The sequence below is a fragment of the Polypterus senegalus genome, chromosome 17, assembly GCF_016835505.1.
Source record: "Polypterus senegalus isolate Bchr_013 chromosome 17, ASM1683550v1, whole genome shotgun sequence".
Classification (NCBI taxonomy): Eukaryota; Metazoa; Chordata; class Cladistia; order Polypteriformes; family Polypteridae; genus Polypterus; species Polypterus senegalus.
This window is the reverse complement of record NC_053170.1, coordinates 91,788,371-92,941,803: the sequence shown is the minus strand read 5'-3', so window position 1 is coordinate 92,941,803 and position 1,153,433 is coordinate 91,788,371. Positions and strand designations below refer to the sequence as shown.

The 1,153,433-nt window shown below is 42.7% G+C and overlaps 11 protein-coding genes across 23 annotated transcripts in view; 4 read left to right on the top strand and 7 right to left on the bottom strand.

The window, feature by feature from the left end:
* The window catches only part of cacna1g (calcium channel, voltage-dependent, T type, alpha 1G subunit), a 435,684-nt gene extending 150,448 nt beyond the window's left edge, over positions 1–285,236 (bottom strand). The window contains exons 1-9 of the mRNA XM_039739383.1: positions 284,622–285,236; positions 283,553–283,864; positions 82,845–82,956; positions 71,682–71,815; positions 44,357–44,454; positions 27,730–27,889; positions 21,697–21,988; positions 15,849–15,941; positions 1,610–2,408 (exon numbers count right to left, since the gene is read on the bottom strand). Of these exons, the coding sequence (XP_039595317.1) occupies positions 1,610–2,408; positions 15,849–15,941; positions 21,697–21,988; positions 27,730–27,889; positions 44,357–44,454; positions 71,682–71,815; positions 82,845–82,956; positions 283,553–283,857 (1,993 nt within the window). The 5' untranslated portion in view covers positions 283,858–283,864; positions 284,622–285,236. The remainder of the gene's footprint in view (positions 1–1,609; positions 2,409–15,848; positions 15,942–21,696; positions 21,989–27,729; positions 27,890–44,356; positions 44,455–71,681; positions 71,816–82,844; positions 82,957–283,552; positions 283,865–284,621) is intronic.
* A 307,552-nt stretch (positions 285,237–592,788) lies between these two features.
* Positions 592,789–719,006, bottom strand: pkd1b (polycystic kidney disease 1b). 5 transcript variants are annotated; one of them, XM_039739716.1, is made up of 47 exons: positions 718,243–719,006; positions 690,708–690,779; positions 686,978–687,049; positions 685,392–685,546; positions 683,480–683,769; positions 682,946–683,327; positions 672,310–672,493; positions 670,449–670,657; positions 668,382–668,503; positions 668,004–668,151; positions 667,415–667,689; positions 666,562–667,326; positions 665,998–666,129; positions 665,731–665,906; positions 665,268–665,404; positions 660,971–664,641; positions 655,836–655,988; positions 654,733–654,870; positions 653,921–654,203; positions 653,337–653,559; positions 652,240–652,399; positions 651,589–651,723; positions 651,278–651,422; positions 649,446–650,015; positions 646,484–646,625; positions 645,360–645,612; positions 642,008–642,203; positions 640,068–640,235; positions 638,745–638,888; positions 637,882–638,092; positions 637,519–637,642; positions 636,381–636,530; positions 634,151–634,215; positions 631,754–631,974; positions 630,476–630,593; positions 625,429–625,598; positions 625,123–625,325; positions 622,121–622,315; positions 618,906–619,060; positions 615,233–615,345; positions 612,542–612,656; positions 611,321–611,446; positions 606,732–606,906; positions 605,520–605,807; positions 603,665–603,799; positions 599,588–599,902; positions 592,789–594,119 (listed from the first exon to the last, which is right to left on the bottom strand). In XM_039739716.1, exons 1-47 carry the CDS (start codon positions 718,860–718,862, stop codon positions 593,355–593,357), a joined length of 13,764 nt encoding a protein of 4,587 aa, XP_039595650.1. In that variant the 5' UTR covers positions 718,863–719,006; the 3' UTR covers positions 592,789–593,354. The 5 variants fall into 5 exon arrangements, with proteins under 5 accessions (XP_039595650.1, XP_039595651.1, XP_039595652.1 ...); XM_039739717.1 differs by having other exon boundaries at positions 655,836–655,985; XM_039739718.1 differs by lacking the exons at positions 686,978–687,049; positions 690,708–690,779.
* A 9,022-nt stretch (positions 719,007–728,028) lies between these two features.
* fam20a (FAM20A golgi associated secretory pathway pseudokinase) lies at positions 728,029–764,918 on the bottom strand. The gene is made up of 11 exons (XM_039739723.1): positions 764,348–764,918; positions 751,189–751,373; positions 749,654–749,704; positions 745,050–745,128; positions 740,964–741,056; positions 740,503–740,618; positions 738,516–738,696; positions 735,875–735,984; positions 730,369–730,450; positions 730,231–730,290; positions 728,029–729,810 (listed from the first exon to the last, which is right to left on the bottom strand). Exons 1-11 carry the CDS (start codon positions 764,734–764,736, stop codon positions 729,555–729,557), a joined length of 1,602 nt encoding a protein of 533 aa, XP_039595657.1. The 5' UTR covers positions 764,737–764,918; the 3' UTR covers positions 728,029–729,554.
* An 8,778-nt stretch (positions 764,919–773,696) lies between these two features.
* Positions 773,697–870,661, bottom strand: LOC120517406 (WD repeat-containing protein on Y chromosome). Of its 2 annotated transcripts, XM_039739721.1 has the most exons (23): positions 845,957–846,428; positions 845,755–845,879; positions 842,979–843,037; positions 830,596–830,851; positions 830,289–830,435; positions 826,346–826,468; positions 826,087–826,258; positions 821,651–821,697; positions 818,942–819,079; positions 810,616–810,804; positions 805,453–805,644; positions 800,788–801,048; positions 796,661–796,825; positions 795,594–795,743; positions 791,787–791,971; positions 785,180–785,272; positions 783,505–783,644; positions 782,766–782,911; positions 781,685–781,902; positions 779,978–780,132; positions 778,200–778,309; positions 776,777–776,923; positions 773,697–774,398 (listed from the first exon to the last, which is right to left on the bottom strand). In XM_039739721.1, exons 1-23 carry the CDS (start codon positions 846,204–846,206, stop codon positions 774,198–774,200), a joined length of 3,669 nt encoding a protein of 1,222 aa, XP_039595655.1. In that variant the 5' UTR covers positions 846,207–846,428; the 3' UTR covers positions 773,697–774,197. The 2 variants fall into 2 exon arrangements, with proteins under 2 accessions (XP_039595655.1, XP_039595656.1); XM_039739722.1 differs by lacking the exons at positions 845,755–845,879; positions 845,957–846,428 and adding an exon at positions 869,364–870,661.
* Positions 851,246–893,523, top strand: LOC120517410. Of its 3 annotated transcripts, none has more exons than XM_039739727.1 (7): positions 851,246–852,029; positions 854,742–854,857; positions 854,940–855,000; positions 857,411–857,508; positions 863,832–863,892; positions 863,969–864,510; positions 892,473–893,523. In XM_039739727.1, the coding sequence occupies exons 1-6, from the start codon at positions 851,574–851,576 to the stop codon at positions 864,269–864,271; spliced, it is 1,095 nt and encodes a 364-aa protein (XP_039595661.1). In that variant the 5' UTR covers positions 851,246–851,573; the 3' UTR covers positions 864,272–864,510; positions 892,473–893,523. The 3 variants fall into 3 exon arrangements, with proteins under 3 accessions (XP_039595661.1, XP_039595662.1, XP_039595660.1); XM_039739728.1 differs by lacking the exon at positions 892,473–893,523 and adding an exon at positions 869,390–869,476 and having other exon boundaries at positions 851,246–851,453; XM_039739726.1 differs by lacking the exon at positions 892,473–893,523 and adding an exon at positions 869,390–869,476.
* narf (nuclear prelamin A recognition factor) lies at positions 870,801–897,156 on the bottom strand. Its single transcript, XM_039739724.1, has 11 exons — positions 896,897–897,156; positions 886,507–886,590; positions 883,248–883,391; positions 882,017–882,149; positions 881,267–881,401; positions 880,583–880,701; positions 879,896–880,025; positions 878,453–878,525; positions 877,635–877,772; positions 874,901–875,058; positions 870,801–873,178 (listed from the first exon to the last, which is right to left on the bottom strand). The coding sequence occupies exons 1-11, from the start codon at positions 896,921–896,923 to the stop codon at positions 872,937–872,939; spliced, it is 1,383 nt and encodes a 460-aa protein (XP_039595658.1). The 5' UTR covers positions 896,924–897,156; the 3' UTR covers positions 870,801–872,936.
* Positions 897,157–897,319: 163 nt separating this feature from the next.
* Positions 897,320–919,801, top strand: LOC120517411 (cytochrome b-245 chaperone 1 homolog). Of its 3 annotated transcripts, none has more exons than XM_039739729.1 (7): positions 897,320–897,890; positions 905,708–905,797; positions 907,878–907,919; positions 910,533–910,606; positions 914,131–914,227; positions 915,937–916,081; positions 917,514–919,801. In XM_039739729.1, exons 1-7 carry the CDS (start codon positions 897,782–897,784, stop codon positions 917,632–917,634), a joined length of 678 nt encoding a protein of 225 aa, XP_039595663.1. In that variant the 5' UTR covers positions 897,320–897,781; the 3' UTR covers positions 917,635–919,801. The 3 variants fall into 3 exon arrangements, with proteins under 3 accessions (XP_039595663.1, XP_039595664.1, XP_039595665.1); XM_039739730.1 differs by lacking the exon at positions 897,320–897,890 and adding an exon at positions 904,693–904,798; XM_039739731.1 differs by lacking the exon at positions 897,320–897,890 and adding an exon at positions 904,702–904,802.
* A 1,642-nt stretch (positions 919,802–921,443) lies between these two features.
* hexdc (hexosaminidase (glycosyl hydrolase family 20, catalytic domain) containing) lies at positions 921,444–943,884 on the bottom strand. 3 transcript variants are annotated; one of them, XM_039740742.1, is made up of 13 exons: positions 943,800–943,884; positions 941,943–942,086; positions 939,867–939,976; positions 939,700–939,787; positions 938,173–938,337; positions 937,339–937,522; positions 933,297–933,368; positions 931,882–932,083; positions 930,654–930,736; positions 929,299–929,377; positions 928,994–929,095; positions 925,164–925,253; positions 921,444–922,447 (listed from the first exon to the last, which is right to left on the bottom strand). In XM_039740742.1, exons 2-13 carry the CDS (start codon positions 942,036–942,038, stop codon positions 922,279–922,281), a joined length of 1,440 nt encoding a protein of 479 aa, XP_039596676.1. In that variant the 5' UTR covers positions 942,039–942,086; positions 943,800–943,884; the 3' UTR covers positions 921,444–922,278. The 3 variants fall into 3 exon arrangements, with proteins under 3 accessions (XP_039596676.1, XP_039596675.1, XP_039596678.1); XM_039740741.1 differs by having other exon boundaries at positions 943,795–943,881; XM_039740744.1 differs by lacking the exon at positions 943,800–943,884 and adding an exon at positions 943,673–943,788.
* Positions 943,885–943,954: 70 nt separating this feature from the next.
* Positions 943,955–1,043,186, top strand: uts2r2 (urotensin-2 receptor 2). Its single transcript, XM_039740746.1, has 9 exons — positions 943,955–944,128; positions 947,684–947,901; positions 973,248–973,323; positions 973,545–973,587; positions 977,133–977,197; positions 984,953–985,009; positions 992,008–992,161; positions 1,001,975–1,002,098; positions 1,042,824–1,043,186. Exons 1-9 carry the CDS (start codon positions 944,061–944,063, stop codon positions 1,042,958–1,042,960), a joined length of 942 nt encoding a protein of 313 aa, XP_039596680.1. The 5' UTR covers positions 943,955–944,060; the 3' UTR covers positions 1,042,961–1,043,186.
* On the bottom strand, positions 1,042,908–1,069,582 carry LOC120518135 (urotensin-2 receptor). Its single transcript, XM_039740745.1, has 2 exons — positions 1,068,431–1,069,582; positions 1,042,908–1,042,988 (listed from the first exon to the last, which is right to left on the bottom strand). Exon 1 carries the CDS (start codon positions 1,069,522–1,069,524, stop codon positions 1,068,457–1,068,459), a length of 1,068 nt encoding a protein of 355 aa, XP_039596679.1. The 5' UTR covers positions 1,069,525–1,069,582; the 3' UTR covers positions 1,042,908–1,042,988; positions 1,068,431–1,068,456.
* Positions 1,069,039–1,111,937, top strand: zgc:161969 (uncharacterized protein LOC569044 homolog). Of its 2 annotated transcripts, none has more exons than XM_039740740.1 (2): positions 1,069,039–1,069,066; positions 1,110,534–1,111,937. In XM_039740740.1, the coding sequence occupies exons 1-2, from the start codon at positions 1,069,058–1,069,060 to the stop codon at positions 1,111,836–1,111,838; spliced, it is 1,314 nt and encodes a 437-aa protein (XP_039596674.1). In that variant the 5' UTR covers positions 1,069,039–1,069,057; the 3' UTR covers positions 1,111,839–1,111,937. The 2 variants fall into 2 exon arrangements, with proteins under 2 accessions (XP_039596674.1, XP_039596673.1); XM_039740739.1 differs by lacking the exon at positions 1,069,039–1,069,066 and adding an exon at positions 1,109,207–1,109,749.
* Positions 1,111,938–1,153,433: the final 41,496 nt, after the last annotated feature.

Genomic DNA, 1,153,433 nt, shown 5'->3' with positions numbered 1-1,153,433 from the left:
GCACACGTGTACTTGTGTGTTGGAGGTCCACAATTTTATACTGCATGTTGGAACAAAATAATCAAACCATGAAGTCCAAGGAACTCTCTGTAGACCTCCACCATCAAATCGTGGTGAGACACAGAGCAGTGCAAGGGGATCGAACCATTTCTGAAGCTTTGAGTGTTCTTTGGGGGCATAGTGACTTTATTAATTATGAAATGGAAAACGTTTAAAACCATTAGGACTCTTCCTAGAGTTGGTCAACCAGCCAAACTGTGTAACCAGTCAAGAAGGGCCTTGATCTTGGAGGTGACCCAGTAAGCAATACCTACACTAACAGAACTTCAGAACTCCTTTGCTAAGAAGTGAGAACCTGTTGAAAGGTCAACCATCTCTGCAGCACTCCATCTATCAGGCTAGATGGTAGCCACTTCAATTAAAATCATGTGACTGACCACCTGGATTCTGAGAATATGAGGAAAAAGATTAACTGGTCTCATCAGATAAAAATTGAACTCTTTGGTCAGAGCTACAAGCACTTTGCCAGGAGAAGACCAGGCATTGCTCATCACCAACCCTAAGGTGTAGTATGGTGGTGGCAGCATCACGCTATGGGTGTGCAGTAATAATGTGGCAGGTCAGTACTGAGGGAAGGATGACTGCAGCCAAATAAAGAGAGGTCCTTAAAGAAGACCTGCTACAGAGTGGGGCAACAGTTAACCTTTCAGCATGACAATGACCTGAAGCACACAGCCAAGATAGCGCTGGAGTGGCTTCAGGACAAGTCTCGCGGGTGTTCTTGAGTGGGCCCAGCCAACGGCCAAACTTAAACCTCAGAGAACATGTGTGGAGAGACCTGAAGATGGCAGTTCACAGACACTTCTCATCCAATCTAATGGAGCTGGAAAGGATCTGCCAGGAAGAATGGGCTAAACTGCCCAAACCCAGGTGTGCAAAGGTTGAAGAGACTTCCCAAGAATACTTGAAACTGGAATTGCTGCCAAAGGGGCTTCTACAAAGTACATGAATTAAGGGTCTGAATTCTTGGTATAACAAAGTGAAAACATGTTTTCAGAAGGGTTTTCAAATCTCTCCTACATAGAAGAAGAATATGTCTATGAAGGAGAACTTTCAGTTCTTCATGTTTAATACATTTGATAACCTTTCTGCAAACATGTTTTCAGTGTGTCATTTGGGTTATTGAGGGTAGATTGGCAGGAAAAAATGGCAAATGTATCTAAAATGAAATGTATAACACAATAAAGTGTGCAGACAGTGAAGGGGTCTGAATCTGTATGCTGTGTTGTATCATTTTGTTAGCTTCTCGGTGTGGCCCAGTGACTATAAGCCCCATGGCTGCAGTTCGGTCCTCCCCGCTTCACTCATTTTGTAACCCTGAGCCAATCATATTATCTGCCTTTGCTGCACTTGTAAGAAACAATCCAAATGTACCGCCACTCTGGACTTGGCGTGTGGTGGTGGTGTTCAACACTGAAACGCGCTAACTGTGTCTGCAGAGGGCCATGAAAGGTTCAACTGCTTGGCGAGATGTTTATCTTGATTTCAGATGCATTGGCTTTTCATGCAGTAAACAAGCCTCAAACAGTGGGTTGCTATGGAAACTGACCTGCGCTCTGTGTTTCCAGAAGCCTGTGCATGGTGCTGAAGGGTCTGGGTGGGATGTTCAGGTTGGTTAAAGTGCCACCGCAGCCACTGTTGCCAGGGTCCACTGGCATTTTTTCCTTCTGGCTTTCCTGGACACAGGTTGGGTGCACAGTAGGGTAATTTTTGCTCCCCAGTGTACTCAGTGGTGGTGCAGTGCTTTTCTTCTTGCTCTCAGGTGAGGGGGCACAGTGGATTGGCTCAAAGTGGCAGTCGGCATGATAGACACTGTGCACTGATTCTGTGTTGCCCAGGGGAGGTGGCAGGAGGTTGATATTGGAGCCAGATGAAGGTGGCAGCATGAGACGACCAGAGGTATTGTGAACTGAGCCTGTCTCCGGGTCACCGAGCTCTGGGCTGGAGCGTGGTGCCCGCAGGCTGCCATTTCCCATGTGGTAGTGGTGGTGATGGTGGTGATGGTGATGGATAAGGTGGTGAACAGAGGCCCTCTGATGTTTCTTCCTTCTTCTCTTGTGAGCGGGCCGCTCAGCAGCTGAGCCTAGCCCCACCTGTATGCCTGCTTTGGTGGCCGCCATCCTGTACACCTGGGCCAGCTGTCTTTTCGCTTTGCGGACCACATGCACCAGGTACTTGAGCAGCTCATCGTAGCAGCTTCCAGGCTCAGAAAAGCTGGCCAGTGTGCTGGCGTTCGACATGAAGCGCACGCGCTGCTCCTTCATCAGCTGGCTCTCTCGCTGCTTGGTCTCGGAAAACTGGGTTGCTATGACAACTAGGCAGAGGTTGATCATGAAGAAGGAGCCCACCTAGATGAGGAGACAAGGAAGATAAGCCATTGTCAACGCTGGAAACACGGCTTCACCACCAAACTTGCTCTATATCCAACACAGGAATAAATCAAGAAGCTGCCTTGAATGCTGTGCTACACACTCCCATTGTCACAGCCACCATTTACACAATATGCAGCTTATATTAGATGACGGACGTTCTATGGACCACCAACAAGAAGCAAAAAACAGCCAAGGTTCCAATAGGGAGTGAGACAAGGCCTCTGTCCATTTACCCCTCTGTCCATTTAATCTTTGAACTCAGTATTTTCAATCCAGGGTGACAGAGCCAAAGTCTGTCCCTGTTATTAATGGGCGGGAGCATCATCAGGACTTAGGGTGCAGTGAAGCACGCACACACACACACATACACACTCACATGCACACACACACTCTGAGACTCGTACAGGGTCAAACTAGAAACACTAAACTCCTATTTTAGGAAGCAGAGGCCCAGACGAAAACCACATTAACATGGAGAGAACAAGCAAACTGCACACTGAAGACACCTCTGTGGGGAACTGAACAAGACCACTATGGTGTAATATATTATATTATATTATATTATATTATATTATATTATATTATATTATATTATATTATATTATATTATATTATTCTTGAATTTGTTTAATGTTTATTAGGATTGTAGGGGCTAAAGCCTGTCCTGGAAGCAGCCCTGGATGGGTGCCACTTCACTATGCAGGCCTTTCTCAAACAAACAGACACTCATTTCACCAGAGCACCCAGAAGAAAACCCCGATATGGGACCCAGTTCCAGTACACTGGTTATGTGATGCTGCAACAGCACTGATGGCTGAGCCAGTAAGGCCATCTTACAGTATATAATATTAAGCTAACAAGATACTTTATCAAACCTGCTTAGAAAATTAGCAAGATTTAGATGACAATAGGCCATTCAAGCCACTGCATGGTAACCAGAATAACACAAAATACTTCAAATGTGGCCTCATTAAGGCATTGTAGAGTTTGAGCTCATTGTCCTTTAACTTATACTCTTGGTCATTTCTTTCCGTGCATTCACTGGAGGGTGTCTCGAACGGGCATATGAGGCTCACCATCCAGACTCTGTTAAAGTGTCTGATATGATATGATATCCCATTTAAACGGGGACAATATAAATCTGAGACTTTCCCAGAATAGAGCTTCACATTTCAGGTTGAAGCCTCTACATGATGCAAATCCCTGTGACTGACCTGCTCAGACTAGCCCCTTCTGCCACCGAGCCTACTTGGCAAACATGGCACTTACAAAGCCTGATTTACGGCCCGAATGGCACCCCAACTTTTCTTGGGGACTCCAGTTGTCTTCTGCTTATCATAAGGGTTAGAATGTGGAATCAACATAAACTCCTAAATCCTGATCAGAGTCCACACCTCATATGTTTGTACAGCTTGTATGTTTTTTATTTGACCTGCACATGATCCTTCATTTACATCTCTGGTGACTTGCACTAAACTATTCAGTGCTTTCAGCAGCTACTGAGGGTGCAGGATGACCAAAGTAACTAGACAGCAGCAAGCAGCTGACAGCAGTTCATCAAGCACTTCTTCTGGGTCTTTCAACAGCAGAACATTAGAAAAATGTTGATGTCACCTGGCCATTCACCTCGACAATCCTAGCCACCTAATATCGCCAAAATAACAATCGCATTTTGAAGGTCCCTAAAACCCTACTGTCTATCACACTCCTTGGTCCCTAATTCCATGGGTCTGTGGTTCTCTTTGCAAAGAAAAACTTACCAGTGTTTGTGTGAAATTTACCCAGCCGTGCCCCCATGTTCTTGCTGAACTCATTTTAAAGTCATCTTCTCGATCCACTGGACTAATTCCTGTCATAAACACTTCAATCATTAAGTCTCTTCTTAATGCCCTTTCCTTAAACTCTGAAGGCTCAGCTCTTTTAATCTTCCCTTATAACTCGTCCCCTGTAGCCCTGAATCAGCATAGTTGGTCTTCTCTGGACCTTTTCTTGTGCTGTTATGTCCTTTTTATATCCTGGAGACCAAAACTACATCCAGTACTCCAGATGAGGCTTCACCAGTGTGTTATAAAGCTTGAGCAGAACCTTCTGTGACTTGTACTCCACGTGTCAAGGCACTATATAACCTAATATTCTGTTAGCCTTCCTAACGTTTTCTGAACACTGTCTGGAGGCTGATAGTCCATTACAACTCCTAAGTCCTTTTCATGAGGTGTACTTGTGATTTTCAGAGCTCCCGTTGTGTTTTTAAACCTCACAATTTTACTTCTTATGTGTAATGTGTCTCTGAGGCTAAGGATGTGCTCCAGTTTTTGCTTCAAATCCCATTACTGCCAGAAGAGATGCTACTCTGTTGGGCCCTTCAGCAAGACCCCTAACCTGAAAATTGTTCCAGGGGTACTCTGCAATGTCTGACCCTGTGCTCTGACCTCCAAAGGTCATGCGAAAAGATAATTTCGTCTCAGGGATTTAAAAAGTATATCAAATCAAATAAAAAAAAAAAAAACTTTACATTTACTTAGTAAATCAGGATTGTGGAGTAGACTAAATGATATTGTATTAACATATCATAACCTAAAATAACATTCTCAGACAGGCTCAATCGAATTCAAAGAATTTCTTCCCAAAAATGATACTTTTTAAATAAAGTTACTTACACCACTAAGTTTGTAATGACAGCTGAGAAAAATCTAATCTCATTTTGTCATGAAGAACAAAGATATAGAAAATTTATGATATATTACAAGCCAATGGTGACCAATGAGAAAAATGTCAATGAGGTTAAAAAAAAAAGAAACGTTAAAGCCAGGTCACGTCTTGTCTCGAATCTTAGCGAGTTGGTGGTGACTCATTCCAACTAGTCCACGACTTGCTCCTCAAACAGGTTTGATTTTGTCTTTAGTCATTGGGGTGGGCTCTGTGTGTGTGAGAGCTGACAACCAATGAGTGCTTACTGATCTGCACAAGCCGACATCCTTTGGTGAATTTTCAGCAGGTTTCAAGCCTTCTGCCCAAAGAAATTTCACTACGGTGCGCTGCACAAAAGTGCTACAATCCCACAGCGGAGCATCCATGTTCATTGGACCTTGGCTTCAACTAGACTAACGGCAGAGTGCTATGTGTTTAAATTACCCATATACCATCGGGAATGTGTTGTATTGCATCAGCTTATATCTGTTGTGGTTACCGTGTAATTTTCACATTGTCTTTACTTTTTAAATTACCATTATATTATATTATATTACATTATATTATATTATATTACGCCCTCCTCAGGGTTTGTTTCTGCCTTGTGCCCTATGCTGGCTGGGATTGGCTCCAGCAGACCCCCGTGACCCTGTGTTAGGATATAGCGGGTTGGATAATGGGTGGATGGATATATTACAGTATATTACTAGCCAACCCGCGATGTACCATACACCACATAATCAGGCCGTTTTTTTAATGATTTTTAAGCACAGGGAGAAAATTAACATTTGAAAAATCGGTAAGGTAATAAATCAGCAAGAAAAGCAACATTGTAACAATGCAAGGAACGAACCAACACACAATCGTCCGTGCGGCGCTCAGGCGCGGAGGGTGGAACGGGAGGAGTGCTAGTCTGCTGATTTCTCGTCCAGTATGCACTGCCTGCTCATGTGCCCACCTCCAAGTCGTCACTCGAGTCGTTGTCTTTGTACAGTCCAGATGCACCTGTGACTCACGTAGACTTTTCATTGCTCTGTGCGGTTTTGGCTGCCTTTCTATATATAATCAACCAAGACACCCGACCGCGGTAGTAGCTAGGTGGGAGGTTGGTGTGTACAAAGTGCAGGAGCATCTAAGAAGACGCATGTTTGTCACGGATGCGAATTGCTGTATGTTGCGTGTAAAACAGTTTGCTATGGTGCACGCGGTCATGTGTCGTAACCGAAAACTTGGTTTTTAAAGACTGCTTACTTCATTGTGTTTTAACCTCAGTTGTAAAGGAATGTTTTAAGGATCCCATGGGATACCCCTCGCAAACAGTTTTACACGCCGCATATGGCGATTCACTTCCGTGAGAAACATGTCTCTATGAACAGTCAGCGTGGCTCGGAGGTACATGTTGCCTCTACGACAGACGAATATAAATGACACCGTTTTTTCTGTGTCATCGTGTCCGAGTTGGTGGGCGTGGCTCTGCGAGTTGTCGTCGTATCCAATGGTCTTGGAGTTGGTGGCCGTGGCTCCTTCCTGCGTGCGCCATAGGTGTCTTACTTGTCGGCGGCTTAGTGTAGCCACGCCCCTTCCGGCGTGCTTTCCATGGGTGTCTTGCCTTAGTGAATTATATATATAGATATTATATCATATTATCTTTTTAATCCAAAATTTCCCCCCTGTTTGTTTTGCTCGCCATAACTAAGGAGATATGGACGGATCAGCTACTGGATTGCTGCTGCTGCTGCCGAGCTGTGTGTTCATTTAAAAGCCTGTACAGCAGCTGTCCTTTTGTCTCACTGCCTTGTCTCGAGGGACGTCAAGGTGTCTTCCGAGAAGATCACGTCTCGACCTGAGATTTCTTTATTATAATAGAGAGATGTGATCTGCTAGGAGTGGTGACAGCCACAGTCTACCTCAGAGCACCGGATGCAATGTAAGAAATGACTGTTTTGTAGGGAGTTAGACCGCTGAAAAGCCCACCTATCCACGCACACGCCTAATTAACACAATACACACATCTTTGCTGCGATGGACTGACCACCGTATCCAAGGTTTGCTCCTGCCTTGCACCCTATGCTGGCTGGGTTAAGGCTCCAGCACCCCACTGTGACCTTATTTAGGACTAAGTGGGTTAGAAAATGACTGAAAATGATGACACAAATCTTCAGGATGCGGAAAGAAAACACACGCAGGGAGCCATGCACACTGTGTGGCCAGGCCCAGGCGGCATCATTAAACACTGCACCATCAGGTGGCCTGCCATCGATTCTACTTGATTCTAATGGTGTCAAGAAATACATGCATGGAAAAGTACACATGAAAGAATTCTTCTTCACTCAGCAGCTTAAAGGCCTCAGGTTGGAGATGGGTCAGCCAAATAATGCTACACTAACAAAAGTGACCTACACCAGGATTACTTTTGCAGGTCTATCTAGAAAGGTGTTTCCACATGAATGAGAAAGGCGTTAGGGCGTAGCTTCAAGAAAGGAGTCTCGGGCAGGCTTGATTTGGAAGTCTCTTTCAAAGTTCATCCTAACAACAGGCGCACACTGCAGGAGTTCAATGCTATGCGGTAAGCAGCCACCCCACCCATCCGGCTTGTTTCAAAAGTATGAACAACTTTGTATTAGCTGGCGTGGACTACCATGGTGCTTGCCAACCAGTCAGCCTCGGCTCCAGACCAGAATGGTAAGGGGGCATGTGAAATATTTGGGGGACATGATGTAATAGATCTCCAATGATCCAACATGTAACATGATACATAATAGACTGGGGGTAGCTTGACATGATATTTGGGGGGGCGCTTAGCCTGTCTAAATGACTGCCTGGCACCAGGCCTGAGTGCATTGGCATTGCCAGGCCTATTTGCCCTCATTCTGGTGGTCCTGCTAATAGCTGCAGCTTTTCCACTATAGGCTTTATGGCAAATTTGGATGCCTAGCAAGAACACATGCTTGAAAACAAGAGACCACAAAAGATGGCTCTAGTTGAGACCCTGGGGACAGCCTCCAGCCTGCTTACTGGCAGATTGAAAATGTTTGGAAAATTGCTGAAGGGCATTTCACAGTGGATAGCAATAATAAAGTAGATGAAAAAAACAATGTGGAAAATAACATGGCACTCCCCATTGCTTATTCTCTCTAAGTGCCATCTGGGTAAGAAAATTCAATGTACTTAGGTGGGGCTGTCAAGAGACTTCCTTTGGCATGAAGAAGTCCAAACTGGGCACAGTGGGCACTTCTGTCATGTCTTCATGAGTGATAATAGGCCTTTAATATAGGTGGGAAATATGAAACCAAAATTTACATTGTACATGGCTTCATGTACAGCAGGAGACGGACCTTCAGCCTCATACTCACCTCCCTGAGCTAACATGGTAACAGACGACTTCACGCCTCAGATTAAACAACTGCCACTTATAGCTTCAATGCAGAGAAAAAGAAATGTCTTCCTGTAGTGATTTGCACAAGTTGGTGATATTAAAATATAATCAGGTGTTATGTTATTTAGTGCCTTTCACATTGACCACCAGAAGAAGCCATTCATCAAAAAAACACAGCTTTAGTTTGAGAGATTATTGGATATGCCGACTCCCGAGAGGTTCTGCGCCATTCATTAAGGCTTCATTTTCCTTTCCCTGTGTGATAATGGATGACAGCCCTGAATTGGACTAAGAAGGTTTCAGAATGTCATTTTACAGTGCATTCAGCGCATCTTCAGACCCTTCACTTGTATTACATGTTATGGTGTCGCATCCTTGTGCTAAAATCCTTTTATTTCTGATCAAGCAACACTCAAAGGCTCACAATGACAAAGTGAAAGCAGTACTTTAGATATTTGGGCAAATGTATTAAACCAAAAAAAGACACAAGTACAGTGGAACCTCGGTTCACGAACGTCTCGGTACACGTACAAATCGGATTTCGACCAAAAGGTTCGCCAAACTTTTGCCTCGGTTCACGACCACACACTCGGTATACGAACAAGCCAGTTTCCCTTTCGGTTTGTACATGTTCAGTCTCTCCCTGTGCAGCGAGCGAGCGAGAGAGAGCGACACACACACACACACACAGGCACGAGAGAGGCACACACACACACACAGGCGCGAGACACAGACACACAGGCACAAGACACACACATACAGGAGCGAGACACACACACACAGGCACGAGACACACACACACAGGCGCTCCAGGCTCGTGAAAGACACACGCACACACAAAAGAGAGAATGAGTGAGCAAGCGAGAGGAGGAGGGCTGGACGCATAAGGTAGAAAAGGCTGGTTTTTGTTTTTAGTTCTGTTTACAGCGATGGGTTCGTAGCGTGCATTGTTGCAATGTTACTTTTCTTGGTGGTTTATTAAATTACGGATTTTTCAAATGTTCATTTTTTCCCTGTGCTTAAAACTCATTAAAAAAAGTGTTTTTAGCGAGCGGGTCATAGCTCTGTAGCATGAACTCTTGCAGTGTTAGTTTTCTCTATTCAAGGGTTTCTTGGTGTTATTCAATGTTTTTACATTTAGTTTACTATTACACTGTGCATTCTATGGTATAATTAACTATATTTGTGCTTAAAAACTAAAAAATATATATATTTACATGCAGTTTGTACGGTCTGGAACGGATTAATTGTATTTACATACAATTCTATGGTGGAAATTGCTTCGGTTCACAACCAAATCGGTTTACGACCAGAGTTTTGTAACGAATTATGGTCTTGAACCGAGGTTCCACTGTACTTGGACCCTTTGCTTTGTCTCAGGTGCATTCCATTCTATTGTTCATCACTGAGGTGTTTCTACACCTTGTTTGGAGTCCACCTGTGGTCAATTCAATTGACTGGACCTGATTAGGAAAGTCCGACTGAAAATCCCACAATTGACAAGAACCAAGCCATCCGGTCATAGGAATTGCCTACAGAGCTTAGTGACAGGACTGTGTCGGGGTATAGATCTCTACAAAAAAAGCCAAAGAGCACAGTGGCCTCCATGATTATTAAATGGAAGACATCTGGAACAGCCAAGATTCTTCCCAGAGCTGGTCACATGGCCAAACTGAGCAATCATGGAAAAAAGGCCATATTAGGAGAGGTGACCAAGAACCCGATGGTCACTCTGGCTGAGCTCCAAAAAACCTCAGTGGTGATGAGAGAAACTTCCAGAAGGACAACCATCACTGCACCAAATGTGTGCCTGGTTAACTGAGGGAACTGTACTCGTTTTTTTGTATTTGTGCAAATGGCAAAAAAACTCTTTATTCTACTCTACTGTAATGTAGATTTATTTTTAATACTTTCATAATTGTTTGTGAATTATCATGTAAGAATGAATTAATGAGTTAAAGAGAAAAAAAGAAAGTCATTGTGAACTGACCAAAGTTTTAGGAATGCTGCTCTGGGGACCATAATTTGTGGTAGGAGCATTTATCAATCTACTTGCAGTCAGTTTTATAAGAACATTCTATGAGCCATTGCCCCGAGAAAGGACAAGTCAACCCCTGAAACTGACCAGCTAGCCTGAGATGACATGGCAACAAGGTTAGCCCTAGAGACGGAATGGGGTCATCCCAAAACAAGAACTGGCATGAAGTAGAGAGTCGGCTCATTCTATTGGTCCTTAGGCAACTGGGTTGTGGCTGATTAGGATTGGCCGCTGAATCAGGAGAGTCATTCTGTACCACGACGCCCCATATGGTCCATGACGTGTGGCAGCAAAACAAAGGACTGGCATAAGTGTGGCCTCTGTGCCTCTCTATCTATCTCTCCATCTGCCATTTTCCAATCCATGGAGGAAAAGACCAAGTCTCCCCCTCGGAGGCCATATGTTATGCAGATGATGAGCTGGCAAAGAAGAGAAATGAGTAAAAGTACAAGTTTATGTGCTGCTTGAATTTACACATCTAGGACTATCAGGCTGCACGGTGTGCATTGGCGCATTCTATTTACCTTATGTTTATAGGACTAGTTTTTAATATTAACAAGGAAAAATCTCATACATGAATAAATGTGTAAGTTTTTCTCCTTTCTGTTCTGGTTGCCTGAGGTCATCGATATAAAAGGTAGCGTAACATTTGAGGGTTACACCAGTTATTTGGGGTCATTTTGTTAGGGTCTACATAATAAAAGAGTATACTCGGCTCCACACCGCTGCACTCTGCACCAAATGAGATCTCGTCTCAGGCGTTAGGCCTGGTGCACATGCAGAATTACAAATAAAGGTAGGCACAGTAAACACAATACACACCTGCTGCATGAACATTGTTACAGATAATTAATGTGAAGTCTAATACAGCTGATGTGCGCAGGAATGGAAAGCCAGTTAAGAGGACTGCCAGAACCGGTCTGTTTCTTCTTTATGCTTGCCTTTGCTCTGAATGTGCTCAAGCAGCCTCGGCCATTCATGGTGAGATTTTATGAGGGCTTTACATAATCCAGCTGTGCACACGTGAGGCAGCATTGGGCTCAATTTGTCTTTGTTGAAAGACGACTTCTGGGTTGCTCTTTAATCAGCAATAATTTAGAACATTGAAGAAGGCAGCGCCAAAAGAGAGACATCACTGTCACTGTCACTCCCAAAGAGGGGAGGCTTTCTATCCCAACAGTAGCCACAGAGTGGGACCACATGATATTCTCAATGTAAGGCTGTTACTTAATGGTTTATATAACGTTTCATTAAAAATAAATCAGAAGATCTGAAGGGCCAGTATTGTGCTGTTAATTGCATTTCCAGCACTTGCAGAGGGTGCAGTGAAACCACAGTGAGAAGAGCGCAGCGGGGCGGCAAATTTTGTTCACGTTATACTGATGCATTGTGCATTTTGTGAGTTCCCCTTTCATTAATATTGATGTATGAGACATCTTTACCCTGCTGTAACCTGAAAATGTCACCCGGAATTCTACCAAAACTGTAAGATGCTTGGTGGGGGAGGTTAGAGTTGCCTCTGTACTTTTGAACTACACTGAAAAAAATTTGTACAGTTCTGGCTGCAATAGAAGAAAAAAAAAACTTCATATGGAAAATGTTCATAGCTTTACTTTGCTATACTGTAATATTTCATTAGTGCTCTCTAGATATGTCAGTGCGGTGTGGTGGTTAAGGTTTTGGACTTCAAACCCTGAGGCTGTGGGTTCAAACCCCACTACTGACCCTGAGCGAATCACTTCACCTGCCTGTGCTTCAACTGGAAAAACAAAAGAAATGCAACCAATTGCATCTTAAATGTTGTAAGCCACCTTGGATAAAGACGTCACTCAAATAATAAGTAATAATAAAAGGTCTAAAAGAGAAAAAAATTGTCAATGAGGATTTATTATAAACAACTGGAAGAAATGATACAAAGTACATTAGAGATGGTCTTAAGAAAAAGAAGACTTGGCCGATCTGGTGAGCGAGAGTTACTGTATGTGTATCAGTCTGTCTAATGTCAGACATGTGAGCCTTGGGACTGTCTGATGGCTTCTCACATGGGGAAATAAAGGGGCACAGGAGGTAACTACTCTCACGTTTCTGGCTTTAGAATAGTGGAACACCCACAGGAAGACATTGGATAACACCTCTGGGAGAACAGCCATGCTTCTCACTATTAACACTCAACAGATTAAACAGGGGAGAATCCCACAGACCTCTGTGCAATTTGATACTGAGAGAAAATGAATCTCCAGTAATCATTCATTCTGATTGTAGTGGATAAAGCCAACTGAGTTATAGTCTGGCATGTAGCTATGCCTCTCAAATTGTAATGGTGTTACATGAAGAGCTGTTAACCCTTAAATGATTTGGATTCTGGTGTCAGCCCATGTGGGTACCATTAGTGCTGGACAAAAGCCTTTGGATGGAGTTACAGATGGCCTTTCTTAAAATGCACTTTCCTTCATCTTAACCTATTCTTGATCAAGTCTACATAACGTTATATGGTACAAAGAGTCTCCTCTTTCTTTTTCTTTTGAATATCCGTGAATTTAAATGATCAGTAACCTGGTGCCTCAATTGTGATTGTGGGGCACTACTGGAAGTCACAAATCTCTTGCTTTGAAGACTTTAGATAATATTTTACATGTCTCACAAGCTTAAACTTCTCCAACCGGCATGACAACTTTGAAGTCAAGGGCAATCAGTTACAAATCTTCTTCTTCTTTCAGCTGCTCCTGTTAGGGTTTGCCACAGCAGATCATCTTCTTCCATACCTTTCTGTTCTCTGCATTTTGTTCTGTCACACCCATCACCTGCATGTCCACCCTCACCACATCCATAAACCTTCTCTTAGTCCTTCCTCTTCCCCTCTTAACTGGCAGCTCTATCCTTATCATCCTTCTCCTGATATACCCGGCATCTCTCCTCTGAACATGTCCAAACCAACGCCATCTCGCCTCTCTGACTTTGACTCCCAACCGTCCAACTTCAGCTGACCCTCTGATGTCCTCATTTCTAATCCTGTCCATCCTCGTCACACCAAAGTGTAAATCTTAGCATCTTTAACTCTGTCACCTCCAGCTCTGTCTCCTGTGCCACCGTCTCCAGCCCATTTAACACAGCTGGTCTCACTACCATCCTGTAGACCTTCCCTTTCACTCTTGCTGATACCCGTCTGTCACAGATCACTCCTGACACTCTTCTCCACCCACTCCACCATGCCTGCACTCTCTTCATCACCTCTCTTCCACAATCTCCATTCCTCTGTACTGTTGATCCCAAGTATTTAAACTCCTCCACCTTTGCCAACTCTACTCCCTGCATCCTCACCATTCCACTGACCTCCCTCTCATTTACACACATGTATTCTGTCTTGGTGGCCCTGCTGTCCGTCATTCCTCTCCTCTTATATCTCCACCTCTCCAGGTGCTCCTCAACCTGCTCCCTACTACTGTCATCAGCAAACATCACCGTCCATGGGGACTCCTGTCTAATCTTGTCTGTCAACCTGTCCATCACCATTGCAAATAAGAAAGGGCAATCAGTTACAAATGAGGGATAAAAAATGAGTGCACCTAGTCCTCCTTCGCCAGATAAACCACAATGACAACTCATCAAATCGTACTTTCATCTTTTCATTGAAGTTCATGAATCCATAGCCAACTGGAATATAGGAGCTGTCCAAGGTGCTGACAAACCCGTGCATGTAGTAGTTTACCTATTTTTAGTTGACTGCTCATGAACTACGCCCTGTTCTCCATAATTTGAACTGTTGAGTAACATTTTAAAAATCAACTCCCAAATCCTGAAAACAATAAAAAACAATAAATGACTTTACACATGACACCTCGTCCAAACATACAAACCAAAAATAAGATCTACATAAATCCTGCACGTGGATGTATTCTCAATCTCACTTAATCCACATCATGGTCATGAGGAGCTGAAGCCAATCCATCAGCACTTCTCACAAAGCCAGAATAAGCCCTGGATGGGCCGCCAGACCTTTGTAGTGCACATGCATTCTCTCACATTAGAGCAAAACATATTTGATAATTACGCCCATCAAAGCCCATTTGGTTAGATAACAGCTCACTTATCGTAAATATCTCATGCAGGTTTATCGGCAGAGCTCTTAAGGTCTCAGTCTAGCACTTGGCGTCACTAATTACTCCCAAATACCCTCATTCTTTTATGTGAAGAAGTGCATTTCTGCTTTCGGCTTTGAATGCACTTTCCCTCAGAATCCCAAAGCAGTAGAAGAATTCAAATTTATTGAGGATGACCTGGAAGTGTTTTCCACAACAGCCATATCTAAGACCTGAGAGGCCCAGTGCTCTCTTGTCCACACAGTGTAGGCCACGGCCTATCCTTTGTATTGTATGGTGACCAGAATAACACATTTGACAAATTTGGCATAATTAGGGCATAGTAGAGTTTGATCACATTGTACTTTAATTTAGAATAAATAGTTTTTACAGTATTCACTTAGGTCTTGGTTATTTTTTTTTCTGTGCATTCACTGGAAACGGGGGGACCAGGTATAAAAACTCTTATAATTTCTACCTGGTGTGACTGAAATGTCTGCAAATACTCCTAAATTAAAGCTGGCAATGCACATTTTAATCATGTCTGAATTGTTTGACTTGTAATTTTAAACTATGGAGCAGAGGGATAAATCAAGGAAAAATGTGTCTTTGTCCGAAACATTATGGAGAGCACCACATGTGTGGATCTTCAGAAGGAAGAATGGAAATAAAATAATCTATGTTTTAGGACAGGGTCACCCCAAAACTCTTCCCCACTAAAACACCTTCTTAATGGCTGCTGAGCACTGCCTGCAAGTTGATAGTGACAAGTCCACTAAGTCCTTCTCATAAGGTATACTTCCATTTTGCATTTGTAGCTCACATTTTTGCTTCCTACATGTCACACTTTACATTTACGTACATTAAGTCTCATCTGGCACAAATCTGCCCAAGCACATATGCTGTAAACGTCACCTCTGTGATGCTCCAATGGATTATGTGCCACTTGGTATCATCGGCAGACTTAACCAGCGTGTTGTTTATATTCCTGTTCAGGTCTTTTTGGTGTAATAAAAACAGCAGCAGCCCTAGTGGCCATCCTGCTGATACTGCAGTTTTGGTGCCTTACCCTGGACATCAGTAATGTGGGCAATGGTACTCACAGCGTGGACCAGAGAAATGAGCAATGGGATGCCGTGGCCATATGATATGCATATAAAGTCTTTGCAACTCTTCAAGAAGCCCAGTTTAATGCAGTATTACCCTAAACATCTCCATACCCCCCACATGTTACTTACTATAATGAGCAGAATGAAATAGATGAAGTTGTAGAAAGAATGGGCGTCCATGACGAAATACATGATATCCACCCAGCCCTCAAGAGTGATGACCTAAAAGGAATTGACAATGGAGAGACATGTTACTTCAGTATCAGATACATTTGGGATCAACAGTAAATGACAGTCATGCTGTTTGTTTTTTTTTTTTGTGGGAGTTGTGGGGGGCACACAGGGATGCCAGCCAGCCCAGCTCTCTATATCTTGTCTTGCTGTTGTAGGCCTGGTGGACCATTCAAGTGGCAGGTGGTCAATGAAAAGTAACACACTGACCCATGAATGAGAAAACAGGACTGGAAACAAAGAAAGCAAGAGAAGTATAAATATAATAATAATAAAAAAAAAAAATGTGCACTGCAAAGTATGGCTTTAGAGAGTCAGAAATAATGCAATGTGATGCTGTATGCTTGAGGCTCCTGGATCAGAATCTACTGTAGATGGAGGAAATCGTCATTACACAATCTTTGTAATCACAAACACATTTGCCTTTCTCGCTTACTTAGTACATGCAGAAGCATAAGTAATATCTTTTAAAATGTAACAGTTCAAGACAATTTTCAGTAAGTAATGTGTCCTTTAAACTCTGATTTAGGGCAAATGAAACCCTATGCCAAGTAGGACACTAGCTTGCTTTCCCCTTATTTAAAACACACAACATGAGTTCCTTAAAGATTTCACCAGAAAACTCACACTTTATAGCCAGCTGGGAGTTTTCATAATAAAAATCGAGAACAATAGATCCTTATATCGCACCCCTCCAAGAACATTAAGGTGCCCAAGAAAGTAAAAAGTCACTGTCATGAGAAGCAAGCCAAAAGATCTTCCTGCTGAAGGTCAGGATGCCCTCCCATCACTTGGGCAGCCTTGGCATTTTTCTAACACTAGCAGGTAACAATTTACTTTTCTGGATAAAAATGCCAGCTTGGTAGAGTGGGGTGACAGGGAAGAAACGTAAAGAACCTGCTCTACCTGATAAGGAGTGTAAGGAAGGCATTAGTGGCTGGTGCAGGAGACTGGTATGATAAGATATTTTCTTAACTCACCTATGTACTTTGGATCATTTCAAGGAGGTGGCACCCTTGCCATGAGCTTCTCCCACTTTTGGACTGAGAGGCAAACTCAGATCCAGTCCTTATACTCAACAGTGAAACGGAACCGGCTTACCAAGTCAAGCCTAAGGAGTTCACAAGTGAGCACTCGGAGCCTTTGTAGGCAGAAACCCACCTGAATGACACACAAGTCCACACGGCCGGGCTCATTTACACTGGAACAGTTTAGTATCTCTGCTGTGATTATCTAACATGGGGTTCCTTGATTGGTGAGACCAAAAACTGAGGGAAGTGTAAACTGCACATAGACAGTGGCCAGGCTGACAGTTAAAGCTGTGTCACGCATCAGTGAAACGGTGGATTAAACAGTTGGAATACATGACCATACGAGTCCTTATGTTCCTCCATTTTCACAGTCTGCTCACAGTAACCTTTGGGACAGTTTTATTCCTCTGGGCACTCTGGGTATCTCTTCACCTGCTTCTCACCAAGAAAACACACAGCAGCTCATTCGTAAGTTGATAAATATTTAATACAAAACTTTACATTAAGTGTTTAATATTATAGTATACTTAAAGTGCAGTTACTATGTTAATTACATACGTAAATAAAATCTAACTAGGCAACTTGTCGTTAATGTCATGTAACTCAGGTAATGGCACAGGTGTAAATATAGGTACACTAAGATGCCATTAATGCGAAGTAGTTACTGTGTAAAGTCAAGTAACCATACAGGACTGGACACATTTACAGTTAGGGTCTTGTAATATAGTTTACTATTTGGGTTCATAAAGGATTAAGAATGATTCATAATGACAAACTAACAAGAACTGTGACCAGAAGGTGCTCTAAATTATAAGTGTCTCCATGCTACATTAATTAAGAAAATATCTGGCTATTGTCAGGCCTGCACTTGTTATATCTCAGCCAGGGTTCAAGGTCTTGTTTTATGTCTTTTTCGTTGAGCTATGCTAATATTACTTTAGTTTACTGTCAGCTTTGTTTGTTCCAAATGTTTTGTGAGTGGGCCACCTGTCCATCACTGTCTGGATCTACCCTTCGCTATGTGAAAGATGGCTTTCTTACACGCTTGTCAACTTACCAGTTTAATGGCCAGTTTCTACAGTCATTTTTTGTGGTGAGCTCTATACTTGTCACATGCTCTGACACCACCTCTAACTGTTTCTTCCACGGCATCCCTTGTGGCCTGATCCTCTCCATCACCTTCTTGTTCCACCTCCTCACCCAAGTGTTCTGTGCCCTTTGCACAAACCAATTTAATCTGTTTCTCCTCTGCCTTCTTACCAAATCTTTCTTTGAACTTGGTGTTCATTTGAACATGCAAAAGGCACAATATAAATAAAATGTATTATTATTATTATGTTCCTCTTCCTCCATGACACTCCACACACCCAGCTGATCATTCCTATCTCTCTTCTTTCCAACTTTGCTTCTTTGGCCCTGCGTCACTCCCACACGGCAGGCTACTCCTCACACAGATTTCATAAACTTTTCTCTTTAAAGCCAGACAGGCTGCATTAAGTATTCCAACAAACTACAATGTAATAATTTCACATTTATACCTGAATGTTCAAACCTGAATTGAAAATGATTAATGCTTCCAGTCAGTTGCAAATTACTCTGGAGCAGGAATTTACAGATTGCCATTTTGTCTTCGCACATGTCTACTGTTTGGTTGGATAACTTCTATTCTATTGTCTGCTGTCGTTAATGACTTGGACTCTTTCTGTCCAATAAAAAGCAGACTTTCTGTTTTCATCATGGCTGCCCCTTCAGCTGGAAATGCCAGCAGGTATGACTCTCTTTTCTGTAGTCACGTGTATAAACTGCCGTAATCAACGAGAAGCACAAAAACACACACACTTCTCGCTATGTGAGGCTATGAAAACGTAGTGAAGGAAAACAATTACAGTAAACCTGCTGATTACATTTGTCTGAGACCTTCAAGGTTCAACTATGCCCACAAGTTTGCCTCTTCATAAAGTAGAACCCTGGAACTGACCTGCAATGAAGCTTGATGATCAAATGAAAAAAGGTTTAAAAAGCTTATTACAAGACATGGGGCATCATTCTTCCCCGATTGTTAATTAGCACAGAATATTTGTCAAAATTTGAGAATAGTCATACATTTTAGGTTGGATTAGATGAAATAAACTGTATTAATGCCATGGAGAAATTCACATTTTTGTGTGTTTAGCATACTGTAAGTGCAAATATTTGATGAACATACAAAAGTGTAGTTGATAATTGTGAAAATATTCCGATACTGACTCCTGAATGACCTTTACAGTAGGTCAGATTAGAATGCAGAGAAGTCTGAATATTTAACCTATATTCAAATATATTAAAATCAATATACAGTATCTGTTAAATATGAAGCAGTCTAACATCATCCATTGGTTAAGCTGACAAGAAAATGTAAGAGCTCATCTCACACGGCATCACCCAAAGTTAAATTTACTTGATTTACATGATGTGTGTGTTGTATTCTATAACTGAGTATACTCGGCCTTACTGTGGATACTGTTGAATCCAATTTTATTTACAAAATCTATAGTATCAACGGTATGGGTTTTTGGGGTGGTTGTGTGTGTCTACTGCTATGATCATGGGGCAAAAAAAAGAATACTGCTAATGGACCAGGAGCTTAGTCAAAGCAGGAAATGGTCAAAACTAGAAAAGGGGACGATAACTAAACTACAAAAGCTCAATACGATAACCAAAATTGGAGCCAAAAAACTTAGCATAAGTCAGTGCCAAGACCTTGAAAAAGACTCGTGCAAACTTAATTTTGGTTTTGTCCGTAATCTTGCAATTATAGTTACCAGTGAGCTGCTATCTTAAATAGTGACAACCTGATGGTGTTACACATGTTGCGGCTTCCATGACAGGAATTGGCATCATTGCTAACAACAATGAGCTCACAAAATGGCAGTGACAATTACTAACATTAAAATACAAAATGGTGGTAAACAAAAATACAAAAGTAAAAAATTCTAATAAGTCTAAAAGAGAAACAAAATCATAAAATAAAAGTCCTATGCCTTCAAAACCATAAACCACAGGAGTGTGATGGTGCAGGTAATGTTTTCTTTGCACACATTAGACCTCTTAATATCAACCTGAATGCCACAACATATCTAAGCACTGTTACTGACCATGTCTGGTAATTTATGGCCACATTCTATGCTTTTTCAAGCTGCTTAATGAACCATGTCACAAAGCACACTTCATCTCAAGATGGTTCCCACACACATGATGCTGGCTTCAGTTTACTGTTTATGGAATGCAAAATCTCCAGATTTCAAAACAGCACCTTAGAGATGAAGTGGAATGGGATGGTTAGCAGCATGAATTGGTGGCCAAGAAATCTGTAGGAACTGCAGGGATGGTATTGAGAAGGCATGGAATCAAAAACCCTGAAAGAAAGTTTCTGACACCATGTTGGATTGAGGCTTTGATGAATTTGGGCAACTCTGGAAGCAAAAGGGGGTCCTATTATGAATCCACAATCATAAGCCTGATCAACAACAATTAAAAAAGATTTTGGCTTCTCAGTCAAAGGTACAAAGATAACAATCTCTTATTTAGTGTCACTAGGACCAAGGAGCTGGTCAGAGATGTCAAGAAGCTGAAGGCAGTCCACACTGCTAACTACATCAGCAGAGGGACTGTGGACAGGATCAGCAGTTTAAATTTCTCAGAGTAAGGATAGCTGACAATCTGAAATGGACAACTGACAGGAAGGTTCACCAACGTCTTTACTTTCTGAGATGTCTGGATGTCCCCATCTATGTCAGCTTCAACAGGCGGACAGTTGCTGCATTAAATCTTTGTAGAGCTCCTGCTCAGCCCAGGGCCACTAACTACTACAGAGGGTGGTGAGATTTGGCTCAGATGATTACTCTAATGCAGCTGCCTTTAGTTCAGCACATAAGCAACACAACATGTTGCAATAGAAAGGCAAGGCGTATCAATGAAGATCTCAGATGTACTGCCGAGACACTTTCCTCCCTTCTCCAGTCACATCACTAGATTCAGGGACTGTTTCTACCCACAAGTCATAAGGCTACTCTATGGCCGCTAATTCGGACAACTGGATGTTTGACCCTGATGACCAACCTTCTATCTGTCTCGGATGTTGTGTTTAATGAAGGAGGTTTTATTGCCTGTTGCTGATAGGTTACTACTGTCACTACTGATACTTGACATGCGTCTAGAACTTGATTGGAGACACGTAAGTAAGGATCTTATTATGCTGTGTGCACATGACAGTCAATTTGAATTTAGGGGAGAAGCAGCACATTGCTTAGTTGGCTGGACGAGCCATAGAACTTTGTTTGGCACCCGTCTTATTCCATGACTTGGCACACAGCAGCTGGTACCTTCCACCATGAGAGTTTTACCCGGTAATAACAACACCCACATATACTTTGGTTCCGACCCTTTTTATTTAATCTTTTATACATAATAATTTCTTCTGTGTGTTTCATCTGGTCCATATGGCAATTTTTATATAGATTGGATGAAATTGGGTAAAATCTATAGATGTATATAAGCTGATAAGACCAACAGCTAGACTAAAACAGCACACATACCCTATAAGGCTTCAGAAGAGCAGTGTGAGCCCGATTCATTTCAAATTTTAGCTAAACCTTTCTGAGTGTATCTGTCAATTTTGAACATCATAAACTTAAAACATCCAGAAAAAATAATCAAGTAGGTGAAGACAGTCATACCTGAAAAATTGCAATCCAAGCATACCCTATGTTGTCAAAGTTAATGGCTCCTTTGAAGGGGTTGTGGTCGCCGGCTGAGCAGTTGGTGTAGTACTGGTTCCAGTTCACACAGGTGGTGTTGTCGGTGCTGTTGTATGAGTAGTAGTCCAGATTGCACTCCACCCCGTCTTCACGCAACATTGGGATGCTGCGACAGTAGCGCATGCCGTTTTCCCGAGGCTGTGAGCAGATAAAAGGGTTCTCGTCATCGTTTTCTGTATGGTAGTATTTGTCAAGGCCCAAAGATGGAGGTCTGAAAAATGAAAGAGATAGACAAAGGATGGCTAGTTACCATAAATAGAATCCAGTCCTTTGACACACTTCAGCCACATCTTGCTGATATTGAGGTCAGTCTTATTGGTAGATTGTCATAGGGTCCTGGGGTTACCCTGTTCCGTCCTTTTTCACTCTATATTACGTAGACCTGAACAAAATGCCCTAAATCCCTGCTATAGCCCTCATATGTTACAATTCCTTTTATATTTATGACCTCAGACAACAAGATAGAGTACCACAATTGGCAGGGGAAAAAGTAACACATTTACTCATCATGTATAATAGATAATATGCACAAAGTACAAACTGGAGTGTTGGTAAAATAATATGAATTAGTATGTCTTAGCATGTCAAGTGGTGTCTGGTCCGGCCTGGTCTTTGCTACCTGTTGGCCTCTGAGTAGAGTAAAAGAAACAGGCAGCATCATCTGTCTCAATGGGCTGTCCAACAAGCTCATTTTGGTGCCATGGTTAGGTGTCCACAAACTTTTGGCCATACTGTGCATTACTTTAGTATTGAGAGGCCCAAATTATCAAAGTACCCAATTCAAGTTAGTTAATTTTTCATATTACACTCCACGTAAGCTATGTACCTGGGGTTTGATCTCCAACCCTAATTGTCATCGTCAATCCTTAAACAGATCAGGCACCTTCATGTACATGTTTTGGGATTACCTCCGAGTGTTTAGTGCTTGGTCTGGTATGTCTAATAGTCTTGCATCCATTTTCTCTGTTAACTTCCTCATGTTTCCACTGCTAGAGCTTTCTTCACTCTGACTGCAAAAGTCACTTTTGCCAATTGCTGGAAATCTTGTGACAGTTGTTCTAACTCTGTTTGGAAGTCTTTCTTTTTTAATTCAACCCTTTGGAACTCTCAGCATTGGGAGATAACAGAACATCTGGTCCCTACATTGATAATTGGTCAGACAAGGTACATTTAGTCCATGTGCAGGTGCCTCTTGGTCTTTATCCCAATCCCGATCCTTAAACGTATGACCTCCATGACAAGGTTATGCAGTGCAGCTCCTCACTTGTCTGCCTAATCAGGTTTCTTTTTTGCTGTTATTTAGAATGTTGAGCTCTGCAAGGCTGGTTTGGGATTATGGGGGTAGCTCTGGGCACAGGGTTAGTATTTTATTGTACTCTATGTTTAAATTTTCGTTTCCTTTAATATGTTGGCTTTTGGGTGGCATAGTGGTACAGTGGTAGTGCTGCTACCCTGCAGTAAGGAAACCTGATTTCACGATCCGGGTCTTGTATGGAGTTGGCATGTTTTCCCTGTCTCTGCATGGGTTTCCTCCGGGTGGTCTGGTTTCCTTACACTGGTCAAAATTCAAAGAGTTAGGTGCCAAGCTAAAGAGCAGAACTGACAAGGTACTCTTCTCCGAAGTTCTGCCTGTGCCATGTGCCAGTCCAGGTAAGATTGAGGAGATTAGAAGGCTTAACGCGTGGCTCAAATCTTGGTGCAGGGTAGAAGGGTATAGGTTTATGGGGCATTGGGACTCCTTTTGGAACAGATGGGACCATCTGAACTGGAGGGTCACCAATATATTGGGGAGGCATATGTGTAGGCTAGTCGAGGATTTTTTAAATTAGGGAATAGGGGGGCAGGGAGTTTAGGACAGGCCAGGCATGGAAGAACAAACAATAGTTTAGAAATAAAAATGCATAGTAATGTAAATTCTAAGCAAACATTTCAATATAGAAGGAGTAGCACATTAAAAATAGCTTGCCTTAATGCTAGAAGTACCAAAAATAAGGTAAGTAAGTTGGAGTTGTATGTAGCAGAGCATAATTATGATATTATAGCAATAACGGAAACCTGGCTAAATAACAAAGATGGGGATGAGTGTAACATAGAGGGATACACATTAAGGGATAATAAGACAGAACAGAAAAGGAGGTGAGGTTGCTGTTCTTCAGTTGGACGATGAGCCCCATCTTAGTGAGGACATGTGGCTTCGCCTGGAAAATATTAGGGAAAGAGGTCTTATTTTAGGAATGTGTTATAGACCACCCAATTCAGTCAGTCATTTCAACACAGATCTTTTTAGTAATATCAAAAAGGCAGAGAGATATTATAGTCATGGGAGACTTTAATTATCCAAGTATTAACTGGGATAACCTTACAGATGGAGGAGCACAAGAGCAGGAGTTTTAGAAGTAATCAGCGACTGTTTTTAACACAGCATGTTAAAGCACCAACAGGGGTGAAGCCTGTCTGGATTTAGTATTCTGTAATAATCAGGATAGAATTGAGGGTGTAGAGGTGATTGAACCACTAGGGTCAAGTGACCATAATGTAATACAATTCTCAGTATTTTGTAAGAGTACAGATGCAAAGACTAAAATTGTTAAGTTGAACTTTGGTAGGGCTAATTTTGAGCAGATGCGACAAAGTCTAAGTAGGATAGACTGGGATAAGCTTTTAAATGTGGAGACAGTCGAGGAGCAGTGGAACAGGTTTAAAATGTTTTACATGTAATGCAGGACAGATACATACCTAAATTTGGAATTAATAGGAAACTAAAAAACTCCACGATGGATTAATAAAGATTTAAAAAGAAGTTGCAAAGGAAAAACTGCTTTATAAGGCATATAAGACTAATGACTGCAAAGAGAATCGAGCGTATGAGAACATGAGGGCAACCATTAAGAAGGATATCAGAGAGGCTAAAAGACAGTTGGAGAGGAATATAGCAGATAAGGCGAAAGAAGACCCCAAGAGATTCTTTCAGTATTTTAGTAGTAAAAGAACAGTTAAGGAGGAGGTCAAGTTCATCAGGAATAGTAAAGGGAATTAAAAGATACAGACAATGAAATAGCAGATGCCCTAAACTTACATTTTCTGAGGTGTTTACAAGTGAGCAAGTGGATAACCTCAGAGCAGTAACACAACTACTAAGGAGGTACTGAGGGATTTGGAAATTGTAGAGGGAGAAGTGCTGCTCAGATTAAATAAGATGAAATCAAACAAATCACCAGGCCCAGATAATATTTATCCTCGTGTTCTTAAGGAGGCTAGTGAGTACATATATAAACCCTTGACACATATTTTTAGGAAGTCACTGTGCACTGAGAGATTCCAAAGGACTGAAAATGGCAAATATCATCCCATTATATAAAAAGGGTGACAGGGCAGATCCAAGCAACTATAGGCCAGTAAGCTTAACATGCATCACAGGAAAATTAATGGAAGGAATTATTAAGGATAAGATTGAGCAACACATGGCAAGGACAGGAGTTATTCTGAACAGTCAGCATGGGTTCAGAAGAGGGAGGTCGTGTTTTACTAACATGTTGGAATTCTATGAGGAGGCAACAAAAGGATACGATCAAAGTGGAGCAGATGATATTATTTATCTGGACTTTCAGAAAGCATTTGATAAGATGCAAAAGAAGTGGGAGTTCAGGGTGATGTTTTTAGATGGGTGCAGAATTGGCTCAGACACAGGAAACAGAGGGTGATGGTGCGAGGAACCTCATCAGAACTGGCCGATGTTAAGAGTGGTGTTCCACAGGGGTCAGTGCTAGGGCAGCTGCTATTTTTAATATATATAAATGATTTAGATAGGAATATAAGTAACAAGCTGGTTAAGTTTGCAGATGATACCAAGATAGGTGGATTAGCAGATAATTTGGAATCTATTATATCATTACAGAAGGACTTGGATAGCATACAGGCTTGGGCAGATTTGTGGCAGATGAAATTTAATGTCAGTAAATGTAAAGTATTACACATAGGAAGTAAAAATGTTAGATTTGTATACACAATGTGCGGTTGGAAAATTGAAAGTCCACCTTATGAGAAGGATGTAGGAGTCATAGTAGACTCTAAGCTATCAACTTCCAGACAGTGTTCAGAAGCCATTAAGAAGGCTAACAGAATGTTAGGTTATATAGCACGATCTGTGGAGTACAAGTCCAAGGAGGTTCTGCTCAACCTTTATAATGCACTGGTGAGGCCTCATCTTGAGTACTGTGTGCAGTTTTGGTCTCCAGGCTACAAAAAGGACATAGCAGCACTAGAAAAGGTCCAGAGAAGAGCGACTAGGCTGATTCCAGGTCTACAGGGGTTGAATTATGAGGAAAGATTAAAAGAGCTGAGCCTTTACAGTTTAAGCAAAAGAAGATTAAGAGGTGACATGATTGAAGTGTTTAAAATTATGAAGGGAATTAGTACAGTGGATCGAGACTTGTATTTTAAAATGAGCTCATCAAGAACACGGGACACAGTTGGAAACTTGTTAAGGGTAAATTTCGCACAAACATTAGGAAGTTTTTCTTTACACAAAGAACGATAGACACTTGGAATAAGAGACCAAGTAGTGTAAGACAGTAAGACTTTAGGGAACTTTCAAAACTTGGCTTGATGTTTTTTTGGAAGAAATAAGTGGATAGGACTGGCAAGCTTTGTTGGGCTGAATGGCCTTTTTTGGTCTAGAGTGTTCTAATTTTCTAAAGTTCACTGTCTAAAGACATGCATGTTATGTGAATTGGCCTTAGTGGGTGTGTGCGTTTGTGTGTTTGCCCTGTGATGAGCTGGCGGCCAGAGTTTGTCCCTGCTTTGTGGCCTATGACAGTTAGCATAGACTCCTGTCCAAAGCAGCAATCACCTTCCACAACCCTGGTCTGGATTGAAAACTTCATGTTTAAATGAAAATGATTTTCATCCAGAGAAATATTTTTACATTGTTTCCAAAACTTTCCTGAAAACCTGTTTTCACTCTGTTATGGTGGGTTATTTAGTGTAGATTAATGGGCAAAAATGGCAAATTTATCCATTTAAAATTAAATCTACAACACAATAAAGTGTGCAGAAAGTGAAGAGGTCTGAATATTTTCTGAATCCACTGCACATCATTCGGAGATTGCAAAGTGTTTTGAGAAGATTCACCCCAACCTTCCCTAATCCTGAGAATTCACTGTGCGATGTTGACATGATCTTAAGCCCCATTTGAAGTTGCTGGCCTGGCCATCGTTCCATGTGCAAAATGAGATGGGATGCGATGCCCGATTTCATCTTACGTTTGGGCTGTCATACGATCTGAAGAAGTTCTGTCATGGCACAAATTTCAGATGGCTATTTTGCAGTGTGAGTAGCTTCACAACATGATTTTGTGACATCACTACAAAATGTTATTGTGCTTCAATTGAAGTTTACCATTTATTGGGTATTGCATTCATCATGCTCATTTTCAAATATTTCATTTAAAAAATCTAAATATCATATAATGAATACAACTAAATGGCCAATAATAAAAGCAATTTAGAAAACCTTTACTGAAAGAACCCAAAATAAACACTCACAGTGATAAATCACATAAGATGACGTATCTTTGATTCTCACTGCAAAATAGGCAGACCATATTGTCCGCACCTCAACCATTCAAGTTACGCTTTTTCTTTTCATTGCAGTTTTAGAGCACGGTATGGCAAGAGTCATGAACCCAGCTCTTTTCTTTGTTCACATTTTGGGAGGTCTGTGGCCATTGTGTTTTTTTCAGTCTGCTGGGACCATGTACACAAACACAGCCAGAACACCAACATCACAGTATGTTAATCAGACCAACCATGCTGATACAGATTGTGCACATACACGACTGGCCAGCGAATTCTAAAAATCGCACTGTGTATGCCCAGCGTAACCTAAATCTATCCCCTTCCTCTACCCTCTCCCATTCTCCATGTTTTTCAGTCCCTCAGGCGGTTTGCTCACGTTGTGAAATTTTCTGGGAAGAAGCATCGGTTTCGCAGAAGCCCCGCCCACAGCTGGACACCGACAATCCCGAAGATGAAGAAGACGAAGAAGCAGAGCAGCAGCACATTCCCTAGCATGGGGAGAGTATCAAGGAGCAGCGTCACCAAGATGCGCATACCTGTGAAGGAAAGAAGAAATGTCAAATCACACACCTACTGTCACACTCTACCCTGTGGCTCCTCTTTTGTACTTACTACATGACAAAGTGCTGTTGAACTGGACTTAGCTTGGGTTTGAAGAAAAATAATGGCGGCCATTGTAAAAAACAAAATGGTGATGAAAATGGGTCAAAATAATTCACAAACCTCATCTAGACGTTAAAGGATAAGTTTCGTATTTTTCAAGTCAAAATGATTTCTTCACAAACATAATATATATGCATTTCCCACACAAAATTTTGAACATCACATATCCTGTCCTTTATCTGTTATATAATGAACTTTATAGAGCATGGAAAATAAAAGCACAAAAACACACTGAATGTGTCCTTTTTCAGTTTTGATAAAAGAAAATATGCCTTTTGTGCTTCCGATGCATGTCTGTGACAACAAAAGGGATTTTTAAATAATAATTTTATCACATATTCCTGGTACAGTTTTTTTGTTTGTGGTGAGGATATGTTTTCTATTCGCAGTTGTGAGATCTCACATAAATACGGAAGTAAATCCAAACAAAACTAACCATGCGGCATAAACAGTTTACTGTGATTTTGTGTTTTGGGGGGGAACTGCACTCTGAGGGGTGAAAGGTTATTGCAGAAGAAGACAAGTCCTGAGGGAGTGCACACAGCTGGACTTCTTTCAAAATGGCTGAATCTCATATTTTTTTTTTTTTATTGTTCAAAAATTACATGAATAAACTCTTTTATAATGTGTGGGTAATCGTAAGATGTGGATCAACTGTCTTGGAAAGAAAAATGTACGTATTCAGAAAATTTTAATACTTTATACCTCATAGGGTTCAATGTAAAATGCCAGGACAGGGTATGTATTTTTAAAAATGTTTAGAAAACATTTAACTTTAGAACACAATTTTGAATGGCAAATGCATATATCCATTGTTTGTGAGAGAATAATTTCGACTTAAAAAATACCAATTCACAAATACTTTCATTAAACATGGATTACGTGACACCAAAACTCATTGATGAAAACACATCCATCCATCCAACCCGCTATATCCTAACTACAGGGTCATGGGAGTCTGCTGGAGCCCATCCCAGCCAATACAGGATGCAAGGCAGGAAACAAACCCAGGCAGGGCACACACTAGGGACAATTTAGGATCTAACCTGCATGTCTTTGGACTGTGGGAGGAAACTGGAGCACCAGAGGAAACCCACACAGACACGGGAAGAACATGCAAACTTCACGCAGGGAGGACCCGGGAAGGGAACCCAGGTCTCCTTACTGCGAGGCAGCAGTGCTACCACTGCGCCACGATGCCACCCTGATGAAAACACAATATAATTAAATCTATAAAAATAAACATGTAACAAATGTAACAGACAAGTCATTTCACAGCACCAGAGGCTCAGTGGTGTATGAGATCCCTCGTCTTGCTTCATTCAGTTTCAAAGTAGGTGTCTTCAGACTGTGTGAAGGCTGTGTGGGCTCCACCTCAGAGGTTATACACTCGTGTTTTATTGCACTGATATACTAAGGTTTTGCAGTCTGAGGGTCACTTTTGAGAGCCTGAGGTCACACTACAGACACAAGCTCTGATAAACTGATACAGAGTCGTGTAGACAAGCAGCTCATTTTCTCCCAAGGGTATAATACTTGAAGATTGCCAACTTTTGAAATACAATTTAGAGACGCAAACAATAATTATAAAGCTGCGAGCAGTGTTGATGGGGAGGCATGTAGCTCATTAATAATCGATTATCACTTTAGTACAGCTTACAGCATTACAAGATGCACAAAGGAAAGAAATTAAGAAATGTGTATTATTTAAAGCAGAGTTTAATTGGTGCCAAGCTCTTGTGGCGGTCTACAGAGGCATTCCAAAACACCTCTGGATGGCTGTGGACTCGCACCATGAAGCATCTCAGTTTGAAGAGGAGTGTAGCGGCAATGCTGCACAGAAAAGGAGAAGACTGACAGAGGGAAATTTCAGCTGACGTCAACAGAGAGTGCTTCGCTTGTGATTTTCACAGACAATCCCTGAGCGGCCGGCTAAAGGAGCCTTGCTATTAGCTCAAGCTGTAAGCAGACAGATGTCATGGCCACCGGCAGCTCACCACAGTACAGTCCACTGAAATGAGAGGCTTAATGGTGCGAGTCCATTGCAGTTCATTTGCCATTAAGGATGGCATTTGCACTGTGGATGGGTGGAGTGGGTGCTGAGAAAGAGAAAGCGTGAAGGGGAAACAAGCAACGTCACCAGGAAGTGCTCAGCTCTGCTCTAATAGTAGCTCTCCAATGAACTCAGCTGCAAGGACACCACTTCTGAGGTCAGACGTCACAGGTTCATGACTGGCTACCAGTAGCTCACCATAGTGCAAATCTTTAAACTCTGATGCTTTGTGGTGTGAGTGAACGGCAATATATACTCAGGCAAAATTTTTTCACCAATTCAGCTCAAAGTTTGGAGAATGAGAGCTTCCGGAAAAACACCCTTACATTCTCCTGTCATTTCAAGTGTGCACTTGAGCTTTCAGATCAGCAGCAAGAGGACCGTGTGGGAGAAACTTTGTAGCTAGCACAGGTTAGCCTGACTTTTCAAGCCAAGATATTTGTGGAGTATTGTACTGCCTTTGTTCTAGCATCCTAATGACACACACAGTTTATTTGCATGTTAAGGCTACTAGTGCTAAAGGTCTGTATGTCTGAGTATCACAGACAAGCCTCTAGCGATTGGAAAGGTGAGGCAGAGCACCAGAAGGCTTGGTGGCAGATGTCAGCTTCCCTTAAGTACGTGGCCGAGACACCCCACTCTGCTCCTGCTCCCTGTGCCTGCCGTGCTGGACTTGTTTGTTATGTTCAGGCTCTAGACGAACAGCACAGCTTTTTGTTAGTCAGATGAGAGTCGTTCTGCTCCAGCTATGCAGTGCCGAAGATTACAATAAATTACAATAAATTTATTGATTGATCTCCCCTAATATATTCTCACATATTCATATGTATTGTCACAAGTGAGTGGTGTGTCGCCAGCATAACAGGGGCTGATTTATGGGTTTATAGATTTACAGGGTCACATGTACAGAGTACAGGGAAATTCTTTCAAGCATGTGCTAGAGGGGATTTAATGTATTTAACACAAACAATGTTTATGAGAGAGGTACATGGAAGAATACAAAAAGAACAATAAATCAGCAAGCCACAGTGAACATCCATCCATCCATCCATTACCCAACCCGCTATATCCAAACTACAGGGTGACGGGAGTCTGCTGGAGCCAATACAGTGAACATGCATCCAATTAAATTTCCAAACTCTCCTCTTTAACTCTTCTTTATTTTCTGCTATACAATACTGGCTGTGCTCACTTCCTGACCCTAAACTCATCCTCCTTCTGATTACGGGACAGCTCGGCCACATTCCTCAAAAACACTTAGCGGCAGGAAGGAATGACCCCAGAAGGTCCTGTGGACATCTTTGCACACCTGAGCCCTATTATACTGTATCTGAAGGGACAGGCCATCTTTTCTCCTTTATTCCTGACTCTTTGACATCGGAAAGCAGAAACTGTCTGGGTTGAGAGGCAAGAGCCAAGGAAACTCTTCTGATGCCCTGCCTGATTGCCAGGACCATCCTATTGAATTTGTGCATCCACAATAATCATTTCCACGAAACCGAGGATGGATGGCTTGTTTTACTGGGCACCAGATTGTACTGTATATGAATGCCCTTGGCACCTCTTCATATTTCTACAACCCTCTAACAAGTGCTTAAAACCCTCAAGAATAAAGCTTCCTCCTGGGAAAGCTGAACCATACTTTCATTATCAAGCATCTTCCTCTGACACTTGTAAGTAGCTCATCTGAAATAACTGGCATTCAGTCAATATACAGATTGTGGTCTATGGCCGGCCAGTCATCACGGCCAATGCCCCCAGGCCGCCAGGTGGAGCCCTCCCTGCTGGATACCACAGGGGCTGCTAGAAGGCACTGCAGGGAGGAGCAGCGAGTATTTTCCCTACAACCCAGAAGTGCCTCCGAGTCACATGGACAAAGGGAATGACGTGCTTCCGGGTTGAAGAAGAGGAGTTTTGATCTGACCCGGAAGTGCTAAGAAGTCACATGGACAGGGGTTCAGGAGCACTTCCGGGCCATGGCCTGTTTTATAGGACTGTGGGAGATCCCAGGGTTGAGCTGAGCTGGGTGGAAGGGTGGCAACACGGCTGGGAGTTGGAGGAATTGATTATTGTGGAGTATTGTTTATTTATATGAGAATAGTGGAGTGTAGGGTGCTTTGTGCACTGTTATTAATAATAAAGTCAACTTATTGGACTTTTACCTGGTGTCTGACATATTGTCTGAGGGTTCAAGGGAGCGATAGGCCCTCTATCTGTCACAAGATATACACATACACGAGAGAGAGAGAGATACGTACATACATACAGATATACTGTGGCTGCTAGCAGGAGTCTTGGAACTCCAACTGATTCATACAACTTCAGCGCCTTCCTTTTTATGTAGACAGTAGAATCTTTACCGACATCTTCAAAGGAAGTGCACAAACACTCAAGAACACACACAATGCAACCATCCTCTATCTATCTATCTATCTATCTATCTATCTATCTATCTATCTATCTATCTATCTGTATTGCCTTTCATATCAATCTATCTATCTATCTACCTATCTATCTATCTTCTAGTATATAGTGCTTTTCATATCTGTTAATGTGTCAGACTATTCTGTTTGTGATTGCAATTCTTTCTTCTTTCTTTAACTAATTGTAAAGCACTTCAGGTGACACGTTTTCTATGACAATATTGTATAAAATGAAGCAAATGTAGTTGCTGTTGTTTGTACTCTCATTGGCCACTTTATTAGGCCCACCTGCTCTTTAATGTAAATACTCTGCTCCTCCAAACAGTCAATCATGTGGCACCAGCTCACTTTACGCAGTTTATGCAGACAAGTTTATGTCATATTAGATGACTTTTCCAGTGAGTTTTAGTCGTAGCCTTCAATGACTGTATTCTAAGCCAGTCGGAGGCAGCTGGCGGTGCGCTCACATGAAGCCGGTTGTCTATTATGACATACCCAACAACTCAGACCAAGTAGCCTGCACCCACTCCATGTTCAATCCAACTGTCCAACTTTGTGTTTTTGCCCAGAACATCTCATTCCACCATTGTTTTTAAAATCCTGAAGGAGATGTCTCCAACAATTCTTGAATTCATAACAATTCAAGCTGTTCAGCAGATGTAAGGGGGTCCGAACTCATGCTAGACAGGTGGACTTAATAAGGTGACTTGTAAGTGTATATTTAGACAAACTGTTTTTATTTACAGCATATACAGTACTTTATGTAGCGACATATTCAACAATACTTGGATCAAAATCACATTCATTTATTTAGCTGACGCCTTTATCCAAGGTGTCTTACACCATTTATGATACAATTGGCTCCATGTCTTGATCTAATCAGAGCACAGGCAGGTGAAGTGACTTCCTTGTGGTCACACAGTGTCAGTAGCAGGATGTGAACCCTCAACATCAGGGTTTGAAATCCAAATCCGGAGCCTTAACCATTATACCACACTGCCTGCCAATTAATTACAAAATTACAACACTAACAAAATTATCATAGACTTGTTATTTAATCACTGCATTAAACAAATAAAAATTATGCACTTGTGAGTCATGTCCTCATTTTGCATTTCATAGACATTGCTCCATTCTGGTAATTTTTCATTAAAATTCCATTTAGAATACATATGGAATAAATGCTCTGTGCATACTGTGTGTAAAATTATATTATTATTAAAAGACAATGAAAATCATTGAATGCATGCTGTTTGCATTTTATAATGCGCTTGTTTGTTGAAAATTTAAACATGAAGCCAAGGTCGGCTGTGTTTTTATACCATTTGCCATTAATGTCTAAACTGTCAACACTGCACATAAAGTTTACAGAGATAAATAGGGAACATCTTTTAGAATGTATTAGTAATAATTTAACATAATAAATCAAGCATCTGGATCATGTTCAATGCCGCTGGGGTAGTCTTTGACCCTCCCGTGACTTTAAATGGATTTAAGGGGCGTCTGAAAATGGGCGTATGTGTGAGGGGCACTTCATCCAGGGCTGCTTCTTTCCAGAATGTTGTCAGGCTTCTTTGGACTCTTGTATTTATTAAAAATTAGTACGGAATGGTCCTCAGAGTACTTCCACATAAATGTCACTGGCTTTACAGCTACTTATTTACACACCACTATGTTTTGGTCGAAGGCTCCGCCCCACTCATAAATATTGATGAATTAACTTAGTGCGGCAAAACAGATAGAAATACTTGTGATGTTTTGCAGTATAATGTCATTTTTTCCACTAGATGGCAGCAGAATACTGTCCTGGGCCTAATTTGAGGCTTAACACTGTGAAGTGGATCGTTAAACATCACCCCACCACTGACTCGGGTATAGCTGTGATTGCATAGGAGTCACACTTGGGGTTTGGGGCAAGAAGGTATTATATTATATTATAATATATTATATTATATGATATTTATTATGTACACACATGCTGTAAATGTAGAGTAAACTGAATGAAGTGAACAGCTTCAATAATATTCAATAATATTTAATCTGAAACTAAACACATTGGGTCAAATGAAGTAAATGAGCTGCTTTACAGATTTATTGAGGTCTGTCTGTATGTCTCTGTGTCTGTTCTCTTCTTTACCGTCACTATCTTCACGTACAGTATACATTTCTTTGAGAGAGAGTATGTGTGTTTGTGCCTGCATACAAGTAAACTTAAATTATGTAAAATTAAATAAATTATATTTAAGTGATCAATTGTTTATGTTATTTAACAAAGTAAGTCAGTATTTCAAAATGGGAAACAATCAACATGTGAAATAAACCTTCAAACTGTTTCCTACAGTACTGTTAGAAGTCGATGAACACTTTATAAATTCATCTGAGCCGATTCCGTCTAATTCTCCAGTCTGGTCTCCCACTTTCCGAGTGCACCCTGGACATCATGAAGTCTTTCAGACAAGTGGAAGTGACTCTGTGAAGACTCAAGCATTAGTCTGAGGCAGCGGTGATGCTGTATTCAATTTTAATCACGTGGCCCCACGGCACAACTCGGCTGCTGTCAGAGTTTGTCAAACCCCTGATCAGAAGGAGGAGGCTGCGAGGGCCGCTTGCTCGGCACGCTTTTATAATTCGTCTGCTTTTCAGATATTCCACTTTATACTTTAGGGCCTGTTCACTTTCTTCTATTTTTTTTTTTTTTGCTGTTGCTTTTGAATTTATTTCCAGTGGGAGTTAATGGCAGATGAAGAGGAAAGGGTTTTCAGTGTCTTGGAGCAGCACATTATGGGCAAACATTGTTGAGGCGACAAGAGCAAGAATTAAACAGCACTGCCATGCAATCACATTCAATGACAAGGGATGGGAAACAAAAGCAAAACTCAAACACTGACAAGAAAAAGCAGAAAAATATATATATATATGCACTGCCACAATCAATCAAAGTCATCCAAAGACTACAACAATTCAACAATAAAAGCCATTTTTTATCCTAATTCTATTCCACGCAATCACACTGACATTAAGATAGACGCACTGTCACTTACAATTAATGGCGATGTGACTGATGAACTGCTTGTGCATCCGTCTCCATTAGCGTCTGTCCTGACTCAGCGCGGTGCGCCGATGCCTGGCTGGCTGGCTTTCACGGTCTCTCTAAACAGCAACTCACGCGTCACCCTGTGGGCTCTGGCCTGTTTCACAGCTGACATTTTTCACTTGGCTAACATTAAGTAACTCACATGTTACACAAGAATGGTTTCCACATTTTTAATTTGGTAGCCACTGAAAGAGGATTGACCCGCTCCAAGTTCATGCTAGACAACTGGGACACAAAAAGTCGAGAACCCAAAGGCCAAACAAATTGTAAAATAGCAAAACCTGCTGCCTCTCTGGCCCTTGAACCACTGCCTACCAGGAGGGTGACGCATTTGCATGCCCACCACAATGCCACACCAGTCACTCCACAGACTATGTAATGAACTAGTGAGAACACACCTGGATTATTCTAGGACATTCTGGTCACCACACTACAAGAAAGACATAGCAGCACTTATGGAGGTGCAGAGGAGAGCAACCAAGTGCATCATGGGACTAAAGCACATGACCTACTGAGACAGGCTCAGAGAGATAAACCTGCTTGGTCTTGGGCAGATGAGACTGTGTGGGAGCTTAATGCAGGTCTTCAAAATTCTCAGACTGATTCTGGACTATGTGGTAGACCACCTGGACCCACTGCAGTTTGCTTCTTGGACAAAGATTGGCATGGAGGATGCAGTTATTTATCTTCTCGACAAGGCTGGACATATCTGGTCGCACTCTCAGGAAGATGTTTTTTGATTTCTTCAGTGCCGTCAATACCATCTAACAAGGGTTAAACTCAGAGATATGTAGGTGGATAAGCCTGTGGTGTTCTGGGTAATAGACTACCTTTCAGGCAGACTGCAGTTTGTGTGAGCAACACTGGAACACCACCAGGAACAGTCCTGTCAGATTTTTCTCTTCACTCCATACACCTCCAACTATAAATATAACACCAGATTGTGTCACTTGCAGAAATGCGTAGATGGGGGAGAATAGGGGGACATTTTTTTTTGTTAGTGCAGAAAGAATTGTCTGAAACATCAACAAAACCAAGGAACTGGTTATTGACTTTCAGCACACCACAGAGCCTCTGTGTTCGGTCACCATTCAGGGAGTGGATATACAGGTGGTGCGCTCCTATAAGTATTTGGAGGGGGGTCTACATCTATGACAAGTTGGACTGTTCTCCTAACACAGAGGAACTAGAATAGAAAGGGCACAGCAGGCTCTTTTTTCTTATGAGACTGTGTTCCTTTAATGTGGGAAGTGACATCCTTCACAAGTCTGTGATGGCCAGAGTGGGATGACCACCAGGTACTGTGTGTCTCCTCAGCCTATATAGGATTGAGGGCAGCCCCTTAACGGAGATGGACAGATGGCCTCGCCTCTTGGTAGACCACCCACAAAACACATAGAACATAATAGAACAACCATGGACATATAGAAATTAAAAAGACCCAAAAGTAACAAAAAAAAAAAAAAACACAGAGAATGCAAATAAATACCAAAAGTAATAATATTAAGAAAAGAATAGACAGATGAATCAAGAATGAACAAAAAAGGAGAGGAACCCCACCTAATCCATGACACACGTGTGCCATTCTAAATGATGTCCAGTCCAATCAATTTACCACGGGTGGACTCTAATCAAAGTTCTAGAATCATCTCAAGGAGAGTTAAAGTAAGCAGGAGGCACCTGACAACAATATGGACCACCACAGCAAAGGGTCACAATACTTCTGGGAATATAGGAGAGATTTCAGCTTTTGATATTGTATACATTTGCAAACCTTTCTGAAAACATCTTGTTTTGTCCTTTTGGGTTATTGAGTGTTGACTGATGGGAAATAAATGTAAAATTTTTTAATTTTACATAAAATCTACAAAATAATAAAGTGTGCAGAAAAGTGGAGGGACCTGAATACTGTCAGAGTCCACTGTGTGTTATGCATCCTATTTCAGGTCTTGTTTAATGGAATTGTAGGCTCACAGGTAACTAAATTTGATTATATTATATTATATTATATTATATTATATTATATTATATTATATTATATTATATTATATTATCCATCCATCCATTATCCAACCTGCTATATCCTAACTACAGGGTCATGGGGGTCGGCTGGAGCCAATCCCAGCCAACATAGGGCGCAAGACAGGAAACAAACCCCGGGCAGGGCGCCAGCCCACCACAGTGCACACACACACCCGGGACAATTTAGGATCGCCAATGTACCTAACCTGCATGTCTTTGGACTGTGGGAGGCAACCCACACAGACACGGGGAGAACATGCAAACTCCACGTAGGGAGGACCCGGGAAGTGAACCCAGGTCTCCTTACTGCGAGGCAGCAGCGCTATCACTGTGCCATAATTATATTATATTATATTATATTATATTATATTATATTATATTATATTATAACGTAACATAACATCATCATCAAGATAAAATGCTCAAATCCACTTAATCCAATTTGCAAATTCACAATAAATGAATTCATTACATTAAGCCATAAAGTCTCATGGGCAGGCAAGCCGAATGTAGCGGCTCAGGCCTCTCCCCCCCATTTTGATGCCAGTCGGTCGCCACACACACACACACACACACAGCAGCAGGCAGTTTTGTGGCACCACTTCGACTTACTGCACATCTGTGGATTGTAGCTGAAGCTGCCAGTGCTGCAAACCCTCACATTGAATGTGAGACCCTAGTGCCATGAGGCTGTGCCAGCTAAATTTATGTTATCTGCTCTAACTAATAATCAATCAACAATAGTAAAAAAAAAAATGCTTATCATCTTTATTGTCTTTGTTTATAAATGGCAGAATTATTGTTCACTAAGTGCATAAAGCTGGCGAGGGACGGGTCGGCAAGGCATTTATTGCTGCTGTAAATGAAAGGACAACATGGCTTTCTCCATTATGGTACGCTATTCGATTATTACTGTCCTAGGGGCTGGGAGATTAATTTTATTTATTAGAAACTTAATCAAGGAGGAATTAGTGTTTATGGAAATATGAAACTCAAGTGGGTAAGCATTATATAAATAGGCCTCCTTAATTATTGAGCATCAGCACTAGCACCATGTTAACAATTTTGACAATTTAGCCATCCCCGCAGGCCAGCAATTGGGTGACAAATGTCCAGAGGCCGGTGGTGCAGATGTGGGCCTCTTGAGAATGACTTTCTGTTGACAGCTCCCACTTTATTTGAATGTTTTAAAGATTCCTGACATTCAGAATGTTCCCATTTAAATGGAACCTACTAGGCAGACAACAGGGGAAAAACTGCAGATTTGTACATTTGTAAAACTAACTTCTCTAAGATGCTATCTGAGTGAGGAGTCAGTAGGAGGCCTGAGTGTACCACCACTTGGGGGCATTAGCTGATGCCCAGGCTCTTCACTAGTAGTTGTAATTGGTGTCATTTTCACCAAGTCCCACATAGGGGCAGTGTGTCATTGGAAGCCACTTGATGTAATTAGATCATTACAAACAGAATGACAAGAACAGGCCATTCAGCGCAACAAAGCTTACCAGACCTGTACACTTCACTCCACCAAAATAACATCAAGTCCAGTTTTGAAGGTCCCTAAAGTCCTCCTGCCTACCACACCACTTGGTCACTTATTGCATGTGTCTATGGTTCTCTGTGTGAAGGAAAACTTCTTAAAGTTGTGCTAAAGTTTTCAACTACAGTATATCTCCACGTTCTTGATGTACACAGTCTATTGATGAACAAGCCAAAGTCTTGATCCACTGGTCTAATTCCCTTCAGAAGTTTGAACACTTCAATCAGGTCTCCTCTTAATCTTCTTTTGCTTAAACTGTAAAGGCTCAGCTCTTTTAATCTTTCCTCATAACTCATCCTTGTAGCCCTGGAAAAATCCTAATCGCTCTTCTCTGGACCTTTTCTGGCATTGCAGTCTGCAGGCCACAACTGCACCCAGGACTCCAGATGAGGCCTCACCAGTGCGTTACAAAGCTTGAGCGGCACCTCCTGTGACTTGTACTCCACACATCAAGGCGCTATATAACCTGACATTATATTAGCCTTCTAAATGGATTCTGAACACTGTTGGGAAGTTGATAGCGTAGAGTTCACTAGGACTCCTAAATCCTTCTCATAAGGTGGACTTTTGATTTTCTGAGCTCCTGTTGTGTATTCAAACTACACATTTGTATGTTCTATGTGCAATACTTCACATTTACTTACATAAAATTTCTTCTACCTTAAATCTGCCTAAACTTGTGCGCTGCCCAAATCCCAACAGATTCTTGATTGTCTGCCAGTCCACCTAGTTTAGTATCATCTGCAAACTCAACGAGCTTGCTATTTATATTCCTACCTAAATCATTTAAGTGTATTAAAAATAACAGGGGCCCCAGCACTGACCCCTGCTGCACACTGCTATTAATGTCACCCAATTCCTGTGTTTTAGCCAATTCTGCACCCATCTACAACACAACACCCTGAACTCCCACCTCTTTGAGTTTGATGCCCAGCTTCTCATGTGGGATTTTGCTCAAAAGTCAAGATAAAACTACAGCCCTTTACAGTCAAAGAGAATCTAGAGATGGGCAGACGAGCTTTTTCTGCCTTATACCTGGTTCTGTTGGAATAACTTAACATAAGTTAAGATTTTCAGACTAATCTAGGGTCAGAGATGGCCATATCTTACACCAGCAACAATACGTGCAAGGAAGGAAACAGCCCCAGGCATGGTGCCGGTCCATCGCAGGCCTCTCTCATGCACACACTCACCCAGACAAGGTCATCTAGGAATCACCAATAAACCTAACCTGCAAAACTTTGGGAGAAAAACAGGAGTATCAGGAAGAAAACCCAGGCAGATCCTGTGCAAACTCCACATGGGCAACATCTGGGCATTGAATTTGAACCAAGGATGCTGGATCTGTGAAGCAACAACACAAACCACTGCACTACTACTGTAGGAAGTCGGTCCAGAAAATGTGTGGATGGGTGGATGATAGAGACAGCTTCATCTGAGCAGTGGCTGACTGAAACATCAGGAAGCAGCTTCAAGGAGTCACTTAGTGATGGATGAGCAATGAGAACCAAGAAGTGGACACAGACAAGTTTCTTTTTGTTGACAGCGCTGGGTGTATTGGAGGAACCTTGACTGCTTTGTGCTTTTTTAAAGCCTAACCCCACCAAATAATCAACAAAGCCACATTGCACCTTGCATGGTGACACATAGAGAGTGTGGCAGCCTCACATGTCCAGCATTCCGCTTGTGTTTATGTGGATTTGTCCCCAGGAAATTCAACTTTCCTCCAACATTTCCCCAAGACTTGTTGGGTGTGATGTCCTCACACCATTACACTTGATACCGTGTAACTTTTGTCGCTCTGATGGTACCTGTTGTCTCTACCAGCTACCATATGTATAGAGGCCTGCACAGGCCCAGATTTTCCAGAGGAAGAGTCAGCATCTTCTTACATGGGTTTCCTCCTACATTCTTCAAGTCGTGCAGGTCAGATTAATTAAGGACTGCAAACCAGCCCTGGGTGATTGTGGGTGTGTATGTGAGTGGGTCCTGCGACAGTTTCTGTCCAACACAGCCCTGAATAATAATTTGGCGAGTCTTACAATATATGCATACAAGTGTTACATTAATATGGAAAATCTGTTCTCAAATTCTTGCTGCCAGCAGATGGCACTGTGTTGCCCTGTTTCAGAGAAGACAGCATTCATTAATGTCGTATTGACTTTGACAGCCTAATAGAAATTTGGATCAAATGTAGTACTGAAATCTATAAACGACACCTGCTGTCACAAGTCTGCAAGTAAAACTATTTAACATGACCCTTTGGGGTTTAAATCAAAAGATGAAAATAATTAAAAATAACATCAAAGGTGTCATAAAATGATACAAGCCAGGTCTCCACTCAGCACCATTGTACACGGCATCGCCGTCCCTGTGTTCGTTCTGCATGACATTCACTTCATTCCACTTGCATGTCTCAAGCAACTAGGCCTTCTCTTAAGGCAGATCAGTCCCCCTCGAGTATACAAAGTGCCATTTATCAGTCCTACAGGAAAACGGACCTTTTAACACCATGGCTTTCTCTGCCTAGCTGGCAGGTTTGCCATTTCCTTTATGTGCATGTAAGTGCTGAGGTGTGGTTTAAAATAAGTAAAGTGCTAACCCTAATTCAGGCTCATAGAAGGGCCACATCCTATCCAACCAAACCAATTTGGGACACAGTGCCAGCCCACTATAGTGCCTTGTGCTTTGTGTTGAACTTCATTTCCACCTGTTCACTTTCATGGATGTCCACTGCTAAAGCTAAGGGCCTCAGTCCAGCTCTTATCATCATACCCCAATGGAACACCAGATAAGAAATCAGACTAGAAAATGACATCAAGAGAAGTTGTCACCCTGTTCAAGAAACATGTGTGCAACTGTCAATAAACCTGCTGGCTTTTTGAAGTCAAGTGATACAAGTACATTAGTGCAAGTTTGGGAACGGATTCTGAAAGTCTCTTTATATTTTCATTATGAATCCTAACACTTACCTCTGGACAGAAGCTTGTGTGACCGTAACAGTCAGGTCTCCAGTCACGCAAGGTTTAAAACAAAGATAAACCACACTGGAGGAGAAGCACACTGGCAGCAATGAGTTGTGAAGGGACCTCTTATCTATTTTTGAAATATTAACAGCATTTCAGTGAAGATGACCATGAGCAGCAGTAAATGTCAACTGGTGCAGCACATGCTGATCAGGTACAACCTTCACTAACTAATAATGAAACCACAATACTGTTTGAACTTATCCACAGCTGGTTCAGAAATTCTTTAATGAGACCCCTTCACTTTTTACATTTATTTTAGTAGTTTACATTTATTTTTTCCCTTATCAGGAAACACTCAATATCCCAGGATGAAAAAATAAAAAAGGAGTTGTTTGCAAAGCTATTAAAAATTAAGAAGTGAAACCTCACATTGATGCAAGTATTCAGAACCTTTGCTATGACCCTTGACAACTGGCTCATGTGCACCCCACTCTATTGACTATCGCTGAGATGTTTTCTACACCTTGTTTGGAGTTCACCTTTGACCAATTCAGTTGATTGGTCCACACCTGTCTGTAGAAAGTCCCACAGTCAAAGGAAATGCCAGCAGAGCACAGAGACAGGACTGTGTCAAGGTGCAGATCTGGGGAAAGTAACACAAAATATCTGCAACACTGAAGGTTTCCAAGAGCACAGTGTCCCCCAAAATTCTTAAATGGAAGAAATCTGGAACAACTATAACTCTTCCTAGAGCTGGCTACCAGGCCAAGCTGAGCAATCATTGTTAAGAGAGGTGACCAAGAAAACCTGATGATCACTCTGGTTGAAGTCTAGAGAACCTATGGGGTGATGGAAGAAACTTTGAGAAGGACAGCCATCACTGCAACACTCCACATAGTGGCCAGATAGAAGTGTCTCCACAGTGAAAGATGTAAGGATGCACACTTGGAATCTGTAAAATGGCACCTAAAGGATTCTCAGACTATGAGAAACAAGATTATCTGGTCTGATGAAATTGAGATTAACGACAGGTCTGGAGGAAACCAAGCACCACTCATCACATGGGCAATACCATTCCAATGCTGAAGCATGTTGGTAGCAGCATCAGGGAGTGGAAGATTAGACGCGATTGAAGGAAAGCGGAAAAGTACAAAGATATCCTTAATGCCGTGACATTTCTCCTTCTAACAGGACAAAGCAAAAGCAATACAGGACTGTCTTAGAGTCATCATGGAGAATGTCACTGAGTGTCCCAACCAGAGCCTGGACTTGAACCCAATTTAACGCCACTGGTGAGACCTGACAAAAGCTGTACATTTGGATATCAGCTATGGATCTACACAAGATGGATGCCCAAACGGCTTACCGATCTGCCTAAGCCAACATCCTTTGGCGAATTTCAGCAGGTTTCACTCACTTTGACCAAAGAATTCTCACTACATTGCGTTGTTCAATCAATCCTGCTGTGGAGCGTCCATGTTCATTTAACCTTGGCTTCAACTAGACTAAAGGCAGAGTGCTGCATGGTGTGTGTTTAAAACTACCCATGAGCCATCAGTAACGTGTTGTATTGCGTCAGGTTCTATCCATTGTGGCTACCACACAATTATCACATTGCCTTTACTTTTTGATTTACTCCGGTACTCCGCTACTTTAAAGCGTTATTGCTTATCATGGAACTAAAAAATGACAACGGGCTGAATTAGGGTTGGACACACAAGTACAAATCTCACTGTACTCAGTATACTGTATGGGACAATAATGCTATCACAGCTACCACTAGCACTACTGATCCCCACCCCCCCATTACCTGAATACCACCTGATTCATGTTGCATGGCAACAGACACAACTGAAGGTATTGGCTTCAGAATGAAACCATCCAAAACACCACTCCTAGTAAAAAGACACCATACTGAGGACATGGCCTGTTCACTCAGCATTTACATCTTCCACTACAGCTGCTTCATTAAAGAAATCCAATAATTTTCATCAACTTCCCCGTGACCTTGCCCTCAATAAGCGGGTTCAGAAAATGGATGGATGGATGGATGAAATTAATTTATAGAATTAATTCAAATGAACAACTAGAGAGTGGTGCCTAACCATGACCAACAAATCCCTTGACTTACTACCCAGTATTCAGTTACTGGATATTCAGTTCTGAGCACCCAACCGGGTCACCAAAGTGAAGATCTAATGATGGACAGAAGGAGGTGAGAGGAGGACGGAGAACTTACTGGGAACTCGGTTGATCGCTCGCAGAGGTCGCAGGACTCGGACAGTGCGGACCGCTGAGAAGCTGGCATTCTGTAGGTTGAGAGAGTACTCCAGCATCCTGGATGGAAAGAAAAGACAAAATGAGAGGAAGTCAAAGTTGCTGTAGGCCCACCAAACTCAACAATACCCCTCCTTATTAATTAGAAATTGAGCCACCACATGTGAGGACCACATACTACTGACCCTGAAAGTTGACATTAATGTTGAACACCTCTAGGTCTGTTTGCCCATATCACCTATTTTACAATGATTCAGGAATATTTAGACATATTTTATATTTTTAAAAACATAGTTTAAGTCTTACTTGTTGCATTAATGAAGATATCATTCATTTTGGCATTTCGTTGGTTTTTAAGGCTTGTGCACCAATTTGTAAGGTGGAAGTGCCCCTTTAAGAGTAAGGGGTTGCAAGTGCCTGGAACCTACGTCAAATTAAAGGGGACTCATTAAGATTTCTAAAGAAATGAATCACATTTAAGAATCTTAGGTTTTCCCTTTGCCAGTGGCCTCACTGATTCACCTACATTCACATGCTCTGCCTGGTTATATTCTCTGCACATCTGTGAGGTTCTCTGGGAGATACTTCAGTTTTCCTCCAAAATCACCCCACCATGTTAGGTTAACTGGTCACATTAACTCTTTCAGGGTGGATGTCGACTTTTGTCAAAAGGTGGGGTTGATGGTGGTAATCCACTGTAAATGGTGACAGAACCCAACATTATGTTTTAGTTGGACTCTCTTTGCTAGAAGGAAAGTTAGCTTCATTGGTCTGACCGAGATTCCCTGCACTTGCATGATTAGTGAGAAGCAAACAGTAGCAAAAATGGCATTGACATCTGGCAAGAGATCAAAGCAAATGTGTAAAGCAAAATACCCCCTGGACAATGTCTTCCATATTATCACTGAGTTGGACTCTGACTTGTCGGATTCTGATTTTGATACAAGTGTTCAAAAATGAATGTGAGTTACCAGCATTAGCTGACCAGTCCCCAGCTGATCATTGGTGCTGAACGTGTTTGTATAGGTGACATGCCTACGACAATGTTTGCCTTGGGGGGGACCACCACTATAGTGGCAAGAATTACAAACCAGATTTTGATGCACTGCTACCTCTCCAATGGTAAGATAGCCTGGTAGACAGCCTGCCACTAATTCTTGGTAAACTGGTGGCCACAGCATGCAGGAACAGGTGTTTTATGTTGATTATGTTGGTGTGAAACTATAGTTTTGTGTACTTTTCATAGGTTTTTAGAAAAAAAATAGCCCTCAATGAATTAAACTGGTATATCACCAATAACTTAAGATTATATACCTTCCTTCTCTCTGATGGTTCATGTTAGCATGGAAGCCACCTCCACAAAGTGGCTCCACCAGCTGCCATGGGCACAGATTATCCAGAAAAGGATTCAACCCCTTCTACTGTTCATATAATCCAGGATCATGCCTAGTGCAGCTGCATCAGGCACCAGACAGGAGCCAACCCTGGACAAGGATCCAGTCCAAAAAAGGGTCCACTCGTGCAGTCAACCCAACCTGCTCTCTGCTGAAGATGTGGGGGGAAAATCCACACAGATATGGGGGAATGTTGCCAACTCCACAAGACAAGGAGCAGGTATAGGTTTTAAAGGCAGGATGATGGATCCATGAGGCACCAGCTGCCCATCTACCCTCAGCTGCACTACTTGTCAAATTGCACATGAAAAAATATAAAAGGTTAAAGAAGCTGCTGATACGGGCAGCTGGCCCTCAACCTTCAAACTTGATCTCCAAAAAACAGAGAGCTAAGATTCACAAAAAGGTGCCAGAACTCTATGCTGAAATTGGAAGATGTGCCAGCCTACTTCAAAATCTATAAATCTAGACAGATAGATAGATAGATAGATAGATAGATAGATAGATAGATAGATAGATAGATAGATAGATAGATAGATAGATAGATAGATAGATAGATAGATATCACAATGGTCATTCAATATAATGCCTTATGGCTCAGTGGTGCCTCCCCCAAGACGGCGGCTGCAGGACTTCCTTGACTTTGACGCCTCACATTCTGCAGGTTTCTGACACTCCACAGTTTCCATTTTTTTTCTCCAGATTCTCATTTGTGACCAATCCAAATTGTCTGACAAATATGCAAATTGGCATTGCAAAAAAGAAAAATGGCGTTAAAATTAGCCGCATTTAAAAGTGAGTTACATCCCGGCACCCAATTGCAGCACTTCTGGCTGAGCCCTTCGGGTTCCTGTCGGCCTTGTCAGTGTGCAAGTCGAGTTAAAAGCCATTAAATCTATTTATTTGTCACATCTTCCCTTTCGCCGAAGCATTATGATAATAGTGGAGAGCGAGAGGCGTTTCGAAGCAAGGCTGACAATTAGCCCTAATTGCAGGCCGGCAGAGGCACAGGGTTATGGCGTCTGACACGAGGGCCTTGCCTCCTTGTAAACGGTTCCGTTTAACGCCGCTGTTGCTGCACTTACTTCATGTTTACACAAGTGAGGCGAGATGAAGAGCAACACAGTGGACGCATTTTTTAGCACTGCAGTGGTAATTACTGGTATTTTCACTTAAAAATATCTGCCTTTACTGTAAACTGTGTCGCCACAGCAATGAGTGCAACACAGGAAACTGCAGTGCTGGGGGCACTGAATTTAAAAAAGTGCAATTCAGGACAGCAAAGACGTAATGGCTATCATAAAAGACATGGGTGCACATCAGGAAGTTGCACTGTGGAGGCTCCAGTCTTAAACGTTTTGATTTAGGAGTTCAAGGGTCTTGATTCTATCTAAACGGCATTAGGAACAGAGCAGGATCTGCTCTACAGGGGGCTCCACTCCACAAAAGTTAATTTTAAGGAATTCTGATCTGGGCAGTCAAGTGTCCATAATTTACACTCACTAAGCAAATTCTTAGGACCGCCACACTTGCACCAGATAGGATCTCCTTTTCCTCTCAAAACTCTTCAAGGCATTGTTTCCACAAAATGTCAACTTCAACATCAGGAGCTTCAGATCAGTGGAGAAATAATATGATTATTTCTGTACATATGTAGAAGGGCGGCATCCAGGACTCTGGAAATAAAATGTGTATAAAGCTGAAAACACACACAAGGAAAATAAACAGTCTAACCTGACATAAATGGGTATAAAGCAGGACAATCTGGTGCCTGTGTGCCCTTATAGAGGGAATAACGCCACTTATATAAAAATTGGTGGGACGAGTCCTAGTAGCCAAAATCTGTGTAAGAAATTGGTGTTAATGCCTGCATTGGTCAATAAATGGTCCAGAAGTCTCTGCATTAACTGATTCAGGAGCTGCAGAGAATTTCATTAGTTCTGCCATAGTAAATACATTAAAAACACCCCCAGTTTCTTTTCAGGTCCAGTATGATGCCCATAAGAGTATTCACCTCCTTGGAAGTTGTCACATTTTCTTGTTATACAACATTAAATCACCAGGAACTAAATCTGACCTACAGAAAATGACTCTTTAATGTCCAAGTGAAAACAGATCTCTGCAAGGTGGTCTAAATTAATGATAAATATAAAACACCAAGTACCAACCTCATAAGTATTGACCTCTTTTAACATGACACCCCTAAGTCATCACTGATGCAGCCCTTAGAAGACCCAGAATTGATTCAATGGAGGTCACCTGTCTGGGATCTCACTTGATTGTACTCTAAATGAACCTGAATGTGGAGAATCAACTTGAGTGAGTCAGTATGGTGGGCTAGCCTACACAGTGACAAAGGCACATGCCAAGCAACTGCATGAAAAGCCAGTCAGGGCATGGAGACAAGAACATATCCAAGTGACTGAATATCCAATTCAATCAGTCATGAAGAAATGGAGAGGCAGAAGTCTGCTAGACCACACCTTCCACAAAAACTGAAGACAACGAGTGAGGGTGGCCACAAAGAGACCTCTGAGAAATAGGAAGGAGTCACAAGCTACAGTACCTAAGATTGGAGACTGTGCAGACAACTACAGTGCAAAGGGGCTTCACCAATCACAGCTTAATGAGAAGGCCATGACACATGACATCTTGGCTAGAATTTGCTAGAAGACACAAGGGGAACTCTGAAGTCTGCTGGAAGAAGGTTCTGCAATCTGATAAGACCAATGTTGAGCTTTGTGGCCATCAGACTAAATGCCATAGGTCACTCTGCACATTATCACAAAAACACCATCCCTCTTCTTTAGCAAGATGGTTGCAGCATCAGGTTGTGAAGATGCTTCTCTGCAGCAGGACCCAAAAGGCTTGTGAGGGTAAAATGACTGAAGAAAAATATGGGGACATCTTGGAGGAAAACCTGATGAAGTCTGTAAGAAACCTTCACTTTGTGGGAAGATTTGTTTTCCAGCAAGACCATGACCCCAAACATAATGCCAGAGCTACACAGAAATGGCTTCAGAACAACAATGTGTCTGTGTTAACAACAATGGCTTGCGGCAGAGAGTCTCTGGTCTTTTACCCTCTGATTCAGAACTGCAAGGGTCTACAGGATAAGCTGATAGAAGCTGTGCTCGCAAGAATGGTGACTATGAAGGAGGTTTCATTACAGGGTCCCAATCCATCAGAAGAAACACCCACATAGATATCAAGAAATGAGCCTGGTAGCAAATGTCTGGGGGGCAGAAGGAGGAAATCCACTCAAATGTACTGTAAGACCACCTGCTTACACGTTCTGCAGGTAGCCCAACCAGATGTAGTGGCAGCAGTCACACTGTCAAGTGTGCAGAGGACAGTGAAATTCTTACTTGCATGTTTGACTGACATTAAATGCCATGGCATGAGGGTTGTCAGGATGAAACTGCCCACGCTGTGCCATCATGCCATCATAAAGCATCACTGGTTATTGCAGGAAGAAAAAAAAAAGGCCCCGAAATTCAGCAATTCACCATCCCCAAATACAGGCGAGTCTTCAGAGATGAGTGTTGGCAGCGCCCCACTAGCCATGGGCCCCAAGTTCATGGGTGTCAATAGGAGGATGGGGACTGCACTAGGGTGATACCCAAAAAATACTTTTTTTGCAGTGCTTGGGGCTGAAACCACCAAGGGGGAACCTGCATGATAAAATGATGGAGTGTCTGCATGCTGCCATGTTTAAAAAATGATCAGCTCTCTGTCTAGGTTACACCAACATGAGTGGTGCCAGTACCCCAGTGGTCTCCTAACTTACTTATGCCAGGAAATTGCCCTGCCCACGCCAGCACCCTCTCCCTATCTGGCTCTCCCTTCAGCCAATTTTCTTTGCAAATTATGACAAACTCTAAATAAGCTCAGCACTGGCTTCATGGAGCACTCCCATTAGTTTTCCAAATGTTAAAATCAATCATGGTGTGCCCTAGATTTTTTTTTGACCTGCTTTAACAAGCACCTTCATTAAAAAGAAAAAAAAACAACAGAAAATGATATAAAAGTACAAAAAGAAGAAAAAAAAAGTGGACTAGGAAAAGAAGCAGAGCAGTACACACACCAGTGAGAGGCCAGGAGGCACCACCCTGCACTGCACAAAGAAACTGGAGCCTGGAAAGTGGACCTTTGGACAGCCAAAGCTCGCTTTCGTGTTTGCTCCTATTATTAAATATTCGTTGTCACGCATGTGTGCATCAGGATCACCTGGACGGCTCTGGGAAGTCGAAAGCTACCACCCTGAGGTGGGAGGGGGCATTGTGGCTGACGGTGTCTCCTGCTTTCTCCACAGTTCCCAGGAGTCGCCAGTAGAGGAGGTGTAGCCTCTCCCCAAAGGGCAGCGTCGGCCCCGCCCTCCAACGGCCTGCACCCCATAAAAGCTGAGGAACGAAGCCAGGTGGTCATCTTTTGACCTCCTGGCACAGGCACAGAGATGGAGTTCTCAGCAGTCAACAACTGGTTAAATTTGAGAATTGAGGCCATGGCACGGCTAGTCTGTGTGTCTTTTGGGTTTTTTCTTTATAAAATTACCAGTTAAATGGGGAACTGCTGGTTTGGCACCCCACCCTTTGCATCCGTATCTGGCAAATCTATCACAACATTTATTCTGTGACAGCAGGGTACCACTGTCATTGTCCATTGCACATGCATTAAACGAAAGAACTAAAGGGAGAACACAAAGTCTAAAGAGTATTTTTAAAACAACCAAGCTATAGTCTCACTCTGGGCCTGCTGAAGCCATGTGCCCAAATGTCCACTTTCTCCCTTTCTAACCTCCCATCTTTCTCATTTCCCCTCCAGACCCTGGCCTTCCCACAGTCTTCCTGCACTTAACTGGCCTCTGGTATGAGGGCGTTTTAGCTCCTCCAGTGGTCTATTTTGGAATCCCATGGGATCTTCCATTGGGTGCAGAGACACCATATCAGAGCTTCTACTAGTGGAGCCTTCTCTTTGTACTTCAAGTCCCAGGTGTCCAATGAGTCTATGGTGCTTTGCAGGAAAGGTAACAAGGAGAACAGACAGAATACTGGGAGATGGAGAACGAACAACAAAAATACGAGACGAGGCAGTGTGATATTTCCATGCTTGCCAATATGTTTGATGATTCAGGGCTCTGAACGTTCCAATCACTAAGATCTGAGTTCTCTAGTCCATTTTTTTCCTTTTTCTTTTATCTTCAAATTAGGCCTGTCCTTAAGTCTCACTGTTTTTGTTTTTCTTTTTCTTCTTTACTCTTTCTTCCTTTGCTTTCCTTTATTCAGTCTCTGTCCTCTAAAACAAAGCCTGTCTCTATGTTATTTACAACTTTGCAGAAAGCCGCTCTTAAAACATTACTTGTTACTTTGGTTTGGGAGAATGTGATCATCCCTCTCTTACTATTCTTGACTAGAATATAATTTTTAAGAATATTAACTTATTAACATCTAAGAACCCCAATTATCAACATACTCAATTTGAATTTGTGTATCTAACGCCCCGCAGATGCTTTGTTCTGTGTTTATCAGCTGACCCTCTGTGCTCCCTTTGCTCCTTCAAGTCCCTACGGTACATTCTACACACGTTCTGGTAGTGTCCCACAGTTAGGGTTCTTTGGGTTAAAGTGTCAAAATTTCTCTCATCCATTATCTCTGATAAAATTCCTTTAAAGCCTCAATTATTTCTTGTTCTGGACTTTTCTGCTGTCTCTCATTCTTCTCTCCAGCAAAGGTTATTCTCTCTAGGCACAATTACTGCAAAATTAGCCTGAGCCTCTTGCTGGAAATCTCTTAGATTATTATCTTTTGATTTATGGAAAACCACCTTTTTAAATCTTATTTTGCTTGAATTATCTGCGGGTTCATCTAGCACCTGTATTTTAAACTGGCCGTCAGTCTCGCAAGTCATATAGAGGGAAACTGCATACCAAGATTTACTTAGGTTATTAAATTATTTATTTATTGTGCCTTCCTCTCCAGGGCTATCTTTGTTCATATAAGGCCTGGGGTTGGTGGGGTCTTGGGTGAGGGGTGGGCGTTGTATTGGTATATTATAATGTACCTTTCTGTGAGCTGTTGCAATCGTTTACAATTTATGCTTTGTTAATAAAAAATGTATTATAAAAAAACAAAAATTATGAGACAAGAATTGGAGTTGAAAAAAATCAAAAACTTTGATTTGCAACAAATGACTCATTACTTCAGAACAATAATTCTTGCTCATTTGACGTCAGCATCATTAAGTGATTAAACACACTAACTCAACAAAAGTTTGTTTCATGTTTCTCCAAATTCCAACATCATGCAGTCAATATGAAATTACTGTATATTGTACTTATTTCAGCTTGAAGCTATCAGAATCAACAAATATTTTTCAGGGAGCAAATCTTTTGAAAAAATGTGCTGTCCCATGTCATTTGTCAGACTCGTTTAGGGATAAAATAGAAATTATAGTTAAATTAGAAGAAAATCCTAAACAGAAATCTTCCCCAAGTTTACATGTGTAGATTGCTCGGCCGCTAGTCTCTCATGAGGCATTTGATTAGCAAGTGAAGTTGAGGCACTGTGAGATGGTGATATTAATTTTTGGGTTAGGGATGTACATGACACCTGCAACAAAGCTATAAAGTGGTGGTGGCCAGAGAAACAAGCACACAAAATGGAGGCACTCATAGAAAACTAAACACACAAAATGATGAGGCAATGACGACATCACAACAACGGAAAAATAATAACACATGGAAATAAAAAAGAATAACTCATAAAAACAAAAGTAGTACACAATAAACACACTGATACTACTACTAGGGTTTCTTCTCTGTCTTATACTTAAATTCCTTTTTTTGTTTATTCTTCATTCTCCTATTACTATCGTGTATTTTAATATTTTTCCATTTTGTCTAATTATGTATTCTACATTTATATCTGTGAACAGATGTTCTCCTACATGCCTTGTATTGCCCTGGTGGATCCACAAGAGGCGGGGCAACAAATACATCAATGCTAGGGACCACCCCCCAGCCCCATAAAAGGCAGGCTGGGAAATGGAGTTCCCTGTGGTGCATTGAGTGCACTTTGGTGGAGTGTTGGTGTTTTTGTGACTATTGTGCACATTTGCTGTTATCTTCAATTTCTATTTTACTCTTGAGTCTCTTTTATTTAGGTTTTAGGATTTCAATTTACTATTCTGTTTGGGAATGTGTTTGTTTTCGGAGTACCTATTTGACAATTCATTTTGCATCTTTTTTGCTGTCTTGAGCATTTTGTTTTTTTGTTATCTATTTTTTGTTAATAGATTTCCTTTTATAAATATTCTGTTGTCAGCATCTCTAAACAAACAAATCTTCCTTTCCCTTGCTAGGGAATTTCGATTACACTTTGGGTCTTTATATATATTTTTTGTATATAAACATTTTTTAACTTTTGAAGCCAAAGCTCATTTGTCCTGCTGTAGGCTGAATCCAGCCAACGGAGTAGGCAGTCAGGCTGGCTGGGAGTGCGTCTTACTATCTGGGCAGGCCTGCAGGGAGTCTGGCTTGGTTTTTGGCTCTGATTTGGAGGTCTCACACCTTTCTTGCCATTCTTGTGAGAGTGAGTCATATACTCCTGACGCATTGTGCGAAGAAGGGTGGTATGGCACAGTGGCTGAGGCACACGATTTCAGACCCCAAAATTGCAAGTTTGATTCCTGATGATGTTATCTGCCTGAGCTCAACTCTACAAAAATGGGTGTAATCCAATTTGATCTTATAAATCACCGTGAATAAAAATGGCAGCCTCATGAATTCATAATAACAGTAAAAATATGAATAATAATCCTCTCATCCCACAGCTCAGCACAACAAATCTAATGGTAATTTACTGTTACATTCACCATTAAAAGCATCATAACTTATTCACTCACTAACTATCTTTTCTTTCTCTTTCTTTCTTTCTTTCTTTCTTTCTTTCTTTCTTTCTTTCTTTCTTTCTTTCTTTCTTTCTTTCTTTCTTTCTTTCTTTGTGTACTGCAAGTGTCTTTAGAGCTGCAAGACCCTTCTACCATAAATGGCTGATAAAGGGGACTTCTGAGTCCCAATTAAATAGAGTGTCTGTGTATGTGTGTGTCTATGTGAGTGTGTGCGGGGTCCACCATGCTGCTGCAGGTCTACCCACAGTGCCTCAGCGACAAACACCAGACACGTACAGCGGAAGGCAGATTGTTACAGGAAAGGTGCTAATGTGCACTCCACATCCATTAGCACCCCTTAATAACTTCGACTGAACATTCCTGTCAGACCGGAGGGACTGGCTTTCCAATGAAAGATCTGAACAAACTCTTTGAATGCCCGCTAAGTGAAGGCCCTGGGAGGATGGCCCTCATTTACTTGTTCTCTTCAGCCCTGGAAGGCGCTACAGAAATGTTTCACACTCCAGACTGGTCTCATTTAGTTTGTGTGACAGCGAGTTCACAAAGTGACGCTTCTGGCGAGGAGAGTAGAGCTCAGCTGAGCGTCAAGGTGTCCATGATAGCGCCTGCATGCTGGCACTGCTCGAATGTCTATGACGAAAACACGACTCCCAACCCCAGTGATACTATGGGAAAATTTATGCTGTAACTCTCCTGAACATGAAACTGACTTGAAGGGCTGCAACACAACTTCCTACAGAGGATTCAAGAAGTGTTTGGTCCCCTTCACTTTTTGGCACACCTTATTATGTTGTAGATTGCAACATCCCTGGCATTGGCGCAGAACGGCTCTATTCAGACAAGTTGGCTTCAGTGCACGCATAGACAACCTTTAAGTTAGAAAACATGCCGGTTAATGACAAGATTTGTTGATGTCAACACCTTTTCAGTCAAAACAAAGATGAGCCATAAAGGCATCCCGTTTTATAAAAAAGACACCAGTGCATATGGATACTGCACTTTAGAGATGAAACCTGCATGGCTGCCAACTCCCTGTCTCCACAAATGTGCCACATGCTGTCAAGTCACTCTTCTTCTGTCTTTGCTTACGTGTCTCAAGCACATGGCTTCCTCTAAAGTTAGTTCCTTGTCAGAAAATCTGCTTGCTGCAAGCGACTCCATACAAAACACATGACTTAATAACGAAGGTGCACTCAGCTGCCATTTCACAAGCATCACACAAAGTGAATGAAGCTGAGGAAGAAGAGTTGCTGGCATTGGGCGGTGCGCCCACGTTTTATTTACCCAGACGCTGGCCGCCGGCTCCAGCACGCACCAGCTGAAGGGGATGACTCTGGACGGCTCCAAGTTACCATGGTGACAGTGGCTCCTTTTTCCACTGCTCCTTTTTCAATACTTGTCTTCTCAGAACAGACGTTGACATAAATACATAAATATGGACTGTCTGATGGTTCAGTGAAACCGAATTAAACTCATGTGATCCTAATTAGCATCGTCGTTTGTATTTTCTTCACTTTAGATCATGGGAGTACCCCGTTGGAAGGTCACAGAGAGGGTGATCCAGGGTCTCTACTCCACCTTCTTCTTCTACCTTCACTGAAGGTCACAACTCCTTAAGACGGGTGGCATTCTGCTCTCCTCTGCTTTGCCCTCTCACCATCTTTTTGATTTCCTCTCTTTCGCCTCCCCATACGAAGCCAATCACTGCCATATACTCAATTGAGGAAAGCAGCCAAGTCAATGACGTCTCACACTCCCCTCCTTCATCCTCTAATATTATTTTTTAGAAATCTCACTGCCCTCCAGGAATCTTGGACATCAGCACATCTTACGCTTCACTTATCTCTTACATCCCATAAAAACTCTATACCACGTGTGACCATTTTGCCACTTTTACAGGAACCATTTTTTTTTTAATTTGGGGGATGAGTGGCAGTCTTTATGGCTGGGGAAAAAATGTAGGGACTTGTACAGCACCATCTACTGGCATGCAATGGAACTGCAAGGCACTTTTACTGAAATAACATGGAATCTAAAGGCAAATGTCGATGAAGGTTGTGCTGTGGTTTAACCAGGGTCCTCCCCTCGCTTATATTTAAATTTTTCTTTTGTCTTTTTCATTCATTTTTCAGTACTGTTCATTTGTTATGATAGTTGTTCCGTGCAATTATTATTTAGTACATACAGGCTGGCTAATTCAGTGGCTCATTGACATGTCTCACGATACAGGAAGCAAGAACGACAATGACAGAGACATGTACATTATGCCGACAAACGAAGAGATCGTCCAGTACTCACAACTTCATAAGCAAACTTTGCTTTTACATCCCTTTATTAATGTTTGGTTGAGGAGCACAACTCCCGAATGTCACATAAGCGATGTGCTCACTTACTTGGAGGCCATATTGTTTCGTGCTGCTCCTAATGGACTTGTTGAGCTTGCTCAATATGAGCCACCTTTAACGTAGGATTGGAGGTCCGCGTATTTCCTAATATACGTATTGTTATGGTGTATGAAATCTGTACATTTTGGTTTCCATTATATTTTGTTCAAGACAAGACAATAGATGAACTAAGACAAATCAAAGTAGGTTTTCTTCCCTTACACCTTACTTTTATAACAGTTGTTCAAAGCTTAGTGCAAATTTGGTATTACAGCCTGGGAAAGGATGCTGAGCTGATACCTCAGGCTATTGATTACTTTATAGATGGACATCTGGAACAACAATTTGGTTTACAGCCTGGGAAAGGAAGATCTACTGACACCTCAGAGACCAGTAAAGGTTTTGCTGTTTGGAAAAACGGACGGTGAATTAATTCATCAATCATTTTGACAGCCAGCCAATCAGGTGCATGTGTTGTGAAACCAAGGCATAACACTTCATAATAAATATGCTTTGGTTTGAAAGCAACGTAAAAGCAAAGAAAAGCAAAAGAAGAAGAAGGAGAAGAAGAAGAAGAAGAGGAACGGATGAAGACGGCACTGGTCGTCAGAAAGGCATCATGAACATCGATTGCTAAATCAAACGCCTCCCTGGGACATTCATCCATGTCATCTCTACCTTTTTTCGTAAGCTTTTTCTAAAGACTATATATATTCTATATATATTTTTTTTTGTTTGTTTTTTTTACTTTATTTTACCCTGTAGCACCTTGAGATCGTTTATATAAAGTGCAGTATAAATAAAATGTATTATTATTATTATTCAGACTTTCCTATCAGTACCCATTTTCTAGTATTCTTTGTTCCAGTGGTACTATTATTATTCTTGTAATAAATACCATACTGCTTTTAACTTTCTATGCTTTGTTTTAATGTCTAGAGTGATTGAAGTAATAAGTTAGATTTCTCTGAGCACCTGGTGTAGCCGGATTTTTGCCATTATTTCTGTGCTGCGAGGTTTATAAGGCTGAGAGTGAGGGCGCCATTCAATAGTTAGGGACAGTAGGTATTCTTGGCTGATAAATGGCCTATAGTCAAGAGTGCTGAGTCTTTGTATGTTTAAATGTATTCTTGTAGACCAAAAGTAATATTTAGGTCTGAGATATCACTAAAACATCGTATGTTGTTCGTGTCGATAATAAGTAAGTCTCTTGAAGTGCTGAGTGACAGGCTGTTGTGTGATTTAAAGTGCTAAGGGTGAATCAGCATGTGTGTGTGTCATTCATAGGGCACTGTTGTGGTTAGGGTCTGTGTGTGTGTGTGTTCATCTTAAAGTGCAACAGTAGACCAACCCAATAACGAACTTGATGAGAACATTCACCCTTGAGTTAAGAAAACAGGTAAAGGGTACGTAGAGGGAAATACTATGATAATACACGTATAAAACACATTAATTACTACACGTGGCACTTGACAGTACAGACTGATGGTTCAGTTTATTACATTGAAATCTAAGGATTCACTTGGTCAGTGCAAACAGGCAATGACCCTGCAAACTGCACTGCCTGCACATTTCTACAATTGGTCACATGTGTGTTAATCACACATGTAACAGCCTTCACCACTAGGGGGCCACACTGCCTACTGGCCTGTGTGCACAGTTTCTACTTTCAAAGCTGACAGCTCTTTTGTTTGGGATTGCCTGGTCGGCACAATGCCACTAATGTATACTTACAAGTGGCAGGCTTTACCAAACAAGGCAAATGGTGCAAATTATCTCTCTTTTTTTTGGTCATTTAAGGTTTTTTTTTTGGTTGTTGAAATGAATCAGGCAGTCAATGGCACAAGCATCAGAGGTTCAGCTTAGCTCAGATTTACGAGAAATGGTCTCCTGTTTCAGTTGAATGCTTTCCTTCTGCACGTCTTGTTTAACTCAATGGTCATATTTTTAGTCTGGGCAAAAAGCAAATCAGGACCGGTTAGCTCTAGATGCGTTTTAATAGATGCAGTAAATTCTCCTCATGCGAAATCTTTTAAAAATTTAATTGCTTCTACAGATGAGATCTAGCATGCGGCTGAAAAGGGAAAAAAAAAAAAAAACGGAGAGGAAGAAAAGTGAATGGGCAGTACCAGCAGTGTGGGAATCTGAAGTGAATGGCAGCCTAAGCTCCTCGCTAGGTCTGGGCAGTGTGGCCTGGAGACCTTGGATTGGGGCTGACACTTCAGTAAAGGAAAGAAAGCTCAAGTTTTTGGCTGTTTAAGGAAACCTTTGAGTATAACAAAGCTGAGACCAGTGGTGCCCCCTACTGGTGGAGCTGTTGAAGTATACACCATCCAGAAATGTGTTCAATCTTCACGATGGATAAATGAGTTGCCTAAACTGTCAGTGTGTCCACTTTCCAAAATATATCAAACCTATTATTAGTTTTCTTTGAACTTGAAACATATTTTTACGAGCTTCCTTTTAAAAGGCCACTATATAAGATTACATGGTACCCTGTTCCTCTCTCGCTCATATTTTTAGGAGTGGTAGTGCAGATGAGGAGGGTAAAGGCGGTACATACAACGCATTCACAAAGCCTTCAGACCCCTTCACTTTGTTCACATTTTGTTAACATGCATCTGTGTGCTAAAATGATTTAAATTCATTTTTCCTCACATCAAGAAACACTCAACACCACAGAGTGATGAAGCAAAAACAGGATTTTAGAGGTTTTTGAAAATGTGTTAAAAATACAAAGCCACATTATCCCTTGGACACAAGTATTCAGACTATGACATTTGACATTTGGCTCAGGTACAGTACATCCCATTCTACTGATCATCATCAGGATGCCTGGAGTCCACCTGGGGTGAATTCAGTTGATTGGACTGTCTACAGAAGGTCCCACAGTGGAGGTAACACCAAGCAATGAGTCTGAAGAATTGCCTGCAGATCTTAGAGAGAGGACTGCATGGAGGTACAGATCGAGGGAAGGCAGCAGAACTGAAGGTTCCCAGTTTGAAACAATCACAACTCGTCGTATAGCTGGTCACCTGGTCAAGCTGAGCAATTGGAGGAGAAGGGCCTTGATAAGAGAGGTGACCAAGAACCAAGTGGCCCCTCTGCCTGAGCGCCTGAGAACCTGTGTGGAGATGGGAGAAACTTACCCAGAAGGATAACCAGCACAGCAACACTAACTGTTCTGGGCTTTGTGGTGGAGCGGCCAGGTGGAAGCCCCTCTTCAGTAAATAACATACGGAAGGCCACATGGAGTTTGGAAAAATGTCACCTGAAGGACTGTCAAACTGTGAGAAACAAGATTCTCTGGTCTGAAGAAACTAAGATTAGTGTCAGGTCTGGAGGAAACCAGGCACTGCTCATCACCTGTGCAATGCCATTCCAACAGTGAAGCATGGCGGTGGTAGCATCAGGGATTTGGAGGCTAGTTAGCATTAAGTGAAAGCTGAACGGAGCAAAATACTGAGATATCCTGAATGAAAACCTGCTCCAGGGTGCTGTGCACCTCCGACAATGCAGGAGTGGCTTAGGGACAACTCTGGGAATGTTCTTGAATGTTCTTGAGTTGCCCAGCCAGAGCACAGACTTGAACCCAAATGCACATTTCTGGACATACCTGACAATAGCTGTCCACTGAAGGTCTCCCTCCAGCCGGAAACAGTTTGGCAGAATCTGCAGTGAAGAATGGCAGAAAAATCCCCAAGTCTGGGTGTGAGAAGTTTGTGGCATCAGGACCAAGACAACTGTAGGCTGGCATTGCTGCCAAGGGGGCTCAACGAGGCTCTGAATGCTTGTGTCAATGGGATATGGCAGTTTTTGATTTTTAACAAATTTTCACACCTCTCTTAAAACAAGTTTTCACTTTGTCATTATGGGGTATTGAGTGTAAACTGATGGACAAAAATGGTAAGTTTTATCACTTTAAAATGAAATCTACAACACAGTAAAATGTGCAGAAAGTGAAGGGGTCTCAATACCTTCTCAATCCACTGTAAATTGCAAAATGAGCAGTTCAAGGTGACCCATTAGTGTCACTGACTGAGTCACATCACCTGCCAGCGCTCACAGAACTGGGTCAATAAAACATTCAAAGTAGGAAAGGCACCACTTAAAAACCAGTGCTCTTTAGTTTTGGCTTTACTGGTCTCCTCCCATACCTCAAAGATGTACACTTTAAATCCCGTCTATCTAGCTAATCATCCAAAGACAGGCATCACATTCAGCATGGGTTACTGCCTTGTGCCCAGTGGTTCAAAACAATCTGTATTTAATGATTAGCATGCTGCCACGCAGCTTCAAGGACCCACATTCAACTTTTGGATCAGCTACTGTGACTCTGTGGAGGAAAACAGCATTTGGAAAATAAATGGGAGAGGCACAGGAATGAGTGACACAATGGGGCAGTGCCAAGACTGGAAACCTCCACTTTATTTACCACTTCTTGTGGGATGAGAGCTCCTGGAGGACCATAAACGGCACGCAATGAACCCGAGCAAGGCCGCCAGCCAACTTCCTGCCGGTCCAACAACTCGTCAGCCTTCATTTTGGCAGCTGCCACCTGAGCGGTGTGTGGTGTACTTGATGATATGTGGCTGGCAGGCGCCTACTCATCGGGTGCCAGTGCAGCAGGGCAGCCTGGAGGTCTTAAGGAGGCTCCAGAAGAGCCCTTTGTGGCCCCTGTGGGACGCCACTCACCAGTTTGCCTTTTGTTTTCCACTGCGCTGAGTTCACTACTGTTTTTTGTGGCTCAGGTCTCTCCCTGAACATCTGGCTCCCATCAGGCTCAATCACTACTGACAGGTCCTCCTCGGGAGACTTCAGAAACACTAAACCGGAACACGTCTGAAGGAAATTTTCAACACTCGTCCTTTATTTTGCTTTAACTCTTCAGTGGATGGCGGCTGCACAACTTTGGGGTCCGTCTCATTCTTTGGGCTTCAGCCAGTCCACCAGACTTTATTTTATACACAGTGGATTCAGAAAGTCTTCAGGCCCCTTCACTTTTTACACATTTTGTAATATTGCAGCCTTGTGCTAAAACCATTAAAAATCATTTTTCCCTCAGCAAGCAACACTAAACACCCCAGAATGACAAAGCAAAAACAGCATTTTAGAAATGTTTGCAAATTTATTAAAAACTACCCATGCTACCTCTTTAAAAGTAATCAACATAGACCTCAGTGTCAATACTTGCAGTGCTCCATCTGTTGGACTGTGTTTTGTAATACATGCAGTAATAAAATGCATCGCATTTGTCATTCCAACAGATGGCACATCAAACATTTTTAGTAATGAAATGCTCCATTGGCTGGAGTGACAAATGTAATGTATATGTCTCTTTTAGGTATGAGACTCGTAAAAGTTGCGTTAATGTTTGTGATGCGCCATCTGTTCGAATGACACAGACATAGCAACTGGGTGGACACAGAGATACACAGAAACTCTGACACTTCCCCTTTCATTAAGGTGGACTAGCTATGCTACTTGTCAAGGACAGGTTTAAATCTAAGTTGTCAACGTAGACCTCAGTGTTAATGGTTGCAGTGCACCATCTTTTGGAAGACACATAGCAACCAGATGGACACACACAAACTTATCCTTTGGCACAGGTGATGAGCAGTACCTGATTTTCTCCAGACACGATGACTAATGTTGGTTTCATTAGACAAGAGAATCAAGTTTCTCACAGTTTGACTGTTCTTCAGGTGAATTTTTTCAAACTCCTGGTGGGCTTCCATGTGCCTTATACTGATGAGAAGCTCATGTCTGGTAATAAAGTCCACATTGGTGGAGTGTTGCAGTGATGGTTGTCTTTCTGGAAGTTTCTCCCATCTCCACACAGGTTTTCCAGAGCTCAGTCAGAGTAACCATTGGGTTCTTGGTCACCTCTTTTACCAAGGTTCTTCCCATAAGATTGTTCAGTTTGGACAGGAGGACAGCTTTCGGAGGAGTTGTGGTTATTTCAAACATTTATCCCTTAAGATTTATGAGGCGTTTCCTCCGGGTGCTCCAGTTTCCTCCCACACTCCAAAGATAAAGTTAGGTGCACTGGCGATTCTAAATTGTCCCTAGTGTGTGCTTGGTGTGTGTGTGCCCTGTGGTGGGCTGGCGCCCTGCCCGGGATTTGCCCCTGCCTTGTGCTCTGTGTTGGCTGGGATTGGCTCCAGCAGACCCCTGTGACCCTGTGGTTGGGATAAGGCAGTTTGGATAATGGATGGATGGATTTATGAGGGTAACTGTGGTCTTCGGAACCTTCAATGGTGGAGACATTTTTTGTAACATCCCCCAAATCTGTGCACAGACAATCCTCTCTCTAATCTCTGCAGGCAATTTCTTTGACCCCATGGCTTGGTTTTTTGCTCACCTGTTGGGCCTTTTTTTGACAGATGTTAGCCTTTCTTAACCAATCCAGTCAACTGAACTGACCAGATGAGGGTTCCAAACATCTCAATGATGATCAATAAAATGGGAGGCACCTGTAGCAAAGCAAAGGGTCTGAATACTTGTGCCAATGTCATATCTCAGTTTTTATTTTTAATACATTTAGAAAAAAATCTATAGTACTGTTTTCACTTTGTCATTCCAGGGAGCTGAGTGTGGCTTGATGAAGGAAAAATAAACTTAAATGACTTAAGCAGAAATTGTAAAGAAGTGAAGAGTCTGAAGACTTTGTGAGGGTGCTGTAGCACCTTTTTGTAATGAGTAATACCGGAGCATTCAATTCCCTTGACTGCTATTGGAAGGGGCATGTAGAGAATGAAAGAAAAAAATCAATGTGGGTAATGCGAAGTGAACAGAGTGGGCAATGACAGGGAAAAAAAACTACAGAAAAACAAGAAAACGGGCATCGCAGATGAGTGGTGTGAGAGCAGAAGACCTTTAAGTGCTGCGAGATCCGAGAAGTCTGAAGGAAAGGTAAGGGGACCAGAGGTGCAATAACGGAACAGCTGCCTAACTGTGGGCTGCGGCTGTAAGAGCTTCACTCCCACTCCCACATTACTCTTCTATGGGGGTGACCCGACTCTTTGCAGGTAGAAGGAAATTCAGGAAATCCTAACCAAAGCTCCAGACACTTAGAGTAAGCTCTTTGTGAGTGTGGATGCATGCACGAGGGGGTCCTGACACGGGATTGTGTCATATCTAGGCTTGCACCCAGTTACACTGGGATAGGATCCAGCCTCCTAGGACCCTGAATGTTAGTAAGTGGGTTTGGGATAGTATGTATATTTACTAAAACTGAACTGCTGGTCATGCATACTGTACAGAGATGATGACCAAGTGTGAGATTTGAACCCAAGACACTTTGTCCCAGGACTGTGGAGATGTGGGGCAGCGTTGCTAGCAGCTACACCACCGTACCACCCCAACCACCTTCGTATAGACAAGGTGCATTGAAGTGGTCCATGAAGTAGACACATAGACCAGAAGAGGAGCTCCACAGGACGGAGGCGGCACGAAGGGGATTTTCCAGTAAAGACCACTGACTGTACGCAGCCCGTCAAAAGGACTCAAAAAAACAAACAGGAGACAAAAGATAATGAAGGCTGAAGATGTTTAGAAAGAAAGACTCCCAGCCTTCACGCGTGTAAATGAGCCTGGCATTTAGGTGATTGTCGCTGCCAACAGATGGTTAGATGAGTGACGTCAGCCCACCATTCAGAAGGCGCTATTCAGCTCTCATACAGTATCTACTTACGGCTGGCTAAACGGTAGCAGAGAAATGAGCTGAAATACGCAAAGAAAGGCATCTAAACGTGTGTAGGGGGAGATACCTAAGAAGACGCAGGATGTGAGATGCCTCACCACTGCCACAGCGGGGCGCTCTTAACGAAAATTGGAAAGAGCAAAGTAGTAAAAACTCCTGTACTGACAGATCTGCAGAGCATTATTTATAATTACTTATTTGGCTGACGCCTTTATCCAAGATGACTTACAACATTCATGACACAATTGGTTCATTTTCTTTTGGTTTTCTAACTGCAACACAGGCAGGTGAAGTGACTTTCTCGTGGTCACACAGTGTCGGTAGTTAGATTTGAACCCACAACCTCAGGGTTTGCAGTTCAAAGCCTTAATCGCTACCCTGCACTGCCTGCCGGTGGTCTGTCTCTGGGAGAAGAAGGTGAGACAGCACCCCGAACGACAACCCCACTGCCACCAGCCATGGAAGAAATGTCAATAAGAAGAGTGGCAATAGAAGAAAGCAAGGAACTCTCGGCTTACGTCAAAACTGGCTGTGCCATCCAGGTGGTTAATCAAAATCTACTCCACAATGTCATTTTATGCTGCAACTGTGTCTTGCCCAGTGTTGGTTTTCATCTTGTGCCCCGTGGTGCTAAGAGGGCACCTGCTCACCAGGACCCTGAACTGGATAAGCAAATTATAAAATGAAGAGACCATGAATTTCATAGGACAGTAAGAAAATGGACGGAATCGTCTGTTATAGTGGCATGATGGAGCAGTGGTAGGGTAGCTGCCTTGTAGTGAGGGGAATGAGGTTCAGGTTCAGGGTGCCCCATTTGTGGAGTCTGCATGTTCTCCCTGTGTTCGTGTGGGTTTCTTCCCACAGTCTAAGACATGTACAGGGTGGTCCAGATCTAATTATGCAGATCCAGATCGTCTGGATGACTTGGATTTATGTGGGGACGATTCCAGTTTGGCACAAAGATGATTCTTTATGTCGTCAGTTCGCACACTTCTTGATGGACCGGGATTTTTTGGGTGATTTTCTATGTAATAAACTTAATAAGTTATAGCGGAATGAAAATTGCATAATTAGATCTGGACCACCCTATAGGTGTTGTGAAATTGAGCATAGTGTGTGTGTGTGTGTGTGTGTTCACTCAGTGGTGAACTGGCTTCCTGCTCATATGTTGTCCCTGCCTTCTGCCCAATTGTTGCTGGATAACTGGGTTAGATGGATTGATGGATGGGTGGATGGATGGTCTGTTATGTAGATGTTCCATCAAGGGTTGATTTTGGATCGATGGACTTTATGTGGGGTCCTTTCCAGTGTCTTCCCTCACCCTGTGCTTGATTATTTCCATATTTCTACTGTGTGAGCACTGCCAGGTGAAGAAATGAACTCTCGTCTTCATCCGATAACTTTCTAATATTATACAGTGCCGCCCCAGGCACTTTACACGTATGACACACTTATTTTTCTAAATTTTCAGTTGGCACATTACCAGGTGTAGTGAGCGATTGGAATTTAGGATTCAGTTGTTATTCTTGTCATTTTATAAGGCGCCTTCGGACTGCAGCGCAAACACCATGCAATGACACTTTACAGGTATAGTACAAGTGTTTCCACAATGTTCCCCTTCATGTCTGGCCAGATGAAGAGACAAACTCAGTGTCACACTGCGTGAGTAACTGAGACTCAGTAGGCAATCTCGTCATTTCATATAGCGCTTTAGCACTACATACCTATAGTGGCACTTTCCAGAACTTTACAATTGGAGCACTGGCAGTAAAATAATAAAAAATAAAAACTGAATAAGTGGTTAAGGATTTAGTTGATAACCTTGTCATTTTATATAGTGCCTTAAAAGGCACATAAAGGTACAGCACAACTGTTTCTCCGTTTTTGTTGGTAATGGTGTCATTTTATATTTTGCCTTAGCACTGCAAACACTTAACAGATATAGTACATGTGTTTCTGTTATTTTACAGTTGGAGTCATACAAAAGACTTCCTGTCACACTGAGTAAGTGGTAGGGATTCAGTTGGTGATCTAGTGATTTTATATAGTGCCTTAGCACACTGCAAGCACCCGTTAAGACACTTAAAGGTACAACGCAACTGTTTCCATCGTTGTGCCCTTAGGATACAATGAGGTGGACTGACAAACCCAGAGTCACACAGAGTTAGTAACTGGGATTCAGTTGGCAATCCTGTCATTTCACAGAGCGTCTCAGCACTGAAAACACCCCGTAAACGTACTTTCAGGTGCAGCGCAATTGTAGCTTTGCCAGTTTAACTGACTCTGTGTTATATTGATTGAGTGTTTGGTAATCTTGTCAGTCTGTATAGCGCCTTTGCATTCTCAGGAGCTTTACAAGTGCAGCCCCATTGCTTCCACATGTCTAACGCTGAGCAGTGGGAGACGAAACAACTCGCTCGGGTTTCTACACTGAGTCATCAGCAGGATGGAAATGGCCAGTTTATGGGTTCAGGTCCAAGTCCTTGGCTGTTAGACCACAATGCCCGTGTGGGCAGCGCTACACTGAACAACATCAAGTTGGTGCAGACACATTTCCTGATAAAAGAGCCTTGCGTGTGCTTGACTTTCCATTTATCCCGTGCAGATGCTTCTTTAAATGGAGCTCCAAAAGGCACAATTCCATCCATGCTGCACCAGTCCCATCAAAAGGAGAGGGTGGGCGAGTGGGTAGGGGCAGACCGACATTCTGTAAATCAATCCTCCTGTTTTTTTTTTTTAAAAGAAATTCCACACTGCTTAATTTCAAAATCAAAGCACTGACCGATCCGGCTGCCAGTAAAACTCCAGACTCTGCGCTCCGTGCCAAGCAGGCTTTCCATCGAGGCGTGTCTCCCCAGGCTTTTACAATGCAGTGAGCACCGGCGGGGCCTTAATTTGAAGCAGGCGCTTCTAATCTCAGAATGGATACAAATTTCCAATTCCAGTTGCCCAGGAAGAATGCGGCCCGAGCGACTGACTGGTGTAGTTTACAGATTTCTTCTAAATTGTTCAAAATCCCCTTTTGTTTCTGAACAGAAGCAGGATGATGGATTTTTACATCTGCAGCACTTCTCAGCAGGATCAGCAGTAGGGCCCTTATACCACAGGGCTGTGGGGTCACCTCTCACCCTTATGTCCCTGACAATGATCTTCACAAGGCTAGCAGGTCACATAGAAGGTGTTCACCATAAAAGACACTGTATACAGTCCCACCAGCATCAGGCACAAAAAAAGTGCCAGTCCCGGATGGGGTACCAGTTCCTTGCAGGGCATACCAAGTGCCATCACTGGCACCCAAGACAACACTCCATGTCTAGAGAACAGAATAATAAGTTTTTTTCTACATAGCATCTATCACACCAACAACTAGGCAAGGAACACATTTTCAGAGCAAGGAACATATTAATATGAAATAACATTGTCGGAGCCTTCTGATCCAACCACGGGTAGTTGGGGATGGAGACGGGGTGCCAGTCCAATGCAGGGGCAACACCCACACCCGGCCAACTTACAGTTATGTGAAAATGAAAGGACTCCCCATGGGATCTTTATTCCTTTTATAACAAGTGTGGACATCTCAGAATGTATTGAAAGACGCACTGGTGAGACTGCATCTGGAGTACTGTGTGCGATTGTAGGCACCTCGCTACAAGAAAGACACAGCAGCACTTGAAGCTGTGCAGAGGAGAGCAACCGGGTGTATCCTAGGTCCTGACGACATGTCCTACTCTAATAGTCTCCAGCAGTTGGCCTAACCCAGGTCTTCAGAATTCACAATGGCACTGATCAGGTAAATCCACCAGAATTCATGTGAATCACACATTCAAGGACAGCAGTGGAAATTTATCAGAAGAGCATTTAGCACTAAAGCCAGGAGGCACTTCTTTACGTAAGGAGTTATGGAAATCTGTAAAACGCTACCGAGACATGGAGTGGAAGCAGAAACCTTGACAACCTTTAAGAAGGAACTGGATGAGATGTGGGGACAGCCGAACTATTATCTAAACAAACAAGTGACAAATGGACTGAGTGGTCTCCTCTCGTTCGTCAGATTTCCTATGTTCTTGTATCAAGATCTGATTTTACTTTAAACGGTGATGCACTTGAAAACAAACAATGGGAATTTGACTGTGTAGTCATTTTTTTTTAATGAAAAATGAACAGATAAGCCATTTCCATCTGTGGAAAAGTAAGTGCCTGCTAAGTAAACATTACCAATGCTAAAATGACTCAAATCCGATTTTTTTTTACTTAATGCGACACAAATCTGATGTTTTCAGGGCTGTGTGGACACAGAAATCCAATCTTTTCAAATTAGATTTGAGTCGCTTTCATATGTGCCCTTAGATTGGACACAGGGACTGAGCACTGTTGTCCAGCACCGGCAAAAACACAATGGAGAAGAGCTACAGCTGTGACAACAGTCACGGTCCCACCATCGATGGCTCCTTTCTCATTCCCATACATCTCGTGGTGCAGCAGTGCCAGCAGTAGCTGTGAAAGCAGCAAAAGCTAGCCGTCTGGCTTTTCTTAGACTTTTCTCCAGAGCAAAATGCCATACATACACTAGCTGCTAGTTCTGTACAGTTTCAACTACTCCTGTCGGTTTTAATGTTGCATTGCATTTACTTTGGAAGTCTGATGTCAGGGCTGGGAATGACATCACACCCAAGTTGACCATGTTCCAGTAAAACTTTCAGAAAAACAATATGGACGTCTGTGTTGTGCTTGCTCTTTTGGAACACAGACAACTACTGAACAACGCATTACGAGGTAACACTGTAGTAACACGTCCACAGATAGAGGTTGGATAGTCCCGTGTGTACGACTGATTTAATGAGACACAAATAAACAGGAATTCTAATAAAAAGTATAATACTAAAGTGTGCTGTGTAGGTTGCAATTCTGGATTGACGTCATAATCTGAAGTCAAACTCAACAAACCAGCCCAGAGTTTTTGTGTAGGGAATCTGACTTGTGGGGACGTTCCAGTTGAAAATTCTGACTAGGAACTCAGAAATTCTGACTTTCCAGCTCAAATGGGATGCAGCATAATACCACGAGTCATCTCACACAAATGTATTAATGTGCACACGCGTTCTGTTTCGGAGGCCTGATACAAGTCACTTGTACTTACAGATGTGATCCGTCAAGACTGGCAAATCTGATCTGAGCACAAAATCGTCACTCAGTAGTGAGGCTTGTGATTTGAACGTAGCGTGAAAGCTGCTGTTGCTCCCTGAAGTCCGCGTTTCCTCTACTTGTCTAGCAAACTTTGGCATCAACTGGGTGAAAGATTTTCCCACTCCTGCTCCATGCAGAATTCTGTCAGCTGTGTGGTGTTTGAGGGGTGTCTTGTGTACACAGCCTGTTTCAAATTCCCCCCACCCCACCACAGTATCTCATAGCTGGGCTTTGACTTGGCCATTCCACAACACTCCACTTCTTTCTTTTAAGCCATGGCACTGTCTGGGCACCAGCCTAAGCTTTGCCCAAGTTTCTTTTGCTGTGACGACTAGGAGAGAACTGGCCATACAGAAAGAGGGGGGAGAACGTGAAGACACACTTTCCTATCCTTTCAGCGGATTCCTAGAACAGCTCTATGCAAACTATTCAGTTACCAAATGGACCCTCATTGTGAAAAGTGAATAACACCTCCATTCACGGACGTCTCGTTCTGCCGAGGCTCCTTATTTTTTTTAATCAATTTTCTCGAATTCTTTTCAGGTAATTCTTTCCTACTCTGAAGTAGCCTTTCTCTTGGGCTATAGATTGCTGCGGTGCTTGAGGACTATTTTGTGCTGTGCCGCTAAGGTAATCACAGCTCTAATTCATTGCAATGCTGAATCCATAATAAACAATAATGGTGTTTTGTACCCTTCTGTTGAAATTGAAAGAGATGAGCCGAGAAGCCGGCAGAGACTATAGTCCCAAGAAATCTGCCATTCATGCCATTGTTTCAGATAATTACTCCACTTTCCCTGAGTTACGGAGAGGCAGAATTGGATTCTGAAAGCGGGTTTCATTCTGTTTGTGTGGTGAACTGCGCATGTAATGCAGACAGCGGAAAATCGGGAAAGTAGTTATCATGGAGCTTTCAGGGCAACATGGCACCCACTAACTGGCTTCTGTGACTTCAGTTGATAATGCCAGTTAACACTGGCGCAGAATTAATCTCATTACTTGTTAGTGTGAACATACGAAATCCACATTGAGGGTGATTGGGAGCTAGTTTGAGGTATGTGGCAGGAAGCCACCATGAACAAGACACTACTCTCATGGATGCTGTAAAGGAGTTTCTCTTCATTAAATAATCAGTTGAGGTGCTGGTTGACTTGAAGGCTCCTTTATTTTATGCCAGTGTGCCAAGGCAGCTGAGCACGGGTACCTTAAACAGGTTTCAGGTTGAACTGAAGCAGTATTGAAAGCATGGGCACTCTGTGTAGCTGGTCATAACTGTTAGAAAGGGCGCGTCTTTGGTCTATCAGTCTGCCCTGTGCAAATTAATTCTCCTAATCCTGCCAAATTCCAGAGAGTGATCGTTGTGCTGAAGAGCGTACAAATTAGACTTTATTAATGTAAAGCATTACTCCTTTAACACACACTCATAGTGCCTCACACTAGGCCAATTCAGAGAGAGGCATCCCTCTTGAAAACTCTTTGCACATTGAGCTGTATCAGATATACTGTATAAAATGCACTAAATAAATCAATTTATTATTATTTTTTTAATATTTTGCCTCCTTCACTATAGACCCACCATCCTTAAATGTTCATTAAAGCATTGGATTTGATGGGAAAGGCACTTCCACTGTGCAGTCAGTTTTATAGAGAATATTTTGGGTACGAATGGAAGCCATCATATGCCCTCCAGCTATGGCTTAGGATTTAAATGTCTGATACGATTCTGGAAGAGTAATAAATGTTCTGGTAATTTATTCGAATATTTTATTCTTGTTTGTCACATTATTATTTTTTTTATTTCTGTACTTGCTTGTTTTGGACGTCATCACATGCTATCACTTTTGAAAAAATTCCTATAATACTGTCAACAATTTTAATGGATGGGAAAGATAAATTCTGTCAATGGGTGTAGCATGCCTTATGGATATCTGTCATGTCCATACAATTATTTAGAGTAATTTAGCGAAATTATTTAGCAATAATTGCACAAATATTAACTAAATTAAGCAAACAAATGCTAAAATTAAATAGTTAAACACAGAATTTTGCTGCCAAGGACAAACAGAGAAACAAACCATTGATAACTTAAAACTGAAACTGATTGCAAAAGCAACAGGGGAAAATAACAAACACAATAATATCATGTATAAAGTATAAAACCAATAAACCCAAAGATTGAATCAAATGTCAAAATAATTAAACACAAAATTAATTCTCAATAAACAGAAAAGAAACAAAATACCAAAGGTCCTAAATGCAGAAAAATGGGTCAATGACCAAAGAATCTGCACGACACAAGTGTCGCTTGAGACAAACAGCATTAACATGAAACTTAAGGACACAGAAGTGAATGCGACCTAATGCTACAGTGACAAGAAGTCTTTTATAGACCTCTCAGGTGACTGCGGCACCGCCATGAAAAAGGAGAATTAATAGGAAAATGACCAGAGAGTTAAAAATTTAAAGATAAAGCAAACATACCAATATTTCTAAATTTCTCAATATTGTGCTTTTCTAAATACAGAATACAAGAAGAAAGAAAGACCAGCTAATTAAACAATGAGCTGAAAAGCTGAAACTGATGAGGCAAAAAATGGACCAGGACTGGACCACAGAAGCATTGCTTGCATCTCCGTTCCTTTACCAAGGCGGTCAAAGACATTCAGAGACAATAAGACAATAAGGTTGGGCACCCTCTACTTGCTCACTTACCCAGCTAGCACAATGAAGAAGTCCAACCAGTTCCACGTATCGCCGAGATAACATTTTTTTCCGAAAATTCCCAGAGCTATCATTTTGATCAGCATTTCCACAGCAAAGAAAGCGAAGATGAAGTCGTCAAATTTCTGCACAGGGAACAAAATACAAAACATAAGACATTTCATTCAGGGAAGAATTAACAGCTCGGTTACAATGATAGGCAGTTGGTTTCAAAACCATTATTAACTAGCAGACATACCAAAACTCGCACTATTCTATGTTATGTTACTTGACGGGGGATTGATACTCCACACTTTTGAAAACCGTTTTCTGCCACTCACACTTTACATAAAGAAAATGGTATCCTTAAAATGTACTTGTCTTGTGTCCTATTAAACTTATACCTCCAGTATTCCCAGGGGCACCCAATCCCCATCCAGGCTGTAAACTGTGGCATCTTAGTAAAAGGCACATGGCAGCCCGCCTGGAGTTTGCCAAAAGGCACCTGAAGGACTCTCAGACCATGAGAAACAAAATTTTCTGGTCTGATGAGACAAAGATTGAATTCTTTGATGTGAATGCCAGGCGTCACATTTGGAGGAAATCAGGCACCGCTCATCACCAGGCCAATACCATCCCTACAGTGAAGCATGGTGGTGGCAGCATCATGCTGTGGGGATGCTTTTCAGCGGCAGGAACTGGGAGACTAGTCAGGATAAAGGGAAAGATGACTGCAGCACTGTACAGAGACATCCTGGATGAAAACCTGCTCCAGAGCGCTCTTGACCTCAGACTGGGGCGACGGTTCATCTTTCAGCAGGACAACGACCCTAAGCACACAGCCAAGATATCAAAGGAGTGGCTTCAGGACAACTCTGTGAATGTCCTTGAGTGGCCCAGCCAGAGCCCAGACTTGAATCTGATTGAACATCTCTGGAGAGATCTTAAAATGGCTGTGCACTGATGCTTCCCATCCAACCTGATGGAGCTTGAGAGGTGCTACAAAGAGGAATGGGTGAAACTGGCCAAGGATAGGTGTGCCAAGCTTGTGGCATCATATTCAAAAAGACTTGAGGCTGGAATTGCTGCCAAAGGTGCATTGACAAAGTATTGAGCAAAGGCTGTGAATACTTATGGACATGTGATTTCTCATTTTTTTAATTTTTAATAAATTTGCAAAAACCTCAAGTAAACTTTTTTCACGTTGTCATTATGGGGTGTTGTGTGTAGAATTCTGAGGAAAAAAATGAATTGAATCCATTTTGGAATAAGGCTGTGACAAAATGTGGAAAAAGTGATGCGCTGTGAATACTTTCCAGAAGCACTGTATATCAGAGTTATACTGTATATCTAAGCCACTATATCAGAGAGGTAGATAGACAAGTGAATGTGAAAGGCATTGCATAACAGGTAGGTAGATAAATAGATAATGAAAGGCATTATATAATCAGAGACAGAGAGATAGTGAGTGCGTGAATGGCACATGTAATAAAAGATAGGTAGAGAGTGAGTGAGTTAATGCTGGTTCACCGACAAAAGCACAATAGACATATACGGCCCGACAAAACCGCGATGGACAAATGAGCGCCGACAAACCCGCTAATTGGTTTTCGACAAATGCGCGCCGACAAAATCGCGAGAGAGGCCAAGAGAGTGGGAGGTCCTTGCTGCAATTCTTCCTACATATGCAGGGCGTGATCTTAAGGACTATCTGCATGCTGTGCTGATGGCATGCCGCGTCTCATAATATTGACTTCTAAAATTAACATTATTTTATATATGCTTTAAACTAGCAATTCATATTTAATGAAACTTTCGCGATTTTGTCGGGGCGCATATGTATATCGCGCAAATGTCGGATCACAGTTAAGGCCAATACATAATAAATGTTAGATGGATAGGCACCATATATACTGAACTGAATGGCATTGTATCATAACCAGAGATGTAAGGCAGTACGTCAGATACAGTAGATAGATAGAACTGAAAATCACTGTACTGTTATAGACAGAATAAAAACATTAGGCAGAGCTAAATTTATCCTAGATATGCACTGTGTCTTATAGATAGATATGGAAACGCTGAATTAAAAAATCATTATGTTCTAGAATATCATGACCTATTTGAGGTGGGGCCATGTGTGTAAACAAAGAAGAAGTGGTCTTTGACTTTGATTAATCCAAGTCCATTACCCTGGCCCCTGTTGGTCTGGACAAGCCAAGTCTTCTTGCTGGCTGTTACAGCTGAGATTTAGCCTGTCCAAAGTGTCAGATGTGCTAATGAAGTATTCATATTTGTCTCACTAAGACAGTACACCCCTGTGGTTTTCTTGACATTATGGACTAACAACTCTAAATGATCGCTATGGCAAAATTATCTATCTATCTATCTATCTATCTATCTATCTATCTATCTATCTATCTATCTATCTATCCAATTAGGGTATCGACATTATTTAAAATTAAGTAGTCATGAAAAAAGAGACAGACAGGTGTACTTAAACCTCTGACCCACTGAAAATCTGACATATAAATAAAGGCTGAAATCAATCTGTTGTTAGTGATTATTGTGATATGACCACTTGTGGAAATAAAACAGACAACCTGAAACAGGTATGTTTTGTCTTGTAACATGAGATGTGTGCAGGTGTGAAACACGGAGTTTGAAAGTCTTTAGCCAAGGTGGGTGCAAACCGTTGGCCTCAACTGTACCTGTTGTGTGATTAGGGGTGGCTGGGCAGCTCCATAATCACACACTGAACATTGCTTGGTATCTAGTTACTTACTTAGGACAGAGATAGGATGTGTGAATAAAATGGTAGGGTAGGGTTGCCACCTCCACACCAATCCATTACTCTTTCTCTGCTGATTTTGGCAAGTTTATCAAAATTTAACCCATCACTCAAAATAAATGCAATTACATTTAGAAATCCTACCTTATAAAAGAACAACAAACATTTATTTACAGTATATAGCACACTTTCATACAAACAGTAGCTCAAAGTGCTTTACATAATAAAAGAATAGAAAAATAAAAAACACAATAAGAAAAACAAAATAAATCAACATTAATTAACATCGAATAAGAGTAAGGTCCAATGGCCAGGGGGGACAGAAAAAACAAAAAAAAAAACTCCAGACGGCTGGAGAAAAAAATAAAATCTGTAGGGATTCCAGAGCATGAGACCGCCCAGTCCCCTCTGGGCAAAATGATAAAATGATGGGCAGGGTGCTTCATAGACCCAGCACCCCTTGTCTGAGTTTCATGACTGACTGGGTGGAATTTCCTTTGGGTGCTCTGCCTTTCCAACCCAGAATTAACAGCATGCAAAAAGATGAACTTGAGGCAGGCATTGCTAAAGATTGACATGAAGGTTGGGAGGCTAAAACTGGAGAAAAGTCCCCTGGACTGCATTGTTTTGTTTTAAACACTAGAAGAGCGCAAAGACCACAAGATCAACCGAGCTCACTCACTTCAGACATTATGAACCACTGGAGAGCCCCCAAATTAAACAATTAGCAACTGCATCCTCTGCTAAAGAAGAGAACAGAAGTTCAAAAGGAGGGCCGAGTGAAGGACACATGGCAGTGGGAGCTCTGAGGATTGAGGAGGTGCAAGGTGGTTTTAGACCTGCACCATGGACTTTAGTGCCCTAGGCGGTTACTTGATTGCAAATCTGTTTTTTAGCAAAAAAGAATCTCAAGCTGTTTGTGAGAACTGGTTAGTTAACGATCAGTTATTAGGAAATTGAGTAACAATTGCAAAATGTTTATTGGGCTGGCAAGAAGCAGCCAGCCAAAGGATGGTTGAGATAACTGCAGTTGGAATGGTTGTGTCTGTTTCCTGCCAAAACAACAGTTTTAGTCTTTGTATTTCAGACACGTCTTCTGAGTGATCAATCAATCATTATATAGCATCTTTCATGGTGGACACCCTCACTGTTCTCTTTTTAGGCCAGCGCAACTGCAACGATTTTAATCAGGAATACGGGATGACTATAACAGCTCGACAGTGTTCACCTCTGACTGCCTACGAGTCTATGCCTGGCCTTTATGCTTTTCTATGCGTACACCAGAGCCAAGATTGGAAAAAATTGTCTTTTCCATTACAAAAGTCGCTACTATTTTCTGCTTTTCTAAAATGGGTAGATGTGAATGCTAGTAAAATTAGAAGAAAAGGGGCCTGCAGAAGTAATTAAAGCTTTCCAACTTGTTTATTGCTAGTCTTTTTAGAACAAATGCAGCTGTATGGAGAGAAAGAAAAAATAAATAAAACGGCAACATTTTATTATACTTTCCTTTGATAAAGTCCCCGGGGTCTATTCAGTGGCTCGAAACAATGCACAATGATGAAAAGACCTCCCCGCTGGCACAATCAGACAAAGCATGAAGCTTATGAAGTGCATCTCATGTGCCACTTCTGTCTGGATCGCCAGATAACATGCCCGGGAGGTTTTCATTCCACCAACAGGGAAGCCGTGATATTTAAAACCAGACCCCTTGGCTCCATTTGAAAATGGCGCTCTCCTGCAAGCCAGGATTTACTTTTGCAGTCTGAAGGCAAGGAAATTGTGGTGGCTTTGCTGTTGTGTGCTCACCAGTTGGCATCTCTCACCAGGTGTCCCAGTAACAGTTATGACGATGTGGATTCTGTCAAACTTATAACTAATAACTAATATCTTTCATCTGCTCTTGAGATCAATCCCAGTTTTATCTGCCCATTTGTCCACCAATCAATCGCTCTATCCATTTTCTAACCCTGTCACACAATTTCATATGATATCAATATCAATTTTAAATTTTAAACAGGACCTTGCATGTTCGGTTTAGGGCAACCCATTCAATTTTTAGCCCAATCATTAAATTCCATATTCTATGTAATGTCAATTTTAAACAGTGCCTTTTATATCCTTATCAATGTAATTTCAGTTAACGTAAATCCTAAGTCGATCCCTCCATCCATCCATCTATTTACTATTGTGATTTTGAGGTTTCAAATTCAAGCTATATTTAAATCACGTCTTTCATATTCTATCTGTGAATCCTCATTATTATCCATCCATCCATTCAGTTTCTAACTCATTTGTGAAATTTCATATTTGATTACATTTGCTTATTTGGCTGACGCCTTTTTCAACATTTATGTGCGACACTGAATGAATCTTTCAAAACATGCAACACAGGCAATTTTGGGAGGGTGGGAATGGGGGGTAGTTTTGTTAGGGGGATGAATTCGGCACAAGCCCGGCCCTGCCTGCCCCCTGACCCACGAAGCAGTGACGGACATGCCCAACTCTGCCCGCTCTTTCCTTGTCGCACTGTCGCAGCGCCACCTTCTTTTCGTATCGGAAGAACAAACACAGGTGTTAGATGAGTTTTGGCTTTGAAACAAAGTCGCCCTATTCTGCCCCCGGATCAGTTTCAGTCTGAATTCTCTCCGGACGGGATTCTTGATTTGGAAATGTTGTCGGATATTCGTAATACGTGCGGAAGCCGATTGAGACAATCTAAATGCTAATACCTGTCGGTCAGTCGGTGCGATACAATGCAGCTCCCTGTGTTTTCTTTCTTTTCCTTTTATTATCTTTAGCAGAACATGTCATCACTTTTTACCCTACCGTGCCTCGGTTTTTCATTAAAACACGATCTGAAATTCAATATGCATTTTGTAACGGGAAATCAAAGCCTTTCCGCTTCTACAAAACCTACGCGACGCTTCAATTCATCTCTATACAAGAGTTGCAAATTCCTCTGGTTTTATTAATTTCTGCAGTGTAAATAATGGATTATGTTGCAATTCCCAGTTTTTCTTTTTTCACTTCTGGCTGACATTTTCATTGGTGCTTATTAAAAAAACACTTGGCGCTCGCCTCAGTTGTGAAGCTCGGTTGCAGGTAGCCGCAAACCAAAGCGACACTCAAATCCCGATCAAAGCGAAGAAGCACCGACTGTACCACAATCTGAAGCATTTCCTTTCCTCTCCTGTCGTGTAAAGTCACAAGTAACACGCGACAGACATGGACACAAATGAGCGCGTGGCAGAGGTCGGGAGAGCGACGGCGCAAAATAAACGGTAAGAGTCGAGGCGGACAGCGCACGGTGAAATCACGACGGCAAAACACGACGTGTGTGTTAATACCACGCACGGACACAGAGAGGCGCACGTTAGGCGTTGAATGGCAATACAACAGCCCCCTGTCTCACATCTCATTCAATCCTAGAGTCAACCTGAGGCAGGCACTTGACTTGTCTATGCTGTTGTATTTTATCTGTAAAATGCCCACTGGTGAGACTCACAATTAAAGGTTCTATATACTGTACTGTACAGTTAGACTGCGGTGCGCTGGCGCCCTGCCCCGGGTTTGTTTCCTGCTTTGCGTCCTGTGTTGGCTGGGATTGGCTCCAGTAGACCCCTGTGACCCTGCAGTTAGGATCTAGCAGGTTGGATAATGGATATACAGTTAGAATACGCATTTCAAGTCCACCATTGGCTCCCTGAATGGCCCCGACTCTGTCACTGTAGTAGCAGTCATATCATTATGAGTACAGACTACAGTGAGATTCTCACTTGTATGTTCAGTGCCACACATTACCATTTTTTAAAGTGAAATCTCTGTATTATAAAAAAAAATCTTGGAAGGAGACGAGATGTGATTTTCTCGGAAAAGAAAGAAAGAGATTTTAACCACGCACGGGCCGGAAATAAAGGACAAAGAGTAGATGACAAAGTAGAACGTAGTAAAGAAGTCAGAAATGTTGGCGCAGTACACATGCAGAACAGGTTAGAGATAATGCAAGTACGACAATTCGAAGGTCTCAAGAAAAAGATAGGAAAAATCGGATTAGCGCAAACAAACGGAAATTATTACTCGGTGAAATAACGGAACAGAGAAAAGAGATCGAATTGTTCGGATTTAAACTTCAAGTTGGCGCGGTATGTCGCGAGATGGTGACTTTTAACATGAGATTCTTTCAAGTCACACCCTACTTACAACTTATTTCAAACAAGACCAGGGGCCTCATGCATAACGCCGTGCGTAGAATGCGCACTATAACATGACGTAAGCACAAAAGACGAATTGTGCTTACGCATAAAAAAATCCAGATGCATAAATCTGTGCGTTCGCCCCACAATCAGCTCTGTAATGGACGTTAAGCCATCTGTAAGCTTAGAACGCCGATTCTTCAAAACTTTTAAGGTACACTGAAATATCTTCGTAGTATATGTTTAATTATTCTATCCATCTATCCATCCAGTGTCGTGCCAGTCCCAGTAGGAATACAGCGCGAGGAAGGAATAATCTGTAAACAGAGCGCCAGCTCCTCGCTAGCACTGCGGCACCGTGTCCTAACATGTTTAATTATTAACAATATAGATTATTTAAATTAAGTTAAAGTTTTATCTGTATAATATAATAAACATATTTTGCTGCATTTCATCTTAAAAATGATATCGTCATCATATGTAAATACGCGCTTTATAAAGTGACTCAGGTTGTGCGATATTATAACTGTAGTGCAAGTTTACAGTGTGGTAATTGTATTTATAAGTACAAAGCGTTCTACAAGGAGCACTTGATGGACTGATGGAGTGCGTGTATAGATTTTGGGATGAAACAGTTTGTGAACCGCGAGGTCCGAACAGGAAGGGCTCTGAAGCGTTGGTCGGATGAGAGCAGTTCAAATAGCGAATGGCTGAGGCAGCGTGTGCTTGATGTTGTATCCCGATAATTCTCTTTCCGATCAGCTGCTGCTGTGATTCACACTCAGATACAGTGATATAAATACTCCGAGAGGTGCAGTGAGAATAATATGGAAAAAGATGATCCGATGTGGCAACCCCTAACGGGAGCAGCTGAATGAAGAAGGTGCAGTGAGAGTAAGAACGCTAAAGCTGCTATTGTATTTAGATAGATAGATAGATAGATAGATAGATAGATAGATAGATAGATAGATAGATAGATAGATAGATAGATATGCTGCCTCCCCAGCACACCACCGCGTAGAAGAGGGCACTTGCCACAACCGTCTGGTAGAACATCTGCAGCATCTTATTGCAGATGTTGAAGGACACCAGCTTTCTAAGGAAGTATAGTCGGCTCTGACCTTTCTTACACAGAGCATCAGTATTGGCAGTCCAGTCAAATTTATCATCCATCTGCACTCCCAGGTATTTATAGGTCTGCACCCTCTGCACAGTCACCTCTGATGATCACGGGGTCCATGAGGGGCCTGGGTTTCCTAAAATCCACCACCAGCTCCTTGGTCTTGCTGGTGTTTAGTTTTAGGTGGTTTGAGTCGCACCATTTAACAAAGTCTTGATTAGCTTCCTGTACTCCTCCTCCCGCCCACTCCTGATGCAGCCCACGATAGCAGTGTCATCAGCGAACTTTTGCACGTGGCAGGACTCCGAGTTGTATTGGAAGTCTGATGTATATAGATTGAACAGGACCGGAGAAAGTCCAGTCCCCTGCGGTGCTCCTGTATTGCTGACCACAATGTCAGACCTGCAGTTCACGAGACGCACATACTGAGGTCTGTCTGTAAGATAGTCCACGATCCGTGCCACCAGGTGTGAGTCTACTCACATCTCAGTCAGCTTGTCCCTAAGGAGCAGAGGTTGGATGTTGTTGGAGGCACTAGAGAAGTCCTAAAACCTAATTCTTACAGCACCACTGCCTCTGTCTGGGTGGGAGAGGGATCGGTGTAGCATATAGATGATGGCATCCTCCACCCCCATCTTCTCCTGGTATGCGAACTGCAGAGAGTCGAGGGTGTGGCGGACCTGTGGCCTCAGGTGGTGAAACTATTTAGAATAGTTTGACCATTTTGTGGGCCATTATATTGTGACAGGTTAATTAAAATCAGATGCACTAAACTAATAAACAATATGCAATTAATTTCAGTGTATTTATAAAGCCGCGTCAGGGATGTGAATCTGAAAAAGAAAGGGTAACCACACAGGAACAGTAGCACTGCTTTGAGTCTTGGTGCTGCCAGTCTGCAAAACCGAGTGTAGAACTTGCGTATGACAGGGTATGAGGTACCGTGGAAATGTGTGTGGCTTTACGCCAAGTTTAGGTTTTATACATCACGACTTGAACGTGGAAACAGGCTTACGCAACATTTCTGTGCATATGCACCGTTTACACATGAGGCCCCAGGTCATCTAACGTCTGTCACGTGAATCCTTTGTCAGACACATTTCCTGTGCTCTCAGCTCTTATAAATTTTATCACAACAATAATTTTATACATTGTAGGTGACACACCAACGACAAAGCGAAGAAGAAAGAGCATGGACGAACATTTGAAAAATTCATTTTATTTATCAGAGAGAAAGAAACGATATTCACTCACGTTGCATTGTCACGATGTTAGTCCAAACACGGAATCAAAACTCAATGCGATCTTGAAGAAAAGTTAATTCCAAATATTGTTTTTACTAAAGTTTAAAAGTAAAAGTGAAAATAATGCATATGTAACAATTCCCATAAAAATAACAATCTCTTTAAATTGTATATCCAGTTAACCAAACCTGGGGGTGGGCGAGCGAAGCGAGCAGGGGCCAGAGCCCTCTAGTTATGAATAAGAAAGTTTTAAAACACCCAACTTGAGATATAAGGGCAAATGCTCCCTGTTATACTTCATTCGGACAACAGAATGCAGTTAGGGCACTATATAGTAGACAGATAGATGTGAAGTGGGGGCACTGTGGCTAAAGATCTGCACTGGAATCTGGAAGGTTGCCGGTTCAAATCTCGTTACTGTCCGAGACCCTCTATCAATGCCCTTAACCTGAAAATACCTCCAGAGGTGCTGTACAGTGGCTGAGCCCCAAAGGTCATCCCTTGGGAATTAATAAAGTATATAAAAAAATAAAAAAGGCACTATAAATAGATGTGAAGGACAATATATAACAGACAGAGACAGATACTGAACACTGGTAGAAATATAAGTGAGATTTGAGCTTTTGTTTTTTAATAAATTTAATACACCTTTCAGAAAACATGCTGTCACTTTGTCATTATGAGTTTTTGAGTGTAGATCCACAAGCAAAAATGGAAAATGTATCAATTTGAAATTACATCTACAAAACAGTAAAGTATGTAGGAAGTGAAGGGTGTCAATGTTTTCTACATCCACTGTATACAAGGTGTGACAAATGCATTCCTGGAGTGAACTTGTATTTAAAAAGTGAACATCTGTGCACTGGCAGCTGCTGTCACCTCTGCAGCTATGCATTCAGTTAGACAACGCCACCATTGCTGGAAATACCCTCTGGACCTCTGTTTCTGGAATACCCTTGAGTTCCTTTGTCACATTACGCTGTATGTAAGATATCTGAATATCTTCATCATTTCATGGCAGTTTTTATTTTTGGGTAAAGTCAGAATTCACAAGTCCTGCAAACAGGTTGGAGGAGCCAGTTTGGTAATGGATTTGTTACCAGAAAGTCACAGACCTTGTGTCCAACTTGGCTTAGCCCATTGCCATGATGGATGATCCACTTCTGGCATCGTTGTTCACATTTTCTCACCCTTTCTAGAACCTCTTATGCCACTCAAAGACACTCGACTTTTTCATAGCATCCCCACCATAGGCTACTTTCTACAACTCCAATGTTTTAGTAGCACACTGTAGCACAAGTCACTTCAAGGTTGTTCTGGTAATTAAACTGCCACACCTCGTGTAGTGTGACTTCAGAACAATTATTTTAAAGTAATCCATGACAGAGAGACATATGCTTGTGGCACTTTGTTATATTTGATGCTTGAAAGTGCCTTCTCATGTGTGTTTTATAGTGCCTTTTGAGGAGAGAAGACATTTTGTAAAAAGGAAACCACATTTGTGGACCGCTGAAAGCACCTGCAGCAGTCAGGCCTGCACAGTGTCCCAGAAGGGGTCTGGCCTTCAAAAATCTAAGGTTTTGACTCAACAAATAGTGTAATGCAGTATAATCGGCACAGTTTAGTGGGACGTCTACAGAGTACTATGAAATTCCCATTTGCATGCTTGACCAACACACAACAAGTGAAACCGGCCACTGGTTCCTAACAAAATACAACAACACTAAAGTAGCCCAGGCCAGGTAGCTCCTACAGCCCCCATAAACATGCAGGGGTCCAGTGGAAAAGGTGACAGGTAGAGAAAGGAAGAGGCAGTGCAGTACTCACCTGTAAGATCTTGCAATGCTCCGAGGTACACTGGTTGTTCTCACAGGGTTGGTACATTCCCAAGGTGACACAGTTCAGCAGGATAACCAGCATGCTCGCCCTTTCAAACCAGGTGGAGGGGCTCAGTTAAGGAATCTGACATACTCAGGGCTAAACAACATCTTTATATTTCAAACATGCACATCAATCCATAACTATAAGCAAGAATGAAAAGGAACTCCACGAGTACGGTGAGGGCACCTAAGCTACAGACTGCAGCTACTGTATACACTGACATCAGCGTTCTCATCATCTCTGCTTCGGATGGCATCAGGCCCTGTAATAAGAAAACAAAAAAAGCAAAAGACATCAATTGCTGAAATAATGGAATTAATTAGTATTAGAAGTAGCTGCTAATCAGTAGAAGACCACTACTCAGCAGAGTTGCATTAGCAGTGTCATCGTGGTCACACTATATATCTTCATGCCAAATAACAAAAGAATGTGTTGCAAAATTGAAAAGCTCTGCTTGTTCTGGATGAGCCACCAGAAAATATATCCATAATTATACACAATATATATACTCAACAAAAAAAGAAACGTCCCTTTTTCAGGACTGTGTATTTCAACAATAATGTTTTAAAAATCCAAATAACTTTACAGATCTTCATTGTAAAGGGTTTAAACAATGTTTTCCATGCATGTTCAATTAACCATAATCAATTCATTAACATGCACCTGTGGAATGGTCGTTAAGACCTTAACAGCTTACAGAAAGTAGGCATTTAAGGTCACAGTTCTAAAAACGCAGGACACTAAAGAGACTTGTCTACCGACTGTGAAAGATGCCCAGGGTCCCTGCTCATCTGCGTGAATGTGCATTAGGCATGCTGCAGGGAGGCATGAGGACTGCTGATGTGGCTAGGGCAATAAATTGCCATGTCTGCACTGTGAGACGCCTAAGACAGCGCTACAGGGAGACAGGAAGGACAGCTGATCATCCGCGCAGTGGAAGACCACATGTAACAACACCTGCACAGGATCGGTACATCCGAATATCACACCTGCGTGACAGGTACAGGATGGCCACAACAACTGCCCGAGTCACACCAGGAACACACAATCCCTCCATCAATGCTCAGACTGTCCGCAATAGGCTGAGAGAGGCTGGACTGAGGGCTTGTAGGCCTGTTGTAAGGCAGGTCCTTACCAGACATCACCAGCAACAACGCCGCCTATGGGCACAAACCCACCTTCGCTGGACCAGACAGGAGTGGCAAAAAGTGCTCTTCACTGATGAGTCACGGTTTTGTCTCACCAGGGGTGATGGACGGATTTGTGTTTATCGTCGAAGGAATTGAGCACGTCTGGGACCTGTTGGATCGCAGGGTGAGGGCTAGGGCTATTCCCCCCAGAAATGTCCAGGAACTTGCAGGTGCCTTGGTGGAAGAGTGGGGTAACATCTCACAGCAAGAACTGACAAATCTGGTCCAGTCCATGAGGAGGAGATGCACTGCAGTACTTCAAGCAGCTGGTGGCCACACCAGATACTGACTGGTACTTTTGATTTTGAGCCTCCCTTCATTCAGGGACACATTGTGAAACATTTTTAGTTTATGTCTTATGGTGTTGACTCTTTTAGTGTTCATACAAATATTTACACATTAAGTTTACTGAAAGTAAAAACAGTTGAAAGTCAGAGGACGTTTCTTTTTTTGCTGAGTATATATTGTAGCCATGTACATGAATGACAGCTCCAGTAGTCAGAAAAAGTTTGGGGTGCCAAACCTGGCTAAACCATTTATTGTCTGGAGACAGAGTAAAATAAAAAGACAATGCTCTTTGGTCTAAGTCCTGCTATGTGGAAAAAATCAGGCAAATGCTCAAGTAATTGGGTTCGATAGCCAAGACGTATTCGCTAGTGGAGCTCCGTCCGGCCGGTCACTTGAGCCAGTAAATGACGTCTCCTTCTGGGATGCCTGGCGATTTATGGGTGGCTTCTCAGCAATGTGGAGAAAGAAGGAGATGACAGTGTTAGCAGCAGTGCTAACGTTTCTTCTTATATAATACGCTACCGTGGCTGTCCGTTTGTCTGTCCAGGATTTTAAATCACCTGTAGCTCGCAAACCGTTTGAACGATTACTACGTGATATCTACTATCCGATTTCGGGGTGATGATTTTTATTACAATTTTAATTTTATTTTACTGTAGAATCAACTTTCGGCAGCGGCCAGCAGGGTGGCCGTGCGGTGCATGCGTACTGCCGCCGTTCTCATCCCTACTACCTTCACCATCACTTCCCCTACCTCTTCATATTTTAAATCATTCTTCAGGCAGATTGAAGACTTAAGTGCCAGCTTAAGTGAAAAATTAAGTCAAACTTACTAAGTAATTGCAACACAAACACTGACTTAATCAGTTTTAATGAGAAAAGATGCAGATGGAAGAAGAGAAGAAGCGGGCCGCTAGAGTGGAGAAAAGAAGAGCTGCTCAGGAAGGAGCAAGTGCATCAACCTCTGAGCAAACCAATAGTAAATGTACAGAAAATTATAAACCAAGTGTATTCACTGCACTCCATTGTGCAGTATGCCATTACTGGTTATTATATAATAGCTGTCCCCCATGGCTCCTCCCACATAGTAGTGAAACAGGACAAACTTTAAAAATCAATAAATAAATAAAAGTAATTCTGGCCAAGTGGAAGGTATAGTTGGCACTATATCCGGTTGTGTTCAGGTCTGACGGGAGAGTGTCCCCCGCGTAGGGAGAAAAGCACATGGCCATGATATCTCTGCCAATCAGCAGCTACCCCCTAAAGCACACGTGGCTCTGATCTCTCTCTCAAAAATGTGAAACGTTACTCCTTAACAATCTAGAGATGATAATGTCTGTTGAACAAACAGGTATCGCTAGCTAAGTGGAGGCAGGGTTTGCTCCAACACATGACGTGAGGCAGACCCACTTGAACGGAGGCTGGCACATGACTGAGGAGGGCCCCGGCCCCCTCTGCTCGGCCTGCAGCGACTCTCTCAGATTCGCACAAATAAATTGGTACCGCAAGCAAACTATGATTCATAGCGCAATGAGAGAAGTCACAAAATCAACCAGAATGTTCAAGCAAATGATAGAAAAAAACCCAATCTAAATCCGTTAAGTAGTTCTCTAATGAAAAGCGGACAGACAGACAGACAGACATTAGATTATATATAGATGTACCTTGACTGAGCTTGTGAGGAGGTCCTCTGATGCACATGCACACGCGTGCACACATAAATATATATATATACACATATACACACACACACACACATATGCATAAAACCATTTAAAAATGTTCATGTTTTTAATAGAAACTGATACTTTATTATCAAAGTAACATTAAGTTGACATTACAAGTGTTATTATTGGTGATCAATGCTTGAAATGACGGATTTTTATTTTATTATTTGCATGTGACTGCAAAGCTTCTTTTTCATCAGACGTTCTTTTAGCGTTAAAAAGGTAAAATTCCCTTAGCTCCACCTTAATTAGCCAGGTTTAAATTGTAATTGGTTATTAGAGAAACCTTTGTGATGCTGTTAGCACAGCTGAAACCTGTTATTCTGTCCTATAAGGCCACTAAATTATCTTCCCCTGGCATTCCTAACGTTCACAAATGGCCACACAGCTCTCTCAACAAACAGAGTAATTGTGATTTTGTGAAATGAAGGTTGCTCCACGTGACAGATTGCTAAGAAATGGACTGTATTTCTTAAAGTATGTCCACAATTCTGTTGAGGAAAGAGGACCAACTGGATCTGACCAGGATAGAAAAGAAGCAGAAGTCCCAGATGCACAAATGCACAAGAGGATAAGGACTTGAGAGTGTGTCGCTTGAGAAACAAACATCCTACATGTCCTCAGTTGGCTGCTACCCTAAATGCACGTCAAACACCAACAACGTATGCAACAGAGAAAAGAAGAGACTAAAATGTGTAAATGAACGGACACATTGGGTAATGGATTTCTTGGTGATGCTAGACTTTTGCCCATTGTAATGTCTTCTGTTTATTTGCCAGTTTCACATACAGATTTTTCTTTGAAACTCTGCATCTGAGGCCAGCATCTTTTCAGCAGGGTCCAGTCCTATGGCTACTTTTGGCGCTTTTCCACTGCATAGTACGGCACGACACGGTTCAGTTCAGCTCACTTTTGGGGGGTTTTCCACTGGGAACAGTACCTGGTACCTGGTCCTTTTTTTAGTACCACCTCAGCCGAGGTTCCAAGCGTGCCGAACCGTTACCAAAACGTGATGTGTAAACTCTGCTGGTCACTGATTGGCCGGAAAAAATCTTCATTACTGCGTCACTGAACTTACGACACGAGACACAACAGACCCGCTAGATTTTTAGCACAGCCAGCGAAGGTTTGGACGCACCATTTTGTTTTAACCAAAAATGGCTGTTTCGTGGTCTATTGAGGAAGTACAGACGTTCCTCTTGTTGGTAGCCGAGGAGCGGATCCAGCGAGAGCTGGATGGGGTGACGCGGCGCAACTATAACGACACGTGAATAATCTCATCCACTCTAAAGCGGTACTAAACTGCAGTCGAAACGCAAACCGAGCCGAACCAAGGTGAGCTGTACTGAACCGTGCTGTGCCGTACTATGCAGTGGAAAAGCGCCTATACAGGCTGGAGATGATCGCCACTCCATGTTTATTTTTTACATGTTGAGAGAACAAGAAATGTAAATAATTTAAATAAAGTGTTCCTCTAGTCCAGTGTTTCCCAAACTCGGTCCTGTGGCCCCCCTGTGACTGCAGGTTTTTGTTCCCACCAGCTTCTGTTTTTAATTGAACTCCTGGACTAATTAAGTGATGTGTTATTTCCCAAGTTCTGTGTTTAAGGAACAATATAGAAATTAGAAAACTAAGTTTGCTAAAAAATATATATATATTAAAATGTACCAAGCAGTTATATAGGAATAATATATTTTTTTCTTTTTAACAGTATTTTTATCTTGATTTTCATTCTACTTTTCTAGGTGTTCTAACTGTTTAATTAATCCATTATTTACTAATTAGGGGGTCTGACGCTAAAGTAGCTGCAGCCTTTGATTATTCCGTGTTGTTTGCCTGGGTGTCTGCTCTGCTCGTTTTAAATTGTCATTAATAAGATACAACGAAGGGGAAAAACTTCACAGAGAAAGGGCAAAGTAGAATGAAATCATCAAAAGAGAGGTAAGCATTTAAATCAATAGCAAAAGCAAAAATATTTCTAAATGTCTTATAAATGTAAAAATCTCGCTGCTATGCTTTACTGAATGTCAAATAAAAGAAAGAAAAAAAAACAGCTAATTAAATGAGCTCAGGACTATCAGGTGTTGTCACTGATTAGGATGCTGGTGGGAACAAAAACCTGCAGCCACAGGGGGCCCACAGGAACGAATTTGGGAAACACTGGACTAGTAACATCTCAGTGGTCAGCTCAACTCAACAAAGGAAAACTGACACTTCGGCTCGACTTCTGTCTACAAGTACAGTATTTGATAAAAACAAAATGAGAGAGCTGCTATTTAACTTATTACATAGATACAGTGTGAGCCTGTCAATGGAATACTACAGTATGAACGCTCCTTGATGTTAGCAAAGCCGTTGTTTGCTGTAAAGGGGATGAAGAATCTATTGAACACTGTCATTGTTTATTTGTTACCTTTTTTGGATTAGATGTTTTTTGGGACATTTTTATTTGATATGAAAAGCGTCTGCTGTCATCATCACATCTGCTTGCCTGTCTGCATGAAACAACGACTCCCAATAGACTGATTTTGCAGAAATTTGGTACACTTATTCTTCAAAGAAACTTGTCGAGAAAGTTCAGTTTTTTCCTTAGAAATCTTAAACAGAGTGCACTGTACACATTTCTGAAATATGAAAACCTCCTATTGTGAAGTACTGGTGAATTACTAAACTTGTCTTAACTTAAAACAGAGCACTGTTCTCTGCAGTGCAACTTCAATGATTGATAAGTTTATACCTTGAGAGAGGTTGTGTCGATTTTGAGTTTGTTCCTCTTGTATGTCATATGACAGCTGAACAGTGAAACACCAACAGAAGTGGCTGCAGCTGCTTGAGCAAACCTCGGCCACATCAGCTCACTTCTCCTTCTACTGGTAATCCCTCCAGGGAAGTTACATGATTTTTTAGACTGTAAAAGTCAAAAAGGAAAGCTTTGAGCACAGTGAATAAACACACACACACACTTACTAACCTCTCCATCATGCACTTTTTCAAAAATTGTTATGTGCATGAAATTTAAACTGCAGTGCGCCGAAGACCTTCTGTAATCGACAGCTAACAACAGTACATCAGTTGATGAAATTGTTGACATCTCTTCTGCTTGATTTGTGTCTCAGAAAGCTGTCTGAGTCCTGAGAAGCCCACCTTGGCTGTGTGCCCAAACACATGATATTTAAAAACATGGCCTTTACAGAAGAGCGGCATGGTGGCAGAGTGGTAGCGCTGCTGCCTCGCAGTTAGGAGACCCGGATCGCTTCCCAGGTCCTCCCTGTGTGAAGTGTGCATGTTCTCCCCGTGTCTGCGTGGGTTTCCTCCCACAGTCCAAAGACATGCAGGTTAGGTGCACTGGTGATCCTAAATTGTCCCTGGTGTGTGTGCTTGATGTGTGTGTGTGCGCCCTCTGGTGGGTTGGCGCCCTGCCCAGGGTTTGTTTCCTGCCTTGCACCCTGTGTTGGCTGGGATTGGCTCCAGCAGACCCCCGTGACCCTGTGTTAAGATATAGCAGGTTGGATAAGGACTGACTGACCTTCACTACAGTTTACTACTATATGGCATTACGTCCTGTTCTCACCGTTATTTCTGAGTATGACGTGATACTATTTGATAAACAAAAGTGGACATTTCTGTCTCTTTGATGAAGTAAATACAAAAACTAAAAAAGCCCCAACTTTCACAAGTCTTATGCCATGAAGGCATTTTTGTAACTTCTTTGGACTTGAAGAAACGAATTAGTAAAAAAAAAAAAAAACTAAGAAATTATATATAATTGCATTTTTGATAACCCTTCATTTAGACCAAATAAACACTTTCTAACTAATTTAATTATAAAGGTAGCTACATTTTATATACATACAGATGAAATTTTTTAGACGGTTACCTTCTTATTTATCACTTTATTAAATTATACAACTACACTGACAAAATTACAATCTCAATGAAAAAAATGAAGCAAATCTATTGCTCTATTAATTCTTCTCAAGTTCATATCATTTTATTATTATGGGTGTTTTGGTTTCTTTATGTCTCCTTTTTTTTACTTTTCATCTTATCTTTTAAAAATGAAAATACTTCTAGACTCCATTTCAGTTGTATCTGTTTACATAAATACAGTACATGCCGTGAAATCAGAAAATATTCCATCCCCTTCATTTTATTCTATCATCACTTAATTTTGAGTGGGAAATTCTCCACTTTTGCCCAAATTGCTGGCAGTACCGCGACATGCTGTCATGCCAGGGCAAGAGATGGAATATCACAGGTGAGTCATACTCAGTGCCCACAGAGCCCAGGGTGTAGTCCTCCCTCCATGCATGCATCATTCACCCCCGAATTACAAAAATGGCGCCCCTTAGTGCCCACAGTGTGCGTTCAGCATTGTTAGACTTCAAGGCCCTTAGGATGAGGGTGGTCCCAGTGCCCGGACCACGCTCCCCTTGAGTTACCAAAACGGTGTCCCTTGATGTCTGTTGCATGGTCCTAGAAACTATTGAAATCGTCAGAAAAAAATTGAAACGTAGAGATGTCAGGTAATTGAAAGAAACTCCTCTGGCTGTCTCTCTCCTAGGAGGATTTGTTTTGCTGGTGTGCTCGCCTCACTTGTGCATTAGTGACAGGAGGAAAAGTAAAAGGGATACCGTTTTGCCAATGTTAGCGGCCAAGTGACTGTCTTTCTTTGGAGGTTTCATTTTTCTGACGTGCTGTGGCCTCGCTTGTGTTACCAGCGACTAAGTGAGTTTTCTGTTTCCTCAGAGGTGGAGCTCTTACCTCGCCTCCGCCTCTCACTTCTGGGCCAGACAGACACACACACTTCCACGCTTAGACGTTTACATATATATATATATATATATATATATATATATATATATATATATATATATATATATATATATATATATATATATATATATATATATATATATATATATATATATATATATATATATATATATATATATATACAGGTATATATATATATATATTTGTATAATTAAAAGACTAAACAAACAAACAAAGTAATGAAAGGTGTCTAAAGAAGAAAAAATGGTCATTGTCATGACAAGAATCCTCCTGTGTCTCAAGACTGTCATTTCACCTCCTGTCCTCTTTATGACTAACATAAATTATAAATGGGCCTCCACTACCCACTTGAAAACATCACTCGTATTCCTGTGAATACTTCCCGTCTTTCAAGGCCACTCTCAGTGTTCCTCCCAAGCCTTTCCTTGGTCTCCCTGTCTGTCAACCTCTCTTGTCCAGCACTTCCAGTCTTGATCTCACACACACACACACACAGACCATAGCATTTTATTATATAGTAGATAGACAGACATAAATAAGATTAGCATATATGCATTGCATATATAGTTTATGTTACATACATTATATTATTTTTTTGAGTTGTGTTTTTGACAGCCCACTTGAGGAGACATGCAGAAGAATGTCCTTGTACTGGGTACATCTGACCATGAACTTGACGTGACTTATTTATGAATCTGAATAGTCTGGACAAGCTGATGTGGCCGTCTCTCATTCACCACTGATGCCTTCTGTGAACTTTATGTGCTTTTTCTCTTTAAGTTTGACCACTAGGGGGCACAAGAGGTTATTGACCACTCAGATGTTTCGACTGGATAGATTCCACACCAACTCGATTCCTGCTTGATTTACTGTATATGAGATTCTGGACTTACCTAAATGAGCTGCGCTGTAAATGGGGAGTGATGCTTTCATTCAGGTCCTTCAGATTTGCCAGCAGGGAATGCTATAAGCTATCGAGCACACAAAAATGAACACTGGATACCCAGAACAACAGTGTGACTTTGGCCAGGGCTTGCTAGGGAGGGTCACTACTGACTCAACTGGACATCCTGACTGGTGTTACTATAATGTCCAGGTTCTCTTTGCCACTACTGACCAGTCAATGCAAGGAGATTCTAGTGAATGAAGGACATTCTAGATTTCTGTTGTCTCTATCAATGTCTGCTCAAACACCCTGACAGAAAAAGAAAAAGACCAAGGAAACAATAGAAATGCATTTTGTTTTGGACGGCAAGAAGTGTGTGAGTCATTCTCAAAATGGCTTGTTAAAAGAAATCAAGAAGCCAAGTTCTGAACGGACACTGTGGCACCCAAACTGAACAGCTTCCAGGTCTCACTGTTGCCAGCAGAGATCACTTGGCTGGCAGCCTCCATGCTTGTTGGTCACCTGCTGCCTGTGCCAAGAGTGACGGCGGTCAATAAATATCTGCTTACCGTGCAGCTGACCGGCGCTGCAGAGTCCAAAGTTAATGGAGTGGTATGTTAATGAGCCTCATAATTTGCATAACTGTAGCGCCTTGCCAGAAATGTCAGACTTTAAGTGGCTACCGCTGGGCATTTTAAAACTACAACCAAGGGAAAATTTTCCTTCTTGTTGCATTATTTTTTATTTAGCTTTCTTGTATTTATTACTCATTTTTACTTATTCTTATGATAACCCTACTTGGTCGAATTCGAATTAATAAGAAAATAAGCCATACACAGAAAGATAAAACAAATCAAATAACACAACAGTAGACCAAAGTCACTGTTGATAGAACAAAGCAAAGGAATTGTCACCAAGAAAGCTACACTAAGAAACGCACATTCTGCGGTACATCTTTTCAGAATCTACAACTTTGGATGCCGGTGACGTCATAGGCTGCCTTCTTTTGGCCGATTTTTATATTACCCTGCAGCAACCACACCACAAAATGATGGCAACCCATATAAAACAAAATGGTGTTGGAAAGAGATGCCAAATATTATTACCTACAGGAGAGTAAAAATGAAATCACAATCACATTCTAGCCACATTCAGCCTGCCAGTTGGGTAGGGGATAAGCTACCTGGGGTGAGACCACATCCAGAGCTCAGGCCCAAACTTAGGGAAGGACTGTCCTTTCTGTGACTTTTATTGAGGATACAAGCGCAGAATTACAATGCCCAGTGCTGCTGGGACCTGACCTGAATTAGGGTGGTTGGAAAATGTTATGTTAAAAGCAGAAAGGTGATTTCCTACAGTCTTCTTTCTGCCTCTTCAATTGATTTACTGCTGGTTTCATGTTAAGGATCACAACGCCCCTTCTCTTCGATGTCTGCATTTCACCTTTGTGATTTCGCAGCAGTCCATCAACGGAGAGGAAGCAGGTGGGGAGACAGATTGATTTGAACGAAGTTCATTTTTTTGCTGGAAGATAAGTAGATCAAAAAAAAAAATTCAGGAAAATGAAATTTTGATGTCAAGGATGACATGTAGTCGTGCATCTAATGGCAAGAAATGCATATGCAGATGTATGCAAATGGAAGCTGATTGGCAGGTGCCTGGAGAAGTGGAGCAGAGCCCAAATGAATATTTAAAAAATAAATAAACCATAATGAACAGCGAAAGAAGAGACAGGCTCCCGTGAAGCGATGAATGTGTAGAAGCGAGAACATGGGGCTGCCTTCAGCAGTCTGCCTGTCTGCTCCAAATGCCACTGCGGAGATGTGAGGTCTTCACGCTTTTCTGTGCATCTTTGAAGTGTGGGGAGTTGAGGGTTCATCAACGTTATCTCTTTTATAGTGCCTTTCAGGGCCAGCACCAGAGTGGGTAAAGCCAGAAAGCACTACTTGTTTACACAAAGAGCTGTGGGACTTTTGGAACAACCTACCGAGCCATGGAGTTGCAGCAGCAACATTAACAATCTCTCTTTTTTGCATCTTTTATTGAATTTATTAAAAGCATATAACATTCCATACAATCAAGTCAAACTTAACAAAACTAAACTCAAATCAACTTCCACCCATGAGAAAGAGAGGAAGGCCAACAGTCCAAGTCATGTCCTAGTGAGCTGAATGACTTCCGGCCTGTCGCCCTGATGTCACATGTGATGAAGACCATGGAGCGGCTGCTGCTTCATCACCTGAGGACACAGGTCCGCCACACCCTCGACCATCTGCAGTTCGCATACCAGGAGAAGGTGGGAGCGGAGGATGCCATCATCTATATGCTACACCAATCCCTCTCCCACTTGGACAGAGGCAGTGGTGCTGTAAAGATTATGTTTCTGGACTTCTCTAGCGCCTTCAGCACCATCCAACCTCTGCTCCTTAGAGACAAGCTGACTGAGATGGGAGTAGATTCACACCTGGTGGCACGGATTGTGGACTATCTTACAGACAGACCTCAATATGTGCGTCTCGGGAACTGCAGGTCTGACATTGTGGTCAGCAACACCGGAGCGCCAAAGGGGACTGGACTTTCTCCGGTCCTGTTCAGCCAACATACATCAGACTTCCAATATGACTCGGAGTCCTGCCACGTGCAAAAGTTCGCTGACGACACTGCTATCGTGGGCTGCATCAGGAGTGGGCAGGAGGAGGAGTATAGGAACCTAATCAAGGACTTTGTTAAATGGTGCGACTCAAACCACCTACAACTGAACACCAGCAAAACCAAGGAGCTGGTGGTGGATTTTAGGAGGACCAGGCCCCTCATGGACCCTGTGATCATCAGAGGTGACTGTGCAGAGGGTACAAACCAATAAATACCTGGGAGTGCAGCTGGATGACAAATTGGACTGGACTGATGCTCTGTGTAAGAGAGAAAATTGACGACTATACTTTCTTAGAAGGTTGGCGTCCTTCAACATCTGTAATAAGATGCTGCAGATGTTCTATCAGACGGTTGTGGCGAGTGCCCTCTTCTACGTGGTGGTGTGCTGGGGAGGCAGCATAAAGAAGAGGGACGCCTCACGCCTGGACAAACTGGTGAGGAAGGCAGACTCTATTGTAGGCACAGAGCTGGACAGTTTGACATCCGTGGAAGAGCGACGGGCGCTGAGCAGACTCCTGTCAATAATGGAGAATCCACTGAACAGGATCATCTCCAGACAGAGGAGCAGCTTCAGTGACAGACTGCTGTCACCATCCTGCTCCACTGACAGATTGAGGAGACCCCACACTATGTGACTCTTCAATTCCACCCGGGGGGTAAACGTTAACATGATACAAAGTTATTGTCTGTTTTACCTTCATTGTTATCGCTCTTTAATGTAATATTGTTTTTTATCAGTATGCTGCTGCTGGAGTATGGGAATTTCCCCTTGGGATTAATAAAGTATCTATCTATCTAAATTACTGAGAGTTGTAAAGAGAGAAAGGAGTCTTTCACCCCAATATAAATGCTTATTCTCAATTATTATTATTAATTATTGATGAGATCCTGCCAGGTTTTAAAAAAGTTTTGCACAGATCCTCTAAGTGAGAATTAGATTTTTTCCAATTTTGAATAGTACAGAAGGCGGCACGGTGGCGAAGTGGGTAGCGCTTCTGCCTCGCAGTTAGGAGACCTGGGTTTGCTTCCCAGGTGCTCCCTCCGTGGAGTTTGCATGTTCTCCCCGTGTTTGTGTGGGTTTCCTCCCACAGTCCAAAGACATGCAGGTTAGGTTCATTGGCGATCCTAAAATTGTCCCTAGTGTGGGTATGTTTGTGTGTGTGCGCCCTGCGGTGGGCTGGTGCCTCACCCGGGGTTTGTTTCCTGCCTTGTGCCCTGTGTTGGCTGGGACTGGCTCCCCGTGACCCTCTAGTTACGATATAGCGGGTTGGATAATGGATGGATGAATAGTATAGAACTTCATTTACTCGGCGACTTAAAAGAGGAGAGTTAGGATTCTTCCATCCGAGCAAGACAAGTATACGTGCTAATAGGGAAGCAAAGGCCATTACAGTTTGTTTGTCCCCCTCTGTGAACCCACCAAATACAGCTGTTAATGGATTAGCAGGGATTGTGACACCAAGGCTGTCTGATAGACATTTAGTTCAGAATGATGTTAAGTTGGTACAACAAGCCCAAAACATGTGGGTGAGTGAGGCTGGAGCTCGATTGCAACATTGGCAGATTGGATCTCGCCTTGGAAACTTTTTGGACAATTTTAAATAAGACACATGTACTCGATAAAAGAGTTTTAGTTGAGTAATTGAATGTTTTGCACATATGGCGCTCGAGTGAATTCTGTACGTGGCTGCCTTCCACCCTGTTTCTGAAATGTTGAGTAAGAGATCCTTTTCCCACTGTACAACCTTAACAATCTTTAAGAAGGATCTGGAAGAGATACGAGGAGAGCTGAGCTATTAGCTAAAGAAACAAGCAACAAATGGACTGAAAGGTGTCCTCTCATTCATCAAATTGTTTATGTTCTGTCATATTCTTACAGTTTCTATTCTTTAATTGGCAGACACCTTTGCTCAATGTGACCTACAGTTGCAAACTATTATATAAGGGATGAGTGAGACCCCTGGGTGGGGGTTTCTCATGGGACTCATGTATCTGCGGTGTATGCGGTGGTGGCAGGCAGTAGAGGTGAGCTGTGGACTGTGTGTACGAGACGAACTACAGATTTGAGAGACAAGGGAATCAGAAGATGGCATAGAGAAGTCAGAAAACACACAAGGCTCGTAACTGGGAAGTATGGCGAGTCGCATGAACATTTTAGAGACACGTCAAAAGAAAATGCAGTCCTCTTTTTGCGGTATCTAAAACTCGTTTCCAGACGTCTCAGCATGTGTCCCTTTACATTTGAAGACATCTGCAATACACTTGGTGTTATCGTAAACTGACCTTGCATTTATTTTAAGATATCGGAAATGTGCATTTGTGGTGCTAATTTGGGCATCTCACACTAATTTATTTATTTATTCAGTTCATGTTATTTCAAGTTAATGATTTTTGGTGGTTTATTTTTTTTATTTTGACTTCAATTGGACTCACTGCAGTTTGCCTATCAGACAAAGTCTGGAGTGGAGGATGCAATTATCCATCTTCTCCATAAAGCTGGACAAAGTTGGCCACACTGTGAGAATGATGGTTTCTGATTTCTCCAGGGCCTTCAGTACCCTCCGGCCATCCCTATTAAGGGGTGTGTAGATGGATGTGCCTGTGGTGTCCTGGGCAATGAACTGTTTATGAGACTCGAGGTCTCTGTGAGCAACGCTGGAGCACCAGCAGGAACAGACTTGTCTCCTTTGCTCTTCACTCTGCACACCTCAGTCTATAAATATGACATCAGCTCATGTCACCTGCTGAAGTTCTCAGAGGATTCCACACTTATGGGGTGTACTGGCAAGATGAAGGAGACAGAGGAGAGGAGTCAGGTGGAGAATTTGGGAGGACTGTTAACATCTGCAGAACCAAGGAACTGCTTATTGACTTGAGGAGCCTCAATGCCTGGTCACAATTCAGGGAGCGGGTGGTGCACTTCTACTGGTACTTGGGGGTTCACATCTATGATAAGTTGGACTGGTCTTGTAACACAGAGAAGCTATAGAAGAAATTGCTATGCCATGCAGAGTGTGCCACTGTTATGTGTATGGCAGTTGGCGGCGTTACAAGAGTCTAATTATAGTGTCTTTCCTCTGAGTTTTTGTCTGGCTCCACTATTTTGGCTCTTCACGTGCCAGTCAGACCCTTCCTTCTATTTATATGTCTCTGCCAACCTACATTCCTGCCAGTAGGTGGCCTTTGTTTCTGCCATGCAAAAGGCTGGCATCCTTTACCGTGTCCAGCTTTGCCTTGTGCGCACAAGTTGGCAGTAAACAGGTTCCAGAGAATCGCTGGATAAAAATGTTCTTTTTTAGTTTCCCATCATCTGTTCAGCCTGCTGTGCCAAATTCAAAGGACGCGGGCAGCTTGTCAAGGACAGCATGTGAGACAGGTGGTCTTGGCACATCACCCAGCAGCACTTTTTCATTTGACTTCACACTGCCCTCGGCTGGCAGAAACCTTTTAGGGTACGGTATGAAATTTCAGGTGCTGGTCAATTCACTGGGAGCTTTGATGATTCCCTGAAATCCTCCATTTGTCTCTCCTGCTTCGACATTTCAAGTGGTTCACCTGTTGGGCACTGCCAGGACCTGTCAGCCTAATGAGTGCACACAGGGAAGTGGAAGGGCTTGTGCAATAATGACATTTCATTACTTTGGCTCGGCCCCGGAGCGTTCACTAAGTAGTGAAACTGAATGGCAGTTATGCTAAGCGCTGACATGAACTGGGAGGGCTGCCAGGAGGCAAAGCAAAGCTGCATGAGGTGCAGGACGAGGCTGTCCAGTTAGGCCGAGCATTACTACAAGGGACAGAAAGGGGGAAAATGATTTGTCAAAGTGTCCATGTTAATTTGTAACTGCTGTCCTGGTTGGCATCAGCTGCTAGTTTTAACATTTTACACAGCGATCGGTCTAAAGTGTGACGCCTTGATAGATTTTGGAAGGGAGGGACAGTTTTAATTAGAACAAATAAAAAGGGCTGATTCCAGTAACAGCTCTTTATAACGGGGGTGTGCGGAAGGGCATCTCTGACCACACAGCGGCTGACACTTTCAAACACATGGACTATACCAGCAGAAGACCAAGTCACAGACTAAAGGCCAGTCTGGAATAGTTTGGGAGGCCATTAGATGTAACACAGTCAAAGTAAGGGACAAACAACCGGAAACCAGGAGGTCAAAATAAACCGAATAATGAAGCCAAAATGCCAAACAGAATCGCAATTGAAATAACACAGCACAAGAATCTCAAACCAGGAAACAAACACACATGCAAAGTCTGTTTAGAGATCCTCCATTCCAGGATAACCAGAAAGTGCATGGCGCTGACCTTTACAGTGTTAGGATGGTGACGTCACAATCTGCACACATCTGACTTGTTCTAAAGGCACTCCTGCACTGCCATGGCTGTATACTTTGGTTTATTGCTGTGCTGAGCCGTCACCCCAGTCAGAGGTGGTGTGCACTCTGGAGCAAGATTTGGCTACATTCATCCTTCCCTCAGTTCTGACCAGTCTCCCTGTCCCTGCAAGGCCCTATTGTGATGCTGCCACCACCATGGTATTAGTCGGGTGATAAGCAGGGCCTTGTTTTGCCAGACAAAGAGCTTTGACGTCTGTGCAAAGAGTTCAGTTTTTGTCTGATCAGACCAGAAAAGCTTTCAATTAAACTGTAATAAGTTTTTTTACTCAAGACTGGCTTCTGTCTAACTGGTCTACCATAAGCGCCTGATCGATGGAGTGCTGCAGAGGTAGTTGTCCAGCTGACATGTTCTTCAATCACAGCTGAGAATTTCTGAAGCTCTGTTAGAGTGACCTTTTAGTTCTTGGTCACCTCCCTGAGAAAGCCTTATCTTGCCCAGTTACTTGGTTTGATCGGATGGCCTACTCTAGGAAGAGTCCTGGAGGTGCTAACTCTCTTCCATTTGACAATTATTGAGGCCACTGTGCCCCTGGGAACACTCAGAGCTTTACAAATGGTTTTATCCTCTTGTCCTGATCTTTGCCTCAGCACAACTTGACTCTCAACAGAGATTTCCTTGGACATCATGGCTTGATTTTTGTCCTGACACGCAGTGTGAATTGTGGACCTTCCACACACAGGGATACGTGTGCCTTTCTAACTGATGCCCAGTCAATTCAGTTTGCCACAGGTGGACACCAATCAAGTTTGAGACACATCTCAAGGAAAATGACAGCAAACAGGAGGCACGTGAGCACAATCTGGAGTGCCACAGCAAAGGGTCTCTGTACTTAACAGAAATTCAGTTATTGATTTATAATAAATGTTCAAATCTTTCTGAAACATGTTCTCACTTTGTCATTATGGGATATCGCATGCAGACTGATGGAAAGAAATGGCTGAATTATCCATTTCACAGTAAATCTACAACCCAATAAAATGTGCAGACAGTGAAGGGCCCTGAAGACTTTCTTATTCCACTGTACACCCATTAGCCACATTTTTTTGGACTGGCATGTCCAGCTATGCAGTTGGGTGGTGGGTGTCAATCTTAGCAACTTCAACCACAATGTAGGAACCAACCCTGCCTAGGCATCACTGGGCAAACAACGATCAATTTATAAAGCGCCTTTCACTATTGGCATGTAGACTTGTCCTGCTCAGCTGAAAGAATCCTAACTCACCTCTTTTAAGTCTGCGGGTAACTGATTTTCTAAATTATCTGAAATTGGAAAAAAATCTAATTCTCACTTACAGGATCTGTACAAAGCTCTTTCAAAACCTGTCAGGATCTAATCAATGACATTTTAGAACCAGCATTTATTTCAGGAAGCAGATTATCTCCCCTCTTTTTTATCCTGTTTATTTTTATTTATTTATTAACTTATCTATTTACTTATTTTTACTAGTTTAAAGTTTTACTCTGCTGGCCTAGCTCTCTTTTTCATGGGTTGGGGCTTGATTTGTCTCAAACCTAGTTTTGTAAAACTTGACTGGTTTGTATGGAATGTTATGAGATTTTAATAAAATCAATAAAATGCAAAAATTAAAGCGCCTTTCACAAAGCCACCATCACAAGGCATTGCAGAAAGGAGCTGTGAAAGGTCAATGAGTCAACCTGACAGACTTAGCATGAAGACACTGAGGCCTCTCTGCGGGCTTCTGAGGTCCCAATTAAAAGCAACGCTGAGCACTCAAGCCAGGGGGTGACGGAGTAATGAAGTCAGGTAAAGGCCAGTGAAGGGTTTCGCCCGACTCCAAGTATGATGTTGGTTTTAGACCAGTAGCTTATAGCCTTATAATTTAGCAATCCTGTATTTTCCATGACAGACGCTCGCCTACGGTGTGCTTTCCACCCACAAGGAAGCTGGCAAGGTACAAATTACCGTTTAAGTAAACTAGCATTTTGTTTAGAGGGCTGATGATTTGTTAGTCTCTTTACCAAAATTTGTAGCTGGAGGAACATGATTTCTAAGCCGCATGCTGCAGAGCAATTTGTCACTTGAAAATAATTGGTGCTTGGTCAAATAAGCATGGTGAGCTCAATCAAAAATTCTTCCGGGGAAGGAGAACAAAAGCCGTGGATTCCACCATGCAATTTCACAGAAGACAGCCTTTGCAATATTCACATGGATAACAGACCTGGCTGCCCTGTGTCAATGTGTCGATTGGCGAGACCCTCAGATATCTCGAGGGTTAGGGTATCTTTATTTAACAAGCAATCATTGTCACACTAGATGTTTGACTGGAGCAACAAGCATGATGCCCACCACCTGTCTTAACACTGGGGAGGGCAAGGGGATGCACAACATGGGTGTAACCTTTAAGGGGCTGCTGTCCATGGTCCTGAAAAATGGCTCAGGTATGTAGAGAGGTACTTGTCAGTCAGGGCCATGTAGGTTTTGTTCAATTTTTGACATCATTATTATTTGTGTTGTTATTAGTTTTTATTATTGTTTCTTGTGATGTCATCACAATACCATGTCTTTGTTGGCAACGATATCCATTGCTGACACCTGAAGAGTTTCAGGTAATCAGAGGAACCGGGATGCGATTTGCTGCTTTGGTTCATTTTTATCTGGGCTTTATAATTTTTTATTAGTTTTAATCTCTGCTCAATCAAGGTTTTGAATGCCAGAGAATTGTTATAATTTGACTTTGTTATTTTTATCATTATTTACCAGCTACAATACTTTTTCCAAAGCCATCTTGTTTTCTCTTATGCACCACAAATTTCAGCAGTGATTCCTTTGGCTGTGTACTGATTCACTCACCCAAACTAATCAAAGTAGTGTGAGGCCTCCAGGAACAGCCAGGGAAGCAGGCCAGAATGTCCACATGCCTGCCCAGGGAGGAGGCACACAAAGGCAGCCTGAGCGCCCACTCTAGTGGCAGGCTTTGGCCAACATATTGCCATAATGTGCTTCACTTCAAAGTTCAAGAAATATACTTGATAGTTCCAAAATAACAATAAATAATCTTCACAAGAAGGAGAACCATGAACTTCTGGCTTGCAGAAACCGCATCCACCAGGAATTGGTATATAAAAATAGAGAATTTGTTTATTATTTAAATCGAAGAAGCAAAAAATAAGTAGGCAAAACCGATTTGTCAAAAAGTCAAACCTGTCTTAAAACACTAACCAAAAATCAGAATTCCCAAAATAGAATCAAAAGAGTTGAAAAGCCAGTGAATCCAAGAAAGAGCAACAGCAAAGAAAGGAAAGCTCACCAACCACCAAGCGCATACAATGTACTGTGGAGGAAATGCATTTCCCATGAGCATTTAGAGGGCTGGGAACAGTCCCTCAACAGAGATTGACAGGTGGTCCCACCTCTTGGACAACCTGGCAGAACAACATAGAAACCAAACAATAAACAAAACTGATAAAATGAACATAATTCTAATAGACAATAAACACATATAACAACATGAACACCTTCTATATAATAAAATCCTAAGGTCTGTGTTTATGGGCAACATGATTGGCTAGTTTAGCTTTGATGACGCATTCGAGAGAGGAAGTGACAGTGCGAGACTTTTGAGTAAAGTATTGAGGAAAGAGAAAAGAATGAAAGTCCCTTCTGTTAACACCTTATTTTGTCAATTGTTCTCAAAGGTTCTTTGCCTGGTCCCCTCTATTTCATATTTTGTGATAACAGCAATTGATTGCTCGGTATCCTTCAATAAGGGCGCGTAAATAAAGGTGAGCTTCAAAAGGGCGACCTTAATTGGGCGCAGCGAATAAAGGCAAACGCAACAAAATTATTACAGAAAATTTATTAGATAAAGGCAATGATTGAGCGTATAAAAAGGTGAAAGCAAGAAAATTAAAACATCCAATTAATTAATGCATGAACTTCTAACAAACTATTTCTAAAGTTCTCTATATTTCGTTGTTTTCTGCTCTTACTCATTGTTGTGTTACACTTGAAGCTGTAGATTATGTGCAATGCCACGTAGCTATTCGAGATGCGGTCTATTAGCATAATGAAGGACAATTGATTTAATTCTCTCCGAAGTGTCCGAATGTGTAGCCTTCGACTACGAGTAGATCTGCACCTTTGCTGCTCTTCACATATTCCAGAGCCATTTGAACTAAATTATCTACGAATGCCTTTATTCGCTGCGCCCAATTGAGGTCGCCCTTTTGAAGCTCGTCTATTTGTGTGCGCCCTTATTGAATAGAACCGATTGCTCTAGCTGTTTCCTTTCTAGATTTTAGTTTAAGGTTTAATTTGTTTTGTCATATTCTGTTTTGAAATTTTTATGCCATCATTTTGTTGTTTAGCAATTAGTGCCATTTTGTGTCAAGGTTGCTAAGGCTGCAGAGGTCACGAGCTGTGATGTCACACGTGTGACCGTGTAATGGTAGCTGTCATAGGATCTCCTGTTGTCTCAGAGTGTAAGGTGTGTGGCTTATGAAACTACCAAGTTGGGTTACGTTTTCCTGATTCTCAGTCTCTGGTTTGCGTTTAGGATTTGATGTTTTGTTTAGATCTGATATACTGACATTAAACCAGCCGGTTTCTGACAAATGTTTCCTTTCCTGGTTCTTTTATTTATCACCCTGGTAGCCTGCCATCCAGAATCTTCTTGGCAGAATAACTGGTGCTCTGCCAGGGTAAAGGAAAGCGACAAATGTTTGTTTTTTAAACAAGGTACCAGAAGATGAGACATGAGTCGAAATATAAGAAAAGGTCAAACCTATCTGTCATCAAGCCTAAACTCAAATCCCTAAGTTTGAGAGCTGAAAGTTGCTGCTCTTAATTCGAAAGCTGGAAAGCCTGTCACAAAGTAAAGTTCACTAAAGGCTCAAACCTAACTCTGTAAACTCTAACAATCTGGAAATGCCCAAAGCTGACCTTTCAACTTGTCACCCCAGGGACGTCACACACTGTACCATACCGAGTGTTAGGTAGTAATATGGTAAGAACTGCCGCAAAAATGGTGGTATCTACAAAAATAAAACCAAAATAATTTGGACTGCATATAACCTATCTCAGAAACAGAAACTGAAGTGAATTTTGAATTATTTGTATTACAAAACCTAAGATACGTATAGAAAATATTTATAAAACACAACAGAAATGTCAGAAAAAAGTAAAAACGATACCAAAACATGCAAGAAATCTAAAACCAGAGGAGACAAAACTAAACTGATGCCCCTGGAGTGGAGCAAAGCCAAAAAAAACAGAAGGCTTTAGTTCAGAAGTCCTCACACTATCTTTGGTTTCTTTTTTCCCGATTATCACTAACACAAAGTTTCTCTTAAGAAAGGATCCAATGCTTGACATAAGAAACTGTGTGTCGTCGTCTCGCTGCGTTCACGTGCGCTCTTTCTGTTCAGAGCTCTGACTTGTGACATTTCACCTTCCCACTTCAGTGTGTTCACATGGGTTTCCAAGTCAGACGTTTCCGAAAAATGAGACATCCCTGTTGATTTGTTACTCAGTCTGCCAACAAAATGGCTTTGTTTTTTGAAATAAAGTACAAAATAGGACTACTGGTTGCATATCAATTTGCTCCAAAATACATTCCAACCAAAAAATGTCATTTCGGGCTGACCAGGTTATATGTTTTGTTTTGAATAATTGACTGAGGTGAAAGGTTAGCATTACGTCACAACTCGGACAATTTGCCTAGCTCTGATTTGTCCAAGGTGTAGTTCAGAGTTCGTCAAACGTTCACGTGGTTTTTCCAACTGTCCATGTGCATCTGAACTCAGTATCTTACAGGCAATATATGATGATGCAATATGAGGGGGAGACCCAAAAATTCATGGAAATAAAAAAACAAAAAAAAAACAACAAACTTCATTTTGAAACTTTTAGTATTCTTGAAAAACGCTCTCCTTGAGATGTAACACACAAGTCACAGTGCTTCTGCCATTCCTCAAAAACATTTCTTGTACTCAACTTTTCTTACTGTGTCTACAGCCTCCTTTCCTGGATTTCTTCCATGGCAGCAAGTCTTCTTCCCCTCAGTCTCAGTTTAAATTGCAGGCACAAAAGGAAATCACAGGGAGTGACATCTGATGAAAATCATCGGTGCGAAGCAAAAACCACATTGATTTCGGTCAAAAGTTCTTTGACTGACAACTTGATGTGTGCAAAATGCAGATTTCGGTGCGCCAGTGCACTGGGTGTTTTTTCCCCAATGCTTTCCAAAAGACGCCTCAGCAGGTAAGTGTAATGTCACTGATGGACAGTCTGTCCGCATATATGAACAAGTCCGTTGTTGTCAAAAATGTGATTGTTGTTATCTCTTGAAAATCTGCTGCGGTAGTTTGAGAGAAAAAAGAGTTGCTCAGACACCTGCACAATTGCTGAATGAACGCCAGTGATACGCACTCAATCAACTCGGCTCAAACTCAAGAGGTGCAAAGCAACAAGCATATTGTTTTTGGTCAAAAACTCTTTGACTGGCACCTCAGTGTGTGCAGGCGTGCTGGCATGGTGTAAAATGCAGTTTTGTGTGCACCGCTGCAGTTTGTTTTCCTGATTCTTTCCAGCAGATGCCTCAGCAGTTCAATGTGATGTTGCTAAATAACAAACTCTTTATCGACGAGTACGTCAATGTTAAAAAACACAATCATTGTTGCCTTAATCATGATCTGTGCTCTCTTCAGCATGGAGAAAAAAAATCCTCAAAGTCGTGCTCGACTGTAGCATAGATGTCAGAAATACGCACTCGATCAAACAAGCATGATGCCACTTGGTGGACTGATTAACAAGATGTAGGCATACGATACCTAGTGCCCCTCAACCCCCCATATGTCACTTGTCCTGTGTATCACACGATCAGCAAAGAGTTTTTGTGATATCACAATGTTTACAATTAAATCTTTTAAGTTCTGTTTTTATTGTTACTTGCCATTATGCTTTTAATTTTTTTTTGAACTGCTGAATCAAACTTTTCCCTTTCTTTTTGTTTTTGAAGATTATTAAACATTTTTGCAGCTGTTTCAATTGCCATTTTGTTCATAACATGACACTGATTGCTACAGCTCGTACTCTGGGAAGTTATGCGGTTAATGTCATCACCGTAGTGCTATAAAGATTGGCATGTTAGATTTGTCATCATCCAAGTTTGCAGATATTCTGAGACAGACAATCTTTTGTGTGTTACTTAGTGTTCTTTAGAATTCCCAGATCCTGACTTTTACTTCTGAAAACTACACTATGATTTTATTGGGTTACAGTTTTGATTGACCTTTGGTTTTGATATTCTAGCTGGTTTCCTGTCATGGTCATCTCCATTAACTCCCTCACTGCTTCCCCCTGTGAAAGGTGTAATGACCCTGAATGACATGCCATTTGCCACAGAAGATAAAATGAAGAACAGACTTAAGTGGACCAGGAGATGAAAATGTTGTCAAAATAAACACAGACAAGGTCCATCCATCCATTATCCAACCTGCTATATCCTAACACAGGGTCACGGGGGTCTGCTGGAGCCAATCCCAGCCAACACAGGGCACAAGGTAGGAAACAAACCCCGGGCAGGGTGCCAGCCCACCACAGGGCGCACGCCCACACACACACCATGCACACACTAGGGACAATTTAGAATCGCCAATCCACCTATGTGGATATGTCTTTGGACTGTGGGAGGAAACCCATGCAGACATGGTTGAGAACATGCAAACTCCATGCAGGGGGGACCTGGGAAGCGAACCCAGGTCTCCTTACTGCGAGGCAGCAGTGCTAACCACTGTGCCACCATGCCACCCACAGACAAGGTCACAACTCAGAAATTGTTATGACTCAAAACATCAAAGCCCAATATATACTCAGCAAAAAAAGAAACGTCCCTTTTTCAGGACTGTGTATTTCAACAATAACGTTTTAAAAATCCAAATAACTTCAGATCTTCATTGTAAAGGGTTTAAACAATGTTTTCCATGCATGTTCAATTAACCATAATCAATTAATTAACATGCACCTGAGGAATGGTCATTAAGACCTTAACAGCTTACAGAAAGTAGGCATTTAAGGTCACAGTTCTAAAAACGCAGGACACTAAAGAGACTTGTCTACCGACTGTGAAAGATGCCCAGGGTCCCTGCTCATCTGCGTGAATGTGCATTAGGCATGCTGCAGGGAGGCATGAGGACTGCTGATGTGGCTAGGGCAATAAATTGCCATGTCCGCACTGTGAGACGCCTAAGACAGCGCTACAGGAAGGACAGCTGATCATCCTCGCAGTGGAAGACCACGTGTAACAACACCTGAACAGGATCGGTACATCCGAATATCACACCTACGTGACAGGTACAGGATGGCCACAACAACTGCCCGAGTCACACCAGTAACACACAATCCCTCCATCAGTGCTCAGGCTGTCCGCAATAGGCTGAGAGAGGCTGGACTGAGGGCTTGTAGGCCTGTTGTAAGGCAGGTCCTTACCAGACATCACCAGCAACAACGCCGCCTATGGGCACAAACCCACCTTCGCTGGACCAGACAGGAGTGGCAAAAAGTGCTCTTCACTGATGAGTCACGGTTTTGTCTCACCAGGGGTGATGGACGGATTCGTGTTTATCGTCGAAGGAATTGAGCACGTCTGGGACCTGTTGGATCGCAGGGTGAGGGCTAGGGTCAATCCCCCCAGAAATGTCCAGGAACTTGCAGGTGCCTTGGTGGAAGAGTGGGGTAACATCTCACAGCAAGAACTGACAAATCTGGTCCAGTCCATGAGGAGGAGATGCACTGCAGTACTTCAAGCAGCTGGTGCCCACACCACATACTGACTGGTGCTTTTGATTTTGAGCCTCCCTTCATTCAGGGACACATTGTGAAACATTTTTAGTTTATGTCTTATGGTGTTGACTCTTTTAGTGTTCATACAAATATTTACACATTAAGTTTACTGAAAGTAAAAACAGTTGATAGTCAGAGGACGTTTCTTTTTTTGCTGAGTATATAACCAAAACTAGTCAACACTGTAGGTCAAGACGACAGCAAGCAGCAAGAATCACACCAAAAGCCTTTTACAATTTATCCACAGTCTTGGACAGTGTTCTGCTCTATGGCATGACCCAAATACCGCTGCCATCAACACTCTGCGACTTCGGCCAGGCCCTCTCCCACCCCACTCGCAATGTGACCTTACATCATAGCAGTTGGCACCACAAAATGGCAAAGTAAAGCAAAGTAACTATTAATCCAGAATTGCTGATATTCGAAAATTCAGAGAAACACATTCTGTGCATTAGTGAAATATTATTACAAGAGTATGAACATTTTTAGAGTTTTCAAAATTTTACAAATATGGCAAAGGCCAAGCAAACGTTTTCCCAAAACGGCTGTGAACATCCAAAGACAGAACTCAAACTGGTGTGCTTACAGGGTAAAGGGTGAGGTCACCTTGGTGTCCAGAGGAAGGAATCCTAAATAAGGTGTTATGCCTGGTAAGCGAGCCAGCAGCTCTTAGGGAGGCGGGGGGCTAATTCATCTCCTCACTGCTACTGTCCACCTATTATGCTCTGAGGGCACATGATTTTAAAAGGTGTCTGGATGACAAATATGTAGACAGAAACAAAGCACGGGACAGAACCGGGAAATCAAAAATCCCAAAAACCGCAAGACAAAATTCAAGTCAAAGAGGATTTTTACAAGTTCAGTGCCAGACAATCAAAACATACGTAAAGAATTCAAAATGCTTGAAGGGTTTGGGAATCTGTGTAGTCAGATGAGGGGGTACACCTTTCAGTGGCTTTTGGCAGTGACCTCCTGTTGATGTTCATGACTGACAACAGGAAATAAAATGGGATGCCACTGGAAGAGACAAAATGGCAGTGATAAAACAGAAATTGAATGTCAAAGCCAAGCATACTTATAAAAATAATTCAAGCCAATAAATTCCTTGAGGTAAAAAAAACAACAAATGAGGCAAAAGTTCATAGAAAGAACCCTCAGAAGAGATGCAATAAATATTCAAAACAGCTGACCCTGACACCACCACTATAAACCCTACAATTAAACAAACAAAAGAGCACTAATCTCTTTTTCTGGAGTTCCTACTCAGCCCTGTCTTCTGGTATATCCTACTTTAACTGCTGAGGTTTATTTAGAATTACGTATATTTTGCTGAACTAAAGGAGGTACAAGTAAAGAATCAGTAACTTGCATGATGTTTATCCAAATCTTGGATATTTACGTATGCCTACCTTTATATGACTGTCCCAGTGATGTCAAACGCTGCACTTGTGCGAGTCACTGATTCTTTAGTTGTACTTTCTTTGGTTCAACAAAATATCCTTTTGGCTTAGCGACTTTGATTCTTATTAGCGATTTGGCATTGGCAAAAGCTAGTCTAGATTGTTTTGTTACTGAAATCTCTGACTGATTGATTTTTCCCTGTTATCATCTTCTGGTCCCCTCTCACCACCAGCTCAATGCTGGACCAGTGATGTCACCAATCCATTCTTTTGTGGCAATTTATATGAAAACAGCTGCTGCATTTCACACCATAAAGCTTCCATATAACAGAATATTTTTTACTATTAAAAGATACAAAACTGTGACTGTTCTCCTTTAAGATTTTAACAGGTTATTTAATACAATCAGAGGACATGGACTGGCTGGCCATTTCAAACTGGCCGAACTGGAAATAACAGTGTTTTAGACTCTAATCCCTACCAGTTACACCTCCTGTAGACCAAACAAGGCTGACCAGCTCAGACATGGCAGAGAAGAGGAGCAGAAGTGAGTTAGGCCAGCAAACCCAGCCAGCTCAGTGGAAACAGGAAATGCCGCAAGGCACCAGGCACTCAAGCAGAAGCGGATCTTTTCCTTTGTTTTGTCCATGGCTCGCCCTGCACCTCATAAAAGCGTCTTCTGCCTGAGAGAGACAAGTGCCAGAGGTGCAACTCTAGATTCGAAAGTAAACACTTGAACATTCAGGGGATGGCTTTAGCAAAGGCTTGAACTGCTCAGCACACCAGCTTTGTTCCTATTACCACAGGAATCCAGGACAGGCAACCGAAAGCACTTAGAAGCAATTTACAAAAATGCAGAGAGAACTGAAGAAGTAAAGTATGTGATTCCTTAGTCATACAAAGAAGAATGTTAATCATCCACTCACAAATCTCAAAAAGGGTGCAGGCCTCAAAAAACAAAAAAACACTCCAACACAGGTCTGAATCTAAAGGATTGGCCTCAACACTCCAAAACAACCTTGCCACAAACTCAAGATGCAGGCTCATGGCCTGCACAACGCCAATGATGGGGCAAAAAATCTTCAAAAGGGAGAGGAATAGCATAACCCTCTGGCTATTACAAACATGCAGAGTAACTGAGGATTGCTGTGACCAAAAAGTGAGTAGGAGACAATAAAATACTGCAATAGACATTGTTGAAAGGGGAAGCAAAGTTTGAAAAGCACAGGCACCTTAGGGGCATTCACACTTGGGCTGGATGACTTGCTCTTGGCAAACCTTTACTTACGATATTCTAAAATTGCAGTGTGGTGGTCATATTCCTGTGGGTCAGCCATTTAAAAGTCCTGGAAAAACAAAGACTTTCTAAAGTTATGCCACCTTCCTGTCACTGCTCTCAATGTAATTTTGTGTGCACCATAATATCAGTCCATTCCTCTTCCATATCCTTTTGGATATGGTATCAATATATCTATCTATTATATAGCTCATTTTCTATCTATTTATCTATCTATCTATCTATCTATCTATCTATCTATCTATCTATCTATCTATCTATCTATCTATCTATTTTATAGTGTCTCTCTTCTCCCCCTACATGTACTTGAAAGCAGCATGATCAGTCCATTCAGACTTTGGCTGGATGACAATATGACAAAATACAAGCATCTCTAGACATCAGGGTGACACCAACATATATCAGGGCATACAAATGCAATACAAATGATGTTAAATAGAAACAGTACTTAAACACAAGTATTCCAAACAGGTCAAAATATTCTAAACATGCCACAAAGACTTTACACAATTATACTTTTCGAACGGCCAGCCCCTTCAATGCAATCTGAAATGAAATTATGGAAGGTTGCGGTTCAGTTATGGCTGCCTAGGTGCAGAGTGTCCAGACTCTACTAGGTGGCAGTGTTCACTAGCCTATTCAGCCTGGTCTTCACTACAGTTGACACTGCAGTAACAAACATGTTAATTCTTCAGCTAATCTAACTTTTATAAAACCCAACAAACAGATGACATCAGGCAGGCTTCTAAGGTTATAGAGAAAAAGCAACAGTTTACTGGAGGGCCGACTGGGCTGAACGTTTGATTTTTGCAAGATATCTTTTTATTCTGATTAAACGTATTTGTCCACAACTTTCGGTCGCATTTAGGAGGCCATCTCAGCTCGGTGTTTTCCCGGAAGCCAAAATAATTAAAGCTGATGGTGTGTGACCTGCCATTAAAGTGAATGACACCGGTGATTGCTCACATTTCCGGGCCCCTGGGTGATCGTCTCTCTGCCCCTTGGTGGCACACCTGGAATTCATGCTTAAGTGCAAAATGGGCCCTGTCCTACAGGAGGTTGCTTAGCAACTGCTTATAAACTGAACTAAAGATGTGTGCAGGGTCTGAATGGAAGGGATATTCCAGAGGGTGAAACAGAGGGGAACAAAGTCACATTCATACCTGAAAAAAAGATGCTGTATAATATAAAAAGAAATCAAAAAGAAGAAAAGGTGGGAGAAGTGCAAAAAGGGTGGTGAGATACAGAAGATAAATTGTAGTACAATGACACAGGACAGTGATAAAGGACGGACTACAACTTCCATGAGTTGGTGCAGAAAATTGAAACAAGAGTTGCAGCTATGATATTTGGAAAGATGAAGGTCCAGTGCACACACTTAATTAATGTATTAATATCATATTGTTGACAGAGGGAACACAACATCCACAAAAGAAATGTTAGGGTGCCAACCGTGTCACGTCTTTTCATAAAAGCAAAAGTCCCAAATAGTAAACAGGTGCTCAATGCCACAAATATTTTCTAGAAAACAAAAGCACAATAGCCAGGTAAGGCTGAGGATGCTTCAAGGCTCTGTAGAGCAGTCAGTTTTCACAAAGGAGCTTCATCCTCTCCGGAATGAGCCAACACCTGCCGGGAGCGTCTCAGCTTTATAGTGGCTGGACCAGAAGGGGCGGAGTTAATTGCCCTAAATGGGAAGTCTTCTTTGGGGCTGTGGGTGAAAGATGACATAACCCCGCCAAGGGCCGGGCCCCCTCGTGTCTCGGAGTGGTAGTGCTGACCTCTGATGAGCCCAGAAAGTGAGCCTCAGGTGCACATGCCTGACAATTATTAATTTAATGATTTTTGTATAGGGAATGAAAGTGAATGAACTGGAATGAATGAGAGTGCATTGATTTTGACCTAATCAACTTTGTTCATGTTTTATTTTGTCTGCTATTCTATATTACTGTTGTTACCGTTATTTGTACACCCATAGCTGTTATATTAAAACTTATTATTAGGAGTCAGAAACACAGCATAAAGGGTGTATGAAGTCTCCAAAATGACAATAAAGCAGGCCGGGACCTTCACTGACCTGGCCTGAAGAGGCTCACCTTAAATCAGCCAGCATTTCTACTGCTAGCTGCAGGCTATTGAAAAATAAAAAGCTGGCTTTGAAAGTTTAAAAAATGTACAAAAATGCCTTACTAGAGAGAGAAACTGTGAAAATTCCATCTTGTAAAGACAATCCCAAACTCTAATCTTGGTAAATGTAGAGTTTATTTTACAAAAATAGAAGAAATAATAAAAATGCTTAAAATATCTAAAAAGGAGGTCCCTAAAAAAACAATCCACATGAACCAAACTCCAGAACACTATCCAAAAAACAGGGGAATAATCATGAAAAACCAGTAAATCTAAAGGAAACAGCAATAAACTCCTTTACAAACTCTATGATGTGCTGCCGGGATTCCCTCACTGGCTCAATATAAAGACAGAGGGCGCTCCCAGAAGCAGTGACATCAGGACGGCCCCGCCTCCTGTGGCTTCACCCACAAAACACACAGAACATTGAAGAGACATTTGTCAGGCATACAGGCATATGGAATGTTTTACAGGGCTGAAGAGACCATAAAGCCATAAAAAAAGATCGATAACTGAGAAGTCAACTGCACCAATACCAAAGCCAAAAAGCAAAACAAAAATGGAGGTTGGAAAAAATTCAGACAAAGAAGAAAGTTCTTGTGGGGTTTTGTTGCAAGAATGGAGTGTTTGATTGCTACCTTTTCAACACTTTGAGAGAAGCAATGGATATTTACGAGGAGATTGCTATCTGCTTAGCTGCTGGACACTTCCTATGGAGGTCTTTTTCACTTTTTACTTTTTAAAAAGGATATAAAATCAATAATTAAAGAACTGTCATCTGGGACTGAATAAAGAATGTATACATCTTTGCACTGGTTGTATTTGCTGCTATTGTTTATTATGCAAATAAATACAATTTTTATTGAAAGCTTAAACTCAATGTCTTTATCCGATTATTGATTTCTAGCATAGCCAAGTGCTGCTGTCCCTTAAGGGCACAAAGGATGCGTTATAAAATCTGCTGGTTGTAAACTGGGATGAAGCAAAGAAATGAAAATAAAGGAGAGCCCCAGTAAGTGAGCAGTCTGCCATTAGTGGTGCCCAGGGTTGAATACGTGGGGCACAATGTGGACAGTGAGACAGGTAAGAGGAAGAGGTTACTAGTAACAATCACATAGCTGCATTTGACATTACTTCCTATAAGAAAAGATCCTAAGTGGTGTCAGGGATGCCAGGGGCCATGACCCGGCCGGGACGACATGAGGGACCGGATGTGGGTCTGTGCCCACCATGGATCACGTGGGGGTCGCCTTCCTGGTTGCTTTGGGGGCCACGGGTACAAGGCATGGAAGCTCCACCCTGTAGGGGCCCGTGGTCACCGCCAGGAGGCGCCCCAATGCCTTGGGGACCTGTTACCCCAGCACTTCCGCCACACCAGGAAGTGCTGGGGAAGAATTAGGACGGCGCCCGGAGAGCTGCCGGAAGGACAGCCGGCACTTCCGCCAAGCTGGGGCGTGGCCGGAAGAGGAATGCCGGGAACACCTGGGGCTCATCCGGGGTCTGTATAAAAGGGGCCATCTCCCTTCACTCGGAGCTAGAGTCGGGTGGAAGAAGGACAAGGCAGAGAGGAGTGTGGAGGCGACCCAAAGAAAGGCATTGTGGCCAGGACTGTGACTTTGGGGTTTGTTTTGTGCACTAATTTGGGTCTTAGTGACCATTATTTGGGTCAGTGTGACCGTAGCAATTACTTGTAAATATTGTAAATAAACGTGTTTGTGGGTGACATGAACGAGTCTGCCTGTCTGTGTCCGGGCCAACTTCCACAGTGGTTATACTGGTACCTTTTGTGTTTGGCACACATTACAGGTGAAGTGATAACATGATACAATACCTGCTGTTAATGGGTGCTGAAAGAAAAAAAGACATTAAAAAGAGGCTAGAGTTGAGAAGTCATGAGATGTTTTCTTAGAAAAGAAGAACTACAGTGTCGTGTATTGTATTTGATTTGTGTATGTGTGTTTGTGTTGAGGGGCAGAGGGGTCTGGTGGGACCAGAGGCACCTAATCCAACCCTTGGCATGGTGGATATATTCGTTACTGCAACAAACAGTAGTCATTCAACCTTTAAGTGGCACACACTTGTCTCCTATTCATAATCTGCTGCAACCAGTGGTAGACATCTCATCACATGGTGCCCACTGCATCTCCAGACCCGTCCCTTGCCCAGCTGCTTATTTCAGTTTGTTCTCAGAAAAGTCTCACAGATGCAGAACACCCACCAGGATGGCCAGTGGAGGACAGCTATGTGGGTGACAGCCGACCCCCCGAGTTGATGGCGGCATAGGGTTATTGAGTATGGAATTGTCACCTGCAGTGCTCTGCACACATTGAGCTCACAGCCATCTATCATGTGCACAAAGCCTCTAGCACGCTAGTGTCAGAAAAAAGGAAGAAAAGGTCAAATTAGAAAGATTTAATTAGGTGACGTGCTATGGAATTGAGCACAACTGTCAAAAAATCATCAGGGGGCCTGCAGTTCATTCTGCTCAGACAAGGCGCTGTATTTACTCAGATATATTTACTATGCAAATTGCTGGGTAATGGAGTTCACTGTGGCGTGTGCTCAAAGCAATACGTCACAACGGCTTTATTGATGACACACACGTATTTGGATGAAGTGGAAGAAGAGAGAAATTTTTATTTAAATGAGTGTTTTAGGAGAAAATCATGCAGCTATCCATCCAGTTCCCATGCCTTGTGATGGAGGAGTCGTGGAAAGCTGCTATATAAAATAAACAGATTAACTGACAGCGGTGCAGGGTTTCCTCCCACCTTAAGCCCAATGGTGCAGGAATAGGCCCTGGTTCCCTGTGCCCCTGGACTGGATATGCCATCCAGGGAAGTCTGTTGGACCGCAGCATGGGCAACACCCGCCTGCTTTTTCAGTTCCAGATGACCCTCCTTAATTGCCTGCTGGCAAAATGAAAAGTCGCCACCAGCAGGGTCAGCGAACAGCAGACTGGGAAATACGTGTTTACTTGGGAGACTGTAGCAAGGTTTGATAATGGAAGTCGGAGAAACCGTCACTAAAACCAAAGCGTAAATACCGAAGACACGGCCGAAAGTCGGCTACCAAAGGTGTACAGTGGGTACGGAAAGTATTCAGACCCCCTTCAATGTTTCACTCTTTGTTATATTGCAGCCATTTGCTAAAATCATTTAAATTAATTTTTTTCCCTCATTAATGTACACACAGCACCCCATATTGACAGACAAAAAAAAAGAATTTTTGAAATTGTTGCAGATTTATTAAAAAAGAAGTACTGAAATATCACATGGTCCTAAGTATTCAGACCATTTGCTCAGTATTTAGTAGAAGCAGCCTTTTGAGCTAATACAGCCATGAGTGTTCTTGGGAAAGATGCAACAAGTTTTTCACACCTGGATTTGGGGATCCTCTGCCATTCCTCTTTGCAGATTCTCTCCAGTTCTGTCAGGTTGGATGGTAAACGTTGGTGGACAGCCATTTTTAGGTCTCTCCAGAGATGCTCAATTGGGTTTAAGTCAAGTGATGAGCAGTGCCTGGTTGTCTCCACACACTGAGGAGAGGCAAGACACATGACAGCCCACATGGTGTTTGCTAAAAGACACCTGAAGGACTCTGAGATGGTGAGAAATAAGATTCTCTGGTCTGATGAGACCAAGATAGAACTTTTTGGCCTTAATTCTAAGCGGTATGTGTGGAGACAACCAGGCACTGCTCATCACTTGTCCAATACTGTCCCCACAGTGAAGCATGGCGGTGGCAGCATCATGCTGTGGGGGTGTTTTTCAGCTGTAGGGACAGGACGACTGGTTGCAATCGAGGGAAAGATGAATGCGGCCAAGTACAGGAATATCCTGGACAAAACCTTCTCCAGAGTGCTAAGGACCTCAGACTGGGCCAAAGGTTTACCTTCCAACAAGACAATGACCCTAAGCACACAGCTAAAATAACAAAGGAGTGGCTTCACAACAACTCTGTGACTGTTCTTGAATGGCCCAGCCAGAGCCCTGACTTAAACCCAATTGAGCATCTCTGGAGAGACCTAAAAATGGCTGTCCACCAACGTTTGCCATCCAACCTGACAGAACTGGAGAGGATCTGCAAGGAGGAATGGCAGAGGATCCCCAAATCCAGGTGTGAAAAACTTGTTGCATCTTTCCCAAGAAGACTCATGGCTGTATTAGCTCAAAAGGGGGCTTCTACTAAATACTGAGCAAAGGGTCTGAATACTTAGGACCATGTGAGATTTCAGTTTTTCTTTTTTAATAAATCTGCAACAATTTCAAAAATTTTTTTTTTGTCTGTCAATATGGGGTGCTGTGTGTACATTAATGAGGAAAAAAAAATATTTAAATGATTTTAGCAAATGGCTGCAATATAACAAAGAGTGAAAAATTGAAGGGGGTCTGAATACTTTCCGTACCCACTGTACCGTCAAAAAACCTGAATACAAACCCAAAAACAAAGTCCAAAGGCAAGACGCCGTGAGTCAAAAATCAAAAGGTGTGTTGACACCAGAACTGTTAACGGAGTCAAGAGTTGCCACACAAATCTCGAGTTGAAACTGTACAATAACCTAAACACACAAGCGTTTAAAGCTTGCTGGTCAGACATGATTAATGAGGTAAGTTCTTCTGAACATTATAGAAGTTAACATACAGATAGGAAAACTTTGATATGGCCCCACCATAATTTTCTTACCAAAAACACCTTCGGCTGCAGGTTCATTGTCTCATTCCAGCGGGACTCATCGTGCCTTGGACAGCCACTCACTCCTGGGCGCCTCTTTCATTTCTGTTCACTCATTCATTCAGTTTATGAAACCATTTGCCAATACAGACTACTCCACCATTGCAGGAACTAACCAGCCTGGAAACAGATACCCGTCATCACGAAACACCCTGACTAATCCCTGCCATCAGTCAACCCAAGTTCACGTGTCTAAACTTTACATTTGCTCTACAGCAGCACAGCCACCGGCTGTTAATTCAGTTCACGTTAATATATTTTTTGTAGTGAGTTTCAGAGTAGGTTGGCTCAGATTGTTACATGGGGATTTTCACAGGAATTAAACAGAAACAAACTTGTAATGATGAAAGTCACAAGAAAGGCAGGAGGCAACAGAGACGATGAAAAGAAATGTGAAAATCTGCATGCCTGCTCATCTCACAGAAAGCCGCAACTGCAGGCCCACTGGCCCATCATTCTCCACCACTATGCTCTCTTCACTTGTCGCTAATTGATTTCAGCATCAGTGTCCTGCACTTTCTGTGAGGCATTCCCCGTCTCCTGAGGCTCCCATGCCGGCTGGCACAGCTCAGTGCCATCCGTGAGTCAGTCGGTCTCGTGTGTGTGAATCTAACAGCAGGCGGATATTTTTACTTCTGTGATACTCGCCGCATGTCATCTTTGGTGACAGGTATAGAATTTAGGAGGGACACATCTGCTGATGCCAGGCCGAGCTGATGGCATGCCAGGTGACACACTGTACTTTTCCAGCTGACATGGGCAGTCGGCTTGTCATTATACATTATGACACAGACGTATCCCCTATGCCACCTCATTTTTCATCCATCCTTCCACCTTTGACAGAGAGAGAGAATAACTCTCCCAGAACAGGATGCCCACCAATTTTGCTGCTGTTGATTCTACTCTCTTATGATGCCAGTCTCTCATTACCCATGCCAGTGGCTTTGCGTAATTGATCTGATTTCTTCATCAATAAACCTTTTCAGATGCCCTAATGTTGGCCATTAATTCATTTTTCTCCACTTCAGACTCTGGTGCCAAATCTAGCAGGAACAGACAAGGTGCCAAGGACAGGGTGCCAGGCCATCATAGGGTTACTCTCACTCATACTGATACAATTTAGAGATGAAAAATGAACTTGGTACATCATTTAGAATATGGAAAGCCACCAGAGTACTGACAGAAAATCCACATGGACGAACTCCACAAAGACAGTAATGGAGTCACAAATTGATGTTGGGCAGCCATAGTTACCACTGCACCAGTACATCGCTCTTCAGTGTGTGTATATAGACACATATACAGTATATATAGCGGATTCAGACCATTCACTTTTTCACATTTTGTTAGGTTTTCTTCATGGCACAATTCTCAAAACTCCAGAATGACAGATTTTTGCAAATGCGTTAAAGATAGCAAACTGAAATCTCACATGGACACAACTATTCAGACCCTTTGCATTGGCTAAGGTGCATCCCATTCATTTGATCATCGCTGAGAGTCCACCTGCAGTCAATGAGGAAACGCACCCAGCTGTCTATAGAAGGTCGCACAGATGAGCAAAAACCAAGTCATGAAACTGATGGAACTGCCTGCTTAGAGACAGGACTGCGTGAGGAAGATCTGGGGAAGGCTCCAATAAAATGTCAGGAGCACTGAAGGTTCCCAAAAGCTTCCATAATTCTTCTTAGAGCTGGCCATTTGGTCAAAGAGAGATGGCCGAGAACCTGTTGGTCACTCAGATTGAGCTTCGGAGAACTTGTTTGGAGATCAGTGTCATAAACTCTCAGAAGTACAACCATTACTGCAACACTCCACCAATATGAAATTTATGACAGAGTGACCAGACTGGAGCTTCCCCACAGTAAAAAGACACATGGAAGCTCACTTGGAGTTTACAAAAAGGCACCTAAAGGACTCTTAGACTATGAGAAACAAGAGTCTTTGGTCTAATCAAACCAACTAACTGTGCCACCAATCTAAGACAGGTGGAAATGTAAGAAATCAACGTAGACCTCAGCTGTAATGTTTGCAGTGCACATGTCTCTGTTATATGCTGTTTGGTATGAGCATATATTGGTTGACGTAAAATCTTTAGGAATGACAGAGACATAGCAACAGGCCCGACACACGGACAGGCATAAAAACACTTATCACTGAATTTCATACTCGGGCAAAACAGCCCACTAACCTTTATTTTAAAAAGTTCCTGTTCACAGTGAGAACCATTCTAAGTACAGAGATGCATTGCAACTGTTTACATCTGTTCATATGTAATACATATATTACATATATTCACTCTCAACAGCCAGGCCATGCCTCTTCAAAAGGTGGCTCATTACAGAGCAGAGGAACAGCAAAGATACAGGTAAAACTGTGACTGAGCAAGTTGAAAATTAAAACGTGAGTGAGCGCAAGTTTAAGCGTGGAAGGAGTCGTGAGTCTCATGGAGGAGGCTCTCTGATTTAAAAATACCTTCAGCTCCAGAGCTCTCTAGCCGGTCGGGAGTAGCACAGCCTGCAGCAGATCAAGTTCCACCACAGGCCGCCTTCTTTTATTGTTCATTGCTATCCAAAACTAAATTTCTATATTGCTATACTGTATTTACCATTTTGGACAAACACTATCTATCTATCTATCTATCTATCTATCTATCTATCTATCTATCTATCTATCTATCTATCTATCTATCTATCTATCTTATCCTGTCTATTATGCTAAAATTAAAATCTACTGTAAAAGAAGATCACAAAACAAGATAAAGTCCACCTTATGGAGGACTCAGTTTAATGTAATTCCAGCCAGGTCAAAAAGAAAGAAAAAATAATACATGAAAAAAGGGTGACTCTTATGGTCAGTGATTCTGTTTATAATCTCATCCAATCACAGATGTGAGTCCAAAACTGAATGGCAGCTTCCAGGTTTACATAATCTTATATATATTGTGGAGCACGGCCTGGACGACAGGCGGACACCGACAGTTCACCCAACACACGTTTATTACACATTCTATTATTTACAAAGATGACACATACAACCCCAGTACTTTCTCAAACTCCAGGCCTTCCTTCACACTGCGCTCCTCAGGTCTGCCTCCACTCCTCTCCTCCCGAGCTCCGTCTCTCTTCCTCCTGACTCCAGCTATCGACTGGAGGGAGGCGGCCCCTTTTATATCCACCTGGATGTGCTCCGGGTGCCTCCCAATGAGTGACTGCCGACACTCCCCGGTGTGGCGGAAGTGCCGGCTGTGCACCCGGAAGCACTCCGGGTGTCCCTGGTCGTCTTCCCCCCAGCGCTTCCTGGTGTGGCGGAAGTGCTGAGGACCAGGGCTCTCCAGTCACCGGGGCACCCCCTGGCGGTGACCATGGGCCCCTATAGGATTGAGCTTCTCAACTCTGTTCCTGTGGTCCCTAAAGACACAGGGCAGTCACCCCCTCATGGTCTAGATGAGGGCGCAAACCCTCATCTGGTCCTTCCGGGCATCCCGGCTGGGTGCCACCCCCAGCTGCTTGCCACAATATATATATATATATATATATATATATATATATATATATATATATATATATATATATATATATCATCTTTAGTAGAAGAGGCAGAACTTTGGAGAAGGAGACAGAAGCAACATCACACAACTTGGGAAAAAGAGAATAATGTATTACCAACAATGCCACCTTGCACCTCCACGAGTTTTCAGGCATGCTGAAATACAAATATTGCTTTGGAGAACCAGGATGACCCAAACACAAGATGCTGGTACAAAATTTAGCATAATGTTGGTATAATTTAATTTAAAAATGTGGTAGTTCAATACATTTTTAGTACCATTATACCATGCATAGACACACAAAAGTACAGTAAGGGGGCAGCTACAGGGCTATAATAAGGGCAATATCTCCACTGAGTGTGAGAGGGCGCTGTCAGCAACACTGTCTACCATTTTGCCTCCAGGACCAATCCTACCTAAGACTGAATAGGACGTTCCACCCCTCCCACCTCAGTTGGGATATAAAGAACATTGGCGGTTCATTTGTAGAATCTTCATCTGAATGGACACATCAGTACACCAGAGGTGACTTATATTGAATTGACAGAGACCTGCGTGGTCTGTTGTGCATTTTGTTCATCATTGCCACTCCATGTTTACTTCATTATAGGATGCATACCCTTGTGGTACCGCTTCCTGTATGTTGTGTTTTTTTTTTTTATTAGTGATACAAACCACTTCTTCTTCTTCTTATGATTATTATTATCCAACTAGCACTTTTCTGGACCTGTTTGTTCCATTAACTTGATTCATTGTGTACAGTAGGGGCTCATATTTAGGCTTATAAGGTCATCACTAACATGTGTACAGAGTCCAGTGAAATTTCTACTAGCACCATGATTACTGTGTAGAACTACCTGACCTTCTTTTTTCCTTACTTGAAAAGTCTCCAAGCAATATGTTGCTGCATACATGTGCCTGTTGCCTGGCTTTCAGTGTTACTTCTATAATACATTAACTGTAAATTACAAAAGCACACAACTGTTTTTTTTCATAGTATACACATAAGCACACCTGTTATGTGGTCCTAGGGAGCCATGATGAGAAACAAGGCAGGAACAAACTTTAGATGGGGTTCACCCATACCAAGAAAATTTAGAGGTGCCAGTTTGGGCGATCAGGGTACCATTCCTGTGAATCACCAAGGAATGTGACAGCCAGCACCCTTGAGTTCACCTAAAGCATGGCTGACACTACTGCAACTTCATTTTTTGTTTTTTGCATCGAGAGTATCAACAAACAAATGTTGCCTGTCAACAGCACTGAAACAGAGCAGGCGCCCGTGATGGCTGGGATCGTGCTTGAAGAATCTCTTTTGAAGGGTAAGAAAATAGCCGCGATGAATCAGCCTGTGCCTGCCAAGTAGTGGGTGGTAGAAACGAGGGGTGGGATGAAGACTTTGAGCCAATGTGCAGCCCATTAGGTGAAACACTAGAATCTACCGACCTGCTGTTTTGTTCATTACTCAGTTGCAAGTGTTGGCCGGCATCTCAGCTCTCCGTTGCAGCTGGCTGTGTCTTAGGTGGTCACCCATCTTGGAGGAAGGCGCACACCCCGAGACGGCCATAGACTCACTTTGCTTTTAACTCAGCTACTCGTGATGGCTCCTTGGCTGTGGCACAGCAGTGTTTGGCAGCATTAAAAAAAGAAGCTGCTCTATGGCTCACCATTCTAAGTGCCCGCACACACACACACACACACACACACACACACACACACACACACACACACACATGCTCACTCAGTCACGTGAACATTAGAGACATCTTAGTGTGCAGATTTGCTAAGGACCACTCAGTGTGAGATTTGACTGCCCCTCTATTGAATGGTAATGTAGGAAAAATGTGAGTGAAAGTGGAGTTGTGGACTAAAGGCAAGCTGAGAACTGAAGACCAGGGTGGGTCATGCGAAATACACTCTGCTGGATTTTGGTGGTTCTGTGAGGATTGAGTTTTATTTTGCTCTGTTTCTTAGGTTTATTCTTGTGGATGTTGTGATGGGACTCGTTTACTTTGGATGGCCTTGCAGGCAACTCCTTTTGGAATATCTGGATATTTTTGTTTACATTCTTGTGAAAAAAAATCCTGTATTTCTAAAGATTTTTTGTGGGACAGGAGTTTTATGTTTCTCCCTCTTGTGAAGCATATTTATTGTTATTTTGAGACTTTGAAGAATATTTTGAACTTTTGAGGCCCATTGCGTCCGGTGTAGGCTGAAGCCAGCCTATAGAGTGGGAGCTCAGGCTGCTTTCAAGTGTTGTCTATTCAGGGCAGGCTGATGAGGATACCTGCCTGCTTTCAGCTCAGTTTTGGAGGCCTCACACCTTTGTCCTTTGTGTGTTGATCCACTCAACAGTTATATTATTACTGTTTATAGGTTTTATAGGATTGCTATCGTTGCTCTTCTTGATTCCCTTCTAAAAGCAGGTGACCTGACCACAGGGGACCCCCTACGCGAAAGGGACCTCAGAATATGCTCAGGGTGTACCGACTCAGAGCAAGACAGTAAAGATTTTAATGATAAGGATCAGAAGACAAAACATAGCCAGGGAATGAGCCAAAAAATCAGAACCAAAAGACAAACCGATCAGTCAGCCATGTTTAAACTGCCAACCAAAAGTCAAGGATCCTAAAACATGAACAGAGTCCAAAAGTCATGAAGTTAAACACCACCAAAAGTATCGTACACCAACACAAAGATTACCTGCAAACTTGGATGAGACCTGGATGACAGTGTCGACTTTTACACCTGCCGTGTCAATGACGTCACATGCCGTGACCAGCCACCAGGAGCAGCGTCTTGGCAACAGGATTTACAAAACGGTAATGTCCAGATACAAAACAAAGGTATAAAATATCCTTGTAGGATTAATTCAGTGGTTCTTTGAGACCGCAGTGCAAACAGTGTGGTGTGCTGGTTAAATCTCTGGACTTCAGACCCTTAGGCTGTGGGTTCAAATCCCAGTACTAACACACCGTGTGGCCATGAGCAAGTCACTTCAACTGGAAAACTAAAAGACATGCAGCCAAAGGTATCTGATATGTTGTAAATGAGAGAGATAAAGTCACGTTGAGGTGAAAATCAATGGCCACTAATGTCAGCCCCCTGACACCTACACTAACCTCGGCTCCTGCGACTCCCTCACAGAGCAGATCAGCAGCGGTCATTAGAAGTTTCTCCCTCTGAGACCTTGAACTGATGAACTTGAAATGATGACTCGTGAGAATTCACACATTTGCATTTGAGAGGAGAATTTTATTTTTATCTCCCCTTGAATGATGTTCTTGACGCTGAGCAACCGAAGCAGATTCCCCATTAATTAACTCCGAAAAGGAACTTGGGATTAAATTGGGTCCAGTGTTGTGCACAAAGGAAGCAGCACTCTGTTACAATTTTCCTTACTTGTTGCATGCAGTTTAGAGTCTCAGTTTACAAAAGACAATGTCCTGAGCGAGCTGGCTGGACGATGACCTGCAGTGTCCTAATTAGCTGAATTAGGATAGGATGCTCTTATTTTTATGCCACAAGAGGCTGAGATTTCAAACGACTGTTAATTTTTCCAGGACTGGCTGGTGACAGCAAATTCAGCTAAAAAGCAGACTGTTTGATACCAAAAGAAGTCTCCAGGATCTCCAAAACTCCATTTGGTTCATTTAGGCAGATATGAACATGCCACCCCGTGTCTGTAGGAATGTGATCTGACACGGGACTGAGGTAACTACATGACAATACTGTGCATTGTGGGTGATGTGGTAGTCATGCTCAGGGAATCTCATTCAAAGCATAATGAGCTGAGGGTTAACAGGGAGTCTTAAAAAAAAGTAAAAATAAATACACATAAATGTAGCACAATTCACATAAAGCAACTCATCAGAGCAAGCCTGGCACCTCATTCAGGCTCTCGTGTGTGACTGAACAGCAAGGTGTAAATTCACTTGTGGGTGGGTCTATCAAAACACAGACGGAGGTGGCAAGAAACGAAGAGCAGTGCCATGTGAGACCGCCGATCAAACCCTCTCATCTTACAACACGAACTAGAATGTGTGCAGCGGGGCATCCTCTGAATGCAGTCAGATTTTTGTCTGTGAGGTGGATATGGAGGGACACCAACTTTGACACTTGTAGTAAATCTTAATCAAACCTTCCAAAATGAGGATTATTGACAAACATTTATGAGTCAGGACAGTCATGTGATTTGAGGTCAGCTAAACTGAGGTTATGTGCATATGGTGGCTACTGGGGAGTAGTATCATACAGTCAAATGACGAAACTCGGCTGCTTCGTCTTTGGGCATGAAACAGAAGCACATCAGTGTGTGCCCTCAGCAGAGCATGCCCCCTTTATCTACTGTTGTGCTTTGCAAGAGAAGAAGCCATGCCAGACAATGTTTTCTTGAAGCTGGAAAACTACTGTGCTTTATTCAACGCAATACACTTGTATTAGAACCTCTGACCTCGTCACCCTGCTCTCTCCCACAATGCAGTGTGTGTGAATTGTGTTCTTGCCATGGCGCAGCACCTCCAGCCACTACAGTAAACTCGCCAACTTCAAATGTGCCCTGTTCACCCCGTGTGTAATTGTGAATAACTTTTAAGTAGTCATCCAGTGTTTCTATAATAGCCATTTTCCTCATAGGACAGCTTGGTAAATAAACCAAGTGATTAAAAGGAAATGTGGAGGTGCACAAACACAACTTTTTCGACCTTCCTGGACAAACCTGGACTCAGAAACAAAGAAATAAGTCATCCCCTGATTCGGAAGAAAGCAAAAGTAACTAGGAGTGTGAAAACGCCTCAAAAGTGAAGTTTCCCAATTGAAATATCAACATCATCCTCAGCGTTTCAAGCCCTTCATCTAGATTGCTCCCTACAGAATACCTTTCTATACAGTGGAGAAAGAAGGACTGAAGACGCCATAATGAACACGGAATGCAAAACATGTGCTGTCTGGCCACCAACACAGAGCTTCCTATGCTGGTGAATGTAATAAAATGAATATGTTGTTACAGACAAGTAAAGGCATAGATCGGCAAATGTATAATTTAGAACCATTACCGATGACGTAAATCATAAAGCATAGCGTGGCCTGGTCCTGTCCTGTTTAATCAACGGAGAAGTCCAACTAAAAGGAAGTCCTCTTGGCGTTATGCTTCTAGCCCTTAGGCACAGTGCAAACAAAACTGATTCAGCTCTTAGTCGCAGAATTTGGGGTCAGTCACAGGAGCTCTGTCAGTGTGGGTCGCTCTGGTCGCAAGAGACGCCTCCTTCTGAGCAGCCGGGTTTCTTACAGCTGATGACCCAGAAGGGGCGGGGCTAACATCCCTCACTGGCGGCTTCACTGCAATGTGGGGAGAGAAGGAGAAGAAAATGCCTTGTGACAGCATCCCCTCTCGCCCCAGGTGGTCATCACGTACCTCGATGGAGCCCGTGAGGAGATCCTCCAATGCACATGCCTGACAATACCTCTCAATTATAAAAGGAAATCCTGAGACGAGACTATTTCAAAGAGATAATTTCAAGTCCCGCGAGACACGACTTTGGCCATGAGATTTTTTCAAGTCCTGCCCTCCTCTCAACCATATTCAACCACACACACGGTCCTCTCGCCTCTCATTGATGTGAATGCTTTTGTCACTCTCAGCTCTTATAAATTTTTATGTTTTCCCCACTTTAAGTTCCCAATAAAAGAAGACATATTATGTCCAAATCTTAATGAAGAATTATATCACAAAGGGTTATCAACAGAAGAAATGAGTACACGGGCAATCCTAGCACCGACAAACGAAGAAGTCAAGCAAATTAACGTGAAAATTGTCCATCGGTTACACAACAAGTAGGTTAAATGTGTATCAATAGACTCTACTGAAACAGCTGGTGGTGATGGTGCGCAAGATGAAAACATCAACTTACAATATCATGAAGAATATCTATAACCGTTAACACCGTCCGGTCTTCCACCGCTTTTGAAAGAAGGATGTATCCAAGAAAGGTAATGTAGTACATCTTCTGTGGATAACATCAGACACCAAAGGAGATCTTGATATGCCATTTGTATTAAAACGTTTACAGTTTCACGTTAGAATAGCTTTTGCTGTGACAATTAACAAATCATAGGGACAAATATTCAAAAAAGTTATTAGAGAGAAAGAAATGAAATTCAGTCACGGACAGTTATGTGTTGTGTTGTCACGATGAAAGTCCAAGCACGGAATCAAAATTCAAAGCGATATTGACAAAAATTCCATCCACCCATCCATTATCTAACCCACTGAATCCGAATACAGGGTCACAGGGGTCTGCTGGAGCCAACCCCAGCCAACACAGGGCACAAGGCAGGAACCAATCCTGGGCAGGGTGCCGACCCACCGCAGGACACACACAAACACACCCACACACCAAGCACACACTAGGGCCAATTTAGAATCGCCAATCCACCTAACCTGCATGTCTTTGGATTGTGGGAGGAAACCGGAGCGCCCGGAGGAAACCCACGCAGACACGGGAGAACATGCAAACTCCACGCAGGGAGGACCCGGGAAGCGAACCCGGGTCTCCTAACTGCGAGGCAGCAGTGCTACCACTGCGCCACCGTGCCGCCCTGACAAAAATTCAATTTAAAAAATAGTTTTTCCTGAAGTTTTACAGTAAAAGTGTAAGTTGAAAAAGTACTTGCGTGTTAATTTCAAATCCAAACAGAACAAAATCGTATAACGCAATGAATACCTCTAATGCAACATGAAACAAAATTTACTTTGAAATTATTACGTTTTACTATTTGTTACTATGGTTAATCACTCGCTGTAATGTAAAATAGTCAGGTCTATTATGTATATGTAACAATTCCCATGAAAATAACAATCTGTTTAAATTGTACATCCACTTGGCCATTCGCGAGCAGCTGATCCACAAAGTGTCTAGTGCGTAGTGCTGGCCCTGGGGTTGGCGATTGAAGTGAGCAGGGGGGCAGAGCCCCCTAGTCCATAATTAGGGCACTGATGAATCAACAGCAAACAGAGACAGAGGGAGCCACGTTTGCTGACTGGCAGATGTCAATAATGGCTGAGTAGCCAAGGTGTTGAAAGTAATAAATCCACAAATAAGTAGAGGACACACTCAGCAAAAAAGGTAGAAAAACAGACGTTATCTGAGCAGTTCTTTTGAGTCATAAGAGTTACATTTTAATTGTTGCATTTTGAACAAAACAACCTGCTTCCTTCTCTACTATTTACTATATAAAATACACCAGGTTTTGTATGGAAAATGTGTATACACAGCACATCAGCACCATCTTCAATCTTTAAGGTGCTTTGAGAACATTTCCAGATATATGGAGTATCAGTCAAAATTATTGCAGCATCAATTGAAGTCCATATCGCCCTTTGATGCTGGCGCACCGCCACAGGGGCCGCTGGCTTCCTCCAAAATAAAGACGTCAAAGCAGAATTCCACCAGATGATCTGTGACAGATGCCAGGGTGTATGAACATGTGGGGTTGGTGGGGGAGGCATTGCTGGAATGATGGCGACGTGCCCACCGGCAAAAAAACACAATGGTTTTGGGTCAAGGAGGATTGATGATCAGTGTTAAGGCTCAGTGGCTCCCCCTGGGGATGGCGATTAATGTGCCACCTATGACCCAGTGCTCAATATGAAGGGCAGCACTAGTTAGTCAGCATCAGCATCTTGTAAACCTGTAATTAGCAGCCAAGTGCATGATGCAGTGCCGCCTGGGTTGACTTGCTGAGACACGTGGTGATTGTGACAAAACAATTTTATTTGTTTTTCTCTTTGGCTAGTTAGTCAGCTGTGTACGGCTGTGACGAGACTGCTGCATTGTGGTGAGCGCTCATGCTGACTGTCTCTCTGCCTGCCACTTGGGAGCACATGGGATCATTCTGATGGGGAGATATCTAGGGTCTCATATCTGGGGTCTCACGAGGGGGAGCTGCAGCCATTGCATCCTGCACTATGGGGCCATAAAGCAGACTCTGATCCCCACTGTCCCAAAACTGTCCTGGTGGTCAGTTTCCTGAGGAAGCTCATTTTGTTTTCAGCCTCGCTGTATCAGGAGGTCAGTGGATCTGGAGTCTGAGTGACAGCGACGGCTTATGCATGCTGTACAGTACACACACATTATCATAACTCCACTCGTATATTTAATTACAAAAATCCATGAAACGCTCAATTAGCTCTGAAAGCAGCAAATGAACTGAGACATGTAGAGATGGCACAGAGAAGTGGATTCTGGCAGCTGCCAACGCGCCTGGGAACACCACAAGTAGTTTAGCCATCTGCCTGTTGGTCTGTTTTACAGAGCGGGTCACTTTGTGGACAGCATCTACTCAATCACACCAAGCTCACTTCTGCCTTGACTGGCAATGCCAAATATGCTATTGTTGGCTGTATGGCATTGGTGCCCCACAGTGTTGACTGATGCACTTGGTCCCATAATGGTGGCATTCTTCATGGCAAGGCCTGGCAAGAGCCAAAATGAAGAAGAGCAGCTGCAGTAGAGCCAGCTTCACTGCCACAGGTAATACTCAAGAACAGACGAGAAAAAATGAGAAAAGGGTGCAACGCATTAGGATATGACGCCAGCCTGACGATGGCACTCCCATCCCAGTAATGGCGCCGTCTACTTGGAAACTGATTGCTTCAAACACTGTTGCCACATGCTGGAACAGAATACGTTGAAGACTTACAAGTCATGCCCCCTGGTAGGATACACACCTGCACTGTCAATGCTGCCCCCTACTGAGCATACTGAGATACAGTCACATACCAGCTATCATGTTGTCTGCTTGCAAATAGCCATATTTTAACAATGGTGCCAACTACTGGATTAGAAGAGGTCCAAAACTCTGAAAGTGGCGCTGTACAGTAAGATGCATAGCCAGGCTGCCAATGGTGCCCCCTTCTGGGATACAGCCACTTTCCAACAATGGTGCCAGCTACCTGAATAGAATTCTTTAAAGAGTTAGAAGTGATGTCAGCCAACAGTATACATACTCAGGCTGTCAGTAGTGCCCCCTAATGGGCATACATTACCTTTCCAACAATGAGGATGCAGCCGAGTTCTGTCAAGGCACCATCTGGGACACTTGAACAGTCTTAGCGATGGTGCCACTGCTAGAATACTTCCATAATGCTACAGGGGCACTTACTAGAAAACCTGCCAGTGGCCTCTCATGTTGGCATAACTTAGCAACAGTGTGGCCGATGGACTATTATTACTAAATTCTGCAATGACCGCACATGGCCCAATACAATTGTAGCATAGCGCCACCTGTTGGAATACTTTGAAAATGCAGAAGCAGTGCCATCCACATCCTGACAATGGGATATTGCAATACTCTCACAGCAGTGCCACCAGTGTCTTTACCACATTCATGTCTTTACCAAGTGTACTGCCTGACTGGCTACATCCACCTCTGCTGGATTACCTTCAAAAACTGAAAAATTGTAGCCCTGCTCTTTGACCCCCAAAAGTCATGTGGAAAGACAATTTCCCCTCGAGGATTAATATAGTGTAGCAAATGCCAAAAACTTTGTAGCTGTGCCATTCACACTGGAACATTCTAAAGCTCTGTTATTGGCACCCCGAATCACATCCTGACAATGGCACTGCCATACTTACAATGTATACTATGGTGCTGACTGATCAAATACAGCAACATCAGCAGCACTGCCTACTCAGATAATGCCAAATCCCAATAATGGCACCTTCTGTTGCTGGGAAATGTCCAAAACTCAGAAGCAGCACCACCTACTTGGATACACCCACAACATATCCATGGTACCCCTGCTGGGGTGCCGCTACAACCCTACAACAGTGCCCACGGTTGGAATGCTTTCACAACTTGACAACAATGCCGGCCTTTAGAATACAAACAACACTTGTGATTGGCACCCCTCCTTTGCATACAGCAATGTCCAGGCAATGGGACCGCATGCTGGCATATAGCCACAACACAGCAACAGAACCACCTACTAGAATACATGTGCAATATGACAGTTGTACCATCTGATTGACTGCTGCCAAATCTCAGCAAAGGTGCCATCTTCTAGAATATTTCCAAAGCCTAGAAGCACAGCCACCCACTGGGTTAGATGCTTAAAATATACCACTGGCACCCCCTGTTGGGACACTGTCACATCCTGACAATAGTACCACCTATTGGGACTGAGTCAAAACTTAGCAGCAGTGCCCCCTGCTTGAAGAATCACACAATATAACAAGTGGACCTAGCAATAACCCAGAAATGGTGCCAACTGTCCAGGTACGTGCAAAATCTCAGGAAAGGCATCACCTGCTGTGAAAGCTGCCAATCTTGAATTCTCAGCACCAATGCCAATGAACTTGGCAAGAGGACCATTAGGTAGGCTTCTGGTATAAACAGGCAATGCCTTTACTTCTGGGACTGGCACATCATGCTGTCAAAGGCAGAACCCATGAGAATACGATGACGAGTGCACTCTGGCATACAGGTCTATCCTGGCAATGATGCCAACTGCTGGGATAGCTCAAGAATGCAAGCAATGAATGTGTAACTCAATGCAATCAGATGCAAGAGCAGCTGTGACATTCATTCACTCGCTCTGAGTTATATATAGCGCCTTTCATGGTAAATACTATACACACATTTTCCGATGTAACCTTAATTTGTGCATTCTCTGTGCATTCCCTTACTTTTTGCTATACACTATATAGCGCCTTTCAGGGTAAATATCACATGCAGCACAACTCTTCACATGTGTGGCACCTTCAAAGCTTTTTAAAGTAAGTTACACCTGCACATTTCTCTTTCTTTCATTCATTTTTCTTATAATATAGAGCACCTTTCACGGTAAGTTCTGCATTTGGCACACGTTTACATAAGAGTGGCATCTTAAGGTGATGCTTGTAGTTTTTAAGTACTGTGACCGGGTTATATCAACTCGTTTCATTCATTCATCTTTTCATATATACTGTACTAGCTGTCCCCTATGGCTTTGCCAGTGTAGAAGTGAAACAGAACATCGAGGACGGCCCTGCCTGGCTCCCTACTTCTGATGTCACGCTACCCCCTCGCCTCAGCCTGCAACCTCTGTCTCGGTTTAGCGTGAATATATTGCTCCTGCAAGCGAACTACGATACTTAGCACGATGAGAGAAAAATTGCAAAGTCAACTGGAATGTTCAAGCAAATTACAGAAAAAAAACCCGATGCAAATCCATTAAGTAGTTCTCTTGTTCGCTAGCTAAGCAGATGTAAGATACACCCCGAGGCTGGCGTGTGAGTGACCCCCTCGGCCTGCTGCTTCTCTCTCGGATTCACACAAATGAATCGGTACTGCATGTGAACTCTTAGCGCAAGGACAGGAGCCATAAAATCAACTGGAATGTTTAAGCAAATTATAGAAAAAAACCCAATCTAAATCCATTAAGTAGTTCTCTCATGAAAAGCTGACAGACAGACAGACAGACAGACAGAGGATTTTATATATATATATATATAGCACCTTTCCTGTTAAATACCAGTGATATTTGTTGTTTTGCCAGTAAGCTGCATGTCGTCATTCTCCATCCATCCATCCATCTTCTAACCCGCTGAATCCAAATACAGGGTCACGGGGGTCTGCTGGAGCCAATCCCAGGGCACAAGGCAGGAACCAATCCTGAGCAGGGTGCCAACCCACCGCAGGACACACACAAACACACCCACACACCAAGCACACACTAGGGCCGATTCAGAATCGCCAATCCACCTAACCTGCATGTCCTTGGATTGTGGGAGGAAACCGGAGTGCCTGGAGGAAACCCACGCAGACACGGGAGAACATGCAAACTCCACGCAGGGAGGACCCGGGAAGCGAACCCAGGTCTCCTAACTGCGAGGCAGCAGTGCTACCACTGTGCCACCGTGCCGCCCTGTCGTCATTCTCCTTTCACTCATTCATTTTTCTGAAATACGACGTCTTTCACCATAAATACCAAATGAAGCTCAAGTTTTTATTGAACTGACATTATAACTGGCACCTGTCATTTTTAATGTAATTGCATTTCTTCATTCACCTTTCATTTGCTCGTATTTTGATATATATATATAGCGCCTTTCATGGTAAATCCCACATGTGGCACAAGTCTTTATTGAACTCACATCATAAAAGCTGCCACCTGTGTTTTTTTTTCTTCTAATTAAAGTACATTTTTCATCATTTATATTTTTTGATATATATCACACCTTTCATGATAAATACCATATGTCATACTGGTATGTGTGCATGCCCGATGATACTGGGGACAGCAGACAGTATCTTTGTGAAATAACACAATAATGCCATCTTCATGAAAATGGGTGCTGACATACTGTGCAAGGAGCTAAATATAATAAAATGTGTGTGAATTAAAGATGGTTGTAGAACTGCAGTGTATTTGAAAATCTGCAGATGCCAACCTTTATGATGCCATCTTCGTGGCGATCTTTATTATGGAAGGCGCTATATATAGCAAAAAGGAAGTGAATGAAAGTTGAGTGTAGGATGCAGCGAGTACTTTGTGGGAATGGGCAGCCCATTTTGGCATCCCTCACCCTGTTGTGTTTTCCTATTAGACTTTACTGCTGAGACATGGCAGCCCCAGCTCTTACGAGGGAGCCCAAGCGAAGCGGGCGTTCAGAATTGAGAGAGCTATAGTGCATGTGCCAGACCAAAATATGGCCGAGTCCTGAGTGTGCCGGTTTTAGGGATGCGGACCTCACCTGAAAGTCGCCCCGCTGACCATTCAGGTTCTTAGCCGTGTTCTCCCGAGGTGACTGACCTGTGACTGAAGAGGGGGGGGGCCGTCCTCACATGTGCCTTTAGGCGAGCTGCCGGTCAGCTCCCTAAGCACACAGTTGGACGAGCAGAAGGTAATGGCTCTGACAGATCAGTGGCCTGCAAACCTGCCATGAGAACACGGCCAGGGATGTGGGCTGCCAGACTGCGACCATTGGCCAGCTGCTACAAGCGAGTTAAGCCCACCGAGCTGCTGTTATGTAAGACAACATAAAGCCGGAGCAGGGCCCTCTGAGGCATGGGGAATTCTGGCACGGTGTCAGAGGGATTACATCGAAATATCTGCCTTATTACGGGAAGATGCCAACTGTGATGACATGTCCCACTGGAGTAGCGGGGGCCTTCGGGGTCGACCTTTTGTTTGTTTATGGCATGGATGGAAGGGCAAGTGCAGTCACCCGTGGAGGCTTTGCTGCTTTTTCTTTCATTTTACTTCATTTGACATTTTTTTAACCAGGATGTCGGTTATGAAGGAATTACTGCAGATATCTGCTCAGGCGTCCTCCTCCATCAGGCGCCGCTTCTGCAGGCTGAAAGGAATTCGCGAGCTGTCAGGAGTCAAACCCCTCTCAGCAGCTGGCACAAGACGTGCAAATCAAAAATGAAATCAAGAAAAAGCTCCCCGTGCAGTGGGACCAGATCATGTGTATGGGTATAAAAGGCGCTATATACTGTATGATAAAATGGGAGGGAAGAAAGGAGAAGGATGAGATGCAGCTTACTTAAACAAAAAAAATAAAATAAAATAAGGCGCTATATATACAAACATGAGTGAATGGAATGAGAATGAAAAAATACAGTTTAATTAAAAATGACAGGTGTCAGCCTTTATGGTGTCATATAAATGAAAACTTGTGCTACCTGTGGAATTTACCATGAAAGATACTATATATATATCAAAATGAGGGAATAAATTAAGAAAAATGCAGTTTAATTAAAAAAACTACAAGTGTCAGCATTTATGTTGTCAGTTGCACTCCATATGGTATTTACCACGAAAGGCACTATATATATCAAAAAATGAGTGAAGAAAGGAAAACGAAGGCTCAATTTATTTTACAAAATCAGATGTCAGCCCCTTTGGGATTTCAATCTCAGGAAAATTTGTGATGCACATTGTGAGGTACCGTAAAATCTACTATATATCAAGATAATTCAACTCAACTTTAACTTTATCATTCCATAAATGCAAATGTATTTGGTTTGTGTAGCAGCAATAAACTTACACAGACATAGGTTTTGATATAATAAAACAAGATGAAAGAAATAAAATGTAAAAAGCCACATATATCTGAGCACCAACACGCATACATATATTAATCACACATACACACTTAGGAAAATGCATACACTAAAAAAACTTCATATTCATCGCAATAATTTTAAAATATGAACAAATGAAAAGAGAACGAGGAATCACAGTATAAATAAAAAAAAACAGCTTTTATGATGACATGTGGTGTTCACCATGAAAGGTACTAGATAGATAGATAGATAGATAGATAGATAGATAGATAGATAGATAGATAGATAGATAGATAGATAGATAGATAGATAGATAGATCAAAATATGAGTACATGAAAGAAGAATTTAGAAACACCAGTTAATTTAAAAAAACTACAGGTGACAGCTTTAATGATGCCAATGTTATTTAAAAAGGCGCAATATTATTTATATATGTGTAAATGAAAGGACAATGAATAAAAAAGCACTTGTCAGCTTTTATGGTGTCAGGTCAATAAAGGCCACGCCACACTTTGCCCAGCGCCATGAGCTGCCCCATGCCAGGGTCCTTGCCAATGGATCTCAGCAGTAATCGGCTTGCTTTAAGCTCCGCCCTCACGACGCCAGATGCCAACGCCGTGAACACACCTGCTTCTTACTCTCTATTACCTCTGCAGAACATCCCGCTACTTGAAACAAAAAGACTCGCTAAGAAGCCGGCGCGATTAATAGACGTTTCATTCAACAAGCCCCTCACGATATTAAATTCAGCTCATAATTAATGAGAACAGTCGGGACAATCAAGAAAAAGGAAGACTTTCAGGCAACTGACGTATATGGGGAAAGGAGATCAGAAAGCGATGCAAACTTTGAGGAGCGCAACTCCACCAACAGTCTCGGCACATTAAGAAAAAAAAAGTTTTATCAACAAAATTCTCACCTAGTCTTCACAAGACGAGCTTATCTGGGAACAGTTCAACGTTGGCGCACGTCGACATAAAAACTGAGTTAGAAGACTATATGACCGTAGGTCTTGTACTAAAAGACCTCCGTTAACGTGCGGGAATTGCAAAAGGCGGCCGAATTACCATACGTCTTGTGTTAAAAGACGTCTCTGTGCGATTATTCAATAGCAGTCTGTTACCTTGAGCCGTGTATTAAAACACCTCACCTAATGTGTGAGCATAGCAAAAAAAGTCATTAGCAGAAGCCTTGTATAAAGCACATCCATTCGACATACTTGTGCGGATATCGCAAAAGAAGGCCGCTATTGTACTGTCCGTCTTGAATCAAAAGACATCAATCTGCGGGTATTCGACAGAAGACTATATGGCCGTAAATCTTGTATTAAGGCACATCTGTTAGCATGTGAGTACTGAGCAGGCAGACTGTATTACTGTAAGTCTTGTATTATAGCGCGTCTTGTAACTGAACACATCCGTGTGCAAGTGTTCAATAGACTATGTTACCATAAGTCTTGTATTAAAACACCTCACTTAACGTGTGAGCATTACAGTGAACTATTTTACCATACATCTTACATTAAAGCACATCTGTTAGTGTGTGGGTAACAACAGAGACCCCCAAAATTTATATCTTCAGATGAAAAGTATCCCAAAAAATAAATGTCTGGAAAAGATGTCTTTATGTAAAGTTCCTTTATGTCCCTCTGAACCAGAAAAATAAATGCCATCCATCCTTAAGAATTAAAAGCCAGGGCATTTACTTTTACTTTGAACACAAAGGAATGGGTCCCACAAGGGAGAAGGCTAGCATTTCAAGCTAAGCGGGGCACTGGGAACGTTCTGAGGTGACGGGACAAAGCTGGGGATCATGACATTTTCTGTGGGTATGTTGCCTTGTAGAAAATTTGACTCCCAGTAAAGTTTCCCATTAACTTTTTTTTTTTTTTTTAATTCAGAATCTGCCACTGTGACTTCATAAGGACAAACAGTGCCAGAGCCCAAGGGCACCCAGTGTGTTATTTTAAAACATTCTCAAAAAGACTGAAAAAAAAAAAGTGCTGAAACGTTAAGAAAATGAGACGACCATTAAGCCCATCAAAGCTTATTTATTCCCAGGAAGCAATTCCTTGTGCCGTGTTAGTCTTTTTAATAGAAAGATCCCGAGCCGGCGGAGTGTCAAGTGGCAGAGCTTTTCATACACATAGGACAATGATTGCCAAATCGGCATGTTAATTCTCACTTTAATCAGCCTTCATTTGTGGCTTCTTATTCTTCTGAGCACAGTATTAAACGTTAAAATGAGTCCTTTGGAGGGACTTCATGGAAATTGCCTTTGTGGTTAAGCTCTTTATTTATTTAGTTCTTTATTTTTGGAAATCTGGCAGCCCAGCCTTAAAGTCAACTGAAGCCGTTGCGTGTTTCATTTCAGGTCATGGCTGTAAAGTGAGGGAAGGTCTCCCTCCATGTACCTGTACAGTGGTGCTACTCTACATGCCAGGTGCCGAGGTACAGAGATGGACTTGAAGGAACAGCTAAAGGAGTCACCAGCAGCCTGATAACCCCTAGAACTGAAATTCAGATAATGAACAAATATATAAGCACAATGGTACACTAAACCCACAATGAAAACTCACTGAGATTCACGAAAAAATCAATGTGGGGAACCAGGGAAGGAGCACCTGTGGCAGCCACAGCGTATACGGACGGCCAGCACAGTGAAAGCTGCTAAGCCCACCAAGTGCCCCATGTGTTTCTTTTTACCTCCGAGTGAGCACCAGCATCACATAAACACCGATTAATGCTTCTGGGTTCAAGGGTACGCCCTCTGACCCCGGCTTCACCAGATGAAGGTTGTACAGAAGCACGTTGGCATCCTTTTAAGCGACCCCATGACAAAAGCCACAAGTACTCACTCATCATTTTAGCCCCCCCGAGTGGCTTGTGGGTCATGGGAAACTACAAGGTCTGACGTCAGTACATCAGAGGGCACACTTAATGCATGCGCCCACAGTTAGTCATTCTGGACCAACTTACTAACCCAACAAGCATGTCTTTGGCATGCCCAGGCTGGGAGTTGAATCGAGACCCCTGGAGCTGGGAGACAGCAGTCTGAACCTCGGTGCCACCGTACAGTTGGAACAAAACAAATCTTGCATGCTTGTTAAGGTCTTCATTATTTATCTCATTAACCACCAGCCAATCAATAATGAGGTGCAAACAGCAAGGCATCCAAGAACGAACCAATTAACTAGGAGCTGTTTTGCATTTATGGTTTACTAATAAATCCCTGTTTGAATAAAATATTTACAAGGCAATAAGAAAGGAAAGAGACAATAATTGAGAGGTACTAATCCTCTGAGGTCCCAAGTCATTTTGTTCATTTTCTTAAATAAACTATCGACAGGAAGGGATTTCTGACAAAGTGGATAGGAGGCAGCAGAGCAGCCTTTAATGAAATGACACCTTCTTTTATGTGAGAGAACTGACTTGTAATTAAGAAATCTGCTGAAACTCAATTTTATCCTTAGGCCGGGGGGTTCACTCATTGCTCAAGTGTCTTATTTGCTTTACGTATTTTGACATTCTGCCTGCGTCTTCTTTACGCTTTCTCAAGGAATACTGCTGTGTTTATCTGTTACTTTTTATTTGTGTATTATATCAGCTATGTATGTTTTAGTTTTGTGTCACATTTCCTTTCTTATTCTGTGTACTGAGCCCCCCATGAAGGGGATGGGGTGGTTCCCCCTGATGTTGCAGCTGTAACACCACCTTTATAAGCCTGAGGCACTGATGCTCACACATAGTTGTTTGGATTTTTTACCTTTGGAGCTTCCTTAAGTGCAGCTAGTTGTAAAGTTGATGTCATGGACACCAAACCCTAACACCTGCACCTTTACACGTCTGTCCTTAAACCAGGCTGAACTCACGATGCCATTCACACTAAACCCTAAGATTAACTTCCATCCTAAAACTGCAGAGATGTCATGGCAAAACGATGATGCTGCTTCCCTGTGCCCCACTGCACCACCCACCTAAGTATTTAAGTCTCTTTTTTAACCTTGTAGCCAAAGAACTGCACCAGTGGTTGTGGTTGATTACCTTGAATGGGGTTGAGATTTTTATTGGTTGAGTGCGCACCGTGAGCAAATTATTAGGAACATCCGTACACCTGCTCATCCATGCAATTATCTAACCAGCCAATCACGTTGGAGCAGCGCAATGCATCAAATCATGCAGATTCAGGTCAGGAGCTTCAGTTAATGTTTACTACAAACACCAGAATGGGGAAAAATGTGGTCTCGGTGATTTGGATGTGGCGTGATTGTTGGTGTCAGATGGGCTGGTTTGAATATTTCTGTAACTGCTGATCTCCTGGGATTTTCACACACAACAGACTGGAGTTTATTCAGAATGGAGTAGAAAATGTAAAAACATCTGGTGAGCGGCCATTCTGTTGATGTGAGACGCCAAAGGAGAATGGCCAGACTGGTTCGAGCTGACAGAAAGGCAACTCTGATAACCACCCTGTACAACTGTAGTGAACAGAAGAACATCTCAGAATGCATAAAACGTTGAACTTTGAGCTGGATGGTCTACAGCAGCAGAAGACCACCTCGGGTTCCACTCCCGTCAAGCCATGAGCAGGAAGCTGAGGTGGACGAGGATACAGGCTCACGAAAAAATGGACAAATAGAGACTGGCGAAACGAGGCCTGGTCTGATGAATCTCGATTTCTGTGGAGACACACAGATGGTACGGTCAGAATGAATGAATCCTTGCACCCAAATTGCCTTTTGTCAACAGTCCAGGCTGGTGATGTAGGCGGTGTAGAGGTGCGTGGAATGTTTTCTTGGCATACTTTGGGCCCGTTAATACTAATCAAAAATCTCTGAAATACCACTGCCTATCTGAGTATTGCTGTTGAGCCCGTGCACCCCTACATGGCCACAATGTACTCATCTTCTAATGGCTACTTCCAGCATGATAATGCACCAAGTGACTGCAATTCCTAAGCATGACAAGGAGTTCAGTGTTCTTCAGTGGTCTTCATGGTCTCCAGGTCTGAACACCTTTGAGATGTGCTTAAATGAGAGGTGAAGGTGCAGCTGACAAATCTTTAGAAGTTGGGAGATGCAATCATGTCAATATGGACTGGAATCTCAAAGAAATGTTTTCAACATTTTGTGGAATTCATGGCACAAAGAATTAAGGTTATTTTGAGAACGAGAGGAGGCCCCCACCCAGCATTAGTACAGGGGTCCTATGAATTTGCTCAGTGAGGGTATTAAGATTCTAAGACTGTTAAGTTAAAGGTGGTGAGGTGGCCTGCATGTTAAAACCATAAGGAGACCCTGTGAGTTTACAGGCATTGAAAGCTGCCTGCTGTGGGGGCATTCAGGTTCTGTGGCTATCGGCCTGGAACTACCCCCCCCACCCACCACGACAAATCCAACTTTAATTAACCTGTACGGTAACTGGCAGGGTCTTCACGTGTTCAACCAGTGCACGGCTCAGTCAACTGTTTATCCACGGCTTGTCATTTATAAGCCCACTAAGTGTTTTGCCTGTCAAGGATAACAATTCCTTAAAAGGGCTAAGAAAATAAAAATCAAATTAATAGTTTCCCTTAAAACTGCCTTGTGTTTATCAAAGTTTTTAAAAGCCTTTCAGATTCCTGATGAAAGCACATTAGTCTCCATTTATGCAGCACAGCATACCTTCATGTCTAAGCAAATGACAGCTAAATTGTAGAAAAGACGCAGCAAGTAGCACACATATATCAGGATGGGATGGGGGCTAAGTCAGCCGAGCGGGGGTCACAATGTTGGCCTACAGTACGTCTGAACTTGATGTAAATGCCTGAATGGATGGATTGGCATCCCTACTGGGACGGAGAGTGAAATCTTACCCAACTGGGAGACCATAGTGAACGGACTACATAAGTGGAGGTGCAACCCGGCCGGGATAGCTCTAGATTCCTGTCCCAGTCAGGGCAATCAAATAATGGATGGACATACTACTTATCAGGGACAGGTTATCTCCCAGAGCAAAAGATGGCAGTGCTACTCTATTACAGTTCCTGTTTGAACTCCCACAGGGTTTCATGGGACCTGTATTTTAAAAGGGAAACCCTGTTGGGATTCCTCAGTGCCACCAGAGGGCACTGCCATGGAGAAATTTTCTCTACTTTGGAGAGCTTCCACATAACCTAGCAGTGCTATCGTCATGCTATGCTGTGAAGTTCTCCCGGGTTCAGCATAAAAGGTGCCATCTCGCCTCACTTAGGTGAGTCAGAGTCGGGAGGATAGGGGATGAAGCTCACCAGAGGAGTGGAAGGAGAGGAAGGAAACTTTAGACAATGGTGGTGATTAAACTTTGGACTGTGATTTGTCTGTTTAATGAAAGTACTGTGTAGATAAATAACCTTTATTTAAATCCATTACCGTGTTGGGTGTCTGTGGTTTGAGGCTTAGTGGCACCCACTTGTGGTCACATTGATCAACCATGTCCACTCTCTACTGGTCAGAGAGATTCCGGTGGGCTCAACCTGTGCATCCTTAACTACTACGGTTGACTCCCAGTGACCCCAGAAAGAACAGGACTGGAGAAACAATTCAAATTTGCTTGTGCACATCTGCCATCATTTTTAGCACTCTCTCTTCTTGGATTTTAGTTAGAAGCCATCTCGTAACACTTGACTTAATAATTAAAGCCAATACACCCATTGTCAAACCTCATTGTTCTTCAGTGGCCTTCCCAGTCACCGGAACTGAACCTGGCAGGACACCTTTGGGAGATGTTAGTATAGGGGGATCACAGCTTGACCATGCAGCTGGGAAATCCACAGAAATTTTCTTAGGCAAGCATGTCAACATGGACCTGAATCTCAAAAGAATGTTTCCAACATCTTGTGGAATCCAAGCCATGAAGAACTGGGGCTGTTTAGAGACCAAAAGGAGGTCCCACCCAGTATTAGTATAGTGTTTTCTGGAATTTGCTCAGTGAGTGTACTACATCAGGTTTCTTTTAGATGAGATGGTTTGGTTTAACTTTTATCCTGAGATATGTAAGGTGTGAACTTTGTGCACATGACAATCAACTTCAACTACAGGAATGCAGCACCCCAGGTTGAGATCTCACCCTGGTTGCTGTCTATATGAAGTCTTTGACCAACTTTTCCTCCTGTGTCCCTAAAAGTCAGGCTGATGGATGATTCCCAGAACGCCGTGTGATGCACTGTCATCTCACCCACGCTCCAGAAGAGCGCTAGCAAGCTTCCAGAGTGCCATCCCAGGTCACTCAAAATGGCACTTGGATTGGTGTCCTGCCTTGTTGGGAGACCCTGAGATAGATAGATAGATAGATAGATAGATAGATAGATAGATAGATAGATAGATAGATAGATAGATAGATACTTTATTCATCCCAAGGGGAAATTCACTTGACTACAGAGGTTCGAGGACATACTGTATGTACAGGCGCATGTCCAATCTGACTGACAGCGTGGTGTGAGGGATGTGTGGATGTTGCTGTGCCACATGGAGAGGGTTAATCTTCTTCTTGGTGGCTTGGCTCCTACATTCCACAGCTCTTCCCTTTTCTCTCACATGTACTTTGTAAAGTAAGCGAATGTCGGGGCCTGGCATTTCTCAAGCGAGACATTCAAAACGAGCTGCCATAACAAAGAGCGTGAGGGGCTCTGCAAAGAATGAAGAACTGGAATTCGTCTCTTGAGCCCCACAGACAGCTGGACCTTCCTGTCACTGAATGATTTGCGGCCATCGACCATGAAGACCTACTCAGGCTTCTCTTGTCTTATCTGGAACACCCCACCTAACTATACACCTCGGATGGAGCTTTGTAGAACTTTGGAGACCAATATCCTCCTGCAGGACATGAACAACAGAGGGAAACACACACACACGGGGTGGAGCATCCTCACACTCAGCTTACCAGGTCACCCATCATGGCCCACTGGATTCACAGAAGTAGACCTGATGTCAACCCAAAAACCTATCAAACCTTATCATCTTATTATGAGCTGACATGAGGGGTTCTTAAAAGGGCCTCCTTTTAATCCTTGCCCACCTGGATTTTCACTCCCTAGCCCTGCTAACAGTCCATACCCTGAGGGCATTATAGTTTGGCGGCCACAAGTGCAGTCAGCTACAGGAAAAACATTAACAGTATGGACATTAGATGGTCTCTCCATGTCTACAGGAACTCTGGTTTACCCCCTTCACATGCTTCTTAGCATATGAACTCATCTATGCCTTGTGCTCCGGTTCCCATTTCTTCCACAATATAGAAATGGAGGTTGAAGATGGAGATGAGCCCAAAAGATGCAATGGAACTCACCTTAACTTTTATATTTCTTCATGATTACTGAGTCTGAAGGTTTTCTGTAGGCTGGCACGGTGATGAAGTGGTTTATCCCGCTGACTAATAGGCCCAAGGATCTGGGTTTGACTCAGCCCGGTCTTTATTGGCATGGACTTTAGGTATTCTCCCTGTGTCTACAAACACTGTGGATTCTTCCCTCATCTTAAAGTGGTGTGCCCAAAAACAGACTGGCATCACATACAAGGATGGTACCAAGATAGGCTCCTTCTCTCCCTCTGTTCTGAAAAGCATGGCAAGGCAGAGATGGACACAAAATGACTGCTTGCTCTAACCTTTTGATTATGGGGTGGTGTTTGCATGTTCTCCCTGTGTCTCGATGTGCTTCTCCATAGGTGCTGTTGTTTTCCTTCCACATCTCAAAGAAGTGTGTACTAAATGAACTGTCAGCTGTAAACTGGCCCAATTTGAGTGAATGAGGGTGAATGCCAGTGTGCCCTGTCTAAGGTTTAGGGTGAATTTCCCCTTGGGATTAATAAAGTATCTATCTATCTATCTATCTATCTATCTATCTATCTATCTATCTATCTATCTATCTATCTAAGGTGAACTGCCAGTGCGACCATCTGAACCCTAAAGTGAGTTAGAAAATGGACAGCGGCTAGCGGCCGCCACATCACTTCTACATCAGGCAGCAGCCACAGATTATCAAATAAAGTCTCCCTTCATGCCAGCTGACCACCCCGGATCTTCTGCCCAAAACGCTTCCCTTCTGCTAGCGGCAGGCCTCCAGGCGGCTCTCACCCTGCCATCTTTGGACTTTGTTTTAAAAGAAGGCGAGCAAATGTTTCAGCCATGACATTTATTTTGAATCCACACACACTCTCCAATGTGTGCAACCCATCGTTTCATGGAGGGGACCGGGTTTTAGCATTTTCTGTCCACCGGAAAAGGTTAACAATTGACATTTAAAAATGATAAAACTGTTAAAAACAGCCAGCTCGCGTGTTATATATAATAATTACAATAATTTTTCCCATCGCATTTGGGTTCGGACTGCTGTTCTCATGGTGACATTTCATTCCATAAGTGAATGCCGCTGCTGCCAGTGACGATAACAAAGAAACGCGTGTGTGCTGCGAGGGATTAGCCGCCTCGATGCCGAATGTTAATCTTGCTGCCAATTACAGTGCAGGCAATTAAAGTGCAAATCTGACACTTGAGAGTGTAAATAATCTCCATGCATTCTAATAACTGGTCAATCAATCCAAATCTATATAGTGCCCTTTCATTTCTTACAACACGCCCTGTCAATAGGGGATGTAACTGACACGCTCGGATCACACAAGGGGAAAGGGGGGTGCCGTCAAAGCCCCAAATTCAGACCACTGCTGTTTTGGATGTGAAGATTCTGGAATTGTTCCTACATGTATAGACTTCTCACATGAACTTACCTAACTTAAAATGTCCATCCCCTAAATGCTAATCACTTATGAGACACGTAAGTTCATGCACTGTTCACGCCATAAAAATCAATCAAACAAAGGCATGCTGGTGTCAAGTCTGTCTTGACTGGCATTAAGTTGCTGTGATATCCTCTAAGATTGGTGACAAATGATGAAATACAGCCACAGAGATCTAAATGTAACAGTGAGAGCCTCAGAAAAATCAGTGGGCTAGGAGCTGAGTAAACGGCGTGAAGTGCCACGCAGTTTGAATGTTCTCTCTGTGTCACATGACACCAGACCGTGGAGAATGGCACATTCTACCGAATGAGTTACATTATGGTGGCACAGTGGCTTACCAGATGCCATGAGTGCCTCACAATTCCAGGGACCTGGCTGAATGTGTGCAGTTTGCAGTCCTCCGCCCTTGTATTTTTGTGAAGACATTTGAATTGCGCTGCGGCTCTTTTTGCTTGTTATGATATTTCTTGAGCTTCCGTAAAAAAAAAGAAAATTTCTACTTGTGACAAATAAAGTGCCATTGATCTGCTGTACACAGTGCTTTTCATATCTGTCTGTCCTGTAGTGTCTTTCAGGCCTATCAGTTTGTCTTATTGTGCCTTTCATATTTATCTATGTATCGTATATAGTGCCTTTCACATCAAATTTCAACTATAAAGACATAAAAACTAATTCTAGATGTAAAGACTCTACTCTTCTATTAATTATATATTTGTGTAATGTAACTGTTGATTATTTCTTCATTCTGTTATTACTGCTATAGAAGTAAATGTTGTTGTTCACATCTACAGTATCTATCTGCTATATAGTGCCTTTCTATCTATGCTGTACAGTGAATTTCATATTTTATTTATTTATTGCATATGTTTCCTTCCAATCTATGTGTTATTTAGCACCTTTCATATCTTTCTATCTGTCTGCCTTTTACATCTACAGTATCTACTCTACATATCTATTGTATATAGTGTCTTTTATTCCTATTTATCTGTTGTATAGTGCTGTTCATATGTATCTATCCATCTTTTATACAGTGCCTTTCATAGCCATCTCTTATATAATGGTTTTCATATCTATCTGTTATATAGTGCCCTTCATATTTAAGCATCCACCTCTTATATACTACATTTTATATTCATATATATATATATATATATATATATATATATATTGTATATCTATTGCATATGATGCCTTTCATACCCATCTATCCAAATGTTATATAGTGCCTTTCAAAGTTATCCATCTATCTGTTATGTCTCATTACGATTATCATTGCTGCCTCAGGTACCTGATTGACTTGGCGGAGGTTGGATATTCTCCCTATGTTCTCAGAAGCCCCTGCATGCAGAATTCAATGAATGCTGGGTCTCCATGGTGGAAGACCATTCCCAAGAACTCATGCTGAGCTATCTGCCCTGCTCTAAATCCTCCCAGACAGATATGGGTAGAACATGCAGACTCCACGTGGACAATGAGGGCAGCACTAACTACTGTGCCACCAAAGTATTGGCTTAGATTTCGATGATAAGCCAAGTAGAAATGCACATCCCTCCAAGGCACGCAGAGCTCAACTCCTTACTCAGCAGCCGCTGCGCCCGAGTCCCTTTGCTCCTCCCAGTGTGCCCAGTAAATGTGTGTGTGTGTGTTTGTGCTGTCATTTTCGTGTTCTGTAGATTTTTAAGTGAAGCGCGGCGTTTCCCTCCTCATCCCCGTGACTCACTCCGTGTTTATTCTCTCTCCCTCTCCGGGTTAATGGTTTATTTTCACAAAGCGCCTCTTCAAGTACTTTGAGGGCTTTTTTATCGTCTTCAATAAATGCTGAAACATAAAGGTTATTGATGCTTCTTTTATTGCGATTTTCAATTCACATAAAACAAACAAACGAGACTTTATGATTTCACGGCAGGATTCCAGCAGCTGACTATCGGCAGCCAGCACCACTCCGCTTGGCGTGTTCAGCCAGAGGGCAGAGGTGAAAAGTGAGCAGGGTAAAGCCAGCCAGTCTGGGCCCTGGCACGCTGGCACACTGACTAATAGCTGCAGTCCAGCAAGATACAGTGAACATGAGCCGTCAGCCCGGAGCAAAGCGCACTGGGTGACTCAGCGGGCAGAGACGTGCCAGCTGAGTGCTGTCCAAGAGAAGCACACACACCCGGGGCGGTCAGGTCTTACAGGGCCACAACTGGAGAGCCTGGAGAGGAAAGAGCGCGAGACGCAAACACGAGTTCAGGTCGGGAACTGCTCAGCTTACGTCCACACCTATGGTCAGCATAAACTGGACTAGTGGGGTCAGGCCACTGGTCACTTAGTTAGTCATCAAGACAAGGAGCTTTATATAGCACAAGAAGCAGCACATGGCTTCAAATCAGATAAAGGTACAACTGAAGTGACAGGCACACCACCATGGGGACACATAAGAATACAATTGAAAGAAATGCAAGGCGTGATTTCAGTTACAGCATTAGTGAGGTGCTCATTTACTAATAATGAGGCATTTACAAATCCTCCTGGAGCCAATTTAGATCAGCAAGTGCTAATATAGCACCTTTCACCAAGTACACTATATATAATAAGGCCCTTAGAAAATAACAAAAGAATACAGTACAAAGCTACCCAAGGGACAAGTGCAGATGAACAAGAGCTAGAGCACAAACTTTACACAGTGTACAGCTTTACTACCATCTTTATATACTCCTCTAGCGATAGCTTTATATAGCGTCTTTCACCAAGCACACCATAGGAGGCAATTTACACATATAAGAATACACTATAAAGCAACTCAAGGAAGCAATAAGGATAAACACGTGATTGAACTGCTCTAGCATTGTCTTTATATAGCGCCTTTCACCAAGCACACCATAATTAAAGCACTTTATAAATAAAAAAAGTACAAAGCAACTCAAGCAACCAGTTCAGAATACATTGTGATTTAAGTGCTAGAGCACTACCTTTATATTACGCCTTTCAATAAGCACAGGACTTTACAAAGCAGAATGAACAAGGTACAAAACAACCACCAAAGTCTTCATGTCACACCAATCCATGATTTAGCTGCAAGACGGAAAATTCACACACCAACCACTTTTATATAGTGCCTTTCACCAAGTACATCATTACAAAACACACAGTAAAAAAGAAACTCAACTGGTCATGTCATATTATCCCATACATTAGGTGGTACAATGAAAAGCTCTACTCCAAAAAATATTATATAGCACCTTTCACACAGCATAACATTACAAAGGGTTTTATGAGGCAGACAGGAATACAACTGAAAACAAAACATGAGGTGTGATGTCAAACTCCCTCATAATTTATGGGCTAAGAAGAAGTGCCCCATCAGATTTATAGCAGAGCATCACAAGGGGCTTTAAGAAGCGGACAAGAACACAGCTGACAGTCACACGTAATTTAAACTCAGACACACAACTCACAATGGCTAAATCAAGAAGAGTAAAGCGAGTCAGAATAGGCCATTGTGAGAGAGAGAGACAGAGAGACAGAGAGGGTGTCAAAGAGCTGAATGGACACTTCTCAAGGCTTTGCACCATGGACCTTTGCTTCTGCTCTGTGTGCCAGTGATTGTTGTTGCTTCTGCTGGTTTTCGCTTTTCAGTGCTCAAGTATTTGAGGTGTGAACTAAAGCACATGAAGATGCCAGTTCAGGGACCTGCTTGAGTTCCAATTGTTAAAAAAAAAACAAAAAAAAAACTACTGAACAATAACTGCACTTCTTAGGTACACTGCAAGGTACTTTATGACCTTGGACAGAAGCAAAAGGTGCTTCATAAATAAAAGACAGGTGTATAGAAATGCAGAACAAAATTGCAATATACTTTAAGTAGATAGGTGTGTACTGTAAGGTAGTAGATAAAACTGAAAGACACTATATATAATAGAGAGAACCAAAGACACTTTATGCAGTAGACAGATAGATAGATCTGAGAAGAACAATATAATACATAGAACTTAAATGCACTACACGCAATAGACAGATTTGAAAGGCACTATATACATTAGGTAGAATGATAAGTGCATAAGGCTCTGTGTAACAGATAGACAGAACAAAAAGAGAATCTATAAAATGAATAGGAACAAATCACAGACACTTACAAACAGTAGAGAGGTGTGTACAGCGCTATGTAACAGACAGAACTGAAAGGCACTATATACAGTAGATGGATGGAAGAAACAGAAATGTACTGTGTACAATATATGGATTGGGAGACACTATATACATTAAATAGAACTGATAGGCACTGCTATATACAAAAGAGAGAGAGGTCAAGGTGCTATATGGGTAGACAGACTCATACAGTACACACACACTTCACTGACCTCCATAAAACATCTTTACATTTTAAATCCATTCCTGCTTATCAGTTTACAGCGTTTAACAGACGGCGAGGCTTGCGGCACATGAGTGGACCCCATCACACGTCTGCTTGGGCCCCTGGCCAATGTGCACATACTGTAGTGTTTTGAAGCTTTTTGATCATCACCACAATAATACAAGCAGAATAAGCATCTCAGCTATTGGGGTATTTGGCTCTAGCAGACCACCCACCCTTTGATAGACCCTCTTTGTGTCCCTGTATTTGCCTGAGATTTTTTAGGTCTCTTTGGGTCCAACCAATACTCTGAACGTCCCAGGATCTCCCAGTGTGCCCTCATGTTGTCACCTGCCTGCATGGTACCCCAATTTCATGAATTAGCTCCTGAGAGGCCTCCCAAGCTCCCTTAGTAGTCTTCAGCCTATCTGCTGCAGGTGTCCCCGGCTGGGCCAGTTATGCCAAGACATGCATGACAGTATGACTGGTCACTTTCTCTTTGCCTCCCTTCATGCCCCCCCCCCATGTTGTTTCTCTCTTTGCTTTTGCTCTCTGCTGCTTTTCTGTTTAACATAATGTCACTTTGTTTCATTTTTTCTCTTCTGCTAGCAGTAGGCAATTCTGCCGTATTCTTTACAAACAATGAAATGTTAATTACAGTCATGTCTGACTATGTCTGACTGGTGGCTCTTCAGTTCCCTTCAACAGTGGCTTAGTAATGCTAATAATTACTCCAAGCCACTTAGGCTGCCTCATTACGCTTTGGAGACATGCTGCTGATGCTGCTGCTGCTACTTGTTTGTCAAAAGACACACTCTCTTCTCCTTTGCCACACATGAGCCTCAAGTGTCATGTGCCAAGAACTCATAGCGCTCACCTCAACGGCCATTAGACAGAGCCCCCTGTGGTGAGCACTGAGGCCCACTGCAGGCGGCACTCCTTAGATATCAGTGTGGTTGAGACACTGAGGTGAAACTGAAAAAGTTGAGCCTGCGTAGGTGCACCCTTAAGCAAAAGCATGGAGAGAAAACTGAGGGGTCCAAGGGTCGTCCAAAGCAACCAAGAACCAAGCTATCGGCACAAGCCACCGAGAAAACCTTCAAAGATTTTTCTAGAAAGTAGTTACATTGAACCTATGATGGAAAAATGCAATAAGGATGACTAATTCATTAAGACTTTAGACTTCAAACCCCTGAGGTTGTGGGTTCAAGTTCCACTGCAGACACTATGTGACCACAAGTAAGTCACTCCACCTGCTTGTGCTCAATTGAAAAAACAAATGAAATGAAAACAATTGTATCTTAAATAATATAAGTCACCCTGAATGAATGGTGTCAGTCAAATAACAATCTGAGTTTAATATAAATATTTTAAGAATACGTTCAAGTATTAAGGAAAGTTTACTACTTGTTTAATTTACGCATCACAATGCCATTTCCTTGGGGATTGGGAGTAGTCCCCACTTGCCCTTTATTGAGTGATGCCACTCTACGTTCAGATCAATTATACAGTGCCATTTTATCTATCTGTCCATATATTCCCACTTTTCTATCTATGAGTCTTTCCATTATCTAGTGCCTCCCTCGTCTATCATCATTTCCATATATCTATCCATTATATGTTGCATATCATTATATAGCACATTTATTGATCAATCTGCTTTCACCTGTGTCTTTTTCTTTCATTGTATTTGTTTTTTCTATATTTAAATGTTATGTATTTTATTTAATATCTTTTTGAAAGAGTGTATTTTTTAAAGTGTGAATAAACCTAGAGATGGCTAGTCACTCAGTGTGTTATATAAATGAAATCTCTCTATCTGTTATATAGTGCTGTTCAAATCAATCTGTTTGTTATATAGTGCCTTTCACGTCTACTGTATCTGTCTGTCTTGAATGAAGATGATCACACACTCACACACACACAAGCCCTGATCATGACCGATGGCTTCAGTAAAACTGGAAGTTTCTCTGAGCATCCAAGTCTGGTCATCCTGCTTTCCCCTAAGCCGCACTCTCCTAGGTGTTACTCCAGCTCATAAACAAAATGCCAAGAGGACTCTGAACATCCTAAAGATGAATTTCTATTGCAAGGATGTCCAAGAGATGGGTAAATAAAAGTAGAATGGATGGCAGCTAATCATCCATCTTTACATTTCTGTCTGATTGCCCGGTTGGCTGCCCCGCTTGCCCACCTTTCACTCACCACAGAGCAGCAGTCCCTGGCACATCCTCTTTAGCTTCTCTCTTTCTCTTAGTTCCTGCTCAGTCAAACCTTTGTGTAAAAGTGTACAAGAGTGGATTGAGAAAGCGTTCAGACCCTTTCACTTTCTGCACACTTTAATTGTGTTTTGGATTTAATTTTAAATGGACACATTTACTCATCAATTTATACTTGACAAACCATAATGATAAAGTGAAAACATTTTTCAGAAACTTTTGTAAATCTATCGAAAATCAAAACCTGAAATCTCTCCTTCCTAGAAGTATCCAGACCCTTAATTCAGTACAGTGGAACCTCGGTTCACGACCATAATTCGTTCCAAAACTCTGGTCGTAAACTGATTTGGTCATGAACCGAAGTAATTTCCCCCATAGGATTGTATGTAAATACAATTAATCCGTTCCAGACTGTACGAACTGTATGCAAATATATATTTTTGAAGATTTTTAAGCACAATTATACCATAGAATGCACAGCGTAATAGTAAACTAAATGTAAAAACATTGAATAACACTGAGAAAACCTTGAACAACAGAGAAAACTAACACTGCAAGAGTTTGCGCTATAGCGATAGGAACCGCTCACTTAAAACACTTTTTTTAATGAGTTTTAAGCACCGGGAAAAAAATGAACATTTGAAAAATCCGTAATTTAATAAACCAACTAGAAAAGTAGCATTGCAACAATGCACACTACGAACCGGTCGCTGTAAACAGAAGTGGAGGTTAAAATCCAATAGAAAAAAGTCTTCATTAAATACGAGGTTAAAACAATGCTCGGATCTGTCTCTTTAAAAACAAGCCTTATGCGTCCAGCCGTCTCTCTCTCTGTGTGTGTGTGTGTGTGTTTCTGTGTGTCTCTCTCTCGCTGCACAGGGAATGCACAGGGAGAGACTGAACACGTGCGGAAATCATCGGCACGCACCAACCGAAAGGGAAACTGGCTTGTTCGTATACCGAGTCTGTGGTCGTGAACAGATGCAAAAGTTTGGCGAACTTTTTGGTCGTAAACCAATTTGTACGTGTTCCAAGATGTTTGTGAACCGAGGTTCCACTGTACTTTTTAAAAGCCCCTTGGCAGCAATCCCAGGGTCAGGTCTTCTAGGTAAGTCTCTACAAGCTTTGTACACCTGGATTTGGGCAGTTTATCCCATGCTTCCTGGCAGACCTTCTCAAGCTTCATTAGGCTGAATGGTAAATGTCAATGAACTGTCACCTTTAGGTCTCTCCACTGATGCTCTATGGGGCTTAAGTCCGGGCTTTGGCTGGGCCACTCATGGACAGTCAGACTTGTCCTCAAGTCTCTCCTGCATTGTCTTTGCTGTATGCTTAAGGTCATTGTCATGCTGAAAAGTGAACTGTCTCCCCAGTCTGAGGTCCCATGAACTCTGGACCAGGTTTCCTTTAAGGACTTCCCTCTATTTGGCTGTATTAACCCTTCCTTCAATTCTGACCATTCTCCCTGTCTCTGCATCACCATGCTTCACTGTAGACACGGTACGAGGCAGATGATGAGCAGTGCCTAGTCTACACCAGACATGGTACTGAGAGTTCTATTCAAAGAGTTCAATTTTTGTCTCATCAGAACCACACAATCTTTTTCCTCTTGCTGTCAGAGTCCTTTAAATGTGGTCTGGCAAACTACAAGTGAAACTTATCCAGTCTACCATAAACACAGGACTGATGGAGTGCTGCTCAGACGGTTGTCTTTCAGACAGGTCTTTCCATCTCAGTAGAGGACTTCTGAAGCTATGTCAGAGTGACCATTGGGTTCTTGGTCACCTCCTTCACTGAGGTGCCAAGTTCCTCATGTTGGCCTGGATGATCAAATCTAGGAAGAGACTTGGTGATTTCAAACTTCTTTCATTTCACAATTATTGAGGCCACTGTGCTCCTGGGAACACTCAAAGCTTTACAAATGGTTTTATTCCCTTGACCTGCTCTATATCTCACCACAATTTGATCATGGAGGTCTGCAGGAAGCTCATTAGACTTCATGGTTTGGGTTTGTCCTGACGTGCAGTGTGAACTGTGGACCTTCTATGCCTTTCTAAATGATGTCCAGTCACAAGTGCGCTCCACTCAAGTTTTCAAAACATCTCAAGGTAAATTCAAGCAAACAGGAGGCACTTGATCACAATTTGGAGTGCCACAGTAAAGGGTCTGAGTATTTATAGGAATGAGAGATTTCAGGTTTTGATTTTTATTAAACCTGAAAAACCCTTTTAAAAACATGCTTTCACTTTGTCATTATGGGTTACAGAGTGTGGACTGATGAACAAAAATGGGAAATGAATCCACTTGAAATTAAATCTACAATACACTATAATGTGCAGAACATGAAAGGGGTCTGTTAACTTTCTCGGTCCACTGTAGCATTTCATTCCATCCACTTTGTCAAGCTGCTTTCTCCATTATGGGTGGGTCACAGGCTGTCCAGCTAATGCTGAGCGTACCCCAGATGACCTCCTGACAGAATGACACGCTTGTTCAGTTATTTAAGCCACTGGGAACACTGAATGGGCATGGTCCACCCACTCCTCACTGCCTCTTACTGGGACCCCAAGCCTCCGTTGCCTTTCTTACTAAATCGTAGATGAGATGAATGTGTAATGTGAAGGATGAGAGCAGTAATGAGTGTCCTGGTGGTCATGCAACTCTCCGCTCTAGGTGCGGCAGGTGGGAATCACCAATCAAAGCCTCACCTACACATGTGGTAAAAAGGCAGTAGGTAGATGGGACCCCGTAAGGCAGACAAGGCACGCTGTCCGATGACTGCACCATTGATCCCATGTTTATAATTATTTCAATGATTTCGGGCTCCATAATATTCTTGTCTTAGGTAGGTTGCCTTGGTTTCTGAAAACATCTTATCTATGGCTTCCTTCATCAAAAAATGCAGAGCTGTTAACAGCATTAATTCATACTTATGCAAATCACAGCACAAAGGTACATGAAGTCCCACATTCACAGACTTGTGAGCGGCAGCACGGGTCTGACAGGAAGGGCATTTTCATTTCCAAAGGTACAAAGCTTCCCTGATTAACTTGCAAGATGTTCTCACTGGATTTTTAAAAGTGTGAGTCAAAAAAGCTGAAACCCACAGCTTGGAAACTTCCTCTGGTTTACGTCAGCCAGTTTGTCATCTTTTCAAATGACACTCTGAGCTGAACTTCAGTTGCAGAAAAATAGTGAAAACAGCCCACTGCACCACAAGGGACAGTAAAGGGGAACATGTCAACAGCACTCTTCTGTAGTTCCTCACTGACTACTATGTCTTCATGGCTTTAGATACTTCACCGTGCCACAAGGTGGTGAAGATGGTGTGGTCATCCAGCTCCATTTGACCTTTCTGTCTGCTCTGATGCAATCCTCAGAGTCGCTAGCCGCCCCATGACCTGTCTAACAAACCATGTGGCGCCATGCACCAATAGTTTATTTCATGTCATTTCGCAGGGGACTTATGAGCAGAGAATTAAGTTCTCCAGCAACATGTGGCCTGTCTATCTGCCATGGGACAAGCCACAGTACCCCTAAGAAACTCTAGCACCACATGATCTAATTAATAGGTCCGAGGCATCCCATAATATCACAAAGGCTTATATAAGGCACATGTTTAGACAAGACAGTTCTCTAGCTCCACATTACCTAATGTATTTACCTGCCCTTTGACAATACAATACACCAGAAGTGAGCAGTAAAGAGTGATGTGCAGACAGTATACTGTAGTTCTATAACTCCACTTGGCCTTTTTAAATGCTTTGGGACAGCAGATCACCTCACCACTCCACAAGGCGGTGGTAAAGGGTCAATTGAAGACTGAAAACATAGTCTTAGATCTTCTTATGGTCTTTGTACCTGCCTTCAGACAGGGTCATGTGTGGGCAATGCAGATCTCTAACTTCAGGAGGATACTTAAAGCAACTACTCACTACTACTATAATAATAATAATAATAATACATTTCACTTATATAGCTGGAAGACCTCACTTGTAAGCAGCCCAATGGAAGGCCTTGGTTTGTAAAAAGTCTTCTGTTATAGTTCTGTGTCACAGTCCCTGTCAGCTTTACTGTCTATCTGGTTTAGTGTCTTTCAGCACTATGTATGTTAGACTCTCAGATCTATCTATCTATCTATCTATCTATCTATCTATCTATCTATCTATCTATCTATCTATCTATCTATCTATCTATCTATGCCTTTCAGTTATGTCTAATTCTGTCAGCACTGTAATGTGCCTTGCAATGGGTCATGCTGTAGCTACATAAGCTGCTATAGAAACTCAAGGCTGATTGATTGACTTCTGCCACTCTAAAGCCCCCTTCAAGTTATTTTTGGGTGACTCCCGCCTTGTTTTGCTTTGAGGAGTACAGCTAATGCTTAATTCATGGGCCTTCTGCCACGGTCCACGCCTCCCCAGCCGACGCCATGCATCCATAACACATGCTAATGTGCACTTCTTCTCCTACCTGACAGACGGAAGTTCTCCAAAGTGACACATGGAGAGTGACGGGGGCAATTTGGTGCACTCACCCCCTTCTGCTCTCACTACGGTGACGCTGCCAACTGGAAGGTAAATAAAACACCCAGCTTGGAGACGAACTGACCTAAATGATAAAGCGGGCACTTCTACCAGACAGATGACCCCCTCAAGGCAGCCGTTCAGTCAATCACCAACTGTGAGCTCATTTAGGTGTTCAGAGTGTGCCAAGGCTCATTGGAGGTGCCCACACCGTCTGTGGCACAGCAAACTGTTCAGTCACGGTAACAATGAGATGTCTGAAACAGTGGAACCAAGTGGCAGCGAGCAGTGCAGCGCTCAGAAGCATGCCTTAAGTCGAAGAGGCCACGTTTCTTGAATTTGGGTGCCAGTCCAAAGCTCATGGGCATAAGAAGAGTGAAGTGTTAAAAGCTAAACATTTATATGTTGCATATATCAAACATTTTCACCAGTGAAGAGAGACCATTGATGAACTGAGGTTGATATTTAAATGGTGTCGAGGCTGAGCCGTTGTGTCAGCATAGTGCGCTTCTTGTCTGATGAGATGCCACTCTGGCTTATGGTAGAGCTCCAACTCTTTGGATGTGGATATCACTTTATAGTAATAAGAAACCCGTCCATCAATTCAGTTTGACAACCCAACTCATCCAACATCCAGCAGCCACAGCACCTACACTTGAATCCTTATTTCATTTAGTGTCTTTTCATTTAGCAAGGAATAGAAAAAGTCACTTTGGAAAGTAAGGGGCTTGATGATATAACTTCACATTCTCAAAGCTATTCTCAGCCAGGAGCCATACCACCTGCACTTCGGAACTGGTCATCCTGGGCTCAGCTGGTACTTAACTGACAGACCATGAAGAGAAAGTTTCGGTTGCTGCTGAAAGAGGTGTTGGTGAGATCAGCAGGGGGTGCTTACCTTGTGGTCTGTGTGTGGACCCCAATCTACCAGTACAGTAATGAGGGCTCCGTACTGAAGAAAAGTGAGATGTAAAACCAAGGTCCTGACTTTCTGGGCTCCTAAAAGGTCCCTGGCCATCTTTTGAAAACAGTAGGGTGTCCTGGATAAATTTCCCACCATGACATTGTCCATTCTGGCCCCTTAATCATCCCCTGTCTCTAATTGACTAACTATTTCTCACTCCTTCACCACCTAACAGCTAATGTGTGCTGTCACATCACCCAGGTGGATGCTGCACGCTGGCAGAGGTTGAAGTGGCCCCTCACTGTGTATATACAGCACTTTGAGTAGCTAGAAAACACTATATAAATGTAATTAATTAATTATACTAATATGAGGATGCAGTGGGGCAGAGCTTGAGAACCCAACCCTGGGTGGGATGCCCTGTCAGCTCCATGACACGTTCACCCTGGGCCAGTTCACGTAACAGGCATGTCTTTAAAGACCACGGTGGGGAACATTGAACTCCACACAGCAAACTGAACCCATGTTATCAAACCCATGATGTGACTGTGCTGTTCCACTGTGCCACCCTAAACTGAAAACAGCATTGAAATTTGATTAAAAGTCAGGGAAGAACCCTCATTTATCCTTGAGATTACAGTCACCGTCCTGACTAAGTAAAAGAAAAGTCAGATTAAAGCATCAGCTTTCCTCCACGAATTTACTAATCTGCCGACCACAAACGGAATTCTGCAATGTCTTCAGAAGCCTCGCTGTCTTTTTTGTTTATTTATTTTTCACTTTACCATTTGGCAGCCTGGCACGACCCACTTTTCGGGGACCTTGGCAGCTTGTCTTTGTGATCCAGCTTGAGACACACAAAAGCAATTGGGTCAGCACAGCACGGTGGGCTGAATCTTGCAGTGAGCCGAGTGCCAGGGATTTAACTGGTGACCTCTCTATCTGAAGAGGGTTAGCCTCTTTGGAGGGGATTTAAATAAACTGTAAGGGGGCGGTGAACGCAGGGCAGCAGCCAAATGACACCGGAAAAGTGAAGCTTTTATCCTGCGTTGTTAAGATGTTCATGCTGCCTCTTTCTTTCTGTTAGTACTGTATTGTGTTGCCACATGGTGATGGATATGCCATAGCCTGTGAGCACAAGGTGTCAGAGGGCCCCAAAATCTGTCATGGCATCAGATGCCCATACAGGCCCAAATCCAAATCACCGGTCCATGAAAATGGAGAACACCTCATACAGACATGAGGAGAACGTGCAGACTCCATACAGATAACAACCACTGCGCTGCCTATCTGAGTAAAGGAGAGTATTTAAAAAGGCAAGGGGCGCGGCCTCTCCTATGTGCTGCCTGTGAAGCTCCACCCCTTTGTGTTTAATGTATTTAATAACTAACCTCCTGACGCACCGCCAAGAAAAAGACCAGTTGTGCATTTGAAGTTTCGAAACAATCAGACATTACTTTATTTACCAAAGAGAGAGTCGCAAAGCGGGTCACATGTTGTTTGAACTGACAGCCTTAAGCTGATTTCTAGTCAGAGGGGATTTCAAAGTTGACAACTTCTCGTGTCGCCGGAGAGTGCCAGATTACACGACGAGACATCGCTGGGTATGGCAAATTAGATGACAGTGTGATGACTTTTCCAGCACAGCCTCACATTTCAAAATTAACCCAAGATGTTCAAATGGTGACAGCCGATTAACGTGCCATTTGACAGAGCCGTTGTCTGGGGAGTTCAGCTGAAATCTCTGCCCTTTAAATTCCTTTTATTATTCTGTCGTGGTATTACAAATACGAAAAACCAGAGAGACAAGCCTCTCTTCTGGGTGTGCGGTGCCATCTTGCCTCAGGACCACATTCTATGCATTGACCTTCCAGTAGTGTGCCCATTGGTTGTCAGCTCTCATACACACAAATGTGCCCCACAGTTCAACAGGAGATCAGAGGCTGAGTCGCTAGGAATGTCAGACGACTCGACCAAGGGTACCAGGAGTGTGCTAAAACTGCGTCCAAGTTGCCTGTATGAAGGCTTTGCATTTATGTTGAGTCCAGCTGCAAAGCTGGAAAATTCAAAAAGGGGCTAGCTGCAGACCCTTGGAGCGCTGCGATGAACAGACAATCAGATTGCATGGTTGTGTCACATGATTTTCACAGTAAAAACTCACAGAAAGGTCTAATGTGATACTGAATAGTCATCATAGGAAGACAACTCTCCCACAGCCCTGATGTTAACAATAGCGGAGGGATGTCTTATGAGAACGACGTGAAAGGTATGCCTTGAAATATGCAGATTAGCGGGAGTGTCGTGTAACATGACTGACACATAGTGCAAAGGCAGCTGCATGTTACCAGTGGTGTGAAATCTGATTGGCTCATCAACAGAGCAGAGAGGGGAGGTCTGCAGCTGGTAACGTTGTGTAGTGTGATGGGCACTTAACCACTACACCACACTCATTTGTTTCATTGTGCAGCACCACACTGTATTATTGTGCTGAATAAAGTGGAAGGTCCATCAGTCTGTGCAAAACTGGGTGCAAGGGAAGGAACCAATCATGGTTGGCATGTCAGTTCAGCAAAGGAGGCATTTACATTGCACCAGCTTTGACGTACAGTAATTAGTATAAAATGTTTCATGTGGAGGACAATGCAGGAATACTAGGAAAAAAATGAATGGACACGGGACAGCATTCAACCCTCTCACAGACAAAGACCTGGTCAGGAATGGACTTCAGAGCTCCATATCAATGAGATATAAGGAGTAATGGATTTTTAACCAGTATTGGTCTGGCTCGATTTCTGCTCTATGTTGTGTTGAATTCTCACCCCTCGGTCCCTCGAGTAGTCCACCACAGAGTGCCACAAAGATACCCATTGTCAAACAAGCGCCCCCTGCAGACAGACAGTGAGCAGAAGCTGAGCACTGCTAACATTATACTGCTGTGTCATCTAAAACAAAGGCCGGATGAGGTGGGTGCAGGAAATGGATGGATGAGTGGAGGAGTAGATGGATAGATAATTGACTGCCAAGGGCGGATTGTAGCTAGCAGACCCCTCTAAATGGAAATGTGAGGCGTTTAGCCACAGTGCTTAGATGGACTCCCTAGGCGTCAGAAGCAGGGGGCTCACACAATCAGGTGTCACTCGTTTGCTCCTTTCACATGCCGTTGCCTCTTAATTGGTCTTTGCTCCTTGGAAACAAGATGCGGATTCTCTTGAGAACCCTACTGGTAAACAACGTCAGCGATAAGAGACAAAAAATGAGCTTGTTTTTAGGAAGATGGAAACAAATGCTGGTGTGAATCCCTCGGGATGCCCGCCTCCTCAATTAATGAGGCTAATCTGCCGCTGAGAGTCAAGGAAACAAGAGGAATCATCAGCTTGGAGCTCAAATCTTCAGCCTCCATTGAAACCCAGAGAGAGAGAGAGAGAGAGAAAGAGAGAGATGTGTGAAGAGGGGAAACAGAGTGACACGAAAACCACATCTATAGACCCCCCAAGAGGACCCTCATCTGAGAAAAAAAAATCCGTCAATGACCTTGTCCGTCACACTGATTGAACCGTTGGCTTTCTGAGGCGCGTCACAGCTGAGGAGACGATCCAGCATTCTCTTGACAGGAAGCATGAGAAACCGTGAATTAAAAAGCACACACAAAAGGAACTGGGAAGGCCCACCACATTCTGGCAGTTTCTGGACCCTGACAATGAACTGTCATATTCATTATGTCCTTCATTTTGAAAAGTTAGATAAATGGAAGAAAAAGATTGGAAAACAAATGGATGGATAGAAGGTGACAGGGTCAAGGAATGCATAAAATAATGGAAGAAAAGAGTGATTAAGGCATGAAAGGATATACGAATGGATGTATTGGTGGGCTTACAGTTCAAAGGACACGTGTATGGAATCAAATGACAGCAGGATGGGAAGGATTCACAAATTAATAGATGAATGGAAATAAAGATGGATAAATGGATGGATGGAAGGATGGAATGACTCAAAGATGAGTTCATAGATGGGTGGAGGATGGATGGATCAATGAATGGATTTACTGATAAACGGGTGGATGGACAGATGACTGGACTTATGAAATATGGAATAAAAGACTGATGGATGGAAAGGAAGAAAGACTGAAAAATAAAATAATGATTGATGGAAGGATCAATGAATTGATACATTACTCTAAAAAAAGTGGATGGATGAGCAGATAAGTGGACTTGGAGAGAGATGTATGCACAGCATATGTACACATCTGTAAACCTGCTTAACATCAGGTGGCTCCAGTGGTCCTAGAACTGCAGTATGCTGATGACTGTGCTCTTGTGGCTCACTCTCTGTCAGATCTTCAGGCCATCTTTGCTGCTGCTTATGCTTACAACAGGATGGGACTGTCTGAAACAGCAGCAAAACAGAGATGTTCCTCCAGTGGAGCTCAAGAGCACCACAGATATTATCAGTCTTTACCATCAATCTAATTACACCAGTTCTATCAAATTTCAATATCTAGGCAGCAACCTCACTGAGGACTGTGACTTTGACCATGAAATACAAAATCAGATCAGACAAGCACTGGCTGCCTTTGTGATATTTCGGTGATGGACCTTTCAAAACAAGAACCTCTACCTACACACCAACAAGATGGGACAAGATATCTGCATAACCAATCTACTCAACAGTTGTGAAGCCTGGGCCACCTATAGCTGTCACACCAAGTTACTTGAGCAGTTCTGTATAAGGTGCTCACATTACATCCTGGGTCTCATCTGCCGTGATTAGGTGCCTCATGCTGACATACGTGCAAAAGCCAACTGTAGAGCTATTGATACCACAATCATCCATCATCAGTTACGGTGGCTTGGCCATGTAATACAGATGCCCCAAAACCAGCTGCTCCACTGAGTATTGTATGGTCAACTACATCATGGTCATCACTCATGCGAGTAGGCAGAAGAAATGATTTAAAGACTGGATAAAGGTTTCCTTGAAAGAGTGAAGAATAAGACCTGATGAACTGAAGGACGGTGCTGATGACCATGACATCTGGTGGCAGTTCATTGTGGCTGGAACACATGCAGTGACAGAGAACAGAACAGCACAGAGACAGAAATGGGGATCCAGGAGGAAGACATCTAAGGAGGCTGCCATCAACACTACAATCTAAGCATGTCCCATCTGTAATAAAATCTGTATATATATGATGGGTGGATAGAAAAATAGACTTAGAGATGAAAGGTTGAGTGTGTGTGTATGTGTATATACACACATACAGGCATATATTTATACATATATACAGTGTCACACACGTGCGCATGGGAGGCAGCTAAAGGGCTTGAGTAAGGGCAGTTCCAAAGCATGCCGGGATGTGGCAGAGTGCACTGACTCGTTTTCTCCCTTTCCTGTAGACCATTCACGGGAGATCCCACCTGGCTCTCTTGACGTCACTTCTGGGACCGAGCCTATGGAAGAATACCTTGCCGGTCCCCGGCCCCTGTGATGTCACATCCAGACTCGAACCAATGGCTGAAGACCATGAGCCCGATCCCTATGATCTCACATTCCTGTCTTCCCCTTTAAAAACCTACACCTTTTCCCTAGTCCCTCAGTTCTGTTTTGGACTCGGTTATGTGCACAGCAGTGCTATATTCATTTGATCGACTTTGCAGCCAGGAACTCAATTATACGGGTGGCTGCCCCAAACCTTTTTCATGACTCATATGTCTCATTATTGTGACAGCAGTTAGGTCCATAAATATTCGGACAGAGACAACGTTTTTTCTAATTTTGGTTCTGTACATTACAACAATGAATTTTAAATGAAACATCTCAGATGCAGTTGAAGTGCAGACTTTCAGCTTTAATTCAGTGGGGTGAACATAACGATGGCATAAAAATGTGAGGCAACTAAAGCATTTTTTTAACACAATCCCTTTATTTCAGGGGCTCAAAAGTAATTGGACAATTGACTCAAAGGCTATTTCATGGGCAGGTGTGTTCAAGTCTGTCGTTATGTCTTATCAATTAACAGTTAAAAGGCCAGGAGTTGATTTGAGGTGTGGTGCTAGCATGTGGAAGATTCTGCTGTGAACAGACAACATGCGGTCAAAGGAGCTCTCCATGCAGGTGAAAGAAGCCATCCTTAAGCTGCAAAAACAGAAAAAACCTATCCAAGAAATTGCTACAATATTACGAGTGTCAAAATCTACAGTTTGTTACATCCTGAGAAAGAAAGCAAGCACTGGTGAACTCAGCAACGCAAAAAGACCTGGACGTCCACGGAAGACAACAGTGGTGGATGATCGCAGAATCATTTCCATGGTGAAGAGAAATCCCTTCACAACAGCCAACCAAGTGAACAGCACTCTCCAGGGGTCGGTGTATCGATATCCAAGACTACCATAAAGAGAAGACTGCATGAAAGTAAATCCAGAGGGTGCACTGCAAGGTGCCAGCCACTCATAAGCCTCAAGAATAGAAAGGCTAGATTGGACTTTGCTAAAGAACATCTAAAAAAGCCAGCACAGTTCTGGAAAAACATTCTTTGGACAGATGAAACCAAGATCAACCTCCACCAGAATGATGGCAAGAAAAAAGTATGGAGAAGGCTAAACTACTAAACTTTGGACAGAAAGGCCCACAAACAAACAGCAACTGAAAGCTGCTGTAGTAAAGGCCTGGCAGAGCATTAAAAAGGAGGAAACCCAGCATCTGGTGATGTCAATGAGTTCAAGACTTCAGGCTGTCATTGCCAGCAAAGGGTTTTCAACAAAGTATTAGAAATGAACATTTTATTTCCAGTTATTTCATTTGTCCAATTACTTTTGAGCCCCTGAAATAAAGGGATTGTGTTAAAAAATGCTTTAGTTGCCTCACATTTTTATGCCATCGTTATGTTCACCCCACTGAATTAAAGCTGAAAGTCTGCACTTCAACCGTATCTGAGTTGTTTCATTTAAAATTCATTGTGGTAACGTACAGAACCAAAATTAGAAAAAAGTTGTCTCTGTCCAAATATTTATGGACCTAACTGTATATTTATGTATACTCATTACAGACATAAAGGTGTATATTTCTACATATATATTTATATATACACATACTGTACATATACAGTACATTATACACATACACATATACCTCGTATATATGAAATGGATGGAAGAAAGATGTATACCTGTAAATGAGTGGAATGAAAGAGCCCTAGTTGGGTGTATGAGTTGCCTTAGAGACAAAATGATATATAGACAGATGAAAAGAATGAAAACTGAAGTGCAGTTGGACAAAAAAAACAGATATGTGGACGGATGGATAAACAGACAAACAGATGGATGATGGGAAGGCAAATGCACAGATAGAAGCTTCATGGAGTGCAGTGAATTACCAGTAATCTATCCTAGATGGGATGCCAGTCTATCAGACTAATTTAGTAATACAAGTGCAAGATTTAACTTTGCTATCACAGTGTTAGCCGTGGGGTTCCCCCAAAGATGGCAGACTCAAGTGATGGCTTGTACACCAGTGTAAGTCTGTTATGGGGGCAGTGGCGGCACCAGGAGCTCATACCCAGTCGTAAGAGACCTTCATCTCAGCCAAAAAGGTTGCTTGTTTAGCCTCTGGTGGTCAACACATTCCTGTTTTGCGATATTCTCCTGATTATTTTAACAGCTCTATGTATGCGATTAGTAGAGGCTGGAACATGACACAGAAAGAAGGGACTGATGTCGTTCCTTCGACCAGTGCATTAATAATTTGGCCAATTTCACTTAAGAAGCGCGTGTGATGCTGAAGTACCGCATGTGTTTTTTCGTCTTGCTGCCATGGTAACCATTCACATTTGGACCTTCACAGCAGCAATCCTGCCGTCTTTACCCACAGCAGTGCAGCATCGTTATTGGCTGGACCAAGCCCACGCTTTTCCTTGTAACCCACATGGTAGCTCACCACATCCTGCCCTGAATACTCAGGTGCTGACTGACACACGTGTATTACTCACGAGTCTGTGCTTCCAGTCAATGAATTTGTTTGTGCATTGATTTCTGCAAGCAGTTGGCTTTCATTGGCTACTGGCAAGAGCACTATATAAATCAGCAGGAGGAGAGGGCTGCACATATGGAGGCCCTAAATTATAAACATTAAAACAGTACACCATATCATATGTCACTTGCTTAAACAGTTATTGTAGATTAAATGTGCATCGCATTGGGGCACAAAGCAGGCAATTAGATTACTCAGTTGGCATATCATCATAGAAAGCAGTAAAGTAGTGACTGGGGCTGGAGGAGCTGGCCACTGATGGACACTGAGCTATTGTATAGTGACTTTCCTATCTACCTATATGTTGTATTATGCCATTTATTTCTCTCAAAGCTCTTGAGAGTAATCTCACCTGTTCTCTTTTATCAAGTCAATCTGCAGACTAATCTCCATACATACTGTCTACGAAGTTCCCTCTCAATCTGGACAACTCCATGGAAGTCCATCAAGCAAACAAACTCTGGAACAGCCAACTTGTTTGAACACACACACACTGTCTCTTCAAAACACATTCAACTCAGCCTAAGGGAAACACCTCATCCAATCCCCTTAGCCCTGACCTCGTAACCCGCAGGCAAGTACACTTTTGACATAACATGACTCTCACCGGAGTGGAATTCCTAAATCACACCATTGCCCACGTGCACACCCATGCTATCACAGCTATCCAGGCCCCTTCTTTACCTCTCTTATTGACGGCCATCTACACCACCCCATGCAGCGCGCCTCTGCTCCACTTTTTGGAACCCCATGTAACACCCCTGCTCATGTGGTAAGCGCACCACTCAACAATTTAAAGTCTTGTTCTGTGTTCTCTAAATGGCTAAACCCAAAACTAACCCGACACCACAGTGACACTCTGATGTTCTGTCACACACCCCTCTTGGCAAACACCTGCATCATTGATTCCCACTGTATCTGTCTGTAAGATTTTAAAGAGTATCTATCTATCTATCTATCTATCTATCTATCTATCTATCTATCTATCTATCTATCTATCTATCTATCTATCTATCCATTGTATAGCACCTTTCCTATCTACCTATCTGTTGTATTGTGCCATTTATTTCTCCCTTATAGTGTATGTATAATGTTGGTGTGCTCTGTGAAAGGTGCTATATAAAGCACTGAAAGCTGCTATGTAAAGATGATTACTATAACACCTACAGTGAATGAGGTGTTAATCTGGCTTTGCTTCTTGAGCTGCTTCGTATTGAATTCTTGTATTTTTATAAAAAGTGTAGTTATGGTGTAATTCAAGAAAAGTGCTAAATAAATTTGGCTGGGTTAGCGCCTTTTATTTGGCCATGTGAAATGTGCTGTAATCTGCAGGATTAATACAATACATGACATCTTTCATTCATGTTTATTAACCTTGTAGTTTATAGCATATTTATTCTTACAGTATAAAGTGAAATTTACTATGCATCCATCCATCTCATACAGTGCCTGTCATGCACATAGCCTGGCTCGGAACTTTCAAGACACAATCTATCTACCTATCTATCATATAGTGCCTTTCCTATCTATCTATCTATCTATCTATCTATCTATCTATCTATCTATCTATCTATCTATCTATCTATCATATAGTGCCTTTCCTATCTATCTATCTATCTATCTATCTATCTATCTATCTATCTATCTATCTAAAGGGGGCCTTATCACACCCTTGTTGGTTACCACCTTCATTATTAAATGAGGCTATATTTATTGGTCTGTCTGATTTTAAAAAGTGTCTATTATATTAGATATATTTCTCATCTATCTATCTGTTCTATAGTGCCTGCCACAAAATGGTTGAAGATTTGAAATGTGGGAAAATGGTGGGAGAAAAGGCAAGGAACTTTCGATGCCAGATAGTCTACTCTCTCTTTTCATTTCTGGCCTCCATGAAGGGTCCTGGAGGAGACCCAATGGCATCATGACCTGATTCAAGCCAGCAAGGTCAATTGCAATAAGTGGGATGCTGCATTTGGCCCAGTATAAAAGAGTGCCTTACCCAGGCATTGGCAATTCACTTCCTCCAGGTACAGGTGGAGAAACTTCACCATGAGAGTCAAAGGCATTATGGCAAGGAGGGACCCCATCCTGCATACACTGGGGGCGAGATGACAGTTGGATGCCTTTGTTTGTCTGTGCTTGGACAGTAAGGCTCTGGTACCGCCTGTAAAGCTGGTTATGTGTTTAACGTTTAGTTTATTAGAAGCATCCTACTGGTGAGGAGTGTTTTAATGCTACTAAAAGAACTTGTGTTTAAGTTGCTTGTGTGCCCCCAGCACTCCCAAAGACATGCATGTCAACTGGCCCTGTTAAGAGTGGCTCTCCATGTGAGGACATGAAATAAAGAAGGCCAGGGCCAGGTGCTCATTTCTCTAATTAGCCTAAATGTCCCTGAGATGTTTATAGCACTGCCTTCAAGGAGCTCTTAAATTCTCTGTCATTGTGTCTGTGTCTTTGTACTCTGTCTGTTATTGTTTACCTCATGTAGTGCTTTCCAGTAAAATGCATCTGAAGAGCTCAAGCCGTACAAGATTATGCCGTTACAGTTACAGCTAGTGGCCACTTGGGGCTCCTTTAGCTCTCGGTCCAAAGTGAAACAGCAGGCCTCTGAGACACAGGCCATGGAAACAAAGCGCCTCCACCTTCAGAGCGTCTCAGCCTGCTGGCCCCCATTTACTTGTCAGCTGGAGGATGGAAGTGATCAGATTGCCACCCCCGCAGACCAGCACGCGTACACTTCCCAACCTGCTGCCAAAGATTGAGCAGCTCTGCCACTAACTGCTGAGCAATTCAGCAACTGCTTCAGTAATTGCTGCCTTTTTGCTCGCTTTGTTCTTTTTCTTTTTTTCCCCTCTTACTTTCTAAGTACTTTGCTCTACTCCTTTGAAATGACCCCCCACTTCGTACTGTGAAAGACGTCTTTCTTTTGGAGCGGCTGTCCAATTTGCCTTCCTATTCCTGCCAAGCACCTGACAGCTTCACTGTGGTACCAGCAGGTGGCAGCACTGAAGTTTCCAGTAGACTTGCAGATGCACATGTAGTAGACTGTCCAGTCGTCCTCTCTCTCTGTCTTCTAATTATCTGTCATCATTTGAACACTAGGATAATGGCCGGAATGGACATTTGCTTGACATAACCCGGTATCCTCCATCAAGCCAAGACTGACCATCAAATTTGGAACAGGGTAACCACTTTTAGGAACCGCTGGATGAAAATCTCTTCTTAGAAGAGTGTCAAGCAAATACTGAACAATATTAATTATTAATGTCTACTCAAAACAACCATCTTTGACAGAAATCTGTAAGAGAACACCTTATCACCATATTGCATCTGGTCAAGAATCCTGATCGCTTTAGCTAAAGCGGATGTCTAAAACAGGGCAAAAAAGCTCAACATCAAGTGGAAGTGCAGGAGTTAGGAGACTCAGGTGACACCAGAAGCTTATTTGATAGCATCAAGGTGGTGCCCCCTGAGCTCCATCAATGGATTACAACTGCAGAAGGACAGCAAAGCAATAACAGGTCACGGGGAGAGCTCTTCCGAGAACCGACAGTAAACTGAGGTCATAAATCAACTAAACTCCCCAGTGGCACATTAGAGGTGACCTGTGTGAAACTCCTAGATTACCCAATGCGAAAAGGAGTCTGGGAAACAACAAGGCTGTGTATTACAGTTCAAATGCTGACGGAATGTTCATTAAGATTAGTGTATTGAAGAGCCACCCTCCGAGCTCAGAAATGCTGTCAGCAAAATGAGAAACGAGGCTGAATGTACAAACTACAGAGGCTTCTCTTGAATGACGCCCCCCTTAGGCCTCAAACAGTGCCCAAGGAAATGCTTCATGAATCACAGGGAGGCCTCCACATGCTCAGAGGTACCAAACATTATAATTGCAAGAAAAGTCACCTTCAAGGCATGGCCTTCGAAGATCTGCTTTAACAAAGCGAATCTCCATGCCTACTGGCAGAAACTTCAAATCTGCCCTCTTTAAAAGAGATACTTAGGCTCATGCATGACAAGATGGCTGAAGGAGTGCTTAGCAACATTGGCTCAGAACTTTCATTCTGAAGTCAAGGTGTATATAGCAGCCCACCACGACATGATTACACCATCGGCAACTTGTAGTCATAACCGAGCATCAGTGAAGGAAGGAGAGACACAGATCACAGCCGAGTGGTGCAAACAACACAACTTCTTCATTTTCTTCCATGCCATACACGTTAAAGAGTGTGCTCAGTGCAACAATCATTCAGTAGTCAGTAGTGGCACTACAAAGATAAAATAAAACAAAGGGAAATGACGTGAATGAGCACCAGACAAAATGTTAAAAAGTGCAGGTATAAAAGTTAAAAAAAAAACATAATCCACCAAGCCCCTCCATTTGTTTACTCCTTGGCTGCCATACCTTCAAAGCTCTTGAGATTAATCTCACCTGTTCTCTTTTGTCAAGTCAATCTGCAGACTAATCTCCATACATACTGTCTACGAAGTTCCCTCTCAATCTGGACGACTCCATGGAAGTCCATCAAGCAAACAAACTCTGGAACGGCCAACTTGGTTGAACACACACACACTGTCTCTTCAAAACACATTTAACCCTTTAAATCAGCCTACGGGAAACACCTCATCCAATCCCCTTAGCCCTGACCTCGTAACCCGCAGGCAAGTACACTTTTGACATAACATGACTCTCACCGGAGTGGAATTCCTAAATCACACCATTGCCCACGTGCACACCCATGCTATCACAGCTATCCAGGCCCCTTCTTTACCTCTCTTATTGACGGCCATCTACACCACCCCATGCAGCGTGCCTCTGCTCCACTTTTTGGAACCCCATGTAACACCCCTGCTCATGTGGTAAGCGCACCACTCAACAATTTAAAGTCTTGTTCTGTGTTCTCTAAATGGCTAAACCCAAAACTAACCCGACACCACAGTGACACTCTGATGTTCTGTCACACACCCCTCTTGGTAAACACCTGCATCATTGATTCCCACTGTATCTGTCTGTAATATTTTAAAGAGTATCTATCTATCTATCTATCTATCTATCTATCTATCTATCTATCTATCTATCTATCTATCTATCTATCTATCTATCTATCATATATACTGCATATGTATATCTATCTATATAGGCCTTTCACCCGTTTGTCTAGCTATTATATAGTGCCTTTCATATTTATGTATCTATCATCTTTCACATCTGTCAGAAATGTGGCATACATATGTATTCTTCATTTCATCTGTAGGTATTAACCTTAGGCACTATCGGGTGGGTTGCAACCCTAAATTGCCCCCAAGGGCATGATGTGCAGTTAAATGCTGTCCAGCTGATCCTGCTGGCTTAGGCCCTGCTTTTACAAACTGATAATTCTTGTTTTTTTTTTCTATTTTTAAATGCTGTCACCTAATCCTCCAATCCTTTCCAATAATCCGTGGGAAAAGCAATTTAGTGGATCAATGGAAGCAGAAAAACGGCTGCGGTTGCTCCCCTTTAGTTAGCCCTCTGCAGGCCTTGAAGAGCAGCACATTTGTGACTGACTAGGGATGACCTGACTTACTGAAGCTTTGAGTGGTCAAAAGGAATCCACTACATTTACATGTTTATTTTCTTTGTAATGTTCATTTTTCAATGCATGTTCTCTTTGCACTGTAGCCCCGCAGCATGTTCCTGTATTTACAGAGCATTTAGGGGGCAGTGATGCAACATTATGGATAGTAGGCCTACTGGGCAACTAAGGAAAGCAGCCCAAGAGTAAGGAAAACAGCCCAAGAGAGAAAAATCTAAAAGGAAATGACAAATGGGACTCTTCGATGTTTATTTACATTGTGCTGGGGCTCCTTGGTCACCACTTAATTGAAGGCTGGCTTTCAGTCAAGTGCCTTAAGTATCGCTCTAATTGTTTCCTCGATGAGGCAAACGCACAGGGGCATATGAGTACGATTCTGCAGCTGATCAGCTTCTTCAGCCTTCTGTGCGTTTTACTTTCTTATTGTGGTGGAAATGTATAGTCCAGTCAGATAAAATACGTGTTCAGGAGGAGATGTCTGAGTGAGTTCTGCATGTTGTAGCCAGTGGGCAGGACTTTCATTCTAACTGAAAGCTGATCACTCAATCAATTGATATTATATTGTGCCTTTCATATCTAAGTATTTACCCTACATAGCACCTTGCATATATATACGTAAATGTCCTATATAGATCCTTTCAAATTTATGGATCTATTACACTCCACTCTATTACAGTGTCTTCCATATCTATCTATCTATCTATCTATCTATCTATCTATCTATCTATCTATCTATCTATGGTAGTTTTCATTTTACTGAATGCAAGCCGTTCTATCTATTACACATATCTAGTTATCCACCCTATATAGTGCGTTTCATATCTGTTTACCTATTATATAACGTCTTTCACAACTATATATCCATCTATCTCGGGTGTGATTTTTATTTTAACTGGACAATGACAATTCTGTTATCTGTCTCTCTCTGTTTTGTAATGCATTTTGTTTTTATGGTTCCGGAGGATGCCAAAGGCGACTTTAACACGTGTCTGCGTTGGAGGGACAGGTGCTGTGCTGGCCTCCAAGGTCTATGGGATCACAAAAACACCAAGGGGGCCCAAGAAATGCAAAGAGGTCATTGCTGGAGAGAAGTAAGCTAAGGAGGCACTTTGGAGCAGGACATGAGCCTAAGAGGCCTTTATGTTCAGAGATGGAATGAGTGGCAGACAATTTTATGAGCACTTCTGAATGGAGGGTGAAGAACTCAGTTAGGAACATTTCATCTGGATGGTGCTATATTACCCTGAGAAATGCTCACTCAGCTCTTTGACGCCCCCTATCTGTGGGCTTCTTCTTAGCCCAGCTCAGAATTGCTGTTTCCTGTTCATTTCTTTATCCATTTTAAAGCTGTGTGACTTTCCCATGTTTTCTTGTCTACTCCATAAAGCTCATTGTAATGGTGTACTCTGTGGAAGGTGCAATATAAAACTGAATAGTATGGCACCTAAACCAGGTGTTAATCTGACTTTGTTTCTTGAGTTCGTTTGTATTGAATCTGAGTCTGCCTTGTGAAGTGTGAGTAATAAAAGGTGTTATATAAAGGCGACTGGTGTTCTAGAACCTGAAGAAAGTTGTACTCTACAGCATATTATAGTACATCACAACTTCAAGAAATGTTACATGTTGGACAGGCCCTGTACATGTGACAATATTGCTGCTGCTATTATCACTATAACAGAATGCCTTTTTAAGATGAAATATGTTTCACAATCTATCTATTGTGTATAGTGCCTTTTGTTATATTATATTATATTATAATGTGCCTTTCACAACTTATTATATATACTGTAGTGACTTTAATATCGATGTCTATCATTTATTATATAGTTTTTTTCACAATATATGGATCATATATTGTGTCTTTCATATTTATCTTTTATTATAAAGTGTCTTTCACAATTTTCATATCTATTTGTCTATTTATATACTGCCTTTCATATATACTGCATATATATACAGTATACAGTATATATAAATATTGTATATAGTACCTTTTAGAATGCCTCTATTGTGCAGTACAGATTGAATTCCATATCTATCAATTGTATATAGTCCCTTCATATTTATTGTATATAGTGCCTTTCACATCTATGTCACCATTTTATATCATCTTTCATATTTATCTATTGCTTGTACATATTGTATCTTTGATATCCGTCTACTTATTGTACACAGTGCCTTTCCTATCTAGCTATTGTATATAGCACCTTTCATGTATATTATATACAGTTCCTTTCACAGTCTATGCATTGTACATAGCACCATCCATACCACTCTCTGAACGTTTCCTTTTATTTCTCTTTATGCTTTGCCCCTTTTGCCAGGCACTGCTTCATCCCTCATTAACACCCAACACTTTGGTCTGCTTGGCACAGCCTGACGTACCAGTTCTGGACTTTTCCTTTCACCCCTTGGACACTCTCAGGTTCAGACCCCACCAATCCATCTAATCCATCACACTGTCACATCTAAGGTAAAGATAAATTGGACCTCTAAGTCTACAGATGGCATGCAATTGGCGTGTTTGGCTACTGACTGGCCAAGTCACTTTCCAAAAATTAAAAGCCCTACAGCTGTTAGTGGTCACCAATGAACATGCGGCCAGCAGAGCAGCGGCTCTCGACTTTCTGATCAGCATTTTACTTTTTGCACCGGTGGTCCTTCAATAGCTGTTTTCAGAGCAGACCTTTCTGCTGACATCTTTCAGCTGTCTGTTTCCCATTTTATGCAAAATGGAGAAAATATTTATGTGAGTCACTTTAGGGTTGCAAAAATATGCTAATTGCCAGAAAATGTCTTATTTTGATGCTTTAAAATGACAGTGCTGTTTGGATGTGCTATTGCGGAGGTCGCGCCTCCGGGGATGTGATTTCATACCCAATTTGCTTTGCAGCCGCGTAAGTTTATTTTATCAAAATGACATTTATGTATGGCTGTGCATTATTTAATTCAGTTAGTTTATTAAGGGGAGGAGCAAAAAACGGCACAATTATACATTCCAATCAAGCAATTCATAAACTAGCGAGCCAGTGAGAAAGTGCTAGCTAGAGTATGCATGTCCTGGAGAGCCGCAGTTGCCACAGGTTTTCATCCTAGTGATTTTCTTCATTAGCCGCCAGTGACTCACCCAAATTGAACAGACATCTTTGCTTTACAGGTGTCCAGAAGCTGTGGTCATGCATGTACATTTGGGGATATCCTGTAGGGCTCAGGTAAGCCCAATACTATTGAGGCAAAGATTGTGGTTCTAGCTCCAGTAGTTAGCGAGTATATAAATAAAAAAAAAATCAATAAAGACATGCCAACAAATATGCTGGTACCATTATTGTTTAACTAGTTTGGCAAGATAATCAGAACCCAGCAATACCTGCTCATTAATTATTTCCAGAACTACACAACTAAAATGGCCACCAAAACAAAAATGTCCTCACAAATATGGTGCCATGACATTAAATAAAAATAACAGTAACATTCTGTGACACCTTGAAAATGAAAAGATTATTGAAGAACAGATGCAAAAATGAATCTGCTCAGTTCAAAATCCCAGAATCCTAACATTGACGACAGGCAGAATTTGGTCCCTCCCCCTCTGCTCAGGCCCTAACTCCAGGCTCCACCCCTCTGCCAGGCTCCACCTTCTTCTCAAGTTCTTATTCTTAATGTGGGCTCATGCTTGATGCTACCAGGCTGTCACCACTGTGTTTAAGAAGTGTCTGCACTTTAGCTCCTCTTTTTGTCAATTGCCCGCTTCCACGAACTGAGCAAGATGCTGCCAGCGGTGTATTAATAAAACCACTGCTTGCCCAGTCCTGCCTTTTAATGATCTGTTTGCTTTCTAATTGCAATTCTTAGCAGCTTTGTTGCCACAAAACTCAAACTGTTTCCATCTCATTTAACCCATTAAGATTCACTTTAGCGCGTTTACATTGGCACAGCACTGTGAAAGGGGCACAATACGCCGCAGACGAGACCCTTAGATCTGAGGCAGGAGATCAGCACCCAGTAGGTTATAACCAGGTTTCCTAGTCCAGCTTGGGGTTCTTTTTGTTTGTTTGTTCTTTATTTGTGTTTGTCTGTTGATTATTCTGTAAATCTGTTTTTGTTTTCTCTTTTATGATTTTAATAAAAATGGTTCTGTTAGCTGATTAAATTGTATTTTTGTGCTTATTCTGTTTTTGAACCTTGTGGTTGGAACCTCGGTGGGTGCTCCCACCATTTCTTTAAGTCTGAGGGTCGGCCCCTTGTGTGATTATTATTGCATTTTGTATTTAATTGCGAATTTTGGTAGCGTTCCCTGTGTTTCTTTTTGTCTATTTCTCATTTACTTATTATATTTATCTCATTTATTTATTTATATTAAACTATAAAGAAGCTTAATTTGAAGCCTGAAGCTGGATTTTGGAGGCTCAGTCTTATGTTGAGTAGTTAACAGTGCCCCTATAGGTGAATTCCTACAGATAGCTGAGACCTCAGTGGGAACTGACAACAGAAGTGGAACATTTGTCATGGCAACAGCATAGCTTATGCATTCCCTCTTTAATGGCCACTCATTGGTCAGTGGTGGGATTTGAACCCATGACCTTGTGCTTTTTGGCTTCTTATTCATTTGAAGACCCCCGCACTTGTGCAGCTTTGCAAGATTTAAAATGGTTCTTATCACCACAGATCAGGGTGTTATGGTGCGTACAGGAGGCTGTATATCCATAAAACAAAATGTCATATACAACATAATATTATGTTTTCCACCTATCCATTGCTGATTTCTGAATTATGAACTCAGATTTCTTTTCTCCATGGTTGATATGACATAGACCACAGCCCAGTTGGTGGTTGTGAAGTGCCAGAGCCTATCTCAGCAGCAATGGGAGGAGGACATTCAAACCCCTAGGCCATTAAGCAGTCAACTTGTCTGCTTTATAACCGAGACCCATGGTAGTGCCAGTACTAAAGGGTACGTCATTGTGTATGACTGAAAGGTGCTATACAGTGTGACAGACAGCCAGGGACCCTGCCCCGCTGGGACGCCTGGAGGAAGGACGGACCGGGAGAGTGGCACTATTCTTCCCTGGGCGCATGGACGGTCCTTGAACCCTAGAGGACAGCACTTCCGCTACACCAGGAAGTGCTGCCAGACCAGGGATAGTGTACACCCGGAGTGCTTCTGGACGCAAGGGCAGCACTTCCGCCACACTGGGGAGTGCTGCCGGAAGTGTGTCATCGTGCACCTGGAGCACATCTGGGGCAAGATTATAGGGGCCGCCTCACTCCATTCGGGGAGCCGGAGTTGGGTGGAAGAGGATGGAGCTTGCGAGAGAGTAGTGAAGGCGGCTGAAAGGAACAAGGGCTGAGCCAAATCTATAAGTATTGTAAATAGTGTGAATAAAACGTGTGTGTGTTTGGACGTTCTGGTGTCATGTCTGTCTTTGGGCGGGTATGTTTTATAACAGGTACTATCCATTTCACTTATGCTTGAAAACCTAAATTTCATCTGTTAAATGTTGTGTTTCTTCCTACATTCCCACACATTTCCTTACTAAAGTGCCCTAACTTTAAGGTAAATGTATTCATTATTATTCTTATCTAAATTTAATTTGTTTCTCTTTGTGTTTAACTACTTCTTTGACATGTTGTAAATCACTCTGAGCAATATAAATGAAGATTGTTGTTATTGCTGTCAAATTTTTGTTTAGCTGCTACACATTTTGAACACTGCCATGTCTTTCAGATTCAATTTTGACCCATCACATGCTTTACTCACCATTTAGGGTAATTTATTTGTTCACAACCCATAAAAAACACCTCAGTGTCACCTGTTCTAAAATTTACGGTTATCATTATGGCAGACTGAGATGATCAATCCACACAAAACTGAGAAATCTGGGTGTCAGAATCAACTCAAAGAAGACCCATATGGCACAGCATTTGAAGACTTTTAAGGGTTAACAAGAACATTAACAAATGGATAAACTGGATGGCATTACAATGAGAAAGTACAATAGCGTTTGTGTCTAAAAGGAACACAAGCCATTTTTCCTTACTTTCGTTTTTGAGATAGGACTTTAAGGTTGAGGGTGCCATATTTGAAACAGACACACAGAGCCCTGAGGAAAGTAAGACTGTGAAAGGCACTATAAACATGTCCACAATTACCTAAACCTCTGTTGTCAATTCAGCATTTTGATTCTGAAGCCTGTATTGCTGAAAGAAAGAAAGAAAGAAAGAAAGAAAGAAAGAAAGAAAGAAAGAAAGAAAGAAAGAAAGAAAGAAAGAAAGAAAGAAAGAAAGAAAGGTCCTTGTGAGAGTGACAATCTTTGGAGAGCCATAAACCCAGAAAGCCAAATTGTGTGTTTGAGTGCTTGAAAGGTGCTGCATGGGCACAATCCAATTTCCATGTGCCTTATTGTTTTAGGATTTGGGAGGGGCTGATGCTACATTTCATATGGGCACATTACACAGTGGCATTAGAGGCTGTAGAAGGCCATACAGCTTTCTCTCTTAATACAGGGCCATTCATCCTTTGTACTCATATATACTTTTAATATCATACTTTTAATGTTACGATTTGCACTGGACTGAAGCAGAATTTGAATGAATGAATGAATGAATGAGCATTTGATTCACATTTACTACACACTAATCACAGCACCCTAAGGTGGGGCCGCACAAAAACAGAACAGAGCCATTGTGAGTGTCTAAAATGGTGTAGCATGTGCGCAGTCTGTTCTTTCACGCTTCCTTTTTTCTGTGATAGGATTTCAACAGTGCGGGTGCTTATATTTAAAGAAGCATTACACCTGCTCACTTGTGGGTTTATACAACTACAGAGTACCATAGTGTATGTGTATGCTGCATGAGTACAGTCCAAATTTTTTGTTATACTATGTCAGTGCCATATTTCAGATGGGCACATTACATTTTGACATTAGAGCCCTGCTGTGAACAATTTAAGGAGACTGTAGTATTATACAGGGCCATTCCTTCTCTATATCCCTTTGTAAAAGTCTGATTTGTGTTGTGCTGAAACAGAATTTGGATAAATGAATAAATGAATGAATAAATGAATGAATGAACACAATAGTGGCAACCCCTGGTAGAACATTTCATAGGGGCATATTACACATTGGGATCAAAGCAACATTGTAGGCTGTATAAGGAGAGGAACGTGAAAAGTGTTGTATTAATACAGGGCCATTCCATCTCTATTCCCATTTTTAATGTTAGTATTTGCATAGGACTGAAGCAGAATTTGGAAAAATGAATAAATGAATGAAAGCAATAGTGGCGCCCCCCAATGGAGGCATACAATACGAGAACAGTATGGCATGAGTGAATGCCTGTAATGTGCCACATGAACAGTCCATACCCCATTTCATGCCATGAGGTTCAGAGGGCATTTGTGCCACATATTTCTTGGCCGTACGACCCCCAGTGAACACCTTGCGGGTCATTCGAGTGTGCACGTGTTCACAGATGACTGTAGGAGGCAGGCCTATTTACAATCATTCAGGTGTACACACACACATACATTTCACACACTGTTGTTGTTCCCCGCCAATGTCTCAAAACAAATTCCTGACACAAGTGTAACTTCTCGCTTGCACGTTGGCACAGGGGCTGGCATGTGGAGGAAAATATACCGGAAAAGAACACTATCCTAATTTTAGAAACCAAGCATGACTTGCGCCGAGGACATCATTGAATAGGACAAAGATGAAGGAGGGAGGGAGCAGGCGACGAAATGCTTCCCATCCTGCTTCTCCTCAAGCATGTCAGACTCACTCAGCAAGTGTAAACAGGGCACTTGAGAGTGAGCGGTGTGGGCAGGTGATTACCTCGGAGCACTTCGGTGGTGGCCCAGAGAGCCGCTGGCCCTGGCCCAGACAGCTGTGACAGAGAGTCCTCAGCCCGAGTCCATAATCTGCTGATTGCACGGTTAAGTGGCCAGTGCCGCCTAACAAGGCCATATGTTTGTTTGGAGAAGGAACTTTGGAGGGGCCGTTGCTAGGCTGCTATGCTCAGCAACGTGGCCCCCAGAGACGTCAGCAGCAACAAAATTACATCTAATTTGTTTTCCGCCGTGGAGGAACCTAACCTCCCCGCCGTCACTCGGAGAGGTTTGGTGCACACTATTTATTGAGTTATTTATTTATTTGTGAATTTTTTTGTTTTTGTTTATTATCTACAAGCAAACAGACAATCGAAATTTATTTCCTAAAACCGAATGGAATGCAAGGAACACGCAGAGCAATGGAGACAAAGGTGAAAGGGAAGATGTTGAAGTTGATAATCCCGTCTTAATGAGCTCATGGGAGACGGCATGACGGGAAGCCGAAGAAGACCCAAGTCGGCTAAATATAGGTCCCTCCCTGTCATGTGTGCCAAGCATCCTTAGGGGAAGCTGAACAAGCCAAGGGATCCTCTTCACTGCAGCTCACATGAAAATGACCATATGAGCGGGTGAAGCTGGCAGGGCACTCATGGTCTGACCAGGGCTACATCCTTGCCTCTCATTTTTTCTTTTTCTGTTCAAGTATTTGTTTGGTCATTTGGGCATTCATTTACAATTTATGTTATTAAATATACTTTTATTATTGCGTCATAGTGTTTTGTTTATTAGCAGTTCTGTTTTGGTGTGAAAATTCTAGTAGGGCTTCCTGAGGTGCAGCCATCCTTGAAAAACTGAGCAGAGTGTGTGCACGAGATTGGGAGTGAGCGGGACAATGAAACACTTAAAGAGCAGCACTTAGGAGACCTGTGCCTCTGCTTAAATCCATTCACCTGGTGAGACTCGGGAAGAATCCACTCTTGGATCAGCTCATGGAGTGAAAAAAGTGAGTGCAGATGCTGCTGTTTTAGAGCCCAAGTGTGTGGCAGGAAACAAAGATCACTGGAGCTGCACAGAAGGACCTGTGCACAGTTAATGTGGTGGCAGCAGAGGAACAAGACAGGGTCCACAAACATGAGGGAGAAGCATGGTGTTTGGCAATGTTTAGGTTACTAGCACCAGTGATGATAAAATGTCAGACGAATAATACTTTTAAAATACACGCAAAATGAAGATCTCTCCACATACCATCATACAGTATAACCAGCATCAGACAGAATTACAAGAGATCTCAAACTCAGTATCAAATACTTATTCATAAATTAACAATTTCTATTCAGTGGGCAAAGTGCTAAATCATTCTGTATATACTGTAAATAATGGAGAGTGATGAGCAAACCCTGCTAAATTTCTTTCACTTCAATTTCAGCAAAAGCATGGAAAGGTTCTGAAAATTTACTGAATGTGGCAAAATGCATTGAAGAAGCAAGAGAAGGAGAACCTCAATACTTTTTGTTCAACCACTTGGACATTAAGTGGAGTGTCCTTTGGAGCTCCAACCCATTATTCGTCTCTATATATATATATATATATATATATATACTGTACATACACATATATACTAAGACGGATATATATATATATATATATATATATATATATACATACATATATATATATATATATATATACACATGTATATATACATACATACAGTTGTGCTTGAAAGTTTGTGAACCCTTTAGAATTTTCTATATTTCTGCATAAATATGACCTAAAACATCATCAGATTTTCACTCAAGTCCTAAAAGTAGATAAAGAGAAACCAGTTAAACAAATGAGACAAAAATATTATACTTGGTCATTTATTTATTAAGGAAAATGATTGAATATTACATATTTGTGAGTGGCAAAAGTATGTGAACCTTTGCTTTCAGTATCTGGTGTGACCCCCTTTGCAGCAATAACTGCAACTAAACGTTTCCGTAACTTTTGATCATTCCTGCACACCGCTTGGAGGAATTTTAGCCCATTCCTCCGTACAGAACAGCTTCAACTCTGGGATGTTGGTGGGTTTCCTCACATGAACTGCTCGCTTCAGGTCCTTCCACAACATTTCGATTGGATTAAGGTCAGGACTTTGACTTGGCCATTCCAAAACATTAACTTTATTCTTCTTTAACCATTCTTTGGTAGAACGACTTGTGTGCTTAGGGTCGTTGTCTTGCTGCATGACCCACCTTCTCTTGAGATTCAGTTCATGGACAGATGTCCTGACATTTTCCTTTAGAATTCTCTGATATAATTCAGAATTCATTGTTCCATCAATGAAGGCAAGCCGTCTGGCCCAGATGCAGCAAAACAGGCCCAAACCATGATACTACCACCACCATGTTTCATAGATGGGATAAGGTTCTTATGCTGGAATGCAGTGTTTTCCTTTCTCCAAACATAACACTTTTCATTTAAACCAAAAAGATCTATTTTGGTCTTATCCATCCACAAAACATTCTCCATGTGAATTTTAGCAAACTGCAGTAGAGCAGCAATGTTATTTTTTGGAGAGCAGTGGCTTTCTCCTTGCAACCCTGCCATGCACACCATTGTTGTTGAGTGTTCTCCTGATGGTGGACTCATGAACATGAACATTAGCCAATGTGAGAGAGGCCTTCAGTTGCTTAGAAGTTACCCTGGGGTCCTTTGTGACCTCGCCGACTATTACACGCCTTGCTCTTGGAGTGATCTTTGTTGGTCGACCACTCCTGGGAGGGTAACAATGGTCTTGAATTTCCTCCATTTGTACACAATCTGTCTGACTGTGGATTGGTGGAGTCCAAACTCTTTAGAGATGGTTTTGTAACCTTTTCCAGCCTGATGAGCATCAACAACTCTTTTTGTGAGGTCCTCAGAAATCTCCTTTGTTCATGCCATGATACACTTCCACAAACATGTGTTGTGAAGAGCAGACTTTGATAGATCCTGTTCTTTAAATAACACAGGGTGCCCACTCACACCTGATTGTCATCCCATTGATTGAAAACACCCGACTCGAATTTCACCTTCAAACTAACTGCTAATCCTAGAGGTTCACATACTTTTGCCACTCACAAATATGTAATATTCAATCATTTTCCTCAATAAATAAATGACCAAGTATAATATTTTTGACTCATTTGTTTAACTGGTTTCTCTTTATCTACTTTTAGGACTCGAGTGAAAATCTGATGATGTTTTAGGTCATATTTATGCAGAAATATAGAACATTCTAAAGGGTTCACAAACTTTCAAGCAAAACTATATATATATATGCTTTGGATTCCTGTAAGTGTAGTCCAGTTCCTCTGATGATGATGATCTCTGGTAGGAATCGAAAGTTTAAAATTAAAAAAACTTTTACGATACATTTCTCCCTTTGTGGATTTCCAATTTAAAATATTCAAGCCATATCACAGACCTTTGTTTCCAAATATATCAAGTCAAGTCAAAGCGAACTTTATTGTCATCTCAACCATATACAATTATACAGATAGACATATATATATATATATATATATATATATATATATATATATATATATATATATATATATATATATATATATATATGATTTTTTCCTTTACAGAAAAAAATGATAGACACTTGGAATAAGCTACCAATTTGTGTGGTAGACAGTAAGATTTTAGGGACTTTCAAAACTCGACTTGATGTTTTTGTGGAAGAAATAAGTGGAAAGAACTGCCGAGCTTTGCTGGGCTGAATGGCCTGTTCTCGTCTAGATTGTTCTAATGTTCTAATATATATACACATATATATATATGTGTGTGTGTGTGTATTTAATATTTATATATATATATACTGTATATAAAACAGAACTCAGTGACTGTATATAACCTCTGGTGACAAACACATTTTTTTTATATTTTAAAAGTTTTATCAAGCAAATTTGAAAAAAAGAAAAAAAAAGAATCAGTACAAGGGCAATAATTAATAGGCAAACCCAAAGCAAACAATACCAATTCCGAAAATCAGAAATCATATTCCTATACACAGATCCAAAGTTCAAAAACCATAAAAAAACATAAAAGAAAAAGCACTTACAATTCACATGAAAATGTCCAAAGCTACAATGTCACAATCCTTATATTGTATAAAACTCTAGCTTATATAAGGCTGGTGAAGATCCTATAGGCTGCGGCACTAAGAATATATAAAGAAGGAAAGCATATACAAAAACAGAATTTACACAATTCTATTCAAAAAACAACAAAATAAGTAAATAAAAGGAAAAGAGTTTTGAGACAGAGATGAAACCCTGTCTGCTCAATAATAGCTGGATCTTTGGATCCTCAGACTGACCACTGCACCACTGTGCTACTCCCAAAATAAACACATTAATAAATAAATAAATAGATTACACATTGTTGCTTGACTAAACACATTTCATATTTGAACAAGGCATTAAACAACCATTGAATCTCATGGTGTCAAATGCACCGAACACAGAAGGCACGCCTGTACGCTCAATTTACTCATTGTGTTTAGACACGTCTACAGGAGCCTGGTGCTTAAGAGCAAAGCAGAGAGACGCTGCTGAGCGCAACTAAATGGAGCTGAAATGAATTGTTTGTGTTGCCTGTTATTGCGACTCCGATATTTTTAGTTCCTTTGAAAAGTGGCACAATGAACTGAAAAAAAAAGCATAGAAGGAAAGAGAACTTGGCGATCGTGGCTTCTTGGTTCAGATGTAGAATGGCATGTAAACGCTTTGTCCATCAAAAGTTGGCATAATGTCATGGAGACTAAACAATGTATTAGACTTTTGTAGTTAGAAATGCACATATAACTTCAATTCAGTTTAGTTTTATATTGCACACTTCACTGCAGATTCTTATTTTAAACAGACACCCTAAATAGCTGCAGTGCCATTCATTGTGGACTCTATTGCAAAGCACATTGCAGGACAGTTATTAGAGCCATGAATAACAAGTTTAATATGCTCATTGACAGATGACGATGCTTACGCTTTTTAATTTACAGCTTAATTCTAGAAGCAGAACCACCGGCATCGACCAAGGTAAAACACATTTGAAAAAGTTGAACATCTGCAACCTCCAGTGTTAAAGAAAACTGAAAGAAAAAACATAAATGACACTGATTTTGCAAGTATTTTGCCATATCACTTGTCTGCACAGCTATTTGTCTGTTCAGGACCAAAGCATCAGGCTTAATTTTACATGCCCCTCATCACAATAAATGTGTGTCAAGAATAGAGGATGTGCCTCTTTTCATTTTCAGTTATGCCATTTGGGTTCATGGGTGCTCCAGCCATGAATAATAAATACAATATGACTATTAATAGATGACAGGACTGGTTCGTAGTGAATTTGTGGTTAATGCTGGGAACTCAACCAGCTGCATCCCGCAAGGTAAAACGCATTTGAAAAAGTTGAATTTCAGCAGCGTCCTTTGCTGAAGAAAATTGTTGACCTTCTTTGGGAACTTAACTGAGTTTGTCATCACAGCTGTACCTCTGTTCAGGCCGAAGCATTAGGCTTAATTTTACAAAGTCCTTATAACAGTGAATGTTTGTCAAGAATAGACTTCATAGCTCTTTGCATTTTCGTTATGCCATTTAGGATGGTGGGTTCTACGGCCAAGAAAAATAAATGGACTATGGCTTTCAGTTTATGAAAGGACCTGCTCTTAATTAATCATCCGTCCATCCATTATCCAACCCGCTATATCCTAACTGCAGGGTCACGGGGGTCTGCTGGAGCCAATCACAGCCAACACAGGGCGCAAGGCAGGAAACAAACCCCGGGCAGTGCGCCAGCCCACCGCAGTAATTAATCATTTAAAAATGTTAAACTTCTGCAGCCCCCTATGTTGAAGAAAACTGTTCACTGGCCTTGTTAAGAAACTTACTGATTCTGGAAGTTTCTAACCACATCACATGCTTGCATATCTATACTTTTATTCAAAACCAAAGCATCAGCCTTAATTTTGCATAGTCCTTATCACAGCAAGTGTGTGTCAATAATAGGGTTCACACTTCTCTGCATTTTCAGCTATGCTATTCAGACTCATTGCACACTCCAGGTTCAGGTTACTTAAACTAATAATTAACAAACTTAAAAATCTATACTTAATATAGTACTTTCCCACATTGAACATGACCCCAAGGCACTTTACAAATTACAACTATTGACAGGTTAAGCACAGGCAGTGCTGAGACTACAGTTCATTATTCAGTAAGTAACACTGAACTGTATTAAAATAAAATAAATTAAAATATCAAAACAAAATGATAGCAGTGGGACAAATGCATGTCCACAAAGCAACTTTTCAGATCTTTCCAATTAGCAAAGATGCAGTGGTGTCCTTCCCAGTAGTTCTGAAGGAGGAACCCCAGGTTGGAAAATAAAGAGAGGGATGAGCTACTAGGATTAAAAAGGCTGAAATCAGGTAAACTTCTGGAATTGGATAACACTTATCCTAGAGTGCCTAATGACGTGAGTGATTATGGACATAAAGCCATAGATTAGTGGTTATGTGCATAGTGTTTAGTGTGCCTTTTTCAGAAACTGCACTGGAGAAAGTCCTAAAAACTGAAATCTACAGTAGGAGGCTGTTTAGTATCCTAGCAGACAGTCTGCACTGAATAAAAATCAATGAAGGTTGGCATTAAGCTGTTAAAGGTACTTGTGAAGTCTCACCTGGGGTACTGGTCTCCATATTATAAGAGAAATATAATGGCGCTGGAGAGAGAGAGTCCAGTGAAGAGCAACCAAGAAGTATGAGCTACAAGGTAAGACTGAAGGACAAAGTGGTAAAGAAGGCAGGCTCTATTGTAGACACGGAGCTGGACAGTCTGACATCTGTGGCAGAGCGACGGGCGCTGAGCAGACTCCTGTCAATCATGGAGAATCCACTGCATCCACTGAACAGGATCACCTCCAGACAGACGAGCAGCTTCAGGGACAGACTGCTGTCACCGTCCTGCTCCACTGACAGACTGAGGAGACCCCACACTATGCAACTGTTCAATTCCACCCGGGGGGGGCAAACGTTAATATTATACAAAATTATTGTCTGTCTGTTATACCTTCACTGTTATCACTTTTTAATTTAATATTGTTCTTTATCAGTATGCTGGTGCTGGAGTAGGTGAATTTCCCCTTGGGATTAATAAAGTATCTATCTATCTATCTATCTATCTATCTATCTATCTATCTATCTATCTATCTATCTATCTATCTATCTATCTATCTATCTATCTACTCAAATGGAGATCAAGAGCAGAAGTGTTCAAAATTATAAAGAGTGATGGACTGGTGACCTTGCCTCTTGGCAATGAGCGATTAAAATAACATACATAGAAACAACATAATAACTAAACAGAATAACATTAATAGAAAATACATAATTAGACAAATAATTAATGAACGGAACAATATTATCAGAAACAACAGAAAACAATAATGACAAGAGAATAAAGAAGACATGGAAATGAAATTTAAATATAAGCCAGAGAGAAACCCTGGCTTAACCATGACAACTATGTTAAATGTCTATTTGTATATGGAATATGTCTTACTAAAGTGAAACACAGACTTTGTTAAGGTTTTCTGACATATCACTAACTGGCTGATTGATGATCTCTAGGTAACTGCAGTTCTAAAGTGGCGTTACTGGTGCTTTGAAAGTCTTATTAAGACCACTCCGAACTTTTGTAACAGCAACCAGCCAACAGTTTCTACATAGGAAGCCTCTTTTTTTGAAGAATGTCCCCTTTTTATTAACCCTTTTAGAGGTAACTGGGCCCATGCCAATGTGTGTGTGAGCATGAAGGGGCTCTGTGATTGTCCCTGTCTTGCCTTAAAACCAGTGCTGCCAACATAGGCTCTCGACTCCCACAACTCCTCGATAGGAATAAGTGGATTTGAGAGGGGTGTCATGTTGCTTTAGAATAGGGAATCGGTGACATTTTAATGCAGGTATCCATTATAAGCAGTTACAGCACTCTGCATGCTGAAGTGGCGTCTATAGTGAATCTACTAGTCAATTACTGCGGTGTAACACTGAGCCTTTGTTAAGATCATGTTGCATATCACTGACTATAGAAAGCCTCTCCTCTAAAGCGGTGTCATTGGAGCTCTGTAAGCCTGAGTAAGAGCAAACAAAGCCTTTGGTAAGCTCTTACCTATTAGTGACTAATTGATGTACTTAAGTAGCCCTTATAATAAAGTGTCTTTGGTGTACTGGTACTGTGAGTGTTGTGCACAGTGGAGGTAGAACCTCTGCATTTTTCCCAGTTGATTCTGGGATTCGTCAGGGGTGTGTTCTGCTCCTACTCTGTTCAATGCTTGCATGGACTGGGTATTGGGCAAGGTTGTGGGGCATCTGTTGGCAAAGAAAGATTCACTGATCTTGATTTTGTTGATGATGCTGTGATCTTTGCAGAGTCAATGGATGCTTTGATTGGGGCTCTTGAAAGACTGAGCAAAGAGTCTGAGTATCTGGGATTGCAAGTGTCCTGGATAAAAAACAAGATCCAGGCCATTAATGACCTCTTGGGCACAGCCATCAGTAGTGTGTTTGTCTGCAGAGACAGTGATGACCTCATTGAGAGGTTTATTTACCTTGGAAACAACAGTCATGTCTCTGGTAATGCTTCCTATGAAGCCAGTAGATGGATTGGGAGAGCATGGGGGGCCATGAGGTCGCTGGAAAGGAGTGTGTGGTGCTCCTAATATCGCTGCAAAAGGATGAAGGTATTTTTGCTATATGGCTGCTTGATATAGACTCTATCCAGTGACCTGTGACGAAGAATAGACTCCTTCAGTACTGTGTCTATTTAGAGAATCCTTGGTTTGACTTTGTGTCGAATGAGCAGTTGCTCATGGAGTCCTGAATGAGGCACATTACCTGCATTGTGAGGGAGCGTCAGTTACCGTACTACGGCCATGTGATTCCCCGAGGGTGATCCAGCTCGTAGGATCCTCATTGTTGAGGACCCAAGTGGCTGGACCAGGCCAAGGTGACGCCTATGTAACACCTGGCAGCGGCACATAGAGGGTCATTTCCAGAGCGTGGGACTGGACCGTGTGTCTGCCTGGGGGGTTGCCAACCAGGATCCCAAGCTGTTTCGTCATGAGGTGGGTGCCGAAACGTGCTGCACCACTGCATGCTACCCAACCTGACCTGACCTAACCTGGTGCTTTTTAGAACTTATTTGGAACCAACAAAGCCTTAGTTAAGCTCTAACCAGCATTAACTGACTAACTGATATTCTATAGGCAAGTTACATTCTAAAGTTTTGTGTGCTTCATAAGTCTTAAAACCAAACAATGCCTTTCTTAAGTTCGTACTATGCAGTAACTAATAGACAGATGTTGGAGCTTTATAAGTCTTATTAAGCTATGCAGAGCCTTAGTCAAGCTCTTACCAGAGGTAACATTGAATTGATGCTGTATAAGTACTGTAGCTCCCATTCTAAAGTCATTGGCTGTTTGTACATCTTAAGACCAAACAGAGCCTTTGTTACTCATCAGTAAGTGACTGACTGAAGGTGTCTTGGTAGTGCTTAATCTATAGCAGTGGTTCTTAGAATTAAAATTATTATTCTGACGACCCAACTGTTACATTTTTGTATCAATTTGCAAAAATTACATCTCCCTTTCTCTTCAAGTACTAATGTGTTTCACAACTTGGCACAACCCAAATTCAGATAACGCGCAAATCAAAATGGGTCGTGGCCCATAATTTAACAACCTATTTTCTATAGCATTAATTCACTGGGGCTTTGCATATCAAATTAAAACCAGTAAGGTGTTAATTTCTTTTACTATTAACATCTTGTTACAAAGCAGTACATGATGCACTACAGGCAGCTCCTTTTCTATAGGGTGCACAGGGGAAAGAGTTACCTGTTGTCTACTTTCATCCTCAGCTCTGACCAATCAGTTGACTCCTGATAAGCCCACAAGTCATGTCTCTGTTCCCTCCTCTTCAGGTCAATCTTGGCATATAAACGCCCTGCAGTGTTGTCCCAGACCTCTGTAAACTTTGACATTACTTTCATTAAATGGGGACGCCTGTGGCTTGTCTATTAATTAATTACAACCTTGTGTATTATTTTCACTGAGTTGCAAATGCTTTGTAAGTCTTATTTAGACTAAATAAAGCCTTTGTTAAGCTCTTACCTAGTAGTAACTGTCTAATTGATGCTTTATAGGCAGCCTCAGTTCTAAATTCATTAGTTCTTTTATATGTCTTAAGCCCAGACAAAGCCTTTCTTAAGCTCTTACTTTGCACATTATACACAGCTCCTAAAAAGTGCCACTGCTTCTTTGTAAGTCTTATTAAGAGCAAACCAAGTCTTTTTTTACTCTGCACTAAGTGACTGATAAGGGATCTCTAGGAAGCCATTATTCTAAAATATCAAGTCATTGGGGCTTTATAGCCTTTCTTAAGTACATTAATTTGCAGTAAGTGGCTAACAGACACATTGTAAGTAGCACCTATAATACAGTTTCATTATTTACTCTTTTATAAGTCTTATTAAGAGAAAATACAGCCATAATAACACATTTACCTAGTAGTAACTGCCTAATTGATGCTCTACAGGTAGCTGCTATTTTTAAGTTATTGGTGTTTTTTTAATTCTAATACCAAACAAAGCCTTTCCTAAGTTCTTACTTAGCAGTCAGTAACAGACAGTCTTCATTCTAAAATGTCATTTTTGCTTTGTAAGTCTTATTAAGTTATACAGAGCCTTAGTTAAGTTCTTACCCAACTGTCTGGCTAACTGACACATTGGAGGTAGGCCCCTATAATAAAGTGTCATTGGTGCTTCAAAAGTCTTATTAAGATCAAACAAAGCCTTTGTTAAGTTCTTACCTAGCAGATGCTGTACTGGTACCCTGATAATAAAGGGCTGTTGGTGCTTTAAAAGTCTTATTACAGCCCTACTATGTGTCTGTTAACCTCTTCTTACACAGCACTAGGGGCTAATATAGGCAGCCTCTAAAGAGTATTACTGCAATTAATAAAACTACAGAATGACTGGTAAATCCACCAGTGAACAATTCAGTCAATGAATAGATGAATCAAATTTAGACAGATAGATAGATAGATAGATAGATAGATAGATAGATAGATAGATAGATAGATAGATAGATAGATAGAAAGGAAAGGCACTATATAATAGATAGATAGATAGATAGATAGATAGATAGATAGATAGATAGATAGATAGATAGATAGATAGATAGATAGATAGATAGATTCTAACTCGCAAATATACATTCCAATCCATTCATAGCCAAAACCAAATACCAAAGGTGTCATTTAAGAAGTGCATTTCATGTAAGGTCAATAAATACATAAATAAATGAGCCCTTAACCAAACAACCAACAAAAGCCTGAGTGAGAAAATCCATTCATCAGTCAACTGACTAACCATTCTGTGTTAAATAAATTGTTAAATAATTGAAAAACAGGCTGATTAATGAATAAATCAATCAACCAACTGATCCATAAACACGTGGATTAAAGGGCTGCATGGTAGTGCAGTGTTCAAGCTCAAAGATGAAGCCTGTTGGTCTGCATGGCTTCTCCTCCAATGTCCCAAATAACTACTGTATGTTTTAGGTTACTTGGTGTGTGATGGGATGCCACATCATTCAGGGTTGATTCCTGCCTTCAGTCCTGTGCTGTGTCATGAGGTTGAATTAAGTGGTTTTGAAAATGCAAGTCTATCAATCAATCAATCAATACACTTACTGGCTAAATAATAATCAATGACCCAATCAATTAATGAAGGAATTGATCAACTTACTGGATGACTAATACTCACTCAGTCAACCAATCAATGAATGAATCAATCAGCTTATTTGCTGGCTAATAATTAATGACCCAACCAATCATTAAATTAATCAGTCGACTTACAGTCTGATTAATAAGCAATAAGACAGCTAATCAATGAATGAATCAACTTACTTATTGATGAGTCAACCAATCAAAGAACGAAACAGTCTACTTAATTAGTGACTAACTAAAAATGATTCAACCAATCAATCTATCAACTGATTAATAATCAATGAGCCGACCAACGAAAGAATGAGTCAGTCATCGATCAGTCACTGATTGATTAATTAGTAATGAGTAAACCAATCAATGAATTAATAAACCAACTTGATGATTAATAATAATAAGTCAGCCACTCAGTTTATAAATTGAATCACTTACTGCCTGACTAAAAATCAGAGTGCCAACCAATCAATAAATTAATAAGTCAACTTACTGGCTGATTAATAATCAATGTGCTAATTAAGGCAATGATGCAATCAACTTACTTGTTGATTAAGAATCAGTGAGCCAACTGATCTGTTAATTAATTGATTGACTTACAACCAATCAGTGAATTGCCAAATAAGGCAATGAAGTAGTAGGTAGACCCCTACACACGTGACATGAGATACTATTATGAACCAAACAAACATCCAACTAATCAACCACTTTGCAGTAAAATTGTTTACTAGGCCAGCACCTGCAGGATACTCAATGAATGAACTAAACAGAGATGTGGATCATTCACCAAGCAGTAAACAAATCTTTATTTTTATAGTGCCCACCCTAGTGCCTGGGTGCAATTGCATTACAGGTACCATCCACATCTGCACATAGACAGTAAACCCAGTAAGGAAACACAAAGAAGATAAAGCGCAAAACAGATCCATGTGGCTAAACAAATTGTCCATGGCACCCTGGGTCACACTGTGCCACTTCAGGACCCTTGCTGTGTGCCCGTAGAAACACTTTGTACTTGACAAACAAGCCCATGAAGGCATCCCTTCACCTGATCTCGTCTCTGTCACGGGAGCCCTTCTCATTGCATGACGCACACATCAAATCGGCCCAGCGTGAGAAACGCAGAGCAGAGCCATGCCGGGGGCACAGCTGGTGGAGCTTTTAAATTTATATCACTTATTTATTTATTTTAAGAAGCCTGGGAGGAACCAAAGAAAAAAATAAAACAGCAGATCAGAAGTCCTATAAAGAGATACCAGTTGTTTAATGGGGGTGCATACCAGCCACGTCCCAGGGGGCTCACACACGGTCCTGCAAGCACACGGAAAAAAAAGTTCCCAGGCTGTGGGGCTCTGTTGCTGCACACAGAGTTAATAAATAAAGTAAAGAAGCAAGCAGACATTTAGAAAACTGAGCCATTAGTGTTCACTCTGACAAAGCAAATGAGCCTCGGAATAGTAAATTCATGGCGTCCATTTGTGAATTACGCCTGTAATAAGTAAAAATAAATAAATAAATAAATAAAAATAACAGATGAAGAATGCACTGTGGTAAATACCAGTTAGAAATAATGATCATTCTCCAGGGAGGAAGTTTCTAGTCAAAGGGTTTGAGAAAGGCTGGGCTCCGGCTACAAGGTCAAAGTGGTTTTATATCTCCAGCTGGGAGTTTAATGACGAGCGAGTAAGAAAGAGACAGACACACAGAGCAGCAAAAACAAAAAATGAGACACGGGTGGAAAAGTTTTTTTGGGTGGGGGGAGGTCTGGACCTAAAAAGACAAACCTGGAGCATAGGCACCCACCACTTACATCAGGTGTTGAATACCAGGTGCTTCGTGGTCCTAAAATCTGTGGAGGCACCGTAGGCTGTGACACTCACTCATCTAACAAACATTTTGTATATAGCGCCTTTCTATAGCAAATGCTGTCCTACTGCAATTAACAACTACAAAACAAGCAGGTTAAGGGAGACTGAACTGCTAAAGCTATGTTTTGCAGAGTAATGTCTTTACCACTAGAGGGCTAGACTGATGGACTGCCAGCCAGTAGCTCTCATCTCTCTTTGGTACGGAGTTGTTTTGTATTAATACCATTGTATTAGCTAGGTCAGGGCATCAGGATGGTGACTCTCAGGACGACAGCCAACAACCGTTAACCTTATATATAGCACCTTTCTGACTGAATTGTTCTCCATAAGTAGATGGTGAAAGCTACTAAACAATGATAGATAGATAGATAGATAGATAGATAGATAGATAGATAGATAGATAGATAGATAGATAGATAGATAGATAGATATTACTACAGGACTAAATGCAGATGAAGTGACTGGCTCAGGTTCAAATAGTTGAGTCAGTGGTGGAGGTTGTACTGGCAGCCTTATTACTAACTGTTCAATGGCTTTGCCCCTGGCGGCACACTGCCTGCCTGTAAATAACACTTTATTTGTTGCTTGTTCATTATTTCCTTATATTACTCTGCTCACAGCAGACCCCTTTCCTTTTACATTGTACGTTATGCATAATGAAAGCCATTCCAGGAACTTTAACAATTACAGATCTATAATAGATTAACTTACACACCTAGACAGTGAAATGCACTACACCACATTAGTTAGTTAGATGCTGAAAGGCATTTTATGACATTAGTTTGATATTTATATGTAAAATACACTATATAGAATAGCTTAATAGACAAACTGTTTGTTGCTGAGTACAAAAATGACAATTATCAGTAGCACTGAAACCACTAGGTAAATATATATGAATAGAAAGATAGATATGAAAGGTGCTATATAGTAGATATATATTTAATGAAGGGTATGTCAGATAGGTACAGTATATTGAATTGAAAAGTACTCCAAAGATAGACAAAGAGATAAAAGTAAAAGGCACTATGAAATAGATAGAACTGAAAGGTACAATAAAAATAGACAGACAAAGCTGAAAGGCGCTATATAAAATCAACAGATAAAGCTGATAGATAGATAGATAGATAGATAGATAGATAGATAGATAGATAGATAGATAGATAGATAGATAGATATTCTTACATTTGCAGTAAACACTGGGTCATGCATTGAGTTAGTGATAAAGCCTGAACCAAAATTTGGGGTGGAGGGAGAGATTCTGTGGGATTCATGCTGCCTGTCTCATTTTTTGTGCTGTTCTCCTTTGTTAGCTTGCCTGTTTCTTTGATCCACAAAAAAAATTGGACTCTCTGTAGTGAACGTCATAGTCAACAGGCATGTTCAATGACTCACTTGGGGTCATAAAGTGAGCAGTGAGTCAGTAGTGGGGATTGAGCCAACACCTTATTTGTCACTAGGGGGCCACACTCCCTGTCTGCTAGCAACCCTTATTTATTTACCATATTATTTATACTTTTGTTACTTGTGCAGCTTTACCTTGTGTTAGTCTGCTCACAATGTTAGTGTGCAGTCCATTTGTCCATAAAAATCTAATTTTATGTAGTGCCTTCTATAATTAACTTAGTTGCAGGTACAGATCTATAACAGAAATCTTCACATTATATTTAATTTTATATTTAGTAGACATGCAGGTGAAGCAAATGATACAGGGTATCAGTGAGTCAGTGGCTGGGATGGAGTAAGAAGTCTTTACAGCTAGATGCTATATAGTAAAAATTGTGGAGGTTTGCTTGTGCAATGACTGAGCAGGTCTCAATACAACATGGCTCTCTGAAGAAAAATTGAAGTGTTTGGAAAGTTACTTTAAAAAGAAGTTATTCTTTGATAGTTCTGCCTATTGTATGCAGAATTGCACAATAAAATTGCAGACGTGAAAAGACTTAGAGAAAAGGTAACAGAGCCCAGTGCACAAACTGCAGGGCTGTAGAAGCAGTCAAGTGACTCGGGTTCAAAGTCCCTGAGTGGCTAGGTGAGTTCAGTTTCAGAATCGGCTTGGCATTGCTGCTCATTCACAATATGCCCACACAGCCAGCAACTGCCCTAATGTTCTCTCACGTTGAGTCAAAACTCAAAATATTAATAAAAAAATGAAAGTTTCTTTCAAAGGGGTGCCATTGGGGAAAGGTGCTATATCAAAAATGACATGAATTCAAGACTAGCTTTGCATTTTAAACCCGTGACCCTTAAATGTAAAGCTTTGCACATACAGGACTTGAAGATTCTGTTAGCAGGATGGGAGGGCTCTTGCAATGACACCCAATCAAAACACTGTGCAGAAAGGAGGTGGTCAGTAAGGCCTGAAGTAACACTGAAATATGTCTACAAAACTGTTATGAGGTCAGAGCTGAACATTTACTAGTTCGAAGATGATAATTTTTAGTTTTATATAGCGCCTTTCACAGAACAATACAACAAAACTGAACCTGCGAAGCACAGAATGTGTATTTTTCTGCCTTATGCACTGTGCCGGTCAGTTGGTTGCTCCCGTCTGTACATTCCCATATAATATCCAATATTCCAATCCAGCATGAGCTGGACAGCAGAGGAGTGGACATATATCAATAATTTATGTTTTCAGAGTCTGCTCAATCTGAGTACATGATCTTTATTGACACAATGCACTTCAACACATTGCAATAATTAACAGATATAGACTGAAAGGCTCAGTGGCCACTTTATAACATCAGGTCCAAGGGTCCCCACTATACAAGGCTTTCCTATATAGCAGTCCTAGGGACAGTAGCTGCATGTAAAAGCTGGGGACTTACACTCTTAAGACAAATCACTATTGCTGGGCTTGTCAATCGGTCCCACCTGAATGGTGTCCCATCCAGCATTTGTTTCTGAAATGAAGAAGCAGACTGTTTGGCCAAAAGAGGAGAACAGTGCGCCCAGTCTCAGATGTCCATTTCATATGATGAAGCAAAGACTCTTCTAAAACAGAAGCAAAAACCAGAGTGGCTTGACTTTAATACTGGACATCACCCACAGCAGAACCACCTCAATAAGTTAAGCAGAAAGAGTTGGACCACATTTTTCCATCTCAGAACTAGGCACTGCTACCATAAAAAACACCTCCAGATGCTGTGCCTCCGAGATTTGGCAAGTTGTGTATGTGGCCTATAGGAACAGACCCCTGAGCACATTCTCCAAATCTGCCCTCATCTCCAGACAATGAGAAACTGTTTTTGGCCAGAGGACATCAGCCTGTTTATGAAGCTCTGGGGGTGCTCTGATGAACTACAATGGCCAGAGGAGTTCCTAGAAGTCACAGGCCCTTAAGATACAGATACAGCAACAGGAATCAAAAGTAGCAGAAGAAGATGTTCTTGCCTTGCAGCAGATTCTGATGGGATTCATGCCATCTGCCTGTAACCCTGAAACTACATAAAATGGGTATGAAAATGCGCGGATTAGCTGGGAACCTGGGTTTCTTCTTTTTATTCATACTGAATTAATAATATGAGCAGCCTGGCAATAGTTACCACTGCTGTGTTGGAGATCCATTATTCTGTCCTTCAATTCCACACCCAGTTATTGTGGAGTCTGCATGTTCTCCCCATGTCTGAGTGAGTTTTCCTCCCACATTCTCAAAGACAAGCCTGGTATCATGATTGGAGATTCCAAATTGTCCCTTGTTGGGTATGAGGGGGCACCCTGTTAAAGGCTGTTCCTGCTGAGATATTTGTCAGGCCCCCATGACTGGGTAACAGATGATAATCGAGTTTGAGATCCATTAAGAGAGGCGTTCCTCCAAAACGGCTCTCAAATCATAAGTGCCCTCACAATGGATTTAAATGTGTCTACAGTGTGAGTCCCAGCAGATTAAGTGGTTCACTCAGAGTTACACATTGTGTGAGTGGGGAGGGTTGAAATGGCGACCTTCTGATTATATAGTATCTATACTGTAAAAAAAACACAGTGAGTCTGTGATGACAACCTTATCCATTAGGGGAAGACACTATCGGTGTTTACAAACTGGGGAAACTGAATATGTATTGATGTTCGATGGATTTATTTTTATGACACTAGGGGGCTTCACCTCCTGCTTAGCAACTCCCCGGCCTGTGATACGCGCCAGCCACTTCATGTCACTGTCGCTCGCGTATGTGGATTTCACTTTCAATAAACAACAAGCCTTTTAATTCTCGCTGATAGGCCTCTTCATTGGGAAGAAACACTACTTTTCCCTGATGGCAACACGAATTAGACGATCTACAAGTCTCCGACTTAAAGTTTAAAGCCAAACAATATATTCGATCTCTTTTCACTGATCTGTTATTTCACTGAGTAATAATTTCCGTTTGTTAACACTAATGCAATCTTTTTGAGACTTTCGAATTTTAGTACTTTCATTATCTTTAACCTGCTCTTCATGTGTATCGTGCCAATGTTTTTGAATTCTTTACGACATTCTGCTTTGTTATCTACCCTTTGTCTTTTATTTCCGGCCCCAGACGTGGTTAAATCTCTTGGCACAAAGTCTCGTCTTGTGGGACTTAAAAGTATCTCTCTGAAAAAGTCTTGTCTTATCCTAGGCTAAAAAGTCTCGGCTCGTCCCAGGTGAAAAAGTCTTGTCTCATCCCAAGATTTTCTTATATAATACAGAGATGACTGGTCTTATTACTTGTTGGCCTGGCTATCATGCAGAATATGTGAATGATTAATGAATCGAGTCTTGTCATCGCATGTACCTGTTGGAAGTGACACCATCCTCCAGCCTTACTGTGGCGCTTACGGTGGCGTCACATGCCTTTTTTAACTTGTGATGGTGAAGCGTACCCAGGCGGCCCACTTCCCACTCAGCTCTTCATCCAGCCCACGTAACCCGCCCTGAGCCGCCGCAACGCTCGTTCACTTTGTGCAGTTCACAGGTGCCTCTGTTTTTGTTTCATTAAGACTTTTATCATGGACGGCCCTCGCACTATAAAAAGATGCCTGAATGAAACGAAAAACAAAAAAAAAACACGTTGATTTCATTCCTTTGTGACTTTGCTTGAATTTTATACACGTTTTCTGCCATATGCCTGAAGTGCAGCTGCTGTCTAGTGAATCGCACATCTGCCCCGGCTCAGCTCTGCTTTAGCGAACTCATCTGCTCTCGGCTCGGGTATTCATCTGTTTGGCTGAACTCCAGATAAACCTTTTTGCTCAGTCCTTATCAAACTACATTGTTTCACATAGTTTTAATTTTATTTTTATAGTACTAACCTCTTCTGTGTTTTCAGTTAAGAGCTGACTGGTGCAACGGCGACCGTGTGCTTCATGGAATACAACGCGAAAACCTTGCATCTGACCTCTGCACCATTCCTCTGTATCATTTATCTGTTCTATAGTGTTGTTCATATCAGACTGCATAAGACTGAGTTCACTGATCGTTTTCAGTCGTTTCATCTGCCAAGTTTTAGCAGCACTCTTTTCATGTATGATTTATTCCTCTGTATCGTTTGATGGCTCCATCGTCTGCACATCATTTTCCGTTGAGAAATAACAAAAGACATGCCTTTGGGGAGTGTTGGGGACCCACATAGACTCAAAGAGAACGTGCAAATCCACCAAGGCGAAGGACCGGGCACTCGTTTGTAAAACTGTGCATGAAATTGAGCGTGAAAGTATGCGTACACCAAAAAGTCAAAAAACCAAAACAAAACTGATATCTAAAATCTATTGCATGCACATTTCTATGCAATTTACCCATTATAAATCACAATAATCTTGCAAATGCGCACATGTGCATGCTCCTCAAATCCTACCCAGTTACCACCCATATGCGGACTGTGCTCATCAATCTCATACATATGCAAATATGCCCTCCATTGACTGGTTGAGCAACATCCCAGTTGATGCATCCAGACATGGCCTCCTGCATTTGAGGAGTCCTATGGTGCGCTCCACAACAGAGCGAGCCAAGAGCATGTGCGGCTTTATAGTGCCTCTCCTCTGCTGCGTTCTGGTGGTCGGGGAAAGTAAGGTATTAGCCTCTGAGCAGATAGGCACTATCACCCAGCACGTATACAGGAGCATCAGGAAGTTGTCTGCCAGTACTACCCTTCCTCAAAATAAATGATTCGTGGGTTGATTCAGGCCACCGAGCCACGACGTTTGTCAGTCTCATTTCAGCATCAAAGATGACTTGTGCATTAATGGGATATCACTGCTAACGGTTAACAAGAGCAGCTTCATTCTCATTAAGTGCCTTTATTGCAATATGAGTGCCGTCAATTACTCCAATTACATTAGGAAAACTGGACACTGCTGCCTTGTATGCTGTCAAAACATGTTATGCTTTATATAAATGCACCCATACCATACAGAAACAGTCAATGACTTTCAGCACAGCAGGCACGACGGAGTGAAGATTGGCTGTGATATTCCTGACCTGTCGGCCAATGCCTGATAAGTAACAACATACAAACTGACCAAAAAAACAAAAAAGTTCTTCACTGCAAATATGCAGCATTTTCATCTTAAAAGGGAACTAAAATACAGTCTGTACATCACAAATATCATTTTTGTGGTTTAATGTTTATCACGTGAATGCACATTATAATAACAACTTGGTGTTATGATTCTTATGTGTGTGATTCATTATTTAGAAGGCTTGGCTGCATTTCCCTTCTTGATGAAGGGTGTTGTCATTTCCCAGTTTCTCCAAAATGTTGCGTACACATTGGTCTGAGCTGCTGTAAATTCTTTTATTGAGTTTTCTTTTGTAAATCCACACGCTTGTGTGGAAAGTTAAGTAAGACATTTCGTGCCACTTTTTGTGCATGGCCAAGTTTTAAAAATAGGACCCCTGGCATTCAAGACTCCAATCAAGTAACTGAAATGAATTTGATCTCACAATCTACTTAGTCCTACTGGATATGATTCAGTATATACTCATATGCACAGCATACACAGCACAATGCTAAAATGGTTGATGACCAGGGTGAGAAAACAACACCTCAGCGAAAAGAACCTGGTGACTTTCACTTTGGATGAGCGTGCTATATGGATACTCTTAGACATGGACATGTACTTGTGTGTCTCAGTAGACATGCTCCGTTTATTATCTGTCTTTTATTGCAGAGTGCCTTTCACATCTATCTACAGTATGTATCTATATATTAATAATGCATTTCACATTTTTTATTATACTTACAGTATATATTTACTTGAGTGTTTGAATAAGAACAGAACCATTCATTATCTGTTTATCTTTTATTATATAGAGCCTTTTAAATCAAGTTCTCTATAAATATATATATATAAAAAAAATATATAAAATATATATATATATATAAATATATATCAAGTCATTATACAGAGCCATTCATATGTATGTTTTATCACATAGCACATTTAAGATCTCTCTTTCTTTGATTACACTTACATACTTACATATTTACTTGTGTAATTGAGTATGCATTACAGCTTTTATTATTTATTTTTAATTATATAGTGTCTTTCACAAATATCACTTTTTCTATATATTATGACATACTGCATTTCATGTCTGCCTTTTATTACATTTATATATTTACTTGAGTGTCTGAATAAGCATAGCACCTTTTATTATCTATTTATCATTTATCTCTTTTCAAAGCTATGTGTTTTATTACACAGTACCTTTATTTTATCATACAGAGCCATTCATATCTGTCTTTTATTATATCGTGCCTTTCATATCTACCCTTTCTTATATAGTGCATTTCATATCTGTCGGTATTTTCATTATATTGTGCTTTTTATACCTTTCTTTTATTATAAAGTTACTTTCATATTTACAGTATATATTTTATGACATAGTATTGTTTAAATCTATCTCATTTAATATATAGTGCCTATCATATGTATCTTCTCTTTTGCTACACTGTGCCCATTCATATCTATCTGTATTTTATTATATAAGCACATTTCATAAACTATCTGTCTGCCTTTATACCTTAGTCCCCACTGTCCGAGTCTTACTGTCTCCAATTGTTATTGGTAGTTTTCGACCATTTCTTCTGCAATATTACAGCAGCACTCTTTCATTTATGTGATAATTTACAGGATTTAATTGAAATTATATGAATTTCAAAAAGGTTTCCACAAAAGAAAATAATGAATGGGTAAACTTATGGCCTGAGTTAAGAAGGTCATCAGCAACATTAATACCGAATTTTTGTTTTGAACCAGGGATATGCTAATAAAGGCGGCCTGGGCTCCCAATCATTACCTGCTGTACAAATGACTACTTTGTCTGCGTAAAATGAATTAATTAATGTGAGAGACCAGAGCGGTATTCCATTAAGTACAGCACTCGGTGCTGGAAAAGTGCACTTTAATAAGAAAAAGCTTGTATCGCCAGTAAACATAATTAGTGCGCGAGCCGAAGCCAATTTCTGTCTTTTTAATGGTTTCCCTGCCACTAGTTACGCTGGCAGGACTGCCGCAGCTCCGTCTCGCTGCCCTCGCTTTTCATTGTTAACGGTGTAAGCTGCTCATGAAGTGCTGCTCGTTTGAACCCGAGGTGCGCTGTACCTGTGAGTTCAGTTCTAAAAAATGTGAGCTCGTAAACTCGCATGTGTGTAATTTTGTTTAAGATCCCTGAACCTTCAGCTGCGTCAGATACTCAGGTCGGCTGGGCTTGAAAGCGGCCATTTCGAGGCCGCTCAAAATCTAAAGAGTGTTTCAGTGGTCGGCTCTTTATTATGGTATAGCGCCTTACAAACTCTGCGCATTGCTCAACTTTAACAGAAGCGTAAGGGCTAGCGCTGAGACCAATAAGACCGACTTGAAATTCTTTCTTACTAGCATCAAATTTAGACTTGAAAAAATGCACATTAATTTGAAGGTTTCTATTTAAAGCTGCTGTGAATTTCCGCAACAACGGCAACTGTCTGAACTCAATTGAAAGAGTCGAGTCTCTAGTTTTGAAAAATAATGCGCTTCAAACAAGCAATTTGCTATGGAAACTGGCAAGCGAGACTGTAAATCTGGTGATTGGCACTGGAGTGGCAAAAATTCAACCCCGTCTGCCGCTTCATTCACCGCTGGAGTTGGCGGTAGGGCAAGTGTGACAGCGTCACCCTTAATGTGGGGCTTAACGCCCTCGTGGGCCCCATTTCTTTTAAAAATGGTGAATAGTGTGAACTAATTGGGAGGAAAGGAGACAGAAGCCCAATACCCCGCAGCCTTCCTTAAAGCTGGAGGCTCCAGTTTCATAACATCATAATGGAGTCACGCCTCATCGCAGAGTCTAGGGTTGCCACCCGTCCTTTAAAATACAGAATCGTCCCGTATTTGAGAATGAAATTGCGCTTGGCCCCCAAGGGATGTGGCCCCCGCTGCAGTATGCGTCCCTTATTTTTTTCTATTAAAAGTGGTAACCCTATCGCAGACTCCCTGTAAGACATACCTGAAGGAAACCTCTGTCAGAGTCATGACTTCAGGACCACCGCGCTCATGGTGCTAGCAGCAGGGCCATTCGAAGCAGTGTGGGGGCCCTGCGCAGTTCAGAAATGTGCTGGCCCCGGATTTGCAGAGCTCAGGAAGGTGTTCTAATAAAACGTCCGGAAAACAACGATAAAATTTAGGATGAGGAGGGTATCGTGACACACAGCGTGAGGGACAGCTGCAGTGCCAGGGGCATGACAGGGGCCCCAGGCCCACAGCCCGACAAAAAAAAAAATGTAAATTGGGGCCAGGCTGGGGGTCCCCTCGCGGTCGGGACCCTATGCGGATGTGTAGTTCGCATATGCCTAAGAACGTCCCTGCTAGCAGGCAGGGCAGCTCTTAGATTTTATAATTATTTGGCTGACACATTTATCCAAGACAACTTACACCATTTAAGATACAATTGGTTCTGTTTCTTTTGCTTTTTAAATTGGAGCACATGCAGGTGAAGTGACTTGCTTATGGTCACACTATGTAAGTGGCAGGATTTGAACCCAAAAACTCATGGTTTGAAGTCTAAAGCCTTAGCCACTGCTGCTCTTAGGATATGATATAGAGATTTATGAGCTTTGTAAGACAACCATTGTGTCTTACGATGCTCCTTGGCCTCCCAGCAACAATAAATGGCTGCGCTGTAACCAAAGACACTAACAAGACCAAAGACACTCACACATTGTTTTTACAGAGCATGACAAACAACAAAATAACAAATATGAACTGAGAACAAAATGCAGGCAGCATCACGGCACTCCTAACCTAAACACTGCCACCGCACTCTTCATATTCACTAAGGTGATGCCTTGTGCATTTGGCTCTCGTTCATTCAATTCATAATAAAGTCTCTGCTGTAGATTTACAAGTTGCACTCTACTGCCACTCATATGACTAGCTCCACCCATCCTGCTGCCACTCATATGGCTAATCACACCCACCCAACGGCAACTCAGACATTCAGCTCCCCAATCACTGAGCTGTCAGTTCATTAATTGAATGGTCGACAGATAGAAGGGTAAGTTAAAAATGGAATGTCTGATTTATAAATCACCAAGTGAGACAATTACAAATGACATGATTATTAAAGAAGGACGCGTCTGTAGATAAATGGATGGATGGGCTGACAGTGTGTGAGGGAGCATGTGTGAAATGCTGATTTACACTGTATGTCTGTTAATCTGTGGACATCTGACCTTTACATATATAGGAGCTTGCTGGACATCCCATTCCAAAACCATGGCTGTTAATATAAAGTTGCACCCATCCTTCACCTTTTTACAGTTGTAACAGCCCCCACTCTTTTTTCCACCAGATGTTGGCATGTTGCTGTGGGAATGTGTGCCTGTTGAGCCTGACTTGCAATCGACATTCCAATTCATCCCAAAGCTATTCAGTAGAGTTGCCGTCAGGTCTCTGCATAGGTCATTTGGCTTCCTTCATGTCTTTATGAACCTGGCTTTGTGCACAGAGGCACAGTCATGCTGGAACAGAAAATTCTTCTGTAAACTGGTGCCGCAAAATTGCCTTAAACGTCTTTTTTGCTGTAGTATTAATCGTACTCTTCACTGGAACCAAGGGACCCAGCCCAATCCCTGACATTATCATTCCTCCATCAAACTTTACAGTAGGCACTATATAGCCTGGAAGGTAGCTTTCTTCTGGCTAACAGGCAATCTAATTCGTGCATCAGACTGTCGGATAATCAAGCGTGGTTCATCAGTCCAGACAGCACGTTTCCACTGCTCCAGAGTGCAATGGTGGCATTCTTTACACCACTGCAGTCGATGCCTGGCATTGCTCACAGTGATCTTAGGCTTGTGTGCAGCTCCTCAGCCATGGAAACCCATTTTGTGAAGCTCACAATTCTTGTGCTGATGTTGCTTCCAGAGGCAGTTTTGAACTCCATTGTGAGTGACACCAGAGAGAAGAGGCCATTTTTACACACGGGGGTGTCCACGCTCTGTGACAGTTTGCTTGGACTACCAGTTTGTGGCTGAGCTGTCGTTGCTCCTTGATGCTTCTAGTTTACAATCACAGCACTTAGAGTTGACTGGGTCAGATCTAGCAGGGCAGACATTCCACATACTGACTTGTGGAAAAGGTGGCATCCTGTGACAGTGCCATGTTTAAGGTCACTGAGCTGTTTGGTATGACCTGTTCTAGTGCCAGTGGAGACTGCATGGCTGCGTGCTTGAATTTATGCAGCCATTAATAATGGGTGTGGCAGAAACATCTGAAATCAGTCATTTTAAGGGTGTCCACATACTTTTGGCCATATAGTACATTTATTGACTGATCCACAACTCACCAATAAGTAAATGACTGATTTATTACGTCACTGAGCAGCTGACATATAGAAGGATGGGCTGATTGGATGAGTGTGTGGTGAGTGAGTGAAAGATTAACTGCTCAACGTATATATCTCAAGTGGGACCGTGAGGGACTTAATGGAATGAGGGACTGACATTGCATTGGCTGGAGGGATGGGTTGACTGAATGAGTGAAATGTTTGTTGATTGATTCATAACTCATTAAAATAAGAAGGTTAATGACTGATTACTTTAGTGAGAAGCTGACAACTGGATGGATGGAAGGATGGGCAGACTGAATGAGTGTGTGGTGGGTGAGTGAAAGATTTATGACACAATTTGTATATCTCATCAAGCGAAGCACTGAATGAATTATTAATTATTGGAATGGCTGACAGACATTGCAACGGATGGATGGTTGGTTGGGTGGACTGTGCGAATGTGAGGGAGATCTATCCATCCATTATCCAACCCGCTATATCCTAACTACAGGGTCACGGGGGTCTTCTGGAGCCAATCCCAGCCAACACAGGGTGCAAGGCAGGAAACAAACCCCAGGCAGGGCGCCAGCCCACCGCAGATGTGAGGGAGAGAATGTGTGAAATGTTGATTTATGTATTGACTGATCAATTCAGTCAGTGAATGGCACATGGAAGAATGGAAGGATGTGCTGATTGAATGAGTGTGTACAAGTAAATGAGCGGCTGACTGCCTAGTTTATGAATCCACAAATTATCAAGTGACTGATCGATTAGTTAAATGAAAGATTGGCCTATGGGATGAATGATTAAGAAAATGACTGAATGATTCATCAAATGATCATTATGACTGATTAGCACAGTGGGAGAGTGAATAACAGTATGAGTGACATGTATGTAGGAAAGTACAGATAACCAGATTTTTGATTGATATAATTATTAACAAACTGAATGAGTGACTATTAAATGTATGTATAGTATGGCTGGATGGATAATCATAATGGATAATAAGTGAGTGAGTGAAGACTTGATAGTTGAATCAAATAAGTGATGGACATCCAGTGCAGATGGGTAAATGGATGGGCAGTGAATGAGTAAAATATTGATTGATTGATTGGTTGTTCCATGTGCTTGATTCGCTCATTGAGATAGTGATTGACACATGCACTTATTGAGTGAGAGGGTGATTGAAATAAAAACAGATGGATGAGCTGACTGCGAATGTGCGGAGGGATGGTGAAGACTTCAACACACGTGACGGCTGTTCTCCTGGCAGTAAATGCCCATGGCGCAGTGTCTCCCTCCACTCCCCACAGCCAGTCTCGTTTATTATTCCTTGGACGTCTTCATGGCTAACAAGTGAGTAAGCACATAGGTCCAAAAACATTCCTGGCACATTCAGGAGTAGAAAATCTGCAGGTTTTCCTTTACATTGGCAGTCATGAAACTGACCTCCAGGATACCCAGCCCCCCTTCCGAAGTCCCCACTGTCTGCGTTTTCCTAACAGACTCAGAATCTCCTCAGCAGCAGAATTCATTACAGAATTTGTATGCCATTTGGTGCACGGCAGATGGTCTACCCCTCTTTTATCCAGTATGATTTAGCTGATTCCATCCAGGCTCAGGCCCAGCAGGTTTCCAGCTGATGGCAGGGCGAGCTGCCAAGACAAAAAACCGCAACACGGCTCCTAAAAACTTGCAAACGACCACTCCCCACTGAGCGAGACAAGATCAGTCGTGTACTGCTAGTGTCCTGTTTATAAACAACACTTTGCTGTAGGAGTTATCACTGAGCAGAGCTGAAGATCAAGGGCTTGCCAAGAACCATGGCGGGTACGAGATGTACCTCTACAGAGCTCTTCAATTAAGCACCAGCTATTTTCTTGTAGCAGGTCCAAAACAATTCCCTTAGAAATAGCACTTCAGATGAGAAACAGAATGACTAAAATGAAGCAGATGACCAGAGGTCCTAAGCAAAAAAGTGTCCCTATACACACCTGATATGCATACAACGGCCTGTTTCACCAGAAACATACAAATAGCATTCCAAATACATCCTGTCATACAGGTCATCCTGTGGGGGCATAGCACTGTGGTGACACAGTTTATGATGTAGTTGTTCTTCCTCTCACAGCTCACTGGACTGATGTCACGCCTCCAACCCTGCCCCTTCCTGTTTAGCCAAATATATGTGCCACCATCACAGGAAGTCAGCGCTATTTGATGAATTGAATTTGTGGCAGCGAACCTTTTCCCTTTCTAATAGACTTTCTCAAAATAAATACAATTTCAAGGCTAAAACCCCAACTTGTTATTTTTACACCTTATTATTTTTTTTACAACACATAAAGTTCCATTCCTGCCTCCAATATCCATGAGATGCAATTATCATAATCAATAACCACAAACTGCCAATCCCACCATCCATATGCACAAAGTGCCCTTCTCAACACCTGTATGTACCCATTCCAAGCACACATACTGTACATGTAAAGTATATATGCCAGTTTTTCTGTGGTGGCGATCTGTGCCACCACCAGCTGATCAGGGCACCATGCAGTCCCTACATTGCTGGATTGAAGGCCAGATGTCCACATGACCATCATCATCTAATTCTTCCACATGAAGCCTGTAAACAATGAGGACTCATTGAGATCATTGATGTTAGGTAGAATGCCCAGTGAGGGCTGGGTGGTCTTGTGGTGTTGGAATCCCTGCAGATTATTATTATTTTTTTTTTCTCCAGCTCTCTGGAGTTTTTTTTTGTTTGTTTTTTCTGTCCTCCCGGCCACCAGACCTTACTTTATTCTTTGTTATTTAGCATTGTCTAACCTTATGTTTGTTTTTATATTTTTATTTTTAAGAAACTTTTCTTTCTTCATTTTGTAAAGCACTTTGAGCTATATAAATAAATGTTGTTGTTGTAAAGTGTCATTACCATCGTGCATACGCATATAACATTCTTCCACACTCCCAAACTTGTAAAATTCTCACCGCCACCATGTATAAAGTATTAATCCCACCACCCCTATGCATAAAGGGCCATCACCAACACTCACATACACACAGCACTTGCCCCACAATCTACAGGTATAAAGTGCTATTTGCACTGTCCAGCCGCCATATGCATACAGTGTCATACGTGCTGTCACTCATATGCATAAACTGCACTTTCATATCTATGCCTATATGCATAAAGCACCATTACTGCCATCCACATGAACTGCATAAAATCAAAAATATTTTATTTATATAGTGTCTTTCCAATGCTCAAAAATCTTAACAGTATCCTTACCATCACACATATACATACTGTATAGCACTCTTTCCAAATATCCAAATGTATAACCTGCCATTCCCAGCACCTACATACACAGAGCATATTTTCCTATTACCAGTATGCATTAAAAGCCATCTGCACCACTCAGGTGTATAAACTGCCACTCTCACCTCTCATATCCATAAATTGCTATTCCTACCTCCCATATCCATAAGGTGCCATTCTCGTTACTAATATTCATAAAGTACAATTCCCACTCCCCCACCTAGATGCACATGACATCCTTCCCTGCCTCCTATTTATACAAAGTGCTGTTTCCACCATTTATATGTATATACGCACTTTCCTCAGCAAGAATATACATAAACTGCCATTCCCACCAGTCTTATGCATGTAGACCATCACTCGCATGATCACATTGTGAAAGGCACCATATTAAATTCAAATTGATCAGTTGTTTAGGGTTCTGGACTTTCCTAGTCTGAGTAAAACTGATGTCCCTCTGTGAACATGACACGACCAAGGAAGTTTACTTTAAAAATGTGTTTCCATCAGCCAAGCAAGGCTTCTTCTACCTTACACTCAAGATGGAAAAATTTCACAGCTAAAGAACACAGCTACAGTATGAGAGCAGCCAAAATATTTGTTTGTTCACGAGAACCTTAGAAATGGGGCACACTGGATAAATCAACCAGATGTCCACTCCTAACTTGATCTCACACTTTGGAACTTTTCAACATGTCATTCCATAGGAAACTGACTTTGAAAACAAGGTTGATTGGTTAATGTAAGAGCAAAGAAGTTAGGAAATGTTTCCTGTTATCCTTGGTGTCCACATCACCAGGTGGATTTCTGCCTGCTGAACAGCACCCTTAAGGTCACCTGAGACTGCTCTCAGGAAGATGGACTGGAATCCTGTCCAGGTGCTATTTCTGCCTTGTGCCCTAAGATTTCTGGAATGGGCTATACCCTACAATCCCGCTCTGGATAGAAGATGGATAAATGGATGGATGGATTTAAATATTCACTCATTCCCTCCCTCCAGGTGGAATTCACTTTTAAATCTCCTGTGTAGCGTCACCTGAACCTTTCTTTGTTACTCTTTTGAATGAATGCAGGTGGCAATGTAAGCCAAACCCCTGCTTGATATGGAGTTCAATCACTGCTGAGAATCGACATGCACACATGCATTCACTTGAGGGCTGCCACTTGCAGTCAACTCAGGGTGGGCCTCCTTTCACAAGCGTCTTTGAAATCCTGGAAAGACCTGCCGTTGCTTTAGAAAGAGTTGGAAAATCACTTTCAAATACTAATTGCTGGCACTAATCACATGCAAATGAGACTTCACAAATTGTTGAATTTAATGAAGAGCAGGCTTTTCCTTCCTGGAGGTTCATCAAAATGCTGCTGGAGAAGCTAATGAGGCCTTGATGAATCAGAAGCCGAGACCACATTGCCCTAAAAAAACATCATTACAAGGAATTTCTTCTTCCATCGGACTAATCATGCATGTTTATAATGGAAGAAGGCATGTGATTTGAAGTCTGGGAGAATAAGCAGCCACCCGTGGAAAGAAATCCCACAAAAGAAATGGAGTAATCCTTTAGTACATATGAAAATTATTACAGTAAATATATTTTTGCAGGAGATACTTTAGGAAGTGGATTAAAAAAAGCAGCATGGCATAGAGGGTAGGTACCTCCTCTCTGGGATCATATCCAGGTAAGGATGCTTTCAAACATGTTTGAAATTGTGTCTATAATTCAAAAACCTTTCTGTTAATAACTTCCTCCAGCCTGCTCAAGTCTGCCCCCTTCAGTGCATTGGTGTCATGTGTGTGGCAAGAGTAAGCCTTGTACTTTTTGCTCCCTGCTATTTTAGAACTGTTTATTTAAGCAATGAACATCAAGTACTCACTCCGTGTTATTCTGTTGCAAATTAGGAAACTGGGTATCACAAGGTGTTATGCTGTTTACTTTTCTTTTTTGCCTTCTTTGTTAATTGTAAATGATATTTTTTCTTAAGTTTCTTGTAACTGTGTATTTTTGTTAACATTGTTCTGTTATTTTAGTATTCAGTTTCTATTTATTTTGCGCTTTTCTCCTATGTTCCTTGTACTTTGTGGGTGGAACCCGCTAAGAGGCGGGGCCACCTTGATGTCAGCTCTGTAGGACCGCCCACAGTCAATATATTGATTGGCTGGAGAATGGATCCTTCAGTGCTTCATTAACATTTGAAGAGCACTGTTCTATGGAAATTATTGGATTTATTCCTTATGATTTTTGGAATTCCATTGGGATTTGTTTTCTGGAATTTAACCCTATGTTTACTTTTGTTTTATGTGTTCCAATATTAAACACAATCCAACGTCTTAACTATATTGCTATGCAATGCATATGCATGTGGTACATATCCCAGCTGTTGATGGCCCTTATAACACTTTTTGACATTCATTGGTCATTTGATTATAATTCTGTTTTTGCACAATTTAACACGTGGCCTTATATCAAAACACAAGACACCCAGAGCAACTGCTAAGCAGAATAAAATACGCTAGCTTTGCTTTTAGTTATGACACACGATCTAGGAACATAAATGCAATACACTTTGGTGTTGTATTTTAAACTGACACAAAAATATGCTTCCTGCTGTGAACAGCAATCGATCATTTGGTTGATATGTTTTATATTATAACAAGAGAAAAATGAAATGCACTACATGGATATGCATTGTGTTAACACGTTGTGGTTCATCTTGGCACAAATAATCTTGCATAATGTTTTGTCTGTCTTTACCATTTTATTTATTTATTGGTTAAATGTATTTATATTTTATTATTTATGAATCAATACTTGATGAATTATGTAACTGGGTCAAGGATATAAAGGTTGCTGTCATGAATTAGAGACTTCCTAAGCACAAAATCCCAAAAACTGTTGCAAAAAAGCCCCACAAGTGGAAGGATCCATCAACCTTTGGCTTCTAAAATATACAGTAAACTGCAGACAGAGAATCTTTATAAAATAAAAAAATGTATTTACAAAAATGCTCTGTAGCAAGAAGCTCCAGAGAACCAAAGTAAATCCAAGGCCAACAAATCCCAAAAACACAACCAAAAGGTGAAGTCAAAAACAGAGCATGGAGTTCAAAATATCCAATATGTCCACAAAAGGAGAAGAGCAATAGCAAGAATTCAATGAACTGCAAGGGACTGTGTGCTTCCCCAGCATTTATAGGGCTAAGGGTGGACCCTAGATGGTGATAGACAGATGGTCCCACTTCTTGGGGAACCACCCACAAAACATAAGGGAGGTAGTAACATCGGCATGGATACATAGAAATAACAATGTACACAAAACAAAGAATAATGTAAATAATTAAAGAAAGTAACAATCTTAACATAAACAAGAGTCCATAATGAAACAGGAATATGAGGCCTAGCTGGAGGGGACTCTGCCTGAAACATAACAGTTGAGTCGTGCACTTCCTAGTAGCTCTTAACTAGATTCGACTCAGACCTAAAAAACGATTCTTCCTTTGCTAATTTGAAATATGTCTTGTTAATATTTTCTGACTCTACATTTTGACTATGATTTAAGATTAAAAATTAGTCTCTGGTTACGTGCAAGTTTATTGGTTTTCAGATTTTCACCAGCCGATTTTTGTTACACGTATTGTTTTTTGACTTTCTGCTTGTTACTTTTTTCACGATTCATCTCCCAATCATCTTTTAAACTAAATTCTGCTGTTGTCCCATGCAGCCCACACAATTTACGGGGTGTTTTTCAATTTTGTGTGCTGATCTAACAAAATACATGGAACCAAGCTGTTGCTAGGTAACAGAGTTAGCCTGGTTGTCAGAGCAGGGTGAATGTGAAGTTAATGGCTCATAAGCCCATTGGTTAATTCAATGCACAGAGTGCAATAGTGACGTCTACTCTGGATGAGTTATCATTCCTGTACGGAGGTTTGTATTTCCAGTGCATCTTCTTTACCAACCTAAATTTATTAACAAATCTGTAAATTAAAATTTCACCATGAGTCTTGGCATCCTTCTTTTTTAACTGCAGTGACAGGGGCCGACAGCCTGAAGTCTGGGCAGAGAGAGTGATGTTTAGAAATGGATACTCTCAATGTAGGGTTAGATCTGTGCCTTTGGCCTCCTCCAGCACTACAGCCAGCCTGTAACTATAGTAACTACTTTTGCACATTACATCCAAATTGAAGGCACTTTTGCTGCCAGCGATTCACACGTCTGCATGAGGGTATCTTGCTTCCACCTAGCAACCATTTCATGTGTCTGTGTCTTGTGCTTTACTTCTCCTATTCCATTTTCCTGTTGTCTCCTCTTCCCACATTGCAATCATAGGCATATCACCAGGAGGTGACACTGTACAGGCTGCTCTCATGCAAAATACCATTTTTTAATTTCAATAGCCTGGCCCAATCAAGCAGATTTTATTGAATTGAACGGCTGCGAAATTACCTATGAAAATGGGCCTCGGTTGTAGTGCTGTCAGTTAATTGGTTGTGTATATGCATTTTTTTTACTGAGACTAATATTATTAGTTCAGTGAAGTTTCTTACTCTTGAATATGCCACGTGCAACGGCCCAACAGAAAAACATTCCAGCTGTTGATCAATTCCTGCTTTTCCTAGTGACTGACCTTGGCTTTTGCAAATGGTCATTAGAAAACATAATTTTACAGGAAACTGCATTCTTTAGAATTCAAACAGGTAATTAGTACAAATAATAGGTATTCTGGGTATTAATATAATTTCACCCGGCAACACGTTCTATAAAAATGGCAGCTTCAGTTATATTTGAGTGCAACATTTTCATCTGTAATCCTTCACCATTACAAGGTTTTAGAAGGTTCAGATCAAAAACAATATACTCCTTTAACTTATTACTCAAAGTATTGATGTTTACAGGCTGCATATTTAGATGGCCCATACAAGGAAATGAACATTATAAGCATCACCTTAATAAAAGGGTAAGTGTCTGTGCATCTGTCTGTGTGTCCATCCAGTTACAATGTCTCCGTCATTCCAAAAGAGGTTGGGTCACCAACATTTTTAGTAATAAAATGCATTGCATTAGTCATTCCAACAGATGGTGCATCACAGGCATTAACACTACTTTTACAAATCCCATACCAAATAGCATATAACAGAGACACACTCATTGCATGGTGCACTGCAAACATTAACGCTGAGGTCTGTGTTGATCACTTAAACAGGTAGCACAGCTAGTTATACAGGAAAGAACAGATGAAAAAAAATATGGTGAACTATGTACAATGTCCACCTCCTATGTGTTCTGTCTGTAGGGGACCCCTTCTCTTACACTGTGTTGAAATATCAATCAATCAATCAACATTTATTTATATAGCACATTTTTATACAAATAAAATGTAGGTCAAAGTGCTTCACAAAATGAATAGAAAAATAGAAGACACAATAAAAAATAAACATAAGTCAACATTAATTAACATAGAATAAATAAGGTCCGATGGCCAGGGTGGACAGAAAAAACAACAAAAAAAAAAACTCCAAAAGCTGGAGAAAAAAAATAAAATCTGTAGGGGTTCCAGACCAAGAGACCAATACAATGTCCTAGCACTTCTCTGTTTCTGCTTTGCGAACTGAAGCATAGTGGAACATCATGGGCTGACCGCCAAGGGGACATCCACAGTTCCCCTCAACATTGCATGTTATTTTACCACCAAGGCCGATAAACCCCTTCCACTCTTTGAAGTATATGCGTATTATTGCACTCAAAAATCCTTGGAAGACAAAGAAACCCCAACCCCCAATCTGTATTTATTCCATATCACATCACAAGGGGAACAAGAAGAATCCATCAGAATAGGAAGTACAGCAATTTTTTGTCCTGCCATGCCACTTCTGCTAACTGCCTTAATTTGCAAAAACAGTCAAGCTGCATTCCTTCTCAGTACTCAGCCAGCACCTTACCATAGTCTGCTGGCTACAGTATTATCATCAAAAAAAAAAACACAGCATGGATAATTTTCTTTTTATAACCAAATTTCAATGAAATCCATCAAAGCATCGTTTAGATTTTGGGGTATTTAGTTTTTGTATTGTGGGGGTTGTTTTAACCCCCTAAATATTGATATTTTAAAATGTCCTCTCTTAGTGAATGCCCACTGCCCTAGATGTGCAATCCTGACAAATTTGTGCTTTTTAATTAAATGGGGCATAGTGTGTTTGTGGATGAGTGAGTGACTGAGTCAAAATAGAGAGATTAGAATTCTCACTAGAGCCGCATGTGTTGACCCCATCCCCCCAAGACCGCTCAAAAGCATAGGTCAGGTCTGGTGGCAAAGAATGTCACCTTGTGAAGACAGTGATGTCATTACAACTCTGGCAAAAAGGCCCACACAAGTAGGCATTGACTCAAAGAAAAGGGCAATCTGTTCTTTAACCAAAATGACCTACAAAGCAAACCATAATGTTCACAACATGAGCGATTTGAAAATATAAAGTCTGTAAAAACGATGGGATGGTGAAAAGTCAGGGTCTCCCTAAGGTTCGATGTTTTAGAATGTGCCTGCCCCCTCCAAGACCTCACTGGGATCACTAACATGGGCTTGGATCTACTGTACATGCCCCCTTATTTTACTTCAGGATTTCCAGACTCATCTCTGGCTCTCATGCGATGAAGAGACAAGGGTTCAGAGGTCTCCATCACTGGGTAGAAGCCTTTGCTCTCAAAGGCAGAGAAATCGAAAGGAGCGACGGACAAAATATAAACGCGCACATCCAGGCCATGAAACATCACAAGTGTGTGTGCAGAGACTAGGGCATTTCGTTTTTTTAATGAAGTTTCTATGTATGTGGAGATGGCCATGGTGAGGTAAGGTTTACAGTAGATAGATTGATTGATTGATACAACTGACAGACACGATATGCAAAAGGTAGACGGACAGATTGCTAGTCATCTGGCTGTAGTTCATCAATAAATTTATGGACAGATATTGTTGGTTCTTATTTATATTTAATCAGTTTCTAACTTTTTCTCTGTGTGTTTTAACACATTTATATTTATATGTGTACTTGCTCTGTATTTAGTATTAGTAAAATCTATACTTGTATTTTAACTGCCAGTATTGTATTTTATTGTATTGTAAGAGGAGGTATGGACTGCTGGGCATCCCCGCAGAGACAGATGTTACTTTAGCCAGTCAGGAGGCTTTTATAATGTAGGCTACTAATGGACTGAATGGTCACCCACCTCGTAAGGACGCATTTGTGAATGGATGGAAGGTGACAGCACCCTGGCGTCATATACACCCCAACACGATGCACGGCAGCATTCCTCTGGTGGATGTCCTCTAGGCACTTGTAATCCTGTTGGATGTCCCTGCTGGCTTTTCTGGGATCCACCAGGAGGAGTTGCAGGGAGAAGTCATTGCTTGAGTCTTTGACTTGACAGGGATAGCAAACCTGGATTATGTCTGCTTTGAGGTTTGTCTTTAGGCATACTGCTTAGGCTTCTGCCTTGTCCTTGTGTTTTTTATGTGTGTCACAAATTCTTGAAAATTAAAGAAACAAATATCATGGGCCAAGAGTTTCATGGTTCCCCCCTCAAACTTTTGACCAGCTTTGTTACTTTATGGCATGTAGGCTGAAAAACTTGCTTCTTCAGTTTGGGGTCAGGTGGATTTTGTTTCTAGATCTCATAAAAGCCTTGAGGGCCAGTTTTGAAGGTGAAGCCTTCTTTTGAGGTCCGTGACACTTTTACTTACATTAGATCATAACTAAAACATTGCCATGCAATCAAATGTCCTGTGGACTTCCTTCAGCTCTTTACATAGATGATGACTGAGATATAATTAAAACTTTTGTTTGACATAAATCAATTTGTTTTTTCTGTAAACTCTCTTGGGATTCTCTGAGGTCTGGAATATCAGAGATTCTTTCTGTGTGTTTATTTCTGCAGTCAGAGGTTTATGAACTTATGTTGATATTTTTATTGTTATGTTTTCTTTTTTTTCGCATCAGCATTTTGTGTTGCTCCTGGGAGTGTGTTTTCTAAAAGTCGTGCTGTGAGACATCAACGACACGATGGTTTTTAAGATGATGCTGAGCGTGTCATGGATATTGCAAATGTTCTATAAGACTTTGCATGTGATTTGGAAATGGTTTAAGTAACAGAGGCTTGGAAATTTCTTTCTGACTACAATTTCGAGTGTAGTTTTACAGTTTTGACTAAACATTTTCAGTCAAAAACCTTTTATGGCTTGGCAATTTAACTTCTGTTTGTCCCTTTTAGGTTTTGACTGTTAATTACTTACTAGCAGTATGGTATGTGGGTGTGAAAGCCACCTTTGAAAGCAAATACAATATTCTCTCTTCAGTATTATATTTCTTTGTCTAAATGCTTCCACTATGGCTACTGGGTAGGAATAGATTGGTGGTAGTATGGGTCAGCAATAGTTTAGGAGTGCACACACAATAAACTGTATTGATTTTATCCTTATGCTGGACATACACTGTGTGATTTTTAGAAACTTTGGTCAAGCTACTTCTCACAGTACATGATGGAGTCACCAGTCATTTGTGGGTGCTCAGACAGTACATGCAGATCACCTCAACAGACAGTTTTATTCATTGACATTTTGCAATAAAGCTTTATCCACTCAGAAAAACAATATGGCCGCATGCTTCTCAAAAAAGCTGCATTGCTGACTTGCTTTACTGTGCTTTGAAACTACAAGAAAAAGGCCTAACTGGACACGTAAATGGCAAGTAAACTATACAGTCTGTCTGTTTTACGGAGAGAACTGGAGGTATGTAATCTATGTAGTTTATTGTTGTGTGTGTTTATTTGCAGGTTCCTCCACTAAACGTTTCCTGAGAAGCTTTTGTCATCGGCCATTTAGATGCATATGATAGTTAGCTTTTTGAAATCAAAAAGGTGAAAATGAAAATGGTGACAACACCATATGTACAATGCCCAGCCACTATACTACAACATTCTCAAATACAATACCAATTAACCTCTTTGATGGCGACATCAGAAGATTGGCTTGGGAGACTGCTCACACAACCACATAGCTGGCAGAAATTTCCGACTCGACAGAAATTCTTCAGATTGTATGACAGCCCAATTGTAAAATGAAATCAGGCATCGCAACCCCTCTCGCACTGCACATGAAATGAAGCTGAAATTCATGCTGACTACAAATCAAGCTTAAAATGGTGCCAAAATCGCACAATGCATGCCTGGCTTAACATGGCAATAGTGACCTAAAGAATGACTCCTCCATCCCATCTAAGTTACGTTTATTTTAGAATGACCTACTTGATATACATTACTGGGCAGGTGTGCAATTTTTCATTGCTACATTTTTTTACATGGTTGTGTTTTGTACAATCTGCTTCCCACTATTGCTATATGTAATGTTGTGATGATGTCAGGTATTGTATAATGTGTTGTTTAATTGTTTTTACCTTGTTACTGTGTGTATATGGATGAAACACCAAGAGAAATTCTAGCAACGATGTGACCTGGCAATAAAGATCAAATCTGAAGAATTATATACCTGGACACTCTGTCTGGAGCTGTCTGCTCTGAAACATTTTGGCTGAAGATACAACAATGGTCTTCTTATCACAAGAATCCTTGAGCATGGGAAGGGTACTGTATTAATAAAATGCAGTATTATTATTATTATGAAGTATTTGCTACTGTGATTTTAAGCAAACTTCTTTAAATAAAACTCAGCTGCTTTGCCACTATACTGTTGTTTCCAACCAACAACACTCACCTGGCACCCAAAACTGCCTATCATTTGATAAAGGAGGCGAGCAGAAGAGCACCATCTTGGGATCACCATCATGTCCTACGTGAAGCCCTTCAGAGCAGAATGAGCAGTTTGAATAAAAGCTCCCAAAGTGGGTGAAGTGGCAAAGGATGACTCTGTAACGCTGAAGTTGTTCAAGCATGATGTCTACAGTGCCCTCGAAGCCAGTCTCTCTTGCTTCTCCCTCCATGTGCTGCTATGTCTACCCTGGCTTTGCATTTATTTTTCTTGAATAGATTTTTTTTTTCTCTTTTCCCCAGACAGTAATTTATGCTTAACCAGCTGCTTTTTGTTGTGTGCGTGGGTGGTTCACAGGAGCAAGCTCTGTTCTTCTGGCTTCTTCTGGCTCACAGGCACTGAATGTATAGCATTCCTGGTTCTAAGGAATATACCTCAGCTACAAGAAAATGTGGGATAACCCCGAGGGCACGTTCTGTCGTCACCACTTAAAAATAGGCCAGTGGTGGAGATTTTATGAAATGGTTGAAAGAGGATTAAGAGGATCTAGAAAGATTCATTCTTTCAACTTTTTGGAGTAAAATATTTAAATACACACTGTGGGAAATGATTACAAAATGTCTCAGTGCTTGACAGCCGCTCATTGATAACGTCCTCTTCTAGTACTTTTTAATGTAACGCACATAGGCTCCTCAAGTTTGCTGTTCATTTTAACATTTCTGACTGGCTTCCTAAGTATGGTTGTGCAACATACTGACATTGAAAAAGTACTAAAACAATTTTAAACGATACGGTAGCAGCATTTTGGTATTTTCTGTAGTGGAAGTGTTAGTTTTCTGTCAATCGTCCACCAGCCCCTAACACCCCACTACATGGGGTAAAAAGTACTTTGACTCTCAGAAGACTCCCACCTTAGCTTAGGGGCATTTTGAGTCTTGATGATGGGACCCCTTTGCTTCATTGCTATTGAGACTTCAGGGGTTAACCCCTTGCTTTGAAACAATCAAGACTTCACATACACTGGATGCTCCAAGAGGGAAGTGGAGGAACTGTGTGGGTTTTGGAGATATCCACTAACTGCTTTGGAAGCGTTTTGGTACCGGTACTGAGGTCCGAAGTCAAAATTTTAGTACCGACACAACACTATTAACAAGACATGCAGGTTAGGTGAGCTGGTGTTGCTAAATTGACCCCTAATGTACGTACGTGTGTGTGTGTGTCCACCCCATAATGGACTGGCGTTCTGTCCAGCTGTTGTTCATGCCATGCACTGTTGTGATTTACGTTCATTTCAAATTAATTACTCATTTATTGGAGCACCGTTTAGGACATTATATATCTGAATATAGGTTTTAGATTTGTAAAACCCAATTCTGGTATTAGTTTTTTGATTAGAGATCTTTTTTTAAAACTTATATAATTTTCACGTCTTTTTCCAACATTGTCTTTGTTCTTCTGGGTGTCTTCATTATGAACATCAACTGTTATGACTGCTAAGCAACAACCCTTGGTGGCGCATGAAGCTGACGTTTTAAAACAATGAAATAAAAGGCCAGCACCGTGCAGGTCCCAGCCATCCGAGTTTGTGGTAATTCAAAACAAATCACTGTGTGTTGCTTTTCATGTTCTTATTTAGCATCTCAGACCCTTTTTTCCAGCTTTGACTCGTCAAAGATTGTGTGGAGTTGGTCAGAGAGGTCTGAGATTGATGGGGCATCTGACAGTGAATTTCTTATTCCACCTCAGCCTGTAGTCTTCCTGATAAATGTTTTTAACTTTATTAACAAGAATCAAAGCTTCAGTTAAGCATGAAAGCAAATCTAGGGCTGGTATGAGCTTTGCAGAATTGTGTGAAGTTGTCTGTTCAGCTTCACAAGATTAGAATTGAGCTTTTTGAGTACATTTCAACATAACAATTACCATTTGTAATTGACAACTCCCAAAGCATCAATCTACAGGGCCCAAGTTTAAAGGTAGCGTCTTTATTATTTTAATAATTACTTTTTCTTTTCCAAGTTTTTTTAGCTTGAGATAAAGCTATGATCGCATATTGAGTTTATAAGATTGACATTCTGAATGCTTTGTAATCACTTCACTTTTATTTTTTTTTGATTCACTGGTACGAGAAGACCCCCACATATCCCGTTTGACCTGTCTTGATGTCCGGTTATCCAAAACGTTACGCTTTTTAGGGTGCCTCCCTATTTTTGGCCTCCTAGACACAAAAACAACACCAACTTTTAGGCCATTTCTGGATCATATCTTATGCAGGTAATTCCCCCCTTATGATAAAGAGTAAACTAATAGGTTACTTCAGCAAAAATGATCAGAAACACTTGAAGTTGTATCAGATTGCATCAAATGACCCCAGGGGTTCATACCCTAATGGGATACAAGGGCTCAAAGTTATCACTTTCACAAAACTTTGAGAAAATGGTGTTTGGTAATAACGGTATGTGGAGTATCATTTTATGCTGTTTCAAGGTCACTAATCATGAATGTGACCATATTTTTAATATTTGATTCTTAACTGGTGGTCCTAGACCTGTCATCTGAAGGACAGTGTCCCCTTTACTGCACTGGAGCATTGGGGTCCTCACAAAGACCACAAGATAAGTGGCCCCTGCTGGCCTCACCAACACCTCTTCCAGCAGTAACCCAAGCGTCATCCTAGATGGTCTACCATCCAAGTACTGGCTGGGCCTAAACCTGTTTAGCCGCAGGTGGATGAACTGTTCTGAAGTGCAAGCAGTATGGCAGCTGGCTATAAAACAATGTTTTGTTTCTTGAAACACTATTTATTAAACATAAAAAAATTAGTAATCAATACCTTGTAGATGTGGTTTTTCAGAATGGGGAAATTCTCAAAATGGAGGGGAAACTGATTCTCTAATGGGGAGATTTTAAGTTTAGTACCTGGCACCCTGGCAGAGATGTGTACCTGAAATGACTGAGAAGATAATGGGGTGTGAGCACTAGTGACATTTGTTTGCAAACTCGATCTTTGCATTTGTGGAAATTCAGCTTCACTGTGGTTTCAAAGAAGAAAAAGACATACTTTGTATGTAGAAATTTTCATAAAGTGGCTTCTCATAAAGCTGGTAAACCCTCCATTTTAGATAACAGACTGAGTAAAGCGTTCTGAATATATTTATTTTCTACAGTAACAAATGTGTCCAGCAAAATATAATATAAGTATCCATTAGCATTTGAAAATTTACTAATTCATGGCTATATGGTGCGGTTTGCTAGGTATGCATTACCATAGCCTACCAAGACCTTCACATACGTCAGTAGACGTCATTGTAGGAAGATCAGATGTTGATGGATGAGAGCCCAAACAATTGTCCTCACCTAGCCTGCTCCCCTCAGATTTACATATGAAGCCATTTTCTGTGACAATGAAAAAATCCACACACCAGTGAGACGGTTTCTTTAAGCCAGCTGGGAAACATTTGGGAATCCCAATCCACCTCCCCCTGCTTTGGCAGAATGGGAATCTGGTGTTGTGGAAATGGAATTCTGATGGGCTTTCCTGACACTCTGCTGCTGCTGCTGCCGTAGCTGTAAATCCCGCCGAGAGAAGCTGACTCATGACAAGAGAAGGACAGATGTGGGATTCATAATCAGCTCTTCTGCTTTTTAGGTTTTTGCAAATATTTGACATCCAGGCTTGTGTTCTCACAGATTATTTCTACCAGTTGTAGTTTTCTTCCCATCTTTGTTGTTAAGATTTGTTTTTTTGGGGTTTGCCAGGGAAATACATTCCACCATATCACCCTGCCACCACTGGCTTGTGCTGGTGATGCCAAATGGAATGGCTCCCTGACTCAAATTGTAAACCTTCCTTCAACATAATACAGAATGGACCTGGATTCATCTGTGCTCCTGACTTGTGTTCTGTTTGTGGTTTTTTTATTTATTTAGCTTCTTTTCTAAATGATTTTCTTAATTTCTGAAACTGTATTTAATTAAGTGTTTCTTTACATAACAGTGTTTTTACAAGTCCAACACCTTTTGCATAATTTTGTAATTTTCTTGTTTTTCTCCTTGTAGTTTTTATGTTGAGCCCAGGGGGACAGGCCCTCCCAGTACTACAGGTGTGCTGCTGCCAGAGGCCTATTTAAGGGCTTAGGAGGCCCCAGGAAGGCTGCAGAGGTGTTACTGTTATGTATGGGTCTGCATTTATGCGTATTTTATGTTTTATTGTCAATCTGGAATTATTACCTCTCATCCTTGTATGTATTTTCCAATATGTTTGTAATTATACGTTATCTCTTCAAATGTTTCTATGTGCTTTGTGAGTTAAGTCCCCCCAGGAGGCAGGGCCACCCTAACAACTTTCAAACTCCATGTTTCAAAACTCCACACATGGAATGTTACTAGACATTCCCAGTGTCAACTTAATGAGAGTGTCTACTTTATTTTCAGAAGTGGTTATGTCGCGAATAGTTAATAGACAGATCGATTTCAGTTTTTTGCGGTGGGCTGGTGCCCTGCCCGGGGTTTGTTTCCTGCCTTGTGCCCTGTGTTGGGTGGGATTGGCTCCAGCAGACCCTCGTGATCCTGCAGTTAGGATATAGTGGGTTAGATAATGGATGATGGATGGATGGATTTCAGTTTTTATTTATTAGATTAGATTTTTAGTAGGTAAAAAGTTTACATACACCAAAGTTGAATGTCTGCTTAAAGAGCCTGGAAGATTCCAGAAATCTGTGCAATGACTTTCAGAAGCCAGTCTTAACTGCGTTCATTGGGAGTGCACATGTGGCTGTATTTTGGGGCCTACCTTTAGGCCTGTGCCTTGTTGTCTTTGGCAAAATCCAAGTAGCTCAGCCAAGACCTTTGAAAGAAGACTGTGGACCTCTACATGTCCAGTTGCTCCTTAGGAGCAATTTCCAGTTAACTGACTGGTACCACAAGTTTCTGTACAAACAATTGCATACAAATACAAAGATCTAGGGACCACTCAGACACTGCATCATTCAGAAAGGAAGCACAAAATAACTACCAAGAATAAGTGAACTTTGTAACAAAGGGTTCAGCTGAACCTCAAGACAGTCACAAAGGAACTGGCAAAAGAGTTGGAGGCATCAGGTACCAAAGTATCTATATCCACCATTTAGAGAATCCTCCATCACCATGGCCTGAATGGCTGTCGCTCAAGGAAGAAACCCCTACTGCAAGTCGAACATAAAAAGGCAGGCTGAAGTCTGCCGGTCATCCTCAGGACAAAGACCTGGCCGCCTGGAGTAGTATTCTGTGGTCAACAAACAAAAATGGAACTGTTGGGTCATAATGATTACCGCTGTGTATGGAGGCAAAAGGGTGAGGCTTTTCAGCTAAAGAATACTTTCCCAACTGTGAGGCATGGGGATCGCAGCATCATATTGTGGGGGTAAAGGGACTGGGGACCTTCAGAAAGTAAATGGCATTGGAAGGATGGAGGATTATCTAGAAGCAACACCTCAAGACATCAGCCAGAAAGTTGCAAATTTGCCTTCCAGCAATACAATGTTGTTATGCCTACCTCTGAAGCTGAGGTGAAAATATTGGAGTGGCCATCACAGAACCCTGAGTTGAATCCCAAAGAATATTGTGGACTGAATTGAAGAACTGTGCCTGACCAAGGAGGCCCACAAACCTAACTGACTAACATCAGTCCTGCCTGGAGGAATGGGCAGAAAGTCCTGGCACATATTGTAAGAAGCTTGTGGACAGCGACCTAAGCGTTTGATTCAGTCTAAGCAATGAAGAGGCAAGACCACCAAAGACTACCAAAGAGCATGAAAAGCCACTGAAATGAAGCCATCTCTTAGCCAATGAATACATATGTTTTAACAAATAAATTCACTGAATTTCTATAAACCTTGTTTATGTCTTCGGCATGAAATTGGCAATATACACTCGCCTAAAGGATTATTAGGAACACCTGTTCAGTTTCTCATTAATGCAATTATCTAATCAACCGCTTCAATGGCAGTTGCTTCAATGCATTTAGGGGTGTCGTCCTGGTCAAGACAATCTCCTGAACTCCAAACTGAATGTCAGAATGGCAAAGAAAGGTGATTTAAGCAATTTTGAGTGTGGCATGGTTGTTGGTGCCAGACAGGCTGGTCTGAGTATTTCACAATCTGCTCAGTTACTGGGATTTTCACGCACAACCATTTCTAGGGTTTACAAAGAATGGTGTGAAAAGGGAAAAACATCCAGTATGCGGCAGTCCTGTGGGTGAAAATGCCTTGTTGATGCTAGAGGTCAGAGGAGAATGGGCCGACTGATTCAAGCTGATAGAAGAGCAACTTTGACTGAAATAACCACTCGTTACAACCGAGGTATGCAGCAAAGCATTTGTGAAGCCACAACACGCACAACCTTGAGGCGGATGGGCTACAACAGCAGAAGACCCCACCGGGTACCACTCATCTCCACTACAAATAGGAAAAAGAGGCTACAATGTGCACGAGCTCACCAAAATTGGACAGTTGAAGACTGGAAAAATGTTGCCTGGTCTGATGAGTCTCGATTTCTGTTGAGACATTCAAATGGTAGTCAGAATTTGCCGTAAACAGAATGAGAACATGGATCCATCATGCCTTGTTACCACTGTGCAGGCTGCTGGTGGTGGTGATGTAATGGTGTGGGGGATGTTTTCTTGGCACACTTTAGGCCCCTTAGTGTCAACTGGGCATCGTTTAAATGCCACGGGCTACCTGAGCATTGTTTCTGACCATGTCCATCCCTTCATGACCACCATGTACCCATCCTCTGATGGCTACTTCCAGCAGGATAATGCACCATGTCACAAAGCTCGAATCATTTCAAATTGGTTTCTTGAACATGACAATGAGTTCACTGTACTAAAATGGCCCCACAGTCACCAGATCTCAACCCAATAGAGCATCTTTGGGATGTGGTGGAACGGGAGCTTCGTGCCCTGGATGTGCATCCCACAAATCTCCATCAACTGTAAGATGCTATCCTATCGATATGGGCCAACATTTCTAAAGAATGCTTTCAGCACCTTGTTGAATCATTGCCACATAGAATTAAGGCAGTTCTGAAGGCGAAAGGGGGTCAAACACCGGATTAGTATGGTGTTCCTAATAATCCTTTAGGTGAGTGTAGGATCAGGACATCTGAACACTTGGCATTGGAATACATGGGTTGGTTAAGTGAATAAGTGACTGAATGAATAAATGAGTTTCAGTCAGTTGGTGTGTGTGTGTGTAAGTGTACTCTACAAAGGACCTGTGCTCAGTTCCTGCCTTGCAACCATTTATGTTGGATTAGATTTGAGTTTCCCATGATCCTTTATAGGATAAGAGGATTTGTAATATGAATGAATGAATTATTGAAAAAATGCATTTGTATTCACTGATATCAGTGATAATTGTAAACCTTGATGAACTGGCACCCCAACCATGGCTGGTTCCTGCCTTGTGCCCATTAATGCTGAGATGGACTCTGCCCTGCCGTGATTCTGAGCTGGACAAGCAGGCTATGAAAATGGGGGGATGACACCTGCTGGACACTCTTGGAATGACACTGCTGTTATTCAGATAAGATGTATTCAAAGAAAGAGAGTGAGCTGGGCATGGGAGGTGGGCACATTCTCCACTACCCATCATGTGACTCCCATGGCTGCTAACATCAAGATGAAATGGCGATGCCATGTCCAGTCAGAGGCTTGCCTGTTTTGTACTGTGTCACCACACTAACTGGTCATCATTTTCTTCTTTTTTCATACGGTCTGCCTGTACAATTCAGATTCCTTGGGCAACTTGCATAGATTTAATTATGTTGCCTTCCATTAAGTGCACAACATTCACCTTATTTGCACATAATGAATATGAATCATAAGTGAGCAGTTCTGAAAAATCTGAGAGAATGCGGAGGCCTATGCGGAGTGCATCATGGGAGTGATTCAATAAAGCCAAAGATGAGAAAGCTTGCTGTCTTTTTTTATTTTGACAAAACACTAACAATAATGGGACTTTTTTTTTACAAAGCCGGCCATAACTGGGTCACCAAGTGACAAGGCACTTTAACTGATGTCCACACACAGAGGCAGCATATTAGTGGCACCACATGCATCTCATATGAGATAGTGCCATCTGTGTAGGACAATCTATACAAATAAATGTTAATAATAATAATAATAATAATAATACATTTTATTTGAAAGCGCCTTTCAAAACACTCAAGGACACTGTACACAGTAAAAATAATAATAAAAGTAAGAAAATAAAAAGCAGGCAAAAGAGCAGGTAATTTACAAGATCACAAAAACATAAAACAGTTCCAAGATAGGAAAATGGAGAAAGTTATGTGGGATAAGCTATTTTGAATAGGTGAGTTTTTAATCTAGACTTAAAAAGAGAGAAAGAGGTGATGTTTCTTATTTCAGGAGGTAGGGAATTCCAAAGTCGAGGAGCAGAGCAACTGAAAGCCCTGTTCCCCATAGTGGCAAGACGGGGGACAGGGACAAAGAGAGAAAGAGAAGAAGAGGATCTGAGACCCGAGATGGGATGATGATCTGTACCAAATCAGAGAGATATGGAGGAGAGAGATGATGAATAGCCTTAAAAGTATACAGAAGTATTTTAAAATTAATGCGATATTTGACCGGAAGCCAATGGAGCTGCTGGAGAACAGGGGTGATGTGGTGAATAGAAGGGGTCCTGGTGATGATACGGGCAGCAGAGTTCTGAACACATTGAAGCTTATGAATTGATTTTTGAGAAAGACCAAAAAGAAGTGAATTACAATAATCAAGCCGAGAAGTAACAAGGCTGTGAACAAGAATGGCAGTGGCCTGTGGAGTAAGAAAGGAACGGAGACGATTGATGTTACGCAACTGAAAATAAGCAGACCGAGTGACATTATTGATGTGTGAATTAAAAGACAGAGTACTGTCAAGGATGACACCCAAACTTTTCACACATGGGGAAACAGAGACCGGCAAGTTATTGATAGCAATAGAAAAACTATTAGTTCTGGATAATGTTGATTTAGAGCCTACCAGGAGAAGCTCTGATTTATTGCTGTTGAGTTTCAGAAAGTTAGAAGAGAACCATGTATTTAATTCAGCTAAACAGAGAGTGAGGGAGGATGGGGGGAGAGCAGAATCAGGTTTGGTGGACAGATAAAGCTGGGTGTCATCAGCATAACAGTGAAACTGAATATTATATTTACGAAAAATATATCCAAGCGGAAGAAGGTAGATAATGAAAAGAAGGGGCCCCAGGACAGATCCCTGGGGGACGCCAGTGACCAGAGGAAAGGACTGAGAAGTGAATGATTTCAATCGAATAAACTGAGTACGATCAGACAAGTATGACTTGACTGACATGTAGTTCTGGCTGATGAGCTGAAGCTATACTTGTGGAAATAAAATGCACAAAATGCAAATGAAGGCTTGCCACTACCCATCATGCAGTTCTCGCAGAACAGTGGTTGTCTCTTCAAAGCCCATATTGGCTCATATCGAGAATGGCTTCCCTGCCAGTATAAGACATTAAGAAGCAGTGAGGTCATTGGAATAAAAGCCACAGATCCAGACTGACTATTAGAAGTGGGTGCTGAGAGGCAATAAAGCATCTAAGACACAGTAGCTGTCTTTTAATAATAATAATAATAATAATAATAATAATAAAGCGTCCCTCAATCACATAATGTTAAGAAGCAGTAATGACAGTGGAATAAAAGCCATTGATTCAGATTGACTATCAGAAACAGATTCTGGGAGGCAATACAATATCTAAGGCACAGGGGCTGTCTTCTAATAATAATAATTAATTATGATAAATCTTAAAAAATAAAGCTTCCCTCAATTGCATGGTGTTAACAAACAATGAGGACAATGGAACACAAGTCACTGATCCAGATTGTTTATTAGAAGTGGGTGTGGAGAGGCAATAAAGAAATGGATGCAGGATAGCATTAGAGCATTAAGATATAGCAGCTACATTCTAATAGTCATATAACAATAATAATAATAATATTCGTAATTGGGTGGCACGATGGCGCAGTGGTAGCACTGCTGCCTCGCAGTTAGGGGACCCGGGATCGCTTCCTGGGTCCTCCCTGCGTGCCTGTTCTCCCCGTGTCTGCGTGGATTTCCTCCCACAGTCCAAAGACATGCAGGTTAGGTGCATTGCCGATCCTAAATTGTGCCTGGTGTGTGTGTGTGTGTGTGTGCCCTGCGAGGGGCTGGCACCCTGCCCGGGGAGTTGTTCTTGCCTTGCGCCCTGTGTTAGCTGGGATTGGCTCCAGTGGTCCCCTGTGATATAGCGGGTTGATTAATGGATGGATGGATATTCATAATCATCATCATAAATCATAAAGAAAGCTAAAAAAACATGTAAATCTCATGTTCATCTTGCAGATGCTTTCCCTTGATCATGGAGCAATGAGATTACAGTCTGCAGTTGGGGAAAAGCAGCCACCTAAAGCATCGTGGTAATGCCCAAGAGACCAACTCAGAATTTCTGTTTATTCTAAAATGAGGACAGTTTTATTGAGACAGGCCATTAGGTTCCCAAAGCACCACCATTAACCACAACACTTTGTCATTTATGTCATACTGCATCCTTTCTGACATCAGTGTGACATTTCCCCTTGACCATCCTACCCCATTTAACAACCTGCTGACCTCCACAAAAACTCCAGTCTTGTCTCCAAAGGTATGTCATATATGTATGTCATCAGCCTAATAATGATAGCAGCCAGGCCCAAAATTCTAGAAGCAGGCTTCTGGCCTCTGGCCTGCACACACCCAACAAACAGGAGAAAAGGTTTTTCTTCCAAAAACTTGGAATAGGAAAAGGGGGAACTGTAAAACTTCTGGCCCATAAGAAGAGAAGCTTAGTTTCTATGTAACTTAAAGGGTTTATTATTATTATTATTTAATATCAAAATAAGAAAGAGAAAACTGATTCAAAAAGTATATGCCAAAAAGGAAACAATGCCAGGTCCACAATCAGAAAATAAAAGATAAACAGTGAAGAACTTACAAAATCCATCCATCCATCCATTTTCCAACCCGCTGAATCCAAACACAGGGTCACAGGGGTCTGCTGGAGCCAATCCCAGCCAACACAGGGCACAAGGCAGGAACCAATCCTGGGCAGGGTGCCAACCCACCGCAGGACACACACAAACACACCCATACACCAAGCACACACTAGGGCCAATTTTAGAATCGCCGATGCACCTAACCTACATGTCTTTGGACTGTGAGAGGAAACCAGAGTGCCTGGAGGAAACCCACACAGACACGGGGAGAACATGCAAACTCCACGCAGGGAGGACCTGGGAAGTGAACCCGGGTCTCCTAACTGCGAGGCAGCAGCGCTACCCACTGCGCCACCATGCCGTCCCTTACAAAATCCAAATGATCAAAAATCCATGAAAGATGCTGAAGAACAGAATAAAAAAACAATGACATGACACTAATATAATGCTAACCGACACCTTGTATAAGGCTGGGGTAGGGGGTTCCTACAACTGTGGCATCAGGGGGGCCCACCTCCCAGGCTTAGCACATATAACAGGAGGAACAAAAAAAAGACAAATGGAAATATCATAAAAAAATGGTTATAATTTGAAATTACTAAGAAAGTCAGTATTCCATAATAAATGTACAAAAAATAAATGAGAACAAAATAATGTTTAAAAGACAAGAAAAAGATTGTTGTGCCTCGGGGGAAAATTGTGGTACATCACAAAGGCTGATTTAAGGGATTGGGCGATAAGATCCTTCACATCTTCTACAACTCTGTGATATTCAGTGCCATTTTCTGCGCTGTAGTGTGCTGATCTGACAACATCACTTCAAGCGAGGCCCACCGAATAAACAAGCTAATGAAATGGGACACACTCTGGAGGCCATAGCAAATGGAAGACTGAAAACAAAACCAAGTGCCATTATGAACAATGCTGAACATCCTCTCTCTGACACACTAGCACTCAGGACCTTCAGACAACAAATAGTCAGGAGTGTGTGAAGAAATGAGACTGGAGCTCTGTTATAGCAATGGCAACATGCCTGTATAGCGCCTCATTGGGGCTGGGTCTGCCAAGTCAACAGTGTTCCTTCTTTTTCATTTTCTTCCCTATTAGTCAGTTAGTTCTTGTGTGTGTTCAGACCATAGTGTGTGTATGTTTATTTATTTATTTAAAGAATTTCTATAAAAAGCCAAATCTCTCCCTGGGGACAAATATAGTTCTGCACATAAAGAGGAGTAGTAACCAAGGCCAAAGGTCATAACCAAAACACAATGGGACTTTGCACCAATGCTAAAACGAGAACTTTACTCATAGCTGCTCTACCCAAAGAGAGACAGAGACAGTAGTTGAAAAATTAAAATGACCAGAAGATGTGAAAGTTAAACCAAAATAAAAACTAAGAATTAGAGAAACCTTTCGTCAAAGCCCAAAACACAATAACAAATTCACAGTCTCAAAACGAGAGCAAGAATATGTGGTTCTTGTTCAGAAAGCGGGCGCCACTTGAGACGGCCTTCCCCTCGCCCAAACACTAACCTTAAGGTCAATAAAATAGGTCCCTGAGGTAAAGTCACTATTTTAGGGCTAAAATGATAACAGAAATGTGAAACCTACGTATACAGTATACCTAATCTTAATTATTGTGAAACAACCAAGTGGGGTCCGCTTTCTGAACAACAGCCGAATACATAACCAGGAATTCAAAAAGAAACTTGAGTTTTGTCACTAAGAAAAGGTTTGTTATCCATCAAGTTTAGATACCCCCGAATTGAAGGGAATGACCTTTATACTGTGGCTTGTTGTGGTGTCACTAAAGAGCATGTCCCAAAGAATTCTGGAATGGTTTTCCATGGAAATGATAACCACAGCGTTCTTAGAAACAAAAGGAAAACATTAATAAATAATCAACTTTGTCAGGAGGTAAAAAAAAACACAAAAACAGACCTTAGATTTTGATTCCCTGTACTTCAAAACCCCATAATAGACACAGTACATAACAGTGCTGAACATTCACTACAACAAGCACAAAAAAATGTATAAAACGCAGAGATCATAAACGTAGTTGAAGAGCACATTGTCATTGGTGAAGATAACAGCACAGCAGAAAGCACACTCCAAGGTTTTGTTTGCTGAATCCACAAACTCGGACAACCTGCACCTCTCAAAGGCCGACTTTTACACCTTTGACCCTAAAAAACACATGCAGTGTGACCCCAGCTGTCACACATAGCACCACCATTGTAAGTGCTACAAGAAAACTGCACAAATGACGACCCCTGTGACAAACAAAAATGGCATCACGGAAAGACCCAATATATTTTTAGGATCCCTAAAACTGTACTGCTAGAATGAGAAAGACAATACCTGAGATTTGTAACCAGGACGTTGACAACGTGGTCATCAAAATCAAAACAAAACCCTTAATTGAAGTCAAAACTACGTTAACCTGGAAAGCACTCACAAAATCAATACACGCCAACGTCTTTGTTTCTTTTTATTTGCAAACTCGGATAAATAGGAAGTGCTCATCATGATCTTTACACTTTCGACCCCGTGTTGTCGTAGTCGCTAACTACTGTGTTGTTTCGCTAGTAATACAATAACAACCACTGCCTGCCGTAAATTCAATGGTGTTGCTGAAAAAAATGGCAAAATAAAGCAACTTTGAAATGACACTTTTTAGATGGAAACTGTGGTCAATTTCAGAGTCCTAGAGTTAAATAAAAAAAAATAAATAAATAATGCATAAATATTTTTAGGAAACACTTTAGAAAAGGCACAAAAATTTATGAAAAATTAAAATCATAAAAATGCCTCATTTCGAGAAAAACTAGTAGCTTCTTTTGGAATTTTTAAAGACCCTTAACCCATTTCTGTTAACAAACCAGAAAAAATGAAAAAAAAAAATATATATATATATATATATTATCACACATGTGCGATTAGGAGGCAGTCAAAGAGCCTAAAGTTGAGTGAAACATCGCGAGATAAGGGTTTGTCACGTGGTACTTACCTGAACTTCTTTTCATCAACAGAAATGAAGAAGAAAAATAATCTCCGCAACTTCCGGGTGCGAAAATGGCTGCGATGACGTCACTTCCGGCACCCACAAATCACCTCACTTCCGGCCCATCAGGATGACGTTGTTTCCGGTTCCTGCTGCAGCATCACACCATGCCAACCATTTCCTGTCACATGTTCTTATTCTGTTATATAACCGCCATTTTGTCCCAGTAAATTCATTCATTGTATTCCAAGACTTTAAATCGCTTCCTTTTTTTCTTATTGTCTGGACGACAATATACGGGGACGGTCCCCAAAACTTTGTTTTGTCTTTGTGACGGATTATTTCTACCACAATATATTGATAAAAACATTTGCCAACCATAACAAGGAAAAGACATCTTTGCCAGGCTATTGCATGACACCCTCTGGCACCCTCTGTGTTCTTCCTGATGAACTTATTTTAAAGTGGGCATCCACCACACTAATTTCTTGATCATTTTGGATGCTTTTTCTCTTAATAAATGGTTTGGAAATGTTGAAGTAGAACACACATGGGCAAATGGCACCCGGAGAGAGCAGGCAGGCTGGGATTTGAACCCTGGAGCTTTTAGACAGTAGCTCTAACTGCTGTGCCACCAAGTGCACTGTTTCAGAATGAATGGTTGTGAACACCTTGCAAAAGAAGTTGAGTGGGTAGTGGCCACCCTGAACATGAAGCCCTGACACTTTACTGCTTTAGACACCTGTGTGGCCTGGAGCAATCTGGGCATCTTGAGAGTTAGCCGAGTTGAAACTAACCCTAATGAAACTTGGCCATTCCATCTAACGATGCACAACTCTCATTTCCGTTTCCCTTCTGCACTCCGTTTGGCCTCAAATTAAATTGTTCTCTGCCACCTATCATGTATGACTTATGGGATATGATGGGCACTTCCAGAATCTATGTAAGATCATTAAGACAGGAAAAGGTGAGTGCTCTGACAATCAGGCTCTCGAGCGTAGCCCCCCTATGGATAAGCAGGCAGTGAATCTTTACAGCAGTTGCCTTGGAAACAAGTTGGCACCCAAAAGCATTCAGATGGCTCAGCCGGGTGGGCACAGCTCTACTTTTCCTTCCTTTGCGTTATGAAGTTGTCAGCTTGGCTATCAGCTTCCACCCTGCCAGTAAAATGCACGCTAGTCCACCTTAAGGGACGCGGGAGTGGGAAACACAGTAATGATAAAACAACAGCCTCCTGGCAAAGACGGTCACCATGGAAACCCTGACTAATAAAGGTAAGTGAAAAAATCCAGAGGGAAGCAGGCAGATCTGAGGAGTAAGGGAAAAATGAAGTGGGGGGGGGGGACACACGAAAAACTAGGGGAATCCGTTAACCCTCCAGGAGATGGAAAGGCAGGTGGAAGGATTTCTTTATGCCATGCTGTGTAAACCAAAAGTGCAATGCCAGTGTGGCCTCTGTCTGAGGAGTTCATAAGGTATCATTGCCACTCTCACTGAGTTGCTTCATCACAGCGCAGGGAAGACAAAAGAGGTCTGCCCATCAATCCACTCTCCTTATCCACTTACACCACTCAGGTGAGGCTTGTTCTGGCAGCACAGGGCACAAAGGAGTACATTTTAGCTGCTGCTTTTTAATACACACTATGTGGCCAAAAGTATATGGACTCCCTTCACCGCCCCCCCAGGATGATTGAGTTCAGATGTTTCACTGTGATCAGGTACATGAAATTCAAGCACATAGTCACTGGCAGTAGAACTGGTCATTTAGCAGAAGTCAATGACTTTAAATGTGGCACTGTCATAGGATGCCACCTTTGCCACAAGTCACTACAAGAAATGTCTGCACTGCTATATCTGCCTGGTCAAATGTAAGTGCTGTTATAGTGAAGTGGAAGTGTCAAGGAGCAACACCAGCTCAGCTACACAGGGAAGACCATGCAAACCTACAGAGCAGGGACACAAAGTGTATAAAAATGGCCTTTCATCTGTGACATCACCCAGAAATCCAAACTGCCACGTTTGTGATTTTGCTTACCAGACATGAGGACTGTCAGCCATAGTGTGCCCACCAGGCAATTAAACTTCAGCCTGCTATGGTTCACCATATATAAGGTTCTCTGTATAGTGCTGTTTCATCCATGAGTGCACTATGTACAGACCATAATGAAGATGACCCCTCTCTTCTCCGCTGACCTGGAATTAATAATCAGCAGATGATAAACCACAAGGAGAAGAGCAGTGATAGCTAACTGTTCTTCTATTCAGTGTAAAGCTGGGTCTATAAAAATATGAAGGACGTCTAGCGGCCTGCACAGAGCCCTGATATGAACCCTATTGAACACCTAAGGGTTGAACTGGAATGCCGATTGTGAGGCAGGTTTTCTCATCCAACATCAGGACCGGACCTCACAAATGCTCTTTGGGCTACACATTTGGAAGTCTTTGTAGAAAGGAGAGCTGAAGTTATTATAGTTTCAGGGCAAAGCCATATTAATAGCCATGGTTTTAGAACTCATATAGGTGTGACAGTGAGGCAGGCACAAAGATTTGGCCAAATAGTGTATGTAGTTCAGTTCTTTGTTCTTCTTTATTGTGAGCTCAGCTTGCTTAAGGTTTTGTAAAGAGTCAGTATTTGAGTCTGTCATTGTATAGTATATAGCACCTTTACATAGCAGACAACTTCGCAAAGAACTTTACTGTGTATGTTACATGAGAGCTTTACTGTATATGCTACATATGGAGTTCGGCTCTTTGTTCATTTTGCACTCATTGAGTTCAGTCAGTTTCATTGACCTGCTTAGGGTTATGCAGAGTTTTAGTAATGGAGACCGAACTGATGAGTCTGTCATTGTATAGTATATAGCACCTTTACACCACAAACACCTTCCCAAAGCACTTTTTATATGTGAGTTTGATTAGTTTAGCAGACATGCTTCTGGATATGCAGTGGTTCAACAAAGGAGAACTGAGCTGGTGAGTTTGTGACATGAAACATCACTTTTACAATACAAAACCCTTCTCAAATTACCACCACCCATCCATTTCCTAAGCTGCTTATCCAGGACAGGGTTGTTGGGAAGCTGGAGGCAATTTCAACAAGCACAAAGTACAAAGCAGGAACCATCCACAGACAGGGAACCAAGCGAGTGAGTGTAAGATTATCTTTCTTATGCTCCAGTCTGAGCTCTGTCAGGAAGTCAGTGGTGACTGAAGACACTGAGCTGGTGATCCAGGCCACCAGACTAACAACTCTGCCTTGACCTTCCTCCTTCCGGTGCCATGTCACATATTGATAGTCTATGCTGTACAAGCGGCACAAGAGTCACAGGGGACAGGATGAAATGAGAGCGCTGCTTACTATGGAGTGACAGCCGTGTCACTCTGATGTCAAAAGTTTTTATTCTTGTGTGAGTGAGCTCAGCAAGTTCAGATTAGGAGGGCTGAAGCTCAAAGAGTTGCCATTGACTATTCCTCTTTGCCTCATACCCAGGCCACATTCAAAACACTGTGCATTATGGGATGCCTCGTGACAACATGACTGATTTTGCATTTGTGTGGTATTTGATCAGAGATCAGTGTTCAGGCCATCGAGTTCTAGTCTTGTGGAAAACATGAGGGGCACATCAACAACATGTAAAGAATGCCCAAGCACCATACAGTAAGATTATGTTTGGGTGTCCGTCAATTCTGTATGAGCAAAATCAGTGTCTGCTGGCAAACACCATGCTGTGCAGTCATCCATTTTTGCAATTTCACAGATGATTTCAAAAAGTGACCCTCAGGCCCTCAGGCCGGAGATTTGTTGGAATAGCTAATGAAGAGCATTCACTGGAAGATCCGATCGGACTTGTATTGATAAACCTGGATAGAGATGGGGGGTGGGGGGGCATCTTTAACCCTGTCATTGCCATACAGAAGTAAAGCAAATGAGAGCTTTATAAAAACTATCATTTAGTTCACCTTCTGAGCAGTGGATAGCACAATCTTGTGTTATTTTATAGAACATACTCCATTTGAATCAAAGCCTTGACACTCTTTGTGAGCAATGTGCATGGCTTCCCCAAGTCTGTGGGGTTTATTGAGCATCACAGTCTATCTGTCACCTCAACATGTGCTTCTATCTATCTATCTATCTATCTATCTATCTATCTATCTATCTATCTATCTATCTATCTATCTATCTATCTATCTATCTATCTAATCCTGCCTACAATGCTACATTTAAAATCTTTCTATCTATACTGTCTGTCATATCCATCCATCCATTTCTCAATCCTCCCTATACTGTTGACCACTCCTGCATGTCTAACCCATTCTCCCAGTGCTCACGCTATCACATTTCCAATCTGTATGATGTTTGACTGAATGAGTTTGACACATAAATCAGATTAAAATGTGTTTTAAAATGACTCTTTTATCACAAGATAGTCATCTTTTTATTGATCACTTCCAAACAGTAAAGGATTCTGCAGCTCGAGATCACTATGAGGACAGGCAAAAAAATTGGGTTTTCTCCCAACTTTCTGCCGGCTCCACTTGAAAAGCATTGGGAAAATAAGCGGATAACGTCTCTCGCTTGGCTAACTCTGTTAAGCTCTACAGTCAATGCAAAACAACACTTAATTAAAAAAATTAATCTTCTTAGTCGTATTTAGTTGGAACAAATGTAAGTGTGAGTGAGGTATCGAGGCAACGGCAGATGAGCTCTGTCTCAGGCTGAGTGGCTGTGCCGTTTTCAGGTGATGTCTCTTTAGTTGTTTTTCAGATTCAGATAAGCCAAATATCGAACTTCACAAGATGAGCTGACAAGAGGCTCACAGAATGAAGTGTGTTTTAGTTTGTCATGAAATGGAGTGAGAATTCTGTCAGAAGGGGGCAGAATACTGGAAATCTGCTAATTCTTTCTATAAATGACTGCTGGGACAGGCTCCAGCTGCCCTTAGATCTTGCTCTTGATAAGCAGGTTTAGAAAATGGATGGAAGACTAATATAATGTTCTAAAATCTGCAGGTTATGAAGAAGCAAAGTCTACTCAGACAGTGCAGGGTTCAAAGAAGGACATAGACCCAGATAGGGCAGCAGTCCATCACAGGGCACATCACACACACAAACACACACATATCTATACTTAAATTCACAAAGAGCTTTCAACCTCTACATTTTTGGAGATGTAGGAGATAAAGGTTAGTTTATGGAGGAAAACCTATACAGGGACTGGGAGAACACAGCAAATGCCACAGAGATGAGAGCTAGGTATTATATTTCAACTGGGGACACTGAAAGCATGAGGTGGCAACACCATCCACTGCTTCATGGTGCTGAACCAGTAATAGAACAGAATAGAATCATCTCAAACTTGCTTAAACACCCGTTATCTACCAGTGTCCTATTTGTGGGACAGCTACATATATGTCTATATCTGTTGTGCCGAAGCAACCGGGTATGGGTACATTCACAGCAGACTTGAGGTTGCGTGTCACAAAACTTACGTGAAAGCGGCCATGTGCCATGTAGCGTGTGGGCGGCAGGTTGTGCTTTGTGTCTTTGGAGGCAGCTTCTGACGTTCCCTACATGTGACGGCGAGTCTGGACATGTTGTGCTAGTTTGCTGGGACGGAGAGATTGACGCAATATAAATAAACTATCTACATGTCCATACCGTATTGCTAGCTTGTATTCTAATCACACTTACATAGACGTTATTTTGCGACATTTCCCACTGTCCTGTGAAGAAGACATTGGGATGATGGAATGCATAAAGTGCCTAAATCTAAAGTGCACCTTATTTATCATTTTTTGCGTAGTGAGACATGCCAAGAAGGTGTCTCACCCTGGCTGAAGTGTCACAGCTTCTGGAAGAGTGTGAGGAAAAATACTTGGAAGCTACTGTCTATGTGCTACTGCTAAATACCAGTGAATTGTCAGACAAAGATGAAGGGGATCAGGACGTTGCCAATGCAGGAAATGTAACTGCTGCTGAAGTTCCTGGAGAGCTAGAAGTCGAAATGGTTGGAGAAGACATGGAAGACGACACGTTTTTTGAAAATGAGGGGGATGAAGCTGAACCGGAGGAGAATCAACCATCAACAAGTTCTGCACCTCCGGCGAAACGGCCAAGGAAGAAGAAACGTCCTTGTCCTGCTCCATCCTGGACAAAGCAGAAGAAGCTAGTCTTCCCAAAGACATCAGCTCTGAATGGACAGGCCGCCGGTGTTGCAGAAAATAATCTGAGACAAACTTTAGCCCAGCATACTCCTGTGCAACTCTTTGAGAAGTTCTTTTCGCCAGAGATATATGACCTAATCTGTAGAGAAACAGTTTGCTATTCAACTGATTTTAGGAACGATCACGAATTTCATACATCAGCTGAAGATGTGAAGGTCTCCTTTGGGATTTTGATTCTAACTGGATACCATAAAGTCCCGTCAGAAACAGACTATTGGAGTGATGCAGAAGATCTTGGCGTACCTATTGTCAAGAATGCTATGTCCCGAAAACCGATTTCAGAAATTGAAGAATAATATTCATTTCGTGGACAATTCTACTGCAGACAGCAATATAGGTGACCGATCATTCAAGGTGAAGCCATTGTTTGAACTCTTAAATGAGAATTTCCGTAAATTTGGCTATTTTACACCCAATATCAGCATTGATGAGATGATCGTGAAATATTATGGGAGAAACAACCTGAAACAATTTATAAAGGGAAAGCCCATCAGATTTGGGTATGAATATTGGACAATATGCTCCAGCAAAGGATACTGTTACACCTTCTCATTGTATTGTGGAAAGGAAACAACTGCAATAGATGTGCCACTTGGTTCTTGCATTGTCCTGAATGCTGTACAACATATTGCTGATCCAAGCAGCTATGCTCTGTATTTTGATAACTTCTTTACAAACATGGATCTGCTCTCTCAACTGGCAGATACAGGATTTCGAGCAACCGCTACCATTAGAGAAAACAAAATTAATAGAACATGTCCAATGAAGTCATCAAAAGAGATGAAGAAATCAGATCGTGGTGCCAGCGCGTACGTCTACGACAGAACGGCAGAGGTACTTCTCGTGCGTTGGCACGACAATAACATTGTAACAGTTGTGACTAATCACGACTCTCTTGAGCCGCTTCATGATGTCAAGCGACGTGTAAAAGGCCAGAAAGAAATAAGCACGGTGAAAATGCCTAACTTGATAGCTAATTACAATGCATAAATGAGCGGTGTTGACCATCATGACTGGTTTGTTTCAAAATACTTTGTTTCTATACGGGGAAAGAAATGGTACTGGCCCCTGTTTACTCACTGCATTGACATGGCAATAGTGAATGCGTGGATTCTGCACAAAAGTATCCATGGGGGAAGTGCCATATCACTGAAGGATTTCAAACGAGCAATTGCCTTTATTTATTTGAAGATCACTATCCAACGCAAGTATACACGAAGACCCAGGGTGTCCAGACTACCAACAGGAGATGACATGATACGACACGATGGCATGGGACATTTTTTGATGCAGAGGGATAAACAGCGTCGCTGTCAGTGTGAAGGATGCAAAAGCAAGCCTAAAACATATTGCAGCAAGTGCAATACAACACTTTGCCGTACTTGCTTTCAGCCATATCATGATACGTAGTGTTGGCATTTGGACTATGATTCCTCTTATGTTTGGTCCTTTCTTGTAAGGTCATAATTATGAGCAATAAATGTATATGTTCTCATATTGTACATAGAGCTTCTGTTATGTGAAGTCATCCCAGTGTCCTATTTAGAGGACAGGTTGTATCTACATAAGTAAACAAAAAGAAACATGATTACATGGTTTTTCTGTTCCGGGGACTCCAAATGACAATAACTTTACAACGGAAACAAAAAAATTAAAAAAAAATAATAATTTGGGAGATAATTCAGATGAGGATCATGGAGTTCCTGGGTCTGTCTTGGCAGCACTGGGTGTGAGTCAGGGAACATCCCTGAACAGGATGCCAGTCCATCACAGTGCCCATGCATGCACATACCTTGACTTGTACTGTGCTAGTTTGAAACTACCAGTTAACCTAACCTAAGTGACTTTGGTAATGTGGGAGGAAAGCCTGGGCACCCAAAGCAAAGCCAGACAATGGCCAGGCATTGGCATCCAAGCCAGAATTATTATAACACTAATAACACACAAACACACACACACATATATAATTGCAATAATGAGTAGCACACCTGATGTTGCACACCTGATGTATGATAGCTATAGAACTGAAATGTCTTTAAACTTTTTTTTTAAGCACAGAAATAATGTTTAACATTCTTTTCTGTTGTAGATGTATGCTGATACAGCCCTACACTAACTATAATATAATATAATATAATATAATATAATATAATATAATATAATATAATATAATATAATATAATATAATATAATACTGTACACCATTATCCTTGTGGCCCACTAGCACTGAAGTGGCCAGGTCAGAAATGGCCTGGTTAACCCCAAGTTAACTTCAGCACCTTTGACAGTTCAATTAGACAGTGTAGAAATGAAGCCAGTGCGCAGAGCTAGAAGACTGAGAACCCTCTAATGGGTGATCTGCCTTGGACAAATTATAAGCTCGTCTTCAGCTGGCTGGGCCTTTTGAGCTGAGAGATGTCGTTATTAAATATTAAGCAGGCTTCCTTTACAAAGTAACTAAAAAGTAAACCTAAGACATTTGGCTACTTGTGGTTAAAATTATGATAAAAAACAATTGAATGTAATTAAAGAAGACAATCAGGAAAGGGTCATTTTACAGTATGTATTTCATAGATAGATTTGAAAGGCACTACAGTATATAATATAGACAGATAATACTTTATTTGTCCCCAAGGGAAAATTAGGCTTTTTCTATGGAACCTAAACAAATAAATATTATGCTGACACACAAAGACCAATTAAACAACAATGACCTGGTTTTGCCCAGGAGAGAAAGTGGAAGACCACTGATATATAAAACTATATTAATTCCATTAAATGTGCTAATTTCTGTTGCTAGCACTGGAAAGCCTCATTGCAGACAACAGTAACAAAGCTGGGGTAACACGTCTACTGGATGGTAAGACCTGTCTGTTATCATACAAGGCAAGCCTTCAGTGGCATCCTGGCTGGCACCCACTGGCGTTGAGGCCATTGTAGTAAATGGACAGTCGGAGTCTGCCTCCTGAGGCCATGCATTTCTCCAGCATGCTGAGTGGCAGAAGCCCTCTACTGCAGCTCCCTATTTGGATGGTCACAAGAGTCTATGGGAGTTTGTGGTCTCTGTGGGCAGCCTTATTGATAGTAATGTATCAAGTAAATAAAGAAATATGCTATGACTTATTAAGCACTTCTTTCTTTACCAGTCATGTAAAAGGAGAAAGCCACTCTGGAATCTGAAGGATCTGAGTTTGAGTTCTCAGGAAGGATGAGCAGCTCGGAGAGAGATGTTGCCCAAAGTGAACTTCTGAGCAGAAAAACACTGCAATTGTAGAGATAATCTGTATTCTTGCAAAAAAGAGAGTGTTTTAAACCTGGGACTTGTCTTGGTGTAATTGTGGTCTTATTCATCCACACTGTTTTCTTTCTTTCTTACACTGGGGGCCATCCATTAGACAGGAAATAGATTAGCTTATTGTATTTTATACATAAACTCATACAATCTTCTTTCATTAAAAATTATTTAGTGCTTAGATAAATACGTTCATTTTGGACTTTTTCTAGTCTCACGTAGGAAGGTATCAACTTGAAGGTTACATTGAAGGGTTAATCAGTGCTGAGGAAGTAAACTGTTGGATGAAGGGGTGTTTCTGGGCTACAATCCTGTTAAATCTTTGTCAACACTGGAACTGCAGGGTGAACCTCCAGGTCACTGTGCAGCCAGGCATACATTTTTGAGGAGGATAAGAAATCGATGAATCATAGTCACGTGCATGATCAATCATTGGAACTGTCATATATGTAATATACACTCACTACTGGGTAGGGCCTGACTTATACACTGGCTGACCACCAGAAGATGCTGGTCATTTTAGGAGCTCCCACTCAGTAGCCACACCTAAAACCTTTCTGAACCACCTTTTGATTTATTTTCTTTTCATTACTTCATATGCTCTTTCTACACTCTGCACTAAATATATACCACTAGCACCGCCATGCGCCTACATGTGTACCCCCAGGAAGGCTCTCAAATGCAGGCTGTGCTGGCCAGTCAGACTGCATGCCCATCTCCCTGCCTTTACTTCTGGCAGTTCCTGCCTCTTTAACTATGGTGGGCATTTTCTCCACTTCACCACCACTGCAATCAAACTGCGGCACAGGATTCATCGACTGTGTGAGGACAAGACGGGGTGTCAGTCCCCCCCTCTTAATTTGACTCCTAGTGAATGCTGCCTCACATTACTGCTAAATCGATTACAGCACAGTCCCCCCCCACCCCGAACAGCAACAGCAACAACCTCCAAAATGAAGTTAACAAAAGGTGGAGAGATTGTAATCAAGAAGGGCACCCTGTCACGATGGCTATAATTTGGTGACCTTTAAATTGTATTTATATGTCCTCGTAAATTGGGCTTTTACACGAGGAATCAATAGTAAAATCATTTCAAGTACGCACTCCTGCTCTGTCTTTGTCAACTCTTTCGATTTTTCCCAGACATGATGGCTGTCAAGCATTATTAGCTACTTGCAAACTCAAATTATTTACCATGAGTGGGATGATACTTAGAGTCAGAAATATTAACGAAACAATGGTGACGACGATCAAAGGTATCAGTCATTTGATTCTGCTGACATGATGCGCCACTGCGATGACAAGGCGGTGGCCAACATAAGCGAGTAACTGCTGTGACACTTTCTCCTCATGTTATGTTTATTTATCATCTCTTCCCAAATCAAAGCAGTCATTTAGAACTACTGGGGAGCAGCAGGGTGGCACATTGGTTAGTGCTGCTGCCTCATGGATTAAGCACCCTTAGCTGAAATCCTGTCTGCGCGAAGTCTGACTGTCACATTTAAGGTTAAGGTTAGTCACTAAAGGTCACACAGTGCTGTCCATGGTGGAGATTGCACCTTTTTCTTTATATAGAGTTTCAGTGATTCTATAATTTAATAAATGTCAGGAAAAGAGGGTCATGTAGGGTCACACAATGTGTCCGTGGTGGGCACTGAACCTTAAGGTTTTATATAGTGCCTTTCCATAATGAACATTACTGATTTGATACTTCTACTATTTGACTATCAACAGGTGAAGTTACCTGATGCATGGTTTGTCAGTGGTGAGAACCTTATTGTTTTATATAGTGCCTTTCCATGTTGAACCTCGAATCTCTTGACATGTGTGTGGATTTGTTTCTGTATAGTAAAAATTAACAGACGTCAGGCAAATTGAACCACTTAGGGTCAAAAAGTGCATTGGACCACTTAAACCGCTTGTTTTATATAGCGCCTTTTCAAACTAAACACCCCTGTTATATCTACAGTGTAACTGTCTCTATATTTCTGCAATGTAAGAAATGTCTGGCAAATTGAATCATGCAGGCTCACACAGGGTGTCAGTGGTGGAGAACAAACCTTTATTTTTTTTTAAATATAGCACCTTTCCACACTGAACACCTCTCTTATATCGACAGTGTAATTGTTTCTAAAACTCTGTTGTGCAAAATGTGAGGCAATGGGAATCACTTAGGGTCACACAGTGTGTTACTGGTGAAGCCTGAACCTTTTGTTTTAAATAGCGCCTTTCCATACTGAACATCACCCCGCATCTCTTTACATGTAGAGTGTCATGCTTTCTCATAAATGGCAGGCTGAAATGAATGACTTAGGGTCACACAGAGATCCTTCTGAGTTTAGGTAGTGTCTTTCTTGCATGATTGACCATAAGGTGCGGTGCAGTCATTCCTGTGTCCCTTAATGGCTAACTATCTGTCTCACCCCTTCACCACATAACAGCTAATGAGTGGTGAGCATACAGGCTGTGGAATGGCAGCTGTCACAGTATCCTTGTGGATGCTACATATTAGAGATGGTTGAAGTGGCTCGTTATTGTCTATGTCAAGCTTTTTAATTGTCTAGAAACACGCTATATAAATGTATTAAATTCATTATTATTACTGAGATGTGAGTGCAGGCAGGTTAGGTGACAATTTCTCTGAGTCACTTGAGAGTCCTGCTGGTGACAGTCCTGTGCTTTATCAATTTGGCTACACTCCTACAGCTCCATCAAACATCTTATTTTCTTGAACCTTTTGTTCCCTCCAGTTTTTGGGATGCTAATTTTCAAACATAACCCCCATTGGGCACCACTGTCATAGTGAATGGTTCTGTCTAGAGCTCAGCATAGGCTCCAAGCCACTGGTATATCCCTGAAATCTGGGGCTATTAGGAACAATTAACATTCCTTCACTCGGCTTTCCATTTTTTTCAAAGACGGGGACGGCACATGCAGTTAAAAAACAAATCTCTTTTCCAGGCTGACTTTTGACCACTTCTCATCACTTGCCTCCTCCAAACTCCCCCACAACACTTTCTTGGCAACGAGGAACTATAAAACCATTTCAAACCAGAAACAGCATGCATTCACACTTAAGTGGACACTGTGTACTGTCGGAAAATAAAGAAAGGTAATAATAGTCGTCATTTTAATAGCACAATAATGCAGCACGCGAGCAGCTCTCCAATCAGCATAAGACCGATTTTTTAAGAGGTGGCCAGGCCAGACAGCCAGACAGCCGGCCAGATGGCCTGTTCTCTAAATGAAATCTGCAGTGACTAACATGTGTGGCTTAAAAGCTTGAAATCAGTTTTATTACGGTTGACATGATTTCTTCTAGGGTTCAGAAGAGCACCCAAAATAAATTCTTAATAGCAATGGACAGTGGAGTAAGGAAGGGCCGACACACTGCAAGCTGGACAATGCATTTTGTTCCACTTAGGGTTTATTTTCAGCCTGCCTACTACAGGGCAGTTCAACCAGTTATCGACATCTGCTTTGGTCAAACCAGGGATGTACTCACAAGCACACAGTTTACAACAGCCAATCAGGATTCAGGGGCAGGAACCACTCCTAGACAGGGTACCAGTTCATCGTAGGGTACAACTCCACACTTAAAGCTATGTCACAATAGATGATTTTTCCAGTGATTTTCAGTCATAGCCTTTATTTACAAAATTTAAGTCTTCATTGAAGAAAATTGCGTAATGTCAAATGCAAAACAACTCACTCACCATTTGATTTGTCTTTATCTGTAGTGGCAGCCCTGTGTGAATGACAGATGACAACCAGTGAATCCTCATCCAGTAGCACAATGCATATAATGCAGCAGCAAGGAATAAGGACCATGGGTGTTTTGGACTTCTGAGACAGAAGAGAAGTTCATCCTTATAATGTCTTGTGATTTATGTAACACAAAGAGCTGAAATTGTGATTGAACTCTCTATACGTGTTAACCCTTCATACAGCGCTGGCCTCATCAGGGGTGAGCACAGCTGTGCTGAAAAGTTTTCACGCAGTCACTAAATTTGACATTCCAAGTGATTTTCAGTTCAGTGTAAAATGACATCGTCCAGCGACAAGGTCAGTAATTTCGGTTGGCAGGTCTGACAAATCCTGTAAGTCGTGTAATGTGACACTGAATTAAGTTGAAAGTCTGGAGTCTAGGAAAGATCATTAAGGAAATGAAGAGTACTTTTAGAAAGTATCTGCAAACTTGGACAAAGTGTTACACGCAGCAGCGGCCTAAATGCTGTGACACTGATGATGTCAATGTGATTTTTCGGTACACGCCGGTCACTTAGCAACAGGTCATAACAAAATGGTGGCAACAATTCCAAACAAAATGGCATCAAGGTAAAGTTTGAAACAAGGCATTAATTCATTCCTATGTTATGAATGCAAACTTTTCCAAAGAAAGTAGCAAAATTGTCAGGATTCTTGTGATTCAGAACATGAGTGAAAAACTCAAAAAGCAAACCAGAAAAATCTGTCAGACTTTACTTTGGGTTTATATTTTCTGTATTATCTGGTTATAATCTCTGCGCTCTTGTCTTTGGATTTTAATTTTTGGTTTATGCGCTTCATGTTGTTAACTTTTGGCAAAACGTTTTGACTCCTTATGATCTTGGTTTTCTTTTGGACCTTATGCTTGAAACTTTTTAATATGTTAATGTTTGTCATTGAGGCCAGGGTTTTAATTGTTTCCCTCTCCCTTTAGTGTACAGATCCAGTCCTGGCTTGTTTTGAGCTGTGCAGGCCTTACATTCTGCTCTTCTAGTTTGGGGCCAGGCCTCCTAGTATTGCAGAAGCCTAGTTTTTGCATTAAAAGCCTGCTTTTCCTTGTGGCATAGCACCTCTGGATACCATCCCCCTGTGGCAGTGACATGGGGTGAACCAATCAACTGGTCACTTTGTTGAGATAGGAACTGATGCTAAGCAGCATATCACGGTGGCAGGATGCCACTTTTCTGTAACCTCCTAATTTTCTGATCAGATCTTTAGGAATCACAAAAGGTCACAGGAATGAGAAACGATGTACTAGAGGGACACTGACGTGTCTTTGTGAAACCTCAGGGTTCCTTACTGCTCAATGCCTTTGTAATCTTTTGACATGAAGAACGGACAGAGGCAGCAAAATGAGCAGGGAAAAGAAAAAGATAAAAGACAGTTGTAGCCCACACAAAACTCCAGCAGCCATTCTGTTCCTGTTTAGTGTGAGCTCGGCTACGAGGAAATTGTACTAATTATCAAGTGTGACTCCACTTTATGTAAATCATCTCAGGTAATTCTCCAAAGCGAGAGGCACCGATTGGGCTTCATTCAGTAGCTGCTGCCACGCGCACCTAAATGATGGGTGGGCGCTGATTGTCTTTTCATGTGCCCCTTTTTCAGCAGTGCTCAAATGGCTGCTTTTATTTTCCCTTTCCTTTCAAGTTGAACTTCAGTGTTTTTGTGTTACTACAATGCCACCTCTTTCATTCATTCCCGAGGCTTTGACAATCAAAACTCTGTCCATTCATTCAGTTTCTAAGCCCACTTTTTGCATTACACAGCTGGAGGAAGCTGAAGGCCACCTGAAACAGCATGGGGCACAATCTAGTAATAAACCCCTGGGCAAAATGCCAGGCTATTTTAGGGCATAATCGATGGGCACAAACTAGGAATAAACCCCCTGAGCATAAAACGCCAGTCTATTGTAGGGCAGCATCAATGGGCTGAAACTTGGACTAAACAATCTAGGCAAAACACCAGCCTATTTTTGGTCAGCAATATTAGGCAGAAATCTGGAAAATGCCAGTCTATTGTTGGGCAGAATCATTGGGCACAAACTAGAATTACTCCCCCCTGAACAAAAATGTCAATCTATTATAGGGCAGAGTCATCTGGCACAACCCGGGAAAAAAAAACGCTGAGGAAAATGCCATTCTGTGGTAGGGTTGCATCATTGGGCAAAAACTGGCAAAATGTTACTTTATTGTCGGGCAGCAACACTGGTCACAAGCTAGGAATAAAACTCCTGGACAAAATGACAGTCTACTGTAGGGCAACATCACTGAGCATAAATAAGGGATAACCCCCCTGGGCAAAAAGTCAGTCTATTGCAGGGCACGATCATTGGGTACAACCTAAGAATAAACCCACCTGGGCACAATGCCAGACTGTTGCAAGGCAAAATCAGTGGGCACAAATAGGCACAACACCAATCTAGTGTACAGCTGCAACATTAGGCACAAATGGAAAAAATGCAGTCTATTGTATTAAATCTATTGTAGAGCAGCACTGTTGGGCATAAAGTAGGAATAAACCTCCTGGGCAAAATGGCAGTCAATCTCAGGGTACAAATGGACAAAATATCAGTCTGCTGCTTTACAGAGTTAATGGGTACAAACTAGGAATAAACTCCTGGGCAAATACCAGTCCATTTTACTACAGCCAATTTACTGCAGGGAACAAATCTACACTGGCACTCATTTATATAAAGTCATAAATGAAAGAAAAAGATGTGACTTTGTGATGTGGGAGTGGAGTTCAGAGCACAGGGTGAACCTGCAGAGGACACACGGTCAGTGACCAGGCCAGGGGTTTGAACCCGGACCCCCTGGAGCTGTGAGGACGCAGTGGACGTCACTTAGTAAGCCAAAAGAAGAATAAGAAGGGTGGTTTTACTACATGTGCACTCTGCATTAGTGGCCTACCTGTAGGGGCTGCCTCTCAGTGCCCACTCGGGGAAAACTAATGGAAAAGATGTGGACGGGTTAAATAGACTATGAAAGCCTCAGTAAATGAAGGGGAATGACAAAAGAAAACAGGCTCATGTATCACGTGGTAGACGAGACAGGCACTTGGAACAGCAGGGGAGATGAATCTTCATGCAGAGTTTTTCTCTTTGTCTAAAGAACTCACAGTGATGAGGTTTCAATGCCTCTGGTAGGTCACAGTGTGACCCCATGAGAGAGCGTGCCAGCCTGCCATTTCACTTGTGTTTTCCTTTAGTTGAGCAATGGCACTGTTCCCGCTTTCGTAGGCTGTTCACCATAAAAGGTGCTGGCAGTCTCAAGGTGATGCGATTAGTCCAGTTGAATAACTGCAAACAAGATGGCAGCGCTGCCATTACTGGTCCTGTGCAGGTCCACATATCATCCACGTGATGTGGCAAAATAAATGTACGTGTGTGTTGTGTGGAAAATGTTGGCTGTTAAAGCAATCCTCCTTCTGACATCTTTCTCTCCATTGTTAGGTATAGAAAATTACATCGGCACGGGCTTGCTTGATCTCACTTTTGGAATACAGCAGCACCAAGGCTAAAACACAAATCACCAAAGTAAGACCTCAAGGAGACCGAGCAGTGTGGGCCTCAGCGACCTCTTTAAGTACTGACAATTAACTAAGTAAAAACGCACTGCAGGGACATCGATCAAAAATGTCCGACAGCTCAGATAAGGAATTTAGAAGACGTCGGGCCGCACACACCTGCACACTCAAAGCTGCAAAGAGCATCTGTCTGCCCTCTCCTGGCTCTCGAAAGACATTGGAGGAAAACCTCTGAATAATTTGCCCACTGTCCTCTCTTCTTGTTATATGAGTTTCCATGTCTCTGTCTATTTGCGCAGATGCCGACTCTGGCCTGATTTTTGCACCCGAGGCTTTGGGGCCAGCGGAGGTAGCCCTCTTTATTTACTGTATTACACCAGGCTCCTGGATTTATTTGTTATTTACTTATTTAAGATCAGTATGGTTGAGCCCCTGATCTTTTTTTCTGTCTTATTTCATTCAGCCCTGATCATGCACAAAAGGCAAAAGGGAAACCCAACCTCATCTCTTCCATTTCATATGATCAATAGACACTTCAAGGGGATCCCCATTTCGATTTTTTTATCCTAGTATTCTGGGAAAGACTATGTGCGAAAATCACATAGTGGACTAAGGCCCTGATTTCTTCCAGTCCTAACGATAACACATTTACTTATTATAGTATATACTGTATGTTGCAGATGCCATGCAAAAGTAAGAAATCTCTGCACTCTTGTAATCTAGGAAGTCCTTTTTATTTGTTTTTATAGTTTATTTATCTGACTATCCATCGGTTTATGTATCTATTATGTTGTTTCTTTCACATCTGTCTACCAATATACCATTATAGAGAGGGAAAGGCACTATATATAATAGACAGATATGAAAGGTTCTATATAAATGATAGACAGACAGACAGACAGATAGATAGATAGATAGATAGATAGATAGATAGATAGTGTCAGGGATGCCAGGGGCGACGACCCGGCCGGGACGCCTTGAGGGACCGGAAGAGGGCGTGCACCCACTTGGGATCACGTGGGGGCCGCAACCCTGGTTGTTTTAGGGGCCACGGGCTAAGGGCTTGGAAGCCCAACCCTGTAGGGGCCCATGGTCACCGCCAGGGGGCGCCCCGATGCCTTGGGAGCCCTGGACCTTATCACTTCCGCCACTCCAGGAAGTGCTGGGGGGAAGAGAAGCAGGGACACCCGGAGTGCTTCCGGGAGGACAGCCGGCACTTCTGCCACACTGGGGAGTGTCGGCAGGTGATTGCCGGGGAGCACCTGGAGCACATCCGGGTGTGGATAAAAGGGGCCGCCTCCCTTCATTCGAGGCTGGAGTCGGGTGGAAGAAGGACAAAGCAAGCAGAAGAGAGTGTGGAGGCGGCCCAAAGAAGAAGGCATTGTGTGGCCAGGACTTTGTGGGGGTTTGTGTGCACTTGTAAATATTGTAAATAGTATTGTAAATAAACGTGTGGTGGTGGAAAAACAACATGTCTGCCTGTCTGTGCCCGGGTAACGTTCACGATAGATAGATAGATAGATAGATAGATAGATAGATAGATAGATAGATAGATAGATAGATAGACAGATGTGAAAAGTGCTTTTTAAACTATAGACAGTCAATTGTGCTACATCATATATACTGTACATAATAGATCGAAGTGAAAGACACTATATAAAACATAGATGGATGTCAAAAGTTATCTATTATATAGCACCTTTCATTTTCTTTATATAACAGATATTTGCATCTATCATAACAGATTAAGGAAAATCTCTATTTTTTTTTTCTTGAACAGATGGAGAGTGTGAATGGAGTTGGATTGTAAAACTGTGAGATGGCATATTGCTTTCTGTGCTGTTTGCTCTCAAAGGTGCTATATAGCACAGAGCCTACCCGATTTCTCCTGCATTTACACAGTGTCATGTCAAACTATGTGGCAATGCCAGTTGGGCTTTGATGCTGGCATACAAGCCTTGGGTTTCATTTCAGCTGGATGAGTAAAAAGCTGGTCGTTCCATCTCAGCAGCCATTGCTTGAAGCAGCAGGCCTTGCACCTTCTCCGTAGAAGGCCTTGGTGGTGATTCAGGGCAGAAATAAGGACAGCTCTGTGTGCTGACAACTGAAACCATATGTCGCCTGAGTCCAGGGGGCTTCTGGCAGCCATGTGTGTGTGTGTGCGCGCGCTGGGGTTTCGTGGCCATGCCCGTGAGCGACAGATTTATACATCATGGACCTGTGCTGGGTAATGGGGGGGGTATCTCACAGGGAGTCAACAGTGGGCATGTTCCTCCCACTCCCCACCCCCCACCACCACCATAGAGGAAATGGGAAAATACCTGTGAGAGAGTGTGTCGTGTCTATAAAGTGTGCATTTCTGGAAAACATACTCCACAAAACCTACAAAATATTTACAGCCATGCTCTGGTCGCATTAACACCCCGCCACAACGTGATAGCTTTCCCAGAGGCGGCAAGCTTTCCGCTGTTTGTTACAAGTGCAAATAGCTGCAGGCTGCCATAAGAAATGTGTGATGGGCACATATTGTGCTCATTTAACCCAAAGACAAATGAATCTCTCCCACCAATTACTTCCCTTCCAGGCGATGTGTCACCATTTAATCCCTGCCTGTTTTGAACGGCAGCCAGGGGCAGCCTACAGGGGGCGCTCTAGGTACATCACATGCAGATGTAAACTTCAGCATTCTCCAGATAGGAGGGTGGGGTGTGTGTCTACCATCCATTTGCACCCAAGGTCAGGAAGAAGGAGGGAGATCAAGTCAACCAGGAAGCTGAGGAGTGGGCAGGAACGGTGTTTGGTGCTCTACTGTGAAGACATAGCAGTGCCAGCATTCCTTGGATGTTCTTCCTTTTAGTTATCTAATCTCTGGAAGATAAGATGCAGTGGATGCCCCTTCCAGCTGAAGGTACAGGGAGGTTTTTGGCCATGCTGGGCGTAACTGTCATTGTGATGTAACCCAAAAGTTTCTGGGATTCTTACAGAAAATGTTTTTTAAGTATGACCTCACTTGGAGGAGCAGGTGGGTTCTAAGTAGCCCTGTGACAAAAGGCAGGGACACTCACCCCTTCTAACTCTTCTAACTCACCCCTTCTAACCACTCTGCTTCCTGTGACTCCCCCCAAGTTGAAAATATGAGGGATCTAGGGGAGTGTGTAGAATGGCGTGAGGACTTTGACCTCAGAAGGCTGGATTGGGCTTGAGTGGCAGTAGGTTGGATGGAGCTAAGTGCTTCAGAGCAGCCACAGGAGGATTCTAGACGAAAGGTGAGAAACCTTCAGAGAAAAGGTACAAATAGGGTCTCAACACTGCTGTTCAATCCTGCCTGTTGCTGGAGAGTCAAAAAGTGACAGGGACTTCTGATTCCAACAATGTCCACATGGCAGGGGAGTACCACTTCACCCTTCAAATAACCCGCTTCTGCCATCTGTGCTCTTAACTGATTAGAGCTACAGCGCCAGTCGGTGGCAGGATGGCAAATTGGTTCACAGCACACAGTGACCTCAATCTGTATGACAAAGTACCCATTTTAATGCTGCACACACGGTGTCTAAGGGTACATGAAAAGTGGCCAGTCTATGTGATGCTGGTCAGCCGTTGAAGGTGGCTGCATATCTACAGTATATGTGTGATGCCTTTCACTGTGTGTTTTGTAACTGCTAGTACTTTCTCTAGTTAATTTATTGCATATTCCACTGTACAAGAGCGTGATTTCAATAAGCACTGGAGCACTAACAGGACCCCCAATTAGGACAAGTGATATTTTGCATACTGATCCCCCTCCATCTCTCTTGATGTGTTCAACACAGCTGACTGTGTGGCTTTGCTGCCCCTCCTGCTCAGCTCATTTCTAGGTATCTTGGGAGTCTTGTCAGACTGAATGTGTGTTTATTTACTTAAAGGCTAGAACAGGTTGTTTATTGTGAAAGATAACATCCCATAATATCATCAAACCACTAACAGGACGCCAGCTCTATCTTATCTGTGAATTTCCCCTTGGGATTAATAAAGTATCTATCTATCTATCAAAATCAGGCACAAGGTCAGAGCCAACCCTGAACAGGGTGAAGACACATAATTACATGCACTGTGCCAAGCTTGTCCAATTTGGCATCACCAGCTAACCTTATACACCTGTCTGTGGGTTAAAGCAGAGACAAAAACTCACCCAAGCAAAAGGAGAACATGCAGACTCCACACAGACAGTGAACTCAACTCGCGATGCTGAAGTCATGAGGGGACAATGCTAACTACTGCACCACGCAACTCTGTTTGGAGCAATACCATACAACACAACCATGAAGTCCACACTTGGCTTTGGTTATTGGTTAAGAAGGCTGGCACAGCTGCCTCAGAACTTCAGGGACTTGCATTCAGATCCTGGCCTGCTCTCTCTCTTTACTGAGTTTGAACCATCTCAATGTATTTCTTTACATATTTTTTCCTCACCTCTCAGATACATGCCTGGTAGTCTGACGAATAACTGCCGGTGCGCACTGCAAAGCAATGGCATCCCAGTCTGACTTGGGGGGGAAACAAAAGAAGAAATTGATTTTATACTGTGCTTTTATGCACCTTTTAAACACTAAAAATGAAGTTTAAATAACCCTAAAGAATGAGTGTCAATGTAAAATCTCTGGCAAGAAAATTAAAAATAGTAATAAGATGAAACATATAAAATGGAGGGACATATGAAAAATTACAGTGAGGTACTTAAATACATAGGAGTATGAGCTATAGTACATTTAAAGGAGTGGGAGCTGGCATCTTGCCACCCTGAGGATAAATAAACCAGGACCAGCAAGCTGAGACATGGACATATGAATATTAAGACAGACAGGAAAAATATATAAGAGATGCATGACAGATAGATAGATAGATAGATAGATAGATAGATAGATAGATAGATAGATAGATAGATAGATAGATAGATAGATAGATAGATAGATAGATAGAACTTTGAAGTTGTCTCTGGGAGGACTTCTTACTATTATTTCTTCCCTATCATCCTGTTGGGATATAAGCAACCCATCACAGAAAGTGGGATGAGGTTTAATGCTACATGAACGCTTTTCAGAGAAAAAAACAATCAATCACTCCATTTATAGACAAGTAAACTAAAGATAGATAGATAGCTAGATAGATAGATAGATAGATAGATAGAGTGGTGTGAAAAACTATTTGCCCCCTTCCTGATTTCTTATTCTTTTGCATGTTTGTCACACAAAATGTTTCTGATCATCAAACACATGTAACCATTAGTCAAATATAACACAAGTAAACACAAAATGCAGTTTTTAAATGATGGTTTTTATTATTTAGGGAGAAAAAAATCCAAACCTACATGGCCCTGTGTGAAAAAGTAATTGCCCCCTTGTTAGAAAATCACCTAACTGTGGTGTATCACACCTGAGTTCAATTTCCGTAGCCACCCCCAGGCCTGATTACTGCCACACCTGTTTCAATCAAGAAATCACTTCAATAGGAGCTGCCTGACACAGAGAAGTAGACCAAAAGCACCTCAAAAGCTAGACATCATGCCAAGATCCAAAAAAATTCAGGAACAAATGAGAACAGAAGTCATTGAGATCTATCAGTCTGGTAAAGGTTATAAAGCCATTTCTAAAGCTTTGGGACTCCAGCGAACCACAGTGAGAGCCATTATCCACAAATGGCAAAAACATGGAACAGTGGTGAACCTTCCCAGGAGTGGCCGGCCGACCAAAATTACCCCAAGAGCGCAGAGACGACTCATCCGAGAGGTCACAAAGACCCCAGGACAACGTCTAAAGAACTGCAGGCCTCACTTGCCTCAATTAAGGTCAGTGTTCACGACTCCACCATAAGAAAGAGACTGGGCAAAAACGGCTTGCATGGCAGATTTCCAAGACTGAACCACTGCAAACCACTGTTAAGCAAAAAGAACATTAGGGCTCGTCTCAATTTTGCTAAGAAACATCTCAATGATTGCCAAGACTTTTGGGAAAATACCTTGTGGACTGATGAGACAAAAGTTGAACTTTTTGGAAGGCAAATGTTCCGTTACATCTGGCGTAAAAGAAACACAGCATTTCAGAAAAAGAACATCATACCAACAGTAAAATATGGTGGTGGTAGTGTGATGGTCTGGGGTTGATTTGCTGCTTCAGGACCTGGAAGGCTTGCTGTGATAGATGGAACCATGAATTCTACTGTCTACCAAAAAATCCTGAAGGAGAATGTCCGGCCATCAGTTCGTCAACTCAAGCTGAAGCGATCTTGGGTGCTGCAACAGGACAATGACCCAAAACACACCAGCAAATCCACCTCTGAATGGCTGAAGAAAAACAAAATGAAGACTTTGGAGTGGCCTAGTCAAAGTCCTGACCTGAATCCAGTTGAGATGCTATGGCATGACCTTAAAAAGGCGGTTCATGCTAGAAAACCCTCAAATAAAGCTGAATTACAACAATTCTGCAAAGATGAGTGGGCCAAGATTCCTCCAGAGCGCCGTAAAAGACTCATTGCAAGTTATCGCAAACGCTTGATTGCAGTTATTGCTGCTAAGGGTGGCCCAACCAGTTATTAGGTTCAGGGGGCAATTACTTTTTCACACAGGGCCATGTAGGTTTGGATTTTTTCTCCCTAAATAATAAAACCATCATTTAAAAACTGCATTTTGTGTTTACTTGTGTTATATTTGACTAATGGTTAAATGTGTTTGATTATCAGAAACATTTTGTGTGACAAACATGCAAAAGAATAAGAAATCAGGAAGGGGGCAAATAGTTTTTCACACCACTGTAGATATGGAAGACATTACAGTATATGGATAAACAGATGTGCACTATATATGATCAATAGATAGACAGTGACAAATGCAACTGATATGAAAGACACTATATGTGGTCAATAGTTTGATAGATATGAAAGGCACTATATAGATAAATAGATGAGAAAGGCACAATGTACTATAGATAATGATGAATGTGATAGATATGAAAGGCACTATATACAATAAACAGATTATGATTAATGCAATAGATATAAAAGACACTATATATGATAGGTGGATAAACAGAGAGGAAGGTAGATGACATGAATAGCACTATACAGATACATAGATGTGAGAGGCACAATATATGTAAGATAGATACAGAAACAGATGTGAAAGGCACTATAAAGGTTTATAGATGTCATTATGGTCATGTTTAAAGAGTACAGTGAGATTTGTACTTGCATTTGCTAATCATCATAGTAAAGAAAGAAAGAAAAAAAGAAAGAAGTTAAAACGACACCCATTAATAATGATTGTACTACAAAAATGTCCAGATTGCTGGCTACTTTATTATATCTCCAAAATCTCTACTAATGAAATTGAATATTAAAGAAGAGAGAGCAGCAGGTATCCAGTGCAGCAGGACAGCACTAAACACAGCAGAAGTAACTCAAGTCAGATGCTGAGGGGGAATTTGGTTTGGCAGCACTGCCCCCTCTACAACTCCCCCCTCCACCCCGTTCTCTTTCAAATGCCATTCTCTGTTCCACAGCTCCAATCTTCTATAATACGTTAAATGAGAAAAAGCTGGTAGGAAAATCCTGGCTGGCTTCCTACATCAACTTGCAGACATCGCACGGAACGGCCTGGGCGAGGGAGCTCACAGAAGAAAAGGGGCATAAAAATGTCAGAAATATTCCAGGCAGGGAAATTAACTCCTGCCCTGCTGCGCTGTGTATTACTGAGGGATTACATTGGCATTGGGAAGCATTTCAAAAAAACCTACCAGATGCAGGAACTACAGAAGAAAACGAACAAAAAAAAAGTAAAAAGAGAGAAGCGTGTGTGCCAGACCTTGGAAGGATCGGCATGTGTGCTTTCTTTTTCTTTTTTTTCAGTTTTTTTTTTTTGCAGAGAACGCAAAGTGCAATCAGACAAAGGAGCTGGCATCAGCACACAGCCTACACGCTTGACACAGGTATTTCAGACATGCAATTAAAATGCAGAGCTAGCAGGATGGTGTTCTCGGTGCCAAAACGCTCAAGAGAGGAGAGGCAGTGGCCGCATGGTCTGCGTCTCATATTGAAGGCGGGTGACTGCGCACGCAGACCAGTGGGCTTCACTGCTCAGGAGTCGCCACAGTTGAGCAGCACAAACCTCCACACAAGTCGGCGTCAGCACGTCTGCTTTTGCTTCTGCTTCTGTTTCCGCACATTTATTACGTTACATTGTCCCCTCTTGCTTAAAGCTCACTCTACACTGTGGCTGAAGCTCATGCTGAGAAGGTTGGATCTTGTAGTGTCAAAGATTATAGGGCCATCAGTTCTGGAAGCACAAAAATGTTGAGAACTCCTGCAGCTGACACCAAAGGCTGAGCAGTGTTTTAGCAATAGACAGAATTGTGGGCTGCCCTTATCCAAAATGTGTATGTATCGGACCAAGCTTCTAAAAAGGACAGAGCACCCAACCTTCAAAACTATATTTTACTTTGTGAAGAAGGCATGTAGCTCCCATTTTCTTTATTTCCCTTTTTTCAGTGCAAGGACTGTTCAGACTTTAAAAGGGGACTCCCCAAGAATCTGAACTCTTTATCTGTTTACTTTGTTTTCCTTTATCTTCTCTCTCTCTTTTCATACATATATACAGTGGGTACGGAAAGTATTCAGACCCCTTTCAATTTTTTACTCTTTCTTATATTGCAGCCATTTGCTAAAATCATTTAATTTTTTTTCCTCATTAATGTACACACAGCACCCCATATTGACACACAAAAAAAATAATTTTTCAAATTGTTGCAGTTTTTTTAAAAAAGAAAAACTGAAATCTCACCTGGTCCTAAGTATTCAGACCCTTTGCTCAGTATTTAGTAGAAGCCCCCTTTTGAGCTAATACAGCCATGAGTCTTCTTGGGAAAGATGCAACAAGTTTTTCACACCTGGATTGGGGGATCCTCTGCCATTCCTCCTTGCAGATCCTCTCCAGTTCTGTCAGGTTGGATGGTAAACGTTGGTGGACAGCCATTTTTAGGTCTCTCCAGAGATGCTCAATTGGGTTTAAGTCAGGGCTCTGGCTGGGCCATATAAGAACAGTCACAGAGTTGTTGTGAAGCCACTCCTACGTTATTTTAGCTGTGTGCTTAGGGTCATTGTCTTGTTGGAAGGTAAACCTTCGGCCCAGTCTGAGGTCCTTAGCACTCTGGAGAAGGTTTTTGTCCAGGATATCCCTGTACTTGGCCGCATTCATCTTTCCCTCAATTGCAACCAGTCGTCCTGTCCCTGCAGCTGAAAAACACCCCCACAGCATGATGCTGCCACCGCCATGCTTCACTGTGGGGACTGTATTGGACAAGTGATGAGCAGTGCCTGGTTGTCTCCACACACTGAGGAGAGGCAAGACACATGACAGCCCGCATGGAGTTTGCTAAAAGACACCTGAAGGACTCTGAGATGGTGAGAAATAAGATTCTCTGGTCTGATGAGACCAAGATAAAACGTTTTGGCCTTAATTCTAAGCGGTATGTGTGGAGACAACCAGGCACTGCTCATCACTTGTCCAATACAGTCCCCACAGTGAAGCATGGCGGTGGCAGCATCATGCTGTGGGGGTGTTTTTCAGCTGCAGGGACAGGACGACTGGTTGCAATTGAGGGAAAGATGAATGCGGCCAAGTACAGGGATATCCTGGACAAAAACCTTCTCCAGAGTGCTAAGGACCTCAGACTGGGCCGAAGGTTTACCTTCCAACAAGACAATGACCCTAAGCACACAGCTAAAATAACGAAGGAGTGGCTTCACAACAACTCTGTGACTGTTCTTGAATGGCCCAGCCAGAGCCATGACTTAAACCCAATTGAGCATCTCTGGAGAGACCTAAAAATGGCTGTCCACCAACGTTTACCATCCAACCTGACAGAACTGGAAAGGATCTGCAAGGAGGAATGGCAGAGGATCCCCAAATCCAGGTGTGAAAAACTTGTTGCATCTTTCCCAAGAAGACTCATGGCTGTATTAGCTCAAAAGGGGGCTTCTACTAAATACTGAGCAAAGGGTCTGAATACTTAGGACCATGTGATATTTCAGTTTTTGTTTTTTAATAAATCTGCAACAAGATTCAAAAATTATTTTTTTGTGTGTCAATATGGGGTGCTGTGTGTACATTAATGAGGAAAAAAATGAATTTAAATGATTTTAGCAAATGGCTGCAATATAAGAAAGAGTGAAAAACTGAAGGGGGTCTGAATACTTTCCGTACCCACTGTATATTGTGACAGATAGGGGTCGCTATCACTCCCTTGAACCCTTGTCCACGACTCCAGACACCAGATAAAAGTCCAAACTATGACTTTATTAAATTGCCACAGTGCACAAAGCACTCTCTCCTCCACAATACTCCTAAACAATCACAATAAACACAATAATCCAATCCTCTGACTCCCAGACGCGTTGCCACCCTTCCGCCCAGCTCAGCTCGTCGTCTGGGACTTCCCAAAGTCCCTTTACACCCCCTGACCCAGAAGTGTTCCCAATCCCCAGTCCATGTGATTCAATATCACTTCCGGGTCAGGTACAAGTCCTTCTTCTTCCTTTGATGCACTTCCTATAGGGCACAAAGAAGTCTTCAGTCCTCCCTGCAGCTCCTTCTTGCGGCCCCTGTGGTATTCAGCAGGGCTGAGGATAAAAACTACAAAGTCCATGACTCCCTGTTGGTCTTCGGGGCACCTCCATACTGCAGGAAGGGCTCCATCTGGCGGCCTGGGGGTATTGGCCGGGATGACAAGCCAGCCATGTACCCACTATATATATATATATAGGGAAGTGGATAGGTTGTATTAAAAGGAGAGAAACTAGAATTCATATTAAAAAATAATGTGGAATTGTTATGTTTGCTTAGTAGAAAAATAAATGTCAACATTACAATTGCCCATTGACTGGAGTAGGCATGTTTTGCCATTTTTTGTGGAATTACTCCAAAATCTCAACGCATGCAGCTGGGATGAAATAACTCTGAAGGCACCCATACTGTGAAATGGATGGACTGAGTGATAGACAGATGAGAAGTAAGATGGATGACTGCAATTCAAATCCCACTACGGACACTACATGACCATGAGCAAGCCACTTCACCTGCCTGTGCTTCAAATGGAAATAGAAAAGAAATATAACCAATTGTAACTCTCAGAAGTTTTTTTGCAGCCTTGGATAAAGGTGTCAACCGAATAACTAGTAATAGATGGATGGAGAGTTATATAATGGGTGGATGAACAGGAAAATAGATTGATGAAGAAAAGGATGGATGGATGGACAGACATGTATGAATGGATACAGTAAGTGGATAGCTGACTAAGGTCATAAGTTAATGGAAACCTGACTTTGCTTACATTTAACCAATGAGCTTGATTTCTGTATTACTGTTTCTTTGCCCTATGCTGTTCCTGCCTAGTACCTGATGATTGTTGGGATAGGATCCAGCTTCCCAGCAACCCTAGCTTCAATAAACATGTTAAGGACATATATATGGATGGTTATTTGCCTTCATTTGGCATTGTATTTATACAAGAATGAACACTGAATTGAACTGAACAAATTGATATACAAATGGATGGATCAATGCATGGACAAATGTTAAAGAGTGTGGTTAAGTTAATGCACAGCTGGATGAACAAACAGGTGCACGGATGATTTTGCAAACAAATCAGAGAAGTCAGGGAAGCCCACAGAGTGATCAGACCTGCCTCTGGCATTCATGAACACTAATGACGTTTGGCCCCTACATAGTGATAGAACAGATTAAATGAATGCCCTCTGTTTTTTCCATGAGGCCTGATTTAATTTAAAAGCACAATCCATCCACCTCTGCTCTCGAACCTGATAGCCGTCTCTTCTCCACAGGAGAGACCATGGGCACATTAAGGTAGTGTCTCTGCCTCAACAACAAGCATAGACACTGTGAGGCACACAGAGAGGCAGCACCTAAGAGCGCAGCTCTAAAAAACGTTGGCCAACATGATGGCTGGGTCTACCGTTACTGCGGGAGGCAGCTCTAGAGGAGAACCCCACATGACTCAGGCACACAGCTGAAAGCGGGCATCAAAGAGGGAAAAAAATCAGGAGAATGTTGTGTCCAAAAAAAAAAAAAAATACAAATAAAAAAGGCAAAAGCAAGAGGAGCTTGCATCTCCACACACGGAGGGTGAAGTCACTTCTTCTGAAGTCTGACTGAAATCTGATGACGGGGGTGGGGGCTCTCGCTATTGTCTCACACGCGTGCGCTGGTGTGTGCGCGGCTGGGAAGTCACCGCCAACCTGGCGGGAATGTTGTTTTTTCCCCTCCTCTCTGCTGGAGGCTTCCCAAAAATCCTGGCCATATTGTTTTGTTCAGGCTTGCCGACAGTGTAGGGATAACTGCAGTGCTAAATGAAAAAAAAGAAGGGAAAAAAAAAAACAAAAAAACACAGCGCTTTCGAGAAAAGATTGAATGACTCCGCAGCTCGAGCCTAATTAGCAAGCGTTCTGTCTCTGAATAGATCATCACCGCCTCACGCTCCATAAGTCTTGCTGAATACTTACATACTAAAAAGGAATGGGGATGGGTGGGTGGAGTGGGGGGGTGAGTGATGTTTGAAGAAATGCACATCAAAAGAGGACTGAGCAGACTGTGGGATGGTGTAAGGTACTATATAATGGAAAAGGCTCAGGTCCTTGTGATTCTGCACTAAATTAAGCCAAACTGATAATGATGCTGCAGAGGGCTGGCGCCCTGCCTGGGATTTGTTCCTGCCTTGTGCCCTGTGTTGGCTGGGATTGGCTCCAGCAGACCCCCCTGACCCTGTGTTAGGATATAGAGGGATGGACAATGACTGACTGACTGATAAATGGTGGATTCTTGGGCATTAGTGGTGAGAGAAGAAAACTATACACTGTACTGTAACACAAAAGACTAATCATTCTGACCACCAAGACAAGGTGATGATGAATGGGTGTGTGCACATCATCGATGTTTGAAGAAACTGCAGTGCAGAAGAAGAAGACTTTTTAAAGCATATTGAATTGGTGTAAGGCACTACATAATGTAAAGAGTCTGAGTACTGTGTCACTGAACCACATTAAGCAGGTACAATTAGGCATGGATGAGGGTCATATTACCATCAGGTAATGAAGAACAAAACTTCACAGCAGAAGAGGACAGACTTTATAAGGTACCGTGGAAACGAAAAAAGGATTAAGCCAAACTGAGATGTAACAGATTGTAATAATAATAATACATTTTATTTATATAGAACACTAAGTAACATTCTTAAATATTGTGGTTCTTTAATGGCACTGTATGTGGTTTCATTGCTTCACAAAGAGTCATTTCATTCTGGGAAGACTTCTTTGCATATGAAGTTAGTTCCTTGGTTCCTTGATTTTTTAATGCTTTCTGATGATAACAGAATGATTAAAAAAAAACAACATGGACACCACCTTAAATGTCCCTAATATGTGGATTAAAGAGAAACCTTTCATTTTTAGTAAGCTACCTACAGGATACAGCACATCTAGAAAACCTGAGCTTAGCCATGTTATTGTGTGCAGCAATAACATCATGAAGCCACTGGGATTTTTACAGATCTGTTACCATCTATTCATGGTAATTTATGGAACCTGTTTTAGGTCTAAATAAATGAAGGCTCTTTCTGGAAGTTTCATGTGGATAGTTCTTTTGGGAACCTATTGCACTGCTCTGAAGACCAGCTCTGGCACCTTTATTTTTAAGAGGGCTGCACAGAATGTTAAAAATAATAAAAGAATTAAGGTAAATCACTAAAGACTACTAAAAGCATATCAAAAGAGAAAAGTATTTTAATTTTTTAAAAGTGGCCCATGTTACAAACTGCAGAAGCCTGTTGTAAAGTTAGGTTCACCATCACTCGCAGGGCACCACCTCATCCACAGGCCAGCCAAACGACTAGAAGATCTCAGGCTAAGGGGGCAAGTGGCCATGTACAGTACGCAGTAGCTAATTCTTGAAAGTAAACAGGCAAATAACAGCAATCATAACAAAAATATTTATTAACAAAGACTAGACTCTTGAATTGGACTACCTTTTTAATAAGAAGTCAGTGTAGAGAAGATAACCCTGGGGTAAACTAAGAATATTTCCATGTGTTCATTAACACCCAAGAAGACCACAGTCCCAGGATGGACTCTAGAGGAAGACCAGCAAACAAAGACCTGCAGCAGTCAACTGCACAGATTCTCCGTGTCATGCTTACATAGAAGCGGTCAGAGTTTAGCCAAGATCCTAAAATAACTAAATAAAGTGTTATGGAGAGAGGTGATGTACATTTTGAAATGGATATTGAAGATCAACTTTAATGATATCACACAAGCATTGTGTGCCGTGAGTTAACACAGCACGATAATTTGGGGAATAATCTGTGTGTCACCCACATTTCCACATACAGTATTAATATAATATTGTTTACATCTACCTATGTGTTAAACAGCATCCTTCATGTCATCATTTATTTATATTAAACAGTTATGGTAGAATCACAGCTCCAGTGCTCTGGAGCCTTCCACTGCTCTTTATGAAGTCCTAACCACTCACTCACCTCACTAGTACCTCAAAGCCCTGCTAGCTTTTCTAGTCCGACCTCTGTTGACCGGTGGGTCTATAAAGGTTTGGTGGCATTACATCCGTAATTCACCGGGCCTCTTGCCCAACTTTCCTAACAGGTTAGTGACTAACAACTGGCCTCCTGGCAGGTGAGGACCTTGTTCTCTACCCTGTAAGATTTCTGACTCCCAGTCAACTTTCCATGACCTTTTACTGCCACCACAAAATAGTATGGGATGCCTGGAACAGGCTGGATAGCCCACCTTCTGGGCTTGTCAACATTCACAGCCTCATCCTCAAAAAGGCTACTTGAATGAAGCTCACACCAACTACTGCATCAGAGGACCTGACGTGCCATCTTAGATCTGTCGGCTGATGATGGGTTTATGGTGGGGGTTGGTGTTGGCTCTGTATTCACTGTTTGGTGTTGGTTATGCACTGCAGGCACACATCTAGGGGAGACACACAAGTGAGAATATCATATGGCAAGAACTTTGAACTTGTCTCGGGGAAGACCTTCTTACCCTTATTTCTTGCCACATTTGTTGCCTATAATCCTGTTGGGATAGAGGCAACCCATCACAGAAAGTGGGCTCAGGTTTAGTGCTAAATAATGAATTCTATTCAAAGAAAAAATTAATCAGTCAATCACTCCAATTATAGACAAGTAAGCGATAGATAGATAGATAGATAGATAGATAGATAGATAGATAGATAGATAGATAGATAGATATACCTGAAAGGTGCTATATAAATAAATATTTAGGTCAACAGGATTTGCATCAATATGAAATGTACGGTATAAAGTAAAGCATTGTACTGATAGTCATTCCCCACTCGCACATTATTATAATATTTCCCATTTTTTATTTCATAGCTCAGCGTTTTTCTTGCTTGCAGTGTACAGAGTGGGAGTGTTTATCTGATGTTCAGTTCCACTGTGTTACATAATATTTGGATCATAGTTGATGTGAAGTCCAGCATTATATAGCCACATGTATCCTTATCACTTTGGATCCGCTTTCCTAAACCATTTGTTCACCAGAGCCATCAGCCCTCTTCACATTACTCGACTTTCCAGTGATTTTCAGTGACAGACTTGGTTTACATAATCTTAGCGAGTTTAGGGCAGTCATGGCAAACTCCTATGATCAGCAATCTGGTGGTGTCACATCCCCATCGACTCAATCCAATCAGTCTGTGACTCAGCCCAATTTTGTCTTGGCATCTGGTGGGCTATGTGTGCAACTGACAGCCAAAGAGCCCTCACCTGGTTTTATAATGCATATAATGCAACAATGAGGAATAAGGAACACGGGTGTTTTGGACTTCACACACAGAAAAGAGTCTGTATGATGTCTTGTGTTTTATGTACCACTCTAGAATAGAAAAAAATGGCAGTTGAACTTGCCTTGCATGGCCACCAGCTCTGTCAAGCAGCACCTAGCTTGCGATTCTTTGAAAATATCAAACTGTGCTGGAAAGTCATTACTCTAATTTGTCATCCCCTGATTTCTAATCATGTAATGTTACATTCTGAAACGACAAGACTGCAGTGGTCAAGTATGACTAGAAGTCGTGTAATGTGACATTGGCTTAAGCTGGATGTATTCAGATGTTCACTAATAGTGTTATTTTCTTTCAGTATACAATTAGTATACTCCATTGACCCTGTGGCCCGTTTGACTGTTATACTCCTGTGGCTGTGTCACATCTGCTCATTTAAACATCAAATCCAGTCATACTGCATGAAGCAGGCATATTTTATAAGAAGCTGCAACTCTTTAAAGCATTCAGAATTCGTTGACAATGCATTAATTGAGGCCACCTTGCTGATGCCATTTGCAGAACATGGCGCAGCATACTGTATGTTCTGATAGTGCACTGACAAATGTATGACTAAGAGTCTGAGTAAATTTGAGGCTCTTTGAAGAGGTTACAGCCTCATACCACAAAGCCAGGGAAGAAGAATAATAATGGGGATTAGGCTCAGAGTATGCACTGTGTGACACAGCCATTAGGCTTTGGCTAGTTACAATTCGACCTGACGTGCCTATCAACATCACACATACAACTCAGTTAAAGTTAGATTTATCATTAGGAAGTGGAGATAGTAGAATCATTGCATGGGGTCATTTCAGGTGGCTCCTGGACAATCCATTCATTTGCTTCTTTAAGTCATTAAATCCAATTTCAGGGCTGCAAGTTGTAACAACTGGAAATAACACCAAAAAAAAAAAACTCCTTAGAGTTGCACTTGTAACCCCCAGCATTAAATAGTAAGAAAAGGCCTACGTGGTGTAACATTCAGGTGCGTTCAGAGACTTGGCTTGCTGGTCTGAATGTTGGAGTGTTTTTTAATTTTTTCATCAAAACGTTTACTTTGACAGTATAACAGAGTGGCATAATGGTAAATAACAGTGACAACAAGATGCAATTATATGTATTAATAGTGCACATATAATATGCTTTAAATACATCTTTACAATATCACATGGCTGAAGATGCTTTCACAGATGGCAGATTCCTGCTTAAATGATAAAAAGATTCCTTTGCTGTTGTTAGTTCCTGGATGTGGAGGGACTATGGCTAACTGAAGCTCAAATTTCTTAAACATTACATTTTTTCAAAGAGATTCCCGCTGGAAATGTAAAATCTGTGCTGAGGTATAAAAGCTAAAATTGTTGGCTGCATCTGAATATAACACATAGCAGATCATTGCGGCGCTTCGCCCGTAAATGGCAGTGTCTGAGAAACGAGTAGTCATTAGAATCTTTCAATATTGCAGACAAGAGGCTGCTTTTAGTGTAACGGATATACCGTGTACACGTTTAGTCATGGTAACATAAAGTGTCATACATAAGGTATGGAAGTCAAGCGAGGATATGAAACATTATTTGACTTTTTAATGCTTTCTGATGATAACAGAATGATTTAAAAAAAAAAAACAACATGGACACCACCTTAAACAAAATGTTTCCTAAAGATAAACATATAGCCTAATGATTAGCTTATTGGAAAGCATATGATGACTGGATGGCAGGTCACTAGACACCTAGTGTATGAAGCATAATCATGTCTGGACCCAAGGGAGCATTCTGTAAAGTAGACATGGGAGTCTCTGAAGAAGAGGACCAAACTACGTTTGACACATGGACAGTGTCACGAATGTGTGCATGGGAGATGCTAGTGAATGTAGTTACCCACCAGGCCAGGGGTTGGCACTGTTTTCTGATCTTTTCTCTTTTTTTCTCTCTGTAGACCTGGGGCCTCATGTATAGTGCCGCGCGTAGAATTCGCACTATAACATGACATAAACACAAAAGCCGAAATGTGCTTATGCACAGAAAAATCCAGATGCACGAATCTGTGCATACTCCAACTTCCGCGTTCTTCCGCTCCATAAATCCCAGCCAGCGTGAATAGTAACGCTCGTGCACACGCCTTCTGTCCCGCCCCCAACTCCTCCCAGAATTACACCTCTTTGAATATGCAAATCAATATAAATCGCCCTTAAGCTCAGCCTTCTGTGAAAAGACAATGGGAAAAGCACAAGGGAAAATATAAGAATTTCAGCAAATACCAAGTGGAGGCAAAGGAAAAGCATACTATTTCTTGATTTAAACAGTGGTATAATCAACAAAAGGAAGTTGCTCGAGTGACATAGCGTGTCAGAGAAACTTGAAAGCTCAACTTCACAAAGTTGCACGGTGTCAAAATAAAAAAGAAGTCACATATCAAAGTCGCCGTGAAAAGGCGAGTTGTAGCCCACCATCTGAGCTAATTAGGGTACAGACAAAAAAATAGGTACACAGTGGGAAAAAAGCACGAAATGTCAACTTTAATCTTGAAATTTCCACTTTAATCACATAATTTATTTTGTAATTAAAATAGAACATTTTAAACTTCATCTTAAAATCATTTAATTTACTAGTTTCTCAAATCCCATCGTAACTAAAGTAGCACGTTAAATGCTTTGTTTTGTATTTAATCTTCAATGTGCTCTATGTGTGAGAATAACTACGTGCTTCCGTTCTTTCTCTTTCTCCGACAGGACACAGAATCCATTACATTCGTGATATTACAGCTCTCTGAATAATTTAAATACTGAGATGAATATGTGAAATCATTTTCATGATAATTAGAATAAAAGCATGTTATTAAGATCACGATGGAGCAGTGATTGTTCATGTCTCATAAAGGGTGCTGCTACGTTATGTGCGACCTTCGATGAAATAATTTATTGTAGCAGTACTGTCTCTTTCAAACGTACTAACCTCCAATTCTTGTCCTTACTTTTCTTTACCCAAATACCCAATTGCCACACAATCAGCTCTGTTAACAGACGTTAAGCCATCTGTAAGCTTACAACGATGATTCTTCAAAACTTTTAAGAACCATTGAAATATCTTCATAGTACGTGTTTAATTATTCTATCCATCTATCCTTCCAGTGTCACGCCAGTCTCAGCAAATATACAGTGCGAGGCAGAAACAATACGTGAACATGCAAGCGCTGCGGCACCATGTACTCCCATGTTTAATTATTAACAATACAGATTGTTTAAATGAAGTTAAAGTTTTATCTGTATAATATAATCAACATATTTTGCTGCATTTCATCTTACAAATAATACCATCATCATATGCAAATACGCGCTTTATAAAGTCGTGCAGGTTGTGTAATATTATAACTGTAGTGCAAGTTTACAGTGAGGTGATTGTACTTATAAGTACAAACCGTTCTACAAGGAGCAATTGATTGAGTGCGTTTAAAGTTATTGGGATTAAACTGTTTCTGAACCGCAAGGTCCGTACAGGAAAGGCTTTGAAATGTTTTGCCGTGGCTGAGGCAGCGTGGGCTTGATGCTGTATACCGATAATTCTCTTTCCGATCAGCTGCTGCTGTGATTCACACTCAGATACAGTCATATAAATACTCCGAGTGGTGCAGTGAGAGAAATATGGAAAAAGATGATCTGATGTGGCAACCCTTAAAGGGAGCAGCTGAAAGAAGAAGAAGAAGGTGCAGTGAGAGTAGCAACGCTAAAGCAGTTATGGTATTCGGAATACTATGGGTATTCCCTGGACCATTATATTGTTACAAGTTAATTACAATCAGATGCATTACACTAATAAACAATATGTGGTTAGCTTCAGTGTATTTATAAAGCCGTGTCAGAAAAATAAAGAGTAGCCACACAAGAACAGTAGCACTGCTTTGACGCTGGGTGCCACCAGTCTGCAAAACCGAGCGGAGAACTTGCGTACGACAAGGTATGAGGTACCGTGGAAAAGTGTGTGGCTTTACGCCAAGTGTAGGTTTTATACATCGCGATTTGAACGTGGAAAAGTTCTTACGCAACATTTCTGTGCGTACGCACCGTTCATACATGAGGCTCCTGGTGATTGACAGCCCTTCCATCAATGACGTCATCTCCATCCTTACATTATCCGTCCTCCTGGACCCGCAACCTTCCTGCTATTGTTCTTCCTAACCCTGGAAGACCAGCTAAATAACTTCAGTCCTGTTTTGGACTCATGTCCGTAAAGACATTTTTTTAATTCACAGGAGTGCTTTATTAATAATAATAATATTAATAATAATAATACCATTCCTTGGAAAGAGTCCAAACACGCAGAACATATAAATTCACTTGGAAACAGAATATATGCTCACTGACTGGCACGGCCCTGCCCTGTTGTGCCACTTTACTGCTGCACTACTGTCCTAGTACTTATCTACTGTACATTTATAAAGGTAGGAATTTATAGACACAGCCATTAACAGCATGCAAGGACACAACTTCTAGTCTGATTGAGCACATACTAGCTCAAATATTAGTAAGCCCCCACCCAAAGCAGCTTGAGAAAACTGGGGGCTCCCTCAGTGGTTTACATCTTACTGTTGCTTGTGGTGTATGAGACTGGCAAGTGGCAGTGTGCTCAGGTACCAATTATCTGCAGATTTGCCTCGTCTCAATGTTTCACGTGTGCTTCTCTCCATATGTTTTTCTCTGTGTTCTTCAGATTGCTTGAATGAAATAGTCAGCAGCAAGACTAAGTGATCCGCTTCAATATCCCGATAGAACAGCAATTTAAAATTAGAAAAAGCACTCCCTCACATATTCAGGCAAAGCTCGACGGATCAGTCTTGACAGGTGTGAGAAATGTACCTAATGGACTAGTGTGGCACTCTGACTGTGGCTGCCCGATGCCTTCACAGATCTGGGTTCTATAGTGTTCCTGGAGGTATAATCGTTTCTGTGGAGTGTGCACCTTTTTATTGAGGAGTTCCAGTTTCCTCTCACATCCTAGAACGATGTGTAAGTGGCAGTTAAGTTGACTCAAGTAAAGCATGGGCACAGACAATGTGCTACAGCTTGAAATCTAGGGACTGGAACATTTTGGAATTACTTGACAGAATGTTTCCCATTGTATTGTGTAGTCATTTTTGTTGGCTTAGAGTCCTACAAGTTGCTGCCATACGTGTTTAACAATCTTTACAGATGAGCTTGGTATGTTAAAAGAGAAAGGTTTTTAGACACATTTGACAAATAATGAATTGGTCAGTGACTACCTGCAGGGATCGTAAGTTATTGTAAATATATTTCACTCAGATATAAAATTCACTGTTAGCCTAACAGAACATCGATAACTACATGGATTGGTAAACTGCGATAAAAAACGGAAATCTGTCTGTGTTATATAGAGCATTTATTAATTATCTATCTAAATCACTAGCTATGTTATAAAGTGCCTCATATCCATCCATTTTGCTAACTTGCTGTTATATAGCACCTTACTGTACATATCCATCCATTCATCTATCTCCTTTTGTGTCACCATAGCTATCAAGCTATAGTAATATAGCACCTCTCATATATATCTGTTTTATAGGGTGATTTCTTTCTATCTAGCTACACTACATCTTTCACAGAAATCTGACCCACCATAATATAGCATCTGTCTATTATATAGTCCCTTTCATAGCAACCTATCTGACTATTACATAGTGCCTTTTATATCAATCTATCTATCTGACTGTTATGTTGTGTCTTTTCTTTCTGTCTGTCTAGCTACACTATGCCATTCACCTTTATATAACACCCGTCTAATGTTTTATGTAGTTTGTTTAGGTGTCTATTGTTTCATTATATAGTGCTTTTCATTATGTATCTATTGTATAGTGCCATTCATCAATATCTATCAGATTATGTTATATAGCGCCTTTCAGTGTCTCTCCATCTGCCCATTATATAGTGCTTTTGGTGTCTACTTTGTTATATACCATGTTTCATATCTATCTGTCTATTTTATATAGCTCCTATCGTGTCATTCTATCATTTGACTTGCCTGTGTCTCTATCAGTGTGTCTGTCTCTCTTCACATGCTGTAGATTTGCAGGCAGATGCTATATTGCTCTACTGGATCCATTTTCCACATCAGACCTTCTATCACGCACACACCTCATAACAGCCAGCAATAAATTGACTCTCACAGCATTATAGTAGCCCTTGGATATGTCTTACTGTCTAGGATGGCGCATTTCTGCACATCCACTTTGAAGTGTTGCGGTAACACCACCAATTTTACTGTTTATCGCTCAAGTATTACGGACACCAGCAACCAACATTTCCTCAGAGCCAGCAGCAGCAGCAGCAGCTCTTTGTTAACGCAGCTCAGATTCCTGCGCCTCAGCTTTATCTCATCTTTAAGAAATCAGTGTGTCTAGCCAGGTATCTCTCAGGAGGAAATCCCTGTCCTTAAAACTAGGGGAGCGGAGCCTGAGCAAAAGTTACGGATTACATATCATGATGCCTGTCTGAATTCTGAATTTTGTATCATCATTACTTTTCTATTGTAAAGAGCAGCCTGCCTCCTTTCTGTTCTCCAAGAATAGACAGGTTCTCTTTCCCCCCTCCGCATATGTTATACCCTTACTTATAAACCTGATCCTGGCATGCAGTTAACTCTTTTATGCTGTTGTATAAAATAAAGTGTGACATGGTCTTGGAATTTAAACTGAAGTCAAAGCACTATACTCATTCTTAATACATTAAGGTATTATTTTAGCTCATCCTATGCCATTTCCCACTGCCTTCTATGATTATATTGATAATGAGGTGATGCAAAGGTTTGTCCCTGTGCCTTCCTGGCTTCCATTGGTTTAGGTCCCTTACCTGGTCGAGGTCTGCAAGAATTAAGTGACGATTCCCCTATGGCTGCTCCCTACTGACCTGACAACATTACTGACTTCTCATGACTAAGTAGATAAAGTTTCCACTCCTGCTGCCCCCTACTGTTGACCTTGGGCTCTGCTTAACTTTTATTTGCTTTCTTTACTTTGCTTAAACTGAGCCTGGCAGCAAGGTAGAAGGACCGCTGAGACACGCATCCTCCTGATAACAGCATAGTGGTGGTTGCTTTCTTCTTCTAATCATGGCAGACACACTTTGTTTGGTCAAGAAATCCTGTGCCACTCCCTCTAATACTGAAAGGATTCTATCTGGAGTTGGATTGGACCTCTCAGCTAAATGATTAAAAGGCACAAAACAGACACATGGCTGTCCCCGCAGCTGGCAAATGAAGAAACTGCACCGTGACTCTCATGTTTGTGTCGAGTTTACAGCTCTGTATTGTAATTTCTTAAACAGGATGTCTCATACCTTCTTTTCTTTCCTGGGATTGTGCCCCTGAAGACTTTTACCACCTAACTGCCCCTGTGCTCATTTTGTAGTCTGCCTCCTTTGCCTCCACCCTAAATTCTTCTTCTCAAGATTGTTTCAAGTCTTTCATTTGATTCTACTGGGCTCAACCCTTATAAAGCTGTCAGAAAATGTGTTTCATAAAAATAACCTGTCCTTTTATTATTGCTTACCTTACACCATTGGTCAACTACACCAAGCTATGGGAAACAAGATAGTGGGGGCAGATGTGGGCGGAGTCTGATGTCTCAAATGTCAGACCTCTATATTCAATAATCCTCCCCTCACTGTAATACCCAAGATGGGCAGGGAGTGATGTGGGCAGAGTCAAATGTCACACTCCTCCCATATTCAGTAACCCTCTCCTTGCTGCAGGACACGGAGCCCTTTGTGGGACACGAGGTCAGGCATGGACTGATATGGACAAAGTTGAAAGCGATACTCCTCACATATTTAGTAATCCTCCCCTCTCCGCTTGATGTCCATGTTCATGCATACAACGAAGCCATTGCATTAGATGTGTATTTATTTACTCAATTTATTATTAATGATTGTTCTTTATTTATTCACCACCATACCTACTGTACCACAACACAGCAATATCATACATTTGCAGTGCTGCAGCTCCATGCAGTCAGCACAGCTTTAGGAGGGAAGTTAAGGCTGAGGTTTAAAGCTTACACTAAATAGTAACATTTAGATATTCAATTTTATTTTAAGTAAAAGTTAAAAAATCTGAGGTAAAGTTAAATACACAGCAAGGATCACTCCATCACTTAGTACAGGGTGTGTGACATTGAGTATTGCCCCCATATGCATTACTGGACCCGTTTACTCCAGTTCATTCCTTTAATGTCTAGCCAACCTCGAACAGGGCACCAGTCCCCAAAGTTGGATTCCCAATATTACATGTCATATTAAAACACTTGCTGGTCCACATATTTATATAGTAATTTATCTATTTTTCTTTCTCTCATGCTGTTGGATGACTTTCTTTTGCCAATCCGAGCTCGTATATGTTATTATGACATATAGAGAGTGCAGTGAAATTCTTACTTTCATGTGCCACTCTCTGGAGCCATGATTACCTCAAAACCTGTTAATATATCAGAAAAGGAGTGGAAAGTAGCAATGCAGAGAATTCACTCAAGCTCCATATGCGCAAAGCATACAATTATACAACTCAAAATTATATATCGAGCACATCTGTCTCGACTAAAACTCTCCAAAATGTTTCCAGGACATGATCCAACCTGCGAACGCTGCAACCAAGTCCCAGCCTCGCTGGGTCACATGTTCTGGTCCTGCACCAAATTAACATTATTCTGGACAAAAATTTTTAATTACCTCTCAGACAGCCTTAGACTCACAATCCCTCCTAACCCATTAACAGCGGTGTTTGGGGTTCTCCCAGAGGGTCTTAAAGTGGAGAAGGACAAACAAATTGTGATTGCATTCACTACACTGTTGGCACGCAGACTTATTCTGATAAACTGGAAGAACCCAAACTCTCCTCTTTTAAGTCAGTGGGAAACTGATGTGTTATATTATTTAAAATTGGAAAAAATCAAATACTCAGTTAGAGGATCTGTACAGACTTTTTTCAAAACATGGCAGGATCTAATCAGTAATATTTTAAAATAAGTTTATAAAGCACAGAGAATTTATTAATTTAGGTATTTTTACAAGCCTTAAATTTTACACCGCTTGGCTTGCTCTCTCTCTCAAGGGTGGGGATCGATCTGTTCTTAGCATAATTCTTTTTTTGTAAAACTTGATTGCTATGTATTGATTGTAATAAAATTAATAAAAAAAAAAAAACCTGTGTCCTCCCCTCACAAAAAGAAGAGCGACTCGTATGTCTGATGCCACGTCTTTTATGTGGCATCAAAGAATGGAAATATGAAAAACTAGTGCCAAGACTGCTGCATTAATTACAATGTTTTACATGTAATACAGGACAGATACATACCTAAATTTGGAATTAATAGGAAACTAAGAAAAACTCCACGATGGATTAATAAAGATTTAAAAAAGAAGTTGCAAAGGAAAAAACTGCTGTATAAGGCATATAAGACTAATGACTGCAAAGTGAATCGTAGCATATGAGAACATGAGGGCAACCATTAAGAAGGATATCAGAGAGGCTAAAAGACAGTTGGAGAGGAATAGAGCAGATAAGGCGAAAGAAGACCCCAAGAGATTCTTTCAGTATTTTAGTAGTAAAAGAACAGTTAAGGAGGAGGTCAAGTTCATCAGGAATAGTAAAGGGGAATTAAAAGATACAGACAATGAAATAGCAGATGCCCTAAACTTACATTTTTCTGAGGTGTTTACAAGTGAGCAAGTGGATAACCTCCAGAGGTAAACGCAACTACTAAGGAGGTACTGAGGGATTTGGAAATTGTAGAGGGAGAAGTGCTGCTCAGATTAAATAAGATGAAATCAAACAAATCACCAGGCCCAGATAATATTTATCCTCGTGTTCTTAAGGAGGCTAGTGAGTACAGATATAAACCCTTGACACATATTTTAGGAAGTCACTGTGCACTGGAGAGATTCCAAAGGACTGGAAAATGGCAAATATCATCCCATTATATAAAAAGGGTGACAGGGCAGATCCAAGCAACTATAGGCCAGTAAGCTTAACAAGCATCACAGGAAAATTAATGGAAGGAATTATTAAGGATAAGATTGAGCAACACATGACAAGGACAGGAGTTATTCTGAACAGTCAGCATGGGTTCAGAAGGGGAGTTGGTTTTTACTAACATGTTGGAATTCTATGAGGAGGCAACAAAAGCATACGATCAAAGTGGAGCTTATGATATTATTTATCTGGACTTTCAGAAAGCATTTGATAAGGTGCCACATGAGAGGTTGGGCATCAAGTTAAAAGAAGTGGGAGTTCAGGGTGATGTTTGTAGATGGGTGCAGAATTGGCTCAGACACAGGAAGCAGAGGGTGATGGTGCGAGGAACCTCATCAGAACTGGCTGATGTTAAGAGTGGTGTTCCACAGGGGTCAGTGCTAGGGCGCTGCTATTTTTAATATATATAAATGATTTAGATAGGAATATAAGTAACAAGCTGGTTAAGTTTGCAGATGATACCAAGATAGGTGGATTAGCAGATAATTTGGAATCCGTTATATCATTACAGAAGGACTTGGATAGCATACAGGCTTGGGCAGATTTGTGGCAGATGAAATTTAATGTCAGTAAATGTAAAGTATTACACATAGGAAGTAAAAATATTAGGTTTGAATACACAATGGGCGGTCGGAAAATCAAGAGTACACCTTATGAGAAGGATTTAGGAGTCATAGTGGACTCTAAGCTATCAACTTCCTGACAGTGTTCAGAAGCCATTAAGAAGGCTAACAGAATGTTAGGTTATATAGCACGATCTGTGGAGTACAAGTCCAAGGAGGTTCTGCTCAACCTTTATAATGCACTGGTGAGGCCTCATCTTGAGTCCTGTGTGCAGTTTTGGTCTCCAGGCTACAAAAAGGACATAGCAGCACTGGAAAGGTCCAGAGAAGAGCGACTAGGCTGATTCCAGGACTACAGGGTTGAATTATGAGGAAAGATTAAAAGAGCTGAGCCTTTACAGTTTAAGCAAAAGAAGATTAAGAGGTGACATGATTGAAGTGTTTAAAATTATGAAGGAAATTAGTACAGTGGATCGAGACTTGTATTTTAAAATGAGTTCATCAAGAACACGGGGGCACAGTTGGAAACTTGTTAAGGGTAAATTTCGCACAAACATTAGGAAGTTTTTCTTTACACAAAGAATGATAGACACTTGGAATAAGCGACAAAGTAGTGTGGTAGACAGTAAGACATTAGGGACTTTCAAAACTCGACTTGTTTTATTGGAGGAAACAAGTGGATAGGACTGGCAAGCTTTGTTGGGCGGAATGGCCTGTTCTCGTCTCGAGTGCTAGAATGTTCTAATGCTCAACCTGCAACTGTAAAGTTTTTGTGCTGTGCCTGCTCTCTAGGCAGCGTGATATTTGTTGCCTGTCATGCTGCCAGCACGAGATACATAAGAAATGTGACACTGTGTTGGAGAGTTGTGACACAGTCGGGCTGATGTTCTCCAGCTATTTCTAGTCTTATAAATTGACAGCCTCATGTCACAAACTCACAGTCATCAAGTTTGACATCACCTCTGACTAGAAGTCGTATACAGTGGGCTTAAGACCAGTTGAGTAATGTCAATCCGCCTAACCTGCACATCTTTGGACTGTAGAACGAAACTCGGAAAAAACCCATACAAGCAGCCGTAGATCACGCAAACCCGAGTACCTGCTGGTAGTGATACCATTTACCTTTACCTTTACTTGCATAGCATGCGTTTTAATCCAAAACGACTTACAAAAGGGGGCAACATAAAGTGAGTAAACATACCATGCCATTCCCCATTCAGAAGTTCCTTACATAAAATATCATTTACATTTCCTTATTTGGCTGACATCTTTATCCAAGGTGACTGACAACATTTATGATACAATTGGTGACATTTCTTTCAGTTTTCTAATTAAGGCAAAGTCAGATGAAGGGACTTGCTTATGATCACCCAGTGTCAGTAGCGGGATTTGAACCCATAACCTTAGGGTTTGAGATCCAAAGCTTTAACCACTACGCCACACAGCCTGCATCACAAACTTGTTTTTTAATTTCTACATGTAATGTGTACACATATCTCTCTATCTCTACGAGCCCAATTCTCAGCCTACCAAACTGGACCGCTCTTAACGGGGAGCTTCGGTTTCTCGATGCCTAAGACGACTCTGCTTTTTTGGAATTCTGAACTCCTCTACGCTCAATTTACTAACTTCTTGTTATTTCCGTAGCTATTTTCTCTGTCATCTAGTCCATTAGGCAACTGAGATACTGTTCCCACTTTTTTAACAATATATTTAGATGTTGAATTCCTTCTGTCTTCCCAAGCACTGACATACTTTGTATCTGCATTTATAGGGTGTTTTCCACAAAGTTGTCTGCCACATAAAAACAAGGCCCCTATTTCACAAAAGCACATTGAAAGCTATTTAACTGTCTTGTCTGATGTGAAACAACTACATCTGCTTGGCGTGTATTGATTATGTTGTTAGTGTATCTTCCTGTCCAGGTTCAAATTCCAAAATAAATGTCTTGAATTCCATTCTTTATTTTCTGATAACTTTGAGCTATAATACATACATACGTACTGTATATGTATATTTTTCACTGAACAAATAAGTCTATGCAGTTAAAAACAACAATTGTCCAATGAGAAACAAGTACGTAATGAATTATCACATTGGATTCGACTCCAGACAGATGAGTCAGCACTGTCACCAGCTTTGGAACATAGAAGGCTCATCTACCATACCAATGCGATATTATAGTCAACTAAAGCAACCAAAGGTGTGTTGTACGCAAAAGAACTTAATCATACTGGCAACACTATTTAGTAGTGCTCAAGTGTTAATTAGACAGATAATGTTCTGCAGGAAAAGAAATCAAACCTAGAGATACTAAACTACCCAAGGGCCGTTAATTTGTTCAACCACTTTCAAGCCCGCTTCACACCATGATTTTCAACGGCAGCTAAAACAAACGCATCCACTCATTCTATGAATCAGCCTGAACAGATTTTAGGGTCTTGCAGCACTGTAGTGCAAATCGTACAGAAACAACCTTGTACAGCAATTTATCACTGGGAGCACTGGTTCACAGAATCACACTCACATTGGGAGTTACCAGTCCCCTCATCACACGAAAGTCTTCTGGAGAAAAAGAAACACACACACGGGCAGAACTTACAGCGCGCGAATGCACAGATTATTTTGGATCCGTGGGAAAAAAGCGCCCACTCATTTTATAGAGCCATAAAAACTAGTTTACATCTAGAGTCGCCTAAGAAAAAAAAAATCACAAGCTGGCATCGTTGTCACAACAAATAATAATGGATTCGTAAGAATTAATGAATAACATCCTCCAAACAGCCCGTCATACTGCACACATCACTGCATCAGAGTCCTGCTGGAGTTTCTTCTTAAGTATTTTTGGTTCCCTTTAGCCATTCCCTGCCATCTAACATCTCCTCCAATATAAGACACGCAAGCAATCTTTGCCTGAAGAAGGGGCCTGAGTTGCCTCGAAAGCTTGCATATTGTAATCTTTTTAGTTAGCCAATAAAAGGGGTCATTTTGCTTGGCTCTTCTCTAAACACCTGTTCTAAATTCTTCTGAGAATCCCACTAAAAAACACAAAAGTACGTAAGCCAGTGTTCTTTAGATTAAGTGCCTTAATAAGCATTTGCTCATTAGCCAGTATGCGTGTGACCACTTGATTTCCTTTCTGAGTCGTGTGCTATATTTCTCACCTAAAGCAGTAATCTTGTTTATAAGAATACACCACACCAGTGCCAATTATGCATCTCACTAAGACAGTACACCCCTGTGGTTTTCTTGACGTTATGGACTAACAACTCTAAATGATCGCTATGGCAAAATTATCTATCTATGTGTTTTTCTTTCTTTCTAGCTACACTACATCATTCATATAAATTTATCCCACCGTCATATTGCTCATCTATGTGTTTTATGTAGTTCCTTTATCTTTTAATTATATAGTGATTTTTGTTATCTATTATATCGTGTCTTTCATATGTATCTATCAGACTAATGTTATATAGTGCTTTTCATACAGTATGTGTCTATCTGGAATATAGTGCCTATTTAATGTTTAATCTAGTGTCTATCTAATATAATGACTTACATATCTACCTATGATATAGAGTCTTTCAGTTTTACCTAACATAGCCCCTTTTATTTTGTTTTATTAATGACATAGTGCTTTTCAGGTATCTGTCTATGATAATGTTTTTCATTTTACCAGTGTTTTTATTCTGCTCTTGAAAGACATAAATAAAGAAAATGTACTATCTATCTATCTATCTATCTATCTATCTATCTATCTATCTATCTATCTATCTATCTATCTATCTATCTATCTATCTATCTATCTATCTATCTATCACACACAGTCTTACATATCTATCTATGATGTAGTGTCGTTCAGTTGTACCTAATATAGTGGCTTTAATTTTTTTTATTAATGACATAATGTTTTTCTGCTATCTATTCATTAAAAATGCCTTTTAGTTTTACCTAATACAGTTTGTTGTACTCTATTTTTTCAATGATGTAGTATTTTTCAGTTATCCTAGTTTTTCAAACTTGCTTTATCTAGTTCAGGGTCACAGGGCACTGAGGCCTGTCTGGGTAGCACTGGGTGCAACGCTTGATGGGATGCCGGCTACCCAGCACTGGACCAGTTTAGAATGTCCAGTTAACTAAATGAGCAGACGAGTTACTGGGTTTATAGGGTCCTCAATGTCACGAGTAATGAGTCCAGAGAATTTATTACTTGCACATGCTAACATACATTATATACACACACATAATATAAATATACATGTATGACTGCCACTACCCCTGTAACAAAGGAGCATGCTTCTGATTCCCACATTCTGAAATAATACACTTCTTAGACAGGCGTGCATTTGCCTGAGGGGTTCCAAGACCGTATTAATAAAGCCATATAAGAAAGGTACCGAGTAATCATAGAGAGCAAGTTCAAAATGTGGCAAACTGCTGCCCTTAAAGTCTTCCATTTTAAAAATCAGCAAAGATTATTTTACTCCCCCACAGACCACCGCATGCACACAAGCACTCCCCCGCATCGGAAGACTTTTTGAAATGAGAAGAGGATGTGCTCTCTCTCTCTTTCTCTCTCTCGTTCTCACCGAGTTTAATGGCTACTACAGTAGCATTTCATTTTTTAGTGATGAAGATCCAAAGTAAGGTGACATATTCAGTACATTATGTTGTCCAGCAGGGGATGCTGTTCATCGAAACCCCTTCACATTGTGCATTTATTGAAGGGGAATATTTGAAAGCTGTGGCCTCATGTTTGAATGCTGAACTGCTCTGCCTCTGTGTAAGCACAGCCTCTGTTTAGTAACATAAGGTTTTGTAGTAATTGAATAATAATTGTAGAAGACATTCAATCATTCCTTCCTTTACTGTAACCATTTTGTCCAATGCAAGGTCATGGTATATAAAACGATAAACAACACCAATTGAAGTTATGGCACAATTGATTTAAATAACGTTCCACCGTGCTATAAACACTTTAATAGATGAATACACACAGCGTTTCGCATCATTTGTATGCTTCTTGTAACATTAAACACCGTGACATTCATCATTCTGACACTTTAAGTATGGGGAAGACTGGATTGCATAACACCTAGAAATACCCTTGACTAAAGACACCATTTCATGAGTCTCCTTATATCTGAATAAACAAAATATCCGTACAAAACACAGTAAATTAAATGATCATCCATTTGGATTTAGCATTAGCAGAGTTCCAAAAGTCTGTCATGGCAACATTAAACTCCAAAAAGTAATGTCTTTAATGACACTTTACTGGGTTGTGTGGTCCTCTGTATGACCACTACTTAACAAAGAGCCATTTAATTCTATAAGGCTTCCTTGATCATGAAATTGGTTCTTGGAGCTTTGAAAATGTTCTTAAAATGTGGATGAAACAGAAATATTATATTTAATGTATAGAAGATTATCAATGAATACTTACAGATCATGAAAACATGAACTTAGCATATGTTATTTTATGAAGCAAGAGTCCTTATGACACTATTCACCTAGTGGTATGTCATAGATCTGTCCTTTTCTTCTTATTTGTGGAACATTAGTTCTAAATACATAAAGGTTCTCTCTTTCCCGGACCTTCATTTGGATGGATCATTTGTGACCCAAATGTGGTCCCTCTGCACTGAAGTACCACTTTATGTCTAAGAGTGTACAGTCTCAAAAATTTGTTAATGTTTCTCTAATGGCATTCACTGGGTGGTGTGGTTCCTTGTAGAACAACTTATCGAAAAAGAGCCATTTCATTCTGGTAAGGTTCTTTAAATATGAAACTGGGACATTGACAGCATAAGACTCTTAAAAGTCATTGTTCTAAAATGTCACTTTACTGGCTTGTGTGGTTTCATCGCTTGACAATGAACAATTTAATTCTGGGAAGGGTTATGTGCATATGAAGTTGGGACTTTGGAGTTTGAAAAGACTTCTAATATGTGGGCCGAACAGAAATATTTAATGCATACTGTAAATACCAGGCTACCTAGCAGGATACAACAGACCAGAAAAAAACAGAAATTTGTTTATATATATATAATATATATATATAGTGTCCTTTTATAATCAGTATTTCAAAAATCTGTTATCATCAATTCATAATTATTTACAGGGCCTATTTACAAATCTAAAAGCTGTTTCTGGAACTTTTATATGGATGGCTCTTTTGGGAATCAAAAATGGTTTCTCTAAGGCATCGTCTGATGAACTTCTTTGGTGTCTTCATTTCTAAGAGTAGATGAGAGTACAGAGGGAAGCTGAGCCAGAATGAGATTCACATTCATCACAGAGCCTACTTATACTCATGAAGTGCAGCTAATCTAACAATAACAGCTAAGAGGACACAAAGAGAGTGTCGAAACTCCAGGGATAGTGGTCAGGCTTGGGTATGAGACCCAAATCTTTGGTGCTGTACAGCCGGTGGTCATGTCACCCAAGTTAATGCATATTAATATGTGGTGAATTTTCTGTTTGTATAATAGTGTAGGGTAGAAGTCACAATAATAGGAAATGGGAAAAAGATTTACACAGGGTAGAGAAGAAGAGTAAAGAAAAACAAGTATAAAGAGTTCTACTGCTACTTATTATTTGGCAGACACCTTTATCCATGGCAACTTACAACATTTCAGATGCACTTGGTTGCATTTCTTTTGTTTGTTCAATTGGAACAGGCAGGTGCGTAGACTTCACCATCCAAAGGCAAATATCAAGCAACTATATATCAAGAGAGAGAATGGTGGCCACGGACTCATCAAACTTATGTCTCCATACAACAATGTTGGGTTGAGCGATTAAATCAAGTCTGGCAAAGATAAGTTCATTAATTTAGCATGTGAAGACTCTTAAGGCCAGAAGAGCAAAATACTACCTCACAGCAATAGCAAAGAAAAGTAAGAGCAGCACAGCCCATTGACCAATCTGTAATGAATATGAGATTTGAGACCATCATTGAAATTGCAAATATATAAAAAGCCACTGCACAGCCCATAGTACTGTAGCCTTGATAGATCATTGGTGGAAAAAAAGTCCAAGTGCAGCATGGCTGAACACCTCCATACACAAACAAGAGACTAAATGTCAGTGCAGCTCAGGACCTGGCACACAACACCAGACACCATTAGGAGATCATCTTGAAGCAGCTGGTTGAGAACAAGTGCAGAAAGCTTAGAAGATGATCAACCATATCATCGCTGGATGTGCAATGCTGGCTTCTACTGAATAGATTAAACCAGCAAGGTATAGCCAGCCATCTGCACTGGTTGATCTATGGTGCACTAGGTGGACATATGCTTGAAAGATAGTACACACTGCAAACTGATCATACAATTCAGCTATGGTGGTCCATCACACGAAGCAGAAGTAATGCCTGCTGTTCAATGTAGCAGTCCCAGATGACAACAACATCTTACTCAAAGAAGCTGAAGAGCAAAACTGATATGCACATTTGGACATTGAGATCAGCAGCATGTGGGGCACCAATACTAGAGTTGTGCATGTAATGATTTAGGGATCTTGGTACCAGCAAGAAAGGATTCAAAAAGAATCTGGAGAAGCTGACAGGACACCATACAGCCCAAGAAGTGTAGAAGATTATACTAATGAGAACCGCTCAGCCTCCTCCAAAAGTACTGTGTTAAACCTTAGGTTCCTGGTTATAATAATAATAATAATAATAATAATAATAATAATAATAATAATAAAACATATAAATTTTTAATTTTTATATTTAATTAATTTCATGGTTGTGGGCGTTGTTTCTATCCAGCTGTTCTCTGCGACCCTAGGACTCCCAGTGTTAAACCGTATTGGTCCACGCAATAAACAAATATATAAATAAACACAAATGCAATTATTATTAACAATTAAATGCACATCAGAATGAAGTAGAGCCGTGTGTTATTAAAAGCACCAATACTTTTATTCAGAAAGATTTATGAGCGGGATCATAAAAATACGCAAATAAATTTATGAACTTTATGAAATTGTTGAAAATGTGCTGCCAGTAATGTGAACTCAGCAAGCGTTTCCACGATCGTTTGACTGGCTAGAGTTGGTGGGGATGAGGGGTGGGTAGAGGACTGTATGAGATTGGGGATTGGGGCTATTGCGTTCACCTTGTCCGATGCCATTCTCATTCCAGTTGCGTGTGGCCGCCGCCCATTGTGCCATCATTCGGAGTAAATCACGTTGTGAATTCATGACATCTGTCCCCGGATACACAAACATTGCCACCCGAGCCCCAAACAGTCACAGGTCCGTTACTTTTTACAGGCTGAACACGATGTCCACCGTTCTGCACGCGGACCTTGCTCAGTGCGCCACACGCCGCGCTGCAGAACATGCGATTCAAACTCGGTGAGACACCACTGAGTTCCCTGCATTTCGTCTGATTTTCTTTTCTTTTTTTGCCTGGTGAGTGTTTGGACGTTTTCTTTTCCAAACCCCCTGAGCTACAGTGCAGCGTGTCGAACTTCATCAGCTGATTACTTCTCTTTTTTCCTGTACATAAACTGAAGGCGGTGGAAGTGCCAAGGCTGTTTTGGCACTAAGGCATTCGCTTCTACAGAACAAATTCAAGTGTTCGGACTGCCTTAAAGAAAAACAACAACAGAAATGGTTGCTCCGGTGCTCTTCTCTTATAGCACTGAAAGTGAGTTTGCTATGCGTGTATTCAGTGTCTTAAACCTCTTGGCTTGCGCCGTAAAACGGTTAGATCAGAGCACACTATAAAGACACATGAAAGCGATCGAGGACCGTGTAAGCGGGCTCACCGCAGTTCTCAACTCAAAACTTAAACGATGATGATCCATTTATGCAAATTTAAAAAGATAATACTGCGCTTTAACCCAACCAACGATCAAGAAGACACTCTCTCCAATTAAAGAAAATACTGCCGTCATGACCTAAATGAAGCTCCTTTATAACAATCACTCGAGAAAGCTGAGCCATCCTCGCTTCACACGCCCACGATCTAAAGTCAAATCTGGAAATGAGAGGGAGCAATAAAACTAACATTGGTACGCGGGATTCGATGCCATAATATAACCCCCCGCATCTAAACGGGAGGGCCGAACTTGTACTTTATTGCAGCCTATCGTTATCAAGTCTCTGCCATTGGGTCCCCGTGCCCACATGCGCTCATTTGTATCGGGATGCGCTAAAGGGAATCCAGGGTGGCTGTGTTGCCAATAGAAACGAAAGCGGAATCACTCCGCTAGGCACTTCGCTGACGGTTATTCTTCCGAGATGAAATTCAAAGATCGGTTCTTCGCTTCCGACATGCTTGCCAAACTTAATCACAGAACTCTCATGTCTTTAAAAGTACAAAGCCTGGTGATCCTAAAAGATTGACACTCCTGCTCTGAACGATATATATATATATATATATATATATATATATATATATATATATATATATATATATATATATATATATATATATATATATATATAAGAGAGAGAGAAACAGAGCAGGAAGCACAGCAACCCCCACCCACACTCAAAACACACACACACAAAGCGCAGGTGTGCCACTACCGAACTGCCCAGGTAGCCACCTCCGGACGATGCGTAAGAATGTCAAGTGATAAACATCTCCTTACCTGGCAAAGTCTTCTGAATCCTGGGCGCGCTGTGCCCCCTTGGTAAAAAAAAATCACAAACACGTGGCCACATAAAACACGAAGAGCCCAGCTCGCTTATCTTAGAAAGGATATGGATTGCAGACCAGCTTGAGACACCAGCTTCGAGGTCGAGTCGTCTGTTTCAGGTAGAAGAAAACGACGGGTGCCAAAGCCGGGTAAGGGAGCGCTTCTGTGCTGCCTCTTGAGCTCTCTTCCCCCGCCGCCGCTGGCTCCTTCTGCTCCGCGCCGGGCTCCGGGTCCTGGTCGCTCCTTTCTCCGCCGCCGCCGCCACCGGACAAGTCGTTGAGACGGATAAAAGTGCTGGGGATGGAAGATCTCCCCTCCGATTCCTTAGCCCTCTGGTCTTCAGGTTGATTCCCTCCATCCTCATCCATCATTCAACCCCTCAAGCGAAGAAAAAAGGGAAAAAGAAGGATTTTTAAAAGATTGCAAAGTATTAACCCTTACTAAATAATGATAAATCATATGCAGAGAATCTTAAAGCAGCCGGCGCTTGCTTTCAAGCCCACACGCACCCGTGGAAAAAAGGCACATTATTTTGGCGAGAGGAGCCACCTTAAAAATGAAATCAACGCTACCGATATGTTTTTGATCACTGTGATTGCTAAATAAACCAATACATAGGGTAAATGCATAAATTAAAGTAGACTCCGAGATAAGCTAATATGCATTACCGAGTTTAGAAAGAGCAAGGCGCCACCTCCGAATAAGACAAGTAAATTTTCGAAGCATTTTGATGAACAATTCTTATTAAGGCCAGCTTTTCTCTAATTCGCGTATGCATATACAAATCTGGAAGCCAGTGTGCCCCGTGTATTAAAAGGCATGTTGTCTCCTTTAAAGCAGTAAATTCCAACAGATTAAATCCATGCAAATTACATAAGATGTTTATTGTAAGTCTTTACATTCAAGCGAGACATTCGAGCGCTTCTTGCGCGGCTCATATTAGCTTACTTACTACTTTCTTTTGTTTAAGAAAACGGTTCGCTACAAAGGAGGTTTTTCCAAGTAATTCTAACAGTTTATAAAATTGGTCACAACTTCTAACTGCTAACGTCTGAAAAAAAAACTTGTACAGCTCTGTTTCTTATTTCCTATTTAGCTACCCAATTCACTAAAAAGAAACATACGAGACCGTTACCTCTTAATGTGAATTGAGAGATGTGAACGTCGTCTTCAGTCATTGCATTTTAATTTCTTGCTACAAAGAAGAGCAACTTCCAGGAAGATTGCCGGGTAGATGTTGCGTTTTAATTTTCCTACAGTAAAGATGATTTGTTCGACATTGATTCTGAAAGGAGCGGACCTGATTCCGTCGCCTTTACTCCATTGTGTTAAAAACAACGCACTGCTGGCTCGCCTTTAATTCCATCTCTGAAGAAAATCCGTGTGCTTCCGAGGCAAAAAATATTGTAATTTCCACTTCTTGAGTTGGTTAATTTTTACAAAAGAACGATGGAACGTTTACTTTGGTTGCCTCTGTATTGTTTTCTTAAATATGTCTTTTTTATGCGCAAAATAAATCGATAAAGTGTTATTTTATTCCTTATCGGAATATCTTTAGCTGTTTCCCAGGGAGAGGTATCCAGAGGCAGTAATCTTTTTAGCATCATGCGTCTATAGCCCGATGAGTGGGATGGCTCCTTGCATGGTGATTGCTCCTTGCCTTGCAGCTTTAGGAGAGAGAGAGAAAAAAGTCCGCACAGTGCCCTCTCTCACTCCCCGTGAAGCACGGGCTGAAACCTGAAGCCCCCGATCAGGAAAGCTTCACAGCTGGATTCAGGACCAACTTCATTTCCCCGCCCTCGACCCGCCCTGATCCACACTGGCACGGCAGCCGGCTGTCTTCTCTCTGTGATTCGCCAGAGACCACGTCACTTAGCGGTGAGTGGGCGGACGAAACAGCTGGAATCTTATTGACAGCTCACAGCCAATCAAGAGCAGGGAAAAGACATACCTTTTAGCTGATTGGTGGACTCTTTATTCTAAGCTCCGTTTTGCCCTCTTTTTTACCCTTTTTCCAGGGCCTTTCGTTTTCCAGCACCGCAACTGGATACAGTTAAGTTTATAGCGAAGTTATTGTACCGAGGTGAAAAAAAGCAAGAGCGCCTTGACATTCTCCGAGACACTATCTGTCTGTTGCAATATACTGTATATGTACTAAGTGCACGTTTCTTTAAAAGCGTTTAAATTAGAAATATCCATCGAGCATCAATTTTGAAATCTGCTTTATCTCAAAATCAGCGTATATCTCTCTTACAGCGAGGAGACTAGGGACAGGGCAACAGTTCATTGCAGGACACGCACTCGCACACGCCCACACACTCACATTTCACACACAGCAAGCCAATACAGAACTTCCAATTAACCTAACACACGAGAAGCCCACACAGCCCACAGTGTTTTGGGGGTTGTGGTCGTGCAAACTTTACATGGAAAGAGAGCAAGTCGGATCTAGGACACAGAGCTCTAGATCAGAGATGTCATCACATGTCAACCGTGACAGCTAACCTACATCGATTACTTACGTAATGGTGTAGTTTGTATTTTGCATGCACATCCCATCCATTTCCTAAACCCAGGACATAGGGTAAACACACAGACACACTCATACGGACCAGTATAACATCGATCTTCCACCTGACCTGCATCGGAACGTGAAAGAAAACCGAGCACCCTGCTATCTATCTATCTATCTATCTATCTATCTATCTATCTATCTATCTATCTATCTATCTATCTATCTGTCTGTCTGTCTGTCTGTCTGTCTGTCTAGCTACACTACATCATTCATAGAAATTTATCCCACCGTCATATTGCTTATCTAGCCTATATGTCATATGTTTAAACGGCAGCTGAGTGGACACAACCCCGTTCACTATAAGACGCCCGATTATGGGACACATGACTGACACAAACACGTCTCAGTATTTCATTATATACTAGGCTTATGTACTTCAAAGATACTGATTTGCAAAAACTTTGTGCTATTAAAATCATAAACAGCAATAAAGTCTATAAGTAAACAACAGCCATATGCTTTCTATATCAGTTTAAATATTTTATCTTCACAAAGAGAATTATTGAGAAAAGTCAGGACTGACGAGTTTTCAGGTGGTTTGCGTTTCTCGTATTTTTTCATAAGTTCCCATACAAGTCTCCCAAGAGTAAAGCTTCATAAAAAGTTACTTTTGGCAGAAGTACAGCATGTGCACAATATATCTCAGAATAATGTGTCATTGTTCACAGTGGAACAGATAGATCCCTGACGTGTTGCGTGTTGGACGGAAATGAAAATGTGATTCCACCCGTGGGACGGGCTGGAGACAGCAGTCTTATAAAATGCAGTGTTAAAAGGGGCACGTCGAAACAAATAAGTAAATCAATAAATACCGGCGAACGTACAGTACGCACATACATACAGAAATGCAGGCTGTGCAATGGCAATAATTGCACTTGCCAGAAAAAAAGCAATCTAAAAGCGTACCCGAATTGCAAAAGAAAAGCTAGCGTTCCACAGTCCTAGTATGGACATTTTGGATTTCATTATTTCGTGAAAGTTGTTTAGTGGATCGTTCCTTCTATGGTAGAAACAGCTTACCAGACAATTATGTGATCAGGAGGTAAACCAGAATGAGTACGGGCCAACGTATCATTTGCTACCCACTTTCCAAATCTATTCAACCAACTGAATACATAACAAAATAATAACATAACATTCGCATTGCAAACCTATTCAGTGTAATTCAGGGTTGCAGGATACTGACGTTTATTCCAGCATTGGAACCATAAAAAAACAGATGGTGGGCCAACACGGACGTTTCGATCACGAAAGAAAAGAGCAAAAACAAATTTAATGGAAGGCCCATTGGTCCTCATATTAAGCGTTTTACCCACACCCGTTAAAGGAAATTATTTACCAAAGTCGATGCAGACTCAAGGAATGTTAAGTAGCAAGACCCAAAAAACTCAATGCACACGTATTAAAATGTTTTACTTAAATAGAGAAAACTATAAATGGTCACGTCTAATTGGGTCATGTTGAACGCAACGCTGAAGGTGCATCTCAATAAATTAGAATATCATCGAACAATTAATTTATTTCAGTAAATTCAATTCAAAAAGTGAAACTCATATATTACATTAGATTCATTACACACAGAGTGATTTCTTTCAAGAGTTTATTTCTTTTCATTTTGCTGATTATGGCTCATTGCTAATGATAACCCAAAATTCAGTATCTCAGAAAATTAGAATATTGTGTAAAAGTTCAATATTGTAGTTTCATGGTGTCCCACTTCACTCAGCTAATTAACCAATAACACCTTCAATTGTGTCCTGAGCCTTTAAATTGTCCCTCAGTCTGGTTCAGTATAGGCCACACAATCATGGGGAAGACTGCTGACTTGACAGTTGTCCAGAAGAGTGCTGTATCCAAGCATATTAATGGAAAGTTGAGTGGAAGGAAAAAATGTTGCAGAAAAGGTGCACAAGCAACAGGACTAACCGTAGCCTTGACAGGATTGTGAAGCACAGCCCATTCAAGAATTTGGAGGAGATTCACAAGGAGTGGACTGGGGCTGGGGTCGGTACTCCAAGAGCCACCACACACAGACGTATCCAGGACATGGGCTACAACTGTCCCAGCATTCCTTGTGTCAAGGCACTCCTGAACCAGAGACGTCAAAAGTGTCTTACTTGGGCTAAGGAGAAAATGGACTGGACTGTTGCTCGGTGGTACCAAAGTCCTCTTTTCAGATGAAAGTAAATTTTGCATTTCATTTGGAAATCAAGGTCCCAGAGTCTGGAGGAAGAGTGAAGAGGCACGGAATCAAAGTAGCTTGAGAGTCCAGTGTGAAGTTTCCACAGTCAGTGATGATTTGGGGAGCCATGTCATCTGCTGGTGTTGGTCCATAGTGTTTTATCAAGTCCAAAGTCAGAGCAGCTGTCTACCAGGAAATTTTAGGGCACTTCATGGTTCCCTCTGCTGACAAGCTTTATGGAGTTGCTGACTTCATTTTCGAGCAGGATTTGGCACCTGCCCACATTGCTAAAAGTACCAACACCTGGTTTAATGACCATGGTATCACTGTGCTTGATTGGCCAGCAAACTCGCCTGACCTAAACCCCATAGAGAATCTATGAAGAGAAAGATGAGAGACACCAGAGCCAACAATGCAGACGAGCTGAAGGCCACTATCTAAGCATCCTGGTCTTCCATAACACTTCAGCAGTGCCACAGGCTGACTGCCTCCATGCCACACTGCATTGATGCAGTAATACATGCAAAAGGAGCCCCAACCAAGTATTGATTGTGTACACGGACAGACCTTTCAGTAGCCCAACATTTATGTATTAACAATCATTTTTTATTGGTCTTATGTAGTATTCTAATTTTCTGGAATGCTGAATTTTGAGTTTTCTTTACCTTTAAGCCAAAATCATCAAAATGAAAAGAAATAAACACTTGAAACATATCACCCTGTGTGTAATAAATCTACATGATATGTGAGTTTCACTTTTGAATTGAATTACTGAAATAAATTAACTTTTTGATGATATTCTAATTTATTGAGATGCACCTGTATATTCAATTGGCTCCGGCTTCCCTAAAACCATGCTCCATATAAGTGAGTTTATTAGGATTATTGCTTAACATTATTATGATTATTTTGATAATTAAAGCACGGTTGAACAGTTGGGCATTCTTAAGCAGTCTCCCAAATAAGTCTTGTCCATTTACACAGTATACACATATTAAGCAAAATCCATTACCTTAATTGTGAGTTCTGTAAAATCTGAGATTTAAGATAAGATTCTAGGACTTCCACTATCTGTACCACTGTCAGAATTCTTCTTTAAAGTAACTGTGTAAAGTGTCAGGGACAGCAAATGTTACAATATAAAAAGTATTGTGGGACATTTTCCCCACATTTCTAACGGAAGCCATGTCCCCACATCCAGCTGGTATTTAAAGGCTAAAAGGTAACCTGTGTTTATGGCTACCAATTATTTTCTTTCTTTTTTTTTCTTTCTCTCTCTCTGACACCCACACCTGCTCATGTGCGCATTGCTTGAAATCCAAGGCTGCATACAAAGTGAATGTGCAGGGTGGCACCAGTCCATAGATTCATCATTATTGCTGTTTCAGTCATTCTGGTTGAACATGAAAAGGACTCGAGAAAGTCGAGATTCTATTTGGGTTGAAGACTACTGTTGGAAAAGCCGCCTCCCTCATCTTTATATAGGGCAATCCAAATATACGGTATGCTTTTTCAGCAGAGATCAAGCTAAGCTATTAATCTGCTTTTAAGAAGATAGCATTTTGGCATTTTAACATCTGTTTTCTATCCACCTATTGCACCTTAACAGAAATGGATATCCATTTACACACTTAGCATAGGCTTCACAAAAATATCCCTATCCTAAAAGGGGACAGTTGGATCATCTGCCAGCCAAACCATTGGGACTTAAATTGAGAACAAAAATTTGCCAACAGGTCTGAACGGGCCACCAAATAAGTAAAGAGCACACAGGGCATCAAAATATTTTAACAAATGTGTATCCATTAATTTATTGCAAATTCAGTTTCAGAATTATTACCAACCACAGTATGGTCTTTCTTGGCAGTATAACATGCAACACAGAGATGCCTGTCCATAATCCACATCCATTCTCATTTCATCCATCCATAACATACTGATTTTAAGATATTAATGCTCACATCTTCAGGATGTGGGAAGTAAACCAAAATACCTACAAAAAACCCAAAAGGGCAAGGGGAGTGTGCGTAGACTCCATATAGACAATGAACATGGCCTAGGTTTCAAACATAAGACTCTGAAGCTTTGGGCTGACAGTGGACCACCAGGACCCTTTGGGATAATAACGTCCTGTGCCTTAGCCAGGAATATATCAGAAGATAAGAACAGGCAGAGCATCTCGACTCTCTGAAGGAAAAATTATAAGCTTTATTATAATGACGTATTCCTTGTCGGATGACCTCTTCCAAGTAGAGTTACAACACTTGTGATACAATTCATTATCGTTCTTTTGTTTCTCTAATGAAACCACAGGCTACTTAAGTTTTTTTTCTCCAGACTAACTGGAAATTTTTTTCTTGTTCTCCTGGTCATTCAGCCTTACCTTTTTTCTTTGTTACACACTATAATATTATTGCCTAATCTTGTTTGTTTATGTTTTATAATATCTTCCTTTTATTTCATTTTGTAAAGCACTTTGAGCTACATTGCTTGTATGAAAATGAGCTATATAAATAAATGTTCTTCTTGTTGTTAAGTGACTTGCAGATGATCATACAGAATCACTAGCAGAATTTGGACCCATAACCTCAGGGTTTAAAACTGAAAGTCTTAACCACTATGCCACACTCTCTCTAGTAAAAGATGAGGTTTGGATATAGAAAAGACGTTTTTGAGCAAAACAAAAAATGCTTTGCTGAAAAAAATACTCAAAATACTCCACACACCTTTAGTACAGGTGATCTGTAAGTAAGTAATACTCTGACTGCCCGTTTATAAAAATCCCAAATATTTTAAGATTCTCTTTTCCATTCAAAAGAGTGGATCATTTTCTCAAACACTGCACACCCTACTGCTTAAATACAGCCTATCAAAAAATTAATTGGTTATAACATAGTCCACTTAGAATAGACCTTCCAGTGCTCTAAGTGTTCAAATCTCACACAGAGACATTATCTGTGTGGAGTCTGCATGTTGTCCCTGGGGCTGTGAGGTTTTTTCAACCAAATCTCAAAAAGGTACATATCTGGGTAAGTAGCGAGTCTAAACTGGCCCTGTGATGGACTGGTATCCTATCCAGTGATGATTCCTGTCTTGGGACCAATACAGTAAGGGTTGACTCTGGTCCCCTGACCAGTCTGGATTAAGCAGGTTTAAAAATGTTATAATTTACTTTATATAAAATTTATGATATTCTCAGAATTAGAATCTATCACCTAGATATTGTCTGGGTTATGTTTATTTTTTATTGTGTCTTAAATTTTTCTATTCATTTTGTAAAGCACTTTGAGCTACATTTTTTTGTATTAAAATGTGCTATATAAATAAATGTTGATTGATTGATTGATTGATTGGGTGAAGCCTACATGTTCACCCTGTACCTGTGTGTGATTTTCTCCACGTACTCAATGTTTTCCTCCCTTATCATCAAAGAGTTGTGTTTTAAGTAAACTGGCTTCAGTGTGAGCATGAGTGATGATGTGTGCCCAAGTAGGCCATCCAATGGACATGCAGCTCTGTCCACAAGGCGATTTCTGCCTTGTGCCCAATATTGCTAGGATTGGCTCCAGTGCTCAGCAACCCAGAACTGGATAAACTGGGTATGAGAATATTATGTTGCATTATGTCATAACTCAGTTTAAATAAGCTTTATAAAATGTAAAGTGCTAGATAGAATCTGACATCTGAATATTTTCATTGTGGAGTCTGTATGTTCTCCCTGTGTCTAGTTATAAATCTGACTTTTCTCCTGGTACTCAAAATTCTTTTCCCTCACAACCAAAGTGATGTATTTTAGGTTAACTGACAAATATAAACTGGTCCCAGAGTGAGGGTGAGTGATGAAGGGTACACAGGTAGGCCCTCTAATGAACTGGCACTCTGTTCAAGGCTCATTCCTGACTTGTGCCAAGTATAGGCTCCAGTGCTCAGCAGGCTTGAATAGGATTGTTTGGGTATCGTATTATATAATAACTCAGTTTAAATAAACATTGTAATATGTAATATGCGAATACTATGATCTGACATCTGGAATTTGTCTGTGTGCGGTGTGTATGTTGTCCCTATGTCCGCTTATATACTGTATGCACACACACACATATATATTTTAATTTTTTTTAATATTTATAAAAATTTACTGTAAACTGGCCTTGTGTGGATGTGCCTGAGTGTGCCCTTCAGTGAACTGTCCAGTGCCGTAAAGACAGACTCCACCACCCCATGACATTCAACTGGACTGGGCATCAGAATGTTAAGTTATGTTTTGCTCTAATTAGCTTTAAGTAGACTTTGCAATATTGTATTAGAATCCCACATATGATATGGTTTATGCTGTCCCTGTGCTTATGTTGGCTCATCTCAAGCTATTCTGGATTTCCTTCAATATTCCAAAGATGTGCCATTCAGGTTAACCAGTGAGGGTAATTTGGCTCCATATGGGTAAACATGGATGCGTGTGTCAGTGTGTCCAACAATCATCTGGAGACAATGCTTCCGAAATTAGAATTAGCTCCCTGCATTCCTGGACTGCGGATAATTTATACAGTACGTGACTCACCAAAGTTTCTCTATAGTATATAACACGTGAATTTTATAATACTTATGGGTGACATACTGTGCTCTAAATAGCCACTTAAATGTTGTGACTTTAACGAGATGTTTGTAAAGGAGAGATAAAGCACCAGATTTCTTGTTCATCTCCCCCACCTGAGTAACAAGAGGGCGCCACCTAGTTCCCCAGCTCATCTGATAGCACAAGACTATAACGCTGTTCTACGAATATTTGAGAGTACTCGGTCGGCTGTCCAATGGTAGATAGGAGATCTTCTTAGAAGCTCCATTTTACTTGACATGCAATAATAGAATAAGCACTCCCAGGAGCGTCTGTACAGGCCTCGGCTTAATAGCTCCCTCACCGCATCCTTACCGGTCAGGCTCGCGCTTAGCAACGGCAAAAGCAGCTCCGACGCTTTATCTCTTAGCAAGACGCTGCGCTCGCCTGGCAACCGAATTGGCCCGCTTTGTCGCTCCCGTCAATAGCTGCCAACGGTTGCGCTCCGCTGTTTTCATGACGGGTTCGCGTTCCTCCCAGCCACAAGCGACACCCACTAACTGCAAAAGTCCTTGGCAACCAGGATGGACACCCTGCTTCCGGGTAGCCGCCCGTTACACCCAGACGCACCCGCCTGGAGGCGCAGAATGAGCTCTCGTAAAGACAATCGCGGAGAGCACATGGTGTCCGAAAGGCGGATTCACGCGCTCTTACTCGGTGTGCCACTTTCAGTCTCATTCACATTCTGCAGAACGCTGGGCAATTAGGAAAAGCGTGTTAGGATTATTAGCCATTAACCTTCTTACGCTGAGAGCCTACAGCTAATGGATGCGCCTTCTCTCTCCATTCTAAACGTTAATAACAGATTCATTCTCAGTTTCAGACCTTTTCGGTGCCTGGAAGGCTACGGGATGGGCAGAAAGAAATTCATCGCGGCGTAGTGGGTAAGAGGGGTTGACCTGAAACTCTGAGTTTATTGGTTTAGATCCTGCTAGTGACACGTGTGACATTGAATAAATAACTTCATCTGCATGTGCTGGAAAGGAGTTAGCCAAATGAATAAAAAAGGTACACATTTTCGTCAATCGGGTAACAGTAAATGCTTAAAAGATCCAAGATGTGACAAATAACATGACATAGCATTATGAAACCTTTTAATCCAATTTGGTTAGCGGGTGACTGGAGACAATCTAGGCAGCAATGAAGGAAGGCAAAGTAGCAAAAAAACGAGATTGCCAGCCTATACCCACTCCCGCTCTCAACTTAACACAGAAGGATGGATGGGTGAGATGGCCGCCATGTATGCTTAAAAATAAAGGTGCCAAAGTGGTTCTTCAGTGCAATGCCATAGGAGAATCATTTTTGGTTCCCAAATGAACAATCCATTTGCAGGTTCCAGAAAGATCTGAAGCAGGCTTCATAAATAAACATGAATAGATAAGAGATTTGCAAATTACTAATGGGTTCATGATTTTGAAAGGTTTCTTGGCTGTATACAACAGCACAAGTGGAGGTTTTCGTGATCTCAGTATACTGCAAAGTTTTTGTTTTGTCCACAAAATACATTTATGTTACATTTACTTATTTAGCCAATATCTTTATTCAAGGCAACCTGCAACATAATTGGTTGCATTTCTTTTGGTTTTCCAAATGGAGCACAGACAGGGTGAAGTGACTTGCTCAAGGTAACACAGTGTCAGGAGTGGGATTAGAGCCTCAGGGTTTAATAACTACACCTTACTGGCTTTTCAAAACCCATAGACCGAATTTCATAGAAATGAATCCTTCCCAGACTGAAATGGTTCTTTGTGAAGCAATGGCTCTACAATGATTCACATAACCCAGTAAAGTGTAATTGCAGAACTAGTAATATTTAGAGTATGCTTTCCAGCTTGTGAAAATTATCTAATAAAATCCAGTAAATAAAGAGAGCACAGGACACTCCTGACAACATTGGAGACAGTGTGGTGGAGCTTCCATGTGAGGTGGAGGCAATTCCAGAGAAATCTATTCAGTAATAGCAGAGGAAAAGTGTAATGCCATCAAACCCACCAGCTTTGTTCCATCACAGATTGCAACATCCTAAGGCACAGGATTTGAGTGAATTGTCTGGTCTGGTCTGGTGGACTTGTGTCAATGTTGAGTTCCCTTTACCAATTCCTTAACCTAAGGCAAACATCAAATGGAAGACACAGACAAGCTCTAGAGATGGCATCAGTACATCACAGGGCCCATTTGGTGCCAATTTTGTATTATCAATTAAGAATTGCATTTTTGGATGGAAAATCAGAAGTATTTGGAGTGAAAATATGCTAAGTCCACGGACAGCTCTGCCTAAAATGTGCACTTTGAGGTAGGTACATTGCCTATAAAAAGTATTTAGCCCCTTGGGAACTTTCCCAGTTCCTTGCTGTACAACACTGAGTCCAATTAGATTTACAGTAATTTGGCTTTTTTGGCACTGGCCAACAGAAACAACTCTTAATGTCAAAGTGAAAACAGATCAGTGGCCTAAACTAATTACAAATTTAGAACACAAATTAATTGATCTGGTGTATTCCTACACTCTTGTAATACGACACCCCAGGACCCTGAAGTCAGTTGAAGGAAAGTTTTATAGCTTGATGAGACCAAAATTGAGCTTTCTGGATATCAGACTAAAATGCCATGTTTGAAAAGTGCACATTATCAAAAACACACCAGTCCCACAACGAAGCATGGTTATGACACTTATCTGGCTGACAGGAGTCTTCTCTGTAGCTGGCCCTAGAAGGTTTGTGAGGGAAAAAAGAATGCATGAATTCAGCAAAACACAAGGAAATCCAAGAAGAAAAAAAGGAGTCAGCCTGTAAGAATCGTACACCTTGAGTGAAGATTTGTATAAAGGCCTAAAGCATAAAACCAAAGCTACACAGGAATGATTTCAAAACAACAATGCAAATGTCCTGGAGTGGCTGAGTCAAAGTTCAGCTCTCAATCCAACTGAGAACTTGTGGTTGGACTTGACAAAGGCTGTTCACGCACAATCACAATGACACCTGACAGAGCCTGAGCAGCTTTTACAAAGAAGAATGAGGAAAAATGTCAGAGCTGATTGAGCGATGCTGTGTTCATATGCTCTTGGACAAGTGGTAAATTCCAGTTACCAAGATCAAAAATTGCACATGAATGCCCCACAAACTCAGAAATGCAGTACAAGTTGGACAATTCAAACCAAACAATGCTACCTGAATTGTCCGAATTATGAAATGACACTGACTTTTCACCAATTGTTTAAAATAAAACATAACCTGGTCATGTAGTCTTTTTCTGTTATAAAAGCCAAATTTACTGTGGTTCAATGTTTTATAACAATTAAAATGTGGAAACTTCCAAGGGGGTAAATACTTTTTTTATAATCACTGTATGTAAGAAGAAAACCCACACAGACCTGCAGAGAATGTGCAGACTTTACACAGAGAGTGGTTGGGTCCCTGTAGCTTCAGCAGAGTGCTGTGTCACTGTGCCACTAGCTCCCACGGGCTCATACTGATAAAGTGTCTCGTCCCCGGGCACATGGCCGAGCTCTCATGGGCATTTTCTAGTCATTGTGGAGTCTCTTTAGAGTTGAGCTGAGTCGTTGTTTGTATTTCAGCTCTCAGCTCAGCTCATCTGCTTTTGCTTTTTGGCCCTTTGACTCCTGACACACCAAAATTTAGAGTGTGAGTTGGACCCCCAGTTTACTGTTTAAGTAGTATCACTATTTATTAAGTCAATTTCATTTTTAAAGTCACTTGTAGCTTCATTTGCAGGGCATCTGTCAGCCCCACATGGGACCAGTTTAGAACCATACTTTAGCCTATCGTGAGCATCTTTGTTAACATCAGATTAACAAGAGGAAGCCCCTGTGGTCCACATAGAGAGCAGCAGGCCAGGAATTGGACCCCAGGCTGTGATGGAATAGCATAAGCTGTTGTGAAACCTTTCCATCAGTCCATTGAATTTGCACTAGCACATAATTCATTACAGAGTTGTAGGGAGCTGACACCTCTGCTCATAAGACACAAAAGTAGGAGAAATGCCAGTCCAGTGAAAGGCAAATCCAATTAGACAACCATACTCACTCATGTTGGTGCCAGTTAACACAGTGTGCACTCTTTTGGGATGTAGAAGGAAAACTGGAGCACCCAGTGAGAAACCTGGAGAATATGCTAGTCCTACATAGAGAGTGGTGGTCCTGGCCTTGAACCCTGCACCTGTAAGCTCCTCCAAGCAGTGGACCACAAATAAGCAATCACCCACTCAAGTGGTCCATTCAAATTCTGAGGCTAGACATTCAGTCAGTGGGCAATAGAGAGTCTCTTGGCAACACTGGACACTTGGCAGGACCCCAATGGGGACAAGATGATAGTTCACTTAAAGGCACACTAAAGTAGACATCAAATCAAAGTAAGACTCCAACCTGTATGGGCAGAATTCCATTCTGTTACAATGCACAGTCACACATCTACAGTAGATCCATGACCTGAGAAGGATGCCGAAGAGCAACAACCCCACAGATTTAGGACCCACATCTGGGCAGGGTAACAGCCCATCACACGGCACATTTACATAAACATTGGGTCAATTTAGGTTCCACAACAGTACACACACTTTGTTAATGTGGCATTCAAAACTGGACAGGATGACAGCCATTCCCACGACACAATAAGCCTACACTGGGCCAATTTATGTGGCAAACAAGGGCAGAATGCCAGTCCATCACAAGGCACACTAACCAAGCAGGGGTAATTTGGGATTCCAGTCAACCATAAGACAAACACTAAGCACAGTGCACCAGTTTAGAGCCACAGATCAGCAACTGGACCATATGAGAGCAGCACTCCCCCCATTGTGTAACCCTTGATCAAATGAATAGTATACGATCACGATGCCCCTTGATATTCATTTTTCTGTATTTTGGACTTTCTTCTCACCTTTGGCAAATGATTTAAAGTAAAAAGCAAACAGCAGATGGCCCTTTTATTCAAGCTTACATTAACAAATATGTGTCTTGTTCTTGAATCCCTAGCAAAGATCTCTGAATAAGAAACTGTTAAATAGTCCATTAAAAATAATGAGAACAATGACCTTATCCAATTTTTCTCAAATGGCATTAGCACAATAAGCGAAGCAGAAATGATTGACTCTCCTGGCTCATGCACTGCACTGAGAATTGGGTCCTGTCATCAATCTGTGTGCAGTTAGGCTCAGAAAGGTGGGTTCTCTTCAGGATAATAATATCGTAGATGGCAAAATGAAAGACATGTAAAGCGTTCCTTCCACGGCGATGAATGGCTCCCACATATACAGGCTCTGATTCCAGGCCAATTAATTACTTAGGTGATATTTTATTTGCTTGTCAAACTTTTTTTCAATGCGACACACGTTCTTTCTCCGTTGGATTCAATCGGCATGGGCAACAGGCATTTACTTCTAACGACAAAGTTGTTACTTTTCATTTCTTCTCATCTCCTGCTTGAAAGAATGATAATTTCCCCAAAATTAGACATAGAACCTTCCTGAGTTGTGTCATTAAAGCAAAACAGAAGTCCCCTTTGTTGAACCCATTCAAATTCCGAGACTGTAAGGCTCAATAGCACCCCCTAATGGTATACACACCATAACAAAACCTTTGCAAAAACACTTACTTCCATTCGTGGTCACAAACAGGCTTAATCAATTCAGGTTTTCAGAGGGATAGGGCCTCTTTGCAGCAATGGGCACATGACAGGAACCAGGAACCAGCTCTCAACAGATGGCATGTCCTCTCTTGGACACACTCATACTCATACAGGGCCACTTTAATGTTACAAATTAACATACCGTGCACTTCTTTGGGAAAAACAAAAACTAAGACGTGAGAACTACATACAGACTCCACACAGACAAGAACTGGGCATAAGATTGAAACCCTGAACTCTGAATCTATAAAGCAGTGTCACACATTCAAATAATTACAACACCAGTGTGAGAGTTTACAATATATAGATAAGTAGGAAGTGTGGCCCCCTTGTGGAAAATGGGTTCAATTGCAAGCCACAAGATAAGTAGTGTAATTTGCAATACTGAGTCCTTGTGAAATCTTGGCAAGCAACTACCTCATCTGACAAAACTACAGTTGTAGAAATGGAGTAAAATAAATAAATAACTGTAACTATAGATACATAACAATAAATTATAATAAATAATAACAACCACAACAATAAGTTAGATAGACAGATAGAATATAAAAATAAAATAATACAATGAAGTGAAACCTATTGAAAAGTGCACATCAGTTAAATACAGTGAATGTGCATGTCTCTACTAGCCACTTTGGTTATTTCCCTCATCCTAAAATCTCCATAGATTAGACTGGTGACTCTTAACTGACCCATATAGAGGCATTATGGGAGAACACTTGAGTGTGCCTTGTGATGGACTGTCCCTCATATTAGAGGAGGTTCCTGCCTTAAGGCTAAGGGTGCCAGGTGTAGGCTCCTTAAACCCTCTCCAGGGTTGGTTACTGCTGAATGGCTGTTCCAAAATGATCTTACGCCATGCATCCCTGTATTGACATAAGTGGCTTTCTTAAGGAATTGCTGAATCAATACTATAAACCTAAATGTTGGACAGCTGTTAAATAATGGACAGGTGATGCAGTTTAATTGCTGTGGCACTAGACTGTATCCCACACACAATGTGATGCTGAGCGAGTACCATACCAAGCCTGTTGATGAATATGTGCAAACTGGTGTGCTACAAATGAAGCTTTATCTGTAAAATGCCCAGGGATCCATTCACTGATGAAATGATCTGGATAATTTAAGACTTGTATGCATTTAAACTGAAAAGTCGTGCTATATGTTAATGTTCAACTCCTGAAAAACCAAAGGCTGGCAGTGTGGTCAAGTTGCTATGCAGGGGACTGCAACCAAACTCATGTGTGATTCTGAAATCTGACAAATAAGGAGACAATTCAGTCCATCAAGCTCATTTGTTTAGCTAATAGAAAAGATCTCCCAAAATAGCATATGCACTGTGATGAGAGAAATATGCAGTTATATTGGAATCCATTCACTAAATAAATGAGCTACACAATTTAACACTTGCATGCATTTTTTAGGAAACTAAAAAGAGACAGGTAATTGATCTCCTTCCAGAAAGTCTGGCAGTGTAGTTCAGTTTGTATGGCAATGCACTGTAACCAAGTCCCTGTGTGACCCAGAGTAAGTAGGAAAAACAGCCTGATCAAAGAAGTGTGCCAACAGTTGTGTTATACATTAACTGTTAAAGCACCAACAAAAGACACTATATAAGTTAACATGTGCATTTGTAAAAGAATAAGAAAATTTGTAAGATTCTGTAAGAAATAAAAATTCATTGTACAAGTATGAAAAAGTCTGGTGGTGTGGTTTAGTTGCTAAGGTACTAGACTGTAACCAGGTCTCTGTGACCCTGAGTGAGGAGGATAACCATCCTGACCAAAGGAAAATGTCAAGAGGTGCATTATGGTACAAGTGTACCATAACTGGAGAGTGTTTGGGGACCCATTCATTAACAAAAGGTGCCTAATGAATCAAAATGTGTGCTTTTTTTCAAGAAATTAAAATGTAAATGAGATAAAGGTCCCTTAATTGTTTCTATCAGTTTGACTAGAGTTTTGAGTAAAGTCAGGGAACACATTTTAAAAGCACATGGTTCAAACCCTGTGAGGCCCTAAGCTAGTCATCAGTCACTTGTGCTGCACTTGGAAAATCTCCAATCATCATCTCAGAATACTTTTCCTGTTAAGTGTAGTAGCATGCAACAGGCCAAGCAAATCAGTCCAGACTTCCCTGTCTCAGCTACGAATTCCACCTGTTTCTAGGGAATTCCTAGGCATTTCCAAGTCAGCTGAGAGATATAACTTTGGCATGTCTGGTGGAAGCCACCTGGGAGGACACTTGTAAAATGTATATAAACAATCTCACACATTATATTATATTATGAAAGTATCCTTGAAAGGAATCATCATGAAGTATAATAATTATATAGCGCAATGGGTAGTGCTGTTGCCTCTTGGCTCCACCAACCTGGATCTGATTGATGTCCCTGAATATTGTGTGAGTGGAGTTTGATTTACCTCCATTTGTCTTTAGGGGTTTTTACTTTGGATACTCTAGTCTTTCACCCACATTCCAAGGATGTGTTCATTTGGTTGAGTAGAATTGCAAAATTCACTCTGTGAGGATGTGTATGTAACTGGTGCCTTGCAATGGACTGGCATTCTTCCCAGGGATGGCTTCTGCCTTGCACCTAGCCTCTGTGAATTACACATATTTTTTTGGTATAACAACATCCCTATAATAATAATAATAATAATAATAATAATAATAACAACAATGAGAAAAAGAGGAATTGTGGCAATGCCTAGAGTTCAAAAGGGGAACAATATAAGAAGTCTGCATTGCATCTAGCCCCTTGTAAAGATAACATTTGATTGTTAATTCATAATAATAACAGTTGCAACAGTGCACTGAGTTCAGTGGTTAACAGTGTAATAAGTCTGATGTCAACAACTGATGGCTTCCTCATAGGCTATGCCACTATAAAATGGGAAAGTAGACCATCAATCACAGGAAAGATACCAGAAGAAAAGGAAACCAAAAGGGTCTGTAAACCATCTCAGTCTATAAATGGCATACTGGCATGAATGACTTTGGAGTGTCTGTCTGAGACTGCCCTGTTACGGACTGGTGCCTCAGGGCTGGTCCCTAGTTAACTCAATGCTGGCCCAGAACTGGATAACCAGGGTAAGAAATGAGTGAGCAGAATATGATGAGTGGGCAGAGCTCTACAGCCTCTCTTAATATTCAACGTACTTAACTAATTTTTGAGGTGGCACTACCAGCACACCACAGTACTAACCCTGGTGGGGATGGTAGTCCATTGCAAGTCAAACAGACTCAAATAGGAGCAGCTGATAGTGGTCAGTTAGCCTAATTGACTTGACTTATGGGCACTGCATACAAGACTGCCTTTTACAAAAGTTCCATGTTCCCTTTGCCAAATTTCCACTGAGAACATCTATCTATCTATTATATAGTGCCTTTCCTATCTATCTATCTATCTATCTATCTATCTATCTATCTATCATATAGTGCCTTTCACATCTATCTATCTAACTTCCACCCCCAGACATGGAGCAGGCTGTAAACTGAACCTACTCTCCCCTAAGGTAGCAGCATGGCTTTTAATGTGTCTTCATGGTCAGTAGAACTGTACATGAGGATTTTTACTGTAGAAGATGCTATATAAATTGAATTGAAGAACCCTGGAATTAAGACATATGAGATATCCTCAACTAACATGAAAGCCTATTGAGAGATGCCACCCACTCCGCCATGTTCCTCACTTGTTTTTCACACTGCACACTCTAGAAATGCATGACGTGACAGTTGACAATTTTTTGAATGGCAAAATGGAGGTGTCTGACTGAAAAAGATGGCCTTTCAGTGTGCTTTTTCACAGCCCTCAATAATTAGCATCATAACTTGTTGCTGCCAATTTATTCGCAAGTCGAAGGTGTAAATTTGCACCATCTGGGTTGCCTCACATCCACATTGGTGCTACAGTTTTACATGAATGAACCCTAAGCAAAGATGGGAAATGTAATGGCAATGTGACCTGCTGGCTGATGATGTAAAACAGCAGACATTTTTGAAAATTCCTTATCATTATTTGTCAGATTTTACGAACGGTTGGAGGTAATAGGTTATACAGAAAGTGATACCATCAAATTAGCCACATTGATACAGTTGGCACCCATTCCTCCATGGACAATCTTCAACCATCGATGAGATCTTCACCTTGCTAAGGGACTGACAAACATTTCAGGTGGAGGAAGCTTTTCTTTTGATTTTCTATTAAAGCGAAGGTGGCAGCTTTCACGAGATGTCCGACACCTTGGCTGCCTAATGGAATATCTAGAAACAATTGTACTCCAGCTGTAACTTTTACATACATGCCAAGCATCATGCTATCCATTCTTAAGCCTGTAAAGAATTGGAGGCAGTGTCAGAGAATATTCAGGTGACAAGGCAGATATCCTGAATGTGATGCCAGCCTATTGCAAGGTACAGTCATGCTCACATATATTGGGGCAGTTTATAAGTGCCAACTAACTTAGTACACACATCTTTGAACCCATGTAATCCAGTTCTGGATTATGAGTTTTCTTTTGTGCACAAGTTCTGTACCCTGAATGTAATGCCCTTCAATCACAGGGCACACCTATACTTACACATAATGGGCCGATTTGAAGTTGTCTCATAACAGAGCATTCACATCTTTGAACTCACATAGTGCAGTACAAGGTTATGGGGATGGGTAGAGTCTCTATTAGCAGCTTTGGGGCACAAGGCTTATATTCTCAATCTGAGTTAGAGTTTGGGACAGGATCCCCTGTTTAATGGAGGAAAGTTTTGCATTATAAGGAACAAACATCAAGTATTGTATCAATCCATGATTAAGCAGAGCTGCATTTACAGGACAAAGATGTTGCTTCTGCAGACCCAGGTCCGAGAATGAACACATTTTCATGGTTGGCTCTGGATTTATATGGTTTGGGGCAGAAGGGGAGAAACTTCCAGGCATGAGATGAATGTGACATCAGACACCCTCAATGGTTTCTTCGTGGTGTCAAAAGCCAGATAAGATAAAGGTATTCACGACTCTGTCACACCCAATGCAGTCCCTCAGGTAATTACCACAAAAAAGCCCACAAAATACTCCCATAGCATACATGCGTGACAAAGGTAAGCCTACAAGCACAAAAAAAAAACCCAAAAAACAGCAACCAGCAATTGATGTCCACAATCAAAAATAAACTTCAAAAACAACACAAAAAGGAGAACTACTCACCAACTGAAATTGAAAAATCAGGGAGAACTGAGCAAACTGAGCCATCCACAGGTTTATAAAGGCTTGGGGGTTTCTAGGAGCTCCACCCCCTTAGGCTCAACAGGTAAAAAAACGAGGAATATAAGACACAGAACTAAAAACACATAACTAACAAAATACGGTAATAATTAAACAAAATTAAAAAAATGAGAAGACATTTGGGTCAGGGATGTAACTTTGGCTTTTCCATAATAATTGTAAATGGGCACAGGCATGAGAGAAGATGTTTGACAACACAATGTTCTTCTTGAGTTGCCTGAATGGCAATTTGTATCAAATTGAAGTGAGGTTTGGTAAAATTTTTAAAACACCATTTATCTGGCTTGTCATCTGCTCCTAGCATTGTTTTTTTTTTATTTTTTTTATATAAGGCAAATGCATCTTATAGCTGCAGCAGGCTTCATTCTAGCAGGCACAACATGCAGGAATGGGCGGGTGGGCAGCCAGGCAGTGCCAGCGCCTTGTGAATCTTTCTCACCTGCTTCTGAGCACACACTAACATGTGCTTTGGGATTTATTTCCTTTTAAAAAGCTCATGCATTTTTTATATGCATCCTATTTAAGGTCAGTCTCTAACGGCAGTAAGCACGCTGGCAAACCAATCAATGTCCACATTAAAAATACATATTGTCTGATAGAGCAGCATGCCACCATCTCAGCGAGCACTCTGTCTGACCCTGGCCTCCATCACCTTTCTAGTGTCTTAAAAGTTATTGGCAACTTCCAGACAACAGTCACCTGCTGCCATAAAGGGGTGAGCATTTACACTTGAGTTTGTGGAAACAACCTGTTAGTTGATGTGGTCGGCCTTTTGTGCTGCAGTAATTCAAAGTGACCTTTCGCTCTGGGGGGAGCACTGCTGGCACCTCTTGTTCTTGATGTTAACACTATTTTAACTTCTGAACATAACATAGCATTCGTAAACCAGCTTAAACTAGTCCAGTCTCAGTGGGGCCAAGTCCAATCTTGGAAGCTTTGTGAACAAGACAGAAGCCACCCTGGAATGGGGTGTCCCTCACACATTTGCCTAATTAAGAATCACCAAATAACCTAAAGCACACACACACACCTTTGGGGATGTGTGAAAGTAGTAAAACCCATAATGACAAAGTGAAAGACAGACAGGTTTACAAATTTATTAAAAATCAAAAACTGAACTCTCTCATATAATTCTGTAAGTATTCAGACCCTTTGCTGTGGCACTCCAGATTATGCTCAGGTGCCGCATGTTTGCTTTAATTCTCCTTCAGATGTGTCTACAACCTGACTGTCCATCTCTGACAAACATAATTAGCTAATTAGAAATTGTTTAAAAAGGCACAAGTGTACCTTTGGATATAAGGTCCACAATTCACAGTCAGGACAAAAAGCAAGAAACGAATGACTATGATTAGCATCATAACTTGTTGCTGCCAATTTATTCCCAAGTTGAAGGTGTAAATTTACAACATCTGGGTTGCCTCACATCCACATTGGTGCCACAGTTTTACATGAATGAACCCAAAGCAAAGATGGGAAATGTAATGGCGATGTGACCTGCTGTCAGCCCTGCTTTTGCTGATGATGTAAAACAGCAGACATTTTTGAAAATTCCTTATCATTTTGTTGTCAGAATTTTAAGAAGGGTTGGATGTAATAGGTTATACAGAAAGTGATACCATCAAATTAGCCACATTGGCACCCATTCTTCCACGGCCAATCTTCAACCATCAATGAGTTCTTCACCTTGCTAAGGGACTGACAAACATTTCAGGTGGAGGAAGCTTTTCTTTTGGTTTTCCATTAAAATGAAGGTGGCAGCTTTCACGAGATGCCCGCCACCTTGGCTGCCTAATGGAATATTTAGAAACAATTGTCCTCCATCTGTAACTTTTACATTCATGCCAAGCATCATGCAACGAAGTTCAAGGAACTCTTTGCAGACCTCTGCATTTAAATTGTGATCAGGCACAAATCAGGGCAGAGGTACAAAACCATTTGTAAAGCTTTGAGTGTTCCCAGGAGTTCAGTAGCCTCAAAAATTGTGAAATGGAAGTAGTTTGGAACCACCAGGACTCTTCTTCTGAACTTGATCAGCCAGGTGATCAAAACCCTAATTGTCAGTGTTAACAGAGCTTCAGATGCCCTCTGCTAAGATGAAAAAACCTTTTGGAAGGACTACCATCTCAGCAACATTGTATAAATCAGGGATTTATGGTAGAGTGTCTAGAGTGAAGTCACTCTTCAGTAAAATGCAAATTACAACTTAAAGTACTCTTAGAGCATGAGGAAATAATCATTTTTGGTCTAATGAGATAAAACTTTAATTTTTACAACATTGAACTCTTAGTTACATGAGACACAGATCTGTTTAAAACACACAGGAAGACAACACAGATTCAAACTGATTAACATATATGGAACCTAAACATATCAGTCCATTAACACTGTCATTGAGCTATAATCAGTTGACAATGGAGGAGAGGGAAGCAAAAACTCAGTCAGAAGTGTCCCTGGAGAAAAGAAACTTTTGGTGGGGTATGAGGTTTGTTAGAATCGACAAAGAGATACAGCTTTTGAAAGTGGTTTTGTTTTTTTCACTATGGAAATTCAATTTGTTTTTGTTATCTTTCCATTTAGATGTTTTTTATTAAAGTAAATTGTTAGGCTCCATTATGTTACCAAAGCATATGCTTCTTTCATGAAATATTTTCCACACGTCCATTTTGTTTTCTGGTGGTTGCCACCATTTTGTAGGACTGTCATCAGGATGCAGTGATCTGTTGTTAAGGGTGTGGTTTTGGCAGGTGTGAGATGATAAAAGCCAGCGTCAAACAAATCTTCACTCAAGACTGTGGATAGTAACAAGAGATTGGGACATTGGAAACCTTGGTGATTCCTATTAATATTCAAGTTTGGTTAAGATTTGGATTTTTTTTTTGGAAGTCTGTATGTTCTCCCCATATGTACGTGATTTTCCTCCAGTTAGTATGCTTATCCTCCAACGCCCCCAAAGAAGTGCTTGTGTGGTAAATTGGCCGCTGTGAGAATGTGCATGAGTGGATCCATTTGGGGTGTTTCCTGCCTTGGCCTGATGTGTAGAGAGGTAACACCAATCCTGAAAGAGATTGGTGCAGAACAAGAAACCAGCCTGTAGAGGGCTCTGCTCTGTAACAATCACAAAATCAGTTGCACTTAATCCCTTCTTGCTTATTATGGAGCTGGACAGTGACAATGAAGGACATGTTGGTTAAACATGCAATTAATAATTCCAATGTATTCTGTACATGAGGACAGATTAGAGACTACAGGCATCATACATGAGAAGATGCCATTGAAAGACCCTCCAGCCTCAACCTAAACTGGGGTCCAAATGCAGCGAGGTCTATATGTGCCACTCAATCATCACAGCCTATTTATGTCTTGATACCAGAAGCTTGGCAGGTAAAGTATCTTTCTCCTTCTCAGTTTGCCAGAGAAGGGCCGGTATTTTTTTGATGCCCTCTATACCCCCAACTCTAAATTTCTTTGCCTAAGCAGGCACGTCTTTGCTGATGAAGACGGACACATCAAGACGTACTTGTTTTTTTTTTTTTTTCAGGCAGATGTGGTTCTTTATATTATTCCACTGGCGTCTGTAAATTTTTAACATTGGTCTTAAATCACAAGTGCATGTGACGGATGCAAGCTGTCCTGTCAGAATTTTTATTTCATTTTTCTCAAGAACAAGGAGTATGGCAAGCACTTTCCAAAGCTTTAATCTGTGCTCAATCTTTTGAAGCTGAGAAATGGTATTTCAATTAGACACGGCAACAGAGATAAAAGTAAAGTGTCTCACTTCAGATTAGTGTTTTTCAAGTTGAACAATTTCTTAAGCAGCTAATTTGCCATGTAATGAAAAAAGAAAAGCCTTAAGAGGGGATACAATGCTGTCTGCGTGTAAAGCCAATATACGGATATTACAGGGAGATGACCAGGAGTTGAGCATCAACTCCACTTTGGGACTTTAATGTCAGGCCCTGGCAGGAGTTAACAAACAGTTGTGAAAATTCATATTCATGGCGGGCTCCATCAAAGCATACTGGTTCTTACAGATCAATACCAGGGGCCAATGCAGGTATGAAGGGGAATAAAGCTTAAAAAATAACAAGTTACAAAAACAAAATGACTGAATATGTGAGAAAGGAAAGTTCACAAAAATTAGAAATTAGGAAAAAGTGACAAACATCACAAAATCAAAAAAAGAAGATTCTTTTATTAATAACACTGGATGATAAAGATTTTGCTTCCTGAACACTTCTGGGTATATCTTATGGATTTTGTTTTACTGATAAAAAAGAATCACCTTTAAATTGTCCTATCACGTATTGTTTTAGTGCAGTCGACCTATTTTTGGGCATGGGTACGCAAGTGGGAAAAGCATACAACTTGGTTATGATATAATAAAGAACAAAACAGTGACTCAATGGTTGAGAAAGCAGGCAAAAATGTTCCAAACAAAGTACAGCCACTTCAGCTTCTAACAAAAGGATTTTTCGGGTCTTTCTCTTAATATTACTGGAGCTTTGTCCTGCAGTTTGCCAAGATCACCCAGTGACATCTCCTTCCATTGCAATTGGGCTTTGTGGTGCACTGAACAGCAGGGAAGGAGTCAGCTTCCCTCAGGGGGACATCTTCTCAATACTGTAGGGGAAAAGGGAGACGAAAATTTTAGTGACAGAGCCCCCTCTTCCCCCAGGGTGGTATTATGTACTTTGGATGAACCCGGAAGGTGATCCTCTGATGTGCATGCATGACACATGATTTCCTCTCATCTTATGTGATACAACTACTACTGCTGGAACATCTGTGGTGCTCCAAAAGTAGTGGTGCTGCCACTAGGAATGCATCTCAAATAAACCAAGTACATAATATTAAAAAGAACTGACCGCTACATAAGCAGGGCAGAAAACTGTGGCACATAAACCACTTGTTGAGCCAATGAAGAGATTTTTCACTTCTCCTCATATTAAAGTTAGACTTCTAAAAAAGAATTTCATGAAAGCAATGAACAAGGAGAGTGAAGCATTCCGATATCTGAGACGACTGTTTGCACAAATAACTGATACCAAGATAAAGGGAGGCATTTTTTTAGTCCACAAATCAGACATGTCATCAATGACAAGCAGTTTGAAGATTTGCTAGTGCTGCTGGAGGAAATTATAAGGAAGGCTTTTAAGGATGTTGTTGAGAACAACAAAGCACCAAACTACATCCAGCTGGTTCACAACATGTTTCAAGCATTACGAACAATGAAGTGCAACATGCCATTTAAGACTGATATTCTGCATTCACACTTCCACTTCTTCCCTGCTAATCCTGGTGCAGTCAGTGATGAACATGGTGAAAGGTTTCACTGGGACATCACAACAAAAGAAAAGTGGTAGGGCTGCATGGTATAATGATACTGAAAAAGTACCAAAAAACCCAGGAAATAAATGATAGTTTTCAAGTAGCTTGTGCTCATCTGTTTATCAGTGTGTTGAGAACTCTAAGGAGGACCAACCTCTGGGCTCTCTGATTCTCTGATTTACATCTAGCTTGAGTCACCAAGGGGGACTCCATCACACTTCTCAAGTGTATTTATTTATATAAATGTGCTGGAGACTGCAAGGGGGATAGCTCTTCTTGATGAACTGCAAAGTGTGACGGAGAGGGAGACATGCATGCTTAATGGCTTGGGGAATGAAGCAGCTGTGAGATGTGGGAAGCAGGAAGGCAGGGGGAGTTATCCATTATTTGATTTGGTACCATTTTGGTACTGGCACTAAGGTCTGAAAGTTGGTTTCAATATCAAAAAAATTTTAGTATATATCCAACACTAAAAAGTAGTATTGGGGCAAGTGACACACTGAAACAAGAAGCACCAGAAGCTAAAAACAAGCGAAAATCTCCAGCGCAAACATTTTCTTCTCAACTGAGCTAATGCAATGTGTCCCCATCATTAAATGGTTGAACGTGCTAAATTCAATAAAAATTAATTTCAAGTTACTCTAAATTTCAATGTGATACAGAAAAGTTTAAATAATATTTGTGCTCAGTTTGAAGCTGCCTGCCATAATTGCTAAAATGTCTTCTGAAAACAAAACTTTACAAAAAATTGTACAAAAATGCGAGGGGTTGTTTGAAGTTCTGAGAGAGTGGCACTATTTCGGCAGAAACAAAGCCATTGCAAAAACCCAAGAAACTTTAGTTTCACTTAATATGCAAAAATAGTGTGATAATGAAGAAAACTCTAAAATTCAGCATTATATCATATTTATATTTCATTGTGCTATTTAATAATGTCTACTCAGAAAAACACATTTTAGGCTTCCTCCAACACGCACCTTCCTTGACACATTTAACATACTGGAACAACCAGAGATGAGATGGAAGAAAAAGCTGACACACAGAGACAAGCCTTTGGAAAAACTGATTATTAGCTCCTTTGTGAAAGATTAACTTGCACTGTCAGCCTCTGGAGATGTCCAACAAGAACTTGAAACACCAATTGCTGTTATTTTATTATTTTCCAGTCTATCCATTATTTCCCACACTCCACAGAGTAGAGTCTTTCATGCTGCTTCATCATACAAGGCTCTGCCCTTTCCAGATGCTACAGTTATTTCAGAATGTTAATGACAGGTAAACGTGTCACAAACTCAAAACAAAAATATTGATGCTATGAGATAGTGTCTCCAAGGACTATTGTAAGAGGCAAGAAACGTTTGGCTGGATGGCAAACTCTAGAAAGAGTCCTGGCTGTTCCAAACTTCTTCCACATCACAATTATTGAGGTCACTATACTCCTGGGAACACCCAAAGCATTAGAAATGGTTTTATCCCCTTACCCTGATCTATGCCTCTCCACAATTTGGTCGGAGAGGTATTTAGACAGTTCCTTGAACTTCATTGCTGGCTTTATGTACTGACATGCATTGTGAATTATGCAACCTTATAAACACAGGCTTTTCTAAACAATGTTCAGTCAATTCAGTTTGCCACAGGTGGACTAGTCATGTTTTAGACATACAGTATCTCAAGGAGGATTAAAAAAACCAGGAGGCACCTAACCACAAATTGGAGAGCCACAGCAAAGGGTCCAAACACTTTTATAAATATAGGTGAGATTTCAGTATCTGATTTTTAATAAATGTGCAGATATTTCAGAAAACATGTATTCAATTTGTCATTGGGTGTTATTGATTGTAGATTGATGGACAAAAATGGCATACTTATTCATATGAAATTAAATCTACAACACAATAGTACGTGCATAAATTGAAGGGGTCTGAAGACTTTATGAGTTCACTGTACATAGATTGATATAAATGAAATGAAATAAACAGTATAAACTACTTCTTATTTAGCAATAGTCAGAATCATGCTATTGCACTCATTAAATCATGGTGACTGTCAATCACCAAAGTTTGTGTGCCTTTTTATTGGGCAGGGCACCACCAAACCACACCTCCAATCTCAACTAATTGGTTGAACACTGGACTCCAATTAACTTTTGGACAAGTTGCTTGCCTTGAGTACTGAATGCTGACAAGATGTCCACATTTGTGCATCATGAGTTTAAGAAGACTGGGTTTATTGATGACCTGGATTTGAAGATAAGACCATATTGTCAGGAGGAATTAAGGCAGAAAACTAAGGAATTCCAAGAGGCTATCAAACCTAATTGTGAAACTGAATATACTGAATGGGCAAACCCAATGATTTTGTGATATGTGGTGTTCAGAGTGCTGGGTTCAAATTCCAACTCAATTGCCATCTTTGTAGAGTTAGCATGTTGTCCCAGGGTCTGACTAGATTTTTCCAGGGCACACTATTTTCTTTTTCCATCCCAACCATGTCTATTTTAGGTCGACTGGTCCCCAGTTTAATGAAGGACATGAGCATGTGTGTGTGTGTGTTTCAGTGTGTTCAGTGACAGACTGGCATCCCATCTACACTAGGTTCCTGTTTTGTACTTGCTGCTGCTTTGATGGGCCTTCATGACCTTGTTGATACAGATAATGAATGACTGGATGGATCATTCATTTTACTAGTATACTTATTAAAAGAGTTGCTTTGCAGGCCTGAGACGGAGACCCCAGCACACAAAGAGCAATTTGATATTATCATGCCGTGCACAGCGGTAGGCATTACTCATTTCTGCCTAGTGCTCCTGATTGCAACAATCCAATTACTGGAGATACAATTACAATTAAGATGGAAAACTTTGCATTGGTTCATCATTAAACAGTTCAGCAGTCTGAATTTATTAATGTTATTATTATTTATCTCCTTTTTATTTTGCCCCAAGTAATTTTTGCAATATTACATTTTTACTAAAGTCGCACATTATTTAGTTTGCATAATGTTGTGACACAATGGTAAGTGTGATGGCCTTACAGTTCCAAAGAACTCAGTTTATATCCTAGTCCTGCTGCTGCCTGTTTGGAAAGTGTACATTTGTTCCTTTTTGCTGTGGATTTTCTCGAATTACTTCTATTTTAAGCTACATCCTGAATTGTCTTGGAGAATGAATGTATCTTGAGATGGACTGGCAGCCTATCCTGGGTTGACTCTGGCATTCTGCCTGATGCACTGAGGTTAGGCTCTGGCTTTATGTGGGTGTAAATTACAATAGGCAAGTTTGTGAAATGGCTCAGCAGATGGATGGTTGCTGCAAACTAAGTAGTACCATTTGACTTTAGAGTGGCACTTTGATTCGCACTGCCACCTCACAGCACAGCATTCTGAGTTCAAATGCCATGAGTGTTCAATGAACTCCTTCTGCAATTATTACAACTAGTGCAGAATGCAGCTACTACAATCCTAACTAGGAAAAGAAAATCTGAGCACATTTCTCCAGTTTTGATGTCACTACACTGGTTACCTGTGTCATTCAGGATTGACTTTAAAATTCTGTTTATGGTTTATAAAACCTTAAATAATCGCGCTCCGTCTTATATATCGGAATGTCTGACACCTTATATTCCAAATCGTAACCTCAGATCCTCAAATGAGTGCCTCCTTAGAATTCCAAGAACAAAACTTAAAAGTGGTGAGGCGGCCTTCTGCTGTTATGTACCTAAAATCTGGAATAGCCTGCCAATAGGAATTCGCCAGGCAAATACAGTAGAGCACTTTAAAACACTGCTGAAAACACATTACTTTAACATGGCCTTCTCATAACTTCAATTTAACTTAATCCTGATACTCTGTATGTTCAATTCTTCATAATAACTATTCATGGTGGCTCTAAAATCCGTACTGACCCCAACTCTCTCTTCTGTTTCTTTTTCCGGTTTCTTTGTGGTGGTGGCCTGCGCCACCTCCACCTACTCAAATCATCATGATGCTCCAACAATGATGGATGGATTAAAAGCCAGAAGTCTACGTGACCATCATCATCAAGTCCTTCCATGAGAACCCTAAATCCAAAGAGGACTGTTTCATTTATGTTAGGTAGAATGCCCAGAGGGGACTGGGTGGTCTCATGGTCTGGAATCCCTACAGATTTTATTTTTTTCTCTAGCCATCAGGAGTTTTTTTTTTGTTTTTTCTGTCCACCCTGGCCATTGGACCTTACTCTTATTCTATGTTAATTAATGTTGACTTATTTTATTTTCTTACTGTGTCTTTTATTTTTCTATTCTTCATTATGTAAAGCACTTTGAGCTACTTTTTGTACGAAAATGTGCTATATAAATAAATGTTGTTGTTGTTGTTCTGTCTCCACGAGGTTTATATTTACACACACATCCACAAGCATGGAAAGCTTCAATGTGATTTTGTGTGTGGGTGTAAAAAGTAAAAAATGGAGTGACACACCAGTTACACCTGCTGTCTCACTAGTCAAGGGACATGGGTTAGAATTCCAACCAGTCACTTTCAATGCGAAGGTTACACACTCTACCCATGTCTGTGTGTGATTGATGGTGACTTCCACATGACACTTATACTCTCCTGACCGATGGCACTAAATTGACCCAGTGTGAGTGAATGAGTGAGTGAGTTTGCCCTACTATGGACCTGTGCCCCATCTAAGGATTGGTCCTGTCCTGCACCTGTTAAGATAATGATGCAGCTTAAACCCTGACCATAGCCTTGATTCTGGTTCAGTAGGATTAAAAATAGATGGATGGGCTGTACCTTTTAAAACAGTAACACAACATTTTAAGAATTTGGAAAATCTGCCAGCTTTTAAGATAGATAGATAGATAGATAGATAGATAGATATGAATGGCACAATATTACAAATAGGTAAGAAAGGTTCTATCTAACAAACAGGAAGATAAATAAGAAAGGCACTATATAAAATAATGTTAACTGGATATGAAAGACTTTAAGATAGAAAACTATGAAAGATGATATTTAAGAGATTGCTAGATATCTAGAAAAGGATTTATAAAACAGATTGATAGAAATGAAAAAGATAGCTATGAATTAAAGAAAATATATATTCAATATATATGAATGGCACTAAAACACAGATAAATTGATACAAATAAAAGAAATGAGATAAACTCTAATAAAATATATTAAGTACATATGAAAGACACAATATAATACATGGTCAAAAATGAAAGGAAACATACATAACAGGATGTATATTAAAAATGTGAAAGGCACTATATAACAGATTGATAGAAATGAAAGCAAAAAAGATAAATAGAAATAAAATATTTTAAATAGATATGAATGACAATTTATGCTAGGTAGATAGATGTGATACATAAAATTAGACAGGTATTAAATGAAATATATGAGATACATATAATAAGTGCTCCACAGATGATAGATATGAAAGGCACTGTATAATATGCAGATACATATTACTTCATTAATCCAGATAATGGAGAGATTTGGTTAAAACCCAACAATAACCTAGAACATCAAACCATAGTACTAAACTGTAAAGGCAAACTTGCTAGCAAGCACTTGAAGCATGTCGGTGTATTCCCAGACACCCCTCTACTTTCTAGGTCCTAGAGCGGGCTAACTCACTGATTTTATTTCATTTAAGCCTTAGTTGTTTAGTAGTACATTTAGATTAATGACTAGACAATTTTAAATTTGCACACATTTTTAGCTCTTTATTTTGATGAATAAAATGTCATTAATTGAGTAGCAGAACACTGCTTACACAGAAGCACTGCTGATCTAAATTTACCAACAACATAAGCCCCTAAGTAATTTACGGAAGGAACAAGAATTTCCTCTGTATGTAATACTTTAAATGATTTCAGTTAGCACAGATTGGCTGATATACAACACTTGATAGAAAGACATCTTTTCAGGATTTGAGATTTGTCTGCTCATTTTTATGCTGCGAGGTAATGAGAAGAGAGTTCTGAGATTTTTCAGGTAAGGAATTTTAAGGTCAGGTAGTACTACTCACTAATCAGGGTGCACAAAAGTGGCAACATATTGCATGTAGATTAGCACATGCAAGTAAGAATGTCATAGGACTCTGTACACATGACAATAAGGACGCTATAAACATGTAGAAAGTCACAAAAAGTGCAATAATAATAAATCGCCATAATGATGATGATATAATTGTACAAGAAATATTGTCTGCTGTCTTATTGTCTTTTATAAATGGCCAGGATGAAGAAGGGCATGACAGGAAGCATCATCTTAGTAAGCCACAATGAAAAGGATGGCCAGCGTTAGCCATGATGGCCTTTCATTTTCCCATCACCTCCTTTTCTGCCACTGCCTGCAGTTAGTCCAGGGTCAGTTATGGAGTGCACTTGTTCTGGTCAGTGTCACTGCCCAGCAGAGCACAGCATAGGCCAGTACACCGGAGACAATGATAGCTGTTTGTCACATACTTTAAAGGGCCCCAGAAGTAAATCCTGTAACTGCATTTGCAGCACTTCCTGAGGTCACTTTGGGAGGGTGCAGCAGAATCTTTAAGGGTCCAAAATAATTTCACCCATCTAACCAGCAAGTTTTTAGCATGTGGAGGACAACCAGAGTGAGAGGAGAAAACCTAATGGGCACAAAGAGAACATGCAAGCTGCAAATGGACCAGGGTGGGAATCAAATCACGGCTCCTGGGGCTGTGAGGCAGCAGCACTAACCACTGTGCCACCTAGTTGCCATATTAATCTCTTTCTTTCAAACGGATTTTCCTGCAACTCTTCCAATGCCTTTGAGATGAGCATTAGTGATGTGTGTTGACTGCTTGCTAAGCGTTCTTAAACGTACCGTATGTTAATGTGTATTTTCAAGTATCCTTAATTACCAAGTAATTACACCGAGGCAGCACATCACTTCCCACAAGAAACCTCAATTTGTTTTGAATTCATAACAAACAACTGATGGCCAGGCATCCACTAGTAACATATCATGGGAAAGGTCAAGCAAAGGAAAAAAAAAAAGTCAGTAGAATCTGAAAAAATCAGCTTTTATTTAATAAGGGATGCCTGACAATGCAAATGCATAATTAATATAGTTTCACTTTCTCTGTGTACAAACAGAAGCTGAGGCCACTAATAGGCAGTCATTTGATTAGAATGAAGGATGATACGTATGGCAGGCAACAGTGAGAGAGAGGCCAGCTTACAGGATCCTCAAGAAAATGCAAGGAGCCTCAGGTTCTGGCTAACTACAAAAAACCATCAACTATGGCACAGTCACTGAGGTAAGAAGGTGTCAATCGGCAAGAAATTCCCTCTGGTAGCAACTCTTGTGGAGCTGTTACATATGACCTTTGGCCACAGATTCCAAGTGCAGAGTTGCACTATAGGAAATCAAAGTCAGGGACCAACATGGCCACATGGGAGTCTTTTCCCAGCTGGCTCACTCCACTTCACTTCAGTCTCAATACACTCTCCTCATCTAAGCCTTTAGATATCAACAGCAAGAGATTTTCTTGGTGGTGCCCCTCTTGGTTACATGTCCTCACTGGTAGCTGCTGGATTCAAACTGCAGAGAACAGCCATTTTAGCCAACAGAGCTGCCTCTCTCATAAGTGACCTATTATTCAGTGGTCCCTCTCCATTTCAGTCTTGTTATACCTGCCCCTGTTCACTTGAGTGAGCCCCGGATCAACCCCAAAATTGTTACTGGCAAGAAATTTGCACGGGTGTTACCCCTCTGAGTGATGCACTTGCGCTGCTGGATTCAGAGTGAAGAGTAGAGCCATCTAAGCTAGGAGAGCTATCCTCTTGCTAAGACTTATCATGGGAATGTATACCTGTGATTGGTTCTTTGGGTTCTCTCTCCAATGAGCTGAACTTCACTTCCTGCTCCCTTCCCAACCATAACCCAGAAAAGCCCCCAGATGTCACCAGTAAGAGATTTGCTTGGGTGGTGTTTCTGTTAGTTACACATCCTCACTCAGAGTTGCTGGATGCAAATCTAGAATGCTGAATTCAGACTCCAGAAGACAGCCACCTTTGCCAGGAGAGCTAAAGGAGAACTAAACCCTCTATAGTGACCAATAAGTATTCTAACTGTGATGGTGGCTTCCTTTCACAGTAGGCTCTTTCCATTCAGTTTACAACACTTGCTGCTACCTGTGTGTCCGCAGCCCAGATAAGCGCCTAAATGTAACCAGTGAGACATTTTCGTGGGTTGTTCCTTTCGTGGTTATAGCCATTTTAGACATTTCGATCTAGAAGAGATCTCACACTGTTCTCTCTTTAGTGACTTATCAGATTACTGACTGTTATGGTGTATTCATTTCACATTAGTTTCTTTCCATTTCAGTCTCACTATACTTGACCCTCTCTGCTTAAATGAGCCCCAGATGAGCACCCAAATGTCACTGCCAAGAGCTTCACTTAGGCAGGGCCTCCCTTGGCTAAATGTCCTCATTCAGATTTAATAGATTCAGAGCATACAGTATAACCATCTCAGCCAGAAGAGCTAAGGTAAAACTCTAAAGACAGATCAGACTTTTTACTGTGCAGCTATATCCCCTTTTCCAAGCAGACTCCCTCCATTCAACCATACTACATTTTACTACCCTGTGTGAGCCAACCCTGGATAAGCCACCCCAAATGTCAGTAGTAAGAAATTTGCTTGGGTGGCTCCTCTCTCAGTCCTCAGTCATGGATCTTGGGCTATGGATTCAGAGTCCCACCATCTTATCCAGAAGCACTAGAGACCAATCAGGCCTTTGACGGCATGGATTCTTATTTTCAGAGTCAATTTCAGGCTCAATATAGGAGTTTCAGTCAACTTCCTTAATTTTTTTCTGCCATTGACCTTCAGTCATCTATCAAAGTTTCCCCAAATGTGCAGACTTTGTTTACCTTGACACTTATGCTATGAAAAACCCTCTCCCTATTTTCAGTCATAAATACAATAGAAAGGGAACAATAGGCCCTGCAAGGCACTGAAAGTGGAGGGCCACAAGAACTGATGCCTATAACAGGGAGCTTTTTGTAGACCCAGCTTTCATCTCAAAGGTAAAACAAACCAGCAGAAAGCTCTTGAGACATCCCAGAAGCATTGGGTTCTGTCCAGAAACACTCTGTTCTCAAGTTTTGTGTTGATCAGGAATATTCTCAAATTACATAAGGCAGCTCTGTTATAATCTCTCTGTCAGTCAGTCCCTTGACTTGGTTTGGCTCTACAGCTGATCGGTGGGTGGCATACCGGTGACGCACATTTGTATGGCTGACGGGTACTTGAATGACAAGTTAGCATAGTGCCATGGTAATAAAGTGTCAAGAATGCTCTTCACATTGCAAACTATTAACTTAAATATTGTTATTGGGAGAAAATAACCTCATTTTGAGTAAATGATTTTGCATGCTACAGCCAGTTTACCATTCTTGTACTGCATTTTCATGACCCATGCATGTCTCTTGCCATTGCTATCTTTGTCTACTGTTTTGGAGATAGCAACTTCAAGCTTTATAATTATATCAAGAGAACTGCAAACTGGGTAATATTGGTCCCATTGCTGCTGTGTATGAGTGGGGGCTTTGGTGACCTCATTGGGGGAATGTACTTGTGATGGATGGATTGGGGCTGGGATTTGAACCTAAATCTATCAGTTGTGAGACAGTGACTCTACCACTGTGCCAATGAGCCATCCAAGTATTGGTTAGCACCTCAAAGATTCTAATCTTTCTCCCTGCTGTTGTCCATATTTGTGATTTTCCCCAGGCACTCAGATGATCCTCCAGTATTTTTTAAAAATGTACACTGGTTAAGCGCAGTTGTGCTATGAACACCAGGAAGGTTGGGTGTTCAGAATTGCAATTTTGTAACCAAGGAAGGTGACTGAGAAATTGGAGGTAGCAATAGGCAAGAACATATTCTTTAAACATGCTAGGGTCATGAAACTGCCAGACACAAGCCATAAGTAATAGATAGATAGATAGATAGATAGATAGATAGATACTTTATTAATCCCAAGGGAAATTCACATAATCCAGCAGCAGTATACTGATACAAAGAAACAATATTAAATTAAATAGTAATAAAATGAAAAAAAATTAAAAAAATAAAATAAAATTAATGTTAGCATTTACTCCCCCGGGTGGAATTGAAGAGTCGCATAGTGTGGGGGTGGAACGATCTCCTCAGACTGTTAGTGGAGCAAGACAGTGACAAAAGTCTGTCACTGAAGCTACTCCTCTGCCTGGAGATGATGCAGTGGATTATTCATGATTGACAGGAGTTTGGTTAATGCCCGTCGCTCTGCCACAGATGTTAAACTGTCCAACTTTACTCCTACAATAGACTCTGACTTCTTAACAAGTTTGTCCAGGCGTGAGGTGTCTTTCATCTTTATGCTGCCACCACAGCACACCACTGCGTAGAAGAGGGCACTCACCACAACTGTCTGGTAGAACATCTGCAGCATCTTACTGCAGATGTTGAAGGATGCCAACCTTCTCAGAAAGTATAGTCTGCTCTGACCTTTCTTACATAGAGCATCAGTATTGGCAGTCCAGTCCAATTTGTCATCCAGCTGCACTCCCAGATATTTATAGGTCTGCACCCTCTGCACAGTCACCTCTGATGATCACAGGGTCCATGAGGGGCCTAGGCCTCCTAAAATCCACCACCAGCTCCTTGGTCTTGCTGGTGTTAAGGTGTAAGTGGTTTGAGTCGCACCATTTAACAAAGTCTTTGATTAACTTTCTGTACTCCTCCTCCTGCCACACCTGATGTAGCCCACGATAGCAGTGTCATCAGCGAACGTTTCCACGTGGCAGGACCCCGAGTCATATTGGAAGTCTGATGTATATTGGCTGAACAGGACCGGAGAAAGTACAGTCCCCTGTGGCGCCCCTGTATTGCTGCACACAATGTCAGACCTGCAGTTCCCAAGACGCACATATTGAGGTCTGTCTGTAAGATAGTCCACAATCCATGCCACCAGGTGTGAGTCTGCTCCTATCTCTGTCAGCTTGTCACTAAGGAGCAGAGGTTGGATGGTGTTGAAGGCGCTAGAGAAGTCCAAAAACATAATTCTTACAGCACCACTGCCTCTGTCCAGGTGGGAGAGGGATCGGTGTAGCATATAGATGATGGCATCCTCCGCTCCCACCTTCTCCTGGTATGTGAACTGCAGAGGGTCGAGGGCGTGGCGGACCTGTGGCCTCAGGTGGTGAAGCAGCAGCCGCTCCATGGTCTTCATCAGATGTGACGTCAGAGCAACAGGCCGGAAGTCATTCAGCTCACTAGTACGTGATACCTTTGGGACAAGGGTGATACAAGATGTTTTCCAAAGCCTTGGGACTCTCCCCTGTTCCAGGCTCAGGTTGAAGATGTGCTGTAGAGGACTCCCCAGTTCCAACGCACATGCCTTCAGCAGTCATGGCGATACACCATCTGGACCTGCTGCTTTGCTGGCACAAAGTCTTTTCAGCTCTCTGCTCACATGGGCTGCTGTAATTGTGGGTGGGGATGTCTCACCTATGCTGGTATCAGCAGAAGGATGGTTGGAGGATGCAGTACTCCGAGGTGAGAGTGGGTTACTGTGATCAGACCTATTAAAGAAGTTGTTCATTTGGTTTGCTCTCTCCACATCTGTCTCGATGGCGGCACCCCGCTTCGAGCTGCAGCCAGTGATAATCTTCATCCCATCCCACACTTCCTTCATGCTGTTGTTCTGCAACTTTTGCTTCAGCTTTCTCCTGTAACAGAAGTTGATTGCTCACAAAGACTGTGAATCATGAGACAACAGCAATAACTACTTGCAAAAGATTTGTCTTAGTAAATACCATTTTTCAAAGTAACAAAGCAGATCATCAAGGAAAAGGCAAGAAGAGGAAGAACAACAACATCCTGATGAAAAAGTGGGTGTCAGCGGTCGTCAGGCAACCTGTTGTGAGTAAAGTGTGGTTTTGTATATATTTCTGACATTGCAATGAAATTTTGTAAATCAATAAAATATATTAAAAAGAGTAGGGTTGAGGGGTGGTACCACAAAACTGAAAGCAAGGAAAACAAGAGGAGTGAGGTAAAGGTTCACTTTAATTTGTCTCAAGTACCAAACTACTTACTGGAGATGAAGCAAAATAATGGAAAACAGCAGGGCTTATGGAGGACTCTGAGGTGGAAAAATAAATAACAACCAACAGCCAGGTTTGAATGGGCATAGGAAAAGACCCCAGAAGCAGAACATCTTTCTTTAAGTGCCTTTTATTTTAAAGCACATTGTGTATAGAATCCACAGGGTGGTGCCTTGTCTTGGCTCTGCTTTGCCTTCGGGGCATTTGGCGTCAGCCATAGACGGTAGCCTCACAGTGTTATCAATGAAGGATAGTGTGCACATTGTAGGTAGATGACAAGGACATTATTCATGTAAACTTTGTGCCATTGGAAAAGTCACATCTCAGCTTCATTACTCTATGTGTGAATGCTGGATAAAAAGGTCTTTAAAAGTGAATACACACCTCTTTGTTAGGTTTAGCCCAATAAAATGAGGTTTGAGGAAAATGCTGAGCTCATGCTATCTGCAGCATGTCCCAACGCGGCAGCTTATTTTATTTATTACTAATTATACTGCACCGCACTGAGTGACTACATGGATAAATAATAAATTAACACATCGTACACTGCGGAATATGAACAGTAGGTCAGCTAAAAACAAACTGCTCTGAAAATGGACGCCTCATTCTTCCAGGCGTTGAAGGTACATGAGATGTGACAGCACTTTTATTAGCTGTGTTCTCTATTGAAGGTGGGGTGGATTTGATGCCTTAAATAGTTCATATCTCCACTTTAATTCTAAGCTGATGTTGTGACTGTAGCAGATAAAATGGTGAAAAGAGGTGCAAGCCTTCAAAATATCAAAAAAAAAAACAAGCATCACAAAAAAACATAAGAGACAAAAATACACATATAAAATCTGTTGTGACTGCAGCATAACACAAATAGCAACTATGTAAGGCCTTTAAAATGACCCACAAAAAAACAGGCCAGAATTGTAATTAGGTCTCACCCCAGTGAAGCCTAACCCTAGAATCCAAAATTCTTATATCATACTCCAAGAAAAAAATAGCAAACTAGAGAACCAGAGAGAGAAACAGCAATTATAACTCACCCACTGCCAAAGTCCATGCAATAAATCACCCTGGACTTTAATATCCAGCCTGCCTTTATAGGTGGCCCCTAAATTATGATAGACAGGTGGCCCCGTCTCTTGGGGATCCACCCGCGAAATTTAAGAAACATAGGAGAACAGCAAGACACATATAGGTACTTAACAATAACCAATATCATAAAAATAATAAATCCATACTTAAACAAATAAAAAATGACAAAAAAGTAAGAGAAAACAATGAACAATAATAAAAAAAAATTAAAAAGAAAAAAGGAAATTAAATGTAAACCAGGGGAGGAACCATAACATAAAACGTCTTAAAAATTTCACAGATTCAGCACCTCTGATTGCTACTCTGAAAAATGTTGACCTTCAGCCAGAATATACAGGCTGGGCGATCCTTCAGCAGTGGCATCATAGAGTGGATCCACCTCCTTAGGCTCCATCCAAAAAACACACGGTACATGACTATACAATCAATGCATATTGTTCTGCCTACATTGGTAGAAGTCACAGTAATTTTAAAATATGGAACCAAAAGGTGAATCATAGTTAAAAAGGAGCAAGATTTATAACCATAAAGTCCAACAATTAAAGCATCAGCTAAAACAAAATCCTAATTTGTATTCAAGCAGATTGTGAATAAATTTCTCAAGCCAGGAAGTCAAACTACAAAGAAAGCACAAAATAATCTTTAAGTATGTCCAGTCTTGGACAACTAGGGAGTACCTGATGTTGTCCTTTATACGTTTGGCCCAGTCAGTGATGTCATGTGCCACACACCTCCAGTTGACTCTAATAGTGACAGCATAGTAACAGCAAAAAATGACCACAAAACGGTGGCACCCATCAAAAAGCAAAATGGTGTAGTCAGGGAACACAATTCATTTTTTGTAAATTGCTATATATATATGAATTCCTTAGGTTTCAAAACTTTAGTTAAAACTGTACATTTTATTTAATGCTCAAGCAAAACCCAGAAAATTTAAACAGAGCAGATGATCATAAAACACATAAGTCATAAATACTAAAAATATTTTAAAAATATAAAGTTCAAAAGCATGATTAATAATATAATAAACAATGAGCAAAAGTATTCAATTCAAGAAAATTAATTTCAGGGATGAATCCATAACCCCCATAATGTGTTTCAGAGGAATCCCCACAATTTAAACCTTAAGGCACAAACAGTGTTCTCTCTGGCTCAAAGATTCCCGCTCTTGTTTGTCTCCAGGGGCGGAAGGCCAAGGAAACAGGATTTCATTAAAAAGCTCTCCATGATACTCAGGCATCTGTAAGTGTTATTACAAGGCCACAACCTTGGGATAAGAGGCAGCTAAGTGGCAAATCACATTTTTTACAACTCGGCTAACCTCAACTGGACTGACCTTCCATCAAACGGCCATGATTGTCTGCCACTTCCGGCAAATTTGGAGCTTTATGTTTTGTTTACCTTGGGTATTTCTGGTTTTGAGGCACACTAATTGATACAGGATCAATCAGAAAAGGTTTTTATTTGCTGACAATGCTGATTTCATTTAAATCTAGTATGCTTTTACTTCAACAAAATTTGTCTGGAAAGTTCAATTTCTGGTAAGAGATTCTGAATACAGTGTGATGCACACAACTTCAGAAACTCCCATTTTAAAGCATTGACATATTTTTAAAACGGTATATATCAAAAAACAGGAAAACATTCTAATGATCAACTCAGATTTTTTTTGCTGTGTTTAATTGATTTTATTAAAATCAAATAACATTCCATACAAATACGTCGTAAGACTTTGTTCGAAACAAATCAACCCCAACCCATGAAAAAGAGAGCTAGGCCATCAGAGTAAAACTTTAATCTAGTAAAAAAAGTAAATAGATAAAGTAATAAATGAATAAAAATAAATAGAGTAAAAAAAAAAGAGGGGACAGAATCTGCTTCCTCAACTCATATATTTTATGCATTTCCCTTTTTTACATGACCAATACACAACCAATTCTGATGGCAACACAGATCCGCAGTATGAGCTTTTGAAACAGTAGCAGAGCCGCACACGTGGCCAGGAACTGGCCATCATTTCACGGACTTGTGGTAACCTCATGACTCTGGCTGCCTGCATTTATATCAGGTCACTTATAGGATCTTTGCCACCATTACTGATGAGCAAACAATTTGGAGTGAAACTATTTTTCGCAAAAAAAAAATAAAAAATTCGCAAAAAGAAATCCTGGTTCACTTCCAGTGAAATTCATGACATTGAAACAAGAAGAAAGGCGCTTATTTCCTGGAAGCATTTATATGAATTAATTCCATATGTGCCTGCTTGTCATTTAGTATTTAAATACAGATCTCTAGTAAAAAAATATATATATATATATATATATATATATATATATATATATATATATATATATATATATATATAAAATTGCCAGAGTCATTTCTCTAGTGCCAAGAGGCAAAAAAAAAGTGGCAGACCACAAGGCATGAGAAAGACAGGTCAGAAAATAAACAAAAGTTAGCAACGTGCCAAAACCAATAAATCAAACTTCTCCTGGTACTGCTGTGATATGAGGTATCAAACATTGGAAAAAGGCCACAAAAGCAGACCAGGACTTTCACTCTTCTACCCTGTAGAAGTTCACCTCAAGGCTGAAAGTCCCCAGTAGTGCTGGATCAGTACTAAAATTTTGACTGGGGTACTAATACTAGCTTTTGTGCCTCAGCACCAATACTAAAGCGATACTGAAGCAAATAATGCATAACTCTCAAGGCTGCTTAGTTTCTCCAGCGAGCACACATATGCTCTGCCATACTCCATATATCATTATGAGGAACGGGATGAGTTTTCAGTATGTTAATCTAAAAACATAAGTTTGAACAGTGGAAGGGGGCCTGATGAGCCTGATGAAATACATATACGACATCAAAGAGCTTGTGCACCTTGGCATGTCGATTGTGCCAACAAATGACTAAGCGCAAAGTGACTGTCAGCAATTACTTACTTAGGGCACCAGAGTTAAATCCTGGTATCATACCATTTTAAAAGTTGGGATTTTGGTACTTTTTCCGTATCAGTATACCATTCAGCACTAGTCCCTAAATTTCTACCTGCAGACTGGGGCCTACACAAGCCTATCAAAGTTCAAAAATATAAAGAAAAGTCCCACATTTTGGGAACAACATCATGAAACTCTGGCTTATAGAAACAATCCTCAGCAAGGAATCTTGACAAAGGAGGATTTTTTTGTCAAGGAAAAAAAAAAAATAAGGAAAAAGGCACAAAAGAGTAATAGGATTTGCCTAAAGGGCAATCAGAGTCAAATAAGTCCCAAAACACAACACAAAAGGCAGAATCCGTTAACCATGAGCAAAATTTTCCCAGTATCCAGAAAAGTAGCAAATGAAAAGCAAGACATACTTAAACTAGTACTCCTGAGAATATAAGGCCAGGAGGAGGACACAGCAGTAGTGATGTCAAGGTGGCCCCGCTCCACTCACAAAGCACATGGAAAGGATGCCTCTTTAAGGGAGAGTATACAATAAACAAGTGATACAAAAAACTTCACAGAATATAAGAAAGACAACCATAAACCTGAAAATAAATACAAGCCAAGCCAAAAAACCCTGGCTCTAACATACCATCTAAAAAACTAGAGCGTAAACCAAAGCCATAGTCAGAAACACAGCTGCTATTGGATTGTCCAGAAAAATTACCCTAAACTTTGTACAAGACTTTCAGAAAGAATCCACAAACTTGGGCAATGAGTCACTTGTGGTACTGGCTAATATGCAAGCATGGCTGTGCTGATGATGTCACACAAAGCAGCAGAACATGCTCTCTAGCAACAGGCAATGGTTCCCCAAAATGACAGTTGCCCATGAAAAAACAAAATGGTTTTGCATTATAAATCAAAATATAATGGAAAATTAAATTAACAAGGCTAAAACAAAATTATAGGCGGAACCAAAGTTGCAAGGGAATCTCTGTAATTCTAACCCCAGAATCATAACAATTTTCTGTCACATATAGACATTTTGTTGAGCCATCAGTTGTGTTCTGCTAGTTTGATCCACACTTTGCCAGTTACAATGATGGTCTTAGTGATTACAATCCTAAAGATGCATCAGAGACAGAAAAGAAACTTAGTAGTTGCTTCTTATCAGAGCGGGCAGTTCTCAGCTGCGTATTGCACTTTCCATTTCCTGTTAATTATATACCATCTTATCTTTTAGCATACTCATAAAACAATTCTGGTTACCTCCCACGGAAAGGTGCTCTGCCCTGCACAAAAAGCTGTCACTTTATGCCATATTGCTTGTTCATTTTTGTGATGCTGGTAGCCTTGGAATGAACTTGCGAATCATGAGGCCTTATCGTTTGCCACGTTTCTGTATCCTCATTTGAGGTGATCTCTTTTTGTTCTCTTTATTATTTATGAAAATCATGCATATTTAGTTACTACAAGTGAATTCTATTATTTTGCATTCCCACTGCGCAGGGTGAGCACAGTCTTTAAGAGATCAAAATCACCCCCCAAGCCATTAGTCTTCATGTGAGCACTTCAACATCCCCGTGACAAGTGGATTAGGAACGGAGCATTCAAAGTGGCTTTAATTCCCCAGACTAGAAGGAATCTGCTGTCTCATGGAGCTACTGTATTATGGCCCAATATAATGTGACATTCTTAAATGCTCTTAATCTAATTCAGGGTCACTGTGGCAAGAGCCTATCCAGGGGGTATCTGGCATGGCAGGAAACAGCTCTTGACAGGGTGCCAGTCCATCACAGGGCCTGTTTACGCACACATCCATATTCACAAAGGGATAATTTGGAATTGACCATTAACTTAAAGTGCACCTTTTTGGAGATGTGAAAGGAATAGTTACACACAGACACAGGAAGAACATGCATATTTTACAAGAGGAACTATCAGGCAACTAGATACAACAGCACATACAAAGTTGCCCACCATGTTACTTGGAGCCAAATATTAGGATAGAGGAAAAAAAAAACTGCTGTGCAAAAGTCTTCTATGAATCATTGGAGTTTCTGGTGCTGCTTCTTCCCAATTTAGTCTAAGCTCCATTGCTGTATTTGATGTCCTGCACCTTTAACATGCTGAATGCTTAGCTGCTGTCATGTCTACGCCCGTCTCTTTTGTTTATTTTGAATCCTTTAATTTATGATAGATTTGTGCATTATTCACTATTTTTTGTTTCTGTCTGTGTGTATATGCTAACTTTGTTATATTCATTGTGTTTTGTAGGTTCTCTTGAATGTCAGATAAATACAAAAGGCACTATATATCTGTCGTTTATATGGCGTCTTTCATATTTTTCTATCTATCAGACTCTGTTAATCATCCTTCTGACTCCTCACATAAAATGTAAAAGCTCAACTTTAAGCCTGGAAAAGCTGTAATAACTTAAGTACTGAGCCAGAACAGAGAGCAGAACTTGCATTACAGGCATGCAGCTCTTCTAATATCTACTGGCATATGAAAGCACAAAGCCATTTGCTGTCACTTCTGCTCCCCTCACTTATCATTGGCTTGTATGTATTTGATGTGCTGATCCGAGAGTCAGAATGGATCTTTAGAATGGTTCCAATTATGATATACTGATGAGAAATTGTACTTGACAAAGCTTTCTTTCTCTTAGAAGCCGCATCTTTCTAGCTTTCCTCCTGGTATTCACTGGTTGCTTGGAATGGACCATTCCAAACTGAAATAAATAAATAACCAGAGAACAATAGCTGCTGTATTGGCAGGAAGTGGCCCGGAGGGTCCATGTCAGAGAGAATCAGGCAATGAAGAATGATGAGAGGTTATTGCAGGACCTGAAAGTTAAACGAACAGGCCACATTGTCAACAATAATAATGAGACGTGCAATTTGTCTTCCCAGGGGACCCATCTGTGCCGGTGCAATACCAAGCCCATAATGATGTCCTGTCAGTCACTCGGCCTGCCTCGGCCCCCTCATTTACTGGGTATTCCCTGCGTGCCGGTTAAATAAAGTGATCAGGCTAGGGAAGTACGTACACACACACGTGCTGCCTCCTTAACAGGTCACTTAGAAGCAAATTAGTCAGCCTAAATGAAGTCCAGTCAGCACTACAGATTAATATGGCCATTGAGTTTCTTTTGTGAAGCACAAAGGATGCCCTGTAGATCACTCTAGACATTCCTAGTGTGTCAATTTTGTCCTCAATTTGACTGAGGGTTTGTGTTACAGTCGCTATGAGCAAATTGTCAACTATCCATCTATCCATGCATTTGCCTTTCCTTTCTGTATTTCCATCCATTCATTCCTTCATCATTTCTCTATTGTCAGAACACTGGAATTATGAACTCGTTTTGGGCAAACAATTTATCAGAAGTCAGATATGGGAGCAGTGCCAACTGAATTCGGGCAAAACTCTATTTCTTGTAAAATGAACTAGTCAAAGCTAATGTAAGCCACGTGGCAAATCATTCTGGGCATGATGCAAACCAAAGCCAGTATCGTGTCTCATAGGTGAAGCTGCTAGAGCTCCAGAACAAGAATGGGACCAGATCAGTGTGGCATCTTCTTCAATGCAACCATGGAAGATAGAGGGTATTCTTATGCCACCCTTGCCTGATCTCCAAAAATAAAGTCAACATGACTTAATATTCATGTGTCTTACCTCCTGTCTCACTCTCCTCCCACATGTTGTGAAAAGATGACATAAACATAATGAAAGGGTTCAACACAGCAGGCCAGGACCTTCACCAATCTGCTCAGGCAGCCACCTCCCAAACTCCACAGGCAGACTTTGGCCTGCACACTGCTGGAGTGCCAATAGGTGTTAAAGAAACACAGAAGTCTCTAAGGATTATTGTGAGCACCAGGAGATTAAGCAGCAAAGAGATATGGTCAGGGCAGGCACTGAGCAGTAATACCAGAAGAGCCAAACACAACCTGTTTTCTTATTGTTTGCTTACAATAATCCAAGAACAATCACATGTACCTTAACAAAGATTAAATCATAAGTCAACGACAGAAGGAGGTCGTAACCAAATCACATAAATCCACCATTAGGGCCTACAAAAAATTAACAAACTACCACCAAGAATTTTGAAGAATGTGACATCAATCCAATATTTGCCACTATATTTATATTGCCATATCCAGTGTGATGATCGCAGTCACATGATGTGATTCAAAATAATGTTGAGAAAATATGACAAAGAGAAAAACTTGTAATTTCCAAACTAATAAAAGAAATTAACTCTTCCTATTCAGAAACCCCAGGAAAATGGGACTTAAGAATTAGGCTACATGGTCAGCACAGGCCCAACAGGAAATTGGAAAGGATTTTAAATTCAAAAACCTAGGAATGGGAGAGATCGACAAAAGAAATTGAAAGCAAGGACATAAATGAAAAAATAGAATAAAAAAGGTTTTGCCTGAAGAGACACATCTTAATGCAAACTTAAGCCAAATCTGAATATTTTATAATAAAAGCAAAGATCAAAATCCAGGAGAAAAAAAATTACAAAAGCACTTTACAGTAATTGAAAAATCAGAATTCTACATTCAAAGGAGAGCTGATAGGTGTACCGCTAAAAGGTGAAAATACTGTAGCAGCAAAAATAGAAAGGGATCAAGAGAAGAGGTGTAATCGGCATGAATGAGTAAAGACTGAGACAAGATGCCCAAGCCCAAAGCACTAAACAGAGACCAAGTCAAAGAAGCATGCCTAATAAATTCATAACCCGAGAAAGAAGATTAAAATTTTTTAAATTGCAAAAAGTTTTTGTGGTATATCCATAATCTCGGACAGAAACCAGATTAAAGTGGCGACCCTCTATCCTGTCTGCAAAGTGACATCCAGTGGTTTCCAAGACAACATAACAACAAAAACTCACAAATGGCAGTGTCCACTCAAAACAAAAAAGGCATTCAAATTGGTACAGAATATATTTTAGCAATATTAAATATGTCTTGAACATAAAATTAAACATTAAATATAGATTCCCCACAGTTCAAAAACCATACTGGACAGAGAAAAGCAAAGAAAAACATGAATGGAAAGTCATAAAAATGAGTATGAAATATCATACAACAGTAGGCAGAAGGAGATACTAATGCCACCGCAATCATCATGTGGTCTGCTAAGCTCTTAAATAGCACTTGGGGATCAATATACAAAGTAAAATGAATATTACGAGTGTAAATATAAAAAAACAAAAAATCAGTAAACAAAACATATACAAAAAACAGGGACATAATAAGTAAAAAAATATACAGAATCCACTTTAATAAAAGGATAAGCATCTGTGTGTCCATCTGGCTGCCATGTCTCTGCCCTTTCAACAGATGGCGCATCACAAACATGTGTAGTGATAAAACATGTTGCATTTGTCATTCAGACATATGGTGCATCATCATTTTATTACTACAAATGTTTGTGATGCAACATCTGTTGGAATGATAAATACAGTTCATTTTTTAGCACATATATTACAAAATACATTCCAATAGATGTTCTACCACAAACGTTAATTTTCAGGTCTACGTTGATTACTGCTTTCAACCCTTCTTTGATGGGTAACACAGCTAGTAATATTTAAAAGATAACAAAAGGCTTGAATAAATAGTGATGAAACCCTGGCTGTTACCTAACACTATTGGCCCAAAACTGGGACAATTTTTCTGCAATGTGTGCCTAGCATGAGCTACATTGTTTGATTAAAAACAGCAGCATACCTTACAACACTTCTACTAACAGGGTTCCCCAACTACCTTGTGTCCAAGGTGTGATGATTCAAAGTGAAGGGGTGGTGGTGCCATGCATTCTAAATAGGGAATCATCCTGGACTGATCCACAAAAAAGTCAGATTTGTCTCCCCAGTACAATTTCATGGAAGTCAGAAAATCTTCAAATTGATAAACCAGCTGGCATCCTGCCCTCTGACCCCATGCTGTCCTTTAACCCATTCAGAATGCTATGAAGGCATTACAATAAATCATCATTCAAGGAAAAAATGAAAAAATCTCACAAACTTCTGATGTACAAAAAAAGCAGAGTAGACTGACAAGCCTGTTTGGGGAGAGTGGAGTTTGGGAGTTTACTCCCAACCCTGAAGCTGCTTCCTTAACACGCGTATTGATCCGTGCAGATTTACAAGGCCTGTTCAAATTTTTATTAGACAGATCAGTTACAGAAACAACCCGGAAGCCATCTCACTCATGCCAGAAGCCTGTAATCTTTCAATCAATAAACTAAGACCATCTGTGTCAAGGGTCTTCCACACACCAGTAAACAGAGCAAAGCCTACTGATGTATCGTCTACAATCATTTTCACATTTGCATAACAAAAGCGAGTTAAATTAAAAAAAGATTCTGCTGAAATATGTTGGCCTCATTTCCCGTTAGTTCCATGTGTTCAACACTGGATTTCACTGCAGGCCTCACATTTGAAATGTTGCCTAAAAGTCTCAGATCAGATCAGATCAGATCGGATCAATCGATAGATAGATAGATAGATAGATAGACAGACAGATAATTTTGCCATAGCGATCATTTAGAGTTGTTAGTCCATAATGTCAAGAAAACCACAGGGGTGTACTGTCTTAGTGAGACAAATATGAATACTTCATTAGCACATCTGACACTTTGGACAGGCTAAATCTCAGCTGTAACAGCCAGCAAGAAGACTTGGCTTGTCCAGACCAACAGGGGCCAGGGTAATGGACTTGGATTAATCAAAGTCAAAGACCACTTCTTCTTTGTTTACACACATGGCCCCACCTCACATAGGTCATGATATTCTAGAACATAATGATTTTTTTAATTCAGCGTTTCCATATCTATCTATAAGACACAGTGCATATCTAGGATAAATTTAGCTCTGCCTAATGTAATGCTTTTCATTCTGTCTATCACAGTACAGTGATTTTCAGTTCTATCTATCTACTGTATCTGATGTAGTGCCTTACATATCTAGCTATAAAACCATTCTGTTCTATATTACATAGTGCCTATCAGTTCTATCTGCCTGTTAAAGTGCTTTGGGTATATAGGTATGATATAGTACCATTCAGTTGTATATTACGTAGTACCTATCAGTTCTAACTATCCATCTATACATCTATCTGACGTACTGCCTTACATCTCTGGTTATGATACAATGCCATTCAGTTCAGTATATATGGTGCCTATCCATCTAACATTTACTATGTATTGGCATAAACTCACTCACTCTCTACCTATCTTTTATTACATGTGCCATTCACGCACTCACTATCTCTCTGTCTCTGATTATATAATGCCTTTCATTATCTATTTATCTACCTACCTGTTATGCAATGCCTTTTTACATTCACTTGTCTATCTACCTCTCTGATATAGTGGCTTAGATATACAGTATAACTATGATATAATACCATTCAGTTCTCTGTTATATAGTGGCAATATTAGTTATTTCTACCCATCTGATACACTTCAATTTAGTTCTACATTATATCTGATACACTACCATTTAGCTCTATTTTACATAGTGCCTTTCAGTTCTATCTTTCTGTTCTTTGTGCTGTCCCTCCTGTTGTGAACTCTGTCACACAGAAGCACAAAAGAGAGCAAGCAACCCAAAAATCTCATGCAAAATGTCAGATGTGTCCTAATTTTAGGTCTGAGTACACTAGATTACCTGCACCCTAGGTAGCAAAGCCCAAACTAAGCAGAGAGGATTCAGACCTACCAAGGCCTAAAATGGTAGACTGGCTTTAGAAGTTCAAAAGTACTTTAAAATAGTGTTAGGAAAGGCAGGGCGGTCACATGTAAACCTTGGGCTCACAATACTAAAACAAAGTGTCTTTATCATTAAAGCATTTACAAAAATAATCAAAATAAAGGCAAACAAAAGAAAGGCAAGAAAGAATGAGGAAAAAAGGAAAAACTTCCTGCAAATAAACTGAGTATTACAAAACCAGGGATACTCCGATCAAGCGGCCGTCGATCTAAATTGGCTGATTTTCACAAAAAAAAGACTCAACCAGTGATTGGTAAAATTATAAAATCTGATCTTTTCTGTCCTTGCTTTTGTAAGATTTACACTAATTTAGTTGCAGTGCTCCTTTACAGTACACGAGGTATTATATAAGTTGAGCCAGTGCATCTCTCCCTCCTTTTTCTTTTACAGCATATTTACTGCAGTGTAAACAAAGAGCAGCAGGTTGAGGTTTGTTTGAAGAGAGAGCTTGGCCATTATGTTAAAGAATTCTGAGAAGTCATCCTGTGCAACTAGACAAACGGCAAGAAAAACTACTTTAACAATTCAGACCTTTTTATTTTGTCCTTTATATTTAAACAGACACTGTTTCAGTTTGGACAGAGATATTGTTTTAAGTGCAGCAGCTTACATTTTGAATTGGAAAAAGATTATTATTATTATTATTATTAAATAATAATAATTTGAAATGGCTGCTTAGTAAACAGCAAAATATATATTTTTCTTATAAACCTTTTAAACTTGATAGTCTTGTGTCTTCATGATAAACATCTTATGGACATTTGATACATTTGCGGCTTTTTTAAAGATTTGTACCGTGTTTATTATTTATTTCTGTGTGTCATACAGCATTCATTTTAGTAAGAAACAAGTACGACATAATTAAAATGGTAATCCATATTCTATAATTACAACTCAAAAATAACGAATATCTAGCTGATACACTGAGGAAAAAAAACACACCTTTATAAATATAGTACATGTTAATTTTAACAGCAAAAAAGCTGGAGTGCATTTTCTGAAGCAGTCTTTAACAGTTTATATACTGCAGAACAGCATATTGGTTCAACCTGCCAAACAAAGTGACTCGCTCAAAAGTTTTAACTCATTCATCAAAATGTAATAATTGTGTCAGTAAATGAGTGAAATGAAGTAAAATGAAACAACACTGGATCATTGTCTAGAGCCAAGCCCGTCACAATGTTTAGACATATTGTCAATATGAATTTGTACCATGGATGTCTTCTAAACAATGTGCTCTCTTGACAGTAATATGTAAACTATCAGTTCTCTGTTGCTAACCGAATGCTATTGTGTACAAAGCCAAATACCACAGGTGTTACACACACCAAAGTACTATAAACACTGTAAGTGTCCATTCCTGTATACTTTAACAAAAGACTGCACGGTAAAAAGCTTTGGGATGAAATATCATTTACATGAAACGGAACCATTTATTATTTTACACTAAGTTTCTTGCAATACACAAGAAATTTAACAAATGAGTCAATTCAGACCATCATGCTTGTTTGTTTAGAGTACACTACAATGTAAAGGAAGTAAAAACTGAGAAAAATAACACAAACTTACACAGCACTGCAAACTGCATTACCAAATATATCAGTAAGCCTACAAGAAAAATCTGCACTGTTACTGTAATCATATGTATTATATAGTGCTAGAGCTGTGAAATGATGGTGACTTGTCAATTCAATTCAATTTACCAATTGGAACTCAATTTGATTCAAAATAATAACACCTATGCCTTTTTTTATAAAATGTAATTTCCAAATAAGTTAACAAGTCTGACTCCATGCACTAATCCTCAATAGACTGCAATAAAGTAGGGTTTTCAAATGGGTGGGGGTTTCATTAGCCCTTCCAAGGTGGAAGTTCTTAAAAATGAGGCCAGATTTTAAAGATTGCCTTTAAATTGTCTCATAATAATTTAAATCTCAGCTGTTATCTCAATTATCTCATATCTCTCAAGTTTTTAAATTAAGTATAACTAAAAAAGTATGACTGATAACATCTAAGTGAAACGTTTGAGACTAAGAAAGGCAAAGCAGGTATCATTTCTTTGTTCTAAACACCTTCTGTTAATTTACAGTTTAATATTTTGATACAAGTATCATTTGACTAAATGTAAACAGTTCATTGAAGGGGTCCCTCAAAGCTTTGTATCATCTGGTATGGCCCTTGCACTAAAATAAACCCAATGCTGTGATGTAGAGCACAATCTTGGATCTCACTAACAGAGCATGATTTGGGATAACAGCAGGCACATCAAAATCAAAGTAAATATTTGACTACGGTAGACCAGTGCCACAAATGAGATCAAATCTCTAGACAAGGGGTTCTCAGCCTTTTCTCTTGGAAAACTCCCAAGGAATTAAATGTTTTGAAACACTAAAATTAAATTGTTAAGTACTGAACCCTGATTAGACACCAACAATTAAACGTAATGTTTCTTAAATCCCCCATCCTTAATGTTGTTAAATTTGGTATTTTAACAAGTGATTTCTGATTGTGTAGGTGTATGTTTTTTCTTCTGCCGGGGGTTGGCACCCTGCCCAGGGTTGGTTCCTGCCTTGTGCCCTGTGTTGGATGGGATTGGCTCCAGCAGAACCTCGTGACCCTGTGTTCGGATTCAGCGGGTAGAAAAATGGATGGATGGGTGGATGGATGTTTTTTCTTACGAAAGCCAAATGATTTTTTTAAAATAATTTTTATTTAAGAACAGTAGGTCGTTTGATATGAAAAAAACTGAAAGCCTAAAATCCCTATACTTTCAATATACAAAAATGAGGTACAGTACATTTAATTCTGATCAAAAGAATGTAAATAATTTACATACTACTTCACGTCAAAGAAAGAGGAAAATAACTCCAAGTCAATGTGCAGTTGATTCTGCTTCTTGGCGATATGGTTTAGGTTCTCCCTATTCCTGTATTCATTTTTAAAGTAAGGATGAAGGCCCCTGAATAATGGCAATTCTGTCTGAAACAAAAGCTTTTCATTGTTGATTAATATCAGTGAACACTACAATGTAATGTTAGATACTTTTATTTTATTATTAATAATTGTCAACATTTGTCTCTGATCCTCATCACTATCATCATTCTACTACATTAGTCTGACAATTTCTACAAATGTTCTGAAAATGATGATACACTAAAAATTTTTACTAAACTAAAAATATTGTAATATTGGCAGATTTGACTTGAGAGAGGCCTGAAGGTAGAGCCAAATGGAGGGTCGCTGTCCTTACAACAGCTTTGGCGTTGCTGCGCTTGGGTGCCTGAGTTTTGACTTTGTAATTCCCGTTTGTGTGGATGCCCCAGTTTTGACCCCTTAAGGTACTGCTTTTGTTTTTTGCTTTTAAGGCAAAACATTTATTTATTTATTTTTTATTTATTTATTTATTGCCTTTTTTGCTGCCTTGTCATTGTGCACTCCTTTTTTGAATCCTCTTTAATAAATATTTAAATATTAAAGTAACCTTGTTTACTTGACTTGGGCCAGAGGTGTTTTCCTCTGTCTCTTTCCAATATTTTGTAATATTTAGACTTTAGAAGTCTCAGACCCATTTTTGGGCTTGGGCCAGCTAAAGGCCTGTCTTTTGAGTTTGGTCTAGGCCATCTGGCACAGTGAGGCTAATTCTGGGTGTTCAGACCTGCAAAGAAGGAATGTTTCTGGCTTTTTGGAGGCCTGCGCACATTTTTGAAAGGAAAGATCAAAATACACTTAAGGCACAAGTGAGTTCAATGCATGTTTTTTTTCATTACTGCTAATGTGCTTGTAACGAAAAACAAGAATTTTAACGTGTTTTTATGCATTTAGTTTCAACCTTTCTCGCACTTCACACTGAGCTGTGCCATTTACTTTTCTCTGTCATGTTGCACCTGAAAAAATTACTTTGACTAGTCTAGGCCTTTCACTTGGTATTACAGTCCAACATCCAATGCCTGATGATTATCTAATTTTAGAATTAGCTAATTAATCTTGAGCTTTGCCAGTATATGTAAACTGCCAGTTCTGGTTGTGCCAGGTGGAAGTTTTCCTCAATTTGTCCTTCATGCTACCCCTCTGCACATGACACACCCCTTCAAGTGGCACATTCCTTGTTGATACGTGTCGTGGCCGTTATCAGTAATCCCATAAATGTGTAATGACCACAGCATGGAAAAGCTTCAGTGGCCCTTTGTATCATACTTCCAGATGCCTCTGTGTGAAAGACAACAAAACAGAAAAGAAGAAATCAGGGCAGCTCATTAAAAGGGCAATCATCTGGTGTCTTCTTGGGACCAATCAGTAATCTGATTTTCCAACACCTAGAAATAATTCTCATAGATCAGCGAGGGCTGCCATGCACAGGAGTTGGCATCTTTCTCTGGATTCGCTGTCTGTCGTTATTATACCTTCTCAATTCTTTCACCTCGAGATCATCTTTTTAATTTTCTATTCATTTTTTTGGTAGGTCTATAAATGAGACATTCGGCAAAAGCTGATGATCTGCATCTCATTTTCATGGCTGTGAAAGCTGGAGAAAAATTAGCCTGCTCTAAAGAAGGGATGGGGTCATTATAAATATTTCATTATTAATTTGTTTCCAGAAAGCGGGGAAGGACAAGCCGTGTGGGCCTGCAGTACGCTGACATAGTGCATTCTAATTTTCTGATGAAATTTGTGAAGGGCTGAAAGCAAAACTTTTGCATGTCATGAAGAGATGTTGGCGATGACCTTTTCAAATGTTGCAATGATGTCACGCAAATCTTACAGGCAATGATGAAACTAATGGCATATCAATGCAAACAGGCATTGTGATGAAGACAGTACAGAAATAATTTTAGTTACTTTAAATAATTATTGCATAGAAAAGTTGTTGATGGATTTGGAATCACTGTGCATCAAAGCTTCAGATAGGTGCAAAATGCATGGCAAAACATAAAAATTAAAATAGAATTATTTTATAACAGTAACAAATTCAACCTGGCCCCAAATCAAGAAGCAGGCTGCATGGCCAGTATAGGCCAAAATTAAGTCAGGGCTGAAAATTGAAAACGGGAGAAGGGAACCGTGTAAAACATCCTGCATGAATCACAAAAACAAAGGTTCTTAACATTTAAAACTTTTTTTTTTTTTACAAAAATATTTAAAAAAAAAAGCCAAAAGTAAGTAATCAAATTGATCTCTCTAAAGAGACAAACCAAAAAATGGACAAACAGAACCACATAGAAACAAGATAATGAATGAACACACAAGAATTTTTGGGCTGAACAAACATGTCTCAGTGTCCAGCTTGCAGTGTGCTGGTCCCTTAGGCCTGGGGAAAGCCACCGCAGCAGTGCCCCCTTGAACTCAGTACACAAAGTATAAGGAACAAGAAATAGAAAAGACAATAAACCCTTAGCTTGAATTATTTGTGTTTTGCAATTTAAAGTGTGGTGATATTGCTTCACTATCATTTTATTAACCAGTTTGAAACATTTTTTGTAAAATAAGTAACAAAAGTATTATGCATTGCCACACACGTGCGCTTAGGAGGCTGCCAACAACCCCTAAGGTGAGTGATATTACAAGAGATTGAAGGTTGATTATATGTACTAATGCCTCTCTCTCTCCATCAACAGAATCAAAGAAGAAAAATCATAACTCACCCACAATACTTCTGGTTCCCAAAAATGGCTATTATCCAAATTCCATCAGCCACATCACTTCTGGCTTCATCATAATCACGTCACTTTTGGCCCTCCATGATGACACCACTTCCGCCTTTCTGCTTTTGATGTCACTTCCTGTCTAGATCATTTCCTGCCACCATTTTCTATATAAACTCCATGTAACCATTACTATATTGTCAAATGCTCTTGTTTTTTGATCCATTTGTTTGCCATTTTTTCATTGTGTCCGATGGACATTATACGGGGTCATTCCCCAATTCTTCTTGGGAATTTTATGACTTACATGCATAACCCTGGCTCAAATGTGTTTTGTATTTATTTAATCTTTTTTGTTGTTTTTTAAAAAGTATTTGGCAAATATTGTTTTTTTTTTCTTTCTAATATTGTATGTCTAATGAATACTAGTTTGTTTACTGAGAATTTTCAGGGTGTAAATAATGTTTGATTTTTGTGCCTTGTCCTTTAAATTATTTTTCATGTGTCTTATATGTTCATCCCAGGGGGTAGGTCCACCTAATGATGCAGCAGAGGCCCCATGCACTCCGCTATTTGAGAAGAAACAACCAATAGTCCAAAAGCTTTGATGTTGTTTTTTCTGTCTTGTGGGGCATGCTTCCCATCATCTCAAGATTTCCTGCTTTTGACCCCTACTCTCATTTTAGGTACTGCTTCCAAATTTGTTGTTTTTTGAGTTTGTTCACTTCCAGCTCTGCCTTTTAGGGAAACTTATTTTGGCTTTTTCCTTTTGTTCCATCTTGCTTTTTTGTCAGTCCTTTTTAAACTACTGTAACAAATATTTGATTATTAAAGAAACTTTGTATTACACATTGATCAGAGAGTTTTTAAAATCTTTTTCCTCTTGATTTTGTGGATATTAAACATGTGGTTATTTAAAAGTCTGAGCCCCAAATTGTCATGCATAGACTGAATGCCTGCCTTTTGAGTTTGGGGCCTGGCAGTCAGAGGTGAGGCCTTCTCTGAGGAACAAGGCAAAATTGAAGTGGTGATGGGGCTTGAGTAAATTATTAGGCCTACACCCATTTTTTTAATATTTTTTATGACAGAATCACAATAACCATCAAACCCAAGAAATTAAAGTCGTATGGTACATCAACAGCATCTCAGATCGCACATGACTGTGTTAAATAGTTAACCAATGGTAGTTTGTCACAGGATCCAGGCTTGGATGAATTACCAACCCAATATGTGCTCAAGAACACTGCTTTGAACAAAGCCAACATCCATAAACCAGAATATTGGAAAAAATACAAAATGGCAAGTGAAATGTAAGGAGATACATGTTGGAAGTAAAACTTTTAGATTTGAATACACAATGGGAGGTCTGAAACTTGAAAGTAACCCTTATGAGAAGTACCAGGGTGGCACAGTGGACTGGTCACGATCTGCATCCAGGCAGTGGACAGAAGCAACTTAGAAAGCTAACAAGATGTTAGTGTTATGTTTCAGCCCTAGCTTGATCCCTGGCATATGTTAATTTTCTCTCTTTTTTTTTTAATTCTGTTAATTTTGAATTATTATTTTCCTATGTTTTTGCTGTTATGCGATTTTTGTTAATATTGTTTTATTTATATATAGTGTTTAAGCTGTTTGCCTCTGACCTCACTCTTCAGTGGGTGGAGCACCCTTTGCCTTTATATTCCATGTCACTCAGAAGTTCATTGTTATTCCTGGAGGGCATTTCATCTGTGAGTACTATTAGCACTCTTGGTATTGGTAAGCCAGGGTTGAGGTTAGGCCTTCCAACCAGTTTTATGCCAAGTCAGCCCACCTGGCATGCTGACATGGACAGCTCCTGAAGATGGCAGAACATGGATGACAGGGAAGTGGGGGGGTTGGGGACTTGGGCGAGGGGGAGCGTCCGCCTCAGCAGCCACACGCCGTCACAGTCCTGCGGCAAGCACGACTCTGACGGGCCTAACTGTCTTATTCCTCTAGAGTTTCACCAAGATTGGGGATGATTAGCTGCCTGTATTGGATAGAAGGCCCTGTGTAATCGGAGATTTGTAAAACCCTCTGCCTGAAGTAGGTGTTCAGCTCTCAATAATTGGATCTTCACATCTCCCTGCCTGAAGCGTCTGTCTTGATGGCGGCTTTAGAAATATTATCTTGGCAAGAGAGCACATAAATGTGTCGCAGAGGATCCTCTCATCCCGGAGCAATTACAGAGGAATCCAAATGCAGAGTCTCAGCTGAAGACAGCAAATAAAAAAACTGTTGAAGTTTTCATGATCAAGAAGATATTGTGTGATAAGGACTGCCAGGCTAGTAATGGGTTGCTAGGAGCAACAAAGATGTCAAGGGAGAGGGAAAGGGAAAGCACCCATCAGGGGTCCACCTGGAGAAAGAGGGAGAAAGAACGTCAAGTCAAGTTGGGGAGCACGCACTGGTACAGTGCGTTGCCGCACCCACTACACAACGAAACAACTCGGGATCCCAGTTTGCAAACCGCCAGGCAGACACGCGGTCCAGTCCCACCCTCCGGAAATGACCCTCTATCTGCCGCAGCCTGGTGTTACGTGGGCGACCCCTTGGCCTGGTCCAGCCACTCGGATCCCCAACGAGGATCTTACAAGATGGATTACCCACAGAGAAACACGCCACATGGCCGTAGTGCCATAACTGACGCTCCCTCACAATGCAGGTAATGTGTCTCATTCGAGACTCCATGAACAACCGCCCATTCGACACAAAGTCAAACCAACGGTACCCAAGGATTTTATACAATTACAATACAATTTATTTTTGTATAGCCCAAAATCACACAAGGAGTGCCGCAATGGGCATTTTCCAGAGAGACACAGTACCAAAGAAGTCCAGTCTTTGTCTCAGGTCACTGGATAGCATCCATGTCTCGCAATCATATAGCAAGAGAGGACGCACCAGGACTCTAAAGACTTGGACCTTCATCCTTTTGCATAGATATCGGGAGCACCATACATCCCTCTCCAGTGACCTCATGACCCTCCATGCTCTCCCAATCCGTCTACTGACTTCATAGGAAGAGTCACCAGAGACATGAATGTCACTGCCAAGGTAAGTAAACCTCTCTACAAGGTCAACACTCTCTCCGCAGACAGACACACTGCTGATGGCCGTGCCCAAGAGGTCTTTAAAGGTCTGGCTCTTGGTTTTTATCAGGGCACTCGCAAACTCAGACACTCAGACTCCTCACTCAGTTTCTCGAGTGCCCCGATCAGAGCTTCCATTGACTCTGCGAAGATCACAGCATCGTCAGCAAAGTCAAGATCCGTGAACCTTTCTTCACCAACAGATGCCCCATAGCCGCTGGACTCCAAGACCTTGCCCAATACCTAGTCCATACAAGCATTGAACAGAGTAGGAGCAGAACACACCCCTGACAAACCCCAGAATCCTAAGGCAGAACTCCAAACTTTTTGAGCATACATCCAAAACAATGCAGGAGTGACTTTTGACTGTCCTTGTGTGGCCCAACCAAAACAAACAATTAAATCCCATAGAATTTAGTGTAGAGACCTAAAGATGTCAGTTTACAGACACTTCCCATCCAGTCTAACAGAGCCTCAGATGATCTGCTAGGAACTATGGGATAAACTGGCCAAATCCAGGTGTACAAAGCTTGCAAAGACTTATCAAGAAGTCTATAAGCTAGAATTGCTGTCAAAGGGGCTTATGCAAAGTTTTCAATTAAGGGTCTGGATACTTCTATGAATGAGAGATTTCAGCTTTTGATTTTTAAAAAATTTCTAAAAACAAGTCACAATATGGGGCAGCACAGTGGTGCAGTGGTAGCACTGCTGCCTCGTAGTAAGGAGACCTGGGTTCACTTCCCGGGTCCTCCCTGCGTAGAGTTTGCATGTTCTCCCTGTGTCTGCATGGGTTTACTCCCAAAATCCAAAGACATGCAGGTTAGGTGCACTGGCGATTCTAAATTGTGCTTAGTGTGTGTGTGTGTGCCCTGCGGTAGGCTGGTGCCCTGCCCGGGGTTTGTTTCCTGCCATGTTGGCTGGGATTAGCTCCAGCAGACCCCCGTGACCCTGTAGTTTCGGATATGGTGAGTTGGATAATGGTTGGATGGAAGTTACAATATGCAAGCTTTTGAGCTTGCATATTGTAATCTTTTCAGATAGCTAATAAAAGGTATAATTATGCTTAACTTCTCACTACATCCATAATGGCTAACATGGTACAACATCCTAGTACTAAAAACACATTGATAGTTTGTCATTATAGGTTACTGAGTGTAGCGTGATGGGCAAAAACTGCGTATTTATCCACTTAAAATGTAACCTACAACACAATAAAGTGTGTGCAAAGTTAAGGGGTCTGGATACTTTGAGTCCACTCTATACAGACAAGAATGGGTCCCTGATCTTCTCATTCTGTTCACCGAGAAAGATATCACTTTGAGGAAAGATACAGCCAGTGCAATCAATCAAAACATGGAATCCATAAAGAAGATTTGGCTATAAGACCGAAAAGCTAACAACACCCAGAAACCAAAGTATTATGAGTCAGGGGTTATATTCTGTGTATTTTCTGTTTGTTATTTTTGAATGATTAAATTCAGCACTGCTTGTTTGTTATTTAGAGTTTGCATACTTTGTATTTAAATGTATACGTTCCTTGTGTTCTGTGGGTGAAGCCCCAAGAGGCAGGATCATTATGATGCCACACCTGAGGTATTGCTCTTCACCTTTATATTCTGGTGGATGAGTCAGTTTCCCTCAGGTTTGCATTGAGTGTTGTTTGGAGTTTAACAAGTTCTTGCTCTTCTTTTGATATTTTGGGTTGTGAATTTTTGTTTCTGTTTTTGAACTCTGATGTTTGAGACTTGTTTGTTCTGGGTTGCCTTTTAGGTAAAATCCTTTGCCTCGTTATTTTTATTATGTACCTGTATTTGTTTAAATCTTAATAAATATTTATTTATAAAGGAACTTTTCTGGGGCTGTCTTCACAAAACAGAGGTTTGCGGTTACCCTCTCTCTCTTGTAAGTCATTTTTGATATATTTTTGAATTTAAAGCTTTGTTAAACTTTTAAAACCAGCTTCCCTTTTAGGGCCTGGGCAAGCCAAAGACTGCTGGTAATAGTTGGGATCTGGCAGCCTGGGGTATGGACATTTCTAGGGGTTCCTGCGAGAGTCTGGGCTTACTTTGTGGATCTTTATATGTAGGTGCCATTCCCTTTCATAAGAAAAATGGTACTGTTAGATTTGATTTGTACTGGCATACCTTATCATTTGATAGTGTATTGCAGGGTTAGAACAAATCCTGCCTTGTAAAGTGACCCTTTAAATGCCAATGCCCGTTGTCACTGGCTGTAAGTAAATATGGGTGCAACATACAGCATGTAATAACAGCAATGATAATATTTTAAACTAAACTCTTTATTACAGGCTCCCGCAAGACTTCCATATACCTTTTTCCACTTTGGAAATGCCTTAGTTTTTTTACCAGCCATGTATGGCTTCACAAAGTATAATAAAATGTTTAAAAATATTTAATAACAAAGGGAGGAAGTTACATCGGTCTGCTTCACAGGTGCTCATGGTTCCCTAGCACATGAACTTGCCCATTCACTCATCCCTAAACCATATCTGTTGGCTCCACTTAATTATTTTCAAATTCCTCAGAGTTGAATTTAAAAAACATATCTCCATGTCAGTGGTGAGAGCTTCTGGGGACGTTTGGGCTGCCAGCCTTTGGACATGCACTATGGGGCACACACATTTCCGGCCATCGCATTTACACATCAATAAAGCCGAGGCCTGCATATGGGGAATTCTTACTGCCCTTTAGTATGCAAATATGAACAATGGATAATGAATTTACATGGACAGTGAAGGTGTCTGTTCAAGTAATGATTCATATATTCAAAAAGAGCGGTTACAATTGAAACGCTATTAAAATGTTTTTCTTTTTTTTACAGATTTTTGTTAATGCTTCCTGCTACAAATTTCTTAATTTATGCTTTAAAGTCTAATATCAGCATGTTGTTTTTTTTGTTGAGATGCATTTATTTTTTTTGAGGGCACCGGTATGAGAGTCCCATTTTTAGACGAAACTACCTGTTGCTAGGGGAGAGAAATAGAGAATTAGAGGCGGTGGAGCCATCCTGAAGAGATGTGCAGAGGGTGTATGTATGTGAGAGAGTGAGCGACACACACAGATCATCAAGCTCCTAAAGAGTCGTCCTTATGACACTCTCTCTTCTACTTAAATCCATAAGTCTGGCTATGTAGAACCCTGATTTAAGGAAGGATCCTTGGTTTGAATAGCTTGTGGGTGTTATAATTGCATTTCTTTTAAAAACCTGAGGTTTTGACAGTCGCTGAGCCCATTTCTATCATTTATTTTTACTTTTACGTTTTGTTTAAATGTAGACAGAATTTCTGTGATGCCACCTTCTTTTTATTACCATGCTTCTTTTAACTTCACCGGTTTGTTGCCTGGTACAAATCTTGTAATCAATATTTAACCCACTTCCTATTGTCCAAATGACTTGAAATTCTGCACACTTACTCATTTCCAATGACAACACAGGAATCAATAATCAGTTTCACTAATTGATCAATTAATCCATATTAATTAAGAAATTAAATTTTCATATGAAGAATAGTTCAAGATTTCACCAATAGATGGCGCTAGTAACAGATAGAAATATTAAAGGAAGTGTTAAAATATTGATTACAAAATTATACTAAAACAAACCCTAAAGACTAAAAAGTATATATATATATATATATATATATATATATATATATATATATAAAATTACTTTTAAAAGCCATGCTTATATTAAATTAAAAAGTGTACTAAAAGCAAAAATAAGTCTCTCATACATCACTCGTAAAATAAAAGCATGGGAGCTTTACATCAATCAACATTCAAAAACACTTCTTAAAATTTTAGCAAAAGTGTCCACCTTTTATTTTACGAGGGATGTATGAGAGATTCATTTTTTTACTTTTTAGTACACTTTTAACTTAATATAAGCATGATTTTTAAAAGTATATATATATATATATATATATATATATATAAAGCACTGTCATTTTGTTTGATTGTGGTTGTTACAAAAACTAATGGAAATAAGTGGAATGTGATGTCACTGCTGTGACATTATAAGGATCCGTATAGTGCACTTGCTAGATGTCCAAGATTGTGGGTACAGCAAAACTTATTAGCATAATAACAATATCTATAATAATATATTTTATTTATATAGCACCTTTCACATGCTCCGTTTATTCCTTAATGTTTTTGGCACTGGACCATTTTTCTTTTGAACTCTGACTATGAAACTTATTAGTGTTTTGTCCTCGACATTTTTAATAACAGAGTTCCCAGTTACAAACATAGATAGATAGATAGATAGATAGATAGATAGATAGATAGATAGATAGATAGATAGATAGATAATAAAGGTTAGACAATGAATGAGTGAAAGGCACTATGTAATGATAAACAAATAGATAAATCTTTGAAGTTATTTCCTGTAGAGTGTTAGCTTTTTAAGTTTATTCTTCAGCTCGGACCCTAAGCTAATTGCCCTTTTGTCTTTATGTTGCAGCTTGCAACTGTTTGTCCCAATTAAAGGAAACTTTGCAGCATTTTAAGAATTCAGAACAGTCTTGTTCCCCTTGGCCTTGTCTCTAGAGGCCCATGGAAACGATGGTCCCTTTTCCTGCCAATCTCTTCTTCCGGAGGCACACCTGTTTGAGATGCTGTAGGTTATTTATAATAAGTCATGCCAATGACGTGCACCTAAGTCAGCACAATGTGTCTTGTTGCCATGCTTCTCAAGTTCTTTCAGTTCTGTTGACTGTTTGATATTAATTATATTTGCCTTACACTTCTATTTATACAAAAGCAGTGGGGATCATCCAGGCAGCATTATTGATGGCATCCTGTCAAGCAAGCCCGCTGCTTGAATTATCTGAACAACTTCTTGTAGCATAGCTAACGCTTGAGTCTGACAGCGTTCAATTTATACAATACCTTTCTTAAAGAATACTATGACAGATTACGACATAGAGTCTGTGAAATGTGTAAGTCAGTCTAAGCTGAAACAGGTGCACTTTTGTGGAAGCTTCATGATGAAGATCAGCTGAAGAAAGTCAAACTGTGAAAAGGGATAAGATGGCAAAGAACAATTACAAGTTGCACCATATTGGCAAAGCTGATAGCACAATTGCTCACATTTAGAAGAACCAGTCTGCATGTTCTTCTAGTGTTTACATGGGATATCTTTCAGATACACAGATTTTCTTTAAAACTTTGAAAAAAACTCCTGTTAAACTTGTGAATGAGTGCGACCTGCAAGTGTTACATCCAACGTTTCATCCATAATCACTAGAATGGACTACAGACTGCCATGAACTTGTGCTGGAGAAAATATGTTCACGAAGTAGAGGGGTTCACCATTTACACTGACTTTTACTTTTAGAAAACAATTGACCATTTTAAGACAATGTGAGCACACAACAGTCAGTGAGTGAAGAAATGAGTAATAAACTAGTCACTAGTGCTGTAGAACAACATGTTGTAATATTTCATGGTGATCACCAAATAAAAAAAGTGCAGGTCTCACATTCCATCACTGTAGTCCCAAAAGTAACTATAGGCCCCATTTCCAAAAATATAACTCTTAGTATGAATTTCATGCAAAATTAGGCCAGTACAATAGACCCCATATTGCAATACAGCATCCCCAATAGTGATTTTCAGGTTAGTGCTATAGGCTTCAAATTGCAGTACTGCAATCTCTATGATGACTTTCAGGTGAAATTAAGTTAGCATTTGTCACACACACAAGCATGTGGAGTAATTCACCTGTTCAGGTCTGGGTTCTTATTGCGGGGGAAAAAGAAGAGTGAAACACCATCATTACCATTGTTGCTGTTGTCCCTAGAGTCGACGAGAAGTTCCTGGAAGATGAATAGCGTCACCTCTAGCAAAAGTGACCTAAGCACCATCTCTATTCCAGTCTGCCCAAAATTTAATGATGTGCAATACCGAAAGTCGACATTCACTGCTGAAGAAGAAGACAGATCTCTGACCCTAAAATATAACTGAAAAACACTCTGCAGCAATGAATTACAAACTTTTGCTCTTACTGATCCTTTTTTTTCCTGTTTTAATTCAATACTTTGAACAGGGGTGTTGTGTCAAAACCTAAGGTTACACAAAAAGTATCTCTTCTGGCAGTAATGGGATTTGAACTAGCAACCTTCCAGATACCAGCGTAGATCCTTATCCTCAAAGTCACCACTCCACCAATAACCAAATTATTAAAAAAAAAACAGTGACTCAAAGATGTTTAAAACATGTGCTGTATCTTTACTGGAGACATAAAAAGAAAAAGCAATTAGACAAAAATTTTTCAATTAACATACCATTTAACAACTTCACGTTAACAACTTTTCTAGGGGTTCTCTACAAAGTTGAAGTTCTGCTGTACTGTAAGCATACAGAATACACTCTATTCAGTTAGTTAGAAAAAGTGTGTATTTCACTGTAGTGATGTTAATTGAAATGAATAATTACAATTATAATATCAAAGGCAATAATCGTCAATTATTAAATTTGCCATAATAGGGATCCTCTAGCACAACCTCATCCCTTCTTCTTTTCTGTACCTTAAAACACATTTATGGGCCCCAAATTCCAATATTACCATTTTACAGGTGGCTGTCAAGTGAAATCTGGACAGCGTTATACGACCCTTATTCCAATATGATAGCCTCTATTATGATTTTGATTTGAAAGTGAGTTTTAAGTCCCAAATTCTGACAAAGCATAATACTGTGGTGATTTTACAGTGATAGTCAATTAGTGTTCTAGGCCCTAATTCAGATGACAGTTAGCACTATAGGCTCCAGATTCCAATACAGTAACTTTACAGTTAGTTATGAAGTGAGGTATGGACAGTGTTATAAATCATGTACTTCAACACTGAAGTCTGTATGTTGATTTTCAGGAGAAAGTGACTTAGCGCCACAGGCCCCGGATTCTAACAATGCATCCTTTTGTAGTCATTTTCCGGTGTAAGTGAATTACTGCTATCTTCCACAAATCCCACAACTGCAGCTCTACGTTATGATTTTCAAGTGTAATTCAGATGGAACTCTAACGGATTTGCACCAACATTGCAACTTCTAAGCTGATTTTTAAGTGAAAGTTGGCAAATCATTTTAATTTATTGCTACCTAAAGCTCAGTATTACCACAATAAGAGTGGGCAAACCCCCTTTTGTCAGCAGTCCTGTAACGCCAAAGACCATTTGGAGGAAGCAGAACAGAAAAGTGACGAGCCTAGAGCCAAAGAATATTTCTGATGTTTAAGTGGGAAACAATCAACAGACACTTCAGTTCCAATGCAAACTGCCATGAGAAATAATTTGACTTTGATTCATATGTGGTGCTGTGAGAAGCATGTTCCAGTGAAAGTGCTTGAATTAAATACTTTATCTAGAAATAATTAGTTTTCTTCCCCCTTTGGCTAGCTTGTGAATGATTGGCAGAATATGGGCTCTTATTGCAAGGGCACTTCAAAGGGAAAAGCCTCTGTGCAACATGAGGGGATGCTAGTTGTATCAAAAGTGACGCTGATAGCATTTAACCCAGCATAGTAGCCTCATTGTTGGAAAGCCATCCTGGAAAGCGGCTGCACATTACACACACAATGTAAACCTGGTAAGAGGAAAGGTTCCTGGCGTCTCCCATCTGACACATTAAGTAATTGCTGCTTGGGCTAATGGGGAGTTCATTCGGTGGATTGATTGTACAGGATATCGCTTTTAAAAAGGTCTTAAATTCAAGAAGCTGGCAATTATTGTGGAATTAGACTCAGTGACCGAAAGGCAGTGGATGAATTTAAAAATGCACTTGATGTGCATGTTTTACTCGATTAGGGAGACCAGAAGTTCATTCAAAGCAGTGGAGTGTCAACCTCTAAATGAATGTTTTAAAAAGTGCATTATTATACCAGTGCTGGCCAAGATAGGTGGGGACATCCAAGCTGCCGACATGCAATTCTCTTGTCATACTAATCACTTTTGAACCTGCAAAATGTCACTTGTTTCTCATCAGTGGGCTTGTCTGGAAATGCAATGTCATTGGTCACTACAGGGTTGGAGTTTCAGATATAGGCAAAGCATATACATTCCAGAAGGACAAAAATAAGATTAATTTATTTTAGGAAAAGAGCAGAGGGAGGAAGAGGAGGAGGAAAGGGAAACTCAGGGTAGAAAGAAGACAATAACATGTTTTTAGTGGGAAGATTGTCTGCATAGTCAATTTGGAGCCAGAGTTATGGTCATTGAAGATCAAAATGAAATGGTGTGATCAGGCAATAGTGCTTTTCTGTCACTTTTCTACTGTGTTTTGATTCTCTTATCAGGTTTTTGAACACAAGGATTTCAAATGGCCCATTGTTTTTTTTTTCAAATCAAATTTATTTAACCTACTTGAATTATTTGTGTGGTGTTTTGGTGCCATTTTGCTTATAGCAGGTAGTGCCATTTTGTTCTTGCCATGTTGCTTATTGATTCACGCGAAATGTAAGCAATCATTGGCAGCATCGTCCTGCAAGTTTAAAGGTTGGAACGTTTCACTCAGAGAAAATACAAAATGTTCTGCATGTGTGAAAGTTTTTTTTTTTTTTAATAGGCTTTTTTGCTATGTTTTACTCTGACTTTTGGACCCGTTTAAGGTTTTGATATGTGATAATTCCAAATACATCAACAGTTCTATAATAATGTAATAATTATTTTTACATGTTTTTTGACGCCAGGTTTGCTTGCATGGGTGGATACAGTCATTTGTTTACTCATTGCCTTGGAGATTCTTGGAAGTAAGTGGGGCATGACACCACTAATTGCACCATGTTAACGGGTCTCCCCGATGTCTCTTCTTCATGTGAAATTGTGGATTACTCTGTTTGAAAAGCTCTTGTGTTTAATTATCTCTAACTCTGATTTTTGCTTCACAGTTTGGTTTAGATTTTTCAAGTTATGAACTTAATATGTCTCTTACTTTTTTTCTTCATGCTGAATTCTACCTTAGCACAACAAACGCTTGTTGTAATCAATACTATATTTATATCATCACTTCCATGACATCATTATCAGTGATCACAGTCACATGACGCATCCACAAATTGTCATCTAAGCAACAAAAATCAAGACGGGAACAAAACGTAACTTAAAAAATAAACCTTATAAACAGAAATCTTTGTTACAAAAACTCACAAATATGAAATGTGTCAAAAACTACATAAGCAAAGGCAAAAACCGAAATAAAGAATTCTTTTAACCACCAAAGGATACTGAACAATGTGACATCCACCTGCAATCACTTGATACTTCCCAAAATACACAAACAAAAAGGCTCAAAGCAATGTTAGTAACATAAACCAAACAATAAAAATAAAAAAATCATAATAAAAATTAAATCTACATATTGAAAAACTGACAAAGTATAAAGAACAAAATGCACAAAAAAAATACAAAAACAATCACAACAATACTGTGTCACCAGGCCCATCTCTAAAAGATGGTGACCCAGCAGGGTCAGTCCTAGCTTTGGGATATCTGAAAAAAAAACAAGTTTTTTGGGGAAACTGGGGATCCTTATTAGTCAATTTTGACAAAAGCCTCCTCCATTATTTTTCACCGCTAAGTTCTGTCTTGGCATTTTGGGTTAATCACTTCAGAATTTGACTACTAAACTTTTGCCTCTCCTTAGACTCCATTTTTAGTCTACACTCTCTGGCCTTTGTTTTTTGTTCCATTTAGTTACCATTCTGTTTTACAGAGTGTCACAACACTAACCCTACCCCTAATCTAACCATAACTCTTGATCTCAACGTTAAGACATAAGTGAAACCAGCAAACACAAAAAGGAAAATCACAAAATAATTAACAAAAAAAGTTTACCAAGTGAAACACAGTTTAAAGGAAGTAATTCATGTAAATAATTGCAATAACTGAAGGAATGAAACAATTTAGCAACACAAACAAAACGAAGAATAATGAATAAAACTCAGGTGAGGGACAGAGCCCTGGAGAACATTAAAATGAACCCAGTGGTGTTAGGAAAGCTGTCAAGGTGCTCAGCCTGACTTCTAGACGAGTGAACCCTGGCAGCTGTGAAGGCAGTGCCAGCAGACACTCTAGGTTGCCAACCTGCGTGCAATTAATTTTCCAACGCCAGCATATGTTGCACTTAATTAAAGGTAATTACTTAATTGACCTCATGGTAGAAGGAGGGAAGTGGCCATGAAGGCCACATCACTTCTGCCAGCAATGGAAGCCAGCACACACTTGAGCTGTCTCACATAAGCCATGTAGCTTAAAAGGTACAGCAGGCAGGACAGTTAATGGGCCTCTGGAATGAGCCAAGGGCACCATCAGCCACATGCTAATTAAAAATTGTATACCCCGACTAAGTGTAAAGAAAGAAGCCTTTGACAGGAGCTTGGTTCACAGAGTTGCACTCCAATTGTATAAATTGCCTCTATTTTAGATATCAATCAAACTTGTGTCTTCATTAAAAACATCTATTTGGTGAACCTGCCACGGTAGTTGTAGGGCATGAATGTTGTGCAGTGGTTTTTGTTCCAGCCACATTGTATCTAATTACTGCTGCTAACAGAACCTTCTTTTGTGTTCATTTTAAGTGACCTGCTTTTTAAGAGTTAGAAAAAGTAGCAGGAAATGGACAAGACAAAAGGAAAGAGGTGACATCAAGAGAAAGACTGTACTGATACTAAACTTAAATGCTGTTGTGATGATGTAGCACAAAAGGGAGAAAGGGGAGTGTAACTCTCAAAAATGAACCCAAGGCCAGGATATCACTCATCTGCCAGGCACTCAAGCCACAAATTTAAAAGGCAGACTTCTAGGTCTGACCTTGACCAAAATTGGGACTCAGGATTTTAAAAGTTCAGAAATACTTTAAAATACTTGGAATGCACACAACGAAAGCACCCATCAAGGGAGAGAATGACCGTAAACCTCTGGCTTGAGAAGACAAAGATACATTAAGTATCTATAGAAGGCAAGAATTTATTTATATAAACAAAAAATGCAAATGGGGAAAAAGGTCAAAAATAAGGCCAAAAGCTATCCCTAAAAAGGCAACCCAAGACATAGAAGTCCAAATCTGCAATCCAGAAAATAAAACTAAAAATGAGAAGCAAAAATCCAGTAAACAAGAAAAGGCCAAAGCAAACTTACTGAACCAAACTCTACAACACTCAAGGATGTTCTGGGGGACCCCAGTTTTTAAAAATGGTATGGTACCAGCATTTCTTTAATTTCGGTACTGGAAGTAAATGGTAGTTTTCAAGTGCCTACCAATTGGAACTTCAAGTTGGAGCCCCCCAACTCCTATAGTGTTTGATTGTAAAATTGAATATACTGTACATATATGTAACACTTGCAGTAAATTTAAGCCGTTACTGAATATTACAACTTGTGGCTGCTCTCATTCTCACACAGCAGACTGTTGATTTTCTGTTTTTTTCTAAGGCCACCATCAGGTTAGCTGGTCATGTGGCTGCTCATTAAGGAAAAATAATCAACTAAGGGGTCTGAGTCATATCAATTAAAACCAAGGCAAAACAAGTTAAACAGTAGCAAAAACGGCGCACTAATTAAGAAGATGGTTAGAATGAAAACCTGCAGCCGCTGCAGCCCACAAGAACTGGAGTTGGACACCCCTGCTTTAATGTATTTCATCAAGAAAATGATATCAAGTATTTCTCTTAGCATTCTAAACGAACAGAGAGCAGGAATATCATGATGTGAATGTATTCTGTGCGGCGACCGCTGCCCGCGCCTCCTCAGGGCAAGAGGAAGTCAGTTTAAGAAGCACCTAGCGATCAACAACTGGGTCAGGGAACACTCAACACAAAACATTTAATGTGTGGCATTAACTTATGACGGGGTTTGAGAAAATCTAGGAAATGAAACATTGATTTTAAGATGAAGTTTAGTTTACGACATTCTACTTTAATGACATGATAAACTATGAGAATAAAGTGGAAATGTCGACTTTAATCTCGACATAAACGGCGAGAATAAAGTGGAAATGTCGAGAATAAAGTCAACATGTTGACTTTATTCTCAATATATATATATATATATATATATATATATATGGAAGAGAAGGTCTGTGATACGGTTTGCATATTAGCAGTTGGAGATCCACAAAGGGAGAAAATGAATCACGTATCATAAAGTAGATTTTATTCCTGAGCTTTCACCCTACCAGGGGTCTTCATCAGAGGATAATGCTTAGACTTACAAGAATCAAAGGCAATATATAGCAATACCTTACAGGGGGAGGAGGGGGTGGCTAGGTCCGTGTGGGGGTGAGGTTGTTGGGAGTAAAGTCTTGTTTATTAAGAATAAGTTCTTCTTAAATTTGTATATGCTGGATTTATGTCCAAGTGTCTGTTGATGGCGTTCTCATTTGATAACCAGGATTCAGCCAGCTCTCTAGCACTTTTATTATTGGCTTTAAATTTTACTTGTACATCGTCCCAATTAAATGTATGTCCTGTTGATTTAGTATGCGTATAGATCAATGATAGTGCGTCCTTTCTTCTGACGACGTTGCGGTGTTCCTGTATACGCGTTGCGATTCTTTTTGAAGTTTGTCCTATGTATACCACTGAGCACGAACTGCATGGAATGCTGTATACTGCGTTTAGTGTTTCTGCTGCCGATTTCTTGTTTTTAGCATTAAAGAGGACCGTGCGCAGATTACAGTATATATATATTCTTCACTGTGTCCGTATTTTTTTTTTTTCACCGTGGCCCTAATAGCTTCCGTACTACTTTACACACACAGACAGCTAAGTTTCATATTTGGCTAAGAAAGAACGTTACATTTACAACAGAGAGAGAGCAGACTGACTGAGCGCATTTGCTCCTCACCCGCCATGTGTTCTAAATTTGCCGTTGCAAGTCCACAATTCATACTCATTCAATACAAATGAAAGTACAGAGTGGTGTACAAAAAAACGGATTTCAATTTTGACCTTAATTGAAATACTGTATTTAGTTGTTTGTAAAAGCTTTTAATTCTGATGCTTTAATCAGTTCTAATAGACTGTTCAACAAAACGATAACAAGAAAAACAAAAGGATATTTTATTTAAGGTCAAAATTTAGCTTTTAAATATTCGATTGTTTTTTTTTTTTACTTATTTTGATTCCATTTTTTATAAACCTGAAAACCGTTATTGGTCTTATCTTTATTTGTAAATGAAGGCCATGCGGCTATCCATCTCCACGAAAATCTCCGGCACTTTCCTGTAAATGTCCTCCTCATTTTCCTTTCGTTTTAAAAGTCTTAATCTTCCGTTTTGACAGTCAGTCGAAACAAATAAATAAATAAGCGGATCGCTGCAGTGCACTTGACTTTCTGATATCGCTAACTTACTGGCGCCCGGTGCCTCTGCGTAGTAGAACAGCAGCAACGAGCACCTGCTGGGCAGCACGGTACTGTCGGCCTCACCTTGTGCCTTTTCATGGCGGTTTTATGTCCCATCAGCAAGACTAAATATGTCACACACATTCATTAAAGATATTAACCCGACTATGAAAAGTCAGGGTGTATAAAAAACGTGTATACAAACATTATATTGGCAACATACAGAGAGACAGCAACAGGCAGCGCCAATCGCAGGCATCAACCCCGTCAGCGTGTGACGGAGAGCGCAGTCCGAGGTGAGGGGAGGCTCGTCGCTATCGCACCTCGCGTTTCTCTACTGTATTTGAACAGGAAATGTGCCAATTCAGCGATTTTGATTGTAAAAATGTTCAAAATCATTGGAATCATACAGAAAGCAAATGTATAGCACAGGCCTGTGGACACATTTATTTTACGTTACCATTATAATTTTTTTTTTACTTTTCATGATGACTGCATCTCCTGACCGCACGTATATATATATATATACACACACAAACACACATATATATATATATATATATATATATATATTTACATGAATCTGGATAAACGTAGTCCTTTGATGTCGATTTTGACAAAACTCGCACACCAGTGTATAACAAGTCCCGCCAATAATCTCACGTGACCTCTCAGCGTCCACCCCTCAAGTTTTGAGGCCTGTTTGGCCCTTCAACGTTTGATGTCCCTCAAACAAACAAAATGGCCACTGCCCCCTTTGGTGGCAAATCAGGAGCAAAAAATAAAAAATAAAAAAACTAAACAATGCCGAAACGTTACTTACAGCTCTTTCAGGTCCGTTATTCGGCTCTTTCCTCATAAGCTCCTCTCATTTCACACAGGCAAAACTCCACGCTGCAGGGATGCCATGCCAGTCCTTTCAACCAATCCGACCCCGACATTTACAACAAATGCTCAGTCTGAGTTCCAGGAATGTCAGGTGTGTTCTCCAAAAAAGTAAACGGGTAACTTCACCAACCGTCATCAGCGGGCTTTCGTTTATTTCGTTTGTATCCTCGCCGACACGGCCGATATGTGCGCTGCTCACTCCCCCATTCGCCGTCGCGTGTCACCTTCCTTTATGAGCGCGCCAAACCACTGTCCCGCTCGCGCACTTTTCTGACCAGCTACAGATGGCGGCTTTCTTTCTTTGGTACTCCATCCACATTCTTTTTCCTTCCCCATCCTTCCACTCGACTCCTCACTCGCCCTCTCCTCCTCGTCCTCGTCCAGGCGCCTCTCCTTCTCGAAATTTCCGGCGCCCTCCCAACACGCCGCTCGCTATGCAGCGCCCTGCTCGGGCAGGTTGATTACCTAATGGGGTCGTTACATGCAAATGCACGGCCAGGTCTCGTCTACGTGTACTGCGATAATATACTGTATACTGCAAACAAAAATTCTAAACACGTCATTTAAAATCTTCTTTCAAATGGGCTACAGATAGAGAGAGAGAGAGAGAAATATGAAAGTCACTAATAACAGATAAGGAGATATGAGGGGCACAATATAACAAATAGACACTATAGTGGCACTATATAGCTTGATATGAAAGGCACAATGCTACACAGATAGACATATAAAAGGCACTATATAATAGGTACATAGCTAGATATGAATGCACTGCAAATGATAGTCATAAAAGGCATTACTGTATATAGCTTGACATGAAAGGCACTATATAACAGATATACATATAAAAGGGACTATATAACAGATAGATTGATATGAAGGCACTATATAACAGATAGATTGATACGAAAGGCGCTATATAACAGATATACATATAAAACAGACTATATACCAGATAGATTGTTAGAAAGGCACTATATAACATAGACATATAAAATCACTATATAACAGGTATATAGCTAGATATGCAAGCACTGTAAATGATTGAAATAAAAGGCAGTATATAGTTTGATATGAAAGGCACTATATAACAGATAGACAGCTCAATATGAAAGGCACTATATACCATACATATATTAAAGGCACTATATAACAGAGCAATGTGAAAGGCACTATATAACAGATAGATTGATATGAAAGGCACTATATAACAGGTATATAGCTAGATATGAAAGCACTGTAAAAGATTGAAATAAAAGGCATTATATAGCTTGATATGAAAGGCACTGTATAACAGACTGATATGAAAGACACTATATAACAGATAGCTCAATATGAAGGCGCTATATAACAGATAGATCAATACGAAGGCACTATATAACAGACAGATTGCTGTGAAAGGCACTATATAAGAGATAGATTGCTATGAAGGGCACTGTATAACATAGGTAGACATATTAAAGGCACTATATAACAGATAGAACAATGTGAAAGGCACTATATAACAGATGGGTATATAGCTAGATATGAAAGCACGGTAAATGATAGACATAAAAGGCACTATATAGCAGATGGGTATATAACTTGATGTGAAAGGCACTATATAACATGGATGTGCACTGCACTATATAACAGACATATTAAAGGCACTAAATAACAGATAGAACAATGTGGAAGGCACTATATAACAGAGAGATATGCACAGCACTATATAACAGGTTGATAGAGCTGAAAGGCACTATATAACAGACAGACAGACAGATAGATAGATATGAAAGGCGCTATATAATAGACAGACAGACAGATAGATAGATAGTACTCTTGTGCAAAGGGTGAAATTAACTTTACACAGAAAAAATATTAGAACAAACAACAACAAAACCACCAAACAAGAATTACCTTACCTTGCCTTACCAAATGATAAGAGGGCAGCCCCAGTAAGGCGCTATAAAGGTGTATTTTCCTGACGCAGTCCTGTTGGCTTAAAGTCCTCAATGCTTGTGTGTCACAAACAGGATGTGCAGCATTGTTCATAATGGCACTCTCTTCTGTTTTCATTGTCTCCTCCTCTATGACCGTCAGCTCTTCCAGGGGACATCCCATAACTGGGTCTGCCTTCTTATTCAGCGGTCAACACAGTGGTGTGGTTGCTGGCACTAACAACTCCCGACAATCAATCACTGCCTGTGTGCAGTTTACACTTTCTCCCCAGTTTCATTCTACAACTCTGGGAACAGAGAGGACCTCTTAAGTTTTGAGGTGCTTTTGAATAATCTAACGTGACATTTCATCTATGGGTAGGACCTTGTCATTTCCAACAATGTATTGCAGTAAACAGCAAAATGAGTACATGATCTGGAATGTTCTAAGAATGAAGTCATTTTTTAAAGTCCATTGAACATCTGCATCAAAACTCTATGGTCACCCTGTGGATTTTGCACATTCTTCATGTCTCACATTAGACCCCAAACATGCACATTTTGGGTGGACTGGTGATTCAAAATTTGCTCTGTGTGGGTAACTGGGGGTGCCTATGAAGGACTGGCACCCCACTTAGAGATGGTTACTACTTTATGCCCAATGCTGCAGGAATGAAGTATGGCCACCTAAACCGTAAATGGAACAAAGCAGGTAAAGATAAAAGACAGATGGAATAAGCCAAGTATAACCCAAGCAACTGATGCCATGTTATTCTTCTGGTCCTCACAGGGTTACACAGGAGTGGCTGATCTTAACATTACAAGGAAGCAGTCCAAGCCTCACCACCTTTAAATCCAGGCTCACTACTGAAGCAGCGGGGACTTTAAGGACACTCCTTGCCTGGTAAGTAAGCAGTGGCAAGATGCCCACTACCCTGCTTTATCTAGAATCTAGACACAGGCTTCAACTTAACTGGATGCCATCCAGCATTCAAATAAAACTGCACAGCTCAACCAAAAGCTGTGTGTGGAATTTCCATCAGTCAACCATTTTTCCATAAATTAAAAAAAAAAATACAAGAGAAACAGGTTTGATTTACTTTTTGTTTTAGACAAAGCCGAGATTATCCAGACATCGAGAAGATGCAAGGCATCAACAAGTCTAAGGAGGAGCTTGTAGAACAAAAACAAGACCTTGGGAAAACAAGAGCTGGCTGACAGTTACAATATGCCTCACTTGTTTTCATCTGCTGCTTTCTGCTGTTCAGTCAAGCTGCGGAACGGAGGGAGCCACACGACCACCTTCATTAAACAGGCCCACGCCAGGAACACCAGGGCGCACCAGCGGGATACAAGCTGAGCAGTCGTGCAGTCAAAGCCTCTCCGCTCATTCATTTCAGTACAAAGAGGTGCCTGTCAAATCTATCTATCTTATCCTACCTACTACACTAAAATTAAAATCTATTTATCTATCTAATCCTACCTACTACACTAAAATTAAAATCTATCTATTAATATAGTAACTTTCATATCTATCTATTACAAGTACCTCTTATATCTATCCCTTATAAAGTGCATTTCATATCTATTTCTCTTATATAGTACCATTCATATCTATTTTATAGTACCTCATATCTATGTACAGGTATATACAGTTTCATTGTACTACTTACACATGATGAACTATTTAAACTGTCTGCCATATAGTGCCCTTCATATTTGTCTATCATATCTTTCAGTATGCTGTATATTAATAAATTAGTTTTACAGTGCTATCTGTTTATCAGTCTATGAATAAAATGTCACTGTTCCAGTCCAGGGTTTGTGGCTGATGTTGCCTGCATAGACTCTGACTAACAGTAAATACAGATTTGGAATAACTAGATGAATAGGTAAGATAAATAAATATGAAAGACTATATAGGATAGATAAACACAAATGTAAGCCAACGTATTAAATTAAGATAGATAGATAGATAGATAGGAAAGGCACTATATGATAGATAGATAGATTTCAGTTTTAGTATAGTAGGCAGGATTAGGTTTTGGTATAGTACATAGGATAAGACAGATATATATTAATTTTAGTATAGAAGATTGATAGATTTAATTTTAGCATAGTAGGTAGAATAAGATAGATAGATTAACCCATTCATCACCCTGTCCATTGATTAAGTGAACCTATCCATTCATTTATCCAATCCTTGAACCTACACTTTCATTTATTTGCTGAAGCTGTTTGTCAATCATTCACCCCAACTGCTCATACAGTACATCCAGTTCCTGAATGTACATATTCATCCATCCATCTATCCATTTGTTTCTTTTCATCCATTCCTCCAATCATACTGTCAGTCTACCTATTTATGAATGTAACGCTGGAACAAACCCATCCATCTGTCCATTTGTTCATCTAATTTCTGAATCCACCTTTTCACCTCCCTATCATTTTATCCATCCATTCCTTGTGTGAACCCATCCATCCAGCAGAGCCTCCCCTCCTTTACCTGCCTAGTCAAGTGTTGGGGTGACTGACTGCATTGGGCACCAGGCAGGGTTCATTCCTGAATGGGATGCCAGTGCCTCCTCACCCTGCTGGCTTGATTTCAAGCTGAGTCCTTCTTCGGTTTGAATTTGTGGACTTTCTGTCCTGTAACGATTGTGTTGTGGATACTTTTTACTTGGGCTCACTCCCTCACATTCCCCTCATCCTCCTTGCCCACTTGGTGCTCCTAATCCTTGGTGTCTTTTCTTTTAACAGTTAACTACAAGTGTTGGATGACCGGTGAACAGTCCCATTCATGGTTATTGCATTTCTCCTGATATGTCACAAACGGGTCAACGGGCTGCCAGAGTGTCACTGTGCCCCCAGCACCAACTAGACCACATTACTAAACTTCTTGGACTCAGCCTGGCACCGTCATTTTCAGCTCTTTGCTCATTTTAGGCAATCTTTGCTAAGCACCCAAATGTGTTGTTGGTGTCTTGATTGTTGAAAGTAAAGGCATCAGCTAAATAAATAACCTTAATGAGTTTGAGGTTTGTCACGTGGGTGCACTCGCTCGCTTGCCCGCCTGGTGAACGCTGTTTTGTCTTCATTGTGGCAGTTGCCAAGAAACACAGCAGACTGTTTGGGTTTTCGAAACTGGAGCCAGGGCCTTAGAAGAAAACCCAGCAGTGAAATATCTGAATGAAAAACATGACATCCGATCCAAACTATTTTGAACGTTCCAAATAAAATAAGTTAGCTAGCAGACTGATGGCCCGATATGAGGCTGAGCGCTTAAAATAGCCCTGAGGTTCTGCATATCTAGCCATTTGTACGCGGACCGCGGACACGTTACAGTCCACTGCATTTGCAATTGCAAAGCCACCTGGCTACATCTTCTTTTCATTTTTTTTTGCTCTTGAAATCTTACATTTTCATCAGTTTACTAGACCAGTGTAATTTCTTGCAGCATTACTGAATATTTAAACAGACATGTTTACTTATATGAATGCCAACACTGTGATGGACTGGCATTCAGTCCAGGGATTGGCTTCTGTGTTGAGCCTGGTGCCTTTGGGCAGTGGCTGCTTTTACCCTCGACTCAAGTTTCTTTTTCTTTTTAATTCAATAATGTGGAACAGACTGTGAGCAAGTGTTTAGTGTGCTGTTGCGGATTTTCATATCTGTTGTAATGAAATGCAAAGACAATGAGAAAGAGCTGGGGTGCCTCGGAGGCAAACTCTGTGTATCTGATGACCAAAATAAAGAAAAAAAAGGCAAAAAGGCTTATAGGTCTTTCCAGATTAGCGACTGAGACAAAGATGGTGGCACTCAGACCGGAAGGGGTGGGGCCAAGTGAAGTCATTGGGACTGGCGGTCGTCTGAACCATCGGGGAAAAAAAGGGGGAGAAGCATTAGGTGACAGTGCTGACCCTGGGCTTGGGGGGGGGGGTATTGCAACTAGATGAGCCCTCAAGTTGTCTCCTAATCGCACTTGTGTGTATTTATGTATATATATATATATATATATATATATATATACAGTACAGGCCAAACGTTTGGACACACCTCCTCATTCAATGTGTTTTCTTTATTTTCATGACCATTTACATTGGTAGATTCTCACTGAAGGCATCAAAAACTATGAATGAACACATGTGGAGTTCTGTACTTAACAAAAAAAGGTGAAATAACTGAAAACATGTTTTATATTCTAGTTTCTTCAAAATAGCCACCCTTTGCTCTGATTACTGCTTTGCACACTCTTGGCATTCCCTCGATGAGCTTCAACAGGTGGTCACCTGAAATGGTTTAGGGTTAGGGTCCTGTAGGATACCTTGTTTAGCTGCCATGTCTAAAGGAAAAAAAACGAGGCACAGTTGTGCCACAAGACAAAATTCAGTGGATGGTGCATCACAAACGAAAGCTCCTCAGAGACCCCAGTCTCCTCCAAAATCGGTCCAAGTACTTGTTTTAACAGGCAATGGTGAGTTTGGATTCAGGCTGCTTGGGGTGAGGCCCTTCTCTAGGCAGACTGGTGAAGGTTCTGGACTCTGAAGCTCTTCACAATTAGTTCAGTGGAGGTCACCTGTCTGGGGTTTCAGTCAATTGTTGTCTACATACACCTGAATGTAGAAGGGCCAACTTGTGTGAGGATGCCGCTTCACAAATGAAAGTTCCTCAGAGATGCCAATCTCCTCCAAAGTCGGTCCAAGTCTGAATGGCGACCTCCAGTTGTTGTTCTTTTTATTTAAATATTTCTGCTCCTGGAAGGAGTGGAGCTTTGTGGGTATCAGACATGACCTCAATGGTCCTCACGACTTTTCTCCTCCTCTATTCTGAGGAAACAGATGGAAACAAATGTGTCACACTTAATTCCTTCCCCGTGTTTCCCAAACACAATCCTGTAAGATGCTCCCTCGATGCCCACGCGTCTGATGTGATTTTCGTTCACCTTGCTCTTTCAGGACAAGGTTTTTACAGGTTTCTCTTCCTTGCAGGGTATTTGTTTGTCGATATGGGAGATTTTGCTAACAGTCTGTGCCCCATTTTGGGCCTGAGCAGGCCTTGGATCCTGCCTGTTGAGTATGGATTCAGGATGCCTGGGGTGAGGCCCATCTCTAGGCAGATTGGCGAAGGTCTTGGTCTCTGAAGCTCTTCTGTAGGCAAAGACTGGCCCTTCTGCTAAGTACGTCCTTAATAGTAACCTCAGCGGATTGTTAAGCTGTATCTGCTATTTTGTCCACCCCCCACTAAAACAGTGTGCAGCCTTCACCAATCCCCACCCCACAAGGATGTGCCCTCAGCCTTACACTGCCTTGAGGGTCACAGCTGCCCCTTAGTTCTGCCCTCCCTACCACCCAGTACTGCCCTTTCCAGCCTTTGCCAGTTTAAACTGTGTTATGGATGAATGGCCACCTTCAGTATCTATCCTTCACCTGGCCCCTTGTCCTAAAATGAAGTGGCTGACTCTGGAAGACCCTTTCTAAAGTAAAGTCGAGCGGAGTGTCTGATCTGTGTGTGTCTTTAGGGTGTGCTGCTCAAGATCGTCTTCCTCCGGCTCTTGGTGTTGCACTCGTTTTCTTCTCTTTCGTGACAGCACTAATGTGTATTGTGTGCAGAGGTTCCAGAAGCTTCCATTGAATCGGACGCCTTTTCCAGTTTCCACTGTCCCCGAAGACAGAAGTGGAGCCTGCAAAGCCGTCTCGCTCCCACTGGCTCCAGCGCCGCTGACAAATGTTACGGTCCACAGACCCTCGCTTCCTTGCGGATGCAGCGTGCGCTCTGCGAGCGGTTTTTAACTTTGATTGATTTCCAGCCTCCGTGGTGTGTGGCCCGAGTCCACAGGGGAGAAGGATCCGTGTTTGCATGTAATGAGCATGGCGACTGCACATGTCAATTGACTGCCTGCTAGCATCTGCTGGGGACGGCAAAATATTTGACAGATGTGTCCACGACAATCGCAAAGGCCCCACATCTGGAGACAAAAGCCCGTGCAGAAACCAATCCCGGCGTTTGGAAATTCCTCCCGTCTTTGGGACGGCTCCCTTTCTCTCGCTGTGTTTCTAATTTGTGAGCCCATTATTTCAACGGCTCATCGAGAGGCATTTCCTGTTAAATTGAGAAAGAAAACAAAAGCGCCACTTTGAGGAGGCGACGCGGCCCGAGGATACCGCTCCCACCTGCAGTCGCCTTTCTCCAATAATCCGTGTTTTTTTTTGCATTGTTCCGTTGTTTGTGGGCCCGGCCAGCGTGTGAATGGTGCCGAGTCAATACAATCTATTATTATTCCTTGTATTATTATCATGATGTTGTTCTTTGATTTAGGTCTTCTTTTAGCTGGCTGTACAGTTGGATTGACCCTAGGGCACCGGTACCCGTGCAGACCACCATGACAATGCTGCATTGTGCCCTCAGCCTTTTGACAAGTGTGTGCTTCCCTCGGGACAGATGTTATTAGGCATGACTGCAGTCCAAGTAATTTGTTTTAACAGGCGACGGTGCCACCCATTGGTTTTGAGGGTCCTACAATTAGTTGGGTGGAGGTCACCTGTCTGGGGTTTCATTTGATTGTCGTCCACAAAAACCTCGTTCCTCAGAGACCCCAGTCTCCCCCAAAGTCGGTCCAAGTCTGAATGGCGACCTCCGGTTGTTGTTCTTTTTATTTAAACATTTCAGTCCCTGGAAGGGGTGGAGCTTTGCGGGCATCAGACATGACTTCATTGGTCCTCCTAAATTTTCTCCTCCTCTATTCTATTCTATTCAAATGTGTCACACTTAATTCCTTCCCCGTGTTTCTCCAGTTTCTCCTGTAAGAAGCCCACGCGTCTGACGTGATTTTCATTCGCCTTGCTCTTTCAGCGTGAGGTTTTTTTTACAGGTTTCTCTTCCCTGAAGGATATTTGTTTGTCGATTTGGGACATTTTGCCCCATTTTGGGCCTGAGTAGGCCTTGAAGCCTGCCTGTTGAGTTTGGATTCTGGCTGTCTGGGGTGAGGCCCAACTCTAGGCAGACTGGTGAAGGTCCTGGTCTCTGAAGCTCTTCACATTTTAGTTCAGTGGAGGTCACTCTATGGTACAGATGTCTGAGAAACTTATAAACTGCACCAAAGAGGAACAGCGTTCTGTCATACAAGCTTTTTGTGGGCAGAAGGTGTGCCAGAAGCACAAATTCGATAGATAGATAGATAGATAGATAGATAGATAGATAGATAGATAGATAGATAGATAGATAGATAGATAGATAGATAGATACTTTATTAATCCCAAGGGGAAATTCACAAATCCCAAGGGGAAATTCACAAATCCCAAGGGGAAATTCATCTCCGCACGTGGGGATAAAGCTTTCTCTCATAGAGTCGTCAATGAGTGGAATGAAATGATCGCAAATGGCCGTACTGGTGTGATGGATGCAGAGCGCTCCAGACGTCCAGCCACAGCCATGTGATGATGATGATGTGGAAGCAGCGGTGCATCAGTGGCGACGCACTCAACCAAAAACATTTTTTGCTGATGGCATTAAAAAGTTGGTACGACGCTGAGAAAATTGCCTCGCAAAGGAAGGTGACCATGTAGAAAAGTGATGTCACTTGTATTTGAAATTCTTAATGGAGTGAAACTTTTTGAATGTCCCCTGTGCAGTCTACTAAGGTTCAATGTTAGGAGGAAGAGGTTAGGAGCAGGCGCCGATACAGCGCATTGCCGCACCCATCACATGACAAACCAACTCTGGATCCCAGATTAGGACTCGTGTGCAGCCATGGCGGGTGACACCTCAGCACCACACCAGTTCAGATGGAGTGGAATGTTTCTTCTGGTGGCTGGAGTGCCAATTCTGCCACCAATCCCCAGGTTTTCCCTGCAGGTTGTAGGGCCTTCATGCAGGCCTGCATGCAGATTAACGTCATACCCAGGATGGAGCAATTGCAGGTTAAGGGTCTTGCTGAAAGGCCCAATGGAGTAGACTCACTTTTGGGGTTTTATGGGATTCAAACTGGCAACCTTCTGATAGCCTCAGAGCCACCACTCCGCCCATTCAATGTTATATAAAAATAAAATGAGAACACTTTCGAGAGGGAGAATCCTTGTTACAGTGACAGTGACAGTGGGGGGTCTCAGCCGATATGTCAGCCCCTGATGACACACAACTCCATTAGGTGTTAATCCAACATGCAGAGCTTTTAGGTGTGGAAGGAAACTGGAGAGCACCCTGACCTTGCTGCGGCAGCCATTTTAGTTGTGGCACCGGGTGGGGGGACTTCCAGTTTTTTTTATTTTGGGGGTGGGAGCGTTAGAGCCTGCTAGTTTTTTTTTTCCAGGATGGGTCGGCATTCTCTGAAATGAGAAGTCATCCCTTTTATCAGGAGGTGCTGGGCGGTCATTGGAAGGGTGGTCTTGCCCATGCATGGGGTGCCATCATTTCTTGTTTTCTCAGGCTTTGTCCCACAACTTTTTTTGCCGGGTATCTTTTTCAGTTTGGCTCCTCAAGCCAGTAAACTGGGGAGCCGTGCCTCACATTTTGTCCTGGCTGGCCGCACGTCTGGCTCTGCTCTGCCTCACATGTGCGTGAGGACCCTCTAATTGCTTATGGATGTGAGTGGGAGTGTGCACCGAGTGTGTTTGTGCGAAGGAATGACAAATTCACATCACCCACAACCACTGTCACGAATGTCTGAAAACAAACAAACAAAAAAAATCAAACAACACGGACAAATGAAAAGACACGTTTACCAGCCAGCAGATGTAGACGACCTGAACGCAAAGCTCAGATCTGGCAAGGCTCTGGAGGTCTGCGGGGGTCTCGCGTGACAAACCATCCAGACGTCTGTTGTATAGCGCCTTCTCTAAGGGCCTTGGCTCTGCATTTGTTTCAGCTCCTCCATGCTGCAACTGCCAGCAGGCCCTCAGAGTAGGAATCCCCCCCCCCATTAGGTGGTCCATAAGCTACAGCTTTGAGATTCGCAGACCCTCGACTTGAAAGTGGTAAGCACAGTCAGGAGTAGGGGGCACAGCAGGTACGACGCTGGTTTGTGTTTTCTGTTCATGAAAAGGAACTCCTGAATTTTCACTCGGTTTTGTTGACCCTGGCGCCCGAGGGTGGTGGTCACGGGTCGCACGTTGGTTGGACGTGGACTGGACTCTGCACGCATGCTGGTGTCAACGAAGCCCCTGGCTTCTCTTTCAGGCAGTCTGTCCAAAATCTAGCAGCCCGCCACGGATCAATGGCACAATTAGAGAATCAGCAGGAGCAATTGGACGACGATGAATTGCATTCAAGTGCCCCCCGATCGACAGCCTTATGGACCACACAGTTCAGCCCGCTCAGACCCACAGTCAGTAGAATTAGGGACTCGAGGACAGAAGGAGCCGAAGAGCCGACGCACGCTCAGATCAGCCAAGTCGTCACTTGAAGCACCTTTTGGTGGAAATCGCTTACTGCATCCTGCATTGTTTCACCTTTGAGTTTTGGTAAAACTGAGCTGGGTGACCTGTAGGGGGCATAACAGCACCCGAAACCCCAGACACAAGTCCTGGGTTCAAGTAAGCATTCATTTGTAATGTAATCCCTCCACAATGGCTTCTTTTTCAAGTTTACCATCACAATACAATTTCCTCCTCCACTCCACCGAGGTGAGCTTTGTCCATCCTCCACTCCTGACTCCAACTCGCCTCCCTTTCCTTCCTTCATGCTGTGCTAACACAGTGTACCCAGGACACATCAGACGGAACCTCTCTAAAATGAGGAGTGCTCCTTCCTGCAGCTCCCCCTGGTGGCTCCACTTGGACTACAACTCCCATGCAGTCCTGCAGGTGTGCCCATGGGAGATCCACCAGAGGGATGCTGCCATCTAACACTGAGGGAGAGCTCATGGTCCCCGGGAAGCTGCATCCCACCATCCTTCCATTATAAAAGCTTCCTGGGTGGGTAGGGAACCATCCATCCCAGCTGGGGTGCCTGCCCATCCGTGTCCCCTGTGACAACTGAGAGGCCCCAAAGTGTGTAACATGACAAGACCCAAGCCCCCCAACACACTCTGTCTCATGAAATCTCTACGCTTTCACATAAACGAGACTCCAAATGTCTCACCCACCCACAGGTCTTCAATGTTCTTGAACAATTTTGCCCCTAACTGAGACCCCCAAGCACAAATTTCAAGCATAAGCATGTGGGTATCGTCTTAGACAATTTCTTTGTCAGCAATTACAAAAACAATGGTATCTGTGATTTTTTTTACTAGGGTTTATCAGAGGGGCGAAAAGACAAATTTCTATTACAATTGAGAATACTTGGGCTTTAAACTGAAGCAAACATTTTAATATTTCAAACATCTACAGCAACCATTCTTGTGTGTTATGTACGTCTACCTCATGACTTTTTTTATGAACACCCCAGCTGGGGGAGGCTAACACTAATTCAGACTTTTTTTATCCATTTAAGATGAAATCGGCACTGCAATAAGAAAGCAAACAAATCTCAATGCGCTCCGAATCCTCCGTAAACGACCTCCACTCCAGAGGCACCTTCTCCAGGCACTGCTGGGTGGGATTTCTCAGACCATCATTTAACTCACTAGTTTTAAAACCTCAATTCCAGGACTGGCTGATCAAGTTTTATGTTTGGTTTGCTTTCATTGTTGTCAAAAGTAAAAATAAAAAATAAAAATCCTCAACCGTTCTCCTCCTGCTGCTGGCTAATGAAACTAGAAAGGCCCGCAGTAATCTTAGAGAGCAACATGCACTTAATACAATGTCGCTTATTATGCCCTCATTTCAGACCAATTACTGCCATGGCGGAGATTTTCTCAGAGTTTTTACACCAGCGAGGATAGAAGTGGGATTAGGAAGTACATCAGGTAAGCTGATTTGTGTTTTCTGTTCATTAAAATGAAGTTCTATCATTTAATCCATTCTTGTGTGTTATGGCACTGGAGGGTGGCAAAGTGCTGCGTGATAGAGAACTTCAGACACGTGACACCACTAGTGTTAGACAGAGCGCAAAATAGACATGAAAGGCACTATATACTAGATAGATAGATAGGAAAGGCACAATATAATAGATAGATAGATAGATAGATAGATAGATAGATAGATAGATAAGGCACTATATAATAGGTAGATAGATAGATAGATAGATAGATAGATAGATAGATAGATAGATAAGGCACTATATAATAGATAGATAGATAGATAGATAGATAGATAGATATATATAATAGAAGATAGGCACTATATAATAGGTAGATAGATAGATAGATAGATAGATAGATAGCACTATATAATAGATAGATAGATAGATAGATAGATATGAAATACACTATATAATAAGTAGATAGATAGATTGATTGAAAAGCAGTATAGATAGATAGATAGGAAAGGCACTATATAATAGATAGATAGATAGATAGATAGATAGATAGATAGATAGATACATAGGAAAGGCACAATATAATAGATAGATAGATAGATAGATAGATAGATAAGGCACTATATAATAGATAGATAGATAGATAGATAGATAGATAGATATGAAAGGCACTATATAATAGATAGATAGATAGATAGATAGATAGATAGATAGATAGAAAGGCACTATATAATAGATAGATAGATAGATAGATACATAGGAAAGGCACTATATAATAGATAGATAGATAGATAGATAGAAAGGCACTATATAATAGATAGATAGATAGATAGATAGATAGATAGATAGATAGATACATAGGAAAGGCACTATATAATAGATAGATAGATAGATAGATAGATACAGTCATGTGAAAACATTAGGACACCCTTTGAAAGCATGTGGTTTTTTGTAACATTTTTAATAAATGGTTATTTCATCTCCGTTTCAACAATACAGAGAGATTAAAGTAATCCAACTAAACAAAGAAAACTGAAGAAAAGTCTTTTCAAGATCTTCTGTAAATGTCATTCTACAAAATGCCTATTCTAACTGAGGAAAAGATAGGACACCCTTGCCCCTAATAGCGAGTGTTACCTCCTTTGGCTGAAATAACTGCAGTGAGACGGTTCTTGTAGCCATCTACCAGTCTTCGACATCGGTCTGAGGAAATTTTACCCCACTCCTCAATGCAGAACTTTTTCAGCTGTGAGATGTTTGAGGGTTTCTTGCACGTACAGCCCTTTTCAAGTCACCCCACAGCATCTCAATGGGATTCAAATCTGGACTTTGACTTGGCCATTCCAGGACTCTCCATTTCTTCTTTTTCAGCCAATCTTTGGTTGATTTACTAGTATGTTTTGGGTCATTGTCATGTTGCATGGTCCAGTTCCGCTTCAGCTTTAATTTTCTAACTGATGGTCTCACATGTTCTTCAAGCACCTTCTGATACACAGTAGAATTCATCGTGGATTCTATGATGGTGAGCTGACCAGGTCCTGCTGCAGCAAAGCAGCCCCAAACCATGACACTTCCACCTCCATGCTTCACAGTTGGTATGAGGTTCTTTTCTTGGAATGCTGTGTTTGGTTTACGCCAAACATGTCCTCTGCTGTTGTGTCCAAATAATTCAATTTTGGACTCATCTGTCCAAAGAACATTATTCCAGAAGTCCTGGTCTTTGTCAACTTTATCTCTGGCAAATGTCAGTCTGGCCTCGATGTTTCTCTTGGAAAGCAAAGGTTTCCTCCTTGCACACCTCCCATGCAAGTTAAACTTGTACAGTCTCTTTCTGATTGTAGAGGCATGTACTTCTACATCAACAGTAGCCAGAGCCTGCTGTAGTTCTCGAGATGACACTTTAGGGTTTTGGAGACCTCTTTTAGCATCTTGCGGTCTGCTCTTGGGGTGAACTTGCTGGGGCGACCAGTCCTGGGCATGTTGGCAGTTGTTTTGAAAGCCCTCCACTTGTAGACTATCTTCCGGACAGTGGAATGGCTGATTTCAAAATCTTTTGAGATCTTTTTAAATCCCTTCCCAGACTCATAGGCTGCTACAATCTTTTTTCTGAAGTCCTCTGACAGCTCTTTTGTTCTCACCATGGTGCTCACTCTCACTTCAACAGTCAGGAGCACACCAAACTAAATGTCTGAGGTTTAAATAGGGCAAGCCTCATTCAACATGCAGAGTAACGATCTACTAATTATGTGCACCTGGTGTGATATACCTGTGTGAGATCTGAGCCAATTTAAGAGGGAATACATGTGAGGGTGTCCTATCTTTTTCCTCAGTTAGAATAGGCATTTTTGTAGAATGACATTTACAGAAGATCTTGAAAAGACTTTTCTTCAGTTTTCTTTGTTTAGTTGGATTACTTTAATCTCTGTATTGTTGAAACGGAGATGAAATAACCATTTATTAAAAATGTTACAAAAAACCACATGCTTTCAAAGGGTGTCCTAATGTTTTCACATGACTGTAGATAGATAGATAGATAGATAGATCATCCGCATGATCAAACACAGGATAATGCACAAGATTTCAGTTCAGATATTAAGAGGACTACTTACAGGGCTTGGAGTCATTTTAATAGAAATGGGAAGCTTCGGGACACTAAAGCCAGCAAAGTTGGAAGTCGTCTGACTTGAGGTTAAAACACCGAGGACTGATTTGGTGCCCATTCTGATGAAGACGCTGCCCTAATTCAGTCCCCACTGAGCACTCCTTGCTGCCATGACAGCCTCCTCTCCCTGTAGGCCCCGAGTGACACGAGCAGGCTCAGTTAACGCATAGCTGAACAGGACATCGATTTGTCTTTGTTTTGCGGCTCCTTATCCCCTCCATTTGGCGTGAACTGACAACTCAATACCAGCTGGCACTTCTCAGGTCTGCTTACAGCACAGGACATGCCAGTCAGGCAGAAGAAATGAAGACTGTCACATCTCAAGCGTGTCACACAGTCAAAAAATAAAAAAAAACCAGTCGGATCGCTGTGGCACCAAATAATGTCAAGTGCACTACAAATAAACAAATAACATGCTGAAGGAAATCCCTCCGAGTTATTTGTTGCCCTGGCACTGGCTGCTTCAGAGATCCGTCAGACCTCATTCTTGTAAGAACTTCCATGCCAGTGTGTGCCAACGCAGATAAATCAACGAGCCACCATAAGCAAAGCAGCACTTGCAAGTCAAAGTTTCCCAGCCTGGACTGAAGGCTCTAGTTGGCACACTGCAGGCAGATGTCTTCCAAGAGATGTGGTAGCCTACACAAAAGAAGAAAAACATATACATCAAAAATGGAGGAGTTACTAGTGACGTTAAGCACAGATTAAATGACTGCTGACTGTAGGCCGTGTGACGATTTTATAATAATAATAAGCCCCAAAGTCCAAGTGCACATCAGCTGAACTCTTGGGTAACGGTCCCCTGGCCATGTTTCTAGCTCCAGTCTAAGTATTTCTGTGGTCATTTCTGGGCCATGAGCTGCCATGGATGCTTCACCCAACTTAATGCTCTTTTCTGCTGTCCTCAACTGCTAGACCTTTACTATAAACACTGCACAATAACACCTGGTGCAGAGCCCATATGGTGCTGTAAAATGCCCATCTCCAAGACCCTGTCACCACTGTGCCTCTACACTCAGGGTACTCCTGACCTCAGACAGTTTTCCTCTAAAGTGGTTCCTGCCCAGGGTTTAAAAGCCCCTTCAGTTCAGAGGCTCAGCAAAATGTAGGATCAAATGTGTGTTGCTATGCAATGCAGTTGTCACCTGAATGGGTGGGGCCTCAGCCAATACCAGAAATTAAGGAATGACTACGGCTGGGGCCTCAGCCAATTGAAATAAAGTAGTGGATAGGGGTGTGTCCTCAGATAATATCTGAAATTAAGGAACAATTAGGGATGGGGCCTCAGCCAATTGAAATAAAGTAGCACCTAAGGGGTGTGTCCTCAGATATCTGAAATTGAGGAACAATTAGGGGACCTCAGCCAACTGAATAAAAGTAACACCTAGGGGCGTGGCCACAGATAACATCTGAAATTAAGGAACAATTAGGGGACCTCAGCCAATTAAATTAAAGTAACATCTGGAAGCATCTCCTCAGATAATCTCTGAAATTAAGAAACAATTAGGGATAGGGCCTCAGCAAATTGAATTAAAGTAATCGCTAGGAGTGGGGCCTCAGCCAATATGTGAAGCTAAAGAAGAATTAGGGGCGGGACCTCAGACAATAGCAGTAATAAAGCTGCAGTTTTGGGACGGCCCCCTTTCTGCTCCAACATGACCGTGCCCCTATGGTCCATAACAACATGGAGGAACTTGAATGGCCTACACAACCCTCAACCCTACTGAACACAACACCTCTGGTGTAAGCTGGAATGCCAAATGTGAATCAGGTCTTCTCATCCCACCTCAGCACCTGACCTCACAAATTGCTTAGGGGGCACACAGACACATTGAAAACCCTTGAGGGAAGAAGAGTGAAGGCTGTTATAGGGGGGCAACTCTAAATTAACGCCCATGCTTTCGGAATGGGAAGTCCAGCAAGCTCATATAAGTGTGATGGTAAGACGGTTAACATGAAGCTTATGCCAAGTATCCCATGATGCACACAGTGCTGTATTTAATTCCACAACATCCCCACAGAGCCAGTTCGCCTAACTCTGATGACTTTGAGGATGTGGCAGGGGATAGCAGAATACATGGAGTGTAACCCACACAGACATGGGGAAAAATGACAGAGCGCAGGATGCTGAATCCAGGAGATGGCATCACCCCCCGACCTCCTTGTGAAACCTAAAATAATGTGAATACCACCGCTGTGTGGGGAGGCCCTGGGAGTGTTGAAATGTAAAACATTGCAGTCCAGCACGGCTCTAGTGGATGGTCAACGCCATTTATCTGAAGTACCCCCTAGTGGACAGGCTGTGCAACTGCAGTGCTCATTTTGAACTCTAATGTCGTGCTCGGGTGCTATGCACTTATTGTGAAAGGCGCTATATGAGGTGAAGGCCGACTGCTCTACATAAGGTTTCTGATCGCTGCTTTTAAGAAGCTATCATGACAGTTTAGTGTCAATCCCTACTTGAGAGTAGATTACAATCATAATCTGGATATCCGGGCTGATTTGTCAAAAGTGTACTCACGCCCTGAGCTGCCCGGATGTTTAGCTGCCCTGGGCACTGACAGATGGTGTGGCGAGCGTGGTTTGGACGGGACTGATTTATTTATTTATTTTTGTGAAAACAGAAATTCCCATTCAATGGATCGATCAGGTGTTGCCTCTTTGCAGGCGTCTGCCGGACTGTGATTTGATTTTAATGTTTCCAGTCAGCCTCAAGGCAAACTCCTCCTCTGGGGGATTTGGAAAATGTTGGTGGGGGTAGGGGGCACCACTGAGAAAAGGGGAACACTTCTGGATTTTTAAAGTAACATCTGCCCGCTTCCCCCTTCTGTTCTCTGATCTGCTTCCAATTTAAATTCCTGTGTCGTGATTTTTATCGGAGCACTTTGATGAAACGGAGCAATTTTAGGCAGCAGAACTGGACTGTACAGTCACGCGAAGTGTGGCCAGTCCTACAAGCTGGTCAGGCACTCTTTTAAGCGACTCAAGACCCCCCCCTTCCACATCCATCAATTACTGAACCTTCTTGTCCCAACACCATTGGTGGTTAAAGAACGGCCGTCTGCAGGGAATGGAAAAAAGGAGGACAACAGGAAGAATCTCTAGGCTGGCAGGACCGAGCATCGGGAAAGAATTTCACCTGCGTGCTGAAGCAGAAAGGAGACCTGGAAAAGGTTTTGATTGTGACCACCCACCCCCCCTTCACCTTGTGCCAACAGTGCCCGGTGATGCCAACCTGTCAAATGCAGTCAGACTGGCCAGGCCAAAAAAACAGAACTTTGGACTCACGCACGGCGCTGCTTCAAGAAGTCCCAGGGGACGAGGGTTGAGCCATCAAGCGTGTTTTCATGCCTGATCCCCGTCACCCGGAACTCATTTGCACCCTAACCGCTTCCAGAACCTTCTCACGTAGTGTGCAGCTAGAATGGAAGAATAATAACATGGGAGCACGCACAGTGGGCCAAAGAGTGAGAACGATTAGTTCTTGTAAATGTTAACCATTTGAGGAGCCGACACAAAGCCGCCTGGTCCCTCGTGTGACCCGTAAAGCCCACACGGTGTTGCGGGTGGTCCTTCCGAGAGTGTGGCGTGGCATACCGCCGTCAGGAAGACAGATCTGGAGCCATCTTTGATAGGGCATCCTCTAGGGACTGCCACTCGTCTAGTGTCCCTGCACCCCTATTAGATTGAGTAAAGTGACAAAGCACTTCACTTTACTGTCCATGAATACATTTGAAAGAAAGTCTACCATAATGACGCAGTGAGCACACGTTTTCAGAGAGGTATGCAAATGTCTTCAAAATCTAAAACCAAAATCTCTCTCCTGCATTTTCATACGTTCGTCGGACCTTTTGCTGTGGCACTCCAGACTGGGCTCAGGTGCCTCCCTGGTTGCTGTAATTCTCCTTGAGAAATTTCTAGAACTTGTGGCACACTGAGTTTATCGTCTAGAAAGGCACACGTGGACCTCCGTGTGTGTAGAAGGTCCCCCAATTCACACTACACGACAGGACGAAAACCAAACCACGAAGTCCGTGAAATCCTCTGCAGACCTCCGCCATCCAACTGTGGTGAGGCTCAGATGGAGATCAAACCATTCCCATAAAGCTTGGAACGTGCCCAGGAGCAGGGTGGTCTCAATAATTATAACATGGAAGAAGTGTGGAAGCACCAAGACTCTTCCTAGAGTTGGTCATCTGGACAAACGGATCAACAAGAGCAAGAAGGGCCTTGGCCAGAAAGGTCACTGTGACAGAGCTTTACAAGTTCTTTGCTGAGATAGGAGAGTGGAGAAGAGACAAGTCGAAACGACTCACGTGTCAGCGTCTCACACTCGGTGTCACACAGTTCCTTCTCCTCCTGTCAGAAGGATGGACCTCTCAGCAGCTCTCCGTCCATCAACCGTGAATAGCAGAGTGGCTGGACGGAAAAGGATCATGGGAGTGTAAAGAACTTTGAGAGCTCAGGAGGAAGATTCTCGGGTCTGACGAGACAAAAAATGGAACTCTCTGGGCAGAACTCCAAGCACTGTGTCTGGTGAAGACCAGAAAGTGCTCATCACCAACACTACGGTGAAGCATGGGGGTGACAGCCAGAACTGAGGGAAGGGTGAGTGCAGTTAATTACAGAGTGGGGTCATTGAGGAAGACCTGCAGCGGAGTGCCCACCGCCACAGACTGGGGTGACGGGTCACCACTTGGCACAATGACCCAAAAGGGTGCAGCCATGACAACACTGGACTGCTTCAGGACAAGACTCTGAGTGGGCCAAACAAACCCTAGAGACCCTGAGGATGGCAGGTCCCATCCTGTGTAGCGGTGCCTAAGAGGAAGAGGAACAACAAAAAGCTGATCAGCTTCTGAAGTCTTCAAAAATCACCAGCGGGAGAGGAGAAACCATAAAAACCTCTGGCCCAAAATAACAAAAGCAATGTTGTCCTTATGCTCAAAAGACCAAAGTGATAAAAAGTCTTCTTCTGTTATGAGAGAGATGACCGGGGGGCCGAGGTCGTGCTGAGTTTCGGTAACCAAACAATGAAGACTTTCCTTTCACCAAGGCCCATTCTCTAAATCAATGAGATGTCCAGTTTGTGGACCTAAAGAAAGAATGACAGAGGAATCCAAAATCTCAGATACCGGAGGGATGCCTGGAAACTTCCAATGCTAAACTGCAAAAAAAAAAAACGGCAGTGTAACTTCATGAAAAAAAAAAAACGATAAACTTTTCCAAGAGGTTTCTGGGAAAAAAAGAGCAAAACATACATAATGAATTCTTTGGGTAGGAAAGCCCAAAAAGGACGTATCCGATTTAAAAAAGAAACCCCAATAAAATAGGAAAGAAAATTCTGGATCATAACAACGTTATACACTGCATAATTGTGCTCATCGAGAATTGACGCAGAAAGAAAGCAAATTGAAAACCAAAACTCGAAAAATGGAGAAGGGGAGCAGCCAAGTCGAAACGGCGCACGCTGGATTCTGCTACCGTCATTGTATCCCACTTGGCACCGCGCAGCTCCTATATGTTTGCAATGAAGACCTCAGCAGTAACTCATCACCTGGCCACCCGGGGGAGGGCGCTAGCAAGCGAGTGCGTGCAGTGAGAGCCTGACTCACCGATGTCTGCCTCTTCTGGTATTCATCATCGATAAATCGGGTTGGAGGGTTAGGGGCACACCTGTTCTGTTCTACACCAGCACTGTGTCCAGGAGGGTGGCGTGCATTGTGCCCCCTGCTGGTTGACACACCTAAGTGTGACCGTCCCCTACAGACTCACCTCACTGATCTTAATCTATGGATGGAACAGAACTTTCTCAAACTTAATGCCAATGAAACTGAGGTGTTACTGGTGGGCCCAAACTCCCAACTTACTGAGGCATCCACTTTCTCTGTCTCTACTGACGGTGCCCTTGGCAAACCTGCACCTGTTATCAGAAATCTTGCCGTTTTGTTCGATTCCTCACTTAACTTTGAGCTGCACGTTAGATCTCTGTATAAAATTTCATTCCATCATCTCTCCGCCACACTGCCCACCTCCATCCATTGCTCTCCATTATTGATGCTCAAACTCTGGTCCATTGTCTCCTAAAGTCTTGTATTGATTTCTGTAATTCCCTCTTCCATCGGCCATCCCTGTAAATTCTACACGGAATTTACTGCGCAGCCACACAAAGCGTTCGGCTCACGTCTCTCGCCGTTCCCTACCGGGTTCCATTGAGGATTACATTCAAGATTCTGCTTGTCCCCTTCAAAGCCCTCCTTAACCTGTGCCCCTCTCTGCTCCCAGCGCCATCCACTCCTTGTCGCTCTCTCACCTTACTGTCCCACCCACCAGACGCACCACCCTGGGGGGCAGCTCCTTCAGTGTTGCGGCCCCTCAACTCCTCAGCCTTTCCACTTTCCCCAACTCAAAACTTTCCTCTTTGATGAACTTTTGTCTTCTTTTTTTGTTTTTCTTCCTCCAAGCCCTCTGTACGTAAAACGACGTTGGGTCTGTGAAAGGCGCTCTATAAATGCAACGTATTATTATTATAAGCGTAAAACACATTTTTCTAGTGTTGCTGTTTTTAGGCAATGTAAGGGGTGGCCAGCAGCTCAACCCGGCCGGGACGCCCCGAGGATGGAAGGAAGGGGGAAGGCAGCTACATTTGGACACTGCCTCCCCCCAAAGCGCTAGATGGCAGCTTCCCTACAGCTTAACGGTGCCCCGGATTCCTGCAGGGCATCATGGACTTTGGCATCACAGCCCTGCCACCAGGGGATGCCGTGAGAAGATCTTCTATATAGCCCTGAAGCACTATCAAGTCACAAGGACGGGAGTCCAGAAGTACTCAAGTTCTCCATCTGTCCTGGAAAGTCAGGTGGACAGAAGGACAGAAGCACTTCCGGGTCGGACCATACATACAAAGGGCTGCTGAAAACCCAGCAAGCGAGCCGGAGTCGGGTGGAGGTGAGCAAAGCTTGCTGGGAGGTGTGAAGGAGAAAGAGAAAAAGAATTGTGTTGTGTTCATTTAATTGTTTATTGTGGCTGTGGCACAGGAAAGTCAATTAAAAATCTTCTTAGTGCTTTTTCCTAGTGTCCCACGTGTCTGTCTGTTGGGCGTAAGGGGCAACAGTGACCCCCTAGTGTCCACAGCCTGATATTGCCGTGTGCGTCTTCCATTTATCTTGGGCTCAGTGAACCCTGCTGTTTCATTACATTTAATAATAATAATACATTTTACTTATATAGCGCCTTTCTCATACCCATTTCATCTACATAATGTGACTCGGACACGTCAAACACAGCTGAGAGATGATTACAGAATTTAGGTCTCATTCTGCATTCCCCTAATTTGCCCCCATATGGGTGCTTACCCCTGACACCCTGATTCTATGTCTAGGCCAGTGGTTCTCAAACTGTGGGGTGGGCCCCTAGGGGGGCACGAAAATGTGGAAAAAAAAACAAGAATCAAAAATATGAAAAATACATCTATTGAAACCAAAACAAATGAACTTAAACTACATTCTGATACTAGAAAAATAAATATAGAGTTAGATGAATGTCGATAAAAGTTAAGTAGGTATAATAAAATATGCATCTATGATATATCATTAATTAAAAAAGAACAAATTGGTATTAGTGGGCTCCTTTTAAAAAAACGTTAGGGGGGCGTGATTAAAACTGTTATGAAAACTGGGGTCACAAATACTTAAAAAGTTGAGAAACGCTGCTCTAGCCCAAAGAGCCCCAGAAGTTGCTGGTGCCTGAGCCCTGAATCTCACTGTCCTGACGTCACATTATTTTTACAAAGGTGCGAAAATAGGACCACTCTGGACCCCCAGGAGGTAGGAATGGAGGAGACAATGAAGACAGAACCGAGTGCCATTATGAACAACGCAGCAACACTGAGGACCTTCAGCCTACGAATCATTCAGCAGAAGTGGGTCCAGAAACACGACGGGGGGCTTCGTAACACCAATGGCACTGTATAGCGCCTCACTCGAGGTGAGTGCTGCTCGGCTCAGATGTTTTCATTCTTTCCTGCTGTGTATTCAGACAATAGCGTCGGTACATTTATTCACTTGCCCATTTTTTAAAGCCACTTATCAGGTAGGGATGAGCAAATCAGACGAGCTCCCCTTCACCTCCAGTTTCGTACAATTACTGCTAAACTCTGTTGCTCATGCATCCTGTTTAAACTCAGTGAGCAGCATAGCGATGTCAAGGTGTCTTCCCATCAGCCACAGTGCAAATCTACTCTATGTTAATTAATGATAACTTATTTTGTTTTCTTATTGTGTCTTTTATTTTTCTATTCTTTATTATGTAAAGCACTTTGAGCTAGTTTGTATGAATATGTGCTATAGAAATAAATGTTGTTGTTGTTGCATGATGGGAATTGTAGTCTCCGCATTGGCACTGCTCCAAGGCTCAGATGAAATGAAACAGAAGGAGAAGGACGTTTTTTAAAAGCCCCTTACTTTAATTCATAATACTGAAGAGCTGAGGACTGGCCCTACGGGGCTCTCTGGTCCATCATAGGCTCACTCACCAGTCAACATAACAAGTGCTATGTGGCAGCAAGTTGGTGGCTGCAGAAAGGAAAAAGCCCACCCGAGCACAAGGAGAACATGCAGAATTCACACAGATAGCGACGGGCCTGGGGTTTGAACCAGCAGCTCTAATCAGTGCGCCCCCATCTGGTCGGGATTGATTCGGCCGCCCTGAAATGCAGGACCCCTGTGGTGACTTCCCATCGGAGTTACACTTTGGTGGCCTTTGCTTCCTTAATGGCTGCCTCTGGTGACTTCCCATTTATATTCCCAATTCCACCCATCCAGCTGTCCCTCCACTTAATGCAGTTTTGAAGACTGGAGGGAATGGACCCCATGGGTGGGGGTGGGGGGCGCCAGTCCACCCTCCCACACTCCCTGACTCACACACTTTGTGCACCATCAGGTTTTTTTGTTTAGCACCGACTACTCCATCGTGTCTAGGCCAGTGGTCCGCAGCGTGGTGGTCGGCCGGCACTCCAGCTCAATCTATTATGGTGGAGGAGGGGTTGGGGGAGGGGGGGGTAGTTGGCTCCATGTTTCTCCTTTCCAGTCCCCTCCCCCTTCTTGGCAGCCCCTTGCTGTCTTAACCAGATCCAGACTGCTGATGATGTCAGGAGAAGCCCCTCACAAAACAATCCCCCTGCTGTTTGTCGTTGGTCTGGCTTTTTAATGTCTGGCAGTTAAGAGACACGAGGCCCGTGTGGGACTGGACACACCAGGCAGGCTCGGTCAATCCGGGGGCCCAATGGCCGCCTCCTTCCTTCTCTCCTTCTGTCCTCCCAGCACCTGCTCATGGGGTTGAGCTCACAAACCCGCTGCTTCCCCCCAGTCCGTTCTCAAGACCACAAATGGCAGACGCTCTTCAAGACTAGCGAGATGAGTAGCCGGCCAGGAAGGGGAAGACAACCCTGCAGCCCAGGTGACCTCCAACTGCTCTGTCCGGGGGACACTGAAGGTCTTAATGTGCCAATCAACATGGGACACCTCGCCACTCACGTGCCATGAGGAATGAGGGGGACAAACTGCCAGCAACCACAAACGTGACTCCTGAGCTACAAACCCGGATCCTCAGGACAGTAGCAAGACCAGCAGCCACAGAAAGGACCGAGTCCAAAGGACAACACAGGCGACGCTGGGTCACTCAAGAAGAGTACAATTAATGTAAATCACGAAATTGTCTCGTTAAATCTGCAGTACAGAAAGAGAAAGAGAGAGAAAGAGAGATGGAGTCGGCTCATGGCACACGAGACAAGAAGAGATCCAGGCGAAAAATATACAGGAGAGAAATATAGCGCCTTACAACACATTTAAATGATGCCTCGTGTTATTGGAGAGCCATCAACAAAATACAGCGCCTTACATAGTAGATACAAACAATGTCATATGTTACTGGAGTCCAGTGATAAAAATATAGCGCCTTATAGAGCATGTATAAATGAGGCTGTGTGTTACTGGAGTGCTGTCATAAAAATATAGCGCCTTACATAGTAGATTTAAACAATGTCATATGTTACTTCATTACATCTTTGCCTGAAGAAGGGGCCTGAGTTGCCTCGAAAGCTTGCATATTGTAATCTTTTTAGTTCGCCAATAATAGGGGTCATTTTGCGTGGCTTTTCTCTGTAATAAATTCTTTAACAATCAGGGAAGAAGGACTTGTTGTTCTTCCTTTAAGTCCTTATTAGTTATCCATATTTCTGAGCATTCCGAGTGTTTCTGGAACATGTTTTCAAAGCCTTAGGCTCATTTAAGGCCCTGAAGCCTGCCATTTGAGTTTGGGGCCAGGCTACCGGTTTCCTACTGAAAGTCCTGCTCTGGTTTGGCATATTCTGTGTGCTCTGAGTTGAGTCACTAGTCCACCAGCCCCCCGGACTGAGAGGAGCCAGTTGAAGTGGTATGGGTATGTCGTAAGGATGGCACCCGGGGGCATTTCCAGGCCTGTCCCTCCAGGCGGAGACCCTGAAGCACACCCGGGGCACGCTATATTAGGAATCCCCCAGGAATAGCTGCAGCCTGTAGCTGGGCATGGGGATGTCTGGGCAGACCTGCCTGGCCTGCCACCACCGCAACCCTCACCAGGTAAGGCAGTTCCGGAAAATGAGACGAGAGGGCGAGAGACTTTGCTCCAGTAGTGGACGAGCCGTCCCAAAACAGACGAGCCTCAGTTTCGACTGTGACAAAAGCAATCTGCTGCCCAGCTCAACCAGGCTGAATCGTTTCCCAGTTCCACGCAGTGTCTTCTAATTGGCATCCATCCCGCCGCTGATTTCATCACTTCTTCACTTTGTGTAAATTGTAATTAAAAAGAAAGGAAGCGGCTGAAAACGTGTGCCGAATCATGCAGTCATTAATTCTGGTCAGCATTCAATTAGGAGAGAGACGTCTCAACGGTCCCCGAGGAGCCGGGATGTCACATCGTCTTCGAGTTCCGCTGACCAGTCAATCACACGAGCCGGTGTCTGGAATTCATCAGCGCCAACGTCTCCTTTTCGCCGAGCCTTTGGAAAGTAGATGACCTTTATAATTACACGAAGCATCGATCTCTTTTCTGGGAAAAACTTCAGCTCTGGCCGAATATCGCAGGCAGCATTCCTTATTCCAAGTGGAAGTCGTAGAGCAAGGGAGACTCGTCCTCTTGTGGTCAGTGGGGGGCAGGAGTGGTGGGGGGGGTCAGACTAGTAGAACGAAGGACAGGACCTCCAAGACCCTCGGGACTCATGCAATGAGTCCATCTTGACAGCTCAGTTGGTGACGACGTCAAACATACACACACCCCCACAGGCAGAATGGCCAGTCGGTGGTCCACAGCACAAGCAGACTGGGAGTGGCGTGTCTGCCTCGGGAGCGACTGTCCAGAAACGCTTCACCCATAGTGCTGGCTGCCATTCACTGGCTCTTCTGACCTTGCGCCATCTTCTCAGCCTTCTGCTGAAGTCACTTCAATTCATTTTTTTTTCCCAGAAGGCAACACTCAATCCAGGATAGCAAAGCGAAAACAGGATTGTAGGAATTTTTGCAAATTTATTACAAATTAAAAAATGGAAACATCCTATTGACGCAAGTATTCAAACCCGCTGCTTTGGCTCAGGTGCCTCCCATTCTATGATCACCAACTGAGATGTTTGGGGTCCATCAGTGGGCAGTTCAGGCACCCTGCTGACTGCTGAAGGCCCCACAGGTGAGCAGAACCAAGCCCATGGGGTCAAAGGACCTGCCTGTGGGGCTTAGAGACAGGATGGTGTGGAAGATGGCTGCAGCACTTATGGTTCTCGAGAGCAGGGCCGTCTTAACGTATGGGCATAGTGGGCACTGGCCGGGGGCCCACAGTGTTTCTGATGCCTGTGTATATTTCTGTTTTTCTCATGCCCAGTCAGGTCGCCTGGAGGATGGAAGGACCGGGAGAGGAGCAGTACCTCCCCTGGAACACGAGATGGCAGCCGCCCTGGTGGGTGTTGGGGCCATGGGAACACAGCTTGGAAGTTCAACCCTGTGGGCGCCCGTGGCCACCACCAGGGGGCGCCTGGACATTTGCTAAGCCCAGGACTGCAGCACTTCCACCACACCTCTTTAGGGAGCACCTGGAGTACATCCGGGTGAGCTATAAAAGTGGGCGCCTCACTCCATTCAGGGAGCCGGAGTCGGGAGGTGTAAGTGTGCCTCTTGTGTCTGGTCTGTGTTGGGTTAAGTGCTGGTATAGCGCCATCTATTGTCACACAATCAAAACAGGGACCCCAGTGCATTACTTTGCCCGGGGGACCTAGGACATTGTTCAAGGCATGGCGGCCCCCCCATAACTCTTAAAACGGATGAAGTCAGGGACAGCTGCATCACTTCCTAGAGCTGGCCACCTGGCCAAACGGAGCGACTGTGGGAGAAGGGTCTTGGTAAGAAAGGTGACCAAGGACCCCAAGCACACTCTGGGCGAACCTGTGTGGGGATGGGAGAAACTTCCAGAAGGACAACCATCACCGCAACACCCCCCTGATCCAGGGTTTATGACGGAGCGGCCAAACAGGAGCCTCTCCTCAGTAAAAGTCACCTAAATGAGATTCTCTGGCCTGATGAAGCCAACATTAGAGTCACGTCTGAAGGAAACCAAACATGGCTCATCACTTGTGCAATGCCATTCCAACAGTGATGCATGGTGGTGGCACCATCAGGACTGAGAGGGAAAGCAGAATGGAGCAAAGTGCAGAGATATCCACAGAGAAGAGCACTCTGGACCTCTGGACCAAAGGTTCATCTTCCAGCAGGACAAAGCAGAGTCAAGACAGGAGTGGTTTTGGGACAACACTGGAAATGTCCTCGAGTGGCCCAGCCAGAGCCCTGATCTTGAACCCAACTGACCGTCCATGGAGTGGCCTGACAGCAGCTGTCCACTTGGGTTGGTCTCTATTTAGCCTGACGGAGCAGGAGAGAAAATGCCCAAATCCAGGTGTGTGAAGTTTGTGGCATCAGACCCAAGAAAATGCCAGGCTGGTATCGCTGCCAAAGGGGCTTCAACTAAGAACTGAGTAAAAGGTCTGAATACTTGTGCCAATTTGATATCTCAGCTTTCTATTTTTAATAAATTTGCAAAAACATCTAAAGTTCCATTTTGACTTTGTCATCCTTAGGTGTTGAGTGTTGCTTGATGTATGGGGGGGAAAAAAATGACTTAGGAGAAGGCAGCAAGAAAACAAAATGTCAAAACAGTGATGGGGTCTGGGCACTTCTTGAAGACACTAGATCTCTAAATGTATAAAAATCCAACGTTTGTGTGTCTGTATGTCTGTCCGCTTTTCATGAGAGAACTACTTAACGGATTTAGATTGGGTTTTTTTCTAGAAATTGCTTGAACATTCCAGTTGATTTTGCACCCTCTCTCATCGCACTAAGGAGCGATTTACTTGTGCTAATCCAAGAGAGAGAGTGCGGGCCGGGCAGGGCCCTCCTCACTGTCCTGTTTCACGTCTAGACGGGCAAAGCCGTGGCCAGTATATATTTACAGTGGTACTCGGTATACGTCCTTAATCCGTTCCAGACCCTTTGACTTATACCAAACAGGACGTAAACCAAACAAATTTTTCCCATAAGAGATAAGGGAAAATGATTAATCCGTTACCCATGAAAACAAATCCTATTGTTCTTGGCATATTGTACATTGATGGGGTTGTATAAAATAATTTAAACACTGCTCAATACTAAAATACATAAATACAAAAGCAATTAGATGAAATAAATGAAAATTTAACCTCACTTTACTTTTTAATAACATAGATACCGTCGTTCTCGACATACGGTATGCAGCAGCAGCCAAGTCCCGGATACGCAGGCCACCTTCATACTTTTCAACAATCAATTCAAATTTGCGCGAAAAAGCATAAAATCACGTGAAAATTCACAGAGAGTTATAGCGTGGCTTGCTCACTGAATGCTAGCAACTGGCGTATTGACGCTCGTGGGCAGTCGTGGCTTTGTCTCGAGAGAGGTAAACAAGGGTAGCGCGCCGTGTTCTAGCACGTGAGTCGTATCCCAAACAAAGGTCGTATACCAAGCAAAATTTTTCGCGTCCAAACAGGATGTACACCAAGTTGGACTTATTCCAAAGCGGACGTACACAGAGGTACCAGTGTGTATATATTTATATGTATATTTTTATATGAGTGTATATATATATATATATACACACACTATAGGGCTCTGCCCCCTGCTTGCTTTGCTCTCCAACCCCTGGGCTGACACTACACGCTAGCCACTTCACAGCTCTGCCGCTTGCGTATGGGGATGCGGTTGTACAATTTAAACAGATTGTTATTTTCATGGCAATTGTTAGATATGCATAATAGACCTAACTATTTTACATTACAGCGAGTAATTAGCCATAGTAAAAAATGGTAAACCGTAATAAATTGAAAGAAAATTATGTTTCATGTTGCGTTAGAGGTATTCATTGTGTTATACATTTTTGTTCTGTTTGGCTTTGAAATTAACACGCAAATACTTTTTAAACTTACACTATTACTGTAAAACTTCAGTAAAAATAATATTTGGAATTAACTTTTCATCAGTGTCGCTTTGAATTTTTATTCTGTGGTTGGACTTAAATCGTGACAATGCAACGTATAACTGCCCGTGAGTGAATATCGTTTCATTCTCTGTAATAAATAATCTGACTTTTTCGAATGTTTGTCCCTGTGATTTGTTAATTGAAACTGTAAACGTTTTAATACGAATGGCATATCAAGATCTCCTTTGGTGTCTGTTATCCCCTGAAGATGTACTACGTTACCTTCCTTGTCGCCTGTTAAAATTTTACATGTCAGAATTGTTCGACCAGTTTTGAATACCACTAATCTTGTCCTATTGCATAGCCCATCACTCAGACATAAATTACACAATAACATTACGATACATCTTTCTGTCCATAATAATTTGGCTGGTGGAAGACCAGACGGTGTTAACGGTTGTAAATATTGTTCGTGATATTGTAAGTTGATGTTCTCATCTTCTGCACCATCACCACTAACTGTTTCAGCAGAGTCTATTGATATGCTTTTAACCAATTTGCCATGTTACTGATCGACAATTGTCACATTAATTCGTTTGACTTCATCGTTTCCCGGTGCTACAATTGCCCGTGTACTCATTTCTTCTGTTGATAACCCTTCCTGATGAAATTCGTCATTAAGATTTGAACATAATAAGTCTTCTTTAATTGGGAACTTAAAGTGAGGAAAACGAATCATGAATGAGAGGTGAGAGGACTGCGGGCGTGGCTGAGAGGAGGGGGGGACTTAAAAAAATCTCTTGGAAATAGTCTCATCTCGTCTCAGGATTTTCTTTTATAATATACTACCAGAATACCTGCGCTTCGCAGCGGCGAAGTACTGCCTTAAAAATTTTATTAAGAAGAAAATTAAACCTTTTTAACTCTTAGAGGGCTGAATATTTTTTCCAAAAAGCATAGTTTCTGAAAAGCAATGGGTTCACACAGAAATCAACATAAAACATCTGTTGCTGCACTCTGTCGCTGCCAGTTTGCCAAGAATGTGCGGCCAGGCTGTCTTTGCGTGGCTGGGACAAAGTCGCAGTGCATTGCAATCTGGTTTCTACCTCTTCGCATTGTTAAGTGGCAGTCCTCCATGGCGAACATTGTCAGCACAACGATTAGCTGGGGACCAGTCAGCTGAAGCACGAACCTCACATTCGTTTTCAATCACTTGTATCAAAATCTGAGTCCGACAAATCATAGTCCAGCTCAGAGATAATAGGCAAAATGTCGTCCATGGAATATTTTGCTTTACGCATTCGCTTAGATCTCTCACCAGATGTCAGTGCCATTTTTGCCATTGTTCAGGAAATCTCGGTCATACCAATGAATCTAACTTTCCTTCTAGCAATGAGATTCCAACTAAAACAGAACGGTTGGTTTTGTCACAGTTTACAGTCGATTACCATCGTCAACTCCTCCTTTTGACAAAAGTCGACATCAGCCCTGAAAGAGTTAAACTGAGGGAAAATATACCAATAATTATTTGTTAAGGATCTCTTTGTATACCACATTGTGAGTTCGGCCCTCCGGCTGTAATATGGCCAAACTGTGCGCTGAGCTTACTCTTGTCATACCATCGAAATAAGTACGTACATCGGTTTCGGTTAGCGCAAGGAAGCCGCCTACCAAATTTCGTGAAGATGGGGCCGTAAATAAGAAAGTTCAACATGGTGGATGTTGTCGTCCGTTATCGACCGTAATGACCGTTACGTGTAGAATTTCGAGATGAAACCTGCTTAACTTTTGTAAGTAAGCTCTAAGGAATAAGCCTGCCAAATTTCAGCCTTCTACCTACACGGGAAGTTGGAGAATTAGTGAGTGAGTGAGTGAGTGAGTGAGTGAGTGAGTGAGTGAGGCCTTTGCCTTTTATTAGTATAGATTTATTTATTTATTTATTTATATATGTGTGTGTGTGTGGTAAAATTCAATCGGTCATCAGAAAGACATGAACCCTGGACATAATCACTTTAGGAGGTCTGACCAGATGGAAGTGATGGTAATGAGTGATGCGTGTGGTCTTCTTCCCAGGGGTCTTAGGGCCCTGATGAGACCAGTTCAGTCACCAGCTTTCCAAACAGCTGACACTACAACAAAACGCGGCCCTGAAGAGGACGAGCTTCTAATTAATGAGTAGCACGTTCAAGCTCAAGTGAAGCTCCTGATAGCGGCCGAGTCTTAATAACTCTCCTCTCCAGCTTACAAATCCTTGATAGTTCATTAGAGGAGGTGTCATCAGGTAAACAACAAGCATCACCAGCGAGCGCCGACGAAACCTTTTTTAATTGCATGTCTGCTGGCGGCTCCTGAGCAGCCCCGTGCCGATCGCCTCGGCTGCCATTCCAGTGGCCTTGCAGCCTGATCAGAGCCCCGAAGTTTCTTGAATTCTGCCATTACGACGACAGCTGCTCCGTTTGCCTTTTTCAATTCATCTCTCCGATGGAATTCTGCCCACTTATGGCGATTAAAGGTATAAATGAGTTGTGGATGAAACGGCCTGCTCTGGAAGGTGTGGATGGGGGAGGCTCAGGGCTTATAAGACGATCGGGTGCGCCAAGCGAACACAACAGTGCGACTTGGCAGCATCTGTCTGAGTTTATCGGTTCTTGTATACATTTAACTGGGAGATTCAAATGTTCTTTTTTTTAGAATATTCTGGATTTTTTTTTTTTAGAGGGTCGGCTCAGGTTGGATGGTTGAGAGACAAAGTCAGAGAGGCGAGATAGCGTTTGTTTGGACATGTGCAGAGGAGAGATGCTGGGTATACTGGGAGAAGGATGTTAAGGATAGAGCTGCCAGAGAAGAGGAAGGCCTAAGAGAAGATTCTTGGATGTGGTAAGAGACGACATGCAGGTGACGGGTGTGACAGAGCAAGATGACGAGCACAGAAAGATATGGAAGAAGATAATCCACTGTGGTGACCACTAACGGGAGCAGCCGAAAGAAGACGTTTATTCTTTTTAATAATTTTGAACGCAGCCAATCAAAGCTGCAGATGCCAAACCTGACTGTACTTTGTATTGAATGTAGTAATAAAATGCATTGCGTCTGTCACTTCCACAGATGGCGCATCTCAAAAATCTGCAGTTGCTACCAATGTTTGTGATGCGCCATTGGTTGGAATGACAAACGCAATGCTTGTGCCTCTGCTATATGCCATTCTTAGAGGTTTAATCCATTAATATTCTGATGACAGAATAGATAGATGACATGGATTGGTTGGTAACCCCTGGCTGGGGTGGTAGGGTCCTTTCCTGGCAAGGAGGCCTTTCCGACAGAAAGAGAAGGCTGAATGGGCATCCCACCCGGGTTGGCTGAGGGTACCTTTTACCATTATGATGGAAGGACGGCTTCCCAGGGGGCTGTGTGTTCCTCTACAAAACGGGGTTTCCTTCACTGAGTGTCTGGAGATGGAGGTGAGGGGCGCAGACATTCAAGAGCAGTGCCAAGTTGAACGGCTGCTCCTCCACGTTGACTCGACTCACTCAGGGGTCTTCTGCACTCCTCCCAGACGAGGTTATTTCTGGCACGTCCAACCAGTAGGGGGACACTGGCGCAGACCCGGGACACGTTGGGGAGATGACATCTCTTGGCTGGCCTCGGTATGCCCCCAGACCAGTTGGGATGGGAGCAGGGATATGTAGGCATCGTGGCTTAGACGTGCTGCCCCCCCCACAACCCCAATCGGCCGGCCACCAGGTGATGGACGGATGGAAGACGATGAATGACAGAGGATGAAGAGAAGCACTTTAAACATGGAGGTGCCCTGGCTTGACCACAAACTTGAGGGGACTGTGATCTCCGTGCTTTGTCACCTGCGATTGACTTGTGTCTTGGCAATGACCTTCGACCGAGTGACACTAGATAAGAACCATAAACATCATCCCTAATAGCGAGCTGCTTCCTTCTACCATCAGAATAAATCTGCATGTAAACTGCAAGTTCCTCGGGAGGCCAGGGACTCAGCCAAGTGAGATGTCACGTCAGCTGCCCGAGACTGTGATGTGACAAGACAGCCTTCTCTCCTCTTTGGTGGGCCGCTGCAAATTTTTTTTTTTTGCCATCTCTTCATTCGAGGAGTTCAGAGTTGCCACGTGGAGTGCCAAAAAAAAAAAAAGACCAAAGCACTAATCCTCATTATCTTCAGTGCAAGTCTAAGTCATTCAAAAAGGGACGACGCGTTCAGATCCAGCTGGGTGGCACTGGGCTGTCACCAGAGCCTCCTGTAGAGTGAGTGGAGTGACGGGGCACCATCAGCATTCACCCCACCCACCTCAGGCGCATGGCGAATATCCTCTCGGTTGAGGGAGGTGACTGCAGCTGCTCCTTCAGAAGTCAATGGGCAGACTTAATACCTTCAAACAGACCAGAAGGTGAAGCGTAAATCCTAACAGCCAGGAAACCAGGAAGTCGAACATCAGGGACAGACTGATATTTTGGGATTGGACTGCTGACGTCAAGTCATTTTTTTTTTGGATGAATCCCCTTTCCGATTGTTTGGGGGATCCAGAAAAAAGAAAAGGTGAGCGGCGCTACCATAAGTCCTTTGTCGAGGCCAACATTAAAGCATCTTGATATCATTCATGTCACGTGGAGTTGCTACTCAGCAAAGGGAGTGCAGGGCGCACTCACAATTTGGCCTAAGAACACAGCCATGAATAAAGAATGGGAGCAAAACATCCTCGAGAGCAACTTCTCCCAACAATCCAAGAACAGTTTGGTGACCAGCATGATGGAGCACCGGGCCATAAGGCAAAAGTGAGAACTAAGTGGCTCGGGGAACAAAACATCGAAATTGTGGGTCCATGGCCAGGAAACTCCCCATTGAGAACTTGTGGTCAGTCCTGAAGAGGCGGGTGGACAAACAGAAACCCACCAATTCTGACAAACTCCAAGCATCGATTATGCAAGAAGGGGCGGCCATCAGTCAGGATTTGGCCCACGAGTTGATTGACAGCCAGCATGCCAGGGTGAATTCTTGAAAAAGAAAGAAGGGCCAACACTGCAAATATGGACTCTGCACATAAACTGATTGTCATTATCAATAAAAGCCTTTGAGACCTTTGGAATGCTTGTAATTTTAATTCAGTGTACCATAGAAACATCGGACAAAAAGACCTAAAAACACAGAAGCAGCAAACTTTGTGAAAACCAACACTCGTGTCCTTCTCAACACTTCTGGCCGCGACTGTACCCACACTGTCCACCCATTTCAGGGCACCGTAATGTTTGGGACCCCGCAACAGCAGGGCTATTAGAGCCGTCTTCTTTAGGAGTTTGTGATTTCTCAGGTGTCTGCAATGACCGCATGAAGTGTGACAAACATTATGGTGCCCTGAAATGAGGGAACCAGGCAGAAAATGTGTCGAGAAACTGAAATGTATGCCAATCCTCTTAAATGAAAGTCTGCAATGTCCCCTTCAATCACGTCGGAATTGTTTAATTTGTAATTTTATAGTGTGGAGCATTATGTGTCTGTCCCAGACATATGGAGGGCACTGTATTATTATTGTTCACCTCGCTGCCATCGCTCTTATATTTTCCAAAAGTACAAGAGCCTTGACAGCCATCACCGTCCCACACCTAGCTAGCTAGCTAGCTAGATAGACTGATAGATAGATAGATAGATAGATAGATAGATAGATAGATAGATAGATAGATAGATAGATAGATAGATAGATAGATAGATAGTGTCAGGGATGCCAGGACGCCAGGACTTGAGGGACCAGAAGAGGGTCTACGCCCACCCTGGATCACGTAGGGGCCGCCATCCTGGTTGCTTTGGGGGCCACAGGTAGGGGGCTTGGAAGCCCAACCCTGTAGGGACCCGTGGTCACCGCCAGGAGGCGGCCCAATGCCTTGGGGACCCTAGACCTCAGCACTTCCACCACACCAGGAAGTGCTGGGGGGAAGAGGAACAGGGACACCTGGAGAGCTTCCGGGAGAACAGCCGGCACTTCTGCCACACTGGGGCGTGTCCAGGGAGGAGTGCCGGGATACACCTGGAGCCCATCAGGGATGAAATAAAAGGGGCCGTCTCCCTTCATTTGAGGCTGGAGTCAGGTGGTAGCAGGACAAAGCAAGAGAGGAGAGTGGAGGTGGCCCGAAGAGAAGGCTTTGTGTGGCCAGGACTGTGTGGGGTTTCGTGTGTGCACTGACTTTTGAACTTGTAAACAGTGTAAAATAAACGTGTGGTGGTGATGAACAACATGTCTGCCTGTCTGTGTCCGGGCCGCGTCCACAATAGATAGATAGATACATAGATAGAAGCCACTACATGATAGATAGATAGATAGATAGATAGATAGATAGATAGATAGATAGATAGAAGCCACTACATGATAGATAGATAGATAGACAGACACTTTATTAATCCATCCATTCATTTTCCAACCCGCTATATCCTACCTGCAGGGTCACGGGGGTCTGCTGGAGCCAATCCCAGCCAACACAGGGCGTAAGGCAGGAAACAAACCCCGGTCAGGGCGCCAGACCACCGCAACTTTATTAATCCCAAGGGGAAATTCGCATACTCCAGCAGCAGCAATATTAAATTAAAGAGTGATAAAAATGCAGGTAAAAATGCCAGGCTTTTCCACCGGGCACCACTCTCCAGTTGTAACATCCCTCACGCCAGCCATCCTCATCGCTCACCATCTAATATGGGGCAGGTCTGATCATTTTCACAACACTAAAGAGGATCAATCTTCTGGTGGGCCTCCGTCATGGTCCTGACCAGGTTCAGACCGGGTGCAGACCATTCGCATCCAATAATAAAGTGGCATCCCTGTTTTTTTTATGGGGTACTTGTCCCTGAATCGACCCAAAGAGGAACCAGAAGAGTAAAGGATTTAAATGGCGCGGCACCTTCCCCCAGTCCTCACAGTATCAATAAACAGCGCCCGGTGCCAGGCTCACAGCTGTGGGCAGGCGGCTTGGATCTCCTCTCAAAGGCCGATTTCACAATGCAGAATAAGGAAAGTGCTGCTTAATGCTCCAGCCGTGCACATGTCAGCAGGACTGCCATCCCCTGAGCAACAAAGAAATTGATGACAAAAAAAAAAAAATAATAATAATAACGGGGGCTTACTACTCAAAGCCGAACTATTCATGGCGAGCACAATGGCTGCACATCTCACAGAAAACACTGGGCTCGGCAAAACGGAGCTGGAGGCCCTTCAAAGACTCACTGGGATGAAAGGCGGCATTTGTAGGTCTCAGCATCAGGTTGGCATCAGCAGTTTGTTCATTTTGTTCACGGAAGGGCAGAGTAGCAAAACTAAACTCCCCGAAATGCTTGTTAAGCAATAACTTGGAAATAAATGATGAAGACAGGACTGGAAACTGAAAGCCAAGGAAGAAGGAGCCCAGTAGGCGGCAGGGCACTGGACTGGCCAGCTAACGCTCAAAGGGTCAAGTTGAACTGTGCCATATAGCTGACTGCTGGCACACCATGAAAGGTGCTATAGCAAAGAAAGACTGGATTCCAATTTTTGCCTTTACTGAAGGATGCTGTATAAAGGAAAGGTCTTTGTAAAATGACAGCGTGAAGGTAAAACAGTAGTGCAGGAAGAGCTGAAAAGGCAGTGCAGGTAAAAACAGCAATAAAGAAACTCAGTGACGGGTACAGTGCCAACTGGGGTACCACCCCCAGCTGTAACCCTTTGGAGTGGTACCTTGAGTTAGCACATGTCTGCTGTTCATTTCTGAGACCTGTCGTTTCACGGACTCGCTCAACAGAGAGCCGCGGCAAAGGGAATGGGCAGGAACAGGCCTGTAGGTGGCGCCGGAGCTTCTCACTGATGACCATGATTAAAGCATGAGAGTCTGTGAATCTGGTTTCCTCTGAGTGTTCTGGTTTCCTCCCACAGTCCAAAGACATGCAGGTTAGGTGCATTGGCGATCCTAAATTGTTGTGTTTGTGTACCCTGCGGTGCGGCTGGCACCCTGCCCGGGGATCTGTTCCCACCTCGCTTGCTGGGATTGGCTCCAACAGACCCCCGTGACCCTGTGTTAGGACAATGACTGACGTGACTGACAATAGACGGTGCTCTGCAAATGTTAACACTGAGGGCTACATTGATTACTTAGACGGTTAGCACAGCTTAGTCACAAAACATGCGGGGCAGAGTGGTGGCTCTGAGGCTAAGGATCTGCGCTGGTGTCCCGAAGGTTGCCGGTTCGAATCCCCGTCACTGCCGAAAGAGATCCTACTCTGCTGGGCCCTTGAGCTCCAGGGGTGCTGTACAATGGCTGACCCTAAGGGGTATGTGAAAATTAACAAATTCCTAATACAATTGTATAAGGCGAAATAAAGAACAAAAAAAAAAATAATAATGTGTCATACTTCAATGTAATCTATATATAAATCTAGATATATATAAAAGTGTATGTTCCGAACGGCTGGAGCGAATTTCATGAAACTTGGTACACGTGTTTCTCATTGGTCGACTAAAAATATTGCAGGGTGAAATTAACCGTAACCCACCAAGGTGATCTTGTTATGAACCAGTTGACACTCCGAGTGACCACAAAGGTACCTGACAGAACTACATGAAGTAACACACAATAAGAAAACATAGCATAACATCTCACAGCTTAACATTAACTCACGTGACATGACATACAGTAACTAAAAGTAACATACGGGTAACACAACATGACATAAAACAAGAGCATAAAGTAACATACTGTATGACAAAGTAAAATACAATAAAGGTAACACAACACAGCTTAGCATAATCTCATGTGACACGACACAACACAGCTTAATGTAAGATATGGTGACATAAACTGACAGAACTACATGAAGAAACACACAATAAGGTAACGTAACCTAACATATCATAGCTTAGTGACATGACGTACAGTAACTAAAAGTAACATCCGGTAACACAACATGACGTATAGCAACATGAAGTAACATACTATAAGGTAACAGAACATAACCTTACATAACAATACAAGCGGAAAATGCGATGTAACATACCCTAATTTGTCATAATTTGATATGACAGAACATATCATACCTTAACATAATCTCATGTGACATGACATAACTTAATGTAAGTTATGGTGACACAACATGACATCAGCTGACTTAACAACATGAAGTAACACACAATAAGGTGACAGAACAGAATGTAACATACAGCAGTGTAACGTGACATAATAAATGTAAAATAATCTGATGTGACATGACGTAACATAACATGGCATCATATAAGGCGACACACATTAATGTAACCTAACCCTGTCAAACCCGCTTTATCCAACTGGAGGGCAATTGGGGGCACGGCCTGTCAAGATGGCATCAGGCACAAATCAGAACTCGGATAACTTAACCCACTCAATCCACATGAGAGACGCACTGGCAGCCTCGTCCGTGGTCAGGATGCCAGCCCATTGCGTAGCATAGTCATCCACACAGAAGCGCTGCCCTGCCTAACCTGCACCTCCTCGGGGATTTGAGAGGAAAGCAGGAGGAGCAGCTGGAGGGAAACACACACTTAAGACACTGTGAGAATGTGCAGCGTCCAGCTGGATTTGAACCCAGGATACTTCATCTGGGAGATAACAGCACTAACTACTCTACTGCTCTCGCTAATCTAAAACGTTGTTCCATTTTAGCTTTACCAAGAAGTTTGTGACCATCCAGAGAATGTTTGGAGTGTGCGTCTGCGCGAGTCCTCTGGTGCCCACAGCAGGCTCATTCCTCTTTTGTACCCATTGTTGACAACTCCTTACCAGATGATAATCGTCCTGTAAGAGTATCCACAGATAGGCCGTCAAGTTAATTGGTGGCTTTGCCTTTGCCCTGTGCGTTTCTGCCTGAGCTCATTCTATGTGATGGTTTGGTGCCCCCTGCAGGATGGTTCTTGCTCTGCTCCCATTTTTCCCTTTTACTTTTCCACTCTACTAAAGCACTTAGGGCAGTCCAGATGTATGCAGTCAGGCTGATTGGCAACTCTACATTTTGGCTCGTGAAAATGCTCCAGTGCCCCCAGAAGCCTGGGACCATCCTTTTGGCTTTTGCTCTTTGATCATAGTCCACACAGAACAGTTCAAAAAATGGTGTCAAGTTACCTGGTGACTAAAGCGATGTACTCCTCCCTGCTGAAGACCTCCTTATTTGAGCCCACTTTTGCCAAATTATAAGCCACATTGTTAAAGTAAACGCTATGACACCAACCATCAGGTTGACTGACGACTTGAAAACTGTGCTGTGTTGGAATGGCGTCCATCGCTCTGCCTCTACTTTTTGCCTAAATTTCTTCCACTTTACTACTTTGCGCAGCCCAGAGATTTGAATTCAGGATGACTGGCGACTCTATAGATTTGACTTAGCGTAAATGCTGTGGCGCCCCCTGAAGGCTGTGGCTTTTGTTCACAAAATCACATTCCAAATTACTAAGGCATGTAGGGTAGTTAGAGATATGGTGTCAAGTCAACTGGTGGCTCTGAACGGTAGATTAGCTTACTGGTCCCGGCAAGACAGCTCTTCACTTGAGCCCATTTATACGAGATATTACGCCATTTTATTAAACTACAGGTACACACCGTTTAATGGCCTTCCACTTAACAATCAGTCTTCCATAAACCCAATCGACTGGCATCCTGTAGCGGCATGTATACCAGTATGTAAACGAACCCAGTAGGGCAGGGGTGTCCAATTCTGCTCCTGGTGGGCCGCTGAGGCTGCAGGTTTTCATTCTAACCATCTTCTTAATTAGTGAGCCGTTTATGCTGTTGATTAACTTGTTTTGCCTGACGTGACTCAGACCCCTTAAGGTTGTTTCTTTTTCCTTCATGAGCAGCCAAACAATCATGAGACACAAAAGAAGCCGCCACATGACCAGCCATCTTGAAAATAAAGAAAGGTGACGTTCTCGCACATGTTGGTCTGCTCAGGTCACCAAAACATCTTGACGGTGGCCTTAGAAAAAACAGAAAAATCAACAGAGAGCAGCAACAAGCCGCGATATTCAAGAACGGCTTTAATTAACAGCAAGAATTGGCTTCTCATTTAGCAACTGGCTGGAGTGAAGTTGACTGGAGTTTGACGTTCCAGTTTAGCTGGTCATCTGTCGGCTCGTTTCACGTCTCATTTCTGTTTGGCTGCCATTTAATGAAGAAACGAATCAAATCAGAGGACTGAATCCTTAAAAACAGGGCTAATAAGAAGTTAATTAGCAGTGAAAACTGGTCACGGATTAGGAAAAGGGTTAGAATGAAAACCTGCCGCCACTGCGGCCCACCAGGACCGGAGTTGGACCCCCACCCCCCAGCGCAGTAGGGTCTAGCCGAAGACCTCCAGAACTCCACTCCGTTGGCGAACCAATCAAATAGCATTCTATCCGATGACATTGAGCAGACTTGGCATTAAAAGTCAAGTCACGTGGCGCAACACGCACCCACCCCATTTGCTTCTTTCTCATCACGCCCATTACTAGGCACTCATGTGTGCCGTTCTCACTGTGGTGAAGCGTGCGGTTAGTGGGTGGAGTAGCGGCTGCCATCCCGTAGCCAGGTCTTGCAGTGGGTGTGATGTGTAGTAGTGCTGCTCTCAAGAGACTGCACTGTGTAAGTCATGTAACCCACAATCGAATGCCCCTCAGCACGTTGACGAGCACGGCAAAGCCTAGCTGAAATGTTAACCGTTAAACTGCCACATACTTTTTTAATGCACCCCTGGACGGCAAATATGTTTTTGCTGCACTTTGTAAGATTCACCAAGAAAAAGTGAAATTTTAATGCAACGTATATTTTATTCAAGCCAAGAGCATCACAATTACCGCAACACCAATCATTTTCCACACTGCCAATGAACTGTAAAAACAACAATCTCTTATTATATGTACAAGGTGCAACTGGCACCGTCGATGACATTCGGCCAATCACCGAGCTAACTGCGCTCGAACTGGCTGATGATGCTGGCAGGCTCGTCTAGTGCAGCGGCTCAATCCCAGGGACAGTGAGGCTGCAGGGGGCGCCAGTGGTCATGAGCTGGCCGCTCAACGAATGTACGGTACGGACTGACCACATTGCACTGGGAACCGAATAGAGCCGGTTGTGACGTTCAATGAATGTATGTCACCGAATATACTCGGCTATAGCGTGCTGGCAGACTGCACTGGGAACCGACTTTGGCCGGTTCGGGTGGTTTACGGGTTAAAGGATAAAGCTATGATGTGCAGTTCACTGCTAGCTCAGGATGGTCCACGTGCTTTAAGAAGCGTGTTGAATTGCTCAACGTGAAACAGAGAGTGGCGAGGGTGCAAGTGCTAATGCGAAGGCGGCTGAAGAATTTGTCAAAAAATTGGACAGACTTACTACCGAAAATAGATATCAATCAATCAACATTTATTTATATAGCACATATTCATACAAAAAAATGTAGCTCAAAGTGCTTTACAAAATGAATAGAGAAATAGAAGACACAATAAAAGATAAACATAAGTCAACATTAATTAACATAGAATAAGAGTAAAGTTCAATGGCCAGGGTGGACAGAAAAAAACAAAAAAAACTCCATGGGGGTGGGGGTCCTCTTAATGACCAACGCGACCTGATCGGAACCATTCTTAGCCGTTAAGGGGCGCAGACCTGTGGTTTCCAGTTTTCTGTGGTGACGATCTGCGCCACCACCACCTGATCAGAGCACCGTGATGTCCCTACATTGACGGATTAAAGGCCAGAAGTCCACATGACCGTCATCATCAAGTTCTTCCATGTGAACCCTGAATAGCATGAGGACTGATTGAGGTCATTTATGTTAGGTAGAATGACTAGAGGGGGCTGGGTGGTCTCGGGACCCCTGCAGATTTTTTTAAAATTTTTTTCCAGTTGTCTGACGTTTTGGTTTTTTTGTTTTTTCTGTCCTCCCTGGCCATCAGACCTTACTTTTATTCTATGTTAATTAGTGTTCCTGAATACTATTTTCTTATTTATTTTGCCTTTTTTCTCTTTCTTCATTATGTAAAGCACTTTGAGCTCCGTCATTTAAATGAAAATGTGCTCTAGAAATAAGTGTTGTTGTTGATTGACGACTTGAAGTTTGTGGATAGTCCAGTAATGTGCAGTGTAGGTGTCCCAAAGGACAACTGGTCGCCCCGGCCAGAACGGAAGAGGATTCCTTACAAGGCTGGGATGCCCTAATGGAAGGATGGAGCAGCTGGGGGCACTAGCCAGCCGGGACCCCTTTTTCTTCCTGTCCTGATCGGGATGCCCGAAGACCATGGAAACCAGTAGTGGTGCAGTTCATCCCTCCATCATTCCTCATATAGAGCTCCAGTCCGGACACCCGCAGGGGCTGCATGGGAGTTGGAGTCCAGAAGTGTGGCCCTGTGTGGGAGGATCCCTGGGGGGACGATAGAGGGAGCTGCCGGGGGAAGACCTCCTTGGTTGGGTTATAACCCGGCCATAACAGGCCATGTCACGTCACCGGAGGTAATTTAAAGGGAGCCCACTACCACGGCCAGGGGAGTCAGAAGGCGAAACACAAAGGAGGAAGAATTGTGTTGTTATTGTGGCTTGTGATTGGGAGAGGAGTGAAGGAAGTGACTGGGAAAAGAATAACAAATCCTTTATTTTTCTCTATTTAAGTGTGGGGTATTGCTGGATATGTGCTTTGCGGCTCTCTGGCTCCCTCGTGTGGTAACATCGGTGACTCTGCATTGGCCTGCTGTTAATGTTCCGGACCCCCCTGCAGGCGGTGGCTGTTGTTGCTTCATATTAATCCACATTATTAAGTATGCAGGACAGTCCAGAAATATGTTGGTGGCTGCAGCATAATCCTTAATTTGAACCCGTTGTTGACACTTTATTAAGGTACCTGGGATGCTCCAAAGGTTGATTTGTGATCCAAAAGTTGCCCTTTGATGCTCCGGCGCACCCTGCATGACTGTTCTTTGCTTGCACCCGTTGCCCCCAGTTGTTGATGGAGGCATATGGGACAGTCCAAAGAAAAGCCACCACCATCCGACTGCGCCCAGGCTTGGTTTCCTGCCCAGTGCGTCTGAACTGTGACGTCATGTAAGTATTTGTGTGTGCGACTTTTGCATTTTGGTGACCCCTGCTGTTGCTGACACGGACTTCTGTATGAACAACGCAGGTTTATAATGACTGGATGGTTGTGGAAGAACTCGGCTAGTTAAGATGGTCGTCTTTTGAAGCGGGCAAACCGAAGGCGTCACTCCGAGTTACAGTCAAAGTGGCGCCAACTTTTAACAAGCGCTGCTTTTTAGGGACCCCTAAATACACACAATGTCCCCAAAAGCCCTCAGTCACTTTGTGACTTCAGACGTGCCAATGATCAGTTCTTCTTCTTCTTCTGAAGTCCTGAGCAGCAGATGAACAGCCACAGTACATGAGCTGGCTTTGGGCTCGCTGGCCTTGGCAACAGTATAAACACTCATCTTGGTGGCAGAGGGTCTCTGTTTCCACAGCACACAAAGTCCCCTTAATGAGTTCGTGAGGTGCAGACAATGAGCAATTACATTGGAATTCATCATCATGCGCCTTACCACTCGAGAGTTTAATAATCGACGCGCACGTCTCGCAGAGCCACTTAGCAGGCCCTTGTGAAGCTGATGAATCTCGGATTAGAGTTCTCTTCCACTGCACTTCGCCGTCTTGTCTCTTAGACTGGATGGAATTACAAAAGGGGAACAAAACCAAAAAAGAAAAAACACGGCAACACTCCGGGGGTCAGACGTGAGTGAGGTGGCGTTATCGTGAATTGTGTCACACAGCCCCTTGGTGGGAGAGGTGTGGTGGGTACTCGCCATTGTCTTCTTAGGCGAAACTACCTGACTCACCATCGGAGGCCTTCACTTCATAAACCCGCCTGCCACCTCTTATCTGCAAATGTGAAGCTAAAGACATGGGGTGAGATACTGGAGGCCCCCACAAAACCAAAGTGTCAATGTCTAAGGCAATTTACTCAATTCATCAGCACAAGGTGGGGGAAGCAGGAGCCAACTGGAGCAGCGCTGGGTACAAGGAGGGAACCAACCAGGGTGGGATAAGAGCTCGCTGCAGAGGGCGAACATCCATACTGGACTAATGGAAGGATGGCATGTGAGGAATCTGTCTGTCCCGTATTACGCATAGGGACCCATCACTCTGTTTAATCTATAAGGCTTAATGTGTGTTTGTCCATCATGAAGATGCATGCCGTTGAATCCAATTCCTACCAAATTTTGCCCAGATTCCTCATTTGAAAAGGGGAAGACCACAGGCTACGTTTCATCCTGAAATATTTCACCAGGAAATTTTTATTTAGCAGGTTATTCAACCCTGGGCAGTGCTGGGCACCCCTGCTAGTCTAAAATAAAAGCAGGTTGATGCTATACCAGCATGGCAGGGAGCTGGGGGCTTTACTGGAAGCATCAAACTTAAGGCAGGGAGCCCATCTGATCGTGGGAGCCCTGTCCACTTATCCTCGCTTATCCGCATTGCAATTGCTAATCGGTGTGCACCTTGGGTCTGCCGTATCTTACCGTGCACCATGTCTTGGCGTAGCTCTACTTGGTTTGTCTCAACTTTTCTTTTCTTCCCTTGGCCCACCCTTTGGCGTCCTGCCCTGCCTCATCTAGTCTTGTCTTGTCTCATCCCACCTTATCCTGTCTTACCTTATCGTGGCCAAACCCTGTCCGTGCTGGTTTTTGACTCCTTCCACCCCATTCTATCTTGTCTTGTCCTATTTTAACCTGATTGTATCGCATCCAACCTAATAATTTCTTATCCTGACTTATCTTGCCTTACCCCTGCCTCATCCTATCTTATCACGGCCCGTCTTATTTGTCATGTCCTGCCCATCTCCTGTCTTTTCTAATCTTATCTCATCTTTTCCTGCCTTGCCTTATCTGCCCTTTTTCTGATCCTAAAAACTCAAAGCAGTCCACTTCAGGGTTGCAGGGGACTGGAGTATCATAATATCCTTAGAAATCGCCTTAGTCAATGGGTGGGCCTCTCTGGCAGGGTCTTAAATTGGTTTGAATCCTACCTGGCAGGTAGAAAATTCTTTGTTAGTTGTGGTAATCACAACTCAAAGACACCTGATATCCGATATGGTGTCCCACAAGGCTCTATCCTGGGTCCGCTGCTCTTCTCAATCTACATGCTTCCGTTAGGTCAGATTATCTCAGGGCACAATGTGAGCTACCACAGCTATGCTGATGACACACAGCTGTACTTATCAATAGCACCTGATGACCCCGACTCTCTTGATTCACTAACACAATGTCTGACTTGTATCTCAGAATGGATGAATAGTAACTTTCTCAGTTTAAATAAAGAGAAAACTGAAATCTTAGTGATTAGCAATAATGGATACAATGAGGCTATTAGAAATAAACTGGATACATTAGAATTAAAAGTCAAGACGGAGGTAAATGTGAATTTCCCCTTGGGATTAATAAAGTATCTATCTATCTATCTATCTATCTAAAAGCTTAGGGGTAACTGTTGACTGTAATCTGAATTTTAAATCGCATATTAATCAGATCATTAGGACAGCATTTTTTCACTTAAGAAACATAGCAAAAGTTAGACCTCTTATATCACTGAAAGATGCTGAGAAATTAGTTCACGCTTTTGTTTTCAGTCGACTAGATTACTGTAACGCACTCCTCTCAGGACTACCCAAAAAAGACATAAATCACTTGCAACGAGTGCAGAATGCAGCTGCTAGAATCCTAACTGGGAAAAGAAAATCCAAACACATCTCTCCAGTTTTGATGTCACTACACTGGTTACCTGTGTCATTCAGAATTGACTTTAAAATTCTGCTTATGGTTTATAAAGCCTTAAATAATCTCGCTCCATCTTATATATCGGAATGTCTGACACCTTATATTCCAAATCGTAACCTTAGATCCTCAAATGAGTGTCTCCTTAGAATTCCAAGAACAAAACTTAAAAGAAGTGGTGAGGCGGCCTTCTGCTGCTATGCACCTAAAATCTGGAATAGCCTGCCAATAGGAATTCACCAGGCTGATACAGTAGAGCACTTTAAAACACTGCTGAAAACACATTACTTTAACATGACCTTCTCATAACTTCAATTTAACTTAATCCTGATACTCTGTATGTTCAATTCATCATAATAACTATTCATGGTGGCTCCAAAATCCATACTGACCCCAACTCTCTCTTCTGTTTCTTTTTCCGGTTTCTCTTCACCTACTCAAAGCATCATGATGCTCCAACAATGATGGATGGATTAAAAACCAGAAGTCTACGTGACCATCATCATCATCAAGTCCTTCCGTGATTAGGTAGAATGCCCAGAGGGGACTGGGCGGTCTCATGGTCTGGAATCCCTACAGATTTTATTTTTTTTTTCCAGCCGTCTGGAGTTTTTTTTTTTGTTTTTCTGTCCACCCTGGCCATTGGTCCTTACTTATTCTATGTTAATTAATGTTGACTTATTTTCTTTTCTTACTGTGTCTTGTATTTTTTCTATTCTTCATTATGTAAAGCACTTTGAGCTACTTTTTGTATGAAAATGTGCTATATAAATAAATGTTGTTGCTGTTGCTGGAGTATCTCCTGGGAACATCAGCCTCAAGGTGGATCCATGTGAAGCGTTTTCGGTCTGGACGTGACTTGGCTCACTCGGCCATCAGACGATTTCCAACAAGAACCATTCCAAGTTGTGTCTCCAGAAGTGGGTCGCTGGCTCTAGACACAGTGCTGCTTAATATTAATAGGAAATGCCACAATCATTACTGACTAATTATTCTTTGCCTGGCCAATTTGACCAACTTGTAAGAAGTAAACCTAACTGGAGTATGTGCTGTATGTCTAGACAGCATACGCAGAGAGAAAAGTACCACACAACGATCTCTGTATATACCGATGCGGCTAGATAGATAGATAGATAGATAGATAGATAGATAGATAGATAGATAGATAGATAGATGTGAAGGGCACTATATAATAGACAGACAGACAGACAGATATGAAAGGCACTATATAATAGACAGACAGACAGACAGACAGATAAATATGAAAGGCACTATATAATAGATAGATAGATGGGTTAGCGTAGTTGGCAGGATTAGATAGATAGACAGATAGATATGAAAGGCACTATATAATAGACAGACAGACAGATAGCTAGATAGATATGAAAGGCACTATATAATAGACAGACAGACAGACAGATAGATATGAAAGGCGCTATATAATAGACAGACAGACAGACAGATACTTTATTAATCCCAAGGGGAAATTCACAAAGATGACCTGAGTAAAGGCTTTTGGAAAATAAATGACAATCTCTACATACACAGGACTATTCAAAATGAAAGAGCAGATTTCAGAAATGTATTTCAAACAAACTGTTTAAGACAGAAACACATTCTGGACATCACTGGATGGAGGAATGTTCAAAGTTTGGCCCTGTGGTCCTTGAGGTTGCATGCACTCAACAGGAGCACCACATGTAGCGCGACAAACATCACACGCTTTTATAACCTCTCGTCTAGATGACTGCAATGCGCTTCTTCATGGAATTAGCCAGGCCTCGATTGCTTGCCTACGTCACTTCCGGTCTTATCAGTTAAAACCGCCATCTTCCCAAACCTCAAACAGCTCATGTCTGGACTCCAAAAGAGAAACTTCTGTCTACAAAACCAAACCCACTGCAGGCAGGGATAATATACAGGTGGCTTCCCCAAATTTTAAATGTGTCGAATCTGATCCTTTGACAATGTCTAATGTGAAAGGTGCTATACAGAATGAGACTGTTTGTATTGTGCTTCCTGAAGCTTCTTGTGGTGGTGCCCTACATATGGACTGGAGCCCCAGTGGTACCCATCGGTCCCTTGGCTCTTCTCTCCTCAATACTCCCTGAGGTCACCTTATTCACGTTTAAGCGCCTTATTAAAGTTGCCCGTGGGGTCTCTAAATCTACCTCCCATACTGCTCCACTTAATTTGCCCGCCCCCTCCGATGATCTTTCATTACACATCCAGCTCTTCACCGTCAGAAAACCGCCCACCTTTTCTAATGTAGTGTCCTGTCCATCAGTATGGAGCGGCATGGGCTGCCCTAAGGTGCCCAGGCTTGAATGGAGAATCTAAAACACGGGGTGGGTGGGGTTACTATTTTGGGCAGCAAGCTGATAAAGCATTCATTAGATAACAAAAGTCTTTCCTCGCACATAAGTCTCAGCCTAATGCGGCAAGCGCATTTTCCTCCGGAGCGGTGGGCCGGCTGGTCAGCCAGCTGCGATTTTCTGTGCGGAGCTCCACCAGCCTCCGCAGCCCATGAAGTGTAAATGCATTTGAATTACAGGCACTCGTTATAAAGTTAATTGCAATTTGATTATGTATTAAAAAAACAGATGTTGTACTTCCAAATCCTTTTCTTCTGTGCGAAGCAATATAGAGCTCAGTTAATGATCTGGGAGACATCTGCTGCGCACAGCTTCAATTTTGAGAGAGCCTTATCCTGCTGCGGGATCCCAAGGTGCTTAATGCAATGAAATCCAATTTAAGACAGCGCCTCAAATTAAAGCTACAAGCAAGGCATGAGATTCTGCACATCCAAGAAAAATCTAATTAAAAGCAGCCAAGAGGAAATGCATCAAAACGGCAGGACCTCGTGATGGCGGCTGCCAGGGAAATCGAGAAGGTCCTCACTGCAGAACTGCACCAGTCCCAAGTGCCAATTGGGGGGGGTGGGGGTGGGTGCGATCACTAAGGTGTCGTGCCACTTGTTGGTTACTGTGTGTGGTTGAGGGCTTCCTTACTAGGGGAAAAAAATAAACAGCTGCCATAATGAGGGAGGAGCCGGATTAAGTCAGACACCACCCCAGCTTTGTGACTCCACCCCTGCAGTGAGATGTAGGAGGAGCTGGATCAAATAAGACTACACCCCAATGTCCTGGGAGAAGACAAATCCACCTCTAAATTGCTGACTTGCCTTCATGTAATGTGACGTGGGAGGAGTTGAATCAGGTCAGACTCCACATCCTGTTGTGAGACCCCCTCTAGTGAGACACAGAAGGAGTAGGACTTGGATCAGGTTAGACTCCACCCCCAGTTTTCCAAATTCATGCCCTGCACCGAGACTTGGGAGGAGGAGTTATATCAAGTCAGACCCCACCCATAGCCTTTTAACTCCACCCTTTTAATGAGACATAAGAGTAAAATCAAGTCAGACCAGAGAGGGGACTGGGCGGTCTCTTGGTATGGAATCCCTACAGATTTTTTTTTTTTCTCCAGCCTCTGGAGTTTTTTTTTTTGTTTTTTCTGTCCACCCTGGCCATCGGACCTTACTCTTATTCTATGTTAATTAATGTTGACATATGTTTATTTTTTATTGTGTGTAAAGCACTTTAGAGGTACATTTTTTTGTATGAAAATGTGCTATATAAATAAATGTTGTTGTTGTTGTAAGAGTAAAATCAAGTCAGACCACACCCACAGCTTTTTAACTCCACCCATCTAATGAGACATAAGAGTTATATCAAGTCAGACCCCACCCATAGCTTTTTAACTCCACCTCTCTAGTGAGACAGAGAAGGAGTTATATCAAGTCAGACCCCACCCATAGCTTTTTAACTCCACCTCTCTAGTGAGACACAGAAGGAGTAAAATCAAGTCAGACCCCACCCATAGCCTTTTAACGCCACCCTTCTAATGAGACACACGAGTTATATCAAGTCAGACCACACCCACAGCTTTTTAACTCCACCACTCTAGTGAGACAGTTTTATTGGCTTATTAGACTTTTAAAGCCATTTGTAAAATTCACCTGCTCCAAGTAGAGGATAATTCTTTTCATATTTGTGTAATGTGATGACTGGCAGGTGAAATGGCCAACTGAGAGTCACAAAGTGGGTCAGTACTGGGAATCTGGCCAGCAATGTTGTGCTATTATATAGCGATTTTTCTTAGTAATCTTAACTTCAAGGGACTTTACAACTATAGAACCATTTTAATTTCTGCAATTTGTGGACCAGCAGGAAAAGTGGACTCACTGAGAGTTACACAGTCAGGCATGGATGGGGATATAACCAGCAAATCTAGGGATCTTATATAGCGCCTTTCCAAACTGTGCAGTTCTTTCCATATCTCTGTCAAGGGCTGATGGGCAGGTCAAGTGACTCACCGAGGGTCACAGAGTTAAGCCTGCACTGGGGAAACAAGGAACACTCCTGTGATTTTATATAGCGCCTTTCCAAAATAAGCATTATTACAAGGTGCTTGTACATGCAGAGGACGACCACTCGCGCATTTTCAAAATACGAGGGCTGTCAGGCAGTACATCAGTGTTCAACTCACAGCCATCCGAGTTGCCTGTTTATACAAGTGGGCACAATCGGAAGGTGATTTACAGACTTGTTTCCACATTTCTAATAAGCGAGGGCTGCTCCTGTCACTGGGAGTCTGTGGTGGAGGCTCAAGCAGCAGCTTTCATATAGCGCCTTTCTACAGTCAGCTTTGTATGTAGCAAGCAGGTATCTGTGTGTTTACGTACTCTCAGGCAGACTCATAAAAGGAGCCAGTGGTGCAAACAGCCTCCAATTAATGCTTTTTCATATAGCGCCTTTCAGAGTGAGCCTCATTCCAAGTACTGCCTCTGAATTTGTGCAATACGAGGACTGCCCGGTGGAGGAGGCTGGCATTGATGATGAAACAGTGTTACCATTTTACTGTATATAGCTCCTTTCATAGTGAGCACCATTATAAGGTCACTTAAAAATTAAAAAACAACTCTTTCTGAAATTCTGCCATGTGGAGGGGCTCACTAAGCATCAGATACCGAGTCGGTGAGGAAGATTAAACAAGCAATGTGACATCGTGATATAGCGCCTTTCTCCAATGACCGCCATTTCAAGGCAGTTTTCAGGCACAACACAATTGCATCTGGATTTGTCTGTTTGGACCACTGGGACATGCCGGTCCCACCTTGAGTCAGATTTGCCACCAGAGGGCGCCCTGCATGTCCTCCCGGCAATTACATGGCTGCCCAACTGGCTGAGGGTTCAGACGGACCTGCCTGCTGGCTGCTTAGACATTGACAGCCGCGCTGAGGTCTTTTATTTACTGTGAGACCAAATTCCTGGTGCTTTTTTCTCAGAAGTCCAGCGCTCCAGACTAACACACGCTACCTAATCACTGCTGTGTGCCTCCCAGCGGGCTCACGCCAAGACCCCAATGCAGAGGCTTCCTTAATTCCTTTCATATGAGGAGCTTTTCCTTTCTTCTAATTAGCAGAGCCGCCTTTAATGAAGCTTCCCACTTGGAACGAGTGGCGGAGCCCCGAGATCAGACCTGTGTGAGTCAGGAGAAAGGAATTCGTCGGTGGGACAGAGCCCACCTGCCACCTCACATTAATGGTAACATGCAGCACCCAGCCAAGAAAAATGAAATTATATGCTGGAAAGCTTGGCTGCGTGGCGTGCTGTCCATTCTAATCGCGGGTGGGTAGTGTTCTAGTTAAAACATCAAATAAACGAAAATGTTCTAAAGACACAGGTAAGGTGGGATGGCACTGGGACCGAAAGCCTCTGTGTGCCGTGGTCTGCAGGGGGTACCCCCGGTGCCATCCCTAAATACAAATGTGGGCCAAAGAAGTCCAAAAGTACAACAAGATTACAAAAAGAAAACCCGGATGAACAATACGCCAAATGAAAGGGTTGGGGTTAACTCTCATTGTCAGGATAACCCTTCATTGTTGGATGAAACCATTGTATTTGGCACAGCACAAAATGAAGTAAAGGGTGCAGTCCTCAAAAGAGAGAAGAGCTCAGCCCGACCCCTAAACTCAAGATGCAGGCTTTCCAGGTTGGTAACACTGGCTAGCCTGCTTGTGTGGTGCCCTGTGATGCCAGCTCAGCCTCTACAGGTGGCACACGCACATCACCCCTCAGAATCGAAATGTTCCACTGTGGTGTTACCGCTCAGCAGAAGGCCTCGTGAACGAAGTCAGGTAGCCAACGCGCCGCTAATCACGTGACAGCCTTCATTCGTTTCTCAATGGAGCCGTCCCATGAAAACCATCTGTTTTGTTGCTCACCGTCTTCGTCTCTTTTTTTTTTTTAAATATAAATACAAGTGACATGCCAGTCAGTGATAAATTAAGATTCTGGCGAGATCCTCGGAAAAGCCAGGCCCTCTGATTAATTCATTAAGAATTGTGCACTCTTAATGGCGAACGTCCTGATTGTTATTAGCAGCGTAATGTGAAATCCGCGTTTAAAAAAAAAAAAAGGAGCAAATCAGCAAGAGAGAATGCAGAGCTGGTGGGCTACCTGACCACCTTCATTAACAAAGAACAGATGTGGAGCAACAAAAACCTCGCGGAAAGAATCCACTCTCTCTCTCCTGCCGATGGTGCGAATCAGGGCCGAGCAGGCAGGTCAGCTAAGAGGGGTGGAGTTGGGGGGTGGTTTGGTCTAGTGGTAATCATAAGGTTACACCCCCCCCACCCCCAATCACTCACATGGCAACTGCAGGGATTTGTGGGGATTATGGGAACAACTCACCTCGTACTTGTAAAGAGCCATCTGACATTCTTTAATATTACCATATATACTGTATATCTCTATATATAATCTTCATTTGGATCTTGATCTTTGTTTGTCCGCGAATGAATTAGAAGAAGCACTAGATGGCAGTAGAGAGACAGCTAAAACATAGGCATTGCATTAAGAATCTCCTCCAGGCTTATACTACTGAAGACTGCAGTACACCAGTCACACCTCAAAACACAGACATTCAAACTAAACAAATTGTTGGGCTTTAAATTAACTAATCTTTATATATAATCTTCATTTAGATCTTGATCTTTGTTTGTCCGCGAATTCCACGCATGCGTAGACCACCTTCCAGTTTAGTATGTTGTTGTTACTCACGGATGTCAACAATGTGGCCGGAATAACGAAAGGGGTGGTGGGCAGTGTTACGCTGGTTAGCTCCTGTGGCCTGGTTAGAGAATGAGATTGGCGAAGATAAAAGGTACGTGCCTACGTAACATATGAATGAAAGAAAGACAGTGGGTAAAATGAATGACAATGTAACAGCACGGTCTGGAAATGATTATAGTTACGTTGTAGCCGGCGAGTGCTGCGTGTCTCACAGTTGTACTGTGGCTTGCTCACATGTCAGTGAAGTGATCCCTTTTTATGCTTTAAAGAGCCTCGATACCTATGTGTCCCTCTTTTATAACCATTGCTCCGTGTATATTGCCTTACTCTTTGGATTGCCACAAAGCAACCTGCGAGATTAGAGAAAGGTTGAGAAGACATCGTGAGAGGAAACGACAGCGTTGTGAAAACGAGACGGACTGTGAACAGACAGAAGCAGAAATGCTCCTACACCAGCCCATAATTATGATTCGGACAGTGATTCCGAGTAGGCCATTCCTATCCAATCAATGTCCAAGGGTTTTCTTTTGTAATTTTGTTTCCCTTATAAAAAAAATCATAATGCTGTGTGACGAAGGGCCCAGATCACAACTGCCAGTGGCGTTTAAACAGGGAGCCCTTCACAGACAACTTTAACACGCGCAACGTAGTTGGGCGCACATGGCTAGTATATATTTACAGTATATATTTATATTTATATATATATATATATATATATATATATATATTTATATATATATTGTGACAGTAGGGGCGCTAGTGCTCCCTTGAACCCCAGGTACAACTCCAGACACCGGGTGAAAGTCCAAGACTTTTTATTTAATACCAATGTGCACCAAGCACCCTCCACACTATTCATATGCAACAAAAATATCCCACAACAACAATATTCTATTTCCTCCTCGCCCAGACACTTCGCCCTCCTACCTCCCAGCTCAGCTCAGTGTCTGGACTGAGGCATCGTCCTTTTATAGCCCCTGACCCGGAGGTGTTCCTGTCCCAATAGTCCACAGTTCCTTTTTCCTTCCGGGTCAGGGCAAACAGTCCTTTTCTTCACCCCGGGAGCACGTCATTCCTTCCCGTCACGTGACCGTGACGTACTCCCGGGTCATAGGGCATAAAAGAACCCATAAGCCCCCCTACAGCGACTCCTGGTGGCCCCCAAGGTATCCAGCAGGGTTGTGTTAAAACACTACAAAGTCCATAAGGCCCTGCTGGACCTCGGGGCATGGTCCTGCTATCGGGAGAGCTCCTCCTAGCGGCCTGGGGGTGCGGACCGGCATGGAAAGCCGGCAGTCCTCCACAATATATATATTTATATATATATATATATATATTGTCACGCATGCGCGACTAAGACCTTGCCCGCAGTACGTCCACTTCCGCCCTTCCTCCGCCATCTTCCCTGACGTCAGCAATCCCATCATCCATCACGCCTCCTTCCCAGCATCCCTGCACTTCCGGCTCCTCCCATATAAAAATGGCCGCTGACGCCGCACATGAATGTTTTTTTGTTGCTCATGTTTGACCCTGAATTTATTTTCTTTGAAAGTTTGGAGTGTCGACAATATAAGGCGCCGGAAAACCCCAAACCTTTTTGTTGTCTCCGGTTGAATCTTTTACATATATATATATATATATATATATATATATATATATATATATATATATATATATATATATATATATATATATATATATAGTGTGTGTGATGGATGGCTGGGTTTCATGCCCGGCTAGGGAGCCCCTGCCATGTTTGTTCCAGGGGAGCAACTTTGGACAGCTCAATACCTCCCCTGGGACGCTTGGTGGCAGCCTTACGGGCCGACAATGATTCCCCAGCCTCCCACCTGGCTCCATGGGAGATGGAGTCTTCCACAGCCTGGTTGGGAGCCCCACCCAGAGGTGCAATTGGGACCAGGTGGTCAAACACCTGGAACACTTCCGGGTGGGCTATAAAACGGGCCAGCCTCCACCACTCAATGGCCAGAATCGGGAGGAGGAGGACGAGGTTGCCTGGGAGGAGGAGTGGTGATGCCAGAGGAAAGGTTGTTTGTGCTCTGTTTAAAGTGCTTTGGGACTGTGTTGTGGCTGGAGGGATTACGGGGAAGACGTGCACTCCAGCTGAAGAAAAATAAAAAACCTGTGTGATTTTACACGTGCCTCTGCGTCAGTCTGTGCCAGGTCAGGCGCTATATAGCACCTTTATCACAATAAATCGATCAGAAAAATCAGACCCCGACTTCAAAAATACGACACTTAATCTTTAATATTTTTTTTGTCTTCTTGCTTCCTCCGATCACACATCAGTTTCTCAGATGCATCGAATTTTGTGGCAGCAGCACAGTTGCCAATTTCTTTCGCCACTTCAACGACGTTTAATTTCAAACCAGCTTCATATTTTCTTCTGATCGAACGCTCCATCGCAGATAAGGGATGCTCTTACGATAAAGGAGTATGAGGGTGTGAGATACAAAAAACACAAAACAGTGCAGACATCGATTCACAATAGTTTGGGTGTCACCGTGTGGTCACAATGCACAGAAAACAAGGCCGTGTGCTCTGTGGTTACTCTCTCAGGTGGGCGTTAGTATATCGTAATCTCTTGGACCAATAGCGCAAGTTTTCCGCATTCGACTTATACGTGTTCCTTACCTTACGCTTAGCTAGCAAACGAGAAAACTACTTAACGCAGCGTTTCTCAACCGTTAAGTATTTGCGACCCGAGTTTTCGTAACAGTTTTAATCGCGCCCCCCTAATGTTTTTTTGAAACGCTAATAAAATGTATTCCTATATTTTTTGCTGCCGATACACTGCTACAAGTTTTATTATACCGACTTAACTTTTATTGACATTTATCTAACTCTATATTTATTTTTCTAGTATCAGAATGTAGTTTAAGTTCATTTGTTTTGGTTTCAATAGATGTATTTTTCATATTTTCGATTCTTGTTTTCTTTTTTTCACATCTTCACGCCCCCCTTTTTTTTTTTACTTCGCCCCACAGGTTGAAAACCGCCGACTTAACGGTTTCAGATCGGGCTTTTTTCTAGAATTTGCTTGAACATTCCGGTTGATTTTGTGATTTCGCTCATCACGCTAAGAATCGTAGTTCGCCTGCAGGATCGATATATGAGAGACAGGCTGCGGGCTGAGGGGAGGGGGAAGCGTGACATCAGGAGTGGGGACCCTCCTCGATGTCCTGTTTGACTTCTACGCAGGCGAAGCCACGGAGGACGGCTAGTAAGGGATCAAATAAAACAGTGTGGTCATTGCCTAAAAGGAGGCAAAATCTGCAAGAGGGCAGGTATGGAGGCCATTGGTGTTAGCTGTGCCCCTCCATCCTAATCCACCCAGGTGAAGTGGTAACTCTGCATGTACCCAGCATCAGTCAGTGTGAACGTGTGCTGTGAGAGGGTGGTGGCACCCCATTTAGTTGCTACCAGCTGGACTAAATGATAAGAGATCAATGGGTTCAATGTACCACCTGGGTACAAATCTAGAAAGCCTTTGTTTGGGCTCATGGCCATGCCAGTGGTCTGAATCACTTGGAGTTGATTTGTTTTCTTCAAAAAGAAAAGCTCGACCCGATTTCAGACCAAAAGGGGCACACGCCGACTGGCACTTTCAAAAACTTGGGAGTGTGAGATGACGTCCCAATATTATTTAATTAGTCTTCTTGAAAAGGTTCAGAGTGAAACTTTAGTTAGCTAACCCTTTGAAGGGCTGCCATCCCGACAGAAGGTGATTATTAAAATTAATGTACTTCTGAGCAACTAATAAAATATTCAGAATAAAATCCACAAAACTGGCTGCACACATGCAGTCGACGGAGCATCACAGCAGAATCGTCTTAATGCTGGAATCCCAGCGGGCTCGCTCTTCTACTGCCTGCAGCCAGGACGGTCCAGGATCGGAAAAATCGGTGACTCCGGCTTTACCTCAGTGGAGGCTGACACATCCACCGGCTCTAACAACACTGCCACCTGTCACTAAGGCTCCATCAAGGGCCGCTGCTCTGATAAACACTGTAAGGCAGGCACCTCCTTACCTAATGACTACAGACAAGTGGTCCTCTCGTCCACATCATGAAGACATTCGACAGGCTGGTCCTCCTGTGAAAGACCCCTTGGACTCACTGAAAAGATACCATTATCACACAGCACAGGGAACAACTACAAATATTGTGTGAAAAAAATTAACTCACAATGATCAAGAACAAAATACTGTAACACTAGATGGCGCTATACCAGCACTTAACCCAACGCACAGACACGGACAACACGTGTTAAAAGAAGTTGTGTGACTTTCTTCTTTTTTAAATAGTGCCCAAAGCACTTCCACCACAATAAACATCCATCCATTATCCACCCCGCTGTATCCTAACACAGGGTGACGGGAGTCTGCTGGAGCCAATCCCAAACAAACACAATAATATTCAATTCTCAAAATCTCTCTGCCACACCTCCCAGCAAGCTCTGTCCTCTACCTCCAAACTCCAGCTTGCTTGCTGGGTTCCCAACAGTCCTTTAAATAGTCCTTGACCCGGAAGTGCTTCTCTCATTCCGGCCACATGACTGGCTGGCACTGCTGGGTCTAATGAAGAACTGACATTTTCTTCAGCCCGGACGTACTTTGGGGTTTCCGTCCTCGTCACTACCTCGTACTTCCGGGCTATAGGGAAAGGAGGAGTCCCCAGGTTCTTTGACAGCTCCCCACGGCGGCACCGACGGCACCCAACAGGGCTGAGAAACCGAACTTCAAGTCCCTCTAATTATTTCTTGTTCTTTATCTTTCATGTTGCCAACCTTTATTTATATTTAATAAAGTTCAATGCTTGAAGGTCAACCAACACAATAATTGCACTTGATTATGAAGCATTGCGACATACATGTACCGAGATCCCAATTTGGCTAGTACAATACGTGCGGGCTGATCAAATGTCCTGCGATGTGCTGGACACTTACCAGATGTCGCTGTTTTCCACTATGGTGGTTATCACTTGATTTCTCAATCACTTTGCTACAAACTCACAAGGACAAGACATCCAGCCCTCCATTACCTAAAATGTTATATTCAGGGCAACTTCTTGCTTGTCTATGTACTTCAATGTCTTGTCTTCTTATTTTTTCTCATCCGTCAACACTTAATCACCTTCTGCGATGTGCTTGACGTTCAGCAGGTGTCTTTTTTGCCTTTATAGTGCTTATTGCTTGGTTTTTCAATCACTTGGCTGTAAACATGCAACCACAAACACAGCCACCAGGTCACCAATATCTAAAATGTTTTGAATTTCCAGAACATTTCAGGTCATACATTTTTGATTAAGACCAAGGTCAAGGTTCTAGCCCCAGTAGCTGACGAGTAATCGTGTCCCAGATGGGCAGACCTCGGCATTTTATTTATATAAATTAGGGTTATTGAAGAGCGGAGATCCTGAATCGGAGGTCTGCTGTTGTCTTTTTCCCTCCTGACAAAGCAAAATACTTGTTGACATTAGTATTTTGTTTTCATGGTAGACCCCACCACTCTAAGGACGCTGTGTTGACTGTTTCTATAGTAACTTGTCACAGAATTTCCCTGGGGACACACTTGGTAGTGACGTCAAATAAAGAACAGTATAAAGGTCGTTCCCTTTTAATTCCAGGAAAACCAAACCTGACAAATGCAATAATTGTGTTGATGTATTTTATTGGGCTGCTTGCACTGCAAGCCAGCAGGTGGCGCGATACAGATAAAAGGAATCAAATTGAATAACATGAATTGGAATGCTTGTAGTTGTCCCACGGATCCGTTAGGATCAGGCACTTATTAGCCCCGACTGCCTATTGAGTTCCGAGTGTCTTCTTTACCAGACACAATATGGATTCATGTAAAATACTCAGCTTGATTGCTAATTGGCGTCATTGGTGAAAGGAACCTGATTAGTCCCTGCTGGCAACTGAGGGGCTGTCACTTTTCATGGATGCAGCGCAAGGTAAGGAGTTAGAGTTCTGTTCACTTAGGAGGAGCTCTGATCTTTCATTAGGAGCACTCAGCGGAGTGTCAGAGCGCAACAGGCCCAGAAAACGTGGAGAATGGAAAAACGGCATTGAAGGAGATAAGGATGATATATTGAGGATTTGATTGGTTTAGGCACCCGGGCAAAACAAGCAAATAGGAGATGCCAGCCGTGTTTATTATCGAGTATAAAAGAGCCACATCTGCCACTCGCAGGTAAGTCCTGATGTGCAGGTGCAGCCGGAAAACACGGGGCCACCATCCTGTCTGCCCTGCCGTAATGACCAAGGCGCTCTTGGAATCGGCTTTAATTTTTGATTTTATGTTTTATTTGAAGTGAATTTACCAGATGTACTGAAAGGATGAGGTGTATGTGACTTATGATTTTATAAACTGTTAGACACAAGCGTTTAGGGGACCCCTTCAGGGCACTGATAAGGTGAGGCAGTACCACCCGATGCCAGAAGGGTGTGCCGATGCTAATACTTTCTCCCTTTTCCTCAGCAGTCCTGAAGAACCCTGGAAGACCAACGGAGGTCACATCCCACGTCCCACTGTATATCGGAAGGGGGCGCTCATTAATGGACCAGAGAGGACAGGAGGTGGAATTCCTACCACGAGGCACTTACCACGAAGCTCAACCCTGCTGGGGCCCGTAGCCACCACCAGATGGGCGCCTGGACAGTCCTGGAGCCCAGAAGAGGATCAGAGAGCACCTGAAGCACTTCCAGGTGCACTACTTGTATATAAAGGTGGCCGCCGGACTCCATTCGAGGAGCCAGAGTCGGGAGGTGGTGGATGACACATGCTGAGACAGGAGTGGCGGCGGCAGAGAAGAGATAAAAAAAAAAAAAGAGAAGCGAAAGGAAGAAGAAGAGAGAAGGGACTGAGCAGAATTGTGTGCTGTGCTCGGAAGTGGGGAGCAGGGGAACAGAGCTGCCCCACGAGGAAATAAAAGGGTGTGCTTCAGGACTTGTGTCTGGCTTCGGCTCCCGTTATTACCACACTAGGTCGGCTAAGTCAATCTGAGCACGTGCTAAATGCCCAAAATGATCACCGGTGCTTATTGTAATCGAGGCGCACCCATGAAATGCCCACGGCCCCGATGATGTACCCGATTAATGAAGATGCCAATTGATACACGGAGATGTTAGTTAAGGGGATGTTGGTAAAGGGGATTAATTAACTCCGGTGACAGTCGGCCTCCTGCCTGAACTTGTAACATTTCGGCTCAACATGGCCGCCGGAAAGGAAGACATTTTTGGATTCTACACAGCAGTGTTTAAACCAGAGGGGCCTAATTGTTATTTAATAGCTAATTTAATAAACGCTTTCAATTCAGAAGTGCTGTTTGAACGCCTAGTGCCGTGAACACGTGTTAGAACTATTAAGAAATGGAGCTCTAGGGCTTTTTCCTTCCCCCTCCCCACTCATAAATGAAAAAACAGAAAACTGGGGATATTTTTTTTTGTTACTCAGCGCTCTGTGAAATTAGACTTGTTAGCGAATGAGCATTTTAATTGAGACGATTTAATTCACTCGGATTATCGACGCCAAGAAGGCCATCGCAGACGGTTTCGGAAAGTGAAGCGGAGATGCCGTGTTGAAATTGTTATTGTGAGAAGCTCATGCCTGTCACCGTGTAGGCTTCGAGATTGATTGTTATTGCGTATTTCTAATGGTTATCACATTTTATCTTAAAACTTTGAAAGAGCCTTTGCAATGTCATTTGCTTTTTAGTTGCCATTTTAGGAGTGTTTTGATGGGCGGGGCCGTACTGTTCCCTGCTGCCAATCACGTGACACTAGAACATTAGAACAATCGAGACGAGAACAGGCCATTCAGCCCAACAAAGCTCGCCAGTCCTATCCACTTATTTCTTCCAAGAAAACATCAAGTCGAGTTTTGAAAGTTCCCAACATCTTACTGTCTACCACACTACTTGGTCGCTTATTCCAAGTGTTTATCGTTCTTTGTGTTTTCCCTTAATGAGTTTCCAACTGTGTCCCCGTGTTCTTGATGAACTCATTTTAAAGTCACCGTCTTGATCCACTGGACTCATTCCCTTCATAATTTTGAACACTTCAATCATGTCTCCTCTTAATCTTCTTTTGCTTAAACTCTAAAGGCTCAGCTCTTTTAATCTTTCCTCATAATTCAACCCTGTAGTCCTGGAATCAGCCGAGTCGCTCGTCTCTAGATCATGTGACATGTTGCGTCACTTTACGTCACTTCATCCCTCCCATTTAAGAGAGACAAACACTGACCTCCAAGTTTGTGAATAATCCACACATACAAGTCTTCTAGGGTTCACAGTGTCACGATCATTCCACGTACAGAGTCTCGGGGAAGTGCAAATCGGTTCTCTGCTGCCACGTAAAACTACCTGACCTGGAAACTTCTGACTTTTGTGGACGTTAGGGGTTGCTGTCGCCCTGATATTTTACTTATTTTTTCTTCTTCAAAGCGCCCTTTAAGCACTACAGCCACCATACACAAATAAACCAATAATTATTCAATTCAATATTCTCCTCCACACCTCCCAGGAAGCTCTGTCACACTCCACCCGACTCCGGCTCGCTTGCTGGGTCTCCACCAATCCTTTATATAGTCCTTGACCCAGAAGTGCTTCTGTCCACGTAACTCGTCAGCACTTCCAGGTCAGATGGAGAAGTGGCTTTTTCTGCAGCCCGGAAGTACTTCGGGGTATCCGTCCTCGTGACTACCTTATACTTCCAGGAAAGGAGGAGTCCTCAGGTTCTTCGACAGCGCCCCCTGGCAGCACCCAACAGGGCTGAGAAACCAAACTTCAAGTCCCAGGATGCCCTACGGGAATCCTGGGCAGTGCTCCACTCCAGGAGAGCTGCCATCTAGCGTTTTGGGGGAGTCCGTGTCGGCAAGTAGATGGAGATCCGTGGCAAGGCATCACTTTACGTCAATTCTTCTCTCCAATTTAAGAGAGAACAGTGAGACTCGGGCACTGTGTGTGCGCGGCTGAGGAGCTGGGCTGACAGGAGGAGTTCGTTGTGGAGGGGAGCCCACTGTTTAATACGGTGAATTGCCACTCTGATGGTAATTAGGATGGCACATCCACAGGTCTATAAGCAGGGTAGTGGAGGAAGAATGAGAAAAGGAGGAGGCCAAAGAATGACTCAGGAGTCTGAGCAAAGCAGGGTGGGTAGGAGGCTGAGCGGCCATTGGGACTGTGAGGGAGCGAGAGGAACGGCTCTCCGAGGAGTCGGTCGTGAGGTAGCCGCCCAGGGATCCTGTAAGGTGTGAGGAAGATGAAGGTTCAGCTCAGAGCATATCCCGGCAGTCGGGGCACAGAGCTGGACAGAAAGATCACAGTTGTCGCCCACCTCCGGGTAAGCTGTGCCACACGTGGAACATTCCACATTCGACTTGCGCATGCAGGGTTCTGACAAACGTTTTCTGTAATTTGGTGTTTATTGATGAGCAGACGTAACTAACACGTGTGCTGGTACTCACCGTTTATGGCCCATTTCTTCCATTCCCGTTTGAATTCAGAGTCAGAGAACACTGTCCAAGTCATGGTGTATCCACTGTGAAGATAAACTTGAAACACAACACAGATTCGTAATTGAAGTTGCACAGAATGATTCTCGATTTTAAGACAGAGAAGCTCACAGCTTAGCCAAGGCTTTTCAATGGGAGATGTTGAAATTTCAGATCCTCGTACAGCGCACTATGGTAGACTTGAGATACCAAATTAAAGTTTCCGGCCATATTTCAACAAAACGAGCCCACCGAGAGTCAAGCTGTTTCATACACACAGATGGACAGACAGACTTGGTGATCTCAGCAGGTGCTTTCCAAATTACGGTGGGGGGATACACCTAAAAAGAGAGAAATGGGTTTGTGTTTTCAAGCTGGCATTCCATCCAGGGACACAGATGGTCTTGCCTCCACCTCGGCATAACCTTCCAAATAAGTCCAGAAACCAGGGGGCATAGCAGCACCCCACACTCCCTGCCACAAATACTCAACACAGTCCCGGGTTCAAAGACATGGCTTTTCTGCCACTCAATACCTTCACTGGGTTCCAATTCCCGCTTTTTCAGATGTTTTCCTTCTCCTTGCATGCCTCCCTCTTAATCTCATCCACCTCCTCCTGGACCCTGACGATTGACGCAGGGGTAACGGCTTCTTATATGCTGGACCAGAGATTCTGGTCAATTGGAACCCCTGCAGGCAACCAAGAACCCCGACAGAGCCTGTCCCATGGGACTGCAATTCCCAGCCTGCCCTGCGGGTATCCATATGGGTGTCCCACCAGTGCAGGTGGAAAGCAGACACCCTCTGTACTTCTAAGGGCTCGTCTGTACTTCACGCTCAGAACACACATCATGGCTGCCACGCGTTCCCAGAGTTCATTTGACGCGTCCTCTGAGCAGGTCCTCAGAAATTAACATGACGTGTGCGAGCAAAAAGTCAGGGTGCGCAATGTGATAAATGTCAGAATGTGACGTCATGCGAGTCTCTGTGTACCGTCTGCATGTGACAGAAAGCCGCTGTGAGGATCGGGGTGCACGCCTTGATGTTTGACAAACGGTTCGATGTGGTGAAGCAAAATGCCGACATACAGATGCATTTGTGGTGCTTTTATATTCAAGCGTCACATATTCCCGATCGTAATGACACGATGCATTTTAAAAGTCTCACATACCATCTTCTGTGCCAACTTCATAACAGCAACAGATTGCACAGCGCTGTATTTGAGCCACAGAGAAAAAAAAATGAAGGACACAGTGAAAAGGTCTATTGTGGTTAAAGTGGAAGTGTCGGGTTTAATCTGGAAATGTCCACTTTAATCTCGTAGTTTACTTTATCGTTAAAGCAGACCGTCGTAAACGCCACCTTAAAACCGGCCCAGCTGTTAATTGCTACGCACTTCTGGGGCTTCCACCTGACCTGAAAGCAGCAGTCGCCACAAAGAACACATCACATGTGTGATACTCCAACTCTCTGCACATTTAGAGTCCATAGGTTTATACTTGATATCACTTTCATGATGAAATGTATTAAAGTACGTATGTTACATTTTACAGAGAAGTTGGTAATTTTGTTTAAATAATGAATACTCTTAATAATTACACATGTTGTTGTGGCACTGCTGTTTCACGTCGCTGGTGTCCCCTGCCTGGAGTTTGCAGGTCTCCCTGGTGGGTTTCCTTCCAAAGACATTTGGAGAAGATTTGTCGATTTGGTGACGCTAGAGTGACGCCAGTGCATGCGAGTGCTTCTGTTCATCTTGTGACGAGCTGATGGATTTTGTTTCTGTCTCGTGCTCAATGCTGACTGGAATGGGCGCATACCTGGACTGATGGATTTAATCACTAAACATCCTTTTCAGAGATATTGTGGCAAGGTGTTCTCGGAATTTAATGGGATATGTCAGGCAATACACAACACAGTGAAGCCAAACGTTTTCTCACCATGATGATATCTCGTGGCGGCACGGTGGCGCAGTGCGTAGCGCTGCTGCCTTGCAGTTAGGAGACCCAGGTTCGCTTCCCGGGTCCCCCCTGCATGGAGTTTGCATGTTCTCCCCATGTCTGCATGTTTTCCTCCCACAGTCCGAAGACATGCAGGTTCAGTGCATTGGCGATTCTAAATTGTCCCTGGTGTGTGTGCCCTGTGTGCCTGGGGTTTGTTTCCTGCCTTGTGCCCTGTGTTGGCTGGTCTTAGCTCCAGCAGACCTCCGTGACCCTGTAGTTAGGATATATCGGGGTGGATGATGGATGGATGATATCTCGTGCTGCCACCCGTGCAAGTATGACCAGTACAGCGCCTGCGTAGCAGTAGCATCCGCTGGAGCGCAAGTCGCATCACGTGAAGTATAAACCCGGCCTAAGCCTAAGTGTGTCTCTCTTCTGCACCCATCCCAGTCGGGACGCTACTCCACCCTCTCCTTCCATTGTGGTCTCCCTTTCTGGCAAGTAACCAACTTCCATCCTGGTTGGGATGCCAGTCCATCTACCACGGGGATAGACAGATGATGAATAAATGGCAGTCAAATTCAGTCCTCGCTGAATAAGAAACTAACTTGAGAGTCGTGGACAGGCAGCTGAACGCCAGGGCCAGCTTGGCGTGTGTTTCTCTATTCTCCATTTTCTTTTTTTTTTTATTTATAAATTCCAGACTTCTCTCGGCCTCAAGAGGTGCTTGTCAGAGGTAAAACCTCTCAATCGCCGAGTGGATGCCCCGCAGTTTATGCTGTCCATCAAAGTGCCGCCTTTGACAAGTCTAATCGCAGCAATGCCAGGCCTCTGAATGCGGAACACGGAGGCAGGCAGAAATTGGCTCGAAGGATGCAACATGAGATGCATTCTGGGATTAAAGTCAAAGCAGGGCAATTTTCTTTTCATAAAGAATTCTTCTTATGCAGTTACTTTGCCGGAGTACACGAGACTTTCCATCTGCCTGCTTGCATGAAGAGGCATAGAGATGTGTGGGGCACTGAGGGGCACAAAGTGAGTGCCATGCAGATGGGGCTCAAAGAGACGAGATGAAAACGAACAGCTTTGGCTTCACCGTGCGCCACGTGACTGTGGTGGTCACAGAATCAAGTGAGAGGGTCACTGTACAACACTAGTTCTGCGGCTGCCCTCCTCCATTAGAAGGAAGGGTGGGACGGGAAACAGGGGATGGGCTGCTGTGTGTAAACGCAATCAATTTTAAAACACACACACACACTCCGTGGCCACTTTAGTCCTCGTGGCAGCCTGAGATCTCCCAAGAATGGACTCTATTAGGTGCTGGAAACACTTGGTGGGGTCTCTGGTGCCTGCTGACTCGAGGATTCAGACCTCCCAACATCCCAAAGGGGCTCCATTACTGTGGAAGAATAATTTATGGGGTGACAGAGCGCTCATCTCAAAGAAATAGCATACAGGGTTAATAAATGTCGGAAATCAGACAAAAGGTCAAGTGGAGAATAAAATGTTCTGAAAGATGAGTAAGAAGTCAGCAGATGTCCTGAACCAGAATAGAATAGAATAGACGAACCGAGCAGAGTACATGTACATGAATTTACATCCAGTGTCAATCAATGCATACAAGTCAAGTCGGGAAGCATGCACTGGTACAGCACGTTTCCGCACCCACCACATGACGAAAAAGTTCGGGATCCCAGTTGGCAGCCCCACCAAGGCAGACACGCGGTCCAATCCCCACCCTCTGGAAATGACCCTCTATCTGCCACAGCCAGGTGTTATGTGGGCGGTTGCTCATGGAGTCCCTGACCTTCATGTCTCTGGTGACTCTTCCTATGAAGTCAGTAGACGGATTGGGAGATCATGGGGGTTGGGGATGGGGGGTTCATGAGGTCGCTGGAAAGGGGGGTGTGGCGCGCCCAATATCTATGCAAAAGGACGTCAGAGTCTTTAGAGTCCTCGTGCCTCCTGTCTTGTGAGATATGGATGCCATCCAGTGATCTGATACAAAGACTGGACTCCTTCATGTGTGTCTCCTTGGGTCCCGCTGGTTTGACTTTGTGTCCCGAATGACGCACGTGACCTGCATTGTGAGGGTGCGTCAGTTACGGCACTATGGCCATGTGGCGTGATTCTCCAAGGGTGATCCGGCTTGCAGGTCTCTCATTGTCAAGGACCCGAGTGGCTGGACCAGGCCAGGCCAAGGGGATGCCCATGTAAACCACCTGGCTGCGGCAGATAGAGGGTCATTTCTGGAGGGTGGGATTGGACCACGTGTCTGCCGGGAGGGGCTGCCAACCGGGATCCTGAGCTATTTCGTCATGAGGTGGGTGCAGAAATGCGCTGTACCAGTGCATGCTCCCCAACCTGACCTGACCATGCCAGCACTCCCCTCTGACGGCCACTTCATGTCCTTATGGGTTATTGAGTGTTGACTGGTAGGCACAAATAGCAAATTCATTCATTTAAAATGAAATCACCTACACAATAAAGCATGCCCAAAGTGAAGAGGTCATAGACTTTCTGAATCCACTGCCAGTGAGGATTGATAAGTCGCAACATTTTCCCTTGAAAATCACTAAGTTGTAAGTGTGGTCTGCGAGGATGACGAGCAGCTGCATGTGGACAAAGCCAAGAGATGAAGAAGCTGCACAGGACAGAAACTAACAGGAGCGAGTGACGAATTGGGCACAAAAGTGAAATGTGGAGAAGTGTAATACAGAACAATGCAGTCCAGGCAGGGTGGTGTCCTAGAAAGAGAAGGCACAGCGTGGAGTGCAGCCCCTCACCTCACACCAAACAGGAGGCCCTCTAGGCGGATGACGAGATTTAGCAGCGGAACTCATCCCACTCGAGATGCTCCTGAAAGGGCCGGTTGAGAGGATGAGACTCACTATTGCAATTAAGACGGGAGCGCACAGCGTTAATTTGAAAAAAGAAAGAAACGCATTGAGCAGTCGTGCCCAACTCCAGATAATTACACCGGGCCTGTTAGGAGGTGAACTCTGCTTAACGACGTATTAAAGGATGTTAAATGAGCGCACGGTAAACAAGGCAAATATATTCTGAGCGCATCGCGCCGGAGAAAATCAATTGTATCTGCGTACAGAACCTGGGAAAATAATGATCTGCTGGTTAATGTGGCTTCCTGTAGAATAAACAGCAGACTCAATTACACCGTCCTAATTCACGTCGAGGAGGCCCCCCATAAATACACACTGCTTAAAACCAACAGTTACCTGGTCATTTGGAATCGCGAATCTGCAAAGCCTGAAAACGGCCACAAGAAGTGGACTTGACTCAGGAGCTGCTCGCAACCGAAACCTCCAGTCCCCTGAAGCTGAATGAGTCCCTGTCAACAGGGTGGTCTTTGCAATTTCATGACCCTGCTATAGACGGGACGTCTCTGGGCACAGAAGCTCAGCAGCATCCGTTTTTTTTTGGTGTTTCTTCATCGCCTTCCATTAGTGCCGACTCACCTTTGTCGAGCTGTTACTACAAGTGTCCTCCCTTTCTAAACAACTGTCTGGTGTGGCAGGACATCTTCGCACTCAAGACATCAACTACAATAACAATAATAATGCTAATAATAAATTACGTTTATATGGCTCTTTTCTCACTACTCAAGGAGCCACTTGTCACACACGTGCGACTGGGAGACACCTAAAGAGCCTGAATGACAGTAATTCCAGTCCAGACCAGAGCGCAGCGAGGTGTACCGACTGTCTCTCTCAATCCAATGCAGACCATCCACGGGAAATCCTGCAGGGCTTCAGCGCCACAGATGATGTCACTTCTGTTTCAGGTGCCACTGATGATATCACTTCTGGTTTCGTCGCCATTTATGACGTCACGTCCGGTGCTGGTGCCTCCGATGACGTCACTTCTGGCCCCGGTGCCACCGATGATGCCACTTCCAGTTCCGATGCCACTGATGATGTCACTTCCAGTTCCACTGATGACGTCACTTTCCAGTTCTGGTGCCACCGAAGACGTCACTTTTGATTTCCGGCGCCACCGATGACGTCACTTCCGGTCTTGGCATATAAAGCCGCCATCTTTGACTACCTAAATCAATTCTGTTTTGGACGTGAACATCTCTTATCCATTGAATCGTTTTGCAGCCAAGGCACAATATATGGGTGGCTGCCCCAAATCTTTTTGATGACTTTGTGTCATTCTTTTGTGACACATTTCAACCACCACTAATGTGTAGCATCCACTTGAATGATCTGACGGCAGCCATTTTGGCTCCGGTGCGCTCACCACACATGAGCTGTTAGGTGTTGAAGGGGTGTGAGAGTTAGCCAATTTGAGGCAGGGGATGATTGGGGGAGGCTAGAATGACCAGGCTGTGGTAGGCAATGTAGCCAGGACATCGGGATACACCCTAAGAGTGCCCAGAGATCTTTAATGACCTCAGTTTTACGTCTCATTTGGACCCTCGCACAGAGCACAGGGTTAAGCGCCCCCTGCTGGCCTCGTCAACATCTCTCTGCCTTTCCTTGGTGGATTACCTGGTCTGTGGTGCATGTGCTATGGCTGCAGGCCTGAAAGTGGACTCTGGTGAGCACTGGAGACGTCACAATTAAAGGCCGGTTGGTTCATTTTTTTGGCTTCAGAGAATTGTTCCTTTTTGTCTGCAGCTTCAACTGGGGGTCTTTGGAAAGCTGTAACCCTGGGGAGTGCTTTGAATTACTAATGACGTTTAGTGAAAATTAAGTTTATCATTTGGTTTTTAAGTAAGTCACTCAGGGGACAGACCTGGTGGCGCGGGCATCTTGAGCCACTGTTTAGACACCATCTAGCTGAGGAAACCAGAGATACCACCCGTGTAACATCAAAAGGAGTCGAGCAGACTTGAGTGGCCACTACACAAGAGCGTTCAACGGGAGCATGGCTAGGTACGAAAGCCACAGAAATGGCACCTTGAGATTATGAGTTGCACATATCAAATGGATATAGGGTCGCAAACGTGGGTTTCACAGGTCTTAGCACAGGGGTGGGATGTCTACAGGTAAAGCACAATCACCAACCTAAGCTCCAATTCCATCTTTAAAGCGGAGGAGAACGAAGAGGAGAAGCCGGATGTCACTTCGGGGTCGGTGTCGCAGACCCCACCTCTTCTGGACCACTCTGCACATACACCGCCACTTTCCCAAGAGTCAAAGTGAGGGAAGTAAAGGAACGTTAATAATTGTCCACAATTTTCTGATTTAGGTTGTTGCACATGTGGACCCCTGGTGTGTCTGCGGTCACAGTGGTCAAGTGCCAACCTCGATCACCCAGCTTCTCTAGTTGTTTTCTAAAGGTAAGCATGGCCACTCTGAGCAGTGATCCACTTCTTAATGGGTTTGAAGGTGTACCGGGGGCCATAAGCCACAGAATATGGAGACAGTGCTCTACCATGGCAGAGTGTTTATGAATGGAGGGTGAAGTGTTAGGGATGAAGAAGGAGCGGCACGTCTGTCCGTGTCCACTGCCGGCTACAACACTGAGCAAGTCCTCACTGCGATTCTGATGAACCAACGAAGGTTTTGGCCCCTGGGTGCAACAACAAAAAAAAAAACAAAAAATGGACTGCCGCTCGCTGGTCTTCTCTGATGCAAACCGAGAGTGGTGAAGCCACATTCACATCACGGAAACACCAAGAGAAACGGACTGACTGGGGTTGACCGGTTTGACCAGAGACAGAAAAGGGGTCCACATGTGAGCCGGGAAAGCAGTACAGCCAACCCTAAACAAAATGATCACGGAAGTGCGGGCAATCCTCGAATAACCCTCGTGTCTTCCTTTAAACACATCTACAACTGTGGTGCCACACACGTGCGCTTTGGAGGCAGTAAGGGGGTCTAAACTAAGACTAAATTGTCGGGACATGGGCTAAAGGGGTGGACTAACACTTCTTCTTATTATTCCCCCCATTTCAGATCCTCTAAAGAGAACAGCCAGACCTCATCCTCCTCTTCCTCACCACGCCCCCTGATGACATCATTACCATCAATTGTCTCGTTATCCCGCCTCTTCCCGGCTTTTCAGTCTTCTGTTGGAGACTCCGTCTGGGTCGACTACTCTACGGAATCGCTGCTAATTTTTTTTGTTGTTGTCCTGCATCAGTATATTTTGGTCTCTCTTTGACACTGGTCAGGACGTTAAGGCTCCTGCCGTCCTCACATTTGCCCCGTCCGGCAGCCACACGTTTCAAAGCCGAGTGCTGCCAGCTCCTTTCTCATTGAATTTTTCTCCCGTCGTTTTTTTTTATTCTTTTTAGGCATGGCTGACATCAAAGCACAGGAGATACGCCGAGATCTTATTGCATTTTTGTCTAAAATAATTGAACACCATCAGGCAGGTGCTGGAAGAGAAGGAAAAGATAATGTGATGAGTAATTACTGAGCAGCGAGAGCAGAAGAGGAACAAGAAGAAGAAGACGGCTGAAGGCGAGGGTGGAAAGGAACCTCAGAAACACAGGGCTTAGCTGCTGGCCGGCCATCCATCACTTGCACGCGTAACATAACATGAAACTGCGTCATGTAGGACATTGTGAAAAAGTATCTGCCCCCTTCCTGATTTCCCCTACTACCGTTATATTTGGCCCCAGCTGACACACACTGAGGTTAAGAATCTGTACTGGTATCCTGAAAGTTGCCTGTTTGAATGCCCATAATACCTGGCTGCTGCCTGCATCTATTCTCACACCACACAGGTAACGTTGAGACGACCACTAGAAAGAAATGGACCAGTACCCATACTCTGAGGGCTTGCTGGAGGGCCATTTAAGGCTGGCAGTGGGTCTGCAGTGCCACCTCTCGTGCCATTTGGGGTGGCACATGCATTTTCGAATTTCAAGATACTGCGTTAAGTAAAGGTAACCTAATCTTCAGTATGGCAATATGACAGTCACAGAGCTGTGAAACATTTTGTATGTTTGTGTATATGTCTCAATGAATGGCTTCAGATCTTTATACAAAATGTTAGAGAACACATATACCGCCATTTCTGAATTGCTACTTAACATATTTAAGTGGTAAAGATATCCCACACCTGTGTTGTGAAAAGGTAATCGCCCCCTTAGTTACTCACTCAAATCGCTAACCAAAGTTCATTGACAAAGCCAGCCTTCCGTTTTCTTAAGCCCCTGATCCAGGGCAGGTGAAGCCTATCCCACAAAGCACTGGGCATGCCCACCATTTTCACAAGTTGTCCTTTTAATTTGTGCTAGTTCTCCCACTAACAGATGAATGTAAATTTAACTAGGCCGAGGGAGAGCAGCAACAAATTCAAGGTGAACCCAATCCAGCTTAGTCATCTGTGATATCTTTAGATTTTACATTGTTTGAATTTGTGGCGGAAATTCAATTCAATAAAGAGTTGAGGATGCGATATATCAAACTTAAAATTGTTTCCAATAAGGAAATGGACTGATCTGACACTCACGGAAATTTCAACTCCATGTTAACAATTCCTCCAGTGCCATCTTCTCAGGACATAAGAGGCGTAGGCAGGCATTGTGGTTTGGTGGCTAAGGCTTTGGATTTTAAACTCTGGCGCTGTAGGCTCCAATCCCACTAATGGTACCATGTGGACATAAGAAAGTCACTTCATCTGCCTGCACTCCAACTGGAAAAAAGGAAAGAAAATGTGACCTATTGCATCTCAAATGTTGGAAGTACCCTTGTATCAAGTAACAGTAGCTGTTAAGACCAACAAGAAATGGGGAAGGAGTTCAAAAGAAAATAGGACACATCTGGGCTATTCTGCCACCGCTGCAGAGTGGCTCTTCCTGGCTATTCAATCCAAAACTTCATTGAAGTTTTTCTCATTATTAAATTGATCCCTTAGTGAGGTTTCATTTTAGGGGCCATGAGATCACTGCATTAGTGACATACATCTAAGAATCACCTCGGTATGCAGTGCCATCCCAGGGCGAGAAGGGGCGCAGTTGTCAACTCTCTTTCCCTCCATAGCATTGACAGGGCAACCCAGCAAGCTGACTGACCACGCCCCCCACCACTTCCTCAAGTCCCGCCCCTTCCGGCCTGAGCCTGCCCCCAGGAAGGTGGTGCCTCACTCCAACCAGACCTCTCAGCAGTATGGCGGTCTCAGTTAGGCATGGACTTTGTACTCTTGTGCTCCATTCCGCCTGTTTATTTCAGTGGGTAGCGCTGCTGCTGCCTCCCTCACAGTAAGGAGACCTGGGTTCGCTTCCCGGGTCCTCCCTGCGTGGAGTTTGCATGTTCTCCCCATGTCTGCGTGGGTTTCCTCCCACAGTCCAAAGACATGCAGGTTAGGTGCATTGGTGATCCGAAATTGTCCCTAGTGTGTGCTTGGTGTGTGTGTGTGTGTGTGTGTGTTGTGTCCTGCAATGGGCTGGCGCCCTGCCTGGGGTTTGTTTCCTGCCTTGCACCCTGTGTTGGCTGGGATTGGCTCCAGCAGACCCCCCGTGACCCTGTAGTTAGGATATAGCGGGTTGGATAATGGATGGATGGATATTAAACGGGTGGCCCGGTTGGCACCCCGACTACTTTTTGGGACTCTGCAATCTCACTTGTATTCCTCGCCATGTTACCATATTTCTGTGTTCCCGGCTTGTGTTTTTCTTTTCTGTGTTTTCTTTGTGCACTTTGAAGTATTTTCTCTGTGTTTATTACATTTATGCATTTTCTGCAACTATTGTTCTGCATATTTATTATCCAAGTGCAGAGGTGGAAAAAGTACACAAGTTCTTTACTCAAGTAAAAGTACAGATACTTGCGTAAAAAAAGACTCTGGTGAACGTACAAGTACTTATTCAACTTTTTTACTTAAGTAAAGAAAAGTACAGGCTCTGAAATATGCTCAAAATATAAAAGTAAAAAGTAGTCTCTTCAATAACGATTGTACAAGCAGTTTCTGTTCAATGCGGACTGAAAACTCATAGTATATTAATACAGCTTGAAAAATACAGTGGTGTGAAAAACTATTTGCCCCCTTCCTGATTTCTTATTATTTTGCATGTTTGTCACACAAAATGTTTCTGATCATCAAACACATTTAACCATTAGTCAAATATAACACAAGTAAACACAAAATGCAGTTTTTAAATGATGGTTTTTATTATTTAGGGAGAAAAAATCCAAACCTACATGGCCGCGTGTGAAAAAGTAATTGCCCCCTGAACCTAATAACTGGTTGGGCCACCCTTAGCAGCAATAACTGCAATCAAGCGTTTGCGATAACTTGCAATGAGTCTTTTACGGCGCTCTGGAGGAATTTTGGCCCACTCATCTTTGCAGAATTGTTGTAATTCAGCTTTATTTGAGGGTTTTCTAGCATGAATCACCTTTTTAAGGTCATGCCATAGCATCTCAATTGGATTCAGGTCAGGACTTTGACTAGGCCACTCCAAAGTCTTCATTTTGTTTTTCTTCAGCCATTCAGAGGTGGATTTGCTGGTGTGTTTTGGGTCATTGTCCTGTTGCAGCACCCAAGATCGCTTCAGCTTGAGTTGACGAACAGATGGCCAGACATTCTCCTTCAGGATTTTTTGGTAGACAGTAGAATTCATGGTTCCATCTATCACAGCAAGCCTTCCAGGTCCTGAAGCAGCAAAACAAGCCCAGACCATCACACTACCACCACCATATTTTACTGTTGGTATGATGTTCTTTTCTGAAATGCTGTGTTCCTTTTACGCCAGATGTAACGGGACATTTGCCTTCCAAAAGTTTAACTTTTGTCTCATCAGTCCACAAGGTATTTTCCCAAAAGTCTTGGCAATCATTGAGATGTTTCTTAGCAAAATTGAGACGAGCCCTAATGTTCTTTTTGCTTAACAGTGGTTTGTGTCTTGGAAATCTGCCATGCAGGCCGTTTTGCCCAGTCCCTTTCTTATGGTGGAGTCGTGAACACTGACCTTAATTGAGGCAAGTGAGGCCTGCAGTTCTTTAGACGTTGTCCTGGGGTCTTTTGTGACCTCTCGGATGAGTCGTCTCTGCGCTCTTGGGGTAATTTTGGTCGGCCGGCCACTCCTGGGAAGGTTCACCACTGTTCCATGTATTTTGCCATTTGTGGATAATGGCTCTCACTGTGGTTTGCTGGAGTCCCAAAGCTTTAGAAATGGCTTTATAACCTTTACCAGACTGATAGATCTCAATTACTTCTGTTCTCATTTGTTCCTGAATTTCTTTGGATCTTGGCATGATGTCTAGCTTTTGAGGTGCTTTTGGTCTACTTCTCTGTGTCAGGCAGCTCCTATTGAAGCGATTTCTTGATTGAAACAGGTGTGGCAGTAATCAGTCCTGGGGGTGGCTACGGAAATTGAACTCAGGTGTGATACACCACAGTTAGGTTATTTTTGAACAAGGGGGCAATTACTTTTTCACACAGGGCAATGTAGGTTTGGATTTTTTTTTCTCCCTAAATATTAAAAACCATCATTTAAAAACTTCATTTTGTGTTTACTTGTGTTATATTTGACTAATGGTTAAATGTGTTTGATGATCAGAAACATTTTGTGTGACAAACATGCAAAAGAATAAGAAATCAGGAAGGGGGCAAATAGTTTTTCACACCACTGTATCAAGTCACTGTAACTTCAGATTACCAACAAAACAAAAACAGTATACTGATAATGAACATTCACATTGCTGCAGTGCTCACTTTTCAATATCAACATGCCAATTTTGTCAGAAAGTCCTTTATTTTTACAAAACTACCAAAATCTTTTATTCAACTTCAGCAGAAGCTGATTCTCAAAGTTCTCTGAATCAAGACGTGCCCTTGTTTTTTGGTGTAAAAATCAGTCCTGCGGTGCTAAAAAGCCTCTCACAGCAAGCCAAGGCAGGTAATGGAGTGTTGAGCTTCAGAGACAACTAGCATATTGCTGGGAATGCCCACCTTGTTTTCACAGTCGAGTCCCCGCTCCATTCTTGTTACGTCGTTTCCGTCTCGTTACGTCCGTCATGCGTGATTCGCGATGACTGATACACTATCGGGATTGTCTTTCCTATGTACTACTGGCCCATTCATTTAGGTTGAAATCGGTCTTTATGCTGAAAACGTGAAAGGATGAAAAATAGAAAAATACTTAATTCCCTACAAATGCATTCAAACTAAAGTAACAGGCTTGTTTTTAAAATCTAAGGAGTAAAAAGTACAAATATCTCTGTTAAAATGTACGGCGTAAAAGTCGTCTGAAAAATAAATACTTGATCCCTCAAAATTCTACTTAAGTACAGTAACAAAGTATCTGTAATGCGTTACTTCCCACCTCTGTCTAAGTGTCACATGTTCTCTTGTGATCCTAGTGTTTTACGGGTGGAACCGCCCCTCCCCTAGAGGCGGGGACTCTCTGACATCACGGCTGAAGGACCACCCTCAGCCTCTACACTGTCAAGACAGGTTTCCTTCCCTAGCTCTTGTTTAAGGTGCTTCTCTGTCTTCTTTTGTTTGTTTTTTTTTTCAAGATCACTTATTTTTTCCATTTTAAAATTCTGGTCATTTTCTTTTGTTTAATTACAGACAATCTGTTACTTGTATTTTGTTTAGTCATTACGTAATATCTCCATGTGTGTCTTGAAATTCTCTTATGTTCCTTGTATTTTGTAGGTCGGTCCCAAGAGGCGGGGCCACCTATCCATCAACGCTAAGGGTCCGCCCCCCCTCAACCCAAAGGAAAACAAGGCAGGCTGGGATATGAAGTCCAGTGTGTTTCATTTCAAATGCGCTCCAGTGGGATTTCTTGCGATTATTTCTTTCTTCTATGCACTTCTGTTTTGGTTTTTAGATTTTTTCTTCTGTTCTTTTTTGGATTATTCTCGTGGATTTCGATTTGCAACTCATTTGCCTTTCAGTCAAGTGAACCTTTTGCTGAATTTTTCCCTTCCAGTCAACAGATCCGCCTCTTTAGATTTCTGAATTTTACTTCTTCTGGCAGCTCTCTCATGTGCCTTGAGTGCACCGCAGTTTGTTCTGATTGCCATGGTAACCTTTCCCATCGTTTTTAGGGAGGGAGTTTATCACCCGCTGGTAATTGCAGTGGTGGGGTTACATAGCCCCCTACTTCGTGTCTTTAAGGATTAAAAAAAAAAAGCCTTTGCAAAACCTTTTGTGAATATTTCCTAGTTTCTGTATTAATCTAATGGCTTCTTGACATTTATTTCGACCTTGTGACCTCTTTGGCTTCGTTGTTTCCATACTTTTCGATCTTCTGGTTTGCCCTCTAAAATTCTCGCCGGCTTGCACACCTTACACCTCCTTTATAAAAAAAATTCTTGTGGCCTTGCTCTATGCCAGCCAGGGTTTAACGGTGATCCTCTCCCTTGTCAGGTATTCCGAGTGTCGGTTTGGCTGGACGTCGAGCTCTAGGAAGAGTCCTTCAGGTTTCAGGTTTTCGACTTTTAGCGTTTTGATGTGGATTTAAAATTGGCTGTAGTTCATCATTGCTCTTTTCTTTTGTACTCTGGATTCCTCACAAATTTTAGATATGCTTTTGCATTTCATGTCATGGATTATCTATACTAATAAAAGACAAAGCCCTCACTGACTCACTCACTCACTGACTCATCACTAATTCTCCAACTTCCCGTGTAGGTAGAAGGCTGAAATTTGGCAGGCTCATTCCTTACAGCTTACTTACAAAAGTTAAGCAGGTTTCACTTCGAAATTCTATGCATAACAGTCATAACTGAATCCTACTTACGTACATATATACGTCCATAGCCTGCAGCTCAGTCACCGTGTGAGGTGCCGTTGGGTCCCCCATCCCAACGCCTCCCACGTTGTTGGCTGCCTGCCTATATAAGGGCGTCCGTCGCTCCGGTCTCTACATTCCCTTCCTTGCTTCGCCACGGGATTCACGTCTCCCTGCTGATAACTACAGCCTTTTTATTTAATCCACGGCTTCTCCGCTGTTTTATTGTTCGTTTATTACGATTATAGTTATTGTGTATGTATTTTAGACTTACTTTACATTGTTCAGATACCCATTTCCTTTATCATTCCAACCGTACCCCCATTAACATGTCTATCGAGGTGATCACCATCGATCAAAGAACTGTCACTTACCGAGTGGTTTCCATGCCCGGAGATGACACCTACCTTTTCCATTCTCTGTGTTACATATTGCACGGCCATATCAGGCTCACTTTTGATATCCGGAGGAACATTGTGTCTTATGTATTGAATGACTGGGACAGGTTCAAGGTGTGGACTGATGACGGTACAGGAGATAATTAGACTACACAGGAGCACTAGAAGAGTGAAATGCTTAAGCCCTTCACCTATGGATCTGCATGTGAGTTGATGGCTGCCTCTGAATTGTTTGGTGGTTGCTTTCAAGTGTACCGAAATGGCCAAATATTTTACACTTTTCGACAACCGCCAATGCCTCTTAAACATCTTAGACAGGTGACGATTTCAGTAGTGGACACTTTGATGTTTATGAATGTTTAAACTCTCAAAAGCTGGATGTGAAGTTATCGATAAAACCGGTTGTATGCTTACAACGCTTGACAGATGCCGAATGTCTCTTCAACACAAGTCCTGCAAATACTGTCGTAATTGAAACAAACCATGAAACTCAAACCGATTATGACAGCAAGCTGTGAGAAAACAGTAAAAAGGAGGCGTGTCAGACGTTGTGGTGCATTTTCTGATGCAGCTAGACGGAAACAACTTTGTGACGCTGCCACCAAATACTCGCAGAAAAATCCACAAGTTAATACAGATGCTGTCGCTAAATACTCACAGGCAATTCCACAAGTTAATACCGGGAATGCCTGTTCAACATCTTAGATTCACGAGTAGTGATTTGGGTAGTGAACACTTCGATGAATGAAACCTGTTATCTTTACAAACACGGAATGTAACTTGAACACAACACATCCTCCAAATACGAACCTGATTGAAAGAAATAATGATAATCAAATCCTTGATGACAGCAACACTCATAACAGTGACAAAACAATTACATTGACAATCATGTTACGTTATTTTTAAAATGTTTCCTTTTCTTTTTCATACTACTTCTCCGCTGGGTATTTTGCTAGTACTAAATAATTTGGTGTTGTTAATTTAAGCCAGAACTTTGAGGGGGTTCTCCTCCCCTTTTGAGGCCTACTCATATCACCGGTAATGTCTCATGTACTGCTGAAGCCACCGGTGATCAATGGCTTGGCTAACTCATTGCCTTAGCCTGCTTACTGCAGCACATGGTCTTTGGGGGCAAGACCCCAACTCAGCAGCTTTGGATGCAAGGTGGCAATCAGCTCCACATGGTGCACCCCACCCGTCATAATTCAGAGTCACCACACCACCGAGCACGACCATCTTTAGGACGTAGGAAGAAGACAGGGTGTGCAGACAATGACCACATTGGAGAGAGGACCATTACGTTTAAAGGGGTCAGAATTGGTCAGACAAACCAACTGGGCCTAGGAAGGGTCTAACAGTGACTGGAAACAGAGACATTCACTAACAATTCAGGACAGTCAGCGTGGGTAGGTATGCGCCGCTAAGGGCATTAAGCTCCATCACTGCACTTGAGGGTAAGAGTAAAGATGGAGGGGGGCAGACAAAGGGGAGACACCAGCTGGCCAGTACACAAAGTAGCCATGGCCTTTTAAGAAAGAGCAATCCAAAGGGTGTAACTCCTCCTGCTGCCCTGCCACTTGGTGTCACCGAGATCTACTATGGATTTCAATTACTCTGCAAAAGTAATTAAACTCCTGAAACCCTCTTTGTAAGATGAACTATCATAACAGATATAAACAACTAGCTGTGTAAGCCTGGGCTCCTAGAAACTATTGAAAATTTTTCAAATGGCAAAATTCGTAATGGTCAGCAATTGAGCCACAACAATGCTCAGCTAATCGTTCTTCATTTTCTTGAAATAAGGCTGAAAGCATATTTCTCTTACGTCGCAAATGGCACTGTTAAGCTATTTCGTTTTGCCGAGGTGTTCATCTCGCTTGTGCATTAGCGGCTAAGCGAGTTTCTCTCTCCTCAGAAATTTTGTTTTGCTGAGGTGTTTGTCTCGCTTCTGTATTAGCGGCTAAGCGAGTTTCTCTCTCCTCGGAGGTTTCGTTTTGCGCAGATGTTCGTCTCACTTGTCTATGAGCGGTTAGGCGAGTTTCTCTCTCCTTGAAGGTTTCGTTTTGCCGAAGTGTTTGTCTCTCTAGTCTATTAGCAGCTAGGCGAGTTTCTCCCTCCTCGGAGGTTTCGTTTTGCGCAGATGTTTGTCTCGCTTGTCTATTAGCGGCTAGGCGAGTTTCTCCCTCCTCAGAGGTTTCGTTTTGCCGAAGTGTTTGTCTCGCTTGTCTATTAGCGGCTAGGCAAGTTTCTCTTTTCTTGGCGGTTTCGTTTTGCTGACGTGCTCGCCTCCCTCATCTATCAACCCACACTCCACCGCCATACACACTTCCATGCGTAGACGTTTAAATATAAGAAAAGTTACCAATGATTTAAACGAAAAATAACTGTAACCGTTCCCTTGCCCCAAAGCAAAATGTTTTGGGACCTGAAGGAATTTGCTTATTTATAAAATGAATTGTCAAACCAGACCCCAATAAAATATTTTCCCCTCGGTTAGTACAATTTAATGAGGTTCTTGACCTACACTCTCTCCTTTCCACATTTCTCTGGCATTCCCAAGATAATGGAAGAAGATGATGACGGTCCTGGAGTAACACTCATGGGAAGTTGACTGAACCACAGCAGGTGAACACAACATCAGCAAACAGCATAACTGAGACCACAATGGAATGTTTGCCATGTCCAGCCCCGCCCACCTCAAGGTCCCAGCCCCTCTCCAAACATTTGGCTCCACCCACCTCAGGGGAGCAGCAGGGCAATGCTGATCACTGGCCAATAAAGGGCAGAGAGGGCATGGAAAGTGCTGGCCCTGAGGCTGAGGATCTGCGCTGGTATCCGGAAAGGTTGCCTGTTCGAATCCTCGTTATTGCCTTAACCTGTAATTACTCAAGGGGCGCTGTACTATGGCTGATACTGCACTCTGACCCCCAAGGGCTATTTGAAAACTAACAAAGTCCTAATATATAAAATAAAGAACAAAATGAATGAATAAAGGATCCTGGCAAACGTCTGGGCCAGAGAACTTACTGGGGTTTGCTTGAAGTTTAAATATTGGTTGGAGCAAAGAGGTGCAGGAGTACCTGGGACCTCTAGGGGGTACTCTAGGCTTCTGACCCCAGGGCTTGTACACAGCATTAACTGCCCCAGCAACTGGAGGTGGTCTTAGGATGGAGTTATAAAGGTGACCACTTTCTGTCAGTCCTTAAGTCCAGATCTGAATCAGAGGCAAGGAGTATGAGGAGAACACCAGCAGAGCTTTTGATGGCACCTAAAGGTGGGTGAAGCTGTTAGGCACGCTACCCTTTCCACAGGGGGTGCAAGTCCAGTGCGGGCAGGCCTACGGGTCATTTCTGTTCTTTCCCCTTGTTCACTTTGCACCTTGTGTTGCTCCTTCTGTTAATCCAGGGAGCGTGCTGGACTTGAACCTGGCCACCCAATCTGTGAGGCCGCTCACCACTTCTTTCAGTCAGGCAGTGAGATTCATACATTATCACTGAAAAAGCTCAACATCCCACTTTTAATTAAATGCTTTTTTTTCTTCTATTTATGGGATAACCTTCATCGTTTTACCGTGTTGGGAATTTGCATGTGTCTGGAGCTGCTGCCCATAACTAACAAAGAGTTCTTTTCTACGCAGATGGCTCTGAAACATGGGCATGTGGGCTCACAAATCTAACAAGGAAAAAAAAAAAAAAAAAAGGCTCCACTGCCGGAGCAAACGCTTTCATACATCTTTCCAAAATGCGAAGAAAAACTATCCCATTAATCAGTTAAAAAAAAAATCCACGTTTGAAGAGCTCATAAGTCATTTCCCGGCTGGCGCGTTCGCTAATGGCTTCAGTCATTTGCCACTGACTACCTCCACAGCTCTCCTTCGCTCTTATTATCCCGAGGTCCGTGCTGCACGCGCCCGTTCCCCTCTCCTGTGGGCTCATTAGGAAAGCACTTTCCCGGAAAGGGAATGGTCCTCTCCGAGAGCTTAGGAAGACTATCTTCAGGATAATGATCTCCCAGGAGTTCACGGGCCAGGCTGTGTCTGACTGAGCGCTATGAGGCACCCACTCAACGAAACCCAGCCTGAGGGCGGCGAGAGGAACACACACTTAGAGGGCAACAGGCACCCGGAATGGAGTGGCGCCTTCTGATGAGTCTTAAGCATTACAGGCATGAAGGGGGAAAACCCTTAATTATTACAAAAAAGACGAGAACTTGTCCTGGAAGTGGTACTCCCTGCTGCCTGTGTAGTGTGGCGGTGGCTTTGTGGTCATCATTACAATATGTCCCTGTCCGATACATTTTTTCTGTACTAAAATTTGTTTAAACATCTTAACAAATATTTTCAGAGGTTTACTGCTTCTGAGAATCGTATGTGGTTTGTTTGGTATATTCTTTATTTCTTGACATTGGATTTTCATATTATGACATTTTGTTCGTTTTGTGGCCATTGCAATGTTATAGCTTTGTTGCTGAAAAGCGTCAACCCGTGACTAGGGGGTGCATCCCGAAATTCGCATGACGTCACATCATCGACGCAATGGTTTATAAGGTGATGCTCCATTTCCTGCAACTCTGAAAAACCTGCGGTACTTACACGCTAAACCTCGGTCTGGTACCGGTGTCACAACCAAGGCTTGTTTTTCAATTTTTTACAGTCGTTCTTTGCATAAAAAGCACTAAAATTTTCTTTTGTGAAGGAAGGAAGGAAGGATGTGAAAGGCACTATATATTCAGATAGATAGATGTGAAAGGCACTATATATTCAGATAGATGTGAAAGGCACTATTAGATAGATAGATAGATAGATAGATAGATAGATAGATAGATAGATGTTAGGGCCTTTTTGTAACTACTAAATGGCCCATTTGTAACCTACAGGGAACATTTGTACCTCTAGTAGGGACATTTTGTAACTTTAAGGCACATTTGTACCACAGCACAGAGAACATTTGTAGCTTGTAGGGCCTTTTTGTAACACAAGTCAGGCTCTTAAGTAACAAGCCAAAAAATGGTTATTTTGTAACACAATTGGCACTTTTGTAACACAAAAAGGTGACTTTTTAAAAAATATTTTTCTATTTATATTTGTTTTAAACATTAATCTTAACCTTAGTAGGTTCCTGGTTTTAGCACATTGTTTGTTGAAAGGCTATAGCACCATAATACTTCATGCTGGATACACTACAGTTTTAATACACAGATAGATGTGACTTTTTTTAGCTATACAGACATATTTAACTTTTATATTGAGTCATTAATGTCACTCCTGCACCCTCTCCTTCTTTCCTATTCTCTTCACTGCCAAGATAAGATGAGGTGGACTGTTAGGCCGAGCTCTAATCCTGATGGATTGTTGTTCAGGTTTTGATGTCTGATAAATGAGCTAAGATGTGAGGCTTCAAGTTTTAAAAGTCAGTGTGTTTTGCTGGTAAATTCCATGTTGTATTTGTGTATTTTTGTGATCGAGGGCACACCTGCAAACATCCTGAAGTCTCACAAAGACAGGCTGATTAGGCTGAATTGGTGTATTTCTGCTTTTTAAAAATGTTGTTGCTTAAGTAATTTCAATTTGTACTAAAGGTAAATTTTGCTTCCCCTCTGAGGCTTGCAAGAAGATGCAATTTGAAGAAAGAGAAGTTTGTCAGGAGGATTAGGTCACTACAGAAAATATTAATAATGATTAACAATATTGTAGTTTTATATGAAAAAAAGGAAATCAAAGGCCTAGTAAATTAATGTGAGTTTTATAAAAAGTAAAAGAATTAATATAAGGAATCCTAGCAATAACGATTGATTGCTAACAAAGTATGAAGGTTTTCTTATTAAGGCACAGTGACGTGTCAGTGGCCTAACACAATTCTGATTTGTGTCTCAGGTTGTTTCTGCTCCTCTCTAAGGCCCACCACACGACCACTGAGACTGCTTTATCTATGTAACACTCCACTGGGACTCAGACTAAATAGTTTTAAATGCAAAAAAGTGAATTAAAACTTTAATGGAGACAAGCCTTGTGCAAATGTGGCCAGCACCTGGTTATATGAAGTTATTGATTAATACAACTTACTGAAAACTAGTGGGATTTTTGAATTTCTTTTCTTCTTCCCTGTAATGTGAGCTCAGAGTGCCTTGAGTTACAAAGGCCAGCTGGTCAGTGGTGGTCATCAGTTGTGCTGACTTTTCTTTTCCATGTGCTTTGACTGGTGCTGTACACCCAAAACATATAGAAGTGCAATCACAGAATGTCAGGCAATGACTATTCTGTTTAAAAATGCAGAATATTAGTTCTAAGTTTTGAGATCCTTAAAATATTATATTTAAACTTAAACTATGTTTAAAAATGGCAACATAAGGGAGAATAGTAACTGTATTATTACAGTATAAGGCAAAGACCACCATGTCGCCATCCAAACTTAATTTTCACAAAGTAGTTTCTTAAGTCAAATTTGTAAAACTGAAATTTCAAATAAAACTCTACATTCACAACAACCCTCCTCCATTCACTAAACATATTTGTTTTTTTTAGTAAAATAATGTATATTTTATAATGAAATAGTCCATACCAGACTAAAGTAAATGTTTTATACACTCCATCAAACAATGTAATCACAAACAAAATAACAGAGAACAAATAATACAAACACATAATTCAGGTAAAAATATTTTTATTGAACAAAATATTACAAGTACAAATGTCAGTGTAGTTGTTTTATTAAACAAAACAATTGTCATAATAATTAAACATCTCATTCAAAATGCAATAATGAGTCAGTGAAATAAACATTTCAAACTCACACTAACAGACTCTGACCGGATGTTAAAGCCACACATTCAGCTGACATCTTGTGATCCTGAGGTACTTCAGGTTTGTTTTTCTGTGTTCAGATTTCATTCTTGTCAGACTGCGAGTGATCTGAACGTCTCTGCCATCTCCCCTCCTTCAGGGCAGCTGCCTAAAGCTTTCTTCACCCTCTCTTGTACTGTTGGGCCCGATGCCATGATGTGGTGGCACTTCTCCATTATCACACTGCCCCCTGAAGACCTGAAGATCCCCTTTATGGTGTTGTACAAGAATACAGCAGCTGAAAAAATCAATGAGATATATTGTTCATTTTCTGTTCTTTCCATTTCCTGACAAATTAAAGAATATGTGAAATTTAAATTATTTTATTTGTTCATTCGCTCATTTACAAAACCTGCTTATTCAAGTTTACAATCACAGTCATTTTAACTTGTACAATGTAATATTTAAGCATTTTTCTTAAGGCAATGTAAGAAATGTGATTTGTTTTAAAGATCGATTTCTCTCTTCCATTATAAAGGGTACAGAATCAGCCGTCTTGGCTCTGCTCTTCTACAAGGCCAGCTCTCTAAACAGATGGTCATCTTTACATTGTCTGACCTCTGAATTTTATGATTTTACAGTCATATGTTGTTAGTTCGGAATTAACCTGTCATCTTTAAAGTTTGTATTTGAACACGTTAACTCACTAACATACATGTGTTACGTTGTTTGTACTCACTGTACTTTCAGTAGTTGTTTTGTATTGAAAGGCTTCAGGCCTAACTAAGATATTGTATTCTTGTGGGTTACTTCATTGATTGTTTATCTGAATTTGACAGACCCTACTTGTGATAACATTCAGACCCCATTGCTGTATAAATCTCACAAAGCAATCCATCCATTTAACCATCCACTTTCTAAACCAGGACAAGGTTGCAGGTAGCAGGAGCCTATCCCAGCAAGCAAGGACTAGAGGCAGGAACAGCATCTGTTCAGTTCACTTGACATGGTGAACACACACACACACACACACACACACACACACACCAGGACCAGTCTAGTACTGGCAAATACACATAACCTGCATGTCTTTGGATTGTGGTGGAGAAGCACCTGGGGAAACCCATGTAGACACAGGAGAACATGGAGACTCCACGTGGGAGGACCTGCAATGAGAATTCTGGTCTCCTTACTGCAAGAAAGCCGCACTGCCACTATGGCACCGAGCTGAACAATCATGCCATCCAGAAGGGTTAGTTAAAGAAAATGCACAAAATATGTTAGCATGGAAAAGCATGAATTACAATTAAGTAGAATCCTCAAATTAAATGCATATTTTAGAAAAATTGTTTAACTATAGAAAGAAAAAGAAAAAAAAAACTTCTGATTGTTTCTATGCTCAAGATTTATATCAGAAGCTTTTTGATATTTCACTGGTGTGTCATATGCCTTTTCTTTAAGGCTATATTAGCTGCAATTCCTCAGCACCACTAAGCTATTTAATTAGAGAATCAATTTTTCTATAATGAATATCATCAGATGGCAGAGTAACTCAGTAGTACTGCTCCTGCCTCATAACAAGGAGACCAAGGTTTATGTCCCAAGTGCTCCTGCACAGAGTTTGCATGTTCTCTCCATGTTCATGTGGATTTACTCCCACAGTCTAAAGACATGCAGGTTAGGTGGGTGGGTAACACTAAACTGGCCCTGATGTGTGTGTGTGTGTGTTCACCCTGTGAAGGACTGGCATAGGCTTCAGCTGTGTCCTGCCTTATAAGTCGGTTAGGAAGGTGGCTGGATGGAAAAATTGATTAGCATTGGATTTTGTTACAGCTTTACCTTATGCTTCAAATGCATATATGTCTGCATTTTTAAACAGTGCACTGTTATTAATGAGACCATAGGAAGCAGGTTAAGTAAAAGAATGAAAGGACAAATTTGATTAATTAGTTTACATCACAATGCATCTTAATTATATAATACATTACATGCACAAGTTAAATATGTACAAAAAAAAACACTTAAGCAATGTACAGAAAGCACAAAACGTGAATAATCTTACCTTATATATGATGTGAAACTTCCAAATTTTCATAGGTCTTCATCCAGTATGCTTGAAAACTCGCAGCAGCTGTCATTTCATTCACTTCCGGATAGCAAGATTACCGTTTGTTATTATATATATAGATATATATATATTTATATATATATATATATATATATATATATATATATATATATATATATATATATATATTATTTATATGTGAAAAGCTCCATTTCTCGATGTCCAAGCAAGGCTCTTCATACCTAAAATCTATTTTTCTGCGTATCAAAACTATCAGTTTATTTTTCATATAGCGACTTATATTTATTATTAAAATAAAATAAAAAAATATATATTCGTGCACGACCATTACGTAAAAACATATTGCTTCTGTAAAACAAAGCAGTAAAAATAAGAGACATTTAAAATAAACAGGCAAAAATATCCACTCATTACACATATCACGCAATATTCTGAAAAGGGTTAAATATTAAAATCATGTACAGTATAGTACAACGGTAATAGAAAAAATAGAACCATCTAGCGGGTGCTACACCGGGCGCTGAGCGCTTATAAAGACGTCCCAACGTGTTTATCTCTTGCGAGTTTTTGATGAAGTGCCGCTAGAAAAAAAAAATAGAACCATCTAGGGGGCGCTCCACCGGGAAATGAGCGCTCATAAAGCCGTCTCAACATGCATTATCTCTTGCGAGTTTTTGCTGAAGTGCCGCTACTTGAATGGATTGTTTTCTGCTCACCACGGACCATCAAAACGATCAGGACGTTCAGAGACATTTATGTACTAATACATAAACGACACCCAGCTGTTAAAACTGATCAGTTATTCCAAAATATGCTTAATTAAGAATAAAAGATACAAATGCTCCCGAAAGTATTTTTTTGCTTTCTGAGCAGATAAAAGAAGATAATTACGATTTAAAAAGGAAAGATGGTACATCAAAACACCCTTTTTCAATTACTAAAGGTTATTAAGTGTCACCATTAATTAAAATCACGATTTATTATAGATTTAAAATATGGAACATTAGTAACTGGGGCAGTTAAAATTGAAAAAATATTAATAACTTTAAAAATATAAAACCAAATTACACAATACTTTGCACATGTCTTGATACAAGTATTTAACAAATTTTTTGAAAAAATCAGCACAATCGGTCATGTGGATCAAGAGTAAAATAAAATCTAAATTCAAACACCTTTTCCACTTCACGCTGGATGACAGGTCGACCTGATGGCTAATACCCTTCAGGGCATTTTTTGGACGATCATGATCGGCAATTTGGGAGGTTGTTACAGACTTAGATAATTATGTGTCATTAATAAAACGTGTGTCTTCCGCGAGATAACTGAAACTTTTTTACTTTTATCTTTTTTTTTGACAGAATCAACGGGTAGGGCTACTTTGTACCAGGAGCGAGAAAAACATGCAGTTTAAAAAAAAACAAACAAACTGTACAAGAAAAAAATATGGGAAGATTGAAAAGCATACATGAATTAATACAAATGGCACAAAATCCATCATAAAACATCATTTTTGTTTTTTTAGGAGCCCAAAAGAGAGATCGGTACAAATGTTCCTGACGAAGCATCTAAAGATAGATAGATAGATAGATAGATAGATAGATAATAGATAGATAGAATGAATGAACGAACAGACTTTGGCTTTTTACAGAAGCTGTTTAAATAAATTTTCTCCTTCTTTCAGCTGCTCCCATTAGTGGTTGCCACAGCAGATCATCTTCTTCCATATCTTTCTGTCCTCCCCATCATGCTCTGTCACACCCATTACCTGCATGTCCTCTCTCATCACATCCTTAGGCCTTCCCCTTTTATACTTCCCTGGCAGCTCCATCCTCATCATCCTTCTCCCAATATACCCAGCGTCTCTCCTCTGCACATGTCCAAACCAACACAATCTTTCATAAAAAGACAGCTAAATAATTATATATACACAACACACACACACAATGGTCTGAACACCAGAAAGACTTAACGACTGTCAGAATTTACCTTCTAATACACAAACGCCCATAAAATATTTTAAAGACCCTAAAAAAAAACTTCAGAGTTAAAAAAAAATAAATGCCCCTACCAAAAAGCCGTCAAGCAAGATAATAACCCCGAGTTTATTGGGTTTGAGTAAAGACACAGGCAGTAACGAGAGTACATCGTGATGATATGAAGGCCAGTGCTGTCTACTGTGGATTTGAGGCCTACAGAGAGTGCTTTGGCCTTTAAGGTTTGGTTTCTGTCCCGATCTGCAGTGTCAGTTGTAGGACCTTTTACACACAGGTCCACGTGTTCCTTTCTAGATGATGCCCAATCAATTCAGTTGGCCACAGGTGAACTCCAATCAACGTCTGGAAACATCTTAAGGAGAATTAAAGCAAACAGGTGACGCTTGGGGACAACTTGCTGTGCCACAACAAAGGGTCTGAACGCATCTAAGAATGAGGGATTTCAGTATTTGAATTTAATTAAGTTTGCAAACCTTTCTGTAGATTGATGGATAAAACTTGCAAATGTGTGCATGTAAAATAAAGTACATCAAAACAAAGTGAAGGGGGCTGACTGTTTCAAGAATCCTCACGGACTATCAATCTCCTCACCCTGCCAAAGTCCTACACTACAAGAGCCTCCCCTCCAACCCTTAACGGACTCTGAGCCGTTCGGTGCAGTCGTGAGGAGGCTCGCCTCCATACACAAGTTGCCAGCGTGACCTCAGGGGTTTTCATTTGATACCCCACAGACGGGTGATGTCCGCGTGGCGTGTGGTTGGAGGCCCGTGTTCTTCGTGTGCCACTGCCAATCTGTGCTGAATTAGAAGACGAACTAAAGACTCCAGTCATCCATTCTTTAGCAGTGGTCCCAGGTTTAGGTCTCCCTGAACTGAACCCCAATTTTCATACTTTCTATAAATTTGGGCTTTTTATAACTCCGAACGTAAAAAATAAGGAATTCTAGTGAATGATTTAACTGTCAAGATGGGAGAGTTTCATTTTTTTTCTTTTACTTTTAATATTAAAACCAAAAAAAACCTTCATCATGTCAGTGGCTGGTCCTTTATTAGACTCGCGACTTTATTATTCATGTCTAATTGCGCTCCTGGATCTGTCCGCACCAAGATCGTCTTGAGTAATGGCTGGCCCCTCATACAGCTAAGATATTCCTCATCTGCATTTTCTCAAATGAAGGAGCTTCTCTTCTGATAACAGCAGACTGACGCACAGAGTGGCGGCGAGGGTGGGATTTATTTTGTCACTGGCCAGGGAAGTTTTTGGAAGACTTGTGATGGTGTCAAGGGCCGTGGACCAACACCTGGCTGTCCTCTTTGCTTTGGCTCCTCATATGGGCTAATTACACGCTTAATAGAAAGTGCCCCCTATTGCTGTGATTCAAGCTCAATTAACGAGATAATGTAGCTCTAACACATCCATTTGAGCTGTAGAATTAGCAGCGAGAGACAAAAGAGGCCACCTACAATTAACTCTCGGAAACAGCGCTACACTTCTTATTAATATTATGATTAAAAACACCTCAGTAGTGCGGCTTGATAATTAGCTGTCTGCAGCACTCGTCAAGGGGGTAAAAAAAAAAAAAAATACGATGGGAACATGCAAAGTTTATATAGCGCCTTTCACTACAGAACACCCCTGCAAAGTACAACAGGGCTGGGACAAAAGTGATCCCAAGGTGGGGACCAAGCCGTCCGCCTCAGGGGTTAAAAATCCAATTCATTTGCCCGATAGAAAGAAACATTCAAGATGAGGCGGGCAGCCTACTTGGAGATCTCACGAAAAAGTCTGAAACTCCCACTGATGCCATGGAGGGCATGAACAGAGAATAATGGCAAACTGAACCGAACAGGCCCCCCCGGTTAACACAAAGTATTCTGAACATTAAATTAACAGCGGAATAATGGAATACAGATTAATCGAAAAAAATAAACATTATTGTAATATTTGGGGGTTCGCGACCTGCTCGCTTCACGTCTCTGCCGCTCGCGTTGTGAAGAGGGGGGCTGAACGCACCCCAAGAAGACGCGGTCTCTCCTCCCAAACCCCCTCTTAAACGGTGATACAATGGGGAACAAATACAGTTTTTTTTTTTTTTACCTCCTCTTTGCTCCATCAGCTGCTGGCTTGCTGCTGCTGCTGCCGTGCCGCATGATCTGCATCTCGTGCGGCGCTTCAAACATTTAAAAGCCTGTACAGCAGCTGTCTTTGTCATCTACTCCATGTCTTTTATTTCCGGCCCCGGGCGTGGCTAAATCTCTTCGCACAAAGTTTCGTCTTGCGGGATGCGAGTTCTTGATATTCTTTAGTTTATAATTTAAAAACGGAATAAGAATCTGAAAATCTAACAACATCACACTAAAGTTCGATAAATTCTGAAAAGAATGATAGCAAACATATACAGTATATGTAGGTTTTAAAATAAGCCCGATTTAAAGCGTGACAAAAAAAGGTCACCGTTGCACTTTTAGGCTTAGGATTTTATTTATAGAGAGTAGATTTCTATTTGTTATGTTTTGATTTGATGTGGGGGATCAGTTGTGCCATTGTGCCCCCTACGGAGGACCCACTCCAGGCACACACTGACCTCAAGGTGTGGGGTAGAGCATCGAGTGCCTGTTAGTTTGGAGACACTTGGGGCTTGGACTGACTGCTTCTCCTTCTCTCACGGGGTCTTTTCAAATTTTGGGTGGCCCTCATTCATCATCATCATCATCATCATCATGGCCACGGTTGAATGCAGAGCTCCAAATTATGCTGAATTCTGTTCCGTCACCAATTTGCTGTAATCCATGTCTACTGAGGGCAAACTGGAGGTCTATTTCAGCTCGGGCGGGAATCATTCCGTTTTCTGAGTGGTCTTAGTACTCCGCATAGCTGTCCATGACAAACGGAGACACTGTTCTGTGCTCATATAGGTTGGTGGCATCCATTGACCCAATATGTAAGCATTACGTTGAGCTCTTTTAAAAGTGATTGTGCTTGGGGCGAAAGGACGTCTAGTAACACTCATCAACGTTTGATTTGTGGACCTCCCTTCTATTTTGATGTTATTTTCTTTTTCTTTCCCGTGCCCACAGATGCCAGGCTGCCCCCATCTCAGGAGTGATAAGTGAAACCTGCAGAATCCACTTCGCCTTGAGTTTGGCAGAAATGCAGAAAAATATTTGGAGTTAACGGAGGAGACGCTGCACTGGTTTCGAGTGGATTATAATGGTGCGGTGGTCTTTAAGTGTCCACAAGGACTAGGGGATTGTCCGCCGACTAGTGTGGCCAAAAAATGTGACCTGCGTGGCGAGGTAGCAGTACCAACTCCCCGAGATGTTTGTTTGCGCCTCCCGAGCTCCTATCACTACGGTTAACTAACACCCACAGAGCCAGGAATGCAAAGGGATCAACGTTTATATACGTGGCGGGCCGTCCCGATCACTACTTGATATGGGCGGCATGGTGAGGAGCAGAGGACGTGTTTAATCCAGCAGCAAGGACACAACGTACGAGGAATCTATTTCATAATATTCTCATTAAGGTCAGCTAATGAATAAACTGCGAGTGTGCAGGGTGCCGTACCCACCTAATAGGGACACCACACACACACACAGAGACGCGTGTATATACGCTGCACATTAGTCACGCGTAAAGTCGGAGGCGGAGTGCGCTTACAGTGCGCCGGGCTCACCTCCAATCCCAGTCTGCAGACTCGGCAAACGTCCCTCCTGTGTGCCTTCATGTTCTTTTACTGCTTTTTGACTTTCCTCTAATTCTTGATTTTGGCCTCTCTTTGGTGCTGCTAACTTCTTCATTTTCGACTAATTTGTTGTTTTTGACGTTCCCTTTTCTTATGGTTACATCTCAGATACCTTCGCTTTGTTTCATTTTTATAATTGTAAATGTCAATGTTTATTATATTTTTGGGTTTTATGTTACTGAATAGATTTTGGTTGTCTTTCATTTTGTTCTGTATAATTCTTAAATTAATACCGACTTGATTCTTCCTCACTTTGTGAATTCAATTAGATGTTGTCTTAGGCTGTTTTATGTTGAGCCCAAGCAAGTGGATTGAGGCTTTCTAAACTCCTAAGAGGCCTCAGCCATTCCTTCTCATCTTGTATGGTTCGTTTTTGACTCCCTGGTTCGATTCTCTTTTGTTAGAACGTTTGCTCCCGGTTACGATTTGTGATACTGGATTATTTTGAACTTGGGTCTGTTCTCCTTTAGGCAAATGATTATTAACTGCTATAATGAGCAGCACACAAAATGGCAAAATGTTATGAAACCACCCAAAAAAAAAATAAAAATCATAAAATAGTCCCTAGCCTGGCCAGAAAATGCTTCACCCATGCCAGCCTGACCCCTAACACTGCTAGCTGGCTTCTGCGTTGCAGTTCCCGCTAGTCTGTCGGTTTATAATGGAGTTTTCCTTTCACAATCTAGCCTTAGGCTCCTCTGAGGCCTAGAGATCAAAATCTGTGCATCAGCTTCAGCCTGTACAGACTCTGAAAGGGCAAACCGTCTAAACACTGGGCCGTGAAAACAACAAAAGTTCCAAAGAAACAATAAATGAGGGAGAGGTGAGTTAAAAGGGGGGGAAAGCAAAACTCTGAAATTATAAACCTTCAGTTGGCGACATCCAAAACCAGAAATAACACCAGAAAAAAAACCCACAAAGAATCTTAAACAACACACATGATCAAGTGTCTCAGATTAATGACCCCCAATAAAGAGGCTGTGATGTCAGAGGGCCCCGCCCTCCGAGGCTTCACCGACAAAGCACTTTATACATTGGAGCTGAATGATATTCTACAGTGCATACAAAAATCAAAAATATTTGCAAAGTAATAAATAGAGACACAAAAAGATGAAAGAAAAAGATTTACATACTGGGCACACAGTTTTTTTCCAAGATGCCCACAATCCTTGCAGCAGTAATGCCACCTGCTGACCACACCACAGCTGCTACCTGCCTGCAATTCACATGACGTTTGAACCCCAGACATGAAATGGAAGATGCACCACTCGAGTTGTTCTCCAAGAGGAGGGCCCACCCAGGCAATGCTCCCTGTGGGTCACTAAATCCCCCTCCGCCCTGCAGACTCACCAATAGCAGCTTTTTCAAAAATGTTTTACACCGCGACCGCTGCTACCATTTTATTTATTTATTTATTTTTTCCCCTGCCTTTATTTAAAGCACTTTCTGTTTGCACAACTTGCAGTGCCAGATAATTGCTTGCCATTTAAGGACCAGCGGGTCCTCTGTCTGTGATGCTAGTGCCGAGTTTATCTTTTTCTTTATTTTAATACAGACAGAGAAGCTGAATTAGCTCAACAGCGGGCGACCAACGAAACCCACACTTTGGTGAACAGTGGGATTCCTATGAAATTTTCTTCATGTCAGCGATGTGCACGCCGCTTGGTTAAAAAAAAACGGTAAAAAATTATTATTATATATATATATATATATATATATATATATATATATATATATATATATATATATATATATATATATATATATATATATAGTGGTAGTCGGCCCGAACACAGACAGGCGGACATGTTAATGTCACCTAACACACATTTATTTGCCATATTTACAAGAGCTCACAGTCTCCAAGTCCCCAAAAGTCCCGGCCACCAAACAATGCCTTCTCTTTCTTCAGGCCGCCTCCTTACCTCCTCCAGAGACCTTGTCCTCTTCCATCCGACTCTAGCCCTGAATGAAGGGAGGTGGCCCATTTTACAATCACCCGGATGTGCTCCAGGTGTGTCCTGGCAATCTTCCACTGACACACTGTGTCGGAAGTGCCGGCTGCATCCCTGGAAGCACTCTGGGTGTCCCTGCTCCTCTTCCCACCAGCACTTCCGGGTGTGGCGGAAGTGTTGAGGTCCAGGACTCCAAAGGCATAGGGGCGCCCCCTGGCAGTGACCACGGGCCCCAACAGGGTTGAGCTTCAAAGCTCTGTACCTGTGGCCCCCAAAGATACCAGGGCGATCACCCTGACACTATATACATACAGTATATACATACAGTATATATATATATATATATATATATATATATACAGTATATATATATATATATATATATATATATATATATATATATATATATATATATATATATATATATATATATACTGGCAAAATACCCGCGCTTCGCAGCGAAGAAGTAGTGTGTTAAAGAAGTAATGAAAAAGAAAAGGAAACATTTTGAAAATAACGTAACATGATTGTCAAAGTAATTGTTTTGTCACTGTTGTGAGTGATGAGTGTTGCTGTCATATACAGTGGAACCTTGGTATACGTCCTTAATCCGTTCCAGACCCTTTGACTTATACCAAACAGGACGTATACCAAACCAATTTTTCCCATAAGAAATAACGGGAAAATGATTAATCCGTTCCCATGAAGAAAAAAAAATTCTATTGCTATTGGCATATTATACATTGATGGGGTTGTATAAAATAATGTAAACACTGCTTAATACTAAAATACATAAATACAAAAGCAATTAGATGAAATAAATGAAAATTTTACCTCACTTTACTTTTTAATAACATCTTTGTTTTTCACAATCGTAGATACCGTCGTTCTCGGCAAACGGTATGCAACAGCCATGTCCCGGATACGCATGCCACCTTCATACTTTTCAACAATCAATTCAAATTTATATGAAAAAAACACAAAATCACGTTGTGACGATGCAGGTTTGCTGTATACTCCCCTCTGCTGCCGGGGAGCCTTGAACCCTACACCGTTGGTAATGTGCCTCACTGCTAACCTCATCGGTAAAGCAAGGGGATGGTGAAAAAGTGCAAAGTGCTTTTATTAAAACAATTAACAAAACAAGGTGTTCAAATTAAAGTGCAGTCTCCAAAGTTCCAATAAATAATCCATAAAATCAGAAGTAAAACATGGAGCTTAAAAACAATAGAAAAAAGTCTTCTTAAAAACAACAAAGTTAAAATAGAGCAGGAAGCATTCTTTAAAAATAAAAATTAAAAAAAAAAAAACAAGAAGAAGCCTGGTGCTTTTTTACCTGGCGCCCCCCCTGCTTCTTTCTTTTTACTCCCCTTCTAGCTGACTCGCGCTTCTGTTTATCAAGATAAGCAGCCCCAGGAACAATCATGAATGCGGACGGTCCCTCACAAGTGCACTTTGGGGAGAAACGCCCACATTGCTAATCGCCCTGACAACCTTCAGTCACATAACCACCACGCCCCCTCACCAACCTGTGAGCGCGGTGATTATTTATTTTAAAGCTGGACTTTGACAGGAGCTGTGGACCCGCTATATCACACACGTGAAAGTTCACACAGAGTTATAGCGCGGGTTGTTCACTAGCAACTGGCGCACTAACGCTCGTGTGCAGTCGTGGCTTTGTCTCGAGAGAGGTAAACAAGGTTAGCACGCGAGTCATATTCCAAACAAAGGTCGTATACCAAGCAATTATATATATATATACACGTATATATACACGTATATATATATATATATATATATATATATATATATATATATATATTGTTAACGGCACCCGAGCACAGACAGGCAGACATCTTGTTTTCCACAACCACCACACGTTTATTTACACTATTTACAGTTCATTGGTCACAAAGACCCCCAAATGATGGTCACAAAGACCCAGTTCAGTGCACAAACCCCAAACAACACAAAGTCCTGGCCACAATGCCTTTCTTCGGGCCGCCTCCACTCTCCACTGCTTCGTCCTCCTTCCACCCGACTCCAGCCCTGAATGAAGGGAGACGGCCCCTTTTATAGCTGACCCGGATGAGCACCTGGTGTTCCCGGCATTCCTTCGTTGGCCACGCCCCAGCGTGGCGGAAGTGCCGGCTGTCCTCCCGGCTGCTCTCCGGGCGGCGTATAAATCTTCCCCAGCACTTCCTGGTGTGGCGGCAGTGCTGGGGAAACAAATCCCAAGGCATTGGGCGCTCCTGGCGGTGACCACGGGCTCCTACAGGGAAAGGCTTCCATGCCCTTGACCCGTGGTCCCCAAAGCAACCCGGAAGGCGAACCCCACGTGATCCAGGCAGGGCTCTGACCCTCTTCCGGTCCCTCCTGGCGTCCCGGCCGGGTCATGGCCCCTGGCATCCCTGACAGTGCCCCACAGCCAGCGAAGACCACTCGTGGGAAAGAGCGACTCGTCCCGCGAGGGCAGCAGAGTCCTGAAACGGGTCCTACCTGAGGATAGCCGGGGTCCGGCCCCGCACTCCTAGCAGGGACAGGGGCGGAGACACAACCTGAGCACCAACCCATGGTGCATCCCTGTGCCTCGCCCAGGTTGCGCTCCCCCCTTTTACCGGCACCCCGGGGCCTCCTCGATCGGCACCCCCTCCGAGACCTCCGCCCCTTTGTTCCGAGCCACTCGTTCCCCCGTAGGCTCCTCCAGCTGTGAGCGCAGCTGCGCACCGGCAGAGAGATCATTCCGCTGACGGCCCGACATCAGAGGGCTGTTCCGCCACGAAGGGGTTCCTTCAGCCCGCCCGGGTCCGTCCCTACAAAAGAGAACACAGGGGCAGAACCGCTGCCAAAGCAACCCGGAAGGCGAACCCCACGTGATCCAGGCAGGGCTCTGACCCTCTTCCGGTCCCTCCTGGCGTCCCGGCCGGGTCATGGCCCCTGGCATCCCTGACAATATCTACAGAAATATCAATATACAGATTGACAGAAATATCTTTGGTAGGAATGTAAGTTAAATGTAGGCATCATTGCATAAATTTTTCTTCACCATAGAAATGTAAAGAGTAAATTCGCCTTACAAAAAATGGGTTCCAGTTATGACCGTTACGCATAGAATTTCGAAATGAAACCTTTTGTAAGTAAGCTGTAAGAAATGAGCCTGCCAAATTTCAGCCTTCCATCTACACGGGAAGTTGGAGAATTAGTGATGAGTGACTGAGTGAGTGAGTGAGTGAGTGCTTTGCCTTTTATTAGTATGGATATACTCTGTGTATATACACGGAATCAAAATTCATTGCGATCTTGAAGAAAAGCTAATTCCAAATGGGTTTTTTTTTTAACTAAAGTTTTAAAATAATGCATATGTAACAATCTCTTTAAATTGTATATCTGGTTAACCAAACCCGAGGGTGGGTGGGCGAGCGAAGCGAGCAGGGGGCACAGCCACCTACTTATTACAATGTTTAAAACAACCTACAGCTTTGTCTTCTTAAGAAGTCTTTTTTCCCTCAGTTTCCTATCAAACGCTCAATATAATTATTTATGTAGAAAAATCTTGCTTCTTGTAGCCTTGTGGCGGCTCCTGCAAACCGGGTTTCCAACTGAAGGGGTAGAACAATTGGCCCTGCAGTGTTCTCTACACTCGTGCACATGAGTAACCTGAAGTGACTAGTTTAGCAATAGGGCTTGAAGGTCATCACCCATATTAAAATACAGACCATCCATTATTGTGTTTTTTTTTTTTGTTTATTTTTTAAAGAACGTGTACTTTCCCTAGTCAAGGGCAAGCAGCACAAGCTGGCGCAGAGGTACGAAAAGTCTTTTACTTAAAGTAGCCACAGAATTTCAAAAAATGGAAGGAAGGAAGGTGACTATCAGGAAGGCATCTTGATTTTCACCCACTGCTTAGAACCATCCATCCATTATCCAACCCGCTATATCCTAACTACAGGGTCATGGGGGTCTGCTGGAACCAATCCCAGCCAACACAGGGAGCAAGGCAGGAAACAACCCCCGGGCAGGGCACACACACCCACACTAGGAACAATTTAGGATCACCAATGCACCTCACCTGCATGTCTTTGGACTGTGGGAGGAAACCCACGCAGACACGGGGAGAACATGCAAACTCCACGCAGGGAGGACCCGGGAAGCGAACCCAGGTCTCCTTACTGTGAGGCACCAGCGCTACCACTACGCCACCATGCCTCCCCTGCTTAGAACCACCAAATTAAATTTTAAAACGTGACCAAGGCAGCCTATGTGTGCTCTGTCCACTTCATACTGTCTGATGCTCCTGTGTCATAGAAGTTTGGAAAGAACGGTTGTGCATGCAGAGCACTGTTTTTCAACTATTTGCTGTGTATCATAACGTGAATAAAATTTTTTTGGCCATTACAAATTACCAGGGCATCACGTTTGGGGTTCATGAAGCCAAGGAACACAAGGTATACATTGTGACAGAACCACTAGGGGTCATGCCAGTCACCCAACCCGACACAGACAGACATAGGAGGCACACTTAGAAAACACATGAATTTTATTTCTTTTTTCTCCACTTGTGGGCAACGCCTTCCTCGTTCCCACAAGCTCAATGTTCCTCTTTCCTTCTCTTTCTCTCTTTTGTCCTCCACTCCTCCTCAGCAAGCTTTGTCCACCTTCCACCCAACTCTGGCTCACCGAGTAATGTCCGCTGGCCCCTTATGTAAGTCTCCAGGAAGTGCTCCAGCTGCTCACTGCTACACTTCCGGCTGCGGAAGAACCGCCCACCCCGGCTCAGGAACAGCTGCAGCGCCTCCTGGCGGCACCTTCGGATCCCAACAGGGCTGTAGACAACTCCATCTCCCATGACGCCCTGCGGGAGTTCGAGGCACTGTTGCAACCCACAGGGTCTGCCATCTAGCATCCCGGGGTAGGTAAAGTCCTGAGCAGGCTTTCTCCCCCGATCCTTCCCAAGCATAGGCGTCCCAGCTAGGCAAGGGCCCCGGCCATCCATGACACCATTTACTTTGTATGCAGACACATTCTTAACGACATTTTGCCATGGCACCATTTTGTTTTTGATAGAGCTGGCTCCATTTTGTGTGTTTCGTTTGGTCTGGTTGCCGAGCAGTTGCTGGTTTGTCCGCGTTTGCAGATGCTTTCTAAAAATACGTTGCACTACCTTAATAATTGCTTTTTGCGATGTTACAAAATAATGGCTTAGATAATTTTTTACTCCTTCAAGTCACATTAGATTGTGGCATTTCTACCACAATCTAATTATGTGGGGGACTACTGTAATTCTGGGACTTGTAAACGATGAGCATCACCAGTGATGATTTGGGGTGTCACATTAAGGGGGGTGAATACTCATTTTGTGTTTAATATTCGTAATTAGCTTTTAACCACTTTGCAAAGATCTGCCGTCACTTTGACATTAAACAGTCTTTTCTCTGTTGCTCAGTGTCAAAAGAGCCAAATTAAATCCGCCGAGATCCAACATCGTAGAACAAGAAACTGTGACAGCTTCAAAGGGAGTAACGACTTTTGTTATGTGCTGTGCTACTTACTGCTGAGTTCCCCAGAAATGCTGGAAATGGCTCTGGGGATCTGCTGGTCTGTCTCTCTGTCCCGTACCATTCAGATACCAACTCCTGTCCAGCTGGGATGGTGTAGATCCAGAAAAAGGCGCATAAACGGAATGACTAAATTTCATGCAAAGTCCTTAATCAGGTAATGTAAAGCAGCAGCCTAAGGAAAAGCAATCTATTACCCTAATTAATTTAAGACACATCAAAGCTTCGGTGCATCACATTAATATGTGCCAGTGATCTCATGTGTGCTTTGTTGCAAGCCAAGGGGTCAGTTTTATTTTAAGCTTTTTAGACAAGTAGCCTGCCGAGCAGTTACTGGTAATGAGAGTAAGTTCTGTTAACTGCTGCTTTCCTCATATTTGTTGGGTCACGTGCAGGTGATGAACTTGTTGTCCATCTGTTTTTGGGGTGGTCTGTCCAGTTCAGAATGGCAGGACAGTTGAGCCTGTGACAGCTCAGGCTGACAGACCAAGTGAGGGTAAGTGCGTGTGTGCTTGAGTGGGGTCTCTGATGGATCAGTGCCCCGTCCCGGACTGCTTCCTGTCTTGTACAATCGAGTCTCCCTGTGATTTCCAGTGGCAATCTCTCCTCTGACATCCTTCAAGCCTGCAGATAGAAGTCTTAGCGCAGTATTACCGTTGAGTGGGTCTCAAAATAAATCAATACATCTCTCTATTATAAAAAAAATCTTGGTAGAGAGACGAGACGTGATTTTCTCAGAGAGACAATTATACGTCCCGCGAGACGAGTCCACATCCGGGGATGGAAATAAAGGACAAAGAGTAGATGACAAAGTAGAACGTCGTAAAGAATTCAAAAATGTTGGCGTGATACACGTGCAGAGCAGGTTAGAGATAATGGAAGTATGAAAATTCGAAAGTCTCAAAATAAGGATAGGAAAGATCGCATTAGTGCAAACAAACGGAAATTATCACTCGGTGAAATAACGGAACAGCGAAAAGAGATCGAATATATTGTTCAGATTTAAACTTTAAGTCTAATTCGTGTTGCCAGCAAGAATTAAAAGATTCCAAAAACGCTGGCACGGTATGAAGTCCCGTGAGATGGAGACTTTTGACATGAGATCTTTCAAGTCACGTCCTACTTACAACTATTTTCAAACAAGACCAGGTCATCTAACCTCAGTCGCGTGAATGCTTTTGTCAGACACACTTCCTGCGCTCTCAGCTCTTATAAATTTTATCAGGACAATAATTGTATACGTTCTAGATGACACGTCAACGACTAAGCGAAGATGAAAGAGCATGGAAAAACATTTGAGAAAGTCATTTTATTTATTACAGAGAAAGAAACGATATTCACTCACAGGCAGTTATACGTTGCGTTGTCATGCTGACGAAAAGTTAATTCCAAATATTGTTTTAACTACAGTTTTAAAGTAAAAGTGAAAATAATGCATATGTAACAATTCCCATGAAAGTAGCAATCTCTTAAAATTGTGTATCCGGTTAACCAAACCCGGGGGTGTGCGAGTGAAACTAGCAGGGGGCAGAGCCCCCTAGTAAATACATAAATGAATAAGTAAGTAAGTAGGTAGGATGTCCTTACATAATTTGTCACCAGCACATTAGAACATTTGAATATTTTTAATAAGAGCCGGCCATTAGGCCCACCAAGCTTACCACTTAATTGTTCCAAACTAACAAAGTCGAGACCAGAAGAAAGTTGAAGTTCTACACTCCGCTGCATGACTCGGTCACTTGCAGTATTCCGTGAGTATTCCCCTGATACCAAACACATTTCGATATCTCGATGATGAGTTTGTTTCCGTCTGTTTGGGTGTCGGTTTCTTGTGGATGGTCTAGGGCTAAAATGGCGGGATGGAAAAATGAACCAACTCGAAACTTAAGCCTGTTATGAGATGGGGATGTGCCGATTAGTTTTTGAGCCAAATCGTTGAGGAACCCTCAAATACCGCAATTAATGATGAATTCTTCTCGTCAGTTGCTATCGTAATGACCTATTTTATGATCAGAAAGATCAGCATCAGAGCAGTAAATAATTACTGAAATGTTAGAGAAGAGTTTAGGTAAGTTGGTTCATTGGGCGCAAAACCTGATGCGTCAAATTTTTTTTTTTTTGCGTTATCAAATATTTACTACATGAATACAAATTACAGCAAATCAAACAAGGCCATGAAGACGTCAAGACGTTAGAAAGCAACAGCACCTCAGTCCCAGGCAGCAGAGGTTAATAATAGGGGCAGAAGGCGCAGACAATGTGGACATCAAGTTGCTGCTCCTATCCAAGGGAGTCCAAACAAGCCACACACTGGGCAGCCACTCAGACATATTGAAGCCAGGCACACCATAGGTTTAGAGACAGACAGATCAAGAAGCGTAAAGCCGGAGAAAGAGGATCTGCAGAAATCAATGAATACAAGGAATAGGAAGTCAAGGGATTTCCAACCTAAAGCCAAGGGCGAACAATCTCTGATGGAAAGATTGAAGAGAAAGAGCAAAAGAGAAAGAAAAACTGGAGGAGTAAAACAGATAACACAGAAGAGGACTGAAGATGAAACTGCAACACAGCCTGTTCGAACACTGGAATCATCAGATGGAAAGATTCTTGAATCGGATTGGATGGCCAGCACAGACTCCATGACAGAAACAAATAGACACAGGTGGGCAGCCAGTTGGTCGAGGTCTCTAGGAATGTGGATTATTTTTGACTTTCTTTTGTATGATGTTAACTGGTCATAGTTTATCAATTAATTAGTGGACAGATATCATTGGTTTCCATTAATGCTTAACTTACCACCCCCTGCGGGTCCACCCGAATAGAAGTGAAACGGGACAGCGAGGAGAGTACCCCCACACCCACCCCCCCGGTCCCTACTCCTGATGGCACGCTTCCACCCTCCCCTTGACCTCCCTCTGTCTCAGATTAGCGTATAGATAGATAGATAGATAGATAGATAGATAGATAGATAGATAGATAGATAGCACTCCTGCAAGCGAACTACGATTCTTAGCACGATGAGAGAAGTCGAAAAATCAGCCAGAATATTCAAGCAAATTCTACAAAAAAAAAACCCAATCTAAGTCTGTCATGTAGTTCTCTTGTTCGCTAGCTTTGCAGAGGTAAGATACGCCATGAGGCTGACGCATGAGTGAGGAGGCCCACTGTGTCTCTCCTGGATTCGTGCGAATAAATCGGTGCCTCAACCGAACTATAATACTTAGCATGATGAGAGACGTCTGCGGTGGGCTGGCGCCCTGCCCGGGGTTTATTTCCTGCCTTGCGCCCTGCGTTGGCTGGGAATGGCTCCAGCGGACCCCTGTGACCCTGTAGTTAGGATATAGCGGGTTGGATAATGGATGGATGGATGATGAGAGAAGTCGCAAAATCAACTGGAATGTTCAAGCAAATACTAAACAAAAACCCAATCTAAATCCATTAAGTAGTTCTTTCGTGAAAAGTGGACTGACATACAGACATTGGATTTTATATATATATATATATATATATATATATATATATATATGGTTTATCTTGTTCTTTGTGTGTTTTAACAAATCACCAGCTCTCTATTTAGTAATTAGTATAATCAGTACTTGTATTTTAACAGAGAATTGTTCACAGCGCTACACAAAGACAAGTCGTATCACAAAGGCCAAGACTGGGGGGACATTCCCAGCACATACAGTCGTCTCACAAAGTACTCAGACCCCTTCACATCCTGCACGTTTCGATGTGTTGTAGAGATTTCATTTAAAAATGGACAAATTTGACATTTCTAGCCATCGATCTACATTCAGTAACCCCCAATGAAAACATGTGCTCAGAAATGTTTGCAATGTTCTTAAAAATAAAAACCTGAAATCTCATACTTTTCTCTAAGTATTCAGACCCTTAACTCTCCAAACTGTGCTCAGGTGCCTCCTGGATTGCATTCTTTCTCCGTGAGAGGTTTCTAGAACTTGACTGGAGTCCCACCTGTGGCACACTGAACTGACTGGACATCATTTAGAAAGGCACACGTGGACCTCTGTGGGTGTCACACTGCATGTCAGGACCAGACCATGACAACCAAGGAAATCTCTGCAGACCTCCAGGATCAAACTGTGGTGAGGCATAGACCAGGGAAAGGGGATTAAACCCTTTGGAAAGACTTGAAGCGTTCCCAGGTTCATTTCACAGAAATGAAAGATGTTTGGGACCAACAGGACTCGAGTTGGCCATCAAGTCAAACTGAGTAACCAGTCAAGACAAGATTAGGTCAGGGAGGTGCCTGAGAACCCATTGGTTACACTAGCAGATTTTTAAAAGTCTTCTCCTGAGGTGGGAGAATATGTCGGCAGGACGGCCATCTCAATAATAACTCCTCAATACAGGAGCCACTTTTGAATAAAATCCACGACAGTTTAAAGGCCTCAGAGAGCTGAGGATAAAGATGTGAGATGAAAATTGAACTCCATGGGCAGAATTCAAAGGCTTATGTCTGGCATAGGCCAGGCACTGCTCATCACTTGCCTAGTGCCATCACATTAGGTGGCAGAATCACACTATGGCGGTGCATGGACAGGGAGACGGGTCTGAATTGAGGGAAGGATGAATGTAGCCAAATACAGAGAAGTCCTGGAAGAAAACCTCCTCAGGAGTGCACACCACCTCGGACTGGACCAGCGGTTCACCTTTTAATATGATGATGACCAGAAGCACACAGCCAAGACAACAATAGAGTGGCTTCAGGGCAAGTCTTTGAGTGTCCTTGAGTGGGCCCACCAAAGCTCAGCCTTGAATGTGTGGGGAGACCTGAAGATGAACATCCAACCAAACAGAAAGGACCTGATAGGAAGAACAGGGCAATGACCTGTAGAGACCAAGAACTCTCAAAGCTGCTAGAGTGTCTCCTACAAAGTACTGAATTAAGAGTCTAAATACTTCCAGAAATAAGAGGTGTCAGTTTTTGAGTTTTAATACATTTGAATCCTTGCTGAAAACATGTATTTACTTTGTCACTACAGATCACAGAGTGCAGACTGGTGGGTCAAAATGACAAATCTGTCCATTTAAAGTTAAATACACAACACAATAAAGTGGGCTGAAAGTCGAGGGGTCAGAAGACACTGTATGTAAAGAGGATCCCAAGGGGGTTTAGAAGAACAAAGAAAATAAAGGAGATCACTAGAAGGGCCCATAGCAAGACAGTTACAGCGAAGTCGAAATCTCTACATATAAGAGGCAAAGCTCCCACTAACTCATCATCAATTCTCCCATTTTCCATAGAGGTGGGGAGCTGAAATTTCGCGTGCTCATTCCTTGCAGTGTACTTACAAAAGTTAGGTATGTCCTATTGCAACACCCAACAGGGGAAACGGGTGTACCCCCTAAACTGTACATACAGATAGGAGAAACCCCTCCTCACTCTTTTACACTGTACTTACAAACGCTAAGTACGTTTCATTTTACACCGTGTTCCGTAATGAATTTTCGAAAAAAAAAAAAAAAAGTCTTCTGTTTGCCGGTTCTCACCATTATGCCGTAAGGAACTTTCGGAACTGATCTCTCCTCTTGGTGGTTTTATTCCTTATTTACGTTAACAGAGGATTTTTTTCACAGCAGAGACGCACAAGGGCCGCCCCTTGTCCCCTTTCCTTTTTCCGTATGGCCACTGTCCGCACACCTACCACATGGTTGGCTCCCTGCCTATATACATTAACGACATCCCGCGCTCTTGTGCCTTCTCACTCGCTTCCTTACTTTCCTCAGCTATTCTTCGTGCTCACTGCTCCCTTCTTCTTTACTCCACCGCTTCAAGCATATAAATAAGTCACAGGGCCAGACTCCAAAAAAGGTCGCCATTGACTTGACACAAGATTGCTTCTCAAATGGCCAACTGTACGTTGCATGCTTAAGAGTAAGCTCAGCAGACAGCTTGGTCGTTTTACAGCCTGAGGGAAGAACTGCAAACGAAGTTGACAAAGAGATCCTTACATCCTAAAAATGTGCATTTCTCATACACAGCATTTACAATCATAAATGAAACTCTTTAATATCATCAAATTCACTCTCAATACTACTCTCTCTGGCACCTTCAACACCATCCAAACTCTGCTCCTCCGGGACAAGCTGACAGAGATGGGAGTAGATTCACACCTGGTGGCATGGATCATGGACTATCTTACAGACAGACCTCAATATGTGCGTCTCGAGAACTGCAGGTCTGACATTGTGGTCAGCAGCACAGGAGCACTTTCTCCAGTCCTGTTCAGCCAACATACATCGGACTTCCAATACAACTCGGAGTCCTGCCACGTGCAAAAGTTCGATGACGACACTGCTATCGTGGGCTGCATCAGGAGTGGGCAGCATAAGTTTTTTTTTAACAAGGACTTTGTTAAATGGCGCGACTCAAACCACCTACAACTGAACACCAGTAAGACCAAGGAGCTGGTGGTGGATTTTAGGAGGCCTAGGCCCCTCATGGACCCCGTGATCATCAGAGGTGACTGTTCAAAGGGTACAGACCTATAAATACCTGGGAGTGCAGCTGGATGATAAACTGGACTGGACTGCCAATACTGATGGTCTGTGCAAGAAAGGACAGAGCCGACTATACTTCCTTAGAAGGCTGGCGTCTTTCAACATCTGCAATAAGGTGCTGCAGATGTTCTATCAGACGGTTGTGGTAAGTGCCCTCTTCTACGTGGTGGTGTGCTGGGGAGGGACGCCTCACGCTGGTAAAGAAGGCAGGCTCTATTGTAGGCACAGAGCTGGACAGTTTAACATCTGTAGCAGAGCGACGGGCGCTGAGCAGACTCCTATCAATCATGGAGAATCCACTGCATCCACTGAACAGGATCATCTCCAGACAGAGGAGCAGCTACAGTGACAGACTGAGGAGACCCCACACTATGCGACTCTTCAGTTCCACTGGGGGGTAAACGTTAACATTATACAAAGTTATTGTCTGTTATACCTGCATTCTTATCACTCTTTAATTTAATATTGTTTTTTATCAATATTCTGCTGCTGGAGTATGTGAATTTCCCCTTGGGATTAATAAAGTATCTATCTACTAAAATAAGCTTACGACAATTACATTGACAATCATGTTGCATTATTTTTAAAAGGATTTCTTTTCTTTTTCATAACTTCTTTAACACACTCCGCTGCGAAGCGTGGGTATCTTGCTAGTTGGGTATATGCTGAAGACTGGGATTGTTAGAAGCAAACAGGAATGTTCTTCTCTTTCTTCTTTTTATATAGTCCAACATAGTCAGAGCACAAATGCATCAAAGAAGGAGCAGAAATTCCAGAATCTCAATATGCTAAATTTGTACTGACATTTCTAGACTGGGTACAGAGAATTGACTTTGGCTTGGGGGGTGAATACATTTGCAAAAGACTGAGAAAGACACAAAAAAACCCCCCAAAAATCTCCTCACATAAAAAAAAAAAAATAAATGTTTAATGTATTATGCTAGTGGGGGGGGGGGATGACGTTAATGTGTTAGCATTTGGAGTTGTATCAGGAGCATTGTTGGGGATAAGTACCTCCCTGTGGCCATGTGCTCGGTAGGCTGGACTCTGCAATGGTCAGACAGGCAGCTCGTGTCACGTAAGAAAATAGAGAAGCTGCAGGCCATTGTTTCGTCTGGGGAGAGAACGATGAATAGGAGGCGATTAACAGAGCCGGCATGATGAATAATCGAGAGGACAAGAAACAGGTGTTGTGGTAGCTGAGGGCCGCCAACCAGACTCATTGGATCTCCACGTGCCGAATTAATCAGCTAAAATAATATTTGCAGCGCTCCCTAAGAGCCATTTGCCTTATGAGATACGTCTGATAACAGTCCAGGTGGCTGCATTAATTATATCCGAGGCAGCGGGGCTGGCTGTCTGTCGTCAGAGTTAAAATGGGGCGGCGTCATTAAGGGCGAGAAGCTCGCAATTACACGCAAACTCGTAAAAACACACGTGTGCGCTGCTTGGCATTGCGAAACAAATGAAGGCCAAAAAAAAAAGTGCAAACAAAATTGACTCACGTTTGACGTCAAGGGACATTTCAGAAAAAACAAAAAGGGAAAGTTAAAACACTGAGAAATGGACCACCTGCTGCTTGGCAGTTGGTGTCATCAACATTGGCATGCACGCGGGTCTGGAGAGTGCCAACATTAAGATAGGCCACGTAGCACAATATTCAATGAATGGAGGACATCTCACCCACTGATAAGACTCTGGGCATTCTGGGATAAAAGGAGACCAAGACAGAAAGTGGTCATCATTCAGACGTCCTGGAACGCAACTTTCATAAAATATTTTTGTCACTATTAAGAAACACGGTTTCCTGCTGGGTCTAATGACAATCATTATTTAACAATATTTAACTTACGACAAAGTGCCACATCAAGGGGTCTGGGAGTGCATGAAAGAGAAAGGAGGGCAAGAGAAGTATGTGAAGATTGCCCGGGATATGAATGAGGGAGCGAGGACTCGGGTTAAGAGCAGCGCTGGGATAACAGGCAAGATCTGAGTCAGCTGGCATCAGGGGTCTTCTTGAAGTTCTCCCCTCATTGATCTGGTTATGGGTATGCTGATTTGTTGGGATCAGAGATCAATCCCCCTGGTGCAGGCTTTGTGCTGATGACACTGTGTTGTGTAGCACCAGAAAGGAGGAAGTGGAGATGAAGTTGGAAGAATGGAGAATGGCTTTGGAAGATAAATGGCTGAAGAGGAAGAGGAAGAAGAAGAAGAGGAAGAAAGAATATGTGAGGTTTAATGATGCTCAGGACTGAGAAGTTAGCCTGCATGGACAACCATTGAAAACAGAGGATACATTTAAATATCTAGGAGCAGTGGTAGCCCAGGATGGACAATTAGGTGCAGGGATAACCCACAGAGTGCAGTGTAGATGGAATAATTGAAAGAAGGCATCAGGAGTATCGTGTGATCAACGATATAAGCTGAAGGTTAAAGGTGAGGTTTTTAAGACAGTGGTAAGACCAGCAGTGAAACACAGGCAGTAAAGGGAGAACAGCAGGAGCAGAAGCTGGATGTGGCAGACATGAGAAGGTTGAGATGGATGTGTAGAGTTACAAAAAAAAAACAACAGAATGAGAAATGAGACGATCAGAGGTAAAAAAAAAAAAGTGGGACAGATGGCTAAGAAAGGACAGGACAATGAAGATGTGGGCAAAAGAGTGATGGGAGTGGAAGTCCAGTGGAAGAGAAAGCGGAGGAGGCCAAAGCAGAGGTGGGTGGATAAAGTAAAAGAAAACCTAAAGAAAAAAGGGTCTGAGGGGGTAACAGGTCGCAGGATCGAGCTATTTGGAGAAGGTTGATCGAGCACATTGACCCCACACAGAAGTGGGAAAAATGAGGATGAAGAAGAACAATGTTTATGTGATGCCTAGGGTTTGTTCCTTGGCTTATGGTCATTTTCCTTTTTATTGTTGTTGCAATTTTTCTTAATGTGATTTTTTTTTGGATGTTATTCTGTAATTTTGTATTGTGTACAGTTTGTTTGTCTCCTGGCTATATTCCCCATAATGTGCGGGAGGAACCCCAGGAGTAGGGTCACCATAATATCATGTTTAAGCCACGGTTCCATCCATCCATTTTCTAACCCGCGGAATCCGAATAGGGTCACGGTGGTCTGCTGGAGCCAATCCCAGCCAACACAGGGCACAAGGCAGGAACCAATCCTGGGCAGGGTGCCAACCCACCGCAGGCCACGGTTCCTTCCTTGTTTATTACGTCTTTTTTGATAATTTTTTAATTCATTAATTACTATCATTTATGCTAATATTAATATTTGTTTATATTATACTAGCCCCGTGACCTGTCGAAGACAGTTAATAGAATAAAGATATTTGTTCTCTCTAAGTGTACCTTTATGGCGTTATTTCAGTGCCACTATTCTGAGCGCACGTAAAAAAAGATTGCAAGTGCAAGTGTTGCATTTTGAAGAGAAATTTATTTTGAGCGTACAAAAGCTGAATTTGAGTGAACAAAATTCATTGCTGCATGCAAAAAATGTATTTCAGTGTTTGCACTTATCCATATACACACACACAATAGCACCCCCTCTCGCTCAGTTTTTTCATTTGCGCTTGCTCGCAATATGTTGCTTGCGCTCACAACATTCTCTGCTGCGCTCAACTCTCTGTACACCGTTATAAGTGTGCCACAAAACCAACCAATCACAGACTTGGTTTCAAAAATTCTGATTGGCTCTTACGGTCTCCAATCAGCTCGCTAGCTGCTGCATTCCGGAAACAGTCAGTTGGCATGGTTGTATAATGCAACTACATTATACTACACCAACGATAGTCTTAACAAATAATATATTTTAAAATAAAATAATTAAAGATATTATCCACAAATTGGGGTTTATTTGAGTTTAGCTGGATTTAGCTACATTTCGGACTGTTTCCGGAATGCAGCAGCTAGCGAGCTGATTGGAGACCATAAGAGCCAATCAGAATTTTTGAAACCAAGTCTGTGATTGGTTGGTTTTGTGGCACACTTATAACGGTGTACAGAGAGTTGAGCGCTTGCAGCAGAGAATGTTGTGAGCGCAAGCAACACATTGCGAGCAAGCGCAAATGAAAAAACTGAGCGAGAGGGGGTGCTATTGTGTGTGTGTATATGGATAAGCGCAAACACTGAAATACATTTTTTGCATGCAGCAATGAATTTTGTTCACTCAAATTCAGCTTTTGTACGCTCAAAATAAATTTCTCCTCAAAATGCAACACTTGCACTTGCAATATTTTTTTACATGCGCTCAGAATAGTGGCACTGAAATAACGCCATATACCTTCAGCACCTTTACTTGGCATTCTCCAGTGTCTGAAGCTCTCTTTTCCGTCTCTCTCTCTCTTTCTCCTTCGAATTCGTTCCTGTAGATCCTGATTCTCATTTCGAGACGCCTTTCTCAGCTCCTGTTCAATTTCATAATTCCCATCTATGAAGGAGACTCTCCGTGAGCCTCCTACGCCTTTACTCCTCCTCACTCGCTTCACATTTGCAGCAGACCTCAGGGTCTGAAGGCCAAAGCCTTAACCACCGCACCACACTGCCTGCCTCGTTGAACTTTACAAGTGAACTGGACTGGTGTCGGCCAAAGCCAGCTGATCAGGTGCTGTCTAGGATTACATCTGCACTCGCCGAGTCTTTTATTCTTTATCTTTGATATACGATAGAATGTCCAGCAAGGCTTGGGTGAGCTTTTGGTCGTGGAACTGTCCCAACTGCCATCTGACCCTTAGCATAATTATTTTTTTATTTAGTTTTTTTTTCTTTGTTTGCACCTACTGTACTACATTTGTAAAGAAGCTTGAATTATACTTTGTATAGGAAGGCACTTTATAAATGTTGTTGTTTCCTTCTCTGGGCAGGCTGGTGGGATTCAGGCCTGCTTCCCTGGCTGTTTTTGACCACTTCTGAGATTAAATCCCAACACTGCCTTCCACCTTTATATTCTGGTGGAGCAAATGGATTTCTTCAACGATGTGGTGAGAAGAAGATGGGAGTATAACAAAAAGGGGTGTAAAGATATCCAAACGGGCCACTAAAAGCTTCACTTGCCAGCACTTCACATCTCTGCCGCTCAAGTTGTGAAGAGGGGAGGCTGAACGCACCCCAAGGAGACGGGGTCTCACCTTCCAAACCCCTCTTAAATGGTGATACAATGGGAAACAAATACTTTTTTTTTTTACCTCCTTTTTTGCTCGAGCTGGTGCTGCTCTTCAAACATTTAAAAGCCTGTACAGCAGCTGTCCGACTCTTTGTCTTTTATTTCCGGCCCCGGGCGTGGTTAAATCTTTTGGCACAAAGTCTAGTCTTGATATTTTTTTGTTTATAATTGAAAAATGGAACAAGAATCTGAAAATCTGGCTTCACTTCCCGGGCCCTCCCTGCGTGGAGTTTGCATGTTCTCCCCGTGTCTGCGTGAGTTTCCTCCCACAGTCCAAAGACACTCAGGTTAATTGCATTGGGTGATCCTAAATTGTCCCTAGTGTGTGCTTGGTGGGTGTGTGTGTGTGTGCCCTGCCCGGGATTTGTTCCTGCCTTGTGTCCTGTGTTGGCTGAGATTGGCTCCAGCAGACACCCTAAACCCTATGTTAGTTAGTCAGTCATTTTCCAACCCACTATATCCTGAGTATACCAGCGCTTAACCCAACAAAGACAGATGCTGAAGGCACACTGATCAAAGCACACACGCTCACACAGCACAATGCACTATAGACAACTCACAGTCCCTTTTTCTTCTTTATTCTTTTCCTTGTCCTTTTCTGCCACCTCCACTCCTCTCCACACAAGTTCTGTCCTCTGCCTCCCGACTCCGGCTCCTCGAATGGAGTGAGGCGGCCCCTTTTATAGTTCACCTGGATGTGCTCCCTGATGACCTTCCCAGAAACCCTTCGGGTGTACCGTACCGGGTTCCTGTTCCAACAGCACTTCCTGGTGTGGTGGAAGTGCTGCAGTCCATGGCTCTTGAACCATCTAGGTGCCCCCTGGTGGTGGCAACGGGCAACCCCCAACCCCAAGGGTTGAGCTTCCAAGCTCCATGGCCCTCCTGCAATCCAGGAGAGCTGCCCTCTTGCATCCCAAAGAAGGAATTGCCCCTGTCCTGGACCTTTGCTTCTCCAGGCGTCCCATTGGGGCAGGGTCCCCGATCATCTGTCACAATGTTTTCGTCAAAAATGCTAAAATTGCCTAAAATAAAAGGAATCTGCTTGGTGGTGTCGGTGAGTTCTATCGATTTATTATGCTTTTAGGATGTCCTGCATTTGTGACTTTTACGTACCGTTTTTGACCAGCCTTTCTAAGCTTTCATAGTCAGCATGGAATTTCGGTGAAGATGGTGAAACGCACTGAAGTTAACAGGGAAAGAGAAGTGGCTTACAAGGGTGTGACGGTCTATCACCGCATCTGCACAGCAAACTTAGAAAGTGAAGTTTCGTTTGTGTGCACCATTGCCAGTTCAGGGAACTTTTGCTTCTAAACTGACACATGTCTCTCACTTGACGGTGCTGGTGTCCCGGCAGGCACATCAAATGGACGTATCCCACCCATTCTGAGGCTGATTCCTCTCTGCCCGCCCCATAGTCCGTTTTCTTCACATGTTCACCTCAGTGCACAGAACGAGCTCACACGGCCCCCTTGCGAGTGTCGCCTTTTGGATTTGAGCAGAGGGAGCACCAGCAAGCTGTGACATTTGAAGAGAGAGTAGTCAACATTCTTAGCGTTTTAATTTTCCCTTCGCCGCCTCATTCACAGCACAGGGCTGCTTAAAGCTTTCATTTCCTTTAATAGAAAGGAATAACCCCATTTTCCCGTAGCCACTAGCAACCGCAGCACTTTCAACATGACTGCTGCCTTTTGATTATCTGGAAAATCCTCGCTCTGCCTACTCACTCCTCTGAGGGGAGAGGATCTTATTTTATTTTTTATTTTTTTTTAGACAATGCCATATGAAATGCACCGCAGCTGAGGCTCTTTAGTCTCCATAACGTCCTTAATCATCTGTCCATTTGAATCAAAGAAATTGGGAAAAAAAAAAAAAAAAAAAGGAAACTTTTCATCCTCGCCCCGAGTTGGTGCAGCATCTTAATGTGGCGCTCAGTTCTTTCATCTGTCTGATCAGTTTTGAGCAACCTCTTTAATTTGTAAAACAGAGTAGAGTGCCTCCTAGAGGACATGTCATTCCTGGAACAAATTACTGTGAAAATGAATTCACTAATCTGCGATGGGCTGGCGCCCTGCCCGGGATTTGTTTCCTGTCTTGCGCCCTGTGTTGGCTGGGAGTGGCTCCAGCAGACCCCCACGTGACCCTGTAGTTAGGATATTGGATAATGGATGGATGGATGACTTTGTTAATAATAAATAGCTAAGAAGGGATGATTACAGGGAGTAGAACAAAAAATACAAACCAACTGGGCCTCAGTCTCACTCCTTAACCCTTACACTGTGAGGCCTTTTCACCTTCACACCTACAGCTGTAATAAGAGGCCACTTTGGTGGAGTGCCCTCTGGTGGCCAGAACACTGCAGCACAAAGTTGCATCTTATATTTACACTCGTACAGTATTTCTTTAATAGGGGACTGGGTTCAAATCCTGACCTGGGCACTACCTGTGTTTATTTGGCATGTCCCACCCATGTGCCCCACCACTAAGTTATTCTGACTGGTATGAGTGACTGGACCCTGTGATGGTCTGCTGGCATGGGCTCTGGCTCATCATCAACCTGAAGGGGAACAACTGGAATTGGAAAAACTGATGAAAGAATGATTTTGTGTATGTGCATCCCATTGCCCATTAGCCTCATTCATTCATTTATTTGTTCATCCATCCATCCATCCATTATCCAACCCGGTACTGTATATCTTAACTACAGGGTCACGGGGGGTCTGCTGGAGCCAATCCCAGCCAACACAGGGTGCAAGGTAGGAAACAAACCCCGGTCAGGGCGCCAGCCCACCGCAGCTTGTTCATTCAAGTGCCATTCAAACTTATTTTGTAATCATTTACTCCTTCTTTCAAGGGCACTCATTCATTTACTACAATTTCTTACATTAATGAATTGATTCATTCATTCATGCATGCATTAATTCTTTCATTTACTTACTGAAGCCCAGAGGCGGCTTTAGTGCTGTGAGGGGCCTACGGCTGACCAACCGCATGCAGGGCCAGTTACGTCAAACACTGTTACTGGTATGTGTGTACTGCATAAACTTGTGCGTGAATTAGAAAAAAAAATAATGTTAATGTGCACCGGATTTTCTCATTACAATATTCAGCTACATTTTTGCAAGATAACATGCAGACTTTATCAAAATAGAATGATATAAAGTATTAAAAAAGTGCAATTCATGCAGTAATTCATGACAATACCACGACAGTGCGAAATGCGATGCGGTGTCATGCGGAAATTAGCAGGGCCCTTTACTAGAAAAATACTCAAACTGCAAGTATATTCTGAGTCTCGATATGCAGAATGCGATAGTCATAACTCACGCTGATGTCATGTCAGCCGGTTATCATTAGCGATTACTTTAATGAGTTCATACATCATTCATTCATTCACTCAACTTACCTTTTAGCTAAACAAACTAATCTGATAGGCTGAATGGTTTCCTCTTGTTTGTCACATTTCTTGTGTTCTCATTCATTCATCCATTTATCATCTTTAACCCCTGCTTTCTTCAGTTTAACGTCACAAGAGCCCGAGCCTCACTGCATGCTGCTACTCCCACACCATTTTGTGTTTTACTTGAAAAGAATTTATCCAAGGCGGCTATCACTATCCATTTAGAGCTCCCCCTTTTTTTTTGGGGCTGACCTGATGTGTTTTAATTACAGTACAATAGGGCCCACCACAAAAGATGAAGACACTGGGAATTGTAAGCTTGTGGGCGGCTATAACGAAAGGCACTATATTCAAAATAAAGACCGATTCGAGTTGAATGCTTCAGGTACAGCCATCATGCCATGAATACATCGTTAGGCTCCTCAGTGGGCAATGTGCCGAGCCACAATGCCTACCAGAAAAGGGGATGGTAAGGCACCCTCAATTATCACCTGCCTCACTTGTGGCATTAACTATTTGGGTATTTTGAATATTTAAGAGGCTTACATTGCATGGCTGACACATTTCACTTTGAACACTAAGACTCCAACTGGGGTCCAAGTGCCATGGGTCTTGGCGCTAACCGCTGTGCCACCCAAATGTGAAACATAAAAGTATCCGCAGGCCAACTCTGTATGCGTCACACTGCTTGGACACCCAGAGACTGCAGACAAAGCCTTAGCTACCAACACAGGAGCCCAGGAATCTAGAATTCTGTTTTCAAAGAGAAGCTCAAGCCATCTATGGGGTCATGGGAAAGGCAGTGAGGGTGCGCTGGGGGGCTAGGAATAAATGGGGTGAGCTCTGACCCCATTATTGAACACAGACATCCACTAAAGAGGAGGAGTGGCAGTGCTGTCATATTTCTGGAGCATTCACTTCAGGTGAAGCCTCCATTCCATTTGAAACTGCCCGGCACAGCCATTAATCATTCCGACAGGGGTCTTTGAGAGGCTAGTGCCTGGACCCTTAGGGATGAGTCTAATTGACATGGTGCTGGGCTGACAAATCCAACTTCACTTCCATAAAAATCATCGGGTTCAACGAGGCTTCATTTATCACCACATATTGACATGCATGTGACTATGAAAGGCACTATATAACATTAAACTTCATTAAACAGGGGAAAGGCATAACAAATCTTTTGGAGCAAAAATCTACGGGCTTGTTCAAATAATCGGAGGTGAGATTAAATCTGAACAAGAGAGCTGAAGTAGGGAATGAGAAGGCAGCACCGGGCATTGGCTTAGGTGGACCTGCCTGCACATTTTGCTTTTTTTTCCCTTTAGTCTAAATGGAGTTTCTTGTTTTTTTCTGTCCTCCTGGCCTAATCGTGTTTATGTTTTATATTATCTTCCTTTGAGCTACACTGTCTGTATAAACTTGTGCTATAGAAATAAATGTTGTTGCTGTTGCGTGCCTGACAGGTGAGGCGCGGGGCTCAGTTAAGGAACCATGGAGGAAGAATCAGGATTAGGGTCTAGAAGGGTGGGCTGGGATTGTGCCTAAGGGCCACTGGGTTAGACTTCAGTGATTACAGGGTAACGACTTAGTTCAGGGGTTGGTAACATCAGCAGGGGGCAAATTCCTTCGGGGTGGGTTTTGGGGGGGTGCCACAGTAGCTGCAGGTTTTTGCTCCAACCCAATTGCTTAATCAGAAGCACTTATTGCTCAAGTGACACTTCTGCTTCATTTTCGTTGTCTTGCTCGTTAAAATTTTAAACCCTTATTGCTTATTTTAGGCTCAAGGTTTTTTTAATTGCTCCCTATTCAGCAATACGATGCAAATGACAAAAGAAACCAGCATTTCTCCATTTCGTTTATTTCCATTTACACCTGTGTGTATTTTGGTTTAATGAAATACCTGGAAGGAAAGTGAAGGGATAAAAAGTGAAGGACTGAGAATTACTTCTCTGTTTAAGGGCCAGTTTATACTTCATCATGGCTGCCATGCGTTCATTTGATGCGTCCTCAGAGCCTGTCCTCAGAAATTAACGGGATGTGTGCGTGATTTACAGTACCAGCCAAAAGTCAGGGGTTTGGGAAGGGGGGAACGCAATGTGTTCAGGTAGGAACGTGACTGACGTCAGAGTCTCCGTTTACTATCCACATGTGACAGCAGGCCGCTTTGCAGATGGATCAATATGCGTGCTTCGATGTTTGATGAATGTGGTGAAGCAAATCATCAGACTTAAATGCTGACTTACAAATTAATTTCTGGTTCTTCTCTTCATCAATTTCTCGCATAAGTGTAATAAGTATACAAGTTTAGTATGTCACTGTGCTCCATGGCAAAAAATATTTTATAAATCCACTCACATATACAGCTAACACAAGGCCGGATTTAGCACACAGGGGCTCATCGTTTAGAACTGCTAGGCAAGCATTAGAAGACAAGAAAGGAACAACTGCGAAATGGGCAACGTGTACTATTTCTGTGTGTTAGAGTCCGCCTGAGATTGGATCTTCTTTTCCTTGTTTGGAATGGCATGATTCACCTAAGTTAGGGCCTGCACATGGAGAAAGAGTATAAAGCCTTGGAACATTGCCCGGCACACCTTTGAAGCTGACGGATGGATGGGAGATAATGTCATCCGATCCAGAAAATCCTTCCAGCGCAGCGACGAAAATGACAGACTCTATACACACTTTGGTAAAGGTCGTCATGGCTTCCTTGTCTTTTATGCCGCGTAAAGTTATTTCTCCTATGTGACTTCTTACCGCCGTATCACTAAGGGAGGGGTATCACCTTTAAATATCACATCTATATAGTTTTGTGTTATGTAACATGCTGCAATTACAAAAGAGCTTATTCCAACAAGGAAGTTTAGTTTATTTTGCCATTAAAGTAGAACATCGTAAAAGTCATCTTAAAACCGAGCCAGGTGTTAATCGCTATGTGCTTCTGGCAACCCAGCTCAGCGGCAGGCACCGATTGCCAAACAGAACCCATTCAATTTATGATCTTCCAGCTCTCTGCACATTTAGAATCCTTAGATTTATACTTGATATCACTTTCATGTACTTCAGATTTCCTTCCAAGAAGACGCAGGTTTGGTGACGCTAACAAGGCGCTAGTGTATGTGTGTGTTTGTGTTCCACCTTGTTGAGGCCCAGTCCAGGGATCGTTTCTGCCTCGCGCCCGATGCTTGTTGGAATGGGCGCATCCCTGGATTGATGGATGTAATCACTAAACATCCATCCTTTTCAGAGACACTGTGGCAAGGTGTCCTCGGAAGCCACAGCGAAGTCGAGCGTTTTCTCACCGTGATGATATCTCACACTGCCACCTGGTGGAATCTTCCAGATTTATGTAAAGTACGCGCACAAGTATAAACAGTAGACTGCTTACGTTGCAGTAGCGTCCACAGGTGCATGCATTGCGTTATGTGAAGTATAAACCCGGCCTTAGACTTCAAATTCTTTTGATGATATCCTTAGAAAGGAAAAGAAAATCTAGGATATGAGAATGAGCTGACATGGCAGAGTTAAAGCCTAGCAAGCCATGAAATTAAAATTATTGACAAGGATCATTTTCTAAATAAGCAACTGGATTTGGAACAAGAACCTGCAGCCACTGCGGCCCTCCAGGACTGACTAAGCCCACCCCTGGACTAGAGGCTGAGGGTCTAGGCCATGAGCTAGAGAGGTAGAATCAGAGTTTTGGGGGTTTCAAAATTAGAGGATAGCAACAGAGGTTATGGATTCAGGTTCTTGGAAGTGGAGTGTGAGGGTTTTTCCTAAAGCTACGAGCTAAAGGGGTAGAATGGGTGATTAGGGACATCAAAAAAGAAACAGACAGAGGTGAAGGTTCAAGGATCTTGGAAGTAGGGGTGAGTTTCAAAGGGTTAGATTTTAAAAGATAAGAGTATGGGGACACGGTTTAAGGGATGAGGGGTTACCGCTATATAACCTAAACGACTAGAGGCTAAGGGTCTAGGGTATGAGCTAGAGAGGTAAAATCTGAATTTTTTTTTTCCCTTTTTATTAATTTTATTGCAATCCATACAAGGCAATCAAGTTTTTACAAAAAGAAAAATTGAGTTAAGAACAGATCGATCCCCACCCGTGAGAGAGAGAGAGAGCAAGCCAAACGGCGTGAAATTTAAGGCTTGTAAACATACCTAAATTAATAAATTCTCTGTGCTTTGTGAGCTTATTTTAAAATATTACTGATTAGATCCTGCCATGTTTTGAAAAAAGTCTGTACGGACCCTCTGAGTATTTGATTTTTTCCAATTTCAAATAGTATAACACACAACACAAGTCCCAAATTTTAATGGAACACACAATTTTTTTCAGGCAAAGAGCATCACAATTACTGCAACACTGATCATTTTACACACTGCCAATGAACTGTAAAAACTATTAAAAAAAAAACTACTGGAACAATACGTACAAGGTGGAACTGACGCCGTTGATGAAATTCAGTAAATCACCGAGCCAACTGTGCTTGAACTGGCTGATGCTGGCAGGATCGTCTAGTGCAGCGGCTCAATCCCAGGGACAGTGAAGCTGCAGGGGGCGCCAGTGGCCATGAGCTGGCTGCTCAACAAATGTACGGCACGGACTAATCAGCTCCGGCATGCTGGCAAATTGCACTGGGTAGCGACTATAACCAACTAAATATGAGCTAAATGACTAGAGGCTAAAGATCTGGGGTACAAACTAGAGAAGACAGATTCGGAGTTTAAGCGATTAAGCAATTGAGCGCAGAGACTGTGGTGAAGAGTCTCGGTCCATAGAAGTAGGAGGCGAGGGTCAGTGGGTTAGGCTTCTGTGATTAGATTATGGGGACTTGGTTTAGGGGTTACTGTTATAAGACCTAAATTTTAGAGGCTGAGGGCAGGGCTGTGGAGTCGGTAGATAAATGCTCCGACTCCTCAGTTTCTAAATCTTCCAACTCCGACTCCCTGACTCCGACTCCTCTGTATGTATATACTATGCTAATGTATTTTCTACATCCATTGAAGGAAAGGAAGGCAACATACATGTCATTTCACCACATGATGACTCGTTGAACGGCCGAAAAATCGGCAGTGCATCTGTAAATGTATGGGGGACTTTAGGCTAGGTTCACAGTTCCCTGTAACAGTGGAACACGACACAATAGAAAGCGGTGCCGCACCTTACCTGTGCATTACAACCCATATAGTGACACATACAGTCAATGAAAAGCATGCTTCATGGTTACTTGACATGTTTGTTTTGTGGTAACATTATGCACTGCATGCATTGGGCTTTATTCTTACAGCAGAGAAGTAGTTCGTTATGACTGTTTGTGAATTGGGACATTTCAACTTACTTTTTTAATTCCCATTTAAATTTAGTAGGAGTCGTAGTCGGAGTCGGTTAACTTTTTGCCGACTCCGACCCCAGGTACCCAAAATTGTCTCCGACTCTGACTCCACAGCCCTGGCTGAGGGTCTAGGGCATAAGTGGAGAGGCAGCTTTAGAGTTTAGGGAATTACAAACTAGAGTCCAGTGGTGTAGGCTGAGTGATCTGGGTATGTGTAAGTTGAGTCTGTGTTAAGGGTCTTGACATGAAGGAATAAGATTATGGGCTGAGAGACCTTAATAAAAGCATAGGCTCATGAAGGTAATGGCAGTAAGAGAAAAAGGATTTGGGATTGAGGGTCAAGAGCTAGAGGTGTTGGTAGCCTAAGTGCAAGGGACAAGGAAATTAAAGCAAGGGGAAAATATGGAAGTGAAGAAAGCTGAGGGCTGAACACTCTAGTAAAGTCACAGTTTTTTTAATCTATTTATCTTGCGTTCATTTATTCACTCTGTTAAGGCACCAGTCAAACTCAGGGCCACAGGGCACTCAAACCCAAGGTGACAAGAACCCGTCCAGCAGGACTCAGCCGCCCTGAAAACATATCCCAGTTGAGCTAGCAGAGAGTACAGGACACTGGAGCCGATGAGCCAAGAGCTCACCGAGAGACATTATGACTCGTGCCAGCTGGAGCTCAGCTCCCGTTGTTCTTGCAGAGAGCAGGGCGGCATTGACAAAATGTTACAGAATTGATTTTATTTAACTCCAGAGATGTTCCCCTGCCATGCAGCCTGAGTCATTCAAACACAAAAATTGATTTGCATTTCTTTTTTTACCAAATAAAATTGGAAGGAGTGTCAGGGGAAGATTATGGAAGGATAAGCCTTGCTGGAGTGGGAAGAGCTTATGCAGCCCTTCGTCTTTGTTTGCGGGACGCCGTGATTGGCGAGGGCTAAAGAGTTCACTGGTGACTAGGGGCCTGTGCGAGGTGCGCAATGAAATGTTGAGTGATTTTATAACTCCTTATTGTGGAAAGAAAAAAAAAATGATTGGTCACAAGTGCCTTAGCACTTTGAAAGATGCTACATAAAATAAAAAATGATTTATTGATGATCAGTCATGTAACAGGTTATGCTTTGAAAGGTGCTACTTACAATAAAGTATACAATAGTGTTAGTGCTTCCAAAGGCGCTATACAAAAGGACTACTGACTGGTGGACGGCTGATTCATTGTTAAGTGTCCTATGACGGTGTGCACTTTGAAAAGTACAGACAATAAAATGACTAAAACTGCTTAGTGTCACTGTAAATATTGAAAGGCGCTGCATAAAATAACAATTGATTAATTATATACCGCATTATCATAATGTACAAATCAGAAGGTATTGATTGTTTCATTCATTGGTTCCATTTATTGAATAGTGCCTTATAAATAACTAGGGGGACCTGCCACATGCTCGTTTCGCTCGCCCATCCCCGGGTTTGTTTAACCGGAAATACAATTTAAAGAAATTGTTACATATGCACTATTTTCACTTTTACTTTAAAACTTTAGTAAAAACAATTTTTGGAATTAGCTTTTCCTCAAGATCGCACTGAATTTTGATTCCGTGTTTGGACTTACATTGTGACAACACAACGTACAACTGCCTGTGAGTGAGTATCATTTCTTTCTCTGTAATAAATAAAACGACTTTTCGAATGTTTGTCCGTGCTCTTTCATCTTCGCTTAGTCATTGACGTGTCATCTACAATTATTGTCCAGATAAAATTTATGAGCTGAAAGCAGAGGAAGTGTGTCTGCCAAAAGCTTTCACGCGACTGAGTTTAGATGACCTGGTCTTGTTTGAAAATAGCTAAGGAGGACGTGACTTGAAAGAATCTCACGTTTAAAGTCTTCGTCTCATGGGACTTCATACCACGCCAACGTTTTTGGAATCTTTTAATTCTCACTGGCAACACGAATCCGACGATCTACAAGTCTCAGACTTAAACAATATCTTTTCGCTGTTCTGTTATTTCACTGAGAAATAATTTCCATTTGTTTGTACTAATGCAATCTTTCCTATCCTTTTTTTGAGGCTTTCGAATTTTCGTACTTCCATTATCTCTAACCGGCTCTGCACTGCACCAACATTCTCGCGGGATGCATAAGTGTCTCTCTGAGAAAATGTTGTCTCGTCTCCTTCCAAGATTGTTTTTTATATCTCTCTATTATAAAAACAAAGTGTCTCATAATAGTTATACACTGCGAGTTGGTGTCTCACATCACAAACCCCACAACTTAAGCTCGAGGACGCTTAACTAGGAAAAGAAAATCCGAGCACATTTCTCCAGTTCTGATGTCGCTACACTGGTTACCTGTGTCATTTAGAATTGACTTTAAAATCCTGCTTATAGTTTACAAAGCCTTAAACAATCTCGCTCCATCTTATATTTCAGAATGTCTCTCACCTTACACTCCAAACCGTAACCTTAGATCTTCAAATGAGTGTCTGCTTAGAATTCCAAGAGCTAAACTTAAGAGGTGGTGAGGTGGCCTTCTGTTGTTATGCACCTCAAATCTGGAATAGCCTGCCAATAGGAATTCGCCAGGCTGATACGGTGGAGAAGTTTAAAACACTGCTGAAAACACATTACTTTAACATGGCTTTCTCATAGCTTCATCTTAGTTTAATCCTGATACTCTGTATATTCAATTAATTATTATTATTATTATTATTCATGGTGGCTCCAAAATCTGTACTAACCCCTACTTTCTCTTCTGTTCTTTTTCCGGTTTTCTGTGGTGGCGACCTGCACCATCACCACCTAATCAAAGCACCATGATGCCCCTACATTGATGGATTAAAAACCAGAAGTCCACATGACCGTCATCATCAAGTTCCTCCATGAGAACTGATTGAGGTCATTGATGTTAGGTAGAATGCCTAGAGGGGGCTGGGTGGTCTTGTGGCCTGGAACCCCCTGCAGATTGTTTTTTTTTTTTTTCTCTCCAGCCGTCTGGAATTTTTTTTTTGTTTGTTTTTTCTGTCCTCACGTTTACTCTATGGTAATAAGTGTTCCTGAATTCTATTTTCTTATTTATTTTGTCTTACTTCATTATGTAAAGCACTTTGAGCTCCATCATTTGTATGAAAATGTGCTCTAGAAATAAATGGTGTTGTTGTTGCTTGTTAGGGCCCAGTCATTAATAAAACTGAAGGGCACTTTTAAAGCACAGTTGCTCCTCATCAGTTCATTCTTCACTTCTCAGGATGAGGCAGAAGGGCCCCCCTTTTCAATCAGGACTTGGGATATTTCCGGTACATAAGGGTATCGCCCAGCAATCAGACCCCCGGAAAGCACGTCTGGGTCAGGTGGAGCTTCCACATGCCAAGGCTGCACACGGATGCCCAAATGGGAGCTGCAGCAGAAGGATGCTGTCACCTAAGGGTGCCAGTGGAAGACACGACTCCAGGAGGGAGTCCCAAGAACCCTAAACCCCAACCCCACTTTCCTGTCATTAGTTTGGATTACCACCCAGGAAAAGGGCAGCATCCATCCACATCATGTTGTGCAATCTGTATATAAAATGACTGATTGATACATTAATTGTGATGCCTTATGATAAGGTCTATTTTGAAAAGTACTACATAAAGTGATTAAGTGAAAAATGCCTCATTGTACAGTGCACTTTAAAAACACACTAATTGACTATATAGTGTCTTCCATTATGCACTTCAAAAGGAACTACGTACAATTATGAATGACTAATTGCTGATAAAACGTAAAGTGCCTCATAACTGTCAATGACTGACTAATAGATTTATTGTATTATGCCTCAGGATGGGGTGTGTGGTCAAAAGCATTCCAAACATTGATTGATTGCTCATATAGTGCCTTTAGACAGTACACTTTAGAAGGAACTGCGTACAAGAACGACCGGTTTAATTGAAAAGTACGTTAACTATTTGAGGGCTGAATATTTTTCCAGTTTTCTGAAAAGCACACAAAGCAATAGTTTCACTCAGAAATCAATATAAAACGTCTTTTGCTGCTTGTTGCGGCTGAGGTTGGCACCCGTTTGGCGACTCTGGCAGCAGCAGGGACAGCTCAGTCAACAGCAGGGATACGCGATGGGCCGGCAGCCTGGATGTCTTCGCGTCATGGTGGTGGTGTTCCCAGTGGAACAGAATCTGGCTTGTCATCGTAAGAGGCGGTCCTCCCGGTTGAACGTTGGCATAGGCACATTAGCTACACGGACATGTTCAGCACCACAATCAGCCGATGCTGGTCCCTTCACTTTCGTTGTCAATCTCCACATCACTTACATCAAAATCCGACAACTCAGAGTCCAACTCAGCGATTTGATACGCAAAACGTCGTCCAGAGTGTTTTGCTTTGCACATTCGCCTTTGGTCTCTCGTCAGATGTTGATGCCATGTGTGGGGTTGTTTGCTCATTGTTAATCAAGCATGCACAAGAAATCTCGGTCAAATCAACAAGGCTAACTTTAAAGAGAGTCTAACTAAAACATAACGGTGAGTTTTGTCCCAGTTTACAGCCGATTACAGTACTCTACCCCTGAATTGCGACAAAAGTCGACATCCGCCCATTAAGAGTTAAAATCATAAACCCTTTAAAAGGGTGCTATATAAAATAAAAGTGGATACACAGATGTAGGGTTTTTTCGTGCGAGATATAATAAAGGTAGGCTTGATTAGGGGCCTACTCACCGGGGTCCCCTTCGCAGCACCACCTGAGGGTCCTCAATCGTTGGTTTCCCAGTTTCCATTCCATCGGGGCTGTGAGAGTTCGGTGCGTTTGTTCAGCTCTTCCTCCTGTGCCATTGGGAGTGAAGTACGAGTTGTCCTGTAGCTCAGACATCACAAACCCGCACTTCCTATCAGGCCCTCTGGAGTGTGGAGAACCGGTGAAGACTCGCGGTGGAGCAGCAGCCTCATCGTGCAGAAGGATGGGTCAAGTAGGCAGATTTTAATGAGTCTCCACACTCTGAACATTTTATAGTCAGGGGATACAAACAAGCAGAACTGAGGAAGTCGACAAAGTTTTGGCAGTTGGGAGCAGTTCACCATGTCAAGTCAGCACAAAGGCATATCTGTGCTGTGTCACTCATCAAAGCCTTTAATACTTTTTTAGTCATCAACTCCAAAGATTCAAGATCTCTCTCTCTCTCACTCTTTTTTATAATACACAAGTACAGAGGGAAAGAAAGAAAAAAGGAAATAAATTCAGGGCCAAGAAGGGAGGCCTGGTGCCCTACAGCATGGACCTGTCCACCCCTCAGACTGGGATACAACACCACGCACTGTCACTGTGTGGTTCTCCAAAACGAATTTGTTTAGTTACAGTGAGATGCCGCCTCATAAAATGGCAGACATGTTTGTTTAAGGTGGGCTGGGGGCCCACGGAGAAATCAGCAGGATGGCTCTTCTTCAGTACAGGATTTCTCAAACTGATGAAGAAGAGACAGCAGCACCTTTACCTTTACAAATGTTAACGGCAAAGTCGCTGCAGTGTATGACAGCAAGGCAGTGGAGGAAACACACCAGTCCGCCACGTAGGACAAAGTTATCAATAATGTTGACGTCCGCGTCACTCCACTCAGTCTCGGGCCGAGGATGGGGAGGCTGCTGCGTCTGCGGGCACTTCACGCCAGCTCACCACCTGACACACATTTAATTGAAAGCCTTTGTCTTATCGTTTACGAGACACATGACACTTGCCGTGTGACACCGGGACACTGTTGTGTTTTCCTTTCTTTGTAGTTCAATTGGTTTTCTTACTAACTTGATAGAGAAAAAAAAATGGACTAAAGTTTCAGTAACAATTTAGTCACATTTTGTTTGGTTTATTTCAAATCAGAGCCAAAATAATCAAAATCGTGTCACCGTCCAAATACTTATGGTCCTGACTGTACATCACATCGTCCCAAACCACACATATTATATCCACACTATGCTTTATCATTCCATACAATGCTATACTATATTAGACCACATCATGCCATGCCATACTGTACTATACTATGCTATACTACACATTTCTTATCCATACTATACTGTTTTGCTATACCAATCCATACAATACTATGCCAAACTGTTTATTCTATATCACATTAAACTATACAGTTATGCTAAGCTATACTATTATAAATAATACTATGCCATACAATATCATTCCATCTCATACATTTCATATCTACTGTATACTATAATTTACTTTACCATATGTTATACCATTCTATATGGTCCATATAATACTATACTGTATTGTACTGTGGTAGCTAAGCTTTAGCATTTTATATAGTACTACACAACTTCTGTATGTTATACCATAATGTACTATAATTTAATTGTCATACCATTCCATATCGTTAGTATGCTATACTGTAGTATGATATGCAACCATATGCAATATAGTTTGCTTTGATATGCTATGCAATACCATTCCACACATTACTAAACTGTCATTCTATCCCAAACTACACACTTTATATCCATACTACACTATTTGAAACTATGTTATACCATTCCATATAATCCTAGGCTATACTGTGTTATACCATACCAAGCAATTCCACGCCATTACTATACTATGCGTGACAGTTCCCTACAATACAATATGCCAAGTCAAGTCAAGTTGGGGAGCATGCACTGGTACAGTGCGTTGCCGCACCCACTACACGATGAAACAACTCGGGATCCCAGTTGGCAACCCCCAGGGAGACACGCGGGCTAATCCCACCCTCCGGAAATGACCCTCTATCTGCCACAGCCAGGTGTTACGCGGGCGACCATGTCTCGCAACCATATAGCAAGACAGGAAGCACCAGGACTCTAAAGACTTGGACCTTCATCCTTTTGCATATATAGCATATTATTCAATATCTTTACTATACTATACTATACTATGGTATGCTCTACAGTTTCAGATATTATTATTCTGTAACCTAACATGCCATACTAAGCATACAATACCATTCCAAATCCTTACTATACTACACCACATCATTCCATATAATACTATGCTGTTATATACCATACTACACCACGCTATGCCATAGTGCATGCTTACTATACTATACAATTTAATGCTATGCTATACCATTTCATAACCTTACTATATTATACCATATAATACTATGCTGTTAAATGCCATACCGCAGCATATAATATAACACCCTTACTATAGTACATTTTATTACACTTTGGAATCCTATGAAATATTACATAAAATGGCACAGTGCACCATTTCATATTCATATATACTAAACTTTTCTATGGAATATCTTCTTACATCATTATATACTATAATATACCATCATAAAATGTCATCCACTACCATTCTTACTATACAATATCATTCCATATAATACTACACCATCCCATCCCCTCTCCTTACTATATTACAGTATACTACAGTACATTGTATGTCTCCATGTTAAGAAGGCTTTTGCAGGAGCTGTAGCTCCAATAGTTCATGTTGCTTTATGACATTCTTGCATATGGTCAGTTCTCGGTAGAAAGTAGAGGGTGGGCTGTAGAACACACAAAAACAAACTGAATGCCGACTCTCTGCGTCATTTTGAGAATGTCATTTGTTCTTTGTCATGTGCACAGGAATGCTCTGAGACGGCGCTGCATGATGTCAAGGCGACCTGCTGGTTTAATGGTAGCTGTGGTAAGACTGGCAGCAGAGTCGTGAGGGTAGTAATGTTGGCATTTGTGAATGGTGGCTGCTTAGCAGGTGGTAGGTATAGGAACCCGAATGCTGCTGGTCAGTTGGTGCCCCAGTTTGGGTCATTGGACCTATTCTACCTTTCCTGGCTTTTCCCCAGTGATTCGATTAGAATTGCTTCAGTAAAGAACCGACCTTTGGGGGTTTAAAATGGAGTCTGTATTGGGAGCCTTTCTGTAATTTGCAATTTGGTGAGCGAATTTCATATTTATTATGGGCACTGAGCCACACAGAATCATGAGTGGAGATCACATTAAGTAATTTCTCAATCTCTCCGATAAATTTATCACAGACCATCAAGAATAAGAACGGCAATGTGGAATAAAAGATAAAGACGAGCTTCTATCACCGTGGAGCACTGGGTAGAAATTCAGCGGGGAGTCACAGTCTTCATGCATAAATACAGCGGAATTAAGGACACATTACAGAGCGTTACAAGATTTTGCCAATATAATGCTTCTTAAAGTGGGTTAGATCCACAAGGATCCTAAATCAAAGAGCAAGTCTGTGCAGCTAATTAAAACAGAGGAGGAAAAAAAAATTTCCCAAACTTTTGTGAAGTGCTTTTTGAAGGGCTGGATTGCCATTTTTTTCAATTATCACCACATTGTCATTTAAGGTTTGCTTTTTACACTCACAGTTGCCTGAAGATAAGTCACAAAATCCGGAACAGACGCAGTACTGCGGCGGCTCCCACTGAGCCATTGATCTCTCTCTGCCAAGGAAGAACAAAAACGTCGATCACCTGCAATGTAAGGAGGGCTAGTGACCATAAAAGAAACTGCCAGCTCTGCAGCCGTCTCTTAAGTGAAAAACGATGCGAGTGGGACGTCTGCACAGGTCTATGAACCAGGGGGTCCCAGGTGGGCAGAGGCATGACAGTTAACAGGGACACAGCAGGAACCCAACCTGGATGGCAGGCCAGCCATATAAACATTCATAGATCAGCCCGTCAAAACGGCATCAGAGAAGATGCAAAAATATTTTTTAAACAAAGTTCAATAAAATATCCTTTCAGTAAAAAAATAAACAAGGTTTGAAACCTTAATAGTCAAAAACTTCTTAAAGATACAAAGATCAGAAAAAGCTCTACATAAAGGCTAAGAGAAACTAAACACAAACCAAATCCTAGCAGTGGGCTGATTCAGCATTGCGATTTCCTTCTGTTCTCTGCCTTTTGGTTTTGTATTTGCGATTTGATTACCGAATTAATTGATTTCTGGCTTTTGGTATAAGATATTGTTTTTTGCGTGATGTAGTGGATTTGTTTTTTTCCCCACTCCTACTTTTGTTCTCTACTGTGAAATTTTTCTATTCTTAATACTAAAGGATTTTTTTGTGCAAGATTTGTATGGTTTTCTCTTACTCCATTTAAGGCACTAATGGGCCTGTGCATGCCATAAGCCTGCAATCTTGGGTTTGGGGCTAGACTGCTTTGGCTGGAATTCTAAACAATTCTTTTAACAATTACAGGAACTTCAATTTGTTTTTGTTGTTCCTGGAAATTTTACAGTTTTCCCTTTCTCCCTTTGTGGATATTTGTGACTAATTTAAAGCTTTTGCTCCACTACTTAGCATGTGTAGGCCATGTAGGCCTAAGGCCTGAGTTTGGGGCTGGGCTGCTTTGGAGTGGTGATGTCTACACTTTCAGGTAAGACCTGTTTAAGAGTGCAGGTCTGACTTTTGAATTTTGAGGCCTTTTACCTTTATGAGATATGTAAGCAGGCAAATTTGCGACACCTTGTTACTGACATCCACACAGATCTTGACCAGTTTCTCTTGTTTTCTAGGAGTGAAAATGGCTTCCCCATTCTCCATTTGCTCCAAAGAAGAGTAGCAAGCAATGATCTACTTTTTAGGGGCAGAAGGTTTACCAAATTCCTCCTTGGTTTGTCAGAGACTTGCTCAATGATGTAGTAAGTGGGGACATTCGCTTGTGACGGTCAATTTTGTAACCTTGTCTCATAACACTTGTTCATGAAGAGTCCCTCAGATTGATGTTTACTTGGTTATCTTGACCTCTTTCGTAATCCACTTTGATAAAAGCAACGGCGAACTGAATAAACGTAAAATGCAAACTTTTTTCGCTTGAAGGACGCCCTTTTTGCATTATTATTTGCACCATTTTGTTTGATCTTGGAGCTTTTTGCATAGTCAATTGCTGCAACATATCCAATAATTCACCAGGAGCGTGTGACATAATTGCTGCTACTATATATAGGTCACGAGTGCATTACCAGGATCCTCTGAGATTTGTGATTATGTGCGATTTGTTTTCCCGACTACCAGTATTAGAAACTTGCTTTAGATTGATTTTTGGTTTCGTATTACTGCTTATTAGTGACAGTTATTTGACTTTCCGGTTTCATCTGGTAATTTATTTTTTTTTTAGTCATTACACAGCTGATGCAAACTAACATTAATCAATGGACACAACAACACGGGTGTAATTCTGATTAAACTCAAAGTCAAAATATGAAGGCCTCCCCAATGAGACCTTGCCAAATATCCTCCTCCGTTGTTCACCGCCACCTCTGAACTCACGGTCACCTCTGACTTGTAAAAAGGTTTTCTTGCGTCAGATTCTTGTTTGGCAATCTTGTGCATTGAGCTGATGGTGACACTCCATTCTCTACAAGGGGAAAATCCCATCAGCATACTGAGCCCAATGAAACTCTTACTTGCATGTCAGGCCGATGCCTCCCTCAGCTGCTCATCCTCCCTCAAACTACACCTAGTGTGGTACTCCTGGCCCAGACCCTGGGCCCACCCATCGCAGCTCACTGATCTAAAGGAAAACTCCTCGATGTCAAGTGACTGTTTGAGTCTCTAATTGCATTCTTCAAGTCTGTAGTGTCATTTACAATGAAGATTAAATGTCAAAAAAGCCAAAGGTCTGAAATGCTGCAGGTGTGCACAGACCAAACTAAAAGGCATAATACGATATTCATAAAAATTACTGACGCCACTGTATGTGCACTCTTTATACTTATTTGAGAATGGCCAGGCAGCAGGAACTCTGGTGGCAGACTCCTATGTGCCAGTCCGAGCAGAAGGACCCTGTGACTTCATTCAGGGGCCTGTTGTTTGAGGTGGGAAGCGGGGAGTCTTGGCTTGACAGAGGACTGTCTTGAAAATATGTCATTCAGTGGGCCAACAGGTTTAGTGCGTAAACGTCGTCACACACAGCTAAAGGGCCTGAACGAGAGTAATTGGAGTGGAGTGGTGGCAGTGAGGCTATAGGGATCTGCACTGGCAATCGGAAGGTTGCTGGTTTGAATCCCGTAAATGCTAATAGGGACTCTGCTCTGATGGGCCCTTGAGCAAGGCCCTTAACCTGCAATTGCTGAGCGCTTTGAGTAGTGAGAAATGCGCTGTATAAATGCAAAGAATTATTATTATTAATTCCATGCCAGACCAGGGGGTGGCGGAGTGCACAAACTGTTTTTCTCTCACTCTTCTGCAGTGCAGTTATGTGAAATTCCACCCGGACCCCATGATGTTACTTCTGGTTTCTGGCCCTAGAGATGATGTCACTTCCAGCCCTGGGCTCAATGACATCACTTCCGGCCCCAGAGATGGCATCGCTTCCTTCACTCTGCCTTAAAAGCGCCACCTTGGTGCCAGCATGTCAGTTTTGTTCTGGACTCTGATTCGTACGCTTGTATTGCGATTATTTATTTCATTTGCAGCCAGGAAATATATGGGTGGCTGCCCCAAACCTTTCTATGGCTTTTTTGTCGATTTGTGAGAACTTATATGTGCAAATAAAGTCACATATGGATGCCAAGCATAAATAAATAAATAAATACATAGCAGAATCTTGCTAGTAAGATCTCATATAATAAATTGACCTCCTTAGCATTAGTTCTGAGCGTCACTTGAACAACTGTATAGACAAGTCTTGCATAAGGGTTAGACCTGAGGATTACTCTGGCTGTAAAAGTGCCAGCAGCCTCAGTGCAGGAAACGATAGAGGCGTGTCTTGCGTAAGTGACAGGCCTGAGTGTTACCCAGGCAACGGTGGAGACACTTCGCCTAGCATCAATACCCCGTCTCATAAGAAATGTTTTTCAGCAGCCCAGGGGCCTCATGTATAAACGGAGCATACGTACAGAAATGTTGCGTAAGAACTTTTCCACATTCAAATTGCGATATATAAAACCTACACTTGGCGTAAAGCCACACACTTTTCCACGGTACCTCATACCTTGTCATATGCAAGTTCTCTGCTCGGTTTTGCAGACTAGCGGCACCCAGCGTCAAAGCAGTGCTACTGTTCCTGTGTGGTTACACCTTATTTTCCTGACGCGGCTTTATAAATACACTGAAACTAACCGCATATTGTTTATTAGTGTAACACATCTGATTGTAATTAACTTGTAACAATACAATAGTCCAGGGAATAGCCATAGTATTCCAAATACCATAACTGCTTTAGCGTTGTTACTCTCACTGCACCTTCTTCTTCTTCTTCTTTCACCTCCTCCCGTTAGGAGTTGCCACAGCGGATTATCTCTTTCCATATTACTCTCACTGCACCACTCGGAGTATTTGTATCACTGTATCTGAGTGTAAATCACAGCAGCAGCTGATCGGAAAGAGAATTATCGGTATACAGCTTCAAGGACACGCTGCCTCAGCCACGGCAAAGCGTTTCCAAGCCTTTCCTGTCCTCGAGGTTCAGAAACGGTTTCATCTCAAGAACTTAAAACGCACTCAATCAATTGCTCCTTGTAGAACTGTTAGTACTTATAAGTACAATCACCTCACTGTAAACTTACACTACAGTTATAATATCGCACAACCTGAGCCATTTTATAAAGCGCGTATTTAACTTCATTTAAATAATCTATATTCTTCACTGGGAGTGTCGTGAAGGATAGAATAATTAAACATGTACTACGAAGATATTTCAATGTTCCTTAAACGTTTTGAAGAATCGGCGCTAAGCTTACAGATGGCTTAACTTCTATTACAGAGCTGATTGTGTGGTGATTGGGTATTTGGGGAAAGAAAAGCAAGGACTGCAGTGGCGGCTACGCCAATATATATATTGAATATAAAACAGAAAGAGAAAATAACAACACAGCTAAAAATGCAGCGACAAATTTTCGGCAAAGTTAAATGCTTGTGTCATGAGCACGAGGCGGCTATGCAGTGTCTGCAACGGACGTGGCCATCCAACGTGCATAAGCTACCTTACTGACATTGTTGGGCGAAGGAGTCACCTATTCTTCCTCTGCCCAGTGCCACCACAAGCCCAGAGCCGCCCCTGAGTACTGCTGCAATAAATTATTTCATCGAAGGTCGCACACAATCACTGCGCCGTGAAACTCATGTTTAATAACGTACTTTAACTCCTATCATCATAAAAATGATATCGCGTGTACATCTCAGTATTTTAGTTATTCAGAGAGCTGTAATATCACGAATGTAATGGATTCTGTGTCCAGTTGGAGGAAGAGAGCCGGTTTAAGAAGCAAGTAGTGATTCACACACATAGAGCACATAGAAGATCAAATACAAAACAAAGCATTTAACGTGCTACTTTAATTACAATGTGATTTGAGAAACTGGTTAATTAAACGATTTTAAGATGAAGTTTATGATGTTCTACTTTAATGACAAAATAAACTACGTAATTAAAGTGAAAATGTCGAGATTGAAGTGCCTTTTTTTCCTCTGTACCCTAATAAGCTTTCATATGACACTCAGACAGTGGGCTACAACTTGCCTTTACACGGCGACTTCGATATGCGACTTTTTTTATTTCCGGCACTGTGCGATTTTGTGAACGTGAGCTTTCAAGATTCTTCAACACGCTATGTCACTCGATCAACTTCCTTTTGTTGATTATACCACGGTTTATTTGAACAAATATTATGTTTTTCCTTTGCCTCCACTTGGTATTCGCTGAAATTCTTATATTTTCCCCCGTGCTTTTCCCATTGTCTTTTCACAGAAGGCTGAGCTTAAGGGCGATTTATATTCATTTGTATATTCAAAGAGGCGTAATTCTGGGAGGAGTTGAGGCGTTACATAAAGCGCGTGCACAAGCGTTACTTTTCACACTGACTGGGATTTATGTAGCGGAAGAACGTGGAAGTTGGAGTATGCACAGATTCCTGCATTTGGATTTTTCTGTGCGTTCTACACATGGCGTTATACATGAGGCCCCAGGTGCTGCACGCTCTTGACAGTGATGACGAAGCGAGTTTGTCTTCAGGCAGTGAAACCGAGTTGGACAGTGAAATCAGAAATGATTCTGATGAATCCGAACAGGACGCTGGTGTCAATCGCACATGTGCAGTGTGCTGTTCAAAAGCTGATCAGTCTGGAAAGAAAATCTACAAGGAATCGCGCTACTATTGTCCCGACTGTGACACTGGCTTGTGTATTTCACCGTGCTTCAAGATATACCACGCAAATGACACATTTTGACAGTATATATGGTTTTAGTATTATTTTTATTATTATTATTTATTCACTAGCTGTGTAAGCCCCTGCTGTAAAAAGCTTAGGGTCCTAGAAACTATTGAAATATCAAAAAAATTGAAATGTAGAGACGTCAGGTATATATCCATATATACTCGCAGATAAGTTCTCCTGCGGATAAGTCGGGGCTTTGATTTTATCGTATACAATTCTGGTGTTTGATAATGTCGGTTGTACAAGTCAAAAGCGGAAAACCCGCGCTATTGGTCCAAGAGATTATGATATGCTAACTTCCACCTGAGAGAGTAACCACGGAGCACACGCCTTGTTTTCTATGTGGGTGCGGCAATGCGCTGCATCAGTATGTGCTCCTAACCTCTTTCTCTCTATTATGCCTACGAGACCACACGGTGATACCCAAACTATTCCGAAGCGATGTTTGTACTAATTTGTGTTTTTTGTATCTCACACCCTCATACACCTTTATCACCTCATACACCTTTATCAACGATGAAGCGTTTTATTAGAAGAAAATATGAAGCTGGTTTTAAATTAACCGTCGTTGAAGTAGCAAAAGAAACTGGTAACTGCGCTGCTGCAACAAAATTCGATGCGTCTGAGAAACTGGTGTGAGACTGGAGGAGGTAAGAAAATGAAAAAAAAAATTGTCATATTTTTGAACAGTTGTACAAGTCGGGGTCTGATTTTATGATCGATTTTTCGGGTTTCAAGACCCAATTTATACGTGAGTATATACGGTATTCTGGGCATCTATCTCTTAGGTGGTTTTGTTTTGCTGATGTGCTCGCCTCGCTTGTGTTATTAGCGGCTAAGCAATTTTTCAGTTTCCTCGGAGGCGGAGCCCTTACCTAGACTCCGCCTCTCACTCTCGGGCCTGACAGACAGACAGTCGTTTATTTAATTTGTATCATTATTATACTTTCTACTGTACATTTCTGACTTTTAGTGTTTTACATGTTTTACAGAAGTAAGATCAGATTTAAAACATCCATATTTTTTCAAGCAAAAAATGCAACGCTTTTTACACGTTTTTGAAGAAAAAATGCAACACTAAAGTAGGTTAACAAGTGCAGGACTTCAATAGCAAAAGATACTTTACTACAGTGGAACCTCGGTTTGCGAGCATAATTCGTTCCGGAAACGTGCTTATAATCCAAAGCACTCGTATATCAAAGTAAATTTCCCCATATGAAATAATGGAAACTCAGAAAATTCATTTCACAAACCACAAATATTTATATAAAAATGATTAATACAAAATATAAAGTAAAAATACATAAAACAAATTAACCTGCACTTTACCTTTGAAAAGAATCGTGGCTGGTGAGAGGAAGATGAGAATGAGGAGAGAAGGAGGAGGAGGGTTATTGTGTAGGATGACTTTCACTCTAACTAACAGAATCCCTGACATGTGTTGGCTCAATGGAATCTTTTTGTGACTTTGACAAGGAACCTATCCAGTGACAGTTGCTTTTGCCTGAAGGGTCACTACACTTAGGCACAAAATAAAAAAATGCTTTACGTACTGTAAGGTTTCTAAACTCTTTGGGGATTCCAACCAACAGGACGACACACGGAAGAGCATCCCGAAGCAACCGCAAGCTTCCAGCGCTACATTGTAGCAGATCATCGTATAAGTGAATCAGAAAAGACCTGGCCACGATCCTGCCAGATTGCTATGTCTGTGTACAGGAGAGCGGTAGATCCTGCTACAATAAATAAACGTGCTGTTCCTGTTTCATGCTGAATAAAGCTGATTTCGCTGAGTACTGAGACATGACAGGGACTCGAGCAAGGGAGACGATTATGTTACAGCACACACAAACATGTGGTCACCATGACCAAGTTATAGTAAACCGCTATATCGCTTTTACGCTTATACGGATGTTGACTATATGAGTGAGTCACGCTGACTGAGAACGAGCAAGGGAGACGATTACCCACAATCCCCATAGCAAGCCCTTCATTATGGCTCCAAAACGCTCTGTGGACAAAGCATATACGTTGAAGGCTACTACTACATATTGCAAGACCTCGCAACGGTAGTGCTTATCAAGTTAAAATTTATTAAAATGTTAGCTCATCTTGCAAAACACTTACAGTACTTAGTACCAAGTTACTGTATACTATTTTTGCAATCCAAGGTTTTAGTGTATTTCTACATTTGCATCAGAAAGGATATCACCTTAAAGCTAGTTACATTGCTTGTGTGTCTATAATATATGTGACTCTACGTGAAAGTCAAATAACTCGCTGTGTAAATATGTATATGTGGACATCAACAGAATTTTTTTTCTATTCCCCCAAAGCAGATTGTTTAAAAATGTATTTCAGCGGTATTTTAACGTTAAATACTGTATTCTACTGACATTACCACATCCCAGGGTGCCTCTCGTCTCGTTTGCAGACATATTACAAACAGCAAAGTGTCACTCCTTGCTATGTGCCCACTGCCCCAGGGTTCAAGTCGGAGTTGATGATCTGATCCATCTAGCTGGCTTTTGAGAGGCCTCTTACACCACCACAATGTAACATGAAACAAACAAGTCAAATTGTTATGCACGCTCACTGCCATCATTTTTTTTTTTTTTATAATAATACAATTTCACTATGACATCTTACTAATTCTTTAGTCCTACAGCAGCCAAATGGATTCAAATTCTGTCTTCCCTTGACTCTGCTGGAAATTAGTTTTCCTCATAAATCCTGCCGGCAGTGTTGAATAGTGATTTTCTTTTGAATGTGATTTGCTCTTGCGTTTCATAATATCGGGTGGGTTACAATTTCTGAATGCCATTATTCAGCATATAGGAGCAGATGGCATTCAATGGGTTGGCTGCTGAAAAGGCAGCATCTCTCTGCCTGCCTCTTTTGTGATGCCCAGGGCATCACAAAGTAGGAGTTATGGCGCATAGGAAACTTCTGCAAATATTTAAAAGTGGCAGCCCTCTGGTATAAGAGCTGGGGCTGTGTGTTATTTGTAATGGACATAAATTATCACGATAAAGATACAACTAAAAAGCTGGCTGCTGTTGAAGACGACATGAAATGAAGTGTAATGGGGGAACATCCTAGAATCAGAGGAATCATAAAAGATGGACCTGGGCAGATTCTGACTTGGGCAGATAATGTGGCAGATGAAATTGAATGTAAATAAATGTCAAGTATCAGACACAGAAGTAAAAAAGTTAAGATTTTGGGGATCTGAAACTTGACAATGCAAATAATGAGAAGGAGTCAGTGGTCTCATCACTGCCAGCCTGCATACAGAAGGCTTATGAGATGGTGGCCTACAGCACAGTATATGGCACCCATGCTCTATGGAATGCAAGTGACGAGAGGTTATTCCTTAATCTACGCAACACAATTACGATACTTGAATTATGCACAGCTTTGGTCTCCATATTGTAAGAGGCACAAGAGAAAGTCCAGAGAGGAATATTGCAGAAGGAGAGATATCTTTTTTCAGTCTCTTTATTACACGAGACACAACAGCAATGAATATTGACTGGAAGAACGAAAGAAGGAGCTGCATGTTTCCAGTTTATAGAAATAGAGATTTAAAGGTGTGACATGATGAAAGAGGACTAGCAAAAAGGTTAGTTGTGCATCGTAGATTCAAATCCGGCACCTCGGTGCCATCTGTAAGGAGTTCACAAGATCTCCCCAAGTCTCTGTGGGAACTTCTACTGGTACTGGGGTGTTCCTCCCAAACCTCCAAGACTGATCAAATGAATAAGATGCACAAGGAGAAGACGAGAAGCAAAACAAGTTCCGAAAAAAGGGCAACAAACAATATTAAACCAAAGGAGAGAAGTAGAAGTCTGTGAAAATAAAGAAGCAAACAGATATTCGGTTCACCTTAGAAAGAACCAGGGGGCGGGTGTGAATGTTTTCAGATCATAAAATGAAGCTTAATCAGTTTAATTTAGTTTAGTGTCTGACTTGAGGGTCTGATCCATCAACCTCGAATATGAGACAGCGTTTACAATGAAGATGAAATGTTGTCCAAACGCCCGAGATGCTGCAGGTGCAACTCTCCAAACAACAAGGTATTCAAAAAAATATGTGGCTGCATTCATTCAATGTACTCTCCTACTTATTTTGAGAAAGGTCTGGCTACAGGACCCCCAAGTGACAGACCCCTTTGGGGCTGCTCCAGCCGAGGGGCTCTGCGACTTCAATCAGGGGCCTCTGGCTAGAGGTGAAGTGGAGAGCCTTGGCACAGGGCTATCTTGGAAAAATGCCATTAAGTGGGTCCACCAGACTAAAACATGGGGTTAATGGATAAACTGAAGTGTGCATGTAAATGAATAAATACATAAGTGCAGCCGAATAGATCTTCATATCATAAATTAATGAGTGTACGACTTCAACAAGGGATACTTTACTATCTGTATGTTTCTACCATAGTTGGCACCTCCTTCAAACTAGTTGTGCTATTTGTGCATTTTTACTTTCTCGTATATGAAGTATAGTGAAAGTATTGGGATCCCCTAAAAATTCCATGTCGAGATTTTGATGAATCTCGATGTTTTAGACCTCCTTGAGTCCGAAAATACCATTGTTAGAATTATGTCTGTGTGCAAGGGTGTATAAACACGATAACTTGATTAAGCTTTCACTTCGGTCAACCAAATTTTTCCTACAAGTGTTAGGTACAAAAACTAGACTTCTATCAACTTTTGGACTCTTTCCTTGAACTGCATGTGGCTGCAGAATCAACTTCACTATTACTAATCTGATTTGATTTGTTGTTGGTGGTTCTTTAATGTACATAATATAAACATTGTCTTGTTTTACTCCTCAAATATCCATTCCTATATCTAAGTATACGAGAAAGTCTAGAGGAGATCACTCCCAATTTTTAATATATGTGAATATATGGTAAAGTCAACTTAGAGTGTAAATATATCTGAATACAGTATGTGTGAAAATCAAATATTATATAACTACAAATGAATATCAAATCACTTAATGTGAATATATATGAAAATATAGTGTAGATATTTGTGAATAAACGTGAAAATCATAACAAGTATAGTGTAAACATCTATAATAATAAAAGGCAAAGCTCTCACTGACTGACTGACTCATCACTAATTCTCCAACTTCCCATGTAGGTAGAAAGCTGAAATTTGGCAGGCTTATTCCTTACAGCTTACTTACAAAAGTTAAACAGGTTTCATTTCGAAATTCTACACGTAACGGTCATAACGGTCGATAACGGACGACAACATCCGCCATGTTGAACTTTCTTATTTATGGCCCCATCTTCACGAAATTTGGTAGGCGGCTTCCCTGCATAAACCAAAACCGATGTACGTACTTATTTCGGTGGTATGACACCACTGTCGGCCGCCATATTGAATTTTCCAAACGTCACTAATTCTCCAACTTCCCGTGTAAGTAGAAGGCTGAAATTTGGCAGGCCCATTCCTTACAGCTTACTTACAAAAGTTAAGCAGGTTTCATTTCGAAATTCTATGCGTAACGATCATAACGATCAACAACGTCCGCCATATTGAACTTTCTTATTCATGGCCCCATCTTCACGAAATTTGGTAGGCGAAATTTGGTAGGCCACTGTCAGCTTCCAGAAACCGATGCACTAACGAAACCAATGTACATACTTATTTCTGTGGTACAGCTTACTTACAACAAGTAAGCAGGTTTCATTTCACTGTCATAACGCAACAACGCCATATTGAACTTTTAACAGAAACCGATGTCCGTACATACTTATTTCGTGGTATGACGCCACTGGTATGACACCACTGTTGGTATGACACCACTGTTGGCCGGCATATTGAATTTTCCAACGTCACTAATTTTCCAACTTCCCGCGTAGGTAGAAGGCTGAAATTTGGCAGGCTCATTCCTTACAGCTTACTTACAAAAGTTAAGCAGGTTTCATTTCGAAATTCTACACGGAACGGTCATAACGGTCAACAACGTCCGCCATGTTGAACTTTCTTATTTACAGCCCCATCTTCACGAAATTTGGTAGGTGGCTTCCCTGAGCTAACAGAAACCAATGTAGGTAATTATTTCGGTGGTATGACGCCACTGTCAGCCGCCATATTGAATTTTCCAACATCACTAATTCTCCAACTTCCCGTATGGGTAGAAGGCTGAAATTTGGCAGGCTTATTCCTTACAGCTTACTTACAAAAGTTAAGCAGGTTTCATTTCGAAATTCTACGCGTAATGGTCATAACGGTCAACAACGTCCGCCATGTTTAACTTTCTTATTTATGGCCCCATCTTCTCGAAATTTGGTAGGCGGCTTCCCTGCACTAACCAAACCAATGTATGTACTTATTTCGGTGGTATGATGCCACTGTCGGCTGCCATATTGAAGTTTTCAACAGTCTTTGTTACTTATGGGCCCATCTTCAAGAAATTTGGTACACGGGTTCCCAACGCTAACTGAATCCTACTTACGCATATATATCGTCCATAGCCTGCAGCTCGGTCACCGTGTGAGGCGGCGTTGGGTCCCCCATCCCAACGCCTCCCACGTTGTTGGCTGCCTGCCTATATAAGGGCGTCCATCACTCCAGTCTCTACATTCCCTTCCTTGCTTCGCCACGGGATTCACGTCTCCCTACTGATAACTACAGCCTTTTTGTTTAATCCACGGCTTCTCCGCTGTTTTATTGTTTGTTTATTACAATTATAGTTATTGTTTAGGTATTTTACACTTACTTTACATTGTTCAGGTACCCATTTCCTTTATCATTCCAACCCCCATTAACATGTCTATCGAGGTGATCACCATCGATCAAAGAACTGTCACTTACCAAGTGGTTTCCATGCCCGGAGATGGCACCTACCTTTTCCATTCTCTTTGTTACATATTGCACGGCCATATCAGGCTCACTCTTGATATCCGGAGGAACATTGTGTCTTATGTATTGAATGACTGGGACAGGTTCAAGGTGTGGACTGATGACGGTACAGGAGATAATTAGACTACACAGGAGCACTAGAAGAGTGAAATGCTTAAGCCCTTCACCTATGGTTCTGCATGTGAGTTGATGGCTGCCGCTGAATTGTTCGGTTGTCGCTTTCAAGTGTACCGAAATGGCCAAATATTTTACACTTTTCGACAACCGCCAATGCCTCTTAAACATCTTAGATTCACAGGTGACGATTTGAGTAGTGGACACTTTGATGTTTATGAATGTTTAAACTCTCAAAAGCTGGATGTGATTTTATCGCTGAAACCGGTTGTATGCTTACAACGCTTGACAGATGCCGAATGTCACTTCAATACAACAAGTACTGTAAATACTGTCGTAATTGAAACAAACCATGAAATTCAAACCAATTATGACAGCAGCAATTCAAGCTGTGAGATTTGAGACAAGATTACTGTTCACATGGCCAACTGTAAGTTGCATGCTCAAGAGTAAGCTCAGCACACAGCTTGGTCATGTTACAACCGGAGGGCCGAACTGACAACATGGTATACAAAGAGATCCTTAACAAATAATTATTGGCATATTTTCCCTCAATTTAAAAAGGTTAAATTTTCTTATTAAAAATTTTAATGCAGTACTTCGCCGCTGCGAAGCGCGGGTATTTTGCTAGTATGTAAATATATGTGAGAATTAAATAACCATGTTAGCATATATGGATATCAAAACACATGACGAAAACATGTCAAATAATGCATAGCACAAATATATGTGAAAAAATAAAAAAACTCAGTGGAAATATATATGTAAATTAAAAAGCAGTGTAAATACATGTGAATATCAAAAAAAACTTGGGAGTAAATATATGTGAATGTAAGTAAAAAAAATCAATTATACAGCAAATATATGCGAATATACTGTATGTGGAAACCAAAAAACACATTAGACAAATACTATATAAATGAAAAAGACCTCTGTGTGTGTGTGTGTGTGTGTGTGTGTATGGAGCAGTTTGCTCTGCTCACGCTCCACCACAGCCACTAGATGGCGCTTGCACGCACCTCACTTCTCACTACGAAAGATGGCGCAACAACAACGTTCTATCAATGACACACAAATGAAGAGACACAACGTCGAAACAAAGCAATTGTCGCGGCTCAACAATGTGCAAGTGAAACACCACAGCAGCGGAGGGCAAGGCTTGAAGTTTTCACTAAAAACATTGTCTATCTGGAGGTATTTTTCTCGAGACAAATATTAATAAGACTCATATGCCAGTGATATGGCTAAGATATGATATCGCCAATGTCTTCTTATGAAAGTCAGTGGGCAGGAGGCACAGGTGGGTCCACGTCCTCCACCCTGGGAAATTCCAAAGACTCAACGGACGCCTCTCCAAGTTCACGCATATAACAAAAAACTGTTGGGGAGTCTTCGGGTTGTTTTTTTTTTTTTTTTTGTCCCAAAGACCACATGCAGCTAGTAGTGTAAATATGTGAGAATTAAATAACAGTGCAAAAATATGTAAGAAATAGAAAGAATATGGTTCAAGTATATGTGACTATTTATAAAAATCAAAAAAGATGTGGTATATATGTGAATATATGAGAAGAGAAGGTCACACATACATGAGAATATAAGAAAATAAATTAAGTCAATGCTTTAAATCTAACATGTCTCTAGACGTCATTTAGTATTAAAATAAAGAGCTCTGTGTAAAAAAAAAAACGGACACCCTTCTTGTCCCTTGTAGACGTTTGGTCGAGCCGCCAGTTGTGTTACGCTCGTCGGATTCCCACTTAGCCAAAGAGGATGACAATCTTGGAGAGTCTAAAAATGCAACACGGCGCTTGGAAAGATCACATCGTCAGCTCCGAGGTTTAGACCTTAGGTGCACCTCTGTCTGGTTTTCAGCATCTGCATCTCCCAGTCCCACCATTTGTCCTGCTGCCTGAAACAGAATAAAGCATAAATCACCCCAACTACAGTGTGCAGTGAGAGGTAAAGAAACAAGAACTTTGGAGAGAAAATGTGTTACTTGGGCTGAATTGGTCGGCAGTAGTGCTACTGGTATCATTGTACTTGGTTTTTAATTTTATTCCACTTAACTATGGTTCTTGGAGTTTTATCCTCCTTGGCTTTGTTTTGGGTTCAGCAACAACTCAAGAGCACCCCTAACAGTATGAAATGTATATCATGTGCCTTGAACTGCAAATGTCCTGGGTCAGCTGAATGTGGAATCGTGTTATGTTGTGTTCATTAAACCTTGTGGTTTTATCACCACTGGTAGAGGAGGAAAAGCCCAGGAAGCCAAAGAACACAAAGACACAGGTCACCAACGGGCAGCTTCATCCATAATGATGCTCCATGCATGGCTGCCAGATGCTGGTCACCAATTATAAACAAAAAAAAAATAAATTAAAATGTAACTGTTAGTTTAGCGATGCTGTGCTTTATCAAAAGTCCACATTCTTCACCTGCCCCTCCACCACCCCGAAGAACAAGAAGTTTTGATTTTTTTTTTTTTCCTGCTTAGTGACTTTTTATGTTGCTAAGCAACTAACCGTACCATAAAATTTCTCAATAAAACACCCTGGCAGCGAGCAAACTCCGAGAAGCACACGTCTCCGTTCTCCAGGACTTGGAAATAGAGGCATTTTTAACATAAGGAAATGCATTTGAACGAGTGAAAGCAGGGCAGGTCAGAATTAGCGGCCTTTCGTTACAACGTTAGCCACTAAACAAAAGGACATCGTGCATCCTGCCTGTTTTATAGCGGCGGGCACACTGCTCTTCCGGGCAAACTTTGCCGTTATCTTTGATTCAGTTAAGCCTGATGTTATAATTAAATGTTCCCCTCATTTCTAACAGCAGCCGGATATGGGGCTTCAAAGACAGAACATTTAGTCACAGACGATGGGTGCTCTTCTAGCCGTTTCACATCTCACAATGACATTTTTCACTCGTTACAAGGAGACACAAAGATTTTACTAAAAAAAAAACTAAAAAATTGCCACAGATGTGCTGTAATTTCTGATCATCTCTAAAATATACAGTACCCTTAACATCTGTTGCACAGTGTCTTTCATATGTATTATAAACAAGTTTATTACTTTAAAAAATATTTAATTTATTTGGTTGATACCTTTATCCAAGTCGAGTTAAACATTTGATGCACATTTGGTTGCATTTATTTTGTTTGTCCAGTTGGAGAACAAACAGGTGAAGTGACCTGCTCGTGGTCACACAGGATTTGAACACTCAGCCTCGGGGTTTGAAGTCCAAAGGTTCCAATCCTTGACCACAATGCCACTCTAAAATATGTATAAAACAGATATAGAGTATCTACTGTACGGTATACTATACACTACCTTTCATACCCGTTATATGGTGCCTTTAAGATATCTATTGTAGAGTGTATAAAATAGATATGTGTCAATCAAGTCAAGTTGGGGAAACACTGGTACAGTGCATTGCCGCACCCACTACACGGCAAAACAACTCGGGATACCAGTTTGCAGCCACCTAGGCAGATACGCGGTCCAGTCCCACCCTCCGGAAATGACCCTCCATCTGCTGCAGCCAGGTGTTACGTGGGTGACCCCTTGGCCTGGTCCAGCCACTCGGATCCCCAACAATGAGGATCTTATGAGCCAGATCACCCTCGGGCAAATGCGCCACATGGCCGTAGTGCCGTAACTGACACTCCCTCACAATGCAGGTAATGTGTCTCATTCGGGACTCCATGAGCAACACAAAGTCAAACCAACGGTACCCAAGGATTTTCCAGACAGACACAGTACCAAAGGAATCCGGTCTTCGTTTCAGGTCACTGGATAGCGTCCATGTCTCACAACTATATAGCAAGAGGGGAAGCACCAGGAATCTAAAGACTTGGACCTTTGTCCTTTTGCAGAGATATCAGGAGCGCCACACATCCCTCTCCAGTGACCTCATGACCCCCCCCCATGTTCTCCCTATCCATCTACTGGCTTCATAGGAAGCGTTACCAGAGACATGAATGTCACCGCCAAGGTAAGTAAACCTCTCTACAAGGTCAACACTCTCTCCGCAGACAGACACACTGCTGATGGCCGTGCCCAAGAGGTCATTAAAGGTCTGGCTCTTGGTTTTTATCAGGACACTCACAAGCCCGGACACACAGACTCCTCACTCAGTCTATTGAGAGCCCCAATCAGAGGCTCCATTGACTCCACGAAGATCACAGCATCGTCAGCAAAGTCAAGATCCGTGAACCTTTCTTCACCAACAGATGCCCCATAGCCGCTGGACCCCACGACCTTGCCCAATACCCAGTCCACACAAGCATTGGACAGAGTAGGAGCAGAACACACCGCTGACGAACCCCAGAATCAACTGGGAAAAACGCAGAGGTTCTGCCTCTACTCTGCACAGCACTCACAGTACCAGTGTACAGGCCGGCCATGATATCCAGCAACAACAAATATCCTCCGCAATTTTTTTTATGGCTTTTTTTCCCGTGGCATCTCTGTACTATAGAGAGAACACAAAGCAACCATAGAGGAAAAGGCGGCTTGTGATGGTGAAAGTAGCCAATGCGAAAGTGTTAGTCATTTCTCCTTGCTGCTGATTGGCTGCTGCCCTGTGACACATCTCCAGCAGATGCAGCCCCTCACTCCCGCATCATAACAGTTTAGCGCGTGTAGCTGTCTCAAGAGTTTCACTGAATGTTCTCGTGTTTTTCGTTTTGTTCTTCTTAAAGTCCTAAGGTGCTGCCCAAATGCCCTGCACCTTCTAAGGCTTCTGGCAATGAAGCCAATGACCAGAAGATACAACTCCTCCTGAAGAAGAGGCGCCACCCGACGAGCTGTAAATCCTCTGCTTTGCAGTCATTATCTTCATTACATGCCTTCATCGTACTGCACAGCTAATTCATCATCATCATCATCATCTCCAATCAATATCATTCATTATTGAGGAGTACCTGCACATTTTACTGTATTTTTATTAAATTAAATTTTTTACCCTACTTATACCAAAGAAAATGACAGCACATACCAAAGAAAACGCGCTTGCATGAATTACAGTACATACTGTATAGAGGTAACATCGGTAGTTTATATTCTAGCACTGCGGGAGACATATCAGTGCAGAACTGTACAGTAGAAGGGTTCACCTTTACATTCTTTTTTTTTTTAGGGTAATGTATTAAGCTGAGTTTGAAATGAAATTAAAGTGTATCGGGGGCAAATTTAAGGTTTAAACAATAAAAATAGGTATTTTTTTGACCACATCCAAAATTTGTGGGTGCTCTAGGAACGTAACTCCCGCTAATTTCAGGGGTCGTCTGTATATAGTGCCTTTAAAAACTCGTAGGGAAAACTTGGGTGTTGTTGTCAGGATTGGCACTCCCTCACACGGTCCCAGTGTGGTGCTGAGATGTCACCTGTTGCACGGATGCAGCGCATGCTCCCCAACCTCTCTCTCTCTCCCTCTCTTTTTTTTCCTCTATTTTTTTTTGTTTTCAGTTGGCTAGATTACTGTAACGCACTTCTCTCGGGACGACCCAAGAAAGACATCCATGGGTTATACAACAAGGGCAGAATGCAGCTGCCAGAATCTTAACTATCACACCAGTTCTGATGTCACTACACTGGTTACCTGTGCCTTTTCGAATTGACTTTAAGATACGCTTTGTGGTTTACAAAGCCTTAAAACGTCTTGCTCCATCCTATAATTCAGAATGGCTCTCACTTCGCTCTCCAATTCGTAACCTTAGATCTTCAATTAAAGGTCTGCTTATAATTCTAAGAGTTAAACTTAAAAGTAGTGGCGAAGCCGCCTTCTGCTGTTATGTACCTAAAAATTGGAATAGCCGACCAATAGAAATTCACTAGGCTAATGCGGTGGAGCACTTTTAAAAAACTGATAAAAACCCGTTAGTTTAACATAGCTTTCTCATAGCCTTATTTTAGTGCAATCCTCATATTCTGTATATGCATTTAATTATCATTTCTATCATGGCTCTGCAATCCATACTAACCCTTACTTGCTCTGCTGTTCTTTTCCTGATTTTCTTTAGTGAAGATCTGCGCCATCATCACCACCTGATCAGAACGCCATGCGGTCCCCTACATCGATGGATTAAAGGCCAGATATCCACATGACCGTCATCATCTAATTCTAATTCTTTCACGTGAAGGCTGTAAACCATAAGGACTGATTGAGATCACTGACGTTAGGTAGAATGCCTAGTGGGGGCTCGGTGGTCTCGTGGATTTTTTTTTTTAACCAGCCCTCTGGGTTTTTTTTTTTGTTTGTTTGTTCTGTCCTCCCTGGCCATCAGTCCTTACTTTATTCTTTGTTACTTGGTATTGACTAATCTTATTTTTATATTTTTCTTTTCTTTCTTCATCTTGTAAAGCACTTTGAGCCCCATCATTTGTATGAAAACAAGCGATAGAAATAAACGTCTTAATATCGATCTATTCTACTCTATACTGCTTTTCATGTTTATTATAACACAGATACATCTATAAAGCATGTAAAAAATAGATACAACCTACTGCACACGGTGGCGCAGTGGTAGCGCTGCTGCCTCGCAGTAAGGAGACCCGGGTTCACTTCCTGGGTCCTCCCTGCGTGGAGTTTGCATGTTCTCCCCGTGTCTGCATGGGTTCCCTCCCACAGTCCAAAGACATGCAGTTTAGGTGCACTGCCGATCCTAAATTGTCCCTAGAGTGTGTGCGTGTACCCTGTGTGAGCTGGTGCCCGGCCTTGTGCCCTGTGCTGGCTGGGATTGGCTCCAGCAGACCCCCTTGACCCTGTGTTAGTATATAACGGGTTGGAGAATGACTGACCTACTGCGCATACAGTCATATGAAAACGTTTGGGAACCCCCCCTCAGCCTGCATAATAATTGACTCTACTTTCAACAAAAAAAGATAACAGTGGTATGTCTTTCATTTTGTAGGAGCATCTGAGCACTGGGATGTTTTCCAAACAAAGATTTTTAGTGAAGCAGCATTTAGTTGTATGAAATGAAAACAAATGTGAAAAACTGGCTGCGCAAAAATGTGGCTCCCCTTGTAATTTTGCTGATTTGAACACATGTCACTGCTCAATTCTGATTACTTGCAACACCAAATTGGTTGGATGAGCTTGTTAAGCCTTGAACTTCATAGACAGGTGTGTCCGATCATGAGAAAAGGTATTTAAGGTGGTCAATTGCAAGTTGTGCTTCCTTCCCTTTGACTCTCCTCTGAACAGTGACAGACAGCATGGGATCCTCAAAGCAATTTTCAAAAGATCTGAAAACAAAGATTGTTCAGTCTCATGGTTTAGGGAAGGCTACAAAAGCTATCTCAGAGGTTTAAACTGTCAGTTTCAACTGTAAGGAATGGAATCAGGAAATGGAAGGCCACAGGCACAGTTGCTGTTAAACCCAGCAGGTCTGGCAGGCCAAGAAAAATACAGGAGCGGCATATGTGCAGGATTGTGAGAATGGTTACAGACAACCCACAGATCACCTCCAAAGACCTGCAAGAACATCTTGCTGCAGATGGTGTATCTGTACATCGTTCTACAATTCAGCAATTTGCACAAAGAACATCTGTATGGCAGGGTGATGAGAAAGAAGCCCTTTCTGCACTCACACCACAAACAGAGTCGCTTGTTGTATGCAAATGCTCATTTAGACAAGCCAGATTCATTTTGGAGCAAAGGACTTTGGACTGATGAGACAGAAATGGAGTTATTTGGTCAGAACAAAAAGCATTTTGCATGGCGGAAGAAGAACACCGCATTCCAAGAAAAACACCTGCTACCTACTGTCAAATTTGGTGGAGGTTCCATCATGCTGTGGGGCTGTGTGGCCAGTTCAGGGACTGGGGCCCTTGTTAAAGTCGAGGGTCGGATGAATTCAACCCAATATCAACAAATTCTTCAGGATAATGTTCAAGCATCAGTCACAAAGTTGAAGTTACGCAGGGGTTGGATATTCCAACAAGACAATGACCCAAAACACAGTTCAAAATCTACAAAGGCATTCATGCAGAGGGAGAAGTACAATGTTCTGGAATGGCCGTCACAGTCCCCTGACTTGAATATCATCGAAAATCTATGGGATGATTTGAAGCAGGCTGTCCATGCTTGGCAGCCATCAAATTGAACTGAACTGGAGAGATTTTGTATGAAGAATTGGTCAGAAATACCTCCATCTAGAATCCAGACACTCATCAAAGGCTACAGGAGGTGTCTAGAGGCTGTTAGATTTGCAGAAGGAGGCTCAACTAAGTATTGATGTCATATCTCTGTTGGGGTGCCCAAATTTATGCACCTGTCTAGTTTTGTTATGATGCATATTGCATATTTTCTGTTAATCCAATAAACGTAATGTCACTGCTGAAATACTATTGTTTCCATAAGGCATGTCATATATTAAAAGAAATTTGCTACTTTGAAAGCTCAGCCAATGATGAACAAAAATCCAAAGAATTAAGCGGGGTTCCCAAACTTTTTCATATGACTGTATCTATTATATGCTGCCTTCAATATCTGTCTAATTAATTTACAGTGTTTTTCATATGCATTAGAACATATCTATTTTACAGACGCTCTATAAATGTATCATGTACCGCCTTTCATATCGCTCAGTGAAGACGTACTGAAGAGACCCTGACAGTGCTCTCTATAAAAAGGCGTTATATAAAATAACAAGTATCGACTTCTGTCACTAACTTCCTAGGTGATTCATAGTGATGTACTCCAGGGACGACACCGTAAAAATACTCCAACAACTTTCTGTGAGCCAATAAAATGATTGCAGATTGTAGTTTCCATATATAAGACAAGGATCGTGAGACATTTCACTCGCTGATACATAAGATACAGGACCAGCTGTAAAGGATGATGGCTCAACTGTGGAAAGGCGCTCAATACCCACCTCCAATTACCTGCATTAGACTGTGCAACTCGTTTACTTGCCAGTTATCACATTTTAGAAATACGGAAATAAATGGTCTTATACACAAAGTTTTGTGGGGTGAAATTCACTATGGAAAGATATTATACAGAGTACGATTCATTTTTTGTTTAGTGCCAGCCTCGCCATCTCCTCCTTCATCTGTCGAGAACACTTTTCTCCTTATGAGCCAGTTGGCAAGCAGCAGTCCAAGTTTAGGAGCAAGGAGGAAGATGAACTCCAGATTTGACGCATAACGCCCAACCCATTTATGCCTGGCTGCTGCCCCGATCATCTCACTCTATCCTCGGATTCTCAGCTAAGTGTGTAGCGGCTCAGTTTGCGTGCCATGGAGGCAGCCGGCTGCCTTGATTATTTTAATGGTGCAGAACTCATTCATTCAGCCGCATGGAGCCGGGGAGAGCTGACAGCTGGACACGCTGGGAGAGATTTATGAACTGCTTCCATTAGTACTGAAGTCTTATCAGGTCAGAGTCGGGTGATAAGCTCGTTTGTTCAAAGACGATGGATATGACAAAAGTTAATAAATGAAATCTACAGACGGTTTACGGGACAAAAATGAAAACAAGCACTCGACCAGATTAGTTTGTGCTCTCAAGTTGTGTCCTTCATGGCAAGAGTTTTCCGCGGAGAAAATGACTTCTGGACATGCAAAGAGAGGGATTGTGGGTAGGAAGACACGCATTTTGGAGAATAAGCGAATATTTCAATCTATGTAATATAGGGTCTTTCATGTTTATGGTCCCGTAAGATGATTTCCCCCGGAGTCCACTCAGAGTAGCTCATCGAGTTGCTCTTCAGCTCACCTCATTTTCTCTTCTTTGTGTGTGGTGGTCCCACAAGGTCTTTCTCAGCTCTGGCCTTGTCCGGCTCTGTCCTGTCAGTTTCTCTTCACCTCGCCTCTTCTTCTCTTCCTGCACTCTCCTTGACCCCAGCTTTGGTGCGACACTGTGTACCCGTTTAACGGGTACTTTGTCAACATAAGACAAGCTGCAGGTACACGTACAGAGCCTGGCCTGAAGAGTGTTGGGATCTCCTAATGTAGTTCTAAAGCTACCTGTACAACTTTCTGGGAAAAGTAAAGTTATTCAGATTTGTCCTCCATAATATGAGCTAATTTGCCAGAAGAAGCAGAACTTTTGCCCGGGATTATTTATGCATGCGTTCTCCGCTCTGACCTTTAAAGCCCCGTGTGTAAGCGAGGCTTTACAGTGACAGGCGTGTGCTCTGCCCGGCTGGTGCAATGTTTAAATTTGCATACATCACCCCTCAAACCCCCCCCCAAAACACCCCCCACAGGCGGCACCTTTTCAATATGAAAAGACAACAATTCCTCCATTTCAATGGTCACTGAGAAGTCGCAGGAGGCACCTGGCAGCGGCTCATGCCCTGTAAAATGTGCCGGCATTTGGCGTTTTCAGGTAGCAAGAGTTTTTGAATAAAATTGGTCTTCTTCATTCTTTTATCCATTAGGACAATAAAAAAAATAAATAAATAAAACTTATTGTGTGAAACTACTATCAAATTAAACCCATGCCAGCCTGCACTTGTTTTATACAGCACCTTTCACAGCTCAAAGCTAAATACAGTGAAGCCGCCCAGTCCAGTCAGTTATAATGGAGGTGAGCCGATCTCTAATAAGTACCAAGGAAACAATGGAGGAGCAGCAGCTATGCTGCCCCCACGTGGCCAAGGCGATAAACTGCAACCCACATGGCCAAAGGTTCAGCCTCATACTAACCCCCAAATCACTGTGACTCACTAAACAAGTCACTTCACCTATCAAGGAACATTATGGAAAGGCACTATATAAAGCTACCGCAATCAATCATCGAGCAAGTTATTTACAGCAGACAGAAGAACCAATGGAAGTAGACCTCTGAAGTGAAATGAGGTAAAGGCAGGTGATTGGTGACATTTCAACCTGATTAAAGAGGTGGGGCCACTTGAAAGAGTGGGTGGGGCAACCTCCACTCCCATTACTCTGGAGACCTCCTCCCACATGACAGAACCCCACCGCACAGCAAGCCGCTATTTGGACCTTCCTTAGCTTGTGAAGGCGACTCCATTACAAATATTTGCTGCTGCAATCTGCATGCCTGGCTGAGCAGAAAACAAATGAGCGGGAGTGAGAACAAATGGGGGTGTACGTCTTCATAAGAAGGCACATCCATTATCAGGCAAATCCTGGAACGAGGAAAGTAAAAATGATATTAAAATAATTAAGCGTGTGATCCTTAAAATGACTCTAATATATACTGATTTACCGCACTTCTCTCGTCATGCCGAGAAGCATTCATCTCACGAATCCTCCCAGCTCGCTCTTGAGCCAAGGCGCGCACAGGTGGCATCTGTCCCGAATGTCCCTTGGCCACTTGCCTGCCGCCGACAGCCCAAGAGAGGGCACAGCGGCAGCCACACAGCCGGTCTAATTGGTGGGTACTGACTGCCTCCTAGAGGTCATCACTGTTACTGGAGTACATGAATCCCCATCCAAGGAACAGAATCTGTACCTGTCTATCCATCTATGGTGCCTTTGATATTATCTACATTAATCTTTGTTTTTGTACATTACCTTTGCTACATAAAATCTCATAACATATGGCTTATGTCATAGCTGCATAAAATAATTTACAGTATATAATACATTTCCTATCCATCTATCTTACATACACCTTATGTTATATAGTGCCTTTCACTTTCCAACTGTCCCATACTGTATACAGTAGTGTCTTTAATACATGTTTTGATCCTATATGCTGTGTGACAACTGTAAGTGGCGAGCAAGCCACCCAAACCGACACAGACAGACGCAGGAGGCACACTTAGAAAATCACAACACAAGTGTTTTTTCATTTTGTTTCTTATGGGAATGCTTTACCTGTTCCCACAAGTACAACAGCCAGTCCCAAGCACAGCACACAATAAATCAAGTCCATTTCTTCTTCTCTTTCTTCTTCTTCTCCTCCACGGCAAGCTTTGTCTCACTCTTCCTGACTCTGGCTCACCGAATAATGTCCACTGGCCCCTTATATAATGCTTCAGGTGCTCGCATGGACTACAGGGGCTAAGGAATAGCTGCAGCGCCCCCCAAACCCCAACAGGGCTGTATCCAACTCCATCTCCCATGAAGTCCTGTGGAGTCCGGGGCACTGCTGCCACCCAGGGGGGCTGACATGTAGCTTTCCAGGCAAGGTAATGCTCTGTCCACGCTTGTTCCCCCGGTCATTCCAAGGGGTGTCCCAGCCAGGCAAGGGCCCCAGCCATCCACAATATCTGTCTGTGTTATTGCTCAATTCACATCTATCTTTACTTTTGTACATTACATGTCCCAAGTCCTATAACATACTGTACATCAACTGAGACCTACGTATATCAATTTTCTAAAGTGCATATTCTACCAAACTATCATGTAAATCCTTATTTATATACCTTACATATATTATAAAGAGCCTTTCACTATCTACCCATCCTATATGGTAATTTTTACACATGTCACATCTACCTTTACATACTGTACATCAACTGAGACCTACGTATATCAATTTTCTAAAGTGCATATTCTACCAAACTATCATGTAAATCCTTATTTATATACCTTACATATATTATAAATTGAGCCTTTCACTATCTACCCATCCTATATGGTCATTTATATCTCATTTGTAATAGAGCTACCTAGCATTTCTGCCTATTGTATAGTGCCTTTCACTTTCTATGTGTCCCATATAGTGTATTTCATATATGTATAATGCTTTCCACACCTATGTAAATATAAGTATACATCTTTATTTTTGTTAAATGTGCGACATAATACATATACACATATCTTTTATTATATAAATATATATAATTTTATTTTATATATATATATATATATATATATATATATATATATATCTATATATCTATATATACTGCTCAAAAAATTAAAGGAACACTTTGAAAACACATCAGATCTCAATGGGAAAAAGAAATCCTCCTGGATATCTATACTGATATAGACTGGGTAATGTGTTAGGAACGAAAGGATGCCACATCGTTTGATGGAAATGAAAATGATCAACCTACAGAGCCCTGAATTCAAAGACGCCCCAAAAATCAGAGTGAAAAAATTATGTGGCAGGCTAGTCCATTTTGCCAAAATTTAATTGCAGCAACTCAATTGTACGCAGCACTTTGTATGGCCCCTGTGTTCTTGTATACATGCCTGACAACATCGGTGCATGCTTCTAATGAGATGACAGATGGTGTTGTGGGGGATCTCCTCCCAGATCTGGACCAGGGCATCACTGAGCTCCTGGACAGTCTGAGGTGCAACCTGGTGGCATTGGATGGACCAAAACATAATGTCCCAGAGGTGTTCTATTGGATTTAGGTCAGGAAAGTGTGGTGGCCAGTCAATGGTATCAATTCCTTCATCCTCCAGGAACTGCCTGCATACTCTCACCACATGAGGCCAGGAATTGTCGTGCACCAGGAGCCACTGTACCAGCATAGGGTCTGACAATGGGTCCAAGGATTTCATCCTGATACCTAATTGTCAAGCCTGTAGCGGTCTGTGTGACCCTTCATGGATATGCCTCCCCAGACAATCATTAACCCACCACCAAACTGCTCATGCTGAATGATGTTACAGGCAGCATAATGTTCTCCATGGCTTCTCCTGACCCTTTCACGTCTTTCACATATACTCAGGGTGAACCTGCTCTCATCTGTAAAAAGCACAGGGCACCAGTGGTGGACCTGTCAATTCTGGTATTCTATGGCAAATGCCAATTGAGCTCCCCGGTGCTGTGCAGTGAGCACAGGGCGCAGTAGACATTTGGGCCCTCAAGCACCCTCATGAAGTCTTTCTGGTTGTTTGGTCAGAGACATTCACACCAGTGGCCTGCTGGAGGTCATTTTGTAGGGCTCTGGCAGTGCTCATCCTGTTCCTCCTTGCCCAAAGGAGCAGATACTGGTCCTGCTGATGGGTTATGGACCTTCTATGGCCCTCTCCAGCTCTCCTAGAGTAACTGCTTGTCTCCTAGAATCTCCTCCATGCCCTTTGAGACTGTGCAGGGAGACACAGCAAACCTTCTGGCAATGACACGTATTGATGTGCCATCCTGGAGAAGTTGGACTACCTGTGCAACCTCTGTAGGGTCCAGGTATCGCCTCATGCTACCAGTAGTGACACTGACTGTAGCCAAATGCAAAACTAGTGAAGAAACAGTCAGAAAAGATGAGGAGGGAAAAATGTCAGTGGCCTCCACCTGTTAAACCATTCCTGTTTTGGGGGTCATCTCATTGTTGCCCCTCTAGTGCATCTGTTGTTAATTTCATTAACACCACAGCAGCTGAAACTGATTAACAACCCCCTCTGCTACTTAACTGACCAGATTAATATCCCATAAGTTTCATTGACTTTATGCTATACTCTGATTAAAAAGTGTTCCTTTAATTCTTTTGAGCAGTATATATACATACACATATAAACATATACAGTGGTGTGAAAAACTGTTTGCCCCCTTCCTGATTCTTATTCTTTTGCATGTTTGTCACACAAAATGTTTCTGATAATCAAACACATTTAACCATTAGTCAAATATAACACAAGTAAACACAAAATGCAGTTTTTAAATGATGGTTTTTATTATTCAGGGAGAAAAAATCCAAACCTACATGGCCCTGTGTGAAAAAGTAATTGCCCCCTGAACCTAATAACTGGTTGGGCCACCCTTAGCAGCAATAACTGCAATCAAGCGTTTGCGATAACTTGCAATGAGTCTTTTACGGTGCTCTGGAGGAATTTTGGCCCACTCATCTTTGCAGAATTGTTGTAATTCAGCTTTATTTGAGGGTTTTCTAGCATGAACCGCCTTTTTAAGGTCATGCCATAGCATCTCAATTGGATTCAGGTCAGGACTTTGACTAGGCCACTCCAAAGTCTTCATTTTGTTTTTCTTCAGCCATTCAGAGGTGGATTTGCTGGTGTGTTTTGGGTCATTGTCCTGTTGCAGCACCCAAGATCGCTTCAGCTTGAGTTGACGAACAGATGGCGGACATTCTCCTTCAGGATTTTTGGTAGACAGTAGAATTCATGGTTCCATCTATCACAGCAAGCCTTCCAGGTCCTGAAGCAGCAAAACAACCCCAGACCATCACACTACCACCACCATATTTTACTGTTGGTATGATGTTCTTTTTCTGAAATGCTGTGTTCCTTTACGCCAGATGTAACGGGACATTTGCCTTCCAAAAAGTTCAACTTTTGTCTCATCAGACCACAAGGTATTTTCCCAAAAGTCTTGGCAATCATTGAGATGTTTCTTAGCAAAATTGAGACGAGCCCTAATGTTCTTTTTGCTTAACAGTGGTTTGCGTCTTGGAAATCTGCCATGCAGGCCGTTTTTGCCCAGTCCCTTTCTTATGGTGGAGTCGTGAACACTGACCTTAATTGAGGCAAGTGAGGCCTGCAGTTCTTTAGACGTTGTCCTGGGGTCTTTTGTGACCTCTCGGATGAGTCGTCTCTGCTCTTGGGGTAATTTTGGTGGCCCGGCCACTCCTGGGAAGGTTCACCACTGTTCCATGTATTTTGCCATTTGTGGATAATGGCTCTCACTGTAGTTCGCTGGAGTCCCAAAGCTTTAGAAATGGCTTTATAACCTTTACCAGACTGATAGATCTCAATGACTTCTGTTCTCATTTGTTCCTGAATTTCTTTGGATCTTGGCATGATGTCTAGCTTTTGAGGTGCTTTTGGTCTACTTCTCTGTGTCAGGCAGCTCCTATTTAAGTGATTTCTTGATTGAAACAGGTGTGGCAGTAATCAGGCCTGGGGGTGGCTACGGAAATTGAACTCAGGTGTGATACACCACAGTTAGGTTAGTTTTGAACAAGGGGGCAATTACTTTTTTACACAGGGCCATGTAGGTTTGGATTTTTTCTCCCTAAATAATAAAAACCATCATTTAAAAACTGCATTTTGTGTTTACTTGTGTTATATTTGACTAATGGTTAAATACATACACATATATACACACACACACACGAGGTGTGGCAGAAAAGTAATGAGACTGGCAACACTGCAAGCGATCTGGCAACGCTGCGCTGTTGTCCTTGATAGAGCACGTGCATCAGTACCCTCCCACAGCTCAGTGCGAGTTTCAACTCCTTCATGTTAACTACGTGATTTTTGTGACTGCTATTAGTGAAGTTGTGTTTTTGGTTGTGCATCACGCAAAATGGAACAGCAGGATTTGGAGCAACGTTGTGCCATTAAACGGCAAGTGTGACGTCTGAAAAGTTAAAACAGGCCTATGGGGAACATTCTTTATCCCGAGCTCAAGTTTTTCGCTGGCACAAATCATTTTTGGAAGGCAGAAAACACGTTGAAGATGAACACCGTTCAGGGAGGACTTCAACTTCGAAAACCAATGAAAACATTGAATGTGTGAACACTCTTGTGAGATCAGACCGTCGTTTAACATTAAGAATGTTGAGTGAACAATTAAATTTAAACAGATTTACCGTTCATCAAATTTTGACTGAACATTTGCACATGCGAAAGGTCTGTGCCAAAATGGTGCCGAAAAACTGCCCTCTCCATAACAGAATTTTTGACCTCAAAAGACATTCCTGTGGTTCCCCAGCCCCCTTATTCACCTGACCTCAGTCCGTGTGACTTTTTCCTTTTTCCTAAACCGAAAAATGTCCTCAAAGGACGTCATTTCGGGACTTTAGAAAACATCCAAAAGAGTGTAACGGACATGCTGAAGATCATACCGGTTGAAGACTTCCAGCGCTGCTACCAACAGTGGGTACAACGTCTCCATCGGTGTGTAGCTGCCCAAGTGAACTACGGTGAAGAGGATAACGTTGATGTTTGAAAAAAATAAAAACTCTGGTAAAAAATCAGTCTCATTACTTTTCTGCCACACCTCGTGTGTGTGTATATATATGTGTATATATATTCCATCCATCCATTTTCTAACCCGCTGAATCCGAATACTGGGTCACGGTATATGTATTATATATACATATATATACACATACACACACATATACATACATACATATTATGTATGCCTCGCAAAGCTAATCTCCTGTGTGCCCACAGAACGGTCACACGGGGCATCCCCAGCGTTTTTTTTAATCTGAAACGAGAAGCCCACCTAAGACTTTTAATCTGCTGATTTTGTGTGGTAAATAAAAGCTAAACTTGAACCTTGTTGTGGTCAGAGGCGTTTGCCAGCTATTTGCTTCAGTCTCTGCAGTGTTTACAAGCAAATGCCATTTCCTGAATGAACGGGTTGGCACTCAGCTATAAAGTACATCAAAATGTCATGGGCAAAAAAAAAAAAAAAAAAAAAGAATTCAAATAAAGCTTCGAAAATTAGAGGTTGGCATGAAGATTATCACAGCTTCATCACGGCCTCGGGGAGCAGACCATGGCGCTGTCTTATATACCACAGTGCATATCCATCTACAGTACACTCAATTATGCCCTTCCTAAGCTACTTTATAAAGCACACCTCATATGATCTACCTATCTTAGGTGGTGCCTTTTTGATCTATTTATATAATAAACAAAATACACGTATAAATTTCTATAGTGTATTATTTATAGTGCCCATCAACTCCATATCTGTGTGAATTTTGGGTTTTGTACATTTTTCTCCAGGCACACATTAGGCTAAATGGCTCCCATCTGACCCTGTGGTGAGGGAGCCCTGCCACCACATTCAGGGTTGGTGCCTGCTTTGTACCCAATACTGCCAGGATAGCCTAACTTGCCAATTCCAATATAGGGTCATTGTAGGCCAGAGCCTATTCTGGCAGCATCTGAGGTAAGGCAGGAAGTCATCTGGATGGGCTGCCAGTCATTAGCCATGCAAGCCAACTCGCGGAATGTGGACAGAAAAATCACATGGACATCGGCCACACCAGTACTCAAACCTGCTAAGAGGGTACAAACAAACAAACCAGTTTAGGGTCAGCAGCCAATAAAAAGAAAGGAAATGCCAGCATTTCCTAAAAACTCTGCTGTTACTTAGTATTGCCTAATTTTATTTTTATATTTTTGTCTTTTCTCTTTCTTCATCCTGTAAAGCACTTTGAGCTATGCCACTTGTATGAAAATGGGCTCTAGAAATGAATACTGTTGTTGCTGTAGCAGAGACCTGAACAATTATGGCATCTAAAATGGCAGAATGCTGAGGCTGAACATTCTCAATCCGAGTAGCTATTGTAGCATCCCAGATATATGAGGACATAAACCTAAAATCTCAAAATTGTGAGGTCCAACATCCTAGGCAACTACACTTCATAGAATTGTGAGGTCACCTATTCTGAGAGTGGATGTCTAAAAATCATTGACACAGGAGGTCAAGCATCCTAAGGGTGGGCACCTAAAATCTTAGACCTGTAAGGTCGACTACTCTAAGAGCGAAATCATAGAATTGTTAGGACACCATTTCCTAAGAGCGGACACTTAGCATACCAGACTTGTGCAGTCAAAGATTCTAAGACTGGACACCTGGAATCACGCACACGTGAGGCCACATATTCTAAGACACCTACGATATCACGGGTTTGAGCCACACATCACAGATACGTGAGGCCAGATATTCTAGGACTGGACACCAAGGATCTTAGACTTGTAAGCCACTCACTGCGACTTGGGAGGATGCAAAAAATGAAGACTGCACATCTAAAATCTTAGAATTGTGAAGCCACCAATCACAAGAGTGGACAACGTAAATCATTACAGCGTAAGGCCGGAAACCCAACATTCCCACCTGTAATATCATTTATTCATAAAATCACAGCAGCATAAAGCCACACATTCTAAGGCTGGACACCTAAGCATAGCAGATTTGTGGATACCAAAAATTAAAGAATTGTGAGGCCACCAATCACAAGAGTGGACAACGTCAAATGCATTACAGTGTAAGGCTGGAAACCCAACATTCCCACCTGTAATATCATTTATTCCAAGAGTGGGCACATAAAGGCGCACAATCTAAGGCTGGACACCCTGGTGCACCAGATTTGTGAGGTCACAGATTCAAAGAATGGACACCTAAAATCAAAGAACTGTGAAGCCAACTTTTCTAAGAGTGGACACCCAATAAGCCAATCTTAGAAAGTTGGTGGTAAATCTACATAGGATTCTGCTTAATTTCAATAGGATATTAAAATAGTTATTTAGATTATGGTATAGTCTTGAATTCGCCCCTGAGTTAACATGAAATCTTTCTTAGCTATACCTGTGAAGGTAAGGTCAGGTCAGGTCAGGGAGAATGCACTGGTACAGCTCGTTGCCGCACCCACCACACAACGAAACACCTTGGAATCCTGGTTGGCAACCCCCCATGCAGACACACGGTCCAGTCCCAGCCTCCGGAAATGACCATCTCTCTACCACAGCCAGGTGTTACATGGGCAACCCATTGGCCTGGTCCAGCCACTCGGGTCCTCAACAATGAGCCGGATCACCCTCAGGGAATCGCGCCACATGACCGTAGTGCCGTAATGGACGCTCCCTCACAGTGCAGGTCATGTGCCTCATTTGGGAATCCGTGAGCAACACAAAGTCAAACCAGCAGTACCCAAGGATTCTCCAAAGAGACACACATGAAGAAGTTCAGTCTTCGTCTCAGGTCACTGGATAGCGTCCATGTCTCACAACCATCTACGCTATATGGACAAATGTACTTAGACACCTGACCATTACACCAGCAGGGACTTGAGTGACATTGCATTCAAATCCATAGACTGTAATATGGAGTTGGAGCCCCCCCGACCCCCACCCACCCAATGCAGCTAAAACAGCTTCCAATCTTCTTTGAAGGCTTTCCACAAGACTGGAGTGTTTCTGTGGAAATGTGTGCCCATTCATTCTGTAGAGCTTTTATGAGGTCAGGCACTGATGCTGGACAAGAAGGCCTGGCTTGCAATCTCCACTCCAGTTCATCCAAAAGGTGTTTGAGTTTGAGGGACATGAGGTCAGGGCTCTATGCCAGTCAGTTCAGTTCTTCTACACCAAACTCTTTATTAACCTAGCTTTGTGCACTGGGGCACAGTGAAGCTGGAACAGAAGAGGGCCTTCCCTAAACAGTTTCCACAAAGTTGCTCAGAATGTCTTGGTATGCTGATGCATTAAGTTTGCCCTTCACTGGAAGTAAGGGGCCTGGCCCAAACCCTGAAAAACAGCTCCCCACCATTATCACTCCTCCACCAAACTTTACAGCTGGCACAGTGAAGTCTAGCAGGCAATGTTCTCCAGGCATCTGCCAAACCCAAACGCGCCCATCTGACTGCCCAACAGAGAAGCAGGATTTGTCGTTCCATAGAACACGTTGGCACCACTCCATCCGACACTTGGCATTGGACTTGGTGATCTGAGGCTTGGAAGCCCATTCCATGAAGCCATTTGAAGTTTAGAACTTGTCAGCTGTGGAATCAGCAGAGCATTGGCCACATTTATGCACCACGCACCTTGGCAGTCGTAGACCCCACTCTGTGACTGTGGTCTTCCACTTCGTGTCACAGTTGCTATTGTTTCTAAATGCTTCCACTTTCCAATAGTATCACTTACAGCTGACCGTGGAATATCCAGCGGGGACGAAATTTCACAAAGGGTCTTATTGAAAAGGTGGCATTCTGCCTATCACCGCGCCACTCTTGAAGTCACTGAGCTCTTCAGAATAAACAGTTTTGTTTCACAAAAGTTTGTAAATGGAGACTGCATGGTTGGGTGCTCAAGTTTACACACCTGTGGCAATGGGGCTGATTCAATAATTGAGGGGGGGGGGTCCCCCAATACTTCTATCCTTACAGTGTAGCAAGACAGAGAGCACCAGGACTCTAAAGACTTGCAGAGATATCGGGAGCGCCACACACCCCATGACCTCCCCAATGCTCTCCCAATCCGTCTACTGACTTCATAGGAAGAGTCACCAGAGACATGAATGTCACTGCCGAGGTAAGTAAACCTCTCAACAAGGTCAACACTCTCTCCGCAGACAGACACACTGCTGATGGCCATGCCCAAGAGGTCTTTAAAGGCCTGATCTCAGTTTAAGACAGAAACACAGAATACGTATTAATAAAGATAGGAAACAGTCTCGCGGCTAGCATGGACTTCAAGATTAGTTTACAGATGGAGCGGTGGAATGCAGTTTTCTTACTGTTTTACATGTAATCTGACTGTATGACCAAACTTAGAGAGAAGTTGTTTTGTCTTGGTAGAGTAATATATTACTCGACTTTCCCCTTTTGTATTAGTAATATCTAGCCTTTGTCAGAATGCCTCAAATCTCACAGACTTGCCACTGTTTATAAGCTATTGTACCATATAACTTCTCCTCATCTTCCCTTCTACATTTATAACAGGCAATTAGGTGCACTAAAAGACAAGAAGAAGTTAAGTTACAATTTAAATAATGTATTATTGATAATATTCATAAATAATAACAATATGCAAAGTATAAGTGAATATTGGCAACCATACAACCTGATAAATGATGATGTGTAGTTTCAGGCGGTGCACAGACTTGTGAGTTACTTAAAATGTCTCGAGTTAAGGCCTCATTTTGTGGTCAGCTTTCATCAGAACAGGCCATTTGGCTGCCGAACTGTGCTCTTCACTGTGTTGTCCTTTTCAGTTCATGGTGTGTGATGGTCTTCCATCAGTTTGGTGAGAGAGAGAGAGAGAGAAGATGAGGTAAAGCAAGCAAATTTATAGATTTTCTGTCCAACCTCTAGAGCCAAAAGGGCGTTGTGGTACTTAAAGGCTTCGGATACAAGCCACTTCCAAACAGCCATACTTCAGACCAATGGGGGGACAGAATACCCTCATACCTGCCCCCGTGAAGCTTGGCAGTTAGGCAGCCTGGCTTTCCTGTGGGGGTTGACTGAAAGACTTTAGCAGAGAAATATTAGCCAAAGTTGTTTGAGGCACTTCACCCCAACCCTGTCATAAAATTACAAAGAGACTCAGTCCTAAAAAGGGTGCTTAACCATCAAACCATTGATGCTGTTATCAATAATGGAATATTACATTGCTTTGTCTAAGTTACAAATAAAGACATACAAAATATTTAATCAACTTATTTGCAAAATTTCACATCACAACAGAAATGAAACAAGAACAGCAAGCCTTCAGCAGACCTTTCTCTAAACAATAATTTTTCTTTTCTTTGTAATATCAATATCTGAATTTGAATATTACTAAAACTTTTAAAACAAAGATTGTGGAAATATGTGAACAATGTGTCACACTACTGCCTGAAATGCTCTGTGAAGTAAAACTAAAAGCTGCAGAACTTTGGTAAGGCGGCAGCCAGAGATTTGAGGACGCAACTGACCCCTTAAACATCATAGAGTTGTGAGGCAACAGACTGGGCACCCAAAATCACCAGTTCTCAGATTGGACACAAAGCATCACAGACTTTATAGAATGGGCACCCAAAATGTAAGGCCACGGGTTCCAAGCCCCTCAGTGTGTCACTCGTTTACATAAACTGGGAATCCAAAAATAGGAGGAAACAAAGGACAAGGAGAAACTCAAAAGGAAGACTCGAAGGTAAGAAATAACTGCACGAGCAGGTGACACCAAGTGTGGTTTTGTCATCCCCATCTGTGACACCACAATTTCGGAATGACATTTGGGAATGTCACAAGAAAGGCTGGCCACTTGCATACAGTGTACAAAACATGCAGCCGCCACTTCTCCGCGCAGCCTGGCAGAGGCCGAAAGCAGCAAAACGCGGAGAAGTCCTCCTGCGCTGCCTAATTGGGGCCTTCCGGTCCTGACAACAATGCACTTGCAGAATGGCAATGAAAAATGGCACGTCTTGGTGTTTCTGAAGGTGAGCAGGCCGATATTATTAGGAAACACGTGTTCGGGACTCTGAATGGAGCGCTTGCTAATTTGAACTGCTAAAAACAAAAAGGTGGATGGCAGGGTAATTAAGAGTCCCTGACTAGCCGCGGACAATCAGCTTGCTTTTGTCTACTTGGCCATCCCTGCCAGGCAAACGTGGGCCGCATTTTGTGAGCTCATTGGCATCCACAATGTCAGCCTCCGCACGGCTCGCCATGTTTGAAAGGTTCGGAGACAGAAATAGACGCTGTAAGGCCCAGGGCATGTACAGCCGTCCTAACCCCGACACAGACAGGCAGGACACGACTTTGCCACACAGCACACGGTTTAATTTATTCACTGCAGTGCACTAACGTCACATAGCACAACACAGTCCCTTTGCCGCCCCTTCAGTCCTCCACACAGGCTTTGTCCTCTTCCTCCCCACCCTGGCCATTGTGTGCTGGTGACTGGCTCCTTTAATAGGGCACTCAGAAGGAGTCCAGGTGCCCAATGAGCTTCTTCCAAATAGTAACATGTAAAAGTCCAGGCACCCCATGGCGGTGGCCACGGGCCCCAGCAAGGATTCACCTTCCATGCTCATAACCCTGCTGTAAGCCTAGGGGGCTGCCCTCCATCGGTCCTCTCCCCCAGTCCTTTCACACTCAGGATGGTCCGGCCGTCTGGTGCAACGAGTAGTAGAAGAAAACCTAACAACGAAAGTGCATTCACTGTGTCAAGGTTTAGCTTATATAGCGCCTTTCACAGTTAGACATATTCAGCAAATTAATCAGAAGTACTGGAGAATAAGCTGAGGAGGATAACCATTTACTAGTTTTACAGCATTTAGGAAAGCAGACTTTATTTTATATAGCACCGCTCACACAAAGCCTGCTTAAGCATCTGCTGTCATTCCTCATTCAACAGAGGGAGTTGAAGTAAACGGTTTTGGTCAGAAGAATAATAAAGTAATTGTTTAATTGCATGCTATAACTTCACACTATTATATAAAGCGTCTTTCACATTTTGTCTGGGTGTGCCGATACTTTCATTGCACACTGACCAGATGGAATTGAAACAAACTGCTGTTTGTCTCAAAGATCTTTGTAGAAAAAAAAAAATAATAATCTTACAACACTCACTTTATTGGGTTTATTTTATACTAGCCGTGCCCCGCCGCTCCGCCCGCATAGAAGTGAAACAGGACACCGAGAAGGACCCCGCCTGGCGTCACGCTTTCTCCTCCCCTTGTCCCGCAGCCTCTGTCTCAGATTAGTACGAATATATCGTTCCTCCAAGTGAACTACGATTCTTAGCGTGATGAGCGAATTCGCAAAATAAACCGGAATGTTCGAGCAAATTCTAGGGAAAAACAAAAAAACACAACCTAAATACGTCAAGTAGTTTTCTCGTTTGCTAGCTAAGCGAATGTAAGATATGCCCCGAAGTTGGCACGTGAGTGAGGAGGGCCCCACTGCGTCTCTCTTGGATTTCCGCAAATAAATCAGCACCACAAGCGAACTCTGATACTTAGCACGATGAGAGAAGTCGCAAATCAACCGGAATATTCAAGCAAATTATAGAAAAAAAACCCCGATCTAAATCCGTTAAGGTGTTCTCTCGTGAAAAGCGGACAGACAGACAAACAAACAGACGTGGGATTAGATAGATAGACAAACAAACAGACGTGGGATTAGATAGATAGATAGATAGATAGAGAGTTAGAAAGATGGTGCCATTTATAGTAAGCCCAGGTATTCTACTGCACCCATTGTACAACCTGCGGTGGCATTAGAAGTCCACTGCTCCCCACCACATTCTCCAAAACTCAAACACCTGGACCTCCACACGTGGCCTGCCTGTCGTTTCACATTCAAAAGAGGCAAAAGAAGTAAACGGCCTTTTCTCACAATAAGCTTAGGATTCATTTGATAATGTTCAATAACTGAAACTTTACTCATAGAGCACCTTCACTCTTCGATTAGATTCAATAAACTTTATTAATCCCGCGGGAGAATTCAAATGAATACAGGAGCAGAAACATAAAAAACAAACCTATAGGACAGCCAATCAATCAATCAATCAAAATAAATACATGGATATTGTGCAGATATTTCAAGTATGTCGTGAGGAAGCACTGATTGTGCAGATATTTCAAGTATGTCGTGAGGAAGCACCGATTGTTTGGTAGTGGTGGGCAGAAAAGACCTCCAGAGGCATCACTGTGGAATAAACCTGTGGCTAAAAGAGCTCCAAAACAGCGCCAACCTGTGGTGGATTTTTAATAGCAGCATCCAATTTTGTTAATAATCCTCTTTTATAAAGGTGGTCTAAATGAAGGTCAGTAGGACCACCACGACAGAACACATGTGTGTGAATGAGAGGGAGGTCAGAGGAATGGCGACGATGCAGGGAGTAGAGTTGGCAAAGGTGAATGAGTTTAAATACTTGGGATCAACAGTACAGAATAATGGGGATTGTGGAAGAGAAACGAGTGTGCAGGCAGGGTGGAGAAGAGCGTCAGGAGTGATTTGTGACAGATGGGTATCAGCAAGAGTGAAAGGGAAGGTCTCCAGGACGGTAGTGAGACCAGCTGTGTTATGTGGGCTGGAGACGGTGGCACTGACCAGAAAGCAGGAGACAGAGCTGGAGGTGGCAGAGTTAAAGATGCTAAGATTTGCAATGGGTGTGATGAAGATGGACATGATTAGAAATGAGGACATTAGAGGGTCAGTTCAGGTTGGACGGTTGGGAGACAAAGTCAGAGAGGCGAGATTGTGTTGGTTTGGACATGTACAGAGGAGAGATGAGGAGTATATTGGGAGAAGAGTGCTAAGGATAGAGCTGCCAGGGAAGAGGAGAAGAGGAGAAGAGGAAGGCCTAAGCAAAGGTTTATGGATGTGGTCAGAGAGGACATGCAGTTGATGGATATAACAGAACAAGATGGAGAGGACAGGAAGATATGGAAGAAGATGATCCACTATGGCAACCCCTAACAGGAAAAGCTGAAAAAAGGTGGTCTACACATATGCTGTCATTGCACATTCAGTAGACTAAAGAGAAGTACGCTGCTTTTTGCAAGCTTACGGGAATAAACGTGATTTAGTTTTACAGCATTCAGTAACTCAAGCTTTGTTTTATGTAGCACTATTCAGACTTTGGTATTAGAGGAAGTACAGCTAAAGTTTGTGTTATATTATATATTGTTCCTATCAGTGTTATCTATTACATACTGCCTTTATTTACAGTCATGTGAAAAAGTAAGTACACCCCAAGGAAACTGTTCACTTTTTTAGCACAGCTGAACAAGCAAATATTAGCTCTTCAGGCCCAGATGCACAACTGCATGAGAGGATATGTGCAGATGAGAGTGTGCAGTGTGAGAAACAAACACCTTACAGGTCCTCAGTTGGCTTCGTCCTTAGATAAATGCCAAACACCTCAGTCATCTGCAACAGAGAAAGAGGACTCTGGGATGCTGGAATTAAAGGTAGAGCTCAAACTGAATTACCAGAGTGTCCAGCAGGAAGAATGAGGCTTCAACTTGCTCCTGAGTTCTGAGGGTAATGGCATAGGTGGGCCACTTTCAGTTATGCCCTACAGACCCTTCTCCTGTGCTCCTGAGTATCCATACAATGGTCACACATGGGATAGTATACATTAACAATATCCACATACACATTATCCAGCGTAAGTGACCATCTCCACAGCCTCATATCTTATCTGTTAAGAGTCATAAATTGATTTTATAGACACACAGCAAGAGGCGGGGCAAAGAAGGAGGCGGAGTCACAATGAAAAAGGCCTTGCAAAGCATCAGGCTTCCAGATAAAGTGATGTCAGGTTTCAGGGAAGGCAGCAAAGTGCTGACAAATAAAAAGAAAAAAAAAAAAAAAGGAAACACGCAAACGTGGGAAATTAATGAAGACTTAAAAGAGGCCAATCCTTTTACGAAATGAGCAGCAGTTCTCTCTTTCAAAAATGGTTTTCGAATGAATAATTAAACGAGCTCCGGCGAAACGGCTCTCTTCAAGTGGGACATTACTAACGTATTATATCATCATTTAATTGCGCTCCATCCCCAGCACATCCATATTAATATCAGTGTGGTAACATTGCATGAAACTCTGCATCTTATTATCATTTGCAATTCATAGCTCCGCGTGGCTGAAAATCTGCAGGGGTGATATGTTAAAGGAAATGAAATAAAGCCGTGCTCACTTTTATCATCTGTGCTTTTTCTTGTAGGGCATTGCAAGGCTATCCAGATGACTCCATTAAGCTTGCTCTCTGGCTATCACAGGGGCATCACAGTGCCACGGTACTTAAATTATTTTTATTTTCATTCTAACTTCAAGGTGTGGGTGCTGAGGGTAAAAGACAACCATGACGCAGCTTCTGACAGCCCCCTACAGCTCTAAAATATTCCATAGAAGCTCGGCTTGTGAGGTTCTGCTCGTCCACTATGCTCTCTCATCTCTAAAGTCTGGTCAGATTTCCCCAGTTGACCCCAGCCTGTCAAGAGGATCTAAATATTAGCAGACGTGTATACAACACTGGATGACCTGCCCAGGGTTGGCTCCTGCTTTGCAACCAATGCTAACAATACAAGGCATGCATGACCCCTACGTTACTTAAGACAAACAGATTGCTGTAATATACCACTTTAGGGGTGACATCTGGGTAAATGCTACACTGCCATCCAGGAGTGGGCCCAAGTCACCAGGGCACACTGCAGCGCCATGTCTGTTGGACATTGTCTGGGCTGCATGGCCAAGTTCAAGGATTCAAGGCTGATCCCCCAGAATCCTACAAACAGAAAGGCTGCTGATCCACTGGTTAAGAAACCTGAGAGGTTCTAAGGCTCGTTTCAGAGTCCGGTGAGAACAACCTAATAAGAAGTACGAACACACCCAGGTCTGTAATGCAGCGAGATGTTGACTTTTGACAGATAAACAATGAAATTCAGGGCAGCTCAGGGGCACAGGACGGTAATTAGCTGTAAACTGAGACAACACTTGCCGTTATGTTTTAGTTGGACTCTCTTTAAAGTTAGCTTCGTTGATTTGACCGAGATTTCCTGAGCATGCATGAGCAGTGATGAGCAAACAACCCGTCAATTGGCATCGACATCTAGTAAGAGACCAAAGCGAATGTGCTAAGCAAAATGCTCTGTGGCTGACGTCTTGCATATCACATCGCCGAGTCGGACTCCAGAGTTGTCGGATTTTGATGCAAGTGATCTGGGGATCGAAAACGAAAGTGAGGGACCAGCATCAGCTGATCGTGGTGCTGAACACGTCCGTATAGCTAATGCACCTGGGAGAACTGGCTCTTAAGATGACAAGAGGTACAAACCAGATTGTATCAGACTGCTACTGCTGCACGAAGACAGCCAGGCAGCCGGCCTGTCGCGTATTCCTGCGGGTCGTCGAGCTGCCTCCATGCCAGAGACACTGAACGGCACCGACAGCAGCAAAAGACGTTTTATGTTGATTTATGTGTGAAACCATTGCTTTGTGTGCTTTTCAGAAAACTGGAAAAAATATTCAGCCATCAAAGAGTTAAACCAGGGGTCCTCAGTCACAGTCCTGGAGGGCTGCAGGTTTTCCTTTCAACTGGTTTCCTAATTAGAACTCAGTCTTTGCTGATCATGAAACTCAGTATTTAACTGTATACCTTGTTAGTGCTTTCATTCATCCAAGAGAAACTGTAATTGTGCTGCAGAGCTTCTTTACCATGTGTTTTGTGGACTACAACAAAATGAAACGTAAACGCTCCTTCCAATTCCCCTCTTCTATTTCTAAACATTATTTATTTATTTACTTTTGTTTTTTTTTTTTTTTTTAAAAACACAGACACTTTTAATATGCGCAGGTTTAAAAGGAAGCACATTGGCTGGAGAGCTGCTGGTTTATTGGTTATCTGCATTTTATTATTAACTAATGTCTAATTAAGACAACAGACAAGTTTTAAATACAGCTGCTAAAACTAAAATAGGCAATTAAGGGTTCTGAACTGTAACAGGCAAGAGAAATAAAATTAAACCCAAAAATGTATTGCTTTAGTAGTAAATAAATGGGCTCCAATTTAAAAAAATTGGTTGAAGTGGAAACCTGCAGCCACTGAGGCCCTCCAGGACTGTAATTGAGGACCTCTGATCTACAATGGAATTAAATTTGTCTTTGATGAATGAAAGTGCTAACACGCCATATAGTTTAACACCAAGTTTCACTATCAGCAAGGACTGAGGTCTAATTGGGACACTGGCTGGAATGAAAACCTGAAGCCACTGCGGCCCTCCAGGACCGTGATTGAGGACCCCTGCATTAAGCCATTTCTAAAAACCTAGACATGTTTATGATCACAGAAATCCAGAGTGTCTGTCATAGCAGTACAGGCCCCATGGAACGAGCCCACCGACTAAGGGCAATACGAGAAGAGAAATCTTAATATTAATCAAAGCTCCCTTGTCTAGAAGGGCGGGTCAAACACTATGGCAGTTTGCAGCCAAACTTACCATCAACAAGGGGGAGACATAAAAATGGCGATGGCTTAGATAGCCCACTGAAATGATTTAGGTGCACACACACACACAAGGTGTCAATTTAATATTACCAATCCACCTAACTTGCATGTCTTTGGTCGGCGGGAAATGGGGATAACATGCTACACCCAGAGAGAGAACACCCGGAATGTGAACCTCGGTCTCCTTGTTGCAAGGCAGCTGTGTTACCACTGTGCCACCATCAAAGTCTTTCACATGAAGCCTGAAAGCCATAAGGACTGATTTAGATCATTTATGTTGGGTAGAATGCCCAGTAGGGGCTGGGTGGTCTCTTGGCCTTAGAACCCCTGCAGATTTTTTGTTTTTGATCCTTATAATCCATACAGTGGTCACACACAATGGGATAGTATACACGAGGTGTGGCAGAAAAGTAATGAGACTGATTTTTTATTTACCAAAGTTTTTATTTTTTTCAAACATTAATGGTATCCCCTTCAAAGTATTTCCCTTGGGCAGCTACACACCGATGGAGACGTTGTTCCCACTGTTGGTAGCAGCGCTGGAAGTCTTCAACCGGTATGGTCTTCAGCATGTCCGTTACACTCTTTTGGATGTTTTCTAAAGTCCCGAACGGACGTCCTTTGAGGACATTTTTCAGTTTAGGAAAAAGTCACACGGACTGAGGTCAGGTGAATAAGGGGGCTGGGGAACCACAGGAATGCCTTTTGAGGTCAAAAATTCTGTTATGGAGAGGGCAGTTTTTGGCACCATTTTGGCACAGACCTTTCGCATGTGCAAATGTTCAGTCAAAATTTGATGAACGGTAAATCTGTTTAAATTTAATTGTTCACTCAACATTCTTAATGTTAAACGACTGTCTGATCTCACAAGAGTGTTCACACGTTCGATGTTTTCATTGGTTTTCGAAGTTGAAGTCCTCCCTGAACGGTGTTCATCTTCAACGTGTTTTCTGCCTTCCGAAAATGATTTGTGCCAGTGAAAAACGTGAACTCGGGATAAAGAATGTTTTAACTTTTCAAACGTCACACTTGCCGTTTAATGGCACAATGTTGCTCCAAATTCCGCTGTCTCATTACTTTTCTGCCACACCTCATATCCAATATCCACATACACATTATCCAACATGAGTGACCATTTCCACAGCCTCATATCTTATCTGTTAAGAGTCATAAATGGATTTTTTAGACACACAGCAAGACATACTGTACATATCTACATATATATCTGTACATACATACAACTATCGTATATGTTGAAGTTCTATTTAAATTTTAAATAGAAGGAATTTATTTAGTCGACAGAATATTATTCTGGAATAAATCAACTCAAACCTTAAATAACTTATATTTTGCTCTCCATAAAAATATATCCTGTCTAAATTATACAAGTTAGAAATAAAGTAAATGTTAAAAGAACAAACATTCAAATTTCTTTACTCTTATGTAATTTCATATAAAAAATAATATATTAAATATCCCAAAAGATTTTGCTCGCCATAAAAATATATCCTGTCAAAATTATACAAATTCAAATATGAACATGCTGCATAACAAAACCTGGAAACATAAATAAAATGTGTTCTTCTCAGCAATAACAAATCAAATCATTCAGTTGTCTTTGCTCATATGTCATTTTATCAGATGGACGCCTGGCATCTTTTTTTGGCCACAAGTTCGTTTCTGTTTGGTGTGAGGTTTTGTGTTGTGGAGATTCTCAGGATGGATTGCAGGTGCTCATCAGTGAGGCGACTGCTGTGTGCTGTTTTGTTAGTCTTCATCACTGAGAACAGCTTCTCACACAGATATGTGGTACCAAACATGCACAAGGTTCGAGCCGCATGTAGACGAAGCTGGAGCATTTGTGCGGGAATGGAGTGAATAAACTGTGCGGGCTGTGCAGTATCGTAATGGCACACTGAAGGCAAAGTACACTGCAGCTCAATCACCTCCATCTGAATCTGCACAGGTGCAGTTTCCACATCGACAGCAAATGAGTTGCGAAACAACTCAAAATTCTTTTTTTGTTCTTCAAAGTTACCAAAGCGCCGTGCGAACTCACTGCGCTCAGTTTATGAGCAAAGTGCGTATTTGGGAACACCGTTGTGCCGACTTGGTTCAACATTACTTGGCAACAGGGAAAGTGGGGCAAGTTGCACTGGTGCATTTGTGTCTCCCATAAAAGTAGCTTCACTTGAAATCACTTTGTGATTTTGTACGGGTAAAAACGTCTGCTGAAGTGTCAGATTCTTCTTTAACTCTTCTGCTTTCTGTATCTTGTGCATTGCATTCAGGTCTTCCAGGTTATCTTGATGTTTTGTCTCATAGTGCCATCTTAGATTAAATTCTGTAATTGCAGCCACATTAGCTCCACAAATGAGACACATGGGTTTACCGGCAATGTCAGTAAACATATACTCAGCCTCCCATCGTTTTTTAAAGGCTCTATGTTCAGAATCACCTTTTCTCTTCGGCATCGTGTGGGCTAGCTTCACAATAACTTGCAGCATCATAAGCTAGACTTGATTAACGCGGTAAGTGTTTGGCAAGGCAGCTGAAGCGCTGCATTATGGGATCTGTAGTTTATTGTGTTACCAGCGCTTCATATCCCCGGCCATTAATAACAATAATACAGTATATAAAATGATCTGCGGGCCTGATATAATTACACGCCGGGCCGGATGTGGCCTGCGGGCCTTGAGTTTGACACATATGGACAAAATAGAACTTGAAAAGATATTAAAAAGATATTATATTGAAAAGTCATTATGGCCTTCCTGTATGCCACTAGAGCTCGGGGACTTGCAGGACCAGTCTGGAACGGCACGTAGATGGACATTACAGCCTGGCGACTGTTTAAAAAGGCTTCAGATGCTCAGTGACACCTTGGACTAACCAAACCCACAGCCCCTTTACAAATGTGATGTTCTCTTTGTGTACATGTTGGTTTGCTTAGATATCCTAAAGCTCGGTATGCTGGATTATCAAAATAGGCTCAGTGTGACAGGGTGCCGTGCACTGGACTGGCATGCCAACTGGGCTTGGCTCTCAATATCCATTTGATGTTGCAGGAATACGAGATTAGAAATGGAGTGGGAGCAAATGGACAGCACTAAACTAGAGACCACCCTCCCTCCCTCCCAACCTTTACTATATTGCAGCCTTATGGAAAAATCACTTGAATTCATTTCCAGAATAACACAGCGGAAAAAATCATTTAAAATTTTTTTTGCAAATGTAATAAAAAAATAAACTGAAATATCCCATTCACACAAGTATTCAGACCCTTTCTCCAGTACTTTGTTGAAGTCCCTCTGATGGCAGTTCCAGCTTGGAGCCTTCCCAGGTCTGATATGACAGGCTTCACACTCGGATTTAGGGATTTTCTGCCATTCCTCCCTGCAGATCCTCTCAAGCTCTGTCAGGGTGGATGGAGATGGTGGGTGGGCAGCTGTCTTCAGGTCTCTCCAGAGCTGTTCAACAGAGTCCAATTCCAGGCTCTGGCTGGGCTATTTAGGGACGTTTCCCAGAACTGTCTTTGCTTTGTCCTGTTGGCAGGTGAACCTTCGGTCCAGACTACTCTAGAGCAGGTTTCTTTTGAACCTTCTCGTACATTCCTCTGTTCAGCTCTCTCTGAAACCTGATTAGTCTCCCAGGGCCTGATGCTGCCACCACGGTGCGTCACCTCTGTAATGGTATTGCAGGTGATGACAATAGAGGCCGGACAGCTCCGTCTTGGGTTCATCAAACCAAAAGAATCTCATTTCCCACCATCAGTCGGAGTTTCATTTAGGCCTTTTTGCAAACTTCAACTGGGCTTTCATGTGTTGTTTATGGAGGAGAGGCTTCCGTCTGGGCACTCCATCATTAGTGGCATTTGTCCTTCTGGAGGCTTCTCTCATCCCCGCACAAGTTCTCTGGACTTTAACCAGATTGACCATGGGGTTCTTAGTCACCTCTCTCTTACCATGGGCTTTCTCCCACGATTGCTCAGTTTGGCTGGGTGTTGAGCTCTAGGAAGTCATGATTGTTCCAGACATCTTCTCTTTAAGAATTACAGAGGCCACGGTACTCCTGAGAACCTTCAAGGCTGACCTTCAAGACATGTTTTGAATAAATTGCCAAATCTGTGTCTTTAGAACATTAGAACACTCTAGACGAGAACAGGTCATTCAGCCCAACAAAGCTCGCCAGTCCTCTCCACTTCATTCTTGTAAAAAAAAAAAAAATCAAGTTGAGTTTTGAAAGTCCCTTAAGTCTTACTGTCTACCACACTACTTGGTCACTTGTTCCCGGTGTTTGTGGTTCTTTGTGTAAAGAAAAAAACGTCCTAATGTTTGTGTGAAATTTCCCGTTAACAAATTTCCAACTGTGTCCCCGTGTTCTTGATGAATTCATTTTAAAGTCACCGTCTCAATCCCCTGGACTAATTCCCTTCATAATTTTAAACACTTCAGCTGTCGTTCTTCTTAATCTTCTTTTGCTTAAACTGTAAAGGCTCACCTCTTTTATTCTCCCTGGAATCAGCCTAGTCGCTCTTCTCTGGACTTTTTCCAGTGCTGCTGTGTCCTTTTTGTAGCCTGGAGACCAAAACTGCACCCAGGATTCCAGATGAGGCCTCACCAGTGTGTTTAAAGCTTGAGCAGAACCTCCTGTGACATGTGCTCCACACCTCAAGGCGCTATATAACCTGACAATCCTGATTTTAATCTCTGCAAGGAATTCCTTTGACCTCATGGCTCAGATGTTGCTCAACTCGGGGACTTTCTATAGACAGCTATGGGTCGTTCCTAATCAGTGCCATCAACTGAATGCGAAGGTGCGGGTCTGGCTCCATTCTCCCTCTTCCAGTTTTGGGAGCCTCTGGAGTCAAACGCCGTTGATAACGTAACTGAACGAGCTGACAGATGGGGACAAAACACATGCTAAGCGATGGGATGGCGCAAAATGCAAAAGTGCTTTTATTTACAATTAAAAAAAAAAAAAAAAATCAAAACAGTTTGTGTTCAAAAGTGCAGATCTCCAAGTTCATAAATAATAATCCATAAAAACAATGATAAAAATCCAAATATTTAAAACCAGGCTAAAACCGAGAATAAGAACCAACAGTCTCTGGGTCAAATAAGCCAAGCCCAACTCCTTCCAAGTCTTCCAGCTCACCCATAGCTCATTCAGCTGGAGAGATTTCAGCAGCTGCGGTCCTCTCAATCCCGACCCCCATCTTGGTTGTCTCTGTTGCCATCGGCCAGACCGCTCAGGTCGGTTGTCGTCTCGTCATCCTTCACAATGATGCAGTCGTCACTTAGATCCCTGGAGAGGATGTTACCTCGATTGCACCCACTGCTCAGCACAATCAGTGGGTGTGATCCGTCCCTAGAGTGCCGATCCCTTGTTCCATCGCCGGACACCTGACCGTGCTGCCTTCTCTCTTTCAAGCCGGCTGGCTTGTTCTCTCTCTCTTTCTTTTGTCCCAATGCCACACTCTCTCTTCCTGTTTCTCTTTCGTTTCTTTGCTTACTTTACACCCCAACCCCCCCTTCTGTGCCGGCCCATACTTATATGGCTCCGTGGGTGCAGCGTCTCAATCACACACTGCAGGAAACCAATGACGCAATTGAGAATGATGGCACCTTCATATGCAGGTAAGTCTCGCCCCAATTACCTCATCAACTCCCTGTGGTTGCACAGGAAATGGAGACTGACATGGCCAAATGGATTATTAATACTAAAATTGGCCATTCATATAGAGCCATGAGCCCACTGTATCACACTGAACTGACAGCAGGTGGACTCCAAATAAGGTAGAGAAACATCTCCATGATGATCAACAGAATGCAAGCACTTCTGACAGACATCAAGTGTCACAGCAAAGGGTCTGAATACTTGTGTCAATGTGACAGTTCAGGTCTTTTACTTTTAATTCATTTGCACAAATTTCTAAAATCTCGTTTTCGTTGTGTCATTCTGGGGTGCTGTATGATGTGTGGGGAAAAAATGAATTTAAAAGATTTTCAGGTGGCAAGATACCAAAATGTGAAAAAGGTGAAAGGTCTGAAGACTTTCTGAAGTCACTGTATTTAATATCCAATTTTAATTATGTAGACCGGCTCATAGACTCTCTGTGTTTTAGATATTTGTCAGCATTTTGTTGCGACTACGTTATGACAAATGTGTTCAGAGAATTTTCAAATAAGAAGGACAGAAATTTCAAGTTAAGATAGTTCTGCTCATTATTGATGGCACCAGAGAGTTTAAACATGTTGATTAGCAACGCCAACAAATAAGAATTCTATTGACACCAGGGGTTGATTTGAACTTAGTTTTGTCAAGTTTTACTTGCTTGTATGGAAAGTTACTTGCTTTTAATAAATTCAATAACATGTTACAAAAAATGGAATTGTTTTGAACTCAATGTTTGTGACAATGATGACCCTCTATAAATTAAGGTTACCCCACTTGTCATTGGCTCTTCATATATATATATATATATATATATATACATACATATACATATACATATATATACACATATATACATATATATACACATATATATACATATATATATATATATATACACATATATATATATATATACACATTATATATATATATATATATACACATATATATATATATACACATATATATATATATATACACATATATATATATATATATATATACACATATATATATATATATATATATATATATATATATATATATATATATATATATATATATATATATATATATATATATATATATATATACACATATATATATATATATATATACACATATATATATATACACATATATATATATATATATATATATATATATATATATATATATATATATATATATATATATATATATATATATACGTCTACATGTGGAAGTGTGTCTGTCTGTCCGGCCCGGAAGTGTGAGGCTACAGCATGAAGCTCAAAGAGCCAGCAAGGCGGCCCCAAGTTAGTGAGTCGGAAGAAGAAAGAAGTGCGAGGTTACAGCATGAAGCTGAAAGAAAAAGACTCAGTCCTGAAAGTGAAACTGCTTAGGAAAGACAGACAAACTTGCTTAGCCGCTGATACACAAGCGAGACAAGCACATCTGCAAAACGAAACCTCTCAGTAGAGAGAAACTTGCTTAGACAAGGACGGCAAGCGCAGCCGCAATATGAAACCGCCAAAGAAAGAGAACCTCGCTTAAAATGAAACCGCCGAGGAAAGAGAATCTCGATTAGCAGCTGATACACAAGCAGTGAGAGCACATCGGCTGAACGAAACCTCCGAGGAGAGAGAAACTCGCTTAGTCGCTGATACGCAAGCAACATGAGCACATCCACAAAACGAAACCGCCGAGGAAAGAGAATCTCGTTTACAACGAAACAAGGAAAGACAAACTCACTTAGCCGCTAATAGACAAGCGAGGTGAGCACATTGGCAAAACTAAACCTCTGAGGAGAGACAAACTCACTTAGCCACTAATATACAAGCGAGGTGAGCACATCGGCAAAACAAAACCTCAGAGGAAAGAGAAATTTGTTTAGACAAGGGGGCAACCACATAGGCAAAACAAACCCGCCAAAGAAAGAGAACCTCATTTAAAACGAAAACCACTGAGGAAAGACAAACTCACATAGCCTCTGATACACAAGCGAGCCGAGCACATTGGCAAAATGAAACCTCCGAGAAGAAACGCGCTATGCCGCTGATAGGCCACGGGGCGAGCACATCCACAAATCAAAACCTCCGACTCTGCATTTAAATTTTTTATCTGACAAAAAATAAATAAATAAAAGGGAGGCATAAGGGGAAAACACCAGAGCTGCAGATGGATTGGGCCTGTCCTTCACTCATCATACGGATTTTATTTCTGGGGTCTATTCCAGTGGCATTTGGGTTCAAGGCAGGATCCGACCCTGGAAGAGGCGCCAGCACAACCACGCTCACTGGCAATGGGCCACTTAAGCGAACTTGCAGGTCATAGGGTTGTGGCTGTAACTCTGGGGAATGTGGCATCATGGACAGGACTCCAGAGCTGTAAGACAGCAACAATGAGCTAAGAGACACGGACCACACTGGAGCTTGAACCGGGGACTCTGAAGCTGTAAGGCAGCAATGCTAAGTGCTAGGCCACCACCAGATGGACCAGACAGGATGTAAAACCCAGAGCTCCGGAACCGAGAGACAGCAACACTGAGTACGGTGCCAAAAAACAGACAGCAACTTCACTGGAATGTGAACCAAGGACTTGGGACCCGTGAACAACACTGAGCCACCAAGAGACAGGAACTGCAGTAGAATTTGAACCCAGGACTCTGAAGCTGTAAGGCAGTAGTGCTAGGTCCTGGGTCACTAATATACAAGCACTAGACACAAATTTGACCCCATTATTGTGCCACCATGTCACACAGGTTCCCTTCATTACTAAAATCCGATTACTTGGTGAATACAATAAAGATGCTGTTGCTCCAGTTCAGATCCTCCAACCCACCTCCCAATTTCCCTCTGCTGCACTACACTAAGCACAAACACTAAAGGTCATTTCTCAAAAGACCCCCCTCCCTGTTGTTCTCCTGAAGCTCAGAGTTGACACCCCTGCCATGGCACGCAGGCCTCTCCAATCAGGTCAGACATTATGTCCACTGCTGATGCCCAGTCACTGCTCACCTGCCTCATTGTCATCACACTACAAGCAGAAGAGGAATCGAGCAGATAGGGAGAGGGTGAGGCAGAGACGTCGAGAGCCGCTGTCACTAAACGCTTGGCCCCTCAGGCCACTGCTGTCCAGCCTGTCGAGTGGGGCTCTTCATTTCCAACATTTAAACTGACATTCTCACTGAGTGAATGATAAAGAACTGAGGAAGGTTGGGGTCACGGGACGGCTCTTCGCTGACTTGTTTAGCCTGTCATTTTGGGGTCCCTAAATGTTAAAAAAATGCAACTTTCATAAAGCAGGAAATCTAACTGGATGGGACACCAGGGCACCACAGGGCATATTCATTCATACATCATTTACAGCTACCAGGTATCTCATCTGCACACCTTCAGGATGTGGGAAGAAAAATCACCGAAGAAACCCATAACTACAAAACAAGAATATGCCGAGTCCACATACACCACAGGAGCCTACGCTGGCTGGGACACCTGGGCACCAGAGGGCACACCAATTCATCAATCAATCAATCAACATTTATTTATATAGCACATATTCACACAAAAAATGTAGCTCAAAGTGCTTTACAAAATGAATAGAAAAATAGAAGACACAATAAAAAATAAACATAAGTCAACATCAATTAACATAGAATAAGTAAGGTCCGATGGCCAGGGTGGACAGAAAAAACAAAAAAAAACTCCAAAAGCTGGAGAAAAAAAAAAATAAAATCTGTAGGGGTTCCAGACCACGAGACCGCCCAGTGCCCTCTGGGCAATCTACCTAACATAAATCAAACAGTCCTCTTTGTATTTAGGGTTTTCATGGAAGGACCTGATGATGATGATGGTCACGTAGACTTCTGGCTTTCAGTCCATCAATGTTGGTGCATCATGATGCTTTGAGTAGGTGGTGGTGGCGCAGAAATCACTTATAAATAAATTAAATATAAAATAAATTAGAAATCGTTTATAGCTGCCAGTTATACTTATCTGGGTAATCTTCAGGATTTGGAAAGAAAACTTTACAGAAACGGCACTACCTCGTGTTGTAAAGGACACTGCAATATTCTCTGATGAAGGAAAGTCCACAGAAATTACGTTGTTAGGCTTAAGAGTAGCCTCTGACACCACCAACCACTCGATTCTGTTACATAGGCTGGAAAATGACATTGGGATCTCGGACACCATCTGTGCTGGTCGAATTTAATTCTTATTTATCACTAGCCGTTCCCATGGCCCCACCCCCGTTGTAGTGAAACAGGAAAAACTTTAAAAATAAAAAAAAATAATAAAAAATATTTTAAAAAGGTATTGCCAGCTAAGCGGAGGCAAGCTATACTCCAAAACGCAGAGGCAGACTAACTCCCCGCTCCTGATGTCACACTTCCCCTCCTCTCGACCCGCAGCCTCTGTCTCAGATTACCGTGAATATATCACTCCTGCAAGCGAACTATGACACTTGGCACAATGAGAGAAGTCACAAAATCAACCGTAATGTTCAAGCAAGTCTAGAAAAAAGCCCAATCTAAATCCGTGAAGTAGTCGTGAAAAGCGGACAGACATACAGACAAACACTGGATTTTTTTATAAAGATATAGATATATATATATACAGAATAAGTCAATTACAGTATGTAAAGAAATGTACAGACAGGACTCCATTGTAATACTCAAAAGTCAAGTGTGGCCCACCCCTCGGGGCTCAGTGCTTTAATGTTCTCACTTTGCCTGCTTCCACTGGGAACGGTCATCACAAAACCCAGCATTCACTTTGACTCGTACGCAGACAACACCCAGCTAGACCCTTCTTTTAGAACCCACAATGTTAATCCAATGTGTCCTTAACGGACTGTGTCAGTGAGTCAGAGGACTTGTCTTTGACTACAGAAATGGCACTTATTGGGGTAATGAGGCTGCCCGCCACAATGGGGCGTTACTTTAAGCATTAGGTTTATTAAATCAGCATGCAATTTAGGTGCAAAAGACAGGCTGGAGCCAAAGCTAAAACACACATTACAGCACAATCGAAAATCTGTTTTTATCTTATAAATACTGGAAAGTTAAGGTGGCTTAAGGATGACACGGAATTTATTTCTAGCAAGATTGGCTACTTCAATGGGTTACTCACAGTACATAAAAGGGACAGCTAGATATGCCAAACTATAAAACAAACGTGAACTAGATAGATTGGAAAAAGGCATTATAAAATAGACAGGTGCTATATAAAAAGTGAGACGATATCTATGAATGTGAAGTGCAGCTACACAGTAAGATATCAACACTATATAATAGACAGATAGAAAAAGGCACTATAAAATAGATAAGTGCTATATAAAGGGGACACACTTCAATGAGCGATGAAGTGCAGCGAGACAGTAAGATATCAAAACCTGACAGATAGACAGACAGAGCACTATATAACAAGAGGAAAAACACAAATATATAATACCTAGAAAAGAGGGGCATATATAGTAGAAGGGTAGGAAAGTCACTACACTGTATAATAGACAGACAGATGTTAAAGGCGTCATACAATAGACAGACAGACAGACTATGAAGCCTGTTGCAGATTCCCTTGTAGTTTGAAGAAAAAAATCAGTCACTTCAGCTGACAGAGTTCCCCTTTGGCCCAGCAGGGCTAAGATGGTTGCTTTCTGACCTCCATGTCGAATGAGGATCTGAGTTTCTACTTTGGGAGCTTAGCGGGGTCTTCTCTTGCTCATATGAAGGGTTTACTCCCAGAGGGCAACACCGTCTCATTTTTGGGGGTCATGTCCCCTCCCACTTGTTTGTATTTCCCTTGCAGCTGTGGAGGTTCAGCCCCCGAACACAGACAGACAGACCGACAGACACCAGATGTCCAAGAACAGACACGTTTAATTATATCCTGGCTTAACAGCACCACACAATGCTCTAAACAGCCAATCTCAGTCCCTTCTTTCTCTCTCTTCTTCTCTTTCTGCTGCCCTCACTCCTCCCAACGCTGGCTCGCCTAATGGAGTGAGGCAGCCCCTTTTTTTAATGCCCCGGATCTGTGCAGCATGACGATCTTCCAGCGGCAACTTCCTAGTGTGGCGGAAGTGCCGCATGAGCACCCGGAAGCACTCCGGGTGTGCCTGGAATTTCTTCCGGCAGCACTTCCGAGTGTGGTGGAAGCGCTGCAATCCAGGGCTCCACAATCCCCCCGAGCTCCCCCTGGCAGTGGTTGAGCTTTTAAGCTCTGATCTCGTGGCCCCATTGCAGGCGAGGACAGCTGCCCTCTCGTGGTCCAGGGGAGGTATTGTCCCTCTCCTGGTCCTTCCAGGCGTCCCCAGATGTCTGCCACACAGCTGACAGGTAGATATACAGAGGTTTTCATAATCGATCTTAATAAAAGACGGACACTTAAAAGGACAGGTGCGATATAATGCCAAGGCAGACCTATCCTCTGTAACTGACTGCAGACGCAGTGACTTTCAAGCTCGTTTTTTACTGTCATCCGTTTGTCTTGCACCCCCAAATTAAAATCAGCGATTCACATGTTAACAAGTGGAGGTCCTCGCAGTTTTTGCCAAAAGTGGGGGGTTTGTGAGAATAAGCATGGAGCTTTTTGTAGCTTTCATGCAGATAAAGATCGCGAGTTCGATTGTCTGCCTCGGCTTAATCAGCTTATAATGAGCGCAGCATGACAGGCGTCTCTTGTGGGGAGAACAGAACAACCCAGATTGGAGCTCGAGGCCATTGCCCTGTGTCGGGCAGAACACTTGAGGGTATCTGTAAAGTCACATGCTGGTTCACCCCCAGTGATGCAAGTGCCGATCACCACCTGCGAAGGGTGCGGAGGAGTCACCGAGTGCCCAGGTGAGACATGGCAGTCCCTAGACTCCCAAACTGGGTGCGCGAGTGGCTAATGCCAGATTACAGCTTTGGCGGTGATTGGCAGAGTCCGATTCTTATCTCCCTAATACCCGTGGTCAGCTCTCGTCACAGTCGTGCACTCGCAGGCGCAGTTTCCAGTCTGGCGGAAGACACGATTGTTAAAAGTTTAATCCGAGATTGAATCTTGTTTGTATTGTGGAAGACGAATGAAAGGCAGCCTCAAAGAGAGGATGTTATCAACATTGCAGTGAAGTTGTGGGGCTGCTGATCCGCTGTTCGACAGCAAGGAAATGAGGGTCCGCTAAGCCACAGACACACACCTTGTCAAAGCTGGAAGGAGTCAAAAACAAGAAGCCCAGAGCGAGCACACTGCTAATAGTAAAGCTCATACACTCTAAAATGGCCTCTGCCACACTCAACATTAGCACGTAGAGAGCCTTACTGGAAGGTGTGTGAGATAGGTGGGCAGAGCGTCCTCTATAGGATGGTCTAGCACGTGTCTTTATTATCATAAAATGCTTTTCATGTCTATCTTATAGTGCCTTCCTATTAAATAGTACCTCAATCATATCAACTTTATACAAATATTACATAAAATGAGCAAGGCTCTATATGCAAGACAGACTTATTTATAGTGCCTTGCACATGTCTGTTTGACTATTATGTAGTGCCTATTATCTCTAGGTCTGCCAAACATATAGTGCCTTTCATATCTATAAATTTTATACAGACAAATAAAGGGAGCTATACAAACCATACAAACGTGAAAGGCATTATACACATGTCTGTCTGCCAATTACATAGTGCTTATTATATCTATACCTGTCTATTTATATTATAGTGCCTTTAATTTATTTATATATACTGCTCAAAAAAATGAAAGGAACACTTTTTAATGAGAGTATAACATTAAGTTAATGAAACTTCTGGGCTGTTGATCTGCTCAGTTAAGTAGCAGAGGGGGTTGTCAATCAGTTTCAGCTGCTTTGGTAGTCATGAAATTAACAACAGGGGCACTAGAGGGGCAACAATGAGACAACCCCCAAAACAGGAATGGTTTAACAGGTGGCATTTTTCACTCCTCATCTGTTTCTTCACTTGTTTTGCATTTGGCTACGGTCAGTGTTACTACTCGTAGCATGAGGCGATACCTGGACCCTGCAGAGGTGGCAAAGGTAGTCCAACCTCTCCAGGATGGCACATCAATATGTGTCATTGCCAGAAGGTTTACTGGCATCTCCCAGCACAGTCTCAAGGGCATGGAGGAGATTCCAGGAGACAGGCAGTTACTCTAGGACAGCTGGACATGGCCCCTTGTAGAAGGTCCTTAACCCATCAGCAGGACCCACCGGTATCTGCTCCTTTGGGCAAGGAGGACCAGGATGAACACTGCCAAAGCCTACAAAATGACATCCAGCAGGCAGGCCACTGGTGTGAATGTCTCTGACCAAACAGTCAGAAACAGACTTCATGAGGGTGGACTGAGGGCCCAACGTCCTCTAGCGGGCACCGTGGAGCTGGATTGGTATTTGCCATGAAATACCAGAATTGGCAGGTCCACCACTGGCGCCCTGTGCTTTTCACAGATGAAAGCAGGTTCACCCTGAGCACATGCGACAGACGTGAAAGGGTCTGGAGAAGCCGTGGAGAACGTTATGCTGCCTGTAACATCGTTCAGCATGACCGATTTGGTGGTAGGTCAGTGATGGTATATCTGAAGACGCATATCCATGGAGGGATGCACAGACCTCTACAGGCTAGACAACGGCACCTTGACAGCCATTAGGTATCAGGGTGAAATCCTTGGACCCATTGACAGACCCTATGCTGGTGCAGTGGCTCCTGGGTTCTTTCTAGTGCACGACAATGCCCGGCCTCATGTGGTTAGAGTATGCAGGCAGTTCTTAGAGGATGAAGGAACTGATACCATTGACTGGCCCCCATGCTCACTCGCCTGACCTCAGTCCAATAGAACACCTCTGGGTGTGATTCTGTTTCAGTCCATCCAATGCCTCAGCCTGTCCAGGATCTCAGTGATGCCCTGGTCCAGATCTGGGAGGAGATCCTCCAGGACACCATCTGTCGTCTCATTAGGATGTTGTCAGGCATGCATACAAGCATATGGGAGCCACACAAACTACCGAGTACAATTTGGAGATGCTGCAACGAAATCTTGCCAAAATGGACTTGCCTGCCACATCATTTTTTTCACTTTGATTTTCAGGGTGTCTTTGAATTCAGCCCTATGTAGGTTGATCATTTTCATTTCCATCAAACGATGCGACATCCTTTCGTTCCTAATACATTACCAAGTCCATATCAGTAGAGATAGCCAGCAGGATTTTTTTTTCCCCCCCATTGAGATCTGATGTGCTTCCGAAGTGTTCCTTTAAATTTTTTGAGTTGTTTATTTATATACATGCACACAAACAATAGATATGGAAGACACTATCATAAATCATAAATAAATAATAAGAAATAAGAACTCACTATCACAAATGTCTATCACAAAGTGCCTTTAACATCTGTCTCCATATTTATTATAATGTGCCTATCATTTTTATCATTCAGTACCTTTCATATCTATGTAATTTACACAAACATAAAAGGCACCATAACACATTGGCATTAAAAGGAATTGTTTTTAGAGGACTGAGGCACTATATAATAGATACATCTGAAGGCGATATATAATTGGCACTATACAGAATACATAGATATGAAAAGGATTATAAAATAAGCCTTATGTGATTAGCCATTGTGATCTCCCTGGTGTCATCTGTTTATTCAGTTCCGTTATGCTCACAGTCACACGGCAAACATGAATTGACAATTAACCACATCTGGACATAGCTGGGGTCACGGACGGACGGACGGACGGGTGGAGTAAATTTTAAGTAGCACTATGGTCTGAGCTAAAGGCTGATCAAAAAGTGTTCAGGTTTAAAACGACAAACTGCCTCTCACGGACTCCTGGCAATGTTCAGCTATGACCGCAATGCACTAGGATGGCAAGGCTGCTAGATTGTTATCCTTAATTACGTCACAGTGCGCACAGTGGGCTGAACTGAAAATAGAAAATTTTGTAGCATTTCACAATTTATTGTAAGGGAAATACAGGAAAAGAAATCATTAAGGCCCTAGGTAGCTGTGTGAGTTATGTGAACTGCACAGCTGGATTGGACAGTTGGGCTTCAACATTTTTTATTTTTCATTTATTCAATAGAGAGATGAGTCGGGGGGAGGGGGTGTTGGGTTCAGGGAACAGCAGTGTGGGAAACGTGACTTGGCCAAAAGGCTTTAATCGGATTCCATGGCTACATTTAAGTAGACCACATTTAGGTAAACACAGGATACATTCAGACAGGTATGCATCTATACGGACTACTGTATGAGGACAGCCATAAATGTCTGCAGTTACTGGGTGCTGCGAAATCCTGCACAAAAAGGGGAGCAGGCCTTCAAAAACCTCACACAAAAGACCAGACCCGCTCTTACTTTAGATCAGACTCTTTCCAAGTGTAGCTCTGAGCTGGTGGAATGAGCTACTCATCTCTAACTAACATTCGGACTTCCTCAGTGCATTTAAGAAGTCCTTGATGACACTCTTGTTTTATGAGTATCTGTCAAGCGGATAGAACTTTGATAGGTTTTTGTAACTAAGGAAAGATTACATTCAAGTCTCTGGTGACTCTTCCTATGAAGTCAGTAGATGGATTGGGAGAGCATGGGGGTCATGAGGTCGCTGGGAAGGGGTGTGTGGCACTCCCGATATCTATGCAAAAAGGATGAAGGTCCAAGTCATTACAGTCCTGGTGCTTCCTGTCTTGCTATATGGTTGTGAGACATGGACACTATCCAGTGGCTGAGACGAAGACTGGACTCCTTTGGTACTGTGTCTTTCCGAAAAACCCTTGGGTACCGTTGCTTTGACTTTGTGTCAAATGAGCGGTTGCTCATGGATTCTGGAATGAAGCACATTAGCTGCATTGTGAGGGAGCGTCAGTTGTGGCACTGTGGCCATGTGATGCGTTTCTCCGAGGGTGATCCAGCTCGTAAGATCCTCATTGTTGGAGACCCAAGTGGCTGGACCAGGCCAAGGGGTTGCCAACATAACACCTGGCTGCGGCAGACAGAGAGTCATTTCTGGAAGGTGGGACTGGACCGTGTGTGTGCCTGGGGGGTTGCCAACCAGGATCCCAAGTTGTTTCGTCATGTGGTGGGTGCGGCAACGCGCTGTGCCAGTGCTTCCCAACTTTACTTGAAAGATTACTAATATTTAATTGATCAGTTTAGTTTAACTCTTTGAGGGCTGTAAAGTTTTTGCAGGCAACTCACTTTTCTGAAAAGCACACAAAGCAAAGGTTTCACATGTAAATCAGTGTAAAACGTCTGTTGCTGTGGCTGCTGTCGGCGCCTGCTCAGGGTTTCTGGTGGCTGCGTAGGGGCAGCTCGATGACCGGTAGGAATGTGTGGCGGGCTGGCTGACTTCATATGGCAGTGCGACGCAATCTGGTTTGTACCTCTTGTCATCATAAGTGGCGATCCCCCCAGGCGAACGTTGCCATAGGTGCATCACCTACACAAGCGTGTTCAGCACCACAATCAGCTGGGGACTGATCAGCTGAAGCCGGTCCCTCACTTTCGTTTTCAATCTCCATCTTCAGATCACTTGCATCAAAATCTAAGTCCGACAAATCAGAGTCTGATGCGGCAAGAATACACAAAACATCGTCCAAGGAGTATTTTGCTTTGATCTCTCACCAGATGTCGATACCATTTTAGAGGTTGTTTGCTCTTTGCTATTCACACATGCGCAGGGAATCAAGGTCAAACCAACAAAGCTAACTTTCCTTCTAGCAAAGACACCCGAGCTAAAACAAAGCAGCAAGTTTTATGGCTGATTACCATCCTCTACCACTGAATTTCGACAAAAGTTGACATCCGCCCTGAAAGAGGTAAAGCTCTTCACTTGTGGTCATCATTTTTGTAACCCTTGTCGTGTAACACTTGTTCCTAAACAGTTCCCTTAGACTGAGGTTTGTGTATTTACTGCCTGCTAAACAAATTTTCAAGCATGTGAACACAGGGAATGTCAGGCACATTCATACCTGAAAACACAGGGAATGTGTTGGGTGTAACACCACTAACCACCTTTTCATTTCCTTTAGAATGGAGCAGACCTGCCTGAAGGACAAGCGAAATCACTTCTGCCAGCAGTAACTGTGCCCCCTCTACCTCTATAAATACACCAGTCTGACAGGAAGTCTGGAACCTGCTCACCATGACGACGCATCCCTTCAGAGAGCGAGGGACACCTACCCTGACAGCTTCAGAAGCTAAGCATAAATGACATTTGAAAACTGGTTATTCGTTCTTTATTTTTTTCATCTCGGACATTAATTGGATTTTCCCTGGAGAGCCAAATCTTTTCTATTGTACTTCTCTTCTGTTCACAAAATGTAAAATTAACCTTCATCTGTTTTTTTTGAAAGATTCAACAGATAACAGAAAAGAAAAGATACAAAATGCATTAGCACTGAACAGAGATGGAAAACGGCACAGACTCTGGTTTAGTCCTATTGTCCTGGTCCCCAAACAAGATTGCTTTTGGTTCTACTGTTGAGGGTGAGATAAACATGACTCTGTTAAAGCAGTTTTTATTATCTAGATTAGCTAGGATGATTTGGACTGGAAGAGGTATGGCATCCATCTTACAGGTGGTCCTGACAGTATTCCCTGTTAAAGGTCTAACACGCGATTTAATTTCCATATTAAGGTATGCACTTAAAGTGTATTAAATGAAATTAGTAAAGCCATAGTAAAAAAAATTACATCAAAATTGTCGAACCCCCATGTCAAGTAGCTATACTTGATGCCCTTAAAAAGGAGATTCCTCAGTGCCACCTGTGATCCATCATTTCTTATTCAATTTAAAATTCCAACACTGCAAGAAGTACACAGACCTCACCAACCCAGAGGCAGCCAGCTTGACTGTATTTGTCATTTACCTTTTATTCTGCTGGGTTATGAAGTGGAAGTTAACTTTCTAACAATGAGATGTGGCACATATTCTGTGCTCTCAGGAAACACAAGGATCACCAAAAAGTAGTTGCCCCCAGAATGCCAGACACAATGCTGATTAATAGACCATCATAAGTAAAAAGGTGAAAAATGCACATATATGAGAGTTAAAGAAAAGGTAGGAGGATGCAGGGCCCTTACTTCTTCCCAGAAAAGTGTGAAATCTGATTTTAAAATATATATATAAATGTATATAAAATATACAATTTATATATAAATCCTACACATTTATATATTAATTATATAATATAATTTATATGTATATAAAAATTAATAAATAATTCTTCAGACACATTTGATTTGAAATCAAGAGCAGACCAGAAGCCCCAATGATGCATGGAGCACCAGCACTAAAGCAGGCCGCATCCTCACACGGTAGTCCCATGGGAGCAGACCCTACAATCAGGCTCTACGATGAGCGAGTACAGGCACTAAGTCATTATCTGGTCACCCATTTGTTTACTAGATACCAAGGTGACAACACCCATACATCTTCACTTGTCTCAAAGTGTTTCGCTGAGAGAGGCGTCCTAGTTTCTCCAAACCGCTGCCCTAAATCATCCTATAAAAGACGAATCACTTGGTTGGGCCTTCCACTGTTGGAAGTTCGGCCGCGTCTTGTAATCCTAAGATAGTTGGAGGGAGCTTTGAAAATGGAACAGAAATGGACAAGGTTAAGTTGTGGCTATGAGGTGCCATCTTGGCTATCCATCATTTTTAGCAGAGAACATCTTAGCTCTGAACTGCCCAAACTGACACAAACGTACTGAAGCTATATGAGCTGAATGTATTCCGTTCTTCCTATGACAAAAGGGTGAGCTTGGATAAAAGCTCAAGCTACAATTACAATACAATACAAAACAGAAAACGTAAAGACGCAAACAGGTCTGCTGTGAATCTACTTTGTGTGTGTCTCAAATTCATGTTTCGTACTTTTAGCCCCTGCTGCCTGCACTTACTCCTTATTTGTAATGGTGGGGACTACACATTGCCATCGACCACCACCAGACCAAAATTGTCACGCATGACTTGAAAGCGTTGAAGGTATTTCAGACAGTAGCACAGCAGTTTAGGTGTCCTAACTTTCTATATTCATCTAAAAAAAGAAAAAAAAAAAACACAAACATTTATAACAGCTGACTAAGTTTTGTATTACAATTTTTTGTTCACGAGTCTTTGTTTAAGTCCCAGAGACAAGACCAAATCCTACACATGCAAGTCAGCGTCAAAGTCCTGGCCTTCAAGTTTCAAATCAACTATTAAATACAGAAATTACAATCAAGCAAGTCACAGTTAAGAAGACGACTTTAATACAAAAAATGCTTACAATGTGCAATTAATCCATATATGATAATATGTGATGTATACTAACATAAGCTTACAATATCCTCTCAGAGAACACTATTTTATATTACCGTATATACTTGCGTATAAGTCAGGAAAAAACGATCATAAAAATCAGACCCTGCCTCTTAAGCCTGTTCAAAAATGTGACTTTTTTTTTTCCCTGCGCTAACCGAAACCGATGTACGTACATATTTCGATGGTATGACACCACTGTCAGCCGCCATATTGAACTTTCCAACGTCACTAATTTTCCAACTTCCCGTGTAGGTAGAAGGCTGACCCCATCTTCACGAAATTTGGTAGGTGGCTTCCCTGCGCTAACCAAAACCAATGTACATACTTATTTCGGTGATATGACGCTACTCTCAGCCGCCATATTGAACTTTCCAACGTCACTAATTCTCCAACTTCCCATGTAGGTAGAAGGCTGAAATTTGGTACTTATTTCGGTGACATGATGCCACTGTCGGCCGCCATATTGAACTTTTCAACGGTCTTTATTACTTATGGGCCCATCGTTAAGAAATTTGGTACGCGGGTTCCCAACGCTAACAGAATCCTACTTACGTACATATATATGTCCATAGCCTGCAGCTCGGTCACCGTGTGAGGCAGCGTTGGGTCCCCCATCCCAACACCTCCCACGTTGTTGGCTGCCTGCCTATAAAAGTCCATCCGTCGCTCCAGTCTCTACATTCCCTTCCTTGCTTCGCCACGGGATTCACGTCTCCCTGCTGATAACTACAACAGCTTCTCTGCTGTTTTATTGTTACTTTATTACGATTATAGTTATTGTGTATGTATTTTAGACTTACTTTACATTGTTCATGGTACCCATTTCCTTTATCAATTTCAACCGTACCCCCATTAACATGTCTATCGAGGTGATCACCATTGATCAAAGAACTGACACATACTGAGTGGTTTCCATGCCCGGAGATGGCACCTACCTTTTCCATTCTCTTTGTTACATATTGCACAGCCATATCAGGCTCACTCTTGATATCCGGAGGAACATTGTGTCTTATGTATAGAATGACTGGGACAGGTTCAAGGTGTGGACTGATGACGGTACAGGAGATAATTAGACTACACAGGAGCACTAGAAGAGTGAAATGCTTAAGCCCTTCACCTATGCATCTGCATGCGAGTTGATGGCTGCCAGTGAATTGTTCGGTTGTCGCTTTCAAGTGTACCGAAATGGCCAAATATTTTACACCTTTCGACAACCGCCAATGCCTCTTAAACATCTTAGACAGGTGACGATTTCAGTAGTGGACACTTTGATGTTTATGAATGTTTAAACTCTTAAAAGCTGGATGTGAAGTTATTGATGAAACCGGTTGTATACTTACAATGCATGACAGATGCCGAATGTCACTTCAACACAAGTCCTGCAAATACTGTCGTAATTGAAACAAACCATGAAACTCAAACCGATTATGACAGCAGCAATCCAAGCTGTGAGATTTGAAACAAGATTACTGTTCACATGGCCAACTGTACGTTACATGCTCAAGAGTAAGCTCAGCGCACAGCTTGGTCATATTACAACCGGAGGGCCGAACTCACAATGTGGTATACAAAGAGATCCTCAATAAATAATTATTGGCATATTTTCCCTCAGTTTAAAAAGGTTTAATTTTCTTCTTAATAAAAATTTTAAGTCAGTACTTCGCCGCTGCGAAGCGCGGGTATTTTGCTAGTATAATATAATCCACGGGAGAACTTATCCGCGAGTATATACACTATAAAGCAGACTGTAACAATCTTGTATGTTATCATACAGTTGACTCTTAGTAACCACAAAGCGGCGCCAGAGAGGCCCAGACACAGCAATACAGTCCACAATATCAGAAGAAATACAATAAAGAGTTTTTATTCCACCAAGCACCTTCCAAATAACGCCTCTCCAACAATTAGCCACAATCATATACTGTATAAAGAAGACTATAACAATCTTGCAGTCTTGTATGTATGCGATCATCCAGTTGACACTCGGAACGTTTCTGGTGTACTCCATAAAAACAACTGACAGTTTTTATAATCAAAAATCTGTAGTATTTTTTTTGTCATTTAAGATTTATTTTTTTGTTAACTATATTTTCATCTTGCATTGTTCTTATTATAATAATGCTGTAGTGGTAATAAAATTAAATAAACCTAATATTAATTTAACTAATTTTTTTTTTCCCTCTATCATCAAAAATTCAGCATGTAAAAACTTAATACACCACAAAACAAAAATTAACTTGTCAAGTTGTTTGTTTGAGAAAAATATATAAAAAAAACGCAAATTAAAAAAAAAACTTTATTTTCCTCCTAGACAACGCCAAGTATTTCAGCTAGTTCTTAATAAAAAGTAACAGCAATTGGTATATAAATAACTGGTTTACTTGAAAGCAGAGTTTCTTAAACATGTTTTGCTCATGACCCAATCTTACCCTTCTCAGGGTCTTTTTAGACCCATTCCATGACGATCATCAGATCGGGGAGTGGTTGTGGGGAGCCGGACTTCTGAAGAGAATTGCCAATGAGCAACACGGCTTTCTCCTTTGGAGAATCACCGCTGATCACCATAGAGGCGCAACTCACGGCATCCCATCGCAAAGTAGCAGCACATTCCCATTAAGTACAACCGTGACTCGTGACCCAACAGCGGCGACTCACCACCCATTTTTCTCGTCACAACCTACAGTTTAAGAAACTCTGCTTTAAAGTAATTGCTATTTGTACTATCAATTTTCCACATAAGTGCACTGCATCTAAAACACACTGTATTTAAAGCAAATACATTTGGAAAGGCAGTGCCACACCAGAGTAATGCAGCAACATGATGTAATCTCAGGTTAAAAAAATTTTGCTTATTTAATAAATTAACAAAATATTTTAACTATACCCCATCGTACACAACGCACTGCACTTCCAGGAAATTAAGTCTGATCACGATTTTTTTGTGAACGATGTGGCTGCATTATCACCCTTCCATGACTAAACACCTGTTTAACAAGGTAAACGCCCGCAGATGTGGCCTCTTGGAACAAGGAGGGAGAGTCAGTTTACTTACCGCCCAAAACAGAATGATATACTGGTTCCTCCGGAGCTCGAGCATTGCGACGTTCAGCTTTTGTTTTGCCTTTTCTATGTTATGGCGCTAACAGTTCTCTCCTGGGTCCAGATCTTCACTTCAAGAAGCAGCAGTTGGCGTGTAGGTCTGCACACTGCCTGTTCCACGGTCATTTCTAGTAAACAAATGTATATAGAAATATCCAAGGTAGTTATAACAGATAAAAGATGTTAAATAAAACAATACAGTCCCAAACGTCTGTCTAGGAACAAGCAACAGTTTAATGACTCCTAGCTGTAGGCCTCACTGTGCACCTTTGGCAACGTTTGACTTGTCTAATGTTTGATTTTATTTTCTCATCTCCCACAAAACAAAGCAGCAATGGCCACATTATAATGAACCACCTCCAATATCACTGAAGCATCTAAAGGTTATCGGACACATGTTGTGAGCTACACAAAAGGGCTGTGATGTTGGCCATAACAACAGCCTTGCTTAGCTCTAAGGAAACAGTTACGGGACATCGTTCAGTGTGTAAGAAAGCACTCCCGACGCCCCCTGCAGCATCCTTTTGAGTGGCTTGGCGGCGGTAGAGAAATGGGATAAACGTGTGGACTGTGCGTCATAATCGCATCCAACATGCAGAGTGTTTGACTCAAACCGGCGCAGGAGAGCATGAGTGTGAAATGGCATCAGTGGGACCGTGGCATTGACACGAGGCTGAAGTAGTAGTACTTTAGTTGGAGCAATGACACATTAATGACTAATTTCTGGGGTCAACTCTCTAGCAAGTATAACTGTCTTAACTACCGTATATACTCACGTTTAAGTTCTCCCGGGGATAAGTTGGGGACTTGATTCCACCGTATAATTTCCGGTATTTTATAAAGTCGGTCGTACAAGTCGAATGTGGAAAACTCCTGCTATTGGTCCAAGAGATTATGATATGCTAACACCCACCTGAAAGAGTAACCATGGAGCACACGCCCTTTTTCTTCCCCATGTACTGTGCCTATGTGACCACATGGTAATACCTGAACTATTCTGAAGCGACGTTTGCACGTTTTTTTGTTTTTTAAATCTCCCACCGTCATACACCTTTACCGTAACAGCATCCCTTATCAACGATGCAGCGTTCAATCAGAAGAAAATAAGAAGCTGGTTTTAAATTAAAAGTCATTGAAGTAGCAAAAGAAATTGGTAACTGTGCTGCTGCAACAAAATGTGATGCCTCTGAGAAACTGGAGAGAGATTGGAGGAAGAAAGATGTAAAAGTGTTGTATTTTTGAATGGGCGTATAAGTCGGGTTTGATTTTATGATCAATTTTTCGGGTTTGAAGACCTGACTTTTACGCAAGTATATACAGTACTTTGAAATGGCAGATAAAGCTTAAATTTGATGTTGGGTCAGTATTTGTGACCCACCAGTCTTGCGGACGGCCATTCCATTCTTTGCAGTGTAGTCTGTAGTATTTGAGAGTAGATAAAATTGATAATCCTCCGTGAAGATCCCCCCATTGCTTTTGCCTTCCAACATGCCGATTAGTCTGAAAGACGTATGGGAGGGAATGTTAAAAACCAGACACAGACAAATCAAAATTAACTGGAAAAGATTCGTGAAAAGGCAAACCCACGCATACTAAATATGTCCAAAATAACAAAATCTAAGCCAATAAATCAAGCAGAGGTCCAGAATCAAACACTTACAAAGCCTAAAAATCAAAAGCCAAACAGGGAGAAGAGGAAACTGATGCTGTAGCAACCGTCTCTTGGACTAGCAATGGCCGCTACCATTTCAGGAGGGCCCAACCCCTTTGGGCTCAATTTATAGTGCACTTAAAAAACAAGTCACATAAAACAAGAGTTTACACAAAATATTTATTAGGAAATATAACAAATGAAGACAAAAAACAATTAACTTATTCTTCTTTCGGCTGCTCCAGTTAGGCATTGCCACAGCGGATCATCTTGTTCCATATCTTCCTCTCCTCTCCATCTTGTTCTGTTACACCCATCACATGCATGCCCCCTCTCACCACATCCAGAAACCTTCTCTTAGGCCTTCTTCTTTTCCTCTTTACTGGCAGCTCTATCCTTAGCACCCTTCTCCTAGTATACCCAGCATCTCTCCTCTGCACATGTCCAAACCAACACAATCTCGCCTCTCTGACTTTGTCTCCATATCGTCCAACTTGAGCTGATCCTCTAATGTCCATCCTCATCACACCCAATGCAAATCTTAGCATCTTTAACTCTGCCACCTCCAGCTCTGTCTCCTGCTTTTTAGTCAGTGCCACCGTCTCCACCCCTTATCACATAGCTGGTCTCATCACCGTCCTGTAGACCTTCCCTTTCACTCTCACTGATACCCGTCTGTCACAAATCACTCCTGACACTCTTCTCCACCCTGCCTGCACTCTCTTTTTCACTTCTCTTCCACAGTCCCCATTACTCTGTACTGTTGGTCCCCAGTATTTAAACTCCTCCACCTTCGCCAGCTCTACTCCTTGCATCCTCACCATTCTTGTCTTGGTGGTCCTATTGACCTTGATTCCTCTCCTCTCTAGAGTATATGTCCACCTCTCCACAGTCTCTCCAACCTGCTCCCTACTCTTGCTACAGATCGTAATGTCAAAAACAATCAATAACAATACTTGCAAAACAACATTTAAAAACACAGAAAAAGAAGCGACACCTAAACTAGAGATAACAAAACTGGCAAATCACATCCAAATTCAACAGCTGGGAGGATTGAGTGGATACGATGTGAGACAAAGCGGTCAGACAAAAATAAACATGAAATGTCAAAAAAATGTTGAGAAATGGCCTTATTTGACAATTCATTCACAAGTCGTGTGCAATCGTCACACATTTAAAAAGCGCATCCAATCAAAAATCTCAACCCAAACTCTTTTTTTAAAGTTATAAGTAATAAATTTTGACAGCCATTTTAGTACTGAGGCTTTTTGCTTTGCCAGTAGCGTGTACAAAGTTTACTAAATGAGTAAAAATAGATTTTGTTTGTCAAATCTGAGAGATCCGAATAGAATCTGTGAAGCCATGGTGTGCTTGAAGGTCTCCTTATCATCTCTGTCAAAAGACACTGCAGAGCTTTCTTCACTGCTTCACACCCCACATCTGTTTTTAGAATCTCATGCAGCTGCCAAAGTGTAAAGTCACTCTGCCCAAGCTTACACTTCAGGGTCTGACCAGTCTGGACATCCTGTAGTCACCAAGTGGCCTTTGTTGTGTTTTTTTGGTCTCCTGCATCAGATGAAGAGCTTCTTAAAGTCAGCATCCCTGTTGACACAGGAGAGAGTAGCAGGCATGACACCCTGACAGGACTCGTTCGCCTCAAGGGCAATTCAGAACTAACGAAACCAGAGCAGAAAATGGCCTTGCCCAAGCGCAGCTGCCATCCCTCAGCTCTCTACATCAGAATGGAATCATCTGGTCTGATCTAACAAGATGTCGGATCAGCAAAGGGCAGGCCAGCACAGCAAGGCAGCTGTCAGCCTCATTACGGCGAGTGGTTGTCAAAGCCTGACCTTTCACTTCTTCACCGACTCCCTGGACTCTGAGAACTCTCACCCGCTGCTTGGCCTTTTGTGCTCAAAACATGGAGATGGCACCTGTAAGGGGAGCCTGGATGTACTTTATATAGATAGGTATGTGTTTGGATATCTAAGTATCTGTACATCACGCACATGTGGGGTGGATTCAAAAAGTACTCGGACCACTCCACTTTCTGTACAGTTTACTGTGCTGTAGATTCCAGATAGATAGATAGATACTTCATTAATCCCAAGGGGAAATTCACAATGGATGCATTTGCCATTTTTATCCATCGGTCTGCACTCAGTAATCTATAATGACAAAGTGAATACAAGTTCACCGAAAAATGCATTTAAAAATCAAAAGCAAATGTGTCATTGGTGTTAGGTATTCAGACTGGACGGGAAGTGTCTGTAAAGGGCCATCTTCAAGTCTCTCCACACATGTTCTATGGGGTTTAAGTTTGGGCTTTGGGTGGGCCACTCAGAAATTCGTCACAAAGTCACTCCAGCTTTTTCTTTACTGTACACTTCAATTTGTTGTCGTGCTGAATTGCAAACCACTGCCCCAGTCTGAGGGGGTGTGCACTCTGGAGCAGGAACTTTTTGTATTTGGCTCCATTCTGACCAGTCTCCCCATCTCCATAGCACACCAGAGCATGATGCCGCCGCCACCACCACCACCATGCTTCACCACAGAGATGATGAGCAGAGCTCGTTCTCCTCCAGACACAATCCTTGAAGTTCTACCCAAAGGGGTTCCATTTTTGTATAATCTGTTTCCTCATTCTCTCCGATTCCTTTAAACTGTGTGAGGGATTGCCGACCGTGTATCCCGGCCAACAACCCCAAACCGCCAGATGGAGCCATCCCTGCAACATGGAAGGGCCCCGAATTCCAGCAGGGCATCATGGAACTTAGAGTTTTTCACCACAGCCTTGCTGGATATCATGGGGGCCACCGGAGGACGCTGCAGGGAGGCCCAGGGACTTATACTTTCCTTATAGCCTGTAAGTAATTCATAATCGCGGAAACGGAAGAAATGATATACATCCGGGCTGAAGAAAAAGAGAAAATTACCTGATTCGGAAGTGTAATCTCATGGACTGAGGGCTCAGAAACACTTCCGGGTCAAGGAGTATAAAGGACTGTGGGAAATCCCAGATGGACGAGCGGAGTTGGGAGGCAGGGTGGCGAAGAGTCTGGGAGAGGAGGATTGCAATTTTGAATTATTGTGATTGGTTATTGTTTATTTGATTATTAGAGAATTGTGGAGAGGAGTGTGCTTTGTGCACTTTATTATTATAATAAATATCATTATTGGACTTTTATCTGGTGTCTGACATGTGGTCTGAGGGTACAAGGGGCGAGAAAGCTCCAATCTGTCACAACTGTTATATGCCTTTAACTCTACAAAGTCTCATCCCTCTACCATGAACTCCTGATTGATGGAGTGCTGCTGAGATGGAGGCCCTCCCGAAAGGTTGTACTATTTCAGCTGTGGCCTTCTGAAGTCTTCTTAGAGTGACCCTTGGGTTCTCAGTTACCTTGCTGACCAAGGCCATTCTTGTCTGGTTAGTCGGGTGAACTTTTAGTCTGTTAATTACCATTTATGGGCAGAACAGGTTTTACTTCTGCCTGAGACGTTCCACTTATTTCTTCTTTTACAAATACTTAGAGCAAATATTTATCTAGCTCATTTGCTTTTTAAAAAACGAGGAAAGTGAAAGAATAGAAGAACAAGATGAAGAAGAAAAACAAGACTAGGCTGATTCCAGGGCTACAGGGTTGAATTAGGAGGAAAGATTAAAAGAGCCGAGCCTTGACAGTTTAAACAAAAGAAGATTAAGAGGTGACATGATTGTTTCACAACGGAAATGTGAGTGTGAACATCAGGGGAATACATATGTGCACACAATTATTAGGCAACTATTAGTGTGCAGATCATCTCTGACATTTCAAAAAAAATCAATCAATCAATGACCAATATAGCCACCCTTCTTTCCAATAACAGTCATAAGCCTTTCCATTCATGGAGTCTGTCAGTTTCTTGATCTGTTGACGATCAGCTTTTTGTGGAGCAGTGACTACAGCCTCCCAGACACTCTTCAGAGAGGTGTATTGTTTTTCTCCCCCGTAAATCTAGCGTTTAAGAAGTGCCCACAAGTTCTCGATAGGGTTTAGGTCAGATGAGGAAGGGGGGCATGTCATTATTCCTTCATCTTTAAGGCCTTTACTGGCTGGCCACGCAGTGGAGAACTTCGATGCAAGTGATGGAGCATTGGCCTGCATAAAAATCATGGTCTTTTCCTGTATCACTGTTTGAAGAAAGTGTTTAAAATTATGAAGGGAATTAGTACAGTGGATCAAGACTGTTATTTTAAAATGAGTTCATCAAGAACACGGGAGACACAGTTGGAAACTTGTTAAGGGTAAATTTCGCACAAACATTAGGAAGTTTTTCTTTACACAAAGAATGACAGACACTTGAAATAAGCGACCAAGTAGTGTAAGACAGTAAGACTTTAGGGAACTTTCAAAACTCGACTTGATGTTTTATTCGAATGAAGTGGAGAAGACTGGTGAGCTTTGTTGGGCTGAATGGCCTGTTCTCATCTAGTTTGTTCTAGTATTCTAAGAAGAAGAAGGAAAGAACAGAAGTTCAAGAGATGAAAAGGCAGCAATGGATGTGTGGGGCTATTTACAAGACAAAGAAGTAGCAGCAATATTGACGTGTAGTAAGCAATATGAACATTGATGCAATGTATGGTATTGTGCAATCTACATACATAAATATAGTCAATAAATATGTAATATAATAAATAAATAAATAAATAGATTATAGCATAGTGTGAGGTAATACAGAAATGGCAGCATGACTTAGTGTATGATAATAGTTGTTTAAGACATGTAAGCAAGGACAGGTCAGAATGTTTCTCTGTACAGTTTTGGTCTCCAGGCTACAAAAGGACATAGCAGCACTAGAGAAGGTCCAGAGAAGAGTGACTAGGCTGATTCAGGGCTACAGGGGATGAGTTATGAGGAAGGATTAACACAATGAACGACAGACACTTGGAATAAGCGACCAAGTAGTGTAAGACAGTAAGACTGTTCTCATCTAGTTTGTTCTAGTATTCTAAGAAGAAGAAGGAAAGAACAGAAGTTCAAGAGATGAAAAGGCAGCAATGGATGTGTGGGGTTATTTAAAAGAATAGAGTAAAAAATTGTGAGCTTAAAGGTGGAAGGCCTACAACAGAATATGGTGGACAGAAGACTTCAGTTGACAGGACATGTATGGAGACGTGAAGACAACGGTGGGCTAAGGAAAGCATTCGAGATGAAGTCGACGGGAGAAAGGAGGAATGGGAGATCAAAAACCAGATGGCGGAGATGGATGTGCACGAGACTGGGAATAATAAGGAAAATGACGGAAAAAGAGATATGGTGACCCCAGATATGGGAAAACGCCAGAATAGAAATAAAGAAGACAACGAAGAGGTGCTAGATACCAACGGAGTGTTACAAATGATCGAGTGTTCTTTATTTTTTTTTTAATATACCAGTCAGAACCGGAGTTTAGGAAACAGTTTGCCAATAAAAGAGGTGATGAGAAAAGAAACATTGAGAAAACCAGCCAAAGGATTATCACTGTGAATCAGTCCTCTCTTTCATGAGAATCAACTCACAAACCAAATAATCAACACCAAAGCCAAAAAGAAAAGACTTTAAAGATCAGTCCGTGTACTTTTTGGTATTTGAAATTTCGTTTCAGAAAATATCATTTAAAAAAAAAGAAAGAGAGACACTGGTTTGGTTTTCAACTTAAAAGGGAATAATTAAAAATGCAAAACAATTACTTCTTTCCTTTTGTTCTTTCACACATCAGAAAAGAAAAATGCAAGAAACGAGAACAAAACACCCTTTATTCATTTTGTCTGAACCGGACGTTTCTGTAGGTCAACAACCTGATCAGGTAATGCGCCACTTGCAGCAAACACTGGTCACTGGAGTGTAGACTGGACCGTCATTACGACACTGGAACAGTACTCAGACGCAAGTTTAGAGACGGCAAAACAAGGCCTCTCAATCGAAAATTAGATCTGAGCGTCTGTCATATGAACACGGAAGAAGCGAGAGGGTTTTCTGTGAGAAATATTAGAAAGATTTGTGCTGAGCAAATCTTGGGCTGTCGACTCTCTGACACGCATTTGGAGATAAAAGGTGACAAATTCCAAGGCCCTCGAGTGATGTGTCATGAGGAGGATTGTTTGCACGTGTTGTCAAAAATCGCGCAGATGAAGAAGTACTTCCGGTTTCAGACAACGAAAATGCGTCTGTTTTGTTGTTTTTGAGCTATTACACTTTCATTTGGATCACAAATAAATCGAGAAAGGTATGTGTAATTTTATGTTTATGACTGCTATTTGTCACCATAGAATTAAAAAAATACCTTATTTTTCCACATTTTATTCTTTAATCAAAAATCCAAATCTGAAAATTCCTTTCATTTTCGTTTTTGCTTCTAAAATGAAATTTCAAAATACCAAAAAGTACACGGACCGGCCACATTGTCAGCAACCGGGAGTGCATTAAAAATAAATAAATAAATAAATAAATAATACACAACAATCCATAAACTATTTCAAAGCAACAATTTACAAAGAAAAATGTCAGAAATGAACTGGGTGACCTCAAAAATGAAACAATTTCACTAACATACGGTAACTGCAAAATAGACTCAGAAAAAGCTAGCAAAAAAAATAAGATGTGCGAGTCAGTCGGCTTTGTACCCTCGGAACCAAGTTACTCGAACTCTTCACTAACATCTCATTAATTATTTACCGCTCTGTTGCTGATCTTTCTGACCATAAAAATCGGTCATTACGATAGCAATTGACGAGAAGAATTCCTAATTAATTGCAGAATGACGATATCTGAGGGTTCCTCTAGAGCGCCTCTTTCTCTTTGTTCAAAAACTAATCAGCACGTCATCATCTCATAACAGGCTTCAGTTTCGAGTTTGGTATTTTTTTCGTCCGGCCGTTTTAGCTCTAGACCGTCCTCAAGAAACTGACGCCCAGACAGACGGACACAAACCCATCACTGAGATATCGATGTGTTCAGTATCGGGGGAACCCTAAAACGTTGAGATCTCTCAAAAACTGGAGATCAACATTTTTGTTGGATCTAAATCTTTCACTCTCCCCATAGACGATAGGTTGTGGTGCAGGAGAGCGCAAAGCAAAAATGAATCATGAATCCCAGTCACACCAGTGAGAGCTCAGTTCAGCTCAGCTCCGACTCCACATCTGCATTAAGAATGTTGTTCTTTGGCGCTTTGCAGCAGCTCTTTTACCTCACATGTACTGACTGGCATCACACAGCGAGGCTGATTTAATCAGAGAATAAAGAAGCCTGCGGAGCATCTAATGACGAGGACCAAATAAAATGTTAAACAGACACCAAATAAACTAGGAGCCTTTTTCAAGAGGTCTGCAGAAGGAAGGGAAAAAAAAACTGTTTTGAATCAATAGCGGGTACGGCAGATTTATTTAATTATTTATCGCGTATTCATAAAATAGGTAAAGAACACTGGAGACTAATGTTTTTGGAGAGATTAATAGATTCTACAGATACAAATAATGGACTTTAAAGGTCACTCCAAGGGGCAGCCGAGCTTCAGATAAACTGGGGCGGCATCATCCTTTGCTTCACAGCGCCACCCTGTGGCTGCGGTGGGCACCGTTATGTGCTCGGCAGGCGTCGCCACCTGCTCCAGCAGGAAAACAAACGAAAAAGAAAACGCATTAAAATCATAATCATCTGCCGTGCCAAAGTTAGGTACCCCCCAAAGTGTCGTTGGTTTACAGGACTAGATAAATGTCACAAAGGCAGAAAGGGAAGTCTGACATAACGGGGCACCCACTAAGGGTGGTATGGGAGTCACAAGCCCCAGGTCTGACAGCAGAGAGAGAGAAGCCATTGACACCATCAACACGGGGTGAGGAAAACAAAAAACAAAAACACATTTTTAGATGGGGTGGCACGGTGGCGCAGTGGTAGCACTGCTGCCTCACAGTTAGGAGACCCGGGTTCACTTCGCGGGTCCTCCCTGCGTGTGTGTATGCCCTGTGGTGGGTTGGCGCCCTGCCCGGGAATTTGTTCCTGCCTTGCACCTAGTGTTGGCTGCAATTGGCTCCAGCAGACCCCCGTGACCCTGTAGTTTGGATTATTGGGTTGGATAATGGATGGATATTCATTTTAATAACATCAAAAGTAAAGGTCCACAGAATGCACAGCTGCACGTATGTGGGGTCCACCTCACAATGACAGGCCGGACTGCACTGGTAGCACAGAGGAGCTCTGGACAGAGCAGTCCACTATTTCTGAGGAGTCTGTGCTCCCTTAATGCATGAAGTGACATCCTTCAGATGTGCTAAAGCTCTGGGATGCACAGGACAAGTTTCTACGCTGTGGTGTGCTGGTCTGGTAACATCACTTCCAGAGAGAGAGGCCCACCGAATCAACAAGCTAATGAAAAGGGCAGGCTCAGATATGGGGGGATGGTCATAGAGGAGGAGAGAATTCAAAGAAAACCGAGTGCCATTATGAACAACGCTGCACATCCTCCCTGTGGCACAGCAACTCTGAGGACTTTCAGACAATGAATCACCTGGCAGAAGAGGGTCAAGAAAACGCAACGGGGGCATCTTTATACCAACATAGCATCTCGCCGTGACAACAAATGCTCTTTTTATCTTTAGCCAAGTCTCTCTTTTCAGTAATTGTTGTGTGTTTTTGTTTCTTATAATATGTATTTGTGTAATGAGCTTCTGTAAGACACCAGATTCCTTTTATGGACAAATCAACCTCCATTTATAGTACAAACCAGTAATACCCACAAAAGTAAGCAGACGGCAACAAAAAAGTAACAAGAGTGTAAGTCGTGCTGTCGTTGGCAAAGAAGTCGCTAAGTACAGCAGACATGGCGCACTCGCTTTAACAACGTTTCCCATACACAACAGTTCTTAAAATACTTTGTAGACAGTTTTAAAATACACCCACACTGATTAAGGGCAGCCTAAAACACTTGGGCAAAACATTGTTACTGTTTTACTGTCCAAGCCAGGGGTCTCCAACTCCGGTCCTGGAGAGCTACTGTGGCTGCAAGCTTTCATTCTAACCCTTTTCTTAATTAGTGACCAGATTTTGCTGCTAATTAACTCTATGCCTTAATTTGAATTGATTCACAACTTAAGACTCCGGCCCCTTAATTATTTCTTGTTTTCCTTAATTAGCCACCACACAATATTAAGACACAAAATGAACCAACACATAAACAACAACCTGCGCCCATCACAATAACTGAAAATAAAGAACGGTGAAGGCCTCAGTAATGTCGATCTGCTTAGGTCCACAAAACATTTTGACCGACTGCGCTCTTAAAAAAGAAAAATCAACTGTTTTGGAAATGTCTACCATGGCAGAATGAGGACCACAGAATTAAATAACGGGTTTAATTAGCAACGAGAATTGGCTTCAAATTAAGACACTGAATGGAGTGAAGCTGGTTGGAGTTTGAGGCCCCAACTTAGTTGGTCATCTGTTGGCTCGCTTCACATCAAATTTATGATTAGGTGCCGTTTAAGGAAAAAAGAATCAATTCAGCAGTCAGAGTCTCAAGAAAAGTCAATTAAAATAAAGGGAAATAGTTAATTAGCAGCAAAAACTGGTCACTAATTAAGAAAAGAGAATGAAAACTTGAAGCCACGGTAGCTCTCCAGGACTGGAGTTGGAGACCCCAGGGGTCTAAGCCTTCTCATTTTAAGTAACTTACTATACTACCAATACAACGTTACAGCACCAATGCCTACTATCACTCAAAAAAAGCTCATTTAATTTTTAGAAATATGAAAAGTACATATCTGGACAGCAATTATACAGCATGTGTCTGTGTAACAAGGTTTAGGAAATAGGACAGACTTCAAATATTATCAATCACAGCCATGGAAAACATTCCCTTGAATATTCAGAGTGAATGTGCGATGCTGGCACCCGAAACACAAATTGCAAAGAATGACAAAATGGGAATCCAGTGGTTCCCTGTTATATTACGCTTCTGGTCAAAGGTATAGCGGGTATTACTGAGGCGTTTGTGCCTGGCAATGGGCTGGTATATCATGGGCATGATCAAATGAATAAGGTGATGGCGCGTGGCCGGTGCTGCTATAAAAAGTGTGCAAGTAAAAGCAAAATCACTGTTAGAAATTACAATAGAGTTGAACTTTTAAAGCTATAGTTGTTAACAAAACAATGAAACCATCATGTATAGAAAACCAAAAGCAAACAATACTTGTATGTTTCTATACCGTATCGTTCGTTCCCTTCTTTCTCAGTTAAACACACTTTTGAGATATTCGATTGCTTTCTTTCATGTTTCGTTCTCTTCTACCGCCTTTAACCTGCAACTGCACCGCTTGTTCCACGGAGGGACGTTTAGCGCGTGCGCGATCCGCCCGATCTGGTTAGAAAGACCCCAAGTCTAGCAGGAGGGGCTGACTGGGGCTTTGAATGGCGAGGGCTTGTATTCTGCTCTGCCGTTTCATCCCTAAAACGCTGAACGTGATGTAAAGTGGGATTAGCATATCGAGAGCAATATTGTTTTTACGTTTTTAAAATAAAGCATACAGAACACCCTTTGTGCCAAACAGAAATAATTCAAATGGCAATTATAAAACTACTACTGTATGTGGAAATATATTGTAGCAAAGCGAGGTGCGGGCGCGCATGGCTCAAATGGATCAGCGCTCTTTTTCCTGGCGGTTTCGCTATCCTCGTAAAGATTTGCTGCTCACCTAGTCGCCAGAAGACTGAAACGTGGACGACTGTGCAGATGCCCCCCACCATTTCCCCCTTTTATAGGGTACATCCGCGCGGGACTTTTTGATGGCACCTACATTTGTATGACGGTCGCCTGGATACCATTATGAGTTTTCCCGCTCGGATAGGAAGGCCTGAGCTTGTCACAGGGAGCCGCTACAATATCTAAAGGGTTCACTATATCAGTCATTATTAAATAAAAGTCGCCTAATTATTATGAAATACACACTCATTGTTCCATTATCTCAAATTAAGTATTACGGCGTTTACAAATATGATCATTTGGTCGTTTTAATGCCAGCGCTATTTATTTCGAAATGCCCCGGTTCTTTAAGGTTTAGTCACTTATCAATGGACACAAAGGCCACCCGGCTGAACCCGTTCCTATCGGTTAATATTTTGCGATCTACTCGGAAAAGTCTAAAGATTAAAAAAAATAATAATAACAATAATAAAACCTACAATATTTACATGTAAAGTCATCAATCCCAATGGGAAATCTAAATGCATCCAGCAGCAGAAACATAAAAAAGAAAAGCACAGACTCAGAGCGCAGTTAATACAGCCAGTCAACCGATCGATCGATAACATAACAGAGCAGTGAATTTAACTTGATTATGCATTTTGTCTCAAGGACTCCGTTTTATTTATAACGTTTTGCCTCTCCACCTCACGTCCTAATACAGTACTGCTGGCTACAAACCTTAAAAACACACAGTCGATTATTTAACAAATTTTAGACAAGACTGTCAGTATATAAACACCAAAAAAAAGCAACAGCAACACGGAGCCTTCGCGCCAGCTGCAGGATTTCCGGTTCTTTTTTTCTTGTTATACCTTTACGGTTGACTCGTTAAAGGTACACTTCACCCACAATCTGTATAATTTTAAACGTCACTTACCAAGTAGTTTGTAGGGAAGCCAAAAAAAGTTTTCAATCTCATGTTAAGTACATCTTGAATATTCAATCTCGACGGCGCCCAACGGTGACTAATATTGGACAACGGCAAACGACGTGAAAAACGTCCATGAGGAAAAAATAAATCTCACGTAACTCGTGTTAAAGTATCCATATCTCCAATGTCCATTCGTACGGTCAAAACGTGCGCATTTTATGCTAAAGCAATATTAACAATTAGGTCCTGGAAAGGCGCCATTTATAGTAAACAGGAAATGCTCTTGTGTTTAACCTGAAGAACTGCCTCTTCCCCCTCATTCATTGGTTGAAAGTCCTGCCTTTAATTCAACAGCGCGACACTGCGGGAATGACGTTTTTCCTGTTTACTACGCATGCCGCCGTTCCAGGAAGTAACTGTTCATATTAAAAATAAAAAAAAAAACGCATCCATTTCTTTCCTGGGTACTACTTGCAGATTCATTTCTATTTAATTATTGATGACAAACCCGCAGATCCCTAGGGCCGACTATATTATACTGTAACGCTGACAGGGCTTCTGTACCCCATACACCTACAGCACGAGCGGGAAAAAAACATTTGAAGTGCAGCCTGTCAGAGGCGGGACAAAATGAGCGGCAAAAAGCACAGGGGGAGGAGCCTGAGTGGGCGAGAAGAAAACGTAGCGGAGGAGGAACGCAGGCGATTAAAGAGAATAGTGAAGTCGGATCGAAAAAGGCACAGGCTCGCCAGAGCAGCGAGTGAGACCGCAGGCGATCGTGGTGGTGTGTCCGGGACCTAAACATAGGGCTGACGAAAGGGAAACCCTATTAGGGACTGCACTGCATAATTAAAGAGCACTGTGGTGTCCTGGGTGGTTCCTTTAAAGGATCGCTATAATATATCTTTATATATAATACGCTACCGTGGCTGTTCGTTTGTCTGTCCAGGATTTTAAATCACCTCTAGCTCGCAAACCGTTTGACCTATTGACCTGAAATTTGGAACACATATACTACGTGACGTCTACTATCCGCTTTCGGGGTGATGATTGACCTCCAAGGTTGTTCCGCTTTTTATTTTTATTTTATTTTATTGTACTGTAGAATCAACTGTAGGCAGCGATCAGCAGGTCGGCCATGCGGCGCATGCGTACGGGCGCCGGTCTCATCCCTTCACCGTCGCTTCCCCTACCTCTTTTTTTTATCTTAAATTATTCTTGAGGCAGGTTGAAGAGTTACGTGAAAAATGAAAGGAAACGTAATAAGTGATTGCAAAAGATGCCGCCGACGAAAGAAGAGAAGAAGCAGACTGATAGGGTGGAGAAAAGAAGAGCTGCTCAGGAAGGAGCAAGCGCATCAACCTCTGAGCAAACGAATGATAAACGTACAGAGAAAGAGGATGAAAACTAGGAATGTTCAGGTCAAGTGTATTCACTGCACGTTATATATACCTGTACTGTGACACTAGGGGGCGCTGTCGCTCCTCTAACCCAACATTTAAATGTCCAGGACACCAGGTAAAAGCACAAAAAGGTGTTTTAATTTGTTCCTTTTCTGTAATAGTGCCTCTAAGGACCCCAACCACCATGCACAGGCAAGTACTAATAATTAATACTTAATTTCAATAAGTACACAATAATTTTTTTTTCCCTCCATTTTCCAACTCTGACTCACTTGCTCTGTTCCCAACAGTCCTTTATATAGTTCTTCACCTGGAAGTGCTCCCGCTCTTCCTCCCACGTCACTTGCCAGCACTTCCAGGTCAAATGCAGGGCTTGAATTTTCTACAGTCTGGAAGTACTTTGGGGCTTCCGTCCCTATGACTTGGTAGGACTTCCGGGCTATACAGGAAGCAAAAGTCCCCCAGTCTTCCTGCAGCATCTCCTGGCAGCACCCATGGCAGGGCTGTGAAGCCTTACTTCATATCCCATGGTGCCCGGTGGGAATCTGGGGCACTGCTATGCTGCAGGGAAATCGCCATCTAGCTTTCTGGGGGGGGGCAATGTCCCAAATGTCCCAAAGTAAGCTGCATTCCCCCATCCTTCCACTATTTGGATGTGCCGGCCATCCATCACAATAAATAGTATATATATATATATATATATTTACCAGTAATAGCGTACTGCACGTTAATGTGCAATGAATACACTTGGCTTATAGTTTTGCTCCTCTTTCTCTGTATGTTTGTTTATCATTCGTTTGCTCAGAGGTTGATGCGCTTGCTCCTTCCTGAGCAGCTCTTCTTTTCTCCACCCTAGCAGCCCGCTTCTTCTCTTCTTTCATTGGCATCTTTTTGCATTAAAACTGATTAAGTCAGTTTTTGTGTTGCAATTACTTTGTACTTTTCTTTAATCTTTCACTTAAGCTGGCACTTAAGTCTTCAATCTGCCTCAAGAATGATTTAAGATATGAAGAGGGAGGGGAAGTGACGGCGAAGGTGGTAGGGAATGAGAATGACGCCGGTACACATGCGCCTGGCTGCTGCCGAGAATTGATTCTACAATAAAATAAAAAAAAAATTAAAAGAATAATAAAAATCATCACCCCGAAAGCGGATAGTAGAGGTGATATAGTACATGTGTGCCAAATGTCAGGTCCATAGGTCAAACGGTTTGCGAGTTACAGGTGATTTAAAATCCTGGACAGACAAACGGACAGCCTCGGTAGCATATTATAGAAGATGATTTATGTGATAATTTCATATTTGCCATTTTGTTTATTTCATTATAGAACAAATGATATTCAATAAAAAATAACACATCACTTCTTTGTTTTATTTTGCCTGAGAAGAAACCGCAGCCCACAGTTCAGCTGTGAAGGCAAAATTTTTCACTTTTGGTAAAAGGTGGTGGGATTGGAAACATTTGTGAGGGCGAGCCTAAGCCGGTAAGCCGATTTTTAAAATGAGAAATTTGTAGATGGGGGCGAGTTCTTTGACAGCTCCACATGAAAGTGAGTGACCCCTTTGAATGTTTTTTTTTTTGGCTTTTGAATTTGGTTGGGGGTTCCATGTCCCAGGTCCCCTTTGCTTCAGCCCTGCCAGGCCAGTGTTAGTTAGTAGCAGTGCCATTCAGCAAGTGAACTACATACTGTAGATCATCTACCGTAAAGACTTAAGAAAATGAACAGACAAAAGGCACAGTTATCAGAAAATCTTCAGTTTAACTTGAACTCTTCCACTGCCGTCGTGTCACAGCACTTTGAATTTTACCGATTTTCAGTCCATAGTAAATTTTTATAAGTAGCTGATCTTTGTATGACAGTTGGAATTGCAGTAAAGGTCGGCAGTAACCAGTATGCTGTGTTACATTTTTTGTTTGTTTCTGCCTCTCTGAGGTCGTCATTGTATCCTGTACTCTCATTCGGGCTCTGACGGGGGGTTTGGGGGAGTCCATATTCTTTTGGCCCTATTGTGTTTCTGGTAACCCCAGCTGTGACTTTTATACCCAGTGTCTTGTACTTTCTATACGTGGACCGTTTTTTGAAGTCTTGTGTGGTACTGAAATCCAGTTGGCAAAGACGTTCACAAAATTACCAAACGGGTAATAAAAATAATGATAATTAATTACACTTGTATGGCGCTTGTCGGACCTACTCAAACATACGACATGGTGAGAGGGGAGCCACTTCAGCCACCACCAATGTGCAGCACCCACCTGGATGATGTGATGGCGGCTCACCACGCATTAGCTGTTAGGTGGTGAAGGGGTCAGAGACTGGGGATGATTAGATGTGGTGGGACATCAGGATACACCCTGCTCTTTACGAAGGACACCCAGAGAGTCAGGGTCTCCATATCTACAGTACAGTGTCCCCGTCACTGCACTGGGACATTGGGATCCACACACAAACCACAGGATAAGCACCCCCCGCTGGCCTCACCAAAAGCTCTTCCAGCAGCAACCCAAGCTTTTCTGTTTGGTCCGCCGAGCCCAAACATTCATTAGGTGTACGTGACCCCGCAGCCCAGCCAATTGTACCAAGTGGTTGAGCGTGCAGAAGACGCCCATGTGTGAGTGTCTCGGCCACACAATTCATTTCAGAATGACTTGTCATCATTTGTCATTCCTCAAAGGGGATGTCAGCTTTGCCAGAGTGAGCAAAGGTGTCAGATGACATCAGGGGGACAATCACTTGAGGCGTGCTTTTTAAAAGTGAGATAGCGGGCATCATCGTTCAGAAGCGACGGTGGTGAAGCTCAATTCACACTTCCGCCTGATTAAAGGACACTTAGAGATCGGAGGCTCTGAAGGAGATCAAAGTGAGCCACTGCCCAGCTTACGGAGTGCCATCGCAGACAGCCGGCCATCGATATGCGGGCCTTCAGGACCGTCTCAGACGCCTTACCTCGGTGAAATGTCGCCTTTCCGTTCCCCGTCCTTCGATATCTGTGTGATGATTCAGTGCCGTCAAGTCAGAGCTCCCACTCTGGACTTGTTTTCAGTCCACCACTCTCGTACACTCAGGGCCTGAGGAGATCAGCTTGCTTTGTGGCGGTTTGCTTGGGGAACAATGGAGTGTAGGGGCGAGGGTGCTGCACGTGAAGTTGCCCTGAAGAGGGCGCCAGTATTACAACAGCCGTCCATCCATTTTCTAAACCTGCTTGATACTGAGGAGGGTTGTGGGGAAGAAGCCCATCACAGGGTGACCATACACACACACACATCAATTTACCCGACCTGCACTGCGGGAGGAAATCCACGTGAGCACAGGGAGAACATGCAAGCATGGAGGACCCACAATGTGAACTCCTTGTTGAGTGCTACCACCATAACAATCAGAACTAAATGCCCCTGACGATTATTCAACATTAAATTAACATCAATTATTTAACAGTTCCTGAGAAATTAGAACACGCACATCTAACTGTCGGCGTGATTCAGCATTTCTCTGAATGATGCCCTGAAGACCCCCAATTGACTTAACAGCGTGTTAATTCTCTGATTCAATGGCTACAGCACTGCAAATTCCCGTTTGTTTTGAAGATGAAGGTTTTTCTCTTGACCTCAGGGTGTTAAGCCGATTTGCTGACTGGGTTCAACGTGACAACAGCGTCTGATGTCCTCCCTGCTGTTCCAAGGAGCACCACGGACTGGCTGGCTGGCTGGCATGGCATGGCGGCTCGAAATGTTCACTAATTTGTACTCAAATAATGAAGGCTTTCTTTTCCTCAGGCGTTTCTGCTACACTGTGAGTCAGCAGCGTCTCTTATTGAATTTCCACACCTTCAATTTCCTTTTGGAACTCAAGTGTTGCCTTCTGCTAATTGGAAAGCACAAAGGTTAAATGAAACTAGCCAGCATTAAAAAAGAGAAAAGAATAGGAAAAAAAGGAAACTTCAGCACATCTCCATTTAATTTAAGTGTGCCCACCGTCACTGGCACCGGATGCTCACTTCTCATTGGCACTGTAACTGCATTCATGGAGTCAGCAGAGGTCCAGTTGGCGCTGATGATGACCACAGTGATTAACGTGGCACCTGTGGTGGGCTTCATTCTGTGCAGCTCGTGCAATACAAACCCAGGGGCTTCGGTACCATGGATATCCACTTTTCTAGAGGTTGGCGTTTTTCCTGTTTGGTTGGTCCATGTTGGGCACAACTGTCTGGTAGGGTGAAGGATGAAGGGTGAGCTGGACAGATAGATAGAAAAGGCACTGTATCTATCTATCTATCTATCGATCTTTGTATCTGAGAGGAGAACAAGACAAAGGATCAAATGGTAGGTTAGAGTGAGGAGAGACAGCAGAGGGAAGGGTGAGATGTGAAAGGCACTTCTTCTTCTTTTGGCTACTCACCTTAGGGGTTGCCACAACTGATCATCTTCTTCCATATCTTTCTGTCCGCTCCATCTTGCTCTGTCACTCCCATCACCTGCATGTCCTCTCTCATCACATCCATAAACCTTCTCTTAGGGCTTCCCCTTCTCCTTTTCCCTGGCAGCTCTATCCTTAACATCCTTCTCCCAGTATACCCCTCATCTCTCCTCTGCACATGTCCAAACCAACGCAATCTCGCCTCTCTGACTTTATCTCCCAACCTGAGCTGACCCTCTGATGTCCTCATTAATAATCCTGTCCTTCCTCATCACCCCCAAAGCAAATCTTAGCATCTTTAACTCTGCCACCTCCAGCTCTGTCTCCTGTGCCACCGTCTCCAGCCCACATAACACAGCTGGTTTCACTACCGTCCTGTAGACCTTCCCTTTCACTCTGACTGATACCTGTCTGTCACAAATTACTCCTGACACTCTTCTTGCCTGCACTCTCTTTTTCACTTCTCTTCCACAATCTCTATTACTCTGTACTGTTGATCCCAAGTATTTAAACTCCTCCACCTTCTCCAGCTCTACTCCCTGTGTCCTCACCACTCTAGTGACCTCCCTCTCATTCACACATATGTATTCTGTCTTGGTGGTCACACTGACCTTCATTCCTCTCCTCTCTAGAACAGATCTCCACCTCTCCAGGGTCTCCTCGACCTGCTCGCTACTATCACTACAGATCACAATGTCATCAGCAAACATCATAGTCCACGGGGATTCCTGTCTAATCTCATCTCTCAACCTGTCCATCACCATTGCAAATAAGAAAGGGCTCAGAGCCGATCCCTGATGTAATCGCACCTCTGTCACTCCTACCGTAGACCTCACCACTGTCACACTTCCCTCGTACATATCCTGTACAACTCTTACGTACTTCTCTGCCACTCCCGACTTCCTCATACAATTCCACAACTCCTCTCAGTCACCCTGTCATTTGCTTTCTCCAGTTCCACAAAGATGCAATGCAACTCCTTCTGGCCTTCTCTCTACTTCTCCATCAAGACCCTCAGAGCAAACATCACATCTGTGGTGCTCTTTCTTGGCATGAAACCACACTGCTGCTCACTAATCATCACCTTGCTTCTTAACTGAGCTTCCACCACTCTTTCCCATAACTTCATGCTGTGGCTCATCAATTTCATCCCCCAGTAGTTACTACAGTTCTGCACATCCCCCTTATTCTTAAAAATCGGCACCGGTACACTTCCTCTCCACTCCTCAGGCCTCCTCTACTTTGCCAAGATTTCATTAAACAATTAATAATGCAAGGCACTATATAACTTATTTTATGCATACATACATACCGACATATTGTATTTGAGAAGAGAGCAGGACAAAGGTTCAAGTGGTAGGTGAGGAGAGAGAACAGGGAGAAGAGTGAGACATGAAAGGCGCTATACAATAGATAGACATTCATACTGCATATACGTACATGTGATTGTATTGGGAAGGGAGCAGGACAAAGGTTCGAATGGTAGGTAAGCGTGAGGACTGTGAGCAGAAGAAGAAATGTCGAGTTTGAGATACAGAAAGGCAGGACTCATTTGTGACAGTTATAGAAGGGTGAGTGTGCCAGCTGTCCCACCAGACAGAAGGGGATTTGAGACTTGTAGACGTGGGTGTTTATTTAATTTTATTTTATTACCCCTTCTTTGTTTCCTTTATTATATTAGTAAAGACACCCCTTTTTTATCTTTGGCTCCCTTGACATGTATTCTGGGTTCAAGAACAGCTCAATGTTGCCCTCTGCTGTCCGCCATTAGCCATTAATCCTAGTCTGTATTTTTACAGTTTGAAGGTCTCACATAGAGTGTCATGGTGGGTGTGTGTTATTTTCTCATGGGCTGGCATCACATCCAGGGTATGTTCTGTGCAGACCTCCATCCTTCCAAGCGCTGACAATTATTGTTAAACAATTTACGGTGATGGATGGATGGCTGGATAGATGAGTGGATTACATTTCTCCGTGAGAGGCACAAGCAGCTGGCTTCTCAGTCTCATCTTGCTGTTACTCCTTTGAAGTAAGCGTCACAGGTCATCATGTGAGGTGAATTAAGTACCAGGGGTTTAACGAGGGCGACGCATGGCTGGTACCAACAGGGCATTTGCAGCCACCTCCTGATAGTTTTTATTGTGGCAGCTCCAGCCCGACAGACAGGCAGATTGGCACTGCCAGGGTTAAATGATCTCGGCTTGCCTCCAGGTCTGATAAGAGTCTAAGAGCAGGCAGGCATGGATCAGATTGGCAAGCCCAGTGCCTCCAGTGCGTGGGCGCAGCTTTCAATCCATTTCTCAAAGCTGCCTGCAGGATACACTGAGTTTCGACTGGGATGAAAATCGCAGGAAAGATCTGGCCGAGCGGCCGCTGGATGTCGTAATAAAATAAAGGAATAAATAAGCGAAAGTGTGTAAAGGTCATATTTGGATCACGGGGATTGACGGTCGTGCCACATAACGTGACTCTGCTGAACGGCCGGCGCAGCGTCTCTGAGATATTATCGAGTCCGACGCGCACCCCTGGCTGCAAGTGATGGAGTTTGTGTTTCACTGGCCACTGGGGGGCGCTGGCACCAACTGATACATCACAAGTTGCGGAATCAAGAAGATTAATAACCTCCTTGGTGTTATCTTAATTTTTTGTCAGCAAGAAAGAATGTTATTTTGTGAAACGTGTAAACATCAGCCGACATACGGCAGGAGAGATGTGTCCGCTGTCCAGTGTTGCTCTCATGCAGTTTTAGTACACGTCCTTCATGTCACATGTTTTGTGAACGGTCACCAATGCGCAGCCCGACGTCACAATTGGGACAATGGAAGCGAGTTTCATTTTCTGCAGCTTGCACATGAGAGGGTGGAATGTCGGTGCCCGATCCTAATGGTCGATGTTGCCCCTTGTGTTACGGTGGGCTCAATGATTTCCACATTTTCCCGACACAAACTTTGACAGTTGCTGTATTCTGAAAGTGTCATGGTTAACATCTTTGTTTTTCCTCCTTCTTGACTGCAGTCCTATCGCCTTTTTTTGCCACACTGAAGCCTCACATGACCCAAGTCACCAGGCAGGTGGCACAGTGCTACATGCATCAGTTTCACCATCCATCTCAGCATTTTCTATCGCTTGATTCAAGTTAACTCGCTTTAAAGCTTCTCATCCACACTCCATTGTGCTTTAGCCGAAGGCTCCGCCCCTTCTCATGAATATTGGACAAACTTGTTAAGAAGGCAGGCTGTATTGCAGGAGTAAAGTTGGACAGTTTAACATCTGTGGCAGAGCGACGGGCATTAAGCAAACTCCTGTCAATCATGAATAATCCACTGCATCCACTTAACAGTGTCATCTCCAGGCAGAAGAGTAGCTTCAGTGACAGACTTTTGTCACCGTCCTGCTCCACTGACAGACCGAGGAGATCGTTCCTCCCCCACACTATGCGACTCTTCAGTTCCACCCCGGGGAGTAAATGCTAACATTAATTTTATTTTTATTTTTTTCATTTTTATTACTATTTAATTTAATATTGTTTCTTTGTATCAGTATACTGCTGCTGGATTATGTGAATTTCCCCTTGGGATTAATAAAGTATCTATCTATCTATCTATCTATCTATCTATCTATCTATCTATTGATGAGTTACCATAGAGTGGTAAAGCACAGGGTAATATTCTTGCTCTATTTGCAGCAGGATGTTATTTTATCCACTAGAGGGCAGCATAATTCTGTCCTGAATGTTAGCGCTGCGGATAATCAAAGCTTTTCCAGAGAGAGAGAGAGAGAGAGAGGCACACCCTCGGGAATAACCGTTTTTACTAGAGAGGCACTCAGGGTTAGCGCCATTGAAAGGAGCCACACCAACACAACCACACTTGCTCAGCCCGGGTCATGTGTGAGTGACTGATTGACCAAACAAGTGAAAACCAGCACAGGGCACAAGGCCCGAAACAGTGCCAGCTGGTATGAGGGCACAAACTCAAACTGAGGCGAGTTTACAGTCGCCGGTTAAGCTAACTTGTGTGTCTTGAAGAACGTGAGAGAAAGACCAACATAGACACAGGGAGAAAATGGAAACCCACCACAGACCACCAAGCAGGGGATCTGCACGTAGGATGCTGGATCTGCAAGGCCGCAGCACCATTCGCTGTGCCGCCATACTGCCTGACATGAGGTCACTTTCTTGTAGCTAAGAGGCCCTGACCACTCCACTGTGTTTATTGTATATAGCGCCTTCCTGTGTAGGACGTTAACCTGCATGCCTCCAACTTGCAGGGAAACCTCGGGGGTCAGTGGCAGGACTGGCACTCCAGCTACCATAAAAAACCTCTCACTGCTCCAGTGTGTTGCTGTGGTTTCACCCTCTTGGTCCCAATCTGGGTGATTCATCGTGTGGTGGGTGTGGCGATGCGCTGTAATCACCTCTCTCTCTACCTCCCTTTAGAAGTAAGCCTCATTTTAAAGCTTATAAATATAAATCCAAAGTGTCATCCGGCGCTTTGTAGCTGTGCACTTTGACAGCCGTTCCAGCTTTGAGTCTTCTTGGTGAGTCTCTACAAGCTTTGCACACCTGGAATTGACAGGTTTTTTTTTTCTCATCCTTCCTGGCAGATCCTCTCAAGCCCCACTGGGAAGCATCTTTCGAGTGCCATCTTTAAGTTTCTCTCCGCACGTGTCCTGTGGGGTTAAGTCAGGGCCACTCAAGGCCACTCTGAGACTTGTCCCCAAAGCCCCTCCAGCGTTGTCTTGGCTGTGTTGTCAAGTCGGAAAGGGGATCTTCTTCACGGTCGTCTCTGTAGTTTGGCCGCATTCATCCTTCCCTCATTTCTGACCTGTCTCCCTGCCCTTGTAAGTGTGATGCTGCCACCACCATTCTGTTTCACCATACTGCTGGCATGAGGCAGGTGATGAGCGGTGCCCGGTCTTCTCCAGACATGGTGCTTGGAGTTTTGGCCAGATAGCTCTCAAATGTTGTCTCATCAGACCAGAGAATCTTTTTCTTTGTGCTCTCAGAGTCCTGTTAAATGGGAGTTAGCCACTCCACCAGAAACGCCTGATTGATGGTGTTCTCCCGTCTCAGCGGAAAACTTCTGAAGCTTTGTTAGAGTGACCATTGGGGACTCGACCACCTCCCTCCTTGTTAGACCTCTCGGACCTGCTTGGTATACAAGGTCTGTCCAGAAAGTATAAGGTCATGTGATACAAAAAATCGATACATTTACTGAAGAAGAAGAAGATATTACATAGGACATGGCAGCTCCATTGAGATAGGACTTCTGGGTCTTTGGGGTGGTGGCGCTGACCACCATGCTGATCTTAAGCAAACCAAATCAATAATCTTTGATGTTAAGAAAAAGACAAAACAGGAGCGAATGAAGCAATGCGGGTTGATAAATTATTCATTATAAGCTGAGGAACATCTGTGGCCATGTGAATAATTAGCCAGAAGCTTTTAGGCCACATTAAAGGAGTGCCTAATTAAGGACGGTGGCTTCATTTATCTTCTGAATAAAATGTACCGTCCGGCTGCGTTCCTCTGCACTTTAGAGAGTCCAGACCAGGGATGGGCACCCCCAACCCCAAAGCCCCCAGTATGTCCGATGAGCTCTTCAAACCTTAAAAAGTAACTGATCCTGGCGAACGTCACACGTCCGACTAATCTCCAGGGCCTGAAAAAGAATTGTCACTTCTTGGAAAAATAATCCAAGGAAAGCCGATGTGTATCGGGGGTAATTGCCTGTTTGGAGGCAGCGTTTGATCTGGCAGGCATCTTAGGCGATCTTTGTTACCATTTGTGAGAAAGATCAAAGGAAATGAAAGTGATTTCTTACACTTGTTTCTACCGCGCCGGCTTTCAGAAGGAAGACAAACTGTATATGAAATTCAATCTTTGAGACCCCGTGGAATTTGAGGGACTTTAGAGAAATAGTCGGACACGTGCGGAAACTTCTTGGGGGGAGAGAGAGAGAGAGAGAGAGAGAAGGGGAGACAGCAGGTGCCGAGAGGACTTGGGGATTTGAGGATTGGGGGTGGTCTCCTGTGTGGCAGACCAGCGGTGTCAGGCTGACGGAGGCAAGCGAATCCTGAATGATAGACAGAAATAGAAGGTGGGAAACACCTTGGAACAGGGGGCTGCAATATCAGGCACTTAACGCTACTGTATATAATAAAGGCGATAATGACTTACCCATAATGCATCTGTTAATCAGTTACTGCTAGGAAAGAGATAACTAAGGGTTAGAAAGGCGCTTTATTATTGGGGAGCTTATTGGGGTCCCTAAGCTCCCCTGGTTAGTCCCTTTATAACAATACCAATTAAAGGCTTTATGGGGTCTTGATAAGACTTAGTAATCGTTAATGGCTACTGTCACGCACGCACGCGCGTCGGAGGATCTCCTCACGGGCTCGACCGAGGTACAGTATGTGAAAACCCGCCGGGTTGAGACGCGGGCGCTCATTCTCTTCTCCGCCCCTTTCCGTAGCACCGAGGATCCGCCCATTGAGGGCATTTAGCCCCGCCCCTTCTTGTTTGTGGGAACATCAGCGCGGCTGCCTTGAAAGAGGTGTCAGTTGCAAACAGAGTGACCCGCCGGATGGACGGGCAGTGACTGACCCTCATTTCTAGGCGAATAGCTGAGTTTGTTTATTTTTTTTATTTATCTAGTTGTTTATTTTGCCCTAGCGGTCTGCTTATTGAAGAGGCACAGTTTTGTTGGACTTTCCCTTATTAAACAGCGTCCCAAATACTGTTGCGCTTTGCCGCACCCGGCCACGCTATACCAACTATTGGCCACTAAGAGCTGCACTATGTTGTTTTGTCGTGGGGGGTGTCACAGAGGCACCCCAATTTACCTATAATGTCCCCTCTTTCCGTTTATCTGTTAGTCAGTTCTGATTTGTATCCTGCTTAGTTTTATTTCCTGGAATGTCCTTGATGGCTTTATCAAGTCTATGAATTGACATTTACACTTCCGTATTTGGCTTTATCCAAGGCGACTTACAACATTTATGACACAATTGGTGACATTTCTTTTGGTTTTCCAATTGGCTGAAATGACTTGCTTATGGTTACACTGAGTCAGTAGCGGGATTTGAACAGACAACCTCAGGGACGTCGCACTGTCTGCCTGGACAGAACTCGGGGACCATGGTGACGATTTTCTCCCTGCGTTTTGTTTTTGATGTCGTTTGAGAAGGTTTAGAATTTGGGTCTTGTTCAAAAAGCAGGCGCCTAATCTTAAAATTGCCCTTCCTGTTGTTTGTCTTAGACTGGCCTTCCCTATACTACAAACCCTGAACTTAAGGTTCCTGGGGGTAAGGCCAGGCACACCAGGGTCCATAGTCTTAAAATTTAGATGAGGTGCCTAATCTTAAAATAGTGTAAGGGTGCCTAATCTTAAAGCTGAACCCTGGTGTATAATGGCGTCGGCTTTTTGAACAAGACCCAAATCGGTTCCCGTTATGTCGCGACACCATCTCTGTTTCCGATGTTTGGCGTCTCCCGTTGCCATGGCATTCTCTCACCACGCAAAACCAGCTGCGCGCTCCAAACATCTCCGAAAATTCTCAGGGTTTGGAAACCTTTTGAGGACCCGTCGTTTTTCGAGCTCCTGCTCATTTTTTATTTACATTTCCAGGTTGTTTGAAAGCCGGCTTGGACTCTCAGCGATGACTTGGGCTTGCATTCTGGCTGCGCGTCGCGTATCTCCGGCCCTCCCCATTTACTCTCACCCTCTGCGTCAGGACACTTGGCTGACCGACCAAAACAGGGCCGACTGCGCTGCTCGTTTAGCATTAGCTGAGTTCTCCTGCATTCATTGCGCTTTGCCTTTTTTGATTTTGTGGGTTTTTGACCAAAGGCTTTGTCTTCTTTTCACATTCGGGATTTGTGACTGGGACTTGTTTGTCTTTGATTGCATTGCCTTTTCCAGCATTCCCGACTGTGCTTTCTATGCCTCTTTGGTGCTTATGCTGTGCCTCAGAGCATTTTTGCAAATACGCGTATAATTGTTTTTTATGCTTAAATATTCTACGTGGTCCATTTTTACTGTTCGCCAGGGTCTGCCGGTTGTTTCCCCCTTTAGAGTATTTTAGGGATTTTGTGTGCTTGGGAACTCTTTATTTCACAACCTCTATAAACCACATCTTGTAATAAGCAGGTTTGGACGAGGACTGACTGAGTAACTGATTACCTTTTCATCTCCAAGTGCCCTGCCAACACCCTTACCCCCCTGCCCTTACTGTCTGCCCGCTGTGCCCGCTCCTCCATACTCATCCATTCCAGGTGTCGGCCTCACAGTCTGATCGGCTTTCAAAGATTTACAAAACCAAGCCAGAAAATAAAAAATAAAAAAAAAAAAACACAAGAAACCTGGCAAGACAAAAGTAAACACCAACTGCCCTGATGGATTTATTTGATTCATGCCTGGCCTATAACGAAATCAACGGAATAGGCGGGACATTATGCTCTGTCCCGATTTATTCATTCATTTCCTCACAATAAATAGCTAAAAAAAAATCTAATCTTTTCTCTGTATTGTTTGCGTATGCATTATAAATGTGACACGTGAATTGACTCATCACAGTTAAATCGGCCAGAAGCTGCGGCAGAAAAGAGAGAAAAAAAAAAAGAACAAAAGAGAAGAAAAGAAAAGAAAAGTGTGTCCAGGCGCCCTCTAGTGGACGCAAAGGCACAAATAAACTCCAAGCCCTTTGAGTTCTGAGCAGGGCTCTCAAATTCAAAGTTGCTGCAGGTTTTCATTCCAGAGACTGTCGTTCAATAAACTTACTTCTTGTACCTTAATTTTAATTACAATTAACCTCACCTTTATAGTTGGAAAAGCTTAATTCTTCATTCTCTAACCTGCTGTCAGACCAATCATGAGATACAGCCAACTGATGAGCAGCTAAATCGGTTCAGACGCTATCCTAGGTAGGCTCAAACCAATGTCGAGATTAGAGATCTCGACTCTCCATTTGCCAGCCTGGAACTTCAGGCATCTCCATGCTGATGAAGGTGAGAGTGGATGGGTGGGTTTTAGTAGTATCTGAGTAGAGGGCTGGAAACACCTGAAGCCTGCCAGTTTAGAAATTGGGCACAACCCTGTACTGGGCATCATGCCATGGCACCTGTACTCTCTCACAGTGGCACTCACTGACACAAAGTAAATGTAGAGTCACCTGCAAGGCTTTGGAACATGAGAGGAAAATGAATAAAACACACACGGGCACAGGAAAAACATGCAAAACGTCCAAAGCCTTTCCTCATGACAGACGCGCTTCCCAGCAATGATGAGGCATCATTGGATAAAATGTGACAGGACATAATGCATCATAACAGGGTGTGACATGACATAATATAACATAACATAGCGTGATGTGACATGATGTAACACAACATAACATAACAGGATGTAACAGAACTTAATGGGACATAAGATGTGACGCCACATAATGTGACATTAATGTAACAGAGAATGCCGTAACATGATGTGACATGACCCGATATATTGTGACAGGACGTAACACAACATAACATAGGATGACGTAATGCAACATAACAATAAGATGTGACATGACATTACATAACATAACATACTTTGATGTGACATAATGAAACACAATATAACATAACAGGACGTAACAGAATACGATGGGACATAACATAATGTGATATAACATGACACGAAGTGACATTAATGTAACGGAGAATGCTGTAACATGATGTGACATGACCTGATATGTTGTGTCAGGCGTGAATAAGGCGCTATATAGGCCCCCAACCCGGCACAGATTCACACTGAGGCACGAGTGCAAAAAACGAAACTTTTATTTTTTTCTTCAGCCGTGGGGCACGTCTTCCCCGTGTCCCACCGGCCCAACACTGTCCCAAAGCACAATTCACAGATCAAATCAACCCTTCCTCTGGCACCACCACAACTTTCAGGCAACCTCGACCTCTTCCTCCTGATTCTGGCCTCGAGTGGTGGCGGCTGGCCCCTTTTATAGCCCACCCGGAAGTGTTCCAGGTGCTTGTCCACCTGGTCCCAATTGCACTTCCGGGTGGGGCTGAAGACTCATCCCGCCGGGCTGTTGATTCCAGGCAGCCCCCCCTAGTGGCCAACCCAGCTCCCAACCAGGCTGTGAAGGACTCCATCTACCATGGAGCCATGCAGGAGGTTGGGGGATCACTGTCGGCCTGGGAGGCTGCCACCATGCGTCCCGGGGGATGTATTGAGCTGCCCATGGTTGCTCCCCTGAAACATATGCAGCAGGGACGTCCCAGCCGCCCATCACACAGGACATAACATAAGTTAGGATGACATGATGCAACACAGTATAACATAACAGGGTGTAACACAACATAATGGGGCATAACATGTGACACAACATACCATGAGATGATGTGACATATTATCACAGAGAATGCCGTAACATGATGTGACATTACCTGATATTTTGTGATAGGATGTAACACAACATAACACAGGATGTGACATGACATAACATAAAATAACATACTATGATGTCAGTCAGTCATCGTCCAACCCGCTATATCCTAACACAGGGTCACAGGGGTCTGCTGGAGCCAGTCCCAGCCAGCACAGGGTGCAAGGCAGGAAGCAAATCCTGGGCAGGGCGCCAGCCCTCCGCAGATACTATGATGTGACATAATGAAACACAATATAACATAAGAGGATGTAAGAGAACATGGTGGGACATAACATAGCATAACGTGACATAACATGACATGATGTGACATTAATATAACGGAGAATGCCATTACATGATGTGACATGACCTGATATATTATGACATGACATAACACAACATAACATAGAATGACATAATGCAACATAACATACTATGATGTGACATAATGAAACACAATTTAACATAACAGGATGTAACAGAACATAATGGGACATGTGACACAACATAACAGGACATGATGTGACATATTATCACAGAGAATGCCGTAACATGATGTGACATTACCTGATATATTGTGAGAGGACATAACATAACATAACATGATGAGACATAACATAATAAAACATAGGGTGAAATGGTGTAACATAACAACATAATGCAAAATGACACAACATACTGTAACATAATGTGGCGTGACATGATGTTACACCACATTACTTAACAGAATATAACATAGCATAATGTGACATAATATACTGTATTATAACAGGACATGATGTGACAGACAATGCCATAACATGATGTGACATGACCCGATATATTGTGACATGACATAACACAACATAACATAGGATGACATAATGCAACATAACAATAAGATGTGACATGACATAACATAACATAACATACTATGATGTGACATAATGAAGCACAATATAACATAACAGGATGTGACATTAATGTAACCGAGAATGCCATAACATGATGTGACATGACTCGATATATTGTGACAGGACATAACATAACATAGGATGGCATGATGTCACATGATGTCACATAACATAATGCAACCCATCGTCTCCTGCCACCACACAGCATCTGGGGGTCTGTCTGTGCCAGTCCCACCCATGGCACCTGGTTCAAGCACTGGAGATCCATTCGACTCCCCCCGCCTCTGCCGTGCTGATCCGTGTGTTTTCTGAGGCAACTCGGCTGACATGAATTCTGCTGAGCTCAATAATCCCACTTAAATCTGGAATCCCATTTCTTTCGGTGTCTCTGTTTCCCAGGATTTATCTTGTTGCCCCAGTTCGCTCTCCGGCGGATCACGTTGTCTCCGTATGAAGTGAGCCAGGTGTGCCTACAGCTGGGCGATCACTTATGCTGTCACTGGGGGTCTCGAGAGATGTGGCATACAAGCTAGCATGCTGCATCTGGGAGTGTTTCATTTCCTGACGTCGGTTACACTAAGTACAAAAGAAAAGAAAAACCGATAAAGAGATCTATCACTAAAAAAAAAACACACACACACACACACAAAACTGCTGACGCAGAAGTGCTGAGTGCCAGCTTGGTGAAAACCTCGAAGGCTTCTCCTCAGCTGATCTTTGCAGGTGCCCGATGCACTCATTTACCTGTAAGAGGAAACTCACGTCACTGAACAGCAAGCATTCTGTCATGAAGAAGAACAGGTGAACAGGGCATCTACAGAGGGCATCAGACCGCTGAATGGGTTGGGAAGATGGACTGAGCCAATTAAAACAGAAGGGACAGCGCAGGCCCACCAGGAAGTAACCATAACAGTCCAAAGCAACCTGATGCTTTATTGAAGCAGATGCGCCTGCCGCCATTTTGCGTTTTTGCTGTGAAGGAGCCGTCTAGCAGCGTTCTGCTATAACTGGAGGAGTGAAGACCCCCTGGCTGGCAGACTTGATGGCACTGTGTCCAGGGTTCAGATCCCATGCCAGGCCTGTCACTGATGATAAGGCCGGCTGGCACAAGTTGTTTTACGCATTTGAATGGCAATCACAATGGGGCCAATAATCCAAAATCATTCAATTCAATGATTCTGAAAGCCAGCGGGGTCTCATTATTCAGGGCAGGTGGGGCTCTGCTCCCTGTCACTCTGCAGATGGCGCCGTTGTGCAAAAAAAAAATCAAAGAAGCCATAAACTCACCTCATTTCTTTAACGGGTTCTTAAAATGTTTACAGCAAAATCAACTTAAGTCGTTGCGTTCAGACTTTTCAGTCTTTCACAGTATGCTCGATGCAGTTTTGACCTAGAAAAATATTTATTTTTTGGAATATGTGAAACCATCTGTGATACCAGCGGAGACGTCAGTGTTAACATTTGCAGTGTACCATGTAATGCATAGGTCTCTGCTATATGCCATTGTGTATAGCATTTGTTAAAACAGTATTAATGCTTGTAATGTGCCATCTGTTGGAATGACAAATGAAATGGATATGTCTCTGCTATTTGCTATTGGGTATGGGATTTGTTAAAACTGTTAATGTTTGTAATGTGCAATCTGTTGGAATGACAAATGAAATGAATATGTCTCTGCTATTTGCTATTGGGTACAGGATTTGTAAAAACAGTGTTGATGTGTTTGATGTGCCATCTGTTGGAATGACAAAGGCAATGCTTATGTCTCTCCTACAGTAAATGCAATATGATATGGGATTCATAAATGTAGTGTTAATGTTTTGATGTACCATCTGTTGGAATGACAAATGCAATGCATTTTATTACTAAAAATGTTTGTGATACACCATTTTTTGGACATAGCATTCCAGACAGACACTCCTTCTTTCATTAAGGTGGAATGTATTTGTGCCTGGCAGCACTGTTGCCAGGTTGCTCCTTGGACCCCCTCAGTCTTCTTGTCATAAGTTTTCTTAGGTGTGCACAGGTGCAGCCAACTTCAGGAAGAGTCCTGGTGGTTCCAAACATCTTCCATTTCCCAATTCTTGAGGCCAATGAGCTCCTGGGGACACTCAAAGCACCACACATGGCTTGATCTCCTTGCCCTGGTCTGTTCCTCACCACAGTTTGACCGTTGAGGCCAAACTGAGAGGTCCTCGGATGCCATGGCTTGGTTTTTGTCATGTGAATTGTAGCACCTTATACACGCAAGTCCATGTGTTCCTTTCTCGATGGTGTGCAGTCAGTTCAGGGTGCCACAGGTGGACACCAATCCAGTTCTAGAAACATCTCAAGGAGAGCTGAAGGGAACAGGAGACACTGGAGTACAATTTGAAGGGCCACAGCAGGTTTTGATTTTTAATAGAGTCTCCCACCTTGCTGTTGTCACTTGGTCATTATGGCTAATCGATTGTCTAGTGATGAGCAAAAAATAGCGAAAGTAACCAATAAAATTAAATCTGCAACACAACAAAGTGTGCAGAAAGTGAAAGGGGTCTGAACTTACTTTCTGAATCTACGTGATGTGACATCACAGACCCTGCTCATTTCACACCTTGTGCCTTGTCACACACGTGCGCATGGGGGGACACTCCACAGGTGTCACTCATCACTCGATCCTCTCCACCCCGCTGACGTCACTTCCTGGAACCACTTATGATGTCATTTCCGGAACCCAGAATCCATCTTACCGCCACATCAGTTCCTGTTCCAGCCGCCTTGACTCCACCATATTGTAGACCAGTCTATAACCCGGTAGTCAGTTCTGTTGTGAACGCCGCGTGTTTCTTTGACTTTTGCGGTCTTTTCAGCATACGGGGTGGCCGTCCCCAATCCTTTTCCTGTCTGTTGATCATTTTTTAGCACAGGTTTGAAGTGTGCCACTGGGATATGTGAGGTTTATTTTCAAACACATTATTTTGGAGCTCAAACCGCACGAATAAGCTGGCAAGGAGAGGAGATGACCACTGGAAGGCGGCCCAGGTAGGCTAGTTGCCCTATTTGGCCCATGGACAGGAACCCCCCTTGTCTGCTGTTTCCAGCTTTCCCTGGGCAGGGAGTTTGTTTAACTGAAGCAGGCCTGACCCTTTACTTTGAGGCACAGGCCTTGAGTGATCAGAGTAGAGCCGGTGTGAAAGGCGCTATATATTGGTCTGAGAAGAGCACAGCCCAGATGGCAGCTACGCATATCATGGCACGACTCACCGACACTCGAGGATATAAAATGAGGAGAGACCACGGAGAAAACGGAATCCCACCACCTTACTGGACTGGTTCATATACAGCAGCTGTCATCATCCAACACTGGAGACAGAATGACGACCGTACGTTCTGTTGGCTTCACTCCGGCCTGGATATCTTATATATAAACGTCTACACGTGGAAGTGTGTGCGTGTGTGTCTGTCTGTCCGGCACGGAAGTGCGAGGCTACAGCATGAAGCTCAAAGAAAGCGAGTCCGTCGTCAAAGTGAAACCGCTGGGGAAAGACAAACTCGCTTAGCCGCTGATAGACAAGCGAGGCGAGCACATTGGCACAACGACTCTGTGTTTTAATTTTTTTTCTGACGATTTCAACACAACTAGTGAAGGTATAAAAAATTATGCATTGTATTTTGGGGGCTACAAGCTACATTTTTGAAGCAAGTTAAATAAATACGTTATAATGACAAGACAAGACCAAGAAAAAGGTTTGGGGGGAGCCACCCTATATACCTGAATAGCAAATACACCTGAACACCAGCAAAACCAAGGAGCTGGTGGTGGATTTTAGGAGATCCAGGATCCCTCATGGACCCCGTGATCATCAGAGGTGACTGTGCAGAGGGTGCAGACCTATAAATACCTGGGAGTGCAGCTGGATGATAAACTGGACCGCCAATACTGATGCTCTGTGCAAGAGAGGTCACAGCCAACTATACTTCCTTACAAGGCTGGCGTCCTTCAACATCTGCAAAAAGATGCTGCAGATGTTCTATCAGACGGTTGTGGCGAGCGCCCTCTTCTGTACTGGGGAGGCAGCATAAAGAAGAAGGACGCCTCACGCCTGGACAAACTGGTGAGGAAGGCAGGCTCTATTGTAGGCACGGAGCTGGACAGTTTGACATCTGTGGCAGAGCGACGGGCGCTGAGCAGACTCCTGTCAATCATGGAGAATCCACTGAACAGGATCATCTCCAGACAGAGGAGCAGCTTCAGTGACAGACTGCCGACACCGTCCTGCTCCACTGACAGATTGAGGAGACCCCACATTATGCGACTCTTCAGCTCCACCCGGGGGGTAAACGTTAACATTATACAAAGTTATTGTCTGTTATACCTGCATTGTTATCACTCTTTAAATTAATATTGTATTTTATCAGTATGCTGCTGCTGGAGTAGGTGAATTTCCCCTTGGGATTAATAAACTATCTATCTATCTATCTATCTATCTATCTATCTATCTATCTATCTATCTATCTATCTATCTATCTATCAATTGTCATATGCTTGTTATATGCTGTCGTATTTTTGTACATTTGCACAACTTTCATATTTTTGTATATTTGCACAATTATTATTTTTCTCTTTTGAAATCTTTATTGTACTAACTTTATTTCTCTTGTTGCACTGAACATGTCAATGACATAAGAATTTCCTTTGGGATGAATAAAGTTCTTATCTTATCTATCTATCTATCTATCTATCTATCTATCTATTATTTATTATATAGTGCCTTTCACATTATCTATCTATCTATCTCAAAAGAATAAACCAAGGAGATGAGTAATCGTAAGAGACTGAGTCCACCCCGAATTAAAACCACAGAGAGGGCATGGCGGCTTTACAAGGGGGGAGACAGGAAGAGGCAGCACCCGGAAGTGACGTCAGGAACCCGCAGAGCACCTTAAAGTGGCGTTAAGTAGGTTTTCCTTCTGAGGTCTGTAGAGGAACGAGAAAAAAGTGTTAGCGGGCACTGCCAGCCCCTGATCTGGTATAACGACACATGTAGTCAAGCCCATAGTCTGCCTCTGATATGCACGTGTGTGACGACATTAATCTCTTTTTTTTTTTCGTCTGATTATTTCCACCATGGTTGTCCTGCATCAATCAAAAACACAATACCAGGGAGTAAGCGCCCCCTGCTGGATACAATGCCTGCCCCACTCATGGCTCAGCCATGGAGATGCCCGTACTTAACGAACGACTGAAATCTTTTAACAGGAACTTGCCAATCCAAAGGAAAAGTCCGGCATGCAAAACAGTAGAATTTAAAGAGAGACCAGGATGTATTTCAGTAAAATGAATGCCTGGCATCAACGGACAACTGCCAGGACCAATCTTTGCCACATTAAGAAGCCAGTCTTCAAGGCATCTCACTTTTCCATTTCCAAGGTGCCTTAGTAACCCGCTTTAATCAGGAATGTCAGCGGCCGGATACGGTTATGATTATGCAGATCTGGCGGGCGGGCAGGCGGGCGGGCGCTGCTGCTAAAACCTCTGCCAGGTTTACTCAAGTCCTGTAAATTTAATAGAAAAATAAAACTTCACAAATGTACCGAACAGATTGCTCATTAAAACCTGTCAGATGTGCAGAAGGACGTGGGATGATCATTAATTCAGGAAGGAAAAGATATCAAAAAAAAGGAATCTATTTTTCCATTATTATTTCCTTCTCCTTGCAACAAAATGAGTGAGTCCCCCATTGTGTCGCGCTTATTATCGTTTTGTTCTTCCCATTTTCTTTTCTCTCCTTAAACACAACAGGGTCACATTTAATTTAAGCCTCCACAGTCAAGTCACCATCACGTCGTTAGAATGCCGGACAGCCAGTCTGTGCCCGTTTAGAGCTGTCGCCACCCGACGCATTCTGTGCCAAAGAGATTTAATAAGAGAAACAGAAATGAATGTGCGTCGCCCTCTGCTGGAGAATTGGGGTTTGCCTCCATGATTAGAAATGTGACAGAGATGATGGGATGGGGTTTGGGGGGACGTTCAGAGGGTGTTCTTACTGTGACAGAGGTGACCAACAGGCTTCAAAGTGCACTCAGAACTTCAATTGTCACGTCTGCGAGTGGCCCTTAACTTTCACAAAGACAATGAGTTCCTTATCTACGCTGAACACCACCAGCATTGATTTCTGTGGCCCAGTTTCATGCACAGGTTTAGTGGGTCAAGGTAACGTGAGTCATAGGGAGTCATACGAGATGCCAAAGAAACACAAATTCAAGTCGCTATCGTCAGCTCCCACCAAGTCACCCACGTGATGCTGGGCTGGGGATCGATGACCAGCAGTCCGTCACTCACCACTGTTCTCCAACAGAGGGCGCCACACATTCATTTCTGTTTCTCTTATTTAATCTGGGGGGCACAGAATGCGTTGGGTTACCATATCACCACAATCTCTCGGTCACTTTATACCACATTGTCACAAAGGGTCTACTAAAGCAGATGGCCTGCTAGTAGTTTGGGACCAACCAGGACCGAAGGTCTGTAATGAGAGTCTATAATCTCAGTTCTTTGTGTATTTACGGGGGGGGAAGTGTACACTAAAGAACGACAAAAGAAAACGCAGTCCAGAGTTAAAACAATTCTTATTGTGAGAATGAACAAAAACAAGTAAGTTACCCTGATGTTGATTCAGTTCCTTAAAAGGGTATTAGCAGCCTTAAAGGAGGAAAAAACAAGAAAAACGGGACCCCTGCCTCAGTCTGTGCCGTAAACACAACTCCTTAAAAAAAAAAATCCCAGGAGCCGCGTTTGGTTCACAGGACCCTCAAGCCGCTCCTTTACTGCTCAGCCAGCGTCCCCCCGCCCCCCACATCTGGTGCACCTCGCACACCCCGTCTGAGATCAGAACAAAAAACTCCCCCTTGTTGCACCGTGCTTATAAAGGCCATTCCATTCCCCCATCCCATGTGCGAACACACAGGGGGAGCTGCGCACCTCAAACGTCACATCAAAGCGTCCACAAACCAATTCAACAGAGTCGACCACCAGCTAACATAACATAACAAGACAGGAGAAGACAAGACGTCATTCCAGCCAAGTGTCTCCAGCAGGGGGTGCTGACTCATAGGGCAGACCTGAGCCACACATGTCACTTTAGTAACCATGGCGGAAGTAATCAGACGAGAGCGATACAAATAGAGATTGATGTATTTAACTGGCTTTAAAAAATAACTTCCGCACCTCCAGAAAAGTAGTACAGTGGAACCTCGGGTCACGAACGTCTGTGAACACGTACAAATCGGGTTACGACTAAATAGTTCACCAAACTTTTGCATTTGTTCACAACCACACACTCAGGTGACGAAAAAGCCAGTTTCTCTTCCGGTTCATACGCGCCGATGATTTCCGCACGTGTTCAGTCTCTCCCTGTACAGTACATTGTTCTCGGTCAGATGTGCATCGCACAGAGGGACTTTACCTCAAAACTGTAATCTCCTCTCCTCCCGGCTTCCTCCTCACTTCCTTCATGCCAGAACTCGACTCATGCAAGGATAGTTTTCTTGGTTGTTTATGGTTAGTTTTTGTATAAATTACGGATTTTTCAAAAGTTCATTTTTTTCCCTGTGCTTAAAACTCGTTAAAAAAAAGTGTTTACAGCGAGCGGTTCGTAAGGCTGTAGCGTGAACTCCTGCAATGCTAGTTTTATTCTGTTGTTCAAGGTTTTCTCAGTGTTATTTAATGTTTTTACATTTAGTTTACTATTACACTGTGCATTCTATGGTACAATTAACTATTTTTGTGCTTATAAATCTTAAAAAGAAATAGTCACTTACAGTTCGTGCAGTCCGGAATGGATTAATTGTATTTACATACAATCCTATGGGGGAAATTAATTTGGGTCACAACTAAATTTGGTTGCGACCAGAATTATGGAACGAATTACGGTCGTGACCCGCGGTTCCACTGTATTTATACTGTCATACCACATCAGGCCTGGGGGTGGCAGAGTGTGCTGACTGTCTCTCTCAGTTCATTGCAGACCATTCCTGAGCAATCCCACCAGGTTCCGGTGCCACTGATGACGTCACTTCCAGTGCCTCTGATGATGTTACTTCACTCCCAGTGCCTCTGATGACGTCACTCCCAGTACTCCCAGTGCCTCTGATGACGCGTGCATGACGTCACTTCCAGTGCCTCTGAGTGCCTCTGATGATGTTACTTCCGGTGCCTCTGATGACGTCACTTCCAGTGCCTCTGATAATGCTACTTCTGGTGCCTCTGATGACGTCACTTCCAGTGCCTCTGATGATGTTACTTCCGGTGCCTCTGATGACGTCACTTCCGGCTCCGGCCTAGATGACATAATTTCCTCCACCAGCCCTTAGAACCTCCATCTTACCTCCATGTATTTAGTTCTGTTTTGGACTACTCAATCATTTTTCAGCCTTTTGCAGCTAGGATCATAATATACGGGTGGCTGCCCCAAACCTTTTTTTGACTGTCTGGAGTCTTTTTGTGACAATACTTACATAAGCAGGCCAGAGTGAAGCCTTTTGATCAATACAATCATCATCCTTTTCTTCAGCGGGGAACGCTGACGATTATACGACCATCCGGCAGAGTGTGCGGTGGCATGGAGCTTCGGGATGGCTTCTTCCTCATTTTATATACTCAAGTTTTTATGAACCATGTCAGGTATGGACAACTGGCATGTGGGCTGCGCTCTTCTCAGACCAATATGGCAGCAGTTCACATCATGCATGGCTTCTGTAGACGGTGGCCCTTGGTCACTCTGGCCATATATTGGTTTAGCAAACATCAGCATTTTAAAACAGGTTGTCCTTTCAAAGGTTTCTCTCCATCTTCCTGGCCAGTTTCACCCTGTCACCTTATTCAGGGGGCTATGAAATAAGCTTCACACATTACAGTGGCAACACTTCAAGCCTCAAGGTTACTAAGAAGATTAAGAAAATTATTTCTAGTAGGATCGACTGCTGCAATGTGGTGTTCACTGGATGTTCACACTGTTCTTTAAACAGCTTCCAGTTAATCCAGAAATACAAACACATAATTCCAGTCCTTAAATCCTTACGCTGGCTTCCAGTTAAGTTTAGGGCAGATTTCAAAATCCTCCTTTTATCATTTAAAGCCTTAAATGGCTGAGGTCCAGCTTACTTGTCTGAACTTATCATGACTTACAAACCAGAGCGCACACTAAGATCACAAGATGCTGGTCTTCTTATGATTCCAAGGATTAATAAAATAACAGTGGGAGGTCAAGCTTTTAGTTACTGGGGTCACCCCTAAACTGTGGAGTGGTCTGCCTGCTACTATAAGAGATACCCCTTCGGTCTCTGCTTTCAAATCCCAGCTGAAGACTCACCACTTCAGTTTAGCACACCCTGACTAGAGCTGCGGATTAACTGTACAGACTGCATCTCTGTTGTTGGTCATCAGCACTAAAACATAAATCATATGACAGTTAGAATTTGTTACTCACCCTCACCTATTCTGTTTCTCTTCTTGGCACTCAAATATGGCACTTGGTGCCACTGCCCATCTGCCAAGTTGTTCTGCCTGCCTAAGGCAGGGGTCCTCAATCCCAGTCCTGGAGAGCCGCAGTGGCTGCAGGTTTTTGTTCTGACCTGGTTGCTTAATTAGAAAGCAATTCTTGCCAATAAAGCACTAACAAGCTATGAAATTAAATTAACTCTGCTATGTCAGGTCATTCGCATATCCTAGATTTTCTTTCCCTTTCTATCATGCAAATGATTTGAAGGCTAAAATGGACGAGTAATTCTCAGTCCTTCACTTTTTTCTCTTCATTTTTCTTCCAAGTATTTAATTAAACCCAATAGTGCAGATAAATACACACAGGTGTAAATGTAAATAAGCTAAATGGAGAAATGCTGCTCTCTCTTGTCATTTGCATGTTATTGATAATAAGGAGCAATTAAAATAGCTGTTTAAGACAAAATTAAGCAATAAGGGCTCAAAATCACTAAAGTGAAGAAGAAGGGTTACTTTAGCAATAAGTGCTTTTTATTAAGCAACTGGGTTGGAGCAAAAACCTGCAGCCACTGCGGCTCTCCAGGACCGTGATTGAGGACCCCTGGCCTAAGGTAAAGTCATCTCTGATGGAGGATTACTGGAATCATTGGGTAGAGGGGTCCTTTCATCAGATTGGCTGGCCCAGCACTGACTCAGCTGTGGAATGGCCAATAGGGGGAGGCAGCTTGATGGCTGAGGTCTCCAGGATTCTGAACAAATCCAAATCCTATTACATGATATCATCTGTTGCTGAATTCTGCTCTCTACTTGTAATATGTCTATTGCACTATTGTCATATTGTATTGAGGATTATTTGTGTTCTGTTCTGTATATTGTACAGTGGAACCTCAGGTCACGACCGTAATTCATTCCAAAACTCTGGTCGCAACCCGATTTGGTCGTGACCCGAAGTAATTTCCCCCATAGGAGTGTATGTAAATACAATTAATCCATTTTGGACCGTACGAGCTGTATGTAAATATATTTTTTTTACAGATTTTTAAGCACAAAAATAGTTAATTACAACATAGAATGCACAGCGTAATAGTAAAGTAAATGTAAAAACATTGAATAACACCAAGAAACCCTTGAATAGAGAAAACTAACCTTGCAGTCTCTTTAAAAACAAGTCTGGTGCATTCTTTAACTGCCTTCTCTCGCTCGCTCTCTCTCTCTCTCCTCTCGCTCTCGCGCTCTCTCTCGCTCACTCGCTTTTTCTCTCTCTCACTCGCTCTCTCTCTCTCTCTCTCTCTCTCTCTCTCTCTCTCTCGCTCTCTCTCTCTCTCACTCGCTCTCTCTCTCTCTCGCTCACTCTCTCTCTCTCAAGCTCTCTCTCTCTCTCTCTCTCTCTCTCTCTCTCTCTCGCTCTCTCTCTCTCTCTCTCGCTCTCTCTCTCACTCTCTCTCTCTCTCTCTCACTCGCTCTCTCTCTCGCTTGCTCTCTCTCTTGCGCTCTCTCTCTCTCTCTCTTGCTCGCTCGCTTGCTGCACAGGCAGAGACTGAACATGTGCAGAAATCATCGGTGCATACGAACTGGATGGGAAACTGGCTTGTTCGTCACCTGAGTGTATGGTCGTGAACAGATGCAAAAGTTTGGCAAACTTTTTGGTCTTAACCCGATTTGAATGTGGTCCGAGACATTCGTGATCCGTATCCATTTTTTTATGACACCCACTGCATGCCCAGCCTACCTGGAATGTGTTCTCTCTTTGAACTGCCTTTCCCAAGGCAGAATAGAAAAGGAGTTAATTAGCAACAAAAACTGGGCGCCTATTAAGAAAAGGGTTAGAACGAAAACCTGCAGCCACTGCGGCCCTCCAGGACCGGAGTTGGAGACCACTGGTCTAACTTTAGGAGCTGTTTGGTGTTGCAAGTCTATTCTGTTTTGTTTTGAGACCTTTAATTTTGTCACCTTGCCCCCCAGGCTGATGTTTGCTTGATTACGTTGACCTCTTTTGTTGCACTTCATGGTTTTGTATCATAAGTAGGATGGACTGGGCGATTCCTGGCCCGGATGGGAGGCCAGTGGGGAGACAACCTGGCCGGACCACGTGCTCCTCCAACCTGCTAGGTGGCAGCCTCCTTGAGCGATGTTACCCGTGTGTCGTAGTCCCTTAGGACAGCCTTGTTGGGTTCCGTTGGTGCCACCAGGAGGGTACTGCAGGGATCCATCATCCCTGCTTTGTTGGACATCTGTTTGACCCAGAAGTGCATCCATCAGGTCAAATCCCAGCACTGGAAATACCCCCAGGTCCAACATACAAGAAGCGAGTTGGAATTGGGTGGACGAAGGACAAAGTTCACCTGGGAGGAGAGAGGAGAAGAGACGAGAAGGAGAAGAATTGCAAGGTGTTTATTAAAGAAGCCTTTTCTGCAAGGGATTTGTAACAATAAACCTTTGATTGTACCAGGATTTGTGTGGTGGTGGTTGTGTCTGAGGCTTATCGGGGTGCTGCAATGCCCCCTACTGGTCACCGTATGCTTGACGCATGTCAGATGTACTTCAGTTTGACATTCCACTTCCTCCATCATCACTAGCAGACCTTCGAAACGCCGGTCATGAGTGACGGGTCTGATTTGTGGACCAAAAACGATGCCTTGACGTCAGTTGTCAGCCACAGATTCCTAAATCGTTCAGCTTCCATATTAATCGCTATCAGGAACATTTGTTTACATCCATGCAAGTTTAACACAAAGAGGAGACAAAAAAAAAATCAAATTCCGACAAGTGGTTTACAGTAGGTGCCGCACTTTTCAGTTCTGTTTACTCCTATGAATCGGCTACAGTTGGCCATAATCGAAACTCTGCGCTTTGGCCTCTGTCATAGGTTGATGGACTTCATTTTGCTTTTGGTAGGCCGACGGATCTCCGCGTGCAAAGATTAAAGCTCTTTTAAGAGCTTTTAAGAGCCTTCGTTATGCCAGGCTCTCCGCTTCACTGGTGCGCAGTCCACGTTGCGTCTCCCCTTGCCTTCTTCACTCTTTGGCCGGTCCCCATCCTTGTTCACGACAGTCGGAAGAGTCCTCTGGCTAAAATCCGCTGAGAGTGGAGGTCCAGAATACCAGGCTCTTCTGCGTGGAGCTCGGCCTAGTCTGCTCTCTGCTGCTGCCGACGACGGTGACGGTGGCACGAGAGCATCCCTGCAGTTCTCGATTCCCGAAGAGCTACCCGTTTGCTGTTGAAGAGGGAGAGGACGGAGAAGAGGGGACTCGGGAAATGTGGTATGGCTACGGGGAAACTGAAAGGGAGCTCTGCTTGAAAATGTTGCCGGGGAAGGTGATGGTGAGGGAATGGAGACGGAAGGTGGCCTTTCCTCATTCCTCGTCCGTTGCCGGCCCCGTCTCTTCCTTCTTTTTTCTGTGGCCATACGCTGAACCCTCTGCAGATCGCTCTCGATCTCTAGGAGGTCGTCGGTAACCTTATTGACACGGTCAAACTGCGTCAGCAGGCTGTTGACGGTAGGGAGGAGACGCTCCAGGTAGACCTGCACATCATACGCCGCTGACTGGCTGCTCTCCAGGAGGATTGAATCCTCTGAACCCGAAGAAATGGCTGAACCTGTGCGGGGCTCCTCTGAGGTGTCGGTCAGAGTTGGAGATGTTTTGGAAGTCTGGGATGACCTTGATGGGAGAGACTCGATTCCTTCAAACTTCACTTTGTGGCGAAACTGAAAAGACACGAAAGACGGACACATTAGAGTCAGCAGAGCGAACATGGTAGACTCAGAACGGATTGAGACCCCTTCACTTTACTTTACGCACTCTTTATTGTAAATGAATACATTTTGCCATTTGTGCCCATCAGTGACCCATAAATGGACAACGTGTTTTCAGAGAGGTTTGCAAACTGATTAAAAAATCAAAAAACTGAAACCTCTCATTCCTGTAAGTATTCAGACCCTTAAGTCAGGGGGGCATGGTTGGTGATTGAGGGATGAGAGGGGGCAATGGCCCCGGGCATCCATATCTGGGGGGGCCCCCAATCCAAAGAGTGTTGCTCTCTAAGAGAGCCCTGTTTCGAAAATAATTTTAATATGAACACATATACATTATTATAGCTCATTCTCAGTAAAGCAATAGGACTGACCAGGCTCTGGGTGTGAAAAGAGGCCTTCACCTCGAAAACATTATGAAACTGAACCCCTGGGTCAAAGGACCTTGAAAAGGGCTCCAGAACGCGAGAGATGCTCCGCCCCCTCTCCGTCTCCCTCCTTCAATCCCGTACTCAGTTCACCTCACTTATTTTATATCTTGTGTTCTTTTCCTAGCTAGTCCAGTAAGGTAAGTTGGAGACATATGGAGTCTGCGTTTGACTTCAAGACCTTTCATTTTTCTTGGATTTGCATTTGGTCACAATTGAAGGCAAACAAGAAGGAGCGAGAGAGATTAAAAAAAAGGAATGTTCAGCCTTTGCCGATTACTATAATAATGATGTGATGGCAATTCTATTATATGATGAGAGTACAGCTCAAATTTGTTACAGCGAAGTGCCAGGCACCTAAAAAAATATTTTGTTGTAATGAAAATTTCATAGTAATGAGATTCTGTATTTGTCGCTATCGTGTTTTCTTTAACTTGCGTTCCAGGCGTTTGTAATCATTTCACGTTCATTTTCGTCTCCTGCTGTCTATAGGTTATGCTGATGAGAATTTTTCTCAGCATTTCCTTTTTCGACAATACACTTTCAGGGTGCGAATGATGCCCAAATCCAATGGCTGAAGCACGGCTGTGTAATTGGGTGGATGGAACTCAACCCGAACGTTATCTGCGGTGGTGTGCTGGGGAGGCAGCATAAAGAAGAGGGACGCCTCACGCCTGGACAAACTGGTGAGGAAGGCAGGCTCTATTGTAGGAGTAAAGCTGGACAGTTTGACATCCGTGGCAGAGCGACGGAAGCTGAGCAGACTCCTGTCAATCATGGAGAATCGACTGCATCCACTGAACAGAATCATCTCCAGACAGAGGAGCAGCTTCAGCGACAGACTGCTGTCACCATCCTGCTCCACTGACAGACTGAGGAGACCCCACACTATGAGACTCTTCAATTCCACCCAGGGGGGTAAACGTTAACATTATACAAAGTTATTGTCTGTTTTACCTGCATTGTTATCACTCTTTAATTTAGTATTGTTTTTTATCAGTATGCTGCTGCTGGAGTATGGGAATTTCCCATTGGGATTAATAAAGTATCTATCTATCTATCTATCTATCTATCTATCTATCTATCTATCTATCTATCTATCTATCTATCTATCTATCTATCTATCTATCTATCTATCTATCTATCCTATAGTGCCTTTTATCTATCTATCTATCTATCTGTCTGGCCACCTCAGGCTTCTATTTATAACGGGGACGTGGCAGCTGTGGAAATCAGCTGTTCCCGGGAACAATTATGGTTATGGACGACTCCTCACCTTTGCACTTAAGTGAGATTCGCCCACATCATGAATTCCCCCGGGACCCACTTCCGCCACACTAACACGTGCCCTCGCTAAGCTGCGAGTGCGGCGATTATTTATTTTTCAAAAAATGGCCTTTGACATGAGCTGTGGACCCACTATACCACAACATCGTCAAATGCAGCAGTTCGCACAAGTCTCCGTCGATGCCCAGGGTTTGCGACCCGAATATTTTTCTGCTGTTTTTACTTGAACTTTCAAGAAAGTGGACAACATCGATGACGAAATTCTGAATTTTCCGGCAGCGTTTTTTTTTCTTTTTGCTGGAACCGAGAGCCGCAATAATGTCAAAATTGTTTCTTTCTCTAATCTGAACTGTTGTCGTTTTTTCATGTCTGCCATTTCTATAGGAGGGAGACCATAAGTTAAATTCCAAGGGATGTTTTCCAAATGTTGATGAGAAATAAGTGAAAAGGTATCACAGAAAACAAACACAGTAAACAACAGTACGAGGAAAAATTGACAGTGTTTTGTGTTCGGGCATCGTTGTGCACAACTGAGCTGCGACCACAGAACTAACTGCTCGGTGGATGATTCATTCGGGCATTCCAAGGGCACTTTGTTGTAATGAAAGTATCTTCTGAATGTACTTCATAGTAACGAGAATTTTTATAGACTCGTGTCATATGGGGAAACTGTCAAGACCGTAAAAGACTTCGTTGTAATGAAAATTTTGTTGTAAAGATATTTGTTGTAATGGAATTTCACCTTTATTGACTTGGTGATGCTCCTTCGAACTGGGGCCGGGGATGGGGGGGTGGTACAGTACCCCCTGATCCTAAGGATGTAGAAGGAGATTTTATTTTTTCTCCAGCCGTCTGGAGTTTTTATGTTTTTTCTGTCCCCCCTGGCCATTGAATCTTACTCTTATTCGATGTTAATTAATGTTGATTTATTTTGTCTTATAATTATGTCTTTCATTTTTCTATTCTTTAATATGTAAAGCACTTTGAGCTACTGTTTGTATGAAAATGTGCTATAGAAATAAATGTTGTTGTTGTTGTTGTAAGGATGCTCTCCAGCAGTTAGCACAGTTCGGAAGGGATGTCTTTCCCACAGTTGGCTCTGCATACAGATTACTGCTTACCATTGCATTTTCAATCGCAGGTTGTGAAAGATCATTTTCAAAATTGAAATGAATAAAAACTCATCTGAGATCTTTCACGTCACAAGAGCGTCTGACTCACCTGGCATTGAAAAAAAGAATTCCTCACAGATGATGTAAAAAATTAAGCAGTACAATTGTTTTCGGAGAGAAGACCTCATTTGGGGAAGCCAACTTAAATGAATATTTAATTTGAATAAAGTGTTTATTTCTTATTTAATATGCCTTCTTTACCATTCACTTTGACAGCACCTCACCTTAGGGGGGACACAATCAAGGAGTTTGGCCCGGGCATCTTCTAGCCTCTGCACGCCACTGTCTGTAAGTCTCTACAGGCTTTGCATTGAGTTCCTGATCACCTCCCTGACCAAGGCCCTTCGCACCCAGTTACTTAATTTGGCTGGATAGCCAACTCTACAAATTCTGCACTTTGTAGAAGATAGCCATTACAGCTTTGAGTCTTCTTGGTGAGTCTCTTCAAACTTTGAAACCCCTGGATATGGGCAGTTTATCCCATTCTTCCTGACAGGTCCTCTCAAGCTCCATTAGATTGGATGGGAAGTGTCAAGTGCCGCCTTCAGGTCTCCCTAGCACCGTGCTTCAGAGATGGTACTAGGCAGGTGATGAGCAGTGCCCGGTCTACACCAGACATGGTGCTTGGAGTTCTACCCAGAGACTTTGATTTTCTCTCATTAGACCAGAAAGTCTGTCTCCTTATTCCCTCAGAGTCCTTTCAATGCCAGCTTTAGAACTCCAAGGAGCCTGTCATATGCCTTTTACTCAAGAGTGGCTTCCATCTTGAATGATGGAGGGCTGTTGAGACGCTCATCCTTCTGACAGGTTCTCCCATATTAGCGGAGGACCTCTGAAGCTCTGCTATTGGGACCATTGGGTTTTTGGTCACCTCACTGACCAAGGCCCTTCTCGACCCAGATACTTCAAATTCTGTACTTTATAGAAGACAGCAATTACAGCTTTGTGTCTTCTTGGTAAGTCTCTACAAGCATTGTATGGCTAGATATGGGCAGTGGCACACACGTGCGCATGAGAGGCAGCTAAAAGGCCTGAGCGAGACTAATTCCATGCTAGACCAGGGGGTGGCGGAGTGCGCTGACTCTTTTTCTTACTTTACTGCAGACGGCAAATTCCGCCTGGCCCTGATGACACCACTTCCAGTTCCGGCCCTAGCGACATCACTTCCTGTTCGGGGGCCCTTTGATGAAGTCACTTCTGGTCCCGAGCCTATGGACGAAGCCCCTTCTGGTTCCAGCCCCTTTGATGATGTCACTTCTGGTCCTGAGCCTATGGATGAAGCCCCTTCTGGTTCCAGCCCCTTTGATGATGTCATTTCTGGTCCCGAGCCCATGGATGAAGCCCTTTTGGTTCCAGCCCCTTTGATGACATCACTTCATAGGCCCTGAGCCTATGGACAAAGCCCCTTCTCGCGCCAACCCCTTTGATGACGTCACTTCTGGTCCTGAGCCTATAGACGAAGCCCCTTCTGGTTCCAGCCCCTTTGATGACATCACTTCTGGTCCCGAGTCACTTCCCGTATTGGCCTTTAGAGATACCATTTCTTCTCTGTCCAGTCAATTCTGTTTTGGACTCTGATCTGTACACATCTGTATCAGCATTTCTTCCGATTTTGCAGCCAGGGTGGCTGCCCCAAACCTTTTTGGACTCTTTGTTGGATTTTGTGACAGCAGTTTATCCCCTTCTTCCTGGCAGGTCCTCTCAAGTTCCATTAGATTGGTTGGGAAGTGTCAAGTGCCAGCTTCAGGTCTCTCCACGCATGATCTGGGCTTTGGCTGGGCCGCTCAAGGACAGTCAGTTATAAATGTCTACAAATGGTGACACAGACAGGTGTGGTATTTGGGTACCGAAAAAAGTACCAGCATTTTTTTAATTGCGGCCCGGGAGGTAAATTCTACTTTTCAAGCTCCTCATGCTTAGTGGATGTTGGTCACAGAATTGGGAAGGCGGTAGGAGCTTTCCAAAGGATGAGCACAATTTGGAAATCAAGGGCCATCACGTTGAACACTAAAGTACGACTGAAACATAGAAAGTTAGAAATCTAATCACCAGGAAGCTAAATGTCTTCCCTCACAAATGGCTACTGCGAATTCTGGGTATCACCTATCGTGAGGAAGTACAAAGACGACGCAGGATTGCTGCTTTAAGCGTGACAAATTGTCGAATGCGGCTTGTAGGCCATGTATTACGGTTGCCAGAAGACTGACATGCCAGCATTGCTATGTAATGGATACCACCAGGTAGAAAACAGAAGAGTTTTGGTGTCGAACCCTTCAAGAAGATCTTACTGAATGTGTCAGTCTTGAAGAGGCCAAAATCATTGCAGACGACAGAGACGACTGGAGAGCAGGTGCTGCTCAAAGCGCTGTAGGCCGCTGGTGGACCTAAGTGAGTCTAAGTCATGCTTAGTGGTTCATTTGTGTGATTGGAGCGCCAAGGGAGAAGCGCTCTCAGATTGCTAAATTCAATACACGTGTCACATCTAGCTAGCTGAAATCTAGTGTTAAACAGTTCAATTAGAACTAGAGTACGGTACCTCTTTGGTCTTGCTAATTCCCATCCAGAGTTTGAACCTCTTGATGAAGAACTCGACCATCTCATAGTCCTGGGGCTCCAAGGCAGGCCTGTACTGCTCCGTCTGCACCATCTTGTAACAGCAGATCACGACGGCCCCAAAGAGTCGGCCGAACACCCAAATGATGCAGACCACATAGCTCAAGATGTACGACGGTCCAAACAGCGGGTGCTTGTGAATCATTGTGCCCAGTTGAGCTCTTCCTCGTAACATGGACACAAGCCACAGGTACGTGTGGCTGAATGTCTGAAATTCTTCCAGTGTGGTGGAGAAGAGCTAAAAGAGAAGATACACAGAGATCGGTTAACCTGTCGATTCTTAGCCATCCGCTCCACGCTGAGCCCACAATATGCAATTGTGTATGTGCTGCCCCCAAGTGGAAGTACGGAGTACTACATCTGTAACAAAGGGGGAGAGATATGACGACGGGTGCAGAAACCATGAAATCAAATGAGTCGGGAAGGGCGCATTTAGTGGCAAATCCGATTCAAGCATTCAGACTTGGGTCTCACTTCAGACTTAGTAACACACAAGGGTAACCCGCAGAACCCGATGGACCTAAAATAAAAGGCAAATAAAAACCAAGTGAAAGATAAGGAGCTGTGGATACTTTTTACATTTTTTCCAGTTCACTTCTGGTGCCTCATCTACAGCAAGTGGAACTTCTCTGTTTTGGCCGCGCGTTCTTTGTTTTCCATTTGTAAAAAATCCAGTGAGACGCTGATCACATCACCGATGTAACTTTGCTAAGTAGTGGTCTTAGTGGTCATCGCTGGAAGGATGTAAAGGCAAGGCTTTCTACTAATTGAAGATCTTCTCGAAGGTCGCCGTGCATTTCTCTCTTCTTCCTCGATTCTTGGACTTGGTCTTGCACGCCTAAGAGCCACCATGTTTGTCGGCTGTTCCACTGCTCCATATTCAGGATTACGTCTCGCTTGCCAATGTGGCTCAGTGCCAAGTCTTTCTATTGGAGAGGGTTGTGTGACTGTGTCCAGCAGGGGGCGCTCGCTCCGTGGGAATGAGTTCTTTTGTAATTGCGGCGTGTTACTTGACCCAAATCTATATAGATATACCATGAAAGATGATAGCCCTCTCTAGCGGTAAGAAGTCACATAGCAGAAATAACTTCATGTCGGCTTACACTGCAGATGATTAAAAGACAAACAAAGCTGGTGACAAGACCCGGTCCGGGAGTGGGGGTCCCAGGCATGGGGTCTGTCGGTGTTGTCGGTGCAGTGGAAGGCATTTTCAGGAACAAATTGCGTCGTCATCCATCTGTTCATTGGCTTCAAAGGTGCGCCAAGGCTTTATACCATTTTCTCCATATGCAGGGCCACCCTTAGGCGAACATGCAATTCCAAACAAGGCAACGATGCTTAAACAAGGATACAATTCCATGCTTACTTAACAGATAGAAACATCTCACGGTCTGACTGCACGCTATCTATTTGGCCCAATCCATCTTTTGTCATACTGATTGCCTGGCAGTTCTGTGTGAGCTCCTGTGCTTAATTTGGCTATGTGTGTCAGCTTTTTTATTTAGATTTATAAAATAGATTTGCACAGAGACATATTAAACGTATGCCTACAGTGACCCAACAAAAGGCTGGTTATACTGTAAGTAACAATAAGCAATGTCTCCCTTTTTGTTGTTCTGGCATTCCGTATCCTGCACTAGAAGCTCAGCAGATGGGGCTGCTCTTCTTCTTCTTCTTTCTAGTATGGTGTCCTTGTCAAATAAGTAGCCTCTGCGATTTGCTTGATGCTCAGTAGATGTCCTGTTTCTTTTTTTTTTTTTCTTCTACCATGTCACTTGGTTTTGTGAGAACTTTGCTGTAATAAACCCATGACCACAGGTCACTTCGCTGAGGTTCCTACTACCTGAACAAACTTCCGAAACATAGCAAGTTGTAAAGTAGAAGGACAAATTTTTATATTAGCATAGTGAATAGCAAATTAATATAAAGAGCCATAAAAAGTAATTAAAAGCTTCTAAAACACTAGATTAAGCATAAATTAGAATGTTAAGCAAATGAGATAGGTCAAGCAAATAGTTAACTAAAAAATCAGTTATGTTGCATTATTTTTAAGCTTACAACAGAAATTACTAGTGTGAGAACGGACAGGAAAAAAAACAAAAAAATGACGTACAGAAACCAGCTAGAACAGGATAAGAGGTTGAGAACACCTGCGTCCAAGGCTAGGAAGCTAAAAGAACGATACCACAGAGAAGGCTCTGGAAGGCACGTAACGAAACCAGCTGGATTGGGGAATCAGCAGAAAGGAAACAAAAGGCTTTTCCTGTAAGTGAGGTCACACGGATGTAATGCATGAAGAGAAACACTAGTATATTTAGGCATTAGCAAAAATATAGACGAATATATTAGAAATTAACTTTAGCATAGAAATAAAGGCAAATCAAGCATGCCAAGCAATGATTAAATGAAAGCATATACCATATTTCTTTTAATTAAAGCTTAGCTTTAGGCCACCGTTATAGAATAGCATGAAAGGCTAGAGAAGGAAGTGACACCATGAAAGACCAAATATGGAATAAAGAACATCTACCCAGTTGAAGAACCAATCAAGAATAAGCAAAACGGAAACTGGAGTGAACAATAGTCAGTATAGCCAGGTGCAGAATGAGCTAATTGAACGAGGTCAAAATGATAAGAAATTGTTATAAAAACTTCGATTGCTGCAATGTTCAGGGCTCAGCTCAATTTGGCCGCATTGGGTTGAGTCCTTGTTGTTTTTTGCATTGTTTTATTGCAATAAAGCTTTAAAACTCTGTCTGTCTAGTCCTAATAGCCTTTATCTTTAGGTAAAAAGCCTTCTGATGATTAATTTTTCGCCAGGACAGTTGGAAGCTTTTGACTAAGACCAAGATTAAGGTTTTAGCCCCAGTAATTTACGAGTAATTGTGTTACAGGCAGACAGACTTTAGCGTTTCACATACTGTATATACTAGATGTGCAGAAATCTAAGTAATCATGTAGACGTCAGCGTTCACAGTTTCAGTGCACCATCTATTGGAATTTATTTTGTAATGCAAATTGATACAAATACCTGTTGGAATGGCGAATGCAATGTGTTTCTTTACTACAAATGTTTGTGACGCACCACCTGTTGGAATGACATATGCGGTGCATTTTATTGCTACAGATGCTTTAAGCAAAAGGAGATTAAGAGGAGTCATGCTTGAAGTGTTTAAAATTACGAAGGGAATTAGTCCAGTGGATTGAGACGGTGATTTTAAAATGAGTTCATCAAGAACTTGGGGCCACAGCTGTAGACTTGTTAAGGGTAAATTTCACACAAAGTTTAGGAAGTTTTTCTTTACACAGAGAACTACAGACACATGGAGTAAGTGACCGAGGAGTGTGGTAGATGGTAGGGCTTTAGAGACCTTCAAAACACGACTTGATGTTATTTTAGAAAAATTAAGTGGGTTGGACTGGAGACTTTTGTTGAGCTGAATGGCCAGTTCTTGTCTGGATTGTTCTAATGTTGCAATTGTTGTGATTCGCCATCTGTTGGAATGACAGAGACATAGCAACCGGATGGAAACACAAACCGTTTATTAAGGTTGTTAGATCTGATCTGGAAAGGTCTGACTTCATGTTTGTTTGCCTCCAAAAAGAGTGGATCTGTGACAATTACAAGTTGAAAAAATCTGAGCTGCAGTGTGAAGACGACCAAGGCTCAAAAGTGACATTTGAGGGGTGGGAATGTGAACTTCAGGCCTTTCACTCTTACGTTTCCATGATGTGTTCCTGGCCACACCTTGTTGAAACAGAAACTACGTCACTGTGTCCCTTCTGCACATGAGTGTATAAGCGTCACACAAAAAAGGTAAACGAGGTGCGAACGTCCCCATCGTCCACTTCATATATCCCAGCAATAGATTCTGTTTTTTTTTTTTTTGCTTGGTGTGTGTTGAGCATTTTTGGAGTCTGGCTAACACTTTTCCTGGTCCCTGGAATGAGGCAATTCAAACAGACCAAAGCAGACTCGTGTCATCAGCTTGGCTCCTACCAGATAGCCGCTCTGCGCAAAGACTCCAAGAAGAAAGAGCAGCTGGACACTCGCCATGAAGAGCTCCCACCAGGCCTGTTGGACAGCCTTCCCGAACACTGACCACTTCCTCACAAACCTCAGCTGGCGAGCAATCTGCAGCAAAACAGAGAGATAGAGCAGGGTCTCGGTCACAAACATGGTGAGAAGGTACCTTGTGATTTATCTACTATGAGAAGTATCTTCATACCAATGGTCAAAAATATAAGAAAAATCATCGCTACCCATGATTCCATTTCTGCAGACTCACTTGTCCGTTCGTGACACCCATGCTTCATGACACCCGTGGCAGCTATTTTACGAATACCATGTCTGTGAGACCCTCAAATCTCCGGGGCTGCATGTATGCTTCACCGAATAGATCACCAAGTGCCCACCCAGCGCCGAGAGGTGTGGGTAAGCCATCGAATGCTATTCGTGATGGGGACTGGGGCTTGCATTTATTCCCCACAAGTCATAACCTTACACTGATTAAGTCCCTGCCAGCCGTCACTATTATCAATTGGATGGTTTAGTGAGGTCCTCGGATCTGCCTCTGCTGGGGCCGCTCACGGCTTCTACAGGACCACCTAGGAGACGATAGAACTTGACTATCGATGAAGTAGAAATCGTAACTAAGGGTCCACAGGTGATCCTGTGGTAGGATCATTACCAAACCTTGAGGGGTGAGAGAGAACAGAACAGGGGTTTCTTAATGTGTGGGTACTGGCTGGGGGTCCCAGGAGCATAGGGGCCCATGATGCTTCTGTTTTGTTATCTGCTTTGTCCAGGGGCCTATGATGCTGTAAAGAAAGCCCTGTGGTGTCCCCCCGCTGACCCCCCGTGCTGGTGTCTTGCCAGAACCTCACCTCATTATTTTCTATAGGATCAATTCTTCAGTCTTCGCAGTTTTCTTATCCTCATTAATTTTCACAAACGTAACCCCCACAGATAATGAGAATTGACCGTATCTTCCCAACACGTCTTTGTTTTCTCGTTTCATTTTAAACGAGTGTCCATTAGCCAGTGTGAACAATGTACCCGTGACTTCTTATGAGGTATTGCTGGAATGCAGAAAGGGGCGGAGCTTCCACTTGAAGTCTAATTGGTCAGTCTACCCTCTTCCCAATAAAGAGGAAGCCACTCCCCCCTGAGGAGAAGGATCATTAAGCTCCGCCTCAGACACACCCACCTGCTGCTGTTTTAAATGGCTAGCCAGACTGAATGAGGACAGTCCGATGACCCACGATAATCAGCTACCCTGAGACCAACAGATAACAGCTTCACTCCCTATTTTAATGCCAGAAAGTTGCCCAAACCCTCAGGGTGTCCATTTATTTGCCAGCCACCTACACAAAAACAATTTGCTCGAATGATTGTTAACAGGCAGAAACAGCAAATAGTCACAGACAACCCATCTTCTCACTTCACAACATCCTTCAAATTTCACGAATCATTATACTTGTCGGGTGGCACAGTGGCACAGGGGGTAGCGCTGCTGCCTCACAGTTAGGGGACCCAGGTTCGCTTCCCCAGTCCTCCCGGCATGGAGTTTGCATGTTCTCCCCGTGTCTGCGTGGGTTTCCTCCGTGTGCTCCGGTTTCCTCCCACGGTCCAAAGACGTGCAGGTTAGGTGTATTGACAATTCTAAATTGTCCCTAGTGTGTGCTTGGTGTGTGGGTGTGTGTGCCCTGTGGTGGGCTGGCGCCCTGCCCGGGGATTTGTTTCCTGCCTTGCGAACTGTGTTGGCTGGGATTGGCTCCAGCGGACCCCTGTGACCCTGTAGTTAGGATATAGCAGGTTGGATGATGGATGGATGGATTATACTTGTCCATACCTTTAGGGTTAGAATGGTTAGCAGGATGGCGGAGAGACTGGAGGCGACGTCAAAGAGCTGGGCCACCCTGCGGAAGTCGGTAAAGCCATTCGGCCTGCTCCTGTGACACTGTAGCTGAGACTTGAGGAAGGAAATGTAGGCAAAGTAGAAGCCAGCGATGCCAAGGGACAGCAGGATGATGACGACCTGCAGATACCGCCTGCCCTGTTGGAAGTACCATCCTCTTTCGCGGTAGACAGCCCAAAGTTCAGATGTCAGGAAGCACACACCGAAGACCAAAAGCATCACCTGGAAGTAGAAGACAGGAGATCTGGAAAGGGGTTTGGCATTGAAATGAGCCACGTGATGGTGGAGGAGGATATCTCCACTTGAAGTGAAATCAACGTTGTCGCTGAAAACTAGAATCAAATCGCGAGTAGCGTCATCTCTGCGTTAGGATGGCGGCCCCGCCAGACTGTGCTCTCTTGCAAAATACATGATAAACTGTAACGGAGAATAACACTTTGATAAGAGGAGGGCCGGCCAGAGATGAGCTGACCAGAGAGAGAATCGAGTGGAACTACAAGTTTATGTGCCGCCTGAAACTACACATCTAACGCCACCAGGCTGTTTGGTTTGCAAAGCCTCTGACGTTACTTCCAATGACTGTTCACCTGGAACCGACCGTCTCTTCCTGCCTGGCCTGTATTTGTGTCGTCGTCTTGGAGAGTCTAATTTCAGACTTGCGTCTTCAGAGGTGTTCTCTTTTGCTGAGAAGCAGGATTTCATTTTGTCTTTACAATAAGCGAAGACGTCGGGGCGCCCCAACTCTTTATCTGATCTTTGTCCTCTTTCACAGTGGTGTAGTCGGCAGGATTGCGAAGACTCACATGATGAGTTGTCGCCATGATTATGCAGGCCAGGCAGGAAGAGGCGGGTCCAGGTGGATGGACACCAGTAGTGGCGTCAGAGCTGGTGAGGCTGTCAATCATCTGGTCTGTAGGAGGAGGAAGAAAGAGCACCACCCTGTGGATCAGCAGGGAATTACCATCCTCAGAGCCTAAATTTAAGTGGTCCCCAAGGCGCATGTGTGTGACAGCGGGTTAGAAAATGACATATCATTAACGGGCAAAAATGACAAACAGTTATGGATAATTGACTTTCCCATTTTACAGCATATAATGCCTTCATTTAATCTCCTGAGTTGTTTTCTTTGAATGCCATCCTACGTACCATAGAAGCGTAGAGGAGGTCCAGCACAGACCCAGACTGGTAAACGTGCAGGAGCTGGATGCTGTCTGAAGAGGCCGGTGGGCCGAACTCAGGCCACTCCAACGTCATGGTCACAGTCACAAGCTGGCCAGTGTCCTGATGGTATTGTGTGAACTCCACGAAGAGCACTTTGGTCCTGCATTGAAAGTGGACACAAGTCAGGGTGAATCTCCACCACACCTAAAGCTATTCTGTTGAAGACCAAGTGACACTGAAAATAAAATGAAAGGGAACCGCACTTAACAAGAAGAATATTTCACAGTGACACACTTCTTCAAGACAAGAGCAGCAGGCAGCAACCAAGAGAGAGACCTCCACTTGTCAAAGCGAAGATGGGGCACCCTTGGCCCCAAAGAAGGCATCTCAGAGTCTCAGGACAGGCAGCAGATTCAGAAACGTTATTGTGCAATGCACATACAGACACAGGAGGGGCTTAGGGACAACTCTGTGACTGTCCCCGAGTGGTCCTGCCAGCGCCCACATCCCTGGGGAGCCCTGACAGTAGCCGTCCACCGACGATCTCCGACCAACCTGAGAGGATCTGCTGAGAAGAACGACAGAAAATCCCCAGATCCAGGTGTGTGTGAAGCTTGTGGCATCCGAACCAAGAAGACACCAGGCTGGCATTGCTGCCAAAGGGGGTTCAACGAAGTATGGAGTTTAAGTTCTGAACACTTGTGTCAGTAGTTATTCTAAAACGTTTCATAAATTTGCAAAAAGGTCTAAAATCCTGTTCTTGTGTTGTCATTCCGGGGTTCTGAGTGTTGCTAGATGAGTATAGATGATACCTTCCCCTTTTGTATTATTAATGAGTAGCCTTTGTCAGAATTCCTCAAATCCCATAGACGTATGACTTTAAAGCTGCCATCTTAACTCAAAGACTTCATTTCTGGTTTGGACTCTGACTTGTGAACATATCACAATTATTTAAACCCATTTTGCAGCCAGGGAATATTATACGGGTGGCTGCCCCAAACCTTCATGATGTCTTTTGGTCATTATTCTGACACAGTCAGAGTCGGGAGGAGGAAGACAAAGCTTGCTGAGAGGATTGGAGGAGAAAAACAAGAAGGAAAAGGAAAAGAAGTGTGTGATTATTGTGCTTGTGTCTGGGACTGGGAAGACGTTTCTCCACAAGGGAAAAGAAACAGAAATAAAAGCCGTGTGTGCTTTGAACTTGTGTCCTATACCTGTCTGTCAGGGCTGGCCTTTACACTCCATGCTAGTGCCCAGTCTACGGCAGGTTCTTATAACCCCACAAGCTGAATTGAATTGGCGTATCCTAACTACTTCTTGCCCCTCTGAATACAGATTAGTCTCAGTTAGTGACCTGCCTTGCTGTGTGTAAGCCATGGAGGGCACTCGGTTCTAACGTGTCCAATAGCATGAAAGTTAAGCATCGAAACGACTGAAGTTTTACAAGTTCAGAGAAGAGAACATTTTTTTCCAATTTTGTTTGGCCGTTTACTCTACGTGCGTGTTATGGTGTATAAAATCTACATCTTTTTCTGTATTATATTTTGCTCAGTCCCAACAAGATGAATTCAGATGTTGGAGGCATTATAATAAAAAAGACATATCCTCTTCCTTATACCTCACTTTTATAACAGTTGTTCATAGCTTAGTGCTAATTTGGTTTACAAAATGGGAAAGGAAGCCTTAGCTGATACCTCAGGCTATTGATTACTTTACGGATGGACATCTGGGACATCAGTTGGGTTTATGGCCTGGGAAAGGAAAAACTGAGGCAATATCAAAGAACTTTATTACCTGGGGAGCAAAATTCATCCATCATATTGACAGCCAGCCAATCAGGTGCATGGAACATTCGTGTGTTGTGAAACCATGGCATGAAACCTCATAATAAATATGCCTCATTTTGAAAGCAACATCAGAAGCAAAGAGACAAAGGAGAAGAAGAAAGTACAGACGAAGAAGAGGAACTGACGAAGAGGGCACTGGTCATCAGAAAGGCATCATGAACATCGATTGCTAAATCAAACGCCTCCCTGGGACATTCATCCTTGTCATCTCTACCTTTTTTCTTAAGCTTTTCCCAAAGACTATACTGTATATATTCAGACTTTCCTATCAGTACCTATTTTCTATTATTCTTTGTTCCAGTGGTACTATTATTATTCTTGTGATAAATACCATACTGCTTTTAACTTTCTATGCTTTGTCTTAATGTCTAGAGTGATTGAAGTAATAAGTTAGATTTCTCTGAGCACCTGGTGTAGCCGGATGTTTGCCATTATTTCTGTGCTGCGAGGTTTATAAGGCTGAGAGTGAGGGCGCCATTCAATAGTTAGGGACAGTAGGTATTCTTGGCTGATAAATGGCCTATAGTCAAGAGTGCTGAGTCTTTGTATGTTTAAATGTATTCTTGTAGAGCAAAAGTAATATTTAGGTCTGAGATATCACTAAAACATCGTATGTTGTTCGTGTCGATAATAAGTAAGTCTCTTGAAGTGCTGAGTGACAGGCTGTTGTGTGATTTAAAGTGCTAAGGGTGAATCAGTGTGTGTGTGTCATTCATAGGGCACTGCTGTGGTTAGGGTCTGTGTGTGTGTGTGTTCATCTTAAAGTGCAACAGTAGACCAACCCGATAACGAACTTGACGAGAACATTTACCCTTGAGAAAACAGGTAAAGGGTAAGTAGAGGGAAATACTACGATAATACAGTGTGTAACGACCTTTTTTCTTTATTCTTGTGTGGACTGTTTGCTTTGAATTTTCACAAAATCTTTGAAAAACAAACTTTAGGTCTGCGAGATTTCTTATGGCACGCGTTTGATCCTGCCTTATGCACCCAACAGCTACAACACTGGCAACCACACAACCTGATGAATGCTGCTGTGGGGTTTCAGGCGGCACACACACACTTGTTAGTTATTGAAAGTGTCCCAAGTTAAGATTTCATTTTATGGCTTTCTTCAGGACAGGTTGTCTCAATATGGCTGCCAAGTTGTGCTTCTCAGTGTGGTCAGTTCGTGGTGTGTGATGAGCTGCTGCTTCATCATGATGGTGTGAGAGAGCGAGGGAGGGTGGCAGGGGTAAAGCAACCAACTGTATACATTCTTTGTCCAAATTCTTACACCAATAGGGTGTCGTGCTACAGAATGGCCTCTGATTCAAACCAATCCCAAAACAGCAGTACTTCTGACCAATGGGGGCACACAGTACCCTTCACACCTGCCCCCAAAACCATTTGTTGAGCTGATGTTTGCCAGCTAGGTAATCTGGCTTTCATGTGAGGGTTTGTTCTAGAGGGTCCTGCAGAGAATCAGTCACTTGCCAAACTGGTTTTAGGCTTAAGCATCACACCATTGCTATTCTTATCAGTGTTATAATACTAATATTACATTGCTTTGTCTACGTTACAATTAAAAACATACAAAATTTTTAGCAACTTATATACAAAATTTCACACCACAACAATGAGGGGAAAAAAAATGAATTCCAACAATCTGAGCCCAAGGCTGCCAACATCACAAACTGTGAACAAAGGGAAGGGTCGGCAGACTTTCCGAATCCACGGTAGAAGCAATTTCCTTGCGCACATGAAATTCATTAGTCGCTTCGGATTAGGCCATCAGACCATAGCCATCCTGGCCAGCGTTTTCCACGCTGTGGACTTTTCTCATGTCGGCTTTCAGCATTTCATGTTGCTGGGGATCAGCGTTGCATAACATCCTGGCTCCCAGTGCACCTGTCAGTCACTGATAGCTAAGCTGGCATTCTGCACTTTCCACTTGCGCCCCACGTTTTACCCTTCCTGTCTCTCATCATGTTGACCTTTTGATTTTTGACTCCCACTTTCACTTTCTTTCTTAGCTGATCCATATCCCCTCTCCATGCTTTTCTAGGATTGGTTTTCTTCCCTCCAGGCTGCTAATTTCTGCTAATATGGTAAAAAAATGGATCCCCGCCAATAGAGGGCAGCATATAGTTCCAAATGAAGAGCGGGACCACTGAGGTACAGGTGGAACGGCCAGCTATGTACCCTCTGGCTATGATCGCCTAATCTCCCAACCCTGAGTGGCAAGAATAGCACCTTGTGGGCAGCGGAAACTCTGCATGAAGACAAGGTTACACATTTTTCTCAGCCATCATGAGGGGTCAGTAGCATATAAAAAATATCATTTATGGATGGAGTTTGCCTTTACAGCCTAAAGTTTTCCTCTGGCTTTGCGACTATTGGAGAGAGTGATGCTTTACAGGTGTCACTAGAGGGGCCGAGGGCTTGGGGACAACTTGAAACCTTCCTAGAGAACCAAAGGTGTCACTGGTGAGCCTGGGCTGGAGATCATCCAGATAGCACTGTCACGATTCTACATCCAAAAGGGGAGGGAAGCCATCAAAACCCCTGGCCTCACAGTTGAAGCTTAATTTAAGTAACGAATGGATTAAATACAAAACTGGGTAAGATGTCATAACGGAAAGAGCCCAAGGAATGTACGCTCCAGGTCTTTGCCTGCAAATTCAACTTCCCACGAGTCGTTTGGCTCATCACTAGCTGTGGTTGGCCTTCATCACCACCGCTCACCTGCTGTTTATCCATGATGCTCTCTGTAGGCGGATCAGAATTTCTTCTGTTTCCTTGTCGCTCTCTCCCAGCTCCACAGACTCCCCTCCATCGTTGTAAACTCCAAATTGCCCCCAGTACCAGAATCTAAAGAGAGCAAAGAAGAAATGAGGTGGTTTATCAAAAATAAGATAAATTGGTTTTCACAACCAGATGATTTCACCTACCATCTAAATCAGCCTTAAGGATTTCCTTCAACAAAGATGGAATGGCTGGGATAATGTGAGGATGAGGATGGAGCCAAGCAATGCCAATGCCAAACAGAATAGTGTGTACCAGCAGGCAAATTGCATGGAGTGACGACAGTGCAGACAGCAGGGTGGGGAAAAATGTGATCATGGTGAGCTTTGCTGAACAGCCAATCAGATTGCGTGTTTATGTCACATGATTGGTACACAGAAAACTCCAAGAAGAGTCTGGCTGTGGCCCACAGAACTCCATGACACGTCTGCTCCTGAGTAAGATGACTACACCCCAACCGTAACCTTACCCAAAATGGAAGGAGGTTTTACAATAACGATGTGCCAGGAAAACGGGCGTGTCGGGAAAGACACAAATGACGCAAAGGCTGCTAAACGTCATGGGGCGGGTACAATCTGATTGGCTCGCCAACTGAGCACAGAGAGTGGAGGTCTGCAGCTGGCAGCAGCAGTGGCAGCAAGTGGATAAGTGTGAGGGGAAGGGGAAGTGAAGCTGGATTTTCATTGGTTGGTTGGCTCAAGAGAGGTAGATGTTTGCTGATGAAGAGGCGTGTCTATGTTAATTGCATTAGTCATTATGTTAATTAGTAATACATTTGTTATTTGTTAAATTGATAAGTTTCGGTCTGATAAGTCTATGCAAATGAACTATACTGGCCTCTACCGGTTTTCAGTTGTACTGTGATGTGGACTTTAGGCCATAGTGCCCACCCCTAGCACATATGCAGTAACTCAGGACCGAGACCCTGGTGGTGTGTCTGTGCAAGTGTTTACAGGGGTCTAGAGGACTGGGATGATGGCACTTAGGGGACACAGCAAGAGGGGGGCACTGCTGTCATCAAAAATCACAAGAAAGTTTGACCCCGCAACAATGCATTTGGGGCTTGGGGTCTCTGGGGGAGGAGCTCCACATAGACCATGACATTCAGGCAGGCAGCAGGCATCAGACGCTCTGCCCACGAGTGTGCCAGGGCTCACTTACCCTGCAGATCCAGGTGATGAGCACGGTGGTCTTTCACTTGTCCCCCTGTGCATGTCCTCGCTGCTAAATGTTTTATTCCTTCCGTGACTTTGCTCGCCTTCCCCAAAGTAACATCCTGCCAGTAAGAAGATGACAAGGGGTTAGGGTTTGAACGTTCTGGGTAGAGACGTTCTAACATTCAGGTCACCAAATGGACACTCAGGGGGGCTTAAAAAACAACCCGTTTCTCCATGATTTGGCTTGACTGAACTTTCTACAGGTGACCATAATACTATTAATGCCACTACTACTACTACATGCTGCATGTTGTGCACACATGCATGTACAAATCTCACCATACTCGGTAAACGTGATGCTACTGCTAAGTCTACCGTCTCCTTCAAAATAAATAACAGCTGATATCACCATGGCAATGACTAGAAAACTGACATCTTTTATTGTGACATTAGACCCGATGGAGGGTCTCCACGCAGACTGAAGAATGTTGGACTCATTTACAAAACACAGTTGAGAAACAAATCAGTGAACACCAATCAGCACACAGATAAATGGTACAATCCATATCTACACATATACAAAAGCCCAATCCCACTTACTCACTCATCACAACATCTACTGAACCATGAGGACTTGGGACTTGAAATTTGGGATGTAGGTTACCCTTGGCCCATAGGTGCTCGCTAAGAAACGGTTTTAAAAATTTCGTGGTCCAAGCGCGTTCTGTCTGTATGCCTGTCCGCTTTTCACAAGAGAATTACTTAACGGATTTAGTTTGGGTTGTTTTCTATAATTTCCGGTTGATTTTGCGACTTCTTTCATCGCGCTAAGTATCAGAGTTTGCTTGCGGTACTGATGTATTTATGCAAATCCAACAGAGTGGCTGTGGGCCGAGAGCAAGGGGGCGGGGCCTTCGTCATTCACTCACCAGCCTCCATTCGAGTCGCTCTACGCATCGCCACGTGTTGGAGTGCACCTCGCCTCCGCTTAGCTAGCGATACGTGTTTGTTCAAAAGACATTATCATCTACAAATTGTAACGTTTGACGTTTTTGAGAAAGAGAGATCAGAGCTCCATGTGTTTTAGTGGGTAGCTGCTGATTGCCAGAGATATCACAGCCATGTGCTTTTTTCCCCACGCGGGGAATGCTCTCCGGTCAGAGCTGAACACGATCAGATACAGTGCCAACGTCTATCGATTTGTAAAGCCTGTCCTGTTTCATAACTATGTGGGCATAGCCATGGGGTACAGCTATCTATGTATATACGAAGGGAAGTCAAAAAGTAAAGGAATTTTTTTAATTACTCTTTTCAGAGTTTGGTAACACTGCTCGTATCCAGCGCTGAATGAGTGTAGTCGCCAACACTTCTATACAACGTGTAACTCTTATTCCCGCGTTATTCGTTGGAGTGTAGCAGACCGTTAAACATGACAGCTCCATTGTCGATCTGCACCAAAGAGGAAATGAGGGCAGTGATTCGCTTTTTGTTTGCGGACATTATTCGTCGAATGCAAGCACAGTATGGTGACAACTGTTTATCTCGAAGCAAGATCTACGAATGGATAGAGCGCTTCAAACAGGGAAGGACTTCTTTATGTGACGAAGATGAAGTGATGCAAGTGATGAAGAAGTCATTGATGCGGTGCAAAATTGGTTGCAGATGCAACCGAAAAACTTTTCTTCCGACGGAATCAAAAAACTTGTGAAACGTTGGGAAAAGTGCATTGAAATCCAGCGAGGTTATGTAGAAAAATAAGGTATGTTTCACATTTCTATCATTAGAATAAATGCCCCTTTTCTCAAATGTCCCTTTACTTTTTGACTTCCCCTCGTATAAAAGTCAATGTATGTGTGTATGTTTCAGCAACACTTCCGAATGGCTGGAGTGATTTTCATGAAACTTGGTACACATGTTCCTCATTGGTCGACTAAAAATACTGTAGGGTCAAATCAACCCTAACACACCCCCTTCTGGGTAGGGTGGGGGGTGATCTAGCGCTCTTGTATGCATGTTATCATCCGGTTGACCCTTGGAGCGACCACCAGAGGGCGAACTGGAGGTGACTGCCAGCATTCTTTATGTTTGGTTGCCACCACCGTGCCCGCCTGTTGCTTTTAAAATAAAATAGAGTTGGATGTCAACTGGATGAGTTGACCACAAGACAAGCACATTAGTGAGTCTTCATTGTTTGTTAAGTTATTTTTATTTTTTAAGTTGTGTTTTTTTTTATTATATTTTTCTCAAACAATAAAAAAAAAATACTTTGTTTTCTTCTTGGGCAACGGCGGGCATTTCAGTTAGTCATTGTATAAAAGAGATTAAAAGTCTTGGCCAAAACATCCCATCATTAATAAAGACCTTCTTATTTATCAATTCTTAAAATGAAGAAAATGAAAAGAATTAATTTCCCTTATCTCGTTGTTTTCAGGTTGAACTTGCTGTAAAGAAATGATCCAGAAAGTACATGAAAAGCAAGCTGAGAAACACAAACTCATGCAGAACGTTCTTCCTAACACTACTTCCCAATTTACACAGCAAACCAGGACCACCATCCTCAGGGCCCACCTTGCCAGGCAGCCATCAAGTCTTTACACACCAGGGCAAGAGGCCTGAAGAAAAGGGGCTGCTGATGACCGTCTTGTTATGAATCTCCTAAATGGTCCTCTTGTCCACTAACAGATGGGCCACCTACCATTCTGAAAGCACAGCTGTCTGAGCCGTGGCACCCCGAGCAGGCTGAAAGCGGGGTTCTTGTAAAGATGGGGTATTAGCAGGGAGTCCATCCACCTCCAGACGTCGCCAGTGCTGTAGGGTAGAAGATTCACAGTTTCAAACGATCCAGCAGTTCACATTCAAGTCTGAAACACTGCCTGTCTGGAAACCTGCAATCAAGAACTCACAGATCCAGCATCCTGGGTTCACATCCCACACCTGTGACCGTCTGTGTTTAGTTTTAATGCTCTCCCCATGTCCCCCATGTACTGAGGGATTTGGAAATTGTAGAGGGAGAAGTGCTGCTCGGATGAAATAGGCTGAAATCAAACCAATCACCAGGGCCAGGTCATACTCATCCTTGAGTTCTTAAGGATATAAACCCTTGCCACATATTTTTAGGAAGGCACTGAGCTCTGGGGAAATTCCAAATAGGGCTGGAAAATGGCAAATATTATCCCGTTATATAAAAAAATGTGATGGGGCGAATCCAGACAGCTGCAGGCCATTAAACTTAATGTCCATCACAGGTACATTAATGGAAGGAATTATTAAAGATGGAGCAACACATGGCAAGGAGTTTGAGAAAGATTTGGATAAGGGGCCACGTGAGAGGTTGGGCATCAGACTAAAAGAAGTAAGAAGTGGGTAGGTGGGTACAGAATTGGCTATTACACAGGAAGCATAAGGCAGTGGTTCTCTACCTGGGCATAAGGCAGTGGTTCCCCTAGGGGCTGGCCCCTAAAGTAACAAAAGGCGCAAAGATGCGAAAAAAAATGTGAAAACAAAAATCAAAAATATGAAAAAAACATCTGTTGAAACCAAAACAAATGAACTTAAACTACATTCTGATACTAGAACAATAAATATAGAGTTAGATAAATGTTGATAACAGTTAAGTAGGCGTAATAAAATATGCATCTACATTTCAAAAAAATGTTAGGTGGGGCGCAATTAAAACTGTTATGAAAACTCGGGTCGCAAATACTTAAAGATTGAGAAACGCTGGCATAAGGTGATGATGTGAGGAACCTTATATGAAACAAATGAGAGGACGTGTTGAGAAACATGACTGACGTGTAACGCAAAGGCCGCTAAACGCCATGGGGCAGGTGCAATCTGATTGGCTCGCCAACTGAGCACACAGAGTCGAGGTCTGCAGCTGGCATCAGCAGTGGCAGTGAGGGGATAAGCGTGAAGAGAAGGGGGAGTGAAGCTGGATTTTCATTGGTTGGTTGGCTCAAGAGAGGTAGATGTTTGCTGATGAATCTGCTTAGGTAGCAGGTGCATAAGAGGCGTGTCCATGTTAATTGCATTAATCATTATGTTAATTAGTAATACATTTGTTATTTGTTAAATTAATAAGTTTCGGTCTGATAAGTCTATGCAAATGAACTATACTGGCCTCTACCAGTTTTTGATGTGGACTTTAGGCCATAGTGCCCACCCCTAGCACATATGCAGTAACTCAGGACTGAGACCCTGGCGGCGTGTCTGCAAGTGTTTACAGGGGTCTAGAGGACACACCGAAGGTGTTTATCCCTGTTAACTGGGCCGATGAACTGCAGTCGGCCGTTTTTGTTTTGCCGAAGTGCTCGCCTCAACTTGTGTATTAGCGGCTAAGCGAGTTTGTCTTTGCTCAGAGATTTCGTTGTAAGCGAGGTTTTCTCTCCTCAGAGGTTTCGTTTTGCCGATGTGCTCGCCCCCCTTGTCTATCATCGGGTAAGCGAGATTCTCTCTCCTTGACAGTTTCGTTTTGCTGATGTGCTCGCCTCGCTTGTCTATTAGCGGCTAAGCGAGTTTGTCTTTCCCCGGTGGTTTCACTTTGGTGACAGACTCGCTTTTTTTCAGCTTCATGCTGTAGCCTCGCACTTCTGGGCTAGACAGACAGACACACACACACACTTCCACGTGTAGACATTTATATATAAGATATCCAGGCCGGAGTGAATCCAACAGAACATACAGTCGTCATTCAGTCTTCAGTGGCAGATGATGACATCTACAGTATATCCGGTAAGGTGGTGGGATTCCGGCTTCTCTGTGGTTTCTCCTCATTTTATATCCTCGAGTGTTGGTGAGTCTTGCCAGATATGCGTAGCTGCCATCTGGGCTGCGCTCTTCTCAGACCAATATATATAGTGCCTTTCACACCGGCTCCACTCTGATTAATTGAAAGGAACTACTCTGGCTGTCTCTCTCCTAGGAGGATTTGTTTTGCTGGCGTGCTCACCTTAAGTTTGTGCATTAGCGGAGGGAGGAAAAGTAAAAGGGATACCGTTATGGCGATGTTAGCGGCTAAGCGACTTTGTCTTTTTTCTGAGGTTTCGTTTTGCAGATGTGCTGTGGCCTCGCTTGTGTTATTAGTGGCTAAGCGAGTTTCCTCTTTCCTCGGAGGCGGAGCTCTTATCTCGACTCCACCTCTCACTTCTGGGCAGGACAGACACACACACTTCCACGCGTAGACGTAGTGACATTAAGAGAGGCGTCCAGCTGGGGTCAGTGCTGGGGCCGCTGCTATTTTTAATGTACAGGGTGGTCCAGATCTAATTATGCAGATCCAGATCGTCTGGATGACTTTGATTTATGCGGGGATGATTCCAGTTCGGCGCGAAGACGATTCTTCATGTCGTCAGTTTGCACACTTCACGATGGTCTGGGATTTTTCGGGTGTTATAGCGTAATGACAATTGCATAATTAGATCTGGACCACCCCATATGTAAAGGATTTGGATAGGAATATAAATAACAAGCTAGTTAAGTTTGCAGAAGATGCCATGATAGGTGGTTGGCAGATAATCTTCAATCCATTATATCATTACAGAGGAACTGGGACAGAAGACAGGGTTGGGCAGATTTGTGGCAGATGAAATTTAAAGTCTATAAATGTAAAATATTACATATAGGAAGTAAAAATGTGAGGTTTGAATACACAGTGGGAGGTTTCGAAAATCAAAATGATTAGGATTTAGGAGTCATAGTGGACTCGGCAATATCATGTGCCAGAAAGTGTTTAGAAGCCATGAAGAAGGCTTGTCAGGTTATATAGCGCCCTGCTGTGTGGAGTACAAGTCATAGGAGGTTATTCTGAAGCTTTATAACACACTGGTGAGGCCTCATCTTGAGTCCATTGTACTGTTTTGGTCTCCAGGCTACAAAAATGACATAGCAGCAGTAGAGAAGGTCCAGAGAAGAGCGACTAGGCTGATTCGGGGGCTACAGGGGATGAGTTACGAGGAAAGATTAAAAGAGCTGAGCCTTTAAAGGAGATGAAGAGGAGACCTGACTGAAGTGTTTAAAATTATGAAGGGAATTAGTCCAGTGGATCAAGACGGTGACTTGCTCATCAAAAACATGGGGACACAGTTGGAATCTTGTGAAGGGTAAATTTAGCACAGACATTAGGAAGTTTTCCTTCACACAGAGGACCACAGACACTTGGTCAGGTAGTGTGGTAGACAGGAGGACTTTAGGGGATCTTCAAGAAGCGGACCTGATGTCTGAGTGTGTCTTTCTCCCCACATCTCTAAAGATGTGCACGCCAGGTGAACTGGCAGCTTTAGAACAGCACCACATCCCAAATCTCAGCTACAAGAGAAATGCAATGAGAAGAAGAAGAAGCCGATGGTTTCCACACATCAAAATCTCCGTACCTCCTGACTGTGGCGAAGCCGACGTCTTCGTGTTCGGAGGAGACGAGGGTCCGTCGGACTGTGGCGTGCAGCTGTCTCCCACTGCTGTCGTGTGTGCCGCCCTGGTAGTTCACAAGTAGGACCACCAGCAGAAAGAGCAGGTGAATGACACACTTCTGTTGGGAGAGAAAAGTTCAAGCATCAGACACAGGGGTCAGGAAAGAGTCCCTGTTCAGTTAGTCGCCTTCTGGCAAGTTGTCATGGCGGTGTCGGGCAGCAGAACCCTGGTACACAACTCCACTTTCGCAAATTCATTAACACCCCTTTAGCAGAGTGAATGCTTAGGAAGTTCACGTCTTCTATCCTTCCCTTCTGACTCAGTCGTGTCTCCCGCATTGGTTGTGACTCACTAGCACCCCCTTTCTGTCTCCTCACTGCTTTGATTTTATTTTCTTTGGAATTTTTCTAGCTTGCCCTGTGGTGGGCTGGCGCCCTGCCCAGGGTTTTGTTTCCTGTCTTGTGCCCTATGCTGGCTGGGATGGGCTCCAGCAGACCCCTGTGACCCTGTAATTAGGATATAGCGGGTTGGATAATGGATGGATGGCTGGATTTTTCTAGCCTTTCACAACACGTTTTGTTCATTTGGTGTTAACTAATATTGAAATGTGTAGAATTCAATTATCACAACCATTTTGATGGAGTTGGGCTATTTTTACATTTTGTTGTGACACCGTTTTTTCCTTAGTAACCTACAGAACATTACAAAACAGAACGGACCATTCAGGCTAACAAACTCGTCCATCCCATTCACCTCCATTATCCAATAATAACTTCAAGTCAAGATTTGAAGGTCAGCCCCTGAAGTCCTGCTGTCCAGCACACTCCTTGGTGGTGTCACACACGTGCGAATAGGAGGCAGCTAAAGGGCCGGAGTAATGGTAATAAAACATGGGGGCGGCAGAGTGTGCTGTAGTTCTCTACAGACCTTTCTCGGGAAATCCTGCAAGGTTTCGGCGCCTCAGAAGACATCACTTCCAGAACCGGCCCCTTTGATGATGTCACTTCCAGCACCGGGCCCTGTGCTGACATCACTTCCGGTCTAGACGACATCACTTGTGGTTCTGGCCCTTTTGATGACATCACTTCGTCTAAAGCCTCCATCTTTGTCTATTGTAATCAATTCTGTTGTGGACTCTGTTCTATGCACATTGTGCTTAAAAAACTTAAACTTTTGCAGCTGGGAAAAACAATAAATGGGTGGCTGCCCCAAATCTTTATGATGTCTGTGCTGTATTATTAGCACAGTGGTCACCCAATGCAGGGACGTTCTTAGGCATACAGGAGCTACACATCCGCGTAGGGCCCTGACCGTGAGGGGGGCCCCGACTTACAATTCTTATTTTATTTTTTTTTTGTTGGGCTGTGGGCCTGGGGCCCCTGTCATGCCCCTGGCACTGCAGCCATCTGTGCCAGTCCCTCACGTCGTGTGTCAAGATACCTCCCTCATCCTAAATTTTATCGTTCTGAGAACACCTTCCTGAGCTCAGGACCCCCCCCCATGTGGGGCCTACACATCCAGGTCCTGCACATTTCTGAACCGCATAGGGCCCCCAAACTGCTAAAAATGGGCCTGCCCGACGTATAATCGATAAAATGCGCCTTAGACAACCAGGAGTGAATTGTGCTTAAAACTGGGTGGGAACAATTAGACGGCTCGTTGAGTGACACATTTCTAAACCAATCCAAATCCTCATGAAGGCGGGGCTCAAAGTAGGGGCGGGGATTTTGAGCTGCACAAATCAGCAGTGCTCTCGTTAACCTGTCCTGACTGAAGCTTCAGTTTATGATGAATCGTCTCCTAAAAAGACCCCATTAAACATCTGAATGTCTGTGCAGAGAGCACATCGCACATTTTAAAAATAAACATAACTTGACGCAAGGGAAAAAACTTTTCTGTAGCATCAGATTATACCTTGGCATTCCACGGCATTAATGGACGAGTGGTAAAAATGAACAATACGGCGTTGCAGGTGCAGGTGGGCTCTCTGTTGTTCACCGTCACAACGATACTGAGGGAGTTGATGTAGGCTTGAAAGAACTGGCAGCTATTTTCATGAAAATATGAAGTGCAGAACTGCAAATGGTGTGTCACACTCAAAAGGACCGGTGATGAGAGAGCTGATCACGAAGAGCCACCGGAGATGCGGATTTCAGTCCTCAAAACACCCAAATCATTAAATCATAAAACGACGAGGCTGCACCTTCTGACTGCACATCGAAATGAATGACTAAAGACATTTCCCACTGTGTATCCGCGTACCGCTGCAGAATTTATTTTGAAGTCACAGCTTGGGCCCACTTCTTCACACCTCGATAAAAGTCAATGAGGTTCCAGCTTAAAGCATCTGCTGTCTCTTTGTCCAGCTCCCCTTTACTCTTCATCTCCTCCTTGACTGGTCTTTTACTAGTAAAATATTAACGATAACTTCTTTGGATCAACCTTCACGTTTACTGCAAATGTTATTCTTGGGTGTTGACACACATGCATGGGTGACGCCAGGATGGCCTTTTTAAGATCCTGCTCACCCTAGACTGACAGAAGCGGATTCACGGTGAGTGAGTTCTCACATTCTGTCGCAGGAGTCTGCACGGGAGGCAACTTAAGGGGTCTAGTGAACGTAGTTACCCGCCGAGCCAGGGGTTGGCACTGTTTTCTGATCCTTTCTCTGTTTCTCCCTTTGCAGCCTGGGTGAATGACGGCCCTTCCATCACTGATGTCATTTCCGGGGTCCCTCCTCCTGGACCCGCCCCTTCCTGCCATTTTCGTTCATAGACCGGCACACCAGCTACCTCCTTCAGTTCTGTTCGCACTCGTGTCTGCAAAGACATCTCCGCCAGTAATTGCGCTTTTATTTACACATAGACGCCCGTGCCAAGGTTACCAAGGTGGTACCCCAACTCATTATCTGTGTTCTTTGTGTCAATTTACACCCTTGCTAAATATTTTTCGACTTTTTGTTTGCGTTTAAAACCTAATGAAAGACCAGCCTGACCTTTGGATAACGCTCTTTTTTTTTGATGATCCTCTCTTTTTCCCATTCATTCTCTCTCAGAGTCAGCACACCCACTAATTCACCATCACCCCTTAGGTTCCCAAGCCTAACAACTTGCTCCACTGGCCTCCTTACCCTTAGCACTGTCTGTGCCCCCAAAAATCCCTCAGATGGGACCCTCACCTTCATAAGTGTGTGCAGAGCTCGGACTTTGCGGGCCTCCTCCTTGGCGTGCAGTAAGGCGTATCCATAAGGGGCCCTCACTTTTCCGATCCTCTCAAACGCTTTCTTTATGAGTGGCTCCTCCACCAGGGTGTCTCCGTCATCAGGGTCCACAGGTTTCAGAACAAGTGCCAGGAAGAGGGCTTCTAAAACGACCTGAAACATAAGAAAGAAAGAAAGAAAGAAAGAAAGAAAGAAAGAAAGAAAGAAAGAAAGAAAGAAAGAAAGAATTGCCAATAATTGTGGAGGGTGATGTAGAAGGTGACAATGTTTAGAATGCTAGAATTCATCAATAAATATATATATATTGCTTTTTACCAATCCGGTTATTTTTGTGTCTCACTTCTGGCCTGTCGCTTTGACGTCACATGTGATGAAGACCATGGAGCGGCTGCTGCTTCACCACCTGAGGCCACAGGTCCATCACACCCTCGACCTTCTGCAGTTCGCATACCAGGAGAAGGTGGGAGCGGAGGATTCCATCATCTATATGTTCCCACTTGGACAGAGGCAGTGGTGCTGTAAGAATTAGGTTTCTGGACTTCTCCAGGACCTTCAACACCATCCAACCTCTGCTCCTTAGGGACAAGCTGGCAGAGATGGGAGTAGATTCATACCTGGTGGCATGGATCGTGGACTCTCTTACAGACAGACCTCAGTATGCGCGTCTCGCGAACTGCAGATCTGACATTGTGGTCAGCACCACAGGAGCACCGCAGGGGACTGGACTTTCTCCGGACCTGTTCAGCCTATATAAGAAACATCACCTGGATTCACTAGGACACATCATCAGCGATGTATCCTGAGGTCATCGGGCGTTTCGGGTCTCGCGACATCATACACCCGCGCTCAGGCGACCCAGCCGGGGTTGATCACTCCCCAACTTGTATCCCAGTAGCGATCCACGGATTGGCCCTCTTCATCCAAAGCCACCTTGAGGCTTTCTCTGCGGCTTCACTTGAGGATTTAATGGCCCTCTATTTGGCCGCTCCTGTTATGCCCAACCGTGTGAGGACTCTACAGAGTGAGTGTCCTGCAAATCCTCTGCAACCAATTTCTATGGGCTCATAGAGTACCCTCCAGCCTCTGCCCCAGCACTCCTCCACCAGCTCCAGGTACTTGCCGCGTTTCCTCTCACTAGCTTCCTCGATACGTTCTTCCCTGGGCACTGTCAGTTCCAGCATGATCAGCTACATACATCAGACTTCCAATACAACTTGGAGTTCTGCCACGTGCAAAAGTTCGCTGAGACACTGCTATCGTGGGTTGCATCAGGAGTGGGCAGGAGGAGGAGTATAGGAACCTAATCAAGGACTTTGTTAAATGGCGCGACTCAAACCACCTACAACTGAACACCAGCAAAACCAAGGAGCTGGTGGTGGATTTTAGGAGATCCAGGCCCCTCATGGACCCCGTGATCATCAGATGTGACTGTGCAGAGGGTACAGATCTATAAATACCTGGGAGTGCAGATGGATGATAAATTGGACTGGACTGCCAACACTGATGCTCTGTGCAAGAGAGGACAGAGCCGACTATACTTCCTTAGAAGGCTGGCGTCCTTCAACATCTGTAATAAGATGCTGCAGATGTTCTATCAGACGGTTGTGGTGAGCGCCCTCTTCTATGCGGTGGTGTGCTGGGGAGGCAGCATAAAGAAGAGGGACGCCTCACACCTGGACAAACTGGTGAGGAAGGCAGGCTCTATTGTTGGCACGGAGCTGGACAGTTTGACATCTGTGGCAGAGCGACGGGCGCTGAGCAGACTCCTGTCAATCATGAAGAATCCACTGAACAGGATCATCTCCAGACAGAGGAGCAGCTTCATCGACAGACTGCTGTCACCATCCTGCTACACTGACAGACTGAAGAGACCCCACACTATGCGACTCTTTAATTCCACCGGTGGGGTAAACGTTAACATTATACAAAGTTATTGTCTGTCTGTTATACCTGCATTGTTATCACTCTGATATTTAATATTGTTTCTTTGTATCAGTATACTGCTGCTGGATTATGTGAATTTCCCCTTGGGATTAATAAAGTATCTATCTATCTATCTATCTATCTATCTATCTATCTATCTATCTATCTATCTATCTATCTATCTATCTATCTATCTATCTATCTATCTATCTATCTATCTATCTATGTGTGTTGGGGAAGGGGTGTGGCTTAGGTAATGTCCCTTGTGTTTTGTGGGTGGCTCCCCACCTGCCAATCACTGCCAGGGACGGCCCTCCATAGTCCCACAGTTCCTGGCGGTTCATCGGAGTCTTATTGTGCTTTTTTGCTTTTGCTAATTTTTTAACCTGTGCTTTGTTTTTGACTTCCCTTTTGGGTTTCGTATCAGGCCTGTTGTTTTTTCATAGTTTTGAAGCTCTGCTCTGTTTTCGACGGTTTTGGATTGTGTATCGGGACTTGATTTTTCAGGCATCTCCTTTGTGCTCTTCGGAGCTCGCACAGCCCTTTTGCTAAAAATAAACCTTTTAAATTAACAGGGACTTGTCTTGGCCCTTTGGGTTCCAGGTCAGGGTTTTTTGACGGTGCTCCTGAGTATTTTGGTACATGTGTGTTTTTCAGGACTCTCCAGATCACAACAGAGTGTTGTCTCAGCAAACCAGCCAGACACCATAAAGTGCCCTCATAAACTGATTGGACGGACGGACAAATCACTAGAAGATTAGTAACCTTAAACATCCACTAATAATAAACGTGTGGCATGGGGACCACCACAAATGATTTGGGACTGTGAGTCAGCGACTTCGAGAAGCTACTCTGTACCAGATGTTTGCGGCCGAGAAGCCAATCCTAGTGCTGCTTCATCTTGAAGAGGAATCTCCTCCTCTTTGCCTTTCCTGCTCTTCTTCCTAACGACGTTCTCTCCCTCTCTGTTCCAAACTCATTACTTGTTCCTTCACCTCAAGGCTCCCTGACAGACACAGGGGCACTTAGCCGGGTACCTTAATTGGTTCCACCAAGAGAGCAGACGTGAGAAATGCGCTGAAAGAGGAGATCATCCACAGGAGGACCACAGAGCTGTTGAAAGTGAGCCCATACAGCACAGTGACCGAGGTACCGCCAACCATCACCCCCATCGCCAGCAGGTAGGCAGCAACCAGGACCCAGTTGGGTAACAGAAACGCCGGGGGCCTGCGGGGTACACCTGTGGAAAATAACAATTCCAAATCACTAGATTATATCATGCAACGTGGGAAGGTTACCCAAATGAATGGCCAGAAGTAAGAGTGTGATTGACGTGGACAAACCTATGCGAGAAGAGAAGGACGAGGTGGGCTGAGGGTTCAGCTCAGGACTGGAACGGAAACTAGCGGCGGAGGAGAATCCGGAGATGTAGGAGGGCGATTTGCTCAGATGCTTTTTGTACATTTTCCTCTCGTCACTCAGGTCCGACCATCCACTGCAGGAACTCTCCAACCTGGACGTGCCAAAAACAAAACAAGAAGAGCCAGTGTTGAACACAGACGTCAGCAGAGCAGTAATAAGGAGCCGAGGGAAGATAGAAGAGGCTGCAGAGTGCCGCGTAGGCCGCTAGGGTCTGCATGAAAGTGAGCCCAGCTTGAGCTTAAAGTGTAGAAGTTGAATTTCAACCACCGGTCCGGTGAGCACCTGACATGAAATGCAGGTGTGCTGACAGGTCAGGTCAAGCCGGGGAGCGAGCACTGGTACACCCACCATACGACGAGACAGCTTGGGATCCTGCTTGGCAGCAGGTAGACACCAAATCAACGTACAAAAGTAACAATTATTTATGACTAGCAAAATACCCGCGCTTCGCAGTGGAGAAGTAGTGTGTTAAAGAAGTTATGAAAAAGAAAAGGAAACATTTTGAAAATAACGTAACATGATTGTCAATGTAATTGTTTTGTCACTGTTATGAGTGTTGCTGTCATCAAGGATTTGATTCTCATTATTTCTTTTAATCAGGTTCGTATTTGGAGGATGTGTTGTGTTCAAGTTACATTCCGTGTTTGTAAAGATAACAGGTTTCATTCATCGAAGTGTTCACTACCCAAATCGCTACTCGTGAATCTAAGATGTTTAACAGGCATTCCCGGTATTAAGTGGTGGATTTGCCTGCGAATATTTAGCGGCAGCGTGACTTTGAAAGTAATTTAAACCTAAGCTTTACACCTTGCTTTCCTATTGATATGTCTACAAATGCTTGTTCAGATTCAGAGGGTTGTTCCTTTCCTACTGCATCAATAAACAGCTCGTCTTCCTCTTTATCTGAGACATCACACACCGCATGCACGGGTTTACCTTTCCCAGTCCTGCAAAGTCAGTTCACGTGAGCTGCTCGGAGTACATGCATCGAAGGTTCTCAGCTGTGCTTGTGCGATCTCGTGCGATCTTGCGTTGTCCACGGCTTTATTTAATGTTAGCTCAGACCCGGCACTTAAAAGATTCTCTCGCACTTTCGCTGAGTTTGTGCCAAACACTAGTCTATCCCTGACCATCTCATCTTCGTTTGCAGAAGCACAGTCCTTCACCAGCAATTTTAACTTTGTTACAAAGTGATGAAAAGTCTTTTTTATACCCTGCGTCCTCTCATTAAACTTGTATCTCGCGAATATCGTATTCGTCTTAGGCATGACAAACAGCGTGGGAGCGTGTCTTTAAACTTAATTTAAATTTAAGGTTTCCACCGTGTGCTTTGTTTCCGCAGTAGCTGCACTTATGAATATGCTTGTATGCGTCACTTGCTTCATATTCTTTTGCTGCCTTCTCAATTGTGTAATGTGTTTTTTGTTGAGCGCTCTTTGGAGGTCTTGCTTTTTGTCTGCGTACTGCGTTCACAGTCAGTTCATGTGAGCCGCTCGGAGTACATGCATCGAAGGTTCTCACCTGTGCTTGTGCAATCTCGTGCGATGTCCACGGCTTTATTTATTGTTAGCTCAGACCCGGCACTTAAAAGTTTCTCTCGCACTTTCGCTGAGTTTGTGCCAAACACCACCCTGACCATCTCATCTTCGTTTGCATAAGCACAGTCCTTCACCCGCGAATATTTAGCGGCAGTGTGTCTATTGGATTGCTGCTGACGGACGGCCTTATATGGGCAGGTACTCGATTATGTGGGAGGCGTGACGATGAGGGAAGCAACTCCACCTCACACGGCGACCAAGCTGCAGGCTATGGCCATATATATGTACGTAAGTAGGTTCCAGTTATGACCATTACGCGTAGAATTTCGAAATGAAACCTGCCTTACTCTTGTAAGTAAGCTGTAAGGAATGAGCCTGCCAAATTTCAGCCTTCTACCTACACGGGAAGTTGGAGAATTAGTGATGAGTCAGTCAGTCAGTGAGTGAGTGAGTCAGTGAGGGCTTTGCCTTTTATTAGTGTAGATAATAATGTATATTTACACTATTCACGTGACGTCCTTCAAAACGTCTTCCGTTCACATCCGCTATGGCATGCCAAAGGACACCAAATTTGGGAACGTGCACTTCTCTGTAAGGCGGACTGGGACGTGTTGGGCCTCCAAACTCCCGAAGCCTAAATTTATGTCAACTGTGGGCCTGCCGAATACGTAATATCATCATGGATTGGGTTGGATTTGCCTGGCAATCGTGCAAACAGGCCACTGAAACTGTGAATTAATAACGCCATGAACTGTGTAAGTGATTTAAGTTCTTAAAAGTTAAAAAAAAAGAAATCCACGCGGCCCTGAATGGGCCCCACAAGCTCGTAGGCCCTTTTGCTTTGCACAATCTGCACAATCCATTGTTATGCCACATCCCTAGGGGTCCACGCAGGGTCAGATTTCCCATAAGGCCAACCTGGGCCATGGCCTGGGGCGCAGCAGTCAGGGGGGCGTATATACAGAAGAAATAACAACCAAATATTTACAGATTTTTCAGTATTCTTTTGAAAAGGCCATATAAAATGCTGTTTTTTAAAATTTACATCCATACACATTAAATAAATTGAGCGGTACATTTTGTGGTACATGGCCGGCCAGATGGAACCCTCCTTGCAGCATAGAGGTGCCCCGAATGCCAGCAGGGAATTATGAACAATGGACTTTTAATGCACAGCCCTGCTGGATACCATGGGGGCCGCCAGGAGTCGCTGCAGGGCGGCCCAGAGACTATTTGCCTTACGCCCAGGAAGTACGTCAGAGTCGCGTGGACAAATAGAACAAAGATGTGCTTCCTGGGTGAAGAAAAGGATTTTTATCTGACCCGGAAGTGTTCCAGGTCACATGGACAGAGAGGGTGAAACGCTTCCGGGTCAAGGAGTATAAAGGACTGTGGGAAATCCCAGACGGACGAGCGGAGTTGGGAGGCAGGGTGGCTAAGCGTCTGGGAGTTTGGAGGATTGTTTATTGTGATCGGTTTATTGGAGAATTGTGGATAGGAGCGTGCTTTGTGCACATTATTATCATAAATAATAATTATTTGGACTTTGACCTGGTGTCTGACGTGTGGTCTGAGGGTACAAGGGGGCGAGAAAGCCCTAATCTGTCACAATTTACATCGCCCATCACTACAGCTTGCACTGTGTCGCTCAGTCACAGGCAAAAAGCATTTGCTATTTCTCTCTCACACGCTCGGCGTGAACCACGTGTTAAAGGAAAAAGCGAGATTTGCCGTTACAATCGTGATTAATTACGCTCATATCGCTTGACTTCTGCATGCTTACTGATAGTAGGTACATAAAATATATCGTTACTACTTTTGTATACTGTTTCGTCTGCCGTAAGCAGAAAAAGTTGACTGGGGTGTTCACCAAATTATAAAGGGAGGCTGAGACTTTTATTCCAAAACATGAAACACACACAACTTATGGTTTGTTTATGCAGCACCATTTAATGTGGTGGAATGTAAGTTTGACACAAAATGCCAAAGATTTCAATAAAATTCTATAATGTCAGATAAGAATCGTTAAATCGTTTGCCTTTTACGTCAATTCGCTGTTTTTCGTATCGAATCCGCCATCTCGGTGAATAATTTGAACTTAACAAAAGACGTCAATCGTCAAAGAGGCTACGAGAAAAAGGACTGCAAACAGTGGATCCAAACGTTGACGTTTTATTAAGAACGTTTGTCTGCACGCCAGTGACGAATTCCTCGGCTGAAACTTCGGCTGCGCTTTTTCTCCTCTGAAAAGAATCGAGGATCATTTGAGATCGACGCACTTCTTTGCATTGACGCAGATTTAACGAGATCTGTCGACTTCAGTGAAACAATTAACGCCTTTTCATGGCCAAAAGCGCGAAGGAAGAAATTCTAGTAGGTATTTAAGACGACTTGAAGAAACTCGATGGAAAGGTTTTTTGTTGGTGTTAATATTATGCAATTTCATAAGTACAGTAGTGTAGCTTTGAATGAAAGATATAATGTGGTTCAAAGATTATAAAGATTGTGTTAAGTGCTTATATGTTTCAAAAATAAACTATTACATACTAAGTTGAAAATGAAAAATCAACGCCCTGCCCGGGGTTTGTTTCCTGCCTTGCGCCCTGTGTTGGCTGGGATTGGCTCCAGCAGACCCCCGTGACCCTGTAGTTAGGATATAGCGGGTTGGATAATAATAATAATAATTCATTACATTTATATAGCGCTTTTCTCAGTATTCAAAGCGATATCCACACAGGGAGGAACCGGGAAGCAAACCCACAATCTTCCACAGTCTCCTTACTGCAAAGCAGCAGCACTACCACTGTGCCACCTGTGCCACGGATAAGGGATGGATGGATGGACTATAAATCAACATTTTTTGAGTGGCGCAGAATTATGTGCTTTGGCCTCGGGCGTAGAAATGTGGAAATCCAGCCCTAGGGGTCCACGGACCTCCAGTTAAGAAGTATCTCTGTTCTGCCAAGTCCGGTTGACCACTGGTGTTCGAGCTCATGTTATGAGTGGGGGACTGCAGTCTGACTTTGGAATGTATTAAAGGGGGCCGCACGAGCTCCTCTTTGTGACATTTACAGGACTGACTGCCTGTACTCATCTTTACTCAACACAGACGGGGAGAGCAGGGGGCACCCGGTGGGGGGCGACTGGAACACAAAGCCAAGGCGTCCCAATTGTTCTCTTTGTTGGGACAAGCAGATGAGGACATCTGCAAAAAAAAAAAAAAAGATGGCAGGTTTTTGGCTTTAATTTCATAGCTTTCGGAGCTTTTGCGTGGGATCAATGCGGACTTTTCAGAGCTAAGATTAACGAGTCTCTTACGTGTCCTGGCGAGAGGGACACCCGGCTAAGATGAGGATCCCTCAAAAGACAGCTGGGCCCGTGGAGACAAACCCAGAGGATCTGCAAAGAAGTGGAAAAAAAAAAAGCTTACGCATCCGAGAAGTCCGTGTCGAGGCGCGGAGAGAACCTCCCGCTGTCCGAGGTCACACGGCCAGACGATTCTCTGTCCGTCATCTCCTCGGCTGCAATGGCCCTCATCAGGTCTTCTTCTGTAAAAAAAGTCAAAAACACACCAAACCACACAAGTCATGTTTTATATTGGGACACCAAAACCTCAAGCCACGGAACAAGGACGTGTTTTCCGATTTCTGGGTGTTAATACTTTGTGACGGCCGGGATGCCCCTTCTGTGTGTGTGCCAGCGGAGCAAGCATGGGCTGCACAGTACCTCCACTTGGTGGCAGCCCCCCTGGGTGACTGTGGTGCCTCAGATACCCGCAGGGCACCAGGGATGGGATCCGGGGTGGCTACCAGGAGGCGCTGCAGGGGTTCCTGGACCTGTCTAGGCACCTGGAGGTCAGGAGTGGTGGTGCGAAGAGTAGTGTTTGCCTCTCATCTCGGTTTCGGTCACTGTGTTTTATTTTTTTATTGTTTTATTTGTTTTATTTGTTTTGTTTTATTTTTAGTTTTCTTTGGTTTTGCCTTTTTGCTCGCATCTCCCAGTTTACTTTAGAAACCAGTTGTCCGTTTTTGTGCTGGTGACAGGACACCCAATTCTCCAAACCCAACCACAGTGTCCTCCTGAGGTTGCTGGGACACCAACCCCGGTGTAGCTGCTGTGCCCAAGTCCTGGCATGGCAGAGGGAATCTCACCGCTCCCCGGCTGTCCTTCGCTTGCCTTGGCCTCCTGGACAGGTAAGGGTGACAGATGGTAGCAATCCAGTATGGGCACCAGTTGGTCCCTCACAAGCCTCACCACAAAGGCACAATCATTAAGATTGTCTTACTTTGTATTGTCATGCCAGGCAGTTGTGGTGCCCACCCGATGCCAGGTGTCGATGCACTACTGCTGTTTTGTGCCGCTTGCTCCCCCTCATAAGTTTGATGCCGCTTTGACCGGCTGGCTGTTTGTGTCGGCATCTCCACAGCTGGCACTGAAGGAGTGATGGAGTGCCAGCTCATACCATGGGCACAAGACAATGTTAAAAAAAAAAAAACTATTTTTCCTTCTTTCAGCATATGAAGGTGTCATTATTTTTTTTGGCTTGCACTCAGCAAAATATCATCACGAACCGCTCTGGGCTTAATTAACAAAATCATACAAAAGAAGAAAAACGTTTAATAATAAATCGAAATGTGACGTATTTAGGTGTTTTTTTTAAAGAAGTTCCCCGAGATACTGCCCAGCGCTCTATTAAAGGTGGCCTTACCCGAGACGGTGAGGTGGCACTGCCTGAAGCTCGGAGTGTCGTCAGACCCGGACAAAGAAAAGGACAGGGGGTCATCGTCAGAGCCGCTCGGCGACTCGATGCCCAGCTTCAGGAGGGCTTTCTTCCTCTTGAGGATGTGGCTCCGACTGGCAGCGGGCTCTCCAGAAAGAAGGTCCGGGATGTCAAAGATGCTGTCGCAGGACGGCCAGCGCTTGGCGAAGCTGCGAGGGAGACAGGAGGTCGAGAGATGCCATGAGAATGCTGGACAGGACCACGAGGACAATGGAGGACAAGAACACGTAGCCCAGAACCTTCCCAGGGGGTCACGAGAAAATATTTAAAAATAGAGAAACAAAATGAAACAATGGATTGAATGGGAAGTGAATGTCAAAATGGGGTCGCAAACCGACCTCTGACTTATTAAGGATGGAGAGAAACAGGAAAGGTTGGAGGGTTTGAAGCCTTCCAGGTTTGAGAATGTTGACGAGTGAAGGGGCAAGGAGGTCCCCTATGTCCTTTTGGGGGGGGTCTGACAGTGCAGATAACCTGTAAAAATGTCCCAAAAAACTACACACCACCAAATCAACATTTTGCCCCTCACGCCGCTTTCAAAAAGAAGCCCACAGCACTGGGTGCGTCCATCACGACTCTACTGTCTACTTTGAGAGCGGCACAATTCTGAAAGGACGCCTTGAGTATACCCAGTGTGAAGCCCGCCGCCATGGGTGCCAGCTCTTCTTGTAGTTCATAACCGAGGATGGACTATGGCGACTGAGGTGTGTTTATTATGACAAAAAGGCACAAAGTGCAGTCGTTTAGAAAGGTCTTCAGTAAATCAATTGTTAAACACAGTGAGCAGGTTAGTAGCAGTGCTACTATTAGTTAGAACTTCATCTCCCAGCAGTCCCTGCAGGTGCTGTTGGGGTCAAAGGTGGTCAGAGGAGTTTAAAAGGAGGGCAGGTGTCCAAGGGAAAAAAAAAGTGTTTTTTGTTGTATTTTGTGTGTCGCTTACCTCCTGTTAATTAAGCCATATTTAATCTCGGTGCCCAGGATTGCATCCGTCGTTGGGGTCTGGATCGTCTTCTGTCCACCTTGTGGATTCACGGCCTTCCCGTCAGTATAGGAGCGCTCCTGAACCGTCCAGCCGTCTTCACCCTTACGGTGTCTACCGGTCGGACTGACTTTTCATTCCCTTACAACATACAGATCTCTGGACTCATCATCGTCGTCTCATCTCAGTGTTGTTTCCATGGACTTTGCTGTGTGGAGTTGTTTGTGTTTAGATGTTTAATGTAATATCGTCATGGGGTACAGGGGTGTCATTGTTTTCATTTATATTATTTAATTTCATTATATTATTTAATTGTTGTTATTCCCCAGTGTGCGTTATTTTGTCTCTGTTTGTGAGTGTGTGTGGGCAGGCCAAGGCTGGGAGCGTCCCTGGGATCCTCCATAAAAATAAATAAATCACCGTCATCTTGGCGGTGTGAATCTTAGCGGCACCGGACCGCTACAGGTTAATACAATTAAAGGATAAAACATTACCGGACCACCCGTCTCCCTCTCTCTCAGTCCGTCGGCAGACATGAGTCACCGCTGAACTCTCACATGGACCCTCAGCCACCTCTGGTGGTCACCACTGAGTCCACACATGCCCGCCACTCCCCCCCTTGCCACTTTTGTTGGACACTACAGGAAGTCATCTCGAGCTACACTACCAGCAGGTTCAATCTGGATGGCACTCCTCCCCGTTTTACTCTCTTCCTAATTCATGTGTTTTATCCGGGAGTGTAGGTGCTCCCCGAGCTGCTAATGAGGGACGGCTACGCTGATCTCCCGAAATGCTTGAAGTCACACGTGTGCACCTGCAGCTCACCTTCCTGGCCAAGAGGGGCGCTGTCTCAGACCTCCTAGAATAGCACCAAGGAAGATGCATAGCCCCGGCCAAAGGGTCTGGCTCCACCCCTTCCACTCCAAATACCATAAAAGTGGGCGGTCTCTGGGAACGTGACGTCTCCTTCTGACTGTACCCTCAATGATGCCAGTGCTGGAGCCCCTTCAGTAGACAAGGCTGACAAGTGCCGACTTTCATGTTGTGCCAATTAAAAGGGGTCACCCCAACACTCTCCCTGGTGTCCTGTGGTCTGTCCACCTGGTCACAGTGTGTACACTATGGTTGCACGTCTTCCTTTAACTCGCATGCCTACACCTAAAGTTGTACCCGTTTCTTCTGTTTTGCCACAGACTCACGACACACAGCACCACACCCGGTTAGATAAACATGTCGCAGGTCAAAGCTGTTGGTCCTGCACAGAGAATTTAGTGAGGCAAAAGTGTGTGTGTATGCGTGTGTGAAGAAGAAGTGAGGATCAGCAGCAGTTAGAAGTTAAAACCAACCTTTCATTGTCCTGCTTGGCTGCGTTCCCAAGGCCAGACTCCAGCTTCTTACTGCCCAAAGACGCCTACAAGAGAGCAAAAATGCAATCAGACGGACAGAAGAGGAGCCATACTGACATCAAGAGACAGCAGTCTAAGTCATCAGGACACCCGCAAGTTTCAGCACTAGAAAGTCATTTTGTGTAGAACATAAAACAGCAAGAAGTCCAAGAATTTGATTAGTTAGGTATAATATGCAAATTGAAAACTTTCAATCTGCTACAAGTGAAAACCTTCAACGTTAATAAAGCAAAAATACAGTAAACATAAAATTATATAGTTATATATAGTATCATGTAATTATATGAAAGACAATATGTGATAGATAGATAGATAGATAGATAGATAGATAGATAGATAGATAGATAGATAGATAGATAGATGTGAAAGGCACTATATAATAAGACAGACAGAGAGATTGATAGATAGATAGATAGATAGATAGATAGATAGATAGATAGATAGATAGATAGATAGATAGATAATTTATTTCTATAGCACATTTTCATACAAACAGTAGCTCAAAGTGCTTTACATATTAAAGAATAGAAAAATGAAAGACACAATTATAAAACAAAATAAATCAACATTAATTAACATCGAATAAGAGTAAGGTTCAATGGCCAGGGGACAGAAAAAAAAAAACTCCAGACGGCTGGAGAAAAATAAAATCTGTAGGGATTCCAGACCAAGAGACCGCCCAGTCCCTCTGGGTATTCTACCTAACATAAATGAAACAGTCCTCTTTGGATTTAAGGTTCTCACGGAAGGGCTTGATGATGAAAATGTTCACGTAGACTTCTGCCTTTTAATCCGTCCATCATTGTTGGAGCATCATGAAGCTTTGAGTAGGTGGAGGTGGCAGGCCACCACCACAAAGAAACCGGAAAAAGAAACAGAAAAGAGAGTAGGGTCATAGATAGATAGATAGATATGAAAGGCACTATATAACAGATAGATAGATAGATAGATAGATAGATAGATAGATAGATAGATAGATAGATAGATAGATAGATAGATATAGAAAAAGGCACTATATAATAGATAGATAGATAGATAGATAGATAGATAGATAGATAGATAGATAGATAGATAGATAGATAGAGAGATAGAGAGATAAATAGATAGACCTCAATGGACCCAGTTAAATCCTAAAAAATCAAAATTATAGCAGGGTCCCTAAAAATAAACTTTAAAAGCATGTTCCAGTGTTATAAACCATTCAGTGCCCATCACTGGGTTGGTGACTGATGGGCACTAAATGATGAGCGGCAGTGGCCCACCACCATAAATGGCAGTCCATCTGTGACATCAGGAGGACTCAAGTAAGAATGTGAAGATTTTCGTAACTTTGGCGCCCCATGCAGGTGTCCGTGTTTGCCTGTGTTGGGCTTCACCTGAGAGACGATGAAGAGTGTGGTGGCGATTGCTGTGGTCGGGTTGGGGACAGTGTGACGTTGGCCACATCTGGTTTCCTGTTCATTTTTTCTGATGTTGTTGTTTCCTTATTCCATGTGGCCTGTAAATATGGAGTCATCGGGTCTCGTTGAGCTCATAGGGCGCAGAGATGCTGCTTATTGTTGTTCACATAAGGGTCTTGTCATTGGGATGACCCTGTGGCGCTGCTGCCAAGACGTCTTCAATGCCCAGCAGGAGGCGTTCAGAGGGAGAGGAGCTGTAGTAGCCTGTGAGTGTCAAGGTGGTAGTGCGGAGGTCTCAGAAGAGGTGGCTGCTCTGTGTGACGCTGGTCAGAAGTACGAGGCAGTGTGGCTTTTGTCTGCAGGTTGCGTCTCCATGACGTGCACATTGTAAATGGTCACACTCTCCAGAGTTAATGGTTTATCCATTCCATGGTAGTAAAGTAACATTTTGGTGTTCAGAGGATATTACAGCACTCACTGGACCTCCATGTAGACTTGGGGGATTTTGCACAATGCAGGAAAGGTGCCATTAACTTAGGCTTTTGAAAGATATTGAATCTGTAGGCTACAAGTGGCACAAAGTGCCACCTCTGACTAGGGAAGGGAAGAACAGGGAATGTTTCTAAGGGAAGAGACAAGAGTAGAGGATGACGTTTCATGGAGGAGCACAGACTGGGAAAAGCAAAGGACCTTGAGACAGGAAATCATGAGAGACCACTGTGGTGTCGAATTTCTCCCATTTGTTAATCCCATTCCCCGACCATACTTACCAGTGTATCCAAGCTGCCATCCATGATGGAGTCAAGTCCTCCAGGAAGAGACAAGAAGGATGAGCTGCCCAGTTCTGAGTGCTCCAGGTACACCTCCATCTCCACTGTCTGGGGCTCCGCTGGCGGAAGCTCGGAATCCTCAACTGTCACCTGAGGAGATCAAGAAGATGAGTAAACAAGAAGTAGATGGCAGTTGATGGCAGAGGGCAAAAGAGCAGACAATAGTAAGTTCATGAAGGGTTTTCATCTCAGGTTGGCTCCACGAGCTCCATTTCACTCCAACGACCTGCACAGACCGCAATCTAATGAAAGGCACACAGCTGCAAAACCTCCTAGAATCCTTCCCTGTCTCCAAACATGACAGGACAAGGACTTTGACGTGAGTGAATGACCGCAAGGTAGTCCAGTTGGACTTTCGTGGCTTGTTCTAAAGACCCACAGCTGACGTCTTCAGTGACATCTTTAACATTTAGCTGGAAGTGTCTGTGGTCCCTGCCTGCTCCTAAAGGACAACAAGCAAACAAAAATGGACAGTCTGAGTGACCACAGAGCAGAGGATGTCACTCCAGTCGTGATGTTGGGACCTGATCACCTCTAGCCGTTCCACAGATGATGCCATACTTTATCCTTTATGGCGTCCTGGAACGTCAGGATAATAAGACTCATTAGTCGACTGCATCTCGGCTGACCACCAAACTCAGGACTGGACACCACCCACCCTCCGCAATTCAATTTTGTACCTCCTAAAGTTGACTCGAGTCATCACAGACAAACATCCCTCATGAAATGTTCAAAGTACCGTTGGTGAATGTGGTCTGGTCTGGAATCAGAGGGGGTCTCAGTCACTATTGGATAGACTTCTAGTGAGGGGTCTGTCAAAAAGGAGGTTCAAATGGAAGGGCAGTCGATGGTCCATCAATGAAAGTCCCATTCTTGTCCTTTAATTCCACGTAGACTTCGAGCGGTCAGTACCACCACTACAGTGGCCTCATCACAGACTTGGCTGTTGACCAGGCTGTTGTCCTCAGCTTCATCACTTCACCTTAAGTATCCAGACTTGCCTCAAATTCGCAGTGCCTCAAGCCCCCCCACCCCAGGCCCACCCTGTTCTGCTATGGCCCGATACAAGATGTGCTACCTTGCTCCGTGTCCTCCTGAACAGGAAACACAGAAACAGGTAAACTGGAAGAGCCAGTATGGCGACTGTCATTCCCACAGCAATGGACTCGGCATTCACCGGCGCCCGGGCTGAGACGGGATCTCTGTGGACACAGAAAGGGAAACGAGAGGACTCTGTGAAGTTTACCGCTAGTCACCCCCCTCACTGTGTCTCCCACCCCGTCACTTGCCCACTGCCCAGCAGTGACAAACTCTCCTGCCTTGTGACCTTTGCCCTGAGGGATTCCAAACTGCCAGCACCAGGCCACACATGCCAGCTGTCCAGATTGGGTTGCCCTTCTCCTGAACACCTTCCATGCCAAAGCTGCTGGGATTTACCAACCTTGTGCCTTTCTCGCCCACAGCTCCGTACCACATGGCGCCAGCTCCAAGGTAGAGGAACAGCAAGACGTTGCAGCACGTCACCCTCTGAACCCGTGTGAAGCGACTTCTCGGGGGCCGATCCCACACTGATACCCAAATGTGGCGATCCGAGATGCCCCGAACCAGCTGGGCACAGAAAATCCTGTTGAACGTGCGTAGTTCTTGAGGACCTGGTGCCATTGTGGGAGGGGAAAATAAAGCAGAAACACACGTCTTTACTTCATATAGCGCCCTTCAGCTAACAGTAACGGAGAATATTTTGGTTTGTACTCATTGGCCTGTCTGTCCATCCATCCATCCATCCATCAATTTTCAAACCTGCTTAATCCATTTCAGGGTTGTGTGAGGTGGCGCTTGCCTTGGCAGCACTGGGTGCTTATCTTGACTAGTTTGCTAATCTACACACCCACCCACACACACTCATGCAGGGCAAATTTAGTGTCACCAACTAGTAGGACATGGTAGTCTTTGGCATGTGGGAGGATTAAACATGGAGACAGGCACTAGATGAAGACAGTGCCCAGGACCCTGCAGCACCATGCCAGACTGCACATACATTGCAATGAAAATAAAGGAAAATCTCCTCTCATTATGCAGTTCTCGACCTTTATAGTTGGCATTGGTGCCACCCTGCTTTCTGAACAGATTTTCATAATGTGTCTCCATCTGCCACAGGGTGAGCCTGCATAGCCTATGGCAGCTGACAGCTTTGTCAGCAGTGGGCAGGTAGGCCTTTTCCTTCAAAATTTCCTCCACACACCACCCTGGCTACAGAGTACTACCCTCATAGTGCCAGTCCAAGAAATGCAAGGCACGTCTTACAAGCAGCCAGAACCTCCTTTTCCACCAGGCCTTCATTCTTCTCATTCTCCACAGAGAGCCAGTCATCCACCAGAAAGAAGTACATGTTGTCTGTCTGTCTGTCCCACACAATGACGTACTGCAGATACCAGGAGGGGTCCATCCCTGAAGATGAAAGCACAAGATTTAAGAAATGAATGGCAGACAAGCCCAAGGTCCCCCTTGTTGGCACACCAAACATGTAAATGACCGCTCACTGCAAACCTGTGACAGCTGCGCTTGAGCGTGTATTCTCAATATGGGCTCTCAATATGGATGACCCCAGATAAGGGAGGTTAGTGTCGGCTCGAGACCACAATGGCAGCGGGACCTGGGAGTCGTGGCAAAGTGGGGCCCCTAGCCCAGCTGAGAGGGTTAAGCAGTCAGCATCATAATCCCTTTGACCCTCTCTGCCCCCCATCTCTGCAGATTATATTGGAGACTCGACTGTGTGCCACCTGAGCTTCCAGCTGCCCATTCAATCTATATATCTGCCTATCTATTATAAAGTGCCTTTTACATTCATCTATCTATCTATTATATAGTGCCTTTCACATCCATCTATCTATCTATAGTGCCTTTTATATCTATCTATCTATCTATCTATTATATAGTGCCTTTCACATCCATCTATCTATCTATAGTGCCTTTCACATCTATCTATCTATCTATCTATCTATCTATCTATCCATCCTGTATGTGGCGCCTAAGGAGGTGGGGCCATCTAATTATGCAGCTTTGGTAGTTTCAGCCTTCTATTGTTTTTTTCTTCTTTTTGGTGGTTTCTGAATATTAATATCACTATCAACTGGCGGTCCACCTACAGTCATGTGGGTGCCTTTCCTAACTGACCACTCCAAACATCTCCGTGATGATCTGTAGAGTGGGATGCACCTGAGACACAGTGACGGGCCTGAATGTGTTTTTTTCTTTATGTAATAAATTTGCAAATATTTCTAAAATTTTATTTTGTCATTCTGGGGTATTCAGCATTGGTTGATGAAAGATAAAATGAATTTGAAGGCTACAATATAATAAAAGTAATAAAAGTGAAAAGTCTGAAGGTTTTCTGAAGGCACAAAGAACTGGACACAACATAAGTCATACACCAATAGATCAAACATAAAAAACTGAACACAAAATCGATAATATTGAAAAAAACAACAAAAATATCAGATTAAATTGGGATTAAGAAGTGGGAACTCAAAATACGTAAAGTACTTGGGGTCTTTAAAAGGCTAACCAGCTAGCACGAGTTACAATGCCAGCCTGGGTGGCACTGCCAGCTAGCTGAATGGCACTCACCTGTGTTGTCATGCCAGATGCGTATTTTCCAGATCTCTCCCAGGTTGGCGTCCGTCTCTATCTGGAAGACGTCAAGGCCGTTCCTCTGAAAGGCTCCTTCTTTGTCCAGATGCCGTGAGCCACTCTTGTTTAGGCCATAGAGGCTTATGCCAACATGGGCAGATGTGCCTGTCAGAAGTTAAAGACAAAACGCTCAGTCCTTACTTAGAACTTTTCCGCTATTCCAGTGTCCCGTTTCGCTGAGGCTCCCCTCGGGAGAAACATGGAAAAGCACTGGTTGGAGGTTTAGGAGCTCCAGACACCCTCAGGAATCTGTGATGAAGAGTGAACACCAGAGGGACCACTGCAGGACACTGGAGGCCATCACCCACCTAAGAAGGGGTCTTGACTGAACTCATGGTAAACACGCCCAGTTACACAATCACAGAAATCATATGGAGAAGAACTGCGATCAAAGTACGAAATAATGAAGGAAGACAGCAGACACCTGCAGCCGCACTGAGTTTGGGGGTTTGGGGGCTTGTCCACTTGCCCTGTTGTCCATATTGTGTCCCAATCTCCACACACACCCCATCTCTTTTCACTTTTATAGGGTCCATCTTTCTCCCACCTGTCCTTTCCTTTCCCACTTACGACCTCAATATGTTCCCGGTGTGGCCGCTTTAAACCCAACAGACAGACACTCAGGACTCTGGGTAAAAGCACTCAGAGGTATTTTAATTCTTTTTTCCTCCATTTCAGTGCCTCCAAGCACCACAGCCACAATAAACACAAGTAAATCCCAATTCTCAATCATAAATTCAATTCTCTTTCCTCCACACCTCCCAGCTAGCGTTGTCCACCTCCTCCCGTCTCCGGCTTGTTTGCTGGGTTCACAGCAGTCCTTTATATAGTCCTTGACCCGGAAGTGCTGGCAAGTCACTCTTCCTCCCACGTGACTTGCCAGCACTTCCGGGTCAAATGGAGGACTGGAGTTTTCTTCAGCACGAAAGTACTTCGGGGCTTCCATCCCCGTGACTTGGGAGTACTTCCAGGCTATGGATGAAATACAACTCCTCTGGTCCTCTTGCAGCGTCCCCTGGTGGCACCCACGGTACCCATCAGGGCTGTGGTACTACACTACATGCCCCATAGTGCCCTGCAGGAATCCGGGGCACCGCTGGAGTCCAGCATTTTGGGGGAGGCAGTGCCCTTGAAAAAGCTGCCTTCCCCCATCCTTCCATTGCAGGGGTGTCCTGCCCGGGTTGAGCTGCCAGCGGTCTCTTACGCCGGTCTTTAAGTTAAATCCCATCCTGGGGTCACTTCCCACCCTTAACCATAACATCTCTTCTGGTGTCCATTTGCTCCAGGAGAGACCAGGTTAGAACTGTCCCTGTACCCCTGAGTCTTCTATCATCCATAATGGCCAGGATGCTGTGCAATTGGCAGCTGTGGGGGCCTTACTTGGCCGGGACGCCTTCATAGTAGATGCCCATAGGGAGCGAGAGTGTTCACAGATTGCTAGGTGGCAGCCCCTTTGGGTTTCTATGGCACCATGGATTCTCCCAGGGTAGTTGGAGTTTGTTGGCTCAGCCTGGAGTGCCGAAATATTCTAGAATGGTTTGGGTGACTTGGTTACTTAGGCACAAAGCCTACTGATGCTCATGTCCAAATTTTATGGACATGTCAAAGCAATCTGTTATATCTGTAATCTCCTAAGTGGTAATTTCCAAATACGGCTAAGTCTCCATCTCATAACTCTTGCTCTGAGAACTCTCCTCCCATTCCTTATCCAGTTCTTTATATATCATTTCCTACAGTGCCACCTACTGTCCAAAATTAATAACATTGATAACACAACCTAACACAAACGCCATTAAGCGGTGTTGTCACTGGCAAGTCATTTAAGTCCCCTGACACAACACTCAGCCTAAGCTTACGACACGAGGCGTGAGACTCACCTGAACCTTTTGTCCACCCAGTCTTGACCATCACCTGGTAACGGTACCGTCCAGACTGTCCACACAGAGGTATGACTCCAACGTGAGTGACATCGATGTCATCCAGCTTGTGGGCAATCAGCAGCACGGCAAGGTAGATTGTCCAGAGGATGGCACAGGTAATGGCCACCACATTGTTTCTCGCTGGGACGTCAGCCTGCAGTCGGTGACAAGTGGACAGGTTAGGTGGCACTACAGAGTGAGACGGTTAGCAAATATGAAAAATAAACACAGCTACACAAGCAAAGGAAGGGCTGACAAAATCCAATGGGCAAAGAGGTGGAGGGGACAGACTGGGCTGGTCTGATGGACCAATGACTGACTAGGAGGCACATGAACTGCTGGTCCTCAGATAAAGGGGGTTCATACAGAACAAGATGAACGTTTACATTTTGGCCACACATTTTTTTGTTTTCAGTGAGCACATCGGCCATCTTAGTTTCGAGAGTTGTGGTCCTCAACCGAACACTGATGTAAGGATCCGACAGCCATGAAATACGTGAAGATCTCCGGCGTGTCGATGAGCTGCAACGGCTAGTCAGCTACTCAGGGGGCTCTACTGTCAGCTCAGGCTTACCGCTGAAGTGCCTCCTGTGTATCGTCACTGGTGTTCTTCATTCATTCATTTTACAGTTTCCTGAGGAACCTCTGAAAATTCTTGGTGTCCACCATGAGGTCTATGGGGTTGAAGAATTTATTTTGTCGGGAACGGGAAGACAATCCAGACGGGTAACTCTAGACACAACACAACTTCCTCCTTCTCTGTATAATCGGCCTCCTTTTAAAATTCGCACTTAATCCCAGCAGACTCCTGCACCAATCAGAGCCACTGCATGGGACTGCTGGGAGATGAAGTTTTTACTCCCCAGTAGCACTGCTTACAAAGGGAGATGATAACCGCAAACCTCTGGCTTGTTTAGAAAATCCAAGCAGAGGAAACCAAAAAATTTTAGAAAAGTGCTGAAAAGAGCAAAAAAGAAAATCAAGTCACAGAAATGCAATCCAAGGGAAGAGTCCAATAAACCAAATAAAATGATCTGGAAAAACCAGTGAAAATAATCCAAACGAAAACAAAAATAACAAAAAACAAAATCCTCCCAATAATCTCCAAAGAACATTAAAAGTACATTAGAACACTCGAGACGAGAACAGGCCATTCAGCCCAACAAAGCTCGCCAGTCCTGTCCGCTTATTTCAAGTTGAGTTTTGAAAGTCCCTGACGTCTTACTGTCTACTACACTACTTGGTCGCTTATTCCAAGTGTCTAGCGTTCTTTGTGTAAAGAAAAACTTCCTAATGTTTGTCCGAAATTTACCCTTAACAAGTTTCCAACTGTATCCCCGTGTTCTTGATGAACTGATTTTAAAGTCGCCGTCTCGATCCACTGCACTCATTCCCTTCATCATTTTAAACACTTCCGTCAGGTCTCCTCTTCATCTCCTGTAAAGGCTCAGCTCTTTTAAGCTTTCCTCATAGCTCTTTCCCTGTAGCCCTGAATCAGCCTAGTCGCTCTTCTCTGGACCTTCTCTAGTGCCCAAAGCTGCACACAGGACTCCAGATGAGGCCTCACCAGTGCGTTATAAAGCCTGAGCAGAACCTCCTGTGACTTGTACTCCACACATCAAGGCGCTATATAACCTGACATTCTGTGTGCCTTCTTAATGGCTTCTCAACACTGCCTGGAAGTCAGCAGCTTAGAGTCCATTATGACTCCTAAATCCTTCTCATAAGGTGTACTCTCGATTTTCCAACCACCTATTGTGTATTCAAACCTAACATTTTTACTCCCTTTGTGTAACTCTTTACATTTACTGACATTAAATTTCATCTGCCACAAATCTACTCGAGCCTGTCTGCTGTCCAATTCCTTCTGTAATAATGTAACGGATCTGCTAATCCACCTATCTTGGTATCATCTGCAAACGTAACCAGCTTGTTCTTTATATTCCTATCTAAATCATTTATAGATATTAAAAATAGCAGCTGCCCTAGCACTGCCCCCTGCTGGTCACCACTCTTAACATCGGCCAGTTCTGATGAGGCTCCTCGCACCATCACCCTCTGCTTCCTGTGTCTGAGCCAATTCTGCACCCATCTACAAACATCACCCTGAACTTTCAATTTGATGCCCATCCTCTCATGTGGCGCCTTATCACTCAGGTGAACCGAAGGGAGTTGCTGTTCCAGCCTGAATTTAAAGGCTTTGATGTGGGGATGGGGGTGTGGCATTCTGCCAGTGAGAAGGTGAGCATGGCCCCGCCTCTTGGGGATCCACCCACAAATTCTAAGGAACATAGCAAAACAAAACTATACAAGACAAGTGCTAAAAATGCATAACAACAGACGCTAAGGTATCAAACATGAGCAAGAAAAGAAAACTGAAACGCAAGCCAGGGAGGAACCCTGACTTCAACATACAACGGATAAAGGGTTTGAATGATGATCCACGGATGAACGGATGGAGTCCTTCATTACTCCTTTACTTCCTTTGTCAAGTGAGGGAGTGAATGACAAGGTGGCTGCCTCGCTGTCTGTCTGCCAATTCATTCATTCATTGAGTGGATGGACGGGATGGCTGTCTTGCTGTTTGATTGTTTGGACAAATATAACGATGGGTCAATAGGATTCACACGTTTGCTTAATCATTTATTGAGTGGATGAGTTCATGAGCAGTCGATGGCCAGTTTCATTGATGAATGGACTGATGATGGATTAGTAATGGATGGACGAACATCCTTGCTGACGTTCCTGCTATGTTCCTCTCCCAGCTGGGGTTCAGATTCGCATTTCGTTTCTTTTGTTCCTCTTTAATTTTTTTGTTCGGTTCCATGTGTTTTGTGGGTGGTGCCTCAAGAGGCAGGGCACCTGCCAGTCACTGCCCTATAAACCTGGAGGGTCTCCCACAGTTCCTAAGTGGTGTTGTGTGCTGTGCTTATGCCTTTGGAATTCTGGCCATCATGCTTTCTGTTCGACTCCATTTGTGGAATACTCTGATGGGGTTTGTTTGCATTTGATTGCCTTAACATTTTTGGGTAATTCCTTTGCTTCTTTGCACTTGACAGAACTTCAATGGTGAAAATAAACTCTGCGTTTCATAAAGATTTGGTGCTTCTCCTTATTACAGGCCAGGGTTTGCCAGTGATATCCCCCTCTAATGGGCACTCTTTGTGAGTACATTTGGAAGTTATTGGGATTTCATGATTCCAGTGTAATCACAGCACTGGTTGTGCACATGAGCTTCTGCAGCCCAGGGACATTGAGGAGAGGAAACTCTCCCGGACTTCCCCGAAACATAAATTTGCTCTTAACTTACCGGTGGAAGGAAGATAACCGCATCCGGAAAGACAAAGAGGCTTGCCCCGAAGAGGGTGAGGTGCTGGGTGAGGCAGTGGGCCTTGGAGGGGCTGGCGGCTGCCATGGGCTGAAGCCCGGTGCTGCTCCAACGCTTGTCCGTCAAGTCGAAGAAGTGGCAAAGGGAGGTGAAGACGCACACAGAGGCCTGGACATGTGCCTCCATAAGATGGCTGCTCACGTTCACGTAGTACACCTTTGTCGTATCATTGGTCCTGTATGGGAAGAATTTGTGATCTGGATCAGATAAGAACAACGAGGGTCTGAGCAGAGAGGAGAGACAGAAGGGGATTCACCAAATGGAGATTAAGAGGGGACAGGATTGGAGGGCATTAGCACAGTGGGTGAGTTCAAATGAGTTCTTCAACAGGAACACGGGGACTCGTTCAGGGCGTAAATGTAAGAAGAGTGGCCTTGGATGTCTGACTCCTCTGGTGCCCTGCGGTTTGGCCAATGAGACAGTGGACGTCAGGAATTAAAGACTGATGCCCCAGAGGATGGTTGGTTGTCCCGCCCAGGACGGAGGTGGAATCCTTACAAGGCCGGGATATCATAATAGGAGGATGGACTAAATGGGGACAATACCCAGCCGGGACACCTTATGATTCCCACCCTGATTGGGATGCCTGAAGGTTACAGGAATTGAGAGGAAGGCAGGAAGCAGTTCGTCCCCCACTATAACAGGTGGCGGCGTCCCACCCATAAAGTCCCAGTTTGGACACCCGCAGGGCTGCATGGGAGTTAGGAGTCCAGTAGAGGGTGTTTTCTTATGGCACCACAAGTGGCCACATCACGTCACCAGAAGGGCTTCCTGGGTCCAGCATGAAAGGAACCAAACTTCCATAGCTTGATGAGTTGGAGCTGGGAGCTGAGATGGGCAACACTCAACTGGCGGAGTAGCAGTGTGTTAGAGGGAGAGAAGGAGAAGAGAAGAGACCCCCGTTTGCTATACAAGGTATTTTGCAATAAACACCCTTTTACTTGAACCCAGGACTGTTTTGTGTCTTCGTGTTTAGGGTTTGGGACTCCGTGGTGCCCCACAGCCATCACAAGACATAAACGAATTGCAAAGCGGCCATCACTCACAGAGGTGAGAAGAAGACGGTGTGCTCCGCAGGCATACGGGATGAAACCGAAATCTTCACGACGAAGACGTTCTGGGATTCGCAGGCTCCAGGACTGTCATCAATGAAGATGGCCAGAGACCCGTTGCTCTCCTTGGTCGAGGCTGTCGAGAAAAGTCACAGAGGGCAGAAGTTTGGCAGACCGAGGCTTACATCATGTACTGTAGCTTAAGACAAACTTGGGGTGTTGCTAAGGCGCTTTGGTGGTGGCCAGCTGGTGAGACGGATGTCCCGTTGACTCGGGACTCCGTACGCATGCAGGACGGGGAGTCCCACTCCATCCTGAGATGGGGTATCTCACTCACATTCATATAAAAATGCTCAATCCCCCTTGGAGGTTTTCCCATTCTCCTGTCTGACAACATTGCATCCCATTGGACTGAACTTGGCTTTTCTGACACTGAGCACCAGAGGAAAACTTTTTCATGTCAAAATGCAAAGTGGTCCAAAATATTCACAAATATTAAACAATGGAGCCTTCCACCCCCTTTAATGTGACCCCCCTAAGTCATCCCTGGTGTGGCTTTACAAGTCCCAGAGGTAGTTCAGTGGAGGTCACCTGTCTGCCGTTTTCACTTGTTTGTGGCTAAATGGATATCCGCTCCCCCACTGACATTTGCGTGCAGCCCACCCAGCCCAGGATTTCAACTTTCTATCTGACCATCATGCTGGATTAACACTGAAGAACTTACCACTCAGGACCATCAAGCAAACCAGATGAACAACTTCTTCAACAGGTTTGACCACCCTAACCCACTCTCACCTCAGAGTACTGCACCTTCCACCCATCCTTCTGCTGATACCAGCATAGGAGAGACATCCATCCATCCATTTCCCAACCCACTGAATCCGAACACAGGGTCACGGGGGTCTGCCGGAGCCAATCCCAGGGCACGAACCAATCCCGGGCAGGGTGGCAACACACCGCAGGACACACACAAACACACCAAGCACACACTAGGGCCAATTTAGAATCACCAGTCCACCTAACCTGCATGTCTTTGGACTGTGGGAGAAAACCCACGCAGACACGGGGAGAACATGCAACCTCCAAGCAGGGAGGACCTGGGAAGCGAACCCGGGTCTCCAAGCTGCAAGGCAGCAGCACTACCACTGCGCCACCATGCCGCTAGGAGAGACATCCCCACCCACAATTACAGCAGCCCATGTGAGCAGAGAGCTGAGGAGACTTTGTGCCAGCAAAGCAGCGGGTCCAGATGGAGTATCGCCACAACTGCTGAAGGCCTGTACGTTGGAGTTGGGGAGTCCTCTACAGCGCATCTTCAACCTGAGCCTGGAACAGGGGAGAGTCCCGAGGCTTTGGGAAACATCTTGCATCACCCGAGTCCCAAAGGTATCACGTCCTAGTGAGCTAAATGACGTCGCTCTGATGTCACATGTGATGAAGACCATTGAGCGGACCTAAGGCCACAGGTCAACCACGCCCTTGACCCTCTGCAGTTTGCATACCAGGAGAAGGTGGCAGCGGAGGATGCCATCATCTATATGCTACACCGATCCCTCTCCCACTTGGACGGAGGCAGTGGTGCTGTAAGAATTATGTTTCTGGACTTCTCTAGCGCCTTCAGCACCATCCAACCTCTGCTCCTTAGTGACAAGCTGACTGAGATGGGAGTAGATTCACACCTGGTGGCACGGATCGTAGACTATCTTACAGACAGACCTTAGTATGTGCGTCTCGGGAACTGCAGGTCTGACATTGTGGTCAGCAACACAGGAGCGCTGAAGGGGACTGGACTTTCTCCGGTCCTGTTCAGCTAACAAACATCAAACTACTAATACAACTCGGAGTCCTGCCACGTGCAAAAGTTTGCTGATGACACTGCTATCGTGGGCTGCATCAGGAGTGGGCAGGAGTAGAAGTATAGGAACCTAATCAAGGACTTTGTTAAATGGTGCGACTCAAACCACTTACAACTGAACACCAGAAAAACCAAGAAGCTGGTGGTGGATTTTAGGAGGCCCAGGCCCCTCATGGACCCCGTGATCATCAGAGGTGACTGTGCAGAGGGTGCAGACCAATAAATACCTGGGAGTGCAGCTGGATGATAAACTGGACTGCAGTGCCAATACTGATGGTCTGTGCAAGAAAGGACTGAGTCGACTATACTTTCTTAATAGGCTGGCGTCCTTCAACATCTGCAATAAGATGCTGCAGATGTTCTATCAGATGGTTGTGGCGAGCGCCCTCTTCTGTACTGGGGAGGCAGCATAAAGAAGAAGGACGCCTCACGCCTGAACAAACTGGTGAGGAAGGCAGACTCTATTGTAGGCACAGAGCTGGACAGTTTGACATCCGTGGCAGAGCGACGGGCGCTGAGCAGACTCCTGTCTATCATGGAGAATCCACTGAACAGGATCATCTCCAGACAGAGGAGCAGCTTCAGAGACAGACTGCTGTCACCATCCTGCTCCACTGACAGACTGAGGAGACCCCACACTATGCGACTCTTCAGTTCCACCGGAGGGTAAACGTTAACATTATACAAAGTTATTGTCTGTTATACCTGCATTGTTATCACTCTTTAATTTAATATTGTTCTTTATCAGTATGCTGCTGCTGGAGTAGGTGAATTTCACCTTGGGATTAATAAAGCATCTATCTATCTATCTATCTATCTATCTATCTATCTATCTATCTATCTATCTATCTATCATATAGTGCCTTTCATATCTATCTATCTATTATTAATATAGTGCCTTTCATTATCTATCTATCTATCTATCTATCTATCTATCTATCTATCTATCTATCTATCTATCTATCTATCTATCTATCTATCATATAGTGCCTTTTATATCTATCTATCTATCTATCTATCTATCTATAGAACTGGACATGCAGCTAGTTTGCTGATGTCATCATTTCACAGACCTCTAGCTTATCAAACGTGGTCTCGTACCTTGAAGGGTGAAGTTAAAGGATATGTACAGGCCGGCATGGGGGTCACTGTTCACAGCTCCTATTGTGAAGTTGACAGACCGCCGAGGTGGGATCTCCACAGTTGTGCTTCTGTTTTCAGTTGGACTTTGTCTGCTGAGCTTCACCTGAATGGCGTCTTCATTGGAAAGATTGGAGATGGGGATGCTGTGACCATCAGGAGTGGCAAACTCCATCGCAGCCAGGCTTGTAGAAATGCTGTGGTTGTTGCTGGATGAAAACAGGTTAATGTCCATAGTCATGAGGATCTGCAGCGCTCCAGCATTCTGTAAGTGGTGGCTGAGCACCTGGGGGATGTAGAAATGACAAGAGCTAAAATGCTTAGTGCAGAGGATGTTGGCTGGAGACGTCTGCTGGCCCGTCACCTTGATTTTAGGGACCTGGATGCTGAGGGCTCCCTCTCCGCACATTCGGGAGCGCATTAAGGTCTTCATGAGCGTTCCTGTCAACATGTAGGCCGTGATGGTATGCTCAGAAATACTACTGGATGTCTGATTGCTGGAGTTGAAGTTGACCGCAGCCATGGAGCCACCTGGAAAGCAAAGAGAAAGGCTTCAGCCGGAGTCATCAGCATGAAAAGACTTGGAGCCAAGAGCACATCTCAGGCTTTATACCTTCTTTCACGTCCAATTATTGTTATGATTACTATTATTTACTTAGTACCTGCTTTAAATATGGGCAGCACGGTGGCGCAGTGGGTAGCGCTGCTGCCTCGCAGTAAGGAGACGCGGGTTCGCCTGCCCAGTCCTCCCTGTGTGGAGTTTGCATGTTCTCCCCGTGTCTGCGTGGGTTTCCTCCCACAGTCCAAAGACATGCAGGTTAGGTGCATTGGCGATACTAAATTGTCCCGTGTGTGCCCTGCGGTGGGCTGGCGCCCTGCTTGGGGTTTGTTTCCTGCCTTGCACCCTGTGTTGGCTAGGACTGGCTCCAGCAGACCCCCATGACCCTGTAGTTGGGATATAGCGGGTTGGAGGATGGATGGATGCTTTAAATACAAAGGGCCTTAAAAACTTGGTAAAAGCAGCAGTGATCTGTGATTGGCCGGCCTTGGCAGTAACTCACCGATTTATTTTATAGAGAGACGGGGCAAGCTTAGGTTTCTTCAAAATGGGATGAAAACCTGTGTCACTAAACAGCAAAACAGGCTTTTCAAAACAGGATTTGTAGTAGTAGGGTGATCTACCATGTTACCCATTACAGATGCAATGAGAAATAATGCAAAATGACATCTTTTATTGCCTACCTGAAAAGATTACAATATGTTTTGCTTCAAAAGCTTGTGTTTTGTAATCAGTTCAGTTAACTAATAAAAGGTGCCATTTTACTTCACTTCTCATTGGAAACAGGATTTGAAAGTCTTACACAAGAAATTAATTTTTAAAAAATCACTCCAAGGTAAAAAGAGACTTTTGCCTTAAAAGAATCAGCACAAAAAAAAAGAAAACAAAAGAAAAGTAAACCCAAAATCTGACGAACAATACGCTTAAGAGAGCCGAGTGAAGATCACTGCTTAAGGTAATTTTTGCACAATAGCACCATCTGCTGGAATGTAGAGGTAGTGCCTCACTGGCCCAACTTTAAACGATTAACCGCCCGAAATAGTGAGTCGTTATGCAAAAGATATAAATCTGAGAGTTTGATTTATCACTGCCTAAATGACAAAAAGAGCATGAGAAAATAAAAAAATGACAAGTTGATGAAAGTGATTTAGATAGATAGATAGATAGATAGATAGATAGATAGATAGATAGATAGATAGATAGATAGATAGATAGATGAAATTTAACTTTGTACCCAGTATCTGAAGAATGCTTGTTCCAGTACTAGTCGGAGTGACATCTCCAACTTTCATATTGTCCCCAAGAATTGAGATCATTTTTTTTGTTACTTCCAAGGTCTTCCGCTGACATTCATCACATACAAACTCACTGGGAAAAGCCTACGGTGAAGAGCAAAAAAGGAAAAGCAAAGACATTTTGAGGGGCTTTTTTTGGTAGGCTGATTTGATGTTTTTCCTCAGAACACAAAAACCCAAGCCATGCCTACTGAATAAAACAAAGAATACTGAAGACATGCATGTGATAAAACAAAAATTAAAATCTCACCACACATTGAGCGAGAGCAGCGCTGAGCTGGGTGACATCCTGCGCCGTGGAGATGTTCAGTGAGGTGAGTGCTTTGGTGATGTTGCTGCGGATAGAAATCCGTTTCCCAAGGTCATCTTCGGTCATGCTGGTTTTCTGAAAAATATGTAGGTAGAAAGATAAATTGATTTTAGTTTTAGCATAGTAGGCAGGATAAGATAGATAGATAGATAGATAGATAGATAGATAGATAGATAGATAGATAGATAGATAGATAGATGTGAAAGGCGCTATATAATATGTAGATAGATAGATAGATAGATAGATAGATAGATAGATAGATAGATAGATAGATAGATAGATAGATAGATTTGAAAGGCAATATATAATTCCATAGATAGATAGATAGATGTGAAAGGCGCTATATATTCAGATAGATAGAATAGTTATATTTATACCAAAACTGTAATGTGGCCAAACCTGAAATATTGCTAAAGACGCAGGAGTAACAACAAAATTAAACTTAGAAGGGATAAACAAAGATACAAAAATACCACCAAGACAATATGTCATTAGATGTATAAAAGTACAAGCGAGCACAAACACAACACTAGAGCCAGAGTGTCACATTCCCAATGAAGGACGTTCAGAACTATCAAAGGGTCTCCTTACCTTATTGAGAGCACTGATGAGAGCAATTGAGTATGGGATGACTTCCTGGGGGTTCCCTTGCTGGACCACACCCCATAATTCTGATTGGCTCTTGTTTTTCAACCAGTCGGTCAAGTCCTGAAAGCCAGACAGTAGCAGGGGTAGCGATACAGTCAGGGTCCTGTAAGAGGAAGGCTGGTGAGCACTTGAAATTTTCTTTGTGTCCCTTAGACAGAGAATTTGACCAGACTTTCTTGGGGTCCATGTAGACCAAAGTGTTCTTCTTGTTGTGGTGAAGTCAGGGTTCCTTGCCTGTCTCATGTGTAAAGTGTAAAATACCGTGCATTGATAAATCCCGACAATCCGACACAAAAAGCACAACGCTCACTTAACTCCACAATAAACAAATGATCTCCTGCACCTGAGCCTTCTCAGCTCACCTGAATACCCAAAGAGTTAGGGTTACCTCAGGAGTGGGTGATGTCAGAGAGGCCACGCCTCCTGGGGCTCCACCCACAAAGAAGAAGGAAGAACAAAACATTTAGAGAGACGGCACACAATTACAATTTAGTGTTGGGAAACGGACAATATTTTTGAAGGGCAAGTGAAAACAGTGAAATGGGTCACAACCAGGAGACTGAGAAGAGCGAAAATAATGAAGCCAACAAACAAGATGGAGAGCGAGGTGTGAAGGACAAAATGAGAGTCAGGGACCCAAGAGGTTAATATAAAAAACAAGAAATGTTTTTGTAGCAAAGTTTTCATTTTCATCCGACGCTCATATAAAGACACAGCGAAGTGGGCGGCCTTTGAATCTCACCACTGCAAATACCAGCAGGTGACGTAAGATGTCCGCCCCGTGATGGGAAGGGTTACCCTGGCAACTGGGACAAGCTGTGGTGCACTCAAGGCACATGAGACCACCATCAGAAGAAATAAAATTCAAAAATATAACAAACAGAATTGCGAATGAAACCAATGAAAAGAGCATAAAGTCTCGACAAATCGAAAGCAATGAAACAGAAATTCCCGCTGACGCAGCACATACGGCAAAGAGCTCTGCTAATCGGGATGGCTCTCCAAGACCAGGACTGAGACACCATGAGAAAATAACAGACCTATTGAGGGCGACTGTGCTGGACCCCAGGGAGTCCTCCACGTGAATCACTATGTTGATGGTGGTCTCGTCGGCCGCAGATCCCAGTGGTACCAGTGTTGTGAAGGTCGGATTCGTTCCACGGTACAGCATGAAGGTATGGCAAGCCCAGGGATCTTCCTGGCAGATCTCAGCTACCAGGGTAAAAATCAGCTGTGCGAGAGGGTCGTCTTCATCGGTCCATCCTGTAATGGGAGAGAGAGAGAGAGAGAGAGAGAGACTGTGTGTCGAGAGCCTACAGCCACCTTCCGTCACCAACATGATATCAGCATGGCGTAGTCGGCAAGCACCGGCTGATTTATATGGGAGTTTAACCCTTAAGCTTACTGTTTCAGTTTCCTTGTTAGCTTCATTGTGTGACACAGTGCAAGTTGCTTAACCTGCTGATGCTAACATTATATAGACAGTAAAAAAAGGAAATAAACATCTGCAATGAACATTCGTCTCATAAGTCAACTTAGGTAAACTTGTTAGAACGTGCGCAACAATCCGATCTACAAGGTGAGACCAAAACCACCCCAGACCGCCCCATGGGTGTCTTTTTACCTGTGCAGATGTATGTGACTGGCGTCTCCAGGAGGTAGATGATGCTGTCTGGCTCCAGAGTGCAGGTTCCTCCATTGGGTGGGTAATTGGAAACGAGAGTGATGCTGGCAAAACCTCTCTGGTCATAGACACGGTCCTGGACAGTCAACGTGAATGTGTAGTTCACGCCATCGCGAAGCACGCCCTGCAGGATCACCAGGTCAGGGAAAAAAGGCCCCGTGGTTGTGGTGCTGTTGTCCAACACCAGTAGCTCACTGTCTGAGCTCTTGACCCTCCACTGGTACTGAAAGACATCAAGGCAACACGATCCTGTCAGTAATGCTGTCTTTATAATGTCTTGTTTGTAGTCACGGATGGCAACGATTTTTTAATGTCGAAAAGGGTGGAGAAAACAATTCTCGACCAATCAGCAGACAATATCAAAAACCGGGCATCTTAAATTGCTCAGGTTGTGGTAATCCACACGTAGTTATGAAGTTCACCACGAAAGCGTCGTAAAGTAGAACAGGCTTCACTCCACTCAAAAGACAGGCCCCAGATCATATCAAATCATAAAAATGATCCAGAATTGTCCTTCAGAGGGAGGAGGATTACCATAAACCTTTGGTCTTAATACTTCATTTCTGTAATCTTATAACATAAAACCGTTAATCAGCCTAAAACCATGAGGAGGCAGTAGAAAAACCTCACAAGCCAGAGAAAACCCCACATAGACACGGGGAGAGCATGCAAACTCCAGGCCACCAGAGCCACGAGGGAGCAGCTCTACCCGGCGGGCATCATTCACCTGAACGTTTGTGCTTGACACTTACCAGGGACGTGTTGCTGCAATCCTTGCACTTTCCTGAAAGGGTAACCTGGATGCTCTGGCTCACGCTGTAACTGGACAGGACATTGCAGGAGTGACACTCTATGGTCACTGGTAGAACTTTGCCAGCCAACGTTGTCACCTACAAAACATTCAAAAGATGTTGGAGAACCCAGGGAAGCGAAATAAAAATGCAAGAAGCAAGTGGCGGCACGTATTTGTATGGCACAATGAACGACAAGAGAGCAGCAGTGGTCTCCTGGGGTGAACACCAGTTAGCCAGAATAGTTCTCAAACTCACTTGATTCAGTTCAGGTTTGGGGGGCCGGGGTGGGCAGGGCTTGGGGCTAAGGAGACCACACCAGCAGCACAGAGCACACGGCAGGAGACAGGAGATCGGTCTATCACAGGGTCAGCTCACAGACACATCCATACTCTCAACTGAACTGGGACCACCAATCAGCCTAAGCTGCTCGTCTTTAGTCGTGTGGGAAGAAAAGCTACAGGGACACCAGCAGAACATTCAAACTCGATATGGATGACAGCCAGGGACCGAGCTGCTGGACTGCCCCCTAAAACACAGGCAGAACATTCAAACTCGATATGGATGACAGCCAGGAACTGAGCTGCTGGGCTGCCCCCTAAAACATGGGCAGAACATTCAAACTCGTATGGATGACAGCCAGGAACTGAGCTGCTGGGCTGCCCCCTAAAACACAGGCAGTACATTCAAACTCGATATGGACGATAGCCGGGGACCAAGATGCTGGGCTGCCCCCTAAAACATGGGCAGAACATTCAAACTAGATATGGATGACAGCCGGGGATCGAGCTGCTGGGCTGCCCCCTTGCTCTGATGACCAATTTGAATTAGCAGGAGAGTCAGGAAACAGCCAGGCACTATACAGCTGAAGAACACTCAGGAGTCACAGGTAATGTAGCAACAGCGTGGATTACCAGCTTCCAAAGAAAATTTAAAAGAATTTCACTGCACTCAATTGATCAAAGTTGTCCTATCGTGCAACAGATTGAAACAAATGAAATGTAAAAAAAACAGCAGACGCCTGCACTGAACAGCCCCTTAAATCAAGAAGACAAGAGACCCACCGTCTGAGAGCTGGAGGCAGCTTGTTTCCCGGGCTTGAAGATGGTCAAGGTGAACACGTAGGCGGCTTGGTGGATGAGCATCACATTTGGGATGAGGAGCAAACTGGTGTTAGTCGGGCTGAAGGACGAGCAGGGAAAGAAAGGCGCCATCTGCTGGAGTGGGGAGAGAGAGGAGATGGGAGCAACTTAGACCTCAACAAGCAACTGTAGGATGAAAGTGTTAGGGAGTGAAAGTGTGGATTTAGGTGGGCTTCCACTCTAACGTAGGCCTTTATAATATAAAAAGTAAAATCCATCCATCCATTTTCTGCACCTTCTTGTTCCATTATTGGTTCATAGAGAGAGCCACATGAGCCAGTAACACCAGATGGGCACACAGTCATTGGCAATTTAGATTGCCAATCCACTTTGTATTTTACAGTATATATGTATGTATATATGGCCACGCATGTGCATCAGAGGCCCTCCTCGCAGGCTCAGTCAAGTTATGTAATGACCTGCCAAGACATGAGGGGGCGCTGCCACTAACACTGACATCTCCTTCCTTCTCCATAGATACTGCCCAGTGAGGGCATTTAACCCTGCCCCTTCTGGTCAAGCAACCAAAAAACCCCAGGCATCCCAGAAGGAAGCACCATTTACTGGCACGAGCGGCAACTACAATCCCGCATACGAAACACACGCCAAAGAGCGTCTTTTGCTTTCTGTTTTGCGGTTTTGTCCTCGGACAATAAAAGGGACAACCCAATTGGCATTCAAGAATTTCTTCCTGCCTGCAGAACTGTCATTCCAGTACCCAGCCACAATATATATATATATATACTGTATATATATATATATATATATATATATATATATATATATATATATATATATATATATATTATATATATAATATATAAAGCAGAGTCGATGTGTGTATGTATGTGGATGACGATGTTTGTTTGTCTGCCATAAAAATCTGCACTGGTTGTCCGATCGGCACCAAACTGGGCATGGGGCTCCTTTGTGACCAGGAGAAGGTCATGGGGTATGTTTGGTTCAGAAAAACGTTTGTGGTGAACCACAGGGCACCTTCTCATCGACACAATGTTTGCCACACGTCCCCGTACTTATTATTGACAAGATGGCTGCACGTTACAACAGATGTTCACCGCGGCACCATCTAGTGGCAGCTTTAGTCTCTGTGCATCGCTCTTTACCCATGTTTCTTTAAATTGCCAAGAGATAGCGGAGGTGTCCAAGTATGAGAAGGCCGACTGCTTTGATCGGGTGAACACACCCGCATTTCCGCACATCACACTCCCACTCGCACTGATAGTGCTGTATTTCATTCGCCAACTTCCATTATATGGCAGCACGTTGGAACAGAGACTTGCCTTCGTATTCTTCCCCCACCATTTTCCCCAAACACAGCACCGGTTGTATGCCACTTCTCTCTGTAGCTGCCATCGCCAGCGTCCGTGAGGTGGCATCACGGTTCAACACAGACTCTCCTTACAAACACAGCACCCCTCCCCACCATTTTTCCCAGTACGGTTTCAGTGCTACTCTTTCTGACTGGCTTTCCGTATTTGTGGTGTTATTTGCTCGCTTTCCGACTGACAATACGATTTCAGGGTTGCTCTTTCTGTCTGACAGCTGCTCTTTGTTCGCTTTCCGACGTAGTGTAAATAAGAGACTTTGTCTTTCCTCTTAGGTTTCGTGTTGCTGATGTGCTGTGGCCTTGCTTGTGTTATTAGTGGCTAAGTGAGTTACCCTTACCTCCACTACTCCTCTCACTTCTGGGCCGGACAGACAGACAGACAGACACACGTAGACATCTCTATATATAATCTTCATTTGGATCTTGATCTTTGTTTGTCCGCGAATGAATTAGAAGAAGCACTTGATGGCAGTAGAGAGACAGCTAAAACAGGCATTGCATTAAGAATCTCCTCCAGGCTTATACTACTAAAGACTGTAGTACTCCAGTCACACCTCAAAACACTGACATTCAAACTAAACAAATTGTTGTGCTTTAAATTAACTAATCTTTATATATAATCTTCATTTAGATCTTGATCTTTGTTTGTCCGCGAATTCCACGCATGGGTAGACCACCTTCCAGTTTAGTACGTTGTTGTTACTCACGGATGTCAACAATGTGGCGGAATAACGAAAGGGGTGGTGGGCAGTGTTACGCTGGTTAGCTCCTGTGGCCTGGTTAGAGAATGAGATTGGCGAAGATAAAAGGTACGTGCCTACGTAACATATGAGTGAAAGAAAGACAGTGGGTAAAATGAATGACAACATAACAGCACGGTCTGGAAATGATTATAGTTACGTTGTAGCCGGCGAGTGCTGCGTGTCTCACAGTTGTACTGTGGCTTGCTCACATGTCGGTGAAGTGATCCCTTTTTATGCTTTAAAGAGCCTCGATACCTATGTGTCCCTCTTTTATAACCATTGCTCCGTGTATATTGCCTCACTCTTTGGATTGCCACAAAGCAACCTGCGAGATTAGAGAAAGGTTGAGAAGAGATCGTGAGAGGAAACGACAGCGTTGTGAAAACGAGACGGACTGTGAACAGACAGAAGCATAAATGCTCCTACACCAGCCCATAATTACGATTCGGACAGTGATTCCGAGTAGGCCGTTCCTATCCAATCAATGTCCAAGGGTTTTCTTTTGTAATTTTGTTTCCCTTATAAAAAAATCATAATGCTGTGTGACGAAGGGCCCAGTTCACGACAGTTTTGTAAATTTTGTAAATTTTGCCTTCTAAGGGTGCCCACTAAGGGGACTCACTGTAGTAACGTTGAAGCCCACTTTTAAATTGGGGTACCAGGACAAAATGAAGAATATTTCTTTATTCAACCCCACCCCAATGAACAATTTTTGGTACCCTTCTGAGCGTGCCTGCTGTAGTAAGCCAGTGTGACCCCCCCACCCTAGTGGATAAGGAGGACCACCAGGGGTCCAAACGGTGGGTTTGGGCCATTGTCTCCAGTGTTTCCCTGATCAAATGAGCGCAGTGTACATATTTTGGAAGAGGTTGGCCCAGCGGTGTGTATTTGTATACCAGACACACACACACTGCCATTAAGTGTGAGAGGACACTGACCTCCCGATGTCATACCACGTGAGAATACGTCCACCATAACGCATATAAAAAGTCTAATCAGCTGACATCTGCCGATGGCCACCGGCTAGTGAGGAGCGAAACGATTTGCACAAAATTAAATTTGAAGTAAAACAAAAATAAAAAGCACTCTCCGAAAAGATGAGTGAAACAAGTGGTGCTTCACCACAAGTATTTTATATCTCATCCATGACCTTTTCCTCCATTTGCAAAAAGCACGGGAACAATTTATGGAACGCTGGGTGTGTCAAGTGGGCTCGCAGGGGCTTCTCTGCCACTAAAATCCATTGGCTTGGATCAGCTTATGGAGTTGAGGAGAGTGCGCGCAGATGGTGGTACCTGTGCCCCCAAACGAATGTCCAGACAGGCAGTGCACGAGGCGGAAGAGGGTGCGTGAGGGGCGGCTGAGGATGGAGAAGCTGGTTTGGGTTGTCGAATGACCCTTATTAACGATAATCCTGGCTATCCACCCTACAAAACTTTAAAAACCTCGTTTTTAGTGACTTTTGTGAAATCACATGTGAAATGAATATGGATGCTAGGAAGGCGGGTGCGGTGGGTGCGGCCCACACCGGGTACCAGCTCTGAGGGGGTGACAAAAAATTACTGGTTTTGTATTAATGCGCCTTTTTGTTACATAAAATAACATGTCAAATAATTTACATGGGGTTTAACAATCCCTAATTGCAGCAAATTGCGGGTGAACGATGCGATGCTGTAATGATTTAGTATTAACAAATATATCATCGGCCCAAGTCGTTCTGCGCAACAAGATGATATTTTTAACCCGAACATCATAATAACATAGTCGACGCAAAGCGTTTTAGACAGTGGGGTGGGTAGGTATTGTCCGCTCTAGAACCGACCATAAAGTAAGCAAGTTTACGTTAGGATCGTTCTACGAGCGAACGGACAATATCTCCCTCCCCATCCCACTATCTTAAGGCCCAGGATCCACTATGAACCAAGCACGACTCTCTAGCTTAGCCATTTTGTCAATTGAAAATAGTGTAGCTGAAGGTATCGATTTTGATAACGCAATTTCAAAATTTGCAGAACAAAAAGTTAGAAAGGAGATTCTAAGTATGACGTTAAAGTACAGTTTGTTGAATTAGAGACTAGAGAATGAAACTTGTAAACAATTGAGCTTTCATTAAATTGTATTACAATAATAATAAAGTAATGCACTAGGTACTATCACTATGAAAAAAGATTTCTTACCTTGTACATTAAATTGGCTTATTAATAAAAAGGCATTTTACTTTTTTTTTATTCATAAAAAATTGTTTACAAAATAATTAATATTATGCCCTCTTTACTTAACCAATTGAATAAAAAAATTGCTTTCTCAATAAATTTCATTTTATATTTTGGGGGACAAGTTTAAACTCCGCACCGGGTGCCACCAGACCTTGCTACGGCACTGCTGGTGACCAACTTCCGGGATCTGAAGAGGTAAGCAGTTCCACTCTAGGACACTAACAGTATCTTCTCTGTCCCCCATAGCATCGAGAAGCAACTCAAGGAGGACGCCCACATCGCCCACTGCCAGCTCAGGCGTTATAAAACGGAGCCATGTCTGGAAGGTGGCGTCACATATTGACCGGGCACTCAAGAAGGACTTTTTTTGCTAATGTTCTACACATGTGAAGGCTGACTGAATCCACCCTGACTTCTTACTTACGGGCACCAAAGCCCCCTGTTTGTGTTTTAGTTAAGAGGGGTGACCCACCCTTTTTGTTTGCGTACCCCGTTGTGCTTTCCCAGGCACTTTACAGGGAAAATTTTGGAAAGAAGATGCGTCTGTTTGACTCATCGACACCATGGAGTGCTAGTGTGCAGCAGGAACCTCCTCACAATCCTCATTTTGATTGGCTGGTTCATCAATTGGATTAACTCTTAATAATCCTTCCCTACATCTTATTAGGAATTCAGAGAAGTCAACAATTATTAATAAAAAATGTGCTTGTGGACAGCTTATCTATAGGCTTCTAAAATTCCACTGAGTACCTTTGGATTGTCCTGCTGTCTCTCCTGAACGACGCATTCCCAGTGGTAAATGAGACTGCCGTCTTCTCCGGCTCTCACATCAGGGTCGTACGAGTCTGTGCCATCCAAAAGGAGGTCTTGCTTGACTGACCAGACAATCTGAGAGCCCCCTTTAATCAGGGCCACCAGGGGGCTCTGCACCACAGTGATATTCAGGCTGTCCTGGCTCTGCAGTGGGGTGCCCTGGAGTGTGGCCGTGAACTTCAAGCAGTAGGCACCTAAATCCAGGCTCAGCTTGGGAAGGATGAGCAACGGGGTACTAACGTCGCAACTGCCCAGCGAGACCTGATCATTCTGGCAGTCGGGGCTTTGAAAGGCCTCCCAGAGATAAGTGGCCCTGTAGGCGGTGCAGCCTTGCAGATCAAGTCTGGCTTCAAAGTAGTTGGACCGGGACTTGAGGATGGTTGTCTGCTTCTGGATGAGCTGAACTTTGGGAATGCCACACTGCAGCCTTTGCACGTTGATGGCCCTCGTGACAATAAAAGAGCTGATGTTGTTGAAGACCTTAACTTTGACTTGGAACGTGCCCGGTGCTCGATACGAGTAAGTGGCGGTATCATTCTGGCTGACGACAACCTTTCCAGAATCACCAAAATTCCACTGGTAATAAAGGTCACCATCTCTCCTTGGGAGGACCCAGAATGTGACAGCTTGGTCGGTGAAAGTGTCAGTCATGTCTGTGTACAGCTCTGCCTGCAGAACCAGCGACTGGACCTTCATGGACTTGTTCAACGACAAAGAGCAGAAATCATTTGTGGCCACCACAGTGACTACTAAGGTGCCGTCGTTTGGAGCAGCGTAGATGATGTTTTGTCCCACCGCTTTAAAATCGGGGTATCCCAGCATCTGAAAACACCACTGATAGCTGAGGTGGGAGCCGTTGGTCACCTGGGCGTAGAAGAGGACCTCTTTATTCGCTTCGAGCACCTGAGAGCAGCAGTTGGCGATCTGAAGGCCTGAGATCTTCTCCACAACTTTAAGCTCGGCCTGCTCCAGTTGAACGCTCACATTGTTTTCAGCTTTGGCTACCACCACGTGATACCCCGGAGATAAGGCAGACGTTTCGAAGGTGTTCTCGGATCGATCTAAAGCGATGGTAAATGACGGGAATTGCAAAGAGTAGCGAATGTCAGTTCCGCGAAGGGCGTTCAAAGTAAAAAGAACAGGCTCCCCAGCACACACCACAGACTGATTGGCGGATATGGTCAACCCATAGATAGCATCCTGTGCAACCACGTTGTGTGAAACTTCCTCCCAGCTGACGTCATTTGACACGTTTAGAGAGACCTGGTATGTGGATGCTTCCTGGAAAGAAAAGTTTGTTTCCTGTCCGAGGAGACAAACTGGAGGACCGTCTCCATATACATACCACTCCCAGCGCAAGTCAGTCCCCTTGGCTGCATATCCATGGAGCTTGATGGAGATGTTAGTTTCAACATAAAATGGATACAAGGAACCAGGAATCTGAAAATCCAGGCCGGAGATGGCTTCTTGCACATGGAGCTCTGTTGAGCCAACACTGAAGCCTAGCACGTTGCTAACGGTCACGTTGATGAGCACCAAACCTGTGGACCTGTAAGCATGGGTAAGGTAGGAGATGTTAGTCGTGACCGGAGGTTGGTCATCTTCGACATACCAGGTGTACTGAAGGTCAGTCCCAGAAACGACGCTGACGGAGATTTCCACAGGCACCCCCATTTCCACACTCTCTAGCACAGTTGAAACCTTCACCCCAGCCACGAGCTCGACTGCCCTCAACTCGATGATCTTAATCACGCTGTGCAAAGGGTTTTGGGCTTTCAGCTTCACAAGGAGATCTTCTGCTTTATCGGCAACATGTCGGTAGAAGTCCCCTTGACTTCGGAGCGTGTTGTTTCCGCCGTGAGTAATTGTCCATTCAAATGTGACCTTGGAGCCACGGGAAATTTGAGCCTTCAACAGAACTTCATTGTCCACGGTGATATACCTTCCCTCAATCAGATCCGAGCTGAAGATCTCCAATCCACTGATTCTCTCAAACACCTCCACAGTGACCGTGGCCTGCGCTTTGCTGACCATATTCTTGGCCCACACTGTTATGTTGTAGACCCCAGGGAACTGGAACACATGCTTGAGAGTAGAGGGACCTTCCACGGTAGAGTCTGATGGGCCCACTTGCCAAAAGAAACTCAAATTGGCCTGGCTGTCCACTTTCGCCATGATTGTGATTGGCTGACCCACTTCTACAAGGTTATGGCTTGTGCTTAAAATCACCTCCTTGATAGGAACCACGACGGACATTTCGAGAGTGGCCTCCTTCTTGCTAATTACATTCCAGGCAGTTACGAGGATGACAAACTGTCCGGTAGACTTGTAAGCGTAAGAGAGGTTTTGGCCTTGCTGCACAGGAGATCCATCACCAAATTCCCACTGAAAGGTGACATCACTGCCTGAAATGGTGTCGGCCATGTAAAGGTGGGTCTTGTTGAGGGCTACAGCTCCGGTTTCTTCATCGTCCACATTGAGAAGAACTTCTCCCACTGGTGACTGAGCAAGTACTACCCCCTTAGCGATGCTAGAGCTCACGTTATTTTTCGCGGTTACTGTGACGTGGTGGGTTCCATCCTGGTGGAAGACATAGCAGTAGTTATCTAGGCCGCTCAACGGTGAATCTTGGTTCATGCTGAAATCCCACAGGAACTCATAACAATTCTCATCGCCAGGTTTTGGGATGATTTCGACGGTAAAACAAATTTCTTCACCGGTTGCCACTGCTACGTTGGATGGTGTCAGGTTTAAAAATGCTATCGGATCTTCCACACAGACACTGGTCTCCACTGATGCCGACATTGCCAGTCTGAACACGGTCACCTGCATGAGGTAGCTCCCTGGTTTGTAATACGTGTGGGTGGTGCTGGAGGTGCCCTCTGCTTCACTTGGCAAACTTCCGTCACCGAAACTCCAGATGAATCTCAAGTCGGCTTTCATCCTGGAAACTACAGCCTCGAAAAGGATGGCTTGCTTGGTCACAACACAACCAGAAGGAAGAACCCCCAGGATCCTCAGCTCATACACCTCCACAGTGATGGCCTGAAACTCTTCGCTGACTTGATTTCTAACGGTGATGTTTGCCGTGTAGTTCCCCACCTCTTCATAGATAAAAGAAAAGGAATTTTCAGACAGCCTGGCATAGACTTGGCCATTTCCCAAATCAAATGTCCACGTTAAGCCAGTGCCAGTAGAAATAGATCCCTTTAGCACGGTAGGCAATCCCAGTTCGGTGGGCCCATCGTAAGTTACCCAAAGGCCTGTGATCGGTTCTTCTGCTTCTACAAGCTGCCATGCTGTCACTTCATTGAGAGCATTGGTGGCCATCAAGGTTACGTTATACAATCCGTGACTGTGGAAGATATGCTGCACAGCGGACTCTGGTCCGACAGCCAATGGTGACCCATCACCAAAATTCCAACTGTACTGGACCCCATAGGCAGTGGGGGTAGGGAAGGCCTGCAATGTCACACTCTGGTTGACCTGAGGATAAAACGGGGTCACAGAAAGATTGAGTGCGGTCAACGGCGTGCACACTCGAACCGGGGCACTCCTTCCTGTCTTGTTGTAAGAATTGAAGACTTGCACCTGCACAGTGTACTCACCTAAAAGGGCAACAAAAAAGAAACGTCACTGTGGGAAACGTTTCCCAAACGAAGGTTTTGCAACATCAGTCAGTGAGCAAGCAGAACTGCATTATCGTGAAGGTTTTGAGACTTACCAGGAACATATATTGGGCTTGTCTACTCCTGTCCTTGAAGATCAACACACACACACACACACACACACACACACACACACACACACACACACAGTGATCCTAGCCACACAAAGACTCAGGTAGCGCCAGTTACCAGTCACCCCGCAGTATCCCGCATTAGGGACTCACTATCACCAGCTATAAAAAAACAGGCGGGTGTCACCATGACACACACATAAAAGCGCAAATCTTTTGGTTTAACGTCACTTCCTAACCACTCTACGTCTTACTTTTACCAAATTATTGATTAACCCAGTGGGCATGAAAGCGGCAATCTTCCAATATGTGGCACCCTTTTATTATTTCCAACACTCTAGATTATAGACAATGTACAGAAAATATAAAAGCAACATGGTATTTGTAAACGTACAGCAATACCAAATAGAAGAAAATATCATCTGAAATAAAGTAGATGGCCTGGATATAAACAGTCCTAGAAAAACATCCTGAACCTCAGAATCAGAGGCTTACCGGGCTGAGTGTACGTGTGGTTTACCAAATCCAACACATAAACTTGCTCAACACTGGGATCAGGCTGCAGCAGAGACTGGTCGTATGGTGGCATTAAGGAGTGGTCTTCGGGTGGGCTTCCATCACCAAAATCCCACCTGTTGAAAAAACAACAACAAAAAAAAAAAACACATTATAGTTAAATCCCATCTTTCCATCGAATGTTCTCCAGCAGCAGGGTCAGTGCAGATTTTGGCTCAACTCAATGGTGCGACTGTCTTATTCTTCTTTAAAATGTATTTTTATTATATATTTACATACACACACACACACACAGATACACAGATACATTTATATATGCAGTCGTCCCCCCCAACGAGAAGGTACAGCTGCCCAACTGTGCCTCATTGACTCAGACAGCTGCTTAGCTTTTGATTCAAGTCAGGAGGAGAAGAAGACCAAAATACCGATAACAGAAACACACCTCACAGTTATACCGATGGACATGTCAGCTTTAACTTGGAAGGACATCTCTTGCGGGACGTTTGCTGCCATGACCTCTGCCAGGGAGACAAATTGTGGGTCTGCCAGTGGATTCATGAAATCGGCCAACAGCTGCACCTCCAGGGACATGGAGCTCACCGGATTCTCAGCCAGAACCTGCCAGAAGGAGCCATCGGATAGAGCCTGTTAAAACTTTTAGGGGTCCACTAGACTGGTTCATCCTGATCATCCTCTCGACTTCCCTCACCTTTAGGTTGTACACTGCAGGCCTGTTAAACACAACGGTGTACATCTGCCCAGTGTATGTGAATGTGGTCTGATTGTCGATGATCCAGGAGTAAACGACTGAAGAGCCACTGGAAACGTGAGCTGCAAACGTCTAAAGAAAAAGGATGGATCTCAGACATGTGGAGCACATTAGGAGATAGATAGATAGATAGATAGATAGATAGATAGATGTTAATGTTGGTATAGTAGGCAGGATAGATAGATAGATAGATAGATAGATAGATAGATAGATAGATAGATAGATAGATAGATAGATAGATAGATAGATAGATAGATAGATAGATAGATAGATAGATAGATAGATAGAAGCTGGACACCAACCCACCACAGAAGTGAGAAATTGCATGATCTGACACAAGGGTGGGTGGCTCACCCCCTCTCGTCCCCAGAGCTCCTCAGCCCCTAAGCCCCTCCATTCTACAATCTCTACTGTTAAAGAAGCCTTTTCTGGACTTTATGGCTGCTCTGGTGTCATCCAATCCTCATTGCTGCCAAACCTGACCGCCAACCAAAACTTCCTTACCTGTGGCACATCCACCAACAGCCGCTGCATTCCGGAAGGGGACACCTCAAGCCCAGTGATTTCCTCGTGGGACTCAAGTGTCACGGAAAGGTTCTGGGAGCTGACCTCATTGGAAACTGAAATGTGGAGCACATGCGAGGACGATGCCAGCAGACTGACCCAAGCGAAAGAGAACCAGGTGTCAGTGGTGTCCCGCTTACAGCCCGGCGCGAGGTTCAGGATGCTGGGTGGGCAGGATGGCTGGAACTGTACGGCAGCCCTCTGCACCGGGTATGACCAGGTACTCGTGGCATTGGCCCCCGACAGGATTTTGACGACTATCAGAGCGGACTGATTGACAGTGAGGTGGATCTTCCCCCCGACGGGCCGAGGGTAGATCATCTGAAGCCCAGAAATGCTGGTGCGCACTTCCACTGTGCAGCCCGAGGTGGCGCTGCTCACCGCGTTGCCGACTGTCACAGATATGGCGTAAGAGCTTGAAGCTGACAGACCTGTGCTCGCTGTCGGACTGAGGGTGAAGCTGCGGGGTCTCTCGGAGTACAGGACCCTGAGGTCGCAGATCACCTCATCCACCCAAGATGGCTGGGCTGGGATCACCGTGAGCCCGTTCTCCCACCAGGATGACCCAGAGAGCATCATGTAGCTTTGCCTCCAGGGTGAGTCCAGGCTCTTTTGACATCTTATGGGTGGGCCGTCAGCTGAGGTGTGCTGAATAGCTACAATGTCATCGGGATACACGTGGATCTCCTCCTCAGCCAGATGGATCTACAAAAACAGGAGACCAGGTTTGACATACTGTATTCGTGCCATCGCAGCAGAGCAACACGGACCCAAAAAGAGCAGCCATACTCACATTATAGTGGGTGGGCTCCGAGCTGGGAGGCACTTGGACTGGCAGATCTTTCACCAGAAAGTAGAACGGCTGCAGACCGATGTGGCGCGGTGGCTTGATCATGGGTGGCACATTTGAAGAGATGTTCTCAAAGGCATAAGAACTGCAGGGGCTCGACACCGGCAGGCAGCTTTCACGCAGGTGACACCACTGCTGCCCACTGGGACAGCCTCCCGTTGTGTTGCAGAGGGGCACAGAAGAGCAGCAAGCAAATGGGTTCTGCAGAAATTCACACCCTGGTGGGAAACAACAGTACTGAGTTTGCCAAAGAGTTGTAAGGAAGAGGACCACCTGCACCAGACCCCCCAGATTCAAAAAGTGAGAGAAATGAGAAGATGAGAACCTAGACGTAGGTGTCTAAATGAAAACCGAAACGACTCCGCCATCCCTATTTAAGTATCTGCATCTTTGTAAATGGTTGCCCCCCCACCTCTGCTGCCCCCGCCAAGCTCTTTTCAGTTCTTAACATTTATTTTTAGCAGAGTGGCCAGTGGGCCAGTGGACTATGAGGACTTCAGCTGTGACCAAGTCCAAGAGCCGAGGAAGTCACCTGGTGGGACGAGGTGCTGGCTTGGGCTGCAGTAGGGACGCAGGACCTGAAAACGGGTGACGGTCCTTTGCTTCAGTGGCTCGGCCACAAACTCGATGGACACAACCTGCCCGGTGTGACTGAACCAGAGGCCAGGAAACACCATCAGCTGGAAAAGGAAGACAGAAAAAAAAACCAAAACAAAACCATTGGCACTTCGGTTTAAGTTGGAGCCGACCACGTCAACCTGCTGTTGTCACTGTCATGGCTGACTTCAGTGTTCAAACAGTCATTGAAGGCCATCTCCTGTCTGAATAACCATGGAAACAACCAAGCCCAGCTCCGAATTCCCTCCGACACGAAGGCTTCATCACTCTGAAAACCAGAAGTTGCAATTACCTGGAAAGTTCCTGATGCCGGGTTCAATGGACTTGAGGCGAGAGAAATGTTGCTCTGAGGGTAACTTCCAGTCATGATGGGGACACCGGTGAGGAAGGTCTCCACGTTGGGAAGAAGCAGCCCTGCTCAGGCAACATAAGGGGACACAAATGAGCGCAGATATTCAAGGAGATGCAATGCCCACGTCCTGCATGAAATGGTATGTTAGCCCTTCATAGCCTCCTCCTCAAAACCATCTGCAACGTCACTTTAGTATACGTAAGGCCTAACATAGCAGAAGGTGGCAGCATGGCACTTGGCTTCTGTCTTATTACCGTCTATGGGTGGGTGAACACATCACACTCACTGGTGACTCTAAACTGGTCCTGTGCCACATGATGGCTGCCTTATACTACTGGATGATGTTGATAATAAGATGTGGAGGAGCAGGGGTTCCACCCAGATGTCTCCTCAACTCTAAGGCTGAGCCCAGACACCCTGCAAAGGAAGTTCCTCTCTCTGGCTTGTATCCACAATTCAGTTCCTTCACTCACTACTGACAGCTTGTGGCCATAACTGAGGACAGAAATGTAAATCGATCAGTACATCGAGAACTCTCTTCACCACCGCTGACTGGTAAAGCGACCACCACTGTGGTCCACCTGGAGATTCTCCCACTCCTTTCTTCCCTCACTGGTGAGCAACATCTTGAGATGCTTAAACTCCTCCTCTTGAGGAACCACCTCATCCGCCAACCCGAAGAGGGCACTGCAGCCTTTTCCAGCTGAGAACCAGGACCTCAGACTTGATCCTCATCACCTTACTAATAATATCACTTGTTAATCCTATACAGGGTTTTACTAAATTATTATTAATATTTTAATTGCTACCACTGCTTAATTCTATTCAGGGTTGTAGGAGGTCATCAGAGATGATCCAGACAGGAAAAACACGCAATCAGTGACATTCATTAATGGCGTGTGGCTTGTCTGCTCCTTTATCTGTACCCCACATCTTACATACCATTCTTAATTCCAAATGTGTGCTACCATGCAGTGTATGGATGGTATGACAATGTAGCCACTCGACTTCATGCCACTTGACTTCACTTCTCTTCTTCCAGTGTGCTGAAGTCCTCCCTTTTAAAGAATGGACTGAATGAATGTTGTAATGAGTGGACGACACCACTAGATGGCAACCATTTCTGTTTAATGAAGGTAAAGCAAATAAGATTCAAATTCAAAGGGGGGCAGGTTAGGTGACTTGGCGTGTCCTGCCCAGGAATTGTTCCTGACTTGTGCCCGGTGCTTGCCAAGACAGACACCAGCCGTTCCCACAGCCTTACTCAGGATAAGTGGGTTCATAATATAACATCTTCATTTCAGGGTTTTGGGGGCCACTAGGCAGCACTGGGTACAAGACAGGAGACAGGTCTGAGCAAGGCTCACACACACACACACACACAGGTGCCTGCCTTAAGAATCACCAACTTACCTGACCTGCAGGTCTTTAGGAAATACCAACAACGTGAAGATGCAAAGTCCACACAAGTAATAACTGGGCGCAATCTACTGTGCCACCCACCACTGCCAGCCTCCTAATTAAATGCACCCATCCATCCATCCCCCAGGCAGAATGAGGGCACACGATGAGTCAGTTCCATCACAGGGCACACTCATACCCCCAGTCCGAGTCATGGGATGTTGGAGACACACAGAGTACAAAGACAGGCATTTCTGCACGGGCAGCTCACGGGCCAGGAGGTCCCCAGTACTGTCATCATCTGAATGACTGACTGACTGGGCCATCCACCTAGCATGTGGGCATCTGTTTTCGAGTTCTGTCAAGTCTAAACCTTCCAGCCTGGCACAGCCGCACAGACTGGCATCACTGCTTTTAGTTCCATGCCAATCGGATAACTAAATGAAATGAATGAAGCCACCACCACTTCCACAGCTTTCATAATAGCTTCCTGTAATGTAGATGTGAACTAAACACTGAGGCACACACTGAGTGAAACAATGAGTTGAGCCCAGTGCCCGCCGCCCCTATGTGGTCACTATGACACCCCCTCCCCACTTAACTCACCTTGCACAGATTTCTCGCAGATGAAGAAGTTCTTCTGCCCACAGTGGTCACCTGTCCAGAGCCCGCCAGAGCTCATGTCCATGAGTATGCAGCCATGTCTGGTGTCCGCAGCGGGTCCCCAGTTGGTGAAGGAGTCGGGACGGCTGCCATCCACCCAGTGCAGGACGTCCTGACTGTCTTCGCTCAGCCCGATCCACACACTGCCAGCCCTGCGTTGCACAAACAGCTCATCAACCTTCAGCCTTGGAGGCTTTGGTAAATTTTGCACCTTTGAATTATTTTGTTTTTGGCCACACCTTGAATTCCTATTGTAAGTGTCGTCAGAGGGAAAGCGTAGGCTGGAGTGGATGGACATCGATGAATTGGCATCCCGACCAGGTCAAAAACTGATCCTTTGCCGGGGAGGGAGGCCAAAATGATGAAGGGACTGGGGGGAGTTAGCCTTCGCAGAGTGTGTACTTCCCTGATACACTAGAGGGCAGCATTCTTGTGTCGCTGCTCCCTCGGGCATGCTGGGAGTTGTAGTCCTTTTGCGTGCCATGGGTGCCACTAGGGGGAGCTGCAGGGAGGAACCATCCATGCAGAGACTTCTGCCTGACCCAGAAGTGCTTCTGTCAGACTTTGGGTGGACATCGGAAGTACTCGTGGGATTCAGTTTAAAGGGAGCTGCTCTGTGTAGCCTTGGAGGTTCAGAGTTGGGAGGTGGAGGACAACACTTGTGACAGAAAGAGGACAAGGGAGAGAGAGGAAAAATGGAAGGGTTCCCCATCCATGTATGGATTGTATTATATATAAGGTACTTAGAGGAATAAAAGCCATGACTGTGTGTGTGTCGGCTGTGTCTGGGATTTGCGTCTCAGTGGCGCCCCCTTTGAACGTGTCCAAAGTAAGCAGCCTTCTAAACACCCCCCCCCTTCTAAAATTTCATGGGACCCAAATAATAAAAGCCACTAAACGGTAAACCAAGGAAAGCACAATGTGTGGAGGGCAGCGTGGGGCAATATTAGGTAGTGAGGCCCCCTAGTGGTAGACAAAGTGAACTTTAAACTCCAAGACTGCATGTTCAGAGCCACCGAGTGTAACCAATGAGGTGGCTCACGTAATGCCCACAAAATGCCCATCAGAGCCTTAATTCGGACCTCCAGAGTTCCGCTCCATTGAGGAGGTTGCCGATGTTAGGCTGTGTGCCCGCTTACTCCATGGTTAGGATGCGGCTTGTCTGACGACTGTCAAGTTAATAAACTGACATGAGAAGGTACGGTGGACGTTCTGTGATGTTACGTGACTCGTGTCTCAGATACTGTGGGCTGCCATATTTATCGAGCATGCCAGTGTAGGAAAACAGTGCAGAGTGGCTCAGAATTCTCAAGAGTGAGGTAAACTCGAAGAAAGAGCGGTGCACTTCATCCATTTTCCTAATTTAGGAAATGACTTCTAACTCCGGAAGGATTTGGGTGGGATTTTGAGCTGAGCTAAGTTGCCGCACATTCCCCCTGTGTTTAGTCATCGTGTCCCATATTATGCCTTGCGTTCAGGAACTGAACTAAAATGCTCCATTTGTCCCAAAACATGAAGGGGGGGGTCCCTCTACAGACTATAATCTCGTGTGTATTTTTACATGATGCCCAATATCTTATGGGGGCCTCCCCCCCTAGGGTTTATTACACTTGATGGACTAATGATTTTAGATTTTAGAACCCCCAACATTACTGTCAGCCTAATTGCAATGCACACCCCCCCACCCCACTCGCTCCAGTTCACCGTTGCACATGACCTGCTCCAGCCCCGTTCTACAGACCCCTCAAAAGCTGACTGAGGTGGTCACAAGTGTTTGCGTCATAATAGAAAATTGCCCACGTACTCTAGAAAGTTCTGGAGGATGAAGCTCTGGATGTTGGCATTGCCCACTATCAGTAGATCTGCCCCTGGGGTACCTTGGCATATATGCCTGGCATCTGGCCAGCTGTCCTGTGTTGGGCTCAGCCAATAGCAGCGCAGGTTAGTCAAGTGCACACACCCCCCGGTGGGGCAGGCCAGGTCAGCAGCTAAAAGACAAAGAAGGAAGGAGAAAAGAAAAAAAAAAGTATGATTAATTCCAGCTTCAAAGGTCAAAGGTCAGTGTCGCACTGATCAGCCAATCACAAATGAAGCTTGTGAACCGTCTAGTTTTTTCATATCCATTGGTCATCCATTGTCCAAACTCATTGTACCTGTCCATTTCTCTGTGCATGTTTCTGTTCTTGCAGTGCCAGTGCTAGGTTATTTTGCACCCTAGGCCAAGCTTAAGAATGCGCCAACCGACTGTTCAGTAGGTAACCCATGTAGCTGGCCGCCTAAGATCTGCGCCCACCTTAATGGCGGTGCCAGCCCTGCTGCCTGGTACATTTAAAGGTCTCTAGGGTTAGGGTTACCCTGCAGTGGGACCACCTCACACTCCTTGGTTTGTGCGGGTCAGGGCTGGCACACCATCTCATGTGTTCCCAGCTCAGGACCAGAGGGGCGACTCTACTTACCATTTTTGTGGTTTCTGAAGAAGGCGCCAGCTAAGCTACACGGTGTACGGTGAGGCGACGTCAGCTAAAGTGGAAGACCCTGGAAGGTTGGAACGTCGACCCACTGTGGGATGTGGAAGGTGGGACACAAGTAAAGAGTGAAAATAAAAAAGATGTCCCTCAAGGCTTGGCATCCTTGCTTGCGGGGCATTCAGAGCCACTTGGCCCAACAAGCTGATCCAGCCCATTTACCTCGATCGTCGAGCTTTGAGGGTCCTGCTCTCCACCGCACTACTCGCTCGTTTATTCCACGCGTAAAGAAAAATAAGAATGTCTAACAGCTCCTCAAATTCTGCCCTCAAGTTTCCAACCCTGTCCCCGTGCCCCTTTGTTGCCGAATTTATTTCAAAGAAGCGACAGCCTGAGTTGTTCTCTGGTGTTCTTTACCCGTAGCACCAAATGAATGGAAATTGGGTCCTGACTGGTCCGACTTGGCACCGCTCTCAGGCTTGCTTGGCATGTTTAGAAGGGCCGCTGCCCACCCACACAGATTATTGGGGGCCCTGTGGCCATCTCCCTTGGCGACCGATGCAGTGTTTAAGGCCACGCCCCCTCCCCTCCCGTTTTAGAGGCCCACTTGAAAGCCAGTGCCCCCCCCTCCCCACCCCAGTCCCAGTCACCCCGGCTTTCCACCAGTGTTGTGTAGTAAATGAAGCTGAAGGACTTTGTTACTGTCCTCAAGTTTAAGGATATTCCGACTTGCTGCTGCCCCTGTGACCCTGCTCGGGATACGGTGGGTTTAGTAAATGGAAGGATATTTGCCTGGGCACATTCGCTATCGCAGTACTAGAGTTAGAAAACAAAATGGCTTCCCAAATACGTCCAACATTGAGTCAGTCAAAACACAGGCTTCCAATGTGAATGTGCGCTGCCCAATCACCTGTGTCAGAGGAGGTCTTCAAATTTTTAACCCGAGGAGCCAAATAAAAACATTGGCACCATAGTAGGACCCAAAATGAGGATTGTTACCAGACCAGGCGTTGCGGTTTGGACAGGCAGAAAGTGGTTGGGTATTGGGCACTAGTGGCAGCGGTAGCAATTGTGAGGAATAGGTAGCATCCCAGGTCACAGAAAGGAGCCACCTTGTATAGGAATAGAAGAGTGTGCCAGCAGGATGGTAGGATTGAGACAGTGGGGGGGCCTGGAAGAGGTGGGAGTGCACGCTGAAATGGAAGATCTCATGGTCTGACCATTCGCAGTAACTAAAGTTCTTGGTCCATACTGTCCGTGATGTCCTCCTATACCATTGGGTCAGGAGTGAGACACCATCTTACTAGCTCTGGTCCAGGATGTCCAAAGACCCCTGGAAACACGTCCAGGTGATTAAAGCAGTGGCCGACAGCAGTGTCTCCTCAGCCATCAAACACTTGGAAGGCACAGAACATCGGCAGGCCCACTCACTTCTGCGCAAGACTGGCAGCTGAAGGCAAGCGACTCAAATGGCAACAGTGGCACTGCGACCCAATACACTAGTCCTGCCAGAGGTCTCCGAAGAGCTGGTCATGGTAGACGTGATAGGGCACCGGGAACGAGAGGAAGCTTGCTAAGTGCCAGTAGTGCCAGCTAGAGATAGGGCTGGTGAGCCCAGTGCCAGCCTGTCTGAAGTAGGGTGTGGGGGCTTTACAGGCTAAAGTATACACGCTGCTTGGCATCGCTGGAGTTGCAGGGACAAGAGCCTCTGCAGAAAGAGCCACTAGATGGCGTTGGTTCAAGGGGGTGGGCTATCAATGACCAGGCTGGGTCTCCTGGTCGAGAGTGTCTGACGTTGACCCTCAAGTTGAACCCTGGGTACATCGTCTCAGAGCATGCGGGACGAGGTACCAGCATATCACAGCAGGCTACACATTAGGGAACGGCCCAAGTCGATTTTCCATTCAAGTGTTCCTCACTTGATGATTTCTAAAAAGGTAAAGCAGAACGTCAACATATTGTTAGTAATTATCGCTCAACACGGGGCACGGATTTACAAGGTGCTGTATCTGCCAGGGCCAATACTTGGTGTATGCTTTAGATTAGCTCCTTCCTAAAGCCTTTCTGTAGCCCCCAGTTCTGCTAAACTGGGGTACAGTCACTAGAGCCGAGGTCACATTATGTGACTTTCTGTTGGTGGCTGTGGCTGCACCATGTGCTCGCCCCGCCCCTTATTCTGACAGCCAATGGCGTGCGGCCTGGTGGAGCGGCGCCTCACAAAGGGTTAACAGCTGCGGCGAGTTCTTCAGCAGTCGCTGCCGTTGATTTGATTGTTTATCCACTTTGTTATGGCGTGTAGAATACATCAATAGGAGGAGCTTCTCTTCGGTTTGTGAGGTCCGCAGGCCTCCGTGCACCCGGTACGAAGGGTTAATACCTGTGGTGCGTTGTCTCTGCTCTTTCTGCATTCTGTTTCAGTACATAAAACACGTGACGTCAGGCAGACGAGCTTCTCTTCAATTCGTGAGGCTCAACACGCCCGCTCGTCAATGCATCCTACTTCTGGCCGAAAGCTCATTGGTTCTTGGCTCTCACCTTCACAGAGCCCGCCCCCCAAACCCCGACTAATGAGTTTGTCTTAGCCAATCGGCCTCAGCTGTCGGGTCTGTCACACTAACTGGCGAAGATTATGGAAATGAAGGCAACGTGTGAAGAGTCGCCTAATGTGACAGACCCTAAAGATGTCACCGCAGGTCACTGCTTCACGCTGCACTTCAGCGACTGGGAAACGACTTGCATAGGAAGAGAAGGTAACCTCAGAGAGCGAGCCTACATTTACTTGCAAATTTCATATTTAAATAATAATGCATCTTTTATATAGCGCCTTCACAAATAGTTCATCAGGAATAAAACAAATTAAAGGCGCAGATGAAGAGCACGTGAGAGACAATGGATACGAGTTCATAACCCACGCGAAGCACCAAACAACACGGGACACAAATATGACGGGGCTTACTCGTTTGGTCTTTGGACCCTGGGGCTGTAGGTTCAAATCCCGCCACTGACACTATGACAAACCCCCCACACAACCCCCCGAGGACGTCACCTCACCTGCCTGGGCACCATTTGGAATAAAAACAAAAGAAATGGAGCCAATGGCGTGTCACATGTTGGATGAACGTGTCAGCTAAGTCATACTGTAATAAGAGTCGGGAAACAACATCATAAAGCTGGAAATTAAGTGAGGAACATCAATGAGGATGTTCAGTCGCTCCACTTCCTACCAGCATGGGAAAGGCGCTATATAAATAACATTTATTATTATTATTATTGTTACTCCGCATCGAGAGGAGTCAGATGATGTGGCTCAGGCATCTAATCAGGATGCCTCCTGGACAGGATGGATGGATGGATGGATGGATTATTGTTATTGTTATTATCATTATTATTATCATTATTATTATTGTTATAATTATTATTATCATTATTATTATTGTTATAATTATTATTATTATTCCGGTTTCCTCCCACAATCCAAAGACATGCAGGTTAGGTGGATTGGCGATTCTAAATTGGCCCTAGTGTGTGCTTGGTGTGTGGGTGTGTTTGTGTGGGTCCTGCGGTGGGTTGGCACCCTGCCCGGGATTGGTTCCTGCCTTGTGCCCTGTGTTGGCTGGGATTGGCTCCAGCAGACCCCCGTGACCCTGTTCGGATTCAGCGGGTTAGAAAATGGATGGATGGATGGATGGATTATTATTATCAGATACTTTCCAACTTCATTGCCAGATTGGACTTTTACTGGCGTGATCATCCACTTTTATACCAAGGTGTGCCCCCCCAGTATTTTATACAACACTGCCCCCCCTACTTTAACACTCCCCGAGTTCCCGGTTTGTCCTCCTTACCCCATGTGGTGCCCAGCACTTGGCTCAGCAAGCCCAGAAGCCACAAGTGCCACCAGGTTGTCATGGTCACCAGACGTCCGGCTCTGCTGACGGGGGTCCCGTAGTCAGCCAGTATCAGTTGGCTTTTGCTCCACAGACATCCTCGGCCGAACTCGGTCTCATCCTCGCCCCGCTGGAGTTGCTGAATCCCTGCATGGATTAGCAGTTGGCTGTGCTTCTGAAAGTTGGATTCTGCCAGACTTCAGGTTGGTCTTCTACTCTGTTGGCCCCCCCGCCACTCCGTTTCCCAGCTTTAAATTGCATTTGCCTTCTCTAATTCCAGTGGCCCACTCGTGGTCTCCTCAGCTGCGATGCTCACCCGCCTGTCTTTGAGTGAACTCCAGTGAGGTGCCTTTGTTCGTCCCCGCCGAGTGACACGAATAGAAGCCCAGCCCCCATCCCCCCAGCACCCTCTCGGAGTACCGGCCTCGGACAAAAGATCACCAGGGGGATGGCAGGGCTTTCGGATAATGAGGCCGAGCCTTGGACAATGCCGCTGCCCTGCTCGACCTCCTCCTCCTCCTCCTCCTCCTTTCCTGGAATTTGCCTTTTTATGGCTCCTCTGTCCTCCCATCTTCCTTTTTCTTTATTCATTTTTCACACTTAACTGTCTATCTTTGTCTCTTCGTGCCATTTTGCCAATTCCTCAGTCTCCTTCTCTTCAGGCGTTCTTACCCTTCCAGCACAATTCCTAGATTTCCTCATTTCCAGCTTCCCACTTTATCCCCACCAGCTGGATGCGAAGAGTGGAGTTTGTGCTTCACCTGTGGTGACCCCACGGTGCTGCTTGCCACAGCTGATGCCCGCTTTGCATGAACTTGCGGTGTTCTCCATGGGTCCGTGTTTGGTTTTCAGTTTCCTCCGTCATCAGTTCAATACAATGCAGTTCAGTTTATTTTTGTATGACGCCCTTCACAGCGTTTTTGGGTAAAAACTAAGTATACATTTTACAGATTACTAAATCATAATAATAATATTAATAATAATAATGATACCTTTGATTTATATAGTGCCTTGCCCAGGCTCAAGGAGATCAGTGCACATAAAGACACAGACTTGAGCAGAGACTCATTAACAAATTTGCAAAATGGACGCTATAAAGTGCTTTGTGGTGGTACGCTTTGTTTAAGGCGCTATGGTGGGCTCACTTCCTTTAGGCACCAATCCCATTTGTCTCCCCAGTCAATCGACAGCACAATGGCACAGCATGAAGCATTGCCGGCTCAGACCCCAATTTGAATTCCAGCATGGAGTTTGCATGTCCTCATGACCCGGCACCCAAGACCGAGTTCTGCTCTATTAAGTTAATTAAAAAGTATCCTGGACCCCTATGAGGAATTGAGTGAGTGAGTGGGTACACATGGATGTTGGCACGACTGAGTGCCACCCTGGACTTGGCTTCAAATGATAAGGCTGCTCATCTCCTCCATGCTCTCTCCATCTTTATACATTTCATGACTCCTCGTTTTACTGATTCCTCCTTCGGCTGTCTCATGTCACCTTTAAATTATGCGTTCAGTGCCCACCACCGTCTCCCTGTGTCACCCTCCCCTTTATAGTTAGCCAGCCAGCCCCTGTATAGGTGAGATGTGTGTTTGAACTTCTTTGGGAGTTAACGGTGTTCACAATGGAAAGGCACTATATACAGTACAGCTTAATATCATAAAGATTCCCTAAGGCAGGGCTTCCCAACAAGGGGGGTTAATTTCACCCACTCAGGGGTCAATTTACTTAAAAAAAAATGAAGTTGCAAAGATCCCTATTAGTTCCCATGAGAGTTGCTCTTTCAAAAAGAATGTCCAGAATCTTTGGTGAGAAGCAAGAATGAGCGTCTCGGTGAGCGCCGGGTTCTCGTCCACTCGGCCTGTGGATGGACGGCCGGCCGGCCGGCGGGGCGATTCAATTAACTTGAAGTGTCGGCAGTTCAGCCAGTGTGCGCCCTCTAGCGGCTAACGTTGTTAAATTTCAGGACTAATGCCTGTGGGTTTAATGTCAGCTCCGCTAAACTGGCCCTTGTGTGTGTGTGTGTGTGTGTGTGTGTGGAGTGAGGGCGGTGTGAAGGGGTGAAGGGGGTATGGGGTGATAGTGTGAGGTGAGATGTGGTGTGGGGGGTATATGGTGAGAGGGGATAGGGGTATGGGGGGATTTGTTTGGTGTGTGTGTGTTAATCCTATGGACTGGCACCCACTTCAGGTATTACTCCTACCTTGCCCGCTATGCTTTCTGAGATGGGCTCCAGCTTCCCGCCACCCTGCTCAGGATTAGGAAGGTGAATGGATGGATTGATCTTAAGATGAACTATCGTTCCCACTGGCTTGGTGGTCTGGAGTGTTTCATTGCCAACTAAACTGAAACTTGATTTTGTTTTTAGTCACATGTAGTTAATTTAGTTGAGTGAATTTACAAGTGAAGCCCCAAACGTTTCTAGTATATTCTTGAAGTATTATGCCATGATATGGTGTGGTATTCACTCAACCCGGAATGAGTCCCTCAGCCCGCCTGGGTTTCCATGGATTGCAGCAGTTTGTTCACTTGAAAGGCGCTATATGGAACACAAACTCACGAAGTTGCCTGTGCGGCCCCTAGTAGATAAAGCTGCAGGCTGCGGTCCGCACACGCAGCGATGGCTCCAATCCTGCCTCCACACTCCATGTGATTGAAAAGGGGGCGGAGCTCTATTCCCGTCCGGACCCTCGCTGGTTTTGGTGTGCCAGCCCCCCATATCCCCACTCAGTACCAACATCTTGCCAGTTTGTCAGCCATCCCCTCAAGCGCATTCTTCGCTCTTCCCGGTGGTTAGAGAGGGTAACTCTACAGCCCCCTGAAAGGAGGTCCAATGGCCATCATCTCAAGAAGACGAGGGCCGCTGATCAGAAGTTTACTTCTGTTTTTTTTTTATTTTATTTTCTTCTTCTTTGTTGCCGAGTGTACACTGATTGAGTGGGAAAAAAAATCGTTCAAGCTGAGCAGAGCATGGGAGGGATTTTATCCCGGGATGAGTTGTCATGGAGATTTCTGTTTAGAAAGAAAGCGACTCGAGTTTCTCTCCCGTCCTGTACGGACATTGCTAAGCAACACCGGGCATGAAATGCAGGGCGGCTCTCCTGGTGGCAGGTGGCGGGCTGATTACATTTAAATATTCTGGACGCCGGGCTCCACGTTAATCCACAAGGTCAGCGCCACGTGTGACTCACTGAACTCAAGACGCAAACAACTCAGTCTGTGCTTGTAAAACACCCACCTTGGAATGGACCTCAAAGACACTAAATACAGTCACTGCACTGCCTGTAGTCGCTTTGTAAGGTGGCAGCACGGGTGCAAGGCGCCAAACAGCCCTAGACGAAGCAAACAGCCATGTAATCTCCACGTGCTCATATTTAAACAATTCATAAAAACCATCTGCTAAGACTTTAGTTTAAAATAATCATGGGATGGAGCTGAAAGGCACTATATAAAATCACAAAGAGGCCAGTTCAGTTAATTTACATATCCCTCCAAGTCATTAACATAACTGTCCTGTGCTCAAATTGTCAAAAATACTTGGACACTGTGGACTGGGACCCGGACACAGGCAGACGGACAACATAGTTCCACCACACACTATTTATTTATAATAATATTTACAATAATGTGCTTACGTGCACCCCCAGCGCCTCTCGCACCGTTCCCCCAACTGTCCAGGCCACACTCTCAGTCACTGTGCCTCTCTCTCAACCGCCTCCCGTCCTCTTCCACCCGACATCCACTCTCGACTGAAGGGAGGCGGCCCCTTATATTGGAACCCGGATGGGCTCCAGCTGCTTCCTGGCACTCCCTCTTGGACACACCCCTGTGTGGCGGAAGTGCCGGCTGTGCACCCGGAAGCCATCCGGGTGTCTCCTGTCTCCTTCTCCCCAGCACTTCCTGGTGTGGCAGAAGTGCTGGGCTCCAGGGTTCCTCAGGCACCGGGGCGCCTCTACCCCTGGCCCCCAATACAACCAGGGCGATCGCCCCCTCGCGGTCTGGAGGAGGCACAAGCCCTCGTCTGGTCCTCCTGGACGTCCCAGCCAAGCTCCAGCCCCGACTGGGTCCCACACGGGATACTCCGGCATCGGGGCGCCGCCTGGCAGTGGCCACAACACCCTTTAATATATTTCTGTAATCACAAAGTACCTGGGGAATGGCGCTATATCAAAACAAAAGGCTATCGTATCAGCTTTTACTCACTTGTCACCCAGAGAGAGTAACACGGCCAACATTCTGAATATGTACAAAGTGCAATGAGGTGAAAGGCACTATATAAAAATTCCAGTCATGTGCTCACAAAGTCCCAAACACTTGTACTTTGGCTAAGATATCCACCTTCATAAAAGGATTAGATTCTGTGGCTATGTCTCTATCATTCCAATAAATTACATATCAGAAACATTTGTAGTAATAAAGAGTATTGCATTTGATGGCGCATTACAAATATATGCAATATTAAAATGCTTTGCCTTTGTCATTTCAACAGATGGCGCATTACAAATATCTGTAGTATTAAAATGCATTGCATTTGTCATTCCAACAGAGAGCACATCACAAGCGTTAACACTGCTTTTACAAAGCCAATACCAAATGGCATACTGTATATGCATTGTATTTGTCATTCCCACAGTTGGCTCATCACAAACAATAACACTGCTTTTATGAATCTCACACCAAATGTCATATAACAGAGACAGAGGCATGTTCTTGGTCATTGCTACAGATGGCGCATCACAAACATCAATATTGCTTTTATGAATCCCATACTAAATGGCATATAACTGAGGCATATGCATTGCTTTTTGTTATTCCAACAGATGGCACATCAAAACCATTAACACAGCTTTGAATGAATCCCATACCAAATGACAGTTCACCCACAAAAGTGCGATAGACATATGCGCCCTGACAAAACCGTGACGGACAAATGAGCGCCGACAAACCCGCTAACTGGTTTTCGACAAATGTGCGCCGACAAAATCGCCACGACAAAATCACGAGAGAGGCCAAGAGAGTGGGACGCGTACGTGAGCATTATGTACACATTATGTGCTAGGTTATAACTGTTATAACTGCTGATGGCATGCCGCGAACAAATACCTCAGTTGAGGGTTGGCATAACGCGTCGTATACAAAGCGGAATTACCAGCAGTCAGGCAGCCAGCAAGTCTAAATACGCTCAACTATCGAGAGGTCTTGCTGCAATTCTTCCTACATATGCAGGGCGGGATCTTAAGGACTATCTGCGTGCCGTGCTGATTGCATGCCGCGTCTCATAATATTGACTTCTAAAATAAACATTATTATATATGCTTTAAACTAGTAATTCATATTTAATGAAACTTTGATTTTGACGCCGCGTTTTAATCGCCGCTATTTTGTCGGCGTGCATATGTCTATCGCGCAAATGTCGGGTCACAGCAAAAAGGACAAACACATAACCAAGACATATTTATTGTATCTGTCATTCCAACAGTCTCCCACAGTCCAAAGTCATGCCGGGTAGGTGCGTTGGTGGTCCTAAATTGTCCCTAGTGTATGCTTGGTGCTTGTGTGGGTGTGTGTGTGTGCACCCAGTGGTGGGCTGGCACCCTGCCCAGGGTTTGTTTCCTGCCTTGCGCCCTGTGTTGGCTGGGATTGGCTGCAGCAGACCTCCGTGACCCTGTAGTTAGGTTATAGCGGGTTGGATAATGGATGGATTCCAACAGATGGCACATCACAAACATTTGTAGTAATAAAATGTATTGCTTTTATCATTCCAACAGATGGCATATCGTAAACATTAACATTGTTTTTAAGAATCCCATACCCAATGGCATATAACCATGACATGCATTTTATATTATATCACGATATACTGTATACTGTAATCATTATCATTTTTAATTAAATCATGAAATACATTTTTGGAGATACTGCTCACAGATGTTTTTTACCAGAAATCTGAAATCGAGGCCAGAAGAAAATGGATAAAAAAACTGATCGAAAAAACGCATTCCTGGTGGCCACACTGAAGCTACTTAACAGTTCACAGTTGAAAATCGTGCATCGCAAAGCCCTGGTGTTAGTAAAAGAATCGTCTCACCTAGGACCTTCTGCCCATCTCTGTCTTTGATGTCCACCTCTGCCGAAAGCTCCGTGCCTCTCTGGACATGCAGCAAAATCTCCATGGTTTGACCTTCGGCAATAAGCCGCGGGCACTGCAGCCCGAGCTGCCCCACTGGCATGGACACTATGACATCACGGCTCTCAGACAGCAGGCTCAAGTGGGTAAAAGCCAAGACGGTAACAGTGTAGGTGCCAGGCAGGCCATACTTGTGGAAGACCTGCCGGGCACTGACGTTGTATGGCACCGAGCCGTCTCCAAAGTCCCACTGGTATATTGTGTCCGGGACGTCCGTGTCGGCGCTCGCCATCACCAGCTGGTAGAGGCTGTAGTGTTTGAGGATGGACACGTTGAGAGTCACCTGAGGACAGATGAAAAAGAAACCAAATTCTGAGCACGCGACTAGATGAATGACGTGTGCCTTGTGGGACATGAGGAATGTGAGAGCGTAGGTGTGCTCATACTGTCACTTTAGGGCAGCCCGTTTTTAACCCTTAGACTCCCAGGACTCACCTGAACCGCCAAAGCATTGTGAAGCACTCTTCGTCCGCACACCTCCACCCGGTCAGCGTTGGAGCAGACCTCCCAGCAGAGGCCCGCTTCAGCCCACCGCGAGGCCTGGAGGGGAAGCGATCCGCACAAGCAGAAGTCGCCAGAGTGCAGCAGGAAGTGCGAGTGGCTGCGCTGATAGCACACGGCGTTGCAGGAGCGCCTGGTGTGAACCCGAGGCTCCAGGTGTGAGAAGAGTAGCACAGCATCGGCTATCTGAGGCCGTCGCGATACACAGGAGACAAAGCTGTCCGCTGTACAAGACAAACGAGTGTTACGTCTCTATAGCTCCTTTCACCAGTTTCCATTCACTTACCTGCTAGGACCTCTGCATCCCAGTGGCTGTAAGGCTACAATGGGTGAGCCACACAATATTCTTTTACATTTTAACATTTTCCAACACGTGAAGGCAGACCTAAATGCAGAATAAATATGACATCCACAAACCCACCTCATCCAATTCAGGGTCTTGGCAGCATCGAGCTCACAACAGGGTCCAACCCTGGACAGGCGCCCACTCACCCACACACACAGGACCACTCCTGAGTCACCACATAACCTAACCTGCAAGTCTGGGGGGATGTGTACCCACATGGGCATGGGGATTCAAACCTAGGATGAATCAGCAGTGGTAACCAAGGAGCAAAATACAAGGGACCCCCTGAAAATCAAAATTGTGGGGTGGGGGGGGGTCTCAGAAAAAAAATTATAGCATTATAAATAACTCCTATGGTAGAGTAGGTGTGCGAGGAAAGACTGCAGCAACATGTGGAGAGATCTTTATAGGACAGACTGGGCGGAGCTAAGTAAAAGTGTTGCAGCAGACTGGGCGTGACTAAGTAAGAGTGTTGCTGCAGACTGGGTGGAGCTAAGTGAGAGTGTTGCAGCAGACTGGGCGTGGCTAAGTAAGAGTGTTGCAGCAGACTGGGTGGAGCTAAATGAGAGTGTTGCAGCAGACTGGGTGGGGTTAATTGAAAATGTTGCAGCAGACTGGGCGTGGCTAAGTGAGAGTGTTGCAGCAGACTGGGTGTGGCTAAGCGAGAGTGTTGCAGTAGACTGGGCAGGGCTAGACGTGAAGCATGAAAACCATGAGGACTGATCGAGATCATTCATGTTAGGTAGAATGCCTAGTGGGGCCTGGGGGGTCTCATGGTCTCAGAACCCCTGCAGATTTTGTTTTTCTCCAGCCCTCTGGAGTTTTCTTTTGTTTTTTTCTGTCCTCCGTGGTCATATGACCTTACTTTATTCTTTGTTAATTATTGCCTAATTTTTATATTTTTTGTTTTTTTCTTTCTTCATCTTGTAAAGCACTCTGAGCTACATCATTTGTATGAAAATGTGGTATAGAAATAAATGTTGTTGTTTTTGTTGTTGTTGCAGCAGACTGGGCGGGGCTAAGTGAACCGGGCGGGGCTAAGTGAACCAGGCGGGGCTAGATGAGGGTGACACGTGCCACATTTCCATTAACCACCTTAATGCGCATTTAGAGATTGAGAAACAAAAAACGGTAACGGAAACACATGAGTTCAATGAAAACTCTCAGAAATCACAAAAAAAGTTGATATGTTTGCTGGTGGAGGTTTTCCAGGTGATTCGACGAAACATCATTAGTTCCCCATCTTATACCCAAGTCTGCCATTAAGGAGCAAATTAAAAAAAGGGTCTGGAAGGCTGGATATGCCACTGAGTTGTGTCCACTGTGTGGAGATGATGCCACCTGTTTCAGGGTCGACAGAACCCAATCAAGACAATCTTCACTTTCATAAAACTCTGAATGTTTTAAGAGGCTCAGACAATAGAAATGCAGACAAGGATGAGGAAGCTCCACCACTGCCTATTTCATATAAAGAAGAAGCAGAGAGTGGATGGGACTGACCGCAGGGGACAGCAGGGGCGTCGAGGACAGCGACTGGTATCCCGGAGATGCACGTCATTTTCTCTTTGTCCTTCACCACCGTGCCGTGCTCTTCAATCCACTTCTTCAGCCACGACATGGAGCAGTCGCAGCTGTAGCTGTTGGCCCCCAGTCTCCTGCGTGTAAAGACACGATAATGAGCACCGGACATGCGTTCACCTGCCAAGCACCTCCAGGGGGCGCTGTTGTCAAAGGCATTCCTATGACACAACTGAGGGACTCACAGGGACATCTGCCACTCTGACACAAGAAATAAAGAGCTGCCAACTCAGCCCAATAAGTTTGGACTTTAGATAGTGGCGGGCACAAGCCAGATGTCACTAGCGAGCTGCAATTGCATGTCACAAGCTGATCTGTCAGACAGTTGTAGATAGACACTAAAGATGGGCAGCTAGGTAGAGAAAGGAAAGAAGTTAGTGCAGACGAAGCAGGGACTGAAGAATGGCACAAGGCGGCACTCATGCTATAAATGGGCAATAAAGATGGGCACTTGGAGCAAGCAATCCCGTCAATGGCGGGGTGAGGCAGTTAGAAACAGGCCTTGAAATTGGGCAGATGAATGGCAAGACAGCCAAAAGCAGAGAATGAAAAAAGACATGGTGGGTTGGTGGGCAGTTAATGAAGGGCAAGCCATAAATGGGCAGTAAAGATGAATGTGTAGGACAGGCATGGAGGAGGTTTGGGGCACAAAAGTATCAAGTTCAGCCATAGGGTGGGGAGGGGGGGCATAATTAGTGTATGAAGACTGGGGTGAGACCGTTATTAGCAGGTAATGGAACTGGGCACACTGGTGGTAAAACAGTTATCTGCAGATAATAAGAAAAAGTTACGGTGCATTGGTGGGCAGACACTGAATTATAATGGGCATGTGGAACAAGCATGGAGAATATGGGGTCTAAAGAAGAAGAAAGTCTGGTATAGAGAGTCAGTCACAGAGGGCACTGAGAGACAAAAAGTCATCTGGTGGGCACCAAAGTAAAAGTGTCCCCTTAGCCCACTAAACTCAAACAAGCAATGGAGACGAGCACAAGTCAGGTATCACAAGCTAGCAACAGTGACAAGTTTATCTGGGTGGCACTGAAGGTGGGCAAAGTGGGTCAGGTAAGGAGTCAGTGGCAACAAGGAAGTCCTGAAGAGCGGCACAGTAATGGAAGGGAAAGTCATCAGCAGACAATGAAGATGGGCGTGTGGCAGTGCGTTATAAACTTGGCATTGAAAGCTGGCATGGGGAGTGCTGGTGACCCACAGGCCTAAGCGCTGTCCATGCCAGGTATTTGAACCTTGGTCCCTGTCACCCAGCTCGGCTCATCCCAGTACAGCAAAGTCAGGAGACTGAAGAGAGCACAAGGAAATGGCACATGTGTCAGTGGCACAGTACAGGGGACGCCAGTGCTATGCAGTCATCCTTGTTGTGGCTGGATGTCAGGGCGCAGAGGGGACACCTAAGAGACGTGTACAACCAGCTGAACGTGAAGATGCCATCACACATTACCCGTTACTCTTGGCAAGACAGTTGGCATCAGCCAGGGTATAAAATGAAACCTTACAGCAATTGTAGATTTGGCAGTTTTCCAAAGATTCCTTCTTTAATGGTGGAGATCTCATTGTGGCTTACGTCACTGGAGTAAAAGAAATAAGAGCCATGTTATTATTCACCCTTCTCTCATTTGTGGACATTTACTTTCATTTTTTTCTACACAGAATGACTGTGAATCCAGTTGCCCTCCTCCACTGCCTTTCAGGGCACTGCCATGGCTGGACTCTGCCCTGTTGTCTGTATTCGCCTAACAAAACCATTTGCTTGTGAACTGCTCATCATTAAAGGAGCGATACACCATACAGAATGACCAAGTGTGTCACTTCCTGCTTCCTTTTCTTTTCCTGCAGTTCCACAGGAAAACCTCCAGATGGCGCTTGATATAGGGATGGATTTTGAACCCTTGCTTGGTGGGAGTTTTTGCTTTCGTGTTTGTACATGAAATGAAGACATTTAATTTAAGGAGTGGTACAGTCAGTATTTAGAAAATGATGTAGAAAATATTTGCACAAGAGAACAGATAAGATCTCACCATGCCTGTTGTCACCTGAGGATCACCTTCATGGCTCCTCCCTGCGAGGTGTGCAGTACCATTCCCAGACGAGAAGGGGCGCTGTCACTATAGGCATTGTCTCTTTTATTCTGAGAAGACGCCCAATGAGGGTGAATGACCTGCCCACAGTGCCCAGGGAAGTCCCAGCCCCTTCTGTTGGGAGCCATGAAAGTGGTCCCCAGGTGCCCATGTGTGACCCTCTTCTACTAAAAGTTTTTTCCCTGGTTTAGGCATATTTTCTGTTTTATTGCTCTTTTTGGTTCATTTTCAATAATTATTCTTCATGTTTTTGTATTATTTCTGTTGTGTTAATTCATTTTTGCTCTCATTTTAAACGTGCTGCCATTCCTTGTACAGTGTGGGTGGAGTCCCAGGAGGCGGGGCCAGCATGACATCACTGCCGCTGGGTCCTCCCTCTGGCTTTACATTATAGTCGGAAAGAGGGAGCCAGCAGGGGATCAGTGACTCTGTAATGGGGGTTTTTGGTTTATCCTTCGGCTCCTTTTGTTGGATTATTGTGACTGGGCTGTGGATTGGGAATTGTTCACCTGGGATTACTTTTCTAAGCAAATCAATTTTGCCTTATTTTTGCCTTTTGCTTATTTCAATGAAAAAGTTTTGTAGTGAGACGTGGCTCTACAGGCCAGAGTTTTATGGTTTTTCTCTCTCCGTTTGGAGAAATTTTTATATACTTTGGGCATTGACTCCCCAATTATTTGCTTTAAGCCCTTCCCCACCACAACCTATTGTCTATGGGAGGGGGGAATCCAAAAGCTTCAGATTCGTCAAAAATTTCCATGTCTTTTTTTTGATGGATCCCAACGTTTTAGGGTCCCCTGATACTGAAAACATTGATATCTCGATGATGGGTGTGTGTCTGTGTGTGAGTCAACAGTTTCTTGAAGACGGTCTAGAGCTGAAACGGCAGGATGGAAAAAAATACCAAACTCGAAACTGAAGCCTGTTATGAGATGACGACGTGCTGATTAGTTTTTTGAGCCAAGAGAAAGAGGCGCTCTCGAGGAACACTCAGATACCGTCATTCTACAATTAGTTAGGAATTCTTCTCATCAATTGCTATCGTAATTAACCACTTTATGATCAGAAAGATCAGAGCGGTAAATAATTACTGAAATGTTAGAGAAGAGTTCGGGTAACTTGTTTCCGAGGGTGCAAAACCTACTGACGCTCACTTCCGAATTTTTTGTTTTTGGTCCTGGATGGCCTGCACATAATAGTTCAGGAGCAGCTCACTAAGGTTGATGTCACGTCTGGACTGATGATTCAAGTTCCTTCCATTTTGCAGGCCTCACACCCCTTTCAGAATTATAAGATGGGGTCCTACAGTACTACAAGGCTGCAGAGACATAAAAATAGCACCAAGTGAAATGCTGAGTTGATAGCAGACACAAGGACGTACTGTAAACCACGCTGGTCAAAGGACATGAGGTCTGAACATGAGAGAAGCGCCGGCGCCTACACTGACGTCCCGTTTGTCGAAGAGGTGAACTACTGGACCGGCCTAAATTCAGAGCTACACAGGAGCCCGGTGTCTCTCTCTCTCAGAGCATCGATTCCATCTTGAGAGCAGAGGAGACTTCAGGAGACCCTGACGGACACCCACCTGGTCATCTGAGGACACTGGATACCTCAACTCCTTACCAAGAAGTTCTGCTGTCCATCCAGGTTGTATTGCTCTGATCCGCCACACTCCTTTTGCTTTGCTTCTGCCCTTGGCACATGCAGAATGTTAATCCACTGTTTCTAATTATGAACCCTTCACTATTGTTTAATGTATTGCTGTTTTTATTTAAATGAATTGGATTCACTCTACTTGTATCAAATGTTTGGAGTGGACAGACTTTGTAGTTGTAGTGCGATTGATCGGGGTGTACTCAGTAAACCTTCGCCCGCGTGCAGGGCCGGATTAAGACGAAATTGGGCCTGATGCTGCCGTGCAAATTTTGTGTCGGCATTGGCGCATGTGCATTCGACGCTCACCGTACACGCGCACTCGGACCGACCAAGGAGCCTTAATTGCTTGTGACACAACCAGCCAGCCTTTATTGAACATGAATAATAAAAACGACGTAGTATCGTAACAACTCGAGATTAAACATCAAACTATGTAACATCAACAATCGATAGTCTGAAAAGTGCACTTAATGCAGAAAACCTAACAATGAAATACGCAAAATTCTCTTACGAAACAGAGTAAGAAAAAATGAATTTGCGGAGACGGTGGGTCAAAGTGACTCAGTTCAGGCTCTCGAGGGTAAAAATTTGTCCACGATTTAAATTTCATAATAGACAAGAATCCTGTCGAGGATTTTAAAAATTCTAAAAATCCCGCGGGCCGGCTTTTAGCTTTACCTTTACAGATAACCATTTAAATAGCCATCGATTTTTACTGTACAACTAACTTTCAAGGTGAAAAATTTACTACGTGGCACTTACCGAACAATAATAAAGTGGCAAGAATCCCCAAGATAGTGCAAAAAACGCAGCTAAATTACTAAGGAAACTGTTTAACGTAAAATTGATAGCATTAACTTGAGATCTTCGGTTAACAATAAGCACGACGTTACAGTTACGTCACAGCGTAAAGAACAATGGTAACTGTATAATAAGTAATGCTGTGTCTAGGCGTCCGAAAGTCGGACTCCAAATTTAATTCTAAGAATTATTTTGAGGTTAACATAGCAAAGGAAAATTCTCGTCTGTTTTCATCTGGGCCTATTTCAGGAATGGGCCTAACGCTGCAGCATCAATAGCACCCACCTTAATCTGGCCCTGCTCGCGTGTGTTTTGGTGCTCTATCTTGTCACCGGGGGTCTTACATAGCAGAGAAAGAGGAGATATATTCAGCCACAGTAGCAGTCAACCCCGGCGGTGCCCATAGTGGGTAGTCAAGTGGAGGAGCGCAGGCTGGTGAGTGTAAAAGCGGAGATTTGGGACCCACTATTCAGGCCTGCAAATGAGAATGGAGTCCCCCTAGGACCCTGTCACGGTAAAATGGCTGCACTAAATGGCGTCTCCTCTTACAAACAATGGGCAGGAGACCAGCAGTGTGGAGGAACTCCATGAAAACATTAAGACATTGCAGACCAGACCTGCTCCGATTTGTTCTTTAGGACACAAAGGGATGACACAACTCGAGCTGGAAAAAGTAACTCCCAGTACTCACAGCATCGTGAGGTTCTTGAAAGCCTCCAGTTGTTCAGCCTTCAGATCTGTAATCCGATTCCTGGAGAGGTCTCTGCAAATGGAGAAGACAGCAGGGCAGGGTAAGTGTGTGCCATTGCAGATGCCGTGCTTCGCACTTTCCTACCAGACAATGCCCAGATGATCCCGTGAAAGTGGAGAACCAGTAGCCACACCAGCGTTCACAGATAATGATTGTTCATTACATAGGAGTGCCCAGGGTACTGGTGTTGAGGAGATGTTGGACCACCTGACCACAGCTGGGCTCCAAACATCTCAATGGCACCCGAGCCAAAGCAAAGGGTCTGCATGCCCGTGTCAATGGGATATTTTAGCTTTTTAATCTCCTGTTTCCGTTTTGCCATTCTGGGGTATTGAGTGTTGTTTGATTAGGGAAAAAACTTGAATGTTTTTAGCACAAGGGGCGAATGCAACAAATGTAAATTAAGCACAGAAACAACAGATAAAGAGCTGGAGGGGGCCCTCTGACCAACCTCGTATATATCATGCAGCCACAATAATAAATGCGACTTAAGGTGTGGCGAATGTGACGTTTTTCCAGCTGCGACTCTCCGATCAGACTGGAGAAAGATGGCGGTGGTGTGCGAAGGTGGTAAGGCAGGAAGGACGGGTCCAGGATCCCCGGCACTAGAAATGACGTCATATGCCCTCAAGGAGAGGGGAAACATTATAAAGCAGCACCAACTTGTGGTTAGGGGTGGAATTACAAGTCGACAAGCTCAGAAGTGGCCTCCTAGGCACACATGTGTGACACAAAGTGTGACAAAAGTGAATCTGAATCCACTGTATGGCGTCACCAGGGTTGGCATCAACCTCCACAGGCCCCTGGGTGACCTGATGAACAGAGCTCTTTAACGGAGAGCTAAAAGTAAACAAGGCAGCATGTGGACACTTGGCTGTTTAATGAAGTTGCGGTAATTCCAACTATTAACCTCCTTACCCCAGAGTGTGGAGTGAGCTCGGAATTCTACACAATTACGGTTATCCACAAGTCTGACTTGGGGTGACATGTAATGATCTGCTTTATATTTTTAAGTCAGAATAACTCTTGGGACAGTATTCTGCTGCCATCTAGTGGATGAAATAACATCACCCTGTGAAAAATCATGAATATTTCTACGTGTATTGACAGTAACTCATTAATATTCATGAGTGGGTGGAGCTTACAACTAAAAACACAATGGCAATCGAAAAGTCGTCAAGGCAGGTGTAGAGTGAGCTGAAACTGAATTGAGCGATAAGGGTGGTGGCGTCAGTTGGTCATCAGACATTGACACAGAAAGTGGACCTGATGACTGATCCGGAATATTGAACGGCCAAACCGTTCAGTGATGTGATGCTTCAGCATGGTTGAGTGACAAGATGGCAAAATAATTGTGACCAAGTGCAAGGACAAGCAAGGCGTTAGCTCACCAAGCACTGTTCACAACTGTCGATGTTCACGTCAGGCTGTGCTGTGGTAGCCTACAATAACGCAAGTGAGGCATCAATCATGTGGGTCAGGTAACGACATTCTACCCTCTCACGTACAAGCAAACGAAACAAATCGAAGAAGAGCGCGCAAAGAAACTCGCTTCTAGTCTCCTGTTTATGGGCCATTTCAGAAGAAGTCACATGAGGGACGTGTACAAAATCTGCAGCAGTGGACACTCGATATCCCCTTTCCTATCGTATTTATCCTGACATTTTTGGCCATTGCATGTGTCTGGTACACGTAATAACATTACGTAAGGTAAGGATCCTGGTGCGTGGATCCTCACTCGTTTCATTTAATTTCAGCCCGCAGACACACAATCATTTAATCGGGCCTTGGGTGTGTTGGGGGGGCTATTTTGTTTCAGTCCATAAATACCCAATCATCTGATTGAACATTGGGCCCCCTTGGTGATTTCATCCTGTAAACACACAATCATTTTCTCAGGGCTTGGTGTGTGGTGGGTTATTTTGTTGGCTTCAGCACACAGACTGTCACACACGTACACATGGGAGGCAGCTAAAGGGTCTGAATAACGGTAGTTCCACGCCAGACCAGTTGGTGGCGAGGTGCACTGACTTTCTCTCTCGATCCTCTGCAGACCATTCATGGGAAATCCAACACGGTTCCGGCACCCACAACGACATCACTTTGCGTTTCTGGCGCTAGTGGCAACATCACTTCAGGTTCTGATGATATCACGTCCGAGTCTGGCGCCAGTGATGACATCACTTCCGTTTCTGGTTCCAATGGTAACATCACTTCCAGTCCCCAATGACGGCACTTCCGGTTCTGGCTCCAGTGGCAACATCACTTCAGGTTCTGATGATATCACGTCTGAGTCTGGCCTTGGCCTTTAAAGCCGCCATCTTTACACTTCTTAATCAGTTCTGCTTTGGACTCTGACTTGTGAACAACACAACTTTACCCATTTGCTGCCAGGGCGTAATATACGGGTGGCTGCCCCAAACCTTTTTTGATGTCTACGACAAGACACAAAATCATTTAATCAGCCTGTATGATCGTTTAATTGGGCCTTGAGTCTCCCTTGGTAATTTCAGCCTGAAACACTGCGCATTAAAGTTTTATAGACAATAATTTGGGTGTCACCCAAGTGTAGTGCTGTCACCGGTCCACAACCCCCTGTGCCCACCCCTAGTGTTTAACTCATGGCTCATTGCTGCCCCCGACTGGTCTGAACTGTTGCACGGTTTCTTTGCATGTTTTCTGGCCTAAAAGTGAAGAGACCCTCAGCTACAAGATGGTCACAACAAGCTTCACATCTGAGTCTTTCAGAGCAAACACCATTACCAAGCCCAAGACTAGAAAAGAACAACCCGAGAAGATTACGAGTTTAGCCCCCCAGGGTGGCATGACATTCTGGGTGGATGGTCCGGGCAGCTTTTTTCTTAAAACGGCCATCACTGGAGCCATTTTTATTCAATATCCTTCCGAAAAACTCCAACTTCTAATAATCTCATGAAAGAAAACTGCTGACGCTATGTAACTGACCGGCTCCCCTTTCCTTTCTTCTCTTTTATTCCTTATTGTTCAGTAAAGCCGACATCAGAAGGGACAGCCGGTCATTAAACTTTAAAGTTTAACCAGCATTCAATGAGCCTACCCATGATCCTCTGGGATCTTTAAATGTCATCTGAGCCCAAAGTGTTGGCAAATGACAAATAAACAGCTGACAAAGTAAAAGGGATGGCGGTCGTCACAGCAACGCCCTACCACCTATAAAGCAATAAAACACTCTGGCCGCCTTTGAGGGGCTCCACATTCCTTTTCTTACGGCGGCCGTGACGACGGGCTCGGCTCGCAAAATACGGATGGCTTTTGTGTTGCTTTTTCTTTGGGGGAGACGCGGAGATTTGGCCCACTTGTTGACTCAAAGATGGTGCCAGCTGGTTAACCCACAGGGCATCAGAAAAGAAAAGGTACAAAAATGAGAAGATAAATAAGTCTGTGGCTGGAAAGGATGGAGATGAGATTCCTCTTCTCCATTAGAACTTCATAGGTGGACTTTAGGGACTTTCAGAACTCGACTTGATGTTATTGTAGAAGAATTAAGCGGATCGGACTGGCAAGCTTTGTTGGCCCGTTCTTGTCTAGCTTGTTCTTATGCTCTCGGTTATTGCAGTACAGGACCATAGGGGGGCATCACTGGGCACAAGGCAGGTGCCATTCCATTCCAGAGCAGTTGGCACTTGAATCGTTTGTGTTACAGGCTAGCCCTGCAGCCTTGTGGCTGTGCCAACGATGGTTCAAATCTGCTGCCTGTCTGTGTGGAGCTCACATGTCCTCCCCGGGCCTTATTTACGTACTCTGGCTTTGCTTATACATCCTAAAAGTTTGTAAATCGGCCCACTGGGTTTGATATTTAGATGCGTCATGTGATGGACTAATGCTGCTCGTGTGACCCTGAACGTTTTGAGAATCCTGGGTCATTTCTGCTTGCTTTCCCTAATTCTGTAGTTCATCTCCATTCACACAATTGCAAGTTTTGAGATAAATTCAGTCCAGTCCGTCAAAAAACTACAACTCAATCCCTTCTGTGCTTTCTCCTAATAAAGAATTCCCTTACAAGACCCAAGCCAGCCTACTTTACCGGGGAGAGCGATTGGGCTTCTAGTTCTCTTTGCAAATGGCTCCCTCTAGTGGTGCAAGATGGAACTACCAGTGTGTTGTAGAAAGGCAGTACGTTTTTCAAGTGAATAAGAAGGAAAGGAATCCTGGCTGCCAGTCACTCAATGAAGGAATACAGAAGAGCAGGAGGCCAATAGATACTGTCATAGTTAAAGTTGTTTATATTTTTAGTCAAAATAAGGGCAGGGGGATCAAAAGAGTAATGGGATACTGACCAACAGCAGCCAGTAACCAGTATGCAGTGTCACGTCGGAGGGCTCTGTTGAAGTATGTAATAACCCGCCGGGACAAAGGGGTGGGGGTGCAATCGCTAACATGGTCTTCACCTTCTCTGCCCAGTTGAGGGCACCTGACTCTGCCCTTGCGCAGTACCCCACCCATAAGGACCCTGGGGTCATTTTGGCAAGTGTGAGCTCCCAAGCATACTGATCCCAACCCAAGTCTTTCTTTGGTGATTTGCATCCCAGACACAGGGGCACCGCCACCTTAGGAACATCTCTTTGGTTTTACCACAACCTGGTGGGCACCCTAAATTTCCTATCATTTGTGCACCTGGGCATAGCAGTTAGAAGACTATAAAATAAACTCATATCTAGTATAAAACACTGTCATGTATAGCAAACAGTAATACTTACAGATTTAGACAAATAAATATCTTTGTGACTATACTGGGGGCTCCGCCCCCTGCTCGCTTCGCTCACCCACCCCCGTGTTTGGTTTACCAGATATACAATTTAAAGAGATTGTTATTTTCATGGGAATTGTTACATAGGCATTATTTTCACTTTTACTTTAAAAACTTTTGTTATAACAATGCTTGTCCTTTATTTCCGTCCCCGGGTGTGGTTACATCTCTTTCTCACAGGATGTATAACGTTGCTGGCGGTGTGAAGGGGGGCGACTGAACACACGCTAAGGAGATACCGTCGGATCATCTGCTGGCTTGTTGCTGCTGGCGAGCTGCCTGTTCTGCTTGTCGTATGTCGTTGTTTTAAGAGCTCGGAGCACATGATGCGTGTCTGCCAAAAGCAATCTAACAACTGCTAGGTTAGATGTCCGTGGACTTGTTTTAAATGATGGCTCACTGCCTTGTCTCACGTGACGTTGTAAAAACAATACTTGTCCTTTATTTCTGGGCCCGGTCGTGGTTAAATCTCTTTCTCTCAGTACGTATAACGCTGGTCACGTTGTGAAGGGGGGGCAGCTGCTGTCGCGCTGCTCGTCGATCATTTTAAAGCCTATACAGTCGCTGTCCTTTTTGCCACTTCGTGTCTCTGTGAAGAGGTTTAGGGTTAGGGTGGCTGAACGCACGCAAGGAGAAGTGGTCGGATCATCTGCTGCGAGCTGCGTGTTCTGCTTGTCGCTTGTCATTGTTTTAAGAGCTCGGAGCAAGTTAAAGTGTCTCTCGCGGGACGTTAAAGTGTCTCTCGCGGGACTTCAAATTGTCTTCTGAGAAGATCATGTCTCGTCTCCCTAGTCTGCCTCCCAAGATTTTTTTTTTATAATAGAGAGACGTGAAAAATACATAAGAGTGTAATTACCGTCTCACACAGCAGTGTATAATATTAATAACTAGTCGTCTCCCGTGGCCCCACCCGCGTAGTAGTGAAACAGGACAAACGTTAAAAATCAATAAACAGAAAGGTATTGCTAGCTAAGCGGAGGCAAGGTGCGCTCCAAAACTCAGAGGTAGACGACTCCCCACTCCTGACGTCACGCTTCCCCCTTCCCTTGGCCCGCAGCCACTCTCTCGGATTCGCACAAATAGATCGGTACCTCAAGTGAACTATGATACTGAACGCAATGAGAGAAGTCGCAAAATCAACTGGAATGTTCTAGCAAATTATAGAAAAAAAACCCAGATCTAAATCCGTGAAGTAGTTCTCTCGTGAAAAGCGAACAGACAGACTGAAGCTGGATTTTCTATACAGAGAGATGACAATCAACACAAGGAAAATATTGTCATGATCAGGGTGAAATTTTGAGGTCTTATAGCCTTTTCCTGTTATGGAAGCCATTTTGAGTGTTGTTAGGGTCACGTCCTGCATTTCTATGGGCGTGGTCTCCGGGGTCGTGACCTCGAGTTCACCAGCAGATGTAATAGAAGGTCAGCGTCTGCATTGGGCCGTAGCCTTCCTTCTAAACTGCTACTGAACTCCTCGTTGTGATTGTTTTTCATGTCTGGCCTGAATTTCGACGTTTTGCCGCTCGCCTGGGTTTTTTGGTCACTTCGGTAAATTTGTTTTCATTGGTTTTGCCTTTTGCACGGCTCTCCCGTTTTAACTCGAGAAACGCTTTATCTGTTTTCCTGTTGAGTCAGGACTATTATACATACTGCACATAACTGTACTAGCCGGGAATAAGAAATTGTGAAATTCTCATGTAAACACCGAAAGAAAATAAAAAGGAAGGAAACGCTATAAATAAAGAAAAACAGATAAAAATAAGCAAATATATGTCAAACTGACATCTAATATATCACGACAAGCCAATTAAACATACACCTAAATGAAAGGATTAACTAGTGCCATATGGGAAGCGGTTTACAGGCCCGCCCACCCACCGATGACATCACTTCCAACCCCCTGCGATGACGTCACTTCCGGTACACAGAACCCACCTTCCTGCTAGTCAGTTCTGTCTGTACACGGGCTGGCTACCTCCAAACCTTTTTCACTTTGTGGATATTACACTTGGTGAGCACTCAGGTTTGCGGACGCCTGACCATCACACCCACATGAGCTTGTTGAACATCCCATTCCAAAACCACGGACGTTAATATGGAGGTGACCCCCCACCCCCCATAACAGCCTCCATTCTTTGGTTCCCCACTGTGTGCCCATTCACTCAGAAGAGCATTTGTGAAATCAGGTACTTCTGATGGCTGCCAATAGGATCCAGGGCTCTGTGCAGGCCACTCGAGTTCATCCATGTCTTTATGGACCACAGGGACACGGGCATGGTGGAACACAAAAGGGCCTTCATCTAACTATGGCCACAAAGCTGTCTAAAATGGCACCCATAACTGGAGCCAAGGGGCCGAGCCCAAACCCTGCCATTATCGCTCCTCTGCACAGCTTTACAGCAGGGACTATGCAGTGTGCCAAACTCAGAAGGGTCCATTCAGACCACCAGATGGTAAAGTGTGATTCATCACTCCAGTGGTGGCCTGCTTTACACCACTCCAGTCGATGGCTGGCATTGCCCATAGTGATCTTAGGCTTGTGTGCAGCTCCTCAGCCATGGAAACCCATTTTGTGAAGCTCACAATTCTTGTGCTGATGTTGCTTCCAGAGGCAGTTTTGAACTCCATTGTGAGTGACACCAGAGAGAAGAGGCCATTTTTACACACGGGGGTGTCCACGCTCTGTGACAGTTGCTTGGACTACCAATTTGTGACTGAGCTGTCGTTGCTCCTCAATGTTCTACTTTACAATCATAGCACTTAGAGTTGACTGGGTCAGATCTAGCAGGGCAGACATTCCACATACTGACTTGTGGCAAAGGTGGCATCCTGTGACAGTGCCACGTTTTAAAGTCACTGAGCCATTTCTGCTGCCAATGGAGACTGCATGGCCAGATGCCCTGCTAACAATGAAACATCTGGAGGGTTGTCCACATACCTTTGGCCATACAGCAAACATTCAGACAACTAGCATACAGGCAGGTGATCTGCCCTGAGGGTCATAAAGCAATCTTTACTCCATTCAGAAGTGGGACACTCACCAGGTGCTTGAAAACACAAAGTGAGATGACAAAAGGAAGCACAGCAAGAGGTGAAAGTGGAATACGAGAGCCATCAGATCCCACACGCATCCCCTGGGAAACGGTGAGTCTCCCTGCCGAGACGTCATTAAGTCTGAACATAAAAAACGAAATGAGACCAATTTATAGTAGAGAGCACCGTCTTTGGGGCATCAGCAGTTAAGGAACAGCCGATGTAAGCACAAAAGAATACCACCGGGTAGGCGGCATCTCTGAAATGCAAGGTGGGAAGGCCCGAAGGGAGGTGGACCAAGAGGGGGAGACTCGAGCTGTGAGCTGTCCTCCCGCCATCTCCCGCATGGTGACACTTGATGGGAACTGGTTTACAGGAGTGGGATTTCTCCTAGTTTCCAGTCCCCGTGAGCCCCTCGATCCTCTCCCCAAGACTGCCGCCCTCGCAGACACACTGTTGCTATTCTGTGCTCTGTATTGTGCAGGACTCCACTCTTAATGAATACGGAGACAGATTCCTGGCGGTGCCTTCCTCCTCCACGCTGGCAAATCATTAACTTGGTGTTTCTAATAAGCTGGAGCTAAAAGAAACAAACTTTTCCCACAAGGTAATGGTGCAGTTTCTTTCATTTTGATGCGCCAGGGTATTAGGACAACAAAGGGGGGGCAGAAGCTTATTGAATGTTCTGCAAAGCTGGAATGCTATGTTAATACAAGTCTTTGAAAGGTAACCGGTGCAGCCAAGAGGTCAAATGGCACTTGTTAAAACTCTGACTGTGCCCAGATTCTGGGGAAAGAATGGCAGAGTCTGGGTGGGCCGACATTTCGCAGGCGCCAGTCATGGGAGTGAATAGATTAGCAGAGGACAGGGTAAATTCTGGGCTTGTTACCTGGAAGTGCCAACACGCGCGTTGATGTAGAAGAGACGATTCACGATTGGCTCTGACCCGCGTAACTCTGAACGGGATTAATGGGGGCTGAGAATGCTGTCGTGTCACGTTACTTGACATCACATCACGTCATGTCAGATCATGTTATGTCACAATACAGGACATCACATCATATCCCATCATGGCATGCTATGTCATGTGACATCACATCATGCCATGTTACAGAGTGACACCTAATGGCATATTATGTCACATCATCTCTGTACTGTCACAAAGGCAAAAATGGCATGTCCTGAAAGGGTAAGAAATAAGGAAGGGGAGAAATGTGTGGAAAATGTAACTGGTCATAACCAGGAAGACTAAAGACAGGCATGGCGCTGCTATCTCCTTTTTGTAGCCTGGAGACCAAAACTGCCCACAGTACTCCAGATGAGGCCTCACCACTGCGTTATAAAGCCTGAGCAGAACCTCCGTGGACTTGCACTCCACACATCAAGGCGCTATATAACCTGACATTCTGTTAATGGCTTCTGAACACTCTCTGGCAATTAATGGTGACGAGTCAACTATGACGATTATGTCATGAACTGGGAGTCCCTAAGCACCCAAATCACAAAACTACTTCCAAAAATGTCCACTAGAAGGGGGAAATCCCATCAAAAACCCTGGCTACACAGAAAAAGGGCCTTGTGGAATCTTTAAAAAATGAGATTTAGTCTTCACAGAAAAATGCTCTTCAGTAACAATGATGCTCCGGGGAGCAGAAAGGCAGTAGGATTTGCCCAAAGCAATAAGATGATCCAGTAGAACAAAAATCCCCAATTCAAAATTACAACAATAGTCAAAATTACAGAGCCAAATGTCAAAAATCCTGCAATTCGCACATTAAATTGACAAAAGCCATGAGAACTCACCCCTGCTGCCAGGAAGTGTGGAAGGCGTTCTGGATTCATAGGACGGAGGGCAGTTCCTAGAGGTGAACGGCCATCTTGAGTGGTCAAGAAGGAGCTTAGGACCTCACAAGCATCGCCATATATATATATTGTGGCAGTAGGGGGCGCTAGTGCTCCCTTGAACCCCCAGGTACACCTCCAGACACCGGGTGAAAGTCCAGAACCTTTTTATTTTGTTCTTCCGTGCACCAAGCACCCTCCACACTACTCATACAATAAACTTTTATCAATAAACACTCCTCCTCGCCCAGACACTTAGCCACCCTTCCTCCCAGCTCAGCTCGCTGTCTGGACTGAGGCACCGTCCTTTATAGCCCCTGACCCGGAGGTATTCCTGTCCCAACAGTCCATAGTTCCTTACTCCTTCCGGGTCAGGGCAATCAGTCCTTTTCTTTAACCCGGGAGCACGTCGTTCCTTCCTGTCATGTGACCCTGACGTACTCCCGGTCATAGGGCATAAAAGAACCCATAAGCCCCTACAGCGACTCCTGGTGGCCCCAAGGTATCCAGCAGGGTTGTGTTAAAACACTACAAAGTCCATAAGGCCCTGCTGGACCTGGGGCATGGTCCTGCTGTCGGGAGAGCTCCTCCTGGCGGCCTGGGGGTGTGAACCGGCATGGGAAGCCGGCAATCCTCCACAGTCCCTCCCCCTTAGCGACGACTTCTGGGCGGAGCATCCAGCCCCGCGAGGGACGTCCTCCTCCAGGAAGACGCGTCTGCCGGACCTTGGCTGCGTTGTCCCTGTCCTCTAGTGAACCTTGGGGGAACGACGTACCTTCTGTCCCCCCGGGAACAATGGCGCCACTCGTGGCCCGGCTGCCGGCAGTTGAAGCATCGGCGAAGTCCTCCTGGTTGTCCCCCTCTGCGAGACCAGAAACACCTCGGGAACTCCGTTAGCGATATCTCCGCCTTTCTCTGCCAAGGAGTGTTTTACGGCCGCTTTACTGCTCCCAGCCTCTCTCTCCATTATATCGGAGACCCACCTTTTCTTTTGGGGATTTCCCGTTTGATCTGGGGCTTGGCTCAGCCTGAGGCTCTCTATGTAAAAGAGAGAGCCTCTTTGCTGTTTGCACGCCCGTTGTTCTGTTTTGTTTTGGAAGAGGCGTCATTAGTACCGCATCGCTCCGGGTAACAGCACTGTTTAGCTGTACCTGGGAGATTGGCACTTCCTCCGCCCCTCCGGTAACTAACGTCAACGCCCTTATTACATCGGTCGGGGTCTGGAGTGGCGACTCGCTCTGGAAGGCCACGTCACACGCATGCCTCGGATCGATCGCTTCCTCCCCCTCCCGGTCAGTCATCACTCCACGCTCCACTGTCGGGTTCACAGTGCTTTGACACTCGCTGTTTATTAATAGCGGGGCCGGATCGCACTGTGTCCCCTTATGATATACGGTACAGATTTCACTTACCTGCACCGCTAAATCACTCGAGACCGGGGCTTCTCGGCCTAATCGCCGCAGGTATTCCACTAGTCCTCTCAGCGGCGCCTCGGCTGTAGCTCCCAGCTCCTCTACACGAGCCTTCAGTTCCTTCACTCCTTGGAAGAAAACATACACGGGCTCGAGGTATTTTTCGAGCTGTTGTAAGTCCATAAAGTTAGTTATTTCGGCCGGGGTTAAGTCCGCTTCCGCATTTGATTTACCTACCGGCCGGGAGCCAATGAGCACGTCCGCTCCTGGCACGTGCTCTGCTGGGCTTCGCGGAGGCTTCTGGGACATGGAGTCCAAGAGGAACGGGTAGCCTGCCGCGGCGGACTGCGCTCTGTCTCTTTTAATTTGTCGGCAGACCGTTCCTCTTGATTCTTTTTAAATTGTGGCGCTGCTTGCCGCGCCTCCTTCCCTTTCAGGAAGCTCAGACCCGTCGGGGAATTACTGACCTCACCGAAGGATCCTTCCTGACCGTCTTCCCGGCTTCCATCGCGTGAGGTCACGTGGTGGCTCTCGCCGTATGGGCTTCTTCTCTGCGGACTCCTAGACTGGCCCGGCTTCTTCTTGTCGCGGCCATCTTGCCTAGGTCTGAGGCGGGCGGGCTCTTTGTCCGCTTTGTGCAGACAGGCTTCTGCAAAACAAGAAAAGAAAGGCTCCGGCGGTTCGAGTGCTCTCCCAGCACTTACCTCGGAACGTAGCCGATCCCTCTCCAACTCCCTGTAGTAATCTTCGGGAGTCTTAATCCTGCAAAGTTCCGGCTGCTCCTCCGCTCGGATTTGCTCTGCTTCAGCCTGTTCCCGTTCTTCCTCACCGCCTGTCAGGTAAGCCCACAGCGTTTCCAGCCCATCTGGGACCGAAGTCTTTTGGGTAGATCCCTTCTTCTTCCCAGATTTCTTCCCCATCACGGTCTGCTGTATTTTACAGCTTACAATTGCAGCGCTCTTAGTCGCGGGTGGAGTTTTCACCTCCGCGGTTCCAAGAGGGACCTCCCGGGGTCGTCTGCCCACACAAAATTTATTTTACTGCAGGTCCCCTGCCAACAGACGGCCAGAGTATCCTGCCGACTACGCCAGTGTGGCAGTAGGGGCGCTAGTGCTCCCTTGACCCCCAGGTACACCTCCAGACACCGGGTGAAAGTCCAGAACCTTTTTATTTTGTTCTTCCGTGCACCAAGCACCCTCCACACTACTCATACAATAAACTTATCAATAAACACTCCTCCTCGCCCAGACACTTAGCCACCCTTCCTCCCAGCTCAGCTCGCTGTCTGGACTGAGGCACCGTCCTTTTATAGCCCCTGACCCGGAGGTATTCCTGTCCCAACAGTCCATAGTTCCTTACTCCTTCCGGGTCAGGGCAATCAGTCCTTTTCTTTAACCCGGGAGCACGTCGTTCCTTCCTGTCATGTGACCCTGACGTACTCCGGGTCATAGGGCATAAAAGAACCCATAAGCCCCCTACAGCGACTCCTGGTGGCCCCCAAGGTATCCAGCAGGGTTGTGTTAAAACACTACAAAGTCCATAAGGCCCTGCTGGACCTCGGGCATGGTCCTGCTGTCGGAGAGCTCCTCCTGGCGGCCTGGGGTGTGAACCGGCATGGGAAGCCGGCAATCCTCCACAATATTGTGGAGCTAACCCGGACACAGACAGGCGGACATGTTGTTTCAACCACCACACGTTTTATTTACAATATTTACAATAAATAAACTGGTCACACAGACCCAAACAGTGCACACCTTCACCCCAATACACAGTCCTGGCCACAAATGCCTTTCTTCGGGTCGCCTCCACACCTCCTCTGTGTTTAGTCCTGCCTCCTCCCGACTCCAGCCTTGAATGAAGGGTGATGGCCCCTTTATACTCTCCCGATGAGCTCCAGGTGGTTCCCGGCATTCCTCTTGGCCACGCCCCAGCGTGTGGAAGTGCCGGCTGTCCTCCTGGCAGCTCTCCGGTAACCTTTAAGTCTTCCCCCAGCACTTCCTGGTGTGGCGGAAGTACTGAGGCAACATGTCCCCAAGGCATTGGGGCGCTCCTGGCGGTGACCACAGGCCCCTACAGGGTGGGGCTTCCATGCCCTGAACCTGTGGCCCCAAAGCAACCAGGAAGGCGACCCCACGTGATCCAGGGTGAGCACAGACCCACATCCGGTCCCTCATGGCGTCCCGGCCGGGTCATGGCCCCTGGCATCCCTGACAATATATATATATAATGTCACACACGTGTGCATGGGAGGCAGTCAGTGGACTTGACTGAGGGTAAAACGCTGGCTCAGGGTTAGCGGTGCACTAATGTCTCTTCTCCCTCCTATGCCGATCACCAGAAGGAAAGACCACCTTTACTCCAACTAGGTTCCAGACCACGCCCTCTTACTGACCTCACTTCCTTCTGTTCCCTGTTGGACCCTCCTCTTCCTCCCCTCCACCTATAAAACCAGCCACTTACCTTTACTAGTCAGTCCCGTTTTGGACACAGTCTTTTAAGACTTACTTAACAGTGTTTATAATATACAGGGTGGGACCCCCAAACCTCTCTCTGTCTTTTGTGCTTTTCTTACTCCATATATACATTGTGAAGCCAACCTGGACACAGACAGGCAGAAGACAGATTTTGCAACACAACACCTGTCTGTTTACAATTGGGGATCGATTCTGGCCTTGAATGGTGGGACTGGCCCCTTTTTATAGGGAACCCGGAAGGACTCCATGTGCCTAATGAGTTCTTCCGCCACACTTCCTGGTATGGCAGAAGTGTGGCCAAATAAGGCCCTGGAAATGTCCATGTGCCCCTGGCAGTGGCCACGGGTTCCAACAGGGTTGGCGTCCATGCTCACGACAATGGCAATGCTGGAAACCAGGGAGCTGCTAAACTATCCCAAAATACTCTCTACTCGGTCATTCCACACTCTGGGCATCCCAGCCGGGCAAGACTTCTGGCCGCCACAACATTTATATACATATAGGTGCTGAGCCATTAACTACTCTGTAGGCAAGACATCAAGTATCTGAACTTAACATGTGCTGCTACAGGGGGCCAATGTAGTGGTCTCAAAAGAGGAGTGACATGTGCCCACCTTGGCTGACTGAACACTAGACATGCGCTGCATTTACAATCGCCTGACCCACAAAACACAAGGCAGGTTACACATGCGGACCAAATCAAAAGTAAAGACCGATGCACATCATCAGCATAAATGAAAGAATCAGGAAGAAACAAAAGAAACACAAGACATGAACTTGGACCGCAGCCAGAGGAGGGACCCTGGCTTAGATATAACAACTTAACTGTAAGGATGTGTGAGCCCCCATAACACCGCCACCTGACACGATCATCCACTGCAGCAGGTGGTCTTATTACATCAATAACTCCATTCCTGAATTTCAGACACAGGCGTGATACCAGACTGGAGGGATCCCAAACCCCCACCCCGACTGACACCACACGGGCAAGAAACGGAAGCAATAAAAGTGCCAGGAGCGGGGCAGGCTAATCCATAGCACTTCGGTGTTGTCCACGGGTGCACCGATTATCTTCACTGAGTAAACACAACCACGGCAGCCCGACAGATAAACAAAGCAGGCGAGGGGAGGCCGTCCTCTTCCGACGCTTTACAACAAGAGGGTCTGCCAAGCAACCGCGGAGATTATTTCTAAAAACGCATGTCTGAAAGCAGGAATGTTGCATTGATGGGGTGGCGTTGTGATTCGACGGTCTGCCAAAATCCATCTGCTGAGTGACAGAGTGCCAAGTGACAAGTTCACTTCATGCACTGATCGTTACGGAGCCAGACGTCTGCACTGGTGATTAGCAATGGCTGATTTTTAAATCAATTTTAAAATATCCCAAAAAGAGGGCATTGTAATTTTTAAACTGGCCCAGCAGGAGGCAGCTTAAGTGTGAGCTTGGCGTGTCGATCTCTGATTTGTGATATGATGAGCTCCCCTCTGCTTCTGTTTAATTACTGATGTTCATGTTAAAATGATTACTTTTCATATTTTTATGTAATTTCTGTTATGTCTGCTGATCCTTCTATATAAAAGCGGTGGGGACTGTCCTTCCATCCGTCAGTGCTACGCAGGCATGGAGTTTCACACCGCCCTGTCCATTTTGCAATGCACGATGGGATTTGTAGTTTCGTTTGTCCAGGTAAAAGAAGATTTTCTACTCCAGACTGTGCTTCTTTCTTACTATATAAAAGCGGTCGGGATTGTCCTTCCGTCCCGTGAGTGCAAAGCGTAGCGGTATTCCGCTTATCACAGACTTACTACTTGCGGCTTGCAGTACGAAGCAACATGATGTGAGCAGAGTTCTGGTGCTCCCATCGTTCCCTTGATTTTGTGCGCGATGCGCTGGAAAAATAGACAAAATTATGTCTCTGGAAATAATTAATGTTGATGGAGTACAAATGCCTCACCGTAGTAAATATCAGGGGGGTTCAAAAGGGCGACCTCAATATAGAAAAAAAGTTTCAATTTCATCACAAAAATAACAAAAACTACGAGTATTAAAGTAATAACGCTCAAATTCAATATAACCAAATGAATGAGTTTGTAGAAAATATCAAATTGATCTACATATTGAATTGCCTTAAGAAGTGGTCAACTTAAAAGTCGGTCGCCTTAAAAGGTGGGTCAGCCTAGTTATTTAATAATCATGTAGAGTCTATTTAAGTGTTCATCCATTCTTTGTACTTCACGGTCTGCTGTATTTTACAGCTTACAATTGCAGCTCTTAGTCTGGTGGAGTTTTCACCTCCAGCGGTTCCAAGAGGGACCTCCGGGTCGTCTGCCCACACAAAATTTATTTTACTGCAGGTCCCCTGCCAACAGACGGCCAGAGTATCCTGCCGACTACGCCAGTGTGGCAGTAGGGGGCGCTAGTGCTCCCTTGAACCCCAGGTACACCTCCAGACACCGGGTGAAAGTCCAGAACCTTTTTATTTTGTTCTTCCGTGCACCAAGCACCCTCCACACTACTCATACAATAAACTTATCAATAAACACTCCTCCTCGCCCAGACACTTAGCCACCCTTCCTCCCAGCTCAGCTCGTGTCTGGACTGAGGCACCGTCCTTTATAGCCCCTGACCGGAGGTATTCCTGTCCCAACAGTCCATAGTTCCTTACTCCTTCCGGGTCAGGGCAATCAGTCCTTTCTTTAACCGGAGCACGCGTCGTTCCTTCCTGTCATGTGACCCTGGCGTACTCCGGGTCATAGGGCATAAAGAACCCATAAGCCCCCTACAGCGACTCCTGGTGGCCCCAAGGTATCCAGCAGGGTTGTGTTAAAACACTACAATATTGTGGAGCTAACCCGGACACAGACAGGCGGACATGTTGTTTCAACCACCACACGTTTTATTTACAATATTTACAATAAATAAACTGGTCACACAGACCCAAACAGTGCACACCTTCACCCCAATACACAGTCCTGGCCACAAATGCCTTTCTTCGGGTCGCCTCCACACCTCCTCTGTGCTTCGTCCTGCCTCCTCCCGACTCCAGCCTTGAATGAAGGGTGACGGCCCCTTTTATACTCTCCCGGATGAGCTCCAGGTGGTTCCCGGCATCCCCCTCTTGGCCACGCCCAGGCGTGGCGGCAGTGCCGGCCGTCCTCCCGGCAGCTCTCCTGGTAACCTTTTAAGTCTTCCCCCCAGCACTTCCTGGTGTGGCGGAAGTACTGAGGCAACATGTCCCCAAGGCATTGGGGCGCCTCCTGGCGGTGACCACAGGCCCCTACAGGGTGGGGCTTCCATGCCCTGAACCTGTGGCCCCCAAAGCAACCAGGAAGGCGACCCCCACATGATCCAGGGTGAGCACAGACCCACATCCGGTCCCTCATGGCGTCCCGGCCGGGTCATGGCCCCTGACATCTCTGACAATATATATATAATGTCACACACGTGTGCATGGGAGGCAGTCAGTGGGCTTGACTGAGGGTAAAACGCTGGCTCAGGGGTTAACGAAGTGCACTAATGTCTCTTCTCCCTCCTATGCCGATCACCAGAAGGAAAGACCACCTTTACTCCAACTAGGTTCCAGACCACGCCCTCTTACTGACCTCACTTCCTTCTGTTCCCTGTTGGACCCTCCTCTTCCTCCCCTCCACCTATAAAACCAGCCACTTACCTTTACTAGTCAGTCCCGTTTTGGACACAGTCTTTTAAGACTTACTTAACAGTGTTTATAATATACAGGGTGGGACCCCCAAACCTCTCTCTGTCTTTTGTGCTTTTCTTACTCCATATATACATTGTGAAGCCAACCTGGATACAGACAGGCAGAAGACAGATTTTGCAACACAACACCTGTCTGTTTACAATTGAGGATCGATTCTGGCCTTCGAATGGTGGGACTGGCCCCTTTTTATAGGGAACCCGGAAGGACTCCATGTGCCTAATGAGCTTCTTCCGGCCACACTTCCTGGTATGGCAGAAGTGTGGCCAAATAAGGCCCTGGAAATGTCCATGTGCCCCCTGGCAGTGGCCACGGGTTCCAACAGGGTTGAGCGTCCATGCTCACGACAATGGCAATGCTGGAAACCAGGGGAGCTGCCCTCTGTGGCAGAAACTATCCCAAAAATACTCTCTACTCCGGTCATTCCACACTCTGGGCATCCCGGCCGGGCAAGACTTCTGGCCGCCCGCCACAACATTTATATACATATAGGTGCTGAGCCATTAACTACTCTGTAGGCAAGACATCAAGTATCTGAACTTAACATGTGCTGCTACAGGGGGCCAATGTAGTGGTCTCAAAAGAGGAGTGACATGTGCCCACCTTGGCTGACTGAACACTAGACATGCCGCTGCATTTACAATCGCCTGACCCACAAAACACAAGGCAGGTTACACATGCGGACCAAATCAAAAGTAAAGACCGATGCACATCATCAGCATAAATGAAAGAATCAGGAAGAAACAAAAGAAACACAAGACATGAACTTGGACCGCAGCCAGAGGAGGGACCCTGGCTTAGATATAACAACTTAACTGTAAGGATGTGTGAGCCCCCATAACACCGCCACCTGACACGATCATCCACTGCAGCAGGTGGTCTTATTACATCAATAACTCCATTCCTGAATTTCAGACACAGGCGTGATACCAGACTGGAGGATCCCAAACCCCCCCCCCCACCCCGACTGACACCACACGGGCAAGAAACGGAAGCAATAAAAGTGCCAGGAGCGGGGCAGGCTAATCCATAGCACTTCGGTGTTGTCCACGGGTGCACCGATTATCTTCACTGAGTAAACACAACCACGGCAGCCCGACAGATAAACAAAGCAGGCGAGGGGAGGCCGTCCTCTTCCGACGCTTTACAACAAGAGGGTCTGCCAAGCAACCGCGGAGATTATTTCTAAAAACGCATGTCTGAAAGCAGGAATGTTGCATTGATGGGGTGGCGTTGTGATTCGACGGTCTGCCAAAATCCATCTGCTGAGTGACAGAGTGCCAAGTGACAAGTTCACTTCATGCACTGATCGTTACGGAGCCAGACGTCTGCACTGGTGATTAGCAATGGCTGATTTTTAAATCAATTTTAAAATATCCCAAAAAGAGGGCATTGTAATTTTTAAACTGGCCCAGCAGGAGGCAGCTTAAGTGTGAGCTTGAGCGTGTCCCGATCTCTGATTTGTGATATGATGAGCTCCCCTCTGCTTCTGTTTAATTACTGATGTTCATGTTAAAATGATTACTTTTCATATTTTTATGTAATTTCTGTTATGTCTGCTGATCCTTCTATATAAAAGCGGTGGGGACTGTCCTTCCATCCCGTCAGTGCTACGCAGGCATGGAGTTTCACACACGCCCTGTCCATTTTGCAATGCACGATGGGATTTGTAGTTTCGTTTGTCCAGGTAAAAGAAGATTTTCTACTCCAGACTGTGCTTCTTTCTTACTATATAAAAGCGGTCGGGATTGTCCTTCCGTCCCGTGAGTGCAAAGCGTAGCGGTATTCCGCTTATCACAGACTTACTACTTGCGGCTTGCAGTACGAAGCAACATGATGTGAGCAGAGTTCTGGTGCTCCCATCGTTCCCTTGATTTTGTGCGCGATGCGCTGGAAAAATAGACAAAATTATGTCTCTGGAAATAATTAATGTTGATGGAGTACAAATGCCTCACCGCGTAGTAAATATCAGGGGGGTTCAAAAGGGCGACCTCAATATAGAAAAAAAGTTTCAATTTCATCACAAAAATAACAAAAACTACGAGTATTAAAGTAATAACGCTCAAATTCAATATAACCAAATGAATGAGTTTGTAGAAAATATCAAATTGATCTACATATTGAATTGCCTTAAGAAGTGGTCAACTTAAAAGTCGGTCGCCTTAAAAGGTGGGTCAGCCTAGTTATTTAATAATCATGTAGAGTCTATTTAAGTGTTCATCCATTCTTTGTACTTTGTGGGTGGAGCCTGAGGAGGTGGGGCCACCCAGACATCATTGCTGTTGGCTCCTCCCACTGCCTTTTTAGTCAGTCAGACAGAAGAAGCCGGCCCTGGATCATTTAGTTTGTCATAGGAGGTTGCATTTGTTATTGCTTTTTGGTTGTCATTTCTGCTTTCTGGATTATTCCTTGCTTACGTTATTGGATTCTTCTCTTCGGATTAGATTTTGGAATTTATTTTGTCATTTAGGTAAAAGCTTTCTAATCTTTTGTGCCTTTTTTTTATTTATTTTTTCTGGCGACCTGTGCTCAGATTGTTCCTGCCTTGTGCCAGATGCTTGCTCGGGTAGATGCCACGTTCTGGAAGATGAATGGATGGATGTATCGTTATTTTATAAAGATTTCTAATTTGGAATTAACTTTACAAGCCAGAGGTCTATGGTATTCTAAACGTTGTAAAACAGTTTTTATATATTTTGAGACTTTCTCTACATTTCGAATTTTTAAAGCCAGCTCCCCATTTTTGGGCCTGTATACCGTGAAGCCTGCACATAGTAGTAGGGGACTAGCCGCCAAGGGGTGAAGCTTTACTAAAAGGACTTGGCCTATTTTATGGAGCACTTTGGAGGCTGTTGTCTGGAACTCCAGTATACAGCATTGATGAATTGACTTGAATTGCGGTGTGCTGCAACCAGATCAGACAAGAGTGTATTTTATGGATATATATATTATTTTCTGAAATTTCTTATCCTACTGTTTCTTAAGACCATTAAGGGGTAAGTCTTGAAATGGTTTATTTATGTAGCGCCTTTCCCATTCTCACTCAATGTGTTTCTTTGCTAAACTATGGGGATTCTGTCTGAACCTTCATCCACATTATAAAGTTGAAGTTGAATTGTTCAAAAGATGTAAGAAAACATTAGAACACTCGAGACGAGAACAGGCCATTCAGCCCAATAAAGCTCGCTAGTCCTATCCACTTATTTCTTCCAATAAAACATCAAGTCAAGTTTTGAAAGTCCCTAACGTCTTACTGTCTACCACACTACTTGGTCGCTTATTCCAAGTGTCTATCGTTCTTTGTGTAAAGAAAAACTTCTTAATGTTTATGTGAAATTTACCCTTCACAAGTTTCCAACTGTGTCCCCGTGTTCTTGATGAACTCATTTTAAAATAACAGTCTCGATCCACTGGACTAATTCCCTTCATGATTTGAAACACTTCATTCAGGTCTCCTCTTCATCTCCTGTAAAGGCTCAGCTGTTTTAATCCTTCCTCATAACTCATCCCCTGTAGCCCTGAATCAGCCTAGTCGCTCTTCTCTGGACCTTCTCCAGTGCTGTTATGTCCTTTTTGTAGCCTGGAGACCAAAACTGTACAGAGAAACATTCTGAACTGTCCTTGCCTACATGTCTTAAACAACTATTATCATACACTAAGTCATGCTGCCATTTCTGTATTACCTCACACTATGCTGTCTTATCTATTATTTATTTATTATATTACATATTTATTGACTATATTTATGTATCTAGATTGCACAATACCATACATTGCATCAATTCTCATATTGCTTGCTACACTACAATATTGCTGCTACTTCTTTGTCTTGTCTTGTTTGTGTTTTAATTTTAATTTAATTTTAATTTTTAATTTTTAATTTTTTTTTATTTGCACTTCATGTTGTTACAATGTGGACCCTCAGCTTTGCAATTTCGTCTATCTGTATACTTGTATATGGTTGAGATGACAATAAAGTTCACTTTGACTTTTGACTTGAGATACTCGTCTAAAAGATGAGCAGAGTGATGGCTATGGACTGATATCTAGAAGGCTGCTGGTTCAAACTCCATTAGTGTCATCCTACTCTGTTGGGCCCTTAACCTGAATAAATACTCTAGTGGCCAATGTACAATGGCTGACCCTGCACTCTGACCCCTAAAGGGCATGCGAAAAGACAATTAATAAAGGGTATCATCATCATCAGACAGCCAAGTCAGAACTTTTCTTTCTTTGGATATCTCTTGCTTTATAGCAGTTCTAGTGCGTGTTAAGACCAAAGTGTGTCTGTATATTTATTTATATTATTTATGTATATGTCTATTATATAGTAACTTTATTATCTATCCATCTATCTCTCTATCTATTGTGGACTATGGCCGGCCAATCATCCTGGCCAATACCCCCAGGCCGCCAGGTGGAGCCCTCCCTGCAGCATGGAGGTGCCCGAATGCCAGCAGGGAATTATGGACATTGGAGTTTTCATCCACAGCCCTGCTGGATACTATAGGGGCCCCTAGAAGGTGCTGCAGGGAGGAGCAGCGAGACTTTTGCCTACAACCCAAAACTGCGTCCTAGTCACATGGACAGAGGAAATGATGTGCTTCTGGGTTGAAGAAAAGGAGTTTTGATCTGACCCGTAAGTGCTAGGAAGTCACGTGAACTAAAGGATCATAAGCACTTCCGGGTCATGAACTATATAAAGGACTGTGGGAGATCCCAGGATTGAGCTGAGCTGAGAGGAAGGGTGGCAACGCATCTGGGAGAGTGGAGGATTATTGCTATTGTGGATTTATTAGTGTTTATGAGTATTGTGGAGTGGAAGGTGCTTTGTGCACATTATTATAATAATAAATTTAATTATTGGACTTTTACCTGGTGTCTGGCAACTGATCAGAGGGTTCAAGGGGACGACAGCTCCCCCTATCTGTCACACTATCTATCCATCAATCTATCTATCTAGCTATCTTATCCTGCCTACTATGCTACATTTAAAATCTATCTATCTATCTACCTAATCCTGCCTACTATGCTACATTTAAAATCTATCTATCTATCTATCTATCTTATCCTGCCTACTATGCTACATTTAAAATCTATCTATCTATTTATCTACCTAATCCTGCCTACTATGCTACATTTAAAATCTATCTATCTATCTATCTATCTATCTATCTATGGCATTGGTAAAAGGAGCCTGACGAAGGTGGTTTTCATGCAAAGGGGCAGCAGACTGGAACTGATGATGTGCCCCACATTGTAAATGGTAAACCACTAGATGGCTGGTAAATTTCCAGCAGTTAGTGCCAGCTGGAGCACAGAGCAAGGGACCCTAACTGACTTTTAACTCTTTGAGGGCTGAATATTTTTTTATACTTTTCTAAAACGCACACAAATCAAGGGTTTCACACAGAAATCAATTTAAAACATCTGTCGCTGCATGCCGTGGCTGCCGGTTCACCAGGAATGCACGACAGGCCAGCTGACAAGCTGTCCTCGCGTGGCAGGGGCGGTTGCAATTGCAGTGTAGTGAAATCTGGTTCATACCTCTTGACCTTGTAAGTGGCTGTCCTCTCAGGTGAACATTTCCGTAGGAGCGTCACCCACACAAACCTGTTCAACACCACGATTAGCTGGAGACCGATCAGCTGATGCTGGTACCTCACATTCATTTTCGATCACTTGTATCAAAATCAGAGTTCGACAAAGCCACAGAGTCCATTTCAACGACACTATACAAAATGTCATCTATAGAGTAGTTTGCTTTATGCAATCACTTCGTTCTCTTGCCAGATGTCGATGCCTTTTTTGCCTCTGTTTGTTCCTCGCTACTCACACGAGTGCAGGTAATCTCGGTCAAACCAATGAAGTTAACTCTCCTTCTAGCAAAGAGAGTCCAACTAACACATAACGGAGGGCTCAGTCACCATTTACAGCTGATTACCACCGTCAACCCCTCCTTTTGACAAAGTCGACATCCGCCCTTATAAGAGTTAATGCATTAATCCAGTCTATTTTTGAATCATGTTGGTTCATTTGAAGTTCAACAAATATGCAGACCAATAACCAACCCTGGACTGAGCTCCGGACTATCGGTCAGCCCCTGACATGGCACACTCAGATGGTCACTCATGCTGGGCCAGCAAACAAGTCTTTGGGGTTTGGGAAGATGCAGAATCAAATCCATGGAGACCCAGGCAGGTTCTACACCGATGGTGATGAGGCCCAGGATCTTGTGAGGCAGCAGCACTAACCTCTAATCCTCTAACCTAAATTAACATTAACAATGAATACTTTAAATGAATCTTTAAAATCCGATTCCCTAAAAATGAAGAAATCCTGTCGCCAGGACTGCTTCTCATTGTGCCAGTTTGTTCAACGTGAGGCGACTGAAGGATAATAAATTCTCTTACGTTGTGAGTTTTTGGTGAACTGAATAAGAGTAAGGATTTGTGAAAACGAATAAGCATTTGTGTGTCTTTCATAATAAAACACTCTATCTGAACGAGAAGACCTTGGCACCATCCTCTGTCTCAGAAAACACAAAAAAAAATAAAGCAGAAAGCCTGAATATTTGTCTGACTCGGTTCACTGAAGGGGCGCTCGGGCTGGACGGCTTCTGACTTGGACGTCTTCCGACATTCCCGCCGGCCTCCTCCTGTATGTGGTATCTCACATTCCAGCTCTCGGCTTCCAGCTGCAGGTGTCTCATGGAGCTCCAGATTCCGAGGTCATGTGCCCGATAAAGACGCTGCAGTGCTGGGTGTCTGCTGGTGCCAGTTGCATCGCGTTTTGTAAATCGTTCTTGATGTGCCTCCATTCGTTTTCCTCGGACGTTTTAACAGAAATTGAAGGCTCTGAGATTCTGTCTACCACTGGAAGGTTAAAAGTCTGGACACACTCAGAGAGGATCACATTTTGGATAGAAGTTTTTTTTTTTTAATCAATATTCCATTTAATTGATTTAAAAATATAGTGTGATGGGACAGGACAAGGGTACAAGATTGATCATGACAAGTGAACAGCTCTGAGTTACACTTCCACAAATCGAGAGGCTTCAGACACTTCTTTACTGCATTGAGGGAGTCAAAATTCAAAATTGCGGTGGGCAGGCAGCTCATTCCACCAGCCAGGAGCTATCGCAGGACTGAGATTTGATGACACAGAGAGGTGGCATCACCAGATGCCACTCATCAGCAGACCTGAGTGGTCGAGAAGGAGAGGAGGACCTCACAAGCGTCCCTGTCCATACCTACTCTGTAGGCAAGCATCAAGGATCTGAACATAACATGTGCTGCTACAGGGAGCCAATGTAGTGGTCTGAAAAGAGGAGGGACATGTGCCCACCTCGGCTGGTTGAACCCCAAACATGCCCCTGCATTTAGAATCAATTGCAGTGGCTTGGTGACACGTGCCAGAAAAGAGCTGCAGTAGTCCACACGTGACAAGACCAACATCTAGTCCAGGAGCTGTGCAGCTCACTCCATCACACAAGTGCCTGATCTTCAGGATACTGTAGAAGAGGAACCTGAAAGACCCTGAGGATGTAACAACATGGCTCCATGCACTGATACAGCATGTTGCCACAACCACCACATGACAAACAACCTCAGCATCCCAGATTAGGACCTGAGTGCAGCCATGCAACAAGTGACATCTCAGCACCACACTGGTTCAGATGGACTGAAACAGTGTGAAAGTTTGTTATGGTGGATGGAGTGCCAATCCCACCACCAACCCCCAAGTTTTCCTTGCAGGTTGGAGGGTCTACTTGCAGGGCTGGATGCAGATTAACGTCATTCGGAGCAATTGCAGGATAAGGACCTTGGTCAAGGGGCCCTACGAAGTAGAGTCACTTTCTGGTATCTATCCTGCTATATCCTAGCTACAGGGTGACGGGGTCTGCTGGAGCTAATCCCAGCCAGCACAGGGTGCAAGGCAGGAAACAAAACCCAGGCAGGGTGCCAGCCTACCGCAGGGCGCGAAACACACACACCAAGCACAATTTAGAATTGCCAATGCATGTAACCTGATTTTGGATTGTGGGAGGAAACCCATGCAGACACGGGGAGAACATGCAAACTCCACGCAGAGAGGACCTGGGAAGCGAACCCGGGTCTCCTTACAGCGAGGCAGCAGCGCTACCCACTGCGCCACCGTGCACCGGTATTATATAGTACCTTTCTTATCTATCTATTGTGGTCTATGGCCGACTTGTCATCCCAGCCAATACCCCCGGGCCACCAGATGGAGCCCTCTCTGCAGCATGGAGGTGCCCTGAAGACCAGCGGGGAATCCTGGACATTGGAGTTTTCATCCACAACCCTGCTGGATACCACAGGGGCCGCTAGATGGAGCTGCAGGGAGGCGCAAAGAATATTATTTGCCCTAAGCCCAGGAAGTACGTCCGAGTCTCATGGACAAGGGGAATGACGTGCTCCCGGGGTGAAGAAAAAGAAGAATTTTGATTTGACCCGGAAGTGCTAAGAAGTCACATGGTCTGAGGGTTCAGAAGCACTTCCGGGTCACGGACTATAAAAGGACTGTGGCAGCTCCCAGACAGCGAGCTGAGGTGGGTGGAAGTGTGGCAACACGTCTGGGAGTGTGGAGGATTGATTATTGTAGAGTATTGTGTTAATTGATGAGTATAGTGGAGAGGAGGGTGCTTTGTGCACTGTGCAGAATTAATAAAGTCAACTTGTGGACTTTTATCTGGTGTCTGGTGTCTTGGACAAGGGTTCAAGGGAGCGATAGCGCCTCCTATCTGTCACACTATGTAATCCTGCCAACTACACTTGATTATCTATCTATCTATCTATTCATTATCAGAGCCACCGCTCCGCTCCGTGTTGTAAAGGGCAGGTTTTATCATCTTAGAACTATAGCTCAGTTAAAGCCAATTTTATCTCATTAGGACCTGGATATTGTTATCCATGCTTGTATCACCTCTCGGCTTGACTGCTGTAATTCCCCGTAAATGGTGGCTGTCCCATTCCACACTTTCTAGATTTCAAATTGATTCAGAATGCAGCTGCTAGACTTTTTAAGTTAAACAAAGAAAAGACAGCATGTCACTCCTGTTCTGGCTCACTTGCACTGGTTGCCGGTGAAGTATAGACTTGAATTTAAACTTTTGCTATTTGTTTTTAAAGCACTTAATGGAATGGCCCCTCAGTAACAGTTCAGGTCTGCTATTTCTGTCTTCACTTAGGTGATCCTCACAACAGCTCCTCATTCACGTGACCGAGTGGTCTTTCTCTGTAGCTGCCCTAAGACTTTGGAATGGCCTTCTGCTCAACGTTAAGTCCTGCCATACGACTGATGAGTTTAAATTTAAATTAAAGACCCACCTTTTTACTCTTGCTTTCATTTCATTTCAGTTTGAGGTTTTCCGAGGGTCTTTGTTAGTCCACTAATATGTTACTTTTAATCTCATTTTAGTACCCTCTTTTTCTTAATCTGTTGTTTATTGTATTACATTTAGTCAGTCAGTCAGTCAGTGTCCAACCCGTTATATCCTAACACACGGTCACTGGGGTCTGCTGGAGCCAATCCCAGCCAGCACAGGGTGCAAGGCAGGAACAAATCCCAGGCAGGGTGCCAGCCCACCGGAGGACACACACACACACCAAGCACACACTAGGGACAATTTAGGACTGCCAATGCAAATAACCTGCATGTCTTTGGACTGTGGGAGGAAACCGGAGCACCGGAGGAGAACATACAAACTCCACGCAGGGAGGACCCGGGAAGCGAGCCCAGGTCCCTAACTGCCAGGCAGCAGCACTACCCACTGCGCCACCGCGCTGCCCATTACCATTACATTTAGTTTCATTTTAATTTTAATTTTTATTTTCTTAATTCTTGTATGTATGTTTTCAGGCTATTTTATTTATTTTATTCTACTATGTGATTTTATTTATACATTTTTACTATGTATGTAGTATTTGTTATTTAATTCTTTTTAACTGGAAAGCACTTTGGGTCAACTCCTGCTGTTTTTAAATGTGCTATATAAAAAAATGACTGGACTTGACTGAATGGTTTCTTGAAGTATCTTTTTTTGACAGTTATCCCTACAGGATAGACAGACTAAAGAGAGAAGGTGCAAAGATGGATGAAGCTATCAAGAAAAAAGGTGATATTCCTTGTAGTAACTGCCAGAAGAAAACATTACAAAAATGGGGAAGAAACCACCAAGAAACTTACAGCAGCAGGATGGAGCTGGGGCAGCTGGAGGCCGGGGGCACTTCTCGGAGGTCCACCCCTGAGCAGTTGACAGCAGTGCTATTGCAGACGCAGCCATGAGGACATGGCACATGTGGAGAATGGGGACCGTCTGGTCTCTGGTCTCTCTGAGATGCAAATGGCTTGCTTTTCTGCCAGAGCTTCTCCATGAGGCTCATTGTCTCACGGGTTCTTCGATACACAAAATGGGGTTGCCAAGGTGAGATGGCAGCAGGACTGGCTTCTTCAAGCAGCTTCTTGCGATGGCCAGTGGTTTCACGTTTCCAGCTGCCCTTCTGTCCTGAGCTCTGCTGGATCTCCGACTCTCTCTGCTCATCAAACTCTGCCAGAGTCTGGAGAATACTTTTATTGAAATATTTCAAGTGTGCGACCTGAGCCGTGAGTTTGGGTGGATCACTTTCAGGTAGATGGCCCTGACTAAAGTTAATAGCAACAACCAGCAGCAACATGGCCACGTGATGCCAAACCCAGGAGGAGCAGCCAGAGCATCCTAATGGTGGGGTGAGGTCCACTTGGCTTCTAAAGCGTGGACTGCAAGAAGAAGGATCAATCAAGAAAAAACAAAACAGTGACACCACCATCTTTAGTGTGATTCATGAGTTAACAAACTCAAAAATGAAGTGCCTTCACAGAGGGTGGGACATTTCGTACAAATGCAGGTTGCAAGAGGCAATCCAGTGAAGTTAAGCCTCCCATCACTGAATATTTTAATGGTCCTATAAATGCTGAAAAGAAGGAAAAGAAAATGTTAGTACAACGGGCTGAAATACTGATGGACTAAGACTGACATGCAAACATCAAGCGAGTGGGATACAATTGTCCCGAAAGACAGACAGACTGGCAGAGAAATGAAGTGAGGGACAAAAACACCAGCTTGATAAAAGACAGAACGAGAGACTGTAGCATTACAGACAGACTGGTGAGGAGCAATGGGGTTAAACCATGTAACTCCCAGGTGGGCATTTGGATATGTAGAGGGGGGCAAATAAATATCAATTATGCTAACATTTTATTCTTACTTAAGTGAGAAGGTGGCCCGCCCACTCGTAGCCACGCCCCTGCTCAGCCACCCAAATAAGGCAGACAGAGAGAGCGGCTAACTGATACACCGAAAGACCGACGGACTGACTGACTGAAAAGCAAATTGCGTAAGGGATGAATGGACACGGACAGAATTACAGACGCGAAGAAGGGACGGGCAGGGCGATCCGGGGGGCACAGCAGCAACTCGGACTGGATAAAGAAAAAGCTGGCAAGACGGGAAGAGCGACAGACAGGCAGACTTCGAGTCTGAAAGGGAAAGAAATCGGGGCAACGGAATGAAAGAGTGACAGACACAAAAACTGAACTGACTTGCAGGGTGACAGACAGATGAACATCAACGGAAACCTCGCTGCTACGGAGCCGACATTCCAGTTTCTCCAGAGCACGGCGCCTCAAGGTGAGAGGGTCTCTTGAAAAATCCCTCATTCGTGCAACCTTAAAAAATCTTTTTAATATTGCTTTTCGTTGTTCTTGTTAATTATGTTTGTATATTGGACTGTATGATGTTATGTATATTGTTGTTTAGTGTCCTTGGGTACATGAAAAGGCGCTTTTAAATAAAATGTATTATTGTTGTTGTTGTTGTTATTAACAATGAAAGCCAAAATGCTACAACAGAATCCCACGAGCACTGATGACGACACAGGCAGGCGCGCTATACGCTTCCAATAAAAGACTCAAATGGAAAGCAGCATCGACAATTTGGAAAGGTGGTCGATCCGAATCTCTGCACAGAGGAGCTTGCATATAGGGTGGTCCAGATCTAATTATGCAGTTTTCATTACGCTATAACTTATTAAGTTTATTACATAGAAAATCGCCCGAAAAATCCCGGACCATCGAGAAGTGTGCGAACTGACAACATGAAGAATCGTCTTCGCGCCGAACTGGAATCGTCTCCGCATAAATCAAAGTCATCCAGACGATCTGGATCTGCATAATTAGATCTGAACCATCCTGTACTTCTCTCCCGTGTACCTAGCCCCCTTACACCTGCTCAGCGATTCACCTCATATCGCACGTCGGCCCCTTTATGTTCGGTTTAGACATTTAGACAGTGCTCTTGACCTTTACGAACTCATATTCCTGTAAATCTTTTAAATGTAGTTAAATATAAACGTATAATTCAATAAACAATGTATTGAAATCATGATGATAAATAAATAGGTATATTACTATATATTTGGACTTCAAACCCTGTAGTTGTCAAGTCATTCTTAGACCAGGGTTCCCGCTTGGCTGGAGACATGTCAGCGAGCACAGAGCGCAAGGCAGGAACAAACCCTGGACAGGACGCCATTCGAGCATCGCAAGGCGAAAACACACACACACGGGCCAATTTAGCATCGCCAATACACCTAACCTGCACGTCTTTGGACAGTGGGAGGAGCCTGGAGCTCCCTGTGGAAATACACAGAAACACGAGGAGAACATGCAGACTCCACACAGTCGAGGCCAACGATGGAAACCCTGGTCTTCTTACAGCGAGGTAGCTGCGCTACCACTGCGCCAGCGTACCGCCCAAAGCTAAAGTTATGGCTTTAAATAGCGCTACTGACCATATATGAGTGACCATGACCAAAACACTTCACCTGCCTGTACTCAGATTGGATAAAAAAATGTAATGCGATCGTAACTCAAATGAAATATTAAGTCACCTTGGATAAAGGCGTCATCCAAATAACAAGTAATAATAGACATGTTCTTAATAAACAGTAAATTATTTTATGGTGCGGTTAAGTTACAGTCAACGTTATGTCATTTACTTTATGCAGACTTGTAACTTTAAAAATACGTATGATAAAAACAAAAATTTAAAATGCACTTGCATGTTTTTCATCTGAAAGACGTTTTTAAATTAGGTACTTGAGAGTTTTAGTGAGAAATACCAGCAACCAAAAGTACAACTCAAACGGAATGAATAAGGTTGATTAAAAAAACTGATGGATGGAGAAATCGTCCCACAAATATATATATATACATATATATATACATATACATAACATACATATACCTGTATAAAGTGTGTAAGTGTGAAGACGATCCGTTTATTATTTATTTATTTATTATGCATTGATCAATCTGTTATATAGTGCCTATCTATCTATCTATCTATAGTGTCTTTCACATCTCTATCTATCTATCTATCTATCTATCTATCTATCTATCGTGTCTTTCACATCTCTATCTATCTATCTATAGTGTCTTTCACATCTCTTATATAATGCCTTTCAATTCTCTTTATCTATTATTTTTAAAGGGCGCCGCTTGTGATATATACGACTCCAAATGAGTGTCGGTCGCACACCCATTAATTGACCGCAAATATTACGATTTAAGAAAGTTGCTGGAGATGTTCTGGACAAGTTAAAACAGTTGAACCAAGCGTGCACTTGGCTATCGATTTGAAAGAACGAGGGGCAGATAACTGACCCGCTTCGGACCAGGAGACCTTGCGGACAGACAGCATTAAGGACGGACGTGAGCAGCACGTACTGCTGTCGGTTTCCACGAATAGGCGGTCGGCAGTGCCTACCTGGTGGTGCCTTCTTCACCTGCCACGGCAGCTCCTCTCTGTCTCCGTACACCTTTGAAATCCGCCCTTTTTATATTTTTAGACTTCCCACCAGGCAGCACATCCATCACTTCTGTTTCCTGCCCCGTTGTCGTGTTTCCCACCTGCTTCAGAATGTGTGTGCTGGGCGGCTATTCACGCAATTTCTTACATCCAGTAACTGGCCACTTTTGATTTGCGTATTTCTAATTTTTCAAGGAATTTCTGGGCGTGTCTCTGATAACCTTTTGATTAGTGCTCTTCACAACGGTGGATTTTTATGATTTCTGTTCAGTTTAAAGCGGGTATGCAGTTTAATTTTAATGATTATTAACTAGTCGAGCATTTCCATAAAGAAGGACTCTTCCTGCCTCTCTCCGAGTTTAACTCGTCCGTGCACTTCCCATAAATAACGCACCAGTCCTTTCCCCGCCTGACACCGGAATTCCCATCTGTCTTTCAACTGGCAATTCAGCAGTAAATGTTTAATCGGGATTTATGTATCTGTCAGTGAATTTTAAATCGCCTTCAGGGGCGCAGGTTCTGCAAAGGATGCGCGTTGCATGGTGAGCCCATAATCAGCCTGGTTTAATGTATTTGTCAATGCGGCCTAAACAGCACGTCGCTATGGCTTCAGAGAAAGCACACACCCCCTTCCCAAAAAAAACCTACAAACCGGGCCCATAGAGCACAAATGTACACCCCCGGATGAATTACATCGGGGGCCAAAAGAACAAGCTCCAAAACTACTCGACTCTGTGTGGTTATTTTTATTCTAGAAAGGCGCTATATGAATAAAATGTATTATTATTATTATTATTATTATTATTATTATTATTGCTGTTGTTGTTATTACGCGTATTGTTATTATTAACACGTTTCTTACCTGATTCTTTAGCCATTCACCTTTTTTGAATATCCACCCACTCGCTTTTTTTTTCATGGTTGTTTAAGGCAGAGCCCATACAGCAAATGAAGAGAGGAACAAATCCCAGACGGGTGGCCAGTCGTTTTCTAATTTTTCAAAATCCATTCGCCCGTCTTTTTTCTTGACACACAATTTCCGTTAAAGGGGCGCCTATCAAAAATTGTGATCATATACATTTTCTCGATCTGAACTAACTGAGTTAAATAACAATAATAATAATAATAATAATAATAATAATAATAATAATAAGCGTCGTCCTGGAAACAGATATCTACGAAGATCAAAAGCACCAAGCATGGCATGCACCGCACTGCTTGATGTAACATCTTACATTTCTGCGCGCTAACCGTCTTACCGTCTTCAGGTGCGTGAAGAACCGAATTAATCAGAAATCGCCGTTACAATTATTTTACTCAGCCTTTTGAATTAACAGACGTTTTTTCAGGGAGGTGAATACTAAGCAATCGATAATGAACTGATGTGTTTATTTGACACCTTCTTCACATTTCTGCCAACATTTTACTTTTTGGGGATCTTATTAAGTCGCTTATTAACATTCACGAACCAAATACTCCTCAATGGCGTGTTTAGAGCTGGCCTTCTTGCGTCTCTCACTTAAAATTATTCAACTATTTAAAGCCTTTGAGCTGCCTCCTCGTACCTCACCATATTAGAAGTTAGAGCCCCGCAAAGCGCGAGCAGACAAAAGAGGCCAGGGCCTCGCAGAGCTCTGGTCTGAAAACTGCCTCTTTTCTTTAGGGCATTCTTCCAGTTCGTCTCCCTTTTTTCTGTATGTGATATGCACCCCATGGTCGCCGTTCACAGCATGCGACATGGCGAGGATTAAACTCTAAATATTAAAAGTAAGCCCCCCGACCTCCCGCTCAATGCTGCAGCTCTCTAGACCTCCACTATAGTAACAAAGGCCGGATTGCCTTAACGTCTTGCTGGAATGTGAAATGTGAAAATAAAGTTGGGAAGCCTCAGCCAGCACGTCGTTCAAGTAATAAGCGCTCCAGCTCCACGACCCCTGATTCCATGTTCAGTTCTGGAGCAGGGGGCGGGTCTGCTAGGAAACTAATGAAGCTTAAGGCTCAGAGCCCCTAATCCTGGAGGGCGCCCAGAAGAGACTTTAATCGACATTGCTTGAAAAAGTTGGGTGTGTAATGCATGAAACGAGTTTTTATTTATTTAAATAACAATAATATAGTGTAATTAAAAAAAGAATAACGGTTAAAATAACAATTAAAAGGTTATTAAAATATTACGTAGGCTAAAAACGTTCAAATTAAGGATGTTTCCTTCTAAATATATCTCATATAAAATAATTATAATTAATTCAAAACTCTGTTAAAATTTGTATGTAAAAGTACTGTATTTATCTTAGGCTATAGCCATAATTTAAATAAATGAAAGCATATTTCATGGCTTGTGAAATGTAAATGGCAGTTTTTATTTATGCAAATAATCCTATAAAACCTTAAAATATACTAAGCCTGTAACACTATTACAATATAGTCAAAGTGAAAAGGTAATAAAATAGCGTCTGTATATGCAAACAGTAGATGGGGGCGTTGAAAAGGCAATCATAAGGATAGAAAGATGGAAATGCCTTTGTCCCAGGGGGAAATGTAACCTTTTACAGAAGCTCTTTAAATAATGAAATACATTATAGATAGATAAACAAATATCTACGGTACATGCACATTCGTCTCTGAACACACACACCAGAGAGCCTAAAAAGAAAGAAAACTCTGCTCTTGGAGCCCCAGATGCAGTGAGGCGCTATACAGGCCAAGGACCCGAGTCATGTTACCTGACACACTTCTGCTGAATGATTTGGTGGCTTAAAGTCCTCAGTGTTGGTGTGTCAGAGAAAGGATGTGAGGCATTGTTCACAATCCTCCTCTTCTACCTCTTGGGGGTCCAGAGCGCGCCCCATAATTGAACCTGTCCTTTTAATTAGTCTGTTAATTCAGTGGGGCTCTCTTAAATTAAAAATGGTAAAATTCTCTTCCTTTTTAGTCATTCTGGCACGTGTTCAGACCATATATGTGTCTGTGTGTGAGTGTATATATACACATCTATCTATCTATCTATCTATCTATCTATCTATCTATCTATCTATCTATCTATCTATCTATCTATCTATCTATCTATCTATCTATCTTATTGTATAGCACATTTCACTCTATCTATCTATCTATCTATCTATCTATCTATCTATCAATTGTCATATGCTTGTTATATGCTGTCGTATTTTTGTACATTTGCACAACTTTCATATTTTTGTATATTTGCACAATTACTATTTTTCTCTTTTAAAATCTTTATTGTACTAACTTTATTTCTCTTGTTGCACTGAACATGCCAATGACATAAGAATTTCCTTTGGGATGAATAAAGTTCTTATCTTATCTTATCTTATCTTATCTTATCTTATCTTATCTATCTATCTATCTATCTATCTATCTATCTATCTATCTATCTATCTATCTATCTATCTATCTAATCCTGCTGTCTATGCTAAAATTAAAATAAATTAAAATCTATCTATCTATCTATCTATCTATCTATCTATCTATCTATCTATCTATCTATCTATCTATCTATGTGCCCAGTGTCTCCCAAGGGACCAATGAGTCAAATCAGACTGTGTTCCCTTCGCCCTGCCTGCTCTGCTGCTATAGTAATCACTAGAAGTGGGCTCCTTAAGTTGACACGAATTTTGACATTTTTAGACACTACACCATTTATATTAGAAACGGCCAATCTCTGTTTGCCCTGCAGGAAACAAAGGTGAAATTGTAGATATTGTGCATGGTGACAGTCAATGACGGCATGTAGTTTGCACATTCGTCCCATGTCCCCATGAGATGCTCTCCAGGATTTTTGTTTCGTCTCCGACATCTGAAGGGCAAGCACCACCTGTGTGGAGACTGCATGTTCTTTTCAAGTACACATGGACTTTTCTCCAGCTTTTTCAGCTCTTCATGATACATGTAACTATTTCTACTCATGTGTCGTTATGTTTTTATTGATGTAAGGCTTACACAGGCACCATCAGGCTTATGGTGTGACTCCATTCAGGATGGGATGCCAGTTTTTTTTTTTTTTTGTATTGGCACACTTACTCACTCCCAGTACTTAATATTCTCCATCCCACTTAATCCACTTCATGTGCGCCTTGTTTCTGAACCATCTGGCAGCAAAGGACCAGAGACCAGTCCATCATAAGGAATATTTATGCACTTAGATCTGCCCAACACATGCATATTCAGTAACAGTTAATTCAGTTCAGTACTGCAGGGGGCAGAGCCTATCCCTGACAGCACTTGGCTCAATGCCGGAGCCATCCCAAGACAGGGTGTCAGTCTATCACAGCCTTCTCAATATACGCCATACTGGTTGATGAAGGTTTTCTTTATATGGTGCTATTAACAGCACAACACAACACGTGGAAGTGAGTGGCTCCTGCCATGGATAGGCTTTACTTCTCTGGCTGGTTGTTCTGCATTGGACACGAGGGGTCATAGACAAGTGGAGCAGAATTTTGGGAAATTAATGAAAGAACACATAAAACCAAACAAAAACACGCTGGTCAGTGAGTGAAAACTTCCATTTTATTTTCTTTCAATACAACAAAATCACAAAATAAATTAACAGCAAGAGAACATTCTGCATTGGGACAATCCATTTATTTACAACGAGCAATCGAGGAGATGGCCGAGTAAAAGCGACTAAGCAGAGCCTTTTCTTCACAGACTGTGTGGTGCCACTCATGTTTAGCGCTGGACAGGCCTATTTTTTTTCTGTCAAAACACTGTTGACGGATTTCAGGGGACTTCCTTTACTGTGGATGGTGGGCGTGGTGACCTCAGCACGTCACTGAGAGCCCGTTCACATCGAGCTCTTTTACAATCTAGCTGAAGAAGATGCCATCTCTGAAGAAAGGGCGCCCCCAGACTTGATAGAGATGATGCCCATCCACCCGCGATCTCAATCCAGGGTATCAAATTCTTTAGGCGCTTAAAACTAAGTGACCCACCGGCGACGGTAAAGGAGTACCCTTCTGGTCTGGCACTTCTTTTTGACTATGAGCAATGGTGTCTTTGCATTTCTGGTCCTCTAGTGGGCAGATCATACTGATCCCAGTGAAACAATTGCCCCTGCCCAAACTATGTAAACCACGGACGTGCGTTCAGGGGGAGGCAGTCATCATGAAAAGTAAAAAAGCTAATGATAACATAAAATAAATGTGTCCATTGGCCTGTGCTATAAATTTGTTTTCTGTATGAATCCAATAATTTTTATAGTCAAAACGCATTTACGCATTTACGCATTTCCTGTTCAAATACAGGGGAGAAACGCGAGGTGCGGTAGCGACGAGACTCTCCTCATCGGACTGCGCTCTCTGTCACACGCTGACGGGGTTGATGCCTGCAGTTGGCGCTGCCTGTTGCTGTCTCTCTGTATGTCGCCAATATAATGTTTGCAGATACGTTTATTATGCACGCTGACTTTCCACAGTCTGGCTAATCTCTTTAACGAATGTGTGTGACATATCTAGTCTCGCTGATCCGACATAAAACCGCAGAGAAAAGGCAGACAGTACCGTGGCGCCCTGAAGGGGGCGCATGTGAGCCCAACAGGTGCTCGTCGCTGCTGCTCTTCTACGCAGAGGCGCCGATAAGTTGGCGATATCAGAAAGTCAAGTGCACTGCAGCGGTCCTGTCCGTTTATTTTTATTTTTTATTCCAAATGACTTCCAAAAAGACTTTTAAAACGAAAGGAAAATAAGGAGGATTTTTACAAGAAAGTGATTTTCGTGGAGAAGGATAGGCGCATGGACTTCATTTACAAATAACGATAAGACCAATAAACGATTTTCACTTTTATAAATAATGGGATCAGACTAGGAAAGAAAAAATCCAAGATTTAAAAACTAAATTTTGACCTTAAATAAAATATTCTTTCTTGTTGTCCTTTTGTTGAAAAGTCTGTATTAAAACTGATTAAAGTATCAGAATTAAAAGCTTTTAAAAACAACTAAACATTTCAATTAAGTTCAAAAACTAAGGATCTGCACTGGTATCCCGAAAGTTGCTGGTTCAAATCCCCGTCAGTGCCAAAAGAGATCCTACTCTGCTGGGCCCTTGAGCAAGGCCATTAACCTGTAATTGCTCCAGGGGCGCGCGCTGTACAATGGCTGACCCTGCGCTCTGACCCCAAGGGGTATGCGAAAACTAACAAATTCCTAATACAAGAAATTGTATAAGGCGAAATAAAGAACAAAAAAAAATGGAAATCCGTTTTTTATGTACACCACCCTGTACTTTCATGTGTACTGAATGAGTGTGAATTGTGGAATTGCAACTGCAAATTTAGAGCACATGGAGGGTGAGGAGCAAAGGCGCTCAGTCCGCTGTAAATGTAGCGTTCTTTCTTAGACAAATATGAACTTTAGCTATGTGTGTGTAAAGAATGCTGAGGAGATATGAAACAAAACCAGTAGTCAGTGTGCATGCTCCCAATTGAATAGTGAAGAAGCTATTCTTTTGGGTTCATATATTTGTAAATCTGACTCTGATGGAGTCACCAGCCATGAACCTCACCGCACGTCACTGGTGCAAATGGTTTCTGTTTCAGTGTTAGAAGGTTCACTATGAAACATTATCAGTTCTAAAAATCAATGACTGTGTTTCTGAACTAAAGACCACTCCTCTGACTCAAAATGCATTTTCCGCTTTTGAAGATCACTGTGAGACTCCTGTGATGAAAGGGTATCCCACTGCTGCCACCAATGTAACCACAATAAACCACACAACTTCATCTAAGCAAACAAATCAATGAGCTGAGACTGCCAGCTCAGATGACCAATAGAGATGCTTAGCCTTTTGTAACAAATGCCAGTGCAGTCACCAAAGTGAGAAGATGCAGCTTATAACAAGTAGTTTACGTTTATCCTAGTATTCAAAATTATAGCCTGCTGAGTTTAAGAATCATTCCTCTGGCCCATTAGGCTGTTTAGTCTGTTGGCCATGTGTATAGTGGCAAGGTCACACTGATCCTTTGATGGTGACTTCTGACAACAGTATAACAGTCTTCAGCTGACAGCTGCCACAAACCATTCAATTGTACCCTGGTGTTCAAAATATATTTTCTAGTCATCTGAATTAAAGGAATGTTCATCTGGTCCCTTTGTGGTGAATGGCAATCCCATTGTAAACACCAGTGTAGCAGGCATCAGCCCTCAGACTCCATTCTCTTTTCCCAAAGCTTCTTAAGTTAAAGGAATATTCTGTAGGCTGCATTTGCGGACCGATGTGTAAATGCCAACCTTATTGTCTTGTTGCAATACTTTTTTTAGAGTGAAGAATTTTTAGCTCCTATGTGGGGGATGGGGGGGGATTGAATTGAAAAAAAAAAAAGATGGAATAAAAAGCAGCAGGAGCTGCATGACAGCAAATCAGCTGACCCTGAATTCTTTCAAGACTTTTTGTGAGGGTTTCCTCCAGGACCTCAGGTCACTCTGAGTGACCCCTTGTGTGGCAGAACGTGCCCTGCTTGAGGTGGGTCTTCTGACACTGCTTGGGAATGGTCCTGGTTCGCTTGGAAAAGGATTCAGGAAAAGAATAACTGGATCTCAATCTTGCTCCTTCTTTATAGGTGGCACAATCAGTTTTGCCCCTCTGTAGGAATTATGGTAGATTCGTTTTGCCCGCTGCCATTATGCCCACTGGAGCGCTATCTTTTGGTAGTATTGGTGGACTTCTGCGTTTCAATTATGTCTTCTGCGACCACGTGGGCCTCCCCATACTTCTTGACGCATTTCTGCACCATTTTAAGGATGCGTAGGAGGCGGCGGTCCAGCGCTTGAAGGTGGGGCTCCGTTAAGACAGGCTGGAGAGGGTCGTCCAGAAGTGACTCTCGCATCACATCGCTCAGCCTGAACTGGGGCCGAGACAGCAGCCTTAGACGAAGCAGCGTGGATCTCTTGACTCTGCAAGACAGAAAAATTAAGGAGACATTTGATCATTGCACAGGGGACATGTGTGCCATCAGGAGATAGCGCCGAGAAGGCGAAAAAATGGCTTTATCCGATTTGTATTAAAGGGGTCTTACAAGTGTTACAAGTCTTACAAGGGTACAAATCAATAGTTCCTGTGGGGTAACCCGGCCGCTTGGGGATTCCTTCATAAGGTAGGGCAGTAGGCGAAATGCAGCATCACCCAGAAGGAAAAAAGTGGCCACAAGCACCTCTACATCGAATAATAATAATAATAATAATAATAATAATAATAATAATAATAATAATAATAAATCCGTCCAAGCTCTCTCCCCTCTCTCTCTCGGACCCCTTTACCCCCCAAACCCGCCCCCCATACTATACTACAGTATACTCTTCCTTATTCATACTTACATGCAACACTGGGACAAAGGCGCCAAGATGGAAATTTCATCTTGGGAGTGCTTCCCGAATCTGAAATACAAATTTTACAAGAAGTCACGCACATGCAGGCAGCGGTCTATTGTGTGGCAGAGAGAAGAAGCTGCTTACCCTCGGGCGTTGTCAAAGTGGAGTAGAAAGCCGTCGTCTCCAAACTTTTTAAAGATCTCGTAGTGGTGGCGATCCATGTTCCCTAATGAAAGTAAAAGGAGACTTACTTTACTGAAAGAGCTTGCGCGCTCTGAGCGCTAAGCCTGTCTAAACGCTGCACTATCGAGTCGCCAGCAGAGGGCAGCACGTCTACGTCGATCCGAATCAGCATTTCGAGATGCCCTCAATATGCACTTTGAGACATCTTAAAATGAATAACAGATATCCGACCAGGCGTCGCATTCAAAGATAGATTATATATAGACTGTAAAATTCGCCAGATTTAATTTAACTGTTCCCAAACACACGTACTTATGGTATTCAGTTTAACCCAGACGCTTTTACAATGTATTGTTAGATATTTCGAAAGCATTTCAAGTTATCGTCATATGATAACGCAGGGTACTTTTGAGATATTTGAAATGCATATCTTGAATGTACTTTGTGTGCAATCTGAGACATCTGATTTGCAACTCAAGACGCTATATTTTAAAAAGATGTGATGTAGAATTGCCACCGTTTTCAATAGAACCTCTTTTCATTTTAAGATATCTCGAAATGCATTTCAGATACTTTAAAATTATCAGCTCTCTTAATAATAATGGCGCCAAAGCGTTATTTTAGACTCACGCCATAATGGAACTGGTTTTGGTTCTCAAACGAACCATCCATGTGAAGGTTATACTAGGACCCGTAACGGGCTCCATAAATAGCCATGAAGAGATAGATAGATAGATAGATAGATAGATAGATAGATAGATAGATAGATAGATAGATAGATAGATAGATAGGAAAGGCACTATATAACAGATTGGTTAATAGATGAAATTCTAGATAGAGAGAGCCTCTTTATACACACAAAACACATAATAAGATATATTTATAAGACGGTTTGTTCATACATCAGTTTTTTACTTAGCTTTACTCAGTCCGTTTGAGCTGTACATTTGGGTCCTGCTATGTCTTTGAAGGACGTTCACTAAAACCTAATCTAAAAAATTCTTTCAAATTAAAAACATGCAAATGCGTTTTCAATTTGTGTTTTTACTCTTTTTCATATTTTAAAAATTATAGGTCTTTGTGCAGTAAAAGACCATATCTTGGCCGCACCTATAATTTACCGTCTATCTAACCTATCTAATCTTACTTGTTATTTGTCAGACGCCTTTATCCAAGGCGATTTACAACATTTTCGATTTCTCAGATTGAGATTTCTCGTTGGTTGGATGGGCGGGCTTTATACTGGAGAGTTTGACAACCAAATGAACCAATGAATGTTCATCCAAAAGTGCAATACAGTATGTACATTTTTGGGACGATGAAGGAAGACGCTCCTTTTGAACTTCACAAATAAAAAAGAAGCTCGGCTGTCTGATAGATTGTTTTTTACATATAATAATAGAATGGAAAAAATAAGTCAAGGTCAGTAACTGCTGCTGAACTCGCCGTAGCTGTTCATTTCGAAAAACGACGTTTCGTCAGGCCGCATGCTATTGGCTGTCAGAAAAAGGGGCGGGGCGAGCACAACTCCGTTGGAAGATCGGAACTCAGTCGGTGAATGTGACATGGGCTCCAATAAGCGATCGTGTAATGTGACATGATGCAGCGGCTGCGATCGGCAAATCTGACATAACCCACGACAGAAAGTCGCGTGATGTGACATCGGCTTATGAATGAAGAAGACTACCATTTTCTGGTTCAATATATACTTCAAATAATGCTCTGAGCATCAAAAAATACTTATGCCATAAAATAAACGTTAAAAAGTTTGTTTTTTCCCCCAAAGTGGCGTTTTTCACTGAATCTGGTTTGTGGTAGAGAAATTTCAATTTCGGAAATAGATTCACTTCACATAATTCAATATAGTAGGCTCATTTTTTTACACTGGGGTTAGCGTAGCAGAGGATTATGGGGTGGGCGGGAGAAGCAGCCGGCGCTGAGAGAGCGGGATACTGACGCGTGACGTCACTGATCAGCGGACGCCTGCAAACCCCATTGCGAATGTGTTCGGTTTCAGTTCGTTGTGGACATTCGTACAAATATGTAAGTCCTTATTTCTCTACAATTCTCGTCAATTCATTAATGTTTAATGGCGTTAAGCACTGCCTCTTTGTGTAATGGTCATTTTTTTTAATTTACTGATAAACCGGCATCAGCTTAGTATCTAATGATGCCAACTTTCTCAGTGTGTTCAGTAGTAGGCCCTTCCAACTTTAAAAGAAATATTTACTTTAATTCAACCATCACCGTTATGAATTGTGCGCTGTGTTAACTTGCAGACAAGAAATGCCAGTTTAAAACGTTGCAAATTTGATGTGAATTACTTTAGAAGTGGGAACTCCTGGTCTGGCAAAATGAAATTAGCTGGTAAAAATACTTAAAAACTAGCCATGTGCGCCCAACTACGTTGCGCGTGTTAAAGTTGTCTGTGAAGGGCTCCCTGTTTAAACGCCACTGGCAGTTGTGATCTGGGCCCTTCGTCACACAGCATTATGATTTTTTATAAGGGAAACAAAATTACAAAAGAAAACCCTTGGACATTGATTGGATAGGGACGGCCTACTCGGAATCACTGTCCGAATCGTAATTATGTGCTGGTGTAGGAGCATTTCTGCTTCTGTCCGTTCACAGTCCGTCTCGTTTTCACAACGCTGTCGTTTCCTCTCACGATGTCTTCTCAACCTTTCTCCAATCTCGCAGGTTGCTTTGTGGCAATCCAAAGAGTAAGGCAATATACACGGAGCAATGGTTATAAAAGGGGGACACATAGGTATCGAGGCTCTTTAAAGCATAAAAAGGGATCACTTCACTGACATGTGAGCAAGCCACAGTACAACTGTGAGACACGCAGCACTCGCCGGCTACAACGTAACTATAATCATTTCGAACGGCTGTTATGTTGTCATTCATTTTACCCACTGTCTTTCTTTCATTCATATGTTACGTAGGCACGTACCTTTTATCTTCGGCAATCTCATTCTCTAACCAGGCCACAGGAGCTAACCAGCGTAACACTGCCCACCACCCCTTTCGTTATTCCGGCACATTGTTGACATCCGTGAGTAACAACAACGTACTAAACTGGAAGGTGGTCTACGCATGCGTGGAATTCGCGGACAAACAAAGATCAAGATCTAAATGAAGATTATATATAAAGATTAGTTAATTTAAAGCCCAACAATTTGTTTAGTTTGAATGTCAGTGTTTTGAGGTGTGACTGGAGTACTACAGTCTTTAGTAGTATAAGCCTGGAGGAGATTCTTAATGCAATGCCTGTTTTAGCTGTCTCTCTACTGCCATCAAGTGCTTCTTCTAATTCATTCGCGGACAAACAAAGATCAAGATCCAAATGAAGATTATATATAGAGATGGATGTAAATGGGTTTCTGTAGACTATTTCAGAATGTAAAAATATGGGAGTATGCACTGTAACGTTGCGGCATTAGGGGTTGTGGAGCCACGGCCTAACCAGATGTTGTGCAAAGTAAGGCATACAGTATAAGCTTCCCTCAGCAATTTAACTTATTATTAAAACGTTTATGACAACCTTCAGCTTTGTCTTGTTACACAATTTTTCCAGCCTCCATATGCTTAATCTGATTATTTATCTAGAAAAGTCTTGCTTCTTGCAGCATTTGAAGTTTTCTTTGTGCTCGCTGTGCAGCTTGAACTGAACTGGCCGGTTTAGTATTGTGTCTTGATGGTCATTGCCCTTATTAAAATGAGGACCGCCTGCTACTGTGTTGTGTGTTTTTTTTTTGTTTTTTTTTTAAATTGTCGTGTTGGTGGTCTGAGTCAAGGCCATGCAGCACACGCTAGCAAGGAGTAAGTAGTGTTGAGCCTACATGGATGAATTTACTTTGCCTTAAATTTGGTGAACGTCCAGAAGAGTTCAGGTGAAATCAGTTGAAGTCCATGCGAGAAGGAGAATCTAATTTACAGTAAAACCCAGCAGCACGAATTTCATTCATCCTGGAAAGCTGGTTGTGACCTGAGTTGGTCGTGGACTGGGGCAATTTATCCCCTAAGAAATAATGAAAATGGAATGAATCCGTTCCATGCCCCCAATACCCAGAATTGAATTTTCTGCATATTAAAATATTGTTTTATGGAAAAACACATGAATAAAGAATAAATTGTACACTGCAAGAGATTGACATAAGAATAAGCATAGCACAGCCTACACAATTGACATTAATAAAGAAAATTTACTGTAAGAGGACATTCCCTATAAGCCAGAGGAGGCCTAGGGCTGACCAACCCCACGTGGGGCCGGTTACTTCAAACGCTGTTATTGGTATGTATGGACTGTATAAACTTATGCGCAAATTTAATAAAAACAATATTAACATACAGTCAGAGCCGGAGGTGGCAGAGTTAAAGATGCTAAGATTTGCATTGGGTGTGACGAGGATGGACACGATTAAAAATGAGGACGTTAGAGGGTCAGCTCAGGTGGGACGGTTTGGTGACAAAGTCAGAGAGATGAGCTTGAGCTGGTTTGGACATGTGCAGAGAAGAGACGCTGGGTATATTGGGAGAGGGGTGCTAAGGATAGAGCTGCCAGGGAAGAGGACAAGAGGAAGGCCTAAGAGAAGGTTTATGAATGTGGTGAGAGAGGACATGTATGTGGTGGGTGCGATAGAGCAAGATGATGAGGACAGAAAAATATGGAAGAAGATGATCTGCTGTGGCAAACCCTAATGGGAACAACCGAAAGAAGAAGGTCGGATTTTCTCATTACAGTATTCAGTTAAATTTTTGCAAGATAACACTCAGACTTTATCAAAATATAACTGCACACAGAAGGGAAAATTCTGCGGTGATCCTACCGGAATTTGCATGCCTAAAACACAACAGCATCTACTCTTGACCAATGTTTTGTTTTAATTTAACCTTTGATATTTACTGTTGCTTGTACAACAATTTTTTTTTTTAATTTCTGGAGTTGTCATGTAACACTGGCCATTCACCCAAATCAGTATTACAGAATAAAAGAATAAAAAAAAACTGCTCAGACAAATTTGGCATTTTTGCAGTCAAATTGTGTTTGAAGCAATAGGATACACTTTTGGGAGCTCTAGTATTCAAAAAAACATGCAGGTTAGGTGGACTGGTGATGCTGTTAAATTGGCCTGTGTGTGCGTGTGTGTTCACCCTGTGATAGGCTGGCGGCTCGTCCAGGTGATGTTACTGCTGATGATTGCTGGGATAGTTGCCAGCTTCCTTACACCCCCACCCTGGATAACCAGGTTGAGAAAATGGAAGGATAGATGATAACACTTTAAATGTATTTAGATTGCTGTCTATTTTCACAATAAAATTACAGCCTATCATGAATTTTTTTTTTAATGCAGACTGAATTCGCTAGTCAACATAAATGTTGTGTTTCTTCCAAAAACTGTATTAACTGCATTAGGGGAAAATTTAAAGAAATTAATCTTAAAAAGAAGCGATTTCCACTTACCAATTAAAAAGTCGAATATTGCCATGTCAATGATATTCAGCAGCCTGTTTCCAGAATTGTATGGGTAGAGCTGCTTGACTGTGTCACAGTAGAATGGGTTCACCTCCCACCTGCAGAGACAATGATGAGTGATGGCAATGAAAAATTGGACTTTTTAACAGTTGAATGTTTGAACAGTATTTTACATGCCTTACAAATATCAAATAGGCCTACCTATCCTACACAGGAAACTATTTTGAGATACAGTGCATCCGGAAAGTATTCACAGCGCATCACTTTTTCCACATTTTATGATGTTACAGCCTTATTCTAAAATGAATTAAATAATTTTTTTTCCTCAGAATTCTACACACAACACCCCATAATGACAATGTGAAAAAAGTTTACTTGAGATTTGTACAAATTTATTAAAAAAAAAAAAAAAATTGAGAAATCCCATGTACATAAGTATTCACAGCCTTTGTCATGAAGCTCCAAATTGAGCTCAGGTGCATCCTGTTTCCCCTGATCATCCTTGAGATGTTTCTGCAGCTTCATTGGAGTCCACCTGTGGTCAATTCAGTTGATTGGACATGATTTGGAAAGGCACACACCTGTCTATAGAAGGTCCCACAGTTGACAGTTCATGTCAGAGCACAAACCAAGCATGAAGTCAAAGGAATTGTCTGTAGACCTCCGAGACAGGATTGTCTCGAGGCACAAATCTGGGGAAGGTTACAGAAAATTTTCTGCTGCTTTGAAGGTCCCAATGAGCACAGTGGCCTCCATCATCCGTAAGTGGAAGAAGTTCGAAACCACCAGGACTCTTCCTAGAGCTGGCCGGCCATCTAAACTGAGCGATCAGGGGAGAAGGGCCTTAGTCAGGGAGGTGACCAAGAACCCAATGGTCACTCTGTCAGAGATCCAGAGGTCTTCTATGGAGAGAGAAGAACCTTCCAGAAGGACAACCATCTGTGCAGCAATCCACCAATCAGGCCTGTATGGTAGAGTGGCCAGACGGAAGCCACTCCTTAGTAAAAGGCACATGGCAGCCCGCCTGAGTTTGCCAAAAGGCACCTGAAGGACTCTCAGACCATGAGAAACAAAATTCTCTGGTCTGATGAGACAAAGATTGAACTCTTTGGTGTGAATGCAAGGCGTCACGTTTGGAGGAAACCAGGCACCGCTCATCACCAGGCCAATACCATCCCTACAGTGAAGCATGGTGGTGGCAGCATCATGCTGTGGGAATGGAACTGAGAGACTAGTCAGGATAAAGGGAAAGATCACTGCAGCAATGTACAGAGACATCCTGGATGAAAACCTGCTCCAGAGCGCTCTTGACCTCAGACTGTTCATCTTTCAGCCGGACAACGACCCTAAGCACACAGCCAAGATATCAAAGGAGTGGCTTCAGGACAACTCTGTGAATGTCCTTGAGTGGCCCAGCCAGAGCCCAGACTTGAATCTGATTGAACATCTCTGGAGAGATCTTAAAATGGCTGTGCACCGACGCTTCCCATCCAACCTGATGGAGCTTGAGAGGTGCTGCAAAGAGGAATGGGCGAAACTGGCCAAGGATAGGTGTGCCAAGCTTGTGGCATCATATTCAAAAAGACTTGAGGCTGTAATTGCTGCCAAAGGTGCATCAACAAAGTATTGAGCAAAGGCTGTGAATACTTAGGTACACGTGGTTTCTCAGTTTTTTAATTTTTAATAAATTTGCAAAAACCTCAAGTAAACTTTTTTCACGTTGTCATTATGGGGTGTTGTGTGTAGAATTCTGAGGAAAAAAATGAATTTAATCCATTTTGGAATAAGGCTGTAACATAACAAAATGTGGAAAAAGTGATGCGCCGTGAATACTTTCCGGATGCACTGTATCTGGAAACACAGTTAGGACGTATACATGCTGTATGTTTTACTTATATGAAAATGATGTTGAGATATCTTCTTGTATTTTTGAGACTTGATGCAGGCAGATGTCACACAGAATCATAAGACATGTTGCCAGTAAAGTGGATTCATCAGATGTCGGACACCTGGTCATTGCGCCTTCTGGCAAGTCACAGTACTAGGTGAATATCCATTGGGAACACTTGTAAACACTTTTGTAACTCTGCATTTGAGACAAATATTGTGTGTTTGGAGTGTAAAGAGTAATGCTGAGTAATTATCCTACTCAGTGTAGAAGAAGTATTGTTAGCTCCGGGATTGATTTCTGCCGAAGTGCACAGAGCTGTGAGAAGGTTCTAAGGGATGCAGAGGGTTCGTAATATGTTCCTAGGTACACATCCGTTCATTGGTAGAGTTGCCAGTTTTACAATTTGCCAGTCATCCCCTAGATGCCCCACACAATGCGGATCAACTTGTCTTCATCAAAAAGCCTGCAAGTTTATGGACCATGGGTGGAAACCCAAGTTCTTGCACCCTGAACAGTGAATGGTATATTTAATGGGGGAAAGTTAGTAATGAATTATGTCATATGTGCTCATAGTCTTAGGCCTGCTTGGTTTATCTCAAATAATTTTTTTATATACTTTTATTAATCCCTGAGGACAAATTGCCTTTTTGCATGACCTTTGGAGGTCAAAGTGCAAAGTCTGCCATTGTATAGCACCTTTTAATAAATATAATAAAAAAAAAATCGAGAAGGGCTTACTCTTGTTTCCCAGTAAAGGTGTAGGATCTGATCCAGGGGTTAGGGATGGAGAAGCGAGGTGCCATGGTGAGTCCTGGCAGATAGGCAGACAGCGACCCCTCAACTATGTCTGGGTTACCACACACTGCATATTCGGTTTTGCACACATACAGGCACTTTGCAAAGAAACACATGTTGTTTGCTGTCAGGAGTGGGAATACAAATGAGACAACAAGAGAATACATTGCAATTAAAATTTTACAAAATCTGACCAGGTGGCATGGTTGTAGTGTGTTTACTGCTGCTGCCTCACTGATCCAGCATCCTGGGTTCAAATGCTGCTCCCGGTTTTTGCCCGGCTGGTGTTTGTATGTTCCCTGGCATCCTCGCGCATCATAGAGATGTGTGTTAGGTTAATTGGCAACAGTATGAGCAGAACTGGCTCCCTGTGTAGGGCTGGTTCCTGTCTTTTGGCAGATGCTGCTAGAAAAGGCCTCGGTCCCCCAAACTTGAGCTTGAGAATGTGATTTTAAGTTAAATTGATTTGAGTTTAAGTTCAAATATGTTTAAGAAGGCTTGTTTGCAGTCTCATGATAATAAGTTTCCCTCAGCTGGAGACTTGCATTTAATGATCCCTCAGATAGTCTGTTATTTTTTGTTTTAACACCATTTTGATACCCTTCTGCCTGTTGATGTTCAGCATGATCTGAATAAAACAAAGCCTTCCAAGGGGGTTCCATCAAATTATGTTTGTCAGTCCATTGCCTGGAGCAACACTTAAATGGCTGTACCTGCTTTGCAGTGTTCATTGAGCAGGTCTGTTTATCTTGTACAGTGTGGCCTCCTAGTGGCAAGTGCCTTAAACTGTAATGTGGTTTTCTCTGCTTCTCTTTGGTCCTAAACAAGTGTTTTGGTTCCATTCATTGCAGGACATGGATAAATATGTGTAACTACTGATGCAATCCACTGTCACTATCTGAGCTGTCTTTAATTGTGGTTGAATGTTGAATTTACCAAAAGACAATTGGGGGAAAAATGAGGGATTTCAGTCCTGAAATTATCCAAGAATTAGGCCCTGTGAGACAATTCACCATCATGCCACCTCGCGCTAGTAAATTTGTCCATTTTGTTAAATTATTTTTTTTTGGAAAGCTTGGCTGCATTAAGCCATTTATTGTCCAACAGCATTAGTCACCAGGCAATAACCAGCTGTAAACAGGAGGCACACTTCCCACTCACAGTGCGCTAATTTAAAAATTGCCTACTATCCTGGGATGAATGTTTTGTCTAATAGGAAGAAAGAAGAGTGCCCAACAAAAACATAGTTTGACAGTGTTAACTTCAGAGACAGTACCAAGTTTTGGAAATAAACTTACGCTCCTGACACTATGAGGCAGCTAAATAAGATTCAACTAAAAGGCCACTTTTGTGTGCAATGCTTTCATCCATTTATTTTATGAATCTTGCAGGGTCACATGGAGCCAGAAGACTATGCTATCTAAATTAGGTGCTGTGCAACAGCTGTCTCTGGCAGGGGCACACTCCATGGCAGAGAAACCCATTCACAGCAGGCCAGTTTACATTCAACATGCAACTTAACTTGCAATGTGGGAGTAAATATACATGGCTATGGCAGGAATGGGAATATCCACAAATTGGTACTGAGCAGGTCTAAAGTCACCAGTCAGCTTAACATGGATTGTGGGAGGAATCCACTGTTCCTAGAGATGACATACATGGACATGGAACATATGTGCAAACTTCACACTAGGCAAGAAACTGAACCCAAGTCCCTGGAGCTGTGAAGCAGTAGGATTAAACTCTGGGCCACCATGCTGCCCCACATCAGTCGTAATTAAACTGATGTCTGTGGCAAAGCTCTGTCTGAGGAGCAACACACTTCCCTGAAGGTCAACACAATCATGTTGCTCCTTACAAACCAATGTTTCCTTTTATCTGATTCACCTTCAGAAACATGAGACTCCTCTCATCACTTTGGGCTCTTTACCTGGTGATGTGAAAAATACACTCTTCAGATCCTCATTCCGAGTGGTTTCCAGAATTTCTTTGGTGATGTTAATAAACCTCCCCACCACTGGGGGCACCCTCCGGAAATCTAGAATCCTGCATAATGAGATAAGATAAGAAATTTGTGTGTAGGAAGTTCTTCCCATTTTTCCCTTCTTTTTTCTGGCAGATGCCTTGACAGCAGGTGACATCCTGCATCTTTGACACCATGGAGCATTGAAAGAATTGTGCTCATACTATCTATCTCCATACCAACTCAACCCCATCAGTGGAGCAGACAGACCAGGTGGTCTCAAACTCTCCATTGAAGGCCTAATAATCAAGCTGTCAGTTGGTATATACTTCTGGAACAGCAAGCACTTGTGAAGCAGCTGGCTTTCATGCATAATCATCAGGTTTAAAATAGTTTTTTGACATGTTGAGAATTGTGCATCTCCTTACCGGTCTAGATGGAAAGCAGCAATTTCAGCATTGTGCCTTTGGAAATCTACAAAGTAGAAGAAGTCCTCTGGCGTTTCCTCATCTCTCTCTTGTCTGCGGATGTAAAGGAAACAAAATGTTTAAAAAATGGAGAAACTCTTGTCTTGTCACGTACAGAAGTGCAACATTAACAAAAGGAGTTGGCAATCCTCTTTAATAAAACCCCTATGTGCGTCCAGGTGTCCGTGTGTGTGTCTTGTGGCGTGTGACCCCGCGCATGCGCACTTCACCAGGTGTTCAGTCTCTTCCTGTGCATTCGCTGTGCAGACACACACACACACAGGCGCATGAGAGACAGGCGCGCACGGGACACACACACACAGGTGTGCGCGTGCATTGTTGCAATGTTACTTTTCTTGGTTGTTTATTAAATTTTCAAATGTTCATTTTTTTCCCTGTGCTTAAAACTCATTAAAAAAAAGTGTTTTTAGCGATCAAGTCGTAAGGCTATAGCGCAAACTCTTCCAGTCTTAGTTTTCTCAGTTGTTCAAGGTTTTCTTACTGTTATTCAATGTTTTTACATTTAGTTTACTATTACGCTGTGCATTCAGTGGTATAATTAACTATATTTGTGCTTAAAAACGTAAAATAAATATATATTTACATACAGTTCATACGGTCTGGAATGGATTAATTGTATTTACATACAATCCTATGGGGGAAATTACTTCGGTTCACGACCAAATCGGGTTAGAACCAGAGTTTTGAAACGAATTATGGTCGTGAGCGGAGGTTCCACTCTATTACTGTCATACAAAATTACAGGCATTTTACGGATATACAAACCAGTATTACTGAGAGAGAAAATTAAAGGCACACAATACAGTGATGTATATTACAGCTACATACAAGGTCCCTTGCCATTTAATATAGACTGTTCATACAAATGTTTATGCACTACTGTTCTAGCGCCCGTTATTGTAACGGGCTTAATGTCTAGTAGTTTCATATCCTGCTTTTCATTAACTTTGTATGTAGGGCATTCATGTTTCATCCTTTAGAGTGGCCGCTGCCTCAGCTCATGTCAGTTCTTCACAGGGTACTCCTGCTTTCCTCACTTTCAAAGATGTGTGTGTGTGAATCTGCAACACTAAATTGGCATCCTTTGGGTTTACCGAGGACATTTAAATAAGTGTTAACTCTGAAGGACAAGTGTTGGTCTCCAGTCTGTGCCCAGTGCAGCCAGTATAGGAACTGTCTCTCCACTATCCTTAAATGGATAAGCAGGTTAAAAAAAATGGAACCAATAGGTGCTATATAGAAAGCCACAATGTGCTGATAGTTCCTCACAATTGCTAAGGTGACATTGGGGGTCATAGGGCTTTATCAGATTTGTTTGTTTTTGTCAGAAATTCCATTTTATATTTTCTTTCACAGTTTTGGTTTGCTCTTTTTTTTTTTTTTTTTAAATATGTGGATTTTTACCCGTAAAAAGTATGTGTAGTCTAGTGGTTCTCAAACTCAATCCTGGAGATCACGTGTGTCTTCAGGTTTTGTTCTTAACTGGACTCCTACCTTAATTATGCAATCTGTTATGTCCCAATTTTTGTGTTTTGGGAACAATGTCAAAATTACAAAACTAAATTTGATCATTTTAATTTTGAATGTATAAAGCGTTTATGCATGTTTTATGTGGATTACTTATTGTTTTTTTTTTTTTAAATTGGGTCTTTAAGCTTTTTTGTCATAATTTTCATTCTGCTTTTTGAGATGTTCTTTTTAGTTGATTATATACGAATGCACACATCAGTGGGTCTGACATTGAAGTAGCTGCAGCCTTTTGGCCTTTTTTTATGATGAATAGCATTCATTAAAAGAGCAAAAGGTTTAAGCCCACCATTTCAATGGTGTAAGGATATCCATCCATACATTATCCAACCCGCTATATCCTAACTACAGGGTCACGGGGGTCTGCTAGATCCAATCCCAGCCAACACAGGGCACAAGGCAGGAAACAAACCCCGGGCAGGGCGCCAGCCCACCGCAGGGCACACACACTAAAGACATTTTAGGATCGCCAGTGCGCCTAACCTGCATGTCTTTGGACTGTGGGAGGAAACCCACGCAGACACGGAGAACATGCAAACTCCACGCAGGGAGGACATGGGAAGCGAACCTGGGTCTCCTAACTGCGAGGCTGCAGCGCTACCCACTGCGCCACCTTGCCGCCCTGGTGTAAGGACAGATTATTCAAAATCACTGAATATGATATTTAGTTATAATCTTCCCCCAAATCTCCAAACTTCACTCTTTTCTGCGTTTATATCTGAAATTTATTATGTGTCAGTTGTGATTCCAACCATGTTCTCCATATTGTAGACATCAGAGTCCTAGAGTCACCAATATAATATGGTTGTTATGCTACAGTCCAGTGGCCCAAGTTGTTACAGCAAGCCAACACTGCTTTATGACCGACATCCAGCGGCAAGTGTATCTTGTAGATATTTGCTCCTGTGACACATCAAACCATTGAGCTAATTGGCGGTGGAGGTTGCTGACTACTCCACCATACCTGTCATACCACCATGAACCTATCCTGTCAGTACTGGGCACATGGCGGGAACCAGCCCTGAACAGAATGCCAGTCCATCATTGGGCCAATTTAGAACGGCAAAGAGAAAAAAAATTAAATGCTCATGGGTGCGTCTTCCCTTACAGACCATGACAATGCATCCCCTAGAGCAGCAATGCTAACAACTGAACCACAACTGCAGAAGGAACTAACAAGTGAAGTCCTATTAAACAGGCTGCCATCAAGATTAAATGGCCTCCGCTGAGTACAGAGCAATTCATATTGTTGAATTTTAGCCAGGAGCATGGTCAAGCATAAAGCACAATAACACCAAAATATTTATAGGTTTGCAGGGTCATTACTGTCACGTGCAAAGAGTACAGTGAAGTTCTTACTTGTGTGTGCTAACCAACGTCACCACTCTTCTAGTAAATATAACACCCTTACCTCAAAACTCCTTATGTTGCATGTGTAGTTAGCTCCATTCAAGAAGCTGCAAGTTGTTATAGTAAATTACATTTTAGGAGAAAGAAGTATTGAAGTGGGGAAGGATCTTTAAAAAAACACCAACCAGATTGGAAAAATGGGACACTGGAATGCCTAATTCATGTAGGGTGGTGACATTTATAGTAAAGCTTATAACAGGGCTGTCATGGTAAATTGTGAAAGCTAGACCATCAAGCAAAGCCTTAATTAGGATATTAACCAGGCAGAGCAACCCCACCCAGATGCATTGAGACAAAATGATCACAGACGTTGGCAAATTACAGACATATGTAGAAAAGAAAGCTCAGATAAAGCAGTTGGCAGCATCGTCATGCTTATTCAAATTGATGGAAGCTACTGAGTTAACAAAAACTAAGCAAACAGAAAGGTGCGGAAAATAAATGCATGGGTTTGTTTGGTGGGATTGATTGAAGGATGTGAACTTCATGAATGAGTTGTTTTCAGAATGAGTTTTCAACTCCTTTCAGCCTGTTGGCAGAGTTCAATCACAGCTAACAACAACAACAACATTTATTTATATAGCACATTTTCAAAAAAAAAATGTAGTTCAAAGTGCTTTACAAAATAAGGAATAGAAAAATAGAAGATACAATAAAAAATAAACATAAGTCAACATTAATTAACATAGAATAAGTAAGGTTCGATGGCCAGGGTGAACAGAAAAAACAAAACAAAAACTCCAAAGCTAAATATAAATATATAAATATAAATATATAAAGCTAATAATAATGCTCATTCATGCAGTCAATCTAAAATGTGAGCAGTTGCCAAAAGGATGAAGAAAAATCATCATTGTACAGAAACATCTTTTTTTCTAATCTGCTTCAGTTTTTGGATTATAGGGAGCCAAGTGCGTATCCTGGTAGCATTGGCCGCATGGTGGGATCCAACAATGTATGGTTCATCACAAGAACACTCGAACACAAACACACACACACACACACATACATGCACAGTCCAATTTAAAGTTGCCCATCAACCTAAAATGTTTAGGATGTGGGAGTAAATCTATAGTAGTTGCCCCTTACCTCATGGGTTTGAACATGACCTTCCCGAAATCCTTTAGCTTCAGGGAAAGCTTCAGATGATGTCCACTGGGTTTCACAACTGGAGAAAAGCATATGATATGCATGTTACATACATACACGCTGCCAGATTTTAACAGCCCTCATACAGCACCTGTGCATTAGGTGACTTCAATAAATACAGCTGGTGTTTTTTCCAAAGCAACTTATGAATGATAAATGTAAGTACAGGTCTTTGCATATTTTTACAACGGAGCAGTGGCTGGTGAAGTGAATTAAAGGGGTTCACACAAGAAGTCAATTCATCCACTTTTATACAGCCTTATGCCAAAGTGATCACCATTCAGTTTGTCTCCATATTGTCTCCATTGTGAAGCCATTGCTGGGAGAGTGAGCCGGTTTGTTCCACATAGTGCACTTGCAGTGTTGTCAGAATTTGCAGTTGCAGCAAACTATGAAAACATATTGCATAATATTTGCTTCATATAGCATCTTTCTATAGGGAGCACTACCCAAAGCCTACTTCAGGTTATCTCCATGTTTGTATAAATGGGAGCCCTGTCAAGCAAAGTGAATCACACAGTGCAAAGGTACTATGCTCTGACCCGCCAACAATGTAATGTGCATTAAATAATAATTTTGGGGGGTGGTTTGGGGCGCTTGGTTCTTGCACGATATTTATTTTAAAAAGCCCTTTTCCATGGTGACCAGTATCCCATAGTGATTTACAGCTGTGGTTTATTGCACAGTATTTTTACAGTGGAGGCAGATATTTTACATGTGGTGGTGATCAATGTTCCCAGTTTTATTTTACACCTTTCGAAAGAGTTCATAATCCAAACTATATTTTATAGGTAAAGTGAGATTGTTTCTAGAGCATCAGTAGTCGTGTCAGTCAATCATTCTCCGATCTGCTATATCCTAACACAGTATCACGGGGATCTGCTGGAGCCAGTCCCAGCCAACACAGGGTGCAAGGCAGGAACAAATCCCTGGGCAGGGTGCCAACCCACCGCAGGACACACACTCACACACACACACCAAGCACACATACTGGGGACAGTTTGGCTTAAATAGTCACTATGGGGCTAGGGCTCTTGCGTATTATTTATTTTATTTTATATTTTTACTCAGTGACCACCTTCCTGTGGAGATTTACAGGTAACATTACATTGTTTCCATATTTCAGCAATGGGAATACTGACACAACTGAAATGACTTCCCCAGGATCACACAAGAACTCTTTAGTGGGTTCCTTTCTAAAGACCATCATCCAAAATGTTTTTCAGGTAAAGTACAAATGTTTTCGTATCTGTGTCATGGAGCCCTTACTGGTAACATGAGTGAATGCAACTGCATAACCTTCTCAAACCCACAGAATTGTGCAGGGGCCAGAGTTTATCCTGTTTGGTAGGATATAACCCTCGACTAGAAATATGCCAGTCCCTTGCAGGGTTCATTATCACATATACTGGACTGGTTTGAAATTAGCTCTGCCACCACAAGTGGACAAAACAGGTATAAAAATAGATTTCTGGTTTATTTCTGGGCATATGTATTTCTGTGACCTAATAAAAAGACCAATGAACTTAACTGTTGTTTTGTCCATTGAAAATGTCATCTTCTGTGGACAAAAAGAGTTTAACATAAATAGACAGTGCGTTGTATTTTCAAAATTTTACTAAAAGGTGAGACACCCAAGATTCTAATGTGAAAAATGAGAGGGAATTTTTTTTAGATTGTCTTATGATCATTGCAAATGGAATATGGCTTTTTAGTCAGTTAAAGTGTAAAAAAGGAACATTTTTTTTTTTTTTGTAGGACATCTGAGTTAATCTTGAGACCCTCCGTCTAGCCCTGGCGTCTGATACACACCTAAAGGCAGTAATTGAATACAAAATGTATACTTGGCTATTGAAGGCAACATGTGGTACTGAGTGATAAAACACATTTATTGATTTTTATTCCTCTGGAGGTTGTATGATGGTAGAGTCTGGTTAAGAGTTAAAAGCTGGCCATGTAAAATCTTTTTGGGAGGTCCTTTTAGCCGCACTTGGCAACTTTTAATCCTAAAAGCTAACATACTGGTCTCTTTCAAGAACCACAGAATATGTTCATGTTGTCCAAAAACCACTGAACCCTCTGAACCCGGCATTGCCGCAGTCACACTGAGTTCTACCAAAGAGTCAAAGAGGAAATGCTGTCTAGGATAGGTAGGCAACATTTAAAAAAATAAATCCGTGTCCACCCATTGTCAAGCACCTATGGCTACTAAAGGGAATTATACAGTATCCACACACTCTAAGCCAAAAAGTCAGGTGCAGTAAGATCCACCCATTTACACAATTCCTGAACTAACTTAAACAGATTCAGGGTTGCAAGCAGCCTTTCTGGAGAGCATCTTGAGTAACCACTGCTGGATGCCAGTCCATTACAGGTCAAAAATAAATGTGGAGAATGTGCAAACTATATACAGTTCATGACCTGGCCTGCGACTTGAATCCAGATTCATAGAACTGAGAGGTAGCACTATTTAAACAAATTAATGACTATGTCAAACCCATCGAGCAGGAGCATCTATGCAATCTATCTATCTATCTATCTATCTATCTATCTATCTATCTATCTATCTATCTATCTATCTATCTATCTATCTATCTATCTATCTATCTATCTATCTATCTATCTATACAAATTAATGACTATGTCAAACCCATCGAATTAAGTGAAAACCAGACAGAAAATCAGTGTGGTCAATTGTTCAGATGATTTGTCCTCTGTGTCTGTTATTATCAAAGCAGCCACTGGAGGGCCTCGTATAAGAAGATAACCAGATACGTCTGATCATGTAACCTCTGGATAAGACAGTCTTAGCCATGTTTTTGTCAGTGGTAATAAGAACTGAGTGAGTTTGATCTTGAGGCTGGATGGACAACCCGGGGTAAGGAATAGGTATTCCAGGAAGGCCCTCTTACACTTTGCATAGGATCTGGGAGGCTTCAGTGAATCCCACCTGTTACGATTGGTGTCATTGTTAACCTTTTATGCACATGTTCTATGGTTTTGATACCCAAGGAAACCAGTTCCAGCATTTATTTTATGTGCGGCATTGAATCACAGTGAATTTGACATTGATTGTTAGGGATTGACTCTTTGGTGGTACTGTGGGGACTGACCTCTGTAAAGTGATCTGAATTGATTGCAAATGTGGAACATTGAATGAATAATCACACGCACTAAGTATTCACACCCTTTAATGTGACACACCTAAATCATCACTGGTGAAGCTCATTGGTTTTTAGAAGTCACATAATTAGCTACGTGTGAAGTGATGGTGCAGTGGTAATACTGCCACCTCATAGCATGGAGTCCAGAGTTCATATCCTGGGTCCTCCTTGTGTGGAGTTTTCATGTTCTCCCCATGTCTGCTTGGGTTTGTTTGTTGTTTTACGTTCCCCACATATACAATTGGTATAAATATAGGGAAGTTATTGAGATGAATTGGGTCAAAATTTTGGGTTAGGGTTTTCAACAGAAACCATTCCTGAGCACAATCTGACCACCTTCAGAATGATGTCAGTTTATCAAGATGAGAGGTCTTGGACATAACCCACGGAGAAATCAGTGAACTGAAATGGAACTTTACACAATATGCAGCAGAAAATTGAGAAGCCTATTGATTTTGTGCCTAATCGTTCCAATAGATTTTTCTCTGCGAAGATGTTTTTTGTAGCACAAATGTTGAAGGACATTTTATTTATTTTTTTTAACTATAGCCTTTTTTATGTTATTCCGTATGTTAACATATTAGCCTAAAAGGCACTAAATGGGCCTGGTTTGAGTGAATGTGAGTGCGTGTGTCCTAGAATGGAATGGCACTCTGTCAAGAATCAGTGTTGCCTTAATGTTTTACCTTTAAAATCAATTTCTTGTATTACAGGAAAAATTCATTTGCTGGTTTGCTTGAATCTTTTAGTAAACAGGATGGCCATGGAGAACCATCTTTAGGCTTCTCCACATTTATTATTATGTGCAAATGCCCTGCTACAGATACTGTCATAGCATTCAGTGTTATAAGACATTTTGAGCATATTTTACTACAGAATCATAAAGGTTCCAATGATTCTATTATAACTGGAAATACAGACCTTTGCAAAAAGTGATGTAGATGATAAGTAGTTTCTGAGATTTGTCAGGTAAGGAAGACAGAAGTTTCGAGTTAAGGTAGTCCTGCTTCCTATTCATTGTGCAGGAGAGTGGCGACGTATTTGCAAGTGAGACTTTCACGCTGTATACTTGACAATAATGACCTCTTATTGATTTGGTATTTTATGCTCAACCGCACTCACAATTGATAATCGGCACTGCTGCTGTCTATAATATTAATTTCTCTGTACTCGAGTTAGGCCATTTATTCATGATGTTAGAATATTTAAATGGTCTTCACTTGATATTTCAGTCCGCCTTTGTATTGGCAGTACAGTGGTAGCACTTCTGCCTTAGGGAAGCATTGAGTTTAAATTCACAACACTACCTATATGGAGTTGACATGTTAGATGTGAAGACTATAAACCTATAAACCTATACATCCAAATTTATCTTGTTACCTTGACTGCAGTCACACATCCCTTTGAGAATTTTCTCGTCTTGAGTGTAATCTGTAGGGAACAAAAAAGTTGTGTTGCGTCAGGATTCCTCACACTTTAACATCATCTATTTTAAATAGAGCCTTTCTGCTTTTATTGTCATCCCAAGGTACTGTAGACATTCAGAACTATGGAGCAACTTAATTTGGTAACCTGTCTGTGCGCCAAAGACTGCATATGTGCTTGAGTCTGAGCTGGGAGCCTTTACATTTACAATCCAATGCCTTAACTACAAACATACTGTACCTTTATCCTATATCAGGTAGGTCTTAAGTGATTTCTGTTCTGTTGTGTTTTAGAAGTACAGAACTATGGATTCCTTCTTTTATAATAGTTGCATAGGTAGTTTAAGTAACTCATTCAGTGGGAAACTAATGGGAACTGGACCAGCATCTTTTTCGTGAACAGTCCAATGCCATCGGCATCAGGCCTTTATTATGTATAATGCCTCACTGTAGAAAATTCCATTTCATAATGCTTTGTCAGTTTAGAAATATGCTACAATTTTATTTTTATATAATTTCTTTTATATTTGGAAGACAGAAAGATTGCATGTCTAATTTAGGAACACCCAGTGAGTCACTGGTTAAGGCAGAACTGACAGACATGGTTTGCAGTTCAGTTCCTTTCCTAATAGACCATACCGCTTCTACACTTGGACTGTTTTGGCTTAAATCACCCCATAAGATGGAAAAGGGGCATAATGGCAGAGTGGTCAGCTGTTTTCTTTTTTTATAATTTGAGCATGTACTCTGTGATTTAATATATGAAGAGGGCACCCATGAAAATGCCTTTGCCAACAACATTTGAAATTCTATAAAATGTGAAATTATACTTAATTTTCTTTAATGGTTGCTTACCAAGAGACAAAGTAGCAATGCCCCTGCTCCCCCCCCCAAAACCGTTTACCACTATGTCTTCCTTCCTATGCTAACCCTGACAGACTGTTGACATCACCCACTTTCTCAGAATGTAGTTGTTCTTACCTTATCTATTCTAATGTACAGCACTCGCTTTGATTAGCATTGTTTTAAATTTGTTTTATAAATACATTAAAGTTGCCTCGCAGTAAGGAGACCTGGGTTCGCTTCCGGTCCTCCCTGCGTGGAGTTTGCATGTTCTCCCGTGTCGCGTGGGTTTCCTCTGGGTGCTCCGGTTTCCTCCCACAATCCAAAGACATGCATGTTAGGTGGATTGGCGATTCTAAATTGGCCTTGGTGTGTGGGTGTGTTTGTGTGTGTCCTGCAGTGGGTTGGCACCCTGCCCAGGATTGGTTCCTGCCTTGTGCCCTGTGTTGGCTGGGATTGGCTCCAGCAGACCCCGTGACCCTGTATTCGATTCAGCGGGTTGGAAAATGGATGGATGGATGGAAATACATTAAAGTTTATCAAGCAGCAAAAGTAGTACTTGGAATGACAGGTCTTCCATTTTAATGAGCTTGAGAGTAAGTGAGCACCTCTTCACTTAAAAGCCCACCCGTCATAAAGGCTTCTTACCTGAATTTATGATGTCAAAATCGGTCATGTCCTTCAGCAGCTGGTGAATATGGGGATCTTCCCGCGAGTACAAAGCATAACGGTTGATTCCCAAATGAAATTTTACCCAGCTGGACTCGGGTTCAAAGGATAAGATGTTTGTAGCTTCTGATACATTGGTGGCTGTGTTGTAATATTTCTGGTGCCTGTTGGTATTTAAAAAAAAAAAAAAAAAAAGGGGGAGAGATCAGGGTAAGGTTGAGATGCCAGATCATCTCAGGGGCAACATAACAACAACAACATTTATTTATATAGCACATTTTCATACAAAAAAAATGTAGCTCAAAGTGCTTTACATAATGAAGAATAGAAAAATAAGAGACGCAGTAAGAAAATAAAATAAGTCAACATTAATCAATATAGAATAAGTGTAAGGTCCAATGGCCAGGGGGGACAGAAAAAACAAACAAAAAACTCCAGACGGCCGGAGGAAAAAAAAAAAATCTGCAGGGATTCCAGGCCATGAGACCACCCAGTCCCCTCTGGGCAATCTACCTAACATAAATGAAACAGTCCTCTTAGGCTTTTAAATGTAAAGAGTGAAAAGTAATCCACTTTCATGAGATGAAAATGGACCTCCAAAGATGGACTTTACTGCTTTATATCACCTCATAACGGAGGTCACTAGGCTCAGTGTGTTTTTAAGGCACTGCTCTGTTGAGTAGCAGTAGGCTTCTGAAACAACTTAAACTAATACAACCAAAAAGAAGAAAAAACTAAAATCTACAAATTACACATTTTACAGCGCTTTCATGCAAGCTACAGACCGGGGAGCTCTCTGCAGTCGTTTCTAACTTCCAGTGAACAGAAGATAGGGTTCAGTCTGGGGAGCCCTTTTCACTCCATCCTAAAATCTCCAGGGTTTAGTCTTTTAGGCACATCCAGAGCATGATTTCCCTAAGCTTCACTGTCATCCTCATTTAGCATCTTTAGGACGGCCAAGTGGATGTTTTAGTTGGGGGAAAAAAAATAGTAAATTATCCATCCGGACTCGGTGGTGGGCAAACTTTTCTGGTTGCAATGATGATTCATAGATTGTCCCTACAGTGTATAAAATCTAGATATGACTATGACACCTAGTAATCAAGCACTTGTTAAGGACAAACATTATATTATATTCAAAAATAGTTTCTCCATGAAATGATTCAATCATAAAGCTTTTTAATTAAAAACTGTTAAGATAAATGCTGAAACCTCACTAAAAAAAATCGATTTTTAAAGTAGGTTTTTCTTTGACATTGCTCTTATCATGAATATGAAACTGCTTTCCTTATTTTGTTTTTATTTTCTTGTAAATATTTCTTTGACATCTTGTAAAGCACTTTGAGCTATATCGTCTATATGAAAATGTGCTATAGAAATAAATGTCGCTTGCTTCTGCACCTGTTAATATCAAATGAGATGCTAGTCTTCTCAGCAATTTACGTATTACAAAAATTTTATTCTGGTATTGAAGCTTGCGTCCATAGTTGCGTTGAGTAATTTTCATTGTTAGAAGACCAAGTGCTACCACGTGATAATGCTATACAGACTTGCAAATCTTTGGAAGGAAATTCTGAGTAATGTATAGTTGGCTGAAATCAAGTAAAGAAACCATTTATTTTTAAGTTTACAATGGTAATGTGGACTTCAGAAGGATCCTACACCTTAACAGCAAAATTAAATTAAAAAATTGCACCCAAGTTCCAGAAATGACACTCCAGTTCAGGTGAAAGAATTGGACCCTGAGCTGCATATCTGCTGCACTCCTCACTTCTGTCTGAACACAGTTTCTTAAAATTGGGACAATTAAAAGTTTTTTTTGCTTTTTTACAGTTAACTCAGATTATTGTAAATTTTAAAGAATGGATAAAAAGATAAATTAACAGTGCAATATCAAAATGGAAATGAGGTCACCTGAAAAGCCATAACTACCCTCATCTTCTGACTTGATGATGAAGGTTGTGCAAAACACAAGCATTGCTTAAAGGTACAGTCAGGATGCTGCTACTGGTGAATGCATTTACTTCTTGTCTCGCCAAACATGCTAAAGTACAGAAATAATAAGTTTTGGTTGATTTGCTGCCAGAACACTGTTTTTCTTGTAACATTTTTTTTCTTCACATTTGTAAAATGGTGTGCTTGATACTGTTACTGCATAGAGGCCCAAGTTACACCTTTAGGGATGTTGCTACCAACCAAATCAATCAACCCTATGCAAATTTATATTCTTTAAAAATGCAAATGTAAGCAGCTGAAAGCAAAAACACTTAAGACTGCCCCTCTTTTGTCAGGGTTTTGCACCACACTCTCTCTAGGTCAGGCATTTGCACTATGGGAACTGGCCAGCCACAAACCTGGGATCTCTGGATTACAAAGGTCCTCAGAAGCAGCTCCTTTAGAGTGTAAGCTAATAGGAGATCTCCTACACTCGTGCATGTAAGAAGGACTTACTGTAATGTAAGCACTGCAAGTGGAAAGCTTCCTGATGATGTTAGCTGACCTCTCTCTCTCTCTCTCACTCAGACCCCACAACTGCAGTTCCTTGGTGACCAAGTAGTGTGGTTGGACGAAGGACTGTAGGGACTTTCAAGTCTCAACCTGATGTTATTTTTGAAAATCTTGGTAAACCGGATGGACGAGGTTGTTAGAATAAATGGCCTGTTCTCATGACAATTGCTCTATTATACTGTTCTAATATTTGTATGGCAAAATCCATGTAACACTGCATGGAAACTTATTACACTTACACCAATCAACTGTAGCATCATCTTCATAATAACACTTGATGAGGAGCAGAATGTTATAGTTTTCAACAAGAAACCTGTGCATGGGTGGCCCCTGGACCATAGTTTGTCCACTCCTGGTCCAATAACACCAGCATTTAAAATTTAATGATATATGATATATAATATTCTCAAAACCTCTTCAGGGTCCTGAGGGGCCATAGTCTATCAAATGTGGACGGACACAGACAGGCGGACATCGTATTTCACCCAACACACATTTATTTGCAGTTATACACAGTGCACACAACCCCCAGTGCCTCCAGCACCGATTTCCCCAATGTCCAGGTCTCGCAGTTCCAATGCCTCTCTCTCCTGGCCGCCTCCAGTCCTCTCTCCAGCTCTGTCTCTCTTCCACCCGACATCCACCAATGACTGGAGGGAGGCGGCCCCTTAAATAGGAACCCGGATGGGTTCCAGCTGCTTCCCGGCACTCCTCAGAAGACACGCCCCAGTGTGGCGGAAATGCCGACTGCGCACCCGGAAGCCCTCCGGGTGTCCCCTGTCTTCTTCCCCCCAGCACTTCCTGGTGTGGCGGAAGTGCTGGGCTCCAGACTTCTACAGGCACTGGGGCGCCGCCTGGCTGTGGCCACAGGTCTCTACAGGGCTGGGCTTCCAAGCCCTTTACCCGAGGCCCCCAACATAACCAGGCTGGACGCCCCTTGCGTTCTGGAGGAGGCACAAGCCCTCCTCCGGTCCTCCTGGGCGATGCCACACAAAGTAGGATCCAATACTGGTCTGGGTCCAAGTCTATCTGATATAAATGTATCTGAATCATTGGCAGGATAGGCTTGCTCTTCTGATCCTTTGTGAAATTTTTGGTCCTTATATTAAATGGTGTTACCAACCCTGGTTGTTCCACATGCATCACGCTTAACATTGGAGAACTCGACATGACCCTGGCATGAAACACAATTATTATTCTTGGGGTAATTCATGGGACATTTTTACACAGCTTTGGCATACTTGGACACACCCATGACTACGGAGTTTTATTCCTGTAATCCACTAGATCCTCCAGAGACCTAACTATAGCAATAGCACTCAGTGCCACAGTACATTCATTATGTCATGTAATTACTTGCAACACTGTCTTTCTGAAATAAGTAGGTTCTCCCACTTGTGCAGGTTATCACATGATGGGACATTGTCTGAGTTTGCAACATTATACATTGCAGACAGAAATAAGAGACAAAACAGGATACCAATAGGAATACGTGGCAGCAGAGAGAGCAAAGCATGTGCCAATTACTGCCAACTTCTTTCTAATGCGGGCAGCCCTCAGCAAAGCTTTGCTGAGGCTGCGGCTTCTTATAATTGGCATAATCATATCGGGGCCATAAACAGATTATTTTTACCTATTTACTACTTGATGTAATTAGGAGTCACTGGAGGGCTTTGAACACACAATGCTTTAACCCTGTACCAACTACCAGGGACTTTGAAATGTTTCATCCTCAACAAGCATCAATAATGTCTACAGGCAGACAATCAATAATGTGCGTTAGCAAAGAATCTGGCAGCACTTTTGGTTGTGAGAAGTTCGTAGTGCCAAATGTAAAATAATCATTGCCTGCTGCACACTGTCCTGAACAAGACTTTGCTCAAACCAAAATCGGCTCAAAGATGTTGGCCTACTTTCTATCAATAAACACCAATGGGTGATGGTTCATGTCAAAGCTCTAAATGCTAGTCTTTTTCTTACTGAATCTTATGTCCTACTGACTGTGCCATTGTGTCTTTAATCCATGCTTGAAGCTGTCCTTGCCAAGTGGCCTCACCCCTACATATGCAAAAATACTTTGCCAGACCTCCGTTGTCACTTGTCTCAATGACTTCTGTTCTGTCCTGCCGTCTTATGAATCTAATATCCTGGGTAAGATCCCCTTGCCCAGTCACCGTCTGTATGTACTTCTTATCTGTGTGGATTTGTTGTTCAAGTACTGTAGGTTTCCTCCCATATTTCAAAAGATATGAAGATTAGATGAGTTAGCGTTCTTAAACTGGCACAGTGTGGATGTGCATTTGTGCAACATAGTGGCATCCTGCCCAGGGCTGTTTCAAACTTGCTATGTCATATTGCCCAATATCATCTTGAAATTGGAGTAAGCAGGATTGATAATATACTGTATGTAAGGAAGTATGTAAGTAGTGCTGCCAGTCAACATAACAGCTTGTCTTATCAATAAACGTGAAAACAAGGCAGTACAGATTAGAAATCGCACCAAAATATTTAGTGCTATTAGGAAGCTATCCAACCTCTGGTGCCATTGTGCCATCCTCTTGTCATTTTCAGCGGCATAAATATTTCTCAAAGTGAAGAGCGTTGACTTCAGTATCAAATCAAGCAATCTGTATTTTATAGAGTGCCTTACCAGTGAGCACAATCTCTGAGCATTTAGAAGAACACACAAGAATTTGGTCTTTGATGTACTGCTTGATGGGGGGTTACCTTGAACCCCCAAGTCAGACAATTTGTGCATTACACTTGCAGCTGCTCCAACTAGCCTTTTCCCCCAACCGAGCTGAAAACCTGAGCTTATCTGAGCATGTCTGAGCAAGCCAAAATGGCCTCTTAGATTAGATTATAAGTGAACATAATTTAGAAACGTTGAGCTATGGTCACCTCCAAGACTACAGGCAGCCATTATAAAATAGCTGGAATTCAGACTCAAGCTGTTTTGTTCAATAGTGAGGAGTAACTCCAAGTTATAATTTGTCAGTGAAGATGCCTTTTGTTCAGCTGTTTAGGTGTTTGCAAGCACGCTATGACAATCTCCAGCTATCAGAACTTTTCTCCACGGGTATTTCACACCATTTAGTGAGTTTCCCCAATTTTGGGAAATGAGAGGGACTCCGAAAGGTGAGCACAGGTATTTCACAGCACTTTTGGCATTTTTTATACTGCTTTGAAACTTCAAGATACCTCATATACCTGAAGAGGCCACTGCGTGTGAATTGCTTTTTCTTCTTTTTGCAATATGTTGACATGAATCTTCAGTGCAGTAAGTCCATTTGGTGCTACATGGAAACATAGTGCTTTCCATGTAATGTGCTAAAAGTATAAAATGAAGCATCTTCCTCCTCCTCCTGGTCACAAGGACAATCAAACGGAGCAAAGGAGTCTTATGTTCCTGATCTGTATCATTATTAAATTAGATTTGCAAATTAACATGCACTGCAGAAACAGAAGCAGTGAAGGCTTCTGTGTAGCAAAAGTAACAGCCTCAGGTGGCAGGTGGAGCACCCATGTTTTTCTCTGCTTAGAGCAGTAGGGTAATATAAATGAGTGGAGTCTCAATGTTCTTCAGCGTTAAGGAGTTATCTAGTACAAACATGCTGATGATCTTGCAAGTGTAGGCAACAGATCAGGGGATCTTTTAAGTGAAAAAGGGAAACTCGACTTATTTAAAATCCAAAGCTGTAGTTTGGTCCAGCCTGGAAAGACAAAGCTCTGTCTGGAGCAAAACAAGGTTACTGTTTATTCACTTCCTTATGCTACTCACTTACTTTCATCTGGAGATACTGGAATATTTCCTCTCCCGTTTTAAATTAAGTTGTGGCTTTAGTTGTTTGGTATGCAAAGGCGATTAACATTCTGTACTGAGAGCTGAGAAGGTGGCTCAAGGGCCTTTATGAAAAAGTAGTACACAACAAGGGAGAGATCTGTGTATGATACAGTAATTACCCTCCACTAACTCAGTAATGATACCTTATAAACCGCTGGCTTTCTGTGTAATTAGCGTTGGCACTAAATATCCATCTTACAAGAAGAGACCTTCATAGTGCATATGACAGTGAAAATCTGTCCTCCTAATGCCTGGTGGAAAAGCCACTCCTTGACTCTCCCTGGAGGAGGCAATTGTCGATCCTCGTGGAGGCCAATCCTGTGGGACCCCAACATAAAAATAGAATTTCAACCACTGAGAGTAGGAGTCGCCATAAGCGTGAGAAGGGATTATGGACAGACAAAAAGTGGCGGTTAGTGTGTGAGTGCTCAGCTTGTGGTTATTCAAGACAGTAGTATGAGTCAGAGTGTGGAAGAATTACAGGTTGACATCTTCTTCAGCTGCAGGTCATGACTTTAACTGTGTCACCTGCCTCTGCTCTTATTGTCAGTAGAACTTAGAAAAATTTTGACAAGACCAGGCACTGGGCACAGGGGATGTTAAAGGGTGGGACAGAGACAGAGTGTCCTATCAAAATTGATGAAAAGATGAATGCAGCCAAAGTACTTGAAGAAAACTTGCTCCAGAGTGCATGCCATTTCAGACTGGGGCAACGGTTCATATTTCAGCACAGAAATGACCCAAAGCATACAGTAACAAGAACGCTGGAGTGGCTTTGAGACAGGTCTGTCATTTTCCTTGATTGTCCCAGACTTAAACCCCATAGAACATGCGTGGAGAGACGTTTAGAGACACTTCTTGTCCAATCTAATGGAGCATGAGAGGATATTACCAAAAAGAATGGGATACAATTTCCAAATCCAGGTGTGCAAAGCTTGTTGAGATTTACTAAGAATACTTGAAGCTGCAATTGCTGCCAAAGGCACTTCTTCAGGAAACGAATTACGGGTCTGAATACATACATGAGTGAGAGATTTTAGGTTTGATTTATTAATAAATTTGCATTTCTGAAAACATGCTTTTTATTTTGTTGATTTTACTTTATTGATTGTAGTTTAATGTGGAAAAATGGCAGATTTTTCCATTTGAAATTAAATCTGCAACACAATAAAATGTGTAGAAAGTGAAGGGCTCTGAATACTTTTTGAATTCACTAGATATCAGAACACTTTTAATAAGAACAAGCCATTCAGCCCAACAAAGCTTCTCAATCCTGTGCACCTGATTTCTCCAAAAGAACATGAAGTTGAGTTTTGAAGGCCTCTAAAATCCTGTTCTCTCCCCTACTACATGGTAGTTTCTTTCATGTGTCTGCAGTTCTCTGTGTGAAGAAAAACTTTCTAAAATTTGCACAAAATTTGACCTTGACAAGTTTTTGACAAGCTGTATCCCCGTGATTTTAACTGAACTAATTTTAAAGTAACAACCCAAACCCACTGTTCTAATTCCTTTCATAATTATGTCTCTGCTTAATCACGACATAACATAGCATAATGTTCTCCCCACCTATTAATCTAATAGAGTGTTGTGGAGGACTGGAGTCTATACCAGAGGCACAAGGCAGAAAGCCGCCCTGAGCAGGGCCCACTTAGCTCTAAATAGGACAGTAAACCCTGGTATCGCTATAGTAGAAAGGCTGACTAGGTGCTTTATATTAGTTCGTTACTGCTATGTAACAAGGCTTTCTTTGGTCTTAATACTTATAAAACACCAATGGCATTAGAATAGGAGCTACCAATAGTGCATCTGTTAGTAAATTACTGCTATGTAATAAAACCTTAATAAACACTTTGTTTGGTCTTAATAAAACTTTAAAAAACACACATAGCACTGTAGAATAACCGCTACCTATAAAATATTCATTAGTCACTAGTTACAGTACAACCATATTCTACGTATAACAAGACCTTAAGAAAGACTTTTTATGATGTTAATAATGTGTATAGTGCACTTATTAATTTAAAATAGGCACTGCCTACAAATGATCTGTTAATGACTTCCTGCTATGTAATAAGACTTTAGTACATTTTATTAAGACAGGAAAGTCTTTCTAAACACCAGTGACTTAATGCTATACAATAGGGAGTACCTATAGATTATCTGTTAAACAATTATTGCTAAGTAGCATGACTTTTCTTAAATAGCTCTTTATATTGCATGGCAATAGATGGCTGATAGATGCATTATAGATAGCATTTAAAGGCTAATTCTAAAGAAACATTCTCAAACCCACATAATGCAATTAAGTGCAGAGGGCCAACACAGAGAACAGTTGGCACAAGACGTAAACTTGGAGGATGTGCCAGTCTATCTCAGGGGACAATCACACATAACATCCACTCTCATATACACATAGGCCCAATGTAGTCCTAAGTAGGGTAATATAAATTGCTAACACTTTATATAAGTAGAGGCTATAAGACCTTAACAAACCATTTGGGTTGTCTTAATGAGACTTGAAAAGCACTAAATGACACCACGTTAGAAAAGTGGCTACTTACAGTGTATCATTTATTTACTTTATCACGTTTAGGAAATAGTGCATCTTATAGTCATGTACATTTATACAAATCCATAACAAAGGCTTTCTTTGTGATATGTGCACCACAGAAAACGATTAAAGCCCCCATTATAAACAGTAAAAATTACACATAAGTAAATATTCATTTGTTGATGTAGAGTGTGGTGGCTAAGTGGAAATATGTTTGTGCCTCACCACACTGGCACTCCAGCTGAAACTCTTCTTTACAGAGTTATCATTTTATTCCTTTTTTCTTCTGCCTTCTGTCCACACTTCAATGACATGTATTGACATCTCTAAATTGGACCGTTGTTAGTGCTGGTGTGGGCTCAAGTTTGCCCTGTTTTTGACTTGCATCCCATCCAGTGGTTGCCTTCTGATTTTTTTACACGGCACCTTTGGGATTAAGCTTAAAGTTCCAATTGCTTTGTAAAGGAGAAACAAAATGGCATGAATACATTTATTTAAAACTAAGACACCACTGACAATGACAACAATTTAATTAAATGCCTGGCTAGCAGGGGTAATGTCCATCTGAGGGTAAATGTACTCATTACATCACTTCTCATTATAAGGGTGACAATACTTTAAAATGTCACTACAAGGCATTCATATCTAAATGCCAAACTGATTATGTTTCTGTGAATTGTGGGGGTCTCCCATTTCATTTGCCATTGAAGTGAGTTCAGTACTTTTATTCATATACAGAACATATCAAGCAGGTTCATATTTCTTGCCTATGGGTCTTTTTCTTTAAGGTTTTCAGATTTTAACTCGTGCCCCAGTAGAAGGAGGTGATGCAATCCCTGTCTTCAGAAACAAGAATGACGTACTTTGTAGGTGACAAGTTTTCAGTCACTTTTGTTTTGTTGTTTAAGTGGACTTCATCACTACTGAGAAGGACTGTCATTTCCTGTCTTTAAATTTTAAAATGAGTAGATAATGGTATTGAAAAATTTAAAGTATATTCATGGTGGAAAGTATTTTTTTATTTCTTTTCATCTCATAAAACAAAATCTCTCTAGGGAGTCTTTAAAGCACATAGCCCAGTACACAGCCTGTAAACCTTACACCTCTACACAGTTAGTCAAAGCCTCAGTACATCTTTTTTTGAGGAGCACCCAGTGAGTACTCAAGAACCTTTGGTCAGTAATTCTTTGTGACGTTCCTTTAATTTCCAAGACCCATGGGTTTCCTGTTGTCTTCAAAACTGCCATCCTCATTCACAGCATGATCTGCACTTATCACCACATATAGTGATGTTACTCTCTGTATTTACTTGTTTTATAAGCCTTTCCATATATTCTCTCAGCATCCTTGTATCTGTGTTTGGACAACCCACATACAGAATACAGATGTTGATGCTGAAGCAGATAAAATATATGTGTTATATTTCTTTATTGCCTCATTCATTTTCATAATATATTTTGACCGGTAGGCACACATGCCATTTCCTCCATTTACATTGGTTGGTAATCTTTAGATAATTTTGGAATTTATTGTTTTTGCACATGGCAGAACATATGTTACTTGGTCTCGTGCAACTGTGAGAGCAAAAATTAATGTAAAGGTTCTTCATACAGAAAATATAAGTAATTCCCAATGAAGATAGAATTTTAACTCAAAGTACTGTATATAAGGAAGTATTTTCCATTTAAATGTGTTATTTACGTCAATAAGGAGTTACATGAGTATTAAAGTATATATACAACAAGCATTTAAGCATACAAGTTATATGTATACATAAAACCATGTAAGTGTACATATTATTTATCTATTTTCTCATCCTTGGCACTGCGCACATGTCTAGTATAAGATTTCATTTCATGGACAGTAGGAAATACTATTGCGACTAGTTTCAATATTAATATGTGTTGCTTTGTGTACTGTTACAAAGTTCAATTTTGTTGAAGTGGAAGTGAGTGTTTGGATTGACAGTATCTATTTACAACCTTATCTTCACCTACAATCCTGAGATTGCTAAAGTGACAAAGAGAATGAGACACGTGAGTGCAAAGGTTAAGCAAATTTTGGATTAAGTGGGTTTGAGAATATTATGATATGTAGTGTAACTGCCCATAAACCTGGTGAAGACTGGCATTTCACCTAAGATTGGTTCACAGATAGACAGAGAAGTCAATATAGGAGAGGCAGATATTTTCGCCACTATTTTAGATGCAAACTCTGAACTGCAAAAGCCGCCTTTCTACTTTCAGAAAGCTCTCCTTTCTGCTGTGACAGATGTTGTCTGCTAGGGGGTGCTGTTATTCTTCTATTAGCGCAAAATGCAAGCAATGCTTGGCTGACCGTTGATGAAGACCAATGAGAGCTGCAGGGGAATTAAACATATTTTTAGGGTTTAAGGGATCTCTTGTGATTTTTCGTTTACAGCTTCCAAGATAAATTAGAAGGTTGTTACATCAGTTACTAAGCCGTGCATGCTGAAATAGGATTTACTTTCCAGGTAATGTGGTATCTTCTTTTAATTATCCCTACTTTTAAATTTTTTTGTACAGTATGGTAATGGATCTGGAATCTACTCCGTGATTTTAAAAAGCATGTTCTACAGAAAGGACCAACAGCTCTATTCCTTCTTGTAGATATTCATTACAGTTATTTAACAAATGCTTAAAGACAAATCAGTTGACCAATTACTAATCTTTAGTACAAACGTTTCCATTCTTCAGCATGTGCGCTGACAGTGACTTGTTTGTGTTTACACCTGGGTGTTAGTGACGGGGCTGACTAGCCACCACCATACTTTATTTTATATAGCACCTTTTTAATACTGAATATGAACCTAATTGCAATACAGACATTTCCATATTCCTGTGACAGGAGTTGAATCACAGGGGGAGTCATTTGGGAAGCTGAAACAGCAAAATTGTGTTTTATAGTGAAAGCTTGTTTTTTTTTATTTTTTTATTTTTTTTATAAATAAATTAGCTTTCTATAGCAAACAGCATCGTAATTTACTTTACAGGGCCAGTACTGTGACTGGCACATTTCTACAATGTGTAACCTGGCTGAGAGCTGCCTGCAAGCATGGAACTGTAGGTGTGTGCCCTGCAATGCATTGGCATCCCATTCAAGGCTGGCTCCAGTTTTTTATCGGTGGGAAGACTCCCCATGCAAAAACAGCAGGATTCAGAAAATGGACAGGTTAATGTACAGGAAGTAGTCAGAAAATAGGGCAAATCTGAATGAAAGGGTTAATAATCCTATCGAGTAGTCTGCCTGCCTCTTTTCCCCAGTTGTTTTAATTGTACTTTGTGTACCTTCTGGCCCTGTTTTTTGTTATTGTCGCATGCCAAGTTGTTGGCTTACATTGATGTTTGTTTTGTATCCCATACTTCAATCCATTTTTCTTTCCACTCATCCATTCACCCGTTGTCTAACATTCTCATCCAGCTTAATGTTGCATCTAGTGTTTGTTTTTAAACTTCACAAAATCGAGCTTTATTCAATAGAAATTGAATGGCAAAATATTAAAAGATTTTGTGTATCTATTCATCCATCCAACATTCTATCCATTTCCTAACATGGCATGCTTAATCCAGTTTAGGGGAGCAGAGCCCATCCCCGCCCCCAAAGCATCACACCCAAAGCAAGTGCCAGTCCTTGATGAGATGTTGGTCCATTGCACAGCACAGTGCCGATTAAGAACTGCCAAATAACATAATACACACGTCTTTGCAATGCGGGAGGAAAGCGTTTGTACTAAGCTCATTAAAGTAGGTAAGTAATTAATATCACCTGCAGTCAAATTGTAAACAGAGACAAATGTGACTGTCTTGTCTGCACTTCTGGTATTTGCCCTGAGCATATTTAATTTTCATGAAGGACGCTATTCCTCATTGCAGAATCCCCTTAGGTATCACTGGCTAGTGATCAGGCCGCACTAAGCAAAGCCGCCAACTTTTCCTTTAGCTTGGCAATGCCGGTACTCTTCATTCCCACGCACTTACATATTAAATTCCCTCTAGGTATTCAGAGGTTGATTTATAGCATTTTTCCAAATGAACTTCATTTCTTTTTTTATTTTAATATAATTCAACCATGTCTGTGCATTTTCTTTTTTAGCTGAGGCTCAGTTTGGTATACAGTTTTCAGTGCCTGCTTTGCCTATAAAATAAAGGCCAATTAGAAGGATGGAGAAGAAGCCAGAGTCCCATCTGACCTGCTTGCCCCTAGCTCATCCTTACCTGTTCCACCTTGACAGCTTTTTCTTATAGTAGCTCTCAGCGTCCTCTTTCTGTAGAAGGAATTCCTCTGGGCTCAGCTGCAGGGTCCCAATGTTGTACAGAGGATGAGCAAAAAGGTGCTCCAGTTTGGATCCATTCTCTGCTGGACTGCTTGTACTTTGGTTCAGCCTTGAGATGTAGGAGCCCACTGAGGAGGGCTGCCAGGGAGCCAGTGGAGGAGGAGGAGGACGGTGGCTCGGGAATGTGCCAGCAGCACTGGAGTTGGGACAGGCGCACTCATCTCGGAAGTACATCTTCTGAACTTTGGGCATGATGTTGAAGTACAGGTCAGCAGTGAAGATGGCAGCTAGGACACCAGTCACCAGCAGCCGGTCCCGTCTCATCCACATGCTTGAGAGTGCCAGCTGGATTCTCACCGCTATCCCTCGTGTCAGGACTCCTGTGCTGCCATCCAGCTTGTGTGCCCTGACAGGCAGAAGCAGCTCTGTTTAACTTCTCCTCGGCAGCATTCCAACTGCACCTTCCCTTTTCCATGTCGAGGCAGCACCCTCCTCCCCCACCCCACCCCCTCCCAATGGTGACATCAGAGAGAGACTCGTCAAAGGAATAACAACAAAAATCTGGAAAAGACTTGCTGCTCTATAGTAAAGGAAACCACAGGCAGGCGGCCACATGAAGTACGCCTGTGCTGCTGAGCAGAAGGGACAGAGAAACGGGACAAACCAGACAAGACCTCTTGTCTGCCATTTTTCTTACCAAGTTTCTGCTGCCAGTCTCATAAATCATATGTTTAAAAAAGTTTGTAACTTTTGCCCAATGCTCTTTAACTGACTTGTTTTCCCTGTTTAACCTGGTTTCTGTATCATGCCTGGATGCTGCTGATAAAGACTCCAGCTTCATACGACCCTGAACTGGATAAGCATGTTAGAATGTAGATTCAGATGGATTGATAAAGAAGTCCCAATATCATCCCCCCCCCTCTTTCTTTCTCTGTCTCTGTCTGTCAGTTTAACAGCCATTTTCTTGTTTCACCTAGGTTGGTCTGTTGCCCCCTCTCCGAAACGGCTGTGGTGTGGAGCAGATACTTTAACTGCTCCTGATGCCAACCTCCTTGAGTCTTCTATTACAACATGAAGGAATAATATTGTCCTTATACAGATCACAGGAATTCTCAAAGAGCAAATGACGAGACGAAAGTGCCGCTCAGGAGCTTTTAAAGCCAAACCCATCAACCATTATTCTATATAGCACCCTTCAGTTTCAGTGTACACAAGAAGACAATACTGAGCCTTAATCCATAGCTCGTTTGCTTAAGTGATATTGCATTACACAGTATTTTTACTTTTCATTGCAGGAAATGCTTTCTCTCATTTTTTTCTAAAAATTGCCAAACACTAGAAAAATAAAAAGGGTCATGAGCATACACTGGAGCTAGAAATTATAGTTCATCTTGCGGTCTGAGGATTTTTTTTTTTTTTGTAAAAGGATCTTTTTTAGAAGACAAAAAAAATTCTTAAATGTATGTCTAAAAGCCCAATAGCATATCAATAGGAGACAAGTAGTTTAATTTAAGATATTTCGAGATGGCTATCTGTGAAATCTGAAACTGTACTTTTAAAACAAAGTGCCTCGAAAAGCTGGGAGCTTAACCCGCTTTTAATTTAGAAATGACAGCCCCTGCCAACTAAAGGCACTGAAGGTGAGTGGTATGATTTGATGGGGGTGCTGGGGTCACAGGGTCTTCTTGATTTTCTGAGTTTGGAGCTCTTCTGTTAATAATGGAACACATCTGAATGCTGCCCTTGTTCAAAGTGACGACAGAAAAATTAGAGGCACACTCGTCGTTGGCCCTGTGACTTTGAACTGAATAATCCGGTTACAAAATAGATGGATGGCTGGATGAAATTTTGTGTTTTTTTTTTTTTTTTTGTAAAAGCAATTTTGTAATTTAGGGCAAAAGTAACCCTTTTTTTCTTCTTATCCTATATTACTATATTCCTATATAATCACCATTGAAGACAATGCCCACCCTAATCCCACCAACTCAGGCATCAGGTCGTCTTTCCAGGTGTTCATTGTCATGCACGTCAATCAGAATAGTTCTTTATAAAATGATGCTGAACTCTTGTAAATTGTCCAATACAAATTTGAATTAATTGCAGTCCAGTAAATGGATGCCTCCAAATTGTGGTGGTTGCCTTCTGTGACCTCATTGACTCCTTGTGTAGTCATTAATCATTAATGCAACATTTAGAGGAGGTGCACTGTTGGTTCTGAACCGTCAGACTTGATGTGATTTAATATTATTAAAGATAGAATACTTGCCCCTCTGCTTAGATGTTTTCTCCAAGCCAGTTTAAGCTTTTCCTTCAGATCTCAAGGTTAGGTTAATTAGAAATTATAAATGAAGTGAATGTGTGCCTGTAAGAGAGTGTGCTCTGCAACTGACTGGCAACACAGCCAGGGTTTGTTGCAGTATACAAAGTTCCTCATTGCAAGTAACGGGGATCGCATTTGTTCTCCAGTGTTGACTGAATACTAAAATCATACACTGGCACTGAGGAATACGCAGTTATTTCTATGTCTAAGGAGAGCACTATCAGTTAGGACATGTATAAGTTAATAATTCACATCTCACATAGATCTACTAATAAAAGCCTGTATCTCCTCATACTTTTGACCTCCACACACTTTTCATGACATGTACAAACTTAGATGTGTGTGCAATGCTAAAATATCTTAACCAGCATGAAGTGGACAATTGCATGCTAATTTTCTATGTACCACCTTGCCAAAGACCAGCACTGCAGCTCCAGTTTAGTTAAGAGCATGGAAGGCAGAAACCAAACATTTTGATGGTATAGCGGTGCTTCTCTGCAATATGAATATTGTTGCTGTTGGCAGTCTCAATCAGTTTCTGTTACACGCCATCTCACTCTTTAGCATCACTAAGACAGGGCTCATGGGACTCCTGTTTGTTTTTCCCTGAAAGTCCCCACTTTCTTTCTCGAAACCTCCCCAGACTTGTCAAAGTACACATTTTCATTAAACCTCACCCAGCCTGTGAAGCGCTTGCAGTCAGCTGCCTCGCCTACCCAGCCTGTGAATAGCACCACAACATGTTTTTAAAAATGTTTTTCAGGGACTCTCCCACAACTTTGGTTTTCAGATATTCAAAGTCTAAAAAGTTAATCAGTGGCCTCAGTCCCCACCTGCATTTCACACCTTGGTTTCTTCCCAGCAGTAAAGTTAATGCTGTTGGGACCCTGAACTACATAAGAAGTTTAGAAAGATGGATGGATATTATCAAAGCTCAAATAATGCAGTAGGTTTATCAGTCATCTCTTAAGGGACTACATACATTCTTTATCAGATCAATTAGGTTGTATACCATTACACAGTGGATTTGGGGTCTTAAGGTCCTCTAACTTGTTTTAGTACTTCCCCAGCATTTGTCTCACATTGTTGCTTGATTGGCTATCTTGCACGTCACTTTCCACTTGTTTTGGTCCAGTGCATCCTCATTTTGATGTTCAGTGTCTTCCTTGAGTTGGTCAAGCCACCGCTTTTTTGGCTGACCACAGGGGTCTTCCCCAGTAGGATAAGGTTGTTGGGTTTATAAACAATTTTAAAAAAAAAAAAAAAAACTGAATTTCCCCTTGGGATTAATAAAGTATCTGTCTGTCTAATCCTATTCCCTCTGATATTCCAGCATTTTGCCTCTTAAGTTGTAAATTTGTGCAGTATGCGTATGAACTGGCATTCTGCTCATGATTCTTTTTGCTCCTTATGTTGCCTGAATAAACTCCTTGGAACCTGTTGGGCATTGCATTTTTAAAATGTGTTAAATCCACTGTTTGATGGCCAGTAGGCAGTCAATATGTGGACACCCCCACGAATCTAGTGCAGCTCTATGTGTTCTCTCATAGAACAGAGTGTAGCTAGTTTTTGGGCAAAAAAAAAGAACCATCAGCGCCTTCCACAAACAGATGGTATTAGACCACAGCCTTGAATCTGTAACCCACAGATCCTTGAAAAAGCACATTTATGTGTTAGTTAGCCATCCATGAATGATCTTGACTGGATTTGCAGGAGCCTGACCACTAGCAGAAGTGATGCCAAGGCGCCATATCGTATGACCTGGTCTATGATACAAGTTCATAGGGGCAGTAGGCATTCCTGGAGGAAGAGGAGAAAGAGTTGCATGATTTACTTTGCCAATGATACCAATTACAGAATCATTTTTTCGTCATGTTTTAAAGGCCCATAGTGAGAAAACCTCTACCCTGGATGTACAGTGAAATGATGTGCTTGTTATCCTGGCTGCTTCACTTTATAACTTACAATTAGAAGTCTTATTTACCACCATGTGGGTGGGCCTCAGGAAGGTTAAATATAGTGACCTTGCAGGCTGTTTGTATATTTAGTATTGTACAACTTCAGGAGTGGCAATTTCTCGCATTCAGGTGGCAATCCATATGTGGGTAATTATGCCTGAAACATAAATCCCAAGAAAAAAGACTCGGCACCCAATTATTTTCACACCTTTCATCTAAGATATCACTTAACTCAACTTAAAACACTGTTACGTCATGTGAGCATCCTACAAAGGGGAGAAAAACTTTAGAAATGAGCTGGAGCTCTCCTTTATCAGTGGATATCAAGTAGAAGTGCCTAACGGGAATTCCTGTGCCAAGCCATACTGATACCATACCAGCAAGCCAACGACTACCCTTTGCATATTCATACCCCGGCCTGCCCATCATATGAAGGACTCCCTGGCCTCCACCCAAATGCACACAGCTGAAAGACTCTCAGAAATCTATCTGTCAAAAAATACCATGTAAGATAGTGAGCACTAGCTGGTGGCTACTCAGAAGAGGGCTTTTAAAATGCTTACTTACTGTGTAAAATGGCTCGAGTTGGTACATGTGAAAGTACTATATTCAAGAAGATTGATGGAATGTGATACTGCTTAGATGTCAGACAATGTAACAAGGTTATACTAAATTTCTGAAACTTCTTAATCCAATTCAAGATCACAGGGATAGATAGCATGACAACACTGGACTGGTTGCCAGCTCATACACCGGGGCACACTCATGCACATATCCACAACAGGTCAACTAAGAATCATTAACCTAACACGAGGAGAAAAATCCACATAGACCACTGGAAACATTACAATACATGCCCAGGGTAACTAGGTGTGGGATTGAACAGAACACTGGATTCATGATGCAGCAGTGTTAACCACTGAACTAAAATGCTGTCCTTTTTGAGTTCTATTTGGATTAAATAAAAACTGGCTTTGCTCTGTGGCAGCAAGGTGATGGATGGCCAGTGCTACTGCCTGTATTTGTTTGCCATCAGTATGACATTTGTGTATTTCTGTGATGGACTTGTGTCCTGCTCATTGTTGGACTCTTCCACATGATGATACCAGAGTTTGCTCTAGCTCCAGACAGCCAGGATAAAAAAGTGGGTTTGGAAAACAGATGCAAGGATTAGTATAATGTTCTTTTTATCTTTATGATATCGTTAGCAGTGAAAGGTGATTTGGATCTGCTCATTTGCTTTGCAGTTGTGCTTGTAATAAGCATTAATCCTCAAAACAACCGCCCTTAATTTTGTTCTCTTATCCATCAGAACTGAGCAGGATAATAATCCCTTACACCTTCTTCCCCCCTTGGGCTGGAACTCTGCCAGACATTGGCCCTAAAGCTCTCCTGGCACAGTGCCATGCTGCTAACACCACTAAATAATGAAATCGCAACCCCAAAACTCTGCCCTCTGGCACCCAGCCACCTTGTAATTTTTTACATTTGCCTGGCAGCAGTTTCTGCTTGTCCCTCTTTAATTTCATTTTACAAATCTTTACTAAATACCTCCTTTCCTATTTTTGCTCTAGTTTCATCTATGGCTTACTGTGTAGGATTTTGCTAAAATTTGTGTGTGCAGTAAGGGACTCAAAGCAGGAACCAACTAGTGTCTTTACATAAAGTACATGTGTGTCCTCTCCAAGACTGGTTTTACAAACTACATGAATTATCCATTAAGTTTTGTGAGTTCTGTTTAATCTAGTTTAGTGTGATGGGAGCCAGAACCAATCCTGGAACAAACCCTAGATGGGTGTCAGTCACCCTACTCTTATACATTCAGGGTCAATTAACCAAACCAACATGAATATAAGATGAGGGCGAACATGCAAAATTCACACAGATAGGCACTGGACCTGAATTCAAAAGGTGTGAACACTAATCGCTGCCAGCGTGGCACTCACACATCTTGAATGTAATATTGTGAACAGTTTTTATAGGTCATATGTTTGTGAATTGCCATTTAGTTAGATCAGATGTCTCTTTTGTGAAAGAAATGTTTTCATTCCCATAGGCCTAACTGCAAAACAAAGGATAGAGAGGGATGGGGAATGGAATCGGACTGCGTTTTTGTGGTTTTTTTTTTTGGGAGTCCTATCCTTTAGCCCCTCAGTAACTCGCTTATCAGCAGAATTATTTACTAAAGGCTCACTGCGGTGAATGTGACCCTTTAGTACAAAGTTTTATGATTCAACTGGGGGGTCATGACCCTTCAAACAGAACATCTGGTACAAAATGTCACACTGAGACATTCTCTGAGCAGCAGTCTTTGATTTAATGGGTGCGTGCAGTGCATTATTTACTCCAGACTCTAACCAGCATTACTGTATTTCATCTTATACATTTGCATGATAAGCTCCGACTTTGAATTTAATTAAGCAGATTTTAGAATGTTATGCTTTCATTCTGAATTCTTCTCGTGAAAGGCACCATATAAAAGTGTTTTATTTAGTGTGATTTGGTGGTACAATGGTCAGAATTGCTGCCTCACAGCTCCAGGAGACTGGATTTCAATCCAGGCCTGGTCACTCTCCCTACATGTTGCCTCAATACCTGTGTTTTTTTTCTTGGTAGTTCAGTTTCCCAGTCAAACTAACTATCTAATCTCTAATATGGCCCTGTATGAGTATGTATGGATGTGTGCCATGGTGTCCTGGTAATTGATTTCTGCTTTATTGCCAATGCTTCTAAGTAAGCTTTAGCCCCTGCTTCACAGTGGTGTTACCTATGTAAATTGATTGATTGAATGATTGATTGATTGGTCACAATCTGTTTTTTGCTTTGGGTTGGTGCTCACAATGTAAGGTCCGTTCATTTTCCAACCCACCAGCTCTGTTCATTATAGAGTTGTGAGGCTATGAAAGTTGACTTAAACAGTATTAATTGGCCAAAAGTTTGTAACATAATATTTTCAAATCCATGTAACTGAATATGAGGTCACAAGGGGCTCGAGCCTATCACGGAGGTCCTAGGTGGAGCTGGCCCTGGGTGGCTCATTCACACAGGGCAAATCAAACTAACCAGTATTTTTCTAAATATACGGGAGGAAAGCTAGAGTGTCATAGCATTGCAGTGCCTTCTTCAACAACACAATCGTAATTCTGAGCCTCCACTGAACCACAGAAAGCATTTATTTTTCACAATGTTGGTTCAAGCTATTTAAGTAAAGTCTGTTCATTTTACATCAGCACTGGACCCTTCCATTCTTGTCACCTTGTTTAGCTGTACATCAAACTTTGTAAACTATGTATAGCAGGAGCAGAATATTAAGCATGTGGAAGACATTTTACATGAACACGGGGAGAACATGCAGAGAAAAACATGGGGCCAAGCCAGATACATAACGAAAGAGAAAAGACTGCTAACTGGATTTGATGGTCTTATTTGCCTGATGTTTAATGGCGCTTTGAAGTTTTCTCTATAAAATAATGAGTGTGTGACTGATTGAGATGCTTACAGGAGAGCATATAAATCAGTTGATTGTAATCCCTTATTTTCGTTGTATCTAATGCTCCCTATTAAAGTTGCTGTATAAAATAAGGTTTAGTTGATTGATTGGACTTGATCACTTAGTTTGTCATGTGGTGTTGCTAAATTTTGGTTCATTAAATGAGAATACATTTTTCAAACAATGAGACCAATGTTTTTATTGGGAAAATTCAAATGGATTAGTCTCTTGATGACAAGTCACGTGTTCTTCAAACAGACTTAGAAAGGTCATTCAGAAAACTGTAGAAAATGAGCCACCAGCGAACATGTCCAAGGGTTGGAATATTTATCAAACTATACCAATGGAGATAAATAGTCTGATAAAGCTACTGCCTGAATTCCCTCAATTTACAAAGGATCAAAAGTGAAATTCCCCCACCTCACAAACCCAGCAAACACCAGAGTCCATAGAGCACTCTGCTATTAAACAAACATTAAAAAATAAACAAGAAATGAAGCAAGTTAAAGGTTCAAAGCAGTTGATTGTGCAAAATGTTGAGCCTTTTGGTTAACATGCATTCATTCAGCCTCATCTAATCTCTGCTCCTAAGGAGGGCTTTAGCCTTACTAAACCTCAGCTCACTAAAATAAATTGAGATGTGTGCTGAGGGGAATAAAAAGTATAACTTTGAATGTTTCATTTATCAATCTGCTTCCAACATATAAAACACACAAATGTATCAAGTCTAAATACACTGCTCCATACTGGGTTAAAGATCAATTAAGCAAGAAATCTATTATTATTGAACATGCTACAGTATAAATTAATGAATTATGCTAAACCATACTGTTGAGACATGGCAGAGCGAACCTGTGGATTCATGCAGTCCACATCAGATTCTAACCCTACCATCTGCATGTCACAGCGCCAACTGAGATTCATCACTCCAGGCAACATTTTCCAAATCTTCAGTCAACCAGTTTTGGTGAGCACATACCTGTTGTACCCTTTACTGACTGAAGTGGACCCCAGTAAGGTTTTCTGTTGCCACAGGCCACCCTTTTCAAGGTCAGACACATTGTGTGTTCTGAGGTAGGTCCTGTTGTAAATAGCGGTTAGCTGAGGATTGGTAGCCTTTCTTTTAGCCTCAATATGACTAGCAATTTAACTCTTGTCTTTTCGCATTAGAAAAACTGACACTCACTGAAGGCTTTTTGTTTACTTCACCATTCTGTGAAAACTCTTGAGACTGCGGTGTGTGGAAATCTCAAGAGTAGAGCTGCAAAAACAATCATGCTCCAGTCACAGTCCCTTAGGACAAGTGTCGGCCTTTCTAATGTTTGGTCCAACTACAGCTTAACCCCCTGGTTATAGCTGCAGCTCGATATACTGTATGCAGCATTCAGATTGGACCTGATAAAGTGACCATCAAGTGCAAAGTAGAAGACCCTGGATGTCTTCTACACATTCATGTGTTGAGTGCACCAGCAGTGGAAGAAATGCCATCATTTCATTGAAATTTACACATTATTTTATTGAATTGTTTCATATTATATTGGTATCACATGAAAGCTTTAAATGTGCTATACAGAGAACAGATGATGAGTTTAGGATTTTTTTTTTCAAATGACTTAGCAGAGATGATTTGAATTTGCATTTCTATTGGCATTCAAGGCTCACCATGGTCCAAAAATCACTTTGTATTTTCATCATCTTCTCAACTTGTGCAGCCTCCTTTTACTTAAGGACACTGAATTTTAATTTTTTTGGCAAGCAATTGTCTCCTTCATGCCAGTTCGTGAGCATTTGAGCTGAAGTCCCTTTTGTGGTCAAGCTCTCCTAAATTTGTATTAAATCAAGCTAGTAAAGGAATGTTGTCATAATGGCTTCTTTTATTAGAATTGCCTTGTGAGCCTTGGTTCACTTTTTGCTTTTTCAGAGGGAGACTCACTTTAACCCTTTGCCTGTCTTTTATTTCTGTCATGCACACACCCATATGATTTGGTAATCCAGAGCAGTTATGAGGAACCAAAGTTCACTGCTAAGGATCATTCTTCAGCCCAATGGGTGGAAGGAAACAGTCCTTTGCTGAGGCCATATGCCGGTTTTTCATTTCACTTTGCTCATCACGTTCCAAAGATTGGGCTTCTGGAGTATGGGGTTCTACAAGTTGTTTGAATTCATGGCTTGACATCCAATTGCTTCCGGGTAGGTCATTGGGCAGGATAAATTCCTGCATATCCTAGAACACAGCGAGAGGTGCAAAATTATCACCCAGTTTGTAAAGCACAATCTATCAGACACTTACATTTTTGTAATTTATATTTTAATTATGCAAACCCTGAATCAAATTCTGAATTAGTGAATTTCATTTATGATTGTTACGGGTGTTTTTTATAGTTCAAGCCACATTAACCCATGGCAGGCCCTGCATGTATAGCCCTCAGGCAAAACATCAGTATTACACTTTCATACCTTTAATTACCAAACATGCCCCACAGCCGTAAAAAGTGAGTTTTTTAAGAGATTGAGATTGACAGTAAGTAATGTTATCAATTAAAGAGGAAAGCTACAGAATGTGAACAGTCTTGCTCACAAAGATTTACACTATGACCAGACTTATCAATAACTGGCTAAAGTTACACATATTCTTCTACTAGTGGGTCTGCACATTCTTCCTGTGTCTGTGTGTTTTGTTTTTCTTCAAGTTCTCTGTATTTTCTCCCATATTCTAAAGACATGCAGATTAAGAGAATTGGGATCTGTAGCATGGCCTCTGTGAGTGAATTATGGGCATGTATGGAAGTGTTCTCTGTGATACTGGCCTTTTGGTCAGGGATTACTCCTGTTTTAGACACTCGCTCCCCAGACACTGAACTGGATAAATGGGTTTAAATATGGATGCATAGATTTTAACTATAATGTATTAGTTAGTATAAGAAATTAGTATATAGCATGAAGGCATGTAACTCGATTAACTAAAGTATGAAACACTGTAAAAATTGTTGTGAATGATTTGACTTTTGTGCGGGATTCACAAACGTGGAGAAACAGATGTGTGAGACCTGCAGGAGATAATAAAGTGGGATAGGGCCTACACTGGCCTGCCAAAAGATTCTCACCCCAAATCAGCCAGTCCCAAGCTACTGTCCACAGGCTGCAGCCTATACAGGCCTAAAAAATGACGAGCTGCTGTTAGAAGTTCAAAACATACACTAATCCCAGGCCTTAATCGCAGCCTATGTGGAGTCATGCATGTTTTCTCCTTGCCTTTGTGGGTCCTGCCCAGGTGCTCTTATTTCCATTTCACCTTCCAGAGAAGTACAGGTTATATTAACTGGCATCTCAATATTTGGCCTGTACAGTGAGTGTGGTGTGTACCCTGTGATGTACTGGTGCCCCATCCAGGGTTAGCTCTTACTTTATGCTCAGTGCTACCAAATAAGGTCCAACCTTTACATTTTGATATGGCTGACTGTTAAACATGCTGTAATAAACAAGGACTGATTGTTTAATTGATCATGCTCTCATTTCTTCACTATACCGTCCATGATTAATTTTTGAACCTACTTATTACAGAGATATGGGACATTTAAAGGTAACATAGAGAGTAAGCAACTAAAAATTAACAGGAGGGGAAACACAGAAGACCAGGTGCAGAAGCTCCTCCATATTTAAAGGTTTTGATAGACAGTACATAAATGCTCCTTTCCAAAACCCTAATCTGTGCAGAGACTGGTCATTAACTGATGAGGACTGATTCTTTCAGAAACAAGGTCTGACACGCTTGCTGTGCCTTTGTTCAATAAGCGGGTATTGCTTCTGGACTAGCTTTGCTGTTTGTGGTTATCCTGCTTGAAGCTTTTGAAACCCACAAAATGCCAGGAGGAAAGGCTAATTCACAGTTTGGGGATGTAACTCATGGTTAATGAATCAGGCGGTGTGAAGTTAGACAGAATGATGACAAGTTGGCCAAAAAAACAAAATACGTCTTTTATTATATATTACGTCGTGGTGAGTGAAGGCTGACAGACAAAAGACAGAGTTCTTCATATTCAGAGTGCAGCAGCCGCCATGCTCCTAACAACCTAATCTTTGACTATTATGTTTTAATTTGTTATACTTCAATCCAAAATGACTTTCAAACTGTATGTGGGAAGTTGTGTTCAATGTGAGCACTGATTAGTGGAGTGACTTGAGAAATCCTGTGGTGGGCATTCAGCCATCAACCTTGTGCCATACTGCCTTCTGATATGAACTTCACCCAGAAAGACACAAGTGTTAGGTTTTCTGCATTCGTTCTTTAGTTTAATGTCCTACATTTCATTAGTATGGATTTCCAGTCTAATCTAGTTCAGCTTTACGAGCTCAGAGTCCATTTGGAAGGATGCTGGTTCTTCCCAGGGAGCACCCATATACATGCCCACTTTTACTCACAAGGGCCAAGTTAGAGTTTCCAATTAATTTCCCAGAGTCCAAAGGTGCAGATCTCATTCATTAAAATTCATTACAAATACCACTTTTCAGCCTACTGCTGTTACTGTCTTTTCAGTATAATCAGCCGCTTGCTCTATTCACCAGTGTGGCAATGTTACAAAACATTCTTCAGTCTTTACTCACCGGAGTTGCCAGAACTTGAAAAGGGGTACACACTCCTCCAAATCTGCAAAGTTTCTGAGCATTAATTCTCCCAAACATACTTCGTCTTGCCTGGCGATTACATAATTTCTTCATTGGTTCGTCTTCAAACAATGCATCAAAAGAGCTCTGCAGGACAATAACAGTTCAAAGGGAGAGCCTTGTTTTCAGCCTGATAAATTAATGCTAAAATATATCAGTAAGCACATGTCTTACGACTTGGCTTCGTTTTCAGTGGCTTAGCGTATTCAAACTGGTGCCACTACCTATCCTGAACTATGCCTTGCATCCAATGCTCCAGCTACCCAAAACTGGAATAAGTGGGTCTAATAGAGAGATAAAGGAACTGATAATCATATAGATATCCAGAAAACTACATACAAACCTTGTGAATGTGTTATTTAAGACATAGAAAGTATAGCAACAAAGAAAGGATATGCTTATTAATCCTGCCTTTCATTTCAAAAAATTAAAGAAAAAAATGAAGGAATCCCATGGAACAGTGCGATGTTAAAGTGGAATCTCTTACATCTATCTGTCTTGTTTCTCAGAGAAAGCACTTTCCTAAAGCCACAATTATAAGGAATGGCTTCTCAATCCATAGGAGCTTTATAGGAAATGCCTACTGGAATAATTCTTTGTTTTGAAAGTCCACCAAGCAAAGTAGAGTACATTTTCTAGAAACCACACACAAATCTTGACTAAACACTTGTTTATTATCTGTCTATTGGTCGTGAGTAGACAGGCGGCCACATTGGTTTCTCAAGTAGTCATAACCCCTCCTAAGTATGTTAAAGAGTAAGTCAGCTTAACGGAAAATTCCTGTTGTTATGCTTCTGGAAAGTCCCTGCTTCACTTATCCCTGGTGTTTAAACTTGTGTGCAGCTGTCTTCAATGAACATGTTTCTCTCCATGGCCTAATGGACAAGTGGTTTGCAGGCTGCAAAGTTTCAGCAGGGCACCCTTCACATGGAGCAACACGTTTTCTGGTTGTCTCTCTGCATAAGGCCCTACTAAGTGATTTGGAACACAATCATGTTCTTTCTTGGAGTAGCCATTATTACCATCAGCTTTATATTGTGCTATCTCCATCATGCAGTCCAGGAGCAGTAGCAGCTGTCCATGACTAAGAGCTCATGACTGCTGTGTCAGGCTGCTGCTTAATTCCAGCTCTTGATGGAGTATAAGTGCAACCCTCAAAGAACTCAGTAAAGTGTTCAGCCAATGTGAACCATCAAAGCCTTCCTGTACATCCATAAACAGGATGCCTTGATTGTTGGTCATCTGTGACTCACTAGCATTGCCAATGCTTTACAATTGTTAAGGGTTTCTTAAAATAAAAAGGTTTCCGATTCCCTCTGCCCCTCACAATACTTCAAACAGCTCCTAACCACCTTATGCTCACCTTACGTTGATGAATGCTCACACTGGGAAGGGTTTGACTGGTTATTGCCTTGTAGCTGGGCTCCCACAATGATCTGGATGCTGACACAGAACAGCGTTCATTCCTCAGCTCTGAAAAACAAATGGGAACTGTCCAAACATTTTGAAAGAGTATTAAAGAAAGTGGAGGGAAAAGCAATAAAACTAAATTTCACAAGCTCCTACCAACAAAGCTGTGTGAGTGGACCTCGGCCTACTGAAATAGCATGCCTGAGCCTGAAAGCATTGCATGGTAAGCCTTCATCCTCATGGTAAGAACTCGGTGAGGGAGACGCCAAAGTTGCAAAACAAAAGGAAGCTTTGTGCAATTATGGATGTGGGAGAACGGGAGGGGCTGCCCAACAAACTTAAACCAGAATGGCATGCTTTATGAATCACACAGACAGCATCTTCTTAGATGCCTGCTGTTTCTCGCATATTTATGATTTGCTTGCTCATTTTTAATTATATCCAATCATCTTTTGGAAGAAGTGTCTGCAAAAATAAACAGCTTAGTACACTAAGGATAAGACACTAACACTAAGGGTTAAGTACCAGGACAATACTAAATTCCAAGCAAGACCTGGTACCTGCCTTGAACCTCAAGCTGCTATTAATATGTGTGCATAGTGCAGTGAAATGATTAGATGAATATCTCTTAAACATACAACATGTTGCCACTCTACAACAGCAGGATAAGTATGCTCTGGTCCCTTCAACTGTGACTTAGATAACACAGGTATAGACTATGGATGGTTATATACCTCATTTCCAACTGGACACATTGTAGTTGGTATCTATCAGTTCATTTAATATGCTCATCTATTTTCAGAACCTGTATCCAATTATATTGTTATGGTAGACTGGAGTCGAAATGCAGCACTGGACAATAAGGCAGGATTCAAATCAGGATGGGGCATCAGTCTTGGGCACACAAATGTGAAAATCTAACCAATCATTTCATCCATCTTCATTTAAATAGTATCTATAGATAAAGATGACTAAATATAACATACATTATATGTATTCATGTATTGGGAAGATGTGCAGATGTCCATATAGTGTAAGAAGTGATTAAGATCAAATCTGAACCGGGAGCTGTTCACTGTACTACTGCTAATTATAATGCAAATGAGCCCACCAGCAATCCTGAAATGCTATTTACTGATAGGAATGTGGCAAAAGGATCACAGCAATTTCTCCAATACACACCTAAAAGGGATGCCAGTCCATTTCAAATGTAAAATTCTTGATGTCAGTCAATGTAATGACATGACTTTGAGTCCGTGGGAGGAATTCAGCCTAAATTGGGGCTTGGGGATCATGCTGAATCAACACAACTGAGGTTCAAGAGTTGTGAGTCCAATCCACCTTACCATTTGCCGTGCACACCCGACAGATGAATCAAATCTAAATGTATTGAGGACTTGTAATTCTATTCCCATTTATTCAGGTTCTCATTTCGCTCTGGAAGAGTGAAAAGTTACACCTGCCGTCAATAAGGATCTAGCAGTCAAGTGCCTTCTTGGATTTCATCTATTGTAAGAGCTAACAATGCTGTGGGCGCTGGCTGACTGTGAACCTTTAGTGATATTTTCTTTAGGAGACGCCACAACATTGTGATTAGGGGACGGGGGGGTGTTTTTGCTGCCACGTTGCCAACTGTGTCAATCTGGACTCAGACACTGTTTTTAGTCTTGCACATTTTTGGTTTCTGCTGCCCGGGATGACACACTTATTCAGTTGGAGATGCTCTCTTACCTTTAATAATGAATTCTTGACCTAAGCTGGCAGTGTCATACTTATGGCATTTGTCCTTGCTGCTCTGGACTGGTGATTCTTCAGTACCCAGGTCTGTTTGCACTGGGGCCCCATTCTGCTTTGTTTCCACTTTGGTCACCTGTCCCCAAGGGCTCCTGAGCACAACACAAATAGTGAAAAGGTTTAGTCAGCATTTGTATTTCTTTGCTGTGAGTTAAGGTTCATAAATCCTTTGCTGTACAATTTGAAAATACCAACTCTCAGGGCTGGTGGCCTGCCCAGGGTTGACTCATGCCTTGTTTCTGAAACAGTGTCTAACTTCTATGACTCAAAACCTGACTAATCATGTTTCATGATGGATGGCCTGGTGAGCACATATCTAGAGATCTGAGTTCCATTACCAACCTCGCCCCTGTTTGTTTTCACCGCATGTTTCCTTTTGTTACCTCCAGGTACATCAGTCTTGCCCCACATCTCATTTATAAGCATCTCAAATTTTGTCCCAGTGTGAATGAGTGAAAGAGTGTGCCACCTATGCCAGACAGGTATCCTGCTTAAATTTAGTTCCATCAATGTGCCTCATGCTGCTGGGATGGGCTCCAGCATGTAATTAAAAAAACAGAGATGGATGCCTCCTGGGAACACTGAGATTAAACCAGAAAGTCAAAGGGCAGCCAAAAGTAGAAAAGGAGGTGCTGTGGACGATGCGTCCTCAAAAGGTTAGAGACCTCCTTCGGAATCTGCTGATCCCATTTGGCCCCAAGCACAATGCATTTCTAGACAAGTGGCCACTAGCAACTGACAGACAGGCCATGGCTGCCAGCATCACTGAACTTCAGCTGTTTTAATTTAACGGGTTTATGGCTCTTCAGCAGCCCTTTATAAATAAATCTGCTGGAAAGTCATCTGCGGCTTCAGTAAGGTGGTTCTGTAAACATCACAAGATTCTGGATGCCCTTAGTTCAGTGTTTCAAAGTAAGCTCTGCTCTGTGACACCTCCAAATGCACCAGACATTAGAATTTCATGACTTACTGATGAAACGACGGACACACAAGCATCATACCAGAAAGCTGTTAAATCTGTCAGAAGCTCAAAGTTGGGAATTATATATGCTGTATTATATTTACTTCTATACTCTATATGGAGAAATTAAAAAAGGAGATTCAGAATGATGATGTACAAATGGACTTCAATAATTCTAGCATCTTCACCAAAGCAAAGGCGAGCAGAATTGAACCATAAGCCTAGGAATGAACTCCACTGAATAGATACCAGGATGCCCAGTTCCCCAGATAAATTCTCTGTTTTCAGTTAACCTGAGGTCAGAGAATCTAAGGTGAGCAGAGTAAGCAGTTAAAGGATTTGAATTCATCATTAGCTGGGAGACCGTAGCTACAGAATTTCCCTGTGTATGCCAGGAGATTCATCAGGAAGCACTATACTTTGGGAATGACTGCCTCTCTGATAAGAAAAAAGATGGCAATGGAGTGAGAGGAAGAACAACCCAGACTTTTGGTTAATCCTTCCCTAGGATCCCAAGAACTGTGGCTAAAGGAATGGATTGCTTAGCCATCTAAAGTCACACACATAACTTTAATAGGCATCATTCCTGTCTGAGTGACCATAGAGAAAGGGAGAAACCTGTAAACCATTCTTTTTGGTGCGCCATGTGTTGCTGGCCAAATACAGTTTTTATCACTAGTTACCGGGGGTGTTGGTACGTTGAAGGGTTTTCGAGATTCCACCTCTTGTCCTGTCCAAAGGTCCCCACAAACCTGCCACCCAAAGTCCAGATTCTTGCTGTTTGGTCAGCTGATGCACTCATAATAAAAGACTGTGAATGAAGGGAGAAGTGCTGTGCACTGACGATGGTGCCCAAGTGAGCCTTCCAGCTGAACAACAGTGGGGGGTCCAGAGAAGATTTCTGTTGACGATGGCAAAATACAAAACAGAGTTAACATTACTGGTGGTATGTATTCTGGTATCCACCCATGAATCCATTTTCAGTAACACTTGAGGATAAACTGAACTAGATTCACAGAAACACTAGAATGTTTTTCTTCAAATGGAGAACCAGAGACGCATGGAATAAGTGACCAAGTAATGTGGTGAGAAAACATGGGGAGACAGAGCCTGGATTGAAGAGGATGTGCTGCCCTGATAGGATAAAGAAATGAAACCTCTTATGAGGAAGTGGAGCTTGGAAAGAAAGGATTTCCAGGTGTCATAGGATAAGGGAGTCTCCTCTCCTCGGGACTACATGGGGAATAAAGAATCACAGATTTTCTGAAGGTTTACCTAGTACTTAAAAAGTATACCGTAGCATGTACTTGATGAAACCTAATGGAGACCAAACAATATGTACATTGTGCAAAGTACATCTTTAGTCCAGGACTGGGCTTTGCAGCTGAAAACATAGACACCAGCAGTTTTCATGAAGTATCAACATTAGGACAGTGTTTAAAACGGCTAACAGAAGGGTGAGCTATATAGCACAATGTGTAGAATACAAGACGAGTTATGCTTAAGTTAATAATGCACTAGTGAGGCCTCACTTGGAGAACTCTGCACAGTTTTGGTCTCCGAATTACAAAAAAGACATAGCAATGCTAGGTGCCAGTCCAATACAAATCACCCACACCAATTTAAGGGGCAGTAGTTAAGCTTATAGCTGTTCATGGGTAGAACATTCAGATCCCACATGGAAGTCACAGCATTTACGAATCAACCTCTGGTCCAGGGGCAGCAAAGTAACCATGATACCTGCTGCACCATCATGCCTCTCACCTGGTCGATTATCTGGAGTCCATAATCTACAATATTCCACACTCTGATTGTGCCAGCTGTATCCCCTGATACAAGATACCTGTTCAGCTCATCAGTTGAGAGAGCGAGGACCGACTCCTCAGGCTCTGCTGGTGCATAGAAGTAGCCTAAAATAATTGGGAGACAAAAAACAAACCCAAAAAAACAGAATCAATTGAGCATTAATGTTTGATGTTTTCAACATATCATTTACATTGTGAAGTGCCATGTGATGGTGCAAGCTTTTAACGGCACTATATACACAGAGTTGCCAGTTTATTATGTACACATCCTACATTCCATGGTTCAGATTTAATTGAGTTTTGTAACGGGCACAAAACAAGTGACCTTAGGTAACTTTGAACAGGACATGACAGTTGATGCTAGACGTGTCTGAGTTTGCTTTCCCTTCGTCCTGGATCTTAAGTGTATCATGCATCTTTGGGATGAGGCAGACAGAGCTATTCACAGCAAAACTGCAAAACCTTCCAATTGGCAGCCACTTTTCAATACAAAAAATTTCTGTAGGATACAACAACATCTTGGAGAGCTCACGTACAGATGAATTTATGCAGTTCTGAAAGCCAAAAGAGGCAGGACATGCTGCTAGACAGGTGGGTCTAAGAAACTGGCAATTGAGTGTAGAAATGCCCAAAATGCAGTGAAGTGTGTTTTCTGGTTTACTGCTGTCTGTGAATTAGGCTTAATTGTACTGCCTTACTGTTGCTGTGTCTTGATCCTGACAAACTCCACCAGTGAATTTCACCAGCCTCAGAGCTGACAAGAATAGATTTGCTGGTCCAGGTCTTACTGGTGGCACGGTGCTGGAGAAAGAGGAGCTTATCTACAGGAGCTGGAGAGCTGAGGAAGAAAGGTTTTCATTTAGTCATGTTTACACACAAAAACATTACATTTGCCTTCTCTGTTGCATCCAATGACAGATCAAATATCAAAAGTATTTTTGAAAACAAATTCTTTGTCAAGTGCTTCTAGCAGTTTGATAGTATGTTTTCCCGGATGCATATGAAAACTCTTCAGTCTTAGAATTTTATCATCTCCTATATTCCTTATTACAAAACCATATGGCACTGAGAAGAAAGGAACTTTATGAGCAATTTGTGTGGGTCTTTAAAGCGACCGTCCTCACTGATTTACTGAGGTTAAGTTGTGCATGTAATGGATGTCTGTCATCGCTTCCCTAAGTCACACACTTACCAAATCATCTACATCAGCCCCAAGAGCTTTAGCTGCATGTTTGGTAATCTGCCGGAGCCTTTTTAATATTACCAGGCAATGCAGCTGAAAGTGATGACAGACTGGATCACACTGCAATAAAAGGACAACATGAGGTCCGTGTCCAATTTAAATAGTCTAGAATTTACAGAGGAGAAATATGCACTAATTGCATTTAGAATGTTTATTTTTATATAAATATTCCAGTTACGATTATTATTATTATTAAGTATTTATGTTCAGTCACTACTTCTACCTAGAACAGTGATGTGTGAACTTTCAGATTTCTGCCCCTCAAAGATCATTTCTTTAGCCTTTTTTTTTTTTTTTTAATTAATTTTATTGCAATCCATAGAAATCAATGAAGTTTTTACAAAAAGAAAAATCGAGTTAAGGACAAATTTCTTTAGCCTTTTTAACATTCTCATTAACGGCTCATTGTAACACCGTCACAGCTGACAAACCAAAGGGAATATAGCAATATGGTGGCATCCTGCCCAGCACGTGAGCTTGCCTTGTGGCACTTTGCATGAGCGGATAATATTCATAGATTACCCACTTTAGAACCACTTTTATTTTTAAAATATTTTAACATTGAACTTTACAAAATCTTAAAGCCTATTAACTCTTATGATTGATTGACTGATTGAGTGATTGATTCTGCTCATAGACCGGGCAAAAGCTCTCCCTATTGAAGCAAGGCTGTGAGCTCCCGACAAACACAAGACTCCAAAATCTGTGGCTGTCAGGAAAGTTCACAAAGTCCAACAATGCAAATTCTCCAACTGCCAATTGAGTAGCAAGTCTGAAGTGGTGAGGAATGAAAGACGCTATAAAAAGTATAGGCTTTGCAAAATATGTTCCAAAAATGGCTGCATTTAGAGCAATCTGGTGCAATGTATAAACTAAGGGGAAGAGAGCAATGTGTTGGCATGCTCGCCTAGTGGTGCCCTGAATGAATAGAAGTGCTGCACTGTATGCCCTCTTGTGCACCCTGCCCATCTGCAAATTACTTTGGACAAAGGCCTGTTACTTTATGTGATTGATTGATTAAATGACTACCACAATTATCACAAGGCCGATCTCAGTTTAACTAAAGCAGGAAGGTGGCTAATATTAACATTTACGATTTAGTCTGACCCAACCAGACGAGCCTTACTTACTCATTGTGTCCAGGATGTGTGCTGTTGGCCTTGGAGCTGCCTCTTGATCTGTAAGCGGATTGTCCTTTTTGTGCTGAGCGGGTGGTGGTAGGCCTGTAAAACAAATGAAAGCAAATTATTAGGACATTGGATCTAAAGGCATTCCTTTAAACTATTTTTCTTGATCCCACAGCTGCTTCTTATTATTAATGTAATGCCAGTTAATTCACAATTCTTTTTATATCAGCAAGAAGGCACAGTGACTACCATGCCAAAATGTTAGCTACCACACAGCTGGGATGAAACAGCAGAAGGGTGCTTAAAAATAGATCTTCACTTTACGCTGAAGGAAATTCCTTTCAAATCAAATTATTGTAGTTCAGTGCCTTTCATGATGGAAGATACCACAAAACGTCATTTATCCAACAATGACATGTTAATGGAATCTCCTAATTAACATGGGGAATTTCACACACTGGTTATAATTATATTGATTATTGTTCTGTTTTGCTGCTAATGAAAAATTTGTTCTGAGATCTTTCAGTTAAGGATAACAAGAAATTTCTGTGTAAAGTGGTTATACTCACTAATGATGATGCCAAACGTGGAAACGTGTTGATTAACACAAGCAAATAAGGATTTCACTGGATTCTGAACTTGAACACCAGACAAGCCTCTGCATTTTGAGTCATCTATAGTGGCTTGGTGACACATGCCGGTACTCCTGCCAGGAGAATTGCAGTAGTCCATACATTACAAAACCAAAGCCTGAATGAGAAGTTGTGCTACATACTCTGTCAGATATGGTCAGATCTATGCGGATATTGTATAGAGTGAATCTGCATGACCGAGAACCTGTAGCAACTGTCTTTGAAGGACAGCTGGACATCGATTACCACCCCAAGGCTGTGTGCTGACTTGGCAGGGGTTAGCGATAATGAACCAAGCTGAACAGCGTTGGCGTGCTGAATACACAAACATTTTGGAACAGATCATTAGCTTGGCACCACAATTTTGTGTTCATGTAGCCATATAACTTATAATGAGTATGTCTGTTGCCACCAACGTGATCACCAGTTTTGTGATGGGTGACATGATTGAATGATCATTATAAATGATGGTAAAGCATTAATGAAAGTATCCAAGCTTAGGACAATTCTTATTTTCATCTCAAATCTGTCCTGAAAATTGTTAGTTTGGACAAAGAGTTTCTTAATAGTTACTATTATGAATCTTTGAAAAAGTAACTAAGAAATGTATATATTCTATTCTCTGATTATTTATTTATTTATTTTTTTTTAATGTCTTGGAGGTGAAATCTTTTTGTTACTGCAGCTTTAACATTTTGTGACGTTTTGCACAGCCGTGGCCATGTCATATATTGTTGCTATGCCCATTGCCAGTCAAGCGATTTGGAGAGCCATTTGACACAGTGAATCATCCTTCCCTGCCATGTAAGACGGTGGCATGCTTGCGTTACTTTATCTGAACATATGATAAAACGTGAAATAAAAAACAAAATAGTGTTACTTAGGGAGGACAGATTCTAGGTAACTTTACGACTTTTGAAATTAAATTTTGAGTAAATTTGGTCTTCTGGGCTTTGGCTCTGACATTTTGTTTTTTCTTTTCTTTTTTGACCTTTTGCCTATCTTTGATCATGAAGCCCCTCCTCTTTGGTAATTCTGTTTCTCTTGTTTTCTGGTCATATTGTTTGGCCATGGGCTTCTATTGTTGTTCACAGGTGCTACAGTTTTACAAAGATTTCCTACCCTAGGTTTTTGAATCTCATTTCTGTTTTGTCAGTCATGCTTTTTTCTATCTTCTGGTTTCCTTGAAACCTGCCTGTCCCCTGACCACAATTTTATTTGCTGTTATTTTCAACATCTTCATCTCCTTATTTGTTTCTGTCACCACCACCAAATGCTATAAAACTGGTGGAAAGACAAAAGTGGGAAGTAGAGTGCGAGGGAAAAGTTGAACAGAGTCAGTAAATGTGAAAAGTGGGCTTCAGTGTGGTATGGAAAGGTGGGTAACTCAACAGACAGGGCAATGACCTCTAAAAGCAGGCCTGTGAGGACAAATGGGCTTCATTTCTGTGTTTGGCTGCCTGTACTTTCGAGCAACACTTGTATGTGACCTGCCCTTAAATATTCAAAGAAGAATAAACAGTCTCTGTTTGGATGTCCTCCACTTTGTGGCTTTTTCTGGGGTGTGGAGAGCTGCCAGGAGGGTGCTCCCCTTTTATGGCAACAGGACATACTAGTGAAGCTGCCTTAAATCCTGTGTTAAAATGTAAAATTGCTAAAAAAAGGATTTGTTAAAAATATGTCCTAAATTTGATTTTTGGCATAATCACTTGATAATAAATGTGCTGGTACGCAGCATGTTGCCAGAGTCAGCATTTTGGCACTGCAGAATGGACATAGGCCAGTTATTCAACAGTTGGGAGTGAAAGTTTATCTTTACACAGTTTGTTGGTATCAGGATGGTGCAGAGGTTCAACAAGCTCTCTACCAGCTTCAGACCCATGGGATTAAATCTTGGTCCAGTCACTTACTGTGTGGTGTCTGCATGTTCTCCCTGAGTTTGCATGGGCTTTTTTCTCCAGGTTCAGTTTGCCCCCATATTTCTTGATGGAGTTATATGCTTTTATCCGTGTGTGGTTATTCTTTTCTGTAGCCCTCTCTGCCTTGTAACTCCAAACTTGATTAAGAGGTTTTGATGATAGAGCTAGGTGCCTTATAGGATTACTAGGTGGTTCCCACCTGCTATGCGCAGGCCACTTTGCGTCTCTGCCACAAGAAGACGCAGTAACTCCTCTGAAACCCCCTCTTAAACAGTGATACAATGGGAAACAAATACTGTTTTGGTTTTTTTTACCTCCTCTTTGCTCGATCAGCTGCTGCAGTGCTGCGTGATTTGCATCTTGCACGGCGCTTTGAACATTTAAAAGCCTCTACAGCAGCTGTCCTACTCTTTGTCTTTTGTTTTCAGCCCCGGGTGTGGTTAAATCTTTTGGCACAAAGTCTCGTCTCGCGGGACGTGAGTTCTTGATATTTTTTAGTTTATTATTTAAAAATGGAATAAGAATCTAAAAATCTAACAACATCTGATGCAGGCTCTGATGTGGGCACCCTGCCCGGGGTTTGTTTCCTGCCTTGCGCCCTGTGTTGGCTGAGATTGGCTCCAGCAGATCTATGTGACCCTGTACTTAGGATATAGCGGTTTGGATAATGGATGGATGGAAATCTAACAACATCACATTAAAGTTTGATAAATTCTGAAAAGAATTATACCAAACATATATATGTAGCTTTTAAAATAAGCCAGATTTAAAGCGTGACAAAAAACGTGACATAAAATCATTGCACTTTTAGGCTTAGGATTTTATATATAGAGAGTAGATAGGATGATTAGAGTCAAGTGCAGTTCTTACTTGCATGTACTAATCAACGTGCAACAGGTCACCACCCTCTGGTTTGATTTACCTGACCTAAAAAATCTGAAAATAAATTTATCATAAACAGATGAACAACCAGTAAATTCCAACAATAGTTTGTACACCATACATATAAAGAGGCTACAGCTAATGTGTGTGAGCGGGTTTGGCAACTGAAAAACTTGCCATGATTTTATTCCCTCCTTACTAATGTAGATCACACATCTAGTATTTTGTGAGTGAAGAAAATCCTTGAAGTAAATTTTTTACTGCATCTATTGTACAATATCATTCATATCTAGTTATCTGCTATATCTATTATATAGTGCCTTTCAGGTCTATATACTGTATTTATTTTGTCCTCTGTTTGCTTAGACCAGTGCTTCTCAAATAGTGGGGCGCGCCCCCCCTGTGGCTCCGTCAAGGGGGGCGCGTTTGACCTCGGGGAACAGGCTTTTTTATACTTGTACTTGTACTTATAACAATTTTATAGACAAATGATACTATTTATAGTCACGCGGGGGGCGCGAGATGTTTTCTTCTTTCTAGGGGGGGCATGACAGAAAATAATTGAGAAGCACTGGCTTAGACTGATAGATTCAACTGCTTCCAGTTTTACTTATAGCTCATACATCACAATCCAGGACTCAGTCCAGTTCTTCTTCTGCGGACCTTTGCTAGTGTTTTTGTATCTTTTTACAATACAGATACCACAACTACATGTAATATTTTAGATGAAGCATCATCTGTTTGCCTTATAGCTTACAAAAACCTCCCTTGGTTTATACTAAACACAGCATGAGCACCATGTAACCCCGCATGCTATTAGCCTTCTCAATCAATGAGGAGTCCAATAAATTTGCTACTTTAATTTATGCACAAAGGTGAATGGATATTAATTGACCTTCTCTCTTCAGGTCAAATCACTTTTCTTTCTTTCTTTCTTTCTTTCTTTCTTTCTTTCTTTCTTATCCAAGAACACAAAGATGGCTTAGTGAACGTAAGGTTTGTAATGTATCAATGCACTGATTTGCCTTAGAGAGAGGCTACATACACAATATCCTCATCCCTTGATTTTCAAGCTAGTAGAGTAAGAGCCTTGTGATGACACAAACTCTGAACAGGTTATGGGTTGCCAGAAAACCACGCCAGGAGCAATGTTTGAAAAGCAAGCCAACCCTGAAAGGGACAACTTCCCACAACCACACTCACACCCACACATAGCCAAGTCTTCAATTAAACTACATGCACATGTCTGGAGTAACCAGTGCAAACCCAAACAGCCACAGGTGCAAAGTCTGCATAGGCAGAGGCTAGGCCAGCAATCGAACCCAGGTCCATAATGGGTGTAAGGCAACAACACTTAAGCACTGTGTCAGTGAATTGCTATTTGTGAAAAGTGTTACATACATAAAAATAAATTGACTGCTCTGGTATTGTATGACTTTTCCAACACTATTTTGAGAGATAACAGCGATTGAAAATAAAGCTCACCTTTTGTAACAAAACGTCAAGAATGCCTAAGAGGAGACAGCTCCAGCAGCATGCTCAGATAACAAACATGCAATTAGAAGCCCAATCAAGCTGAACTGCTCTTGCATTTTGATTATAGGCATTAGTGTGTTTTTGTCTACAGAAGTGCACTGTAAGCAGTCCTCACACGACTAAACACTGTTATAACCAAAGGCCATTGCATCCCTCAATTAGACGTAAAGACTCAGAGTGGCGGCAGTGAGGTCAGAATGAAGAAACTGGAGCAGACCTGCATTGCTTCATCAGCAGTCATCAAACCAGGCGAGTGAGTAGGAAGCACAGAAAGCCTGATTCCATTTAAAATGCATAAAATGAACTGAGCACAGCGTGTGCACTAGGGGGCCCCAGGTAGATTCACTAGCTGCTAGTCATACACGTATAAAGAAACAACAAAATCTAATTTACACTTTCAAATACAATTGTTACTGATTAATGAATTGATCAAGAGGCTCATTGTTTGATTGATAGACTGATTGATTATTTATTTGATTGTCAAAAGACAATCTAGACTACAGACTGATTAGTTGATAAATGATTGCTTGACTGAATGATGCATCAAATCTGAGTGATTGATTTACAGCCTCCTTCTGAATTCTAATTGGATGATTAGTGGTTTGGTTGGCTGGCAGACTGATATTTAAATAAATCACTACCTGGCTGATTGACAGCTTCTTTCTGAATTCTGATTGGTTGATTAGTTGTTTGACTAGCTGGCAGGCAGACTGATGTTTAAGTAAAGTATATTCTGGCCAATTGACTCACTGAAATATCAGTAAACCCCTTTTTTCAATCTTAAATCACTGCTTAGCTGTAAACAAACATTCCAGCAAGTGTCCTAGGTGCAGCCCTATCCAGTTATTATCACTGTATGATTATATGGAGTAATTTATAATCTTGTTTAGATGTTCTGAATCACTGCAATTGATTTTGAATTTCTCACTTAGAAACTCATCAAGTGCTTTTACATAGTTAAACTTGAGGGCAAAATATAATCACAATATTTACCTAATATTTAAAAATGGAAGTATAAATTTTCAGATTACGCTTCAGGAGAAATATTTGTTCAAGAACAGTTTGACTTCCTTATCAAGAAATAACGTCTGTCACCTAGTGGTATGAAGGACCAGCATATCCAGTACAGTATAATGTGGATTAAGAGAGAAGGACATGGTGAGTTCTAATTATTCAAGGAATTCCCACAGTTCACATCCAACATTCCTACAATGCATTTTTTCTTTTTTTTTTCATCATTTCACTAGGCAAAAAAATGAGATCCTGACACTCTTTAATATGAGCCCACTTTCTCATTTTAGCAAGGGGTATTCTTTATAGCTCAAAGAGGTAAGGAAACGCTGTCTTTCTCAGGGGCTCAGAGTTCACAGGCAGCCCCTCTACACGAGGATGTGAAACAAAGCAGGGTGATGTCCTGAATGACTTTTTGTTGGGGCCTTTGGTGGCTTGTCCAGGGCCATGTTTTTCACTATATAATATGAGACCCAGCAATTGAAGTTCAGATGTCAGAAGCCCATCTATTTACTTTGTTGCTAGATAAGCTGTCAGGTATGCAGTCACCCTGTCCATGTGAGGAAGTTAAACAGGAAAGTCTGAATTGGCGTGATTTCTCGCTTTTGACATATCACATATATCACCCACCTTCTGCTGGGACTCCTTCTCAGGTAAAAGACCACTCGCTGTCTCTCCAAGTTCCACACAATAATCTCCCCATCAAAGCTGCCTGTTGCTACAAGACCTAATGAAGGGCAGTAGTCTACTGTCAGGATGTCCTCCTTGTGAAGATGACCATCGAGCCAAGAAATGTCTGCCATGATGTGCACATCCTGTAAAGGGAACCAACATTCTTAGCATTGATTGGATTTTAGACAAGTCATTTATGAATGCTGTAAGAGAGAGCTGTCAGTCGCACATTTGTCATTGGGCCACTTCATTAGTGACGAGCACCCTGAACATGAAATAAACCACCGTTATGTGTTTGGAATGGTGTCTCGTGGACACTTTATATAGCATCTTTACAGCAGACACCATCTGTAGGTCCTCAATAAATCACTTCAGCTATCTGAGCACAAATTAAAGATTTATGTGAACGAGAGTACTAGATGTGAGAAATAATGTGGCAAGAAATTACTGTAAAAGAGAACCATTGGGCAGATTTGCGAATGTGACGTTATTACTATAAAAGGTACTATGTTAAGTAAGGATTTGTCAGGCAGTGTGGTTTTTTTAGTGGCTATGAGATTAGACTGTAAAGGTTGTAGATTTTGTTAACTCCACCGATACTCTGTGTGACTCTGACCTGAGCTCCACACATAGACACTGTAGTACACAATAAGATAAACCAGGTGGAAATTCTGTCTCTGCCTTGGTGGGGGTTTCCTTCCATTTCCCAAAGATGCCCAAGTTAAGCTTATTGGCGCTTGTAAACTGACCCCATGTGAGTGAGCCCTGTATTGGACTGGGTTTGTTCCTGCGTTGAGCCAAGTGCTACAGGGAATCTAGTCACCATCCCAAAGCTTACAAGTGACTTAAAGACAATCTGGAATGAGATGTGTGGTCATATACATACAGTTAACTTATAATGAATGTGTTTTTGTGATCATTGAACATGATTTTTCACATACGTAATTATATTTTAGCAATATGCTTGCTAGACCACAAGCAGGAGTTTACTTTCAAGAAACTTAAGTGTGCCCAAAGGTTAAAGTAACCAGATGTCACTGTTTTCTGTGAGCCTAATTGATTTTAATGCAAACAGGTTTAGCTTACATATGACTGGTTACATTTTACATAATAACTTACTAATTATGGCCAAAGGCAGTAACCTGGAGATTGTAAATGGAGGCTTAAGTAAGGTTGTCAACTGAAAATATACTGTAAATAGTTAATAAAAGTTAATTGGGTACCTGGTTAATGGAGAAAGCTAATACTGATGTACTGATTGGTCAGCAGGCATTGTCTGTAAGTAGTTCATAAAAACTAACAGATGATGCCTTAATGGAAGTTTATGTAAGGTCAGCAAGTGTTCTTATTTGATTAATTAAATTTGAACAAAGCAACTGTTCTAAGGGTATAAAATAGCAGTACAGTGTTATACCGTGTTAGCCATAGATTGATACAGGAGAAAGCAGGGTGAAATGCCACCTTTTATTGGCTAACTAAATACTGTAGATTACAAATACAAGCTTACGAGGCAGCTAAGGCCCCTTCATCAGGCAAGGTGTAACAAAGAAACTGAAAAATACTCTTGCTTATATTGGGACAGCAAAGTGATTTTTTTTCTTTCATCTTAACAACCTTTTTGTTCAAATGTTAGCAAAATGAATACACCTGAGATGAATTAACCCTGAAAGAAGAGAACAATGAACTAATAAAATGTAGAGATAAGATAACCATCACTAGAGAAAGTCCTGTAAGGTTTGTTTGAAGTGCATTGTCTGTAAGATCGGCCACTGATGTAGTCAGCTGGTCAGTCAGTCTGTTAGTCCACATATCTGGTCATAAAACTCTTGTCTCTATTCAGACCATTTTGGAGAGTGTTGAATTTAAGCATAAGTTTGTATTCCTATTCTCTCCGCTCCTGTTGGGTCTTGAAATTACCCATAAGCACAGTGACCCTCAGATCATTTATGCTTTGGCCATTACTGTTAAAGTGTGCTGCCACTGGAAGATCAATACTGTTCTGATTAATATGAAATCTATGTGAGTTCATTCGCTGGCACAATGTCTGACCAGTTTCCCCTACAGTGTTGTCCAGTTTTGGGGCACCTTATGCACATGATTAGGTAGACCACATTAGCAGATCTGCATGTGAACAGACCCTTTAATTTATGCTCCAGCTGGCAATGTGGTATAACTACCTGATCTGTCGTGTAGATATGTGCACAGGTGCCAAACCTGTTCTGCAGGCAGGGAGATGTGCCACTTGCTGCCGAGCCACACATTGAGTTTTGGACAATCAGTTGTTTGAGGTTTGGTGGTTGTCTGAATGCAAGGAGGGGAGGTTCTGGGAATATATCCTTCAGTTTATTGTCTTTCTGTACCATGGGTTGAAGCTCTTTCATAATTTTGCGAAGTGTTTCCAGATGTGGATGATAAGTTACTACTAGTGGGACCCGGTTCTTGGTTTCTGCACCTTTGTATTCCAGAAGGTTTTCTCTGGGTATAACCGTAGCTCTCCTGATTTGGGAGTGTATCCTTGTTTGATGAAGTTTGTCCTGAGTTTCTGCAGTTGTGTGTCCCAATCCACTGGGTCTGAGCAAATACGAGTTATAAAATAGCATACAACTCAGGTTTTCCGAGATTTTCCTTTGGACCGATGGAAGACATCTTCTGTCTATACCTAGGACAATGCCTCCAGCTCCTCTGAAGTTGGACATATGATTGTCAAAGATCCTACAGTTGTACTGTTCTAAAGACTTCCTCAGTTGTTGGTTATAGGAGTAAATACAACTTTAATAGCAAGTTAAATCTATCCTTTCTATTATACCATTATTTTTGTGCCTTTAATATCTCCGTCATAGTTACTAGGAGGGATATAATGTCTCAAGTATGACTATAATTCTAAAAGAGTTACAAAAGTCCAAAATGGTAGAAGGCTAGAAATTACAAATGGACAAATACCAAAAAACATTTGTTATAAAATACAAAAAGGCAGAGGTTTGGAAAAGGCCAGAAAATACAGAAAAGTGAAAAATAGCTAGAAATTATTCTCATGGTGTAACATTCAGGTGCTTATGATGAATTAGTTAACTGATTTGAATGTTGGAGCGTTTGTTATTTCCTCATCGAATCAGATATCACATTTTTGTTTGTTAAATATTTTTGCATCAGTGAGTCGTATATGAAATAACAGTGATAATAGAATGCAATTACATGTGATAGTAGACTACATGAAACACTTGCTTTTGAACAGTTATAAATATGGCCCTAATAGGCTCGTGGTGGCTCAAACAGCTTTCACAGACAGCACAGTCCCAACTCATGTGATGCCAAACCAGATTCAACTGATGTGCTATTGTTTGCTGTCATTGGTTGTGGAGGGACTGTGACTAATTGGACTGCAACTGACACCAAAATAAGCAAAGAAGATGATGGATGGGTGGTTGGGTCAGGAATCCATTTTCTAAACTTCTAGGAATTTCAAAATCCCCTGCTTGAAGCAGTTTACTTGTGTCAAGACTGCAAAATAAGTTATTTTTAGTAATTTAGCTGCTGCACAACCTAGAAATATGAGAGCAAACACAAAGAAACATTCTGGTCAGCCACTTTGCTCAACTGCTGTACCTGCTTTAAGAAACCTCTAGCACCTGATTGAAAGTTACAGTCAAACTGCTGGAGAGCTGAATTCAAAGTAGTAGCCACGTGTTTTCACAGGTGAAAGCCTAGGATGCTATCCTCACCCCCCAAAGTCAACCAGCCTCTTAAGCTCCAGTCACACTCACTCACCTCAGGGTTGGCCATATTGTATAGTGCCAGCTTTTTGTTCCAGCCTATGGCCAACAAACGATGCTCTTGAAAACTGATGAGCCCTGTTACCTCTGCTTCACCCAGTGGTTGCAGCTTGTGCAAATTGTGGCCATTTTGTATGTTCCAGATCTGAAAAGTTAATATTTGATTAGAGTGTCAGAAGCATACATTTCCCTGTACTAGGCTACAGGTCACATAAAAGGATATCATTGGATTTCTCTATATAACTATTTTGAACGAAGTTGTGAGATTTCTGAGAATTTCCTCCAATAGTCAAATAGTACCAGACTGCAGTCTTAAATAGGGATACTATAATGACGTCAAACGTAAGAGTGCCACAAAAGCACATGCCTAGCATTGACACTGTTGCCAACGTCATCAAGACCACATGATGTCAAGGACTACACAATAAAGCAAGTGACATATTTAATGACTAAAAATAGACAACACTGAATCTAGGTTTCACAAAATTACAATTAATGACAATCAACCTTCTTCAAAACAAAGACCTCCTTAACAACCTGGGATAAAATGGAAGCGTCAACCCTAAATGAATTTCATGGCCATGTGGATGGATAAATGTTTTAAAGTAACTTTTGTGAAAAACACTCTGTAAACCAAAGAAAGATTGACTGGTTGGTTTGCTCATATATTTAAGATGTAACGGGGTGACATGACAAAGCAACTTAGTGACTACTGAATCAAATGACTCAGTTGATTTTTTGCATCCACTACCCTGTTACTTTGTTCTGTTTTCCTCACTATTGTAACGCATTTAGTCCTAAATACTTCATTTGGATTTTATTGATGCACCTTGGAGAAAAACATCCAGATCATGACCTCTAATTCCACAGTTCTTGTGACACACTAGCACCTTCAGCTCACTGAACTAATGGAGAATTTCTCCATTTAAACTTTAAAGGGTCCATATTCACTGTCCCCTTATTACAGAGCTCCCATGTCAGAGGTGCTCAGCCACTGTCCCCCTTCATCTGATCTGGAAAACCCAAAGATAGCTAATACAACAATGGCAGTACAATTCTGACCTTGATTGTGCCATTCCGGGCCCCTGTTATAAGGCGTCTTTGGGAAACGTCAAAGCTCACACATGTTATTTCCTCCTTGCCATGGACATTGTTTAGCTGGAGACACTTTGCCCCTGTCTCGACATCCCAGACAGCCAGAGACGAATCTTCACAAGCGGTAACAACCTGCGACAAAGAGCAAATGTAGTGAGACTGACACTCACACTTGCCTTCAGATTACTCACAAACATGCAGTATGCTTCACAATGTCACACACCTAATGTGTGTGTGTAGAGACACACCCTTGACAAGCATATATGCATACACTGGAAAATTTGGCTAAGACACTTATACAAATTATAGATATGTACGTGAGTGTGTCAAATGTAATGACAACAACAAGCACCTGGAAAACATATACGCACTTATAGACATACACCTGTGCACAGACGTTTTCACACAGTGACACAAATCTGAAACACACATATGCAGGCACACATATTCTTCTTCTGACACATGCTTCTTTTAGCATACACAAGCATACAACACATACACTCAGGGACACAAACCCAACACACACACACACTAGCGTGTAGACAATTTACACACAGACGCTATGTGCCTACTCTGACACAAATGCAGCTATCTGTGATACGCACTTAATCACACACATGTCTGTGTACCGTGACATGCACTCAACATACAAAACCTCATGTACAGTTTGACAGGGGAGCCCAGCAGGGACTGTCACTGTCCTCTTACTGCTCTAGTGCTGGACAGGAATCAGGCTGTAACATGCTCAGGTGCCAGGTACTCTGGCAAAAGGGTCATTGACAGTGGCAGTAGGCCATCATCCACAACCTAGGACAGTGGGTCATGAGTGGGTCACCACTCCAATGATTGCGTTTGTTTCATCCCCTGCTCTGATGATTGTATACAACTCATCAAGGTGCATGCCCATCACCTTGGTGGGTCACGAAGACACATGGGAAAAATTGGGTTGCAAATAGATTCTTTTGAATCTCTCTTATTATTGCGTTAAAGAATGGTGTTATTTTATGGAATGATTTCTCAGAATGACTGCAACAAAATGCAGACACCTGAGAAATAAGCTGAAATGTTTTTTACTCATGATCTGCTGTCCCTTAAACATTTCACATAAAGGTTTTGTTGACCAGAACATTTCAACTTCAGACTTTTGATTTACACCTTGGTGCACACAAAGTGCAAAGAATGCCAGCTGCTCTTCACAAGTGACATCAAGAATTGGGTTTCAGTGTGTGCTGTTGAATCCACTTCTGTTGGGCTCAGTCACAGTTACATCCAACATACCTCCACTTATAAACAGACAGGACGGGGTCATCTGTACTTCTGCGTTGCGCCTTAAAAATCCAATAAATGGCAGCTTTGAAAGTTGCTCGACCCTCTTGTGACACCACACACATTCAGAAGGGGTGTCACAAAAAGCCATCGCCTCTTTATGTGTCATTATGGCTAGAACTAGAAGCCTCCATGCCTGCTGGCCATTTCTGAAGAACTGTTACTATTATACTGATTAATGTTGGGGTCACAAAAGGCTAAGGGGATGTAGGCTACAGCTCCGGTTAACCCATGTACAAGCCAGACTGTGGGGTTACCTGAACCTTTTAATAGAAGACTGTGATCCAGGGCTGAGGTCACAATTGGGGCATTGTGTCAGCTCTTTCCTCACTCCACATTTAGATCCATGTCTTCCTGACAAGACTGAAATCGGAAGGAGAGTGAACTAGAGTTCAGCTTGCAGGAGAAAAAAGAAAAGTGGAAGGAGTAGACAAGGGCAACATGAAAGGCTTATTCTTAAATTTTCACTTTGTTTTCTCCTTTACTTTCAAAGTCCTGTACCCTTATTGTTTTTTGTTTTGTTTTAATAAACCCCTTTCTTATCTTGAATATTTGGTCAGCTTTGTGTTTTGTCAGTTCAGGGTCTCCAAGGACAGCCACTTATGGCCACAACAGATAGATACACACACACACACACACTCACACACATACACACTCACACACATACACAGAGCCTCCTGGGTGCATATATTAATACACACCTGACATACGAGTAGAGACACACACCCAGCAATTGCATACACATACAGACACAAACCCGACACCCATGCACACCTTTAAATGTCACTCCTTCGCTCTCATGTTCCACTCATTCTCTCCTCTTTATAAGGATGTCTTTAATAGGCCGCAAATGAAGGCCCTCTCTACCCAGCATGCGCTCTGCTCCGGTCAGGAAGATTTGTTGTTTTCTCACCATCTCTTATTGCACAGTTTGTATTCTTGTTCTCAGTTGTTTCGAATTTCATAAAATGCCAGGCTACGCGGGGGAAAATAAAACCACAGCCTCCGTTTTCCGAGTGGACCGCAGTCTGCTGTCCTCAAGGGTAAAGCTCAGCTGCTGAGTTCCTGTCTTCCTACACTTAATAACTACTTTTGTTTTATTTACTTTGCTGTTTCACTTTTTTACATGTTTTCAGCCTCTGTTATAATTAGAAACTCATTCTGCAATGCCATAAGATTCTATTACAGTTGAACTCAGTGGTAAAATGTGGGTGTTTCATAATGACAGTGAAACATTTGAGACCTCTACCTGTGTATACCTGCTCTCTCTGTCTTTATGTGTATGTTAATAATAGGATATTAAAACAGAAAGTGTACTCGTGGTGTAAACGTTGGAATTTATTTAACTGCTTTGAAAGTTGGAGCATTTACTTCATCAAAGACAGATTTAAAAAATTAAGAAAAACATGTTAACAATAAGGTTAGGATCACGTGCTGATACAGCGAATTGCCGCACCCACCGCATGACAAACCAACTCAGGATCCCAGATTAGGACCTGAGTGCAGCCATGCAACAGGTGACACTTCAGCACCACACTAGTTTATATGGAATGGAACCAGTGGGAGATTTTTTATGGTGGCTGGAGTGCCAATTCCGCCAACAATACCCAGGTTTTCCTTGCAGGTTGGAGGGCCTACATGCAGGGCTGGATGTAGATTAACGTCATACCCGGGATGGAGCAATTGCAGGTTAAGAGCTTTACTCAAAGGCCCAATGAAGTACAGTCACTTTTGGCATTTATGGGAATTGAACCAGCAACCTTCCTATTGCCAGTGTAGATCCCTAGCCTCAGAGCCAGCACTCCACCCAACAATAAGTTACATTAAAAATAATTCAGAGAATAGAATGTAATTACATGTAATAGTTACATACATAAAACATTTTATAGCACTTTACAGTATCAACTACTTAAAATTGTACCCTAACAGGCTTGTGATGGCGCAGTAGCTTTCAAAGACTGCAGAGCCCAATTGAAGTGATGTCAACATTGCATCAACTGATGTGCTATTGTTAGTTGTTGGTTGTGAAAGGTGTATCACTAATTTTAGTTCACATTTCTTAAACATTACACTTTTGAAAGACCTGCCGATGGAGAGTTAAAATGTGTAGTTAGCTGTAGTCTGCCTGCATGCACAGAAGCCACTGACATGGCGGCGAGCTCTCAGCTGTGTGCGACTCTGCTGTCATTTCAATGAGGATGGGTTTCACCATAAGGAACAGCTATTGGAAATGTGCCTCCCTCAAGGTGAGTTTGAAGAAATAAGTAATTTAGTAACTGAGGTCACAAAACACGTTTTTCTCTTCAAGAATTTGCCAAATTATTTTCATTGAGAGTTTTTGAAATTTCAAAAATGTATACAGTGTGCTCTACTTGAGATATCTCAAGTTTGTTATAATCTGTGAATTTTTAAAATGTGTTGTGTAAATTCCTTGAAAGGTACATGTCTTTTGTAGGGTTTTGAGACTTAAGGATTCTGAATCTGACATGTAACTCTCTTTGACAAAGTTTAAAATTTATTTGTGTTTTATTACAATGACATTTTGTATCTCTCAGACACCACCATTTTGTGGATCCCCTTGCTATGGAGAATCACAAGTTGCTGAGGGTGTGTTCTAGATAGATAGATTTATTGATAGGTAATTTCCCACCCAGCAGACAAAGTCAAACAAATAGTAAGTTTTAGGGCCATTGAAACTGATCTGAGACTGTCCAACATTCCAGCTGTTCATGAAAGTGCATAAATGTGACTTTTTGGAGGGCACACACCTGATGGAAGAAAGAATTGTACACTGCTGCTGAGACTCTGCCATTGTGAGTGGCTGGCACTCTGTCCTCTGAGTCATCCTTCTGCAGCTGCAGCAGGCCAATGTAGTCACCACAGGAGACCAGCAGGGCACTGGGGGTTGACTTTACCAGCAGGAAAGGGAACTCTCCATGTTCAAGAATGTGACCCGCCAGTACACTCGGGAACTTCAGCACTAGTGTCTTCAAGCACCGCTGGGATGTTATGCTCCAAACCTTTAGTACCTGTCAGGAAATTTTTCACATAAAAAATTAATGATTTTCACATCCAACCATCTATGAATATCTGTGAATGACCTTTCATATCCTTAGGACTTCATAGTTTTAAGTCTCGCATTACAGTGTTGTTATGCATTGTTATTTTTAGGAGGTTGTGCTGTATATTATGTGCTATCCTGCTTCGGGAAACTGCCCTGGCTGTACTGTGCCTGACAGGCCAGACAAATTCCTATTCTAGGACTGTGTGATGTCTGGAGGAACTGAATGCACCTCCTGCCAACTCCCCAAGTCATCTTCTTTTCTCTACTGTGAGCTTTACTTTGAAAGCCCCCATTTCTACAGCTTTTTGGCCGTTGGCATTTGTTTATACAGTACTGGCATACAGACAGCACAGACTTTTGTCTCTCTCTCTCTCTCTTCTATCTGTCTGTGAATATATATATATATATATATATATATATATATATATATATATATATATATATATATATATATATACAGTCATATGAAAAAGTTTGAGAATCCCTCTCAGTCTGCATAATAATTGACTCTCCTTTCAACAAAAAAGATACCAGTGGTATGTCTTTCATTTCGTGGGAACATCTGAGTACTGATGTACTTTTCAGATTTTTAGTGACGCAGTACTTAGTTGTATGTAGTTAAATCAAATGTGAAAAACTGGCTGTGCAGAAATGTGGGTCCCCTTGTAATTTTGCTGATTTGAATGCCCGTCACTGCTCAATACTGATTACTTGGTTGGATTAGCTTGTTAAGCCTTGAACTTCATAGACAGGAGTGTCCAATCATGAGAAAAGGTATTTAAGGGGGTCAATCGCAAGTTGTGCTTCCCTTTGACTCTCCTCTGAAGAGTGACAGACAGCATGGGATCCTCAAAGCAACTCTCAAAAGATCAGAAAACAAAGATTGTTCAGTTAGGGGAAGGCTACAAAAAGCCATCTCAGACATTTAAACTGTCAGTTTAAACTGTAAGGAATGGAACCAGGAAATGGAAGGCCACAGGCACAGTTACTGTTAAACCAACCTCTGGTCTGGCAGTCCAAGAGAAATACAGGAGCGGCATATGTGCAGGATTGTGAGAATGGTTACAGACAACCCACAGATCATCTCCAAAGACCTGTAAGAACATCTCGCTGCAGATGGTGTATCTGTACATCGTTCTACAATTCAGCGCAATTCGCACAAAGAACATCTGTATGGCAGGATGATGAGAAAGAAGCCCTTTCTGCACTCACGCCACAAACAGAGTCGCTTGTTGTATGCAAATACTCATTTAGACAAGCCAGATTCATTTTGGAACAAAGTGCTTTGGACTGATGAGACAAAAAATGGAGTTGTTTGGTCATAACAAAAAGTGCTTTGCATGGCGGAAGAAGAACACAGCATTCCAAGAAAAACACCTGCTACCTACTGCTGTCAAATTTGGTGGAGGTTCCATCATGCTGTGGGGCTGTGTGGCTAGTTCAAGGACTGGGGCCCTCGTTAAAGTCGAGGGTCGGATGAATTCAACCCAATATCAACAAATTCTTCAGGATAATGTTCAAGTATCAGTCACAAAGTTGAAGTTACGCAGGGGTTGGATATTCGAAATCTACAAAGGCATTCATGCAGAGGGAGGTGTACAATGTTCTGGAATGGCCGTCACAGTCCCCTGACTTGAATATCATCGAAAATCTATGGGATGATTTGAAGCAGGCTGTCCATGCTCGGCAGCCATCAAATTGAACTGAACTGGAGAGATTTTGTATGAAGAATTGGTCAAAAATACCTCCATCCAGAGTCCAGACACTCATCAAAGGCTATAGGAGGCGTCTAGAGGCTGTTAGATTTGCAGAAGGAGGCTCAACTAAGTATTGATGTCATATCTCTGTTGGGGTGCCCAAATGTATGCACCTGTCTAATTTTGGTATGATGCATATTGCATATTTTCTGTTAATCCAATAAACTTAATGTCACTGCTGAAAAAATACTATTTCCATAAGACATGTCATATATTAAAAGGAAGTTGCTACTTTGAAAGCTCAGTCAATGATGAACAAAAATCCAAAGAATTAAGAGGGGTTCCCAAACTTTTTCATATGACTGTATATATATTTACTAGGGGTCTCTGCCCCCTGCTCGCTTCGCCCACCATGCCGGTTTACCGGATATACAATTTAAAGAGATTGTTATTTTCATGGGAATTGTTACATATGCATTATTTTCATCCATCCATCCATTATCCAACCCGCTATATCCTAACACAGGGTCACGGAGGTCTGCTGGAGCCAATCCCAGCCAACACAAGGCGCAAGGCAGGAAACAAACCCCGGGCAGGGTGCACACACACAAGACAATTTAGGATCGCCAATGCACCTAACCTCCATGTCTTTGGACTGTGGGAGGAAACCGGAGTACCCAAAGGAAACCCACGCAAACACGGGGAGAACATGCAAACTCCACGCAGGGAGGACCCGGGAAATGAACCCGGGTCTCCTAACTGCGAGGCAGCAGCGCTACCCACTGTGCCACCGTGCTGCCTGCATTATTTTCACTTTTACTTTAAAACTTTTATAAAAACAATACTTGTCCTTTATTTCTAGCCCTGGGTGTGGTTACAGCTCTTTCTCGTAGGACGTACAACGCTGCTTGCGTTGTGAAGGGGGTGTGGCTGAACGCAAGCTAAGAAGATGCTGTCGGATCATCTGCTGTCTTTCTGCTGCTGCTGCTGTCGCACTGCCCGTCGATCATTTTAAAGCCTGTACAGCAGCTGTCCTTTTACCACTTCGTATCTCTGCCTCTCGCGTTGTGAAGGGGGGTTTAGGGTGGCTGAACGCACGCAAGGAGAAGTGGTCGGATCATTTGCTGGCTTTCTGCTGCTGGTGAGCTGCGTGTTTTACTTGTTGCTTGTCGTTGTTTTAAGAGCTGGGAGCAAGTTAAAGTGTCTCTTGCGGTACTTCAGATTGTCTTCCAAGAAGATCACGTCTCGTCTTCCTAGTCTCCCTCCCAAAGATTTTTTTATAATATAATAATATATATATATATATTAGGGCTGGGAATCTGAAAAAAATCATTAATTAATTGCATAAATGTATGCTATTAATCATGATTAATCGCATCTGACATTAAAACATATAAAATTAATGAATAAATCATGAAGTAAATTCACACTGAATCACAAATTTAATGCAGAATCAACACAAAGGGATTTTATAAAAATAATGGCATAATTTAAACTTATAAAAATAATGGCATAATTTAAACTTGAGCAACTACAACCTGAATTTGAATGCCTTCCTAAAAGGCAACTTGAAAAGAAGACAATGAGAAAATGAGACTAATGTATTAATCCTCAAATTGGCATAGCATACAAGATACAGACGTGTCAAAGTAAAAAAAAACGATCGAAATGACTGTTGACTTTGAATGTGCTGCTAAAGATGTGGAACCCTTTGAATTTAGTAGGCCTTATATTTGTATGGAATACAAATAACTGTCTTTAACATAACATCTAAAACAAATAAATAACTCCATGTGAATAAAACTAAAAAGTGTATTACAGTGGCCGCATCAGAAATGTTTTTAACGTTGCCCCTAAATCCATGCTACTTTAATTGAACATTCATTTGCACACAGCTGGGATGCAAATGAATTTGAGAGGACTCTGGTGGATCTGTCAAAGCGGGCTCTAGGTTCAGATATTTTACGTGTACTCACTTTGGATTACGGTGGATATGTTTGCACAAAGGATCCATGTTTTCTCTCATAGTGGCGCTTCACATTGCTACTTTATCTTAAAGCCACGGTTTCAGAACACATGAGACAAACTGGTTTTGAACTACCTTCAGGAAGAATGAACATATATTGGTTCATGAATTCATTATTGAAAGCTTTGTTTTCTGCATATACTTTTTCTTTTTTTGGAACAAGCAGTGCTCCCTGTTGCTCTGTCATTTCTGGTATTTTTTTCTGCAGCATCTTCATATTTTACCCATGCAGCGTAACAATCACATTGATTCGCTCTCTGTTGAGTGACATGAATAGACATGCACAAATGTTGCATGAATGTTATCATTCATTCTCACTTGGTCCGGGTCCACCATTTAGTGATGTCTATACTAGAGACTTATTTTGGTTTTATTCAGCACTTATGTGACATTATGTTGATTCAACCCTCATACAGCAGTATGAAATGAAAAAACATGCATCAAACAGGACACATTAATCGCAAAAATTAACATGTTTACTTTCCCTGGCTTAATATATATATTACAGTTGCATGCAGTACATTCTAAAACAGACAAAGCCTCATTCGAATGATGTTCCACATCTGAAAACACCTTAGCCATTACCTTCAGGATCTCCAAGACAGGTTTCACTTACAAGACTGTGTCCCGTATATAAACAACTTACCGCATCTTTTGAATAGCTGAATATCTGGCTCAAAGGCTCATAAATTGCCACATCCATTAGGGTAACACAGTGGCCTTGAAGAACAGCCACTGGCCCACTTGTCACATACTGATTCCATAAGCGAACCATGTGATCCATGCCTCCAGTCACCAGCAAGTTCAGCGGTTTGCTGAAGTCGAAGCATGTGACACCCTAGAGGATAAAATATACCAGCTCATTGTCAATGTATGCACACGCTACAGGATGATTCAATCAAAATAAACATATACTGCGATTAGCCACAACATTAACACTGCCTGCCTAATATTGTGTAGGTCCCCCAGCGCTGTCAAAATAGCTCTGACCTATCAAGGCATGGACTCCATAAGACCTCTGTAGGTGTTCTGTGGAATCTGGGACCAAAATGTTAGTACCAAATAATTTAAATCCTGTAAGTTGCCTGGTGGTTCCTCCTTGGATCAGACTTTTTTGTCTAGTACATACCACAGATACTCGGCTGGAAAATGTGAAAACCAAGTCCACACCTCGAATTCTTTATCATGTCACTAAACCCATTCCTGAATAGTTTTTGCAATGCGACAGGGCGTATTATTCTGCAGAAAGAGGCCACTGTCATCGGGCAATACCACTGCCATGAAAGGGTGTACGTGGTGTGCAATAATCTTTAGGTAGGTGGTATGTGTCAAAGTAACATCCACATGAATGCCAGGACACAAGATTTTCCAGCAGAACATTGCCCATTATGCATCCTGCTGCCATCTCTTCCCCAGGCAAACAACGCTTACTCACCCAGCCGTCCACATGATTTAAAAGGATATGCAATTCATCAGACTAGGCCACCTTCTTCCATTGCTCCATGGTCCAGTTTTGTTACTCATGTGCCCATTGTAGGCACTTTTAGCAGTGGACAGGGAGAACTGTGACCATTCTGCTATTTCGCAGCCGCATACACAGCAGGTTTCGATGCACAGTGTGTTCTTGTGTTCTTACGTTTCTTTCATGGCCAGCATTACATTTTCCAGAAGTGTGTGCTACAGTGGACTGTTCTGTGTGTTTGGACCAGACAAGCTAGCCTTCACTCCCCACACACATCAGTGAGCCTTGGGCTCTCAGTACCCTGCTGCTGGTTCACCAGTTGTCTTTCGTTGGATCACTTTAGGTTGTCACTAACCACTGCATCCCAGCACCCCATAAAGACCTGCAGTTTTGGAAATACTTTCACCCAGTAGTCTAGCCATCATAAGTTGTGCTTGTCAAAGTTGCTGAGATCCTTAACTTGTCTGTTTTTCCTGCCTCCAACACATCATTTTAAATAACTGACAGTTCACTTTCTGCCTAATATATGCCACCCCTTGACAGGTATAGTTGTAATGATATAATCAATGTTTTTTACTAAAATGGTGATTTTAATGTTGTGGCTATATGATAAAATGCAATATTGTTGTTGCTTGACATTATTCAACATGTCTGCTCTCTGACAAACTAGCATTGAAGACTTCTACCAAATAAACTATTAAGTAAAAGTGTGTCAAGAAATGCTGCTGGGGCTTCCTCATTCCTTTGGTAATTTGCCTTTAAAAAGTCTCATTGTGACATGCTCTTTTAACTTTAGCTAAGTCAGAACTATTTTTGTTTTTGTTCTTTTGCAATTCATGTGTGTGTTTGAGGAAGGTTGTTGTTGTTTGTTATATATAATATGATCTTTATAACCTGAGCTTGCAAAAAGGCTAAAGTTCCTCTTGGGACAAATAAAGGTCTATCTATTGTGGCATATAGCTGGTCGTTCATCCCGGCCAATACCCCCAGGCTGCCAGATGGAGCCCTCCTTCCAGCATGGAGGTGCCCCGAATGCCAGCAGGGAATTATGGACAATGGAGTTTTTATCCACAGCCCTGCTGGATACCACGGGGGCTGCTAGAAGGCGCTGCAGGGAAGAACAACGGTTGTTTTCCCTACAACCCGGAAGTGCGTCCTAGTCACATGGACAGAAGAAATGACGTGCTTCCGGGTTGACGAAAGGGAGTTTTAATCTGACCCGGAAGTATTACCAGTCACATGGACAGAGAGAGAGAAACACTTCCGGGTCAAGGACTATAAAGGACTATGGGAAATCCCAGATGGACGAGCTGAGTCGGGAGGAAGGGTGGCAACGCGTCTGGGAGAGGAGGATTGGTTATTGTATTGATTATTAGTGATTATTGTATGAGTATTGTGGAGTGTAGGGTGCTTTGCGCACTTATTAGTTATAATAATGTCAACTTTTGGACTTTTATCTGGTGTCTGGCATCTGGTCCGAGGGTTCAAGGGGACGACAGCGCCCTCTATCTGTCACACTATCTATCTATCTCTATCTCTCTCTCTCTCTATCTATCTAACAGAAGAGTAAAATATAAGTACCTGATTCAAGATTAAAAGGGAGGGACATGTGTCACAATTAATATGTCTTGCGTCTACAGAACCTATGACAGCCCATTGAAATGACATGGGGTTAAAAGCCCCAGAGGTTTCAGAGTCTGGAAAACCCAGAAACAAGTCCAAAATATGCCCCTCAGTGGCTTCAAGAAATCAATGGAGCTGCTTACATATATAACAAGACAGCCCCAACAGGGCCAGCTTCCATACACAGACAGCGGTGAGTCAAACGCAGGTCTCTAGGACTGTGAGGCAGCAACTCTTGCGTCAGGTGCCGCCAGGGAAAGTCTTGCCCATCATGATCCTGAAGTGGATTTAACAGATATCATAATGGATGGGTAGTACGTTAGGAATTTAACTTGAATAACTCACCACTAGTAATCTGAAGGTTGATCTATACTAAACTGTATATGTTATTTTTAGACAGTTTTCCTGCCTAAGTTATTTGCCAAGCATTCCTGCATATTTATTTTCCTTATTTTTATTCTGCCTATTTTTATTCCAACTTGCTTCTCTACATCTGTTTCCAGACTCTTAAGTAAAGCTGCATTACCCTGACTTCAGTTTGCCTACTTAAAAGTCTTATAAAGTCATTCAAGATAACTGATTTTGACTTTTTGGCCGTATCAAATCGCTTGTTCCACCCAACCCATAATTAAATTCTTTCAAAATGCATTTGTTTGAATTAAATGTTCTGTGGTGTTTACATCCAAAAGTATGACTCATGGTGCTTGAAGAGCAAAAATAATTCTCTTATGCAGCTAAACGTGTGTAGCTGGCACAAAGGTTCAAGATGTCAGCATTGCATCACTTCTGGGGACTTTAACCCTTTAGTCCTAACTCAAGCCCAGCCCCCAAACACTGGATCACAGTGGCTGGAACTTATATGTTTATAGGGTCAATGGGATTGGCTCCAGCAGACCCCCCGTGACCCTGTATTTGGTTTCAGCGGGTTAGAAAATGGATGGATGGATGTTTGTTCAATGTGTGCAGAATCCAGTGAAATTCTTACTTGCATATGCTAATGAGCATGTAGCACAATGCTACTCTCCAGTGCCGTGATTAGAGACTATCTTATGCTGACATCATTGGTGCAAAAAGGGAACCAACCCTGAACTAATGACCACCTGAGGACCCACTCAGGAACTGCCCCCAGCGAGGTGCTTTTTAGCCAGGCAGGCAGAGAAGACGGTTGTTTGAGCTTGAGTGCAAGACTGATTTTTGCTACTAGGCTGTATTTGGAGCCCTGCACCCAAGTGCTTGGGTAAACCTGGGCCTTGATCTTGTGAAACGCAGCAGAATAATAACAAATATCATGTATTGGCAAAAGGCAGGAACAGGAGCAAATGATCCAAAAATGTAAACTACTTGCAAAGATAGGTAGTGGCGCAGCCAAAAAACAAGCAAAGGTCACAATCCCAGAGGCAGACAGAGAATTTTTTGTCAAAACCAAAAACATTTAACCAGAGTCAAAGTCAGACATGACAAAGCAAACGTATGCTACATATGAAAGTCTTTTAGAATCCACCACTGCTGGGGCCAGCTTTTTTTTTGCAAATCCCTAAATCATATTATTTCATGGAAGAGTCAGGGAAGGGGGGTTTGGGTTCCCCTTGGGAGTTTCACATGAGTCATGCATTGGTGTCAGATTGAAGAGTGGCTTGGCTGTCCCTTGGAGTTCCCCGCGAGTCATACATGAATGTCATTACCATCCTCCTGTTACCACTGGATACGTCTATGATAGTTGAAAAAAAGGTCACCCCCAAAAAGCCTGGCTGCCCTAGGTGACTACTTAGTTTGCCTATATGGTAGAGCTGGCCCTGGATTTCATTAATACTGGGTAATATGTTGAGAGATGAAAAAAGGAATCAAATTTATCTGCTAACTTATTAATGGTTCAAATAATGATGTCACATGTTACAATGCCAAGGACTTCATGATTGACAACAGAGTGTCTTTGTTACCATTTTGTTTCAGCTAGTGTTGCTGTCCTGGCTTAAGTTTACTGTTGGTTTATTTAATCACTTTGTTGTTTTTTTAAATATAGCTGTGTATATTATATTATGAATCCTAGTTTGTTCTTTTTGTCTTTGTTGTATTTATGCAATATTATGAAATTTTGTTATGTTGTACTGTTTAGCAATTGCTTTTTTTATTTATATTATATTAGCTTTCTGTGTTAAGTGCTCTACCTCCGCTATGTTGAGCCAAAGGAGGCTAGTATTGAAGTTGAAGGTCCAGTCATTCTGTTGTTCTTGTTAAGTTTCTGCTTCTAACTATTAAGGAATGTGCTGACCAATGGTTTCATGCTTTACCCGCTCATCTTTTAAGAGCTTTTTGGGACTCTTTTTGATATTTAGAAGCCTTAGCCCCTGTTTTGTGAATTTGAAAGCAATAACTCTCAACAAAACAATGAAAATATTAACAGTGAAAATATTAAGCAGTCCAAAACAGTGCAACCATAATTGAATGTGATCTTCACAATTCCTACAGCAACCCCAAACGGACCAAATACAAGTCTGTGTAGTTAAGTGCGTGAGCGAGCCCTGCAGTGGACTGACATCCCAGTCGCAATTGGTTTCTGCCTCTCACTGGACAGACACCCCAGACCCTTGCAACCGAGATGGATTAGAGAGGCTAGATAATGGATGGATAGAAGTAGGAGGTACTACTTGGTTGCAGTCATCTTAATTAACTCTTTAATTCTTCAGCAGCCCTCCAACATGCACTTGTTCCCCTCAGATCACACACCTTGCTGATCTTCCATGTGTATGTCTTCTTCTTCCTCTGAATGTCCATGATGTGAACAGCCATTGAGGGGCTGCCAGAGGAAGTTATCACAAGGTCTCCATCAGGCACATACATAATTTTGGAGATAGGCTGTGGATGAATCCCAGCGAGACACTGATGTGATACCAGGCGATGGTGTTCTTTGATCTCCTGCAAGGAAAATACATTTCTCATTATAAAGATATTCAAAGAAGATGGTACATTTAGTGTGTTCCACTAAAGCTAGAGCTGAGAGCTCCTCAGCTAACAAAGGAGATACAAAGTGATAATGAGAGAGAGAGAGAAACAAAGAACAAACATATGAACAGACATCCTGGATACTGCAGCAACTCACCACACCATTATGCAGTAGCATCCCAGGTAGAGCCTGATGAGGATTATATGTTGTCAGTCCTGGGGATGATGAATGCAAGTGAACTTTACTGTTCTGAAGCACATGGAAAATGTACTGAAAACAGTAAAGCTCCAAAGAACGCTAAAGGCAGAGGAGGAGTTGCCTCAGATAGTCAATCACAAAGGAAGCTGTCCCAATATAAAAATCAAAAGAACAGTAGAAAAAACAGAGCAAAAATAGTTGAAATCCAACAATAAATCAGAAATAAAACCAAAGACACAATAACTCGTGAACACCATGATTGCATTCAATGAACTGCAAAGGACTGTAGGTTTTCATTAGCCTTTATAGGTCTGAAGGCAGTTACTGTATTTGACAGAGATGGGCAGGTGACCCCGACTCTTGTGGGATCACCTGCAAAACACATGGCACAAAGAAAAGATTATATATATATATATATATATATATATATATATATACACACTAGCAAAATACCGCCAGAGCGCAAAGTACTGCCTTAAAATTTTTATTAAGAAGAAAATTAAACCATTTTAAACTGAGGGAAAATATACCAATAATTATTTGTTAAGGATCTCTTTGTATACCACATTGTGAGTTCGGCCCTCCGGTTGTAATATGACCAAGCTGTGCGCTGAGCTTACTCTTGAGCATGCAATGTACAGTTGGTCATGTGAAAAGTAATCTTGTTTCAAATCTCACAGCTTGGATTGCTGCTGTCATAATCGGTTTGAGTTTCATGGTTTGTTTCAATTACGACAGTATTTGTAGGACTTGTTGTGTTGAAGTGACATTTGGCATCTGTCAAGCGTTGTAAGTATACAACCGGTTTCATCAATAACTTTACATCCAGCTTTTGAGAGTTTAAACATTCATAAACATCAAAGTGTCCACTACTGAAATTGTCACCTGTCAATCTAAGATGTTTAAGAGGCATTGGCGGTTGTCAAAAGGTGTAAAATATTTGGCCATTTCGTACACTTGAAAGAGACAACCGAACAATTCAGCGGCAGCCATCAACTCGCATGCAGATTCATAGGTGAAGGGCTTAAGCATTTCACTCTTCTAGTGCTCCTGTGTAGTCTAATTATCTCCTGTACCGTCATCAGTCCACACCGTGAACCTGTCCCAGTCATTCGATACATAAGACACAATGTTTCTCCAGATATCAAGAGTGAGCCCGATATGGCCGTGCAATATGTGACACAGAGAATGGAAACCAACGCCGCCTCACACGGTGACCGAGCTGCAAGCTATGGACGTATATTTGTATGCGTAAGTAGGATTCAGTTAGCGTTTGGAACCCGCGTACCAGATTTCTTGAAGATGGGCCCATAAGTAACAAAGAGCGTTGAGAAGTTCAATATGGCGGCTGACAGTGGCATCATACCACCGAAATAAGCCACCTACCAAATTTCGTGAAGATGGGGTCAGCCTTCTACCTACACGGGAAGTTGGAAAATTAGTGACGTTGGAAAGTTCAATATGGCAGCCGACAGTGGTGTCATACCATTGAAATAAGTACGGAAATCGGTTTCGGTTAGCGCAGGGAAGCCGCCTACCTTCGTGAAGATGGGGCCATAAATAAGAAAGTTCAACATGGCGGACGTTATCGACCGTTATGACCGTTACGTGTAGAATTTCGAAATGAAACCTGCTTAACTTTTGTAAGTGAGCTGTAAGGAATGAGCCTGCCAGATTTCAGCCTTCTACCTACACGGAAGTTGGGGAATTAGTGATGAGTCAGTCAGTCAGTGAGGGCTTTGCCTTTTATTAGTATATATATATATATATATATATATATATATATATATATACACTGTATATATATATACACATATAAAAACTAAATGATCAACAATGCTAACATAAGCCCTCCCCCCATTTAATTTTATTAATTATGATTTTTTTGTTGTTGTTTTTGAGTACATTTCCCTTTTTGAATTATTTATTTTAAATTTGGTTATTAGGTATATTTCTTTTTTTTCCTGTTTAATTTAACATTATTTATTGCTGCCTTTTTGTTAAGGCCACTCTACTCTAAGATGATTTCCCATTGCATTGTTATTCTTGCTTGTACCAATTGACAGTGTGTAGGGTGCCATGTTATTTAAGCACAAGAGGTTAAAAATCATTTATTACAGAAATAAAAGAAAACCTCCTTTGCAAAAGGATGTTAAAAATTTGGATTTCTTGGGAATTTCAAGTTTCTGATTAAGCACTCCGATCAAGGATTGTTGGCCACTTTTTGGTTTATAATGATGGCTGCTGGCCTGGTGTAATGTCCATATACCGTCCTGGTGTAATGTCCATGTGCATTGGCCTACGAAGGGCACTGAGTGAATAGACAAGTCAGGATGTCCTAATGTCGTCTCTGTGCTTTCCTCATGTGGCTCCGTAAGCTACTCCTGTGTAATCAACAAAGCACACTCAAACCAAAGAGTGTAGCATAAAGAGGGATTGTCTTCTTAAGGTCAAGACACGTTACACAAGTTTTCCAGCAGTTTTCAGTTTTGACCTTTATGTAAGCCTAATGAGTAATGGAGCAGTCATAAATGGCTACTGTGACTGCAAGTCACGTAGTGTGACATCCCCAGCGACTCAGTCCAGCTAGTCCACAACTCACGGCAACAAAAGGGTTTGATTTTGTCATTAGTTATTAGGGTGAAGTGAGCCACCAACCAGAAGTACAATGCATATAATGCAGCTACGAGGACTGACTTGTCAGTCTGATGGCTCAAGTTTTATGTACCATGGTAGAATGGACTAAAGAAAAAAAAAATACAGTGGCAGCCAAGATTACAGTTGAACTCGCTATACCTGTTAACTCTTTGTACAGCACTGCCTCCTTATTATTCTTTGGAAATGTGAAACTGTACTGGAAAGTCGTCACTCAGTCATGTAACTTGACATGTCCAGCAATTCCTAGTCACGTAAATTGACATGTGTCAATGAAGCGATCCGCAAGGGTGGTTGTCAAGTTTGACATCTGCTCCAAGTCGTGTAATGCGAAATTGGCTTTAGAGGGGACAGTCATGTTAGATTTCAGCTTAGGTCTGGCAGGTTAACTGGGAGCCGCCTGTGGAAGTGGCCTTTAATTACTTTTGTTTAGTAGTCAGTAGACACAAGAAGTCACCATATTTGATGAGCTGTTTTGTAGATGTCTAAAAAATGTTCATACAGCTTGAAATGTCTGGGAAAAGCAGCACCCGTGGGCTTTTTGAGCCTGGTCATGGTTTGTTTAGAAAGTGGTGAGTTAAATATGGCTGTTGCAAAATGACTTTTAAATTCCACTTCCTCTGCTGCTGGAAGTTGTTTTCAAACCACCAGAGCTAGCCAGCCATGTTATGCTGTTGGCTTTGTTGCAAACCGCATGAAGAATAACGTTTTCAGTTCAGTGAACAATGGGCAGCATGCAGTTGTTGCGGGTGGGGGGGCTAGTGAATGCCTATTTTAAACACATCCTAAAAATTTTGAAAGGCAGAGATCATCAAGTTCAAAACAGCCCCCGCCACACAAGTAATAATCTTGACCACAGGAAGAGGAAATGCAGTTTGTGGCTTGGCACTTTAGCTGGGAATAGCATCTGTTTGACCAAAGCCTACATGGCATATGGGAAAGCTGACCACCTGGTCAGTTAGAATGAGACAAGGGCAGAAAGATTTAGAGACCATCTGGTGGCTTCTCATATATATCACCTCCATGATCAATAACGAATGCCCACTTCCACATATTTATTTAGTAGAGATCAAAACTCAATTCCAGGCAACACACTGTAAGCAAAGGGATACACACACACAGTCTGTCACACAAAGGAGAAGGCACCATAGAAGCAGTAAAAATTGGCAAAGCAACATCCCAGGATTCAAAAAAATGATTGTTGCCAGACTGAAGGATCCAAGGAGCACAGCATGCAACATTAAAGTTCTCCACTTAGATCTTCTCCCTAAGTATCTCCCTTCATCTTCTCTCTGTTCTGCTCTCTCCCAAAATCAATAAGCAGACTTTTAGCCTACCTTGGCCCAATGTAATGGTCAAAATCTTAGAAAGAAAAAGGGAGGCCATGGAAAACCCATTGTCCTCATTATTAAAAATAATGATTTTATTTATTTAACGAATTTATTGTGCAACATATCCAAAAAACAAGAACAAAGCAAACGCTAAAAGGAAGCAAAACAGATTATTCCTAAATACAACAACAACATTTATTTATATAGCACATTTTCATACAAGCAGTAGCTCAAAATGGCAGACCTCGAGACAGTAAAACCTGTCCATAATGCCAAAAACATATCCTTCTAACAGAGCCACCAAAAAAGTACGGGTAATACAAAATCCAAAATAGACAGCCACCAAAAAACAGGAAGGAGAAACTAATATCACAGCACTAATGCCTTGTAAAACCCCATCTTATATCGGGCTGGCCTGTTCCCTCCCCGTTGCAACTCTAAGTAAAAGGACTAGGACAGTGATCAGAAGACGATTCAACGTCAGAAAACAAAAACGGTCAAAACCAGAAGAACAAAAGTACTATTACCTAAACTAAAGTCATAACCAGAAATCATAGTCAAGAAAAACAGAACTAGAAGTCTTTTTAAAGGTTGTATTTTAAAGAATAATCGCACACAGTCAAGGTTTCATAAAGAGTCTTAAATTGAGAAGAGACACCAACTTTGACTCTCTGCTAAACCATCAGTAGATGGCATCACCCAAGAAAACAATTTAAAGTAATTATCACCATCTGAAACATTTTTTAATTAAGAAAAAATTAAAATACACGTGTGTCAAAACCCCTAGAGGGTGCAAAACATTATAGCTAAACGTAAGAGAAGTCTAGAAAAAAATCAAAATATAACCATTTCATGACACTCTCTGGCACAGTGCACAAAGGACAAGGTCTGCGATAAATATCAACCAAGTATAAAAATTTCAATCAAGTATTAAAATAAGTCATGATTTACTTCATAAGGTGGCAGTACATAATACACAAGAACAGTTGTTTCAGATATTTGAAATATTAAAATGTCTGCTTCAGTTTAAATGTTTAAAGCCTAAGTATTCTCGATTGTAATAGAAATTTGTCATTTTCACCCTTTGATAGAAGTCCATAGAGGGCAAAGCCCTAGTAGAGGATCAAAAATAATATCATATTCATAATCAGTGACCTTGAAGTAGTCTAACGTGCCTATGTTTGAATCATTACCCTTCAATGAGTGGTAACTGGAGAGCTAGGAGCATGCTTAAGAATTAAATAACAAAACTATTATATTCATTATCAGCAAAGTTATTAGATAAATATCATAAAACGACACTCCACATGCCTAAATTACCGATCCCCATTTCTGTGATCCCATTAAGGAGTGAACCCTTGTGGTCAGTTGGTGTAGCATACATAACTTCAAGTCCTTCTGATCAGTTTTGCTGAAGACACATATTGGTTTACTCTTCACCGTAAGGATGTAATTTTCTGCACAAAATATGGTCCAAAAATGGCCTAAAAATTAGGTCATTAGGGGTCGCCACAGCGGATCATCCTCTTCCATATCTTTCTGTCCTCTCCATCTTGCTCTGTCACACCCATCACCTGCATGTCCTCTCTCACCACATCCATAAACCTTCTCTTAGGCCTTCTCTTCTTACCTGGTAGCTCTATTTCTTAGCACCCTTCTCTCAATATACTCCTCATCTCTCCTCTGCACATGTCCAAACCAACGCAATCTCGCCTCTCTGACTTTGTCTCCCAACCGTCCAACATGACCTGACCCTCTAATGTCCTCATTTCTAATCATGTCCATCTTCATCACACCCATTGCAAATCTTAGCATCTTTAACTCTGCCACCTCCAGCTCTGTCTCCTGTGCCACCGTCTCCAGCCCACATAACAAAGCTGGCCTCACTACCGTCCTGTAGACCTTCCCTTTCACTCTTGCTGATACCCGCCTGTCACACCTGTCACAAATCACTCCTGACGCTCTTTCTTCACCCACTCCACCCTGCCTGCACTCTCTTCTTCACCTCTCTTCCACAATCCCCATTCCTCTGTACTGTTGACCCCAAGTATTTAAACTTATTCACCTTCACCAACTCTACTCCCTGCATCTTCACCAAACACTTAAATAAGAAACAAGGAGGATCACAAAACATTTTTAGAAACATAATCCACAAAAAATACACAAAGAGCATAATAGTGAATGAAAAAAGACAACCCTAAGCCAGGATGTAATGTAGCAGGTTTAGCTCAGCTCAGTTGACCACAGCATTTGCTATGATTATGTTTTGTTCCCAATTTTGATCTTGTTTTTTAGAGAAATTCCTGCAATTTAAATTTTAGTTATGATGATTTTTGGGGTTGCTGAATCCATTCCCAATGTTATTTTTTGGATTTGTTTTTGTTTTCAAGTAGTTTTTAAACTATTCACACGTTTTCCTTATGCCAACTTGAACTTAGTATTGTAATGTAAGACTTGTGATGTCACAATGATATAAAAAGTAAACCCTGGGCATTGCCAAGTTATCCGATATTAGATAACATCAGTGAATTAAGAGAATGTGTTTTATTTTTGGTTTCTTGGTGTGAAGACTGTCAGTTGAACTACGAACCAGAGTTTTGTTTTTGGTTCGTCAAAAGATTAACTTCAAATTATATGGCTATGAACTCGGCTTATTAATTGACTGACATTTCTTCTTTTGATCCTTTTATAATTCCATTGGCTCCACAGAACATTAAAAACCCAAATTGCCAATTAGTACTCACATCTACAAATAAAGACATCACTGATTGAAAGAGGCTAGAGAAAAATGGCAAAAAAGAAAAAAACGGAATGTGTAAAGACAGAAAAAAATAGGCAGACATAACTGAGATCTTAACAACACGGGTGAACTTGTTATGGTGTCGTCTTTCTCTGATTCCTATTGTTTAAACTATGAATATCACCAAATTATCAGCGTTGCTGTAGTGTTGTCAGTTGTGTGTCGACATAAAGGTCAGTGCCATATAATTCCTGGTTGTCTGATATTGTGGATTTCTAAACAGAACGCTATTCATCAGTGTGTGACTGCCTTCCAGTATTCTAATATTAGGCCTCTTGCTTTATTTCTCAACTTTTTAGTTAATGTTACAATTTGTGGTTAATATTTTGCTTTCAGATACAAGCAGGACTCTGTTCTCAGTATCAAACTTTGGCAGGGTGACGTCTTTCCCCGGTCACATACGTTAAACAACTCTGCCTCCTTGTGACAGCATTACAGCGCTGACGCTGTCGCTTGATAACAGTGTAAAGACAACATATTTCCTTCCTTCCTCCTTTTAATACCTCACGAACAAAGCCACATGTCAATGTCCTTCCCAAATTCAATAAATTATCTTTTTAAAAGCATCTATTCCTTTTGTTTTTGTTGTTTTTACCTGTTCTACATGATGGGCATTACAGTTTTACAAAATTCAACATGGCATCAGTTAAACATCAAGGAAGGACAATGGAGTAATGTTCTCAAAAAGAACAATTATAATTAAGGTTAAAGAGAAGGTCCTCATGAACCTGGTTTTATACCAGGTATCACAAACTACTTAGAGAAATTTAAGCTGGAAATCTCCAAAGCCTAAAAACATTAAAAAGATGCAAATAGTTTATACAAGACAGTTACACAGTTAGTAGGACAAAAGATCTGCTCTCCCTGGACACGGGCTCAAATCACTGAGCTGTGTGGGTTTATTATCTTCTGTGCAAGGGTACGGCTCTGAGGTGTAGCACCAGTGTGGTCTACCACACACCTTAGATCTGTGGATTTCCCCTGTGGAGCCAAAGGAACATTCATCCAGCACAGGCTGAAGCCCTACTGAGCCTGACTTGTGCTGTTCAGAAGCAACTTTGACACACTGGGAGTGTACTGGGTTTTGAGAGAGCCTGGAAAGAAGGCAATACCGGCAGCCTTTACCTGCATGAAGACCTTCTGAGGTCCTTCCTCTTCTGTAAAGGGCTTTTCAAACATGCCGACAAGTGGGCGCAGAAACCACATCAGGTTGACATTGCCAGCATCATCTCCCCATAGAAGTAAGGAACAGCTTTCTGGGGCCTGGTCAAAAAAAGAAAAGTTCCTCACTGTTTGAAAATCCAAGAGTAAAAAGGCAGACATAAAAAAGATCCATATAAAATCAACAAAAATGCAATCAGTCAGTAATTTTTACATCAAATTGACCTCATTGTTTAATTAGCTGACCTTTCTTGTTTCTCTTTCTCTGGGAAAGTATGGTAGTACATTTTATTTTACATTTTTAATTCGTTTCTCTGTGGAGTTTGTTGTCATTCTTGTGTCTGAATGTTGGCAATTAATGATGAGTGGCACAAATGACGGGAAGCAGCTACTTCAGTGTTAGCCCCTTATGTGGTTATAATTAAGTAATGGCATAAATAGCCAGAGACTCAGGGCATTAAAAGAGGACAAAGAATTATAAAAAGTTAAAGTAATAATAATAACTAGCCAACCCGCGGCGTAGCATACACCGCATAATCAGGCCGCTTTTTAAATGATTTTTAAGCACAGAGGAAAAAATAAACATTTAAAAAATCCGTAATTTAATAAACCACCAAGAAAAGTAACATTGCAACAATGCACGCTACGAACCAACATACAATTGTCCGTAACTGAAAACCGGAGGAGCGCCGTCGCGCTTTCTCCATCCAAAGCGAAGGATGAGGTTGAACGGCGCTCGTTCAGTACGCACTGCCCGCTTATGTGCCCGCCCCAACTCCCTACCTGAGCCGCTTTCGTCTGTGTACAGTCCACACGCACCTGTGAGTCACGTTGACTGTTAATTTTCCAAAAACCGCCACAGTCGGTTTCCGCGTTGATTTTTCATTGTTCTTTTCGGTTCCGGCTTCTTTTTTTTTATATATATATAATCCACCAAGTCACCCGACCATGGGGGGCTTTACAAAGGGCAGGGACGTAATCAGTGCGAGCGTATGACCCACACGTACTGGGAATTTCTCGTTCATGGGAAACAATTGGAAGCCACGGTCTCCATCATGAACGGGGTTCAACGACTTACCCACGCCAGGTAGACACACGTTGATCCATTCAGTGTAGCGCGTGCAGTACCGGACATACAAGTGCATCACAGACCTGTTAATGCTCAATCTCACGTGGCTGAAAGCCACTTGTCCCTCTAAGAATTTGGACGCCGACCGTTGTTGGGTCGTGTAACTATTTAGCAGGCGGGAGTCTCGTTCGCTTTGAAATAACCAGCCAAATCGCTCCACCAACTAAGAACTGCCATGCACCACCACCCACAGAATCGAGAAAGAGCTATCAATCTGTCAATCCTGTCCGTGTCCGGGCCGGGTGAGGTTTCCTGTGTTGAGTCAAATGAAGCGAAAGGCTCCACACCTGGTGGTGCCCTTCTGTCAATTCCTTTAAGTTTCAGCTTTGTAACCATACTCCCCCCTGAACCCAAAGACTTTGGTTACCCGGTTGGCTTCCCTGTTGCGGAGCCTGCATTGGTGAAGCAGGTGAGACGGTAATGAAACAGAGGCACAGGGCTTATTGGTTTTTAAAGACTGCTTCCTTCATTGGGTTTTAACCAATGCACGGAACGAACCAACACACAATCGTCCGTGCAGCGCTCAGGGTGGAACGGGAGGAGAGGAGAAGGACATCCACTCCGCTCCCTCCGTCATGCTAGTCTGCTGGTTTCTCGTTCAGTATACACTTCCTGCTCATGTGCCCACCTCCAACTCGTCACTCGAGTCTTTGTACAGTCCAGATGCACCTGTGACTCACGTAGACTTTTCATTGCTCTGTGCGGTTTTGGCTGCCTTTCTATATATAATCCACCAAGACACCTGACCACGGTGGGAGGGGGGTGTGTACAAAGTGCAGGAGCATCTAAGAAGACGCATGTTTGTCGTGGATGCGAATTGCTGTATGTAGCGTGTAAAACAGTTTGCTATAGTGCACGCGTCATGCGTCGTAACCGAAAACTCATTTTTAAAGACTGCTCACTTCATTGTGTTTTAACCTCAGTTGTAAAGGAATGTTTTAAGGATCCCATGGGATACCCCTCGCAAACAGTTTTACACGCCGCATATGGCGAGTCACCTCCGCGAGAAACATGCCTCTATTAACAGTCAGCGTGGGTCGGAGCTGCATGTGACCTCTACGACAGACGAATATAAATGACGCCGGTTTTTCTGTGTCGTCGCGTCCGAGTTGGTGGGCGTGGCTCTGTGAGTTGTCGTCGTATCCAATGGTCTTGGAGTTGGTGGGCGTGGCTCCTTCCTGCGTGCCCATAGGTGTCTCACTTGTCGGCGGCTTAGTGAATCCACGCCCCTTCCATGGGTGTCTTGCCTTAGTGAATTATATATATACTGTAGATTCTTACCCATCTAAGACATACAAATTCCTGCTGTTTGCTGTAAATATTTAATATACCCAATTTTCTGTTGTTAGGGTAGAAGACCATCCAAAAGAAGATGTTCACTGGCATGAAAGTGGGTCCAGGACTGACCCTGAGAGCCACTGGCCTAAAGGTGTGCTGCTGACTGAATGTGTCTCAATTTCCTCCTGTCTGGTGGATGGATTCATTTAAACAAGGAGCAGGTTCCAGTTGTTAATATTTTAAAGAATAATACATTTGATGTTTACCTTTGGCTTGCACCAGTAAAACAAGCAGGTTGGCACATTAGTAAGAGCTGTGAAAAAATTGGATAAAATTAATTTTTGCTCATTATTAGGAAAAAAATAATTATATTGAACCCGTTTATAGGGCAAACCAGAATATTTTATATACAGTTATAATAGGGAAAACAATATTCATATTTTTCCAGGCAAATGACACAGGATTCCGTATCTGCTAATGATCTTCATGATTTCAGTTCCTGCTCATAATCTGTGTGGGGTTTGCATGTTCTTGTCATGTCTCTATGTGCTCTGGTTTCCCTACCACACTCCAAGCAAATGCATGTTAAACTGACTGCTGATTACAGATACGGTGTGTGTGCGTGAGTGAGTGGGCCCAACAATGGACTGGCACACCATCTAGCGTTGGCTCCTGCTGTGCTAACTCGGAACAAGACAAGGGGGTTTCTTAATGATAAACACCAGGTGCTGAAACGTAGTCGGAGAATGAGTCAAAATCAAAACCAAAAGTCGGGCCAGTTCATCAATAAGTTTAAATCACTAACCAAAATTTGAGGTTCCTAATAACACAAGTGAAGTTCTAAAGCCAGGAAGCATATCACCAAAGGATTTGCATGCAAAAACAGGGATTGACAAACTCGGGTGATCCAGAAATGTCTGCACCAACCTTTATATGGTCATTCCAGAGACACCACATTTGCGGCACTTCCTGTATCATTTTGAGCAACATCGTCATGGAAACTTCCACCCCAATGTTCTGAAATGGCAGCATTTTTTTTCCGATTTTCTCAAAATGTCTCATAGACAAAGGTAAATACTATTTTTGTAGTCGTTGAGTGCCAAAACTATTAAATAAGCATGTACCTTGCTTAAAACCAAAAAAAAAATTACTGTAACACCTGCCTTGAAATTGATTAGGAAGGCTGAAGTTTGCTGTGTTATACTGCATTACATCTTGGGCGATGCACTCGTTAGTGCTGTTGCCCTGTCGATCGAGCGTCCTGTTTTCAAATTCAAGTTTGTGTGGTGTCTGCATGTTCTCCCCATTTCTGTGTGTTTTTCTTTGATGCTCTAGCTGCTGAGTGATTCCCATATGATGGTGGTCATGAGTCGTGTATACCCCGTGTTGGTCTGGCACTCCATCTTTGCTCTGGATACTGCCTCTATGACCCTCAACTGAGTGTTTGAAGTGGAACCAAATTACTGGTGGAACTATAGCACAATAATGTTTGATTTAATAGTGGTTGGAGAGGGCTAGCTAGCTTCCACCATGACACACTTAAGAAAAGGTTCTTCTAGATGAGTCCTCCATGAAACTTCAAGCGCAGGGATAGAATAACATTTCAATCGGAGACTTAGATCTAGAGTCCTGCAGTACAATAATATTCAAGCAGAGAGGGGGGGTCCCAATCCAGTTTCAAGCATGACCTCAACTGTAACAATGGTATGCCATGATTCTAATTTATTTGGGGGAAGTTATCCATTTGCTTAGTGAATTCTGCTTAAACAAAACTCACAATGTAACTGATCTGTTGACCTTGACAAGTTTACCAAATTTTACATTTTCTGACTTTCAAAATTATTTTAGCAGTTGGCAGCAAACTCCAACTGCTATTAGATAACATTTACCTGTGCCCAATCCCTGAATTATATGGTAGCTTAACAGTCCCCTTTTATGAGCTCTAAATCAGAAAATTGGCCTCCTAAACCATCAACCAAGACCTTTAATGGTCCATCCCTTCGAGCTCCATGTTAATTAGTGAGTGACCCTTGCTTTGTAAAGTTTCCCGGTTGTGTTTTAAAGAACTGGATCTTATTTATGTCTACTTTTAAACTTCATCTACTTCATGCTGGCTTTTGGGATCAAGAACACTCTCTCATATTTGATATTTTATGTCTGAATTTTCCAACTAACCTTCCAAGTCTAAAACAAAACATACTGTCCCTCAAATTGCACTCCTGAGCTGAGCTTTAAAAGAGGTTGCATGGTGGGGTTTAAGTTCCAAAGAGCGCCTAGCGTCTAACTGGTCAGCCTCTGTAACAATGTCGCCCTCTAGTGGCTCATTGCCAATTCAGTCTTCCTCCATTGATTCATTTCGGCTGCCAGTTCTCCAACTGTGATAGTATAAAAACACTTGTATAGGACTTTCGAATGGAACACTCTATGTTAAGGCACCATATTAAACAAAAGCGGTCCTATACAGGCTAAGGCTTTGGACTGTTAAATCAAGATTTTTTTTTTAGTTTAGAAATAAAAATAATTGAGCCTTACCCATAAAGAACTTTGGAATAATTTATGCAATGTAAAGGCACAACATAAAGTAAACTTTGTCATAGATAATGTGATCCATCAGTACTTCAGGTGATGAGTCAATACTCACAAGTGAATCACTGTGTAACGCCAAGCAAGTCACTTCACATCTTCCGTTAGAAATACAGAGATTACTGTGCTGTTCCTGTCAATCACTTTGGGGCGATGCGCACATTACAAAGGCACTATATTAAAGCACATTTGTTATAGTTACAGGAATGTCTTAGGAATTGATCTGGAAATCACAAAAAACTGTTCTGCCCTCATAATGTGCCTGACTGAAATGAAGATCACTGCTGACTCTCTGGGTGGGCCTGGGTGAGTCGCATTACCTGCCAGTGCTCCACCTGAAGAAATATGGAGGCAGGTGTACTTTGTAAATTAATTTCATGCTCACCATGTCATGTCACCTGGCACTTCTGACTTTATACAAATGGCAATAATGTAAGCATAGTGACTTGAATAATGTTGAAGGTGAAAAGACGCTATATATATACAGTATATATATAATGAAACTGTCAGCCTAAATGTCAGTAAAAAAAACACAAGAAACTAGGCAGGAGCCAACCCTGGACAGCAGGCCAATCCATTGCAGTGCACACATCCAGACCCAGACCCGCATTTGGAATAACCAATTAGCCTAAATTAAACACGTTTTGCAATTTGGCATGAAAACCCATTTGGGCACTGGGAGAACATGCTGAGTCTAAACAGACGGTGACCAGGCTGGCATTCTCAGTAAACACTGGTAAGAAGAATGCTGGACTTAATTGCCAGTTTCAACCATTTTGTTAACCTTAAATGAAAATTCACAAACGGGATCTCTGAAGAGGTTTTTCAAACCCCACTGTCCACTTGATTTGGACCATTGATCTGGACTCTCCATGGCAGATGGGCTCCTATTTTCTCACTGTCTTTTGTTTTATACACAGTACAGCAATTAATTCATAAAGGTTTCTAACATAGTCATGACATCTCAGTATAGCTTCTTGTATTCGGTATGTCAGTTTGAGTTTTAAAAATAGCCATTGACCTGGACACTATGGATGGCTTCCTACTTCCTCAATGTCTTGTGTTTTAACACTACACAATAGTAAATCAACAAAACCTTCTACAACTTTAATGACATTTCAGTATAGCTCCTTCCATTTTATGTATCATTATGCCTGTATATCAGCCAAAATAACCACTGATGTGGACTGTCCAAGATGGATGGCCTCCTGCATCCTCAGTCTCTTATGTTTAATACACTGTACACTAGTGAACTCATTATAAAAGTCTACCACCATTGTGACATCTTAATATAGCTCCTTGCATTGTGCATATGAGGAAGCCTATGTGTCAGTTAAAATAGCCATTGACCTGGGCCGTCTGTGACAAACGCCAACCTACTTTACTGCATAGTCACAAAGCCCTCTCCCACTGCTATGGCATTGTATTATACGTAGCTCTTTGCATTCTGCATATCAGTGAATCCATATTTCAGTTTAAGTAGCCATTGATCTCGACATGATTGGTGATCTCCTTCTTTCTCACTCTATTTTTTTTATACATTATGTAACAATGATTTCATAAACATTTCTACCACAGCTACGACAGCTTAACATCCATCCATTCATCAATTATCCAATCCGCTATATCCTAACTACAGGGTCACGGGGGTCTGCTGAAGCCAATCCCAGCCAACACAGGGCACAAGGCAGGGCGCCAACCCACAGCAGGGCACACACACACACACACACACACACCCACACACTAGGGACAATCTCTATATATTCTGTTTATCCGTGTGTGATTTAAAGTATCTATTGATCTGTACTATCCATGACAGACAGCCTCCTCTTTTTTTTCTATCTTTCTAGAGTTTTGTGTTTTACATTCTGTATGGCAGAAAATTAATAAAAATCGCTACCACTATCCTGATATCTCAGTATAGCTCCTTGCACTCTATGTATCCATTCATCATTGGTAACTGGAGTATTGGACCAAAATTAAAGTTTAAATTAATTTGTAACTGTTAACACACATTTCCCAAATTTTGAACGCTGGGGTCCACTCCTCAGCCTCAGATAAACTAGCCATTGACTTGGACGCCCCAGCTTCAGAAAGCAATGCCTGCTCCGACTCCTACCAAATAAGTGGAACTCTTCAAAACAGTTGGAGGTGGAAATGTCGAAGAAATGAATATCCCGGCTTGTCGTTGCCACTGCAATTTTGTGAACGTTGGCCATGTAGACAGCATCGGTGGTCCACGTTTTAAACCTTCTTCTGCCTGTTTGTGAATCAGCGGCCTTGGAGCAAACCTGCCATAAAAGATGGAAGAGAATTTAAGAAGAGCAACACAGAATGAAATAATAAAAAAAAAAAATCAAAAATGAGAAGCTGCTTACATCACACGACTTCTGAATTTGTAGGTTGCTGTCCCAAATGGTGAGGGTGCCTTCTTTACTGACACTCACGAACCGAAGTGGAGAAGGAGAGGGAACTGCGAGCATCCGTGTTGTCACTTCTTGCTACAAAGTGGAGAGAAATAATTATGTGACGCATGTAGCATCTATTTATTGTGGGCAAAAGAGGGCACTCTTGAGCCTTTTCTCAAAAACATTGGGATTTTTGGAAAACAGCAAGAAGGAAGGATAAGTATATGAAGTACATACAATACAAAATAAGCAAAGGGGAATAACTAAACAGGCAGAGTGCTATCTAGCTGTACAGATTGCTGTTCTCTTACCCAACTCCTTATACTAAAGCACTCACACTATTACTTTTTTCTTCAGATTCTGCCCCATCTACCTAAACGGAATGCCAGTCCATCATAGGATACATCAAGGCACAAACTCCTCTTGTTATCTGTAAGTTCTCCATTTTTTGTTTTGTATTTATTGTACTGATTAGTTTTCATATTTCACATGATACAGTAAACCAGGAGTGTCAAATTGAAGGGGCCATTTTAAAACATGTTACATATGGACTGTGATGAACCCCTTTAGTGTGCATTTCATAGGTAGATTGCATCCATGTATAAGTTATGTATAAGCTGTTTGAAAAGTCTACAGGAATGCTTAAGGATAAACAACAGAATGAAATTCTGTCAGACGGGCACCACAATGAATCTACCGTTTTCTCCACACCTGGCTGATGGTACTGTTTTAGGGCGAACCTCAACTCTAGTGGTGGGCAAAGTTGCTTAGGCCAGTGTTTTCAGGACCTGGGGAAATTTGTAGCGCTACCACATAAACAAAAGTAATGTGTTTTTCTATTGTCAGTCGGGTTTTGTGTAGATAGTCTTACAGACTGGGATTGACAGCGGTGCCCCGGAAGGTGGGACATCGGGTTCCCCTTTTTGTTTTCTTGGAGCAATTTGCATAAAGTGTGCCATTTTCAAAGGAGAGAGAACAGACAAGAAAAAGATGGGGACAATCGAATGAAGCAGATCAGCATCTGCCTGGGCCATGAGAAGAGGCCGTGGAGCTTCTAAAGACCCGACTGCCAGGTGGAAGTCGGTGATTCTAGTTTGATGTGTGAATTGGGCATTCCGCTATTTCACCAGAGACTCAGGTGAGTTTCACGAAGACTTTATTGTTCTTTATCATGGCACAGACTGGCTGTATAGCTTTTTACAGTTAAGACTTTCACTGCTTGGGGTCGGCATCCAGTTATACTCTTCGTTTCACCTGCTGCCAACAGGGGCTGGACCTTTGGACTTCCAAGTGGGCTTCGGAAGGGGAACCGTGGAGGAGGGATATTCTTGCTGTATATATATTTTTTTGTATCGGCACGTATAAGGGTTATTTTTGGGCTGGGGGGTGTTGGATGAAAGGGATTGTTATTTTTCTTTTCTGTGATATATTTCTCAGTATTTATGGGTATTGACCACTAGCTGTTTTTTTTCTCTCTCGTAGTGTAAATGCTCAGTCATCAGGTTTGAACTGAACATTTTAAAAAGGTGCGTACGAGGGTGCATTATTGGCCTAGCCTTTTTATCGTCTGCCTTAAAATAGGACAGGTTAGCAGTAATGATCGACCCGTTTTGGCGTGGTGGCCAGATTTGTTACAAACTGACAGATTACATTAGAAGATAATTTGGTTGCACAGAAAATAGCAGCCTGGAGAGGACACTTTGGGTTAAAAGTTGAAAAATGGCTGCAGATGGATGGCAGATCTTTAGTACCCTGGCTGCTGTCACTCCACTCACTTGTTTAAAGCTGCACAGGTGTCAGGGCAGGGCACCTTCCACAGTTTACCCAACTGCTTCCACTGCCCTACACGATTCTTTTGTCCTTTTTGGCAGCTTGAGTATTCTATGTGGGTAGAAACTGCATTAGTATTTCCACTGGGGTTAAGTGTGACTGCTACACTGCAAAAAAAATGAAATCTAAGCAAGTGAAAAGTATTTATATCATGTCATTACATGTTTTCCTTATTTTAGGAATTAGTGAATTATCAAAAATTTCAATTTATAATTATTTAGCTTGCTTTAAGAAACTTTGTCAAGTACATTTTGCTTACTCTATTGGCAGATTTTTATTTTGCTAGATAAAAGCAAAATAACTCCCATTTAAAGTTTTTTTGTCTACTTTTCTTGTGTGCATTTTTTTTTTTGCAGTGTAATCTATAATGTGACCATCTCTGAATGGCTTAAAATGTCACCAGCACATTTACAACCGATTGTGACACACAGATATACTTTGCTTTCGTTAAAGATTCTTGAATTGTGCCCAGGCTGCCATTCTCAGTCTGCTTTATGCCCTAATGTAATTCTCTTTCTCAGTACTGATTTCCTGTGCTGTGGCTGCCTGTAGCATTCATAACCTGCTGCAGTGTCCAAGAACAACGCTGGTAAAGTGGCGGTACTTGTATGTTGATATTTTACAGCCAGCATTGGGTATACAAAGTGTTATTTTTGGCTCTCAGTAAAATTATATTTGATGCCCCCGCTGTAAACTAATGATGGCACTGATTGAATTTCCTCTTGGCAAGAAGCGTCACACACACATCTTTGGGATGTGGCATGAAAGTAAACTTCTCAGAGTGAACAAACATGTGCACAGGGAAAATGGAAATGTAGCAGCAAGCAAGCCAGACACTGAATGTAGTGCCCTGCAACTGTGAGACAGTAATAGTAACCTCTAATACCTCCATATCACCTTACAAAATAAACTTAAAAATAAAGATTTACTTTTTTACCTTCATGTTTGACAAATCTTGTATTGCTATTGGCTTTGCACAGGCCATTGTGCTGTGTGAAGGGTCCTATATAAAGTAAGCATTGCCTCGGTGATTCATTTGGGGCAGAGCACTGGCTACTGCCACTGCTTCCTAAATGCAGAGTTCTGGGCCCAAATCCTATGCCTAGTCACAGTCTCTGTGAAGTCTGCATGTTCTCTCTTGGGTTCTCTCAGAGTACTCCAGTTTTACTCCCCATTACCCTCTAAACTGTAATAGTGTCTATGAGTTAGCCTTCTGATAAACAGGCATTCTGCCCAGGATTGATTCTTGCCTTGTGCCAGATGCTGCCCTGATGAGCCTCAAGTTCGATTATATTAAGTTACACTAGGATCTATTTTGTTATATATTTTACACAATATGCCTGTAGAGGGTGCCACTCCATCATTGGACACATTTGTACACACAACTTTATTTAGACTCAGCCATTAGCTTAACAGCAGGCATTTTGACAGTAACAGAAGAGTGATGCCCGAATATACTGTATATTTAATTAATTATATTTTAAAACATTTCATAAAAATATAATTTAATTTAATTCATAAAGCACATTTTCCTGCTGATCAATCTCACTTCATGTCCATTTTCAGAGCCACAATGTAGTCCACAGTTTTGGGCGCAGCTGCCTTCCCTGGCAGCACTGGTTACAAGGCAGAAACTAACCCTGGACCTGATCCCAGTCTGTCTCACAGCACACACACAGCCACAGTCAATCAAAATGGGGGCAATTTAAACATTAGAAACTAACTTATCAGGCATTCATTTGGATGTGGGAGGAAAAACCCACCTTGGCAAAGTGAGAACATGCAGGTTTCTCACAGGTAGTGTTTGAGCCGGGATATAAACCCAGATCTCTGGATGCAGCAGTGTTAAGATCTGCTCACCCCATCTGACATGCTAAATAAACATATACTGCATGACATTCACTAAAACAGGCAGAAATGGTGAAGTGCATGTGAACTGCAAACCTCTATACTGAGATGCCAAGGATGACAGTCACTGTAGGCCCTGCTAAATAGAGCAGGAGTTTTTAGTTGAGCCAGTTGGTAACTAAAAAGATGCCAGCCACATTCCTAAAAGGCCTAATGACCAATAACCATCTGGTACCTTGTTGTGCAGGCAGTGTTTAATCAGCGGCTGTGATGTAAAAGTGGTGTCCCGTCCATTATTCACATAGTCTTTCTCCTTGTACCGCATCAGCATGTAAGTGCAGAACTCATCCCAGTCCACATAGCCATCACATGAAGTATCCACCTGGAAATTAAAGGAATTGTCACAGCCAGATGAGCTATTTTGATCATTTTGAATATCTAAGGCATGTGCACCACACTGGGTGAAGGATGAAGAAAAGGGAAGCTGAGAGACAGGCCCGTCAAACCACTCACTGATACCTCCTCATCTCAGGTTTGCCCACCTTGTTAAAAAGCAGCTCCATCTGGTCAGCCCACTTTTCTGAGCCCACCAGGCTGGTGAGGGTTTCCTGGAACTCTGCCAGCGTCATGCAGCCAGGCTGGCGTGGTGGTCCTGCTTTTCTGCCATTTGTTCTTCCCCCATTCTCCTCCATGCCTTTGTCCCCCAAAGGTACATAACTGGAGAAGACCTCTTCAAGTTGACGCAGATGGCTGAGCTGCAGCTCTTCCTCCAGACGGACATTCTGCTCCTGGTCAAACCTGCAGGAAGTGAAGTCAGACCCTGAAATGTTTCTCTTTCATAATACTGGACAGGGTGACATTGTGGTTAAGTACTAGTGCCCTATAGGTCCAAGAACCTCAGTTTAACCATCTTTGGGATTTGCATGTTTTATTGTGTCTTTGTGATGTTCCCAAACAAAATAACAAAAAGGGCAATAGTCCTGCAAAAGACCTACAGACCAGGGGCCTCATGTATAACGGCGTGCGTAGAACTCACACTATAGCATGGCGTAAGCACAAAAGTGGGAATGTGCGTACGCACAGAAAAATCCAGATGCATAAATCTGTGCGTACACAAACTTCCATTTCGAAAGCTCAAGTTCACAAAGTCGCACAGTGCCCGAAATAAAAAAGTTGTCAGATATCAAATTCACCCTGAAAAGCCCACCATCTGAGTTTCATATGAAAGCTTATTAGGGTACAGAGAAAAAAAATAGGCACACAGTGGGGAAAAAAGCACGAAATATCAACTTCAATCTCGTAATTTTTATTTTAATCACATAGTTTATTTTGTCATTAAAAGTAGAACATCATAAAGTTCATCTTAAAATCGTTTAATTTACTAGTTTCTCAAATTCCATTGTAACTAAAGTAGCACGTTAAATGCTTTGTTTTGTATTTGATCTTCTATGTGCTCTATGTGTGTGAATCACTATGTGCTTCTCTTCCTCCGACAGGACACAGAATCCATTACATTCGTAATATTACAGCTCTCTGAATAATTAAACTACTGAGATGTATACGTGATATAATTTTGATGATGATTGGAGTTAAAGCATGTTATTAAACATGGGAACATGGTGGCACAGTGATTGTGCGCAACCTTCGATTAAATAATTTATTGTAACAGTACTGTCTCTTTCAAACGTACTAACCCCCAATTCCTGTCCTTCCTTTTCTTTCTCCAAATACCCAATCGCCACACAATCAGCTCTGTAATAGACGTTAAGCCATCTGTAAGCTTATAACGGCAATTCTTCAAAACTTTTAAGGAACATTGAAATATCTTCGTAGTACATGTTTAATTATTCTATCCTTCACGCCAGTCCCAATGAAGCATACAGTGCGAGGCAGGAACAATCCATGAACCAAGCACCAGATCCTTGCTAGCGCAGCGACACCGTGTCTTTTAATTATTAACAATATAGATTATTTAAATGATGTTAAAGTTTTATCTGTATAATATAATAAACATATTTTGCTGTATTTCATCTTTAAAATGACATCTTCATCATATGTAAATACGCGCTTTATAAAGTGGCTCAGGTTATGCAATATTATAACTGTAGTGCAGGTTTACAGTGAGGTGATTGCACTTATAACTACAGACAGTTCTACAAGGAGCACTTGATGGACTGATTGATTGCGTTTAGAGCTCTTGGGACGTAGCAGATGAAACTCTTTCTGAACCCCGAGGTCTGTACAGGAAAGGTTTTGAAGCATTTGCCTTGTGAGAAGCAGTTCAAATAGAAAGCATGGCTGAGGCAGCGTGTGCTTGATGCTGTATACCGATAATTCTCTTTCCGACCAGCTGCTCCGAGTGGTGCAGTGAGAGTAATATGGAAAAAAATGATCTGCTGTGGCAACCTGTAACAGGAGCAGCTGAAAGAAGAAAAAGAAGGTGCAGTGAGAGTAACAACGCTAAAGCAGCTATGGTATTTGGAATAGTTTGACCATTCTGTGGACCATTATATTGTTACAGGTTAATTACAATCAGATGCATTAAACTAATAAACAATATGTGGTTAATTTCAGTGTATTTATAAAGCCGCATCAGGGATGTGGATCTGAAAAAGAAAGGGCAACCACACAGGAACAGTAGCACTGCTTTGATGCTGGGTGTCACCATTCTGCAAAACCGACTGGAGAACTTGCGTACGCCAGGGTATGAGGTACCATGGAAATATGTGTAGCTTTACGCCAAGTTTAGGTTTTATACATCGCGATTTGAACGCGGAAACGTTCTTATGCAACATTTTTGTGTGTACGCACTGTTTATATATGACTCCCCAGGCCAGGACCTTCACTGACCTACCTAGAGACAGACCTCACCCAGGCAGCCTGGCCACAAACTAAACAGGCAGGCTTCGGCCTGCACAAGCCCAAAATGGGGACTGACTTTTAAAGTTTAAAAACACCTTTAATGTCCCAAAATACACATAAATGCCCTTCAAGGGGTAGGAAACTTCAAAACCTCTGGTAATCCAGATATTTGGGTGTATTTCCTATCCATACAAGGTATATGATGTAAAAATGGACTGCAGAATGATGTGTTTTACTGCCATGTTATGCAAATGATCTCCCCCTTTCTAAGTTCAAGCACTTGTTAGTATCTGTAGTAGTGAACTCAGGCTACTCACCTGGCAGCTCTCTCTTGGATCTATAGAATAAAGGATGCCCATAGCAACCATTGTAATGGTGGTCTCAGCTGTTATCCATCCAACTTCTTATCCCGCTTATCCAACTGTTTGCAAATATTAAATAAGTAGTAGACCCTCCTCAGTATAATTTAGCATATTGTTAAAATGTTTATAGCAAACTCAACTTAGTTGTCATAATCAGTTTTTTCCCAGTTTTCCATGTTATGTGCGATTCTATGTATGGTCGGGACCTCAGCCTCCTTGCACCTCCACTGTAGGCATTCATTTCACGTTACTCCCCATCCAGTGCTTTGTAGGCTCTGCTTTATTTATGGTGCATTTTAGGTCTTTTAGATTGCTCTTTATTATCATCTGTTTCTTTGAACTGTCAACTTGAGGCCCGTGAATCCTGTTGCAGCCTTTGTAGGTTCCCCATATGCATGCCATTCAGGGGTCCTAGTTATTAGTCACCTAGCCATGAAATATTCACATTGTCCTTTCCTTGGTCTGACACCTTGTACTCTTTAATCCCATAAACAAGCTTTATTTTATGTATTGCCTTTCTAAAGTGTGGACCATCCCAAAATGCATTACAGATACAGCGCTTTTTCTATTTATTATAATGAATCTGGTTGAAGCCTTTATCTTTAGCAACTTACAAAATTAGCATACAGGATAATTGTTTCCTTTAGTTTGTTTGTAGTTGAGTTACATGTCCTGCTCAGGGTGGGCAGTGGAGACTTGAAGGTCCAAAGCCTTAGTCAGTGTACCACAGAGCTAGACTACAGATACTCACTTCTATAGTTTATAGCAGTGGCAGGTAAAGCAACTTGCTCAGGTTATAACAGACAGAGGCAGAGTTTGAACCAGCAACACTTTGTCTTCAAGACAAACAAAACTCCATGACCTCCACCAGAGGAAGGCAAACCCCATCACAATATACTTAAATGAACTTGGTTAGAGCAAATGGGAAAAAAAAAACAAATGTCAGGACAGTTTAAGATTCCTGCATATTGTGATAATTTGAAAACAAGGCACTCCCTCAGTTTAAGAACATAACATTATCAAACTCAAGTTAACAGGGCACATTTGGAATGCTGAATAACTTTAGGATTTAGGATGAACATCCACATAGACACAGGGAGGACTTGAAATCTCCAGACAGAGCGATCGATCCCAGAATGTTGGATCCGTTAGGCAGCAGTGCTAACCACTGTGTCCCTCACAGATCAGGAAAGTACAAAAAAACTACACACATCTACTTAATTAGCAGACACTTTTATCCAAAGCGACTTACAAAAACAATCAGCATTATCGAATAAGCATCAGTCTGGGTTCACTGTTTGGGAGCAAATGAAATAGTGGAATAGAGCAGCTGTTAAAGTGACAGAAGCAGTCAGTGGTGAGAGAGAAATAAAATAATGCTGGTGCCCACCAGAGTGAAGACGGCAAACTCAAAAGACGGTGCTTACCATAACACAGAGACTGGTGTCTCCTCTTTGTACACTTCCCACAACCTTAAATATTTCTGGCTTGCCATAGCAGATATGCAGAACAAAAACTAAAGAGTAAAAGTCCAAATCTTTCCAGTCTTTCCTTTTCCTGATAATTGTCAGTTTGTCCAATAAGGCCACCGTCCTATTCACGTCAGCCTTGCAGTGCTCAAGAACAATGCTGAAATCAGGTGTTGAGGACATCACCTGACTTGTGCTTGTGCTCTGTGAAGAGCATCATCTCATCTCGACAAAATCATCAAATTCTTCTGAAAGTGAAAATCAACCCTCCTGGGTGTGTAACTTTGACTTCTTCATACATGGACAATAAGACCAATCACCCTAAGGCTACAATTTATGCTTTTGTTGTTATTTTTTTCTCCATTTATTTAAATGAGCTGCGCTCAAAGCAAATTGAAGTTAATCTCTACAGATCATTCTGGAACAAAAATAATCAGTATACTTTAAACAGATTACTACCAGCTAAAAATGATGTCCAGCCACTTTTTATTCCATCCTTGACGTTGACCTACCAAGTGTAGTGTTATGCGTTTTAGGACTTCAGTTCTATTCGTGTGGGGCTGAGTAGGGGAGTATGTTAGCTGAATAATTGTGCTGTTCAATGATGCACAGAGGACAATCACAAGCAGATTTATAATTAGCTAGGGAGAAACTGCAGCAGCAGTGGGATGGCTCAGTGGATAGCACTGCCATTTTAAAACAATTTCATGGTTCAATTTCAGGGGATTCTGTGTAGAATTTGCATGTTCTCCTCCATCCATCCATCTCCTCAGAATGATTAGCCTCATTGCAATAAAATAAGATGAACAGGTCTTCAGCTGTCAATAAAGAGGCTATATAAAACAATGCTAGGGTTTTAGGTGTGGCTGTGTCATCAAAAATCACCAGTAGTTCAGTTTTTAACTGCATCAGTAGGCCAACAGCTTATGGTAGTCTCTGGTTGCTGGCACAGGCTCCAGCTTCCCTTGTCACTCTTTTCTGGATAATTGGGATTAGAAGATGGATGATAAAAGCACATACTGTACATGTCCACTACTGCAATTATGGGTAACAGGCTGAAACTATTATTACAATTAGGTTAAGATGAATGTTAAATTAGTTTTTATCTGTCTGTTTTTATATCCTATTTATCTAGTTCAAGGCCAGAGTTTTATTTTTTAGGAGGTAGAAACTGACTTTCATGCCAAAATCCAAACAACATCTGCCCATAGCCCCCTCTATCTTTCAGCTGCTGCTCAATTTTAGCACTGCCTTAAACGTTTATAGAGTCAATATTGTCACATTTACAGAGTTTGAGCATCCCCAAGCTGCATGCACTTATTTCTTAAAATAAAGAACAAGTGTCATCACATACTTTGGCATTAGGTTTTATGCTCACCCAGTCATTTATCCACACTCAAATTTCTGTTCTACTGGCAAAAAGTTAACTTCAATTATCTAAAAGATGTGGCGCTAGAACTGGGCTATTTGGGTCCACTTACTGCACAAGAAAAGACAGCCACACACTTCATAAAAACAGCTTTCAATCCGTGAATGACAATGCTGTTTGCTTTCATTATGACCTGACAGCTTTACGTTGTCATAGCGGCCTGTAAGGTTGGCAGTGTCACCCACTCTTGCATGCATGGAAACCAAATAAAACATTCCTAGTATCGGTCCCACTTCACCGCACCAAAGTTCTAACCCAAGTTAAAATGTCACTTTGGGCAAGTTAGAAAATGTAAGCATGGTGTACCTCCCACGTGCATTGGGGGTCATTAAAACAGTGGTACCCCTTTTTGATCTTGTGCAGGCGCAGTAAAGCTTGATTGATCTCTTTGAGTTTGTTCATCTTTACCAGCCACTTTGGCTTTTGATTTTACATGCCAAGCGCCGTTACGCCCGTTGGTACTATGCACACGTACAGTATAGCGACTTGCTCTGCCTTTTGCTGCCAGTCAGTGCTGTCGTTAAGTCTCTGCTCTGTGGTGACCAGTGAGTTAGATCAAGTGGTATTCGTGCTTTTGTGGGGTCTCAGTTTTTATGAGCTGGTAGTAAATTCCGCTAAAGGCGTGTTGAACATTTCCACTTTCAGTAAACGTTTGCTTTTATCTTTGCCCGGTTTAGTGCACATTGATTTCATCCACATAGAGGCATATAAGGCGAGTGTAGTAAAAATAATAACTTATTTATTGATACCAAAGAACACTATACAAAAATATTTCTAAGACAAACCATTATTACCTGTTATATTTGGCTGATGCCTTCATCCAAGGCACAAAAATACATTTGGTTACATTTTTTTTTTCAAAATGGAGCTCAGGCAGGTGAAGTTACTTGCTTGTGTGTCAGTAGTGGGATGTGAACCCACAGCCTCAGGGTCTAAAACTCAAAGCCTTACTTACTACACCACACTGCCTACATTAAAAAAAAAAACTGATACAGTGCTTAAAAAAAGTTTTCACCACCTTGAAAGTTTTCCCCTTTTATTGATATGCAGTACATCATTAAATCTCAGTGAATTTCATTTGGCTGTTTTTGACGCTGATCAACACAAAAAGAGGCTTTAATGTGTGGCGGACGGCCGGGACGCCCCTTCAACATGGGATCCGGGGGGAGCAGCCATGGGATGCACACTACGCCCCCCGGAAACACTTGGTGGCAGCCCCCCTGGGTTGCATCGGGGCCAGTGACATGCAACACCGGAGCTCATCCTGGTTGGGCTCTGTGGTCACCACTAGGGGAGCTGCAAGGCGTCCTGAGCCCGTATGGGCGGCAACGCAGCCACAGCCGGAAGTGCAGTCTGATTGAGGTTAATTACCACCTGAAGCACTTCCGGGAGGAGTATAAAGGGAGCCTGCAGCCACTACTCAGGGCGAGGGGAGGAGGACAAAGCTGCCCTGGGAGGAGTGGAGGAAGAGAAGAGTGTGATTTACTTTTGTGTGTTTTGGGACTGTGACAGGGCCAATGGGACACAGGGAAGACGTGTCCCACAGCTGAAGAAAAAATAAAACTTTTTATTTATTTTGCCCGTGCCTCTGATGTCAGTCTGTGTCGGGTCGGCGCCTATAAAGTGCCTTTATCACAAATGTCATAGCGAAAACGGATCTCTACAAAGTGGTCTGAGTTAATTACAAATATAAAACACACAATAATTAATCTCCTAAGTATTTACCCCCTTTATTCTGACAACCCTGAATCATCACTGGTAAATACCCCATTGGTTTTTGGAAGACCCAACACTAGTTCAGTGGAGGTCACTTGTCTGGGGTTTCATTTGATCTCTGTCTAAATGTACCTGAAGGTGGAAGGGCCAACTTGCGTGATTCAGTATGGTGGGCTAACCTACACAATGAAGACAGAAGAACAGAGCAAACAACTCCATGAAAAGCACAAGTCAGGGAATGGAGACATGAAAAGCTCCAAGTCACTGGATATCCAGTTAAATCGGTCGATAAGAAAATGGAAAGAGTATGGTAGAGCAGTAAATGGGCTAGAGCAGACCATCCACAAAAAACCTGGAGAAGACAAGTGTGGGGGGCCACCACAAGACTTCTGAGAACTCTGAAGGAGTTAAAGGTTACAGCATTTGAGATTGGAGGGACAGACCCAGTCTGCTCTCCTAGTGCTTCATATCTCACAAGATTCTGGCAAAGAGAAAGCCACTGTTACAAAAAAATAAATAAATGACATCTCAGTTAGAGTTTGCCAGAAGTCACATTGGAGGCTCTGAAGTCAGCTGGAAGAAGGTGCTTGGGTCTGGTAGGACTGAAATGTAGCTTTTTGGCCATCAGACTAAACACCATTTTACACTGCACATTAACAGAAATACATCATCCACACCGTGACGCATGGTGGTGATGGTTCTCTGCAGCAAGCTCTGGAAGGCCTGTGAGGTGAAAATGAATGTAGCAAAATACAGGGAAACCCTGGAGAAAAAACAGAAGGTAACCTGCGCTTTTGGAGAAAATCAAGCTTAGGCACAAGGCCAAAACTACACAGGAATGGCTTCAGGACAACAATGTGGCTATCCTGGAGTGGCCGAGTCAGAGTCCAGAGATCAATCCAGTTGAGAATTTCTGACTGAACCTGACAAAGGCTGTTCACTCCCAATCAGCATGTAACGTGGCTGAACTTGAGCAGTTTTACTAATAAGAAGAAGTGGGGGTCAGGGGCACAGGGTTGAATGGCAGACTGCAGATGTACAAAACTGATAAAGAGACAGACCTGAACACACAGGTTTTTACTAAATACTGACTTGAAGGGGGTGCATGTGTATAAGATCAATCGGTGCGTGTTTTAATTTTGTATTTTATTTAGACCACTTTGCAGTCATCTGTTTTCAGTTTAACATTTCTAACCTTCATCTTCTGATTAATGACTTCCATCCTGTAGAGTTAAATGGCTCTCTACACGCATACAATACACAGCTGACCCTCTGCAAACAACAAGAACTGCCAGCACTGCACAGCCACAGCAGATTCTGGGGCCATTTTACTCAGAAATGTTGTTTGCCACTTCCTCCTTACTCTCCATTTACTCTTTCCCTGGCATCTTGTAGATACTTACTTTGCTCGTACCTCTTTAATTCTGAGTGCTCTGTGGTTTATTCCTAAACTAACATCCCACACAAGTGGCCAATCAGGGAATGTCCAGAATTTGGTATTGGTCCTGCGGTTGCTAACCAACTTCACCAGTAAACATCCCCACGAGTCACCGAACCCGACTCTGTATCAACAGGTGTGCCTTTGCCTGCCACACACTAGACGCACCCTCCTATCTGACAGGTACGCACGCACTCTGTTTGTTGTCTGTTACTTGGAGATTATTTTTCAGCGCTTTGTGTTTTAGGACGCTGGATTATGTGACTATTCATTTGAGTTCCATGTGGCAATATATTTGGTAACAGGATATTTACTTATCAAGTGAGCATTCATCTTAAATTGTATGCAGACAGTTCCAGGGACACCTTTCAAATGAAGAGAAGGCATATGCAAACCATTTAATGTTTCACGTGTTGGCTGTTTCATAGACATGGCAGGGGGCCAGCAGTGCTGGGGCCTTTCAGCCGCCCTCATCCATTGATTTCTCTCCTTTTATGCTCTTAACAGCACGTATTGTATAATTTTTTTCTCTACACAAGGCACCAGTTGCTTCCATTAAAAGTACTGCACGACCAGGTAGCAGGTAGGTGTCTAACATTAGAACATCAGAATCATTTTGGCAGGAACAGACCCTTCAGTCCAACAAGCTCTTCAATCCTAAGTTTGAAGGACCCTACGGCCTTTCTATCTACAACACTACTTCATACATTATTCCATTTTTCTATGTAAAACTGAATTGGCAGACGTACTGTACACACTGAGTTGCCATTTTCTTAGGTCCACCTATCTAGTAGTGTGTTGTGTCTCCTTTGGTCTTCAGAACAACACAAATTCTTCTGGCTCTGGACTCTCCGTGTGGTTGATGTGTTGTTCATGAATGTCATTCCCTGCTATAACCAAAGCTGAAAAATAACTGTGATACTGTGATTTAAGGGCCTAAAATACTTAGGTTTAGCACACATACTGTACACACATTTCTGGAGGACTTGCTAAAAACTGAAGATTTTTTTCCTGACAATGTGAAGATTGTGAAATGAAAAGGCTTTTAGTAATTAGAGCAGGTGCGCCGTTGAGAAACGTCATGCAGTAGCAGATAATGAAATAGTGTGCTCTTTTGGTAGAACACAAAAATAGCTCATTAGATGAGCTAAATTGGTAGGATAGACTCTTTTCAATACATCCTATTGGTCAGTGGAAAGTGTGGGTATAAAAGCTTGTCTGACATCCTCAAGGCCAAAAGTCCCATTGGCACAGATGTAACATCGGCACTGAATCAAGGAAAACGTCTCCATGCTCCAGCAAAAGACGGAAAATGCAATCATCAAAGACACCACCAAAGAAAAGTAAGACAATGTATTGTTCCAGTGACTTATCTTTAGCTGTATATATGTATGTATAAAAATGATTATACTGCAGCATATATTAAGAGTGAAAGCTGCATTTTAAAGCAAGTATTCCCAAAGCCCATTTCTATGCATCCAGTTTTTACTGTCATATTGTACATTCAGAAAATCTTCAGACCCTCTTCACTTTTTTCACATTTTGTGATGCTGCAGCCTAGTGCTGAAATCATTTAAATTCATTTTTCCATCATCAAGCAACATCCAATACTACAGAATGACAAAACGAAAGCAGGGCTTTAGAAATGTTTGCAAATTTACTAATAATAAAAATATGAAATATCTCATTGACACAAGTTTATAGACTCTTTGCTTTGACATTTGAAATCTATCTTAATCTATTGATCATCGCTGAGATGTCGGGAGTCCACTTGTGGTCAACTCAATTGATTGGACACCATTAGGTAAAATATACACCTTTCTATGTAGGATCCTACAGTTGAGCACAAATTGGGTCATGAGATTGAAAGAGTTTCCTGCAGAGCTTAGAGACAGGAGTGTGTCAAGGCACAGATCTACGGAAGACTACAACACGTTTCTGCAGCATTGAAGGGTTCCCAAAAGCACAGTGGCCTATATACAGTAATTCCTAAGTAGAAGAAGTTTGGATCAACCACTGGCCTTCCTAGAGCTGGCAGACCAGTCAAACTGTGCAATCATTAGTGAAGGGCCTTGGTGAGAGCAGTGACCGAGAACCCAGTGGTCACTTTGGCTGAGCTCCAGAGAACATTTGTGGAGATGGGACAACCATCACAGCAACAATCCTACAGTCTGGGTTTTATGAAGTGTGGCCAGACAGAGGCCTCGCCTCAGTATAAGACACATGGAAGCTTGCTAGAAGAAAACCAAGAAACCAAGATTAGCGTCATATCTGGAGGAAATCAGGCACTGCTCATCACATGTGCAACACCACTCCAATGGTGAAGGCACCATCAAGGACTGGGAGACTAGTCAGGGTTGAAGCAATGCTGAACAGAGCAAAGTACAGAGATATCCTGAATGAAAATCTGCTCCAGAGCACCCAGGTGGGCCAAAGGTTCACCTACCAATGCCACACAACTCAAACACAACACAGGAGTGACAAGGGGACATTTCTGTGAATGTCCTCGAGTGACCAAACCAGAGCACAGACTTGAACCGAACTGAACATCACTGGAGAGACCTGACAATAGCTGTCCACTGATGGTCTCCATCCAGCCTGAAAGGGCTTAACAGAATCGGCAGAAATCCCCAAATCCAGGTTTGTGAAGTTTTTCACTTCACACCCCGGAAAGCTCCAGAGGCTTCAACTAAGAACTGAGTAAAAGGTGTGCATACTTGTGTCAAAGGGATATTTCATTTTTAGTTTTTTTTTTGTTTTTGATACATTTGCACATATCTCTAAAGTCCTGTTTTCACTTTGTCATTCTGGGGTATTGAGTGTTGCTTGATGGAGGAAAAATGAATGGAAATGATTTTAGCATCATAAGGCTGCAACATTCCAAAATGTGAAAAAGTGGAAGGGTCTGAAGACTTTCTGAAGGCACAGTATACAGCAAGAGGATAAAATACAGTAAGCCAGCTAAGGACAGCCGAGTGTCTCGACAGGTTAATGACTCACTCAGGGTCACACAGAGCATCAGTGCTAGACCTAAACCAGCCCCCTTGATCTCCTATAATGTGACTCTCCGTTAAACTACATTCACATCTACATTTCTGTCACTTTTTTACATTTGCATGTTGTGTGACTCACTCTGGCTCACAATGTGCTAGGAATTTAATCCACCATCTTAGCTAGTTTACCTTTATTGTCCACAACTGGACACTTTCACTATGATATAGTGTCTTTTCAATGTAAGTGCCATAGCAAAGTGCTTGACAATTCTGTGATGTGAGCCCTGGCAGGGAGCAAGCCACTGATAAAGGTTCAAACGGCAGTCTAGTGATTTTATACAATAGCTTGCCATATCAAATGCTTCATCATGGCACTGTACTGGCACATTTGTACCTATTGAACATGTCTGCTGCTTTTGTACACTCGCAGTTTAAATGACTCTCTTAAGGTCACAAAACAAGCCAGTGTTAAGGATTTAACCAACAGTCTTGTGATCTGATATAGCGCCTTTTTACTCTCTCAAAGTAGCTTCCTAAGTCACATACATTCCTAAAACATGCAGAAGACTTGACTTGCTCAGATTAACATGGGGTGTCCGCCTTACTGGCCCCAACATCTTAACCCCAAGATGGTCGCACCTGCCACTTCAGCTTACCTGAGAATTTTCTCATCACTGCTGAAGCTCTCATGTCTGGTGCCTCTTTTCTGTTCCCCCTGAAATAGAAAACCGGTATCATTCATACCTCTGATATGTAAAGGCTTACTGTAACATCTTCATTTCAATTAAACTCTCTTTTTAGGGTTTATGATAACCCAATACATATTTCTTAAAGACATGTCATCTTAAGTGCTTAACATTTTTAAAAGGGAAAAAAAGAATTGCACCTTATTTCCAGTGCAACACTGTGACGCTGAAGGTGTCAGTATATGTTCTCCCTCTGCTTGAACATTGATTGTGTGTTCCTCACTCCAGTCTCCCGAATACGCCCAGGTTTGGTTGATTTCCTAGCTGTTTCCTGCCTTGTACTTTGTGCTGTTGAGATTGGCTCTGGTCTACAACTCTGCCTTGGATTAAGCAGGTTTGAGGATGACTGATGCATGTAGTGATGGTGTGGGGCTTCTTGCACGCCAACCCCGACACAACCAATTGATAAGCCAATGCCTCGGCTTAAAAGAAATTGGCTCTTCATTCTTTAAACTGCACCACAGTACAATCTAACATACTCAGACTTCTTCCTTCTCCTCCATGAGTCCAGCTGAGCCTTAATCCTTCCTACACTCCCGACCTAAGGCTCCTCCAACTGAGAAGGAGAGAATTGTTTTAAAGCTGGATCTAGGAGAACTTCAAACACATCAGAGGTGTGGTTCATAGGCACTCCCAAGTCATATGGATGAGAGCAGAGAACAAATGTTCTCTAAGGTGGCTCTGGTGGTCCGTTATTACTTGGCAGACACCTTTCTCAAAGGAAATGTACAATATTTAAGAGTTACAATTATTTTCATTTTCTTCTGTTTTTACCATTTCCCAGACAGCTAAAGGAACTCGCTTATAGTCACACAATGTCAGTATCGGGATTTACATCTGCAGCCTCAGGGTCTGAAACCCAAAGCCTTAACCACTACACCAAACTGCAAGCTTCATAAATATCCTTCAATCTTCTTATATAATACGCTACTGTGGCTGTCCGTTTGTCTGTCCATGATTTTAAATCACCCGTGACTCGTAAACCGTTGAAATTATTGGCCTGAAATTTGGTACACATATACCTGTAGTACGTGACGTTTATTAACCCGCTTTTGGGGTGATGATTGACCTTCAAAGTTATTCCTCTTTTTATTTTATTGTCGAATCAACTCTCTGCAGCGGCCACCAAGACAGCCGTGCGGCGCATGAGTATGGGCACCGTTCTCATCCCTACCAACTTCGCCATTACTTCCCCTACCTCTTCATATCTTAAATCATCCTTGAGGCAGAGTTAAGTGCCAGCTTAAGTGAGAAATTAAGGAAAATGTACAAAGTAATTGCAACACAAACACTGACTTAATCGGTTTTAATGCAAAAAGATGCAGATGAAAGAAGAGAAGAAGCGGGCCGCTATTGGAGAAAGAAGAGCTGCTCAGGAAGGAGCAAGTGCATCAATCTCTGAGCAAACGAGTCTGAAAACTAGGAATGCTCAAGTCAAGTGTAGTCACTGCACGTTATAATGCAGTGCGCCGTTACTGTAGATTATAATAGTTTTGTAAATATAAAATAAGGAGACCGGGGTTCATATCCCCCCATGCTTCTTCTGTGGAGTTTGAATGTCCCCCGTGTCAATGTGCCCCACTTTACTCCCATTGTCTAAAGACTTGCGACTTAGATTAATTGGAATTTTTAACTGGCCCCTGGTGTGTGTGTGCCCACGTGTTCACCCTGCCCAGGTGTTATTCATACCTTGCGCCCAACGATCGCTGTGACAGGCTTCAGCTATGCTGCCTAAGGGGGTTAAGAAAAAGAATGGACCGACCAGCAGGTTCATGATTGTAAAAGGACGCTTGTGGCATACAGTAACACCTACTAGGTTCAGGCTCTGTTAGCATCCTGCTGGGTATCCTGTTTTGTCCACAATATATGGACTTCGTCAAACCCCAAAGTGCCAGTTTCATATGCACAGAATTAAATGGTTCTTTGTCAAGCAATGGCTCTACAAGGGACGACCCATACCAGTCTAATGCCCTTTAAGGAAGCAGTATTTTTAAAAGTGTGAGTCCCCGTTTTAAAGGTTGAAATGTCAGATGCCATACTACTTTAATAAATGGGGCGGACTGTCTGCCTGGAGGAGAGCGACGAGACACATGTCACCGACACTTTATCAAGATGTGGATGTTGTGAATTAGTTTAAGAACGCGCAAGGCGGACACAGAGATGTGCTGCTTAGACGTCTGCTGTACTGTACTTGGTGTGTGTAGAATTTGCCATTTCCCGTATCCGCGTGGTCCTTCCGTCTCTCCATCTGGTTTGATGGTTTTTAAGGGGTGGGGAGCTGAGCGGCGTATAACTAAGTGGGAGTGCGTGTGTAGAGCGAAACTGCCAGTGCTGACACTTACAAGTGTGTGCAAATCGGAACACTGTTTCTATATATGCTATCAAATCATTACAATCAATAAACACTTAAGTTTTTTATACCGTTCTGCTCCTTTGAATCCAGCGATCGCATGTTATAAACTAACCTTTAAAATCTATAGGTTTTCTAAAAGTCTGCGCCCCACGACGATGGCTTAAACTACGTCGAAATTCGAGGCTTTCCACTTTGATTACAACACACCAGAACCTTGCACTCCGATTCACGCCGAGACTGCAACACCTTTGAACTCCTTAATTGAATAAAATTTGCCGGGACCACACTGTGGGCTGCACCCTCCGCATTGCCCACTTTGAGGCGACCACTAACCTCTTTCTTCAGAAACTCGCGCACTTCCGCCAAGGTGGACTCCCACAGAAGGCGCCTCTGGAGAGCCTGGCTCCTCTTCTGTAGCACTTGCGGCAGGGGCATCGATAAATGTTCAGGCACTGGCGCTGCAGATTGAAAACGCGCTTTTTAAACTAAACGCCTGTCAATTGCAGTTACTATAGGTGTACTTTTTTCCCCTTACTGGCGAAAGCCGCGATGCCCAGGGAAAGAATGAGCGCAGCCGCCTCCTTTCTCCCAGCTCGTGACGGCCACACCGGCAAGTTCGCAGCCAAGCGGAGATCCCGGCGCAGTAGTGGCGGCGGCGGCGGGGTGGAGCTGCGGTTCGCCCAACATTGACAAGAGACGCCGAAGGCAGAGTAGTCAAATAAAAGAGAACTGGGGTCTTGGATGTGCTTCTTGAAGATCACCTTCAAAATTAAAACAGATGGCATTCACCTGACCAAAGGTGCCTCAGGACGATCGGATGCCCATTTCTGTCTGACTTCACTCGCGCTTTTTATTTCTGGATCCCTGTTACGTGCGTAAACCTGGCATCAACTTGGCAAAAAACTCAGCTACCCATTTGGAGCATGCCCACATGGCTACCCTCCCCGTTCTCTAAATAATTGCGAACTTCATGCACTTAGAAATCAATAAACAAATAATTTGAGTAAATAGAAGTCAGTGTCATAAAAACATGGATAAACGGCATTGTTCGTATCTCCGAGAGAGAGTGTGCAGTGTGTTCTTCTCACTGGAGTTTTCTCCTCGGGGAACCCCTTTGTTTTCTTTGTGTACCCCTTAAGACGTGCGCATTGATTGGTTCTCACAAACTGGCAGCGCGTGGGCGACTATGGGCGTGGCAAACGATCAGATGGTGCTGCCGTGATTGACTTATGAAACCCTAAACTAAAGTAAGTGCATTCATAATAGTTTATATATAGTGACCCAAAAGCCGAGAGGAGAGTGACACGGTGGCGCAGCGGTTAGCCCTGTCGCCCCACATCTGCAGGGACCTAAACTGTAAAATCATCGCCTCTAAAAGTGTTAAGAAAACGTCAAAAGCGTATATATTGGAAAGTCTAAGTTTATATTTCACGGTGCCATTCATGCGGATTACCAATGTTTTCTTTTCCCACCAACCCGCAGTGCTAAAATATTCCATAGATTCACCCGGTACAACGAGTTTTTTTTTTTTTTTTTTTGCAGTGGGTGTGCAAGAATTGATTTTGGACCCGTAGCGATGTGCCTCAGTCAGCGGGGTACTTGAAGCCAGCCCCCATTCGAAAAAAAAAAGAGATGGACGTCCAAGTTACAGCGCCGCGATGGGTTTGGGGTTTGGGTGTCCACAGTGGTGTTCCTTGAAGACAGACCGAGGGACAGCTAGGGCATGCGTCAGCATACAATGTACCCTCTCAGTCCCCAAATCAATGCTTGACCCCCCAGGAGATTACACCCAGACTTCTAACAGAGTAAAAAACAATTAGCGGGTGCGCGGAAGAGCAGTTGATTTGTTTCAAAGGACAGGCAAGCAGCACACCAAACCGAGGTGGGCTCCAGTTAATCACAGGGAACACACCGGGACAGTTTAGAAACGCCAATCATCCTGACATATACGTGTCTGGGACAGGCGAGGTACCAGAAAGAAAGAAAGAAAGAAATGGGGGCAAACTCGACACCTTCAACGGGCGGGAGTGGCATTGAAACCGAGGGCGAATCAGAAAGTTGACGTCTGCATATTACTGCTGTATTTCACGTTTACTGGTCTGTATTTCAAAATCTCTTAGTCTTAAAAGTAGAAATGCCAAAGCAGATCTTCAGAGCGATGCCATAGGGGAACCATGCTTGGTTTCTAAAAGAACATTCAAAAGAAGTTGAAGTTTAAAGAACTTTTACTTATTTCGAACCGTAACAATGTCTGTAAAGAGCCACGAAGAGTCCTAATGGCATCCTGATGTTTAAAGAATTCCTGCTGCATATCAGGCGCAGTGCAGGTTATCTTCACCTCAGAGTACTTTGGATTTGTTGTATTTACTTAGTGATTGCAACTTATTACAAGCAATATTATTGACAAAATTCAACGACACTCTTAAAAAAATAAAGGTACCAGCGGTGTTCTTCAGAGATATGCCATTTAAGGAAACATTTTTGGTTTTCAAAATACGCATCCACACGAAGGTTCCAGAAAGATACTCTATACAGTAAGTAACCGTGAATAGATGGGGAATACCAGTGGCTTCTGATTTTAAAAGGACTCCCGCTGCATACACTCCAGGTTTCTTAATTTGTCAGACCAGAGGGCTACCATCCTTTAAACATTTTACTTTCTTTTTCTGCATAGTAGGAAGTTTTTCAAAGCACAAAGAACCAATTGCATATGCAAAGAACCCTCAGAATGAAATGGTGGTGCTTTGTCAAGCAATAGAGGAACCACAAAACCCTGAAGTGCCATTAAAGAACCAGGACTAAGAGTGCACTTGTATATTTAAGAAACATGAATTTATAACTGACATGTAAATGTACTAATGTGAAATAATTAAAAACAACAACAGTGAAACAATAACTTCTTGGCTGTATTGTGACGCCTGGTTCCATGTGATTAAATTAAGTTGTCTTAAGTTAAAACAAGCATGTAGATCTAATATATTCATCCCTTGTTTTTACACTCAAAAGCTATGTCTTTGGACTTGATTAACTTTGTCAAGTTTTCCCAAAAATAAAAGCCATATTGGGCCATCTCTCCATGAAGCTAACTATGTGACCGTTATAGTGCCTTTCATATCCCTAGCTAGCTGTCTGATATGGTGTGTTTTATGTCCAGCCATCCTTTATCCAACCCGCTATATCCTAACTACAGGGTCACGGGGGTCTGCTGGAGCCAATCCCAGCCAACGCTGGGCGCAAGGTGGGAAGCAAACCCTGGGCAGGGCGCCAGCCCACCGCAGGGCAAACACACACCAAGTACACACTAGGGACAATTCAGCATCGCCGATGCACCTAACCTGCATGTCTTTGGACTGTGGGAGGAAACCCACGCAGACACGGGGAGAACATGCAAACTTATATATAAAGTAATTAGGTGTCATATATAGTGCCTTTTGTATATCTATTTAACACGCTAGCTATCTAACCTTTATAGAACCTTCATATCTCAAGCCAGCTATCCTATATAGTGCCTTTCATATATCTCTTAAATCATCTCTAGCAAGATAGCTAGCTGTCGCTTTTTCATATCTCTCTCTATCAAGCTAAATATCTGACATATATAGCATACTAGATGAAATACCCGGCGTTGCCCTGAAGGAAAATAAACTTTTTTTTAATTGTTTGAGAAAAGTATAATATACTTTAAAAATAAAAATAAATTAACATTTTTTTAATTGTTTGAGAAAAGTATAATTAAATAAAAAACTTTAAAAATAAATTAACAAACAATGAAGACTCACTAATGTGCTTGTCTTGCGGTCTTGTATGTATGTTATCATCCAGTTGACGCTCGGGACCGGCCAACTCTATTTTATAATTTTAAAAGCCACAGGGGCGCCGTTGCGCTCAAACATGAAGAATGCTGGCAGTCACCTCCAGTTCGCCCTCTGGTGGTCGCTCCGAGTGTCAACTGGATGATAACATGCATACAAGACCGCTAGATCACCCCCCACCCTACCCAGAAGGGGGTGAGTTAGGGTTGATTTCACCCCACAGTATTTTTAGTTGACCAATGAGGAACATGTGTACCAAGTTTCATGAAAATCACTCCAGCCATTCGGAAGTGATGCTGGAACATAAATACACACACATACATATTACATGCATACATGCACACATTGACTTTATATACGGTATATAAAAAAAACAATATATATATACTCAGCAAAAAAAGAAATGTCCCTTTTTCAGGACTGTGTATTTCAACAATAATGTTTTAAAAATCCAAAAAACTTTACAGATCTTCATTGTAAAGGGTTTAAACAATGTTTTCCATGCATGTTCAATTAACCCTAATCAATTCATTAACATGCACCTGTGGAATGGTCGTTAACACCTTAACAGCTTACAGAAAGTAGGCATTTAAGGTCACAGTTCTAAAAACGCAGGACACTAAAGAGACTTGTCTACCGACTGTGAAAGATGCCCAGGGTCCCTGCTCATCTGCGTGAATGTGCATTAGGCCTGCTGCAGGGAGGCATGAGGACTGCTGATGTGGCTGGGGCAATAAATTGCCATGTCCGCACTGTGAGACGCCTAAGACAGCGCTACAGGGAGACAGGAAGGACAGCTGATCATCCGCGCAGTGGAAGACCACATGTAACAACACCTGCACAGGATCGGTACATCCGAATATCACACCTGCGTGACAGGTACAGGATGGCCACAACAACTGCCCGAGTCACACCAGGAACACACAATCCCTCCATCAATGCTCAGACTGTCCGCAATAGGCTGAGAGAGGCTGGACTGAGGGCTTGTAGGCCTGTTGTAAGGCAGGTCCTTACCAGACATCACCAGCAACAACGCCGCCTATGGGCACAAACCCACCTTCGCTGGACCAGACAGGAGTGGCAAAAAGTGCTCTTCACTGATGAGTCACGGTTTTGTCTCACCAGGGGTGATGGACGGATTCGTGTTTATCGTCGAAGGAATTGAGCACGCCTGGGACCTGTTGGATCGCAGGGTGAGGGCTAGGGCCATTCCCCAGAAATGTCCAGGAACTTGCAGGTGCCTTGGTGGAAGAGTGGGGTAACATCTCACAGCAAGAACGGACAAATCTGGTCCAGTCCATGAGGAGGAGATGCACTGCAGTACTTCAAGCAGCTGGTGGTCACACCACATACTGACTGGTACTTTTGATTTTGAGCCTCCCTTCATTCAGGGACACATTGTGAAACATTTTTAGTTTATGTCTTATGGTGTTGACTCTTTTAGTGTTCATACAAATATTTACACATTAAGTTTACTGAAAGTAAAAACAGTTGAAAGTCAGAGGACGTTTCTTTTTTGCTGAGTATATATATATATATATATATATATATATATATATATATATATATATATATATATATAGAGAGAGAGAGAGAGATATAGATAAGAGAGAGAGAGAGAGAGAGAGAGATTTCATATCAAGCTAGCAGTCCTACATAATGCCTTCCATACCTATAAAGTAAGAGCTGTCAAATATACTGCCCTTTATATCTCTGTGAAACTATCTAACCCATATTGTGCCATTCATATCTATGAAGCTAACTGTCAGTCTTGTATAAGTGCCCTTTATATCTTTATCAAGTTCGCTAACTGTTTGACTTGTATAGTACCTTCATATCTCAAGCTAGCTATCTAGCTGTTCTATATTTTGCTTCTCCTATTTCTACTTTTCCATCTCAGGGTCAGGCCCCACCAGTACATAGCGAGCAGCAGGTGTCTTGGGGCTTTGGCCTTTACATATGGCTTTCTCCGCACGGATTCTGCGTCTATGTGGAATTCGCATGTTCTCCATGTGGCCGCTTGGGTTTACCACCAGATGTCACTGCTGAGCTATTAAACGAATCTGTCTGGCCCAGTGTGTGAAGGAAATCCATCCATCCATCCATTAGGAAAACCTTTAAAAAAGGACACCGAGTCCATAAAGATGGCGGCGTTTTGTTTAATGCCGCTGCTTCAGGAAGGTCCGACCAATGAGCCACACTGGAGGATCCTCGCGTGAGGTAGGTGACGGCTCAGGACCCATAACGGGTTAAACTGCTCTCGTTTGCCCGCCGGCATAACCTTTAAGCCGTCGAAGAGCGGGATACCAGTCATTCAGAGGGGATCGGGTAGCACAGAAAATGTATCTGCTGTTCCGCTGCTTCAGTCTTTATTTGTACGCGCTGTTGACGACGCCTTCGGTCGACGAGCCCTTCATAGCGCAGACCTCCATTGTGCAGGACCTTTTAATTTCGTCGGGGGTCCTGGCCTCGCTGGTTGTCGTGCCCACTGGCATTCTTTGCATCAATATTTTGAGGAGGGCGGCAAATCAATACACAGGCGTCGTCTTACGCCTCAACCATGTGAGCTCCAAGAAAAGCCGCATGAAACTGGCATTGGAGGCTAAAGAGGAGGCGCTCAAAGAAAAAATGGCAGAGGTCCTGTACTTTAAGGAGAAGCTGGAACGGACTAAGCAAGAAAAAATGGCACTTGTGGCAAGTCTGGAGTCCTCGCGCACCTACATTAAAGAGATGAACCGGAGTTCCGAAAAACAAGTGGACGTCTATGGAGGAGGCGACGGCAAGGGCGTACACAAGGTAAGTGGGCAGAAGCGAAGGGGCAAGAAAATGGGAGGTAACAGGAGGTGGAGGTAGCCGTCTCGAGCCCCCTCAAAAAGGTAAGTAATACATTACAGCGTTACAGAAAGTAACAATAACGTGAGAGCGTTCTCTGTGGGCGACTGGCGCCCCCTTGCGCCAAATACCACCAAGACTGGCCCGGAATCCTTGTCCCGTAGACTTGGATAAGGCAGCTAGAAGTCGTATTAACGAACGTGGAGCGCAATCCTATCAGCTCCTTCTCGGAGCGGGTGGGCACTGGGTTCAAAGAGACCCTCCGAGTGGGTGACCACTCACACAGACACTAGTTTACTTGAAGTTTTTGCAAATTTATTAAAAATAAAAACACTGAGAAATCCCATGTCCATAAGTATTCACAGCCTTTGCTCAATACTTTGTCGATGCACCTTTGGCAGCAATTCCAGCCTCAAGTCTTTTTGAATATGATGCCACAAGCTTGGCACACCTATCCTTGGCCAGTTTTGTCCATTCCTCTTTGCAGCACCTCTTGAGCTCCATCAGGTTGGATGGGAGGTGTCGGTGCACAGCCATTTTAAGATCTCTCCAGCGACGTTCAGTCTGATTCAAGTCTGGGCTCTGGCTGGGCCACTCAAGGACATTCACAGAGTTGTCCTGAAGCCACTCCTTTGATATCTTGGCTGTGTGCTTTGGGTCGTTGTCCTGCTGAAAGATGAACCGTCGCCCCAGTCTGAGGTCAAGAGCGCTCTGGAGCAGGTTTTCATCCAGGATGTCTCTGTACAGTGCTGCAGTCATCTTTCCCTTTATCCTGACTAGTCTCCCAGTTCCTGCCGCTGAAAAGCATCCCCATAGCATGATGCTGCCACCACCATGCTTCACTGTAGGGACGGTATTGGCCTGGTGATGAGCGGTGCCTGATTTCCTCCAAACGTGACGCCTCGCATTCACATCAAAGAGTTCAATCTTTGTCTCATCAGACCAGAAAATTTTGTTTCTTATGGTCTGAGAGTCCTTCAGGGGCCTTTTGGCAAACTCCAGGCGGGCTGCCATGTGCCTTTTACTAAGGAGTGGCTTCCGTCTGGCCACTCTACCAAACAGGCCTGATTGGTGGATTGCTGCAGAGATGGTTGTCCTTCTGGAAGGTTCTCCTCTCTCCACAGAAGACCTCTGGAGCTCTGACAGAGTGACCATCGGGTTCTTGGTCACCTCCCTGACTAAGGCCCTTCTCCCCCGATTGCTCAGTTTAGATGGCCGGCCAGCTCTAGGAAGAGTGTACTTATGGACATGTGCTTTCTCAATTTTTTTTATTTTTAATACATTTGCAAAAATCTCAAGTAAACATTTTTCACGTTGTCATTATGGGGTGTTGTGTGTAGAATTCTGAGGAAAAAATGAATTTAATCCATTTTGGAATAAGGCTGTAACATAACAAAATGTGGAAAAAGTGATGCGCTGTGAATACTTTCTGGATGCACTGTATATATACCTCTGTCTGTCGGATATAGTGCTCTCATATATGTGTTAAACTAACTTACTTATACCTTACCTTTCATATCTCAAGCTAGCTAGCAGACCTATATAGTGCCTTTCAGATCTCTATATAGCCATCTGTCACGTATAGTGCCTTTCATGCTTCTGCCTAACCAAACCGCATATCTCTTTCAATGTGGGAGGCACCCCTATGCTGACGCATGGAAATGTGCAAACTCCTCAAGGACTACACCTGCATGCAGGATCAGTAAGATGGCAGTGCCACCCACTGTGCCACTCTACCTACATATTGGCAAAGCCTGGACATTAAACGTTTCATTTCTGCCATATTGGAGTATGTGGGTGGCCATGGTGTCAGTATACAGTGGAGGCCACATCGGCTGTCATACTGGGTGACAGTATTGAGGAGGGGTCTGCTTTTCTGCTCAGTCTGTAAACACTCCTTCTGTATTCGATTTTTCTACAGAATTTTGACAGCGGTGTCTGTGTGTTCTGTCGAATGTGAGCAGGATTATAGGTTGACATTTATTGTTTTTTCCCTTTTTCTGAGTGTATTAAAAGTTGAGTCTAAGTGACAACTACTCCGACCTTGGCCCTGCATGTGTCTAACCTTTTTTGCTTCTGTACACCGGTTCTGTTCATTCTACCGCCATTTCCTTCATTGGTGGTCTGACTTAAGTAGTTGAGACAAAGCAGGGCTCAAGTGGGGGCTCCCTCGTGACCTCAGTCCATTCTTCTGACCAGCACTGGGGGTTCACCTGATGAGTGCACCACTCACACACATGGATAGGCTGCTCACTGCTTTACACTCCCCTTACATTGGCTTAAGAGTTTCCACAGGGGGATTGCAGGACGTCAACTGGACCAATGTTTTTGGGATGGGCTTGGCTCCAAACCCCATGAAGCTCACATAAAAATCTTAGTCATCGACTTGGTTTGGTGGAGTCGGTAACACTTAGATTCACCAATTCGGCTGCCTGTATATTGAGTCAGTAGCTTCACGCTGCCCACCTTGTCCCATGTCCGGCATTCCAGTAATCCCCCTGCCACACCTCGACTTGATACTAATAGCCCAGGACAGTGGGATGCGCCTGAGGGTCTGTCCCTGTGGTGGGTGGCCTTCAGCCTTATGCAGGGTAGCAGCAGAAATGTAACAAAACAGAGAGAAGAATTCAATTTTGGTCGGGATAATAAAATCAAGAAAATGTCGTTTCTGTGCAGGACACGTCACATGTTGTAAGCGGGAAGACGAAAGCCCTGACTGAAGTCTCAAAGACTGGATTTAAAGAGCGTGAAAGCCCAATCGAGCCTCCCCCCGAAAAGGTGGAGGGGGTCATGTAAGTAGCTCGACCCTTTCTGTTCTGCTGTGCCCATCTTCTCCTGGCACTTTGTGCTTTCACATCTTTTTTTTTTTTTAAGGTTGTCCAGTGGGAGTTTCCTGAATCGACTGAAGCGGCGCCTGAGTGGCGTCCAGGAGAAGGTGAGTTCATGAACGACACCTGCTTGAAATCAAAGGAGAGTAGCAATAGTGGCTGTTAAATTACTTTTATAGTGCCTTTCATGACTGTGGGTATAAAAGTGTGTGTTGTTCCTTCCTTGTTGGTAACAACTCTGGCTGTAAACATATTTATGTAGTGCCTTTCATGTAAAATATTAATGTAGTATTTTTCATGTCACAGCCAGTCTCGAGGCTTTTTTTGAGGTGCAAGAGTGGCACTGGCAAAGGAACAGCTGAACCTCCTAAAGCTTTGGTTGGAATTAATCCATCTGCACAGCTGTGTGTCATCCCATCCCGAAAGAGGTGAACCGACCTGGCATCCCTCCCTCTGCTGGTTTGATTATGAGGGGCATCAAGGCTCATCCTGTCGTACCCATGTTTGCTCAGAAACATTCTCTGCCCCGTGTGTGTGTGTGTGTGTGTTTGATGGAGGGGGACTAACATTGTAGATGGCAACGATGGCACTCAAAGCCACCTAACAGAAGGTTGTGAGGTTTTGAGAGTGGTGGGGTGTCTCTGACCTGTCATGTTGCAGACCAACTGTGCCTCTCGCTACTGACAGAGCAGAGCGCCTTTACTGGTAAACACCAACAGGTGGTCTACCAGAGCAGAAATCGGACACCCTTACCTGATCTTACCAGGACAGTCCCATTCCTTTTTGATGCATCTTCAAATTGTGTTTAGGTGCCATGGTAAGTCACCAACTTGCTGGAAATCACCCTGTCCACTCCATTGGACACCAGGACCCAGTGGCCGACTCTGTTACAGAGATCAGCAGATTTAGACGTTGGCTTGGTCTTCTGAGAGATGGACTAGTGAAGCCATTCTGTGGGGATGCTTACAGCCAACATGTCCAGCTGTTCCACCTGGCACATAAATATGACACACTGTACATGTGTGGTCACCTCATTTCCTACAGAGTGTTAGAAGCCATCTTGTAACCAACTAATATGCTTCATTGCGAGGTGTCCTAAAATGAACCAGATGTCCAAGCCATGCGTTTATCCATCGAGGTGCCATTGCTGTCGCACCTCTCGTTGCCATAGTGGGTGCCACTGCTCCCAAAAACTGAATGGGCTCTGCCTCGCTGTGGTCTTATAACACCAAAAGGACACTTGGAAATATGAGCATGAAAGAACAAATGCATATTAATTTCTTGAGAAGTCCCCCACTCATAATGGGTTTTGTCTTCTCATGTTCTTACAAAACCTGCAGCATGCAAAAGAAATGTCGATGCTTATAAAAACGGAACACTTGAAATGCATCAGTAAAGTTTAGCTGCTACACCCACAGTGAATAAGTGCCCACCTAGAGGGTTGAGAGTTCATCAAAGGCCAAACAAGTGCTTGTTACCAACATGAATCTGCACCACGGAGACTCGACGTCAAGGCGTGTTTGAGGGAAAGTGCTGTTGGTCATTTCCTGAAGCTCTGCTGATGCTGCGAAGTTGGTGACCCCGTGACCGTCTGGTGTAGCGGCCGGTGTTCCTGCCTTCAGCTAGGTCATTTGTACACTCACTCCATCTCCCGCATTTCGAAGGCTAACTGGTGATTGTAAACTAAACTGGAGCGTCTGTGTGTCCTGCTTTGAACTCCAGGGCTTGCCAAGCCCATGCCTTAAATGTGCTGCATACTCGGTCAGATTAAGCCTAACTTCTGGTCCAGGCTTTGCTCTTGTCACATCTGTGCCATCGGGTCACTGCAGACGGTCCAAAAAGCGGTGGCCTGTCATTTATTTAACCAGCTGAGATGAACGCCTGTCACTCCCCTCATCAAGTTGCTACATTGGCTTCCTTTAACAGCATGCATTGGGTTCAAATCCTTGATACTTGCCTACAGACTAGTCAGTGGGCCAGCACCTGTATCTATGTAGACACTGGGAGGGCCTGTGCTCCTTCAAACAGGTGTGCCAGTGAACTGCGGCCGCCGGTGTTGCCACCAGTATCCAATCTCAGTCTTGACTCTTTGCATGTGTAGGTGGTGAAACGAGCTGCCCACCTCCACCCAAACTGCTGAATCCCACCACGTGTTTAGGAAGCGGCTGATAGCCCCGCTGGGGTGTGAATTTCCCTCAGATTGTTCAGGAATGTTCTTTTTTTTTTCCTTTGTGGCTGTCTGCCACATTGTTGATTTTGCCATGCTCACTTCATAGCGTTTCACTGGTGCTGATTAACTGCTACACTTGGTGAAAACAGTCCATAGACTGATGTTACTCGATGACGTTGTCCTCCTTTGTAAGTCACTTTGGATAAAAGCATCTGCTAAGCAAATAAACCGAAAACAAGCCTGTTTAAAAGTTGACTGCATATACTCATATTTCCACAAGGTGGCACTATTTTGAAACTGCCCTTTGTTCCAACTTCTATTTTTCTATTTTTTTTTTCCCCCCTCAGAGCAAAAAGTCTCCCCTCCATAAGCAGGACGAGCAGATTAACCTGAAAAACAAGTCAATCAAGATGATCGCTTATAACGCGGAGACAAAGACAAGCATGTAAGTATTTGGCTCGCCACTGTCTCCTCCTGGTCTCTGGCAGGGCTAATCTGTGGTGTGACATCTAACCAACCTTCAGGATCAGAATAGTTATGAAGGGCACGGTGGCACAGAGGTTGGCGATGCCGTCTCACAAATCCAGTGCCCTCCCAGTCACATTGTTTGTATCACATCCTCAGCCCTCCATGTTGGGTTAAATTAGTGAGGCCAATGCAGAGCACTGTTGTTTGTGTAAATAAATAAATATGCAATGCCCTGGCAACCATTCCAGGGTGGGCTTCTACCTAATCCCCCTGAGATACGCTTCGGTCCACCTGATGCTGAATTAGTTTGAGAATGACAGTGTTATTTAGTTAAAGCAGTGGTACGGATTATTTACCAGAAGCATACTGCTGAACTTTTTCCGTGCACGTGCTTCTGGCGGATGCCACTTGAACACCAACCCCCCAACTGGGACACTTTGTGATGATGACGTGAGATGTTTACATTAAAGTGCCCACACTTTTATTTTACGAGTGATGTATGAGACTTATTTTTTGTACACTTTTTAAAAACCATGCTTATATTAAGTTAAAAAGTATTTTTTATATAAATATTACTTTCAACTTTTTAGTCTTGGGTTTGTTTTAATCTAATTTGTAATCGATATTTTAACACTTCCTTTGATGTTTATAGGCACACATCTTCATACAAGATGCAAAAAGTGGATAATATTTCTATCTGTTACTAGCGCCATCTATTGGTGAAATCTTGAACTATTCCTCATATGAAAATTTCATTTTTTAATTAACATGGATTAATTGATCAATTAGTGAAACTGATTATTGATTCATGTATTGTCAGTCATCGGAAGTGAGTTAGGTGTGCAAAATTTCAATTCATTTGGACAATAGGAAGTGGGTTAAATATCGATGACAGGATTTGTACCAGACAACAAACAGGTGAAGTTAATATAAGCGTGGTGAGTAATAATAATAATAACAAAATGGACAATCGTACTAGAAGAGCAAAGCAGAATGCATATTAAGAGCAGGCGGCTGAGGGCGACTAGACTCTAAATAACTATCCATCCATCCATCCATTTTCTAACCCGCTGAATCTGAATAGGGTCACGGGGGTCTGCTGGAGCCAATCCCAGCCAACACAGGGCACAAGGCAGGAACCAATCCTGGGCAGGGTGCCAACCCACCGCAGGACACACACAAACCAATCACACAATAGGGCCAATTCAGAATCGCCAATCCACCTGACCGGCATGTCTTTGGACTGTGGGAGGAAACCCACGCAGACACGGGGAGAACATGCAGACTCCACGCAGGAAGGACCCGGGAAGCGAACCCGGGTCTCCTAACTGCGAGGCAGCAGCGCTAACCACTGCGCCACCGTGCCGCCCCTCTAAATAACTAAAGATCCTAAAATGCATTTGGCTGCTCAAGGCGATAGCCACAGTGTTACTTCCAATGGCACTTTGTTAATGTGTGACATCTCACTTAAAGGGGAGCTCTCACACTGACAGGGCTGACCGCCTGCCCTCCCTCTTCTTTCCTTTGCTGGTCTGACCGGCTGTGCCACTCTGCCCGTCTCCCTCAGAGCTGCTTCAGTACACAGGGCTCCACCCTCCCACCTGCCGGTTCTCTGCCAGGTCTCAGTTGCTACAATCGATCACTGGGGACATTCACACTAGTACTATTATATTAAAATTAAAATTGAAAACAATCTCCATTCACTTCAGCATTTTCACTTGGTTTATTAAAGTATCTCCGCACACAGTTATTAAAAAAAAAAAAAAAATGTATATAACATAGCTATTCAGTTAAACTGGGCATGCACAAAATCGATAAAATAATCTTTGAAGGGATGTCAACACTGCCAGCCATGGGCCCAGTAAACGACCTGTCTGCCTTTTTACACATGCATGCAACATTCAAACTGTCCCAAAGACACATACAGGCCAGCAGCACAAAGCGATTCCAGTGCCCGCTATGTTGACTATGGCTTTGCTCCCTGAAGGGTGTCCAATTGTGAAATCAGATGTTGTCATGAGCAGGATCCAATCAGGGAAGGGCTATGTAATCAGCATAAACCAATCAGAGCGGGATTAGAGTCTGCGTTTTCACCAATCCGTACTGCCATCCTGAGCAGGCACTGGGGAGCATTTTCAAAACTCTCCATTTTCAGGGATTATAAATGCTGGGGTAATGTGGACAAAAAAGTGAAAGAGGAGACTAACTTGTGTGCTTTTATAAAAAAAAAAAACAAAATAGTGTGGAGAAAGCCCGTGTACCTAGATACTCGGACAGAAATGAGTAAGGGCCGATGGCAGCAGAAGATAGGGTTACCACATGTTGAACGCCTGCACGTGTTACCCACAGGCACCTTCAGTGAACGTGAAAAAGAAAGCTTAAGACGCGAGAGACACTTGGGTCATCTGCCGTTTCACTTTTCATTTCATTAATGCGGGTGTTTTCTTACCATTGTTACCTTCATATGAAGGTATCTGGGCGCTGATAAGATCATGGCAGACATGCATGCACATGGGCACACACAGACAGCATAATAAGATGAGCAGAGGCCAGTTTTTCATTTAAGAGACGGTGTGCTTCTGGGCAGCTGTGCATCACCCTTATGATTCAGCCACGACTAGATTTTCGGTTTAATCTACTTGCTTTTCAAATATTGGGTATCATGTTGTTGGTTTGCTTATATGTTGTTTATTGTCGCTTGGTTTAATCTGCCGTTTATTGTCTGCCCTGTATGTGGCACCCAAGGAGGCAGTGCCACCCACGCGTGCAGCTGCTGTAATGCTCAGTGAGTGTTTATGGAGAAGTTGAATCTCTCACTTCAGACCGTGGACCACCTCTCCTGTCAGCCTCATCATTGTTGTTTTTTGTGGTTTATGATTGTTGTCATTCAATAGTGGTAGGTGGTTTTTTTTTTTTTGGATTTACTTGCTTGGTCCCCGCAACACGCTCAGGCTCAGAACTAATGTAAAAAATGGTGAACCCTGAGTATCTCCTAGGTATGCGGTTATGAGCTGATCTAATGGATAAAATGAGATCTATTCATCTATTCATTTTGCCCCTGTGGGACAAGTGCTCGCTTGGCGTCGATCCGACACTGACTCACAGCAGAGACACAGATAAAATGAACAAAAAAATGTATTTTCTTCAGCCGTGTCCCAGTGGCCCTACACAGTCCCCAAAAACGGAAACAAAAGAAAAACGCCACAAAAATCACTCGTCGTCTGCCTCCTCCTCCTCCTCCGGACTCTGGCGCCTCGGGTAGTGGCTGCAGGCTCCTTTTATAGCCCACCCGGAAGTGCTTCAGGTGATAATTAACCTAATTAAGGCTGCGTTACAGCCCACATGGGCTCAGGAAGCTGTGCAGCTCCCCCTGGCGGTGGCAACGGAGCTCAACAGAGATGAGGTCCAGTGTTCCAGGATAGTGCCCCGATGCAACCCAGGGGGGCTGCCACCAAGTGTTACAGGGAACGTAGTGTGCATTCCATGGCTGCTCCCCCGGATCCAGTGTCAAAGGGGCATCCGCCACACCCCTCTGTAGGACCTCCTCGACCTTCAGGAGTGGAGTGCCGCCTTCAACACAACAAACAAACACAACATGTAAAAGGAGAAGTTGTAAAGCCAGTTTTAGAACAAACTAAATCATTAGTTGCATTGAGTGATAGTGATGACAGCGTGAATTGGTCATCAGATGTTGACACGGAAAGTGAACTGATGCACACGGCACTGTGCGACTGAACCGCCATGCTATGCTTGGTGATTTAGGTCATTGGAGACGGACTAGAGAAGCCGTTAAGTCGCAAAATGTCTGATCAAGTGCAAGGACAAACAAGACGTTCACAATGTAGCAACTGTCAATGTTCACATCAGGCCAGTGTGGAAGGCACTAAGCTTTGCGCTGTGGTAACCTACAGTAACACAAGGGGAGCGTTGAGCGTGTGGTCAGGTACTGACATTCTTAAATCAAAACCAAACTAAAAGTGCATAAACAAACACGCTTGTGATGCTGGGCTGTCACACGTCAGTACAGCAGTGGACGCTGGATCGACCTTTCCTACTCCATTTATGTTGGCTTTTTGTATTTACTAGGGGCTTTACCCCCTGCTCGCTTCGCCAGCCAACCCCCTGTGCCAGTGCTACTCGCTAGCCTCTGCAGTTCTGCCGCTCGCGTATGGGGATGCGGATGTACAATTTTAAATAGATTTAAATTTTCATGTAAAGTGTTACATTTGCATCGTCGGGATGTATAACTGCCCGTGATTGAATTTCATTCTCTATAAATTAAACAACTTTTTCAAATGTTTGGCTCGGAGATTTGTTAATTGTCTTTGCAAAAGCTATTCTAACGAGAAACTGTTAACGTTTTAATATGAATGGTATTTGAAGATCTCCTTTGTCGTGTAATGTTATCCCCTGAAGATGTAATACATTACCTTTCTTGGATACATACAGTATTTCGTGCGGTGGAAGACCGGTGTGTTAATGGTTGTAGATATTCCTTGTGATATTGTAAGTTGATGTTTTCATCTTCCTCACTATCACCACCAACTGTTTCAGTAGGGTCTCTTGATACACATTTAACCAATCTGCCATGTTATCGATAAACATTTTTGCCGTTAATTCTTTTGACCTTATTGTTTCTCAGTGCTAAGATTGCCCGTGTACTCTTTTTTTTCTGTTGATAACCCTTCATGATGAAATTCTTCAATAAGATTTGGACATAATACGTCTTCTTTAATTGAGAACTAAAAGTGAGTAAAACGTTAAAATTTATAAGAGCTGAGAGCGCAGGAAGTGTGTCTGACAAAAGCATTCAGAAGACTGAGAGGTGAGAGGACCTGTGGTCTTGTTTAAAAATGGTTGATAGGTGGGCGGGACATGAAAGAATCTCGTGGCAATATTCTCATCTCACGGGAATTGAAAAAAGTCTTGTTTCCTAAAAAGCCTTGTCGCGTCGAAAGATTTTTTTATATAATAGAGAGACGCGTTTGGTACACAGAACACTGTTTTTGTTTTGACTTGTTTTCCCAAAGTGTAAACTTAACAGGAGGCTGCAAAACGGGTTTATTGATTTCTGCTTTTGGACTGAAGATATTAGCTACTGGTATAAAAAGAGAAATACGTTTTTTTTTTGGTTTATATCGTTCCCCTAGAACCCCCCATACTTTTAACATTTTGAAAATCTTTGAACTTTTAATCTCCATTTTCGGTCTGTCCAGATCAGAAAACCCACCTTTTAAGTTTGGGGCAGGTCTGGCCTTTGATGGTGGTTTCTGGGCGCTTTTGTAGCAGAAGATCAACAGCCGCACAGTCACAGCTTGAAGGCTTTAGCATTGGATGAAGGCCGCCATGAATCGTTGCTTGTGAAATTCTAACACCGCTGCCCAGAAAGTACATAAAATGTGGTTGCAATGAGCAATCCAAGAGTGTGCCAGGCCACAATGTTTTGTAAAGCTTGGGTGAAAAACTGTTAAGTGGAGGTTTCTGAAAGGCTACCGCGTCCCCCAGCAGCAGCGGTCACTGTATAATGAGCTGAGGAGACCGTGGGGGGCCACTAAGAGACCTGGCAGCATTCCTGTAGTTAACTCTCATTGTCTTTACCCTGATCCGGTCGAGGATGTACCATATGTGCTACTGGTGTGCTACTTCATCTGCAGCCAATGGTCACATTAAATAAAGCCTTCAAGAAAATGGCGAAGATGAGGTGGCCTGGCCACCTTCAAGTGGGAGGTCTCTCTGGCATTGTTTTTTGTGACCTAGTGCTCTGGGACTTGATGCATTACGCATTTACGGTGTTTTTTAGACGACTGAGGAAGCTGGCGCTCCACCCAAACTGAGCAGGAATCGGCGCACCTGGCATTGGCGGTCCTGTGTGCACCCTTTATGTCCCAGTGTGGTCCTGCTCCTCCTAAAGTGTGCACCACTTGGTAAAGTCAACATGAAGTGTGGAGGTCGTGAGGATGCTGATGTGGATCAATAGGTCTCTCTCTGTTTTCTTCTTAAACACGGTGGGCCAAAGGAGTTCCTACGGGCAGAGAAATTGCTATTTTTATAGAAGGTAAACTGAATCCTCCAAAAAAACAATTTGGTTTACGCCGTTTCTTGGAGGTCAGCAACACTTGCAAATATCAATAAGACATAAGAATATATTTCCACTGCCAGGCCCCTTGACTGCCATGGCATTAAGTTCAAACTGCAGCCCACAACTCAAAGCCAGTGTGCCATAGTGGCGCCCTTGATTGACTTATCACTTCCTGTTGTTATGTTTAAACCTCTTTTATCGGTTTTCTTCTCTTTTAAAAGGTCCGCAAACAGCAGCTTTTTCAAGAGCCTACTGAGCTGTCTGAGTGGCAACTACACCACAGTAAGTGTTTGTGTCCCTCCACCGCCACTTCCTTGTCCTGTTCAGTTTACTTCACTCTGTTTCCATTTGTCACTAGGACTCAAAGAATGTCTACAAAGGGAAGGCGCCGCTCAAGAGACGGAAGACAAAAGTTGTTCTCCGAAACAAGTCCCACACCATCCTGCACACTCCCTCTCCCATAAAAGTGGAGGCGAAGAGCCCTCTGCCCATGGAGGGCCACCGCCCAGAATCTGCCAATTCATCCAGCAGCAAGGAGCTCTCCTATCCCATCCACGCAGATGATGGGGGATGCCTCCTCACCGACGGTCAGCAACAAGAAGAAATGGAGTCTTCACTTTTCACCTCTGTAGAGAGGTGTGAGCCTCTGGTCGCCGCGTAATGGCAGTCGAGTAACTCCAGCGAAGGCCTCTAAACTCCCATCTTTTCCATGCAGTTCCAACAGTCACTTCAGCCCAGCTTCTAAAGAACAGCTTACTCTCATCCTTGTCGCTTTAGTCGCCAGTGCTCAGGTGCCTTTTTTAATATTTCAGTTTAACATTCTCGGATAGTTTAGCCAGCTGGACAAAGTGGACAGTAAAGGAGAAGATGACTGGACGTGTTCTGTACAAGTCACACTGTGTGAGTATCTCAAGCTTTCACTGTTGAATCTGAGTGATTGAGGAGTGCATCTTGGGGGTCTTCACCGATCCCAAGTTTTGAATCCGTGACTAGCATGTCCTGTCACTTCAGTATTCAGAGTAGCCGACTGCAGGCCATTCACTTCAGTCATACTGACCTCTACGTTTCCAATTCAGTCTTGTGTCTTAATGTGGTTTCCCACCACTTGGCTGCACCATCCACCTTTACATTATGCTCTGCAGATTGTGAGAACCAACAAATGCAACCAAGATGGGTTTCATCTGAGAAGCAAACATTTAGGGGCTAGAGATCGACTTTATGTTAATATTTAATGGCAGAGGGAATCTCCAGCCTGTCAAAAAAAAAAATGTACACATGCTTACGCTAGGACACTCGAGGTATTACACATGGGAAATAAGAATATTATTACGCTAGAACACGCGAGGTATTACACATGGGAAATAAGGATATTATTACGCTAGAACACGCGAGGTATTACACATGGGAAATAAGGATATTATTACGCTAGAACACGCGAGGTATTACACATGGGAAATAAGGATATTATTACGCTAGGATACTCGAGGTATTACACATGGGAAATAAGGATATTGTTACGCTAGGACACTCGAGGTATTACACATGGGAAATAAGGATATTGTTACGCTAGGACACTCGAGGTATTACACATGGGAAATAAGGATATTGTTACGCTAGGACACTCGAGGTATTACACATGGGAAATAAGGATATTACTGTAGTGGGCTGGCGCCCTGCCCAGGGTTTGTTTCCCGCCTTGAGCCCAGTGTTGGCTGGGATTGGCTCCAGCAGACCCCCGTGACCCTGTAGTTAGGATATAGCGGTTTGGAAAATGGATGGATGGAAGTAAGGATATTATTACGCTAGGACACTCATGGTATTACACATGGGAGGTAAGGATATTATTACATTAGGACACTCGAGGTATTACACATGGGAAGTAAGGATATTATTATGTTAGGACACTCGAGGTATTACACATGGGAAATAAGGATATGACTGTAGTGGGCTGGTGCCCTGCCCAGGGTTGTTTCCTACCTTGTGCCCTGTGTTGGCTGGGATTGGCTCCAGCAGACCCCCGTGATCCTGTAGTTAGGATATAGCAGTTTGGAAAATGGATGGATGGATGGAAGTAAGGATATTATTACGCTAGGACACTCGAAGCTTTACACATGGGAAGTAAGAATATTAAACCTTAATGCATGATGGGAGAACTGTAGTGGTCACAGAGATGCTAGGATTCACACCGTCAAATAGGGGGAAATTTATTTATTTTTTTTGTTGGGGACCCCAGGCACATACCCGGCCTTGGCCCGACTCGCACACGGTCAGTCACAGCTAAACCACAAATTAAATCAATAAGAATGGTATGCATAAAATGAAAATAGAAATATTAATGACAGATAAACAGCTAACCCTTCGTAACAAATAATAACACTACTCAACAACAATGAACGCGAACAACAAGCCCATAGCACAGTCCAAATGCAGTGGCAACAGAGGATATGGAATGAAGGAGAAAATGACAATCTAGGGACCAGTGTACTGTTAAGTAACGTATAAACGGTCCTACTGGTTTTCCTGATGTGGCGAGGGGTGATGAGAATTGGGAGCGCCCCCCTCCAATGAAGCACAATTACCGATGCAACGCTCTACTCACACGACAGTCAGGCACAAGACAGTCCATCCATCCATCCATGATACCCCAGGAGGAGGAGGTTAGGATCATGCACTGATAGAGCGCATTGCAGCACCCACCACATGATAAACCACCTCAGGATCCCAGATTAGGACCCGAGTGCAGCAAGGCAGCAGGTGACACCTCAGCACCACACCAGTTCAGGTGGAGTGTGAAGTTTTGGTTTTTTTTATGGTGGCTGGAGTGCCAATTCTGTCACCAATCCCCAGATTTTTCCTTGCACGGCTGGATGCAGATTAACATCATACCCCAGGACAAAACAATAATACACAGGCAGCGGATACTGCCGATTAGTCAAATGGGTGAACTCAGACACAGACCCTCCCTGCTTTGTCCCGACGGCCCATCTTCTCCCCCAACGTTAAGCAGGACTGTACCAGGAGTTGTAGTAATTCATCGTAGCGCCGTAGGTGTTTTTGTTCACGAGCAATTATTCATTTGGTAAACTTTGCCTTCAATCATCCTGTTTAGGTAGAAACATTACAGGACTACGAGAGTCGTCACCTTCTGTGATGGTATAAATATGGCAGTGGTCATGTGAGGCCTTATCCCACAGTTAGGCAATAAAAACGACAAACCATTATCACATTTAGCTTCCTACCGAGTTGACCAAGTGTGAAGTAATCTTTTCCAGTTTCAATCTTCTTCTGATTCTTGGTTTGACGCTCGTGTGCTTTATCACTGCCCCCTACTGGATTTGACATTGCCTAAAAACTGGAGGCTCACGTTAGCATCTCCTGCTCATTTCCTTACTCTTAAGAATCCTAGAAGATGCGAGTCTTGCCTCTTTGGTGAAGCACCATGGCCTGCAAACTGTCCACATCTGACAATGTGTATAAAAGAGATGAATAGGATGTTAGGTTAGATTAGCAAGATTTGTGAAATTCAAGTCAAAGCAGGTTTTGTTGAAGATATTTAAATGCACTTGAGAAGGGGTGGGGGGGTGTTGGGGGGACAAAGCCGATTCAATGAGCTGTTTCAGCAAACTGAGATTACGAGGTGACAGAAGCATTCAAAGTCTTAGCATAGTCAACCTCAGTTTTTACTTTAGAGTTCTTCCATAAGAATACAGAGCAGCACACCTGCTACCACCGTCACCCAGAGAACAGCAGACATGTAACAAGTGACCAAGTGGTGGAGTAGGGACTGGAACATAAAGTTGACAAATGAGAGACAATCATTCAGTTCCACCCAGTGGGTCTGTATAGTTAACAGCTAAGCTGCCCCCCTTATCACATCCAGATACATCTCAAAGGTGGGCAGGATTTCTGCTTCAACACCACATCTCACTAGTTTCTGATTCCTACAACTCTTTACCTAAGGACGCGTTTTCTGGATTCAGTCCTAAACGCACTTGACCTTAATTCCCACTGCTGTCCAAGTACGCGGTTCACCATTCAGCTGATAATTTAATGAATTTCAAAACTCGATGAGGCAAACTGGACTGGCAAGCTTCAATGCACCAAATGGCCCACTCCTGTCAAAATTGTTCAAATGTCCTAATGAGACAACTCAGTGGTGGCATAATTGCACACAAAGATAAATGTAAAATAGTAAACAATACTGGAAATAGGGAATGATTCTTTGACATCTGCTACAGTTTACAGTATAAGGATCTGACAGCATTAGTTACGTTGCACTAGGAATATCTCAAATATGTAAATATGGACAGGGAGCCCTTCATAAATGCTTGGGTCCATTGTTAGAAGTGGCTTTGGTGAACTAAAATTGGAAAAATTGGCTTAAAAAAAATAAAAAGGCCTCATAGGTGTGAATGCCACATTCCCAAAGAAGCTTACCATTAGCATTAGTGTAAGCACTTCTACTAGAGAATGACCAGATAATGAAGATGGCCACGTAAATAAAAACCACCATCTGGACATGCCCATGTTGGAGGATGTGCATCTCCCGAGTGTAAAATGTTTAGAACAACAGAAGTTTGACCAGATGTCCTGCCTGCACATTCACAATTCAAGTGGTCAGAGTTCCAGTTCATCTACCAGACTCAGATGTTTGTGTCCGATTGCCCAAATTAACTTCCTGTTAATTCCCACTAAATGTCCATGGATAATTAACTTAAAAGAATCCTGCTAACTTCATTTATTTTCTCGGTAAGGTTGCAGGTTAGCTGGGGCCTATCTTGGCAAAACTTTGGGCATAAGGACTGAGCAGCAATGGGACAATCACTGGGTGAACGAACACACAGCCAGTTTAACAATGCCAGTCCATCAAACTTGAAGTCATTGGACTTTGAGGCAGCTGCACTACCACTTGATTAAGATCTTTCAGACCTAGACTAGGCCCTCGCACAGTCCAAACCAGATTTAATTCCATTAGTTTGCTAGAGTGGGGCAGGCACTTTAGTCCCACGAGTCTCTAGGATGCTCTCCTTTTATTTTACACAAATTTGCATAATGCCAGGTCTACAGCTGTGACTTCACTGGTATGAAAAGGGCATATCCTCATCTGACATAGAAAGTGCGCCCAGATTATAAACCTGCATGAATGAAACTCAAGCTTAGCTGCACCTTAAAAAAGGACAGAATGTGCTCCTCAATTTCTAAACTGTCAGGACCCACCCGCAACATGGTTTGAAATCATGGTAGTCCCCCCCCATTTTGTAACCAAACCACATATCTGTCATAAACACAAGACACACCGCTGCTAACAGACACATCGAGTAGAAGTGGACTGAAGAGCTCGATGGGTTGAATGGCCCGTTTTAGTCATAACTGTATTTAGTTACATTCTGTAATCCTAGGGTGTTGTACTGTATTAGCCATTATGAATGTAGTGTAAAATCAAGCAAAATGACATCTTTTGTTGGCTAACTAAAAAGATCACAATATGCAAGCTTTTGAGGCAACTCGGGCCCCGTCGTCAGTCAAAGATGTAATCCTTACATCTTTAGATGTCGCCTGAAGACGGGGGCCCAAGTTGCCTCGAAAGCTTGCATATTGTGATCTTTTTAGTTAGCCAACAAAAGGTTACATTCTGCAACAGCCCTGGGATATTTGGTTTTAAATTTGAATTTAATGTTCACACATCCAAGGGAAGGAGATGAGCGGGTACAGCACAGAACAGAGGGTGAAATGAATGCATTGGAGTTGCTAACCTGTTTTTGTTTCTCTCCCCTCTTAGTTTGGGTGAGCGTCTGCTCATGGAGCATCGGACCAGCAGGATACCAAACATAAGCCAGTGGCCGTGGCACATCGTCGCCCACTTGTGTTGAAATCCTTTAGTTTAACTTTCTAGGTGTAGGATCCGAGATCCCTTTTGATGAGTACTCCCCTATCTCCCCTCCGTCCACTGGATTCTTGCTTCAGTTTTTCTGCATGTTGCAAACTAAATTGGCATAGAGAGGGGAACAGTTGTAAAAGAGAATAAGCAGTCTTAAGATATGTTGAGAATTAAAATTACAGATTTAAAAATAGCAGTAAAGATTATTGCTAATGGCTAACAGCTGTAGTCAATGTGGAGTCCATCAGTTCTAAACTTATTAAAAACAGATCTCACAAAACCAAATTCTGACTATTCTAAATTATAATTTTAAAAATGTAAAAATTAAAACTTCTGTCAAAATGTGAATGACTAACATCACGTTTGAATAACATTTGTAAAGCCCCTGTAAAATGATATCACACAAACTGAGGGAGAGGCTGGTGTAACCCACAGCAACATCAGGAGAAGGGAAAGTGGGCACCTGCTAGTAAGAAGGTGGGAGTGAAGTTGACTTGAGGGTTCAGCAGCTTCTATTCCAACCAGTTGAATTAAAATGAGTTTTTGCCGTTAAAGAAAACAGTCACTTCTGCTGCATCTCTGCATTATTATTAAGTCTGCATTCAAATGTGGCAGTAGATTTTTGCATAAATGCCAGGCCTTTTCAGGGCGCGCACACACACACCACTTAACTCAGACAGCTCTTTGAGTCAATGCAGACAATCAGGGGCGGTAGATGGAGAAGACATGCAAACTTGAATGGCTCAGCCAGGTTGTGAACCCAGATCAGCAAGGCAGCAGTCCAAACCAGCAGCGTTTTATTAACTTGCACTGGGCAGTCGACGTGCTGATGAAGGCCAGAGAGGCTCGGTCAAACAAAGGCAATGCCCACTGCATCTAACAGCTCCAGGGCTTTGGGTTTAAAATGTCAAGACAAGCCAGGACTGTTGACGGTTTCTCAAGTTTTTCCCTCACACATACGAAAGATGGACATTAGGCTATCTGCCAAGTACATTAGCCTCACTTTGTCACTTAAGAGGATGGAAACAATTTCAAAGCTTTGTTTGAAAGATAAAGCAGGTTCCGTTTCCCTACCTCTCTTGCATTAGTAGGAGGCTTCCGAGCTGGGCAGTCACTGATTGCACTTCATGCCATTCCCTCTTTTCTTCTCCGTTGTGTTTCATTAGGCCAAGGCTTTTGGTTTCATCCCAAGTATGACTACAATACTCTTGAAGCAGAGGGGAGTGTTGACATCATACAGACAATAAAAAGTGAGGAGGCACTTGACATTAAAAACAGGTACATGGCATTTCTATTTATTGTAATTGAAGAATTTTTTTTTTTTAAATACAGACTTTGCTCAAACAATGCTGGTTACATAAAAAAAAAAAAAAAAACATTTTGGACTGGAGGAACAAGTGCTTTCATTTTTGATATGTTACACAGGTATGTTATTATAGGAAGAAGGTGATTGAGCACCATATGCAGAAATCGCAATGGGGCCAAAATGAGACAAGTGCACAAGTGGAGCTCAAAGGGTCAATTCCCAGTCCACAATGAACATGACCTGCAATGGGACTTGCCAAGTTGGACACTCCACTCCCTAAAGCTCACCTGAACTCAAAAATGTTAAATATTTGAAAAGGAAGGACAGAAAATGAAGTGTTGGTTTAATGTTACACCCGCCCCGCCCCGCCCAGCCACCATGGTTCAACCTGGCCTTTTAATTCACCATTATACTCAAAAGGCATAACAAGAAATACATTTTAGGGCAAGATTTATATGTCAGGAACACTAGGGCTCACTCACCTTAAAATGACAGGGCAAATTAGACAAAAAAAAAAAAGACATTTTGTTAAAATTCAGAATGTGGATGGGTGTCTTGAGCATCCTGCTTTCCAGCCTGGAATAGGTGTTTGTGCTTTGAAAATCATTTACACACACACACACACACACACACACAACCAGTCTCCCAGATCCCACCATATGCTTAAAAGTTAATTGCTTGAACATACAATGAATGTCTAAATGGCCTTAGACAGCACTGGGGCATTACATTCTTTTCAGTCTACCCTTAAAATATCAGAGTAAAATTCTGTAAAGCTTGAGACTAAACATCTCTCCACATTAGCTGGTGTCGCCAGACAGAGCAGCCCTTGGCTACTTTTAGCTCTCTAGACAGAACCGACAGCTTGGTTAGTGGTTCAGAAAAATCTGGACTCAAATCAAGCTCGGCACGTGCTGTAAGCACACAGTACAAGCCCAAAGTAAAAAAAAAAAAGATTCTCCACCTTTGCAGTAGCACAACTGCTAATGCAACCCTTGTCCATCAACTCGACTCATTTATGGAACAATTCCTGCATCAGCAAAGGAAACACAAGTCCACTCATTATTAAATTCTTTGCGCTCTTCCCTTTTATGCTGATGCCATTTTTCAACTGTACTTGTAGCCCTAAATAAATGGCTGCCACCAAATTTATGACCTGAACAGTGGAAAAAGCCTACGTAAGATTCAGAGAGCAACCTGACTTGACTAGTAGGCTATTACAGTTTAATGTCAAGTGTTCACAGTTTGAGAAGATTCACAATTTTTCCATTTCTTCATAATGCACTTTTAGCAGACATAAAATGGTGGGGGTAGCATCTAGTTGAAGCACCGACAATAAATCGGGTTCATTCCCCATTTACCACATGAGCAGACCGACTAGGAGCTGAAACATTTCATCACAAACACCAGGGTGAAATCCATTGTATAGTTTCAGTCAAATGCTGTCCTATATATTTAACAAGCAGCGATCAATCAATGAAGGCAAGAATAAGGCCTTCAGCCATGAGTGGGGCGCTACAGTATCATCACACAGTGCAACCAGCCTGTGGCATTTTAAAAAACGCACCCTCTGAACCCATCTGCCATAAGGAAGCTGGCATTCATTATCCGGCTGATAATACCTTGCAGATAAAAAATAACTATATAGGATTCAAAATTGATACATTTTGATGACAGCTTTTATAATTTAGCAATGTTTGTAGTCAAAATTATAAAATTTAGGCACCAGTAAAAACAGAAACAAGAATTACACACACACACAGAGTTAGGGCACTAGCCTTGGAGCTCAAAACATGGACCTTGTGGAGTAGAGTAAAAGCACTTAAGCCCACCAACATTTTAACACATTGTCATGCATTTAACAATTTGGAGGTTACTGGAACTTAAAGTATGAACGTGGTACACAGGAAATTTGGATGTGGTATTGCTAATACGGTGTTACCATTTCAAATTCATTTTCTCAGCAATGATGGTAGATCAATTGAAAAATTGTCAAGCAGGTTTCTCTGAAGAGCATTCCAATCGAAGGTTTGTGGAATCACAGTGCTGTGCTTTGCTTGGCTTCCAGCATTCGCCTTTTTCAGAAAGCAGCTGAAGCCTTGGAACATTTTTTTGCCTTTCGCCTCCAGTGCTTCACAACAGCTACCATTTGTAATCCAAAGTACTGCTTGTCAGATTTTCTGCCCTGTATTGAGTATGCAGTGCCTCCTGGGCCTTTTGTGAGTCAATGCCTTCCAGCCAGTCCTGGTAGAGCTTCTGTACAGTTGCATTTTTTTCTGGCAGTCTCACCGGGAGACTAGTGTACACCTCGTCCATTTGCTGTAGCAAGGCTTTATCGGGCTTCCCATTCGTTGACTGAGCTTGGCCTTTCCCACTGAGACAGCCTTAAAAAAAAAAAAAATTAACAAACCACCATACATTTAATACAGTTTTGGGAATACTGGATATGTTGTTCTTGGCTAGTGGGATTTAAAAAAAAAAAAAATGCATAGCAGTCCAAACTCTCCCCTCAGGTCCTAACAAATCTGCCAACTTAAAAGAAGTAAATAAAAATGTAACAGAGAAATCCGTTTAACTTCACCTGTTTGGTACAAATCTTGTACTCCATATTTAACCCACTTCCTATTGTCCAAATGACAGTTTTAAAAATTGACCCATTAATCCATGTTAATTAAGAAATGAAATTTTCATATGAAGAATAGTTCAAGATTTCACCAATAGATGGTGCTAGTAACGGATAGAAATATTAAAAGGAAATGTTAAAATATTGATTACAAAATTATACTAAAATCCAAGGCTAAAAAGTTGGAAAATTATACACACACACACACACTTTTTAAAAACCACACTTATATGAAGTTAAAGTGTACTACATACATCACTGCAAGCGTGGGCGCTTTTCATCAATCAACATTCAAAAAACACTCCTTAAAATATCTTAGTAAAAGCGCCCATACTTTGATTTTACAAGTGATGTATGAGAGACTTTTTTTTTTTTTTAACTTTTTAGTACACTTTTTAACTTCAGAATAGTTTCTATAGATAGATTTAAATACAATTAAAGAAAAATGGTGCTCTTTTGCATTTTACCTACAGAAGGTACACTTTTAGTTTCATTATTCGCCATTTAGGTCTTTTTCAAGACATGCTTAATGTCTGTTTAATGTCCAGGGGGTGCCCAAGCCAATGCCAACAGAGCTGCACAAGGTCAAAGTCCATCATAGGATCCACTCACACATACCCCGACTTCCACGAAGAGTATTCAAAAATAGCGAGTTCAACCAAAGAGAAAATGTCACACAGACGAGACCCCCTCTTTCATCCAAACCGCTCTGTATAAGACAGATGGCTTAAAATCTTGTTACGGACACTGCACAAATTAAACACACACACCACCAATATGGAATGGTCCACAAAGTACAATATACTATCAAGTAAGTTAACTTACATTGTGACAAAAATAGAGTAAAATGAACAGGTAATTAAATCAAGTGAAACAACATACTATTGAAATTCCAAAACTATAAACATACATTGGGTCAGCTGAGATATGCAAACTGCACAGCGGAGGCTCGAGGCCTTCAGCACCTGTGCAGATCCTTTGTGCTGTGTGTATGGGTTTGTTTCTTCCTCTTCATCATGCAGTACACACTCTGGTGCGGCAAACAAACAATCTTCACTTAAAGTATGAGAGTGAGCACAAGCGCGTGTGTACGTCTACATTTAAAATGTTACAAAAACTACTCATGCAAACAGATCGATAGGCCTGGACCAAGGATTAAACAGAGAAGACTGCAAAAATTAAGGTTAAATAATTTCTACGAGAGTTGTTACTGCACATATGCTCTTGAAGAGAAGTACTGGACCAAACAACAGGAGTCTTAACAAGAGAAACCATTGGTACAACTTCTTTGAAAAACAGAGATTTCAACATTCAAGGTGAATCTCTCAGAAACCGCTAGTTCTCCATAGTTTATTATTAGGATGAATTTCCTAGAAGCTTAAGGCGATTCCAGCCAAACCAACACCAGAAGGGACAAATATGAATTTTAAAAGGTTTTTTAGGGGTAAAGCACACATACAATGGACGGCTGTATTAGCCTTACCTCCAGAACAGGCAAGCACCTCCACAAGCTGATAGGGGAATTTGCCTTTCTTCAGTTTCTGAATCATATTCTGAATATTCCGGAAACCATACACGGCAGCAAACTGTAAGAGAACCTCACCATCTTTTTCAAGTATCACCTCCTGAAAATCACGGTTTCTGAAATATTAAAACAAATGAAAAGTTGCAGTTCATAAAAGATGGAGGATTCCAGAAGAGCAACAGGAATAACACTCCGGGCTACAAAATCACTTTATCCTACCAAAAATGGGTAACTAACATCACATTTAAACTGGAAAAATGTTATAACTGGCTTTTAAATTTAAAAAGGCATAAACCATTAATCGCCACAATAGGATAAAGGTCTGTATCCACACATCAAGTACCTCTTTCAAAAACACTACAAACACCATTTCACACACACACACAAACAGCAAATCAAAGAAAACAAAAACAGTTTGTATACCATAAAAGATGATGAGCATCCACATCCAAGGTTAGAAGATATTTAAACTCGTATAAGAGTTAAGACTCCAGGCTTTTAGCTCCATTCTAAAATGTCCTCAAAAGGTGTCACTCAGCTAAACTGTAGGACTTTTCAATTTCCCACAGTGTATTCTCTCACGTCTGTTTCTGGAAAAGCCCTTTTCATATTTCTAGCTAAACAGCATCTCCTGCCAATGCAGCCCTCTGACCAATGATATGCGGTCTATACTTGAAAAGGAACGAGCAGCTCCGAGTGCCTGCCGCTCAATTTAGAGGAACTGGCTGGCATTTGGGATTTCCAAAAATATACTGCGTGTGGAGGTGTATTTCAGCTTATGTACAATCACAAGATGACAAAGTCATTTAAAAAAAGGAGAAGTGTGCTCTTCACTCCTGCGTGTCCCATTCAGCTTGGTGCAAACAGAGGTACAGGAAGTTTGCATAGAAAAGACCCTGACAAGATGTGTCATATAGTCGGACATGTTAGACCAATTCAGTCAAGGGTGGGGCCAGACACATGAACACAATACTACCAGCAAATAAACTGAAGAACCATAAATCTTCACCAGTTTATAAAATGTACAATGTACTTATTATATTGCATTCCTCACTAAGTGATTGTCCATTATGGTCTAGCGCTCACCAAGCATGCAAAGACAGCACAACCAAAACCAAATCTACTTGATAAATTTGAGGGATTAGATGGAAAACCCTAAATGGTAGCAAAATGACAGAAAAACAAACCTTAGAAGAAGAAAAAAAAAAAAAGCAGCACAAGAAGCTTCTTGCTAATCAGACTGGTATTTTCAACTACTTTTTTGGGATCAATTGTTTATTGTAAGTAAATTAGAAGTAGATGAGATCCTGGGTGTAATTATTAATACTAATAGCTTAAACAGGGAGTGATGGATATCAACAAAAGGAGAGTTTCCAAAAGTTCCCACCCACCTAATCTTGGAGTACTGAGAGGTAGGGAAGAAAGAGTAAAGGTAGAAAGTTACAAGGTATGCGTCTTAATGGCCAAAAGGCTCCTCTCACTGAAAGCCACCTTGCGGGAGCTCTAAACGAATGAATTGAAGGAAACTGGGCGTACAGCTGCCTAACGATCAGATTATCTCAACTAGACAACTTGTTTGACATTGGATGGTGCACACAAGTGTGGACATGCAGGAGGAGAGCCCAAGGGAAGAACGGGTGGGCAGTCCAAAAAGGTTTGTCGAAGAGACCGCCACACTGTTCACACAGCCTGCAAGTGACCTAACTGGAAACCTCCTGCACTCTTCATTTTGCCAAAGCAGTGAATTTGTCCCGTAGAAACAGTAAAATGTACCGAAAGAAGAACTATGCTATACTGGTAGGAGGAAAAAAAAAATCTGTCAACATAAACAACACGTCAGTCCACGTATTACTGCTAGAACAGGGGCGTTGAACTCTAGGCCTGGAGGGCCGCAGTGGCTGCAGGTTTTCATTCGAACCCTTTTCCTAATCAGTTACCAGTTTTCACTGCTAATTAATTTCTTTTTCCCTTCATTTTAATAGCCTTGTATATAAAGGGTTCTGTGCTCCGAATTGATTATTTTCTTCACTAAATGACAGCCAAACAGAAATGAGACATGAAACAAGCAAACAGATGACCAGCTAAATTGGGGCTTCAAACTCCAACCAATTTCACTCCAATCACTTAATGAGAAGCAGATTCTTTGTTAATTTCATGTTATTTAATTCCATGGCTTCTTGCTGCTCTCATTCGGTCACAGCAGACATTTCCAAAACTGTTCATTTTTCTGTTTATTTTAAGAACATCGTCAAAATGTTTTGGCGACCCAAGAGATCAACCTTACGGAGACCTTAACCTTTCTTTATTTTCAGATATTGTGTGATGGGCACAGGAGAACTGGTCATGTGGTGGCTTGTTTTGTGTGGTTGCTGCTAATTAAGGAAAAAGAAACAAAGGCGCGCCGCAAACCGAGTCAAGTTAATTAAAATTAAGGCAAAAGTTAATTAGCAGCAAAAACTGGTCACTAATTAAGGAGTTGGTTAGACTGAAAACCTGCAGCATCTGTGGCCCTCTACAACCAGAATTCGACACCTGTGTGCTAGAAGGGCAGAGGAATCTCTTCAACCAGCAATCCTTGTTAAAGCCTGAACACTGAGATTAGACAGCACCACCACGACTACAGCTGCCCGACCTTTTCAAGGTTTGCTCATAATGTATGTTATACTGTAGTCAGCCCAATAAAATGACTTACTTAAGTGTGCGATAAACAATCTCTTCCACCTCCAGCCCAAAGAGCTCCTTTGCAGAAAATTTAAAGATGTGCTCCAGGAAGCCTTCTGAGCCCCTGCCTTCATGCCTTGCGATATCCAACTCTCCTTCTTCACCAAAGCTAAGGAGACAAAGCATTACCATTGGCGAGACCGTTTATTGCTTCTGTGAGACACTAACTACACAGATACATGATGACCGGGGAGGGGGGTTTCACACGTGGGTATTAGAAACCAACTAGTAATACTGCATATACAGGTCCAACATTGACGAAAAAGTGCAAAAGAAATTAAAATTAAAAGCAATCCTTGAACGAATCTTCAAGTCTTTATGCATCAGAAGCGTACACCTTCACAAGGGGAGGCGATTAGCACTTTCCACAACACACACGTCATCCAGTTATGGTTCAGAGGTTCTTTAGGGATGCAAAATGGGCCACTCATGGATTTTTCAAATAATTTCTAGTCCACTTCCTAGCTGTGACAGTTTGCTATGAGCCCAAGTGCCACTTCATGGCAACTTTCAAATTTTAATAAAGATGCTACACTCTTCCCCATAACCAAAACTATCTATCAACCACGAATCCCCCCCACCCCAAAAAAGTGTGTTTTTTTTACAAGTGCCGTCACTCAAATAACCTGGCAGTATTATACATTTTGTACAGATCTATAGTGCATTACAATTAAAGGATAAATAAAATGGGAAAAAATACTCGTCTTTATTGTAAGTTTGTAATAGAAATGGCAAAGTCCCACACACATGAAGTGGACAGAGATCTAAAAATCTGTAAAGATAACTTACATGTGATCTAATGCGACAGAGTCTAGCTCCTCCACAGAAGTATTCCTTTTTTCCATTATTTGAATAATCTCGCCTTAAAACAAGATTTAAAAACAGTGGTGTTACCCCATGGATTCTCCTAACAAGACATCAAGCTTTAAGTGATAGCACTCTTAACATTTTGTTTTTACAGTTCTTAGGAGTGAACATTTTTACAACTTCAGAAAAGTCTTTGTATTAGAACTAAATATTCAATGGTGACCATTTAATGTTTTCCTTTCCCCAACACTACAAATCCAACTGCACCTGCACAGAGAAGGCAGGCAGACAGACAGTCCATTGTTGCAATAAGTACAAGGAAGCACATTAAAAACGTGGACAGAATTTGACTCGGTGGCTGTAAACGTGGAGTCTGAAGGCTAGAGGTTTCAGATCAGCCCATAGGAGCAAGTGTGATCCATGGGGGTTAGGGGGGCAAAACACAACCTCAACAACACACACCCAAAATAATGTTGGACAAAATTTGGTGGAAAGGGTTGCAAGTCAGCAGTTATGGTCATCCACACACACACTATTAGGGTTCCCAGATATCCTCAGCTTCGAGTTCGCCACCTGCTCTATTTGCTTTATTATAATGATTAGTAAAATGTCTGAAACCATACTTGCAACCGACACCTCAGATATTGTATTACTTGATAGTAATTCAAATCTTCATTTACTAAATGCAGAGCTAAACTGCTTAATAAGTAACATTTACATAAATACATGGAAACGCAAGAAAAGCCACTTCTATAAACTGTACTTGGCCATGGTCTTTATTTAAAGGGGTGCAGTTAGGCTACTGAGCCAATTCAGACACATATTAAAACTGGGGATGAAAACTAGATACAGCATTGACACACAATTCTCAAAAAGTGAAGTATGCCAACTTCTCCAATATCAAAGATATTCAAGGTCAATGTTGAAATTGCGCATTTTGTTTGTTTGTGTTGCCCAGGGCATGGTCCACACTGCTTACATCCCTCAAGACGGCCGGTCAATTACACCGATATACTTTGAACTTTGCAGTCAGTCAGTCTAAAGCAGCAAGTAAAGCTACGGACCATCTCCTTTCTGCTTCACAATAATGCATGGGCCGAAAATGCCACTGGACGACACTCACACCCCTCCGCCAGTCTGAATGGTTACACTGCTCCATCTCTTATTGGTGAAGAATACTGGCAACTATACACGCAGGAGTAAAAGCAACTATATGTTGCAGGATTATGTACCTTTCTGTTAATCTGCAGTATTGTGAAAACTGGCAAATAAACTAAGCCTGCTTTCACTGAAGAGTGGAATTGTACATTTAGCTTTATCTGCCTAGAAATGGTAGAGAAAAAATATCACATTTCAAAATACCAAAAAACAAGGATATAGCATTTTGCAGCCTTTCAACAATTAAATGTACACAAGTCCTCTTACCCGAGGTCAGCACACAGTCCACATCCTTTGTGTGCAACAAACTTTTGTAAAACTCCTCCCGCAAGGCTTCCAGCTTCTTATCAAAACAGGGGGCCACAACCAAATGGTACACCTTATCAGGCGGAAGATTCTGCAACAAGACCAGCCACGCCTTATCAGGAGGAGACGGACACATTTTTCTCCTCAATATTTAATATGTAAGAGTAAATAAAAAAGTGAAAACCTTGAAGGAATTTAAAACATGGCAATGCAAACTTCAGTCTTGTGAACCATTTTGAAGTCACACTTTTTCGTCCAAAGAGGAAATGAAGCAGCAAAAAAAAAAAATCCCTCCCGTCTACTCGATTGTTTTAAGTCACATTCCTAGGCGCAGATGATACACTGCTGTTAAGTGACAAAGATAGTTCTTTACGGAAATAGGTTGCTCCAATTACATAATTGTGCATAAAATTGTTAAAATGTTAATCATGACTTGCTGCCTGAAATTAAGAACCAAAAATGCCAACATTCATTCTACAATTCTATTATTCATACCACAGGTTTGTATAGAAAAGCATTACTCATATAAGCAGGTTTTCTCAGATTTGCTTTTAGTTGAATGTCATAAAAATGGAGTACACCAAGTTAACAACAAGATAAAAGGCAGCAACGCTTTACCAATCTAAATGACTGCACAAAAAACTATACCTGCTGCTTAGCAAAAAAGTCCTTAACCAATGAACCCATGATCTGTGGTGGGGACTTGGATGTACAGATGTGTGGAGTTACCAGATTTCCAAGGATCCGTTCTGCATACCGTATCCAACCTGAATGGAGATAAAGGCTCAAATTAGTTACTAAAAGAATACTATACCCAATTTTTTTCTCCAGATTACTTATGTGGTGTTTGCAGTACCAAACAAATGCTTGTGCCACATAACTCATCTGTCAGGTGTCCAGTTGTATGCGCACATAAAAATTCACCACAACAGTAATTTGTGTTTTCCCCAACCCACACCATAGATGTTTTGATACCGCTTGCCAGTTTATAGTTTTGTCTTCCAAGGACATGCATTACGTCAGTATCCGTTACCCTCAATCGCTATACACACATGCACGGCCATGGGAGAAAATAATCAAATACAAACACAAGGTGGGAAGTAACAGTTTAAAAAACACATTGCCAAACAATACTTGTACAAAGATTACCAATAGAAGACATGCTTTACTCAAGACAACTTGTGTGAAGAATAACCTGTGTTTGTAGTTTATGTTCAAACAGACTCGTGAACATGTTTAGTGTTCATATTTATTGAACTGAAAAAATACACACACACACACACATTATTATTTCTACACACATACACACCCCCGCACAATTGCGTTCCCTACCAGGACATGCGGATGTAAACATGGGTAGAGCATTTGGATTTTGATTATGTTGACGGTATCGGTGAACAAATTCCTGCTGGCTCTCTATGACACTGAAGTCTGAAGCGAGAGTTCCATCAAAAACGTAGTGAATCCCTAAATTAAAACGGACATAAAATTAACACAGTGCAGTGCCAACATGAACAAGAAAAAGTCACATTAAAGTACACAGGATATTGCAAAGCAGGTGCAAATTGTCAAACTAAAGTTTTTACAAAAATAGAAACACACCTGCTGCTTCCAAAGGAACTCTCATGTAGAGATTTAAATAAGATTGTCCAAGCTGGACACTGCTATTTGAATTAACATTATGTTGTAATGCTCAAATTTAACAAACACTGTAAAACAAGAAATTGTACACTATGATGCTAGAAGCTCTTCAGTCCAGCTCAATTTTAAATGGCATTTTGCCTCCTACAATTGTTCCGATTTCATATCAGTGACATTGAAAATAAAGCTGTAATATTTTATTGTCCCAGCTCACGCGTTATTATTTATTACAATATAAACAGACTCAAGCTCAGCTTATTGTCAAATTCCTAAACAGAACTATTGTGAAGATGTAACAGCAGGTTTAATTTCAGAAATTAAATCAATATCACTCCATATAAAAGACACCTCATTAGGGTAATTTAGCAAGCAGCAAGATACGGCACAGGAGATTCATAACCAACCATTCAGTATGAAAAGAAAAAAAAAAAAAAAATTTACCTAAACATTTGAGAAAACCGCAGAGTTTTCTAGCTGCCTCTGCAATGCCAACCTTAAATTTGGCTGCAAAGTAAGGCAGAGATTGTGGACACAATGAGGCTGCCAGCACTTTGTGTTTCGAGGTATCACATTTCTGTATTAAAAACAGAGAAGTAAAAATGTGTAATGAATATAAAAATTAGTGAAATCTTAAAACCCGAACAATAAGATAAAAATTTTCCATAAAACCATATTTCATTCAAATGTAATCATTACAGAAAAAAAAAAAAATTCCACACACACCACCATTCAAGCGGCATCCATTAAAACTTGAGTACAGTATTGCGCATTTTAAGGAGGCGTTTCTTAATTTGCATGTGCATTAAACCTGCTGGCTCAGGGAAATTGATCATTTTTTCCCCTCCAAATGAAGAGTAGCAGCAATGCAGTGGGATACATTTCAAATGCTTAAAATGAAGATTAACCACATTATGATATATATATATATATATATATATATATATATATATATATATATATATATAGATATATAGATATATATATATAGATATATATATAGATATATATATAGATATATATATATATATATATATATATATATATATATATATATATATATATATAAATTATATGGATATATATAACTATATAAATTGAAAAAAGTGAGGACCACCGATATTCAACGGAATACATTTATTAAAAAAAAACACCAAATAAGGGTTAAGGAAATCCATCCATTTTGCTCTTTCCAATCAGTGTCTCCCTCCACCCCCCAGTTCTTTCAACAATCTCACTCTTAATTAAATGAAGTGTGCATGGCCGCAGAACTACAATGGGCATCTTATGCAATGCGATCCCCACATACGTGATCATGTCGAGAAAGGTTAATAAACGACAAGTTGCATCCTCATGAACATCACTGTAAAGGCAAGGGTGTGTTTTCCACAAATGAATATAAAATATTTGCAACAAGATATAAAAAGGCATGAACTATAAAATGGATCCATCTGAAGAAAATGCTCTCTGCATTAAACTCCTGGTTATACCATGCTCCTAGTTTAAGGGTGGGCAGACAATATTTAATTCCATTCTTGGATGACTGACAGATTTTGAGTCACTATGGTGATATCAGGAACTGCAAATCTTACTACTTTAACTCAGGAATGTTACACACACACACAAAGATAATAAAATAAAAAGGCTCACGCCACAACATGACCCTCGTCTGTACCTTATTTAGGCTGAGGATATTGAAAAGTTCTCTTTCATTCTGCTGATAAATATGTTGGCTTTCTTCATCTGTGACACACTTATCACAAGCCAAACAGTCACTGAGAAACACCCGCTCGCTAGCTAGCTTATGAAACTCACTTTTCTGCAAAAAAGAAAGACAGATAAAACTTTAGCATTTCTTTATTAATGTGGTTCTCCATTACAAAGTAACGGTCATTCTTGGAAAGATATACAAAATGTATGATCAAGCGTGCAGTGGAGAGTCCCAAAAATCATGCAAAGTTAACAAGTGTTTAGTATGAAATGGCAATCAGGAGGGATCACTGGTTCATCTGAACTGTTCAAACACAAGGGCCACATGAATGATTTTAAACGTGTACTGGAGATGGACATCAACGTCAAACACTAAACACATCCCCAGTACAAAATACTGCAGGTAAGAAACATCACAGGTCTTACAGTTAATGTTGAGCTGTAGGTCCCATGCTATAGAAAGGTTTTTACCATTATTACACACACACACACACACACACACACGCTCTGTGTGAACCCGCACTCATCTAAACAGAACAGGCAGCCCATGGCAGAGCTGCAGAGTCAACAGGTGCCATGAGCAGAGGTGCCACTAGAGGATGACGGGCCCTTGTGGCATCCTCCTGGAGTTGGTTTCTGACAGTCTGGTCAAAAATATGCACATCAGTAGCCAGCTGGAGGTCATTGTGTACAGCTCTGGCAGTGCACCTCCTCACGCTAAGGAGCAGATACCAGTTCTGCTGCTGGGCTGATGTCCCTGTACAGCCTGTCTCCTGGTATCTCCTCCATGCTGGGAGATGCAGCAAACCTTCTTGCAAACGACAAATATGGATGCGCCATCCTGGAGGAGCTGGACTAACGGTGCAACCTGAATCGGCCGCAGGTACCACCTCATGCTATGAATAGTGACAAAGACATTAGCAAAAACGCAAAACTATAGAAGAAAATCAGTCAGGAAGGATAAAGAGAGAGCAATTGTCTGTGGCCACCACGTGCAAAACCATTCCCCTAAATGGCGGGTTTGGGAGGGGGGTGTATCTTGCTGTTGCTTCTCTGGTGCACCTGTTGTCACTTTCATTTACACCAAAGCAGATGACGCCAATTCACAATCTCTTAGGCTTCCCAAATGGACAGACTGATATCCCTGAAGCTTCACTGACTTGGCGTCAGCCTGGGATGATCAAGTGTTCCCTTAAGTTTTTTGGATCAGTGTATGCATGTAATTTTTAAATTATTAAATTTTATAAAAATATTCTTTTTATATTTTTTCTTAACCATATTACCTGCCATTTGCAAACTGCTGTTGAAACAGAATAGATGGACACACAATAGTCAACTCAGATTAGCATTGTGCATTGTATTCCAATTTTAAAATACACCATTGGATAAACGTGTGTCCCACCTCCCCAATAACTGATATTTGACATGATGAAAGATCATTTACAACAACAATGTAAAAGCACCCAACTGTTTCACTGAACATGCCAGACTAACAGGCATGTGTGGCACATTTAAAGTTGTCTACCAAAGTGTGTGTCTTTTTTACGCTAATAACACACTTAGCAAAAGTAGGCTACCTTGGAAACTGTGGGAGACCTCCGACGACTTGAAAATCCCTTCTCTAGCCTATTAATAAACATGGTTATGAAAACAACTAAAAAAAAATTTTAAATATGGGTTAAGACAAAGAGTATAACCACATCAGAATGAGACCACCTGGTGAGAACACTCCCCCGTCAGATGTAGCAAGTACCCATAAGTATGCTGCTGCCAGTTATGCCAGCCATGGTACTTTCCGTCATTCTTTTTCTACCAATCCAGGGGATCGGGGTATGCACTTCGTCTAGCAGTGAAATTCTGCTTCATGGAGATCTGTTATTTCAGGTGTTGTAAGCCTCGCTGAAAAGCACTAAAAGGGAACACTAGAAGTTCATGGTTTCTTGGCCGTTACTTCAGCCATTTCACTTGGCTCATGATCAAGGTTCCTTTCCAGACTAGCTTAAATTTGAAAGGTGGCTGCACAATATCACACACAAGCTACATCCAACTACTGGATAAAATTAACTGCCATCATTTTTCGGGAGTTATCATGAATGTCCCCAAGTCTACGTGGTGGCAGTTAACTTCTTGGTGAGGATGTTGTCAGCTTAACGTCTCATTGGACCATTTCATCCATATGTAGTGGAACCGAATTGTGATCTAAATTTTCAGCTCTTAGTAAAGTCCAAAGGTTTTTTGGCTCTGACAAGCAGAGCTTCCAATGATTCAGTCTTCTCAGTAAAATGTTTTTCTCTATGGCTGGTGACTGTGCCACTAGAGAGAATGTGGTAACCTGGCACAACACAACCGATTAGCTTCTAAAAGCCTGGTTCGTCATCCACATTGTCAAGAAACACGCCTTACTCCATTACTGTATGCCACCTTCTTTACACGTTCTGCTGGCTACCATTCTTCAGTCTGTCCCCGCTAGTGTTGCGGTCCAAGCTCACACCACCACAAACAAAACATGCATGCTGCTTGAACCGAAGCTGAAAATGTTCTTAAACCAGGCAACAAATACCTCAATTCATTTTTACTGTAGGAAATCTATTCTGCTTCTGACTGTAAGGCCTTGTTCACACGGGCGTTAAGTTTTTGGATAAACGAACTTGCTCTGAACGTCCTAGACGTTTATGCTGCATTTTGTGGTGGCGATCGATTGACTTCTACACCGGCGTTCGTTTGTCTCTATCGAACGCCAGCCTGCAGCCCAAATTGTAGTTTGTGTGTTAACCTGTGGAGGCAGTGTCGGGAACTGGATATGAAAGCCCTCCTTTCAATATGGACCATTTTGCTATGTTAGATATTAATCTTCTTGTTTTAAAAATACTCGTAATACGGCGACGTAGGGAGAAAAAAAAATCGCCGCCGCTACTGGGTTCATCCTCTGACTGCACAACGTCGGGTTAAAGGAAGTTTTTTTTGTGCTTTATGAAGAAATGCGAAAATTTCCGCGCAAGTTTTTTTAACTACTGTCGGATGTCGGTTTGCACTTTTGATTGTCTGTTGCAGTTGGTGACAATGCCACATTCAACCAATATGCGACTTGGTGTTAGCCCCGAAGAGAGACTACATGTCACTTTGAGGTAAGGAAACAGTAGTTGAGTGTGCGCTTACACCCGTGTTATGCACTGAATAAAATATAACATGTGATGCCCGACACCAAGAGTTAGGAAGGCAATTACCTCTTCTGCATTCTCGTCACCCTTAGCAAGCTCACTGCTGACTGATGCTTGGTTCTCATCATTCTTCTGCTTCTTGTTACACTCCTGTAAAGCAAATTAGGGTTCATCAGTATTCCAGAAAGAAGAAGAGGAGCTTAAAATAGAAGTTAATCATGAGGACACTACATCAAGTTGAGTGGTAATAATTCAATTTCTCTTTTAAATTTTCACTATATATAGCTTACTATTAATACTAAATGTGCAGGCAGCATTCATAAAAGAAATTAAAAGCGAGTTTGTTCAGACTTCATTAAGGAGACTACATTCCTCAAATTTGTCAATTCTGTGCCTATAGGATGTTTAGTCGTCATTTTTTGGGTTGAAAGGACTAGTGATGAACTTAGTCTTTTATTATAATGTCCTTGCACTCTGTTACATTTTATAATTAACTATTCACTGAATTTTTTTTTTTTTTTATGTTCATTCTGATATACTTCTGGTATGTAACACGCAAGTTTCAAGGTAAGGTCTGGTGTACACTGGACAGTAGTGTTACATGTTGATTAGCACGTGCAAGTAAGAATTTCACTGTACGTGTCACAGTAAATGACCCCATAAACCTATAATGGACATCAGGTGAGGACACATTTTATTCAATTTTAGAATAGGTATTTTGCAAAGGCTTGTTGGTTTGATTTACTTAATGTGTGACTGTGCAGGGTGAAAGAAAGAAATGCTGCAATTACCAAAAGTTATAATAAAGGGTGCTGCTCCAAGTCATGAATCACTACAAGTACGGAGTAAGGTGAAAAAGGAGGAAAAGTGTTGGCTCATCGCGTCACAGTGTGCAACAGATAAAATGAAGCAGCATTACTTATCAAGCAAAACAAAAACACAAATGAACACACTCACAGGGTCTTAAAATTGATGCAGATTTTGCCCCAGAATGCAATATTTAGTATTACTTGACATGCTCTCAAATACAAGTTTTTTTGTTTTATTTTTCATTTTATTTTATTTTATTTATTTTTTTTTTTTTAACAGAGATTCTGAAACCTAGAATACAGCAATATAAAATACAAGAGAATTTTTTTCCCTTAAAAATGTAACAATCATATGAAGGGCTGGGCCTCAAAGAAAACAGCTCAGCTATCCATTACAGCTGTAATCACAGATCATAATGCATAAAACACATGCATATCATATATACATTACAAATTACAGTCATGTGAAAACATTAGGACACCCTTTGAAAGCATGTGGTTTTTTGTAACATTTTTAATAAATGGTTATTTCATCTCCGTTTCAACAATACAGAGAGATTAAAGTAATCCAACTAAACAAAGAAAACTGAAGAAAAGTCTTTTCAAGATCTTCTGTAAATGTCATTCTACAAAAATGCCTATTCTAACTGAGGAAAAAGATAGGACACCCTCACATGTATTCCCTCTTAAATTGGCTCAGATCTCACACAGGTATATCACACCAGGTGCACATAATTAGTAGATCGTTACTCTGCATGTTGAATGAGGCTTGCCCTATTTAAACCTCAGACATTTAGTTTGGTGTGCTCCTGACTGTTGAAGTGAGAGTGAGCACCATGGTGAGAACAAAAGAGCTGTCAGAGGACTTCAGAAAAAAGATTGTAGCAGCCTATGAGTCTGGGAAGGGATTTAAAAAGATCTCAAAGATTTTGAAATCAGCCATTCCACTGTCCGGAAGATAGTCTACAAGTGGAGGGCTTTCAAAACAACTGCCAACATGCCCAGGACTGGTCGCCCCAGCAAGTTCACCCCAAGAGCAGACCGCAAGATGCTAAAAGAGGTCTCCAAAAACCCTAAAGTGTCATCTCGAGAACTACAGCAGGCTCTGGCTACTGTTGATGTAGAAGTACATGCCTCTACAATCAGAAAGAGACTGTACAAGTTTAACTTGCATGGGAGGTGTGCAAGGAGGAAACCTTTGCTTTCCAAGAGAAACATCGAGGCCAGACTGACATTTGCCAGAGATAAAGTTGACAAAGACCAGGACTTCTGGAATAATGTTCTTTGGACAGATGAGTCCAAAATTGAATTATTTGGACACAACAGCAGAGGACATGTTTGGCGTAAACCAAACACAGCATTCCAAGAAAAGAACCTCATACCAACTGTGAAGCATGGAGGTGGAAGTGTCATGGTTTGGGGCTGCTTTGCTGCAGCAGGACCTGGTCAGCTCACCATCATAGAATCCACGATGAATTCTACTGTGTATCAGAAGGTGCTTGAAGAACATGTGAGACCATCAGTTAGAAAATTAAAGCTGAAGCGGAACTGGACCATGCAACATGACAATGACCCAAAACATACTAGTAAATCAACCAAAGATTGGCTGAAAAAGAAGAAATGGAGAGTCCTGGAATGGCCAAGTCAAAGTCCAGATTTGAATCCCATTGAGATGCTGTGGGGTGACTTGAAAAGGGCTGTACGTGCAAGAAACCCTCAAACATCTCACAGCTGAAAAAGTTCTGCATTGAGGAGTGGGGTAAAATTTCCTCAGACCGATGTCGAAGACTGGTAGATGGCTACAAGAACCGTCTCACTGCAGTTATTTCAGCCAAAGGAGGTAACACTCGCTATTAGGGGCAAGGGTGTCCTATCTTTTTCCTCAGTTAGAATAGGCATTTTTGTAGAATGACATTTACAGAAGATCTTGAAAAGACTTTTCTTCAGTTTTCTTTGTTTAGTTGGATTACTTTAATCTCTCTGTATTGTTGAAACGGAGATGAAATAACCATTTATTAAAAATGTTACAAAAAACCACATGCTTTCAAAGGGTGTCCTAATGTTTTCACATGACTGTATGTACGCAAGTATGTGCATGCATATATACAAATACAATTACACCCTTTTTTGGTCTGTTACAGTACTTGCTACGCTGGTAGTCATCATCAAGTAAACACCTGCATGCCTCATACAGACTATTTGTGCCCAAGCAACTGGCGTCTTGCATCGAGTGTTCTTAACAGCTCCTCTTAATTTAAAGTATAGACCTACATGGTGGGTGTCAGGCAAAAAGTTCATAAGGGGATGCTTGAAACTCTGAGTAGGGCAGTGATTTATTTATTTTTTTTTTTTATTAATTAAAAAGGAGCAATTTCCACTACCCAACCAAACTTCACGGTTCACTGGGATTGACAGGAAAAGTGAACATCACTATTAATTTGGCATTGAAAAACCCGCCACAAATTTAATTAATAGTTACATACAAGTCTTCCTTTATTAATCTTAAAAGATTCAAAAGATCCCCGGGTCAACATATTCATTTTGAATTTAAAATTTATGAATATGCGATTCGCTGTACTTTCTAATTAAAACAATGGATACTCAATTCAATTGCTAGACAAAAGACACTCAAAAATAATGCCAATAATGTGGTTCACCCCATAACTGACACCTGAACATTAATGCACACAAATGAAAGCTATGAAGGCTTCTGTATTAATTTCCACTTGCGATGTTGCAGAAGAGAGTGTGACATGGATGTTTGAAGGCTTACACTGTGTAAACATGTCACTTCTCCTGCGAGGTGGATTACTGATCAGTGCCTTTATCGGAAGCATTTTTAAGGTACAAGTGCTCATCAGTCATGGACTACAGAGCAGAAGACACCACACACCTGACAAATCTAATTTTCACAACCTGCACATTCTTCCATTTCGGCACAGGGAGGAGGTACAGCCAAACCAGCTGACTGACTGACTCGCAAGGCAGTAAACTCTCTGTAAGGAATGTCAGTCCTGCGCCAACATTGGGTTGTCAATTAACTTAACACACACCTAGAGACCTCCTTTACCTTACGAACAGTGTGCAATGCGAAGTCAAGCAAATTGACACCTTTTATCAGCAAACTAAAACGATTACAATATACAAGCTTTCCAGGCAACTCGGGCCCCTTCTTGAGGCAGTTCGTAGTCAAACTTCACACACTGTCTGACGAAGGAGCCAGAGTTACCTCAAAAGCTTACATATTTTAATCTTTTTAGTTAGCTGATAAGAGGTCAATTTGCTTGACTTCGCATTGCGTCCACAATGGCTAACAAAGCACAACACCCTAACAACAACAGAGCGTACGGACAGATGGGACAATATAGCAAAAATTTTAAACCAGATCCCTAGAGCTATGAGGCAATGGCTTCATTAACCAGATTATGCTGCTGCTCACATTTGAGCAGGTCAGATGGTTATATAGATCACTCTTTTTAGGACGCCATTGAAGGGAGGCTTTTTACTTGGCTTATTTCAAAAAGGTTTAGAATGGACAAGTTTCATCAGACAAAATGACTTTGCATACAAGTGATAATAAAGGCCACACACAAGCAAAAACACTGAGGGTTGTTAACCCAGCAAACTGGTACCAAGTCAATTCACGTTAACGGAAGCCAAAACAACAATGAAGAGAAGAATTACCCAGGCTGGGAAAATACCATCATATGGAGAAGTGTTGCAAAAATGTAACTAACTGATTGCGCAACTGTTGTCCGCAAAACTACTATATATGTGTAAAAAAAAAAAACACACCACACCCCTAGATAAACACTTGCATATGCAGCAGAATCTCTTTCAAATAACCGAGCCTTCAAGAAAACTTTGCCATTTTTTGCTTAACCAAAAACAAAATGCAAGTCATAGCATTGCAGTGGCTTATACTTGAATTTTAATGGTTTTAAGGATTACCATAATTACAGGCTAGTAATACACACAGAACATCTCACTCAGATCAGATCAGACAATGCTTCTCCTATTCAGCTAGACAACACAAGAAGTTTTCGGTTTAAATACACCTTTTTCTTTCGGCTGCTCCTTTTAGGGTTTGCCATAGCGGATCATCTTCTTCCATAGCTTTTTGTCTTCTCCATCTTGCTCTATCACACCCATCACCTGCATGTCCTCTGTCACCACATCCATAAACCTTCTCTTGGGCCTTCCTCTTCTCTGGCAGCTCTATCCTTAGCACCCTTCATCTCTCCTTTGCACATGGCCAAACCAATGCAATCTCACCTCTCTGACTGTCTCCCAACCATCCAACCCGAGTTGACCCTCCAATGTCCTCATTTCTAATCCTATCCATCCTCATCACACCCAGTGCAAATATTAACACCTATAACTCTTGCTGTCTCCAGCTCCGTCTCCTGTTTTCTGGTCAGTACCACTGTCCCCGACTTATATAACAAAGCTGGTCTCACTACCGTCCTGTAGACCTTCTTTCAATTTTGCTGATAACCATCTGTCAAAAATCACTCCCAACACGCTTCTCTCTCCATTCCACCCTGCCTACACTCTCTTCGGGTTAAAATATACAGAAGTACCCAAAAGGTCAGCAATGGATCAGGCAAGCTCAATTAATGGAGTACAATATTAACAAATACCTACCAGATTTCAAAGAAAATTAGGAAAGGAATAGTTCAAAAAAAGTTAAGTAAAGCAGGTCTCCCCTTTACTGTTGTGTTCAGCAGGCAAAGTTAGGATCCTTCTATTGGGGGATAGCAAAGCAGCGTGTGAACAACATAATGAAAGTTGCCATATGGCCTGGTCATTAAGCAGTGATGATTACCATTGAACACAAGAGCCATTGGATCATTATTGTAAATCCAAGACCGACACAGAACAAGCAACCCATTGAAGCAGTTGCCCAACAACATTGCTTTCTTATTAGAAGACTTCAATTCATTAACTTAATCTGTAGTGGTGCTGGCAATGGGAAGTTTATCTAGGGGTATGCCCACTGTGTGAGATAGAGATATATAGATATATATCTATCTTTAATCAAGAGTGAAAAGAAAAAAAAAAAAAAAGATTTCATCCACGTTATTATAGTAGATCAGGACAAGTTACTTATTGTTCTTCCTGCAATTCAAAATATGACTGAACTTTCAGAGTGCTTGTTATTTGAAAGTGACAAATATGAACGGCTTCAAACTATTAATCTGTATCTCATTTTCTTGAAAGCCGATACTGAAAAGCCACCACCGAATTCCAAAATTCAAGCAAGTATTAAAGAAGGCCATCACAGATGATGAAAGACACGGGAAGGCAAGAGGTATGTCATTTTTATTCAATATACTGTTCATAATGCATCCATCTATATTTCTGCAAGTCACTTAGGAAAGGACTATTTTTAAGGAAAAAAAAAAATAAAAATACAAGCTTCAGATAAGTGTTATGAGGCAATCGGCACAAAAATGTAGATTTCCTCTTTCAGAATGGATGTTAGACAACAGCAAGTGATCCCATCGAGAGATTACAGTATTAGGAATGAGCCACTTATATATAAATAAGACTGGTTTGCCGAAAAATGAAGGTGGGGACCATACACTTTAGCTATAAAGCTGTACAAAACAAAGATACAAGATATAAATGGACATTTTCTAAAATGAAGGGGTATAAATCCATTGGAAGGAATCGTAGATTACCTGTGGCTTTTTGGTTCACACATGGTGGTGTGTTCTGGATTTTAATAAAAACGAACAACTACAGAAATTTTAAATAGCAAGTCTCCGGAATAAGCAGGCTGATCCACTGTGGCATACTCAGAGAGCAACAAACAGCATTAAATAAAGGACACAGCTGGAGGCCATTAGACAATATTTAATCTATCCTGCACTGCTTTTTCAGCAGCAACAGTGGAAAATGCCTATGCTTCAAGATGGTGAACATTTTTAACATCTGAAGCTTACTCCAGAACACTAGTCTCTGTCTGGGTACATTATTAATCTTTCAAGTGTATTAGACACCATTTCAACAAATATCATTAACAAAAGAATGGCAGACGTTAGACAAATTACAACCACATTTCAAAATAGATAGTTTGCACCCTTTGTTGCTCTTGACGATTAACCTCTGGTGGCTCTGAGCCGGCAATCCTAAGGTTGCCAGCTCAAATCCTGTAAACACCAGAAGTGATTTCACCTCATTGGGGCCTTAAGCTGCAATTGCTTCATCCTGGGTATGATGTTAATCCAGGTCCTCCAACTTGCAGGAGTTGATGGCAGGATGGACACTCCAGCCACCATTTTAAAAAAAAAAAAAAAAAAAAAAAAACCACACAACACAACAAACACCCCTTCATACTGTTCCATTCTACTCAAACTAGTGAGGTGCTGAGGTGTCACCCAGGGTGGTTCACGGTGTAGTAGGAGCAGCTATTCGCCATGTCAGTGCATACTCCCAACCTTTGCGGGAATACCCAGAACTGACTTTACATATTGTGCATGTAATAATAATAATAAAAAAAAAAAAATCTTCAAAATGTTAGGTCAAATTGTTTCACTTTTTATCAGGTTGGCCTGCAGAACTCGCAAGGAAACTAATCATAGTAATCAGAGGAAATCCCATAGAATGTGTACAGAGCGACAGAACCAAACTTCAATAGCGAAATGGGACTTCCTTATAAAGACACACTGCATCAGTACATGTTCACCTACCAATTTTTGATTCTGTCTTGCTACACTAATCACATCTAGACTCCATATCTAGTGGGCCTCACACCCCTAATTTCAAATGTATTTAAATGGAGTCTGAATATTCAAAATTGCATACAAAGGCTCAAATCTCCGTTTACAACTTTGTATTACGCAGACATGACTGAGGCATTGTGGGATTTCTGTCATATCACTAACTACCTTGGCTGCATTCATATTTCATTCCCAAGAACATGCCACTTAAAAAGCTCTAGTTGGAATGTTGGTTTTCAATCGATGGAACGCACAGATTTCAGTCTAGCAGCATATGCCTTTCATTTCAAAGAGGGGCTATTCTGCAGACCTTCTGGTCAAATGGAGACACCAGACGACACAGTGAAGTTCAAGGCAAAAAAAACAAAACACACCCCTACTTGTCAATACTGACAGTATCATTGGCACCTGAGGGGCAACTTGTACTTTTCTGTACAGAACAAGACTACTCCTACTTGTTCACAGTGATAAACCCAGGGTCCTGTCAACACGTAAAATGCAATGCCACCCAAAGAAAACGGGAGAAACGCACACAATGCAAGTGGAGTCGAGTTACACTGCTGAGCACAAAGACTTCCCACAAAACAGTTTTAAAACATGACATACAATTGTTAGTTCCTTTTTGTTACTTGCAGATATTCCTCCCAGGGTGCTTCCAGAAGCCAGCAATCTTTTATATACTCGGGATACTACGGGATCTTTCACAAATGGAGCAATTCAATCTTATTATCGAGCCATCCTCTAATGACCCGAGGCTTACATATCAGACCTGTGCTGCTTGGTGCCATCCACAGAATGGCAGTGTTCACATATTTCAAGTGACATCTCCACATCATGAACAATTTTCAATACAGCAACGAAGCACCACAAGCGTTACTTTAATACATATAAAGAGACAGGAAAGCATCACAACATAGTCATTTAACATATTAAAGTTCTGAGAGACACAGTGATCTTCCTAGGCTTGGGAAGCTCATTAATATAAATAAACAGACATCCAAGTTAAACATGTACTCAAATGAGCAGATATTTTAAAATTACCAATTTAAATGGACACACAGTCTCTGACCAGCTGATCAATACAATATTTATTAAAAGAATTAAAAAAAGATGTAGTTAAACAAAAAAAGCATGCAAATAAAAACATTAAAATGTTTCCTTGGGTTTGTTAAATCATTTAATATAAAAAGAAAAAAAAAGTTATCCAGCTCAACAATGAAGTGAAAAAAGTCAAATTATAGAAGACAGTCCAAAGTGTGCACTTAAGTTAACAGAACCCAGCTTACCCTTCCATCCATCTGGTGGACACACTTTGTCTGTCCAAACATTCTCACACACAAGGCTAGATCCAATTTATCAATAAGAACACAAATCCCCAGACCACTTGATTAAAGTAACAAACAGAATGCTTTGGGGATTTGGAAAGAACCCCAAGGCTCCCACAAAATTATCGCTAACCTACACCTTGCACATTTGAACACTTTTTGTATTAGAGACCTGAAAACACCATCCCTTATGCTTAGGGACCTCTGCAGCACCGTCATGCCAGCATACTCCGGGTTTCAGAGCCATAAAGCGATGAGGATTAAGGCATCGTTCAAAAACAAAAGAAACACAGTCTTGTCTGACAGCATGCCAACTTTCTTCATGCTAACCTCCATGGCAAACTCTGAAAATGAAATGCATTTATGGCATGTGCTGTTCAAGTATAAACACGTGTAACCCCGCAGGTCTGCCACACTGACCTCACACTAATCTTGAGCCACAAGGGCACAAGTTCTTGGGAGTCGCCGTCGGGGTTTCTCAGTCTCACACACTTTAAAAGGTCCCATCCACACAAGCACACTCTGGTTTAACCCGAACATTCACATCACAACTCAAATGACCCTGCGTTCTTTTTTTACTTAATACAAAAAGCATGTATGTCCTCCATTCCCTTTTTCCACTTCAAATTTGCTTAAAGTACAAGAGCTTTTAAATCACCCAAAAAAGCAAACAAGTTCCGGCTATCGAGGACATCCCAAATCCAGCACAGAACGATTAACAAAGAGTGGGCAACACACAAGGATAACCCAAACGCCTGTCATCCAGTGATCATTTCAGGAGACCCTTTCATTTTTATTTGTAATCGAATCGTTCCCCCTTTTTTATGCTGACACGCACTCCATTAGTACAATCACATGACGTTAGGTGGTCTCTAAACTGCCAAGGTGTGAATGAGTGGGCCCGATAATCGGTGACAGGACGTCCCGTCCAGAGTTGATTTTTTCCAGCACTGGGGCAGTAAAAGAAAAACGTTTATTCAGAGAATTCTAAACTCTTAAAATTTAGGATTAGGTTAGATGTAGAAGTTTCTTTTAAACGCTAGGTCTTGCCGAGGTGGTAAAACTGTAGCATTCAACGTCAAAAACTTTACTTGGAATGTGGGTGGTGTAACGAAAACAATGACGGGGGTGTTTATCAAAATATCACTTTACAATTAAAAACAAATATCGTAGCACTCCGCAGACTTGGTTTCAGATGTAAGTAACGCTGGATTACAGACCTACACATGTAATTATTCAGCTGGCGTCTTCCAGAAAACGTACAAATAACATCGACAGGCCGCCTACAGTACAGTAAATGTCAGCCAGCATTTCAAAAACAAGACAGGCCAGATGACACTCCGGGAGCCGTGAAAAACAAACGAGGAATTTGGCCTTGGCCCGCCCGTCAATCGTCCCCACCTACCCATACGGGACAGGAAAAAGGGAGGTGGGGGGTGGGAAGGTCTCTGACACAAGTCACAATGCAAAGACCCACGACCAACACAGTGGAAGAAGAGAGAAATCAGCCGCAGGAACATTCCCTCTTCATAACACCGCCGCCACAGCCCGAGTTAAGCACCCTATCACTTCTCCGTCCAGTTCCCCAACTCACCGTTTTCGTACAATTGTCGCACTTCATTGGTAATTCCTTCGTTATATCGGGGTTTCTCTGCTCCCTTTAGCTGCAGTCTGAAAGGCACTCTCTATTGTCTTTCGGATTAATAAATAAAAAATAACTCGGCTAGAAGAGCTTTTAAAAGCTCCGTTCACCTCACAAATTAAAACAAAACCATCTTCACTCAGGGTTGTGTATTCCGGCGTCTTGCTATTACTTTATATAGGGTAAACGGCGCGTCGCTCAAACGACACTCGGAACCCGCAGATTGAGGGCTCTGGCGTCCTATGACAGCGCGCAGAAGTCGCCCGTAGCCAATTGTTAGCAGGTTCCACCCTTCGTTTGTTCACGCGCGACTGAGATGTGATTGGACCATCGTGACGAAGGCGGGCCGAAAACGAAGGAGGAGCTGACTTGAGAGGGCGTAACGTCAGAAGCGAGTCATGAGTTTCTTTGTGTTTCTCGCGTTTAAAAAACATTAAAAAAATCACAACACAACCTTCCCATTCACCAAAGTTTTACGAATTCCACTGAAAAGCGTACAGCGTCGTTTACCAAGTAAAGCACGGCTTGGACACAGAGACCGTCGGCCAGATTAAAAACAACTGTCACTTGTAACCTTTTGTGAAAATTCAGTGCCACGGCATGAGTCCGGGGCAGCGAAATGACACCGAGCTCCAGAGCAACGAAATGAAAGCAGCGAACTGACAGGAGTTAAAGCCGTGGTTAGCGTGCAGCTGCGGACTAAACTTGTGTTTCCTCTTAAGACCCAGCTCTGGTGAAATTTACTGCTGATTTTAGTCCACTTCACAGATCCGCGAACCCTAAGCAAAAAGGTGCTGCCCCCTAGAGGCGAGTGACTTAAACCTGCTGTTCCTATGTATGGTCCGTTCTCCTGTGGTTTCACTTATCAACGCCATACTTCCGGATGTTTGTAGATTATATCTATCCATCTGTTTTCCAGTTCCCCATATGCTGAACAGTATTGCAGGTAAGATGGAGGCTATTGAAAAATATTTGTAATATTTAAATAAAACTGCTTTACATCATTTATTAATCCATCCATTTTAGTAACCTGCGTATCCAGTGCAGGGTCACAGGGCAACTGGGGTCTATCTCAGCTGCCATTGGGCACAAGACCATCTTAGGTCTTTGTTGATCTTTAGTTTCTTTATGTCTAGATTACTGTATCTTTTTAGGTTTTTAAAGTACCATGTGTTTTGTGTGTGCCGCCCCACCACCCCAAAGGGGTAAGACTACCAACCCATCACTGCAAGGGACTGCCCTCAATCCACAGTCCCTTGCAGTTCATTGAATGCGCTTGTGGTGTGGTGAGCTTTCCTGTGTTATTTTGCTAGTTTTTGTCAATGACTAATTTTTCTGGATTTTTGTGACCTTTTGCTCAATTTTTTCTTGACTTTGCCTCTTGGATGTCATATTGGGACTGTGATTACCTGTTTTGATGGTATTGCCGTTTGGTAATCTTTTATTTGTAATAATACCACATTTGAACTTTTTTTTTATGACTAGCTGGGGTTTGATGGTGAGATATGTCTTGGGACACTTATTTATTTAAGGAACCCCCTAGTTTAAAAGACATAGAGAGAACATGAAGTGCCCAAGCTACAGAGTCTAAGCACCTGGAGAAATTAACTTCTGGAACATTCTGTACCACATGTAAGAATTTAATTGCATGAGGACTCCAAAAGGTTCCTGCTCCACTCTTTCATCTCCCTCTACAATCGCAGACTCAACTGGGCACCTCTCTACACTGGTAAGGCTTCTGCTAAACTTGCAGTCTGTCCACGTGGGCAATGCAGAGTAAAAGCAAATATTTGGAAAGCTGGGTTGTCTCAGGGCACCACACACACACAAACACACACACTGGACTTTTTACATGGCCTTCGTGTTCCCTTTTTTATCCAAACACAAGCCCAGAATTGTGTGATTTAACAGGAAGTCCTATCGTTTCTGCATTTTTATTTCAGTCTGGAGGGCCCATTGTTCTCACACATCCAGACCCACATTTTCAAAATAATGCATGAGAAACAAAAAAAAAACAAGCTGCAAATGATTTACCTCAAAAATTCTGAGATTTACCGTAATTGTAGTCACATGCAAGGTCTCCATCAAGCAAGCGTGTCACGACAGGTAGGGATAATAGCAGGCCTTCGACGTGGGAAGCTGAATCCAAGGCTCAGAGGATCACACAGCTGCCTGGGAATGAGTTGTCGGGAGTCTTCATCCAGGAGTGTGAGGAGGGCAGATAACAACTGAGGAGGAGCAGGAGAGCAACTTCCCTCTGACTGCACAAGCCGAGACAATTCTAGAGACCGGGCCCTCCATTATGTTTGTGACAATGACGCATTCTTTCTTGATTTAGCCCCCCAAGACAATTCAGATGTGATTAAAGTGCCCATTGCAGACTTTCCTTTAAGGGGTTTTGCACACACTTTTCCCAATTTGAAGGCCCCATAACGTTTGGGACACAGCAAAGGCAGGTCATATTTAGTTCTTTGTCGCGTATCCCTCACATGCATTAAGTCTGCGATTTATAGACATCACCAGCTGCCGATGCTCTGCCAGACCTCTAATGCCACCATCTTTAGCTCCTGCTTGTTTTTTTCAGGGGGTTCGGGCTTGTCCTCTTCAGTATTTTTGTCTTCAGTATATGGAAGGCCTGCTCAGTGACTGGCTTGGCCAATCAAGAATTTTCCATTTTTTAGCTTTGATAAACTCCTGTGTGGCCTCAGCAGTCTATTTGGCTCATTGTCTTGTTATGGGAAGAAGCATTCAGACCTTCGTATTCTTGTATTCACTTTATTCTGCTGTAGATTTAATTTTAAATGTGTGCACATGCCCTGCGGTGGGCTGGCACCCTGCCCGGGGTTTGTTTCCTGCCTTGCGCCCTGTGTTGGCTGGGATTGGCTCCAGCAGACCCCCATGACCCTGTAGTTAGGATATAGCAGGTTAGATAATGGATGGATGGATGGATTAATTAGCAACTTTTGTCCAGCAATCTGCATTCAGTAACCCATAAAGACGACATGAAGGCATTCTCAGAAAGGTCTACAAACGTATTAAATATCCAAAACTGAAGTTTGCATGTTCTCCCCATTCCTGGCTTGCCTGCCACATCTACTCACAAGCTACGACTAATGGTGCATGCAAACTGATATTTGGTTATGACGCCCATGGACTCCAACACTCTGTTCACTGTGTGGTCTTCTTACCTGTGGGGGGTCTCTATGAGAGGTTCCTTTGTTGGGAGAACTAAGCTTTGGAAAGCCCTGCATTAAGTATAATTCTGGGATTTGGGGGCACAATTCGGAGCCTGAGTGTTGGTCTGCACGAGTATTTATTTTACATTTACATGCATTTGTCCGATACCTTTTATCCAAAGCGACTTGCATCTGTTGAGATACAACTTGTAAAGCTGCAGCAGGAAATATCTCTGGTATGTCTTTTTAGTCCAGTGTTTTGGATTCAAACTTTAATGATTTGTACTCATTAAATAGTATAAATGAACAAGGACCTTAGCAGAATAAAATGAACACAGACTTTTCTGACTTTTTACTGGAGACATGAGACTGAAACAGTGAGTGCTGCTTCACTTGTGCTATTGAGAGCCTGCCTTGATCTCAGTTAACCACCAGATGTCGCTGTTCATACTGGATCTGAGGCTTCAAAGCCTCAAATCTTTTTCAGCACAAATAGAAAGAAAGCCTCAAAGCTACACGAGGCTTCATTTTCCCATCACTGGAAATCAGCAAAGAAGCAGGCCAGGTGCAGTGGAGTAGGAGTCTTTTAAAAGCACTTCCAATAATGGCCACTAGAAGGGGGGCAGAGCACCAAACCCAACTTGAATAAGGACAAGAACAAGAAGCTTTATCTCTCCATTATATTAAAAATGTTTTCCATTGTGTCCGCGTTATTCAGCCTTGAAATTCCCCTCCACACCGTTCGCCCAGTCGTTACTCCTACTGTGCACGTCCTCTCTCTGTCCCACCCCGTGACACTCTCAGTGCTGCTAACTCGCCCTTCAACGCACTCAGTCTTACTTTACGTTTTATGTTTTTACATTTCTTTTGGTTTTCCAATTGGAGCACAGGCAGGGCAGGTGACTTGTTCCTGGTCACGCAGTGTCAGTGTGGGGATCTGAACCCACAACCTCGGGGTTTGAAATTAAAAGCCTTAACCAGCCACCGAGCCACACCGCCTGCAAGCAGAGTCTTCTCACCTAAAATTGGATTCAGATGCTGGTGGACTGCCTGCCAAAGTGCAAATAGGAGGGGGCTTTGCATTAACCCTCCATGGATATAAAGATGTAGAAAGTTTAAACACTGATTGACTAGGGTAGGGGTGTCCAGCTCCGTTCCTGGTGGGCTGCAGTGGCTGCAGGTTTTCATTCTAACCATCTTCTTAATCAGTGAGCTGTTTTTGCTTCTAATTAACTTGTCTTTAATTTAGTTTTAATTGACGTGACTCAGACCCTTTAGTTGTTTCTTTTTCCTTAATGAGCAGACAAACAATAATGAGACACAAAACAAGCCGCCATGTGACTAGCCAACTTGAAAATAAAGGAAGGTGAAGGTCTCAGTCATGTTGGTCTGCTCAGGTCACCAAAACATCTTGACGGTGGTCTTAGAAAAAACAGAAAATCAACCGAGAGCAGCAACAAGTCCTGATATTCAATAACGGCTTTAATTCACAGCAGGAATTGGTTTCTAATTAAGAAACTGGTTGGAGTGAAATTGGCTGGAGTTTGACGTTCTTAACTTAGCTGGTCATCTGTCAGCTCATTTCACGTCTCATTTCTGTTTGGCTGCCATTCAATGAAAAAAAGAATCAATTCAGAGGACCATGAAGATGAAGGGAAAATAAGTTAATTAGCAGTGCAAACTGGGCACTGATTAGGAAAAGGGACAGAATGAAAACCTGCAGCCACTGCGGCCCACCAAGACCAGATTTGGACACCCCCGGACTAGGATGTTCCATCTAGTATAGCAGCCTCAAACTGTTCTGCTGGCTTGGGTTGGAATCCTTAATGTTCACAAGAAATATAAGATAATTTATTGTTGTGAGATGGAGTCTGAAACATGGCAAAATAGATAGGAGGCTTCTAGAAATCAGTAGGGATGGGATAATGATACCGAAGCAGCGTCGAAGCTTGTGCCAGTCTGTCAATCTGAAGCGTAGTGAGTCGAATCACTGGATCGGAGCTTGGGTCAAAACACCGCTGTGACGTGACCCTTGACATTTAAAGCTTTGAACGTCGTCAGTGCTTCACAGCGCACTTCATTGGTTTGACAGCTTTGCTGCTAAATGAACAGGTAGCTTATATAAAATGCATCATTCTCATTCAGCAATGTTGGGTTGTTAGGAGAGAGAGAGATTTAGAGAGCTTTGGAGACAGATGGCGACTAACAGCAGAAAACAGCGTTCAAAACTTTGGGAGCACTCATACTACCGATAATGGTAGAATATGTTGCCTCCTTATGGTCTACAGCCTATGTTCTGATTAGAATCTTATTCTTACGCTGTTAAATGAAATGATAAAATTATCGCGTCACAATTATACAATACTGTGTAGGTGTGTCATCCATGTTGATATACCTGCGTCGCCACTTGTAAAGCTGCAGCAGGAAATATCTCTGGTATGTCCTTTTAGTCCAGTGTTTTGGATTCAAACTTTAATGATTTGTACTCATTAAATAGTATAAATGAACAAGGACCTTAGCAGAATAAAATGAGCACAGACTTTTCTGACTTTTTACTGGAGACTCGAGACTGAAACAGTGAGTGCTGCTTCACTTGTGCTCTTGAGAGCCTGCCTTGACCACAGTTAACCACCAGATGTCGCTGTTCATACTGGGGCTGAGGCTTCAAAGCCTTGAATCTTTTTGGGCACCAATAGAAAGAAAGCCTCAAAGCTACACGAGGCTTCATTTTCCCATCACTGGAAATCAGCAAAGAAGCAGGCCAGGTGCAGTGGACTAGGAGTCTTTTAAAAGCACTTCCAATAATGCCCACTAGAAGGGGGGGAAGAGCACCAAACCCAACTTGAATAAGGACAAGAACAAGAAGCTTTATCTCTCCATTATATTAAAAATGTTTTCTGTTGTGTCCGCGTTATTCAGCCTTGAAATTCCCCATCCACACCGCTCGCCCAGTCGTTACTCCTACTGTGCACGTCCTCTTTCTGTCCCACCCCGTGACACTCTCAGTGCTGCTAACTCGCCCTTCAACGCACTCAGTCTTACTTTACGTTTTATGTTTTTACTTCTGTTTTTCAACTTTTACTTTTTACTACATTTTATTATTCATTTCTATTTAAAATTGACAGTTGTAGTGAAATACTCAAGTAACTGATTTTCTGTCTGTAGTAACTAAGGACCAAACCGTCTTCCTCCCATGCCCTGCATTCTCTTCTATATACCAACTCTTTAAATACAATCACTTTCTCTAATGGAGGAGCTCCCCGACGGTCAGCCACGAGATATTGGCCACCCATTGCTGGGCCCCGGGGGGTGGCGAGTGAAGCAAGCAGGGCCCCCTAGTAATTAAAAAAAAAAAAAATTCCATCACGAAATGCTCGGTATCAACAAGAAAGCTCCGGAGAGCACAAAGGCAAAAAGGAGTTGCCTGAAATGAGTTTCCTCCGCAGGGTGTCTGGGCTTTCCCTTAAAGATAGGGTGAGAAGCTCAGTCATCCGGGAGGGGCTCAGAGTAGAGCCGCTGCTCCTCCGCATCGAGAGGAGTCAGATGAGGTGGCTCGGGCATCTGATCAGGATGCCTCCTGGACGCCTCCCTGGTGAGGTGTTCCGGGCATGTCCAACTAGGAGGAGGCCCCGGGGAAGACCCAGGACACGCTGGAGGGACTATGTCTCCCGGCTGGCCTGGGAACGCATTGGGATTCTCCCGGAAGAGCTGGAAGAAGTGGCCGGGAGAGGGAAGTCTGGGCCTCTCTGCTTAAGCTGCTGCCCCCGCGACCCGACCTCGGATAAGCGGAAGAGGATGGATGAATGGATAAAACACGACATAGTCTGGACTAACAAAGACCCAAAACAGAATCCACATCTGAATTTAAAAGGAACAGGGTAGGAATCTCACTGAAGACACAGATGTATAAACTATGAGGGAATTTTGCATAAAAGTGGGTGGGAACAATTAGATGGCTCATTGAGTGACACATTTTTAAACCAATCCAAAGCCCCATAAAGGCGGCGCTCAAAGTAGGGCGGGGATTTTGAACTGCAAAGATCTCAGTCGTTCTCCTTAACCTTTTTTTTTTGTTGTTGTTCTTCATTTAGCCTTATACAATTTCTTGTGTAAGGAATTTCAATGTACATTGAAAATGGACGAGTGGTTAAAAAAAAATGTTCATGAATGGTTTGAGAAACATGACAAAGACTTTAAACTTCAAATTCCTCCAATCTCAATCTGATCAAAATGCCCGTGGGTTGTTCTGGAGGCACCCTTCACAATTTAAAGGGTCTTCTGCTAACGTCTTGGTGCCAGAATAATTGTGGAGTCCATGCCTCGATGGGTCAGAGCGGCTTTGGGGGTACATTGGTTTTAATGTTGTGGCTGATCCCGGTATAACATTTGAGATACAGTTGGTGTCCGAGCAGGTGAAACGTGACTCTCTCAGGGTCACACAGCAGCGAGATTTAAACCTACAACGTCCGGGACTGTAGTCCAAATCTTCAAACGTTGATAGCGGCACTTTATAGTAATTACGGTAAGCCTTGGAGGCGGGACAAAGACACATAGTGGATTGCTGACCAATAGGAAACAAGCGTGCGCCCGCGCAGGAGCCGGAAGCGTCTCGAAGTGTTCATTGTAAGGTACGGAGCTGTTCGCGCACACGTCTGTGGGGCAGGTTGGTTCAGAAGAGGTGGGTGAGTAGCTAACTAGTAAACATTTATGATTTTAAAAATGCCGTCGGGATGTATTAGACGCATTTAGGATAGGCAGAAGAAGGAGTTGAAAGGCGTTTTCGGCTGCTTGTTTTTCAAACGGCGAGTTACCGCTGAGGTTAGGAGGCGACAAGCCCCACTAGCGGATACGTTCTACTCCCGGTAATTGTCGCACTTTTAAAGACGTTTGGCATTTTCGTCCAACCGTTATGCTCACTTACCACCACCCCCCTATACTGAAGTGCTTCTCCAGCGCAGATCCCGTGCCTTGTAGTCCGCGTGTTCTGTTTGTGAATCGGGTCTGCGCAGCCACCCGGTAGGCAGCGTTTCGATTTTTTGGGTGTTTTAAAGCGTAGAAGTTTGTCCCCCCTTATAAGTGATATCTGAGCTCATGTCTCGTAGACAGGAAGCGTGTGAGAGCCCCCTTCATGCTATGTCTCCGCTCTAGAAATGTAATATTCTCAGGTGAATTTGTCGGTTTTTATTCTGCGAAGTGTTATGTGAGGTGGGCAGAGCGGTAGAGCCGTTGATGATCTTCGTGTCTGGGACAAGGTGCCATGTGTCTTAGGAGCAAATACATGTCATTGCACTGTAAACTGAAGTAACAGAGCATCGTATGGAGTAAAAGACCGGCGACGTCACAGTGGGTGGAGGACAGCGAATGGTAAAAGCCGGGCAGCATCCTGGCATGTGGCGGTGTGTTTCGCTTCCCTCTCCGCGTCCACTGAGTGAACTCTGAATCTGAGAAGAGAGATCTCTTTTTAGGTTAAGTCAGGCGCGTGTCCCTTCTGTCCACTTCAGACTTTCGCAACTTGTTTGTTTTAACTCTTCTCATTCATGACACGTTTTGTTCCTTTTTTTTTTTTTTTCTTGGCTTCCTACTTAAGAAATGGGTTACATGATAGTAGAAGCCCACACAGCAACCCTTCTCCACTTGAAGAGGTCACCAGGATATCGCTCGTGGTCTTTATTAGTTGGTGAGTAGTAAAAACTATTACTTGTTCCAAAAAAAAAGTACACTCGCTGAGAAAATTGTTAGATACACCTGTACACCTGCATATCCAGGCAATTCTGTGATCAGCTAATCACGTGGCAGCAGCTCAATGCATGAAATCCTGCAGATACATGTCAGGAGCTTCAGTTAATGTTCACATCAAACACCAGAATTGGAAAGGAATATGATCTCAGTGATTTCAATTGTGGCGTAATTGTTGGTACCAGACAGGCAAGTTTGAGTATTTGATCTTCTGGAATGATTCGAAAAATAGAAAAAATCCAGTCAGCTGCCATTCTGTGGACGGAGGAAAGACCTTGTCGATGAGAGGGGTCAGGGGAGAATGGCCAGACTGGTTCAGGCTGACGGAAAGGCTACAGTAACTCAGATAAGTACTGGGGGGAGCAGAAGAGCATCTCAGAATGAACAACAAGTCAAACTTTGAGGTGGATGGGCTACAACGGCAGAAGGTTCCTCTTGTGTCAGCCAAGAACAGAAAGCTGAGGTGTCAGTGGGCTCAGGCTCACCAAAAACTGGATAGCTGAAGACTAGAGACATGTAGCCTGGTCTGATGAATCTCGATTTCTGATGAGACACACAGAGGGTAGGGCCAAAAATTGGCACCAACACCATGAATCCCTATGTGAACAGTCCAGGATGCTGCTGGTGTAATGGTGGGAATGTTTTCTTGACACACTTGGGGCCCATTAATACGAGTCAATCATTGCTTGAATGCCACGGCCTGCTTGAGTACTGTTGCTGACCATATGGCTACTTCTAGCAGGTCACAAAGCAAAAGTCAACTCCACTCATCTTCACAAACGTGACAGTGAGGTCAGTGTTCTTCAGTTGCCTTCCCAGTCACCGGGTCTGAATCCACTAGAACACCTTTGGGAGATTGGCAACGTGAATGTGCAGGCATTGCATCACACAATCATGGACCAGAATCTCAAAGGAATGTTTCTATAATCTCATGGAATCCATGCCATGAACAAACTGAGGCCGTGTTGAGAGCAAGAAGAGGTGTGAATCATTTGCTCAGTGTGTCTCCTTCATCACGGGGATAATCGTGCCCTCCGTGAACATCTTTCACTTGCTCCTGAGTGACTTAAATAGGCTTTTTAATCCTTAAACAGATACACGTAATGCCATCTCTGTTTTGTTAGACACGTACTGTACTACCCAAATGTGAAAAATTTATTGGAATTTTTACGATTACCCAGTTTGGTGGCACATTTTTATTTTCTCGTATATTAAAAGTATTGGAATTGTCCAAAAATTCAATTTTGAGATTTTGATGAATCTTTATGTTTTACACCTCCCGGAGTCTGAAAATACCATTTTTGGAATTCTGTCTGTGTGTAAACACTTGAGTACGCTTTCACTTAGGTCATTCAAATTTTGCATACAAGTATTAGGTAGAAAACATAGATTTCTATCAACTTTTGGGCCATTTCTGCTAACCGGAACTGGTACTTTATCTTTTATTCATGCAGCTGCAGAGTCTGGTATATTCAACTTTTATAATAATTATTCAGTATATTACTAATTTGATTTGTTGTTGATGGTTCTTTAATGTACATAATATACAGATCTAATCATTGTCTTGCGGTTTACTCCTCAAATATCCATCCCCATATCTGAGTATACGAGAAAGTCTAGCGGCGAGCGCTCCCAATTTTTGAATGCTGGCCTTGCATACCATGGCTTGATCCCCTGTGGATTTTCCTCCCGTGGTACACAGACATGCAGGTTTCAGCTGCAAAAAAAATAAGGTTTTTTGAACTCTTGGGGAATTTCATGGATTTCTGCGCTGATTGCATTTTGCAATCAAGACCCAATTATAGACACCGTTTGCTTAAATTATAAATACACAAACAACTGGGCTTCATGTTGTCAATAATAACTAATTGTTAGAGCATTCACAGTCTAGACTATAAAATATGCTTATTCTGTTTATGTTGGAAGCTCATTATTTTAAATCAGTTCTGCTGCAGGAGATTAAATGGTCACCTCACGCCATTTATTTATATCATTGTCATGTATCTGTTTTTTGGTTTTAGGAATTTCTTCAGTTGGCCTTGCTGCTGCATATTACAGCTCTGGTAAGTTGTGTGTGTGTGTGTGTGTGTGTATATATAAACTGCTCAAAAAAATTAAAGGAACACTTTGAAAACACATCAGATCTCAATGGGAAAAAGAAATCCTCCGGATATCTATACTGATATAGACCGGGTAATGTGTTAGGAACGAAAGGATGCCACATCGTTTGATGGAAATGAAAATGATCAACCTACAGAGCCCTGAATTCAAAGACGCCCCAAAAATCAGTGTGAAAAATTATGTGGCAGGTTAGTCCATTTTGCCCAAATTTAATTGCAGCAACTCCAAATTGTACACAGCACTTTGTATGGCCCCTGTGTTCTTGTATACATGCCTGACAACATCGGTGCATGCTTCTAATGAGATGACAGATGGTGTTGTGGGGGATCTCCTCCCAGATCTGGACCAGGGCATCACTGAGCTCCTGGACAGTCTGAGGTGCAACCTGGTGGCATTGGATGGACCAAAACATAATGTCCCAGAGGTGTTCTATTGGATTTAGGTCAGGAAAGTGTGGTGGCCAGTCAATGGTATCAATTCCTTCATCCTCCAGGAACTGCCTGCATACTCTCACCACATGAGGCCAGGAATTGTCGTGCACCAGGAGCCACTGTACCAGCATAGGGTCTGACAATGGGTCCAAGGATTTCATCCTGATACCTAATGGCAGCCAAGGTGCCTTTGTCAAGCCTGTAGCGGTCTGTGTGACCCTCCATGGATATGCCTCCCCAGACAATCATTAACCCACCACCAAACTGCTCATGCTGAATGATGTTACAGGCAGCATAATGTTCTCCATGGCTTCTCCAGACCCTTTCACTTCTGTCACGTGCTCAGGGTGAACCTGCTCTCATCTGTAAAAGCACAGGGCACCAGTGGTGCATCTGCCAATTCTGGTATTCTATGGCGAATGCCAATCGAGCTGCATGCTGCTGGGCAGTGAGCTCAGGGCCCATTAGAGGACATGGGGCCCTTGGGTCACCCTCATGAAGTCTTTCTGGTTGTTTGGTCAGAGACATTCACACCAGTGGCCTGCTGGAGGTCATTTTGTAGGGCTCTGGCAGTGCTCATCCTGTTCCTCCTTGCCCAAAGGAGCAGATACTGGTCCTGCTGATGGGTTATGGACCTTCTATGGCCCTCTCCAGCTCTCCTAGAGTAACTGCTTGTCTCCTAGAATCTCCTCCATGCCCTTGAGACTGTGCAGGAGACACAGCAAACCTTCTGGCAATGACACGTATTGATGTGCCATCCTGGAGAAGTTGGACTACCTGTGCAACCTCTGTAGGGTCCAGGTATCGCCTCATGCTACCAGTAGTGACACTGACTGTAGCCAAATGCAAAACTAGTGAAGAAACAGTCAGAAAAGATGAGGAGGGAAAAATGTCAGTGGCCTCCACCTGTTAAACCATTCCTGTTTTGGGGTCATCTCATTGTTGCCCCTCTAGTGCATCTGTTGTTAATTTCATTAACACCACAGCAGCTGAAACTGATTAACAACCCCTCTGCTACTTAACTGACCAGATTAATATCCCATAAGTTTCATTGACTTTATGCTATACTCTGATTAAAAGTGTTCCTTTAATTAGCAGTATATATATATATATATATATATATATATATATATATATATATATATATATATATATATATATATATATATATATATATATATATATATATATATATAATTTTCCTCACAGTGGACATTCTTTTAAGGAATCTTCTTTTAATTTATTTTTATGCTTGATTACTGTAAGCAGTGTGTGAAGTTTCAGCACAGAAAGACACTTCACTTTCACAAAAAGTGAAAAAGCACTTGCCTGTCTGGTTATTGCAAGTCAGGGGTGTCGGACTGGTCCTGGAGGGCCGCAGTGGCTGCAGGGTTTCATTATAACCCTTCTCCTAAACAGTGACCAGGCCCTGCTTTTAAGGATTCAGTCTTCCGAATTGATTTGTTTCTGCATTAAATGGCAGCCAAACAGAAATGAGACGTGAAACAAGCCAACAGATGACAAGCTAAACTGGCGCTTCAAACTCCAGCCAGTTTCTTAATGAGAAGCTGATTCTTGCTGTTAATTACACTCGTTATTTAATTCCATGGCCTGTTGCTGCTCTCATTCTGCTACAGCAGACATTTCCCAAACTGTTGATTTTCTGTTTTTTCTAAGAATGCCGTCAAAACGTTTTGGTGACCTGAGCAGATCAACCTTACTGAGACCTTCACCTTTCTTTATTTCCACATATTGTGTGATGGGCACAGGTGAGCTGGTCACTTGGTGGCTCGTTTGGGTCTCATTTTTGTTTGGCTGCTAATTAAGGATAAAGAAATGACAAAGAGGCCTCAGTCAAGTTAATTAAAACTAAGGCAACATAAGTTAATTAGCAGGAAACACTGGTCACTAATGAAGAAGATGGTTAGACTGAAAACCTGCAGCCACTGCGGCCCTCCAGGACCGGAGTGTGACACCCCAGTTCTAAATGCTGCTTGTGTCTTAATTATGAGGTAAAGCTTTTTTTTTTTTGCACACCTTGTATCTGAGGTGTACTCATTCTGAGAAACTGAAACCCTCTATCCTAATTTATATTTTTCAATGATGTGTGATGTTTGTGAACAGACAGTTGGATGTGGAAGCTCTTCTACGTGACTGGCTGTCTCTTTGTGGCCATACAGAATGTGGAAGAATGGGAGGTAAGTTAATTTTTTTTTTTTTATTATTGTTTTGGAAAAGATTTGCTTTTATGCACATACATTTCTTGATGAATACATATTCCCGTCATAATAAATAAGCAGATTGTTAAAGTTTTTCAAAAACAGTTCCAAGTTTAATAGAGTGTGCTAAACTCAAAATGACTTTACTGTGTATTACGTGAATTCAGTGACGTGCACACAGCCAGTAAACTCTCATATTTCAGAAATCAGATTACAAAGCATTTGGTATCTTATAAGACAGCAGGTGATAAATGGCTAAGCCACTGGACCCGTTCTGTTTCTTGATAAGCCCGGTTTTCACATTTTCATGAATATGTCCAGTAGGCCTCACTCACCAGATGACCCTAAATTGGATTGGTAGGTTAGAGGAGGTTTATGGATGTGGTGAGTGTGACAGAGCAAGATGAAGAGGACAGGAAGATCTGGAAAAAGATGATCCACTGTGGCGAGCCCTAATGGGAGCAGCCGAAAGAAGAAGAGGAGGTGACTGTACATGAAGTGCTGTGTCCCTTTAAAGTCTACTCTGTTAGCGGTGAAGCACCATTCCTACTGTTCAGTTAAATCCCATAAGTGGCACCTGACTGCGTTTGTTTTGTTGCGCCTCCGTCTGAAAAGTCACGTGCTGGATGAACTGCTTGAAACTGCACTGTTACGAGCCGTAACAGCCTATGCTGACTATCACCAGTTTATACGATTATGTGGAAATATTCTTTTGTTTCAGCTTGTAAGCAAGTTTAATGGATGGCTGTAAAGTTTATGATTAAATTATGTATACAAATGTTCAGTATGTTCAAGCACTGATATGTTTTATTGATTTGTAATAAATTCAGTGTCGTGAAATCCTTAAAATCAGTGAAGTATAACAACATTAAAAGGTGGTCTAGTGGCGCAGTAGTTAGCACTGCTAACTGAGCTACAGGGTCCTTTGTTTTGATTCCTGGCCCTGCTTAGCCTGACTGTGTGATGTTTGCCAAGTTATTTGTGAGTCTCTCTCTCTAACGAGCCACCACCAAAAAGGTACTCCAGTTTTCCTGCCACCACACAAAGATGTGTGGCTAACTGGCAAAGTCAGTGGGTGTTAAATTGGAAATTAGGAGAAATTTTGTGGACACACTTGAAGCACATAAGTTATCATTCAGTTTTATAAGTAGCCTTTTATTTACTAGACATTAAGCCCGTTACAATAATGGGCGCTAGAACAGTAGTGCATAAACATTAGTAGGAACAGTCTATATTAAATGGCAAGGGACCTTGTATGTGGCAGTAATATGCGCCACTGTATTGTGTGCCTCTAATTTTATATACTGGTTTGTACTTCCGTAAAATGCTTGTAATTTTGTTGGACAGTAATACAGTGAAACGAAGTAATTTCCCCCATAGGATTGTATGTTAATACAATTAATCAGTTCCAGACCGTTCGCGCTATAGTCTTACGACCGGCTCGCTAAAAACACCTTTTTTAATGAGTTTTAAGCACAGGGAAGAAAATGAACATTTGAAAAATCCGTAATCTAATAAACAACAAAGAAAAGTAACATTGCAACAATGCACGTGTGCGCCTGTGTGTGTGTGTGTGTCTGTCCCCCATGCGGGCCTGTGTGTGAGTGCATGATTCGCGAGCGTGCGTGTGTGTATGTGTCTCTCGCGCAGGCGGGCGGGCGGGCTTGCCTGCCTGCCTGCCTGCCTGCGTGTCTGCATGCGTGCCTGTCTCTCAGGCGGGCCTGCATGTGTGTGTGTGTGTGTGTGTGTCTGTCTGTCTGTCTCTCGCGCACATGCACCTGTGTGTGTGTCTCTCTGCACACACAGGGAATGCACAGGAAGAGACTGAACACGTGCCGTGTGGCCCCGCGCATGCGCACTTCACCAGAAGACACACACACATGGACACCTGGACGCACACAGGGGTTTTATTAAAGAGGATAATCTATTATTTACAATGAATTATTTGTTTGAAAATTAAAAGCACCAAGTTTATGCATATAGGAAAATATTCCTTCTGCATATTGTATAAGCTGTTGTTGAAAGTGGTGCAATTTGTATATAAAAAATCCCACTGTTTTTAGGTAAAAACACATTTTAAATTGACAGCAACAGAGCCTTCACTCCTGGGGGAACTGCTATGCAACTCTTTAGTGTTTGGTTTTTGATGTTTTTTTCTTTTTAAAGTTATTTAAACGAGATAAATGACAAGGAGGCACTAAAGTACAAGTACAAGAAGCAAATCCAAAAATCCAAAGGCGGGCCAGGATTGTGTTTTAGCAGTGTAGATGTTAATAAGTTAGTCAGTTATAAGGCCAAGGCTCCGGCCACATTAGTGGGGCCAGCACAAGCAGGGGAAGGAAGTACAGAAGAGGAAGACAATAAGGACCTTGTACTTTATGCACCCCCCCATTAGCAGCATCTATTTCTTCCTTCCACCCTTCATTCAGATGCACATATGGCACGTCGGCCTCTGCCCATGAATTGTGGGTGTCCTGTGTTTCCTGACATGGATGCCTAGTAGTAAGTGGGATCTTACATAACCGGGAAACCCAATGAAACTGTGTGGACGCCATTGGGCACATTTGAGGTCTGTTTGGAGGATGCCCCATCACATCGTTTACAGTTGTCAAGTTTAAATTAATTGTAGATTGCAGGTCTTCAAGAAAACAAAGATTGATGTGACAAGCACTTGGTTTTCCCTGCATAAAGCTATGAAATTTGAAATTTTGTCCCCAACACGATACTTTTCCCAATATATGTGCCTGTATAGCAAAATGTACTGGAGTTCAATATCAATACATTTGTAGTATTTTTACAATGCTAATAGCTTTGCTAAATGTCTTTGGAATGGAGCGTCTCATTTTTTGTTATTTCCACATCTTGATGTGCACACGTACTGTACAGACAGAGACAGCCATTACTCCAGAAGTACTTAAATTGTGGTATATGTAGAAAAAGTGACTATTGACATCCTTAAACACACCCAGTCCAACTTACAGATCCACTTCTGCAGAAATGGGCACAAAGCAGCAGTGAACCTCCGACAGGGCACCAGTCCAGGGCTCGTACGGAGACAGGCGATTTAGAACTGCCAGTTTACTAAATTTGCACACATTTGGTGATGCATAAAGAAAACTGGAGTACCCTGGGGAGGGGAACCTCACGAATGTGTGGAAAAACGGTCAGCTTGTCACCTCTAGTAAAGCAGGTGCATTGTTTACACACGGAACACTGGATCCATGATGCAGAATTGCTGACCACTCTGCAGCCATGCTGTCCAAGAAAATAAAGGGAGTGACCTTAATGAACCTCACAATACTGAAGCAAACATCGGGCTGAACTGAAAAAGGGTCAATTGGGTTTATTGCTAGAATTTGTAAGAGTTGATACGGAAACGGTGAGTGTGGATATTTGTTGCTTTCAGTGGCACACAATTGAAATGAACAATGTCACAGAAGTGTAGACTGATATTGGGTGTTTTCATGTTGCATGTACTAAATTCTTCTGTTCCTTCTTTCTAGGAAGCGATATTTAACAAGTCTGAAGGCAGTGTTATTCTTAAATCTTTTAATCTTTATACAAAGATTCTGACACTTTGGAGAAAAGGCCACGAACAAGGTACCAGCACTTGAATTGAACTCGCAGAGCATAACCCTTGGGGAGTTGTGCCCGTTAGCCTGGCACAGTTCTAGGGGGTTCTCTCTTTTCATGGATTCAGCAGCCATGCATTTGCACTACAGCAGTGTGTGTGTGTGTGTCGCTTTTACACGTTGGTCTTGTCCCTTCCACATCCCGAAAGCATGCAGATTAGATGGCCTAGTGACTCTGCACTGGCCTACTGGTGTGTTTGAGTGTGTCTGGTGATAGACTGACGCCATTCCTTGGGGGTGGTGGTTCCTGCTGGGATTGGCACCAACTCTTTGTGACCTTGACTTGGATAAGTGGGTATGAAAATGCATAAGATAACAAGAAATGTCAACACATATTATTGAACAAATTATTATCAACACTGTTTTTGCTGTCTAGATGCTTTACATTTTTTTTTTTTTTGTAAAGCTGAGATTGTGATACATGTGATTAGGTCAGTGGCTTTAGATGACAGGCTTAGAAATCTGTCGGATGAGTTAAGCTTTTTACGGACATAGGTGAAAACACAATACTTACCGTATATACTCATGTATAAGTCTGGTCTTGAAACCTGAAAAATTGATCATAAAAATCAGACTCCAACTTATACGCCCGTTCAAAAATGCAACATTTTATTTTATTTTTTTTTTTTACATCTTCTTGCCTCCTCCAATCTCGCATCAGTTTCTCAGACACATCGAATTTTGTTACAGAAGCACAGTTATCAATTTCTTTCACCATTTCAACAACTTTTTATTTAAAACCAGCTTCATATTTTCTTCTGATCGAACGCTCCATCGTAGATAAGGGATGCTCTTATGATAAAGGTGTATGAGGATGTGAGATACAAAAAACACAAAACGGTGCAAACGTCGATTAGGAAGTGTTCGGGTATCATTGTGTGGTCACGTAGACACAATGCATAGAAAAGGCCGTGAGCTCAGTGGTTACCCTCTCAGGCGGGTGTTCGCATATCGTGATCTCTTGGATCAATAGTGTGAGTTTTCCGCATTCGACTTGTATGACCGACATTATAAAATACCGGAAATTATATGGTAAAATCAAGCCCCGACTCATCTGCGGGAAAACTTAAACGCGAGTATATACGGTAAATAAAGAATGTATTCATGTTGGTACAGGTGAAATATTGCTTCTTAAACTAAAAATCAGGAGTGCTCTCCCCTAGACTTGGGGATGAATATTTGAAGAGCAAACCGCAAGACAATTATATTTATATGTTATGTACATTAAGGAACCATCAACAACAAATCAAATGAATAATGTATTGAGCAATTATTATAAACATAAAGTGGAATAAATCAGACTCTGCAGCTGCATGAATTAAAGGTAAAGTACCACTTCATGTTAGCGGAAATAGCCCAAAAGTTGATAGAAATATACATTTTGTACTCAATACTTGTATGCAAAATTTGGTTGACCAAAGTGAAAGCGTACTCAAGTTATTGTGTTTATACACACACACAGCCATAATTACAAAAGTTCTGTTTTCATCAAAATCTTGACATCGAATTTTTGGATGATTACAATTATTTCCCTATTCTTTGTATGCGAGAAAGTAAAAAACGGATGGTTTGTTAAAATGGAATATAAAATGTGAAAGGTTAAAAAAACAAATCTGTATGATATAATAGGTTGCTTTGCTCTTTGCTACCTGATCGCTCTGTTTGCTCCGTTTGCAGTGGTAGCCCAGCTGAAGCACTTACGAGCTGTCAGTGTCGAAGAGGAGAAAGTCCGTTACCTGGGAAAGGGCTATTTGGTGGTCCTGCGCTTTGCCACAGGGTTCTCTCACCCACTTACTCAAAGTGCCACATTGAGTGGGAGAAGGTAAGATTTTGCTATTCAGTATTAATTGTCATTGTTAATGAATTTATGTTTAGCATAAGTCCTTTATTCACTTAGGGTACTGAGAGTTTGGGGTCTATCAGTAACTAAATGTATCCAAATACAGAAATGAGCGCATTGCCAAAGATGTCCAGACCTTTAACTGTCTCGATCCCGGTGCCTCAATCCATTAAAATGTCTATACTTCCAAATCATAAATATTTTTCTGTGATCCTTGGTAGAACTCTCTACATTCCAAAGACTGTTATAAATGTTTCAGGCTGCTCTTTAATAAGGAAACGGGTTTGCCTTTGGACCATTCTGACTTTGTAGGTTTGAATACCCGGCCTGAATATGGTCGGTTTAGAGGTTACGTGTTCTCCTCACGTTCGTGTGATTTTTTTATTTTTTATTTATTTTTTTTTTTTCCCCTTCTCCTCCAGATGTTCTTAATTTTCCTTTATATAATTAAATAATAGATAAGCTGGCCCTGTGTGACTGAGTGCAGGTGCGCATGTGTGCCCAGTGATGAACTGGCACCCAGTCCAGAGTTGCTTTCTGCCTTTTTACTCAGTATTGGTGGGATAGGCTCAGGTCTCCACAAAGTTAAATGGGACCAAATGGGTTAGAGAATCTTGTGTATGAATGTCTGCTATTCTCGCTCCTAGTGGCTGATAATGAATCCAACTTCTATACACTAAATGATCCTGTATGTGTTTGTAAATACATAACCTGTGAAAAGAAGGTGGATGGTTAATTCTCCTCCTAAAGTGTACCGCATATCCAAACAGCTGTAATCACTTAAGGACCCCCCCCCCATTTTTCCCTTTAATTAAAAAGAGCAGAGGTCAATAAAGGGAAAGAGCTGTGTATCCAAAGAAAGGGGAAAAATCCTGTGGCTCTGCTGGACTCTTGTTGTATTTTATTCCCCTTCTATGTAAGGCTTACCAATTATCCACAATTTCCCATCTTCCACGCCTCCCTAAATCACTTGATGTCTCTTTCTGGTGTTACACTGGCAAGAAGATGCTTTTAAACCCTACCACAGGGCTGAAGTGAATCTACAAAAAGTTTTTTTAGGGTCATTAGATGTCATTACCATCCATTTCTGCCCTCCCTGTGCTTTGCCAGGCCCGGGAGTCTTGACGCCATTTATGGGTTGCTTGCTTTCTTCCTCTGGGTGCCAGGTGGCATGGCCCTGCTGAACTCACAACAGTCCTTTTGTAATGCTGAACTATCATTGATTCTTACTGGCTCCACCTCCTATCTTCTGCCATTTTAGTGCCATTTTTTACTCCCCCCATTTAAAACTGTACCACCAGACTTGCTTTTGCCCCATTTGACATGCATTCTAACATCTGCAGGATGTTTCCAAGCTCTTCCATGCAGGTAAGCAGCCTCATAATGGTTACCCCTTTTCCTTTGACTCTTTCAGTGATGCAGAAGCGGTCGCCGAGTTGTTAAAGCGCTTTCTTGATCTCGATGAAAGAGTCGGATGTGAAGATGATGAAGTCAGCAGCACTGATAGTGACGAAGTCAGTTTTGAAGAGCACTAATTATCTGCACAAACGCATTCCGGCCTCCATTCCCAAAACTGATTTGTTTCACAGACTGAACCTACTGCTGGAGTAACAATGTCTGCAAGAGAAGAAGACCTTCCAGATATCTTATTTTTTTATAATGACCTTGCTACACTTCAAGTCCTTTGGAGATTTAGGTTTTTTTTATTATTATTATTTTTGTATTTATCTTCTGCAGCTAGTGCCTTTCTGCCTGAGCTTAGTGGATAAAGTAGAAGATCATGCTTTTTTTTTTGGTACTGTATAATTTTAGTTTTTTACCGTATTCACTAGCTTTTAAGGGGACAAAATTGAATTTTACTGAAGGCTTTTGTTCACATAGCTGCTAGATTGTTTTTTAATACAAGATTAAATATATTGCGTCCATATGTAAATTCTATAGACGTTTTAAAAAAAAAAAAAGGTTCTAAAAAAAACGGGGGGTGGGGTTGGAGGGGCTTATACATGTGAAGGAATTTTAATCTGCTGAAGTATTTGGCAGCCTGAAGCCACTGGGGCTTAGCTGCAGAAAATATGAGCTCGCTTTTATGGCCATCGTGAGTAGAATTGTAAATATGCTGCTTTACTGGCCACGCTGGCCTGCAGAATCCAAATTGCTTTGTCATAGTGAATCCCACCATGAGATGCCACAATCCAATAATGCTCTCAGACGCGTGGAGAAGATCAACGTAGGGAAAGACCGTCTGGCACTGCGACATTTGGATTATATGTAGTATTATGTCAGGGCTTGGCCTTATTTTTAAGGTTGCTCTATTTCATTGTATTATAAATTGATTTCTATGCAAATATACAACTCTACAACATCCCCTAATCACTGCTTTCTCTCAGAATATTTGAAAGTAAAAGGAACAAAAATGAAAGAAAGTGATCATTTGTGCTGTTTGGTCCCCTTGGTGGTTTGCTTTTGTTGGTTGTCTCCTTTCTTTTCTTATCTTGTAATATTAAAGGTCATGTCATAGTACACAATTTTGCCAGCAGTTTTCAGTGGCAGAGTTCATTGAAATAATTTGAGTGAGTTGCAGGAAGTCCAACCAGCCTGCGACTTGCCCTGACAGAATCAAACCAGTTTCATTTTTGCCCTAAATTGTAGGGATGTGCTCTGTGTGCATGAAGGCTGACAACCAACGAGCCCCAATCCAGAAGTACCATGCAGATGATAACTCTGCAGTTGAAGTCCTTTGGAGCTTTAGTTTTCTATTTATCCTCTGCAGTTAGTTTGTCCGCCTGAGCTGACCAGATAAAGGTAAGTGGGTGGTGGGTACCTCGCAATTAGAAGAGTGGTTTGTCTGTCAGATGGGTTGTGTTTTATGTACCACTATAGAATGGGACAAAAGGGCAGAGGTTGCTTGCTGCACACGCCGTACCAGTAAACTCTTCATATAAACATCAGGTCCAATGGACAGCAAGTTATTGGCTATAAGAAAAAGGGGCAAACTTGGGATACTTGGGAAATATGAAACTGTACTGGAAAGTCGTCACACGAACGCATAACTTGACATCCCCAGCGTTTGCTAATCGTGCAGACTGACATACTGCAGTTGTCGTGTAATGTGACATTGGTCTAAGTGGATGAATTTTTGGTGTATTTACAAGAAGAACAAAAAAAAAATATTCCCAAGGTCTGTGGGGCACACACTGTGGCTTCATGGTTATTTGTACCCTGAGGTCAAATCCCCTGTCTAGATGTCGCTGTGGAGTTTCCATGTTCTCCTAATGCCTACGTGAGTTCACCTCTCCTCAAAGCCGTCTAGCTTTCCTTCCACACACCCGTGTCCAGGAGTGAGTATGGCTGTGTGGAGCTCAGTGTCTCCCTGTCAAGGACTGCTTTCTGCCTTGGGTCTCGTGCCTCAACTGGATGAAGTGGGTTTGGGAATTCTAGAAATGCACCTCCGGTGTACTTTGGTAAACTGGTATCTTTGTTCACTTTCTTTGTAACACAGAACCCATTGTAACGGCAAAGAGTCATTCAAAATGTTGTTTGTTTGGAAACAACCTCTCACTCTTACCCTGACTTCAATTTTAAAGACAGTTTTAATATTCCTGTATGTTGAATAAAGTTGCCTGTGTATTTCATAAAAAAAAATCTTTTCTAAACTTGTGTACAAGACAAAGAAATCATTAAAATTGTGGGTAAGAGACCTTTTCACTTGTGCTCGTAATTGGCAAATATTCTGTTTAATGGGAAAGCTGTCTAATTTTCTGCCATGCTAATTGTCAAAATTATGTGTGTACATTGAAGAGAAGACATCTTCTGCTTTGACATTTTCAGGGGTCACCGCATTAATGTCCTGACTGTGCATAAACAAGCAGAATCCAATAACAAGTAGTGCCCAACATATGACATGTTGGCGCTCCCCTGAACCACAATGACACAGTGTGTCAAGGTGCAGAACTTTATTTTATTTAATAAAAAAACACAAATCAACTTGCACAAGTTACCATTTACTAGGGTTGCATGGTATACCAGTACTGGAAAAAACACAAATTTGAAAATGGTATGATACCAGCATTTCAGAAACAAATGTCAGCTTTCCTTTCACTACCAATCCCAAAACACCCGTCCCATCAACACTCGCTATTTTGAGGGGGACTCCCTCCCCCAACTGGCATAGGACGGGAGTTTTGGAATCATCTGGCAGTGAGGTCTGAAAGCTGGTGTTGATACTGAAGTCATAAGGCCAGTACTCATCCAACACTACCCCTTACCCCTGCTTCCACTTTTTCAGTTATATTCCCAGTTCTAGAAAACGTGTGTGGGGGACACACAATATATGAGTCTATATGCACAAACACTTGTGTGTGTGTTTATAAATATATATATATATATATATATATATATATATATATATATACTAGCTGTGTAAGCCCAGGGTCCTAGAAACTATTGAAATCGTCAGAAAATAAATGAAATGCAGAGACGGCGGTTTCGTTTTGCCAATGTGCTTGCCCCCCTTGTCTAACGAGCTAAGTGAGTTTCTGTCTCTTCGGAGGTTTCATTTTGCTGATATGCTCGTCTCGCTTGTGTATTACCAGCTAAGCGAGTTTCTCAGCATTTTAACTTTCCTAATGGAGTCGCTTTCTTTCAGCTTCATGCTGTAGCCTCGTACTTCATTCTTCTTCCGACTCGTTAACTTGGGGCTGAGTTGCTGGCTCTTTGAGGTTCATACTGTAGCCACGCACTTCCGCGACAGACAGACAGACACTTCCACATGCAGACGTTTATGCTGTATATAAGATATGAACAGTTGATGTCTTTGTGATGTTTGCCTGTTCTCCCTGTGCCTGTATAAGTTTCCTCTCTTGTTCCCAAAGACACGTGGTTTGGTTTACTGATGACTCTGCTGTCTCTCTATTATGTGGGGGAAAAAAAAAATCTTGGAAGGAGACAAGACGAGATTTTCTCAGAGAGACACGTTCACGTCCTGTGAGACAAGTCTTGGTGCCAAGAGATGTAACCACGCCCGGGGCTAGAAGCCAAGAGATTTGGAAAAGTCCTGCCCACATAACTACGCACACCGTTCAATCATTTCTCATTTGTGTGAATGCTATTGTCAGACACATCTCTTGTAGAGAGAAAGAGACGATATTCACTCACAGGCAGTTACATGTTGCATTGTTATGATGCCATGGAATCAAAATTCAATGTGATATTGAGGAAAAGGTAAAAGCGAAAAGAAAGCGAATATATGGACATAGGTGATATGACAGAAGTGTGTTGTGTGAGATGCAGATCATGCGGCACGGCAGCAGCAGATCGAGCAAAGAGGATGCAAAAAAACAAACTGTACGTGTTTCCCAGTTTATAATGACAAGAACAAGTTCTGTATAATGGGAGATATGGGAAACTGAGGGTTACAATGAAAGCCAACATGGATTGATGATGACTAGAAACTGTTACAGTTATTAAGATATTATAGTTGTCCCTTGTAGTAGAAATGCAAGCTGCTGCTCGTGTACAGTAATAACCAATGCTTCGGAGAAGTATTAGTCGACGAGAATGTGGTAGGTAGATCGTGCTGTAAACGGTGTTCTTGGATTTCCCAGGTGAGGTAGACGGCTATCTCGAGGTCAGGTAGTTCTTGTCTATGATTACGCTGTAGGAGAGTGGCGACACATTGCATGTTGATTACTACATCCAAGTACGTATTTCACTGTCCTCTGTACGTGTGACAGTAATGACCCTGTAAAGTGACCCCAGTGTTCGTGTGTGTCTTGTGATGGATTGGCTCAGTGTTCAGGGTTTATGATCGATGCTCCTGCTCGCCTGGGAACCTTCTTTTAGATCATGGGGATGGTATATATGTACTGTATGTCGAAGAAGTACCAGTGGGTTTTGCCTCCCAAGGCTGGGATCAAGCTTGAACATTTTGTGTGACCTTTCCTCCAATTGTACTCTCATGATGTAGGTTTGGTAAAGCACTAATGCCGTTCAGACTGTGCCTCCCTGCACGATGAGTGGGCCCACCGTAGGGTACGAATGAATGTCACAATAACGGACCATTTCCTGAGAAAGATCTTAAGGTCTACTGTGCAGTACAATCACAAGCAGATCAGAAACTGCAGTCTTGGTCATCTTGCCAAAACAAACATCATGACTGCTGAAGACCCGCCTAACATGCTTTATGCTTGATCTCCTTTAGCTTCTGCAATGTCATGAACCAGATCCCGAATCCTGCCCAGAGATGGGTTCACGTGCTCTTCCATCCACTCTTCTACTGCGTCAGGATAATAGATTCTAGCGAGTGCTTCTTTGAGTTCCTCTGCAACAGAATTCCACTTGGCAAGCAACCTGAAACGGTAAAGTGTTTTTGTCAAAGATTCTTCATTAAGGATGTTGTGAAAGAGAATATAAATCTCCCGATACCACAATCCTCCTCTGCACTCTCGACACCCTTTTCACGTTGTGGGACTGCTACCCTACACTTGGCCATCTCTTTCGTGTTATCAGAGTTTCATTAGTCAAGTAAAATTCACAAACGTCAGTTACCAAAAGTCAAGTGTGGTTGATTTAAATAAACAAAACACTATGGCCAGCAACTCCACCAAATTCCAGATTTTACTTTTACATTTGAACTGAAGTGTGGTGTGACACCGAATCAAATATATTGAACTCCAAGCCGTACAAAAAGACAAGCGATTAGTGGAAATGTTTATATTGCATAATATACGAAATAGAAAACTGCAGCTTAACACACACCGCTGTCAATGGCACAATCAATAGACGCTGATACACTTGGGAGCAGCTGTGTCTCCACGGACCCCAACCTGCACAGCCATTGTCTGGTGCCCCACGATTTTAATGGAAACTAGCAAAATACCTGCGCTTCGCAGCGGCGAAGTACTGCCTTAAAATTTTTATTAAGAAGAAAATTAAACCATTTTAAACTGAGGGAAAATATCCCAATAATTATTTGTTAAGGATCTCTTTGTATACCACATTGTGAGTTCGGCCCTCCGGTTGTAATATGACCAAGCTGTGCGCTGAGCTGACTCTTGAGCATGCAATGTACAGTTAGCCATGTGAACAGTAATCTTGTTTCAAATCTCACAGCTTGGATTGCTGCTGTCATAATCAGTTTGAGTTTCATGGTTTGTTTCAATTACGACAGTATTTGCAGGACTTGTGTTGAAGTGACATTCGGCATTTGTCAAGCGTTGTAAGCATACAACCGGTTTCATCGATAACTTCACATCCAGCTTTTGAGAGTTTAAACATTCATAAACATCAAAGTGTCCACTACTGAAATCCTCACCTGTGAATCTAAGATGTTTAAGAGGCACTGGTGGTTGTCGAAAGGTGTAAAATATTTGGCCATTTCAGTACACTTGAAAGCGACAACTGAACAATTCAGCAGCAGCCATCAACTCACATGCAGATCCATAGGTGAAGGGCTTAAGCATTTCACTCTTCTACTGCTCCTGTGTAGTATAATTATCTCCTGTACCATCATCAGTCCACACCTTCAACCTGTCCCAGTCATTCAATACATAAGACACAATGTTCCTCCGGATATCAAGAGTGAGCCTGATATGGCTGTGCAATATGTAACACAGAGAATGGAAAAGGTAGGTGTCATCTCCGGACATGGAAACCACTCGGTAAGTGACAGTTCTTTGATCGATGGTGATCACCTCGATAGACATGTTAATGCGGGTACGGTTGGAACGATAAAGGAAATGGGTACCTAAACAATGTAAAGTAAGTCTACAATACCTAAACAATAACTATAATCGTAATAAACGAACAATAAAACAGCGGGAAGCCGTGGATTAAATAAAAAGGCTGTAGTTATCAGCAGGGAGACGTGAATCCCGTGGCGAAGTAAGGAAGGGAATGTAGAGACCGGAGCGACGGACGGCCTTATATAGGCAGGCAGCCAACAATGTAGAAGGTGTTGGGATGGGGGACCCAGCGCCGCCTCACACGGTGACCGAGCTGCAGGCTATGGACGTATATATGTATGTAAGTAAGATTCAGTTAGGGTTGGGAACCCGCGTACCAAATTTCTTGAAGATGGGCCCGTAAGTAACAAAGACCGTTGAAAAGTTCAATATGGCGGCCAACAGTGGCATCATACCACCTAAATAAGTATGTACATTGGTTTCGGTTAGCGCAGGGAAGCTGTCTACCAAATTTCATGAAGATGGGGCCATAAATAAGAAAGTTCAACATGGCGGACGTTGTCGACCGTTACGCGTAGAATTTCGAAATGAAACCTGCTTAACTTTTGTAAGTAAGCTGTAAGGAATGAGCATGCCAAATTTCAGCCTTCTACCTACACGGGAAGTTGGAGAATTAATGACGTTGGAAAGTTCAATATGGCGGCCGACAGTGGCGTCATACCATCGAAATAAGTACGTACATCAGTTTCGGTTAGCGTAGGGAAGCCGCCTACCAAATTTCGTGAAGATGGGGCCGTAAATAAGAAAGTTCAACATGGCGGATGTTGTCGACCGTTATGACCGTTCCGTGTAGAATTTCGAAATGAAACCTGCTTAACTTTTGTAAGTAAGCTGTAAGGAATGAGCCTGCCAAATTTCAGCCTTCTACCTACACGGGAAGTTGGAGAATTAGTGACGAGTCAGTGAATGAGTGAGTGAGGGAGGGCTTTGCCTTTTATTAGTATAGATTGGTGTGTTTATTGTTAATAGGTTGATTCCTCTTACCCAAGTAAACTGTAATTACAGAAGTGGGTATCCTTGTGTTGTATAATAAGAAATAGGAAGCTACTATTGCTCAGATTTAATGTTGGAGAATTTGGTAAAACCATTACAAGCCTGATGTGTTTTTAGTTAAGTAGTCCGCTGTTCCCTCCATTTGTTAAAAGCGATGCAACTGCCCCTCCAGGGGTCCTATATTGCTGATACCCTCTCTCCTGTTCTTTCTCTCTAAATCTCTCTGACCCCTCAAGTGTTACCACTTCTGGACTCTTCTTCCTCCTCCTCTTCTCTAACACACTGACTGTAATATCTGAAACAACTGGACTTCATGTTAGTATACTTACTCATGTGCTTCTGGTTCAAAGTGCTGGACCAGGAGAGGGTTGACAAACTTGTGTTTTCTGTGGTACTGGCTGAACCAACCAACAATAAACCTATAAGGAGAAAAAACACACACAAGGTGTTCAGGGAGTGAAAATAAAAGAATACAAGAACTAACCGAATACAAGAAAAGACATGCCGGGAGCAGGCAGGACACTGAGGTTTGTCTTAACTCTTCAATGACTTTTTAGCTAATGTGTCCAAAAAAACAAAAGGTCTGCAAAGTGCTGTTTTTAAATACATTACCAGGCAATGGGTGCAAACATCACACAGGAAACTGCCGTAAAGTGACACTCTGAGCATGTGGGTTTGATTTTTTTTTTTATAACACCATTAGGTCTTTTCAAATGGCAGCAGAGGTGAGAAGATACATTAGTGAGATCTGCCAGGCAAACATAACCTTCTGTGGCAAACACCGGGCATTTTTAAAGTGTATGTCACTGACAAACTGAGGACAGGAAGGTGCAGGCTTGCAATATCTCCTGTGTAAACTCTTGACCTCTGCTATGTTGTGCTTTATAAAAATGGTCTACTGCCACACAGGGGCTGTTAAAGATTCACACCCTGCATATGCCAGTCTGCGAGGAGTAACGCTGAACGATGATAACTGCTAGATTAACAGAGATGGCTGCCTGGCAGCACCATGTGACTCTGGAACTTACTTGGGGGGTGACAATTTCACTTAAGCTGCCAGAGAAGTCCCTTCCCAGATGTCAATATGCAGTGACAAATTGCAAGGCAAGACTGGCTGTGAACAGGAGCTAATGTTACATAAACACGAACCTGCTAGGATTTACAAATTACAGAAGATATAAATAAGGTGGCACTGGCTATTTAATATACTGTATATAGTGCCTTTCATATGTAGTCATCTTTACATAATGACTTTCAGGCCTGTCTCAAGTCTAGATAGATAGATAGATGGTGCCTTTGTATCTTATCTACCTACCTATCAGTTATATAGTGCCTTTCTGTTCTGTTTATCAATTATGTAGTGCATTTCAGTTCTCTGTACTGCTTTTTATATCTTATCAGATTGTGCCTTTCACGCCTCTCTGTACAACCCGTTTATTACAGTCTCATATTGTTTCCTTCACATCTAGATAATTCTATATAGTTTCTTTCATACAGTCATATGAAAAAGTTTGGGAACCCCTCTTAATTCTTTGGAGTTTTGTTTCTTATTGGCTGAGCTTTCAAAGTAGCAACTTCCTTTTAATAGATGACATAACTTATAGAAACAGTAGTATTTCAGCAGTGACATTAAGATTATTGGATTAACAGAAAATATGCAATATGCATCATAACAAAATTAGATGGGTGCATAAATGTGCGCACCACAACAGAGATATGACATCAATACTTAGTTGAGCCTCTAGACGCCTCCTATAGCCTTTGATTAGTGTCTGGACTCTGGATGGAGGTATTTGTGACCAATTCTTCATACAAAATCTCTCCAGTTCAGTTCAATTTGATGGCTGCCGAGCATGGACAGCCTGCTTCAAATCATCCCATAGATTTTCGATGATATTCAAGTCAGGGGACTGTGACAGCCATTCCAGAACATTGTACACCTCCCTCTGCATGAATGCCTTTGTAGATTTCGAATATCCAACCCCTGCGTAATTTCAACTTTGTGACTGATGCTTGAACATTATCCTGAAGAATCTGTTGATATTGGATTGAATTCATCCAACCCTTAACTTTAACAAGGGCCCCAGTCCTTGAACTGGCCACACAGCCCCACAGCATGATGGAACCTCCATCAAATTTGACAGTAGGTAGCAGGTGTTTTTCTTGGAATGCGGTGTTAATCCACCATGCAAAGTGCATTTTGTTATGACCAAACAACTCCATTTCTGTCTCATCAGTCCAAAGCACTTTGTTCCAAAATGAATCTGGCTTGTCTAAATGAGCATTTGCACACAACAAGCGACTGTGTTTGTGGCGTGAGTGCAGAAAGGGCTTCTTTCTCATCACCCTGCCATACAGATGTTCAAATGTGCAAATTGCGCTGAATTGTAGAGCGATGTACAGAAACACCATCTGCAGCAAGATGTTCTTGCAGGTCTTTGGAGATGATCTGTGGGTTGTCTGTAACCATTCTCACAATCCTGCACATATTGCATCTCCTGTATTTCTTTTGGCCTGCCAGACCTGCTGGGTTTAACAGTAACTGTGCCTGTGGCCTTCCATTTCCTGATTCCATTCCTTACAGTTGAAACTGACAGTTAAACCTCTGAGATAGCTTTTTGTAGCCTTCCCCTAAACCAGGAGACTCAACAATCTTTGTTTTCAGATATTTTGATAGTTGCTTTGAGGATCCCATGCTGTCTGTCACTCTTCAGAGGAGAGTCAAAGGGAAGCACAACTTGCGATTGACCCCCTTAAATACCTTTGACCACTCATGATTGGACACTCCTGTCTATGAAGTTCAAGGCTTAACAAGCTAATCCAACCAAGTAATCAGCATTGAGCAGTGACGGGCATTCAAATCAGCAAAATTACAAGGGGACCCACATTTTTGCATAGCCAGTTTTTCACATTTGATTTAACTTCATACAACTAAGTACTGCTTCACTGAAAATCTTTGTTCAGAAAACTCCCCAGTACTCAGATGTTCCTAGGAAATGAAAGACATGCCACTGGTATCTTTTTTGTTGAAAGGAGAGTAAATTATTATGCAGGCTGAGAGGGGTTCCGAAACCTTTTCATATGACTGCATGTACTATTCTTATCTTTAACATTTCACATAACTTTATACAGTGCCTTGTACAGCTATCCAATTGTATTTAGTGCCTTTAACATCAAATTATATGCTGCAAGTCCATATCAATTAATTTTGTATTGGACACATCCTGTCTATTTAATTTCATGTTGTGTCTTCCACATCTGTCTATTTTAAATACTGTAGAGCCATTCCACTTTGTCTATCTTATGTAATACATTTGCTATCTGTCTATCTATCTATCATATCTGTCTATCTTAATTAGATTATTATAAATCTTTCTATAGAATTTTTCATATGTGTGTAGGTCACTGGAAAGGGGTGTACGGCGCCCCCTATATCTCTGCAAAAGGACAAAGTTCCAAGTCTTTAGGGCCCTGGTGCTCTCTGTTTGTGAGACATGGATGCTATCCAGTGACATGAGACGAAGACTGGTTTCCTTCATGTGTGTTCTTCGGAGAGTCCTTGGGTACCGCTGCTTTAACTTTGTGTTGCTCACGGAATCCCGAATGAGGCACATTACCTGCATTGTGAGGGGGTGTCAGTTACAGCGCTACAGCCATGTGGCGCGACTCCCTGAGGGTGATCCATCTTGTAAGATCCTCATTATTGGGACCCGAGTGGCTGGACCAGGCCAAGAGGTCGCACACGTCACACCTGGCTGCGACAGATAGAGGGTCATTTCTGAAGGGTAGGACTGGACCGTGTGTCTGCCTGGGGGGTTGCCAAGTGGGATCTTGAGCTGTTCTGTCGTGTGGTGGGTGCGGAAACTCTCTGTACCAGTGCATGCTCCCCAACTTGACTTGAACTTGTGTAGGTGTGAGGTTAACCCAGCATTAAAAGTAAGCTAAATGCTGTTTTTTTCCGGATATCTGAGTGCTTTGTCGTTTGCTACCTGTTCTGAGGTGTGTGTCTTTGTGGGTTGGCAGTTGAGTATGAATGATGAACCTATTTTCCAAGGACCATTGTTATTTTTTTCAGTTAATGATACCATTTATTAAATTAATCATTTACCTGAGAAACTACAAAATACCATATAATAAACAAACAGCTTGTGCTTCTTACCTGTTGCCTTCCAAAAAGTTGTCCACTGTCACTTTTAAATAAGCGCTCACTTGAGTCACAAGCTTGGCAATGTCACAACCTGGGAAGGTCCCTAAATCCTCTCTACACATAAAAAGAAAAACAAAACAAAAAATCATTAATAAGTTACAGTATTTTGAGAGGCATGCACATTTAAATGCTCAGGAGCCAATCAAATTTGAAAATGTAAGCATAATGGTGGGACAACAGAGGCACAAATGAGTCCCACAAAGCTCGTGTTTCATTGCAGTGTAACGGCATAACTGAGATTTTCCACACAACAGTACCTGACACATTTGTCTATTTCCATATCTGAAATTCCCAGGACTCGTCTGACTGCAGCTTCTGCCTCCTCTGTGAATTCTCCTGATGGCAAATAGAATAGAAAGCATAACTCCCATTGGTCCCTAAATCAGGCCACACCAATGTCCCAGTCTGTGGGGCACAAACTTCACCCCTAGTACACAGAAGAAGATACCAGAGACAGCTTACTGGTCACTGAGATTTTTTAAGTGGAGCACTTATAGAAAATCAGATAGCGACATGGGTCAGCCGTCTCACAGGCTGTCTGTATTTCCTCTGGTCATTCAGTGGGTGGGCATGGTGAGCGGTAGCATATAAAACGTTGGCCACTAAATGGTAAAAAGTGGGATATACTTGTGTAATCAGAATATAAGGTTAATATGTCACTGTGCTCTGTACAGATATTTTCAAATCTGCTTTTCTTTTCGTCTCACGTGTACAGCTAACAAAGCCAGCATTTAGAACTGCTTGGCAAGCATTTTAAGACAACTGCAAAATGGGCAATGTGAACTATTTCAGTGGGTCAGAGTCAGCGTGACATTGGATCTTCTTTTCCTTGTTTGGAATGGCATGATTTACCTAAATGAGGGCCTGCACATGGAGAAAGAGTATAAAGCCTTGGAACATTGCCAGGCACACCTTTGAAGCTGGATGGGAGATAACGTCATCCGATCCAGAAAATCCTTCCAGTGCAGCAACAAAAATGGCAGACTCTACACATTGGGCTCCCACTACCCGAAAGGTCTTGTCATGGCTTCCTCGTCTGTTCTACCGCATAAACCGTCATTAAAGAAGGCAAAGTTATTTCTCCTATGTGATTTTTTTTTTTACCACCGTATCACTAAGGGAGGGGTATCGCCTTTAAATATCATATCCATATAGTTTTGGGTTATGTAACATGCCGCAATTACAAAAGAACTTATTCCAACAAGGGCGCAAGTGCCCACTGCTGGATAGAATTTGTGAGCCAGAAGAGTCTCTGAAGTGGCTCACCTCACGATGTACCTGTAGGTGTTCAGTTTTTACTAACTGCTATCTCCCAGAGATCTGTTCATGAGCCAAACTAACAAGACAAGGAAAAAAATGATCTGACCTAGCAGAACGAACATAATAACCAACCATAAAATTTAAAAAAGATCAGCTGTTGGCAGAGATTGGTTTCTAATTAAGTAATCGTGAAGGAACACACACCTCTAGCCACTATAGCTCTCCAGGAGCGACTTTACAGACCCCCCTGCTGTGAGGTACAACCACCATAAATTGTGGCACATATTTTGCTAAAGTCAAGCCAAGTCATCACTCAGGGTTCATCCTGCTTGCCCACCTCTTTCCTGCTTACCGTGTTGAACAGTCTGAAGGCAGACAGCCAGGGATGGGATTGCAATGGGCAGCAACTCACACAGCACTGAAAAGTGGTCGTACCTGCAGAGCACAAAACAACCATTAGCTCACGTCTCCACTCCAAAAGAAATGACACACAAGTGGCTTCCAAGTGTTTAGGATGCTACAGGAGGTGCCCGCTGTGCTCTTTAGATAATGTGCGTTAAGTCACAGTTATCAAGATGAACTAGTTTTGCATTTTGGTTTAGTTTATGATGAACTTCATGGAGAGCAGTGTGTGCTGCTGACAGCTCTACTTTTGAACTCTAAGCCCAGTTTGCCGTCACGTTCTCCTCGTCTTTATTTTCTCCCCCTGGTTACTCCATCTTCATTGGCGTACCTCAAAGACACTAGTTGGCTCTCGGTTGCCCTTGTGATGGCCTCGGCTCATAGAAGTTTGACGCTGCTGGAATAGATTCTGCCCCTCATAACTGTGAACTGTGGTTTAATTTAAGGATATGTTATGATGGTTATCATTTATTTACAGTTTGTATTCCAGATTTATTTTCATTATTCTTCCTTCTTTGTTCATTTGGGGCATTTCTTACTTAGAACCGAGATCAGAAGGAGGTAATAATGGCAGTCATTAGCAGTGCTGTCTCACAACTCCAGGAGACTGGCTTTGAATGGCAGCCCGGTTACCATTGGCGTGGGCTTGTCACGTTGTGTTCACGTCGGCATGGCTTTTTCTTCAGGTTCACTTTTCTCCCAAAGCCAAAAGACTTGCGTTAGGCTAACTGGCACTGCGTGAGTAAGTGTAGTCTGAAGTATACTGGTGGGCTTATCTAGAGTTGGCTGCTGCCAGGGTAGGCTTTCGCTCCTGTGACCCAAAACTTGACTAAATGCATGAATGGAAAGATGAAGGTCAGATGCCAGGCCCCCAAAGCACCAGGCAGTATGGCATAGTGACACAAGGTGGCTCAACTCCCTTCTCTGCCCGAGTAAGTCACTTATTATACCACTGCTAAACCTGGGAGGAATCCTTATCTTGTAAGTTGTCATAGATAAACGTGTCAGCTAAATACACACAAATTAGCCACATACAGCATATGACAACAGCTCGTGGCTTACAGCCACTCTTACTGATGAAGGTGTCGGTATAAAAGTTACATCAAAGCATGAATTTGCATTACCGTTGATTGGGCGTCTTAATCAGACAATGGAAAGCCAGATCACACAGACTTTACCTCTGCCACCCAGTCAAGGCGATTCCTTGCAACTCCACAAAGCCTTCAGGCAGCGCTTGGACCACCTGCAGCCACTGCCGGTGATTGTCCAGATGGTGTGCTATGGGAGTTACGCACTGATTGGCCCCTGTGGAGCCTTTGTAAGAGCTGGCGATCCACAGCCTTGAGAATCCACATTGCTGATACTTTTCAATTAAATGAACTGAAAGAAAAGAAACAGAACGTGTAGGGACAGAGGGAGAGCGAGACGGCAGACAGAGTAAAGTGACACTCTTTTTATATTACTAATTTACAGAGAATAATGTAAAATAACATTAGTTATAGCTGTTATTACTGTATACTTTGCCTGATGCCCTTTTCCCCGCAAGGCAATGCACTGACGTACTTTTGTTCCATTAACAGGTCAAGTGATTTACTCGGGGTCACGCAATGAGCTATAATCACAAACTGAAACAGCAATTGTTTGATTTAACCCTTAAACTGCCACATGGGGGGGGGGGGTTCTAATGCACCCCTGGACGTCAAATATGTATTTGCTGCACTTTTTAAGAAAACGTCACAACTCATCAAGAAAGTGAAATTTTAATGCAACATATATTTTATTCAAGCAAAGAGTATCACAATTACTGCAATACCGATCATTTTACACACTGCCAGTGAACTGTACAAACGACTGCAACAATCTATTATTATGTGTACAAGGTGCAACTGACACCACTGATGAAATTCAGCCAATCACCGAGCCAACTGCACTTGAATTGGCTGCACATGATCACAGAGAGGCCAACGCTGATGCTGGCGGGCTCGTCTAGGGCAGCGGCTCAATTCCAGTTACAGGGAGGCTGCAGGGAGCACCAGTGGTCATGCACAGGCACAGACTGATCAGCTCAGGCGTGCTGGCAGACTGCACTGGGAACCGACTATAGTCAGTTGCGGCGTTCAATGAATGTACGTCGCCAAATATACTTGCTTCTGGCGTGCTGGCAAATTGCATTGAGAACCGACTATAGCCAGTTCTGGCGGTTTAAGGGTTAAAATGTATGTCTGTGCTGAGGCATCACTGAGGGTGTCACTTCCCTTCTGAGATGGCACTGGTGGGCTTAGGAATTTGTTGTTACAAAGTGAGTTCTCCAACTCGGGCAAATACAGAATTTCTCAGCCCACACTGCCATTTACATTTGACTCCAGGCGATCGCACCATTGGCCTATCCTGAGGAATCCCTCAGGTTGTCACCCTCCTCCCCGCAGCTCTCCTCCCTGAGATGGCATGGCTTGGATGCCAACGTTGGTCACTGGAACCACTGCTGAACTACTGCTATTTATCCATTGGTTGCTGACTTGAAGCTGAACTTCTTTTACAACAAGATGTAAATGTAGGGTGATGTAAATATTAAAAACCATATATATTTCTTTACCTGTTTCCTTCACATCGAGGTCTGAGACATAGTACCATATCATTGGGTCCACAATTTGTCCGAGTCCCGATTCTAAAAATGAAAAGATTACCAAAAATAAATGTCACTGTTAAACTCATTTTTAACACTGGTAACCATTTAGGGCACAAATCCAGACCTGATGTAATTGCTGTTCACTGTGCCTTCCCGGGAATCAATTTCTTGTTTTTGGGGGTCTGCAGTGTTTCAACTTCTTTATTTAACTGATCATTTTGTGATATATTATTTTTTTTTTGTTTTGTTTTGTATGGTCACAGTAATTTTATAACTATCTCTGCACGGCTATGTTGCCAACAGTTGCTGTGCCCATTGATGGTCACGTGACCCACGATGTCATCACAGTCTGCACGCATAAGATGGCCAGGTTCTGCTGTTTGCTATCCTGGAGTTCAATCTTTTTTTCCCTAAACTTCAATTTTCAGTAAGGGGTAAGAAATTCAGATTTGTGTTAACAGTTTTACAAAATTGTTTTGCATTGCCATTTTTTAATTTACTGTATGTCCTGCTTTTAACAACTGGATTTGAAAATGATTTTGGGTTCAGGCTTTATCAAGTTCTTTGACTACACTGCATTGTCCATTTCCCTTTTGATTTTCTTCACTGCTTACAATAATCCTTATGAGCAAATCTCCAGGGGTCTTATGTATAAATGGTGTGTACACACAGAAATGTTGCATAAGCCCGTTTCCACGCTCAGATCACGATGTGTAAAACCCAAACTTGGTGTAAAGCCACGCACATTTTCACGGTAGCTCATACCCTGGCGTATGCAATTTCTGCACTCGGTTTTGCAAACTGGCGGCACCCAGCGTCAAAGCAGTGCTACTGTTCCAGTGTGGTTTCCCTTTCCTTTTTAGATCCACATCCCTGACGTGGCTTTATAAATACACTGAAATTAACCGCATATTGTTTATTAGTTTAATGCATCTGATTGTAATTAACCTGTAACAATATAATGGTCTACAGAATGGCCAAACTATTCCAAATACCATAGCTGCTTTAGCGTTCTTACTCTCACTGCACCTTCTTCTTCTTCTTTCAGCTGCTCCCGTTAGGGGTTGCCATAGCGGATCATCTTTTCCCATATTACTCTCACTGCACCACTCGGAATATTTATATCACTGTATCTAAGTGGGGAATCACAGATGTACAGCAAGCAGCTGATCAGAAAGAGAATTATCGGGATACAGCATCAAGCACACGCTGCCTCATCCATGCTGTCTATTTGAACTTTTCTCATATGGCAAACGCTTCAAACCTTTCCTGTACGGACCTCGCGGTTCAGAAAACAGTTTCATCCGAAGAACTCTAAACACACTCAAGCAGTCCATCAAGTGCTCCTTATAAAACTGTCTGTACTTATAAGTACAATCACCTTACTGTAAACTTGCGATACTGTTATAATATTGCACAACCTGAGCTACTTTATAAAGCGCGTATTTACATATGATGACAATATCATTTTTAAGATGAAATGCAGCAAAATGTTTATTATATTATACAGATAAAACTTTAGCTTCATTTAAATAATCTATATTGTTAATAAATAAACATGTGAGGACACGGTGCAACAGTGCTAGCGAGGAGCTGGCGCTCCGTTCACGGATTGTTCCTGCCTTGCGCTGTATATTTGCTAAAGCTGGCGCGACACTGGATGCAGGAACAGCAGTGAGTGCATGTGAAGTGGACTGTCCAGGGTTGAAAATATGAAGTAAAATATAACATCCATTCATCTTCCTAACCCACCAATAACAGGGCAGGGTGCAGGGAACCTGGAGCCTAACCCGCAAGCACTGTGTTTAACCCTAAAGCAAGAACCGTCATGTTACATAAAACAAAATGAAAGTAAAAAAAAAATCAGGAGTGGTCTCCCCAGACTTTCTCGTATACTCAGATATGGGGATGGATATTTGAGGAGTAAACGCAAGACAATGATTGTATTTTTATATAATGTACATTAAAGAACCATTAAGGACAAATCAAATTAATAATATATTGAACAATTATTATAAAAGTAAAATAAAATTAAAAAAAAGACAGAATACGTGTGTGAGTGAGAGGGAGGTCAGTGGAATGGTGAGGACGCAGAGAGTAGAGTTGGCGAAGGTGGATGAGTTTAAATATTTGGGATCAACAGTACAGAGTAACAGAGATTGTGGAAGAGAAGTGAAAAAGAGTGCAGGCAGGGTGGAGAAGAGTGTCCGGAGTGATTTGTGACAGACGGGTATCAGCCAGAGTGAAAGGGAAGGTCGGTCTACTGGAAGTTAGTGAGAGCAACTATGTTATATGGGCTGGAGACGGTAGCACAGGAGACAGAGCTGGAGGTGGCAGAGTTAAAGATGCTAAGATTTGCATTGGGGATGATGAGGATGGACATGGTTAGAAATGAGGACATTAGAGGGTCAGCTCAGGTTGGACGGTTGGGAGACAAAGTCAGAGAGGCGAGATTGTGTTGGTTTGGACATGTGCAGAGGAGAGATGCTGAGTATATTGGGAGAAGAGTGCTAAGGATAGAGCTGCCAGGGAAGAGGAGAAGAGGAAGGCCTAAGCAAAGGTTTATGGATGTGGTGAGAGAGGACATGCAGGTGATGGGTGTGACAGAGCAAGATGACGAGGACAGAAAGATATGGAAGAAGATGATCTGCTGTGGTGACCCCTAACGGGAGCAGCCGAAAGAAGAAGAAGAAGAATTATACTGCAGCTCCATGAATAAAAGGTAAAGCACCACTTTCGGTTAACGGAAATAGCACAAAAGTTGATAGAAATCTACGTTGTGTACCTAATAACTTGTATGAGAAATTTGTTTGACCTTAGTGAAAGTGTACTCAGGATATTGTATTTACATACACACACAAACACACACAGACATAATTCTAAAAAAAATTGTATTTTTTGACTCAGGGAGGTCTAAAACGTTGAGATTCATCAAAATCTCGAAATTTAATCTTTGGATGATTACAATACTTTCCCTACACTTCGTATACAAGAAAGTAAAAAGTGACATTATTGTAATTTTCACCAAGATAGTGTCTGTTTTTTCTATATTTGTTTTTTTTTTAACAATCACACAAATCTTAAGTAACATTAACATGGTTAAATACTGCTTGGTACATCTGAGTGGATGTAATAGTGTTTAGTGTTCAGTTTATCTTTACTTATACAATTGTGTAATTGTGACAAAGTTTCACTTTTTAGCAGTTGTCTGATAATTAAGATATGGGAATAATTTGAAATTTTGGATCGCTGCTCCTGTGAATCGTGAAAGGCACAAAGCCTGAGAAACGAGTGAATTACTGACATCAAAGGAGGTATGAGAAGATAAGCTGCCTGCACAATATTTTAATCTTCAAAGAGGATTTAGAGAAAGACTGCAATTTAGATAGAAGAAGGTGATTAAGTGCTGATGTCTCTGTGTTGTCTAACGCTCGAGACTTAAACTCGGGTGCCTAAGATGACATTCAGCAGGGGCTTCAGCTACTTTTCTGCCCTACTTGCACATTAGAATGGGATGCAATGGTTTTCCAGTCTTCTCCAATAGTGTAGTAGTTTAGATGGTTTCTCTTCTTCGTGTTTGTCATTATAAACCTTTACTGTAGTCTGGTACGGCGGCTCAGAGATAACTACTGTTGTGTAAAATTAGGAGTGCTGTGTTCATTTATTAAAACAGTTTACATTATTAACACAACATGCTATACCTGTCGAGACATACACCGGCGTGAACATCAGCTGACCGATTCTCAGCCGTGGTCCTCTGCTGCACATTACTTTAGTTATGACATTGAGGACTGGGAGTTCCTTTTAATGCTGAAATGATGAAAGGGGTAGCCCACAGTAAGTAATGTTAGAAAAGGAAGCTAATCAAGTGGTGGCTGTGTGACTGCGGCGGCAACAGAATCCTTGCACTGCAGTGGTCCAGGAAGCATCGGAACACCTAGGCTCACCTGTGGTGCTGTTTTGTACTTCTTGCACGCTGCACATGAATAGCCCAATTTGAACTCATTACCTGCAAGAAAGTTGACCTCCATGGTCCTCAGCATGTCATCCCAAATCAGCGGCCTCACGTGGGGATGTGTAGTGATTACGTGCTTGGCCACCTTAGCTAGATGTGACAGCAGCAGTTTGCTCAGGTGATTCTGGCTGTGAGAAAGCCACACCTTAGACTCCTCACCCTCGCCAAGGCAGTACACCTGTCCAAAATAGGAAAGGTTAGATATTAATGTGGGCTTTCTGGGGGGACACTTTTGACTGGCAGTAGTCATTAATTCTAGAAGTACGGGTGTGGTAGTGTAAGCGCCAAGGTAAAAGTTCATTGTGGGCTGTGACCAAGTGAGCCTCGGGCCTAAAATCAGGCTAGAATTTGGTTCAACGTCGGGTATAGCCCAGGCTCACTCTACATCATTATAGTAGGAGCTAAACAATATGAAGGACACACTACTTGTCTGGATCACAAAGAGCCAATTGAGCTCATACATGGGATGTTCCCAGAGCACCACTTACAAGGGGGTAAGCTAAGAATGGCTCTCTGGGACAAGACCCATGACATCTCTGTAGAAATCATATCCTCTGGGAATTCCCCAGGAGAGGCTGGAAGATATCACAGAGGACAGGGTGGCCTTGTCTCTTCAGCTCGTAATATCTCACCATTAATATGTTTACTTTAATGAAAAGACCTCCTCTTGCAGATCATATCTGCTCTAGTGGTGTGAGGACAGAATCATAATCCAGGGAATTACTATTTCTCTTCTAGAGTCAAATAAAAAATAACGGCATGTCACACCAATATCCACTAAGAAAGCGGCAGAAGCCACTCGTTCCTTCCCTTCCAGTCGTCTTTTACCTCATCAGCCCCGATGTGAAGCCAGCGTGCAGCTGGGTGGAGGGCCAACATCTGGTCAATCATCTCCTGGACCAGCTTCATGGCTTCGTCTTTATGAGGGTTCAGCGCATTGGGTAGAGTTGCGACTTCCCGCAGGCTGCAGAATTCCTTATGCTTTAGGACAAACTGCAAGACAAGCAGAGCGGGAGATGACAAGATACTAAGTGCAGTGATCTGGGCAGGGGGTGCTAGTATCTCAACGCAAACGAGTCGGCTTTCCTGTTGTATCACTGAAGGGGTCACTTTCAATAGTTAGATACTACATTTGCTTCTTAGGCTGTTCCTGCTAATATGATGTTTGAAAAATCAGGATGCCCTCACAAGAAAACGCCCTCAGACATCTATCATCTATTGTGTTTAGTTGTGTGTCGGTCGTGAAAGGCTGATGGTAAATCCCTCTCTTCAATTGGGAGTTTATTCACATGTCCAGTAATTCCAATTTGGGTCACTAGGATCAGGATGAGTATTCTGTTGTAGAATCACATCACCATCTGCCCTATTTCAGACATTTGGCACCGTACCTGCCCTTGGTTAGCCGTGAACCCGCGTCGTCTGAATTACCAGGGCCCTCGGGAGTTCCTCTACTGCTGAGTGGTGGCTCTAAGGCTAGGGATCTGCACTGGTAATTCAAATCCTGCAAATGCCAAAAGTGACTCTTGAGCAAGGCCCTTAACCTACAATTGCTCCGTCCTAGGTATGATGTTAATCTGCATCCAGCCCTGCATGTAGGCCCTCCAACCTTCAGGGGAAAACCTGGGGCTTGGTGGTAGAATTGGCACTCCAGCCACCAGAAAAAACCTCCCACTGGTTCCATTCCATCTGAACTCGTGTGGTGCTGAGGTGTCGCCCATTGGCATGGCTGCACTAGGGTCCTAATCTGGGATCCTGAGTTGCTTTGTCATGTGGTGGGTGCGGTAATGCGCCGTATCAGCGTCTGCTCCTAACCTCCTCCTCAGGAGTTCCCCTACTGCTCTCGCTGTCAAGGTACTGCTTGTGAGGGACTTTGTAATGCAGATGCTGCAGGTCAGCAGATGACCGCTGACAATTACCACAATGCAAACGTGTCTACTAAGATGGGCTGTGGTGCAATTCCACAGCAAAACAGTGAGCGAGCCCCTAAATAAATCTGACATGATTGGAGCAGGAGAATATTGTTAACGATGGGGTTTTGCTTCTCTCATGTCAGTCAATTAGCACAATCACTACACTGTCCAGGGGCGATGGTTAGGAGTAACCCAAAACAGACAGTGCTGACCGTGTGGCCTCTCCTTGCATATGCAGTAGGGTTCACACTTGCAGCCGCTGTTCACTGCTCTCATTTCTAAATTCCACAAGTGTTAGGACATACCTAATCTTAAACTGTGTGTCAAAACGGAGAGAATCTGTGCAGTAGCCCACAGACTGAAGTGAACGTCACGGCAAAGCACACTTCACCAACAGGACCAGTTAAGCAGGAGGGTGAGACTGTGAAGAGTTTGGGGGGCTTACCTCCATGTGCCCAAAGGTCTGCACTAATGGAATTACTTCCAACTCATTGGCCTTTGCTAGCTCCAGAAGTTCACCGATTTCTGCTTTACTGGGAAGATAAAATGAGAACATAAATAAAAAGGGGCCATTGTCAGTTTGAAAGACAAATGGAAACACAGCCATGATACCTGTATGCGTGCTTTGCTCTCAGGACTTGCAGTCTTCCCTCATATGGAAACATATCTTCATATTCCACAAGCAAGCCACTGGCTCCCAGTTGAGAAAACAGGGGGAACACCTTTAAAATGGGAAAGCTGAAGTTCACATGTATCCTCAAAAATGACAAGACTGCTGCTGTACTTATTTAAATGGTAGAAAGCCCCACTGATTTCATAAACTGGGTATGCAGATTAGGGGTCAACTGGACTTCTGTAATGCGTACCACAAACCCACAAGAGGACAATTTGGAATGGCAACTCAAACACGTGCCTGCATTTTCGGGATGTGGGAGGAATGCCTTAGTCACTGAAAGTGAAAAACCCACCCAAACACAGGGGAGCTTGCAGACTCCACACAGACGACCGTGCAGATGCTCCACTAATAAAATCTTTCCCGGCAGTTTGACTGATAGAATCTATTTAACACTCGGCTTGACCTGCACAAGACTGCAGACTTTCTCAAAATCGCGGCTGCAAAGCGTTCTGCAACACAAAGGTTAGTAGTCTCAAAACGGTGAGCTGAGCTGTTGGACATTATGACTTAACACCAAGAAACTGAGTATTTTGTTTGTGGTCAGGGGTGACCGGAGAAGGAAACTGAACTACTTGAACTGGTTTACTGATTCACCCCCTTTTGTGATGAACAAATAAACATTGCTATAACATTGCTTGGGTCAGGGTGGCATAATGATTTAAAAAGGGCTATTCAGCTCTTGGGGCAGAAATAAATCCACTCGTCCATTAGGAAGATCAAATACCCCAACGAAAATAACTGTTGTTCTGTCTTCAAGCTGGCAGCCATTGCAGGACTTGCAGTCCAGGGTTCTTGTTTACTTGAGCCATTGCTGGATGGTGATAACATTTCACTTACCGAGCGCCTTGCCCATGTTTAAAGGAACAGTTTGTCAATGTCAGTTTATTTATATAGTACATTTAAAACAACGTAGTAATGCTGTAGCCAAAGTGCTTTAAAATAATAGAATAAAAGAAAAACAACATAAATAGAAATAAAATATATGAACATAAAATAAGGTACATAATAAATAGAAATAATGTTATATAATAACAAAGAGGAAACCATCAGTATTACTGAAGGTCACGGATGCTCTAAAGTTAAGTGCTTTCTATATATTAAAAAAAAAAATAGCATGTCCGGCATTTTACATTGTAGGCTACGGTGCATGGAGGAACACTTCAAAACTTAATCAAATACATCTGCTGTTCAAGCCAACACATCAACTCCAAAACCATGAAGCTGCGTTTAGTCCAGCAAGGAGTTACTGCAATTATGGAGTCCACTCGTAAAGAGAAAAGCAGAGACATTGATAGAGAGGTAGTGGACATGACAGATGGGGGACTTGCATTTCTGCCAGCGATAACAAAAGGGTCATTGTTTAAAAACGCATCAATATTTGTTTTCTTATAATAAAACATTTTATTTATATAGTGCCTTTTGCATTCTCAAAGTGCATTTTTCTTACTTGAACAAATTATATAGTTGTGGCCAAAAGTTCTGAGAAGGACACAAGTGTTGGTTTTCACAATGTTTGCTGCTTCGGTGTCTTTAGATCTTTTTGTCAATTGTTTCTATAGTATACTGAAGTAGAATTACAAGCAGTTCAGAAGTGTTAATTGTCAATAAAAGTCTTTGAAACTGAAAATGCTTGTAATTCTACTTCAGTATACCACAGAAACAGCTGACAAAAAGATCTAAAGACACCGAAGCAGCAAACTTTGTGAAAACCAACACTTGTGTCCTTCTCAGAACTTTTGGCCGCGACTGTACAAATATACCCAGGTAATGCCCGGGTAGTTCAGGTAATTTACACATAAATAAAATTGGGAGTAAAACATATGCATAAAGAAATGAATTAATAATAAAAATGTAAAAAATACAATTCTGAAAGACGGAGAACATAAAATACATATTTCAAGATACACAGTCGCACAACACAGACCAGCCAGGTAGAACGCGAGGGCACAAATGCTAGCCCAAATTAAACGACTTCTTAAACAGACTGTTGTTTTAGTTCCTACATCATTTACCTGAGCAAAATAGGATATCCTCGGCGGAGCCCCTTTTAAATCAAGGTGGACCAGCTTCACCGCTCTCTGCATGGCCTTTTTGTTGCTGTGCTCCATCGGGCTGCTTTCACTACAGGCGGCCTTTAGGCAGGGCAACACACAAATCTGCAAGCAGAACCGAAAGGTGGGTTTTAATGCTCAACACATTAGGGACTGTGCCCCTATTTCAAAATCTTGGCTTCAAGAATAATACTTTAGTTCTAATTTAGAAGAATGTCTTGTAGTGAGAGGGTCAAGCAAAATGACACCTCTTAATGGCGAACTGAACAGATTACGATATGCAAGCTTTCGAGGTAACTGAAGCCCCTTCTTCAGGCTGGCTTTACCTCAAAAGCTTGCATATCGTAATCTGTACATTCAGCTGTTAAAAGTCGTCATTTTGCTTGACCTCTCATTGCATCCATAATGGCTACAGCTACTCATAAACCCCCACATATGACATACCGCTCAGGCCGTCCTGATGTCTACATATGCAAGAAATCAAGCGTTTTGTGCCCCCCCCCCCTATAATAAAAGAGTAATCTAATTAACGTCTTTTGCAAAAATGATCATAAGGACTTGAAGTTGTGCAGACCACCTCAATCGATCCCAGGGCTTCACCCACTGATGGGGTATCAGGGGTCAAAGTTACTCCTCACAAAACTTTGTAAAAACGGGTATCGGTAATATTGATATGTGGAGTGTTGTTTTATGCTGTTTAGAGATGCTAATAACAAGTATATTTTTTTAACATTTGGTTCTTTACTTGTGGTCCTAGCCCCCTAAGATCCACTCCCAGGAGGTTAAAGATAACACATTTCGAACAGAAGCTTGTGGGGTATCGTTTCAGACAATTTTAAGGTCAGTGATTATGAATATGATGTTATTTTTTTCTATCTCAATTGACAATATTTACATTTTAAATGTTTAAATTGAAACGGACATTTTAATATTTAAAATATATATTCTTGTTTACTATGCACTTCTATCTCATGAATTAAATCATTACATTTCCTATGAACACCCAGAACCATACCAACTTGCGCGAATGCATACATTTAATTTATTGTCATATTTACATAACTTTATTTAATTGTGTGCAGAGTATTCCTTCACCCCAGTTAACTTAACGTGTACATCTATAATGCAGTGGAAGGAAAATCAGGGCACCCAGAAAAAAAAACTCAGAATGCACAGGGAGAAAATCCAAACTACACACAGACAGCAACCAACAGTGGGGTTCAAGCCCAGGACGCTGGATATGTGAAGACAAAAAACACAAACCATTTTTGAAATGTACTCGTATATTATACTGCATGGAGGAATTATAAAACCTTCCATTCGTTTTTTTATTTTTATTTAAAGATTGTTGTTGGAAAGAACACGCTTACACTCGAGTAGACTACTAAAACTTCAGAAGCATTCGTGTATTGTTGTGCCTCCACTTCATCGTATAAAATCAAGTATAGCAGACGCTGCATGATCGTGTACAAGACGTGCAGTTTAACTGCAGCGCTGGAGTTTGCACGTTCGCGACGGGGACCACATCGGCTATTTCAGGCTGTAGACACCCCCAGACCCCTGCGTACTACGATTTGAAACATCGGGGAAGATGGCCGAAGCACAAAGTAGGCACGTCAGGAGATCTCAAAATCCAACAATTGCACTTGCCACCCTTTACTTGTTTAGCTGTTACACTTGTCACTCTTTACTTGTTTAGCTGTATACCACTTGAAAAGAGACACGACTTGCTGGGATTCTGTTTAAAATGACCGAATGACGGCTGCCCTCAAAAACACATCGCACGACCCAATACGGAGCCAGCCGCGCACACCTCACCGCTCCGGAGTCTCCGAGGTAGGAGAAACAGTCAGACGCTCAAAACATTCGTTCTAGTGACTTCCTGGTTGCTCGACGTTCGATTCCCGCTGTCTCACTCAAAATCTACACGTGTCTTGGCGCTCAGGCGAAATAATCGATCACGAAGGCGCGAACTTCTCCCCTGTTCTGACCAACTGCGCTCGTAAGAAGTGGACGGAGCGGCGCAGTGCGGGCGTGCTTGTCATTGCTACCTCCGGAGGCTTCACGCTGAGGTGGACCATGCCTGTGCAGAGACGTGGTATCGTTAAGACCGCCGAAGGGAGCAGCATTGAGAAGAAAATCAAACGGTAGTGCGAGTGAGTTGTGTGTGAGCCAGCTTAGACGCGTGCAAGTGCTTTGTGCTCTTATGTCGTCCAGAAGTCCCATAACATTTATTAATAAGGCACGGCGAGCTGAAAAACACAAGACTTTTGTTTAAATAGCCGTCAGGTGCCCTTCGCACTCTTTACACCCTACGTCCGGGTAGGCTACCGAGGCTTCAAGTGACAGCCACCTTTATTTTCAGCGGACATTACTGGTACGTTTAGTTGTCGAAGTAGGCGTGGCTGAATGTTAATTGGGTGTATTTGCATAAAACGGGCGGGGTTACAAGCACGAAGAGCTCGGAGAACGAGTTGAGTTTCTCCTCTACAGACGTGTCCTTCCAAATAAAACAAAAAGTCTGAATTAGCGAAAGAAATGTAACGATTTACATCAGATAAAAGTACGTAATTATCAACAATAGTTACGTAAAGTATTCGTAATCACAGACCTTGAAATAGTCTAAAACGATACCCCACATGGTTATGTTTGAAATCTGTCATTTTTAACCTTCTGGAAGTGGCTCTTAGAGGTCTAGGACGACCGGTAAAGAATTCTCAAAAGTGTTATGTTTATGATCAGCATCCTCTAAAGGGTATACAAATGACACTCCACATGTTTATCTTACCAGTCCCTAGTTTTTTCGAAGTTTTCGAAAAGGATCAACTTAGCCCCCTGGTTATCCCATAAGGGGTGAGCCCCTGGGGTCGATCGGTGTAGCTGGACAGCTTCAAGTCGTTCTGATAATTTTTTGTTGAATATACCGGCTAATTTACTGTTTATTATAATAGCGTAATTTCCTGCACAACATACGGTTAAAAATGGCTTAAAATTTGTACTTGTGTACTAAACAGACGGCAGTGAAATCTCCCCCACGGACCCCAACACTAGAATGGGTAAGGGGAAACCCATTATAAATTTCTATATTTTTTTTATCCCAATAAATATGTTATTCCCATTTCTGTAAATTTCACTATATTTTTTTATCCCATATGTTATGAATTTGTCAAAACACATTTTTTTCAGGTCTAGAGAGCCAAACACAGAATGAAGCCCAAAAATGATTGACCTCTTGCATAACTAGACATCAAGATGAGTAGATTGGTATATCGCATTTTGTTGGGGGGGTATTCTCGTTGGGAAGTGCAAAGACTTGAAAACCTGAAATGACTTCACAACGTTTACAAGTACAGTACTGTATTTCTTATGAGCGATTTTAGGAGAACGTCCCAAAGAAGCACAGTTGTGGTTGAACACGTTTAAAAGAGATTTTATAGTCAATAGAGATGAGGATAAATCAGTGTTATAACTATACTTAAATAGTTATGGAGGTGCCTTTTGGATAACCAGGTAAATAATAAATGTATTGTAGAATAAAAAAGCTTGGTTAATATGATGTCTGTCTCTGCCCGTTAGTGGATAAAAAAAGAAAAAAAGGTAAAGTAGCTTATAATTGGTTTGACTTCCAATTTTTTCCTAGTTAGTTTTACCCACAGAATCCATTTACTTGACTATAATCAAAGATATGACTGCGTGTCTGCCTTTGTCAACCAGGACCCCAAGCTGTTCCATCGTGTGGTGGGTCGCTGTACCAGTGCATGCCTGACCTGACCTAACTAAGCTAACAAGCATGTCTTTGAAGGGAAACCCTTCACAAATAGGGGAGAACATACACACTCCACACTGGGAGGTCCTGTGACAGAATTGAACCACAGACTCTCTGCAAGTGAAACACACAAGTGCTGTCCCCCACAGTATGTGCTGTGTCTTGGGTCAAAGGGTCATTAGTTCTTACTAATCAGCATGCACCCTACTGGCACAGTCTGGCACCTTGATTAACAAGTGTGCCTGCTTTACCTCGAGACTTCCTTCCTAGAAACATCTCTTTGCACTGCTTAAATGGAAACAAAAGTGTAACTCTCCGTGTACTCTTGTTGTTAGAAATTGGAGTTTTACTGGTGTTTAATACTACAAGCTAACTGAGTAAAGGCCGATAATGTTAGCAGCGAATAAAGAAAAGCATATCTCCCTAAATCTCTTTTAGAACCTACAGTGCGCATTCTCTTCAGTCAACATGGCCTCATACTGCCTTTGTCAGTTACTATATTGTGTTTCATAACATTTATGACTGGATAAAAAAAACACGCCACAAGTGGAGAACAAACCACAAAGCTGACAAACAGTTTGTTATTTTTTATTGGGTTTCTCCAGCCTATCAGATGCAATGTTTACCAAATATGAAGGCAATGCCATAACAGACAAATGGCTACCTGCTGAGCTCCCCTAAGGCATAAGACAGAGCTGTTCTGAAGATAAAGGGTCTATGTTGTACAGGCGGCCGGCAGATTTTGGGGGAATGTTTCTGCGGAATGAGCAGTTCGTCGTCTGGTGAGATTAAGTTTTTCTCATCTTCGGTGGGGCACATGTGTCATGGTGGAGGGACAGCAAGTGGAGTGCAATTCTTAGTGTGTTGGTCGTCTTTTAGAGGAATGTTTATGGAGTTTGCTTTTAGCTCGGTGAGGCCTCAGACAATAACATGATTAGTACAAAGCTTCGTGTCTTAGTGCTTCGTTACAGAAGAATGGCTAGTCCTTCCATCACAGGGGCGTCCCGGCCAGGCAAGGTCCCCAGCTGTCCGCCACAGTATATATATGTATATACACACACATATATATACACATATATAATAAGAATGACAAACTTGAGTAAATTAAACATTTTGGGGTTTTGCCTCACTAATGTAGCAAAATGAGAGCAGGAGTAATTTTATAAATATATAGCAAAATTCAATATATTGCTGTAAAGAATGCACACTGGCCGAGCGGGACCTGAGTTTTAAGTTTTTTTTTCTTATTTAAAATGTTCATTTTTCGGTTGAAGTGTTGGTTGTCAGCACTATTTGCTGTCATGAGAATTGCAATGCATTTTATTAATCCATGCAAAAAATGCCTTGGCATGTGGAAAGTGACACCCTTGAGGGAGAGTGTCACGAGTGGTGTCACGGGACCAGCGGACTGCAGTTCTACTCTGCTAAAGTCATTTCGATTAGAATATGCGTATGCACTAAGATTTCAGTTCAGCTTGAATATACAGTATGTGTATATTTATCCATCCATTATCCAACCCGCAATATCCTAACTGCAGGGTCATGGGGGGGTCTGCTGGAGCCAATCCCAGCCAACACAGAGGGCAAGGCAGGAAACAAACCCCAGGCAGGGCACACACACCAAGCACACACTAGGGACAATTTTGGATCACCAATGCACCTCACCTGCATGTCTTTGGACTGTGGGAGGAAATCCATGCAGACAAGGGGAGAAGATGCAAACTCCACGCAGGGAGGACCCGGGAAGTGAACCCTGGTCTCCTAACTGCAAGGTAGCAGCGCTACCCACTGCGCCACCATGTTGCCACGTGTATACATGTATTTATATGGATGTGTATTTATATACTGTTAAAAGTTAATGTGTGTGTTTGTATATACAGACTCCATTTACGCATGGCTTTATGGGATTGACATTCCCTTTGTATTCTCTTTCCAGAGGCAATGCCTTAAGACAAGGATCCGGGTGGAAAAAGCCAATCGTGGGGACGGTTGCAGTGAGCCTCTTTATCATTGCTGGTGGCCTCGGCTGGCTTTATGTGAGCCAAGATGAGTTTGTCACTGAAGTGTTTGTGAGGCAGGATGAGTTTCTGGATGGGACTAAATTTGTTCAGGTGCCGTGCTCGGAGGATTACGAAAACTTCAAGAGATTTAAAGGTACAAGTATGTGTTTTCATTCTTGAAATCTGTGTTTTTAAGTGTTTCCTATAACTAACAGTAACTAATGCTGACAGCTACAAAATGAAACGGTGGCATTAAGCAAAGGATGTCACCAATGTTTACAAGTCACCTTTTGACTCTGAGTCTGGGTGGCAGTTTACAATGGAGGACCACTGCAGGTCACACACAAAAACACACGACACAGAAGAAGACCCTGCTGTCTCACAGCATTTGATTTGATTTGATTCTTGCTGCCCTTTTGCTGTTTTTATGTAGTGCTCATGTTCTCCCTGTGTGTGTGTGTGTGTGTGTGTGTGTATGTATGAAGGAGCTCCATTATGAGCTTGCATATCCATATCCTGGATGGATGGGTGCCAGGCTCTCCTTGACCTTAAATAGGATTCGGTGCCTTAGAGAGTGTTAGGTTGTGTTACATACAGGGTGAGTCACTAGTGTGCTAACACTAATGGTACTGCTGTGTATTGTGATCAAATGAAACCGACCCGCCCCGTATACTGGTTGTAGGTTCCAATTGCTGGCAACAAGGTCAAAATCACAACAAAAAGTTTGATACATTTTGACAAAAACACTGGGGTCAGGAAGCTTTTATAGAGGGACAAATGAAAATAACGTCTGTGACAAAGACGGGGGGAGCCAGAGGTGATGTCAGAAGCGGAGGGACGGGACCTGAACTGAGGTGATTCCATGGCGCCAGAACAGAGCGTTTTCTTGGTGATGTGGATAGAGGGAGGAGATCAGTACATTTGTTGAGGTGCGGGCTTTGTATTCAGGCGTCTTTCTGTAGATCAGCGGTTCTCAACCTTTCTAGTGCCGCGACCCTTTAATACAATTTCCCATGCTGTGGTGACCCCAAACCGTAACATTATTTTCGTTGCTACTTCATAACTGTAATTTTGCTACTGTTATGAATCGTAATGTAATTATCTGATATGCAGGATGTATTTTCATTGTTACAAATTGAACATAAAGCGTAGGGATTAATAACAAAAACAATATGTAATTATATATTGTGAAATATTTATTTCTAATTACAAATAAATGAAATTTTGTCTTTATGACTTACGTTTATTTGTTTTTTTTCATTGTGTATTGAGCTGTATTCACCGTATTCATGTTGTATAGTAATGTGAAAAGCATGGCATAGCGTGGGTAAGAGTCTTAATATAACAACAGTAAACTACATTGCTACAAAATTGTTGCGACAGTACGCGTAAAAAGCCAACGCCAGTGTGAAGGTTGAGGCTGCTTCTTTCTCACCAGATCAGAAATTCTCGGGGCAGTCTGTGCAAATACACAACGAAGATCATCTTCTGCAACAAGTCTACTTCTGTATTTAGACTTGATAACCAAGAAGCTGGAAAGCCCTGTTTCGCAATGATATGTTGTTGGAAATGGAAATCCCAGTAATGTAAACAGTTAAAAATAATAAAAGTTATGACAATTAAAACGTTTGAAATTATTCTGATTCAATTATCTGCAACATCTATCCTCGAATGACAATTACAGTAAAAAACTACTGATGGAAAAAATGTGTACAATAACAAGTTTTACACATTAGACTAGACAAAACCCATATTTCCAATCGTCTTAGGCAACCCCTGGCAAATCGTCATTCGACCCCCGACAGGGTCGCGACCTCCAGGTTGAGAACCGCTGCTGTAGATGAACAGGAGAGAAGGAGTATTAATGCCATGTTCCAGATCCTCATTTCTTGTAGTTTCACACACGATAGCGCCCGCTGTCTGTCCCCTAATCATGCGTGTGTGACAGTATATACTTCTATACAATTTTTGTGGACAATTTATGTGCCACATATGGAACGTGGTGGTGTTGAACGTGAATGGCGAACAGGTTGAGACATTCGTGTAAATCGTCTTGCACATCAGAAGTACATTTGTGAATAAATTGTTTCCGCCATTCAAATGTTAACATCATTTTGACTCGCCCTGTATTACAAGTTGACGTGTTGTTTGATAATCTGTAATAAATGATCATGCAGTGTGGTCGAGAGCCGGGACCTTGACTCAGTGTTATTTTGCAGAAATGAAGTGAATAGAATTGGCGAGCTTATGGGGTGGAACTGCCTGATCTTTTCAAAATTGTTGTAATTTTGCAATTTGTGTAGTAGAAATTATTGTAGGTCTCTGATGTGGAAGGAATCAAATTTAGATATATATTAATAGAATCTTCTCTTAAATTTAGAACCTCTTACTATTAGATGCCAGGCAGGAGAAGACCTGTTCTAATTCGTCTTTTGATGTCATTCTCACAAGCAGTCTAATACGGCCTGGTCAGAATATCAGAGTACAGAGGTCTGTTTTATAAGCAAATGAATTTACATAACAGTGTCAATCAATACATGCATGTACTTTGGTTGGTTCATCAGCTTATACCCAAAAGACATATAAAATAAAAGTCAATCATCTTATTTTTCTGGTGGTTCTTATACCTTTGAGATGAGCTACCACCCTTGAAATGTCTGTGCATATAACAAGCGTCCATTCTGATTGTGTAGGACCTCTACTGACTTCTTAAGTCATCCTTTCTTCTGGTACATTCTTTACTTGACCATCTCAGTATTTTTCCTGAACCCAATTCTTATTTTTCAATATACACACTGCAAACAAAAATACTGTTACGTTTGAATTATTTTCTGTTTAAATTATTCTTAATTTATTGTCTCATATTGACTAAAAAAGATCATTTAGAATTGTACAGTATGTAGTGGACTAAATAATATACATCCTCCTCCAGCGGTTTTAGGGTTAAGTGTGCACAGTTTATCACCAAGTGTGACTCGGCCATCTGTCACATGTGCTGCTTTTGAACCCGATGGCCTGCGATTTAAAGTCACGAATGGTTTGTGCCCTGGGTGAGTGGAATCCTGTCGGCATTATTTTGGTGATTTTTGGATAACGTCTCTGCAGGTAACGTGAAGTCCCAGTCTGTGAAATTCTTGACGTGGCGAGAGTTTAGTGTCATGGGGTAAAGCTGAAAGCTTGTTTTGTTATAGCGTAGGTATTATCATAGCTGACTTTATGTACCGTTATGTCCATGTTTCGATTTTTGTTGGAGTGTGATCTCAGAGGTGCCTTAGACCAGGGGTCTCCAACACATTGCTCGCGAGCTACCAAAGGGTTAATGAATCCTACATAAATTTGAAAACTTGATTAGTCCAATTAAGGGTGGGTGATCTTTCCAATTTCAGTCTATCTTTTCAATGTGGCATATACTTAAGGGACTCAGACTCATCAAGACCTAAGTAACACTTTATTTTAAATTAGCAAAATACTCGCGCTTTGCAGCGGAAAAGTAGTGTGTTAAAGAAGTAAAAAAAAAAGAAAAGGAAACATTTCGAAAATAACGTAACATGATTGTCAATGTAATTGTTTTGTCATTGATATGAGTATTGCTGTCATATATATATATATATATATATATATATATATATATATATACTAGCAAAATACCAACGCTTCGCAGCGGCGAAGTACTGCCTTAAAATTTTTATTAAGAAGAAAATTAAACTTTTTTTGTTAAGGATCTCTTTGTATACCACATTGTGAGTTCGGCCCTCCGGTTGTAATATGACCAAGCTGTGCGCTGAGCTTACTCTTGAGCATGCAATGTACAGTTGGCCATGTGAACAGTAATCTTGTTTCAGATCTCACAGCTTGGATTGCTGCTGTCGTAATCGGTTTGAGTTTCCTGGTTTGTTTCAATTATGACAGTATTTGTAGGACTTGTGTTGAAGTGACATTCGGCATCTGTCATGCGTTGTAAGTATACAACCGGCTTCATCAATAACTTCACATCCAGCTTTTGAGAGTTTAAACATTCATAAACATCAAAGTGTCCACTACTGAAATCGTCACCTGTCAATCTAAGATGTTTAAGAGGCATTGGCGGTTGTCGAAAAGTGTAAAATATTTGGCCATTTCGGTACACTTGAAAGCGACAACTAAACAATTCAGCGGCAGCCATCAACTCACATGTAGATCCATAGGTGAATGGCTTAAGCATTTCACTCTTCTAGTGCTCCTGTGTAGTATAATTATCTCCTGTACCGTCATCAGTCCACACCTTGAATCTGTCCCAGTCATTCAATACATAAGACACAACGTTTCTCCAGATATCAAGAGTGAGCCTGATATGGCCGTGCAATATGTAACAAAGAGAATGGAAAAGGTAGGTGCCATCTCTGGGCATGGAAACCACTCGACAAGTGACAGTTCTTTGATCGATGGTGATCACCTCGATAGACATGTTAATGGGGGTACGGTTGGAATGATAAAGGAAATGGGTACCTGAACAATGTAAAGTAAGTCTAAAATACCTAAACAATAACTATAATCGTAATAAACGAACAAATAAACAGCGGAGAAGCCGTGGATTAAATAAAAAGGCTGTAGTTATCAGTAGGGAGACGTGAATCCTGTGGCGAAGCAAGGAAGGGAATGTAGAGACCGGAGCGACGGACGGCCTTATATAGGTAGGTAGCCAACAACGTGGGAGGCGTTGGGATGGGGGACCCAACGCCACCTCACACGGTGACCGAGCTGCAGGCTATGGACGTATAATATGTATGTAAGTAGGATTCAGCTAGCGTTGGGAACCCGCATACCAAATTTCTTGAAGATGGGCCCATAAGTAACAAAGACCGTTGAAAAGTTCAATATGGCGGCCGACAGTGGCATCATACCACCGAAATAAGTACCAAATTTCAGCCTTCTACTACACGGGAAGTTGGAGAATTCGTAACGTTGGAAAGTTCAATATGGCGGCTGACAGTGGCGTCATACCACCAAAATAAGTACGTACATTGGTTTCGGTTAGCGCAGGGAAGCCGCCTACCAAATTTCGTGAAGATGTGGCCATGAATAAGAAACTTCAACATGGCAGACGTTGTTGACCGTTATGACCGTTACGCGTAGAATTTCTAAATAAAACCTGCTTAACTTTTGTAAGTAAGCTGTAAGGAATGAGCCTGCAAAATTTCAGCCTTCTACCTACACGGGAAGTTGGAGAATTAGTGACGTTGGAAAGTTCAATATGGCGGCTGACAGTAGCGTCATACCACTGAAATAAGTACATACAGTACAGGCCAAAAGTTTGGACACACCTCCTCATTCAATGTGTTTTCTTTATTTTCATGACCATTTACAGCACTCATCACTCTCCTTCTTGGTCAAATAGCCCTTACACAGCCTGGAGGTGTGTTTGGGGTCATTGTCCTGTTGAAAAATAAATGATCGTCCAACTAACCTGACTTCTGCACAACACAACTGCTGGTCCCAACCCCATTGATAAAGCAAGAAATTCCACTAAATAACCCTGATAAGGCACACCTGTGAAGTGAAAACCATTTCAGGTGACTACCTGTTGAAGCTCATAGAGAGAATGCCAAGAGTGTGCAAAGCAGTAATCAGAGCAAAGGGTGGCTATTTTGAAGAAACTAGAATATAAAACATGTTTTCAGTTATTTCACCTTTTTTGTTAAGTACATAACACCACATGTGTTCATTCATAGTTTTGATGCCTTCAGTGAGAATCTACCAATGTAAATGGTCATGAAAATAAAGAAAACGCATTGAATGAGGATGTGTGTCCAAACTTTTGGCCTGTACTGTACATCGGTTTCGGTTAGCGCAGGGAAGCCGCCTACCAAATTTCATGAAGATGGGGCCATAAATAAGAAAGTTCAACATGGCGGACGTTGTGGACCGTTATCGACGGTTATGACCGTTACGTGTAGAATTTCAAAATGAAACCTGCTTAACTTTTGTAAGTAAGCTGTAAGGAATGAGCCTGCCAGATTTCAGCCTTCTACCTACACAGGAAGTTGGAGAATTAGTGATGAGTCAGTGAATGAGTGAGTCAGTGAGGGCTTTGCCTTTTATTAGTATAGATATCAAACAAATTTGAATTCAATTGTTCTCTCATTCGCTAGCTAAGCGGAGTTAAGGCACCCACCCCGAAGCTGACGAGGGAGTGAGGAAGGACCCACTCCCTTCGGCCCGCTGCGTGTTTCTTTGATTCACACAAATAAATTGGTACTGCCAATGAACTCTGATACATAGTGAAATGAGAGAAGTCGCAAAATCAACCGGAATGTTCAAGCAAATTATAGAAAAAAACCCAATCGAAATCCGTGAAGTAGTTCTCTTGTTTAAAGCGGACAGACAGACAGAGAGACATTGGATTTTCTATATCATATATTAGTACACCTTCAGAATAATGTGCAGTTAAAGTCTCAACAGCATTTCTGGAGCTTAGTAGAGCCAGATAACTAGAAGAATCTTCACCAAGCAGCTCTGAAAATGTCTGCTGTTTGGGTCTCCATACCTCTGTGAGTCTGACATGAATGTCACGAAATCAAAGTTCAGAACAAGACTGACAGACGAACATTTAAATGACTCCAGAAGAGTGAACCTAAGGGGGCTCCACTCCACCAGACCCCTGCCTCTCTTGTTGAGTCATCTGACTAACTAAAAAACACATCACACATGCGACTGGACCTGTGAGTAAAGTGACACAGTGACATGGAACACATCGACAAATGAAGAAGTCAGATCTGTGGATTTGGAATTGCGTTGTTTTGTTTTGACAGCATTCATGTTTTAATTCAGTAGTGTGAGTTACACTTGAAAATGCATACAGACGTACAAAATGCACTTGCAGGTGAAAAAAAATTTTTTTTTTGATGTTTTAATGCAAAATGTGAGTTGTGGACACCAACATTCTGTAAATGTTCAGGCAAAACAAGCTTATTCAGTTTGCTTGGGTTGAAATAAGCTATGAGAATAAACGTTAGACAACATGAGGAGCTCTCAGCCATTTTCATTTTGTAAAAGTAGCAGGTTGGAGACCCCTGCTCTAGACAATGTCATTGGTTTTAGGGGTCCTCTGTTTCTAGTTCTGCTGTCTAACTGTCTGCACGTCTAAGCCACGGGGTGTTGACCGCTTTTCAGTTTTATAAATTCAGCTTCACTTCACCACATGTGTTTTCAGGGCGAATCGATGTGTGACATGAGACATGAGTGTGGAAAAAGAAACCGCTTTGATTTTAGAACGATAACAAACTTCTTGGCTACCTTCTCTCTTTAATGGGCAGCAGGGTTGCCATCTGCCCCAAGTGTGGCTTTAGGGTACATCTAAATGTCTGCCGCCCCCTCCAAGATCCCACTATCTCGGATTCTGTTGCCCTTGGAGTGTTTTCCCTCAGTCACCCCCTTCATCAGCAGGACATCCTGCCTGCCTGCCCCCCTGGTCTCCAACAACAACAGCAATATTTATTTCTGAATTGATGTGTTTTAAAGCAGAGAATTCTGATAATCCGTACCCCTTTGGGACCCTTCATGTCTAAACTTTTTTTGCAAAGGTTAGTGAATAGCTGAAGCTACACAGCTGACCTGTTTTGGTTGCAACTCTTCTTATGTTCACATCGTGTTTCATTTGTGGGACCCCGAGTTCAGCTTTGGGGGCTTTCATAATAAAATGTGCCAGACATGCTGATTTTCATTTGCTTTCTGGCAGTAATGAGCCAAGTGCTGCCTTTAATATTTATTAGTGCCTCGTTAAAATCCTGTTCATAAACGGGTTGCGAGGTGGGGCACGGGTAAAATGTTTACAGCCGATGAGCCGTCGAAGCAGGACTCTGGGGGCCCGGTGCAGCCTTTCAACACGAGAAACTTCAAAGAAAGACCAGTGCAGAGTACAGGGTGGTCCAGATCTAATTATGCAGATCCAGATATCTGGATGACTTTGATTTATGCGGGGACGATTCCAGTTCGGCGTGAAGATGATTCTTCATGTCGTCAGTTCGCACGCTTCTTGATGGTCTGGGATTTCTCGGGTGATTTTCTATGTAATAAACTTGATAAGTTATAGAGTATTGCAGAATTAGATCTGGACCACCCTATGGAATGTCAATGGAGGAGTCTCTGCCAATTGTGATCGTCTCACTAGGTGGCACTGCAGCCCTGCGTTTGGCTTTACAGAACTTGGCCGACTTGCTGTTCTCGGATGCTGCACATACAGGACCTTCACATTTTTAATATGGAAAGGGAGACCAAAAAAAAAAAATTTGAAAGGCTTCAGTCAGCTCATTATTTTCTGCCCCTCGATGCCTGTGTGTCCGTTTCTTTTACTTATCTGTGCGCTAAGGTGGGTCGGTTGAAAGGAGGGATTCTTACAAATTCCGAGTTCTCCTCCAGCCCTGTTTTCAGGGCCCAAGAGTCTCCTGATTCCTGCATGCTGGTTGCTTAGCTCCTTTCACTTTAGCCCAGATTAGCCCGGCACACGGGCGTCGGGTGCTGCACAGAACACAAGGTATTCAAGTAAGGGGATGAGGGAGCGTTGGCATGGAGAACGTTTAGTGGGTGAATAGAGGGAAGGAAAAAAGAAAAATGATGGAAAAAGCCCAAAGAGAAGCAGCTAACTTATGTGAATATCAAAGAATAATATACTGCGGGGAAAACAAAATAAGGCAAAAAAATAAACAAAAGCAACAAACAAGACAACAAAGCAGCAGATTGGAACACACCTTACGGCGCAGGGTTTGTATAATTGTGGCTGCTTATTTCGAATTAATAAAATTCCTGGGTAGCCGTTCATCCTTAACACAAAAAGGTGTAAATTAAAGAACAATAAAAGGGAGGGCTCAGGTCTGTGATACACTCTTAGTACACGACACACACCCATCTGTGACACAGCCAGTTCATTTTAGGCAAGGAGACGAGACTTTAAAGTTCAGAAACGCACCTTAATGGGGGCCATGTGTTGAGCTGTCGTGCTTTGTGCCCATGCAGTGAATAGGCAGATGGTGTAACAGTACATCAGGCAGCATGATCTAAGGGTTAGGGCGAGGGTCTGGAGATACCACTGTAGCTAACGAGACCTCCCCAGTATCCACCCACCCTGCCTAAGATCAGACATGTGTTTCAGACAACTATGGGTGGTCCCTGGCTGTTGGTTTGGGCCAGAGTATGAATATCCCACTCATCCTTTTTATTTACTGTTGTGTGGCCACCAATTAACCCCCCCAATTCAGATTAGTCCAGGGCAGTGGTCTCCCAAGAGTTTGTGTCAATTTTCCGCTTCTTTATGATGTACATGATGATGTCCTTCAAGTATTTTCCCTGCCCTTGAATGCCTGAGCTCAAAGAAGAAAACCTGGTTTGGAAGTCAAGCATCAGACAAACCCCCCATTTGTTATGTCTGGCGGCAAATGACGATAACTTGTTGGTGCATCTGACTTGCATCACATTCAAAGGGTCTTCTGCACGAAGCAGACATGTTCAAGTGTCGTAATGTGCTCCTGATGCCAGACTTCCTCTTGGGGACAAATAAAGTTCTGTCTATCAATGCCCTCATCACTGACTGCGTGAGTGACACTAAGTGACATTGTGCACCTTCCATTTTCCAGCTGATAAAGCCAAGCTTTATGAACACATCATTATCACTTGAAACAGAAAATGGAAAGAGCTGTCCAGCTTTACTAAGTCCTCTAGCCAGGCTCGCTGAAAGCCTTAGTCATTTTACCAAATATTCCATTTAGATTTGAGTGTGGCACCGGCTGCCACTGTTCTTGGTCATTTTCTGCGTGCAGTTTGCATGTTCACCCCTTTTGTTTTTGTTCCTCCATCAGGATGATGAGTGCGTGACGTTAGGTGGGGAGTCTGCATTGTTGAGTCAGTGTGTGTCCTGTAATGGACTGGCATCACGTCCATAGTTGGGTTTCTGCCTGCTGCCCTGGTCTGCCATGATAGATATAAGCACGGCAAGATTAGGTAACACGTGTTCAGGAATGTTTTTGTTTTTAAATAACTCGACTTATTTCTTATTTAAATGTGTATGATTAAATTGAGAAGGGCTTTCTGCTTGGGAGGTTTACACACGTTTGACATTCAGGTAGTTTCTCTATTTTAATTGTGTAAATGTCAATTCTGCTTTGTCCCCGTTCGAGTATTGGGCTCGACCCGAGGGAGGCGTGGATGAAGCAGTCAATGCTTTATTGAATCCTCCGTAAGGCTGTCATTGCTCCCTACTTTTCTCATTTTCTTATATTCTGTTAGGGTGGCTGCAGACATGTTTATCAGCAAAGCTGCTCGGCTCTCACGGCTCCTCCGTTCTGACTTGGTAAGAGGCGATAAAGCAGCCGGCGCTGGCTACACTGAAATGGGAGTAGAAAAGGCCAGCAGCCCAGGATGCTAATTGCCTCATTAAAAGCTTCAATAGCTTTGAGTCGTGGCCAGTTTTCTCAATTATTTTCTATGCTGAGGCTTAGGCGTTTTTCTACAGTAATTGTCAAAATTGTAAGTAGAGTACATTACCGGCCTTGCTGCTTTCGACCCAGACGTATTGACTCTCTTAGCGTGACTGGCACTGTGTCCAAAGGATGATAAAAAAGAACAGTCAAAGCCCTGCCTCGTCAAACCGTTCGATGACGGCATTCTGAAAAGTAATTAGTTTAGCATTCTGAATGTTCGCAGACACAGACCAACAGGTGACACGAGAGGGCCAGGTCACGGGTGGGTGCCTTGTACAGGTCGCCGTTGTGTCTCTGATGTAACCAACAGGCAGGACACACGACATATAAGCGGAGTGTGCTCGCTCCGTGTCAGTATTCGATGGTGCCCCCCATAATCCTGAGAGCTGCTCCTCTCAGATCTCCCTTTTGTACCTTTGGCTTATAAAGAGAACCACTCAGCCTCTCGGGTTTGTGTTTTCTTAAAATATCCCAGTTTTTTTTTTTCAAAAGCCTCTGAATCATCGATTCACCAAGGTGCTGAGCCTTTGAGTCACACATTCAGCAAGGTGCTGGAAATGTTCCCTGGTTTTTATTTTTTAATCCACGCTGACTCAATAACATCAAACCGTTCCTGTGGACCTCACATTCCAGCTCACCCAAGAGGCACTCCATTGGAATGAGGTCTCTAGGGGGGCCTGCTGTGCAGGTCAGGTCAGTGGAGTAAACTGAAGGCGCCATTGTCGTGTTCTCTGGCCCAGCTTTGTGTAGACAGTCCATTATCCTGCTGAGGGCCACAATACTGGGGCACTCTGCAGCAGCGCTTAAGGACACCATGGTGATGCCCGTATATATTCGCGTCTTGAAACCCAAATCAGACCACGACTTATACGACACTCAGTTTTATTTATTTATTTATTTTTACATCTTCGTGCCTCCTCCAATCTCACATCAGTTTCTCAGACACATCGAATTTTGTTGCAGCAGTGCAGTTACCAATTTCTTTCGCCACTTCAACAACGTTTAATTTAAAACCAGCTTCATATTTTCTTCTGATTGAACGCTCCATCGTCGATAAGAGATGCTCTTACGATGAAGGTATATGAGGATGCGAGATACAAAAAACACAAATTAGTGCAAACGTCACTTCAGAATAGTTTGGGTATCACCGTGTGGTCACGTAGGCACAATACATGGAAAACAAGGCCGTGTGCTCCATGGTTACTCTCTCATGCGGGCATCTGCATATCGTAATCTCTTGTACCAACAGCGTGAGTTTTCTGAATTTGACTTGTACGACCGACATTATAAAATACCGGAAATTATCCAGTAAAATCAAGCCCCCGACTTATCCGTGGGAGAACTTGAATGTGAATATACAGTGTGGTCCATGGCCGGCCTTTTATCCCGGCCAATACCCCCAGGCCGCCAGAGGGAACCATCCCCACGACATGGAGATGCTTCAGATTCCAACAGTGCATCATGGACTATGGAGTTTTCCTGTTAAGCCCTGCCGGATAACATCGGGACCATCAGGGGTCGCTCCAGGGAGGACCAGGGACTGCTATTTGCCCTACAAACGTACTTCCAAGTCACATGAACGGAAGGAATGATGTACTTCCGGGGAGAAAAAAAATGACTTTTATCTGACCCGGAAGTGATAAGGAATTATGGACTGAAGGATGAGAAACATTTATGGGTCAGGAACTATATAAGAACTTTGGGAACTCCCAGACGATGAGCTGAGCTGGATGGTAGGAGGGCAACGCGTCTGAGTGGAGGATTGATTTATTATTGTTATTGTATTGATTAATGAATAGTGTAGAGTGGAGGGTGCTTAGTGCACATTATTATAATAAAAATAATTATTGTGGCACTTTTACCTGGTGTTTGGCATGGCACCTGAGGGTTCAAGGGAGCGCTAGTGCCCCCTTTGTTACAACAGTATACGGTAATTGGTATTTAGAGTTGCAATATGTGCCAAGAAAACATTCCATCCAGCATCACGGACACAGAGCAGGATGAATCCACAGACTTTGTGCTGCTTGTGCCAAATTCCTACCCTCCCATCTGCACATCAATGTGGAATTTTTGATTCCTCTTTACCAGGTGACTTACCCACCACCCACGCTTTGGTGATCCATAAGAGCTTCTTCATTTCCTTTTACTCAGCTGACAGGCGTAGATGCCACTGTTGTCTTCTGCTGCTCCAAGGTCCCATGCCCGTCTTTGCAGTGCTGTTGTAAAGAGCGGTGATTCAAGTGATTGTGGAGTTTGTCATCTTAAATTAGTTGGCCTTACTCCTCAGACCTCTCTTCTTAACAAGCCATTTTTGCCCACAGAACTATTGCTTACTGAATTTTTTTTTTTTACCATCACACCATTCTCTGTAAATTGCTGGGATTGTTGTCTGTGAAAATCCCAGGCGAGCAGCTGTTTGTAAGATGCTGGAAGTATCACTTCATGGACCAATAATAGCAGAGTCCAAGTCACTTGGCTCTCACCCTTTCTGATGCTTGTCTGAACAGCCGTCACACCTCTAAACCACGAACGCATGCTCTATGCTTTACATTGCAGTTGGAGCTCATCAGGTGGTCGCTAAGGGTATCTCTGTGTTGTTGTTTGGTTCAGATTTCCATTCCCCTTTGTGTGAACCTTTTCATCCTCCTTTCACACCTCCTTGAAATCCACCAGACGTACAGTTTGTACTGTTAAGCTAGAAAAGAATGGGGTGGATCAGCTTCATCGGTCGCGTTTTGAATGTAAAAGACCGTAATTAGGGCTTCAGAAGTGTGATGAGCTTCAGTTCCTACAACACTTTCAAAGAAGACCTGCACTTTAGCCCAGAGCCACAGCAGGCTGATCTTCTTAGAATTCTTTCTAGTCCTGTCTTTTAGTATAACAAGCAAAATGACATTAGATATTTATACAGTTTACACAGAACAAAAATATTTCATAAGTTTTTTTTTTCCCCTGAAAGGGGATCTAATTATGCCGGTATCAGTTTAGATTAGGTGTCCCTAATTACAGAGTAACTACCGTATATACTTGCAGATAAGTCGGGACTTGATTTTACCGTATAATTCCTGGTATTTTATAATGTCGGTCGTATAAGTCGAATGCAGAAAACTCACACTATTTGTCCAAGAGATTACGATATGCAAAGAGAGAGTAACCATGTAGTATACAGACTATTTTTTCTATGTATTGTGCCTACGTGACCACATGGTGATACCCAAACTATTCCAAAGTGATGCTTGCACTGTTTTGTATTTTTTGTATCTCACACCCTCGTACATCTTTATCGTAACAGCATCCCTTATCTACGGTGGAGCGTTCAATCAGAAGAAAGTATGAGGCTTTTTAAATTAAACGTCGTTGAAGTAGCAAAGGAAATTGGTAACTGCGCTGCTGCAACAAAATTCGATGCGTCTGAGAAACTGATATGAGATTGGAGGAGGCAAGAAGATTTAAAAAAAAAAAATGTTAAGTGTCACATTTTTGAACAGGTGTATAAGTCGACGTCTGATTTTATGATCGATTTTTCGGGTCTTATACGTGAGTATATACGGTAGGCGTAATTACGTTGTATTTACTGTGTAACATAATGTAGTGCAGTAGTTAAGCATTCAATTGTAATTTTAATTCCATCCATCCATCCATTTTCCAACCCGCTATATCCTAACTACAGGGTCACGGGGGTCTGCTGGAGCCAGTCCTAGCGAACACAGGGCGCAAGGCAGGGAACAAACCCCGGGCAGGGCGCCAGCCCACTGCAGTAATTTAATTCCACAATTTATAATACATAGGTACTTGTAAAAATTGTGGAATAACAATTACAAGAGAGTACTTAATTATAACATTACACTGTATTACACAGTAAGTACACGGTAATAACCAAAGGACCTAGTTAGTCAGTAATTACACAGGTAAGTACAGCGTAATTAGGGACACCTAATCTAAAGTGGTACCATTATGGCTTTGTATTTGTAATTGCACTTGACACAGTGAATGAGTGATTAGCACTGCTGCCTCATAGACCAAGTGTCCTGACTTTGAATTTCTTGCCGGTTGCTGAATTCAGTTTTTACAAATTCCTCAAAGTCAGTTTGAGTTCTCTTCTAGTAGTAGTAGTAGTAGTAGTATTGGCACATGTACAGAGTAGTGTTGGATTGATACTAAAAATCTGACTTTGGTACCGATACCAGCTTTTGGACCAAAGTACCGGTATCAAAACTGGACTGAAACAAATGACAGATAACTCCCCGTAGCCCCACCCTATCATTGACACCCACCATTTTTTTCAAAGTCTTACTCATGCATGGGTCACGCCCCGCATTGATTATTGTAATTCTGTTCTCCTTGGTCTCCCACATAAGCTTCTCAAGCTTGTTCAGAATTCAGCTGCCCATTTTGTAACTCGGGCCTCTTCCGCGCAGCACATCACCGCCATCTCTTAAACAGCTTCATTGGCTTCCTGCAACATTTCACATTGATTTTTAAAATTCTTTTACTTAGCATCAAAGCACTTCATAATCTCGCTCCATTATACCTCTCTCTCTGACCTCATACATGTTTATACCCCTAACTTCTACTTCTGGTTTTCTCATCCCCTGACCACCATGGGCTCCTGGGCATTTAGTCGAAGTGCTCCTCGTCTCTGAACTCGCTACCACAAAACGTTCAGGACACGGACACCCTGCCTATTTTCAAATCTCGTGTTAAGACTCCTCTATTTAGATTGGCTTACACTATGTGACCTTAAGTTGTATTCTTATTGCTGTATTTTCAGTTCCATAGAGAGATATGTGTATGTGTACATGCATGTTTTTGTTGGTTTTATGATTTTATTATCTGTACGGTGTCCTTGGGTATTTAGAAAAGTGCCTTGAAATAAAATGCATTATTATTATTATTATTATTATTAAATGAAAACTAACCGCCCACACTGGAGTTTTTCTCATCGTTTCCCTGTTCATATCGAACTGCCCACAAACATACAGTATATGGCGTAGACCTTCACCTACACTTGGCCTGCATGCATTGGCAGCAAACTCAGTAAAGGGACTGTGAAGTGAAAAATTCAGAGCCCCGTGAAAATCAAATTCAAGTGGTATTGCAAAACTTGGAGTGTACACAGGACTCTTAAGAGCGTGTCCACAGCGCTAATTCTCCGAGGACTTACGGCAAATTGCTCCCGTCTCCTGTTAATGCACTGAATACCGTTGAATGTAACTGACTTCAGAACTGGTGGCAGTCACCTTGTCATTAAATGAAACTCCACAGATGACACTCATATGTTCATTCACAAGAGGATTGTTTACAAGTCGTCGACAGCAATTTTGTATTAAAGAACATTTATAAAACTAACTCACTGTGGATGTGCGAATATCTTGGCGCTGCCCTGTAATACTGCTAGCTCAGCAGCATTTTACACCCCTCCACCTCGTTAGTCGGCTTGTTATTCATTTTGCCGTGGAGTTCGCTCCTCCTTGCTGAATAGATAAGCTGAAGTAATAAACGCTGGGGCAATGAATTTTTCACTACAACAGTAATGCCACTGGCTGTGGGATTTATCGCAAAACAAATGATTTGTCTTTTATGCATGTGTACAGCATTCCAACTTTACAAAATGCAATTTAGATGCATGCAGGTAAGCAGCACAACAAGCGCCATGGAAGCAACTCTTCAGTGTCCGCTGTTTCCTTCACCTCGTGAGCTTGGCTGTCATTTCCTCCTCTCAATCCCGTTCTTTGCTGTCGGGCTTCTCAATCTGAATGTTTAGTAGGCTCTGAGACTTCATATACTTGGGTGCCACATAACACAAAAAGCTCTCTGAGACGCTTCACTGGCTTTGTTTCACATGCTGTCACAATAAAAAGTATGATGAACCGCAGCAGGCACAGAATTCACACTTGGAAGGACTTTTGTAATTTTACTACACAATCACGTGGTGACCCATCACAGAACATTCGCGACTCCTAGTTTAAGAAACTCTGCCCTAGTGTGCTGAGAGGGACAGGGGAGAGGATTTGTTCCTCAACGAAGAGCGGATGCATAACTATGGTTTACTTCCGGTGTCAAAATCCTCAAAATGCTGGCACCGTTTTGTGTTTTTCAGTACCAGTAATCCGCACATCCTTGGTAAAAGGTGTAGTGAAATTCTTAACTTGCACGTCCAAACAAAATACGTCACTTTAAGACTCTTCTGTGCCGTAATGAACACGAATGGAGTAAAAAAAAAAAGTAGCAGACCTTCTGAAATCCACTTGCTGGAGAGTTTTTATCTTTAGCCAAGTCAGAAATTTGACATCCTTTTTAGTAGTTCTGGTTTGCGTTTAGGGTCGCAGGGTTACTGTTATTGGTTTAGTATTTACTTATTTATTGAGCTTCTGTACAAAGGTAAATCCCCACCCTTGGGGCCAAAAAAGTAATATCTCTGTATTTAAGCAAATTTATAATGCAGAGTATGAGCAGGGGGGGTCATGTAAAGAAATGCGTGACCAAAATATTGTAGAAAATGTATTAGAGGAGTTATTGAGGACTGACACGGAATATTAAAATCGAGGTAATACGACCGGCCGGTCTAAAGTCAAATTGTAGTGGGCCAGTTTCCTCCAACATCTTTGAATTGTTGTGGGGTAAATGGCGACTTTCAAGTATTTTGGTATGGGTGATAGAGAAAATGTGTTTTGAGATTGACTGTCATCCCTTAGAGCAGGGGGTCCTCAATCACGGTCCTGGAGGGCCACACCACCTGCAGGTTTTTACTCCAACCCAGCTGTTTAATCAGAAGCACTTATTGCTCAAGTAACACTTCTGCTTCACTTTAATCGTCGATTTTGAACCCGTATTGCTTATTTTAGTCTTAAACGGCTGTATTCTTGTTTTTTTAATGGCTCCTAATTAGCAGTAAGATGCAAGTGACAAAAGAGAGCAGCATTTCTCCATTTAGCTTGTTACTATTTACACCTGTGGGTATTTATCATTCACTATTGGGTTTAATTAAATACTTGGAAGGAAAGGGGCCGAGTGGTGGCACTGAGGCTAAGGATATGTGCTGGTATCCTGAAGGTTGCCAGTTTGAATCCCAATCACTGCCAAAAGAGATCCTACTCTGCTGGGCCCTTGGGCAAGGCCCTTAACCTTCAATTGCTCCAGGGGTGCTGTACAATGGCTGACCCTGCGCTCTGACCCCAAGGGGTATGTGGAAGCTAACAAATTCCTAATACAAGAAATTGTATAAATCGAAATAAAGAACAAAAAATAAGGAAGAAAATCGAGGATATGAGAATGAGCTGACATAGCAGAGTTAAAGCACTAACAAGCCATGAAATTAAATTATTGGCAAGAACTGCTTTCTAATTAAGCAACCAGGTTAGAACGAAAACCTGCAGCCCCTTTGGCCCTCCAGGTCTGTGATTGAGGACCCTTGCCTTAGAGGGGTTGCCTTGTGTCCAGTGCTGCTGGATTACGCTCTGGCCCCCATGACAATGAATTGGACTAAGTGTTCTTTTTAATTATTTCTGTAATATTGGCTTCACATAATTACACGGCCTCTTCAGAATGTTCATGTACTGTATTGTATGCCATAATAACTGCATAAATTAATCAAACGGCATTTAACTTTTAGCTGTCCTTATTTCACCTAACCCCCAGTGAGGGAACAAATGAAAAATCAACTGAAAGAATACATGAGAATATACGAGGGGGTACCCAAAAATAACCGGAACTGGAAAAAAAAAAGTAATAATTTTTACTTACTAAAACTTTAGTCTCCTTCAAAGTCCTCTCCATGTGAATGAATGCACGTGTCCCAACGGTTTTCCCACTGGTGGAAACATTTTTGGAATTGCTGAAGAGGACCGTTGTCCAATGTGTGCAGTGATTTTTCTTCAACTTCCTCCATGGTACAAAAATGCTTATCCTTTGAGTTCTTTTTTTCATATGCGGTGTGGAACACAGCCCAGACACAGACAGGCAGACATCGTTTTGTCACCCACAACACGTTTATTTACCGCCTGTTTACACAAGTGCACCACAACCCCCAAAGTCCAGGCTTCACAACCAATGTATTCTTTTCCTTCAGGCCACCTCTACTCCTCTCCTCCAAGACCTCGTCCTTCTTCCACCCGACTCAAGCCACCGAATGGAGGGAGGCGGCCCCTTTTATAATCGCCCAGATGTGCTCCAAGTGCCTCACGACAATCTTCCGCTGGCACTCCCCAGTGTGGCGGAAGTGCCGGCTGCGCACCCGGCAGCACTCCAGGTGTCTCCGATCCTCTTCACCCCAGCACTTCTGGGTGTGGCGGAAGTGCTGAGGTCCAGGGCTTCATAGGCACTGGGGTGTCCCCAGGTGGTGACCACGGGACCCTACAGGGCTGAGCTTCAAAGATCTGTACCCGTGGTCCCCATAGCCACCAGGGTGGTCACCCCCCCAGCCACCTGTGACACTGGGAACAAGAAAAAGTTGCACGGAGCAGAATCGGGCAAGTAGGGGAAGGTGGCAAGAACTCCAAAACACACAAGTCTATTCAGAAATCTTTTCAATCGTCCGACGATCTCCATATATTACATTGCAGCGTTTTCAAGATTTTCATTGTTACTGATTGCGGAAGGTCGGCCAGATCTTGGTTGGTCTCTAAGTGATGTTTCCCGTCGTTTGAAACGTGAAAACCACTCGTCGACCTGTGTTTTACTTAAAGCTTCCTCTTTACAAGCAGTTTCAAGCCTCACTACGGTTTCAGCAGCTGTTTTCCCTAAGAGGAAAACAAAATTTAACATAGACACGCTGTTCTTTATGATCACCCATCACAAAAATCACAGAACACGTTTAATAAGCACCAAGAAAAACCGACACGGAATGGCATACGAATAATTCAGAGTGACGCCACTGGGCAGACTGCCACAGAATACTGTAAGTATGGTAAACCTGGTGGCGAAATTCGCAAAGATTGCACGCCAGGTACAGATCCAGGGTATTTTTGGGTATCCCCTCGTATAAACCAAGAGAAGCCGTCGCCGAGAAACCTAAGGGTGAGTTAAGTTGAAGTTTGTTGTCATGTGTCTACAGATAAAGAAATTCTTAACTTCTTGTCTTCTACGGACTAGCGACTGTAGTGTGTACCGCAAACAGCGGAGTATTAGTGCAATGACAGACCATACAATGGAACACGAGAAAGCAGGGATACAAGAGGCACACGTCCGCTCTGTCTCCATAAGTGTGGCTGTTGACTATTCTTATGAGCTGTGGATACAAACTGTGGCAGAATTTAGTGCTGCGAGCCGTAATGGCCCGGTGTGCACACATGGGTTTGCTGATTGTGTGCAACCAAACTGTCATTATATGGACTGCAGATTTATTAAGACAAGCAAATTAAACAAGGGAGGTGAATGGGGGGTGCATGCGCCTAGTAGCAGTAGGGTGTTTGTTGGACCATTCTTATCAAAAGATCTTGGCTATACATTGTTCTCGTCTTCTGCTTAACGAGTCTTAGCCTGGAGAGGTCTTTTCGTTTTTTTAAGATGACCCACTTCCAGGTTTTCCAATGCAGTTTCTATCTTAGTGTTTATATAAACAGAGGGACCCCAGTTTCTGTATTACAATATGCCTGAAGAGGGGGCCTCAGTACCCTAGAAAGCTGTTCAGTTAGCCAATCAAAGGTGCCATTTTGCTTGGCTTCTCATTGCTTACATGCATTTTAACCTCTCATAGTTTGTCCCCTTTCTCCCCCTACACACACACACACACACACACACACACACTTTCTTCCATATTATATATGCATGTCGTTTATATTTTCTTTACAGACAAGTGTTTTGAAGTAAAACATTTTCCCTGGAGCACTGGGGAGTGGAAATTGCCATCTGTCAAAAAGAATGGCAACACACTTAATCCTTGATGTAGGCATTTATAAGCATAATGGAGTCCTGACCTTTTTGTGTTCCTAGTTGTCAGTCAATTTAGACAAGCGCTGCCACTTTGGTGCCATAGCTTTCTACGGGGAGCCTGGGGAGGTTTTCAAGATGTCAACAATTTGGCGAAATCGTCGTCAAGATCTGGTGGAGAGAAATCCAACAGCAGTCAGGTGGTGAAGAGCAAAACACCTTTGGCACTTTTATATGCATTTGCTTCTGTTTAAGTACATCTCGACATGTAGAATGTTGTGTTATGGCCACTCCCCTGAGACGTGGTCTTGGTCACGATATATCTGTTGAAACATCTACAGTGTTTCAGTTGCTGATTCCCCAAGAAGCTGACAAAATGTAACGTCGTCCAGTTTTTTTAATTTTAAAACATTTTTTGTTTTGCCTACCTGACGTTCTTTTTGAATTCGGCCTATTTTGTATACTTTCAGAGCATTTGAGATTGACGGATACACACACACACACAAGATCCTGCACACAACATTGCATGCACTGATGGCAGCACCACATTTTCTGACACTGTTAAGCACTGCTGTCTGACATCTTTATCTTCGGACCTACCTAAAAAGTGACAGCTTCCACCCCAAGCATATAAGACGCTCCATTATTTTCAGCCAAGCAATACGGTACAATCGTATTTGCTCAGACCGGGATCAACAACTGCAGGAGCTCAGACAAGATTTCATCAGACAAGGTTATAGACACTCAAATAAGAAGAGCTACTGAAATACCCAGAGACAACCTTCTGGAATATAAAAACAAAGACAACAAGAACCACATCCCCCTTGTCACCTAGAACCCACATCTTGAAACACTTCGAAAAATTATAAAAGAACTTCAGCCAATGCTAAACAACGAAGAAACTCTGAAAAATGGATTTCCAGAACCTCCTCTCCTGGCATACAGACAACCACCAAACCTTCAGCATCTAATTGTCCGAAGCTCCCTAAATGAACCAACAGAAAATGGCACATCTCCCTGCCTATAGAAAAGATGTAAAACTTGTGTCCACATTTACAATACAGACTGTATAGTTATACCACACTGCCAACTTGAACATCACATAAAGGGATCATTTTCCTGCAAATCATCTAATGTGGTCTACCTAATTCTGTGCATGAAATGTCCTGACACTGTACTCTATGTGGGAGAAACTGGACAAACACTCTGCCAGAGAATGAATTTACACAGGTTCCACATTAAACGTGGCAACACAGATGTTCCTGTAGCGGTCCACTTCAACAGCCATGGACACTGTGAGAGGGACTTTAAAGTCACAGGGCTTATGGGCAACTTCAGAACACAGCAGGAGAGAAAAGAATGGGATGTTAAATTCCTGTTAAAATGTAATACATTACAACATGGTTTGAATAGAGACATGGGTCTTATGGCCAGATATGAGGATTATTTACATCTCTCTAACCTGTCAACAGACCCACATTGTATGGAAAAACTCATCAAAAACCAAAAGACTTTTTTGGACAGTTATCTTATCCAAAGATCTTGACCATACACTGTTCTTCTCTCTCTTGTTAAATTAACCCTAGCCTTAATGAATCTATTAATTTTTTACATTTAAGATTTCTCATTTAAAGATTTACCAATGTTCTTTCTTGTCCTAGAGTGCATATAAACACAGGGAACTCCAGTTTCTGTATTACATCTCGCCTGAAGAAGGGGCCTGAGTTGCCTCGAAAGCTTGCATATTGTAATCTTTTTAGTTAGCCAATAAAAGGTGTTGTTTTGCTTGGCTTTTCTACATTCATAATGGCTAACACGGTAGAACACCCCATCACTCACCCTAAACAGGTCAGACTTTCACTCTTCTCTGTCTTCAGAAACACCCTGCCAGATACACCAAGGTCAGTTGTGGAATGGAGCGTGTCCGGGGTCTCCTCCCAGTGGGCCTTGCCTTGTATGCAGTTCCAGAAGTACTTTGCTCAAGTCTTTGCCCAGTTCCTGCCCATCATGCTCTCTTCTATGCGTGTTTCCGCCTGAGCTCTCTGCTTTTTCTCCCAAATTACAACAAAGTGTTTTTAAATTTATTTGGGAACCTATGACTGGACTGAATGGTGTGAGTGTGTCCTGATATGAAGGAGCGCTTCAGGCCTGGTGACATTTGTAGCATGAGCTGGATTAAGAAGTATTAAGGAGTAATGAATGTATGGGTGGGTGTTTTTATATCATTAAGTGCAGGACTGGTAAAGAGTGTAGTGAAATACTTAACTTGCACGTCCAAACAAAATGCGTCAATTCAATCCTCTTCTGTGTCATAATGAACACGGATGGATTAAAATCTTTAATTTTATTAGTCAAAAGTCAAGTAGCAGACCTTCTGAAATCCACTCAGGTGTGTTTTTATCTTTAGCTAAGTCAGACGTCTTGCCTCTTTTTAAGTAGTTCTGGTTTGTGGGGTTTTTAGGGTTCCTTGTTTAGTATTTGCTTACTTATTGAGCCATTTGTAGCTTTAACTGCATTAAGGAGTATTAAGGAGTAATAGATGTATGGCTGGGTGTTTTTATATCATTAAGTGCAAAGTGAATAAGCAGTTGGCCCTCATTAGAGGTCTGAAAGCTTCAAACTTTATAGTCTAAAAACACGTATGCCATCATTTACATCTAACATCTTGCTAAAGTTAAAACAAGAAGTTCATCTGAGATGCAAGTTTATGGTAAATTCATGTGCATAAATTAGGCATACATTAGCTTTATTATTTGATTGGCTGAACACAAGTCTATAAATTTGAAATTATGTTCAGCTACATTGTAAGCTCTTTTTTTTTTTTTTGCTCCTTTGTGCAATAGGCGTAATGTTTTATTTATTGTACTAGTTTTGATTTGATTTACAATCCCATTTTCTGATTTAAAATGCCCAGCTGATTAAAGTTTCATTACTCTTCCCCAATCTCAGAGGAGGAGCCGAGATACAAAATCGACTTTTGATTTTCAGGATTTCCGTGTGTAAGCTTGACATTTATGCTCTTTCAAGTGTGCACTGTGGAATCGCAATGTTTAATGGGCAGAGAGTACTGGGTGGGCTTTACTATTATGAACTTGTAGCTTTTCACATTCTCTAATCCTCCTGACAGCTTAAGAACAGCTGCCTTGTCATCCCTCATACACACACAAAATATGAATTTTTGTCTATATGGTGTGTGTGTGTGTGTGTGTATGTATGTATGTATGTATGTATACAGTGCTGCCAAAAATTATTTATACACTGGAAAAAAAAAAAAAGTGGTCAAAATTAGAAATGAAATTGAGGATATTGTCACAAAAACCACAATGAGACATGAAGGTTTGGGGCAGCCATCCGGCTGCAAAAATGAAATTGAGAATAGACTTACAGGTCTTTCCAGATCAGAGTCCACAACTGAACTGCCGGTACAGAGACAAGATGGCCACTATAAAGGCCAGTGTAGGAAATGACACCATAATAGGCGGGACGGACGTGACGTCATCATAGGCCGATCCAGAAGTGACATCATTGGTGGCGGGACTAGAAGTGACGTCATCAGAGGTGCCAGAAAACCAGAAGTGATGTCATCACAGGGGCCGGAAGCCTGCGGGATTTCCTGAGTATGGTCAGCAAGGGATCGAGAAAGACAGTTAGCGCACCCTGCCACCCCCTGGTCGGACGTGGAATTGCCGTTATTCAGGCCCTTTAGTTGACTCCTATTTGCCTGTGTTTGACAGTATATATAAATAAAAAAAGTGCTGCAGTGTTATGATGTGATTTTTTTTTTTTTGGTGTTAGATTTGTATGTGCAAGTTAGCGAATATATTGGTGAGCATCTAAATTAGTTATCAATTATTTTGTGCTTTATATTTAGCACTTTGCTGTAATCTGTTTTCATTTTGACAATAAGTCTTTTTCTCTTTATCAGTCTATCTAGCAGTGGGCGCTAGTTCCCGTGTTGGAATAAGTTCTTTTGTAATTGTGGCATGTTATGTAACTCGAAACTATATAGATATAATATAAAAAGATGATACCCTCTCTTAGTGATACGACGCTAAAAAATCACATAGGAGAAATAACAGATGAGGAAGCCATGACAAGACCTTTCGGGTAATGAGAGCCCGATGTATACAGTCTGCCATTTACCGGATCGGATGACGTTATCTCCCATCCGTCCGTCGGCTTCAAAGGTGTGCCGGGCAATGTTCCAAGGCTTTATACTCTTTCTCCATATGCAGGCCCTCACTTAGGTGAATCATGCCATTCCAAACACGGAAAAAAAGATCCAATGTCACGCTGACTCTGACACACAGACATAGTGCACGTTGCCCATTTTGCAGTTGTCCTTAACTTGTCTTGTCTTAAAATGCTTGCCTAGCAGTTCTAAATGCCGGGCCCCTGTAGTAAATCTGGCTTTGTGTTAGCTGTACATGTGAGAAGAAAAGAAAAGCAGATTTAAAATATCTGCACAGAGCACAGTGACATATTAACCTTATATTCTGATTACAATCGGCATCAAAAAAGACTCGATTAAATGACGTTATGCAAGAATAACATTTAAAAACATTCAGTGGGGTGAATACTTTTGGCTGCTTTCTTGTTCCTGGATTAGTGTTGTCAGTACAGTGTAAGAAGTGACATCTACACAGCTCAGTCCGGTTGTGCTCTGCCACCTACACACTTGTTGCACTTTGATCCTCATTTAAATGAAGTCTAAGGAGATCAGCTTTCTCACAGAAGCAAACTTTCTTATGGCGCTCATTTCATTTTCACCTTAACTTCAATCTGAACTGTACACGTGTAATTATTCCCTTTAGATTTTTACAGTCTCGTGTTGTTGTATGTGTTCCTTTAGCCTTTCTTCTTTTTCATGTCGGGTTAAAGAAATTACTAATCTTCTAATCGTGTACACTTCATGATCTCTGTTGCCATTTCCTCTGCCTTCATATAGTTATAATAGATCACTAGGGTTAGAGCTACCCACCTAGTTGCTGTTTTGTTTGTGTCGCGGAGGTTCCTGTTTTTGTTGCAAACAATGCAGCAGAGCCTTTCCTAGCAGTGTGTTTGTCACTCGTCCTATTGTGAAGCCTAAAGTCACCGGCCTTTGTTGTTGTTCTCCACTTGTGTGAAACGTGCGGTTTTCTTGATTTGCCTGTTAAATGCACACCTCTTACCTTTTTGTTATCAGGCTGTACACCTCAGAGATGTGGCAGAGCGGTGACTGATGCTGTGATCAGTCGAGAAGAGGCTGGAAGAATGCTCAGGTACCTGTGTTTAAGAGACTTATAAAGGGATTTACGTTCACAATGTATTTATTCAAATATATGACAATGCTGCGCTTTAATAACCAACCTTAAATCTCCGTAGTACAGTGAGAATATAAAAGTCAAGCATGCGAGTTAATTGCAAAGAATAGCAAGGTGCCTGTAATATTTGGAGCTTACTCTAATTACACTTCATGTTGACTGAAGTCTTTGTTTAACAGATTAGCAGAGAGTGGACTCGCACTTGGAGGATCGGATGGAGGTGTAAGTATCTGCTTTTGGATGTGTGCCTTCTGTGTTTAGACAGGAGAAGAAATCTGCTTTGGGCACTGGCAGAGATCCACAATTCTTCAGTCTGTTATGTGAGTGTTTTTACTGCCAGTGCTTACAGGATAAACAAAGAAAAAACTCATATTGTTTTGTGCAGTCCGTTTGTTGTTAAAAGTGTGACTCATTGCAATTGAAGCCAGAGCACGTCCACAAAAGCCCTGAGTGAGAGACAAAGCAGCTCTCTAGTGCTGGGAAGGAATTAGAGCGCCGATGAAAGCACACGTCTCCTGGGCTTGAGTGGAGGAGCTGCTCCTCTATAGCACAGTGGCATGGAAGACCAAAGTCTCGGCAAAAAGCTTCTCAGAAATCATTTTTGATAGCTGTAGGGATTCAGCCTTTTAGTTATTTATCTATCTAATCCTGTCAACTATGCCAAACTTAAAATCTATCTATCTATGCTCCAAGAGAGCAGCGTCAGTCAAAGGTAGAAGAGCAGAGGTAGATGAAGTGACCTGCTCATGGACACACAGTCACAGCCATGCAATTTGAACCCACAACCTCAGGGTCTCAACTCCAAAGTCTTAACCACAGCTCCACCCTGCCTGCCAATAATATTAGCCCTTTATTTAAAAGAAAATAAATACAGAAAAGTCCTTTAGTAACACAGTAGTGCTGATACACACACTGATGGCACTATAACTGACACCTATTGTCTTATGAACTTTTCCGGGTGAAGCCGGGTAGCACAGCTAGTCTTACTAAATTATGAAATGCTGTAGTTTGTAAGTTAAGGCCTTGCACATCTGAAATCTGAGTTCCATGCCAGGTTGTTTTGTCTGTTTCCCCCCACAACCTCAAAGACATGCAGGTCAGGTTCCAACTTTGGTGAGTGGGCCCTACCATGGGCAAGCATGGCACTGATTCAAGCCCAGTGCTGCCTCCTGTGACCCTGAATTAGATAAAAAGGGTGTAAAAATGTTGCAGTGTTACATGTTTTATATTCAGTATAATTATAATCTGTTCATTCTTTTGAATTCCAGATCTTAATTACCTTTATTTTCAGAAAGCGTTTGATTAGGTCCCACTTGAGAGACTGGTCAGCAAACAAAGAGAAGTGGGAATTCAGGGCATAGCATCTAGGTGGGTTCAGAATTAGCTAGAATACAGAAAGCAAATTGTTGTGGTGTGCAGAACCTAATCAAGAATTAGTCGATGTTAAAAGTGGTGCCCCTCAGTGGCCGCTGCTGGGCCTGACGCTATTTTTAACATACAGAAGTGATCTGTATAGGAATATGAATAACAGGCTGGTTGCGTTTGCAGGCAGAATCAAAAGAGGTGGAAGAGCAGACAGTGCCGAATCAGCTAAATGATTACAAAGGGACTTGGATAGCAGGGCAGATTTGTGGCAGATGAAATGTAATGTAAATAAATGTAAGGGTATTCTGCTTAGGCAGCAGAACCATTAGATTTGGATACACGATGGCAGCTCTGAAACTTGAAAGTACCGCTTGGATCTGGGAGTCATAGTGGACTTGTCACGGATGTGGACATTTTATAAAAATAGATTCGGCAGCGCCAGAGAAGTCCAGAGAAGAGGCTTATTCTGGGACTGAGAGTCATGAGTTGTGAGGGATGATTGAACTTATTTAGTTGAAGTAAATGGAGATGAAGAAGAGACATGAAAGGATTTAATAATAGAATGCAGCTGTTACTTTCAAATATGTTACACAACAGGTACACCATTGAAAGGCCAGAGTTTGTTCAAATGTTAGAATATGCTTTTGCACATAAAGAACCAACAGTACATGGAATAAATTACCAAGGAGTGCAGTGGAGTGTAGGACATTAGGGACCTCCAACTCTCAACTGTTTTGGATGAGCTTGTTGGACTAAGTGGCCTGTGCTTGCCACACTTCTTGTAATGTTCTAACGATCAGAGTTGTAGGAAGGTGAGCCCGTTGCTACCGCAGTATGTGTTAATTAAAGAACACACCGTCAACCCCATTGATCAACTTTAGGAATACCAATCAACCTTCAGGTTAATGGATTATGGGCGCAGAACTGGAGTCTACTGAGAAACTACACAGAGAACATTCTAACTTTAAATAAAGAAAGAAATATTTAGATAAACAAAATTTAAACTGATGCAGCATGCTAAGACTGTGATATGATTGTTAAGGTAATGCTTTAAGAATCACATGAATTTGTTGTAAAACTGGAAACAACTAAAAGTTGACAATATGAACTTGAACGTCCATAGTTTTAAAGCACAGGTCAAAGCTCGGTAATTGGAGGGCTGCAGTGGCTTCAGGTTTTCATTCCAGACACTTTCTTAATTAGTAGCCAATCACTACTTCTAATCTTATATATAAATGTCTACGTGTGGAAGTGTGAAGCAACAGCATGAAGCTCAAAGAAAGTGACTCTGTTGCCAAAGTGAAACCGCTGAGAAAAGAGAAACTCAATTAGCTGGTAATACACAAGCGAGGTGAGCACATCAGCAAAACGAAACTGCAGAAGAAAGAGAAACTCGATTAGCTGCTGACAGACAAGCAAGGCGAACACATCAGCAAAGCGAAACCTCAGAGGAGAGAGAAACTCGCTTAGCCGCTAATACACAAGTGAGGCGAGCACATCGGCAAAATGAAACTGCCGAGAAAAGAGAAACTTGATTAGCTGCTGATAGACAATGTAGGCGAGCACGTCGGCAAAAAGAAACTGCAGAGGAGAGAGAAACTCGCTTAGCCGCTAATACACAAGTGAGGCGAGCACATCGGCAAAATGAAACTGCAGAGAAAAGAGAAACTTGATTAGCTGCTGATAGACAATGAAGGCGAGCACGTCGGCAAAACGAAACTGAAGAGGAGAGAGAAAATTGCTTAGCCGTTAATGCACAACCGATGCGATTGATTGATTGAAGTGCCAGAATCCATGGTTTCTAGGAGCCCAGGCTTTTTGTAGCACAGGCTTACACAGCTGGTAGTTAATAAGAAGTACTAAGCTGCGCCAGGGTGTTTAGATAACGTTTGTGAGAAAAATCAAATGAACTGTACAGGGAGTATTTGAGGGAGTCACTTTCAAGCACGGCTCTTGGAAAGCCACAATGACGTCACGTTTTTGCTGCAAATCAAGCTTCTGTAGTTTAGCACCACACAGTGTGTTCCATTAGCAGTAGTCATCGTCTATGAGTTAAGAAAGTGGCTGGAGTGAACGCATGCAGTCACCGCGGCCTTCCGGAAACTGAGATTAAGACCCCTGTTATAAAGATGGAAGATATGATAGAGAGAGACTGAAAAATGTATGGAATTTGTGTTGGCAAAGAGGCCTGGCACTTTGTAACTATTTAAATGTTCACAAATTGGGGGAAATGCTGTTTCCCCCTACATACAGTAAATAAAACGTCATACCAGTTTGTTTGTACCAGGGATGCAGTGCCTAGTAATCGCCAGAGTTGTTTTGATTCAGCAGTGGGAGCCTAGGGTTGTACTGGTGTCATTATTATGTGTGATTTATCTCCAATATGCATTACTTTGTTTCAGGCTTCAATTCTGGATCTTCATTCTGGTGCTTTGTCCATGGGGAAGCAATTTGTGAATATCTACAGGTGAGAATAACAGCAACGGTTTGTGTGACCCCGACTCCACGGGTCACATGCTATGAAAATGCGCTGTATAAATAAATAAATGTTTTCATTGTACAGAAGAATGAAATGCTGGCACTACGTGAGGGGTAAGTCGCGGTTCTTTGTCTTGGTAATGGACGTTAACGCCCTGTTGAGCGAGGCTTTGGTCTGTGATACACATGAGGCCGCACACGGACTCGCTTTGTAACCCTGAATGAGTCATTTTAATTTCTGTGATGTCGGGCTGCTGATCCTTCCTGGAGTGGTTGAAAAAGCGTGGAGGAATCTGCTTAGCTTCTTTATTCCCCCACAGCTATAATGTGCCGTTCCATCTCATAGAAGGATCTGCCCTGGGGGGACACCGGGAAATTATCCCACTCTGTAAAAGACCACCATGTATGCTGCTGATTTCAAATGTCGGAGGCTCATGCATGGCAATGAGTGCAGGGACAGCACAAGAATAATCCTACGGCTTACGTTTTACTGATTGCCTCTATAATTATTCGGATCATTTCTGGCAGAAAATGACTGCTTAGGACTTCACATGTAATGTGTGGTGAGCGACATCATTATGCTTTCCTTTTGGAATGAGCGACTATATGTGAATGTGCTGCCAAGGCTGGCAGAAATTAAACTCTCACAGCATTTCACAACTTCTTTTTAAGATTTTTTTTTTTTATATATAAAATATATTTTTCTATGCCTTAAGACGGTCTTTTGCCAAGTGCCACCGAAAGAGGCCGTGATTATTTTTTTGCCCACCAGGAGGTCATTGAGAGCTTTTTAGCCTCAAATGTCAAGTGTCCACTGAGCTGAAGACTTGAGAGTAACAGTTTTAAACAAAGTGCAGCTCTGACTCTGAGCTTCTCCTCGCGCTTTCCTATACCTGTGCAGTTCATAACTGCACTTAAAATTAGTATTCCCAAAAACTAAAGACGCTTTTCTTCTAGGAGATGGTCCCAGAGTACTGTTTGAGCCAAGATGTACAGTGGGTATAGAAAAGAATCCCCCCTCTTCAAAATATTCCCATTTTTTTTTTTTGCTTTACAGCCTTAAATCTAAACACACAAACCAATATTATTTCCAGCTTTACTTACTCAATGCCACCTCTAACATCCAAGTGAAAGATCTCACAGCTACAGTTCAGAAGAATTAAAAAAAATCAAAAACAAGAAATACTGAGATTAATAAAGGATCCCCACCCCTTAAACTCAATCAGGTTGTCAGTGCCCACCACTTCCATTGCGGTTACTGGCTTCCTTCCGCCTGTGATCAGTTGTAATGAGTGTGATTAGTGACGGTGTTCCTGGTCCATTCATTCCCTTGCTTAGTAGTGCGACTGACCGCAAACAACTGACTATCGGTGGCCAGCCACTTTCAAAATATCTCAAGGGCAGAGCTGTGGACAGACATAAGGCAGGAGATGGAGACAAAAACATCTTCAAGGCTTTATCAATCCCAAGGAGCTCAGTAAAGTCCATCATAAAGAAGTGGCGAGTGTTTGGTACGACTAGGACCCTCCCTGGATCCTCCAAACTGGATGGAAGAGCAAAGAAGGAAACTGGTAAGAGAGGCTAGCAAGAGACCATGGCCACTTTGAAGGAGTTCCAGGCCTTGATGGCAAAGAGTGGTCATTAATGGTGTGCATGTGACAACAATTTGACAAGCGCTCCACAATTGTGGCTTGTTCGGGATGGTTGCAAGGAAAAGGCCACTTCTCAAGAAAGATCACATGAAGGCTTGTTTAGGCTTAGCCCGAGTGCACCATGAAAATTCTGTTGCCAAGTGGAAAAAGGTCAGATGAGACCAAAATCGAACTATTTGGCCTCAATACCAAACGGGTACACCAAAGCAGCTCACCATCCACAACACACCATACCTACAGTAAAGCATGGAGCGGGCAGCATCCTGTTGTGGGAGGCCTGGGGCTCTCGCTAGGGTAGAAGGAAAAATGGATGGGGCAAAATACTGTCAAATTCTTGAGGAAAACCTGCTGCCCTCTGCCAGGAAGTTGAAGATGGGCAGAATATTCACCTTTCAACACGGCAAACGACCCGATGCACCCAGCAATACTGACAACAGTGGCTGAAGGAGAAAAAAGGAATGTCCTGGTGTGGCCAGTCAGAGCCCAAACATGAATCACACTGAAAATCCGTGGAAAGATCTGGAGATAGCAGACCACCGACGCTCAGCATCCAATGTGACCGAACTTGAACAGTTAAACTGTGAAGAAGAATTGGGGGCAAATATTGAGTGGGCTCAATCTAGATGTGCAAGGCTGAGAGAGAAGAATCCCAACAGACTCAAGGCTGTCATTAAAGCAAAATGACATTGACATTGTGGTTATCCTTTATTAATCTCACTATTTCTTGTTTTTGATTTTTTTAAATTCTTCTGAACTGTAGCTGTGATATCTTTCACTTGGCTATTAGAGGTGGCATTGAGTAAGTAAAGCTTGGAAGAAATATTCTTTGTGTGTGTTTTCATTTAAGGCTGTAAAGCAAAAAAAAATGGGAACATTTCAAAGGGGGGGATTCTTTTCTATACCCACTGTACATTTCTTCCTGAGCGAGGTTCTCATCTAATGATGTTAAACTGCACTGCAGGAATCTTTTAATGTAGTGTTTTTCTTTTTATTCATGTTGCCAAACCTCAGTAATATATATGTTGAGACTGCGGCCTCTGACTCGCGGTGTAATTCTCATTTAGTCGTTCTATCCAGAAGGGGAGGCTGGTTTAATGGCTCTGTTAAGACTCTGCTCTTTGGCTTCATCTCTTTCTAAGGACCCCTGTAAAAATGTGGGGCATACACTCTGACTGTCGTGACCTTATTTATTCTCATTGGGATCCCAAAAATGTGCTGTTGAAGGTAAAAGCCAGGGCCGTATTCCGTGTTCCTCTTTCCACCTTCCTACACGATTGAATTTCATGAAGAAACATAAAAGACTGGACATCTCTGTGCATTGAAATAAAAAAAAACAAGTAAAATGTCTTCCTTACTGCCTGTGGTTTAATATGATGAACAGTAAGTTTTAGATTTCCCAATGAGAGTACTGAACAGGCGGACGAGGCCCGCAGTCCCCCAACTTAACTGTATTACCAGTGTGAGCGGCTGAAACATGTTCCATAAAGTCACCACCGTCCACTTTTGCCTGCCAACTCGACTGACATCAGACTGCAAAAGGCAGCATGCAAGCATCACGGCCTTGGCCATTTTCAGTACTGGAAAACCGTCCTAATCGAGCAAAAGACCCTGTTAATATATTCTAAGGAAACCCAAGCCCATCTTGTTTTGCTGACAAACTTGGAGAGTGTCAGTACCTTTCCTAGGACCACCCTCTCCACTCTTCCCTTTAAGTTTACATTAGGAATTCCAGGATTCTTTCTTTTGATGTACAAGGTGGGCAGAAGGCTTGGCAGTCTAACTTGAGCCACCTTTTTACGTTTGTCCCCTTTATGGTGGTACCGTATTATTGTTTAGATTCTAGTTCAGGGATGGGCAGTGTCATTCCTGGAGGGCCGCAGTGGCTGCCGGTTTTTGTTCCAACCCAGTTGCTTCATAAGAAGCCCTTATTGCTCAAGTAACACTTCTGCTTCATTTTAGTTGCCTCACTCGTTTAGATTTTGAACCCTTACTGCTTATTTTAGTCTTAAACAGCTGTAGTCTTGGTTTTTAATCACCCCTTATTAGCAATCAGATGCAAATGACAAAAGAAATTCAGCATTTCTCCATGAAGCTCGTTTCCATTTACACTTGTGTGTGTTTATCGTGCATTATTTGGTTTAATTAAATACTTGGAAAGAAAGTGAAGAGAGAAAAAAAGTGAATGACTAAGAATTACTCATCTGTTTTAGACTTCAAATCATTTGGATGATATCCTTAGAAAGGAAAAAATATCTAGGATATGAGAATGAGCTGACATGGCAGAGTTAAAGCACTAATGAGCCCTGAAATTAAATAATTGACAAGGATTTTTTTGTTAATTAAGCAACTAGTCTGGAACAAAAACCTGCAGCCACTGCGGCCCTCCAGGAATGACTTTGCCCACCCCTGTTCTAGTCCGTGGGTGTCAAGCTCTGGGCCTGCTAATTAACTCTTCTTCCCTTCATTTTAATTGCCCTGTTTCTAAAGATTCAGTCCTCTGAATTGATTCTTTTCTTCATTAAATGGCAGCCAAACAGAAATGAGACATGAAACGAGCCGACAGATGACCAGCTAAATTGGTGCTTCAAACTCCAACCAGTTCCTTAATGAGAAGCCAATTCTTGCTGTTAATTGAACTCGTTATTTAATTCCATGACTTGCTGCTGCTCTCGTTCTGCTGCTGTTGATTTTCTGTTTCTGATTATTGACCTGAGAGGTCAAACTTACTGAGACCTTCACCTTTCTTTATGTTCAGATAATGTGGTTAGCTGCTCACCTGTTTGTTCGTTTTGTGTGTCATTATTGTTTGGCTGCTAATTAAGGAAAAAGAAAGAACTAAGGGGTTTGAGTCGAGCTCATTAAAACTAAGGCAGAAGAAGTTATTTAGCGGAAAAAAACAGGTCACTAATTAAGAAGGTGGTTAGAATGAAAACCTGCAGCCACTGCGGCCCTCCAGGACCGGAGTGTGACACCCCTGTTGTAGTTAATTAATTCCAGTTTTATTTATTTATTTTTTGTTTAACATTTAGTCAGCAATGTTTAGGTAGTACTTAAATGCCAGGACACGCTGGTTATACACAATCACGCTAATATTAACCAAAGAATAAAGCCATTTTAAATGATTCAATTATCAGTTAGTTTAAGAATGCAGCAACATGCTCATGGCCTTAAGTGGAAAAGGAAGATTTTTTTTTTTATTTCATCTCATCTCCTTCACAAATTCATGTAATCAAATGCATAATCACGTGGGAGTGGAGCCGAAGCCAGTAGCACAGGGCACAAGGCAGGAAGCGTAACTGTGTATGGTGCCAGTCCATTTTAGAACTCATTCATGTGCCAGGCCCACTTTGGAACTGCCAGTTAACTTGACCTGACCTTCACATCTTTGAAGAACCCCCAACACACACACACACACAGGGTGAATGTACTGATCTCACATGGAGGGTTAGCAGGTACAGTACGAGCTTCAAGCACAGGACAGCTAGATCAGTGAGATGACCGCGTGACTTGTTTGGGGGTTTATTTTAAAGTTTGTTTCTTTTGAAGACTACACCATGGCATTGTACCGTAGAAGAAATGGCAGGTTAAAAGGCCAAAGGGTGCTGAACCAGGAGATGACTTACAGAAAAACATAAACTAGGAATGGATTGGGGTCTCTGGCCAGAAAAGCAGTGCAGACCATTAGTCCAAGTTGAAATAGTACTCTTCTGGAATAGATTTGTATTAAATACTGCATTCCCTTTTGTTTTGTTTTTTTCTTAAAGTACAATCCAGAAACTTGGATGCAACTTCTAGCACAGCACCGTCATAAAATAGCAGCACTTTGGTGACATCACTTGTTGCAACTTCCAGCCCCCACATAGTAGCAACAGGGCACCTTTACCAAGAACAACATGGCCATGACCGTTGAAAAAATTGACAAAATAATTGAAAACAGTCACAACCTCGGAATGCCGTGTTAGAAAATCCAACCAACTGGCTCTCCACTGCCTGACCAGAATTAACAGCCTAAAAAAATAAAATGTGACCAGCTTTACAGATACTGTACTGCAGAAACAGGTTAAGTTGTAAAAGATAAACTGGAGTTAGCGTGAATTAAAAAAAAAAACAAACAGCCCTTCTGCTGTAAGTTTAAAAGTTACTTATTGCTGCTTAATAGAAATTCACATCCAGTTTAGGAAATTACCGAAGAAACCACAGTAGAAGAACACGAGTGCCCGCATCTGAACAAAGGGCAATCATTGATTAATGCCAGCATTGATATAAACAGCTATTAATCATATGCAGCATGAAGATACTGCTGGTATTAAAGGTGAAATCAGAAGGAAAGCCTGAAAAGTTAGTTTAGCTCACAGTTCTTGTTTAATTAACGTTGCTGTAGATACAAAGTTTTTATTTCAAGCAGTAACGAATTTGTTCATTTAAAGTAAACTCTTGTTCACTAAAATAGCTCCCAATGTGACCGACCTAATGATGTTTAATTACAGCGCTGGAGTCTTCAGCAGGCTTCCCTTTTTGTATTTCATGTTGTTAAGCTCCAGTATTTAATGGTTTGAGATTTCAGCCGCCGACTCTCTGTGTCTCATAGCCTGCTCTGTCCAGACGGATTCGCTGCTTCTTAGCTCTTTGCCTCCATCTCTTTACAAAAATTCAAAGAGAAAATACTGGGACATGAGAAATCACCAGGGTACACACTCTGCTCTTTACTGCTGTGAAGACACACTGAGTGGCGGCCCAGCCTGACCTGCTCCGGATGCACCTCTAAATCTTTTTTTTCTTTTTCTTTCTTTCTTTCTTTCTTTCTTTCTTTCTTTCTTTCTTTCTTTCTTTCTTTCTTTCTTTCTTTCTTTCTTTCTTTCTTTCTTTCTACCTGAATACCTCTAAATCCTTCCTGCTGCCATGTTCTGTGTCTCTAAATTTGCTGTAAATCTTATTACGCTAATCTCCATGGAGAGAGAAAAAAAAAAAAGATTCCATGTCTTAGTTCTTTGAAATAACTTTGGTTTAATATACTGATTAATAAATTTTGGGTTTCTCACCAAAGGTACTAAACAGGCGGTTAAGGGCTTGCAGTCCCCCACACCGCAGCAAGAGAAGGAAGCACCCGAGCTGCAGTTTTACCAAAACGAGCAACTGAAAATGTTCCGTTACGCCTCAGCTATTTGTGTTCTTTTGAACATTTGTTTAATTAACGTTACTATAGATACAGGCTTTTTATTTCAAGCAATTACAAATTCATACCAATCGTGCTCATTAAAAGTAAATTCTTGTTCAGTAAAAGAACTCCCGGTGTGACCTTTACATACCTGAAATGTGTGCTTTGTATAAGCAGAGCGACTACATTTTTGTGACTTGTGTGTGTCCTGAGCGCACACTCATCAAAAACACATTTTATTTTATATAGAGCCTTTTTAATAGTAAGTACCCTCTATTACATACCTTTTTTTTTTAAAATATATATATTTTTTGCAACTGAAACACCAGGGCAGGTTAAGTCACTTGGTGAAGGTCACCCAGCAAGTCAGAGGTGACGACTGAGCCAGTGGCCTTGAAGAAACTGGATTAAACAACATACCAACCAACTTTATATTAGATTTCCAAATTGAGAACAAAAAGAGCAATTTATTGTCATAAGGGCGTTTTTTTAGAGCCATCGTAGAATTATCCAAAAGAGTCTTTGCTTTTGGCTGGTCCCTGTTGATTAGTTGACAGCGTCTCTTCTGGGTATTGAGGAGACGTTTCACAGATAGGACAGCCGCCTTTGTTTGTTTGGCGCCCTCTTCTGTTTTTTTTCTGAACCCCACAGAAATGGTATTTGCTTTACAATGAGCTTTAAACATGAACAAAGGGTAAAACTTACTCATGGCTGGGGGTTGATTTGACTTGAACTTAGTTCTGTAAAATTGGGCTTGCTTGTACGGAACGTTATTTGTGTTTAATAAAATCAATAAAATGTTTTTAAAAAGCATGAAATGCAATTTGATGTTGTCTTTTTATTAAAGTTTCATTTTGGGGGTTCATCCACTGGCTCAGTAAGCTGCAAAAATGAAGATCTGTAAAATCCCTCTTTTTTTGTTGTCTTCTTTGCACAGGTACTTTCCAGATGAAGTGAAAGACATCTTTTCTGAAGAGGACTTTGAACTTTATCGGTTAGATGTATAGTTTATTTTCCTTTCCTACAAATTACTCTTGAATTAAGTAGTGCATAACAGATAAGAGCAGTAAAGCAATTTGTCGAAGTGGAAGGCTTTTTGGAAATGTCGATGCCTACTGACAGACTCCTGCAACTTGAGTGTAGAGGACGTTTTGCTATAGTGTGAAAAGAAAAGTGAGATCTTATTATGCAAACCTGCTTTTTGGAAGATGTAATGAATGTGACTGGAGAGCCTGCTAGAGAATGGAATAAGAGACTGGGTGAACGTCAGTGGTGTCTTGTCTGGTGACAACAAACTTAGTCGTTTTGTGGAAGAAGACGACAATGCCTTTTTCTGAGTCGTGGACCGTGTTTTTCCACAGAGCACCAAACAAAGCTTAGTGTGGCGGCCATTAACACAGGTGTGGATGAACAGTTAGTGTAAGCTAAATCATATTCTTATAGTTAGTACTGGGGGTTCCCTCTTTCTCACTTCGCTCGCCAACCCCCCTGGCCTGTGCTACGCGCCAGCCACTTCACGTCTCTGCCACTCGCATTGTGAAGAGGCTGGCTGAATGCACCCCAAGGAGACGCGGTCGCTCCTCCCAAACCCCCTCTTAAACGGTGATACAACAGGAAACAAATACAATTTTTTTTTTTTTTTTTTTTAAAAAACCTCCTCTTTGCTCGATCAGCTGCTGCTGCTGTTGTGCCACGTGATCTTCATCTCACACAGCGCTTCGTACATTTACTATTTTTCCCTGATAGCAAAACAAATTAGACAATCTAAGTTTCCGACTTAAAGTTTAAATTCGAACAATATATTCCATCTCTTTTCACTGTTCCGTTATTTCACAGAGTAATCATTTCCGTTTGTTAGCGCTAATACGATCTTTACTATCAGTTTTTTGAGACTTTTGAATTTTAGTACTTTCATAATCTCTAACCTGCTCTGCATGTGTACCATGCCAACATTTTTGAACCTCTTCATGATGTTCTACTTTGTCATCTACTCTTTGTCTTTTATTTCCGGCCCCGGGCCTGGTTAAATCTCTTGGCACAAAGTCTCGTCTCACAGGATGTGAGTTCTTGATATTTTTTAGTTTATAATTTAAAAACGGAATAAGAATCTGAAAATCTAACAACATCACAGTAAAGTTCGATAAATTCTGAAAAGAATGATACCAAACATACTGTATTTACAGTATGTAGATTTTAAAATAAGCCTGATTTAAACAAAAAACATCACATAAAAACGTCACATAAGATCGTTGCACTTTTAGGCTTAGGATTTTATGTATAGAGAGTAGATGTCATGCAATGTGCATAAGAAACAGCATGAGCTTTGAGCTAGTAAAATCTGTATAAAATGTAACCATACAAGGTCCCATAATTATAATCTTACAATAATTTACATGTGGTCAGATTTTTTTTTTTAAAACTGTGTATAAATATCTGTGCAGATGTCTGCTAAAGCCGTTAATTGGGTAACGTCCAGGTGCCAAAGTCCTGTCCTTCAGGCCAATGCGTTTTCAGTCTGACATTTTTCTAAAGATGGCCAAGTGCAAAGAGAAACTGAGAGAGAATCTTAGATAGTGAAAATAACATTTTTTCTTCCACATCTCCTCCTCTTTTACCACTAAAAATAATCTGTAGACAAGCAGCCAAAATGAACATTTGAAGTTAATGTTAATAAAGCCGGCTGGTATGCAGCTTGTCATTTCTGAGTCATGTTAACTCGGTGGGCATGAGCTCACCATACTCTTTATTTCTTCAGGAAGACCGTAGGAGTCTTTGATCAATATCATTATTACTGATGCTGTGTATTTGACCGACATGGCCACTTAGACTTTTTACATTTGAAGTACAAGGTGCCCCTTGCTCAGGGTTTGACAGTGACTTGAAATTGTGAATTAAACAAACTTCCTTGAGGTTTAAGGTCCACTAATTTAGCCCCAGTGCCCATCACTAGTCTGTTTATCCATTTATTTAGAGTACCTTCTCAAGGTCCGTATGAAGCATTCTCTCAGCTGGACTGGCACAAGGCAGTAGCCTACCCTAGACAGTGTGCCAGTTGAAATTGTATTTTTTATAATGTGTTTTATGTATTCGTGTCTGTAGAAATCAGTGTTTTCCTGTGATGCAAAATGTCCATGTCAGACATTACTTAGCAGAATAAATATAATGTTTACCTTCATCACAGATGTTGCAGGCGCGTTTCTCTAAGCCTTGTGCAGAATGCTTGCCTTTGAGAGGCAGGAAAACCTTTCCCTGTGCCACGTGTGAAGTGTTTTGGGAGAGCTCTTCAATCACTTGTTAGCTTGTTCTCTTTCAGGCTGGCTCAACAAGTTGACAGTGAGATGAGTGGGGTGGCCAGGGGGGCGGTTTAGGGTTTCAAATGAGGAAAAGAACAAGGACTTTAGTAGTGGTGCTCCTTCAGGAGACCGGGATATGCTGAGGAAGTCCATGACTGTGCTAAAGCTTCTTTAATGGCTCACTTTAAGGTGGGTTCTCTCTCTGTTTTCATTCTTCCTGGGTTTGCATTTTTTTTTTGTTTGTTTGGGATGTTCAGTTTTCTTGTATACTCTTAAGGACACGTGTTGGGTTGATTGGTGACTCTCTGAATTGTCCGTGTGTGTGTATTCATGGGGGGAAAAAAAAAATCACACAAACTGAGAGAATGGGCAGCAACCATGTGGATAATTCAAACTGGACTATTTAAAACGTAAAACAATGGTCCGCTTCTCTGAAGCACCTCACTGTGTCCACCATTTACCAGAACCAGTCTAAAGATCCCTGAAGAGTTATTTCTAAATCAGTCGATTTCTTTAAGGGCAGGGGTGTCGAACTCTGGGCCTGGTGGGCCGCACTGGCTGCTGGTTTTCATTCTACTCCTTTTCCTAATCAGTGACCAGTTTTCACGGCTAATTAACTCCCCTTCCCTTCATTTTAATAGCCCTATTTTTAAGGATTCAGTCCTCTGAATTGATTCTTTTGTTCATTAAATGGCAGCCAAACAGAAATGAGACGTGAAACGAGCCGACAGATGACCAGCTAAACTGGGGCTTCAGACTCCAACCAGTTTCATAATGAGAAGCCCATTCTTACTGTTAATTAAACCTGTTAATTAATTCCATGGCTTGTTGCTGCTGTCATTCTGCCTGTTGATTTTCTGTTTTTTTCTAAGAACATCGTCAAAATGTCATGGTGACCTGAGAGATCAACACGAAGAGACCTTCACCTTTCTTTATTTTCAGATATTGTGAGCTGCTTATGTGGTGGCTCGTTTTGTGTCTCATTATTGTTTGGCTGCTAATTAAGGAAAAAGAAACGACTAAGGGGCCTGAGTCAAGTTAATTAAAATTAGGGCAAAACAATTTAATTAGCAGCAAAAACTGGTCACTAACTAAGAAGATGGTTAGAATGAAAACCTGCAGCCGCTGTGGTCCTCCAGGATCGGAGTTTAAGGTTTGTATCAACCTAATAAATGAACTTGTAGCCCTTTACAGTTTGTATTGCTGAGTGTTTTTCTTGAGTCTTCAACTAAAATTAATTACATTTTCTAATTTCATAATCTTTAAGAGATCCCATTAATGTTTCCCTCTCAGTAGATATGACAAGTCTGAGATCTTTCAGTGTTCCTCCTGACCTGATCTCTAGTAGGTTTCATTCATTCATTTAATTGTGACTTTTTTTTATATACAGTATATTGTGGAAACCAGGGGGGTGTACCGTCTCCTCACCTCGACACAGACAGGCAGAGAGGTACAGTACAGGCCAAAAGTTTGGACACACCTCCTCATTCAATGTTTTTTCTTTATTTTCATGACCATTTACATTAGTAGATTCTCACTGAAGGCATCAAAACTATGAATGAACACATGTGGAGTTATGTACTTAACAAAAAAAGGTGAAATAACTGAAAACATGTTTTATATTCTAGTTTCTTCAAAATAGCCACCCTTTGCTCTGATTACTGCTTTGCACACTCTTGGCATTCCCTCGATGAGCTTCAACAGGTAGTCACCTGAAATGGTTTTCACGTCACAGGTGTGCCTTATCAGGGTTATTTAGTGGGATTTCTTGCTTTATCAATGGGGTTGTGTTGTGCAGAAGTCAGGTTAGTTGGACGATCATTTATTTTTCAACATGACAATGACCCCAAACACACCTCCAGGCTGTGTAAGGGCTATTTGACCAAGAAGGAGAGTGATGGAGTGCTGTAAATGATCATGAAAATAAAGAAAACACATTGAATGAGGAGGTGTGTCCAAACTTTTGGCCTGTACTGTAGGTATAACACACTTTATTTACAGTGGGGAGACACTTTTTCTCGCTCCCCAGAGCACCAAAATAGACAATGGCAGTCCTTTTCCTTCCTTCCTTCTGCCAGTCCCATCACCTCCACTCCTCCCCACAAGCTTCATCCTTCTTCCTCCCGACTCTGCCCCTCGAGTGGTGGCAGCTGGCCCCTTTTATAGGACACCCAGAAGAACTCCAGGCGTTCAACGCCCTTCTTCCACCGGGCTGAGTGAATTTCCATTTGCCCCCTGGTGGTAGCCACAGACCCCAGCAGGGTTGAGCTTCCATGCTCCAAACCCGTGGCCCCACTGCAAGCTAGGGAGGGATGCTGTCCTATATCATTCTAGGGGGAGGTAACGCCCTGGAGAAGCTCTCTCTCACCCAGTCCTTCCATTGTCGAGGCATCCCAGCCTGGTAAGGGCCCTGGCCGTCCGTCACAATATATACACACATATGCACACACCTAAAGTCTTCAGTTTCAGTTGCACTCTTTTGTCTGAGCAGGTTCCTTTGGCCTGTCACTTTTTAAAATAGTAACTTTGGACATTGTGAGGACTGAAGATAGCCAGCATTTGTAAACAAGACAACTTTGCAGCTCAGTTCCATTTTTGCTACTATAAAATGGTAACAGAGTACAGTGGAACCTCTGGTCACGAATGTCTCTGAACAAATACAGATTGGGTTACGACCAAAAAGTTCACCAAACTTTTGCATCTGTTCACGACCACACACTCGGGTGACGAACAAGCCAGTTTCCCTTCCGGTTCGTACGCGCCGATGATTTCCGCACGTGTTCAGTCTCTCCCTGTACAGTACATTGTTCTCGGTCAGACGTGCATCGCGCAGAGGGACTTTACCTCAAAACTGTAATCTCCTCTCCACCCGGCTTCCTCCTCACTTCCTTCATGCCAGAACTCGACTCATGCAAGGATAGTTTTCTTGGTTGTTTAAGGTTAGTCTTTGTATAAATTACGGATTTTTCAAATGTTCATTTTTTTCCCTGTGCTTAAAACTCGTTAAAAAAAAGTGTTTACAGCGAGCGGTTCGTAAGGCTGTAGCGTGAACTCCTGCAATGTTAGTTTTCTCTGTTCAAGGTTCTCAGTGTTATTCAGTGTTTTCACATGTAGTTTACTATTACACTGTGCATTCTATGGTATAATTAACTATTTTTGTGCTTTAAAAAGTCTTTAAAAAAATATATATTTACATACAGCTTGTACGGTCCGGAACGGATTAATTGTATTTACATACAATCCTATGGGGGAAATTACCTCGTGACCCGAGGTTCCACTGTATGAATGTTTGAAACATTTATAGACAAAAATATCCGGGTAAGCAGAAACCAGTGTCAATGGCTGAAAAAATGCAAAGCCATGCTAGCGTGGATCCCAGTTAACATAGTGCTTGAATTGGGACAGAACCAATTGACAGTGGAACTGAGGAAAAACAAACACTCGAGTTTGACGGCATCTTTAGATAAAATAAAACTCTGAGGGGTCAACAATCTTTTATAAAAGAAATAGTCACTGCACTAGTATAAGCTTCTGCTGAGATGGAGTTAGTGTCCTGACAGAGCAGCAGAGGCGTTATACACAGCAGAATGGAAGAGAGACGGTAAGAGTTCACAGTGATCTCTAAGCTTCCATTTTTGAGCCGTTATCCAGCCAAATGGTTATAATATGAAAGAGCAAAATCAGCAGCTCTGAAAATGGATTTCAGACTACGCTAGCGAGTCTTAAGCCTGGACTTCGTGTAAATGCTAGCACTACAGGGGGCTTCCCTTAGATGGCTGTCTGACTTTTGGACGTCTTGCAGCTTGTGGCTCGTCCTGCTTCGGTAGTTTTATTCACCCCTGGACTTTTTTATAAGACCGTCCTTGTATGATCTGAGATGTATGTGTCTATCCAGAAGGGGGCACTTGCTCCCTGGTTGGAATAAGTTCTTTTACAGTTGCAGCATGTTACATAATCCGGAACGATATAGATATAATATAAAAAGGCGAAACCTTTCTCTTAGTGATACAACGGTAAGAAATCACACAGGAGAAGTAACTTAGCTTTCTTTAATGATGGTTTACATGGCATAACAGACGAGGAGGCCATGACAAGTCCTGGTGTAGAGTCTGCCATTTTCATCTCTGTGTTGGAAGGATTTTCCGGATCGGACGACGTTATCTTCCAGTCGTCCGTCGGCTTCCAAGGTGTGCCGGGCAATGTTCCAGGGCTTTATACTCTTTCTCCATGTGAAGGCCCCCACTTAGGTCAATCATGCCAATCCAAACAAGGAAAAGAAGATCCAATGTCGTGCTGACTCAGACACACAGAAATAGTACAATGGCAAGGAGGATTTTATGGCTGGCCTTAAACGTAACTGGAATCCAGTGTGTAAATTTTAGAACAGGAGTAGTATGGTTGTGTTTCCTAGTCCTGGTATTGTGAATTAACTGAATGCTAGAAACTCAACAAAGTGGGCAACCTGTGGCTCAGACCTTGTATTCTGTCTAAAATAAAAGCATGAAATACTTGAACTTCTGTGTATCCTGCATAGTCAGAAAACACTTAAATGTGCTTCTGTTTCTTCGCTAGAATATCACGGTTTGGTCGGATATTGCAGTTGTGTGATTAGTGTCAAACTTAATGCCTAAATCGCACGGTGATTCAGAACTAAAGGGTAACTTTTTTTTTTTTTTCTTTTCTGCCCACCCAACCTTAGCTCTTTGCGTCAGAGGATTCAAGAAGAGATAGCAAGGACATTTGGGCTGGATGCTTCCCGACTCTACCTTACAAAGCCCACTTTTTTCTCCAGAATGAACAATACTGACGCCAAGACTATCCATGACGAGTACTGGCATCCTCATATAGACAAGGTACTGAAAATCTGTGATTAGAATTGTCTTTACTCGAAATTACATTTTTTTAATTGGGACTATTGGGGATTTTGGGGCAGAAGACATCCGACACATTGCCCTGATAGTCTTGTCACAAGTGGAGTCTGTTCTTGGACATGACCCTGAATAGACCTACAGCAGATGTGTGCATTCGAGTCCAGCTCAGCTCGAATGGACAGATGGAATTGGGGCCGATTGTGTCACACGATAGTTCTGTGAGTGAATGAGTTCGTGATCACAGCGGTACACGGGTCATTAGCTGCTGTGGCACTGCATGGCACAGGGGGAAGGAAATTTGAGCCGAACTGCCAGTTTATTCTTTCTCTGCTTGAATAAAACAGCATAACAAGAGGAGTTTTGTTTTTTGTAATGGTGCATTCTGTCCAGCTCTCTTGTTGGAATAAGTTCTTTTGTAATTGCGGCGTGTTACATGACCTGAAACTATATGGATATAATATAAAAAGGCGATACCCATCCGTTAGTGATATGGCGGTAAGAAATCACATAGGAGAAATAACTTAGCTTTCTTTAATGATGGTTTACACGGCATAACAGACGAGGAAGCCATGACAAGACCATCACCGAAGTGGGAGTCCCTTTTGTGTAGAGTCTGGCATTTTCGTCACTGCGATGGAAGGATTTTCAGGATCGGATGACATTATCTCCCATCCGTCCGTTGGCTTCATATGTGTGCCGGGCAATGTTCCAAGGTTTTATACCCTTCGTGTGCAGGCCCCCACTTAGGGAAATCATGCCATTCCAAAAAAGGAAAAGAAGATCCAATGTCACGCTGACTCTTGACACACAGAAATAGTGCACGTTGCCCATTTTGCAGTTGTCCTTAACTTGTCTTTTGTTAAAATGCTTGCCTAGCAGTTCTAAATGCCGGGCCCCTGTACTAAATCTGGCTCTGTGTTAGCTGTACATGTGAGAAGAAAAGAAAAGCAGAGCACAGAGACATATTAGACTTCAATTCTGATTACATGCACTTAGCTGCATTCCTCATGTAAACAGGCCTGGGAGTATACTGTAAATGTCAAGTGTGTTTAAAATGTTAAAATGCTGTGTAGGGTAATGTTAAAGGTGCACAAGACCAGATGCCTGATATGTAAGGAATTGAATCATTTTCTGCCTTTTTTTGCTTTATTTGTACTGAATTTGTCTTTTTTTAAGAAGACCTTTGGATTAATTGTGTAATTTATTCAAATCGGGTTTGCTTTGGTTAATTAAATGCAGTCGATGTGTGTGTGGTCTGAGGTCGGATGAATTGAATTTTTTTTTTTTTTTTTAAGATGTCCGTTTGATTTATTTTGTAAATATTCAATTCAGGTTGGCTTTAGCTAAATAAAAACCACATCTGTGTTGGTTTGAGGTCCGACCGCGTACCTCTGTTTAAGTCGGGTGTTTGAACATTGTTGCCCAGGCCCAATACTCCCCGTGTTGTGTTGGCAGGTTACTGACGTGCCTGCATGCGTGGCTTTCTAAGGCACAGAATAATTTACATTATATCAGGCCGGCCTCTGCTGAATTCATTTAAATCATTCTACTTTTAATTGGGAATGTAAAGTAAAAAAAGAAACAATCGATGTTTCAGCTCTCAGACGTCTGAAGCATTGATTAGGCTTATCTGCGAGTACTGGAATAAATAATAGAATTCATTTAATGATAAGGTCATATGGCTACCATTGACCAGGCTAACTTGGGAACCTGTGCCGTAAGCGCTGACGCTTAATTAGTTCATTTTATTTGAAAATTCTCTTCAGTAAAGCAGGGGTGAGGTTTTCTTCTGCTGGCACACTCAGAAGGCCTTTCTCTTATCTTTGAATTCAGCTTTGCACTTCATTCCATCCATCTTTATTTAGTGTAGTGTATTTTACAGCCAGTCACGGCTGAGGGCTTTGCAGAGCAGTCGAAGACTCCACATAATTTAAACAAATTAGATACCAAAGCCGAAGGAATCATTCCAGACGAGTGTAAATGTAGCCCACCGTGCTGTTGCCACTGCCATCTCTCCTCCAAGTGCAGGTAGTTTTCTCTTATTTCATCTCCCCCCCCCCAAACCCGTAGGCTTTATCGTTTTGAATGGCCTTTGGTAATCGGAACTGTCAATTCCTGTTCTCTCCTTTCCTGACTCACACCCAGCTAGTGGGCGACACTGTGGTGCAGTGGTTATCTATTGGAGGTGCATCAATGATGTCACTCCATTGCTTCAATTCCCCGTCAGTGTCTGTGCAGGCTGCACTTTCTCCCTGTGTCTACTTGGAGTTTTCCTCGGAGTTCTTTCCCAGAGATGTGTCTGCGTCTTGGATGTGTTGGCATCGGTTGGGTGCATGTGAACGGTTCCTTCCCTCTGTAGGCTCCCTACCTTTCCTGGGCTAGTTTGTTATTTTTGTCTGATTCTGCTAAGACAGGTTGCAGACCTTTTGATGTTCAGCCGGATTTTGCAAAGAAGAAAATGTTATGTTTTACAAAATGGCTTATGTTTCTGTTATTTTAGATTCTCTGTCCAGAACAGAGACAGTACATCCTAAGCGGACTCGGGTCTTTTGATGTACACAGTAAGCCGCTGGAAATGTTCTACCAGTCCATAGTAGGCTGTGTGGTGGTCTGCACTGCAGCCTCAAAAGAAGCACAGAGTCTGAACAAACCTATCAGGACAGGCTGCTCCATCACTTGGCGAGCCCTGGGCACCCTGGACGCTGTGGTGGGAAAGAGGATAGAGTGCCAAAAGTGGACATCATGTCATGAAAAATCCTCTGCATCCCCACCAGGAGGCGCTCTTTTGGAGCAAGTGTAGCTACGGGCTCATTCCACACCTCTGGGGGTCTTCTCTGCCCACTGCCACCAGTCAATTCAATACTTCCTCCTGGGGCACTCGTTAAGCGCATTTTGAGATATCTGCACGATATTTATTTATTGATCACTCGATCGGCTGTGTTATTTGTCCTGTGCGTCTGTATCCGTGTTTTTTTTATGACTCTGAATTCCCCCTTGGGATTAATAAAGTTTATCTAATCCATATACTTCGGTGGGCACCTGAGTTTGTCCACTGTGGTTTCAAGTTTTGTTTTGCTCATTATAGAAGCTAAAGTGAGGCACAATGGAGGAGTCTCTTTGATGTTGTTGTATGTGGCATCTGTATAATTTTATATCCTCGTACTCTCTGGGAGTTCCACTTTTGTGAATCTCGTCCCTGTGACTCACACAACAGTGGTGGATTGATGACTTTTGAGGATAGTTGTTAATGAATAAAGACCTTTTTGTTATCAAACTATAAACAGCTATGTCTTCATTTTCTGAGTACTCCATAGAAAAGAAAAGTAATCCAAATCGAATCAAATGTGCCTATAGATAAGCTGGCTGTGCAGAGTGACTTACATTTTGACATTTGTGGCTGTGATGTGTGACACGAGAATAATGCGCAGTACGGTAGGTTTGCTTCGGTGCAACCCAACTCAGGTGGTGTGCTTTAGATGAGATTAGATCAACTTTATGAATCCCGTGGGGACATTCAGGTGCATACAGCAGAGAAACATAAAAAACAGACTTGCCAGACAAATCTTACAGACGATCAATCAATCAATTAATCAATAAGTGATTGAATGTTTATTGTGCAAAATGAGCATAACAAGTGCCCTGGGAGGAAGCATTGAATTGACTGGTGGCAGTGGACAGAGAAGACCTCAGAGGTACTTCCTGTGGCGAAAAGTCCTCCAAGAGTGCGCCTCCTGGAGGGGATTTCTCATGATGGCATCCAATTTTGCCACCCTCCTCTTTTCCACGACAGCTTCCAGCATGCCCAGAGTTCGCCCTGTTATGGAGCTCGCTTTCCTGATAAGTTTGTTCAGGCATTGTGCTCGGGTTGCTTCTCCAGGAGACCACCGTGTGCAGAACACCACACTGGTAACTATGGACTGGTAGAACGTTCCGGGGTCTCCTTCACAAGTCCAGTCTGCTCTGGCCCTTCTTGCCCAGCACCACTGGGTTGTCTGACCGGTCCAGTTTGTTGTTTTTGTGGACCCCTAAGTGACTGTAGCTCTGCACCACCTCCACATGCCATCCCCCCGGATGGCGACTGGTCTTGGATGCTCCTTTATAGCTCCTTCCCATCTTTCTCCATTGTAGACTGTGTCTCGGTACACAAAGTGTTATGTCTGGCACGTGGTCCATGAGAGCCTTGTAACGAGTCTGCTTTCAAATAGATATCATGTTTTGGAATTGAGTCTGAAAACCACATATTTTTATTCCCTCCATTTGTTACGCTTTTCATACATGAAATGGGCAGCAGACAGCAAGAAGGTAACGGGCGTTTGGCAGTCTGAGTCATTCTGAAGCACACGCTGCGTGATTTGATCGCAGTGTTCACGTCGCCAAGCACAGAGCAGCCCCGAAGACTTCTTGAGCAGAGGGATTTCTGAATAGACAGATGTAGTAGGTGAGCAAGTGTATGGTGCACCTGTCACTCGCCCTCCAGCAGCAGTCAGTCTGCAGCTCTCTTTGTGATCAGCTTGCCTCTTTAGTTGCTCATCTTTCGGTGCCAGTGCCATTTTACATTCCTTTCCCCAGTTCGTATGACTGCGATCACTGATCGTCCTTGAAGAAGTGAGCTTACAAGCCTCCGGAGACGGCAGGTTTATTTTATTGAACCTTTGTTTTAACAGTGACCTCAATTTCAAGCTCATTTTCATTTAACAGCCTCCTCTCCCCCCTGTCGTGCGTCCCCTAGGGGATTGTGATGCTGGCACGGAGTCCCAGTTGGGCTTCTCTCAATGCGGATTGCAGAGACTTTGTTTTGAACGCTGTCTCTGTGCTCGATTATCCGAGAGAGCGGCGCGCCTTAACAGTATTTATCTAGCTAGCGGGTACACTGCATTGACTCTTGCCTTAGGCGTCCCAAATCTGCTGCTTCACTTATTAACATCCACTTTGCGGAGATCTTAAATTTCTGCATTAGCATTTGCTCCATAATGTTGTTACGGTGGCCACAGATGCTCTGACGCTTCTATTGATTGAAATGCTTGAAAGGAATAAGGGAGCGGCAAACCCTCGGTAGTTTATTGATTTTGTTTGTCCGGGGACTTGGAGCGGAAGCCTCATAGGTTTAATGTGTGCAGACAAGGGGGTGTTGGGGGGGGGTTACCATATTTTGTGCTGTCATCAGCTTTGTAACCTTGGCAGCTCACAGTAACCATTCCATGCTTACAGTTGAGACGCCACGTGTGTCGGGCTGCAGTGGACCCTTCTGGAACTCTGCAGTGCTCCTTGAATTTTTTTTGACATTTGTTTACCTGTTCTATCTCTAAATTTGGACAAGGTACATTTTTATTTCCTTCTTTTACTAACATGTTTGACCCATTTGTGAATCAAAAGGTATCTTTTAGTCAATATCACTTCATTTTTTTCCAGAATGAGTGCCTTGCATTATTCATTCACACAACTCCAGGCCAGGAGTTTGGGGAACCACTGCCTTAGCCAGTTTAGGGTGCTAAAACAAATGGGGCAAATACTTACCGATTTAGTCATTTCAGGGTTTTTACTTTAATTCTAATGACAGGTAAATGCTTCTTTTTAACATTATAGAGAAATAGAAAAATAGAAAGTAATGTCACACATATGCGACTAGGAAGGAGCTCAGTGGACCAAGTGGAGTTACAATAATTACCTGCCAGGCCAGGGAGCTTCTGTTATTTCTGCAGGCCAAAAATGGGAAAAACCTGCCTGATTTAACATCAATACCGGCTCAGGCGCCCAGACGGACGTCACTTCCGCTTCTCGGCTTATAAAGCCGCCATCTTGAATATTTTCTTTACCCTTTTGCCGCCAGGAACAATATACGGGGTGGCTGCCCCAAAACGTTTTCGTGTGTTGAGACTACTTATTTTACAGTAAGTAAACTTTAATTTGCCTTAAATTGTCAGCACGGCACAATGAGGATAATAATTGTAAAAATAATAAGTTGCATTTATAGAGCGCCTTTCACAAACCCAACGTCGCTTTACATAAAGGAGAAAAAAAAATATACACAGAAGACAAAAGTGCGTAAAAGAGGAAAGTTTTGAGTTGAGATTTAAAGGTGGAGAAAGAGGAGCAATCTCGGAGAGACTGAGGAAGAAAGTTCTAGAGTTGAGGGGCCATACCCCTGAAGGAGCTGCACCCCAGGGTGGAGAGTCTGCTGGGTGGGACATTAAGGGGAGGACCTGAGAGAACGGCAAGGAGTACAAGGAGCTAGTAGCAGAGTGAGGTAATGAGGGGCAAGGTGAGAAGTAGAATCTTGAATTTAATCCTTGATGGAATCGCCGGCGGGGGGCTGACTACTTTCTGAAGGCAGTGTAAGGTCGCGTGACGTGAAAACCGCCAACTTCTAAACGGTGAGCTCGTTTTTGTTCTACAGTAAGCTGCAGTCCTCCCGGCCTTTAAGTACTCAGATGAATGCTGGCCTTTGTAAACGTAGGCACGGTTTTTCTACGCGTCCATTGTCTTTAATTTTGAACATTAAAATTGATCGTTTTGTATATGGAAAACTTTTAAGTGTTGTTGTTTTCAGAAAACTCAGCTTGAGAGCTCATCTCAGGTCCGACTGCCTCGTAGCTCTTGACCTCTTCGAAGTAACAAACTGCTCAAGTGTTCAGGGGGAGGCGAGAGCGGAGGTGCTGATGTGTGACAAATGTAACCTCCACGGGAATGTGGGGTGGCTCACAAAAGTCACTGATGGAAATTGATGTGAATTGCACTATTGCAGTGGTAACCGGTGTGCGATTGAGGCTGATTTAAAGTGGACCGCTGGGACACAATGAGGGACCACTTACCAGTGTAATGGAAATGTTCCAGCCAGTACTTTTTGCTTAAATAATTTGGCAGGCTGCAGAATGTACCGAAAATTCCTAGAGAAAGAAAGTGTCAAATTAGAGTGGTTTGTTTTTTGTCGAATATGCAGTTAAACTATCCATCCATTATCCAACCCACTATATCCTAACTACAGGGTCACAGGGGTCTGCTGGAGCCAATCCCAGCCAACACAGGGCACAAGGCAGGAAGCAAACCCCGGGCAGGGCACACACACACACACATACACCCACACTAGGGACAATTTAGAATCACCAACGCACCTAACCTGCATGTCTTTGGACTGTGGGAGGAAACCAACGCAGACACGGGGAGAACATGCAAACTCCACGCTGGGAGGACCCGAGAAGTGAACCCGGGTCTCCTAACTGCGAAGCAGCAGCGCTACCCACCGTGCCGCCCGCAGTTAAACACATATCAAAAAAATATAATGTAAAAAAAAAAAGACAGAAGTTACGTAAAAATAGACAGACCTACAAACTTTACTAAAGCAGATGGAACCGCAACTTTATCAAGTCTTTGGACTGTCTGTGTGGGCTGGGAGTGTACAGTAGCGCTGGCCAAAGGCCGGGGGTCTATACCCGAGGCTCGCTAGTGATGACCACCTACGCAGGGTGATGGGCTTTAGCCAGCTTTCCCAGGTAACCCTGCTCCCCCTGACATGTGCTCGGCCACCCAAAGGGCGTATCCCACTCTGGTCCACATACAGGTCTATTCAAAATGGATCCCATTCAGTGCAGATGATGTGCAACGTGTTGAAAAGAAAAACAGCAGAAGTCAACGTTTGGAAACGCTTTGTGTTGGAGAAATGTAAGCAAGAGTAGCAGGCAGTTTGGTGATGGCACCTTTTACAGGCGAGTGTCTAAATCCTGCTTGAAGCTCCTAGCAAGCATTGCAAATGGCTACCCGTCCACTATTCATATTTAAAGGACCCAAGTACTCGCCAGTGCTCACTCATACTTGGAGTTCCTGTTCCAGCGTTGCTTGTCCTTTTCATTGTTTCTCGCACTTCCTGTGTCTGTGACCTTCATCAAATTTTCTTATTTATTTATGATGTGCCGTAGCTCTTTACTTGCTTATTCCGCTACCTGCTGTTCATTCATTATACATTTTCTTTTGTTGGTCATTCATTTCGTTGTGACGTAGCCACGGTTTCCCTACGCACCCATTGTCTTTCATTTTGAACAGTAAAACGGAACATTTTGTATATGGAAAACTTTTAAATGTTGTTGTTTTCAAAAAACTCAACCTGAGAGCTCGTCTGAGAGGCGTCCGAGATGATATTTTTTTTGTATTGACAGAGAAGTCTTGCTTGTCTCTCCATCTTGTATACCAAAATAATTAATTCAGCTACATGTAGCACGTTACTTTGAGGATTTAATCTCTCTGTTATAAAAGGAAATCTTGAGACGAGATGAGACTATTGCCGAGAGATTTTTTCAAGTCCTGCCCTCCTCTCCACCATTTCCAGTTAACGGCCCACACACACGATCCTCTAACTCGTGTGAATGCTTTTGACAGACACAGTTCCTGCGCTCTCAGCTCTTATAAATTTTTACGTTTTCCTCACTTTAAGCCCCCAATAAATGAAGACTTAGTACGTCCAAATCTTATTTAAGAATTTCATCCCGAAGGGTTATCAACAGAATCCTAGCACTGAGAAACGATGAAGTCAAACTAATCAACGCGAAAATTGTCGATCGGTAACACGGCAGATTGGTTAAATGCGTATCAATAGACTATGCTGACGAACAATTCTGACATGTGACATTTTAACAGACGACAGGAAAGGTAATGTAGTACATCTTCAGGGGATAACATCAGACACCAAAGGAGATCTTGATATGCCATTCGTATTAAAACGTTTACAGTTTCACATTAGAATAGCTTTTGCAAAGACAATTAACAAATCACAGGGCCAAACGTTCGAAAAAGATGGTTTATTTATTAGAGAGAAAGAAACGAAATTCACTCATGGGCAGTTATACGTTATATGTAAGTCCAAACACAGAATCAAAATTCAATGCAATATTGACGAAGATTCTGTAAGTTTTCTGTAAGCGTAAGTTTAAAAAGTATTTGCATGTTCATTTTAAAGCCAAACAGGACAAAAACGTATAATGTAACAAATACCTGTAAAGCAACATGAAACATAATTTTCTTTCAATTTATTAGGTTTTACTATTTTTTTTTTCCCTATGGTTAATTACTCGCTGTAATGTGAAATAGTTAGGTCTATTACGCATATGTAACAATTCCCATGAAAATAACAATCTGTTTAAATTGTACATCCGCTTCCCCATACGTGAGCGGCAGAGTTGTGAAGTGGCAAGCGCATAGCGTCAGCCCAGGGGTTGGCGAGCGAAGTGAGCAGGGGGCAGAGCCCCCTAGTTTTTAAACAGTGAATCACATACTCGAGGGCATCAGTGGAAGTAAAGGGGATTGTGGAACAAACGTACCAAGAGGTGGAGTTGAAGGAGAAGCCTCGACAATCTAGTCTCTGGATGAGCTAGTGGGACGACTCAGCTAAACAAATGAGCTGAAGGTCTCCTCTTGTCTGTCAAATTTCTTATGTTCTTATTTTCTGTATATTTTAAGCAAGAAAGAGTATTGGAATAGCACCGAATGAGATGTCACTAAAGGCCTCGCCAATAACTGTAGATAAAAAATCAGACAGAAATGTCAAAGAATGAGGAGTCCGTGTAACATGGCTGCCATTTGGACCCTTCACCAAAACGCTGAGTGCTACTAAAAATGTGCGGATTTTCAAGTTTATTTTCTAACCTTGTGAAGAATAAAAATCAAAGGGAGGCCCTCGTGTTTTCCCAATTTGACAAGACTTGTCTTTAGAGCTGTGCCACATTGGCTTAGCAAAACTGATGCAGCCTGGGCTCTGCCAAAGGTTCTTGTCGCGTCACTAACAGCAGTCTTCATCATTTTTCTTTACAGGTGACCTATGGCTCTTTTGATTACACTTCCCTGCTCTACCTGTCGGACTACGGAGTCGATTTTGGAGGGGGGCGATTTGTGTTCATGGATGGATCGCACAACAGAACCGTGGAACCCAGAGCAGGTTTGAGAATTTCTATTCAAGAAAGCTGGCAGTAGCCGTTCACAGTGACTGCTCTCTACCAAGTCTGGAGGAAATGCTGCATAAGTCGGTGTGCTTGTGAGTGTAAGTGAAAAGCTCAGGCCACCTCCTGCGACAAAGTGAGGGGTTGTTTTATATTGTGTTTTAGCCGACTTCCATTCAGTGTCATGACTGTCTCGATTCTGCTTGTGATGCTCCACAAAACCTTTGACTCCTGTGGAATGTCAACCAGCACCACACATGCATCTGATGTGCGTTTTCATTGCTACAGTAGAATCCGGACTTTATAAGGCTGTTTCTTTATGTATCAAATATAAAAAACTATTCTGTACAAAAACAATGAAAGTTATTTTAAGGAAACAGTACTTAAAGTAGTGTGTAACAGTTACAAAATGCATAATAAATTAACTTGTAGACACACACACGCAAAATAATTACTGCCTGTCATGTAAAAAAATGGGGGAATAAACTTGACACAGGCGAGTGCAGATAAACTGCTACTTCACAAAGTGTGTGTGTACTGTAAGTAGCGGGCTGTTCTTACCCAGCTTGGCCCAGAAAATTGATCAAGTGTGCGTAAAATAAATACAAGCAGATCGGACATTTGTGACCTCCTCATCACACCAGAAGGACCTCTGCTTATTTATTTATTATTATTTACCATCTACTGCTTTTGAGCCTATGAAGTCCTTGTGAAATTGGGTGTAAGGTTTAGAGAAGCAGACGTCATTTTGCAGCAAACAGTAACAATCATCTTAATAGTCGAGTAGTAGTACTGGAATGTTCTAGAATGTGTAAAATGCACCGCAGTCTTCAGGTACACCTTGATTTCTGAGAGACAAATGAGGGTCGAGCAGCACACACATACACCCTGAGCGTTTGATACTCCCGCTCAATCACCGATGTGTCATTTGCTCACTTTTTATTTCACTGAGACAACTAAATACGTCATTTTAGTCTGACATGAGATGAGCATTGAAATAACAGGGAAAGGATTATTGATATGATCAACCGTGGGAGAGTTATTGAGCAGCAAACACAAAAACTATTTCTTTTTAAACACACTTAAAACTATTTAAAAATTCTCAGTAATTATTGTGGACAACATAAACACCTTAATTTGGCATTTTTTTGTGTAACACAATCATTTCAAAGTCCTTTTGGAGTAAAAATCTGTCTGATTTCTTGTTGTGTTGTACAGATAGATACTGAGGTCCAGCGAAAATGTCAGCTTGTAGTAATCTTGTCTCAGCTGTTTTTTCTTTTTGATATTTTTACATAGAAAAACCCCAAATTTGATTTGCCAGTATTCGGCTTTAAACTATAGTGGACATAATTTGCAACTTTAGTAGAAATAGGGGCGGTAGATTTGGTGGGAGGCTGTAACAGACGGACAGAATTTCTTTTTTTTTGTAATTTTTTTTTTATTATATTTAGAGCTAAAACATTGCATACAGTCAAGTTGAACTTGTACAAGAAATGACTTCAAGGTCAAATTAGAAAAAAGAAGTAAAGGGGGAAAAAAATCAGAAAGTTAAAAGAAAGCAAGAGCAAAAACAGAGGAAACCGACCAAAAAATAGAATTCAACCCCCACCGAGACGAAGAGACATTCAATTTTAAATATATAGACATTCCATTTTTTCAATTTTGAATGTATTAAAGTTATTTTAAATTTATTTTTCAATCTCTCTCTCTCTCTCTCTCTCTATATATATATATATATAAAATCCAACATCTGTCTGACTGCTCATCACAAGAGAACTATTTCACGGATGTAGATCGGAGTTTTTCTATAATTTGCTTGAACATTCTGGTTGATTTTGCGACTCCTCTCATCACACTAAGTATCAGAGTTCAGTTGTGGCACCGATTTATTTGCACAAATCCGAGAGAGAGGCTGTGGGCCAACAGCGGGGGGGCGAGACCCTCCTCATTCACACGCCAGCCTCCATTCGAGCCGCTCTACCTCTCGCCATGTGTTGGAGCGCACCTCGCCTCTGTTCAGCTAGCGATGCCTGTTTATTCAGCAGATATTATCATCTACAGATTGTTAAAGAGTAACGTTTGATGTTTTTGAGAGAGAGATCAGAGCTACGTGTGTTTTAGGGGGTAGCTGCTGATTGGCAGAGATATCACGGCCATGTGCTCTTCTTGCCACCCGGGGGCCGCTCTCCCGTCAGAGCTGAACATGATCAGATACGGTGGCAGTGTTTGACATTGGAGCCTACCCACCTTTCGCTTGGCCAAAATTTATTTTTTAAAAATGTTGTTTTATTGATTTTTAAAGTTTGTCCTGTTTCACTACTACATGCGTGGAGCAGCGGGGGACAGCTAGTTTTAAATGTATAGACATTCCAATTTTTCAATTTTAAGTGTGTAGACATTTATCTCGTAATGAAATGCCTGGCTGACCTGTGTGGCAGCTCGGAGCCTTTGCTGCGATGTTCAATATGCCTGTTGCAGGGTGTCTGTTGTATGTTCTCTGATCAGAATGTGCCCCGCTCTGCACTTTTAAAATGCCGTGTTTAGCATTGTCCAGCATACTGTCCACATCCACATCAATGCCAAAACATTTCCCTAAAAATTACAAAGCATTCTGAGAGCACTGGCACTCCTTAACAGATAGAATATGGAGGATGGCCACGTGTGCCCCACTTTGTGTACCAAAAGCACACACAGCCTCCTCTTCCTTCACACGGGAGGTCAGAACAAGGCCCACTTACGGTGTCTGCTGTCTCCGTGGTGTCGGTCGTGTTTCAGATTTCTCTTGAATGTTGGGTGAGTTTGTTGTCCAGTAAGCTGCCTTGCAGAGATGGTGGTTTGCCGCGGTGTTTGGCTCTGGCCCGGATGCCACCTCTTGTCCTTCTGTCTTGGCTCTCTTTTAATTTTTTAGATGTGTTGGTAGCAACTCAGTGTTTAGATGGATAAAAAAGTTGAATTCTGAATACTCGCTCGGATGTTTGTTTAACACAATAATCTTGATAACTGAAAATAATATTCTATGAAACAGAAACGCACAGAAGTTTGTGAAGAGAAAGCTGCAACATGCTGACACCCTCCAGTGCCATGAGACAGAGATGATGGTGCTCCTTCTTCCGCTTCTTCCTCCCCTGCACTGCCCTCTTTGATTTGGGTCACCTGCCTCGATGAGTCCCCTCCATCTTTGCGTTTTCCTCTCTACGTCCTTCTCCCCTTCCTAGTTCTCCGACCCGGGCCTCTTCTCCATACCCTCTCTCAGTCATCTTGCCCTCCTGTCGTCTTCACACATATGCTTGCGTTGTCGGCGTACTCATTCCAGCTGATCTGTACCTTCCGGGCCCCTCCCTTCTCCCAACTTCCTCAGCAAGAAACCCCCAAGTCCACCTGCGCCATTCTCCTCTGAGTTCTTTCCAGCTTCTTTTGTCTCTGCACTGCACATCTGCGCTTTACGGACTCTTTATGGCGATGTGGATAGTTGTGGCAGATTTTTGGAGGTGCATTAACATGTGCAGGGTAGTCAGCTATCATTTTGAAGAAACCCTTTTGACAGCAGTCAACCTATAAGAAACCAAACTTAGAAAATGAATTAATAGGATATGCCACGTCCTCCCCAGTGCCAGTTCTATAATTCATAATAACATACACGATTGGTTTTGACAAGAACGGGCCATTTATCCCAGCCATCTATCCATTATCCAACCCACTGTATCCTAACTATAGGGTCATGGGGGTATGCTGGAGCCAATCCCGGCCAACACAGGGCACAAGGCAGGAAACAAACCCCAGGCAGGGAGCCAGCCCACTGCAGGGCGCACACACACCCACACCAAGCACACATTAGGGATAATTTCGGATCGCCAATGCACCTAACCTGCATGTCTTTGGATTGTGGGAGGAAACCCACGCAGACACGGGGAGAACATGCAAACTCCACACAGGGAGGACCCGGGAAGCGAACCTGGGTCTCCTTACTGTGAGGCAACAGCGCTACCACTGCGCCACCGTGCCGCCACCATTTATCCTAGCATATTTTATTAATCGCCTAATTTCTAACAGAATATCGCTACATACAACACTACTTGGTAAATTATTTTATGTAGATTTGGTTTTGAGGAAAAGCTTTCTTACATTTGTACAAGATGGTGCCTAGGTGATTAGTAAAATAAACTTTATTCTGTAATTTTCTCAGCTATTTCCACTTCACATCTCCGCTCTTGCGAGCATTGGATGTTTAATCCCTGACGTATACCCGATCCTCTAAGTTTGCAGATATTCAGTTTCCTGTAAATCAAATCCCGCGGCCCCACCAGTCTTCTGCACTGATCATCTTCATCTCACACAATGAGCCCAACGTACTGTGGAGTCGCAGGGTTTCTGAAGGGGTTCAGATGAGCTGTAATTGAAATCATCGGTTTAGAAGGTGAAGGAAGCGGGGCGAGGGGGCTGTACTGATGTGCTGCTTCTACTGCACATTTGAAACCGAGTCCAGGAGACTAATTGTGGGCTTTTCTAGGAATAATTAAGGATTCTGCTGATTGGTGGATTCTGCAGGGTGAAGCTGCGGCTCATTGAGTAGTTAACGCTTAATGATGGCTCAAGTGGCCCGGGAGGTCACACACGCGTGGAGCTCTTGGACCTTTCGCTGCACGTGGCATAAAGAGGACTGCGGCTGATGTGCTGCCTGTGGGAGATTTCAGTGCTGACTTGTATACGATGATATGTTTTTTTAATTGTGTTGGCGTCATCTGTTGGAGTGTTTTCAAGATGTGAGGGCAGCTGTTGTGAATTTATTAAAAAATCTTTTAGACTGGCATAGTGCCAGAGGCTTTTCAGTGCGTGGTGACTGTAAATTATTAATACAAAAAGTGCACTGATTTACGCAAGTTCTCAGCACCCTGGAACGAGTGGCTTTAGGCCCGTCCACTTTATTACAATTTGTCTCTATCTGTACACATTCAGTTGTTACAATAAAAGCAGGCTGGCACTGCGTCCTTATCAACAGCTCAGATGGTGGATAGTGGTGTTAAAATCGATAGCACCCTCAGAGTCAAATCCATTGGAAAAAGTGTTTTCTTCATTCTTTTGCCTCCTGCTTACATGCTGAATACTAGCGATCAGCAAACTCTGACGGCCAACTTTAATACTTTTGCTCCTCATTTTATTCTTAAGCCACTCCATTATAGTTTTACCTGTCTTGGTTTCACAGGATTTGTGCCTTTAAATGGTTTTCAGCCTCTGCCCTTTTCTGATTAGTGCGTGTTTTTTCTTCTTATTTTTAGTTAAGAACAGCACATTGTTCTCGTGGTTATAGCAACACCAGCTCAGCAACGTGTGCAGCTTATAATGCTGTGAGTTCAGCTACTCTGTTAGTGTCGCCTTTCTGATCGCCCACAATCGTACCCCAACTCGCAAGCAGCGTTGCAGCCTTTTACACAAGCAGAGCAGGCCTGAGTATAAATCAGTTAGTCAGTGTTTACTTTATATGTGTATATACACAGGGTGAGTCAAAATTATGTTAACATTTCAATTGCGGAAACAATTTACTCACAAAACGTACTTCATATGTGCAAAATGATTTACAGGAATGTCTCAACCTTCAGTATTCACCATCATGTTCAGCAGACATACCATATGTAGCACATAAATTGTCCACAAAAATTGTATATAAATATATACATAGCAACCCCATTAGTGTTTACATAATTTTAACTTGCCCTGTATGTAATATATAGTGACAGATTAGGGCTTTATCGTCCCCTTGAACCCTCAGACACCAGATAAAATCCAAATAGTTGATTTATTATAATAATAATGTGCACAAAGCACCCTCCACTCCCAAATACTCAATAAATAATCCAATAAACAATCCATCAGTCTCCCAGACGCTTAGCCACCCTGCCTCCCAACTCAGCTCGTCCGTCTAGGATCTCCCACAGTCCTTTATAGTCCTCAGCCCTCAGTCCATGTGATTATCCAGCACTTCCGGGTTGGGTAAAACTTCTTTTTTTCTTCAGCCCAGAAGTATATCATTTCTTCCGTTCCGTGACTTGGAAATACTTCAGGGCTATACGGAAATATAAATCCCTGGGCCTCCCTGCAGCGACTCCTGGCGGCCCCCTTGGTATCCAGCAGGGCTGTACATTATAATTCCATTGTTCATAATTCCCTGCTGGCATTCGGGGCACCTCTATGCTGCAAGGAGGGCGCCATCTGGCGGCCTGAGGGTATTGGCCGGGATGAACGGCTCACAATATATCTCACTATATATATATATATATATATATATATATATATATATATATATATATATATATATATATAAAAGCCAAGTATCACTGACTCACCCATCACAAAATCTCCCGAACCATGAGGACTTGGGACTTTAAATTTGGACAGTAGGTTACCCTTGGCCCATAGGTGCCCGCTAAGAAACGGTTTTAAAAATTTTGTGGCCCAAACACGTTTTGTCTGTATATCTGTCCACTTTTCACGTGAGAATTACTTAACGGATTTAAATCGGGTTGTTTTCTATAATTTCCAGTTGATTTTGCGACCTCTGTCATCACGTGAAGTACCAGAGTTCGATGTATGTATGCACATCCAAGAGAGTGTGTGTGGGCCGAGAGGAGGGGGGCAGGGGGCCTTCCTCATTCATTCGGCAGCCTCTGTTCGAGTCAGTCTATGTCTCACCACGTGTTGGAGCGCACCTCGCCTCCGCTTAGCTAGCGATACGTGTTTGTTCAACAGGCATTAGCATCTACAAATTGTAATGTTTGACGTTTTTCAGAGAGAGATCAGAGCTACGTGTGTTTTAGAGGGTAGTTGCTGATTGCCAGAGAAATCACGGCCATGTGCTTTTCTCCCCACGCGGGAAACGCTTTACCGTCAGAGCTGAACACGATCAGATATAGCCTATTGGTTTTTAAAGTTTGTCCTGTTTCACGAGTCACATCGCTGGTATTCCCTGCCTTGAGTTTACATGGTTTCCTTCCATAGATGTGAAGATTTGGTGACACTAAAATGACGCTAGTGTATGTGTGTGCTTGTGTTCACCTTGCGATGAGCTGATGCCCGTCCAGGGATTGTTTCTGCCTCATGTCCAATGGTAGCTGGAATGGACACATCCCTGGATTGATGAATTTAACCATTAAACATCCTTTTCAGAGATATTGCGGTGAGGTGTCATTGGAATTTAATGGGTGTTCCAGGTAATTCACAACACAGCGAAGCCGAACCTGTTCTCACGTGATGATATCTCGCACTGCCACCTGGTGGAATCTTCCAGATTGCAGTACAATGCTTGCGTAGCAGTAGCGTCCACTGGAGCTCATGTCGCATGAAGTATAAACCTGGCCTAATAGAGCACACTGTACACGTTTTTGAAATCCCAAAGTCTCCCATTATAAAGCATTGACAAGCATGGATTGCATTCACTACACTTTTGGCACGCAGACTTATTTTGCTAAACTGGAAGAATCCTAACTCTCCTCTTTTAAGTCAGTGGGAAACTGAAAATGTTTTATACTATCTGAAATTGGAAAAAATCAATTACTCAGAGGATCTGTACAGATTTTTTTCAGAACATGGCAGGATCTAATCAATAATATTTTAGCATAAGCTCTTAAAGCACCGAGGAAGCAGTTATTTCTGTATTTCTTTTTCTTCTCCATTCATCTCTATTGGCTTATCAAACTTATCAGTGTGGTATGTTTACAAGCCTTAAGTTTTACTCCGTAGGTCGATTTGCTCTCAATCCTACTTTTTGTAAAAATTGATTGATTTGTATGGAGTGATTGCAATAAAATGAATACAATTTCAAAAATAAAATAAAAAAAAATAAAGCATTGACAAATTTGCAAACTTGTCTGTCTGAAAACAGAGAAACCTCCCGTGTGACTCCGGTTCTGGACGGGCCTTGCTGTGTCACATTTACCTTGAGAAGAGCGCAGATCAACTTGTATGTTTTGTGTATTTTCCTCTCTTACTCTTTTGACAGCCACTCCCGGCAGTAAAACCCGACCTCAATACAAGTTAGTTGAAGGCAGGGAGAGGAACGCGTGCAAGCCGCCTGTACACGGGCTGTCTGTCTCACACACACACACACACACACACACGGCTGCGCTGTCTGCACATTATAATCATCAAGTATTTCTCCAACACTGTCATTTATCAGCAAAGCTCCAGGCCTGCTCTCCATCATGGTCTGAACTAGCCCACGATTTAATCTTGAGACTTCGAGATTTTATCTCTTCATCGGGTGCATCTTGCAAAAATGTAATTCTTAATAAAATAAATCACAGAACCTCCACAACTATAAATATCTGGGAGTGCAGCTGGATGATAAATTGGACTGGAGTGCCAATACTGATGCTCTGTGTAAGAAAGGTCAGAGCCGACTATACTTTCTTAGAAGGCTGGCATCCTTCAACATCTGCAATAAGATGCTGCAGATGTTCTACCAGACGGCTGTGGTGAGTGCCCTCTTCTACGCGGTGGTGTGCTGGGGAGGCAGCATAAAGAAGAGGGACGTCTTACGCCTGGACAAACTTGTTAAGAAGGCAGGCTGTATTGTAGGAATAAAGTTGGACAGTTTAACATCTGTAGCAGAGCAACGGGCGCTGAGCAGACTCCTGTCAATCATGGAGAATCCACTGCATCTACTGAACAGGATCATCTCCAGACAGAGGAGCAGCTTCAGTGACAGACTTTTGTCACCGTCCTGCTCCATTGACAGACTGAGAAGATCGTTCTTCCCCCACACTATGCGACTCTTCAATTCCCCCCGTGGAGTAAACGCTAACATTATTCAAAGTTATTGTCTGCTTTTACATGTATTTTTATTACTATTTAATTTAATATTGTTTCTTTGTATCAGTATACTGCTGCTGGATTATGTGAATTTCCCCTTGGGATTAATAAAGTATCTATCTATCTATCTATCTATCTATCTATCTATCTATCTATCTATCTATCTATCTATCTATCTATCTATCTATCTATCCATCCATCTTCGCCACCGGCCATCATTTTCTTAAAAATAACTTGAATTGGAACCTCCTGTCTTTGAAAGCCGTTGAGCCACCCCAACTATGTGACCATGTCATGTTAAAAGCATGTATTTAATATGTTATGTACAGTAATTGCATGCTGTCATCTCTGTTGGTTTTGTGTAGGACTCGTTTGTACAAAAATACATAATAAATAAAAATGTGATGACTGAAACCCTTCAAAATGCTCCAACTTCGTTAACACAGCCTGCGTGTTACCCCTGCGGCACACTGCGTTCTTCTTCTCTCTTGTTTGATCTTTTTTTGTGCCTTCCTTCCTTCCTTCTTTCCTTTCTCCCTCGTGTTGTTCTGCTCTAACATTGAGCCTCAATTTAAAAAGAAGGCATTTTAAGAAAGAACGAGGCATCATTTCCACTCGTATGGTGCATGCTGGCCATGGCAGGTTTTATTAAGATAACGGGAGTTGGCTTTGTTTTCAAAGGTCTTTAATCTGTTGAGTGTTTAGTTCTATTTTATTATTCTACCACACTTAATATTCAGTGCTTTTTGGAACATTAGTATTCCTGTCAGCAACTCCCAAACACCATAACTCATTTTTGCAGTTAGTGACAATCTGCGTCTTTTATTCTTGTTGTTTGCCGAGTTACGTGTTTTAACTTCCTGTGTTTTTGGTTTCCTTGGAGCTTCAAGCCAACACCACAGAAGAGATCAGTTTGTTACCGGATAAAAAAAGGGAGATCATCAAAGGTGTTCTTCTGTCTGCTTGTCGTTGTCCATCATCCAGTTGCATATCCTCCTCCTCACATATGGAGTGTACTAAAACAAATCTGTTAGCTACGGTAATAGTGCTGGTGCAGAAATGCCATCACATCTATTACTGAGGGTCTTTTCATTTGTATTTGACTGTTAGGCTCAGAAGAAGAGAGTGGGGGGACTCTGCTTGAATTTGCCATAAGATGCACTGGTGTCCTGCCTCGGGCTGATTCCCAAACCCACCCCCCCACTGCTCTTAATGCTACCAGAACAGACATTGGCTCTCCATGGCCCTCGAGTGGATAAGCTGGTTAAACAAATTCAGAGGTGAGCGTCAATCGGTTTTGTGCCCTCTGAACCAAGTCACCCGAACTCTTCTCTAACATTTCAGTAATATTTTACCACTCTGATGCTGATCTTTCCGATCATAAAATCGGTCATTACGATAGCAGTTGACGAGAAGAATTCGTCATTAATTGCAGAAGTACGGAATTTCAGGGTTCCTGTAGAGCGCCTCTTGGCTCAAAACCTAATCAGCACATCGTCATCTCATAGCAGGCTTCGGTTTTGAGTTTGGCATTTTCTCCGTCCAGCCGTTTTAGCTCTAGACCCTCCTCGAGAAACTGTGACACACAGACAGACACACACCCCATCGTTGAGATATCGATGTTTTCAGTATTGGGGACCCTAAAACGTTGAAAACCGGAGATGGAAATTTTTGTCTCTCCTCCCCCATAGACAATAGGTTATGGTGGGGGGGGGCACAAGGCAAAAATGAGGAAATTGTTCTTTCTGTTTTGTGTTTTTGGGCGGTCTGAGGAATAAATAAGCCGTCTATGTGTCCAAAGTGGCGCTTTAGATTGTTGTTTTGTGGCATGGGCTCTGATACTGCTAGCTTTTGTGTGGTGCGACCTGATCTTGAGCTGGCCTTGAGCACAATTAATGCTTTGGGGGTCAATGGGCAGTGAATAAAATAAAATAAAAATATATATTATAGCAAAACAGTAGAGGATGCAGGAGACAGAAATGTAGAAAACGTAACAAATGTACACCCACTGTGGACATTCCTATCCAGGGCTTGGTGTCTGCTGGCTCACTTATGTACAGTGTGGCAGACAACCAGGCACTTTGCCCCACGGAGACACCTTGAGAAGGGAAGGACCAGGAGAGGGGCCATATCTCCCCTGGTACACAATAGGGCAGCACCCCTGGATTGCATCCGGATACAGAGCTGGATTTGACCCTGTGGGGGTCCGTGGCCACTGCCAGGGCGTGCCTGGATGGTTCCCAAGCCATGGGCTGCAGCACATCCACCGGAAGATCATCAGGGAGCACCTGGAGCACATCTGAGTGTGCCATAAAAGGGGCCGCCGCACTCCATTCAGGGAGCCGGATGTCGAGTGGTAGTGGACAGAGCTTGCGAGAGGGGAGTGGAGGCGGCAGAAGGAAAGAGTCAAAAAAAGGACTGAGTTATTGTAAGTCTTTGAGCCGTGTGAGTTATTGTGGCTGTGCTGTGCAGAACTAAAATAAAAGCGTGACTTCTGGACATCTGGCTGTCTCGGTGTCTGTCTGTGTCACAACAGTAAATGATGCCATCCTCCAGGTTCCCTCCTGATCACATCCTCAGCCTTCTCCTCCTTCACCTCTTTCTACTAGTCAAGCTGTTGCCAGCACTCGTCTTCCTAGCTCTAAACCCAGGGGTCCACTACTTTTTTAAAGTTTGGGCAACTAACTGCATCTTTTGAAGGCTCAGAGATCAGCTCCGAGTCCAGGAATGGCCTGTGCACGGACCCTCTCTGGAGCCGTAGATGCCTGTTTGTTCTAAGCAGGTTGACTGCCCCAGTGAAAACAGACCACTCTGTGCATGCCCACCCATGTGAACTCAGCGTTCTTGAGTTTTTGAGCAAAGCACACCGTAAAAATTGATTACCTGACGTGTAGCAGACAACTCTTTGTACGCTCTAGCAGGGCGATAAAGTCAGCTGGGTCTGACAAGGTGATCTTGCACAATTCGCAGGATCGTTTGAAGTTTGTGACGGTAATCCTTGAGTGAGATTCAGATGCTTGTGGTTCTACTTGTGTATACTATTTTTATGAAAAAATACTAATTGTGAATGTCCCCTTGGGATTAATAAAGTATCTATCTATCTATCTATCTATCTATCTATCTATCTATCTATCTATCTATCTATCTATCTATCTATCGGCTAATAAGAAAACAAATAACTAACTATAAGTGAAATATGGTGTGCTGTGATGCCGAGCTGATTTTTCATTCCCACTATCCTTTGCGGACCTCATGCTCATTTTTGGCAGTTTATGAGGTAACCCGTAAGTGGCGTCGGCCTATCGATCCCTTCTACTACAAGTTAACTCGTTTTTAGTGATCGCCAGCCCAACCCAATGTCTCCTTTCCACTAAAGGACGGCCAGTTGGCCACACTTGTGCTGATGGGCCTCCTTTCTGGCATCTAACAACTTGAGAGACTTTGATTTACTCCTCCATTGCTCCCACCATCTCCATCTAAATGTTTTGGTGGTCTTAGGTCCTTGGCAATGCCGATGCCATTCCTACATTGCATGCATCGGCTCACAGGTGCCACGGCTATGAGCAGAAAAGAAAACTGGAAGATGAACGAGGGCCGGCAATTATTTTGTTAGCTGCGTATCTTAATCCGTTAGTTCTGATTTAGTGACAGTTCTGGTTCACCACAAAACACTTTGTCAATCCTCGGTGCGGTGTTATAAGCGAGCAGCACTCCGAGTGTAATGCTAATGACTATACAACTCTTTCCAAAAAAAAATATTTTAGTAGTGGTGAGGATGCAGTCCAGCATTCGTCTTTTAACTTTTTTATTCCTTGCCTCTGCTACCGGAAACTTGTTAAGTAATCTAAATATTTTCTTCTTTTGTTCGCTTCAAGGTTTTCATTCATTTTTCGGCTAGGATGTAATTTAATGTGCTGAAAGGCTTGTCACTGCTGCATTGTGCCGTTGTGGTCTTTCATTCATTTTTTTTAATGGAATTTTGCCGCTGACTTGACTTCGGCTGACTTTGAATGAGTTGTAGAGCTCAACTGTTTTGTCCTCTTGCGTTTCGTTTTATTGTCCTTCTGGCTGTTACGCCCGATCTTTCTTTTCTTTGGCTTTTCAAAAAAGATTTCTGTTTGAATTTAGTTCATTGCTACCATACACTTGTGAAAAGTTGTTTTTTTTTTTAATTTTTTATCTAAAGTGTTGTTAACAAGGCCTTCCCACTATCCGCACCATTCAAGTAGCTTATCAGAAGTAAAGGAGCGTCAGGAGTCCCTGATAGAAAAGAAAAGAAAGCAAGCAAGCAAGCTGGCTAATTTACACTTTATCAGCTACAGGCGGCTTTGCTGCGTGATTCTGTTAGTGTTCATTTTGCATTGTGCCTTTCACAATGAGCACTCTTAGGCCAGGTTTATACTTCACACGACGTGACGCGACGCGTGCTCCAGTGGACGCTACTGCTACGCATGTGTTGTACTGTTCATACTTCTTACTTTACGTAAATCTAGAAGATTCCACCAGGTGGCAGTGCGAGATATCATCACAGTGAGAACAGGTTTGGCTTCGCTGTGTTGTGAATTGCCTGGAACACCCGTTAAATTCTGAGGACACTTTACCGCAATATCTCTGAAAAGGATGTTTAGTGATTAAATCCATCAATCCGGGGATGTGCCCATTCCAGCTAGCATTAGGCACGAGACAGAAACAAAATCCATGGACAGGGCATCAGCTCATCGAAAGGTGAACAAACATACACTGGCATCATTTTACTGGCACCAAATCTGCATATCTTTGGAAGGAAACCCAGCAAGAAAACATGAGAACTCCAGGCAGGGAACACCAGTGACGTGACTCCCTGCGAGACAGCAGCACTGCCGCACTGCCACTGTGCCACCCCTATGTGTGTAATTATTAACAGTATTCATTATTTAAACGAAATTAACAATTTATCTGTAAAATGTTACATGCATACTTTAATACATTGCATCAATAAAGTGATATCAAGTATAAATCTTAGGATTCTAAATGTGCAGTGAGTTGGAATATCATACATGTAATGTGTTCTGTGTGATGATCTGTTGCTGATTGCCTCTGCTGTCAGGTCAGGAGGAAGCCCCAGAAACATGTAGCGATTAATAACTGGGTCGGTTTTAAGATGACCTTTACGACGGTCTACTTCAGTGATAAAGTAAACTACTGAGGTTAAAGTGGACATTTCCAGATTAAAGCCAAAATGTCCACTTTAATCACAAAATAGACCTTTTCACTGTGTCCTTCATTTTATTTCCCTGTGCCTCAATTACACCGCTGTACAATCTGTTGCTGTTGTGAAGTTGGCACAGAAGATGGTATGTGAGACCTTTAAAATTTTATCGCGTCGTTACGATGGGGAATATGCGACGCTTGAATATAAAAGCACCACAATTGCATCTGTATGTCAGCATTTTGCGTCACCTCATCAAACCATTAATCAAACATTTAAGCGCACACATCGATCTCGTAGGACCTTCAAAGCGGCTTTCTGTCACATGTAGATAGTAACCAGAGACTCTGACGTCACATTACGACTTTGATAAAATATCACACTGCGCCCCCCACTTTTTGCTGGTACTGAAACTCGCGCACGTCGTGTTAATTTCAGAGGATGCGTCCAATGAATGCTGGGAACGTGTGGCCACCATGATGCATGCGCATACGTGTTCTGAAAGAGGTTAAAAATCCAGCAAGATCAAAAGCCTGAGGGTCACATTTTGTTGTGTCTTAAAGAAACTGCTGTGGAGCCGAGGTTTGCAACTGTAGCGTAGTCATTAAAGTTCAACTCCGCGGAGCTCAAACAGATGAAATGAATACATTTAATGATCTCCTTTCTTTGTGTGTGTGTCTTACGAAGCCCCTCGAAAAGCAGCCCAATGGTGCAACTAGAAGGTTAAGACATTAGGTCAGAAAGTACAAGACGTCCCACTGTGGCCTGCGCTGCTCACTTAACTTGCTTGTAAAATATTTATATTTGTCTTTGGATCCATGGAAGTGTTTCAGACTTCTGCTCTACCTCTGAACTTGCACACTTTCTCTGGATCATCTTCACTAATGAAAGGCGTTCGATGAATTGGACTCTGTGTGTTTGTTTTCTGGTGTCGATTACCATGAGACAGTTTTCCACACGCTGGCTGAGATGACTCGGTGTGGTTGACCGTCTGTCAGTGTGACTTCCAGGCAGGTCGTGTGACACGAAGAGGGCAAGCAGATCCAGGGCACCTCTTGTAAGGAAATCTGGGTGGTCAGTCTGCACAAAATGTCTGAGGAAGACTGTGGCAAGTGAGAGACACTCGTACAACACTTGAAGATGTTGAGAGGCAAATGGCGACTGACGTATTCGTTTGGGCAGCTGGACTGAGCACATGGGCCCTTACAAGCGGCTCTCTGCGCCTGCTTCGGTTTAGCCGTCCAAAGCGTGCTGTTTAAGACCATCTTGTACCTCGGCTCTTTGTAATCTGATCAGGTTGCTACCATCCGCTGAAACCAATTTTAAAGGACTTCACAAGCAAATTGTTACGTTACTGCCTGTGAATTACCCTATGGTTAAAGATAATTGCACATTATCTGTCGTGCTGAATCGGAAAAGGCACATCTTGAGTCCTCCATTACTCATCTGTCCAAAAATTGAAACTGAACAGCATTTGTAAAGTGACGACATACAGAAAATGGGGTCGTAGCCTGAGGCGCCTTTTAGTACTTCGGAAACCTTCACCTTTCAGTCGGTTCCCTTGTTATTCCTTCCACAATCTCTTGCGATTCGTTAAGGTGTCATTGTTTTTGCGACAGACAGCTAGAACTTGTTTTGTCCCCCAGGGGAAATCTGACTTTTTGCAGAAGCCCTTTACAACAACAACAACAATATTCATTTTCATGCATGCGGTGTGATGAAGAAAGAAAAGTGCATACAAAATAAAAACAACATTTAGGCCATACTAAATAACAAAGAGTACAGTAAGGTCTGATGGCCGGGAGGACAGAAAAGACACACAAAAGAAACTCCAGAGGGCTGGAGAAAAAAAAAATCTGCAGGGGTTCCATAGCCTCGAGACCACCCAGTCCCACTGGGCATTCTACCTAACATAAATGATCTAAAGAAATAAATTCATAAGTAAATAAATAATACACACGCACTTCTGCCTTGGCAGTCCCAGTGAAGCACGCACTCTACAGGCGTACTGCAGTTAAAAGGAAGTATAAAGGACCCCCATCTGCATTTTTTCACGCACTTCTGTTGAGTAAATGGCTGTCTGAAAGTCCTCAGTGGTGTTGTGTCACAGAGAGTATGTGCAGTGTTGTTCATAGTGACGCTCAGTTTGGTTTTAATTCTGTATGACCACCAGCAGGTCCAGTATGTTTCCCGTAACGAAGCGTCCTGCCCTTTTAATTAGCTTGTTGATTTGGTGGGCCGCTCCTGAAGTGATGATACCAGCCCAGCACAGCACACTGGCCATCACAGAGTCCTAGAAGATGTGCCTGCACCAAATTAACATCATTTTGGACCAAAATTTTTAATTACCTTTCAGACAGCCTTGGTCTCACAATCCCTCCTAACCCATTAACAGTTGTGTTTGGGGTTCTTCCAGATGGGTTTAAAGTGGAGAAAGACAAACAAACTGTGATTGCATTCACAACACTTTTGGCACGCAGATTTATTTTGCTAACCTGGAAGAATCCTAACTCTCCTTTTTTAAGTCAGTGGGTAACCGATGTGTTATACTATTTGAAATTGGAAAAAATCAAATATTCAGTTAGAGGATCTGTACAGATTTTTTTTCAAAACATGGCAGGATCTAATCAGTAATATTTTAGAATAAGCTCTTAAAGCACCGAGGAAGAAATTATCTCCGCATTTCTTCTTCTTCTTCTCTATTCATCTCTATTGGCCTGTTAAACTCATCAGTTTAGGTATGTTTACAAGCCTTAAGTTTTACCCGTTGGCCTTGCTCTCTCTCTCAGGGATGGGGGTCGACTTGTTTTCATTCCTGTTTTTTTTTGTAAAAATGTATTTATTTGTATGGAATGATTGCAATAAAATTAATAAAAAAAAAAAAAAAAAGAGTCCTAAAAGATGTGAAGCACGTGTGACCATAAAGAAAGAGACATGGCCACCAACTATGCGTTGGCACACTTTGACATTCCAATGATAACGACCAGTGGGTAATAAGAGGCCTACTTTGTGCCAAGAATGCACTCCATTGCATTAAACACCCTGCAGCCTTTATCACTGGCATCCCCGCATTCGTGCTGTTTACGCCATGTAACCCCTGCCATCCTCATGTCACGGTAGACGCTCAGATTTGTCACATCAGATGACATTTTTTCAGCCTTCCAGTTTCCATAGTCACCACAGCCTCCTCTTCTCTGGTCCATCTGCTTCAAGCTCCAGTTCAGTGTCCATTCAGGGAAAGTTGCGCCTTTGCCCTCCTCTCATTCTTCTAATAAGACATTACAATGTTTTGAAAGAGCAGAATAGGAAAGCAATTGTGTTGATGTAAAGAAGGTAATGTGAGTGCGATCTGTTTAAGTTTAATGTAATAATAAATCACACAGCGTAAGATAATACAGTAATTGAGTCCTGCTGTTTAAAGATTAATTCAGGCATTTTTGAACTCGAGTTGTTTTTCACCATTCACTTGTCCTACTTAACAGTGGAATTCTCCCCCTTCCCTCCCACCCAAACAGCTTGCAATTATAGCCAGTGGGCACCACAAGAAATGTGAAACAAAAGCCTTTAAACGTTCAGAGCACGTCCACTTTGAAGCAAAAGAGCTCCTGGTTTTGGAAAACAGGCCTTTAACTTTTCGGGGGTACGGTATGATTATAATCGTTTAGAGATTGTCGGCTTCACGGTCTGTTCCCAGAGACTGGCGTAGGTGGGCTTTTTCAAGTAGGCAATGACTGGTAATGAGGGAGGCCGCAGAGCCAGTTGGAAATGCTGTGGGGTAGAGAAACACAAATGACTGACTCGCCTGGCAGGACATTGGCTCGAAATATAGACAGGATACCTGGAATGCAAGAATTACATTTACAAAATGAAGTGTCAGTCGTTGGCATCAACCCCCTTTCAGTCATCCCCAGAACGGTGGGCCGTGGTGCCTCAGGAGGATAATTACGCTTCTCCTAAGCCCTGCCTTTTCTTCTCTCTTTGCCTTTCTATTACTGTCTGTCCCTTTTTCTCTTTCTTTCCTCATCTTCAATCTGTTGCAGCTCATGGTTAGCGTGTACTGGGAAATATAGACAAGACTCAGCAGTGAGGATGAACATTTCAACATTTTCATATTCAGTTATAATGATGGTTAAAAAAGCAGGCTTGTTTAACTACATACTTAGAAAAAAATAATGTAGTTTCACTTCCAGAACGTAAAGCCCAAGCTTGAGAATTTCTCTACAACTGCGTCGTTTATGGAGCTCGCTGCCGGTACCTGTGCTCTTGGAAGTGGCAGGTGTTCACGTGTGGAAAGGAGGACCGAAGGGAAGAGAGAAGCCAAAAAAAATAAAGCAGTGGACTTTCACAAAGGCAGAATGTGTTATTGTGAAAACAATACGGACATGAACTCTTCTGACTTGCCCGCCATATCCAGAAGTGAATCAACCTACAGCAACATCACCCACTTTGAGTCCCCAGTTCTTCTTGTGCCCAATTGGCCATAATTGTAAAGCACTGGGGAGGGAGAGGCGTTTATATGTAAACACGGAACTTAACAGCGTGAGCTTCTGGGGGCAAACAAAGTTGTACTGTAAGGGTGGAAAATGGCTTGGGCTTCAGGAGTGCCGACCTCACCCGTTAAGACTCCAGAAAACTGGCTGGCCTCACGCATGTATTGAATTTAATTGATTAATTTATTTATTTGTCGGTCTATCTATCTATTTATGTATGTATGTACCGTATATACTCGGGTATAAGTCGAGTCTTGAAACCCGAAAAATCTATCATAAAATCAGACCCCGTCTTATACGCCCGTTGAAAAATTTTATTTACTTATTTTTTTTTTTTTTTTACATTTTATTCCTTCCTCCGATCTCACACCAGTTTCTCAGAAACATTGAATTTTGTTGCAGCAGCGCAGTTACCAATTTCTTTTGCCACTTCGACTTTTAATTTAAAACCAGCTATATATTTTCTTCTGATCGAACGCTCCATCGTAGATAAGTGATGCTCTTACGATAAAGGTTTTATGAGGGTGTGAGATACAAAAAACATAAACAGTGCAAACGTCACTTCGGAATAGTTTGAGTATCACCGTGTGGTCACGCAGGCACAATACACAGAGAAATAAAGGCAGTGTGCTCTGTGGTTACTCTTTTAGGTGGGCGTTAGCATATCGTAATCTCTTGGACCAATAGCAGGAGTTTTCTGCATTCAACTTATACGACTGACATTATAAAATAACAGAAATGATATGGCAAAATCAAGTCCTGACTTATCTGCAGGAGAACTTAAACGTGAGTGTATACAGTTTGTATATTTTGGCTGTCTCTGTGCTGAAGGTGTGTTTTCAGAGTTGCTGTTAGATTGATTTCTATAGTTGTCTGTAACATCGAAGGATGGATAGGCAGGTAGAGTGACTGTCAGTATAAGAGAGATAGAAAGTGTGTAATAGGGAGGGAGTACAGTAGGCCCTTGAAATTCGTGGGGATGAGGGCTGCAGGAGCCCCACAAATATGAAAATTTGCAATTATGTTTAACAGTGTAGGCCCCTACACACACACAGAATCAATACACGTACAGCACACAGTACTCTATTTAGATAACCGTAAAATAGAAAACTCCGGTTTGTACCGTACGTCAAGTACGCCTACTTGTACATTGAAAAAACATTCAAATCCTTCTTCCTCACCGGAGTAGCTTCTGCCGTGGCTTCACGGATTTCCTGCTCCTTGTTTTAATTTCTCGTAAGGAAAGTATTGGAATCGTCCAGAAATACGATTTCGAAATTTTGATGAATCTCAACGTTTTAGACCTCCCAGAGTCCGAAAATGCCATTTTTTTAAATTTTATGTGTGTGTGTGTGTGTAAACAAGATATCTTTAGTATGCTTTCACTTAGATCAACCAAATTTTGCATACAAATATTAGGTACAAAATGTAGATTTCTATCAACTTTTGAGCTCTTTCCGCTAACAGGAAGTGGTGCTTTACCTGAAACATTTCCCCAAAATATTAAAAGTTTGATAATTTCACATCTTATTATGGTAAAGCACCACATACTAAGCAGTTTTTTGTCTCTTTGCATTTTTTCGTAAAATGACCGGTTTTTGAGATAATCGAAGTGGTAATACATATTTGAGAACATTTTTGCTTTACGTAAACAAAATTTTGTGTACAAGTATTACATTACACACATTGCTAACAACTTTTGAGCCACTTCTGCTTACTGAAAGTGGTTATTTACCCGAATTATTTGCCAAAATAAAATTATCATGGCAAATGTTTTATTCATGCAGCTGCAGAGTCTGATTTATTCAACTTTACTTTTATAATAATTGTTCAATATATTATTCATTTGATTTGTTGTTGATGATGGTTCTTTAATGTACATAATATAAAAATATAATCATTGTCTTGCAGTTTACTCCTCACATATCCATCCTCATATCTGAGCGTACGAGAAAGTCGAGGGGAGAGCACTCCCGATTTTTTTCTTTATCAAGCTTACTGGTAAGCAACCGCAGTAGCAGACTTCACCAAACAAAACCTTTCCAATAATGCAACCCTTTCTAATCGGGTCATGTGTCACTTCTGTCTCTTGGGGGCACTTCCAGAACCACTAGAAACACTATGTTGCAGACCCATGATTTTATTCTACGTTCAATGCATTAAATAAAATGTGAAAAGTTGTGAGAAATGCAAACTGGGACGATCGCTGCACAAGCAGATCACATATGAGGCTGGCTGCCAAGACAAAGACGTGTGATGTCACAGTTCTTTACTTTTTACATAACAGGATGTATTATAATTAATTTGTGTAGTAGTAAACGATTAATATTACACATTTTGTGCATTTATTGTATGACTTAGCAGACCTTTCGAGTTTTCTTCTAGACGTAAGCATGTCATCTGTGTTATTTTCACTTTAGGTTACAAAACTCTCAAAATAATTTACATTTAGTGGAAATTGCAGATCTGCGAATCACAAGGGCCGACTGTACTTTATTTGATCCCAACAGAAATGCCATTCTCTGCTCGCAAAGAGCATAAAGCAGTAATGGTGGCCACAGCCTAGAAGCCAGCGTACAGCCCTCTGAATGTATCTGGGCTTTGCAGGGAGGGTACATGTTCCCTGAAAACTGAGTTCATTTATGCCAAGCCTAAAAGTATCCCAAAGACATGAATGGTAGAGAGGAAAATGGCCACTAGAGCCCTGTCAGCATCATAGCAGGAACAAGGCAAACCGCTGGGCTGAGGCGGAGGACCTGTGTGTGTAGCCTTGTCCAGGTGGCTTGGTGCAACCAAAGGGTCACAGAATAAACGGCTTGATGGTTTCCCCCGGGCAGTGCTCAGATGTTGAAAAGTATTGTAGCTTCTTCCACTTTCGTCATCTTATTCAACTCCAAACGTGCCCCTCTTCCTACTCTCCCTCACAGTATCTGGAATATGCTGGCAATTTCTATGCCTACAGCTGTCATTTTCTATTCTAATTTATATCTATGTTTACACTTTAAAAGATCTAATTCTACAGCTCATATAGCTTGTCATATTCTCAATATAAGGTAAAAGTGATTTTTTATATACTAGCCAACCCACGGCGTACCATACGCCGCATAATCAGGCCGGTTTTTTAATAATTTTTAAGCACAGGGAGAAAATGTAACATTTGCAAAATCGGTAATGTAATAAATCAGCAAGAAAAGCAACATTGTAACAATGCACGGAACGAACCAACACACAATCGTCCGTGCGGCGTAGCGAGGTGGGAGGGGGGTGTGTACAAAGTGCAGGAGCATCTAAGAAGACGCATGTTTGTCGCGGATGCGAATTGCTGTATGTAGCGTTTAAAACAGTTTGCTATGCTGCACGCGGTCGTGCGTCGAAACCGAAAACTCGTTTTTTAAAGACTGCTCACTTCATTGTGTTTTAACCTCAGTTGTAAAGGAATGTTTTAAGGATCCCATGGGATACCCCTCGCAAACAGTTCTACACGCTGCATATGGCGATTCACCTCCGTGAGAAACATGCCTCTATGAACAGTCAACGTGTGGGAGGGGGGTGTGTACAAAGGGTAGGGACGAAAACAGTGGGAGCGTATGAGGCGCACTTAGTGACAATTCCACGGTTTGCAGCCCGAATGGGGTTCAACGGCTTACCCACGCCTAGACACACGCTCAACCTCATGCATAATTATTTATTGAATGGTAAACACTTCTGGAAAGACACGGTTGTCTAAAACAGGTTAGTGTGAGAATACAACAGTAAGTGAATGAAAAGATGGGACTCTGGAGACAGCAAAATACAACACAATAGTGAACCCGCGGCATAACAAACGCCGCATAATTATTTATTGATGGTTGAACACTTCTGGAAAGACACAGGGACACCCCTCGCAAACTGTTCTACACACCGCATACAGCGATTTACATCTGCGACAAACAAACTGTTTTACACACTGCATACAGCGAATCACTTCCGCGACATGATTTTTCCTAGATGGTCCTGTCGCGTCCACCCTCGCACTCGAAGCATACACACTGCCTGCTCATGTGCCCGGTCGCAAGAGAAACTCACGGAGAGCCACCCACCAGCTGCCTGTGTGTGTGCCTCTGTCTGTCTCTGGCGCGGCTTTCTCTTGCGCTGCCTCTGTGTGAACCGGTCAGGCACAGAGAAGGTCAGTTGCTGACAGAGCGTCTCGACTGTTGCAGGGCCTGCATTGGTGAAGCAGGTGAGACGGTAATGAAACAGAGGCACAGGGCTTATTGTTTTTTAAAGACTGATTCCTTCATTGTGCTTTAACCTCAGTTTTAAAGGATTGTTTTAAAGGATCCCATGGGATACCCCTCACAAACTGTTTCACACGCTGCATATAGCGATTCACCTCCACGAGAAACATGCCTCTATGAACAGTCAACATAGCTCGGAGGTACATGACATTAACCTGACCTGCACTGCATGTGGCCTCTACGACAGACGAACATAAATGACGCCATTTTTTGTGTGTCGTCACGTCCGAGTTGGTGGGCGTGGCTCCTTCCTGTGTGCCATAGGTGTCTCACTTGTCGGCTTAGTGAATCCACGCCCCTTTCGGCGTGCTTTTCATGGTTGTCTTGCCTTAGTGAATTATATATATATATATATATGTATGTGTGTGTAAATCCCAGCTGAATCAATCTGAGAAATATAAAAATAACACGAAACAAATCTTATACCTGCAGTAATTGTGTGCATAACTCATGAAATCATAAGTCACAGTGGCACTTGATATCTTTTATACTTGTTCCATGTTGCACATTCTAGCCAATACGAGGTAAATGGTGAATAAAAGTATTATATGTTATTAGAATAGTAAAGTTAAGCATGAAATTTGTTTGTGAGAATTCATTCAGGTGTTTAATCCATACTGTACTTGAGCAGCATTTAGCAGACTTTGATTAAATGTTCAAGTGACCCCTCCATTATGTCGGTGTCTTTTCGTTATAATCAGTCTTTCAGTCGTATTGATGGAGCAGATGGGAATGTCATTAGTTCTTTGAAGGTGAATGTCTCATTTTCTTTTTCTGTTTCATGTTCTGGCTCACAACACACACACATAGAAAAAGAATAGTCAAAACTAAAAAAAATCATTAGTCAAAATGAATACTGCATCATAAAGTACCAGTAATGGCGCACTGTAGTGAATACACTTGGCTTATAGTTTTCATCCTCTTTCTTTTTCTGTACATTTACTATTGGTTTGCTCAGAGGTTGATGCGCTTGCTCCTTCCTGAGCAGCTCTTCTTTTCTCCACTCTAGCGGCCCGCTTCTTCTCTTCTTTTGTCTTCATCTTTTCGCGTTAAAGCTGATTAAGTCAGTGTTTGTGTTGCAGTTACTTAGTACGGTTTCCTTAATTTTTTACTTAAGCTGGCGCTCAATCTGCCTCAAGAATGATTTCCGATACGAAGAGGTAGGGGAAGTGACGGCGAAGGTGGTAGGGATGAGAATGCCCTGCTGGCCGCTGCCAAGAGTTGATTCTACAGTAAAATAAAATAAAAATAAAAAGAGGAATAACCTTGGAGGTCAATCATCACCCGTAAGCGGATAGTAGACGTCACGTAGTATGTGTGTACCAAATTTCAGGTCAATAGGTCAAACGGTTTGCGAGCTACAGGTGATTTAAAATCCTGGACAGACAAGGTAGTGCATTACTGTATACAGTAATCCCTCGCTATATCGCGCTTTGACTTTCGCGGTTTCGCTCTATCGCGGATTTTATATGAAAGCATAACTAAATATATAACGCGGATTTTTCGCTGCTTCGCGGGTTCTGCGGACAATGTGTCTTTTTACTTCCTGTACATGCTTCCTCAGTTGATTTCATACAAGGAACGCTATTGGCGGATGACTGAGAAGCTAACCAATCAGAGCACGCAGTTAAGTTCCTGCTTGCTGAATGCAGTGTTAACCAGGAAGTCTCGTCTCGCTCATTCAGCATCAACGTGTTTCGCTGTGTAAAGAGTTGTGCTCTTTTGTGTTTATCTTTGTGCATAGTCAAGCCCTTCATTATGGCTCCAAAACTATCTGCTACTGCTTCAGGGGGCCGTGCCCAAGCGCAAACGGAAGATGTTAATGATTGCCGAAAAGGTAAACGTTTTGGATTTGTTGAAGGCTACGATTCTTTTATTTAAAAAGTAGGAAAGGAATATAAGATCTACGGCCGCAGTGTCCTTTTAACCAGGGTGCAATACGAGTTGTAAGTGGATGTAATAAGGCAGAAGTCTGGATGGAATCTGCTTTAGGGATTTGGATTGAAGACTACCAGAAGAAGAACAACGGCAGTGCTACACAATCGCCTGAAGTGGCTCCTTTAAGGGCTGTAACGCTCTCCTTTGTTGTGCAGTAAAATAAAACTCATTGTTATCGGACAAGTCATCGTGTCATTGTTGGTGAGTAACCATAATTAATTTTCTACTTACAGTACTTAGTATATGTATGTACGTTTAGCATCACTGTACACACACATTTACTGTATACTATTTTTGTTGCATTGTACGTATTTATTGCTGGTGGCATGTCTATCGTAATGGCTGTAACATGTGATATCAGAGACACTCAATGTCTTTAAAATAATATTTAGGTTTTACTGTATATAAACAGTGTGTTTATATACAGAATTTCAATGAATCTTACCTAATATCTAAGGGAATACAAAGGGATTATGCTGTATAACTCTGCGGGGAATATTTATAAACAGTGTGGGAGAGTTTATAAGGGCTTAAAATATATAAAAATAACCATACAAACATATGGTTTCTACTTCGTGGATTTTCACCTATCGCGGGGGGGGTCTGGAACGCAACCCCCGCGATCGAGGAGGGATTACTGTATAAGAAGATGGAAATAGATAATAATAATGTCATCAAAAAATAATAATGCATTATAAATATAGAAACAGATTTAAAATGTATAGTCAAAATTAATACTGCATTATAAATATACAGTAGAAATAGATTACCATATTTCCCCAACGATAGGCCGCGGCTTATACATTAATTTCACAAACCTGCATATTGGGTGCGGCTTGCTTAAATGGGGCGGCCTATCTAAAAACATTTCAGTCGCCATTCCTCGTGCCTTCATTTTGATGTCTTTTTTTGAAACTATCCGATTGTCTTCACGCTATGTGAGAATCCATTCTTTAAGTCTCTTCTCCAAGTTTGGCCATTTTGCTTCCCTTGTACGCCTTGCTCACCTACGTGGCGGAAGTGTGTGCAAAGCTTCCTCATCTTTCCGCCAGTTTCTCCCTTGTTTTTCATCTACTTCAAAGTGGCGTCCAGCTACGCTGTTGCCATTTTCTTTTTCATGAAAGCAACGACCTGGAGCTTAAATTCTGCAGTGTAGGACTTGCATTGCAGCCTGATATTGGCAAGTGCCAAATATTATCAATTTAATTTTTCACGCTCAACTATAATGTCACTATAGAGTTGCAAAGGCCTACAGGGGCGTGCCAAATTAGACGCTTTTACTTCAGATTGGTAAATTCAGTAATGCCACGGCTAATAACATGCGGTGGCTTATCTTAGAGTTTTAAAACATAAATGAGCATTTTCTGTGGCTTATAGAATGGGGCGGCCTATAATGTGGGGAAGCTTATCGTTGGGGAAATACGGTAATAATGTGTTCCAGATCCAAAGAATATGTGATCTAAGCCAGGCTCTCCAAAGAATATCGTGACTTAAGCAGGACCCTTGACCTGAAAACCACTCCAGTTGTGCTGTACAGTGGTTGACCCTGCACTCGGACCTCCAAAAGACAGTTGCCCCTCATAGATTAATAACAGTGTATCAGATATAGCAGGTTCTTTATAATAAACAAATGGCAAAATAAACAGGGCAGCTTAAGAAGAACCTGCTGTGTGTGGCATGAAGGTAGTAGCTGCACCCAAAAGCATTCCTTCAAGTGGTATGTAAGCCGACACTGTTAGATACGCACAAGGTTACATTTTCATTTTCATTGTCGATGTGATGATAATTGGAATTTTACTGTACTACGTAAACCCTGACTTGACTAGAAGATCAGATGTACCATAAAAATGGAGTAACTGGTCATAGTCTGAGTTTTATGACCTTGGAACAATTTGGGACACCGTGTCAAAGCATTTTTGGTGGTGCACATTTCTGAGTGATTCTGATGGGGTTCTGATCATTGGTCTTTGGTCTGTTGGTTATTCCAGTTCATGTTGGTGGATGTAATGATGATTTTAGAAAGGCTCAATCAAACCAGCAGATGATGTGACAGGCCACCACAGCAGATATGCTGCCATGTGCCATCAGTTCTGTGAGTAGCTCGGACCATGGGTCGACAACATACAGATGGATGGCACCATTCGTACGTATCCATTATGACATCTGCCACTGTCTGCTCACTCACCATTTGTAATCATTTTTGAGTTGTAATGAGCTGCATTTGGACGCTGGTTCTAAGAAAGCTGTGGTGTCTTTTGTGTGGAGCTTCTCAGTGGTTGCTTCATTTTCTGTCCAGAGGTGGATAGCCGGCTTGATGGGCTGTGCTAAGCATCTCCCTGGTATCTGGAGGTACAGCCCCTGCCTGACAATGCCAACATGTCCTCAAAAAATACCCACTTCCAGCAGGGAAGTGAAAACAGGTTAGTGATCGACAAGAGATGCTTCTATTTGTAAAGCTTTTTATTGCAATAGTCATCAAGTTTTAAAAAACAAACTCCGGCAGCTTCTGCAGGTTATCCCTTGAAATTGCTGAGGGACAAGTTGCTGTTCTTTGTGCAGTTACCCGGTGCAGCTGCTTTAAGTTTTGCTTGTACTTAATGTCGGGGTACGGAAGGCCTAAATCAGAAGCAGACGTCAGGACTGGAGAGGGGGCTTGTTTGCCTGCTTGCTCCCCACTGGCTGCCTTTGAGCAGAAATCTCGCTGTCAGTTTCATTCCTACAGTGTGTAGTTAAAGACGATATCAGCACAAGGTGTGCACAGAGAGACAGAGAGAGAGCAATTTAAGTATCTCGCGAAAGTGAGCCGTCATACACAGCAAACAGAAATTAGCCTGAAGCTGTACGCGTAAACCGGACCACTGTACGAGGTGGCACACAAAACGTCTGCCAGAACGCTGCACCTCAATTGTTCACCACATCTCCTTCATTTGTGTCTTTCTAAGACTTTTTATCCTGAACACCGTCTGTACACTGGCAGTGCTTGTTCAGAATGAGAGCTCCGGCTCTGGAAACCACTGAAGGATCCAGCTGTTCAAAAAACTGAACAAAGTTTCTGGATCAGCACCAGGCCTGTTTCCATGACAGTAAACTTCTTGCTCCGTCCAAGGATTCCACCTCATAATCTGCATTTTAATGTGACTGTTGCTGCCGCTGTCAAGTGCGAGTAAGCATCTGCTGATTTGAGGCAGTGCACCTTGCATGTAATTACCATCCATGGCTTGTAAAAAATATAATTATGTGCAATTATACTTCAGCAGCCGCGTTTGGAGTCCCAGCCAGTCCACTGCTGGCAGGGAATACAAAATGTGGATGGCAACGTGATCAACATGTGCAGAGTGAAACAAGAAACGTCTCCAACAAGGGTAGTGTGAAAGGGGGATGCTGAAAATGCCTCCATAATTGGACAAATGGCCTTGTGATAGCAACAGATGTTAAAAAAAGACTCTTTACTTACAATCACTGGGGGGCAAAAGTGGTCCTGCACCACGACTGGCTGCTTTATACCAAAACTCCGTGAGAGGAGGGAGGATCGCACCATGAGGGTAGTTCATTCACACACCACTTCTGTAGTCACCTCTAGGCTTCTTGTCCCTTCTTAACATAACGTTCTCAAACTTTCTTAATCCAGGGCATGGTCACTAGTGGGAGGATGACCTCGGTAGCATCAGATGGTAGACAGGAACCAACCTTGTTCTTCCAAGATGAAATTTAATGGAACGGTCAGAAAGGCAGAAGAGAAGACAATTTTAAGGACAGATGAGATCAAACCTGAACGGATGTTTTGAAAACCTAAACCTAATAACACATCCCAAGCGCATTGTCATTAAAATTCTTGAAGCCCTTGGTCAAAGATGGCAAAGCTAGCGGGCACCGAGATTTGATTTTGTGCCCTCAGACTTCAGACACTGAATGCGAGACATTAAATAGTGGTTTGTCTGTGGCATCGCACACCTGCACTTCTGGTCACAAGAGATGGCAGCGGGATTACTGCCAGCAGCACGACTTGAAATAAAATAAGGAGCCAGATATGTTAAGAAACTGAAAAATTAGCCAAAGATCCAAAACCAAAATGAAAGTAACATAAAAAAAAATCAGGAGTGGTCTCCCCTCGACTTTCTCGTGTACTCGGATATGGGGATGGATGTTCGAGGAGTAAACCGCAGGACAATGTTTATATTTTTATATTATGTACATTAAAGAACCATCAACCACAAATCAAACTTATAATATATTGAACAATTGTTATAAGTTGAATAAATCGAACTCCACAGCAGCATGAATAAAAGGTCAAGTACCACTTCCAGTTAGCGGAAATAGCCCAAAGGTTGATAGAAATCTACGTTTTGTACCTAATACTTGTATGCAAAATTTGTTTGACCGACGTGAAAGTGTTATCCTATTTATACACACACACACACAGAGACATATTTCCAAAATATTTTCAGACTCGGGGAGGTCTAAAACATCGAGAATAATCAAAATCTCGAAATAGAATTTTTTGGACGATTCCAACACTTTCCCTATACGAGAAAATAGAAAAAAAAATATTACCAGAGACTCTGATAAATCCTCGAAATCAGAACAACAAGCACCAGTGGCATTTTATAGTTGTCAGTTAACACACACATTTTTGGGATATTATATATATTACGTTAAAATGTATTTTAATTCCTTTTCTTTTCTATTACTTGTGCCTTTAAGCACCCCATCCACCATACACAGGTAAGTAACAATAACTATAATAATGATGATACACAATCTCTCCTCCACATCTGTCTTCTACCTCCCAACTCTGCCTCGCTTACTGGGTTCCCAACAGTCCTTTATATAGTTCTTGACCCGGAAGTGCTTCCGTTCTTCCTCCTAAGTGATTTGCCAGCACTTCCGAGTCAGATGGAGGGCTTGAGTTTTCTTCATTCCCAGAAGTACTTCAGGGCTTCTGTCCCCATGACTTGGGTGTACTTCCAGGCTATATGGAAAGTAAAACTCCCCCAGTCTCCCTGCAGCGGCACCCATGGTACCCATGGTACCCAGCTGGGCTGTGAAGCCAAACTCCAGATCCCACGGTGGCCTGCGGGAATCCGGGGCAGCACTATGCTGCAGGGAAATCGCCATCTAGCGTCCTGGGGGAGGGCAGTGTCCCAGAGTAGCTGCCTTCCCCCATCCTTCCATCTTTCCATACTTTGAGCTGCCGGCCGTCCATCACACCGGTCAAAAACACATGCAGACATTGGGGTGATGAGTTTGGGAGGATTAGTTTTGTACAGACCTCCATAAGGACAACAAGTGGATTTAAACCCAGGACTCCGTAAGGCAGCGGTACAACTCACTGACTTCTTTAGTCCTTTAATTGGATGCCCATGTTCTGTGTACACACCACGTGCCGTTTGCTCTTCTGACATGTTGTACTGTGCATTGAGGACACTTTCCGAGTGCCAGTCCTGTCCTTGGTACTTTGGAGCAGTAGTAGTAGTAGTTTATTGCCTCACATACAGAGTACAATGATATCCTAACTTGCATGTCCGCCCAACACGCACCACGTCCCCATTGTCCAGTGGCATACACAGTAGTTACTGTTGTATCCTGAGGGGCCGTGTGGTGCTTTATCTCGGTGAAATCGTTCAAAATGATGTTTTTGCCTGATTTATGTTCTTTGTGCTAGTACTGTAAATATTTTGCTCTCGTTTGATTGAACTCTGAAAATAAAAACTCATTGTTATCCTTAAAAGCTGCCATGGGGGCCACGTTAGCTGTGGAGCTCCCTTGTCACCTCGCAGTTGCGTCACAGCCCTTGCACCGAATATCTCGCAGATGCACTTGAATAAGATAATTGTCACTTCAAGAGAAACTTAGGGACGCGGGAATATATGTGAAGGTCATGCCTCTTTTTAAATAACTGTTAGTTCTCTGTAGGGACAGAAAAATATAAAGTAGCTTTAACCGTTTTAATCCCCTACAGAGTTCAGGAATTGATTAAAAACTGTCTGGAGCCCAGCTTGAGAATCCCAAACCTTATTTTACCCATTTCTCAGCTTAATGACAATATTAATAGGAGAAAGATGTTATCGTAATTTAGTCAAAGGAAGAAAAAACGTTCCAGATGGCACCAGACAGAAGTCATTTCTTCAGCCTTCTTCACAGGGAGGCATTTCTGTGGTAATCCCAATGGGGTGGCATGGTAGCTCAGTGCTTAGTGCTTTTGCCTCACAAGTTGGGCATGCGGGTCCTTTGGGTTAGCTGGCAGTTCTTATCTTAATTAGGCCCCATGGACCCCACAGTTGACTGGTGTCTCTTCAAGTGTTGTTTTTATATCCTGCCTTGTGTGAGATGCTGCTGGGGTAAGCTGTGGCTCCCTGTGATCCTGAATTGAATCCAGAGGGTTTGAGAATTTCATGTTTTTTACTCCCCATTTGTATCTTATTCATCAGTATAGTGAAGAGCCCACCTGTATGTCAAATTTAAGACCAAACAGATCACTGGGTGTCATGACTAATAAACATCTTCCACCCATGCAGAGCCTTTTGAAGCTCATCTCGTGAAAACACGCTAATTTCTTTCTCTTTTTTATTTTGTACTTAAAGTGTGTATTCCACACACCTTCCAGACATTTAATTATAATTTATCGTCATGCTTGTAGAGAAACCCTAAACGCCTGCCAAAACTAAATAAAGAAAAGCATTGCATACGTGAATATCTCACAGCTAGTGGTACGAGATGATGTCAGATTAGGGGTTCCCAAAGCCCCCAGTGGACAGCACTGCTAACCGGCAACCCTGAACTGAGTAAGCGAGATGTAAAATGAGAGGATGCTGACAAATACGAAATTCTCATTCAGATGCTGCTGTCTTCACAGCTCTTTAAGCAGTTAGGTATACACGTCTGCTTCTAATCCACTTCGCCATCTTACACATTATCTATCACTAGGTGCAGAGTTTTATTTTAAAAACGACTTTGGAAGTAGTAGTTGAGTTCCTAATCCAGTTGTTTTTTTTGTTTGTAATAAGATTCAATATGTGTCATTTAGACTCTGAGAACAGATATTCAGTACCATACTGCTTCATCTCCTCTTTATGGGTGCCCATCACTTGTATTTTTTTCCCCCCACGAACACTTGTAAGCTTTTATTACTTTCTCATTCTCTTGGGATCAAAACAAAATTATTTCATAAAGAGAACTGTTTTCTTGGGCATCAATAAATCCAAGAGATTTATTTTTTCTCTTTAGTGATGGCACACTGAACTGGCTATAAAGTGTCCTAAACAAACATGCGTCGTTGGTCTCCTGATCATCGTCTCTGGTATTTCTTATGTATTTACATTGTCTTGTGTATATTTGTGAGGGTACTAAAGACCCCCTCATACAGTATCAGAACTAATGCCTCAGCGTCATGTGTTTCACAGCAGATCGGGATGAACACACTGGGCCTGAGGTTCATTATTGGGGCTCCAGTGTATTTCATTTTAGCTGAAGCTCTCATTCCTTGTCTTGCTCTTGCATGCTAAACATACCCCTTAAGCTTTTATAGACCGCTCTACCATGTTTGTCATACTGATGCCAACTGTGCCATCTATCAGCTCTCTACGATCTTTGGGTTCTGATAGACATTTAGAAGAGCAGCTTTAATTTATTTCCTTTTTTTCTCTCGAGGTGCCTCATCAAAATCAAACTTGCCAATTAATTAAAGTTTGTGGTGGACTGTTAAAATCATAAAAATCACTCCTGGTTCAAAAATCAAAATCATTTTACATGTGTTTGCTGGTTTTGTTCCTGTATCTGTCCAAATTTCTCATTTTAGTTCATTGATGTGTTTAATTTTTTTTTTTTTCTTTTGGTTTGGTGTATTGCTGATTCCTTAAAGGTCCCCTTAATGGCCATCGCTTTCCCTGCAGTCCTGGGCCCCAAATTCTGTTTAAAGGGACAGAAGGCCCAGCATACTCCAAAGCGGGTGCTCACCTTTTGATCCTGGGACTTCCTGTACCCCTGTCTGCTCCCCTGCAGTTGTTATGTTTATTGCACTCCCGACGCTTTTAACAATAACGGTTCTGAAATGGCACTTTACAGGATAGTGTGGTTCCCAGTAGAACCTTTGGCTGACAAAGAGCCATTTAATTCTGGGAAGGGTCCTTTGCATATGAAACTGGCTCTCCTTGGGCTTTGAAAAGGTTCCTAATACGTGGACAAAAGAGCAAACTTTAATGTATATTAAATAGGCTTCCGTACCTACGGGATACTGACAGATCAACTCGGCCCGTGGTACTGCATGCAGTGAGAGTCCTTTTAAAATCGGGAGCGTGGTGTTGGTATTTCTCAAATCTCCTGTCACCTCTTCATGGTTATTTATGCAAACTGTTAAGAGATGTGCGTGAACCTTCATGTGGATGGTTCTTTTGGGAACCCAAAACGGCGCCCCTCAGGCATCGCTCTGAAGAGCCACTTTATTCTGAAGGCTCGACAAACATTCTCTCCACCGCTCCCAGCAGCAGTCCTTTCATCCTCCCAGCATTCCGTTTTCTCAAATGCCAGTTCTTAACTGGCACCTCTTCACAATACGTTATTATGCAATGCTCCTCTTTTTAAAACACTTTTTATTTTGCTTTTTTTTAACTTTGTATATATGTAATTTACCTACTCCGTCATGTTTTCATTTTTTTTGTATGTGTCAGGAGTATAAACATGCTTCAAGTAAGTACATTTTTGTTAAATTGTGTACAACACCGTAATATTATAAAATGGACACTATGTGTTGTTTGATGAGATTTATTAACTGTTCTGTCTGTCCCCACCAGTGAGCTTTGATTTTTGGCCCCGGTTTCTCTTTGCCAATGCAGTTTGCCCGTTTGGCATGTGCTACCATCATTTTCTAGAATGTTCCCTTGATATATGAGATAATATTGCAGTTTTTTTGGTGACTGACACACTTAGATAGATACCATGGGGAAATTCCCATAATCCAGCAGCAGTATACTGATAAAGAACAATATTAAATTAAAGAGTGATAACAATGCAGGTATAACAGACAATAACTTTGTATAATATTAACATTTACCCCCCCGGGTGGAATTGAACAGTTGCATAGTGTGGGGTCTCCTCAGTCTGTCAGTTGAGCAGGACGGTGACAGCAGTCTGTCTGTCGCTGAAGCTGCTCCTCTGTCTGGAGATGATCCTGTTCAGTGGAGTTCAGTGGATTCTCCATGATTGACAGGAGTCTGCTCAGCGCCCGTACCTCTGCCATGGATGTCAAACTGTCCAGCTCTGTGCCTACAATAGAGCCTGCCTTCCTCAAGCTCATTGTTCAGGTGGTGTTTTCCATTATTTTGGCCACTCTGTGTAATACGGTCATTAGGCGGAGGGGCTCCCCCTGTCCCCTCGTCCCCTCCCCACTGCCCCACCCACTGTGACCTGCTTCAGCAGCCACTTCTCACCTTCCGCCCGAGTCCTTTGGCCGACTTTTCATCGGCACTTATACCGTGTGTACCCCTATGGCGGTAACTGAAACGTCTGCAGCATTAGGAAGAAACGGCTAGTTTTTTATACACCGCACGATAGTCATCTTTGTGATTTTACTCATTATAAACAATACTTAATAAAACAGATTGATCACTTAACACCCTGCTCTTTAAATCTCAGTAGAACTTACCTTGGAGTGCCCGGAGTTCAGATCCCTTGCCAGGATGTTGTCGGCGTAGAGGCTGGGCCTTCTTCCCCTGTCTGTCTGAGCTTCCATCCAGCACTGATGTGTTTGTCAGTAGGACTGACGTAGAAGGTCACACCATGCCATGTTCATGCTACAAACTAAGACTTTATTGTACTGAGCAAAAAATGAAATCAGGCCTTCAACCAAAATCTTAAGATAACGTATTCATTTTGTCAGTTTAGTGTATCATCCATCCATCCCTTTTCCAAAGCCAGTATAATCCTCAGCAGGGTCACAGGGAAGCTGTGGCCTGTTCTTGGGGGCACAAGGCAGAAAAAGCAAGCCCTGGACATGGTAGGGTGCCAGTCCGTCCCTACTGGAGGGAGGTTAGGGCCTCGTTTAATTAACGACTTAGCTCTTATTTCCTTGAAAATGACAATCTTCACTTACTGCATCCCATGGTGGCTTTCACCTGTCATGCTCACTAACAGTATCTTTGGTAAGCCACTAAGCGTGCTTTGTACATGCTGTACCTCCTCACATATATAACAACACTGTGGCTGTATGGGAGAGATAATCATGTCAGTTTTGTCCATGTTTGTTCCAAAACGTTCACGTATCATGTTTCAATAAGTCCATCCCACCATTTTCTAATCCACCTCTCTAGTTGGGGGTGCTGGGAGCTTTTGTCTACCTTGGCAGCACACGGAACAGTGAACAACCTTAAAACTGAATACCAGTCCAGCACTTGGCGCACTTGTTAGTTATTTTAAAACACCAATAATTTAGCACTCCTTTTGTTAAAAAGACATTTGAGAAAACATAACTGCTGTGAAAGAAAAAAAACATTGTCATCGCAATGCAGTGTCTGTCCTGCACACCGTTTATGTGTGAAGCTTATCGCCTTCTGATTTGTAATGGATGAAAGCTCCTACTACAGTGTACAGTTTCTGCAGGGAGTTAAGGGTCTGCTAATCCGTGGCAGTGGTCTCTGATAAACATGGTGGCCTGGCGCGTGTCTGTGTGTGGCCGTCGACTCTAGATCACCCCTCTTTGGCTTTTAGGGCAGGCGGATTGAGTGCCAGTCTGCTTCATCAGCGATCTCGTCAGGCCGTTGACAGTCCGTGTGTTTACTGCTCACATCTCATCCGGACCCTTCACTCCTTTTTTTTGTAGGACCTACAACAAAGAAATGACGCCGCTAGCTTGTTTCTTTAAGGCTTTTCTAACCCATTGCTGCTTAAATTGAAATTTGAAGCTGGACTCTTTGGCTTGCAAGCATTTTGAAAAACAAATGATGATTTGAAGTAAGTGAAGGTCTGGGCAGTAGAGCATATCATCCATTACAACAACAAACGACGTTATGTGCCGAACAGCTAGTGAGGCCGGCTTGATTAACGGCGGCTGCATTGCTGATGCCAGTGTATGCATGTCAGAGCCTCGCATTTCTCCTCATCTCCACAAAATAAAAGACTCCCGACACCCTCAACCCAACACCGGATTCCACGGGTAATGGAAATGAAACACTCTGTGGTGTACCACTCTGTTTTTTCTCTCTAAGTGCACTGAGCAAGTTCTCTGAGCCATGCATCCATTTTCTATTGTCTCTTCTATTAAATCAGGCTGATGGGGAGCAAAGACAGCTTTATAGGAATAGCAGCAATTAGTGTCTTAGACACAAAACCGATTGATGAAATATTACATATTTGGCACATATATTACAAAGTCCATTCACTGTTACGGTCTCCTCTGGGTTACTGTATGGCAGCAGTGATGCTCTATTACAGGTTAAAATAGGAAAAGGTTAGAAAGAAAAACAAAAACTTGAGGATAAAGCCCTCACAGTAGGAACACATCATACCTTAATACAAAATGAAAAGGCCTGCACAGAAATCCTGTCAAGAATAATAACTCTTATACCAAATCTTAGAAATTGTTTTTTATGCACCAGATTATTTTCTTAGTAGTATTCTCGTGCCCAAAATACTCTTGAGTTTGTTTTCCTTTTTTATCGGGAGTCTCCATTATGCCGTTTATCTCTACTCATATATATAAAAAATGTAGCGAAGTTGTGCAACGTTTCCATGTAGCGCTCATTTTTCTTCAAAACCAAACATCATAAGTATAATTTTTTTTCATCTTCATTAGGAGAGTACAACAATGATACTCTCGTGTCAGTACGACCAACTTATCGTGCGTACGTCAAACAAAACACCTTCTGTACATCCGCTAACAACAGTAGTAGTTCAGTTATGTGTTAGCAATCGACAGATAAAGCCTCTGTAATGAAAGACGCTTAGAAATTGTAAAACTGCATAAACATCTAAAAGCCGACAAAACCACGACTGGTGATCATGCAGGAGAAGTCGTATTCCTTCTGCGTATGAAGTCAGATAGCAAGTAGATTACCATTCATCTTGCATTGAAGACAGTTTGCGACAGTTTTAGTATTTGCTACAACTATAAATAAACCTCATGGCCAGAGCTCTGACCGCGCAGCAATGCACCAGTGGACCGATAGTGCGTGAAGCGAGCTGTCGAGGGGAGTCGGGCTGCCATAGGTGGCACATCCGCCTAGTACTGTATGTGTATATTATACAGGGCTATTCATAATGAAAGAGCAGATTTCAGAAATGTATTTCAGACAAACTGTAGAAGACAGAAACACATTCCGCACATCACTGGAGAGAGGAACGTTCAAAGTTTAAAAGCCCACCTAAAAGTACCAGTGAAGGCCACTGAGCGCTGTTTCTCATTTATAGTAAAATGGAGACAACGCCACAAGAAAAATCATTTTGTGAGGAGATCCGGCGTTACCTGAATGACACCATTCCAGGACGACAGATTGGAAGAGGTGGACAACACGATCTTGCTCATCATCTATGGTCTCCAGAGCTCACCCCCTGCAAATTGTTATCTATGGGGTACATTAAAGAAAAGAGTGTCTGTTCCACTTGTGCCCGCTAATCTTCAAGATTTGCGACATCGAATTGAGGAAACTGTGAATTCAGTAACTAGGGACCAGCTGACTCGTGTGTGGCAAGAAATGATGTTTGTCACGCTACACAAGGTGCTCGTGTTGAGTGCGTTCAACCTCAAGGACCACAGGACCAAACTTTGAACATTCCTCCATCCAGTGATGTGTGGAATGTGTTTCTGTCTTAAACAGTTGGTTTGAAATAAATTTCTGAAATCTGCTCTTTCATTTTGAATTGCCCTGTATATGTAGAGAGAGCCCAAAAATATGAAAATTTTCTAGGGGGGGTAAATATTTTCTTGTACTGCAACATTGAATCCCAGTGAATGTAATTCATTGTTTTCATCACTGATCGACAGAAAGACTCTTTAATGTCAAAGTAAAAACCGATCTCTGCAAAGTGGTCTACATTAACAACAAATATAAAACAGAATGTACCTGATGGTATGAGTATACCCCTCTTTAATATGACCCACCTCAATCACCGGGAGTGCAGCCAATTGGTTTTAGAAGTCACAAATTAAATGGAGATTAGCATCCTGTAGTTGGGGGTTCATTTGTCTGTAGTATAAATGTCCCGTGTATCCTGTGGTGTGTCAGCGTTGTGGCCTCACCTACACAGTGCAGGCTAAAGAACACACCGAGGTGATTAAAAAGTGCAATTGTGGGGATCCCTTGGAGTCCAGTTAAATCAGTCTATATATCTACGTATTTAAAATCCCACGTCTGTCTGTCTGCTTTTCACGGGAGAACTACTATTTTCTATAATTTGCTTGAACATTCTTATTGATTTTGCGACTTCTCTCATCACGCTAAGTATCAGAGTTCGCTTTGCAGTACCGATTCATTTGTGCAAACTGAGAGACACACAGCAGGCTGAGGGGGGCGGGGCCCTCCACACTCCCGTTCCAGCCTTGGGGCGTGTCTTACATCCGCTTAGCTAGCCAGCGACAGAACGACTTCACAATTTAGATTGGGTTGTTTTCTATAATTGGCTTGAACATTCCGGTTGATTTTGCGACTTCTCTCATTGCATTACGTATCATAGTTCACTTGCAGTACCAATTTATTGGTGCGAATCTGAGATCTGAGGGGGGTGGGGCCCTCCTCACTCACGCGCCAGCCTCGGGGGCGTATCTTACAGCCACACAAATAAATCGGTACCGCAAGCGAAATATAATACTTAGCGTGATGAGAGAAATCGCAAAATCAATGAGAATGTTCAAGCCAATTTTAGAAAACAACCCAATCTAAATTGTGAAGTTGTTCTGTCGCTTGCTAGCTAAGCGGATGTAAGACACGCCACGAGGCTGGAACGGGAGTGTGGAGGGCCCCGCCCCCCTCAGCCAGCCAGAAAAAAAAACCCGATCTAAATCCGTGAAGTAGTTCTCTTGTGAAAAGCGGACAGACAGACAGACGTGGGATTGTATATATATATATATATATATATATATATATATATACACACAGTAGAGTCTCGCTTATCCAACATTCCGTATTATCCGACATCCCACCGCAAAAAAAAAAAAATATGCATCAATCGGTAACAAGAACTGCAAGTTGCGAGCGTGAGCGTAGTCTATTTTTTGTTGCTCCCGACTCTGCCGCAGCTAATTACAGTGGGACCTCGGTTTGCGAGCATAATTTGTTCTGGAAATGTGCTCACAGTCCGCAGCACTCGTACAGTACATCAATGTGAATTTCCCAATAAGAAATAATGGAAACTCAGATGATTCGTTCCACAACCCAAAACTATTCATATAAAAATGATTAATACAAATATAAAGTAAAAATACATAAAGCAAATTAACCTGCACTTTACCTTTGAAAAGAATCATGGCTGGTGTGAGTGAGTTTCTAAACTCTTGTGGGATTCCACCCAACGGGACGACACGCGGTGGTAGCAGTTCGATGTAAAAGCCAATCCGAAAAGATCGGGGACATGCTATAAGCTCCTGCCATCGATGGGTGATACAAGGAACATTATAAATGCGCAGGGCTCAGTGTTACTTTCTCCCCAACCCTGCCTGACTGCTGTGTCCGTGTATAGGAGAATGGCAGATCCCGCTAAAATAAATAACCGCGCTGTTGCTGTTTCAAGCTGAATAAAGCTGGAGTTGCTAAAAGTACTGAGACTCGGCTTCGAGTTTTCGGGTGCAAGACGGGGACTCGCACGTCACAGCACAAACACACATGCGCAGTCACAATGCTGTAGTAAACAGTATACGCTCGTACGGATGTTGACTATATGAGTGGCGGAGTTAAGGCTCTAGAAACTGCAATTAATTACATTGAGCAACAAGAAGAAGCTACAGGAATCGACAAAATGATGCTGCAGAGACTTGACAGCGAAGAAACGACACTCGTCAGGAAAGCAGACTACGATCAAAAATGTCTTTAAATCATCACAGGACTGAACTTTTTAAGTACAGTACATACTGTATTTAATGTCAGACAAATCTGTAACTGTAAGTTCATTTTTTCAGTTAATTTAATCTGTTGTTTTGTTGTAAAATATGATTATTAGGTTCGTAATGTGTAAAATTCTAACATAGTTTGACGTTTAATAGGCTTTTTCTTAACACCTGCCATTATCCAACATTTTTGCTTATCCGACGTTTGGCCGGCCTGTTTATGTCGGATAAGCGAGACTCTACTGTGTGCGTGTATATATATATATAGAGAGAGACACACACACACACACACACACTCTCTGGTGCCACTTGTCTTTGAATTGGAATAAGTGGGTTCTTATATAATTTAATATACCTTACCCGTCTAATGTATTCCTTGTAGGTGATAGCCAAAAATAAGCGGAGATCAGTTGCGAATCAACGCAAAATAATCGCACACTTTAATGGAGATGTGACAAACTACACGCACGCCTGTAACGACTCTTTAGAATTCTGCCATCTGCCTGTCACAATTTACAGGCACTTGAAGTGAAAGTGCGAGGGGCTCGGGCTCGGGTTCGTCTTCCCTGCCGAGGCTGACTTGTGTTTAAGCAGACATTTTAATTCTAGTTATACTATTCCCCTACCCCCCCCCCAATAATTACAGCACAGCCGCAGACAAAGACAGAAACTTTTGTGTACAACCAAGCAATCCGTTAAAAGTTTTTCACAAGCACATTGAGCCGAGGTGTGCCATGTGTGGTTTTCTCTGACCTGATCTGCGTCTGTCCTCCATTGTGTTCCATTTTCATTTCTTTGAACCATTACGAGTGTCGTAGTTTTGTGTACCACCTCTGTTATGAAATGTCAAGAGCAGGGCATGAATTAGACTGCAGTCTGCACTCCAAAAATAAGAACAGTAATAATAAGCGACCTCATTCAGAGCGACAGAGCAGAACCCTGTTGGAACGTCCTGATGCTGTCCCCTCTGACACTGTGGTATCTTCTGTCTTCTTTTGTAGGTCGAGTTTCTTTCTTCAGCTCCGGTTCAGAAAATCTGCATCGCGTAGAAAAGGTCAGCTGGGGGACTCGGTTTGCCATCACAGTGTCCTTCACCTGTGACCCCACACACGCCATCTCTGACCCCACGCTCACATAGGCAGCCATGCTGTCCTTTTCTGGAACATCTGAAATTCAAGAATAAAGAAAGAGTGCAGCTTTACTGTCAATGGCCTTTGAAGTACGACTGATTCAGAAGATGGACATTGAAAACTGACCATAGGTATTGAGTGGGGGGGTGGTTACATGAGCTGCAGGGTAGGTTTGGTTTTGTTTTTTTTTTTTATTTCTATTTTTTTAATAAAATGTTTTCTTTTTAAAACGTGGGTGGCATCTTTCGTATTCTTAATGGAAAACAGTGTGACCCCCAGGGCTTTTGTGGAATGCTGCCATGTCACGTGACGTCATCATCCACACGGTGTCTTTGGAATACCGCGTGCCAATTGAGGTAGCAGTTGGCAAACTACTCTTACTGCCCATCTGTCCCTCTGAAATTGTGTTGCAGGTGCCAGCTGTCTGGGTGAGAGTCTGTCAGCAACGTCCCCTGAAAGTTCATGTGAGAACACAGGAGGCCCTGCAGTGGGCTTGCAGAAAACCCACTTGTGCTGCTCACCTGGGCTGCACCATGACAAGTTCTTGCTTGGTTTCTCTTGCTGCCATTTGGTTTAAATTCTCCAAAATCGTCCATTTAATATACAGTATGTATTGTGTCAGGCTCAGCAGGTGGGTGAATCTCTGACTTGAGGGGAATAGGGACATCGCACTGGGGGTGAGAAGGTGGGACCTTCAAAATGCAGCGATTTCTGTTGTTCTTAATAATGGAGATACTGGCTGCTGACACTCGGCTGGAGTGCATGGAGTCTCTGTTGGCCTTTTAAATGTGGCACTCTAAGAAGAGCTGACTCTGGTGCTGGTGGTGCTGGTGACTGAGGCCCCAAGCTTGGCAGCTTTGATTAGCCCTGGCCCTGCTAGTGGTGACTGAAATGCCTCTCTGAGTAACTTGTAACCCTGCCAGTGACGGGATAGCTGAGATCACAAGGTTGGCAGCACCCCTCAAACCCCGACTCCCAAGCACCAATCCTGGCGGTGATCAGGACAGCTGAGGCGATGAGCAGCAACACTGCAGGGACCTCTAAGTAAACATTCATCTATCGGGCGATCAGGTAGGGTGTGGTCATACTCGGGTGGTCTCTTTGGTTAACTTTGGACCCTCTATAATGATAAAGGCTGTTTGCAGCCACAAGGTGGTAGCATTAGGGAGGGCATTTCAGGTACGCAGTCTGGGTGACGAGCTGAGCAGGTGGGTGAATCCTCTCACTTGAGGGGATTGGGGAGATCGCACTTGGGGTGAGAAGTCGACCTACATCTCCAGATCACTGATACAGCGCATTGCCACCCCCACCACATGACAAACCAACACCAAAAAGATGTTAAAAATGAGAGGAGGAGGAGGACAAACCTGAACTTTCCATCACACATTTGGGGTGGTCTTGGGGTAAGCACATCGACTGAAGGTGCCGACTTCAAAGCTCAAGGTAGGAAGAGTTTTAAATGAGAAGTAAACGTATCGTCCACATTCAGACTCTCCGATCCTCCGCCATGCATTACTAACTGTGTTGGAGTTTTTCCTCAGGGTGTCTTTCCAGAAGACTTCAAGTGCTGGGGAGCACAATGGCGGAAGTGGAAACGAATGTAATGGGAAGATCAGGTGAGTTTGTGTTTTCTATTAAATAAAATGTTGTTTCTGCCCCTCCGTCCACACTCAATAATCCATGATGACAAAGCGAAAACAAGTTTTCAGAAACGTTTACATATCTCTCTGTTATAAAAAATCTTGGTAGGCTTGGAAGGAGACGATTCATGATTTTCTCAGAGACACTTTTAACGTATTGTGAGACAAAAGGACAGCTGCTGTACAAACGTTTAAATCAGGGGTGCCCAATACATCGATCGCGATCGACCAGTAGATCACAAAGGTAGTGCAAGTCGATCACGTTGCATTCAAAAAAATTTTTTTTTTTTAAACGTTAGTCTATCATATATCCTCCCTATGACATTTGCCACTTGATGGACATACAGGGTGGCCAGTCTGAGAGCTCTTCTCTTCTAACACACTGGTCATCCTGCACACACGATCAGACACGCGAGCTACTGCAAAACTCCGGCTATCTAAGTGATCTAGTTAGCCTTCCAATTTATATCGACTAATCTGTCAATCTATCACTGCTATTCCAAAGAAGGAAAATGTGGAAAGGCCCGTTCGAACTGTTCATAAAAACTACGAAACTGACTTCCTTCCAAAAAGCGATCTGAGAAAGAGAAAGGAGAGGGAACTAAAATCGCAGTTAAATTGGACAGCCGTCATTTTTCACTCGGCTGAATTCAAAAGCAAAAGGCAGACACACCGAAGCATCGTTCCAGGTGAGTCACTTGATCATTAAGCATAAGAAGTCCTTCCAAGATGAAGAGATGATAGAAGATGCCTTCATTGAGGCAGATGGCTAGGGAGAAATTCCTGCTGAGATTTCAATACCCTGACCGGAGAAAAAGGAGTTTCTCCTCATCATTAAACATGCAGAATACAAGCAACTTAATAACGATCAATGGCCGCTAGACTTGGCATTTTTTTCCCCCGATCTGACCAACATGTTGAATGAGCTTAATTTACAGCTGCAAGGAAAAGTGAAAACCATTCTGGTCAGTATGATTAGCTCAGTTAATGCTTTCAAATGGAAAAATGCAACATCTGTCCTCAAAGCTGCAGCGCCTTGACTTGGGGAACATCCAAAACCTCGCGTCAGAGCTGGAGACGCAGTGGAAGCAGGGCAGCAACCAGAGGGCTATGAGCAACACAGGACCCCCCATCGCGCTGGAGGGCCATCCATCAAAGTCAAGACGAACTTTGTCATCTCAGCCATATACAAGATAGATAGATAGATACTTTATTAATCCCAAGGGGAAATTCACATAATCCAGCAGCAGCATACTGATACAAAGAAACAATATTAAATAGTAATAAAATTAAAAAAAAAATGAAAAAGCAGACAATAACTGAGTAATGTTAGCATTTACTCCCCCGGGTGGGACTGAAGAGTCGCATAGTGTGGGGGAGGAACGATCTCCTCAGTCTGTCGCTGAAGCTGCTCCTCTGTCTGGAGATGATCCTGTTCAGTGGATGCAGTGGATTCTCCATGAATGACAGGAGTCTGCTCAGCCCGTCACTCTGCCACGGATGTCAAACTGTCCAGCTCCGTGCCTACAATAGAGTCTGCCTTCCTCACCAGTTTGTCCAGGCGTGAGGCGTCCTCCTTCTTTATGCTGCCTCCCCAGTACAGAAGAGGGCACTCGCCACAACCGTCTGATAGAACATCTGCAGCATCTTATTACAGATGTTGAAGGACGCCAGCCTTCTAAGAAAGTATAGTCGGCTCTGACCTTTCTTACACAGAGCATCAGTATTGGTAGTCCAGTCCAATTTGTCATCCAGCTGCACTCCCAGATATTTATATGTCTGCACCCACTCATACAAGTATACAGATAGACGAAATTGTGAAGCTCAGGGTCCACAGTGTAACAACATGAAGTGCAAATAAAAATTAGAATTCAAATTAAAACACAAACAGGACAAGACAAAGAAGTGTCAGCATATGCAGGATTCCAGTTCACACTTTCAAATGACCTGGGCTATCGCACAACACTGTCTCGTGTTTGGGAGAGTGAATGAGTTCAAGTTTTTATGTACTGCAACCTTCATTAGCACAAGAAAGCGGATGGCACTTTACATGGATTGAACATTTATTTGTAACTGGATGATAAACTGGACTGGACTGGCCAATACTGATGGTCTGTGCAAGAGAGGACAGAGCCGACTATACTTCCTTAGAAGGCTGGCATCCTTCAACATTTGCAATAAGATGCTGCAGATGTTCTACCAGACGGTTGTGGTGAGCGCCATCTTCTACGCGGTGGTGTGCTGGGGAGGCAGCATAAAGAAGAGGGACGCCTCACACCTGAACAAACTGGTGAGGAAGGCAGGCTCTATTGTAGGCACAGAGCTGGACAGTTTGACATCTGTGGCAGAGCGACGGTCGCTGAGCAGACTCCTGTCAATCATGAAGAATCCACTGAACAGGATCATCTCCAGACAGAGGAGCAGCTTCAGAGACAGACTGCTGTCATCATCCTGCTCCACTGACAGACTGAGGAGACCCCACACTATGCGACTCTTCAGTTCCACTGGGGGAAAACGTTAACATGATACAAAGTTATTGTCTGTTATACCTGCATTGTTATCACTCATTAATTTAATATTGTTCTTTAACAGTATGCTGCTACTGGAGTATGGGAATTTCCCCTTGGGATTAATAAAGTATCTATCTATCTATCTATCTATCTAAATAAGAAAAGAAAACGGCGTATTACCAGAGGCGTGACTCTAATCGGTGTAAATGTTTCTCTTGGGTTTGCTTTATGCCATCGCTCGTGTAAGCTTATATTATGCTTATGATGTTGGGTCGTTGTCTTTTGTTCTTTTTTCTTTTCTTATTATGGAAGTGACTTTTAAGGTCCAAGCACTGACCTCTGCTCTGGGGAGTGATGGGATTTGGCAATTTGAGGCAACGCAATCGGAAAGATAAACGTGTTATTATGCTGACAATCCAGTGCCGCGATTCTCCGACAAGGAAAACGAAGCGCGTCAAACTTCAAAGCAGCATATTGGCTGGCGGCGCATCTATAAAATGTTGTAATGACAGAGGGGATTGAGCTGCTGTTGCCTGGTGATGCAAGCGTGGCACTCGGCGTTGAGGGTCCGTGTGTCAGTCCTTCACACTGCAGAGATTTCTGTTGTTCTTAATAATGGAGAAACTGGCGGCTGACACTCGGCTGGGGGTGCATGGAGTCTCTGCTGGCCTTTTAAATGCGTCAGAATGGCAGAGACCACAAAATGGCACTCTTGGCTGACTCTGGCGGTGGTGACTTCCAACAGGCAGAATGGCGGGTTACCCCCCTGTGAGCAGAGTCGGTGCAGAAGGACCCAGAAAGAATTCAACTTTAATGTCAGTAAATGTTAAGTTTGGCACACTGCGAGTAAAAATTGTGAGATCTGACTAAACGATGGAGGCGCCTGAAACTTGACTTAGAAGTCATAGTGGATCGGCCCGTGTCTGCATCCAGACAGCGAATAAAAGTAACTGTTTTGGTTAATAGGAGGCCGGGCACTTCAGTGTCTAGGGTGGCACGGCTTCCTATTTCTTCCTCATGGCGTTGCGCCTCATCTCCTTTCAATATTCCAATTGTGTTGTCACAGAGGGGCCTTTAAATGAGCACAAGTCTGTGGATAAAAACACTTGGAGGTGCCATGTGCCTGTGACATGTACCCTGTACCAGCTTACTGCCTCCCATGCCCAAAGCACGCCTTGGCTTTACAGAGTAATTAATTCAGTGAAGCAGAAGGGCTCTCTTGATGCCTCTCTGCCTATCTTTCACTTTCCTTCAGCAGATGCCCAGTACCACAGGCAGACATACACGGCGCCAATCGCCTTACAAACAATAACTTCTTCTGACGTCTCCCGTCAGATCAGCTGCCATTTCAAAAGCTTCATAGGGCCAGTAAAGCGCCCACCAAGTGAAGTCCAGCCATGTCACACGACACAACAGGCCTGCCTGCCTGCCTTTCCTCAGCCACGTCCTCTAAGCTCTTTCTCAGGTGTTTCTGAGGGATTGTGCTGTGTGGCTTGTAAGAGGTGCCCAGCTGGCATCTTTACTGTACTAGATGCCCAAGGCAACACGTTCAAGTCTAACCTGAGGTCCTCAGCCTGTCACAGAGAGGGAGCCCAGCAACCTCATCATGGCAGTCTGTTGCTGTCGTCTGCTGCTTTGTGGTATTTCTTGCACCTCCTGAGCAGAGAAGTAGAGGAGTTTGGCGCAATTAATGTGATGGACCCCTCGCTTTTGAATAATAATTCCAGGTTTTTAATGATTCCTTTACGTGTTTTTTTTTTTTTTTTGGGGGGTTGGTTGGTTGCCACCATTTTGTAACCATAGCCTGCCCGTCACTGTCACATTCAGTATTGTGTTATCGTGGCCCACCTACAAGAGATGCTGGTGCACAGCTTCTAACACCTACATGTTAGACCTCTTTCCTAAAACTCTCAGCCCCCTTATCATTAGTGATGGCGGACGCTGAGATGTCCTCCCAAGAAGACTGTAGTGTTGGGACTTTTTGACAGTGACTTGTGATGAACGTCTCTGGTTTTTATTTGATTTGGCTCTCGTTTGCCTTCCTGCTTTCTCTACCCCATTATGATCATGTGGCTTCACTTGGACTATTTTCTCACTCCTGATTGAAGCCCAGGGTCCTGCCTTCTAATGATCTTATTTATTTATCATGAGTTAAACTTGCATACTTAAATTATCTATGAACTATCTGGGGGGGCTTGCGATATTATGAGAGATGCAGTAAGAGTTCAGTCAATGAATAAACCTCAGTAGCTAATTAGGAAATCAATTCAGATGTTAGTGTGAGTTACATGGTGTCACCACTAGAGGGCAGTATGCGAAGTCTACAGACGTTATAAGGCCAGTGCAAAGGGGGGTTTGCATTGTGTATGCTGAGTCAGAGAAGACAGGAGATGTGACCCGGGTCCTAGGACCTGAAATGAGAGTGAAGAGAGGAGTCATCAGCGGCCTGTCCAGCCACTCCACCGGTCTCTGCTCAGAAGTTCACTCAAAGCGACTATTCTGATTATGTGTTTGTCAAAAAGAAAAATAAATAAATACATTAAAAAGTAAGAGTACAAAACAGGTGTTTTGTTAAACCAGAGAGTCCAGACAGGAGCTGCCCTTCATGCCCCAGTGACTCGGGCAGCACAACCCAGGAGGTCACCCTTCACAACGCCATAGCAACCGCTACAACACTGCACAAAATGGCAGCAGCATCCGTGAGAAACAACGTGGCTTCGTGAGAAGATTGTCTTAAGGGTCCAAAAACTATTTTACACAAGAATACCAGAAAACACATAACACAAATGAAACCCTAAACAGAAAAAAAAAGAAATAATAAAAAGGATGTTAAAGCAAGAAAGAAGACCACAAGGATAAAGGAGGGCAGAGAAGGCTGTTCTGGAATACCAGGCCTCACTGCTACTGCTCTATCAGGGGGAATGTGTGGCGCAAGCCCGAGTGAATTCATGAGCAGACACTGCAATGGGTCAGATTTGACCTCACGGAGGATGTGCACGAAATGTCTATGAGGGCGCGCGTCTGTGGGACCACCAAAGGCCTGCCAGAGAGACTGGGGCTTTCAGCAGTTGGCAGGGTGCTGCCCGGTGGCCGTCATTAAGACGAGCTAAGCCTCTGCAGTGTGACAGGTCAGGCCTGTTTAAGTCTGAAACGTGTTAACCGCTCGGAGACACGATTCCATTTCTATGCCAGGAAGATGGTCTCTTCACTGATGAAAATCTCAGAGGCGAACTGTTAAAAAGCAGTTCTCATTTGTCTTTTATGTTGGGCTTTGATCACCGCCGTGTTGTTCCATTTGATTGGACCGGCATGAGTTGGCGTTTTGGGTCCGTCTCATTCTTGATGAAGTTCTCACTTTGACAGTCAAGCGTACGTCCCACAGCGGCACATGGAGAAATTCTGAAGTGCGTTGCCGTCCGGGGAGTTGGGCCCTATGCCTACTAGGTGGATAAAAGGTGGTGATCAGAAAGGCTGTGCGGAGAGAATTCCAAATGTCTGTTAGATGTTGATTGCCATCATTCAGTCACGCGGGCGTAATGAACGTTAAAGAGCAAAATAGCCAGCACTGATGGGGATAATCACCAGTGGCTTTGGGGGGGTCTATAGCGGCTCCACAGCTCAGATGAAGAAGCCTCCCAAAAAGGCAGTGGGGGCATGGAGCGGAGCGAGAACCCGCATTTTTGCAAATGGTGGCAGCGGTGGGATGAGCTGGCAGTGGGGGCTGAACAGCAAGAGACAGAGCAGCAAGCGGGTGATCGGTGCCAGACTGTTAAAAGAACCCACGGACCGGACCCCAAGCCGGAGGAGGACTGAGCTTTTTAATGGACATTTATTTGTTGATTGCTTTTATTGTCATTTTAAAGTTCTTATTCTTTTAATGTCCTGTTTTTACAAAGGGGGCTTGGGTTGGTTTTTGTGCTTTTATTATTTATTGGTTTTAGTGCAGCGGTGGTGTGGCCGAGCTGTGGACCTGGGCTGGGAGTTGCACAGGGTTGGTAGCTGGTGTGGAGCCTTCCCATGCAACTGGGGCTTAAGGGGGGAGGAATGTGGTATAGTGGGGGTCCACGGCTCAGATGAAAAAGGCAGTGGGGAGCATGGAGCGAGAACCCGCATCGTCATCGGGGGCACATCGTACAGTTTTGGTCAAATTACATCCACACCTCTAAAATATGTCAACCGTGTGTGTTCTGGTCAGCCAAGAGCATCAATAGTGGCGCCACTACTGCCAACGCGTTAAACTGGGATGGATGTCCACTTGGAGGTGGAAAACAAAAGAGCCAACTGTCCTGTTCACGTCCGGCAGTCGGGCTGTTCATTGGTAGATTTTACTGAAATCTGCAACACTTGTGAGGAAATTTGGAATTTTGCATTGAGTCCACCGTACAAAGTTTTTGAATTTCACAGTCTCCCATTTAAAAAGCATTGGGGAATGTTCAAAAGTCTTAAAGCAGAAAAACATTCCATAAAACCTCAAGTAATCCATTCAGTTTTTTCAGCTTTAGCTCGAGAGAGGGAGAGGTTGTATTTTCTTCTTTTACGCGTCTCTTCCAAATTCTCATCGCAAGCTCTCGTAATGGCGTCAGAGTTGCAAGTTACCGGGGACTCGCTATCATGGGAATCCATCCAAACTGTTACACAGGCCTCAAAACCAGCAGCCAGACAAGACCTTGACCTTAGTTTGGCTCCAGAGTAGGCCTCACCACTCATGGCAGCAGGCTTCAGGCCAGCCTAGGCCCAAACATTGGCTTTAAAATAGCGAAAGAGGAAAATGTCGAGAAAAGGGAAGACGAGAGCAGATATAAAAAAAAAAAAAACTAAAGCTGACCCGAAAACAAAACAAAGTTCCTTTAATATTCGCAAATTTATCGAGATAATTATATCAGGCATTACAAAAAAAAAAAGCAGAAACGAAACAAAAATATATACAAAGGCAAACCTCTGAACAAACAATTCCAATAAACTGCTAACCATGCAGGGGTCGGGGCCAGAAAATCCAAACTGGAGTCGCAAGCCTGATGCCAAAGCTGCTGCGCCTCCTTCAGCTTCATCTTGAGCGTTACTGGGAGCCTCGTGCCCGCTGATCCATTACCTACAGTAAAGCCTGGCAGACGACAGAAAGCGTAATATAAAGCTGAAATAAAAGTGAACTAACGACGTCATTTTAAGTCAATAAAAGCTCCGCAACGCGTTTTTGAAGCTTGTTCAGGAACAGACGACGTCAATTGTGATGATCCCACTCACGGCGACTCCACCAATCTGAGCACAGCGCCCACCTTAAGGACTCCAGCGGCACCAAGGATGTCCCTTTGCCTTCTCAAGGTAAGAAATGCTTCTTTAACTGACTCTGATTAACCGTAGTTTACTTGTTTTTTAAACATATTTATTTATTATCGCATTTGATTGTACTTTTAGCTTACAAAGTTAAAGGGGGAAATCTGGGAGGTTCAGTCCATCACACCATTCTCCATTATTTCTTATTGCATGAATGATCTTGCTCTAAGTTATTTTGCCATACATCGCATGTTTTTGGTCCATATTAGCGTTTTACCTGTTCTGCCAAAGAGACCAATTTTGTATTTTCAGTCAGCCAGCAGATGGCGCTGCCATGGTAGGACTGCAGTGCCAATGTCCCACAGTGCTAGTAGATCAAGCCAGTCAAACTGAGCCCTGCAGGACCCTTTACTTAATTTAAACTTCCCCTGAGAACCAGTGGATAGCACTTCTGTGAAAAACACACTTTATGCGCCCACAAAGCAGGAATGACCGGCCGCAGGGCACGTGGCAGATGGCACTGCCAAAGCTAGATCTACAAAGTGGAACTACAAGGAGGGGTGGGACTCTGAAAGTCACAGTGCCATGTAGATCCGAGTAATTCATGTGTACCACCACAGAGAAGCAGCTGGCAGCATTTCAGCGAAAGACTAGTACAGCAGAACCTGAGCACTGCCAACAGATGGCGCTGCCAAAGATAGGACTGCAGGACCAACAGATCATAGCAGAAGTCGCCCTCCCACCAAGCAGAGCCATGCAGGGCATTTTATTTAATATGTACTTCCACTGAGAAGCAGCTGACGGCAATTCTGTGAAAAGCTCATTTTATAGTCCACACAGCGGGAATGACCGGCCTCAGGGCACGTGGCAGATGCCACTGCCAAAGCTTGAAATGCCCTGCTGTTAATCCACAGTGGAAATGGAAGGGGAATTCTGGATGCCACTTTGATACAGCGCCACGCCGGGCAAATGGATTTATGTGCACCATCACAGACAATCGGCAGGCAGCCATTCTGTGCGAGACGTTTACTACTACAGTTTACAACCAGAAGTGTGAGATGACCAGCCTGAGCGCAGCCAGTAGTTGGCGCTGCCAAACGTAGACCTGCAGGGGTTTTTTTTTAGCACATGGTGAAACATTCAACTGTGAATTAAAGTCTGGATGACACAGTCATGAAGTACCCAGAGCTTCCTGGCACTGTCTCAGTGGAGGTGGCATCATCATTACCCAGGGACCCTGACTCTGACTTTGATTGCACATAGATGTGGTTGTGCCCTATGAGATGCTGCAATTCTGTTACTATTTGGTTACTGCCCTGTGCCCATTTCTCGCTGGCTCCTCTCTATTCTTAACTGAGTTAAGCGGGTCGAGTGAAAAAAAAAACAAAACCAAACCGAACTGAAGGCCGTCGACAGGCCGCAACCACGTGGATCTATGCAGGGCAATTTAATCCAGCAGATATGTACTACCGCTGAGCGCCTGCAGGTGGCAGTAGGTGACACCATATGAGAAAAGCGTCCATGTTCGTAAAAGTCAGCAGATGGCGCTGCTAAAGTTGGGGCTGCAGTGGCACTGGCCTCGGGTTGCACCCTCACTGCGATATTTTCAACTCAGACCTTCGCCCCCGTTTTCTCCTTTTGTCCGCACTACTCAGTGCGTTTAACCCTTTTGGTCTTGGATTTTCTGTTTTTTATGGGAAAAGTTATTTTGTGAGATATTCTACCCTTGAGGTGTCTAGGAAACTCAAAAAATGAAAAAAAAAAAAAGTATCATCATTATTATTATTATACAGCCAGTAACGGCGCAGTGCATGAGAACGTGCAGTGAATACACTTGACCTGCGCATTCCTAGTCTTCCTCCTCTTTCTCTGTACGTTTAGCACTCGTTTGCTCAGAGGTTGATGCGCTTGCTGTTTCCTGAGCAGCTCTTCATCTCTCCACCCTATCAGTCTGCTTCTTCTCTTCTTTCATTGGCGTCTTTTTCCGTTAAAACTAATTAAGTGTTTGTGTCGCAGTTACTTTGTACGTTTTCTTTAATTTCTCACTTAAGCTGGCACTTAAGTCTTCAATCTGCCTCAAGAATGATTTAAGATATGAAGAGGGAGGGGAAGTGACGGCGAAGGTGGTGGGGATGAGAACGACGCCCGTACACATGTGCCACTCGGGCACCCCACAGGCAGCTGGCGAGAGTTGATTCTACAATAAAATAAAATAAAAAGAGGAATAACCTTGGAGGTCAGTCATCACCCCGAAAGCGGACAGTAGACGTCACGTAGAATACGTGTACCAAATGTGAGTTAAAATCCTGGACAGACAAATGGACGGCCACGGCAGCGTATTGTATATAAAGACTAGACATTAAGCCCGTTACAATAACAGTAGTCATAAACATTAGTATGAACAGTCGATATTAAGTGGCAGGGACCTTATATGTAGCTGTAATATGCGTCACTGTATTGTGTGCCTTTAATTTTCTCTCTCAGTAATAATGGTTTGTATTTTTGTAAAATGCCTGTAATTTTATCAGACAGTAATACAATGGAACCGAAGTAATTTCCCCCATAGGACTGTATGTAAATACAATTAATCCGTTCCAGATTGTATGAACTGTATGTAAATATATATATTTTAAGATTTTAAGCACAAATATCGTTAATTATACCATTGAATGCACAGCGTAATAGTAAACTAAATGTAAAAACCTTGAATAACAGAGAAAACTAACACTGCAAGAGTTCACGCTATAGCCTTACGACCGCTCGCTAAAAACACCTTTTTTAATGAGTTTTAAGCACAGGGAAAAAAATTAACATTTGAAAAATCTGTAATTTAATAAACAACCAAGAAAAGTAACATTGCAACAATGCACGCGTGCGCCTGTGTGTGTGTCTGTCTGTCTGTCTGTCTGCACACACAGGGAATGCACAGGAAGAGACTGAACACGAGCCGTATGGCCCTGCACATGCGCACTTCACCAGAAGACACACACGGACACCTGGACGCACACAAGGGTTTTATTAAAGAGGGTGGCTGCCCAATACTTCAGTCTTCTTGAAGAAATAAAACTGAAAGTGGTGCGCACAGTCCAGAAGTGTCCATTTTCACTTCCGTGTTTCCCGGGCTGTATGCCAGTCTCTCCAGTCTGCGCTAATAGTACTTAATAATAGATGCTTTACACCTGTACCTGTGCTGTACAAAAACAGCTGCAATATATCTATATATATATCTATATCTATATCTATCTATGTACTAGTAATAGGATGCCAGGGCCAAAAGGATTAAAGCACAGACTTTTAAAAACGCTGCGTACTTCTTAAAATGCCCCCTGGACGTTTGAAAGTGTAGACTTTAGAAAGCACCGACTGTAATCACGCTCAGGTTGGCTGGGGTTTATTGTGCAGCCCGCCCTTGACTTGACTCCCGTCATTACGACGCCTCATGCCCCCTGACTGGGCACCCACTCACCCACACTTCAGCCATATATTCCAGCACACGGGAATTGCTTTCCACAGATCATGTGCTGTTGTTTATCTCTATGTAACTGAACTGAGTTTGGGACAGTTGGAGTGCTGCGTACTGTAAATTCATAAAAGACAAATCTTCCAGTTCTGACTGCCTCACCGCTCCCTTCAAGCACTGTTTCTACCCAGGCATGTATGCCCAGTGTAGGCGAACAGCTAGATCAGATGCGCTTTCAGTCATTTTGGCTTGGGCAGACACTTTTGTAGATGACCTGAAAATGCTAATGTGGACAGATATCATTTTTGTTTAAATATGTCGTTTTTAAATGAAAATGTATGAGTGCAGTCATAGCCTTAGGGGGCTTGGAACCCACCTGTAAGCCATGGTGATTATGTAAAGCTCAGCCTGTATAATAATGTGTGTACTACCACTGGCTGCCAGAAGATGGCGAGTGTGCCACAGGGGTCACAGGAGCCAATCCCAGCCCACACAGGGCGCAAGGCAGGAAACAAACCCCAGGCAGGGTGCCAGCCCACCACAGGGCACACACACACACCAAGCACAATTTAGGATCGCCAGTCCACCTCACCTGCGTGTCTTTGGACTGTGGGAGGAAACCCACGCAGACACGGGGAGAACATGCAGACTCCACGCTGGGAGGACCCGGGAAGCGAACCCGGGTGGGTGAAAGGGAAGGATTTTATTTTTTTATACAGCCAAGCTGACTAATCGCCTAATCTAATTTGGTAGATGACACGTCCGGCGGTGGGCTTGTGGTGAGCTTGTGGTGCTTTTAGCCCACTGTGGAAATCTGACCGAGCGCTGCAGTCTGCTCCTGTGTCCTCCATTTTCCAGTCTCTCTCCCGGATTTCCAAAGAGTTGCCGGTTTAGGTTGACTGGGGATTCCTACCCGGCCTTGTCGATGGGTGGCCAGTGCAGTAAACTGGCATGCTGGGTGTCCAGGACTCCTCCTTTCCCTGTGACCATTGCTGCTGGGATAGGCTCCAGGCTCCTTAGACACTGCACTGGATTAAAGTGGTCTCTATGAGCGTGTTCTGTAAGCCATGGAGGGCTAGCTATTGCACCGCCACTAAGAACAATTCAAGCACCTGCTTAGTCCAGTTAAGGATCATGGGGGTCTGGAGAATATCCTGTGTGCATCGATATAGGAGGACAGATTTAATCTGGACAGGGGCTTGGGCAGGAATTCATTTCAGGGGGGGATTGATAAAGTACATGAATGATAATTCTGGCTATGATCAATGAGGGGATTCAAACCCATAATAGATAAGATACTTTATTAATCCCAAGGGGAAGTTCACAACACCCCCAGCTGTGCCAATGGCACCGTCTATTAAAGGGCACACTGAACAACTTTAAGAGTCGCCCATTAGCCCAGCCTGCCTGTCGGTTTGATGTGAGCAGAAAGCTAAGGATCCAGGGAGAACGTGCGGACTCCACACAGACGGCGACTCGGCGGAGATCTGAATCCAGATTCCCAGACTAAAGTTGCCCACATGGCCAGTCAAACGTGCGTGAAAAGCAAATGTTCTTTTGTGTACGGTGTGAATGACCTGACCGCCCTCGGGTCAAGCAGCAGGCGGCCCTACCAGAGGTTAGAGTGCAGTGGTCTTGGGCAGGTGGGCAGGCGATTGACCAGATAGCGAGTTCACACTGGCGGGCTGACGTGAGCTGCTTCAGTTCGACCGATGACTATATGGTCACATACGAGACGGCCTTTGAGTGACTGGTAGACCTGTGCCAACAGTCCTGGCCATGCTCTGGGTGGTCCTGTCTCTTAAGGGTGGCGGGTGGCTTAAATCTACACATTTAGCTGGAGGTATATTTTTTAGAAGACTTGGTGGTGCAGCGATTAGCACCGCACTTCTGGAGTCCTTGTTTTAAGTCCCAGCCCTTGAACCGTCTGTGGGCAGTTTGCACTTTCTGCCTGTGCCTGTGTGATTGACTTCCTTCCACATCCCAAAGACTTTACCTGGAAACTTCAGTGTGAGTGAACATGGCTGACGGTACGCTGTGTTGGAGTGACGCTGCATCCCGGGGTTATTTCTATTTTAACTCCTGATGGTGTTAAAAGAAGACCCGACTCCATGCAATGGCACCCTGAAATAAGCACTTTCACAAATGGCTGGCTGGCTCCAGAAAAGCACCGCTGCCTCGCAGCTCGAGCAGCACAGATTCTGTTTTTGGCCAATCCTGTGAGGAGTTTGAATGTTCTCTGTGTGTCTGCAAGGGTCCTGTCCTGTAGTCCGGTGTGTGCATGTTAAGTGAATGTGCCCTGTGATGGACTGGCACACTGTCCAGGGTTGGCGGCTTCTTTATGTCAGATACTCATAGATATTTCTTGGACTGTGTAGGGAGACACAAAGCGGCACTGAGGGTCCTGTTAAAATGGCGGCCAACGAGTTCCCTCACATCGACCAATAACACAAAAAATTGGCTCCGTTTCTACTTTTCTGTTGTTGTTGTCTGAAACGGAAGACCTGCAGCAGCAGCAGCAGCACACTGTTCAGCGATTACTAAGACAGCGGAAACCTGCGGGATGTGCCTGTGCGCTGGCATCAGAGCCGGAAAGTCGCTCAATCGTGCTTTTTGCTCATGCAGTCATTCTGATTATTAATTGATGGCTGAGGTGTTTAATATCAGGCCTTCATAGAGAAAAACCTCAAATTAACCCAAAACGGTCACCTGAGGGACTTCCGATTAGCAATCAAGGTGCCAGTCACAGAAAATGGTGCCATGCTGGGATGCTAAGGGCCACCGCTGGTCACCCTGTGGATGGGTTGAAAAACAAAAAATAAATAAATAAAAAAAGAAGAGAGAAGCATCTGCCGCTAGTGATGTCTGTGAGGTGGCATCACAACATTAACTGCTTTAGTCTCAGAATCTGCCATTACGTCCATCTTTGTGCGATCAAAATGCTGACACTCTGGGGAGCTGGCAACTGATTTGATGTGTGCCTTCATCTGTCTAGGCATTATATAGTGCCTTTCATATCTATCTACCTCTCTTATCCTGCCTACTATACTAAAATTAAAATCTATTATATAGTGCCTTTCATATCTATCTATCTCTTATCCTGCCTACTATACTAACATTAAAATCTATTATATAGTGCCTTTCATATCTATCTCTTATCCTGCCTACTATACTAAAATTATAATCTATTATATAGTGCCTTTCATATTTATCAATCTATCATTTTGCACCTTTCACTCCCTGTCTTTGCTGTCTATATTAAACAGACATGAAAAGTGCCATCTAACAAGCTAGATACAAGAATATCTGGTAAATTCTACCATTGGGCTGTGTGCCATGTTACCACAGGGCAGTGGTTGGTATATCTCATCACATACTCATCTGTTTCTGCCACTGTTCTGAGTATCTGATTGTTCTCTGCCATTTATTTTGGTTTTCTGGTCAGCAGTGGCCGTCATTTGGCATGTCTGGGTAGTTCCGAGTGTCGGTGTCTGCCATGCCCTTGCTGTATTGTAATCTGTGTCTTGCTTTTGTGTGTCAGGTACTGGTTTGCATATCTGGTTGGCATCGAGCATCAGATTGTGTGTCTGCTTAGCTCCGACCCCTCTCACTATTTAGTGTGAATCATTCTAAATTGGACCTTTTGTGTCTCTGGTTAGTGTTGTGCACTGAGGTTGTTGTTATTAGTATTTAGCAGATGCCGTCATCCAAGTCAACTTACAAAGCAAGTTAAAATATAAACAAGAAGGAGTAAAGCCACTGGACCAAGCAATTCAAAGGCAACAGTGATCAAGATAAAAACAAGTCAAAGAGAGTAATGCTGCTGCTACTACTATTACTACCACATAATTATACCTGCAACTAGACTGAGACGGAAATCAGAATCCTGATCTCGTCGTCCGTACAATTGCCGCTACCCTGTAGTCTTGACCCCCTGCTTCTAACACCATGTAGTGTATCTCATTATGACTGGACACTCGTTTGTGGGCCTGAAACACAGCAGCATCTGCCCCTTGTGATGTGAGGTGGTGTCACAACATTAACTCCTTTAGTATCTCAGAATCTGCCAACACTTTCATCTTTGTGCGATCAGAACGCTGACACTCTGGGAAGCTTGGCACAGATTTGATTTGTAAATCGATCGATCAAACTCTCTGTGTCTTATAGCAACTCTTACTGCCTATCATTGTATCCTGCTATCTGAGGTAGATTTTAATGTTAGTATAGTAGGCAGGATTAGATAGATAGATGTGAAAGGCACTATATAACAGATAGATAACTTTAGTGTAGTAGGCAGGATAAGATATATGTGAAAGGCACTATATAACAGACAGATAGATAACTTTAGTATAGTAGGCATGATTAGATAGATAGATGTGAAAGGCACTATATAACAGATAGATAACTTTAGCATAGTCGGCATGATTAGATAGATAGATATGAAAGGCACTATACTGTATAACAGATAGATAACTTTAGTATAGTAGGCAGGATAAGATCTGAAAGCTACTATATAATAGATATGACAAGTGCTATATAACATGGCTAAATGCAGAGAATAGACGGTGAAAGCTGCTTTATGGTTAGCGTCAGGCACCAGTCTGAGTTTGTGGCACTTCTTTGTACCTCAGCAGGCTCTTATATTCTCCCCATGCCCATTCCCCTTATAGTCTTTTTTTTATTTTTCCACGGTTCTCCCATTGGCCCCACTGCTCTGCAGACCCTGAAGTGGGGGGCCACTTCGAGGAAGCCATTGTGGAGTGTGCCTCCTAAACCCCCACGTCTTCTCTGTCCTTTCTTATTCTCTACATTGTCTGTTAGTTGACCGCTACTACTCTGCAGCGCCCTCTAGTGTCATCTTTTGGGCTCCATTCTACTTCACCTGCCAGCTGTCTTGTCATAGAAGTCATTACAGACCACACAGCAGTTCTTTTGGTGAAACTCCAGGAGAAATTGATTCACATCTGAAAAAGCATTTGAAATGAAATGGCCCTGAAAATAGTGAGAGAAAATCAATAGCTTTCTCAGAAGATGTCACTTTTTGATTTTTTCTTTCTGTTCTTTTTTGTTGTAGTGAGAGTTAAGCATTTTGATTTGATCGCATTGTGTGACTAAGACTAAAGAAGCAGAGGCATACATCACTATCTCGAATACAAAGACGTAACTGGAGCAGTGGCAGAGAATCCCTGTGGTGTGGTGTGGTGGTTAAGGCTTTGGACTTCAGACCCTGAGGCTGTCGGTTCAAATGCCACCACTGACTCGGTGTGACCCTGAGCGAGTCACTTCACCTGCCTGTGCGCAAACTGGAAAACCAAAAGAAATGGAACCAATTGTATCATCAATGTCGTATGCCGTCTTGGATAAAGGTGTCAGCCATAAATGTAAATGGGTGGCCTATCAGCCTGGTAAGAGCACTGAGCCTCTGTGGATAATCTGCTGTTCTGCTTGGTCCTTCTGGGTCGTCACAAGCTGATCACCACTGATTAAGCGTCGATCTCAATAGCCGTCTGTATTGCTATTTTTTCTGCCTCCCGACCTCCAGAGTCCTGAATTGGACTTGCAAACTTGGAACCAAATTGAGGGAAGTGCCAGGTTTGCCATCTAATTAAGAAGGTTGACTCTCGCACTCTTTCATCCATTTTTTTTTTTTGTAATCTCTCTTTAATTCGTTTGTGTGTTTGACGAGTTTGTGCCAGAAAGAGTTGAGCTGCAGACATCCAATCAAATTGCACACCATAACCAGTCCTGTTACAGGACACCCCCAGTCATTTGCATCTTTCACAAAACGCCCACTTCAAGGCGTTCCTCGTGTGTCGTCCTCCTAAATCACCGTTACATGATGGTTAGGGTTAGGGAGGGTTATCTGACTTAGCAGTGATGGCGACTGTCAAGCATTAGTGTCTGGACGTGGACATGTTGTGTAGTGTTTTACCGGCTCAGTCCAGACACTTCTTGGTGTTTGTGTTGTGTAGACCAGGTGACTTATACATGCAGTCCGACGAGAGAGGGACGGACGGACGGACAGATGGACCAAGTGAACGAGGAATGGCTGGTCTAAATGGTGGAAGTGTGGATGGTGCTAGCGACAGGCAGGCTAAGTAAATGGAGCAGTGGAGCCAGTGAATGAGCGATGGCTGAGTCGAATGACTGAGGAAGTGATGGATGGAGAGAGAGAGAGAGAGGAAAAAAAATTAGTGTGGGAGGGAGGGATGGATAGACCAAGAATTAGTGACAGGTGAATGGACACATGAGGATGAGTGAATGGTGGATAGATAAATGGAAATAGTGAGTGAGTGATGGATAGATTAATGGACTGATTGAGGTAGCGAGTGAATGACTGGATGAATGAATATGGTGAGTGAGTGAGTGAGGTAACCATGGACGGATTGATTTAAGTGTGAGTGACTGATGGGTGAATAAGTGAACAGAGTGAGTGAAGAATTTGATGGATGCATAAACTGAATGAGTAAATGATGAAGGGATTAATTAACATTGTGGATGAATGGTAAAGTGAGTGAGCAATTGAGTAAATGATGGATGAATAAATGAACACAGTGATGGTTGGATGATAGTAAGTGTAGGGGATATAGATGAACAAATGGAGTGATTGAGTGATGAATGGATGATAGATAGATTTTAATTTATTTTAATTTTAGCATAGTAGGCAGGATAGATAGATAGATAGATAGATAGGCACTATATAATAAATAGATAGATATGAAAGGCACTATACGATAGATAGATAGATAGATAGAGATATGAAAGGCACTATACGATAGATAGATAGATAGATAGATAGATAGATAGATAGATAGATACTTTATTAATCCCAAGGGGAAATTCACATAATCCAGCAGCAGTATGATAGCTGGCTCTAGTGATGGGTAGACAGATAGGGAAGAGATGGATGGATGGATGGATCTCATCAAGGCACGAATGAGCCCTGGGGAGCACACCAGTCCATCACAGGGTATTCTATTTACATCCGTCCTAATTACAGTCGTTCATTCGTTCATTCATTCCTTTATTCATACATGATTGTAAAGTTACATCCATTCATCCATTTTCTAAGCCCACTTGTACTGAGCAGGGTCATGAGTGTGCAAGAGGTAGCAGGATCATTGCCCGCATTCTCCAGTTGAGACGTTAGGTTAGGGATCTGCACTGGCAGTCGGAAGGTTGCCGGTTCGAATCCCATAAATGCCAAATGGGACTCTGCTCTGTTGGGCCCTTGAGCAAGGCCCTTAATTATTTGCATTTATATAGCGCTTTTCTCACTACTCAAAGTGTTCAGCAGAGTACCAGTCTATCACAGGGTGGACACGCTGGCACACACACACCCTTGTGCCAGTTTAGCATCGCCAATCCCCCCACCTCTGGTTGCCTGCTGCATTTCATGAGCTGCCTGATCTGAGCTGGAGGCAAGTCTACAAGCTGACCAATCTCTCTGTCTGTGTGTGTGTATAAAAGAATCAGAGGACTGTAATAAAAGCGGACACAGATGAGGTTTCCGTACACTTCGGGTGAATTCTTTAAAACTCATTTTATAACCCTCCACACATTTTAATACTAATAAGCTACACGTGTGGCCCCTTACTTTGTGCAGAGTGAAACCCCGGCTATGTTCACAGACCTCAGAGTATTTTCACTTTTTCTTCACTGCATCACAAGTGGGTCACACGTTTACAGACACTTTGCTAACTGTGCCTTGAAATAGCTTGGAAATTTCCAGAAAATGGTGCCAAGCCTTTAGGCAATTAAGACAGTTAGCTTGTGATGGCCATTTAGCCTGACTGGAGTCAACATGTGGATGGATGTTAAGGCCTACCATCAGCCTCACTGCCTCTTTGCTGGACATAATGGGAAAATCAAAAGAAATCAGCCAAGACCTCAGAAAAAAAAATTTGGGTTGACCATTGGGAGCAATTTCCAAACGCCTGAAGATTTTACGTTTATCTGTACAAACAATAATACGCAAGTATAAACCCCATGGGACCACATAGCCATCGTACTGCTCAGGAAGGAGAAGCATTCGGTCTCCTAGAAAAGAATGGAGTTTGGCACAAAAAGTGCAAATGAATCCCAGAACAACAGCAAAGGACCTTGTGAAGACGCTGGAGAACACAGGTAGACAAGGAAGAAGCCACTGCTCCAAAGCTGCTATAAAAAGAAGCCATGGCACATGGTGACAATGATCGTATCTTCTGGAGAAATGTCCTCTGGTCTGATGAATCCAAGATCAAACTGTGTGACCATAATGACCATCGCTACGTTTGGAGGAAAAACGGTGAGGTTTGCAAGCCAAAGAACACCATCCCAACCGACAAGCATGGTGGTGGGACCGTCATTTTGTGGTGTTGCTTTGCTGCAGAAGGTACTTCATGAAACAGGTGGCATCATGAAGCAGGAAAATGAGGTTAGATAAACTGCAGCAACATCTCAAGAGATCGGCAAACAAGTTGGAGCTCAGTCACAGATGGGTCTTCACCCCAAGCAGACGTACAAAGCTGCAGCAAAATGGCTTAAGGACAACAAGCTATTGGAGTGGCCATCACAAAGCCCTGACCTCAATCCGATTGAAAATGTGTGTGCAAACGAGGAGGCCTACGAGCCTCTCCCAGTTACACCAGTTCTGTCTGGAGGAATGGACCACAATTCAAGCTTGTGGAAGGGGACCCCAAAATGTTAGGTTCAAGTTAAACAATTTAAAAAGCAAAACTACCAAATATTAACAAAGTGTCTGTAAACTTGTGACCCACTGGAATTGTGATAAGAGTCAATAAAAAGTGAAAATACTCGGAAGTCGGTGAGCATTGCTGCAAAAAATGACTTGCCCAGCACAAAGCAGGTGTCGTACACAATAAGCCAGCGGTTCTCAACCTGTGGGGCGAGCCCTCCTAGCGGGGTTAGGGTTAGGGTTAGGGTTACAAGAATGAAACCAAAACTACATTCTGATACTAGAACAATAAATATAGAGTTAGATAAATGGCGATAAAAGTTAAGTAGGTGTAATAAAACATGCATCTACATTTCAAAAAAATGTTAGGGGGGCACAATTAAAACTGTTATGAAAACTCGGGTCGCAAATACTTAAAGGTTGAGAAACGCTGCAATAAGCCAAATGTGTAGCTGGCGAGTATAAAATCTGTGGAGGGCTTAACAAGTGACTTTTAAAGAATTCACCCGAAGTGTATGGAAACTTCTGACTTCAAGTGTCACTCTGAAAATGTGTCTGAAATATACACTTAAAGCGCTAATTGAACAATGGCGAATGTCCTGTGTGGGCAGTAGCAGTAACCACCGTCCCACAGTTCCCAAAACACACATCTGGGTCACCCTGAACACATTCTTATCTTACATGTTAACTTTCCACCTGTTTGGAGGCCTTAAACTGAGGCCACAGACGTTTGTTCACGTACTCTCAGAGTGCCGTCAGCACTACAAGGGGAATGCTGTGATCTTTTCCTCTAGAATCTCAAATATATTTTAACAAGGCTGTGATTGAATGCAGATATAATCATTTGATATTACTAACATACAAATATGTGGGGAACTATGACAAGAAAAGTGAAGAACATTACACAAAAAAAAGAAAAAAACTAAAATTAAAATCAAGTTTCCTGTAGTGGTCTTGACAAACCCAGGATTCAAGGTGTGTGTATATAAATGTGTATATCTACAGTATATATGTATGTGTGTATATAAATGTGTATATCTATATATGTATGTGTGTATATAAATGTGTATATCTACAGTATATATGTATGTGTATGTGTGTATATACAGGGTGGCCCACGAAAAAGTAGCCCGCCTCCCTGGCGAAAAAAGGTGCCCTTCCATAAAGAAAGAACTTGAAATGCAAAAATCTTTACTCACTCTTTACAGAAAGTGCTGAAAATGATTCTTTGAGGAATGGAATACGTCGCTCAGCTCGTACGCACACATTTGCACTACGTCTACACAGCTTTTGTGATGAGGGTAGTCAATCGGCGCGCCACTCTGGCAGGAAGGCGGGCTACTTTTTCGTGGGCCACCCTGTATATGTGTGTATATATGTGTGTATATATGTGTGTGTATGTGTGTGTGTATATATATATATATATATATATATATAAACTGCTCAAAAAATTAAAGGAACACTTTGAAAACACATCAGATCTCAATGGGAAAAAGAAATCCTCCTGGATATCTATACTGATATAGACTGGGTAATGTGTTAGGAACGAAAGGATGCCACATCGTTTGATGGAAATGAAAATGATCAACCTACAGAGCCCTGAATTCAAAGACGCCCCAAAAATCAGAGTGAAAAAATTATGTGGCAGGCTAGTCCATTTTGCCAAAATTTAATTGCAGCAACTCAAAATTGTACGCAGCACTTTGTATGGCCCCTGTGTTCTTGTATACATGCCTGACAACATCGGTGCATGCTTCTAATGAGATGACAGATGGTGTTGTGGGGATCTCCTCCCAGATCTGGACCAGGGCATCACTGAGCTCCTGGACAGTCTGAGGTGCAACCTGGTGGCATTGGATGGACCAAAACATAATGTCCCAGAGGTGTTCTATTGGATTTAGGTCAGGAAAGTGTGGTGGCCAGTCAATGGTATCAATTCCTTCATCCTCCAGGAACTGCCTGCATACTCTCACCACATGAGGCCAGGAATTGTCGTGCACCAGGAGCCACTGTACCAGCATAGGGTCTGACAATGGGTCCAAGGATTTCATCCTGATACCTAATGGCAGCCAAGGTGCCTTTGTCAAGCCTGTAGCGGTCTGTGTGACCCTCCATGGATATGCCTCCCCAGACAATCATTAACCCACCACCAAACTGCTCATGCTGAATGATGTTACAGGCAGCATAATGTTCTCCATGGCTTCTCCAGACCCTTTCACTTCTGTCACGTGCTCAGGGTGAACCTGCTCTCATCTGTAAAAGCACAGGGCACCAGTGGTGCATCTGCCAATTCTGGTATTCTATGGCGAATGCCAATCGAGCTGCATGCTGCTGGGCAGTGAGCTCAGGGCCCATTAGAGGACATGGGGCCCTTGGGTCACCCTCATGAAGTCTTTCTGGTTGTTTGGTCAGAGACATTCACACCAGTGGCCTGCTGGAGGTCATTTTGTAGGGCTCTGGCAGTGCTCATCCTGTTCCTCCTTGCCCAAAGGAGCAGATACTGGTCCTGCTGATGGGTTATGGACCTTCTATGGCCCTCTCCAGCTCTCCTAGAGTAACTGCTTGTCTCCTAGAATCTCCTCCATGCCCTTGAGACTGTGCAGGGAGACACAGCAAACCTTCTGGCAATGACACGTATTGATGTGCCATCCTGGAGAAGTTGGACTACCTGTGCAACCTCTGTAGGGTCCAGGTATCGCCTCATGCTACCAGTAGTGACACTGACTGTAGCCAAATGCAAAACTAGTGAAGAAACAGTCAGAAAAGATGAGGAGGGAAAAATGTCAGTGGCCTCCACCTGTTAAACCATTCCTGTTTTGGGGTCATCTCATTGTTGCCCTCTAGTGCATCTGTTGTTAATTTCATTAACACCACAGCAGCTGAAACTGATTAACAACCCCTCTGCTACTTAACTGACCAGATTAATATCCCATAAGTTTCATTGACTTTATGCTATACTCTGATTAAAAAGTGTTCCTTTAATTCTTTTGAGCAGTATATTATATATATATATATATATATATATATATATTTATGTGTGTGTATAATATATATATGTATGTATATAAGCCGCTAATCCAGGGCAGTGTCGCAGGGCAGCTGGGGCCCATGCCCGCAGTCAGTGGGCGTAAGGCACCCCTGGATGGGGTGAACACACACATTTAGCATGGCCAGTTCACTTAACCTGCATGTCTTTGGACGGTGGAAGGAAACTCGAGCACGCCCGGGGGAAATGTGCGGATTTTATGCAAGGAAGGAACACGGACCCCCGGTCTCTTTACTGCAAACCACTGCACCATTGTGCTGCCCTGGACCAGTCTAACAAGCTCTTAAATATAAAGCATGAAAGAAAAACAAATTCTAATTTGGTTAATCAATTGGCTAATAATCAATCAAGCATACTATAGATGAAGATGAAATGTCCTTATTTTACAGATAAACAAACAATACCATATGAGATACAAAGAGGCATTATATAACAGATACCGTAGATAGGAATGGTACTATAACGCTACATAGATTTTAAAAAGGCATCATATAACATTACACAGATAAACAGAAATGGTCACTATGTACAACTGGGAGATAGAAGTGAAAGGCACTATATAACATTTCCCAGATCGATTGATAAAAAGGTCGCTACATAGATAGAGAGATGAAAGGCACTATACAACAATAGATGCACAGATTATTAAAGGTACCATATGGTAGATATACTATATGATTGATTCCCAAGGCGAAAATGCATAGCCAGGACTCCAAAACTACGCACACTGGGGATAAAGCAGTAAGCTAAATAAATGAGTCAACATTTCCACGATTACCACCCGGATTGCACCTACCAGACATCTAACTGATAAATCGCCTATATAATAAGCCCCCTCGCTTTTTTCCTCCCGCTAGAACAACTGCGGTCTCACCGGTTGATGTCGGGCTCCGTGGCCACTCAGCCCTGCGCCTTTAGCTGGCCCATGACCAGGAGCTCGGACGGGAACTCGTACTGATTGCTGGAGGACTTGCCGAAGGACGACTGAAGGCTCGGCGTGCGTCTCTTGAACGAGGACGTGTACTTGTAGAAGCTGCGGTGGCGGTTCTTCAGGTACTCGCGGTAGTTTTTGGTCAGGAGGGTGTAGAGGAAGGGGTTGATGCAGCTGTTGCTGTAGGTGAGGCAGGTGACCAAATAGTTAATGCACGTCTGAGTGTGAGACGCCAGCTGAAGCGATCTGCTGTAAAGTCGCAGCAGCTGCCAGATCCAGAAAGGTAGAAAGCACGCCCAGAACACCAGCACGATGGTGAAGATCATGAGCAGGACTTTCTGCTTCGGAGAGCGCCGGCTCCCTTTCTTGGAGAGAGCGTTTCTTTGGGACTCCAGATACGTGCGGGCCAGTTTGGTATACAGGTAGCCTATAATGAAGCCAGGTGAGATAATGCTGGTGCTAAACAGGACTGTCAGGTATATCTTGTACGCCTCGGGTCCCCAGGTGGGCGCGCACATCCTTTTCACGCCGCTTCCACCCCGCGTCTCCTGCAGATTGACCATTATCATCATGGGTAAGGTAAGCAGCAAAGATAGTAGCCACACGGCTCCTGCCGTGGCCTTTCTGTAGCCCTTGGACCTTTGCACTGTGTCCAGGGGCTTGGTGACGGCCAGGTAGCGTTCAGTGCACATCACCGTCAGGGTGAAAATACTGGCATGCATGGTAAAAAGATCTAAGCTGAATAAGATCTTGCATCCAATGTCTCCAAAGTACCAGTCTTTTAAGAAGTAGGTACATACTATGAAGGGGATCGTGGACAGGTAGAGGAGGTCGGCCAGCGCCAGGTTGATAATTGAAATGTACATGGAGGCAGCGAACCGCATCGAGTGGCACATAACGGTTAAAGTGTACACGTTTCCGGACACCCCAACCACGTACATGAAAGAAAGTAACGTCCCGAACGTGGAAGAAATGATTAGCTCGTCCGCCGATCCGGGACTCGGGGAGGTCAGGTTCTCGGAGCCGCTCTCATCCATTCTGCTGCAAGCGTCCGGCGGCGCCTTGATGTTAAACCGCCGATCCACATGGCCGGGGCTCTCCAGAGCGCGCGAGTGCCACAGCGAACCTGACGGAGCTGGCGGGCTCAGTCCGTGACGTCACCGCCGCTCTGGCTTCCCTGCCGCGGCATTCATTCAGCATTCAGACTCGAGCAATCGGACTATCTATCTATTTATCTACCTACTTACCTGTTATATAGCGCCTTTCAGTGCTATCTATCGATACAATATACTGCCTTACAAGTCTATAGCTATTGTGCCTTTTATTCTGTTTATCAATGATATAGTTATGAAAAGTATTATCTGTCTGTCTATTATATAGTGCTTATCTATCTATCTATCTATCGAATTTCTTATTAGGTGAAGCAAATGTAGTCATTTAAAAAGTAGCAACAATTATCAACACGGTGACGCACCTGTTGATGTCCTTTCGACAATTCATGATGAGTGTCTTATAATGGATAAAGATTTTTTAAAGCTGTATAACATCGATACATTTGAAAATGTATGGAGTTAAAGAGGTGTCGTATTTCTTATAATGAAGGAGATTTAAATATTTAAATATTCTAAGAAACATTTTGAACATATGTAAGTAGTAGGAGGAAGTGTGCATCTGTAGTGCCGGGTTAGTAGCGCTGAAGTTGTTTCTAATATTTCAAGTCATTGTTGGAAGGTGTGCATGGAGTAAGAGGAGTTCTGTAGTATGTGGCAAGAGAATTAAAAGATGTGTTGTTAAATTTATTCAGAATTTTTGTTTATTAGTGTTAGTAGTAAGGCATTATGTATTGCTTTTATATAGTTTAATTTATTTCATGAAAAAAAATGGATTTGGGAATGCTTTTCTATTGTGAAACATATATAGTAGATTACATTAATTGTAAATACTTAAGCTTGTATTCATTCCTATTTGTTTTAAAATTAAATTCCTGGATATTGAAGGTTCTATCCATCCATCCATCTAGTATACAGTTCCTTTCACATCCATCCATCTCTTTCTCTCTCTATCTCGTATATAGTGCCTTTCATATCTATCTGTCTTCACTCTATGGCAAAAAGTTTGTGGACACCCAAGCCATTCCCAAACCATGGGCATTAATATGGCATTGCCCCCCATATCCCACCACACTCCTCCCAATCCCTCAGGGCTTTAACAGACGCCCTTTTTCTTTCAAATAATATTTCAAAGTGTCTGCAGGAATGTTGTGTGATTTCCGCCATAACAGCTTTAGTGAGGTCACAGGTACTCATAATGGAAAAGGAGACCAGGCTGGCAGTCGGTGTTCCAATTCATCCCAAAGGTGTCCAGTAGGGTTGATTGAACTCCTCCATGTCATGCCAGAGCAGGAAAGAGCCTTCCCAAAACTGAAAGCCCACAATTGTCTAAACTGTCTTTGTATGTTGTAGCATTAACAGTATCGTCCACAGGAGCCCAGGGGTCTCGCCCAAACCCTGCCATTATTCCTCTATGCAGTCCAGAAGGCAACATTTCCCTGGCATCCAACAAACCCAGGTTCATCCATCAGACTGCCAGATTACAAAGTGTGATTCTTCGCTTTACGTCACTCCAGCCATCTCTTGGCTTGGTCCATGGTGATCTTAGACTTGTGTGCACCTGCTGGGGCCACGGAAACCCACCCCATGGAGCTCCAGCCGTGCAGCTCTTGTGCTGGTGTCGTTTCCAGACACAGTTTAGAGCTCTGCGGTGGGTGATGCCACAGAGGATAAGTGATTGTTATGAGCTTCAGCACTTCACGGCTGAGCTGGTGTCGCTCCTCGATGCTTCCACTTCACAATAACTGCACTTACAGTTGACCAGGGTAGATCTAGCAGAGCAAACATTTCACATGCCGACATCTTGTGAGAGTGCGACAATTAAAGTCCGACCCGTTCTACTTGCCAGTGTCTGTCAATGGAGATCACACGGCTGTGTGCTTCATGTTATGCACCTGAAACTCACAACTCAAATCCTTTGGAGGGGTGTCCGCATACTCCTGGCCAGGTGGTTTATTTCAGTTTTTATTTTGTGTAGACGATCTGACATCTTTTTAGACCTTTTTTGAATTGCCTCTCTTATCGTTTTGACATTTCTTGTAATTTGCTTGTTCCGTCCTCATTACTGACTACTTCTGCCCTCCTCACTGTGTCATGACGCGTCCTGGGGCTCCAGTGGTCATTTATTTTAGTTTCTTCACTTTGAATGAAAGCCTCAATGATATGAATGATTTTACACTGAATCTATAGACCGGTCTTGTCTTAATGTCTATATTCTAGATCAGTGGTTCCCAGTCGCGGTCCTGGGGACCCACTGTGGCTGCTGGTTTTTGTTCCAACCAGATTCACAATTGGTGATAATAATCGATAACAACTTGTCTCATTTAATTAGCTGGTCATTTTTACTCGTCTCTTATTCTGCACTCAGAAAAAAACACAACAGTATGCTTTTTACGTTTATAAGAAATTTAGAAATGCTTGTTTTGTTCTAAAACTATAAATGCATAACCGTTTCCAATTTTCCCCATTTCCTGTGTAGTTTGCTCCCATCATTTATCCCTAATAGTGAAAATTAACAGCCAGCACAGCAGACACCCAGGATGATGAAAGCAGCAGCGACTTCAGTGTCAGACCCACTAAATAATCAATTAAATAACCAGAACACCTAGAAAAGCAGAAAGAAAATTAGGATGAAAATACTGTTAACGAGGCGGCATGGTGGCGCAGTGGGTAGCACTCCCAGGTTCTCCCCGTGTCTGCGTGGGTTTCCTCCCACAGTCCAAAGACACGCAGGTCAGGTGGATTGGTGATCCTAAATTGTCCCGGGTGTGTGTGTGTCTGTGTGTGTCCTGCGGTGGGCTGGCGCCCTGCCCAGGATTTGTTTCCTGCCTTGTGCCCTGTGTTGGCTGGGATTGGCTCCAGCAGACCCCCATGACCCTGTAGTTGGGATATAGCGGGTTGGATAATGGATGGATACTGTTAATGACTTAAAAAAATACATATTTCCTCTATTACTGCTGATTACATTTTAATAAAAATCTACCAACCTCAGTTTGTAATTTCTACATTGACTCCAAAACACAGAAACTGGGAAGTCACGACTCACTTAATTAGGCTACGAGTCCAATGAAAAACGGAAGCTGGTTGGAACAAAAACCTGCAGCCACAGTGGGTCCCCAGGACCGAGTTTGGGAAGCCCTGTTCTGTATCATGACCTTCATTTCTGTCTGCCTTGGTATTCACATTAAGTTAATTGTGCCCGTCTCACTCTTCATACGATCTCTGACCTCCGAGCCAATGTTCTACAGCAGTGACAGATCCTCTGGCCCTGACATCACAAGCACTTGGACCTGAAAAGGCCACTCTGCCCAAGTGACACCTGACAGTCCCCTACTTTGAACCCTTTTATTTCCTGATGTGTTATCTTCATTTTTCATTCGCTTTTTTACATCTGCGTGTAGTTTAGTGCCAGCCGTCATCCACCTGTGCCCCTTGTGCTCCCTCTGAAATGGTACTCAAGTGCCCTGACTTCACGTCTTCTCTTAGTCTGGCATTTTGTCGCTGTGAAGATTCAAATCCTTCTTTTTCCTCGTAGTTTTACATCATTGTTGTTTCTCCTGGATTTCTGCTGTTGTGCCTGGTGGGTGATGTGACGCTGCTGGAGTGGAGTCTTCATGGCACCCCATGCCGTTACTAAACCTGTGTATTCCTGGTTACAACGCCAGTTAAGGGAGCTTATTGTTTAGTTACAATAGCAAGGATGTGCCCTGCAGGGGGTGCCAGTGATTTGCTAGTGCCAGGCTTTAGACTGGATTTATATTATAGATATATCCAATTTATCTCTAAGTGGTAGAATATGCTCAGAACTACAAGTATTTAAACAAAGTGCCAGTTTACATCTTTTTTCAGTGCTAAATCCTCTTTCAATGAATTTGGAAAATGTGGGATGGAATTTTAATTCGGACTAAATTATTTTTTTCTAGGACTAAACATCAATAACAAGCAAATTCAAGGTCAAAGTCTAAGTGCAGGCCACTGCCACTGCTGATCAGGTGCCAGGCAGTCACATGGCTTTTGGTGTTGCCAAGCAACTGTGCATACTAGATAATCAGAACATGGCGGGAAGGCGCAAGAAAAAGGCAGACCCCCCTGCTGTGCCAGTCATCCAGGCAGTTTGGGGGACAGGTACAAACTTAAAAATAATATATATATTAGTGGAGTGAATTCAGGCTGGCAAAGTGCCACACGGGATTTCTTCCCATCAGCTTTTCCGCTCTGTCTGGCCCTCTCCTCGTGTTTCCCGATGTCCCTTTTGCACTTCTCTCACTGTACTGTGCTTGAAGTTTTTTTTTTTTTTTAAAAACGTTGTAAGCCAACATTCCCCTCATCCCTTTGCCAGCAATGCCCACCCATTAAATGACTGCTCCTATGCTGTATATGCTAACCAGCTGCCATCACTCCTTTCCAAATGTGTTCAGCTGGCTTTTTGCCGCTCCACAGCATAACACCACTCATCAGTTCTGAAGCTTATGCGTTGCTTCTAAAAATATTGCCAATATCATTCATTCTAGGAAATTAAAAGTCACTTTGGGGAAGACGTGGCGATATTGGTTATTTCCAGAAACCACTGACCTGGCTAATGAGTGCGGGCAGGCCGCTCTCCAGGGTGCTGAACCTGTTCAATAGCCGTCTGCCTCAGCAGAAACAGGGAGGATGAATGGATTTGGTGTCTGCGGCAGCTTGTGAATGTAGGCTGCTAAGTATAGGGCTGGCTGGCACTGGGCACCGGTCAGGTGGGAAAGTGCCAAAGCACATTTCTGTAGTATACAGTGAAGTAAACGTCTTTTTTGTCTTTCAGAATTTTTAACTAGCCTGAATGTCACTTCTGTCACTCTCTGGATCACCAGCCTTCTGTAACAGCACGACTGTGTGTTTGTGGCCATTCCACAAGTGTTATCACGCTGTTACAATTCCTGCACTCTGTGCCACCCAGGTGTGTCAATACTTGCTAGTGGTCACATATCGGGGATCAGACTTCCACAGCACCAGCGTCACATTTGTGGTCAAGGATCAGACTGCAGAGTCTTCTTCTTCTTTCGGATACTCGGTTAGGGGTTGCCACAGTAGATAATCTTCTTCCATATCTTCCTATCCTCGTCATCTTGTTTTGTCACACCCATCACCTGCATGTCCTCTCTCACCACATCCATAAACCTTCTCTTAGGCCTTCCTCTTTTCCTTTTCCCTGACAGCTCTATCCTTAACATCCTTTTCCTAATATACCCCTCATCTCTCCTCTGTACATGTCCAAACCAAGGCAATCTCGCCTCTCGAACTTTGTCTCCCAACCGTCCAACTTAAGCTGACCCTCTAATGTCCATCCTCGTCACCCGCATTGCAAATCTTAGCATCTTTAACTCTGCCACCTCCAGCTCTGTCTCCTGCTTTCTGGTCAGTGCCACCATCTGCAGAGTAACATATTTATAGTCCAAAATCAACCTTCTTTACCCCTGGGTTATTGGTCTGTGGTCAGAAGTCAGCCAGCCATATCACAGGTGTAATGCAATACCAAAGTGACATGGATGCCGTCAGTGGTCATGCCTTGTTTGTGGTCAATGTTTAGTCTGCTATGCCACTAAGGTCACATGAGGGGGATCTCTATTTTATACCATGAAGACTACAAGCCTACAGTCGGGGAGCATTCGTCTGTAACACCAAGGCTGCATGATCATGGTGTGAGGGATGGTTGGGTCGGGACTCCCTGATTATGGAAGGACTGAGGGTGAGGGTTTCTCCCCTAGACTGACAGAGGGCAGCCCCCTTGGTTTCCAGCGGGGGCACAGGTCATGAGCATAGAAGCTAAGCCCATGAACATTTGCAGGGCCCTATTTGACAGCACTTCACCCACACCCGCAAGTGCTGCCAGAAGAAGCTCACTGGGCACCTTCTGGGTGACAAATAAAAGGAGCTGAAGTCAGGAGGAAGAGGACAAAGCCTGTGTGGAGGACTGAAGGAGTGGCAAAGGGACGGTGTTTGGTGCTTTGCTGTGCTGTGTTGTGGGGAGCAGAGAAAAGTGGCTGTAAATAAAGTATGTGCCCGGGCGTCACAATTGTGAGAAGGACATTATCATACACCAACAAATAAACAGCTCTAATATAAAACCTGAGACCTATCGATGTGATTGGGGTCAGCATTTTACTCCAGCTGGGTGACATATTTGTGGTGAGTGGATGTAGTCATTGTTTTATACCATCAGAATGCCAGGCTTGTTCTCAAGTGCCATCATCCTGTACACCAGAGTCATATTCTTTTTTTTTTACCAACAAAATTTCACCGTCTGCATGGAAAGAATGAAGCAAGACTTGCATAGATGGTCAACCCTTCATCTCACTCTAGCTGGAAGAATTAACACTGTTAAGATGAATATTCTTCCTAAGCTCCTTTTTTTATTTCAAAACATTCCAATATACATCAATAAATCATTTTTTAAGCAATTAAATTCAACACTAACCTCATTTATTTGGAACTCAAAACATCCACATATCCAAAGAGCGACCCTACAAAGACCAAACACAGAAGGTGGCATGGCTCTACCTAACTTCCAGTTTTATTACTGGGCAGCAGACATACAAACTATAAAAACCTGGACACAAATAGAAGAACATACACAGGCCTGGTCCGCAATAGAAATAAAGTCCTGCAGTACTTCTTTATATTCCCTGCTCTGCGCTCCAATAAACACAAGTTATTGGCAGTATACTAATAACTCAATTGTGCTTCACTCACTTAGAATATGGAACCAAAGTAGAAAGCATTTTAAGACAGAGAAGCTTTTATCTGTGGCACCTCTGCAAGAGAACCACCTCTTTCAACCTTCACAAACATATGCAGTTTTTAATATCTGGAAACAATTTGGGATTAACTTACTTAGAGATCTTTATATAGACAAAGTCTTTGCATCCTATGAACAATTACATTCCAAATTTAACATTCCAGCTACACATTTCTTTCACTATCTTCAAATCAGGAACTTTGTTAAACAGAACCTGCCCGATTTTCCTCATCTTGCACCCTCGTCCATGCTGGAAAAAATATTGCTCAGTTTCAAGGACTCAGACACCATCTCTGCAATATAAAAAATCATTTTACAGTCCCCCCCCTTTCAGAGTCATATTCCTATGTCAGAGATCACCCTTCCTACACTGGGGTCATAGTTCTACACCAAGAAGCCTGAGATAGACATGGCCAGTGTTATGTTACAGCCAGTCCTTCACCCAACTTGCATTTATTTTATATTTCATTGTGTTTGGCCCTTGAGACATTTAAAGCTCAAAATGCCCACTGGAAGGAGTAAAACCATCAAACCTGACTCAGAATGCAAAGGGCAATGCTGAATCTTCATAAATAAAAGATTTATTTTCACAGAAATGCACTGTGACAAAAGTACGCTCTGAAGAGCTCAAAGGGCCTAGAAGGCGAGAGCTAAACAAAGTCTCAATACATAATGCAAAGAATGGTGGAGAAAAAAAAAAAGCACAAAAGAGATGAAAAACCCAGCAATCACTAAGGCACACAAATAATCACAAAAGAAATTCATTACACAACATGGGCATTCAATGAACCGCAAGGGACTGCAGGTTTTCCTTGGCCTTTATAGGGTTGAGGTCAGTCCCTTGACGCTGATGGGCAGGTGGCCCCCGTCTCTTGGGGGTGAAACTACCCACAAAACACATAAAAAGACGACACTTATGTAAAGCGAAACAAAATGGCCAACAATATTAACGTGACCAACACATCAAAAGGGAACAAGACAGACTGGCTGAAATACATCTTATCGTTTTAAAAAATTCTCAATTCTTATATTTTCATGTTTTTATGCTATTTCTGTTAGTTTGCTTGTTATTGGCGCTCTGTCGATTTCTTTTGCTTTGTAGGTGGACCGCGGGAGGCGGGGCCACCGTCATGTCAGCACTGCTGGGTCCTCCCTCAGGCTTCATACTGCAGCCAGAAACAGAATTCCTGGCAGTCTTCATTAATTAAGGAGATTCATTAGCTCGGTTTGACTCGGGTGTGGGGACGTGTTACCAGATCTTCGTTCTTGCAGCCTTATTCAAGTATACAGGCGGCTGCCCCAAACCTCCTTTTGGTCTCAAGGTCTATTCATTTTACACTCATCATTGCAATTAAGTTTGATCTTCTACTGATAACTAATCGAAGAATCCCCTATTGATATCTAATCAACGCACCCTTTTTGATAGCTGATTGGATAACCAAACTACTGAATGAGTCTAACATTCGACCCTCACTGATTCCGTTTTGAATCACCAATTGCTTGTTGAATTATCAGTGCGTGGAGGTCTGCACCAGGGTTGGTCTTTGTCTCCTTGATCTGGTTGTGGATGTATGGACTTGTGGTATAAAAATACCAGTCCCCGGTGCGCACTCTATGCTGATGACAATGTGTTGTGTGACACTAGAAAGGAGGAAGTGGAGAGGAAGTGGGAAGAATGGAGAAGGGCTTAGGAAGATGGAGGGGCGATGATAAACTAGGAGAAGAAGAATATCTGAAGTTTAGTGATGATCAGGATTCAGACATTAGCCTGTAGGGAGATCTACTGAAAAAAGTGGACATGTTGAAATATCTAGGACCAGTGGTAGGCCAAGAAGAAGAATAAAATGTAGAAATAATCAACAGAGTGCAGTGTGGAAGAAAGTATCAAGAGTATTGTGTGATCAAAGAATTAAGACAACGATAAGACTAGCAATGGATGTATGGAGCGGAGCGAGACACAGGCAGTAAAGGGAGCACAGCAGGAGAAGAAGCTGGACGTGGCAGAAATGAGAAGGTTGAGATGAATATGTGGAGTTACAGAAGAAAAACAGAATAAGAAACGAGACAATCAGAGGTACAACAAAAGAGGGAGAGATGGCTAAGAAAGGACAGGAAAGTGGGCTGAAGTGGTATGGATGTGCGATGAGGAGACACAAGGAATATGTGGGCAAAGGACTGATGGGAATGGAAGTCCAGGGGGAGGCCAAAGAAGATGTGGATGGATCAAGTAAGAGAAGATCTGAAGGAAGATGGCTTGACTGGTCAGGAGGAGTGAGAATGTGCTGCATGGAGAAGAAGGATCAAGCACATCGACCCCACACATAGAAGTGGGAAAAAGAGAAGAAGAAGAACTGCTTGTTGAATTACCACCTACCTACTTAGATTACCAGTCACTAATCCTTAATTGGCACCTGCTTGGCCGTGTCCGTTGTTCAATCCTATGTAAGACCTGATGGTTTGCCATCTCCTCAGGTGAAGTTGCCTCCTGTGGTTTTTGCTCTAAAGCAGGCCCTGTATGCTCCCAGCGTTGTTGCATTTTGGTTTCTCTTTTTCACATGACTACAGTTGAATTGCAGGTATTAGTTTCCCTCACTCCTGAATATCAGAAACATACAAACGCTTCCTGTCTTATTTTAGCTTTGTTTGTGAAGATTACGATTCTGCACTTTTTTTTTTTATTCGGTTGGCTTTGCCATCTAATTGCTGTGCCGGCACCCTGTCTCTTCTCTTCGCCTACACTCCGAGTGGCGGCCATTCAAAGTGCGGCTTCCATTCGGCTGCTCGGTTCCTGAAGCGCTGCATGAGCCAAACAACTGCCAGACTCGACACACTGAAACTGCTGACCCCAAGGGCTTCGTTCTCCTGCATGGCCACAATTGAACATTTCCATCTGTGGCCCCCTTCAACTGCTCCTTTCAGAAGATTTCAAAAGGGACATAATGAGTCTTTACTCTGAATACAACTCTGCTTTTTGTTTTGTTTTTTTAGATGTTTATACAAAATTCAATTTCGAATGTTGAGGATCTTCAACTATCTATTGGGCAGACATCACAGGACCACGTATCAGATGAGTGAGAGCGTGGCAGGGGAGATACAATTGAAGAGATAGAGTCTAGCTGCTGAAAAGACAGCGGTGTGTGTCTGTGTGTGTGTATATGTGTGTATATATGTGTGTGTGTGTCTGTGTGTGCGCGTGTCTGTGTGTCTGTCTGTGTGTGCGCGTGTCTGTGTGTGTGTCTGTGTGTGCGTCTCTGTGTGTGTGTCTGTGTGTGCGTCTCTGTGTGTAGACCTCTCTTCACCGGCGCTCCCTCCCTCCCTCAATAGCATTCACGTAAAGCCTGCTTCTCAGAGCTGCACGACTCGCCTCCTGCCTGCTTTTATACTTACTGTCGTTGAGGGCAACTCTCAGTGTGCCTCCTACACCTTTACTCCTCTTCCTCGTCCTCGTGTGTCTTTCCTTCTCACTTCCTTGTTCTTTCACATCTCCAAAGCCAAATGAAACAGTCAGATTGCTCCAAGGGACAGCACACTCGGAGAACGTAGAATTTTATCATATAGTAGATAGAAACTTGTTATAAAGTGTAATGCCTTACAAACAGTGTGTTACTTTTTCTTTTTAACATGGTGTCTATAAGGCCTCTGAAATGGCAATAAAGGATGGTGAGGCATCGATGATACGGTCCGTCTGTTTTACACAGAGAATTAGAGCTTCATCGTCAACGTAATTTATCGCTGTGTGTGTTTATTTTGGGTTTTTCCAGTAAAGGCTTCCTAAGAGGATTTTCTCAATGGTTGTACGTCTGTAGCTATAGGATGTTTAGATTTTTGGAAATCAAAAATGTGAAAATGAGCACGACATTGGCAGTGCCTAATGTACACAGTAATATACACTGCGATTGATACACAGGGACATTTTATAGGAAACAGAATACAGAAAATCGTACTGCAAGAGTCAGCTGACTGAAATATTTGATGTGGCAGAAATTCTTCCGATTGTACAACAGCCCAGTTGTAAAATGAAATCGAACATCGCAATCCTTCTCATACTGCACAGGAAACAACGGCCAATGAAGCTGAAAATGAAAATAAGGCCGACTCGGACAAATCAGTGACTGCAAATCAGGCTTGAAACGGAGCAGTGCATGGCCAGCATTACAAACACACACTGCTGTGTATGTACATATATACGTTGTGGTACATGGCCGGCCGTTCATCCCGGCCAATACCCTCAGGCCGCCAGATGGAGCCCTCCTTGCAGCATAGAGGTGCCCCGAATGCCAGCAGGGAATTATGAACAATGGACTTTTAATGCACAGCCCTGCTGGATACCATGGGGGCCGCCAGGAGTCGCTGCAGGGCGGCCCAGAGACTATTTGCCTTACGCCCAGGAAGTACGTCAGAGTCACGTGGACAAAGGGAACAAAGATGTGCTTCCTGGGTGAAGAAAAGGATTTTTATCTGACCCGGAAGTGTTCCAGGTCACATGGACAGAGAGGGTGAAACGCTTCCGGGTCAAGGAGTATAAAGGACTGTGGGAAATCCCAGACGGACGAGCGGAATTGGGAGGCAGGGTGGCTAAGCATCTGGGAGAGGAGGATTGTTTTTGTGATCGGTTTATTGGAGAATTGAGGAGAGGAGCGCGCTTTGCGCACATTATTATTATAATAAATATTATTATTGGACTTTTACCTGGTGTCTGACGTGTGGTCTGAGGGTACAAGGGAGCGAGAAAACCCTAATCTGTCACAACATATATACACAAAATCCAACGTCTGTCTGTCTGTATATCTGACTGCCTTTCACAAGAGTGAAACTACTTAACATCTTTAGACTGGGTATTTTTCTAGAATTTGCTTGAACATTCCGGTTGATTTTGCAATTTCTCTCGTTGTGAAAATCCAAGAGAGAGGCTGTGGGCCGAGGGGAGGGCAAAGCGTGACGTCAGAAGTGGGGAGCTGGGCAGGGCCCTCCACACTCGCACGCCAGCCTCCGTTCGAATTGGTCTACCTGTCGCCACATTTTGGAGCATAAATTATATATATATATATATTGTGAGATAGGGGGCGCTGTCGTCCCCTTGAACCCTCAGATCAGACGCCAAACACCAGGTAAAAGTCCAAATATTAAATTTATTTGAACAATAATGTGCACTAAGCACCCTTCACTCCACTATACGCATATAATAATAAATCAATACAATAATCAATTCTCAATCCTCCACACCCAGACGCATTGTTCCCTTCCTCCCAACTCAGCTCAACGCTCTGGTGTTTCTCTTAGTCTTTTATAGTCCTTGACTGTCCATGTGACTGTCAACACTTCTGGGTCAGATGAAAACTCCTTTTTTCTTCAACCCGGAATTACGTCATTTCTTCTGTCCATGTGACTGGGACATACCTCTGGGCTGTATGGAAAATACTCCTTGTTCCTCCCTGCAGCGTCCTCTAGCGGCCCCCATGGTATCTCCAGCAGGGCTGTGGATAAAAACTCCATTGTCCAGGATTCCCTGCTGGCCTTCGGGGCACCTCCATGCTGCAGGGAGGGCTCCATCTGGCGGCCTGGGGGTATTGGCCGGGATGAATGACCAGCCATATGCCATATATTAATATACTAGCAAAATACCCGCGCTTCGCAGCGGAGAAGTAGTGTGTTAAAGAAGCAATGAAAAGAAAAGGAAACATTTTGATATATATATATATTTACACACACACACATATTATATATATATATATATATATATATATATATATATATATATATATATATACATACATACATATATATACATATACACATATATACATACATATATATCTACATATATATACACACATATATACACACACACACACACACACACACACATATATAAACATATATATATATACATATACATACATATCTACATATATACACACACAGCTATTTCAGTATCAGTGCAATACGCTGTTTGTTAAAACGGTTGACTCCGCCTTACGTGCAATAACAAATCAAATCATTCAGTTGTCTTTGCTCATATGTCATTTTAGAGCTGGACGCCTGGCATCTTTTTTTGGCCACAAGTTCGTTTCTGTTTGGTGTGAGGTTCTGTGTTGTGGAGATTCTCAGGATGGATTGCAGGTGCTCATCAGTGAGGCGACTCCTGTGTGCTGTTTTGTTAGTCTTATCACTGAGAAGAGCTTCTCACACAGATATGTGCTACCAAACATGCACAAGGTTCGAGCCGCATGTAGACGGACTTTTTTTGTTCTTCAAAGTCACCAAAGCGCCGTGCAAACTCAGTGCGCAATAACTCTAGCTTCGCAATAACTTGCAGCATCATAAGGTAGACTTGATTAACGCGGTAAGTGTTCGGCAAGGCAGCTGAAGCGCTGCATTATGGGATCTGTAGTTTATTGTGTTACCAGCGCTTCATATACCCGGCTTTAATAACAATAATACAGTATATAAAATGATCTCGGGCCGGATATAATTACACGGGCCGGATGTGGCCCGCGCCCTTGAGTTTGACACATATGGACTAAATAGAACTTGAAAAGATATATTTTTTCAAATGTGATCGCGCAATTCAGATAGAGTTGACGCACTACAGCCTGCATGCCTCAATGAGTCATCCTCCCTCGCTCTTACTTTTTTACCGTTCATCTAATGAATACACTGAGTATGGCTTTACCAAAACAATCATTGATGGCGAATAAAGTATCCATTATTCGAGTATGTAGATCGGTATATATATATATATATATACCCGCGTATCGCAGCGGAGAAGTAGTGTGTTAAAAAAGCTAGAAAAAGAAAAGGGAACATTTTAAAAATAACGTAACATGACTGTCAATATACAGTATTTGTTTTGTGAGTGTTACTGAGTGTTGCTGTCATCAAGGATTTGATTATCATTATTTCTTTCAATCAGGTTCGTATTTGTAGGATGTGTTGTGTTCAAGTTACATTCCGTGTTTGTCAATCGCTGTAAAGATGACAGGTTTCATTCATCGATTCGCTTCTTACTGCATCAATAAACAGCTCGTCTTCTTCTTTATCTGAGACCTGACACACTGCATGCACGGGTTTTTTACACTGTCTTCCTTTAGCGGGACATTGACTTTTTCCACCGTGTGCTTTGTTTCCACAGTAGCTGCATTTATGAATATGCTTATCAGACGCTTCATATTTTTTGCTGCCTTTTCAATTGTGTAATTCGGTTTTGTTCAGCTCTTTGGAACTGTTGCTTTTATCTGTGCACTGCGCCAGTTCACGTGAGCCACTCGTGTACATGCATCGAAGGTTCCCAGCTGTGCTGGTGCCATCTCGTGCTATGTCCATAGCTGTATTTAATGTTACCTTAGTCCTGGCACTTAAAACTTTCTCTCGCAGTTTCGCTGAGTTTGTGTCAAACACCACCCTGACCATCTCATCTTCCTCTCCATAAGCACAGTCCTTCACCCGTGAATATTTAGTGGGAGTTTGCTATTGGATTGCCGCTGACGGACGGCCTTATATGGGCAGGCACTAAATTACAAACGCCAGCGCAGCCTGTCTATGAACTTAATTTAAAGTGTAGGTTTACATCGTGCTTTGTTTCAGAAGTAGCAGAACTCATGAATATGGTTGTATATGTCACTCGCTCGCTTCTTATTGTTTCGCTGCCTTCTCAATTATATAATGCATGTTTTCTTCAGCGCTTTTTGAGGTCTTCCTGGTTTTCTATGTACTGCGTGATTACGTGGGAGGCGTGATGATGTCACACGAAACTCCGCCCCCACGGCGTTGAAGCTCATCTCCATTACAGTAAATGGAGAAAAACTGCTTCCAGTTATGACCATTACGCGTAGAATTTCGATATAAAACCTGCCCAACTTTTGTAAGGAAGCTGTAAGGAATGAACCTGCCAAATTTCAGCCTTCCACCCACACGGGAAGTTGGAGAATTAGTGATGAGTCAGTGAGTGAGTGAGTGAGTGAGTGAGTGAGTGAGGGCTTTGCCTTTTATTAGTATAGATTTTAATATAAGTCAATGTCTGTATGTGTGTGTATTTATGTTCTAGCTTCACTTCTGAACAGCTGGAGTGATTTTCATGAAACTTTGTACACGTGGTTCTCACTCGACAACTAAAAATACTGTGGGGTGAAATCAACCCTAACTCACCCCCTTCTGGGTAGGGTGGGGGGTGATCTAGCGGTCTTGTATGCATGTTATCATCCAGTTGACACTCGGAGCGACCAGCAGAGGGCGAACTGGAGGTGACTGCCAGCATTCTTCATGTTTGAGCGCAACGGCGCCCCTGTGGCTTTTAAAATTATAAAATAGAGTTGGCGGTCCCGGCGTCCAACTGGATGATAACATACATACAAGACCGCAAGACAAGCACATTAGTGAGTCTTCATTGTTTGTTAATTTACTTTTAAAATTGTTGGGTTTTTTTAAATTATATTTTTCTCAAGCAATTTATTTTCCTCCCAGGCAACGCTGGGTATTTCAGCTATACTGTATGTATATATATATATATATTTATATTATATACTATATATATATATATATAATATACTATATATATATTATATATGTGTGTGTGAATTTTAATAATTTTTATAAATATATAAATACATACACACAAACACAGTTTTTCAACATATAAAACAGGAAATAGCAGCCATTCCAAAACGCAGGCATTGGCATTACATGAATCCTCCCAACTAAGAGAGATACGACAGCGACACTGAGACATGGACAGTCCTCACATGTTTTAGCATCACCAGGCTCAGTCCAAAAAGACTCCTCCTGAATGCCTTCAGCCCATCCCAATGGTGCACAGAAAATGAGGAAGACTCCACAACTGCGCCGGCTCAGGCCCGAGCTCCTTCAGAAGAGGTTTCTGGTGATAAGCTCATGAGCTGTCTGCCCCTCTTCTATTCTTATTCCCACCCTGTTTGTCTCACTCTTATCATTTCCTCGGTTCAACACATTTATTTTCTTCGCTTCTGAACTATGCCGAGGTCTCACTTTCATTTTATTCTGAGCCCTTTAGTTTTCGTTTAGCGATTAGATGTTGGTCTTCCTGCAGTGCCATCTTGTTTTTTGTGTTCCATTACTAAGATGTGGTCACCTGTCAGAGGACAGGCCACCACATCAACCATCAACTATCCATGTTTGTGGATTCCTTGAATAGCAAACTCAACTTAGCTGTCACAAATTCCTTCCACACAGGCCCAGTGACATTGTCTCCGCCACGTCTCCTGCCTGCACATTCACGCCGCTCACACAGGCTGTTGATCCAAGCCAGGATCTGTCCTGAGGTCACCGCTGTCCACATACCCAGGCTACAGAGTTTACAGCCATCATATATAAGAGCTGCTCTTTTAAGTGCTTGGTGGTCTTTCACACACACAAGCAGTTAAGGTGAAGACCACCAAGGGGGACTGTTAAGCGTAAAACTGCAGTCCATCCATTCTCTGTACATACAGGTAGGAACAAAACCCAGACCCTCACTGGGTCCACACACACACACACACACAGTGGGCCAATTTAGAGTCTCTAACCAACACAAGCTCTGCCTCCAGGACCTCACATTGTCGTTCACTGATTTGTGGAAATCAAAACCACAAAGCGGGCTTGTGGAGCGGACTGGTGCTTGAAGGTATAAACGACTCGCTGTGTTCTCTGATTAAAACGCTTCAAAGCTTTGTGTCTGCTTTTTGTTTGCGGTAAACTGATTTACTGGCTTACACTGAGAAATTTATCAGATGGCTGTCGCTAGGAAGGAACTGAACAGAATTAAGATAAGACATTCGGTAATAGAGGCTCTCATTTTCTTTCTCTCTGAAGTCCAATAAATGTATAAATCACAAGTCTCGTTCTTCTCTTTGAAACTTCATTATCAATGTTTTTCAAGTAGAAGTTTTATTATTTTGGGTTCTTTTTTTTTTTTTTTTTCTTGTTTTACTTTTGTTAACTTTAAACCCCAGCATCAAAGATGGTAAGCCATTGAATAAGCCGTAAGGATTGTGTGTGTTATCAGGAATGAGTTCTTTGAAATTCACCTCCTAGATTTGCGATTCCACCTCGGATTAGTCTGAAAAAAATCAATGACACGGCGTGGTCTCCTGGCTGCACTCAGTGGCGCCATCTGTCTGGAATTAATCTCGTCTGTGACGTCATTTAGCTCTCTGGCGCCCCCTATCTGGAACTCCTCATGTACACCAAGATGAAGAAGGGCCTGGCTGCAGGTTGCAATACCTATGAGACAGATCAGGTAATGCCCACAATGTCAGTCACAAAACACCCTTTGAGTCAGACAACCCTAATCGTACACGGTGGTTAACGGGGCCCTGATGCTAATCCTAGTCTAACGCCATGTGTGTTACGTGACTGACGCTGAAGGCGCATCACATGACTGACCTCATAGGTACTGCGGTCTGCAATTACACTCTGTTGTGGAGTCCCCAGGTTTGGGGACCGTTTATACTTCAAACGCGCACACATCATCGCTGCCAAGCGTTCATTTGACGCGTCCTCTGAGCAGGTCCTCAGAAATTAGCGCGACGCGCGCAAGTTGCAGTACCAGTAAAACGTCAGGGGTGGGGGAGCAGTGTGATAAAAGTCGTAATGTGACATCAGAGTCTCTGTTCACCGTCTACATGTGACAGAATGCCGCTTAGGGCCCGTTTATACTTCACATTCAGAACACGTATGCGCGTGCATCATGGCGGTCATACGTTCCCAGCATTCATTGGACGCATCCTCTGAAATTAACGCGATGTGAGCGAGTTTCAGTGCCAGCAAAAAAAGTCGGGGGTGCAGTGTGATAAAAGTTGGAATGTGACTTCAGAGGAATGTGACAGAATGACGCTCTGCGGATCCTACGAGATCGATGTGCGCGCTTCGATGTTTGGTGAGCGGTTCGATGTGGTGAAGCAAATGCATTCGTGGTGCTTTTATATTCAAGCATGGCATATTCCCCAACGTAACGACGCGATACGTTTTAAAAGTCTCACATAACTTCTGTGCCGTCTTTGTTTTCTGCGCACCTTCACAACCCCATCAGAATGTAGAGAAAAAAATTGAGAACACGGTGAAAAGGTCTATTTTGTGATTAAAGTGGAAGTTTCTGCTTTAATCTCGAAATGTCCACTTTAACCTCGTGGTTTACTTTATCGTTAAAGTAGACCGTCGTAAACGACATCTTTCAAACCGACCTAGTTGTTAATCGCTACCTGCTGTTTGAGCTTCCACTGGACCGGACAGCAGCGGCGAGCAGCCATAGATCGCCACCCAGAACACATGACATGTATGATATTCCAACTCTCTGCACATTTAGAATCCTAAGATTTATACCGGATATCATTTAAAGTATGCAGGTTACATTTTACCTTCCCTTCTCGAACTGCCACCTTATCGTGATGGAGGGGTTTGCGTGTCCCAATGATCCTAGGAGCCATGTTGTCCGGAGCTTTATGCCCCTGGTAGGGCCACCCAAGGCAAACTGGTCCTAGGTGAGGGATGAGACAAAGAGCGGTTCAGCAGACCTCCTATGATGAATAAAAAATTTGGACGGCGTTTTCCCTCGCCCGGGCGCGGGTCACCGGGGCCTCCCTCTGGAGCCAGGCCTGGAGGTGGGACTCAATGGCGAGCGCCTGGTGGCCGGGCCTGCACCCATGGGGCTCGGCCGGGCAAAGCCTGAAAAGGCAACGTGGGTCCCCCTTCCCATGGGCTCACCACCTGTAGGAGAGGCCAAGGAGGTCGGGTGCAGTGTGAGTTGGGTGGTGGCCGAAGGCGGGGACCTTGGCGGTCCGATCATCAGCTACAGAAGCTGGCCTTTGGGACGTGGGATGTCACCTCTCTGAAGGGGAAGGAGCCTGAGCGGTTCGGCTAGATATAGTCGGGCTCACCTCGACGCACAGCTTGGACTCTGGAACCAATCTCCTTGAGAGGGGCTGGACTCTCTACCACTCTGGAGCTGCCACCGGTGAGAGGCGCCAAGCGGGTGTGGGCATACTTATCACCCCCCTACTTGGAGCCTTTACATTGGGGTTTACCCCGGTGGACGAGAGGGTAGCCTCCCTCCTCCTTCGGGTGGGGGGGGACGGGTGCTGTTTGTGCATATGCGCCGAACAGCAGTTTGGAGTACCGACCCATTTTGGAGTCCCTGGAGGGGGTACGAGAGGGCATACCTTCTGGGGACACCCTCGTACTGCTGGGAGACTTCAATGCTCACTTGGGCAATGACAGTGAGACCTGGAAGAGCGTGATTGGGAGGAATGGCCCCCCTGATCTGAACCCGAGCGGTGTTTTGTTATTGGACTTCTGTGCTCGTCACGGATCGTCCATAACGAACACCATGTTCAAGAATAGGGGTGTTCATATGTGCACTTGGCACCAGGACACCATAGGCCTCAGTTCAATGATGTGGTCATTGTGGTTGTGTCGTCAGACTTGCGGCCATATGTCTTGGACAGTCGGGTGAAGAGAGGGGCGGAGCTGTCAACTGATCACCACCTGGTGGTGAATTGGCTTCGATGGTGGGGAAGGATGCTGGTCAGGTCTGGTAGGCCCAAACGTGTTGAGGGTCTGCTGGGAACGGCTGGCAGAGTCAAACACAGCAAAGCCAAACGTTTCCTCACCGTGATGATACCTCGCACTGCCACCTGGTGGAATCTTCCAGATTCATGTAAAGTACGCACGCAAGTATGACCAGTACACCGCCTACGTAGCAGTAGCGTCCGCTGGAGCTCATGTCACGTCACGTGAAGTATAAACCTGCCGTTAATCATCAACTCTTTCCGTTTGCTCATTCAAGCTCGGTGGCAGCCCACTCAGGGCCTGTCTGCCTCAGTACGTTGGCACTCGCTGTATTGCACTTAACTTTTCTCAAATGTTTCTTGCTTTTCTGAAAGGAACACAGAGAGAGAGACCAGGCATAACGCAAATTGATGAAAAATCGCTTCCAAGTTCCAGCCCTGCAGTTGTGTGAATGGCCGCCGAGTAGCAATTGGGAACGTTTTCGTGGCAGTGCGTTCAGTCTGACTCAGTGGCAGCGAAGAAATGAGAACAATTACCCCCAATTACCGCGTCCTGTAATAGCAGACCTATTTAGTCTGGGCTAAGTGCTCTCTTCATAGTTTAAATTAAGATGAACGAGCAGCGGCTCCAATTTAAAGGGTCTCTGCACAAATCAGATGTTTCTGGGTTGTAGTGTGTGGAGCAGATGGGCAGGACCCCCAAAATGAGCATGTGGGCAAACATTGTCCAAAAGATGAATATCAAAGTGGCCGAAAATAACCTTCAGAGTACAGTAATGGGGGGGCAGGACTATACGTTTACTGAACAGCTGGACACAAATCAACAATGGCCAATTATGAATTTGCGAAAGATCTTAAAAAGAGAGCACTCACAGAAATTGGTGCAATCACAAAAGGACAGGAACGCATTTGAGAAATGGCACATTGGGGCACATGGCTTCTTTCGTGTAACGCTAAAGCGTTCGCTTGTCCTACGCGGACTTGACACCCGAGGTTAACTCTGCACATAAAATTCTAAAAATGGATTCCTCTCTGCACAAAATGACCCGTTCTTCAAAATAGAAGTTTAATAACAGCTTGGCCCCCAAGGTACACACACAGACCTCTGGAATGGGGTACGGCCCTCGAACCATCAGACTTGTGATTTAGAAATCCTTGAATCCAGGAGCAAACCAAGCAGCAGGACAGAGAAAGCAAATGAGGCATGTAAAGCGCAGTGCCCATTAAGTAAATGGTGGCCAGATCTGGCACCGCTCGCTGGTCATTCCCTAGACCGCAACATCAAAACCCAATCAAATCCAAGTCATGTCCGCTTATACACTCACCTAAAGGATTATTAGGACCACCATACTAATATGGTGTTTGACCCCCTTTCGCCTTCAGAACTGCCTTAATTCTACGTGGCATTGATTCAACAAGGTGCTGCTGAAAGCATTCTTTAGAAATGTTGGCCCATATTGATAGGAGAGCATCTTGCAGTTGATGGACATTTGTGGGATGCACATCCAGGGCACGAAGCTCCCGTTCCACCACATCCCAAAGATGCTCTATTGGGTTGAGATCTGGTGACTGTGGGGGCCATTTTAGTACAGTGAACTCATTGTCATGTTCAAGAAACCAATTTGAAATGATTCGAGCTTTGTGACATGGTGCATAACCTGCTGGAAGTAGCCATCAGAGGATGGGTACATGGTGGTCATGAAGGGATGGACATGGTCAGAAACAATGCTCAGGTAGCCCGTGGCATTTAAACGATGCCCAATTGGCACTACGGGGCCTAAAGTGTGCCAAGAAAACATCCCCCACACCATTACATCACCACCACCAGCCGCCTGCACAGTGGTAACAAGGCATGATGGATCCATGTTCTCATTCTGTTTACGCCAAATTCTGACTACCATTTGAATGTCTCAACAGAAATCGAGACTCATCAGACCAGGCAACATTTTTCCAGTCTTCAACTGTCCAATTTTGGTGAGCTCGTACAAATTGTAGCCTCTTTTCCTATTTGTAGTGGAGATGAGTGGTACCCGGTGGGGTCTTCTGCTGTTGTTGCCCATCCGCCTCAAGGTTGTGCGTGTTGTGGCTTCACAAATGCTTTGCTGCATACCTCGGTTGTAACGAGTGGTTATTTCAGTCAAAGTCGCTCTTCTATCAGCTTGAATCAGTCGGCCCATTCTCCTCTCACCTCTAGCATCAACAAGGTATTTTCGCCCACAGGACTGCCGCATACTGGATGTTTTTCCCTTTTCACACCATTCTTTGTAAACCCTAGAAATGGTTGTGTGTGAAAATCCCAGTAACTGAGCAGATTGTGAAATACTCAGACCGGCCCGTCTGGCACCAACAACCATGCCACACTCAAAATTGCTTAAATCACCTTTCTTTGCCATTCTGACATTCAGTTTGGAGTTCAGGAGATTGTCTTGACCAGGACCACACCCCTAAATGCATTGAAGCAACTGCCATGTGATTGGTTGATTAGATAATTGCATTAATGAGAAATTGAACAGGTGTTCCTAATAGTCCTTTAGGCGAGTGTACACATGACAGTACGAGGCCGCACAGGTTAGATCTACGTGGAAGGTGTGCTAGGAGGAAAGCAGAAACAATCAAAATTTACTCCTGAACACACCAAGGCAAAGACCACATTTCTGGACCGTTGTGCACCGGACAGACAGGGCAAAGATAGGGATATCTGGCCACAGTACCAGAAGACACGTTTGGTGAAAACCAAAGAGAGCATCTGACCAGAAGAACCTGATGACAACTGTAAGGCATGCCGATGGAAATGTTCTGGTCTTGATGTTGCTGTGCTCCATCAGGGCCTGGCCGGCTCACAATCACTGGCTCCTCTGTGAACACTTCACCGTACCAGAGGGTGCTTGAGGACCAGAAGATTGAAGTGGATCAAAGACCTTGCAACATGACAATAACCCTAAACATGCCAGTAAAGTCACTAAGGAATGGCTGAAAAGCTTAGAAATGGAGGGAGTCTGGGGACAAGCTGGGGTTGGGGTGTAGTGACCAGATACCCCTCAATCCTCACACAGTGGAAAGAATTCTGTATGGAAGAGCACCCGACAATGTTGGAGCCAGCTAGACAGCAACAGGAAACGCTGACTTGAGGGGGCAATACCAGCTATTAGAGCCAAGGGGGCACTTTTACACAGATGGGAATGGCATACCAGATTATTTTTCATTGAATGAATTGTTACAAAGTCAAATTTTTATTTCCATTTTAAAATGGAAGAAACCATTTCCTGAGGTGTGCTTACTTTTTCATCCATCCTCTTCCACTTATCCGAGGTCGGGTCGCGGGGGCAGCAGCTTAAGCAGAGATGCCCAGACTTCCCTCTCCCCGGCCACTTCTTTTAGCTCTTCCATGGGAATCCCGAGGCGTTCCCAGGCCAGCCGGGAGACATAGTCCTTCCAGCGTGTCCTGGGTCTTCCCCGGGGCTTCTTCCCTGGTGAGGTGTTCCGGGCACGTCTAACCAGGAGGTGTCCAGGAGGCATCCTGATCAGATGCCCGAGCCACCTCATCTGACTCCTCTCGATGCAGAGGAGCAGCGGCTCAACTCTGATCTCCTCCCGGATGACTCAGCTTCTCACCCGATCTTTAAGGGAAAGCCCAGACACCCTGCGGAGGAAACTCATTTCAGCCGCTTGTATTCGTGATCTTGTTCTTTCGGTCACTACCCACAGCTCATGACCAGAGGTGAGGGTAGACACATTGATCGACTGGTAAACTGAGAGCTTTGCCTAACGGCTCCGCTCTTTCTTCACCACGACAGACCGATGCAGAGCCCGCAGCACTGTGGACGCCGCACCGATCCAGTCATGTGACTTTTTCACATGACTGTAAATTAAGAGCGGCACTCAATCCTGCACCACATCTTTTGGTGAACATAAGCAGGCCGTGCAGACCCCGAAAAGAAATACCTAACAGTTTTCAAAACTGCATGCATGGTAGCTTTTATTTTTAATTTAGAAGGCGTTGTAGCAACCGCCTCCTATGGCGGCCCTGGTGAACGTGGCAAGCAAAGGCGAAGTCCCTCATCTGCCAGCCAAAGGCATGGCCACAAGTTTTATGGTATCGGTCAGTGTCCACCCAAAGAAAACTTGTTAATTAACTTTTAGCTTATTTTGGCTTTTACTTGCCCTACCTGCCCACATATCCAAATGCCCACCCCAGGGTGCCTTCCCAGTCACACCACTTGCTGGCAGGTCTCCCAATTCTAGCACAGCATTCAACTGGCAGGCCTTCAGCAGAGCCAACTGCTCACCTGTCGCTCAGGGGGGGATCGGGACACATTTACATATCGCTCTCGTAGCCCCTGCCAGCTGGAGATTAATGAGTCAGCGTGGCATCCGAGCTCCACCTTGATGTGTCTTCCTCAAGGTCACACATCTGAGAGACTGATGGCTGCAGCCCAGGAGCGCTGCTTCCATCTGGTCACTCGGTTATTTTTAAGTAAGCAAGTGGGTCAGCCTGCCCGCCTGTCTGCCTGCCGATGGTGAAGTGCAATTTACAGTGCAAGGCAACGCAGGGCGCTCAACTGTTACTCCAAACTGCGACGGCAGAGGCATCAGACCTGAAGGAACTCGCTGCCTTGTGTGGGAAGGCATAATGGATTGGCGTTGTCACAAATTCTAATTTATAACTTCCATGAAAATGAACTCGGGGGTAATTAGACTAATCGCTCACTGCAATCATCCGCCGGGGTACTTCTGAAAGAGACGCTCTCAAGATCATTTTCTGCTAATCACTCTGCTCCCCGGATGTCTGCGTCAAAGGTGGCGCTGTATGACTCAGCCAGGGGAGTACAGACAGATAGGGCACCGTTCAGTGTCTGGTGCCAGGCCTCCACTTTGGGATGCCAGGGAGCTGGGCTGGTCATCTCAGGAATAAAAAAAAAGAAAGAGGTGGCACTGTGCTACGTGTACTCCGCAATATAGATGGAGACTGAAGGAGGCGCTGGGCTTCACGTTGTCCTTGGCCTCCTTTCTCTGGAGCTCTTTAGCAGGACTGGAAGGTAACTGGAGGGCACTGGTGCCGCTAGATGAGCAACCAGATCTAACATCGAAGTTTACACTCCGAATTTCAGTTGACAGGGAGTGTGGTATCTGCAAGTGACAACATGCAAACCACACAGTGCCATTGAATAGTGGATGCCATTTTAGGACGCCTTACAAATACCAAGTCTGAGGGTTCCCCGCAATAGGCAGGAATTCAGTAATTGTGAAATGGACTTCTACTCCACACGACCATTAAACCCACTGTGACAACGCAAGGAGATGCAAGACTGGCGCAAGGGGTGGGCAAGGCTGAAAGAGTAGCAGTGGGCCGGGAGGAAAAAAGGCAAAAAAAAGGCATAAAAGGATCAAAGATCAAATGAGCAGGGATAAAGGACAAACGCAAATGATCACATCAAGAGGGTAGGAGCAGCGAGGGTCCTCACACATGCAGAGGGTCTGCTTATCAACTCGGAAGCTGCCTGTATTAAGCAAACGGGGCAGGTCTTTTAAAAATATTTTACACCAGTAACAGCGTACTACACGATAACGTACAGTGAATACACTTGACCCGAGCATTCCTAGTTTTCATCCTCTTTCTCTGTCTCTGTCTCCCATTCGTTTGCTCAGAGGTTGATGCGCTTGCTGCTTCCTGAGCAGCTCTTCTTATCCCCACCTTAGCGGCCCGCTGCTTCTCTTCTTTCGTTGGCATCTTTTTACGTTAAAACTGATTAAGTCAGTGTTTATGTTGTGGCTACTTAGTACGTTTTCTTTAATTTTTCATTCTTCAATCTGCCTGAAGAATGATTAGCGAAGGTGTTAGGGAATGAGAATAGCGCCCATACACATGCGCCGTAAATAAAAATAATCACCCCGAAAGCAGATAGTAGACGTCATGTAGTATATGTGTTCCAAATTTCATGTCAATAAGTGAAACGGTTTGCGAGCTACAGGTGATTTAAAATCCTGGACAGACAAACGAACAGCCACGGTAGCATATTATAGAAGAAGATTGTTAAGCCGAGGGCCAGTGTACGGTAGAAAGTCCGTCCATAAGTGCGTAAGACAAACAAGCAAAGGGCTGTCTTTTAAATTCGCAGAAGTCAATTCTTCTTATTATTTATTACTTACTGACTTGCAACATCTCTATATACATAATATCCATCCATTTTCCAACCTGCTGAATCCGAACACAGGGTCACGGGGGTCTGCTGGAGCTAATCCCATTCAACACAGGGCACAAGGCAGGAACCAATCCCGGGCAGGGTGCCAACCCACCGCAGGGCACACACACACACACACACCAAGCACACACTAGAGACAATTTCGGACCACCAATGTACCTCACCTGCATGTCTTTGGGCTGTGGAAGGAAACCGGAGCACCCGGAAAAAACCCACGCAGACACGAGGAGAACATGCAAACTCCACACAGAGAGGACCCAGGAAATGAACCCGGGTCTCCTAACTGCAAGGCAGCAGCAGCGCTACCCACTGTGCCACCCTTACATAATATTATATATATATTATTATATATACATACACATATACAGTACAGGCCAAAAGTTTGGACACACCTCCTCATTCAATGTGTTTTCTTTATTTTCATGACCATTTACATTGGTAGATTCTCACTGAAGGCATCAAAACTATGAATGAACACATGTGGAGTTATGTACTTAACAAAAAAGGTGAAATAACTGAAAACATGTTTTATATTCTAGTTTCTTCAAAATAGCCACCCTTTGCTCTGATTACTGCTTTGCACACTCTTGGCATTCTCTCTATGAGCTTCAACAGGTGGTCACCTGAAATGGTTTTCACTTCACAGGTGTGCCTTATCAGGGTTATTTAGTGGAATTTCTTGCTTTAATCAATGGGGTTGTGTTGTGCAGAAGTCAGGTTAGTTGGACGATCATTTATTTTTCAACAGGACAATGACCCCAAACACACCTCCAGGCTGTGTAAGGGCTATTTGACCAAGAAGGAGAGTGATGAGTGCTGTAAATGGTCATGAAAATAAAGAAAACACATTGAATGAGGAGGTGTGTCCAAACTTTTGGCCTGTACTGTATATGTATATATATATATATATATATATATATATATATATATATATATATATATATATATATATATATATATATATATCTCCAATTTCTGTCTGTCTGCTTTCATGAGATCTTAACGGATTTAGATCAGGTTTGATTTTGCGACTTCTCTCATCATGCTAAGTGTCATAGTTTGCTTGGAGGAGCGACTTCTTCACGCTAATCCGACAGACAGGCCGAGGGGAGGTGGGAGGCAGGCAGGACCCTCCTCACTCACGTGCCAGCCTCTGTTCGAGTCGCTCTACCTTTCACCACATGTTGGAGCGTACCCTGGCTCCGCTTAGCTAGCGATGCCTGTTTGTTCGGCAGACATTATCATCTAGAGACTGTTAAGGAGTAATGTTTGATGTTTTTCAGAGAGAGATCTGAGCTACCTGCGTTGTCGAGGGTACCTGCTCATTGGCAGGTATTGACATCACGGCCACATGCTCTTCTCCCCACGAAGGGGACGCTCTCCCGTCAGAGCTGAACATGATCAGATACAGAGACAACATTTGACGTACCTTCCGCTTGGCCAGAGATACAGTACCTTACCAACTCTTTACATTTTTGACAAAGACATCACAGCTACATTCTCACCCCTGATAGCAAAACCAAAAATAATGTGAATCAAGAGGCCTTTGGATATGAAAGCTGTCAATATAAATTATTCTCAATACAAATTATTACATTTTTTTTTTTATTGATTTTTAAAGTCTGTCCCGTTTCACTACTACACGGGCGGAGTCGCAGGTCACAGCTAGATTTAGATACAATTGGCTCCGTCTCTTTATCTATTTGGAGCCCAGGCCAGTAAAATGACTTGCTTGTGGTCTCACAGAGTCAGTAGTGGGATTTGAACCCACAACCTCATGGTCTGAAGATCACAGCCTTACCCACTGTGCCCCCCTTGCTCACCCACTGATTATAAATAGACTTCCCAGGTCACCACTTATATGACACTGGTGAGCCCCCAACAGACCGATCAGCTGTTTTAGAGGAAGCTAAGTTTACCATCGCTTTTTAAAATGCAGAAGACGCTTTCGGCTGAAGAAACCAATTTGCTCAGAGGAATGGTTGTTATTGCGGCATAAACAATTGGTATTCCTGCGGGCCAACCGGAAGCACAGCACTGTGAAATAGAAAACGCTACAGCAGCCGTTCTTTAACTTAACCGTATGGCACTACAAGAGGATGGTTTAAAAAAAAGCCTCACCTCAGGATCCTGAGTCAATGCCACCCCTCAGCAATCTGTGCCCACGCTTTCCCCGAGCTGTCAAGAGGCCATCGGTGAGCGGGCTGCAACACACAACCTCGAGCTCTGCTTACTCATCTCAGATTGACGTGTGTGTGCTGCGCTAACGGGCCTGACGGGAGTCCATTGACAAACCAGAGGAGACTGTCAAGTCCATCAAGCTCGCTTGTTCAGCTAATTACTAAGCCGTCCCCACATCTCATCCTGGTCCTTCATAAAGGTTCCTGCTTCATCTCCATGTCTCGGTAGTTTTGTGGTGTAAAGCGCTTCCTGGTGTCACTCTCTTCATTTCCACTGGTGTGTCCCCGAGGACGGGTTCACCATTTAGCTGACAGAATTCTGCCGGATCTGCTTTAAATCGATGCCCTTGAGGATCCTGAAGACCTGGTGTGGCGGATGGCCAGGGCAATACCTCCCCTGGAACACAAGTGGGCAACCCTCCTGGCTTACACCGGGGCCACAGGTTTGGAGGTTAGAAGCTCAGCCCTGCTAGGGCCCATGGACAGTTTCGGAGCCCTGGACTGCAAAGAGGATCTGAGAGCACCTGGGGCACTATAAAAGGGGCCGCTTGAGGAGCCAGAGTCGGGAGGTGGAGGGCAAAGCTTGCTGGGAGAGGACTGGAGATGGCAGAGAAAATGAAAGAGAAAAAGAAAAAAGAGAGAGAGAGAGAGAGAGAGATGGGACTGAGCAGTACTGCTGTGGGTTACGGTGTACTGGGCTCTGAAGTGGGGAGCAGGGAACAGAGCCTTCCCACGAGGAAATAAACTGTGTGTTGGCTTTGCACTTGAGTCTCTGGGTTTGAGGGGCTGTATGCCCCCCTGGTACACCACACTAGATTAGTTGGCCATGCGGTCTTCTAAGATGGAGGCCAGCAGGACGTGTCTGCCAGTTCTGGGACGCCCCTGGTTGCTCTCCTCTCCTCTCCTCTGCACAGCCTCAAGTGCTGCTTTGTCCTTCTTGGACTGTGGTGACCAGACCTGCACACACGACACTCCAGATGTGGCCTCACTGGTGTCCAATACAGGCTGAGCATAATGTCCCTTGATTTATATCCAGCTGTTTTTAATGATATATATAATCTAACATTTTTCATTTCCTTTTCACTCGCTTCTACACACTGCCTAGATAATGAAAATGTTATGTCAACCTAAAGCCCCAAATCCTACAGAGAGGTTGCTTCCTGTGGCTCAGGTGTCTCCCATCTTGAGTCTACAATTGATGTCCATGCGTAGCACTTTGCACTGTTCTCCATTTTTCTGAAGCTCGTTCAGGTCATTTTGAGATTATTTTACTGCCTTCTCAATGTCTGTTTTAGTGTCTTCTATAAATTTCATATTTACTAACAATACCAAAATCAATGTCATTAATAGAAACCAGAGAAAGTCACAGACCCAGGACAGACCCCACTGAAGACCCCGCTGCATTCTCCTCTGCCAATTAACAGACTTGAGGTCCAGTTTTACTGGTTACCTCGAGTGCCCCCACCAGCCCTGCATTTCCTTTAGTGGACTCAATGACAGATGGAGAGACAAGTCGGTGCTTGGTGAGCAGCCATCCCTTTGCCAGGTCTGATGCCCGACCGTAGTGCCTTCAGTGGGATTTCTGCCCGCTGTTTGTGTGTTTTTTTTTCTCTCCTCCTCCTCCTGCCTAAATAGATCTGATCAGATCAGGTGTCCGGTCTAAACAGGCCTGGTGTGACTGGCGACCCCTACAGGACTGGTCACTACCTCGCGCCTGATGCTGCTGGCAATGTCTCTTTTCCATGGCCCTGAACGGGATTAGGTGGGCTTGATGGCTGAACTTCCAAATGGATGAATCATTGCTTACCGAGTGTCACTTTCAGCACTTGAACCCCAGCTCAACTCCTAGTCACTTTGGGTTCTGCACGTTCTCTGCGTTTCTGTGGTCTTCCTCATCAGGTCTCCCGTGACGTGATCAGTTTGAGTGGCTGCCCTAAAAATGTGAGCGTGTACAAACTGACTAAAGCCCCCCTACAGGGTGGGTTCCTGCCTTGTGGATACTGCCGGTGCAGGCTCCTACTCCCTGTAGTGGGCTTCATGTCGGATGGATGGATGGATGAATTGTTGCTTAGTGACTGGCACTTTCTGCACTTGAACCCTGGCTTGATTTCCATCTGGAATGCCCCTGGTGTGAAGTTTCCATGTTCTCCCTGTGATCTTCCTCCTCTGGTCAACCGAGTGGCAGCTCTCAGTATGTCTGGAATGACTGTTGGCACGTCCGGCTGGAGCCCCCTACAGGATGGGACCCTGCCGGTATAGACCACTCCAATGCTTACATTAAGAGGTGGCCTGATTGAAGTGTTTAAAATTATGAAGGGAATCAGTCGAGTGGATCGAGGCGGCGACTTTAAAATGAGTTCATCAAGAACACGGGGACACAGTTGGAAACTTGTGAAGGGTGAATTTCGCACAAACATTAGGAAGTTTTTCTTTACACAAAGAACGATAGACACTTGGAATAAGCGACCAAGTAGTGTGGTAGACAGTAAGACGTTAGGGACTTTCAGAACTCGACTTGAAATAAGCGGACAGGACTGGCGAGCTTTGTTGGGCTGAATGGCCTGTTCTCGTCTCGATGGTTCTGATGTTCTCCAATTACCTGAACTGGATTAAGTGGGCTTGCTAATGACTGGATGGCTAAGTGGGTGTCACTTTCAGCACTTGAACCCTGGCTTGATTTCCATCTGGAATGCCCCTGGTGTGAGGTCTAATGTGCAGATTGAGTGGCGGTTCTCAATGACAGGGCATGTGTCTGACTGGCACCCCCTACTGGATGGTTTCCCTGTTGCAATTGTGCTTGGCTTGATCTTCCCAGCACTCAGCCCAGTGCAAGTCACCCCAAGAGCTTGGTGGGCTTCATGCTTTACTGGACACTCCAGCATGGCAAGGTGTGTAATTACAACTAAAAAGAATCAAATAAAAAGGGAGCAGCGTGTGGCATTGAGTCCTCACCTGGCACAGAGCTGTGGAGAAGCCAAACATCTCAATTAAAGTGAGACCCAACCACCCCTGCACCCTGAGGCCTCATTTGAAGCACTCACACTTCTGTTCAGCGTTTCTCATCTTGAGATTCCTCAGCTCACCTTCCTCTGCCCTCAGAGATTTCACCTCCAGCTAATGATTCCAGCTCCGAATGCCATGAAGACTCACTTGGTGATTCATTTTGTGTTCCCCAGAAAACCCCACAGTCCTTCTGGATGCCTCAGGAGGCGGCCATCTTCAATTGACTGACATGTCGTTGCTGGCCTGACAGGACAGCTGAGTGGCAGGGCAAGGGGTGGCACTGCAGACACAAAACACACGCAGGATATGCCCTGTGATGGCAGAAAGTGAGCAAATGGCATCTCTGAGCCTCAGTGGGAAACACAGCTGATACTGGAAAGAGTCGGGAGAAATGGAAACACACGCAGGGTGGAGGCTGTCGCAGAAATCTTCCCCATCACTACTGAGTGGGCACAATCCGCTAAGAGCAATTTGACAATGACATCTGAACACGAGGAACTGAAGAACTGTGAGAAACAGAGCTGGCACAATGAAATGACGGGTCTGGTAAATCGGGCAGCTGTGTGAGTAATTGGAGGGCCGAGGCAACCCACAAGGAAACAAGTTAAAGTCAGACAGTGTATGCCAGTAAGGAAAAGAGACGAGAACCCACCACTAGAGGGCATTAGAGATGGGTAATAAAGTTGAAGTGACTGTCATACCACTGGAAACCTCTTGGGGCATACTACTGATCGATTCATTTTCTAAAGCACGGGTGTCACACTCCAGGCCTGGAGGGCCGCAGTGGCTGCAGGTTTTCATTCAAACCATCTTCTTAATTAGTGGCCACTTTTTGCTGCCGATTAACTTCTTTTGCCTTAATTTTAATGAACTTGGGCCCCTTAGTTGTTTCTTTATCCTTAAATTAGCAGCCAAATAATAATGAGACACAAAACAAGCCACCACATGACCAGCTAACCTGTGCCCATGACACAGTATCTGAAAATAAAGAAGGGTGAACGTCTCAGTAAGGCTGATCTCTCAGGTCACCAAAACATTTTGAGGGTGTTCTTAAAATCAACAGAAAATCAATAGTTTGGGAAATGTCTGAATGTAGCAGAATGAGAGCATCAACAAGCCATGCAATTACAGTAAGTAATGACTTTAACAGCAAGAATTGGCTTCTCATTAAGAAACGGGTTGGAGTGAAACTGATTAGAGTCTGAAACCCCAATTTAGCTGGTCATCTGTCGGCTCGTTTCACGTCTCATTTCTGTTTGCCTGCCATTTAATGAAGAAAAGAATCAATTCAGAGGACTGAATCCTTAAAAACAGGGCTATTAAGATGAAGGGGAGAGGAATTTAATTAGCAGTGAAAACTGGTCACGGATTAGGAAAAGGGTTACAATGAAAACCTGCCGCCACTGCGGCTCACCAGGCCCGGAGTTCTAAAGACTAATGTCATGTAACTGCACACCAGCAGGGGGAGTGGCAGACACTTTTTTCACTCTGTGATCTTCAAGTGACTAGCGACATAAACCTGACTACTGTCACCATGTGCCACCAGGGGAACACCCAGCGCTTTCTTCTCACACACTGGTCATTTTTTGAGACTACATTCTGTAACTGCACACCACTAGAGGGAGCTCTGCTGAGTGGTAGCTTCTTAACATCCATGTAACAAAACAGCCCACCAGTAGAAGTAGCACTATTTTATGTGCATCTCTCATTGGTCGATTTTGTGTAAACATTTATCTAATGTAGCCTCACACCACTAGAGGGAGCAACATTTGATGTGCTGGCTGGGATTGGCTCCAGCAGACCCATGTGACCCTGTAGTTGGGATATAGCGAGTTGGATGGTAGTGACGGCGAAGGGATGAGAACGGAGCCCGTACACATGCGCCACCTGACCGCACTGCTGGCCGCTGCGGAGAGCCGATTCTACAATAAAATAAAAATAAGAATAAAGAGAGGAATAACCTTGGAGGTCAATCATCACCCTGAAAGCGGATAGTAGACGTCACGTAGTACGTGTGTACCAAATTTCAAGTCAATACGTCAAACGCTTTGCGAGCTACAGGGGATTTCAAATCCTGGACAAACAAACGAACAGCCACAGTAATGTATTATATAAGAAGATAACGGCACACCACTAGAGAGTGTACTAGTTTTTAATTTTGTGGTCATTTTTTTTTTTTTTACTTTTACTTAATTTAATATAACTGCACACCACTAGAGAGTACTATTTTACTCGGTTTACTCAGAGGTATTTCTTTAACATTTTTGTAACATCACCAAGCACCACTAGAGGGAGCACTTCTTTATTATTGTAACACGGTGTTCATTTTTTAACATTTGTGTAATACTACTGCCCGCCACTAGAGGAAGCACTATTTGATGGTCCCCACTCATTGGTCATTTTATATTTTTCTTGCCCAGTGGCTATCTTTAACTGACCCCATAACGTAATGGCACACGACTAGCTGTGGCACTTTCATATATACTCAGCAAAAAAAGAAACGTCCCTTTTTCAGGACTGTGTATTTCAACAATAATGTTTTAAAAATCCAAGAACTTTCCAGATCTTCATTGTAAAGGGTTTAAACAATGTTTTCCATGCATGTTCAATTAACCACAATCAATTCATTAACATGCACCTGTGGAATGGTCGTTAAGACCTTAACAGCTTACAGAAAGTAGGCATTTAAGGTCACAGTTCTAAAAACGCAGGACACTAAAGAGACTTGTCTACCGACTGTGAAAGATGCCCAGGGTCCCTGCTCATCTGCGTGAGCGTGCATTAGGCATGCTGCAGGAGGCATGAGGACTGCTGATGTGGCTAGGGCAATAAATTGCCATGTCCGCACTGTGAGACGCCTAAGACAGCGCTACAGGGAGACAGGAAGGACAGCTGATCATCCACGCAGTGGAAGACCACATGTAACAACACCTGCACAGGATCGGTACATCCGAATATCACACCTGCGTGACAGGTACAGGATGGCCACAACAACTGCCCGAGTCACACCAGGAACACACAATCCCTCCATCAGTGCTCAGACTGTCCGCAATAGGCTGAGAGAGGCTGGACTGAGGGCTTGTAGGCCTGTTGTAAGGCAGGTCCTTACCAGACATCACCAGCAACAACGCCGCCTATGGGCACAAACCCACCTTCGCTGGACCAGACAGGAGTGGCAAAAAGTGCTCTTCACTGATGAGTCACGGTTTTGTCTCACCAGGGGTGATGGACGGATTTGTGTTTATCGTCGAAGGAATTGAGCACGTCTGGGACCTGTTGGATCGCAGGGTGAGGGCTAGGGCTATTCCCCCCAGAAATGTCCAGGAACTTGCAGGTGCCTTGGTGGAAGAGTGGGGTAACATCTCACAGCAAGAACGGACAAATCTGGTCCAGTCCATGAGGAGGAGATGCACTGCAGTACTTCAAGCAGCTGGTGGCCACACCAGATACTGACTGGTACTTTTGATTTTGAGCCTCCCTTCATTCAGGGACACATTGTGAAACATTTTTAGTTTATGTCTTATGGTGTTGACTCTTTTAGTGTTCATACAAATATTTACACATTAAGTTTACTGAAAGTAAAAACAGTTGAAAGTCAGAGGACGTTTCTTTTTTTGCCGAGTATATTTTTTTATCACGGGACTGTTCACTACACACCACTGGTTGCTACTCCTTGGCTGCTCATTTGCACCCTGTTTTCTTGCTCTCCTAGGCTCTCCAGGATTGAGGGGTGACGTGCCGTGTGTCGTGTGACTGGACACGAGGAGACAAGATGTTTCTTTTGACTCCTTGATGCTTCCCAGCCCTCCAGATTCCCTGAACGGTCTTTTTTTTTCGGCATGACTCACATTCACAGAGGTGTCGGTTATATAAAAGGAAATGAAGTGGAAACGGCTGAGCTGGTGGGACGTGCCGCAGATAATGAGAGTCTTGCTCCGAGTGAAGCTGTCAGCGCCGTGGACTCGTGAAATGCCTTGGAGGATGAGAAGACGTGGCCTGTGAACAACTCCCACGCTGGACACCTCGAGTCATGTCACAATGGAAGGAGGAATCTGGATCTGGAGACGGACAGAAGCTGGGGCACTCCTGTGTCACTTCAGCCCCTCAGTAGTGTGACCAAAGTGCCACTGCTTTTAGCCCACTGCTCACGAAGTCTGGGATGTGAACATCAGGGCCAACTCCGGACAAAACGCACCCTCACAAAGTCCATTCGGACAGCGGTTTGGGGAGGGAGCAACCTCCATCATGGCCAGCCAAAGGACTTCAGATAAAATTCAATATGCACTACCTGACTTCACCAGCAGGCTGCACAGCAAGTTTTAAGAAAAGAAAGCGTAGACACGTGTCCATTGTTGACCAGAAATGTGCAATTCCCTCAGTGCAAGGCGCTACATGAAAGAACCATGAAGTAGGATGTGGTGTACCCTTTATGGCCAACGAGACAGAAGCCTCCTGACCCCAAGTCTCTCCTTTGAAAAGACTGGAACGTCCAACTTTATTTGCAAGGCGCTATATGCACCCAAGGTTTTGACCCCCTTTGTCAGCCCCACACACACACACACACACACACACACACACACACACGTTTTCCACATGCACTCCTGCTCCATGGCAGCAGGCCTCTTCCTTGGGTCACTAGTGTCAGAGGTCACCCCCTTATCCTAAATACACAAGGACCAGAGAGTTTCCCCCACCCACACAGAGTCTGTCGCCTGAACGTCCAAGACCCCCACCAATGTGTCTGCCTGAAACGGAGGTCTCACTTCCCTCCTAACAGTCCAAATTCCTTAAAGCACTGGTGGGACTCATTCTTAATGCCCTCTACTGGTTACAAAAGGAAGTGCACTCTGAGACTGGGGGGTGACGGTGGGCATTCGAGGATAGGTTTGGATAAATGTAGCCAAAGACAGAGAGGTCCTTAAAGACGACCTGGTCTAGACTGCACGCCAGCTCACCTTTTCGCACGACAATGACCCGCAGCACAGAGCCAAGGCGATGGTGTGGCTTTACGACACGTCTCTCGAGTGAATTGGACTAGGCCAGCCAAAGCTAAACCCTAAGGAACATGGAGAGACCTGAAGATGGCCGTTTACAGACGCTTCCCATCCAGTCTAAGAGAGCCTGAAGGAATCTGCCAGGAGGAATGGGATAAACTGCACAAATCCAGGGGTGCAAAGCTTGTAGAGACTCACCAAGAAGACTCAAAGCTGGAATTGCTGCTAAAGGGGCTTCTACAAAGTACATGAATTAAGGGTCTAAAATACTTCTATGAACAAGAGATTTCAGATTTAGATTTTTTTAATACATTTGCAGGCCATTTTGTAAACCGTTTTACGTAGTTATGTGAGGCTAAGTGCCGACTGATGGGGGGAAAAAAAAAATGTCAAATGTATCCGTTGCAAAGTAAATCGACAACACAGTAAAGTGTGCAGTGAATGAAGCGGTCTAAATACTCTCAGCATCAACTGCATGCAGCTCTGCTACAAGGGGGCGCCTTGTAACCGGATATTTCAGTTTTGATTTTTAATAAATCTGCAAAAATCTCTAAAATTGTGTTTGCGTTTTGTCATTCGGAGGTGCCCAGTGTTGCTTGATGAGGGAAAAATGAACTGAAATGATTTTAGCACAAGGCTGCAACATAACAGAAAGTGTACAAAAAAAAGTGCAGGGGTCTGAAGACTTTGTTAAGGAGCTGCAAGCTATTGGATAAAAGACGCCCACACGTGCAATGCTCCGAAATCCCCCCGTCTCGCTTTGACACCGACGAGCGCGGCTTGGAGAACTCGAGGGGCTTTAGACAACGAAGGGGGCCAAGCCCAGTGTAATAATAAGAATTCTTTGCATTTATATTTTCTCACTACTCGAAGCGCTCAGCGACTGAAGGTTAAAGGCCTTGCTCAAGGGCCCAACAGAGCAGAGTCCCTATTGGCATTTACAGGATTCGAACCGGCAGTGCCACGGAGACTGAGGGGCGTGGTTTTGGTAACTCAATGGGCGCGGCGAGGGGTACCAATAATCCGCCCCCTCCCTGTCGTCCTCGAAGTTTAATTATTCTGAATAAATGCCATGGATACCGAAGGGGGGGATCTCGACCTCGAAACCCCCTCGTCTGCGGCTCCATCTATATTTCAACAGGCTGTTTTCTGGCAGCCACTCTCTGCTCTCAGTGATAGACGAAGTGTTGCTAAGGGAACACGTGCCCACCCGCCTCGCTGATGTTAATCGCTTGAATTGAAGACTTTTCTTTCAAACGGTTTGCTAAACTCGCTCCCTTCAAGCCATTTCAGGAAGTTTCCGAACGGAGCGTTCGAAGCCGCGGCTGATTCGCCGATCTGATCTTTAATTCCTCGACGCGCGCGTTTTATTTGATGGAGCTCCGCGACTGCAACACCCCCTTTTTATTTTCTCTCTGCTTTTAAAGGAAGCACTGCCCGAACGGCAATGTCGTGGAAATAAACTGATTAACTGAAATGAGCCAAGTTGCCCTCGGCTTGCAAAATGGTTTCGGGGTGGCTTAAAAATAGCAGGCAGAATACTGAGGTGGCGGGGGCGTCATGTTCCGATTTAACGATGGCGCTCATCTGATGTGGTGGACTGCATAAAACGAGACGGGGAGAATCGCGCAGGCAGGCGGAGCGGCGAGCCGAGCGCTGCAGTTTCAACCGAGCTAGCAGCAGGGGGCGCCAGCGAGCAGGTGTGCCTCACGGGGTCCTCGGCCCCATAGGTCTGCCCTGAATGGGTTTCCTGTGGATGTGCATCAATGAGAGGTTCATACTCTCTAAAACCTCCTTTAATTGGGGTCAGTGTGCATGCCCTGTGCACATCACTGCAGTGACACTTGTGTCACAAGGCCACAGGCAAACGTCTATCTCATGAGGTCACTTCAGTGTGTCACCATCTCAGCAGATAAAGATACCCGAGTGTGGACGTTAGAAGAGCGATCTGAAATGAGAACATCGATGTCTACAGACAGAGAGTGCAACTGTGCGCTGCCTTTGAGAAGGTTAGATGTGACCTCCAGAGAAGAAATTACAGGAGAACACCACCGGTTAGGGACAAAAAAAAAAATACAATCAACAGCAAGTTTTTATTTTCGATTTAGCAGCAATCTAATGAAGGCAGAACAAAGAAAAAGTGAAGAAAAGGAAAACTGCAAGCAGTGCCCTTGGGTTCAAGACGTCTAACCACAAAGACAGGCAGAGGAGAATGAATGGACCCTCCACTTGGATTGTGGCGTCTTCGTACCCTTCAGTGGAATTTCGCAAATGTCACAGTGCAGAATTCAATTACTTTTTCTAATCCATCATAAATCCACAAAATCAGAGTCGCACAGGAATTTACAAATGTGTTTCCAGGGAATTGCAAAGATCTGCTGACATAAAAGATAAAAGGAGACAAATGTGACCTGTGAGGAATTAGAAAGACCATCAGCCTGCAGAAATGAAAGTGACTGGAGCAGCAACAAGTAGAGGAATAGATCAAACGACAGGAAAGGCACTCAGTGATAGATAGATATGAAAGGCACTATATGATAGACAAACGGATATAAAAGGCCTTCTATGATAAGAGTGATACAGTTACATATGAAGGGAACTGTAAGACAGACAGATGGAAAAATGAATAAATAAGAATGCCAGACAGATGGATATGAAAGGCACCAGACAGACAATACTTTTTTTTTTTTTTTCGTTCTTTATTTCGCCTTATACAATTTCTCGTATTAGTTTTCGCATACCCCTTAGGGTCAGCCATTGTACAGCACTCCTGGAGCAACTGAAGGTTAAAGGCCTTGCTTAAGGGCCCAGCAGAGTAGGATCTCTTTTGGCAGTGACGGGCATTTGAACCGGCAACCTTCGGGACACCAGTGCAGATCCTTAGCCTCGGAGCCACCACTCAGGATGTTACCTTATCCCTGGCCCACCCGTCAAACATTCTGAGACACACTTTTAACACATTGTAATGTACTTGTATGTGGCCAAATGTACAGCGTTGGCCAAAAGTTTTGAGAAGGACACACAAAGTTTGCTGCTTCTGTGTTTTTAGGTCTTTTTGTCCGATGTTTCTATGGTACACTGAATTAAAATTACAAGCATTCCAAAGGTCTCAAAGGCTTTTATTGATAATGACAATCAGTTTATGTGCAGAGTCCATATTAGCAGTGTTGGCCCTTCTTTCTTTTTCAAGAATTCACCCTGGCATGCTGGCTGTCAATCAACTCGTGGGCCAAATCCTGACTGATGGCCGCCCCTTCTTGCATAATCGATGCTTGGAGTTTGTCAGAATTGGTGGGTTTCTGTTTGTCCACCCGCCTCTTCAGGACTGACCACAAGTTCTCAATGGGGAGTTTCCTGGCCATGGACCCACAATTTCGATGTTTTGTTCCCCGAGCCACTTAGTTCTCACTTTTGCCTTATGGCCCGGTGCTCCATCATGCTGGCCACCAAACTGTTCTTGGATTGTTGAGAGAAGTTGCCCTCGAGGATGTTTTGCTCCCATTCTTTATTCATGGCTGTGTTCTTAGGCCAAATTGTGAGTGCGCCCTGCACTCCCTTTGCTGAGTAGCAACTCCACGTGACATGAATGATATCAAGATGCTTTAATGTTGGCCTCGACAAAGGACTTATGGTAGCGCCGCTCACCTTTTCTTTTTCCCCGGATGGCCCAAACAATCGGAAAGGGGATTCATCAGAGACAATGACTTGACCCCAGCAGTCCAATCCCAGAATATCAGTCTGTTCCTGATCTTTTTCTTGGCTTCTTTGCTGCCCTTCTTGACACCCACCAGGCCATCCTCCAAAAGTCTTCACCTCACTCACACCTGCCTGTTGCCAATCTTTGCAAGCTCTGCACTGGTGGTGCCCACAGCTGAATCAACTTTAGGAGACGCTCCTGGCTCTTGCTGGACTCTGATGGGCGCTGTGACGCCTTCAGTGTTGGGGAGTAACGAAATACATGTAACGGCGTTACGTAATTAAATTACAAAATAAATGTAACGGTAATACATTACAGTTACTGTATAAAAATGTGTAATTCAATTACAGTTACTTGTGTAATTTTTCAGAATTACAATTTAAGTTACATATTAAAAATGTCAGCAAAGCCTTTATGAAATATGAAATAATATTTTTTTGCCTGTTTCGCACGTTTTCATTAGGCCTATAAACATCGTCCTTTTCCATTCCCCCCCCTCCCACAGACAATAATTATTTCTGATAGGCTCTCCTATCACGTCTATAATTGCAGCGCCAGCGCCATCACCTCAGTCTGATAGCAGATGCCTGGGCATGTTGTGATCTGAGTTTCAAACTACTACTAGCAATGTCTAATAAAACTGCATTTCACAGCTGGAAATTTAGAAAACATTTCAGATATGTCGCGGAAAAGGGCATAAATCTAACTGTGCAATGTAATGCTTGTTTGCCGGCTACCAAGATGTTGTCCACATCGAAAACCTCAATGTCCAACCTCAGGAAACATCTAGAGGTAAGTGCTGCTTGTAAGAGCAAACGGAAAGTTTTTTTTTAGCAATGAAGCCTTCACATTGTCACACAGTCACAGACGCCACGCCACTTTTCACAGCCACACGCTTTTAATGTGCCCAAATGCAGATGTAGCCTATGGCTATTTTAGCTCCCTATTTCGGTTCACTTTAAGCTAGCTACTCTAGATAGCTAGCTAAGGAGGTTGTTGAGCCATATTACGCACTTTCCCTCCCATTTTGTCAGTTTTGATATTAGCGTGCCTGACTTGCTATATGTAATTTAAAATGTGCCTGGAATGGTAGATTTTAACAAAGACTACGCATTGTCCAAGTTTTACATGTATTGTCTTGAATGCAAGCGATCGGCTACTTCAGCATTTGTGATTGAAAAATAGACTGTAAAATGTTTTGTCTAGTAAAAAGTAACATGTTTTTTGTAAAGTGTAAACACAATAGTGGTGCACCATAGTCAATGTCTACCCCATAATTTAGTTTTAATTAATAATAACCACCATTTAATGCTACTACTACTATTCTTCTTCTTCTTATTATTATAGCATTAATATTAATGCTATACATAATTAATAATTGTAATAATGTTGTAATAATTCATAGCATTAGTATTAATGTTACGCGTTGTTACACTAGAGGGAGCTGTTTTCACCCAATTTGGATCTAGTCTTTCACAATGTAAGAAAATAACATGTCATGTTTTGTAATCAAGTGGAAGACAAGATTTTAATTATGTAATGCATCTTTAATTAAATATGTATTTGTTATTTTCAGAGGAGACATCCAAGTATTCTTCTGACACAAGATACACCATGTCAGTCTGATGATCTGCCAAGCACTTCTACCCAAGAATCTTCTCAACCTCCTATGAAGCAAGCAAGGATAGTGACAGGGTTCAGCGTGTCACAGGAACGTGTGAACAAGTTGGTGTTTGATTTTGTCGTTGAAGATGTACAGTGCTTTTCAGTAGTGGAGCAACCATCATTCCGGAAGCTTGTTGAGGGTCTTAGTGGTGGGAAAAAAACAATGTGTAGAAAGACTCTAATGCAGCGGATTGATAGGGAGTTTGCAATTATGAAGGAATCTGTTATCTCCAAGCTTATTGATGTGGACACTGTCTGCACAACAGCAGATATTTGGTCAGCACAAAACCGTAGTTTCTTTGGTGTGACATGTCATTGGATTGATAAGGACACGCTAGAGAGGCATTCTGCAGCTTTGGCCTGCACCCGCCTGAAAGGTCGACACACCTACGAAGCGGTTGCAACAAAACTAAACAAAATTCATGCAGAATATAAGATTCAAACTAAAGTCAGATGCACTGTTACTGACAACGGAAGCAACTTTGTAAAGGCATTCCGTGAATTTGGTGTTAGTGAAGAGGAGACAGATGATCACAGTGATGGTGTGACATTTTCTGATGTCAGTGGTCTTCTTCAGGAAGAGGAAGATGAGCAGTTTTTTCTTCCACAACACCAGCGGTGTGCAGCTCATACTCTTAATCTAATTGCCACAAATGAGGTTCACAAAGCAGGAGAGAACGGTCCATCGCGTAAGCTATACCGAAGTGCAATGGCAAAGTGCTCATCTATCTGGAACAAATCACATAGATCTTCATTGGCTGCTGAGGCAATTCAGGATATAGCCAAAATGCAGTTAACTGTTCCATCAGTCACAAGATGGAATTCAGAATTCAGGGCCATTTCAAAAGTTGTAGGGCTCTCAGAAGACCAGTTGAGGGACATCTGTGATAAGCTCGATTCTCCAATGTTTCACCCGCAAGAGGCAGCATTCCTAAAAGAATACACTGAGGTTTTGCAGCCTTTAGCCCTTGCCATTGATATTCTCCAGGGCGAGAACAAATGTTACTTAGGATTTGTCATCCCTACTTTGTTGAGCCTCAAGACAAAGTTGTCTGAAAAGCTTCCTCATGTTATTTACACTGTGCACATCATCACCACCATTACTGAAGCTATAGAAGAAAGGTTTGGTTCAGTGTTAGCCAGTCATGAAGCACAGATGGCAACCACAACTCTGCCAAAGTTTCGTCTATGTTGGATCACCCCGAAAGAGAGATGACATGAGAAGAATGCTTCTGCAGAAAGCTGTTGATCTTGAACAACAACAAAGCCCAGTTTCATTAAGAGAAGACGACAACAGAAGATCAGATGATTCAGATGATTTTTTGTTTTGAAAATGGCAAAGACGTAGCATATGACAGCACAGCCCACAGTGAGGTGAGGAAGTACTTGGAGGACACAGACACCACCATGAAATCTCTGCAGGCATTTCCAATAATCAAGAAGCTTTTCATTAAATACAACACTACCCTTCCCTCCAGTGCTCCTGTGGAGCGTCTGTTCAGTCAAGGAGGCAAAGTTTTGACTCCCACTAGAAATAGAATGACTGATAATCACATGGAAGAGGTCTTGCTCCTACGCTACAATAGACAGCTTTATCCTGATTTTGTCCATAGTGACTAATGGAGGACATACCTTTACCACCTGATTTTGATTAGCTTAAATGCAGAATTTGTTGGCTATGTTTTTTGAAGTGTCCAAGCATAAGTATTCTGATTTACAGTATCAGCAATGATTTATTTTACAGTTTTACACTTTTATTTAAGTTTTTATTATAGACAAAAAGCTAACAAAGACACATTCCAAAAGAGTTAAGAGCTGCTTATTAAAGTACTGCTTATTGTTTCTTATTTTAATTTTCATTGTAGACAAAAAGCTAACAGAGACACATTCCAAAAGAGCTGCTTATTAAAGTAGTTTCTGATACCTACAATGTTAAAAAGAAATCAAAATGTGTGATTTAAAAAAAATGTTTAACAGTAAAATGTATCTTGAAGTCTGACCTTGTGGTGGTTATTATAGTGTCTTTATGAAAGTTCTGATGTTACTTTGTGTATTAAAAGAGGATCAAAAGTGTTTAACTATTTTAAATAAGAAATTCGGTGTGAATTATCCCATAACTCTGTTGTTTGATGTCCCCCAAGTGCTGTCAGCTGGAAAAAGAATTTAAAAAATTGATACAACATACTGTACAACATAGACTGTAATAGTCTGGCAACTAACAATAAGTGGATGTGACACAATAATTAACTTTCAGATTATTTTTTCTCTGCTTCATTGATGTAAGAGATATTGGTCCATTATTCGGTCTATGCTGCATCAAAGATTTTTTTTCTTCCTATATACAGGCAGCATTCAGTCACCTTGAACAACAGGGCTATGGACTGATTCACACTTGATTTCACCATAAAGATTATTACTGTCAGGTTTGAAATTGAAAATGGATACATACAAGCAGGCTACGGGTACAGAATACCCATCCAAAAATTGGAAAAGTAATCAAAAAGTAATTAAAAAGTAATTAGTTACGTTACTCAGAACAAGTAATTAAAATAGTTACACTACTATTACATTTTGAACAGGGTAACTTGTAACTGTAACGAATTACATTTTTAAAGTAACCTTCCCAACACTGGACGCCTTCTTCACCTCTATTGTAACTCAGTCAATGTGGCAGAGTGACCGCCAGCCTTGTCCTCATCGACACTCTCACTTGTGTTAAGGACGTCAGCAGGTCCTTTTGTGGCAGATCTGACCATGCAGTGGAAATGGGTTTTTTTTTGGGATTAAGTTCATCTTCATGGCAAAGAGGGACTTTGCAATTAATTGCAATTCATCTGATCCCTCTTCAGAATATTCTATAGTAGATGCAAATTGCTATCATAAAAACGGAGGCAGCAAACTTTGTGAAAATGAGTATTTGTGTCCTTCTCAAATCTTGTGGCCACCACTGTCAAGTGGTAACTTCTGAGAAGCGACTTCTTCCCATTCCCGTGTTCTTCAGTCACCGGTTTCCAGTGGGGGATTGAAATATAAAAGCAGCCCACTGCCTGCTTTTGTTGGCTATCACATTCAGTACAAGCCTTGATGCCCACGCAGTGCCTGACACTCAAATGAAGGAATCTCGTGGGTGTTACAGACAGAAGAAAACATCTACGCTGTGCCAACTGCACCCAGCAGTTCACGGCTGCTGCAGGCCTGCAGTTTTTCAGATGTGAGAGCATCTCAGTGAATCCTGCAGTGAGGGGAGCAGCAACAATGGCTACAGATAACACAGAACTTGACGAGGAACTGTCATGACCTGAAAGCGAGAACGTAACAGAACCCTACGAGGAGAAGGACTTCCCAGGGTGAAAGGCTTGGCAGATAGTGACAAATTGGTTTGGCCCACTGTGCTTAGTGTCATTATGCACTTGACTTTCATTTGATGTAACTTGACATCTAAGCGTCGGGTCTACAGCATCTCCAAAGACAAACTTAGTGCAGCGGGCACGTCAAAGTGCTTCAAGAAGCTTGCAGTGTTAGGAACATCTCCACTGGTATTTTGACTTGGCAGAGCCCTGTGATGCACTGCCACCCTATCCCGAGGTGGCTCCTGCCTTCAGCCCAATGTGGATGACAGAGGCCTGCGTCCCCTGAATTGGAGTATATGGGTTTGAGAACGTTAGGTCATCGTGTCACACCAAGTCCTGTGACCCTGAACTGGATCTAGAAGGTTCAGTGGTGGCTAAACCCTAAAGACAAGCGAGTGAATGTAGGCATGTGGGCATCGAATGCGACACACTCTGCCTTGGTACCAGACACTCTCATGATGGACTCTAGCCATGTGACCCTAACTGGATCAAGCAGGTTCAGTGTTAAGGAATACATCCCAAAGCACAGTGGATTATATCAACTGCCAACTCTAATCTGGCTCTGTGTGTGGGCATGTGCCCGAGTATCCATTGTGATGGACTGGCGCCCCCCATGGCTGATGTTTTTAGGACAAGACTATGGCACCTGACCCTGAACTTGATTACGCGGATTCAATGATGGACTGGCAACTTCTAACAGGCCCTGTGTCAGTGAATTATAGCGTACCCTTTGACAAACTGGTCATCCTGTCCATGATTGGTTACTCCCAAAGCTACCAGAAAAAGGCCAAGCAGCTCCCACAACAGCAACTGTGAGTGGAGGAAATGTCTGGGGTATGGATGGATCAAAGTTCTCAAATAAGAGGTCCAGAAAAACAATAAAAGAGGCCACTCCAGGCAACATTTCCCCTGCCCCATGCTGTTCTAGCCCAGCTGCCCCATGAACCTCGGTTTACCCCATTAATACACGTCCTTATGCCAACATCAGGCTCAAATGATCAAATTGGGAGTAAAGTTGCCCCACAGAAAAGGGCAGATTTTGAAGACCTTCATCTCACTTCTTCACCTCATCGACTAGTTCTCTCCAGATTTCCATTTCAGGCCCCCATTTTAATTTGCAGTCAGTTCTCACCTCTAGACCTCCAGACTAAACGTGTGGGATTCACTTTGATACCTTTTGAGAATTTTACATTTGAGAGAAATGAGGAGAAGTCAAGCAAGCTGGCAATTAAAGGCAGTGGTGGCTCATGGCGTAATTTGGATTTTTCTTTTGCATGCGAACATTACCAGGATAAAACTGGCCTGAAATTATAGGCAGAGCTGACTACTTTCCATTTAGGCTATCGTCCCATTGTTAGCAAGTCTCCGTAAAGATCTGCTACACCTTGTGTAAAGGAGAAAAATCAGAAGAAGGGAAGATTGGTTTGTCAGAGGGCTCATCATGGAGTTGCTGGAGAGGTCTCACCCAAAGGGGTAAAAGGAAATTGGTGAAGATACCAACATCAGTCAGTCTATCAAGCAAATGTATTAAGATAACAGTCTTTTAATAAAGAAAATATGTGAAGATACCACAATAGTCCGCTAATCTCTCTATTATAAAAGAAAATCCTGAAACGAGTCAAGACGATTGCCAAGAGATTTTCTCAAGTCCCGCCCTCCTCTCAACCATTTCCAGTTAACAGCCCACACCCGCGGTCCCCTCACCTCTCATTTGTGTGAATGCTTTTGTCAGACACACTTCCTGCGCTCTCAGCTCTTAGAGATTTTTACTTTTACCTCACTTCAAGATCCCAGTAAAAGAAAATTACGTCCAAATCTTATTGAAGAATTTCATCACGAAGGGTTATCAACAGAAGAAATGAGTACACAGGCAATCCGAGCACCGAGAAACGATGAAGTCAAACAAATTAACGAGAAAATTGTCGATTGGTTACCTGGCAAATTGGTTAAATCCGTATCAATAGACTGCTGAAACAGTTACTGGTGATCGTGCAGAAGATGGAAACATTAACTTATAATATCACGAAGAATATCTACAACCATTAACACTGTCTGGTCTTCCACCACACAAATTACTGTAGAAAGAAGGATGTATCGTAATGTTACTGCATAATTTATTATATAAGTGATGGGCTATGCAATGGAACAAGATTAGTGGTATTCAAAATTGGTCCAACAATTCTGATCTGTAAAATTTTAACAGGCGACAAGAAAGGTAACGTAGTACATCTTCAGGGGATAACAGACACCAAAGGAGATCTTGATATGCCATTCGTATTAAAACGTTTACAGTTTCCTGTTAGAATACGGTTTTGCTATGAAAATTAACAAATCACAGGGACAAACATTCAAAAAAGTCGGTTTATTTACTAGAGAGAAAAACGAAATTCACTCACAGGCAGTTATACATTGCATTGTCACGATGTAAGTTCAAACACAGAATCAAAATTCAATGCGATATTTACGGAAAGTGAATTCCAAATATTGTTTTTACGTGTTAATTTCAAAGCCAAACAGAATGAAAACGTATAACATAACGAACACCTCCAACGCAACATGAAACAGAATTTTCTTTCAATTTATTACGTTTTACTGTTCAATACTATGGTGAATTACTCGCTGTAATGTAAAATAGTTAGGTCTATTATGTATATGTAACAATTGCCATGAAAATAATCTGTTTAAATTGTACGTCCGCTTCCCCATACGCGAAAATGGCTAGTGTGTAGCGTCAGCCCAGGGGTTGGCGAGCGAAGTGAATCTATCAAAAGAAACTTGCGAAGATACCACACATCAGAAAATCAATCAACAAAATTTGTTACGATACCAAAAGTAGTCAATTAATAAGCTTTATGATGATACCGCAACCACCAACCAGTCAATCAATCAAGAAATAAATGTGAAGATACAACATCAGTTAACTAATTAATCAATCAAGAAACCTTTGAAGATACCACATCAATTAATCAATCAATCAAGAAAATTTTTGAAGATACCACACCCAGTCAATCAATCAATAAATTTTCATTTCATATAAGTGCCTTCTTAGAACTCACCCCGACAAGGCATCCTTTCTAATGACCTTCAGACTTTAGGGATCAATCCTAAAGCTCATTTCAGCCATTTCCCATTCACTCTTCATCAAATCAGCTTAATCCAGTAGAGGTTAGTGGTGTTCAAAGTCAGTCCTGGCAGCACTGAGCACAAAGCAGAAGCTGACCCTAGACAGGATGTCAACATGTTGGGCTCAATTAACAGTGTACTGAACTTGAGTTAAATTCAGCTCTTCATGCAGCCATTGTGTTGAATGGTGCCAACAATACAACAGTACACCGTATTAGGTAATCGTCGCCCAAGTACCCTCAGCTATATCCTTAAGATCAGCACATGTATTCGGCCACACCCCCACATTCTTCAGAGTTTGGCCACGCCCCCCCCGTGGGCAGCTGGCTCATGGCCCTGCCTCACTTTCATTTATTAGTCACATGATGGCTGAAGAGTCTTCTGGCCACTAGATGGGGCTGCCGAGTCTCTCCAGTCCTCACTGTGCGTGTCTGCACCTTCTGACTTCTACTTCTCATTTACTGTTAAATTTTGTCATTGACAAGCTTGTCTCATTTTTTGACCTTGAGCCCAAGATTATAACTTTGGCTGCTTCTTCATAGTGTTTGCATATAGCTTATCGGTTAATTCTGCTGCCACACACCTCCAAGTGACCAAGTTTAAATGCCTGCCTGTCTGGGTCCGTATGGGCTTTTCCCCACAAGTGCTTATTAGATTAATTCTATCCCACCATTTTAAAACTCATTTTGATCCAATTCAGGATTACAAGTGGAAAAGTGAGGTGATAATTAGTGAGTACCAGGATGGTTTCATACCAAAAAAGAGCACCACAGATGCGATGTTTGCTCTGAGGATGTTGATGGAGAAGTTTTGAGAAGGCCAGAAGGAGTTGCATTGCGTCTTTGTGGACCTGGAGAAAGCATACGACAGGGTGCCTCAAGAGGAGCTGTGGTATTGTATGAGGAAGTCGAGAGTGGCAGAGAAGTACATAAGAGTTGTACAAGATATATACGAGGGAAGTGTGACCGTGGTGAGGTCTACGGTAGGAGTGACGGAGATGGGATTACATCAGGGATCACCTCTGAGCCCTTTCTTATTTGCGATGGTGATGGACAGGTTGACAGACGAGATTAGACAGGAGTCGCCGTGGACTGTGATGTTTGTTGATGACATTGTGATCTGTAGTGATAGTAGGGACCAGGTTGAGGAGACCCTGGAGAGGTGGAGTGGAGAGGATGGAGGGAGTAGAGTTGGCGAAGGTGGAGGAGTTTAAATACTTGGGATCAACAGTACCGAGTAATGGAGATTGTGGAAGAGAAGTGAAAAAGAGGGCAGGCAGTGTGGAGTGGGTGGAGAAGAGCGTCAGGAGTGATTTGTCACAGACGGGTATTAGCCAGAGTGACAGGGAAGGTCTACAGGACGGTAGTGAAACCAGCTGTGTTATATGGGCTGGAAATGGTGGCACAGGAGACAGAGCTGGAGGTGGCAGAGTTAAAGATGCTAAGATTTGCATTGGGGGTGATGAGGAAGGACAGGATTATTAATGAGAACATCAGAGGGTCAGCTCCGGATGGACGGTTTGGTGACAAAGTCTGAGAGGTGAGGTTGCGTTGGTTTGGACATGTGCAGAGGAGAGATGCTGGGTATACTGGGAGAAGGGTGCTAAGAATAGAGCTGTCAGGTAAGAGGAGAAGAAGGCGGCCTAAGAAAAGGTTTATGGGTGTGGTAGGAGAGGACATGCAGGTGATGGGTGTGACAGAGCAAGAGGCGGAGGACAGGAAGATATGGAAGAAGATGATCCACTGTGGCAACCCCTATCGGAAGCAGCCAAAAAAAAAAGAAAATCAGGATTACAAGTGGAGACAACTTTGGGCAGGGCACCACTCTGGTGTTGTTAACCGTCAACTCTACAATAATAGAGCTTTGTTGTAGCAGCACTGTGCCACCATTAGGTCCTTATAGATTTACTTCTACAAACATCAACGTGGAGTTTGCTTGAACAAAGCAAAATGCAACAAACCCTGTAGCTTCAGCAAAACCTCAGTCACCTTTCATCCATGTTCATTTCTTGTGGACAGAAGCTGGTGACACTAATTAGCAGTGTCACACAAAAGAACTACAAGTTCAAACATCCAATTTGTACATGAGAATTGGAATCACTTCCAGTACAGTGATCCACACAGGACCGTTATGATCGATGAGTTCAGTGATTGTCAGCAATGAAATACTTATCTGAGCGTTTAACCAACATGGTGCAGGCTGCCACTGTTCTCATCCAGCAACCCAAATCTCACTCCATTGGTTGTGCGTAATAGCCATCCATCCATTTCCTAAACCCACTCATAATATGACATCACTAAATAATACGGTAGTGGCGAGCAAAACAAAATCGGGTTTCCTTTCACAAAGTTTTGAAAGACTGAAGCTACATTTTTATTTCACGTGCAATTTTGCAGCTGTAACACTCACTAAAAAAGGGTGTTGTGGAGTTTTAAAAGTTTAAAAGCAACTTAAGGGTATGGCAACACTATGCACCCCTTACAGACCTGTATATTTCTCAGCAGAGGATCTAGATAAAAAATACACCTGCAAAAACTGACTTTTGGAAATTTAACTTGGCTAAACACAACTCACAATGTGACAAAATGACATACTCTTAGACAAAATCTGCAATCCAGTGAGGCAGTGAAATTGTTACCTAAAGTAGTTGAGCAGCCACACATTTCTTTCACCATCTTCAAATTAGGAACTTTGTTAAACAGAACCTGCCCGATTATCCTCATCTTGTACCCTCATCCATGCTGGAAAAAATATTGCTCAATCTCAAGGACTTAGACTCGATCTCTACAATATATAAAATCATTTTACAATCCCACCCTTTCAAAGATCCAAGAGGACACTGGGAAAACGATCTCTCAATTAATTTATCAGAAAAGGAGTGGAAAGCAGCAATGCAGAGAATTCACTCGAGCTCCATATGCGCAAAGCATACAATTATACACCTCAAAATTATATATCGAGCACATCTGTCTTGTCTAAAACTCTAAAACGTTGTAACCAAGTCCCAGCCTCACTGGGTCACGTTCTGGGCCTGCACCAAATTAACATCATTCTGGAAAAATATTTTTAATTACCTTTCAGACAGCCTTAGACTCACAATCCCTCCTAACCCATTAACAGCGGTGTTTGGGGTTCTCCCAGAGGGTCTTAAAGTGGAGAAGGACAAACAAATTGTGATTGCATTCACTACACTTTTGGCACGCAGACTTATTCTGATAAACTGGAAGAACTCAAACTCTCCTCTTTTAAGGTCGATGGGAAACCAATGTTTTATACTATTTGAAATTGGAAAAAATCAAATACTCAGAGGATCCGTACAGACTTTTTTCAAAACATGGCAGGATCTAATCAATAATATTTTAAAATAAGCTCTTAAAGCACAGAGGAAGCAACTATTTCCGTATTTCTTCGTCTTCTGCATTCATCTCGATTGACTTATCAAACTTATTATGTTAGGTATGTTTACAAGCCTTAAATTTTACACCGTTTGTCTTGCTCTCTCTCTCAGGGGTGGGGTCGATTTGTTCTTAACTCAATTTTACTTTTTGTAAAAATTGTTTGATTTGTATGGAATGATTGCAATAAAATTAAAAAAAATAAATAAATAGTTGAGCAGGAAACCCTGAACCTCTTGTCTCAGACCTCACGTTGGCTGGCACAAAACTAATAATGGTGTCCTCCCATCAGACCCAGTCCACTCCTGTTCCTTGAACTGTAATCCCCACCTGAGCACTGTTTTTTCAGCTGCCACCCCCCAATTACAACCCCTCTCCCTGCCTTACAGCTGATATTTAAGTTGGACCAACAGTTACGCGCATACAAAAATTCTCGAAATTTGGTTCAGACGTTTTTGCATGACTGGCAAACAAGCAAAGAGTCAAACAAATGGCTTACAGATTTAATTTATCTAGACGAGCTGTGCTACCTGTCTAAGTAGGCTGAAAGCTCAGTAACCAACATGGACCTCGGTGTACTCAGCGTTAACGTTTGCACAACGCCATCTATTGGACTGTATTTTATAATGCATGTAGTAATAAAATGCGTTGCATTTGTCATTCTAACAGATGGCTCATCACAAACATTAGCACTGCTTTTACAAATCCCATTTTAAAAGGGATACAACAAAGACACATGCGTTGCATTTGCCATTCCAACAGACGGCTCGTCACAAACATTAGCACTGCTTTTACAAGCCCAATACCAAACAGCATTTAAAAGAGACACACGAGTTGCATTTGTCATTCACACAGAAGGCTCATCACAAACCTTAATACTCCCATACCAAATGGCATATAACAGAGACATAGCAGTCAGACGTACACACAGATACTTGTCCTGTTATTAAGGTGGATAAACAGCTTTCAAATGGTGAACACTGGGAAAATGACTATGTTAAAAAGAAGATTCAACTCCAAGCCCTGTTCCAGCTATTTCGTCAACATGAAGGGTACATGGGTCTGTCCTGTAAAATGTGCTAGCTGCCCGTTTCCACCCGACACGCTTGTCTACATCCTCCCTCAGCCATCTTGTACGCTTTCTACGTGTACAAATTGGGGCACCTAATTGACAGGACCATATGGTCAGTGTCCTCCTCACTCTGCATGTCACATTCTGTCTTTGCGCTTCAAGCTGTCAAACTTATTTATTTATTTTTTTTTTGCCACTCACACAGACTTGTGGGACCGATGCCTCAGAACGTTGAGTTATTAACGCGTCACTGGAATTGAACCGAGCTGGAGCACTGAACTCTCCTCGTCGGCGTGGTCCGCTGTTATTAACCTGCTCACCTCTCTCCCTGCCTCCTCAGCTCCTCATTTAGTAACTCGCAGCCCCCTGGCCGTATCTCCTGTTTCTTCCGCTGTCATTGCCCCATTTAAGAACTCAATTGCTTTTTTTTTTTTAGCACTCATCTTAAAAACACGAACAAGAAACTAGGACGATGTCAACAGCCCAGGGCATCTGATGCATTTGCTCATAATGTGGTAAAGAAAGAGTTGCTGGCTGGACAGTCTAGTGAAAAAGAGAGTGGTCCTTATTAATCCAAGGTACCAGCACTCACTGGGATAAAAAAAAAAATTAAAAAAAGACACACTTCACTTTATATAGCACCCTTCTCTAGTCAATTCCATTCCAGCAGGTAGCAACCAACTATACAGCTATCTACATTATTAAAGGATTGTATAACATGCACATTTGGCGACTTTCACAAGGTCACAGTCAGTTTGTCACATGATCCATGAAAGAAAGAAAGATGAATAAACAAATTCTGAGACTGCAGCAATAGGTTCAAAGTGAGAACCAACCTTGAACACGAAGGCCACATCCACTTTATTACAAAATAAATAAACACAGCATTGCCCACCAAACAAAGGTGCAGTCTGCTGTAAAAATGACCTCCATCACAGGCTTTCTTTGTTTCTTCCTATAATACGGCAGCTCATACCGATTTCTCTCTCCATGTAACTCACCCACTTGGTTCAACCCAACTGTTACATTTACCACTCATTAGGACTGACAAGCATCTTTCACCGTTGACTCCGCCCACGCAGTGTTAGAGCTCATTCTGATTAGATCCTCGAAGTCTCCTTCACAACGAGCTCCGCCCCTACTGTCATAATCACTCTGATTAGTCCTTACAAGCCTCTCTCATCTCTGACTCCACCCCTCACTGTTACAGCTCACTCTGATTAGATTCTGCAAGTCTCTTTCATCTCTGGCCCCACCTCTACGGTTACATTCCCCCTCATATGATTCTTCAAGCCTCTCTCACCACTGACTTCAGCCACCTCTTGGTCATAGTTCACTCGGATTTGTTCAGGGGCAGACTTAGTGATGTGGGGCCCTTCTTAACACCTATTCTTCCCCATAAAAGCGGGCACAAAAGTCATTATGTTAGACAAAAATGTTAAAATGCTTGTTATAATCAATAGGAGGACAGCTTTATGGCCAAACACACATTAAGTTTTCAAATGGGGGAAAAATATTTTATTATAACCAATAGGAGAACAGCCCAACAGCAAAACACCATGTTTAGGTGAATATGCAAAGATAAAACAAACTGGATTAGGAAACTACAATAAAACTGTAAACAAGTGTGTGCATGTGTGTGTGCATGCGCATTTGAGACAGAAGAGCTGACCAAGATTGTGCTTAGCCTTCTTGAGATATTGTGCCACATATTCATATCAGCGAAGAGTTCTGCAGGCTTTTTCATGGCGTTTTAAATTTCTCCAATCGCTGCAGGCATCTTCCACTGAACTGATTACTACTTACACTTCCTGAAAGACGACAAAAGCACATCAGAGTTATTTCTCTCACTGTACACTACTGTATGTATGTATGTATGTTTTATATATATATCTATATATATCTCACAAATTCAGCAAACATCAATAATAATCACCAGTTAATGTGTGCCTTTCATTGGTAGTGGTCCCAGTGTCTTCTAGCACGGGGCCCTCAGCAGCTGCTCACCTCACTTGTATATTTAATCGGCCCCCAGATTCGTACCTCCAGGTCTCCCTCACTCTGACTCCACCCCCTCCTTTCTTTATTGTCCTATCAATCACTTCCTCACTGCTCTTAAAAGTACCCCAGCAGGTGGACTGCCATTTGATGATTTCATGGCTGAGCAGATCTGGTGGCTCATTAAATTTACTGCAGAGACCCATTTTGATTTGAATCACGTGAACTTCAAGGAGCCTTGCTTGGACATTAAACACTGCCCTCTGAGCCCGTGGCCAAGAAGACACTCCAAGTGTCTTCTTCTTTCGGCTGCTCCTGTTAGGGGTTGCCACAGCGGATCATCTTCTTCCGTATCTTCCTGTCCTCGTCATCTTGCTCTGTCTATCACCATCACCTTCATGTCCCCACTCAGCACATCCATAAACCTTCTCTTAGGCCTTCCTCTTCTCCTCTTGCCTGGCAGCTCTATCCTTAACATCCTTCTCCCACTATACCCAGCATCTCTCCTCTGCACATGTCCAAACCAACACAATCTCGCTACTCTGTACTACTGAATATATGTGCTTCATGGATGGAGAGCGACTCTGAAATTTCTGGAAAGGGTCTGAGAGCAATCAGTCTACTAAGGTAGCTGGCAGAAGTTTCCAGAAGGTACTCGGAAGCCAAGCGCATGGACTCAGAAGTACCTGAAGGGTGTTCTTAAGTGCCATGTTGCTCACACACCTGCCCTTACGGTTAGAAACTCGAATTTGTTCCAAGTGAATATAAAGTGCCTTGAAAGCCGAACAGCCCAAGCCTTGTGTGAACACCTGGAGCTGAAGTGACCTTTCAGCGAGGTACTCAGATGTCAGTCAGCCCTGGCCAGTCATCAGAGTGCCACATCCTGGCAGCACATCCCAATCCAAACTCAGACTGCATGAGGTTTTCATTATGTTGGCAGTGTCACTCACTGGATTAACTGAGAGCTCTGTATTCATTGAAAATTGCCAAGTACTTTGCTCTAATTATTAGCTGCCAGCATCCCATAATAACCAACACCATCATTTAGTACAATTTTCAGAATCTTCATCAATTATTTTTCTGCTTGCTGATGCTTTACCTAAATTTGCTTCACTCCCACTGCAAATCTGCTTTCACCTTGCTTGACTTATAATTGATATTAATTTCAGTTTATTCTCTGTACAGTTTTGGCCCCCGCTATCAAATGCAAGAGGTCTGCAGATTCCAAGGTCTCCCAGCTGTCACTGCTGTAGGCCACATCTGATGGAAAGATGCCCAGGCAGCAGGTGAGGCATAGTAGATTTTTTTTTTGTAAACAATTTAATTAGTTTTAAAGAGAGTAAAAAAAAAAAAAAAGGGGAACATGAGGATAAAGGTGCAGCATCAAAAACAGAATAAAGTCCCCTTCCAACCAGTGCCCACTCAATTCGGAGAGAAAAAAAAAAAAAAAGTACTTTCATGCCTTAAACATCCCACTCAGAACAAAACATTTAATAAGTTTTCAAAAGATAATATTGTGGATGGAGAAAACGAAAACAATACAAACAGCTGAAAGCGCTATGAAAGAAGTCCCTCCAGGATTTTATTCGACATTGGGCTTGCCATTCCCAGGGAGATGCCAGGAGGATCTTAGCAGCTAAAGAACTCACTGAAATCAATTTCTTATTAGAGGTTGAAAAGGAGTACAATGAAAAGAAGTGAAATAAGCTGTGGAGAACAAGGAATAAAGACCTCCAAAACAAGAGAAAGGGAGGAGGAAATGGAGGTCCACACAGATATGGCAGGAGGGCAGGACCAAAACATATCAAAAAAGGAACTTGGAGAGAGCATCAATTACAAACTGGGTCTGGAGCTAAACCCATTAAAACAAAATCGCTCTAAAGGCGTTGTATGAATCCAATGGACAAATTTTATACTAAACTAGCTGTCCCCCGTGGCTCTGTCCATGTAGGAGTGAATCAAGACAAACTTTAAAAACCATTAACAAATATTAAATATATAAATCTGGGCAAGCGGAAGGTAGGTACGCTCCAATGTCAAATGTTGGCACTGTAGATGATCGTGTTCAGCTCCGTGTGAGGAGAAAAGCACATGGCCGTGATATCTCTGCCAATCAGCAGGGCCCCGAGTCGGCTGCTTTCTGTGGGCCTTTCCCTCTGGCCCAATCGGGTCTCTCCCTGGCACGTGATGGACATTCCTTCGTCCCGCCTCCATCCACTCATCGGCGGGCCTGTAAGATACACCGTCCAATCGCATGCCTGTCACGGGGAGGGGCTTTGGGTCCGTGACCATCTTGTCTTCCTTCTTCCTGGCTTGGCGCCGAGCTCTTGTTGTTTTGAGTCGCAGTGTCTCCTCTTTCGCAGCTCCCGCAGCGCTGTTGAAGCCCCACAGACCAGCATAAGTCTGCCACTGACGCGGATCTGGGCAGTCCCTGCCTGTACCACACAAAACACGCCCGGCCTCCCAGGGCCAGCTGCCGATAAGCAGGGAACTCACCTCCCGGGTCCCGTCCAACCGAGGAAACATCCTCGGCGTGGTCTCACTAGACAAAATGCTCTCCTGGGTGCCTCCAGCGATGGTGCGCCTTTCGGAGCATGCTGCACTCCTGCAACACCCGTTGTTTTTCTCCTGAGCCAGGGGAACACAGGCCTTCTGCGGACCGGTGGCGGTCCGTGGGGCAAGTCTCTCCGGCGGGGCTAGGTGCACACCACCCCCGCAGCACGTGTGTGGGTGCCTCTGCTGCACCGGACCGTCCACAAAATTTGTGATGGGTCCCCGCTTTGAAACAGGCGGAGAGTCCCATCTGGGATGTCATTGCGGCCCTTGGCCCGGACACAGACAGGTGGACACGTTGACGTCACCCACCACACGTTTATTATATGTATTTACAGTTGCAAGTGCACCTCCAAACCCCCAAAGTCCTGGCCACAACACAAATGCTTTACTTCTTCAGGCCGCCTTCTCCCAGACCTTTTCTTCATTTCCGACTCCAGTCATCACATGTAGGGAGGCGGCCCCTTTTATAAGCACCCGGATGTGCTCCGGCAATCTCCCACCGACACGCCCCAGTGTGGCGGAAGTGCCGGCTGTATCCCCGGAAGCACTTCAGGTGTCCCTGCACGTCTCCCCTCCCCAGCACTTCCAGGTGTGGCGGAAGTATGAGGTCCAGGGCTCCCAAGGCATCGACCACGGGCCCCTACAGTGTCGAGCTTCACAGCTCTGTACTAATGGCCCCCATAGCAACCAGGGTGGTCGCCCCCACATGGTCGGAGGGCATACGCCCTCTTCCGGTCCTCCAAGGTGTCCTGGCCGGGTCGCCCCACCAGCCATCTGCCACAATAATTATATATATATATATATATATATATATATATATATATATATATATATATATATAGATATAGATATATATATATATATATATAGATATAGATATAGATATATAGATATATAGATATATAGAGATATATATATATATAGAGATATAGATATAGATAGAGAGAGAGAGTCATAGCCGAAATTATCAGCACCCCTGGAATTTTCCCAGAAAATGCACCATTTCTCCCAGAAAATTGTTGCAATTACAAATGTTTTGGTATACACGTTTATTTCCTTTATGTGCATTGGAACAACAAAAAAAAAAAAAAAAAAAAAAGCCAAATCTGACATCATTTCACACAAAACTCAAAACCGGGCCGGACAAAATTATTGGCACCCTCAACTTAATATTTGGTTGCATGCCCTTTGGAAAAAATAACTGAAATCAAGCGCTTCCTATAACCATCAACAAGCTTGTGGCACCTCTCAACTGGAATTTCCGACCGCTCTTCTTTTGCAAACTGCTCGAGGTCTCTCAGATTTGAAGGGCGCCTTCTCCCAACAGCAATTTTGAGATCTCTCCATAAGTGTTCAACTTCAGAACTCTCCAGCGCTTTGTCTTCAACCATTTCTGGGTGCTTTTAGGAGGTATGTTTGGGGTCATTGTCCTGCTGGGACCCATGACCTCTGACGCAGACCCAGCTTTCTAATACTGGGCCCTACGTTGTGCCCCAATATCTTTTGGTAGTCTTCAGATTTCATGATGCCTTGCACACAGTCAATGCATCCAGTGCCAGAGGCAGCAAAACATCCTCAAAACATCTCAGAACCTCCATGTTTGACTGTAGGTATTGTGTTGTTCTTTTCTTCGTGGGCCTCATCCCGTTTTCTGTATACAGTAGAATGATGAGCTTTACCAAAAAGCTCTACCTTGGTCTCAACTGTCCACAAGACATTCACCCAGAAGAAGGATTTTGGATTCCTCAAGTACATTTTGGCAAACTCCAGTCTGACTTTATGTTTCTGTGTCAGCAGTGGGGTCCTCCAGGCTCTCCTGCCATAGCGTTTCATTTCGTTCAGATGTCGACGGATAGTTTGAGCTGACACTGTTGCACCCTGAGTCTGCAGAACAGCTTCAATATGTTTAGAAGTTAATTGGGGCTGTTTATCCACCATTCAGACTATCCTTTGTTGCAGTCTTTTATCAAATTTTCTCTTCCATCCACGTCCAGGGAGATTAGCTACAGAGCCACGTGTTGTAAACTTCTTGATTATGTTGCGCACAGTGGACAAAGGAACATGAAGATCTCTGGAGATGGACTTGTAGCCTTGAGATTGTTGACTTGAGAACAAAAAATTGTGGAAAAATATCCTCAAGACAACTCTCTGTTCTTCTCTCTGTTCTCCGTGCTTAGTGTGGCACACTCAGACACACAATAGAAAGGTTGAGTCAACCTGTCTCCATTTTAACTGGCTTCAGGTGTCATTTCTATATTGCCAGCACCTTGCCACAGGGGAGTTCAAACGAGCATCATATGCTTGAAATAAAACGATTTACCCACAATTTTGAAAAGGTGCCAAGAATTTTGTCCGGCCCATTTTTGGAGTTCTGTGTGACATGATGTCAGATTTGGCTTTTTTTCTCTGTTGTTTGTGTTGTTCCAATGCACATAAAGGAAATAAACATGTGAATACCAAAACATTTGGAACTGCAACAATCTTCCGAGAGAAATGGTGCATTTTTTGGGAAAATTCCAGGGGTGCCGATAATTTCGGCCATGATTATTTGTGTATATATGTGACACATCTAGTGTCAAGTCTGGGGGTTCAAGGGAGCAATAGCGACCCCTGTCACTATATTATATATATATTATATTATATTATATTATATTATATATAGATAAACGGGGAAGTTCAATTTTTACAGCACTGAGACAGGTTTTAATTCAAAGCTGGTTGTTGAAACAAAATTGAAAAAAAAGAGTGAGATAAGATGGGGGAAGATAGAGAGATGCTGTGTTTGGGGACCAGCCTGGTTTAAAAAAAAAAAAAATAAATAAGTGTTCAAAAATACAGAAAATGGCCTTGCCTGCAACACAATGGTGGTGTGTAAATGTTACTAAAATAATTCTAATTAGTAACACTAGAAAAATGAATATGAGGATGCAAAAAAACACGCACAACCAGACCTTTAAATCTTAACTGGTATGAGAGCAGTTCACCTCCTTGACTTTTTGAATTGCTAAACAGTTGTAACTACTTAAATGCCCTTTAAAAGGGGATGGGAGCTTTCCAAGAATTTGGGAGATGAGCAGTTGGCTCCTTACCATCCCAAGGTTAGCAGGCTGAAGCTCATCTGCATAAACTAATTAAAGATTCAAATGAGTCATCCCTCACCCCTGGCCGCTTACCCCCTTCAGTTGGACTATGAAAATGAGGAGAGTTGAAGTTTTGCGCAGTTCTTGCTTGCTGGTCTCCTTTCTCCTTTTCTTTAATTTGTTCACGATGGCTGAGCTGTCACTTTTCTATTTAATCAAGAACACAGAGCGCATTTGGGATTTAAACAACTGCTCTTCATCTTGCACCCCATCTGCATAATTCTTTCTGACAATTCATCATAAAGTAATCCTCATCTTCAAGTGGTATGTCTGGCTGGTCCTTGATGCAAGTGCTGCTGCTCCAGTGTGCTTAGAGACACTCCTTGATAGTCCTTTACGCCTCTGTGAAGTGCTAAGGCATAAAGGCACTATATGAAGTACTCAGTCATTCCTCTTTGGTGAGCCATCAGCCTGGACTCAAAGTCATTTTATATAAGCCACCAGGAAAGGCTTAAGTTCCATTACAAATTAATGATTAAAAAAAAAAAAGCAATTCACGAGGTTGTCTGCATTTTAAGCCCATCAATTAGTCCTTTTTCCCCAATGCAAGGCTTAAAACTCCAAGGACATAAAGACCTGCTGGATCCTGGCTGATGGACCCAAACTCAGTGGCTTATGAGTGAATAAAGTCAGTGACCTTGGGTCTTTATTTAAAGTAAAAGGTGCAAGGTGGCACAGTGGCTAGTGCAGCTTCCTTTACAGATTTAGTGTGCTGCATTCACATCCCTGCTCCTTTTCTGTGTCAAAGTTGCATGTTCTCCCTGTGGTTCCCACCCCCCAGATAATCGGACTTTCATGCAGCATCCTCAAAGAGACGTGTGTCAGCTTAACACAAGAGCCAATTTACATTCTCCAATTGTGTTTTCAATGTGCACGATCAATCCATGTCAATAGAGAGTAGGCCATATGCTGGCTGGGTGTTTTCTATAAATATAAATACACACACACACAGGGGAGATAACCATTTGTTCTGACCTGTAGGAATGTATTAGAAGTAAATCATCATAGGCTGGTGAGTAGCTTATGAGCCTTTATGCGTCTCATGGACACCCTACACTGTTAGTACCAGAGACAGCGAGTCTCCATCTGGAGTACCAGGGAGGACTTGGCGGAGCAGAAATAACATTACTTGTGTGAACAGAGCCTCTGTGTGTGTGTGTGTGTGTGTGTGTGTATTGATTTAAAGTGTGAGAGTAGACCAATCTAGTAATGCACGTGGTGAATCTCACTCATTCCTCAATAAACACAACAGCAAAAAAAAAGGTCTGCCTAAAAAGGCAACCCACAGCAATAAAATCCAATTGGCAAAAACAGAAGAAAACCAGAAAAACCAACACTCCCAAAAACATGCACACTACAAATGTCAATGAACCACTGAGGAAGTCACTCCTCAGTCTGAATTATAAAAGGAGCAGGGCGGGCCTTCGGCAGTGACATCAGGGTGGCCCCGCCTCTTGGAGTTATACCCACAAAGCACGACCAAGACTTAAATATATGCATACTAAGAAATAAATGGACACATCTATCTTCTTCTTTCGGCTGCTCCCATTACGGGTTGCCACAGGGGATCATCTTTTTCCACATATAAATAGACAACTATATTAGCAAAAAAATACATAAAACATGAAAAACGCCAATAAAAAAGCAAAACAAACACGAGCCAGTGAATGATCCCTGCCAGTAACACAGCAGTCACTTTGGAGGATTTTTAGCATGCGCATGCTTGGTTTTTTTAACCATTCTTTAATTAGGGTTATGTCATTATGTCACACTGTCATTGCAGCAACATTCAGATATCAATTTTTAACAAGTGTCACCGTATGACAATGGACATGCTGTGTACTTTTGCTGTGCTGATTTCTCCAAGTTGGTCCCAAGCTATGGCATCCCAAGGAAGATAAGAATAAATGCCTACCTTTATATTAAAATCTTCCACTCAATGTCAAATTGGGCCTTAACAGCCCGTCATGGAGCTGTCCAGTAGTGCAGGGTGAAACCAGCCTCATTGTTTCCAGTTAGCTGATGGCTCATATTCCCTTTCACTTTAGCCCTTATGATCCTTGACGGCTCTTTTTTATTTCTATTTATAAACCCGTCTCTATTTTCTTTGTTAACTTGTGCCGATGCCTGCCTTTCAAACCTGATTTCCGCTCGCCACTGTCCTTGTTTGATTGCCTCTCACTCTTTCCATCTTCCTCCCGTTCATTATCTCCAGCATGACTCAGGCGTTTGTCGGCCTCCCTTTCATCCCACGTCTTTTGTTTGACATGCTTCTCCTCAGTAGACTCATCCTTGGTCCCTTCTGCATGTGTCCTTGCTCTAGTTTTCCTTTGATATGCTTATAAAAGCTTTGCACTTTTCGTTCTTTTATCTCCTTCTGGTCTCCTCTTTGCCACTTTGGAGACAACTGGAGCAAGAGGCCGTCTCTTGCTTTAGGCGCTTTGGATCAGAGCGGAGATGGAAGTCCAAATGGAGATTTTGGGATGTGAAAACGAACTCAGTGGCTGGACATACCATACAGGACAAATAAATTAAAAAATGATAGCTGCCTATCTGGGTATTTGGAGCTGTTCAGCTCCTGCACAGCTCTCTTCATCCATCTGACCAGTTTCTGCAGGACCTATTAAAAAGTATTCACTACCCTTGGATGTTTTCACATGTTATTGTTATACAACATTGAATCACTGGATTTAATTTGGCTTTGTTGTCGCTGGAGAGGGGTGTGTGGCACTCCCGATATCTCTGCAAAAGGTCCAAGTCTTTGGAGTCCTGGTGCTACCTGTCTTGCTATATGGTTGCAAGACATGGACGCTATCCAGTGACCTGAGATGAAGACTGGAATCCTTCAGTACTGTGTCTCTCCTTGGGTACCGTTGGTTTGACTTTGTGTTGCTCATGGAGTCCCGAAAGAGACACATTACCTGCATTGTGAGGGAGCGTCAGTTACGGCACTATGGCCATGAGGCACGTTTCCCTGAGGGTGATCCCGCTCGTAAGATCCTCATTGTTGTGGACCCGAGTGGCTGGACCAGGCCAAGGGGACGCCCACATAACTCCTGGCTGCGGCAGATAGAGGGTCATTTCCGGAGGGTGGTACAGGACCGTGTGTCTGCCTGAGAGGTTGCCAACTGGGATCCCGAGTTGTTTCATCATGTGGTGCGTGCGGCAACGAGCTGTACCAGTGCATGCTCCCCAACTTGACTTGACTTTGTTGTCACAGGTCAACAGAAAATTAATGTCAGAGTGAAAACAGATCTCCGCAAAGTGAGCTAAATTAATGACAAACACAACACATAAAAGCACCCAGACACAGGGAAGAACTTGCTAATTCCATGCAGGGAGCAACCAGGACACAAACCTCGGATATCTAAGCCTCTTCCTTGCCAGTCAATCTCCAAAACTCTTAACCCAAGGCACTGCAGCCGAAGCCAGAGTTGATATTACTGAGATGGGGAAAAACACGCAAGCAGAAATGTGGACAAGGCTTTAGGGAGCAACACCTCAAAAACCCTTACCCTCCGGACCCCCCGATTAAAAGCAACACTCGCTATATAGAGTTTATGTTTGTGAAGACGCACGAGAAACACATTTTAATGTCACTTTTCTGAAACAAAAAACTTAGCGGTTTCAGTCCTCATTACTTGTAATCAAAACATCAGAGTCTGAGGATAAAGCCGATGTTCAAAAGAAGAAAGACAACCTTAATATAAATGAAAAAAAAAAAAGAAATCACTACAAGCCGAGTTAGATTTTTTTTAAAAAATTCAATCCTAAAACTAGGACGCACAAGCTACCTGAAAAGAACTCACTGAAGGCCATGCCTGAATTGTAAATGATTTTTTTTGAGAAGGAAATGAATCAGGAATAGAAAAAAGAGGTTTAAAAGGGAGCAGACAAAAATAATTGTCAAAAAAAACTTCAGCAAAAGTTTGTACCAGTAACCGGGAGCAAGAACAGGGAATGAAAGCGGAGATGAAAATTATACCGATACCTCGGTTAATGAATCCTCGGAGGATGAAGTCGGCAGAAAACACGCAAGTTCAAGTGCCCGCCTGGTAGAACGCTGTGGAAGTCCTTGTGCAGCCTCTGTCACCGTAATGTAGACACCATGTAGGACACAGTGATTACATACAAGGGTTTGGTTACTTCACGTCTGTATTGTAGTTATTTGTACAGGGGTGAAAAAAGTGTCCTTCTTACAGTCGGTTAAATAAGACATGTAATATTTCATTTGTGTGATTATTTAGATAAGACAACACAATGTGTATTGTAAGAGTGTATTGTAAAGCTTAGAGGGGAACGGTTTTTAATTATTTGTATTTAAAGAGGAGTGTTTAACATGCAAGTGCCTTTTTGGACAGAATTGTGGGTCAGCAAACACATGACGATGACCCACAGGAACAACTGAATGCGTTTTAGTTCATGAGGATATTGGGAGGCACGCAAATAAAGTAAAGGATTTTGATAAATATGCAAGTGTAGAAACAAATGCTAATAGAGTGTTACAACCAACAGACTGCCCAAGTTTTAAGCAGATATAAACGAACCAGTGTGTAATGCTAATAAGAAAGTACGAAAGGATCACTTGTTTGATTTGTGCCGATGTAACTATGGCTAAATATTGCAATACTGTTCCGTGTATAAACGTGAGGGTTCGGAAGCCCTTCTTCAGCATCTCGGTCAGGTTAGCCACCTGCACAAGCATCACAGCTGGCTTACTGTAAGGGGAGAAAAACAACAGGGCAGCGTCTTGCACTTTAAAAGGAACACCTCAGCTGGAGTAAGAGGATAAAAAGTCTGCCTCGGCTAAAAAGCCAAACAAACAAGCGATCTGCTGCAAAGCCTGCCGCATGGACTTCAATCTGAACATCAAATCTGAAGTGCTTTACGGACTTTGATGTGAACATTACACGAGGAATTGGGAAAAAGTGTACATGAAAGGCATTTTAGACTGCTAAGGTGTACAAGTTAATCACAGAAAATGACAAAATTCTCTCCCTAAGCTTATTAACCCTGTTTTACTAGCGCACTCGGACACACTTAATCCTGGATTCCTTAACAAGGGCAGGCTGTCGGTGGAAAGTACACAACACTTCACATCTGAACACTAACAATGGCAAAGATCAGTCTTGCTCTCAGTTTCTCCCACTGAGAGTTACAGTAATAACGTTACAAGCCTTCTCTTTTGTATTTCTATTATATGTACTTTAACTTATTTTTATATTGCAATGTGCAATTTATATTTAAATACCTTGTGCATCTTACATTTAATTTAGCATGTTTTTCTTGAATTATTTTCTTTTAACTTTAATTGATTCTATTACTAGCCATGCCCTGCAGCTCTGCCCACGTAGTAGTGAAACAGGACATCGAGGAGGGCCCTGCCTGGCTACCCCACTCCTGACTTCACGCTTCCCTCTCCCCTCGGCCCGCAGCCTATGTCTCGGATTACTGCAACTATATCACTCCTGCAAGCCAACTACGACTCTTAACAAGATGAGAGAAGTCACAAGATCAGCTGGAATGTTCAAGCAAATTATAGAAAGAAGCCCGATCAACATCCATTAAGTAGTTCTCTCTCAAGCTGATGTAAGACATGCCCTGCGGCTGGCAGGTCAGCGAGGAGGTCCCCACCCACCTGCCCTCAGCCTGCTGCCTGTGTCTCGGATTCACGCAAATAAAAATCGGTACCGCAAGCGAACTACGATACTTAGTGTGATGAGAGAAGTCACAAAATCAACAGGAATGTTCAAGCAAATTATAGAAAACCAGTAACGGTGCACTGCACTTGACTTGAGCTTTCCTAGTTTTCCTCCTCTTTCTCTGTACGTTTATCATTCGTTTGCTCAGAGGCTGATGTGCTTGCTGTTTCCTGAGCAGCTCTTCATCTCTCCACCCTAGCAGTCTGCTTCTTCTCTTCTTTTATCAGCATCTTTTCACGTTAAAACTGATTAAGTCAGTGTTCGTGTTGCAATTACTTAGTACAGTTAATTTTTCACTTAAGCTGGAACTTAAGTCTTCAATGTGCCTCAAGAATGGTTTAAGATATGAAGAGGTAGGGGAAGTGACGGCGAAGGTGGTAGGGATGAGAACGGCACCCTTACGCATGCTCCATACAGCCGCCCCATTGGCCACCGCAAAGAGTTGATTCTACAATAAAATAAAATAAAAACAAAATAAGAGGACTAATTTTGGAGGTCATTCATCACTCTGAAAGCAGATAGTAGACGTCAAGTAGTATATGTGTACCAAATTTCAGGTCAATCGTTCAAATGGTTTGCAAGCTACTGGTGATTTAAAATCCTAGGCAGACGAACATACAGCCACAGTAGCGCATTATATGAAAAGAAAACCGATTTAAATCCATTAAGTAGTTCTCTTGTGAAAAGTGGACAGAAGGATAGACGGACAAACGTTGGATTTTATATATTGTATATCAGTAACGGCGCAGTGCCCAATAACGTTGGATTTTATTATTGTATATCAGTAACGGCGCAGTGCCCAATAACGTTGGACTTTATTATTGTATATCAGTAACGGCGCAGTGCCCAAGAACGTTGGACTTTATTATTGTATATCAGTAACGGCGCAGTGCCCAATAACGTTGGATTTTATTATTGTATATCAGTAACGGCGCAGTGCCCAAAAACGTTGGATTTTATTATTGTATATCAGTAACGGCGCAGTGCCCAATAACGTGCAGTGAATACACTTGACCTGAGCATTCCTAGTTTTCATCCTCTTTCTTTTTCTGTACGTTTATCATTCGTTTGCTCAGAGGTTGATGCGCTTGCTCCTTCCTGAGCAGCTCTTCTTTTCTCCACCCTAGCGGCCCGCTTCTTCTCTTCTTTCGTCGGCATCATTTCACGTTACAACTGATCAAGTCAGAGATTGTGTTGCAATTATTTAGTACGTTTTCTTTAATTTTTCACTTAAGCTCTTCAATCTGCCTCAAGAACGATTTAAGACATGAAGAGGTAGGGGAAGTGACGGCGAAGGTGGTAGGGAATGAGAACGGCACCCCTACACATGTGCCACATGGCCGTTCTTCTGGCTGCTGCCGAGAGTTGATTCTACGATAAAATAAAATAAAAAAAAAGGAATAACCTTGGACATCAATCATCACCCCGAACACGTCACGTAGTATATGTGTACCAAATTTCAGGTCAATCGTTCAAACTGTTTGCGGACTACAGGTGACTTAAAATACTGGACAGACAAATGGACAACCAAGATAGCATATTACATATAAAGATTGTATATAAAACAAAAAAAAACAAACACTCTCTCAAATGCATTTACTGGGTTATTTTTTTTTTTTATATATAAAGGCTGTTTTTCACAAAATGAAAAGGATTTGAGTTTAATAAAATGTAATTGTTTAAGCAATAAAAATGAAATCAGAAAAGGAATATTCATTCAAAATAATGCATAGAAATAATGATCAAAAATAGAAAGATACTATGATTTACAGCACTGCGCTTAGCCATCTTAAATACTGTGATGTCGCTCACAACCATATGGCTAGGACAATGAAACTGAAGCACAGAATGAAGAAATCAGCGGCCCAATGCAGAACCAAAATGGCGTATCGGTGACACGGTCAATAGGATCCAACACAATAACCATAGGAAAAGTGAAGAAAACTAAAGCAAAATTAGAAAAATGAATTTCGCAGGCATCAAAACTTTGATTCCCAGCACCAGACAGGACCTGTAGAACAGCTGGACTATTTTTTTTCCCCCAATGTGAACGCTGGCAGGTAAAATGATTCCCATAGTACAGCTGTGGGGGCAGTTTAGAGGCAAAACTGGTCACCTAATCCAAATACCCACTCAACCTGTGGCACCAGGACAGTACAAGCCATATAACTAAAAGATGCCAACTTGACCAGTTGGCCAGGAAGGACGCTAAGATAACCAAGGAGAAAACCAAATTGGCGTCCATTAGTTGTGCCACTGCACATTTGATTATTTCTAATGTAACTGCCATTAGGGCCTCTGGAAACATAAAGAGGTGAGTGTGGCGTCAATTTCCTGGTACATTTCACATTTAATCAGCTGCTACTGATGGCACACAATTTCCAAGTTCATAGTTTACCAAATTGACCTCCAAATTCAAGGCACTCCGTTTCCTGACAAGGCATTCAGATGTGAAATTCACCTCGGCTCATATCTGCTTCTTGTCGCAAATCGCTTAACCTTGTCCTGCTGAGGTTGAGAGAGTCGCTGGGGGCGAGTCTCATTCTGACAATTTGCACCGACGTGACGCTTCATATTTCAGACAGCTGTTATAAATCATGGAAGCCTGTCATGAGGAGAGTGCGGGCCGCTCTCGGCGTATAAGCTAAATGGCGTCATTCATCTCATTTGTCGAAGCTCATTTTGCAGCCGCCGAGAAACCTGCTATGATTGACAGCACCTGCTGTCAAAGTCGACTGTGAATGCTTAAAAAGTAAAGTGATGGCCCCCCGTCATCACCGATGACATGTAAGGAATTCAAAAATGGAACAAGTGTGGTTGCAGCAGGCACACAAAGGGCGCCGATATCTCGTGGTTCAAAACCGAGAAACAAAAAATTACTATTTCCATTTTTTCTTTCAATCAAAAGGTACGAGGTGTGATCAAAAAATATGGTGGATGTTTTAAAAAAAAGAAACGTTTATTGCAGTAAAAGATTTACAATTACTAGTCACCCTCAAAATGCTCTCCTCCACTTCGAATGCACTTAACCCAACGCGCCTGCCACTTTACGAAGCAGTTCTGGAAGTTTTCTTTTGAGAGGGTCTTTAGTTGGGCTGTCATGGCTGCCTGGATGTCCTCAATAGATTGCAATTGTTTGCCTTTCATGATCATTTTCAGTTTAAGGGAACAGCCAGAAGTCACACAGTTCCAAATACGGCGAATAAGGTGGATGCGGACACAGCATAATGTTTTTATTCGACAGAAATTGACGTACTAGAAGAGATGTGCGACAAGGAGCGTGGTCATGATGAAGAATGAAACCATTTCAACATTTTCCACGGTTATTGATGTTGAAGGACGTCCCGATATTTTCTTGTCTTCAACCAAGTCAGATCCATTACAAAATCGATCAAACCACTTGTAAACAAGTCTTAATTGTCGGTGCAGTGTCACCATTAACCGATTTTAACATCTGATGGGTTTCCTGAGCTTTTTGGACAGTATCCACACGAGTTGAAGCTTGTCACAAACTCGGCTCTAGGATGGACATGTCAGAACTGGCATTGAATTGTTTTGCGTTGCTCTTGGATGGTGCTCACTTCGTGGTTAAATTGAAATTGCATGATTGTTTTTTGCCCAATGGCCACTCCACATCGGTCCTATCCAAGACTTTGATGTAGAAGACTGAGCTAAAGGAATACTCCAGTACAATAAATTGACAGTTGCTCATCTTCAGTACGTGGAAATGAAAGTCATTGCTGCATTTGGGCTGTTATGATCTGCTTGGGTTCTACAAAACTCAAAACTCAGACTTATCCCCAAGGTTAGGCTACTGATATATCTGAATAATACCACCAGCCTGGCCCTAAACTCTAGAAGCAGGATTCTGGCCTGCATTGTACCAAATAAAAAGAAAGGCTTTAAATAAACTTAAAAAAAAACAGGTAAAGGGTGGGAGAAAGAAGGCATGAAAAGCCTCTGAGCCGAAAAAAAGACTGATTTCACATAGGAAAATTATATATATATATATATATATATACACACACACACATATACACACACACGTACACACATATATATATATATATATATATATATATAGACTGCACACATCCTGGCGGGGCCCCAGGAGGACGAGAGGAGGGCTTGTGCCCCTCCAGTCTGCGAGGGGGCGTCCGTCCTGGTGTCCTGGTTATGTTGGGGGCCTCGGGTAGAGGGCTTGGAAGCGTTCAGCCCCCTCTTCCACAACGCGAGCGGCAGAGACGTGAAGTGGCTGGTGCGTAGCGCAGGCCAGGGGGGGTTGGCAAGCGAAGCGAGCAGGGGGCGAATCCTCTAGTATATTATTATCCAACCCACTATATCCTAACTACAGGATCACAGGGGTCTGCTGGAGCCAATCCCACAAAAACACAGGGTACAAGGCAGGAAACAAACCCCGGGCAGGGAGCCAGCTCACCTCAGTGCATAGTGTGCATAGTGTGTGTGTATATATATATATATATATGTCCCCGGCCGGACGCCCAGGAGGACGAGAGGAGGGCTTGTGCCTCCTCCAGACCGCGAGGGGGCGTCCATCCTGGTTATGCTGGAGGCCTCGGGTAAAGGGCTTGGAAGCCCAGCCCTGTAGGGACCCGTGGCCACCGCCAGGCGGTGCCCCAGTGCCCGATTATCCTGGGAGCCCGGCACTTCCTGGGGGAAGAGACGACAGGGGACACCGGGAAGTAGCTGGAGCCCATCCGGGTTCCTATAAAAGGGGCCGCCTCCCTCCAGTCATTAGTGGATGTCGGGTGAAAGAGGACAGAGCTGGAGAGAGGACGGGAGGTGGTCAAAGAGAGAGGGGCACTGGAAGAGTGAGGCCTGGACTTTGGGGAATCGGTGCAAGAGGCACTGGGGTTTGTGGTGCACGTGATCTTTGTAAATAGACTTTGTAAATAAACAGTGTGTGGGTGAAACTATGTTGTCCGTCTGTGTGTGTCCGGGCCAGCGTTCACACAATATATATATATATATATATATATATATATATATATATATATATATATATATATATATATATATATATATATATATATATATATATATATATATATATATCACAAGAACGAGACATGGACAGATAAAGGTTTGGGGCAGCCACCCGTATAATGTGGTATCCTGGCTGCAAAAGTCGTTTTAACAAATAATCAGCACTGAAGTGCATTCAACTGAGTCCAAAACAAGACTGGGGAAACAAAGGAAAAGGGGCAGGTTTTAAAGGGGAAGACAGGAAGTAAGGTCAAATGGATCCGGCACGTGGTCTTCCACCATTGGTTCATAGCCGGACGTGACATCAGAGGGACTGGAGCTGGTGTGGCCGACTTCCATTGGCTCAGTCCCGGAAGTGATGTCAGGAGAGCCAGGTGAAATCCCCCGGGAATGGTCTACAGGCAAGGGAGAAAAAGAGTCAGTGCACTCTGCTACACCCCGGCATGCCTCCGAACTGCCTTCACTCAAGCCCTTTAGCTGCCTCCCATGCGTGACTATATATATATATATATATATATATAGAATTTACAATTCCCAAAACCTTACTCCGTTACACAAAATGAGGATCGATATCCAAAAAAAAAAAAAAAATCAAGCAACTAAGCACTTAACAAAATCTAAAAAAGTCAAGAGACAGAAGTAGACACAATGTCACAACGCTAACGGCGTGTAAAACCCCCTGCAGGGTGCAGTCTCACAGCTGTGGCAATCAAAAGTCAATAATCTGAAATTTAATTAAACAAGACAGTTTTGCAGTAATAAAAATACAAAATCATATTTAAAAAGGAAATAATACTGAAAAGATAAAGACTAAATAAAAAGAAAAGGCATCTGGGATACCAGAACACAAGCTGACTCTTCAACTGATTCATCTTAAAATGGTCACCCATGATAAAGGAGTATCCCATTAATATAACACCATTGCAAAAGTTTGAGCCTTCAGGCTTCACGTCCAGAAGTCAAATCCGTACTTCACACAGATCAGCTCAGCTATGAATTACAAACAAATGAGTGGCTTACTCTGCTGAGCTAAGGGAGTGATCCTGCAGCCTGCGACATTAGAATTTCATAGTATGTAGATATGACGTCACTACCCCACTTCTTAAATAATTCATAGGTCCTCAAAAATCAACAATAAAGGCCTGTCGTACTGCAAACCCCAATGTAGGAACTCAAACAAACAGTGTCTGCCAGAATCTCACTGTTATGTGATCGCGCCTGGGATCCTTCTTTGGCTCATTTTTAAAATTCTCTCTTTGTTCATTTTTCATTATTGCTTTACATTAGTTCTTAATATTGTTCTGTTCATGTATTATTATTTGTCTATTTATGTATTACCTGTTAGTTTTTTTTCCGTTTAGTTATTATGTAGTATCAATGTGTGTTTTGTGGTTCTCCTATTTTGTGGGTGGAATGTCCAAGAAACAGGAAAAAAAAAAAGTCAGGAGTTAGAGGTCAAAATATAAAAAAAAATGCAATATTCAGAAATCCCACCAAAATCCACTGCAGTGTATGCAAAATAAACAGCCCTGGATTTTCTTTAAAGGGCTGGGGTGGTCCCTTAACAGAGATAGACTGGTGACCCTACCTCTGGGAGATCCAGTCACAAAATACACATAGATATTACATAATAACAAAAAGAATAAAATGAACAGATAATGCATAATTAAGGCAAATAATAAAAGAACAGAGCGATATCATGGAAAATAGAAAGTAGTGAATGATAATGAAAAATTAACAAAGGTGGAGGGACCCTGGCTTGACCAGAACACCTCAGATATTGTGTCGATTCATTTTGTTTAACTTCTATTGCTATTCATTTTTATTGTCTTTCTCGTGACATCATCATACCTTCATTTTTTTGGAAGTTTTTAATATGATGCCTCCAATTAGAGCAATGTTTTAACAGGTACTGCCAATTTGAATGGCGCTATATAAAAGGTATTATTATTATATTACTGATGGCAGCAGTCACCACTTCCAATTATGTGGGCTAACATCAACGTATCTTGTGGTGCACTGCTGTGCTCACAGACTGATACTCAAACTTTGAAACAGCACTACAGCAATTTAAAAATAGCACAGAAATAAGTTTAGGTACTTTTTCTGACTCAAACTGGATAACATTTTGATTTTGGTGATAAGATTCTTAAGACTTACGTGTCTGCGACTTCTGCCAGTTAACTGACGGCTCCTTTGTCTGTGCGGGCCTGCTCCAAGTCTTGAACCCTGACTGCCTGGTCTCTTCAGTTCAGCCTTTTTTAGGAGTGCTTGCTTATATAATGCGAGAAGCACCTTTTGCAATAGCCACAATTGTCTGTCCGTCTGTCCACATGAAACAACTCTTCACCACCATGGACCGATTTTGTTGAAATGTGGCACAGTTACTGTTCAAGCAGAAGCACAGTATCAGGGCACTTCCGTTTTCATTGAGTGAGATATCTCGAACAGCTCGCATTGTACAAAGTTTGGAAATTCCAAAGCCTATTAAAACGCACTGTCGAATCTTCCAGTCTGGTTTTTTAAAAGGAGAAACATTTTGTGCGACTTTAACTTTAGTTTACTGCTTCAATTTTTTACCTTGACAGCAATTACACCAACGTGAATGGATTCCCGGTTTTCACCTCCGATAGCCGCTACTGGCGCTAAACAGGCTCCAGTAAAAAGGTAACGAATTACCAGCAGCCCGCGGGCGCTGGCAGGAAGATGCGTCATTGGCTGCTTCCCCGCGCGCGTTTAAAATGGGCGGTAATCCTCCGCGCAAGTCCAGTTGGGCTCTTCAGGAAACCACTGCATCCTCAAAACGGTTCAGATTTATGAAGTTTCCCCAGCTGCTTGGGCACAGACGAAAGAGAACCGATGCATCGGCGTCTTATTCCTCCCGATCAGGGCCGGCTCCATGGGGTCATTCAACCGGGCTAATACCCACCCACATTAGGTCAAGCTCCCCCAATCAACGCTATAAGCCTTGAACGGTGAGTGGATCAAGGTGACGAGACGATCAGCTGAAGCAGCACGTTGGAAAGGGCGGCATTGTTTTGTACTTTTTTATATTACGAAATAATAAAGCATAAAAAGTTATTAAATGTGAACCCTAAGAATTACATATACACTCCGTGCCTTATTTATGTATTGCCTTTTTTAATATTGTAAGAAAGACTGGAGCAGTGCTCGAGAAACGTCGCGATGGTAAAAATGCAACTATAACAATGTAATCGTCAGGTCACTGACAGTTTTAATGTATGCCCATTTGAGAAATGATTATACATGGAACCAAATCTTTAGCAATGCATTCAAAATCAATCGTCAGGGCTTTCACAGAAAATCGGACCACGCCATTCTCCACGGATCATAGCAAGGTCCAAATAATATTCTCTTTTTAAAAAAAAAAAAGTTATTCGCCTTTAGGAACCCGTGAGACCGCGCGTTTGTGTTGCTCAGTGCTTGAGTAAGGTGTAGAGATCGTTAACTTTTTTTAAGCGAATAGAATTTGGACTTTGCAATGACCCGTAGGGAAGGGCGTGGTTTAGTATTGATTGATTTCCGTGTAATCCGCGATCGTGAAACATCACTGGTTTTGAGGTATGATTGACGTTTTGACCGGTTACAGAACGGGGCTGAAATGGATACATCACCTGTTCGATCATTTAATTTTACAGTATTCGTGTGTTATAACCCGGCCACTCAACCCAGGCAGCGCATTGTGCGAATCACTGTGGAGAACTAGACTCAACGGCGATAACCCTTTCGATGTTATTCTTAACGACAGATGTAATGTTTCAAAAGTAAATAAAATTCAAATTTTACGTATTTTTGTTTTTGTTGTGTAAATAAACGATTGTAAAAATTGTGATTTTTTTTCTCTTGTCTGTGCCTGTGGCGTGGTTATAACACACGAGTACCAGTTTTAGTTTGCCATGTCGGTGTTTCCTGTGCTATGCCAGTTTGAGGAGTATCAGTATTGTTATTATTTGCTGTTGCCGGATTAGTATATTTGTTGAAACCAGTACTTTTTTGTCCCCTCCCACAACAATTTATGGTGGGTCGATGCCCATCCATCTACATCAGATTCTGTTATAACGACGCGGCCGAAGGGACATGCTCCTCAGGTAACGGACTCTGCGGCGCTACACTATACATCCAGATTATGTCATTTTGCAAAATGTTGTTAATTTCTGAAATCTACTTAAGGTGTCAGTCACAATGACAAAGATAATTTCATCCCGGGCTAGTTTAGTGAAAAGGGCAATCGCTTGGTAGCTTACCAGGGCCAGAAGCATGCATGAGGAGCGTACCGCAAAATTCGTTTTCCAATCAAATTCATATTATACATTTATTGTTTTTAATGGAATTTTTGTGTGTTTTATTGTTTTAAAAATAATCATTTTTGTTGTTTTACATTTTTCCAAATACATAAGTACGTATATGGTATTTTTAGGACTTTATCACGCAGTGCCACCCTATAGCATTTCTAATGCACCCTTTAAAACTGGATGCCAGGGATATCTTAACAATATCATAGGCCCACTGGCAAAGTAGTGCACTGGGGCCCCTGTGTTTTGATTGCAAAACAGAAACATACATAGGCATCGCAACAATTGTGGGCCCGTGCAGAGGCGTAGCTAGGGTTTTCAGCGCACGGGGACAACTGAAGATTTAGCTTCATTGGTTTGACTGAGATTTCCTGCGCTTGTGTGAGTAGCAAGGCTCAAAAAATGGGACTGACATGTGGCGAGAGATCAAAGCAAATACGTAAGGCAAAATACTCTGTGGACGACATATTGCCTCTTTTTTCCGTATGACTTGTCAGACTCCGATTTCGATACAAGTGATCGAAAACAAATGTGAGGTTCCAGCTTCAGCTGAATGGTCCCGAGCTAATTGTGGTGCTGACATTGTTTGCCAGGTATTACTGCCACTTAACAATGACAAGAGGTAGAAACCAGATTACAATGCACTGCGACCGTGACCACTGCTGCTGCTGCCCCAGTCACATGAAGACAGCCTGGCAACAAGCCTGCTGCACATTCTTGGAAAACTGGTAGCCACAGCATGCAGCGACAGATGTTTTATGTTGATTTCTGTGTGAAACCATTGCTTTTCGGAAACTGTCTGTTGGAAAAAAATATTCAGCCGTCAAAGAGTTAAAATAATAGTATTTTAAAAAAAAAACTTTCATATAAGTCTCCGAAAATGATAACGCCGCCTCGTATTCTTTAAAATCTAAATCCGTCATTAGTTTTTGTAAGAAAAAAAATTATTTTCCGCATTTAAAAATGATTTTAAAGAAAGTATATAGCAGATTATAAAGCAAAATAATGATATATTTATAAAAACTGCATTACTTACAATTTATTCGTACGAAAATATGATGGGCAAACGTCTAGACACTGGCAGCCATCTACTAGAATTCTTCACCACAGCCCAATCAATTTTTTATCAAACACATAAACACAAATCACTTGGCACACAGAAATGGCGTTTGCAACAACTTGGACAGTGATACAGTGATGCCTCATGTCAGTCGCGCGACCTGTTTAATCACGTCAAAAAAGTTTCTGGGTGGGAGTCAAGCATGTTAGAGTAGTGGAGGGGATCAATAATTGTCTGTTGGGTATATAGAACTAATACGTGCTTCGAAATCAGAAAAAGACAAAAAACATAGGAAAAAGATATCCTCATACAGATGGAGTGATGGACTGAGTATGCAAATGTTTTTTATTTACTTTTTAGTGCATTTAAGAATGGAAAACATTTCATTCTAAAATTTCGTAACATCAATTTGCCCGGGGACAGATGTTCCCCCTTGCCCCCCCCCGGGCAGTGCCTGTTGTACCGAAACATTAAGACAGCCCTGCTTGATGCTTTAAGTTGTAATTGTAATTTTTCCAAATACATCAATACCATATATAGCATTTTTAGGATTGTATTGCATAATAATTCTTTATTTATTTGTCACATACATAGTTATACAGGACAACACGCAGTAATATGCATCTTTTGGTGCAGCACCCCTGGAGCAATTGAACATTGAACGCCTTACGCAAGGGCCCAGCTGAGTAGGATCTCTTTTGGCAGTGACGGGGATTCGAACCGGCAACCTTTAGGATGCCAGCACAAATCCTTAGCCTCAGAGCCACCACTCTACACGATAAAGCATTTCTAATGCAGCCTTTACCACTTGATGCTTTAAGTCATAGCAGGCACGTTAAATGATCTTAATAACCGTAAAAGTATAAAATGCAAGCAAGGAAAATGCGACATTACCTAGATATGAATGACTTTCCCTGCGGCGTGCAGACCGCTGTGCGCAGAGCAAATAAACATTTAGTCAGTACTATTTACTTTACATGAAACCACCTCACAGCTCCATTACCTGAAGATTATAATAATTCAATTTTTCACTGACATTTCACTTTATAATTGGAGTGCCACATCCACTTGATATCCGTAATGGTCACTTGCTGTAATCAAGTTTGCCTTTCACTTTTGTTATTCCCTAACATTTCTTTTTAATTTACTGCAGCCAGACATCGTGAACCAAAGAAAGAATTAATTACAATTTTTTGAAGTTATTATTTAGGTTTTGTTAATTGGCAACTGCAAATTGTCAGTGTGTGTGTGAATTTTAAAGGATGCCCCGGGCTGCTCCATATGTGTAGGTGGGCTATGGTGATTTTGTATAGGGTGGCTAAATGTAATAACTAATCCTTATCTTATCCTACGTCCAGCAGTGAGGACCCTTTCTAAATGTACCACATTAAATTATTACTGATTACTCAGCCCTAGAATGACTGGCCCACTATTCAGTAATGAAAGGACCTTGGCCGGCTGTAGTCCAAATTGCAAACTTGCAACTGAGTGAGAGCAACACCTCGGCGCGTCCGACATTGCAACAACCCCACAGTGATATGTGAATTATCTGCTGACCCAGCACTTCGCCAGAAACTTCCAATTCCTCCGAGGCCCCCCAAGTGCCAGTCCTCATTACGCCACGTAGCTGGCAATTCTGCTGTGGTCAAAGGGAGCGCTCCTGCCAAAAGTTGGTTTCTTGTCTTATTAGAGACTGAGCAGAAGTCACAGAAGGTTATCATGACAGTAAATAAAGAAGGAGCACCCGCTGGGAATGATCTTAACTGGAAGAAAGAGCCACTCCACCTATTAGAGGCCTGTGCCCTCATTGCTAAATTGTGGACCTCGCTGCCCATTGTGCCCCTCAAAGGACAGAACATTTCTGCTGTTTCAGCAATCTGACCAGTTTTGAATTCTGCTCTGAAGGAGCTTCCGGATGTATGTGGAGGACATGAAAAAGCCAAAAGGGTAGCAACTGGGATGGGAACTGAACCCGGGACTCTGGAGGCATTAGGTGTTCTGTCTTGGATAAAAGAAAAGCATCACCAACACCGGGAAATGAAGCCAAAAATCTCTAAATGTAGAAGCTAGAAGAAGATCAAGTTCAGAAAAGCCCAAGTAAAGAATCCTAACTGATAACCAAAACTCAAGCCAACCGTTTCTGAGCCTACACGATTTTAAATTGATAGGCAAAGGTTTTGTTTTTATCCAGAAACTTGAAAAAGGAATGACGGCCATCGGCATCTTTAAATGGGAAATGACTTGTCGTCTCACGGAGTGGCCGCAGAGCATAAAATGGTGGCATGTAAACATCCATCCAGCTATATCCTAACCACAGGGGGTCTGCTGGAGCCAATCCCAGCCAACAAAGGGCACAAGGCAGGAAACAAACCCTGAACAGGGTGCCAGCCCACCACAGGGCACACACACACCCACTAGGGACAATTTAGGATCGCCAATCCACCTAACCTGCATGTCTTTGGACTGTGGGAAGAAACCGGAGCACCGGAGGAAACCCACGCAGACACAGGGAAGACCCGGGAAGCAAACTCGGGTCTCCTAACTATGAGGCAGCAGCACTACCCACTGCGCCACCGTGCCACCCGGCATGTAAACATCATAAGCAAATCTAAAAATAATTTTCCTTACACTAAAATGGAGCTTAAACCACAAATGATGCATCAGATCCTGACTTCAGGTCATGGCCTTTAGTAGAGCTATGCCTGGGGTCTTATGGCTCCCTACTTGTGCCTGGTTTGAGACTTTGACAACTTTCAGTCCCACCTTTCCAATGGCCTCTACTTCCTGCTTTATGTGGACGTTTCAGTGCCAATGTGGTGGTCTCTCTTCTTTAGGGAGGCTTTCTTAGGCTTCTTCTTGGAAATAGGAAAATGATACCGAAGCGTTGAAGCTTGTGTCAGTCAATCTGAAGCGTAGTGAGTCGAATCATTGGATCGGAGCTTGGGTCATAACACCGCTGTCACGTGACCCGTGACACTCGAAGCTTCGAACGTCATCAGTGCTTCACAGCGCACTTCATTGGTTTGACAGCTTTGGTGCTAAATGAACAGGTAGCCAATATAAAATGCATCATTCTCATCCAACAATGTTGGGTTGTGAGGAGAGAGAGATTCGATGACAGGTGGCGACTAACAGCGGAAAAAGGGCGTTCAAAAGTTAAATAGTATAAATGGACAAGGAACTTAGCAGAGTAAAATGAACACAGACTTTTCTGACCTTTTACTGGTGACACGAGACTGAAACAGTGAGTGCTACTTCTCTTGCGCTCTTGAGAGCTTGCACTGATCTCAGTTGGCCACCAGATGTCGCTGTTCATACTGGGGCTGAGGCTTCAAAGCTTCGAATCTTTTTGGCACAAATAGAAAGAAAGCCTCAAAGCTACACGAGGCTTCATTTTCCCATCACTAGTTCTTCTGTACTTCATTGGTGGTGCAAGTACTCCTGGTCAACCTTCGTTAGAAGAAGCCTTTAAATAGAATAGGACCGCTTGGGGCCAGAATGACGCTGGTCTACTCCATGGAGGGGGACGCAATCACTTTTCAAACTCCTACTGTTTAGACCCAAGTCTTTGTCTCTCTGGCGTGTAGATGGGACTTTTAGAACTGACAACATTTTCATAATCTTCAGTGGTTTAAATTTCTCCTGTGCCCCCGTGATGATGGAGGTGCGCCCACATGGACATTCTTGCAAAGACTGCAGTGCTGAACTGACAATCCTGGGATTGCTTAACTTGCTTGACGTTTCACAATTCGACTTTGTTTTAGCTCTCCTGCTCGGTTTGGCTGAGGTTTAACATTTGATTGTTTGTCAAAAGGCTTTCAGTATGGTGGTGTATTTGTACATTACTTATTTATGGAGTGCTTTTAAAGTTTCATCTCTCTCTCTCTCTATGTATAAAATCCAACGTCTGTCTGTCTGTCAGTTTTCCACAAGAGAACTACTTCACGGATTTAGATCGGGTTTTTTTTTCTAGAATTTGGTTGAACATTCCGTTTGATTTTGCAACTTCTCTCATTGCACTAAGTATGATAGTTCACTTTCGGTATTGATTTATTTACACGATCTGTGGACACAGGCAGCACGCCGAGGGGGGCGGGCCCTCCTCACTCACACGCCAGCCTCAGGGCGTATCTTACATCAGCTCAGCTAGCAAATGAGAGAACTACTTCATGGATTTAGATCGGGTTTTTTTTTTCTCTAGAATTTGCTTGAACATTCCGTTTGATTTTGCGACTTCTCTCATTGCGCTAAGCATCAGAGTTCGCTTGAGGTGCTGATTTATTTGCGTGAATCCAAGAGAGACACAACAGGCCAAGGGGCCCTCCTCACTCACACGCCAGCCTCAGGGGGTATCTTACATCCGCTCAGCTAGCGAACAAGAGAACTACTTCACGGATTTAGATCTGTTTTTTTTTTCTAGGATTTGCTTGAACATTCCGGTTGACTTTGCAACTTCTCTCATTGCGCTAAGATTTGTAGTTCGCTTGCGGGAGCGATATATTCACGCTAATCCGAGAGAGAGGCTGCGGGCCAAAAGGAAGGGGGATGCGTGACATCAGGAGTAGGGAGCCAGGCAGGGCCCTTCTCACTGTCCTGTTTCACTTCTACACGGGCGAAGTCGTGGGAGATGGCAAGTTTAGAATAAGGAGGCCTGGCCTAATATGTGGTGCACTGTATTCGTCTCCGAGGGGACATTGTCTTTTTGCATGATCTTTTAATAGACAGAAAATATTAAACCAGACAATAACCAAGAGAGGGGGTCTTCTTCTTTTCCATCTGTATTACTGTGGGATGAGTAGAACTCGCCAGGTTCATTATGGGATTGGTCTACACCCATGCCCTAAAAATAACACATACAGAAAGTCACGCACACACACACACAAACCGAGCCCATTAACTCCAGCACTGTTTATAAGTGATGCCTGTCGCTCCTCAGCACTCCACAGACGGTCTCGCTATCTTTGGCATGAGTAGCATGTGGATGTGCCCTGATAGGAGCCAGACGTTAATGCTGCCGTGGTCTCCAAGGATATTCTGGACACTTGACAGGTGATACACCCTTTGGTTACCATCCACCGATGTTTTACTTCTACTACGATGTTCTGTTAATGGGGTGCCCCCCTCAGTCTGATAACCCTTTAGGAAAAGAAAGTGGCACAAGGTGCCCCAGATTTACTTATTAAAAGATGAAGTATAGAATTTTGTCCTCTGCAACTTTTAGATTTGGTGCATGGTGCGTCAATTATGTTCTCCGATGTCCAGATGGAATTGTATCTCTTTCTCTGACGTATATGTTAAAATACAACCAGTAGAAGAAAATATAACCCACTTTAATCAAAAGATAAGTATCTGTGTGTCCATTCGGTTGGAATCTCTCTGTCATTCCAACAGATTGCGCATCACAAATATTTGTAGTGATACAATGTATTGCATTTGTAGTTCCAACATGTGGCGTATCACAAACGTTAACACTGCTTTTACAAATCCCATGCCAAACAGCATGTAACTGAGACATATGGATTACATTTGTCATTCCAACGGATGGCACATCACAAATATTTGTAGTGATACAATGTATTGCATTTGTAGTTCCAACAGGTGGCGTATCACAAACATTTGTAGTGATACAATGTATTGCATTTGTCATTCCAACAGGTGGCGTATCACAAACGTTAACACTGCTTTTACAAATCCCATACCAAATGGCATGTAACTGAGGCATATGGATTACATTTGTCATTCCAACGGATGGCACACCACAAACATTTGTAATGATGCATTTTATTACTGCAAATATTAAGTGATGCGTCATCTGTTGGAATGACAGATGCAGTGCAGACAAGTGTGTCGGCACACAAAAGGGAGAAACCAGCAGCTATACAGACACAGTCAATGCTTATTTCGCAGAGCGTATTTCACGGGACAGACAAGCGTACCATTTATATCGAGGAAGTAGCTGGGGTGTGGAGTGTAGAAAGATTTTCAGTGTTCACCATTTGAAAACTCTTTATCCACCTTAATAAAAGGACAAGTATTCTTGTGTACCTCAAGTTGCTATGTCTCTTTTATATGCCTTTCGGTATGGGTTTTGTAAAAGGAGTAATAATGTTTGTGATGCACCATCTGTTGGAATGAAAAATGTCATGCATTTTATTGCTACAATCATTAAAAAAATGCATTCCAATAGATGGTGCACTGCAAACATTAACACTGAAGACTACGTTAATGTGTATAGTCTTTGAAAGCTTACCAAAGAGGATGTTGTCCTAAGTTTGTTTAGATGTAATGGTTTGGCAGACACGTGAAGTGTGTTCACCGATATCCAGATGGAATAGTCATGTCAGTCAGTCAGTGTCCAACCCGCTATATCCAAACACAGGGTCACGGGGGTCTGCTGGAGCCAATCCCAGCCAACACAGGGCGCAAGGCAGGAAAAAACCCAGCCCACAGCAGGGCACACACACACGCCAAGCACACACTAGGGACAATTTAGAATCGCCAATCCACCTAACCTGCTTGTCTTTGGATTGTGGGAGGAAACCCACGCAGACACGGGGAGAACATGCAAACTCCACGCAGGGAGGACCCGGGAAGCGAACCCGCGTCTCCTAACTGTGAGGTAGCAGCGGCAGCAGCGCTACCCACTGTGCCATTGTGCCGCCCTTCCAGATGGAATATTATCTCGTTTCCTGATGTCACTCTCTGGTCCCTCAGATGGGCCGCTATTTACGTGAATAATTGACGTGGGGTTCTGGACCTTGTGATGTCATGCACATGTGATTAGCTAGCTAGCCTAGTGATGGATGGCTCTGCCTAAAAGCCTTAATCCTTGTACTTTGACTGTGCAACAGTTAATCAGAAATGTGCCTCACTCACCAGCCCTTCATTTTTGTTTTTTCCAGACGCATTTCATTTACCAAATATAAGAATCTGTCACAAACATCATAAAATGATCCCAGGAGCGGCTACGTGGATTTGGGATGTTGCCACCGGCTCCCAGGTAAGAACACCACTTTTTTTGTTCCATCTTGTCCTTCTCTGGGGTCAGGTGTCTGTCACTCTGTCTCTCACGCGCACACACACACTCACACTCACACTCATTGTAACACTCTTGCTATTTTCAAAGCTGTGATTGTGGGGCACTACTGACAGCAAAGCTTCTTGCAAGGAGCTCTGAAAAGGCTGCAGAATTCTCAGTGAAGAAGACTGCATAAAGAGCCTCCTCCACTGCGACTCTAAAAGATGAATGAACTGGCGCTCGACTTGTCATGGTCAATCCTGACAAAAATTCACATTAATAGGAAGCGAGTGGTAAGCCATTCAGATGATTGTTTCATTATGGCAGCCTTTGAAAGCACCGGAACATGTGCCACAGACACATGGGAAGGAAGATTTCTATTCGGCAATTTCTGTACTACTTTGAGGACCCTATGGCAGGAACCCCATGGGACCATGACATGAATAAGGAGAACACGGTAACTGCACAGAGTTTGTACCCCTGTCTTTGAAATGGGACTGGAGTTCAAGCACTACTTGGCAACTACCTTGCCCTTTGTGCCACCTTGAATCATAAAGAAAGCCAAAGTGAATTTATAACAACTCCACACTGAAAGAGCACAATCACCTGAGTATGTCCTGTGTGGCAGCTAACCTCCTCATGGAGGACACTGACGAAGACACGGAAGGCAGGCTGGCCAGCCCCCCCCGAATGGACCCTGGCTTCCTAAGTGCTGCGGGGGAACATTGCTGCTGACTGTGCCACCTTGAATCCATCAAAGACAACAGAATGAGATTTGAGTTCAAGTGCTGCATGGCAGCTCCCCTACCCATTGTACCACTCTGATAACTTAATAAACACCATCTTCAAGTGGAAGAAGAACAACAGATTGACTCCACAGAGGCGGCACCCCAGCTTTCTGGATGGGACTTGGGTTTGGTGGCATCTACTCTATCCTTTGTGCCACCCTGACTTCTTATAAAAACACCAAGCCGAACTGGAAGAAGACCCCAGCCACCTGAAGGAAAGGTAGAGTGCTGCGGCAACTACCCTACCCATTGTGCCACCCAGAATGCTTTAACCACCTTGAACTTGAAG

Bases quoted from the DNA above. Each gene is read 5' to 3' on its own strand.
- pkd1b (XM_039739716.1), bottom strand. From the start codon at position 718,862: ATGGTGGTGTCACTGTTTTGTTTTTTCTTGATTGATCCTTCTTCTTGC. The intron at 666,130-666,561 runs GTAAGGAAGTTT...CTTTTTCTTTAG, and splicing joins TGTTGGTGGATGTGCCACAG to ACGTTTGCAGCTCACGTTTC. The intron at 630,594-631,753 runs GTAAGGCCACCT...CTTTTTTTACAG, and splicing joins GTGCCACCTCACCGTCTCGG to AAGAAGACCTGATGAGGGCC.
- fam20a (XM_039739723.1), bottom strand. From the start codon at position 764,736: ATGTGGATGAGACGGGACCGGCTGCTGGTGACTGGTGTCCTAGCTGCC. The intron at 745,129-749,653 runs GTAACAAGATAA...GCTTTTCTCCAG, and splicing joins GATGTGTGACTGCAGTCAAG to TTGTGAAACCCAGTGGACAT. The intron at 738,697-740,502 runs GTAAAGAGCCCA...CACTCCTGACAG, and splicing joins TGTATTTTTCACATCACCAG to CAAACAACATGTGTTTCTTT.
- LOC120517406 (XM_039739721.1), bottom strand. From the start codon at position 846,206: ATGCCATCTGTTTTAATTTTGAAGGTGATCTTCAAGAAGCACATCCAA. The intron at 785,273-791,786 runs GTGGGTGATATA...TTTGTTTTACAG, and splicing joins AGAAGGAGTCCCAGCAGAAG to GCCTACCACCACCCGCTCAG. The intron at 781,903-782,765 runs GTGAGAGGCATG...CATCGTCAACAG, and splicing joins GACTCCAGATAATCGACCAG to AAATCTTCTCTGGACCCCCC.
- LOC120517410 (XM_039739727.1), top strand. From the start codon at position 851,574: ATGTATCTGCTGTTCCGCTGCTTCAGTCTTTATTTGTACGCGCTGTTG. The intron at 852,030-854,741 runs GTAAGTGGGCAG...GTTTCTGTGCAG, and splicing joins ACGGCAAGGGCGTACACAAG to GACACGTCACATGTTGTAAG. The intron at 857,509-863,831 runs GTAAGTATTTGG...CTCTTTTAAAAG, and splicing joins GCGGAGACAAAGACAAGCAT to GTCCGCAAACAGCAGCTTTT.
- narf (XM_039739724.1), bottom strand. From the start codon at position 896,923: ATGAAGTGCGACAATTGTACGAAAACG. The intron at 878,526-879,895 runs GTAAGAGGACTT...TCTTGTTTTAAG, and splicing joins GGACTGTGTGCTGACCTCGG to GCGAGATTATTCAAATAATG. The intron at 877,773-878,452 runs GTAAGTTATCTT...TTGTCTCCTTAG, and splicing joins TCTGTCGCATTAGATCACAT to CTTTGGTGAAGAAGGAGAGT.
- LOC120517411 (XM_039739729.1), top strand. From the start codon at position 897,782: ATGGTCCGTTCTCCTGTGGTTTCACTTATCAACGCCATACTTCCGGAT. The intron at 910,607-914,130 runs GTAAGTTAATTT...CCTTCTTTCTAG, and splicing joins AGAATGTGGAAGAATGGGAG to GAAGCGATATTTAACAAGTC. The intron at 916,082-917,513 runs GTAAGATTTTGC...TGACTCTTTCAG, and splicing joins GCCACATTGAGTGGGAGAAG to TGATGCAGAAGCGGTCGCCG.
- hexdc (XM_039740742.1), bottom strand. From the start codon at position 942,038: ATGGAGCACAGCAACAAAAAGGCCATGCAGAGAGCGGTGAAGCTGGTC. The intron at 930,737-931,881 runs GTAAAGTCTGTG...TGTGCTCTGCAG, and splicing joins GCCTTGACTGGGTGGCAGAG to GTACGACCACTTTTCAGTGC. The intron at 929,378-930,653 runs GTAAGCAGGAAA...ATTTGCCATCAG, and splicing joins CCTTCAGACTGTTCAACACG to GAGAATTCACAGAGGAGGCA.
- uts2r2 (XM_039740746.1), top strand. From the start codon at position 944,061: ATGCCTGTGCAGAGACGTGGTATCGTTAAGACCGCCGAAGGGAGCAGC. The intron at 973,588-977,132 runs GTAAGTATCTGC...ACTTTGTTTCAG, and splicing joins TTGGAGGATCGGATGGAGGT to GCTTCAATTCTGGATCTTCA. The intron at 985,010-992,007 runs GTTAGATGTATA...ACCCAACCTTAG, and splicing joins GAGGACTTTGAACTTTATCG to CTCTTTGCGTCAGAGGATTC.
- LOC120518135 (XM_039740745.1), bottom strand. From the start codon at position 1,069,524: ATGGATGAGAGCGGCTCCGAGAACCTGACCTCCCCGAGTCCCGGATCG.
- zgc:161969 (XM_039740739.1), top strand. From the start codon at position 1,109,585: ATGTCTAATAAAACTGCATTTCACAGCTGGAAATTTAGAAAACATTTC. The intron at 1,109,750-1,110,533 runs GTAAGTGCTGCT...TGTTATTTTCAG, and splicing joins ACCTCAGGAAACATCTAGAG to AGGAGACATCCAAGTATTCT.